Source organism: Stigmatopora argus, chromosome 7 (genome assembly GCF_051989625.1).
Source record: "Stigmatopora argus isolate UIUO_Sarg chromosome 7, RoL_Sarg_1.0, whole genome shotgun sequence".
Lineage (NCBI taxonomy): Eukaryota > Metazoa > Chordata > Actinopteri > Syngnathiformes > Syngnathidae > Stigmatopora > Stigmatopora argus.
Window position 1 is genome coordinate 14,544,138 of NC_135393.1, and position 993,385 is coordinate 15,537,522.

Genomic DNA, 993,385 nt, shown 5'->3' on the forward strand with positions numbered 1-993,385 from the left:
ATACACAAAGTGACGTGACAATGTAATGCTATTTACTGATCGAGATTGACAAAAAGTTTCAGGGTCTTGGAGCCCAATACAAAAAAAATGGGATGATCTGTTGCTTGAAAAGGCTTTTGACATTATATAATCCTCATGAAAAACCGGTGTCATCTGAAACGCTTTCTGTTTTAATTTGTCTTTTCTTAATCATATGCATAGTGTCAAAACATTATAGTATGCCACCATCTATCAGGATATAGGTATATTAATTTTGTGTGAGCACAAGTGCATCAAATTGAAACCAAGTTTTCAAAAACAGTGCAAAAGAGCAAGTATAGTTATAGTTGGAGACTATTTCTGAAGGCCAATGGCATTTGTCATCCACCCACAAGGTCACGGTTGAGAGGGACGGTCAGACTTGACTTTAGACCTTTGAGATGAGAGAAAACTCATTTAAAGGATGAATGGCATTGTATAAACGCAGCCAACACAGAGAGTGACGCTGGCCCCGTGAAACAGGACTCAAAATGACGCGCACACTTATATACAAAAAGCTTTTTGTTCCTTTTAAAGACATTTTCTTGCCATAATTACTCCATTACTTTGTCTAAAAGAGTAGGACTGTAATTTAATGATATCTGATTGTCCCACCTATTTGTTTAGAACCAAAAGACAATTGTTGCGCTATTAAAAAAATCTATTTTGAAAATGGGTGTTTAACAAATAAAAGATTGAGTTTACACACTTAGAAAAGGTGAAGAAATTTAATATCTTGTCTATTAGGATACGTCAGCCATTTCTGACTATCATAAAAAAATTCAACTCTCTACGTTGTACGGTTTGGACAAACGTAGCGAGAGAATCTTAACATACACACACACACACACACACACACTCACCCACCCATAAATCACGCCTTATAAGGATTATAGATTACATTCATAAAACATACATAAAATTCAGTTACACATTTCTGGGAATGTATATATTTATTGGTTTTCTCTAAAACTTAATCTGAGGCAAGTTTGGCCTTTTTTTATGCGTACTTTTTAAAAAAATGCAATGGTAAATATTTTAAAAGCCATACCGCTTCACAGACACCATTAGTTTTTATCTATTTATTGTGTTTTGAACATTTATTCAAAAAAAAATCATTTTATGCATGCCTAATATATGTGCTTAGCATCATGTGATTCCTATGATTTAAACCCCCTGACTCCTGAATTCATAACTCATAAATATGCATAAAGTATGCTATGATTAATGCATTCTTAATAAAAACAGCTAGTGCCAATTGAGGACAATCATCGAAATTGCACGTGCGTGATCATTAGGCGGCTCATTGTTTAGTGCACAGCTGCCGTGTGAGTGGATAGAAAGAGCTTGGCCATGGTTGTCTTGCAAAGAATACACTAGAATGACTTAGTTTTTCATTAAGACAATAAATGGTCAGGATGTGACCCACATTCGTATTGCACCGCACGTGCTCACCTTAATGGAAGTCATGGAAGTCACCGAGGGCAACGAAAGGTAGTCACATGACACTCAAACAACACTCGAGCAAGTGTGTGCGTGCGTATGAACACGTTGGCTTTGCCACATTCGATAGGCCGTATTTTGGCGACCCCTTCCGATAATACGGCCTTTATAAAAATCTAGTGGGGAAAAAGGTGAAATGTTCATATTCATAGTAGTGTGCATGTAGAAATTTACCGTCCGACTCCGAAATTCGTCAAAGGATGACCATAGTTGGCTGGGATAGGCTCCAGCACCCCCGCAACCCTTGTGATGATAAGATATCAGAAATACTTTATATAATCTCTAAATATAGAGGTAAAAAATCTATAAATTATGCCGATGAGTATCTCTCAGTGGGGGTTCCAATGCACCGACTTTATGTAAACTATGAGAATTAATGCATGACACGGCGGCTTTTGCGAGCACGCACTCATGAGCAAAATATGTTCTGATGTCAACTCCACACGCGGGCGTGGGAAGCCTGACAGCGGGGGATTTATAAAATTGAAATAAATAATACTTTAAATAGCAAATAAAAATAGCCCTGTGACTCAACATTTACATCAGCGATCCAAGCGGCCAAAAGTCATTCTTACCTTCAGGACAAAATGGTGGTGCAAGATGTGATCAATGCTTAATGGCGGACTCTATTCAGGATAGTATTAAAAAGAGCATTCGAACTTTCATTGCTGAGCCCGTGCGGCCTGCACGGAAGTCATGCAAAGGCAACACAAGACCATCAGTCACATGAGTAATTATTAAATTGCTACTATTTCAATCGATACGCGGCTGTGGCGCATCTCGAATCGGAATTAGTGTCATTGCTGAGGCTCAGCTGGAGACACGTGTGGCTTGAGTTAGGTAGAGAGGCGAGCATGTGGACATTGGCTCTTTAGCCGTCAGCTTGGAGTTTGTTGAATGAAGACGCAGGCCCAAGGGACTAAAATCACCGCCATTGTGAACGGGATGACGTCAGCGTGCAGATCAAAATTCTCAAGGATGAAAATCTAACGTGACAGAGCATTCTTAATTCATACATCTTGAGGGAGGTTGATGCCAATCAACCTTCCAAGGTAATGAGTCACTCTTGTCTTTACGGGCTCAAAGGAATCAACTATTTCACGTAGTGCTTCAAACTTTACAATTCAGCCCATAGCAATATCTTTTCCCTTAGTAACAAGAAATATGCTAGGATTGCTCATCATGAGTAGACAAATAAAAAAGTTTCAAGGCTTTTTCACTTGAAGGAGACTTTTGGGCTTGGCATGGGCCGACATGACTGCACGCACTAAGTCTCAAAAACCTGTGTCTGAATTCACAAGTACCATATTTTTTCTGCACTATAAAGAGCAACTAAAAGCCTTCTAAAGTTTCTCAAAAGCTTTATAATCCGCTGCGCCTTATATATGGATCAATATTTGTTAATCATTGGATCATGGATGTATAAAACAAGCCCCTACTACCACGACTAACACAGCTCCATCTAGTAGATGTATTAAACAATCCCCTACTACTACTACTACCAACATTTCCACCACCACTACTACTACTGCATTTTATAATCCAGTGCGTCTTATATATGAAACAAATTTTAAGATTCGTTCCTTATTGAGGGTGCACCCAGTACTCCGGTGCGCTTTATAGTGCGGAAAATAAGGGAGTCCTTTTTCACTTGGTATCAACCTCCAAATTCATTTCAAAAGAAAAAAATAATTAAGTTCCCCTAGACACCCTCACCTTCAACCTTAACTGATATCGTGGTATATCATGAGTTGACTCATCCCCTCCTAAACATAAAAAACAGGGCTCAATTCAAGGGTGGCCCATTGAAACTCATCATACCGCTGCCCTGTTTTTATTTGATCCGCCCCTAATCGTGCTGCTGGGTTGGAAGATGTGGAGCTTGGAATCAATGTTTTCCCTGTCTTTGTCACCACCCCCCACCCCCCAAGATAAGCATATGCATTTCTCTATGCAATCCATGGCAAACCGCCTGCTCTATCTGCGACCCATACAGCAGTCAATATCAGATCCATCACAATACCTGGAAATATATGTTGAGGGATAATTGCTAGGTTGCATGCCTTGTCTGGTGCATGACCTACATTCGGAGTAGCAAGGACTTCATTCAATATAAATCCATAACAGACAAAAAAAGGCTGGTGCTAAGCACAGATAGAATTTGTATGCATAGACGTGTATGTTCGCTACAATTGGATATCTAAATGGACACAAATACGACCATGCTTACTCATTCTACAAATTCATCAAACACATGATGCATTCCTACATATACATATATTATTAGTAAACATTCAGGGCACATATTAAAAAGATGCATGGACCACATTTGGGGAAAAAAATTGAAATTATACCAACCACAATGCATGAAAAATCACATTTCGGCCCGAAAAAAACCTGTGCAGTCGTTTGGTCGCCAGTCTTTTGGTCGCCGGTCTTTTGGTCGCCCGTTGTTTAGGTCCGGGCGACCAAAAGACCGGCGACCAAAAGACTGGCGACCAAAAGACTGGCGACCAAAAGACTGGCGACCAAAAGACTGGCGACCAAAAGACTGGCGACCAAAAGACTGGCGACCAAAAGACCGGCGACAAAACAAGGTAAAACAACACAGTCTACACATCAATAAAAGCCAACAATGGCCCTGAGCAGTTTCACTGAGCGGACGTGTGAGTGTATAAGAGTTTGGATGTACATGAGTTGTCCCCTGAGGAAGGGACGTCAGTCAGGGTCTTAACAAGTTCTCCAACAAAAAACAATAAAAGTCCGGAAAATTTGGAGCTTTTCTTTAGCCTAATAATTAATAGGGCATTAAGTATGACTAATAATAATTCGCAGTTTGTATTTAGGGAATTTGAGCAACGATTTAAATGGTAATTATCAATAACCTTCCGGGCGACCAAAAGACCGGCGACCAAACGACTGAGGATCGAAAAAACATGTAAAAACAGGTCTGTATTTGTGCGAATTTACGCAAATTTGAAACATTTTCAGCACAGTCCATTGAAAGGATACACAAAATTCTGAACAAATTACATTTTCATGATCGTATGTTATTGAAACATTGCGGCAAAGTTGAAAATTCATGTTTTCCAACTGTACGCTGAACAGATGAATGAAACTAAACTGTGAAACATTTCTTGTCTGCGGCCAGAACAAAGCTGCAAAGTTGGACATCTTAACATTGAAGGTAATGAGCAAACATTCTTTCCATTTCAACTGCTCTGCTATAACTGCAAAAAAACAAATACTGAACAACCTGCACGCATATGCTCACTCACTCCAGCTTCGTCTGCTCCGTTGTGGGTGTGTTTGTGTACGCACGCTTGCCGCCCCTCCCTCACCGATGAGACACTCAGTCACCCGGTAGAAGGCGAGCTCAGCGGATGCTCGATGAATGCTCACCACGCTGACTTCCGAGCTGCTCTAACATATTTGTCATCAGTGCCGTGCAGGTTAGTAACTTCCTTCTTCAATACATTTCATTGATGTACTGTATTCTATCATTTTTTCCTTTTTTTGGAAAGAAATGATTGTGAATGATAATTAGAATGATATCTCTGAATCATTAAAAGAAAAGATTATTTTAAAGAAATATTTTGTGTGTTTTCCCTTTACAGTGTAGTGGTGGTGGGGCTTTTGTGGGGGTCTCTCACATGAGGCTTACCTGCCTGGAAGGTAAGAAAGTCTATTAAAGGCAGATGTTGGATCATCGCATGCTGACAGGCGCCCACGGGAAGGCAATTGCAGGAGCCTCAATGAAGATGTTGGACTTTTTTGGGGGGTCTTGTTTTTCTCCTCTGCACAAAAGACTCAATATGGCCCCAGGTAAAGAGAGCTAAATATTTTTTTTAAATAAAATACATTGAACTGAAATATTCCTCAAATATGATATGGTACAACCTCCAAAAACTTTCACATTGCTTGGAAAAAATATACACAAGCAGTAATTGTTCCAATTAAAAGATAGAAGAGGTCTTAAACGCAATTCTGTACCACCTGAGTCAATCAAAATTAAGTGAAACGCAATTAACAATTCACGAATTAAATCAAGCTCACTCATAAATTCATGTCAACTGATTCAATCTGAATCAACTGGAAAAGCAAATGATTAATAAGTGCCTAAAATTAAAAACTCAAGCCAAATTTTAACTTGAGCCAGATTTCATATCTTGATATTCCAAGCTAATGATCGTCGTGACTATTATTGTCAAACATTGCAAAGGACAGAAAAATATATTATAATTATATAATATATTTTTCACTTCCTACTACTGACTCATACGGCATTGTAAAACTTAAATTATAAATCTCAAATTTACACCCTAAACAGGACGATGAGATTGTCAGTGTGCAAGAAATGAAGATTAGGCAAGAGCACATTATTACTTTATTACGCCTGAGTCTGCATGACTAAATTACATTATCTACCATTGTGTCAATTAATTAGACATTGTCTTGACTAAAGTAAAACGCTGTGAGCCTCTTCCACAGTTTAAAAAAAAATCAAACCTTGGAACTATTTTTACTCAAGAACATGAATTTTGTTGCAGATTTTATCATAGAGAAGATCCACACAGTCTCAAGAAACTACACTTGAAAATACACTGGAATTCTGCCATTTTGGGTCAAAGACACCATCTTGGCTCTGTACAACGTTGTTCCTCAAAGACTGGGTCATGTGTCAACCCACAAATAACCCACGAGAAGCTAATGGACAAGACATTTAAGTAGTGCTGGATTGTTCAACTCTGGATTTTGTCTCCTGAAGTCAGAGCTGATTACTGAGATTTTTTTTTAATTTTTATGTGAGGCATCATGGATTCTCTCCAGAACAGCCCCTTGGACTTCTCCCCCCTGCAGGACATATTCAATGGCACCCTTGCCTTTGGCCTCAGTTCAGACATCTCATCCTCAGGCGACCTGTCAGACCTGGAGAGCATGCTCTTGTGGACCCTACACGAGCCCAGCACCATCGCCTTGACCTTCATGTACAGCGTATCCTTTCTCCTAGGCTTCGTGGGCAACCTGATGTCCCTCCGGGTTCTCACCAACCGTCGCAGTCGGCGTCTGGCGGGGGTCAGCGCCACCCGTATTCTGCTGGTCAACCTAGCCGTCTGCGACCTGGCCGTGGTGTGCGTGTGCATGCCCATCACGCTGGCCAGTCACATCTACACGGCCTGGGTCTATGGCGACCTGTTGTGCCGCGCCGTTCCTTTCACGCAGGCCGTCTCGGTGTCGGCTAGCGTCCTGACGCTCACGGTGATCAGCGTCAATCGCTACTACAGCGTCCGCTCACCGCTCAGGGCACGGTCCATGTTCACCCGTCGACGGATCCTGGCCACCGTCGCCGTGGTGTGGGTCGCTTCGTCCGCCATGTGCGCCCCCATCGCCGTCATGAACCGACGTCGGGAAATCAGCTTCGGGACCTTCACCATTCTGGTGTGTCAGGAGGAGTGGCCTAAGCATCGCTTAAAACAAGGGTGCGTATGACAAATGAGACAGAAAATTGTTTGTTTTAATGGCTTGTGGCCTGACCTTTCGCTCATCGTGACCGGACGTTTGGTCGCCGGACGTTTGGTCGCCAGACGTTTGGTAGCCAGACGTTTGGTCGCCCGGACGTTTGGTCACCCAGACCCAAACGTCCGGCGACCAAACGTCCACGTACCAAACAACACGGTCTACGCATCAATCAAAGCCAACTGAGCAGTTTCACTGAGCGGACGTGTGAGTGTATAAGAGTGTGTATGTACATGAGTTGTCCCCTTAGGAAGGGAAGTGAGTCAGGGTCTTAACAAGTTCTCCAAAAAACACAATAAAAGTACGGGAAATTTGGAGCTTTTCTTTAGCCTAATAATTAATAGGGCATTACGTATGACAAAATAATAATTCACAGTATGTATTTAGGGAATTTGAGCAACAATTTTAAGTGGTAATTATCAATAACCTTCCGGGCGACCAAACGTCCGAGTACCTTTGCTCATAGAGTTCTGGGATGGGCTTCAGCACCCCTTGGAACCCATGGAATGTCACGCATTCTGAACATATAACAGAAACTATCTTGCCTTTTCATCTCATCTCCTTACATTGTTTCGTTACAGTCATCGAAGACAGGATTTTAGCTCGTCAGGTTAATGTCATGAAAAAATGTTTGTCAGAGTAATGTTTCCATTATCATATTTAACGGAAACAACTTTGGATGGATCATTTTCAATGGTTCTTGGGTCTATGGCAGGGGTGTCAAACCGGTCGTCAAAGGGCCGCAGTGGGTGCAGGTTTTCATTCCAAGTCAACAAGAGGATACCTTTTGCAAGTGTAATCAGTTAATTAAAGTCAGGTGTTACTTATTTTAGAAGACACCTGATTGGTTAAAATGTTGGCACTGGATCGGTTGGAAAAAAGACCAGGACCCACTGCGGCCCTCGGCGGAATTGGTTTGAGACATGTGGTCTATGGTATTCCATTACTGCAATGAGTGTATAAGTTCAGCCTCAGTTGCCTTCTAGACTAGAGATGCCTCGGAGTGTGATGTTGGGTAACAAGATGTGTTGTATTAAGGGTGTGATGGCAATTTTCCTGGAAATGTTTTGGAGGTGTTGTTTATGTTGTGGTCTTATGGTGTGATTGGGTTCTTATCTAGTCCAAATGAATTGAGCAAGCATGTGATGATGTGTTCAACCTTTGTGTGGGGTTTGTGCATTCACATTAGCGTTAAGTAAAAGCTGATAGTAAAAATGGTAAATGGAGTGTAGTAATATGGCACGTTTATCTACATGTTTTTGCCATGCCCAAAGCATTTTACATTAGCTCCCATTCACACACCGATGGTGCTGCTGTCATGCAAGAAATTAGGGCTTAGTGCCTTGCCCAAGGGTACATTGACAGTGGGCAGTTTTCTATACATCCCAGTTTTCTGGCATTATGCTCTAAAGAATCACATGTAAAGCTTTTTCTTCCCCTTGCGAACAATTAACTAGAGTAGACTGTAGTTTCACGTTTGACCCTTAATAGGATGAGCCGTACAAAAGAAATGTATGGATGTCTAATGAACTTTCAATCTGAATGTGTCGAAGGACTATCAGGGATTTTCATTTTGCTCACAGTGTTTTTTTTTTATTAGGAAAAAAAGTTTTCTTTAATGACTTCTTTCTTTAATCCAGGAGATATAACCTCTGACTCCCGGTTGCAGCTCGTACAAAATTAATGGGGCCCTTTTTGCCACAGAATAACAATGAACTAGCTTTAACTACACTTGAAACGACACTAAAATGCCAAAAGAATTTGGACAAACTTTTTAATCAATAGCTGTAAGCCCATCCCCTTCCATCCTAACCTTTTAGTTCTGTTGGGAGAATTGACTGTGGCTCTCCTTGCCTGCATGAAAGGTCATTATGATACTATAACGCTGCCATTTATTTTCACTTAATCAGAACCTGTTGATGATGCTTTTCTCATTTCCATTTCTCCTGCGCAGATACAACGTGTTGCTTTTTGCAATGCTTTACTGCCTCCCGGTTACCTTCAACTTGACCATCGGTTTCATGACTGGGCGGCGTCTGTGGGGGGGCACCCGGTCCACCTTTGCTGACCTGGACCCGCGCAGCCAGGCCTTGCACGCCTCTCGCCTGAAGACCCGGCAAAAGATTGCCAAGATGGTAGTATGCTTGGTTCTGCTGTTCGCTGCGTCCTGGCTACCGCTCTACGTGGCCGATCTGTGGATCGACCGTGAGCTCCAACCACCCTCCTGGCTCCTTCAGACCCGACCGTTCGCCCAGTGGCTTGGCCTGACCAACTCGAGCCTCAACCCCATCTGTTACTGCTTCATCGGGGACCTCTACCGTTCCGCCAAGGTGATTCGGATGCGGTACTACCAGAAGGTGAGCGCCCTCTTCGGGGGAGCCTCTTTCGCTAGTTCGGGGTTGGAGCCATCCCCCTCTACAAATGCCGCTTCTAAGCGCGATCACGTGGCTGCGGCAATCAGCGTCTCCACTTCGGTGGCAACCATTCCTCGCTTTTTGAACTTGGCGCAAGCGAAGGGACTTGACAAACTGATCTCAGCCAACCACCGTGTATCGGACCACAGCATCTCAGAATGGTGCCGTTCTAGCCCGAGTATGTTTGATAACAATGTTGGCCTTTTACCCTGCAAGTGGCATTCTTTCGATCCCACCCTTGATCCATCTCTCGGTCCATTTCGACTTGACTTACTGCCGTCACGGAGACATTCGGCCCATGACAACGTAAGGTCGTTATACCCGAGGATGGAATGTGAAATAGAGACTCTCGCCCCAAGGAGGCACTCGGGAGACAGCCGTGTCTGGTGATAAAAACGCAAAGCACTTAGGATATCTAAAGCTTTACCCCGAAGTTGCATGTCAAACGCCGCTAAGAGCATCATGACAGACAGCATGGTAGCAGCCTGAAGGTACTCTTGCCAACAATCATTGATAGCCGCATGTAAATCTTGACCATTTTGCTAAAGTCTCATTGATTTTTGCATGGCTGTTATGAATGAACATCCCACAAAATCCAGGAATCAGTAGAAACACCACAACACCAACACTGTGGGCAAAACCTGAGCACCCTAAATATGCAGGGAATGAAACTTGAGGAGTAAAAAAATGATTTGTTTTTTCGAAATGTCACATAGTTATATCTTCGATCCCATACAGAAACAAACCATGGATCTTTGTCACGACAGGGGGCGGTCAAGTATTTCAAGGACACTTTCTGTGCATCACTGGAGAACTCCACAGATGAAAGAATAAAACTTGTGAGAAAAATTCCCTTCAGAATGATATTCTCCCAAGAACAACTTTGGGTCATTACCCCTGAGAATGATGGACACGCTTGCTATGAGGAAGCAATCAGGGGATGGACCACCTTCTGCACGTGACCATGGTAAGACGAATCATTAGTGACGGAATGGCAGCACAAAAAGGTTCAAAATAGAATGAATGATACAAACAGCGCATGTAACTTGATTCTTTTGCCCCGATGTTACCTATTATGAAGCCTGGAATGATCCGAGACCCTATTTGTCTCAAGGGGCGGTGCTTGAAAACTCCAAAGCGGCTCTCCAGGTGGTGGTTCTGCAGAAACACCTGTTTTCTGTAAAAAGTCATTGTTCTGGTGAAATTGCCTAAGGTATTACGCTGATGTTGAAGGAACCATTTTAATATTTTTTGCCACTACGGGGGGCTCATGTGCATCCCAGAGAAGCTCATTTGGTGGTGCTCAGGAATCCCAAAGAGACAATGAACAAAACTAATCATCTGATGGTCAACATGAAATTTCGTATTAGTGTTGTGTGTTACCTGATCTATGGATGCTAGCTACTATTATTCTCTTTTTTTACTCCATCACTTAGAATTAATATAACGTTATGAGCAATGTGTAAAAGACGTTTGATCCAATATCAGAAGGTATCCAAGGGACATTCTTGGAACCCGAAGCCACCGTGTTGCTACTAAAAGACAAAGTCTGGTAACAGAGAATAGAACCAGTCAAGTAACAGGTGATCACTAATGTCAAGTTTCACAATGAGATAGTCAAATGGTTCCCCCATATAAGCCATTTTTCCAAACAGGATCAAAACGGTACTCTCTGGTCACAGAATCTAAACCAGTTTTGTAAAGATTGATTGATTTAATGTCAAAACAATTATGTTTTAAGCCTTGCAGAGAGTTGTAATTATGATAAACAGGCTTTGTTATGTACAAGGTCTCGAGCAGCCCACAGAAGTTGTCCAGGCACCATTTGAGCGATATGCTCTCAGGTTACAGGGAATGAAACTAGTCAATAGAGCTTTTTTTTGGTCAAAACTCATAAAGACTGAATCTGATATTATGTGAAAAATCTCCCATGGAGGTTGGAAATCATTAGAAAGAGTCTTTGTCAAGACGAGTTATGAACACCCCAAAGAGCCCATCCGGCCGGACACAAAGAATGAAACCGGTGATATTTGAAGATAATCTTTTGGGAAATGATATAACATTTCTCACCAATATTGTGTGTTGAATCCCTCAGTTTTACGAGAAACTGTATAATTTGGCTGTATGGGTGAAATTATGCCCTAATATTAGAAAAATAGAAAATGAAACATATGCAGAAAAGGATGATTGCTCATTTCTGTAAAATCTCTTAAAACAGTCTTTTAAATCCATCATGTAAATCTGAAATCATTACAAATATCACTAAAATGTTTTCTGTACCTCAAGAGTTTTGAACATTTGAAGAAAAAATATTATTGTGGTAAAATCTGACCATGTTACAAAATACTGTATGAAAGTCAGCTTTTTCTTATAGATAAAAGCCTTTCAGCAAATTGTTGATCAGTTCCTGTTTAATGCTGCTGAAACCCTCAAAAAGGCCATTTCTGTATGTCACTTGACCTTTAAAAGATCTGTTAGCCACTTATTAGCCTTAAAAAAGGCGGCAGGCCCGCTTAATCAGCCCCACAACAAATAAAACACAGTATGTGTTTTTCACGTTAAAGAGCAACAAGGTCCTTTTGTTTAGGGTGTTCAGTTTTTTCCAAGTATAATATCAGTTTAAAAACTGATGCACCGGCTACTTATGCTTACCGTATTTTTGGGAGTATAAGTCGCACTAACCAAAGAATGCACAACAAATGAGAAAAAATATATACGTTGCACTGGAGTATAACTTACACAGCATTATATGTAGGAAAATTGGCACCAACAGTCATAATAAGCACCTGTAACAGTTTTTTTTAAATAACTAAGCCTAAAAAAACAGTATAAGTGTTGCCAGTCAGAGTGAGGAAAACTCACAGGCTATAAGTGCGACTTATAGCCCGGAAAATACGGTGCTTTTTGTTGACAAACATTGTTTACCGTATTTACTCACATATAAGCCGCCCCAGCGTATAAGCTACACCCTTAAAATTGCATTAAAATCTTTGAATTTTACAATTTCTCGCGTATAAGCCGCCCCCTGATTCACAATTTTCACCTCCATATTCATGGTTTTAATAGGGAGTATAAATGTGTTACTTTGAAGGGAAAATCTTAAGAAAACTCGTAGCATGTGGTATTTCTGAGATACTGTATGAATCAAAAGCACATTATCAATATCAATATCATAAGGAATTAATTCATCTCGTAATGGTTGTTTTCTTACTGCAAAACAGAAAATAACCAACAAATAGAGAATGTTACTTTCTATCTACTGGTGAAAGAGTATAGCAAGTTTTGTGAGCATATAAGCCTTACCCTTGATTCAGTCATCATTTTTTTAAGTTAAAAATACGGCTTATATGCGAGAAAATATGATTAATCACAGATGAACATTAATGTCATTTGCAAGTAAGACCTGTTACTACTTTGTGTTGTAATTCCAATTGATGAAAACGAGGCATTTTGATCAATCTGGTGTCTTACAAGTGTAATCAGTTGATAGCAGTCAGGTGCTGCTTGTTTCACAAGAAATCTTATTGGTTAAACTGCCCGTGCCGAATCAGTTGGAACAGTTTGGAATATTCTGGACAAACCTGTTACAAGTGAAAGAAATAAAATGGTTTGATTCCCAGTTCCTTGAATTTGGATTCAGATGGTAGCAGAGTAGGCGATACTTCATTGACTGTGCGTTATCATCCAATCAACTCATCAGATGCCAGAATTGACCCTTCAAAGGTAAGGATTCATAAATTATTAATACTCCAGGTATCTCTTTGAAGGAAGGCAGTTTTTATACAAACGTGGAGAGAGAGCAAGCAAGAACACTTAAAAGAAAATGTTGGTAAGTATTACAAAATGTTTTTTTTGTCTCATGTTATTATAGTTTGGGATTTGTACACATTTTTTTTTTATCTAGCTTTTATTAGTCGATAGATCAAAATAGTATTTGACGTTCAAATTTAACTAAGAAAAAAGGAAATTGGAAGAATTTTGTAATGTGACAAAACATTGTTCTGGGATTGAACCCTCAAGATCAGAACTGTAAAGCGGATGTGCTAACCAATTTTTCACTGCGTGGCTGCAACTTAATATATATTACTAGTTATTCCAAAACTTTCAAAATATTTCAATGACAATAACAAATCGGCTTGATTCACTTTTATCTCGATTCAATCTTGTTCTGAGATGAGCTCTCGAAAGCGTGTTGCTCCTACCATCAAGTAAATTTAGTTGGGGGCGAGGATTCGTGCGTGTTCACGGGTTGCTCTCTCTGCAGGCCCATCAGCACTGCGATCTGATTAGTAATTGCGACGCTGTCACCAGCCTGCATCAAGACGACCACTCAAAAGGCTTCAGGCTAGTGAACGTGTTGATGAGCTTTTTTTTCCTGGATTGAAATGGTAAAAAAGCATACAAAATACGTGAAAAGCGTATAAGTTGACAGGTATGATAGTCAGATAACTGGCAGCTGTGAGATAAAAAGTCATGGTTACAAAAACAGGAGGATCGATCAAGTGGATACAGTAAGTGTATGAGCCCTAAAAACAGGACTACACTGCAACACACTGTCTGTGACAGATGAGGTTATGTACAATAGGAGTAATCAGGTGATGGAAAAAACATGGAGAAGCACAATCAGGGAGATTTTATGGGAGGAGTCTGCAGGAAGCGGCTGCTGAATCACACACAATACAAGGATCGGTGATTACAAAACAAGCAGGGAAGGACGACGCAATGTCAAATGTGCAGCAAATTGGCCGACATGACTGCGCAACCCGTCGAGGGGCATCGCCCTCAGGGGGGCCTAAGGATTTAAATCCACTCCTTCACGGAACAAATTAACTAACAAAAACGATAGCAATCAAATATAGATAGATGACCTATCCTATGTACGAAACGGTGAACAAAAATGGAAAACAGCGTGAGGGTTTCTCTAATGAAGAATTGCTCTCTTTTGAAAGCATTCTTATGACTATTCTTTGTTCCGCTATTTTCAGTCGGCTGTTCTCATTATTGTTATTATCGTTATTTATGCCGTTATCAGCTACAGACAGATTTCTCTCATCTCCTCCAAAGAGCTGCCTGTAACTTGCAACCGATGCAATGCTAAGGCAGAACAGGAACTGGATGTCCGGTGATAAGACCATTCTCAAGTTATATAAACCAGTGAAACGGATTGGATAATAATACGCTTCGCCTCCTCAGTATTAATGCGATAAAGTCAATAGAAAATTCTTATCTTCACTTCTTTATGATGATTTTTTTAAATGATGACAGGCTACATGGTTTGATTGATTATCCAAAATGACCCCTAAAAATAGGTCCCAAATTGATGCAGTTTTTATGCAAATGAGCATCTCAGTTTCCTGGCCCGTAATCCAGTGATGGGCCGTCAAGGCCTTCAAGGCCTTCTCTGCTGGCCTAAGAAATATCTGAATCATATATTATATTTTGTCCATCAATACTTATTAAATAATTCCAAATTGTCTGTTAGCTTCCTTTCATTGCTCTTCCCCCTGGTTGCACTCCTTCCGGATGTGTGTTTTCATATTGAAGCAATTAACCAATCACATTTCAGCCATTATTTGTTGCCAGGGTTAGAAATCTGCCTCAAGGCCTTCACAATCAGTTCTGCAGGCTTTGCTGCATTAAACAAGTGTCAATAAGACTGTTGCTTTAACCAATCAGATTTCGAGTTGGCAACACCACAATGCCTTGTCGCAGGCGTAGTGATACGTCAGCGCTTTCACCAACTATGATTGGCTAGTGATTAGCCAGAGCTACCAAACTGTATTTTGAGCGACCTACACAAGCAAATATATTGTTGTGTTGATTTAAAGCCATTTTCCAGACGGACTATGCCAGAAATACGACAGGACAGGCTCGACTTACAGCATTAGCTTCGATGGCGATAGAAAAGAAGGAAGAAAGAAAGGAGGATGGATATTGTGTACAGTTAAAAAGGATTTTTGGTGAGTAAAATATGGCTATATTCCTAAATAATATTTCAATTGTATAAGGTTATTATTGATGATTTTTTATGTGTCGCAGCTGTAGCTGCCGTAGAGGTTTTATAGCCATAAAATAGTTTATGAGGGTTGGATTGATTTCGATAGCTGAAGGCGTCACTAGGAAATTCACGGACCGCCACTGCCGTAATCACATACTCGCTGCCACTTAAAACTAAACAATAAATTCCTACCATGTCGTTATTGAGATAGGAGAGTACATTTGGTTTACAAAAACTTGCAAATCAATAACAAAACAGCAATGGACAACATGTATGATTATATGTAATTGAATAGAAAACTAGTTCTCCACTGTACTCCTAATATGACTAACATATAAGTCCTGCCATCCCTCCCTGTTTACCTACCTTTGGGTCCACTCCCACTTCTCTCCATACTTGCCGTTTATTTGTGGCAACTTGGGCACAATTCTTGCTCCTTTTGTTTCTAAACACGTTTGCAATGGATTTGAAATGAATGTTGTTTTTTATTATGCACTATGACAATATATGCAGGTCCAGAATTTTAAACATACACACGCACACACACGACACAAAACAATACTCGTAAATTCATCGCAACATTCTCTTCCGTTAATCAACGTTTGTCCGGAAAGTTGCAGATGAACCCATTTTCTCTCCATCATCATTCATTTAAATGAGGAAAAAGTAGACGTCAAAGATGTCCCATGCTGCCCTGCGTGCATTGTTGTCATCCTCACAGATTTCCAATACCCAATATCCCTGTCAAGCCAAGCAGAAAAATGCTTTTTTTTTGTATGTGACCTGCATGGCGCCACGAGATGAGCTCTGTTTGTCTCTTACAGAACTCTCATGAAGACTAATGAAGCTTGGAAAAAAGCTGCATCCTGTTTTCCATAAAAAAACAACAGAATCACATATGGTCGCATCTGAGGTAATGTAGTAAACTACACTCGTTTCAAATTGCTTTTTCGAGTCATTCGGTGAGCTGAAATGCAACGGTGGAGAAAACGAGATCGTTATGTTCTTGTAAGGCAGGGATAGGGAACCTATGACACGGGAGCCATACAGTAATGGCCGCGATAAATGAAAAACCGTGACGTAGGGTCACCCCAATTTAAAAATAAATAAATAAAAATATTTTTTACTGCAGTACTGAGTCATAGTATCAAGCAGGGGACAAGGGAGTGGCTTCTGCTTGCGAGTTTCAGTGTGGATTTTCACATTTTTATGAATTAGAAAAAATATATATATATTTTTTTTCAGTGCTTAGTTCTAAGTAGCAAGCGGAGGACAGGGGAGTGGCTTCCATTTGCGAGTTTCTGCATGGATTTTCACATTTTTATGGATTTACAAAAAAAAAAAAAAAAAAAAAAAGATTCCCCCAGAAAAAAACGCGATGTAGTGAATAGTAGTGATAGTTGAAGCCGCGATATTCAAGGGATGACTGTACTTGGATCTTTTTCCGTTAAACTGTGAGGTCAAATATGGCAACCGATGTGAGAAAGCTGAGTCGCAAATGCACCAATAGGAGCGTCATGTTGGGACTGTTGATTAGTAACAGCGTAACAATGTTGCCTAAGGATTCCGAGACTTTTTGTACTTTAAAAGTGGTGAAATTGGCTAAAAACTGCAGACTGAAGTGACCCAATTCCGAATTTTCCCTCCCTTATTCGCTTCGAATGAGACACTTTCTTAAGGATCTGAACGGGCCGAGTTGCATGGAAGCGGATAATTTCAAATTGGATCGTGGGTGAATTTCCTGTTCTCTCCAAAAACCCACATTAAAAAAATTAATTACCTCTGTACTCTTCTTTCCTCTCTTAATAAGATGAAAATTGTACCATCATACTACGCTTGACTTGCCTTTCTGGAGCGGCTCTATCTGTGTTTGAGCAGCGCGTTCTGTTCCAGTACTGTTTGAGGATCACCCTAGCGGAAATAATCACCCATGAAACTTATTTCAAACACCACAGAAAAGAGCAATACCGTGCCAGCTGGCGGGGGAGGATGATCAAAACACAAAAAGCCATATTGATGAAGTTTAATTGGGCAAAGTGTTTTGTTTTTTTATACTTATTTTAAAGTAAAAGTCAAGACTATGTGACACCACAAGCTGCTGGCAACACATGGATTTTTTTTCTTTCCCATAGTGAGCTTTCTGACTTTATGTGGACCCAAATGGAACAACTATAAAATCTCAATAAGCATTTCATACAAAAAACAAAACGTGTACTTAGGCAGAATCCATTCCTTACCGCCCAAATGTTGTTGGATTGATGCCCCCGAGGCAGACGAATTGTAAAGTCAGGCGACTTTGCCAGTATTACTCTCCGTCTGTCAAGTACTACATTGCTTATCTCGTTTAATTAGCTTCATGTTTCTTTTTTGTGGCTTGTTGTCACTTGGGCTTTTCTGTTAAATCAACCTGTGAACTTATTTCGCTTCTTTGTTCTCAGAGGTGCAAATATATGTGCAGTCTCGATAATCCAGCGTAACTGCGGAGACTATGAAGATAGAGAAAATGGCAAAATAAGGCCTGGATGCCAAGCACAAGGGTCCTGAAAGAGCTGGTCAAGGGGGCGAACAGGAGGCCAAATCTATGGAGTCCCCTCTGGAGGAATATGAGGACACCAAGTATCCGGGGTCTCGTCACGACTGGCTAAGAGGACAGCTGGGCACGAGGATCTGGCAAGTACAGTAGAAATCTGGGCCACTCCGGTGGTCATCCTTAATGTCTTGCTGCTTTTGCTTGATTGCTTGTTGTTGTCATGTTCCTTGCAATTTCATAAGTAAGGACTCACTATAGTATTGTTCACATCGTCTCGGAAGTAGACCTCACATGTTGTTCCTTTCTTTGAATGCCTCCTTCAAAGTCAAAATCAAAGAAAAGGAAAAGGTTCTGGTGGGATTAAATGAAATGACAAGTGACCTCAAAAATTGGAAAACATAGGCGTACTCGGCTCTGGCTTTGCCAAGGAAGGTGTAGGGGTAGATTCTTAAGTGCCCTATCCCTAATATTAAGATTCAAAAACATTGTATACTGATGTATTTTTATTTATTTTAAATAACATGGTCATAGCTCTGATGGTTCTGAAATGTGATCATAATTTTATTGAAGTACAGCAGGCATGGCTGTGCCTTGAAGGTGTGATGCTGGGTAGGAAACAAAGACACCTTCATCGCATGGTGGCAATATACCCCCTGAAATTTGATGAGTATAGCAATAGGACTTCAGGTGTTGAATGAGGATGATAATGACAGTGTTGCTCTTCACAGGGTTGCGTGACAGGGGGGATAAGGCGAAAAGGCGAAAAGGCATGACAATGGATCCTATTTAGACTTGAGCTGGGAACAAGATGTCCTACTGTGGGGTAAGAGATATGGAATTCACTTGGGGATGATGTCATGGCGACAATAAATCACAAGATATTTTTGTTTTCCGTGATGTAAGCGCTTCATGCTGATTTTCCTCAAAAACAGATCGAAAAATCAATAGAGTAGAGCTTGATTGATGGCTCATTATGCCATGTAGCCTGCACATACTGATAAAAGGTCAACAGGAGTTATAATGTACACCACTAAGAAAGCAATTCTTAACTATACCCTAGATATCGATAGGCAGACAAATAATATATCGATGAAAGACAACTTATACGTACAATATTTTGAACAGAATTTTGACTACACCATGCCACATGCTTTAACATTGCATACTAATCACTGAATCGACTACACAATACAATATTCTCATAAAGTATCTAAACTGCACTACACTGTACTTTGCTAGAGTGCAAAGTACTACATTACCACATCCATAACAGTACCCTACTAGACAATGCTATTCAGCACTATCCCATATCCACTGCACTACAGTATATAGTAGTAGTATAACATACCACACTATACTATTGTAAACCATGTGATATTGCACTATACCACAACATATGTACTTGACCACGTTATACTATAGACTTTGTTATGTTTGACAGAATTATTTCCACTAGATGAGGCATTTACGAAGGTACGTGTTCCACCACCAGACACGGGTCCACGGTCAATTGATGTGTGATCACATAATCTATTCAGAAGATGTGATATTTGTTCTTCATTTTGATTCTGTTTAACGTTAATGAAAGAACACAAAGTAAATGAAGTACCCTTGGGCGATGGTGGGAATTTATAAAAATAATGTTTTATAAGTAAGGGATGAATCATAACGCTTTTAACTGACTCAAGGCTAATTATGAATCAGTTTCAGTAACTAAAATAGTACCAAAGTCCAGTCAACATGCATCATTACCTCGATGAGAAGATACGTTGCCCACTTACAATTTTCCACTGCAGTGCACTGTCTCGTCTCTCATCTCATTTTCTGAACCGCTTTATCCTCACTATAGGGTTGAAGGGGGTGCTGGAGCCTATCCCAGCTGACTTCGGGCCAGAGGCGGGGGACACCTTGAATTGGTGGCCAGCCAATCACAGGGCACAAGGAGACAAACAACCATTCATGCTCACACTCATACCTAGGGACAATTTAGAGTGTCCAATCAACCTACCGTGCATGTCTTTAGAATATGGGAGGAAACCAGAGTACCCAGAGAAAACCCACGCAGGGCCGGGGCGAACATCCACACAAGTGGACCGACCTGGATTTAAACCCAGGTCTCCCACTGTGAGGCCAACACGCTCACCACTCAGCCACCGGGCTTCCCTAGTGCATTGTAGAGGTCAATATAAGAAAAATATATGATTTGTTAATATATTTTAATTTGCTCAAACAGTTTATTAGATCTGTTAAACATCTGTTAAAATGCCACATTCAATGTACACTGAAATATAAACAATAACTACACAAAACATGTTGAAAATGGGGATCTAAGAGAAAGTACAAAACTTTTAGCTTTATGAATCAACGTGCCTAGTTTAGAAGATCGATTTGAATTAATGCTGCCATACCCGGGCGGAAGTATATCGTGGTCCTTGACGACCACGTGTCATCTTACCACCTTACCACGTGTTATCCAACAGTTGGTGCCAACGAGGGTGCCTACGGTTCGTGCCATTCACCCACACAAACCCATTCAATCACGTTCAAAAGCAACAGTATTCCTTTGCCGCTCGTCAAGACCTTTCATATCTGCAACCTTCGCATCCTTCCACACCTCCTCTTATTTGGCAGAGCAATTCCTTTCCGTTCTCTTCTACGCTTATCACACATCACAGACACTTCCTATCTGTCGGACTCACCTGCTGCTATTCATTTTCATATGTCAGTCAAGAACGCCTACTACTATGAAACCATCTGCTGCATCAATGCTTTCCCAACATACACTGAGTAAAATAACATCTCATCCATGGGTGTCCAAACTGGTCCTCAATAGCTGCATTGGGTGCGGGTTTTCATTCCGACTGATGAAGGTGATACATTTTCACCAATCAAATGTGTAATCCCTTGAGTGGAGGCAGGTGCTGCTTCTTTCAGTCCGTGCTGGATCAGATGGAACAAAAACCTTCACCGGCTGAGGACCTTTATGGAATAGTTTAGGGACACCTAATCTAATCCAAAAAAGATAGTCATCAATGGTAAAGCACCATTACTTAACTGTTTTGTTGAATACTTGAGAAAGGACAGAAAGCATCTACTATAAATAACCAAATTGCAAATGCAAAAGACAGTTTTTCAAAGATTTTATGCAAATCCTGAAAACAAAAAAAGCAAAACCCACTAAATCCGCTCATTTTCACTTCCACCGACGTAGCAAAGTTGTGGCCATCTTGTTTAATACGAGTTGTTTCATAATTTCTGCTCCGTCCACGTCCCACCAGATCAAGTCTCACAGTTTAGAACCCACCAAACACAAATACAACGGCAACAAAACATGTTCCTTCAAAGTAAATGTTAATGAAAATGTAATCCATCGGATTAGTCACATGTTTTTGAGGACAAATCTTGATGAAATCAAAAAGTTTAACCACAATGCAGTTTGGGATTTTCTTAAATGAATGTAAACAGGGGGGCTCGGTGGCCGAGTCCTTAGAGCACATGTATCAAAGTGGCGGCCCGGGGGCCAAATCTGGCCAGCCACATCATTTTGTGTGGCCCGGGAAAGTAAATCATGAGTGCCGACTTTCTGTTTTAGGATCAAATTAAAAAGAAGAGTATAAATGTATATTAAATTTCCTGATTTTCCCCCTTTTAAATCAATAATTGTAATTTTTTAATCCATTTTTTTCTGTTTTTAGTTCAAAAATCATTTTGTAAAATCTAAAAATATATATAAAAAGCTAAAATAAACATTGTTTTAGATCTATAAAAAAACTGAATATTCAGGGATTTTAATCCAGTTCTTTTAATCCATTTATTTAAAAAAAAAATCTAAATATTATGTCTAAAATGGTCCGGCCCATGTGAAATCAAGTTGACGTTAAAGCGGCCCGCGAACCAACCCGAGTCTGACACCCTTGGCTTAGAGCGTCGGCATCGCAGTTTTGAGTCCGAGGGTTCGACCTCCCCTTGTGTGGGTTTTCTCTGGCTACTCCGCTTTTCTTTGGGTACTCCGGTTTCCTCCCACATCCCAAAAACATGCATGGTAGGCTAGTCTAAATTTCCCCTTGGTATGAGTGTAAGCATGAATGGTTGTCTATCTCCTCGTGCCCTGCGATTGGCTGGCCACCGATTCAGGATGTTCCCCGCCTGGTGCCTGGAAGTCAGCTGGGATAGACTCCAGCACCCCCCGCGACCCTTGTGAGGATAAGCGGCCCTTTCCAAGTTAATTTTTCTGGTCTGACTGACTTCCTTCCTTCCTGTATTGATAATGTAGTGAGGTTACCACGCTAAAAGTCCACGTGCAAGCAGACATGTAAACAGTAATGTTGAGCGAGAAAGAGACAGCCTATTGACGGAAGTGTCTTCCCTTCGAGCGCAATAAATGTAGACCTTTATTGATTCTTCTCCTTTTACCCTTAAACACTTTAGCGTCGTTTCCAATGTGCTTTGAAACCTCATCTTTTCCCGCAATTTCACAGTGTCCTGTACATTTTTCCTCTTTGTTGCCCAGGCGACGCCATTTCGGGTCACCCGCGGCACTGGTGTCTGCTGCTGCTTTTCAAGGAGCACTCCTTGCATTGTCCCTGGCACAAAAAAAGGACATGTCCCTAATTTCAATAATACAGAAAACCTTTGAGATGTACTTTAATGGCAAAGATTTGTATGCAGCGAGGATTTTGCATTTAGTATCTTTTTTGCCAACTGTTTAGAATTCAAGGGAAAAGAGGCTAGAGCGACGGTGAACTTGTTGATGTCGAGACACGAGGAGTCGTCACGTGTCGCGACGGATGGCGTAGAAGGGCACATCTGCAGGCACTTCTGCTCGTTTGTTAGTTACGTGGTCGCGCATATCCGAACACGAGGGGACACTGCTTAACTGAAATGGGTGGCAGGCAATCCCAACGTGGCACCGAAAGTGGAGGAGGCGAGCGAGGTGCCCGATGGAACATAGCACAGGTGTCAAAGTGGCGGCCCGGGGCTCAAGTCTTGCCTGCCGCCTCATTTTGTACGGCCCGGCACCCCGCGACCAGGATGAATAGTGAATGAATGTAAAAAGCATTTTAGCTGTTGTCAGAAGTGGGACAAGTGAATTGGATAGTACTTGATTTTTCTTTTGGGTTTAGATGAACAAGAGGAGGTGAATGAATTGTGAAGGCTGATGGAATATTATATGGAAAATGAGTCAGCAAAAGCATGGTCGCCAGGGGTCACAGGCAAGGTGAAGACAAGTCTCCAAATTTAGAGGCGCCCACTCGAGAGCAAGAAGAGGAGAATCAAAGCGACAGCCATGCAGGGAATAGCCTTGCTGATGTCACTCGGAACACTGCCGCTTCTTATCTGACCTTTTGCGAAAGAAGTTCACACCTCTCCATCACTTCCCACGCATAAAGTACATAACTGCTCATAAATGCCTGTTAGCGTCCGTTCTGCTGTTACAAAGCCTGCCCCCAAAACATTGTCGAGCGTAACATTGCTGTCCTCTAGTGGACAAAGCTTGAAAGTGAAGAACATTTTTAATAAGACGTCAGAAGTGATGCAGAATTCGCGCAAGCGCAGGAGACAAAGGCACGATCTTATACGTTAAAAAGTACAACTATTCACCCAAATTTGAAAACTTAACAATCACAATGCAGTCGGCCAACTATCACTTTCATCCATTTATTTCTTTGTTACAGTTAATGTAACGCCAACAGGACGTGAAATATCTTATATTTCGAAAGAGCTTTGGTGGTTTCGTTAACTCTCACGTGACTTGGGTTGAGCCAATCAGGAGTATTATACCAGACGCGCTAACGTGATTCTAGGCTAAATAATAAGATATTCTGTATCAGCCACCACCATCAAACAGCCGTTAAGCAGGCCACTCACTAACAAGCCAAGCCGACGGTAAGTTAAACATTTATAGCTAATAACTGTAAACTATGTAATATGCTCAGACTTTGGAAGGCGGTGAAATCTTAAACTACAACTCAAATGGATCGTAATACGGGTTCAGTATGATCCATGATTTTGTCATGGTTCTGTCCCTGTAGTCATAATTAGTGTACACTTGCACAGTCCAATAATGAAGTCCCAAGACATGAGGCACCCCAAAAGTGTATTTTAATGTGATCACTGTACACTAAAAATCCATAGATTGGTCTGATTCAATGTTAACCAAGAGGAGCACGAGTTGATTTTTTTTGTGATACTACAAAAATGATCAGCTGTAGTTAAAGTTAAGAATAACAATTCATTATGAAGTCAAAATTCATTCTGACTTGTGACTGATTTTTTTTCTTACCAAATCAGAACATGCACGCGAAGGACGAAATATACAACAAGTATTTCACTGATCCAATATCAATAAATACAAAAAAAAAACGTGAATGTATATTTACACACACAGACACACACACAGACACACACACAGACACACACACACAGACACACACACAGACACACACACACAGACACAGACACACACACAGACACAGACACAGACACAGACACAGACACAAACAGACACACACAAACAGACACACACAAACAGACACACACACAGACACACAGACACACACAGACACACACAGACACACACAGACACACACAGACACACACAGACACACACAGACACACACAGACACAGACACACACACACACACACACAGACACACACACACAGACACACACACACAGACACACACACACAGACACACACACACAGACAGACACACACACAGACACACACACACACAGACACACACAGATACCCACACAGAGACACACACATTTATATATATAATTATAATGTTAAGCAGTGTTGAAAATGAATGAATATTAAATGATTTTAGCACTTTCCAAACATATTGCCCCAATGATTGTTATGAAAAGAGAAATCCTTAATTGATGTGTTTTGCTTCCAGAAGCCCTTAAAATGGATTTTGAAGAAAACACCACTGTGTATTCCACCCTGAAGTCCTTCAATTCCTTCATTAGCAGTTCTGCATTTTTACCCCAACCGCCAGGCTCCACACTGTCATCCAGTTCCACTCTGCAGAACCAGTACAAGCGCAGCATGGAGGTATTTGCAAATGTTTTTTCTTTGCACAGATTACAGGTTATCCGTTTGAACATGAAACTGCTTATTATTCTAGTGTACTAAATTGAAGATTATTTTGTGTAAAAAACAACAACAACAAAAACAGGGCACTTTGTTTATTATTTAATGCAAAGATAGCATAATTTATATAGGATAGTCTGGTTTCAGGTATTGTAATATATGAGTGTATTGAAGAAAAAGTCTGTATAATCAAACAAAATTACTACTGGCATTGAGATGCATAGAGACACTTACACTGAGCATTTATTGATTTTCATGCCATATAGTTCTTGGAAGCTGCCGACAAGGTCCATTTGCACAGTCGTTACCTGAACTTGGATCAGGAGAAGAATCAGATGGAACTGAGTCACAAACGTGTTCGTGTGGAGCTGGAGAAAAATGCCAGTGACACAGCATGCGACTTGAAGGTACTATGCCCCTTCATACCTGCTTATTCATCGTGTGCGGTCTTTTGGTCGCCCGGACCCAAACAACGGGCGACCAAAAGACCGGCGACAAAACAAGGTAAAACAACACGGTCTACGCATCAATAAAAGCCAACAATGGCCATGAGCAGTTTCACTGAGCCGACGTGTGAGTGTATAAGAGTTTGTATGTACATGAGTTGTCCCTTTAAGAAGCTACGTCAGTCAGGGTCTTAACAAGTTCTCCAACAAAACACAATAAAAGTCCGGGAAATTTTGAGCTTTTCTTTAGCTTAATAATTAATAGGGCATTAAGTATGACTAAATAATAATTCACAGTTTGTATTTAGGGAATTTGAGCAACGATTTAAATGGTAATTATCAATAACCTTCCGGGCGACCAAAAGACCGGCGACCAAACGACCGAGTACCTTTATTCATCTATGTTGTTCTTAAATAACGAGTGCACTTAGAATGGTTGACTTACCAAACACGAGTTTGAGTGTTGATTGTGAAAATTAAAGTCAACTAGCTATTATACCCAATTGACTATTTTTCTTTTCAAAAGACAAAGAAAAGTTTTAAGAGCAATGCTGCATTTTGTGAATAGAAAATGGAGGGGAAGAACAATGAGATGGCAGCGCAAATCAAGAGGTCAGAGGAGCGTGAATCCGAGGCCATCAAGAAGCTGGGACAGCAAGTGGAGGCCAACCGAGAACTCGGAAAGAAATTGGACAGTCTGAGCAAGAAGCTGGACGATCGAGACAACCAACTCACCACTTCTCACCAGGTACATCGGAGGGTGAACAAGCTCAGGTGCATTTTTGAAACCAACTATTTGTGTTTCCCGTGTCTTGCCAGACATTTATTGGTCTGAAGGATGAGATCAGAGGACTAAAACAGAAGCTTGAAAACCAGGAATCAGATTGTTCCAGTCAGAAGTTGGAGAAACAAGCACTGAATGAGCAGCTGGATTTACAGCGGAGGTATTGTTGTTTGAGATGGCGTCCCTATTGATGAGGAAGTGACTTTTCTCAATGGATTCTCCCCCATCAGGAAGTACCACGAAATGTCTCAGCTGTGCCAGGGCCTTCAAGCTGCGCAGTCGTCCTGCTCAGACCATGTCATTAAAATTAAGGTAAAGGCACACACAAAACACAAGGTCAAGAATAACAATCACAGTATTTTATGATTTTTTGTTTGTTTGTTTGCTTGAATGTTTATTTCTAGGAGTTGGAAAGACGCCTGTCGCTACAGGAGCAAGACTTTGCCATCGCCAAAAGCGTCAAATCCCAGGCCACCAGGGTGCCCGATCTGGAAAAAGAGCTCAAGCTCCTGAGAGAGGAAAATATTTTTCTAAGGTAAAACTTACTTTCTCATTGGTTTCCTTCACTTACTATTTTCCATTTTACGTGCCCTTCAAGATGTAAATTTTGTCCTGTTGCTGCCAGATTTGTACAATATACCAAATTGACGCTTGTTACCAGAAAGACGCGTGTACTATGTACCATTTTGCCATTTAGTTTCATATTGACCATTGGCAGCAGTCGGTACAAACAATCGCTGATCTCAATCAGACTCAGTCAAAACAATGACACTATTTTAGTGCAGTACAGACAGGCAATTGTGCAACTGTTGAATAATCAGCTGCAGGGAAATAAATACAGTCAAAATGAACCATTAATGCACTAAGGATTTAAATTCTAAAAATGAAAACGAAAGACGGTTTCACTAAACTAGTTGTTGTCATTAGTTTTGCAAACATACTTTTCACATGTTATTTTTCTTTCCTTCTTTCTATTTGTTTTCATTAACATTAATAACCTTAACATGGATTTGTGATATTTGATGTCTTGATATTCTCATGTTTATTAAACATGTCATTGCTGATTGTATTTCTAATACAGGGAGAGCAGAGAGAACTGTAACCTTCTGAAAGAAGAGGTAGAGGGCCTCAAGAAAAAGTTGGAACGCATGGCCAAGACCAAAGAAGATTTGGTGAATGTGGAGCTAGAAAAGGAGGTAAAACAACAAGGTCAAAATTGCGATAGTTTTTAGAAGCAGGTGTCATGTTATTTAAAAAATAAAAATAAAAATAAACTTTTTTTTAATAATTCGCTTTCTTTTTATGTTTTGATGGTTTAGTACTTTTCAAGCGTAATGAAAAAAGAAGCCCAATAGTTTATATTCTACACGATCAGAAGCTAAAATGAATAACTTAGAAGCATATTTGCCTTCATGTTGAATTTATCTTACTTGTGAAGTGGCTCAAAAATGACACCTGGGTGTGTTTCTTTACCCCACAGAGGTTGACGGAGAAGATCAGAGGATGGGAGAACCTTGGCGAATCGACTGGACTCAACATCAGGTCAGTGTGTGTGTGTGTGTTACCATATACTTCAAGGACTGCCACTAGACTATTGTAACAAGAAACCTGCAGATGGAGCTCTAGTAATGTCCAATACCTACCATTACAAGGACTGGAACACTTGCTTATGTGTGTGTTTTTTAAATATCTGCCTTATGTTGGTCTGCTCTCCAGTCCAAACAGGTAATGAGAGAATGATTGCGTGTTTGCCTTTGAGCAGTCAAGCAGATCCGACATATGATAAAACACTACAAGCCGTCCTTGATACACACACACACTCGGTGTGTGCTCCACTGTTATTAAGTGTGACGGTGATGCAAACAGAATGCTAAATGGAATGGAACCTCTGGGTATTTAACTTGACTTGCGTTTGTGATGAGGAAGCTTAAAGGTGAATAGGATTAACTTTGAATTCACTTCAATGTTGATACATTTTATCAGTTAATCTCATGTCAAATATTGTTGGAGAGCTTTGATTTTCATCCATATGACAATTAAATTTATTTGTGGATCTATCACAACAAAAATAGTGGTTAGCAGGTCCTTCTCAAAGATCTGAAATTCAGGTTTCAATCCCTGGTGAGTTCCAAACTACTTGTGTGAATTTGGCATGTTTTCCTCGCGGGTTCTGTAATGTAATGTACTGTATTTACTCGCATATAAGCCGCACCCTTAAAATTGCCTTAAAATCGTTGAATTTTACAATTTCTCACGTATAAGACGCCCCTTGATTCACAATTTTCACCTCCATATTCATGCTTTTAATAGGGAGTACAAATGTGTTACTTTGAAGGGAAAATCTTTTTAAAAAATCATCACACGTGGTATTTCTGAGATACTGTATGAATCAAAAGCACATTATCAATATCATAAGGAATTAATTCATCTAGTAATGGTTGCTTTCTTAATGCAAAACAGAAAATAACCAACAAATAGTAAATGTTACTTTGCTGATATCTACTGGTGAGAGTATAGCAAGTCTTGTGCGCATATAAGCCATACCCTTGATTCAGTCATTTTTAGTTACAAATACGGCTTATATGCGATAAAATACAGTTCATCACAGATGAATATTAATCTCATTTGCAAGTTAGACCTGTTACTACTTTGTGTTGTAATTCCAATTGATGAAAATGAGGCATTTTGATCAATCTAGTGTCTTACAAGTGTAATCAGTTAATAGCAGTAAAATGGTTTGGGAAAATCTTAAGAAAAATCATCACATGTGTCATTTCTGAGATATTGTATAAATCAAAAGCACATTACTAGGGTCAATATCATAAGGAATCAATCCATCCAGTAATGGTTGTTTTCTTACTGCAAAACAGAAAATAACCAACAAATAGTAAATGTTACTTTGCTGGTGGTGAAAAAGCATAGCAAGTCTTGTGCGCATATACGTAAGCTATACCCTTGATTCAGTCATCTTTTTTTAGTTACAAATACGGCTTATATGCGAGAAAATACGGTAAGTGAGTCAGTGAGTTTTTGCGTGTGTCTCTTTCACTCTCGCTGCTTAACCGAATCAAAATTCCGTGCACTCCGAAGTCATAGAAGCTTCTGTAGCACAAAAGGGGGCACAACCTTGGCAGGCTGAGGCTAGTGAACTCCACTTCTGTAATGACATTTTGATGAGCTTTATCACAACCGATTTGGTTAAGTAAAAGAGATATCAAGGCAGCACATCTCAGCTCCCATCAGTCGCCTTTTGTAATTGACACGTCACAGTTATGCTCAGCCTCGTTAGTTTGTGCCGTTCATTCCCCCGCCGGCTGCTCTGATGATCTCTTCAAGTGTCAGTGGCCCGTCGTGGCCCTGTGCTGTGGATTAAATCAAAATAAACAAGTACGTTGCACACGCTGCTGGCAAAGGGCAGCCACATGACCGAGGCTCAACTTGAAAGGTTAATGCAGCAAATAAATATTTAGAAACACCCCAGGCTTCCTCCTGATTCTCCTGTGGTGGAATCTTTCTCCTCTTCGTGTTTTCTGGTCCAAAGAGTTCCCTTCATGTTTATAAGCATGTAAAACGACTAATCATGTCTAATTGTCTTCTCGTATTGAGTCCTTAATGTCAGCTACGTTTTTTTATTTTTTGTTATTTGGTAAAGCCGTACTGTAAATCGATTGTATAAAGTCAGTCAAAGTTTAAAGAGGGGTCAATCCCTACATTGGATGATATTTAAATAGTGAAAAGTTCATCCAGTTGCTCCGCAACTAAGAGTAAGAAGCTCCAGAGACTGGCTGCCCTCTTCCATCTTCGGCAGAAATTTGTTATCTCAGGAGAGCCTGCAGCATCGTTAGAGACAAATCACCCCGAACATCACCTTGTTCAACTCCTTCTTTTCACATTGACATTTGAGGGCAATCTAGAAAAAACACAGTTTCTACCCCAGTGCTTTCATTACCTTGAATGGACATTGAACTACAGTGTATTTCACAATAGGAACAGCACACACAACATGTTGATTGGATTGGATAGCTTTATTCATCCCGTATTCAGGAAATTTCATTGTGCCAGTAGCAAGAAAAGGCATAGTTATAAGCTAGACAGTACAACAAAGCAAAGCAAAAAGTACAAATCAAATCAAAGTAAATGGGATCATTAAGAATCACCAAATCAAATCATTAAGACAGGAAAGCAGTAAAAACACAAAACGAGTGGACGGAGCTACCGCCACCGGCTTCCACTTGAACGGCGCCATTTTGGTTGCAGTAGCAAAAACGGATACAGACTCAAAAGACGTAAAGTTGGACGAAAACTGGAAGCACACACAGGAAGTCTTCCACAAAATGGGGAACTTCTGCAGACTGTGACCGAGGTAGAGAATATGCAGAGTCACTCTTCCAAGCTTATCCGCACAGTTCCTCAGTAGTCTGGAGCTGAAGACAACAGTAGCAGAGTAGAGCCCCTCGACTACGTTGCTGGTAAGCGCCGATAGCTCTTCCATCTTATCCCATGATGGAATGGTTGGTCAGAAGCGTTGCCTCTTCTCCCGGCACTTTTGTCCAGCTCCGAATCTCCGGCGGCACTGAGGTGTTGCTCCTTCTGCTGCGTATTGTAACAGCTAGTCCCATGTGTGTGGCAGCGTAGGCATGGCTGAATGGTTCCAAAAAAAGAGGTAGCCGAAAGAAGCCAGGCTAACAGAACAAGGAAAGTTGTAAAAACATTAAAGTAATGTGGTTTGCTCCTATTCCCAAACAAAAATCTGCTCGAATACCTAATTATTTTTATTGTACGATATCGTAAAGCTCAATTTTTACGTATTCATATTATAATCTTATTTTATAGGGCTCTCGAGTTTAGTAAACGTTTTGCAAGTTCAAGCAATCTTTATGTTGCCAGATAGCCATATTCCTGAATTTTGTTTTTACGATTCATGGATTATTTATTAAATGTAAGGTTAGAAAAAAAATATCCCTGACCAGATTGTTATTCTTTTCTCCATCGTTTCCTCCAATATTGCCTGATTCGGAAAGAAGAGGCAACGCACATGCAATAAATTCCACACTTTCTTCCATTTTTTTAAACAGGGATGTTGTTTTGAGGCCGATCCCTGGCGCTCGGGGCTGCTCAGAATTACCCAAGTTATCCCATCGCATGATTCATGATGCCTCATATTTTAGTCATGAGATTACTTTGGTCCCCAACGCTTTGCTCCCTCAGCCAAGCAGCATAAATCAGACCACGCCCCCCTGACTTCAAATTCAACAGCCTTGTCATTTGTCATCAAATGACTTGATCTGATGCCAAGTCCAGAATGAGAGCTCTATTGATTGAGAACAACTCAAGATGGACAAGGTACAGGAGTTGGTTCATGTGTCATTTCTCTTGATGTTCCTTAATACTCCAAGGAATTATTGCTCGGCGGCGTCCTATCGATTTTGATCAAAGGACGATGCATCAAGGATTTCTGCTTTGACGAGTGTAACCGTATTGATTTTTTGAGGTTGCTTGCTCCAAGTTCAAAGGGCACATTTAATCATATTTGATTCATATCGTTCACGTGTGCTAGCGGCTACTAAACAAAAAGACCATATTATTTTTTTGTGCAGATTTCCAATCCATCATGAATGCAAATGTAGTGTTTTCTTGCAACTAATTTCAACAGTTCCTTTCACGTAAAATTCTGAGAGACAGAATAATAAAAGGCATTTACACATCCAAGCTTTTCTCAATTATATTCAACAGCACTCGGATGTTTTCAATTTTCATTATTTGCCTTATTTTCTTTGCTTTGGCTAGTGAACAAAATCACAAAACAGCAGTTGGAGACCTAGTGAAAAAAATATTTAATAGGAAAAAAAAAGTTGTCCAATTACATTTATTTAAAAATTGCTCAATCTATGTGAAGTAATTGCAATACTGCAAAAAAAGCTCTGAATGTCCCCTATAATGCGATTGGGTGCACTGGGTGGGAGATATTTAGGTTTACAGATGTCCTCTACAGAGAACAAATTTGAACTACTGCTAGTCAGGAGAATAGGCAAAATTCAAGCTATTTTTTTTCCTAATCGCATTTTACATTTACTGTCCTAACTCATACCCTCCACCAAAATAGGCAGTTTACGCAGTTCTCAGTATGTTGCGCACATTGTCCTATATTAAGCATTCTTTCAACTATCAGGATTTCAATCATTTAGACATCGTCTGCATCCTTAGCAGACATATGACCAATGTTCCCTCTAATTTTTTGTTTGTCTGGGCAGAAAGACAACCTCCCTGAGCACACTGAGTACCGGTGTGAGCAACATCATCATTGCTCGCTATGGGCACACACCAGTATCACACCGGCCATAAGCAGGTGCATGTCTACTACACATAAATGATTTAGTCATAAAAAAATGTAATGATTAATATCTATGAATGGGCGGCCCGGCTGATGAATGGTTCACATGTTGGCCTCACAGCTAAAAAAAAAAAAAGGGATTTTATTTTGTGCGCTCCATATGATTTGCTGTGCGCAAAGACGAGAGTAGTGCGCAATTGCGCACGCGCGCAGCTTAGAGGGAACATTGCATATGACCTTCCATTTTTCTGTAATTTATCATATGCCCTGCTCGTCAAGAAAATGTAGCATGCATGCATTAAACAAAAAATAATACAGCATAAATTATGACCAAGTAGTTCATATAGGTGAAAGATATCAAGCACAGAAAAGCCACAAATGTTGCATAACCGTGTATCATTCTACAATGTTTCATTCCTCACGCTACATTTTTTATGTATTGTTGTAGCTTTTGCCACACCACCTGTTAAGCAAAAGTTTAAATAGTGGGTTTAAGCCGAATGCGAACGCATTTATCAACTCTCTTTGCCAATGTGACCTTCTCAATAGTCTATGTGCTCTGTTTTTTTAGTGGTATTACAAGCAGGGTTTAACCCTGCTGGCCTCCCAGCAAGAGAATATGAAAAATGTTTGTCTCGCTGTTGAATTGCTCTCTCCCTCTTATTTTTTTGCAGGAAACCAGAGGATCTGTCCAGGGAGGTGATTCAAATCCAGCAGAGAGAAATTGTCCTCAAAGAGCAGAACTACACACTCAACAGCCGGTAACCACCACGATTCTTCACCCCCCCTCCCTCATTCATTAGAGCATATCTCGGACAACTCCTTAATTGTCACCAAGTTAATTAAACCGCTGCCCATTCTGATAGCACGGAAAACAGTTATGCATGTGTGTGCGGGACGAGAAAAGAAAGTCTGCGTAATTAACAGCGTCCTCCTAAGGCCGAGGTGAAAGTCTGCGGGGAGGGCCGTGTGCGGATGTTTCTACTGAAAGCTTTCATTAGCTAACAAGCTTCTTTGCTGCCCGGCGTATGGGCATCATCATGGAATATTAAAGACAGAAGAATGGGTGACGAAGGCAGGGAGTTGAGAGGGAGACTTGCCTTGTAATTATTCTTTCCCTCTCATATAATTCCCGGCTTATTGATCAGGCCTGAAAGCAATGCAGCACATCATCTCTGAAAGGATTTGACGCTTAACTTGTTTGCAGCAGAGTCATTGATCCACAAGGAATTTTTTTTAAATGGTGGCAGAGTGCAGGCGAAGGCAAAATAGGTTGCAATGTCTGTTGCGTTTGCCGAATCAACAGCGAGATGTGGTGTTTTTCCTTGGCGAGCTCGTCAAAGCATAGGCAGGATGTTACTTCATTTGTTTTCTTGTCAAAGGGGAGGCAAGATACTGGGCTGCCTGGTTTATAATGATGAGGCGAAAGTTAAGGCGAGATGTGTTACTTCGATCGTTATATTACCGAACCGACTGCGAGACGTCTTAATTTATTTATTATATTGACCAAGTGAAGGCAAGATGTTGGTGTTTGGTGTATTGACAAAACTTTCAAATTTAAGGTAAAACATGTCCATAGAAAATTCCAATGCAAAGGCAAGAGCGAGTAGTGAATTCACTGATTATATGCCAAAAATAAAGGTATCGTATTTACTCGCATATAAGTCGCATTTGTCGAAGAGTTTCCCTTCAAAGTAACACATTTGTACTCAAACCATGAATATGGAGGTAAAAATTGTGAATCAGAAATGGTAAAATTGAACAATTAAGGCAATTTTAAGGGTGCGGCTTATATGCGGGTACGGCTTATATGCGAGTAAATACGGTAGATATCTTGCTTTATTATACTGACAAATTGAACACAATATATTGTATGTCTTTTTATATATATATATATATATATATATACATATAAATACTCTGGTATGATAAACCACACTGAAATTAAGTTGGATGTTTTCATATGGAAAAGAATAAATTTTTTAACAATGATAGAAATCAACAAAATTCTCCAAAAATACAAACCCTTTATAACCACATTTTTTACTTTTTTTATTATCTAATGTTGATATAGATTTGATAGCTATGGCAAACATTTGTGTGGGATAAACATGAAAAAAAATAACCATGGAAGAAGGCAAATACCACACGCAAACTTAACGAATCATTATAAAACTCTATTAACTCCTCTTCATGTGGCCACCAGCAAGACCTAATGTTCGAGTAGGAAGTTTCCCACCCTGAAGAGATTGATCAATAACTCCTGCTGACATGAAGATTTAACAACACACACTTTTACTTTTTACCAAACAGCGTTCGAAGTGCGGAGCGCTCACTTGTCGAGCTACAGGCAGAGATGTCGCAAAAGCACGGCAAATCACTGGAGGAGCAGAAGAAACGGGAAGGACAGGAAGTGCTCCTGCGCCGCCTGCAAAAGAGGCTCTTGCTACTTACTAAGGTGTGATGCCCACACACACACATGTACAGCACATACTGTATATACATCCACTTTTCTACTAAATGTTCATACTTCATCTTACACTTGTCTCAAGTCCTTTGCAGTTAAATGCCTCACCGTCATAAAAAGTCTAAAAGTTACTCCATATATTTGAAGATGCTGGTGTGTTAGTAGCATTCCAAGTCGAAAAATATACACTCAGTTTGCTTAAAAGAACTCTACTATGATATGGAAAATTTATCAGATTTTGTCCAGCTTGTATGCTTACAGAAAACCAATAGAAATACTTATGATAACAGTCGCAGAAAACATATTTTATTGATTATCGACAAACATGTAAGATTACATTGCACAGCAGCATAAAAAGATACAATTTGCCAAATTATTTTTTTAGATATTATTTATTATTTGTTTTTAATGGGCACTGATGAATTTGAGTGTGTTTTAAGCGAATAAAATTAAGAAACACGAAATGAGGCAAAGAGCCACATTATATACAAAATAAAATAAGAAGCAAAGAGCCGGATTCATTTTGGCAGGGAGCCGCATGCGTCTTGAGAGCCACGTGTTCACCACTCCTGACATAGAGCGTTTAAAGAGCCTTTCTAATGTGCACTCTTGAGGTTTATATATTCTCTAAAATCCCTGGAGATGCAGGTAAAAAGAAAAAGTGTTCTCCTTGGTTGATGGAATACACACTTTACCATACATAGAGTGCAGTGAAAATGCAATCATGTTCCACCCATACAAAGCAGATATTCGGACAAAACATTTCAGGTCAGATGCCTGCCCCTCGCTGTCTTTTTTGCGGCCGTTTATGACCTGCAGGCACCGATTAAAAAGGCAATGAAAATGCTAATTACAGTTTTATCACTCCGTACTACCGTTCCCTTTTGTTTATTTTTCAAATTAAGACCTGTTTTGTCATTATCGGATAGATTTTTGATTTAGATGAAGCGCACCTTAATAGACAGCAAACAGCCAGCGGCGCTCAGCTGTTCCAACTCAACCTCTAAATCTCCCTTTTGTGCCTTTGACATTTTTCCCTGTCTTTTTTCTCGCCACTTTGTTTCCGTGACCCTTTCACACTTTTTTAACACACTCGAATTAGGTAGGCTTAATTTGCGGGTAGGGCTAATCAGTGAATGATTATGCTGATAATTTTTTGTGTTTTGGACATGATGGGTCAGTTGGCTCATCTTTAGAAAGCAATTCCAATCCCATTAAGATCATTAACCCCATTGCCATTGAAATGTGGGGTTTTGGTGGGGATTTAATTTCATGTTTTTTCCCTTTTTATAGGACAATTAGCTTTAAACCAAATCCAAGTTAAAATATTCAACACCTCGTGGTAATACCCATCTATGAATATAGTAGATAGCTATGTATATTAAGGTGTTTGTTGGGTAGGACTCTTTAAATTTAAATTCAGAGGTGTCCAGTTGCATACAATTTCTCAGACCAATGGTCCAGACCTTCAAGTGTGTCAATTTGCATATAACCATCCTATCAAACAATGTCAAAATAGCACATTTGAGTATTCACAACCTGTATTTGTCGCCAAACATCAGAGTCCACGCAGCTCACCAGAAGCTAATTAAGATAATATCAATCTGTGCGAACACACTAGCTCTAATTCGCGTTTGTCTTTGACACGCTCTTGCTTCAATGTCATTGCTTTGGAATTGAGGGGGTCAACATCTTCATTGAGCATTAAAGTATTTGCTGCTTATCAAAAACCAAACAGGATTCATCCCTGATCAGAGCACAAATTTGGCCTTCTAACACAAATCAATGTGGATCTGCTTACACCCTAGGTCAAAAGTTTTGAGACATTTCACCCTTCAGTCGCAGAAGAAAGTGTCTCAAAATTTCCATTGACATGGTAGTCCACCTAACATAGTTTTCTGACCCCACCGTAGGAACATAATGTGTTGTTTTACTGAACTTCAGCTTTGACAAGGTCAAATTCAATCCACCTCCCTCCAAATTTCGGCTTTTATTATCCTTCTAAACACTCCTATCATCTCAAGCCCACCAATCTGTCTCCCCTCAGGCTTGTTTATTTATTTATTTATTTATTTTTGTGTGTGTATGTGTACAATGTGCCCACACTGACAGTGGCGAGCTATTTGGAGAAGCGGCATCACAATGACTGACACTTGTGAAGATGCTGACTTTAAGGAGGTTTTCTTCTTCATCTTGTTTCCCTCACATTCGTCTGACATCTCTCTCCGCTTTGATTTCCCCCCCCCCACCCCCTCCGTCTTTCTTGCTCTCCCATTTGACTCGTGTGAGGAGTAATGACGGCAAGTTTACCAGCGTGACCCCGAGTTCCGTTTGTCAGCTTGATAAGAAAGTCTACAATTACAAACACATTTAATCATCTATGTTTACCTATTATATGTAAGATGCTCACGTATTTCTATTCAAAAAAATGCAAACAAGCAAAACATGTCACTTTCTGTAGACAAACAAAAACGTGTAAACTGGTTTATGCTTACATAGGATGTAAACATATGCTCAGCGCCCATTTTATTAGGAACACCTTGCTAGTATTGGGTTGTACCCTCTTTTGCCTTCAGAAATGCCTTAATCTTTGGTTGGCATAGATTCAACAAGTTACTGGAAACATTCCTAAGAGAGTTGAGGCCAAATTGACATGCATATCCATATATTGAATAGCCCTCTTCCACTAAATCCCAAAGTTGCTTTATTGCATTGAGATCTGATGACCGTGGAGGCTATTTGATTCCAGCTAAATCATTGTCATATTCAAGAAATTAAACTGAGATGATTGGAGTTTTACGACATGCCTTAATAAAGTTAAGGATGTAGTCTTAAATTGTGCTAAGAAAATATCCCTCACACCATTACCTGCCGGAAAGGTTGATACAAGGGAGGATGGATCCATGCGTTCGCATTGATTCTCAATTCTGACCCTTCTATCCAAACGTTGCAGCAGAAATCGAAACTCATCAGACCTGGCGACATTTTTCCAATCTGTTATTGTCCTATTTTGGTGAGCACGTTTCCTCAGTTTCAGTCTTCTGAGCTGACAGCAGTGTTACTCGTAGTCTACCTGCCACAAGGTTTGAAATGTTCGTTCAGAGATGCCCTTCTGCATATATTGGGTAGAATAAGTCATTATTTGGATTGGATTGGATAACTTTATTCATCCCGTATTTGGGAAATTTCATTGTCACAGTAGCAAGAGGGTGAGAATGCAGATACAAGAAAGGCATTTTAGACATAAATAGATAGGTAATAAGTAAGTTAATAAATAAATAAATACATGAATAAATATATAAATAAATAAATAAGCGTGTTGCTGAGAAAAAAAAATATACGCACACATACATATACATACATATATAAATATACATATACATACATACACAGATGTACATGTATACATACGGTAGGTCTTAACATTCAGCCATTTGTTTTGTTAAAGAGCCTGACAAGCGCTCAATTCGGCCATTTTCCTCTGACATCTTGGATCAATCACGCATTTTCAACTATAGAATTGCCGCTCAATTAATGTTTTTTTTCCTTTTTGGACCATTCTTAGAAAACCATACAGATGGTTGTAAGAGTGCCAGGAGATCAGCAGTGTCTAAAATACTCAAACCAGCCCACCTCGCACCCCTTAACCAAGCCATGTTCAATGTCACTCAAATACCCTTTTTTGTCACAATCTGACCCTCACTTTTAATGCATTAATTTTCACGCAGTTGGTCAGGCATGCCGAATAAAGTGCATACACCAGCTTAAAACCACCACCACTGAAAATATGAGACGCATGAAAGGCAAAGCAGGGTGACGTCGCGTGCCTGGATGCGCTCCTCTGTCATCACTTTTTGCTTTGATTCCTCCCGTCTTCATCCTCCTCTTTTATGGAATCCTGCGTTATGAGTAAATGCGCTGTGTGACCCCGAGCTCTTCTTGTCAGCTGCCTGGCACAGCTTTGTTCATCATTTACAAAATAAACATGTCTGCCTGTCACATGCCGACCGCTGAGAAGTGGCAGGCCAATCAGGGAAATGGCAAATAACGAGACACACTTTATTCTCCTTCGCAAATGTTCAGTGTCAGAAATACCGTCAAGTCTTGACCTTGTCTGTAAGGAGATTTTCCAGGAGGTTAACTAACGTCTAGATGTGTTTTGCAGGAACGTGACGGCATGCGCTCCATTTTGGAGTCGTATGACAGTGAGCTGGCGCCTTCCGAACATTCGCCTCAACTTGGCAAGCGTCTCAAGGAGGCAGAGGAAGTGCTGCTCAAAACGCAGAACCTCAACGCCGAAATTGAGGTGTGTGGCAGTTGCCGTTTGAGTTGATTTTGCGATTCAATCACTATTTTTTTCCTGAAGAGTCTCAAAACTGCCACCACCTATTGGTACGCTTTGGTGTCATTTTGAACTCTTTCAGTAATACGCCTGAGATGGAGCCCAAACTTTGTTTCCTTATTTTTATAATACAGTGCAGGCAGTGTTAATATCAAACCTCTGAACTTAGTATTTAAACATCATGACTTTCATTTTCACACGGACAAGCTTATACATTGACAAGGAGTTATTTTTTAAATCCTCATTAAAGTACTGTACATTGACACATACTTGGATTGCACTGAAATTTTTAGTTTGTGGTTTAGGAAATAAATAGCAATCCACAAAGAGGTGCATTTCATCTGTCTGTATGTTGTTTTCTTGTACTCAGTTGCAACTCACCAAAGCACAGGACGAGACAGGCACTCTGAAATTGCAGCTGCAGACTGTAAGTTGGAACAGACACACACACACACACACACACACACACACACACAAGTTGTTCGAATCTCCGCATTTAAAGCTGAAGGCTTTGGTAAACAAGCGTCAAGCTGTAAATCTGTATAGTAGTAACACTGTCAGTCTGACGTTCTTCTCATTTCCTTTGACCTCGCGAGTTCCTTGATGTTTGCAATGTGGAAACATGTCTCATATTTCTAACTAAAAATATCAACAGCACAGCTAAAATAGCTGAATTTTTTAATGCAACACAATCACAGATCACTTTGTCTCAACAATTTTTGAATACGGACAAATTGTACAGAGGTTGAGGTGGGGTTTTTTGCTGTTACACCCTATCAGCCTATATATTTTTTATAGATGCGTGCAAGAATCTCTATAATGAACGTCAATGTCCGTTCATTTACACAAACGCATAATCAAAATGTCTGTTTCTCCATTTTCATATATCTGACCAAAGAAGAATCATATAAACATTTCCATTCACAAATAATATGAAAATTTCATTCGGTCTTTTGACTGACACTTTCAAATGAACATCCTCTTTAAAAAATTACCATTTATAATTAGTTCTCAATGAAGTAGAGAGGAGTAAATAGACGTGCCCCTGTACCTGCCTTCGTAAACCTTGACTCTCTTTATCTGTGCGTTAACTCCGTCCTACTTTTTAATGGCCCTTGGTTGCCCGGTAAACGTCAGCACCACGGCGGCAAGTACCTATTGACGCGTGAAATCCACCTGTCTGCCAGAACAGTAATTACTTATCTGTCTTGGGGAGGCAAAGGCGAGGATTAGTGCCAGATGCTGTCATTGAAAGACGGTAAATTGATGTGTAAATGGAAATGAGGGATAATTGCGGTTAAAAGCTGCCATCTCAGAATAAAAGCACGCAAGGGAAAAGAAAGGCTGGACAAAGTCTTTGGACATACTTGTCTTCTGATTTAGTTTATGCTGGATACTTAGAGGTGGATACAAGTTCCAGGACTACATTCCTGTATTTGTAAATTTACTTCAGAATTAACAAAATATCAATGTTGCATCCATTGAAGACATCTATTCAAATGCTAATTTTAATCACTACTGATTCTTGAAGTTCTATCAGTAATACTGCCCTCCTAAAAAAGAAAAAAAACATCAAATTGGGGGGACATCCACTCATTTAGTCTATTTTGAAACATTTGAGACTGACATTTTTCTTTTCTTTTCTAAATTATGAACATTTATTTCTTTGTTGATGAGTCTTTTCCAAAAATAGTCCTTTGGTCATTCCTCTGGTCTAGATGCACTTTGAGATGGAGACGCTAAGAAAACAGCAAGCGTCATCAGAAGAAAGATGTTCCTTAGTCAGCAAAGAGGAGGTCTCCATGCTCAGGTTGGTGGCAACCCCCACTAAGACACCTTGTTTAGTTTAGTTTGTTCACAAAAACCCAAATGAATATATTTACAGGTCAAAAATTGAAGATTTGGAGGCAGAGCGACAGCGTCTGCAGGAGCTGAATGAAACACTGGAGATGAGACTAGAGCGACACAACCTACAGGCAAGTACCTTCTTGTTTTGCGACCACTTCAATAAATCACACTAGGCTAGTATGGAGATTGAAATGGAAGGAATCACTCACGCTTGGAGATTTGTTTGGGACTTTCACAGAGAAAAGATTGAGGACTGCAGCAACAAAATTGACTGCTTGGATTTCCAACATTTCTCCTATTGAATAAAAATCAAACACGGTAATAGAAGTTGTGGTTAAAAAAAATAAGACAAAAAGTAACAGAATAAATTCTGTAGTTAGCATGCGATGTCCAACCTTGTTCCCAGCGAATCAATTGGTTGACCAATCGCTGTAGACAACCAATCACAATCTGGAAGTCTTTTTAAATTCTTGTTAGCCCACATGTGTCAAAGTGGCGGCCCAGGGGCCAAATCTGGCCCGCCGCATCATTTTGTGTGGCCCGGGAAAGTAAATCATGAGTGCCGACTTTCTGTTTTAGGATCAAATTAAGATGAAGAGTATAGATGTATATTACATTTCCTGATTTTCCCCCTTTTAAATCAATAATTGTAATTTTTTAATAAATTTTTTCTGTGTTTTTAGTTCAAAAATCATTTTGTAAAATCTAAAAAAATATAAAAAAAAGCAAAAAAACATTGTTTTAGATCTATAAAAAACTGAATATTCAGGGCTCCATTTATAAAAAGTAAGTTTATCTAAAATGGTCCGACCCACATGAAATCGACTTGACGTTAACGCGGCCCGCGAACCAACCCGAGTCTGACACCCCTGTGTTAGCCGCTCAGTTACGTATTAAATATTAATCCAGCATACTTTAAATGTCTAAGTACATACTATGTAATTGAAGTCACATAAAAATGAAAGGCCAATAGATAGTTGGCCAGTCATAAAAACGAGTTGCTGGACTTCCACACTGTGCTAAAATTCTACAGTTCTGCCATGCAGCGGGTCTTTCTTGAAATAGCTCCATTTTAGCACCCTTTCTTTTCGAATTGTCATTAGGTGAGTCGTCAAGTCCTCCAAGTGCCCAACCGAGCTGGCCCCGTACGTCAGTAATGAAACCTGTGAGAGTCAGCGTTTCTGCTTCATTTTGGGAGCAGGGTGAAAAGAATTTCTGTGTTCTGGAGCATGACCAACACATTTAAGGCAATTACCGCGCAAATGTGGGTAGCTGTGAGTATACGAGTAGAGCCAATGGATTGGGTCGGTTACTACGAGCAGCGTTTATTTTATTTTTTTACCCCAGCTCAATTTGTTCATGCTCACTGGGAGGTTGACACTTTAAGAATGAATGGAAGTGAACGGATAAAAAGACATAGCTGGTGACTGATGTCCAAATATTGAGATTTAATGGTCTGTTTGTGGCAAGAGAGTTGTTTCTTCAATGTTTACCAAATGGTTCTGCAAAGACTAGTTTGTTTAATATTGGCTCTGTTTAAGGCATTTATTCTGTATGTTGCCAGATTGTGAAGAGTACTATTTTGTGGTAAAGGGTGTTTCCAACCATTTTATTTTCAGGAGAAGTTATATACCCAATCATACAAAAACTGCTGTGGAGACCTTATTATCCAGTGCACTTATAAATACAGTCCCTTTGTGTGCTTCTTTTCAAATATTTCCAACACGGACATTGTTTGACCTTGTCTGTCAGCCTCATATTTAAATTCTTTTGAATTTATCCTGCCTTGGTGGCACAGAATATTTTTGAGCATTTCATGTTTTACCATATGAACAATAATACATTGACCAAAGTTCACAAGGTTCTTCTCATCTCCATTTTTGGACCATTATTCTGGTTCAAAGAATATTAAGGCTGGTAGTTTTGTGCAAACCACTAAATTCCACTGTATTCTAACTGTTGCTGGGGATTTCTTTTTAAACCCAATTTCTGGCAATTAGTAAGCTGTCATTTATGTTGCATCAATTTATCATATCATAGTTTACCTCACAAATTCCAGTGTGCAACAAGAGCTAATTTGATTCTCTCTCACATGTTGTGCACATTCGCTCCTTCAGGAATTGGCTACAGTTAAGATTAATTAGTTTGTTTTTTGGGGTTGAGGAAAAGGGAGAAATGGGTTACGCTCAGGTTGTCTTTGATTATTGAGTTGAAGAGTTTTATGTTGTTTCATGGGAGATATAAGTCCTCAAATCCTTTTTTTAGTACTTAAATTGCACTTTTGCTAATAATTATTGTATACTCTATTACCAAAAGTATTCGGTCACCTGGGGCAGTCTTTTCCTAATCTATATGTTTTGTTGTGATGTCAGCTACTCTCTAAGAATGTTGAAAATAAATTGCTGCCTTGTCCTTGCATCTACAACACATGTGTCAAAGTGGCGGCCTGGGGGCCAGATCTGGCCCGACGCATCATTTTGTGTAGCCCGGGAAAGTAAATCGTGAGTGCCGACTTTCTGTTTTAGGATCAAATTAAAATGAAGAGTATAGATGTATATCAAATTTCCTGATTTTCCCCCTTTTAAATCAATAATTGTAACTTTTTAATCCATTTTTTTCTGTTTTTCGTTCAAAAATCATTTTGTAAAATCTAAAAATATATTTTTTTAAAGCTACAATAAACATTGTTTTAGATCTATAAAAAACTGAATATTCAGGGATTTTAATCCAGTTCTTTTAATCCATTTATAAAAAAAAATCCAAATATTATATCTAAAATGGTCCGGCCCACATGTAATCGAGTTGACGTTAACGCGGCCCGCCAACCAACCCAAGTCTGACACCCCTGATCTACAATAAGCCTGTAGTTTTTACATCCCTAGGTCTCTGACACCCAAAAATAAATAAATAAATAATTGCATCTTTCAGGGTGACTACGACACGTTCAAGACCCGTGTGCTCAACTTAAAGATGAACCCCACTGCTATAGCCAAGCAGCAGCGGCAGCAGGAGACCGAAACCCTGCGGCAAGAAGTGGAACACCTGCGGGATGTAGTGCGCAAAGTGCAGGAGGGGAGCAGCGGGGCCCAAGTGGACGCTGCCCTGCACTCGGCTAACCTCACCTTGCCCCCGTCCAAGGAGATTCAGGGTAAGAAACAAGGGAAAATGTCATGTCATGAGGTAGCAATATAGAGTGGTTTGCACATTTGCCTAAAGATGGCTGTACAATTCTTCCACGTTTGCCCCCTCCTTAGATTTGCTCAAACAGATCGAACGGTCTGAACTGAAGAACCAGCGTCTCATCGAGGTTTTCCAGCAGAAAATTCAGGAATACCGCACTGTCTACTACATCCTCACCGGTTACCAGCTGGACATCCCCATCGAAAACCAGTACCGGCTGACCTCTGTTTATGCTGAGCATATGGAGGACTACTTGGTCTTTAAAAAGGTACGTACCATCTTAACGCTACGGCCTACGGCATATCCACATTTTACAGATAGAGAGAGAGAGACGAATTTGACCTTGCAGCGTACAAAGCACTTTTATGCACCATTACACCACCTTATTGCTTTTTGCCCCACTCGGCCGTGCAACGTGAACGTCATTACGGCAACGCTTTTATTTTTTTGTGTGCGAGTCTGTGTGTGTGTGTTGCTAGGCAGAGCCTGATGACAGGGTTAGTGTCACGTGTCTGGCCTGCATAAGTGCAAGGTTTTGAGATGTGTGTTTGGAGGTGTTTATAGTATTGTTTATGTAAGGGGTGCCAACCGGTTAAAATTTCCATTGTTGATTCGCCATTATTGTTAGAAAACTATATGTAAAATAAATGCAAAAAATATTGTATCTAAGTAAAACAATTAACTGAATTATCTTATATATGCGTACTAAGTTGATGCAGAATGTAGTCACAATATTGGACATAAATGCTGCTGATAAAATAGCCAGAATCTTTCTTACAGGTGAATGATGGGGGTTGTAATCGCAGAGGTCAAATTTTATTTATAGCACAGTTGTGACCAAGCAGCTATTTTTATGAGTGGTTTAGTGCCAGGTGCCAGTTCTGTTGATTTTTGTTGTGCCACATTGTAGTTACAATAAATAACTTTCAGGCGAAACTATCGTATTGTGTAAAATGGGCCCATAACACACAAGTGTCCAGACTTTATTTTTGCTGTTATTAGAATTAAACAAAAAGCAGAAGTTTTTTCATGTAGTAAACAATTTTTACCGTCCACTTTAAATATAACTAAAACAATGGGAGAATATACAAAATGTTTGGATAGGATTAACTGTTTATTCAAAATATCTTTATTTATGATACAAAGTAGCTTCATTAATAGCAAAGCTAGCCATCTCATTCAAGTTGACATTTATATGCCTGCTTTCATGGCAAATGTATTTTGTGCGACGTGATTTTTATAATAAGTCTAGGAAAGTTGTTTTTCTTTGGAGAAGCCGCATCCTAAGAAGGTCTCTATGACTCAACTTTTCAATAGATCCAAAAGCTTACCTGTATGCTGCTGTTTTGCTTAGGAACAGAGTTTAAAGCCAGGCTTGGACGTTTAATCTCAGCATGTGAATGATAGTGTCTATGAGATAATCACTGATGCTAAGATAAGAAGGGAGGGGAGTGGGCTTGGATGCCAGTTGGTCCAATCCACCTGCGACCCTGCCAGAAGAGATAATTCACTGTCGATTTTTATTAACCTCAGAGCGCAAACACACATGCACACACACAGAATTCTAAACCTTTCACAGTGTGTGTGCCATGTCAGACTTATAAATACATGCATACTCCTCACTCCATTTGCTCTCCTTAACCCCATCCCTCTGGTCCCTGTTGGTACCCCGATCCATACAGTGCGTACACTCTCTAACACACACACACTGCTCAAAGTTTTAGTATTCAGGCTCTCCACTGCAGTCTGTGTAAATATCACACTCACACACTTGTTGGCCTGTGGCTGCAGTGGGGTGTGTTCCAATAGTACAGGACAACATTGGTGCACAGACACGCATAGTCAATATATATTATTCAGCAAACCTATTTTGATCAATCAAATGTGTCTATGTAATGTCTGTGTGTGCGGCTAATATTCAGGTACGGTGTATATATAGATTATTTTATGCAATGCTTATAGTCGGGTACGCGGTACCGTGTGCGGTCGATTGGTCGCCGGTCTTTTGGTCACCCCGACGCGACAACGGGCGACCAAAAGACCGACGACCAAAAGACCGACGACAAAACAAGGTAAAACAACACGGTCTACGCATCAATAAAAGCCAACAATGCCCATGAGCAGTTTCACTGAGCCGACGTGTGAGTGTATAAGAGTTTGTATGTACATGCGTTGTCCCTTTTAAGAAGCTACGTCAGTCAGGGTCTTAACAAGTTCTCCAACAAAAAACAATAAACGTCTGGGTAATTTGGAGCTTTTCTTTAGCCTAATAATTACTAGGGCATTAAGCATGACTAAATAGTAATTCTCAGTTTGTATTTAGGGAATTTGAGCAACGATTTAAATGGTAATTATCACTTACCTTCCGGGCGACCAAAAGACCGGCGACCAATCGACCGTGTACCCGCGGTACAGTGCAGAAATTACGTTAATTGCGTTGCTGAATACCTATGAAGCCTTATAAATAGAATTTCAATGTCATTCACCTGATCCAAAAGGCTGCTGGATAATCCTAACAATTTGGTTTTCACTCTAAAGCTACCCAAATCCCCACCGTGGTGTAAGATGTTTAAGATATTTAACCTTTCCAGCTTCACTAGTGTTTATTCCCCAATTATGAAAATTGGGAAAATACAGTAAAGTCATGGGAGTTGGTCTTAAAAAAAGTTTTGCCTACCTACCCACTGAAGTAAAGTTTTGTTACATCTGTAATGGAAATGTTGCAATTGAAAGCAAAGTAAATGTCAAAGGTGCCCAGAGGAAACTAAGGTATATTTTGCTTACAATATGTTTTGTGATCGTTTGGAGTAAGAGGTTCCAAAAAAGGCCAAAGAGGCAACAGATGATGCTGTAATTCCTTAAACCAAGTTGCCTCCCTTCTATTGTGGTTAAATATACAACAAGCTCAAGTGCTGCCTTATTTTCTCAATTAAAAGACATTAATGGCTGCTTTATCGTCCAGCAGCTGGACTCCAGCTGCTCAGACTTCTTGATTCATTTAAACGAGCAGAAACGGCGGCAGCCTCCAAATTCAGGACTCGGTCCATCACATAAGGTTTTTACGGGTCACCAACCCGCTTGTTCATTTCGGTACAAAGAGTAAGCACGATGTGTCGGGGAATAATGTGTCCATTGATTGCTCTTAATTTGTGACAAAAAAAGCTGGTGTTTCCTTTTTGTATTTTTAGAACACACCGCAGGTGAGACACCCGATTAGCATCCTTGATTAGGCGTTTATGAGCTCATGCTAATCAGAGAGATAAATGCTTTATAGCTGTGCCAGCTACTGATTTTCTTCACACAAGTTCCAAAGTGAGGGGATGATTTCCGCTAAGTACATGTTTATTCATTTAAACAACTTTAATATCCTAATTTGCCTAGTTTGATCTTTTAAATTCTGTTATGCATCTGTAAAATGGAAGTAAATGCTTTTTTTGAGCATTAAAGTAAAGTGAAGTATTATTTTTTTTCTTTCGTTTTTTGTTCATTGACGATAAATTTGCGATTGATCAATATACAGTAGCATTACACAGTTTTTACCATTTCAGCTCAATTACAGCCCAACTGAATCGTAAATTGAAGTGGGCAGTTCACAATGTGTAGCGTGATCACAATGTGCAATCCAGCAGACGATCCTTTTGATTCATACAATATCTTAGAAATAACACGTGCGATGTTTTCTCTTAAGATTTGCCCTTCAAAATAACACATTTGTACTCCCTATTAAAACCATGAATATGTAGGTGAACATTGTGAATCAGGGGGTGTCTTATACAACAAATTGTAAAATTCAATTATTTTAAGGCAATTTTAAGGGCACAGCTTATACGCAGATGTGGTTTATATGCTAGAAAATATGGTGTATATATACCGACAGTCAATGTGGCAATTTTAAGGTTACAGCTTCTACGCGGATGCGGCTAATATGCTAGAAAATACGGTGTATATATACCGACTGTCAATGTGGCAATTTTAAGGTTACGGCTTATACGCAGATGCGGCTAATATGCCAGAAAATACGGTATGTATTCCGACTGTCGATGTGGCATCTCTTAAATCGTCGCCTTCATATTTTCTTTATTTCATACCTGTCAACATCTGCCGATAACTGCCCTTATAAATGATTATGATTCCCCTTACAAACCCCCATTGGACCTATTTCAAACATGGGCCATCAAAGCGCAAACTTTGGACCATTTTGACCCATTTAAGAGCGCCTTTCTTGAATGATATTTCACTCATTTTGTTATATGCAGCTGTGTATGATGACAATAAAGGCTTTTGATTTGATATAAAGGCGTCGCATCCCATAAGACTAGGCTTTCATTGAAGACTATTCCACAAAATGTAGCTTTTCATAAAGAGCAAGCCTTTCCGCAATACTAGTGTGACACGTGCAATCAGTGGATTGGCGTCAGCTGCTTGTCGCAGCCCAACCCCCGCTGGTTCAAAGTTTGTCAGCTCGGTCGCTGCTGGATGGCTCGAACGGAAAGTTGCTCTCTCCCCACCCACAGCGGCCCAACCCCCGTCGATTCCACTTTTTCACCCATGTAGTATGTGCCTTTGTCACCTTTGCAAAGCTAAACTGTCAAGAGCCATTTTTGTGCATTGATTTATTGATTATTTTTTATGTGTCGCAGCTCTAGCTGCAGTAGAGGTTTTATAGCCATAAAATAGTTTTTGAGGGTTGGATTGATACTTTGAAGGCGCTACGAAGAAATACACCGACCGCCACTGGATGACAATAAAGGCTTTTGATTTGATATAAAGGCGTAGCATCCAATAAGACTAGGCTTTCATTTCAAGCTATATTCCACAAAATGTAGGTTTTCATAAAGAGCAAAGCTTTCCGCAATACTAATGTCCTACAAGTGCAATCAGTGGATTGGCATCAGGTGCTTCTGGTAGCCCAACCCCCGTCGCTTCAAGTTTGTCAGTCAGCTCAGAAAAGCTACTCCCTCCCCTCCCACAGGGGCCCAACCCCCGTCGATTCCACTTTTTGTTTTCACCTATGTATGTGCCTTTGTCACCTTTGCAAAGCCATACCTGTCAACCTCTGCCGATAACTGCCCTTATAAATGATTATGATTTCCCCTTACAAACCCCCCAAAAACCTTACAAACACCGTACGAGTCGTACGGTGTTTGTAAGGTTTTTTGGGGGTTTGTAAGGGGAATCATAATCATTTATAAGGGCAGTTATCGGCAGAGGTTGACAGGTATGTTATTTTCACATTCAGTTGTGGCGCTTATGTCAAATCAAAATTAAGAAAACAATGGTGTCTTCTGGGAACTGTTTGTCTGTACAGTTGTTTACAAATTTGAATTTCACAAACAAATTTGGCCACAACCTCTCCCGAGCCTACCTTTTTAGAAACAACTGATCTATGGATGATCACACAGTCTATTTCAAGGCCTCAAATCAGCGATTTTATGTGTTGTATCCAAATATCAGAGCAGCTGTGCATAAATGTCACTATCAATACGCGGTAGTGTCTCGACAACATTTTGATTTGTTTAATCATAACAATATGGCAATAATAAAATGCCAGCAAAGGTCTGATGGGAATGCACAACATAAACTAAGTGGCTTTGTGGCTTCGCATGTCTTGATGTCTCTTAAAAACCTGTTCAGGGAAATGTCGACAGTTTAAATCCAGAGCTTGTTGACTTTTATCACGCCTGACAACTCATGAAGCAATACAACCACACACCTGTCCACAGGCATATTCTGTGTGGTCTTCATAGGGTGGATTAGTGGTCAAATTGCTGCCATGCCCCAAAGTTTTAATTGCCTGTGGCCTTTATTTCCCCCCCGTTCGGTTTTATTTCCCATTTAACAAGCGGTAAACATTGACTTCTCAGCTTTGACAGCTGCTAATGAAAACCATTCTTTGGCACAAGCTAATTAGCAGGCCTTCTTTGTGGACCACACATCAAAAATATATATAAACGTCTTAATTGCTCAACTTGGGAATTGAATGTGCTCCTCCCAAATGAATAGCAGGTCAAAATAAAATGCAAATTATCTTGTAAGTTCGATAAAAGAAAATCAAAGAATATAAGACTATCAAAAATAATGGAAGAAGCTTATATGTATATTATAAATAGAATAATATGAACGTCATATTTTGGGTACACTTTTTGGGAATGTGTTTTTTTTCTAGTCATTTCTTCTAGTCAAGCTTTGATTTATAATTATGGTAGAACTTTCACTTTTGGCTCGAGCATTGATCACAAGCCAACCAATTAAAATATGACTCATTTCCTCATGCAGGTAGAAAAAATATGAGAACCCTTCATTTTGTAATTGGACTTTTATGGAGACAATTTTGCGGACAATACATCTAATTAGTGGATAAACGCGGCCAAGCAGTTCAAGGTTTCACGTTGACTCCATGCGACTTTCCACTCAAAGTTTTCAGAAATTGTCCTAATTAGGACAAATAAAAGTGCCACAAAGCGACAATGTTAAGGGTTTTTTTCTTCTTCTTGCACTAACCACTTGTCTAGAGATCAGAGGCTGAGTCTGGTGATGCGTTCAGTCGATGCCCACGTTCTGTTTCAAACTTTGTCCCTTTTAAAAGTTTAATTGTTCACTGTGAACAGACCTGATCAAATCAGCATATGCAAAAGGCTTCCTTTCTGGCTATACATTAGCGCTTTAGTGTTAAAGTGGTAAACAAGACGCTGATTAAGATATGAATATGTAAAGACTAGCTACTGATTCGGTCTTCTTCTTGTGCTCTGTCTTCTCCTGAATGGCAAAATCTGCATTTAAATTATAGTGAGCTCATCTGCATATTGCATGCGTTTAATCAATTATCCCCCTGATGTCTGTTTTTAACTTCTTCATCTCATTGCACCAAACGACAACTCTGCCCTTTGATAGATTTGATGTTGACTGATTGATTGTGAAATCTTATCGACTGCTTCTTTGACACAAAGAAAATTCAAATTCTGGACAATTTGACATAATCGGTTTTAACACCGCAGCCCGGTGGGCGAGTGGCAACCCCACAGTTCTGTGGTCGAGGGTCCGATCCCAGGTCGGTCCTCACTGTGTGGCGTTTGCATATTCTCCCCAGGCTTGCGTTGTCTCTTCTCGAGACTTACTTCGTATTGTCCCGATCCCACACTCTATTTTGGCAGTACGGGATATGGTCCTCAGATCAGATCCAATCCAGGCGCCGCATTTTTAGTACCATTGTGCTTTTCGGGTGCTGTAAATCATACTACAGTATTTTCCGCACTATAAGGCGCACCTTCAATAGCCTATTTTTAAATTGTTGTTGGAGAAACAACAGTGCGGAAAATGCTGAGTGGAACTACTTCTATTAATGATAAAAACAGACTACTACATATTGGGGTTGTCCCGTGAGGGGTCGTCACAGCCAATCAACTGTCCTTTGCGTCATCCTTCTTGCCTCTAAAATGTCTATAGTAACAGTCCTTTGTGTAATATTGGTTTACATAGACTTTCTTGGGCCGAAGGGCTGACCTTAATACAAACAAAATATTATTTTTTTATTTACTGCATAACATTATTTTTTATATTTTTTTCATTGAACTAAAAATATGGTTTCGGATCCATACTGGATGGGAAGTAAAAAAAAAAAAAAGATTATCCTTTGTTGTCATGATAGATGCATCTGCCATATTTCATGCTTTTAAATGAAACCAAATTCGGGGGTGATATATTTATTAGTTTAATTCTGCGGGAAGCTACCATCAATCCTTCCCGTTTAAATGATTAGGTGTGTAGTGTTTAACAAGAGCAAATTGAAAATTACCCAGCGTTTTGTGGTTGAATTATCATAAATGAGAAAGACTGATTTTTTTTAATCTAGCCTCAACAAGCTGTCTAGTTAGACATCGCTCATCCAATTTTTAGTGGCAATTTGATTAAATCACTACAAGGACTTTCTTCAAAGGACCTCTGGAAATGGCCACAAAGCATTTTAAATATTTGCTTCAAACTAAAAAGGCAGGCTTCTTTGAAAATGTGAAATGATTCGCTGTAAAACACCTTCTCGCCTTCTAAAGTTGTCCACCTTTTTGTATACGGGGGTTAGAGGGGGTAGTGCCATTAACATTCAGGCAGCACGCGGCTCCTCGTTTGGATGAGGTCACTACTAAGCCCCGCCCTGCACCTTAAGTCTGCAAGTATTGATTTCCTTTAATTGGATAGACAAATGAAAAGAGCGGATGAATGGCCAAATTTTCCTCCCAAGCCAGAGGCTTTGTTTTTAAATGTAGCCACTTTCCTTGTCTTTGAATGAAAGGATAAAGGATATGTTTATTTTGAACGTGTTAAAAAAATGTCAAAAGTCCAACAACCAAAGAAACAAACATTCACAAGTCTAACCAAATCGAAAAAATGTTAAATAACTCACTTAAAATGTCCTAATCCCTACACAGTCCACAGATTGAAATGTAAATACCATCAAATTACAGTTAAAAGAAATGAAACCAAGACTTATTTCATTCAAAATCTAATGTCGTTTTGTTATTAAACATTAAACTGCCAGTTCCAGTTTGCAATCTCTTCCTTCTATAGTAGTAGCACTTGTAATACTATTTGCAATTTCCGCAAGTTGACGGGTTGTCTTGGCCCAGTCACGCAAAATAGCCACTTTCAAAAATTTTAATAGGCACCATAGAAGGCGCTCTTGTCATATTGGTTATGTTCTTCAACGTGATGCCAAGACTCCCGCATTCCAACAAGCATGTTGTTGTGGTAAAGGTCAGAAATGGTTTAGCGCACTCGACCCACGCACGGCTGCAAACGGGTGTTGATAAGGTCACTATTTAAATAGAACTGATTTAAAGAAAACCAGAGTCAGCAGGCCTTTCCTTCACAACTCTGAGATTCATGTCTCAGCACGTAACACAAGTCAAAATGCGGCATGCAAAGCCTATCGTCTACGGTTTAGCTGTCAACAATAAGTCTCATCTACAATGTATACTGAAGTCTTATAGCCGGGCCCTATAGTGTGGAAAATATGGTGATTAAATTTAACTTGATTGATTATCATATGACAAAGTATTACTAGAGAAGCAAACAGATCGCAATGGCAAATTTGGCAAAGTGCTTAAAATATAGTCAAAGAATTACAGTATTTTACGGACTATAAGTCGCACTTTTTTCATAGTTTGGCTGGGCCTGTAACAAATACTTAACTGCGACCTGTGTTTTTTTTTTACCACAAAAGCCTGTTTTTTTTTTTCTTCGGCTATAGTTATCCAAAAACTCTAAATGTTACATTAATCAGTTCCTATTTAGCCCGTTGTCCCCATTAAACTATTCTTTTAATATTTTGTGCTTGTCATTGCCCTAATATTTAGGTGTTAAGATGTTTCTGAGTTTCCAGCATGCCACTGCTGACTCCCACAGCAACCTCCCTCCTTGATTTCCTTCCTTGACGAGATGTTTTAATTACTCCATCCTTCGTTTCCCTCATCACTTTCTCTTCCACTCCGTCGCCCCGAGCTGCTCCGTCTAATTAATCCACGCAGATTTTTTCTTACACACAAAGTCGCACAGCACACCATCTTGACAATTTTCCCCAGAGAAGGTAGCAACCTGAAGAAGTTATGCACCTTAAAGTTCATTGTGTGTGTCTATACAGACAGACGGGTAGCTGTATTATATGATGTGTTTATATGTGTATGTAGATTATAAACTGTATATAGCAGGGGAGGGGAACCTATGGCTCGCGAGCCGCATGTGGCTCTTTTGATGGATGCACATGGCTCTCCACTAACCTGTAAACTAAAATGTACCTCTAGCACCACTGTAATCACATTTTTTTTACATTAGACTCCCTTGTGCATTGTGAGTTTGATTTATTTAAAAAGGGCCAGCATATATTAATGAACATATTTATATTCATGTTAATGAACATTTATATGTAAATATGTAAGATTGTAGCCGAGGGCTGATTTCTATCTTTAGTCCCTTGTGTAGGTTGAAGATAAACGGTGACACAAACTAGACACACACACATGTAGCACAGATTTATACAGCGTTGTGATCACAATTTTGTTCGTCTAACAGCCAGGCTTTAAGATGATTGGCGTTCAGAAATGGGAGTTCACGTATGTTAATTGGTATTGAATTCCAGATATGAATGCACTCTTTTTGAAGGGAAATACACAGTCACCTCTAGAGCCAGCCATTGTTGATGCATGCATGCATGCATACTCTCATTGATTAGCAACAGAAATGTTGTTAAAAGAATTCAGAAACTTTTTGTACTTTGTGCTGAAATGACCCCCCAAAAAATCACACATTTTTATTTATTTTGACTTAAATTCCGAGTATGGCTCTTACGGAATAACATTTCAAAATAGAAATTGTTTCTGGCCCTCTGTCAAAAAGATTCCCAACCACTGGTATATAGCATATACATGTCTATATATTTACAGAATGAAAATTAAGTATAAAACTTTTATATACCCAATAGGTATAGGACCTATTGTTTTTTTTTTTGTCTCGATGCATAAATGTAAGGAAGGTTTCAGAAGGTGTTATACATTTTGTAAATGTATTTAGCGCAGTAGGTTAGGCTCACGCTAAAATAACGGGGAATGAATTATGAATTCATAGAAAATCTTTATTGAGTATCTATCTATTTGGGAGTTGCAGGGACTCTCCGGAAGCATGGAGTTGATGGAGACGGCGTTTTCCAAGACACTGGGTGATCTAGTGGATCTGCACCTCCATCACCAGAACAGCATTCCCGTGTTCACTTCGGCCCTCACCATTGATCTTTTTGGACGCCAGACCACCATCACCTAAAAGCTCAGGCAATTTTTTAAATATATTTTTTTAATATACATCTTTTTTTAATTTTTTTTTTTATGTTTGAAAGATTTTTTTATTAGACCAAGCCACCAATTCAGGCTGGTTCCCGTAGTCCGGTCCTCGAGAGCCCCTATCCGGTCTGTTTTCCATATCTCTCTCCTACCAACACTCCTGAATTAAATAATATGGATCGGTATCAAGCTTCTGGACAGCTTGCTGATGAGTTGAGTATTTGATTCAGGAGTGGTAGAGAGAGATATGGAAAAAAGACTGGATAGGGCCTCTCGAGGACCGCAGTTGACCACCCCTGCTGTAACGAATTGAGCACCTTTATTAAAAATTACATTACAGCCTCAAATAATATGATCATTCTTTTTTAACCTAATATTCAGTTTTTTTAGTTAATTTTTTTAAAATTGTTTTTGTGCACTATGTACTATTTACCAATTCAATTTTCATGAAATGGTTCTGAACACGGTAAAATTCTGATTCTGAAATGCTGTGGGATTTCAAAAATTAAGTTAAATCTCATTTTCTGAACCACTTTATCCTCATTAGGGTCGCCGGGGGTGCTGGAGCCTATTCCAGCCGATCGCAGGGAACAAGGAGACGGACACCCATACCTAGGGGCAATTTTGAGTGTCCAATCAGCCTACTGTGCATGTCTTTGGAATGTGGGAGGAAACCAGAGTACCCGGAGAAAACCCACACAGTCCCAGGGAGAACATGCAAACTCCACACAGGTGAACCGACCTGGATTTGAACCTAGGAACCCAGAGCTGTGAGGCCGACGCGCTAACCACTCGCTCCACCGGGCTGCCCTTAATTTAAAATTGAAAAATAATACCTTCAATAATCTTTTGTTTATTAAATGCTAAGTTGAGAAAGCCAATTAATATACATAAACATTTTTAATAAATAAGAATAAAGGAGCAAAATTGAGTTTTATATAAAGATGCAAGTAAATGACAACTGGCATGCATCATAAATGATCTGCAATGTCACAAATTCACCACAATCGGCATCAAGAAGTTTTAATTTCTGTTCAATATTTTAATATTTGCACAAAGTATAGAAAGGTGACTATAAATAGACGTTTTTATTGGAATGCTCGGCTCACCAAGAGACTGTTAAGCCGTGAAGGTCATGGCTGCCATTTGTTGCTGCTATGAAATTTAATGTACCGCATAGACATTTTTTTCTGATTGCATCATATGCAATAATCAATAAAGCACGAGCGCGTGGCGTGAAAGAAATGGAGCGATAGCGAGACCAAATATTTCACCAACGTCGTGTAACCTCAATGACAGCCTCTCGGCGTGACCCCGCTGAGGTGCTGAATTTGAGGTTAGGTCTGCCTTGTAAAGTGGATTGCTTATTGATTCATTTATTTATTGTGATACCGTGTGGCATCCACTCAACGTTCATTGAACAAACTAAGAAGTGAGACGTTAAAAACAGGAAGGAACATTTTCTAAAAATGTTGGTGTCGCTGCTTCTTTACTTTCAACTACTGACCACTGCCACAAAATGTAATTTTTTACATTTTACTGTATGAATTATAATGGTCTTCCTCTACATGAATGTCCCTTATGATCAATGTTCCCTCTAATTTTTTGTTTGTCTGGGCAGAAAGACAACCTCCCTGAGCACACTGAGTACCGGTGTGAGCAACATCATCATTGCTCGCTATGGGCACACACCAGTATCACACCTGCCATCAGCAGGTACATGTCTACTACACATAAAAATGTAATGATTAATATCTATGAATGGGGCGGCCCGGCGGATGAGTGGTTCGCGTGTCGGCCTCACAGCTAAAAAAAAATGGGATTTTATTTTGTGCGCTCCATATGATTTAGTGCGCAATTTCATACGTGCGCATCTTAGAGGGAACATTGCTTATGATGCAATTTTAATCATAAGGAAGGACATTAATGGTGTTGGAAAACCTATTCTTATATGAGCATGTTTTTCTTGACAACGCCATTTTGAAAAAAAAGCATTTCACGCACATGACGATGGAGATGTGCATCTTATCTTGATTTCAGCTCGCGCCAAAACAATTAGCGCACTTGCCGATAGCTCATGAATATCCACGAGATGCCACAAAGTTGCTGAGCTTTCCGATGTGGCTGCTTGTAGTGCACTTGCACACACACACACACACTCTTACACACAAGCCCTTGTTAAGCAGTAAACAAATTTGAAAGGTCTAATTTAAAACGGCATCATTCACAGCCAATAAATCTTTCAATGGAATTCGCTTGCATCCTTAATTCATCACAACACTGTAGGCCCCTTTTATTCTTTTTATTCTTTTCCTAAAGGAGAAATTTAAACTGGGACAATCAGTCACTTCTTCTCCCTTTTAATATAAAACATCACTGACTCATTTGGCACCTCCACTACTTCTTTACAACTGAATTAAATATTATGAGAGGCTTTCCGCCCTGTGACCCTCGTTGACAGATGGCCTCCGTAAGGCATTTTAAATTAAATTAAAAATGATAATTCGTGGGTGTCCTGGAGCCTATCCCAGCCAACTCTTCAAAAAATCTTTTTAAGTCAAGATAAAAGCAAATACAAATAAAAGCTCTATCTGTAATATACACGAGCAAAATTCAATGTGATGAATGATTTAATCGGAACTTTTGTGTTTTTCCCCCAAAATAATTTTGTAATTTATTCATGTTTGTGATACTTTTAATGCCCAAATTGAAAGGATTATTCTTAAGCCTCTTCAAAAGTTTTGCGCAGTTCTATTGCACTAAAGAGCAATTTATCCCAAGCTATGTCGCTATTATATGCTCGCTAAACAATTTATGTCACCTTTAAAATTGTAATTGCTCACAAATTGAGAATGAAGAGGGTAACGACGTGCCTTCATGTTATCATACCTGGCAACCTTGGCAAAATTGCTACTCTTATTAATGATTGCAATTCCCTTTATTAAGCAATTAAAGAAAAACGTAAAAAAATGCAACGCAGCACATATTTACTCACATAGGGCACACTTAAAGGTCTAAATTTTCTCTATAGTGGACGGAGTCCCCAATCAGTATGCATAAATTCAAGATTCTGTAGATGTCACTGTAGGATGCTGACAGCTTGACTTTCTGGGTACATTGCTTGCTGACACGCTATATTTTCGTCTGCTACCAGTGACCGATACGATCCGAAATGGCTAAAACGAGTTCGGTTTTGATACCTGTCAACTTATAGGATTTTCCCGTGTTTTATTCATTTTTTGATCTTTTCAAATTCTGTGCGCCGTATAACAACTTTTGTATGGGATAATTTTTAAGTAAGTTTTTTGTAAAACCGATCTTGTTTTACCCATTTCGGCTCGGAGAAAATTTTAGACATTTACGTGCATCCTATGTGAGTAAATATGTGCCGCATTGTATTTGTACGTTTTTTTTATCGCTTAAGAGGAATTGGAGTCATTAATATGCGGAGCAATTGGCTGAGGTTGACAGGTATGGGTTTTACAAAAAAATATACTTAAAAAAAATCCCGTACAAAAGTTATTATGCGGCCTACACAATTTGAAATGATCAAAAAATGTATAAAATATGGAAAAACGTGAAAGTTGACAGGTTTGTTATGATTGAAAAAGTGCTGCTCATTGTGGAATTAGTTGAAAACCAATATCCTAAAAGTGTGATACATAACTTTAATAAGGACAAGAGGCCTCATTTATCAAATGTTTAGTTCTAAATTCCTTAATTGAAATGTCAGAACCCAAACAAATCTGTTTTTAGACCAGTATGTAGTGTGTTGATCCATCCCCAAATCCTAATTTCCATTTTTAATTGTTTCCAAATGACCATATATGGTAGTGACAATGCTTTTAAAAACTTCAGACAATTGGAAAATATTCTCCAAAAGATTTTTTTTTCTGGAACAATGATTGTAGCTGATAAAAGAAAACGAGGTGAGAATGTAATCACTGCTGTTAATTCTGTTTCAGCAGATAGATAAAAATAAAAAATGTCTCAGAGATAAAATGAAGTGATTTGACATCAAACAGCGAAATGAAATTGCCGATATATTTTAGAGAGAAGCAAGCCTGTTACACTCTGAGCATTCCATTTCCCAAATAAATGACTATTTGGGAAATGTCATTAATTAGAGGACACAAAAGATTTATTATTCCAAAAGAAAACAAGAAATCCCACAGCTGCGGCAAACTTTAATTCTCCAGGAAAGCAGACGAGTGAAAGAAATGTATACTTTTATTGTGCTCTTTTTAATTGTGACAAGAAAAAAGAAAGAAAGAAAGAACAAAGGCGCCTTTTCGTCAAAGATGTCCGAAGCAAAACGGGATCCGCCGCATTCCGCTTTCAAGGCATTCCCGTTTTCCAAAAGTAGATACGATACGATCACGGAAAACCTCCGAGAAAACGAGTCCAAGTAGACCAACCAAAATAGTAATAAACATGGCTACATTGACAATATTGTCGCCCTGGCTATAAACGGCAGTTGGTAAACAACAATAAGAAAGCTAATTCATTTAGCAAAGCAAAACATGACAAGAAGAATGATTCTTTTTTTCTTATTTTTTTTAAGGCTGCTGTTAAGTTGAAGCCACAATCCAGCTGTCATTGCCTTCGAATGGCGCACTCTGATAGAGAAAATACGCTTTTCTTTTGCCATGAAATACCCCCTAAAATGTGTTCTCATGAGTATTTGGTAATTAAGCACAACATAAAAATGACACTAAAAAGGCTGTTTTGAAAGAGGCTATTTGTCAAGCTCTCAAAGTCACCAGTGTTGTCAATTATATTATATGTAATATATATTATTGTGGTTACTATTGTTGATCCTTATCAGGGATAAAAAAATAAGACATAAATAGAGAACAAAAGTTTGGAACGGTGTTCTTGTTACAGCTTTTCTTATTCATGTTCTTATTGTTCTTAACATTTCAACTTGTATTGTTTTATTTTTGCAATTCTTTTTTTTTTACGTGTACTTTTGGCCATCCTACCAAATTCTCTTGAGAACATGCTAGTTTTTTTAGCAGTTTTTGTGTTAGATCACCCAGTATTGTCACAACTTTCACAGTCCTACAACACAGTTGTACTCATATTAAAAAAAAAAAAAAAAAAAAAAAAAAAACCTGATCCAAAAGATGTCCATACATGCTCAATAGAGTCTGAGTTTGGGGTTCTTTGTTGGAAACTTGTTCAATTCAGCTGTCCGCAAAGAATACATTCATCTGCGTTTACAACTGATTCCGCGATTTTTTTTTTTGTGGTAAATGTTGTACGAGTGGAAAGGTTTGTCAAATCATTTAGCACAGCACTTTGGTCTTAAGAATAATTGGCGACTTGAAAAGTTGACGCCTTCTTGTGCAAATTTATCGTTGGCAAATCTTCAAATGTTGGTATCAAGACGAGAACATGGGCATGTGTGTGTAAAATTGCTGTGAACTGTCAAATTTGACACAATGGCAACACAGTGAAACCAGAAATTCAGAAACAAAATGAAGCAAAAAAGGTTTTAAAAAAACAGTTTCATACTGGACGATGCTGTAAAGATGAAACACAGTGGAGCTACGGCATTTTCCCCAAAGGGTTCTGAGCTCTATTCCTCCCCTTTAAAAAGTTTTGGAACTTTTTTTTTTAACAGTGCAGTTTTCCCACATTTTAATGGGAATTAAAGACATTCATTAGAAGTTGTTTTTTTTAAGTAATAAAAACTAACACCCAATGTAGGGGAAAAGTCTGAAACATTTCAAAAACCTCTTTTTCAAATATATAGTACATTCGACAACCCTCTTGTACCGCAGTCCCCAGATCCCTGTTGTAGTCTTGAAGAAAGGGGGCGCTCTTGTCATCAAGTCCCATGCCAAGTTCAAATAAAAGAGGAGGATCATAGGAACAGCAAGTTGAAGGTAAGAATAATCCATATTACTAATAATTATAATAATATTAACATATGGTCATTTTTTTCTTTTTTTTTCTTCCATCTTTAAATTCTGTATACGAAACCATTTTGGCAAGGAGAAGCCAAAAAAAAACCTATTTGGCACACAATACAGCACTTACGCTCACACCAAATTTTTCCCATTTCACACTGGCTATAAAGGTTGCTTGAGGTGCTTGCGTTTTCCACTGCAAATATACTGAGAAAAGTCCATACCTAAAAGGAGGTTAAGGGCAAGAAATGAATGGCTGCTGCAGCAAACTGGCCACTGTAGAGTTTAACACCCAATCAGGGCAAGAGTTTACATTACGAAAAACAAGAATTTGCCTTTTTTTGTCAAAAAATTGAGATTTATGTCGTTCTAGATAGCAAGAACATGAGCCGCTGCATTAAAATGGAGATAATGGAGTTTTATTCTGTTAGTGTTTGTGTGTTTATCATTTCTAGTGAACAGAATATGACCCCACAGTGGCCAGCTATTTTTATTTTTTAGAATTAGAGGCTACCTTTATCCAAATGGAGACTGCAGCATGGAGTTTAAGTCAAGTAAAATTAATGTTCTTGAGTGAAGAAATACTGGCTGTGGTTTACATGAGTATCCAGGTACTAGAAATAGTACCTTTTTTTTTTCTTCAAGTGGAAATATGAATATGTAATTGCGAGCGGGTACCAAAGAGACGAAAGGGGAGGCTAATGTTGCCTAGCAACCTGTCTTGTAACAAATTAAAGTGTGTCCAATAGCTTAGATTGTCTCAGGTTAAAAAAAGGATACCAGGAGAGGGTGCCTGTTAGCTTTTTTTTCTTCCTACCTCTGGAAAAAGTACAGACTGCTACCTAAATTTGAACTATGAGATTCAATAGATTAGAAAAAAGTTTCTCTAAAGTGATGGTTTTTTTTTTCCGTTGTTGTTCGGTTAAAGATAATTTTCTCCTTGCGCTTTTTGCATCTTCGGCTCCTTGTATTTTGTATTTACAGGACTTCCACAGTGTTGTTGTGCCCCCTCAAGCCTTTTGCTGCGCTGACACACCCTTCCAATAGTCCAAAATGTCATGCAGATCCTCATCCTTGGCAAACTGGACCTTGCGACGTAGCGCGTGCCCGGCCGCCACGTAGCCTTCGTCCTCCATGGATGCCTGCCGGTGCCTCTTACGATGCAGCTTGAAGCGCTCCCAAAGCCCCAAGGTGGGGGTGCACAGAAGCCCTTCCTCTTCTTCCTCCTCGTCATCCTCATCTGGGCTGGAGCAGTAGCTAAGATTGTGATACTGGGGCGAGAGGGCATAGTGGGGGGCCAGTTGAGAATAGGCCAGCTCTCTCTGCTTGGACTGCCTGCTGAGCGTCACCGGGTCAAGGACAGAAGGTTTGCGCCCACCGGTGTGGTAGTGGAAATCCTGCATGGTCTGCGGGTGGTGCTGAAGTTCCTGGGAGCCCGGATATGAGTGGCGGTGCTCGTGGTATTGCCGGATCCGCTTGGCCTCAGCTCGCAGGATGGCCGCCGCCGGGTTGACCGTACGGACCGGTTCCTCCCCACCCGGGTCACCGGGCGAGCTCCTCTCAATGTAGCGAGTCTCTGAGGGATAAAAAGCGCCTTCTGAATGGAACGAACGAGGACTTCGAACCGAACCGGGGGAGGAAGAGGTGCTGGGCCTTTTGGAAGGTACGGGGGCTTCCATGCTATGGTGCCGCTGCAGAGAGTGGTGGTAGCCTCGGCCCCCTCGTCCTCCTTTGCAGACAGGGGAGAGGAACTCGGCCCCTTCATCTCCTTCCTGTTCAGAGAGGAGCACAAGCTGCGGTTCGGCAGTAGACACGGCCCCCCCACCAGCCGAAGAAGGGGACTTGATACCCTGCTGGAAGGAGGTAGACTCAGACTTGAGAGCATCAATACAGTTGTTGATGATCTGGTTGACCTTATCTACTTCCTTGGCGATAGTGGAGATCTCTGCCACAGAACCCTGGGGATTTGCTTGTGGAGGTATTTCCCGCTCCCTCTCTATGCCGGACCCTCGAACCTCCATGTAGTTGAGCTTGGTGGACTTGTGCACTGGAGTCTCGACCACCTCCTGCAACTGGTAGGGATCTATTTCCCCACCCTGAGGAAGGTAGGGCATTCTGGAAACTTTATCCCCCCCAGACGGAAGTTTCTGTGCAACAGGACAGCCACCGCTCTCTACATCCCCTTTGTCTCCGTACTTAAGCTCTATCAGGGTCCTCTGAATTCGGCTTATCTTGCGCTCTTTCTCTTGCGCAATCCTCTTCCGTCTAAGGCAGTGGACTACCAGGCCAAGGAACAGCAGCATTCCAAACAGGCAACCCAAGATAGTCATGATGTAGTGAGTGGCAGATGACTGATTGGCGACCCGCTCTGGTCTGGCTCCGCGACCCGTAGAGAGAGTAAGACAGGTGTGGTTAAAACGCAGAGAGTTGCGTATGGAGGCTACACAGTACGTATAGTCTGTGTTAGTTTTTAGGTTGGTTAGCTCGATGTCCTGCCTCTGGTACTTTAGGTTCTGGATGTCGGTGAAGAAACTGTTGTTATACAACATCAATATGTACATCTTCCGGTACGGGTGTGGGATTTCCACCGTGATCACGGCACTCGATTGCAACACTTCCTTCAGCGTCATGACAGGATTGATCTCGGTAAAGATGGTGTGGTAGATGACCTCGTCGGGCGGTGTTCCAGATGCGCAGTCATCCAGTCCGCAAGGGGAAAAGTCTGGTGACTGCGTGGTGGAATCCAGCAAACTGTTTATGTTAAAGGCAGTGGAGTTGCTTCCGTCCTCGGTGCACACCAGGCCGAGCACGTGCAGCGCGTTGCGCTGGGTCGCCGCGCGGGGGTTCTGGTTCAGCAAGTTGTAGCCGGAGAAACCATGAGGGGAGTCACACACCATGCGTTCGCTGGTCTTGTTGGGAAAAGCGGCAAGCCAGCGCAGGAATGGCAAAAGCTCGCAGGAGCAGTTGAAGGGGTTTGTGTACAACTCGCAGGTGGTCAGCTTGGAAAGTCCTGAGAACAAACTGCCATCGAGCACCTGGATCCTAGTGAAGACACAAGAATCTTCAATTATTGATTGCTCAACACTTTCTGTATTAAAACAAATCTATTTCCTTTATTTGATTGTTTGAGTTCTCTCTTTCTATTCTGCTATCCAATAAGAGCTCAATGTCCTCATATTTCAGTAGACGATTTTTAGGTGATGGTAGTATAGTTGACCTTGATCAATCAGTGATCCTTGTCCATTTTTATTTCAGTTGTAAACTCACAGTCCAGAACGGAGACACATTTTCTCCGCCCCCGCGTCTACTTTAACCTCACTCCCACCGATGACTGGCTAATCCCCCCCATTTCAAAGGTACCTGTTCATGGATAGATCAATATTCTCAATGTTGGGGCACTCCCAGAACGTATTGGGTAAGACGGCTTCGATGAGGTTGGCTTGGAGGTAAAGGTACTGCAGCTTGCCCAAGCCTCGCAGCATTCCCTCAGTGAGGTTTCTCAGTTTGTTGAAGCCCATCTGGAGAACCTTGGGAGATTTAGCGGGGCGGGTTGGATGGAGGGAGGGAGGACAAAGACAAGTGGGATTACTGGTAATCTTCAACGAGCTATGAGCTAACGGCTCAGCACACTCTTGATGTTTTGCATGCTGATCAAAGCCTGAGTCTTTGCATACTCTATTCTTTTTAGCACCATTGACTTAAAGTAGCAGGAATACACGTGATGAGACTTCAGATTGATTAATTTGTTCTAGAGTGACACCTGTTTTTAAGGCAGGTGTAACGTCTACATGACTAGGCATGTAATAAAAGACAAAAATTACTCATGGTTCATTTAACTGAAGTAAACTTGATGGTATTGACACATGGTACGTGATAGCATTGATTATGACCTGGGGTAAATGATGTAATTTAATGTGTCATTTTTTCCCCAAGTGTCAATATCTTGTCATTGTAATTTTTCTAACGTTCCATTCTAAATTGACCTTTCCCATGTCAACCCCTCTCAATTTTTCACTTTGACCATGTGTCAACATTGTTGCTTAACTTGTCAGTCTCACTCCATGTCAAATTGTTACTTAACCATATGCCAATGCCAAGACTCATGATGTCACTTTTACCATGAATCAATACTGTCACTTGCTTACATTGTTACTACAACTTTGTGTCAATATATACTTATTCAACTTATCACTGGAGCCATGTTTTGCTACTCATCATGGGTCCCCACTTACATGGATTGTCCCTTTAACCTGTCTTTTTTTACTATAAACGCCATCACTTATAATAACCCTGTGTCAATGCCATCATGCAACCTGTGACCTTCTACCACCGTGATGTCTTACCTGCAAGTTGAACTGAGCCGAGAAGGCACCGTCCTCTACGTAGCTGATGTCGTTCTTGGTGAGGTTCAGGTAAGTGAGATTGCCAAAGCGGCTGAGGGACGAGTAGTGCACCGATCGGATCTTGTTCTCGTTCAGCCTCAGATCCACGATAGTGCTGCGAAAGATACATGCAGGTATTATGGATACAAACCTTGGCCAATGTCTCGTCTTATTCTATTAATCAAGTAAAACTGATGTTACCTGTTGATGTGGGCAGGGATGGCCTCATAGGGAGGCTGGTTCATGCTGCAGATGGCCAACCAAACAAAACCCTTCTCGCCTTCAATCAGCCAACAGTCGGCCATTGCCACGGGTAACCTCATGACGGACAGAAGGGTGAGCCAGCCCAGGAACGATCTAAAAGCGACTGAAACTCCACTGCCGCCATTTGATCTGGGCCGCTGGGGCAGGTGAAACGTCAGAATATCCATTGTAGAAATTTACTCCAGGAATACACAAAGGGAAGACAGAGAACAAGAGGGAAGAAGACAACACCGTCCAAGTTCCTAATTCGTGCTGACAGGTTCGGAATGGTCTGTTCTCATGTCTGTGGAATATGTCTGCGTCTCTGAGTGGACAAGGCCCCACTCTCCCGCTTCTTCATCCTCAAAATTCTGGTGCAGATGGGTGCCCTGCAGGTGGGTACAACACAGAGGTAAGTAAAAATCAAGTCATGACAACAACAACTCATGAAGTCATTTCTTTTACAAAAAGGATAATCAATGAGAAATCTAGTGTATTGTGATGCCATGGGTGTTCCTACACACTATCTTTTAATCTTTGAGTTCTTTAAAACAAAGTAGCTAAGTCATAATGAAAAAAAATCTAATCTTGTCTTGACACAGTTGGATTTCTCTTTTCTGCAAACAAAATCTACTGCCTGGTTTTTATCCTTGAGTCCCTTTAGGCTGCTGCTAAAAATGGACACATGAAACACTATTCATTAAAACCAAGGAAATACTATCAATGCTCGACAGTGTTGTTGAGCGGTTGCTATTCATAGGCAAAGCATTCTATAAAGAGGAAGGACAATACATTTTTGATGGATGCCAAGGTATGTCTCGAATTCATGGATTATTTAAATAATGTAAACACGATTGATTCTGGTTTCCACTGTGTTTAGGTTAGGATTATGAACATTACCATACATCAGAGTCACATTGTTCATTGAAACTAAGTAAATGTTTTTTTCTTAATTCTGTGCAAACATCTCAAGTTTGCAGTTCATGATTGGTAGACAACACTTCTGTTCATTGAAACAAAGGACAATGGACATACCCGTCAGCCAATGAAGATCCTAGATTAAATCAGGATGTACTAAAAGATGTTTTATTAGTCTTGTGGCTCAGCATGTTGACGGCGTATAAAGGAGAACAAGGCCAAATCACATTATAACGATGCCCGATTAAATTTAATGCATTAGCCCCTGCAAATGTTTGTTAGTATGACCGTTACAGGAAAAATTAATGGACGATGGTTTGATAAATATTAAAGCTAAATTCGAAAATTGGGCGCTGTAAATTGTACGAGTGTGTGTGTTCTGTTTGGGTGTCTCCTTGTGTTATGAGATTGGGTGGCAACTGATTCAGGGTCAGTGTATTGTTAGTTGACTTTTAATTGTAGTATTATTTATATATATTGTAACATACATATATACACACACCTACAGACAGATGTATGTGTGTGTATATATACATATACACATATACACACGTGTGTATATGTATATATATGTATATGTATGTATGTTTATGTATGTGTATATATGTAAATGTATATGCATATGTATATATATGTATGTGTATGTATGTATATATATATGTATGCGTATATATATGTATGTCTATATAAATTTATATTATAATATGCATAAATAATAATACAATTAATAGTCAACTAACATTACACTTTTAGAAAATTAAAACTGAAAAAACATTAAATAAATATTGAAATATTATTAATTTTGTAGTACTTCTGCATAAACTTGGCATTTATCTTGTCTTATATCTGCTCATATTAAAATGTTAAATATAAAATAATGAAAACTAAAAATATATCTATAAATACTATATATCATTGATATAGTATATGGATGATTGATAATCCATCATCATTTATGCATTTCTACCCCTCCACCATTGGCGGCAGTGCGGTTCTTTTTCATTATTGCACTTGAATGAATGAGAGAAGTAGAGTAACGAGTTTAATTCATAATTGTTCAAATTGACACGCATGTTGTCCATATCGATTAGATTATATGATCGATCATACAATCGGCGAATTCATGCATTGGTGAGTCAAATCATCGATTGTTCCATTCAAATCTGTCTTAAACTATCTGGTTGCCTTATTAAAACGCCTCGCATCTAAACATGTGAGACGATGCAATTGTTTGTAATGTTAATTTTTCATTTCTAGGGTATAATAGCGATTGATTTGAACTGTTTGTTACTATCTTTTTTGCAGACAACATAAAAATAAGTTTTCCTATAAGAAGAAAAGTTGAGAAGATTAAAATAAATACATTTTGAGGACTCCCCATGTGAAAAAAACGTGATCGGGTAAGCAAAACCAGATGTCATCATTATCTCCATGTGCGCAAATGGTATTTGTTGAAATTGCATTGATGTATAATGCACGATTTAAGGTTCTATTTTACTTCTACACTTGTTTTAGTACCAAAATGCTGACAGCTGCAGGTTATGGTATTTGGCACGCTAATTTGTACAATTTTCTCAACGCTAAGGAGTATATATATTCAATTTAAATTGCAATGTTAACTCTCTAGGCAATAGTGTCACGTTTTATGGTGTGCAATGGGTTTGAAATCCGAAATTGCAATTTATAGAGTATGTTTAATCTTAAAACTGCTTTTGATGTTTAAATGGCTTTCCAAAAGGAGTATTAAAATGGCAACATTTTCAGCTCCAATGTCCATCTAATTCTATGAGGTTGTTAAACTGTTGGAATACCTTTTTTATTGGGAGTTGACTGAGTTTATCTTTGTCTGTGAGCACAATTCTACAATATCTTTGTTTGTGCACCTGAAACCATAAATAACTGAATTTAATGATTGTTCCATGTAATGCATCCTTTTTTTTTTATTTCCTCACGTGTACACTGCATGATTACATATGAATTATTACAATCCTTACTGGTTCATATATATATATATGTATATATATACATATTAGTTTTTTTAAATTAATTTATTTATTTTATTATTATTATTTTTTAATTTATTTATTTTATTATTTTTATTTATTTAGTTTTTTTAAAGCTATTTATTCATTTATTTTTTTAATTTAAGTTAATTTTTTTAAAGGCATTTTGTCAATCCTGTGTGTGCTTGGATAGCAGAGAACAGGTAAACATACTTACTTTAGAGAGAGCTCACAGATGCAAAGAACAAAATAGAAAAGTTGGTGGTCTATTTACAATAAGGCTATGATGGGTCAATGAACACAATTAGACTATGATGGATATTAAATTAGGTGCAAAAATGAGCAGCCATGTGGCACAGAGCCCAGAGAAATATCAGAGCCCAGTTCCATGGACCTAAAGTTCTATTGCACAGTCCAGGAAATGCTCAGTGGCAGGGATCCAAGTATTCGGGGGGAAGCGTATAAGTTGATAAACACTATAATGTAGTGTAGCCATAGAGATGGAACACTGAAAGCCTTGTATGCTGCCATCTTGGTACATCTTTCCTATACACTGTCAAGCAAAGATGTTTTTTTCTGCCACGTGTAGGATTATCCATGTATTGCCTTGTTGATCTGAACAAAGATGGCAGCGGTATTTGGCCCTGAGGGTTGCACATAGAAAAATCCTAGAACTGCCACTGTGTCTGTCCAATACACTAAAATCTTCAACATTTTCAAATATGCGAAAGGGAAAGTTTGATTAGGAATGCTTGAACACACTTTTCCCCCAAAAAGTGGGAACATTTGTTCGATTGCGATAGTCAAGTAACGTACTTTCAATGATCGATAATTAGTATTGATCGATAAAGAAGTGTAATCCTGCCTGTTTAAACTCAAAAATTTCTCAATGCGGCTTCTCCCGAAGAAGCGGCGGGGGAGTTTTCAGTACTTCAGTCCTCTCTTTTGTGTCCTCCACTCTATTTGAGCATTCGCCGTCGTATCCTTGCCGACTTCGCCCCCTCGCTTCTGATGTAATCTGATTACCCACACCAAGGAGATTAGAGGGCTGTTGCTACAGAAATGGCCCCATACAATCTAGTTGAGTTCATTATGGCATACGTTGGAGCAAGAAACAGTGCGGGCAACTGAAATGGAAAAAATGGTCTCACAACATTTGGAGTCAAAGACATCACCAGCACCGCTAAACACTAAAGACCACGATTAACATTTCAGTTTGTTTAAAATAATAATAATACAGTGATGCCTCTACATACGAAATTTTCAAGTATATGAAAACAAGATCCAAGTTACAAAATCCCCCAATACGTCAAGACGTTTATCCGTTATTTTATTTTGAAATGTTCGTGATGGAGTTGTGCCCTGCCTGACAATTTCCCTACACTCCGCTGAGCTCCTATTGGCTGACTCCCAACAACTACTCCATGTTTTTGGAGGGTAGTTGAAGCAACTTTGTTCTTCATTTAAAATTACTGGTGCGAATGGAATGATGAAGCAGGCCCTGTTATCCATCCACGACTGATATTGCAAGGCAATCGTAACCCACCTACCGTCGCTATGATATTCAAGCAGAAGAGGAAGCATTAAAAATGGTGACTCCTTGGCATGGTGTCTCAGTAGTGAAGGACAAGATGAAGACAAATGAAGGAGGAAGAAATTGCAGGACATACAGTCGATTACTTCTGACAAAGCAGCTTTTTAATGGCAAACCGTTTTGAATTCATAATTTGAAGTTGTATAGATGTGCTCGTGTAGAAAGTTTTTGCATGCTTGTTATTTTAATTCATTAATAAATCATTTTCTCTCGCTTGTGTGTTTCTCACATCTTTCATACAAAAGTGTGTACTTTTGTTCATTTTTAAAGAGTTTAGTAGTTGTTTTTTAGAGCACCTTGGAGCGAATTAGAGAATTTACATACGTATAAAACACTGCTATTTACAACAAATCCAAGTTACGAAGAGTTCCGGAACCAATTATTTTCGTAAATTACCACGGTATAGAACAATAATAATATACCAAATGTTTCCGCAACATTTGGTGTCAGAATTGAGACCCCCAGATAAAACAAGTCTTAGTGTTGCCCAGTTTCAGAGAGATGTGCCCGATTTCAAAGCCATCTTTGTACATGTGACTTTTTTTGATTTTCATCTTGTCCTTCACTCTTATCGGGGCGATTAAGATGGGCGTTAAAAAAAAAAAAGAGAAAAAGAAGGCTACTCTAGATCTTCGGCATGGATCCCTCCCGCCTCTGGGATTAGGGACAAGGGGGTGTAACGGGGAAGGAGACTCTGGAATGATGGACACTTTCTTAAGAGATGGGAGCGTGACAGACATTTCTATTTAGAAATCTCAAAATGAGAAAAACGGCTCAGACAGGCACAGAGTTGATTAGTTTATCACTAATGCTGTAAGTAACTGAATACAAATACTTTACTACTGTACTGCTGTACTGTCTTTACGTACTTGATTTATTTTTCTGACTGATTTCACTTCCTACAATTGAAGAACGATCCAATAGAACTTAATATTTCTTGTGACCCAGTTTTCATATGTACTATTGCTTTTACATTATGTCCAGGTTTCCAATTTCTCTACAATGAGAAAATCGTGTAATGTCGTCCATTACGAGGGCCTATAAAGGGTCCGAGATGACATTTTCAATAGTGCAAGCAGCATGAGTGTAACACATGATGGTAAAAGTCAAGCCATTAAAATAAAATGTAGTATTACTGGAAAATTAAATTCCTGGAGAAATTGTAGCATGTAAGACACCCACTCCGGTGACTTGCAGGAAAGGGGTTTTGTTCATCAAAATTGGAGATAACTGACTGTAAAAGTCAGTTTTCTACTTGGGTAAACCCAATTTAGTCTTTTTTTTTATTACAATAAATTAAGTTAGAGGCAAATCAGTAGTTCTATTGTATCTGGATTCTTTTAAGTGTGCACTTCCAATTAATTGTTGAGTTGGCTACCTTAGCACTCTACAAATGTTTGTGTCCGTGCATGCGTTATGTCCGTTTAGTGCCAACATGCGTACATCTGTGCTACTGGGGACACATGATGAGCCTCTGTGGTTACGTAAGGCGCTTTAGTATTCCAAAGAGAGCGGGAACAACGAAGGCTGGGAAGCAGAGGAGAGGGAAGGATGGCACGCACTGTGAATGTGAATGGGATTTCTTTTTTCCTGATCGAGTTGACATTGACGATCCGGCTGCAGAAGAAAATGTGCAGCTTTAGCATCTGGTCATGTGACCTTGGTTTGTGTATCAGTCTTTCAATCACAAGAATGGTGCTACTTAGGTCCCTGTTTGATTTATTGGATGTGTGAATTTTGAGAAATAACTAGTCCTGGACTGAAAGGGTATTTTTTTTTGGTACACGGTCGATTGGTCGCCCGGAAGGTTATTGATAATTACCATTTAAATCGTTGCTCAAATTCCCTAAATACAAACTGCGAATTATTATTTAGTCATACTTCATGCCCTCTTAATTATTAGGCTAAAGAAAAGCTCCAAATTTCCCAGACTTTTATTGTTTTTTGTTGGAGAACTTGTTAAGACCCTGACGGATGCACCTTCCTAAGGGGACAAGTCGCCCATTGTCGCGGTCCGGGCGACCAAAAGACTGGCGACCAATCGACCGCACACCATTTTTTTTAGACATAAGGAAATTTTGTCTACCACAAAATTGGCATCCAATTTTCGTTAAAATCAACGATGGTTTAGTCTTCACTGGAACCCAGGTCGCATTAGATTGCATTAAAAATAGTGTATTTACATTCTGGTTTGGATTTTTGAGACTCGTAACTTGAATTTCTCTCCTATCTAGAGACAAAATTTTGTAATTTGAGGCGTTTCGCAACCTGAATCTTTCGAATGTAGAGATGTTCGCAAATAGATACCGAAGCTGACCTTAGTTCACCTGTATCTCCCCCTGATTTCTCTCACATTTTACATCCTAAGTAGGGTCTTTAATAACTTGTAAAATGTATGCATGCAAATATGATGTATAAATATGATGCATCCAATGATGTTAAGGCCGTGCGGGTCTATCATCAGCATGAATGACACACGCTGCTTTGCATCAACTGCTCCCAGGGTACTGTCAAATTGCTCCAAGAAAGACGTTTATGGAAATTTCAAACACTTTATGACTTTCATGTGCTAATGATATCTTCGATATGCCGCTGGCTGCATGGGGAAAAAATACGCTTGATTCCTCCTGACCAGGAGGCCTGTTTTGTGACTCACTTCGTCCAGTAGAAGGCAGGCCTTTAAGTCAAATAGGAAAAGAAAATTAAACATTTCGTTTTGAGTTTTGTTCTAATATACAGTCCTTTTGTATAGGTTTTTTTATATCGTTTTTTTACTTGGGTATGCACCTGTTTGGAATACGTAGACACACATGCACATTTACAGGCTCAGCCTCACTAATGTTGCAGATAAACTGATTGAAAGCGATGCGGTGGCCTTGTATGCAGAAGAGCAAACGTGAAAATAGGCTTGCTGGTGGTGACCTAAAACGATTTGTCAGCCTCTTATTTTGTACCCATGCACCCCGGCGTCCCCTCACGAAAATAAGAACCCACACGCAGAGGTTACCACCGCATGGTTATTGTATGGCAAGGTGTGTGTTCACACACGAAGAAGACAAGTTAGACGTTGGAGCCAACGCATTCGAGATGAAATCGGTATTTAGAGAGCGGTCAGCGTAGATCAATGGCTTCAAATGGATTTTCTTTGATCAGTTCAGCTTGGTTAAACCTCTGCTGGTTGCATTTAAAGGGCTAGGTCATATGTCGGTCATCTTTTTCTCATTTCTCTCTGGTGGAAGGTGAATTATGGAACCCAAGAGGCGTGACACACCCTTGGTCAAATGTTTTAGGCTCTTTCTTATTCCCCTGAATTTTGAAAAGTCTCAAAAACTGCAAGTATAACAGATGGAATAGAGACCGATACATGAGGAGTAAGCCACAAAAGCAAGTGACCATTGTGCTACATATAAGTAATGCCCAACGCCTGCTTGGAAATTTTGAGTTGAATTTATTGTAGGACATATTTTTCCTGATTTAGGACAGTTTTGACATGTACGTATTAGATTAACTTTTGAAACCATGACCATCCTTTTTTCCCATCTGCAAATATAGCAACAATAGGCACAATAACAAAACTTCGTAATCTCATAGTACATATAAAGTTTGACCAATGAAGACGAAGACCACAACCAACCAATCTCTAGTTGTTAGTCTAATAATTGCCACATTAACTGAGTGATCAGTATGCAGATTGATCCAATGACATTAAGCGATAAAACTTAGAAATCGATGCACCATTGAAAACCCAAGGACAAAAACAGCCAATCACTTGTCATGTAGACTTGGCAAAGTTCCGTAAATCACTGGCCAATCATCTGTGCACATACAGTGGTAGACAAAACTCACTGATAAGTTTATAATTATGACGTAGACAGCAAGCAAGTAGAAAACTAGTAATTGTCTGTGTTGTTGTTTAACGATTGGAGTCCTGCAATCACTAAGTTTATTTTTTGCATGTTATCTTTCAAAATTAGAGCACAATTCTTACCCGATATCTTCGGTCTACATATAACACAATGTGAAGAAGAATGTTGAGGACCACTCCACTTTTATTATAGTTTTATCATATTAATTTCGAGCAAATGCCTAATGTTTTTCCCAATTAATTTAAGCCTTAAGGGGTTACAGGTTCTTTCCATAATGACTGAAACCTTTGCATGTGGTAGCTGTTAGCTGGAAGGGCTTTGAGGGAAATAAGTCAGAGCAAGAGAGACACCAGACCACAGTCTGGACTTCTTAACAGGAAGTAGATAGAGCTTATGAGCTGAGCCAGGTGGAGCGTGAGATGACTTGTCTGCCAAGTCCTCAAATTCAAAATGAAGAGGACACACAAACACCCCTCCTTACACACACATAGTGAACACCCAAGCATTCAAGCTTATAGTGTATTTCTCTGACCTTTTAACTCTATTACAAGTTTGTCTCAGTTGTCTTTTTTTATATTTGTCTGGCAAGAATGTGATTTCAAAGTGGGGGGTGTTGGACCGCAAACAGACTCAAACTCAATACAGTTCTTCCACAAACAGACAAGAGAGTTACTTTTTAAAGAAAAACAAGTTTTGAATGTGTTCTGACGTTGAGTTTTCGTCTGAAATTGAGGATTTTCTTCCAATATTCCAAAAACCCGCAATCGAAGTACATTCAAGACAAATTGAACATACAGTATTGCAAGGGTGCTCATTACGTTGATTGCCAAGGTGCTAATGGTAGATCGCTTAGAACACTTTACATGTAATGATGCAGCCAGATAATCACCAGCAGTGTATTTGACGATCGACCGAGTGATGAAGATTGACACAAACAACCAATCAGTGGTGGTGCAGCTCATTCAGTCACTTTGTGTCAAATGTGGTAGAACATAAACTTCAACCCGAAAGGTCATTGTATCAGCTGTGTGTTGCTGTATCAGACTCCGAGAAGCCATGATGGATGGAAAGGTTCATCATTTCTGACAGATGCTACGTGCTTTACTAAATCAGTCTTCAAGCAATCGTGTTTGTGTTTTGCCACTTGATTGGCCTATTACGAGGAAGCAATGTGGGTCAAGTGCAATGAAAGTGAAACGTGAGTGTGATTCATTCAAGCATCAATAACAAAATCCTATAATTTGTTGTTGTAATTGGAGAATAAGAGCAGTGATTAGAGTGATTAGAATAGCGCAGACATGGATGCAGTACTTGAGAAATAGCCAGCCTGTTTTCAGTCTAACTTCATGCTTTACTACAATTTATTAAAATGGGGAGCACACACTTTATTTTGGGAAAACAGACATTTACCATGAACTAACGAATTACGATGAGATGGTGTGTTAGATTATCGGTCACGACTTTACATCGTCACTTTGTTTATTTGGTCATCAGTCAGTCTATCTGTCAAATTGTTGACCATTTGGTTTTGGCCTTTGAGACCTAGTCCCCCTTGGTCTGATATGTTTGTAATTATACGTGTGTCTAAACATCAACATTTTTTCTACTCGTATGTCAACAAGGCATTGCAGATGTGTGGAGAAAAAGACATGATGCTAATTTCTGACCGTTGATCTGCTTGGAAAAGGCTAATCTCTGCTTTTAGAATCATCAAACCAATTGAAATCCAAAACTAAACCATTAGTGTGTTTGTTTTCCGTATTGTCACCCTATTATTTGAAGGACTCTCAGTGTAAACATGGACACAAACACACACAGGCGCTCTGGCAACAAGCGCCATCTGTTGAGCTGGCTGTGTTGGGCAGTTAGACTGCAGATGGAACTTTGTGATTCATTTGTTTGTCCTCTGTGATATTTTGTGTGTAACCTCTGTGAACAGCAAGCTGGCCAGCTTGTTACCGCAGCCAAGCGAAAATTGCACAATGCTTTTGTTTCTAGCGACGTTTTTTTGGGTTGGTTTTTGGTTAATTGGTCAGTTTGTAGGTCAGTCAGTGGCCTAAATGGAAGGTCCGTTATTCAGTTATAGTGTTAAACAGTTTGTTGTTGTACGGCATTTTAGTTGGTGATTAAGCTGGTTGTTTGTTCAGTTAGTAACTGTTCATCGCTCACGGTTCATTGGTATGGTGGTCATATCCGAACCCAACGGTTGGGGGTTTAGACCCCTGGCCTCGTCGCTTTGATACTGTTATTTAATTAGTAGTTGCTTATCCTACGAATGGAAGAATATTTTATATAATTAATATAATTTTAATATATAATTCCTCAGGACTTTTTAATTAGCACCATGGGGCTGCTTTTTTTGATGTTGTCACGCAAACATTCCAAATATAAATCTCTGGTGTTTGGCGCATTTATTTAGTAAAATGCTATTTTTTTTTTAATGAGTGGTCTTTTTGAATACAAAGGGTCAGGGCAAAGCGTTCCACTTGTTTGGAGTTGACATGGCGGCACGCACATGTAATGAGGAACGTCATGTGGATTAAAAAGTGCTCAGAGCATTGACTTAATCTTCATCATCATCATGGAGCAGAAAATAGGTCCTGCACTGTCAGCATCCTCCATGTTATCACTATGTTCTACCATTATTACATGGAGACAAAAGATTCTCCCTCATCACTCTTTGTCCACTTGCTCCTCTGTTGCTGGTGTTTATTTGGAATTAAACCAGGAATTGTGACGCTAATACGCTAATTATGGACATGTTGTTGGTTTTAACTCATCAGAAAGACAGGTTTTAGCTTACATTGTTGTAAATGGATATTTATTATTTATTATTGTTCACTCCTTCACTTTTTTCATTATGATCCTCGTCATTCCCTTTGAGTTTCCATGGTTTTTGATACATGATTGGTTGATTTTTATAGTTCAGAAAGTGGTTTTTAAATGAAGTTTATTACATTCCGTTGTTTGCTGTTGTATTCCTAAATTTTAGAATCCCTGTGACTTTCACAGATTTCTTTTTTTTCTTTTTTGTAGTGTTAGAGGCTAAATGTGGTAGACAAGTGCAGGCAAGGCGCTCTATTCTCTAAAATAAACTATCTGTCAAAAAACAGAAAGGCAAGCAACAAACAAAGGAAATATAATAATTAGAAAACAGACAGGCAATTAGCAAAATCCCGGTCCAATGCAACAAAAGTAATCTGATAAAATCAATTTAAATACAAAAATATTAAAGCTATTATTAAGGTAAATCTCCAATTCAAAATTGACCGATATCTATTTAATGTAAAAATAGACGACATTTAAAAGAAGTGCAAAATAAGATAAATATACAATAACAGTGGCTAAAAAAGGCGAATTTTTTTTCCATTCATGCAATAAAACATACAAAAAAAGAACAAAATTCAAATAAAACCTGTTATTGTTTGATTGTCTAGTCTAAACCTTAATGACATTAATGTTAGAGGTCAGTGTAAGATTGTGAATTAAACACGTATCAAATTCTTGAGTGAAATGCACGCACACTCCTCTGTCAAAAATAGCCTTGATCGCCGCATCTATCTCTGATTCACGTCTAAAAGATGAAAATCAGCAAGCACAAACACACATTTCACAAACGGGCGCATGCACACCTCACTATCTGCCTTTTCTATCGCGACATACAAATTGAATCAGCGGCCCTGACAGAGCGAGAGGACGAGGAGGACGAATAAAAATCACCTCATTATTCACACCCGTGCGCGGGCACGCACGCACGGGGCGACGGAGGAGTCATTTGATGCTTAAATGCTTGCAGACATGGTCGGTCGGGAGTCCCACGTTTGGTGGCAGTGTGATGGGAAGGATGATGATGATGATGAAGATGATGACGATAACAATGATCAAAGTCAAGAGTAATGGAGGTCAGTGTGACAACTGGGAATGGAAATGTGAATGGTCATTAGTAGCTGTCCATGGAGTCCCACATCGGGGTCCTGTAAATATTTTCTCAATTGTCCCATTTGTTGAAACAATAGATTAGGGGTTGCCAAAGGTAGGGGCTGTGGGCCAACTGCAACTTCTGCCCAGTATTTATTGGCCTAGAGCACAGGTGTCAAAGTGGCGGCCCGGGGGCCAAATCTGGCCGGCCACGTCATTTTGTGTGGCCCGAGAAAGTAAATTATGAGTGCCGACTTTCTGTTTTAGGATCAAATTAAAATGAAGATTAGAGATGAATTTTATATTTCCTGATTTTCCCCTTTTAAATCAATAATTGTAATTTTTTAAACATTTTTTCTGTGTTTTTAGATCAAAAATCATTTTGTAAAATCTAAAAATATATCAAAATATTTTCTATTTTCCACTTTAATATGGAACATAATTTTAAAAAAATGGTTTCCTTTTGAAATGAAAACCAATTATTAAATAAATGATTTTCTCTTGCTAAGAAAAAAAAACTCAAATAAAAAAATAATATTTAGGGATTTTAATCCAGTTCCTTTAATCCATTTAGAACAAAAGATCTAATATATCTAAAATGGTCCGGCCCACATCAAATCGAGTTGACGTTAATGCGCCTCGCGAACCAACCCGAGTCTGACACTCTTGGCCTAGAGCAAATGATGACATCATTAAATATGGCCCACACAAGAAGCTTAAACTGTGTAATGCATAGAAAAAAACTTTTGAAAAAAGTTTTTTTTCTGTAGTTAACAATTAGAAGTGGAATGATTTTGAAGGTGGCCCTTGCATCCTTTTGATTTTTCTCTAAGTACCCCTCGAGATCAAATCAAAAGCCTTTATTGCCATCATACACAGCTGCGTATAACGAAAAGGGTGTTGCTACTCCACAAAGTGGGTTTCCCAGTAAAAAAAACATAAATAAGTAATATAAAAATATAAAAAGTCACATCCTGGCAAGGTAAATTCTAAAATATTGCACAATCTTAAGATATTGCACATTGTTATTGCACACCCCGAAGTTATTGCACAGAAGGGATTTTGTGTCGTGCTAACGCAAGTTCAGAGTGCTGATGGCTGTGGGGAAAAAAAACTGTCCCTAAGTCTATTTGTCCGTGCTTTGCGAAGAAAATGGTTTGAACGCCCTTATGTAAATTAATTAATGAGCATCTTATGAAGCCAAGCAGTCGTTTTGTTTTTGATCGCATGCTATGTGTGCAGAGGGGTTCAAAGATGGAGGAATGTACTATATAGGAGCGAATTTTCTCCCCGAAATGTTAAATATAAAAAATTATTTGAAAGAAAAACTCGGTCGGATTTGAAACTTTGAAAGAAGTGTTTTCAGCTTTTGGAAGGCAAATATAAAGAAATGAAATGTAAAGAAATTGGCGTAGCATTTCTTGTTATCGCCATTCTGTCGTCCATCTGAATTATGTTGCAAAAGTAACTTGACTAACTTTTTGGAAGCCAAAGCATCTGGTGGCATTTGGCAACGTAGAAATTGGTTTTCGACAGGCCATCTGTGTGTGTTCTTTCCAAATTAAACATCTCACTTCACAGCCATACACAAAATGTGAAATTTATTTGAAATGCAGAGAGAACAGACATCCTTTAATTGCTTTGTCACTTCTGCCAAGGACGTGACATTGGCCGTTTGATTTTAAGGGGAAAAACACTGGCAAAAATGGAACATCATCAAAGTAGCATTTAAATCAATGATACGAGATTTTTCAGTAAGGGTTCACTTCGATGACAATTTGATGCCATAAAAGTAATTCCAACGCACTCGGAATCAGATTTCATGCAATTTTCTTTGATCGGTAATGTGGACAGATTTACTCAAATTACGATGATAATAACAGCCAGGAGAGAAAAAAACAATTCCTCTGTTTTCAACAAGATATTAACTCCTATTACAATGACGTGCAATGCTATTAAATAAAATCATGATGCAAAAGCTACAGACAAACCTATTACTTCTCTTCCAATATAATACAATGAAATAAAATGTAATAGTAAAGCATATAGGATACACTCAGTAATTCATGGATCACCAATTTCAATTCGTCACATCCCATAATCCAGATCTGACTTCAAACTGTAATTTTCGGAGGCAAAAAAAAGCATTACAAATTGGAAATATGGCATCATGACATAAATGCAGCGCTATACAGGAGGATGTAATGTGATTTGCTTAATGTGCGTATGCACGTACACAGTTGCCTTTTCACATGCAATCTCTTTAATTTCTTTTATTTTAATTCAGATTTTATCTTCGTTGTTCCGCTCCATCCTGATCTATTATTCATGGCTCTGTTTTAAAAAATGTAAAAGTGCGGAGGTCACTGACTCACGTTCACCCCTGCTGGCCGTAAGCACTACACTAAAACGCTCATACACACGCACGAGTCTAGTATTATATTCAATGTCTCTATTGAAATTCCATAAAAACTCCTTCAGCGCGGTTTAAAAACTTAACTTGAAGTCAAGCATTTGCTATGTGAAGTTTGAACTTCTAAAAATATAATCTAAATATTCCCCTCATTATTAGTGTGCCAACTACTTTAAGATAACCACGTGATTTTAAAGTCTCATTTAGTAATTTTCCAAGTTTTGATTGGAGTTTTTCTGGTACCTTTTCTAGCTCGTAAATAACGAATGAAGGAAGTGCTCAAAGCGCCTGCAACGAAATGCTAAAAATACGAAGACATGCATATATCGTGGACAACTAAAAGTGACCCTGTGGATACGATGCATGGAAAAGCGCCACCAAGTATTCAATTGCAAAAGACTTGACCTCTTTGTTGACTCCAGAAAACTGAAGAGCCATTCAGAACAACTCAACCCAGTTATTCAAAACATCTTCCCATTCAAACATTATTATCGATAGTTTTGCTACCATGCAAGGACCTTGTAGTACTCAAGAATAACTAGCAGATAGTCGAAGATTCAAACCCTCGGTCACTGGCCAACCTCCCCTAACACACTGATTCACCGCTCCCAATTGAATCCCTTCTTGAGTTCATTCAGCTGAGTTGATCATTTAGTTCTGCAGTGCTTTTAGCTATGTAGAGTAGAGTGAATAATTTTGCCGTTGTTTCTGCTGAGATGGCTAACTTTTTAGCTGGAGCTTAAGTTACCTGGGTCCTTGGAGTCCAATAAGGGTGTATTCACATTTACGCACATTTACACATTTAAAATATACAGCAGCTGACCTTTTTCTACAAGAATCCACCATTGCCTGCCATGTTGTGACCACTTAACACCCTCACACACGCGTGGGTGTAAGTGTTACCTAACTGACATTCAGCCATGGTCGTGCTGCCACGACCACTCACCGCACTTCCACCCTAGGCGGTCCCTCCGTCCACTCAGGCGCCATCAACCCCCTGCTGAACCCCCACACTCTCCATTGCTGTAGTATATACCATATCTATTTATAAGTTACTCAAATTAAAAACTTTTTTTTACCTTTCCTTGTCCTTTTAAAAAAAATATATGAAAACCGTATTTTTCAGACAAGTGACACCTGAGTATAAGTCGCACCAGCCAATGAATACACAATGAAGATGATTCAGTATTTGACAGACCTATCATGCAATTTTGTGAACACCATAAAGAATATAAAATCTACTAGAAAGTTTCCTAAATAGTCTTGAACCCACATTCATAAATTTCTGTGAATGCTACTTATTTTTAAAATATGACTTTCTGGTTTTAGACACTGTCAGTCAATAGCCTGCTAGTTTTTTTTTTTGAATTTTTCTTTAATATTCAAGAATATTTAGTGTTCAATGATCAAACTTACATTTTTGCAAACAGACAATTTTGGCTCTCAAATGAATGAACATTTCACAAATATTTACGTCTTGTGTTTGCATACTTTCTGTAGAGAAAAATACGATTTTCATCCAATGATTCACCAGCGTTTCTGACACTACTGCCAGCGGCCTGCGCTGTCTACTAGCTTTAGAAGATCACATGACTCACAGAGCAGGTGGAGAAAGGCCAAACGTACCCGTTAGCCTTTTATGCGGCCTTGATCAAATCACCCCACTTAATTTAAAATATCCTTCAGTGTAAAATCCAGGATGAATGAAGATTAGAATAAAATGATCATCAAAACCTTGTTAACACTGGAAAAATCCTTCTCCTTTAAAACGCGACCTTTCACGATGTTTTCAGTTTTTTTTTTTTTTTTTAATTTAATTTTTTTAAATCAGGTTCTCTATACAATTTGTGCTGAAAGTGGTCAGAATGTCCTTCCTCGGGCAATTGAGTTTCCATTTTGCCATCTCATCAATTGTGACTGACTGGATCCAATTTGAATAACTCATGTTTTACATTTAAACTCTTTAAATTTTGTATTGGCGTGCAGTTGTGACGGTGGATAATTTTTTTGTCAAGAACAGACGTGATTATTGGCGAGTGGGTTGTCGGGAAGACAGCATTTGTTTGTTTTTTCCATATATAACGGTATCCTCAACAATACATCTAAAGACACATCATCAAACATGAGTAAACAATTCACCCAGCACGAAATATAATGTTGTCGGTTCAATCCAAGCTGTTCTGTCTACAGAGCCTCTTGGCCTTGGAGAAAAATCTATTCTATTTTTTTCAGACCAAACAAAACATGTGTACATCGTCTTCAAGTATTTGTATAATACGTACAAAGTTGCCTGACATCACACCATTACTAGTTTCACATCTGCTCGATTGCAGAGTGGTTTGACTTAAAAAGGCAATTGCAATCAAATCATAGATGACAAATTTCAACCAGAACAAACTTGTTTTGATCTACCTTTGCCCTTTACCTTCAGTAAAGTTCATGTTTTGAAGTCACAAAGGAAGCAAGTCGAAAGTAAACGCTTTCATAACGAACCTATTTAGCGTCTTCAAACATCTCCATACCGTCACATGAGGACACATGACTCATCTCATTGGCGATGCCCTCTGGCTAGTGGTCCCACACCTCCCATTTCACATCTCGCCACCTGAGCCGACAGACAGCGATGCGTCGGCTTTCCAACTTAACGCTAAGAGAGACCGGCTCGCGGTGACGTCAGCTAGGCCAGTTACACCATAGGCGACTCACGGAGGGTTGGATCTACGCGAGAGTGAGTAAAAGGATCGACGGATGCAGAGAAATCTGGGTCGGCAAAGTGCAGCTGCACTGGGCGCTGAGACGCCAGGCCGGAAATCAGTTGAGCAGGCAGAATGGAAAGTGTTGAGAGAATAAATGAAGGGGGTGAGGATAAGGGCGTGTGTATGCGTGTTATCATTTGTATTCCATCTCAGTTCTTCCCTACCAAGACAAATGAGAATCAACATCAGTGAGGAAGTGTATCAGTTGAAACACACCGACCTCTTCCTCTGTTTCCTTGTCCTCTACGTTTTTCTCTTTCCTTTGCTTTCCCAATATCCGCCATTTTTACAAATCACCTTAACCCTCACCTCCTGTACTCTTGGCTTCCTGACCCATACCAACTGAACAACCAACTTTTGGTTGGTTGTCTTCGTGTGTTCCCTACGAATGACTGGTGACCAGTTTAGGGTTTCGTCTTTCTTTCAACCAGAGCTAATTTTGTTTGCCTTGCATTGTAGATTTTTGGCAGTCCTTTTTTGCCTGTTTAGTAGCACCTTTTTTGTCACTCCTATTTTCTTTTTTTGTATTCTACAGTTTTTGCCCAATGCTGGGAGGATTTATGCTTTCGAAAAATTGCATTTTACTTATATATGAAGGTTCTAATTCCTTCTTTTGCACAATTTTTCTGATGTCGTAGGGACCATTTCCCATCAAACTAATATTAGCTTTGACATAATTCAACTTTTCATTATGAATATCTTTTTCGAGTTTAAAAAGCCGAAGAAAGTCCAGTAAAAAACGTTCATCCGCAGTCGTCTTTTGTTTACTTTCGAACAGCTAATCAGGCCTGTCATGCGACTTTTTAAATTTTCACAAAAATGTGTTTTAGACAGTCATAGGGTTAAATCTCCTCCAAGGTTTGTTACTGCTTTGGGGTCCAATGCATCTCCCATCCTATCACAGCCACCTTTTACCGCTAAATTAACTTCCAGCTCACAATCAAGACACCATCATCTGCTCATCATATCTGCATAATCATGCCATCGCTAGCATTAATGTAGTCGCCCCACCCGATAGGTCGCCGCTCACGCTGCGATAAGATCTTGATGTATGCTAATCCAATCACTCTGACTTGGGTCTGAGTGGCAGACCGGCTACCTGTAGATAGGATGATGGCTGCTGCTGATGATGATAATCATTAACATGCGTACACTTCGATACTCGGATAAAGTGACTGAAGCGGGTTTTAAGTGAATCAGGAACGCGGCATGCTAAACATAAGAGCCAGAGCTGGCACGGTTGCCTCAAATAAACACTGTGCCACTTCAGATCTAATTTGCATCGGTTCCCTCACCTTGGTTTCCTCCGAAATCTGCTTGTTTGCTGATTTGTGACATAGCATCTGCAGTCAAATAATAATATATCTACATAGTTGTGAAAGGTTTGATGAATGATGTGGTATGTGTGATTCTACTACTCATAATTAACATTTTGGTCTCCAACTATGCAGAAGCATACGTTACATTTTTTTGTACATTTTACATAGTTGTGCATCTGTGCAAGTCTTGATAATTTATTTTTGAATACTCTGACAGCATTACAACATTTAATTAGTGTGTGGAACTCTAAAAAATGATAGTGGTAACTCAATCTACGCCTTCTCCTAAAAGTTACTTTGGTGGTTGATTTTTGTTTTTATTAAGTCAATTTATCGCAATTTAAACACGGTAATACACGTTTAGCCTTACTCTTCATACACTATAGCTTAGTGACAAACAGCCCCGCCGGTCTCTTTACATGAGAATGTAGTCCATGTGCAATGTATCTGATCAAATAAGTGGAGTGACAACCATTGACACGTTTGTCGCATGGCGCCGTCTGTCGGATGCTGTCAACTCACATTTTCCCGATGTGGCATTTGATGTCAATACATTGCCGGCGCACCCAAAATAACTCTGGGAATATTCCCTGACTGACTGCTAGACGACATTGTGATGTCAAGCAACATTTAGACTCATTCAAAAGGGCCTTTTTATTAAGGCATACAGAAACAACATGAATTGTGATGGAGCTCCATCCTCTATATCTAATGGCAGGAGGCGGGGTACACCCTGAACTGGTTGCCAGCCAATTTCACGGTTTCTGTCCCTTTTTTTGCATACCGTAGTGTCCAGAATATGGTCTGCTACCATTTGTAAAATTCATTTTTGTTTTTTATTGTACATTTTTAGATTCCAAGAAAGGCAGCTTTTGCCAACAAACGGAGCTGAGCATTACTTACAGTAGAAGAAGCTGAAGGTAAGCTTTATTGGTCTTCTTTTCATAATTTCAGAGCTTTATTTTATCAACTTAAAGATTTTTTTATGTGCTATATAAAATTTTGGCAGGTTCGATAATACTTTTTTTCTGTGCTGTATTTAATTATGAATTCACAAGACACATTTTTAGTCGCATTTTTTAAGCAATCCACCATGTGAACAACTGCTACAACATATTTGAGACAACACACTTGTTAGTCCTTCATGTCAATGTCATCTGCATAATTGTAAACTCTAAAAATATACATTTGCAATTAGGTTGCGTGATTGCAACAAATTACACGGCATTTCCCCAAATCAGCTCATATTCCAAGCCCTATGTTTACATGTTAATTGAACAAATGTGGCACTGTTATTATTTCTCGCCCTTGTGTTATCATCCACACACTCTCCCACTCTTCTCATTTGAAAACAAATTGAGCACACACGAAAAAAAACAAGCCCAGTGTCCAATTGTCTCCACAGTATCTTATTTGTTCCGGGGGCCGATAAGCAATCTAAAGTAAATGAAATGAGTGAGGGGGGGAGAGGGAATGGGATAATGGCGCTGCAGCAAAAACTGTGGGAAGGGGGGATGGATATTGAAGGCAACAAAACAAGCAAAAAGTGTTGTTAAAGTTGAATTTAAAGTGCTGTGAAGAGATTGCGCAAGTAGGTCAGCGAGGAGGAGGAGAAAAAATCTTCAGATGGGGATTTGATAAATAGATCATTGTGTGCATGAAGCATCTTTCAGTCTCTCCCACAATCACCTCCCATGTACCCCAGTGCACCCCCACCGGTGCCATATAAACAGAATCCCTAACTCATCTGTTTACTGTAAATGAGTCTCGTCAAGAAGGCCACGAGATACAGCGAGCAGCTGTGTAGTGCTCAACGCTGTCCTGTGTTTCCCCGCATCTTAATTTTCCACTTTTTGTTGACGTCTTTTTGTAGCCAAATTAGTCTCGGAGTGCATTTACCGGAGGATTGTAATGCCTCCTGGCTGAACTCCTAATGACGCAGCAGCAAGCAGCAGAGAACTACAATAACAAAGCTATTGCATAAAGCAAGGCCCATTGTAAAATGTACTGTACTAATATTTGTTAAAAAGATAATCCTAAGTACTGCGATGAACTGGTCATTTTGGTTTAGTCAGTTGGCTGGATTTGCAAACCCTGTTTGGATAAGAGCCACAAAAAAATGGATGGATGGTTGATTGGACAGACAGCCACTGGAAGGAGACTAAGAAATTAGTTCAGTGTTCCCTCTTAAGTTTTTCCGTTAAAAGGCGGGTAATGGCACTATGGACTAAGTGGAGATCTTGCACTTCTTTAGCACTTTGCACTGCTTTACTCCAAAGTAAAGAACATTACATTGATCTAGGCTGGTTGTTACAAAGGCATAGATTATGAGTGAGGAAACTGTCTTTTCCTAACATGCAGCCCCTTATGACCATCAAATTGGGGTGCGTGGTTTTTCCCTAATGACTTTTTACTTGCGGGCCTCTACAAACACCCAGCTCAGCGTGAGGGGGATCATCTGATGTTTGTTTTGTAATCTCCTCCATGCTCCCTTTACGTCCTAAAACCGGGGCCCAGGTGCGGCAGAACCCCTAGAAACTCCCCTAATTACTGCCCCTGGTAATGGGAGCATATGGCAGTTTTAGACCATAAAAACAGCTTCTAACTCTATATAACACAGCCACAATAAAGTGCCTACCAATATACTATTATATATCACCAAATAAATTACCGCCTACGTACTCGGACAATTTATTGTGATAAATAGAAATGAGTATTCGAATTTAACGCCTTTATATTTCCATTAAAAATAAATAATACCATAGTCTTCCCTTGGCCAATATACACAAACAAAATTAATATTTTTAATCATGTGGTAATTGTAAAACCAAAAAAAGTATAATTTTTTAACTCTTGTAGACAAAAATGAAGACAGACAAATAAAATTGACTGCAATATTGAAACATAGATGAATAAACTTGGTCAATATTAACATACGTACATAAATAGTATATCCATAAGTAAGTTTGAAATGATGAATTTAGTTACATGTTGATGTAAAACCCAACATGTTATAGTATTTGTGTGACAAATATTGCAAATATAGTATTTATGTACGTCACATATACACAGACACGCAAAATACAAAAACATGCATTTTATTCGAGAAGACTGAGACCAAAATGTTAGGCGGAAAAAGTCTAGATTAAAACATAAAAACAAACAAAAAGGACCAAGTGCCAAACTGTGACCAAAAAATTGAATCCTTTAAATCTGGATAGATATAGATTCTAATGAATTTTAGCATTGATTTATCAACTAAGGCTTTGGTCCATCTTCACTGTAATTTAAATGTGAAAAGCTTATGGCATCATCAACTACGACCACGCCGTGTTGAAACGCTGTCAGCAGCGCAGCAGGAATTAAGCCTAAATGACTTATTTCAAAGGCAACAAGTCAATTGTATTTGTCACAACATCAAGCGAGAGTTGAAATCATCTGGGAGGAAGGCAGACGCGTATTAATCCGCTCTAGCTTCATTGTTATTCTGCCACTTTATTAAAAAGGCCAATTTCAATTAAAGCCTGCACCTGTTACTCTTTGATCACAACTCTGTCACTCGCCAGAAATGCCATTTTATATAGTTTGCTTTTGCTGATCTCTGCTCCCGCACCTGTCCATTCACATTACCTGGCTAGTGTTTCACAGTCGCAGGTGACACTTCCTCACATCTCGTCTTTATTCCATCAGCGAAGCCTCTGAAATCACACAAAGCACAAAAAAACAATAGCAATCAAGGAATGCGCTCTGATATTTACACTTTTAAATGGTGTCGAGGGAGCACGAAGCCAGAGTTTCTGAGTACTTCTAAACGACTTTGCGTACTGATAGGAAAAGTATATCGGCAACTATTACCTGCAGTATGAATTTTGACAGAATGGAGTGCAAATTAACTGCTGATTCCAAACCCAAATATGCTTATATATAAATTTATGAAGCAGCTTCCCATTCCCAATGGCTAAATGACACACACCAACCTTTTTGATTAAAAGAAATATAGCCTAGTTTACAAAGTGGCAATAAACCTCCAGACTGGCTCCAGTTTCTTACCTAGTTCTACAATGTCTTGTGTGTCTTGTGTCTCTGTTGCTACTGCAACCAAGACATTTCCCGACTACGGGATGAAATAAAGTTCTAACCTCACCTAACATAAAGACCACTACTTGATAACATATTCTAACTACAGTATATCCCATGTAAAATGTTCATTGTCCTTTTTTCACCAAGATACTGCAATTTAATACAGAAACATATTGTACAACACATTTAATACACTATGACAACACATCGTTACCAACTAATTAATAACAAACAAATGATCCCCGTGTGAAAATATAGGACAGCGCATACGTTTGTGTATAACGTGTGCCTTGTTAGGCTTGGATACTTTTTATTATTATTCAGGGGAGTTCACTGTTGATGTCATTAGCTAAATAAAATGTGTGGATGCATTTTGTCTTCTAAGCTGGTGTTCAAACAGCCTGTTGGTGTCTTATGACTGCAAGGTTATTAAAAAAAACGTAACTTTTATGACTGCAGCATCCTACTGGGTTTTTATGAAGATCAACCTTCTCATAAATCAGACCCCGTGGCCTGTCTTGAGTTAAAGTGATCCTCCGGAGGGAATGGTGGAGAAAAACACTTTATTTCATTTTGATTTTAGTAATAAGTGTGAAAAGAAGGACATTGCACAAGTCACTTTGACAGTCAAGGCAGTAAGAATTTATAGCTCCCGATAAGTCACTAGATGGATGTTTGGTAGATAACGGTACAAATAATCACAGTCCAATGTGACTAACCAGATGAATCCACATTTTCAGTTTGCAGTAAACCCTCGTTTATCGCGTAAGTTACGTTCCAAGACTTGCCGCCATGTAGTGACAGTGCTTTTATGGTGTCTAGTATTATTTGGATTTGTAAAACCCTCTCTGCACAATTATTTAACTCCCCTATTACGATCCTGTTGACTATACCTTCACTAACAAGAACAATTGTGAAGTAATAACACTTAATATTAACTACGTCGGGATGATATTCATGTTCAAGGCTATCTTCTTTCAGTAGTTGACTATCCATATAGCCCAAGCAGCTTCCATACGGACGATAGATAGCCTTATGACAAGATGTAACGACCTGTCTTACTAAAAGTGCTGGAAGATGTTTTCCTAATGTTAGCATCGTCCTAGCCAATGGTGGATTCATTCGCTCCCAAATGGTATGTTTTCCCATCCTTTGCTATATCGAGAACTTGCACTCTTTCGACGACTGTCATCATTATCCGTTGCCTTTTAGGCTTAGTAACATCCTTAGAAGACGCAACGCATCTGTGAGGCATTGCAGAGGTTGATACAATCACAAAAAGGGAGAATTTACAAAGAAGACAGAGTAAAACAAGCAGCTTGTAGCAAGATAGGGAGATCAGATGGTTAGCCAGTAGGCTTGCCTAATGGTAGCTGCAAGGGAAATTACGATGTAGGCAGTAGTAACTAGGTAAACGTGTCAGTTGGTCAGTCTTTAATTTGCACTGCAAGATAAATTACATTTCTCGAGAGACCCTGTTTTCATTGGGTTTTTCAAAGCAAGCGATGGAAATTGATTTTTGGATTATAATTTATTTTGTTATGTAACACCCTCTCTAAAATACAGAGAAACGCTGATCTCCTAAATGCTTTTGTATATAAATAAAAACAGCAGAACATAATTAGCGCTGGGATTTGGGCCGCATTTTTAAAATGTTCTATTTTCTCACTGTGAATTTAACCCACCGTGAATTAAACCACAAGTCGAAGTGGTGGAACGTCCCCCCGGAGGCCCTACGCAGTAACTCACCCCCGTGTTGTTACAGTATGTTATGTTAAGACTCTTGTATTCAGCAGCTCACCATTAAAACAAAGCCGGCTGATTGAAAGAATTTGCATCAAAGCACATTCTAATACATCCGTGCACCTCACACTCGCCGTTCAGTGAGGGTTTTATGGGTGCAGATGCACCAGGAATGTGGGTAATGTATGTAATTTACACGGTTTAAAGAGTGCCCCCCGCAATGTTCCCATAAAAGAGTTCTCACATCAAAGGAGGGATTTACATACATCTACACACAGTTGTGTATTATAGGGATTTCCCTGATCATATGAAAAAAATCGGGTTTTTAGAATATGTTTATTTGTTGCCACTGCCACTGCCACTGATAGACATCCAATCCAAATTTTTCTAGGAAGGTTGGCACTGATTGTGCAATGGGTGCCAAAGTCTGCACCATGTGTGAAAGCATACACGACATAAATGTATACAGACGCTCCCCTACTTACGAACATTCAACTTACGAACAACGGTACATACGAACATGTCTGCAAATTGCGTTTAAGTCCAAAAATGTTCGCAAGTACAATTTTGTATTTCGCGTCTTTTTCGGAGTAGTACTTCTTTCCGCCGCTAATACCAACGCCTGGCGCTGTGAGAGCTCAGCTCACCCAGCATCTACCTTCTTCGTTGCAATGCGGAAGTGCGTGAATGTATCTCCAGTGTGCAAAGAACCTTTTTCATTTGTATCATTAAATATCTCATGCATCCAATATTGAATATGGTTGGTAAAAAGCTAAAGGCTTCTATTGAGGGAGTTGCAAGGAAGAGGCAAGCCATTTCATTTGAAACGAGTGGCAATAATAACGAAGCTTGATGCGCGGGAGAGTGGTGAGCGTTGCACATTGAGTACCATTTATAAACAGAAAGATCGAGCAGCAGGACCCAAATATTGAACGTTGCACAAAGTTTGCAAATCAATTGAATGATGCCATACAGTGCTACTGCATCATTTATGATGAAAAAAAGAAGAAAACTGTGCAATCGTCATTAGGTCGCTTCTTTTGGCCAGTTTCTAATACATAAATCTATCTCTCTCTCTACAGTACTGTACATATTCTCTCCATTTTATTAAATGTTTTTTTTTCAGTACAAACCAATGCGTGTTACTTATACAAGCCTTAAACATACAAATGCACTTATATAAACCTTCAATATACTTATGTAGGCCTTAAACATAAATTATAATACAAAATATAGCACTAAATCAACTTACAAACAAATTCAACTTATGAACAATCGCTCGGAACCAATTGCGTTCGTAAGTTGAGGAGTGTCTGTATTGTGAATTGCACAATAGCGTGCTCATACTATATGCAAACGGACACATACTACTTCTTTTATTAAATAGTTATGAAAGTTCGCCGTGTACACATCATTGAGCTGTAGCCTTGGGCCTTTGTGCATGTGAATTACAGGTGGTTTTATGGGGATGTTTCACTAAATAACTTAGATGAGTGTGTATGAGGGTGTGCGCACGTGTGCTTGCATGACTTTGATTCAAATGCTTTTTAGCCAGCCAATTCAACGGCAGCCACAGCAAGTTAGCCATCTGATGCTAGCCAATCAATGAGCTTAATCCTATCTAATGAACCAATTAAGATTTAATTATCGGCTCTCCATCTCTCAGACTCGGTCTTCAACTTTTGAAAGCATTGTGCTGTTGTGTTCATTTTCTTTCTGTCATAATTTTTACTCTTAATTAATGCTGCATTATTTTCTTGATTTTTATCGCCATCTTTTACTAAGCTGCTCAAATGCTACTCGTCAAAGGAAGTTCAATAGGCAAAAAAAATCCATCTCAAGTTGGTTTCATATTAACTCATTTACTTCATTGAGAAAATAGGAACATTGACATATTATCACTTAGAACACTTAAACTAAACGCAACAACAACTTTCCCATAGCCATAACACCAAAAGAGACACCATCTTGCTGCACATCCGTTAGCTTTTAAACAGGTTTGCTTCCAATATATTCCAATTTTTTCAAATAACTTTTTTCTTGATGCGCCCATATTGAAACAAATCTGTTTATTTTCGGTATAGCACAGCATTTATTCAACAGTACAAAGTTTTAATTGCTTTCACGAGGGAGGAACATAGTTTTAGTTTAAAATATTCTGATGAAAATTGTATTTCTTCTAATGCACACATTCCTGTGCATTATGTTGTAAGTAGTAAGTTCTATGTTTAAGACACTTGGGTTGACTTTTGAGTTGATCAATGCAACTGATTTTGTCATCTACACAGTTCAAGTGCTACATTTTGTTTTTTGTTTTGTAATAGAACCCTATTTAAGAAAATAAGTGAGGCGCATGGACACCAGTAATCTGCCATTCCAATTTTTTTATCCCCCAATTAATTTTTTGGTGAAGAATGCCACAAAAATGAGAAATTGTTCGCAGCCAGCAAAAAGAAAAAAGCAAGACGTGGGAGTCAGCAGTGAAAGAAAGACAGAGGTAGCAAAGGAACGAGGAACGAGGAAGAAGAGGGAAGCTTAAAACCTGAGCCATAAATAAAAAGCCCTTATGAATATGCTGCAATGAAAAGGATGAAAGAAAAGATATATCATTTATGCTTACACAAAGGCGGGGAAGGACGAGGGTGAGGAGACTTGAGGAAGACAAGGCTGATATGAAACACCTGCTCCAAGATAAACTGAGGGATGGGTTGTCACGGCAACGATAACAAAAGAAATGCTTTGTTGTTACGCCTAAGTTTTCTGTCAGAAACTTCAAGAGAATAATGAAAATCAAATTGACGCCTTCATAAAAATGTTGTCGAGTATACGTGACACATTGGAAACTTTGTCTAGTTCCACGTAGAAGTCCCCGACACCTTTACTTGACTCTTATTACCATACACAAATCTACCAAGTCTTGTCTTGATCGGCACTGAGGCTGTGAAGCTGCGCTGTCAAAACTCTGAAAAGATGAAGACCCTTTTCTCTGGGCGACTGTCGCCTTTGGCGTCTTAGATGTGGGTCTGAATTAACTTGTTCGAGGGACTTTCTTTCCACTCTCGTCTCGTCAAGTTTTCCAGTAAAACTGATATGTCTTTTGGGAGTTTGGCGCAGAAGAAACGATGTCCGCCACAGCCAATTTTTGACTTCCATACCCAAAAGCCAGGCCAACAGACTGAAGAGTGGACTCACGGATGTACGGCTTCACAAAACCACCAAAATCACCAATCTATCTTGACTGGGAGGGGCAAATGAACCAATTTTTCAGTCAGTCCCACTACAGCCGGAGCTGGGACGATGATGCCAGGAGAGCACAGCATCTTGGGACTTAAGTTTCTCATGCGGAAAATCTGCTTCAATCAGCCGTAATGGACACCGGGAGCACATATTCACTGCAAAAGCAAATATGACAAACAACAACATATACGGACAAACGGCATGGCAATTTGAAAAAAAAAACGGCAAGTTTATTACGCAAGTCCTCAATGAGTGTGTGTGTGTGTGTGTGTGTAGATGCACTGCATTGCGTTGAGGCTGTAGAACACTTCGTTACATCTGCCTTAATTGAACTGCACTCAAGCATAAATTAGTCCACCACATGCCAGCGCTGCATTTTCTTCTTTTGTGCGTGTGTTTTTGTGTGTGTGTGTGTATATTTGTGGAGGTTTGTGTGTTGTAGGGCTGCCTACACACACAAAAGGTGAACAAATCACCAAAAGCTATTTTTACGACTTTTTGAACACACTTCTCAGAATTAGTTTGCGCAAGCCGGCTTTTTCTTCCTTTTCTTATTCATTGTCATCTTCCTTAGCATAATTATGACTTAACACTCAGAATTTTCTTTGTTCAATTATTTCATTTTCAATATGTTTATATGGATTTTTTTACTTTGACTATATTGGTGCCTTTAAGTATGAAAGCAAACAAATCATTTCATGCTGTTTCGTGTTTTGAAGGAAAATAGCGGTTGCAATACATAAAAGTAAAGAAAGATTTGTTGAAACACAATTTGACATTATTAGTTTCTTGGGTACTTTGACAATTAAGCTTACTTTTAGCTGATATCAAAACCTGTCAAACTTTTTGTGAATTTCACCCATAGTGAGGATCTCACTTTTTTGCTCATGTCAACGCAAAAAAAGCTCTTTACTTGAACAGCTCCATCGTCCAATCACAAGTGTCCAAAGGCCACGCTATCATTTTTTGCATGTGAGCATTTGTCAAACATGTAATTATTTTGTTCAAGCAGTTATTTATAATCTCATTTTTACATTTATCTATCTTTTTAAAACATGCTAGTAAAGCTCTCGGTGGTGTATTTTCAGTTAGTTCTATTCCTCTTGTAGAATTTTTTTCTGTAAATTTTCAATGATTTATATAATCCCATACTTTATTTTTTAATTTTGGGGAGTGAACACCATCCTCTCTCTTCTTAGAGGCATAATTAAAGCTTTAACCTCTAGCGAGGACCTTTTCCCTGGTTGGTTAGTTTGTCTCATCTTGGTTCTCTGAGAGACTAGTTAAGTTCAGGAGAGGTCACAGGCTGGTTGAGAAGAAAATTCTTCTACATGGCGGACTACTCATTAGCAAACTGCCTAATGTAACGTGCAGGCGGGTCAGATGTCACACTGTCATGGCTTGCCGCTCTGGTCAGTAATATGAATTGTAAAGGTGGTCACGATTTCAAATCTCTGCAAACCTACTTTGCCATTTCACACTTTTCTAGATATTTGCCAGAAAAAATCATTGTAATTGTAGCTAAAACATTCTGTTCCTAGGTTGCTTGTCAAGAACTGAACTACAGTGACAAACATATTTTCTACAAAATACAGTGGATAGGATTTTGTTTCATATTACGAAGTTTTTTCCGTTCCCTTTTTACGGCATTTTTCCCGCCTTGCAACATCAAGAATTTCTCCTGTGTGGCCAAAACTTTTCAAAATTCAAACCTGGCAGTTGTTGTGCACCATTGCGTTGCTAAAATGCTGGTCTGCTATTGGTTGGCGTCACTAAGATGGACGAAGATAGGCCGAAATCCCTCCCACAATGCGTTCTCTTTTTGTTTAGCACTTTCTTGCTTCCGAATCTCACATGTTTTATTCATACCTAAATTCTATAACAATTTCTATTGCTCCCGCTACGACGATTTTGTCTTACGATCGCAACTCCGGAATAGAGTAATGTCGTAACTCAAGGGGGGTCTACAAAATCTAATTCTGGGGTTCCGGTCAGCATCTGGGTGGTTAAATCCGCCATCGACCTTATCAAAACCGGTGTCTGAAAGCACAGTCTTGACAGTAAGTTTTTATCGAGGAAAAAAATACTCTTTAAATTTTCTTCATTGGGCGAGAAAGCTCCTATATGCTAAAACGAATTCCAAATTCAAACCAGAGTACTTAAAGTTGTGAATCCCAAGGTATGGAAATGAGGATCCCCGCAGCAGTGGCACCATTTAGCGACGTTCTTGGTAGGCGTCCGAGGAGGCGCGAGCCTACCTTTCAGCCTGTGGCGATGCATTAAATATGTAAAGTCATTTGGCCCGACATTCCAGAGTGGCAGCTTGGCGAGCGAGCGGCTGATTTCAACTCGCTCACAGAAGAGGCAAGATCTGGCTCCTCACTGGACATTTCCAGTCAATCTTGATAAACTTCAGGTAGTCACAACAGGCCCACTCTGCCACGACAAAATAAATGGACTCCCTTTCATGAATTATTCATCGCCCGCCTAGTTAGCTTTCCGCTTTGAATTGACGCAAAAGATGGGAAAAACATCCGCTACTTAACACATTCCTGGTGAAAAAGGGTGCTCAACACGGCAGAAAATTACAGTACAAAAAAATAAGCTGCAGGAATTTGTCTTAATGCATTTTATTGGTTTCATAAATTGAAAGGAGCGTGGTCTATTTCAAGGGTTCTCATCAGCATTGGAGCAGCAGTACTCTTTAAACATTTCATTAAACCATGACCAATTGTTTTTCCAAGTTGAATGGATTTTTTTTCTCATATGTATACTAGAAGTCTATTTAAATGATAGCTCTCCAGTCTCTGCCAATGGTTCTCGTAAAGCCTTGAGCAGTCACATTTCTTTACATAACGTTCACCGACGTTTCCCCAATTCCGTTTTTTAAACCAAAGTTATCATAACCTTTTTGGATTATTTTCAAATCAGGAAAAAAAAATAGAATAGACTTTGTAAAGTTTTCATGAATCCCTCAACAGTAACAATTTTGAGTACAGTGGTACCTCGAGATATGAGCTTAATTCGTTCCGGGACTGAGCTCGTATGTCGATTTTCTCGTAACTCGAACGAACGTTTCCCATTGAAATGAACTAAAAACTAATTAATTCGTTCCAACCCTCTGAAAAAACACCAAAAACAGGATATTGAATTGGAATTTTTTTTTTATTTGTTCTAATTCGCCATCTATTAACAAAGTAACACATAACTAGTGGTTTAATATTACTAAAATGTGTTTAATAGTACTAAAATAATACGGATTTCGAAGGGGGAGAGAGAGATGGCCAGAGAGAGGTGGGGAGAGGGGCGGGGCTTTTTGCACGGCAACGCACTCGTAACATAACATAAACAAATTTAAATGAACTTGGATTACGATGCAGACACACTCAAAAATAAGTTTAATCGAACCTAACACTAAACTTAATTCTAATTTTGTTTGACATTTTGATACCTTTCTTCCGGATTGGCTCTTTTTTCCCCGCCTCCACACTGACTTTCAGTCAATATCGAGGGTTGTTTGAGTTTGTATTCCCTTCAAAATATTCCCAAAATGATGCACACAAATGTCCTCACAATAGGATAACGCACTTGCCAACGAGAAGTAGTATATACGCCTTTCGCACTGACTAACGGGGGAAAAAACACTGAAAAAAATGCAACGCTCCGCCCAGTGCTCGCAGAGACGTTACAAAGAGGGAGTTGCGACCAGAGACATTACACGAGGGAGTTGCGGGGACAGAGACAGTGGCCATGCTGTTCTTATGAGCAGCATCTCGTGTCCGCTGCCTGCTCGTGTATCAAAATTTGTCTATTATCTCAAGATAAATATTTGCCCGAAATTTTACTCGTATCTCGAATTGCTCGTATGTCGGGCCACTCGTATGTCGAGGTACCACTGTAGATGTCTTATTTTCTCTCAAAACAATTTTTTTTAACCAATCTTGAAAATTATTAACGGATTTCAAAACACGTTTTCAGAACAAACCTGTACAAAGTGCCATGCATGCTAATTAAGGACAATATCTAAGCAATAACTTTCTCAAAATGATGGCTCTGCAATCTGTTTCAATAAATCTCCACCCAGCTCATGCAGCATACAGAGAATAAAAGATAATGACATTTGTTCTCATGCTGCAACTGCTGGAGTCAAAATCCAAAAAGAGGAAATCCTTGGCAGAGTATAGCTCAGGGACTCCGATAAGAATGTTTAGAAGCCAGAGAAGAACTTTTTTTATTTTCAAAGGAATTCCTTTTTCGCAACAAGCAAACCATCTGAAATCTTTGTTTCTGCTCAGCAAAACCACAGGGGGAGGAAAGACGCCACCCGCGTTTAATCAGGTAGATGTCACGCTCCGAGCGTCATCCGGGGAACACTCCGCCATCTATTTTTCATGCCATTCCGACTTGACGGGCACGAGAATGAAGGTGGAGATTGGGGAGGGGGGAAAAGAAACAAGGAATTTTAAAAAGCAGCAACAACAAAGCAATTGGGGGAGATTGCAAGTGCTGCCCTGAGGCTTGAGATGTGTTCAGCCAACATTGTATGTGCAGTTATCCAACCACACTGTAAGTTGTTCTGTCCCAACTTTCACCCTGACTACGCCCGAATCACCGTCTTGATAAAAATAACTCAAGTCCAGGAGCGCTTCACTGACGTTTCCATTGATACAGGTAGCAGGGTAGACAGAAATGAGAATTTATCTTTACGGCCGAGCTTTTGCTTCGAAGGAAATGCCGCTTTGCTAGAAAAACCAGGAAATTAAACACACTTGTTTGGCAGAATTCAAATTTTCGGTACGCTCTGGTGATCGTAATCAGGGCTGAGTTCACCAACTCGGGTACTCGAAGGCACCGATCCGGTCTGGTTTCCCTATTTACCCTCCTCAAACTCACCTGAATCAAATGATGAACTCCTCAGCGATTAGGAGAAGCCTGATAATGATCCTAGTTACAGTGGTACCTCAACCTACGATCAGCTCTACCTACGACATGCTCGAGGTTCGATGAAAATTTCGATCGAATAATTCGCCCGAGATACCATCAAAATTTCGAGATGCGACCAAGCCAAGTGGCCATGACATGAGAGGCTGTTTATCATTGTATCATTGGTGTTTTTTCAGAGGGATGGAACGAATCAATTTGTTTTTAGTTCATTTCAATGGGAAACGTCCGCTCGAGTTACGAAAAGCTCGACATACGATCTCAGTCCCGGAACGGATTAAGATCGTATGTCGGGGTACCACTGTATTTGATTCAGGTATGTTGGAGAAGGGAGATATGCAAAACAGACTGGATGGGTGCCCTCCAGGACAGGAGTGGGTGACCCTCTGCCTTCCACCCAAAGTCAGCTGGGATGGGCTCCAACATCGCACGTAAATTATCAGCTTATTTTCACATAAACCTACGTAGTATGGCTCTCCGAATTGAAACGAAAATCTTCGAGTTGAGAAAGATGGACACACCGCAAAAGGGAGTGACAGCGTGCTATTTCCAAGGCTCGTTGACTGACGGCTATATCGCGGCACGCAGACCGATGGCGGCTGCCAAGATGCTGTAGGCAGGCAGCACGATAGGGCGTGGACGCGAACATTAGCATTTTTTCGTCTTCCCGGAGGCCTCATTCATCACAGGTGACATCACTCCAACTGTCGTCGTCCCTGTCGTTATCACACGTGCAAGGACAGCTGTCGTAGTGACGTGGGTAAAAATTTGGCAGAGTGTCACCCCCAAGGGGAAGAGATGAGAGAGCTCTGGGCATCTGGTAATTAAGAACTCCCCCATCACTTGTGGCTGTGAAAATTAGCTCTTCATTTTAACTGGTCTACCTGTCGTTGCCAGGCAGAATTTGAAGGGCTTAATTCTAACTTCTCTGTAACTTTAGCATTAGCAAGCAAGACCATCCTGTCTTATTCATTCATTATAGAGTACCGGCTAGCCAACCTCAAATTTCTGACCACTGCGGCCATCTGATGACCGAGCCAATCAGAGACAGAGGCGTGGAGTAGTAGTAGTAGTAGTGGGTTGTGTTTTAGATCCATTACATGGAGCTGTTACGATCGTGCCGAGACGTCGTGGCGTGATGGGGGATGTGGACCCAGTAGCGGGGAAGCAGGAGGAGACGAGACGAGCTGTTCTCATGACAGTAACTTTAATGAATCAAGAGCTTTACAAAATAACAAGGGCTTGTACATCCCAAACCGAAACAAAACCGGGGCATGTGGAATAGTACCTGGTAGCGATGTATGCTGTAACACGTAGGGTGTCACGCAGGACGATCCGACAATGACTAACTAACGTGGTGCTTAAATTCCCACATCAGGAAGTAATCAAGGATCGTTTGCAGCTGCTCTAACCTGACGGCAAACCAGGAGGGACAAATGAGTCGCTCCTGACAGGAGCTTTAGCAATCGGGTGTTGTGTTATACATCCACTAGATAGAGCTGTACTAGTATTAATCGTAGTTGTTGTTAGGGGTTGTGTTTTGCATCTGCTATATGGAGCTGTAGTAGTAGTGGCTAGTAGTTGTTATTCGTCCACTAGTAGAACTGTGCTAGAGAATTTTATACAATGATTAACCAATATTGTTCCATTTATAAAGCGGTGAGCCGTTTTTTGAGAAAATTGAAGTCTTTCTGTTGTGCCTTAGAGTGCAGAAAATACGGTATTTGCTTGAATATTATGGCGGAATGCAAACACTACTCAAACTCCCAGGGCATTCGTCACCCTGCCACCTTGGCATGGGCGCAAACCGCTGTTCCTATAGCAATACCCGTCATTGCCACAGAAGCACATCAATTATACAGGCGACGCTATCTCAGTTGACATTTACGAGAGGGGTGCGCCTCGTTGCACATCTCAGGTCATCAAGCAAATATGTCAAAGCGGGCATTTTGAAACAAGATTGTTTGCGCGAGGAGGATGACTCTCTGGATCCAATTCATCCATCGTAAAGTGTTATGACACCAAAGGGATATGGAAAAGCCAAGTGGTTACCCAACTTTCCAAACCTCTAAACTGGGCCTAACAATGATTAGTGGGGAAGATTTAAAAAAAAAAAAAAAAAAAAATTGAATGAATCGATGCAATGATATTATAAACAATTTTAGATGGTGTCAAGGATGTTGCTCATACTTCTATTATTGACATTATTTAGTTTTAATGCTGGAGATGACGGTAATAATGTTGTTTGTCAATGTGATTTACATTTGTTGATTTTGTTAATTATATTCATTTGTATTTTGATCTCTATGTTGTTGCTAATGATGTTGGCATTGTCGATTTTGCTGTTGCGTATATTTCATTTGTGTCGGAATTAATTTTGATTATGTGGTTATCCTTTGCATTAATGATCATGAAGGTGATGTGACATTTAGTGATATTGTTGAGAGTTCTGCGATTTTTAATGTAATTGATGAAGTTGACTTGTTCTACCATTGAGGGATTTTTTTTTTCTAGCAACAGACTGCTACACAATCACCACATGATAACAAGGCGTAATTAATTATTATTACAGGCCTGGCTAATGTCTATTAGCTTGCCATCACTGTGCTCCCAGTTATTGAATGTTAAGAAACAGCCACATACCGCTTTATGACTCCTATTCACTTTTTTTTCTCCCCACTTGAAAAAAATGGATGCTATGTGTATCATCACACAGAATGCATAGTGTGCGTACTTCACATCACGGTATAGAGTGGCGCATACACACACTGAAGACTCATTATGAGTTAGTGTATGAGGATAGCACAGTACATCTTGAGAAAGAAAGCATGCTCGTGCATATATTCGCACACACACATACCAGGGAGTCTCATTAGTGTTATTGGCTTCAGGACCTTTTGCTGAGCAGGACATTCTTTTATGTTGCATTTACATCATCTTGACTACATAAAGAACTTTAAATAAACCCTTAACACAAGTGTAAAGTTTGTGACTTTATTAAGAAGTCATGTCAATGATGGTGTGGATGTAAATGTGTCATTGTTCCTGTTCTTTACCTTTTTTGCTATTATATTTTTCTGCCTACCGTTTCCAGGGTTACCGCTGAGGGGCGGAGCCTATTGTGGCGCACATCTTAGATATAACTAGATATGTCATCGAAATGATTCAACTCTCATTGCTGTCTAGTGGTGTAGCAATGCACGCATTTATTTTAACTAATTAATAATCAGATCAAATAAGGACTTGGTGTCCCACTATCAAATGTTTCAGACTAATTAGATGATAGAATCTTCTCAAAGAGCAGTTAAAAAAATTAATGGTCAAGACTCTATCCGTACATATTAAAATTGTGCAATTAAAAAAAAATGGTGTGTCGGTTTGTTTCTGCATAGTTGAAACCGATGATGTAAGGGGAGCTAAGAACCAAGGTCCAAATTATTAAGGGGACCCTCTTAAGTGATAGACCAATATGTACCTTTTTTTGCAATTGGAGTTGTATATTGGCGTTGACATAGTATATTTTTGATGTAGACGATATTCCATATGGGTTATGTTAATGTTTTTGTTGTTGTTTTTGATAATCTTATTTACATGGTTAATGTTTTCTGGCCCAGTGCCAGTCATATGTTGCTAATCCGACCCTGGTGTCCACCCCGTTGTTGATGAGTGACAAACGGACCTCTTAATTCACGTTGACTCAGATCTCCACCATGCTAGCGTAGTACAACCAAGACTAATCTCAGAAAGTCTCCTGCAAAGGTCTAAAAGCCTCTTTCCACTTGCTTTCCTGCACATCTGCGTGTGTGTGTCTGTGTGTGTGTGTTTGTGTATTGAGTCAGCTCATTTGGATGCCAGCTGATGCTAAGCAGCAAGTCTCTCTGGAAATCAAGCGCGGATTGTGACGCATATGCAGGGAGAACATGTGTGTGAAATGGGTAAGAGCTCTTTTTTCAAGTGCAAGTTTTATGTTGTCTTCAGAGAGCTGGGATTTCAAAGAAGATATTTGTGTTCCTTTTTATAATACATATTGTATATACACGAGGGCGGCATAATCCGATGTCATCCCACATCCCAAAAACATGGGTGGTAAAAATGATTGAAAATTCAAAATTGCCCGTTGGTGTGAGTGTGTATGTGCATATTTGTGTATGCGTTCCTTCTTTTGGTCTTAAAAGTACTACCTCAAATGAAAAACAATCGAAATTCAAGCTGTTATTTGTTTTACAGTCAGTCTAACAAGAAGTGGCATTGTGTGACAAACTAAGCATTCCCGTCATGTTTACATTGGAATTGAGCGGTAAGAAGAGACAAATGTTGCCAATCTAAAACACAAAATGAGCGATTATCAGTTATTACGTCGGCTGTATGCATTTCTGTGTTTTTTTTTTCATATACAATGAGGTATTTAACTGAAAACGTGGACTGTCACCACACACAATTCAAGCGCCATCACTTTTAATTCAAATTTAGTGGCTGTTAGACGCTAAAAGAAAGTCAATCTGCACTTTTGCCTTTTAAAAATGTTGTTTTTACAAATTATGGACTGATAAATGTGTAAATGGGTGGCTGTCTTTTGCAATGCTAATGTTAATTTCTCAACAAACATGAATAATCATGGTTTCCTGAAAAGTGATAGTCCTCCAGACGGCAGATTTTCACCTGTCACCAGCATTTAAAGACAGAAAAGACTATAAATAAGCGACAACAAAAATCTAGCATGTACAAAATTATGATCCCACGTGAGATAAATTTCTGTATTAAGATCAACTATTTTACATACCCAAGGCACTTTCACATTAGGACAATATAGCTTAATAGCCGAAATAGTGGCAATATTTCTATCTTTATCCAAGCTTTTCTTATATTTTTAAATCATTTATACATCAACTCTGACTGCAGTAGTTTTGACTGCAAGGTTTGCATCATGAAAGTTGTGTTTGAACTTTTTTTGCAAGGAGATCCATCATAAATATTGAGGAAACAGCTATAGATACACCCCGAATGTATCTTTTTTGTTAGCTCTTACGTCAACTTCTGCAGCTGTTGCCCAGCAGCATTTTATCATAAATCATCCAAATGGGGTTAAAGAATCTGTTCATAAATCATGAGGACTTTCGAAACGTCTTGGGGAAATTGGAGATAATGAATTTATCATTATCTTCATTTTCCTCAAATATGAAATGGCAGAATTGTGATTACTTGGACCATTCCTATTGTATTTCAATTATCTCGGTAATTGTTCGTCAAAGCACTGCACAGAATGCTGGAAAATCCTATTTTTCATCTATTTTTTGCCAGAATGGCTTACTTCCATTTGTACACTTGACACATTCAAAGACTGCCGACAAAAAAGAATATCTCAGCTTCCGTCAGATGCTGCCATCGTGGGATTATTTTCCACGAATGGATATCGTTACCTTCTTACTCCATGCCAAAATGTGAATATTTGGATGTGTACCGTGGTTCAAATTTGGGAAATAGCTCAAATCAAGCCAAATTGATGACTTAAAATGACTCCATCTTCCCGTGTGCTTAAAGATTGCGATAGGCAAAACATGTTTATCCCCTTAAACCCATCTGTTTTTTATCTTTGTGTCCGCTGTCACATTTCTCTTGGCTTTATGTGAAAAGGCAATCGTATCAAACCAAAACAGTGATGGAAATGGCAGCGGAGATGATCAGTCTTTTTTTATCGGTTGTTTATTCTGTCGTTTTGAAGATAGCTTTGCTATCGTGGTTTTGGTGGCTCCTCCTATCTGCAAGAACAGCAACATTTAAAGTGGAAAATGCTAAACAAATGTGACCATCATTGTGATATATATCAGGGAATTCTTGCACTATGCGATGAAATACAGGACAAGTAGTGTAGGAAAATACATTTTGTAGTTTTGAACTGCACGTTTATCATACTGCGATAATGGTGGGGTTTATGTCGCAATGATATTGTTGGGAAATGGAGATTCTCCAGCACCTTGCGACCCTAAAAAAAGGTATTAAAAATGGATGAAAGATTTTTATTATGAATCTAATCAATTGTGTATTGCCAAAAAATGATGTTGACATCGCTGTCTTTTATTTTGTTGATGTTAATTTGCATCCCACTTTGGTTAATAGTAGAAGTAGATGCTGTCATTTTCTGAATTTCAACACTATTCTTTATCGTGTGCGGTCGATTGGTCGCCAGTCTTTTGGTCGCCCGGACCGCAACAACGAGCGACCAAAAGACCGGCGACCAAAAGACCGGCGACAAAACAAGGTAAAAGCTACATCAGTCTTAACAAGTTCTCCAACAAAAAACAATAAAAGTCTGGGAAATTTGGAGATTTTCTTTAGCCTAATAATTACTAGGCCATTAAGTATGACTAAATAGTAATTCGCAGTTTGTATTTAGGGAATTTGAGCAACGATTTAAATGGTAATTATCAATAACCTTCCGGGCGACCAAAAGACCGTGTACCATTCTTCATTGCAGGTCTAAGATTTAAATTCTTTGAGCAACCCTCTTTAACATCATTTCAGATTCGTCATCTCGCGCTTTAACGTAAATGAGGGTTTTCCTTATTTGTCCTCTATTTTAAGAGATTTACCCTCATTCTTTGAAAAAGATATCAATCATGCAAAATTGTCCAAATATTAAGGATTCTCTGCACGTCAACCTAGAAAAGTGGAACCGCCACTTATTAGTGGGTGCGGTTGTACAACTATTTTGACTAGAGACGGAATACAAGGCGGTGTTGAGCGAACAACAGAGCCTGTCGACGTGACAGAATAACAATCATCACAAAGTGTCAAAAGCGGGATGACACGGATGCAGTGCGTTTTTTTTTCACTGCATTTCACCCTTTAAACACATTGTGTGACAACACCTACCAGAGAGTTCTCTCGCTTTCCCCACACATAAACACGTACGCACACGTAGGATATCGCAAGGCGATTGTACCTAACGCAAAGTACGCCTACTCCGAGAAATCAGGATTGCATGAGAAGATATATATTCATTTTTCTTTCATGCATTCAAGCACTCTCACCCACAACCCTGTATCTCACATTATGATTCACAAAAGCATACTAACAGTAACTATCAGAATAATGAAGTGGGAGGTATTTAATTTGTTTTCACACAGCCACACTCGCTCAAATGCACAAAACATCATTATGTGATCCTTTTTTGCACGAATAAAGGCCTCCTTTGTAATTAACATCTTAACGGACACCTGGTCCTCCCAGCAGTTGAACAAATAAACCACCCTTGGGCGTCTACTTCAAAGTCAAAGTGATTCACTTTGATCCGAAATACCGCAGAAAAGTCCTTTTTTTTTCTTGCACACAAACACCAAATAAAAGAGACTCCATCGCATGAATCTCAGAATCTGCTTGTGTAGCGCGGTTGTCTCCCTCTTAGCAGATCCTTATTCCTCCAACCCCCCCTTTATATTTCCCACAGACGTGCATTACCATGACAACTCCGGGAATCCTGGCTAACGACAAAACAGGGAGCCAATCGGGCGTGTTCGAGCGTCACATCACGCTGGCGGACGTCGCCTTGAATTACTCCATTCGTAAGTATGTTCGTTTTTGAATGAATCCTAAAATAAACGGGGAAAAGTAAGCTAACATTGGAATCTTTAAAGCGCAATATGTGATTTTATGTCTGTTTTGTTTCAATGCATGTTTCTTGGGGGAATTGGGTCTAGAGTTTGAATTCTTTGAGACCTTGTGGAGTTATTAGAGCAGTGCCTTATGGTTAGTCATCAAAATTTCAATCCATGCTCTTTATGCCTCCAACCAAAAACAAAAAACCCAGTTTTTCACGTTTATGATCACCTATCAGTCTAATACAGTGGTACCTCGAAGTACGAGTGCCCCGACATACGAGCAATTTGAGATACGAGTGAAATTTTGAGAAGATATTTATTCGTGTAATGTCTCTGCGAGCACTGGGCGGAGCATTGCATTTTTTCATTGTTTTTTTTTCTTCCCGTTAGTCATTGCAAATGGCGAGGTGATCACTAATACGAGTTATATTTCTTGTTGGCAAGGGGTCGTGCGTTATCCTATTGTGAGGACATTTGTGTGCATCTTTTTGGGAATATTTTGAAGGGAATACAAAAGCAAACAACCCTTGATATTCACTGAAAGTCAGTGTGGAGGCGGGGCAAATAGAGCCAAGAAAGGTATCAAAATGTCAAACAAAATTAGAATTAAGTTTAGTGTTAGGTTAGATTAATCTTATTTTTGAGTGTCTGCATTGTAATCCAAGTTCATTTAAATTTGTTTGTTATGTTACGAGCGCGTTGCCGTGCAAAAAGTCCCCACCCTCTCTCCCCCTGCGAAATGCGTATAATTTTAGTACTATTAAACACATTTTAGTAATATTAAACCACTAGTTATTTGTTACTTTGTTAGTAGATGGCGAATTAGAACAAATAATAATGTTTTTCCAATCCAATATCCTGTTTTAGGTGTTTTTTCAGAGGGTTGGAACGAATTAATTTGTTTTTAGTTCATTTCTATGCGAAACGTTCGTTTGAGTTACGAGAAAATCGACATGCGAGCTCAGTCCCGGAACGCATTAAGCTCATATCTCAAGGTACCACTGTATATGTACTTCAATTTTACCATAACCAAATTTTGTAACAGGTTTTAAATTGAAGGAGTCATTGAAAATTAATCTCTAACATATTCTTTGGACAGAGATGTCAGCCTTTTGTGGTTATGGCTTCTTGAAACTTTTTTTTTTTTGGAGGTCTAAGGAAGATGGACAGGCCTACCAGATTTTATATTCCTCAGTAAAGCTTTCACCCGGGGCTGATCTTTTTATGACCCGGTGGAGTAATCAGTTTTGTGCTCTCAGATGGCCTATAAACCCCAAAATGGCGGAATTTCTGTCTTTTTCTCCATGACTTCTTAACACTTTTTTGTGGGTTTAGTCATGATAGAAAGGCCCACCAAACTTTATGTGATTCTTTTTTACCTTTTTGCCCCTAAATTTTCCAGTGACTAGTCCACCGTTTTCTTTTTTTTTTGTACTAACATTTTGAGGGTCACACTTTCAACTGCTCGGTCAGACATCATTTCCCGCCCGGATACCATTTGGTCAGCTGTTGAGTATGGAAAAGCAAATTTGCAAAATGCTAAAAGTCACGATAATAAAATGCCGTTTAGAAATAAAGCTCTGTAAAAGGAAATTTTGGACCTGGCGGAAGACAATTATAGTGAAAATACTTGCAGATAAAAATCACAATGACACACACACACACACACACTGAGGAAAAAGAGATGATGTGATGTCAGGAGCAAAGTCACATCATCTTGGAGAGAAAACAGGCCAGAATCTCATCACAGCAAGCCCAAATGAGATTAGCCCTGCAGCCTTGCTCTTATATAGAAGTCAATACATCAGTCATCCCTCTCTGGCTCCTTCCCCTGACAAATTGCATTAAAGCACAGAGATGTCCCTCACAATCAGACCTAGATTGCTTGGGCCGGGCCCCGTCAAAAAAAGTGGGAGGGGCCACGCAAAGCTTTGTGCGTCACAGCCGGCACTCAAGGACGGATTTCCAGCTTTATGCTGGCGTATGAAACTACTGCTGCTGTCACAGTGACAAAGCAACTTGCTCTATAGGAGGCAATGTCATTAAAAAAAGTTGTGTTAAACGGTGGGGGGGGATTTTCAATGGCCTCCTGAATGCTTTCAAGCAAGATTTTTTTCTGAAATCTTTTTATTACATTCATATAGGACAGAGGAATCATGGTTGTTATATTCGTGTTGCGCATATTCTGCAACGCCATTTTTAAAATGCAAAAAAGGCCCCGATAACTAAACTAAATGAATTAAACAAAAGCTTAAAATCGATTTCCCATTGAAATGAGTTGGACAGTTATTGCCGTTTTGAATAGACACGGTTAAAAATGTGTGTGATTTTCTTTTCTTCAACTGTTGTCTCTTACAAACAAATATTTCAGACCTCCTGCATTTGTTTTTTGTTTTTTTTCAGGCTTGGCTTTTTGAGACTTGTCTCTTTTTATCAAATCATGATCGGCATGCATACCAAATTCGATGTTGTTCAGGCTTTGGGGGCTGATTTTATTTTGGGTGTGCGCGCATGCATGTTTGCCAGATAGTTGCAACTTGTAACAATGGCTTCCTAATTATGGTCTCCCTGGTGGAGATGGTGCAATCTTCCTGAAATGCTAACTAGCCTCCTGCAGGGAACATGTTGCATTATTAATCCATGATCTTACTTCATCCCGCGCGCTTGTGTGTGTGTGTGTGTTTTGGCGGGGTGCAGGTGTGTCTGTTCAGCTGTTACATTGCCATTAAATGGCGTGTTTGAATTTTGCTAAGACAACAAAATGTGAAGAAATGCAAAGCTAGATATTTTCTGAAATAATTGCCCTCATTCTTAAAGATATATACCGTAATTACTCGAATATAACACGCAGGTTTTTGCAAAATAATTAATTCCAATAGTTGGGGGTGCGTGTTATAATCAAAAACTATTTTTTTTTTTTTTTATTTATTTATTTATTTTTTGTGTCTTGTTACATGGCCCTTAGCCTGGTGCTTTTTCTTGCCAAATAAATTGAATTGAAATTGAATTGAATAAAATAAATTACAAATTTTCGATCGAAAAAAGCATTGTCAAACTCACTTTGACGCACGGATTTTATGTCATCTCGTTGAGCCGACGCACGGATTTTACGTCATCTCGTGAAGCCGACGCACGGATTTTACGTCATCTCGTAAAGCCGAGACCACCACTGCCCCCCTCTAGCCTCGTACCCGTCTCAGTTCACCCTCTCTCAGTTCAGTGTTATAATCAATAACTAAAATAAATTACAAATTTTCGATCGAAAAAAGCATTGTCAAACTCACTTTGACGCACGGATTTTACGTCATCTCGTAAAGCCAATCGGATGATGTGTTGTGGGAGGAAGAGGAAGTGGATGAAGGAAGCGTGGACGTTGATAGGATTCTCAACGAAGAGATGTATGAGAGGACAGACAAAGAGAGAGAGGAACTTTTCATTTGAAGGATTCTAATGAATAAATTTGTTTGAACAAAACAATCGTGAAACGAAGAAAAAAAGGTAAGATTTCTGATTTTCGTCAGCGGGAAATTTTAGGTGCGCACTATATTCGAGTACTGCGTTTTTCCAGATTTTTTTGGCCCAAAGTTATACCTGCGTGTTATTTTCGAGTGCGCGTTATATTCGAGTAATTACGGTAGTATATTTTTTCAATGGAATTATGTATGTAGTCAGCATCAACGGGGTGCTTACTACCACACCATACGAAGTTAGCATTTGTGTAGTATGTCCCATAAGTTTGGAAATATAGCTTCATTATTTGCATAAAAGTCATTTTGTTTTAGGGTGTTGTCAGAGCTTCATAGTAAAGAGCGATAAGTGTTAAGGTTTTAGGGTCTTGTGACAGGATGGCACGGAATTTTCAATGTTTTGAAAGCAGAAGCAATGGCTGGTTGTCTAGTGATTTTCTGTTCTTTTGTCATCTAAGTCAGTCTTTACAAATGTGGTTTAACGTGGTGAAATAGTGATTCTGAAATTCCTCTTATGGCATCTTAAAGCCATTTATCAGATTCACACGTTATACTTCTGACTACATTTCCCCTTTGGGGGATCAATACCGAATTATTTTATGAATGCAGTGCTAAGCCAACTGAGTGGGCGCGTATCAAGCAGCATGCAGTGAGTGGGCAGATACTTCCTTCTTTAAGTGACAATGTGATTTCCATTTCAAATCTACTCATTTGCACAGAGAGTGAAATGAAAATGTGATTGCAATCAATAGACAAACAGCATGGATGCCAGGTCACACCCCCATTGGGAACTGTCTCATGCATCAAATAAAGGGCAGAAAAATAACACAACAATAGGTTTATTATTATGACTGTATTTTCCGCACTATAAGCTGCTACTAAAAGACTTCAATTTTCTCAAAAAACAGCATAATCCGATGCACCTTCCTATTTTAATCAATATTATTTCATCAGTGTATGAAATTTCCCTTCTAGTTGATGGATAAAACAACTCCAAACCAATACTACTATTACTACAATTTACCACCACTAATACTACTCCTACTGTGTTTTATAATCCGGTGTGCCTTACATATGAAACCAATTTCATAGCTGTTCATTGATGGTGCGTCTTATAGTGCGGAAATACAGTAATACTACTCCAATAGAACTTTGGCGGGAAGGATTAATTTTTTTAAATGGTTGTCATACTTTATGCTAGGCAACAGGGTTTGTCCACGCAAGGTGTCATAAATGTGCTTCCAGTTTTCTGACTCTGAAAAGTTTTCTGAAGTGTAACTGACCCCGACGGCAAATCTCGAGAGGAATTAAGGGCGAGAAAAGATTCTCCACATTTGGCTTGGAATCTCACACCGCGCACAGGATTGGATCACACACAAACACAGGCATGCAAATGCATACACACGTGTAAAAGGATTGGGAAGCCAGGCGCTGCTATCTCTTGTTTGCACAGGCTGTTTTTCCCTCAACATTCCAACAGCAGCGATAGTGCCTTGCTGGACTCACAGGGACCGCTTCAGGGCAAACCGTTCAACTTTCCAACAGAGAGAGAGCGTCGAGTGGAAAGATGAGGAGAGGGCTCAAAAAAAAGCAGCAGGGCATGACAGCCATCACTTTTTGTCTTTTTACTTGCATGCAGCGTTTGTTCCCTCACTGCTTAATTGTCAAAGGGTTTGCTACTTTTACAGAAAGTTCTGATCTTTAGCACCAGATGAAACACTATTGAGTCAAGATCAATAGTACAATAGTGGGCTTTCATGCTCATTTTTTTTTAAAATATGCCATAATTTACTAGTCAATAATACATTTACATGAGCAATCCATTCTAGCGCCGTCAATAGGACTGAAACCTGAACATTTTCGGCCAGTAGAAGTACCTAATATAGTCTCTAGTGAGTACAACAGGGCTCCAACGCAAGCACGGCAAGCGACCAACGTGCCTCCTTGTCGTCATATGAGGACTCTCTCCGAGTGGCCTCGCTGCAACCCAAAGCTGTCATCCCCATTACATCCTCAAACAAACACACAGATGTCGGAGACAAGCTTTATACAAGCCGTCTATTCTACGACTTCTCTGAGCTATAAAATAGAGACACTAAAGTCTCATCTTAAGTACAACACCCAGGCACACATATTTTCCTAAAGCTAGTCTACATAATTAGGTTTATTTGGATTCACATAATATACAGGAGATACTGTTTGCTCGATAAAATATATAGACAAGGGTAGTGGAACAACTTGGCTAGATAACTCTCCACCCCTCCAAAAGGCCCAATCTTAATCCAATTAAGAAGCTGATATAATTCAATGAAACTAATTCATGCCACATTTAGTAGCCAGGTTCTAAATTATTCACCACAAGAAAACAAATAAATGAAATCAATATGAAACCTGCAAATGAAGTCAATCACAATCAGTTGTCCAGGTCGTGAAGCAGGAGAGCAGCCCCAGTTATCACACCACCACAATTTTCTGAAACTGTGTTACATTTACACCAGATTTAATGAGAAACACCCATTGCAAAAAAGATCAAAGTTTTATCTTGTCATTCTATAAGATGCATTCAGATGATTTATTCATCTTTTATTTAGCTTAAGTCACTTAAGCCTCTATTTTCTTATTCATTACCAGTGCTTTTTACCTGTCAATTTTGGTCCAGACTTTTCTTGACAGTCCTAGAGACTAAGCTTAACAACTGATGCAAGGAAGATCGAGGTTGAGAGGTTGTCCTGGGTTCTTTTGATCTGCTGGATGACTCAACATTGTACTTTTTTTCGTAGGAAAGGTTCACCACTGTTGCATGTTTCCTCTATTTGTAGACAGTTGTTCTCATTAAGGTTCAGAAATGTCTTAGTAACCCCTTCCAAATGTCTAGGTCACTTACTTTATTTCTCATCTGTACTTGAATTTTCTGGAATTGAGTCATTTTGACATCTTCTAGCCAATTCAATTTATCACATGCCTTATATAAAGGATTTCCTGATTGAACAAGCCTGGAGGTAATGAGGTTTGTGTGTGGTTAGTGAAAATGCCGCTTTGACAGAAATGTGATTACACACGTTAAGATCATGTTTTTAAAAGGGGTCAATCACTTTTTCCATACAGGGCTAACTAGTTTTCACCTTGATTTATGTATAAACCTATACCATGTATGTGTATGTATGTGTATATATGTATGTGTATGTATATATGTGTATATGTATATATATATATATATATATATATATATATATATATGTATGTATGTATATATACAAATATACATACATATATACATACATATACACACACACCTATAAACAGATATATACATATATATATATATATATATATATATATATATATATATATATATATATATATATATATATATACGTGTATTAATGTGTATATGTATATATGTGTGTGTGTGTACATTTATATATAAATAGATTAAGAAACTGGCCCACCTACCAATCTGAGTTTGACACCCCTGATATAGATACATCTAAATATACACATACGTACATACGCACTATGTTCTGCACTGTTCACGGTTCATTTTCCAACTAGCAGCATCAAAACTCAAGAGACATTTAAGTGCCACAACGCCTTATTTAACATTCATTTGAACTTCAAAAGATCTCATTGATTGCAACACTATAACACTCCTGACCGCTAAACTTTGACGTTTTAGTCCTCTATAAAAAAAAAATCATCACAATATCATCCCATAGTACATGTGCTGAAGTTTGTACCAAACATATCAGCAAGAATTCCATTTAAAGGAAGAGGGGGAGAAAAAAAAGAAGTGAATGAAATGTAAGTTGAAGCATTTCTTTTTGCTAATTTTGCTCAGGAAATTTCAGAAAATGTGATGAATCCCGACCTACAAAGACCGATAGGGGAAAAAAAAGAATGTCGCTGTCCAAGGTCCTGAACGCCGTGCCAATATATCGCCAGTCACTTTATTAAGTACACCAGCACCCCCTGATAAGCTCACTTACTGCATCTAAATGAAGAAGTGCACTGAATATTTAGTCCATTCGGCTACATCGGAGGGTCCGATTATTGGGAAGAGCTCGCGTCGACGCGTCGGATGCGAGTGTACCTAATAAAGTGACATCCCCCCCATGCATGCCAAATGCACGCGAGGTTATGTTTGCGCAGGAATGTCAAAGTTTCCTGCGCAACCATCCCCCTTCCAGGCTCCTACCTGCTCGCCTCCAACGTGCCTACTCGGGTTAAAAACGTCCCGTTGTCCCCTCCGCCCGCGTTCGCTCGGTGTCCTGTCCTCCTTCCTCTCCTTTCGCTGTGCGCCGTCCTCAGGCACGGTGAGGAGCACGCCAGGGGTAAAGCTGGACGTCGAGAGGGATGCAGGGGGGGGGGCGCCTACTGTTAAGCACTGGGTCCACTAGTCCACTTGCTCACTTTCCTTCCTCTCTCGTCGACCTCTTCTCAGTTTGTGGCGATCATACTGCGTCAGGCTCCCCCCCTCTTGTCTCCCTCTCTCTCACTCTCCGTTTCACGTTGCGCCTCTCGCTCGCTGGTTCGCTGGAACAGACGGTGATTAATTCGTCAGAATTCGCCTTCTTCTCTTCCTCACCCAGCTGTTCTGTTCCGGGGCTGCAGAGGACAAATGGGTTACATTGGTTTTTAGAGAACATCTCCCAAACCCAAAAGAAAGAAAGAATGAAAAACCTGACTCTGGCATGTAGTTTTACTCCCCCTCGCGTTGATTGATGTTTCCTTGGAACTGTGTTTTTATGGGTTTAAGTCATATTTCGTGGCTAAATTACGTAAAATCAATCATATTTTTAGATCTACCAGAGAACAAAATATATGAAAAGTGTTAAAGGTCATAAATATATACGAACTCATACATGTAGTACAATGAACGTTGATTTTTTTTTTTAAATGACCTCAAGAAAGATGCATGGAGATCAGCCTTTATTACATAGGCCCCAATATTCATATTTAATATACACTGGAAACAGTAAAGATTCTTTAGATCTACTTTATTTGTGTATATCGGTTCCATGATAACAAGTTTTTTTGACATTGACACTTAATTTTATTTATTTGCATTTGTTCAAATTATGTTATCAAATCACGTTCTGTCAGTTTTTTCTTTTTTGGTGTGAACAATGTGATCAAATTATACTAATGTGACATGTTTTAATCACTTGTATTGCGCTTTTCCACCTCAAGGGATCTCAGTGCTTTCACACTAGGTCCTTATTTTACTACTGAGAAATGTGCGGGTTCAATATCTTGCTTGAATGAACTTGCAATACCTGAAACACATTTTAATTGCATTTGTTTTTCTCAATCAAGGCATCAAAATGTAATATTTTAAGTTCACTTTGAATCCACATCGTGTTTCCAAGTAAAACATATTATGTTGCATTTTCTATTTAAGACAAGTAAATCCAAATGTCCTTTTTTTTTCAGTGTACAAGAGTGGCCTAAAAAGAGAAAAGCCGTAAACACAAAAATGAACAGTTTCTTTGCATTTTAATGGCTTCAGTACAGATGCTCAATTTACTCTAAGAGACTATTGGGAGATAGAAACAAAGTACTCCACCTCAAAGTTGCTGATCACGAGATCGATTGAGAAATTGCTGACGCTGCTGCACTTTTAAGACAACGCTAGTGGCTGCAAAAGCGAATATACGCGGAATCCAAGTCCGGGCCTCAAAAAAAAAAAGCTAAGAAAATAATGCCTCAAGATCATCACTTGAGAAAATCACAGTTGGTTCGAAAATGCTACTCAACAGCAACATTTCACAAATGAGGCTTCAAAATGAGATGAGTTTCCTGTTTTTTTTTTTAGATGTTCGTCAAGAGGCAACAGATGCACATAAAAAAGAGCTGATATCGGCGTGAGTGGAGATGCAATTTGAACAAACGAGACCAATGTTCTAGTGTTTTTATGCTTTTTTGCAGTACTAAAACTAAAAGGTTATTTGGTAGCAGGGTGAAAACCTAGAGAGGCTGATGTTCTCGTATTGCCTGAATGCACCTAATTCTTGATTGTGGAGTTGTGCCAGTATACGACGAGAGCGTCCAGTGATGTAGCGTCACCTTGGCGATGAGCCATGGCGCTCAGCGGGACGTCCTTATGTCCCGCCTGCCAACTCGCTCACATTAAACGCCTCTTTAGCGCTTGTACGCTAGCCGACATTGAGATGGAGATTGTCCAGTTGGTCGCACTGCACGAATGCACCACAAGAGCTCACCATTTTTGACGGCCTGACGTTCATACATTCGTGGCCAAACTGGATTGGACGGATTGGTCTATTGCTGTCAATGGCTCCTAGTGAGGTCAAAAAATAAAATTAGTTTTTCTGGCCAAGATAAAATAGCCAGAATTTAAGTTTGCCACAACGTACGTAGAAAGAACGTTTTTTTTTTTTTTTCATTCGGTGCCAGCCCTCCCACTTTAAGTGGATTGGACATCTAGTGCCGTCAGTGAGCGTCCGACCAAGCTATGATAACAATTGCTTTAATTATAGTGAGTATGCCATGGTTTAGTATTAAAAGAAAATGTAGAATTGGTACACTATCAGCATTGCCCAGGTAATAAAATCGATAGTAATTTAGCCTTTAAAATATATTTTCTTAAATATTAAGGATAATAAATAAAACATCAAAAGACGTTTGGTACCCGGACGTTTGGTCGACCGGACGTTTGGTCGACCGGACGTTTGGTCGACCGGACGTTTGGTCGACCGGACGTTTGGTCGACCGGACGTTTGGTCGACCGGACGTTTGGTCGACCGGACGTTTGGTCGACCGGACGTTTGGTCGACCGGACGTTTGGTCGACCGGACGTTTGGTCGACCGGACGTTTGGTCGACCGGACGTTTGGTCGACCGGACGTTTGGTCGACCGGACGTTTGGTCGCCAGGTTGTCACTGTTGAAACCAGCTCTCAAAATTATAATCATGAGAGAGAGAGTTTAATATCTAAATATCTAATATCAAAATATCAACAGTAAACTCTCTGTCATAATTTGACAGCGAGCGAACCCGTCGACCAAACGTCTGTTCTACCAAACGTCCGTTCTACCAAACGTCCGGTCGACCAAACGTCTTTCGACGAAACGTCCGGTCACGAATAAAACGTGGTATAAAACGCCAATACTGCACAGCCAGGTGTTAGGAACGGTATCAGAAACAAGAAAATGATTTGTAAGTTTAAACTTCTTCAAAAACTTAACTTGAAACTCTACTTTTGAAAAACTTAAAATCGTTATTTTAAACCCAACCCTGCCTTGCAACCCAAATTTGAAACAAAACTCCTTTGCCTTGCTTGAAAACACTTCTGGCCAGCCCAACCCAGGCATCAAACCCAGATTTGCAACCCTTGCTATGTTCTACGGTTCAACACTCAGGTTCACAAAATGAAACTTTAGTTTTTCTCTGTCGCTGTCATTTTCACAGTCTTGCACTCTTTGTTCTTCGCCCTTGCCAATTTACCAGCTCGTCTCATCTGCACTGACACCAGACTGTCACATTTCCCGCCAAAAAAATCTGTTTGCGCAGCACCTGCTCAGCGTGTCGCCTCGCACCTGCATTTTAAAGGCTACCAGTCCAGTTTGGAAAATAACGCGCTGCTCCCGACTGGCTCGGAATTGTACAGCAACCTCACGTGTCAATTTAATGGCTACAATTTAAAAAAAGTCGGATTCCCCTTAGTAATTAGCCGAGAATTTGGTAGGCATGTTCATTTAGAGTAGACCCACAAAAAAGTGAAAAAATATGGAAGATGGTTTGAAGATGAAGCTTTTGAGAAAATTTCGGTCATTTAGCTCCGCCTTATAGTGCAGCTAATACAGTAATTCCTTCCCTTCTTTTAACATGAGCTATATCTGAACCTTGTAGGGTTGCTGTACGCAAAGCGGCTGTGTAAAGAAAGCCCGCATGTGTCTTTTGATGGCCAACCAAAAAGGCCAGCGACGAAGAACTCATGAAAGCAGCGGATGAAATTATTCCCAACCCTCGCCGCCCTCCCCAAAGGCAAGATTAGGTAATGTAACACCCTTCAGTTTTCTTCAAAAGCACATCCATTAAGCAGCATTCGCACATACATTCACTGCCGAAACGGGTCCACATGCTAACAACACTAATGACGTCCCTACGGCGCCTCGCCAAAATGCAGCTAAGATGGGAAGTCTTTGTAATTATATCCTGTTCTCATCTCCGCTGACGGAAATTTGCCAGTCCATGTGATGTGACGTGCACGCGGACGCGGCGAGCGTGCACGTTGACGAGAAGACCGGCGAGAAGAGGCTGGTGGGTAAAAAGGGAGAAGAAAAGAGGATTTAAGCCATGTTGGCTGGCTGGCAGTCTTTCATGCTGTTTTTAGGTCAATGACAAGGAAGACCATTTAACAAACACACACACATAAACACACATGCTTAAAAGTGATGTGCACAAAAGCTCAAAGACAAACATTGCACCTGATGATACTGTCAACAAACACTCCCAAAAAGAACTGGGGGATTTTATAGACATCTTTTTTATTTTTGTTTAGTTTTATGGCTTCAAAATAAACCATACAGTGGTACCTCTACATACGAGCTTAATTCTTTCCAGGACTGAGCTCGTATGTCGATCTTCTCGTAACTCGAACGACCGTTTCCCATTGAAATGAACTAAAAACAAATTAATTTGTTCCAACCCTCTGAAAATAAACACCAAAAACAGGATATTGGATTGGAAAAAATATTTTATTTGTTCTAATTCGCTATCTATTATCAAAGTAACACATAACTAGTGGTTTAATATTACTAGAATGTGTTTAATAGTACTAAAATTATACAGATTTCAAAGGGGGGAGAGGGAGAGAGACGGACAGAGGGGGAGGGGGGGGGGGGGGGGGCTTTTGCACGGCAACACACGTAACAAAACATAAACAAGTTTAAATGAACTTGGATTATGATGCAGACACACTCAAAAATAAGTTTGATCGAACCTAACACTAAACTTAATTCTAATTTTGTTTGACATTTTGATACCTTTCATCTCCCTGGGCTCTTTTTGCCCCGCATCCACACTGACTTTCAGTCAATATCGAGGGTGGTTTGAGTTTGTATTCCCTTCAAAATATTCCCAAAATGATGCACACAAATATCCTCACAATAGAATAACGCACGACCACTTGCCAACGAGAAGTAGTCTATACGCCATTCGCACTGACTAACGGGAAAAAAAACACTGCCTAGTGCTCGCAGAGACATTACAAAGAGGGAGTTGCGACCAGAGACATTACACAAGGGAGTTGCGGGGAAAGAGACAGTGCCCATGATGTTCTTATGAGCAGCATCTCGCGTCCGCTGTCTGCTCATATATCAAAATGTGTCTTGTATCTCAAGATGAATATTTGCCCGAAATTTTACTCGTATCTCGAATTGCTCGTATATCGGGCCACTCGTATATCGAGGTACCACTGTATATAAAAAGGATACTTACTGCATTAATTCATGTATTTTTTGAACGGCTTATCCTCACAAGGGTCGGGGGTGGGGGTCAGTAGCCTATCCCAGTTTACTACGAGCAACAGGCGGGGGGCACCCTGAATCGGTGGGCCAGCCAATCACTGGGCACAAGGACACCAAGGACAACCATTCACGCTCGCACTATTAGCAATTTAGCATAGAATTAGCCTAGCAGTCATGTTTTGGGGGATGTGGGAGGAGCACCCACATAAGCCCAGCGAGAACATGCAAATTTCACACAGGGAGGACCCACCTGATATTGAACCCTCGATCCTAGAGCTGTGAGGCCAACACGCTAACCACTCGTCCACCGCCCCCCCCCTGCTTTTAAACATGATGTTTTAATCTAAAAATGTTCACATGATTTTTTTTAAATCTACCAGGATTTTTACATGAAATAATGAATGAATTAGTGATTCTTAGGAGGGCAATTTTTTCCAATGTGTGTGTGCTAAGTGTAGAAGTCAAGGACAGCTGCTCCTTGAGTGGGAGAGCTCCCGAGGCCCATCCCCATCACCCATCCCCATCCACATTTCCTTCAGGGATCTGTCACTCCCCACCACGAGACCTCCACCGGCCCTCACCAGTGCCCTTAATACATCTTTCCCTAAAGCCAGAATGAAAGCTCAGCTGCTCCCGCTCATATTATTCCATTCGTGCCTCTTAGATTTGGTGGCCGTGCAGCACGTGTGGCCTCAAAGTGTTTTGGGGGGCCAAAGTGTGCCAGCGCAGATGCCGTCTGGGTCTGCTCTGCTTTCAAGTGTCACCTTCACAACCCCGAAGCCGCTTTGTCACATGCGGCAAACACGCGACTGCCAAAAAGCAGCACACCATCGACAGGTAATTACTTTTTTTTTTCTTCGAGAACACAACTAAATATCTCGCTTTTGTCATATTACATGGGATTCTGGGACAAAAGCCGATTGGGATGCTCTGCTGTTTTTTAGTATAGTGTTCTTGATGTCAAATTGTAATAAATAGATAAAATATAAATGCAGTACATTGGTGTTTTTAAGGTGACAGTTTTTAGCTGTTTTTTAAATCAAACCATATTTTTATTATTACTTAAACATAGCTGTCAACCTCTGCCGATAACTGCCCTTATAAATGATTATGATTCCCCTTACAAACCCCCCAAAAAACTTACAAACACCGTACGACTCATAGAACAATGAAGCTGATACTGTTTTTCAAAATATCTCACAAAGCTAATAAAGGCTGATCAATTATTCATGTGTTCATCTACTATACTGCCAATCCTCCTGGGGGTGCTAGAGCCTATCCCAGCACTATGGGCAGGAGGCTTATACAACATGAACTGATTTCCAAATCATCATAATACCATCAAATATAGGCAAACTATCTTTCACACTCACTGTCACGCTTATGTGGAGCATTTGGGTAGTGGGAGGATATTTCTGAGGAGAAAAGCCAAAAAAAATGTCAACAAACACAAATATGTCATTTTTCTGTTGACACTCAAAGCCCCCTTTGCAGATCAGCTGCCTTTCTATCAAAGAGAGACACAAACGCCTTTCAAGCATCCTCCAAAGTTGGCATATCTCTTTTTCCACCAAAGCCACAAAGAGCAACAACAGCTCGTCGTCACTCTCATCGAGCGTCTCCGAGAGAAGAACGTTAGATTGATGCTTCCATCCTCTCCGAAGCGACACCCCGTAGATAAACAGCCTCGTATGTGCTTTGCGTGTGGCTGGAAACACGGGGCGTAATAAACGTCCATGTGAAGATAAATGGAGCAGTTTATTAGTGAAGTGGGCTGGAAGGAGTTCGGGGTGGGGGGGGTGGTCCGTACGGGATGGACGGTCATCTGGGACGCAGAGTGTCTCCCCGTGGGAATTGTGGGGATTGTGCAGTGTACTGTAAAATGGAGGTTTACTCTGTTGTCCTTATCGTATGTATTGGGTGGATTGATTGACATGTAGACTGGCCAATGATGTGGATTTTAGCCCCTATCAGACCAACCTTCCAGGCCAGGTTGCCCTAAGGAGATATTCTAGCTGCTTTGGAAAGTCTTTAAAAGGCAATTATAGCCTCTCTGTATGGTAATTAGGAAAAAGGAAAAAGCTAGCAATCACTCTTCAGGTCAGGATCGATGCCACTTTTAGATTTTGCTTGGTCCCTTTTAAAAATGTTTATTTATTTTTGATATCTTAGGGGTGTCTTGCTTCATTTTTTGGGGAGGGGAAATAATGAATGAAAATGGATTGAAATGTTTTGTTATATAAATGTCTTTTAGTATATATTTTAATTTAAGGTCGTTTTTGTGTAAAAACAAACACTAAATTTGATTATGAGCAGTATTTTTTTTTACATTTATAATTTGTATTGGAGATTTAAATCATTTTTTTAATGCTGTTATTTTTCACGATTTATTTAAAAGAAAAAAAATCACAAAAATAATACTGACAGATTTTTTTTAAATAGAAATATTTTTGTTTTAGTTAGATAACAGTTCTGTCTTTTTTTAGGAGGAAAAAAAACTGAAGATGTTTTTCTCTTAATTTTTATTTTACATCGCAATCTGTTTAAGCTCATTGTTTCCCAGCCAGTTCGGTGTCCATTCAGCTCATTTTAATATTTTATGTTTCCTGCTAACCTCTAAACATCCATTTGTTACAGAAACCTGAAACAAGAGCAACTGTGAAAATAACCTTGATTGATGAGCTACATGCTGCCTTGAAAGTAAGTGACAGGTAAACTCCTAACCAAATATTTGTCAGGAATTGCATTAGCAAGTGAGATAAAGACCATTTTAGCTCCCTTGATATCATGATCAAATGCATCAGAGTTGCGTGGAGTTGTTGCAGTCTGATCAAGCCGCTCCACGTGGCTTCCTCGATCAATGTCCAATACACTCATGCGACATCTAGTCTTGTTTTGTTTATTTATTTTACCTGACAGCAATTACCAGGCATTTTGCTTGATGCATTTGTTGATAGCTTCAGAAAGAAATCTGTGTAAAGTGGCCTGGGGTAAAAGGCCAAAATGGAAGTGGACCAATTAGGGAGCCCTGATGTACGCCCAGGGCGCAAAAACACAAGAATACATTCTCCAACAAACTGTCATCAAGTAGATTCAGTTAATTATTGAGGCTCTTGGACAAAAACAAGAAATTCCATCAACATATTTGGATGAAAAAATGAAAAAGAAGTACATATATTTATAATATTCCCTAATACCGATGACGTTATTTTCGTACGCTACCAGTACAGACACCGAAACCATGGAACACTATGTGATACTAGATACTGTATCGATACTATAGATATAAATTCATTGTCCCCGGGCAGGGTCGCGGGGTGCTAGAGTCTGTCCCAGCTGACTACGGCCACCATCAGACCCCCACTGAGCAGGAATTGATCCCACGCTGCCCGCACTGAAGTCAGGTGAGTGAACCACTACATCATCAGGTAGCTTATATATATATATATATATATATATATATATATATATATATATATATATATATATATATATATATATATATATATATATATATATATATATATATATATATATATATATATATATATATATATATATATATATATATATATATATATATATACACATACACACATACATACACTATAGATCTATATTTAGAATATTTTTAATATAGTCGATACTATATAACATTATACATCGTATGAAGGCACGTCAAAATGCATGAGTATAGATTTTTGTCAGACACACACACACTTGACTTGAGTGGCAACAGGAGAGCAATCCTCAGACATTTTAGGGAGCACAGCCCGCTCAAATGAAACTGCAAAAATGATTGCGCACATTGGGGAGGGTGCTTAAAACGAGACTAGATGCTCTAAATATTGCAAACTCACACGCTGACAAAGACACACAATTCAATTGTCACTTTTACACGGCTTACGACGTGGCTTTAGTGTTGTAACACATTACACCAAACAGTGATTTTAATGACAAAATGACTTCTTCCTGTCTTGCACACGTGAATGCTTGCATGTGTGTAAAGACATTAAACAATAGGGTAGTAAAACACAAGCTCATTTCCTGCTTGTCCCCGCGCAGCCCGTTAAAAGCTCCGAATGTCTTCCACTGTTTATTTCATAAACATTGCTGTCGCAAAATGAGGCGTCACCCTAAAGTGCTTTTACTTGCTAATTGTAAGATAACATGCTGAAACATGCTAAAACAGATGCTGCATCAGCTCATCGTTGGCATGAATCCTCGTCAAATACGACTTTTGCTGAACAGTAAAGAACAAAGGTTCTTCTAATGTCGTTTTTTCCGCCGTTTTTGCTCTTTTGCAACAACAAGACTTCGCTAAAATGACCATGTATAGTAAGGCTTTTTTTATTGAAAAAAATGACCATGTATAGTAAGGTTTTTTATTTGAAAAAATGACCATGTATAGTAAGGCTTTTTTGTTTAAAAACGACATAATATAGTAAGGCTTTGTTTCTTAAGAAACGACATAGTTTAGTAAGGCTTTTTTCTTTAAAAAACAACATAGTATAGTAACGCTTTTTTTCTTAAAAAACGACATAGCATAGTAAGGCTTTTTTTCTTAAAAAACGACATCGTATAGTAAGGCTTTTTTCTTAAAAAACGACATAGCATAGTAAGGCTTTTTTTCTTAAAAAACGACATCGTATAGTAAGGCTTTTTTTCTTTAAAAAAATGACCATGTATAGTAAGGATTTTTTTCTTAAAAAACGACATAGTATATAGTAAGGCTTTTATTTCTCAAAAAAACAACATAGTATAGTAAGGCTTTTTTTCTTAAAAAACGACATAGTATAGTAAGGCTTTTTTTTCTTAAAAAACAACATAGTATAGTAAGGCTTTTATTTCTCAAAAAACGACATAGTATAGTAAGGCTTTTTTTCTTTAAAAAATTCCACAGTAAAACCCTGTTTTTGCGCGTATTTGCACATTTTTTCGCGTGACGCAGATTTTGCGGGTCACTGCGGTTTTGGCATTTTCGTCATTTGCAATGACAAATACGGATGCGTAGCTGCGTGCCGTTAATGTTAATCTTAGAAGCTGTCGATTGAAGGGAACTTTCATTCTCTATTGGGAACACACACTTCAATTTCTATAATACAAAACACACCTCCGAACAAGACTGAGTGAGTAATCATTAAATTGGGAGGTCGGAACAACAAGACTTCACTAAAATGTTATTTCTTGAGGCACCAAGGCTGATTTCCAATTGCTTTGGAATTTTAAAGGCGTGTAAGACCCGAATGGCATGGCATGTGTGTCCTCATTTCCCCAGACAGATGAGTGAGTCCCTTTTCAATGCACTCTGTACAGACAGATAAAGAAGGCTTTTATCTTTCATTGTCCTGGAAATGATTTAAAAGGTATTATCGTGGCCTGGATGATTTTTTTTTCTCTCTCTCTTGCTTTGTTTTTTTTTTTTAATTTACCACGCATATCCTCTCCACTGCTGCTGCATTGCTGCTGTTGTTCAAGGTTTGTCCTACATCATAAAACCACACCGCGTCGTGAGTTATGGGCACTGTGAGGCGGCAAGACTTTTGAGGACAGTTACTTGTGATATACGTTGAAAGTGCCGCAGAGTCAAAAGACACTCCGTGCATTTTAATCATAGTACCGTGTAAGATGACTGACAGGTGACTGATGTAGGGGTTCCAGCCGTTTGAACGTTAGCAAGTCGCCGAGCGTCGTTATATTCGTGCATAATGTAAGTAACCACTTCTTATGTGAAACTGGTAAGAGAAAAAAAATGGAAAAAAAAAGGCTTCGGTTCACTCAGTGCCATATATATTTTATTGCAGCTAGTTCACCTTGATTCTCCTGTTGTCTATCTTTTCCTAGTCCATAAAGCAAAAGGGACTTACTTGTAAATCAGTTCATCAAAATCCTCTTGTTTGTAAGCGAAATGATATGATAGCGTATATAAAAATGGACTGGAGCACAACTAAGGTGATTTTCTTCAGAGATTAGATGTTTGTTTTCAGCATACGACCAGCTCCAAAATAATATTGGTTTTGGTTCTGGTCTTGGATTGGATTGGATAAGTTTATTCATCCCGTATTCGGGAAATTTCGTTGTCACAGTAGCAAGCGGGTGAGGATGCAGGAATAGGAAAGGCATTTTAGACATAAATAGATGGGTAATAAGTAAGTTAATAAATAAATACATGAATAAATATATAAATAAATAAGCGTGTCTCTGAAGTATATATACATGTATGTATATATATATGTGTGTGTGTGTGTGTGTGTGTATATGTATATATATATATATATATATATATGTATATATATATATATATATATATATATATATATACATATATATACAGATGCTCCCCTACTTACAAACGAGTTACGTTCCGAGCGATTGTTCGTAAGGTTAATTTGTTCGTAAGTTGCTTCAGTGCTATATTTTGTATTATAATTTATGTTTAAGGCCTATATAAGTATAATGAAGGTTTATATAAGTATGTTTAAGGCTTGTATAAGTAACACTCAGTATGTACATGTACGTAATAAGATAAATAAAATGAAGTTTAACTTACTTTTGGAAGATGTACTCGATGCTTAAGGAGATGATGGAGGAAGAGGAGGATTTTATATCATGAGAGGGTCTTTGTCGTCTCTGGAATGGGCTTCAAAAGTTACTTCCTCCTGCGTAACTTCAATGTAGGAAGAAGTTGAGGGTCAAGGAGAAGAAGATGAGGGTTGATGAGTATCTTCCTTGGAGGATTTACTAGAAACTGGCCGAAAGAAGCGATCTAACGACGATTGCACAGTTTTCTTCTTTTTTTCATCATAAATGATGAGGTAGCACTGTATGGCATCATTCAATTGATTTGCAACCTTTGTGCAACGTTCAATATTTGGGTCTTGCTGCTCAGAGAGTGGCTTTATCTATGAGCGAAAACCCCTCTGTACAGCTAAAGCTAAATACAAAAACAGTATATAGTGGACCTTGACAAGTTTTTCGTGTCCCCAATGTCTTGCTTCCCATTTCACCCTGCTTGTCTTCATTACACCAGGTAGACTGAAACTTATACACACCAGTGCACTCGTCCCATTGGCTGCCCGCCATAGACCAGCAGATGGTCACTGCATATAACCCTTGCGGACGCCCACCGATCTCTGGGGGGGATGTTGACCGAGACGTGTTAGCGTTCCGAAACCAAGCGCCAGGTCAGGTATGTCAAATACCCAGAGTCACATTTGCTTGGGATTGAACCCTCGAGCTCCGCACTGCGAACCGTACGTACTCACCACTAGTCCAACGCGTTTGCTTCGTCATCATGTGAAATCAAAACTCAGCGTTGTTTGTAGGCATCAAATAAAATGAAGGCCGACATCATCAATCACTTAATTTAACTCTTCATTAACCACGGCGCTTTGAACACATTTTCCATCACCCTGCAGCAACAACCAAGCATTTAACAACACAAGGAGAAGGACGGGGAATTAAACCCAAAGATAAAAGCGAAACCTACTGTTTCAAACGTGGACGACGTTGCTTTAATGAAGCACCCTGTAAAAATGTGAAAAAAAATCTGTGGCTGAGTTTAGGGGGTGTAACGATACATTTCATTGAAATTCAGTTTTTAGTTTTAAAAAAAAAGGCAAGGAAAACATACTTAAAATGCTTTTATTTAAAAAAAAAAAAAAAAGTCAGCAATATAATTTTTGTCAATAAATAAGGAGCCTTTTGGGTTATATTTCAAATAATTGACATTTTGTGTTCATAAAATGTAAACCTAAATTGTTACAATTTCAAAATTTTGGTGAAAATGGTGAAGAAACCAGGAAAACTGAGCAAAAACCTAAAGAAATTACTAAAGGATATTACATTCTTCCTAAAACTATGTTATGCGTGTGTGTGTGTTACTACGCACACACACACACATACAAATGTAATTAATTCCGTACTACGGAAGGGTTAAACACATTTGGAAAAGACAGCCCGCTTAGTCAATAAATATTTTCTCCCAAATTTCCCAAATGCACCGAGAGACAAAACCCTTTCAGACAGAAACGTTATTGTTTTGTAATCATCCGTGAGATTAGGTGACAACATGATGTTTTTTCATCCAATAACAAACACACACACTCCTTTCAACTTCAATTTGCTATCAGGCGTTTGTACCGGGCCACCATCCACACGGGTCCTGCAGGACACATTTTCGCAACATTACTTTCAACTAAATCCAGAAAAACATGTCTTCAGACATTTCCCTTCTAGAAACATTGCAATTAACTGTATTGTAATGGAAGAAAAGAAAATGCACAGTATTAACATTTGGGAGCACTTGGACCAAAACCAGAGGTTTGGATCGTTAACAATTTTTTTTTTTAGGAGGTTTTATGTTGAAAATGTTCAGCTCTTCATGTCATGTCACATTTTATGTAAACACAAGGCACAAATAGCTGAAACACTCTTGGACTTATAGTTTTGCCTAAAGTTTCTGTTTGTGTTGACCTTTTTTTTTGTTTTTTCGTAGTTTGTCATCACCTTGACCCGACCTCGACGATTACGTCTTTTGTACCATGGAAGGCCTCCGCCGAGCTTTTATTTGAGTGTTGATTCATGGCAGCCGACGGAATGAACGAGACGGTGGATTCTCTTAGTTTATCAGTGAACAAACACTCACAGGCCTGACATGCTAATGCTTTCTCTTTCTCCCCGCAGACGTGCACCCGGCACAAATTGATGCTCGCCCCTTTGACTCTCAGCAATATGATGGACTTGGGTGAAGAGGGGGTGTTGGAACAACTCACACTTTGGATCATGGTGCCCTCAAGTGGTAACAACAACGATACAGTAAGTACTGGACAGAACTTTCATTTCATTTTTTTTTTCTTTTCATTCATAGGGATTTAATCTTGAGTTAAGAGTTCCGAAAAAGGGTTTAAGCATAAGTCGAGTAAAGCTTTTTTTCAGGCTTTTTTTATTGAAAAAATGACCATGTATAGTAAAGGCTTTTTTATTCAAAAATGACCATGTGTAGCAGGGGTCCCCAAACTTTTTCCTGTGAGGGCCACATAACCTTTCCCTTCTCTGATGGGGGGCCGGTGTCAGTTTGTAACAGAAAAAGTGTGACGATCGTAGGGGAGCTTAAAAAATTTAATGTTTTCCAGAAAGCCACACAACCAAGTAACCCTTTCCCGGTTCTTTACAGGAAAAAAAGTCAGGAAACAAATAATAACACTATTAATGAAATAAATAATAACTAAATAACCCTCTGAGTTCTTCACAGAAAAAACTGGAAATAAATAACACTATTTATGAAAAAAATAATAACTAAATGACTCTCTCTGGGTTCTTCATAGAAAAAAAAAGCCATGGAACATTAACTTTCTGTTGTGCCATGCACAATCTTAACAGATAAAAGTTCAGCTCAGTTGTCGGAGCAGAATCTCTCTCACGTCAACACTTTGGAGCACAGTGCTTGCTGGTGAATTAGGCAATGGACTCGTAGCGGGGCGGTGAGACCCCTTTTTTCCAACTCCCGGTTCATGCGGTTCATGTGATGACAAGTAGGCTTTTGTGTTGTGGTAATGACGACATGGCCTATGTCCGATTATTATGCGTCCCATTAGACCGCGAGTTTCGCCCACCATGCTAGGAGCCTCGTCAGTCGTGATGCTAGCTAGCTTTGACCAGTCCAGGTCCAACTTCTCCATGGTTTGGCACACTTTGTCAAAAATATCCTCTCCCGTTGTAGTCCCTTTGAGACTTTGGAGGGCTGCCAGATCCTCGCATATCTCAAAGTTTGCGCTAACTCCACGAATAAAAATGAGCAGTTGCGCTGTGTCTTGCAAGTCCATGCTTTCATCCAGTGCTAATGAAAAAAAGTCAAATTCTTTCGTCTTCTGCTGCAGCTGGGCATATACATTACTCCCGATTTCTTCAACGCGTCTGGTGATTGTACTCGCCGACAGACTTACGGCATTAAATGCATCTTTCTTCTCGGGACACACCTCCTCCGCGACAGCATCCATAAATTTCTTAACAAACTCTCCGTCAGTGAAAGGCTTACCGCTGCTTGCTATCAGTTTAGCAACTCGAAAGCTGGCCCGAACAGATGCCTGGTTTAGCTGAGCTTGGCGTACAAATGTATTCTGCTGAGATAGTAGTTCACTTTTTCGTTTTGAGTGTCTGCTTGTATTTGGCCTTGCAAGCTATCGTACTTGTCTTTGTGACGGGATTCATAGTGTCGGCGAAGATTGTATTCTTTGAATACCGCCACCGTCTCTTGACAGATGAGACAAACAGCCTTTTCTTTGCATTGAACAAAAAAATAATCGTTTGTCCACTCCAGGTTAAATCCCCTCATTCTGAATATATTTTTCTCTTACCTAACTTTTTCGCCATTATTCCATTCTCTCTTTGACAGGGAGGGGCCTAGGTTTTTTTTTTCGGGGGGTAAAAAAAATTCTGGATTTTTTATTTTTTTTCCCCAAATAGGAAATAAATCCGATAGCATCTCTGGTATTGTTCAGAGGGCCGGGCCAAATGTGCTGACGGGCCGTAGTTTGGTGACCCCTGATGTATAGTATGGCATTTTTCTTTTAAAATGACAATATAATAAGGCGTTTTTATTGAAAAAATGACCATGTATAGTAAGGCTTTTTTGTTAAAAAACGGCATAGTATAGTAAAGCTTTTTTTCTTAAAAAATGACATAGTATAGTAAGGCTTTTTTTAAATGACATAGTATAGTAAGGCTTTTTTTCTTAAAAAACGACCATGTATAGTGAGGCTTTTTTTCTTAAAAAACGACAGTGTAGTAAGGCTTTTTTTCTTAAGAAACAAAATACTATAGAAAGGCTTTTTTTCATAAGCAACGACATAGTATAGTAAGGCTTTTTTTCTTAAAAAACGACATATTATAGTAAGGCTTTTTCTTTTAAAAAATGACCATGTATAGTAAGGCTTTTTTCCTAAAAAACGACCATGTATAGTAAGGCCTTTAACCTAAAAAAGGACTATGTATATTAAGGTTTTTTTTCTTAAAAAACGACCGTATATAGTATGGCACTTTTCTTAAAAAATGACCATGTATAGTCAGGCATTTTTTCATGAAAAAATGACCATGTATAGTGTGGCACTTTTCTTTAAAAATGACCGTATAGTAAGGTTTTTTTATTGAAAAAATTGACCATGTATAGTAAGGCTCTTTTTGTTAAAAAACGACATAGTATAGTGAAGCTTTTTTTCTTAAAAAACGACATAGTATAGTAAGGCTTTTTTTTTAAATGACATGGTATATATAGTAAGGCTTTTTAAAAAAAAACGACCATGTATCGTAAGGCTTTTTTTCTTTAAAAAACGACATGGTATAGTAAGGCTTTTTTTCTTAAAAAACGACATAGTATAGTAAGGCTTTTTTTCTTAAAAACGACATAGTATAGTAAGGCTTTTTTCTTGAAAAAAACGACATAGTATAGTAAGGCTTTTTTCATAAAAAACGGCATAGTATAGTAAGGCCTTTTTTCTTAAAAAACGACATAGTATAGTAAGGCTTTTTTTCTTAAAAAACGACATAGTATAGTAAGGCTTTTTTTCTGAAAAAAACGACATAGTATAGTAAGGCTTATTTTTCTCGTAAAAAACGACATAGTATAGTAAGGCTTTTTTTCATAAAAAACGACATGGTATATATAGTAAGGCTTTTTTCTTTAAAAATGACCATGTATGGTAAGGCTCATCCCATTTGATCTCATTTTCTGAACCGCTTTATCCTCATTAGGGTCGTTGGGGGTGTTGGAGCCTATCTCAGCTGACTTCGGGCCAGAGGTGGGGGACACCCTATTGCAGGTATAGTAAGGCCTTTTTCTTTAAAAAAACGACATAGTATAGTAAGGCTTTTTTCTTTAAAAAAATGACATAGTATAGTAAGGCTTTTTTTCTTAAACGACATGGTATGGTAAGGCCTTTTTCTTTAAAAAACGGCATAGTATAGTAAGGCTTTTTCCTAAAAAACAACATAGTATAGTAAGTTTTTTTCCTCAAAAACGACATAGTATAGTAAGGCTTTTTTTCTTAAAAAACGACATAGTATTGTAAGGCTTTTTTTCTTAAAAAACAACATAGTATAGTAAGGATTTTTTTCTTAAAAAACAACATAGTATAGTAAGGCTTTTTTTCTTAAAAAACGACATATTATAGTAAGGCTTTTTCCCTAAAAACGACATGGTTAAGTAATGCTTTTTTCCCTAAAAAACGACATAGTATAGTAAGGCTTTTTTCCTAACAAAACGACATAGTATAGTAAGGCTTTTTCCCTAAAAACGACATAGTATAGTTATGCTTTTTTCCCTAAAAAACGACATAATATAGTAAGGTTTTTTTTTTCCTAAAAAAACGACATAGTATAGTAAGGCTTTTTTTCTTAAAAAACGACATAGTATATATAGTAAGCTTTTTTTCTCCTAAAAAACGACATGGTATAGTAAGGCTTTTTTTTTCCTAAAAAACGACATAGTATAGTAAGGCTATTTTTCCCCCCCAAAAAAAACGACATAGTATAGTAAGGCTTTTTTTTCCTTAAAAAAACGACATAGTATAGTAAGGCTTTTTTTCCTAAAAAACAACATAGTATAGTAAGGCTTTTTCTTTTTAAAAAATGACCTTGTATAGTAAGGCTTTTTTAAATTAAAAAACAACATAGTATAGTAAGGCTTTTTTTCCCTAAAAAACGACATAGTATAGTAAGGCTTTTTTTCTTAAAAAACGACATAGTATAGTAAGGGTTTTTCTTTAAAAAAAAATGACCATGTATAGTAAGGCTTTTTTTTTAAAATAACCATGTATAGTAATCTCATTTTCTGAACTGCTTTATCCTCATTAGGGTAGCGGGGGATGCTGGAGCCAATCCCAGCGGTCTGCAGGCCAGAGGCGGCGGACATCCTGAATGGGTGGCCAGCCGATCTTAGAGTACAAGGAGACGGACAACCACGCACACTGTATAGTAAGTCTTTTTTCCTTAAAAAACGACATGGTATACTAAGGCTTTTTTCTTTTAAAAAACGACTTAATATAGTAAGGCTTTTTTTTTCTTAAAAAACGACAGTATAGTAAAGCTTTTTTTTCGTAAAAACAGGACACATTGTATAACAAGGCTTTATTCATAAAAAGCGACATAGTACAATAAGCCTTTTTTCTTAAAAAAACGACAATGTATAGTAAGGCTTTATTTCTTTAAAAAACAACATAGTATAGTAAGGCTTTTTTTCCTAAAAAAAAGACATAGAATAGTAAGGCTTTTTTTCTTAAAAAACGACATAGTATAGTAAGGCTTTTTTCCCTAAAAAAAAAAAACGACATAGTATAGTAAGGCTTTTAAAAAAAATGACCATGTATAGTAAGCCTCATCTCATTTTCTGAACTGCTTTATCCTCATTAGGGTAGCGGGGGATGCTGGAGCCAATCCCATTTGTCTCCAGGCCAGAGGCGGGGGACATCCTGAATCGGTGGCCAGACGATCTTAGGGTACAAGGAGACGGCCAACCACGCACTGTATAGTAAGTCTTTTTTTCCTTAAAAACGACATTGTATAGTAAGGCTTTTTTCCCTAAAAAACGACATAGTATAGTAAGGCTTTTTTTCCTAAAAACCGACATAGTATAGTAAGGGTTTTTTTTCTCAAAAAACGACATAGTATACAAAAGTTTTTTTCCCTAAAAAACGACATAGTATAGTAAGGCTTTTTTTTCTTAAAAAATGACATAGTATACAAAGGGTTTTTTCCCTAAAAAACGACATAGTATAGTAAGGCTTTTTTTTTTCTTAAAAAACGACATAGTATACAAAGGGTTTTTTCCCCAAAAAACGACATAGTATAGTAAGGCTTTTTTTCCTAAAAAACGACATGGTATACTAAGCCTTTTTTTCCTAAAAAAAAACAAAAACAGCATAGTATAGTAAGGTTTTTTTCCCTAAAAAAACGACATAGTATAGTAAGGCTTTTTCCCCCAAAAAATGACAGTATAGTAAGGCTATTTTCCCCAAAAAACGACATAGTATAGTAAGGCTTTTTTCCCTAAAAAATACGACATAATATAGTAAGGCTTTTTTTCCTAAAAAAAACGACATAGTATAGTAAGGTTTTTTCCCTAAAAATGACATAATATATTAAGGGTTTTTTTTTTCTTAAAAAATGACATAGTATAGTAATGCTTTTTTTCCCTAAAAAACAACATAGTATAGTAAGGCTTTTTTTCCTAAAAAAATGACATAGTATAGTAAGGCTTTTTTTCTTAAAAAACGACATAGTATAGTAAGGCTTTTTTCCCTAAAAAAAAACGAAAGTATAGTAAGGCTTTTAAAAAAAATGACCATGTATAGTAAGCCTCATCTCATTTTCTGAACTGCTTTATCCTCATTAGGGTAGCGGGGGATGCTGGAGCCAATCCCATTTGTCTCCAGGCCAGAGGCGGGGGACATCCTGAATCGGTGGCCAGACGATCTTAGGGTACAAGGAGACGGACAACCACGCACTGTATAGTAAGTCTTTTTTCCTTAAAAACAACATGGTATAGTAAGGCTTTTTTTCCCTAAAAAACGACATAGTATAGTAAGGCTTTTTTTCCCTAAAAAACGACATAGTATAGTAAGGCTTTTTTTCCTAAAAAACGACATAGTATAGTAAGGTTTTTTTTTCTCAAAAAACGACATAGTATACGAAGGGTTTTTTCCCTAAAAAACGACATAGTATAGTAAGGCTTTTTTTCCTAAAAAACGACATGGTATAGTAAGCCTTTTTTTCCTAAAAAAAAAAAACGCATAGTATAGTAAGTTTTTTTCCCTAAAAAACGACATAGTATAGTAAGGCTTTTCTTCCTAAAAAACAACATAGTATAGTAAGGTTTTTTTTCCTAAAAAATGACATAGTATAGTAAGGCTTTTTTTTCTTAAAAAACGACATAGTATAGTAAGGCTTTTTTCCCCAAAAAATGACATAGTATAGTAAGGCTATTTTCCCCAAAAAACGACATAGTATAGTAAGGCTTTTTTCCCTAAAAAACAACATAGTATAGTAAGGCTTTTTTTCCTAAAAAAATGACATAGTATAGTAATGCTTTTTTTCCCTAAAAAACAACATAGTATAGTAAGGCTTTTTTTCCTAAAAAAATGACATAGTATAGTAAGGCTTTTTTTCTTAAAAAACGACATAATATAGTAAGGTTTTTTTCTTCTTAAAAAACGACATAGTATAGTAAGGCTTTTCTTCCTAAAAAACAACATAGTATAGTAAGGTTTTTTTTCCTAAAAAATGACATAGTATAGTAAGGCTTTTTTTTCTTAAAAAACGACATAGTATAGTAAGGCTTTTTTCCCCAAAAAATGACATAGTATAGTAAGGCTATTTTCCCCAAAAAACGACATAGTATAGTAAGGCTTTTTTCCCTAAAAAACAACATAGTATAGTAAGGCTTTTTTTCCTAAAAAAATGACATAGTATAGTAATGCTTTTTTTCCCTAAAAAACAACATAGTATAGTAAGGCTTTTTTTCCTAAAAAAATGACATAGTATAGTAAGGCTTTTTTTCTTAAAAAACGACATAATATAGTAAGGTTTTTTTCTTCTTAAAAAACGACATAGTATAGTAAGGCTTTTTTCCCTAAAAAAAAAAAACGACATAGTATAGTAAGGCTTTTAAAAAAATGACCATGTATAGTAAGCCTCATCTCATTTTCTGAACTGCTTTATCCTCATTAGGGTAGCGGGGGATGCTGGAGCCAATTCCATTTGTCTCCAGGCCAGAGGCGGGGGACATCCTGAATCGGTGGCCAGACGATCTTAGGGTACAAGGAGACGGACAACCACGCACTGTATAGTAAGTCTTTTTTCCTTAAAAACGACATGGTATAGTAAGGCTTTTTTTCCCTAAAAAACGACATAGTATAGTAAGGCTTTTTTTCCTAAAAAACGACATAGTATAGTAAGGCTTTTTTCCCTAAAAAACGACATAGTATAGTAAGGCTTTTTTCCCTAAAAACGACATAGTATAGTAAGGTTTTTTTTTTCTTAAAAAACGACATAGTATAGAAAGGGTATTTTCCCTGAAAAACGACATAGTATAGTAAGGCTTTTTTGCCTCAAAAACGACATAGTATAGTAAGGCTTTTTTCCCTAAAAAAAAAAAACGACATAGTATAGTAAGGCTTTTAAAAAAAAAGACCATGTATAGTAAGCCTCATTTCATTTTCTGAACTGCTTTATCCTCATTAGGGTAGCGGGGGATGCTGGAGCCAATCCCATTTGTCTCCAGGCCAGAGGCGGGGGACATCCTGAATCGATGGCCAGACGATCTTAGGGTACAAGGAGACGGACAACCACGCACTGTATAGTAAGTCTTTATTCCTTAAAAACAACATGGTATAGTAAGGCTTTTTTTTTTCCATAAAACGACATAGTATAGTAAGGGTTTTTTTTCTCAAAAAACAACATGGTATACAAAGGGTTTTTTCCCTGTTGAGAAATAATTGTCTTTGTGTCATGACAGATGCATTGGACAACGTGGAAGAGGAGCGGGAGGAGAAGAACGGGTGCAGCCGACCGATCGACAAGTCAAGTCCTGCTTGCCTCACCCCGTGACAGCCGTGGGTTTGAGGTGTGTCCCCGTCATTCGGCATACGTGGATGTGGACGAGGGTGACTGGCAGAACAACGCCACCATGCGGTTCTTCGACAGCCGGCGGTTGTGGTGGGAATGGCAACCAATAAAAGTTTGGGTGGCTTATTTGAAATCATAGCTAATAGTCAGTGTCTTTTGTTTTTTTAGGCCAATTCTTTTAACTAATTTTGATGTAATGTTTAAATGTAAAATTTAATTTTGAAAGTTTTTTTTAGTAAAAGGTAATGAGTCTTTTGTCGCAGGTGGGGAGCGAACCAGCTTCCATTCGACGGTAGGCATATGCTCTACTGTGTGTGCTAAAGGGCCCTCCCACCTTCCCACTAAACTTCAACCGGCTGAGTATTTTCGGTAAGAGGGCGCTGGAGTGATTTTGGCTAAGTGTGTAAACCGCCTAAGTGTTTTGATTTTTTAGGCTAAGTATTTTAACAAATCTGGATGTAATGATTAAATGTAAAATTTATTTTTTAGGTTTTTTAGTAAAAGGTAATTTATCTTATGTCGCAGGTGTCTCTCCCGCCGAAGGCGGGAGAGGCACCAAGAGTACGTCTGCGGGACGCGAACCAGCTTCCACTCGGTGGTAGGCGCATACTCTACTGTGTGCGCCAAGGGGCCCACCCACACACCGACTAAACTTCGACCGGCCAAGTCTTTTCAGTAAGAGGGTGCTGGAGTGATTTTGGCTAAGTGTGTAAGATGCCTCCGTACTCAGCATGGTCCTGTCCAATAAAAGTTTTCTTGTCTATTGTTTTTTTAAGCCAATTCTTTTAACTAATTTTGATGTAATGTTTAAATGTAAAATTTAATTTTTAAAGTTTATTTTAGTAAAAGGTAATTTGGCTTATGTCGCAGGTGTCTCTCCCCGCCGAAGGCGGGGAGAGGCACCAAGAGTACGTCTGCGGGACGCGAACCAGCTTCCACTCGGTGGTAGGCGCATACTCTACTGTGTGCGCCAAGGGGCCCACCCACACACCCACTAAAGTTCGACCGGCTAAGTGTTTTCGCTGAGGCGGCGCTCGACTAATTTAACTAAGTGTATAAGCCATCTCATTAAAACGTCCAGTCCTGCCCACTCGGTTTTTATTTGACCTGAAAAGTGACAAGTTGGAGGAGGCGGGGAATCCAACCCATTACCTGTTGTATGGTATGTTGGTGCTCTGCTATTGATGCCAAGTATCCGTTTGAGCTGAAGAGTGAAAACTTGAATGATGTGGAATTCAATCCATGCAACTTTTTTTGTATGCCAAGTAGGCACTATACCTCATTTTTGGGTCAAAATGAAGAAATCTTGCGGTTTTGTTTGGGCTGCTTTAAGGTCCAGTTAAGTCCTGCAAGACAAAAGTCACAAAATGGTTAAGAATGTGTGACTACTCAGGTCTCGTTTAGTGGGCCAAAAGGTCTTACACTCTTGACAATTCTAGCATTTTAAAAGAAAGCTAGAATTCCTCCCACGTCAGACCCTTGGTGAAATCAACATCCGCAGGTGTGTCTAAGAAAAACAAAAGAAAAGAAATATTTTCTGCACAGCAACATGAATGTCTCTTTTAAACTTACTTTTTTCGTCTTTAGGTGTCTTTGCTCTTCACGCTTTGGGAAACCTTTTCGTTGGAAGACTGTCCATCCCACAAGTCATCCATTTTTGCCATTGTCACTCATCTGAAAAAATAAAAGTTGACAGCAAAGGCTTACTATACTATGTCGTTTTTTTAAAGAAAAAAAGCCTAACTATACTATGTCGTTTTTTAAGAAGAAAAAAGCCTTAATATACTAAATCGTTTTTAAGAAAAAAGCCTTACTATACTATGTCGTTTTTTGGGGAAAAAATCTACTATACTATGTCGTTTTTTAGGGGAAAAAAGGCTTACTATACTATGTCGGTTTTTTAAAGAAAAAAAGCCTGACTATACTATGTCGTTTTTTAAGAAGAAAAAAGCCTTAATATACTAAATCGTTTTTAAGAAAAAAGCCTTACTATACTATGTCGTTTTTAGGGAAAAAATCTACTATACTATGTCGTTTTTTAGGGGAAAAAAGGCTTACTATACTATGTCGTTTTTTTAAAGAAAAAAAGCCTAACTATACGAAGTCGTTTTTTAAAGAAAAAAAGCCTTACTATACCATGTCGTTTTTAAGGAAAAAAGACTTACTATACAGTGCGTGGTTGTCCGTCTCCTTGTACCCAAAAATCGTCTGGCCACTGATTCAGGATGTCCGCCGCCTCTGGCCTGGAGACCACTTGGATTGGCTCCAGCATCCCCCGCTAGCCTAATGAGGATAAAACGGTTCAGAAAATGAGATGAGATGAGGCTTACTATACATGGTCTTTTAAAAAAAAAAAAAAAAAGGCTTACTATACATGGTCATTTTTTTAAAAGAAAAAGCCTTACTATACTATGTCGTTTCTTAAGAAAAGAAGCCTTACAATATACTATGTCGTTTTTTAATTTTAAAAAAGCCTTACTACACTATGTCTTTTTTAGGAAAAACCTTACTATACTATGTCGTTTTTTTAAAGAAAAAAAGCCTTGCTATGCTGTCGTTTTTTTAGGGGAAAAAAGGCTTACTATATTATGTCGTTTTTTTAAAGAAAAAAAAGCCTAACTATAGTATGTCGTTTTTTAGGGGGAAAAGCCTTAGTATACCATGTCGTTTTTAAGGAAAAAAGACTTACTAAACAGTGCGTGGTTGTCCGTCTCCTTGTACCCTAAGATCGTCTGGCCACCGATTCAGGCCTGGAGACAAATGGGATTGGCTCCAGCATCCCCCGCTAACCTAATGAGGATAAAGACGTTCAGAAAATGAGATGAGGCTTACTATACATGGTCATTTTTTTCAAATTTTTCCTTACTATACTATGTCGTTTTTTTAAGAAAAAAAGCCTTACTATACTATGTCGTTTTTTAGGAAAAATAGCCTTACTATACTATGTCGTTTTTAGGGAAAAAAAGCCTTACTATACTATGTCGTTTTTTAGGGAAAAAAAACCTTACTATACTATGTCATTTTTTAGGAAAAAAAAAAAGCCTTACTATACTATGTCGTTTTTTAGGGGGGGAAAGCCTTACTGTACTATGTTGTTTTCTAGGGAAAAAAGCCTTACTATACTGTCGTTTTTTAGAAAAAAAGCCTTACTATACTATGTCGTTTTTTAGGAAAATTAGCCTTACTATACTATGTCATTTTTTAGGAAAAAAAGCCTTACTATACTATGTCGTTTTTTAAGAAAAAAAGCCTTACTATACTATGTTGTTTTTTAAGAAAAAAAGCCTTACTATATATACTGTCGTTTTTAAAGAAAAAAAGCCTTACTATACTATGTCGTTTTTTACGAAGAAAAAAGCCTTACCATACTATGTCGTTTTTTAAGAAAAAAAGCCTTACTATACTGTCATTTTTTAAGAAAAATAGCCTTACTATACTATGTCATTTTTTAAGAAAAATAGCCTTACTATACCATGTCATTTTTTAAGAAAAGAAGGCCTTACTATACTGTCATTTTTTAAGAAAAAAAGCCTTACTATACCATGTCGTTTAAAAAAAACCCTTACTATACTATGTCGTTTTTTAAGAAAAAAACCCTTACTATACTATGTCATTTTTTAGGAAAAAAAGCCTCACTATACTATGTCGTTTTTTAGGGGAAAAAAAGCCTTACTATACTATGTTGTTTTTTAGGGGAAAAAAGCCTTACTATACTATGTTGTTTTTTGAGAAAAAAAAGCCTTACTATATATACTGTCGTTTTAAAAAAAAAAAAAGCCTTACTATACTATGTTGTTTTTTAAGAAAAAAAGCCTTACTATATATACTGTCGTTTTTAAAGAAAAAAAGCCTTACTATACTATGTCGTTTTTTACGAAGAAAAAAGCCTTACCATACTATGTCGTTTAAGAAAAAAAGCCTTACTATACTATGTCGTTTTTTAAGAAAAAAAGCCTTACTATATGATGTTGTTTTTGAAGAAAAAAAGCCTTACTATACTATGTCATTTTTAAAGAAAAGAAGGCCTTACTATACTGTCATTTTTTAAGAAAAAAAGCCTTACTATACCATGTCGTTTAAAAAAAAGCCTTACTATACTATGTCGTTTTTTAAGAAAAAAAGCCTTACTATATGATGTTGTTTTTGAAGAAAAAAAGCCTTACTATACTGTGTCGTTTTTTAGGGGGGGGAAAAGCCTGACTATGCTATGTCATTTTTTAGGAAAAAAAGCCTTACTATACTATGTCGTTTTTTAGGGAAAAAAAGCCTTACTATACTATGTCGTTTTTTAGGGGGAAAAAGCCTTACTATACTATGTTGTTTTTTAAGAAAAAAAGCCTTACTATATATACTGTCGTTTTTTTTTTTTAAAGCCTTACTATACTATGCCGTTTTTAAAGAAAAAAAGCCTTACTATACTATGTCGTTTTTTACGAAGAAAAAAGCCTTACTATACTATGTCGTTTTTTTAACAAAAAAAGCCTTACTATACTATGTCATTTTTTAAGAAAAAAAGCCTTACTATACTATGTCATTTTTTTAAGAAAAAAAGCCTTACTATACTATGTCGTTTTTAAAGAAAAAAAGCCTTACTATACCATGTCGTTTTTTAACAAAAAAGCCTTACTATATTATGTCATTTTTTTAAACAAAAAAGGCCTTACTATACTATGTCGTTTTTTAAGAAAAAAAACCCTTACTATACTATGTGGGTTTTTTAAGAAAAATAGCCTTACTATACTATGTCGTTTTTTTAACAAAAAAAAAGCCTTACTATACTATGTCATTTTTTTAAACAAAAAAGGCCTTACTATACTGTCGTTTTTTAAGAAAAAAAAGCCTTACTATACTGTCGTTTAAGAAAAAAGGCCTTACTATACTATGTCGTTTTTTAACAAAAAAAGCCTTACTATACTATGTCGTTTTTTAACAAAAAAAGCCTTACTATACTATGTCGTTTTTTAAGAAAAAAAAACCCTTACTATACTATGTCGTTTTTTAACAAATATACAGTCGTTTTTTAAGAAAAAAAGCCTTACTATACTATGTCATTTTTTAAGAAAAAAAGCCTTACTATACTATGTCATTTTTTAAGAAAAAAAGGCCTTACTATACTGTCATTTAAGAAAAAAAGCCTTACTATACCATGTCGTTTAAAAAAAAACCTTACTATACTATGTCTTTTTTTTTAAGAAAAAAAAGCCTTACTATATTATGTTGTTTTTGAAGAAAAAAAGCCTTACTTTACTATGTCGTTTTTTAGGGGGAAAAAGCCTTCCTATACTATGTCGTTTTTAGGGGGGAAAAGCCTTACTATACAACGTCGTTTTTTTAGAAAAAAAGCCTTACTATACTATGTCGTTTTTAGGGGAAAAAAAGCCTTACTATACTATGTCGTTTTTTAGGGAAAAAAAGCCTTACTATACTATGTCATTTTTTTTAGGAGAAAAAAAAAGCCTTACTATACTATGTCGTTTTTTAGGGGGGAAAAGCCTTACTATACTATGTCGTTTTTAGGGGAAAAAAGCCTTACTATACTATGTCGTTTTTAGGGAAAAAAGCCTTACTATACTGTCTTTTTTTTTTAAAAAAAAGCCTTACTATACTATGTCGTTTTTTAGGAAAAATAGCCTTACTATACTATGTCATTTTTTAGGAAAAATAGCCTTACTATACTATGTCGTTTTTTAGGAAAAATAGCCTTACTATACTATGTCATTTTTTAAGAAAAAAAGGCCTTACTATACTGTCGTTTTTTTAAGAAAAAAAGCCTTACTATACCATGTCGTTTAAAAAAAAGCCTTACTATCCTATGTCGTTTTTTAAGAAAAAAAGCCTTACTATATTATGTTGTTTTTGAAGTAAAAAAGCCTTACTATACTATGTCGTTTTTTAGGGGGGGAAAAGCCTTACTATACTATGTCATTTTTTAGGGGAAAAAAGCCTTACTATACAATGTCGTTTTTTTTAGAAAAAAAGCCTTACTATACAATGTCGTTTTTTTAGAAAAAAAGCCTTACTATACTATGTTGTTTTTTAAGAAAAAAGCCTTACTATATATACTGTCGCTTTTTAAAGAAAAAAAAGCCTTACTATATATACTGTCGTTTTTTAAAGAAAAAAAGCCTTACTATACTATGCCGTTTTTAAAGAAAAAAAGCCTTACTATACAATGTCGTTTTTTTTTTAGGGAAAAAAACCTTACCATACTATGTGGTTTTTTAAGAAAAAAAAGCCTTACTATACTATGTCATTTTTTAAGAAAAAAAGCCTTACTATACTATGTCGTTTTTAGGAAAAAAAAAGCCTTACTATTCTATGTCATTTTTTAGGGGGGGGGAAAGCCTTACTATACTATGTCGGGGTTTTTTTTCGGAAAAAAAGCCTTACTATACTGTCGTTTTTTAAGAAAAAAAAGTTTTACTATACCATGTTGTTGTTTTTTAAGAAAAAAGCCTTACTATACTATGTCATTTTTTAGGGGAAAAAAAGCCTTACTATACTATGTTGTTTTTAGGGGGAAAAAAGCCTTACTATACTATGTCGTTTTTAGGGGGGGGGGAAGCCTTACTAGACTATGTTGTTTTTTAGGGAAAAAAGCCTTACTATACTGTCTTTTTTTTTGAAAAAAAGCCATACTATACTATGTCGTTTTTTAGGAAAAATAGCCTTACTATACTATGTCATTTTTTAGGAAAAAAGCCTTACTATACCATGTCGTTTTTTACGAAGAAAAAGCCTTACTATACTATGTCATTTTTTAAGAAAAATAGCCTTACTATACTATGTCATTTTTTTAAGAAAAAAAGCCTTACTATACCATGTCGTTTAAAAAAAAAGCCTTACTATACTGTCGTTTTTTAAGAAAAAAAGCCTTACTATATTATGTTGTTTAAAGTAAAAAAGCCTTTCTATACTATGTCGTTTTTTAGGGGGGGAAAGCCTTACTATACTATGTCGTTTTTAGGGGAAAAAAGCCTTACTATACTATGTTGTTTTTTAGGGAAAAAAGCCTTACTATACTATGTCATTTTTTAGGGGAAAAAAGCCTTACTATACTATGTCGTTTTTAGGGGGGAAAAAGCCTTACTATACTATGTCGGGGGGGGTTTCAGAAAAAAAGCCTTACTATACTGTCGTTTTTTAAGAAAAAAAGCCTTACTATACCATGTTGTTGTTTTTTAAGAAAAAAGCCTTACTATACTATGTCATTTTTTTAAGAAAAAAGCCTTATTATACTATGTCGTTTTTTAATTTGAAAAATACCTTACTATCTGTCGTTTTTTAATTTAAAAAAAGCCTTACTATCTGTCATTTTTTCTAAAAGCCTTACTAAAGTATGTTGTTTTTTAATTTTAAAAAAGCCTTACTATACTATGTCGTTTTTTCTTAAGAAAAAAAGCCTTACTATATACTATGTCATTTTTTTTAAAAGAAAAAAGCCTTACTATACTATGTCGTTTTTTTAAGAAAAAAGCCTTACTATACTATGTCGTTTTTTTAAGCCTTACTATACTATGTCATTTTTTAGGAAAAGAAGCCTTACTATATATACTATATATTTTTTAAAGAATAAAGCTTTACTATACATGGTCATTTTTTAAGGATTTTTTGTAAGGCTTTTTTTTTTCTTTAAAAAAAACGACCATCTATTGTAAGCCTTTTTTTCCCCAAAAAATGACTATGTATACATTGTCATTTTTTAGAAAAAAAAAGCCTAACGATTCATGGACAGAGAAAAGCCTTTTTTCCCCCGACCAAAAGCCAAATCTCTTGTGGCTACCCACCGTAACAGATGACGCAGTTCTTCACCTTCCTCAATTCAGCGGCCACGTCCCCCCACAGAACGGTGAAGACCGACTTCCCGCTCTCGTCCAGCTGAAAGCAAAGACCCGATTAAGCGGACGGACGGCCAAATTCCATCCCTGGGGGGGGGGGGGGGCGGGGCTTGCCTGCATGGCGCGACCGATGCGCACGGAACTCCATGACAGCCGCCAGCACGTCTTCCCCGTCTTGTGAATTTGAATTATTTTCTATAATATTTTTTCCAACAACCCTATCTTTTTTTTAATGTGAGTGATGCGATCAATTCCCTCAAAATCAAGAGGAAGTGGCGCAAAAATATCCCCAAAGCAACAGAAAATGAGGGATTGCTAACTGTTCAGACATGGGCTTGATCATCATCATCGAATCATCAAAAGCCTAATTGTCATCATACACAGCAGCGTATGACGAAATTGGTCGTCTCGAGATGTCCTCGGGGACATGCGGCAGGTTCGTTGGCAATCTGCTCTGATGGATTTATGGCATCTCCTCCCGAGAGCAACCAAATCCTGGCGACTGTAGAAAAGGTTTGCCTGGCAGATGTTAGCAAACAACGACAAGACTGAGGAAACAAAACACCAAACTGGAGAGCAAGAGCCAGCTGCATCCACCCGCGCCGCCATCTTGGATCACTTACCTCCTTCCAACCAAAACGTTTGAAGAATTGAGCCAATTCAGAGTGTCTGTCGTAAGATGGCCGCCAGTCACTAACACCAACGACAGGGCCTCAAGACTCCTAGTTTACACGTACCCGTGAAGCACGCTGAAAGAGAGCAAACACGGGTGGAATGGGCTCGGCTTGCGATTGGACGACGGCACGGGCCGGCGGGCGTGGCCGACTCACCGCAGTTGTCTCTGTCCCAGTCGTCCATCAGTCCGTGCCGCCCGTCCACGCCCAAAAGTCCGCGGGGAGGGGGGGGTTTGGTGTTTATACCTTTTGGAAATTTCCAATAATTTAAGGATTTTTTTTTGCAAAGTGTGCTGAATTTTGCACTCACCTTGATCCCTCTGTCTGTCCCTGCCGTCCGTCCCTGCCGTCCGTCCCTGCCGTCCGTCCATACCCAAAAGTCCGCAGAGGAGAAAAAAAGTTCAAGTCTTTGAACATTTTCCAATATTTTTTTTTTGGCAAAGTGTGTTGAATTTTGCACTCACCTTGATCCCTCCGTCTGTCCCTGCCGTCCGTCCCTGCCGTCCGTCCCTGCCCTCCGTCCCTGCCCTCCGTCCCTGCCCTCCGTCCCTGCCCTCCGTCCCTGCCCTCCGTCCCTGCCGTCCGTCCCTGCCGTCCGTCCCTGCCGTCCGTCCCTGCCGTCCGTCCCTGCCGTCCGTCCCTGCCGTCCGTCCCTGCCGTCCGTCCCTGCCGTCCGTCCCTGCCGTCCGTCCCTGCCGTCCGTCCCTGCCGTCCGTCCCTGCCGTCCGTCCCTGCCGTCCGTCCCTGCCGTCCGTCCCTGCCGTCCGTCCCTGCCGTCCGTCCCTGCCGTCCGTCCCTGCCATCCGTCCCTGCCGTCCGTCCCTGCCGTCCGTCCCTGCCGTCCGTCCCTGCCGTCCGTCCCTGCCGTCCGTCCCTGCCGTCCGTCCCTGCCGTCCGTCCCTGCCGTCCGTCCCTGCCGTCCGTCCCTGCCGTCCGTCCCTGCCATCCGTCCCTGCCGTCAGTCCCTGCCGTCCGTCCCTGCCGTCCGTCCCTGCCGTCCGTCCCTGCCGTCCGTCCTTGCCGTCCATCTTTGCCGTCCGTTCATGCCCAAAAGTCCACGGGGGAAAAAAAGGTTCAAGTCTTTGAAATTTTTCCAATAAATTAATTACATTTTTTTAGCAAGGTGTGCTGAATTTTGCACTCACCTTGATCCCTCTGTCCGTCCGTGCCGTCCGTCCCTGCCGTCCGTCCCTGCAGTCCGTCCCTGCCGTCCGTCCCCAAAACTCAGCAGGGGAGAAAAGTGTCCAAAACTCCACTAGGGAGAAAAGTGTCCAAAGGCCTGAGGGAAGAAAAGTGTCCAAAACTCCACTAGGGAGAAAAGCGTCCAAACCTCCACTAGGGAGAAAAGTGTCCAAAACTCCGCTGGGGAGAAAAGTGTCCATAAATCCACGGGTAAAAAAAGTGTCCATAAATCCACGGGTAAAAAAAGTGTCCAAAACTCCACTGGGGAGAAAAGTGTCCAAAAAGTGTCCAAAACTCCACTGGGGAGAAAAGTGTCCAAAAAGTGTCCAAAACTCCGCTGGGGAGAAAAGTGTCCAAAAAGTGTCCAAAACTCCACTAGGGAGAAAAGTGTCCAAAAAGTGTCCAAAACTCCACTGGGGAGAAAAGTGTCCAAAAAGTGTCCAAAACTCCACTGGGGAGAAAAGTGTCAAAAAAGTGTCCAAAACTCCACTGGGGAGAAAAGTGTCCAAAAAGTGTCCAAAACTCCACTGGGGAGAAAAGTGTCCAAAAAGTGTCCAAAACTCCACTGGGGAGAAAAGTGTCCACAAATCAAAACTCAAAAGACCAAAATACTTACCTGCACCGGTAAAAAAGTGTCCAAAAGTCCACCGGTAAAAAAGTGTCCATAAATCCACGGGTAAAAAAGTGTCCAAAAGTTCCACGGGTAAAAAAGTGTCCAAACGTCCACGGGTAAAAAAAGTGTCCAAAACTCCACTGGGGAGAAAAGTGTCCAAAAAGTGTCCAAAACTCCACTGGGGAGAAAAGTGTCCAAAAAGTGTCCAAAACTCCACTGGGGAGAAAAGTGTCCAAAAAGTGTCCAAAACTCCACTGGGGAGAAAAGTGTCCAAAAAGTGTCCAAAACTCCACTGGGGAGAAAAGTGTCCAAAAAGTGTCCAAAACTCCACTGGGGAGAAAAGTGTCCAAAACTCCACTGGGGAGAAAAGTGTCCAAAAAGTGTCCAAAACTCCACTGGGGAGAAAAGTGTCCAAAAAGTGTCCAAAACTCCACTGGGGAGAAAAGTGTCCAAAACTCCACTAGGGAGAAAAGTGTCCACAAATCAAACTCAAAGACCAAAATACTTACCTGCACCGGTAAAAAAGTGTCCATAAATCCACGGGTAAAAAAGTGTCCATAAATCCACGGGTAAAAAAGTGTCCATAAATCCACGGGTAAAAAAGTGTCCATAAATCCACGGGTAAAAAAGTGTCCAAAACTCCACGGGTAAAAAAGTGTCCAAAACTCCACGGGTAAAAAAGTGTCCAAAACTCCACGGGTAAAAAAGTGTCCAAAACTCCACTGGGGAGAAAAAGTATCCAAAACTCCACTGGGGAGAAAAAGTGTCCAAAACTCCACTGGGGAGAAAAAGTGTCCAAAACTCCACTGGGGAGAAAAAGTGTCCAAAACTCCACTGGGGAGAAAAAGTGTCCAAAACTCCACTGGGGAGAAAAAAAGTGTCCAAAACTCCACTGGGGAGAAAAAAAGTGTCCAAAACTCCACTGGGGAGAAAAAAAGTGTCCAAAACTCCACTGGGGAGAAAAAAAGTGTCCAAAACTCCACTGGGGAGAAAAAGTGTCCAAAACTCCACTGGGGAGAAAAAGTGTCCAAAAAGTGTCCAAAACTCCACTGGGGAGAAAAGTGTCCAAAAAGTGTCCAAAACTCCACTGGGGAGAAAAGTGTCCAAAAAGTGTCCAAAACTCCACTGGGGAGAAAAGTGTCCACAAATCAAAACTCAAAGACCAAAATACTTACCTGCACCGGTAAAAAAAGTGTCCAAAAGTCCACCGGTAAAAAAGTGTCCATAAATCCACGGGTAAAAAAGTGTCCATAAATCCACGGGTAAAAAAGTGTCCAAAACTCCACTGGGGAGAAAAAGTGTCCAAAACTCCACTGGGGAGAAAAAGTGTCCAAAACTCCACTGGGGAGAAAAAGTGTCCAAAGCTCCACTGGGGAGAAAAGTGTCCAAAAAGTGTCCAAAACTCCACTGGGGAGAAAAGTGTCCAAAAAGTGTCCAAAACTCCACTGGGGAGAAAAGTGTCCAAAAAGTGTCCAAAACTCCATTAGGGAGAAAAGTGTCCACAAATCAAAACTCAAAAGACCAAAATACTTACCTGCACCGGTAAAAAAGTGTCCAAAAGTCCACCGGTAAAAAAGTGTCCATAAATCCACGGGTAAAAAAGTGTCCAAAAGTTCCACGGGTAAAAAAAGTGTCCAAAAGTTCCACGGGTAAAAAAGTGTCCAAAAGTTCCACGGGTAAAAAAGTGTCCAAAACTCCACTGGGGAGAAAAGTGTCCAAAAAGTGTCCAAAACTCCACTGGGGAGAAAAAGTGTCCAAAACTCCACTGGGGAGAAAAAGTGTCCAAAACTCCACTGGGGAGAAAAAGTGTCCAAAACTCCACTGGGGAGAAAAAGTGTCCAAAACTCCACTGGGGAGAAAAAGTGTCCAAAACTCCACTGGGGAGAAAAAGTGTCCAAAACTCCACTGGGGAGAAAAAGTGTCCAAAACTCCACTGGGGAGAAAAAGTGTCCAAAACTCCACTGGGGAGAAAAAGTGTCCAAAACTCCACTGGGGAGAAAAAGTGTCCAAAACTCCACTGGGGAGAAAAAGTGTCCAAAACTCCACTGGGGAGAAAAAGTGTCCAAAACTCCACTGGGGAGAAAAAGTGTCCAAAACTCCACTGGGGAGAAAAAGTGTCCAAAACTCCACTGGGGAGAAAAAGTGTCCAAAACTCCACTGGGGAGAAAAAGTGTCCAAAACTCCACTGGGGAGAAAAAGTGTCCAAAACTCCACTGGGGAGAAAAAGTGTCCAAAACTCCACTGGGGAGAAAAAGTGTCCAAAACTCCACTGGGGAGAAAAAGTGTCCAAAACTCCACTGGGGAGAAAAGTGTCCAAAAAGTGTCCAAAACTCCACTGGGGAGAAAAGTGTCCAAAAAGTGTCCAAAACTCCATTAGGGAGAAAAGTGTCCACAAATCAAAACTCAAAAGACCAAAATACTTACCTGCACCGGTAAAAAAGTGTCCAAAAGTCCACCGGTAAAAAAAGTGTCCATAAATCCACGGGTAAAAAAGTGTTCAAAAGTTCCACGGGTAAAAAAGTGTCCAAACGTCCACGGGTAAAAAAGTGTCCAAAAAGTGTCCAAAACTCCGCTGGGGAGAAAAGTGTCCAAAAAGTGTCCAAAACTCCACTGGGGAGAAAAGTGTCCAAAAAGTGTCCAAAACTCCACTGGGGAGAAAAAGTGTCCAAAAAGTGTCCAAAACTCCACTGGGGAGAAAAAGTGTCCAAAAAGTGTCCAAAACTCCACTGGGGAGAAAAAGTGTCCAAAAAGTGTCCAAAACTCCACTGGGGAGAAAAAGTGTCCAAAAAGTGTCCAAAACTCCACTGGGGAGAAAAAGTGTCCAAAAAGTGTCCAAAACTCCACTGGGGAGAAAAAGTGTCCAAAAAGTGTCCAAAACTCCACTGGGGAGAAAAAGTGTCCAAAAAGTGTCCAAAACTCCACTGGGGAGAAAAAGTGTCCAAAAAGTGTCCAAAACTCCACTGGGGAGAAAAAGTGTCCAAAACTCCACTGGGGAGAAAAAGTGTCCAAAAAGTGTCCAAAACTCCACTGGGGAGAAAAAGTGTCCAAAACTCCACTGGGGAGAAAAAGTGTCCAAAACTCCACTGGGGAGAAAAAGTGTCCAAAACTCCACTGTGGAGAAAAAGTGTCCAAAACTCCACTGGGGAGAAAAAGTGTCCAAAACTCCACTGGAGTCCCTGCCGTCCGTCCGTCCCTGCCGTCCGTCCGTCCCTGCCGTCCGTCCGTCCCTGCCGTCCGTCCGTCCATGCCGTCCGTCCGTCCATGCCGTCCGTCCGTCCATGCCGTCCGTCCGTCCATGCCGTCCGTCCGTCCATGCCGTCCGTCCGTCCATGCCGTCCGTCCCGCCATGCCGTCCGTCCGTCCATGCCGTCCGTCCGTCCATGCCGTCCGTCCGTCCATGCCGTCCGTCCGTCCATGCCGTCCGTCCGTCCATGCCGTCCGTCCGTCCATGCCGTCCGTCCGTCCATGCCGTCCGTCCGTCCATGCCGGCCGTCCGTCCATGCCGTCCAGGTTGAACTTCACTTTAGTGTCCCGGACGTACTGAGCCAGGCCGGCGTGGTGCAGTCAGACCAGGTGGCCCCAGGCCTTTTAGAACTCAAGCCGCTGTCCAGGAAGATGTCCGTCAACTTAAAAAAGCCACACAGGGACAGAGTTTAGTCTGCTTTCTAAACAAACATTTATAGCCTTAATTCCATCGTGTACATACACTACAACAAGTGCATGCCATACAATGTGTGTCAATCAATCACATTTGCATTTAACATCATTAACCAAAACTTTGAGCCCATTCGCACCGACAAATAAGTGTATTTTTACAAACAAAATCATAGGAGTATGAACATTAGCTTAACTAACGCTCATTTAGCATCCACAATAAAGTACAGTTAGAAGCACTACGTGGACTCCCTGCTAGCGTAGCGATTAGCCACTCGCGGCTAGCGCTAGCCTCGTGCTAATCGCTCATTAGCATGATATTTCCACACAAAAAAAGACAGTTGGAATCCCGTAACAATAACCACCGCGTTCGGAACACCGATTGGTTCGTATGAATACTTGAACAATACATAATTTAGCAAAATAACATTAGAATTTAACATGGAAGTTTAGCCTTAACCCACGCTTGCTTACTGGAGCTCAACATGGCGATCAAACTCTTACCTCGAAATAAACACCCACTTGTTCATTATAGCAAGTAAGCCACTCGCAAGACATTAAAATAAATTCATAATTCAAAATAATACTATACGTACTTATTTTTCTTGACTGACCGGCAATTGCTCTGAGGTAGAGTGCGCCTAGCCCGAGCACCTGAATTCAGTTAAACTTAATGAGTGTCCCCGGTGTTGCTGTCTCCGTGCCCTGTGATTGGCTGGCAACCCATAGCTGGCTGTGATAGGTCCAGCGCCCCCGCAACCCAACGAGGAAGTGAGGTACAGTGCGCCTAGCCCAGACCTTGGGCAAATGACGGCCCGCGGGCCATATACGGCCCGTTAGGCCTCTTAATCCGGCCCGCCGACATTGTCCAAATTATTATATATATATATATATATATATATATATATATATATATATATATATATATATATATATATATATATATATATATATATATATATATATATATATGCGGTCAAAATACACCATAAATCCCAGATGAGTGATGAGTATGTTCATACTTTAGTCCTTTTTTTCTGTTTATGTTTCATATGTACTGTTAACGGATGCAGTTTTTATATGTATCGTATCTTGTGCTGACCCGGCCCGCCTGTCAGCCAGTGCTACAAATAATAAATAAATAAGTTGCTCTGAAAATGAATAGTTATTTCATAAGAAAAACATTTTTTTTGTTAAATTGGTCAAGCAAATTCATAAAATCATGCACAAGTCTGACAATGGAATATTAAACAGTACAAAGCTATTTTATTGTACAATTAATTTATTGGCAAAAAAACAGTCAGACCACCAAAATAACTTAAAAAATGAAAATGGAGCAACAGTTATTTTTGCTTTCTCTCAGCAAGCACCAAAACCTTTTTAACAAGAGAAAAAAAAGTGGTCAAAGTTTTCATTTGAATACTTAATAACAAATAAGAAAAAAATGCGCCGAGGCTCGTTTTACGAGCCTGTGACAGAAAAATGTTGGGGTGATGTTGCCCCATGTGGGCCGGGTGGGGCGAACCCGTTTGCATCTGCGGGGAGATGCGGTGCGGGGAGGGCTGAGGCTGCGACGCCGACGAGGGGGGCTGCGTGCGGGGGGACGGGCTGGAGCGGGGGGGTTGCAACTGCGGCGACCTCACCTGCTTGCCCAGCGAAGTGGGCAGGCCGCCCTGGCCTTGCAGGTGGTGGTGCGGGGACTGGGCCATGGGCTGTTGGGGGCTCATGGGACTGCTGTGGTGGGCCGGGGAACTCCCGCTCAAGTGCTGCTGCTGTTGTTGTTGCTGCTGCTGTTGGAGAATCCGCTGATGGATGTTCTGGTGTAGCATCGCCTGGGTCCTCTGGGGCAACGGAGGTCCGCCTTGCTGTTGTTGCTGCTGCAGGTCCGGCTGGAGCGTGGGGGCCCCAGGTGCTTCTGGTAGCCCAACCCCCGTCGCTTCAAGTTTGTCAGTCAGCTCGGTCGCTGCCGGAAAGCTTGAGCCAAATGCTCCCTCCCTCCCTCCTTCCCCGTCCACGTTGGCCCAACCCCCCGTTGATTCAAGTTTGTCAGCTATGTCTTTGCTGATGTTTTAGAAAAGACAAAGCAGCCAGTTCAAGACCCTTTTTTTGGACCTATTTCAAACATGGGCCATCAAAGCGCAAACTTTGGACCATTTTGACCCATTTAAGAGCGCCTTTCGTGAATGATATTTCACCCATTTTGTTATATGCAGCTGTGTATGATGACAATAAAGGCTTTTGATTTGATATAAAGGCATCACATCCCATAAGACTAGGCTTTCATTGAAGACTATTCCACAAAATGTAGCTTTTCATAAAGAGCAAGCCTTTCTGCAATACTAGTGTGACACATGTGCAATCAGTGGATTGGCGTCAGCTGCTCGTCGCAGCCCAACCCCCGCTGGTTCAAAGTTTGTCAGCTCGGTCGCTGCTGGATGGCTCGAACGGAAAGCTGCTCTCTCCCCACCCACAGCGGCCCAACCCCCGTCAATTCCACTTTTTCACCCATGTAGTATGTGCCTTTGTCACCTTTGCAAAGCTAAACTGTCAAGAGCCATTTTTGTGCATTGATTTATTGATTATTTTTTATGTGTCGCAGCTCTAGCTGCAGTAGAGGTTTTATAGCCATAAAATAGTTTTTGAGGGTTGGATTGATACTTTGAAGGCGCTACGAAAAAATGCACCGACCGCCACTGGATGACAATAAAGGCTTTTGATTTGATATAAAGGCGTAACATCCAATAAGACTAGGCTTTCATTTCAAGCTATATTCCACAAAATGTAGGTTTTCATAAAGAGCAAAGCTTTCCGCAATACTAATGTCCTACAAGTGCAATCAGTGGATTGGCATCAGGTGCTTCTGGTAGCCCAACCCCCGTCGCTTCAAGTTTGTCAGTCAGCTCAGAAAAGCTACTCCCTCCCCTCCCACAGCGACCCAACCCCCGTCGATTCCACTTTTTGTTTTCACCTATGTATGTGCCTTTGTCACCTTTGCAAAGCTAAACTGTCAAGAGCCAATTCAAGACCCTTTTTTGACCTATTTCAAACGTGGGCCATCAAAGTGCAAACTTTTGACCTTTTTGACCCATTTAAGAGCGCCTTTCTTGAATGATATTTCACCCATTTCATTATACGCAGCTGTGTATGATGACAATAAAGGCTTTGATATGAAGGCATAACATCCCATAAGACTAGGCTTTCATTTCTAACTATATTCCACAAAATGTAGGTTTTCATAAAGAGCAAAGCTTTCCACAATACTAATGTCCTTCAAGTGCAATCAGTGGATTGGCATCAGGTGCTTCTGGTAACCCTAAAAAAACGACATAGTATAGTAAGGCTTTTTTTCTTAAAAAAACGACATAGTATAGTAAGGCTTTTTTTCATAAAAAGCGACATAGTATAGTAAGCCTTTTTTCTTCAAAAACAACATAGTTTATAGTAAGGCTTTTTTTCTTAAAAAATGACAAAGTATAGTAAGGCTTTTTTCTTCAAAAACAACATAGTATATAGTAAGGCTTTTTTTTCTTAAGAAACGACTTAGTATAGTAAGGCTTTTTTTCTTAAGAAACGACATAGTATAGTAAGGCTTTTTTTTTTCTTAAAAAACGACATAGTATAGTAAGGCTTTTTTTCTTAAAACGACATAGTAAGGCTTTTTTTCCTTAAAAAACGACATAGTATAGTAAGGCTTTTTATCTTAAAAAACGACATAGTATAGTAAGGCGTTTATTTCTTAAAATACGACATAGTATAGTAAGGCTTTTTTCCTTAAAAAACGACATAGTATAGTTAGGCTTTTTTTTCTTAAAAACGGCATAGTATAGTAAGGCTTTTTTTCTTAAAAAACGACATAGTATAGTAAGGCTTTTTTTTCTTATAAAACGACATAGTATATATATAGAAAGGCATTTTTTCTTAAAAAACTACATAGTATAGTAAGGCTTTTTTTTACAAACTGAAACAAAAAAAAGAACTCAAAATGACGCGTGTGTTTGTATGTATGACTTAATGTTTTTAAAGCAAACTTGGAACCTTCAGCTTTACCCAATATTTTTAATTCAATACTTTTTGCCCATAATTTAGTAGCTCCATACAGGTCTGGTGTAACCAAACTAAAGTTTTAGACACTAGAGTGAGTGAGTTTCATCTCCATGTGGCTTGTGTTTAGTGTTTTAAAGTTCTTAATGTTGCGCAAAGTCTCAAAGCTGCCAAACTGTTCCCACCATCATTCCTTAACAAGATCCTCTGGCTACAAAGTGGGCCACACGTCACATCTGCTGATATTCTGCCATGCTCGCTTGTGTTCCCACAGTAGCGAGTGGAAGATCAAGCTAGGAGAGAAGAGCGATCAAGTGCCATATGGCGGTGTAATCCCGCACAGGTGGTCCCGTCTGCTTCAATTAGACTCTGACGATCATAAGCTCATCCCCCTGATGATTAGCCGGTGGCCTACTGATGATCTGAACCTCTTCCACAAGTCAACCAACTGTAGGTGAATAAGTGTTTATTGTATGACCCTCGCAGGCATGGTAGAAAAACCATTGGTATGTCAACAAGAAGCCAATTAGGAGAACTAAGAAAGTCACCAGTGGAGAAGACACAAGAAATTAATCTTAATGGCATGTTTTTGTTTGTATTCTTTAGGGGCTGTGGACCAGTGGTCCCCAAACTATTCCCATACCTGTCAACCGCTGCCGATAACTGCCCTTATAAATGATTATGATTCCCCTTACAACCCCCCAAAAAACCTTACAAACACCGTACGAGTCGTACGGTGTTTGTAAGGTTTTTTGGGGGGTTTGTAAGGGGAATCATAATCATTTATAAGGGCAGTTATCGGCAGAGGTTGACAGGTATGTATTCCAGAAAGGGCCGCAGTGGGTGCAGGTTTTCGTTCCAACCGGTAAGAGGAAACCTTTCCACCAATCTGGTATCCTAGAACTTGGTTTAACTACTAGTCTGGGGTCCTGGGTTCAAATCCAGGTCAGTCCACCTGTGTGGAGTTTGCATGTTGAATGAATGAATGTTAAAATGTATTTATAAAAAAAAAAAAGACACTTACTACATTCATTTATTTTTCGATCATCTTATCCTCACAAGGGTACATGCAAACTCCACACAGGTGAACTGACCAGGATTGGAACCCTGGACCCCAGTGCAGCGAGGCCGACGCTCTAACCGGTCAAGCCGCTGGTCCATGGCCTCTAAAGAATACAAACAAACACATGCCATTAAGATTCATTTCTTTTTATGAAATGGGGTCAAACATTTTGGAACACCCTGTATGTGGCAAAGAACCTAATCCAGGGTTGGGCAAACTTTTCGGCCCGGGGGCCACATTGACTTTAAAAATTTGACAGGCGGGCCGGGTCAGCACAAGATACGATACATATAAAAAACTGCATCCGTTAACAGTACATATGAAACATAAACAGGAAAAAAAGGACTAAAGTATGATACTCATCACTCATGCGGGATTTATGGGGTGCTTTCTTGGTTTTGATCAGACTAAAGGTCTGTTCACACACATATGTAGAGCCAAATAACACCAGAATCCTCTGTGCCATCTTCTGGATGTTTGGAAATTTGGCTGCACTTAATGAAGCCTAAAACTCAAGAGACTTTCAGGGAGTTGAACTTTTCACATTGGAGATCAATCAGTTCCAACTGCAACTCCTGTGGAACCGTTTCCGGGTCTTGTGAGAAAGGACATGACACCAGCTGTCAATTTTTCCAAAATCACAAAACTGACGGCAGAATTGCTCATGCAGGTCATCCAATGATTTCCTGTATTTTGACCGCATAAAAATAAAATCAAATTAAAAATTAAAAAAAAAAATGTAAAAAAATATTATCAGAATTTGGACAACGTCGGCGGGCCGGATTAAAAGGTCTAACGGGCCGCATATGGCCCGCGGGCCGTAGTTTGCCCATGTCTGACCTAATCAATTGAACGCATCATCTAGTTAGTTTACCTTCCTGAGGGTTTTCTCGGGTGCTGTTAATTAGAGACACCAACAGGACTTTTGCGAAACAGTCAATATCCTGAAGTCGTGTATGACTTGGTCACGATGTCAGCTGATCACAGTTCTGTTCCCCTACCAGACATCGGATCTTGCTCCACCAGGCCTCCGACAGCTTTTTGATCTTCTCAGGCGCTTTCCTCCTGTGGGTTAGTCTCTGTGGCAGCACACTTTCATTGTCACCGCCGTCTTCCATCTGTTGGATGCTCGCCAAGATGGCCGAATCGAAGGCCTCCTTCAGGTTCTTCTGCGTCAGCGCCGAGCACTCGGCAAAGCCGGCCGCCCCGAGTTGCTGTGCCAGCTGTCGGCCCTCCTCCGAGCCCACTGGACGCTCCTGGTTCTGAGCCAGCCGGATCAACACCTGGACGTCCTCACGTAGGTCGAGCTGTGTTCCCACCAAGACGAGAGGTGCCCCGGGACAATGCCGGCGGATTTCAGGTACCCAACGACGGGCCAGGTTGTGGAAGGAAGCCGGTTGGACCACGCTGTAGCACAGGAGGAAGACGTCGGCGTTTCGGTAGCAGAGTGGTCGGAGACGCTCCAGTTCATCCTGAGACATACCAAAGTGAATCAGGATTTGTTGTGAAAGGAATTTAGTCACAATCTATCAACAATTCAAGTTCTAAGTAAATAAATATGACACTAATGGCAGCTACAAAATGACAGCATTCTTGTATCTCTTCAAAAATGTATTTTTGAGAGTTTTTTTGTTGGTATACAATTTTAGAAGGATTTTTAAACAAGTCTACTTGATGTATGTGATGCCTACAAAATTACAGCATTCTTGTATCTCTTCAAAAATGTAATTTTGAGGGTTTTTTTGTTGGTATACCTTTTTTAGAAGGATTTTTAAACGAGTATACTCCATGTATGTGATGCCTACAAATTTACAGCATTCTTGTATCTATTCAAAAATGTAATTGAGCGTTTTTTGTTGGTATAAATTTCTTAGAAGGATTTTTAAACGAGTCTACTCAATGTATTACATTGAGTAGACTCGTTAAAAAATCCTTCTAAAGATGTATACCAACAAAAAACGCTCAAAATTAAATTTTGGAATAGATACAAGAATGCTGTAATTTTGTAGGCATTACGTACATTGTATGTTATGCCTACAAAATGACATTGTCAAAGAAATGTTTTTTTTTTTCAATAAAACTGAAGTTTGGGAGCTAAAAACGACTCACTAGTTACTCACGGCTACGATCATCATCTGATCACTGATGACTTACATTGACGGATCCATCACCAATGCCCCATTTCTATTATGAAAACAAACATGGATATAAGAGAATTTGCGTTACAAACGCAGTAGTAAGTGGACATACATAGTATATACTGTGGATAGATCTGTTTACCTGTCCGGCCGTGTCACAAAGCTGCAGTCTGACGGGTGTCCCATCCACCACTATCATGACTAAGGGAAAATCACAAATGCAATGGTTTTATGACAGATAGCAACATTTAGCACATTAGGTTCCATGTATAACAATAAACGGGGTTCCTAAATGAATCACTGAGTCTTGTAAATTGTCAACTCTAATTCAGGAAGGCAATCGGTGCCCAGTTTTTACCTGTGAAGTTGTCGAAGGCAGTGGGAACGTATCTGACGGGATAACCATTGGTGGTGTAGCTCATGACTAGGCTGCTCTTTCCCACCGCGCCGTCTCCCACCAGGACGCAGTTGACGCGGCGCTCTGGCGCGGGGCCCGAACGCCGCCGCTTCATGCCCAAGTGCAGCGGGAAGTGCCGACGGCTGGGCGGAGACGGCGGGTACATCGGCAGGGATACTCGGCGAGCCTCGTTCTCGGGAACCATCGCTGCAGATCGAGAAGACCGTCAAGTGTTAGTGGGCGACCATCCTCCAATGGTGCTGTCAACAGGTGTAATGGGGCCAAAGTGCATGCCCGTGTGTGTTCAGCTCTCTCCTGATTGGCATTCTTCTATGCACGCACACACACACTTTAAGGAGCTTATGCAGAGTGAGCATAGTGTCGTACAGTACTGTTGAATTCTTTTGAATAGTTGATCCAGGGGCGGAGCTTAAAGGGGTGGCGGAGACCACCTACCACTCACTTGGCTACTCTTCAAGGGTCCCGTTGATACTCATCCTATTCAGATTGGCTTGACGCTCCCCTAGAGATCTGGAAGCAGTCACACCCACAGGACTAAAGATGGAGAGAGAAAAAACATTTCCATTTAAATGTATAGTATTAAACATAAAAGTCAAGAAAATAATACCCAAAAATACAGTATATTTTTTTATCAAATTGATGGTCTGACTAAGGAGATAAACTATTTAATTATCATCTCCATAGATACAAGTTATATAACTCGACTATACTGATAGACATTTTATCATCTATGCTACTCAACTAGTCAATGAGCAAGATTGTAGCACCCTCCTGCGGGTGAAATGTGTCAATTACACATCATAATGTACTGGAAATAAATTTAGGATTGCAAATGTACACACAAATGAACGAGCCTGTTTTTTGTTTTACCATGAAAATTCAACACAACAAAAAATAAAAGCTTTTTTTATGTTTATCTACTGTGTTCTTTTTTTTAAAGGAAAAAGACAAACACTTTCTTCTGTAGTCCTAAATCTTTGATTAAGGACAACAACAAAATGGATGCCTATGTTATTTAGCCAGAAACATTAAATCGATGCAAATAATTTACATACAAAATGATATGACAGGCTGGAACTGAACCACGGGCTTCATTTTACATATCACATGCATCTCACACACTCTCTTTACGACAAATACTCACACATTCATTCAGTCAATCACACAGTTCTCCTTCTTGCCTTCTCAGACACACACACACACACACAGCTGCCATTCTAGTCATGTATAGCCTTTCCTCCACGCCGCCAGTGATCAAATCTTATCAGAATCTGAGCAGAGCACGCCAGCGAAGTGCATTAACTCAATTTAAAGATTACACACGCAGAGACGCACGCAAAGACGCACGCACGAACGCACGCACTCCTTTCCTCTTGCCCCCGTGTGTCTTTTTGATGGGATCAGCTGAGAGACGCTTCCCTCTCTCTCCCTGGGGGGACGTGGCGGCGGGCCTCCATAGTTATGGCCCCGCAGCCATCTGTCAGCGCGTGCATTGACGCAGCCTCCAGAAGGCCGCAACATGTGCGCATTTAAATGGAGATCCCAACTTTCCCAGGACACGCAGGCCTGACCCCGCCAGCCGCCATACCCCCGCAGAAGCCATGCCCCCCGTGCCCCCCGCGCCCTCCTCCTCCCGTCCCACGACCGGGAACGCCACCCTCCGATCGACCCCGCCCACCTGCTCCTCCCTTAGCGATGATGGATTTCCACCTTGAGTTGCCCGCCCTTATGCTGGTTTGGGGGTCTCGACACATAAACACATCAAATCAATGCGGAAAGCTCTACAATGGCGCCCAAAGAAAACAATTATAACATTAGGGGGGTTTTTAATGGGGGGAAAAATAATATTGTTCCGAGATTGTTACCCATCATTTGTCCCCATTTTTTCCTTTTGGGTATTGCCACTTTATATAAATTTTTAGATAAATGTATTCATTTTTTTATCAGACTTTTTCTTATGACCTCCTTATTTTCATTCTATTTTTAAAAATATCCACCTTTAATACATATACTATATGGCTGTTTTTAATGTATATAGCTTCATGTCTTATTTTCTTTGACTTTTTATTTTAAATTATATCACTATATCTGACTAAATAAGCTCTATTATTTTTAATTGATTATCTCTTTTTTGCTCATCTTTAATCATTATTCATTAATAATTATTTGAACTTTTTTGCCGTTTTAACATTACAATAGTTGATTTTACCTTGATTGCTTTGTTTTGTCACTTGACTTTTTTTGTTAAATTTTTTACTACATTATTTTAACCCAGTTTATTTTATTCCATCCTTCTGTCCCTTAATTTGAGTTAATATTTTTACTTCATTTCCATCATTAATTCATTTAGCTTTCTCCATTTGTGTGACTTGATTTTGAAAAACGACTTGTTTTTGGACATTACTTCTTTTTTTTTAAACATTTTTTTAATTTTATTTTTCACCAATGTGAAATTTATAATAAAATGATTGCTTATGAATGCTATAGAATGAACCTGTCCGAGCGGAGGCGGGTGGGAGAGTCACGCGAGATCAGCTGATAGGTAAAACTGATTGTGGTGTGTGTGCGTGTGCGTGTGCGTTGGGTGGGAGTGAGGGGTTCCGAGAGGGTCTAAAGAGGATTGGTCTTGTGTCTTGGGAGGACAATAGCAGCAGCAGGGTATGTGTATAAGCGTGTGTGTGGGGAGGGTCTTTTGGGGGTGTCACACACTTTTGCTTTGTGGCTCGGTCAACAGGCGTGTGCCACGGGTGTCGTCTCGTTTGCCGCCCTTACCGCAAAGCCCCGCCCCCCGCCCCACCCGCGCCTGCTGTCCGAGTCACCGCCAACATGAGAACGTGAGCCCCTGACCCGGGACCCTTTAATGAGGGGCGTGCTGCTTCTTCTCAAAGATTGACAAGCCATCATTACAAGCCAGGGAAAAAATTGTGGATGTTATGGGGGGTTATGATAGAATACTTTTTTTTAAATGCTAATGTTGTCTGGTAAAACAGGTCTGATTAATTATAGGCTGGCTTGGAAATGACATGAATATAGTTTCAAGCATTCCGTTCAAAAACAACAGTCTTTTACCACGCAGTATTAAGATTTTAGAGCCTACCTGCGTTTTGGAGTCATATGATGCCGTATTTGATTGTTGGAAGATCCCGAGTGGCTTTGCCATTCACCTCCAGTGGACAGCTGTCGGTCAGACCGCACAGAGGACACCTGGGAAATGGCTAGTAAAATCAAAGAATCATATTACTACGGGTTACTACATCAATAAAGCAAGTTTCAGAAATGTTGACCTCCTTTAAAATACTGACCGTGTGTCATCTTGCTTGCATGTTTCAAGACAGCAAATCATCGCGAGCAATGTTCTTTCTAAGCTGCGCGCGTGCGCAATTGCGCACTACTCTCGTCTTCTCTGCGCACAGCAAAACATATGGAGCGCACAAAATAAAATCCTAATTTTAAATTTTTTAATTTATCTTATTTATTTATTTTTTTAGCTGTGAGGCCGACGCGCAAACCACTCATCCGCCGGGCCGCCCATTCATAGATATTAATCATTACATTTTATTATTACTAAATCATTTGTGTAGTAGACATACACTGCTTATGGCAGGTGTGATACTGGTGTGAGCCCATAGCGAGCAATGATGATGTTGGGAGGTTGTCTTTCTGCCCAGACAAACAAAAAAATAGAGGGAACATTGATCGTGAGCGTCATCACGTCACCTGAGCCAACATGTCTGCCACAGCCATCTTATTCCTTTGAAACAGATTTGGAAAGAAAGAGTGATTATTTTAGTAAGTTAACCTAGTTTGCTTCCTACTTTGATTTTTGGCATTGTTTTCACATAGACCGTTTTGTAGTGTAAATTAAGCCTAATGTGTCCTTTTTTTTAAACCCGGAACTAAATGTTTTAAACATGATTTCATAAGGAGGTTGGGCATTTTGGGGGGTGTCCCAGTAACCTTCGTTAGTTTGTCATCATTAAAATTCTTCCCAAAAACATGTTGCTCCTTTTTTCAATGCTGTGGAGCATTGGGATGAGGCTCAAGGTGGTGGAGGGGGGGGAGGTATTCTTAGGGGTTTGGGGGTTGTGGTGGGGGCGCATGACGCTGCAGCAGTGGCAGCTGGCGGCCCAGCTTGCAGGGGCCATCGCGTCACAATGGAAAGCCTTCCCCCGGGGGCCAGTGATTTAGGACAGGGCTCTCTGGATGTGGATGGACCAGCCCCCGGAGAGGGGCGACCGGCACCCCTCGCGCCCCGCTGCAGGCTCCTTCCTCCCGCTCAGCGCCCCACCCTCTTTGCTTTCCACTATGGATAAGCTCTCTCCAGGGACAAGGAGCATTCCTGAGGTGTAGCACTCTAAGGCCGTTCTTACACAATGGGGCGGGGCGGCGGTGGCTGGGTGGGGTGGGGGGGGACAACAGGTGCGTGTGGATCCTCTGTCCCGCAGTGGCAGCTGAGAGATAGGGACGGGGGGCTATAATGGCGCCATTAAGCACCGCTGCCCCACCGTTGGGCTGTCGCACCTCTTTTTGTGGAACAAAAAGACTCTTTTCATGTGTAACCTGGTCTTCCGACAAGACCACCCCCTTCACCCTTCTTTTTATCCACACGGTCCGGGAAGCACCTGCCACCCTTGGCGGGCCCCCGGGGCTCCAAACAGGCAAGGGCGAGTCGTATGAGGATGCAAAGATGCTATAATTTCACATTCACAGAGCGGATGGCATCATTGGCTACAAAGGAAGTTAGAAAGTAAACAAACAAATGCTATTGTCCACACAATGCAGTACTGCATAAAAGAAGAAACCACTATGTTTTTATAAAAAATGGCTTGCTTTGACTAAACAGTCAGAGGTTGGAACAATGCTAACGTTATCTGGGCTAGCTAAAGAAGATGGGTTTCCGTCAGGAACTGGAAATCGGATTGGTTATACAGTTTAAAAATAATAATAATTGGAAATGGTCAGTTCTCATGTCCAAGTTTACATTCCACTAACCCAGCAACTGAGTGGTCAGTGCGTCGGCCACACAGTTCTAGGGTCGAGGGTTTGATCACAAGTCAATCCTCGCTTGTGGAGTTTGCATGTTCTTTCTGGGCTTACGTGGGTTTTCTTTGGGTAGTCCGGCTTCCCCCCTCATGCCAAAAACACTAAATTGCCCATAGATATGACCGTGAGCGTGAATGGTCGTCCATGTGTTTGGCTGGCCACCGATTCAGGGTGTCCCCCCCACTTGCTGCCTCTAGTTAGCTGGGATAGGCTCCAGCACCCCCCACCACCCTTGTGAGGATAAGCAATTGAGAAAACGAATGAATGCCTCATTGAAAGAGAATAGCACTTGTTTAAATCAGGTTGCGCTTCAATACAGGGGACACCTCTGGACCCCCCCACGCCACCTCACCATCAAGCCCCCCCCCCCACCTTGCGCTTCCCATCCCCACAACATCAAGGGTCTAAAATGAGCAGTGGTACAGCAGATTGTTTGGGGCAGCCACCCCACAATACACCCTGCCCCCCGTCCCCAACTGCACCGCCACTACGCAACGCCTGTCCTGTCCTGGGGGGATAGGCCGTATTTGGTTACTGCCCCCCAACCCCATTGTGAGCCCACCGGGCTCCCAGGGAGGCTTGAAAGGCTGTTTGGGAAGGGGGGAGGCAAAAGCAGGAGGAGTGGTAGGGGCAGGTGTGTGCATCTGTTCAAGTCAAGGCAGATGCTCAGGATAGAGACCAAGAGTCAACATAGTAGATGATGGGGAAGACCCTTCCTCAATTCGTGCCATCATCCTTAGACTTAACCAAACATCTTTCAAATATGTATGCTTCTCACCCAGTTTGCTTTATTTTGGCATCCATTTTAAAGCCATTTGCAGCAACCACAGCAGAAAAAAAGTTAGGTGCGATACAGAAAATGTTTTAAGGTCATCTGTTTTATGTCCTAAAGTTTTATATTTAATGGGGCGACAGTACACGTTTCAAATTGTCATGACTTTCATATTTTAGCTAAAGCATTTAGTCAATCCTGTAATATCGGTTTAAGGTCGTTTACAAAATACCATGTGTCATCTGACTCCAAAATAGAATGTTCTGATTTGCTTGTTTGAAATGAACACAGACCATCCCACAGCAAAGGCCAAAAAACAGAACGAAAGTCAAAAAGAACTTGTCTGGAGCTTTTATCGCTTGAAAGCATACACCAAAACTTGCAAATAATAGGAAAACCACTCGCACTCATAGCAATAGACAATTTAGAGAAAGGGTGTCAGACTCGGGTTGTTTCGCAGGCCGCTTTAACGTCAACTCCATTTCATGTGGGCCGGACCATTTTAGATATAATATTTAGATTTTTTTAATAAATGGATTAAATGAACTGGATTAAAGGCCCTGAATATTCCGTTTTTTATAGATCTAAAACAATGTTTATTTTAGCTTTTTTAAATATATTTTTAGATTTTACAAAATGATTTTTGAACTAAAAAACAGAAAAAAATGATAAAAAGATTACAATTATTGATTTAAAAGGGGGAAATCAGGAAATTTAATATACATCTATACTCTTCATTTTAATTTGATCCTAAAACAGAAAGTCGGCACTCATGATTTACTTTCTCGGGCCGCACAAAATGATGCAGCGGGCCAGATTTGGCCCCCGGGCTGCCACTTTGACACCTGTGATTTAGAGTGTGCAACCAGCCTACCATGCATGTTTTAGGGAAGTGGCAGTAAACCAGAGTACCCAGAAAAAACCCGCATGTTCTAGGGAAGTGGGAGGAAACCAGTGTACTCGGAGAAAACCCAACTTTTCCAACTCCATACAAGGAAGGTTGGGAATTGAACCCTCAATCTCAGAAAAACATATCCACATACACACTTGAAAGATCTACTAAATCTCAATCAAATTGTGATGTCACTATTAGCGGGCGATGCGCTCTTCCAAACATTGGCACGCGACCGACCACGTATAGACCACGCCCCCTACAATCCCAACACACACACACACACACACTCCGGCGTCCCTTCCTCGGGGCCCCTACGTAATTAAACACACCAAATCTCTCCATCATGAATAAGCAAATGAGGAGCGGGACTTCTTTCGAGGCTGATGTGGTGATTAAAAACTAAAAAAGCGCGTAAACAGAGGCTCGGCCCGTACGCACGCGCTTCGTTAAAAATTTGTCGTTTGACAAACACGAGCAGCGTGGCATCACACGCGTGAATTGCGATTCCCCGCGGACACGCACGCCCCCCTCCCTCCCGCGACTCTCCGTCCCCCGTCCCATCATATGATCGATATCGTGTGATGGGCGCCGTGTTTACGTTCCCACGAGTGACCATGTGGTGTCTCCTTTTCGCCCCCTCCTACTCCCTCGCCATATGGCCCCTGAGGGCCCATACCGTTACAGCTCCTTTAACATGCTTGCAGTCGCGAGAGCCCGCCGGACATCGGCGCATAGAGACGAGATTCAGGGCTTGGAGGGGGTGGGGGGGCATAAATGTAGTTGGAGGAAGGGATGGGGGGCAGTGGCAGATGGCGTGTAAGGGTCTGTCCGCGTCTGAAGGCGTGTCGTGGTCCTTCACTGAAGACCCCCTAGAGCCCCCCTACACACAGACACACACACGCGCTGCATTCTCAATCAGTGGCGGTGAAAGCACACAGAAAGCATGAATGGTTCCTGCACACACAGGCCCCCAGACCGCCCCCCATTTACTCCGATACAAACAAATCCACTGAAATATACACACACCTTCACCCATACACTAACTCTCTCACTCAGTCATCTACTCACACTTTCACACCAATACACTCCTTTTCCACAACCTGAGATGTCCAAAATATGGTCTCGGGGCCAACTGAAGGCCATTGCCCAGTTTTTATGATGAAAAATGATGAAAAAAATCTGATTGGGAACAAGGAGCAGAAACTCATCCTAGATCACACGTGTCAAAGTGGCGGCCTGGGGGCCAAATCTGGCCCGCCGCATCATTTTGTGTGGCCCGGGAAAGTAAATCATGAGTGCCGACTTTCTGTTTTAGGATCAAATTAAAATGAAGAATATAGATGTATATTAAATTTCCTGATTTTCCCCTTTTTAAATCAATAATTGTAATTTTTAAATCCATTTTTCTATGTTTTTAGTTCAAAAATCATTTTGTAAAATCTAAAAATATATTTAAAAAAAGCTAAAATAAACATTGTTTTAGATCTCTAAAAAACTGAATATTCAGGGCTTTTAATCCAGTTCTTTTAATCCATTTATTAAAAAAAATCTAAATATTATATCTAAAATGGTCCGGCCCACATGAAATCAAGTTGACGTTAAAGTGGCCCGCGAACCAACCCGAGTCTGACACCCTTGTCCTAGATTCTGTTGCGGTTGTCATCTTTAACCCTAGATGGAGCTAGTTGCTTAAACAGTTCCTCTAGCTCAGCAGTAAAACCTGACATTATGTTGAAATCAATATAGGAAACTGTATAAATTCATAATTTAGAAAACCCATGCAAACACAGGGAGAACATGCAAACTCCACACAGTGAGGACCGCCCAACCTGGGATCGAACCCTCGACCCCAGAACAGTGAGGCCACGGTGCTAACCACTCCATCAACAGCCCAAGTTCATAATTAGTTTTACATAACTATGAAAAATAATCAAATGTGTCATATTTTACTGCCATTAGTGACGTATACTCCATTTTAACTGAGGATGGCAGTGATTGAACATCAGATTATAACAGACGTCTATCAATGTCAAATTTAGAAATGTCATTTAATCCACAAACAATCCCATAATGTGACGTAAAGAAGACGCTTTACGGTCAATACTGAAAACGCATCAGAAAATACACGCATGAATAACCACCACCTCCACCCCCGCCCACCGAGGTGCACGCGCCAGATGTGTGTATTGCAAATGGTGTGGGGAGAGTTTTGGGGGGCACGTGTATTTTACGGGGGTGCGCGGGTGTGTGTTTGGGGGGGGGGCCGCACGACCAGCACAAGCAGGCAGGCGCGCGCATGCTGTTGTTGAGAGAAGAGCAGGTGCGAGATGAATTAGCATACAGCTGAGGGGGAGGGAGGGTCTAAGTAGGGGATGGGGATGGAGATGGGAGGGTGGGGGGCTCCTTGGTTTACTCACACACAATGGGGCAAGTTTCCCCTCATGTAGGCCACGCGAGCCACACACACTTGGAAAGTACACGCAATGTACACACAGGCATGTTTGTTACAGCCGATAGTTGGTTTAGTTCCCAACTTTGCCAAGGAATGTTTTGGACCATAAAAGTGGAAGATGGAGGAGTAGAAGAGCAAGATGAGAAGGAAGAGGAGGAGGAGGAGGAGGAAGAAGAAGATGAGGGTTGAAAACAATTAGGGAAGCTCATTTAGTGTGCCAAGATGGTGTGCATGTGTGTGTGTGTGTTTGTGGGGGCGGAGGCGTTTGAGGCAATAAACTACTTTCAGGAAGTTTGAAAACGACAGTAACGTCTGTTTGCAAAGTTAGTGGGAAAAGTTTTTGGAGGGGAATATTTCAACCAAATATGGTTATGTTGTTCTGGTAGGAGAAAGAAAAGCAACAAAAGCAACAACAAAAAATAGCTTTTGTAAAGCTTGTGTCATTAACAGCAAGCTAAAAAGTTTTGTTTTGCCAAGTGACTTGTTTACTTGACATTTTTCATCAGGCAGTGCCGGAAAATGAAGACATTTTTGAAGGACACTAAAGGTCATTAAAGAATCAGAAGTTTTGAAGTCCAGAAATGGGAAAAATGTTAGATATTTGACATCTTATATTATGCAGATATGATGTTGCTGCATAATTGTATCTTGAAACAAGAGTTTTGAAGCCACAAAAGGGGAAAAAATGAGTCTTGTCAGAAGTGTAATAGGTTTTGAAGTTCTCATCTCCACCAAAAGCGCCTGTAAAATACAAAACGTTTTCTCCTTGATCATTTTCATCTTTCATCATGTCGCCATGTTGCTGCTCCCGTAGGGGAATTTAACGGTGACAACAGCTTTTAATCGTTCCGTTGTACAAAGAAATGAGTAGAATATTTATTTATAGCAAAATGTGGAGATGTTTTAGTGTTTTTTTTTCCTGATGAAAAGTTAAAGTAGATCTAAACTGCTAGGAAAGTTTGGAAGTTCTCATCAAAACTTCAAAGCCCCAAAATGGGGAGAAAAACGATTTAACTATCTTTGTAGCTGTTGAAGAAGGAAACTAAAAAGTTTGAAGCCATGAAAAGGCAAACAAAAGAGTCACGTGTTGACTATTTAAAAGTCACTGCCGCCTCCTAAAACGTCCAAAAAGTTTCATATTTCATGCGATCCGAGCAATACGCAGCCAAGTTGCCGCTGGAAGAGGTCGAGGAGGCTCTCGCCGAGTGGGGAGCGCTCAAGAAGGGGGGTGGAAGAGGAGGAGAAAGAGGAGGAGGAGGCCATATTTGCATGTTATTAGCATAGCATGTATATAACCGGCTGTGGGCGGCCTGCGCCCGAGAGACGCCAAGAAGGAAAACCAGAAGAAGGACGAGAGGACAGAAAAGAAAGAAAAATGGTGGACTTATCCTCGAGGAAAGAAGTCCACATTTGTTTGGGATTATAACATCACTGGACCATTTTTTTTTAAATTTAAATTCTTCAATTATTATTATTATTATTTATTTTTGGGGTTTAAAAACTCCCATCACGCACGCATCACAATCCTCCGACTCGGGAGAAAGTTTTTGGGATTTACTATCTGGCTTTCAGGATGCGCATGCGCAGGGGGGCTTTGTAAGCTGCTCCATGCATCTTACTGCGCCCGTTTAAAGTATTTATTTATTTTTTTAATTTATTTATCATGTATTTATTGAGAATGCTGCTGGGCGTCGTCGCGGTGGTGGCAACGTTGCTGGGTCAGGTAAGTCGCACTTGATTTTGATGAGATGAGGAGGAGGAGGGGGAGAAAAAAACAAAAACCAAAAAGTGGTTTCGCGCGCAGGGTCTGTGCTCGGGGGTGTTCGAGCTGCGCCTGCAGGAGTTCCTCAACAAGAAGGGCGTGCAAGGCAACAGGAACTGCTGCGGCCGGGGGGCCCCCGGCGGAGGGGGGTCTTCTTCGTCTTCGTCCGTGCAGCAGTGTGCCTGCCAGACCTTCTTCCGCGTGTGCCTCAAGCACTACCAGCCCAACGCCTCGCCCGAGCCGCCGTGCACGTACGGCGGAGCCGTGACGCCCGTTCTGGGCGCCAACTCCTTCCAGGTGCCCGACGCCATCCCGGAGAGCTCTTTCAGCAACCCCATCAGGATCAACTTCGGATTCACTTGGCCGGTAAGCGGGCGGGGAGGGAGGGAGGGTTGGGCGGGGGGGACGCTGGAGGGTGGAGGGGGCAGCTGTGGCGTGCCCCTCTGGGCTTGATGTTCATGCATAGGGAGGGAGGAAGAGGGAGCACCTGCCTCACCAAGCCACTTGTGAAGTAAATCTATCTGAAATCACCCCCCGCCCCCAAAATGATCTCTATTCATTTTTTTCACGGAGTAGTCCAACAATGAAAAGAAGCTATTTTTTCCCCCCAAGTGTCCTTAAATGGGCCATCCGCCCCGAGCCAACTCCATTTGTGCGTACAGCATTTTCTCAACAGTAAAAATATAATACAGCCATCAATGAGGTTAAGTCATTTGGCACATATGTCCTCCAAGATTTTATCAATCTATCCAGATCAGCATTGTTTCGGATTGGCCGACCAGTGAATGGGTGAAGCCAGAGAGGGAGGGTGGATGGCGGCCCCTCTGGGGTTAGATGCTATGACGCGTTTGGTGTCCACCTGTCTCACCAAGCTATTTGTCTCCTCAGGGGACCTTCTCGCTCATCATCGAGGCCCTGCACACTGACTCCAAAGACGATCTGTCCACAGGTAAGAATACCAAAATCTGCCTGGCCCTAATTATAATGGTATTCATTGATCTTTTCTTAAATTATCTGAATTAAATGAGTGGCCACAACAGTGAAGCTTTGTGTCCCTTTGTGGAGCAATTGACTATTTCTGCAATTTTTTTTTAAATGTTGACACAAAATCTTATTATTTTGGGTCATTTTGAGAAAAAAATGGGAAAACTCGCTGTGAAAGCTCATGTTTCAGAGTCATTCATGCGGTTAGACGTCCAATCCGTTTGGACTACCTCAGTCAATTCAGACTAGACGTCAATGCCAGCCAATGAGTTAAATAAGTGTCATGTAAGGCAAAAAAAAAATCAGAATTCGTGTAGGAAAGGGTTAAAGTCAGATGCATTTGCCTAACTCCTGCACCCCCTGCGACCCTAGTGAGGATAACGTGGTTATGAGTTAAATAAGTGCCATGTAAGCCAAAAAAAAAATCATAATTCGTTTAAGAAAGGGTTAAAGTCAATTGCATTTGCCTAACTCCTGCACCCCTAGCAACCCTAGTGAGGATAACGCGGTTCAGAAAATGAGATAAAAAAGTTAAAGACAACTAACCTGAATTCAAGCAGTGATTCTTCAACATACCACTAGAGGGAGTCTTCACCCCACAAGCAGTATTTGTGAAGGACAAACAATCATTAATGCCAATACGGGTTTTTCACCCTCCCCCAGAGAACCCGGAGCGTGTGATCAGCACCATGAGCACGCAACGCCACTTGACTGTGGGCGAGGATTGGTCGCAGGACCTGCACACGGCCGGCCGCACCGAGCTCAAGTACGCTTATCGCTTCGTGTGCGATGAGCACTACTATGGCGACGGCTGCTCCGTTTTCTGTCGGGCCCGGGACGACGCCTTCGGACACTTTACGTGCGGAGAGCGTGGGGAGATTGTCTGCGATGCAGGATGGAAAGGACACTACTGTACTGAGCGTGAGTACCCAGACATCCCAACCCCCCAAAAAGCCACTAAAATAACTACAGATCATGTGTTCAAGAAAGTCCCTGTTTTTCAATAATTATGCATGAGGTTTTTGCAAATATGATGGCTGGATGAATGGTGTGTTAGGAATATGAGTATCAAAAATAAGTTTTCAAAAAATAGCTTTAATTTAGCAAAAATAGAATACCAAAATTCAAATGGTCAATAGTCATTGAATGAAAAATTATGTTATTAATACTAATACTAAAAAACTGAGCAAAATGGGGGGATTGGGAAAAATAAGTGTCATTCATGAAATAAAAATTAAAAAAAACTTTAAATTATTAATTACAATAGAACGAAAAAATAACTGCAGCGAAAAAGAGAAACAATTTAAGGGAAAAAAGTTGAAAATAGATAAATTTACCTTTTGAGTAAAGATAAATGGGGGAAAGTTAGAATTATTTAAAATATGATTTAGTAAAACATTTAAAAAAAGATTTCATAAAAATTTGGAAAAAATACACAAAAAAATATTAACTTCACTCAAAATTGTAAATTTAAAAAGTTAGTTTTACATCATTTTTATTGCCTAAAATGATATATCATCTATTATTATATGGTGTGTGGTAGTAATGTATTAAATATTGCCCAAATAGGTATGCTGCATAATTGCTATTTTGTGATGTACAAGACTAGTAAATCTCCCCATTAAAAGTGCATAAAAGTTATTGTTAGTAGGATGTGCCGTTAGAGGGAAACTTTTTGAGGGTGTAAACACCCTCCGGTCTATCCCATCCCAGTTATGATCCCGCCCCCCTCCGTGACACGCGCGCGCACTTGATTTATTTCAAGGAAAGTTTTGAGGTGAATAATGTCACGCGTGCCATGAATTGACATCTATGCCTCCTGATTGGCTGCCGCCAGTGGTAGTGGTGGTTTGGGGCTGGGACGAGGGGGTGGCCGGGATTGGCGGGGTGCAAGTGTGGGGGGGGGTTATCATTGTTTGAAGTGGGCAGCTGCCGGCAGCTTTCAGACAATGGGGCAGCTGTCGCACGCTGGCAACACACTCGCCAGCTGTCCACTCTTATCTGCGACCACCAGTGTGCGTTTATGTGTGTGTATGTGTGTTGGGGAATAAAAGAGTTTTGAACCGCAGCTAAGAAGAAAAAAGACAGTGTGGGCGGGTCAAGAATGAGGAGTAATTGGGGACCCCGATAGTGTGTGCTCCCTCTCACACATAAAATCATACAAACTTAGAAATTCACATGTACACTCACTAACACACAAAAAACTCTCCATTGCTAACAGGTCACACTTGAGTTGATTAGACCCTTAAACACTGTAAACCACAGCCAATTTGACGACTTTGTTTTTCAAAAAGTTAAATGTATTCCAATAAAGCCTCTCCTTTTTTTGTTTAGCAATCTGCCTGCCAGGCTGTGACGACGAGCACGGCTTCTGTGAGAAACCCGGCGAGTGCAAGTACGTTTTACGACTAAAGCAGGGCATGTACGCACGTAACACGGTCTTACCTTCGTCCTCCAATTGCTCCGCAGGTGCCGCGTGGGCTTCAAGGGGCGCTACTGCGACGAGTGCATCCGATACCCAGGCTGCCTCCACGGGACGTGCCAGCAGCCGTGGCAGTGCAACTGTCAGGAAGGCTGGGGAGGGCTCTTCTGCAACCAAGGTGCACATCTCGCCTGGGGAGGGGGAAATTCCATTAATTGACAACTCACTGTCAGGCACGATTTTAGCTTTGTCAAGGTATTACTTTAAAATAAGGACACTAAGCATTTTTCATGAACCTAAACTGACTAATGTAAATAGATCATCTCAGGTACATTTAGGCTCCTACTACCTAAGTACATAATATATAGTGAGTAACCATTTTTGCATTTTTTTTGAAATTCAAAACTTTTTAATGCTGCTCCAGCATACTAGTTTATATTCGCAAGTCATAAAAACCTGTGTAAAGTTAAGAAATGTAATTAAAAATCTTATTTAAGATTGACAAACAGGAAAAAAAATTGTAAATGTGATTAGCTTTAAGTCTCAATAACACTTTTTTCAAGTTTTATTATATAAATTTAAGAAACTAAGAACAAATATGCATTCCAAGACTCATTTTGGCTCAAGCTCCCTACCCAAAATAGCATGAAACAAACAGCAAGTACATATGTTTGTCAATCCTACCAGTTGGATGTTCTATTGGCCTTCACATGTATTCTGTGAAACCAATTTGAAAGCAGGGGCAAAAAAACGTGTAAAACTAAAATCTTGTGCCACTGAAACGTAAATTTGATGCCTTGTCTACACTTTTACAGCTGTGGCGCTTGTCTGGGAGGGGTTAAGTCGAGGGGCGGCAGTTGTCAGTAGCATGAAAAATGGAAAAACCGCAGTCCAGTGTGAGCGAAAACATTAGGGGGGCCTAATCCACATGTGTGCATGTCATGTGTCCAGATCTGAACTACTGCACGCACCACAAGCCGTGCATGAATGGAGCCACTTGTAGCAACACGGGCCAGGGCAGCTACACCTGTTCCTGCAGGCCCGGCTTCACGGGCGCCAGCTGTGAGCTGCAAGTCAACGAATGTGCCGGAAACCCCTGCCGAAATGGTGGCAGCTGCACCGTAAGTCTCCACGGGAAAATTGTATCCATAGCACACTCCTGTTTCAACACACAAATGAATACTCACAAATATGACGCATTCTTTACCGGAGTGCCGGCCACTGATCTTGCCTTTTACCCTTCAGGACCTGGAGAACACGTACAGGTGCGAATGTCCTCACGGTTTCTACGGCAACAACTGCGAGTTGAGCGCCATGACGTGCGCCGACGCGCCATGCTCCAATGGCGGCCGCTGCACCGACAATCCCGACGGCGGCTACTTCTGCCAGTGCCCCACCGGGTACGCCGGCTTCACCTGCGAGAAGAAGATAGACCACTGTACCTCAGCACCCTGCTCCAACGGTGAGGACCGTGTTGTCTCAACCTAATCTGAATTGACTGCCAGCCAATAACAGGGCACAAGGAGACGGACAACCATTTACGCTCACACTCGTACCTAAGGACAATTTAGAGCAAGGGTGTCAGACTCGGGTTGCTTCGCGGGCCGCTTTAACGTCAACTTGATTTCACGTGGGCCGGAACATTTTAGATATAATATTTAGATTTTTTTTATATAAATGGATTAAATGAACTGGATTAAAATCCCTGAATATTCAGTTTTTTATAGATCTAAAACAATGTTTATTTTATTTTATATATATTTTTAGTTTTTACAAAATGATTTTTGAACTAAAAAAACAGAAAAAAACATCTTAAAAAATTATTATTATTGATTTAAAAGGGGGAAAATCAGGAAATTTAATATACATCTCTACTCTTCATTTTAATTTGATCCTAAAACAGAAAGTCGGCACTCATGATTTACTTTCTCGGGCCACACAAAATGATGCGGCGGGCCAGATTTGGCCCCCGGGCCGCAACTTTGACACACGTGATTTAGAGCGTTCAACCAACCCACTACCCATGTTTTTGGGATGTGGGATGAAATTGGAGTACCCAGAAAAAAGCCATGCAGCCCTGGGGAAAACATCCTAACCCATTCGTTTGTGTTCTCAGGTGCTCGTTGCGTGGATCTGGTCAACTCGTACCTGTGCCAGTGCCCAGACGGCTTCACGGGTATGAACTGCGACCACACTGGCGACGAATGCTCCTCGTACCCCTGCCAGAACGGCGGCACTTGCCAGGATGGCGTCCAAGGCTATACTTGCACCTGCCCGCCCGGTTACACGGGGCGCAACTGCAGCTCGCCCATCAGCCGCTGCGAGCACAACCCATGTCACAACGGCGCCAGCTGCCACGAGAGGAACAACCGCTACGTCTGCGCCTGCGTTCCGGGTTACGGCGGCCGCAACTGTCAGTTCCTGTTACCCGAGCACGCCGCCATCCGAGGTTCCGAAGTGCCCTGGATGGCCGTGGGGTCCGGGGTCGCCATGGTGCTCCTACTCCTGGCGGGCTGCGCCGTGCTGGTGGGATTTTTCCGCTCCAAAGTCCAACGCGACAGGCCCGGGGAAGTGGGCTGCGAGAACGAAACCATTAACAATCTGACCAATAACTGTCAACGTGGTGAACGGGATAGCATGATGTTGTCGACTCCGGGAGTGAAAAACATCAACAAAAAGATGGACTTGTGTAGCGGAGGGGACCCCGACGAAGGGACGTCACCGGGGCGACGGAGCTACAAGAGCAGGTCGCCGCCTGCTGACTACAACCTGGTGCGGGAGGTCATTTATGAACAGGTGGCCAAAGACGCCGTGTTGTTGGAGGCGGCCTGCGAGGACAAGTGCCAATCTTCGGACTCCTTTGAGTATGAAGAGAAACACAGCAAATCCTTAAAATGGTAAGAAAGCAGATAGACCGGAATTTTACATGAATTATTCTCTGATAAATTATTAATCAACAGTCTTCAAGTTTTTAAAACAATGCAGTGGTTAATATTGGAAAGGCTCTGTTCACTTCAAAGTTGGACAAACGAAACAACAAAACTATTTTTCACACAATCCCATTTGCATGCATATCTTTTGGTAACACATTGAGATTTTTATAGGTCAAATTTCATACTTTTTTATTATCGTTAAAAATTCATCGGATCCACCGAACCATGTAATTGTGGTTAGGGTAAATTAAAAAAAAAAAATCTTATCTGTCATATTCCAGACCATATTTACCAGAATCTTATTTCGAAAGAACAGAGTACATTTGACACTGTGTTTACATGTACTATAGTCTTAGATATAATAGTATTGTACTATTATATTTTCTGAAAACTTTAGATAGGTAACATTGCATATGTAGCCTCAGTACATTTGTTTCCAGCACTACTATCCATAAAAGAGGAGTCTAATATATTGCAACACACTATAAATGGTATCGTTGACATAGTAGTTCCTGGTTTTAGTTTATGGGACACTTTGTATTATATTATTGTGTTTCATGTGGTCTCTTTAGGATTTTTACACTGAAGTTCAAATCTGCTCTTTGCTGCGTTTACGCATGTTTGGTGTATAATAGCAAATTTGTCCTACACACAATCTTTCAATAAGTGCGCCACTGTTATTTTCTTTAGTGGTTGGGGAATTCCACTCCAGCCAAAAAACAAACAGACCAAGGGAAAACATGGTAGCCATGTCCCGCTACTTAAAAAGGACTAACTATGCATTGAAAAGTTTAGATCTACAATAGTTAGAAATTCATCAAATCCCTAGTTTTACCGAAATACAGACTAAAGTTATTTCATTTTTCTCTTTCTCAACAGCGATACTTTGGAGAGGAATAGCCCAGAAACGTCTGCATGTGCGGACAACAAGTACAAATCTGTGTTTGTCATGTCGGAAGAGAAGGACGAATGTATAATTGCAACTGAGGTGAGTCGTCGTTGTTGTACCCGGGTAACAAAAAATGTTTTTTCATCATTAAACATTAGTTTAGCCAATGACAGAAACGTTTTCTTTCCGCTTAAGCAGTTTTTCTTCACATCGGTGTTCCACGGAATTGTTAATTCCTCCGATGTGAAGTACTGCAGAGCAATTTTCCATAAATGTTTTCTTATTAGGCTATTTATGTCTTGTAGGTGTAAAGGGGCCGGCGACGGGCTCACTCATTTTGCTGTATGGGAGAGTTTTTATGCTCCTGGATGAGATGCTGCTCTAAGCTCGCTGCTGCTGAGACCTTTGACTGATATTCAGACTGAGCTGGTTCTCGACTGGAAACTTCGGTGGCCTGCGGGGGTCGTTGTGTAAGGGGGGAAAAAATATGTCAAGTTCACGGTTAAACGTGAACGGCCACTTAGCTTTCTGTTCTGCCTCTTTGTTCGGTGCCGGGGGGTTCAAATGAAGAAAATATTACATGGACGGTATGAGGATTTTTTTTTAAAAGGCACCAATATAGGATTTTTTTTGTTTGTTTTTTTTGCAACATTTGCACCCAAGCCTTTTCTCGAACCCAGGAACCGCAACAAATGGCGGATGTTTGGCCATACTGGCCTCTTCGTTAAAAGAAGAAAAAAAAAAAGAATGAAAAGGGAAAGAAAAAAGTGGTCCCTGTATGAACTGTAAAGTTTCTTACCCTCCAAACCGCCCATGACATAAGTATTGTTGTCCTCTCGTCCTCTGAACGGTTTCTCATGCAGATGATCCTTTTTGTAACATAAAGAGAAAAAAACAAGAAAAAGTTATGATTTAATTTAAGTTAATTTAAGCATTTTGTGTTATTCTTATTTTATAATGTGTATTTGTGCTTGTTTGTCAAGATTATTTAAATTGCTTTCTTTTGACAGATGATATTTGCAAAGGCACTTCAGGTCAATGGGAAAGAAAAAAAAATATTTAAGAGGGATTGTGCTGTACAACGTATTCTTCTGGTCTTTGTCAACGAAGGAATTAGCCAAGACTATTTTTCCAAATAATAAAAAGATGCTAAACGTCCTCGCTGGAGTGGCCTCCATCTGTTGTCGGCCCTCCCGGCCAACCCCGCGGCGACCATTTGAATGGACGCACTGTTGGCCGCCACCCTGACATGAAAGTATCTCCCTGGAGACAGAAAAGAAGGGGGTGGCGAGAAGTGTGAGGGGTGGGGGGGTGTCTATTCAAGCAAAACAATGTCCATCCTGCCGCTACATTTAACACCGACAATGGTCCCGCCTCTCAAGTTGGAAGGAACTTGACAAAAACAACTTAAAAGAAAGTAAAAGTTTAGAAAAAAGTTCATTTTTTTTAGTGCTCGGCAGAACCACATAATCACACAATACATAAGCAAGTATAGAAAAGCATGTTAAACTATTTATTCGAAGTATGTTCAAAACACTTTAGTATTGGAACAAGCTAAAAGTAAAGTTTGGACATTCAGTAATAAAAAAGTACGACATAGAAGTCAAGAACAAAAAAATGCAATTGTTCAATAGTAGTCTTGTTCAAGGGGGGAAACTATTCAAAAAGTATGTAATCTACGTCTGGGGTAATTGCTTGTCACTTGTTATAATCATCACAGGCTCATAAGGCTCACTGAGCAGACTAGGCAAATGCTGGGGGTCCCTGCCAATTAGAGGGCGGCAGCTGGTGAACACCACCAGGTTTTCTCTGGTACCCTCCTGGCTGATTCTCTGATCACCTTGGGTGTATGGTCTAGTCCTCTGGAAGATTCTCCTATCCCAGCTCGCCTCAACTCTCCCTTTCTCAAATTCCATCACATGGTTACGTTATCTTCATCCCCACCGCCATTTCCATCTTAAAGACCACCATCCTATGCTGTCTAGCTACACTATCGGCTACCACTACCTTACAGTCTTGGAACTTCATCTACACACAATGAAACCATGAATTCCCCGGGTACACGGTCGATTGGTCGCCCGGAAGGTTATTGATAATTACCATTTAAATCGTTGCTCAAATTCCCTAAATACAAACTGCAAATTATTATTTAGTCATACTTAATGCCCTATTAATTATTAGGCTAAAGAAAAGCTCCAAATTTCCAGGACTTGTATTGTTTTTTGTTGGAGAATTTAAGACCCGGACTGACGTAGCTTCTTAAAGGGACAACGCATGTACATACAAACTCTTATACACTCAAACTTCGCCTCAGTGAAACTGTTCATGGCCATTGTTGGCTTTTATTGATGCGTAGACCGTGTTGTTTTACCTTGTTTTGTCGCCGGTCTTTTGGTCGTCGGTCTTTTGGTCGCCGGTCTTTTGGTCGCCCATTGTCGCGGTACGGGCGACCAAAAGACCGCGACCAAAAGACCGGCGACCAAAAGCCGGCGACCAAACGACCGCACACGAATTCCCCTCTTCAGAATCAGAACCATCCCCATTTAATTAGCTTAGAATAATTGTGGTATTGCGTAAAAGGGTCCTGACCATGAATCAGTTCAGTAATTTTCCCAAAACTTTTGTCAGGTTTTACTTTGTAGATTTATAATGGTGTTGTAGGAAGTTTAAAAAAAGAAAAGAAATTTCTGTAGATTACACTCACGTATACACACAATGGAGAAGCATACAATGGCAGCCCTTCACAAAAGGCCCCCAAGCTCAACCCTTAGCATGCTGGGAAAGGGGAGGAGGCGACAGATGTTGTCTCCCGGCAGATGGACTGCAAGAAAAAAAGAAAAAAAAAGTTCAATCATAGTGTGCAACCCCAGCGAAATGAATGCGACTTCTTGTTTTTCATGACAAATGGAGTTTAAATGGTGGACTCCATCCAACATAGATGTGAAGCACTTTAAGAGCAATCACCTTCTTTTGATCTTATCCCACACAAACACACACACAAAAAAAGATCGGGGTATACAAGTGAGCCTTTAGTCATAGAAGACGTTTAATTGAAGAAAGAAATTCTTGAAATCAATCAAACAATCAGTTTTCAAATTCAATTAAAGTCATCGACTACAACATCTATAAGTTGTCAGAAAAGGTTAAAATCATGCCTCTTAGCCTTTGTTGTACAGAAAAGATCAGTTTTCTTGTTTGTTGTATTTTTTTTTTGTTTTTTTTTAAAGGATGACAAGTTTATAAAATTGCCACTGCTCATCCGAGAGGATTTCCTATAGAAAACTTCCCAGAAAAAAGAAAAAAAAAAGAACAGAAAAGGCATCACACAGTACGTCACAAAGCGGCGACATGTTACAGTACTGTACACGGGTCCTTGAATGCACCACAACCACTTCTGCTGCTGAGGAAAAGTCAAATCCAGACCCCCGCACCCCCCAAAAAATCTCAACACTGTTAAGTCAACTGAGCAGAGCCCTGCCTGTGTGTTTTTGGCAGCTGGCAAAATGAGGTAAATATGTCCAGAAAAAGAACACAAACAACAACAACAATAATAATAACAACAACAACAATTGAGGGGGAGAAGGGGGAAAAACAAGCACCAGATGTTTGGCGTTCTAAGTGGACATTTAGCTTATTATTTGACAGCACGTGCACTCGTCTTTGCCGCAATTCACCACGGGGACATTTGATGTCAAATCTTTTAGAGTGAGGTTTTTGCGTATTAAAATAACTTTTATTCAAGTGTGGCGAGGAGGTACACTAAAGGGGGAGGGGGTGAAAAAAAAAAGGCCGAATGGTTGAGGGAGGACAAAAACGTCGAGCTCTAATAAACTGGATGTGCAAACTTAAGTGTGCATAGAGATCAAATTGCAATAAATATTAATGTGATAATTTCATGTTATCACTGTTTCCTTTTTTTTTCTTGACTTGGTCAAACTCTTTGAGGGGTGATTGTACAATTTCATCATTCATTTTTAGTTTGACTACAAAAAAAAACAAATTTTGTGCCACAAGAAGAGCAACAAACATCAAAAAGCCCCAAAAAACACAACCAAACATTCATTTACTTTTGTAATAATATATATGTATATATAAAATCCTGATAGAAATCACTGATTTGTCAAACTTTCCCCACCGACTTTCTCTCTTTCAATGGCTCTTTCACAATAAAAGCATTTTTTTTTTCAAACTTCTGCATCACATGAGCAACAAAGAACAAAGTGAGCGCTTTTAGAGCGTTTTTTTTGTTTGTTTTTTTGATTTTTTTGTTTTTTTTTTTACAATGAAGTATGAAACATTTCAAATGTAAACGGATCCATCTTTAAGCTTTATCTATTGTGGCTTCAAATATGACACACAAAGCCCGTCTTTGGACCGCCGAGGTAATTGTAGCTGTGTTTTATGTGTGTGCGTGCATGCATGCGAATAATATTAGCTGGAAATGTTTCCCAAACATTTCCTATTTGGAGTCCGTCCTGTTTCGAGGTATTTGATCTAGGGGGGCAGCTGGCAGACGCCCGTGAGAACTTAGACCACCAACGTGTCTGATGGATAAAAAGTTGAATTTCATTTCAGGCCCGTCTGTCCAATACCGCCCTTCTACTTCCCGTCTCCGCCCTGGTTTTCGTTCACAGTCAGGTCATTTGTGTCTCATAGATTTTTGGGGGTGTCCAAAAACAATTGTTTTGGCATGACCTTAAAAAAAGGCCATTCATGCTCAAAAACCCTGTTTAAGTAAAACAAATCTGCAAAGGAAAAGTTGACAAAAATATCTTTGCTATATAAGACTATTAGGAAAAATGCCTGATATATATATATATCTATTTTTTTTTACATTCAGTCAAATCTACTGATGTTCAAATGACTTTTTAGGCAGCAATAATGATAACACAAAGGGCCAGTGAGATTTGAACTCCAATAGTTAAAAGTAAATAAAAGCACCATTCAAACTGTATTTAGGTTTCCTTAGCTTATATCATTGATATTTTTGTTTAATGATCTTAAACATTCAAGTGGTAAAACTCTCTTTAAAAGGAATTTGAGCAAACACTTACCAGGATAAACATGCTAAACTTTGCAGCCATGCTCCTCCAACAAAACAAAGTCTATCCATTTCTCTGGAATTATGAAAATTGCTTCAAATTGGTTAGCAAGACGATAAAACCTCTGGGACAGAAAAAACGTCATAATACTTTAAGTCTTCTTGTGATAGGCGTGTCTAACAAATTCCCCATCACCAAGTGAAAATGAGTGTGGGGGCTGTATTTTTCTTTATAATGCAACAAAAACTGCAAAGTAGTCCATAAAAATGATCCAATTCCAATGAAATATCACATAGCAGTCTTATTAATAAGTGCTTCAAATTTAGTAACAAAAGAAATATCTGGTGGAGTCCATCTTACAAGGACCATCAGAAAATACCATAAAATGGCCAGTTCAAACCAAGAGAGAAAACTTGCCTTTGTACAGGCATGGCTTTTGTAGATTTGGTTGTTTCGTGCAAAATTTGAAAACTCATAAGAGCCGCCTTCTTTACACTTCATATGGCTATCGATTATTCCACATGCCAGATTACTGTTACTACATACTAGGACGTATTGCCTGTTAAATTGTGTATTAGCTTGACATTCCTGTTGAAGTAAGTCACATTAGAAACGAACATTTATCTACCCAATTTGAGGATGTGAGAGTAAACCTAAATAACTAATTTGGGGTAACTGCATTTTCCTCCAAATCACCAACTAATTCCAACGATTGAGGTGGCCTTTGATTGACCGTTTTGAGACCAAATGAATTGATTGTGAATGAAACCTTCAATAATCTCATAGATTTTTTTTAAGACAATACGACCCCCCCACCCCACCTGTAACACCCACCCCTCTTTAAACCCCTTCAAGCCCCATGTGGACCCGTTTTTTGGACTTTGTCCTAACGCAGAGGCTCTTTGTGGAAATGTTCAAGTCTAAGTTAATACTGTGAGGTTGTTGGCCACGTGGGCTCAGTCGAGCGAGTATGAGGAAATCTGGTTCTAATGAATTATGCGTTAGGTTCCAAAAGAGCCTCTGCGGTAGCACCGTTGTGAGGTTCGAGACTGTTATGCAGAGCTGGGAGTATGTCTCAAGTCCTAAATTAATGTAGAAAATCAAACAAGATTCTACTAAATTTGAATTTCTATGTATTATATATCTGGACTAACAACGTCAGAATCACCAACCCACCCCCAACTATGATGCCAAAGCAAATTATAGTGAGTTAAATATTGTAAGTAAGTTTGGGAGTAACTTAGTCTACGTCAAAATTAAGTACAGTGGTACCTCGACCTACGATCAGCTCTACCTACGACATGCTCGAGGTACGATGAAAATTTCGAACGAATAATTTGCCCGAGATACGATCAAAATTTATCTTTGTAGCGCACTGTCTTTTTTTGCCACATCTCTTTTTCGTGTATAACAGATATCTACGAGCATTGAACGATTTATTCAGACGAGTTTCTCCTAGCATCGACCAGGAAACGCACAAGGCGCATGCGCGGGCAAAAAGAGGGCTTTCTGGGTAATGAAGTATACTCGTGCACACAACACCCATAGGCAATGGCACCCTTTCTCAGAATAAAACTTCATTACCCACAATCAATACGTGTGTAGGCTGTTATTCCTTCCTTAGCCTGCTAGCTCCCGCGATCGCTCATTCAAGACTACTTCTCGTTGGCAAGTGGTCGTGGGTTATCCTATTGTGACGACATTTGTGTGCATCATTTTCGGAATATTTTGAAGGGAATACAACAGCAAATAGCGAACGTGAGGGTGGAGGCGTGGCAAACAACTAACCCGCCCAGAACGAAGGTAAAAAAAATTAAAACTAAATTAGAATTCAGTTTTGTGTAAAGTTACATTAAACGTATGTTTGAGTGTCTGTATATATTAATCCAAGTTAATTTAAATTTGTTTGTTCGTTTATGAGTGTGTTGTTGCCGTGGATAAAGTCCCCCCGAACACCCCCCCCTGCCCCGTGTAGGTCGCTGTCTCTACCCTCCGCAAAATGCGTCTAATTTTACTTCTATTAAACACATTTTATTACTATTAAACCACTAGTTATGTGTTACTTCGTTAATAGATGGCGAATTAGAAGAAATAAAACAAACTTTCCAATCCAATATCCTGTTTTTGGTGTTTTTTCAGAGGGTTGGAACGAATTAATTTGTTTTCAATTCATTTCAATGGGAAACGTCCGCTCGAGTTACGAAAAGCTCGTCATACGATCTCAGTCACGGAACGGATTTAGATCGTATGTCGAGGTACCACTGTATCATGAATAAAGAGACAAAGAAAAATCTAATCGTAGTCATGCAAGTCAAAAGTTTGAGAGGGGTCAAGTCTTGTGACTCACACCCCCAGCTCTGCTGTTAGAACCCCACAACGGTCAACTCGAGAAAGGGCCTAACTGGCCTGGGACCGACCGGCACCCCCGCCGGCGACTCTAATTGGACGCAGCGCTGTGGCCTGGCATGTTGGCCATGCCACCCACCATGCTGGCCACCCCAGCCATACCTGAGGGCCCCCCCATGGCGGGAGGGCTGTGCTTGGTGGGTGAGGTCATTTCGGCACCGCGGCCTGGCGGGGGTTGGGGCGCGTGCTGCAGGGCGTGGCGCTCCAGCAAGGTGCGGTGGGTGAAGGCCCGGTGGCACACGTTGCACTGGAAGGTGCGCTCGGCGCGGTGCGTGCGCATGTGCACGTTGAGCGAGCTCTTCTGGGTGAAGCGCTTGCCACACATGGAACACTGGAAGGCCCGCACACCTGTGTGCACCACCATGTGCTTGAGGAGGTAGTCGCGCAGGGAAAAGGAGCGCCAGCAGATGGAGCACTGATGAGGTTTCTGGCCTGTGGACAGGTACGTACGTGCGTGGAACATCGTTAGTTTTACCGCTTAGGTATGACTGGCCTATCTTTGTTCCGTCTGAAGATGAAACGGAACATCGTGTCATGTCATGTACGCGATCACGATGGGAACATAACGTGCATAGAGATGTGCCCGTTACATCACGTTCGACGGTTCCATTACAAAGACAGCGTAACACCAACAAGGCAAACTAGTAAAAGTTCATTGCAGGGTTTCTACAGGTCTCAACAAGTGAAATTTACGGTGTTTTTAAGATCTTGTCAAAAAAAATGCTGTATTACAGTGAAGCACTATAACCTTTTTTCATACCTGTCAACCTCTGCCGATAACTGCCCTTATAAATGATTATGATTCCCCTTACAAACCCCCAAAAAACCTTACAAACACGGTTTGTAAGGTTTTTTGGGGGGTTTGTAAGGGGAATCATAATCATTTATAAGGGCAGTTGTCGGCAGAGGTTGACAGGTATGTTTTTTTTTTAGCTTTGTAAAGAAATGAAAACCCTGGAAACATATACTGTCTATGATAGTAGGAAAATTGATTGTATGGGTGAAATAAATGGCTCAACTGACTCTGGATCAGTTACGAGTGCCGACAAAAGGTTTCAGCAATGTTAGGATTGCGCTGTCTGAAATCAGGATTTCTATCTGAAAATTGTTCAGCTCTGCCTGCCTTTGGGAAAAACAAACACAGCAATAGTTTTTTTTTTTTTGAGGGGAGGGTCTTAGCTTACCAGAGTGGATGAACATGTGCTTGCTGTAGTTCTTCCTGGAACGTAAAGATTTGCCACAGTGTGTGCAGTCAAAGGAGGTCTCGGAACCTTGGGAGGAAGGCGATGGGCCCGAAGAGCAGGCGGCGGGCGTGTTGGTGGCAGGAGGTGGCACCGGAGTCATGGGGTTAGGAGGGGGGGCCTGTTGGCTGGGTTCCGCCCCGGCCATGGTATCCATGCCTCCCATGTAAAATGGGTTTGGCTGAGATTGGCTTACTGGGTACTGGAAAAGAAGCTGTGTGCAGAGCATCTGATGAGTGTTAGTAAAGTGCAAAGATTTTTTTTTTTTAGTATTAAAGGTTAGATCTATATTTCTATATCTTTTCAAACCGGTCCTGAAAGGGTTCGAGAGGGTGGAGGTTTTCATTCAAACTGAACAAAGGGATATCGTTTGCAAGTGTAATCAGTTGATTGCAGTCAGGTGCTACTTATTTTAGAAAACACCTCATTGGATAAAATAGATCGGTTGCAACAAAACCAGGACACACTGCATCCCTTTGTGGAATCGATTTGATACCACTGGTTTTAAAGGTCCTGCTAAAATGGTCCATTTTTACTAACAAACTCAGAAAAAAAGGCCTTATATTAAACATATGATCAACCCTTTTTAGAGCCATTGAAATCCTACAGTGGTGGGACTTTATTAAGTGCAATTTTGGAGGCTTTTGAGGGAGGAATAGATCACTGACATTTTTGTGTATTTCAAGGGGAAAGAGGAATTGAGAAAAAAATATTGTCAGTTACAAACACAGTCACGAAACAAGTTGAACCTGTATCTCAAATACCATTGTATTTCATATAGGAAAATGCTCAAGTGCTTTCCGCTGCATCTATTCCGAATAAGACACATTTAGGTGCTTTAAAGCCCAAATGTTGAAGGAGAAAAAAAAACACCAACCTGATTGTTGATGGACTGTGAGGTTGGCGGTGGAGTCAGGGCTTTGCTGACCCGTCCTCGGGGATTAAACGCCATGGCCTGAGGAGGTTCACTCTGCGGCCAGAAACTCTCAGTGAAGACGCCTTGCTCATCATAAAAGTCCTGAAAGACAAAACGAAACTGGAATGAAACCCTGATCCTGCATGGGAATCGAGAGTGAAAGCCTTGAACGCTCACCATCATGAATGCAGCTCTTGTTTAAGCCGTTATGCTACACATGTCATTCTATAGCTAGGCTTTCCCCCGCGCAACGCCCCGCAATTTTTCTGCGTCAAACACCAAAATATTATTGCAGTAAAAAAAAAGCCGCTAGCGAACGTAGGAAAGAAAATTGCCGTCAGACTTGTCAGGCCACATCGCAGGGTGTCTTTCTTCACTTTATAGATTTGGAGGCCACATTAATGCCTGACACTAATTAAGTTGTCTGCCTAAGGCAGTCACGCATAGCACCGTAAAAATGAACTATACAGTTCAAGCGGCCCTGCTCTCTTCTTTTGAAGATCACGGGATATACAGAAATACCTTTACTTTGTTTGCTGACAAAGCGTATGAAATCAATATTGTTAAGGGAGGAAAATAAGCCAAACTTACAGTATATGTCCCTCTGCGAAAAAAAGTGATTGCAATGCAAATGAATGCAACATAAAGGCGATGTTGACATTCTATCTTTCCTTCAAATAAAGCGAAGGACACCTTAGTTGGTGCCTCTGAGCAGGTGTGCATGCTAATGTAAGTTTCTCCAAAAAAAAAACATATCCGCTTGTTAGCCTTGTATCTGGACATTATGAATAACAATGCTGCATAGTAATAAACAAAAATACACATGGGAGGAAGCTCCAAGGATGAAAACGTCATCACCCAAATGGTGCTTAACAATATCTTTTTCTTTAACAATTAAAGCATAGGAAAATAGTTAAAATATTTTTCTATCATAGCTTCTGTTACTGTTAGTTTTCATTAAAAAATATGCACAAGTAGTCCAATGACGGAAATATGGCAGCACATTTATTTACTCTAGAATTGAGGGGGAGGAAATTCATGGAAGATTTAGACGGGTGAGAGTTATTGTCTATATAAGCGCATCCATACTGCACTGTATTTTTCGCACAATCTGTGCTGTCCACACACAATGTTTCATGAATCCACTCTCACATATATGGGATTTAACAGCACTGCTGCTTTGCATTTGACGCTTTGGCTGCACTTTAAACATGCCAATTTCTATCTATTTCCAATGTTGTTGAGCTCACCTGTCCAAATCCCGCCATTGCTCCCTGGGTTCCACCCTGCGCTACATCCCGCCTGCCGTCCTCCAGAGCAAAGGCCGTCCCATCGGCATCCTGCACGCCCTCATCTTTGACGACCACACCCTCACGTCCGTCTCCCATTACCTGGAACAGAAAGATAAATGAACACTGGAAGAAAAAAAAAGAGAGCAGCAACTGCAGCCGCTTTTAATAACCTACAGCCAGAATGCAGATGTCCATCGCTTTCCGTGAGAATCAACATGTCAGTCATGTGTGCCAATGCAGTGTGAGGAGGCTAAAGCAAAGAAAAGCAAAGCGATGCAGCCCTGCATGCCTGAAAACTGTAACCATGGAAACCCTTCCCCGTAAACCCCCTTTCCATCCCTACACCCACGGAGGTAGAAGCAGTGTACTCACAGTCCATACCTAAGTAGACAGTTTGTGTTACATGAATAAACAAACTAAATTCTTTGGTAAAGGTACCAGAAATTCTACTAATGAGGTACACCTCTGAAATGGACTGAAGTTCCAAAATATATATTAGGGAACTATTTTGGCATGATGATAGGCTCCAGAACCATCGTGAGGATGATGCATGATGATGAATGCATTTAAAAAAATAAGAGTGCAAGGGTCGCAATGATTATAGAGCAATAAAATTGATTTAAAAAAAAAGATAATCCTCATAATAATAATTAAAGATGACATCCCCTGATCTAAATTGACTTCTGGTAGATCATCAAGGTCTCAAATTGACAAATTTATCTACTGTTGCCTGAAGCCAGGAATTGATTTAACATCCCAAAAACCCACCCGGCGATGTTAGAATTCTAAAGTGAAGTTGTTGCTTAATGAATTTGATTTTTTTAAAATTAATAACAAACAAAAAAACATTCGCCCACCGACTAAATGTCTTACTTTGTGCATATTCATAATTTCTTTTCTAGCAAGCAAAAATATTTGATTCCTATATTTTATTTGAACACTCAATTCTTCAATTTTCTCTCGGCTAGGTCTATAGTCTACGTATTATGCACAGTATGTGTATTGTGCTGCCCTCTATAGGCCCAAATGGGCATTAAATAAAGTACGAAGTAATGACGCACTAACTGTACAGTCAACAGCAAAAAAAGATGACACAAAGTTACAGAGAAAAGAAAAAACAAGCAAATCAAAACCAGCAGCCAAAGTAGCAGTTTATTCTGACTATTTTGAAACATTCGCTACACGTACCTGGAGCCTGAGTGGCTGCCTTTGCTTGCGGCTGTGGTTGGCTCCCCTGTCTCGGTCTCCGTCTCTGCCACGCTCCCTGCCTTCCAATTCCTCTTCTTCGCTGAAGTGCTCCATGCCCACCAAATCGTCAGAGAGGTCGGTGGCATTCCCGCGGAGACTGTCCCTACCGACGCTGTCTACGCTGCCCACACCCGAACTGCAGCTCGCCGACAGACTGCCGGCTTGGGCGGCAACCCCGTTGTCCGCCGTCTGCGCCAGCAGATCACGCAGCTTATAACGGACATCCTGCGTGCAGCTGGGGTTCGGCTTCATGAGGCCACCGCCCAAACCCTCAGCGCCGCACAAGGGGGCCTGGCTCATGTCCCCCAGCGCCATAAGACTGTTGGCCTGCTCCATGGGCCCACAGGGTTCCTACAAATGTTCAAATAAGGAAAGTAAATCTGTAATTCACAAAACTGTACTAACCAGCTATACTTAATACTGCAGCAGTACGTGAAAGACTGACTGAATTAAATGTTTAAACTGTACATATTGTGACAATGGTTTAAACGCAGTATAGTACATTCAGTTCAATTGCCTATAACAGGGGTGTCAGACTCGGGTTGGTTGGCGGGCCGCTTTAACGTCAACATGATTTCACGTGGGCCTGACCATTTTAGATATAATATTTAGATATTTTTTTTATAAGTGGATTAAAAGAACTGGATTAAAACCCTGAATAATCAGTTTTTTAATAGATCTAAAACAATGTTTATTTTAGCTTTTTTATTTATTTTTAGATTTTACAAAATGATTTTTTAACTAAAAACACAGAAAAAAAATGATCAAAAAATTACAATTATTGATTTAAAAAGGGGAAAATTAGGAAATTTAATATACATCTATACTCCATTTTAATTTGATCCTAAAACAGAAAGTCGGCACTCATGATTTACTTTCCCGGGCCACACAAAATGATGCGGCGGGCCAGATTTGGCCCCCGGGCCGCCACTTTGACACATGTGGCCTATAATACAACATCTGGATTCATGCAGAATTTGGTGTGAGAAAAAAAAGGACTGTTTACCTTATAACATTATGTTTTGGCTTTTTATTTTGGGGTAAGAATTTCAAACGAAACCCGAAAAAACATTGCACTTTGTCCGTCCGTATATTTTCAATGCATCAGGACTTGCTATTTTCAAGCACAATAAAACTAAGCATAATATAAACCTATTTTTAGCATTCATTTAACTAATTGGCTGCCAATGATGGCGGTATGCATCCAATCAATTTAAATTGATTCACACCATTAGGGTGAAAAAAGCCACATGATTAGATGTCTATCAAGAGCTTTTTATTGACGGCAGGTGACATCCAATCACAAATTAAAAGTATTAATTTCATGTTAATATTAATAAAAACCCTTGAAAATATATTTTTTCATTTTTTCACATTTGCCTGCGTAGAAAAAAAAAAAAAAATGACATTCCATACCTTCCACACTTGCGCAGGAACCCTGGGCCCGCTCTCGCCACCCATGTTACTGGCACCGCACTCCACCATGAAGTTAGGAAAGTTCGGGTACCCTCCGTTGCCGCCACCCGAACAGCTTCCGCCACTCTCTCTTCCTTTCCCCCCACCGCCACGCTCCTCCTGCTTGGGAAGGACGCCGCCCAGCATCCCCCCTCCGGCCGCCGCGGCAGCAGCGGCGGCGGCCGCGGCCGCGCTCGCCGCCTTCCTCTGCGAGATGATCTGCGTACATTCGTCGATGACCGTCTTGATCTGCAGAATGCTGGCGGCGGTGAGGATGCAGAGCGCCTGCGACTGGAGCACCACCAGCGAGCCGCTGTACATGAAGTCCACCAGCTGCTTGACGGTTTCGGCGGGCACCAGGGGTGGCACGGAAATCTCAGAGTGACCCAAAAGCAGCTTGTCCTGGAAGAAGGGGCTCCCGGCCGCCAGGACGCACGCGTGGGCCCGCAACGAGGCGTCGTGAATGCGTACCGTCACATCGCAGAAGAGACCCTCGCGCCTTTGGGTACGCAGGGCCTCCAGCACCGACTGGCTGGAGTTGTGCAAGTGGATGTAGTGGACGGTCTCCGTGCCGGGAGCCATGGCGGGTGGCGGTGAGTCGCTGGGGACCGGGTGCGGGTGGGGAAGGGGGAGGGGAGGGAGGTGCCTGGGGTTCTGCGTCAGCTTGAGGGACGAGGAGAACAAGGAGGGAATTGGGTACAGCGCATGGGCCACGGTGGGGCCGGGTCCCGATTCAAAGAGTCATGAGAGTGCAAGCTGTTGCTTTGGAGGGTGACAACCTCTACTTTAACGGATTCTGTAAGGGAAAGGAGACAAAAGGTAAGTTTTATTCATTTTTTTGAAAGTGCAAAATTCCACTGCATCTGGGCTGACTCAGAGAATTTGACACCAAACAGCAAGGTATTTTATAGACTTTTATATAGACAATATGAATAGAACAGTGAGATTTTTAGACATTTATAAGTATAATTAATACATGCAAAAATGCCTATTCTAAAACGGAATAGGAAACCCTATTAAACAAATGTTTAATATTTACTTCATTGGGGGTCCTGTTGTTTGTTCCAATGGATGATGTTTCTGCTAAAATAAGCAGCACCTGGCTGCAATCAAGTGATTACACTTCTGAAACAACAGATTGGTGAAAACATGTTGTTTTGTTTGGTTGGAATGAAATCCTGTACAAACTGCGGCCCTTTGGAGAATAGTTTGAAGACCACTGGCTTACATTTTACTTTATACAGGTAATAATAAACTCTTAATTGACCTAGAACGTTATAACAACAGAACAAATCTGTTGTTTGCCACAAGGTTTCCACGAATCAAAACGCTCAATATTGAGGGGCATTGCAGAGAGCAAGTCAAATTAGACACATTGTGCAATACGCCTTAGATTTTGTTACGTGCCAATACGGGCCCTTTAAAGATCCTGCTCGTAAACCTAGTGTGTTATTACATTTTTGACATGCATATGCCATTAATATTCACGGCACAATCAGGGATATAATGCGTATCCTGTTTAGGCTATTATGCAAAATTTGGCTGCTGGTTGACCCGAACAAATGACGTCATCGAACAGGTTGGGTTTTTACCCGAGTGACGTAGCAAGGCTAGTTTGGTGAATTGGTGTTAGCTGTTGACGTTAGCCTGGCGAGAGAAATGTTAATATCCAGTCAAAATCACGAATATGTATCTCTTAATACATGCAAGTTTATTTAAAACAATGCATAATTAACGCGACTACCCGATCGTAATTGCCATCGCCCCATTTCCCACGTTTCTTAGCATAGCTACACGCGCTAAGCGCTTAGCATGTGGAGCTAACAGGCTACTGTACGAGCCCAGTTTTCTGTTCTGCAAGGTTTAGCAACATCTACGCCATGTATTCACGCGATAAGGATGCACACACGGTATTAAATGCCGATCGCGTACCTGAGACGAGCGCTGACACTTCTGAACTAGGTGTCTTTTTTTCCTTTTGCTTCAGCAGGGTGGATGCAGCAAGAAAGCCCGCAGTATGAAAGCTCCAATAGCTACTGCTGCCTGCCTGACGGTGGTGGTAAGGGCTGGAAACAAACACATGCACGTCAACATGCACGCCCACACACACAGCACAACGGGAACGCGATGTTTAAACCACAGTTAAAAAGAAAGGGGAAAAAGCACACAGCTTTAAAAGAAACATGCATGATCACAGGACGTCTGGAGGTAGGACTGTGGCTGTCTACCTTCCTTCGAGTGCGTTAAAAACTTGCCGTAAAAACACCTGCAAACGCCCACGCTGTCTGTCAGAGTCACGTGAAACAAAGACTATCGTTTCCATACAGTATTTTCAAGTTGAAATGAGTCGATACATTTAGGTTAAGAACCGTATTTCATTATATTATAATAATAATTATGTATCTGCAATGAGCTGGCAACCAGCGTTCACCGCCTCCTCCCGTACTTGGCAGGGATGGGCTCCAGCACCCCCAAATCTTGTGTTGATAAGCGGTTCAGACTATAAGATAATAATTATACATACATGCATTTTTTGTAATGTATATATATATATATATATATATATATATATATATATATATATATATATATATATATGTGTGTGTGTGTATATATATGTGTATATGTGTGTATATATGTATATGTGTATATATATATATATATATATATATATATATATATATATATATATATATATATATATATAAAATTTATTTAAATGTCAAATTGTTAGTGTACAGTGGACTAACTATTCACAGGGTTGTTAGTAGGTCCAAAAACAAAAAGCTATATATATATATACTTTATATGATTTGCTGTTTTTGAATCTTTTTTATGTTTAATAAGTAGCTAAAGAATCATTGTGGGTTTTACAAATTGGTCCCCAGATTTCTTTTGTTTGTTTTTGAAAACCAAACTTAAAAAATAGTGGGAGCCCATTATACTGTTTTCACTCTCTGGACTGGCTATGGTCCAAGCTTGTCCTTGCCATTATAGTGACAAAAATCAAACATGTCTTACAGTTCATGGGGCAAGGTATATAATAACTAACTTGCATGAGACAAGGCCCTGACCCAACGCTAAGCCCGGAGTATTTTGGCGTGACTTTAACTTTAAGAACGAAACAGCAGACTTTGTTCAACAACAAAATAGAATTTAATCATGAACTGACTTCTGTGTGGAACAAAACGCATCACAAATCTTTTCTCCCTTTTGACTGTGTGTAAGGCATGCAGTCTCCACACAGCTTTTAGACATTGAAAGCGTACAGGTCCGACACACGCGCGCACGCACACACAAACTTTTCGCACAAAATAGACAAAGCGCTTGCAGCAGTAGTACTCCAACTTTCCCGGTCTGAGCTGATGCGGGATACATTACGACAACAAAGCATAGTAGTTCACAAATGAGTTCTAAGCAAAGACTAACATTTGTCGCCTGCTACCTGGACGCGTGACAACAACAAAAAATAGATGCACACCAGCAGTCAGGAATAGCAGAGATCAGATCAAGTCAAATGTGCAAGTCGCGAGTTATAATCTTTAGTCATCAAGTCTTGATCAAGCAAGTTCCAAGTCATTAATCATCATATCTCAAGGAAAATGACCTTATAAAACAACTCTTGCTTAAAAGGGTTTTTTGGTGTGATTTCACATTGATTGTAAATAAACTGTGGGTGAATTTCCTTAACTTTTGGTGTAGTTCTAAATATTTTGGAAGCACATATCAAACTGTTGAGTGTTTTAGGTCTTTTTATACAATTTACTGTTCTTTAACAAAGTCTTTAGAGAAGTCAAATAATCAGTTGAGTCCATGTCACAATGACAGGAGTCCCAAATACCTGGCTACTGGTTTTAGTATGACGTCATGGGAAGGAATGGCGCAGCCGTGACTTGGCATTAAGCCCTCAACATTTTGGGAAACGTACGTTGGAAATGCCTTGGCCCATCATAATCTTGTGTGTGTACATTTATTTATATATATTTTTTCCATGTCTCTATGGTCTAAATCCTTCTGTCTTACAAAGTGGCCTCGGCAATATAAATAGTCATATTTCCTTCCATTATAAAAATAAAATTAGCAATGCATGAATAAACGCACCGACAGACTTGAGACGACAACAGGCGACAGAGGAAAATGTATAAACACAAGACACCTGCTGGTGCAGAAAAAATAAATATGCAGAGCTTTGGGTGTTTGTTGCGCACCGCCCTGTCTGCGAGGTGGTGATTGGGTAAGGAGAGTCACGGCTGTTGGGGATGAGAGGGGTGAATGAACGGTGGCGATGGAGTATGGACTGGTGTCTTCTGTACTTTCCAGGAGGGATTCAGTGCTGCAGAGCTTCTTGTTCCCTCTGACGGCAGCCAACTGCTGTGATTAGGGCGGCTCCCTTGCCACTGCCGTCCTCTGACAGCAGGAAATTTACGTTGCATTTCGGGGAGAGATCCTTCACTGTTTGCTGGAAGATCCGTGAAAAGCTGAAAACGAGAAAGATTGTGGAAAAGTGTTGGCGAGGTGGCTTGACTTTTAAAACTATCAATGAAACGGTGCATCAATTTGGATCGATACGTCGATCTGTTAAGCGACGATTCGAAGAAAATGATGAAAATGAGGCCAATCCCAAGTGGGATTGTTGCAGTGGCGGGCCGTCAGGGCCTTCAGGGCCTTCAGGCCCTTCTCTGCTGGCCTAAGAAATATCTGAATCATATTATATTTTGGCCATCAATACTTATTAAATAATTCCAAATTGTCTGTTAGCTTCTTTTCATTGCTTTCCCCCATGGTTGCACGGCTTTCAGATGTGTGTTTTCATATTGAAGCATTTAACCAATCACATTTCAGCCATTATTAGTTGCCAGGGTCAGAAATCTGCCTCAAGGCCTTCACAATCAGTTCTGCGGGCTCTGCTGCATTAAACAAGCGTCGATAAGACTGTTGCTTTAACCAATCAGATTTCGAGTTGGCAACACCACAATGCATTGTCGCAGGCGTAGGGATACGTCATTGCCTTGTTGCAGGCGTAGGGATACGTCATCGCTTTCACCAACTATGATTGGCTAGTGATTAGCCATAGCTACCAAACTGTATTTGGAGCGAACTGCACACGCAAATATATTGTTGTGTTGATTTAAAGCCATTTTCAAGACAGACTATGCCAGAAATACGACAGGACAGGCACGACTTTCAGCATTAGCTTCGATGGCGATAGAAAAGAAGGAAGAAAGAAAGGAGGATGGATAGTGTACAGTTAAAAATGATTTTTCGTGAGTAAAATATGGCTATATTCCTAAATAATATTTCAATTGTGGGCCAAGTTCTGATATCTGAAAAGCTCCAGTGTTTGTATTTAATCACTAAATGCTGCTAGGAAGTGGATTTTACCCGTTGAAGGCGCTACGAAAAAATGCACGGACCGCCACTGGATTGTTGTATCGTTAAACAGAGAGTCTTACTGTGGGTGAAGCTTGTAAAGCGTTCCGTCAACGCCCACCGTAACGTCCAGGTGGTCGAGTTTCCGATTCTCTCGGATCTTGTCCACCACCGCCGCCATGCCGGCCCCGCAGATCTGAGCAGCGCGGCGCGACACGTTGCCACACACCTCCTTGACGATGATACTGTCGTCACAGGTGCTGTCCAAGCCCAGCTGCTGCAGAATGGCCCTGACCTGCAGCAGTGCCAGACGATCGCTGTACGTAGAGAAGGGGGGGTGTAGAGTTTAGGGTTAAGAGGAGGGTGACAAGTCGAAGGCAACAGCGGGAGAGTCACCCGATCCCTTACAGCTGTGGCCAGAGGTGACGGGTTAAACCTCAAACAGTTTGACCGTGCATTACAGATCAACTCCTTTTTTTTTTCAGTAACTGAACGTCTGTGTTTTGGAGTCTTTGCTTACCATTAGGTGGATATTTCTTCAAATATATTCAATATATGAATGCAGGTAATTTCTTATGATTTAAGGAACAGAGACCTAGATTTTTAAAGGTTGAGAGACAGTGATGTCGAGTGGGTTAGACCAAGTCAATACCAGATCTTAGGGAGCTAAAACTAAGTCCAAACCAAAATTTTAACATGCTTAACATCAAAACTAATTTGGTGCTGCTATGATTTTGTGCCGAACTGCTGTCCCTACAGCTTACATCTTGTCTTGTCTTAAGAATGAATCCCGAATTCATGATGTCGACATTCAAATAATTTATGTTAAAGACTAAAAGTACACTGCAAACTAGTAAATACACATGACTCACCTTTCGATCTGAGACAAGAATTTTGTCTCAAAAATGCCTCTAGTCTTGAGCGTTTCAGAGATTTGTCCCCGGAAAAGGAATCCACGTTTGGTGAGATCAATCAGAATCTGTCTGACAATCTCTCCCAGGTACATGCCACTGCACATCTTTTCATATCTGAAGAAAAAAAAGAGAAAATATTGTTGTTGCGAAAGTACTCGCAGATCCTAAAAAGCACCCTCACCTTTGTTTGCCTTCGTTGAGCGAGTTTTCATCTACCGCCTGGTCATACTGGGTCCTGATGTCATCCAGGCAGCCATTGTCTCCAAATGCTCCCCATTCCATGTTGACGCACATCCGGCCTTCGTTACCCTCAACAATCTCAATGTTCCGCGTCTCCTCCATGTAACAAGCATTGCTTCCCGTCCCTGAGGGGGACCCAAACCAATTGTTACATAGTCTCATCTCACCTCCTATATATTCCGTCCTGAATTGGTGGCCAGCCAATCACAGGCCTCAAGGAGACAAACAACCATTCACCCTCACACTCATACCTAGGGGCAATTCAGTGTCCAATCACCCTATTATGGATGTCTTTTGAATGTGGGAGGAAACCGGAGCACCCGGAGAAAACCCACGCAGTCCCAGAGAGAACATGCAAACTCCACACAGGTGGACCGACCTGGATTTGAACCCAGGTCTCCCACTGTGAGGCCGACACGCTAACCACTCATCCACCAGGCCACCGTTTAGTTAGATAGTAGTGAAAATAATTAATCACTTGTTAACTACTTTTCGTCCAATATTTGATCATAGAGTAACTTTCAAGATGGACTGTTGGAACGTCCGCAAAAATTTACCTGCAATCAGACCCACCTCACAGGTGGGTTCCTCATACGCGCAGGTCATCATGGTTCCCACTGTGTCATTGACGATTGCAACCACGTCCAGCTCAAACTCCTAAAGAGGAAAAATAGAAGCGTAAAAGATGCTGGATAAACTGCAGCGTAATGCGATCATCCTTGTTTTTCCTCCAACTTCAACCTGGAAAGCATGCGTTAGCTTTTATGTTGGTAAATATTTGTTACTGGACAACATAATATAGACACAAATTCCTTCTCAAACTTTTAGCTGATGATTCAATAAGTCACCCATTCAGCCTTAAAAGACCATCAAAACTACACAATGCTTGCACATCACACTGGACAAAATGCACCCAATCTCCCCAGTGGACCACTTTGTTGCCAGTTAGAAAGACGCAACACTGCAGACTCGAACATCGATTGGCGTGTGTGTGTTAGGTCAGGCTAGCAAAACAGTAGCCACTAGCACGGTTGGTTGCTCTGGGACTGCGTTACCTGGCCCTTAAGCACTAACAGTCACTGAATACTTACTGGGTCCTCCATCTAAAAGGGTAAAAGTCTTATTAGCCCATGAATGGTGATGTCATAGGTTAACGTACAGTGAGAAGAATAGTCCACGTTCAGTCCAAGGAATGCTGGGAATTATTAAGATATGATTGACTGTAGGGTTTGTGTTTTACGTGGCTGTTGTAGGGAACATTCTATACTTAAAAAAGAAGGAAAACTTTCAGATCATTTCAAAATTCCAAGAGTTAATTTATTAGATGTTAAAGAGAAGCAATGTGAAATGAATGGTGCTGTTTGGTTTCATGTTGGGCATCTGAAAAAGCATGTTGAAAGGCTTCTTTTATCAATTCTTAAAATCAAAAATAAATAAGGAATGGCATGGGGACTCTTGTTGTTGTGATTGAGTCATTTTCCTATGATCAGAATGTAACCTGCATTTGTAGATGTTGGAAACTGCCATTGTCTATCACTGAAAAACTTTTAATCAGATAAATTATTAGTGAGTATAGCATCAAAAGAGTCCTACGAGAAAATGTAGCAAACTCATTTATTTGTAGCCTCCAAACCTTAAAGCCAAAAGACCCGCTTTATAAAAAAAATAATCTAAAACTACTATAGTTTTTGAACAGGCTGAATTGTTGGAAAAAATTGACATGATATGAAATGATTTATGCCTGTTAAATTACCTCTTTCCGCTTGATGGCTTCCCTCAAAAGCTCAACTACATCTTCCCCCTCGCAGTCGGTGGCTTTGAAGCCTTTGGTCCAAGTCACAAGTATTCCCTGCCAAATACAAAACATTGTTATTCATATGAAAAAATAAAAGTTGGATATCAAGCAATAAACTTGCTGATTTAGCACAGTAATTGTAAAACATTTCTGGAGAACTTACTGCATCCAGGCTGGTTTGATGGCAAGGGAAGGAGAAGGTGAAACCCAGAGGCAAACGAGCACTCTTCATGCCCATGTAGTCCAGGAAATCCGAGATGCAGTGGACAATGTGGTCAAAGAGCTGCAGAAGCAATCATAAAGAAGAGCAGTAAAATGAAAATCAGTTCATAAAACAATATAGCAATTGTAGCAGTGCAAAGACAGTGGTTAATGTCTTACCTCTTCTCCTGTGCCCTGCATAACTTCAATAGGAATGGCGTAGATTTTATTGTGCATCTCCACTGAACGCCGTTTTCCACTGCGAATCTTTACCAGAAGTACCCGGAAGTTCGTCCCACCCAGGTCCAGTGCGAGGAAATCTCCATTTTCTAGACAGCAACAATCAAGAAAAAAACATTTTCTAACCATCATTGATGTCACTTGAAATTTCAAGAGGATACATTTTGGATAACTCAATTTTTAAAATCTCTTGCATCTTGATTTTGGAGTCCCTGTTAACCCTTCAAATGTGAAATACGACTAAGTGAATATTTTTCTCCTTACCGTCTGAATTTAAACAATTGACAGAAGAACATGTCTTTAAGACGCATAATAACTGTTTAAAATATCCGAACAATTAATAGTTCATTACTCACCTGATCCATCTGGTGTACTTCGGACGTATGTGGGTAACATTTTGACCGTGGCCTCCTGGTGGGTTTCCTTCTTGAGTCCCCTTTCAATTTCCACCCGCATGCGTTGCTTGACCTCCAGCAGCTGGGCTTTGCTCAGCCGAAACTCAGCCAGTGTCTGCTGGATATGTCGCGCCTGCTCCGTCAGGCGGTATGCAACGGCCGTTACCATGGCGGCGCCCTTGGAACTCCCGCTCTCAGACAGCAGGAAGCGGACATCCGAGTCTGGCACCAAACGACGAACCATCTTGTGCAAGCGACGGGCATACCTGGTCACAAAAACAGATTCTTAGTTCCATCTTTCATCTTTGGCTGAGGCAATCCTACAACACAGCTGTTGAGCTTTTGTCATAGTACAAGTGATGCTCAGATTCTGACATTCGGTTAGGGTTCTTTTGCTTACTGAGGATGCATCTTGTATAGAGAACCGTCAATGCCCACGGTGGTGCGCAGGCGAGCTACCCCCTTGTTCTCTTTAAGGCGAGAGAGGATGCCCCCCAGGGTAGCAGCGATGAGATTTGCTGAACGGAATGACACAATGGTGCATACGTGTTGCACAGCCAGGCAGTCTTCATCAGAGGGCTCCACCCCAAGCCTTGTTAGAATTTCCATGCACTTTTTTAGCCCTTCTTTGCTCCTGGGGGAAGAAGCATTAGGGTCAATGTTTGGGCCAGAGAATTGTTGATTTATTGTGAATTTATTTTTCAAACCACTACTTGTAGGTTAAGATTGATCAATTCACTTTATATTGAATGACTTTAAGGCATGTTGTCTTTGCGTCTGTTCTAAATTCAAATATGTTACTCACTTTTCAATGGCGGAGACATGCTTGGTCTCAATCTTTCCCCTTGTCAGGAGCTCAGGGGTTATGCGTCCTTCAAACAGCAGACCCTCTTTGGCCATCTTGACCAGAATGAGTCTCACCAGCTCTCCAATGTACATGCCACTGGCCATCTTCTCAAAACTGAGTGGAGACATAGCACAGTTAGGGCTTCAATGCAGGCGTTCACAATGATCATTCCTACATACTATATCGTGCGGATTCAATCATTAAAGTCATGTTCATGGCCAAAGTTGAATAAAGGCAACAGGACTTAAACCACATTTCACTTTTGCCAAAAAACCTCATCAGTGTAGATTTCCTCTAACATCCACGAGAATCATACATAGGAAAACTCCACACCTAAAATTTGGAGGTTAAAGTCTCTTGGATTGAAGATGAGAATGTCTTCAACAACCAAGAGTCCAGTTGCCTTCATTCAAATTTTGCATCTTATTTTTCAATTTCCTTCAAAAAATGTGGGAGTGGCACTCTTTCTAGAGTGAACGACACTAACAGTTGCTTTCCTGGGTTGAGAGACCCCCTGTCGATTTCACGATCAAACTCCGTGCGGAGGTCCTCCAAGGAGCCATCGTCCCCAAATGCACCCCATTCGGTGTTGATGCACATTCGACCCTCGTCGCCCTCCACTTGGTCGATGTGACGCATTTCCTCCATGTAGCAGGCATTGGTTCCTGTTCCTGGAAGCAGATCAAGTAGACAGCGTCATCCTCATGATGTCAGAAAACTTTTTAGAGTATTGATACGCCAATGCAGTCCACTGCACACCAAAAGAGTTTGACTTTTTAAATGTAGTGCTTGGCTCATATTTTACTCCAAGCAATATACAGTAGTCACTTGCTATCTATTTTGTGCTTGTGTGCTTTGAAGCCCCCCACCGGCCTCTCCGCTGCTGCTGATTAGGTGATAGGACAGCTTAGGAGGTCATCTAGGCAAGGAAGATGATCTTTAAAACCTCCAGACTACTACATTAACTCAGTCTCAGTCTGCAGAAAGTCCCCACCTTGTGGACTTCCGGTGTGGCTCCAGTTTTTTTAACTAGGTCTACAATGTCTTGTCTGTCTTGCTACTGCAACCAAGAAATTTCCCAAATACGGGATGAAACAAAGTTCTAACCTAACCTAACTATCTAACTCACTTAGGAATTAGTTAGCCAATGAACAATCGTTCTACTTAGCGTGCTAGCTAAATAGTAGCAATAAATTAACTACCTAACTGGTTTACTTTGAGTGCAGTTCTGTCGCATTGTTTTTGACAAAATTTTGCCATATCGTGTCATTTGTTGCTTCAGTTCTTTACTACATTTACCAATGATGATGCCCACTTCGCAGCGCTGATCGTCAAAGCCGCACGTCATCATGGTCCCCACCGTGTCGTTTACTACTGCCATAATGTCAGCCTCATAGTCCTGACAAACCAACAAATAGGTTTAGCTGAAAAGTACTTAACTGCCTTCTATCAATTTTGGATCGGTGGAACCTACCCCCCGTTTCTTTATGGCCTTGTTGAGGAGTTTAACAACATCCATGCCTTCTACGCCACTGGCCTTGAACTTCTTCGTCCATGTCACCAAGACAGCCTGTGAATGGATTGTATGAATCAGTCAGACAGGTTCACATTGTTGGCTTTGTAGCTTGACATAAAAATAATAATAAATTTCCCTCTTCTGTGTCCAGAACATTTAACTCAAAACATGCAAATTATTCCCCCAATTCATATTTATTCTTACTCTTACTCTTCCTTAACTAAATCCAGCTTTTGTAGCCTGCGATCAAAAACATGCACAATCAGATTTTACCTCATCCAATTTGCTTTGGGCACATGGAAAAGAGAAGGTGAATCCGACAGGAAGCTTTTTGTCCTTAATCTTTTGTTTCTCCATGAAGTCGCCAAGGCATTCAGCGACATGGTCAAAGAGCTGTGGACACAAACCAAGACACATTTTTCTTATTTTCTAACTATTTTTAGTCGGTCCTGGCATTTTGTCAGTCTTCAGACCTCTGACATAGCACCTTCCCGATCCCATTTAGCCTAAAATTGAACCGCAGACAGGTGCTGAAATTGTTACCGAAAGTTACGATATGTGACCAATACACTCTGCTGTGAAATGAATCATTTGTTTATGAAATGGCTTGTGTATCATGTTACATGTTAAACACAGCTGCAGTTTCATGAAAGAGCATCTGTGTTTGTTGACCGCTGCCAATCCATTCCATGAGCCAGCAGCCAATGCCACGATCGCGTTACAACGTGACTCTCAGCTGTTGTCTATTAGTTCAAAAAGGTCATCGGGGGAGCTGACATAACTTTAAGTGGAACTCTATTCTTCTTTTGATGAGAGTTTAACTCCAAGTTCCTGCGGAGTACCACAGTACTTTCTGCTTCACATCGGATTTATTAGTACACAAGGCTACCTTTGTGCTTACTCACTGTATGTGCCTTGTAATTGGATGGTGATGACTACAGGATGTCTGTCTATATCACCCAAAGTACATTTCACAGTATTTTCCTAGCTCTTGGAAATTTATATCTGTATTTAGAACGCACTGTACAACTTTGCCCCTTTCATACTAAAGTAGAGGATGGTGAAAATTGTCCGTTGTAGCTCAAAAAACGACAGATGAAAAATGAAAAATAATCGTAGTAATCAGCTGTAACCCTAAGTTTAAAAACCCTTAACTAATTAGACTTGAGGATATAAGTGCAAAGTGTTATTTGATAAAAACACGGGTTTACCTGAGTCCCACTCCCGTGAATAATGTCATCGGGGGTCTCGTAGACCTGGCTCTCCATTTGGACCGGTTGCTTTTTATCCTGAGTCACCTTGACTCTTAGAATCCGAAAGTTTGATCCCCCGAGGTCCAGAGCTATGAAATCCCCCTTTTCTATCAAAACAGCAGACAAAATATTTTTCATCAGCAATCACAGGTAAACAAATAACTTTTTTAATGTGGGCTAAAGAATCACAATTCTTCAACATCTCTTTCAATAGAGCATACGTTAGAAGACCATGTCAACATGGAATTAACTATTTGCCGTGATGTGTTTGTGATGTTTGTTAAATGTTTGTCAATGGTTTGTCAACTTTGCCCTTTGCGTGTCTTCTGAAGCTAATGCAATCTGAAGCTATTTTTATGCTAACGTCAGGCGGTCTCTGCTGGCAAAGACAAGGAAACAAGTATGAGTGATATTTGTTTGTCACTTGTCTAATAAACATTGTCTGAAATGAACATTAAGGGAATAAACAATACTAAATGTTAATTTTTATGATGGGATAAATGCAGTATCATGTCGATTTTTACCTACCTACTTTTACCAAACTACAGTATGTAATAGCTGGTGTTGTAGCTTCACGTTAATTCCTAACAAGTTTAAAATGAAAAGGAATACTTAGTTTAAATCTGAATTTTGTTGTTTGATCCATACATTTAGGCACACACATTTTCGGGTAAGGTCCTAACTTGGATAATTTTGTTTGCCTTGTTTTATTTCAACGAAAAATAATACAGTTGGTAGAGATAGGAATTTGATTGTCAATACAAAGGATGCTGTTTTTTTGTTAAACGTGTTACTGGTGGTACACAAGCTCCCGCTAGTGCTTTGCTAGTTGAGATCTTGATGACAATACTACAACTTAACTTTGAATTGGGTGCACAGTAGGCTAAATCCAGGAGATCTTCGTGTTTTACCTGGTTTTATCCTACATTCTGATGTATTTCTGACTTAGCCAGAGTACGTGCTGTAACTATAGACTGTACAATCTTGGTTTTTTGAAACGACAACCACAATTTCCTAAAGTCCTGTTCATTTGCCAATAACTATCTTGCAATCCATTGCATCAGGCAAGCCACGAACCACTATATTGTAACCCTGGATTTGATATCACTTGGTTGCCCTGTGACCAAAACTCACCTCCTCCCACTTAACTTGCTCAACATTAAGATGAGATTCAGCTGCCTTATGATGAATAATCTGCATGTATTCTTTCCGCTTTTGAGCTTATTCCCTTAATTACATTCACGAGCACCGCAATAAACGTTGCACGTCTCTTCGCGTTTACCACAACCCTTCCTTCCCCTATTTTGCAAATCTGATGTCTCACAAGTTTTTTTTTTTTGTTGGTTTAACCTGACGTAAAGACAAAAATCAATTATCCTCTACAAATGTAAAAATGACCAGAAAAATTCCCTCTCCATTCCATTCTCTGTTATTTTTCCCAGCCTAGAATTGCCCGTCTCCGCCATATTTATTTCCTCTTAAAATTCAATATGACAATATAATCAAACATTTTTTCCCCTGCTACCTGATCCATCAGGGATGGACCTGACAAAGGTGGGCAACATCTTGACGGTGGCGGTGGGATTGGTGCCGTGACCAAGGCCGTCCTCCATCTCTCGGCGGAAGCGGTTCATGATGTCCTTCAACGTCTCGTCCGACAATCGCATGGAGAAGAGGTATTTGTCGATCTGGAGACACAAAAGCAACATTGGTTATACTAATATTATAAATATATTATATTATATTCTCTGTGAATGATTCCCCTAAGGACAACCCCACAAATTGCATGAATTGTTCAAATCAATCAATATATTGATTGAAAAAAAGCAGACCTAATTTTCACATTATCACACTAAATAAATCGAGCACAAGATGGATTTTTAGGACTAAAAATAAGCACAACAAAACAATGTAAAGCATCAATGTGTTGTCCAGTCAATGTACACTTGAGGCATTTTCTTGTTGGTGTTGTCGAACGTGGACCACAAGCTGACTTTCGCATTTGTTGGTCAGGGCGGTGACCTTTGGTGTGTCACTATTATTAGACGCTCATTAACATTGCATTCCAGATGATAATGTGACACTAGCAAGTAACAATTCCCACAAATGCTTGACTTTGAAATGTAGGTTTTCTTTGAAAATTCATCATGTGATGTTTTAGAATAACTGTTCCTTTATATAAAATACAGGGAAAGAAAAAAATGTAATTGCAACCTTTCCAATTATCAACCGTGACATGACCTCAGTTATATCATTTCGTCATAGATAATGTTCATCTACTTCATTGTGCATTAGCAAAAGAAATAATGAATGTCAGTTCCTCTTTTGTAAAAATCTATATTTAGTATTTACACATCTTGATTGGAATATTTGTAAAATTAACATTTAATTTCTAACTTTGTCTATTCATCAAATAAAGATAATAAATATAATATTAAAAACAATGTAAAAAAAAAAAATTAATATTTAGAATTGATATAATTGAGACGTGGAATCCACATATATATACATTACATTTTGGGTTATGTAGGCCAGATTTGTGTACTAAACGTTAATATTGTGTCATATGACCCAAATTGTTATGTATACTATATGTGTATTTCAGGTCTCAATAACAATTATGAATTATATATTTTTACAATATATTTTAATACTATTTTCTCAGTGTGTGGTAGTTTTGAATGTATTATAAAAAAATTTCCTTACATACTATGTGTATTTCAGGTCTCAATAATAATTATGAATTATATTTTTTACAATATATTTTAATACTATTTTCTCAATGTGCGTGGTAGTTTTGAATTTATTATGAATGTTTTCCCTTATTTATAAAACAGTCACCAATAAGTGAAAATGTTGCATAAGTGTAGAATATATAGTTCTACTCATGAACGTCAAAAATGGTGTAAGTCTACAGTACACCACATAGAATGTACTATTATAGGTGAAAAAATGCAGTTTGGCCCAGTGGGCTTCTTCACTCACGACTTCCTTTCCGTGCACGTGCCTCTACAGCACAGTGACGTCACATCATCCCCCTCCCCTCCTCGCTTTAACTCGTAAAAAGCCCCCCGCCCCTCGACGCAACCCTACATCCGTGAAGCCGGTCTGTCATCACACGTCCAACAAGCACGTTAGCACCACAACTAGCCACCACCCCGCTGGCTAATTTGTGCAAGGTCACATTTCGGGGGATAAACGTTTTCGTATACTGGGCTGATCGAATTCGGAAATAGGGGTGACACCTGTGGGAGCTGTCATGGAGCCGTCCATGTCAAGGACACCCCGCTAACCTCTCCTCTTGCCGTCCATCCTCCTCCTCCACCACCTCCTCGTCGTCGTCGTCTTCCTCCCCCGCTTCTCCTTCCAACCCCCCTTGCATCCTCTCCACCACCCACCCAACGAGTAACATGGCTGCCTCGCAAGACGCGAGTAGCGTTTCGCCACCTCCCTTTAAGCCGCTCTTACCTTTTTGAGTTGATCATCTTTCAACTCGGTGAAGTAGTAGGCTAGCAGCTGAGCCGCGATCATCCTGCCTGCCTGCCTTCCTTCCTTCCTGTCGAGAAGAAACTGCAAAAAAACCGCTTGCTTTATTCCCCCCAAGTGCGGATGTGCCGTCCGGTGGGCGAGGCTGGTTGGGTGGCTAGCTGGTTGGGAGAAGAGAAAAGTCGGCAGCGGCGGTCGTGCCTGCTTAGTCTGCGACTATCAGACGCACAGGCGCGAGGGAGCGGGTGAGGGAAGGGTGGGAGAGAGGAGGGGAGACAGCTTTTGAGCGCGTCCCCTCCCGACGTGTAGCGACTCGGACACGGAATGGCGCTCCCACCGTAGCCTGCCCCCGTACGCCCTCCTGATTGGCTGAGCCCATTGGACGTGCTGGGAAGCAGGAAGAGAATAGAGCCTGGAAAAGTACTGATTGATGTCTTTATTTTAACCCTTTCAGGGGCAAAGGTTGACCCTTAAGAGCTTGGCCTTCCTTGTCTAGAGGAAGTGCGTACAGTATTTTTTATTCTTTTTTTTAACATGTAAGAAGTTCAACCCTTTAACCTTGTAGTCTGCTTATTGACCTTTGTTGGCTGGGATAGCATACCTGTCAAACTTGGGCATTTTTTCCCCTTATTAATGACTGCAATTCCCCTTATTAAGCGATAAAAAACGCAACGTATTCACATAGGGCGCACTTAAAAGTCTAACATTTTCTCCAAAGTGGACGGGGTGCCCAATCAGTATGCACTAAATTCAAGATTCTGTAGATGTCACTGTAGGGCACTGACAGATTGACTGTCCGGATACATTGCTTGCTGACACGCTATATTTGCATAGTGGAAAGGTGGACATGTGAAAGGGGAATGTGCATATGCATATCATCATAGTTGGCACTTTAAAATCAGAATTGAGTGTCATTCTCGTTTTGAAGTCAGGATTCTGACACTGTTTTTTGATTTTTATTCACTGACTTCCGTCCATTTAGAAATTGACTCTTTAAATCATTTTATCTACTTTTGCACTTTCTTGGTTTCGAATACAACGCACCCTCCCAACACAGTCCAGCTCAGCTGTGTATAAAGCATCATTTCGATTGGCTGAGCAGAAACGACACCAAGAACCGCAGGAAGGGGAGGAACCAATGGTTGTAGTTGACGGCAGGGGGTGTTGAGAGGGGGGCCTCTGTCAGGGAAGTGGGAACTGCATCTGAAAGATAAAGCACCACCCTCTCACCTCCCTTATTGCTTTTGCGGCTGGCACGTCGCTCACGTTGCCACGGCAGCCAGGGGCGAACGTGCAGGCGGGCAGGGAAGCCACCACATCACGTCATCATCGCGCTAACTGCCGCATCATGCAAAGCGTAGCCTATGATGGCTTGATGGAGAGTGGGGAAGTTCAACTGCAAATAACTCATCCTAAAAGACAATATTAGGTTGGACAGTGGCACATGTCTTAAAACAGTTAAAGATGGATTATCTGTATGTCAGGGATATCAGAATTGAAATTTAACACCCTCAAAAAACTCAGTTGTTGGATTTCAACTCATTCCGGGATGCTATTTCTCTTTATTAGTGTAATTTAAGAGACCAATGCATGTTTTTGTATATTCTTTTTTTTTCACTCAATTTGTGACTTTTGTCTACACATGAATTTTGGCTAGATGTAACAAACACCCCGAAAGAAGAAATCAGTCTTAAAGGATAAAAATGTGACAAAACAGGTTTCTAACTACTTGGAAATTGACTCGACTAGCACCTTTTTTTATCTTCAGAGTAAAATTAAAAGGAAAAAAATATTTTAGAGAGAAATTGCATTCAGCTAGAACTGTCCTCTCCTTAAAGGCTGTGTATCTTATTGATCTATTTTGTTTTTAAACAAAATATTTGAAGCAAAACACCTTTTCTAAAGCAGGATTTAATTTTCAGAAAGCGCATATGCCAACCAATAGCAGCATATTCCCACTTCCCTCCCAAAAAGTTAAAAAAAAAAGTCGCTTTGCTATTCTAAGTACAAGACAACAAACCACCAAACAATAAACAAGTGTCACTCAGATAAAGTGAGCAAACAGTCCACTCCTTGAAATAAAAGAAATAAAATTACACATCCTGAATAACCTTTACCATCGGCACTCCCAATCATTTCCAGCATTGATTTACTTTAGTTTATTGCAAGCTAATCTCTGTATTTTAGCATTACAGTCACGAACAACCCCCCCCCCCCCCCCCCATACCCCGGCTTACATCATGACGAGGTGTGTATTAACATGACGCTGACTCAGTGGCATGCAAACCCTCTGACGTAAGCCCACGCTAAGGCTTAGCATCCCTCTTATTCGCCACGATCTGTAACCTGCAACCACACATGCAAATATACTCACCATCCCCCCTCCCCCACCAATTTAAAAGGGAAAGACGAAGGGGCCTGAGGGATAGCACCACACTCCTGTCCACTGTCATGGCTGCTTAAGAGTGACCTTCCCCCAAAAGACCTTTTTGTACTCATGTGAATAGAAGAGAAAAGAATAGGCCTTTGTTGGGCCTACGATGGAGAAATTCCAAATTTGCAGAAGCAAAATACACAGTATCAGCTCTTATAAGAACAACCTATTTGTTTAAATATACAGATACCATTTTTGTCCTTGCTATTTATCACGAAGAGCTTTTCATAACTCTGTAAACATCCTAACAGACATGAAATGATAAGAGCAGTACTATAAAGCTAAAGTACAATAAATTATACCATAATAAAAGGAAAAAAATAACACAAAGAAGCTACATTTAAATAGTGGGTTCTTGAGCCATCCCTAAAAAAATGATAATAAAAGCTAAAATAAAACCACACCATTATGTGCATTTTCTTAAAAAAATGAAGGCCATAAAGCTGAGACCTTTCCTCAACAAGTTATAATAAAGTCTGCAAAATTTTTAACTTCATTAATGGATGAGTAAAAACATCAGCAATGCTTTAGCATTTCAGGAAATAAATTGCAAAGCTAAATAACTTGTAATTCAACAAAATTGTGAGCCCAAATTCTACTTGCATCACTTTGAAAGAAAGAAAATGTATGCTATGTTTTCATGGCATAATACATCCTTTGGCAGATGACATCTCCTTACTGCTTACTTTTTAGTACAATGTAAAATTAATCTTGTCTTCAAGAATAGCTGAAATCTATATATTCAAATAAATATACTTCACTTCATATTTAAAATACAATTTTTTTCCACATGACAAAAAACAGCTCCATCAATTAAAAGGCGAACATCTTCATACATTATTCCAGTTTGACTGAATGGGATATTAGTAAAATGTCTTTCATGCCATCCAAGAGTGCATATTTGAGCTTTTGCAACTCGCTGCTTGGCACATTATCACGCTCCAGTAATCTCTTTTATTCTCTAACCCCGAACAAATAGGACGTCACTCCATTCTGATTTTGATATGTGCAATGCTCACCACTAGATAGCAGCAAGTTTCTGCACAAAACAATTTGGAGTTTGACTTTGGACCAACACAAGGGCAAAGTTCATGAAATCCACTATACGATGCTAAACCAGTGAGCCTTGGTGCATTCTTCTCAATGTTAATATTATTCAAATAATTATACTAGGAAGCAGTTTGAAAAAAAATCTCGAATTTGATTTTCCTGATTTAAATGAATTTGATGTCTATTGCCATCAATTAAATGCTATGGAGGGTGGTAAATATTTAATGTTTTTACTTTAACCAGTGTGTATTTCTGATTTTATTCATTTTATTTTCTTCAATTTAATTTGGTGTATATAAGTATTTAATTATTTCTTTTAAATACAGTTGTGATTATGTTATAAAATAGTATTTAAAAAATTCCGTTGCTAAATTTGTGATATTTTTTGATGACCAAAATAGGCACTTGTCTTATGTAATTTGGAAAAATTATCAAAAGAAACCCTAAATTGCAATTCATAGATCAAATTGTAAACATGTTTTTTCAGCATAGCTTCTACTTATACTTATAATAAACATTCATGAATTTTTACATAGTAACTTAAACTGTCTTGAAGTTATAAGTGAATAGCAAATTATATTTCTTTTTAAGACATCCAAGACATTTTAAGACTTTTTAAGACATTCCTATTAACATTCTTGGCATGAACTTCCTTAAATGTCTATTACTGAAGTTAAATTCAGCAAATTAGCCCAAAAATGCCGCTAAAACAACAGAATTCCTTTCTCATTTTGGGTATAGCTTCTTTAGCATGTCTTTTCTGTCCAATCACAATGAGATCTGCCCACAAAAGTTGTGATAGATTGACATTAGGGACTGAATTTTAAAAAGGACAAATAATTCCGATGGGTCCGACGAAGCCAGTTTTTGTTCCGCTTTACTGTGTGTACTTGAAAGTTGAGTTTCTCTCTTGTGCTTGTACAGTTAGACTTGAGGAGTGTTCATGTGTCTCAAGGGTTTAAAAATAACTGACTGCTGTCCACAAGTGTGCAGCCAAGGAAGACAAGCCCCCCACTTCACCTCCAGGACCCTAAAAAGGTTTCATCAGTCATTTACCATTCACTTCCATATAAATTATTTCAAAACCTTCCTGTAAAAACACCTTACCTGTACACATTTAGTTTTACAACTCCATATGGCAATGATTAATTATCACATTATAAAGATTTTTCTTTTAGAATGACTACCCAGTAAAAAATATAGCAGGGAGAAATGGTTGTTTTTTTCTGGTGGGATAAATCATGGTTTAAAGAATGAATTAAATAGTTAAAGATGGTTTCAGTTGAGATGTTGCAAGTGGAAAAGGTGTAGAATTTGTAGGAAAATGCTATATATAGTTGCAGGCACGTCCATACATGGGGTGGAAGGGGATCGCCATGCCCCCGACCGGTGTAGGGCTAATGTCGCTAATGTTTTCTTCCCATCAGCAAAGCGTTTCCCAAGCCGCATCCGTCCGTCCGCTCCAACGCTGCCGTTGCTTTGCACTCTTTTAGTCTCTCGGGGGTAAGTGCTCACTTTTGTGTCGGCCTGCAATTATCACAGATGTACCACTAACCCTCCTGTTGACATTGCAATTTAAATAGCTAAAAAAAATAGACTATAAATAGAAGTCTATTTCTCAATTGCTGACACCTGTCTTGCAATAAATGTTTGAATTGTATGTTTTCAGCTAAGAAAAAAATAACATTCTTGGGTCTTCTAGTTTATTATGAAATTTATTCATAATTTCTGTTCTTTTTTTAAAAATAGGTTCCTAAAAAACATTGGCAAATAGATGTATTGTTTCAGAAATACTAGTGTCTTCTTTAAAAAGTCAGTGTTAGTTTTTTCTTTTTTTTTGGCTGATTAAATATTCTTAATATATTTCTTAAATTTTAAACAGTTAAAACAACCTCATGCAAAATGGATCACACAATTTTGAGACTTTAATCCTTTGTAAAGTGGTGCGTCAAACTGACCCCTTGTAAAACACCTATAAATACAAATTAATTTGCTGTATTTTTAAGAATCTTAAAAATCCTATTTAAAAAAATAGATTGTTACGTCTGCTTTTTCATAATTAAAACAAGTTAGCAATTTTAAAGATTTTATTGAGAATCCAAAACTCAGTAAGTCACTTTGAACATACTCTTTTTCATACAATTGTATTCTATGCCAAGAATTAAGAATGAAACACTTTTCACAAAAATCAATATACACAAGCACATTTGTTTATCACAAGGGGGTGAAAAAAAAATAGATCTCGATTATAATATGTAGATTAGCGTGTTGACATTGCATTGAAGGAGTTTGCAGTGTTAATGACTCATTTCTATTCCTCCTTCCACTTATCCAATCACGACTGATGGTTGCAAGCTATTCATAGTCTAGCACTAGCACTGTAAGGTCCTTCAGCCAAACATTTCGAGAGCCTGTGCTCCAGAATGCTGCCAGATTTTTTGGCTTGGGTCTACCCATAATAATGCTCGCAGTTGGATCAAATCTGTAACAGAAAAAAAACGTTTTCACTCTTTTGTTATGGACAAAAGAATGGAAAATTGCATTTTCCGGCCAATGTTATCTGTATTTTATGCCTTTGTATGGCTTCAAGGGAATCCAGCCTTGGAAACTGAGTAGAAAATGATACATTTATAAATTCAGTTTTCAGACTTTGGTCCACTTTAATAGAAAATTGCTGTCTTTATGTTGTTTCTACATACTCTGGCTTCTTGGGATTTTTGTGCGTTTGCTAAAGATATACATTTTTGATGCTGAATCTTCCAAAAATGTTGCTAAATTTCATAAAACTTGTAATCAAATAGGCAAGGAAGTTTCAAGGCAAAAATCATTGTTGTTCTAAGTTAAATTGGCAATGGTGTTTTTACCCATCAAATTTTAAAAGCTGAGTCATTTGTCAAATTGAGTCTAAAATGACAAATCAAATCAAATTTAGTGGACTTTTGTATCTTTTTAACCAAGCAATGTTGCATTGTGAAAATGGCTTAACAGACATAATTCTCATAAACCTTGCAAGATCAGTTATTTGACTTTTAAAAAATGTATGTATCTAGACAAGACAGGTAATGGTGATATGATGGCTAACACGTTTGGTTCCTTCCTTTCCATCTACCTTGGTCACAGCCGAGGTCTACTTCCCTTCCAGTGAGCCCATCATGGCTTCCAAAGTAATTCCTTGGTATAAGCGGAAACGCAGCAGCCAAGTGAAAAGCGATTTTGCTTGTCAGTACAGCACCAAACGCGTCGTCTCTCAGCAGACGACGCAAAGGTACGGAAGAACGCTGCCTTTAGCTGCTTGGTTGCGTTCAACTTGCGCTTACCTCTTCTGAATTTTATGACCCTTTGTCATTTAACGCCATGCTAAAGTGCTTTTCAAGTGGCGGGGTCCTAAAACACACAGTGGAATCTCCCTGGTAGAACCAAGAAACATGAAAACTTGATTATTAATGTTAGATAACAAAGCAAATGGACATTTTTAAGGAACCAGAATATGGACAATCGTGTTTTTAGAAGTATATTTAAACATTACTAAGATGTGTTTTTGTAGAACTCAAATAAAGGTGTTATCGCAACCTATACAAATACTCTTGTAAAATGACAGTTTATGTAATACTAACATTTGGACACTAATGGACACCATGAAGAAGAAGCTAGAATAGAGAACAAGAAGTTTTTTTTCTTGATTATTCATTTCCATTATTTAATAATACAATATTGTTTTGAAGGGTGTTGCAAAATAGCTCCATAATTCCAAATAGAAAAGATAGACGAGCAGTTTAGTAATCTTTCCTGGACATATTTTTTGGAGGTTCCACTGCGTGTCTGGTTGTAGTTGGTATGAAACTTGGTACTGCGCTCTCTGCCTTGAAATCATGCAAAGCTTGGGCAGGATAATTTTCAGTGGACGTATTGGCAATATGGCTCCAGGCTGCAATTGCTAGTGAACTCATTGACGGCGATTGAAATCCACTCCATTCAAATCGGGCCAATGATCCCCGCCATCCTTCCTAGTTCTCACAAATTAGGTGTCCATCGCTGTCAATGACCCTGAACCACGACCATTCTTTGTCAGCCAGTTTTGGGAAAAAGTGTCAACTACCAAATTCAAGCTCAAATTTCATGGACAACAAAAAAACAAATCTGAATTCCCTCAATCCTGGGTTCCACCCTTCTTATGTGGAATTTGCATGTCTTTTTCTGGATTTTCCATGGGTATTTTCTGGATCCCCTGCATCCCCAAAGCATGCATTGTATTGATACTGTCAATCGAACACTCCAAATTGTCCATCGGTGCGAATCTGTTTGTCTCTTGGCTGGCAATCCAGTTCAGTTTGAACCCCGCCTCCTGCTTATAGTCAGATGGAATAATCTCCAGCACCCTCGCGACCTTTGTGGAGATATGCAAATGAATGATTGGTTCACAACATTCCATAGTTTTTTGAGTGACTTTACAGCGGTCCACAGTATTTTTGTGCTATAATCTGGTCAGGTGTGAGGACCATGATGTTTGAATAACAATTTGTAGAGGCAAAAATTTACTTTTTTGCTTCCCTGTCAGCAGGAAGTCAAGTTCCAAGTCAAAGAGTCAAGTGCAGGCCACGGCCACAGAGGCGATGGCGGAACCAGAGTACACCATCCCGGTGTTCCGGCAGAGGTGAGGATGACACATGTCATGTCGGGCTATTCTGAGGTGTAAGCAAATACCCAGCTGACCCGGCCGGATTCAAGAGCCTGTCATTCTGATTTTTTTTCATTCTGGAAGGAAGTCAGAAAAGAGTACAACTTTCAAACCAATGATTATCTCATCAGTCCATTTGTACTCTGTCAACCAGTTCAATATTTCCATGATTTAATTAAACCAGAACGCCTCCCCCCTGACTGTCCACTCAGTATTTCTCCATCGGCCGAAGCATTATGACCACATACAAATAATCTTCCCAGCCCAGACCTCTGTGAGTTAGATACCATCAGGCAGGAGATTTTGATGCAATTTGTTCAAAACATTAGTTACTATGTTCCTCACTTTTGGAACAAGTTCACAATATGAAGTGTATGCAAAACGTTAGCTCTTTAAAATCAAGGCTAAAACACTTTATTCATGATTGCCCATACAGATTAAAACTATCGAATTATATGACTTTGCTTTCTTATCTGTTTTTTCTCTTATTTCAATTTCCTATTTTCTGTTTTTAGTCATCTTGATGACTTCGTGAGACTTCTTCATATCTTTTATCTGTTTTTTTTTAATCTAGGTTGATGTAAAGCACATTAAATTACCTTGAGTTGAATTGTGCTGAACAAATTTGCTTGGACTTTTCCTGCAAAACTTGTATTGTTTTATTCTTGTCTCATAATGATGTGATTATTTGCTGTAGGACCAGGGAAGAGACAGAAGGGATTGAAGAGTATCAGCGTGTGAGCAAAAAGGTGGAAAAGGGCTTGGCTGCTATCCAGGAAGAAATCCAAAGGATCAGGTTTTCCACCAAGGCTCAAGTTGAAAACCTGGCCATTGAGAAAGAGGCAAGGATCGACAACCGGGTCGGTTCTGAGACCGGAAACAGCAATATTCTTTCTTAAAGCCTCCGTCTTGTACGTCAGGTGAAGGAGAAAATGTACAGGAAAGTGGATTTGTTGGAGGAGATTCCCCGCATGCCCGACTTCATTGTGGCTCTGAGACCTCACACCGTGTGGGAGAAGATGGCTGTCAAGCTCTTCTGCACTGTGCTGGGGACCCCCATGCCCATTGTCAAATGGTCACTAAAAATAAGAAAATTCCTATCTCACTTGATTATTGCCGAACAGATCATTTTACATTGTTCTAAGATGTTTAGGGTTCCCTAATAATATTGCTCTACAAGATTATTCAACACTGTTTTATGATTCCTACCTATTCCACAACCTTATACAGTTATTACAGTGTCATTTTTCCCCAATTATTCAGTATTTTAGCAAGACATTGTTTAATTATGACACGATATTGCATGATTTCTGTACAATTCTTTTCGTCTTAAGGTTCCACATAGACTTACAATTATTAGAATCATTCCACATCATTCAACTATTTTCTACAATTATTGCATAACATAATTTTAGTATTCTTAGGTGACTAGCTGATTTCTTAAAGTTACATTTGTTTGCAGGTATAAAGCAGGCGTCCCAGTGGACCCTTTGAGTGCTCCGGGAAAGTACAAGATTGAGAGCAAGTATGGAGTTCACAGTTTGATTATTAGCAGGTAAGGCAGCACAAACACAGACAAGAACAATAAGCAGTTGTGTATGTATTCACTTTAAGTAAGTGATAGTACAGCCCTCATTATGCTTAGAAATCAATCATGGTAAATCTCAGTGTCTTTACCGGCTGAAAAAGTTTTAATGCGCCACATGGGAGTTTGTCCTCTTGCCCTCGTCGTTGTTTATATTGTGTTGTCCATCCAGAAAATGCAATTGGACAAAAGATAATTTACGTAGAGGGAAATAAAGAGGTTACCTAATCATGCTTGTACGTTCTGTAACGTGTGTTAGTCATGCGCAGAATGGCCCCCCCTCTAAACTCTAGGGGCCCCTAAATAAATTGAGTTTGAGCTGCAGGTTAAGTTGAGCTCATCCCTAACGACATGTGTTTCCAGTGTTGTTTGAAGAGGAAAAAATCAGCACGGCATCATGAGATAAAGCCCAGTGCTTGAGCTTCTATGCTAACAATGTGCTAGGGGACTTTTTGGCCAGTGGGGTGAAATGTTTGAACGGTTTCGTAGCGAAGGGAAGGAATGGAGGAGGGGGCCCGGGCCAGCCCGTTGGTCTCCTTCAAGACTCTTCAGCTGTTTCAAACTCTGCTGACCTTTGCGTCATAGGGAGCCTCAAACTCGTCGCTGGCTTTCTCTCCGGGGGAGGCCAAGCCCACTTCTCCTCAATACAACGGGGGGTGGTCGAGGCGATGCCAGGGCAATTGTTCCACCACAATTATATGATTATTTAAGCACATTATATGAGAATTATACAAGGCCCCCCTTCTTTTCTCAGCTCGGGGTGCTCAAGGAGACCCTAGTGTGTTAGAAAGCGGAGCCTTTAAAATAGTTTGTGAGCACAGGAAAGGTCACATTTCCTTTTCTATTCCTCACCAGTGTCACCCAAACGTCCATATATAACTACAGCCCTCAGTCTTTTAAGATTCCATAATGATTCCACAGCATTCTAAAGTTAGTCTAAAATGTTCCATCGCAAAGTCTTTCACAGAGCTAACATTGCTCCAAATCATCGTACAGTATAATATTCTAAGATTACGTTATAACGCCCAAAAAACAATTCTGCAAAAATCTGCTAAATTCCATCATGTTCTTGAAAATTTACAATGATGTCTCTTTAAATCTCACTATTCCACAACAACTAAAAGTTATATACTGTATTATCATGCGTTCTTTTCCCCCACATTGTCCACAAATATTGTACTTGAAAGTGAGCTTTCTGTGTCCTACATGTATTAAGTCATTTGTAATTATTCCAATGTGTCATGCAATTACGTATTTCACAATGTGCTTACTCAAGTCCCAGTCCTCCAGTCATTTGTTATGGCAGCCTTGAGCAACAATTACATAATATTTCAACATTTATTTCACAATGTTGCTTTTCTTCAGGTGCGCAGTGAACGACACTGCAGACTACAGCGCCGTGGCCACCAACGCCCACGGAACAGCCACTAGCGCAGCAACAGTCACTGTCAGGAGTAAGTCCACGTGCTTTCTATTGTTCCAGGTCTGGTTTTATTAGTTGTAGAACGATGGCACTACAGCGACTGCGTCTGTCTTGTCCATTTAGGTGCAGGTAGTGGTGGATGGTCAAGTCAAATCGGCCTAGGTAAGAGGAAACACCCCTCCTCCCCAAAAGAACAAAAGATTATTGTTCCTCCAATTTTTATCACTCCACAAAATCGTATGACTACTGCGCAACAATATACGATTATTGTATTCTAAAACGATCCTCAAAAGTTATACATTAACTCCAAGCTATGGTTATTTCACAGCAATCTAAAATTGTTACATTGTTAGATTATTCCACTCATTTTCCACTACATTCAGGCATACTTTTTGTGCTTTTTCACATTGTTTTAGGATTATTCCACAATTTCCTGCCATGTTTTAGTATTATTTCATAATAATCCCCAATTGTCATGCATCACAAAACCCATCATTATTTCACGATAATCATCAATTAGTATTCCAAGCACAAGTACGATTATCACACATTCAACATTAGCATTTTTACAAAACATTCAACGACTACACCTACAATAAATAATCAATATTCTACTACCATTGTACAAACATTATCCCATAATTACAGTCCCCCGTCTGAGTGGAAGCCACTTCAGCAAACTGGAGGTGAGCCTGGTGCATTGCTTTCCGGTCACCTTCGGCGTGGAGGGCGAGTCGGCCAGCCTGCTGTGTTCCCTGGTGGTGGTCCCCGATCTTCCCAACCTGCCCCCCATGGTTGAGTGGTACCGAGATGGTGAGGCCCTCCTCCGCTTTAACATTTCTGAACGTTATGTCAGCATATTCAATTCCCCCATAAATCGTTGTTTGGTGTTAAGCACATCTACTGGTTTTGATCCAGATAAACTTTTGACGCCCGGCCCCCTGGTAGACATGTCAGTGGGTGCCGGCGTCGCCCGCCTGGTGTTGCCCCACTTGGCTAAGGACGATGAGGGTCTCTACACAATCCGCGTCTATACTAAGGATGGCACCTCTGAGCACTGCGCCTATCTCTTTGTTTCAGGTAGCATTTGCTAGTGATTTAGCATTTGAGTATTTCATGTGATGATCCTGCATTGGAAAAATTCTCTTTTTTTAGTGAGGTGGAACACTTTTAATTTGTAATTGCATTTACTCTTTGTCCTGTAGATGCCACGCCCCCAGTGGCTGGGGCTCCCGGAGCGCCCATGAGCGTCAAGGCTTACGATATCAATTCCGACTACGTCCTGGTCGCCTGGAAACCTCCCAATACTGTCAACGAGGCGGCCATCACTGGCTACTTTGTTGACAGGTAGGTAGAATGAGGCACAGGGGCTCCGTTTACATCATCAATAGTTATAGTAATTGTTTTAATCTAGCAGATTGTCCTAAAATGTGTTCACTGATATTCATTCATTAATTTTCACTGACATTTTTTAGGCCACGGAGCTCAAGTTTTTGCCCCCCTTGAGTTGCTCCTTTATATTTTTCTGCAGATGTGAGACACACAGCGACTCGTGGGTCCAGTGTAACGACGCCCCAGTAAAGGTGTGCAAGTACCCGGTTCACAGTCTGAAGGAGGGCCATTCTTACCGCTTCCGGGTCCGCGCCGTGAACAGCGCAGGCATCAGCAGGGCCTCCAGACCGTCCGATAGAATCATGGCCCTGGACGCAGCTGAGAGCGCCAAGCTGGAAGGTAGCCATGAAGGTAAACACAGGAAAAAGAGGGCCCATCTTACAATGACAATGTTTGTTTTTTCATTTTGCCGCAGTAATTAAGAGACAGAGAAAATACCACGTTGTACCAAGGAATTATGAGGTGCAAGGTACAACGGGATTATGGTAGAATTCCCTTTAATCTTCCTTCAACCCACTCTAAAACCACCATCAGACAATCTCAAACCACATTATACCTGACCTTAAATCTATCTTAAACTAACCTTAACCTTGAGCTCACGTTAGAAAAACCTTTAATGCACCAGAAAATAACAAAAGACACATTAAACTCCCCAGAACCAAACTAAAACCCACATTGTATCCCCTTGAAACAACACTTACCCTAAACCCACATCAAACCTCCCTACGTTTAATCAACCTTCCAAAACACCTTGCAACAACCACCTTTATTAAACCCACTTCCAACAATCAGAAGAAATCCGCTTTACATTCTCAGGCCAGGCGACCATTCCTGGCCGGCCCGGCGACGTGCATGCGTCCGAGATTTACAAAACACACGTGGTACTCAGTTGGACGCCACCCATCCAACGTGGACCAGCACCACTGTCCTACATCGTAGAAAAGGTCTGTGAGTCAATCATTAAATTCGATTACTTCCAGTGCTACATCCCATTTATAAGACAAATTCCATCAAAGTCAGTCAATCACAAGAAGACAGTTTTCCTAATCAACGTCTGTGATTGGTAAATAGTCCACCCAAGCACAGATCGGTCATTTGTTCATGCAAATCCTCGCACCCCAATTGAAGTCTAATGTACACCTCACGTGGAGCTCCCACTCAATCACCCCCACGGCTCCTCTGCGCTGTCTCTCAGTGTTTAGCTGCTGTCGCCGATGGCGCCCACGACTCGTGGCATCGCGTCAACGTGGGCGTGGAGATCCGCTCGCCACGTGTGGCCGTCTTTGATTTGCCGGATGAGCGTGCTTATGTGTTCCGCGTGTTTGCGCTCAACGAGTACGCCGTCGGCCTGCCTTCGGCGCCCTCGGAGCCAGTGAGGAAGGTGAAAAGGGACGGTAAGGGAATGCAAAAGCGTCCCCCTACTGTGCTTCGTCGGGAGTGTCAAACTCATTTGATGATGGGTTCCTTCAAAGGGCCATTATGGCCCATAACTTGAAATTTTAGGGACCAACTAATGCAAATGCTTGCAACATTTCAACTTTTTAAAAATTGACGACAATCTGCAATTTTGGTATTTTGGGGAGGAACGTAAGAGGAAACACAAAATATGGCAGGCCAGATCTGGCCCTGGAGTCTTGAGTTTGACATCTGCGCGATATGTTATCTACTACACGATAATGTCGACTACATTGTGGCGCGTTTACGTGACGAGTGAAACCGTGTACTATATTTTGCAGGTTGTGAGCTTCCTGTTGGTATGTACTAGGTTGCTTTCATTCACTTTCACTTCCTACACGTTTAAAGTGTGTCTTTTTTTGAGCACCCAATGTTGGCTTTTAAGTCACCTCACAATTTGGGAGTGGAGCACTCTTTTCTGGAAAGGAGCGTCGTCAGAAAGCAACATTTTTTAGATGGCCTATTACTGAAAACTTCTTTCTGTCTGCCGCAACAAACAGGTGTGCCATCTGCTCCTGGACAACCCGTCGCCACCCGGAACACCAAGTCGTCAGTGTTTGTGCAGTGGGAAGCGCCCAAGCACGGACAGCAAGGACTGATGGGATATTACCTGGATGGCCGCGTGGTTGGCAGCAAGGATTGGTTTCCCTGCAACCACAAACCCTTCAAACTCAACAGGTTTCATATACTGTGTTACGTATTCTAGTTATGGATGCTTTCTCAGTTTGTTTATGTCAGACCCTCTAATAAACAACCTCTTTTCAGGTTTGTGGTGCACGGCCTGACACTTGGTGAGACGTATGTGTTCCGGGTGCAAGCTGTCAATGTGTTTGGCCTGAGCGAAGAGTCCCAAGAGTCGGGACCTATCGAGGTGGAGCCAGCCCTCGGTGAGTGCCGTAAAGAAACTTTAAACTACAAATGTCTATGTTGCCGTCCAGTCCGTTCATGTCCTCTGTTACTGTTCTGCCAGGTGGGGGGTTTGAATATGGTATGTATGGAGTAGTCTTACCTTCCAACCCCCACCCAGATCCGTACACCAAATCCTCCTTAACGTGATTTGATATAATAGTCACCTGTCACTTTTGAAGATATTTGAAGACCCCCAACACTGGTGCACCCCTCACTAACTACCTACTAGTACTTGAAATAGAAGTGGCTCAGAAAAAGTACCAAGGGATAAGAGATGCGTATTAGAGATGTGGCAATGGTAGAGCCAACAATTTTTATATGTTTTGAAAATATGTGGCTATAAAATTTATTTAAAAATCGCTAGCGAGAACAGATTGATTCTATTCATGTTCATTTCAATTGGAAAGGAAATTGAAGTTGTTTTGAGATACACAAGAAAGAAATACACTCCAATGGACCACTCTATTGATTCCACTTAGTCATGTAAATAAATAAGGCACTTTGTCTTTATGACGCCATGTCATCATCTGAAAGGTTATTTTAAAGGAATTTTTTTTATTAAAATCTTCTCAAGACAATGGACTTGGAACAGGTGCATGCTGTGCTGCTTCATTTTTCCATCGTATTAGTGGTTCCTATTCTTGTGACTTGGAATTGGTGCGATTTGGCAATGAATTATTTCAACCTAAAGGCCCAGGTACCAGATAAACTACCCTGCTCTACTGCTTCCCACCACTGATTCTAATTTATCTGGCAGCCACCCCCAGCGCCCCCTATGGTATCAGCCTGCTGAATTGCGACGGTTCCTCCATGACGGTGTCTTGGAGCAGCCCCAAGCAATGTGGTGGCTCCAAGATCAGCGCCTATTACGTGGACAGACGTGATGTGGACTCCCTAGTCTGGAAGGAGGTCAACACCAGCGCTATGGTGGATCGAATGTGCACAGTAAGTGCCTGGAAACGCTGAACTGACCTCCTGTTGTGCGACTGTTAAGGTGTTAAAAATAGTATTAAACATGACTTTTTTACCCTAGGTGGATAATCTGACAGAGGGAACCTTCTACGAGTTCAAAGTTCAGGCGGCCAACATGGCGGGCGTGGGCTTGCCCTCAGCCCCCAGCCTCCCGATGAAATGTGAAGCTTGGACGTTCGAGCAGCCAGGTCCGCTCATTTGACATTTTCTGTGGCTGTTCACATAGCTCCTAATTCCAATTTGTCAGTGTTTAAGTCAATTTCATTAGATTAGCAGTTGTTGCTGCTACCAACTCTAAGTTGTGTCCACTAATGCTAATGGCAATTGGTAATGTTGCTCATGCAGCATCATCAGGATCTCATTTATCCTTCTGCAGGTCCAGCTTATGACCTGACCTTCAGCGAGGTCCGCAGTCATTCCCTGGTCTTGGTTTGGAAAGCTCCCGTTTACACCGGCGCCAGCGCTGTCTCCGGATATTTTGTAGACATGGCCAAGAAAGGATCTTGCGAGTTTGTTGCTCTGAATGAGGAGGCCATCAGTCAGCGCTATATGCAGGTGACACGCTAGCCAGAACCATGAGAACCCGTTAATGTCTAGTCACCAAAGTCCTGATCGTGTTAAGCTGTGGACTTAAAGTCGAAACAAACCAACTGGTCACTGTCCTGTAGGTGAAAGATCTGGTGGAGGGTGAATGGTACATGTTCCGGGTTCGTACCGTCAATGCTCACGGTATCGGTAGACCCTCCTTAGTGACTGAGGCCGTCTGCGCCAGACCCCCTCCAGGTAAAACCTCTTCTTTTACAATCTTTGTTGGGTCTGTTCCAGTTTTTTTTAAGATTGCATTTGCTAATGTATCCAGGCACCAAAGAGATCGTTGCAGGTGTTGATGAGGAAACAGGTGATATATTCCTGTCCTTGGAAGCCTGCGACATCAGTCAAACCTCCGCTTTCATTTGGTCAAAGAACTACAAGCCCATTGGTGAATGCCCTCGCGTTACTGTCGCCACCAAAGGACGCAAGTAAGCTTGCCTATTTCCAAACGTATTAAACTTGTGCTGATTTTAAAGTTAGACAATCAATTCATGGTGTACCCTCCCTAATGCTCAAAGTTCCAACAAATAGCCTATCTTCATGGTATATAAACCTCAAGAATGGAAGTAATGCCTTGACATCTTTAAGTTCCAGACTAAGTTTCATGAATCCAGACAAAGATGATCTGGGACGATACTCCGTGCTCGTCACCGACACTGACGGCGTGTCCGCCAGCCATACGCTCACCGAGGACGGTATGCTAGGCCACGCTCATGGTCTGCTAACCATTCAATTTTTTTTCTTTACATTATTTTTTTTTCCTTGACAGCCCTCAACTCCATGCTGGAGCTCAGCCATGCCATCAGGAACCCGAGTGAGTATGAACTTTCACTCTAATAATGTCAAGTAGAGGTGCCATGTTCTCTCATTTGACTTTAGATGACTCAGTCAAATGAGTTTCAGGTAAATCAAGTAAATGACAATAGTTAGGGTTATGAATACAGAGAAAGATTTGTATGACCTGACTTATGACTTAATCGATACAAGTAATGACTTGACTCCACGTGTTCAATGTCTAGGCCTGTTTAATATTTGCCTTGCTAGGTTAGTCGTTGTTTAAAACATGAAGGTTAAGACTTGAGGCTTGTCCATACAGTATATGACTTACTTTCAGCCATAATGCTGATAAACGTCAACAAAACTTTGTCATCTTCACACAGTTGTCCCACTGAAGCATGGCCTTAACTATGAAGTCTTGGAGAAAGGCCATGTGCGTTTCTGGGCGCAGGCTATCAAGCTGACACCTGCCGTGACGTACAGGTTTGTCGTCAATGACAAGGAGGTGACCAGTGGTGAGGTAAACATCTTGAAAATAATGAGGAGTTTGCATATTTTTGTGTCTATGATTCTTCTTTTGTCTATGATAGACAACTAATATTCCACTCCTGATGATTGAATCGAAAGATATATATAATGACTAACAGCTTTTCCTGTGTGTTTGATATCGTTGGCGTTTTTTGCAGGGCCACAAGATTAGTCACGAAGCGTCCACTGGCGTCATCCAGATGATCGTGGATAACTTCACCCGGGATAGTGAGGGCACATACACGCTGCAAATCCATGACGGCAAGGCTAAAGCTCAGAGCTCTCTGGTCCTGGTGGGAGATGGTAAACCGCTCACAACGCTAAACCACCGACATTTTATTATTATCAGCAATGTTAATATTTTTACCAAACTTTTTCTTTGGCTTGGTCTGTTCAGTCTTCCTGGCTGCTCTGAAGGAAGCCGAGTTCCAGAGGAGAGAGTACGTGAGGAAGCAAGGTAAGACTTTCTATTTGGTCAATCAATTTCATACTTAAAGAGACATCGTTTTGTAGTTATTTGTGGTCTTGGATATTTTTTCCGGAGTTGTCATTGTGCTTGACACTTCTTTTTGGAGTTGTTCATGGTGTTCTTCACTTTCAGGTGCACATTTCTCCGAGTATCTGTCTTTCACCGTGACTGAGGACTGCACAGTGATGCTGACCTGCAAGGTCTCCATCGATATCTAATCTAATCTAATCTCATTTCTCTGGCCCTCTTTGTCTTTCGTCACGGTCAACACGTGCGTTTTTCTTTTGCTTTCCAGGTGGCCAATGTGAAAAAGGAGACTACCTTCCACTGGTACAAAGAAGACGAGGAGATTGTTCCGGAAACTCCCCCTAACGTGATGTCGGGAGCCTGCGCCCTTCCCGTCCCGCTGGTGAGCGATTGGGCGCCGTGTTACTCACCTTTACCTGATTGCTCGTCATGTACGTATTCATTGGTTGTTTGCTGCAGTTCTCCAGGAAGGATCAAGGTGTCTACAAGGCTGTGATTGGTGACGAGCGTGGCAAGGACACGTCCACCTATGACATTTCTGGACAAGGTGCGTACATTTAGAATCAGTTTTTTCCATTACTGTTTTTCCTTGGCGTTGTATATATTTTTGTCTTCCTTTACAGTGTTTGATGACATCATCAATGCCATTGCTAAGATTGCTGGTGGGTCAGCTATACTACATTTAAAAAGTGCGTCAAGTATGTATATAGAATATCTAAAGATGATTTTCATATTAGGTGAGTCGGCCTCTGAGCTGGTTCTCCAGTGTACTCCAGAAGGAATCCGTCTACAGTGCTACATGAACTACTACACGGAGGAGATGAAAACCGTGTGGAAACACAAGTACTTTTTTTTGTTGCTCAAATATTGACTTGCTTTGAAAAGTCTTCCAATGCAAAGCACGCTCAGTTTGTCAATAGAACACTCTTCCTGATTATCTTGTAATACTTTTTTAAAAAGTATCACTCAAGTTCTTCACTGTTGGCAGTTTTTAGTTATTTTTGGTGTACGTCAGAGATGTTTTTCACTTGTTTTTGCTAGGTCTTGAAGCTAACGCTAGATTTGTAGTTTTTCATTTTGATTGACTGTATCTGTATACAAAGGGAGAGCAAGATTGCCTCCTCTGAGAAGATGAGAATCGGTGGAACAACCGAGATGGCCTGGATGCAGATCTGCGACCCCTCGGACAAGGAGAAGGGTCTGTACACCATTGAGATCTCTGATGGCGTCAAGACACATGCCAGGACATTCGATCTCTCGGGACAAGGTAAGGTATTTGGCGAAGAGGTGTTTTTTTATCAGCTGATGTCATAGAAAAACAAACTGCCTGGGGAGCTACTTTAGATATTTGACAGATTACTTATTCACAGCCCTTGAAGCTTGAGAGGGAAAAAAGTGAGCACGAGACACCAGTTTTACCAATCAAGAAAACATTATGCATGGATCTTAGCATAATACAAAGTCTCAAGCAGCCACACCCAAAATTGAAGTGGAAAATGGCCTTTTCAGTTAGAAGCAGCGTATTTGATCAACTTTTAATTTTCTGACAATCACATAAAATGAGGGTTCTTTTTGTCCCCTTGATGAAACCCTTTTAAAAAAAGAGATTGAACTGACATTTGTCTTTCCGCAGCTTACACCGAAGCCTACGAGGAGTACCTGAGATTAAAGTGAGTTGTTTTAAAGTCAATAATGATGATCTCGCCCCTTCTTCTTTTCAAACTTGACTCGTTCCGGTTTTTTTTTCAGGGCTGCTGCCTTTGCAGAAAAAAGTGAGTACTATATTGCCTTGATTTCTGCTTGCATTCATTGAAAGTGTGCACGACTCACCCATTTGTGCCTTTACAGACCGTGGCAGAGTGTTAGGTGGCCTGCCTGACGTGGTCACTATTATGGAGGATAAGGTACATTGAATACTGGGATTTGTACAAAAAGAATAGTGGTTCACTATGTTTACATACATTATTATTTCAAATTCTCACATTGCTGATTCAGCCCATAATTGATTTTGCAACCAGTACTTCATAACATGTTATTTTTTTTGTGATACTCTAGTCCCTGAGCCTGACCTGCACCGTGTGGGGCGATCCCACTCCCGAGGTCACTTGGTTCAAGAACGAACAGGAAGTGGCCTCCAATGACCACACCAGAATCACCTTTGACGGAGGAAAGTTCTCCAGCCTGGTTATCAACCAGGTCACACCTGAAGACTCCGGCAAGTACAGCATCAATGTTCGGAACAAATACGGGGGTGAGTTTGTGGAAATCACTGTCAGCGTGTACCGGCATGGAGAACAAATTCCAGATTCCAAGCTGGGCCAGCCCAAGATGGCCACACCAGCCGTCATACCGCCCTCCAAAACACCCACCCCTGCCTCTTCTAAGGCCCAAACCCCATCTGTGTCAATGAAGAGCCCCACACCTGCCTCCACAACCAAGTCCTCAACCCCGGCCCCAAAATCTCCCACCCCGGCCACAAAATCTCCCACTCCGGCCGCAAAGTCTCCCACCCCGGCCCCAAAGTCTGCCACCCCGGCCCCAAAGTCTCCCACCCCGGCCCCAAAGTCTCCGACCCCGGCCCCAAAGTCTCCCACCCCAGCCCCAAAGTCTCCCACTCCAGCCCCAAAGTCTCCCACCCCAGCCCGTAAATCTCCCACCCCAGCCCCGAAGTCTCCCACACCGGCTCCAAAGTCTCCTACCCCATCACCTAAATCTCCAGGCATCAAGTCCCCAACACCTTTGGGAAAATCCCCGACTCCATCTCCAATGACCCCCGCCGCTACCCCGAGGCCCAAGTCCCCAACCCCTACTATCAAGTCACCTACTCCATCCAGATTCATGAAATCTCCAACCCCACCCAGGAAGTAAGTGGTGGCCCAATTGCACCCCATAGGAAATCTGCCACCAAACGCCCAAATCTCAAGGCTTTAACGGTCCGACTCCCTTTGGGAATGTCCCCAACTCTGGCCCTCAAGTCCCTGATGTCGCCCAACACCAAAATCAACACCCAGCGTTAATCCCTCCAATCCGAACAGATTCATGAAAACTCAATTTCCATTCAGGAGGTAGATAGTGTCACAGAATATGTAGAAAATGTCCCACACCATCTCCTAAATCTGTAGAGTCTCCAGCTCCCTTGGAAATAGCCTTGTCAGGTGGCAAAATCACCCATTTTATCATTGAAATCTAGCATTGAAACCCCAAAACGCTTCAAATTCCTGAACCCATTGGAAATATCCCAATTAAGTCCCTAACCTGGTTTGGTTGCATATGTTTTATCTTTCTGTATGTTTAAACCTACAAGCAAAAAAACAAACTGTTACCTGATAGGTGTCAGGTTTTGCATTTACAAGCTACACCTTCCGTTATGATACACTAGCGGAATGCTAGGTAGGAGGTAGTGTTCATGGTCAGGATAGTCACTCTTTATCGTTTGGAACGTAATGTTTTTATTTGGAAAACCAGTTCAAGTTGCCAATATTAAAGGCCAGATACTGCATTTAGTACACAATTTGTGTACACTATATATTGACAGTATGTTGTGGCCACAATGTTAAAATACAGTTCCTTTCTTCATTTCTGGGCGCTCTGTAGTTTCATTCTGTTTTGGGAAACGTGAAGAGAAATATTCCTTCAATAAACCATGGCGCTTAGTATTGGACCTTGTATTGATTTTTTTGGGTGGTTTTTTTAAGCCCCTTGACCAACCTGTAGTGACAACGCATGCCAATTCTGTGCATGTTTGTACCTCGTTTGGTTATCAACATTTGATTTCACGTCACTATAATAATTTATGGCGTGTTTTGTGCTCACATCACCTGCTGTTGCCTAACAACCAGTTCAGCTTGGAAAACGAATGAATGCACATACTATACTTTTTTTTTATCCCAGGTTGGTTCTCACTGTGTAGAGTTTGCATGTTATCCCTGGGCTTGCGTGGGTTTTCTCCGGACACTCCGGTTTCCTCCCACATCCCAAAAACATGCATGCCCCTAGCTATGATTGGTTGTTCGTCTCCTTGTGCTCCTCGTAGTTAGCTGGGATAGGCTGCAGCACCCCCCGCGACCCTTGTGAGGATAAGCAGTTCAGTTTTTTTTTTTTTTACGGGACCTGAAGAAAAGAAGAACTATTTCCCTCCTGATTTTCTACCTCAGTGACATGGACCTGGTCTTGCGTTTTCATGCCCGGGTAAACAAACCTTTCCAAAGAAAATCCGCGGACAAGACTTGTTACGGTCTGTGCATACATGTAGTGTGTGTACATGTGTGTCTTTGTGGAGCAGGTACAACAGGTTATGATCCACAATATCAGTTGCAGGACACCACGCAGGACTTCACATTAGCACTCTGCCAGTTCCAGCTGTCAAGCCGAGCCCAGTTAGAGCCAAACAAGAATTAAGCTCTGGCAAATTGTAGAGCGTGTCACCTGGGGAAAGGCTCACCTACCGTTGTTTACTCACACTGGACCGACCGGTTCTGGTGTCTTTGCTCAACGCATTAGTTTCTGGTTTAGCTCGCTGTTAAAGGAAGAAAAATGGCAAAAGAAAAGGTGGCATATGAAAGAGGAACCAGCAAGGATCCTGTCGTCGTGGACGGAACATGTGGAGTCTTTCATCTGGACACGTGTTTAATCCAGATGGGTATTTAATTATCAGTGGGGAGAGGAGACACTATTTTTGTTGAACATCGGCGTGGAACAAGTGGAAGCATGGCTGTCTAGATTTGGAGGAGTACACTGGACTTTGAGCTTTGGGTGATTGAAACTTGTGGATTATATTTGCAGTATTCGAAATGTGGACTTGAATGAGAAGAGTTTGCCTAGTAGAAGTTTTTTTCTTGCTAAATAAGTCTTAACAAAAACTAAAAAAAATCACTTTCAGCAGAGTAACTTATTTTCTTTACAAGTATGAAGAGAGTTTTGGCCTGGCAATTCAGTATGATGGACTAGAGTTGTATATTTGGAAGATTGTAGACCTGTAAGAATAGACTTGTACACTTGACATGCACATGCAGATCTGGATTTTATAGATTTGGAAGCCTGGACTTGCACATTTGGAAGTATGGATATGTATGACTTGACAGAATCGATATCGTGGTCAACCAGACAGGATTTTTAGACTTTGAAATTGGACTTGGAGTGTTCTCCTTGACCAGGATGAAATAGTAGAGTGGAATTCCAGAGTAGGTTGCTGGTGCGACTTTGCCGAAGCGATGGCGTCCAAGGAGTCTACGTTATCGGGCTTATCTGCCCTGAAGAACGACGATCCCCCGCCTTACATCCATCCTCACTACAAGGAAACCTATCGTCTGGCCATCTATGCGTTGCTGTGTGGTGGCAAAGACGCTTATAATGACTTCCTCCAAGCCGAGCAGGTCAACCACTTCCTGTCCGACCGAGAGATCCGTTTCATTTTGGAGAACGCCGAAGCCCCCATGCCGGAGAACGATGACGAGGGGGTAGAGCAGCACCCCTGGAATGGTGGCGAACCAGGCCCGTCCACGTACTTTCCTCTGGAATCGGACGAAGAAGTTCCCGACCTGGACCTGGGCTGGCCCGAGGTGGCCCTGGAGGACCAGGACACTAGCATCAGTTTACTTTTCCACCCTCCCAGGCCCAGCACGCCCACCATCAAGGAGGTCATCCGCAAACAGATCCAGGATGCTAAACAGGTGAGCGTTTGTCATTCCGTGTCAACGTGAAAAACAATATTCACATGTTCATACAAAATGGTAAATGGTTATAAAACAGGACATTTTACTTTAAATTGGTAATACATGTCAAACATGATTAGAGTAGATTAGATTAGACTAGATTAGATTAGAATTTTATTTCATGCCATATTCGGGAAATTTCTTGGTCGCAGTAGCAAAACAGATGCAAGACACACAAGACATTGTAGACCTAGTTAAAAATAATAATTTAATTGATAATAAAAATATTATTGAAAATGTCATATATGTCATATATGTTATTGTTTTTATTCCCATTCAACTGCTTTATTCTATGCTTCCTCTGCATGTCCAGGTGGTTGCCATAGCAATGGACGTTTTCACAGATGTAGACATTTTCAAGGAGGTCCTCAGTGCCACGCTGCGGGGGGTGGTGGTCTACATCCTCCTGGACCAGGGCCACTTTGGCAGTTTTCACGCCATGTCCAGCAGAGCTGGCGTCAACCTCCAAGAACTCAAGGTGACAAACACAGCAGCCTTTATCAATTAAATCAAATATGATTGACAGACTATGAGCCACACATGCCACACACGAGTTATGCTTTAATAGGCACTAAAAATAATTAGTAGGTTTTTTCACGTGGTTTCTTGACATTTTTGAAGGGTCTGCTGATGTCAGATTGATCTATTTAAAACATTTCTGAACCGCTTTATCCTCACTAGAGTCACGGGGGGAGCTGGAGCCTGTTGTCCAAATTTGCTGCAATGAATTTATAGATTTTTTGTCTTTGATCAACCCCTTGAAATTGAAAAAATACACCTAAAATTTCAATTGTAATCTTCCTAAATGAACTAACTTAATATTATTTTTTTAAATAGATACACCAAATTATTTGTACTTCGATTGGCTGGCAACCAATTCAGGGTGTTCCATGCCTACTCCCTATAATTGACTTGGATAGACTTCAGCGCCCTCTCGACATTGGAAGCATAAGTGGAAAAGAAAATTAGTCAATGAATGAAATTCTTTATAGTCTGGCTAATATACAAGCATTCATTTTTGGTTCAAGTATCCAAAATGTCATTGAAGCTTGTAATTTGGAGAGCCAATGTCAACACTGGATATGGACGGAAGACTGAAACCCCCCAAAAAGTGCAACTCGGGTAATGCAAAATTTGTGGAATGTGACAGCGTTGTGGTCACATGATCACATCTCTTCCACATACCACAACGTTGGAGACAATGATAATGAAAGCTATGTTAGTTGCGGTACATCCGGATTTTCCTGTCAAGCACCATCAATGCCAACAAAACAAATAGCTCAACACTTGAATTTATTAAAACATCAGGCAGCATGTTAAGCCCGCCTTGAGGCCCTCCACCAAAACCCAACAATCTGCACATTCATACAAAACACACCTTTTCTAAATGTTATCTCTTAAAACTCATGTTTTTTTAAGAGAGACATATAAAAGAAGTTGCTAATCAAATATTTCTCGCCGTGAGCTCACAACAGTTCCCCTGCCTAGCATGTCCAATAGAAACAAAATAATTCATGTTGATGCTCAGCTGTTTCACCATCAGAATATTCGTGTTCGGACGGTACGAGGTCAGCTGTATCATTGTCAATCTGGCGTCAAGTTTCACGGTGGTTTGGAGCAGCGATTCATCCTGGTGGACTGTCGTAGCGTTTTGTACGGAACGTACAGGTGCGTAGTGTTTTTATTTATCAAGTGCTAATATCCTAACTTTTGCTTTGCTAATATATGGGAAGCTGAGTTGAGCAAAATGCTGCAGAAGATGAGGATTTTCGCACTTCTTAGCTACCCTTTCGGAATATATTAGCTCAATTGCTAGCATGCTAATAGTTACTATACTGACCGTTAGAATGACAGCAGCCAGCAAATTAGAGATTCCGCAGATGGAAAAGGCAAAGAGATCGTTTGGTGATTCGGCAGGGCTCTTTCTATGAAGCTAACCAAAATACTAATTCCCTCTCCCAGCTACACGTGGTCGTTTGAGAAGATCAACGTGAGCATGGTGCTTGTGATCACTGGTCAGCTCGTGAGCTCCTACGATGAAGAGTTCCGCCGCCTCTATGCTCGCTCAACCGTCCCCGAAGAGCTATGCAAGGAGCGCTCACGTGTGGAGTACCGGAGAGAACCGGCGCTCCTGCGAACTCCAAACTCCAGCCAACTTTCCCTGCAACATCTTCACATGAGACCCCGAGGTATTCGCGGTTTGAGGGTTTTATCTCAGGAAGACGTCTTGGACCCCGGCGCCATCATGACCAGGGGCTTCAGCATGCAGGACCGCCTGCACATCTCCCACTTTCCTGACCACATCACGAAGGGCCACAGTTTTGGGGGAGACCTTCAAAAGTTAAATCCAAATACTCGCTTGTGGATGGGGACCAAAGATATTCCCGACAGAAATGGCAAGCTGTTTCCCAACAGGATGTCTCACCAGCATACTCGGCACCAAAATCGCTACGGTCCAGACCAGAATCTGATCCCGTTCAACTCTGAGACGTCCCTCCACAGGTGGAAAATGGACACCTACCTGAACAACCAGGTTAACCTTGACGGCTCGTGCGACGCCTTGTCCCCGCTGACCTCGCCGTACAGCAGCCGCACCGGCCTGAACGACCATCAGCCTCAGGGGATCCACGACAGGTCAAGGGACGTTAAGTCCCGCTTGGACGAGATGCGACAGAAGAGGCTCAGTTTACAGGAGTACAACAATCTCAGGGAAAGCCAAGAGTCCCTCCGAACTATTTACCAAAGTTTGGATAGGACCAAGTTCAAGTCTTTAAGAGGCCTTGACGCCAGGCAGAATGCGGCAGAGGTAGTCGGCTACCTGGAAGCCACAAACCACAAAGACCTGAATTCCAAACAGAAGGATTGCAGATACCACTCGGCCGCATACTTTGACATCCAAACGGGTCAAGAGCAAAAAGTCACACCGGGTTACGAATGGTACGAGCCTCTAGCCAGGACCGCTTCGGCTGCCCACTTGGAGGACAAGCATAAAGACCTGCCCCACAAGTACTCTGGTGGACTCCAGCGCCCTAGAACCATGGAGTCGTTGACTGAAATCCCAGAGGAGAAAGAGTGTTGCGTTAATCCTGTTAACGGTATTAATAGCGTCAAAGACAGAAACAACATCAATGACGGTAAGACTTCCAAAATGCAGTTGAGTGAGAAACAGTCAGGATTTCAAGAAGCAAAGTCACCCCTTCATCGGGAGGACGTGCATCCGAAGACCTTAACCGCCTCCGAGTTAAAAAGTCACCACCATGACGATTCGACGCTTCAGCGGAAGAACTCCAGCAGGACAAAAAGCTTAGACGACAAGAGGGCTTCCAAGAAGGAGGAGAAGACCCTCCAAAGGAAGGCCTCGCTGAGATCACTCAACTCCTCCGCTTCAAATTCACGGGCGTCCCTCGTGGGAAAAACTCAAGGCGACGAGCAACGGGGAAGCCAGAACTCTATTGGCAGGTCCTCAGGAGAGACCGAAAAGCCAAAGTCTACGTTCACGTTCCCCCGATTATCATCTCACCGTTCCAGCAAACGGAAGTCAAACCCGGTTGCCCCGGCGCCAGAGCGAGGCTCGCAGGAATATCTGGCGGAGCGGGAAAAGGCAGCATACCAGAACCGTCAAGAGAAGGCCTACAGTCGCTACGAGCACCTGCTACGGTCGAGCGCCTCTATGGACAAAGCCAAGCGAGGAGAAGCAGGACATCCATCGGAGAACCAAACGTATCCAACGCACGGTGCCGGTGAAAACAAACTGGAACGATTCATGCAGCGGGTTGGACATCTCATTGGGAAGAACAAGTAAAAACCTGCATTTGGGAATGCCTATTGGTGAACCTGTCAAAACCCCAAAAAAATATTCTCAGGGTGTTCGCAAAATACGTGAATGGCACATACGATATAAAGGCGACTTTTTAAGTGTTCCCGCAAATATGGTCTTCAGGCCTTGTTGACCCATTTATTTTGAAATGAACTAACCAACTAACAAATCGTCAACCCAAGATTATTGGGTGGGAGGAGCATTTGATTGATGGGTCACTGAATGGATTGTTCCATGTCAGGATGGATGGCCGTTTAATGGGGACGAGACTTAACTTGATTGGTTTTTGCCATAATTTGGAACAGCAGTTGAGACTTGACTTATACATAAACTGGAAAAAATAATAATAGATATGAAAGAAAACACTGTACAGCAGGGGTGCTCACACTGCTCCAAAATCTACTTTTCAAGGGGCCAACCACACAGGGAGGTGGGTTTCAAGGGGTCACTAGAGGTTGCAGGGAAGGCAGGTTAGATGTGGCAAATCTGTTATCTGTTCAACCTCAAAGGAGAGATTTAACAAGCGGCTATGGCAGGTTACTTATGTTAGCCCAGTCTGTTGGCACCATGCTTCAGATCCTGATGATAATCTAATAATTGTTAAATAAGACAGATATGCATGTTCAAAACAAAAATGTGAGTTTTGCGATGGGCACCAGGCGATGACGCAAACGAGACATTGTCCTGGAAACTTAACAGACCTGATCAACTCTTACTCTCAGGCAATCTACCCATAGTACCTTGGCAATCGACCCAATGAGCAACCCTGCTGCACAGGTACAGTACAATCTATAACATGCTCCCACCATGATTTGTAAAAGTCACATTTCAATTTGCAATGGAAGGACAGATTTTCCACATCAGTATCGCTTCATATTTATTTGGTACCTGGGGCACAGTAGCAATACTATATCTGTTTAAAAACAGTCCTATGCTGGAATTGCTGATAAATTCTAGATAAAATATTCCAGGCACTTGTTCCTCTCGTCGTCCAGTTCCTGGGTCTCAATCTCAAACTTTTTCATGGCGATGAAGTACTGGACAAAGGGCTCCCCCAGCGCACTGCGAATGACGTGGTCCTCGCTCAGGGCTTCCAGGGCGTCGTCCAGTTTGACGGGAATGGCAAAATCTTTTTGCTGACTGGGCGCTTTGTGTATGCTGGCCTCGATGCTCAAGTTGCGGCGGATGCCGTCCAACCCGGCGGCGGCCGTGGCGGCGAGGACGACGTACGGGTTGGCCATGGCGGAACCCAGCTTGTTGTCGATGTGGGTCTCACGTCCACCGTGGGACTTGACGTTAAAGGAAGTGCTGTTATCGTTGCAGCCGTAGGTGGCGTACAGCGTCCTCTTGGGGTCCTTGACGCTCTTGGCCATGTGGCTCCGGCACCCGAGGCCCGGCGACATGAGACAGCTGAGGGCGGCCGAGTGCGTCAGGAGCCCGGCCAGCCACTTGCGACCGATGTCGGAGAGATCCGACGTCGCCTTCTCGCCGCTTTGGAAAAGGTTACGGCGCCCGTTGACGTCCCACAGGCTGTGGGAGAGAACGCCGGCGTTGTAGAGGCCGTCGTCTGTGAAGAAGCTTGCGATGTAGCTGTGTTTGCGGGCCAGCTCCTTTTGTTCGAGTTCCCATATGCAGTACAGGTAAACAATGAAGTAAACATTAAACATTATTTTTTAAACAGTATTTTCTCCATAACAGCGTGTTACAGAAAAAAAAAAACAATGTTCCTGACTTGCAATCATTTGTGTTGCTTGGTCCAAATTACCGTATTGGCCCGGATATAAGCATTGAAATAAGACCGAAAAGTGTCAATTTTTAGTTTAAATTTTGTTGTTTTATCTCAGTAGATTGGTTAATTTAAATTTAAAAAACAGAATCCATTCATTTACAAATGTGATGGCACTTTAGTTTTGCATATTTAAATGTTCAGATATTAGGATTGGATTGGTACTTTATTTCATCCCGTATTAGAAAAATTTGATGATGATACATTTTTTGTGATATATTGTTATAATCATTTGTATTAGATGTACTATAATTATTGTCTGTATAAAAATTGAATTTGGTCTTTTTGAAACGTGGGGCTTGAAAAAGAGGGGGGTCGTCTTATAATCAGGATCGTCTTATATTCAGGCCAATACGGTAAGTGAAAAAGTACCACTAAACAACAGTTTCTGCGTGTGATGACAAGTAGGCTTTTTTGTGTTGTGGTAATGACGACATGGCCTATGTCCGATTATTATTATTATTATTATTATTATTATATTCGGTATTGTGACCAAATCCGATATTGTCCAACCTTGATGCCGGTGCGGAAGGTGAAGGCGCTGTCAGCTGCCGCAATCCCAAACTCGGGCCTCAGGTTGATCTCCATCTGACCGGGCCCGCTGGCTGAGGCCATGCTGTCCACGTCGGCGCCCATGCAGTACATGCCGTCCACCAGCTGCTGAAAAAATGGCAGGTCGTGATTACCCAGCAGAGTGGTGGCAGGAAACAGCAACGTTTTGGGCCCGATGCGATCTGGCGCCCCCAGGACGCAACACTCATAGGTGAAGGAGGAGTGCAGGGAGAAGCCCAGGCTCTGGAGCTGGCCCAGGAGCTGCTTCGCCAACAGGCGAGGGGACGTCCGGAGGGGGCCCCCCGTCACGGTGCACGGGTCACAGATGACCCTCGCCGTCTGCTCGGCCCACGGCAGGATCCGAAAGGTAGAGAGGTCCGGGATCAAGAGGATGTCGCTGCTGAAGTTGGCGGCGTTGGCGTGGTCAACTTCGTTGCTCTTAGGACTCAAGGTCAACTCCAGGTAGCTCCTTGGCATCGGGATGCCGTACACCGACTTTTCCTGGAAAGACCAAAAGGAAATGTTTGGGTGCCGATGGATAGTCACGGATGGATGAATGAACGGGTGACAGACAGAAAGAGATTGACGACAAATGGCTGATTACGTGGAAGAAGCGGACAGGAACAGTTTTGGATCTGGACACCCCGTGCAGGTCGGTGGCTTCAAATCGTACAAAGTTGATATTCTCCCTGGCCATCTGCTGCTTGATGTTCTCCATGCTGGAGATGAAGCCTTGATTCTCTGATGTGTCCAGGCTCTCGTTTCCGTTATCTGATGGACAAGAGTAGCAAACGTTTTCGTAGCAGGACATCTAACCAGAAGCTAGATTTCTCCAACTCCATCTCTCTTTATTCAAGGTCATTTATTGAAAACATCTGCAAATTCCCAATGGTAAATCTCTCAATACCGACCTGTATGAGGAGCTTTTCTCTCTCCACGGGAAGCGCCGCTGTTGCATGTGTGAACCGGGAATTCCGGCTGTCTATTTGTGTTGGCGTCAGGCCGGAGAGAGCTGGATGAATCCATAGTTGGAGGAAGCTGAATAGAAGAGCTCTCTCTGGATCCGGGCCCCTTTCTGGAAGCATCAGACTGAGGTTTGAAGGTACTGAACGCCCTTTGTGGGCTGACGTCACCCTGCCACCTGCCGGCTCCATCGCCATTCACGCTGCCCCCTTGTGGGAAGGAGTAAGAATTTCCTCCCAGTTGGAAAGCCGGTCCATCCTTCAGGATGCTCTTCAGTTCCTCCACAGTCTGCCTGTGAGGAGCCCTGCTTTGAGGTCCCCAAATCAAGTCTCCCCCGGCAACTGGCCTCTCCAACCTGGATTGGTCAAAAGCCTCGGGTGGAGAACCCAAAATTGGGGAATGTGGGGGTTTGTTTGGGCCTCCAAACCATTCGACGGGGTGGTTGTATTTTCCTGTCACCCTCACCCCCTTCCTGCTCGTCACGCTCATCCCTGTGCCGTCCATCTGGTCTTGGCTTCTACTCGTGCCTTTATAGCGGAGGATTGAGTCAAAGTATGGAGCAGTTGAGTCTTGGTTTTCATTCATTTGTCCCTTTACATCAACTCTTCCTTTTGGAATTTGATCGTGAAGTGCGATCCTCACCGGCACATAAATTTTTATACACAATTGCTACAATGGTGACGTGTTGGAAGCTTCCCTTTTTTTGTTTCGCCCTCCCCATACAATCCTTTGCAGTCCAGCTGGGAACTACTGGCACCCACCTGCTGTCCAGCGGCTCCCGGGTACAGGAGAGGCTTAACTTCAAGCCGATTGGTTGCTGCCGGCGACCATTTGGGGTCGGGGCTTTTGTGTTCCATATGCCAAGCTCAGCTGCTTTTTGCCTTTCCAGAAAGACAGCAGGAAAGCGCCAGGGGCATACAAAGCAACTTTGATTGATGGTCTTTGCATTAAAAAAGCATCTTTTTCTTTTCGACAACTCCTCTCCACATGGTATTTGATTTTTTAATCGTTCCTAAATTTTCAGATTATCCGTTTTACAATTGAAGACGGGGATTCATATAGACAATTGCTACTAGTATTTTACAAATAAAAAATGTAAAAAAAGAAAGGCAGAAGAGATTTGATCCTAAAAGGTGCGTACCTACTACTATTATTTTTTTATTATTATTTATTTTTTTATTTTAATTTGGCCCGCAATTTTAAAAAATGAGTACTATTAGTATTATTAGTCACTCTTAAACTATATGCAATTTTATTAATCTAGATTTTATGGATCATTTTAACCCACCCTACATGGTAGTGTTATAGCAATTAAAAAAAAAAATAGTACTATTAATATTAATAGTAACTCTTAAACTATGCAATTTTATTAATCTAGATTTTATGGATCATTTTAACCCACCCTATGTGGTAGTTATAAAAAATATCAAATGGGCAGTTGGACCCACAATAACTATTTTAGGAAAAAGGAAGATTTTATAACACTGAAAAAACTAAACAATTACAGATATTTTCAGGTCAGTCTGACTCCAAAAATAAAGGCTTATCAATTAAAAAAGGGGAACATAATGATATTATGAAGCCATTTTTAAGGGTAACATTGATCTATAGAATAATGATAACGTGGAAAATCACTTTTGTACATTCCTCACATATCTCAGTAGGGATAAATGTGCCTTAGTGTGGTTGACTTTGACCCTCAATTCAACAGGAAAGTATCAAATCGTTATGATTTCAGAAGCGCGTGACATATATTCGGTCAGGGTGGGGTTTTAATAGCTGCATCAACTTTGCATCACAGGAAATGACGGTTGCCTCTGGTGTTATATTTCGAAGTAAAATGTGTTTTGCGCGCTGAACGGAGACAAAAATACAAAGAGTACAAATATTAGTTTAGACTTTTATTAACATCCGTTGAAGACTGCAAAACCTCTCACAGCGTTCTTAATTCTGCCAAAGCTTTATTTTGCATAATAGATTGTCTTGTTTCGAAGCTCACAACAGGAAGTGGTCAACTGGCTTTCTTAGTAAGGAGACTTGGGCTCCGCTCTCAGACACGTAACGACGGGCTCGAATGGTGAAGAACCATTTAATTGCTTGACGTTTTTCTCCTGAGGACCGGCTGTATGGTTAAGTTACAATCTTCAATGAGTAAGCGTATCCCAGTAAGTATCTTTTTGAATCATCATTGTATTTTTGCGTGTGTTTCAAGTTTCAACCGATCGTGTGTCGACCTGCTTTAAAAAATAGGTATTGATCCTACTGTAATTGTGTGATTGTAATATAAACGTGCCCCATTCGAAGGGGAAGAACCTAGTTTAGGTACGATCGAGTGTAAAAAAATGCGTGTGGTTTGTCTCGTTATGGGGGTTAATAGGTGGATGCTGTACCAAATATAGTAACTCTTTGATTTTTCTGCTTTAAAACAAATATAGATGATTTATTTTGAATCAAAGTGGGGACACGGGTAGTGTTCATAGTGTTTTTTCACCAGGGTAATTATGCGCGAGGTTTCGTTTACAGAGCGCGTGACGGCCCAACATGGCGGCACAAACGACAACCTCCGCTTTAGTGGTGACATTACGACGACGACATGAAATAGTCAGCCAGCCCCAAACCTTCTTTATCAGCATTTAAGACGTTGGTGCGTGTGTTTGCATATGGCGTGTCGTTCTTCGTTCTTTGTCACCCGAGCCGCCATGTTGGCTAGATGCAGTTGAAACCGGACAATGGCGGATTTAGCCGACCGTTCTCGTGACGCGTTTTATCCGTCGAGACGAGATTTTTTTTTACCCCCTCACTCAATTTTTCTAGACCTCTCTAATTTAAATACCCAGAAAGCGCATTCTTTTTTTGTTGAAAGCTTAGTGACACCTGCCGGGTGCCGTGACGTCAGGGCTGAGGTTCTTTGTAACGGTGACGACATCCGGCCGCCATGTTGAGACTTTGTTTGCCACAAGTGAATAAAACTTCATTTTCACACTTGAGCACACTGAGCATGTGCAGTCCCTCGTTAATGGTCAGTGAGACACTTCATTAGGTACACTCATAACTCATTGACAATGATAGACGTCCAAATAATTTAAACTGGGAGAACTGTCCGTCAATCCTTGTCAGTCAGTGCCATTCACGGTGCTAGTAGTCCAATCCATTTTGACAGACAGATTTTCCCTCCTCGTTGTACGCTAGCACAAATGGCTAACCCACAAGTAATTGACTAAAATCTTAAAATACTACTAAATCACTACTTGTGTTTAAATTACACTTCCCAGCCCACTTCAACAATTCCTAGGTGTTAAATGACACAAGATAAAGGCAAAGAAGAATGATTTAAGCCTCATTAAAAGGATTTCTGAGTACTAACCCCACACCTCAAATTGGTATTTAAAAAAAATCACATTCAAACTAAATATTTCCATATTGAAGACTATCAGTCATCTATCTTAAGATTAGATTTCCACCACAGCTAGCATAATGTTTTACTACTGGCAGTGTTTTCCTCTTATATAAAGTATTATGACCTTTGCACAATTCCTATCCATTTACCTGATCACATGATTGGAGTAAGTACTTAATAACTGCCATTATAAACTAATTACTTTTTTAATATTGCCACTAAAATGAAAAAACAAAAACAGATATAAGTTCCAGGCCCAGCACCACTCAAATTTGCCATTCCCCCAATCAGAATGGATTGGACATATAGCACTGTCAATGACACCTAGTTTTAATGGCATTCCTATTAAAGATGGTTCAAAGTATTGTAGTTTGCCAACTGCAAATTTGTTAGACCTATGAAAATATATTATGCTAAGGGCAGCCATTTTGTGGCATCCATTACGTGCACATACGCACTAACAGACTCAAACATGTATGTACATGTGATGAGTATTAATAACATCAAGGGATAGGATGGGGTATTCACATTTGATTGGCTAATTAATACGGGTCCCGTTTCGGACAGGCACTTTCTGACTTTGGCGTAAGACTTGAAATGACACTTTCCATGATGGGCATTGAATTAATTTGTGGTCTTTGTCGTATTGTAGCAGTTCTGTGGTGTTCTGGGTCGCACATTTATGGAGTTTCTGAAGGGCAGTGGAGACTACTGCCAGGCTCAGCACGCCGCCTATGCAGACGAGTGAACTGCGGAACTTGACATCTGCCTGGACGCACCCCAGCCTCAGTAGGAGGGAGCCCCCCATCGCCATCGACGCGACCGGGACACCTCCCGCAACCAGCGACAACTTGGCCTGGATGGGGTAACTTGACTCGCTGCGCACCGCCCCTCCCCGTCGGCTCCCGCCCGGCCACGAGAAAGGCGGAACCCGCCTCGTTTAGGTTGCCGCACCCACCCGTCGTTCCCTTTCTTTCCCTTACCTGAGGCGCCTCCCCTTAAGAGACGTCCCCTCCCGTTGCCGCCCGGAGGATTCTCGTCACTCCACGCCAAAACTTTTTACGTTAAGCGTCTCTAGCGCCCCCCTCCCAGTGCAGAAGCCATTTTGCTTATTTTGGGGGGGTTCATCATGGCGCGCATGAACAGACCCGCGCCGGTGGAAATCACCTACAAGAATATGAGGTTCCTCATCACCCACAACCCCACCAATGCCACCCTCAACAAGTTCATCGAGGTGAGTGATACCTTGACTCGTCTTAATGCTTTTTAACATGAGGATGGTGTGAATATGACTAGCTTGAATAGAAGAAACTTGGATTTTCACATGTGCTCTTGCTTTCAGGAGCTGAAGAAGTATGGAGTGACCACAGCAGTGAGGGTATGCGAGGCCACATACGATACTGCACTGGTGGTCAAAGAGGGAATTCAAGTGCTGGTAAGTCCTGGCGGTCCACAACTTCACCCAAAACACAATAGCACAAAGAGACATAGCCATTATTTACTATGACGAATATGATGTTATGCAGCAGCAGTGTATTATATATATAATATAGATATTCTTATTTTTTCCATAGTTTTTAAATATTACTGAGTATTCTCATTGTATGTGTATTTATGTTGGCCTTTATTTTACAAATAATCATTTTATGGACCTTTGTAATCCTGTAATGCTTTATTTTATATTTAACTCGGTGCCATCGACAATGAAAGACGTCCAATTATGTGGCTCTGGTCGTCCCTCAAGAATCAAAGAGAAAACATTAATTTAAAAAATCCTAATAGATACATCAAAGAGAAAACATTAATTTAAAAAATCCTAATAGATACATCAAAGAGAAAACATTAATTTTACAAATCTAAATCGAGGCATCAAATAGAAAACATTAATTTAAAAAATCTAAATAAATCAAGGCATCAAAGAGAAAACATTAATTTAAAAAAAATCCTAATGGATACATCAAAGAGAAAACATAATTTAAAAAATCCAAATAGATACATCAAAGAGAAAGCATTAATTCTAAAAATCCAAATAGGTACATCAAAGAGAAAACATTCATTTAAAAAATCCAAATAGGTACATCAAAGAGAAAACATTTATTTAAAAAATCCGAATAGGTACATCAAAGAGAAAACATTAATTTAAAAAATCCAAATAGCTACATCAAAGAGAAAACATTAATTTAAAAAAATCCAAATAGCTACATCAAAGAGAAAACATTAATTTAAAAAATCCAAATAGATACATCAAAGAGAAAAAAAATATTTTAAAAAATCCAGTCACAATTCAATGTGTACTTGCAAATTTTGAGCCGAATTTGATCTCGCAGGACTGGCCATTCGACGACGGCGCCCCTCCCTCCAACCAGATTGTCGACGACTGGCTCAATCTGCTGAAGGTCAAGTTCCGCGAAGAGCCCGGCTGCTGCATTGCCGTCCACTGCGTGGCGGGCCTTGGCAGGTGAGCGGGTCCCGGCCTACTCCGTCCCGGCCCCTGCACGCTACCTAAAATGAATATTTCCTCTCCTTTTTGCCCCGCAGAGCTCCCGTCCTGGTGGCCCTTGCCCTCATTGAATGTGGCATGAAATACGAAGACGCCGTGCAGTTCATTCGACAGTGAGTCAAGTCATACTTTGCCTATTTCATCGTAAAACTCTTGAAATTGTTTCCGGTGAAAATTGTCACACATTTAGCATGTGTCGATAACTTACGCCACTTTCTTTTTCAGGAAGCGTCGCGGAGCGTTTAACAGCAAGCAGCTCTTCTACCTGGAGAAATATCGTCCAAAGATGCGTCTGCGCTTCAAAGATTCCAACAGCCATCGCAACAACTGCTGCATCCAGTAGAACAACAAAAACGACACGTTGCCTTGGTCTCAACCCAGAAATTACGTTCTCATCTGGGGAAAGCCGCATTTTCTTCAACCGCCTTCAGTGCCGCGCGCCAGTGCGCCCTCTGTCCCGCTCTCGTAGTACAACATTCAGTTAATTGAACGCTCTAATTGGACATATCGTGGACGAATCCAAACGGTTGCAGAAAGACGGTCACGTCTACTAGCGGTGACAAAGTGCACTCACGCACGGACCTGAAGCTTCATTTCTATATTTACCAGCTTCTCGTATGACCGTATTTTATTTTTTTTCGTTGTTAAAATCTAGAACCTTTATGCATTTGTTTACTAATTGCCACAATGTGATTGTTTTTTTTTGTCATGATTTCAAACTGGACTATTTTGTACGCCTTTTTATTTGATGTTCCTAACTTGACACTTGGATACTTGATTAGTTGATGTATTTGATTAGTTGGCTATTTATATCTTATCGATGGACGTGAGTGATTTAGTACCTGAGCGGCAAAAAGTTCTACCTGTTCACTGACTTGTGACGATTCTATTAAAGTGTTACCACCTAAAAGACAAAAGTTGACTGGTTATTTCATGCTGGGGCACAATTCTGAGGTCAAAACAAGGCGTGTCCAAACTATCACTACAAATTATTTGTTAAACAGGATTGAAATCTGGTTAAAATTGGTTTTTACAAATGTAATTATAAAATATTGTTGTGTGCAGCAGCACATTTGTCCCTGTTTTTTTCTTGTGGAGGAAGAAAACATGTCAGATATTATCAAAAATGTCTTTTATTTTCTCTGGAATGTTGCTGGAATAAATAAAAGGAGTGAAACATTTTTGCACCAAAGACAACTATTGTGTGTATTGACAAATTAAATTTACAGCATACATAAAAGGCCTCTTTTTTTTCTTTCAACAGCCTGAAGGGGGCGCTGCGATTCTCGCTCACATGTCACTGGGACCCTTCATGGCAGAGTCTTTGCCCCCTACAACCGGCCCCATCGCCGCTGCGAGGACGCACTGCGACGGCTCACAATATCCGGCCAGTCCCGAGGATCCTGGTGGACCAGGGACGCCGGGAATTCCGGGGGCCCCACGAGGCCCTCGGGCGCCATCGCGCCCGTCGTTGCCAAACGCCGACCGGCCCGGCTGACCTGAAAGGTAAAAGCATGCCATTTGCTTTTTGGCCCTTTCCAGGTGACTCATTGGCTCCTTGAATTCGTCCAAATTCCACTTTTTATCCATCTCATTTAATGTTATTGCCTTCAGTAATTTACCTGTCAGACCAGGAGCACCTGGGTGTCCTTTGAGGCCCCTGGCTGTGGGGCCCCTGTCCCCTCTGTCACCATGGTCCCCTATGGATAAAAAAAATCATGTTGGGGCATATTATTCTAATTGAACATAGTTTTTGTTTGCCTCATTTATTCCATTTATTTCTTGCTAGCATTTTTCGTGTTTGCAGGAGAGTGTGTGTTTGGGGGTCCCACCTTTAGGACCTTTGTGCCCAAGCAGCCCAGGCGGTCCCTTGAGACCAGGCAACCCTCGGGATCCGGTGTGGCCAGGGAAACCGTTCTCACCGCTGGGGCCCGCGGGTCCGGGTGGCCCAGGGGGTCCAGGCAGCCCCGTGACTCCTGATTCGGGTCTGCTCAGGCTGGCTGCCAGCTGGGCCAGCTGCTCTGTACCCCCCCAAAATGACAGTGATGATGAATGAGGATGAGAATGGATGAAGACGAAGACGAGGAGAACCCACCTTGCATGACTCTCATGCAGACTTGTTTGATGTGTGTTTCTGTTGGCGACTTGCCCTGCGCAAACAAGTATACATTCAATGATTAGTATGAATTCTGCTGGTATATGCCAATTTTAATCTATTTTTAAAGTATAAATTGATTATACTGCTCCAGTAAAGTGCTCAAAACAGATTCAGTATTCACCAAATGATATAAAACAGCAAAACAATTAATTAGATATAGTATATATGTAACTTTTTTTCTGTATCACTTTATTGTGAAATTCATTGAGTGGCAGGTGTCCAGCCAATCATTGGATTCGATGCAATCACGGTGCGCAGCCAATCACGGATGGCATTGACAGTAGTTGCACATGAGGCTAAAGCTAACTCTGCAAAAGTGAGTGTGATACGTCGACTCCCCAAACCAGAGGAAAATTATGGACTAAATGGAAGCTAGACGACCTCAAGCGACACATTCAGGAGAAAAGTCGTGAAAAATAAGGTAATATTTAAGTCAGATTTGTGAAAGTGACATTGATGAATACCTTTTATGTATGGATATAAATAATGGCATTTTGTTTTGACTAGATAATTTCTGGGTAGTAGAAATGCACCTGCTGATGGCAAGTGTGATACTAAATGTGATTTTTTTAAAATCCCCCCAAAACCTCAAAAATCATTTCTGCTAAAAATGTTTCTCAAACATTTCTGTAGGTTTCACCCAAAATACATTTTTTTTTTTGAGTTGCGAGGGGTGCTGTAGCCGATCCCAGCAGAAGGCAAGGGCACACCCTGAATTGAATTTTCTTTTTTGTCCATTCCTAGATTGGCACAAATTGAACTGAAATGATAAAAAGTGTGGGTAACAAAGATCTCACCCGAGCTCCCTGTGAGCCGGGGCCACCCGGCATGCCCATGTTACCCTGCATGCCTCGTGGTCCCGCTTGGCCCGGCTCGCCCTCCTTCCCCTGCTGGCCACGCCCACCTTCGGGTCCTTTGTTTCCCGTCTCTCCCGGCGGGCCCGTCTGAAAACACCACATTGTGAAATATTCACATACGATTTTATTAACACAAAAACGATAATGTTTTTTCGCAACAACCTTTCTGAACAAAAACTCAGATTGTTCTCTTTACGCAAACCTACCGCTCCTTTCTCGCCAGGTTCGCCCTGATCGCCCTGTGAGAAAATATAAGTAATATAAATATATATAAAAGCAAGTCCAACGTTTGAGATTGAGATCGTAGAGGCTTACCAGATCTCCTCGATACCCCAGCGACCCCTCAGCACCTGGAGGTCCCTAAATTAGAAACCGTCTTTATTAGGATGCCAAAAACTAAAATATCTAACAAAAAAGCGGGGATGTGGACACGCACCTGCTCCCCTTTTGGACCATCCAGACCCACAGCACCCTGGGAGAAAAAAAACAAATGAAAAGTTGAGCATTCTCAACCATTTTTCCCAGTTTATAAATGAATTTATTGCAAATAATAGCAATAAATGGCTACGTTTTGGGATTGGCTGGCCACCTATTAATGGAGTCGGCCGTTTAGTGCTCATAGTAGTGGGCAGGGCTAGGCTCCAGCACCCCCTGAGACCCTCGTGAGGATAAGATGGTCAGAAAATGAATGCATGTATGAATGGCTAAGTTTTGCATTACTTTTGCGAACTGACAGAGGGACTTAAATATTTAAAATTTGAAAAGTGGTTGTCAAAATGTAAATTTTCTTACCCTGTCGCCCTTCTGGCCTCGATAACCAGCCGGTCCCGGGAGTCCAGGAAGACCCGCGTCACCTTTGCCTCCCTGTCACAAATTTCAAAAATTCAACTGAGCGGATTTTGTTCTCATAGTAGAAAAATACACGTTATGATGGTCTTTCTTGAGCAGCCTCACCCGTCCTCCAGGCGCCCCCATGGGTCCACCTGGTCCTCGTTCTCCTCGTTCACCCTGCAACCATCCAGGAGGACCGACGATTCGGGATTATCTAGATAATCTGTCGCTGATTCGGTTTTGCGTGGACGGAATGACTCACGGGTCCTCCTCGAGCTCCGATGGGTCCCACCTCACCCTGGTCACCGCGCTCGCCCTGGAATCAAATCCGTCGGGTCAGAGTTGACCTTCATCGTTTCCTTCATCGGGAATATTTTCCAGACTGCCATACTTGTTTTCCCGGAGACCCCATCATTCCAGCGACCCCGGGATCCCCCGACACGCCCTGGAAAATTAGAAGAAAAAAATTGCAGGGTCTGACCAATCGCTGTACATCGTATTGTGGTGACCAATCGTGCTTTGATACCTTGGGACCGCTCACTCCTTTTTGGCCGAAAGAACCTGGGACCCCCTAAAGTGGGGGGAGATGGGGGGGGTGCACATTAATCAAACCAAGCAACCAGTAATAAACTGCAATTATATTTATTAAAAGTACTACTAGTATGGTAGTAATAATAGGGGTTATCCTACTTCACGTTTTTTCAATTATCGTGGCCATGTTTGGTCAACATTATCCGTGCTATTCGAGGGATTACAGTAGTTCAACTCCTTTATTTAACTCTTAACTCACTGCCATAATGGAAAATGACCTCCAATCCATATGAACTTGAACCCTTTTCACTGATACGCAATTTATTTTTTAACCCTTTAACCCTCCAAATGGATTAAGTTTTAGAATTTTCCAATCCTGTGGAAATGTATGCAGATTTATCCATTCATTATCTTTTGGGCATATCTGCTTAATTGTTCAAAATTTGTTTTGGGGAAAAAAACAGCATAATGTGCTCAGTAGTAATTGATTAATTCTGTTGCAGTTTTTCCCTTCACTGACGTAGCCTGGTTGATGTGTCAAATCATAATAATAATAATAATAATAATAGAGAACAACAATAAGTCTTTGCCCCCAAAAATGACCACGTAATGCTTCCCCCTTACTGGCAACACGTCTACCCTACTTACGGGAAGGCCTTGCAGTCCAGCGTCGCCCGGAGCTCCGTTCTTGCCTGGAAGTCCCTGACAAAACCCACACGAAAGCATCATAAAGATGTCCAGTCGTATGAAAGTCCGATTAAAACGTCTAAAACTGCAGTCACCTTGGAGGCAGGAAGTCCTGGGATTCCCTCTCGACCATCCGGACCAGCAAGGCCCTGTGACAGCGACAAGTATACACCCCGTGAAAAATTTCCGGTCATTAGCCCCAGGCTCAGCTTATGCTAAGTTAGCTTCTAATGCTCACAGCTTCTCCCTTTGGTCCTGGTGGTCCTCTGATTCCGGAAGGACCTCGACCCCCCTACCAAGATGCCAAAACAACATAAGAAGACTACAACAATGGCCGATAAATGTTCAACAACTGATCGCAAAGGCCTGACCTGCACCCCACTTGGTCCAATCTCCCCGATGGCTCCTCTTTGGCCAAGGTCCCCCTGAAAAATGTTGGTGGATTTGTCAGGATGCTCATGAACATGACATTCTGGCAAAAATACAACATACATGGAGAACAACTCAAAAGAAGTATATTGATAATATATAGGTATTGGAATCCAGTATTCCCGTGTTTTTCACGGTGTACTGCAAAAAAAACGTGAAAAACGGGGGAATACTGTGAAAAATATTTCCACAGCATTCCCCCGTTTTTTGCGGTGTATTGCAATAACTGCAAAAAAATGCAATATACTCATTTGTAACCACTGTATAGTATAGTCTATACAGAAAATACTCACATTTATACTCTCAATTCACATTTTAGAGTAGTTTTGTTTAGTCATCCAACTATACAGCATGGAATATATTATCATCCTGTGTTAAGTTGCAGTTTATATTACACTTTTTTGTCTTCACATCATGTAAAGGGCTTCGTGAGTCGTGAATATGGAGAAAAATGATTGAGAAACTCACCGGAGGTCCCTGGCGGCCCCGTGGTCCCAAGTCACCAAGCTTTCCTCGGGGTCCCTGTTTGGAGACCGCTTGTTTACAAAAGGGAACAATTCTTCAGGAATACTAGAAATAGATTTTCCTACCCTTTCGCCTTTGGAGCCCGTTATTCCTGCTAGGCCTTTTCCTCCGGCTGGGCCCTGGGGGGTAACAAAATAGCATTCGTTAGCTAACACGTAGCCCGTAGTTTAAGAGGTACGTATTGCTAGTATGTTATTTCATCTCTTATTTTCTGAACTGATTTATCCTCATTAGTGTCGTGGGGGGTGCTGGAACCTATCCTAGCTGACTCCGGTGGGGGACACCCTGAATCGGTGGCCAGCCAATCGCAGGGCACGAGGAGACAAACAACCATTCACGCTAACACCCATACCTAGGGGCAATTTAGAGTGTCCAATCAGCCTTCCATGCCTGTTTTTGGAATGTAGGAGGAACTCAGAGTACCCAGAGGAAACCCACGCAGAGAACATGAAAACTCCACACAGTTGGACCGACCTGGATTTGAACCCAGGACCCCAGAGCTGTGAGGCCAACGTGCTAACCACTAAAATATTTGTCCAAAATATTTTGCAAATACTGAAATAACTTCAGCGGTCTAAACTGATGATTTGTAGCCCAGTTGATAAGCAGATAATTATCATATTTTTAACCGTATAATTTCCGTGGAATAAAAGGGCTCAGGTAATAATGAATTAGCATTTTAGCAACTATTAGCATCAGTTAACCACATGTTTTTGTTTTGTTTTGCTTTGCTTTGTGCTTAGTTTTCTAGCTAGGTCAGCACTAAATTGGGCGCAGTTAATGCTAAGTTAAAAGACGGTTATCAGTTTGTTCCAAAATTAGTCATTATGATGATAAAAATCATAATGTACATTTTTTCAGAGATACAGTAGAATCACTTACTGGAAGTCCTTGCGATCCAACTTCTCCCTGTCGTCCTTGTTCTCCCTCCTCGCCCTGAAAATATCTTAGAGAATTCAGAAAAGCACTGTACAAATTTGGTGAATCATGAATATTTATTTATTAACATGTTATTTTCAAGCAAACGTGCCAGGATATTACCTTGTGCCCTTGTCGACCGGGCTCTCCGGACTCACCCCTCACTCCCTTGTGACCCTGCACACAGAAACCAAGCACTAAGACCAAAGAAAAAACTTGTCAACATGTTTTTAGGGGGACAAAATGAACATACTTTCATGCCGGCAAGTCCGGCGTGTCCTGACAGTCCTGCTGGACAAGCGCTAGGGCACTAAAACACAACAACTTCAAGTTAGGTCAAATATGAATTAGCCACAGGCTAGCCTCTAACGGGCTTTTTAAAACAAAATAATTCATCATACCAATCCCAAATAAACTTTCCACTGAGCCCCAAAAATTAAACCGTGTTAAAGTGAATGGAAAGAAGCCCGCTTATTGGTGCCAAATAGTTCATTTCTTGAATTTTTGCCTACAGTACTTCATAACTTAGCCAAATCTTTATATTTTTTATATTATATATTCAATTGAGAACATGACAAAGAGTGTGAGTACTTATTTATGTGTTTAGAAAAGGGTTAGCATGAGATTTAGGGTTCATTTTTCTCCTGAAATGCTCGAATTGAAGGTTTTCTAGTGATCTAGTGTGGAACTCACCAGTTCTTGGCCTTGATAAACTCCCGGTGGACCCTGGAAAAAAAGATTTGGGGGTACGTCAAGCATGACCTAAAACTAAGACATGACTGGGGCAGCGTCTGAGTGGAATATACCCGAGGTCCCACGGCTCCACTCCCACCCACTTGGCCCCTCTTGCCTCGGGCTCCCTGCAAAGGACAGGCAGTTTTAATTTTAATTTTCATATTTTTCATTACGCAGGACAATGGTGTCTATTGTGGTACTCACAGGGGGGCCCACTTTGCCCATTTCTCCTGGAAGTCCGTCAGTCCCTGGGATTCCCTGATTGTGTTGTTAAAAAAAAATTACATGAAAGACAGACAAAAGAAATTTGATCTTGAAATTATATGGAAAAATTACAACATACTAATATCATCTATCTTTTTAAGCGGAGAAGAAAAAGTATTCCACCTCAGATAACAATAAAATAAGAACTTTCAATATGCAATTCATTTTTCCAATTTGTTGTCATATTTTAAATGAATAAATTAGTGCTGAAATTTAGCACACACACAAAATATTACCAATGTTTAGGTATACGTATTTTTGTTTTTATAATTTAGGAAGAAATAGTTATTTTTTAATTTGTACTTTCATGTTTTGGGGGGGGATTGTTTGTCGTTATTATTTTTGAGAAAGTAGAAATCTAAAGGGAACAAAGTTGCATTTTTCTCATTTTCAGAAAATGAATTCTCAGTACTCACATCCAACCCGTCTGGTCCCGCCCCCTAAAAGAGACCATGCATCCTTGAGTTAATCGAAAATCACACGACAACAAAAACAAATAACCGTGAACACCTCAATGGGTGTACTTACAGGCTCACCTGCCGGCCCCAGTGGTCCAGGATCCCCCTAAGGACGAGATCACGCACACATACTGAGAAATTTTCAGCTGATGAAACACACAAATCTTTTCTCGGGATGAATTTGATCACATTCTATGTAAAATAAACTCACCTTGGGTCCTTTTACACCCGCTAAACCTCGATCTCCGGGTGGTCCCACGGGTCCCTGAAGAAGAGAACTTTGCTGACAGTGGTTACAAGTACAAATTGCTAGACTAGGTCAAGATCTAGTGACCTATGAGCTAGTGGCTAGCCACCAAAAAGTTCATGTTCTTCACTGGCAAATTCCTAACCGAGATAAGGCTGCCTTCTCCTAGCTAACTCCTAACTAAAAAAACACGATTAATTAATCAGCCCTGATAGAAAAATTTAAAAATCTTGCTCCTAGGATTGATAGATATTAGCCCATGCTACATAGCTACTAGTTTTTAAAACAATCGGCTCACGAATGATAAAGGGGTATGACTCCAAAGGTAGTGTCCACAAGAACAACAATAACCTGAGTGATGACTTTACTTGACAGCTTTTCAGCCTGAAAAAAAGCCCTGATTGTCTTTATTAGACTATAATATAATGAATATAATGAAATATAGCAACCCCGACAGCATTGTTTTTGTGGTCTAGCTATATATATTTTTTAAATTGTCTAAAAAATGGCAATCCAAGTGTCTTTATAGGATAAAAAAGTTTAAATAAGGGGCTTGAGACAAAGGAAGAACAGACCGACGAATAATGATCTAGAATTTTTTTTTTATGCTACCTACTACAAGTAGCGCTGCTGTCTCTGTCTGTTGCGTCATTACATTAGGTACAGTCTGTTTATTTTTGTGTAATTCCGCTCTGTACCACGAGATGGTGGCACAGAGTTTTTGACATAGTGAAAACTGTTACCATAGTGACTGAATTGTACTTTTCACGTTTAAAAGAGAGGTTTATCACATTATAGTTTTATATTGTACAGTATTTTTTTTTTTGCGTGGCCGCAATACGCTTCCATATTTGGTAGTTAACATGGTAGCTTTGTCCAATTGGCTTTAAAGATTATGAGGGGCTTCTTGTTAAAGGCCTGGTATAAAGAAACCCTTAGACCCCCTCCTCCTCTTCCTCATTTTACATTGCAATAAGGGTCCAAGTGAGTCCAGACGGTTAACAGAACCACTGCAGCCGAAGCCGCATCTTTATAGAACACAGTGGTGCCATTCTGCTCCATCCCCCCGCATCGCTCCCCATCTCCCCCTTTCCGACCCGCACAAAAAGAGCCCTGTTTCCATCAGGAAACCACTGGGGTGCAACTTAGATGGAGACATTTGGACGTTTTCAATCGCTTATTCTGTTCAGTTAACGAAGGCCAGGGATTTCTTTAAAGGTGAATTATGTACGGTGTGCAATAGTGTAGGATAGTTTAATTGTTAATAATATAGTGATAAGATTTTTGTCCTTTTTACAGTCTTTAAAATACTTCATTAGGAAAGGGGATATACATTGTTTTTAATGGGGGGAGATATGCCTAAAAATAAGGCAAGAAAAGAAATATTTAATTTTTCATGAATTACAATTCAGGTTTATTTTTCAAGTGTATTGCTTTTAATTAAATTTATGATATTTTATGAAGAAATTATGTTATAAAAGTTTAATATCTTGAGCAGCGTCCCGGTGCGCTACTTATTTATTTATTAGCACTTTTTAATTTATTATTCATTTTTATTATTTATCGATTGTTTATTTGTTTGTTTGTTGTTGTTAGTTGTGCACTTCCTGGTGAAGCTTTAAATCTCATTATACTTGTATAATGACAATAAAAGCATTCAATTCATGTACGCACTTCTAACTGCATCATATCTCAGTTTATTTTTATCATAATTTAGCTTAGCTGAGTTAGGTTTCTACTTACGTCTGCTCCCGGAAGCCCGGAAACGCCAGGAATTCCATCAATGCCGTTTTCCCCAGGCGAACCCTACAAAAAAAAGATAAAAACATTAATATTTGTGTGTGTGTGTGTGCATGTACAGTGTGCGCATGTGTGTGTAGAGACTCACTGGTCCACCGTTCACTTTTGAGTCCACTCCTCTCTCACCCTAAAAAACAAGAAAGGTCTTGTTGGAATATATTTGACCACTGCTTGATTCAGGAAAAAAACATTAAATTCATCAATAATTAGCTATATAACCTGTCTTGAGGTTTTTTTTGACTGATTGGTTTGTTATTGTATATTGGACTTAACATCATTGGTATATAGTTCATTGTTTTAGTGTTTTTTTCACCATGACTTTGAGGGTCTTGCAATTTCTCTGTACTTTTAACAATGACAAATAAAGTTTTCATACACAGGCAACCAATAGGAATAAGCATTTCATCCCTCCCAGACAAAATGGATTGGACATCCAGCCAGTCCTTTGAGTTTCAATGAATTGAATGTCTTTTGTTGTCAATTCCGTGTTTATTTTTAGGGTCACTTCTTTTGAGTCGCCCCTCCCGTGAAACAAAACATAACAACAAAGGCAAAGAAAATCTTCCCCGGCGACTCTTCTGATAGGCTGGGTAATAATATGCAAATTTGTAAGACTCGGGCATATTATACTGAATTATTATGTAAAAAGTTAAGCAGGGCTACACACGTTTTAGGATGCACTAATTTTATTTTGAGTTACTCGTGTCACTAAATTGTTTGATTCTGACATTTGTTATATATATATACCTATATATATATATGACACAATAAATCTCATTATATTGTATAATGACAATAAAAGCATTCGATTCAATATTGAAACCCTTTGAGATTGTGTCTGTGTGCGGGGGTCCATAATGTCTCCTTAAAATTCCGATGAAAACAAAATGTATAAAGTTATGAAAGAGAATAAAATAGGGTTGTAGGGTGGATAAGAGGCTTTGATGCTATTTCAAGCAGCTTTTCACTGGCATGCATTGCACTCGTGTTTCCTCAGCAGAACCTTCCAGAAGAATCAACTTCATATAAGACGTCCCACTCACATCAATGCCGTCCACACCGGGCACGCCAGCTATTCCGGGTGGTCCCGGGGGGCCTCTGGGACCCACCGGGCCCCTCTGCAGAAAAAACAGGGGAAAAAGGTACATATTTTTACATTCATCATTTAGAAAATCACTCACACAGACGCCCTTTGTCTGGCTGATCTGAGGCCAGTCGGACGCCGCGTGCTGGGATTAGTGACCGCTGACGCCGTAAGTGGACCTTTGCGGCAACATTCATACATTTATACCAAGAATATACATATATGTGAACGGAAATATTTGACCACAAGTGTATTGTATATGAGCTGTTTTCTATGGAAACATATACATAGAACGTTTGCCTTACTTAATCAAAGTTATTAGTAGTTTTTATTACTTAATATTTATAGCCACCTCAAAGACAAAATCAAAGACACAATTGTTTTGTTACATTGCACAAAAATACTTGAAAATAAGCCACATTTAAAAAAATGGAAAATTTGCAACCACACATCGAGGATCCACTTGACAATTTTTGGGGGGAAAAGGCTTTTAAATGAGTCATATCTTGATTTTGCTCTCAGTAAAAATAAAAGCTATTCTGTGAAACTATCGTAAATGGTTAGCCAAGCTACATTTAGTTTGTTTAATTCGAACCCCCATTTTTTTTTACATTCCATCCTCAGACAAAAGCAGAAGCTGAGATGCCCCCTGATCATCAAAATAAAATTGTCTACCCAAAAATAACAATCAATTTGACCAGTTGCTTCACCACTAACAGAGATAATATCAGAAGTTCTTGCTTGAATACAAAAATGCAATTATTTAGTTCATTCGATCAAAATAACCAAGAGCCTTACGCTTTTTCCTCCATGTCTCAGAAAATTAAACAGCATAATCAGGTCATTTTTACTATCCTGCTCTGGTACATTTCTATAGTGAGAATGATATCTTCAAGGAAAAAATTGACGATAAATCCAAGGTAAAATATGCTTCACCTGAGCAGAGGCGATGAGAAGCGCTTGCACGAGAAGGAGCAATCGGCAGCTCCTGGACAGATCCATGGTCTGACCACCTCACCGCGAGTCCCCCTTTTCCCCGGATTTTCCCAGATTACTCGCTATCGGGCCACCTGTTGGACTGTCCCCCCCACCCGGGCCCCTTATTTCTGCCTCCCGCCCCAAACGGACGCTGGGAGGAGGTCCTGTTTAGTCACCTTGCCAGAAAAGGAGGAGGACAACGAGTTTGAATTGAGTGGAATTGAATTACACTGACTTCTCTATGGGTAGTTATGTTTATTTTCTTTTTTACTAGATTTTTCAATATATGTTTAGTATTCTCAAAATAGGTTAAAAAGTAGCTATGGGTATTAAATTATACACATGTATTTGTTTTGTATTTATTTACTTAGATATTATATTTATTTCTTTATATATATTTGTTCAACTAATTAAGTTTGATGTGTTCACCTTTGGTGACCTTTGCTTTTGACTCTGACTAAGCGCTAGAGGGCGCTGTGACAGCGTGTTCACCCACCATTACAACGCTCCGTCGAAGAAATATAATAAAGCGTAGAAGAAGAAACGGCGTTCTTTTTTAAATACTCGTCAACGGTCGTGGCGTTTCCTTGGTGCACATTTGTTTGCTTCCTACTAAAGAATACAACAATAAACTAAGAAGCCATGGTTTAGCAACTATAATAGAATAGAATTGTATTTAACGACTCCATTATTAAAGAACACCGACGTGCTGCTGCTGGGGTAAGAAAAATAATCAGCACCTGTTGCTAGCATCACGGCTAAAGCAGTCCACTTTAAACGTGACGTTCAGTGTCATAATTACGATTTTTAACTTAATATTTACTTGTAATACTAATTAGTTTTTATCACACGATTTATGACATAATGCCCTGCACATAATGTTGACGTTATGCTAAAACAACATTTGTGAAATATAAACGATAAGTGGTGCTGTTTTACGTCACATGTTTCGTGTATGATTCGATTTTCGATGGCGTTTCGGTGGTATTTGGAAAGGCACGTTTAATAACATTTATTGTACAGTAAGGTGTGCCTGTTGACTATAAACAAATCAGAATGCGTTTTTTTTCCTCATAATTGTGTCAGGACAATGCAATATTGTAATGACCGCTCACAATTTCTGTTCATGCGTTACTCAAAAAAGAAAAATGTCTGGTCTCAAGTCTCAGTTTAAGTGTGAAAAACAATAACGAAAGAAACAATGAACAGTACAGGTGAACATATTAGACAAAATGATGGTAATAAATACCGTCTAAAAACCCACTATCACACAAGCTCAGTGAGTACTGTTTCTCAACGTAGTGTCTTCAATTTGTGTTTGCTCCAGACTGCTAAAAAGTTGTTTTTCCTCAGAATCTCCAATACTTTGAAAATTCTATGGACAACTTGGACTTATCTGAAGAAGAGATTAGACAGCAACTGGTGGAAGTGGGATACACAGACTTCCCAAAACAAAGACTGCAAGAATTCAAGCAAGGTGACGGCACATCTTATCCTTTGACATTTGACAGGAAAGCTGTAGGCACGAAGATATATTTTGCAATGATTAAGAGTGACTGAGTGAGATGATTTTCCTTTCCTTTCTATAGATCTCCTCTTTTAACATGATTGCAATAGAATCAAAAGCTGCCCAATCCTGATTACAGCAATTTGGCATCTCTGCACGTTCATATAAGTTAGGTGAATTCCTCTCAAAGCAACACCATCAAGCCACAAAGGATTTTAGGAATTATGGTGGAGTGCTAAAGAATGGGCGGATGCCTTAAAAATACCCCCCAAATTTTGGAAAACTGAAAATTTGCCAGCTAGTTGAGAACCCCTCCCAAAAAAATCACGTTCGTGCATTAGTCCAACACATGTCAATTGTGTTCACAGATTTGGAAGAATTAATTCAAAATGGCGGCTTGCCCAGTCCACCGACGAGTTCGGTTGATGCCAACGTGAAACCCGGACCGCCCGCCTTCACCAAGGAAATAGGTGTGTGTGCTCGTCTGCTTGTGTAAGTGATCAGATGTGTGTGAGACCCCAACGTTGTGTGTAATCTGTGTGTATGTGGACATTTCTCTGTGGCTTTGCCTTCTAGTTAGCCCACGTGACTTTGACACATCTCCCGCGAGCTTTTCTCCCCTTGACGAGATCCATAACACACAAGTAAGACGCCGATGCCAAAAAATAGATGTGAATTGAGAGTGAGATGTGAATTGGCAAGCCGTGTTGGTGAAATGTTAAAAATAAAACAGTTTGCTCATACATTAATTTATGATGTTCTAATACTGATAAACGTACCCATTTTTCACTTTTTTTTTCCATCTCTGATCAATGTTTAACAATTACTCCTCATTTATATCGATAACCTTTTCTTATGGCATTTGTTTGTATGTTAATCTTTGGCAGGTTCTGATTCCAAGTGCCCAAAAAGATGGCCGCCCGCAGCAGCACAGGAGCAGCGAGACACCCCACACGTTGGTGCCCGACACTCGCGGCAGACATTACATTACCAGAAAAGTCTCTAGGTTTGTAATACAGTATTCCCCCCATTTTTCACGGCTTTTCATTTTTCGCGAACACCGTGAAAAATTAAAAAGTGAAAACCTGGAATTTTTTTATGTATATTTGTTCTTTCTCTTGTCGACGAGCAGGAAGATCGATGGACAGTCGGTAATCTGCGATGAATCCTACTACAAGCAAGACTCTGGTAACTTTTCCAATCATTTTCATTTTTCTCTCCACAATACATACATTCTCGGGGTTTCACCAATGCCGGTGGCAACTAAAAATATAATTGTCAGCAAGGTATTACAATGTACATCATTCTTAATCAGGCAAGCTAATCTTTAGGGCACTGGTGTCAAAGTGGCGGTCCGTGGGCCAAATATGGCCCGCTGCATCATTTTTTTCGGCCCCGAGAAAGCAAATCTAAAAATAAATATATAAAAATATTTTCTATTTTCCACTTTAATATGGAACATAATTAAAGAAAAAATTGGTTTCCTTTTGAAATGAAAAACATGATTAAAAGAGGTTTCCCTTACTAAGAAAAAAAGCTCAAATAAAAAAACAACTGAATATTTAGGGCTTTTGATCCAATTCTATTAATCCAGTTTAAAAAAATATAATCTAGATATTATATCTGAAATGGTCCGGCCCTCATGAAATCGAGTGGACGTTAACCCCAAATGAACTCTGCTAGTACCAGTCCAACCCATGTCAATTATTTTGTCAGATCGAGAACTCTTGATTCAAAATAGCGGCTTGCCTAGCACAACCTCTCCCGCTGACCCCACGTTGAAACCCAGACCACCCGCCTTCACCAAGGAGATAGGTATGAGCGCACGTCTGCATTCGAGTGTAGTTGTGTAATCTTTGCTCAGACTAGCTTGATGTGCATATTCAGCTATGTCTATGTGTGGCTGTGTCTTCTAGTTAGCCCACGTGACTTTGACACATCTCCCGCGAGCTTTTCTCCCCTTGATGAGATCCATAACACACAAGTAAGACACCTGCCAAAAGCCAACTTTTCACTTTTTTTCATCTCTGATCAATGTTTAATAATTACTCTTTCTCATTTATAGTGATAACCTTTTCTTATGGCATTTGTTTGTATATGAATCTTTGGCAGGTTCTGATTCCAAGTGCCCAAAAAGATGGCCGCCCCCAGCAGCACAGGAGCAGTGAGACACCCTACACGTTGGTGCCCGACACTCGCGACAGACATTACATTACCAGAAAAGTCTCTAGGTTTGTAATACAGTATTCACCCCGTTTTTCACAGTTTTTCGTTTTTGTGTTTTTTTTAAACCGCGAACACCGTGAAAAATTAAAAAGTGAAACCTGGATTTTTTAAATGTATATTTGTTCTTTCTCTTGTCGACGAGCAGAAAAATCGATGGACAGTCGGTAATCTGCGATGAATCCTACTACAAGCAAGACTCTGGTAACTTTTCCAATCATTTTCATTTTTCTGTCCACAATACATACATTCTCGGGGGTTCACCAATGGCGGTGGCAACTAAAAATATAATTGTCAGCAAGGTATTGCAATATATATCATTCTTAATCAGGCAAGCTAATCTTTAGGGGACTGGTGTCAAAGTGGCGGCCCAGGGGCCAAATCTGGCCCGCCACATCATTTTTTTCGGGCCCAAGAAAGCAAATCTAAAAATAAATATATAAAAATATTTTCTATTTTCCACTTTAATGTGGAACATAATTAAAGAAAAATTTGGTTTCCTTTTGAAATGAAAAACATGATTGAAAGAGGTTTCCCTTACTAAGAAAAAAGCTCAAATAAAAAAACAACTAAATATTTAGGGCTTTTGATCCAATTCTATTAATCCAGTTTTAAAAATTATAATCTAGATATTATATCTAAAATGGTCCGGCCCACATGTAATGGAGTGGACGTTAACACCCTTGCTCCACAATCAAATGAACTCTGCTAGTACCAGTCCAACCCATGTCAATTATTTTGTCAGATCGAGAACTCCTGATTCAAAATAGCGGCTTGCCTAGCACAACCTCTCCTTCTGCTGACCCCAAGTTGAAACCCAGACCACCCGCCTTCACCAAGGAGATAGGTATGAGCGCATGTCTGCATTCGAGTGTAGTTGTGTAATCTTTGCGCAGACTAGTTTGATGTGCATATTCAGCTATGTCTATGTGTGGCTTTATCTTCCAGTTAGCCCACGTGACCTCGACACATTTCCTAGGAGCTTTTCTCCACACGACAAGGGACGGAACACACAAGTAAGACAAAGATCCACCACTTCATTTTTAATCAAGTTTATTGTGTACTTTTGCTTATTTCTATTAATAGCATGTTTCATTTGTGTATTCATTCAATTCCGGCAGGTTCTGAGTCCAAATGTCCAAAAAGATGGACGCATGCAGCAGCGCCTCCACGAAGGCGGCGAAACACCTCCCATATTGTTGCCCGACACCCAGGGCGGACGCCTCGTCACGAGAAAAGTCTTAAGGTTTGGGATGGCCATGCAAGAAAACTGATTTTTTTTTCATGTATCTATGTGCATCTGAATGTATCTTTCTTGTTGATGATCAGGAAGGTAGACGGACAGTCGGTAGTGTTCGACGAATCCTACTACAGGCCCGATTCTGGTAAACTTCCTATTTTGCATTTACCATTTGACGTCACTGCACACACCACATTGTGACGTAAACCACAAAAACGACTTGCGTCAAAATTAAGTTTTTACTATTACAATAAACTCAAAATTATTTTTAAAGCTTGTATATTAAAGATGAGTTACTAACATTAAAATAAGCACATTGGGGCTTTGATAGGGAAATATTAAGTATTAGATGGAATAATCAAGTGGCTACCAAGTGAACAGAAGTATAAATTTGACATTCACACGAGTATATTTTGGTATTATTTGTATTATTTTAAAATTTAACTTAAGCACTGCGTTAAATTGATTGGTAATATGCATGCAGCACCAATAGCCTCCAGCAGGCGGCGACATAATCGTCCGTACCATCAACCTGCTCAGCTAATCAGCTTAGGTCCGCTTAAGAGCTCGAACAAGGTTCACCAGTCTCTTACTCAAGGCAAGAGACCAACATGTACCGAATGTGCCAAGACCAGGACGAAAGCTCCTTCAGTTCCTCCTTATGGTCCAGCGAGGAGGAGGCCGGGATTGACGGATATGACAGTACAAAGGTCCAAACCGGAGAAGACGCTAGCGACGAAGACACCGGGACCGAAGATGACGGTTCCGTCTTCCACTCTGAAAAAAATGGCAACGAGGAAGACGCCCGCAGCGACGGCACCTCCGTGGTGACGTCCGGTTACGGCACCTTCAGACCCGAAGACCAGCACGTGGGAGAAGAGCAGGACAGTTGCGCCGAAGGTTCCCAGAGGAGGTACGATAAAGAGGACGCCGGCTCACGGGACAGCTTTTACGATGATTCCACACATGGGTCGGAAGACGACGAAAGGGACAACGTTTCTCACGGAGACCAGAAGGAACCGGAGAACCAGCAGATTCACGTGAATCTCATTTCTAATAGCATGAGTGAAGATGTATATAAGAAACTATGGCCAAAACCAGAAGACTGTGACCATAACATCAGAAGTGAAGATGAGAAAAAAACAGAGGATCTTCACAATGACAACAAGAATGATGGTGAGATGCCAGAGACCCTTTCTCATGATCATCATCATAAAAATGTTTGTGAAGGTACAAAAATTATAGTGGACCATCCCAATGAGATCCATCCTGACACCCAGAGTGAAAATGTCCCCGATGAAGACGGACAGAACGAAGTAATTCCTGATCTTAATTCAGAAACCTCACGAGACGAGGGACTTGGACATGTCGGGGATGAAAAGTTCCTCCTGGACAAGGTTGATTTTATGAGCCGTCTTCTGGCGGATGGAGAGGAACACACCAAGAACGGTGACAAAATCTTTAGAAGGCACAACTCAAAGGAAGAGTCCAGCAAAAATATCACCTCGGAGGAAAAGTTTGTCAGCGTTGAGTCATTGGGGAACCTCACACACCAGGGTACATTGATGTCATCGTAGGTTCTTTGAGATGTCTTTGATGAGCAACCAATTAGGGCTGAGCAATTAGACTAAATATGAAGTTTCACCCAAAAAATGTGATGTTAGATTTTTTTTTTCCAAAAAATTGTGTTTAAGAAAATAAATTTCTCCTTCCCTATTTGTGCTGTAGGCCCCTAAATCAAAAGAACTAAATACAAATAACTGAACAAAGAAATTTTAATTATAATGTTGAATAATCTATTAAATATTCAATAAGTCAACAACCAAAACTTGTACAAACTTTAATGCATTCATAAAATTATCGCCATTTATTTGACATTATTTTTTGGGGTCTAGGCTGCTGGAGCCTCCCCGTAAAAACATTGATATGCATTTTTTCCCCGTTCTACAGATTGCTCCAGTTTGCTGCAATATAGCCTGTCTGGGCTTCACATACACGACTCGGAAAATGACAAATCCAGCCTGAGCAACGATATGGTGGGGATCTCCCTCAGCAGCTTTGGATCTGGCAGCACACGCTCTGTACGTTAGAGAAAATAAATAAATACATAACAAGTGTGCTTTCACAGCAAATTAAAAGATGTTTCTGTTTGGTTCCAGACACGATCGGGAAGCGAGAGCGACTTACGGACGAAACACAAATCCTGTAAGTCCACCATTAGTCCAAGTTGGAAAAATAAGCAAATGGTGAATCTTAAGAGATATTCAGCTTCCACCAAAGTTACTAAGCCCGTTGTTTCAATACTATCTTAACACGACTGCTTTGTATATTATCGCATGTGGGCCTTGCGTCACTCATTTGACTATCCTTAAAAACTACATGAAATATGGGATTTGTGTGTACACCGTGGTGGGGGTTCTGCAGGGTTGTTGTTTTTTAATGAGAGCGAGCATCTTGTCCATTCATTCATAGTTGTCACCTGTTGTTATTTCAGTCATTCGTCCCATCATGACGCAGCGGACCATCAAGAAAATGGACCCGGTAACCAGGTCAGCCTCTGAATTCCTTGTAGATTACCATATTTCCCGGAGTATAAGTAGCATTTTGTGTGGCCTTCCACACTTGCTCTTCTAATACTCTTCCGATGACTACGCAGCAAGACTTCACAAACCTGCTCCACTGTCTCAAAAATATTGGCCTACAAAATGGGCTCAAACATTTTGAAACACTCTGTATTTGCGGTCCAAACACAATGAAAAATGTGGACTAAATTGCTCAAAGTTTGGTTTTGCTCAAATTATATGTGCTACTCAAAATATCAGATCTCACCTAGAATCTTGTCATGTCATGTTTTTTGTTTTTTTTTAAAGGTCAGACTATAGTGGGCCTGGTGGCCGAGTGGTTAGAGTGGTGGCTTCTGAGATCTGAGGTCCTGTGTTCAAATCCCAGGTTGGTATAACTTTTGTTTTTTTTCTTCGCGCCCTAAAGTCAATGTCATTTTTTTTTTTTTTAGTTAAACTATTAAAGGCTCCATTGGCTGAGTGGTTAGTGCATCAGCCTCTGACATTTGGGGTCCTGGGTTCAAATCCCAGTTACTACCTGGAAACAAAAATCTTGGGACCAATTGTTTTGGACACCAAGACACTTGGTGTCCAAAACATATTGGTCCCCTCCCGCCTTCGGCGGGAGGGGACACTAAGACAGTTGGTCCCCTCCCGCCTTCGGCGGGAGGGGACCAGGACTCTTGGTCCCCTCCCGCCTTCGGCGGGAGGGGACCAACACACTTGGTGTCCACCCCCGCCTTCGGCGGGGGTGGACACCAACACACTTGGTTCCCTCCCGCCTTCGGCGGGAGGGAACCAAGATTTTTGTTTCCGGGTAGTGACTGGGATTCGAACCCAGGAACCCAGATGTCAGAGGCTGATGCTCTAACCACTCAGCCGGCGGAGCCCCCAATAGTTTTAGTTAAAAAAAAAAATTTGACATTGGTTTTAGGGGCGCGAAGAGAAAAACAAAAGGTATACCGACCTGGGATTTGAACACTGGACCTCAGATCTCAGGAGCCGATGCTCTAACCACTCGTCCACCAGGCCCACTATAGTCTGACCTTTAAAAAAAAAAACTTGACATGACTTTTGGGCACGAGGAGCCAGAAAAAAGGTAGACAGAGGGCGATTGGAAGCCAGGTCCCCAGATCCCAAAGGACAATGTTCTTACCACTGAGCCACCGGGCCCACAATAGTTTGCCATTTGAACCCTAAGCCTATCCCAGAGTGCATGTGACGCACGCCCTGGCCACATTGCAGTCCCAATTAGAATTCAAAAACTTTGGTGAGAACTCATATTTGCACGATGAGTATAGATTTCCAAATATGTCAGGCGGATAGACTAATTTAGACTCAATTGGTAACATCAGAGCTTCCAGCCAGTGCCAGGTATTTCCAGGAAGGCTCTCACCCAAGTCATAACCAGGCCTGACCCTGCTTAACTTTGGCCATTTTCAGTGTAATATGGCGTAAGCCCATCTAGAACATGAGATCTGATATTTTGAGTAGCACCTATAATTTTAGCAAAATCAACATTTTTACCTGTTTAGTGGACATTTTTCATGGAGTTTGGCCTGCAAATACAGGATGTTCCAAAATGTTTGATTTTGTAGTTGTACTCTTTGGCTGGTGTGACTTATAATCCAAACAATACTGCAGTACTACCAGCATTTTCCAAAGAAAAGACCATCAATTTTGTCACTTGACAGGTATTTCCAGTACAAGCAGCTGTGGGACGAGTTTAAGCTCCCCGGAGAGCGAGACCACCGGGAACTCCGCTGGGAAATCAGGGTTCGATATATTGTTTTAATTTTTTTAAATCTCTTTTTAAAGTAAGTTTGTCCCTTTTTTTTTTGTGTGGTTGCAGGAGCGACTTGCGTATCAGCCGATAGCTGTGAGTATAAGCAAATTATACCTTTCATATTGTAAAGATGCCTTTAAGCAGTGGTTCTCACATTGGAAATTATTAGTAGAGTTGGAATAAATGACTAGTGCACCAATAAAACTTACCAATTAAGCTAATTGAACACACTGATGAAATTGTGGACCGTAAAGTTTGATAACCCAAGGAAAAGGAGCCTGATGGTGTTTTGTGTTACAGCCCAAGGCTCGTAGGACTTACGTGGCCAACAGTTACGTGGTTCCAACGGAAAAGAAGCGGTCGGCTCTTCGCTGGCAAGTCCGCAACCAGATGGCGCACCCAGATCCGCCGCACGTGTTCTCGTACCGCTTTTGAGGAACTTTTTTTAAGCAAACGACGCTTTTTGTGGCAACAAGGAGCTCCAAAAGAAAAGGCAAGTACATAGAAGGACACAAGAACACGGACCCAGCCTCACAAGTTCCAAAATTGATAATCGGAGCTTTTTGTCGCACATTGATTTTTTTTTTAGGGCCTTGGAGCATGTGGGTTAGGAAATAGTCCTAATTGTGAACCCAAGTATCAATGTGAGGCCTTTTAATATTTTTGTTTGTTTTTGTTCTTAACAAGGAAATGGTTATTTTTCAAGTGCCAAACAGGGACAGCAACAACAGAAATTTGGACTTTTTTTCCCTGCATCATCTTTTGGGCACCTTCATTTACCTTTTTTCCCCCCCATAATGAAAACAACGGCAAGAGCAACAGGAGCATTAAGCTCACAAATCTGTTTTAAGGCTTGATGTGCTTGAGCTTGTCACAAATAAAATTTTATTATTTAATAAACATGATAAATGCATACAGTTAAAAGTGGAGGATTATGGTAAGTCTGAGTAGGGCAATTTAAAGGGGTAAAGCGCTGTGTATCGTTGGTCCTGCCAAAGCAGTTTCTCCTCCAGGAAGCGCAACGTCTCCAGCGTGAGGACCAAGCCTTCGTGTTTCAACATGCTGTGCACATTGAGACCTGCGAAGGCAACAGTTAAATCCACTACTCACCTTTGACGCCCCGGAGACGGCGAGAGAACGCACCGAGAGCCGGGATGAGGTTGACGGTCTTGAGGGTGGCCGTGGCCTGCAGGATGTTGTCGGCAAAGTTGTCCCCTCTGCGCAACAAGGACCCAAGAACGTGTCCAATTGAGAGAAGAAAAAATAAAGCTAGCAGAAAAAGAAAAATCTAATAAATGACTCACACATCGACGACGAGCAGCGAGTCTTCCCAGTGTTTGAGCCGGATGGCATCCAGCAGATCCTGCGAGTCCGGACTCTGAATGTCCAGTGAGTCAACGATGTGTAGTAAGCCCTAAACAGACAGACCGCCACAACCATTCAAATCTGATCATTACTATACTATGTCGTTTTTTAAGAAAAAAAGCCTTACTATACTATGTCGTTTTTTAAGAAAATAAAGCCTTACTATACTATGTCGTTTTTTTTAAACAAAAAAAGGCCTTACTATTCTGTCGTTTTTAAGAAAAAAGGCCTTACTATACTGTCGTTTTTTAAGAAAAAAGGCCTTACTATACTATGTCGTTTTTTAAACAAAAAAAAGCCTTACTATACTATGTTGTTTTTTAACAAAAAAAGCCTTACTATACTATGTCGTTTTTAAGAAAAAAAGCCTTACTATACTATGTCATTTTTAAAGAAAAAAAGCCTTGCTATACTATGTCGTTTTTTAAGAAAAAAAGCCTTACTATACTATGTCGTTTTTTAAGAAAAAAAGCCTTACTATATATTATGTCGTTTTTTAAGAAAAAAAGCCTTACTATACCATGTCGTTTTTTAAAGAAAAAAAGCCTTACTATACTATGTCGTTTTTTAACCAAAAAAAAGCCTTACTATACTATGTCGTTTTTTAACAAAAAAAAAAGCCTTACTATACTATGTCGTTTTTTAACAAAAAAAAGGCCTTACTATACTATGTCGTGTTTTATGATTATTTTGATGTTGACTTTTTTTCTTAGTTGAAATCCTACCTGGGCCACCTTGGAGCTCAGCGCCACTTTAAGCCCGAGGACGCGCACCTTCATGGGCAGCATGTAGTAGTAACTGGTGGGGCCCCTGGGGCCGTGGGACACGCCCCCTGATTGGATCACACACCACGTCAAAGGCACAACCAAAAACGTGGGAGACGGAAGCAAAAACGTGGCCATACCTCCTCTCCACAGGGGTGAGCGGATGCTGCTGTGGCGAGCGCGGCCCCCTCCCTTCTGTTTCCACGGTTTGCGCCCGCCGCCACTTACCTCGGACCTCACCTTGGTGTTGGCGTGACTCTGACAACAGGAACAAATGCGTTCCATATAAAAGGCAAGAAGGAGCATAGTGAGGTGAAAATAAAACGCTACTAAAGGGGTGTCAACGTTCTGGAAAAATAAGCCTCCACTTTTAAGGGAAATGGTCATAAAGTAACAAAGTCTCACTTAGGGAGCAATGGTTAAAAAAATGATGACAAGTTAGCATCTGTAATCATTACACAAGAAAAAAGGTTTGCAAATCTATACTAATGTTAGCTTTTGCTCAGGATTAGAAACAGTGAAAACAACAGTTACTGTATTGGCTTGAATATAAGAAGGTTTTTTTGCATTGAAATAAGACTGAAAAAATAGGGGCCATCTTAAATTCAGGGTCTTGACATTATAACCACTCACAATGCTATTTGTTTCAGATGTACTGTCATTATTTTCTGTATAAAAATTGAATTTGGTCTTTATCATTACCATATATTGATTATCTGTTTGTTTTTGATTCCAGAGACTCAGCGAGTGGTGCGCTCTCTGAAAATCTTCAAAACCATGGAACTCATCCTGGACTTCAGACGGAACACGACCGCACTGCTCTGCTGATCTCACTTGGACTACTTATTGATTATTTATATGTCTGATTGTCTATTGTTGTTATTTGTGCACTGTGATGAAAGCTTTAAATCCAATTATACTTGAATAATGACAATAAAGGCATTCAATTCAATTCCAAAGGTCTTTTCCCCCCCCAAACTTGAGTCTTGAAAAAGTCTTCTATTCGGGCCAATACGGTATATCGGCCAATGGCCAATCTAGTAAACGTCCATATATCGGCGGACCTGTACTTACGATGCGTTTGTAGTTTCTTTGCCACACTTCAACACTGTGCAGGATGTCCAGCCTTGACCAGAACACAAATGTGCACATCAAATCTCCAGTTCCCATTTTAGCATTGGCCGCTAGCCGATGCTAACCTGGGCGGCACGGCGAAGACGTCGGGATGCAGCTCGGCCACGCCCAACGGGTCGTCGCTTCGTCCCTGCAGGGCGTCCACCCACAGCCGCACGGCGCTCCTGTGGGCCGGGATGTCGGCGTCGCAAGACCTCAGGAGCGGCAGGGGGGAGTCCGGCGTGGGCGGCGGGCGCTCTAAGTGGGGTCGGCAAATTTGGAAAGGTTACACGTCCATTCGCTTGAGGAGTATTTTGTTCGGTTCAGGAGTTTACTCACTTGTTTTGGGTCCAGCTTGTAGGTTGGCGGGAAGCAACAGGTTAGGTGGAAGAGCATTTTCGCCAGCCAGTGACGATGCAAACTAGACACACAGACAAGATTTCCAAAATAAAGCAGTGGTTTAGAAACTAATGTTTTACAATTTGTACTACAAGATGGTTCCAGATTTTTTTTTCAAGACCGTAGATAACTTTGGAGGACCAGAAATAATGGCAATAACCTAGATATTGTGCAAACTAGGGGTTTTGAAACGGATGTTTTACAATTCATACTACAAGTTTTTTTTACAGTTTTTTAAAAGACTATACATAACTTTTGAGGACCAGAAATAAAGTAAACAATAAATTCTCATTCCTCTCTTATCTCTGAGCCAATTGAAAGCTCTGATTGTATTTAAAAAGATTTAAGGGAAGAAAAAAACTAAATATTGTGCATTGAAAGGGTTAATGAAGCACCACACTGCATTGCTTTATACTTTTAAATATTAATATTAAAAAATACAACGATTCAAATAAATACAATATCTAAGTTTTCTTAAATGACCCAGAAGTCTCTTTCCCTGTAAAGCAAGGGTGTCAAACTCACGTCCTCATTAACGTCAACTCAATTTCATGTGGGGCGGACCATTTTAGATATAATATTTAGATTTTTTTTTATCGGATTAAAAGAAGTGGATCAAAATCCCTAAATATTCAGGTTTATTTTTGTAGATCCAAAACAATGTTTATTTGAGCTTTTTTCTTAGTAAGGGAAAACGTCTTTTAATCATTTGTTTCTCATTTCAAAAGGACACTAAATATTTTTAAATTATGTTCAATAAAGTGAAAAACAGAAAATATTAATAATATATATATTTATTTTTAGATTTTCCAAAATTCTTTTTGAACTAAAAACACAAAAAGAAAATTGCAATTATTGATTTAAAAAGTGAAAAATCAGAAAATATAATATACTACATCTATAATCTTCATTTGAATTTGATCCTAAAACAGAAAGTCGGCACTCATGATTTACTTTCTCGGGCCGCACAAAATGATGCGGCGGGCCAGAATTGGCCCCCGGGCCGCCACTTTGACACCTGTGCTGTAAAGGGTTCTTTAAAAAAAATGCTAATCTAGTCACTGTGTATAAACGGTAAAACGTGACCACCACGCCTGATACAACCACTATTAGTTAATGTTTTTACAAACTGATGACGAATAACAAATCAAAGTATTAAAATAAAATGTTGGACTTTAAGAAAAATAGGACCGAATTCGACTGTAGGTGACGAATCACCCCTAAAATGAAACTTTATAAGTATATTCAGGGCACATTGGCCACAGCCGCGACACGATGGTTGCTATCAATGATGAGATGCTTACTTACTCGTTTCGCAGAGCTTCTTCCGCACAGCTGCAGAGAAAAACGTAAATACATATTTTGTCGGTGTTTTAATTCATAATATACAGCGATCCGAACGAAATTCGGTGACTAGCCGCCTCGCTTGTAAAAGCTACGGCGAGGTCGTGCCTGGTCGTCCCGTGCGTTGTTGTCGCAGGTGTATGACGTCAAACGAAGTCTCGCGAGAGATAGTGAAAAGAAAAAAAAAGTACTTGTTTCGTTAAATTGCACCTCTAGGGGGCGAACCTCCTGAAAGTCCTAAGTCTTTGCATTCATTCAAGATTTTTATTTGTCAAAAAAATGATCATGTAGTAAGGCTATTTCTCCATTTAAAAAACTGACCATGTATAAAAAGGCTATTTTTCATTACAAAATAAGTATAAATGAAATAAGGCTTTTATTTTTTTTGTTTTAAATGACTGTGTGTAGTAAGGCTATTTTTCGTATATAAAAAAAACACCATGTATAGTAATGCTATTTTTCATTTTTTTTAACTGACCATGTATAGTAGGGCCATTTTCATTAAAAAAAGTACAAATGAAATAAGGTTTTTTTTTTTTAACTGACCATGTATATTAAGGCTATTTTTCATTAAAAAACTGACCATGTATAGTAAGGCAATTTTTCATTAAAAAATAAGTATAAATTAAATAAGGCTTTTATTTCTTTTTTTTTTAAATGACTTTATAGTAAGGCTATTTTTGTATGTAAAAAAATCACCATGTAACGTAAGGCTATTTTTCATTTTTTTAAAAAGAAGGTAAACCATGTATTGTAACGCTTTTTTAAGTAAGGCTATTTTTCGTTAGAAAATAAAAAATAAAAAACGGTAAATTAGCTTTATTAAAGAGACACAAGAGTCACAAAGTGCATCACATGGTTAAAATAATTACATTTCATACCGTTGATCTATTTATGGAAGTCATTGGCTGCAATTAACCGGGATAGACATCCATTGGACATCTATCACTGCCAATGGTACAAAAAAAAAAAAAAAAACGGCCATTCACTGGCAACACAAGGAAAAATATTTTGTTGTCTTTATAGATTAGCAAAAAAATAGCTATTTGTTTTTACTGGTACAATCTATCATCCTTCTTTATATTGAAATTGCATTGATGAAGCACAATATATCGTACAGGCTAACATATAGAGACATACAAATATACTTAACTAATACAGTATTATAAATACTTCACCATTCAATGAAATTTAAATACTTAAACTCATCTGATCTATTCACAAGTCATTATTGAGGTACATGACAAACTGGGAGCGAAATTTGATTTCAAAACAAGATTGCTTTGCTGAGCAGAATTACAAATAACACAATTTCCTATTTTATAAAGCCTTCATATTTCAACACTTAAGCCATTGCGTCACTCACGGAGGTCCTGATTTTGATTTATTCCTTCAAATGGTGTATTATAAATTTACAAATAATCAGTTGTGTGTGATTTTCTGGAGTGTACCTTATCTTCGGCGTCCCCCAAGAAGAAAGCCATTAGTAGGTGGTCTCTAGATGTTTTTTTCCACTCAACCGGCCCTCATCGGCCATCTGTGATGTCATTTATGTAAACTGGCAATAAAGAAAAAAACCATGGCTAAATAAGTCAGTATACACAACTCTTAAAAATGTCTACCTACATTTAAAATTGTGTTTATCAGAAGAACTTCCCAATAAAGTGAGCAAAATGAACGAAGAGTGACAAGAAAAACAAAACAAAAATCTCAAAACAACATCAGAACAATTAGACAATAAAGAGTACAGAATGCTAGCGAGACAAACATTAACGGCAAATATTTGAGGAACATCACAAGAAAAAAGTAACAGCACTGCGACCTTAACAAAACAACAAAAATCACCCCAAAGAATGTCAGAAGAAACCCAGAATAAAATCACGGGAATGACAAAAGAAGTCCGTATAGTATGCAGTACATTCGTATATAATATTGCACAGTCCATAAGAGTAGTTTTAGTTGTACGTTAAACGCCGCAGATTTTGCGGAGATCTGACTAAACGAGATTGGCGTAGCCGTATTGGTACGAGGCCCTTCTCAGCTCATCCTGATCAGGAACGTCCAGGCTGACGTCACCGGGGTCAAAGCCAAGCCCTCCGAGGGTGCTGTACTTGTGCGTTAGCGCCTTCTCGCTTTCTTCCTGCTTGGGGAAGACGGTCACCAGGTATTCCTCCGAGTTTTCGGGAGCTCTCGTTTGAGAATACGACCAGCGGCCGTCCATGTGAGTGCGGGCGGCCTTGGCCGTGTGACTCGGATACAAGACGGCGTCGGCGTTCAGGGGGGCGCTTCTCATTCGGGGGGCCCTCAAGTCAGCCGTAACCTCGCCAGAAGGGGTGGGGGGCTGGAACTCTAGATCCGAACCTCTACCTCTGGGGACGTGATTCTTCCCGGTGAAGTCGTCGATGTTGAGGTCCGAACGGGTGACATCCAAGAAACGGCCCGAGTCCATCTCCGTGGAGTTCCTGGACCTCCCATCGAAGAAGGAATGTTTCAAGTCGTGGTCCAAGTCAAGCCCCGGCAGCGCCACCCCCGAGCCCCCGTGCAGAGACTTCCTGAAGTTGACAGCGGACCTGTCCACGTCCAGATCCGGAGTTCGAAACTTGGCATTGGTTCCTGGCAGACTGGCGTCCGGTCCGTTCAGGCTGATGTCATCCATATCCAAATATGGCAGTGTTGGTTTAATATTTGGGCCTTTCACGTCGGGAAAACTGAGGTCCGGGTCTGGTAAACCTCCGTTCAGGTCCATCTCGTACCCTTTGGGCACTTTCACATGAGGTTTCCTGTATTTTACTTCCGGGGCTTGCAGGTCTATCCTTGGGGCTCTGAGGTCCACGTCTGGCAAGTCCGCTTTCGGGGGGTCCCACGAGCCTTTGACTTTTGGTGCTTTGAGATCCATGTCGACGTTGGGTCCTTTGAGCTTCCCGTGATACTTTGGCGACTTCAGATTTGGTCCCGACAATTCCACATCCGGCACTTTCAAGTGCGGCTTGCTGTATTTGCCGGATGGCCTTCCGATATTCACGTCTGGTGCGTTAATGTCAAAGTCTGGACCGTCAAAGTCGGGTCCATGCAGGGTTGGCAAATTGACTTTTGGAACTTTTACTTTGGGCATTTTCATTTTAGCTTTGGGGGAGCCGATGTTTACTTTGGGAGTGTCAATATCGAGGCCACCTTTCAGTTTTGGTGCCTTCACATTTAACTTTGGGGCCTTGACATCCAAATCTGGACCATTGAGGTCCAACTTTGGTGCATTCAGGTCGAGTTTGGGGCTCTTCAGGTCTAGCTTTGGCATAGTAAGGTTAGGTTTTTTGAGTTTCCCACCAAGATCCCAGTTTGGTTTAGCGCCTTTCAAGTTGAAATTAGGAGCATTGATGTCCAGATCTGGTGCATCAAGATCAACATTTAGGTCTGGATTTTTAAGGCTCCTAAATTTGGGCATCTTCAGCTTTGGAAACTTAAATTTAGCCTTTGGCGATGGAATGCTGAAGTCTGGAGTTTTCATATCTAACTTGGGAGCCTTAAGATCCACATTGGGTAAATTCAGGTCTGGAGTTTTCATATCTAACTTGGGAGCTTTAAGATCCACATTGGGTAAATTCAGGTCTGGAGCTTCGAAGTCACCTTTAACATCGGGCATTTCCAGATTTGGCCCTTTGAAGCCTAGTTTAGGACTTTTAAAATTCAGTTTGGGCATTTTCAGATCTGGTCCATTGAGGTCTAGTTTAGGACTGTTCAAATCAAGTTTGGGCATGTTTAGATCTGGTCCATTGAGTCCCAATTGAGGACCACTGAGATCCAGGTTGGGAGATTGGAGGCCCAGTTTAGGACCACTGAGATCCAGGTTGGGAGATTGGAGGCCCAATTTAGGACCATTGAGATCAAAATCAGGCATTTTCAAGTTTGGCTTTTTTAACTTGGGTGCAGTAATGTCCAAATCTGCATCAATGTTGGGGCCCTTCAGGCTTGGAAGACCAAATTTGGGCTTTTTGAATTTGGGCATCTTCATTTTGGGCATGTTGATGTCTGGAGTCTTCAGATCTAACTTGGGTCCGTTAAGATCCACAGTGGGTAAATCCAAGCTGGGGCCATCAATGTTACCTTTTATCTTAGGCGCTTTGAGACCCAGGTCTGGACCGTCAATATCTAAGTTGGGGCTCTTGATGCCAAGTGTGGGCATATTCAGTTTGGGCATTTTCAGGCTCGGTGCATTTATTCCACCACTGAGATTAGGACCATTGAGGTTCAGATTAGGAGATTTGAGATCTAAACTGGGACCATTTGCATTTAAATCAGGCATCTTCAATTTTGGCTTCTTCAATTTTCCATCAAGATCAACGTTTGGCATCCCTAAATCACCTTTGGGACCTTTAAGTTTTAAAGTGGGTGCGTTGATGCCCATGTCTGGACCATCAAAGTCTGCATCAAAGTTGGGGCCTTTAAGGCTTGGACGACCAAATTTGGGCATCTTCAGTTTAGGAAACTTAAATTTGGTTTTTGGTGAGCCAATGTCTGGTGTTTTTATATCTATGTTGGGAGCTTTAAAGTCTGCGTTCGGTAAGTCCATGTCAAGGCCAGGGATTCCGCCTTTCAATTTGGGACCGTTTAGGCTCAGATCGGGGGCATGGAAATCTGGGAGATCCAAATCTGGGCTTTTCAGGTCAAGCGTGGGCTTCTTAAGATTGACTTTGGGCATCTTTAGGTCCGCTCCATTTAAGCCACCGCTGAGATTGGGAGCATCCAGGTCCAGTTGAGGTGAATTGAGTCCTAGGTTAGCCTTGGGAGATTTGATTTTGGGTGCATTGACATTCATGTACAGACCATCAAAGTCTGCATCAATGTCAGGACCTTTAAGGCTTGGAAGACCTAATTTGGGACCCTTTAGTTTAGCATTTGGTAGGTCAACATGCGGTGACTTCAAACCCAAGTTGGGGGTCTCAAGGTTTGCGTCCCAGTCGGGGCCATCAACGCTACCTTTGATCTTTGGAGATTTGAAGTTGAGGCCTGGGGTGTCAAGATTGGGCATTTTCAGTTTACCTGACGGCAGGTCCAAGTCCGGGCCTCTGACGTCCAGTTTGGGCGTCTTGAGACTGTGTTTGGGTATCATAAGATCAGGTGTATTGACTACACCTTGGAGATTAGGACCACTGAGGTCCAGGTCAGGAGCCCCTAGGTTCAAGTTAGGCCCATTCAGATGATAATCAGGCATATTCAAGTTTGGCTTTTTAAATCTTCCATCAATATCAAGATCTGGCATCTGCCCTCCAAAGTCACCTCTTATCTTTGGATTCTCTGGAACCCCAATAGCGGGCAAATCAAACTTGGGCATGGAGAACTTTGGAGCCTTGTACTTTTCAGAGGAGACCTTGGCGCGAGCTGCTTGGGTAGAAACAGGGACCCCTTGGAGTTGTGCATTCGGCATGTTGAAATCCCCTTTGATCCCGCCTGCTTGGGCATCATAATCATAATCATCCTCATTGAATCCAGAACCCTGAAGACTCAATCGCCCCCTCTGACCATTCAGATTCATCTCGGGCGCTTTTAATTTAGATGAGCGTCCAGCCAGGTGCACAGCGGGCGATGTGTCGTAACCGTCTACGTCAAACTCGTCAAACTCGTCAAAATCGGCGTCCACTTGGTCTCCATTGAGATAAACTCCAGGCCCGAGTTCGCCGTAAGCTCTGTCCAGACTGGCGCTCACGCGACTGTTGGACTGCTGTGGCACCAGGAGCCGTTGGCCCGCTTTCACCTGACCCGTGCTCATGGGCGGGAGATTGAGGTTGGCCTCCTGCCCAAACGCTCCCTGTGCGTAGGCAGCGTAGCTGGAATCCGAGCCGGCGCTGTAACGCCTGACCAAATGGTTAGGATCCAGGCGTCCAAAGTCCACACCCAGACGGGGTAAATCCGAGTCGGGATTGTTCTTCATTTTGGCGTTGCGCGGGAGCGACTGCACAAAGTCTCCCAGACTCTCGCCGTGGGCCGGGTTCTTATGCATGAAGCGCTTAATTTTGGAATTGTAGAGCTTGCTGTAAGAATCACGCAGCATCTGAAAACAGAAAACAGAGAATTTCTTGAGATACCAGCAGAAATCACCTTAGTCTTGGTAAGAACATTTGGATACGTCATTTGCTGGCGAACCAGACTTTTTGCATTAATCTCAAAATCCGGCTATCGGAAAACAAATCTTGAAAGGAATAAGATGGGAAGTCCCAAAAAAAATCGGCATCGGGATATCGTCAATGGGTTGAATGCAATTAAAATGACTATTTTACCATTTCTGGGTTGGCGGATACGTGGTTGAGATTGCCCACACTCTTGCTCATGTTGCTCTTGGTGAGGACTTGGATTTTGTCATCATACGGTTCCATCAGTTTCAGGACTCCCATCACCTCCTCCTTGGAAAGCTGGTCAAAGTTGATGGTAGCCCCAACGATTTCATCTCCTGATCAACGCAAATCCACAATGGCATCATTGCAAAAAAAATGTAATCAGAAGAAAAGTTCATCTTTGCAGAAAGCCTTCAAAAGTGACAAAGCGAAGACAAAACCGACAAAACAAGGACGGGCTTCTTTTGTTCTTTTGCGACCTTCATGGGGCTCACAAGGTGATCAAAGGATCGACTCTCACCTTGTCTCAGCTCGTGATTGGCTACATCGACGTCGTCAATGTTGGAAATGACCAACGCTCCTCGCTCGGATCGCTCGAGCGTCAGGGCCTCCGAGAGCCGCCGCCTACTCACGTAAGAGGCCTGCGGAATATACGAATATACGTAGAGGGCGTAAATATTCAAATATCGTCATTCACGGGAAGCGTAGGAATGGGGAACGGTTGCTACCATTGATCGTGGTGTCCCCCCGGTCGCCGTCAAGAGTTAATCTGTTGGAAAGCACACAGAATTGTTGTAGAAAGATAAAAAAATAAACAGTCTTTAAATATGCAAACTAGCCACTTTTGTTGCAGGCAAATACAAGCAATACGGAAGCTCGTGTTAAATGATCATCATATAATTTCATATATATCAACATAAAACATTCATTATTGTTTTTTGAATGAAAAACAGTAAGCTAGCAAACTTGTTTCGCCACCTAGCATCACTGATTAGCGCTCTCGTTGAGCTAATGGATACCAAATTGAACAAATAATTTAAGCCTGTGAGAGAATTTCAATCTGTTGGGGTTATTCTGGGATGTTATTATATGTGCATCAAGCTGGAATAGGTCAACGATGTCTCTGTTTTTATTAAAGTATACCTATTAATAAATCTATCACAATCTAAAATTTCAAATGAAATTTAAATGTCCAACCAAACCTATTAGCAATTACTTGATCATTTATATTTAAGTGATTACCTCGTATAAGAGTGTGAGTATTAATTTAGTATTAGAAGAACGTTTAGCATATTTTTTTCCAAAGATGTACATTTTACATGTAATTGAGTGTGCGGTAATTTAACACTACCAGAAAAATAATGTACATTTTTAATAAAAGCTAGCCGCTAGCGGTGGTTCTGTACGTGCTACGAATGGCTAGCGACCAGTTTCCCGATGTCAGCTGGGATAGACTCCAGCACCCCGCGACCCTGACAAAGATAAGCCGTTTTAAAAAGGAGTGAATTAAATTAATGTTTTTTTAAAAAAGAAACGTCGGACATAAAGATATTGGCTGATTCCAAATAGCCGGATAGCGAAATTGGCAAAAAAAACCTGTAAGAAATACGTGTTAAGAACTTCCATTCTTTAGCTGGAGGAAAAAATGGAAAGATTAGTGTGTGACTTTGATAAGGCGAACGAGTGAAATTAAAAAAGGGCGAGAAGAGGAATTCGGGTGAATCAATTACGTGGGAACCTCGCTCTCGGCAGGAATGCGCGGCGGAATGTCAGTCGGGAAAACGAGTTTATCAGGAGCGCCGCCGTGTGTTTCGGGCGTTTCCCGACGTGTTCGACCTCGGCGGCTCAATCGAGAGTTGTTGTTGTTTTAATTGACTTGGTCGTCAATGAGCAGAGTATGTGAACTATGCGCCTAAAAAAAGGGGAATATTTAAGAACACTCCTTGCGGTTGGAAGAAGTTCTGAAACATTCCTCAGTTAAGCAAGTATGAAGACTTTGTCAATCAAAGGTTGACAATGTTTTCATGCACGACGTTTTGTGGATTGAACAATTTAAATCTTCAAATTAGATTAGAAATTTAGAAATCCTGCATGGTATTGAAGGAGTAGGACACAAATATTTTAGATGATAAATATTCATACACAATGATTTTCTACCTAGTGCAATGAAAATGTGTAATACATTTGTAAGTAGTTTCCAATATTTTGGTTTCACAGCAAAATTGTGCCCATTTTTTAAATTGGAAAGTAAAAACTCTCACTTTAAGTTATTTTAATTCTTTTTTTAACCCAAATGTTTCATTTTGACATTCTTTTCTTCTTTGCGTTAGTGACAGATTATTCATATTGCAGTTGCGTTTATTTTTTTTTTCATTTTATAATCCAAATCCCATGAATGCTTGCAAACTGTAATAATTGAAAAGTCAGATTTCTGCATTTTTGCAAAGCACTGCATCAATTTATGCAGATACTATACATTTTATTGAATGGACATGCTCTTAAATGCTGTTTTTTTAACTCTTTGTGTTTGAATAAAACCTATTGATCAAATCCTAACTCACAAAGCATAATCAATGTGTTTTTCTTTGAGCCTAATCAAATATTATGTGAAATTATCAATTCAAAACACTTAAATACTCAATCACAGAGGAAAGCCAATCATCAATTTGACAAAACTGAACCATCTCAGACACTGAAATGGATCTCAAACTTAAACCCAAAGGAGTACCAATCCGAAAATGGCGACCAGGACGTTGAAGTCAATTTTGTCTTTCACCAATAAACACTCCGTCCGTCCGTTTTCAGTCATTACGACGACAGGCGAGCAAAGTTCGACATGAAATCTTTTACGACCGAGTGTAAAGTACAGTGCAAATTGTAAATATGAATATATAAATGAGGAAGCAAGCAAGAAAATGACAACAGACCTGACGCAGCATCCGCGTGTGTGTGGCGAGCGGGAATGCGGGCCTTGGGCGAAGAACAACTAGACCATTTTAGAACCTGAAAGCAGACAAACAGGTTACACACACGACACGCGTGCCACACCCACGTTGGATACAGTGTACATGAGACACACACACAGACATTTAACCTCAGGTGTCAGGAGGCCACGCCCCGCAGGCGACTTAATTGCGGGCGTTGACGATGAGTCACTTAATTGTGATCAGGACACAAAGCGCAAAACCACAACAATGCTAACATCGCAAGGGCATTCGTCAAAGTCTGGCGGGAGCTAACTTTGCAACGTGTCCATCTAAATCAAACTCCTGCATCCTGATTGGATCAACTTTTTTTCAAAACTTGAATTGAAGAAACTAAAGTCTATTTTCATCTCTTCAAAATTCCCCTCGAATTAAAAGTGTTAAATACACATTACAGCCAAAATCATATGAAATGCAAAACTATGCTAAGGCCTATTTTATACTAGCTTGACCTTGTTTATGTCTTTTATCCCTTGTTATCAAAGATAAAATTGCCTTTGGCTATTTTATGATCAGAAGTAATCTTATTTTTCTGGTTTTGGTAGGATTTATCAAAACGTCATTTTTTTCCAAAATATGGACAAATAATAATAATAATAATAATAATCGGACATAGGTGAATTCCTGACATTGCTAGCAAAGGTTCATCAAAATATGAATAAAAAAAGACCTCAAATTAGCCTATCCACATGAAAAAAGACACCTCCCTGTCTTGTTGAGAATATAATTATAGCTAATAAACTCAATGACTTATGCTCATGTTGCTAACAACATGCTAATTTAATATGGCTACAATTCAGGACAAAAATCATCTCAAGAAATTTCCCAAATATGGGATGAAATAAAATTCTAATCTAATCTCATCTCAAGAAGCTTCATGTGTGTAAGAGAACAAGTTTTTCTTTTTACAATAGTCATACGAACTCCTTTCCTGACATCGACAACAAAAGTCGTCATTTAAACTGGGAGGACTAATTTTATGTGCTCAACTCTCTGTGCGATTGACGGCACTGGATGTCCAGTCTATTTTTGACTGGGGGGTTCCTTCATTCGTGCCTCCCAGTGAAAATGGATTGGACGTCCGATGCAGTCACTGGCGGCCGATGAGTTATCTTGCATGAATTTATTTATGTACGCATTTCATTTGGCACAAAAAAAGTGTCTGGCCACTCCTTAGTACCTTGTGCGAACTCTTACTCACAAGACAGGAAGTCATTGGCATCACCATGACAATATAAACTAAAGCAATAACATCTAGCATGTGAAAGTGGAGCAATACCTTGACTTACTGGTTTCCTTTTTTTTCCTTTTTTGGGGGTGATCGTTGCCAATTTTAAAAACCATCTAAGCAACCTTTGACTTTAAAAAGGTGCTATGAACTGGTGGCCATGTTAAAAAAATGGAAATGACCCCTACACTAATGTCATTTTACATATAGGAAACTAATTTGGCACTGAAATTTTGCTCCCTTTTAGCATGTCAAAGTTGTTCCGCCCAAAACAATGCATTAGGGAGCCCACGTTTTTTTTTACCAATTCTGGTTGTGACATCACAACAAGAAGGCAGTGGACAAAAGAAGACATTAGGATGTAATTTCATTATTTAGCCTTTTTGAGGGTTGGGTATGTGTCCGAAATATGGTTGACTCTCTTTATTTCATAGCACCTTTTGAGTTTGGACCGTTCAGATCTGCCAATTCAAAATTTGGCTCCTTAAAATCCAGTTTAGAACGTTTTAAATCAAGTTTGGGCATTTTTCAGATCTGGTGTCTTTATTCTAAGACCAGGTTAGGACCTTTCACAAACATAACAAAAATATACTTTGTCTATTTCTTTGCTTACATCAATAACAAAAAAAACAACAACAACAAAAATAACGAGCCGCCATTTCCAAGATAATTGCCCCTCTGGTTTAAAAAGTCTTCAGCATGATTGTTACTATTTTCTTTCCCCAAAACGGCTTTGTTTATTTTTTTTTGCTTGCTACCGAATTTAGGAATCCGATTTCCTCATTCAATTTGAATTCAAATTCCATCCATCGGAGACTGCTCCAAAATGAGCAGTCCTGTACAACTACACATAATGAAACAGAAAAATAAAGACATGCCATTTATAAAGTCTAATTACGACCTTTCCCCAAGATAATGCAAAAAAAATAAATACAAAAAAAAATAGGTCCACTGGGAAGTCAAGGCACCAGTATCATACTTTGCTTTCAAACTTGATGTGTCAAAAATCCCTGAAAAAAAGAAAATCAATCGGCGGTCAAACGTTCCTTGCCCATTTTTGGTCCCGCCTTTTTTCCCTCTGCGCCGAGGAGCCGCTGGAAGACGGAGTCGTCCTTCTGGCGGAGTGATGCCGGCGTATCAAAGTCCACCGCCTTCCCAGCATGCATCACCAGCACGCGCTCGCAGTCCATGATGGTGTTGATCCTGGTGACCATGCCCACGAATTAAAATGAAGGACAAAATTATTGGAAACATTGTGATCTACAGATCATCATCTTTACACAAAATGAGGTGAATAAAGCCACCTACTGTTCAAGAGTGTACTACCCCTTCTTCCACCTTGCTTTCCTCCCATATGCTCGCCAAATACTCGCCGACAAAAATCGCTAATAAAATTCGCTAGCAAAAAACGGCTGCTTTTCCCATTTACCGATGATAGTCGTGGATACAAAAACACCAACAGGCGCTCGTACCGACTGACCTGTGCGCAATGGTGAGTACAGTCTTATCCCGAAAGGTGTCCGCTATGGTCTTCTGCAGCAGTTTGTCCGTCTGGTGGTCCACGCTGGCCGTAGCCTCGTCCACGCACAGAACCTGAACCAGAACTTCCGTTATCTCCAACCACTAGGACTGGAATCGGAACTGACCTTGGCCCGAGTGAGCAGCGCTCTGGACAGACACATCAGCTGTCGCTGGCCCAGAGAGAAAGAGCGACCTCGGTCCTGAAGCTCAGCATCCAGGCCACCTGACCACCACCCCAAATGCCAATGTCATTATTATTGGCATCGAATGAACATTCAAATAAAGTTCCAAACACTATCTTAAATATAGGAATAGCATCTCTCACCCAAGGCATTGACCACCGAAGTGAGATGACACTGGTCCAGAACCTGGAGAAGCTGCTGGTCCTGGTGCCGCCCGCAAGGGTCCAGATTCTCCCGGACGGTTCCGCTGAACAGGAAAGGGTCCTGAGGTATGATGGCCAGTCTTGACCTGCGCAGGAGGCCACCAAATAAGATTTTCATCGGGTTATGACACAATGTAAGAAAGTGGAAAGCTCTCATCATTCTTTCTAACCAGGAAATACGTATATGGGTCCATCTTTATGAAATCCTGGTTCTAAACAACTTACAAAATTGAAAGCAGAAACTGGAAGTTGATGCTGATTTGCATGCGAGAGAAACTCAAAAGCAAGTCAAGTCACCTGAGCTGAGCGAGGCCCACGCCGCTGACGTCCAGTCCGTCCACCAGGATTTCTCCGCCGCTCACCTCCGCCATTCGGAATAAGGCGACGAACAAAGACGACTTGCCGGAACCCGTGCGTCCCACGATGCCCACTTTCTCACCGGCCCCCACCGTGAAGTTCACGCCATCCAAGGCGTTGGGAAGGCCCTCCCCGTACGCCAACACGACACCACGGAACTCCACGCTTCCGTGCTGGGGCCAAGCCGGCGCCAACTGAAACGGGCCACGGTGGGTTAGGCGGTGCCTGCTTCTAGCGCTAACGCTCCTAGCTTGGCGGCTTTTGTACTTGCGGATTCTGTTCTTGTGGTTCCTCCGGGAGGTGACTGGAATATTCTTGGGCTCGCTCCACGCTCACCAATTGCATCTCCGTCTGGGTGAAACTGGAGATGAGGCCCGAGAGCAGCGCGGTGACGGAAAGGGCGTACGATAGCGTCAGACCCACGAGGCCTGAAACACACAGATGAAGTTTCCGTATAGCAGAGGTGTCAAACTCAGTTTGATTGGAAAACCACATCCATGCCAACTCGATTTCAAGTGGGCCAGACTACTTTATTTTTGGCACAAAAAATTAAGGTAACTTGCCATCACTGACGGGGTTAGACGTCCAATCCATTTGGACTGGGAGGGGCTTAGTGGGTGTGGCCGTAGCGAGCATTACGCCGTTAAGTAAGCCCTTACCTGGGTCAACCACGTTGAGGCTGTGCTGTACGACGGCGATAACGGCGAGGCTGGTCACCACGGTGACGCCAATGAGCTGAAGGCGGATGTCCAACCACTGCGTGGCGGCGTTGCTCAGGAACAAGCAGCGTTGGTTCTCCTCCAATCGACGCACGTTTTCCTCCTCAAACCTGAAACAAATGCCTTTGGTAAATTTTGTGGTTTCCATGCATTATTTGTACTTTTGGAGACTTGTTCTTGGGTCACACTAATCCATTTTGCAGTAAAAGCCATACAATAACTTTTTTTAAAAATTCATTTTCCACTCTGCTTATCTTCACGGGGGTCGCGGGGGTGCTGGAGTATATCCCAGCTGACTTTGGGCAACAGGCGGGTGGACACCATGAATTTGTGGCTAGCCAATCGCAAGACACCAGGAGACACACGCTCATGCTTAGGGGCCATTTAGCATACAATTAGCTTAGCATGCATGTTTTTTGGGGTGTGGGAGGAAACCGGAGTGCCCAGAGAAAACCCACGCAAGGCCAGGGAGAACAATCAAACTGGACCTTTGGTTCTCAGAACCGTAATGTGACTCGCACTAACCACTCGTCCACCGGGCCGCTCCTCAAACGGACTTACCTGGCGCAACTTTGGCTGGCCCGAATAGTGGCGAGGCCGCCGAGCGTCTCCGAGAAGTGCGAGTAGACGGGCGATAGCGTGACGCTGCATAGCCGCTTGAGCTCGCGCGAGGTGTGTCGGTAGAAGCGCTGCGTGCTGAAGTAGAGCAACCCTAAAGGGGGCAGCGCCAGCAGCGACCACGGCAACGCCGCGCTCGTCACCGCCAGCGTCCCCAGGAGAGCGAAGACGTTGGCCAGCAGGATGTTGAGGATGAAGGGCAGGCTGTCGTCCACGCTGTACACGTCGGACGAGAAGCGGTTGAGAATACGACCCAGCGGCGTCGTGTCAAAGAAGCTCACTGTGGCCTGAAAGAGGAGAAGTAAAGCCTTTATGGGTATAAAAGTGTTGAAGAATACAGTCATACTTTCGACATTTTCAGGTTTCAGGTAACGAAACCTTTTGAGATGCAAATGACTCCCTCAAGATATGAAAAAAGATCCGAAAACGTCAAAACATTTCCTATATCCGTAATTTTATTTTGAAATTTTCGCGGATGGACTGCTTCTTGCTTGACAATTTCCCTACACTCTACTGGGCTGTCATTGGCTGTCTCACAACAACCCTCCATGTTTGACCACCGTTTTTCAAAACTAGATGAATTTTTAACGGTTTAATTGATCGTTTTTTGGGGACCGCGCGAGTATTTACAAAGTACTGCTCTACTTACAAAATGATCAACTTACGAAAAAAGTTATGGAACCAATGAATTTTGTAAATAAAGGTATGACTGTACATCAGTTTGTGGAAGTCGTAGAGTTAAGAGCTCATGGGTCACCTTGATGACGCGATCCAGAAGTCTGTCATGGATGACTGTTGCAGCACAAATTGCGCCGTATGCAAACAGGAAGGCTCGCAGGGCGGTAAAGACGGTGTTGGCCCCTGCCAGGGCGCCGTAGACCGCCAAGTAGAAGCGAACCTCGCTGGCCGGTTGGGAGAAAGTTGAAATGGGAGACCTGTTGTAGCCACATTTTCTCATGTCAGGGGCTCCTTTATCACCATTCCACACAAACGCACAAATATTTGAACGGCTGCTGCACTCACGTGAAGCTTCCGCCAGCGAACAAGAGCAGGCGAGGAGAGGCCAAGAATTCGGAGTGGGAAGAGTTGCTCTCGGCAGAAGCGTTGCTTTTCAGCGCTGATATCCAGTGAGACAACCACCAGTCGGAAACGTTCTTGGAGGCTGCAGAGCACCGCCAAAGATTTTAGGGAAGAATTGTTAACTACTGCGTTTTGATGTGATGTTTTCGACAGCTCCTAACTTCCAATCATGTTAAAAACTAATGAAATTTTGAACAGAGTTCCTAACTTCTAGCCTCTCTTTGCACATAAGTGTAGCCACATTTAACCCTTTACCTGCCTGATGCTGGGAGGATTTATGCTACCAAAAATTTAATTTTTCTTCTAATATAATTCTTAAGGTTTTATTTCCTTTGTTTGCATGGTTTCCTGATGTTGTGGAGACCATTTCCCATCCAAATATACCAATATTATCTTTCTGAGATAATGTATAGATTTATTATGAATATTCCTATCTTGAAAAAAATGAACAATTTAGTTTAAAAGCAAAAAAAAAAGTCCAGTCTAAATGTTTGTCTAAGCTGTTTACATTTGAACAGCTGTTTTGCAAAAGGAGGCTTATTTCTTCAAGTTAGCACCACCTAAACATTATTTTTCGTTCTACAGGGTGCCGGTGCATTTTTGCCATTTAGGCCTACCACAAGACTGCTTAAATTTTTGCAAAAATTAGGCAGTGGAAGAGTTAACGTATGCAAACCTTGCATGGCAAAGAGCGCCATCATAACGGACGTGGCCAGGACCCCACCCACTGCCGTCCAATAGGTGCGGTACACTTTCCACGACAAGCCTCCTGCCTGCTTCTTCTCCAACCCCGAAGGGTCGTCATCGTCGTCCAGACGGCGCTCGCTCAAAGTAGTATTCGGCTGGTCCTCCTCCTGATTTCCTGCTCACACAAAAATGCACCATCATAATTTTTTTTTTTAAATGGAAGAGCATTCAAATCCGAGCACGTAACCATTTTGCGTACCAATTTAGCTTTTTTGTGAGGCGTATGACAACTTTTAAATATATGTCCACTTTATCGACCCCTTTCCCAAAAAAACGCGTAACACACCTTTATTTTCGCAGTCACTCTCCTTGTTGTGATGTTCTGGTGTGGCTTCAAGTAAAGGAAGGATCTCTGCTGGTGAACCTGTGACAACAAAGACCACATGGTCACCGTTAGAAAGCCGCTATTAAACAGGGAAAAACCTTAATTTTACCCATTTTGACGATGGTGCCGTTCTCCATGAGGGCGACCGCGTCGGCAGCGTCCACCAGCTCGACTCGGTGAGTGCAAAGGATTCTGGTTTTTCCCGCCAGCAGCTCCAGAATGCAGTTGCACATGAGGTGACGGGCCACTTGAGCATCCACCGCAGCCAGCGGGTCGTCCAGAAGGTACACATCTTTATCCTGGAAAAAAAACACAATACGTACATGTATAAAAGTGGTTCATTCTTTGCCATTTTGTAAAAAGGTAGAACTTTCAAGTGCGTCTGACCATGTAAACCGCCCTGGCCAGGGCCAGTCGGGCTTTCTGGCCGCCACTCAGAGTGACTCCGTTCTCCCCCACTTCAGTGTGGTCACCATCCGGCAAAATCTAAAATTAAAGACAATAAGCATAAAAAGTAATATTATAAAAAAGTAATAATTCATCCTAAGTAGTGTCCAGGGTTAGTTAATACTTTAAAATAAATACTACATATATACACGCTATAAAATCCAATCTTTTTACCCAATCCCCTGATCAAGCCGTATTTACAATATACGTATACGTATATTGTACAAGTATATTGACTGACATAGTAATGTACGATGTGACGATATACTGTCGAGCATGGGTGTCAAAGTGGCGGCCCGGGGGCCAAATCTGGCCCGCCGCATCATTTTGTGCGGCCCGGGAAAGTAAATCATGAGTGCCGACTTTCTGTTTTAGGATGAAGATTATAGATGTATATTACATTTCCTGATTTTCCCCCTTTTTAAATTAATAATTGCAATTTTTAAAATCTACTTTTTTGTGTGTGATTTTAGTTGAAAGGGCATTTTGTAAAATCTAAAAATATTTTGTGTTTTCCACTTTAATATTGAACATAATAAAATATATATATATTTTGTTTCCTTTTGAAATGATTAAAAGACATTTCCCGTTCTAAAAAAAGCTCAAATAATGATTGTTTTAGATCTATAAAAAACGGAATATTTAGGGATTTTGATCCAGTTCTTTTATTCTAATATTAAAAAATATCATCTAAATATTATATCTAAAATGATGGATTAAGAGCCCTGAATATTCAGTTTTTTATAGATCTAAAACAATGTTTATTTTAGCTTTTTGTATATATTTTTAGATTTTCCAAAATGATTTTTGAACTAAAACACAGAAAAAATGGATTAAAAAATTACAATTATTGATTTAAAAGGAGGAAAATCAGGAAATGTAATATACATCTATACTCTTAATTTTAATTTGATCCTAAAACAGAAAGTCGGCACTCATGATTTACTTTGCCGGGCCACACAAAATGATGTGGCGGGCCAGATTTGGCCCCCGGGCCGCCACTTTGACACGTGCCGTAGAGTGTTGCGTTTAACAAGTTCAAATGGAAGGATTTCAAACTTATGGAGAAAAAGATTGGTAAACAAGCCCACATAGATTAGTGATTTTTGTCATGGAAATGTGAAAATACTGCAACTGTGGTACTGGCAACTCACTAAAAAGTACATCAAAATCAGGTTGTCAACGTACAGAGAGGTCGTCGGTGAGAGCGCAGGCCTCCACCACAGCCCGGTAGAAGGAAGCATCGTAGTGTTTGCCAAACAGAATGTTGTCCCTCACAGAGGCGTGCTGGATCCACGGCTCCTGCGTCGCGAGGGCAAGGCCGTGCTCGCGATCGGCCACGTACACCACACCGCTGTGCCTGTCCGGTGTGAACGTCACCATGGAAACAACATCAAGCGGCATCAATTAATTTTAAAAATCGAATTTGTTCTTCCTCTGGCCAAGCGGCACCCTCCCACCAAGCGATGACATTCCATTCAAGAGAATAGGCAGTCATTTAGTATTAAAAAGAAAATAGTTACATTTTCAAAAAACATGGTATTGTTAAAATAACCATTTTATCAGTGCAACAGTTGTAATAAACCAAGTGTAAAGTAGTGATCTTTTGGCTAAATTAGCATATGGCAGATTAAACCCATCAGCAACAGTGTGATGCTTCCTATGTTCCTTTCAAGCGGTTTGTGTTACCTGCTGAGTTCTCCTGAAATGGCGGCCAGGAAAGAACTCTTCCCGCATCCTACCTTCCCAATGACCACGGTTAGTGATCCCTGATGAAAATAAAAAAAATAGGTGCCATGTTAATGCCATCGGCGTTACTATTCCATTATAGGCCAAATGTTTTTTGTGTAATGAACCTTTCTTATGTTTAGATTGAGGTTGTGAAGTAGCAGCAGACGTCCAGAGTGGGCGTCGCGTGGGGTGTCCTCTTGGGGCCCCTGCCAGCTGAACGTCCCCCGACTCAACAGCACCGCCGTGTCATCGTCATCGGGCCACACTGCAGTTGACACAAACACTGACATTTTCTCTTTTCAATGAATTTGAAGCCGTCTAATGACGCTACCAAGCTATGCTAAGAAATAACATTGATGACATTTTTTTACTAATCGCATAGAAATGCAGTTTATAGGTAAATATTCTTGTCATGAAACCTTTTTTTAACTAAATCTGGAGTATTGTTAAAATGCCATTTCCGCAATGAGCAAATTAAAACAATTTAAATGAAATTGACATGTATATTTTGCTTCACTGCCTAGTCCTGTAGCAGTAGCATGTTTTGCCTTGTCTATTTTTCATATTTTTTATTAATTAATGAGCCTTGATTGAATGGCTGACTCAACTTCATCCAAACCTGCCAGATATATATATATATATTTTTTACCTCACAAAATTACAATAGTAAATGTGTCCTTTTCAATAGCTAGATGAGCCAATCAAGTCTGTGATCATCTATTATCTATTATATGAGAATATGTCGAAGCAAACAATATTTCCCAGGCCAAAATATCCTTATCTAGCGGCGACGCGGTGTCACACCACAAAACAAATTATGAAAACGATATGACAACACTCAACGATGTCGGAGCGCTCGGTAGACAAGAGGTGGGGCCTACCCAGGGCGTAGTAGGCCTGAGGATCCTGGTTGGTGAGTTTGAAGAAGCGCTGAATGCGTTCCAGCGACACTTTGGCCTCCAGGATGCCGTTCAGAACCCAAGGGAAGGCGTTGAGAGGAACGATCAACATTCCTACTAAAGCCAAGGTGGTGAACACCTGCACATATAATGAATGCCCTTTACCACAAAAAAATGCTCTTACTTGCGGAGAACACGAGAGAAGTGCGCAGACATTTGTATTTTTTCTGCTGTTGTTCTCACCTTAGCGGCAGTGAGCTGGTTTCCCAGGAGCACAAATGTGAGGAAGGTGAGGATGGAGATGACAACGGGCAGCGCGGCCCACGTGTACACGCACATGGCATCCAGATACTTGACCGCCTTGAGGTGGGCCAGCTCCCCGCGGCGGCATTCCGACACCTTTTGGGCAAAGTGGGCCTCCCAGTTGTAGAACTTGATGACCCGGATCCCGAACAGGATCTCCGTCATCAACTGGGACGACATCAACTGGGAGTGAACTGGAATTCGTTTCGTGTGGTGTTGAACGGGGTCCACCCACCCACCTTGACGCGAGCGTCCTTGTAGCGCAGCATGTCTCGATTGTTGCTGAGGATGCGAGACGCCAGAAACTTGTTGAAAGGGACCAGCAGTAAGGCCACGCCCAGCCCACCCAGGAAGGCCACGCCCACCTGCAGGACAGCAGGAGGCCACGTTACACAAATGGAAAATATCAATGACTATGGCCCTGGGTTCAACACTAAATCGAGCCTACTTGAATACAAAATCAATTTGACAGTTTTGTAAATAAATATGTAGTATTAAAATGTACTCTCACACCCGCACGCCAATGCACACACCTGCAGGTAGAGGAGATAGAGGGCGATGGCGAGCTGGAAAGGAAGGCTCCACAGCTCGTGGAAGCTGTTGAAAAAGTTGACCACGCGGTCCGTGTCGGTGCTCATCAGGTTGACGACTTCCCCCAAGGCCAGGCGGGCCAGATCAGGACCGCCCACCCGCAGCGTCTTGCTGTAAATGGCCGACACCAGGGCGGCGCGGGCGGACAGCGCCACCTTAAGAGATCACAACCCGGAGGATTTGCAAAAAATTGTAGAAAGGTTACAACAAGTATGTAAAAGGCCATTATTTGTGGACTTTAAAATGTATTTAGCAAAAATATGATGCCACCACACCAAAAAAATCCCACCTTGGAAACATGAAAAGCGAAAATATTCTGGAGGATGGCGCAGAAGAGGGTGCTGGCGAAGAGGGCGGCACAGTACCAGGCACCCCGGCTGACCGGGGCCCCCTCGTCCTCCATGAAGCCCACCAGGAGGCTGAGCAACAGAGGGCCACAGAACCTCAGCATGTTCACAGCTAATTTCATTACACCTAGGGTACAAATGTCAAACTCAGTTTGAGCATCCACAGCCATACTGAGTCAATTGGACATATCATTTGGGCGCATATCAGCCCTACCCTTGATTCAGTCATCAAATTTTTTAACGACAAATACGGCGTATATGCGAGAAAATACGGTGCTTACAGGTCACTTCCTATATTTTTTTTATTATATCCTATTGATTTAAAACCCGTGTCAAAGTGGCGGCCCGGGGGCCAAATCTGGCCCGCCGCATCATTTTGTGTGGCCCAGGAAAGTAAATCATGAGTGCCGACTTTCTGTTTAAGGATCAAATTAAAATGAAGAGTATATTTGTATATTAAGTTTCCTGATATTCCCCATTTTAAATCAATAATTGTAATTTTTAAATCCATTTTTCTGTTTTTAGTGCAAACATTATTTTGTAAAATCTAAAAATATATTTAAAAAAAGCTCTAATAAACATTGTTTTAGATCTATAAAAAAATGAATATTCAGGGATTTTAATCCAGTACTTTGAATCAATTTATAAAAAAAATCTGAATATTATATTTAAAATGGTCCGGCCCACATGAAATCGAGTTGACGTTAACGCGGCCCGCGAACCAACCCGAGTCTGACACCCCTGATTTAGAATGACTTTCGGGGCTACTTCCTGTATGTTGGTCACTGTCTGCTGATTTTTGACCACTTCCAGGTGACTTTCTGTTGGTTTTTGGGCTTTAATGTTAGCTTGTTAACTCATTGACCGCCATAGATGATGCCATTTTGACTAAAATAAATTTAAAAATGGAGCAGGCGGTATGTTGACACTACTGACCTAGGGCGTAATAACGTCCCCCGAAGGCGGCGTGCAGGACCCGCAGCAGGCTGACGTCACCCTCGAGCTCGGGCAGCTCCTCCTGAAAGTTGCGAATGGGCCGGGGCCACGGATCGTGGGGCGCCGCCGTCTCGCGGTGTGCCGTCCCCCTACGACACGCCGCCCAGCTTTGGTGGAAATGCCGGCGGATGACGGAAGTGCGTAGCCGGCGGGGTAGGTGGTAGACCCGGGTCGGCCGATCCAGCTCGCCCCGCCGCCCCCGCCGCAGGAGGGGTGTCAGCCAGAGGTAGAAGAGGCGGGAAAAGCAGCCGCTGCCGTCCTCCGCCACCATCTCGCCGGTGTCCTCCTCGGTGATCAGCGGCAAACCGGCCTCGTCTTGGATAAGTAGTGCGGGTTCTTGCACGGGTGGCGGGGGACACAGCGCCCCCAGAAGGTAAAGTGGCACGAAGAGCATCTGGGTGGCCACCAGCACCAAACGGGTTAACTGGAGGGCATCAGGGTTCGCCGAAGGCAGGATACCTATCCATTACAAAGAGCAAAACTTGTGTCAGTAAAAAAATAAAATAAAATAAAAAACATTTATCATTAAATACATCATTACAAATTGTTACCTCTTGCGGTTATGCAATTTTATTCTCTATTTAAAATAATTAGGTCAATCAAGTTTTTATTATCTAAAAATTGGACACATCCCATGCTTATTTCAAATTCTAATATTTTTCATGTAGTACTCGAAATCCATACTTGTCTGTACTCATATCAACATCACAAATTATTTTCATTTATTTTAGAAGGGGTGACATTTGTGTTCCAAATCATGGAGGTTTCTTTGTGATTTTATAGATTCAAATAAACAGCAATTGAAATAATTTGTCAAATTGCATACTTTAAAATATACTTCCTATAATTGCATACTTATTCAAATTTCAGAGTTAAAATATTTTTATATATTTTTAAGTATGCAATTTGACAAATTATTTCAATTGCTGTTTATTTAAATCAATAAAATCATTATATATATATAAGACTTTTTTAAATCCACTTGTAAACAGTCATAATTTATCCAATCAAATTTGTTTGTCAAATTTTTGTTTGTTTGTTTTAATTCCTGGGAAATAAAAACAATAATTCCTATATATAATAATAATATATATTATATAATAATAATAATAATAATAATGATAATATTCCCATACTTTTGAGGTAGGGGATGAAGCTTAGGACCAGGTAAGGCACAGCCAGAATCACCGAAAGGGTCAGTAGAACAGGCCCCCTCTTCCCTCGCGGGAGGGCCGCCACCGCAGCCACGTGGACCAGCCAAGCCACGGCACCGAACCCGCCAGCGAGGGCATCCGGGTACACGTCCGGCTGCCGGGCCGCGACCGCCACAGCCGCGTTGGCGGCGAACAGCAGCCACGTAAGTGTGGACGAGAGTAGCCGTAGAGTCCAGCCACAATAAAACGGCGCCACCACAGGTCGGCATCTAACGTGAAAATTCAAATGTTAAAAGGCGAACCGATATCATTTTGCATTTTTTTTTTATGTGCAAAATTGTGAAATTTGCTTACCTGGCCGTCCCCAGGTAGAAGGCAGCGACGGCAGCCATGACAGTGTGGGGCAGGACGCCAAGCACCAGCTGGTTGAAACAGATCCCCACGTGTCCATCTTGCCACAACGGGAATGGTCGCCGTTTGTCCGTTTGGCAAAACTCAGCCAGCAGTGCCGCGGGCTCGAAGCCCTCCATGCCGACCTTTACTTAATCTACATTCTTAACTATAAAGGAAGAGGAATATATGCATTACTAAGTTATTTGAGGATTGAAAAGTCAGTTCATAAACCATAGCTGTGTTCATTGTTATTTGTGTTAGTGCAAAAATATGTTCAGCAAATCAAAGGAGATTTTATTTTGATAACTAAATGGTATGATTCCACCATATTTTCGACAAAAACGTCCCAATTCATTACAATATTGAAGATGATTTAAAAGATAGACGAGGAAAGATTGTGATGAAAGACGAATAAATAAACCTTATTGTAAAACATCTTTTTTTTTTAGCCCATGCTTTTTTAAGATTGTCCCTCATTTAAAACTCAGTAGGAATTAAGATGAAATAATGCAAATTTCTGTGGTATTTTAATTTCGATTGTTTGTGTTTTTATTTAACTTCCTACACATTTAATCCACGTGTATGTTGAATTATTTGTGTTATTTGGCCATCAAGAGCATGCATTAAGATTGTTTCCAATGTTTTTGAGAGGGTAATAGATAGTTGAAATCAAATTAAATTGAAATTTGAACCAACGTTTAAAGGAAAGGTAACCACATTACTTTTAGGTATTTTATCTTACAAATATTACCGAAGTACCTTAAAAGACAAACATTTGAGGAGCATGTGGGACGAATCGGATGGACTACAAAACGTACACCGACCTTAAACACGAAATGTTTGTTAACAATACGAAACGGTTAGTCGATTAAATATTAAATATGCATTACTTACGTTAAAGGTTTACAAAACACGTCATGCTGAACAATTTATGATAGCAAAAATCATTGTCTAATAAACGGCGTTGTTGACAGGTTACTCTGTCGCTTAATGATGACGATGATCGGGATTTTTTTTTATACATTCTAAATATATTTGTATTTCATATTATTGTGTATAATTGATGTTAAAATTTAATACACCAGGTTTAAAAAAAATTGAAAATAGAAATTAAAGAGTAAAGTCAAGTGAATCAATGTTACATTGGCGAAAATCTGTCGCTTACTGATGACGCCATAACATTTACATACAGCACAAATAGGAACGTTATAAAAGCAAATTAATTACTATATACATACACTGTATGAACCTTCATTCAATATTACTCGTTTGAAGACCATGAATTCGGTGTAAAATTTGAAAACATTTTAAAGTAATATCTTGCTCCTGCAAATTAGTTTTCCAATAGCTTTATAAATGATACACACCTTTACATACAAACATTTTGACCACGTACATAGACAACGTTATTCATACAGTTATATTTATTTATACACGGTATAAAATTAAGTGCTGGTTTCTTAGTTTCTCCTGAAACACATTAAAGGAACATAAATGTGTTAAAAATGAGATTAATATGAAATGTACACGTTGTGGGACTGATAAAATCACGTTAGCTTAGCAAGGAACATAAATTAAAAAGACAAAAAGGAGTTTCATTTAAATAGCTGTCTAAGGCATCTTTAATTATTAATACTATGATATAAAAGAGTTTCTAGAGGTATTTTAAAAAGAAGCAATTCAGTAAATATACACTGTCACACATGACATTTCAACACACACACTGTACAATGTCACCCTCCTTCACTACAACATTGAGGGAGTGGACAAACATAAATAATAGCATCAGGTTCTTCCTCCCTCCTTACACACAACTCATGTCAAGCTGGTGATCTTTTAGGACTCTGACCCAAAAACCAGCTCTGCATGAAAGAGAAACCAGTATTCTGGTGCTCCTTAATGTGAATTTACGCTGTCACACAGCAACGTTTGCATTCCGTTGTATGATTGTCGCGTCACTGTAATAAAAATGGTTTGTAGCTCATGTGGTTAAAAAGCATGTATAAAATCAACAATTTACAGAATAATACTGGCACAGGCGATGTGAAATAAAAACCCTTTACCCAGATTCATTCATTTTCTGAATTGCTTATCCTCGCAAGGGTCGCAGGGGGTGCTGGAGCCTATCCCAGGCAGGGGACACCCTAAATTGATGGCCAGCCAATTGCAGGGCACAAGGAGACAAAGGACATCCATTTACACTCATACTTAGGGGCAATTTAGAGTGTTCAACCAGCCTACCCTGCATGTTTTGGGGAGAATTCAAGAGAATCGGGTTACAGTGAACACGTTTTTATAAAAACCTGAACCATTAAGAGAAAATCTGTCTAATCTGGAAAAAAAAACACAAAGTATTTCTTTTCAACTTATGAGCTACTCGGCGTTTGTTGTTTTTCAATTTGCAACGCCAGCAGAGGCGCAACATAATTTCATAATTTCTGTGAACACACCAGCTCCACTGCAGGAATAAAATGTGAAAGGAGCTTCCGATTACCGCTCCGTAGCAGGAAAAAAAAACTGCAGGTTAACTTTCTAAAAGTAAACTTCATGTTCAAATATAAAATCAACCGTTAAAAACACGACACTGATCTTCAACTTCGCAGAGAAGGAGGTGACAGACAAAATGGAGCATGATGGAGGATAGGCCACAAAATGGAGGCCATTAGGACTTGAAGTCCTTCAGTTGCACGCATGTACAATCTTTGTCCAAAAGGGGTCATAAATAAGTTCAATGCATCGGCACCACCCTGTTTTTTTTCTTTGTACATGAAGCGACGCAATTCGCGGGGGTGAAGGGCTTCTTTTTGGGGGTCGGTCGAAGGGGGTCCCATTATGGGACAAGTGACAAACTCCAGTTTTCTGGTGTGGAGTTTAGCTGTTCTCTCACAGGTTCTTGGTATTTATGTGCGTCTTGTAATGCTTGGTCAGATGGTCGCTCCTCATGAAGCGCTTCTGACACTGGTTGCACTCAAAGCGTTTGTCTCCTAAACACACATAAAACAGTTTTTAGTCAAGAAGAAACACGACATGGCGCGAGGTGAGCGTCCTTACCCGTGTGCGTCCTGGCGTGCCGCTGCAGCTCGTCGCTCCGCGTGAAGCGTTTGCCGCAGAAAACCCAGGTGCAGACGAACGGTCGCTCGCCCGTGTGGAGGCGGACGTGCGCTCGCAGCAGCGAAGTCTTGCGGAAGGTCTTCTCGCAGCCGGGAAAGTGACAAATGTGCTTCCGCTTGCCCATGTCGCCCGGCCTGCGGGTGGGGAAAATACTCAGCTATTATTTACCGTTTTAAAGATTATATCTATTCAATGCACAAAAAAGACAACATTTAGATGACAAAAAAAGGGCTAACTGGCTAATCCTACCTTTTCTCCGCGTCTTTACAATTGGGACACGTGCAGGCCATGCGTCTCTTTTTCTCGCTAGTGTGTCCAGGAAGTTCAAGCGTCAGCGTCTGGTCCATGTGGATGGTGGGCTGGCCCTGAGCCGCCAAGCCGGCCAACTGGAGGCCGCTGCCCTGCATGGTCTGCACCGTCAAGTGTTGCTGGCCTGGCACACATACAAAAACAAAAGTGGTTAATTTACAGGTATGGCCATAACCCTTTCCCTTTAACCTGCTTTTTGAATCTAACAGTTCATTCATTTAAATAAGTGGCCTCCATTTTTACAGTTAATACAGCTTTGGGGATGACTATAGCCTAAAAAACATAACAAAAAGAGTAAAAAAAAACATTAACCTCCAAATGGATTAGATGTCAACAATGGCACTGAGGCATTCACAGACAGTCTGTTTAAATGAATTGGATGTCTATTGTCATTAATGGCATCCAATGAGTAAAATACTCTGAAAACTATTTCGCTTTAGAGCAAGGGTGTCAAACTCGGGTTGGTTCGCGGGCCGCATTAACGTTAACTAGATTTCATGTGGTCCGGACCATTTTAGATATATTTTTCATCGGATTAAAAGAACTGGATCAAAAGCCCTAAATATTCTGTTTTTTAATAGATCTAAAACAATGTTTATTTGAGCTTCTTTTTTTTCTTATTAAGGGAAAACACCTTTTAATCATTTGTTTTTATTTCAAAAGGAAACACATTTTTTTTAAATTATTTTCAATATTTAAGTGGAAAACAGAACATATTTTTATTTATTTATATTTATATTTTACAAAATGCTTTTCGAACTAAAAACTCCAAAAGAAAAAAAATGGGATTAAAAAATTACCATAATTGATTTAAAAAGGGGAAAATCAGGAAATATAATATTCATCTATGTTCTTCATTTGAATTTGATACTAAAACAGATTTATTTTCTCGGGCCGCACAAAATGATGCAGCGAGCCAGATTTGCTTTAGAGTGTAAACTGGGGCCCTAACTCGTGTGTGTATTTCAGTTTTTAATAATCCTGATTTAATATCTTTTTAAAAATCATATTGACTTAATAAAAAATAACATCCATTTGAATCTTGGAAACTATTGTTCACACACCTCCTGCGTTGGTGATGGTCACCGGAACTCCCTGCACTTGGACGCCGTTGATGCTGATGGTCTGCACCGCCTGCGTCGCCGACAGCTGCGACGAGTTGAGCGGAATCATCCCTCCCGCCGGCGCGATCTTTGCCAAGGTGCGCTCCTTCCTGGCGCCCGTAAGCGTCTTCTTGACGGCCACCGTGGTTGGGAGAGGCGAGGCGGGGGTGGCAAGTGGAGTGGTGGGTGTCGTCGGCGTGGACACGGAGTCCTGGAGTTGTACGGACCGCCACTCGCCGGCACCCGTCTTGAAAAAGATCTGACAAAAAAAGACGTGTTTTTGTAGAGTTCCACCGATACCATTACTAATATAGCTATCGATAGTAAAATGACCAGCATGGACGGGAAATATGAAATATGCATAGCACCAAAAAATAAACCATGATAGTCCAATCAATGACATTTTTGCACACCTGCGTTGGCGCCGTGTCCGGTGATGCCACCTGCAGGCTGGAGGGCGCGGGCGACTGTCTCTGCGGGACAGGCGGCAACGAGGCAGATGCGGCCTGCACCACCTTCAGGGCCTGCTGGGGGATCTGAACCACTGGAGGGTCCTGCTTGGGCGGCACCAGCTGGACCTGCTGAACCATCGCCGGCTGGCCGGGACTCTGCACGATTAATAAGTTGTTCCCCGCCTGTGGACATTATTTAGTTAGTGGTTACATTAGATTTTGCATGATTATTACGGGTCTAAAAATTTGGCCATCAGTTCGGCGCCAGATCGGTAGCGGCACAAGTCAAAAAGTACAGTAATCCCTCGAATATCGCGGTTAATGTAGACTAGAAATGGCCGCGATAATCGTAAAAATGGAAAGTAGGGTCATCCCTATTATAACTACTTTTTTTTCTTCAGTGCTGAGTCCATATAGCAAGCAGAAGAGAGGGGAGTGGCTTCCGCTTGCGAGTTTCAGTGTGAATTTTCCCATTTTTATGATTGATTTTTTATAAAAATAATTAATAGCAGAAAAAAATCATGAAGAAGTGAATTCGCGATGAGTAAAGTCGGGATAATCGAGGGAAGACTGTAACAACTAATCAATCGGTGGTGAAAAACCTATCCAAAGGCCTTCCTGCTAGCCTAGCTAACTAGCCTAGCAGCAGGTAGCAACAAGCTAACTGCTAATTGGCCTACAAGTAATGCTACACCACTATGTGGATGAATTGGAATCATTTCTAGACCTGAATGATGTTGTCAGCAGCTTCTATCAAGATGGTCTCCAATTGATCCGGGGGTGGCGAAATCGCTTGCGGGGGCGGCGGCGGAGGAGGCGGCGCTTGAGCGGCCAGCGTCACTTTCTTCTTCCTGCCGCGTCGTGGCTTTCCCACCACGAGGGGCGCCGCCGCCGCCTCGGTGACAATCTGAGCCCCGCCGACCTCGCCCGTGGCCACGTTGAGCGGCAGCGTGAGTCCGCCGGGCAGCTGCACCACGTTGGTGGTGCTGGCCTTCTTCGTTCTGGGCGAGGGTTTGATGGCGACCGTCTTTTGCGGAGAGAGCGGGGTGGCGATGGGGGCGGCGGCCGCCTGGGCCGGAACCGACATTGGGGTGGTGATGAAGGCCTGGTTGGTGCCCGGTATGAGCTGGATCTGACCCCCCTGCGGCATCACCTGGATGGTCTGGGCGCCCGGGATCTGTGGCATCACCTGGTACTGGATGTTGGCGGGCCCCTGGGAGGCGGGCCGGCCCGGGCTTTGCTGGATGGTGAGCACTATAGGGCTCCCGGGGGCGCTAGAGCCCAGGCCGGCGGGGAGCTGGATCACATTGCCCTGGGCTTGGAGGAAACTGAGGTTCTTGGGCGGCGCGGGCGCGATGGGAGCCGGCTTGATGGGGAGGAGACGGCGAGGCTGTGGCTGCGGCGCCGGCGTGGCGACGGGGGCTTGGGCGGCGGGGGGTCCGATCTTACTGCAGGTAGCAGCCAGCAGGGCCAAAGGGGAAGGTTGACTGTCCTGGAAAAACACAAAGGATTTACGAGATGTGATTGGACAAAAACAAAAATGAATGCTTTCATGTATGGATTTGGACGTGGAATGCCGTTTATTAGACGCAGGTGGGATTTGTGGCAATAAAATAGGCAGATCCCTTAAAATGTTGACTCACCTGTGTGGTGGTGGAGGGTTGGAGGTATTCACTGGGACTGACAGCAACCACGCTGGCCATAGTGTCCTTTAGCTCTGCAACATAGAATGAAATAAACAGCCATTAACATTAAACCAACCTGGTGATATATCGCGGTTGTTTCTATTCCGATAGGATATGAATAAAACATTTTTAAAAGACGTCAGTATTTCATAAAGCGGCCTAAAGGTTGCACTGACATTATTTGTAAGATAAAATACCTAAATTATGCCGAAATAAATGAATTGAACGTCCATAACAGTCCATGACATTGAGTTAAATACTATGAAAAATACATTTTTAAGTATTAGTTGGGCCATAACCAGTGTATCCATTTAAATTTCATTAATTTAGTTTTGTTAACATTTAATTGATTCATCCACAATCATAATAGTAATAAAAAACAAGCAGTAATGGGAAAAATAGCAACTGCTAATATTGAAGTTTTTAATGACCAAAAATAGACACTCCATGAAATACATTATAGAGTTAAAATAACATAAAATAGAGTTCCAAGGTTATTCCTAGAGAAAAAAACAACAACTTTTGAATAGCTGCCCTGAAAGGGTTAAAATCTCCATCTGATGATGCAGATTGCAATTGAATCAATGGATTGTTTCACATCGTACACACGTACCTATTGGATGTGACTTTTTGCGGATACATGTGTTTGTTTGTCACATATTTCCGAACAATCGAGGCGAACGAACAGCGTCAGCGTCTGTCCGTCCTGCCTCTTGCTTGCTTGAGCTTGGCTGGTTTGTTTGTGCTAGCAAAAGTGCTACAAAAAAGACGCTCAGGTGGCTAGCTGCTAGCAGCTAATCTAAGCAGATTTATTTCCTGTGCGGTTTAGCACCAACGGGCAAAACAAGGAAAAATATCCACAATGGACCGAGAGGGTAACTTTGTGATTTATTGAAAGAGGGAGAGGCAGAAATACTTGGAGTGGAGCCGCATTTGGGCGCAGGGGAGTCCGCGCAGTTAGCGAGTTAAAACTCTTCGGTAGCAATACAGAAAAGGGAAAGCCAATTCAGGAAGTGCGACGCGTTTTGCTTTCACGCCAGCTGGGCCGAGCGACCCGTTTTCCCGTCCACTGGCCTCCGAATAGCGCCGCGTATTCACGCCCGGCGCAAATAACGTCTTTTACGAAGTAGAAGGTAATATAAACACCGATGTTTTAATTCCTACCCACCGCTCATGACGACATTCGCTGTCCGTCGAGCCTCGAAACACACAGAGGTCCGGGAGGAATCCGCCCTCGCGGCCCTGCGCCAATCCACGCGCAAAGCACGTTTGACGGACGGTAAAAGTGGCCAATGGCATTGCGAGATTTCGCTGATTGAGTTTCAACCTAGCGAATCGGAGCGGGACGTTTCCGGATGTCAAGGGATGGATGACGGCTACGCCAATGGCGTCTCGTAAAATTGCTTTCAGGGGGCGTTTCTCTAAAGGTTGACCACGATAGTTTTCAACCTATTATAGAATAGGAGTCAAGTTTGAGTGACATGACTAGCGTCCAATGTGAGATTTAAGGGGTGGGGTGGTTTGAACCAGAATGACGATTATTTCTAACAATAATATATCTGGTTACTAAGCTTTAAAAAACTGTGTTTACATAAAAAGAAGTAAACTATCCTCAAATTATTGTCACTTTTTCCTCTGATCAAGTTTTTCCTCTTCCAGTCTGGTCTCATTTAATCAATTAATTAAGTATATATTAAAATGCAAATAAAAATCAGATGAAACAAGTCCACATTTTCAGCTTTTATGTTGACTTAGAAAAGAACAACCATCTTGTGAGAAACACAATGAACAAACACATTTCAACACATTTAGACAACTCCGGCAGACACGCACACACACGTTGTTGCAGCAAGGCATGATGGGAAAGCTTCACTTGGCCAAGACTGAAACCTCCAAAGTCAAACACTGCAGCCTCTGCAAAAACCTTCCCATTTTCTAACTTTCCAATGGCGTAAGGAGTGAATTTTGAACTTGCCCTTATACAGTGGAGACGACAAATAAAAGCACAAAATGAAAATGAAACAATAACCCGTGTGGTTTATGTGTGGGTGTCTGCACTGAGAGCATCTTGAAGAGACCATCATCTCACTGGACAGAAAGAGAAAAAGAGAACGAGAAGGCAGGAGAGAAAAAAGGTTAAGCAGTGCAAACCAAAAAAAAACAAAAATGTCTTTCAAGTTCCAGTCTGTTTGCTGCCGTTTGGTCTCCAAGCAGAACTTTGTAGAATGAAACCAGCAAAATTCTTCTTCATGCTGAGTAACAGTCCACATGTGGAGATGAACATCAGGAGCTGGCGCGGGAGCGGGTTTTTCCTTTTCGGCGACCGTTCACTCCATTCGGGCTTCCATGCAGCAGCCTGAATAAAAAATTTAAAAAAATCACCTACAGTTCTTACTAATTAAACATTAACATTGACCCCAGGACACAAAAGTATGTCTAACATCTAAAAATATCAATATAAAATTGAAAAGAAATTAATCATTTGTTATGAGTCATACTACAAAAAATACAAGTTATTTTTTTTGCTTATTAATGTACAGAGCACACCATATTAATATAAACAAATGTGCACATCTGCCCTCTACTGGCTATTTTTTGCCCTACAGGGAAAAATAAGTGCAATTAATGGATCAGCCTTGATCACAAAAAGTCAAAAATCATCCCGAATTATAATGGCATGTTCTTGGCATCCATATAAGCATACATACGTGTCATGTAGTTGTTGTTTGTGCTACGTCTGAGCTTCCAGCGCCGCTCGGATACTTTTGATTGAAAGGTACATCTCTTCCTCGGGGTCGTAGTAATAAAACTTACTGAGGTACGACACCAGTGAGCTGTGCACACAAACGCAAAAGCACACAAAAACCACAAAAACAATGAATGCTAATTTGCAACCTGGCTTCCAATGCAAATTTCATACCTGAACTCTACACTTAAATCTTGAATTTAGCACTTCCACCCGACCTTCAAAGTCATAAATTTGAAATTTTAAACTGAGTTTGCAAACCTGGGCAGTGGAAGTTGTTGGATGTGATCGATGCGCACGATTTGTCGTATGCAGAATCTGCAGAGATGCTGCAGAGACTTGACGTTGCTGAAGCGAGACACGGGATACAGAAGTTGTACCGGCGTCGGAGGAAGTCCTGCAAAACACGCCAACAAAATAAAACAGATTAGAAAACAAACATTGTAGTAATACACACACACACACACACAAAAAACATTACATAAAACAACATTTTCCTTGAGAGCTTTTTATCGGCTTTTGATTGTTCTGGTCTTTAAAAAAGGGCATTCCATTTTATTTTGTTTTGACGGGACACCGGCATTACTTCCTGTAAGAGTCTCGTGGAGAACAACTATAAAAACATACAACTATGTATGGCAAGGGTTGGTTCGCGGGCCGCTTTAACGTCAACTTGATTTCACGCGGGCCGGACCATTTTAGATATAATATTTAGAAGAAAAAATAAATAAATGGATTAAAAGAACTGGATTAAAAGCCCCGAATATTCAGTTTTTATAGATCTAAAACAATGTTTATTTTAGCTTTTTTAAATATTTTTTTTAGATTTTACAAAATGATTTTTGAACTAAAAACACAGAAAAAAATGATTAAAAAATTACAATTATTGATTTAAAAGGGGGGAAATCAGGAAATTGAATATACATCTATACTCTTCATTTAAATTTGATCCTAAAACAGAAAGTCGGCCCTCATGATTTACTTTCCCGGGCCACACAAAATGATGCGGCGGGCCAGATTTGGCCCCCGGGCCGCCACTTTGACACATGTGAACTATGGTTTGGTTCATGTTGCCAGAAGGAAGTAAACAACAATAATTGCTCAAATTTACATTTTTTTTTTAAATGACCAAAAATAGTTAATTCACAATGAGTTAACACTTGAAAAATCAGAACGATATCTTTTTTTTTAATAACTCGTGTACTTAACCAATAAAAGTTGGTCCTTACATCCTTTGATTTATTATAAAGCAGCCCTCAGGGAAAAAAAATGGACACCCTTGGTTTAACCTTTAAATAATTGGAACGCATCAATATTAATGCTCTTGTTGCTTTCAAAAGCAATTTTTTAAAAAAATCAACCAGGACTACTTTGAAAATACATACCTGGTACTCTGGAGCGAAGGAAGTAGAGGAACTTTCCATTCTTTGAGTGCATGATGGCACGCTCGATGAACTCCACCACCGAGTGACATCGGTCTTCAAATTTGGGGTGACACCATAAACTGAAGGTCCCTGAAAAGCAACAGCATTTCGTTTTTTTTCCTTGAAAAATCCTTGACGGATGCAAAAAGTGGACTTTGCCACGAGTTGCGACTGACCGCGGTAGTGCTCCATGCGCGTGTGGTGCGTGATGCCCTGCGAACGGAAACTCAGGCTGAGGATGTATCTGGGGTCGGAGCTGTCCCGAACCAGGAAAGAGCCGTCGGCTTTTCCCTTCAGCTTCATCTCCGCGTCCTCCCAGTTCATTGGACCCCAGTACCAGCCACACTGCGGACCCACATACAACAATTCCTTCAAAAACGGAACATTTTCTAATGTAAAGTCTCATTTTACATGTCCTAATCTCATATCTGTCAACCTCTGCCGATAACTGCCCTTATAAATGATTATGATTCCCCTTACAAACCCCCCAAAAACCTTACAAACACCGTACGAGTCGTACGACTCGTACGGTGTTTGTAAGGTTTTTGGGGGGTTTGTAAGGGGAATCATAATCATTTATAAGGGCAGTTATCGGCAGAGGTTGACAGGTATGGCTTTGCAAAGGTGACAAAGGCACATACATAGGTGAAAACAAAAAGTGGAATCGACGGGGGTTGGGTCGCTGTGGGAGGGGAGGGAGTAGCTTTTCTGAGCTGACTGACAAACTTGAAGCGACGGGGGTTGGGCTACCAGGAGCACCTGATGCCAATCCACTGATTGCACTTGTAGGACATTAGTATTGCGGAAAGCTTTGCTCTTTATGAAAACCTACATTTTGTGGAGTATAGCTTGAAATGAAAGCCTAGTCTTATTGGATGCTACGCCTTTATATCAAATCAAAAGCCTTTATTGTCATCCAGTGGCGGTCGGTGCATTTCTTCGTAGCGCCTTCAAAGTATCAATCCAACCCTCAAAAACTATTTTATGGCTATAAAACCTCTACTGCAGCTAGAGCTGCGACACATAAAAAATAATCAATAAATCAATGCACAAAAATGGCTCTTGACAGTTTAGCTTTGCAAAGGTAACAAAGGCACATACATAGGTGAAAACAAAAAGTGGAATCGGCGGGGGTTGGGCCGCTGTGGGTGGGGAGAGAGCAGCTTTCCGTTCGAGCCATCCAGCAGCGACCGAGCTGACAAACTTTGAACCAGCGGGGGTTGGGCTGCGACAAGCAGCTGACGCCAATCCACTGATTGCACGTGTGTCACACTAGTATTGCGGAAAGGCTTGCTCTTTATGAAAAGCTACATTTTGTGGAATAGTCTTCAATGAAAGCCTAGTCTTATGGGATGTGACACCTTTATATCAAATCAAAAGCCTTTATTGTCATCATACACAGCTGCATATAACAAAATGGGTGAAATATCATTCAAGAAAGGCGCTCTGAAATGGGTCAAAATGGTCCAAAGTTTGCGCTTTGGTGGCCCATGTTTGAAATAGGTCCAATGGGGGTTTGTAAGGGGAATCATAATCATTTATAAGGGCAGTTATCGGCAGAGGTTGACAGGTATGTAATCTACTCCAAAGTTCCCAAGACTGGTGTCAAAGGACCAGTACTCTACTGGTTTTCATTCCAACCAGTAAAGCGCAGACAGTTAAACCAATTAATTTTCAGCTGAAACAAACAGCACCTGACTGCAATCAACTTAAGATACCTGCAGGACCATTACGCAATTAGGTCAGCAATAAAAAAAGAATACAATTAGTAGATGCACCATAAAAGCAATTTTTTAATTAAGTGAGTTTAATGGTAAAAGTAACATCTTTTTTTAAAGTGGTATCGATGCAGTAGCCCAAAAAAAATGTTATCGGCGCAACACAATTTATTAATACACGAGTGGTTTTAAAAAAGCAGGGGGGGGGGGGGGGGAACAAAAATCCTTCTGCAGTAAAAAATAAGGTTTCCTCGCAAATCCCCAAAACATGCATGTTAGCAAGCTAAGCTAATAGTTGTCCGTCTCAATGCGCCCTGCGATTGGTTGGCCACCAATTCAAGGTGTCCCCCGCCAGGTTCCCGCAGTGAGCTGGGATAGCCTCCAGCACCCCCGGCGACTCTTGTAAGGACAAGCGGTACAGAAAATGAATGCACTACCAGTAGCTTAGCATTAGTCAATGCCTCAAAGAGTCAGTCAAACGACCCGATTGGACGCACCTTCTCCAACTCTCGGAGGCTGGCAGTGAAGTTGCTGGCTTCGGACCTCCGGAGGGCACAGAGCACGGGAGGCGGGGCCTGCCTGGAGGCGGACGCCGCATCAGCCGGGGACGGGTTGGAAAGAGGGAGCGCCCGCAGAAAAGCATCTGAAAAAATAGACATGGCACAACAGCACAAAAAGCTTGAGCACCCTCCTGCGGATTTTGGAACGTTCGGCGTTGGCCGCGAGTACGACGTGGTCTCGGGGATCCGTCCGATTTGGTGTCAGTTTCCGGACCCCTCCCACGGTGCGTAGCCCCGCCCTCCATCTTACCGTTGAGGCTGAGGCTGTGCTGCATGGTGGCGTGCGAGGGAGGAACAGGTGGGGGGAGTGGCAGGGGGAGGGACTGCAGGGACGCGCCCATCACGCTCAACAGGAAGCCGCCCGACTGGGGACCCGTGAAGCCGTCTGAACCCGGGACCAAAGGCGGAAAGGAGGGTGCGAGGAAATGGGAAAAGACGGAAGAATGGAAGGTCGGGAGGGCGTCAAGGCGGAAGGAAGGAAGGTGAGCGGGATTCATGAAGGAGAAGGAAAAGAGGGAGGAGTTGATTCCAAATACAAACGGCTCATTTGAGAAGATCCATAAAGTTTGAAAAATTGCACGAGAGAAGCATTTTAAAGTTTCAATGTAGCGTCGCCAATCTACACATTTTTGGTTGTTGATGGATTTTTGGGGAGAAAATAAAGCCACCTTGAGGTCAAAAACCTTCGTTTTAGGAGTTGTAGATTTAGTTTGGGTTTATAAGTGGAAAGCAGACGAGAAAATATTGACAGCAAGACAGGAATCAAACAAAGACAAATCGGAGACCGACCGAGAAGAACAGACGGGAACAGAAAGAGGAAGTAAAGACAAAGCGGAAGTAGAACCAAAGAGGAAACTAAGGTGCGAAAGAGGAAGTAGAGACGGACAGGAATTACCTAAAAGGCTGAGACTTCGTCGCGGAGGGGGCGGCGGCGTGGGCGGATGAGGCGTACTGGCATTCCCTCGCCGCGAGATGTCCACGTCCACCAGAGACACCGTCTCACCTGTTGACAGCGGGACGGCGATCAAACGCGGTTCGACCGTGTGATTCGCCAGCGTCCGGGCGTCCGCTTACCAGTGAAGGCGGCGAGGGCGGCGGGGGAGAAGGCACTGTGCGCCCGGCTCAGCCTGCTGGCCTCACACTCCAGGCTGTTCGCAGACAAAACAAAACCCACCACGACAATCGGCATCGTCAGAAAGCGTCTCGCGTCGGCCATTTTGTGCCGATTTCGTTTTCGGAAGGGTTTTGAAAAACAACCAACTTTTCAGCCAATGATCGAGAGCGTCCAATCCAATGTCCCACGCCTACATTTGAGGGGTAACGGGATTTCCGCTCACCTGTCCGAGTCCGACGCAGGTCCAGGTGCGCTCGTGTCCGCCGGTCCGCCGACGGGGGTCCTGCGGTCCTGGTCCAGAAGGTGCGATGAGCCGCTACAGCTCTTGGTGCGGAACAACCTGCTCAGGCGAACCCTCAGCGAACCCTTCCTGGACTTGGCGGCACCCTTTGGCGTCCCGGGCTCCCCGTCGGGCGTCCGCGGGGCGCTGGCGCACCTCTCGGGCCTCCGGCGAGGGGTGGACGCTTGCCCGCAAGGCCGGGATGAGGTCCGCGAAAGCGGGTCGGTTTCTGGGGACCCTCGGTCGCCGACTTGGGGGCTCTGTTTGTCTCGGAGTACCGGTTTGACTAAAAAGTGGCGGTGCCGCTCTCGGTCGTCTCGCAGGCCCAGCCCGGCCACGTCGTCGCTGGCCAGCCCTTCCAGAACCAGCAGGGCGTCGCTGGTGACGGCCGGGTCGTCGGCGTGCTCCTCGCCCGGGGCGTGGGCCCCCTGGCACGCGCACTGCGGGAGCTCGCCCGCTTTGAGGAGCATCTTGGGAACCGCGCCCAGCCGGCCCAGCTCGCCCAGTTCGCCGAACCTCCGGGCCAGCTCCAGCACGGCCCCCTCTCGGTCCCGGCCGGTGCACGTCCACCCGGGATCGATGACGGCCAGGGGGGTGGACCCCCCGGACGGCGAGGGCCACTCGGGTGAGCCGGCCTGGGGTGAGCGTTTGTGGCACGCGGGCGCAGAACCTTGCCGCGGCGGCGATCCCGGGACCGGACGATGCCCTCCCCAGGTCCCGTCCGACGGATCCCGCATTCGCTGGACTTCCTCGGGGGTCCGAGCGCGGTGGCCCGGTGCGGGCTCGGAGCAACTGGCCCCCGGGCTGTGCGTGTCCATTCCCAAACGAGTCCTAGGCTGGTTCAGTTCCAAGATCCCGTCCCCGTTCCGTACCAGGTCCGAGAAGACGAGCAGCTGAGGCCGCAGGGCGGCGCTGAACTCGCATCCGGGGACCGGCGCCGGACTCTGCGGCCTGGAAGTCTCACGCGACGGGCCTCGGTCAGGTGCAATCGGGCCGGGGGCTTTGTTCCGCTCGAGGCCCGCGTCTCGGCTGCGTTCCAAGGCCGCTTTGTGGGCCAGCGCTTCCCGGCCCAGCCCGGCCACCACGACCCCCCCAGCCTCCGCATCCGGGCGGTCCTCCTCGGCGGCCGAGACGAGGCGCATGAGGACGAAGTCGGGCGACATTTCCTGCGCGTCGCTCGTCATTGTGGCTCTGGCTCCGGATGGCGGGCTGCCTGCCGCGCGCGCGCACGTTCAGCTGGCGACGCGCACGTCACATCGCCGCCGCCGAAAAGGAAGAAGCTGGAGGAGGAGGAGAAGGAAGAGGAGCAGGAGCAAGAGCAGGAGGCCGGAGCTCCCGGTGGCGAGGCGCAGCGAGACAAAAGGCCGAGAAGGGAGCCGCGTCGGCCGCTGCGTGCAGGCGGAAGCCGGCCTCGGGCATCGAGTCCCCGCTTAGTGAGCGCAGAGCAGGCAGGCAGGCAGGCAGGCGTGCGGGCGGGCAGCCTCAGCTCAGCTCGGATCAGCTCACCCTCGGCTCAGTTCAGCCTCCCCCCACCGCAGCGACCACCAGCACCTTGTTCTCCATCCGGGCCCCACCCGCTCAGCATCACTCTCCGCGATGACGACGACGATGATGACATGATCCCTTCTTTGCTTGGATTTCCTACGGTGGCACAGTCATTCCTTTGTCAAGTCATGGTTAAAATGGCTCCCCCAGACATGTAAATAGTCTGCAAATATATATAAAGCATGTTGTGATTATTCGTGCGTGGATCCGATGTATTTCAAAAGCATCAAAAATATTTTCTTCAAGCTAGGACGCGTAGGTGCAGTTCTGGTTTTGGACACTAGGTTGCAGCAAAACTAAAGAAAGTCTGTTTGATTTCAAAACCAACTCAGAATATTTGTGACAAGCATCCGTATTGACAACCAATAATCTCTTCTATTACTGTCAAATGCAAAAGAAAGAATAGAATCACAAACAGACAGACAGGAATAAAAAAAATCTAACTATAAACAAAGGAGGCCCACTTTACTACACATGGCATGAATACTTTGATATATATACTAGGGCACTTTAATTTTACAATAAAAAAAATACATCACTTAAACTCAACAAAACATTCAAAGACAACAAATGTTGTCACTAACATTCAATTATTTTTAAACGGCTTGCGATTGGCTATTGAAGTGTTCAGCCTTAGACAAAGTCAAGATGATAAACGACAAACCGGCAATACTATGAATGAACTGGGTTGTGTTGGTGCATGTGTGTGTTTAACTAACCGTTCTGATTATCCTCACAAGGGTCGCGGGTTTACACTGGAGCCAGGGGACACCCACAACTGGTGGCAGACCAAATTTTAATCATCATTAGGCACTAAATGTGACAAGATGTTGCCGTCATTTTCAACATGTGCTCCTTTACAAACAGCATCTCATAAGTGCGTGTTTTTCTCTGAAGCATAACCACACGCATGTGCCAATATGTGAAAGAGTCGTTGCCACGGTTACCAAACAACAGTAGTTTTGCCTACATCACACCTCCACTAACACACTCACACTTCTTAACAAAGTGTGTGTGTGTGTGTGTGTGTGTGTTAGGGGAGGGCGTCCATGTGTGAGCAGTAAAAGAGCATCCAGCAAGACTTTATGTCAGATGAATTAATCCAAAATGATGCACGGCTTAACCCGGGTTTCACACACACTCCTGCTCCCACACACATGCACACACAGCAGATGTCATCTCACTCTCATCACCTTTGAGCAACCACCCCGTGTGAGGGGAGGGACAAAAAAGAGTGAGAGAGAGAGAGAGAGACTGTAAGCATTAGGATAGATGAGCATCACCATCAGATTTTCTGGTAACTCAACATGCGGGCGAGCGAGAAGACACCATAGATCAAGAACAACGACTTGAAGGGTCTCCACTGCAGTTTCTGGTCATCCATCTGGGAGAAAGAACACACAGTAGAAGAATTATGAGTACTTCTTCTGGCCTGGTGACACTTTGGAGAACTGAAAAGCAGGAGAAGAAAAAGTAGACAAAGTTGGTGTTTCCGTTTCAGTTCATTTGTAGACAGAATTCCAACAAAAGCAAAAAAGGAGAAAGACCTGAAGAAGAGGATATCTCGACGTTTCGACCCTGATGTAGCGGAAAATGCCGTTGTGCCGTGAGGATTTTTTCCCATTCCTGGTGGTAAAGATCAGCTTCCAAGGTTCTATCACCATGTGAGCTTTGGTGGTGGCCACGTCGTCTCCAGAGAAGCCTTCAGAATGTTTCCCCTTCTTTTTTTATTACTTCACCTCGCGTGGCTTCTCAGAAGTCAGGTGACTCCGGAGATGCCGTCGGGAGCCACGGGAAACGTCACAGACTGGTTCAACGCCAGCTCACCAGAACCCTCGGGAGCCTCCTTGTACCCGACAGAGCAAGCGGGCACCACTGCGGGCCCCTCAGAAGCTCCGCCGGAGGACGATTGGTCGCCGGCGGAGAACTTCTTATACACGGGGGACTCGTCCAGCGTGGGGGCCGCGTGCTGCTCTCGGGCCTACAGCCCCGCCGGGCGTCCGGGGCCGCTTCCTGGGGGCATGCGCGCCGCCCTGAGGCCGGTTCTGGACGTGTTGGACAACATGGCAAACTTCCTGAACATGATCTTTCAGGCGAGCGACCTACGCGAGAGCTCAGTTCCGGAAGATATGGAGTGGTACCACGCCCTGGTCCGAGCCCTGTTGGAATCTGCCGGGCAAGTCCGCCAGGCGCTGCTCACCTTTGACTGCGATCCCGCGAGCGCGGCTCCCCAGTTGGTGCTCCGGGCCAGCCGCGGCGGGCCCCCCATTGGTGTACCGACCATCCTCCTCCAGGACTTATCTAAGACTTGGGAACGCCTACACCCAGCCGCCCCGGCCCCGGACGATGAGTGGTTCCGCCGTTTCAAGTTCCCGGACGGCGACCGGGCGCCCGCGCTGGTCAAGCGGATCTTGCTTAACGACCTCACCACCCTGAAGACACCTAAATGGGGGCGAGGCGACAGCTACGTGAGCAACGGAAGCGGGGTGTGGTGGGCCGGCGCCCCCTACCTGGACTGCAAAGATGGCCGCTTTGTCCCCAGGTGGATGCTGACCTTATCCACCGCCTTCTACGGGCTGAAGCCAGACCTCACTCCTGAATTCAGGTCAACACAAACACACCCTTACCCTACAATGTGAACAAACATGTCATTTACGCAAACATACTGAACCTGCAAACACAAATATGCAGACATACATTGGCATGATTAAGTATTTGTCCCCTCTTAAATTTGTATTTTGTTTCAATTCCGATTTTTCAGTTTTGCCACTTTATTAAGATCATCAAACAGATGCAAATGTTAGTCAAAGTTGAACTTAGAATCTATGGAACATTCATTCATTCATTCATTCATTTTCTCAACCGCTTTATCCTCACTAGGGTGGCGGGGGTGCTGGAGCCTATCCCAGCTGACTGAATCTGTGGCCAGCCAACCATTCATGCTCATACTCATAGCTAGGGGCAATTTAGAGTGTCCAATCAGCCTACCATGCATGTTTTTTGGAACGTGGGTGGAAACCGGAGTACCCAGAGAAAACCCACACAGGCCTAGAGAGAACATGCACAGAGGTGGATTTGAACCCAGGACCCCAGAGCTGTAAGGCCGACCCGCTAACCACTGAATCCGCTGGCCGCCTTCTATGGAACACATCAACAAAAAATAAGTTAATGAAAAAATAATAATTGCATCCCTCATTATATCATAAATTTACTATAGCCAATCAAAATTTTGGAATGGTGAGTTTACCCTCACTGACCACACCCAAGATAGACAATCTCAGACCTTTTTCAATCAAGAACTATTCAATTCAACAGAACATTCCCAACAAATGAATTGACCAGCTAGCCTAGCATGCATGTTTTGGGGATGTGGGAGAAAATGGGAGTCCCTAGAGAAAACCCACGCAAGCCCAGGGAGAACAGGATCTTTGACAATCTACTTTTACATGCGTGTGCAGGGGGGTTATCCGTGTGGACGTAGACATCCAGGATATTGACGTGGACCAGTGTGGCGCCCAGAGCGGATGGTTTGCCGGCACACACCAGTGCAACCGCACCAGCATGGAGGTAAACAACTGAAAAAGGGCCCAGAACACCCAATTTCAGCAGTCCGACCACATCCTACTGGTGTGGCAAACGTTCCTCATATTGGTGGTTCTTTCCTCACCTGTTAGATCATTCCAAGATCTAATTGAACTGCTTGATGGCCTTACTGTACTGGACAATTCACCCCGTGGTAGGATATCAGTGTAATGCTCAGAGGGTTTTCCTCATGCACGCTTTAGATTTTTTTTCTTCTATGAATCGTATTCAGTTGAGCTGGGCTATTCATAACTCCGGTTTTGAGTCATTTCTCTTGTTCCCTTGGTTATTGGTCTATTTAAAGATGGCGGCTGCCGATGCTCGACCGGATTACGCCGTTAATCCAGCCCGCTGACACACTTTTCCTCCCTTGTGAAGGAGCAGGGACTATTTCTTTTTGCCACTCTTTCTTGGGTTCGAACCAAAAATTCTCACTTTGAATTTTAAAAAAAGCCTTTATCTGAGTGTAGTACACAAAGTCGACACAAACTATCTTTGTTTAAAGGTGCTATGAAACTATTTCCAAAAACTAAAATGACTGCACTAACGTAATTTTAAATGAAATCTGGCAGTTCAAAAAAATACTTTCATAGTTGTTCCTCCCAAGAGAAATCATCAAGGAACGCCCACTTTTTTTCAGCAATTCTGGTTGTGACCTCACAACAAAAATTACAATAGGGCCTTCGCATGGGGCCTAATTAATCACATTAATCTGCGCTTGTAAATACATTTTGACAGAAAAGACAGAACTGTCACACAATAAAAAGCTTATGGATAGCATGCTAGCGGACTGTCAAAATTAGCATTCTGGGTGTGCCATCATCTTTGAAAGAATCACTGAAGATTACCATAGCATTTTAGCATGTTAGCTTCACGTTCCAACCACCAAAAACCAGGACAACCACTTTATCCTCCATCTTCAGAGACAAAACACAGCCTACAAATTTATCAATTTGTTTGATTTTTATCTTTATAAACTGAGGCTAGGCTAAATATATTTGCTTCAGAACTACTTTCTTGGTTTAGTAACTTTAATTTCTTGTTTCAACAATCAAAGGCTTGTTAGCCACAATAGCTTCGACCTTTGGACGCAAGGAAAGGTGTTTTGTCTTCTGACTGGGTTAAGTATAGAATTATTATAATTTAATCCATATCACATTAATGTCCAGCCTGCGCCATTTGAGAGGGGGTTGTGGGATATCCTCTGTTTGTGCGCAATATGCATGCGCATGGATGATGGATACTCTTTCTCCAGAAAAGGATAAAATACTCACTCACTAGTGCTTTAATGCATCCATTTAGCTTTTAACTTAGATTAACACACAAGCCGTGCAAGTTCCAAAGTGTGTGTCCCAGCTGCAACCGAGGGACGTAACCTATTCTATTATTTGTTCATATTCAGGTCAAATAATCTAGTGTCCGCAAAAGTAGACATTTGTACTATAAGAAGAAGGTAAAATAACACAGGTAAAATAATAAATAGCATTTATGTTGTGTTTTAAAGGGGGAAAAATATTTTTTGTAGGATAAATCATCTAAACCAACATTTTAAGAGGGAGAAAAAAGTCAATTATATTTTGGGAATATGTAAACATATACATATAAGAAATGGGTGTTGCAAACTAAATTTTTATCTTAAGCCGAATTTCAGCTCATGTTAAAAAATATAATTTGAATAGATAAATACATATAATTAATGGGAAACATTTTTATTTAACAGATGTCAAAATTTATTTTTAAAATTGTGTTTCATTATTCATTTTGCCACAGTGCAAAGGGCTAAAAGTCCTCTTTATCTAATTAAAAGTATTTATGTGAAAAAGATAAAGTTGTTACCTGTTCACTGCAGTGCGTGCCGATTCCTGGGCGAGGCTTCCGGCTGGGTCAGTACTGTTGCCGTTGCAAAGAAGGATACTACAACCCGGACACAGCCAATCAGGATGCAGGTATGGGGCCCTGGAGAGCATCAATCATATTACTACTCAACTTAATCAACGTTAGTGTATAGCACTTTAAGAGCATGTATCATTTCCATGACCTTTCCATTTGCTTCTCATTATAACACTAATCCTACAAATTTGAGTAAAATAGAGCAATCTGTTATTAATTTATCGAAAAATCCCTCCATCTGTGACCTTTGCACTCATGATTCCAAGCTACGTTTAGGTGAACAATCCGGCTCAAGTTTGTATTTAAAACATTCCAAAAATTGCTCGACTTGCAGATGTGTATAATATTAGCATTAGTCTCCTAGCTAGTGTCAAGATTTCGTCACCTCTGCCTTGCGTAGGTTCCACCTAATGGCAGAAGAAAAGGTCTTTCGCACTTGTATAACCACGTTTTAACTCATGCAATGCTAGTTGATAGTGAAAGACATCAATCTCCTCAAGAAAATTTATATTTTCAGACAACGGCACGTGCTACCCATCAATGCCCGTGTGCGTGCCATGTTGGCCGGGCTGTGGGAGTTGCCGTGATGGCGCCCCCTGCCGAGTGCAGGAGGACGGGCCCTTGAGGGCCACCGTCATGGCTGCTCAGGGGACCTTCATGGCTCTCGTCTTCATCAGCATGCTGGCCATATACCGCCATAAGAGAAGCAAGGTAAAACTTCAAATTTTAAAAACGGGTATATAGAAGGGTAGTTACTTACACACCGATGTTTATCTCGTCAGAGGATTCGGGCGTCGGGCCTCCTGCTCCTGGAGGCCATCTTGTTCGGCTCACTTCTCCTCTACTTCCCGGTAAGACCAACTCCTATGCGTTAAAAATATGTGTTTTTCGTCATTCTTCATGTAGGTGAAGGATCTTTCAAATTTTGGGTTTTACTCTGTGTTGGAGGTTCAATCAAGGGTTCAGGTTCTATGGTTTAAAATTCATTCATTTTTTTAAACAATGGTTGGATTTGGCAACATCTAGCACAATGTATTCAAATAGGCGAATTAGCTATTTCCATCATCTCTGAGAATAGAGAAAATTATGTTTCTTCCCAAAAAATGAGACCACTGAAAATTGTCAAGATAGCAACCTGCAGCAATGTCATCTTGTGGGTAGCCCAGTTTAGTATTTTTATGTCGCGGTTGTGTAATTGTCTACCAGTCAGAGAGCTTTTCTCACCCCTCCCAGACGTCATTCTCATTGAGAACATTTGCGCTGATTAAAAGGACATTTGGAGTGCACAATGTCTGCTCATGTGTGTGTGTGTGTGTGTGTATGTGTGTGTGTGTGGTAGGAACACAATGAAACGCCTTTGCACTCGCGCCGTTTTTGAGCCAATGCTCTTATCCCGAGTGGCTGCCGGCCCAATGAGCTCGAGCATAATTCCTGGATTACCGTCCTCCACTAGGACATTGACGCTGTTAGTTGGTTGACGTTCAGCACCATTTTGAACACAGCAACACCAACTTTTAACGTCTTTTCTCGCAATTTGAAACTGCTGAACACACATTTGGTTCGTGGTCGCCAATGTTCTCCAAAGATGGACACTACCTTTTTTGTGTGATTTGTTTTCCGTGTGGTTTAAAACAACTCGAGACGAAATGGTTGACAGAAATATGTAAACATTGTTATGAAGGCATGAAGTAACTCCTGGATCGCTTACGTACGTGTACAGGTGTTCATCCTATACTTCAAGCCAAGCACGTTCAGGTGCATCCTGCTGCGTTGGGTCCGCATGTTGGGCTTTTCCATCGTCTATGGGACACTCACCCTCAAAATGTACAGGTCAGACCTTTTTTTAAATTCACCTAAACACTTTGGAATGAGCAGAAAGCTGCAAAATGTCTTGGAGTGACGTTATGAAGGTGCTTCTGTTACCTTGTTCGTATTTTATTTCCAGGGTTCTCAAGGCGTTCCTGTCACGCACGGCTCAGAGGGTTCCCTACATGTCCAGCCTACATCTGCTGAGGATCCTGGGCGTTATGCTGATGACAGCCAGCTGGTTCCTGTGCGCCTGGACGGTGGGGGTCCTCCAGAACCGTGACAGGAACATTCCCGTGATTGTGACAACCACCACAGCGGCAGGCCAGGGTTTCAACCTTTGCTACCTTGACCGCTGGGACTACATGATGGCCATTGGTGAGACTCACATTACCAACAGATTAACCTTGTGTATTTTTAAGTTTGATGTCACTTTGGTTGGTTTTACATCATTCTTTACTTAAAAACATGTCTGTTTATGTAGTATATGCTCTCAGCATTATTTTTTGAAAGCCAAAGTCTTACTAACCGCAAGCGGTCGTCCACAGCCGAACTTCTGTTCCTGTGCTGGGGCAGTTCCCTGTGGACCGCCGTCCGCCCAGTGCCCTCGGCCTTCCACGAGCCTCGCTACATGGGCATCGCCATCCATAACGAACTGGTTCTTTCCACCATGTTCCACCTATGCCGGTAGACAATCGGCTCTCTCCACGTCGTGATTAGCACAGACCTCACCTGGAATTGTTGTGGTCTCTCCACAGGTTTACATTTCCATCTCTGCACCCCGATTGGATGCTATTGCTCTCTTTCGCACACACCCACGTGACTATCACGGTGACACTCGGCCTGATCTTCATCCCAAAGGTCGAGATCCGTTGGAATAAAATTCTTCTTGCCAGACGTTTAAATGAAATCACATTGTCATTTTGACAAACTTGCGCCACTGTACTTGTGTGCCACAGTTCCTATACATGAACAAACCTGGCAGGGAGGAAATCGCCGCCGAGGTTTACGAGGAAGAGGTGGACCTGCGCCGTTCGTACCTCAATAGCAGCTTTCGCTCTGCCTGGAGTGAACGCAGTGTGGATCCTGAAGACTTTCGGGTAAACTCAAGAGTTGTCGCTTATGTACTGAAACAGAACAAATCTGAAAATGCTAAATGTGGCAGCCGAACCATGTGCAAATGTCAAAGTTTTTAATGATCATATACGCAACGATAAATGAACAGGACTCTCATTTTCTCACCCCTAACGTCTTTCCGTTTGTAACCTCCCCCACGTTTACCAGGACGAACTCAAGAGACTATACACCCAGTTAGAAGTCAACAAAGCTAAGAAGATGACAGCAAACAACCCTCACCTTTCAAAGAAGCGAAGCTCTCGATGTGCCTTTGGTCGATCAATTATCAAACGCATCGCCGAGATCCCCCTGAGCCGACAATGCAGTCGCGAGGACCGAGACGGTTCCTTCCGGAGCGGCTCTTTTAGGAGGACCCCAGACAACGTGAGCATCAGGAGCTCCATGAAATCTCGATCACCGTCTCTACGAAAGTCCCAGTGTGATTATTACAACCGGGAGAGGGACTCTTCCTTGCGGGATTGCTCCAGGCTGATGGCCGACTTCGGGAAAAGAGCTTCGCAAAGATCAGAGACGGATTCCGTCGACCTGCATCATCCGGCAGTCTGCAAATCAGTCAGCGCGCAAAATCTAACCATTGACAACAATCTCCTGCACCTCCCCGATCACAGCAAGCTCCACAAGACATGGAGTCTCATATCTACTCATTCTATGGAGACCATGTCCAAACGAAACGGATCCAGCCTCTCCATTAGCGAGCAGACGAGGAGCGCTCTACAGTCAGAGTCTTTTGACAAAGCCGAGGTTTGTCCTTGGGAGCTCGAGCCGGAACAACAAGGCGATAAAACCCAAAAGCGGGTCACCTACGCAAACTCTCGGGAGGAAGAGCCGCAGAGTCCCTCGTCGCCAGTAGCCATCATATGTCCCTGGGACCATTTACCGCCCGTGGAGAACAACCAGTCTCAGGACAAAGGCGATGCAGAGTCACCTCGACTACCCGTCTCTGCCAGTGCACCGGGTTCTCCGATACACAAAGTCAACAACGATCAGCGAGTCTTTTCCTTCCGGAACACCACCACCAAGTGGCTCTCCTTCAAAACCTTCCTGACGTCTGTGGAAGCAACTAGCAAGTCTAACAAGGAGGGAAACTTGGATAGGGAAGGTTCCCAAAAAAGCAGGGAAAGTGGCTCGACGGTCTCCAGGTCGGGATCATCCATTCGACGTCCAAGCGTGGAGAAGAGGACGCTGCAGAGGAGAAGCATGACAACAACAGATGGGAAACCATGTCTCGTAAAGCAGAATGCAATCAGACTGTCCTCCGGGGATTCGTCCGACAGGAGTCCCGGAAGGTTGGTGTTTGTCAAGCCTCCAATGTGTCCATCAGGCGGAGATAATATGCTGAAAGACGGAATGTACGAAAACGTGCACCTGTCTCGGCAGAGTAGTAAACGAAGCAGCATAAGCTCCTGCAGCTCCAGGACGCCATCAACTCACAGAAGAGGAAGTAAACGAGTGACGGTTGCAGTATCGAAAAACCACGCTGATGTTTGTCCAAGGGAAATCGGAACATCTGAACGAACCGGTGTCTGTCCACAAAAACCTCAACGGCAGGAGACCGTGATGAGGCAAGAGATTGGTCGCCCCAATGCCTGTCCCTGGGCGTCCCATGATGCTCCTGAAAGCACATATGACATCCCGGGAAAGACGCAACTGTCTCTAAAGCACTCCGCAGATATTTGTCCCTGGGAGGCAGCAGAAACTCTGGTGCCAGTCATAAAACAAGATACTGAGTATGCCAACATTTGCCCTTGGGAGGCAGAGGTAGTGTATGAAAACATAAATCCAATGCAGACAACGGGATCCCTCAAGGTTCCCTTACGAAAAGAAACAACAAAAGCCACCCTTTTCCCCAGTACATCGAAAGAACAAACGAAATCTGGTCAAACCCCGCATCTGGAAAGGAAAATGACCAAGGCGGGGGAAAGTTGTTTGTGGGATTTCCCAGACCCGCCAAAATTGCATGAGGTTCATGTTGCCCCATCGCAGATCACCATCAAAGCAGATATCTGTCCCTGGGATGCCGGACAAGGTCCCCAAGTAGAGCTTCACAACAGTAAAGGAAAAATTTGTCCTTTGGAGAGTGAAACAGTAGAATCCGCAAAATCGGAGCGCCAAGAAAACTCCAGAATCATCAAACAAGATTCTGTTCATGCTAACATCTGTCCATGGGAAAGCGGAGATGCCGCAACAGTCAAAATGGAGGATTCACAAAAAGAAAAAGAGAAGATTTTGAAAAAGGAGGACAGCGTTCGAGGAGACGTTTGTCCTTGGGAGACGGAAGACAAAAATGTTCTGAAAAAGCAAGACAGTTCTAGAGAAAATGTTTGTCCGTGGGAGACAGAAGAACCACCACGGACAGAAGAACCAAATATCCTGGAAAATCAGGACATTTCTACAGGGAATGTTTGTCCATGGGAGACAAGGGAATTCGATGTCCTGAAAAAGAAGGACAGTTCTAGAGAAACTGCTTGTCCATGGGAGACGGAAGAACCAAAGGTTTTTAAAAAGCGGGAGAGTTCCCGAGTAAGTTCTTGCCCAACTGTGATTGAGCAGTCTAAGGTTCTGAAAAAGCAGGATAGCTCTAGGCAAAGTGTTTGTCCATGGGAGCAGGAAGACATTGAATGCCCAAAGAGGCAAGATAGCATAAGAGAGGATGTTTGTCCATGGGAAGCGGAGGACTCTGCAGCGTTGGGAAAACCAGAAAACCCAGATGTTTGTCCATTGGAAACAGGAGAAACAGAAAGTGTCAAAAACAATGATGGCCTTGATACTCAGGGTTCTGCCAACGAACTGGAACACCCGAAAACGACCAACATTCCAAGCAACGACAAAGATGACCTACTTGAGGACGAGGGAACAATGGCCGAGCCTTTGGACGTGTCAAAAGCCAGCATGGCGCTGGGTCGCCGAGACGCTTTGTGTCCCTGGGAGGTGACGAGAAGTCCCTCGGGATCCTTTGCAGACAACAACTCAGACGTTTTCACGTGGGAACCTGAGAACATTCCAGAAGAAGACGAGGAGGATGACGCGGAATGTGCGGCAGAAGCGCTCATATTCCCTCCCGATTTGTGATCTCTAGACCCTAACAAGTACTGTCATGGTTGCAAAAATGTATAATACAACGCAACTACATTCTAAGTTACTGATTCTAAAAGAAAAACTGATTAAAAATGTCCCACTGTATATATTTAGTTTATTTTTACATTTCTCATTCCGGATTAGTAAACAGCCTACCAAATTCAATTCCCGTAATTGTATAAATGAGGATAACGCATAAGTGCACCAAACCAGTATATTGGTGGCTTAATAAGCTATAAATTAACAACAATCCAATATGTTCCTGCTTACTCGGTGCTTATATTTACAAACCCATTTGAAAAACTATTTATTGGTGAAAGAAGTAATTACTTCTGCGGGAACTGTTTGATGATATATAGCTATAAATAAATGACTTGACATGTTACTAAACAAAAACTAAAAAAAAAAATCACATTTACAGTGCACATGACTGAAAACTAAAGCGATTACGTATGTATATATGTCTTTCCTCATAAGTAGGAATTGACAGGCAACAAGGAGCAAAAAAACCACAGTCTGTTATGGAAAAAAAGAAACATTAGGCAACCAAAAAGTGCTCCTTTAAGAAGTTTGAATTTAAACACGTCCGACTGCGAATGGAAGTCATGTCAGTGCCCCCTAGAGGCTCATTTGGACCACTGCACTGCCTCCATTTTTGGAACTTGGTGGTTAAGAGCATCAAATTCCTCATCTGGTTTCAGCTCTGGACCAGGAATCATGACAGTCTAAAAACAATAATAGAAATTAGTTTTCACATTGAACCGAAATAAATGTGATCTAATTTTGCCTTACTTTAATGATGGGGTCCTTGGCGGGGGCCCAAGCTGGCACAATCTTTCCGTGAAGTCGCCAGCTTCCGTAGTTGTTAACCAGGTGCCGCTCCATGACTAAGTACTCCAGTACGTCCTTGGGTTGATCCTCGCTGCCGAGCATCAACCGTCCGAAACGGTCGTAAATAGCCAGAATCTGCAAGAGGAAAAAAAAAAATTACGATCACTCTTCATATTATACCGGTCGGTGTATCTTCAGACACATTTCATGTAAGTATTAAAAAATGAAAAGCCTACAATCCTATATTTATATTTAACTTGTTTTTCTTGATGACAACGCTGCAGAATCTTTAAGACCTTTTAAGAGCCTTTAGAGGGATAACAATAGAAACTGCCAAATTAAATTTAACATTGTCTTCTTTTAATAGTAAGGAGTCAAATTTAAGTTTGAACAGTCTAACTATAAAAAAGGTAACATTTAATTCTATTATTCTTTCACCTACCATTAGAGCAAGGGAGCTTTCAAAAAATTCAAGGAAGCAAGGACCATCCTAATTTTGCAAACAATCTTCACAATCATGAAGCCATCAATTCACTGCCTTTCACATACCTAAAATTCTCTGAGTGTGCCTTTCGGGTCTCACCTGTCTGGAGTGCATGCGAACCGTCACCTGGCCGTACAAGTTGCCCTTAGAGACCATGTCGGTGCTTCGGGCGTGGACCACGCGAGGAGCTTCTAGCGACTCCACAAAGCGCCAGCGCAAGGTCTTATAGCGATTGCCTCGCGTCATCTCCTGACAGAAGACAGATAAACCGTGTGAATTCTAGTTGTAGTGGTCATGGGAGCACCCAGGAAGAAGGACAACTTACCGGGTAACATCGCTCTGTCACCAGCGAGTGAAGCTTCTCTTTATTGAATCTGGAGAAGAAGAAAAACATTACAGGTTACATTTAAAAGTTTGTCTTTATCGCTGGGTAAGGGATGAGGCTGCGTTGAGAATGACTAAATATGGATTCAAACACTGGCAGTAGAATTAGTCAAGGGTTTATGACAGCAAATCATATCAGGGCGAGGAAAAAAATTAATATGTTCAAATTGTGTTTACGTACATGCACAGAGCATTGTGAGCATCAATGAAAATGTCCTGCGCTCGTGTAGCAAAATCTTTGGTGGAGAACTCCGGGTCGAACTCCTTCATTTTGCGAAATCTGCAAGGATGACAATAAAAATGCTTACTGACTCGACTTGGAGTCATATTAGAAAAAAAAAATGTAAATGCATAAATGTGGCTTCTATTACCAGGTGAAAATGACAAAGTATATTTTCCCTAACTGTTAATGTTTTCTACCAAGAACCAACCTTCCATAAATTTCTTAAATTCCTAGTTGACTTTAATTTTTTTCAGGTATTTTCAAGTATCGAATGTTGACATTTCCCAGTATTTTCCAACCCCACCTGTGACAAAGAAGAGAGATAGAAAGACAATCTTACGCCAGCTGCGATGCTGCAGTCTGCCGAAGTTGCTCTGTGCGCTGCTTTAACCCTTCTTTGGACAGAGACGTAAGTCGGGCATCGCCCTCGGGAGGGACGTAAGGGTCAAAGATTCCCGCTAGAAGAGAGGAAATATAGAGTAATAATAGAGCAATTATTAAGCAATAAAAAAACGTCCAAATGCAACGCGGCACATATTTCATATTTACTCACGTAGGGTGCAAGTCTAAAATTTGCATGCGCATATCATGCTTAATTGTCTCTTCACAATTACAAATGGCGGCATACTACCTGTGCACGAAATGTTTATAGGCCTCTCAATATACTGCTGCCGGAAGACGATACCAGCTGCACGGGCCTTGGCTTCAGGGTTGACATCCTTTTTGCCCTTTTGGCTTACAGCAGGGGGGATGAAGTGGCGCTTTTTGGTCCGCACAAGTACCAAAAGTGGAACGGGGTGTCGCAGCGCACTCACTTCTTGAGGCTATTTAAAAGGACAGAAGCCAAAGTTTAAAATAAATGATTGCACCCCCTATATTTTCCATTTCATTCAACCAATTAAGTGTGCAAAATTATTATGCTTAGTTTTCCCTAAACGTTTATTCAATTAGCTCCATCCTGTCAATAGTGGATGGAAAAAACACCTATTTGCACTTTTTTTCATAACAAAATTTTAGCAAAGACAAACAGAATTTGAAAAGGTATGAAAATGTGTTTGACTATATAATATAACACAAAAGTAAGGGGCATACACTCGGATATTTCTACCTTCTTCATTTGAATAGTTTTAGCTGTCGTAACCACTACCCCTGAATACCTAACTAGTAATTAAATCCAAAACCCACTCCATGACGTACTTAATATTAGTGAATTCAATTTACTCTATATTTAAAATAAATGAAGATGTTCGAGACAAATATCATAGACGCGTAGCAGTATCCTGGACATGTGTTTATTCATACGTATTAATACACGTGGAAAAACGTGTCCTCTACTGTAAGGAGCTTTAGTCGCTTGTCAACTAGCATGCTAGGTTAGCTTCGCGCGAATTTGTGACATTAACGCGTTCAAGAGGAGTAACACACTAAGACCGCTTATTGAAAATTCCAGCAAGAACTTTCAAAACGTACCCAAAACCTTAATTATTTGAGATAAATATATAATACCTTTAAAATGCTCCATTTTGCTCGCTGAAACGACGCGAGCGTTCTCGTTATGGGCACCGCCATGTTGCAAGGATTACCGGAAACTGAAGAAAAACAACTTCCGTTCGTAATTCGTGAACATACCAGATCTTTACACGCTGGAAATTCATTTTGAATATTTTGATGTCAAAGGAAGCCCATAACGGAGCAATGAATGAACTTTTAACCATCCAAATGGAACCTTTCAACAAAGTTCCATAAGTATTTTTAAACATTATTTTGATTTCCATCGATAAATTGTTAACTTCAAAATTACTGAAGAGTAATTATAGTATTTTTAATTTATCACCACACACTGAAATATGCTGAAATATGGTGCTAATGTAACTTAATCAGCGACCCACTACATCATAGGACGCGCGTTCCATGACGTCACAATGAACGTTCCGCGTGCACGAGTCCAGACAAAGAGCAATGACGCAAAACTAATGTGACGTCACGTATTTTTGCACACTCCACGCTTTGCAACATTTTCAATTGAGGGGGTTCACCCCTAATTGTTTTTCTTTGTAGATTTGAAATTTGAATTATATATTTTGTATTTTTTAACGCAATACATAAATTAGTATTAGGCTCATAGTGTTGATAGCATTGTAATATACGAAGCTACGTAACAGGTGAACAAAACACAACTGTGAATGAGGTGAGTATGAATAATTCAATGGCATTGCAGAACTGTTAAAGCAATTTATTATTATGACATACAAGTAAAATTCAAAATTGTACAATTTAAATATAAAAATTTAAATGCATTTTCTCTGGAGAAAATACAGCATTTAATTAATTGCCTGGTGTTTAATATTAACTGAAGCGTGTACTGCAACAAAACAAGCAGCATATACGGAGATAACACCAGTACATACAATTGATTGATTGAGTGATCGCTTTACTCATAGATAGCTTGATTGATTGATTGATTTAGCCCCCAACTAGTAGCACACACTTTACAATCACAAACGAGCTCAATAAGTATTTATTAGCTGCTGCTTTTTTATCATTTTCCTATGAATTTAAATAAGTTTTTCAATAGTAGACCACCAGGATACGCTAAGGAGAGTATTCTCCTGGCTGGCCCGGGAACGGGATCCCCTCAGGATCCCCTTAGCTGGAACAAGCTGCTTGGAAGAGAGAATTCTGATCTTCCTGGTTGACGATGGATTGATGAAAAATACTTTAACCATCAGAGAGTCCAAATCCCACTATAGGTACAACAAGCACAGTTTGAGTTTCTATGAGTCAAGCGTTAGTTTACACCAGGGGCGGCCAAGTCCGGTCCTCGAGAGCCCCTATCCAGTCTGTTTTCCATATTTCCCTCCTCTACCACACCTGAATCCAATGATCAACTCATCAGCAAGTTGCCCAGAAGCCTAATACCGATCCAGGTTATTTGACTCAGGTGTGTTGGTGGAGGGGGATATGTAAAACAGACTGGAAAGGTGCTCTCGAGGCCTTTAGTTTGCAAAATCTTCCACCACATCCTCCCCCATTGCAAGATTTTGTACAAAAAAATCCAACACAACAAAAAGGGCTGGCTCTAGAGGTGACTGTGTATTTCCCTTCAAAAAGAGTAACTACAATCAGCCAATGCACCTTCTCTATCCGTGCCTCACATACCTGGAACTCAATACCAATTACCATACGTGAACTCCCGTCTAAAACTGTGCTACTTGTGTATGTCTGTGTGTCATTATTTACCTTCAAACTGCACAGGGGACTAAAGATGGAAATTGCCCTTGGCTACAATTTACATATGTACGTTTGTGTTCATTAACGAGTGGCCTGGCAGTTGAATGATTAGCGCGTCAGCCTCACAGTTCTGGGGTCCTGGTTTCGAATCCAGGTCGGTTCACCTGTGTGGAGTTTGCATGTTCTCCCTGGGCCTGTGTGGGTTTTCTCTGGGTACTCCGGTTTCCTCACACATTCCAAAAACATGCATGGTAGGCTGATTGGACACTCTAAATTGCCACTAGGTATGAGTGTGAGTGTGAATGGTTGTCCATCTCCTCTTGCCCTGCGATTGGCTGGCCACCGATTCACAATGTTTGCCTCCTCTGGCCCGAAGTCAGATGGGATAGGCTCCAGCACCCCCATAAAGCAGCCCAGAATATGAATGAATGATAAATGAATGTTCATTAAGATAAATAGGTTCTGTCCGTTATTTAAATACATTAAACTCCAACTCCAACAGTAACATTTTAATTTTTGTGCAATTGTTGACATGGCATTTCACTGTGTAAATTGTTTATTTTAACTTGTTTGATGTTTGGGTGGGCTGTGTGGGTGGGTTGTTGTGTTGATGGCGGCGTGATGGGGCGTGGGGAGTTATATAGTAGTATATTCCAGTCGTTGCTTCCGACTGGGACGTCGGAAAATCCGCCCGTGACGGGAGGAGATTCGCTCTTATCCGAGTGAGAGAGCGAGAGAGAGAAAGAGAGGGAGCCTTCCGGTTGATGTCGCTCCTTCTGAGCCGAACGCTCACGCAGTCCTCCCTGCTGGTGCAAAGAATCAGTGGCCGACTAGCGCCCCGTGTCCTCCCGTGTGCATTAATAAAAGCCCAACAACTCGTTGCAGATATTAAGACGGTGAGAGCGGCGGCTCAGTGTTCAGCAACCATGGCCAAAAGGAGGGCCTTCGAGCGGTTACCCACGGACGTGTACCCCGTCAACTACGGGCTCTGTCTTCAGCCCGATCTGGTCAACTTCACGTTCAGTGGAAAGCTCCAAGCGATGGCGGAGGTACGTGGAAGGCAAACGTGACAGACCACGTTGTTGTTTAGATTTTTATTTATTTATTTTTACCCTTATGTAATATGTCTGTCATTTGGCCATTCGTTAGCCTATGCGCGAACTTGTCTGTAGTGGCCTAATAAACGTGCACCGAATGTGGGGAAATGTCTATGTTTTTAATTAATGGTGATAATTAAGAATTTATATTCTTGGTATAGCAATTGGCGTAGGATTAAACGCCAAATCGGTCAAGACTTGCACTCTCACGTTAGCTTAGCATTTAGCTCTTGGCTCGCTAGCTAACAACTGCTGTCAGTGGGTGTAATCATTATTGTTACATATTTTGCAAGGGCGAGTAAGTTTTGTCGCCATAGCTGATGCAGACGCCAAAACCTGTTGTTAGTGTTTGGAATGAGTAATTGCAATTGACAGTCATTGAATTGACAGTTTCGGTTTGACTATCTGGCTAGTGTTTGCTAAATCACGATGGCAGCGTCACGTCGCCTCCCCCGACCTCGAGGACATTTCACTCTGCTGCGGTCGATTTGTTTCCCCTAACTCGCTTACGGATGGAAGACCGTCCGACTTTGGAAGTTATAAAAGTACTACGTCTAGTAACGTCAACATGGCTGCTTGTCAAAACAGCTGTCACTTAGTCACAGTATTATGAAACAAAATGAAAATGAAATAAAGAAGCAGAATAAGAACTGTTGAATGGTTCATTTCATCTTCCACCTGATGAAATATAATCTCATGACACTCATAAACATTCTTTTTTGACCATACTCTCATACCTTATTTATAAATATTTCTGTTCTTCTGACAACGCAGGATAATAATTTTAAAAAAGTTTTATTCAAGTCCATTTGCACACAGAAAAATTAAACTTACGCTATTTAGTTCTGTATTATGTATGCAAAATGCTATGCTTAGAATATCTCTGAACTGTTAAATTATATGTTTATCTCCATGATGCAGGTGACACAAGCCACCAATCAGATTGTGATGAACTGTGCCGATATCGACATCATTACAGCCTCCTTTGTGCCTAAGGGAGGAGATGGTAAGTTGGATTTCTACTTTTTCACCTGTTATCATTCTTGTCGATCAAATAAGCATGACATGCTTTCTATTTTTAACTGTTATAGAGATTGACGCTACAGGATTCAACTATCAAAACGAGGATGAGAAAGTGACTTTGTCCTTTCCAAGCGCACTAAAAACAGGTGAAAAGATAAGAATCGGGAAAACTTAGCTCCACATAATCTTCATTTCAGGGACAATGAAACTGGGCTCCTCTGTTAAACTTAGAAAACAGTTATCAATGTTATTTTTCATTGGTCTCAGCCTAATGTATGTATTTTTCAAAACAAACCTCTTTCAGGTTCTGGTGTGTTGAAGATCAAGTTTGCTGGAGAGCTGAATGACAAAATGAAAGGTTTCTACAGAAGTAAATACACCAACACTGCGGGAGAGACGTGCTACGCCGCGGTCACACAATTTGAAGTAAGGTGGCGATTCAGGACTGTAACACAGAATTTGTCTACCAGCACTCATGGAGTCTTTCTTCTGCCCAGGCCACAGATGCCCGTAGAGCATTTCCCTGTTGGGACGAGCCAGCAATTAAAGCCACCTTTGATATCACGCTGATAGTCCCCAAGGACTGCGTCGCCTTGTCGAACATGGTATGTGTCTATTAGCATATTTAAATATCTATAATCACCCATTGTTAGCCATTGATTTGTTCCTCTTTAATGCCACCAAGGGTTTTCTTTTGTCAGTAACTTGCTTTCTGGTAAACGTAGCCTTGGGAATGTTATCCTAGAAACGGAAGCGAGGGTACGTTTGATTTATGTGCTGCTTCTTTTGGAAACTAATTGTTGTTTGATAATGGAACACTTAAGCTAGTAGTTAAAAATTCTGACCCCACCCAAGTAGTGAGGCAATTGTAGCAGTGCAGGCCGTGCTAAGCAAAATTATTGTTACATCTGCCAACTGCGACAAGGAGGCTTGAAACTCGTTAGCCTGGAAAATCCATAAATAAGCCGATTTGTTATTAAAGCCGCACGGTGTAAAAAGAGAAACATAGTAGTGGCTTTTAGTCTGAAAAATATGGCAAGCAATTTGCAGTATTAGAAACAGCAAAATATCAGGCATGACATTTTATTAGTTGACTACATCCAGTGCCTCTCTTTCTTACTCTGATTTAAAATTACAATTGAGCTCTGTGCAGTTTACTTTCCTGACCTAATTGGTCTGTAATGCTTGGTGGAATGATACACTTTGCTGGCCACGTATTTGAGCTGGACAATATTGGAAAAAATGATTTTTTAGGGGGTTGCGATATATTATAATATTAAAAATGAAGGATTTTTTTTACTAGATGACTTGAATAGCTGTGTTTGGCAAGGCTGTGATTGACTCACCATGACCAAAGTGTATTTTTATAATACTATTTAACCCAGGCTAGGGGGTTTATCTGTGAATTATGAAGATTGCTATATATAAAAGGTATCCAGGAGAAGACAAAAAAATGTTCTATTGGTCACGCCACAATGGCGACATTTAAACAATGTATCTGGCAGGTCTTTCATTTGTGACGGTTGATTTTTCTATTGGCCCCCAGAACGTCATCGATCGCCAACCCTACCCGAACGAGGACGACCTCGTGGAGATCAAATTTGGCACCACGCCCATCATGTCTACGTACCTGGTGGCTTTCGTCATAGGCGAATTCGACTTTGTGGAGAGTCAGTCATCCGACGGCGTGCTGGTGCGAGTCTACACGCCGGTGGGGAAGGCGGAGCAAGGCCGCTTTGCGCTGGAGGTGAGCCAATCATCTAAATGGTTGATTGCTGGAAATCCCCAAAGTCTTTTGGATAATTATATTGGCGTCAAATCAATCACTTCAAAGTCAGCTTTTTTTGCATTTGGGATAGGAGGTGTTTTCCTCAATATGCATCCATTTAAAAAGACAATAAAAGCTCTTGTCTGCCTCTTTGCAACAACTTAACGCACATTTTTTTCCTTTAAATTTGGCTTTGGAAAAGTGGCTTAATATAGCAGCGACATTGCTTATTTGGCAACACAAACAGTGCTTTTGAAAACCAGCTCCCGTATTTGCAGCGGTGTTGTCAGTCCAAGCAAAATACATGTAAGGAGATGGGCTTTATTCCCATTGACACAAAAACTTTATGGAATCTAACAGTCTCATGGAATTTAGTAGTTTTACCAAGATGTCCTTTGAATATTTATATTTGTGTTCAGGTAGCAACAAAGACGTTACCATTCTACAAAGACTACTTCAATGTTCCTTATCCTTTGCCTAAGATTGATCTCATTGCAATTGCTGACTTTGCAGCTGGTGAGTAAAACATTCTAACAAAATCTGCTAGTGCAATGCCCATTTAAAAATCACATTATTATTTTTTCTCTTCTGCCTTCAGGTGCCATGGAAAACTGGGGCCTTGTGACCTACAGGTAACTTTTCTGGCTGTTAAACTCCATTTTGTGAAAGAAATGAAAGATGTATCAGGCTCAGATTAAAAAATAACTAAATAAAAGACCGTATCAAACACGGGTTTGACCAAATTGTTGTTGTTTTTGCAGGGAGACAGCCCTGCTTATTGACCCAAAGAACTCGTGCGCATCTTCCAGGCAGTGGGTGGCGCTGGTGGTGGGTCATGAACTCGCCCACCAGTGGTTCGGTAACTTGGTCACTATGGTAACAGAGCAATATTTCCTCCCAGATAGAAATTGTTTGAAACGCTTGCTAACTTCGCCAACGTGTGTGTTTATAGGAATGGTGGACACACTTGTGGCTCAACGAGGGCTTTGCCTCATGGATCGAATATTTGTGCGTTGACTACTGCTTCCCGGAGTACGACATCTGGACGCAGTTTGTGTCCGCCGACTACACGCGTGCCCTGGACTTGGATGCTTTGGACAGTAGCCATCCCATTGAGGTAAGGACCCATTTGGTTGATTGACAGTGTGTGGTTACTTCCCTATGCTTAAAGATGGTTTCCTTTTTTTTTTTTTTTGCTCTTTTACAGGTGAAAGTTGGCCATCCGTCGGAAGTGGACGAAATCTTTGATGCCATATCCTACAGCAAAGGGGCGTCGGTGATCCGAATGTTGCACAACTACATTGGAGATGAGGTGGTTTTGCCGTTTTGAAATAGTCCACCTGGATCATTTTGACGTCTCTTTTTTGTTAAAAAGAAATCCCTGCTTCTCTGTAGGACTTCAGGAAAGGAATGAACGCCTATTTGTTGAAGTTCCAGCACAAAAATGCCTCAACAGGTGGGATGGGCCACATTCTTTAACCTCTATAAAACAGTATGTGGCTCTTCAAGATTTCATTTCAACCTGCATGACCTCGGTTACCAAGTACAGCGAACTGGGGTGTTGCCTAGTTTTTGATGCGTGTGTGGATCTGGACCCTTGTTTGCACTTTTTTTTTTAATTAGATGGAAAGTTTGCATATTTTACTTTTTATATTTGTTACTCTCTGTTAATGTTTACTGTAACAGTTTGAATAAAACAACTACGATCGACCAGCTCACTCCCTAAACACACCCAAAGAGTTTCCGTAACCTCTACTGGCCCAACTGGATCCTAAGACCACATTTAAGTGATCAAGTTAAACAACTCTGATACAAAAATTAAAAATTGGGCCCTGAAGATTGATCCATATATACATGCCTAGAATATAGATGCTAATTTCCGTTTGGGTCTGTTGATTATTAACAAATTATTGGCAATTTTATTTGGTGTTGTGACTAAGAAGAAAAGCAAAGCGAGTGAGACTTCCAGGCGGTCTAAAAAAATAATACAGTCAATGGAACTAATCATTTTTAAACAGCAAAATGGAGGCTCTAATGTTTGTTTGTTCTACAGAGGACTTATGGGATTGTCTGGAGCAGGCCAGTGGGAAACCTATCGCCACGGTGATGAGTTCGTGGACTAAACAGATGGGATTCCCTATCATTGTCGTGGAGCAGGAACAGGTAAGTCATTATCCGACAAAAAAACAACAACAACAAAAAACTAATGGACTCACTTGCGGTCCCATGTTCGTGTTGGTCAAAGCATGGCGATGATCGCATCCTCAAAATCTGTCAGAAGAAGTTCTGCGCTAGCGGACCTCATAATGGCAAGTACTTTTTATTTTTTTATTTTTAAGGGTTGCAAAAAAAAAAGGGAGAAGTGCCGTTTCCAACCATTTGTATGAATGATGTGCTACTTTGGGTTCCCCAGGCGAGGATTGTCCCTACTGGATGGTACCAATCGGCATCTGTACCAGCAAGGACCCCACCTGCAGCAAACTCCAGGTTCTACTGGACAAACCCGTGACCACTATCACTGTGGCAGATGTCACGCCCGACCAGTGGGTTAAAGTGAGCAAGCATGAATGGCTTCCACTCTTTCAAATTGCTCCGATCAGCCGGATCTGAGCAGCCGCTTGGTCCTCAGATCAATCCTGGCACAGTGGGCTTCTACCGCATCCAGTATAGCTCCCCCATGCTGCAGAGCTTGCTGCCCGGCATCCGAGACCTCAGTTTGCAGCCCGTGGACCGCCTCAGCCTTCAGAATGACCTCTTTTCCCTGGTGAGAATGAAGCAAAAAATCGCATTAAATACGGAATCAAGTCACCCGCAAATTGATAAGTTCCGAAAACAAAACAATGGTTTGGAAGGTGGTGACTTCCTTTTTTTGTTTTTGAAATTTTAGCCCATTCATTGTGCTGGAGAACATTGTTTATAGAACATTTGAAGTGCTTGTAAGTAGGCATGGCCCGATATCAGTTCCCCAAACAATAGCGGTATCACAATATCAAATTTAAAGCTCTAAAATGCTCTAAAAACCTTTATATCTCAAGTGGTCAACGAGTGTATTGTGATGAAGTCCCGTGCAGGCATGATCAGCACAGTGGAGGTTTTGCGCCTGATGGAGGCTTTTGTCAACGAGCCCAACTACACCGTGTGGAGCGACCTCAGCAGCAACTTGGGCGTGCTCTCCTCGTTGCTATCCCACACCGACTTTCACGAGGAAATCCAGGAGTTCATCAGAGACCTCTTCACCCCCATTGGCCTGCGCCTAGGCTGGGACTGCAGGCCTGGGGAAGGTAAGAAGACTGGCTGATTTATGTTCAGGTGAATAGAGTGCAGGAACATGTTTTAGTGCAGCATCGGGGATTTGTGGAGTTATATTCAAAACAATAACTAGTTAGCACCATTAATATCCTTCAATTTTCGCTTCCAATTAGCTTAATGTAAAAATGTTCCTAACTAATGTCATAAATCGTGTGTCAAAGTGGCGGCCCCGGGGCCAAATCTGGCCCGCTGCATCATTTTATGTGGCCCGGGAAAGTAAATCATGAGTGTTGACTTTCTGTTTTAGGATCAAATTAAAATGAAGAGTATAAATGTTTATTACATTTCCTGATTTTCCCCCTTTTAAATCAATAATTAATTTTTTAATCCATTTTTTTCTGTTTTTAGTTCAAAAATCCTTTTGTAAAATCTAAAAAATGTTTTAGATCTATTAAAAATGAATATTCAGGGTTTTTAATCCAGTTCTTTTAATCCATTTATAAAAATATATATAAATATTATATCTAAAATGGTCCGGCTCACATGAAATAGAGTTGTCGTTAACGCGGCCCGCGAACCAACCCAAGTCTGACACCCCTGTCATAAATGCTAATATTTTTCAAACATATCTAATTGTACCTACTTTGTTGTCATGGTGCCAACAATTGACATCAATAGTCTACCTGCATAAAGTGGCTAACTACTGATACTAAACCAAAAACAATAAGGTACAAAATTTAGATTTTTAAAGCCTTATATAGATATATTTTTAAAAGCAACCTTGTCCCTTCAGGCCACTTAGATGCCCTGTTAAGAGGTCTGGTTCTCGGCAAGTTGGGTAAGGCGGGACACAAGCCCACCCTGGAAGAGGCCAGACGGCGATTTAAGGACCACGTGGATGGCAAAACCACTCTACCTGCAGACCTCAGGAGCCCGGTAAAAATCCACACTGTTGCACTGATACACTTGTCCTGGATTTGACCAACAATGACAGAGTATGATAGTCCAAGTATAGTTACAGATTGCAGGGCACCATCAGACGAACAATCATGAACACCATTTTGTTTTCTCGTACTTTCAGGTTTATTTAACAGTGCTGAAGCACGGTGACAGCAACACATTAGACACCATGCTCAGGGTAAGTTGGGCATTAGCGAGAGCATTCCAGGGCTTTTTTGTTGTTGTTGTTTTATTTTGGCCAATCTTTCCTTCTCAGCTTCACAAGCAAGCGGACATGCAGGAGGAGAAGAATCGCATTGAGCGAGTTCTCGGCGCCATCTCTGCACCAGACCTCATACAGAGAGTGCTCACCTTTGCCCTCTCGGTAAACATTTTCAAATTGTGTGCCTGTATTAGTTTGGATTTTTTTTTTGTGTGTGTCTGTCTCTTTTCCTCAGCTTTAATGTTTGTGTAGGGTAGCATTAGCGTGTTTTTCCACTCAGGCGTGCTAACGTTTGGCCTCTGTGTAATTGCCTCGGTCAGGAAGAGGTTCGTCCTCAGGACACGGTGTCCGTAATCGGGGGCGTGGCCGGCAGCAGCAAACACGGCCGCAAAGCTGCCTGGAAGTTTGTCAAAGAAAACTGGGAGGAGCTTCACAACCACTACCAAGGCGGATTCCTCCTGTCACGGCTCATCAAGGTCATAACCCGCCAATGAAATTCAATATAGTGGGCGCATAGCAGTATTGCAGTATCATTTCACATATCAGATGATTGAGCACAGTCTCACACTCAAGCAAGAACTATTAATGGAAATAGTTCTATGACTGTCTAAAAATATCATGGCAAAGATTTTTTAAGACATTGTATTTACTAGTTTAATCTCAGTAAAATGACAGAAAACAGCCCTTTCAATTTGTCAATCACATTTTTTTTTGTTTTTCTTCCAGTTGACGGTGGACGGTTTCGCCATCGACAAAATGGCTTCAGAAGTCAAGGTTTGAGCTCCCAGCTTTTCCTCTCTGGAATTGTACGATGTTACACCCTTTATTTTCTCTCTGGCAGAGTTTCTTCGAGAGCCACCCAACGCCAGCGGTGGAGCGTACGGTGATGCAGTGCTGCGAGAACATCCTGCTCAACGCCGCCTGGCTCAAGCGAGACGCCGACGACATCCACCAATATCTAATGCAGCGCAAAGCGCCCCCCTTTTGAGAACCTCCGCCCCCCCTCCCCCATCCGAATCGACCCTGTCCGCCCCGTCCTCTCGGCTTACCCTCGATCGCCCCCCCATCTTTCTTAAGGCCGGAGGAAACGGGAGCGGACGTACTCGCAGGCTTCATTTTTTTCCTCCAGAACGCTAAACTCCATAAAGCAAAGCCACGAATCTCTCAGAAAATACATCAACTGCTACATTGACTACATCATTTGCACCTTGACCCTGGATTCTTGTTTTTAAACTCCCTTCAAAACTCCTCTCCATTCAGCCCAGGCCAACCAAGACTTGTCGACGACGCTCGCCAGCCTCCAGACAACTGTGAAGTCCTTTTTTTTTTTCTTTTTTTTTGTGCATGACTCACTCACGGGGCAGTTGTGTCGAAAAGGAACCCAGAGGTGGGCTCACGGTTTCCAGAAAACCCGCACTGACGGTTTTACATCATCAGATAAGCGCAGTCAAATAGAAATATTAATAATATGAATTCATAACAAATCATTCTTGTGTGAGAATCTTGATTTTTGTGTCTTGTTGTTGTTTTTTTTTCACCGACATTTCTGAAGTGGGATACACGCACGTGTATTATGAACCCCCCCCCAAATTAATCTGGTGAAATCACTTTTATACAAAACAAGACATTCTTGTTTGTATTTAAAGACGATGACACGGGGTTTGTTCCAAAATATTTCGGGATGAATTATAATTTAAGAGGCTGTCATGATTTGCGGTGAGGAGTGAAAATTATATGAATTTGTAATACTAGATGTTACATATCATATTGGAGTGGAGAGCTTTTTTTCACAAACTCAAGGTACCGGTCATGTTGGTACAATGTGATATATATTTTTTTCAATTTTGCCTGTACTCATATTTAATAAGCACCCTTAATTTGAGTTGGCAAAAAGAAGTGTGTCATTCTCTTCAGTAGGTTTTTTTTTGTTATTATTGAATTTCACAGTACACAAAAAGCTGAATTACTTGGTATATTAAGACAAAGACTACTATACTAAATACTCAATAAATGTATGCAATTAGTGAATGTAGAATCTGTACACAAATATAAACTAATAACTGAAAGATGAAAAAATTCCTGAAAATACTCAAATGTGAAAAGCTTCACTAAAATATTTGCAAAAGAAATAGAATGGAAAAAAAAATAGATTGGGCAAACATTTCGCAAAGATTATTTCTGATGAAAACATAAAAATGTGGCAATATAGTCTTGGTCAAGTATTTTACAAAGAAAAGCCTTTTACCAATTCATATAAAAACAATCTTGTGTGAAAATATTGATTTTTTTTTATTTCATAACACTTCCTTTGACAAGTTCGGCATGTTGGTTTTTTGAGTGGGAACACCAGCACCTCAATTTTACTGCCTTTTTTGTGTGATTGCTGTGATTGGCTGAAAACTGATTAGCTGATTTAGGACAGCCCTGCTAAGTATGTAACGGAGGCATCAAATCTGTAAAAAAAAAGACTTTGAAAGTACGTATTACCTTCAGAAGAAGATTTGGAGCGTTACGGGAATGTATCTTTCGTGGACCTTTGCGGAAGCCTTAAATTGGTCGACTGCTTATTAGAAAGCAAAATAGGAAGAAAAAAATAATAAACGCTTGAGTTGTGATGATTCAGACTTGTAAAAGGAGTATAGCAGTAACAAATTGAGTTTGCAGTGTCATGGGTTTTTGGAGACTGAATTCAGTCTCATCCAGAACCTCTGACAGAACTCAAGAACATGTTTTGATTATTATTATTTTTTGGGGAAGTATGCTCGGTGTTCATTAAAATGGAAGGATTATTTGTGTTGAGAGCCTCTATTGTCGTCTATCTCAATGACCATGGATTTGACCTCTACGAAATTGGCTATAATTTCAAAAAACATCATAAAACTGCAATGAGAGTTTTACGGGATGGTAAGGAACCCACCGGGGGTGCGACAACGTGCAAACCACTCCCAATTATACAGCTAATTACAGTCAATTTAAAGTGCAAATTAAAAGCAAGGCGATCTGATGCAATTTAGTCGCGGTTCACAATTTCTCCTCTAGAGGCGCTATTAGGTTTCGTGTAGGTCGTCGTGTTGACGAACTGGCAACCGGCAACGAAGAAGAGGAACTTGAGAAGCAGGTTGTTGAGCCCCCAAAATAAATAAACGATGAGGATATATCAGCCCTGTAAGTAAAACAGAAGCACGTTAAAATGATCTTTTACTGTTTCATTTTACAGCGCAAGAAACCTCTTTATACGCCTGTTCATAATGGGTTTTTGTTTCGTTGTAGTTCTCTTAAGTCTGGAACTCGTAGCTACTTAGCGGCCAGTTGCTATTTAGCTAGCAAGGCTATGAAGTCCATTTCTTTCTTCAAAAACACCTCTTAACCGTTAACCCTGCTCTTAAAAGTATTAAGTTTCGCATGTGGCAGTATGACAAATTCTTTACATGCGTGTTTTGGTGATAAAATATGTAAGTTTAGCTTCGATGTGTCACTTGTTGACGCTCTTCTTTATATAATGCCGATGTTTGAGATCAACCATCAATATAGTCTTTTTTATATAGTCTATTTTCTAATGCTATTGGATTACAGAGTGAGTGAACTTTTACATGTGTAAATTATATCAAATGAGCATGCTATAAGAAGTTCTTAAACACAAAGTGACAAAGTTGTCAATGTATCCCATTGGCAAAATTGAAATAATGTTGTAGGACCAAGTATTCACTATCAACAACAAAAAAGCAGGAAAAATTTATGAGATCAGAACTGGAAAAAAATGTTCCAAAATGTGTGACATTATCCCTGTTAAAACTCATTTCATGTTTTCCTGCAGGTGTGCCTAATAGGGCGCCCCCAGCGTGACCTCATCGCACGCCGAACAGATGCGCCGGTCGCGACGATGTCGCCCCGTCGCCACATCGTGGCCGCCTTCTTCGCGCTGCTGTGCCGCCTGAGCTGCTTCTTGAGCCTGTCGGAGGACGTCCCCGCCGAGTGGGTGCTGCTCCACGTGGTCCAGGGTCAGGTGGGCGCGGGCAACTACAGCTACCTGCGCCTCAACCATGACGGCGCCGTCATCCTGCACATGCTCAGCGTGACGGGCGACGCCGACCTCTACGTGTCGGACGCCACGCTGAGGCCCAGCTTCGACGCCTACAAGCTGCAGTCGGCCACCTGCGGGCGCGACGCCGTGGCCGTGCCCGCCGAGTTCGCCCGGCCGGTGGGTATCGCCGTGTATGGGCACCCGTCCCACCGTCGCAGCGACTTTGAGATGAGGGTCTACTACGACCGCGCCGCCCCCCACGACCCATTTGGCGTGGGCTCTGGGGCGGAGGATGCCCGCAAAACGTACACGGGCGCCGCTGAGGACAGCGACTTTGATGAGGAGGACTCCATGTTCTGGACAAACCTCATCAGGCTTTTGGAGATCATCCTGGAAATTCTCTTTTGAAATGAAGTGCAAATCTTTTTGGCATTTGTGACTTGACACTTGGCTGTCAGTCACCGCTACCACAACAATGGACACCTCTTTGATTGCAGTCATAGAAGACACACGGAAAAACTTAAGATGGCTAAAGCTAGATCATTTTGAATTGGTATGGAAATCAAAATAAAAACGATTTCTTGATTTTAAAACGTACTGTTTATTGACGTCACCTACCGCATTAGCCAGCATCCATTCGTTTGCCACCTTCATTTTTTGACGATCCATACAAGCAGACCGTACAAAACGACTTGTGAAGTCAATAACTTCTCTCAATCAATTAAACAAGGTCACATAACACACAACCCTTAATTTCTAGAGCCTTTTTCATTTTTACATGATCATGTCAACAGTCCAAGGAAATCAAAAGTCCCATCGTGGCAACCTATTTTTTTAGAAGAAGCCCTTCCTTGGTCTGGTTTTAGCACCCTCACGTGAGCGCAGGCGCTAGCTGGATGCGGTTGATCCTGAGCACGGTCTGCGGCTGCACGATGATCTTTTTGCGCTGGAAGCGGTGCCGTTTCCAAAAGAGCATGTGCACTTTGGGACTCGAATCGGTCCTTTCCAGAACAGTGGCATCCACACGCACCAGTTCCTTAGCCAGAAGCGGCCTGCCCACTAGCGTGAAGTCGCGTGCCCCTACCAGCAGCACCTTCTCCAGGCGCAGGCGCTCACCGCACTCCACCTCAATGTCATTCTCGATCAGGATCAGGTCCTCGTCCGTCACCTTTCAGGGGAAAAAAGGAAAATCATAAGTTTGTAGTGCGGTTGACGCTCAAAATTAAGCTAATACCTTGGATATTATTATCCGTTCACGACCTAAAGAAACTTAAGATGTGAAAAAGACTATAGTTTAATAGCTGTCCTCTCCAGCAAATGTATTTATCAATGTCCTTAGAATGTCCGATTGTCTTTTGGAATGCAAAATATTAATTTTAGGTAAAAGAAAGTTGATTCATGTGTAAAGAAAAGTTACATTTTTCAATCATTTGGATAATGACTAATTATGCAGTTAAAATCATGTGGTCAGGTAATGTTACAATAAATCTTAATTGAAGAGAATGTCAAAGGTGCAAGCATTTGTTTATATAGAAAATTTGGATTGGCAAAAATCGAGATCCAGAGGTCAGGCTGTTCAGAAAAATCGGTCAGTTGCGATCTGAGCACCACTCCTCGAAATGCATTTTGCTTGGTATTAAATGAGTATGGCATCGTGTTATTTCCCCAAGCACACCTTCCATTGTCGGCCGGCGAAGTGCACCACAGCAAAGAGGCGACCGAAGTCTCCTTGTTCGATCAGCCGGTTGACGGCGCTTGTCAGGGCGGCGTGTTGGCGCCGCTGCTCATCCTCCGGCACCAGCTTCGTCTCCGGCCAAGGAGGCCTGGACAGCGAAGTCACAGGCACTAAGTCCCCGCAAACAGAGCTCTGCGATCGGCCTATGGTTGAGTGAAGGACGGAGGGTCTGCAAGCCAACAAGCGCCATGATCTCCACAGTGTCGCCATCAGCGCCATCTTTGTCGTAAAGTGTGCCATGCAGAGATGTTCTTGAAAAGCAGATTAAACACGACATGCAATTTTCTTCAAAATTGTTAATTTTTAAGCCATTTATTCTTGCAATATTATATTTCCGTAAAAGCTGATATTCGGTGTGGTTAAAATGTACTCATACACAATGTTTGGTAACTCTAGGAGTGTCGTGAAAGTGCCGTAAATGAGTCGCAATCGTCGAAAAAGCAACTGGTCAGAGAAGGTCCCATGAAAACATTTTTCCAGTTACTTCTATATAATTATCTATTTCTTCAACAAAAAGAATATGCTTTGCGTTATCATTTAATACCCCCTTTATGTCAGAGACATTTCTTAAACATAAAATTAAAGTCAAATGAATGTGTACTTTGAAATACAGATAAATTGATCGTCCTATGCCTGTGAGTGGGTAACTCCTAAACATTTCGGCGGTCCGTGAACGCACCAGCGAGTGAGCTGCCTCCCTCCATTTTGTGTCGCTCGCTTCGTTTCCGGGCTTTTGACACTCAAGTCTGCTTGCTTGGGAAATCACATTAGCACCAGCAGCAAAACGGGATGGCTCGACGAACGCGGACACGTTGTACTTAAAACTTCCTTTCCAAGAAAAACAACAACCGGAACGTCAAAATTCGTCGACGCCTCCAAAAGGCAAGGAAAACACGTCTCTTCGCCAAAACTTGTCGCTGCCCGCAGCACGGCCACTGACAGCTGCAAGTAAACAGCTACGTGCTAAGCACTTAGCGCCCATTAGCATTTAGCTATTTTGCTCCAGGGCTAAGCATAGGCGACTGCGGACCATTAGCTCCCGGCTAACCGCGACTGGTCGTGCAGCACGAAGCTTAGTGGGGCACCGTGAGCCGCCTAACCTGGCTGCGTGCGGGTAGTAGGAGTTTTCTTTTCCCTGTTTGCCAGCGGCCTACTGTCTCTTTTTTTGTTCTCCGCCGAGAAAGGAAGGATTTGACAAGACACTTTCTCCTTCATGTTGTTTTGGGCGACGCCGTCTTTTTCGAGTTTGGGTAAGTTAACTAGAGCTACGTTTACTAAATTTGTCTTAGCCTGCAACTATCATAGTCGTCATGCCTCGGTGGAGTATTAACCTTAAAGTTGTCTAATCAATAATACATACGTATTGATTTCAAATTGTTTCCTTCACTTGTGATTTGGTGTTTAATAATTAAACTGTGGTGCCTGTTTGCATGTTGGCACATATTGGCACGACTCAGGCCTTCTAAGTTGCCCGGAGAAGAACACAGAAAATATCATACAAGCGACTCAAAGATCTCTTTTTGTCCTTCTTTTGGGTCATTCGAGATCATAAGTCACCCTGTTTGGTTGGAAGGACGGACACTGGGTTTGTTGAACGTGTCCAAAGAACAACTTCCGTGTCTTCGTACCCTGTCTTTCATAGACTGACCGACAGGGGGCGACTACTCTTGATTGTTGAGTAGTTGAAACAATGTTTAAGAGAATAGATGAAGAAATACAACGCTATCTTGACTCTTCAATGTTGGTCATTTAAAAAATATATCACAATTAAAACATTGAATTCAAAAAAAAAAATACACACCGCACTAGCTGTCTTTAATTTTTGCACAGAAAACTTTTTTTTTTTTTCAATTAAAATAGGCACTGTGCATTTCGTGCCAAAAACATTTCGAATTTGAAAATGCATCTTGTGCAAAAAAAATTGGCATCCAAATCACAAAATGTGCTCATCAATTCAGGAAATCAAGGCACACACAATTTGTGTAGTTTTTAGCCCGAAACATGAGGTTCCACCAGAATTTGGAAGAACATATTTTTCCCAGTGACACTCATTTCCAGTAGTAAAAAAAAGACCCAATATCAACAGCAAATGACCCAAAATAGCACCTAAATGTTCAGAAAGTTACCAATGAACAGTAAGTGAACCAAATATCCCCTAAAACGTTAAGAGTTAAACCGGAATACCCCAAATGTGCAGTAAGTGACTTTAATGTCCTCGAATTAACAAGGAAATAAATGAATGTTCACCTTGTCTTTTGTCTTCTAATTACTAATCATCTCGTTACTCCTGAGCAAATTTAGCGGCATTTTCTTTGTGTCTGCTGACGTTCTTGCCAAGTCGTCTCATTCTGGCTTAGTTTCCTAATCCACTAAATGCGATACCAAATTCCACATTGAGCAAAGGAGGTGAAATCACCATAACCGTGTTCATATTTGCATTTGTAAGAATAAATGACAACGTGTATTTTTAGCTTTTGACGCAAGATCCAAAATTTTAGCAAGTTCTTCAAACTACAATTTCACGAGCATTTGGTTCTGCTCATTAACGTAACATATGCAGAAAGTCTCCTAACCTTATTTTTCCCGTATTTGGTTTTGTGACATTCCATAAATAGGGGATTCAAACCCAAGATGGAGATTCCCCTCAATATTCTGCCGCCGATTTCAGGTCCATCCAGTGTTTATAAATGAAAACAAGAGAAAAACTTTGAACTGCGTGTTTGTGGTGCTTAGTTGTTATCTAAAGAAACCTCGAAATGCCTCGCAGGCTCTCTTCGTCTTTCGACTCGTTAACAGCGTTTCTGCTTGAGCGAATGCGTCACCGCTTACTCGGCAGCTCGTCCGGCCGGATTCCGCAGCGAGAAAGAAAAGAGAAAAAAAAAAGAGGAAAAAGAAAAGGCCATGTGAGCGAGCGGCAAACCTGTCCGGCCGGGAAGAAGGGAAGACTTGCGTTTGTCTTGCACGCAGACGTGTCACATGCTGTGGCGTTGGCTATTCCAGCAGGAAAAAGTCATTTGGGATTCATGGTTAAATCGTTGGCGTTAAATAATCGTGTTTCAAGCCTGGGTGGCGATAAGCTTTGCTGCCAACCCTCCTGATTGATGGAAAAGAAAATCATATTAAAGTCCTTACTACAGTAGGGAGCTTGTTGCTGGGTTTCCCGGTTAGTGTTGGGGGATACGACGCTACGAGGTCGTTAATGACTTCAACATGTTGACAAACTCATAAAGCTGACAGATTGTTAATTGGGAGTTTGGGGAGGTGTTGCTCACGAGCCACATCTGGCTCTTTTGATGATCACATCTGGCTGTCAGCCAATTCCAAATTTAATCTGGTGCGTTTAGTAGTTTTGGTTAGTTTTGGTGGGCTGCGGCCTTGTGGGCGAGTGCGTCGAGGACTAAAAGTTGCTTTCTTTTGTGATAATTCATTCATTTGACAAACTGCCAAATCTGTTTTTCAACGATTAAATAGACAAACAGTTTGTCCATCTGTCAGTCTTGTACCCCGCGTCCCATCCTAGTACAGAACGTATCAAGTGACCTTTTTGTCGTCTTTCTTTTAGGAGTGGGAGCGTATTGAGGCAGCAGTGGCACTGAGCTACCGCGTCATTAAAGGAAAAAAAGTGCCAAGAGAGGGACAGGATGCCCATTCCTCCCCCTCCTCCGCCTCCCCCGGGACCCCCACCGCCCCCCACGTTCCGTGAAGTGAGTGGGCTCTCAGTCCAGCACGGTTCCGACCCTGTCCAAGTCTTTTTACCCACCACGTCTCCTTTTCGTCCAGGCCAACACCACCCCTCCCAAGCTGAACTCCTCGGAGGCCAAAGGCAGGGGGGCTCTGCTGTCCGACATCCACAAGGGAGCCAGGCTGAAGAAAGTTGGCGTGATCAACGACCGCAGCGCCCCCGCCCTTGAGAGTGAGTCACGGCATGTTGGCAGAGGTCCAACACAAATCTTTATTTTGTTACATTTGTGCCTGGCATAGTTCTGAAATGCCAATTTCTAGGTTCTAGGCTCCCATTTACGGCAAGGGCCGGCGGCGAATGATGAGCAAAATTGATCATGTGTTTTTTGGCAGAATCTGGAGGAGGCGGTGGAGGTCACGGGGGTGGAGGAGGAGGTCCAATGGGAATGGGGGGACTCTTTCAAGGAGGTGTGCCAAAGCTGCGACCGATTGGAGGTAACTGTCATGTTACTTTCTGTAAAATAGCTCTGTAAACATCTAGAACGGGGGTCGGGAACCTTTTTGGCGAAGAGAGCCATAAACAATTCATATTTTCTAATGTTATTCCTTGAGAGCCATACTCCGAATTTAAAAGTCAAAATACGTGTAAATGGGTGTCTTTTATTTTAGTAATGTCACCACTTTTAAAGTAGAAAAAAAAGAATACTTTTGACAACATTCTTATGCAGTTGCTAATCAATGAGAGTATGCATTCTAGCAGAGTCTAATGCAAAAAAAGAAGACTAAAGCAGCACTGGACGTAGTATTTCAGTTCTGTCACCAGCGGGTTCCATATTTTAGCTCACAGGTTAGCAAAGAGCCAGATGCACCCATCGAAAGAGCCACATGTGGCTCCCGAGCCATAGGTTCCCTACCCCTGATCTAGAATATATCCTGACAATTTTGAAATATTCAATAGTAGCCAACAAGTTGCCATTTGGTATTTCCCCATTGCTGTGTTTAACTGACTTATGGCTTTGGTTTTCAGATGGTTCTTCGGGCGGCTCGGTGGGCAGGTCCGCACTGAAGCCGCCAGGATCGAGGCCATCGGCCCCCCGCCCGCCGTCTGGCCGCTCGTCGTCACCGTCTCCCCCGGAGCATCAGCGCTCCCACCGGCCCTCCTTGCCCGATATCACGCGACCCCCCAACGCCGGTAGCGGCAGCTCCTCCTCCTCCGGCGGCGGCGGCATGAAGCACAGCACGTCAGCCCCGCCCCCGCCGCCCCCCTTTAACCGAGGCGGGCGCAGCAACGCCCCGCCCACTCCCAACCTGAAGGTGTCTGCGCCCTCGTCCTCGGCGCAGAAGCCCCTGCCGCCCACGCCCAATCGAGGCACGGCCGCTTCCAACGCCCTGAAGAACGCCCTTTCCTCCGGCCGGACCCCCAGCGGCGGGTCCTCGGCGCCGCCCCCTCCGCCGCCGTACAGGATGCACACGTCGCTCGCCAACGGGCCGTCCCATGTGGACGGGGGCGGCGCCCCGGAGCTGCCGCAGAGGCACAATTCGCTGACCAAGAAGCATACGGCGCAGGGGCGCAACCAGGCCCCGCCCCCGCCGCCATCCTTGTCACCGTCCCTGCAGGCTAGCCGGCCGCCGCCCCCTGCCCGGGAGCCACCGGGACGCAGAGCAGGTAACCAAAACAGTACATTTATTCATTTTGGACAATTGTGTAACCACATTAGTCATAAAAAGCCAATTTATTTTAACTGTACAAAATTTCAATATATGTTTGAATCAAATTATATGCACAGACATTACAGATTTTATGAATGATAAATAGAGATGCAATTGTAGTAGAAATAGTCATAGCGGTAGATAAATTAGTTATGCAAGAAATGGAAGTGGATATTAAAGGATAAGAAGTATTAATTGTAGAAGTGATGCAATTTATTAGCGTCTCAGCTAATTATTTATTCCCCATTTTTTTTCGACGCGGCAAACAACTTTGTCAGAAGTATTTTCAAATATTGAACACTCAAATTTTTGCAAGCAGCTACAATGAAGACAAAGCTGTTTTCTTCACATTTATTGGAATGTTGTGTACATGTTTGAGCAAGTCGCCATATCGTTTTTCTCGTGTGAGGCTAGCAGATTAAACCCGACCAGGATGTTTTTTTTTTCTTGAAAGAGAAATGGTTGGTTGAATTGGAAAAAAATCCTTGATCAGATTTATTTCTTTGGAATGACTGCTGACAAACATCGCAACTGGTCGCCACGACACCCGCTCGTTCCTCCGCATTCCTCACTGACATTCCCCTTTCGCATTTGTATTCGCTGACGTTATGACGTTTGGCTTTTCCATCCCGATATTGCCCACCACTTCCATTCATTTAAGTTTTCGTATTTTTACTAGCATGAACTAATGGCACTACTACTACTTTTGTGTCCTCGCAGCTCCCCAGGCGCCCCTTTCCAACGCCCGCAACGGCAACCGCGACGCCCCGCCGCCACCCCCGCCCTACCGCGGCCACAGCTCCGTCCCGTCGGATCCCCCGGGCCGGGGAGCCAAGCCCCCGCCTTCCTTTTCCACGTCGACGTCGTCCTCCCGTAACCCCGCCGGACCCCCGCCGCCGCCCCCGCCCATCCGGAACGGACACTCCTCTGTCTCCGCCTCCTCCAAGTCCATCTTGGGTGAGTCCCCGACCATCGGCGGCACGCGCGCGGCTTCGCGTCGCCAGCACGCTAAACGCTGCCCTTTTCGTCCCGCTTTAGATGATTTTGAATCCAAGTTCAACTTCCACCCGATGGAGGACCTCCCACCTCCAGAGGAGTATCGCCATTTCAACAAGGTCTACCCCAGCAAAAGCGGCAAAGGTAAGAGACATTTAATGCGTTGGAGAATAGTTTTGGGAGAAAGAATTGACTTGCTAATCCATTGGCAGACATTTTGGGGCAAGTCGGCTACATTTGTCGACCCAATGTTAATATCATATGCAAAATGTAATGTCCACTTGGACACCAAGTCTTTATGGGGTCAAATTCCTTTTCTTTTTTTGTTACTTGGTCTATAAAATATTAAACTTTATTTTTCATGACTTTTAAGGGATTTTTTTTTTTTACACGTCTTGTCTGTCCCTTTGAGTACGCACTTATTTATTCCAGTAATTTTTGTGAGTGTATGTTGAGCTTGTCTATTTGTGTGACTTGGAGGTTTTCTTTGACCTCCCACAGGCATTTTGCGAGGAGCCCCCCCTGCGCCTCCAGTGGGAAGGTGAACGCACCTCAAAGCTCAAACTTGAACTCGTCAGCTGAGCGTCCCATCTGGTCTGCCACGGTGGGGGAATGAGGAGGTCCACGCATGTACACACACACACACACACACACACACACAAAGACACACACACAGCAGCAGCCGTTTGGACTTGACGAGAAAAGAAGACACTCCATGAGACTCTTTGACTTTTCTTTGACTTTAATATTTGAGGAACAAAACAAACAAAAAACTCCACAAGGGTCCATAACTGCACATTCCCTCTTTTGATACACATTTACCATTTTTTTTCCTCTCCTTTCTTTCGTCAGGTGCCAGTTTCGATCGTGTGGCGCATACGCACACACACGATATCGCATGAATGTGGTCTCTTTTTTTTTTTAAATCTCTCGCTCCATTCCTGATTTTGTCGACATTGCTCCGGGGTGCGCTCGGAACTACGATGTCCGTGTGCCAAAGGCGGGTGGAGCTTAACCGCACCCGGTCCAAATGCCGACCGACGTGCGCGTCGTTTGCCAGTTGGGCATCACATTCCGAAAGATGTCGTAGTTTTGTTAGGTGTCGGTTCATCTTTTAGCGCCCTTCGTTTTTCGCTACCCTTAACGCGGGGGTGCGCGGGGGAGGTTGTATTCCTGTTTTCATGTTGCACAGCGGCCAGCAGAGACGCACGATGCCCGTTTGTTTTTGGGTTTCTTTTGCACTGGCGGGATCAGGACACGGGTCGTGTCATATCTGTTCCAAGCACGTCACGTCAGAGCCTCACGTTCGAATGACTGCGTTTGTTTACCGGGCCGCCGTCAGCCAGCTTTTCGTAAAGGGATCATGGGGGTGTGGGCGGGGAGGGGGCAGAAAGTCACCATCAGCTGCTTTTCTATGCAAGAATTTGTACAGGTTGTAGTTGCTAGCGGCTAACCCCAGATTTGAAAAAAAAACACTAAAGTGCCAGATGAGTATGCAGCGGACGGAACGTCTTTTTGTTTGTGTGCGTATCACTTTTAATGATCATTAAGCTTAAACGAAACAAACACTAAAACGATTCAACTGTGAATCCACAAGATGAATAAAAACACTTTGAGAAGCAGCGCTACCTGCTGCTCGTCGGTTGCCTTACACGCGTTTCGTCCCTTAACGGTACCTGTGCTACTTTGTATTTTTCCAAAAAAACAAAAACAAACAAAAAATATCAAAGTCTATTTGCAAATGTATATTTACACTATAGAATATGATAATCTTAGTTAGCGTTGATCTATTTTTGTGCTGTATAAAGCGTGTAATATAGGAAAGTTCTAATGAGGAGCAGCGCACGTAGATGACATCATCATTATCGTCATCAGGGTCACGCCGGTGTCACATTTGCCGCCTCACGTTGCTTCCTGTTAATCAGCCATCTTTTATCACTTGAAAATGTTTTCAATAAATATATTCCTGTTGGGGAAAAAGGGGACTTGGAGTGTTAGGCTTGCTTATTTCATTTTTTTTATACAGCTCACTCGTGTAGTGACCCCTTAAGAAACGCCATTAACTCTCAGTCCTGTTGTCAATAATAGTTTTTTTTCACTAGTTGACGTCCAATCCATTTCAAGTGGGAGGATGGCAGCAAATTAACATTTGTTCATTCATGGATTGGATGTCAATTGTTGTCAAAGAAACCACGAGGTCATTGTCTTCAAGATGGTGCTCACTTTGTGTTGATGGTTAAAAAAGTATAAAGTAAGCCAAATGTATTTAATTATTTTCCCCAGTACATACAACTGTGAAGCTACTGTAGCAGTAGCTAATTGTAAAATGCTAATTTAGCACTGAAAAACATAATTTGTTGTTGTGCCAGACACAGAAGATGTGGTGATACTATACAATATGCATCGTTTCCATCACCTGGTTGCCCCATCCAAGATGGCCGACAGCTACGCACCCCGCCATGAATAAAAAGTTATGCTTGTCCTACTAAAGATGCTATGTAGACGGTCAATTGTCCCTCAGCTGTGAATTTAAAGGGCTGTCAGTGATGAAGATAATGAATGCCTTACAAAGAGTTAAATACCCAACAAAGTAATCCTGCCACGTTATTACAAATAAAAGTCATTTAATCCCAAAAGGCTTCGAAAACTAGCTTAAAGTTCCCGTCGAAATGCTTCGTTTTGCGCCAAAACGAAGAGCTGTCGAATCTCCCGCCGTTGACACCCTACGTCATTATTTATGTCACATCTGGTGTGTACGAGCTCGACCAATGAGCATCAAGTGCGGCTGTTGCTTGACCGGGACGGCCAATCAGCTAGCGATCTGCCGGAAACAGCTGCAGCCGGGCTGAATATTTGGCGCTAAAGTCGGCTTGGTTAGGGACAGTCCACACGCATTTTTAGAGGGGAAAAGACGAGAATTAGGACGCCAATAAATATATATACATATTTAAAAGTTTTGCAAGACTGCGCGCACAGACTCACCAAGTGCTACTCCACAAAAGGTAAGTTTACAACAAAATTATCTCATATTTTGCTGGACTTTTTCGCGTGTTTGTCGAAAGTGGACGAGAATAGTACTTGCCATTGTACTAGTTTTCGCCTCACGTTTCAACCACATATTACTATGGTTACCATATCTTATAAAATTTCTTAAACTAATCGTGTTCTAATAAACAATAACTTTCCCACCTTTATATTTGCTGTTTTATTTTCTTAACTCTGACAATTATAGGGGTCCAGTCGAGTCGTTCTTTCACTGCCACGCTCCCATTTCTATATTAATATTTTTTTAAATCCGTATTATTCGCAAGCCTTTCTGATACAATCAAATTTCTACTTTAAAACCCGTATTCAGCAGCATTAAATTTATTTATTTTTTTACATTACTTGGTTTACAATGGAATTTTATGTGCAATTTCAAAAACGTCCACATGGGAAAACTTCTTTTCAACAAACAAATCCAACTCTTATGCAGAATTTTTAAAATGACTAAAAAGGAAATGTGTTTTCATGTCACCACGCACATAAAAGTTGTCTCATATACCCCCATTGACGCCATCTTTTCACTCATTTTTAGGGTTTAGAAATGCCGAGCACTCGCTCCAAAGGTACCTTGCAGCCCACCCTGCCCTTTCCCATACGCAAATCTGCCAGGGTGGCGAACAAACCTAAAAGAAACCCACCTGCTAATCCCGAGCTCGTCGAGAAGAATCCCAGCCCAAGGCGGGAGAAGACCACCCCGCCTTCGCCGCTTCCCGCCACACCGAGGCTTCCCCTCAGCCCTCGAAAACGCACGGGTGAGATAGCGAGCCTCCCGCCGACCACCCCCGAAAACACATTGAGATTAACACCACCGCTCCTTTTAAAGGCGCCGACAACGCCCTCAACGTGGACGCCGCCTTGTCGCCGTCGCCGCCCAAGCAGAGCAAAACACCCCCGCGGACCCCGTCGTCGACGCCGCGCCGTTTAGCTTTTGATGAAAACTCCCCCGTCTGCATCCGCCGGGCTCCGGCGGCGCCATCTTCCCCCTTCGCCGCCTCGTCGCCGACGCGGCAGGGACGCGTCCAAGGAAGCCCGGCGCGGCCGAGCCCTGAGAAGAAGTCGGCGGAGTGTGAACAATTGGACCAAAGTGAGTTATTTTGGAGAGCATCCTTGAGCACCATTGGCTAATTAAGCAGTTTTTTTTTAATTTAATTTATTTTTTATCATTATTTTTTAGAAGGCAGTTTTGCCAGCGTGAAGCGGGCGCTGCATACGGCGGTGCCCGAGCGCCTCTTGTCCAGAGAAGCGGAAGACGCTGCCATTCGGACATTCCTGCGGGAGAAGGCCGTGCAGCGCCAGCCCGGCAGCCTTTATATCTCCGGGCCGCCCGGAACCGGAAAGACGGCGTGTCTCAACTGCGTCCTGCGCGACATGAAGGTAAAGCCCGCAGCCATGTAATAGAATGAAAGGCAAATGACATTTTTGACCTATCAGCCGTTACTTTGGTTCTCTGCGGTTTATATTTGGGTGCCAGATGCTGGGAGGATTTATGCTTCTGAAAATTACTTTTTACTTAGAATATATGAAGATTTTATTTCCTTTTGCATCATTTTCTGATGTTGTGGACTCCATTTCTCATTTCAAATATACAAATATCAGCTTTTTCTGGGGCCATTTCTCATCCAAATCTACCAATATTATCATTTTTGGGAGCATTCATGTATATATTTTCTTAAAAAATAACTTTTTGGATTAAAAAAAAAAAGTCCAGTAAAATGTTCATCCACGCATTCGAACAGCGGTTGGTGTGTTTTAAAAAAGAGGGGGCGTGGCTTATAGTCCTTGGGTTGCTATATTTCATTGTATGACATTCCACACTGTATTCTTGATTGCTTTTTCTTTTCTTAGGAAGAATTGTCGCACGTGCAAACGCTAGTGGTCAACTGCATGACCCTACGCAGCTCGCACGGCATTTTCCCACTTTTGGCCGAGAAGCTGAGAGCACCCACTGGCCACAAAGGTCTACAAAAACACCTGACCGGCCCAGGACCAGCTGTGTGAGTACACACCAGCGCTGTAAATCCCTCTTTTGGGATCCAAACTGCCAGTAATTTTGTCGTTTAACTCTCAAAACTATGAAATTGTTGTTAGCTTGCTGGTTTTGGACGAGTTGGACCAGCTGGACAGCAAAGCTCAGGATGTCCTGTACACTATCTTTGAGTGGCCTCACCTCTCCAAGTCTAGACTTTGCCTCGTCGGTATGTACTAGTACTACTACTACTACTACTGTTGTGTACTTTGTTTGCCTTTCTTGGAATGACATTTTGGTTTTGGATTGCACAGGAATTGCCAACGCTTTGGACCTGACTGACCGCATTCTGCCTCGCCTTCAGGCCAGGCCTAATTGTCGCCCCCTGCTGCTTAACTTCCCGCCCTACAGCAGAGAACAGCTCAGCGACATCGTACGGGACAGACTGGCTCAGGTGCAGTTCATTAGTTTGATTAATGGGATCAATCTCTGATGCACGTAAATAAGTATGTTGACATAGCCTTAAAGAACCTATATTTTCTGAAAACGATGACAATTTATTAATAGAACAGACATTTATTGACTTGCTACTTTTAACATTTCGACAGTTGTATACTAAATTAATTTGATATTAAATGTCCATTTAGTCAAATTGATATGTAGCTTTAGATAAAACTAACTTAGCTTGGATAGCAAACGTCCGCTAGCTTAAATGCTAACGTTTTTTATGCCTAGCTTGCATAGCAAATGAACACTAGCTTAAATGTTTCTTTTTTTTAATTACTGTTATTTTTTATACAATGTTCTGAACAAATCGATTAAAGGCTTATTTCCACGTAAAAATTCTAAATACACCTTTAAAATAAATAAGGAAGGCATGAAAAAAACATTCCAGCTTAAACAAAAATTTTATAGATTTATGTTGGTCTTGTCAGGTTGCATATTGGGTGACTTGTCATATTCACTGTTGCCACCAGAGGGCAGTATATTCCCCCAAACAATAAAACTATACTTATTGAAAACAAATCTTTTTTGTTATTGGTTTCAGGCCTCCGCTGGCAGCGTGTTGGATGCCGCCGCCGTGCAGTTTTGCGCCCGTAAAGTTTCCGCCATGTCGGGAGACGCCAGGAAGGCTTTGGACGTTTGCAGGTGCGTTTGGGCATTTGCACCTGATACCAATTAGTTGATTGAGATGGTGGTTCCCTTGATTTAATTGGCGCTGATGCATTTTGCAGGCGAGCCGTGGAAATCGTGGAATCGGAACACCGGAAGAAGGCGGGCAAGATCAATGTGACAGGTGAGCAAGACTGATAATTATTCATTTCTATCTAATCTAAGATTTTGACAACCGCCCTACGCTTGAGCAAATACGTTAATTATAAATATATTTTTTATACTTGTGGAATGTTTTTTTTTCTTAATGCCTAGCACTACTTTTAATTCACATCCAGATTCACTGTTGTTTTCAGAAAATGTCGCCATGGTCGCCGGCGTCCCTCAAGTGGCCCGCGTCTTGTCCGAGGTCTACGGCGACCGCATGGCGTCGTGCAGCGGCAACGAAAGCTTCCCGCTTCAGCAGAAACTTCTGGTGTGCTGTTTGCTCATGTCGGTGCGGGCCGGCAAGAGCAAGGAGATTCCCCTCGGGAAGGTAAGCATACACGCATTATTTATGCCACATATACGTACAATCTGTGTAAAATACATATTAAAGTGGTTTTGTTTTACAATTCCTCATTTTATTTTTTTATTGAATTTTACCATATTAAAGTGGTTTTGTTTTACAATTCCTCTTTTTTTGTTTTTATATTGAATTTTACCATATTAAAGGAGAATTGGGAAAGATTTGCACTATACATTTTAATAGACAACCATGTTTTTTTAAAGAAAATTGTTCTAATACAGAACATTAATTAATGTATTTCATATATCTACAAAATTGAATCTCTATTTGTGACTAAAAGAAATCGTTTGGACAACAAAAAAAGTAAACTAAGTACAAATGTGGAGTGTTGAGTTTTACATGCTGTCCCTGAACGCACCGCATAACACAAAGAACATTAAAAGCCCTTTTATTATGATTTTTTTAGTGTTTAAAAATAATACAGGCAAACATAGAGCATGTTTGAAATGTTTTGCTTCAATTTTTTTCTCGTTGCAATGCCATTTCAGCTGCACGAGGTTCACAGTCGCCTATGTACCAAGCGCCAGGTGGGCGGAGTCAGTCAGTCGGAGTGCCTGTCGCTTTGCGAGCTGCTGGAGAGCCGAGGGGTCTTCGCGCTCAAGAAAGCCAAAGAAGCTCGACTCACCAAAGTATGGAGTCCGCTCGCTCGCTATCGCCCCCTGCTTCCCGTGGCTTTTCTTACCGTGCGCGTGTTCGTCTCGGCAGGTGTTCCTGAAGATCGAGGAGGCGGCGGTGGAAAACGCTTTAAAGGATCGCGCCCTGGTCGGCAGCATCCTGGCGGCGGGACTCCCGTGAAACAACGACTTTTTGCCGATTCTCGTTTTTGCTGAGAATCATTACGTGTTTTTATGATTGTTTTTTTTAAGTCGAAACACTTTTTCAGAGGTTTAACTTTTATGAATGTGAATGAGTTGCAAGTGAGAGTGGCTTGCTTTCAAATGGGTTTTTTATTTAACATTTTAAGAAGTTGAATTCGTTTTTGTTTTTTTAATTGATGTTTAAAATGGAATGTTGTGAATGAGTTGGCTTAGTAAAGCAGGTGATGGAGAATTTGTGGATTTTTTTAAATTATTGAATCAATATAATTTTAGGTCAAAAAATCATTCAGAATATTTAATTTACTTATTTTTTAATCTGAAATTCAAAAGGGATGCTGCATTGAAAATTCAAATCAAATACTTGTAGACGTTTATTCATTTGAACCATTTATCTTCCTAGGAGCCGTATGTGGCTCATGAGCCTCTAAATGAAATGATTGACGTTTCCAAATGTTTGGTTTTATTCACATCAAGAATCGAGCGAGTGAAAGTAGAAATGTTGTAAACATGACCCGTTGTCGGTGACAGTCACAGACGGCAACATTAGCAAAAACTCATTAAATCAAATACATCTTTCTTCTAGAAACATTCTTTAGAGTTACAGACAGTGCCACTTAGCGTTAGCTTCAATTACAAGCAATAACATTCAAAATTCATTAAAAATGATGTCAAATCACACAAGCAAGACTTCATGGTTTCAGCATATTCAAGATGGTGTTTGCATAGTTTGGGTAGCAGTTTTATGTTATTCATAATTTGCTTTAAAGGATTGAATTTTTTATTTTTTTTGGACTATAATGCGCATTAGTGCATCAATATTTAATCATTATTATTGTTTCATCAATCCAAAAGATGTCATCAAACAGCCAGAATTGATACATTTTGCAAAAAGAAGGATTTTAAGTGCACTTTATAGTCCAAGAAATATGATATAATAAACCTTTTATCTTATTTTCCCTCCTGAAGAGTACAAAAAGGGCAATGCTGTATATTAAATAAATTTTTAATATAAGCTAATGTGTCATATTCATGGTTATTTTCAATCTTTTAAAAATGTGAGCAGTGAATAAAAAAAAATACAATTAGTATTTCAATTTAAATGACCATTAGCAGATTTCACACTCTAATTTCCCTAAAAACATTAAATTTACCCCTTCAAAATGTCTAATGATAACAAAATTACACCCATACAATAAATACGACATTTATATATTAATTCTTGAATTAAGTGCAGTTTAAACCTGGTACGATTCGATTGGTTTAAAAAGAGTCGACGCTTAACAACAAAATACACAATCAGCGATATAGAAATAACAATCCATTGTTCCGAAAATCATAATTAGGTTCATTTATAAATGGCGAATTATCCATTAATATTTGGTCCTATTTTGTCACAATGTGCAGAAACATGAGTTGATTTTTGTGGATGTTCTACCTGAGGCGCGCGGAAAAACAGCGCATGTACTCGGTGACCCAGCGCTCGTCCCCCGTCGCCGTGGGAACGACGACGGCGGCGCCCACGGCGGCACCCGTGGCGGCGGTCCAACGTCGCTGCCGTCTCGCCTCGCCCGGGTCGGCCGAGCGAGCGCGTCGCCGAAGATTCGTGCTCGTTGTCTGCACGCAGGCGTCGCAACGCTCGTTCTGGAACGATCCGTCGGGGTTAATCGTGGTCTTGCTTTCCGATTGGCCGCGTCGGGGACTCACGTTGTCGGGCGTGGCGGTTTTCCCATTGCGCCGGCGCCAAGCCTCGGCGCTCCCTGGCGGCGGCTGGCTTTTGGCTCGCTGGGATTTGAGGTCGGCGGGTGAAGCGTTCTGCCCTTCCCGACGACTCTGCGTGGGTTGGGCGGGATTCCCGTTCGAGTCCGGCGGCCCGTCGGCGGCGTCCGGCTCCGCAACGTTGTTCGCGGTTGCCGAAATGGCGTTTTCTATCACCGCAACTTCTGAGAAACAAAATAACAACGACTAACTTTCGATGCGTAGACCGTGTTGTTTTACCTTGTTTTGTCGCCGGTCTTTTGGTCGCCCGTTGTCGCGGTCGGGGCAAAAGACCGGCGACCAATCGACCGCACACGCCCCCAAAGGGAGAGGGTCGCTCACCTGCAGGCGGCGCGGCATCGACATCCGGCGCCGTCACCTCCTCCGGGGCGTCGGAGCCGGACCCGGATCGCTCCGTCTCGTCCGCGGCGGGCACCGGGGCCACCCGGTTGGCGCGCCCGTGCCAGGACGCGGATTTGGGCGTAGAACGCCCGCTTGAAAGCAGGGAAGCGCCATCCCAGCCCTCCCAGAACCAGGGCTTGTGCGAGTGCTCCATGACCCGCCGCGTCAGGCGGTACCTCAGCGAGTCCTCGTAGCATTTGGAGAAGGTCTCCCACTTGGGGTCCCGGAATTTCTTCATGTACTCCGTCCGGACTTTCTTGGTCACCATGGCGACGGCTGCGGCATCGCTGCCGGAGCAAAGATCAGATAAAAATGAGATGAAATGATTTTGGGGGGTACGTGCAGTCGCAAATATTTGTGGTCCTTAGGAGACGTCACCGGGGCAGGTATAGATTTCAAGACCACGCCCCCTGATTGGCTGAGCTGAGCTTAGTGGCTCGACTACACACGCGTCGTCACGTGACCAACTCAACCTGTCAAGCCGAATGGAAACAACATCCATTATTGATTAATCACCTGAGCTGGTCGCGTTAGTAGGGGGGGAATGGTGGTCGAAATGCTCAGGTTTTGTCGAAAAAAATAACATTATGAGGCTTTGGAAACGCTAAAACGGCGGCCGCGTTCTTGTTTCTCGGCTCGTTTGGAAACACGACGATGCGTGTCAATAGAAATAAATTGTTTTACTTACACAGATGCTCCTTTCGGGAAGGGGTTTGGACCCTTTTCCGAAGCGCTAGAGTCGCGTAGGTGGCGTTCAAACGAGCAGCATCTCTTCGGCAGACCCCCGAAAGGTAGGGGCGGCTAAAGCGAGCATGAGTGGAGTCGTTGGCTTCCGGTTTGGACCTTCAGAGTAATACGAAATAGGAAGTCGGCATCGCTATATGTCAAACTCAAGGCTTGAGAGCAAGAAGTGGCTCGCTATCGATGTTTCTTGATAAAAATAACTAAAAGGTTCACATTGTTGTCACTTTCAAAACTGGTATCATTATTATTTATATTTCCTTCTTTGAACAATATGAAATAGTACTTTTTTTCGGATTTAACCTTCAGACGTCATTCAATTAGTTGGGTATAGAACTCGCTAAATACGAATAAATAACAGTTGCAAATCCACAATAGTAAAATACATAACGCTAATGTATCAATATTAAAGCTTAGTTTGAAGGTGTGGCCATAATTCTTTATTTGCTAGATTTGACAATGCAATTTGCCTCAAACGGGTTTTACATGGCATGGGATTTTTCAAGTATTCTCCACTAGAGGGCGTCTTTTCTCAACTCTAGAACAGAGCAAAATAGTATCGTGTCATAGCTTGAGGTTCTATTTGAAGGCTTTTGAGTGACACAAAGTTTTCACGTTCATATTTTGAATCCAGCGTCGACAAACAACAAGCAAGCATGTAACGCATCATCAATTTTATTTAGAAAAAAAAAAAAACAGAAATGATTAGACAGAGCATTCACATCTGCGCCTGCAAATAATGTTCATAATTTGCCCGCAACACAAACTCAAAATAGGCTTTGGACGTGAGGGGGCCGAGTTCGTCCAGTTCCAGCAGCTCCTTGACCTCCGGCAGGTACGTCTGCAGTCCCACACCTGCAACGCCGCAAAATAAATTGCCAGCGAGAAAAGACGACGGCGGATTTGGGACCGACCTTCCTCGGTCAGCTTGACGAGGATTTTGACGAAGACGCTGTCCTTGGCCGCCTCCAACGGGTCGTCGTTGCCGTCAGCGTGAGACCAACTGAAAAAAAAAAGATAAATTTCAGTCACAATTTATGGATAATATTTTCCCATTGAAAATGCTACTTTTTGTATTGTTTTTTTCATCTTCTATATATGAATAATTGTCAGAAAATATCAATTTCAACATGTTAAAGGAGACGAAAAAATAGTATCTTTATAAATACCTAAAAAAATGGGCGGACCTCATTTATAGAAACAATTTATGAAAAAATATTTTAAGATTTAATGCATTCTCATGCATGAGAAACAGTTAAACACAAATGAAAACAGCTTTTAACATAATTTAAAAATACACGGCAGTGTTTAATTTCTATGGCCTTTAACAAACAAGTGTCTTTTTCAATGAACAAATATTTTGAGTACTATACATGCTATATATATCATACTTTGTTTATGTGCACATATATGAGTATAATTCTAATTCTAAATATGGACTTTGTTGATTTTCAATCAACAATTCAACTAAACTAACTACTAACGACTAATTTTCAACCTCAGTCTGCAGAATCTTTATCTAGGTCTACATTGTCTTTTCCTGTGTCTGTGCTCGCTACTGCTACAAACCGAATTTCCAGAATACGGGATGAATAACGGTTAATCTAATCGAACTAACTACTTACTCGTCCCTCCTGAGAGCTTTTCCAAAGATTTGGCACTTGAGCGAATGGATGTTGACCTCATCATCCTGCTGAAAGGACCAAAACATGAATGGGTCAATTGCAAAATACTATCAAAGTCATTTGGAAGTAGAAGTAACCTCTTGAATGTACTCCAGGAGATCCAAAGCCTTCTTGAAGTCGTACTCGTTGGCTCTCCGGTTGTCGTCGCAGATGTACAGCTGCGCACAAGTTGTTTTTTTTCACTTGACGGCAACAAAAGTGATGTTTTTTTAACTTGGGGTGTCTTACTTGGACTAGCTGGTAAGCGCTGAGTAGCGGCATGGTGTCGGGTTTCTGCTGCTTGTCCTCCAAAAGCTGTCTTGGCAACGTCTCCTGGTGGAGAAGGAAGCGCTCCTGCTCCACAATTTCTGAGGAAAAACCCATTATGTGCTTCAAATTTATGAAATATTTTGTATTGGAAGCGTATGTGTGTTTTTTCACAAATCATGTGTAATAATGAAAGTTTAAAAAAATGTTTTGGGGGATGCAAATCATTTTTTCAGGGAAAGAAAAAGGATTTTTCAATGAAAATTGTGTGTTTTTTGGGGGAAAAGGAATGTTTTAAGGATAAAAACTAAATCTATAAATAAATGTACATGACAAAAAAAACCTAGAAAATGGCGTTTAAAAAAAAAACCTACAAGGCGCTTGGGGTTTTTACCGTCAACTTTTTTACTCCGTTCATCTTCCGGGAGATCGGACACCAGCGCCGCTAGCTTGCTGAGCGCTAACAGCGTCTTCTTCTTGGTGAAATAGCGGGTCTCTGCGTTGGCTTGCTTGTACAGCGTCATGTGAGCCTGCACGCAAGATGGGCACCCATTTGAAGAAGGCGCCTACAATTGTATGGAAGAAGTCAATCCCCCATTAAAAAAATGAAAAAATGACGTACAGTCTGGTATTGTTGCACGTGTATATCGTGCAGCCAACTGAGGTGTTGATGCGCTTGAAGAAATCCGGCCAGTTGCTGGTGCTGAGCGGCCGGTTGCGACAATAGCTTGCCTCTCTTCCCTTTCTCCATGTACCAGCGGAACAGGAAGTCTGCAAAGTTCTGCAAGCAAACGGAGGCACGCATTATTTTCCTACCGATCCTTATCACCATTCCTAAATTCCTAAATCCGTCTACTTCCAAGGAAATTCACTGAGGAGTGAATTTGATGCATTTTTTGGAAACAACTACCTTGCACTGAATTGTTTATCCCTATTCATAAAGCGAGCAGGCCATTTTTATCACTCTTAATTTCAAGGTCACTTATAAAAGCTACTAATAGCGACATCACGGTGCATATATTTTTTTTCAAAATGGCGGCGGCGAGCGCAGTCTACCTGCTCTTGAAACTTGCTCATGTAGTGCTGCAGGCGGCTCTGGTTGTCGGTCCGCTCGCACATTTGGACCAGGACGTCAAAGTCGCAGTACTTCTCGGCCAACGCCGCCACCCACTGGTACTGACCCAAGTCCACTGAAGACAATAAACGACATTTGTCAGCTCTAAAGTTCATCGTGGCGACCCATCGGATGAAAGCGTAACGACGATCTGGCCAGCCAGGGTGTAAATATTGCATTTGCCAAATGGTTTCACTCACGTAGCGGCGTCAGTAGCTCGGATCGCCGTTGACAGTACTCCATCTCCAGCGTGTTGTAGCGCTCTCCTTCCTGCGGCTTCAAGGAGTTGAGCTGAGACACGTACCCGCCCAGGTAGAAGTCCAACAGCGCCACCAGCTGCTCGCAGAGCACGCTACGCAGCTCCGAGTCGGCGTGGGGGTACATGGACCGCAGGATGAGCTCGTGCTGGCGGCAGATGACCGAGCGGATGCCGCCTGCGCCGCCCAGAGCTACAAAAAAAAAAAACCACGGGCTCGTCAATCCAAACGCCATTTTAGGAAAATCCTAAAAATAAATAATACGCTTTTTCCTATATTCAAAAGGAGGAAATGAACCTGTCCAGGGAATGTACTCCACGTCCGGCGCGGCGTGTTCAGACGCCCTGTAAATGGACGCTTTGCTTTCTCTGTACTGACTAGCGGCGTGAAGAATGTCCTTTAAAGGAAATGAATGGCAAATTGTGCCTCAAGTTTGCATTTTTTTTTATTTTTTAGAGTGAATAAAAATGATAACCCTGTCGATGCTCACCTTAATGATGGTGTTGACGGTCAAAACCGCCTCGGCCCACTGCACCGAGTCCACGGGGTTCTCCTTCAAGCTCCTCTCTTCCTCCTCCAGGAGGCAATCAAAGATGGCGGAGATCTGTGAAACCTGTAACATGGTAAAACCCATTTAGTCAACAATCAGCTCAGGTGTCACTTTATGCCGTCTCACCTCCCGGAAGAAGACGTCGGCGCCGGTGAGACCCGGCGGCACGACGGCGTTGTTCTTGTGCAGGGCCGTGCCGATGGCGTGGTTGACCAGCTCGCCGTGCTTGCTGTGGTGATTCTTCAGGACCATGGCGGCTTGCAGTTTTTCGGCGTGCTCGCACAGCAATAGCCGGGTGGCCATGGGAGACGAGCGGACCCAAACGTGGCCCAGACGCTCCAAGAGGCCCACCTGGAGGAGAAATTGGACGGAATTGGCAGGTTTTAAATTGTAGGGAGGACATGGGAGTGGGGGAAAGGGGTCCCAGAGGACCAAGGAGGACCTGAATACCTGCAGAAGGAAGTCCATGAAGCAGCTGTGGGCCTTCATCTTGTCCTCCAGCTGATGGAGAATGATGAGGGACGTCAGGGGGAAGCCAGCACTCTCTGCGAGATGGGGTAAAACAAAAAAAAAAAGCAGTAATCCCTCGAATATCGCGGTTAATGTAGACCAGACATGGCCGCGATAATCGAAAAATTGCCAAGTAGAGTGTAGAAGTCAGCTATTTTGTCATCCCTATTATACATTTTTGTTTTGTTTTTCAGTGTGAATTTTTACATTTTTATGAAAAAAAAAAAAAAAAAATCTAAAATAATTAATAGCGGAAAAAAATCGCAAAGTAGTGAATTCGCGATAATCGAGGGATCACTGTAAATAAATATCAATTTTCACATCCTGATTGGCGATGTTTATTTCTATTGTCTGCTCTTGATATTTTAGTTTTTTATTTGACTAGGTTTAAAAAAAAATCGAAATGTTTGTGTGGGACTATAGTCAAATTAAATAAGGTGAACAGATGCTAAATTCTGTTACCGTGTAAATGCCGTCTTCCGTTGAATATTAGCATTAAGCTAGGGGCTGCTTAAAAATGTATTCTAACCGTCAGGTACAGACTCCGCCCAACGGGGGTCCGAAGCCGGGTAGTCATCCAGCAGGTCCAGGTCGATCTGGGTCACCATGGCGTCCAGTTCGCTGCCCTCCGCTTCGTCGTCACCCGTCGGGAAGAGCTCGTCGATAAGCGCCTGAGCGCCCATGAGGTCGTTGCTGAGGTCGGAGAAAAAAAAAAAAGACGATACTGGAAATGACGATGCCCACAAACACAACACGAAAAAAAACCAGCTTCCCACACGAACTCGTCTGAACACCATGAAATGTGGTGGTACTACAAATGAGGGGTCACAATCAGGCATTTTTGGTCAGTTTTTCCCAATAAAGATGCTATGGAAAAATGAAAAAATAAAAAAAAAACAACCCCAACACCTGAAACAACCAATCAACTTGTAATTATGTCCCCATGTCGTCTTTTTTAATAGAACACATTAAAAAAAACAGCAACAACAACAACATGGAACAAGTCAGACATTTAAGTTTGAATTAGGGCTGCTAACTAATCAATAAACTAAATAATCGGTTATTTGTGGTCCAAATCCTCATTTTAAGTGTGTTAATATGACATATTGTTCAATGTTGTATTTTTTACTTGAAATATTTGTGATATTTTTGTTGTTGTTGTATTTATTTATCTTTTATTTATCTTATTTAAGTCTACAATGTGTCCTGTGTCTGTTTTTTACACAGGCAGAAGTCTCAACAACCATTTTTTTTAAAGAGGAACCAATCCATTTGGTTTAAAAGCACAATTCAGGAAGCGAAGTAAAGGTATTAAAGTAAATTGTTATTGTTGCGTACCGGGAGAACTGCAAGAACGCCGCCTTCAGGAGCCGCGGTTTGTCTTCTTGAGCCACCGGCTCGGTAGCTCGGGTGGGCTGCTCCATCATAGGAACCTTAAATAGCAACATTATGAGTCTCCAGTCCAAAATTACGAACGCACCATCTGACAATGTTTATGCTTTGACATACTAAACCGGTCAGAGATGTCAGTCGTACCTCCGGTCCTGCCGCCAAAGATGAACACAGCGACTCCTCCACGGTCTCGGGCAGGATGGAAGCACGTTCCCGGGCCAGCACGGCCACCAGGCCGCTTTTCAGAGAGAAGAAGACGGGCAGGTTGGCGCAGCATCCGGCGCCCCGCACGCCGTCACCTTTTGGGGAAGATAAAGCATGCTTTAATCACCATCGGGCGGAGTTGGCGGTCTGGTCCGGGAGCTCACCGGCCGAGCCGAAAAGGATTTTCTCGTCGGGAAGGTTGACCCTGCCGCTTCCCGTGGAACAGGCGAAGACCAGATCTTCGTTGTAGAGGAAGGCGGCCGTGCCGGGGGAAGGCGGGACCAAGAAACGGGTGGTGTACAGCTCGGATTTGCTCTAAGAAGAAAAAATTGAATGGTCTCGTGGGGTCAAATATCAAATGACTGGAAACACGTTCAAAATGAGAAGAAAGTTATTGAGATTTTAGTCTTTTTTTAAAAAATAAAAATCCAACAATCTTAGTAATTGATGATATTGATGTTGGTACTAAAATAGAAAAACTAATAATGCAATGAAACATGGATTCTTGTCGTTTTTTGAGGGGAAACGTGCGTTTAAGCGGTTTTTTTTGTTCCTCGAGAATTTCCATTTTTGCCCGCACACTAAAATTTCTTTTAAAAATGGAACATTTAATTATGACACCCAAAGTGCTTTGGTGTCTGACCTGAAAATTAGGGGTGAAGTTGGTGACTTCCACGACAAACTGGTTGGCGATGAAAGCGCCGAGGTCTTGTAGGGTAACCAGGCAGTAGTAGACCAGGCAGGGGGTGTCGGATGGATGCCAGGCGGCTGCCAGGACCACCAACCCGCTCCTGATACGACAAGGTGCAATTATGATGACAAGAGAAGAAGAAGCGCCAAAAAAAGAGCCACATTTCAAACTCACTGGCTAAACTTCATGTCCAGAAAAGACACGTTGATGCCGTCACGCATCTCCTCGTAGTTGCCCTCGGAACCCTGGTGGAGGTAACAAATAAATGCTCATAACTCAAAAACACTGTGAGCGGATTTGATAGGCCCTCCATGATTTTCTTGAATGGGTTTCAATTGGGACGCAATTGGCCTGGAGACGTTTTTTTCCCCGATCTGGCAACCCTGTCCCGCTTTTACTGACCCAAATGGCGTCGGCGATGTTCTCGTTCAGAGCTCGCTGGACGTCCCAGCTGATGGTCTGTTGTTCCGAGCTGGCGTCCACTTCCCATTTGCTGAGGCGAGAGTTAGTCAGCGCGTAGAGGGATCTGGTCTCATCCACCCACAGCAAACTTTGAAGCTGAGACACCCACAAAAAAGCCAGACCATCAAATTTCAGTCTCAAAGACTCTAAAATAAAATATCACAAATTTACTGCATCTCACTCTACATCACAGATGTCAAAGTGGCGGCCCGGGGGCCAAATCTGGCCCGCCGCCTCATTTTGTGCGGCCCGAGAAAGTAAATCATGAGAAAAACACCCACATTCTCATCGGAAGGGGGAGACAGGATGCCGAAAAGGCTGGACACCCGGCGCCCGATGCCGGACAACATGCCCTGGCCCTGAAGAAGCGCTCGGTTCTGAAGCCTTCCGGAATCATCTGCCGTCACGCGCAACATGCGACTTTTAGCCGAGGACACCACGAAGCTGCCGTCCTGGCACAAAAGACACAACATCAAGGGATCAACATCATCCAAGAGACGTCACAAAAAGGACATAAATGGCTACTCACAGTGACTGATACCACAAAGGCGCACAGGTCTCCCAAGTCTAGTTCGGCCTCGGAATAGTTCCCCTCTTGAGACAAGCTGGGCCACAAGCGAGCGGTACCCTCGGCAGCCACGGCCAGCACGGACACGCCCTGCACCGGCGCCACTTGCAACGAGCCGGTCGCCGTCAGGGCCACGTGCTCGGCCGTGTAGTCGTACTGGCTGTTGGGCAGCTGAAGTTCTTTGCACACGCACAACTGCAAAAATAAAACAAATTGTATTACTGTGCCCGCTTGAGGTCGTATGCTTCTGCTGAAAATGTTGGCGCACCTTGGTCACTGCTGTCTGGGATATCTTCCAGATGATGAGTCTGTCCCCGCAGACCATCCATGCCCAGCCACTCTCACTTACTTTCACCGATATCTGCTCCTCAGCTGAAGGTCAAAGCAATGAACGGTAAATCCAGATTTTGGTGACTCCGCCCCCGCTCCCAATTTTAACACAAACACACTTTACCATTAAGCACGGTCAGCACTTCCATCACTTGGACAGGGAGCGAAGAACCGAACGTTTCCAAGTCATAGTTGAGACCGTCTGAGGGGGCGTGGCCTTGCTCACGAGTGGGCGTCGGTCTGTTCTCAACACAAACACAAAGACATATTTATTAGTTGAATGATTTATGGAAGTCCATTGAACTAAAGTACTATTTTGACCAGTTTTAGATGGAATCTTGTAATATTTTAACCAGTTTTTAATGGAATCGTTTACTCTTTTGACCAGTTTCTGATGGAATACTGGGACATCTTTGAGTTAGCGTAGTTCAAGGGTATCTGACTCGGGTTGGTTCGCGGGCCGCATTAACGTCAACTCGATTGGATGTGGGCCGGACTCATGATTTACTTTCTCGGGCCACACAAAATGATGTGGCGGGCCAGATTTGGCCCCCGGGCCACCACTTTGACACAGGTGGTGTAGTTATAGTCAGACTTCTTTCAACATCCAGGGGTGCTCTTTTGTCTTTGCATGTGATTGCCTTTTTATCAATCACTCATATCTGCTTACCTTCCCGATAAAGGAGTCCTCCTTGGGGTGAACAGTAGGCTACTGGACGTTCTTCTGGCGGGTGTTCTGTTCTGTTGCCGGCGGGCCGAACTCGGACCGCCACGCGGAGAAAACATCAGTGTCTTGTTGATTTTGAATAATCCAGAGAATAGTTGTCCTCCGATCGACTCAAAAGTTTATTTTTCTTTACCCGGGCGTGAGATCCTGACACCAAATAGCGCGCGGAGAAGTCGCGTGGAGATGACGTCACAAATAGTAATCGGAAAATCCACTTGCCTCTGAGATTAATTTCATTCGTATATTAGAAAACGGCATTTCTTTATATTTTAAAAGAAAAGTTAAAGTAAAAATGCGTTAACATAATTTCACATACTTTCCTAATATATTTGCGCGTCATATTCCAAGTCGCCACCAGGTAGCGGTAGCGAGTGTCAATGTAGTTTAGTGGTAACTGCCAGTTGCGATTTGCGAATGCGAAGAAGAAGCAACTCTTCCTCGGCGTGATGGAGGCTGAGCTAGAGGCGGAAAGACGAGATGGAGCCGCAGCGAAACTCTCTTTCCTCGTTTTGCTGAACCCGTCCGGAGTGAATCGAGCGGACCACTGAGAGGACCGGACGAATATGCAGTGAGTTCTGTCACGGGTGCACGAGTACCCCGCTAAACGTTGGAGCCGCCGGCTATGGCTAGCCCATTGGCGGCAGAACTATGTTAGCCGTTAGCTAGGCGGGAACATCAAACATCAAAACAGAAACATGGCAGCTATCTAACATTCGCTCGCTAAACCTTCTCTAATTCTATTTACAAATGCATTGTAGCCGTTCATGTGAGTGTTGGTTCACTTTCTCAATTAAAAGAAACTAAACTTTGGTCATTTTGACACGCAACGCAACACCTGTGTATTTTAGAGAGGCTTTTCCCATTAGATATATTATTGGTAGTTTAAGTATTCAGTATAGGGAGCTAAACTGTTTCCCTGACATTGACGGAAATACACGTCAAGTATATGGAACCGGTGAGGGAAGTTGGCAGCATTTAAAAGGGATCAAAGTGGTACTGATATCTGATCATGGACTGCCAACTCTCCCGGTACAACTGGATTGGACATCTATCATCGTTAATCCCGCAGAGAGACAAAAAGTGAGGAGAAGGGTAGTAAAAGTGTCAAGATGATTCAAATTACGGGCCAGATTAGGGCTGCAACTCATCGTTACAATGATTAAATCAAAGATTAATTGAAGATGATAAATTCTGTTGTCCCTTTTTCAAAAATAGCATTTCATATCCACAGGGTAAAGCAAGTGCAAATAAATGAAAATTAACTAATGAGCCGCTTTGGGCTTTGACATGTGGAAGAAAAAAATGTTTACTGTTTTGTCACGCAAGAGCAGATGTTTGCAAGTTATGATTTAATTACACTAGCAAATTTAAGCAGATTTTTCATGAAAATGGCATTTTCAACAAGTGCACCAAGAATTTTCAAGGTTAGATGATTTGGTCCCAGGGAAAAGAGATTTTTGTTTTGGGAGAATATTAATTTGTGAAAATTGTGGAAAACAAACCAGTACAAAATAAATGCAATGTTTTAAATTTGATTTTGAATTGTCTTTTCGCCAGATCATGAAGCGGGTCCGCACGGAGCAGATCCAGTACGCTGTGTCTCAGTATCTCAAGCGCAGGCAGTATGTGGATTCCACTGACGGCTCAATGAAATCCGCCAAACTCTTTCAGACGGCGGAAGAAATGGCCGCCAGCCTCACCGGTGAGCTGAGCAACAAACGTAACAGTACACAAAGATAAATGAACATGAATCCAATTGAGCATTTACCTTTTATTTGTAGATTTATAGAAATGTTCCCCTTTAGTTCATTCTGTACTATTTTGGTCCCCCTGCTTCCCATATAAGCAAAAATACATAGAATGCATCAATACAGTCATGGATGAGTCAGCACTTCCTTAAATACTCTTATAATTTCATATTGTTGTATTCCCCCTACTTTTCATTTCCGCTTATTTTTGACACGTTTGATTGCAAGAGCTTTGCATCAAAGAGGCCCAAATTGTTATTTTTAAGCTGTTTTTAAATGCGTCTTATTTTGAAGTTAATGTTTGCTATCTAAAAACAGCATTAAATCAATTAATATTGCCTTTTTAGTGTTCCTTCATAAATCTCCAAAAATGTTTGAATTTGATCTCAAAATTAGTTATAATTTTAAAATAACTAGCGCTCATCTTAGTGTTTTCATTAAGAATGCTTTGTCAATAAATAAGATGAAAAGATAATATTGCCTTACTTTTTTCTTTTTTGTCACTAATTAAATGATGTTGTGAAAAAATCAAATCAATACAGATTTTAAATAAATACAAAATAGTAACAATCCTTAGAGAAATAGATATTCCCAGATCATGTAAATACTTGCTAAGCTGTGTATGGTGTGAGGATAAACTATTTAAAAAAATGAATTAATTGTAACCTGGTGGACTACATTTACATTTATGTTGCCTTTGGGGCAAGATTTTCCCAAAATCTGTCAGAATGCTCTTTTCTTGACACTCAAGAGTCACAATTTCAAAATATGCTTCTTTTAACCTTTGAGTATTTGAAGGCATCACATTAAAAATAAATTATCTTCATGTGTGCACACAGTCCAGAGCGAGTCGGGGTGCGCCAACGTTGTGTCGGCGGCACCGTGCCAGTCGGACCCCCAGCAGTACGAGTCGCAATATGCTAGGCTACGCTGTTTCTTATCAGGTAGGACGTCTCACATTCTACCCGCACTCCATTCCACACCTTAAAATAAAGGCAGTTGTGCAGTTTGGATGAATAATTCCTTGTTTTCAGATGACCTATTTATTTACCAAGTAGCCCTTAATAAAGGAATATGATATGAACTTTTGCCTTGCAGAAGTTGACATCTCATGGGCCAAGGAAGTGAGCGTGATCCTTTACCCGCTCTTCGTCTACCTCCACCTGGACATGGTGCGCTGCGGCCTCAAGTCGGCGGTGGACAGCTTCTACGCGCGATTCCACGCCGCCTTCTTGCAGGATGCCGAACAGCGTGCCACCGTGGAGCAGCTGCGCCACGTGCTCGCCGCTCAGGACGTGGCGACCAGTCCGCGGCTCACCGCCTTCTTGGAGCACAAGTACGTGGTGCGCCTCACAGAGGGCGCCCACGGATACCTGCTGCGTTACCTTCAAAGCGACGACAACGCCGCCATCTGCAGGGTACTCGGTGCGCACTTGCAGTTGGAGGTGAGCTGTGGAAATTTGTTACAGTAATCCCTCGAGTATCGCGGTTAATGTAGACCAGACATGACCGCGATAATCGAAAAAACGCGAAATAGGGTCACTCCTATTATAACTGCCTTTTTTTCAGTTCTGATTCTAGTAGCAAAAGTGGTTTCTGCTTGAGTTTCAATCTGGATTTTCACATTTTTAAGAACTTAAAAAAATAATAATGGCAGCAAAAAAATCGCGAAGTGACCTATGACATTTCCACAGGTGAGCGCCTCTAGGCGAACGGACTACCAGCTCTACGGGGCGGCGGGTGGAACCGCCCCTTCCACCGGGGCCCTCAACGCCACCCGGGTGGGAGCGGACGTCTGCGAGGGCGGCGAAACGGCGGATGCGCATCCGGCCGGACCCCCGCAGAGCGAGGCGGCCCTGGAGGCGCTGCGCGACTGCATCAAGAAGGTCCGCGAGGGGCCACCGTCCCTCACCACCGTCTGCTTCTACGCCTTCCAGCACACAGAGCAGCAGCTCAACACGGCGGAGGTGTCGCCCGACAGCCGCCTGCTCGCCGCCGGCTTCGACAACTCCGCCGTTAAGTTGTGGAGCCTCCGCGCGCGGAAACTCAAAGCCAAGCCGCACGTCACCGACGTGTCCAAGGTGCGCCTGGCTTGCGACGTCTTGGAGGAACAAGTGAGTGCTTTCCAAATCACATTTTACCGCACCGCTGTATTTTCTCGCATATTAGCCGCCCCCACGTATAAGCCGCACCCCTAAAATAACCTTAAATTGTTGAATTTTACAATTTCTCTCGTCTAACACGCCCCCGATTCACAATAGCATCTTATCTGTTCTATCTTTCCTCTATTTTGAAATAAATGACCGTATCGGCCGCATTCTTTTGCGTTATGGCGTTTGGTGCATATTGTTAGACGTAAAGTTTTAGCATCTGACTCCAATTCCTAAATCTGTCTTATCCCGTCTAACAATTGTTGCGTATTCAGCATCGGAGGAAAGAGACCAGGGTTGAGCGGGTTAATCCACAGCTGATTTATTCTTGCCAAATTGATCTATACAGAGCTCCGGGTCCCCCTCCCAAACATAAACCAGCTGAGCGTCGTAATGCACATTGGAGGATGAGAAAGACAAATCTCCAAACCCGAGTTTGCCCAGTTATAATAAAAATGAATATTCATTCGCTGACACAACTGTCTTGAAGGGTGCCTCCTTTGGGATTTTTTCACTGTCCATTGTTCTTCGTAACTCTGCTGGCCTTGGAGCTGTCTGTAATTCAACCTCACCAGGATCTTGGACAGAGAGCCTTTGTTCAATGTACAAGCATTATTATAGGGGAACCTTCCGTTCGCATGGTAATCGAGTTAAAAACAAGTGTTTAATCATACAATAATGATATATAAAAATGAAGTAGCTGTAATAAAATATATGAGTAAAATATGTCATAGTCTTCATTAGATTTTATGGTTAAAATATGTCAGTCTTCAATGTCAAGTCTAATTTGTGCGCATATAAGCCTCACCCTCGATTCAGTCATTTTTTTGGCGACAAATACGACGTATATGTGAAAAAATACGGTACATTTTGCGTTGGTGTATGGTGGTCCGCTGACTTTTTTGACACCCCGTGCACCCTCAGATGGACGAGGAGGAGGCGTCGGGCAGCGAGATCAAGATGCTCCGCGGACACAGCGGCCCGGTTTTCCGGACGGCCTTCCTGACGGACAGTTCCGGCCTGCTCTCTTGCTCGGAGGACACCAGCGTCCGCTACTGGGATCTGGGCAGTTTTACCAACACGGCGCTTTACCAGGGCCACGCCTACCCGGTTTGGGACGTGGACGTCAGCCCGTGCAGCCTCTACTTTGCCAGCGGCTCCCACGACCGCAGCGCCCGCCTCTGGACCTTCTCGCGCACCTACCCGTTGCGCCTGTACGCCGGGCACCTGGCCGACGTGGACTGCGTCAAGTTCCACCCCAACTCCAACTACCTGGCCACGGGCTCCAGCGACAAGACCGTGCGGCTGTGGAGCACGCAGCAGGGGGCGTCGGTGCGGCTCTTCACCGGACACCGAGGGCCCGTGCTGGCGTTGGCCTTCTCGCCCAACGGCAAGTACCTGGCGTCGGGCGGCGAGGACCAGCGGGTCAAACTGTGGGACCTGGCCTCGGGGACGCTCTTCAAGGACCTGCGGGGCCACACGGACAGCGTGACCGGCCTCTCTTTCAGCCCGGACAGCAGCCTGGTGGCGTCCTCGTCCACCGACAACTCGGTGCGGGTGTGGGACGTCCGGAACGCCCACGGCGCCGCGCCGGCCGACGGCTCGTCCGCCGAGCTGGTGGGATCGTACACGGGAAACACCGGCAACGTTCTCAACGTGCAGTTCACCGCGTGTAATCTGCTGCTGGTGACGGGCACCGCGCAGGATAAAATGGAAGCGTAGCAAGGGGGGAAAAAACGCAAAAAAAACTTGAGCGGTGTGTAACATTCTTGCTGGTTCATTTAATCCTGAATTAAGGGGAAAATGGAGAATTTGAGGTAAAGGCTGGTGGTGTTTGACATCCTTGCAAAGCAGCTCAGTATTCATTCTCTTGGGTGGTTATGTTCATACGAGCAAGGGGGATAAAAATTGTGAAAATTATTTTTGCCATCGTTGCTCAGTCCTCTTTTCAATGTCACATCGGGATGTTGACGTGAGTCGAGGGAAAACGGACATTTGTTAAAAAAAGTACAAGCCTCGGTAGTCCTTTTCATTGTTATATGCGACTACTACTAGCAACAAGTGGAGCGATCCAAAGGATAACCTTTGTTAGTGACTATTGATAACAAAGAACCCCCCAAACATTTGGATTCGTGGAGGCCATAATATTAACATCTAGTTTACAATGTAGCCCCCTTGACCTAAAATGTGATGGTCCAGACATGTGGATGACAGACAGATCTCAGATAAAATTAGTATTTATTATTATGATTGTAAATTTAAAAAAACTAATATCTTAAAGACAATTATTCCAATTAATACAGTAAAAATGATTAAAAACAAAAATACAATCTGGCTATGTCGCTAACTAGTTTTCTTTTCATGGTATTAAAACCTAACGAGCTGTCCAATTCATTTAAACTGGGAGGACAGGCTTTAAATGATGGAGTTAGATGAGCAACAGGTTTTGACTACGAATTCGACGTTTGGCAACATTATTGGCAGGCAATGAGCAAATGATCCCTGCCATCCCTCCTATTCCAAATTGATTGAATGTGTAATGCTAACAAGGACAATGGCAGCTAATTGAAATGAATGCCTAGAAAGGCTTAATTGTTTGTGCCTTCTGCCATCGAGTTATTTTACTACTGGATTATTGACAGACGAAGAAAGCTACATTATTTAGTCAATTATCTGAGCAATTAAGTGAAATTGGCTCATTTATTGCGGCACACTTATTGACGTGTCACGTCGCAGTGGTTGGGAATCACAATGGCGAATGTTTATTTCTGTAAAGTTTCTCGAGAAGACAAGTTTGTCACGTTTGTATATTTCCGCACTGAGTTCCACAGAAGATTGATGTAAATATCATAGTTTATTTTTGTAATATTTTGCTTCTCCAGGGCTGCAAAGAAGCAATTTTTTTTTTTACTCCTTAGTTTTTGGGATGTTTTGTCAGTCAACCTTTGTTTTTGTTTTTGCCTCTCGTGACCATAAATTAAAATAAATCACGTGATAGCATCACTTACAATACAAATAATTACAGCTCAGGTTCCTGACTTTATGGTTTGTCACTGTTTAGACAAAGTGGTGGTTATAGTCATTTTGAAAAGGCCCCAACCTAAAAAAAAAAATCTGTTTATGTTTTTTCTTCAAGAATTTTGACCCAATCATTTGGGAGTCACCTGGAATTGACCCAAAATCAACAGGAAATGACCCCAAATCACTCCAAAATCAACAAGAGGTGACCCGGAATTACCCTCAAATTAACTGGGAGTGACCCAGAATACACAACAGTTTATTAGCTCATCATTATCAAAGATATTTTTTTTCGACCACCTTTTTTGACAAAAAAGCAAAGCCTATTTAGAAAAATTTATGAATGATGATGTTTGGCATTGATTGCTTCTCATTGCTCTTTGCCTTCATTCCAGAGTACAGAATGCGGTGGGGCGAGGCCGGAGAGACCAAACCTGTTTGCGGGCAAGGCGTGGAAGAGGGCCCCCCCGCCGTCGAATCGTCTAGGTAACACACGGCCACGCCGAGGCTCCTCACTTCTCCCCTTGGTCGCCTATCTATCAGGACAATGCCCGTCCGGTCCACCATGTCGGGGGGCCGCGCCGCCATCGACACGCAGATGGACGGCCGCTCCTTCGAGGAGCTGCGTCAAGAATGCCTGCAGAGGCAGGTCTTGTTCGAGGACCCCGACTTTCCCGCTGAAGACGGCTCGCTCTTCTTCAGCCAAGCCGTTCCCGTCCGGATGGAGTGGAAGAGGCCTCCGGTATGTACTGCTTTTTCTCTTATTGAGTTAGGGCTTGCGTGCTGATTGGATGGTGTGTGGAAGTGATATTGGCTTATAATAATAATAATAATCGGACATAGGCCCTGTCGCATCATGCATCAAAGACACACTTCTATTAAATGCTGTACATGTATCAAAGACACACTTCTCTCAAATGCCATGCATGCATCAAAGACACACTTCCCTCAAATGACGTGCATGTATCAAAGACACTTCTCTCAAATGCTGTACATGTATCAAAGACACACTTATCTCAAATGTCGAATGTGTCAAAGACACATACTCCCCTCAAATGGCGTAACGTATCAAAGATACATTTCTCTCAATGCCGTGCATGTATCAAAGACACACCTGTCGTATGTGTCCATTGTCAGCCAGTTCAAACATCAAAGACAAATTTAGGAAATGTACTTGCACTTTGTCAAATTCTAGGAAAGGTATTTGCTGCCTCATAGGCAACTTTATGTGTGAGGGGTGTGTTTGTCATATCAAAGACACAACTCTTGCATACCTCTGTGCATGTGCTTTGCATGAATTAAGTCAGTATGTTGCACCAAGTTCAAGAAAAAAAACAAAGTGAGTGAGCTCCCCCCGAGCACTTTCAAAAGGTGTCCTTTCTTTTACCTGTTTTGATTAACGGGAATTTACTACACACAAATGCACACCCTGCAAAGAAATGTGTAGTGTGTATGTTTTGATTAAAATGTTTGGAATGTGAACACACCTGCCAGCTGACACGTCACTCGACCAGTTCACCTTCTTCTCCTCGTTATCTTCCTTCCCCGCATTCTTTATCTCCTTTTTTTTTCTTCACCCTAACATACTCTGTCCCCTCCATTTTGCCACATCAGGAGCTGTGCCCCAACCCCAAATTCATCGTAGGCGATGCCAACCGGACGGATATCTGCCAGGGACAGCTAGGTACGCACTGACTTATATTGTACAGACTTTGTTTTATAAATTTTCTTTTTTTATAAATCCTTCAATTAACTCATCCGTCTTATTTAAGATGATTTATTTATATCTATTTTTTTATTGAAATACATACAATCAACACTAATAAGTGGATGTCACATGGGCATTGCAAAAATATTTTTTTTAAATTTGAGACCCTGTAAAAAATGGAGGATAAACTGGGAATGATCATTGAAACGAATCTTGTTTGACTTTGGATGTATCTAAATGTAGGCTATATTAATTAAATAGGGATTCATTTGCAAATATTTTTTGAGTTATTCATGAAATTATTATTCTCGATTTGATAATAATAATATAAAGTTGGGAAATCAAGTTCCATAAACATCTCCCTAAAATGGGTTTTGGGATGTTTGAATTTACCCACAATGCTTTTCCTCAGGCGACTGCTGGCTCTTGGCCGCCATCGCTTCGTTAACTCTGAAAAAAGACACCTTGGCCCGAGTGGTCCCTCACGATCAGTACTTTGATCGCCATTATGCCGGCATCTTCCACTTCCAGGTACGTAACGTCTAATTGGTTATGGGAAAAACGAGAACAATGACATAAGCAATGTTAAATACCATCATTTTTTTTACTGTTTCAATTATTGACATCAATGTACATTTTTTCACAAGTCTCACGTTTCTTTCTCAGTTTTGGAAACACAACAAGTGGCTGGACGTGGTGGTGGATGACCGTTTGCCGACGGTGCGCGGTCAGCTCATCTTGCTTCACTCCGCCTCCAACAACGAGTTCTGGAGCGCCCTGCTGGAGAAAGCTTACGCCAAGTAACTGCCATGCTAGCTTGCTAACACAAAACTGTCTCGCTCAGATTTACAAAACTGCATTTGAAGCACAAAGGGTTCTTATTTAATTGGAAAATTGATTTATTTTTATTCGCTTTCTGGGTCAGCCATGCTATATATCTGAATACCAAGACATACTGAAACCGTTTTAATGTGCCACATGGGTGTTTGCTATACTGTACTTACTCCCTCTATGGTTGTTAATTTTATGTTTATTAAAATATTAAACAGGGTAGAAGATGATTTAAGGGGAATGAAAGAAAATAGAAAAATGATTGTATGCTACCTAGCTATAAGTAGCACTACTAGCTCATTTACTCATTGGAGACTCAAGGCATGAAATGAAAAGAAATGCATGCACCTTTCCAGATTTTCCTAAAAAAAGATGCAATGTTTATGTTTGTACTCATTCGCTTAAATAATGCCGGATTTATTTACTCTGGCTTTTTAGTTAACCATATGGAAATTCCTGTACAGTTATTAGAAATTAAGAACTTGATTGGACGTTTTCCAACCCCGGTTTACATTTATTGTATTTTCATCCCCAGGCTCCATGGCAGCTACGAGTCACTGAAGGGTGGCAGCACCATGGAGGCAATGGAGGACTTTACTGGCGGCGTGGGTGAAGTTTACGAGACCAAGAAATCCAATGATCAACTCTTCCATGTCATGAAGAAGGCCCTGGACCGAGGATCAATGATGGGATGCTCCATCGACGTAAGCGCTTTTTAAAAAACTGTCAATGAAAATTGATTCATAAACAAAACTCTTTTCTGTTCTTTATTTTTTGGTGCAGATCAGCAGCTCGGCAGAGTCAGAGGCCAAGACCAGCAGCGGCCTGGTCAAAGGTCACGCCTACTCCATTACGGGCCTGCAGGAGGTAAGAGCACTCAACCTGACCTCTGACCATCAGGCTTGAGATGTGCTTTGACTTCCCTTTTTTTAAGGTCAACTTTCGAGGACAAAAGGTCAAACTGGTTCGCGTGAGGAACCCGTGGGGTCAGGTGGAGTGGAATGGACCGTGGAGTGACGGGTACGGTGAAAAATCACAAAAATGCAATGCGACCTTCCTCTTTATAAAAAAAAAAAAATGCAACTACCCTGACATGGCTCCTAAATTTTAGAAACCGTTTTTTAATTTTATTTTTCATTTGTTTATATACACATTACATCTTTACTTTCAAGTAATATTTTTGGTTACTTAAAAAAGACCCGCACTGTTAATATATTATTGTATTAGATATTTTGCATTACTTTTTTATAAATATACATTCATATACCATATAAATTGATGTAATGTTTATAAAAGAGTAAATTAATTCAATTAAAATAAACACTGTCTACCACCCAATTAACTATTCTTTTTGCTTTAAAAAAAACTTTAATGTTGTCACTGGTTGCTAATGATTAAAATGAGTGCCCTGTAAAAAAAAAAAAAAAAAAAAAATGCTATTTTGGGCTTGAGAAGGTTCATTTTAAAACCTTAGAAAATTCATTCAAACTCAGCACTGCTTAGTATTGTTCTGAAAAAAGTAAAAAGTTGTGTTTGAATTTCCTTTTCAAGTTCCAAAGAGTGGGACTACGTCGACCGAGCGGAGAAAAACCAAATTCTGCAACATGCCCGTGAAGACGGTGAATTTTGGTGAGTCCTCTACACTTCTGCTTGTAGTCATTTTGCACAATACATAGTTAATACAAAAAATATCAATTATCTGTAAAAGTTTGACACATTCCTTGAAATTCACTCAATCTAGGCGTTGGCTTGTCCAAAAATATTGTGATCCACCTTCTTCTTTTTAACACGCATTATTTATTCATTTGCATTGTGTATTTTTTTTATGTGTGTGTTATGTCAGGATGGAGTATAATGACTTCAGGGCCAACTTCGACAAGGTGGAGATCTGCAACATGACGCCTGACGCACTCACTGACAACACCAAACGCCACTGGGAGGTGCAATTGTTCGAGGGCCAGTGGATCCGTGGTTCCACCGCTGGGGGTTGCAGGAATTATATCGGTGAGCTCCATACAATAATAGAAGAAAAAAATACAAATAAAGTACTTACTTGTATTTTTTTTTCTTCGATTTCTTTCCTGACCTTCAAGGCTCAACTTCAGTTTGACTTGAACTAATGTGCAAATTCGTTCATTTTTGCAAGATAGCTATAACATTTAATAGATTAGCTAACTAACTTAAGTGCATATTGCCTTCAATGTACAGTATTTTTGGAATATGAGCAATAAAATGCACAATGAAAGGGGAAAAGTAGTGTGAATTGCACCTGATTGCAAGTTGCACTAGCCAAACAATACACAATGAAAGGGAAATAAACATACAAATATAAATGCACTAGATCACATGTGTCAAAGTGGCGGCCCGGGGGCCGAATCTGGCCCGCCGCATCATTTTGTGTGGCCCGGGAAAGTAAATCATGAGTGCTGACTTTCTGTTTTAGGATCAAATTAAAATGAAGAGTATAGATGTATATTAAATTCCCTGATTTTTCCCCCTTTTAAATCAATAATTGTAATTTTTTATCATTTTTTTCTGTTTTTAGTTCAAAAAACATTTTGTAAAACCGAAAAATATATTTAAAAAAAGCTAAAATAAACATTGTTTTAGATCTATAAAAACAGAATATTCAGGACTTTTAATCCAGTTATTTTAATCCATTTATAATAAAAAAAATCTAAATATTATATCCAAAATGGTCGGGCCCACGTTGAATCAAGTTGATGTTAAAGCGGCCCGCGAACCAACCCGAGTCTGACACCCCTGCACTAGAGCATAAGTTACACAACATTATACTTTAAAGTAATAGGAAAACCACAGTAAAAATATAAACATCTGTCATTGTAACATATTAAGAGTTTTTGGGATAATTATAGCCTAAAAATAACAAGCTGTTAGTGTTTTTTGCGTGATTTTTCCAAACTTGGTCAGCGTTGCAGCACGTTTGCTTTGGTCCGCAGACACCTTCTGGACCAACCCGCAGTTTAAGATGGAGCTGGCGGACGCCGACGATGACGACGACATGTGCAGCGTGGTCATAGCGCTCATGCAGAAAAACCGCCGGCAACTGAGGAAGGAGGGCATGGATCTGGAAACCATCGGATTTGCCATTTACGAGGTCTGGGCCTGTTGTCTTCATTTTTTTGTACCGTGTTTTTGGGAATAGAAGTCATTTTTGGTTTTGGGAGAGCAGTGTTTTTATTTTAGACAAAAAAAACAAGAACAAACATACATTAAAGTAACAATAGTATAATAGGGAACAACAGAATGGTGGTCAAAAAAAAAGTTGCACTTGAGTATTTGTCGCAGGCCCAGCCAAACAATGAAAAAAGTGTGCGACTTATAGTCTAGAAAATATGGTAATTAACAATTGGATTCCATGGTTTTAGTTGTATTTTGGTTTTCAGGCTCCCAACGACGCCGAGCAGCAGGAAAAAGCTTTCTTCCGCACGCACGCGTCCAAAGCTCGGAGCAAAACGTACATTAACTCGCGCGAGGTGACCGAGCGCTTTACCATGCCGCCCGGGAAATACCTGGTAGTGCCCACCACCTTCCAGCCCCACCGCGAGGCTGACTTCTTGGTGCGCATCTTCTCCGAGAAGAAAGTCGGTGCTCTGTGAGTACTACGAATACTTTTTCACCAGAAAAATTTGGGGCTACTGCAGATTTTTGGAAACCAGGTTGCTTATTGATGAAATCATTTATAAACTCATTTTTGTTTGTCAAAATTTAAATTGAAATATTTTAACAATTCTGTCATCAAAATAAAAGGCTCAACCGATTTCATGACTGCAATAAGTCTATGTACTAAATTTGTTTTTAAATATTCTCTCTTTTCATATTTGTATACTTTTTTATAAGGCATACAAAAATAAATGACATAGTAAAACTTATTTTTATAAATGACAAAGAAAAATCAATTGAAAAATGCAACAATTGATCATGTAAATTCTTTTATTGGACTATTAATGTTTTTTTTGTCCAATTTCAATAAAATTCTGTAATTTCTTTTTTTTTTTTGCTCCTCAGTGAGATGGGCAGCCACATCGATGTCGACCTACCCGAGGTGAGCCCGCCATCAACGTTTCCTTCATCCGCCGCCCTTTTACACGAACGCCATTTGTGACGATCCCTTAATAAACCCCGCCCCTCCTCAGCCTGCGCCGCCCAGCGTTCCGGAGGACGAGACGGACGAGGAGAAATTCCTCAGAAGGCTTTTCGTGCAGGTTGCTGGATCGGTGAGCATCCCGTGCAACTGTTCTAAATTGGAATTTTTTTACATTTCATAAACACAATTATTCCAACACATGTCCAAGTTAGCGCAGCACTAGAAAGTTGGGCATGATCATCCATTATGGTTGGTATATCGCACGCAGAAATTCTGAAAAAAAAATGTTATCTTGGAACTCCTAATATTTGAGTCCCAACTTTGTTTTCTACATTTAAAATGACATAAGTCGTTTGTTGACACGGTCGCCATTTGTTTGGCATTTTCATTGGTTAAGACACTGTTCCAAACTTGTTCTTTCAGGACCAGGCCATCTCGGTCAGGGAACTTCAGCAGGTGCTCAACGGTGTCCTCAGCAGCCGTACGTAAATTGTTCACATTGTTTCTCTTGAGATGTGACTTAAGATATTCCTCACTGGAATATATGATATATATTTAAATTCTTTACTCCTGCGAATGGGAGTGCACATGTTTTTTTTAAACTACTTTAGAGACACTCAAAGTTGACCCATAAAACCCTTTATAGAACTGCTGACTGTTTTGTGTAATTCAAAATATTATACATAATACATTTTTGTGACACTTAAAAATGTTATGTAATACTACAGTCAGTAACTTTAAAATCATGAACATATATCACATGTGTCAAAGTGGCGGCCCGGGGGCCAAATCTGGCCCGCTGCATCATTTTGTGTGGCCCGGGAAAGTAAATCATGAGTGCCGACTTTCAGTTTTAGGATCAAATTAAAATGAAGAGTATAGATGTATATTTAATTTCCTGATTTTCTCCCTTTTAAATCAATAATTGTAATTTTTTTAATCGATTTTTTTCTGTGTTTTTAGTTCAAAAATCATTTTGTAAAATCTAAAAATATATTTTAAAAAAGCTCAAAAAAACATTGTTTTAGATCTATAAAAAACTGAATATGCTGGGCTTCCTTTCTCAGCTGGCCCCGCCCCCAAAAATATCTCCCAAACAGAAGATGACATCATAACCAGAATGCTATCGCTTCTTACCGCGTGACCATTCCGCCAACACGTCCTAGCTTGCGCGGCCCCCGAAACCGAGAAACGACGATCCATTCTGGTTGTGATGTCACAACTAGAATTGCTGAAAAAAGCGGACGTTCCCTGATGCATTATTTTTGGTAGATTACGGTCAAATAAATAGGGAAAAAAACTGCCAAATTTCCAAATGTATTTACTACACGTGCCATCATTTTCATTTGGAGCTCCTCCCACATCGTCAGGTGTCCAGTCCAAGATGTAGACTGGGATATACTTGAACTTAGTGTCTTTCTGCTTTCAGGAAAGGAGATCCAGTTTGAGGGGCTGAGCCTCCACACGTGCCACAGCATCATGAATCTCATGGACGTATCCTTAGCCTCCTTGAATGACTGACACATAGAAATCAGGTGCTTGTAGTTGCCCCCTTTGACTCAGCCCACCAGTTGGACAACACCGGGAAAATGGAGTTCCAGGAGTTCAAGGTCTTCTGGGACAAGTTGAAGAAGTGGATCGTACGTCAGCTGCCACACAACTGGGCCATGTCAATCTTCAGTGATGTCAACCACTTCTTTTTTTTTTTGTTTAATCGTGTCGTTTGCAGATGCTCTTCCTGTCCTTCGACACAGACCGCTCAGGCAAGATGTCCTCCTATGAGCTCCGCAGCGCCCTCAAAGCCGCAGGTGAGAGCGTCTTACAGCTCAACCTGTAATTACAAATAAAAATGTGACCGATAGTCCCAGTGTGTGATTTCTTAGCTGTCGTGAAGCATTTTTTTAAATTGTGCGACATGTAGCAGGTCTACAAAACAAACCACTAAAAGGACTATTTCTCCATGTCCTCGTGTGTTTCGGGCAGGCATGAAGATGAACAATCAGCTGCTGCAGCTCCTCGGCCTGAGGTTTTCTGACGAGAAGTACGACATTGACTTTGACGACTATCTCACCTGTATCGTCCGTCTGGAGAACATGTGCAGTGCGTACCGTAGAAACAAACTCTCCTCAATTGCATACCTGTCAACCTCTGCCGATAACTGCCCTTATAAATGATTATGATTCCCCTTACCAACCCCCCAAAAACCTTACAAACACCGTACGACTCGTACGGTGTTTGTAAGGTTTTTGGGGGGTTTGTAAGGGGAATCATAATCATTTATAAGGGCAGTTATCGGCAGAGGTTGACAGGTATGCAATTGCTCTCATCCTCATGATGATGAGGATGATGATGAACCATTGATCTTCTTTTTTTTTTCGTCTTCAGGAGTTTTCCAGGCTATGGATGAGCATGGCAAGGGTAGAATTAGAATGACAATGTTGCAGGTAAGCTGCTGTTGTAGTAAAAAAAAGACTTCCGATATAGCATTACAGTGAAACTCCATTTATAAAAGGGATTAGGATACTTGCTAAAGTAGGCCCATTTTTATGCAGTAAGAGTGAGAAAAGGTTCTAAGGAATTCCGTTTTTAAGTATTTGAATATGTTTAAATTATTTCTGTGTGTGGATTAGGCAAAATTGTTTTTTAAATATGAAACCATTACCTGCAAAAATGGTTTTGATTTTGCTTTCCTTTCAGTTTCTAATGCTCTCTATGAACGTGTGAGAAGACGGGGTGTGCAAAACAGAAGCCATTAGAAGAACAAAAGTTCCTGTTGTTATGAAATGCAGACATAATAATGCATATTCTATCATTTATTTGATACTTCTCATTTTGAACTTTTAATCTATCCACTGTATGGCAGAAATGGAGAAAATAATGTGAAATGACGGGTTAGGGAATTTTCCTTGTTACTGATTGGTATATTTTGATTGTTTTCTCGTCACTACAGCAAACCAATATATTGTGAATAAAGCTGTGAAAGTTTGAGGAGATCCATCTTTGTTCAATTTTCAACAGGGCCTCATATATATTCGAATGGCTATTAAAGAATATTTAATTAAACTATATGTAATCATAATTTATTTCTAGTGCTCAAGTGTAACTGTCTGCAATTGAAACTATGACCACAAGATGGCAATAAAGCACTTATTATCAGTGCAAATTTTCGACATGGAAATTGAAAGAAAATCTGATAGTTCTTCAGTGATGCTATATGGCTAAAATAAACAAGTCGCTCAGGTATGAGTACCAAGTATACTACCAATTTATGTAGTATAAATAGTTTTTTTTATTTTCATAAAGGAGCAAAAAAAGGTTCCAACTTTAATTTCCTGTAAAATGGCTTGACAAAATCCTAAAAAAATGAAGGGGAGAATTATTTGGGTGCAAATTGTTTGAAGACAGTTATAAGTATATTTTAAAAGATTTAGAAAATAAATTATTAGTTTGATTTCTAATTTTAATGTATTATTCAACTATGCACAAAGTTTAACGATATACGTACGTAAATACTGGTAGCATTCGCAGAGTGGTTTAGTCCACGACACCCCTCGACTGTATACGAAATAGTTCCGTCCAGTAGTGACGACAGAGACAAAATGGAAGCGCTTGAAAGCAGCGTGATTAACCACGAGAGCTACCAAATTCGTGAATAACACTTCTTAATAAAACTATATTAAAGCAAACTAATTGCAGTAGCTTCCAATTTAACAATCCCCATCCATCCTTGCTGAAGAAAACTCGACAAAATGGTAAGGTGGCTGTATTTTTTGTATTCCCTTTCGACCCAACAAGCTAACTTTGGTGTAATGGTTCCCTCTAATATATCCTTAAATGTGTCGTTCTTCTAACTGTATTTCGCCTTTGAATTACATTTTTAGAGGCACGGTTCTCATTTCTTTATGATAATTATTAAATTATTATCTTTCTGCTGGCATTATATGAAAAGTACAGTAATGAGAAATGCTAACAGTCACGCATCCACTCTGATTTCAGCCTGATTAGAAATGTTACAAACAATAAAAGTGTCCTACAAACCCCGCTTTAGTGAACTTACTGTGTTTTAATTGATACAAGTACATATTTATAGCGGAAATAATTTTAGGGTTTCATTTTTCTTGAGTTCATACCCCCCAAATTTTCAGGCAAATGAAATCAACGATGTTTTTTGTTCGTTTTTTTCCACAGCCTCACCGGAAAAAGAAGTCGTTTATTGACAAGAAAAAAGCACTGACCTTTCACCTGGTCCACCGGAGTCAGAAGGACCCCCTCGTTGCAGATGAAAAAGCCCCTCAACATGTCCTGGTGCCCACCGCCAAGGTGCCATTTCACCTCCATTTCAACGTAGATGAATTTTGAATGATGTGCAAAAATCTTGACTCCGTTTTGTGCGTTCCGATAGGCAGACGTCGAGAAGCGACGACAAGAGCAGAGGAATTTCGGCGTCTTCTTTGACGACGACTACAATTATCTGCAACACCTGAAGGAAACATCCGGGGGGACGGAGCTGCTGGCCGCCGGACCCTCGCGCCAATCTAATCTCCGACATGATGATGATGATGATGATAGTGAAGGTGACAGTGACGAGAAGGATCAGGTTGTTCCTGTAAGTGCAATCTATAAGTTAATGCAAATTGATATGACATAGGAAATAGTACTTTACTTTTGGGACCAAAAAGTGCACCATTAATAAACAATGAACGTAGGAAGGTATATTGTTATTGGAAATGAAAATACAACAAAATGCAGCAGTGAGTCACATCAAAGTAGAGAAAACCGACAAGAAATTTATAAAAGCAAAAAACAGCAGTGTATACATCATTAATTTTAATACAACGCACCTAAATATAAAGTGTAGGAATTGAATGTCGTATTGCAATATACATATTTGCTTTTTCATATACCACATTGGAAGAATATACCAGTAATATTGCTCAGCTCTATTTCTACTATATTTTGCATTAATTGGGGTTTTCAAAGAAAATGTAGTAGTTTGCAGACTCATTTTAAATTCATATTTTTTCATCATCCAAATCACATTTGTCGCATAATGTCGGGATCATAAAAGTGTGTTTTGTTGCAGGGATCTTGCATCAATCTGCCATCGTCGGTATTCGCCTCGGATTTCGAGGAAGCCGTTGGCCTCCTTAACAAGGCTGCGCCCATCTCAGGTGACTTGATTTCGATATGCACCATTCTGACGCTTCCACCTGTGTCCACAGGGAGGCGCCATCACTGCAATTTCATTTTATTTCGCTAATCTTTATTTAGAAACACAACACAAACAACACAAAAGCCCATGTATGGAAAAACTACTGAAATACGTATTTAACCCACATGGTTCTACAAACTGTTATGATTGAGGAATACCCAAAACTCTTAATTAATAAATAATAATAATTAAAAAATATATATGAACTAAGGTGTATGCATACAGCAGATGAGAAGCAAAAAGTGTGGTGAAAATTCAACGTTTGTACTTTTTGTCAGGGCCACGTCTGGACATGGACCCTGACATCGTGGCCGCCCTGGACGAGGACTTTGACTTTGACGACCCTGACAACGCGCTAGAAGATGACTTTATCGCTAAAGCTAACAGTGCCAGTTGTGGCCAGCCCAGGTGAGACAAGTTTTTGGAATCCATCTGCTGTATTGGCAAGACTTTTATGCTTGTTTTTTTAAAAAGTGACATTTTTACATAAGGGTCAAAATCAATGATAATTTAAAATAAATATATGTATGTATTTTGTTGTTGTCATACCACCCAGTGAGGGTGTAGGACAAGGGTGTCAGACTCTGTTTGGTTCGCAGGCCGCTTTAATGTCAACTTGATTTCACGTGGGCCGGACCATTTTAGATATTTTTATAAATGGATTAAAAGAACTGGATTAAAAGCTCCGAATATTCAGTTTTTATAGATCTAAAACAATGTTTATTTTAGCTTTTTTTAAATATATTTTTAGATTTTACAAAAGGATTTTTGAACTAAAAACACAGAAAAAAGTGATTAAAAAATTGCAATTATTGATTTCAAAGGGGGAAAATCAGGAAATGTTATATATATATATATACATATATATATATATATATATATATATATATATATATATATACATACATATATATATATATATATATATGTATGTATATATATATATATATATATATATATATATATATATATATGTATATATATATATATAACATTTCCTGATTTTCCCCCTTTGAAATCAATAATTGCAATTTTTTAATCACTTTTATATATATATATATATATATATATATATATATATATATATATATATATATATATACTTAAAATTACTGTAATTTGATCCTCAAACTGAAAGTTGGCACTCATGATTTACCGTAATTACTCGAATATAACACGCAGGTTTTTGCAAAATAATTAATTCCAATAGTTGGGGGTGCGTGTTATAATCAAAAACTATTATTTATTTATTTTTATTTTTTTTTTGTGTGTCTTGTTACATGGCCCTTAGCCTGGTGCTTTTTCTTGCCAAATAAATTGAATTGAAATTGAATTGAATAAAATAAATTACAAATTTTCGATCGAAAAAAGCATTGTCAAACTCACTTTGACGCACGGATTTTACGTCATCTCGTAGAGCCGACGCACGGATTTTACGTCATCTCGTGAAGCCGAGACCACCACTGCCCCCCTCTAGCCTCGTACCGGTCTCAGTTCACCCTCTCTCAGTTCAGTGTTATAATCAATAACTAAAATAAATTACAAATTTTCGATCGAAAAAAGCATTGTCAAACTCACTTTGACGCACGGATTTTACGTCATCTCATAAAGCCAATCGGATGATGTGTTGTGGGAGGAAGAGGAAGTGGATGAAGGAAGCGTGGACGTTGATAGGATTCTCAACGAAGAGATGTATGAGAGGACAGACAAAGAGAGAGAGGAACTTTTCATTTGAAGGATTCTAATGAATAAATTTGTTTGAACAAAACAATCGTGAAACGAAGAAAAAAAGGTAAGATTTCTGATTTTCGTCAGCGGGAAATTTTAGGTGCGCACTATATTCGAGTACTGCGTTTTTCCAGATTTTTTTGGCCCAAAGTTATACCTGCGTGTTATTTTCGAGTGCGCGTTATATTCGAGTAATTACGGTACTTACTCGGGCCGCACAAAATGATGCGGCGGGCCAGATTTGGCCTCCGGGCCGCCACTTTGACACCTGTGGTGTAGGATGTCCCCCATCCGATTATGTGACCCGAAATCAGACCGGATCAAATCATTTTGGGAATATATATATAATATATAGATACAAAGCAACAACAAAAGATGTGCAAGGACATCGTGAAAACTCATTTTTTAAAAAGTATGTTTTGCACTACATTTTTAGACAATCGCAATTGGGTGAAAAATAATTGTCTTTAGTATATTTGTTGAATAATACAGATAGACAAGAAAAACAAATGTATGTTTTGTAATAATTTGTATTACCGTGGTATTGGATCGGTACTCTATGGACCGATCCTCAGAATGACGAGACCCGAACTGGGGTGCGAAAATACGTTAGCGGGCCAACTCTAGCACCCGGCGTTGTCTCAGCGCACTTCCTGTTTAACAGAGACGGAGACGACGACGACGACTCGTGGGAAGATACGGACGACGACAGCAGCGAGTTTGATTCCGAGGGCGACTTTTCGGGCGAGGTTCAAGAGTTCCCGTTCGACGATGAGGAGACCAAGTCTCGCTTCACCGAGTACTCCATGACGTCGTCGGTGATGCGGAGGAACGAGCAACTCAGCCTTCTGGACGACCGCTTCGAGAAGGTCCGTACACTAATCACACGCGTATTATTTTATGGCCGTTAACGCTCCTGTCAGAATACGTGCGTTTCGGAAAAACCACCGCTCACGCGCACCGACGTACGTTGTAGTTTTACGAGCAATTTGACGAGGACGAGATCGGCGCCTTGGATAACGCCGAGCTTGAAGGCCACATCGTGGCCGGCAGCGCCCGTTTGGAGGAGGTCATCAAAGACTACTTTGTCCAGAAGGAGAAAGAGTGAGTTGGCGTTGTCAAAATCTGCATGGTCATCAAATGCCAACACCGATTTTTTTTTTTTGTTTTGTTTTAGGTCCTTGAGGCCCGAAGACTTGGGGCCAAAAGAACTTCCCGTCCTCCAAGAGGAAGAAGACGAAGATGAAGAGGAGATGGAAACGTTGGTCATCAAAGCTCCAGAGGAGAAATGGGACTGTGAGACCATCATCAGTAAGTCTGGAGAAGATCCTTTTTCTTACGGCTCTTTTTTTGATCACGTTTTGGGGGGAGGAATCCCAAAGTGGTCTCACTTTCCACTTTTGGAGCTCCACAAGTCCATATTTATTTTTGTCACCTTCTCGTGTTATGTATTTCTCCTGCAGGTACCTACTCCAACATTTACAACAGACCCAAAGTCATTGAGGAGCCACCAAAGGTATCTTCTTAGAAAGCTCACCATCAAGTTTATCAGGCCTTTGCAGGTTTTATTTGAGTCAAAGTGCAACTTGTTCCAGGGAGTGCCTTTTATCTTACTGACTGCCACGCCTAACTGGCGTGGGAATAAGAAAAAGTTGTTTACTTGTGGTCAAAAGGTGGAATTTTTTGGACAGCAGAGTTATATTTTCCCCAATTAAAAAGCTGTCATCTAGTTTTTTGTTCTTCAAAAATCAGCAGCAAAAGTTGGAATTTTATTATTGAATGAAGGGGGAAATGCATTTATAATCTTCTGTTAAAATCAAAGTTTAACAATGACAATTTCATTTCATTTGATAAAAATGGCCAACTTTATTCTAATCATTTTTACGCATTTTATTCTGGATTTCTTGGCCAGAAAAAAAAGATTTTATTTTTTAAACTCACTCAGCCATTGATGGCGTTTCATTTGAAGCCGGAGCGTTAGCAGCAAATGGCCTTGCCTTCCAAATTTGAACGAATTGCAACCCCACTCGTGACTCACTAAGTTCATATCAGAAGGATTAAAAAGTAAATGATTGGACGTCTATCCTTTGTTTGTTGTCCTAGGTGAAAGCGATCCGCGTTTCCCACAAGACGGGCGTCCCCCTGGACGTGCTGACTGCCCGGGGTCCCACCAGCAAGCAGGCGGAGCGAATGAGCAGGATCAATGACGCCGACCTGCCTCGCGCCGCCACTGTGCCGCGGGACCGAGATGAGAACAAAGACCAGAAAAAAGCCCGCAAGAACGCCATCAAGGAGGAGCGCAAGGTGCCTAGCAGTGCAGTAAAAAATAGCCAAAAAAAACATTTGTCAAACTTTATATATTTATTTATTTTTTGATGCCATTGACAATCCAATTGCGTTTTTTTTTATCACCAGTAGACGTCCAATCCGTTTGAACGTTGAATTTTATGATTTATACAGTCTTCCTTCGATCTATCTATCTATCTATCTATCTATCTATCTATCTATCTATCTATCTATCTATCTATCTATCTATCTATCTATCTATCTATCTATCTATCTATCTATCTATCTATCTATCTATCTATATCTATCTATCTATATCTATCTATATCTATCTATCTATCTATATCTATCTATATCTATCTATATATCTATCTATATATCTATCTATATATCTATCTATATATCTATATATATATATATATATATATATATATATATATATATAAGTTCTTAAAATGTGGTATACATTAACCACAATATTTGAGGGATTACTGTATACATCAATTCTGTATATTTCGTAGCTGGGCAAATCAGTTAACAAATATATTTTCAAAAATCAACAAATATATCAGTACATAAAAATAGTATCTTGAGTAAATAACTGCAGTAATTAGAGAAAGGTTAATTGAAAATTAAGATTAAAAAAGGAATGAAAAGTCAAAAATGCTAACATTTTTAAAAATTAAGTATAAGTATAAAACTGTAGAACATTAATTATGGATTTTTGGGGGACGTTAGGTACACAGTATAGTTTTTAAAATATTTTTAAAAATATATATATATAAGTATAAAACTAGAACATTAATTATGGATTTTTGGGGGACGTTAGGTACACAGTATTTTTTTTTTATATTTAGGAATGTTTTATTTGAAAAAGTTTTTTGGGTCCAAATACTTTGAATACAATCTTTTCCTCCAATTGCAGAAGGCGCCATTAATCCGGGTGACCATTTTGGAAAAAGCCGGATCAATCAATATATGACGTCTTCAAAACATTCTACAAAGTGGATTTTTAGTCTCGTCCACATGCTGACGCTGTCGTTTCCGTCTGCAGGAAAGGCGCATGGAGAAGAAAGCCAACAAGATGTCATTTAAGGAGGAGAAGTTACGCCAGGAGAAACAACTGATCAACCTGAGGAACAACGTTCAAGGCCTCAAACTCTCCTAGACGGTGGGAACTTCTTTTCAGCGTCGTACTTTTTTTCTTCTTCTTTTTTTTCTCATTATGATTATTTTCTCAAGACTGCTTTTCAAAATAGTTATTGTCTTGCTCGCTTACTTTTTAATTGACTTGTTTAAATATTATGTTGCTTTTATTTGGTATCTACAACAAAAGCTAGCAGAAAGAAGACTCTTATCTTATTAAAACAGTTGCTTCATGCCCGGAAATTAGTTCACAAAGAACATCAAAACAAAACATGAATATACAGTTTAGGCACACCTGAAAATGTATATTAGTATTTTTATTCATCGTTCATTCGGCTCTGCCAATGCCAATCAAAATTGGCGTTGTCCGACAATGGCAGATAATGAGTTACATGAGTGTACTGTGAGGGTTATTAGTATTTTTTAATTTCATTTTTGATTCTGAGTCACCTATTGATTTTTTTTTGTTGATATTGAAGTCATTCTTGGTGATTTTGGGTCACTTCACTTGATTTTAGGTCACTAGTTATTCATTATGGAGCAATTCCAGGTTGATTTTAGTGCAAAGTTTTTTTTAATTTATTTTTTTGAGGGGGTCAGCTTAAAAAAAATGACACAAAATTGAGTTTTTTTCTCCCAAGTTTGTGTTAAATGTGAATAGGAGCAAATAGAAACATTTTTGTGGATGTTAAATGTGCCTCAGAAATGAAAGCATTGGAAATAAATGGGGATGTTTTGTCAAATTTTGCCACTCCTATACATTTTCCACAAAAACTGGCTGATGGCTTGTACAATTCCATTCAATTTTCCATGTACGCATTATGTCACTCAGCATTTTGCTACTTAAAAAACAGCTTTTGCTGCAACCGTTATCGTTAGTGGCGTAATCGAATTTTGGGGAAATTTCGGTCGGTGAGATGCGAATCCCGAAAAATGAGTCAACAAAAAAAGTATGAAAAAATTCTGATCTCAACTGGTTCTTCCTGCTTGTCCTGTCACCACGACAACAGGGTGTTATGCTGTTTGCTAATGTGGGTGTATCTTTGGAATCCAGAATGGGTGAGGCAGATGTAATTCAATGTCATAATGCTGTCAGCTATGCTAGCATGTGCTGGAAAATATTTTTGGCTAAAGGCCAAGCTATGAAACCAAACCAGTTGGTAAAATGTCAAAAAAAGTCCCCGTCGTCGATGAATTGGTCGCCAGCCAATCGCATGGCTCAATGAGACAAACAACTATTTGGCCTAACAGTCATACTTCAGGACAATTTAGTGTTCAACTGGTTAGCCTAGTGTTGCTAGCTAGCCATGTTTTTGGGACGTGGGAGGAAGGCGGGAGTACCCGGAAAAAAACCCACGCAGCCAGCCAGTGAGGATTGAACTCTCCATCTCAGAACTGTAAGGCGAAGGTGCTAGCCACTCTTTTACCACGCCGCTTCGCAGGCCACTTCATTACCCATATTTACACTCAGGTGCGTATACTAAGTCATATTTGGACACCTGTTATTATTCCCCCGTCCTTGTGGTGACTGAAACACTCAGTTAGGTCTTGGCTACATAAATGTGTAAACCCCAGGCCACTTCATCACCCGTACTTACTGTCATGGTCCTATACTAAGAGTCATATTTGGACACCCGATATTATTCCCCCATCCTTTTGATGACTGAAACACTCAGTTAGGTCTTGGTTACATAAAAGTGTAACCCCAGACCACTTCATCATCCATATAGACTGTTTTGTGCTCAATGTAAGACTCATAATTATACACAGTCCGGTCCTAGTGATGACTGAAATACTCAGTTAGGTCTCGGGCACATAAATGCGTAAACCCCAGGCCACTTCATCACCCGTACTTACTGTCATGTTCCTATACTAAGAGTCATATTTGGACACCCGATATTATTCCCCCATCCTTTGATGACTGAAACACTCAGTTAGGTGTAATTATACACAGTCCGGTCCTAGTGATGACTGAAATACTCAGTTAGGTTTTGGTTACATACTAGCGTAACCCCGGGCCACTTCATTACCCACATATATTGTTTTGTGCACATTTTAAGACTCATAATTAGCCCCTCATGTCCTTGCAAAAACTCAAATCTTTGTTAGCTTTCAGCATAACCCCAAGCCGATTCATCCCCCATATTTACAATCATGTGCACATGCTGAGCATCATAATTGGACTCAGGATTGTACTCATCTAACCAAATGTCTATTACCGGATTGGACTCCTCTTCAACTCCCTCTGCCGCCCCTAGAATTTCTTTTTCCTCTTCTTGCACTTCTTCCTGAAGGCTTTCGATCTCCGTGGAAAAACCAGAGGAGTGTTCATCCAAGGAGACAACCATGACTCTTTTGTCCACCTCCGCCAGACTGCTGCCGTTGCAGTAACGCTCGTTGTTGGCGCTCTTGACGTTATGCAGGCACTTGGGATACTCTTTGGCGCCGGCATCCTCTGACCGCGGCCTGACTCGGTAGATGGCCACGGCCACGATAACCAGCAAGGCGACCACCACGGCTATCACCACGCCGGGCACCAGTTCCGCCAGACGGTCAGCGGTTTGGGCGCAAGTCCGCGGCGAAGGCCCGAAGGACACAGATCGCCCCGCCAGCGACTTGGCGCTTCCCTCTACCGTGACGCACTTGTCGTCACCCGTGGGCAAGCTCACGTCCCCCTTGCAAGTTCTCTCCTCGTTGCGGCAAGGAATGGCCACGTCCCCCTGAAACAGAAACAAAATGGGTATAGCAAGAAGCGTGGGGGAAGGGGGACGCTTGTTTGACAAAGCCTTCTTACGGCGTGAGACTTTGCGAAGAAGTGCAGGGAGATGGCGTCAGGCCTAGTGGCGTTACGCCTAGTGGCGCGCCGCACTTGCGGGTAGTAGTAAAGCGGATTGGGGAAACTGATTGCGACTCCTCCTTCGATGGCCTTCACGTCTACGGGAGGAAATTCCAATTTGCCTGGAAGACGGCACAAGCGAAGAAATAATGAGGATGACAGTAATCCCTCGAATATTGCGAATTCGCGACTTTGTGATTTTTTTTTCTGCTGTTAATTATTTTAATTTTTTGTTTTTTTTTTAAGTTCATAAAAATTAAAATGGATGTCTAGCGCCATTAATGGCAGTCAATGAGTTAGCAAATATACATAAAGTATAAAGGAGTATTTAAGTACAAAAACTACCATTAAAATGAGAGAAAATGACATTGAAATATTAAGAAAAGACAGAAAATTCATTCAAAGTCAATTGATTTGATAAATTGTATTTTGTTTTCAAATAAAAATAAACATTAAAACAAAATTCTTTGAATTTTTGATTTTATAGCCTTCAATGACAGCCAAGAGCAAGTAGCAAAAAACACTACAGTAATTATACGGATTGATGCAATTCAGACAGAAAAAAATTAAAAATTCTGAAAAATTCATCGAGATAAAAAACATGCAATTAAAGAAAGAATTTAAATCGTTCAATTGTTTTTTAGAATAAAATTAAAAATAACTTATCGGAATCCGAAAACCATGCGACTCACACTTAATATTAGCCATCCTGTCGTCGTTGTACGTGAAGCTGACGGCGAGGGTGTCGGACAGCCTCCCGTCGGGCGCCCTGGCCGTCACGTTGATGGAGTGCACGGCCAGGGCGCTCTCCAGCGACTCCCACACAAACCCGCTGACGTTGGCGTAGCGTTGGTGCGCCGGTATCTCCATCTGCTGGTTCACGTCTAAATGACTCACGTTGACCAGGAAGCCAACCTGGTTGTTGTCGGGGTAATCCCAGTGCGCGGCGGCCATTTGGCACGTTATGGTCAAATTGCTGGGCGGAGGAATAGCTAAAAAAAAAAACAACAAAACAAATTCAAAGTCAATATAACAGTGGTACCTTTACATACAAAATGTTCAGCTTACAAAACTATTTGACATGAACAAATGTTCCAATATATGGAAAACAAGATCTAAGTTGAGAAATCCTCCAAAGTGTTATTTTATTTTGAAATAGTCGCAGTGGCGCTGTATTCTGTTTCACAATCTCCCAACGCTCTGCTGGCCTATCATTGGCTGTCAAACAATAATTCTCTTTTGACCGCCATTCCCGTCACGGACTTCTAATTGGGTTTTTTTTTGTTTTGTTTGCTTTTTTGGGGTGTGGTGAAAGCAACTTTGTTGTTGTTGTTGTTATCCATCCATGACTGATATTCCAAGTTCTATTTCATGCAAAGTTGTTTTGAATTCATCATTTAAAGTTGTTTAGATGTGTGCTAACGTTAGCTTCCTTCTTAACACTTATGCACCTGCACGTATAGGAATTGTTTTTGCAAGCTATTATTCTTTTTAATACATGAATACATCATTTTTGTGTGTTTCTAACATCCTTTATACCAAATTGGGACACGTTGATCATTTTAAAGGGTTGAGTTGGTTGTTTTTTTAGGGAATATATTAGAAAATTTACATAGGAGTACTGCTCGACTTTTGAAAAATCAGAGTTACAAAACAACTTTTGGAGCCTATTTATTTCATAAGTAGAGGTACCACTGTACTAGATTTTTGTCTTGTCAAGTCACTTTGAGGAAAAAAAGGAGTAGAGAAAAAACTTGATTTGATCATGGAAAATTGAGATCCATTATGATTTCTACACACATTTGTGAAAAAACATCTGTCCGAATTAAAATAACAAATGATGGAAATTATGCCCCAGGCAGCACGCTTGGTTTTTGTCAAGCAACGTGGCAGCTAAACGACATTCCTGCTGCTCAACACACCTTGTTTTCATTTGCCAACGCTTTTTAACAGTGCAGAACTATAAAAACATCATTGGACTTCTCGAGTGATGTTTTATAAAAGGTGAATTAGAGGGCTAATTTACATTTTTGCGTGTAAGCGCTTGTCCGCTAATGATTTCACGTTGACATTGATAAACATCTGAAATCGAGGGATTACTGTATAAAGATGTTAGCTTTGTTAGACGCAAAAACATGGAAAGGTAGGCTCGCAAATTTGTGTCGTTTACTAGCTAGCTAACGTCAATTACCACGTGAGCTAGCCTCGCGTACAAATGTAATATACTGTAATGGTATTGAGTGTTTTAGTTATTTTTCCTGTTTCACATAGGTTTTTAAGCAGTGTCTGACCAAGGTAAGATTGCAATTATTTTACATTTGAGGATGCAGTAATTTAGTGCTAGGAAAAAAACATATATATATATATATATATATATATATATATATATATATATATATATATATATATATATATATATATATATATATATATATATATATATATATATATATATATATATATATATATATATATATATATATATATATATATATATATATATATATATATGTTTTATATATATATATATGTATATATATATATATATATATATGTATATGTATATGTGTATGTGTATGTGTATGTGTATGTGTATGTGTATGTGTATGTGTATGTGTATGTGTATGTGTATGTGTATGTGTATGTGTATGTGTATGTGTATGTGTATGTGTATATGTATATGTATATGTATATGTATATGTATATGTATATGTATATGTATATGTATATGTATATGTATATGTATATGTATATATATGTATATATATAGTGTTATATATACCATGTTTTTAAAATATATATTATATGTTCTTATTGAGCAACACTACTAACAATCAGAGTTCATACACGTGAACTTTTATCACTTTGACTTTATGGCTGCTTTATGGATGGGCCCTTGTAGAGTAAACACGTAAAATTGCTAACTTAGGTCAGATTTGTAGTATCATTAGCAAACAATTTATCATTGACTTTGAAAGAAATAGATATATTTTTTAAATCATGTAAAAAGTTTGATTTTTTTTAGTCATTTGATATAGTACAATGCATTCAGGCAGTAAATGTATTCACTTTACATGTCATACCTGTCAACCTCTGTCGATAACTGCCCTTATAAATGATTATTGATTCCCCTTACAAACCCCCCAAAAACCTTACAAACACCGTACGACTCGTAATCAATGATTATTGATTCCCCTTACAAACCCCCCAAAAACCTTACAAACACCGTACGAGTCGTACGGTGTTTGTAAGGTTTTTGGGGGGTTTGTAAGGGGAATCAATAATCATTTATAAGGGCAGTTATCGGCAGAGGTTGACAGGTATGACATGTAAACGATATACGTTCATATTAAACCCAAAGCCAATCATTCAATTTACGGATGTATTTTTTTGGATTCAGAACAAATCAACCAAGATATTTGATTCTATATCCAGTTGTAAAATATGAATAGAAAACATCCATTTGTCAGGAAAAACCGACAGGCAAAAAAAAGTAAGGTAACGTACCAACATTTTGAGCTGATTGCTCAATTTCCAGCAGAATAAGGAGGACCGTGAAGGCGGCATAAATCAACATTACTGTCGCACGTTGGCGCGTCAATTAAAAAAAATGGAAACTAAGTAGGCTTTGAATTTAAAATCTTAGTCGCCCTTGTCGTTTCTTCTTTTAGCGACCATGCCGCTTCCTTACTGTGGCTTCCACTGCCAGCCAATCCACTTTGCCGGTGTGCAAACGGGAAATTACCTGCTTGAAAAGGGGAGGTTACTTACTCACCTGTGACACACAGTTAAACAATTTAACCCTTAATGGTTTTTTTTTTTAAACTACAGCAGTATTATGGCCATAACTACTGTATTTACTGTTTGATTTTGTTTCAATGGCATTATTTTTGTGTGTAATAATACTTTTAAATTCATAATGTCATTTCAAAATTCATTAAAAATATGCATATGCATTAAAAATGAACCATTCCACACAGGAAGATTCAACCCTCGATCTTAGAACTATGAGGCAAACGTGCCAACCACTTTCACCGCTTTAAAACAAATAAAATAATGATTAATCGTTGAAAAATATTATAATTGACACCTGACTCTGAAATGTATTTTACAATTTTTTAATGCTACTATGGGCCGTAAAAAGGAATGTAGTTGTTTTTGTTCCGTTTTATTTTAGTCAGACCATTTTATTTATTTGTGATAATGTATATCATTAACAGTAGATATATATTTAATAGTTTTGTCATTAGTTTTATTTATTATTTGATATCACTAGATAAAGAGACAAATGAGATTGTTATAAATTATTGTTATCGATAAATAGACAGACACACTATGACTTTTAATAGATTTCTTTGTGTTTTGTAGTTTAATGTATATATTTATATATTTTTTAAATAGTTGGTATGGTTTCAGGCGCCCCCTGCTGGCGGCAGACGACCCGTCCATCACCCCATCCTGCATGGACGGAGGATTAAGCGTACGCCAGCCGAGCTGCGAGTGGTCGCCACGTGACGGGAGAGCCGGCCCCCGCCCCACCGCGCCATGCCCCGCCCCCCCAACAGTAATTACACGGGCACGCGAGCGATCTAATCCCGTGGGCACATTCCCGAGGTAAATTGGACGCCCGCCGCCGTTCGCTCACCGTCGAAATCCACAATTGGAGGATTTTGAAAAATAACGACTTGGTTGCCATTGACGGCTCTTGACGTCCAATCCGTTCGAAGTAGGAGGGTGATGATGAGCCCTCCCGCGCATTCTTTTCTCTCGATAAACATTCAAAAAAAATGACGCTACGGCAGTGTTTTTATTTCTTACTTTTGTGTCGCTCCCTTTCCTTAAATGAAACGGACACGAGTCACAAACGCTAATTGCGTCCCCCTGATGCAAAATATCACAAGTTTGCCTCCAAGGATGGCTAAATACTGACCCATGCTACAGCGCCCCCGAGTTTCAAGACGATTGGTTCACAAATGACAGAGGGGTAGGACTCAAAGCTTGTGTCCACAAGAACAACAACAACCTTCAGCCCGTCAAAAGGTGGCCTCATAGTGGGTGAGTGTACATTTTTGGGGTATATTTTTACGTACTAATAAGTACAATGTGAGCACAGGTGTGTGTGTTTGCTGTGTGTGTGTTTGCTGTGTGTGTGTTTGCTGTGTGTGTGTTTGTTGTGTGTGTGTGTGTGTGTTTGTTGTGTGCGTGTGTGTGTGTTTGTTGTGTGTCTGTGTGTGTGTGTGTGAGGATTTAGGACAGAAAGACTGAAGGGATCTACTTGTCTGGCAAACTTCTGCCAGCACGTCATTTGCAAATGTACTATATTAGCATAAACATGCTATCATGTAGCTTATGATATTGTGCTATATTTCCATGAATATATTCCCCCCCCAAAAAAATCATTTTCTGAACCGCGTACCCTCTCGAGAGTGACAGGGGGTGCTGGCGCCTATCCCGGCTAACTACGGGCACCTTGACTGGGAGGTTAGCCAATCGCAGTCCTCGATACGCATATTGCAAATTTAATTCCTAATGAATGCGAGAGTGCCAGATGCAAATCTGGTGTCAAATCCCACAGATGCTCATATGCCGCAAACGGCATTGGCGTGCGTGCGTGCGTACGTGCGTGCGCGTGCGCGCGCCTTGGCGTGCCGTGAAATATTTCAATCAGGATTAATGGAGGTCGCCGGCACGTCAACGGGCCATCGCAGCTGTTTGGCCGCCAACCGGCGACACGAAGGCGAGCTGGCCAGAAAGAATGAGGAGGCCTAACATAGAATGTGCAAAGGAAATACTATAAGGAGGAAGTACAGAAAGTAAAATAGTCAACAATTCTTACTAGTATGGCTATGTTTTATACTATACTATGACTAGCATGACAAATTTTGCAGGAAAAAGTGAAGGTGAAAAGAGGTGGTGTGATAATTAATTTGCTATAATTTCACCGAGTATCATACGCAGTAAAAGGATGCCACATTTTACCTGAAAATACCGTATTTTATTTTGGGGAAAAAAGACTTGAAATTGTTGTCACATCTCAGAACTAATCTTATAAGTCCTAACACAACTTGACCTCTTTAGAAATGGGCTAAATGTAGGGAAAAAATAAGCCTTTTTGTTAGCTACTATGCTAAAATAACACACCTGTAGATACTTGTATGATCAAAAATCAAAAGCCTTTATTGTCATCATACACAGCTGCGTATAACGAAATTGGTGGTGCTACTCCACAAAGTGCGTTTCCCCAGTAAAAAAAACCATAAATAAGTAATATAAAAATATAAAAAGTCACATCCTGGCAAGGTAAATTCTACAATATTGCACAATCTAAGATATTGCACAGAAGGGATTGTGTGTCGTGCTAACGCAAGTTCAGAGTCCTGATTGCTGTGGGGGGGAAACGGATTTCCCACCTCATAAAAATATGACTTTTTTATAGTATACATTTATTTCTATTTTTTTAAAATAGCACTCATTGTTTTGTTATGAGAGCTCTGCTTTAGATCATGTTTAGGAGTCGATAACAAGTCAATATTTTCAGTCAATGTTTCATGATGAGCATGAAAGAGTGTGAGAGAGTGAGACAGATGCTGTAAAAGTGTGAGCGAGTGCTTGAACGCCGTCGACGTGAGTCAGACAGCGTATAAGAGATTTCAAGCCTCACCGTCAAGTGCACAAATTGGCAGTAGTGCGCGATGGAGTGAGTGAAACAAGTGATAGTGTCTAAATGTGAGAGTGATATAGTAGGGGTGTCATATAGTATGGAAGAGGGTGATTGGAGTGACCCAAATGACCTTTTTTTTGGGATTGGGATTGTGTTTAGGATTGGATTCCAGAAAGCGCATTCCACGTGACGCAAGATGACCCAGCAGCGTTCCTTGACTCCAAAACACACACACACACACGCGTGTGTGTGTGTGTGTTCACGCACAATCGGAGAGTGATGTGGGCCAGCGGTAAATCTCCCGGCTGGCCTGAATCCCGATGTTGCCCTTCCCTGCCCTGCCCTGCCCTGCCCTAGCGTGCGTGCGTGCGCACGTGATAACACTCGCCGCCCCCTTTCCCTCCTGTTTAGCGCTCAAAGCGGCGTCCGCCCGCCAGGGTGCTTTCATCACACCATCCATCATCTGGGCAGCATGCGCGAGCTCCTGGAGAGCAGCTGGCGGCGCTTCGGCCCCGCGGGCCGCGGTTCCTACGACTGGGCCACCCCGGCGCCCCCCGCGCACGAGCAGCAGGTGAGATAAATGCGCTTTTCTCTCGGATGCGGGCAAACACCAATGCGGGTGGGAAATAGTCGGTTTGTCTTTCATGGTCAACGTATTCAATGGTACTTTTCTTTAAATTTGAATGAGGACAATATTGAATCAGATGATTTTCTCAAAATATTGCTTCAAATCCAGTTAAAGCAGTCAAATTTGAATTTTGAGTGGGTGGAAAGATAACCCCTCCACCTTAAAATTGGGTGTTGAAACTTGCAAGAATTTACCATTTTTAAGAGGAATCTTTTTTAATGTTAATGTTGAAACGGTGACAGTTTTTTTTTAATTATAATATATTAATAATGGTCAGATATATTTCAAATCCCACGTTTCAAGATACAAATTCTAAATGTTCCAGAATTTTGAATGTTGCAAAATATACATTTTCAAGTAGAAAGCTGTTAGTTTTACACCAGTCAAATGTTAAACTATTCCACTATTTTAAATCACAACTTTAAAATTAAACCTTAAATCACACAAATGTAAAAAAAATGCAATTAAATGCATATTTTTTAAATAAAACCGTTAGTTTTACACCAGTCAAATGTTAAACTATTCCACTATTTTAAATCACAACTTTAAAATTAAACGTTAAATCACACAAATTAAAAAAAATGCTATTAAATGCATATTTTTAAAATAAAACCGTAAATTTTACACCAGTCAAATGTTAAACTATGACACTATTTTAAATCACAACTTTAAAATTAAATGTTAAATCACACAAATTTGCAATTAAATGCATATTTTTAAAATGGATAAATTTAAACTTGTGCCGTGCGATTGGCTGGCAACCACCTACCTACCGCCCATAGTCGCCTGGGATAGGCTCCGGCACCCCCCGCGGATCGCACGTTTGATACCCCCGTCTTAACTTGTCTGTTGTTGACGGATCAGACTTGCGTGTCGAGATGAGAAGATTTGCAGGCGCGCCGCTTCATCAACGAGGATCAGCGGCGGTCCGATGAATAAACTGACACACTTTGGCTGCCCAAATGAAAATTGAAACTTTTAGTCATTCGAGGTCAATATCACATTGGCAGATCACAAAAAAAAAATGTCACCTTACCAACATGTACGTACCGCCTGCTGTCACAGATCCATTCAATAAAAAGAAACACTTTGCCGTCTCACACAGGGCTTCAACTGGAACGACCTGGGCGAAGGCAAAAAGTACGAAGTGCTGGTCTACGTGGTCCTCCCCGCCGCCTCCCTCCTGGTCCTGGTCCTGGCGGCGGTGCAGGCCTTCCGCCGCTGCTCGTCCGGCGCCCCCAAGCTGGGCCTGGCCAACGTGATCGCGCTGGACCTGCAGGACGGCGAGGGCGGCGCCGACTTGCTGTCGTCGCTGACCCGCGACGGCCAGCGCCACGCCAGCACCAGCTCCACGGGCTCGGACGGGGTCTTCGTCATGGTCTACCTGCCGCCGCCCTACCAGGAGACCCTGACCAAGATCACCAGGGCCGCCAGCCTGGCCAGCTCCAAGGACGCCGAGTCCCTCAAGATGGAGGACCTGGAGGCCAAGCTTTGCCCGGAGATCCGCTCCAGCGGACGCTACGTGTGACCTCCCTTCCTTTGTGACGGCCATTTTTCTCCTATTTGGCTTTTGGCGCCCACGTTTGTCCCTCCCTAATCCACACCACACTTTTCAATAGTACAGATGGATCTCTTCTTTTTTTTTTTGTGGACAGTTTTGTGGAGGTTCATGATAACTTGTGTCTGTGTTGTCATAGGTTGTTTGTCATGTTCTAGCGCCCCCCTGCTGCCCAACAAACAATAAAGAAATCCACTTGAAAGAAAAAGTGGCAAGAAAGGTAAGGTGGTTATTGATCGGAGGAAATTTAACAAGAAATACCAGGGAAATTAATTGTGTTCCGAAATGTTTGACCCCATTTTGTTGGCCAATTATTTTGACAATTTTAGTTGGAATGACCCCCAATTTTCATAGCTTGTGTAGAAATGTTACAAGTTTTTGTGTGTAAGAAAAGGCCTTTTGCGTGTTCGAGTATGCTTGGACTCACTCACTCACTCACACAAGACAGTGCGGCACCGTGCCTTCTTCACACATTTTGCAAAGTCCAAATTAGGACTTGGCACCAAAAATTTCAACAATGTGGATTTCTACACTTGCTCTTCTAACACTCTTCCAAGGACGATGCAGGAAGACTTCACAAACCTGCTCCACTGTCTCAAAAATATTAGCCTACGAAATGGGCTCAAACATTTTGAAACACACTGTATGTGTGCACTAAATAGCTCAAAGTTTGGTTTTGCTCAAACTATATGTGCTACTCAAAATATCAGATCTCATGACCTAGAATCTTGTCATGTCATGTTTTTTTTTTTTTTGGAAGGTCAGACTATAGTGGGCCTGGTGGCCGAGTGGTTAGAGTGTTGGCTTCTGAGATCTGAGGTCCTGTGTTCAAATCCCAGGTTGGTATATAACTTTTCTTTTTTTTCTTCGCGCCCTAAAGTCAATGTCATTTTTTTTTTTTTTTGTTAAACTATTAAAGGCTCCATTGGCTGAGTGGTTAGTGCATCAGCCTCTGACATTTGGGGTCCTGGGTTCAAATCCCAGTTACTACCTGGAAACAAAAATCTTGGGACCAATTGTTTTGGACACCAAGACACTTGGTGTCCAAAACATATTGGTCCCCTCCCGCCTTCGGCGGGAGGGGACACTAAGACAGTTGGTCCCCTCCCGCCTTCGGCGGGAGGGGACCAGGACTCTTGGTCCCCTCCCGCCTTCGGCGGGAGGGGACCAACACACTTGGTGTCCACCCCCGCCTTCGGCGGGGGTGGACACCAACACACTGAGGCGGGAGGGAACCAAGATTTTTGTTTCCGGGTAGTGACTGGGATTCGAACCCAGGAACCCAGATGTCAGAGGCTGATGCTCTAACCACTCAGCCGGCGGAGCCCCCAATAGTTTTAGTTAAAAAAAAAAAATTGACATTGGTTTTAGGGGCGCGAAGAGAAAAACAAAAGGTATACCGACCTGGGATTTGAACACTGGACCTCAGATCTCAGAAGCCGATGCTCTAACCACTCGTCCACCAGGCCCACTATAGTCTGCCCTTTTAAAAAAAAAAACTTGACATGACTTTTGGGCACGAGGAGGGCAGTTATCGGCAGAGGTTGACAGGTATGCAAGCTGTTAAAATTGGAGGTCATTCCCAAAAAAATGGTCCAAAATATTAGCCTACGAAATGGGGTCCAACATTTTGGAACACCCTGTAACTTGTACAAACCTTAACCAGGGCCATCACTAGATTCTGAAAAAAGAGGCATTACTATGCTTTTTTTTTTTATACAACAGATGATGTTTTGTAAAAAAAAAAAATCTGCCAAAAATAATTAACAAGATAAAAAAATATATATTATTATTTAGGGGAGCTGAAGAATATTTTAGGGGGTCTGAAGACCCCCCCAAAACAGGCCTAGTGACACCACTAACCCTAACCCTCCTAAAAATAAAGACCTGCCTGTACTTGCTGTGCAGTTTTAACAAAGACTGGGAAAAGCAAAAAAAATCCTGTTTTTAATATATGTGCCTTTTGGTATTTATTTATCATTTACATTCTTCAAAGAAATTGGTGACTTCTAAACACTCCCTGCTGGCGCCCCGGATTAATCGTCTGTTGGTTGGGTGAGGGGAAAAAAAAACCATTAAATGTCAGTCATTTTTAAGACACAGCACAGTTTTTAAAAATTGCTAAATATCTTGATGGTCACTTACATCCAATGATGACTGTTGACAAAGCATTCGACGTCGTCCGTGATGTCATCATCGACGAAGGCTTCAATGGGAAAAACAGTTCATGTTACGTAAATCCACAAAAAAAATGACACAAATTTCAATTTTTGACCCAACAATGTCTTTCATGAATTTGCGTACCCGCAAAATTTTCTGTGAAAACAAACAAACAAGTTCACTGAAAAATAGGGATTCCTACAAGGCAGCCATAACTGGAAATCAATTAACAAATTTACGTAACAAATTAAAAGTCAAAATAAAAGATCGTTGCCAAGTGAAATGGTGATAAGAGGGGTGTCCAAACTACGGCTTGTGGGCTATCTGTGGCCTAATACACCGTTTTAATTGGCCCGTGGCAAATTATGAAAATTTGGAATATGGCCCAAAAAATAAGCTTATGTTCAGTCTACATTCTGTCGCATTGCAGAGCTTTACCACTAGATGGAGTTAGTCACTTAAACAGTGTCTATGTATTTTGGGTGTCAATCATTGCAGGAAACTGTAAAATTTCAGTATTTAGTTTACATAAATAAACTTGTATGAAAATAATTCAAGGTCATTGTGTAAAAAATTTTTTTGCCAGTTTTCTCTTTGAATGTTCAAATATGGTGAAATGCAGACCAGAAGAAAGAATGGCAAGTAAGATATCTAGAAAGGCACTCAAAATGGACGTACTATACTTGAGGGTGAAAAATGTCAGGCGTTTATCAAGGTATGGTTAGAAAGTGGATTGGAGCACTCACCCCTGCAGGATGTGATGCAGAAGTTGTACGTCCAAGGATTGGTGTAGAAGCAGAAATCGGCATCCGACAACTGGAAGACTCCATAGTAGGAGCTGGAAGACGCCGTCAGGTCTCGCCTTGGCCGCCGCGGATCGCCGCCTCTGGCGCGCTCTTCCGTCCCCCATAATCTATTCACGTGGCTCATCAACGCTTCCATCTCAACCTGCTGCGCTATCTGGGGGGAGTCGGCGTTGACAAAATCGATAGGCATCATCCGTGGTGGGCGTCCCGTATTGTTGGGGATTGTAGTTTCTGTGGCGTTGGTGATCGTAGTTTCTGTAGGTTCTGTGGGTCCTGTGAGTCCTGTGGGTCCTGTGGGTCCTGTGGGTCCTGTGGGTCCTGTGGGTCCTGTGGGTCCTGTGGGTCCTGTGGGTCCTGTGGGTCCTGTGGGTCCTGTGGGTCCTGTGGGTCCTGTGGGTCCTGTAGGACTTGTGGTGTTGAGGATCATAGGTTCTGTGACATTGGTGATCGTAGTTTCTGTAGATCCTGTGGGTCCTGTGAGTCCTGTGGGTCCTGTGGGTCCTGTGGGTCCTGTGGGTCCTGTGGGTCCTGTGGGTCCTGTGGGTCCTGTGGGTCCTGTGGGTCCTGTAGGACTTGTGGTGTTGAGGATCGTAAGTTCTGTGGCGTTGGTTATTGTAGGTTCTGGGATGTCGCCGGGTGTAGGTTCAGTAGGACTTGTGGCGTTGGTTATCATAGGTTCTGTGGCGTTGGTGATTGTAGGTTCTGTGGCATTGGTGATCGTAGATTCTGTAGGTTCTGTAGCGTTGGTTATCGTAGGTTCCGTAGGATCTGGGATGTCGCCGGGTGTAGGTTCAGTAGGACTTGTGGCGTTGGTTATCGTGGGTTCTGAAGGTTCTGTGGCGTTGGTGATTGTAGGTTCAGTAGGACTTGGAGTGTTTGTTGGTTCAGGGGGTATTGTGATGTTGCTTGTTGTCAGGTTAAAGGGTCTGGTGGCGTTTGTGATCAAAGATTCAGTAGGTCCCGTGGCGTTGCCGATCGTAGGTTCAGTAGGGCTTGTGATGTTTATCGGGATCGAGGGAGTAGTGGTTTTCGGCTCAGGGGGTCTCGTGACCTCGGTGGTTGCCAATTCGGGATTGAGCAGCGGATTAGACGTAGTCCTGATCAAGGTGGTGTTCCGCTTTGACATCTTCTCTACTTCGCATATTGCTGCATAGCAAAAAAAAATGGGATTATTCCTTCCATTCCTGGACAAGCCTCGACATTTCAGTGTCGTCAGTCGAAGTTGCCAAGAGCCAAAAAGACGGAAGAATTTGCTCACCGACGGTGGTGATGATCTTTCGGAACCTTTCAAAGCCTTCGGGAAGCACCATGGCCTTCTCCAGACTCCTCTTGAGTTCGCATCTGGAGACGATGCGGCCCTGCGACACGCTGGCCACCGCAACGGCCAGGAACAGAGGCCATATCACCGAGTCCAGCCTCATCTCAGCACCTTTTGCGGGACGGGAACACAAAAAAAAATTCTTTACAGTTCTGAAATGAATTTGACTTGACATATGGGGAATTCTCCCCGTTAAGGATGTCGATCCAGATCTACGAGATGGGCACAGCCAAAAGTAGGCTTGCCAAAAATGCTGAAATGCCATGCACTTAAATCCGTCTTTTGGGAGGAGTAAGGAACAAAAAAAAAACATTCAGCCAGTTAAAATGGCATCCAATAAGTTATTATATAAAGTAACTCAAAAATTAAAATAACATACAACTTAACATTAGGATTGCATGACGGGGAAATATATAAAATGTCATAATTAATAGAAACGTATGTGTATGCATGCAATATTGACAAATCATGTCATTTCTGTTTCAGTTTTTCTTAAAATCAAGAACAATCAATTATCAATATAGACACATTAAACGCTATTTTTTTTCTCACAAAAAAACTCTAGATAAATGTCAAAAAGATCCATTTCTTAATAGCAGGTAGATAAAAAAAAAAATCTACAAATCTTAAAATCTACAACATGGTTCTAACAATTAGGCAACTTGACACGTATACACAGATGACAACCAAAGTACACGCATGTAAATAAATATAACAAGATTGTACTCATTTAACTAGCTAGATGCTAATGGAAATGTCAAAAAGGTTTTCTTACCAGGTCTCCGTCGTTCTTGGTGTCTGAGTACGATTAGAAAGAGTCTTAAAATTGTGCAAGTTATACCTGTGAAAAGGATCATTGTGGACTAACCAGTTTGTATTTTTGAACTTTCCACATCCTTGTTCGTCATTTAAACCATCAACTTGGATCGGAATCAAAAGTACATGCCTGCGATGTGCTCAGAGTTACCGACAAAAAAGAACAAATCTATGGTATGCGGGCTAAAATTGGTCCACTAATGAGTTTTATTGCGGCCATCCGAGAAATTTGGAATTTAGCAAAAAATGTGTTAGAGATTTAAAAAATGGAGCAAAATGAACCTTTTGAAGTTGTTTTAATGCTCTATAAATTAATAGTTTGGTCCAGAATCTACTCATGAAATGCTCTTGTTTTATAATAATAATAAATGTCTAATAGAATATTCTGGAAAATGCACTTTGTAATGAATTCATCTTGAGGAGTCACATTTTATTCACGCAGCACTAAGTCCGATTTTTACATTTTTTAAAGGATTTCAGGTGATTAATTAATTCAATAATTTCCTGGAAAATTGGTAGTATTTGCATTGAAGTAGTTAACAGTAGAAAGCCATCGCTCTGTTAAATAAAATGTAAAATTCTGAAGTTTAAGTAATATTTAGGACTTTTTGGGAAGACTTTTTTGGTCAAAAGACAAAAATTAATAGTTAAGCAAATTTAGCAAGAATTATATAAGTGGATCATTATTATATATATATATATATATTGGCACGAATCCCTTTTTTTAAATCTGTGTTATCTTTTTACATGAAATGCGCTTATTTAATCGGATTTCTCCATTTAATTTAAATTGAGTCTATGTACCAGAAAATAAAACTATATATTTTTCTAATGGACAAATGGTATTTCCTCAGTTAAAGTTATGTTGCCAAAGAAAACTTCCACTTGATTTAACAGCATCTAATTATAGATGTGAATGCTGGCATGTCATCAAACAAACCGGAAACTCTTAACAAACATTGCTAAATAATTATTATTTGTATTAATTGTAAGAATCAAGAAAAAAAACGTGTAGCGTGATTGTTCTTAATATTTTTTTTAAGTAGTAATGACTCTCAAAGGTTTTTTTGTGTGAAGCTTTTAAGCTACATGTGACCTGCTAGCTTGCGCAATGTTATTATTAGCATCCAATGGCGTGTTGAGATTTTTTTTCCCAATTGGATTTGCATAACAAAAACATTCTCCAGCCAGGCGTGTTTTTCATTTTTAGACTTCCTCGAAAATGCCGAAAGCATTTTGATTTTAAATTTTATCCCAAAACAAAAGCTCATTTTTGCAAAAAAAAGTGTTGATAAGAATGACTTTAATGATTCATTGTTTTCATTCGAACACGTTTTCAAAGTTGCGGCCCAATCAAAGTGACACGCTTGGCTAACTTTGAGCACAAATCAAGCAAACAATATACAAGCTAGCAAAAATTGGACCAAGATAAAATTAGATATTAATTATCATCTTGGGAAAAGAAGCATTTTGTATATTGTTTTAGAGGCAAGTGAGGAACACTTAGCCACATTTGCTGAAAAATTCGGTGGGCTTTTGGTAGCATTGAACTCCCACCGTCCTCAGCACGTACCTGACGGGAGGACAATAAAAAGTGCCGATGTTAGCGACAACAAAAAACATGTCAAATTTGATCAATTTTTGTGATTTTGGAGTCAAATTCAGAAGTTATGTGTCATATTGTATAGAATTTATAGATGGCTGTGTCTCATGTTAGCTAGTTATACTTTATATAATGCATTTATTGTTTGTTATTTGTTTGTTAGCATCTTCTAACAAAAAATATTTTTAATATATAAATATATTTTTGGGTCATTTTTTTTTAAATGTTAGGATATTGAAAGTCTTTTATTTAATAGCCATTGCTATCAGAAACTATTTGATTATCAAATTAAATACGTATGATAATGTGCTGATTTATTTGAGTCTCTTAATAGGAAATATTTTCTCATTTGTATTATTTTACATGTTAAAATAAATTTGATTACGCTCTTTTTCTTGGTGAATTTATATTTATACTTTTTGGAGGGTGAGCTTTTACTGTATATTTTTTTAAGTTAAAAAAATAGTATATAAATAGTCTCTCTTTATCAATGATAAATGTGCTCTATTTAGTTATGTTGTTTATTTTTAAAGCACTTATCTCTCAATCCCAAATTGTGTGTATGGTTTTATTTTATTTTTTGCTCTTAGATTGACTGATCCAATAGCTCCGTTTCACTCAGTGACTGCATTTGAAACATTTATTTTTATGAAGATGGAATTTCCCTCGCTGGGGAATTCCATTATACTCCATCTAATGCATTTTTTTTTAGATTGAAATCAGCTTTAACATTTGCCTTTATGATCTATTATTGGGAACATGCCCTTCTGCCATAAGGCACTTTTGTGTCATGACCATGTCTTTTTTTGTGGTATCGGCTGCACGAGTCTGGAATGAAGTTGGTTTTGTGGTGTCAAAAGAATATCGCGTTCAAACAAGTTGCGCTGCTTTCCGTTCGCACGACGTCCGATTTTAGAAATATTCTGTCACCAAGAGTCCAAAATAGTCATCGCATGTGCTTACATCTTTATGTAAGTACTTTGTTTTGTGTTTCTTGGGTGGCAGCATGATTTAATTGTAGTGGGAATTATGACAATTATGTTAGATTAATTTTGGTGACATTACAAAAGCCAAAAATCAACATCGCCGTCTATAAATGACATCTAATGTGATCAGTTTTACGATTTAATGAATAAATCAGTGTTAAGCCCCAAATTTGAAATTGATGTTCAGATAAAATAAAAATAAAGAAATACATTTCTCCTGCTCTAAATAATGTGCAAACCTTCCCGATCATTATTTTAATGTGATATCCCCTTAAAATTTGAAATGTATCACCCTAAGACAGAAAGCCTATATGCAATGTTAAAAACATGACAAATCCTCATGTTGAAATGAGAAACCAATGTTGAAAAAGTATATTTTAAAACAACACAATATTAAACGAGCCATATTGGAGGACTCACAATTTTAACTTCATCATTTTAACCTTTTATAGGCTCAGCAACTAATGTTTTCATTATAAATTGACGTACTATTAGTATTTTATATACATTAATACTAGTTTATATTGATGAAATGTTTGGAAAAAGACTCATAAAATCAAAATTAAAGCAAACAGAAATACACATTTTAAAATGAAAGTGGTTGAAACGTGTGTGTGTGTGTGTGTGTGTGTGTGTGTGTGTGTGTGATGTGACTTACAGCCAATAGAGCGAATCGATGAAGCAATCCATGTCATCTTTGATGTCATCATCGCGGAATGCTTTGTAGGGAAAAGAGAAACAAGATTTAACATGACTTGCAACAATGAACAAAAATTAAAAAAATGCATGGGTAAATACATAGATACTCATTTCGTATTTCTTTAGGTTATAATGATCTAAAAAACTGTTATGCTAACAGATACCTATTTAGTCTGTTGTTCCCCATTTTACTATTATTACTTTAACATTTGTTTGTTCTTGGTTTCTGATCCAATAAATAAATGCAACTTATCAAGCATATTTTCCACATTGTAAGGTGCAACTAAAGCCTTATAATTCAATGCGCTTTATTGATATGAATCAATATGGGTTCATCACTGTGTGAAACAGCTCCATCTAGTGGACGTATAACATCCCTCCCTTTCACTATTACTACTACAGCTCCATCTAGTGGATGTATAACACAATCCCCTACTACTACCACTACTGCGTCTTATATTCGGGTGCAATTTTTTACACGGATGCCTATGTTACAGAAATTACGGTATAAATGTTCCTCTTAATGTTGTATGTTTCGAATGTGAAAAATACGCCACTCACCGCTGCATTTTGTCCCGCAGACGTTCTCACTGTAGCGAGCGGAGGACTGGCAGAAGAAGCTGTCGGGGAGCCCGAGGAGACCGTGATAGCCCAGCGACCATTCCACCTCCGAATCGGAGCCATCGGCGCTCATCTTGGCGTCGGCGATGACCAGCAGCTCTTCGTCGAAAGCGTTCTCTTCCTGGTTGAGCATCTCCATCACCCTCTTCCAGTTTTCCACTTGCTCGTTATTCTGGTCCCAGTAGAGGTATTCGCCTTCCTCGTCGTAAATGTTGCCGCAGGCCTCTTCCACCTTGGATAAAATTTCTTCTTCCTCTTCCTCGTCTTCCTCTTCTGTTTCTTCTGGCTCGCTGGTGACCTCCGGGTCGGTCGGGGCAACTGTCACGTCGGTCAATAGGTCTTTCGGATCGGCTTCTTGGGTTTCGTTGCTCAGAGCGAGTGGCAGAGCGACGGGGGCGGCACGCTGGCCGCAGATGCGGACGGCGTTGGTGTCCAAGTTGGAGATCTTTTCCATGTGACAAACGACTGCAAAAACGACAAGGAAGGAAGGATTGGAGATGATATTCGCTCGAGTAGTTTATCATTATTTAACAAATGAGCTCCGTCGGATTTTATATTCTTACTTTCGGTCAATGGTCGTTTCAATATTTAGCATTTTCGGATTTAGCATTTGGATATAGCATTTGGATTTAGCATTTAGATTGAGCATTTTTGGATATAGCATTTTTGGATATAGCATTTTTGGATATAGCATTTTTGGATATAGCATTTTTGGATATAGCATTTTTGGATATAGCATTTTTGGATATAGCATTTTTGGATATAGCATTTTTGGATATAGCATTTTTGGATATAGCATTTTTGGATATAGCATTTTTGGATATAGCATTTTTGGATATAGCATTTTTGGATATAGCATTTTTGGATATAGCATTTTTGGATATAGCATTTTTGGATATAGCATTTGGATTTAGCCTTTAGGTCCGAACCTGGGATTGAACCCTTGATCTCAGAACCCTGAGGCCTACGCGCTAACCACTCCGTACTCCTTCCAATATGCTTAATAATACAAAAGGGACTTTTCAACAAGCCAAACATTCCTTTGATATTGCATCAAGTATTTCAAGTTGGTACTCACGCATGGTCAGGACATCTTCAGTCAGGTTTTTGGTGTTTTCCGAGAGGGTGATCCTCTCCCGCAGCCTTTCGCGCAGCTCGCAGCGGGTCAGCGTGCGTCCGTCGCACCCAAAGTGCATCAGCACCCACAAAAGCGGCAGCAACATTGTCAGCTTCATGTTTGGAGGTTGGTTCTGCGGGCGAAACATCGTCGGTCAACTTTCATTTCGTCACACGTAATATCTCTCGTTTCAAACATACTATTGACTATTTTGGAACTAAAGACGCATGGGGATCATTCACTGCAGCAGTCTGTTTTCCACACGCACATCTGAATCAAACAATCAAGCCCAGCTGTCCACAACGATCCTGATGATTTGATTCAGGTGTGCTGGGGGAGGGAGACATGGAAAACAGACTGGATAAAGGCCAGAAAAAAAGGAGAAATGTGAAAATCCTTTAAAAAAAAACATGAAAAGAATAAAAGTAAACAGAGCATTAACAACAACAAAAAAATACTTTAAATTTTTTTTGGGTGCCATTTCATTTTAGTTTTGCAGGATTTTTCAGTTGAGGTTTTGTTGTCGTTTTCTACGTAATATACTAATAATAGCTATTACATGTATATATATACCAATCTTATGCATTTATGTAGTACTCCAATGCATTTTGGTGTATATGTTAAATGTAAATTCAGAAATTAAGGGTCTAAAACTCTTTTCCCACCCTTGATTTTGTTTTTTTATGAATAAAAAGCAAAGAAAAACGAAAAATATTCATGTTAACATCCTTCTTATACATGTTTCTTATGACCTAAATCTTATTTTCTCACATTTTGGTCCGGTGATTAGGTCAAATCTAGTCCATGTTCCATTGCTAATGACTCAATTACAGAACAAAAGTATTAAAAAAATACCTCCCTTTTTTGTGAATCCTTACATTATTCCTTAACAAAATATATTCTATTCATCTCGACAAACTAAAACCTCCGAACGAATGAACCAATGACCCAAAGCGACCAATTCCCTGCAGACTACCCTGGTTTCGGTTTTTGTTCTCAATGTGCAAAATATACAAAAAAAATGACTAGATCTCTTTTAAAAAAAAATCCTCTTTTATAAATTTAAAGGCAAGAATAATTCAAAGTGCGCCTCAACCCATTTTCTCATTCAAAAAGTAGCTAACAAAGTAAAAACTTTGCTCGAATTCTCCCCGTCTGGTGGTAGTTTGAGAGGAAAGTCATCTTACCTGTCAGTCGGTAGTTCCTTCTGTGCTGGTGGATGCTGGAAAGCCAGCTTTTATAAGAACGAGGGGACGGCAAGAAGACCAACCTGTTCTGCACCTGCAACATTCTTTGCTATTTACTACAACGCTTCAAGGAAATAAAGATAAGATCGGTTATTTGTGCAAGACAGATCGGACCATGAAGGGATGAAAATGGGGTCCAGTTTTTCAAGTTTATGTGGTCATCATTCAAAAATACATGGAATGCTTTCCAAACAATGGCCGCTGACACATACCGTGCAGTCCAATACGTACGTGTATTTATTTAATTATAGCAGTTGATTCAAGATTTCATTTTGCTAAATTACACAGCAAAAACACCTTATTGAGAATGTCTATTTTATAGTAAAACTTCAAATAGAATATAATTCCTTAAGAAGTATCATTTCAGTGAAGTATGAAGGAACATTTGGGACATTTTCTCTTTACTTTTTAATTTATTCGTTTTCTGCACTGCTTCTCTCACAAGGGTCGCGGAGGGTGCTGGAGCCTATCCCAGTCAATTATGGGGACCAGGTGGGGGAAACTTTGAATTGGTGGTCAGCCAATTGCAGGCAAGGCAAAAATTTGATTTGAAAAAAACAACAACTTTTTTTAAAAGGTATTTTCGGTGAAATTTTAGACAAAAATAGTAACCTACTGCAACTTGAAATTTGAATTTGCCATTTTACTAGTAAAGTATTACTTTTTTAATCATACTCTTTGAGTACGGAGCATTTTTTTGGGCTGGCAGTGTACAAGTTTGAATTTTATTGTCTTATTATTTGCGCTAAATTAAGACTTTTATGGGCGCGAGTGAAATTGCATAACTGATCAACTCAAATGGCGCCCTATTAAGGTTGATACACAGGTTTTTTCTCAAACTTGTTTGTCGCCCCAAAGTGGTCCTGGTAAGTGGTTTGAGGCGGGTCAAATGAGGCCAATGCTTGCCGCGGGCGCACGTCAAAACTTTCCGACGGGTCTTGGGTCAAACGCTTTGGAAATGCGGGGGAAGCACACCTGAAATACAAAGTAAAGTAGAAAAAAATGTCACATATTCATTCATTTTCTGTGTCGCTTATCCTCAGGAGGGTCGCGGGGGCAATTTAGCATAGAATTAGCCTAGCATTCATGTTTTTGGGATGTGGGAGGAAACCGAAATACTCGGAGGAAACCGAAATACTCGGAGAAAACCCACGCAGGCCCTGATTGGCAAATCATGAATCCACACCCTGGAATTAATTTGAATTTCCAACTGAATTTAAAAAAAAAGTATACACCCAACTCAAAGTTGCAATTCACATTTTTTTTTCACAGACTCATCCCATAAATTTAAGCCCCTTCACAGACTTACCCGCAATTCCCCAAATGGACGACGTGAACCCTGGCCAGCTGGCCCGGATATAAACCACGTACATCTCTTCCCTGACGCCAGGGTCTGAAAAGATGCGGGAACATGATCAGGTGCGGTAGAGGAGGGAGATATGGAAAAACAGACCGGAGGACCAGAGTGGGTGACTCCTGACCTACCATACGTTCACACAATTTACAAAAGATTGTTCAAAACCAGGCCTCTGATTGGCTGCCACCATAAATTGGCTCACCTGGATTGGGGACCGTGGTCAGCACAAGGTCTGAACTCGTGGAGCCTCACAGCAACGCCCGGGCCTGCCATCGCGCTACGGCACCACCAACATTTCCAACATAGAAATACAATATATTGGTTTACGATTCATTAGATTAGATTAGATAATTGTATTCATCCCGTATTCGGGAAATTTCATTGTCACAGTAGCAAGAGGGTGAGAATACAGACACAGAAAAAGACATTTTAGACATAAATAAATAGGTAATACATAAATTAATTAATTAATATATAAATAAATATACATATACATACATACACATTGTTAAAAAGAAAAAAAATCTAATTGTGATTTTCTGCGAGGTTAATTTAAAATGACAATGACGAAAACGCGCCAACGTAAACGGATACCATTCCAGGGCCAGCTCGGCTGATTTGTCGCGGGAAAATTGGCAAAAAATATTGATCGGTGCTTTCAAGTTTTCAGGTTTGAACAAAGTATGCTCACGTGGAAAAGACGGGTGATGTGCCACGTCTCGTCTTGTGCCGTCCGTCGGGTCCGCTCGAGGGTCTCCGAATGGAGGCGATGGAAACCTTAACCCTGTGACGCGAGCGGCAATCGGACACGTCCGTCTCGGTTTGCTAGCCTTGACGGGCCTGTGTGTTGGATTACACGCAAAGCAAAGCGCTAAGAAATCCAACATATTCTGATTTGTGTACCAGCCAGACCAGCACCAAAACAACAAATCCAACAAAGTTCTGCTGGATTTGTCCTGGTTTAATACCATACCGTTTTTCCTGTGCAAAAACCATAGTATCCTGTATTTCTTAGCATTTTTTGGGGGGGGTGTTTTGATAGTGGTCTAATTAAAAAAACTGCATATGCTGGATTCTTTTAGGTGGAATTTTTTGGGGGGTTTTGGTGCTGGTCTTGCTGGTTCAAAAAGCAGCATATGTTGGATTCCTTTGCAGGGTTGGAATCAAGGGTGGACCAAGGTCGTTAACCCCTTGACTGGCCCTGAGGACAATTTATGTCAACGCCATTTCAACTGGAAGGGTTGACAGCGGATGGACATACTGATACCGAGTGCCGAGCCAATACCCAGGAAATGTACTAAATAGGGGAGAGAAAAAATACTAAATTCAAAAGTCTCGTGTCCACCAAATTCGAATAGCAATGTAGCAATATTCTAATATTATCAATGGGTGATTTCAACAAAGCAGAAAGAAAAATAAAAAAAAAACAGTGCCAAAATTAGGCTGCAAACAAATTGTTCAAACAATGTATCATGCATAAATAAATGTATACAGTGAGTAATATAATCCCCCCTTTTAAAAAAAAAAACTACCATAAAATATTTTTTGGGGCATGCAGAAATTGATTTAAAACAACTTTCTGCCTTTGAAACGGAATTTACTATGCTGCTATTACATTTATTCTTTCTTTTGTTGATTATTATTATCTTATAAGTCAGTTGCAGTTCTGCTTACCTTTTGGATTTGATGAGATGCTGTTGTCCTCGATTGATTTTCCCTGTTGAAATAAAGGCCACATTAAATTTTGGCTAAATCCCCGGATTAGAATGCAGACAGTTGTCACAAAGGCAGTTTTTATTCACGAACCCACCAGAGGGCGCTGTTGGCCCTTTAGATTTAAACCTGGTCGATTGCTGCAGACTTTTTCCCACAAAAAAGTCTAGCACCAATCAACCAGAAAAAAAATACAGTCACTTTTAATGTGGAAAATTGGATACATTTAATATGAAATCATTTGCAATTTAAATCAGCGATTAATTCCTATTACTGTGTTTTCTGTAACCACAATAGTGTGTCTGTCTAATGACCTAGTAATTTATGCGGCCCTTTGGATTCAGACATAATATTTATGGCTGTTTTTTTGTATTTAATCCAGTCAAACTGACACTTTTTTTGTTTTAGCCATTGTTTGACAACCGAGTTTGTCAGACAAAGAGTTTAATGCTTTTTTTGTTGGGGCCAAATGGATGATATACAATTTTGCCAACAATAAAATGACTAGGAAGACTAGAATAGTCAAGTAGTGTATTGGTGTATGGGATGGTATCTTTATTTATATTTATATATGTTTTTTACATTTACAATTATTTTCTCATATTGAAAGTTCCTTCTAGGCAGCTGGACGAAAACAATCAGCTGCACACAAAGTGAACACACACAAACACACACTGGGGGAGACAACAAAAGCCAGGGACCAACAAAAGCCATGGATGCCATGAGGGGAGAGATGCTGCCTTCACGTGCACTCCGTCGAGCGCCATCCTGCTTAGCATCTCTACATTCGGCCTAATAATAAATAGTGACCTTTCCCCGATTACCCCTTCTATGTGTACATTTATAACATTTTATGGGAACTCTGTGGGATTGATAATGAAATAAACATGGGCTAAACGCCGTTTATGAGGCTTCGTGGGGGGGCGAAAACGCTCTCGTCCTACAGACTGTGAAGGCATCGGCAGCAGCAACCTTCCCGGTCGGTCGGTCGGTCGGATCTGGCTGGCTGGTCGTGACGTGCCAACTGAGCCGAGCCAAGCCGATCCGAGCCGAACGTGAGCGACTTTTCCAGGCGGAGACGCGGAGGGACACGAGCGGCGTTTTTTTTCCTGACGGTCTGCCCGCCCCTCCCTCCGTCCGTCTCTTCGTCCGCCGCCGCACTCTCTCCGTGTGTCGGCTTCGGGCCTCGCGACCGGCGGCTATGGATCCGATCGCCTCCTGCTCTCGCCGCTGAGGGAGCGTCGGATGCTCCAGCGACCGTCGAGGCGGAGGGGAGGACTGGGAGGGGGGCATCCCGGTCATTCTTCCGACACCAGGTGAGGAGCTTACACCGCTCGACAAAGATGCCCTTCATCCGCTTGGATACGGGGGGAAAGGCGGCTCTTCTTTTTCGTGCCGGGGCCGTACGAGGAGGAGCAGACGTCGGGTTTTTTTAGGGGTGGGTGTGTTGGGGGGTAATTGTGGCGGGTGGGAACGAACGGAGGTTAGCACGCTAGGCTAGCCGCTTACTCGCTTAGCAGAGCTCGCTCGTCGGCTCTTAAGAGGGCGAATCGCGGCCTCCGCGAGGGATGCCACCCCCATCCTCCATTTTTTCCCCCAAGATTAATAAACCCCTGATTGGGATGTAAGGTGTAAGCAAAGATCGCCGTCTCTTAGCTTAGCATCAAGCCCGGCTAATAGCCGTCGCCCCCCCTCCCCACTTCCATTCCACTCCACCCCGCTCCTCCTCCTCCTCCCCCCGGCAGCATCCTCCGGTGGAGGCGCCGCACGAAAGGCACCCAACGTTGGGCAAAAAAAAAAAACGCCGCACGGTCTCCCGGTTGGCACGCGACATGCCGGTGGACGTGTCGAACCGAGAACCGAGCGGTTCTCCGGCGGCGGCCGACATTTGCTCGCCGTGAAATAAAATGGAAGCACGCCTAGCGGATGTTGTTATGTAACAAATAAACGACACCACACACGCCCTTGAAACAAAAGCTGCGGTTCCGTTTGTTTGTTTGTTTGTTGGCTACACGTCGAGGCCTTTGGGTGAGAAGCAAGCATAGTGTTCGAGTCTTGGTGGTTCTAGACTCAAGAACCTTCAAATTGGCTGATTGGATATTGTTTTTCGGTTTGTTGTCAACCCCCAGTGGCTCCACGAAGATCATAGGCCCAAGCTTGAATGAGCACCTAAGCCTATATTTGTTTAAACAACCGTATTGTACTCGCATATAAGCCGCCCCACGTATAATAATATAATCATCTGTAAAGGCCGGATCAAAACAACTGGACTTTTTTTGTATTTTGTCCCTTATTTTCGGCAATCATTTATAAATAACGAATCTGATGGGCCATAATGTTTAAAATTGTCAAGCGCCGTTCAAAATACTGCTCGTTGTTCGTTGAAGATAAGCATAAATAATCCTACTTTAAATGCATATGAACCTAAAAATATTGAGCATATGTTCAGTAAGTGCCACTAACTAGAAAATGTTAGGAAATGCGTCATAGAAAAGTTTTGAAGGTTGGCAAAATAGCTTTGGGGCATTTAAAGGGCAATATTGTAGGATACAAAGTTTCTAAACAATCACTATAGTCAATTATATAAACATTTGTAGAGGTGACATTATCTTAATAATAAGGATATAAGGAAATAAGGATTATGGGGAAAAAAGAATACATACTTGGGCTCCTTTAAGATGCTTGTAAGAACCCTTCTGATATGAATGTTATGTTTCTGCATCGTCTTTGTCTGCCCACATCTTCAGTCAGAAGCGATTGAGCTTTAAGACAAAAGAAATTCACATCATCTTTTATGCTATTCTTGATTCACTTGAATAACAATTCTCCAAAAGGCATCGCAAAAATACTCATTGATGCCCCACAATAGCATGGTGCCTTCTCAAATTTGTCTTTTTTTGGGGCACATTCTCCCTACTTTAATGTTTAAAGTCATTAAACTATGAATGAAATGATGTCATTTGTTAGGCAGAGGTAAAAATAAAGCATAGTGATAACTTCTCCGAAAAAGGCACAAAAGCCAATATTCAAAGAACAGCGGGCCTCCATTGCCTCATTTAAGGTCACTTTTCATGACTCAACCATGAAAAAGACGAGTCAAAAAAGGGCATCTATGGCAGAGCTCCAACTTCTAAGGCAAAAAATATATATAAATATATACGTATATATATTTATCACTGCTGACCCCAAAGAACAAAAAGTCCTGTATTGCAACACAAAATTTGGCAATGTGCATAGCGTGATGACCTGGGGGTGTTTTGCTGCTCCAGAACCTGAACAACTTGACGCGCTTGTCGGGCGGTGGTCAAACATCCGGACTTGGGCAGGACAGTCCGGAATTTAAAACCTCGCTTAGCCTCGAGCCGGACGCTTATCTGGGTTCGAAGGGTCAAAAATGTAAAAAAGCCACATTCTCTTTGCAGGTGCTTGCTAGACGTGTCCTTGTCACTCATCTCATGATGAATTAAGCATTATATTAATATGCCCAAACGAAGGATTTTATTTAATCTGGAGTCCTCTTTTGGCTAAAGCAAAAAAAAAATGATGGTTTGACACTGCTATTCATGTTATAAAAAGACCTACATCATAATATGGCATATCATAGATTAATGTTCTTGAACAAAATCGAAGAAATATTAATGTTGAAAATGATGTTATTTTGGGGTGTACACTAGAGTTATGTATGTCTCTTTCCTCCTTTATATAAATTGTTAATGGAAACATTAATTTTGCTCTTAATTAAAACATCTTAGGCTTTATTGCCAATTCTGTGATATTTCAAACTTCACATTGGAAGTATTTATAATACAGAATAGGTCATAATATAGTCACTGTTACTAAAAAGTTGTATTTCTACTGTTGGGATATAACCAAATTCAATTTTGACCTGTATTATTGTTAATGTATCTATAAAATAAATTTTGCCCCTTTGTTTGTAGCATGGTAGCATATTGCTAATAGCATTTTAGCTCCATGTTATTAGCACGTTGGCAGAATTTTAGTACAATGTGAGCAATCCGATTACCAAATGTTCAAAAGTTAGCAGCATTTTAGCCTGTTAGTTGCTTCTAGGCAATATATTAGCTAAATTTTAGCAACAGGTTAGCATATGGTCACAATGTCGTACACATTTTATCAGAACTTTGCTAACAATTTGAGGCTAATTGTATTTTAGCTCCATGTTACAAGAATGTTGGCTCATTTGAGCATTTTAGTCAAAATTCAAATAAACTACGCAAAACTTAGCAGTATTTTCATCTCTTAATTATTTATTGGAAGAACAAAGTTGGATTTTGGCAGCACGTCGGCAGAATTTTAACTCGACGTTATCAGTGTGACGTCAAAAAGTTGTGCACATTTCACTGACAATTTGATACTTTGTGTTTTCAATATCCACCAGCATGTTAGCTCTTTTAGCGCAGCATTTTAGTCCAATGGAAGCAATATGTTTTCCCAATGCCGGTCGAAAGTTAGCAGCATTTTTGCACGCTAGCTGCAAGACGTTAGTCGGATTTTAGCAGCGTGTCGGCACGATTTGAACTCCATGTTATCGGCGTGTCGTCGGAATGTTGTGCGCATTTTAGCAAGACGTTACTGACACTTTGGGGCCTTCTGTTAGAACATAGTGAAGTTGACCTAGTTTTTTTTTCCTCTTTAGAAATCTCTTTTTAACATGTGCAAGGTGACAGGTGGGAGAGATGGAGGAAGCGGGGAGGAAAGTGACGGGGAGCTAGGCCTAGAAGGAAAATAGCAAAGCGAAAAGCCAGGAGGACGAATCAGCGATGGGGGGGAGGAAGAATGTGACGGATGCAGAAAAGAGAGAGGGAAGCAGTCGAGGGAAGGAAAGAAGGAATCCGGGAGACAGGAAGTGTGAGACGCCCCGTCAAAGGAAACAATCCACTGACCTCGGCTTTTGTTTTTGTTTTTTTCCTCCCTTTCCAGGCTGACTCACCGGGCCAGCATCTAAACCACGGGAGACGAAAGGGAGAAGAAATAAGAGGAGAAGGCGAGAAGAGAGAGGAAGGAAACCAGGGAGAGGGCGAGCGGAAAAAGGGCCAGAACAGGTCTTCATCCTGGGAGAATCTGTGACGAGGAGGAGGAGGAGACGCCATCATGAGCGACCAGAACGTGGTCAAGGAAGGATGGGTCCAAAAAAGAGGTGATGATGTGCTTTCGCGTAAATCTCTCTCAATGTGAGGCAAGCTAACCATTTTTGGGGGGGGTGATTCGAATGTTCAAATAAAATATGCTCATTCCTAGCCTCAATTACAAAATGTTCCTTCAATCTTTATCTAAAAGTTGGAGGTAATTTAGTCATCACTTACTCGTTTTACATTGAAGTCACACTCTGTGCTTGTGCCGCTTCCTTGTGGGCAGGCGAGTACATCAAGAACTGGCGTCCTCGCTACTTCTTGCTGAAGACGGACGGCTCCTTCATCGGCTACAAGGACAAACCGCAAGATTCAGACCTGGCTTATCCCCTCAACAACTTCTCGGTTGCAAGTAAGCGACAAAAACACGAGACGTGGTCGGTGATGTAGCTTCCAGAACTGATAGCTTCAAATCGGGTTTATACTATGAAACTAATAAACCAATAACGGAGTCATCATTTGAATCCATTTCAAATACTTTCATTTTTTTTAACCTTATCTAACATCTGCTTTTATTTTGCAAAACAAAAGTCAATATACCTGTTGATTTTTTTGACATACTTAACAATTCTAACCAATAACAGAGTAATAATTTAAATCGATTTCACATACTTTCATTTTTTTTAACCTTATCTGATATCTGCTTTTATTTTGGAAAACAAAAGTCAATAAATATATCTGTTGATTTACCCGAAAAATCTTTTTCAATCTGTACCCAAAATGTAGTCATCTGTGGATACATATTGGGATACAAATGAATTGTATGCTTATCAAAACAGAAATTGAAACCTTTGAAAATCTGCTCCACAACAAATACAGACATAAAGTATCATGTGCAATCACTGCACTTCCTGTGTGTGACTTTCAGAATGTCAGCTGATGAAGACGGAGCGCCCCAAACCCAACACATTCATCATCCGCTGCCTGCAGTGGACCACAGTCATCGAGAGGACTTTTCACGTGGACACTCCGGATGAGAGGTCGGCGTCAATTTAAAAAACAAAAAAAATCTGAACGCTTACTTACACTTACAGAAAACAATGTGACTAAATTCTTTGATGCTAACGCGACCGTACCGGTCTCTTACCTGTCAGGGACGAGTGGGCGGAGGCCATCCAGATGGTGGCGGAGTCGCTGGCCAAGCAGGAGGAGGAGGGCATCCTTTGCAGCCCCACCTCGCAAATTGAGAACGTCAACGAGGAGGAGATGGACACCTCCATCAGCCACTACAAACGGAAGGTAACTGGTTTTAAAAAAAAATGGAGATTCCTCATTCGCCGCTGTCATCTTTGACCATATTTCCTGGACTATAGATCACACTTATTTCCATATAGTTGTTTTTCCACATTGACATCTGTTAGAAGGCCACGCTAGGCCAGACCGCTAGACGGTTTACGTTAGGGGTGGCGAACATGTGGCTCTTGAGCCACATGCGGCTCCCGGCAAAAATGAATGCTTCTTATCTTATTTTGTATATACTGTGGCTCTTTGTCTTGTTTCATCTTTCTCTTATTTTTATCCTCTCTTAAAACACACTCAAATTCATCATTAAAAACAAATAAATTATTATTATTTTTTTAATAATTTGGCAGATTGGATCTTTTTATGATGCTTCTGACAAAAAGTGTGGCTTTTTGACACTCCTAATTTTTTTGGCCCATGTTCGCCACTTCTAGTTAACGCGCAGACATTCTCACTCGGCGGCCATTTTAGATCAGGACCGGTCGATCCTCAAGAAAAAATAAATCAATCAAAGGAGCGATATATTTTTAGCAGATTTTTTTTTTAACATTTTCTTTCTCATCCAATATTGCTCTTTTTATGATGATAAGCTTCTAAAAAAAACAAAGATACTCCAGACAAGCACTGTGCACTAGCTAAGCAGAAACACTAGCAAGTTTAAAAACCCTCATTTGGCCACTCCTCTTCGTTTAATTCCAAAGTTTACGCCAGAATGAACTTTCTATCCTCACCTGACATCAGTACATAAATGCCAACCGCTGTTTTTAGATGGTTAACGTGCGTGACGCCTTTTTTTTAACCTGCTCTGCAGACAATGAATGACTTTGACTATCTGAAGCTCTTGGGCAAAGGCACCTTTGGCAAAGTCATTCTCGTGCGGGAGAAGGCCAGCGGAACTTACTACGCCATGAAGATCCTCAAGAAGGAAGTCATCATCGCCAAGGTAGGCTCGATCAGAATCTAGTCCAAATGGGAATTGCCACGCGCTGCGAACACAACCCAACGGCTGTTACGCCAACAAACCATTAAGGCGTTAACGCCACGGTATGTTTTCTACTTTGCGACAGGACGAAGTGGCTCACACGCTCACAGAAAGTCGGGTATTAAAAAACACTCGGCATCCGTTCTTGACGGTAAGTCTCGTCGCGAGTGCCACGACGATACGTTTAAAGTGTACTCACGGTCGTCTTTGTCATCCGTGTGGCAGTCTCTCAAATACTCCTTCCAGACTAAGGACCGCCTCTGCTTCGTTATGGAGTACGTCAACGGAGGAGAGGTCAGTCTTTTTTTTCACTATAAAAACACAACAAAAACATTTTTTTTAATAAGACTTGTCTTTGGTCTTTTCTCCACAGCTTTTTTTCCACCTGTCACGGGAACGAGTGTTTTCTGAGGACCGCACGCGTTTCTACGGCGGCGAGATCGTCTCCGCCCTGGACTACTTGCATTCCGCAAAAATCGTTTACCGGGACCTCAAGGTGACATGCAAAATATGTTAAATGACAATTTCCACACGTTCGTTCCAATCCCAAAAGCTACATCAGCCGTCAGAATTTTTGCGACCAGTAAAAACAATGTTTGTAAAGGTTAGCTCAATATTACTTGAATCAAAGTTAGCCCTTTTGCTAGCCCTGTTTACAAATATTAGCATTGCTTATTAGAGGACATGTTTGTAAGGATATTTGAAGGATGAAACTAACGTTTTGTGTTTATGCGAGCAGCTGGAAAACCTGATGTTGGACAAAGACGGACACATTAAGATCACCGACTTCGGCCTCTGCAAGGAGGGCATCACGGACACGGCCACCATGAAGACGTTCTGCGGCACGCCCGAGTACCTGGCGCCTGAGGTCGGCATATCCCGAAACGTACGCCTTTTATTTTTGGGGGGGTACTTTCCAGTGACGGCCTGCCGTTTTTTTCTACCAGGTGTTGGAGGACAACGACTACGGCCGCGCGGTGGACTGGTGGGGATTGGGCGTGGTCACGTACGAGATGATGTGCGGCCGCCTGCCTTTTTACAACCAGGACCACGAGAAGCTCTTTGAGCTCATCCTCATGGAGGAGATCAAGTTTCCGCGGACGTTGTCGGCCGACGCCAAGTCGCTGCTCTCGGGTCTGCTCATCAAGGATCCCAACAAACGGTGAGATCACGCAACGTCTCGTCGTCAACGCGTCATGTGCGACCAAAAGGAAGAGAATGAACTCACTCACCCTGGAAAATGATTGGCAGCTCGGGAGGCGGGACTTCTTCTTCTCATGTTTTTTTTCTCTCACGTTCTAGGCTGGGCGGGGGGCCCGACGACGCCAAGGAGATCATGCGACACAGTTTCTTCGTAAGCGTGGACTGGCAGGACGTCTACGACAAGAAGGTGAGGCTGGGTCCTATGGGGCCACAAGGTGGGGCAAAAAAAACACAATTAAAGACCACCCAAAAAGTAATTCTAACATTTAGCCTTAGAACAAGAACCCTTTTCTAACAGAGAGAGATAGAAACAATTCCTATTTTTAAATGTTCATCCTTGAGAGCTACACTCAGAATTTAAAAGGCAAACACCGCCCTCTGGTGGACAAGCTAAGCGTGACAACCAGTCATTTCTGCCCTTTGTTAACAAAAATACTGGAAAATGAAGACAACCATGTCCATCTCAGTGCTTTAGACATCAGCTATATTTGTCAAAAAAAATGTCACTTCAGTCTTTTTTAAGATAGCCGTGCGTCCTTTTCAGATGGTCCCACCCTTCCAGCCTCAGGTGAGCTCTGAGACGGACACGCGCTACTTTGACGAAGAGTTCACGGCGCAGACCATTACCATCACGCCGCCGGAGAAATGTGAGTACAAAGCACTTGGAGGTGGGGCTAGCGGTCAGGAAAGCCAGGCGGTCACATTTGAAAGAATCCATACCAATCCGTGACCATTTTTTTTAGACGACGAGGACGGCATGGACGCCGCCGACAACGAGCGGCGGCCTCACTTTCCGCAGTTCTCCTACTCGGCCAGCGGGCGGGAGTGAGCGCCCCCGACCCCGCCCGCCACCCGACTCCGCCGGCGGCCATTTTGAGGAAAACACGTAGCCATTTTAGGAAAAAAAGCAGTCCCAGTCTCTCCTCTCCGTCGCGCCAGCGGGCGGAAGTCGGGAAGTCTCTCGCTGGACTTTAAAGTTTTTTTGCACAGTGGGCGTGCGCCCACGCTAAACAGGAGTCGGCCACGTTTTTTTTTCTCCCCCTCCCACCCCGCGGAAGGCCAATTTGTTCGTATTTATTTTCCTCTCCGTCTCAGTATTACCTTCTTCACGTCGTCCTCGTGGTGGCGACGATCGCCCTATTTTTGTTTCGTTTTTTTTGCACTGACGCCGGAAGGAGACGACGAGGCGCTTTTTTTCCCGGGAGCAAAGCACCAAAAACGTTGCCTTACGCCGTCGTCGCTTTTTTTTCTTCTTTCGTTTTTCTTTTTTTCGAGGCAAGCGTGCACGACTCCTGGTTCACCTCGACCAAACCGCACGCGCGCACAAAAACGTTCCTATTTGTCGTCAGTCGGTCGCCACGAAAACACATTTTCGCCAATGGGGGGAAAAAAACGTCTACGAGGGGCGTTAGGTCCGTTCGCCGCGTGATTACGTTTAGCCGAGGAGCTTGCGCACACACACGCCGACGAGTACACGCCAGGCACACGTACATACGACCGCGGTCGAAAGTTTGGAGACGCTTCACTATTCAGACGAATGAGTGTCTCAAAACTTTTGACCGAAGGTAAACACATACGGGGGTCCGCTATTTAAGTCTGGTGGGGGAAGGGTGTTACAAACCGTTGCTGTCTTTAGACGTGGAAAAAAAAGCGCAGAAATTAGACCTGAAATGCTTCCGGTTTTCATTCTTCTTCATTAGCCAAAGTGGTCTGTAATGGAATTACATGCAAAACAAAATTTCTCAAATTAATACAAGTGTAAACTGCATAAGAGGGGGGATTACTGCGACTTTAAATTTCCACTAGAACCATGATGAAGTGCGCCGGAAATAAAGTGAATATTGTTGCGAGTCCCATGTGAATTGTCAGTAAAGGTATGTGTGACGTATATGTTCGTGAGGGGTCGACACCTGGAGAGTTTTGCGCGCTAGCTAAAGCGGAAACTCAAAACGAAGCCTGCCAGACCAACTCGGCTTTTTATTGTCGTGTGCAAGTTGATAAATAAACGAAAAAGATTGGTCGAAGCGGCTGACGGGACAATGTGAGACGTTGCGAAGGGTATCGAGGAGAGAAAGTGCTGTAAAAGTGCGTTCCATTTGCTAATGAAACGTTTTGATGGAACAAATTTGTCGGAAAGTGACGTATAGGAATCGGCGGATCGGGATTTTGCGCGCGAGGCGAGCGCTAGCGTGAGCCAACACACACACACATATGAACATGTTAGCATACATGAATGAATTATACATTTACACACAAAGTGTTTTATGTCTTTTGCGGATACGCACCAGGACTGTTGTTGGCATTTTGAGGGTGACCAATCACTTTGAGTTTAAAACGACGCTTCCAGACGCAGAATTCCGTCTCGTTCCAGAAACATTCCCGTGAAATGACACCATTCCGTGTCATGTACATAGTTATGCAATACGCTCTCTTCTGTATTTTTGTTTGTTTGTTTGTTTGCTCTTTTTTTTTTAAACCGGTATGTCGCCACGGAGACAGAAACCTAGCCCCGCCCCCCCATGTTCACCTCCGCTGTGACGGTTTGCGTCAGCGGCGTTTGTTGACAAGTGACGACAAAAAGTTGAAATGTTTAAGACAAAGTGGCATCTCGTTTTTTTTGTTTTTTTTATCCGTTGGGGTTTTTGTGGGTTTTCGTCATCCTCTCTTGACTATTTTCCCTGTTTTTCTCTAACTTGCGAAACCCGGGAAAAAAATGAAAAGCACTTGGGAGGAAAAAAAAATAATTGCTGGATGATGATGGTTAAGATTGGTTCATTAACTGATTTTTTTTATTTTTAATCATTTCCTTTAGTTTTGTTTTTGGATGGTTTGTTTGTTTTCTGTTTTCTTACCAAAATGTTAGAGCAAGAACCCAGTAGTGGACTTGCTTTGCTGTGCTAGTATTTATTTTCAATTAAATTAAATGAAACACATTTCACACTCTTCTTTTTTTTCAATTATTAAGTTGCGTGAAGAAACTCATTGGTAGGAAATGATTACATATTCCTCTTTTTTAATACATCCAAAAATGAATAGATCAAAAAATGTATTTTTTACAAGAACCACTTAAGCCCACAAATAGCGTTTAAAGCTACATTTCACGTCTACAATTGTATAAAAATATCAAAATAAGAAAAACAGATTTATCTTCATTTATGATTTATTTTCAGAATTAGTATTTTAGATACGTTTTTATTTTTTATATTTACATTTATTCAAGATGTATTTTTAATAATCGTTTTTTGTCACCTTTATTTATATTTAATTATGGCATCATTGGTTCTCTATAGAGATTGAATAGGCACGCAATCAAACAATAATTAGTGTAATTTTTTTTAATTTATTTTATAAACAATAAATTTTTCCACACTGCGCATTCAAACTATTTGCACATTTCAACACTGCCCTTAATTTCAACAGTCATACACCATTTGTAAACAAATAAGATTTTATAGTCTGAGTTTCGATGACTCAAAAGATGATTTGAAACACCAAATGTTTGTTTTAGCGCTTTACTAACAAAAAGAATAAGTCCACATGTCCCCCAGACTCTTCCTAGCATGCTATTTAGAAGATTGGACTCTTTCCCATTTGGTGTTAAACAATAATAAAGAAAAAAAAATCTACGTGATGTTTAATCATATTAGCTTGAATTCCTGTAATAGGTACCTGCTTGGACCAAACTGTGAACGGAGATCATTCCGGCAGGACAGGAGGCCAGTCCACATCAACAGACTGCAGGATGGAAAAACAGGAAGAAATGCATTCTTAATAACTAAGAAAAACGAAGATTTTTTTTCCAATCACATTTGTTCACTCTGCTTTAAGTGGCAGCCAATGAGTAAATAAAAAACCCGTAAAATGCCCCCAAACCAACAGTAAGTCACCAGAAAATACCCCAAAATCATCTGGAACAAGAAGAAGCATCCCGGAAAGTCCCTGAAAATCAACAGGAAATGATCCAAAATGTACAGGATGTGAAAAAAGTAGTGATGCAAAATGAACTCATTGTTAATTAATTTGGCAGTGCATTTTGACCGTCCCAGTCAAAATGGATTGGACATCTAGTGCCAGTAAGTTAAATTTTGGGGCCCAAAATAAATTGGTACGCCCCACGAGATCTGGTGGCCCGCAAAACCAAACTGAGTTTGACACCCCTAAATTATACCGAGAGTTTTTCCCACAAGTAAGCAGAACAAGAGCATAAAAGTATTACCTGTACATCTAGCTCTAGTATGTCTGTGTCCGTGTCTAGCAGCAGACACAAGTTTGGCTTGGTACGCCCAAAATCTCCGTGGACAAATTCTTTTATGTATCTGGATGCGTATTTTCAGGAGAACACATTTCAAAATAAATGCACAATATACAACTACATAGCACTTGGAAACAAAGTATGGCAAAGCGGTAGAAAAAACCATCGCTTGGGACTAGGATACGTTCCGGCCTGCGTCTTGAGACTGAGCTGGAAGTGGTGCTCGTCCACGAAGCTGGTACTCATGCTGTGGATGAGACGCTGGCGGACCGCCAGAGTGCGGCGGTGCAGGACTCTCAGGGGGGTCTTCTGGTCCACCGTCAGGTCCTCCAACGACAATGGAATGTCAACGCCGGCGCATTTTGGCAACGTGCAGCTAATGTGCCAGCGCGCGCCCACCTGGATGCGGTCGATGAAGGCGATGTCGTCTTTCCGGATGGACTTGAGCGTCCACACCAAGGCTCGGTAAGATTTGGTCTTCTCCTCCTCACCCTCTTTCATACGGCTCATGGCGTCTCTGCACGTATTTTGGATAAAGTATTGGGAAACCTCGCGGGGAAAGGAAATGGGAAAGAAAAAAAATCTACCTACCTGCTGACCATCTGCAGGTCTCGAACTCGAATCTTGTCGGAAGATGTGTTGATCACCTGTGACCATTTGGGTTTGGTGATTAATTACAATTAAATACGTACTATTTAAAAATCATTTCTAAATGTATACATTCAACATGATAAACTTAACAGCTAAGTTAAATGAACTTTTAAAATTAATAACATTATAATTGAATTTGACCATATTGTGGTTTAAGATTGATTCACAATTTTCACCTCCATATTTGTGGTTTCAATAGGGAGTACAAATGTGTTACTTTAAAGGGGGAAAAAATCTTAAGTAAATCATCGCATGTGGTATTTCTGAGATTCTGTTTTCATCGATTGATTGCACATTCCTATAGGGGTGTTGCCTGCACGTAGACAAATTCTAAAAGGAGTTCACGTGAGGAGTACAACCAGGAAGTGTGTCCGTAGCGCTCTAGTTTGTCATCCCTAGGTAAGATGGTGGCACCCTGAGCGAGTAATGGCAGGCACAAGTGAATTTTTTCACGTGTTATGCAAGATACCGTTTATACGAGAAAATACGGTCATTGATATCTTGCCATCATACACGACCACAAAGTGTCACATCACCTGCTGCACGTTTTTCATGTCCTCCTTGCCGAGTTTTCCCTTGTGAGGGTTTAGCAGCTCCAACGCAAACGGTCGACCTGGAAAGGGAAGAACGAGAGCAGTTGTCGTAAGTAACGGAGATGATTCCGGTCGCCATTTTCCGTTTGCGCCTCTTACCATTTCCCAATGTGCGCACGTCCACGTCTTCGCGGCCGGATGAGGAGAAATTAAACCCTGGGGGAACGCCACAAAGACAAAAGTCGGACCGACGTCGGCGTGGCGGCGTACAGATTTTCTGGGCGATCTCCACCTCCCGCTCCGAACGCGGCCAGGACGGGCGTGGCGATGAGCTCCTCCACCGACGACTCCATCCGACGCTCGCCGTCGATGAGCCAGGGCGTCTGCGGCAGGCTGCGGCAGAACTTGTTGTAACGCCCTGAAGAACACGTGCCCATGGCGTAACCAGGCAAAAAAAAAGAAGAAAAAAAGCGCCCCGTCCCTACACTTACCCGCCACGAAGAATGAAGCGTGGACGCACCTCACGTCTGGCGGCGTGCAACTGGTGGCGGGTCGGGACGGCGGCCACGGTGAGTGTCTGACATGTAAAAAAAAAAAAAAGACAAAAAACACCAATGGTTATAGGAACGTTTTACAAACAAGTTTTAGAGGAGGTTTTTGAGAGCGGACTGACTTGGTAAATTTGCTGTCAGGGATCTTCTCCAGGGCTTTCACCACCGCCATGCGGGTAAACACTGACTGGACGCACACAATTTCTCGTTAGGTGCCGAAGTTGGTGTCGTGAGTCCGTCGCGTTTGAAAACAAATTCGACATCTAGAAATGTTTGTAAACTAAAATGTTTTAGATTCCATCAAGTCCGATTCAGGTGGGTTCGGTTCTTTTTTTTTTAAATGTATTATCATTGCAAAAATATGTGAGTGAGATAGCCCAAGAAAATAGACATCCAATCAAATATGGAGATTACCTACGTTACATCATTGAACATTTCTGGTTAACAGGCAGATTATTAACTCACCAGTTTGTTCTTAGTGGGTTTGAAGCAGTCGGGACAAGTGGACCCACTGAAAGAAAAAAAGTAAAAAAATCATCCCAAAAAGAATCTCTCGGTTTTAAAGTGGGGAAGGATGAAGCTGTCGACGGGTTCCAAACTCACAGAAAGTGGCAGTCGGCGTCTGTTTCTGGGTGGGTGAAACCCACGCTGACCTCGAGCGCACTCTGGAAACAAGGTCAAAGAAAATGTCTTTTTGTCAGCTGCACATATCACCCCAATTGGGTATAGTCAAGGTCCAGATCCATCGCTCCCTTCACCTTGGCTACCACCGCGACGCCGTCCAACTCCTGTGCCAGAAGACCCTGCATGATCCACTTGAAGGCTTCCTTCACCGCGATGACGTCATCGCGGCCCAGCACGCAGCACTTGGCTCTGGTGGGAATCGTGCCATGCTTTGTGAAAATCGCCCGATATCAAGCCGTATTTGGGCGAAAAAAGGGCCGTTACCTCACATGCTCCTTCACGTGAAGCCAGCACGAGTGCTGCGGATTCCAGCAGGCGACCAGAAAGGAAAGAGAATGTTACAATTTAAAGAAAATAATGCAATATTTTTAGCTAGTCAGTCTTTAAAGGTCAATTCTGGGTAAACTATACATGTGACATAATGGTCATCTCAAGTCTACATTCTGTTGCACTTCTCATCTTAACCACTAGATGACAGTCCCTTAAACAGCCCGTCTCCATGAGAACAGGGGTTAAAACCTGTGGAAATCAATTTAGGAAACTACAATTTCGGGATTTTGCTTTATATCAATAATGTTATAGAAAAAATAATCCATTATGATAAATATCATCATCCTGATTGTGATTTACTTTTGTCCACACGGATATACAGACCTCGCGCACGCACATCTGAGCAGGAAGCGAGATGGACAGCACCAAAGTGTCAACCTCGTACTTTTCTTCCTTGACCGCGTCGGCAATCTGCAAAGACATGAGCCACGTTCCTTTATTGCACATTCTAGCACTTTTCTTAAGGCCAAATATCACTTCTTTAAATTCCATGCTTTATCGAAGCTTCGTTTAAACTTTAAAGCAAATAATTGATTGATTTGTTTGAAACAAGAGGTCAAATCAACCGTTTTGTGGGTGTGTCCCACCTGCATAGCCTGGGTGACGTCACTGAGGTGTTGCAGGACGCCCAAGCACAACACGCATACATTGGACTCCTCTACCGGATCATCCGCTGTCAGCTTGCTTTTTTTACTGGCCGGTTCCGACACTGCGGCATCCTGGGAATTGTTCTCCTCTTTCGTTGTAGACTCGGACGTTTTACTAGAGTCCTTGGGTCCACTGATAAAAGCTTGGAGCTGGCTCAGTGTTTCCTGTTGAAGGGTAAAAATCCAGGATAGATGAATTAGTACTGGCTTTTATTCCAATGCGTCTGCCATATTGGATGGTAGATGCCTCTTATTTATTACGTGTTGTCTACCTGGCGATTCTGCCTGTAAGCATCTGGTACACCAATGCAGCAGAACCTGAGCACGCAACGAGCGCAGCAGCCAGACGTCAACAACTTTTTGATGATGACCTTGTCTTTTTCTTTCAAGGGCAGCATCGTTTCTGTCAACAGCAAAAAGAAAATGAGTTTATTTCATGGGGTTAAAACAACATAACAAGGCTACTAGCAGCCACAATAAACATTTGGATTATTATATTGTTACTAAAAATAGCTGAATTAGAGAAGTGGGTACATTTTAATTTATTATTTTAAGCTCATTTGTCATTCAACTAGGAATTCTATTTAAAATTGATAAGCGTGTCATGACTATTGAATGAAAAAGTGAACTTCATTTCCTTTTTACGTGCCGACCAAAGAACAATGACTTGAATTAGTGAGTTTAAGAATTTTCTGTATTTTATAATGACACGAAATTACCATACTTAATGTTTTGTTTTGAAGTATGTACTACGCAGTTAACAGAGCATGTGTTCGTCACACCGGCTTCTGATTACGCTAATTTAGCCTACTCATCGTACATACTGACCGTCTAAATAGGCCGCAAAATGGGACGCTTAACAACCACCTGGAGGGAAAAATATTGAAAATGTATCCCAGATAATGTATCTAGGGATATAGAATCAATAATTGCAAAATACAATAAAATAATTGGACAGTTTTTAGATGTTTTGCTAACACTGACATGCTACCATGACTGTAAAGAGTTTCCTGTTTCAGAAGAGCAGGCAAAACGAATCAAACGAGAGCAATTTTTCTTCATTTAGAATAAACTATTATATATTATTAAGATTTGAATAAAACTAAAATTACTTACACTTGAAGAAATGGAACTACGCGCAGTACTTTGTATTTTATCTGACAGGTGATACATATAAATCTGATTGAATGTTTTGCATTGGCGCGCACCAAGTAATGTCTGCTGACGTCATTTTTCTGCGCCCTCTTCTCTCGGTCCCTCTGGAAGCTTCTGAACAGGGCCGGGTGGACGTTTCAAAATCCGCATTCATCCTAGTTCAAGGCTTGGATTTTTAATCCTCGGGACAGATTAGTCCTGTTGTAAAGATTCCCACCGACGTTTTCCAGCGATTAATCAGTCGCGATGCCTGAAGGTATGGCCTTAACGAGGGCTTCAAACGCAGGCAGAAACAAAGGAGGGGCGGCGTACGTAGACCGCGACAAGCCTGCTCAAATCCGCTTCAGCAACATCTCTGCAGCCAAAGGTATGAAATTCCGAAAAAAGTCCTAAAATTGTTCTATTACATGTAGGAAGTTGGCCTAGAAGGAAGTTGTCTTTTAAGACGACACATCGCTATGTTCTGGCTGACCGTTACATTACCCAAAATGTCTTATTTTAAGTACAAATAATAAATTATAGTCAGGCACTAAGTGTCGTCTATCATTCGTTCTCTACAGTGTTTGATTCTCATTTCAGCGTGTTATTGATTAAGTCATATTCACCAGTTACACCCAATTGATCAATACTGGGTGAATTAGTCAACGCCACTGCAGTTTCTTCTAAAATAATGGGAAAAAAAATCTATTTTTGAAGTAGTCAGTACAGAGCTCATTGCCAAATTTACTCGTGTACCTAAATAAATTATCTTTTTGATTGACAGCCGTGGCAGATGCCGTCAGAACCAGTCTCGGGCCCAAAGGAATGGACAAGATGGTAAGTGAAGGCATCACACCATCGTTTTGATGGCTCCTCGAAGCATTAACCTCCACCGTTGTGGTCTTGTAACAGATCCAGGATGAGAAAGGTGATGTGACCATCACCAATGATGGAGCCACCATCTTGAAGCAAATGCAGGTGCTGCACCCTGCTGCTAAAATGGTAGGTTGTTTTTTATTTTTTTTATTTTGCGCACATAAGCGGCATTCACTCCCTCAAGTATGCCATCACGACTCTTGTGTGTGTGTGTTGCAGCTGGTGGAACTGTCCAAAGCGCAGGACATCGAGGCCGGTGACGGGACCACCTCGGTGGTGGTGATTGCTGGCGCCCTCCTTGACGCTTGCTCCAAATTGCTCCAGAGAGGTAAATATATATTTTGTCATATAATGTGTAAAATGAAATATTAGAGTTAGATGAAAAGCAATAAACCTAGATATACCAAAGCAGGAACTTAAGCCGTGGGGTAAATTGGTATCCCGGCAACCGCAGGCATCCACCCTACCATCATATCGGAGTCCTTCCAGAAGGCAGTGGACAAAGGCGTGGAGGTCCTGACGGACATGAGCCGTCCGGTGGAGCTTAGCGACCGCGAGACGCTGCTCAACAGCGCCACCACGTCGCTGTGCTCCAAGGTGGTGTCGCAGTATTCCAGCCTCCTGGCCCCCATGAGCGTGGACGCCGTCATGCGCGTCATCGACCCCACCACCGCCACCGGCGTCGACTTGCAGGACATTAAAATCATCAAGAAGCTCGGGTGAGATGCGCACCATCCTCAGTAATGATAACATTAGCCCAATAGCTAAATTGCCTGTATGTTGCGGACAACACTTTGCTAAACTGCCGTATTATCCGCACTATAAGGCGCAACTAAAAGTGCGACTTATAATATGATATACTGTGTTTTGAGCGTCCCGCGTGACCGCCTTTGTTGTTTTTTTGCTTTTCAGGGGCACCATCGACGACTGCGAGCTGGTGGACGGGCTAGTGCTCACCCAGAGATTGGCGAGCTCCGGTGTCAGTCGAGTGGAGAAGGCCAAGATCGGCCTTATCCAGTTCTGCCTGTCTCCGCCCAAAACCGACGTGAGTGGTCTCACAAGACCGCAACTGTACAAATTTGGGACGTTGAAACGGTTTTGGTGAGTTTTTTTTATGGGGGGTGGTGTACATAGATGGACAACCAGATCGTGGTTTCGGACTACGCCCAGATGGACCGCGTGCTGCGTGAGGAGCGTGCTTACATCCTCAACATGATCAAACAGATCAAGAAGGCCGGCTGCAACGTGCTGCTTATCCAGAAGTCCATCCTCAGGTTGGATGAAACGGTTTTGCGCCCGTGCGGTCGTTGATGTCGGGGATGCTAACGCTAATATGGCCGCAGGGATGCCCTGAGCGACCTGGCTCTGCACTTCCTCAACAAAATGAAGATCATGGTGGTGAAGGACATCGAGAGGGAAGACATTGAGTTCATCTGTAAGGTACGCACCTCCAAAAAGATTCAGTGGTCATAAGACATTGCTAGTGGGCTTCAGCTGCAGTCGGATTTGAATTCATCCAAACTGAAGAAACAATCTAGCTATATTCATCCATTCAAACAAAAACTCTGTTTACAGAGTAAGAACGGCCATTTTATTTCAAGGCCCAAAGTATGTAAAAACTTTTTTTTTTTTTATTCTCTTCAGACCATTGGCACCAAACCCATCGCCCACATCGACCATTTCATCGCCGAGATGCTCGGCGCCGCCGAGATGGCGGAGGAGGTCAGCTTGGATGGCTCCGGCAAGCTCATCAAGGTGCGATCTCGATCACACCGGCAGGAAAAATGGGGAATGACGCTATTTATTTTTTGGGGGATGAATTTAATTAAATGGCCGTTCCCTTCTGTCCTTAGATTACCGGCTGCTCCAATCCTGGCAAGACGGTGAGCATTGTGGTGAGGGGCTCTAACAAGCTGGTGATCGAAGAGGCCGAGAGATCCATCCACGATGCCTTGTGTGTCATCCGTTGTCTGGTCAAGAAGAGGTTGGTTGCCTTGACCTTATTGATGAACTAAAATACACCTCTTCCAAAGGCGCTCCAGCACATTTCCATCGTGTTGGGGCGTAACAAGTGGAGGAATAATAACGCGGAAATGCTCCTATTTTCTCACGCCCGGCCGGTTGTCACGTCGACCCGGCGAGAAAGGAGCTTTCGTACATGTGTAGATAGCCGGTGTTTTTGTGGCATGACAAAGGAAAATTGGGGTTGTAATTTTGCACATCTCCACTAGGGCCCTGATTGCCGGTGGCGGTGCCCCCGAGATTGAGCTGGCCTTGCGTCTCGCCGAGTATTCGCGCACGCTGGCCGGCATGGAGGCCTACTGCGTGCGGGCGTACGCCGACGCCTTGGAGGTGATCCCGTCGACGCTGGCCGAGAACGCCGGACTCAACCCCATTTGCACTGTGACTGAACTCCGCAACAAGCACGCCCAGGGAGACAAGATGGCCGGCATCAACGTGCGCAAGGTACCGGGTTGGCCGTATTCATTTCTTCCAACTGAATCTCAAAATGCGGGTGTTATAACGGTTAAAATTCAAGAGATCAAGTTAGTAATATGATGCTAATGGTCTGACCATACAATAAATCAATATAGCTAACTAGCTACATAGATGAAAACGTGCACGCCGAATCAATTATTGGCCTTTCTCTATTGTGACGTCCTGTTTTTACTTAATTTTCGGTAGCTGAGTTTTTTTTTTTTTTTTTGTCAGGGCGGTATCTCCAACATCCTGGAGGAGCTGGTGGTGCAACCGCTACTGGTGTCCATCAGCGCGCTCACTTTGGCCACGGAGACGGTCCGCTGCATCCTGAAAATCGACGATGTGGTATGACCGCGACCCACGTTGACGTATTGGCTTTCGTCGCATTCCTACTTTAGTCATTGTTGTGCTTTTGTTTGCAGGTCAACACCCGATAAATTGCTTGCTCAGTGCGGGTCGCGTGACTTGGGCCTTGTTACTGATTTGATGCTCTTGAGAGGTTGAATAACTTAATAAAAGACTTTTTCTTTGGGAAACTCAACAAGTGGCTCTTGCTTTCTTTTGTCGCACATCATGCTTTAATTTGACATAATTAGATAAATGAATGAAAGTAGAGAAGTTTTTTTGCGTTTAATCTACGTTTTGAGGCGATTTATGGTGTTATGTAGATGTTGACGATCACTCATCAAATTTTTGAGGCATGAATGCTAGCTGCCTTAAAAATGAGCTTTCCAAGCGTCCAATTGGAAATACTCCCACTTAAATTGGTCAATTGGAATCAGGTAAAAAATATATATAAATAATCAATATTGATGAGCTGGCAGTAAAACATTTCTAATATTAGGATATTGCAAAATAATGATATTTATCGGGTACACTACTGAAACAAACTGCAGAATATAGACAATGTCTAACAAGAGCAAAAAAATGAAGGAAATGCAATTAATTACATCAATTATTTTATTTATGTAAAACAAAATAATGAAATTCTACACAATTCCCTCTTAGGTGTTGACCCCTGGTCTAAGGGAAATGCACTGTTTAAGTTTTTTAACTTTTCAAATTTAAATTTGAAAAGTGCAACAATGTAGACTGAACTCAAGCTTCTTGTGCTGGCTTTTTGGACAATAATGAGTTAAATATTTGTTAGGAATAGTAATATTTAAAAAAATGAGACCACATTGTGAAACATCTCGTTTTTGTATCCTAATCTGATATTTTATGACTTTCAACTTTCATGTAGGACGCCTTTAATGCAAAACGTACAGCGCGGATACGTTGCTAGGCAACAAATGCCTGGTTTTAAGCGACACGTGCGGGCTAGCCAGCCTCAAAGCCTTCCACCAACTTTGCTTCAATTTTACACCCTATATTTAGTTCCTATATGTTGATGTATTGATTTCTTTTAAGACTAAAAAGTCATCGTTTCGCTCTTCACAATGGCTAACGCGCACCGCAATAACGTCCTAATGACGTCGTGTCTGAAGCAGCCGGTGGATCCACACACCGGGGCCCCGCTCGCTTCTTACGAGCGGGACAAAGAGATGCCTTACTCGGCCGCGCTTTACATGGACAACCGGGACGACTACCAAGAGAAGCAGGACGAGGTAAAGCACGAAAAAACATGGCTCATCCACATGACTTTTATGTCACGTGTTTACATAGAATTGATGCTGAATTTTCAACGTTTATACGGATGTCAATAGGCATGATTATGATACGATAACATTTTGCCGATATGATGAAATCTGACCATGTGTTTATTTATGTATTTGTTTTAAAGTCAAACTGTAGTGTAGTACCTTGGGAGAATTAGTGATATATTTGCCATTAGCAAATAGAAAGCATCATGTTGTATTCTTATGCTTTTATGAAGTGCCTTATAGTTTCATTAAATCCATTTTTTTTTATTTCTGACAAATTGTAATATACTTGTGTACTAAATAAAGGGAGGCCTTCATTCATATCATTTAATATTGGATTGGTAAATTTACTGTACAACTTTTTTTCTACAAAAAAAATCCCTTAAGAAAATACATATATGTAGTATTATCAAACAACACTAATAATTTGTCCAAAAATGTTACACATTTGTTCATTCAACACTTTACATAAGTTTACAAACCATATGGCATTTGCAGAAAATTGGATAGAATGAAATGAGGAAACGTTTACGTGGCGAGGCGATGGTAACACTTTGTCTTCCCGTCTATTCGTGGATTAGATTAGACGGACTTCGCGTGGTGATGGTGCTAATCCCTCCTCCTCCTCCTCCTCGTTCACCTCCCATGCTCCTCCTGGCACGCTTGGCGTCTGGAAGCCACATTAAGATACCCGCGGTAGACCTACCTCCATCTGGAGACCTAATAGGCTTAAACGTAAAAGCATCTAATCATCAACAATTGTCCAGAATGTTTAAATATTTGTATTCAAGCCTCTAAAGTCCAACCTAATTATCCCCAATTTACAATGATGATGATTTTCTCCACCCCGATTTACAATTATGATTCACAGCAACTGTCAATGTATTAAAAGAGACAAACAATCATGCTATTGGCGTATTTAAATCTTCTTCTATTCAAGAAAATACGGTACAGTTGATAAAGACACGATATTTCTTCACTTTAATTTTGTTTTCATTCATTTTCTGAACGCTTCTATCATCATCAGCCTACTATGCATGTTTTTGGAATGTGGCAGGAAACCGGAGTACCCGGAGAAAAACCACACAGGCCCAGGGACAACATGCAAACAGGTGGACCGACCTGGATTTGAACCCAGGACCACTCATCCAATGAGCCACTCTTTACTTTCATTTCTTTACATTTATTCACAGACTTAAGACTATTTCTGGTCGTTGTTTTTCTTCTTATGAACACTCATTTTGAAATCCTACTCCTCTGTTGTACACGAAGCGGCCATCTTGAAACTCGGCACCTATCTAGCATAGTTACCAATCTGTTAGCTATGCTACATCGGTGCATTATTTTTTCTTTTTCTTTTTTTAATAGGGCTGATGAATTAATTGCGCACTTCCATATACTTGCATGGCGGTTATCAGTTAACCAGTAATTTTAATTTTTGGCCGTGTGTAAAAATGAATTTCCCCTTCCAGGAGGCGCACTGGTGCATGAACGACAAGGGGGATGCGTCTTGTCTAGTTCCCCCGGCCAAGGCGTGCAGAGAGCACGTGGACCTGCGCCACATTTTCTTCTCCAACGAGGAGTACTACAGAAAACTGGAGGAGCTGAAGAAGGCTCACCTCCGCACCATGGCCGAGCTGGAGAGCATGTACCACCGCAAACTGCAGCTGCAAACCCTGGCCCACTCACCCTACTTACTACACCAACAGCAAGGGTCAGTGGCACAGCACTATAGCATACCAGTCAACCTCTGCCGATAACTGCCCTTATAAATGATTATGATTCCCCTTACAAACCCCCCAAAAACCTTACAAACACCGTACGAGTCGTACGACTCGTACGGTGTTTGTAAGGTTTTTGGGGGGTTTGTAAGGGGAATCATAATCATTTATAAGGGCAGTTATCGGCAGAGGTTGACAGGTATGGCTTTGCAAAGGTGACAAAGGCACATACATAGGTGAAAACAAAAAGTGGAATCGACGGGGGTTGGGCCGCTGTGGGTGGGGAGAGAGCAGCTTTCCCTTCGAGCCATCCAGCAGCAGCGACCGAGCTGACAAACTTTGAACCAGCGGGGGTTGGGCTGCGACAAGCAGCTGACGCCAATCCACTGATTGCACATGTGTCACACTAGTATTGCGGAAAGGCTTGCTCTTTATGAAAAGCTACATTTTGTGGAATAGTCTTCAATGAAAGCCTAGTCTTATGGGATGTGACACCTTTATATCAAATCAAAAGCCTTTATTGTCATCATACACAGCTGCATATAACAAAATGGGTGAAATATCATTCAAGAAAGGCGCTCTTAAATGGGTCAAAATGGTCCAAAGTTTGCGCTTTGATGGCCCATGTTTGAAATAGGTCCAATGGGGGTTTGTAAGGGGAATCATAATCATTTATAAGGGCAGTTATCGGCAGAGGTTGACAGGTATGCTATAGCATTATGGGTAATGCTGAAGTGGGGAGTAGCGTCGCTAGGAAAAGGTGGAATCAATTCTGATCCCCACTAGTTGGCGCTGAATGTCGGCAGGATGGCTAATTGGCTGATTGGCTAATTGGCTAATTGGCTAATCACTTTTTGCACCACAAAAAAAATCATCCAATATTGTCTTACATAGATTTAGTAAAGTTGTTTAGACCTGACTATCATTAAATTTAAACCATTGGTAATTGTAGTAGTATTTTATTTTATTTTTTAAGATTTGAGAAAAACTCATTTTGAACTTACTGGTATAATATCAAAATTAAAATCAGGCAAAAAAATGATCTTTTGCAACAAAAATAACCACTTTTCTTGTTAAAAATTCCATATTTTATATTATAGTTGTATATTATATTTCCTGATTTTCCCCTTTTTAAAATCAAAAATTGCCATTTTTTAATCAATATTGGCAATTTTTAAAAATTTTCTTTTTGTGTTTTTAGTTCAAAAATACATTTTGTAAAATCTAAAAATAAATATATAAAAAGAGTTTCTCTTTTCCACTTTAATAACGACCATAATAAAAAAATGTATTTCCTTTTGAAATGAAAAACAAATGATTAAAAGACGTTTTTCCTTCCTGAGAAATAAAAAAAGCTCAAATAAACATTGTTTTAGATCCATAAAAAACCTAAATATTTAGGGCTTTTGATCCAGTTCTTTTAATCCGATGAAAAAAATACATCAAAATATTATATTTAAAATTATTCTCTATGAACTTGAACAATTTAAATTTCCAACTTCCAAACTGACATCATTAACTAAAGTGCATCCCTTTATTGGACACACATTAGGACACACGTGATTGAAGCTATACTGTAGTATTGACTCATCCAGCTCTTTTATTTTCTCTTTGTATTCTTGGACGACAACAGCGACGGCTCACAACACCTAAGAAAGTCTCGCTCCGCCGCGGAACTCCACAGAGGTCAGGGGGAGTCTTCCTCGTCTTCATCCGACGAGGCGGACCAGGTGGAGAAAGGCCTTCTGTTCTCCCCCAAAGAATACATCAAGAACATGTGGAGCGACTTCAAGCTGTCCCCCCGGACACGCCACCTATCCACCTCCCTGCCGGGGGACCGCAGCGACGCCCGGGCTCGGCGAAGGACCGATTCCCGCGAGTCCAGGCCCGCCGCTCCCAGGGTGACGGTCCCCAAGCCCTTTCGGATGACGCTGCGCGAGGCGGAGCGGCGGCGCTGCGGCGTCAAGACGCGCTCGGAGGTGGAGCTGGAGAACGCAGAGCTGAGGCGGCAGCTGGAGGAGTTGATTGAATGCCAGAGGAAGTTCCGAGCCAGCCCCGTGCCGGCGCACGTTCACCTGCCGCTCTACGGGGAGCTTCTGGAGCGACGGCAGGAACAACGGCGAATCGTGCGGGAAGACCACCATCTCAAAACCAAGGTTGCCATTGTTTAAGACGGGGGAGTCAAACTCTGTTTGCTTGGCGGCCCACGTTCATGCCAACTGGATCTCACTCTCATCTCATTTTTGGAACCGCTTTATCCTCACTAGGGTCGCGGGGGTGCCGGAGCCTATCCCAGCTGACTTTGGGTCAGAGGCGGGGGGGATAAACAACCATTTACGCTCACACTCATACCTAGGGGCAATTTAGAGTGTCCAATCAGCCTAGCGTGCATGTTTTTGGAATGTGGGAGGAAACCGGAGTACCCGGAGGAAACCCACGCAGGCCCGGGGAGAACATGCAAACTCCACACAGGTGGACCGACCTGGATTCGAACCCAGGACCCCCACTCTGGTTACGAGTTAAAAAATAATAATGATATAATAAAAAAACGAGTGGTTGGTGTGCCGGCCTCACAGCTCTGGGGTGCTGGGTTCAAATCCAGGTCACGTCCACCTTGTGTAGAGTTAGCATGTTCTCCCCGGGCCTGCATGGGTTTCCTCCGGTTACTCCGGTTTCCTCCCACATTCCAAAAACATGCATGCTAGGCTAATTGGACACTCTAAATTGCCCCTAGGTATGAGTATGAGCGTGCATGGTCATCCTTTGTCTCCTCGTGCCCTGCGATTGGCTAGCCACCGATTCAGGGTGTCCTCCGCCTCTGGCCCGAAGTCAGCTGGGATAGGCTCCGGCACCCCCGCCACCCTAATGAGGATAAAACGGTTCATAAAATGAGATGAGAGATGAGATAGTGATAATATATAGTTGCAATCAGGCCTTTGAACCGAGCACAGTTCCAGTTGCTTTATTTATGTTATGTCGATAATAATACTAATAATTAATCACCTTGCTGGCAACTCTCTTCAAGCCCTTCACCTTCCTGGAGAGGGAGCGTCTGAAGAAGGAGGAGCAACAGAAGCAGCAGCAAGAGCAGCAGCAACAGCAGCCCCCCGAGCCAGAACGGGTCAAGCCCTTCAAGGCCAAACCGGTGCCCAAGTGGATTTACGAGGCGGGCCATCTGAAGAAGGAAGAGGAGCTCCACCGATCCATCAAGAAGCAGATGCGAGCCCAGGAGATGCTGGAGAGCGCCGCCGCGCCCCCCAGCACACTGAGCAAAAGACTGGCGCTGAGCAAGAAGGGCAAAGGTCACCCGCAGACCTTCAGCCACCAGCCGCGAATCAACAAGGACGTGCCCGACCTGGACGACACCTTCAGACGCTTCCAGAAACGCATGGAGAGGAACAAAGAAGTCAAGCCCACCACCGTTTGCGAGCCCTTTCAACTGAGGACGGCCAAGATCTCGCATCGTGAGCGCCCTCTGGCCGAGAAGGAGCCGCAGGGCGCCGATGGCGAGCGCCCCGTGGCCGGGAAGGAGCCGATTGGCAGCCCACCGTTGCTTCGCTGGTCGCACGCCAAGAGCTCCGACACGGCAAACTCCAGCCTCTGCTCGTCCCTCTCGGGGAGCATGGAGCTCCTCCCGGCCAAGGACACGGACGCCACCAAGAAACGACACCAGGCCGTGAGGTACTCCGGCGGCACCTCCCACTCCTCCTTCTCTTGCCCGGACCGCAGCCCCCGTAGCGACAGCGACTCAGTCCCCTCCCGAGGACCCCCTTAACCCCATCCTTGTCCCTCCAGAAGCTTGTGTAGATCCCTCAAACCAGTTTATTCAGTAAGTGCATTCATGACACTGACATAGCGGTCTGAAAGAAACTAAAAACAAATGATTTCAAATTCAAAACTGTAAAATAGAGCATTACTTATTGCATTTTCTTGCTTATACGCCCAATTTGTTGCTAAAAAAAAGGATACATGCGCACAAATACACAACAAAGACAAAGACCAAATGCCATAACGCAAGACAATGCAACTAATACGGTCATTTATTTCAAAATAGAGAAAAGATAAACAGATGTAACGCTTAACAAAATTTATTTTGACGTCTATGAATGAAATTCAAGAAAAAAATTAACCGTATCTTGCATATAATGTGAAAAAAAGTCACTTACAAACTATGCGATAACAAACTAGATCGGTACGAACACACTTCCTGGTTGTACTGCTCACGTGACTTCCTTTTTGAATTTTCTACGCGCAGGCAACAGACGATCCTTTCGCTTCATAAAGTATCTCAGAAATACCACATGCGAAGATTTTTCTTAAGATTTCCCCTTTAAAATAACACATTTGTACTCCCTATTAAAACCATGAATATGGAGCTGAAATTTGTGAATCAGGGGGCGGCTTATACGAGAAAAATAGTCAAATTCAACAATTTTAAGGCCATTTATGTGAGAAAATACGGTAATTCCATTTGGAAATATAATAAAAAGGAGGAATTTTCTGAATGGATAGATAATTGGCGTATTTTCCGCACTATAAGGCCCACGTAAAATGAAAAAATGATTTAAAATTTATATTCATAATTTGGAGGTGCAAAAAAAAAATTGTATTTGGACTTTGTGTGTCGGCAGGCAGGCTCTGGAACGCAGGAGGCGGGCCGAACAGGAAGAGGCGCGCTGGACGGAGAGGCAGAAGGAGCGCGAGATGAAGCTCCAGAAACTGGTCCAAAAGCGGGCCAGTGCCAACGACCCACACCTGGCACTTTCGCAGACGCACAACCACAAACTCCAAGAATTCAGGTAAGACAAAGACACATCAGTCAAAGACTTGGATTTATGTGTCCGAGGTGGTGGTCTTGGTTTTTTTGTTCAGGAAACAAGACCGCCAGCGCAGGAAGGAATACCAACAGGAGATTAGGGAGATTGAGCAACGCGTCAAAGGCAGGCCACTTCTTCTTGAACAGGTTGCCCAGGTACATGGGAGACTTTTTTTTTCTTGCTGTATTTTCTGGACTATAAGTCGCAGTTATTTTTTTAAATATATATAGTTTTAGTTTTATAGTTTTAGTTTTATATGAACATTTTATATCTCATCTATTCTTAATTTTGAATTTTGTTAAATAAAAATCCTGCAAAATGCGACTTCTTATGTTTTTTCCCATTTATTTAGCATTTTTTTTGGCTAGTGCGACTTATAATCCTACAAGTATGGTCGTTTATTTTCAAATTGTGTGGGTTTTTCTATTAAAAAAATGGGAATATGTGCTCTGTCGACACAACAGAAGAACGCCCATCAGGCAGCGCACAAGCGTTTCGCCGACACGCTGCACAAAGTGGACCTGAGTGAGGACTTTGTTAAGAGGAAGGCCGCGGCGGCACGTGGCCGTGTTGGTGGGACGCGGTAAATATTCACCAGCATTTTAGGAAAGTCAAGATTTTTCAGCCTAGATCCGAATTTCATTCGCATTCAGTGCAAATGGATAGAGCATCTATCCCCATCAATGGGTGCTAATAAGATGTTATTACCTATAGTCCTTATAAAGCATGATTTATGGATGGATGTGTGGGTGTGTGGTTATGTTAAGATTCTCTCGCTACGTTTGTCCAAACCGTGCATCGTAGAGAGTTGAAATATTTCATCGTGGCCAGAAACGGCTGTGATATATTAAACAACTTTTGATGACACATTTGTCCGGTCCCTTCTCGTTACTGTCCAGCGAGTCTTCGGAGTCGGAGGACCCCGCCTTGGAGCCAGTTTACTACCAGAAGGTATTATTGGACGATGAAGAGCAGGAGGTGGGGAAGGAGGATGAACAGGAGGAGAGAGGCATAACTTCACCTGCTGGCAGCGAGGAGTGCAAGCAGCATCATTCCCACGGAAGCTGTACCTACTCGGACGATGATGACCATTATTCTGACGAGGGGGCGCAGGATGAGGAGGAGGCTGTAGACGCAAAGCGGGATGAGGACCAGGAACATGCTTGAATTCACTCGGGAACATGACAATGGATAGAAACAGTTGATCTTCATTTTTCATCTGTCGGGGATTAGGAACCCACACCTGATGCAAATTCATGAACAGTAGAAGTCGTATGTCAACTAGTAGTACGCATAATAGAAAATAATTTCATTGTGTATTGTGTACATGCATAGGAATTATGTCTATAATAGAGGTTTCTTTATTTCCCAAGAATTATTTTTCTATAAAAGCTTCCTCGCCATCAGTATACAATCATGTATTGTTTATTTATTGATTTGTTTTCATTTCTATTTTATATATTTTTTAGTGTTAACTTCAGGACAACAGTAAGAACATGCAATTCAATTTATAGCAAATGTAAATCGATAACAATGGGAGCATTGTATAACATATCTTAGTCTTGACTCATGTTGTGCATTTTGAGTGCTATTGGATTAAAATGTGTTTTCATCCAAAGAGTAAAAAATAAAAGAATTAATAAAGATTAAAAAAACAACTTCATAAATGCCTATCTTGAAGTCTGAAATTTATTTTAACCATGCAGAAAACAAAAACTCAATCTTTTCCCTTTTGACCCATCTTGTGAAAGGGTCAACTGTCCTTTCTCATCAAACAGCCCCGACGCAAGATGGCCGACAATTAACGAGCCTCCGTCCAGTTGACTCCCAGCGCGCATCTTCTATCTCGTACACGATATCTCCGGTGATGCAGCTGTTCCACTTCCTTCCGTAAACTGACGTCAAATCTCGCAAATTTTCGAAGCCGAAGTGGCTCGCACGAGATTTGGCCGGAAAAAGCCGAAAAGGCCGAAGAGGAGCGCACGCTGCGTCAACCATCATCCCCTGGCCCTCCCTCCTCTATTTTTTTTAAACATGGCGGCCGTGTCTATGCTACCAACTAACGTCCAGCCGCCTGCAAAGTGACTCGGCCTCCGTCGGCCTCCCTCGGCCGCTCGCCGGTTGTCCTTGTCCGCCGCTCGGATGCAAACGTTGACCGTTACCTCCTCGCCGCCGCCGACTACAAGCCCGGAGCCCCGGCCGGCCTACCGACATCTGTAGCCTTCGCGAGCGAGCGAGAAAGGGCCCCTTCTTCGCATTCGGCTTCATAATTGGAGCCTACGAGGCGGCGACAGCAGTCTGGAAATCAAGCCCACCACTACCACCGCCTTGGCCGGTCTGGAGCGATGGTTTGACGCGGAGCACCAGGGCCGTCCTCTGCGCGAACGATGTGTGAAAACTGCGCCGAGCTGGTGGAGGTTCTGAACGAAAGTAAGGAGAGCAACCTGCTATGCATAGTAACACATACAAACACAAACTAGCCATGTTAGCTTCGTTCAACTTTTGTCTTTTTTTTCCTCCCTATTTCCGTGCATTTTATTCAACGGATAGTCGGCGTCCAGTCCATTGGCGTATCATTTATCACATTTGGTCAGACAGCTCGGGGCCTTGTTGTGACTTGTCTGTAGTCTGTCTTTCAAAACACAAATACGAGACAGAAAGTAAAATTAGCAACATTTCTTTTCTGTTTTTGTGTGTCGTTGTATTCCCTATAAGCACGCACGAATGTCGTTAAAATTGTCTTTAAAATGTTGAGATTGCAGGGACAGTGAAAGTAGCTCCCTCCGCACAAGCTAGCGGAGTTAGCTACTTTGTTTGATGTGTTTGTCAGCCTAAGCATCTTTCTTTTGTTTGGGGGTCACTTCCCTCGATTTAGTTTTTGAACCTTTCATTCATTTTGGTAAGGGAATTGAGAATGAATAGCCATTTCCAGTCTGACATGACTGTCGAAATCACAGTAAGCAAAGAAATACCTTAATACTACAGATGAACACAGCGCGATATAGTTCCATGTTGACATAATAATGACATCATTGGATATGAGGATTAAAGGTTCAAATTAACAGGGTAAAAGATATGCCGCTTTTATTTGAAGTATTCCTCGACAGTCTCTGAAGTGATGATAGATAGCAGAATAGATGATGTGACATCTCTGCTATTTTATTAACTAATGTTTACACATCTTAAATGTTTCTTAGTGTGACATTTCCTGTCTTATTGGGTTAAGAGTGGAACTATTTGATTGTTGTTAGTTTCAATTATTCTCCCCAGTAGTGGCTTGTTTTTCAACGCTGGATACTCGACGCTAGCTTGCGTGCTAAAGTCTTGTTTTGTCGACCTTAATTGTTAGACAGATCGATTGTGGTCTGAGTTCATTGTTAAGCAGTCAAAGCAAACGTAGTCTTCTAAAGTGGGAAAAACATGTCCCCAGTCAGATGGTTGGTTATTTAATGTTGTCACAATGTTGAAAGTCGAGCTAGGCAAAGTTAGCTCGACAGGCTACTGGGGTTTGCTTATTTTGTTGTTTGTCAGTTCCTTTGTTTTGGCTGCGAGAGGCGACCAATCATTGCCCTAAAGGACAACCACACCGCTTTCATGTGTGGACTGAACACCTTTTTTGGAACGCGGATCTCTGTTGTTGTGGAAATGTGGTCCAATCCCCACGGTGAATGCTAATAGCAGCTAACATAGCTCCTGGTCGTATTTGTTGGCCAAATTATTTGGTTTCGTCGTTGACATATAACATGGAGGTATGTCAATACTGAGTTTAATTTGAGAATTTCTGTAGAATATAGTTTTTTAACGCTTCTCAGCTTGAGCGAACATTAAGTGAGGGCAAGTGGGCAAAAGCTAAGGTTAGCATTCAGATGCTAAACAGGCCGTTCTGGTTGCGTTGAACCCTTTATAGGCTCGAGTCATTTAGTGATTTTAAACCACGAAACCATACAAAGACACCCGGTGGACATCACATTTTTCCCAAAACATTAAATTGCTCCTTGGTATGAGTGTGAGGGTGTATGGTTGTCCATCTCCTTCTGCCCTGTGATTGGCTGGCCACCAATTAAGTGTGTGCCTGGCCTATAATTGACTGGGATATGCTCTATCACCCTCCGCAAGCCCCATGTGGATAACTGGCTGTGTATTGTCATGTTTCAATGTGGCTCATTGTCCACAGTGTCCATTGTCCTCATTGTCCACTTGTGGACATATCAAAAAACACCCGCTAGCATGGGAAAGGCACACATTCTTAAAAATAAATCGCGATTTGGTGGGAAAACAGACCACTAATGAATGAAACGACACATTTTTAGCCCTCTGTTTCATTTTGAGTAATAACAGCACTATTGCAGTTGTTTTGGGTTGTGCTAAGTCATTACATTACATATTGTTAATTATTATTTTGTGCTGCTCTGTTGTCATTGTCAGCTGTGTGTTTGTGTTTTACGGGGTCCATATGTTGTGTAGCGACCTTTGAACCCAAGCCCGCTGCTGCAGCGGCCGACAGAGACAAAACCCTGACTTGAAACCTTTAACCCCAACTATCCCCCCCACAAATTTGATATTTGTCCTAGTTAACAAAATGACACCCGTATGTGAATAAAGTACATCATCTATTTGAGTGATGTGAATATGACCTTGTATTGGACCTTAGTGGAGATGTTAATATTGAAGATGTGCTCCTGTCATACGCAACAGTGTAATTACAACAATGACATGTCACGGCCAGCGTGAGTTCTACTTTGCTGTTGTTGTGGTGTAATAGCGGCGTTGTGCCCGGTCCTCAGTTTCCGACGCAGACGGCAGCGAGGGCGGCTTCCAGCTGAAGAAGGAACACGCGCTGCGAGTGTTGGCTCACATCAGCTCATGGACGCAGAGGTGAGATTACATGCATTGAAGATGCGCCTTATAGTGCGGAAATACGCAACTTTATTTGTGTTTTTGACCATGGTTTTTCTCATTTTTGATTTTTGATAAGAATTTATCTTCTTGATCCATCCCTCGAATATTTACTGTTTACACGTTGAAATTCAGAAGATTTTACAGAAATGTGTTTGTGGCTAATGCTTGTTACCATGTGACCTGACATGTCACTGTTTTCGTCGTAGACAATGTTTGTGCTGCTTCAAGGACTACAAGCACCTGGAGATCTTCAACCAGTTGGTGTATGCGCTCATCAATCTGGTGGTCGGACAGATCAGTGGCCTCCGGGACCGTCTGTGCCGACTCCACCGCCGCGGTCATTCCGAGGGGGTTGCCCCGGCGGCGGCCGCCGCCGCCACAGCCGCCGACTCCCAACACCATGACGAAGAACAGGCCGCTCGCGAAGCCCCTTTCCGTCCGAGTTCACCGGGAGAGGACGAGCCCGTCAACGTGGAGCGGGACTCGGCAGAAGAGGACGGCCTGTCTCCGGATCACGACCGGAATCGGAATCAGGCTGAAACCCAGACCCAAGCAGGGCCCAGTGAACAGGAGGGTGAGGGGGAGGGCGACGGCGACGGCAGCAGCGATGGGTCCGAAGGCTCCTACGACGCATTCAGCTCGTGGAGTACCGAGGAGCGAGAGAAGCTGCTACTATGCGCCGCAAAGATCTTCCAGATCCAGTTCCCGCTCTACACTGCTTACAAACACAACACGCACCCCACCATTGAGGTAAACACACATATGTGGAAATTATGTTTTGAGTATTGCAGGCCACAATTGGGCATGGGCCTAATTATTATTATTATTATTATTTTCACATTTATATACTGTGTACTCATAAACTATGTGACTAACAAAGTGACTTGATTTTTCAGGACATATCTGGCCATGAAAGCAGCATTCTCGGCTCCTACTGTGACATGAATGTAAGACAAAACTTTAACAGAAAACTGCAATATTGATGTCTTTTAGTTGATTTTATTTTATTTTGACTCAATTCCAATTTCTACACCACAATTACGTTGTTATGCCTTTTCTGTCCAATTAGTGACAGCAAATGAAACACATTCTTGCAAATGGAATTTGGGCATTATGATGGATGCTGATTAACCTTTACGTATTGTGGTCTCTAAGCAGTCAGCCTTTGCCTTTCCACACCTATGCGTACACTTCATTAAAATGTTGACTTTATGTTTTCAGGACGTGGAGGTTCCTTTGCACCTTTTGCGCTACGTTTGTCTCTTCTGCAGCAAGCACGGCCTGTCTTTGATGAAGGAATGTTTCCAGGCCGCTACGCCAGACAGCCTCCCTTTCCCCATCGCGCACGCCTTCATCACCATCGTGTCCAACGTGAGGACAAGCGCCTCCCCCCGATCCAGGAACAGAACGCCGTGCATCCGAGTTCTGATTTGATTTGTTTTGGTGTGGCCTTCAGATCCGAATATGGCTTCACATTCCTGCCGTCATGCAACACATCATCCCTTTTCGCTCTTACGTCATACGGTGAGTTGATGCCGTCTTCCGAATCGACCTATCTTACAAAAACCCTTTCACATCATACTTTTTTTTTTTAATCCAATCCAATCCGTGTGCCCGATTGCTCTACATTCCAGCACAATGTACCGTTGTTGCTAGGTAGCACTACTATCACCATAGCGACCGGTTCTTAGCCACCAGCAACTCTATCCTGGTTTGACCCGGGTAGAGATATTCAGCAGGCAAAGATTGATAAACATGAATCATAAATATGTATTGCGAGAAGCAGACATTCTACGTTCCAAATTTTCAAGCAGATGTTTATCGACTATCAAAACAAAACAAAAATAGACTCCCTTATTGGCTAAGTTAACTAGTCAACGCACACAAAGCCGCGGCAAGTTACTATTTTGCCAGCGTGCTCTCACTTGTGCTGCCCCAAAAAAACAAAAGAACAAAACACTCCTTCACACAGTGGCAAAATCCAGGATATTTTATCTGATTACGGGGCATCACGGAGTCACTATCAATATCGGGGAGTCTTCTGAAACTTCTGGGGAACTCGGGATGTCTGGCATAGATGTACACTGGTACCTCTACTAACCGTATTTTCATACCTATAGAACGCACCGCCTGAAAGTTTCGGGTGTATTTTAAGTTTTTTGTCAATACAAAAAGCACTTCGTTTCAAAGGAGGCGCTGCAATGGTTGTGCTAGCATGACACACACATTAGCATGCATGCTAGCATCGGATTGGGCATTTTGGAGAAAGTTTTTGACTTAAGTGCACCCTATAGGTGGGAAAATACGGTACTTGTCTGTCCAGCGTGCATACGTTTGAAGAATTTTGTGGTCTCCAGGTACCTCTGCAGGCTTTCCGACCAGGAGCTGCGTCAAAGTACGGCGCGGAACATGGCCGACCTGATGTGGAGCACGGTGAAGGAGCCTCTGGACAGCGCACTTTGTTTCGACAAGGAGAGCCTGGACCTCGCTTTTAAGTACTTTATGTCGCCCACGCTAACCATGCGGCTGGCCGGACTCAGCCAGATAACGGTGAGTCAGCTCGCATAACGTACAGTGACATTTCACGCATTCTGTGCAAAGATTGTGTGGTTTTGGGGAAGAAAAAAAACCATTTGTCACTTTCAGAACCAGCTGCACACTTTTAACGACGTGTGTAACAACGAGTCTCTGGTGTCTGACACAGAAACGTAAGTTAGTGTTGGCAGACTGACTTGTGTGTCAGTTTTGACCAAGTTGTCTTTCCGCATTTTAGATCCATAGCCAAGGATCTGGCCGACTGGTTGATCCAAAACAATGTTGTAGAACACCTTTTTGGACCCAATTTGCACATTGAGGTAAGAAGCTTTTCTTGTAAAGCGTAATCTCGGATTGACTCTCTGTGTTGTTTATATATCACCAGCATTTAGCTAATGTTTAGCTAGTGGCCAAACATGGCGTTAATGAGAATTAAAAAGGCAAATAATCCTGGTTGAAGGTTCCTCACCGTCCACATTGTGTCTTTTCCTGTTTTTCTTCAGATCATTAAACAGTGCCAAGTGATCCTTAACTTCCTGGCCGCCGAGGGCCGACTCAGCACGCAGCACGTGGATTGCATCTGGGCTGCAGCTCAGGTAAAAACCCTGCAGTCGCTCACCTTGCGCCTCATTTCATAGTCCAGTCAGGGTGCATTCCAAAAGCATCACTGCCAAAGGCAATTTCCGTTTTGAACGTGGTGCGATTGACAGTTGGCAGGCACAAATGTCAAAAGTGTGAAAACTCTTCCATCTTTGACGAATATCCTTTTTACTTCCCGTCCCAGCTGAAGCACTGCAGCCGTTACATCCATGACCTTTTCCCTTCCCTCATCAAGAACTTGGATCCAGTGCCCCTCCGGCACGTTCTCAATTTGGTCTCGGGTCTACACCCTAGCGCGCACACCGAGCAGGTATTGGTCCATTTCTTGAAATACAAAGGCTCTGCAATGAGTTCTCCTCCAGAAGGTTGCTTGTACTTAACAGTTCTTGAGACCTCTGTTGTCCCTAATCACGCGACGAGTAAGCTTACTGGGGTTGTCGTGACTTTGCAGACGCTCTATTTGGCCTCCATGCTCATCAAGGCCCTGTGGAATAACGCCCTGGCCGCCAAAGCCCAGCTGTCCAAGCAGAGCTCCTTCGCCTCGCTTCTCAACACCAACATGGCCATGGGCAACAAGAAGGGTCAGTCTTATGATGATTGGGAATGCTCGTGAAGGTCACTGAAAAACACTGTGGCGTTAACGTTGCCATCGTGTTGGGTTCAGGCTCCCCGGCTGCCAGCCCGGACAGCAGTGACACGCAGCACAGCGCCAGCAGCGACATCGACGAGCAGATAATGACGGGAAGCAAGCGTGGACAGCAGAGGCTTTCGGACACTGAGGTTATAATATAGTCATTATAGAGATGATTACCTCAAAATAGAAATGAATGCCTCCCCTTTTTGTAAATACTATTTATCAGACAATGCGAGAAAATACGGTATATGTGAGTTGCATGACTCAAAACGTGATATCCGCATAGGTAGATGGCAGGTTTGACAAAATTACATTCTTAATTAATAATGAAGCTTTTTTAACTGCTGTGTACGCACAATGTCAAATAGAGTCACGTGATCGCATCCTAAAGCTTATGACGTGATGTTTGATGTCAGGAATCGATGCAGGGCAGCTCTGACGAGACGGCCAACAGCGCCGAGGAAGGCAGCAGCGGGCCGGGCAGCACCAGCGGCCACAGCGACGCCTCCAGCAACGAAGCCGCCTCCAGCCGGGCCAGCCGATCGGCCGGCAGCCCCGCCAGCGACGTCCACTCGGACGACATGGCCGACAGCGAAGCCCTGAAGGAAGAGGAGGAAGAGGACGAGGAGGAGGAAGACGACGACGACGAGGAAGACGAGGAGGAGGAAGATGACGACGATGATGACGGAGAGGAAGAGGAAGAAGAGGCGCCCGCTGATAGCAGGTCGCCGAAAGCAGAGGTACAAACTGAATAGTAACAAGTCAACTACGCTCGTCTAAATTCCTGAAATTAGCATTACAGTCTGACTGTATTCAAGTCATGTGACTGACTGAAACCTCTCCCCTCCAACAGAGGGCGCCTCGGGAGCAAGCCGAGTCGCGGAAGAGGAAGGCGGGTGAAGCTCTGAGCGAGGGTACCAAACCCAAGGTTCTCCCCTACAGCCCGGAGACGTCCGCCATCATGGCTGCCGCCGCCGCCGCGTCGTCCTCCCTGGAAAGTCGCATGAGGATGATGGACACGTGTGTGGCGTCCTCGTCCGCGCACCCCCCTCAGGCCCCCGACATCAGCCCGTGTCAGGCGAGGCCCCAGGAACCTCCCTGCGTGGCGCGGCCTGCTGACTTCCTGGGCGAGGCCATGAGCGGCGAGATCTTCAATTGCCGCCGCTTCATTGGACCCCAGCATCACCGCCACCACCACCACCATCACCATCATCATCATCACCACCATCATCACCACCACGAAGGGTAAGTCCTCGTCACGGCCAATTCTCGGACTCGCTTTTTTCCCTTTTCTGTGAAAAAACGGGAGAATGCTGTCAAAATTACATGACCTCTTTAGTCTGAAATTTCCAAAATTGTTTCAAATCGCGGGTAAATAGAGTTTTTGGCTTGTGCGTTAATGAAACAGACAAGAATTTGCCCGCCAGGCTTATAAACCTTGATGTGCATGGAAAAATGGGTATCCATGACGCTGCACATGGAGCTGAATGTTTTTAGGAAAGAAAATTGAATGTGATTTTACTGGGCAATACTGTTTTTTTCCTTCAAATTGTGCCTTATGCCAAAATTTAAAATGTAATACTTATTAAAGATGAAAAAAACATAATGCCATCATGATGATGGTGAAATATTACTCTTACTATTACTCTTGGCGTGCACACAGGCCCACGGTGGAGGACATGCTGAGTGCCGACGACGTGAGCTGCAGCAGCTCGCAGGTCAGCGCTAAGTCGGAGAAAAACATGGCCGACTTTGACGGCGAGGAGTCGGGTTGTGAGGAGGAACTGGCCCAGATCAATTCGCACGCTGAACTCAGCTCGCACTTGCAGCAGCATCTCCCCAACCTGGCGTCCATCTACCATGAGCACATGGTGCAAGGTGGGTGGATGAAAGTCAATGGAAAACCTGGACACCGAGAAAGAAATCATACCCAACATGGAGGAAATACTGTAAAGTCATGAAGATCCTAAATCAAATCTTCAGACTAATTGAAATGGGATCATTTTCTGCTGCAAAGCTAGTCATTGTTGGGCATCAACTGTTTTTGTGAGATCGTCCTTTTGCATTGTTGTTCAGGTCCAGCCGTGCACAAGCATCAGTATTCGGCCGGCCACGCGGTGACTGACGTCAACCTGGACAACGTTTGCAAGAATGGAAACACGTTGCTGTGGGACCTGGTGCAGGACAATGACGCTGTATGCCACCATTTTTAACTCCTTTTACCTCAGTTTGCACCGCAACATATACGTTTGGAGACAAATTAATTTGAGTATTGTTTCAGTTGGCGTATTTATTTTCTCTTGTGTTTCAGGTCCACCTGTCCGAGGGCCTGATCACCGAAGCAGAAAAGCTGCTGTGCTCTCTGGTGTGCTGGTTCACTGACCGACAGATCCGCATGCGATTTATTGAGGGCTGCCTGGACAACCTGGCGCACCACCGGTGCGAACCCGTCCGGAAAACACAAGCAAACGGAAATGTTTCGTTTTTTTTTTACCAATACTTTCGGTGCCCCCCAGGTCTGTTGTGGTCTCCTTGAGACTCCTTCCCAAGCTCTTTGGCACTTTCCAGCAGTTTGGCTCCAGCTATGACACCCACTGGGTCACTATGTGGGTAACCATTTGAATTGTCAGACCGTCCCCAAGGGAAATTCATCCTTTTTTTTTTTTTTAAGCCTCATGTAATGTTATCGGAAATACGGTAAATTTTAACTCAATCGGTATTTAACTAAAGCTCTTCTTCATATTCCTGTATTTAAGCACGCTGGTAATGTGAGATGTTGCGCTTGTTTAAACAGCAAAGGTTTACATTACTGAACATACTTTGAAAAAACAACCTCAATTTTTATTAATGTTTTATTGAAATGTCAGGTGGGCTGAGAAGGAACTGCACATGATGAAGCTCTTCTTCGACAACCTTCAGCACTACATCCAGGAGGTCCGACAGCACCGCCACAAGTTTGCCCTGTGAGTGTTATTTTCAAGACAGCCGAGTCGGTTTTTCCAAAAGTTATTCCGACCAAGTAAACGGAATGCTCGTCGTTTTTAGGTACAGTCACAGTGCGGAAGTTCAGGTGCGGCTGCAGTTCCTTACTTGTATCTTCTCCACGTTGGGATCACCAGACCACTTCAGTAAGACCTTCCACTTGCATACATAGCCATCCACTTGGTTGTAAAAGTGTCATGACCTTGGCTCATCTATAGCCGAGTTGCATAAGATCTGACTCAAAATTCAACATTAAAGCCGTAATCCAAGTCAATTCCAGGCCAAACCACACTGCAATTTTGTGGTATTTATGTCTGAAAGCGGTTTTCCTTCTCCCCACATTTCACGGTCTCTCTAGACGCCCTCAAAACACGGCGTGACACTCAAGGTCGTCTGACACGGCATTATGACTCGGGCATGTATTTCCAATGAAACGAATGGTTGTTGTTTTTATCGTGGCGTTCAGGACTGAGCCTGGAACAGGTGGACATTCTGTGGCACTGCCTGGTGGAGGACGTCGAGTGCTATGACGATGCCCTGCACTGGTTTCTCAATCAGGTGCGGAGCAAGGACCAGCACGCCATGGGCATTGAGACATACAAGCACCTCTTCCTGGAGAAGGTAATTGCAGATGTTCCACACAATGCCAGTAGAGTAGAAAAGGCAACATTTGGTGTGCGAGTGAGTCACACGCTGCTTTGAAAATATTTAGAATGCACACGATGGTCTTGTAGCGTTTTTCTGACTCGTGCCACGTTTGTGCTCGTATTTGTCTAGATGCCTCAGTTGAAACCTGAAACCATCAGCATGACGGGCCTCAACCTATTCCAGCACCTTTGCAACCTGGCCCGGCTGGCTACTAGTACACTGGACAATGCTGCTAGCAGCGAGGTGTGTGCTGTTTTTTTTTGCCTTCCAAGCCAACAAATGACCGCTTATGTCTTTTTTTTTTGCTTGTTTGCATTTAGCTGTGCGGGATGGACCAGCTATGGGGCATCGCCCTCCGTGCTCAGTCTGCCGACATCAGCCGTGCCGCCATCCAGTACATCAACTCTTATTACATCAACGGTCAGTGGCCAGCCACTTTGTACTCTAGTTAGTAATCAAATTGCCAACAGGGTGTCCGCTTCCCAACTTTGCATTATGGGCCAGAGGGCTGTCAGTTTTTCTTAAGGAAAACCAAAGGGGTGTCAAACGTCCGGCCCATCAAAACAGCCCCTACAATGGCAGCCAATGTGTTCACAAAGAACCTTAAAATGCCCCAAAAACAACAGAAAAATGCCCCCAAATCAGCAGGAACTGACAAAGAAATGAGAAGCATCCCGGAAATTCCTTCAAAATCAATTTCGGGCCCAAAATAAACTGATCCTGCCCAAATCTTGGTTCATAGTGTTTATTGTGTATGTGTTCAGTGGGTAAGACTGGTTTGGAGAAAGAACAGGAGTTCATTTGCAAGTGTATGGAGAGTCTGCTGATGGCATCGGCCAATCTGGAGAAGGAAGCCCAGTTGGGCTTGACCAGCATCGAAAGAGGCCTCCTCATGCTCAAGACGCACCTGGAGGCCTTTCGCTGCAGGTAATCCCGGTGAACTCTGGAGAACAAGGCCGCATCTCGCATCCCGCCTGCTTTATCCCTCACTCAGGTTTGCCTACCACCTGCGCCAGTGGCAGATCGAGGGCACGGGAATCAGCAGCCACCTCAAGGCGCTCAGTGACAAACAGTCGTTGCCCCTCCGGATCGTCTGTCAGCCCGCCGGTCTGCCAGACAAGGTCCAATCAGTTCGTTTTACCACCTATAGATGAAATTGATCATTTCAGCCTTGAAATGATGCTGAAACAGTGTTCTATTGAAAAGCAGATGACCATCGAGATGTATCCCAGCGACCAAGTGGCCGACCTACGCGCCGAGGTGACCCACTGGTACGAAAACCTGCAGAAGGAGCAAATGAACCAGCAGGCGCAGCTGCAGGAGTTTGGCCAGAGCAGCCGACAGTCGGCAGAATTTGCAGGTTCGGGGGAAAAAAGTGCATGTACTCATATAACCTAGTTTAAATTTCTTTTTCCCCTTTCTCAAAATGTATACATGTGACCCCAGAGAAATTACAATCTTTATATTTGATTATTAGGCAACACCGTTTGCCTTCACAATAACGTATAATGAATCCACATCGGTGTCATCTTACAAAAACAATATTTCCCTTTTTAGAAATCTACATAATGAATTGGCATCCATGCAAATAGCAACATCTAATCTGTCACCTTTTAATTTGTGTGTGTCAACTCTTTCTCCTGCCCCACTACTACTACAAAATGAAGCAAAATTTCCGAGTGCAATTGCTTCCAGTTAATTTTTGGGGGGGTAACGTCTGGTTATCTGATTTTCAGGGGGTCTCATGGGACCCGTTCGGATGATCTCATCAGGCCATGAATTGACCACCGACTACGATGAGAAAACACTTCACGACTTGGGCTTCAAGGACATGCAGGTAACGTGTAGCCTATATCAAATATGTATACACTACTACCCAAAAATCATAATATTAAATATTGAGCCATTATAATTACATTTTTTAGCCCATTAAACCACAAGCTCCCAAAAATTGGAATACTGTGAAAAGCTTCAGTTTTGTACACGGTTGGCAAATATAATTCAAACTAGCTGCGAACTAAGGGCTCCTCTATTTCACCTGAATCTTCAGATGGTGTTTGTGTCTCTGGGGGCTCCTCGTCGCGAGCGGAAGGGCGAAGGCGTGCAGCTGCCTGCATCGTGCTTGCCTCCCCCGCAGAAGGAGCACATCCCCATGCTGCTGCTGCTACAGGAGCCTCACCTCACCACGCTCTTCGACCTACTGGAGATGCTGGCCTGCTTCAAGGCGCCCAGTCCCTCCGCGGAAAACCTCAGCGACAGTCCCGAGGTTGGTCGCGTTGAGCTCCATAAAGGCTGACACCGTCCGTTTGTAAAAATGAGCTGATCCTCCACATAAAGACAGCAGGGATAATTATCGTACCTTTTTTTCTGCGTGAATGTAGATGGCCCGCTGCGAGGAACTGCACCTCCACGCCGAGAACCTCTCTCGCCGCGTTTGGGAGCTTCTCATGCTGCTGCCCACGTGTCCCAAGATGCTGCAGGCCTTTCAGAACATCTCGGACGACAATACGGTCAGGGGCTAGCAATTCCGGCTATACCACGCCTCCCCACCTTTCTGTTTACCACGGCCGATCTGTGAGACGCACCTGCGTTTTCGTTTTCAGAATGAAGGTCTTTGCTGGAAGGAGTTGTTGAGGATCAAAAGTGCCCACAAGCTGCTCTATGCTCTTGAGATCATCGAATCGCTGGGGAAACCAAACCGACGCATTCATAGAGAGTCTACGGTGAGAGATGCACGCATTTGAGTGAAGAGTTCAAAAAGCAGATATCTTTGTTCATTCTATTTCCTAGCCGATTCCAATATAAGGGCTTTCGAAAGATTCACGATACCTATTGCTTAGTGTGTGACTGACTTTATCTGTGATTCTCTGTGCGTAGGGAAGCTATAGCGACCTGTACCCAGACTCTGATGACTCCAGCGAGGACCAGATTGAGAACAGCAAAAACTCATGGAGTGGCAAGGTAGATGGCGCACAAACGGGAAATGACTGAAAATGTGGGATTCTTAACTTTTCAATTTGTTGTTCTGTCTTTGCATTCTTCTTGCTGAACCCTCATTTCTTTCTCCCCCCTTTTTCTTCTGTATTCTTTTTGTTCAACTCATTCCACTTATCTTTTCTTTTGACTCGTCCAGTTTGTCTCATCCGGAGGTCTACAGCTGCTGCTGGAGATCTTCAATTCGGGCATCCTGGAGCCCAAAGACCAGGAATCCTGGACTGTGGTGAGCTACTACTACCAACAAGTCTTTATTTTTTTTCCTTCTTCTTCTTCTTATGTGACACGTCACGTCTCCATACTTTGGGAGTGTACAAATGAGTTTTCTGTATGGTGTGTTCAGTGGCTTTTGGACTGCCTAGCCTGCCTGCTGAAGCTCATTTGCCAGTTTGCCGTGGACCCCGCCGACCTGGACCTGGCTTACAACGACGTCTTCTCCTGGTCCGGCCTGGCCGACGCCCAGCGCAAGCGGGCCTGGCCGGGGAAGTCTCGCAAGTCCGCCGTGGACCACGGGAAAAGTCTCCACATCCCCAGGCTCACCGAGGTAGCTAAAATACGTGGAGAAATAACGTGCGTGCACGTTTCTTATCTCTCCTTTTTCCTCCTGTCAGGTGTTCCTCAGCTTGGTCCAGGGAACCAACCTGATTGAACGTCTCATTAACGTGGCATACACCTACGACAACCTGGCTCATAGGTTTGTTCCAATCAGCCCAATAGCTAGGGGCAATGGATATACCAAGTAATAGCTAAGAACACCAAATCAAAGATTTAGCATTTAAGATATATTCAAATATTTAAAGAAGAAATAGAAGTTCTGTCAATTTTAGTATGTGTCAATGTGTTCAAATCAGTGCTGAGTGAAAAAAACAAAAGTTGGAGACTACCTAAAAATACAAAATATTAATACTTTAATTTAAAACTCTTAAAATGACCATTTTGAGATAAATCATGTGCCATTCATTCTAGTTTTGGGGGCATTTTTGATTATTTAAATATCTTAAATTGGAACTTTAACTTCTTGATTATATACTGTAATGCATTGGTCTCTTTTTATAACTGTATTTTTTTCCCCACAGAATTCTGAAAGCCCAGTCAGATCACAGGTCTCGACATGAAGGTGAGCAAGGCTAAATTTTGCTATATGATGATAGCTTTCTTTCGCTACAATATGCTGGTATAAAGGGAACCAATAATGTTGGGTCATTTGGGATTCATAGGACTGTAGTTAGTTACATTGGTAAATGTTTTGGGTCAATGACGAACAGTGTGTCTTTGTCCGCCCAGTGACCCACTACTCCATGTGGCTGCTGGTGAGCTGGGCCCACTGCGCCTCGTCTGTCAAGTCCAGCCTGGCCGACAGCGAACGTCTGCACGACTGGCTCAGGAAACTCACCTTGCTGGTGCCAGAGGTGAGTGAGAGTCGGCCATGTCATTTCTCAATAGACTAAAACGCAAATATTGACATTTTAGATTTGACTTTCTAGCAGACTTGGAATAGAAATTTTGGATTTGCTGATTCCAGCGTAACCCACTCGATTCAAATTTGGAGGGTAGTTGATATGAGGAAAACAGGGTCAAAGGTCACAGTTATTTTTTTAACCATTGTTATATTTAATTAATTTGAAGCCGGCTGTGCGACACGAGGCATGCAATGGCCTCTACAAGCTCTCGCTGTCGGGCCTGGAGGGCGGAGAGTCCATCAACAGATCGTTCCTGCTGCTAGCTGCCTCAACGCTGCTTAAGTTCCTGCCCGACGCACAAGCTGTCAAACCGCTCAGGGTATGTGCACACAGGTTTTTCTACAACCAGCCTTTATGTGTTTCATTACAGAATTGGAGGACATTTTCTTCTAAAAAGTCTAAAAATGAATACTTAAAATGTTACAAGTGATTGTGAATTTTTTTAGATGGAAGACTATGAGGAGGAGCCTCTCCTAAAAAGTGGTTGCAAAGAATACTTTTGGCTACTGTGTAAGCTCATCGACAACATCCATGTCAAAGATGCCACTCAGGTGAGAACTGATTTTAATTTTTACTCGCATAAAGATGGATGCTCAATGTATATAACAATTATTTTTCTCCCAGAATCCTTTTAATAATTTTTTTCTGCCTTTTGACTGTTTTGCTGTGTGTAACATAAACCATGTGAGAGGTTTCCAATGTATATGTGGAGGGTTTTTTCTGGGGTGTTATTTCTTGATTTTTTAAATTTGATTTTATCTTCACATTGAACTGAAAAACACCCACAGCCACTTTAACACCTGGTGACAGTTTTTGCTGGCTAGCTTTTTCGGTGTGTTTGAACTCATGTCAGGTCTCTCCCTCTTTGTCGCTGGCGGGCTCGGTGCAGACCACCTTACTGGACCTGGACGCCCTGGCGCGACACCTGGCGGACTGCATACGAAGGTGGGTGGGCGCACGCTCAAAATGTTTTTTTCCCCTACATTTTTTTTCTACAAAAAGATCAGATATCGACCTATATGGTTGTTTCAAGACCAATACACATCTAAAAAGTCAAAAACTAATTGAAATTTGCACATTATTTATATCCAGCCGCGAGATGTTGGACCAGCAGGACGGCAGCATCGAGGACGATGGCCTGACTGGTTTGCTACGTTTGGCCACCAGCGTCCTCAAGCACAAGCCGCCGTTCAAGTTTTCACGCGAGGGCCAGGATTTCCTGCGCGACGTCCACAACCTGCTGTTCCTGCTGCCCAGCCTGGCCGACCGGGCGCAGCCCAAGTGCAAGTCGCACGCCGCCCGCGCCGCCGCATACGACCTCCTTGTGGAGACGGTCAAGGGCTCGGCCGACAACTACCGCCTGCTGCATAATTGGGTCATGTCGCAGCACATGCAGGGTGAGAGTGCATTGTCTCGAGGATTTTTTTTCCCACTCATTTGCTGTCTACACCCTCACTTGGACGCCTATGAGTTACAATCATTTTCAGATTTTTTTTTAATATATATTTTTTTACACCTGATTTTTTAATTTGATTTAAAAAAAAAATCACACCAAAAAAATTCTTACATTCTTCCCCCCCCCAAAAAAATCACAATTTTCACCCCAAAAAACTCTTTTTAGTGTCTTTGACAGATCCTTACTTTTCCCCACTTTTGATTTTGATGGATTTCCCCTGCCCTCAAAATTTCAATTTCCTTTTTTTAAAATTTCCCACTAAAATTAGATTTGTCTTGTTTTAACCACAACAATTTGTACTCAGTCAATTCTATGATACACAACTATCTGACCCTTCAAAAAACGTGATCTTATTACGTTTCGGTCTAACAAGCTTCCCTTCACTTGCAGCCTCGCACGCTCCATACAAGTGGGACTACTGGCCTCATGACGACGTTCGCGCCGAGTGTCGCTTTGTGGGCCTGACCAACCTGGGTGCCACCTGCTACCTGGCCTCTACCATCCAACAACTCTACATGATCCCTGAGGCCCGCCAAGCCATCTTCACTGCCAATGTCAGCCTCCTCCTCCTCGTTCTTATTGTTTCCAATGAAATTTTCTTCACGTGTCTGCGTATTTGTGCGCAGTACGCCGAGGATATCAAACACAAGACGACGCTACTGGAGCTGCAGAAGATGTTTACATACCTAATGGTAAGGTTCAACACAGTTCCCGTTTTGAAAGCTCTAAAAAATAGCATCCGGAAGGAAGGTGATATCAGAAATCTTTACTGCAGGAGAGCGAGAGGAAAGCATACAACCCTCGGCCCTTCTGTAAAACGTACACCATGGACAAGCAACCGCTCAACACGGGCGAGCAAAAGGACATGACCGAGTTCTTTACGGACCTCATCACCAAGATCGAGGAGATGTCGCACGAGCTGGTAATTCGCTCTTTCCACTTTGTCGCCTCGTCTATCTATTTCAACACTTCAGGTTTTTTCCTCCAAATGTTCTCACAGAAGAACACGGTGAAGACTCTTTTTGGCGGCGTCATCACCAACAATGTGGTTTCGCTGGTCAGTTCAACCACAGTTTACAAATATTTCGCTGTTAACAATAAATGATTGACGCTCCTTTTGCGCTACGGCAGGATTGCGACCACGTGAGTCAGACTGTCGAGGAATTCTACACCGTTCGGTGTCAAGTGGCTGACATGAAAAACATCTACGTGAGTGCGCCGGCGCCATTTGTTAAAGTTCATCCCGGTGGAAAGAATCTAGATTTGTTGGTGCCTGTAACTTAAAAAAAATGACTTTCCTCTTGTAATGCTTGCTCAGGAGTCCCTGGACGAGGTGACCATCAAAGACACGCTGGAAGGCGACAACATGTACACGTGCTCGCACTGTGGCAAGAAGGTGCGCGCAGAGAAAAGGTCAGTTCGCTCACCTCAGATGCCAGATAAGGGTTGGTTTTGGCCACCTAATTGCGTGGAAACTGTTTTTACATGGAAATGGGTGTGTTTTGTGAATTTCCGTGTGACACAGGGCTTGTTTTAAGAAGCTGCCCGGCATCTTGAGCTTCAACACCATGCGCTACACCTTCAACATGGTCACCATGATGAAGGAGAAAGTCAACACACACTTTTCATTCCCGCTGCGTCTCGACATGACTCCCTACACCGAACACTTCCTCATGGCTAAAGGAGAGCGCAGAGAGGGTGCGTCATTATTAATCAAATATATTCCACACATTTTATATCACAATATATTTGGGCCACAAGATAATGGTGATGGTAGTAATAGTTATGGGACTTATTTAAAAAAATGTCTTGGATCGTGTTCTGATATTTGCTAAAAATGACCTACACAATCTGTCAAAGATCTTCAGTAAATGTCATGTTATATTATTCACACATTTAATACAATCCGCTACGTTTCACAACACGTTATAGAAAAAAGACACCGTTGTGTAAAATGTTTTTGACAATGTCCTATCATAAAGTGATTTTTCTACTTTTGCTTTCCAAGGTGAGTCCAAGGAATCGGAAAGTTCGGAATATGACCTCATCGGTGTGACGGTGCACACGGGCACTGCGGACGGAGGACATTATTACAGCTTCATACGAGATATTGTCAACCCTCATGCGTACAAGAACAACAAGTGGTGAGGACACACACGTGCGCACACACTCCCACGAGTACACGTCTGTTTCAAAATGGCCTCCGCGCAGGTACTTGTTTAACGACGCCGAGGTGAAGCCCTTCGATTCAGCCCAGCTGGCATCCGAGTGCTTCGGCGGCGAGATGACGGTAAGAGCGAAACGCCAGTCTTTCCGCCATGTTGGATGTGCAGTGATGGCCCCCAATTGAGCATTTTTTTAATTCTTTTCCTGTCTTCTAGACCAAAACGTATGACTCAGTTACTGACAAGTTCATGGACTTCTCCTTCGAGAAGGTGAAGACCCATTCGTTTAAAATCCATTCCACGGTTTTTGCGCTGCATTCCATGTTGAAGATGACGCGTTCCATTTTTTCTTCTTCTTTTCTTCAGACGCACAGCGCTTACATGTTGTTCTACAAACGCGTCGAGCTTCAGGAGGACAACGCCAAGGATTTCACCTTTGATGTTTCTCCAGATCTGCTGGAGGTAGCGTTCACAACCTCTCGTGTTTCGCAGTCTTGCTAAGCGGATCTCTAAACATGTTTGTGTGTGTTTTGAAGTGGATCTGGCACGACAACATGCAGTTCCTCCAGGACAAGAACATATTTGAGCACACCTACTTTGGGTCGGTTTCACCAGCGGCCTAAGGACAACGTTTGTTTTGCCGTGTGTCCAAATTCTAATGGGTTGTTTTTGCACTGCAGCTTCATGTGGCATCTGTGCAGCAGCATCCCCAGCACGCTCCCCGACCCCAAAGCCATCTCCCTCATGACAGCCAAGGTAACCCGCTCGGGTCACTCTTTTCCTCCAAGACGTGAACGTCGTGTCTTTGACGTTGATTTTCCGTGTCCCATTGTAGCTCAGTACGTCGTTCGTCCTGGAGACCTTCATCCATTCCAAGGAAAAGGTCAGCTCATGTTTCTCCCTTGCTTATTCTTTGTGAATTTGGACTTAGGACTCTAGTATTCAAATGAATTTTTGGTGGGTCAACAGCCCACCATGCTGCAGTGGATTGAACTCCTCACCAAACAGTTCAACAATAGCCAGGCGGCCTGCGAGGTGAGTCTGAATGCATTCGAAATTTGTGGCGAACACCAACGTGATGAAGCGGACTTCTCCCGTCAGTGGTTTTTGGACAGGATGGCAGATGACAACTGGTGGCCCATGCAGATCCTCATCAAGTGTCCCAATCAGATTGTCAGACAGGTATCTTTTTCGGGGGGTGGGTAGTATTGGCGTCGTTGTCGCCAACGCATCTGCTAAGTGCTGTCTTGTGGTCAGATGTTCCAGAGGTTGTGCATCCACGTCATTCAGAGGCTGCGACCAGTCCATGCTCACCTGTACCTGCAGCCAGGCATGGAAGATGGGTGTGTTCCTTTTCTTTATTTTTTTCACTACTGTTATTGGGTGTCACTTACTGAGGTTACCGTGTTTTAAAAAGAAAGCCCAGAAATTGTAGCAAAATTCTCGTCTGCAAATTATGAGGAAGAGCATGCCTACAAAGTCATGGGGATGGGAGGGCCAATAAAGTGGATCATATCATTAGGTAAACTATTCCAAGTAGATTTTTTATTTTTATTTTTTAAAGAAAAGACAATTGAAGTCTTCTGTGGACTAAATTCGTTTTGACTTTTAGACTGTATATAATCAGTTTTACCTTAAAGATTAGATCAGTTTTCACAAATAACTGATCCAAGATGGCGGCGCGCGTGGGTGCAGTGGCTCTTTGCTCTCCAGTTAGGGGTTTTGTTTTCTCAGTCTTTTTTATTTGAATTTTGACTAGAGGACCTCTAGACTGGATGAGCTATTATGTTTCTATTTGTAAACCTGCTCAGTTTCGACTTGAATCCTTAATTAGCTTGACTCCAGGCTAAGATGGCTGATCGTTTTTTTTTGGCCCGCTTTCAACGTCGTGAACTCAATGATGTTCTCCTCCCGCAGTTCTGACGACATGGACGGCTCGGTGGAGGACATCGGCAGCCGCTCCTGCGTGACCCGCTTCGTGAAGACGCTGCTGTCCATTATGGAGCACGGCGTCAAGCCTCACAGCAAACATCTCACGGAGTACTTTGCCTTCCTCTACGAGTTCGCCAAGATGGGAGAAGAGGAGGTCAGTCGGGGGGAAAAGCCAGCCTGGAGACTCTCAGCTGCTAAAAGTTGGCTGCATTGTCTATTTTTCCCCCCTTTCCAGAGTCAATTTCTGCTGTCGCTGCAAGCCATCTCCATTATGGTGCACTTCTACATGGGAACCAAAGGACCGGAGAATGTGAGTTGAAGAGAAGACACTTATTCCGACAGAAAGCGGACAAACGAGGTGACGTGAATTTCAATTTTTTGCGGGCAGCCCCAAGTGGAGGTTCTTTCAGAGGAAGAGGGCGAAGAGGAAGACGAGGAGGAGGACATCCTGTCCCTGGCCGAGGAGAAATATCGTCCGGCCGCTCTGGAGAAGATGATCGCCCTCATCGCCCTCCTGGTGGAGCAATCACGCTCGGAGAGGTGCGCATAGTTAGGATTTCTTGGTGTATTTTTTTACTCCATTATTAAAGGGTTAAGAAATTGGTAATTAGTATTTTTGCGACCGTTTTTCAAATGAGGGTCGTTGCCATTACGTCTTGTCTGTCCCAGACACCTGACGTTGTCCCAGAGTGACATGGCGGCACTGACAGGCGGGAAAGGTTTCCCCTTCCTCTTCCAGCACATCCGAGACGGCATCAATATCCGGCAGACGTGCAACCTCATCTTTAGCCTCTGTCGCTACAACAACCGCCTGGCCGAACACGTACGTCGCTCGATGTTGCCGCCTTATTTTTTGGGGACTTCCTTCCACCTGCTGACTCTTGCCTTTTTGTGTGTAGATTGTGTCCATGCTGTTCACCTCCATCGCCAAGCTGACACCTGATGTGAGTCTTTTTGCACCACATGTTGCCGTCATGCTAACGTCCTTAGCGTGAAGGCTGAAACCAACCTAGAATATTCTTTTAAATATTTTTATTTTATTTTTTGTTAGGCTTCTAATCCTTTCTTCAAGCTGCTCACCATGCTGATGGAGTTTGCAGGCGGCCCCCCAGGGATGCCTTCTTTTGCTTCTTACATCTTGCAGAGGATCTGGGAGGTAAATGCAACTTACCAACTCAAGATTCCAACTTTAGACATGAAAACGCATTTCTCATCGTAAAAATATTTGCACATAAAGGTTTCCTTTACCAAATTCCCCAGTGGCACATTGAAACTTTTCCACCATTTGAAACAAGGTTGTCAAATTCGGGTTGGTTTGTGGGCCGCCTTTATGTCAACTCGATTTTAATGTGGGTCGGACCATTTTAGATATAATATTTAGATATTTAAAAAAAAGTGGATTAAAAGAAATGGTTTAAAAGCCCTAAATATTCCGTTTTTTAGAGATCTAAAACAACGTTTATCTGAGCTTTTTAAAAAAAAAATATCTCAGGAAGGAAAAACATCTTTTAATCATTTTGTTTTTCATTTCAAAGGACACAAAATATTTTTTTATTATGTTCAATATTAAAGTGGAAAACAGAGAACCTTTTACATATTTATTTTTGATTTTACAAAATGCTTTTTGAACTAAAACACACGCCAAAAAATGATAAAAATTGCTATTATTGATTTAAAAGAGAGGAAAATCAGGAAATATAATATACATCTAAAATCTTAATTTGAATTATGATTTTACAGGTTATCGAGTACAGCCCGTCTCAGTGTCTGGACTGGCTGGCGGTGCAGACTCCTCGGAACAAGCTGGCCCACAGCTGGGTTCTGCAGAACATGGAGAACTGGGTGGAGCGCTTCCTTCTGGGCCACAACTACCCTCGCGTGCGCACCTGTACGTCAGGATGACCTTTTTCAAATGCTAGCTCCAGAAAAATTTGACTTTTGATCCATAATTTTTTTTCTCTCCCTCACGGGGCTCAGCGGCGGCCTACCTCCTGGTGTCGTTGATCCCCAGCAACTCCTTCCGTCAGATGTTCCGTTCCACGCGCTCCCTCCACCTGCCCACCCGCGAGCTGCCGCTATCGCCCGACACCACGGCGGTCTTGCACCAGGTCTACAACCTCTTGCTGGGCCTGCTGGGCCGGGCCAAGCTCTACGTGGATGCCAGCGTGCACGGCACCACCAAGCTGGTGCAATACTTCAGCTTCATGACCTACTGCCTGATCTCCAAGACCGAGAAGCTCATGTTCTCACTCTACTTCATGGACCTGTGGAACCTCTTCCAGGTACAACTAGGAAAAGATGAGCTTCTTTCTCTTAATTTTTGAACGAATGCCGCTATTAGTTTGTTGACGCACGCGACTGACTGTCTTCACGGCAGCCCAAACTGTCGGAGCCGGCCATCGCCACCAACCACAACAAGCAGGCGCTGCTGTCCTTCTGGTACAGCGTGTGCGTGGACTGCAGCGAGAACGTGCGGCTGGTGGTGCAGAATCCGGCCGTGACCAAGAACATCGCCTTCAATTACATCCTGGCCGACCACGACGACCAGGAGGTGGTTCTGTTCAACCGCAGCATGCTACCCGCGTACTACGGAATCCTGCGCATGTGCTGCGACCAGTCGCCGGCCTTCACGCGCCAGCTGGCCTCGCACCAGAACATCCAGTGGGCTTTTAAGAACCTGACGCCGCACGCCAGCCAGTATCCCAGGGTACGTGGGCTCTGAACGGTCCGACGTGGGACCCGAAGCGGCGTCAACGGCGCCGTCTTTGCCCCTTGCAGGCGGTGGAGGAACTCTTCAACCTGATGCAGCTGTTCGTGGCGCAGCGAGCCGACATGCGAGAAGAGGAAGTGGAGGACGTCAAGCAGTTCAAGAAGACCACCATCAGCTGCTACCTGAGATGTCTGGACGGGCGCTCGTGCTGGACCACCCTCATCAGGTCACTTAGTACTCGATTTTTTTGATTGGGGTATCGGACCAAAATATTGCTGAACACAAATGAATTTGGATTCAGTTATTCGAACAAACAACATTAGGGCTGTGGAACGGAAAAAAAAGTTGCTTAAGGTCCTGACCTCTCAGAATTCTTCTTTTAAAATCAGAATTAATATAAAGAAGTCAGGATTCTGAATCACGCCATATTTTTCACTTTTGTTTGGGTAGATTTGAGAAGGAAAAACCTTTAATCAGTGAACAATGAAACTTTTTTCAAAATTCTGTGAAAACTCAGAATACAAAGTCAAAATCTTGGCCATCTTTTTTTCTTTTCTTTTATCTTCTGTAGATTTGAGCAAATATCCTACTATTCAAAGGACTGAACATAGATAGCAGTGGCCCATTTCTATCTATTTATCTCGGGCTACCCATTAAAAAAAAACTTATGTGGAATCCAAGACTGGAACAACGTAGTGACTCAGTAACATGTGAAGAAAACTCTAGTTACTATATAGAAAAATTGCAATCAATTTTTGGATTCCTCAACCACATCAGTAATTAGTAACAAACAGCATTCAATGTGTCCCATCGAATCGTAGCTTGCGTTTTGACGTCGAGTATGTTTTGTCATTTCAGTGCCTTCAGGGTCCTGTTGGAGAACGACGAGGACCGACTACTGGTGGTGTTCAACCGAGGGCTGGTTCTAATGACAGAGGTAGACAGACGCACGCCATCTCGAGTCGCGTCGTGGCCTCGGCGACACCACTCACTTGACGAGCTGTGCCCGTCCGCCCGCAGTCGTTCAACACGCTGCACATGATGTACCACGAGGCCACCGCCTGCCACGTCACCGGGGACCTGGTGGAGCTGCTTTCCATCTTCCTGTCCGTCCTCAAAGCCACCCGGCCGTACCTGCAGCGCAAAGGTGGGCGAGCCTCAACCACCACGGGGACGTCGTCACTCACGGCTTCGCGTTTTTTTTTGTTCCCTCGCAGACGTGAAGCAGGCTCTGATCCAGTGGCAGGAGAGGATCGACTTTGCCCACAAGCTGCTCACGCTGCTCAACTCGTACAGCCCACCCGAACTCCGCAACGGCTGCCTGGGTACGCCCACCACCAGGGCGCGCGGGACAAAACCAACCGCTAATCGTCTTTTTTGTTTCCTTGCTTCCCGCAGACGTGCTGAAGGAACTCCTTCTGCTGAGCCCGCACGACTTCCTGCACACGCTGGTGCCCTTCCTGCAACACAACCACTTCACGTACCACCACAGCAACATACCCAGTGAGTCACGATCATCGTGAAAGGCTGAATTATTTCACAGTCAGGTTTTCAAACACTTTGAAAAATGTGAAGTCGTGACCGCAAACGGCATATGAAACGAAAATGACCGTATTTTCTCGCATATATGCCGTATTTGTGGCTAAAAAAAATGATGACTGAATCCAGGGGACGGCTTATATGCGCACAAATTAGACTTGACATGCACGAAACGACGTAACGCCAGACAATGCGGTCATTTATTTTGACGTCTTTGAATGAAATTCAAGGAGAAAAAAACGTATCTTGCATAAAACGTGAAAAAACTCACTTGTGCCTGCCATTGCTCGCTTAGGGCACCGCCATCTTACCTAGGGATGACAAACCAGACCGCTACATACACACTTCCTGGTTGTAGTGCTCACTAGACTTCCTTTTTGAATTTTACTACCTGCAGGCAACACCCTTTCGGAATCCAGCAATCGATTTATAGAGTTTCTCAGAAAGAGCGATGATTTTTCTTAAGATTTTCCCTTCAATGTAACACATTTGTACCCCCTATTAAAACCATGAATATGGAGGTGAAATTTGTGAATCAGGGGGCGGCTTATACGAGAGAATTTGTCAAATTCTCATACGCGGAGGCAGCTAATATGCGAGAAAATACGGTAACCATTCTGTGCCCTTAGTGTCACTGGGACCGTACCTGCCCTGCCGGGAGAACACGAAACTGATGGGAGCCAAGAGCAACGTTCGTCCCCCCAGACCGGAACTCAACATGTGTCTGCTGCCGTCCATGGTGGAAAGCACGAAGGTTAGGAAGGTCCACGACCCCTGACCCTACCTGTCACGTCAACTCCGTTGTGTATTTTTCTGTCACATGACTACAAACGCAGCATGAATTTAGTCTCCTATTCATCTGTGGACGTGTTCCCACTTGTTGTTTTTCTGTGGGTGCCGCTATTTTGTTGTAACGTTTTGTCCTTGACAGGGCGAAGACGAGGCGTACGACCGCATGCTTCTGGACTACTTCTTGTCCTACCAGCAGTTCATTCACCTCCTGTGCCGCGTGGCCATCAACTGCGAGAAGTTCACAGACACGCTGGTCAAGCTGAGTACGTGCCAGCCACCCGACCGCCGCCTTCGCGATGATCCACGGCGTGCGGCTCACCTCGCCGTGTCTCCTTAGGTGTGCTGATGGCGTACGAAGGGCTTCCTCTGCACCTCGCCCTTTTCCCCAAACTGTGGACCGAACTGTGCCAGTCGCAGGTGCGTCGCTCGGTCGAACGCCCCCGGCGCCTCCCCCGGCTGAAACCCCCCCCATTATTCGTGTTTTAGTCGCTTCTGTCCAAGACGTGCGTGAAGCTGCTGTGCGACGACGCGGCCTTCGGCGAGTACATCAAGTGCGTCCTGATGGACGAGAGGAGCTTCCTCAATAACAACGCCGCCTACGCATTCCTTACTTGCTTCCTGCACAAGGTACGGACGCTGGCGAGCTCGTCTCCCGTCGGGTTTTTGCCCGAATCTTCGCGGAAGGTCGCTCGCCGTCAGGCGTCTCCGGTCACGCCGCCCGCGTGTGTTCAGGTGCAGGTGTTGTCAGGCGTGAGCTGCTGCAGCCTGGTCAGCGTGTTGGTGGCGAGCGTCTTGAGCGAGCACGGCGGCCTGAGGCCCGAGCTGGCGTCCGATTGGCCGCAACTCAACAAGACCGCCGCCCTGCTCAACGCCGTACGTGCCCCAAACCGCGCGAGGGTCACGCGGCGGGCCGGAAACGCCTTGACACGCCCGGTGTGGTTCTTCCAGGACCTCCGGGCTTTGACCTTGGTGCTGTCGGTGCAGCCGCCCCCCGCCCTGGACCCCGCCTTGGGCCCCGCCCTCCACGAGCTGACGGCCCGATGTCGCCTTTGCCTGCAGCAACGCGACGCGCTGATGGACACGCACCGGCGCCACGATGACGGTACGAAGTAGGGTCGCGACGACGCGACTCCATGCTAACCGGATGCCGTCGGCAGGCTCGGAGGAGGAGGGCGCCACTCCCCTGAAGCGGCGCCGCGTCAGCAGCGACGACGACAACGACGACGAAGACGACGGGGCGGCGGCGGCTCTCTGCCCGCCGACCGCCGGCGCCGACTCGTCCAAGCCGGAACGGCCAGGGGCGCTGACGCCCACCAGCACGTCCGACACCGAGACGCGCGACTCCTCCTCCCTGATCGACCCGGGCACCGAGCAAGACCCGCCCACTCCCCCGGAGCCCGCCGAGCCCTCCCCCGCGGACTCCGCCTCGCCCCAGAAAGAGGACAAGACGACGGAAGAGGCGGGCCGGAGGTCGGCCGACGCCGAGGCTCCGCCCCTCCCGGAGGAGGCCCCCCGTTCGTCGAGCTCCCCGGGCGTGGCGGGGGAGGGGCCGGAGGACGCTCTGGACGCCTTGTGCAGGACGCTGGAAGCCGCCGTCGCCATGGTGACCAAACTGAGCTCCAAGGCCCCGCCCTCCTTGTGACATCATCGGTCGCCGTGAATTCTTTTTATTTTTATTTTATTTTAACTTTCCTGCTTGGTTGCCTAGGAGTCAACCCCTCCCCCTTCTTTTCCTCAAAAGGCAAAAACGTGTTTTTGTTGTTTTATACAAAAGGTGAGGATTTTATTTTTCCTTTTTTTTTGCCGTAATTTAATTTTATTGCGTTTTTACCGCTCGTCCTCTCTGTGCCACTTTTTGTACTTTTTTCAACGACGAGGCGACCGTGGCGAGTTGAGCGGAAAGTCAAAAGGATAAAAGGAAAAACAAAACAAACAAACAAACAAAACAAAACAAAAAAACAATGTTGCCTTGTGTTGGGACGAGAACACAAAAGTCAGTTTACCTGTAAATGAGAAGAACCCCAAGAAACGTTGATTCTGTCAAGAATCCTTGAATAAATGTTGCCTGAAGGTGTATATGAAAACTCTATAAATATATATATAGATCTTTATATATACTTATATATAAATATGAATCTATATATATATATAAAGTGGTGCTTTATTGGACTGTGGCGCAAATAAAGCCACGTGTTGGACCAGTCGGAGTTTTATGACTGGCAAAAAGTTGGTCCGTTTTTGCTGTTGAGTTTTAGCTGCTTGTTGTCAATTTCTCTTTCATTTCTCATCAATAAAAATCTTTATTGACAATCTTGCGTAGTGCAAGTCTTTTTCAGGATTTTCTCTTTTCTCTAAATTCTTAATACACCTTAATTTTGCTCCAAATTGTCTTTTCAAAAAGTACAAATTATAATAACAATTTGCATGTTTGTGTTTAAAAGTTTTTTGTTGTTGTTCCTCTGACAGCTTCTTTGTCAATTAATTATCTTGACGTTTCATCTGCAAATCATCGTGACTTGGCTCTCATTCGCACGCGTTCTTTGGACCGCACGGAAGAATCATTTTTTTCATTTCTGCTTTGATACAAGATATGCTAATGCATGCTAATGAGTTAGCCCATGTTATTTATTTGGCTCCATTTCCTGTTTCATATACAAGACGTCTTCGCTCTGTTAGGTAAAATCCTTCTCTTCAAAATGAATGATTACATGCTAATTCTTTATTCACGTTTTATTAGATTGGATTTTTTTCCCATTCATTTGCTTAGTTGAAGCTAAATTTTCATGATTCATCTTTCATGCATTTTCGTGTGTAGTAAATTGTCTTCAGGTGTGCTTAATTATTCATTTTGTTATGGCGGTCCATTTTCTTTTTTGGTGTTTATTGAGATTTGTGTGTGTTAATTCTCTTTGTTAAAGCAGCTGAAGGTTAGAAATGAAAAATGTTTAAAAATTTGAACAATTCAATTCAAACTAATTATACAATTTCAATTATTTACATTTTGCTGTAGGACTTTTATTTTTTGTTTCGCTTGGTCATAGCACATAGTTTGTCTCTTCGGCTGCTATTGACGAAAATAGACGTCCAACTTATTTTAACTCTGAGTTGAAATAAATAGGTGTTTTCAATGTCAATTTCCATTTTTTAATTATTATTTTTTAAACTAAATACCACAATACATTGAGCTAGCTTTTGATAAGGTGACCACAATCCCCAAAAGGGTTCAAACTCGAATAGTGGGCTGCCTATAAAACGTCCACCCATACTTTTGTACGTGTCCAGATGGCAAAGATGCCTTGGCGTCTGCTGCTGCTGCTCTTGGCGGCGACGGCGACGGGAAGGTGCAACCCGACCATCGCTCCGAATGACTTAGCGACGCTGGTGGCGCTCATTCGCAACAAGTACGTGGGTTTTGCTTCCAGGAACAACTGGTAGACTTTGTCGCTGCTTTGACCTCCACATTTTTTTGTCTCTGCAGGTTGGACAGTCAAATAAAGATAAAGTAAGTAGAAGAAGATCACCAATTTGCGGGTGTTAGGACACTGACGCCAACATTGTTTGAAAATATCAAAAGTTAAATTGCGTGTTTCCTCTAGCGGAAGGCTTCCCATGTTCAGTCTGGCTGTCAACATCCCGCGCGGCCCAGGATTCGACACGTACGATCCCAACCGAGTGAACTTGGACGCCGTGGAGAAAGCCGTGCTGGATTGCGAAGTCCACGTTAATGACAACGTGGTGGCCGCCACCCTTCTCAAGTGGCCCTATTTGATGGACTACTGTCCCGACAGCCAGGTGCTGTGGGAAGATGTTGTGAGTAACTGTAGGCAAGTTTGCGCGAAAAAGTGGCCAAATTCTGGGCACACCGAAGCTAAAATAACGTGGCGATACGTGCAAGAAAACTGCTCAAATGCTGTGAAAGACCACGCGGCAGATCACGCCGAGTACCGGGTTCTGAAGAAGTTCCAGAGCTGGGCCGAGGATAAGGACAAGTCGGGCCTGTTGCTATTCTACGTCTACGCGTCACCCTGCATCGACCAATGCACCGTCAAAAATCACGCGCGGAGCATCCTGAAATTGGCACAGGCCATCACGGTATGGAAGAAGTACGCCGTGGTCTTCTCGAAAGTTTTCAAGCCCAAGAAAGAATTGGAAGATTACCCATCAGAGAGGAAGCTCGCCCTCCAGCGTCTGGGGGAGTCTGTGGGTGGTCTCCGAAACGTATTCCGATGCAACTGGATCAAACACATGATGGTCTGCCAGAGCTGTTCTTCTGGCGGCAAGGTCACGCGTTGGTGTTATGATGACAGCGTCCAACCGAGCGACTCCCAAACTTTGCCTGGACGTAACGAGCGAAACCGGGGAAAAAGGAGCCTTGGGAAGCGCCGGGGGGAAAACCACACGTCCGCTGTCGCCCCCCGGGTGCCATCGCGGGTCAAAGCCACATCGACGAGTCAAAACGGCCATTTCGGCCAAGGTGAAGAAGCCACGAGCGACTGGGAAGACATGGTCCCAGGTTCACCGGCATGGGGGAGCGTCCAGGAAAGAGGGGAGGGGCAAAAGCAAGAAGGCCAGCGAGCAAATGAGGAGGGCAAGAAAAAACGTAGCCAGAGCCCAGTACCCCTTCAGAGGGGGGCTGGATGAATGCAGCTCAGTCCCGTCGCAGGGAGTCAACCCAGAAGGCGGGGCAGGTGGGGGGGGTTGACGACAGGCAACGTCATTAGTGAGGCATTTTGCGTCAAGATTCCTTAGCTTTTTTTTGTGTTAAATGCTAAGCTAGCTTTGCTGATGTATCAAATAGCAATAAAGCTTTCAAATATTCTGCTTCATTCCTGTTCTATTTTTTTTTGTATTCACTCCAACTATTTCCACTAAAGGTTTCATAAGAAATGACGATATAATATTATATTAATATAGAGGAAGATTTTTGATAGTTATTTCAAGAATAAAACAAAACATGTTTTAACACAATATGAAAGGGAGGTATGCTTAGCCACTAATTATAATATAATATGCGATAATTACTATTATGATTTCAAAAAATACAAAAAAAATAGGAATTACTCAGTAAAACCTTAAATATCAACTTTATTTCATCCAGTTGTGTAGAAAAACACATGAAAGAAATATATTTTGGAACAAGTATACATTCATGTGTTAGCTTTCCAAGTCATTTCAAGGCGTTTGACCAAGAGAAACAAAAACAGCAACTCCCACAATGCCGTGCGCCATGAGCAAGCTTGTGCTTCATTTCACTCCTTTTGGGCATACTGAGTTTCTAATCATTATTTTGACTATTTTTGTTGTTTCGCTGTCTATCATTGGTATTGTCCGATTTGCTGGTGGTGCAGAATCCGGCCGTGACCAAGAACATCGCCTTCAATGACATCCTGGCCGACCACGACGACCAGGAGGTGGTGCTGTTTAACCGCAGCATGCTGCCCGCCACGCTCCAGCTGGCCTTTACGCACCAGAACATCCAGTGGGCCTTCAAGAACCTGACGCCGCACGCCAGCCACTATCCCAGGGTACGCGGGTTCGGAACAGGCTGACGTGGGACCCGAAGTGCCGTCAACGGCGCCGTCTTTGCCCTCCGCAGACATGCGAGAAGAGGAAGTGGAAGTGGAGGACGTCAAGCGGTTCAAGAAAACCACCAGCAGCTGCTACCTGAGATGTCTGGACGGTCATTAGTACTAGATTTTTTTGATTGGGGTAAAATATTGCTGAACACAAATGAATTGTGATTCAGCTATTCTAACGGACAACATTAGGGCTGCTGAAGGGAAAAAATATTAATTATTATTAATTAATTATTAAGATAATGAAGTCAGGATTCTGACTTTAGAGTCGTAGTTTTGCCCAAATCTCAGAATCCAAACAATGAAGTCAGAGTTCTGATTTTTTTCAAAATTCTGTGAAAAGTCAGAATACAGACTTTGAAGTCAAAATCGTGGACAGATTTTTTTTCTTTTCTTTTATCTTCTGTAGATTTGAGCAAATATCCTACTATTCAAAGGACTGAACATAGAAGTGGCCCATTTTTATCTATTTATCTTGGGCTACCCATTAAAAAAAACTTATGTGGAATACAAGACTGGAACAACATAGTGACTCGGTAACATGTGAAGAAAACTATAGTTACTATATAGAAAAATTGTGATCTGTTTTTGGATTCCTCACCCAGAATTAGTATCTTAGCAACAATCAGTAATTAGTAACAAACAGCATTCAATGTGTCCCATCAAAGCGTAGCTTGCGTTTTGACGTCGAGTATGTTACGTGCAAATCATCGTGACTTGGCTCTCTTTTGCACGCATTCTTTCGACCGCACGGAAGATTGAAACATTTTTCTATTTCTGCTTTGATACAAGATATGCTAATGCATGCTAATGAGTTAGCCCATGTTATTTATTTGGCTCCATTTCCTGTTTCATATACAAGACGTCTTCGCTCTCTTAGGTAAATAAGTCAAATCCTTCATTCCAAAATGAACGATTACATGCTAATTCTTTATTCTCGTTTTATTAAATCCTATTTTTTCCATTCATTTTCTTATTTGAAGCTAAATTTTCATGATTTCCATAGATGTGTTATTGTGTCATGCATTTTCATGTGTCCATGTGTTGTAAATTGTCTACAGGTGTGCTTAATTATTCATTTTGTTATAGCTGTACATTTTCTTTTTTGGTGTTTATTGAGATTTGTGTGTGTTAAATCTCTTTGTTAAAGCAGCTGAAGGTTAGAAATGAAAAATATGTTTAAAAATTTGAACAATTCAAACTAAATGTAATACATTTAAAAAAAATTCAATTATTTACATTTTGCTGTAGGAATTTGATTTTTTGTTTCGCTTGGTCATAGCACGGTTTGTCTCTTTGGCTGCAATTGACGAAAATTGACGTCCAACTTATTTTAACTCTGAGTTGAAAGAAATGGGTGTTTTCAATGTCAATTTTCAATTATTATTATTTTACTAAATACCACAATACATTGAGCTAGCTTTTCATTAGGTGACCACAGTCCCTAAAAGGGTTCAAACTTGAATTGTGGGCTACCTATAAAACGTCCACCCATACTTTTGGACGTGTCCAGATAGCAAAGATGCCTTGGCGTCTGCTGCTGCTGCTGCTGTTCTTTGCGGCAAAGGCGACGGGACAGTCAGTGACGGCAAGGTGCAACGCGACCATCGCTCCGAACGACTTGGCGACGCTGGTGACAAGCATTCTTGACAAGTACGTGGGTTTCGCTTCCAGGAACAACTAGTAGACTTTGTCGCTGCTTTGACCGCCACATTTTTTTGTCTCTGCAGGTTGGGCAGTCAAAGGTAAGTAAAAGAAGATCACCAATTTGCAGGCGTTAGGACACTGACGCCGACATTGTTTGAAAATATCCAAAGTTAAATTGCGTGTTTCCTCTAGCGGAAGGCTTCCCATGTTCAGTCTGGCTGTCAACATCCCGTGCGACCCAATATCCAACACGTACGATCCCAACCGAGTGAACTTGGACGGCGTGAAGAAAGCCTTGCTAGATTGCGAAGTCGACTCTAACCGCGACGTGGTGGCCGCCACCCTTCTCAAGTGGGACAACGTTCTGAAATACTGTCCCGACGCCCTGGTGCCGTGGGAAGATGTTCTGATAAACTGTAAGAAAGATCACATAACGTGGCGATACGTGGAAAAACACTGCCCAGAGGCCGTGAAAGACCACGCGGCAGATCACGCCGAGTACCGGGTTCTGGAGAGGTTCCAGAGCTGGGCCGAGGGTAAGGACAAGTCGGGCCTGTTGCTATTCTACGTCTATGCGTCACCTTGCACCGACCAATGCACCCACAAAAATCACGCGCGGAGCATCCTGAGCTTGGTGAAGGCCATCACGGGATGGGAGAAGCACGCCATGGTCTTCTCGAAAATTTTCAAGCCCAAGAATTCCCGATCAAATGCTTTCACCGCTGAAAAGAGGAAGTCCCCATTAAAGAGGAGGAAGTCCCCATTGGAGAGGAGGAAGTCCGCATTAACGAGGAGGAAGTCCCCATTAGAGAGGAGGAAGTCCCCATTAGAGAGGAGGAAGTCCGCCCTCAAGCGTCTGGGGATGTCTCTGGGTGGTCTCCAAAACTTATTCCGGTGCGACGAGATCACAAACAACGGGAAGAGGGTCTGCCATAGCTGTTCTTCTGGCGGCGATGTCACGCCTTTGTGTTATGACTACAACGTCCAAATTTCGCTTGGGGGTAACAAGCGAAATTGGGTAAAAGGAGCCTCGGGAAGCGCCGGGGAAAAAAACACGCGTGCACTGTCGCCCCTTAGGTACCACCGTGCGTCAAAGCGATTCAAAGCGGACATTTCGGATCGGGAAAGAGGGCCGAGTGAGCGCCGGAAAGGAAGGGAGCGGGAGAAGCATGAAAGGCAGCGAGCACCAGTGGGGGGCCGGATGAATGCAGCTCAGTCCCGTCGCAGGGAGTCATCCCAGAAGGCGGGGCGGGAGGGCAGGTGGGCGCGGGAGGGCAGGTGGCCGCGGGAGTCGTAGGCGGGGACTTGGACGGGGTTGACGACAGGCAACGTCATGAGTGAGGCATTTTGCGTCAAGCTTCCTTAGCTTCTTTTGTGTGCTAAATGCTAAGCTAGCTTTGCTGATGTATCAAATAGCAATAAAGCTTTCAAATATTCTGCTTCATTCCTGTTCTAGTTTTTTGTATTCACTCCAACTATTTCCACTAAAGGTTTCATAAGAAATGACGATATAATTTTATATTAGTATAGAGTAAGATTTGCGATAGTTATTTCAAGAATAAAACAAAACATGTTTTAACACAATATGAAAGCGAGGTGTGGTTAGCATTAATTATAATATAATATGCGATAATTACTGTTATGATTTTAAAAAAATACAAAAAAATGAGGAATTAATCAATAAAACCTTAAATATCAATTTTATTTCATCCATTTGTGTAAAAAAAAACACGTGAAAGAAATATATTTTGGAACAAGTACGTTCATGTGTTAGCTTTTCAAGTCATTTCAAGGCGTTCGACCAAGAGAAACAAAAACAGCAACTGAAGACTATGACATATTTTAATAAAATATGTCATAGTCTTCAGAAACAAACAGCATTCAATGTCCCATCGAGGCGTAGCTTGCGTTTTGATGTCGAGTATTTTACGTGCAAATCATCGTGACTTGGCTCTCTTTCGCACGCATTCTTTTGACCGCACGGAAGATGAAAACATTTTTCTACTTCTGCTTTGATAAAAGATATGCTAATGCATGCTAATGAGTTAGCCCATGTTCCTTATTTGACTCCATTTCCTGTTTCATACACGACGTCTTCGCATTGTTAGGTAAAGTCCTTCTCTTCAAAATGAATGATTACATGCTAATTCTTTATTCACGTTTTATTAAATCCTATTTTTTTCCATTCATTTTCTTATTTGAAGCTAAATTTTCATGATTTCCATAGATTTGTTATTGTGTCATGCATTTTCATGTGTCCATGTGTTGTAAATTGTCTACAGGTGTGTTTAATTATTTATTTTGTTATGGCTGTGCATTTTCTTTTTTGGTGTTTATTGAGATTTTTGTGTTAATTCTCATTGTTAATGGTTAGAAATAAGAAATATGTTGAAAAAAATTGAAAAATTCTATTCAAACTAATTGTAATAAATTGAAAAAAATGTCAATTACTTACATTTTGCTTTAGGAATTTTATTTTTTGTTTCGCTTGGTCATAGCACAGTTTGTCTCTTCGGCTGCCATTGACGGAAATTGACGTCCAACTTATTTGAACTCTGAATTTGAAGTAAATTGGACGTCTTTTGCCGTTAGTAGGTGTTTTCAATGTCAATTTCCATTTTTTTAAATTTATTTTTTAAATTAAATACCACAATACATTGAGCTAGCTTTTGATGAGGTGACCACAATCCCTAAAAGGGTTCAAACTCGAATAGTGGGCTGCCTATAAAACGTCCACCCATACTTTTGTACGTGTCCAGATGGCAAAGATGCCTTGGCGTCTGCTGCTGCTGCTCTTGGCGGCGACGGCGACGGGAAGGACGGCAACCATCGCTACGAACGACATAGCGACGCTGGTGACGCCCATTCTCAAAAAGTATGTGGGTTTCGCTTCCGGGAACAACTGGTAGACTTTGTCGCTGCTTTGACCACCACATTTTTTGTCTCTGCAGGTTGAACCGTCAAATAGGGTAAGTAGAAGATCACCAATTTGCGGGCATTAGGACACTGATGCCGACATTGTTTGAAAATATCAAAAGTTAAATTGCGTGTTTCCTCTAGCCGAACGCTTCCCATGTTCAGTCTGGCTGTCAACATCCCGCGCGACGCAATATCCGACACGTACGATCCCAGCCAAGTGGACTTGGACGGCGCGAAGAAAGCAATGTTGAATTGCGAAGTCTTCTCTAACCGTGACGTGGTGGCCGCCATCGTTCTCAATTTGGAAAAAGCGCTGAATTACTGTCCCAACGCCCGGGTGCCGTGGGAAGATGTTGTTAGTAAGTGTAGGGAAGTTTGCGCGAAAAAGTACCCAAATTCTAGGCACACCGAAGCTAAAATAACGTGGCGATACGTGCAAGAAAACTGCCCAAATGCCGTGAAAGGCCACGCGGCAGATCACGCCGAGTACCGGGTTCTGAAGGAGTTCAACGAATGGGCCAAGAATAAGGACAAGTCGGGCTTTTTGCTATTCTACGTCTACGCGTCACCCTGCACTGACCAATGCACCGCCGAAAAGCACGCGCGGAGCATCCTGAGCTTGACGAAGGCCATCACGGAATGGGATAATTACGCCGTGGTCTTCTCGCAAGTTTTCGCGCCCAAGAATTCCCGATCAAATGCTTTCACCGCTGAAGAGAAGAAGTCCGCCCTCGAGCGTCTGGGGAACTCTCTGGGCCAAGGTGGTCTCCAAAACGTATTCCGATGTGACAGGATCACAAACAACGGGAACATGGTCTGCCATAGCTGTTCTTCTGACAACGAGGTCACGCCTTGGTGTTATGAGAAAAACGACAAACCGAGCGACTGCCAAACTTTGCCTGGACGTAACCAGCGAAACCGGGGAAAAAGGAGCCTCGGGAAGCGCCGGGGGGAAAACCTCGCGTGCGCTTTCGCCCCCCGGGTGCCACCGTGGGTCAAAGCCACGCCGACGAGTCAAAACGGCCATTTCGGCCAAGGTGAAGAAGCCACGAGCGACTGGGAAGACATGGTCCCGGGTCCACCGGCATGGGGGAGCGTTCGGGAAAGAGGGCCGAGCGAGCGCCGCAAAGGAAGGGAGGGGCAAAAGCAGGAAGGCCAGCGAGCAAGTGTGGAGGGCAAGAAAAAACGTAGCCAAGGCGCCAAAGCTCCAGGACGGCGGCCTCGTGGGAAGGCCGGCACGCCTCGCCGTCAGCCCGGCGCATCTCGGGCTCGGGGCAGTGCCCCTCCAAAGGGGGGCCGGATGAATGCAGCTCAGTCCCGTCGCGGGCGTGGCGGCGCCCCCCGCGGACGATGGAGTCAACCCAGAAGGTGGGGCGGGAGGGTAGGTGGGCGCGGGAGGGCAGGTGGGCGCGGGAGGGCAGGTGGGCGCGGGAGTCGTAGGCGGGGACGTGGACGGGGTTGACGACAGGCAACGTCATGAGTGAGGCATTTTGCGTCAAGCTTCCTTAGCTTTTTTTTGTTGCTAATTGCTAAGTTAGCTTTGCCGATGTATCAAATAGCAATAAAGCTTTCAAATATTCTGCTTCATTCCTGTTCTATTGTTTTGTATTCACTCCAACTATTTCCACTTAAGGTTTCATAAGAAATGACGATATGATATTATATTAATATAGAGTAAGATTTGTGATAGTTATTTCAAGAATAAAACAAAACATGTTTTCACACAATATGAAAGCGAGGTGTGGTTAGCACGTCCACCTAAGCCACACTCACCAAAATCTAATTATAACATAATATGGGATAATTATTATTATGATTTTAAAAAATACAAAAAAATGGTTAATTACTCTGTAAAACCTTAAATGTCAACTTTGGGACAAATGACAAAAAAATATTTCATTCACGTGAAAGAAATATATTTTGGAACAAGTACGTTCATGTGTTAGCTTTTTACGCACGTCATTTCAAGGCGTTCGACCAAGAGAAACAAAAACAGCAACTCCCATAATGCCGTGCGCCATGAGCAACAACTTGGAGTCACGTGAGCCAAGATGGCGGAAGCGGAGGCAGGCAAGAGTTCGTTGGTTTCTCTGCTCAATGGCATCGCTCAGCAAATATTCTACCAAAACGGCGACGTGACAGAGGATCTCCTGAAAAGTCAACTTTATCCACAATCCACACAGCAACAATTCAATGTTTTGTACGAGAAAATGAAGGCGCTTCTTAAGGTTAGACAACCCCAATTCTTCTCTAATTCAAGCAAAACAAAACAAAATAGTTTTACAAACTGAAGGCCGTTTGACAAGCTTGTGCTACATTTCACTCCTTTTGGGCATACTGAGTTTATAATCGTTATTTTGACTATTTTTGTTGTTTAACTGTCTATCATTGGTATTGTCCGATTTGAATTTTTGGTGTGTTTGTTAATTATCTTTTTGCTATTCCACAATAAAGCTCACAAAACAATGCCCACAATGAGTAATACGAATCCGAAAAATATATTAATAATTCTAAATAATGAAAAAAAACGTCTATTTGTTAATTTCTTTTGCCATTTATCCAAAACAAAGCACTCCAGTCAAAACAAGTCCACACAATGAGTCATAAAAAAAATCTACAAATATAAATAATTAGAATATAATGAAAAAAAATATGAATACAAATGCATTGTAAAAGAGAAGAACAATTTTGTTGACCTCACATAGCTTAAGCACAACAGGCACTCCAATCCCGTGGGCCGTATCGAGCCCCCTAGCGGCCACTTTTGACACCGACATGTCGTAAGCGTTAAAAACAAAAATGTTATCAATGTGAGAAACGCTGTCAGTAAAATGACTTGGAATTTTGCTTTGGTCCCCGCAGTCCGTTGCCACGGCCGACATGGACCACGCCCAACTGGAGGCCTTCCTCACGGCGCAGACCCTCAAGCAGGGGGCAGGCGCCATCACTCCGGAGCAGGCCGCCGCCCTGGCCCGTTTCTGGAAAAGTCAGCGCCGGCGCGTGCGGGACAGCCTCTTGGCGGAAAGCCGCTGGGAGCCCGCCCTCAAGGGCGTGTCTTGGAGAGTGGACCTGCAGACGGCGGTCGCCCGCGGAGGGCCGCCGCCCTCCACGCCCGCCGCGCCCGTCGCCCTGCTGGAGTTGGAGCTGGGCAGCGGCCAGGTGAGTTTGACTTGGCCTTTGATTTTTAAAACCGTATCATCAGCATTGACTTTCATTTTATGTATTTATATGATGTATATGTACTATTTATATAACCCTTTGACTGCAAAATTTAAAAAGTCTCAAATCAGCTGTTCAAATGTAAACAAAAGACGAATGTGAAACAGCTAATGTTGGTATATTTGGATGCAAAATGTTCTCCACAACATAAAAAAAATCAAATATCAGTAAAATGCTATTTTTGGGTAGCATAAACAAAACAGGAATGCGGATGAACATTTTGCTGGCATTTTTTTGGCTTTTAAACTCCAAAAAGTTTGCAATTTCCCCAAAAAAATATTCATAATAAATATATGAATGATCTCAGGAAGCTAATGTTGGTATATTTGGATGCAAAATGTTCCCCACAACATAAAAAAAATCATATGATATCAGTAAAATGCAATTTTTGGGTAGCATTAACAAAAGATGAATGCGGATGAAAATATTGCTGGTATTTTGGGGGCTTTTAAACTCCAAAAAGTTTGCAATTTTCCCCCAAAAATATTCATAATAAATATATGAATGATCTCAGGAAGCTAATGTTGGTATATCTGGATGGCAAATGCTCTCCGCAACCTAAAAAAAAATCATATAATATAATTAAAATGCAATTTTTGGGTAGCATAAATTCTCCCAGCATTGGGCACCCAAAGGGTTAAAAGCTTCATCAATATTGATGTTGATTGGATTGGTGTTTTTATTTCTACATTTTCAAATGGATGTATTGACATACTTAAAATAAAAATAAAAATACATTAAAAAATTACATGTTTGATGGATGGATTTAAAATACTGTTGGATGTTTGGTAAAAAAATCAAAAATATTGTTAGCACATGCTGTGTAAATTTTTCATTTGCTTGGGAAATAAATAGGATTTTTAGCAAAAAAATTTCTAAATATGCTTTAAACAAATTACGTTGAAATATTAAACGCATCAACTTGGATGGAACTTAATAGCACCTCTATGTTTCCCCCATCTTTTGTCTTCCAGGAGTCGGACTTTGTTTGCGTAGAGATGGACGACCACAACGTACAATACGTCCTAAACAAGATGGCCGACATCCAGGCTGCCATCGAGGCCATCGTCCAGCGCACGTGACGCCCGCGGAGAGGCAGGAAGTTGGATAAGTGAAGGTGAAGGTGGGACCAGTGCTTGGAGACGCCAACATGGCTGCCAAACCGGAACGTTCCGTAGATTTGCTGGCAAGATGAGACTTTTTTTGGAGAGACAAATTTCTGGACCAAACTTGCTGATTGGTCTCTGTGTCAGCTTCAAGGGTTATCATGCGTCATAATAAACACGTTGTTATTTCAGCATGAATGACTTTTTCCCGCTTAACCCTTTCGTGCACAAATTATGATTTTCTTTTTTATTTTTTTTATTTATTTTTAACCCCTATAGAGCACTCATTTTATTGTTTTCCATTGACGGCAGTAGGCGTCCAATCAATTTTGACTGGCACTAAAATGGTTAAAATGGTTTAATTTAATTAGACGTCTATCACTATTAATGGCATGCAAAGAGTTAAATACTATATAAAAAAATTGGAGCTCCAACTCTATTTTTAAAATACATTTTTGCTAAGATTGTACTAATTCACATGTATTATTAAAAATAACAAGATAGGAATTGGAAAAAAAGGCTAATTCAGTCTTTTTAATGATCAAAAATAGTCACTTCCTCTTTAAACGTAATCTTACGTTGTAAAAAAAAAAAGCTTTTTTAAAATGACCAGTCATTTGATCTATATACTGCTAAAATGCTTCATTGTCGAACGCAAAATCCTTTGTTAAATGTTTGGATGCAGCCGCCTTGAAGATCTTAAATTTCCTTGGTTTGAAAGTGTTTCACATAGATGGCAGATTACCTGGCAAGCACGTCCTCTCTTCTCCAGTTATATAGTTATGGTTCTTTTTCTTTCAGACTCGGGTTGGTTCGCGGGCCGCGTTAACGTCAACTCGCTTTCATGTGGGCCGGACCATTTTAGATAAACTTAGATAGACTCTTTATAAATGGATTAAAAGAACTGGAATTAAAATCCCGGAATATTCAGTTTTTTATAGACCTAAAACAATGTTTACTTCAGCTTTTTTTTAATACATTTTTAGATTTTACAAAATGATTTTTGAACTAAAAACACAGAAAAAATTGATTAAAAATTTACAATCATTGATTTAAAAGGGGGAAAATCAGGAAATTTAACATACATCTATGCTCTTCATTTGAATTTGATCCTAAAACAGAAAGTCGGCACTCATGATTTACTTTCCCGGGCCACACAAAATGATGCGGCGGGCCAGATTTGGCCCCCGGGCCTTCATTTTGACACGTGTTCTATAGCGTCCACTTTTGAATAGCGGTTCACTGTCTATGAAAGGGTTAACACATTTTTTTCTATACTTGTTAGCATTGAACACCCGAAATTGTCAAATCATGTCAATCATGGCAGCGTGTTTTTCCAAACAGAAACCCATTCAGTCGCGTTAGCTACTTTCCCATCACGCCGTTTGCGCTAATCATCAGCATGGTGCCTTTAGCGTCAGGCGGGCTTCCTGATTGGAAGCGTGTGATTCCTTGTTGAGCCATTGCCAGGCCAACCCCTAAAATGCCATTCTTCAAGTCTTTCTGCCCAAATGTGGAGCACACGCGAGAGGACTTCACCATGTTCCCGAATGTTCCCGTGTTGCCCGAGCTGGGGAAAAAAGCCGAAAGCCCTTCCGGAACTCCCGCGGCGTTCCCGCAGTTTATTCAGGTGCAGCTGGGCGTCAACTTGGCGGTCTTAGCGAGAAGGACTGGCTGTTTGCCGTGCGCGCTGCTTCTGCTCAACGTGTTGGTTTGCTGCATCGTGGTGGTTCTGAGCTGGAAGGTCCGCCAGGACCGGAGTAGACTCCTCCCATTGGTTCCGGTGCCACCCGTGAGACAGTCGGGGCCGTCCTTCTGGAACTATGAGCAGCGCCGCTTGGACTTGAGCGGGCCTCGGGACTCGTGTGAAGCCGACCGCGGAGTTGTCACGCAGGTGATTTGAACTCTACGTGGTTGGGCTGGTTGAGTGGTGCCTCTACTTACAAATTTTGTTTCTACTTACAAATTTTGTTTCTACTTACACATTTTGTTTCTACTTACACATTTGCCTCTACTTACACATTTGCCTCTACTTACACATTTGCCTCTACTTACAAATTTTGCCTCTACTTACAAATTTTGTTTCTACTTACAAATTTTGTTTCTACTTACAAATTTTTCAGGTTACAAAACCATTTGATATGCAAATGACTGTTTCTATGTCAATTTAGTTAGCATGAACGTGTCCCGTGAACCAAACTGAGTTGGACGCCCCCCCCGATTAAATCTCTCGGCAGGTCTGGGACTACAACACGCTGCCCCGCCCCCTCCAGGACTTCCTGCTCTACATGCACTGCAGGGAATCCAACGTGCTTCACGCTCCAGGTCCGGGGTGCCGACGAGCAGATCTTTTCCTGCTGATGGCCGTCAAGTCTCTGGTGCCGCATTTCGTCCGGCGGCAGGCCATCCGGCAGACGTGGGGTCGCGCCGGCCGCCTCGCCAACCGCACGGTAGCCACCGTCTTCCTTCTGGGACAGACGCCGGCCGAGGACCACCACCCGGATTTACGAGGGATGCTAGCCCGAGAGGCCCAGCTTCACGGGGATCTTCTCCAATGGGAGTTCAGGGACACGCCCCTCAACTTGAGTCTGAAGGAGGCGCTCTTCCTACGCTGGTTCCACCGCAACTGCTCGCGGACTCGCTTCGTTTTCGAGGCCCGCGACGACACCTTCGTCCACACACTCAAAATTTTGGACTTCCTGGAGACGTGGGCCCGCGCCGGCAGCGACTCACTGTTTAGCGGTAACGTCATCGGCAACGGACGGCCACCCGTAGACCCGACACGCCCCGATTTCGTCCCGCCGAGCGTGTTCACGGGAGCGTATCCACCGTACGCCGTGTCCGGGGAATTCCTACTTTCCGGGGAGGTGGCATTACGTCTTCACCAAGTCTCGCGGTACGTCCTCCTTTTCCCGGTCCACGACGTCTACACGGGTCTGTGTCTCCACAAGCTAGGTCTGGTCCCACAGAAAAATGCAGGTTTTGCCAAGCGCCCCGTAAACGACGACTACGAAGACGAGCAGGAAGTGAACAGTAAACTGATGGTGGTTAGCGGTTGCACGCCGCAAGAGATGCTAAGGATGTGGACCACAGTGGAGATGCGGGACTGACAGGCAACCATACAATCCAGAATACTTGTCATTTTAATAAAGCTACTGTGGTATTAATTAAAAAAAAATGATTCAACAATAGGAAACTCCTATCTCGTATGATGTACCATCAAATAATTAGCATTGTATTTTTGATACTTTCATATTAATACATGACCAAAAACCATAATTTCATGTTTTGACTAAATTTTGTTGTTCATTTGGAAATTCACTTCAATAAAATTAAAGCAAAATGAAAAACACAACATTTCCCGGGTGACCTCCAAACCATATTACTGATTTATTGTTCATTTACTATTCGTATTAATGAGGGTATCGTATTATTAACGGCATTTTAGTATTTCCAAAAAGCTAAGAAAGGTCGATACAGTTCATAAAGGCTACAGTGTTGATAACATCTTATCATTGATAGCTTTCTAATTAAATATGAAATAAAAACCCATGTAAATAACGTTACTTTGTATGCATTAACTGTACTTAATACAACTTGACTTTTTCCTAATTGCGCTCTGGTTCCTCCTGGTGGCAACCTTTTGACATAACAGCCAATCAGCTCGCTGATGAGCCTCAGCTGTACGCAGGTGCACCCGTGGAATGAGCTCCCTCCAAACGACAAGAAGAGGCGACGTCACTTCCGTCTCGACCCTTTCGGTAAATTAAAAAACACAATAAGACAAAACATAATTCATGCAAATGTTTGCTGGCAAAATAGCGACGTTTAAAAGTCACGCGCTGGTGCTGAGCTTCGTGCTCGGACCTTTGTGGACCTCCTGCAAGGCACAAGTAAGGAAACACGAACGCCGTTTTTGACTCAAGTTTGCGTGCAATTGTTCACTGCTCTTTTGTTGTTGTTGTTTTCAGTTGTATGAAGACGAAGCCAAACACAGCCCAGGTCAGTCAAAAATAATTATTTCAAACTTATTTCATGTCATTGACAGTGGTAGAATTCAAGTTTATTTCAACTAGAATCAGCCTTTGACGGCTACAGACGTCCAATTCGTTTTGACTATGTGGGATTCCCGTCTATCGTCATTGTCAGGGAATGAGTTCAAGATGACGAGGAAAAATCGATAAAATGAATTGGTATATTGGGTTATGTAATAAAAAATAAATAAAAATAAAATAAATAAACCTCCCCTAACCCTTAAGAGATGTTAAAAAGTCAACATTTGGGAATTATTCATGCAGGCACATTTCGAAAACTCGATTTCTTTCATATGGTGAAACTAGCATGAATGCTATCACCCTCAAATTTTAGTGACACTGCATTGATTACATTTTGTCATCTAATTATTACCATCATTCAATAGCCTGTGATTTAAAATAATAATAATAATAGAGTACAATTACAATCTGTACAAATGTGATTCCAACAATACTAAGCTCCTTATTCTATGACAAGTATGTTTGTAAGTACCTTACCAATTTTCTTCTTGTCATTTTATGACCTTTTCCTCTTTTTTTTGTAATATGACGCAAAAAGCAGTTTTGGGGTCACACAGACTTCAAACTAAACAACTTATGGTTCACGTTATGTTAAACTGTAGCAACCAAAAGACATGTTTGAATGTTGTAATCTAACAATATGCACTTATGTTTTGGCATATTTTGAGTTTTACTCGTGATTTATCCATTTTTTTTACAATGTTGCGTACAGAAGGCGACGGGGGGACGGCGTTCTTCGCCCTGAGAAGCTGCCACCAAAGTCTGGGTGGTCAAAGCGGCGACTTCTTCTCCCCCGACTATGTTTGCGCCAACCCCCCCTTGTGGTGCAACTGGACCATCCGGGCCCAGACCGGCAAGCGGATCCACCTCAACCTACAGGACCTGACTCCCGACCAGGAATGCCACCTGAAGCGGGACCAGGTGGAGGTGAACGAGGCCGCCGCCGCCCGCCGGGTCCTGCGGGGGTGCTGGCGCGAGGCCTCGTACACGTCCCGGTCCGACACGCTGCACGTGATTCTGCTGATCGGCGGCCGCCCCGCTCAGCAGTACCGAGGATTCTACGCGCGCTACCGTACCTTCGGACCCCTCGTGGCCGACGGGATGGCGGACGTTCGAGACTCGGGGTTCGGACCGATGGTACTGGAGCGAGAGCGCCATCCCACCGCTACGGTGTTTACATCGTTGGATTACTCCGATAAAGCTAGCGATTCGTCTTTGAAGAAAAGTGTTGGCGTTCAGGTGAGTTCTGGGAAAAAAATGACCGTATTTGCCGGGAAAAAAATGACTGAATTGAGGGTACGGCTTATATGCTATTTGATTGGTACTACTGTTACAATCGACATGGGTCTGGATTTCTTGTTTTGAATGGTTTCTGACGTATCTCTTGAATTTGCTCTTAACTTTACCTGTTTTATTTATTTTTTTTAAACACTTTCAGATGCAGATTTAGCCTTTGCTCTTTGATATGGTTCCAGATGTTTTTTTTTTTTTTTTGTCCTGGTTCCGAACTCTGTGGCCTAAAAGTACTTGCTTGAATTTTATTGTAAAAATGAGACCTTTTCCTGTCAGCCTCCCAATTCGCAGGACCCCACGTGGTCTGAGACCACGCTGTCGGACTCCCCATACAAATCCAGCTGGACGGAAAGAGGCACACCCCGAATGCTCTGGGATCTACCCGAGCCCCTTCACCACTTAACTGGCAAGCGCAGGGATGTCCACCAAGCGGATGCCCGACATCTCCCAACTGAAGCAGGAGGAACCAAAATGGAGCCCACCAAAACACCCGTGTCCTCTGAAGAACAGTTGCCTGGGTGGACTCTTTCACATCCTAACAAAATGGAGTCGCTTTCGGACCACCATGGGAAGCGTGAGTACCCTTTTTGCTGAAGGTATACAAATACATTCCAAAAGCTATTTTAATAGTCAAATTGAAAAAAAATATATAACATTTTGGGTGTCTGTACAAACAATCGGATGTCTATCACTGTCTAAAGAAAGCCCTAAAAATCACCATTAACAAATTTCAATTCATTCCATTAGATTATTGGATTTAAAATAAAATACTATGTAATATATAAAACCAAATACTAGAATTTTACAGTTTTCTACATTGATTTCAACATTTAAAAAATCTAACGGAAAAATGACTCAGATTGTAGGCTGGATTTTAGCTTCTTGTGCGGGCCATATTAAATCATAGTTTTCTAATTCGCAGCAGATGTCATTTCAGCATTTTGCTTTCTGCGTTTAGTAGACGTCAAAGAATGCGTAAATGTTGACAGCAGAAAGTTTTTAGTTTAACGTACATGTTTTATTAACACAATTTTGTGTTGGCTGCAGACAACGTCTGGAATGCTTCTCAAGATCTCCATCAGCCTGGTGGTGAGTCCTTTTTTAATTTGGATCAAAACCACTGCAAGTTCTACAAATTTCACGCTCAACCATGTCTTCCTGGGGCAGATCGGCTTTTCGAAGTGTCCTTGGAGGTTCAGATGAGTCAGGACCACAACAGGAGCCAAGACCATTTGGATGAATCGCTCATGAAGTCAATCAAAGCTCTGGTTTGGCCTACGTCTTCTCTTTTTGATTTGGTTTAAATAGTGTCTAATAAATGGCGCCCCGTTCTTCAGGTCCTCCAACATCTTGATGGGCTTCGCATCCCGCTAAACTTGAGCTTCAAAAGAATTAAAAGGTGGGTTCCTCTTGCACTTTGTGGTTGTACGCTAGCACCTTGAGCTCAGGAGTTTCTGGGACCATTTTATATTTGAACGCCATCCCCCTTTGCGACTGGACTGAACTGAAATGGGGAATTTCTTTTCCAGGCTTCGTTTGGGAGAACTTTACATCATGTGGCTGAACGCGGGTCGCGGGGGCACCGAGGTGTACGACGCCGTGCACCGGGGCCTGCGCCAGCTGCTAGGTCGAACGGTGGCACGCGGCGCCAACCCGCGCCACGCCACGGTCGCATCCGTCTCCGTCGGAGGTAATGACAACCCACGGACTGATAAACAGCCTCATGTCATGGCCACCTGGCTTGGACGCATCTCAAAATTTTGATCGCATCGCGGGCGAATTATTCGATCGAAATTTTCATCGTACCTCAAGCATGTCGTAGGTAGAGCTGATCGTAGGTTGAGGTACTACTGTATAGTGATTGTTTTAAATAGTTAATAGCGGAAAAAATCTAAGTAGTGAAGATGGGATAAATGAGGGATTACTGTAGTTCTGTCCAAGGACAACAGTATTCAACTTCCAAACCATAAAACCCACAAAATATTTTTCTTCCCCCTCCCAAAACCTCAGACGTCAACGAATGCGGGACGCAACTGGCTCTGTGCGACGCCAACGCCGACTGCTTGGACCAGTTTGGCTCGTACCGCTGCCGCTGCAAAGACGGCTTCCGGGACGAGTCGCACTTGGGACCGAGGGGGACCGTGTGCGTGGACCCAAAGGCCAAAGGTCACCACGCCAGCTGTGGCCAGCACCACGTCCCCCCGTCCCGGTTTGACTCGTTCTAAATTCACAAATGCGTGCGTTTCTACGGCAGATTGTGACGGGGGCCCGTCGGGGGAGACCAAGGGAGTCTACGTGCTCTTCTTCCTGCTCAGCGCGCTGCTGTTGATTTCAATGACCACGGCGTGCGCGCTTTACCGCCGCCACCGCCGCGGGGCCTTCTTGATCAAAGGCTCGCCTCGGGGCTACGTCGACGACACCTACGCCGGAGCCGGCGACCCGGCCCTCCCGCCGCCCCCGCCGCCGTGCAGGAGCCCGCTGGACCAGTGGCCTCTGCACAAGGTTGTGGTTTTTGGTCCTAAATTGGTGTTGTGCGACTTGAGTTTTCAAATTTGCTGACTGTAATGGCTTAACTGGGTTAAAATGGATTTTAAAATGAAAATCTTTTCTCTGCATCTCTCGTACGGAAGGAGCGATGCGGAAATGTGGATCTTCAGCTTCTCCGCTTCGGCCCGTTGACCCCCTCCGACATCTACACGGACCCGCAAGATGGTGGCAAGAAGTGATGGAGAATCTTTGGGGAGATTACATTTTCTTTTCTTTTGAACCTGCATGTCCTCTTTTTTTTTTTTTTTTCAGAAATTATAATTTATTTTTTCTTTAAGTTTCCCTGTTTCTGCTTTTTAAATTTTTTTTTATAAAGTAACATCCTATCCTCCTTTACATATTTTTTTAAAAACTTTTTTTTTTCTATTTTGTGATTATTTATCTATTTTAGTTTGGCATCTTATTTTTGGAATCTTGTTTTAGAGGAGGTAATTATTTTATTTACATTTTTCTTCACATTTCCTTTTAAATATTTCAATTTAGTTTCCAGATTTGTTTTATTTGATTAGGGATACGTATATAACTGTAAAAATCGCAGTGTTGACCAAACACTTGATAGTTCAAATTAAAAGTTTATGATTTAAAAAAGGGTTATTTGTTAGCAAATCGGTGACATTCTATAAATGCTCAATAAAAATAAAAAAGAACTAAAATGCATGTTTTATTCTGAAGTATCCAGCGCAACATCAACTCTGATTGTGTTTTATCTTGCAATTGTATAGTTGTCCGGCAGTGGGCAGAAAAGAGCCGAGTGGATCACCTTTCAGAAGAAGGAGACACTGGCGGTCTAGCCGTGCGCGATGGTCAGAGTACAGCCTGCGCTGTTAACCGCTGGTGTCTTAAATGACTCCTCGTTTCTTTCGGTAATGGTGAAAGACAAAGGAAAAGACGACGGTTTTTGTCCCGCTGCAGACGACGGGTAAGCAATAAACTTCTAATCCGCGGTTTGTTTCCCTGTGTTTTTTGCTGACTGGTTGTTTGGATAGCTTAGCGACTAACCTGCTAGCATCAGTGTACGTGTACTGTCGTCTTACAAATTCCACGGGAGTTCTAGGCAAGGCCATCCTTCCGCAGCAATATGGTTGGATACTACGTCTTGGCAGAATAGGCAGACTGCACAGATGAAAACGGGTGGCTATTGTAAAAATAAAAAACCTCAATAACCCAGTAATGATGAAGCCACACTGAAATACAATGTTGCGTTTTCCTGAATTATCCGGACGGAGAAAGCGTATCATATCGCATGGGGGGCGTGTCTTGCCTAAAACTCCAGTGGTTAACATTAGCCTGGCTTTTGCCTTTAGCATTAGCCTAGGCACCGGTGACTATAGCGTTGTCATCTTAAATTAAACGACAATACCCCACGTTTTTGTGTTTACACAATTTTGCAGTCTGTTGTTAGCTCGGAACGCTTCGTGCCAACAAGTTGCGGCTTTGGGAAAGCGAGTGAGTGTTTCGTAGTAATGTAAATGCTAATGCTAACGCTAAAGCTAAAGCGTCTGCCTCAGTTGCTCGTCCTAATTGACAAGTCTGTTTGAAACACACAAGCGCTCCAAAGTTGACATTTGCGGTGTTAGTTTTCTTCACAGAATGCTTTCGTAAGTGATATTTCTATTTGCTTTTTACCACAAAGACGCACAATATCATAATATTCTCTTAATTTATAACACCTGCTTTGTGCAACTTCCTAGTTTGCTTAATAATGACCGGCACTAAAACGAAATTAATGCTAGCCTCACATTTGTAAAAGGCTAACAATGACTACCAGTTCATATCTTAATTGTAGAGGTTTTATTTTATATAATTAATATAATAGTTTAGTCTTGACTCTACTCCATTCACCTGTGGAAAGTCATTTAAAACAGTAACAAAGCATCCTACAAAATTGGGAGTGTGAAGCAACCATGTTTCGCGTGGTCACTTAGTTTTATTTCAAAATTGTAAACACTAGCCTTTTTAGGGTAGGTGTCCAGAGTAGATTAACAGCATTTGTATTCATTTCCAAAGTGAAAGAGAAAACTTAACTAACCACCACGCTTTGGTTGAACCTGCAACTTGAAAGTAACCTTTCAAATATTAATGAAACAACCTCTCCGTGTAGCTAGCTTGTCCTGATGTCATGGCGGCCCGACCCATCACCACCCCAGTGCCTCGGCGCGCCGCTCGAGACGGGCCCTTCCGTAAGGATCGGGACCCCCCGTCCCCGAGGCCATCGCCCAACCGGCGCTGGCCAACCTGCTCGCTACCTGATGTGTGCCCCAAAGAGCCCACTGGTAAGGATTTTTTCTTTACTAATTGTATCGATTGTATTGTATCAATTGTATTGATTTCCTGACCGATCTATCGATAACTATTGTCTCATCATATTGTGACATAATGGATATTTTAGGTGATTGGCCGTTCATAAAAACAGTTGCCCGCGACCGTATTTTTTATGCACACTAAGTAGCACTTGAACGCATCTCGACAATGATGTCATTTCCCCCCAAGAAGGCGAAGGGCGGGGTCTTCGCGATGGTCCTTCGGTGGTCTCGGAGCACGACCGCTGGACGGTGTACAGTTCCAAGGTCAACCTGCCGGCGGCGCTCAACGACCCCAGGCTGGCCAAACGCGAGTCGGACTTTTTCACCAAGACCTGGGGTCCGGATTTCGTCGAGACGGACGCCCTGCCGTCCTTTTGCCTCGCCGCCGTTACGGCAGAAGACTTCGGCCCGTACCTGCAGGAGAGCGCCCAGGTGAGCTCGGCTATACTCGTTAAGATCAATGTCGTGGGAAGTCAAGCTAGAGAAGAATGTAAATGTAGGAATGTCCTTTTCAAATTAAAATTACCTGGTCTTTTGCCCCCAGAGAGAAAGAATCCACGAACGATGTAAAGCCCTTTGCCCGATAAAAGATGACCTCGTAGACTCCATCTCAAACGTCCGCACCACGCAAGGTACCGGCTGGCCATCTGAAGCCCCGCCTCCTGCGTGTTGGTTTTGATCATGTGTCTAAGCAGTTTTTCTTGGTCCTTATAGAAAAGTCAAGAGCAGAGTTGGAGCAAGTGCCCAAGGTAACAAGTCTTTAACTCGCTTTCTCCTGTCTCGGTGAAGTTTGAGTCGTGACAACATGTTCCTATTACGGTTGACTTTTCAGATATTCCTGAAGCCTGACTTTGCCCTGGAAGAGCCGGCGACCTTTAATGCCGTCTTACCGTGGTCGCACTTCAACAGTGGCGGCGGGCGCAACAGCCGTGACATGGCGTCCTCCAAATTACTGCAGGAGAAGGTACCATATTTTCACGACTATACGGCACATCATATTTTTAGCATTTCTGTATTTTACACACACAAAGGACGCACCGTTTTTATAGACGCAGCCAGGCATGGCAAAACGTACACCAGCTTAAACATACATGCTAAAAACAAGTTTGTAAAAAGGCAACGGAAGCAAAACTGAGTTCGGTTGTACTTTATTTAGCCATTTTACAATGTACTCACGTCATCATCACTCACAAATCCATCAAAGTCCTCATTTTCTGTGTCCGACTTGAACAATTGTCCAAATGAGTCATCGAAAACGCTGAGTTTTATACGTTGGTCCAGGCGGCCACAATCCATTCGCAAATAGTAGCTAGCTAGTAGCTAGTGTAACTATTCCAACGCTGTCTAAAAATGCTTCGTAAAGCTGTGTTGATGTCGATGGCCAGGCCACAATCCATTGGGTGTATTGACAAAAGAACTATATATCCCAGCAGTCACTGCGCAGTACTTTTTCTACGGGGAAAATAGTAGAGTCGTAGTTGTGAGAGCTGAAGAGGATGGTGTACCCTATCGACTGATTTATTTTATTTTATCGTGATAACAATTTTAGTTTTGGTCCATATATAAAGCGCACTGGATTATAAGGCACCTTGTCTATTTTGGAGAAAATGTAAGACTTTTATGTGCGCCTTATAGTCGTAAAAATACGGTACAATTACTTTAAAAATGCATCTATGCTTTCTGGAGGTGCTCTTGCAAGATGTTTTTATTTAGCGGGAAGAACAAAACGTACGCAATTAAGCGTAACCCACAGGGAGCACAAGCACCACTAAATAAGTTGGCATTTAATCAGCCTAGGTACATAAAATTCCAAAATTGGCCTCCAAGGATTGATAGATACTTGCCCAACCTTAATAGCTAGCAAGTTTCAAGACGGTGGGTTCCCTAATGACAGTGGAATCCGACTTCAAAGTAAGTGTCCACAAGAACAACAACAAGCTGAGTGGCTTTCGGCCTGTAAAATGAAAAATCTGACTTAAATTCCAGGAAATACAGCACTTTGGTGAGTTATCTCTGTTTTAAGAATGTATCATCTTTGAAGAAATGGAGTTTCTTGAGGTTATATGTCCACGTTATAGCTGAGTCACTACCTGGACATCGTGGAGGTGAGCATCGCGCGGCAGATCTCCCTGCGCTCGGAGGCCTTTTTCCACGCCATGTCGTCGCAGCACGAGCTGCAGGACCGCCTGAAGGAGACCCAGGAGGCGGTGACGGTGCTGCGGCGCCGCACCGCCGCCATCGACCGCGTCATGTGCCAGGGCCCCTTGGCGGCCCTGCGAGCCGCCCTGACGCGCAACAACTGCGTCAAGTTGCACAACAAGCTCAAGCTGATGGCGGCCGTGCACCAAACGCAGCCCACCGTGCAGCTGCTGCTCTCCACCTCTGAATTTGTGGGGGCGCTGGAGCTTATCGCTACCACAAAGGAAGTCTTGCAGCAGGAGCTTCAAGGCATCCACAGCTTTAGGTATTCATCGTCTTTTCACATTTTGCTGAGTGGGGCTACATCTCTTTTTAAAAAAAATCTATGGATGACTGTAATGCGTGCGTTTGCATTTTACGTGTGTGCACGTAGACATTTGGGCTCTCAGCTGTGCGAGCTGGAGAAGCTGATTGACAAGATGATGGTGGAGGACTTCAGCATGTACGCGCGCAGCGAGCTAAGCCGCAATCTGAGAGACGATACGCAGCTCCTGGAGAAGGTTTGTTTTGACATCCTAGTTTAAAAAAATTAAATTATAGATCATACGATGACATCCGCCTTTTTCTGTTTTCAGGAACGTCTTCAGTCGTTGGTGTTTGGCCTACTGCGCCAAAGGAGGTTGGACTTTTTGGACATCTACAGCAGCGAGATGATGACGGCGGCCAAGGCCATCGTCTCCCAGGTGGGCCGCCCTCCGAATCGTTTTATGTTCGTTGTCACGGTGACACGGAGTGACCGCATTGGTGCCGACAGTGCGTCGCCGGGCGCCTCTCGACCATCGACGACATCGACACGGAGGTCGTCACCAAGTGAGTTGCGGCGGGGGCCCCGAAACGGGCCACGTGGTGACCGTGTGGGCGTGGCCTCCCCACAGGTTGGCCGAGCAGATGCGCCTGATGACCTTCCCTCAATGGTTTGCGCTTCTCAAGGACGTCTTTGAGTGCTTCCTGCTTTTCCTCCAGAGGATGAAGGTGAGTCAACGCCTCTATTTTGCAAGGTCATTACCGTATTTTCTCGCGTATTGACCGCCTCCACGTATAAGCCGCACCCTTAAAACCATTGAATTTTACTATTTCTCGCATATAAGCCGCCCCCTGATTCGCAATTTTCACCTCCATATTCATGGTTTTAATAGGGAATTCAAATGTGTTACTTTAAAGGGAAAATCTTAAGAAAAATCATCGCACGTTGTATTTCTGAGATACTATATCAATCAGTCATTATCAGAGGAGGGACATGGAAAAGCAATGTATTCATTTACATGCAGATTTTCAGAAAAACAATACAGGCACCAAAAAGCAAAACAGGAAATAAACAACAAAAAGTAAATGTTAATTTGCCGACATGTACTGTTGAAAAAGAGCATAGCAACACTAAGTCTAATTTGTGCACATATAAGCCATACCCTTGATTCAGTCACCATTTTTTTGTTACAAATACGGCTTATATGCGAGAAAATAGGGTATTTTTTTAATAATTGCGAAAATAGAGCATGCTAGATTTCAAACGGACAAGTCACAGCTGGTGGCGAACCTGACCCGAGAGAACGTTCTTTCCTCCCTCCAGGCCACACTCGGCGTAATGCGGCTGGTGGTCCTGGAGGTCCTAGAGTCCAACCAAAAGAATTTGCAGACGGGGGACCCCCATTCGGAAGAGCGTCAGCTCGGCGCAGCGCCCGGCTCGTGCGGCGACGTGGCCGAGTTGGCCTACCTGACGCACGAAGGCCCGTTCATCAGCGACGCCCTCCGCGCCGCCCAGCAAGCCAGAGCCGCGGATGTGGAGTCGGGGTCCCGGGAGCAGAACTTCACGTAAATTGCACTCGATCATTTTTTATAGCCCTGGTTCTGCGACAGGGGGTGCCGTTGACGAACGTATCTGACACGGCTTTGGTCAGCGTCAGCTAGGCAACTTGTTTTGTGTGTTCAGGCCCGGTGACATGATGCCGTCTGACTTACAGCTGGACCGCGTGCTTAACAACGTCCGGGAGCTTCTCCACGCCGCTTCTGACATTAGCCACGACCGCTGCGTCAAACTCCTCACTGCCAGAGCCAAGGTTGTTTTTTAAAGAAACTCTTTTTTTTACCAAAGGTTATTCCTTAAGAGCCATGCTCACAATTTAAAAGTCAAAATACATGAAAATGTTTTTTTTAAAGTCATTTTACCACTTTTAAAGTACAAAAAGTATCTGAATTCTTTTGACAACATTGTTACGCTTTTGCTAATCAATGAATATCAATGAGTTCAATGAGTATCAATGAGAGTGGTTGCAGACGACTCGAATGGAAAAAAACGCTGTCACAAACTATGAAAAAAGGGCAACTTCTAGTCCGTAAAATACGGTAAATAAAAATAGATAAAAAGCAACATGGTTTAATTGAGTATTTGAACAGAAAAGGCAGTTATGACTATACACTGTAGTAAACTATAGTGTTGAACAAATTGATTGTCCCCCTCCCGACGTCCAATCGGTTCATCTCGTGCCGCGGCCCCTCCATTTTGACACGTTCCCACCCGACAGGACGGCTCCCTGGAGCGCATCAGCTCGGCGGAGTTCGTGGGCCTCTCGGTGGCGGTGGAGGACTTCGCCAAGGAGACGGAGGTCCTGTGCGGCAGGCGCAGCGTCTCCCTGCGGGGGGCGCTGCAGAGTCAGGCTGACCGTTTCGTCCACCGCTTCCACGATGAGCGCAAGACCAAACTCAGGTGAGCGCCGGCTGCCCGAGAACGAGCGGCCGTCACCCTGACCTGACATACGCCCCCACCCCCCAGTCTCTTGCTAGATAACGAGCGCTGGAAGCAAGCGGAGGTCCCCGTCGAGTTTCAGGAGCTGGTGGACTCCATGGCCGACGGCACCATCGCGCTCGCCGTGCGCAAGGTGGCAGGTAGCGACCGTTCCGAAAAATTTCCGCCATAGCATCTAATATCTTCAGGGCTAACGGCTAGCAGCACTAGCCACAGCATAACCATGTGTATGACAAAAACAAACATTTAAAAGAAAACTGTCATATTAATAATAAAGCTTAATTTAATCACGCTTGAACACCACTTAAAAAACAAGCCGTTGTTGATTGCTGATTATCGTTATTGTCAATGACAAAAAAAACGTGTTGCATTCCAGGTCCAGACGAGAGGAAGCCGGGCGATTTCCTGTTGGTGAAGGGCCACAAATTCGCCGTGGTGGGGTAGGCCGAGCTCCCGTCAGTTGTGCGACTCGCCAGGAGGCGGAGCCTGCTTCAAAATTTGATTTTCCTTCCTTCAGGACGGTGCTTTTGCTCATCCGGATCTTTCTGGAATACTGCCAGTGCGTCAACGACATCCCGGCCGTGGCCACCGACATGCTGACGCGACTGGCTGACCTCCTCAAGGTCAGAAAACCCAAAGTTAGCTTTCACGCAGGTGTCGAACTCGGGGTTCGAGGGTCAAATCTCGACCACTGTCTTTGTATTGTGTGGCCCGTCAATCTTAGCCATATGTATGTGTCGCTTAAAATACAATTTGAATAACATTTCTGGAGTCTTAATATTTACTATTGTCTTAGCTTTTTTACTTTTAAATGAATAAATAGGCAAATAGTTTTTTTAAAGTAGATATTTACCATTTATTTCATTTTTGTATTTCCTAATTAAGCAAATAAAAATGGTCTTTTTTCCCTGTTTTTCTTGTTTTTATGATATGAAATCAATGCAAACAAATACAAAGTTGACAGAAAAAAATAGAGAATCTTTTATTCATTCCCCTTTTTGATAAAAAATAATAAAAATAATATTACTGCTTTCCATTGAAAGTTATTTACAAATAAACATGTTTAAAAAAATTCAATCGCTAAAAATCAATATTTTAAGCTATTTTCAAATATTGTTTCCCTCTTTTAAAAATGAAATAATCCTAATGAAAAAATGTCATTTTTAAATTTAAAAAAAAAGATAATTTAACGCTTTAAAAAACAGAAATCAAAGTAAATACATTTGTTTTATTGGGGGGGGGGGAAGTAACGCGTAAAATATGTATGTAAATAAGACTCAGAATTTTTTGTCTTTCTGCAAACTATTTGCTTTTGTATTTATTTGGTTTTGGTTTGCTTTTGGTTTGTGTGGCAGCACTTCAATTCTCGCAGCTGCCAGCTGGTTCTTGGCGCTGGCGCCTTGCAGGTGGTGGGCCTCAAGACCATTACCACAAAAAACCTGGGTACATTTGCACACACACACCAATGCAAACACAATGGCCCTCATATACTAATAGCGCCCGTGCGTTTTATGTTAGCGCTAGCGTCGCGGTGCCTGCAGCTGGTCACGGTCTACATCCCTGTCATCAGGCGACATTTTGAGAGCAAACTCCAACCCAAGCACTTTAGCGTGCTCAGACACTTTGACCACATCACCAAGGCAAGTACCGCCACCGCTCGCCCGCAGAGGATCGCAATGGTTTACACGTTTGCTTTTTTTTTTTTTACAGGACTACAACGACCACGTGTCGGAGATCTGGGCCAAGTTGGTGGCCATCATGGATGGCGTGTTTGAGAAGGCTTTGACCAAGGTACGGACATAAAAGACACTTCCTGCTTCGTTCCAGGATTGGAGAACATTTGGCAAAATAGTCAAATGTGCCTTTCAGAGTATAAATTAGCTTGTTCTGAGACCAAATCCAAAAAATCAAAAATCAAAATTAATGTGAGCCAAATGTGAGTGTTAACTAAAATGGTCTTGTAGTAAATTCACTCCCAGAGAGAGTAGTGAAATCTAAGAAAACACAAAGGACTTTAAGGCCAATTTTAATGTCCAAAAAAGCAGAAAGTGACCCATTTTTTCCGTTACGCAGTACGAGGTGAAGGCCCCGATGCCGTCGGCGTGTTTCCGGAACGTGTGCAAGCAGATGGTGAAGATGCACGAGGCCATCAACGACCTCCTGCCCTCCGACCAGACGCAGGTACGCCGCACCCCGACGCTTCCTTCTTGGATGTCGCGCTAATCGGCTCCTGCCACATTGTGTGTGCGTGTAGATGCTGTTTTCCAGAATCAACAGCAGCATGAAGATGAACCTCAAGAGGCAGCTGGCTCGACTGGGCGTCGTCAACGATGGAGGGCCGCAGCACGGGTTAGTCATTTATTTTTTTATTTTCTAGTTTAACTCTATGATGACACGATGCGTCCAATCCAGTCGTCCCCAACCACCGGTCCACGAGCGACCTAGTGCCAGTCCGCCAGAGTAAAAAATATTAATGTTTTCAATCTTGCGTTCCTACTTGAAATGAGAAAAGTTGTTATAATAATAATAATTTTAGAGCTTTACCGGTCCGCAGTGAGAAAAAGGTTGGAGACCGTTAGTCCAAACATTTGGACAAGATGCATTGGCTGGCAAAACAAAAAAAAACAAGTTTTAAGACTATCTACTTCCTTTGAAAATAGGCTGGTGGTGGTGGACGTGGCCTTTTACACAGAGAACGTGCAGGCCCTCAAAAACCTGGAGACTTTGGACCTCAACATGGTGGAGATCTGGGAGCAGAAGAGGTGACCGCCAGCGAGGACGGCCACGGTAACCCAAAAAGAGAATCCGGCGTCGGGAACGCTCCCGTATTCTCGCCACTCACGACACCAGTAGAATCTTTTTAGCCACTACTAGCGTCCGCTATCTGTAGTCCCGAAAAGAAACGGCCTTTTTTTAGCGTCGGGTGTTGAGGTTCAGGTATTAATACACAGAGGCAAAAGTGCACAAGTTGACTACTAGTACAACAGATTACTAACTAGTAGAATTTGACAATAATACCACACGGCTAGTGCAACTTTTGTCTTGCTGCCATCAAGTGGAACCAGGCAAGTACAACCAAAATGGGTGCTTCTATTCACTTTGGAGGCTTTCCCCAAATCTTTTACCTACTTGTTGTCATGGCAACAAAGGACACAAATTATTATTTTTCTGGGAGATTAAGAAGCTATGGACCAAACTGTGACTTTGTGACCGATAAGTGCGTCACGGCGTCTCAGGAAAACTGTGACATCCCTTTCACAATTTGGGGATTACATTATTATTATTGTTGCTTTTTGGGGGGGTGATATAACCTTAAAAAAACACTTGACAGTCATCACTGTGCCTCAAACGAGCGTTTGTTTAGCCTCGTTGGATCGGATCGAGGGCGAGCGCGTGCATGCCAGTTCGACGCGCGACTTGAAAGCTTCCGAGTCGACGTGAATAAACGGAAATGAAGGGTTTTGTGTTTCCAGCTCTTTCTTGGCTGTGGTCGTTGAGTAATGTCTGATTTAGTTGGGGGAAAAAATAGCTTAAGTGCCACCCGTCTTCATGGTAGCAAAAGATTAAAATGGTCATAAATGGGAACAACATCTTTATCATATGGACCAGGATAAAAAAAACAGGATACTGTTGCTATCAGTTCTGTACTTGCAAATAATTAAAACTATATATATAGAACATGAATTAAAAAATCTAAATAAGATCTCAAATACTAAAATAAATTAATAGCTACTTTTATATCTATATTTTACCATTTGAATCGCTGCATTATATTTTTTTATGAGCAAATAATCCCTTTATTTAGTGAGACCTCAGGCAGACCATAAGAGCTTTTTATTTTGTTACGCTCCAACAAGAAGTCATAGACCGCAACTTCCTGGTTGGTGACCTTTGACCTGATGCAGCTCCAAAGCTTTCGGTAAGTGAGCCGCATTAAAAAAAAGTGCACTTTTGGTTTCCCGGCGTAGATTTCGGCGGCGGCTCCTTCTTTTCTTAATGATCGAAGATGCGCAGGTTTCCTGACACGATCTTGTTCTCCAGCATTGCTCCGGCAGGGATGTCGATACGATCGCCGTGGTTGGCGATGATGATCACTGTTCCCTGCGGGGGGGAAAAATGGCAAGGATGAGCAGCTTCACCAAAACTGACTCTGAGGTTACTTACCAAGTTAACCCTGGCACCCCGCCAGGCTTATAATGAGGTCAATTTCCCCGTACCTTGAGCGAGACGTTTTTCCCGAACGTGACGTCTCCTGACACGGTGAGGTGGTCCAACTCCAGCATGTCTGGGATGCTGTCGAAGCGGGCCAGGAAGTCTTGGACCTGGGGCGAGAAGACGTCGAGGTCTGGTCCGCTTACAAGCGCAGACTGAGCCCGCCACCGCGCCACGTCACCGACCTTGGTGAAGGAGCTGCCCAGCTTGACGTGCGGCGTGGTGAGGAACTCCCTCTTTCGGCTGATGGTCAGCGAACCCGCCTCCAGGCTGTAGAGGTTGGACATGACCAGCAGGAGGTCGGAGGACGTCTTGACGGGCAGGAAGCGAGAACGCGGCACGTTGATGCCCATGGCGTTGCGGAAACTCTTGATGGCCGCGCCCACCGCCGTCTCCAGCTGGATCACGTTGAGCCCGCCCTCCAACGTCTGTCCAAAAAAACAAAACAAAAAATGAATCCTTTGGTGGAGGCAAAAGTTCAGGCAGGATGAGAACGAGGAGTGCGACACCTTGTGGTTGACGATGACCTCCATGTCCAAGGCGCTGTCGTCGATTAACCTCTTGATGGCGCTCAAAGAGATCCACAGGTTGTTGGTGTTGAAGATCTTGAACTTGCTGACCGACTTGAACTCGTCCACGTGATCTTTGGGAACCTGCGCGATCTCCAGCAGCCGCAGTCGGTCCTCGTAGCGGATCAGCGTGCCACCCTGGAGGCGGACGAGGAGGTGGGTCAAAGCTGGCCCGCGTTCCGGCTCGTCGGCTTACCGGCTCACCTTGACGTCGGCGCGGGTCTTATCCGTCACCTCCATGACGAACTCGCAGCGTTTGTCGGCGGACTGACCCACGAGGCGGCGGAGGATGCGCAGGTCGACGGTGGCGCCCAGGTTGTCGATGTTGGACACGAAGATGTACTCCTTACCCTCGGCCAGGAGCCGCTCCAGTAGGCCCGAGTTGTACAAGCTGGCGTAGATGTCGCCGTGACCCGGCGGGTACCACGCCTCGCCCCAGTCCGCGTTGCCGTTGGCGTTCAAGCCCAAGCTCTTGGCGATGGGCAGCAGCGACTCCTTGTTGATGCGCGGGTACCTCCCCGCCGACACCCGCAGAAACCGCTCAATATGGATCCCCGGCGAGGACGCGTGTATTTGCGCCTACCTGCTCTGGTTAAAGGTGTGTATCTTGAGCCGATGATGTTTATACTTGAGAAGGATCTTCTGGGTCTCCTGGTCCGTGTTGAAGGAGTTCATCAACACCAGGGGAACGTCGGCGTCGTACGTTTTGTTCAAATGCTGAAGATGCAGGGACGCGAGGAAGGGGTAAAAGCAGGAAAAGGCAAGGAGACGAAAGACACGGCGGCGCTGGCTCACCTCGATTTGTTTGACGGTGAGATCCAGGAAGGTGTTTTCGTTGCGCACGCTGATCAGACTCTTGGGACCTTTGCACCCCATACTGGTGCCCAGGCCGCCGTTCAGCTTGACCACCGCCAGCTTGTTGAGACAGGATGCCACGTCCTTCGCCGGTGGCTCCTCCGCCCCCATGCTCTCGTACGACACGATCTAAACCCACAGAGAACCAATTTCACCGCCAGGATGGGGCCACTTCCAGCCCCCGGGCCACACCATGGACACCACCGCTCTATGCAAATCTCCCGCCACTCAACAAACAGCGCAGTGACTCTCAAGGTCGGGCGTGCGGCGTCAAAAGGTCACGTGGACAAGCGCCAGGTTGTATCCTGACCCCGAAACTACGTCAACGCGGCTCCCGCGTAAACGCCGGCAGGTGTCCAAAGGTCCCGTGACGGCAATTCCGACAACGCTCCAGTGCCGACTATTTCTGGCGCTGACCTTCGGTGGTCCGGCCGCTATTCCAAGAACGGGGACGGCGCGTTCTGTCCCCCCATAGACAAAACCCAGGCTCTACCAAGAAGACCGAGTAGGAAAATTCCACTCAAAATTCACCGGAAGCGACCTGTACATACCCCTACTCTAGCGCCATCATTGGTGGCAATAAAGTTAACTTTTTGGGCCAAAAATAAACGAGTCCAACATGAAAGTGGCCCACTGATCAAACCAACTTTGAGACCCCCCGGAATTAGAGAAATACTGCTCTATTGACAAAAGAATCCAGGTTACAAAGTTCAGGAAGCATCGAATTTTGTAAGTAAAGGCACTGCTGTAAATATATATTTTTCCCTTTCATTTTTTTTGGCTGTGGAAAAATCCAGAAGTAAAGTACTCACGGCATCCTCGGGCGGGCGGCTGATTTTGGCCCAGTCCACTGCGGGACCTTTGACCTGCAGGAACCGCTGGAAGAGCCTCTTGAAGCCTTCAAAGTCCTTCTTGCTATTCTGAAAGCACAAGAAAGCCAAAACATCAACAGGAGAAATCTGCTTTTAACCAAACTTTTGATCAGTATCTCTCATCTTAGTCATTCCAGAAAAAGCTAGCCTTGGTGCTAGTTTTCACCTAGCAACGTTAAAGTTGCTTAGTTTTGGTAGGACCCTCAAAAAGGGTTTTGAAGCAGATGTTTTGAGGTCATATTGGCCATTTCTAGGGTTTACATTTTTTTATATTTAAAAAAGGCCATTTTGCAACATTATACTTCATTATTTGCAGTAAAAACAACAACTATTTGTTCAGGAGGACGTTACGGTGAACTTTGGAGCTATCCTTGGATGGTACCTGGCCGTGGGCGTCGCCAGAGCTGGCCAGAAGCTCGTCCAGTTCTTTGCACATGGACTCCTCGTGCTGCTTCCGAAGCTTCTCCTGAAACTCTGTCATGGCTCCCGTGGTGAGGTCTACGCACATTCATTCATTTACTTATTGAAGAATCATACAAAAAACTTAAAATTTGTTACTGGATAAAAAAAGGGCTAAAATCACAGAATATTCACCAATGTCCATTCAAAACGAGGGAATTTGTTCATTTGCTCCCACTTCAAATGGATTAGACCACAGGTGTCAAAGTGGCGGCCCGGGGGCCAAATCTGGCCCACCGCATCATTTTGTGTGGCCCGGGAAAGTAAATTGTGAGTGCCGACTTTCTGTTTTAGGATCAAATTCAAATGAAGAGTATAGATGTATATTAAATTTCCTGATTTTCCCCCTTTTTAATCAATAATTGAAAATTTTCAATCCATTTTTTCTTTGTTTTTAGTTCAAAAATCATTTTGTAAAATCTAAAAATATATAAAAATATTTGCTGTTTTCCACTTTAATATGGAACATAATGATTAAAAGAGATTTTCCCTTACTAAGAAAAAAAGATCAAATAAACACTTTTTTAGATTTATAAAAAACGGAATATTCAGGGCTTTTGATCCAGTTGTTTCAATCCATTTATAAGAAAAATATCTAAATATTATATCTAAAATAGTCCGGCCCACATGAAACCGAGTTGACGTTAATGCAGCCCGCGAACCAACCCGAGTCTGACACCCTTGGATTAGACTTTTTCCACCGCCAATGTCAGCCAATGAGTTAATAACCTCAAATCTATTTAGTTGATCACAATGATTGATAAAGCTTCAATAAAATACACACATTGCGAACCTACGGATAAAAACAATCCAAATAAATGAAAAAATAAAACAACTATAACAATGTTAAAAGCAAAAGAACAACTACATTAATGCACTTGTGTGCTTTACATAGGAAAATAAACTTTTATTAATGGCAAGCTTTAATCCTGCATGCATTATAGGCCGGAAAATACGACAATCTGCTGTCAGATTTAAACCAATTGACGAGAATTTGTTCGCAATTATTTGGCCAAAATGAATCCATAAATAGCCAAAGTAGACTGTGGCATTTTTCAACGTAATTTTTATCGAGATTAAAGCGATAAAAGACTCACCCTCCACCGTGAGAGTGGACATGGCGGCACGTGGCGCTTTGAGCCTCGCGTCCACAACGGGCCGGACCAAAGTGAGTCAGCCACGGGCAGAATAGTACACGATTGACTGATTGACAGCCCTGCCCACAATAGTGCCGGCCAATCGTGTACAAGACACATTCAGTCGCAAGAAAAAAAACAATGTTTATCTCATTGAACTTGTATAAAGACAATACAGTATTCAATTCAATTCCATAAAGTCAATAGGATCCAAACTTTCACGTCAATTTTTTTATGAACCGCTTTGTAGCATTTTACTGGCGCTTATTCAAAAAGAAAATGACGATTTTTAATGATTAGAGTAGGGGTGCCAAACATACGGCTCGGGGGCCAAAAGCGGCCCACTAGGGAATCCAATCTGGCCCGCAGGGATGTTCTGCCTTTTTTTGCACTGAAAACTGAATTTTGTGTGTTGTGTGATGGAGTGCGTGCACTACTGCACTTTGCTCAATTTCCTATCCGCAACTAAGTGTCATCCTTTTTGACAGTGAGGGGCAAACCAATTTGAGAATTTTGGGGGTGGGAACATGGACGTGTTGTAACATGAGCTGACTAGAACAGTTTCAAAATGTCAGAGTTCACCACCAAACAATTAATAGCTGCATAGTATTATCATTTTAATATTAATACAACAGCTGCAAACCAGTTACTCTAAAAATGACTTTTTATAGCGACCGCACAGTAACATAAGCGTATTAGTAACCACTTGGAACACTCAAACTAAAAAAACAAACAAACAACCTTGCAACTGCTCTCATGGTTATCAATTCTAATATTATAAATTATTTCATGAATTAACTCACTGGCTGCCACTGAGACAAAAGATGTCCAATCTATTACAACCATCGTAAATGCCAATCATTTCACTTAATATGGATTTGCAGTGGAAGAGAATGAGTTCATAAAAATATTCTTAAAAATACATTTTAAATCAGAATGTCTCCCCTTATTTTCTGTATTTTAGCCTATTTTTCCTCCTGTGATCTTGGCAACAATGACGAATGTTTACATATGCTTAAGTCACATTTTTACATTTTATTTTTATGATTGGTAATCGGAAATGCGCACGGGCACGCGCTTCAAACACTTGACACACAGTTGCTCACCTGGAAACTTGGTACTCGCGTGTTCGCTACAGAAAGACGAAGTCGTCGAACAGTCAACTCTTTAACTCGTTTAAACGCACACAAGCAATATTAAAGTTGACTTAATCAACCAAACGGGGCCTTTTAATCATCATTAAGGCGCTAGCTCACATGTCAGCTAGCCGAGTCGTCTGTCAGGAAACTTGCCCCGCCCATTTCAACGTCGCCGTAACATTAGAAAGAAACTGAAGATTTGACCGACATGGCGAGAGCTACCGGCGGCCATCTTGAAGCAGTGTACTTCGCTAGCAGACACACTTGCATTGAATGTAGTAGTGGATTTTTTTTCTCCACTAAAGTATTCTTAAAACGGTAAAATCTTACCTCTCAATCACGAGTCATTTGCTAATTGTAGTGAAGTAAACTTAATTACTATTCATTGCAAATACTGAATCACAAAACATAGATTCACAGTGTATATTATGTCCCTTTTTGCCCGTTTTAAATGTCTTGAACTTCAAAATGTCTATTTTTGCGTCTCCTGTGTCAAGATGAAAACAAAATTTGACAAGTAAAATCGTTTGGTTACGTTAGATGGTTTATTGTTTTGTTGCTTTTGAGTGTTTCTAACAATAGCAGGTTGTGATGATTGACAGGATTGAAAGGTCTGAAGACAAGACAAAACAACCTACTACATGCACGCACACACACATATGGTGCAAGTGGGAGCGTAAACTTGGACTCGGTCTTTACAGCCAAGACCTGCGGAGGTGACCAGGGAGGACTACAGGGATGATCACTAAGAAAGGAAGTCCAGGGCGGTGTCCCGCTCCTCCACCAACTCGGCTGCGGTGGCGTCCATCTTGGCTCGAGAGAAGTCGTTGACTTTGAGGCCATCCACCACCTTCCAGGTCTGATTCTGAAAAACATCATCACAAATATACCAAGTTTACAGTGTGTCGTGCGAGACGGTGTCTCCAAACTTTTGATTGACGTGTATACTGAATCAAATGGTGTATTTTTTTTGGTACTGACTTTGATCTGGACCGGGAAGGAGTAGATGAGGTCTTCCGGGATTCCATACGAGTTTGCTCCGGCGAACACGCCCATGGACACAAACTCACCCTGTAAACAAAAGAAAAAGGTATGTACCATCAGTGAAAAACAGCATAAACCAGGGGTGTCAAAATGATATATAAAAGAAATTTTGGATCATTTCCTATTGATTTGGAAAGGACTTTATGGAATGCCTCTTGTTCATTTGTCGGTTCCTACTGATTTTTAGGCATTTCCAGGTGACTTCATGTTAGTTTTGAGGCATTTTTAGGTTCCTGGGGAACTCATTGGTCGCCATTTACGGCGCTGTTTTGATGGCAGAATGAACCAATGTGATTGCAGATAGGATGAAGAAAAGCAATATGGCTAGTGTGAGTTAGCCCAGCACGTTCAGACCTCTTTAGTGCCGAACCAGATGTCCCTCATGTGGTCGCAGATGGCTTTGGCGGCGGACATGGCGCTGGAGAGTTTCCTGGCCTTGATCACGGCGGCGCCGCGCTGCTGCACCGTCTACACAAGAAGAACGACAACAATCCAAGTTGTAACAAAGTGATGTGAATTGCATTCCACTTCACATTACGTTACTATAGTTTGACGGCAACACGTTAGTTTTGCTTATTCATCTCAGTCTCGTATTGGAATATGTCTACTCGGAAAAAATATCGCAACACTTCTGGAAAAACGTCACTCACCGAGATGAAGCCCCCCCTGAGCCAGGCGTCGTCCTTGACGCAATCGTACACCGCCGCCTCGGAGCCGTGAACGGTGACCTTGGCGTGGTGAACGTCCGGGTATTGCGTGGAGGAGTGGTTGCCCCAGATGATGACGTTCTTCACTTTATCAGAGGACACACCGCAGCGCAGCGCCACCTGCGGGTGGAATGGACACGGCCTTATTCCCCCGCTTCTCTTTAGTTAGATTGCACGTTAGCGTTAGCACACCTGCGAGGACGCGCGGTTGTGGTCCAGCCGGGTCAGGCAGGAGAAATTCTCCTTGGGGATGGACGGCGCCGACTTGGAGGCGACGAGGCAGTTGGTGTTGGCCGGGTTGCCCACCACCAGAACCTCAAAACAGAACCGACACGATAAAAGTTTAAATGAGCCGTTCTCTTGCCAAATACGACATAATCCCTCCTCTCACCTTGACCGTCTTCTTGGCAAACTTGTCCAAAGCGGCACCCTGCGTCTTGAAGATGGCCACGTTGGCCTTGAGAAGGTCCTTCCTCTCCATGCCCTCCTTCCTGGGCATGGAGCCCACTAGGATGGCAGCGTCAATGTCCTTGAAGCCCACCTCCACTTTGTCGGTGGGGACCACCTCTGGAAACATGGATCATATTTGGGTTAGAGTCAATTCATGTTTTTTGATAAAAACGTATGGGTATTTTCCTTTAACTTTAGAAGTTTGAGTGTTGCCTTTTTTCGGTATTTTTTTTAAGTGTGACATTATTTCTTCACTGAAGGTCAAAAACCCTTCGAGGAGCTTCTCAAAGGTGGACATGGAATGATAACAAACATGTTATCATTATCAAAGTGGACTTTAATCACGGCGCCCTCCGAACCCCCACCGGCAGCCAATCCGAGTAGTTCCTGCGCAACCCTCCCCTGGTCAACGTACTTAAACATTCAACGACAAACGTGACCTTTGCACTTATTTTCAGGATGTCCGTCAAATCGCCGTGGCCTGGGCTGAACCAGGTGGCGACAACAAAATGGCGGCTCACCCCTGAGCAGCGGGAGGGCGCAATCCTGAAGCTCCATGACCACGCCATCCAGAACCGGCAGCATGGGTGGGATGTCCAACAACACCAGGATGATGGGCTGAAACATTAACACCAACGTAGTTCAGTTTTTATCAATATCTGAGTTGAGTATTATTGGAAATTGTGCAATATTCATCTTGTAATATGCATGTAACACACTTAGTTGTTAATACCAACAAGCAAAATCCTAATCTGGGTTTTTCCTTACTTAGAGTTACGCAAGCAAAAGAGACTTATTTAAATAATGGAAACATCTGTTGATTGCCTTTTGGATTTAGCTTACCTGCTCCTTCCCGAAGACGTCGCCCTTGGCGATGCTGTAGAGCAGCGAATAGGCGATTTGGCCAGCTGCACCAGTCACCACAACTCTGATGGGATCAGCCTGAGGGAAAGAAAACATCATTCGTCATTTAGCAAGTCAAAATACATTGGGAAGGTAAGATGACGCTGCATGTTTACGATACATCTTTAATCAAAATTGGACTCAAAATAAAGTTTGGTTCCATTTTTTTCATTCGGATTCAGTTTACATTCCAATCGGTGTCATTTAACAGCAGATTTTGATCACTAAATTAAGACGATCTGCCCAAATTGAAGAACAAAGTGAGATGACTTGGCACATTTATAATGAAACATTGGTTCGAAATCAATTTAATTCGCATTTGCATTAACAATTGCCTTCACATTGCAAACGTCAGTCTTTGCACGTCCAATGAATAGCAATGGGATTACGTGAGAGAAAATATATAAATAATCTATGAAAACCATTTTATATGTAACATCATTGTCGGATTATTATGTTTTCGTTGCATATTAAATCCGATTTTTCTTTTCAATCGTCCCAGTTTTAAAAACGAAGGTTATTTCTCGCTCTGGTCGCGTGACAAGCATCGGATGACGTCAGCGTCATTAAAAAATAATAATAATAATAATAAGGAAAATCTTGTAGAAGAGTATTTTGGTACATCGAACCCATCAACGATTGCGTCAGATGAATGGACCAAAATGGACGATAAACGAATGTATTAAATGTCATTCAGGCGGCCATTGTTTGGAGCATTTGACCGGGAAAAAAAAAGTCCTAGACGGGCAAAGTCGTAATTATTGTGCATGTTGGAGGATGGCGAATTTTTTTTCTTACCATTTTGAGTCGACGAGCGAGGATTAACGGCGAAAGAGGAGAGGATGCAAAAGGACTTGGCCGCTAGGAGACTTGGGTCACCTCTGCCTGCTGACAGGCGAGGGAGGAGGACACCTCCTTCCTCGTGAGCAGCATGCGGGAGTTGAAGTTTTTTAAGGGGGGTCGACTCCCTACCCCAATGACGTTACAGACTCTATGTCCCACCATGCATTGCGTTGACCACCCCCTCGCCCACTTTTCAGCTCGTGACACGACACATGTCTTTTTACGCTAAGTATAATCAGTTGCATTAAAGTAGTTTGCTGCGTTTTTGAGTAGTCGTTTTAAAAAAGAAGTATTGATCTTACTTAAGAACATTTTTACTAAACTCTCTATGGCCTGGTAATAAAAAAATAATAATGCGCCATTTACTGACACTTATGGAACTGAGCCAGAAATTTAAATCTCAAGTTTTAGAAGAGTTTATTCAATCAATTATAGGCAAAAGAAAATCGAAGCGAGCATCAGTTATTTAGTATTATAGGGAAAAAAAAGCTCTTTTGTATAGTATTTTTTTTTCTTCAAACGACAGAAGTTCAGAAGCCTTTATCAAGTTTATCTGTACTTCCGGTAAAATATACCTTACTCCCAATCTTAATTTGGAAGCGACAACCGGATCCGTTAGTCTTGACCAAAACAAACAAACCCCAAAAACAAATCTCTGCTGCAGGTGTACGCGACGACCACGTGACCCAAGAGCAGGAAGTCTTTCTGAGGACAAGTTCACCTTGTGACGTCAGCAGACAATGCGTTCACTGACCTTTTAACCGTAATTCGGAAAACCTCGAAAAGGTACGTGAACGCAGCACGGGCGTGTTTTCGAACTCACCTGCGAGTAAAAGGACCGTGTTACCAGATACATGGAGGTAAGTAGCGTCAACATGGTGCTTCGATCCCGACCGCTCAGCTCAGGTGACGACGGCGACGTTAATTAAGATGATGTTGATGCTAAACTAGTCCTCTTTCCCACCTACAAGAGAGACAGAAAACTATTGCGCATGCGCCAAAAAAGATCCCGAGAAGTGATGCTCCACATACACGTACACAGTGAGCGTCTAGTCTCTTAATGGGATTTAATGAGCAAAAATAGATGCTACTAAAGCGTTCTTGTGTCAATCAAACACTGTATATTCTACTATTTACTTTATGAAAGTCTAGTGTAGCCTAACGAGATTTTATATGGAAAATAACTATTAACTTGCAATAATGTGTTATTAAATTTGTCGTTTTGTTTTATATATAGTATAAACTATCGAAGTTTTTGGTGCAAAAAACACAAATGTCCAGCAGAGGTCGCCAAACAAAGAAAGAACAAGACCAGACTCAGTGAAACTTTTTTTTTAAACTTTCAGTGTAAGAAAGAGTTATAGCACCGAATTATTGGACTTTAAGGATTTTTTTTAACCCTTTCAGAACTATTGTCTCTACCATGGACAGCTACTTAAAAGTTGCTTTCTCCTGTATGAATGTATTCAAAACATTAATTTGATTATTTTCCATCCTGCCTATCCTCACAAGGATAGTGAGGGTGCTGGAGCCTATCCCAGGGGCACAGCAGTTGGCGCAATAGAATATTAACAGATCTGGAAATCCCTCATCCTTCATGACTGACTTTAAGTAGTTTATGTTAAACTGTTACAATGGAGAAGGATCAGGATTTTTCATGTACTAATTTAACTTGGCCCGACTTCTGATTGGCTTTCATTTGACGAGGAGAAATTTGTGCAAAATCTTGGGGAAAGAAACCTGCATTGCCGAGGCATCATGTTTGTTTGTTGTTACGCTGTAAATAATCCCACCGTTTGTTTTTGTTAGGACACGCCAAATCCCAGTGGGATTTCACGTGGATAAACACGATACCCAAGCAGAACGTTTGTCCAGCTGCTGAGGGGATGCCACGGAGAGGAAAACAACCCCGATTAAAGTCACGATTGAAGACGGGGCTGTCCAACTCCGTTTGGGTGGCGGGCCACATTCATGCCAACTAGATCTCATGTAGGCCGGACCAGTTTATGCTCAGTCATTGGCCCCCTGACAATGACAAACGATACCGGAACGTCCCTCCAAATCAATAGGAATGATCCCAAATTTTCCAGAAGTGACCTGTAAGTACCCTAAAAAATGAATGAATTGCTTGCTACTGACAATAAGATGTCCAATTCACTTTAACTGGCTGTGGATGCTCATCTTTCAGTGCCATCGACGGGACTAGACGTCCAATCCATTTTGACCAGGCAGGGGCAAATGAAGGAACGTCAATGGCGGCAAGTAAGTGAACTTTTTGTGTCCGGCCCACGTGACATCTAGTTAGCATGAACCAAACGGAGTTTGACACCCTTGTTTAAGACCGTGAGAACACCTGGAACCGCCATGCGGCCTGCTCCTTGTAGTCCAAACACTAAGGTTAAGAATCCCGAGTAGACCTTGTAAAATGTGAAGACCCCTGGACCTTCCCTTCTCCATCCGAAACTGGAACCATAGGGAGACCTGATCAAGTCTGGAACGGCTCGTCGTCTAGAATCCCGAATCGTCTTCATTCAAGACAGTCAAAGAACTTGGAACCTCCAGGCGCCCTGGTCCTTGTAGTCCAAACACTCCGAGGCGCCGAAGTTGAGCTTCCAAGCCGAGGCGGCCGCCTGCTCCTTGTAGTCCAAACAGTCGGCCGAGTTGAAGCTGGCGTACGCCTGGTGGTGGTGGTGGTGCTGGTGGAGACGGTGACCCGATGTCTGGCCCACGTGCTGGTGCCCGAGCTGATGAGCGTGCATGGGCGCCGTCAAATACGAGCCACGGTCCACGCCGCCAAAGTAGGAACCGGACGATGGGGACGAGAAACCTTGACCGTAGCTCGCCGGCTGTCCGTAAGACGCCGGGTAGGACGGCGCGCCGCGCTGCATGCAGGAAGCGGTGCCGGAGTGGACGGCGGGGGCCACCGGATCCGGTGCTGCCGGGACCGGCGAGGCGTGCGCGGGGCTCCAGATGGACGACACGGGGAGGGTGACGGACGAGGAGCCGGTGGTGGGCGGCGTCAACTGGCCGCTGCTCTCGGAACCGCTGTTCTCTTGGGAGGGAGATGACTTTTTCTTCTGGGATTTGGATTTGGAAACGCCGCCGCCGTCGACGCCACCGCCACCACCAGCGCCGCCGGCGTGCTGCTGTTGGCGACACTTGGCCCTGCGGTTCTTGAACCACACCTGCGCAGCAGGAAAGAAAACAAACAAAAGACAGGTCAACACAGCAGGAAAACCTTCATTCATTCATTTTCAGGATGGCTTATCCTCACACAGGGGGGTGCTGGAGCCTATCCCAGCTAAGGACAACCTGAATTGGTGGCTAGCCAATCACAGGGCACAAGGAGATGGACAACCAATCATGGCTAGGAGTCATTTGGAATTTGGAAGCAGCCTAGCTTGCATGTTTTTGAAATGTGGGAGGAAACCGGAGTACCCAGAGAAAACCCGCGCAAGATGCAAACTCCACCAACTTTTTTGTCCGAACCTGAACGCGTGACTCGGGCAAGTTAATTTTGAGCGCCACTTCCTCCCGCATGAAGATGTCCGGGTAGCGTGTCTTGGCAAACAAACATTCTAGGACGTCCAGCTGCGTGCGGGTGAAGGTGGTCCGCTCGCGACGCTGCTTGCGTGGGTTGCCTGCCATAAAAAACATACTTAAACTTAAAATTAAGCAAAAAAAAAAAAAAATAATAATAATCTGCATTTTATTGGTCAACGCTTCTCAAATTGTCTTTTATTAAGAAAATATAAGTGGCTTTTCTGAGTAAAATGTGCAATAATAATACTATAAACACAAAAATATAAGACAGTTTAAAGCTCAATTAATCAAATGATGTATACACATTGAGTAGTAGAATAAAGTAGTATGATTTATTTAGATCTTTTTAGATACATTTAGTTATTTTTTTTCCATTGTTGTTCCCTATGTAAACGTTTGGCTTTAAATAACTGGCTTGTCGATTGTGTGTGTATCGTACCAGGGAAGCCCACCGGGGGATGCAGGAGGTCCACGGCACCCCCGCTCAGGGCCAGGCCGTTCATGCAGGCGTACGGGCCCTGCTTGAGGTAAGAGGACATCATGCTCCCAAACACAGCACCTCCACCTGCAGCCACGCACACGACATTAACACACACTTGTTATTTTCATACCAAAAGATGTGCATATGTATATGCATTATTCATATGTTCGTTTGTTTGTTGTTGTTATTTCTGCACTTCCTTACTGATTTATGTTGTGGACTAGTACTTATTATGTGACTATTTATTTATTGTTTATTCATGTATTTTTATTTATTGATTATTTGTTTGTGGTTATTTTTGTACTTTGTGGTAAAGCTTTAAATCTCATTATACTTGTATAATGACAATAAAAGCATTCAATTCAATGCATACACATAGATAAATAGTCACATAATAAGTACTAGTACATGTATACTATGTATATATATGCATATATAATATGTATATATGCACATTTCCACACGTACAAATAGACATATTATATATGTATATATCTATACAATAATTGGATATTCCTGTGACCCTTGTGAGGATAAGTGGTACAGAAAATTAATTAATGAACTTTTAGATAGATTAATTGTTTTTTTTCCCTTTTAGTTTTGTTTTTATTCATATTTTAAAAGGTAATTCATTCATAAAGATTATATAAACGAATGAAAATCTTGATCAAATATCAGTTATCAATTAAAACATGGTGTTCATATACATGGACAAAACATTTAGGTATTTATAGAGTTAAGTTTTTGTATTTTTTTATGACCAATATGTGCTCATTAAGTTGGAAATGAGATCTAGAAGGATAATTAGCACCTTTGTTGACTTGTGAGCAACTTTTATGGTGATAAATGGCTGCTGTTTGTATTTCTATTCTCATTTACATCCACTCGAGAGAAAAAAATGGAACTTAAATGCGACGTTGATATAAAAAAAAAAGCAAATAGAAAAACTCAGGTAGGATCTCACCTTTAAAGAATTGTCAAATAAGGGATCATATCCTCACTTGAACAACAAATATCCACATGAAGGAAATATTGAGAAGCAGTTCCACCATTCCTTCATCCAAAGAGAAATCTTTCAAACTTTTATTAACTATAACAAACTCAATATAATGAAAAGATGAGTTGAGTTTATTTGTCTGTCAGCAGATGATAGACGCTCGTCTCCCGGGCTCGTGTCCTAAAAAGTCAATGACTAGCCAGTGGTTAGCCAATCATGGCGCAGTCTCGCTCCTCTTCGCATCTTTTCGTCCAATCAGATCACGAGATTGACACAGACGCTTCCGCCTATTTGCCAAGGAGTTGTTTAGTCGTAATATTTGAAAAGTTTTGCAAGGGAAGACAGAGCAAACTTGCTTTTAAGAAAAAAAAGTGTTTTTTAAAGTATCTCAGTGTATTTAAAAAATCGAAAAGTCAATTTTGCCGTTAGTCATTTGATTCAGCACTTTCGTCATTTTCTTTAAAAAGCAAACTAAAAAAATGCTATATAGTTTTCCCCTGTATTTCTCGACTTTTGACAAAGTTATTTTGATATTTATTCAAAAAGTCATTTCCTCACACATTTGGAGACATTTCTCAAAGAATACAAATGTTATTTATGCAAAACTATGCCTTATTGTAGATTTTTAAATTATTTTCGCCTTTACTTATCTTTGATTGTATTTTTATTTTTTATTTTTCATAATATCGGGTGTGTTTCTTCAAAACTTTAAAAATTGGGGCTTTGTCGTATAATTATTATTATTATGCCTCTAATGGTACAATTATTTTTTAAATGTATAATTAGGATTTTGTTTAAGACCAATCAAGTCATTATAAATAGTCATTAATGTTGACCAAGTTTTAACTTTCACCCTTTTTCAGACCCAATTGTCATTTGAACATCAGTTTTTGCAGTTTATTCGGTGAGCTCATTTCATTCAAGTATCAAAACAAAGTCATGAACAACTAGTAAACATGACGCCAAGATAATAATAATAATAAAAAAGAGCCAACGTGGTAAAAGCTTGAAAAAAGGCGGGTGTGTTTATGTGAATGTGCTGCTATAATCCACCCATTGAGCTCGGGTATCAAGGTATCAAGTAGACTGAGGCGTCCTTGTTGTGGGCCCTAATCCGAAATAGCAAGAGTACTTTCTTAACGTTAAATCGGTAAATCCCGGGTTTAGACGACCACGATCTGTGCAAAAAGGTGTGTGGGCCCTTTTTCCACATCTTGTCTTTCACATTGCATCTTCCTTCTAAAAATGACATCACGTGAATGAGAGATGCTACCCGTAAAACCATTGTTTGTGGTTAATACACACAATTTTCCCCATTTTTAAATTAAAATTGAACACTATATAAAATGTGATTGCGACACACAGTCACTAAATGTTTAATGTAATTTTGTATGTGTCTATGAAATATAATATTTACAATTTATTGCTAAAAAATCATTTTGAAAACCAAAAATCATACTGTTGCTATTGCTAAGGCTGGAAACATTGTTGACGTGGGGAGAGTTTTGTGATTTACATGTTTTCAATAAACGCACCTCGCGACTGATTGGAGAGACACGTGTGGGAGAGTTTCCGGTTATTGGTTTGTTTTCGTTTAGTGGCCATTAACTATGCCTTATAAAGTACTTATCTTAATGCTCGAACGCAAATAAACCAGAGAAAACCATAACAAAGTTGGCATTTTCCTTGTAAATTTGTTTGAAGTTTGAAAACCCCGAACGAAATACGAGCAAAGTGTACGAGTTGACAAGCATGCAGGTAAGACTTCTCTGGTTCTTAACAGTTGTTGTCACCATGTGCAAGGTTTAAAATAACTATTTGATTATCATTTAAATTACAGATAGTCCTGTCAAAACTATTTTATATTATTGTGATTATATTTTTTAACTGAGAGCAGCTTTACAAACGCCCTATAAAATATGTAAACGGAACTAAATAGGGGCCACAACTCTGGAGGATCGTCAGTGTGTTGGAAAAGTTTAAAAAAACAAAAGTATAATACCGGAAATTTGGCACTGGACATTACATCACCTTTAAACCGAATATGCAGGAATAACCTAACATTAGTAAAAAATAAAAAATAAATTAAAAAATTAAAAAAATTAGGACTGTGTGAAGAGCACATAGAGGTAGGGGGCATGTAGCTGTCAATCAAAGTCATAGTCTCCGCCCCTCTCATTAGGAACACAAACAATGAAGTGAGGCTGAAGAACGGGGATGGGTGGGGGGGGGGGGAGGAATCAGAAACCAGAACCATGGGACCAACTGACCCCATCCATACCCATCACCCCCAGCACTGTGTGTGTGTGTGTGTGTGTTTGTGAGGGGATTTGCTGAGGTGTGTGTGTGTGTGTGTGTGTTGGGGGTAACTTGCAATCCTTTAAGGATTATACCCCCACTCTGTTCTGGTCTCTTTCAGGGTGTTGGCCCTCAGGCGATCGCGTTTAAACCGGCTCCGTTCACAAATGTCCGCTAACAAAGCGTCACCCTGGAAACGCTACGAGCGCCGGCGCGTCGCGCAGGAATGCGTACGCACGCACACGGCTGCGTTGAAAAACGGCTGTCCGGCGTCCAATCTCGCCCAGGCTGTGAATTGGCAAGGTGACGAGGACTTTGAAGTCTTGAAAAGGGGAAATGAACGTTTGGCGGAAGGGTTTGTTTTGCCATTGGACAAAGCTTGGGCTTGTACTGCTCGGGTTGCTTTGGCGCCCTCTTGTGGCATTTTGATGCCGTTCAACTAGGTTGAAGTGGGTTGAGGCATTTACGTATGATTTGCTGCCATCTTGACCGGGGATACAGTATTAAAACCATGAATATGGCGGTGAAAATTGTGAATCAGGGGGCGGCTTATTATGCGAAAAATTGTCAAATTCAACGATTTTAAGGCAATTTTAAGGGTGCGGCTAATGGGCGGCAAATATGGGAGTAAATACGGTAAATGACGTGAACGTTTAGGGTGAGTTGATTGGCTGTAAAAAGCCTCAAATCCGGCTTTGGACTCCATTTTTTTCCTGTTTGCTTTAGATAACAAATGTGTGGTTGACCCCGAGGGTGGGAAGAGCATTTCAAATGAATCCCCCTCTTAATAAATCTGCCTTCAGGCCCCCAAAAGAAAGGCAGCCGAGGAGAAATCTAAGAAAGCCTGTGATCACAGGCAGCTTTTCTTGTTTGTTATCCCTCCGTTTTACCTTTAATCCAATACTTACTAATCCAATTTGTCTTTGGGGCGACGACCCCGACGTCTCCTCGCCGTCCCCGCGACTTTAGCGACGAAAACGGTTGTTTTCGAGTTGTAAAAAGTGGGAGATTGTTCTGGAAGTTCGGCGTGAATATGCATAAAGAGCCGTAATCTCATCACGGACCCCCACCCTCAAATATTGGCCGGCACAAAGGATTGATTTAATTACTTTGAGTGGGCCTACGCCGCGGAGAAGAAGTCTTGTTAGCGACCCGTGAAAGACTTGGCCGACAGCGGCGTGGGGGTGCCATCGCAGATGGCGGGGGAGGGGGCACGGGGGGACGGGGGGGGGGACCCATGTCGTCGGCCTTCTTAAGTCACCAAAACTAATCCCCAGTAGAAAAGATGCAAAACCCTTTTTTTTACCCAGCACTAAAATTGGCAGCATTCATTCATTTTCTAAACAGGGGTCTCAGGGGGGGTGCTGGAGCCTATCCCAGCTGACTTCAGGCACCAGGCGGCGGCGAATCCCAGGGCATGAGGAGATGCACACTCATACCGAAGGGCAATTTAGCATAGATTTAGCTTAGCATTAGCCTAGCATGCATGTTTTTGGGGTGTGGGAGGGAACATTTTCATTTTTTTTGTGTAAATTGCTGGAAAATAAACAGGTGGCCTGGTGGACGAGTGGTTAGTGCGTTGGTCCCACAGTTCTGAGGTCTAGGGTTTGATTCCAGGTGTGGAGTTTAGTGTGTTGAGTTAACATGTTCGCCCTGGGCTTGTGTGGGTTTTCTCCAGGTACTCTGGTTTCCTCCCACAACCCCAAAACAGGCATGCTAGGCTAATTCTATGCTAAATTGCCCCTAGGTATGAGTGTGAGTGTGAATGGTTGTCCATATCCTCGTGCCCTGCGATTGGCTGGCCACCGATTCAGGGTGTCCCCCACCTCGTGTCTGTAGGTAGCTGGGATAGGCTCCAGCACCCTCGCGACCTTTGTGAGGATTAGCGGTACGGGAAAAAACATTGCTTGATTTATTTTATTTTTTTAATATACCTAGTTTTGATACAAAATGCGGATTTAATAGTTTGGTAGAAAAAAATGATTTTTTTTCGTATTTGCCCGCTGTAAAAAATATCTAAAAAAATAACCAATCCTAAAAGAAGGAAGGCCTGATGACCGCAATTCATCTCTAGCTTCTGGAGTACTAGTTTTAGTTGAAAAGGCCCGAGGCGCCTTTGTGCAGTTTTGCCTTGATCACGCGGTGACAAAAGGCAAAAAAAGCGTCATCCCATTAAGCCGCCGGCTAATGTGAGTGCCCGGCCAGGTTCCAGGGGGAACCCCGTGATTAAAGTGCTTGCGAAGCCCCCCAAGCGGCCTTTCAACTCCTTGTTTGTCCGCCCCGGCGCGCCTCAAGATGTTAGCGATCTCATTGACGCCGCTTGTGAGAAAAACGCCATGGAGCGTCTTGGCCGTTTTGCAATTTCCCCGCTAATGAAGCTCCCGCCCGCCTCAAAGGCTCGATGATCACTTCGGCTCGGCTGGTTTTTCCGCCGTTAAACGTTTTCTCATATTTACAGTCTTTCAAATATGTGTTACGGATTGGTTTGGTCATTTTTTTGTCCCCTTGATTGCCTGATGAGTTCAATGGATGTATCTCCCGCTTGCTTCCTCTTGTGTGAGGGACCTGGGTGTTTGTGATTGTCGTGTCAACCCATGTCAGTCTATTTAAATCAGGGGTGTCAAACTCATTTATTTTTTTTCGCGGGCCACGTCCTAGTTTCGCTGTTATGTCTTCCAATTAGGCTGCCAAAATTAAACGATTAATAAATTTTCAGCTTTTCCGGACATTTTTGGACATTAGAATAAGGACAAATCTTCTCTTTGAGTCTCTTAATAGCAAATATTCTCTTGTTGTGGCTTTTTAAAAAATGTATTTAATATTTTTTAATCAGAAAAGAGGGCAAATATTCAATCTGTCATGGATTAACCTTTTGTTTTTTATTTGAAAAGGTAAGGAGTTTTTCAAAAATTCAAAAAAAATATTTACAGTGAAAAATAAAAGGGGAAAGAGGAAACATTTTAGATAGAATATTTAGATATTTAAAATACAATCTGATTAAATTAACTGGATCAAAAGCCATAAATTTTACTTTGATATAGGTCTAAAACAGATTTTAAAAAATGTTTTTTGAACTAAAAAACAACACAAAAAAGCATTGTTGTTTCCATGCCTTTAAACCACATGTGTCAAAGTGGCGGCCCGGGGGCCAAATCTGGCCCGCCGCATCATTTTGTGTGGCCCGGGAAATTAAATCATGAGTGCCGAATTTCTGTTTCAGGATCAAATTAAAATGAAGAGTATAGATGTATATTAAATTTCCTGTTTTTCCCCCTTTTAAATCAATGATTGTCATTTTTTAATCCATTTTTTCTGTGTTTTTAGTTAAAAAATCATTTTGTAAAATCTAAAAATATATTTAAAAAAGGCTAAAATAAACATTGTTTTAGATCTATAAAAAACTGAATATTCAGGGCTTTTAATCCAGCTCTTTTAATCCATTTATTTAAAAAAATCTAAATATTATATCTAAAATGGTCCGGCCCACGTGAAATCAAGTTGACTTTAAAGCGGCCTGCGAACCAACCCGAGTCTGACACCCTTGCTTTAAACACTCAAGCCAGATTTCTCCTCACCTAACTTCTCCAGATGACCAAATTCCCCCCAAAAAAGCGCAACGTGCCCGTGAGCCGCGGCAGCAGATGTCGCCATCGCAAAGAATAAATTAACCACTCGTTCCTCTCTCTTTGATGGAATTAGGCGGCCGTTCCGTGTGAGCGTCCGTAAACACGGCGCCTTCCCGGGCGGATGGCGGAGGCCCACCCAGAGGAGTCGGGGAGTAATCCCCTCGTTTATCCTCGGCTTCCATTATTCCTGGGATTTAAGGGCCAACTTTCATTTCCATGAAGCGACAAAGCTCGTTGCCCGGCAGTGGTCATTCGGCAGCGGGAGGGGTTTGCCGGCGAGGTCGCGCACCCCATTTACGAGGATTTGGCCTTCGGGACGCTGGGGGTTAGCACCTGCGTGACGCCAGATGTACCGCTTAATAACATTCATGCTATTCAGACTTCATTAATGCTTCACCTGTCGCAAACTGGAGAAGGACGGGCGGCATACCCAAAATTTACCCTTACAATGACCGACATCATTTTGAGGATATACGGTGGTACCTGTACGCTTCTACAAAAAACATTTTCAAATGACAAAATCCTTGACTATTCCAATATACAAAATGAAGATCCAAGTTACAAAATCCCCCAAAACAACAATACATTTCCTGTATGTTATTTTATTTTGAAATTGTTGCGCTAGCAATGCGGCCTGCTCGACAGTTTCCCTACATTCTGCGAGCCTCTCATTGGTTGTCTCATCAACAACTCTTCATATTTTGTTTATTGTTTTATTAGTATTTCGAGTGCTTTGTGGGTTATTTAAAATGGCAGGTGCGAATGGCCCTCTATTTAATGCTAAGTTGTTTTGAATTCATTTGAAGATGTTTTGATGTGTGTTTATGTGCATGTGTTCGTGTGCTAACGTTAGCTTCCTCCTTACAGTTATGTACCTGCACTTATAACAATTGTTTTTGCATGTTATTCATTTTAATACATTAATAAATATTTTTTCTCATTTTTGTGTTTCTCACATTTTCTACACAATTGGAACACTTGGATCATTTTAAAGGGTTTTTGATCGTTTTTTTTTTAAATCTTCATAATTCACAGATGAGCCCCCATTATCTTTTTTCTAAATAAAGTTTTAAGCAAAAAATCATATTCTGATCTTTGCACCTATACCGCCCCTTGGTGGCCAAAAGAGTCAACACATGAATGATTTAATTTACTCAATGTTTAATTACCTCTAATCATTCTGATTTTGTTGTTTCTATATATAGGTTGAAAGAAGACATTGGATCGAACGACTACAAATAGTTAAAAATACTTTTACTATAGAAATGATATAAGTAGAAACATTTGATTTAATATCTGAGAGGTAACGTATAGTACTTCATTTATAATATACTTCTATACGTTTCTTTATTCCTATGACGAAAAAGAGCGACCTAGAAAGGCGCGAAAAAGTCAGAGTGAACGACGTTAGCATGTGGCAGCCATTTTAAAGCAGTAGACATCGCGAGCAGTGAGGTGATTTTCTGTACTAAAATACTCTTAATTTAGTGGAAACTTGACGTATTTTATTTAATCCGCTACATATGTGACTCTTATAAATTGCGAAGCGAGAAATTTGGAGAATTGATCAAATAATAGTCCAGTCAAAGTACGAAACCCTATTGACCGATGTTTATAAAATGGCACTGACACAAAATGGCCGACAATCGACAAAAAATGACCGCTTTGTATCACAGTGCGCAATAGGGATCTAGCTATCTCTATATACGCTATCTATGAAAACAACCAATTCGAGCCACTGTCGGGTGACGCGTGTACACGTCACTTCCGTAAACTTTACGCATTTCCGTTCATCGCAACACGGCGCCACCAGAGGAACTTGCAACGACGAATTCCAGATCGGTAACTTCTCTGCTCCTAGGTGCTTTTCGAAACTACCCGTAGCTTCAACATGGTAGACAAAATGAGTATGTCTCTGGACGACATTATCAAGCTGAACAACAAAGGAAGTCGCAGCGGAGCTTCGAGTGAACGTTCGGGGTTCGCCGGCGGATCCTCGAAATCGGCGCGGAGTCGACCGAATAATTTCAACCGTGAGAGGGTCAACAGACCCGCACCGTACACTCGAGTAAGAACGACTTGAAATATCTTTATTATTAAGCTTTTTACACGCATGTGGACGGAGCTTCTAAGGTGACACGGAAGTAATATACGTAAAGGTTACGGTGGGTGTATGTGCGCGCGCGCGCAGGGGGGAGGGGGGGTGTCATTCCCCGAATGTGACCAGCCGGCGGAATATAATAATTTAATACTGCGCATGCGTTGACTGACGTCACTTCCCTTCGTGTGATGACGACATGGATTCGTGATACATTCAGTAACCAAAATAAACATTTTCTAGATAGGCTAAATCGCAGTGTATGGCAGCTAATGAGTTCATTTAAAACAAACAACTATGTAATATGCTGAACTTTATTCCCCGAGGCCGATCCTCTTGAATGGACACGATCTGGAACATATTTTGCCTGTTTTACGATGTTTTAAAATACTTGCATTTCCCTTCCCAGCCCAGAGAGTTGCCAGATAAATGGCAGCATGACATGTTTGAACAGCACGTGGGCGACCAAAGAGGACCGCGATCGGACCGTAGCGCGGAAAATACTGCCAAACTGCTCATTTCCAATCTGGATTTCGGAGTGTCCGACTCTGACATCAAGGTAATTAACGCGGCACTTAAAACGCCCGACGCCGCGTTGTTAAATCCCAAGTGATAAAAGACTGACGCCCGACTCCTCCCTCTTCAGGAACTCTTTGAAGACTTCGGACCTCTGAGGAAAGCATCGGTTCACTACGACCGCTCCGGTCGCAGTAAAGGAAGCGCCGATATCTTCTTTGAAAATGCAGCCGATGCAATGAAAGCCCTGAAACACTACAACGGAGTGCCTCTCGATGGTGAGGACTGTCGACCGGTAGCCTCGTCATCGCGATTCTAGCGCTGTCGTCTTTGTCGCCCTTTCAGGTCGCCCTATGAAAATCGTCCAAGCGACGTCAGGCGCCGATTCACAAAGTAGACAATCGACACAGAGGTGAGAGAAGGGTGTCCGCCGCCATGTTTGTGAGTTGTGATAAAGTGCGTGCACTACTGCACTTTGCTTCATTTCCAACCCGCAATTACATTCCTTCCTTCTAATGAGTTCAAAAGGAACCTTAAAATGCCATAAAACCACCAGGAAGTAACCTAGAAATGCCCCCAAATCATAAGGAAAATTTATTGGAAGTGACCAGTAAATTGCCTTAAATGGAAAACAGACACAAAAATAAACTCATTGCCTGCTATTGACAATTATAGAGGTCCAATTCACTTAAGCTGGTTGTGCATCCTCATCTTTCAGTGCCATTGACAGCAAGAAAGCTAACTTTTTAGACCAAAAAATGAACGGGTATGGTCCACATTAGATTAGATAACTTTATTCATCCTGTATTCGGGAAATTTCACTGTCACAGTAGCAAGAGGATGAGAATACAGACACAGGAAAAGACATTTTAGACATAAATAGGTAATAAATACCGTATTTTCACGACTATATGGCGCATTGTATTTTTAGCCGCAGTGTCAGTAACGAGTGCTATTTGTGTATTTTAAACATACAAAGGACGCACCGTTTTTTTAGACGCATATATATTATATATGAATATCTAACCGCAATAGCGCTGGCTACCAGAAGCAGCCCCAGACTCTTTTTCCGGTTTCCGGTGCGCAGTGACTGCTGGGATATATAGTTCTTGACGCTACACCCACACGCTAAAAACACATTTTTAAAAAGGCAACGGAAGCAAAACTGAGTTCGGTTGTACTTTATTTAGCTATTTTACAATGTACTCGCGTCATCATCACCCACAAATCCATCAAAGTCCCCTTTTTCCGTGTCTGAATTGAACAATTGTCCAAATGAGTCATCGAAAACGCTGAGTTTTATACGTTCGTCCAGGCGGCCACAATCCATTCGCAAATAGTAGCTAGCGTAACTAGTCCGGGGCTGTGTTCCATGCTTCGCAAGGCTGTGTTGATGCCGATCGCCAGGCCACAATCCATTCGCAAATAGTAGCTAGCTAGTAGCTAGCGTAACTAGCCCGGCGCTGCCTGCCACCCTTCGTCAAGCTGTGCTGATGGATGTATACAGGCCACAATCCATTGGGTGTATTGACAAAAGAACTATATATCCCAGCAGTCACTGCACAGTACTTTTTCTACGGGGAAAATAGTAGAGACGGGGTTTGCTTGCCGTAGTTGTGAGAGATGGTGTACCCTATCGACTGATTTATTTTATTTTATCGTGATAACAATTTCAGTATTGGTCTATATATAAAGCGCACAGGATTATAAGGTGCCCTGTCTATTTTGGAGAAAATTTAAGACTTATGTGCGCCTTATAGTCGTGAAAATACGGTAAGTTAATAAACAAATGAATAAGCGTGTTGCTGCAATATATACATACACATTAGCTCTATTTGGCATTTATGTGGCCCGTCAACCAAACTGAGTTTGACACCACTGTCTTAAATGGTTTGTTGTTCTCTACTACAATAAAAGCAAGCAATTTAATGATGGTCTGTCCATAGTTCCAACAGGGGCTTCGATAGAAGCCGGCTGGGTCAGCCCACCTTTGAAAGGAGTAAAAGAAGCGAATGGGGCGATTGGGGGGGGCGAGGCGGCAGCGGCGGGGGCTCAAGAGGTTGGGGAAGTGGACGAGGGAGAGGCAGAGGAAACAGACCCCAGCTGTCAGCCGAAGAGTTGGATGCCCAGTTAGATGCTTATAACGCTATGGTAAGCTTTTATTTGGTTACTTTTTTTCTATATATGCCATGTCCGAAAACTCATTCTTCTTTTTTTTTTGCAGGCAAACAACAATTAGACGGAGTCGGAGAAAGACATGAAGCCCGCAGGTTTTTAGGAACGTGATTCATATTTCATTTTTTTTTTAGAGTTTTGACTCTCTCAGTACATTCAGCGATGATAGACGTCCAATTATGAGGCCACTTTCACACTTCTGCTTCTGTTTTAATTGAGGTGGTCAATAATCATCACGCAATCCGTTTGATCGCCCTCCCAGTCCAAATGGATTAGACGTCTATCACCGTCGGTGGCGGCCACCGACTTAAACTGTTTTCGGTTCCAATTAACGTCGGATTGTTTTGGCCAAGAGACCAATGCGTTTTTGATTCCTAATACCTTTTTGTTTGTGTTTGCTAATTGCAACTTGGTTTAGTTTCAGATACTTGTGTTCACTTTTCATCATTTCTGTCACTTGATGTACTGTCTACTTGATATGTGAACAACCCAGGGTTTTGTATATAAATACTCAATTAAAATTGATCTTGTTTGTTTTGTTCATTTAAAAATGTTCCCTGCCTGGAGTAAGCAATTTAACCCAATTTGGTTCACCTTCTCCAAAACAGCCGTTCAAATGTAAACAAAAGACAAAGGCGGACAAACATTTTACTGGATTTTTTTGGGCTTTTAAACTCATAAAAGTTGTCATTCTTCAAAAAAATAATATATGAATGATTGCAGAAATCTGAAATGTGTATTTTTGGATGGGAAACATCAGAAAATGATACAAAAGAAGGACATAAAACCTTCAAATACATTGTTACTTGAAAGTGCTTTACAATGATATTGTATAGTGGGAAATGACAGGAAGTTAGCTGCATTGTTAACCTATGATACAATTTTGTTGTTGTTGTGCTACCATAAATTCACCTGGTTTGACGAGTTATTCATAATTATTAATTGTTTTTAATGTTTTATTCTTTGTGTAAAACCTTCCCACTCGCCGTAGTTTTGTTCCCGGAAATGCTGCTTGGGCGGGTGGCGCACCGGGCGGCGCCGTCCCGTTATTCGCCATACTTGCACAGCAGCACACAGCGAACGCACTTCCTCTCGGGCACCTGCACGCCAGCTGCTTTTCACTAAAAGGTTTGCCTCTTCTTTGTCTCTCCGGGCCGAAAAAATGTCACGCGGAGCCATATTAAATGATATTGCAGTCCCGTTATACGCTAGCGGGCGTCTAGAACTTGTCAATTTAGTGTTAGCTTGCTAGCTGTTAGCTTGAGCACGCTAGCTATTTGCCCCTTGTCTCCCTCATCAGCCCCACCCTGTCGGAAATTGACGGCGCCTCGTAAAAAAGTTGGCTTTATTTTTTTACAAAAATGTCCTCTTATGTGATATTTCGGGCTATAATATTTGTTCTTTCCTCTGTCTTTTTCCTGTTATCATAATTTTACGTTCGCGCGAGAAGGTTTTGTTCCATTCTGCTTCGAGACATTACGGTGATGGAAGATGTTAATTTAATGAATGCTTCCTGCCTACATCATTTAAAATTCATATTGCAAGATTATCTGATTGTCCATTATTTTTATAACGAAGAACGACCATTTCAAGCTGTATTTATCGCAAAATATGTGATACAAAAGGATCTCCAGTGTTTCGAGTTTAATTTGAAACCCATCACCGTTACCCGCATCCTTCATCTATTTAACATTTTTTTTGCAAGTGACTAGTTTTAATTTTAATAAAAAAAATTAACCAGCGAAGACCAAGCGTCCACATATGGGAATGTTAAAATTTTAAGATAGACAATTGTGGCCTACAAGACTTAAAATGTAATGTCCACTTATGTGGTAGCCTTAATCATAAGTATATTTCTTATTATTCATTATTTTAAATATAGTAATACAATTACAAATGACTACAATTTAATGACAAATATATTTCATATAATTCATTACCTGCCATTGACAACAATAGCCGTCCTATTCATTTCCCCCTTTTGTTAACAGCTTTTCAAAAGTTGATAGTTAAGAACTTGATCACTTAATAGAGAAAGTCTTTATTTTTTTGGTCATTAAAAAAATCCAACTTTTAACGCTAGAACATGACTATTTTCGGTCTAAAATATTAGCATTTATTATGCTTGTTTAATTATTGTCCTATACGCAAGTACATTTCTAAGCTAAATATATTAAATGAAGAAAAACAAATTGCACTCTGGTTACAATCAATGTAGATGTATTTTTTCTTACAACTTTATTCATTGCATCCCGTTGACGCCAATAGACGTCCAGTTCGTTTGAACTGGGTGGGGCCAACGAACCACATTTGACGTCAATGGCACCCAACGAATGACAGTAATCCCTCGATTACCGCGTCCTCTCTTTTTGCAAATTCACTACTTTGCGATTTTTTTCCCGCTATTATTTTTCATAGTTCAAAAAATGTGAAAATCCACGCTGAAACTCGTAAGCAGAAAAAGTTATAATAGGGGTGACCCTACTTCGTGATTTTTTCAATTATCGCGGCCATGCCTGGTGTCATTAACCGCTATATTCGAGGGATTACTGCAAAACGGTCATTTTTTGGGGTGACACGTTCACCGAAGCTGGGCTATTGGCACTATCATCACAAATGGAGGACAATCAGGAACATCCCTGACAAATTAGAATTAAAAAAAATGGGTACATGTCATAAGACTTTAATATGGGTTGTCCTGTCCGTGCTAGGATTCTGTAGGCGTGTCCATGCCGACTGTCCATCCCACTCTTGGTGCTTGCTATCATTTATGCTAATCCATTTAGCCTCTTCTGTCAACACCAAGGGTGTCAAACTCAGTTTGGTTTGCGCGGGCCGGATTGGTTTATTTTTGCCCAAAAAGTGAATTTACCGGCCGCCATTGACGGCGCGGGGCGTCCAATCTGTTTTGACTGGGGGGGATCTAAAGTGGTGAATGCAACCAGCAGACAACTTAATCGGTATACATAAATATGTTTTTGAGGGAGCAAATGTCCAGTGTTTTCGAAGAAAATGATCAAAATGCTCTCACGGCAACATCGATGGCTGAATAGTGTTCTGACACGTTTTGGTGTGTACGTGGCTTGTTTTTTTCCCCTCTTTATTTTCCTTTTTTTCCCTCCTTGCAAGTTTCAGACATTCCTCTGATAATCGACTAGTTTGGGCAGGCCAGAAGAGGAATGGGGAAAGCGTTTTGACTCTCCTTTAAAAAGGACAAAGCCGATTTAGGTTTAGATTCTTTTGCCTTTTATACTACCAGTAGTATGAGTGCAAATCACCAATTTGGCCCAGATATTATATCGTGTGATATGATTTTTGCTGGTATTATGTAGTCTGAAATGGGCCAGTTAACTCCAGGGACTTTGATATGATCGTCATTAATAATCACGATTGACCATGATCATATAGTCTAACTATAAATAATGAATAAAGTATAAATCCAACTTAACTTTGGAGGTATTTGACATGTTCTTTTATTCTTTTATCACAGTAGATTGGTTAATTTACATTTTAGAAAAACAAAAGCCATTCATTTACAAATGTGATTGCACTTTAGTTTACATATTTAGATGATCAGGTGATATTAAGATGTTTTTGCATGAATTGAATGAGACGAAATAACCTGCTTTTCTTTCCAATATATTGTTATAATTATTTCTTTCATATGTACTGTCATTTCTTTCTGTGTAAAAATTGAATTTGGTGTCCAAAAAGTCTTTTTTTCAAAGTTGAGTCTTGAAAAAGAAAGGGTCGTCTTATGTTCGGGCCAATATGGTACATAAGATTGGTAGTATTTGGCAGCTCTGTAGTAGTAGTAGTCTTGTGATTGGTAACACTTGTCTCATGCGGGGGTGACGTTATTTCAGAGAAGTGACTTAATGTGACGTCAGCGTTAGGTCAGCAGGTGCACCTTAAAAACGGGAGACGGTGGAAATTATTTGCTCTTAAAGCTGCAGCTGCAGGCTGTGCTCTTGCTCCGTTTGTCCGTTTCTCCAGGTAGTCGCCATCTTGTTTTCGCTTCCTGAATGGCTTCACGTTTGTTTGCTGTTAGGAATCTTTTTTCCTTCATCAGCTTCCTCAACTGTATATTTATTTATTATATTTTTTTGTGGTCACCAGACATGGCTGAGGATGACATGACACCAGAGCAGCTATCGGCCATCGCTGCTGAAAACGAAGAGCCGGAGCTGGTCAACTACAAGGCGCCTGCCCGCAAGACGGTGCAGGAGATCCACGAGATGGACAAAGAGGACGAGAGTTTACGTAAATACAAAGAAGCTCTCCTCGGATCGGAGGTCTCTGCAGCCGGTGAGGCATTTGGAGTCTTTGGGGTGCTCTTTTGGGAGCCTTTTCACTGGGATTTTATTATTTATATTGCCACGGCTTGCCTACTTATGGTGAACGTGACTGCTATCATATTTTAGTGGGGAAGGATGATTTGGGGTTGAGGAGTTATCCACCATATATATCTTTTTTATTCTAGATAGAAGAGAAATCATAATCTCAGACACCAACAAATTGGTGAATATGTCAAAGTACAATCTAATTAATTACATCTGACATAATGGTAAAATATTTCTGAATGGAAAATGTATGTACAGTAATCCCTCGAATATCACGGCTTCAAGTTTTGTGGATTCACTACATGGTGGATTTTTTTCGGGGGGAAAAGGGTCATAAAAATGTGAAAATCCACGCTGAAACTCGCAAGCGGAAGCCACTCCCCTGTCTTCCGCTTGCCGCTAGGAAAATGGCGGAAGACAGAGGACTCGGCACTGAAGAAAAAAATGGCGGAGGCCATCATTTTAATCCGAAAATAGAGCTTTCTGAGCGGACTAAAACTCCCATTTACCTGTTTTTTTTTTTTAATTATATAAAGCGGAGAGGAACTATTTTCACTGTGAGTACAGTATTTAAAGTAGTTACATTTTTAAATATATACATTATATTTGGATATTAATACTTTACAGTTTTGATATGCTTACAGTTGCAATATTTAACAAATATACACTTTTTGATAATTGTACTTGTGTACTTGTATTTCTGTATAGGCGCAAAAACATTATGGTAGTTATAACGGGGGTGATCCTACTTTGCGTTTTGTTTGTTTGTCTACATTAAGCGCAATATTCGAGGGATTACTGTACCGTATTTTTTGGACTATAAGTAAGGGGGGAAAACATGGTATAAATTGGACTGGAGTTTAAGTGGCATTTTAGAGAGGGCCATTTTTTTATTTGATCAGAAACCAAAAAGTGCGACTTATAGTGCGTAAAATATGGTACATAATATTAAGTAAGAGGAATGGACATCGTTGATTTCAAATGCATGTTTGATGTGATAGATTGGCGTAAATTGATGGCATTTATCTTGTTGTCAGATCCCAACATTCCCAATGTTCAGGTGACCCAAATGGCGCTGATGTGCGACAGCGCCCCAAATCCTCTCGTGCTGGACTTGCAAGGTGAGACGCGGGACTTGAATTTTCCTGCCGTATTACAAAATACAACATGTAGAAAATAAAAAGCTTTGCCATGTTATGACATGTCTGTCGCTATGATCATGCTACCTACCTGTAGCTATTCCAATGTCTGTTGATATCTGTTTCATTTGGATTTCTCATCAGCTGACTTGGAATCCTTCAAGAATGAGGCTTTTGTTCTTAAGGAAGGAGTTGAATACAAAATAAAGATCAGCTTCAAGGTGAGAGCTGCAGAAGGAACAAATGTGGTGTTTTCAAATGACAACTTTGGCTCGACTGGACGCCCATCGCCCCCAATGACAACCAATCATTATTTTAACCCATATTTTGCCTTCTCAGGTGAACAAGGAGATCGTTTCGGGGCTGAAATACGTGCAGCAGACATACAGGAAAGGAATGAAAAGTGAGTGGATGCATTTCTCAATCATTTGGAAAGTCGCCGTCCCGTTTTCACGAGCCAACTCAAACCCCCCGCCCTCACGTGTCCCCAGTTGACAAATCGGACTACATGGTGGGCAGCTACGGGCCGCGTCCGGCCGCGTACGACTTCCTGACCACGGTGGAGGAGGCTCCCAAGGGCGTGCTGGCCCGCGGCAACTACGTCATCAAATCCAAGTTCACCGACGACGACAAGCACGACCACCTCAGCTGGGAGTGGAACCTCAACATCAAGAAAGACTGGAAAGACTAAAAAAAAAAGCGGGCCGAGAGCGAACCAAGGCCGTCCGCCGCCACCCCCCCGCCGAGCGATTTCCCCCCGCTCTCCTTCCGCCGTTTGGGCCCCTCTTTTTTTGAGTTTTCCCGTTTTTTATTTTTTTTATTCTTTTTAACCATTGCGCTGTCATGCCTTCTGTGACGCTTGTGCCTGGCTCAACGTTCCCTTTCACTCCCCCTGGCCTCGGTAGCAGCACTTTCCCCTTCGTCCCTCCGTCGGGCGGCCTCGCTAAGCTTACGCCGACGGACCCCCTCGTTTGTTTTGCCGGTCGAGGTCAAGCTTGTCGCTCCCCCCCCCCGGAATGGCGTCTTCCCGTCAGAATGAAGTACATGCTTAAAGCAAGTGTACAATCACCTTGAGTTTGCCTTTCTTATCTAGTTGTATCACTGGTTGTGCACCCGTGTGACTGTGTCTCCACATCACTGATAATCAGCCGTCTCCCCACCAGAATCCCCCCCCTCCCCCCCGGCGACCGATCTTTGCCTTTGTTGCGAGCTGCTCTACACGTCGTCGTGCCGTTTTCACCCCCAGAAAAAACTGCCTTGGCTTCGGCTTGGTGTTAGGGCCGGAGAAAGAAAAGAATGAGGCATCAGTTAGGATTTTAGGACTATACGGCATACCTGTCAACCTCTGCCGATAACTGCCCTTATAAATGATTATGATTCCCCTTACAAACCCCCCAAAAACCTTACAAACACCGTAAGACTCGTACGGTGTTTGTAAGCTTTTTGGGGGGTTTGTAAGGGGAATCATAATCATTTATAAGGGCAGTTATCGGCAGAGGTTGACGGGTATGATACGGTTGATCTGTTAGGTTGGGATCATTGGTGGATTCGCAATGAATCGTCAAGGGCTCATCGACTCATCGTTTATGGTAATCAAATAACTGGTCACGGATGATTTATTTGTGTTGGAATAGTCGATTAATCGTCTGTCAGCATCGGTTGTTGGATACGTGGTAAACTGTTTCGTCGTCTAGGGATGTTGGATGAATTGGTTATGAGAATCAGATAAGTGTTTAGAGAGTCAATGAATCGTTTAGGATGTGTGGTTAATCGATTGGGGATGATTCGGGTTGGTGGTGGATCGATGAGCCGTTTGGAGGCAGTCGATAAGTTGTGTTGGGATAGTCGATTGATTGTCTGTCGGCATCGGTTATTGGCTACGTGGTAAACTGTTTCATTGATTGTTGATGGTAGTCAGATGACTGGTCAGGGATAGTCAATGAATGGTTTATGATGATTGATTACGGATGAATCGGTAGTTCGGTTTGTGGGGAATCGATCAGCCGTATGGAGCCAATCGATTATTTGTGTTGGAATAGTCTATGAACTGTCTGTGACCGTCAAATATTGGATCTGTTTCATTGTCTAAGACTGTCGTTTAGGGATCATTGGTGACCGATTTGCCCCTTTTGCTTGGGACATTACAACCCCAACACTTAATAGTACGACTTTATTCTGGTGATCCAATTTTCTTTCTTTGGTCCTAAAAGAAGCGAGCCCTGTTGCCGCCTGGAAATGGAAAATCAAGGGCTCACTTGGCGAGCAAGTCCCTTCCAGCCCCGTTGAAGCGGAACTCGTTTTCACAGGACGCTCGTCAACTTGCCCGTTGCTCCCCCCAAATCTAGCCTTCCAATTGAAGAATGTTTAGAAGAATTGGAGACAAACAAAGATTGTGGCCTTATCGCCAAGTCACGTTTTGTGTTCTCGTCCGGCGGTCTTCCTCTTTTGCCTTAATGTCCACGTGTCCTCCCGAGCCGGCTTCGATGCCGTCGTCCTCCGCTGCCTGCCGCCGATGGGAGATTTCGACGGCGTTGGGAACAACCGCTAGCCGATTTTTGGGTCATTGTTTTTTCAAACTGTTACAAACATTTTGATAACACTCAGTATTTCATACAAAGACCTGTTTTGAAAAGAAAAACACACAAATGACTGGTCATGCAAACCCTAAATGAACTCGTACTGTACCGGAGCATATGGATGTAGAGCTTTTTTCTTCTTCTGTGGTTCTTTTTAAAGCTATGTATTCCTGCGTCATACATTCCTTATCATTGTATAGTTCCTATAAAATCACTGGCATGCTGGTGGGGTTGTACATGATATCATTTGTGATTGGTCTTGCTCAATAAAGATTTTGCTCAATTTGGACTCAGCCTGACTTAAACTCCAGAATCTGAGAAAATTGAGAAAAATGCTCTTCCTCTGGTCAAGGTGCACCCCCTTTCCCACCAATTTATTGTTCTTAAAAGTCTTTTGAACAGGGTACAAAACTACAATCACTTGCAATTATAGTTTTTTTCTTGCACTGTTTCTGCAAGAAAAGACAAATTATTAGATTCATTGGACATTAGATGCAATCAATGGCCGTCAGTTAAAGGAATGTCCCACAAAATATTAACTTGAACAAACAAAATGAGCCTAACACAAAATTGTTAGTTTTTATTTTTCGTTCTCTCAACTGTATTAATTTATAATAATAATAAAACACAACAAAGGCAGAAAGGCAAGAGTTTTATATACATACAAGGGTGCACGTAATTGGTACACAAGTGCGCATGCGCGACAGAAACCACACAGGTGCATCATTATGAGCATCACCATCCGCCTTTACGAAAATGTGCAAATGATGACGCTAAACAAACAAACAAACATAAATTAATATGCTTATTTGGTATTTCGCCACCAAAGAAGAAACAACTAACCGAGAAGGAGCTAAATAAGCGAGTTGTTTTTTCTGAAAAATGTCTCCAAGACGTCCTGTGCCCTGAAGCTAACGACGACCGCACTGAAATAAGAGTTCCTGCTTATATCCACAACCAGCCGATAAAACAGGTGCGTGTTTATAAAAAGGTAAATGACTTTAAACCACCTTTTATTCGATAAACGCGAAAAGAGCAGCGAATAAATAGCGCTCAAGCTATCGCTAACAAACATGCTAGCCGAGAAGAATTAGCTAACCGGCTTTTAACCGGATGTAGTGACAACATCAATCACTAACAACGGCGAACGAAGTGTCCTATTTTTCTCCTTTCACAAATCAAATTATTGTTATTACAAGCGTTATTGACGCATTTTTTCCTCAGGCAAATTTGGACTCATTAAACTCTTTGCTGGCCATCGACAGCCACTTCAACTTTTGGAGAAAAAAAAACACCAGACGACATTGAAGACTGCTTCCAAACACAATCTCCTGTGAGTAATACTTGTAATCAATTTATGTGCACCCCTTTTTATAATATGAATTAGTTTGGAAATCATGCTCTACCGCTCACCCCAAAAATGTCAGAGTCAATAGTCTCAATGTTGTAGTTACACTCACAAGCCTCCAGTTTAATAACAAAATGAAATAACATCAATATAAAGCGTTAATATTCTTGTCTAATGCTCATTTACACACGCTGAGATGATGATGATGATGTCACTCTTGGTCCACTTTCAGTTAAAAGAAAATTGATACGATGCAGGCTAGGCAACATTCATTCAATTTGGCACATTTTTCCTATTCCAAGTCACCAACAGGGAAGTTTGCTTTTGCCTTTCTGAGGTCCAAAATATCACTTAGCATGGCTTTTAGTCACTTTACACAACGTTTATACAAAAAGGAGAGAAGCACAAAATATTCCAGTTAAAAACGAGCATAAAATGCCAGGTGAAAAGAGGGTGTGAAGCACCAAGTCCACAGAAAGGTGCTCATTTTAAACATCATACAGCAATTCCTCAGTAGAATTTTTGTTCGGTTACCCTTGGCTGTGTTTTACACAAATGGGACTCGGCTGTCTTTTTTTTGTTTTTTTGTTTTGAAACAATTCATCTAGACAGTTTGCTGATAACTCGAATGAGGGCAGCGTTTTCATCCTTGAGCCTCTGGTTGTCTGCTTTCAGGTCGACCAGAATCTTTGGGAGAAAAAAATAAAAATAGGTGTCAGGATGTTGTCAATGGATCAATTTGAAGAGTAATTATTTAGAACGATAATTCTTAAACAGCCATTTTATCCCCCTCTTAAAATAATTATCTAACTCTTTTTTTGTCTAAATCGTCCACTCATTTCCAGTAAAAAAATGCCTACATCTTCAGTTAAACAGATTGTGCCAATCCAAACATTATTTTTCCTTTTGGTGCTAATTTGAACCTTTTTTTGGGCATTTGGTGCATTTTTGCTATTTAGGTTTGTCAGGAGACTGTTTTAAATTTCACTAAAATTACTTAATCATAGTTGACTTTAGATGGAATCTTGGCTTAATTTATTATGCACGTCCAGTTGTTTCTATATTTTTTTATAATGATTAAGAACCTTCAATTCGTCTTCCAATTCCACTGCTCTCCTCTGGAGCGCCAACTTCTCCTAAAACACGACACAAAGCAAAGAAAAGGCCATGAAATGTTTCCTTTCAGCAACACCACTGACACAAATATAGCAAAAGAGACTTACAAATCTCTCCAGTTCCAACAAGGCGGGTCTGTCCGTGCTGCCATCTTGGCTCTGCCACAGAGATCAATTGCAACCAGTGAGTCAACCTTAAGAACTTTGAAGTAAAAATTTTGCCCGTACCTGTCTGAATCTCTCCAAATCCACTTTATTTTGGCTGAGCAGCAGTTCCATCTCCTGCAGCTTGTCCTTCAGAGACAGGTTCTGCTGCAGTACCTGAAAATAGAGCTGTGGGGGGCGCATAAACATACAGGGTCAAGTTTTCTACATTGATTTAGACATCCCATCACTTCTAAAGTAATTTTTCTTAATAATACTCCAGCATTTTGTTGTTTGATTTTGAGCTAAATGTAAGCTTCTGTATGAAGAGGACTTCAGACACATACTATCCTGTAGTCGGCGTCTTCTAATCCGCTCGTACTGTAGAGAAATGGAACACAAATGACAACTCAGATTACACCTGACTTGACTGATGAATCAAACAATACTTAAAAACTTATTTTTTTTAAAATTAGGGCTGCTTTGAAAGTTGCCCGAAAATATTAAGGCCATTTTTAGTCATTTACATGATCACTGATAGAATTGAATTTGTAACTTAAATACACCTTACAATAGCAACTAGTGCTAATGATAAACGTATATATACATAAAAAAAGACTATACACAGTGGTACCTCTACTTACAAAATTAGTTTTCATTTGCATCAATAATTTTAAATAAAGAACTCAGTGACAACAAATGACAGGCAAAAAAGTTGTTGTTGTGAGGGTCCAATGGGAAGCCAGCAGTGTCAAGCAGGACGCAAGGCCATTTCAAAATAAAATAACAGATACATAAAATGTATTGAAGTTTGGGGGATTTTGTAACATGGATCTTGTTGTCATGTATTGTCATTTGCATATCCAAGTGTTTCGTAAACTGATTTATTTATTTATTTAGAGGCATTTGTAAGGAGAGGTGCCACTATGCATCCAAATATCTTTTTTATTTATTAAAAAATAAATCAAAGAAACGTACGAGGAGTCGTCGTTGCTGTTTGGATCGTCGTCATCATTCTGAAACACAATAACTTGTCAGTAACACGCCCCGAACAATTTTACATCGCTTTCTGAACCTGTAAAAGGTCCGAAATGATTCAAAGTCTACTGGGCAGGAGTGTCTTTTTTTTTTACCTCTCCACCTGGCTGAATGACACCGGTGGAGCGCCTCTCTTTTCTGGCTCGCCTTCTGTCCTTCACCCCCAGGCGTTTGTCTCCCTCATGCTCGTCCTGCTTCAGTGAGTCCGTGTCTGTAATGGCAAGGCCATTTTTATAATCAGCTGACCTTGCTCGTAATGTCAATTTACAATGATTAGAATGAAAAAAGTGTATAGTTGTAATCAGGGACACGCCAAAATGATACTCTCCTAAGTTTAGCTGAATTTGGTAGCATTAGCATTGCAAGTCACGAATTCGGTGTTACCGAGAGGGCGCGTATCATCAAACGGCTAGCTCAATGTGAAATCTTATTTATAGTTCTTGTGCCTTTAATTTGATAAGCTCAATGAAAAAATAGTGAGGAACTTTGGAACGCGGAGAGATAAAACTCACCTCTCTCGGCAGGCGTGAGAGTGATGATGGGGCTAACGGGCTGAATGTTACGAGGCTGGGGATGCGCGGCTTTAGACATGGTCTTCTCGGCTTCCTTTAGGTCGGTTAAGGTCACACCCTGTATTGAGAAAACACATTTTAGTTTGTTTTTCTGTAAAACAGTAAAAACAGTCGTGACACATTCAGTAGATGATGCTACAAAAAATGGTTTTACATCATTCTGGACAAGCTATTGACATAAGTAGTAGACCTAATTCTGTTCATTCTATTGTCACAAGCAGAATGTAATGTACCTGAGTAGAGCGGCGCGACTGTCGCAAGAGTCGAGAGCGAGCTTTCCTCTGAGACTCGGATTCCTCATCTCTGACCGGAGCCTGAAACCTGAACAAATGCAACTTAGGAACCAAAGATGGCTAAAGATTTTGGAAAGTTGTCCAGTACAAGTCTCGTGTTCAATATGCCGTTGTGCGTTTCCTACTTGCGGCGCTCCGTCGTAGGCGTGTTGGGACTCTCAGACGTGCTGTCCCTCGTGTGAGGCGTGGGCTGAACTCGAGCCGTGCGACTTGCCTTCTCCTGTTCTTTATCTTCCTCGCTGCCTCTCTCGTCCGACGTCTATGTTGCAAAAATAAGAACAGTAAAAATACAACAAAACTCCGCCACATTAGAGCCCACCAACAAAGTTTGCAACTCTGACCTTGTCAACTGGACTCGCTGCAGATGTGGTGGTTCCACTTTCATTGTCTGGACTGGACACAGAGGAGCTTTCTGGAAGAAGAAAACAATCTGATGGATGAAGATGAGCCTGAAGCGATTATAAACAGAAAGAAAATGATCAGATCAGCTGGTTTACCGGGACTGCTTTCCTTGTCCTCACTAAGCTCCAGGCCTGCCGAGACGCCACGTTCTTTGGACTGGTCCTGCAAGTTCATCTTGTCTTTGCTGCTCATCCGGCAAACTGAGCTCCTGATGGCATCAAATTGTTTCACTGAGTCTCGTTGAATGTTGGCAACGGTGGAAACATCATTAATTGCTTCTTTTTTAAAATAAATGGAGTGACTAATGTAGAGAAATTGTCCAAGCATTTCTCTTATGGAATAAGATTGACAGACACCTGAATACATCTTTAAAAAAATCAACCGCACCGTCATTTTACGACTACAATTGTGCAACAACGCTCAAAGTGAGGGAAAAAAGTAGTGTTATTGACTGAAAATAACTTTAATATTTGATACAGAGCTAAAAGCTGAACTGTATAAGACAGATACTAACCTCCGTTTTTTATTTTGTGCATTTACAGTGGTAGCGCCTGGCTGGTTTTGCCGCTCTCTTATGGATTGTTCGTTCCGCCACTGGGGAGAAGCAAAAAAATAAAATAAAAGCTCAAGTGAACCTGGCACCTGACTGGAATAATGGCAAAAAATATCTCACATTGGCTTGCTTCTGAGCCAAATCCTCCAGAAGCTCCTCCACGGTCTCGTCGGCGACATCCAAAGGCGTCTGACCCTGAGAAGGTATGTTTTTCACCCGTCGATAAAACCAGAAAGAACGACCCAAAATGGAAAGAATTTGACGATGAAGCATTACCGCGCAGCTACGGGCTTCCATGTTGCACATCTGCTCGGCTAAAATGTGACAGGCCTCCCCCTGACCCCAGTGGGCAGCGGCGTGGAGAGGAGTCCATCCGTCAAAGTCCATCGCCGAGACGTCCAGTCCGCATTGACACAATAACCTGGCAGAGGAGTTTCTCACTTTTAACAAATGCAATTTCCTAAGTCATACGCAAACATTGAACACAAAAAGCCCACTTGAGCGCCTCCACGTAGCCTTTGGCGGCGGCCACGTGTAAGGGAGTGGCCCCGGTCCTGGGATGGCGTACGTCGACGGGCGGGCCTTCGGTCAGCCAGGTCCGGGCGTCCGTGGTGATCTGCTCCTCCTCCATCCGCTTGACGGCCTCCAAGTCTACGCCTGAACGCGGGCAGAATATCAATTTTGCAACCCACGTAAAGTCACTGGTCACATATCGTATATGTTGCGACGACACACTGGCGAAATGGAGCGCTTTTACGAACCGTAACCCCAACTGCCAATGTGCTCTAAGACTTGATATCAAAATGGCAGTTTAGTGTCTCTAGATAAAACATTGAAATATTCCAAGCATTTAAAAAAACAAAGCATTATAAACCCATTTAAAAACAGGAATTTGATTCCACAGCCAGGTACAATTTAATAATAATGCTAAGGATTATGATTTAGAGCAGGGTGACAAACATGCAGCCCACGGGCCAGGAGTGGCCCGCTGGGAGGTCCGATCTGGCCCGCACTTTGCCCAATTTCCTATCAACAAACACATTTCTTTATTCTGCCATCAAAACAGCGCCTTCGATGACTGCCAATGAGTTCATAAGGAACCTTACAATGCCCGAAAACCAACAAGAAGTCACCTTGACAATGACAAATGTCCAATGGACTTAAAGTGCTTATTTCAGGAGTAAACTCATTGGTCAAACTGTCCGTCGTTTCGCTCGGCAGGAAAACCTGCCTCACTTGGCCCTTTGTGGAAGGGGTTGGAGTTAACGTGTTGTTTGTTTACCTTGTCTCAGACTGTATTCCTGGAGAAGCGTCTCGGTGGTCTCATCCAGAGCGATGTCCACCGGAACGTCGCCATCGCAGTTGACGGCCGAGAGAGAAGCACCGTGCCGCAAAAGGAAACTGACAAATCAACCGCAGAGTAAGAAGCCCATTTTAAAAAAATCGATACACGAAAGACTACTCGTTAACAGGAAATTCAAACTATTAGCCCGCCACTCTCAAACACAACCCGGTGTATTTAATGGCCCCTCAGCGAGGTTTCAAATGATGCACAAATTGTAGCCAACGCGCCGTGTTCAATCTTTAACGGAGCTGTTGTTCTGCCAAACACGACAACAATGCTAGCATTGTTAAATGCGGGAATAGCCTTGGCACCCACAGAACACCCTGGCATCGATAAACACAGTCCAACAGTGTTTCCACCAAGTATTCACAATATTTCTTTCTTTTTTTTTTCTATAAAATCCAACCTTCTACCATTTGATCAATTAGTTACCGCAAAAATCATCATTTTACGGTGGCGATTCAAATATTATCAATATTGTAAACAATCTAGCATATTTGACGATTCAATTACTAAAGAGAAAAACATGCTTTATCATATTTCAAGTGCAACTTTGGGTCATTTTATTTGACAGGGGGTTCATAAGACTGCCAATATTATGGCATGAATGCTTAAGACAGATGTCTCATACAGTAAAGTGTCACTTTTGGTGTCGTTATCATGACGACCAGACATGAATTATGCCACTTTGACATTGGTTCATCATGACAACTTGACATAATGATTCTGTCACTTTTAATGGAAACGTGACACATAAATAACATGTCAGGTTGCCATGACAATGACACAAAGTGACATCATTTACTAGAGGACACTCAGTGACATCTGTCATAAGCATTCATTATTTTATTTTTTAGGACAGTGTCATGTCATATTTATGAGGTTCTTATGATAAGTTGCGATGAAAAAGTGAAAATGTAGCGGATGACACTTAGACATGGCGGCCAATGAAAATAAGCGACAAAGCAAAGACGTTAGAACGGCGGAGACGAGCGCCACGTACTCTGCAATTTCCCGGTAACCACAGGAAGCGGCGACGTGCAGGGGCGTCCAGCCCTCGCTGTCGACCTGGTTGACGTTGGCGCCGCGCTCCAAAAGAAAAGACACCATCTCCATGCTCCCGTCAATGCAGGCCTTTTACAATCAAGTTGAGTTGTCGTCAGACGTTAAGGGGAACAAAAGCGAGGGCGGTAAAAGAAAGCCACCGCACCTGATGTAAGGCGGTTATTCCGTCGGCATTGGAACAATTAATAATTTCCGTGGCGTCCTCCTTGTCGCCGCTCAACATCCCTTTGGCTTCCTGCAGCATCACTTGGGCCTCTTCTGTGTCGTCGCTGGCGCAGGCGGCCAAGAACTCTGCGGCTCTGTCGAACCTCACCCTTTTTCTAACCGGTGCGACAAGCAAGCGTTGGTTAGACAGATTCCCGTTTTAAACACGCTCAAAGGAAACGAGTATGCACATTTACCGTGTTAATCCTAGCAGAAACAATTAACACATCAATTAAAACCAGTATTTTCAGGACGTGGTTAATTCCGCCTGAGTGGTATCAGCCAATTCCAATGCTAGATCAATACCACGTAAGATATTGACATATTACATACAATTTTCGTATTTTTTTTTGTTTTAAAACCATATGAGTGCCAAGTTACTTTACACCATGGGTGTGTCAAACTCAGTTTGGTCTATTTTTGTTCACTTGCCACCAATGTAATGGCACTGACAGATGTGTCATCATTGACAGCGATGTGGTGTACATTACAATAAATTTTAAAAAAACAACAACAAAAAGAGACGTGGATCCAAGTCGTGTGTATTCAAGCTGCAAATATTTTGCCATGTAGCAGCTTGAGAAATCTTGGCTGGTTTAACTGTTAGATTGTTTAACCCTTTCGAAGGCACTCATTGGTTGTCAATGGCTGCGCCAGATGTTCAATCCGTTTTGAATGGGAGAGGCTGGGATGGATTTATCCCAGTTTTAAATAATTGGTCTTTAATGCTATTAAGTCAATTTTAAAATAAGAAAGTAGCCAGGTATGTCTTATAAGATGAAAATTACAGCAGAAATAATGATAATAATTTTAAAGTGATATAGCAATAATTAAGACTGTCGTTTAGAACACTTCATAATGCTACATTGACTGCCAATGACAACAAAAGACGTCCAATCCAGTAATTGCATCGGACGTCTATCGTTGTCAATGGGACTCAAACATAATCACTCGATTCCACTCATCCCAGTTGAAATTGATTTTTTTTTTTTAAGTCTAAGGCCGTCAATGGCAGCGGCTGATTTGTCCAAGAGAAGACAACAAACCTCCCATTTGTAGCCCACCCACACAAGTCCCGGCACATTCTTCATTTGGAAGCTTCTTAGCTATGCTTAAAAGGCTGCCAAATGAGCGAAAAAGCTCCGTCTTCCCTTTTTGCTCACCTCCGTTTGAGTAGCGGGCTGCTTTCGTCGCCCCCGGACACGGGTTCCTCACACGGCGGTTGGCGGAGCTCGGCCTCCGGATCTCGGCTTCCTCTTTCCGCGGCATCCCCTCGCCACCTCCGCCGGGGCACGGCCGACGCTTTGTCGGTGCAGGAACCGGCCCAGCGCTTTAGCTGCTCCCGCCGCTTGGTCCTCGCCGAATCGCCCATGAATTTATGAGAAGAGGACGTTGTTATGAACAATTAAACCATAGCCAGGAAGACAACGACACACCCTCCATGCGTGGACTGTCACTTCCTGGTCGCCGCTGGCTGCGAGCGAGAAGCTGGAGGACGCCTCTGCTTGGCGCTTGTGCGCATGCGCGCGGGCCCCGCTTCACCAAGTTGCACGCGGTGTCGTCTGCCGCACTCGAAGGAAATGCAACAATAAGAGTCGTCATCGGACTTCCTGCCATTGTTTCATGACGCTCAAATATATGTTCCAGAGTCAATTTGGCACTGTGGAAAAACACCCGAGGATTTTTGTATTTATCTAGTTAACTAGAATTCTAAATAAATATACATCATCTTTTACGCTGGACTGTCCTTCATTTCAATGCTTCGCCGTCCATCATGTGCCTGGAGCGGGACACTTGTTTGTCCGTCTTTTGGGAGTGTCACCTGAAGGCAACATTCCAGTGTGCTCACAAATACTGTAATGTTGAATTTGGATAGTGCTCTTTTGCTGTCAACATAATCCAAATATTTCTTTTTGTGGATATATGCACTCATCTCTCGATGATAATGTGTATAAGAAAGCATATCACATAAATGTAGTATGTTATGATGTTCTTACAAAGCAGTAACAGTAAATGAGCAATGTGTATTTTTCTTTTTGTCACATTGTTGAGAATAGTTCACTCGTTCCTGAGAAAGATTGGAATCAATATGTCCGCAGTGCTAACACTTCCTCTGTTGTTCCTAAACATTCCAACGCAGAGGGTCAAATTCCACGTCACGTTTTTCAGTGGTTGATGCCGTCAGTCCACCGCAAGGAAGAATCCCAAAAGTAAGTCAAAATCTTAATAGCATTTTATTTGCATTGCACGGAGTTCATTTAAATATGATTTCTGATATGACAGCCTTTTGTTTTATACCTTGATTTCTTTTACTGTACCAAACAACTGGAGGGCCTAAATAACTTCAATCCCTCCATAACTATAACGTTCTCTAAATGTAATGTGCATGATTATGCGTACTGGATACAACAGCATATCAATTTTATTAAAAGAATTTAGCAACACACTTAGCGGACGCCATAGATCGTTATTTGTTAACTAGCAAAGGCAAGCTGTACATTTCTTGTGATAATAGTGACGATAAAAGAAATAGCTGTGCTTTCTTTAAAACATATTTTTGTGTGATTACAGAATGGTCCCTTCCAGACAAATAGCCGCTCACTCACTCCCACCACACGCCGTGGCGCAGCTAGCAAAGGCATGGCTAGCCGAGGACACGCCGAACTTTGACCCGGCCGGAGTGTGTGTGGGGTCTCGAGAGGTGGAGGCCAGGCTCCTGTGTAAAAGCCCCCGGAGTATTTTGGCAGGAAGTCCCTTCTTTACAGCCGTGTTTCAAGAGGTCGGCTGCACCGTGGATTGGATTTTCCAAGATGGAGATGAGATTGGTATGTCTTGAATCCAAGGTGGCGCTTTAAGGGTTATATTTTGGACGTTGATCAGTTTTGGGATTGACGTCTCAAATTGATGGACTAAAACTGAGCGGGCCTCTTTTTAAAATTGCTTTGCGTCCGGCCCACGAGGTCGAGTCGACATGCAGGTGGCCCGCCAACCAAACCGAGTTTGACACCCCTAAATTAAATCCTAGGTCCCGACGCCATCACGCTGACTGCCGTGGTGCGAGGCCCAGCCAGGTGCGTCCTCCTGGGCGAAAGGCCAGCTCTGAACTGTCTCGCCCGAGCCTCGGGGATCGCCACCAGATGTTCCCGGCTCCGAAAAATGGCGGCGACGGGAGGGTGGCGCGGAGAAGTGGCGGGCACGCGGAAAACAACGCCCGGATTCCGCTTGGTGGAGAAATACGCCATGCTGGTGGGAGCCGTGTCCACGCACAGGCATGACTTGAGCGGAATGGCGATGCTGAAGGACAACCACGTGTGGGCTTCGGGAAGCATCACGGAGGTGGGCATCGGCGCGACGCCATCCAGAATGGCGACTTTACGGATTTTCTGTTCTACAGGCCGTGAAAGCCGCCAGATCCGTGTGCGGTTTTAGCAGTAAAATTGAAGTGGAGTGCCGCTCCACAGACGAGGCCATGGAGGCGGCCGCGGCGGGAGCAGACATCGTCATGCTAGACAACTTCCAGGCACAGGTGGGTAGAAAAGCAAAATGGGATGGAAAGCCACTGCTTTGTTTGCAGTACGGTGGCACTTCTACTTAGGAAATGAACTTGTTTCGTAATTTGGATTTTTCATGAGTAGAGCAGTTGGTAAATTCTCTAATTCGTTGCAGTCCTCAAAAGAACGAGCAACTAAAAATGTTCAGTGCCCCAGTTTTGTATGAAAGATGTGAGAAACATAAAAGTATGAGGAAAATGATTGATTCATGTATTAAAATGAATAAACATTTTCTATTCGTGCAGGTGCAAAAGCGTGAGGTAGCTAAGTTTGGCAACAGACAAAACACACCTTAACTTCAAGTGATGAATTCAAACAGAACGCAATGCAATCATGACAAAAATAACAGATTCAGTTCATGTATTGACGCTTTGGGTGATTTCGTAACTTGAATCTTGTTTTCGTATATTGGAACGGTCATTTGTACCCCAAAAGATTTCGGAACCTAAACATTTCACATGTAGAAGTGTGTATTTTGCAAAAATCATGTTCTGCTCATTTTCTCCTACAGGCACTCCATGTTGCAGCCAGCGCAGTCAAGCAAGAATTCCCTCATCTTCTGATAGAAGCCAGTGGAGGCGTGACACCCGAAAACATAACGGATTACTTCTCTCCGTGCGTGGACATCATCTCCCTCGGCTGCATTACACAAGGGTGCCCAGTTGTGGACTTCTCACTCAAGGTTCAGAGGCCAGATTTAGCCGGTAAGACCCACCCGCTTCCCTAGGAAAAAAAACAGCCTTCTCGCGCGCTAGTCAATATTTTCATAGCAGCTAATGAGCCCATTTAACCGAAAGATCACCACCAAAAGCTTTTTCAAAGAACTTTTATTGTGAAATAAACACGTGGTCAAACAGACAACAGTTTTTTTTGCCAGGCATCGCCACGGTAACAAAAAAATTCCAAATCCAAAAAAACAGGCTATATTTACACAAAGAGCAGCCGCTAAAAGAAGAGCGAGAGGGGGAGGTCAGATGAGATCGGCCACTGCGGAGGAGAAAAAAACAAGACGTCAGCGGCCCCCCCGCGTAAAAGCACCGGGTGCCTGGTCCACGCATTTACCGTTCATGGGCATCTCGTCAATCTGCGTGGAGTAGTACTGCTCGATGTCCCGCAGGATCCTGATGTCGTCGTTCTTGACAAAGTTGATGGCCACACCTTTACGGCCGTAGCGACCCGAGCGGCCAATCCTAAAAGGAGCAAAGAGACGGCGGGGTCAAAGCTCGGCGGCGTGAAGAGGGCGAAGCCAGTCGGGGCCTACCTGTGGATGTACAACTCTCTGTTGTTGGGCAGGTCGTAATTGATGATCAGGGACACCTGGGGAACGTCCAGACCACGCGCCCAAACATCTGTGGAGATCAAGACGCGACTGCGCACGTACGAGCAGGTCGCTCAGTCACACGCTCGTCGGGACCGGACCCCCGCCCGTCGTTTTTTGCGAATACCTGGCTCCCGAGCGGAACTCCTTCATGATGGACTCGCGCTCCTTCTGCGGCATGTCGCCGTGCATGGACGAGACGGTGAAGTTGGCCTCTCGCATCTTTTCCGTCAGCCAGTCCACCTGAAAGCAAGGGGCCGCGTCAGCCCGAGTCGTCGGGCCGGTGGCGCCTTCCCGCCCACCTTGCGCTTGGTGTTGCAGAAGATGACGGCCTGCGTGATGGTGAGCGTGTCGTAAAGGTCGCACAAGGTGTCGAACTTCCACTCCTCGCGCTCCACCGCCACAAAGAACTGCTTGATTCCCTCCAGCGTCAACTCATCACTGGGGAAGACAAACGCTCGCTCGTCCTGCACTTTCGCACGAGAGGGGCAACGCGGAGATCCGCCTACCGCTTGACCAGGATCCGGATGGGGTCGGTCATGAACTTGTTGGTCATCTCCAGGATCTCGTGGGGCAGCGTGGCGCTGATGAGGACCACCTGCGTGGCGGGCGGCAGGTAGCGGTACACGTCGTAGATCTGCTCCTTGAAACCTGCGGGCGGGCGGAAAGGTCACCGGGGTCAGCCTGGGTGGGCGCAAACGGCGGCCAACGCGATTCCCACCTTTGTTCAGCATCTCGTCAGCCTCGTCCAAAACCAGCATCTTGATGGCGCGTGTACGGAGACTCCTGCGCCGGATCATGTCTGCACAAAACAAGATTTCAACAAAAAGGGGAAAAACAAGAACAGTATGCAGTCGTACCACTAAATAGCAGTTGCTCATATATTTGACTTCCACTCACCAAAGACTCGGCCGGGGGTGCCCGACACCACGTGCTGGCCATAGTCCAACTTCCTGATGTCCTCACCCACGTTGGTCCCGCCGATGCACGCATGACACTGAACGCTCATGTAGTCGCCCAGCGCCAGCAGCACCTGTACGCAACGGAGCGGTCACCAAGGTGAGCCGGGGAAGGGGCGGGGTTGAAGCTTACCTTCTGGATCTGACCCGCCAGCTCCCTGGTGGGCGCCAAGATCAGGGCCTGTGTCTCCCTCACCTGTGCAGCAAAAATACGGAGTCAGATTGAGCGGAAAAGATGGGCTTCGGGGTCGGTCTGACCTGGATGTCCAGACACTGTAGCACCGACACGCAGAAGGTGGCCGTCTTTCCCGTTCCAGACTGGGACCTGAAAGCAAAAGGAGGTCGCTGAGCGCCGGGCCCACTTCGCGGGAGCGGGGAGGGACGGCGGAGAATCTTTACTGGGCGATGACGTCTCTTCCTTTGATGATCTGCTTGATGGCTCGCTGCTGGATGGCCGACGGCTTCTCGAAGCCTGAGAAAGCAACCGTGCAAGTAATTATTATTAACTCAAAATTCAACTTAAGTGTTTGCAGAGTGGACGATCAGAAATAGTCACGTTAACTATAAAATGTCTGCTAGCTAGAACCATTCAAAAACAGCTAACATTTGAAATGAGCATTTCATATTGATATGAACTGATGCCCGGACATGTCCGGGGCGACAACACAATCAACTTTTCAAATGAACGAGAGCTTGCGTTATTTTCTTATGATCCCGTATAAAATTCTACCTTTTATATACACACAGGTAGTTTAATATTTAGTTTTTCCCGCTTGCTAAGAGCAGTGTCCGTCCGTGGGGTGTTAGCATAAGTTGCTAATGCTAACCCGAAACACGCGAGTTCCATTTACCATTTCAAAACACGACAAAGTGCTTTTCCACCGACTAAAGTGGAGTCTGTGTTTACGTCGCGTCGAACGGGGAGCGAAAATAGTGGCTAGGGATCGGCCTAATTCACTTTTGGCCTTCCGTCCAGAAGCCTCGCGGATCACCGGCCTACCGTAAGCGTAGATGCCGCGAAGCAGGTCCTCCCGCAGGCCCATGGTGTCGAACGTGGGGGTAACGTCCACCTCCTCGCTGGTCTCGAACTCCACCTTGGTCATGTCCTCGTTCAGGAGCCTCTTTCGGCTCTGTATCCCAGCGGCGGCCATTTGGAGACTCGAGCGCTAAAGTATCAAAATAAAACAAGCTAAGAGGGGACGGAAAATTAGGCGCTTGCTAGCTGCTAACACCGGGAAAGGAAAGACACAAGAGATGGTAGCAGAGCGCATGCGCGTCGCCCCACGTGATGACGACAGCGGAAAGCAAAGCCACTGTCGCCGTCATATCCGCTTTGCTTGTCGCTGTACAGTAGTAGTCCCAAATAAAAAATTCTACTACACGACACAACCATCTTTAATTTCATTTGCACGCCTGCATTTAAATATTTGTGTGTCAATTGTATACGCATGCATGCACAGCGTGTAAAAAGTGGGATTTGGGGGATTCTAAAAACATGTCATTAGCGGCCGGACACTGACAGGTTTATGTCGCGTCGACTGCTGGCGGAGGGATCTACTTTAACGCACCCTTCGGCCTCACTGCAAGCTCCGCCTGCTGGTCTGTCCGTCCGCCGCGAGGATTAGGTCCTCTCGTAACGAGCAAGGACCGCTTGTGAATAACAGACCTTGGCTTCCCCCCTCCTCCGACAGCCAAACAAGACTCGCTCTCGCGGACGACGCACACCCAGGCGGAAGCGCACCCGCGCGTCCGTCGAGCGAAGCTCTTTTCGGCGACCCTCGGTGCTTTCCGCGGTGTCCGGCGGTGGCCGTCGAGCAGAAGGGCGACACTATGCCGGGCATGATGGATAAAGGTTCCGAGTATTTGGGCAAGGCTCGTTCCAACGGCACCAAGAGTCCGTCCAACGCCTCCAACGGACACTTGACGGACGAAAGCGGCAGTGACGACGAGCACGGTGGGGCGTCCGTCCGTCCGCCGCTGGGCAGGCAGTGAAGCGGGCAGCCTGCTAGCTAGCCTGTTAGCCGGCTAGCCGAAGCGAAGTCCGATGTGTTACCAAGTGTTTTTTTTGCTTTTTTGTCCGCAGATGTGGGGATGCGAGTGGGAGCCGACTACCAGGCCGCCATTCCTGACTTGGAGGCCGGTGAGAGACCGAGGGACGGGGGGCGAGCGAGTTCGCTCGGTGGAAAGACGCGGTAGCCTCGGAACGCGACGCCGAACCCAGGCTCCTGCCAAAGTGCAACAAATGCCCGCAATTTTTGGAGAGCCTCGAGGGAGATATCCTCGTAATGTTAGGCGTTTGCACGTAGTGCAATATTTTGACGGGTATTTGCGCGAATGTGACAAGACAGCGAGTCGCTTAGCCAGGGGACAGTGCGCCGAGGCTACCACCTGACGCGTAAAAATCAATCTACTTGGCCGCCGATGATGGTGATGCAACCACACCTAGTCTGATATGCTTACGGGAGCATTCTCATAATTTCTATTATGTGGCAAAGCTGACGACATTGACGCAGGAGAGGCAAAAGAGCCAAAGTGAGCTTCCCGTGCCCTTTTTCGTCAGCTTTTATTAGGGTGTCGGGCTGCCTTTTTGTCGGTAGGAGCGCTCCATAGGGGACATCAGCGTGCACCTTGACATTGTTTTTTTATTTGTTTTTTTTAGTGCTGCGACAAAACAAAATGGTGTCTTTGCAAACATCACATTTGCAGAAATTTTTTTCATGAGATTGTGTTGCCCTTAAATGTTGTTAAAAGTGCAGTAGTGTGGAGGAAAGAAATATTTTCGATATGTACTGGGCAAGTGGATCTCTGTTTTCTGGTAAGAGGCTACCAAAAAAACAAAAACAATGATAGTTTGTCTCGTCTGTGGCGTGTTATTGAATTAACGATGATGCGATTTAGGCTCGGGGAAGTATTTGGAGAAGGACACGGGCGGCATGTTGGTGTGGTCGCCTTCTCACGACATCGAAGACGCCAAACGTGAGTGACGGCCCGACACGCGGCGTTCGGCGCGATGGTCCGTCTGTGTAACAACGTTTTCCCTCCGCAGTGGACGAGTACATCGCGCTGGCTAAAGAGAAGCACGGCTACAACGTGGAGCAGGTAGGGCGTCCCCTCCGCCAAAGAACCTTTCCGCCAGTTTTTGCCGTCAAAGCTGGCGTGCCACGCAGGCGCTGGGGATGCTCTTCTGGCACAAACACAACATCGAGAAGTCTTTGGCCGACCTCCCCAACTTCACGCCTTTCCCCGACGAGTGGACGGTGGAGGACAAAGTGCTGTTTGAGCAAGCCTTCAGTTTTCACGGCAAGAGTTTTCACCGCATCCAGCAGATGGTAGGACCACTCCCATTCCGGGTGAGCCGCATTCTTCGCCATTCTTCCCGCTCGCTGATGGGTCGGCGGCTCGTCAGCTTCCAGATAAGTCCATCTCCAGCCTGGTTAAATACTACTACTCGTGGAAGAAGACCCGGTCCAGAACCAGCCTGATGGACCGTCAGGCTCGCAAGCTGGCCAGCAGGAGCAACCAGGGCGACAGGTAGCGTTAGCTTTACGTTTTTTTTAGCTTTCCAACTAAATAGAGATAATCCAAGTTAAGATTTTTCAGGGAGTTTTAAGGAGTGCCACATTTTTTGGACTATTAAGTCGCACCAGTCAAAAAAAAGCATAATTAAGCAATTTTTTTATTTGAACAAACATCCTTTAATGTAAAAATAGTTAAATGGACAACATCGGGCTAAAAAGACTCTGTTAATGTAATATTTAGTTTTTTGAATAACTATAGCCCAAAAAACAGGCTTTTGATACTCGGAGGGGGGAAAAAAAGACAAATAAAATATAAGTCATTTATAAAAAAAAAAAAATAAGTCCCAGAAAATACGCTACGTACTATTTAAAGCTACCGTTGTCATGACTCCCTTGACGCAAGAACGGATAGGCCCAAAACTGAAATCAAAAAGGTTTCTGGTAGATAACAATTCTAAATCAAGGTGCATTGATATGGCCAATGCCGATTTAAAACATACAATTCTGTTCTTTCCCGATTTTGTAAGCTGTTTAAAGTAGAAATGCTTATTCTTCTACAGTTTTTGGTTTATTTGCTCCTTCCGCTCGTGAACGGCGCATAAACTTGTCCCCGTTGTTGACACCGCAGCGACGAGGAGATGGAAGAGGCCAACCCGGCTGAACCCAACGACAGCGACTACGACCCCAATAGAGAAGCCAAGAAAGAGGTAACCTAAGCTAAGATAAGGGTACCACGGTCGATTGGTCGCCCGGAAGGTTATTGATAATTACCATTTAAATCGTTGCACAAATTCCCTAAATACAAACTGCGAATTACTATTTAGTCATACTTTATGCCCTAGTAATTATTAGGCTAAAGAAAAGCTCCAAATTTCCCGGACTTTTATTGTTTTTTGTTGGAGAACTTGTTAAGACCCTGACTGACGTAGCTTCTTAAAGGGACAACACATGTACATACAAACTCTTATACACTCACACGTCGGCTCAGTGAAACTGCTCATGGCCATTTGGCTTTTATTGATGCGTAGACCATGTTGTTTTACCTTGTTTTGCCGCCGGTCTTTTGGTCGCCCGTTGTCGCGGTCGGGGCGACCAAAAGACCGCGACCAAAAGACCGGGGACCAAAACACCGGTGACCAATCGACCGCACACAAAGATAAGTGTTCACTTGGGTTTTTTCTTCTCTAAATGACGACAAGCTTTACTGCGAGAAGGAACGGTGAAGCCTGGGCCGGTCATCCCAGATCTTACTTAGAGCTTTTTTTGTTGTTGTTGGGATGGCAGAACCCGGCAGCGGAGCCCGCCGCGCCGGCCTCCAAGTCGACGCCGGGCCGACGGGAGCACCAGACGCTGCAGCACCGTCATCACCAGCGCTCGCGCTGCCGGCCCCCCAAAGGCATGTACTTGACCCAGGACGACGTGGTGGCCGTGTCCTGCAGCCCCTCTGCCGCCAATGCCCTCCTGCGCCAGCTGGACATGGAACTGGTGTCCCTCAAGAGGCAGGTAAGCTCGGATTTGGACATCCCCGGGCTACCTGATTCTTGCAGGCATCCACGTCTTTTGCTTTTGTCTCGTTCAGGTTCAAAACGCCAAGCAGATGAACAGCGGACTCAAGCACTTCTTGGATCCGGGAATTAACGACTTCCGCCTGCCCGAGGTGGGTCGCCAAAGTCCACTGGCCAACATCGCCCAATTTGTCATATAATGATTAAAACAAACACAAAAAATGCTCTATTTCCGCCGGTCTATGCGTCGTAGTAAGTTTTCATTCGTGCATTTGATACGACTGTTTTTATTTTTGCTAAAATACTTTAGGCAGTCAAAGCATTAAAGTAAAAATAATTAAATGGACAACAGCAGGCTAATTAGGCCACACTTATTGCAACATGTTTTTTTGGTATAACCATAGCCTAAAAAATCCAAAATAACAGGCTTTTGGTTGTCAGAGAGAAAAAAATGTCACAGGCCTAGCCAAACTATGAAAAAAAATAGCAACTTATAGTCCGGACAATACGTCAACACATCTCACCCATTTTTTTTGTTTTAACGCTTGCAGAGTGCTCAGAAGGTGAACGCTCGCTGGACCACTGACGAGCAGCTGCTCGCCGTTCAAGGTGACGCCCCCCCCTCCCTTTTCTTTGTATTTGATTGGACGGCTGACCCGAATTGTCTCGTTCAGGAGTCAGGAAGTACGGCAAAGACTTCCAGGCCATCGCCGATGTCATCGGCAACAAAACGCTGGGACAGGTCAAGAACTTCTTTGTCAACTACCGGCGCCGCTTCAACCTGGAGGAGGTCCTTCAAGAGTGGGAGGCGGAGCAAGGCGACGGGGGCGGGGAGGAGTCCAAGAACGCTTCGGTCACGCCCTCCGGGAGGAGCACGGACGACGAGGACGACGAGGTGAGCGGCCGAACACAAACCCCCGCCGAGTGATGGCTCGACTTAGGCCACGCCCCTTCTTTCCCCTTGCCTTAAAAGGCTCAGGTGGCGTCGGGGGGGTCTCCCGCGGCGGTGGCGGCGGGCTCGTCTCGGTCCCAGGGCGGCGCCACGTCGGGCCCCGCCTCCTCGCTCCAGCAGCAGCCGCCCCCCCTGCTGCGGCCCTCGCTGCCGGCCACGCCCTCCCTGCACCGGCAGCCGCCGCCCCTCCAGCAGCAGCAGCCCCGCCCCAGCCCTCAGCAGCCGCCGCCCCTCATCCGGCCCTCCGACCCGCCCCCCCCTCGTCTCAACCCCCGGCCGCCGGCCGGCCAACGCTCGCCGGCCGCGGCGATCCCGCCGTCGGACGCCGCCTCGTCGTCCTCCCTCCACTGAGGGATGCCAACGCGCGGAGTGGGCGGGGCTTAGGGAGCAGGCCACCGCCGGTAATTGACGTCCGGTGTTGCATTTTTAAAAAACTATTTTTGAAGTTAATTTGAACTCTCAAAAACTTAGTCGATGAGTTGCCGGTAAGTGTTTCACTGGTTAAACAGAAATAAAAGTTGATCCAAAAAAAGCAATTTTTGGAAAATTGCACATAGATGGTTGACTGTCTCTCCCGTGGCTCGTTTCTAGTCACTTCCTATTTATTTTGGAGCATTGTCAGCTCATTGGCTGCCATTGAATTCGCAAGATTTCCATTTCTTGTTGAACGGGAGGAAGTTGGACGTTTCTGACTGAAATTAACTTAAATATTTTTGAGTGTTTTTGTAGATATTTTTATTGGCCAATTTTCACCCAGTGTCTGTTTTTTTCTTCTTTCCTCATTTTCCCCCTTACTGGTAATAAATAGGGATGTTTTTTCACATTTGGACTTTACAACTTTTGTGCACCTTAATTTTCTTCATTTTTTTGTTTGTAAATGTTTATCAGACACAAAATAATAAGAAAGATACCGTTTGAAATAATTTTGCCATTGGGTATGATTTAGGATCGTATTTGGACGTTTTTGCCGTAACGGAGGGGCACAATTCAAAATATAGATTTTTAGTACGTATGGTAATACGGGGCCCAAACAACTTCCGGTACACGTGGTGTAAAAAATAACGAATCTGCTGTTTTTATCGTAATTTTATTATTTTTATTTCCCATATTACATATATTACTTAATAAAATAATTACATGAAAAGCATTTTTGTGGTCACAAAGACGTCGCCAAAAGTGGATGCTCAGAAAATTCAAACAGGTTCCGGCTCACATTCCATTAAAAATAAGCAACAAATCGACTTTACTCTTTCAATATTACCATTTGAATCTTGAAATATTACAAAATAAACTTATTTTTCGTAATATTATTTTTTTTCTTTTGGAATAGTACAACGTACGATTTGTTGACAGATGATTTCCCATGGGAAACACTGCCTAGTTACACTCCAAGACGGTAGATGGCGCTAATGCGCCTAAACGTGAGCAAGCATCCGCCAATAAACCATAATATTAAGAAGAAGAAGAAGCAATCAATGATTCTTCCACCGTAGTCGTGTGTTCCGGCTCAATTCGTCTCCAGCTCGCCCTTCCATGTGGACGCTCGCTCGCCGGAGCTTGGGCTCCGTCCGCCGGGCGGCCCTCGCAGCCGGCGACCCGCCGCCGCTCCGTCGAGAGAGCTCGGCGTGTCCCCCGGAGGTGAGCGCCGCGCGAGTCCGCCAGACATTTGTGGACTTCTTCGAGGGCGAACACGGACACCTGCGGGTCCCGTCGTCACCCGTCCGGCCCAGAGGGGACCCCACTTTGCTCTTCGTCAACGCCGGAATGAACCAGGTCAGTCGAGCAAAGCAGCCGTCGGTGATTAGGACGGCACCATTTTCTCATAGTCTTTTAAATGTATTTATTTATTTTTTAAATATGGTGGCAAAAGTCACCTTTTTGTGTGAGTGCACATTTTCAACAATATTTAGCAACTTCAGTATTAGCTAAATAATAAGTTCTAAATCTAAACCGTAAATGTCAAGTCAAGTCAAACAAAGTCAAAAGCCTTATCATTATACAACAGCTGCGTACAACGACATTAGTGGTGCTACTCCACCAAGTGCGTGTTTCCCAATAGAAACATAAATAAGTCCATTTAAAAAGTCATGTCTGGGCAAGGTCATTCTAAAATATTGGCATGATTCTGGCAGTGAAAGCGTCATCTTCCAATTGAAATGTATGGACGGTTTACTCTGCAATTCTGAAAAGCTCAGTTTTTTTTCCATGTCTTGACGATCGTTTTGTTTTGGTCAGTTCAAGCCCCTCCTGTTGGGCACGGCGGACCCTCGCAGTGCCATGGCATCGTACCGCCGCGTGGTCAACAGTCAGAAGTGCGTGCGGGCCGGCGGAAAGCACAACGACCTGGACGACGTGGGCAAGGACGTCTACCACCACACCTTCTTTGAGATGATGGGAAACTGGTCCTTCGGCGACTACTTCAAAGTAAGCGGTCTGGCTCCGGCACCCCCCCCTATATGACGATAACCGCTTCGGGTTCTGTTTCCACTACAACGCACTCGTAAACGGAACAAACAAATTTAAATTAACTTGGATTAATATATACAGACAGACTCAAACATGCGTTTAATGTAACCTGGTCGGAACTCGTCTGAATAAATCATTCGGTGCTCGTAGATATTGTTATACACGAAAGAGATGCAAAAAAGACAGTGCCATGGCCACCTGGCTTGGTCGCATCACGGAATTTTGATCGTATCTCGGGCGAATTAGTCGATCGAAATTTCCGTCGTAAGACGAGCATATTGTATGACGAGCGGTCGTATGACGAGGTCTGACTGTATTTAGATTGGGGCTAATCGATACGCCGCTAACGGAAATGACGCGGCGCTCCACAGGAAGAGGCGTGCGCTACGGCTTGGACGCTGTTGACGGAGCGATACGGGATCGCGCCCGACCGCCTCTACGTTTCTTACTTTGGCGGCGACGCCGCTTCGGGGCTGCCGGCCGACGAGGAGACTCGCCGCGTCTGGCTGGACCTCGGGTAGGTGGCTCTCGCTTCGGCGGTCCGACCCGCTGACCCGAATGGTCGCCCGCTCCCCGTCAGGGTGCCTCCGGAGCGTCTCCTCCCGTTCGGGATGAAGGAGAACTTCTGGGAGATGGGCGACACGGGCCCGTGCGGCCCCTGCACCGAGATCCACTACGACCGCGTGGGGGGGCGCCGAGCCGCCGCTTTGGTCAACGGCGGCCACCCGGACGTGCTGGAGATCTGGAACCTGGTCTTCATGGAATACAGCCGGTACGTCCGTAGTAGAATTTCTTTCCCAATTCCTCTGACTGTCATTGGTGGAAAATCCACACCACATCTCGATTTGGAAGCCATTTTCATCCAAATGATAGAAGTCCAAATTTAGAAAGTAATTTTTGGGGGGGGCGACAGGGAGATGGACGGCGAGCTGCGGGTTCTGCCCGCCCGCAGCGTGGACACGGGCCTGGGTCTGGAGCGCCTGCTGAGCGTCCTCCAGGGCAAAAACTCCAACTACGACACGGACCTGTTCGCCCCGCTGATGGAGGCCATCCGGCAGAAGAGCGGCGCCCCGCCGTACGGCGGGCGCACGGGCCCCGAGGCGCGACTGGACGCGGCGTACCGGGTGGTGGCCGACCACGCGCGCACGCTGGCCGTCTGCATCGCCGACGGGGTCCATCCCGGCATGTCGGGCGCCGAGTGAGTATTTTTTTGAGGTGCTACGAGTTCCCAAAATGGCGTCATTTAAACAAAAATCCTGGAGTCAAAGTGGTCATCCGTCACGCCGTTTTCATCTCGCTCTCGTGAAGTGACGCCTCTTTGTGACCCCGCCCTCAGATTGGTGCTGAGGAGGATCCTGAGGCGGGCGGTACGCTACTGTGTCGAAATCCTGCAGGCACCCCCGGGCACGCTGGCCAGCCTGGTACCCCACGTGGCGTGCAGCCTGGTAACGTATTAGTACCATTTATTTTCCTTTTTATGGGATGACCCCCAAAAACAAGCCTCAAATGAGGATGTCAATTGAATGTGTTGTATGGATTTGGGTGTGCGCACAGGGGGACGTTTACCCGGAGCTGCGACGTGAAACCCAATGGGTGAGTCGGCCGCCGCCATAGGACGACGACGACGAGGACGACAGAAGGGCTGACGTCTACCCCCGCAGACCATGGACCTCATCAACGAGAACGAGGAGCAATTCCTGTCTAGTCTGCGACGGGGACGCGGCCTCATCCGACGCACTCTCCGCACTTTGGACCCCCAAAGCCAGGGGATCTTTCCCGGTCAGTTTTCCTACATGGAACCGTCCAAAGTGTTTGACACCACTGATTTGAGATCTGTTTACATTTGAATCCTTTGTTTATATGCGTTTTGACTTATTGACTTCCTTATTTTGCATGGTTTCAAAAAAATATCAGCCCAGGTGGCATGCTCGTTGCACCGGGACCTGGGCTTCCCCCTAGACCTGATTCAGCTGGTGCTGGACGAGGAGGGCGCGGCCGTGGACCAGGCCCAGGTGGAGCGCCTACTCGCCGCCGAGCGAAACCGGAACGGGGCGGAGAGACTCGCCGACGACAACGACGACCGCAAGCCAGGCGCGCTCGCGCTAGACCGTCTGCGCCAAATGGACGTGCCGCACACGGACGACGCCCCCAAGTACGAATACCGCTTACGAGGACGACGATACGGTAGGTGGTCTTTTATTAGCCCCTCCCACTCCAAATGAATTCCACAACTAAAGCTGTCAATGGCATCTGATATAGCAACTATGTATTGAACAATCACTCTAGAAATCAATTTGACTGAGGAATTCTCTGTCTCAAGATGGCCGCCAGTTCCTTTGTCAGTGTCGAGTGCTTATCGCCGATTTTCCTCCAGAGTTCCCGGAATGCCGAGCCCGCGTACTGGCCGTGCTGGACGGCGAGGCCTCGGTGCCTCGGGCGGAGCCGGGGCGGCGCTACGCCGTCGTTCTTGACCGCACGTGCTTCTACGCCGAGCAGGGCGGACAGGACGCCGACCGCGGATACTTTGTGCGGGACGACCTGCAGGTGGGCTCACGGCGAGCCGGCTAGCTCGCCCCGGGTGCAACCTCGCGCGACAATGACGTCCTGTTCCGCCAGGAAGTGCCCTTCTCGGTGGAAGCCGTGTCCAAAGCGGGGGGTTACGTCTTCCACTGGGTCAGCGCCGCCGACGTCCTCCGGACCGGGGATGTCGTGCACCTCTATCTGGACCAGGTGAGAGTGAACCGAGCCAAACGACGCGCCGTCAAACGTCTCATACGGGGCCGTTTATTTTTATGATAACGGTCCGAAAGAGGCAGACGCAATAGCGCACTTTTTTGCGTTGGCGGTCCACAGGCTCACCGCGTAGCGTGCATGAAGAACCACACGGCCACGCACCTGCTCAACTTCGCCCTGCGGGACGTCCTGGGCCCGTCCGTCCACCAACGAGGGTCGCACGTGTCGGCCCGCCGCCTTCGCTTCGACTTCAGCGTCAAGGTGAGGAAGGAGAGCCCAACACAGGATGTGTCACATTCGTTCTTCTGCGGTCAAAACGGCGCCGTCGTTGGCGGCCAACGAGTTAACGAGGAACCTTAAAATGCCCCCAAACTAACGAGCTCATTCCCGTCCAGGGCTCGCCCGACGCCGATCAGCTCCAGCGAGTGGAGGCCGTCGTCCGGGAGGCGGCGTCCGCCGACGGGGCCGTGCTGGTGCGGGAAGTCCCCCTGGAGGACGCCCTGGCCCTGGCGGGCATCCGCACCATCGACGAGGTACGCCGACCGAACGTCCTCGCCGACTCCGGCCCGACGGGTCACGCGACCGGTTCGCCGTCTTCAGGCCTATCCGGATCCCGTCCGAGTGGTCACGGCGGAGCTTTCGGACGGCGCCCCGCGGACTTCGGTGGAACTCTGCTGCGGAACGTGAGAGCGCCATCGACGCCCATACTCTGTACTCGAATAAAGACGTTCAACGTGACGTCGTCGAAATCATTGACGGCGACCACCGAAATTTCAGACACCTAGCGCGGACGGGCGCCATCGGCGACCTGGTCATCGTGTCGGAGCGGCAGCCGATCAAAGGGATCAGTCGCGTGGTGGCCGTAACTGGGACGGACGCCGAGCAGGTCTGCGGGACGCGCGCGCCGCCAATTGACGCCGGTTGACGTCGCCGTCCGCTTTAGGCCCGCGAGGCGGGGCGAGCGCTCATCGGTCAAGTGGACTCGCTGGAGGCCCGCCTGACCGCCGCCGCCTCTTCCTGCCTGGACTCGGCCCAACGTCTCTCCAAAGATGTGGGCGCCTTGTCTGATGTGAGCACCGCCCCTTTATCCTACAACAAACAAAATGAGTTTTTTTTTTTAATTGAACGATTTAATCTCGTGGGCAGTTGGCCGACAACACGCCCGTCCCCCAGTGGCAGCGAACGGAAGCGCGGTCTCGTCTGAAGGCGCTGCAGAGGCGGAGCAACACGGCGCTCCGCAAGCTGGAGACCAAGCGGGTGAGTGAATAAAAGCGCTCAGGGGTGGGGGGGTCTTTGGGGGTACACGGTCGATTGGTCGCCCGGAAGGTAAGCGATAATTACCATTTAAATTGTTGCTCAAATTCCCTAAATACAAACTGCGAATTACTATTTAGTCATACTTAATGCCCTATTAATTATCAGGCTAAAGAAAAGCTCCAAATTTCCCGGACTTTTATTGTTTTTTGTTGGAGAACTTGTTAAGACCCTGACGGACGTAGCTTCTTAAAGGGACAACGCATGTACATACAAACTCTCACACGTCGGCTCAGTGAAACTGCTCATGGCCATTGTTGGCTTTTATTGATGCGTAGACCGTGTTGTTTTACCTTGTTTTGTCGCCGGTCTTTTGGTCGTCGGTCTTTTGGTCGTCGGTCTTTTGGTCGCCCGTTGTCGCGGTCGGGCGACCAAAAGAGCGGCGACCAATCGACCGCACACGGTCTTTGGGCGGCGCTCAACGATAGGCCGCTCTCCGCAGGCGGCGGGGCACGCTCGCCTGGTGTTGGAGACCAACAGGCAGGAAGCAGTGCTGGTGGATATGGTGGACGCCGCGTCCTTGGGGGTACGTCTTATTCCTTTTTGGAAAAACCTTCCTAATTGGAGAAACGCAGTGGTTGAAATTGAGTCGGAACGAAGCCACTTGCCGTAATCACAATAACGGTTCTCCGCTTAATGTTAAGCGTTGTGGCTTCAGGTCTTGATGAAGACGGTGAACGCGGTGAGCTCGGCACGTCCTTCCGCCCACGTCATGCTGCTGACGCTCCAAAAATCTTCCGGCAAAGTCCTGTGCGCCTGCCAGGTTCCCAAGGTGAGGGCGGAGCGGATGGGCGCTCGTGGGCGGAGTCTTAACATCTCTCTCTCTCTCTCAGGACTCGCCGGCATTCCCGGCCTCCCGTTGGGCGGAGGCCGTCTGTCGGCGACTGGGCGGCGACGCCGGCGGCTCGCCGGTGGTGGCGCGCGGAACGGCGAACGCCGACGACGACCTCGACCTGGCCGGAGCGCTCGGGTGGGCGGAGGACTACGCGCGGGGCTTTTTGGCGGCCTTTCCCGAAGGTACGAAGAGCGCGGTGGCGGGGGGACCCGAACGCTGAGGGTTAAAATTAACGCTCGTTTGCCGCATTTGAAACGTCTCGTGGCGTCGATGGGGGCCAAGACACGCCTTCCCACCAACGAAGCTCATATTTATTCACGCCCTAATTTCGGACGATAAAGCGCAATAGTAACGTCCTGATTTTTGGAGTATCGGATTTTATCGCGAGTTTAAATCCGATCCAGTAGTCGCGTATTTTTTTAAATATTAAGGTGCCTTTTGACTGCTCAGAAACTATTTATAGTAACAGATCATGCAATATCTTAAACAATTTTAATTCAAACAAAGTTATTTATCACTCATCATTGTTATGACATGTTATATTATTTTTACTGCTCTAAAAGGATAGGCATTGCAGATTTGCCAAATATTACGAATCTCCTACTAAATACACATTTTGTATCAAAAAAATTAAGCAATGTTTTTTTTTAAAACAATTTACATGGGGAAAAAAATTAAAATGTTGAAAATATTTGTTGTTGGCTCACCATTTTAACTTACCGCGAAGACTCATTTTGAAACACAATGTAAATTTTGCGTTTTGCACGTTGTCAAAACGTTCAATTATTTTGAAAGTCAAGTAGCGCGCTCACTTCCTTTTCATGTGTATTCTCATCAGTTTTTTCAAGCAGTGTGTTAGCCACAAAACCAAACCGTCAGTAATAGTTGATTTTTTTATTTATTGGCTAGAATTAACTATTTAAAAAAACTATTGAAAAACATTACAAAAATTTCATATAATTGCGCTTTATTTTTGTATGCGTCGCTGGTAAATGCCACTAGGAAAAAGTCACAAAATTTGAAAACAATTTGTTACGTTCTCGTTCCTTCGCCACTAACTCTATAAAGTAGCCTACCATTGACAATGAAGAACGTAAAGCACTAGGCGTCCAATCCGTTTGGACGTCTCATTCCGTTGACTTGCTGTCAAACTGTTACATGGCTTCCACTTTTCAAAACTCGTTAGCGGCGCTAACATCGTCGCTAAGCGGAGGGCCCGCGTCGGCGTCTCGTCGGGCTCGCCGTTCGACGTCGCTGAAGCTGAGTATCAGGTTGACCTCGCCGGCGTCCTTGCGTAGTATCGCCGAGATCATCTAAAGCGCAAAAATCCACGTGTTTGTAAAGAGAGAGAAAAAAAGTCACCATAAAACCAACATCCAGACTCAAAATAATAATAAAAATAAATTCAAGTCATAGCAAAAGCTAACTAGTTAGCCCATGAGGAATTTAGCAAACATTGGCAAATCAGAGAGACGCGTAGGTCCGCTACCCGGCCGAGACGCGGCTCTCCCAGCAAAGTCCTGAAGGGGGCGTCGTTTTGCGCGAAACTCCTCAGGTGGGCGCACACGTGATCCACTTGCTGCCTCCAGTAACCTGTCAAGGAAATTATCACTATTGAGTAGTAGCTAACAGTCGTAGCTAATATAATAAGGTGCTCACCCCCCTAAAATGTGACCCCAAATGAATGTATCTCTTTTCTTATTTAAAAAAACGTTTTAAATTCATATTTCACCTTTTTTTGTGCAGGATTTTTTTACGTATTTATTTATTCTATATATTTTTATGTGTGTCTGACCTCTGCCCGGGCTGACGGCGGCGAGCGGCGGTCGATCCCGCCGATTGGTCGCCGGCTGCCCGGCGGCCTCGGGCTCCGCCCGCCGTAGCGCGACGGGTGACGTCTGCGTCTGGCGGGAAGGGGATCCAAAAAATGTCATTCACACTTCTTCTTTGTTTTGATTCCCCCAAATCAACAGGAAATGCTCCAAAACATACAGGAAGTGACTCCAGATACCCCGAAAAAAAGTGATTCCCTAGCACGTTAGGCAAGTCCATTAAAATCATTTAAATATGATTTGGATTTGTATCAAAATACGGTAATCACCTGGCAATTCGACGTGGCCGCGCGTTGACTAGAAGGGGGCGGAGCGTCCAGAAAGAGGCCGCAGACGGCGCAGTTGGCGGCTTGCGGGGGCACGGCGGCCCCGCAGCCCACGCATGTCTTGTACGTGGCGACGGCGGTGGGCTCGCTGCGGACGCGGGCTTTGGCGCCGCACCAGTCGCAGTAGCGGGCGTCCGCTCGATTTCCGCGTCGACATTCCGAGCACGGTAACTCCACGTCGGGAGGTACCTGCGCACGAGAGCTTTATGTCCCGGCGTCCGTAACTCTGGGCGGGGGCGGAGCATCACCTGTGCCAGGGCGTGGCTTATCCCCACGCCAGCCTCGGTGGGGACTTGAGTGTCGCACAACACGCATCGCACCTGACGCACGCAAACGCACGAGCGTCAGGCCGTCGCCGCGATCGCCGCTGCGCGCGAGGTACCTTCTGGCCGTCGACAGGGGGCGTCACGTGTCGCGGCAAGGGGGCGCCGCACGTCGCACACCACCATTGCGAGCGCCTACAAGACCAGATAAAATCGACGTCGATTACGGCACATGTTCGATGTCCAACAGTGTAATATAAAATGTTATTTGACGTCAAATTCATTTAAATTATAAAAATAAACAGGAAGTGACCCAGAAATGCCCGAAAGGTAACTCAAAATAAATGCAAAGTGAAACATAAATGCCTAAAAATCAAGCAAAAGTATCATGTTTTCCTGCATATAAGCCGTACTCGTAACTCAAAAAATGACTGAATCAAGGGAGCGGCTTATATGCGCACAAGACCTGCTATACTCTTTTTCACCAGTAGGTGTGGACAACGTAGATGTCGGCGTCTTACCTTAAGAAGCAAGCCTTCACTGATGCCGCCATACTTGTGGCGTTTGGTGCTTCCTCACACGCGGGCAGCCCTTCAAAACAAAAGCAAAAGGTCAAAGGTCTTACATTCAACTTTGCCGCTTTTAACTCGTTTACTATTATCGATAACAATAGATGTCAAATCAAATGGAACGCCGCCATTGAATGATTCATCTAAAAATGTCCAGAAATCAACAGGAAGTGACCAAAAAGGATAGCTTAATTGATTAGCGTCAAGCGTAAGAATTTGTTGTAAAAATGCCCACCTGGTGACGCCTCTCGCACGACGAAGACTTTGGTGACCATGGCGCTCTCGCGGCCGTCGCTGCGGACGCCAAAGGCGAGAAAGTGGCCAAGTCTGGAGAAGTTTGGGAGGCGGCGCTCACGCTACCTGGTGACAGCCATTGCCCTCACACACACCCGTCCGGCGGGCAACGGGAAAGGGGCGACGTAGCGCCGCCCGGCGCTTCCCGGCGACGCCCACTGAGGCCTGGAGCCATCCAGCGTGTAGAAAACTTGCGCACCGCTCGTGTCTGCGTCCAATTGATGCAAGGGTGATTAATCGACTGAGATCGAAACCTCAAAAGGGGGGTGCTGTAGCCTATCCCAGCTAGCTACGACCACCTGGCGGGGGACACCGCGAATTGTTGGCCGTTCAGCCAATCGAAACGCACATGTAGGAGTTCATTTGAATAAATGCACTCCCTCTCTTTGTGTCTGGACACCAGTTAGACGCATAGCGCCCCCAACTGGCCTGGAGGTGAATAATTGATAAATGTGTTTCGTACCCGACTGAATGCACACTGGCGTTCTGCTGTCAACGTGGTTCTTTGATGCTGGCTTCTCCCAGTGCATGATGGGAATGATGCGCGGCGCCAAAACCGCCATGATGATGCCCGATCTGTCAATAAATTCAAGTGATGGTTAGCAACGCTGAGTGGTCCCCCCCACGCCCCCCTACATTGCATGGGGAAAAAAATGTGTAATCTTGGGCGAAAACAAGACAAAACTTTAACAAAAAAAGTCAAACTTACTTGGAGTCAAGCCTCCAAAACGTTTATAGGACGTGCTCGTCAACTTTGTTTGCGTCGCCATAGCAACAACCCTAGATATCACACATGTAGAACTACATGCAGAAAGTCAGTGCTGTTACTAACGGGTGGCCATCTTAAGGCAGTAGACTCCGTTGTAACAAACTTAATGTACGGTGCAGGAAATGTTAATTCTGGATATATATACTAAAAAGACCGAAACGCAGGAAACACATCGACCACAAATAACTCCACCCCCTACAAGACAAGTTTTGATCAGGCAATATTTAGGACGGCTCAGCGTTTGTGTTATGGCTCGAGGACCCTCATCGTCAAGCACGTTGCTAACCGGCTAGCAGGCTAACGAGATAACGCAACTTCTGACCAACTAGTCACCAAGTGCAGTCTCCTCATTTAAATAACCCTTGTTTAGAGTGAAAGACGAAGAAATCGTTCGAGATGTCTGAAGTCAAAGTCAAGGAAGAAAAGAACGCCATTGAACCCGCCGAAGTTGAAAACAGGTCAGTCACGGTGATTCAATTCACTCGGCGTCTCCTCGTTTTGTTCAACATGCCTCATTTATATCAACTAAGAAGCCTTCTTGCTGGATTCTCCCACAGTGAAATATTGGGCTGCCAGTCTAAAGTCGTAATATCCCATAAAAATCTGAAGTCATATTTTTCTCATTTTTTGTGTACAGAACTATGCATCCATTGGACGTGTATTGCTTCAATAGGGTTTTCAATATCAATTTCTCTACTGTACTAGCTATCACAACACAATGAGTTAAGCTAATGCTAACTATTTGAATAAATGGCGACTGCCCCTGAAATGGTCGTCATTTATATTTATTGCAGCCCCTAAACCATGGTGTCAAAGTAGCGGCCCGGGGGCGAAATCTGGCCCGCCGCATCATTTTGTGCGGCCCGAGAAAGTAAATCATGAGTGCCGACTTTCTGTTTTAAGATCAAATTAAAATGAAGAGTATAGATGTATATTACATTTCCTGATTTTCCCCCTTTTAAATAAATAATAGTCATTTTTTAACCATAATTTTGTTCAAAAATCATTTTGTAAAATCTAAAAATATATTTTAAAAAAAGCTAGAATAAACATTGTTTTAGATCTATTAAAAAACTGAATATTCAGGGCCTTTAATCCAGTTCATTTAATCAGTTTATTTAAAACTATCTAAATGTATCTAAAATGGTCCGGCCCACATGAAATCGAGTTGACATTAAGCGGCCCGCGAACCAACCCGAGTCTGACACCCTTGCTCTAAACCTTCATCTCGTAACGTTACAACCTTTTTGCCCGGTAATATCTCAAAGAGAATGTAATTGCCGAAAAAAGGGAACCCAAGGAAATGAAGATCGATCTTTCCAAAGTAAGTATCTGATGTGAAATGGTGTTTTCAGGATCAAGGCCCTGTGTCAGCAGTTCCCTCACGGCATCACGGACGAGGTGATCCAGAACGACATGCCCCAGCTGGAAGCTCAGCAGAGGGCCGCCGCCATCAACAAGCTTCTCTCGCTGGTGGGTTTGACGCCGTCCCTCCCTCCACGTCGCCTCTCCCCAACATCTACTCTCCGACAGGGGTTGCTGGATCTGCTGAGGAACAGCACCGGTCTCCTCTATAGGCTGAAGGACACGCAGACCGCCAGGTAATGCAACCCTATTTTTCATAGTCACCTTAATTGAAAGAACAAATGCTCGTGGTAAATGTTGTGGCATCCCAACTGTATGATTGTGGCAAAGGCTTCGCCTCCTTAGTTATGGTCGTTAAACCGACACATTCTGTGAGTTTTTTGGGAGTAACACGATATTTTTGCGTGTGATATTAGCAAGATGAAGGGCTCGGACAACCAGGAGAAGCTGGTCTACCAGATCATCGAAGACGCCGCCAACAAGGGTGAGCCCGCAAGCTAGCGAGCGAACGGGCACCGTGCTAACCGAACGTCCGTCGGCAGGCATCTGGAGCCGAGACATCCGCTTCAAGAGCAACCTCCCGCTGACGGAAATCAACAAGATCCTCAAGAACCTGGAGAGCAAAAAACTCATCAAAGCCGTCAAGTCCGTGGCGGTCAGTCTCCGGAGATTTCCTATAAAAATGTTTCATGTATTTAACAACAAAAACAAAAGGAAATCCTACCGTATTTTGCCCTTTTTAATATACGGGTATATTTAATGATTTTTGCTTTTTTGAGCCTCCCGTTTGTGCGCTATTTAATATACCCCCTGCCATTTAATATACCCGGGTATATTAAACGGCAACTCAGCTTTTTTGGCAAGAATTGTATGGTGTTCATGGGGCATAATTATAGATACTTGAGTTCATTAAAATTCCAAGTCAGACTTTATTCAGCAGTAAGTAGTTTTAATCTGAGCAGTAAGTACTTTTAGTCTGCAAAACGTTGATGCACCCCGTCACGGCATAAAGAGTGCGTAGTGGATCGTACCTTCCCGTTTGTGCGCCTTTTAATATACCCCTGCCGTTTAATATACCCGGGTATATTATTAATTAAACAGCAAAATACGGTAAGCCTAAAAAATTTCTTCAATATGTGAGAACCTGGAAAATGATGAAACAACAAAACTGAAAAATGGAATAATCACATGATGGCCAAAAAAATGCTAGCATGAAAAATGAAAAAACACAAAACTCTGAGAAACGAAAAACAGCTATGTAAAACACAAAGCAGTGATAATTGGAACCCCAGCTGACTTTTGACCTTTTGTCCCCCAGGCGTCCAAGAAGAAAGTGTACATGTTGTACAACGTGCAACCCGATCGCTCGGTGACGGGCGGCGCCTGGTACAGCGACCAGGACTTTGAGTCTGAGTTCGTGGAGGTTCTCAACCAGCAGTGTTTCAAGTTCCTGCAAGGAAAGGTAAGCCAGCGTCGCCCCGACCCCAACCCTATCGAGGAACTTTTCATCAATCAATTTGAAGCAGACTTTTTTTTGGACCTTTTATGTGGGTATCTGCCATTTTGATTCCTACATTTACGCGTTTTCCGCTAATCTACGTGTCAAAGTGGCGGCCCGGGGGCCAAATCTGGCCCGCCGCATCACTTTGTGTGGCCCGGGAAAGTAAATCATGATTGCTGACTTTCTGTTTTAGGATCAAATTTAAATGGAGTATAGATGTATATTAAATTTCCTGATTTTCCCCCTTTTAAATCAATAATAGTAATTTTTTAATCCATTTTTTCTGTGTTTTTAGTTCAAAAATCATTTTGTAAAATCTAAAATTATATTTAAAAAAAAAAGCTAAAATAAACATTGTTTTAGATCTATTAAGAACTGAATATTTAGGGCTTTTAATCCACTTCTTTTAATCCATTTATATAAAAAAATCTAAATATTATATCTAAAATGGTCCGGCCCACGTGAAATCAAGTTGACGTTAAAGCGGCCCGCGAACCAACCCGAGTCTGACACCATTGCGCTAATCGCACCGACGCTTCTAACATCGCGTAGGCGGAGTCGGCGCGGGATGGCGAGCAAAGTCCGATGTTGCGGCGGAACGCTTCCTTCGCCACTTCGCACGAAGTCTGGAAGTACATCTGCGAGCTGGGCATCAGCAAGGTAAACACGGGTGTGGGGAGGCGGGGCGTTCTCCCGTCGGCTCTGACCGTGGGCTCCGCCCCCTCGCCGGCAGGTGGAGCTGTCCATGGAGGACATAGAGACCATCCTGGACACGCTGGTGTACGACGGCAAGGCGGAGCCCGACGTGATGGCGGCCAAGGAGGGAACGGTGGGCAGCGTGGACGGACGCCTCAAGCTGTACCGCGCCGTCGAACCCGTCCTGGCTCCCGCCGCCCTCGTCAGGACGCCCTGTGGACTCTGCCCGGTAACTAGTCGCCCGCCATATCAAATTTGCCCCGAGTTGAGCTTGTCGTCCGTTCGCTCCCAGGTTTTTGATGACTGTCACGAAGGCGGCGAGATCTCGCCGTCCACCTGCGTCTACTTGGACCAGTGGCTCGATTTCTGACTCACGCCGGCGTCTTTTCGGTTTTTCAGCTTTCACCTCAATGGATTAGTATTCTACTAGTGACAACTCACAGTCGGTGGACGAGTGGACGTCTATTGCCGTCGACGACGCCGGAACGGTAAAATGATTGGCCTCGGTTTGCGGCAAGGGACGTCCTATCCGTTTGTACTGGCGCCAATCGTTGGCCTCTTTGGGTCCAGCCTGATGGGACGTCCCCGGCCGTCAATGACGTTGCATCATGGGTAACGGCAGTCCACACAGTTCCTTATCAATACAGGCAGTCGGACGATGTCTGGTTTTACGTTTTTGCGAAGAACAGAGTCCATATTTATCAGAGGAGATTTATTGTTTAAAAAAAAGTAGAAATATAAATAAAAACACTACAAGTCAAATTTTTCGTCCAGAGCTGTCCAAACCTTTTATTTATATATATATATATATATATATATATATATATATATATATATATATATATATATATATATATATATATATGTATATGTATATGTATATGTATATATATATATATATATATATATATATATATATATATATATATATATATGTATATATATATATATATATATGTATATATATATGTATATATATATATATATATATATATATGTATATATATATATATATATATATATATGTATATATATATATATATATATATATATATATATATGTATATATGTATATATGTATATGTGTATGTGTATGTGTATATATGTATATGTGTATGTGTATATGTATATGTATATATGTATATATGTATGTATATATGTATGTGTATATATATATGTATATATATATATTTATTTATTTAATCAGATACCCACACTGATTAAGTTCTACTACTTTGGTGTCTGATGCAAGATGGACGCCAATCACTCACGGCGCCGACTTGGCTTTCGGACATCTAGCTTCCCATTTTCGATATCTGTTCTCGTCCCCTCGGTGATCCGCGTCCAATCCGAACCCTTCCTCCGGTTCTGTGCCGTGATTCCGAGCAGCGGTTCCGCTGCGGGCGTCAGTTGGGAAACGCCGGACGGGAGGCAACCGAATGGACGCCGTCTCTCTCCGTTGACGGCGGCTCAACTCGCCGCCGTAATCTGGTTTGGGGCTCGCGACGTCCGAACGCCATTTGAACATGAGGATGCTGATGCTGACATCAGAGGCCACGGGACAGCAGGTGCGCGAGATTTCGCCTGCAATTGATTGACAAATTTCAGCACTAAAGATAACATTTATTTTGTTTATTTTGTTTTCTGCAAAATGAATGGTGATGTAGCGTCTTTTGCTAATGGTAACTCATGCGACCAAACGGATTTACGAGTCACCACGAAGGATTATTTCATGGTATCCGAACTACGGCCCGCGGGCCAATTGCGGCACGGTTTTACTTAACCCACAGCAAATGAAAATTTCAACAAAAATGGCGCACACACAATACGCTTAAAGGTCCTAAGAAATGGTCATCTGCGTGTAAAAAAAATAACTTCACTATGTAAGATGCAGAAACCAAATTTGGCTGTTTTTTTAAACTATGACGTCGCTATTCCATTCAAAACAATGCATCAGGGCACGCCCACTTTTTCCCAGCAATTGAGCTTGTGACGTCACAACCACCACTGGCTTGATCATGTGTTCCCAGAAATCTGCAGCTCATTCTGGGTTTGATGCTCATTCTATGTTTCCCCATAAGTCTTGACAGGGAGCGAGGGCGGAGTCATGGGGGCGGCCGTCGGGAGCGCCCGCCGCCCCTGAGGCCAAATGGCGGACAAGACGGCGCCGCGCTGCCAGCTGAGGCTGGAGTGGGTCCACGGCTATCGCGGGCACCAGTGCCGCAACAACCTCTACTACACGGCCGGGAAGGAAGTGGTCTACTTTGTGGCCGGCGTGGGCGTGGTCTACAATGCCCGCGAACACACCCAGAAGTTTTACCTGGGACACAACGATGACATCATCAGGTCAGATTCCCTGCGGGCCGCGTTTTTCCCCGCCGAGTAAGACGGCGAACTGGGATGCGCTCTTTTCCAGTCTGGCGCTGCATCCCGACAAAGTGCAGGTGGCGACCGGTCAGGTGGGCAAGGACCCCTACGTGTGCGTGTGGGACACGTACGCCATGCAGACTGTCTCCATCCTGCGCGACGCGCACACGCACGGCGTGGCCTGCTTGGCTTTCGACGCCGACGGACAGGTGAGCCGGTTGGCACGCGATTGGACGCCGCCGCCGCTGACGCGCCGTCTCGTCCGGTCCTCTAGCGGTTGGCCTCGGTGGGACTGGACGCCAAGAACACGGTGTGCGTGTGGGACTGGAGGAGAGGACGCGTCCTGGCCTCGGCCACCGGACATTCGGACAGGGTGGGAGTGGCTAGGTCGCCGGCCGCCTGACCTTTTGGCCGGGGGTTTGAGCCCACGTCTGCCGGATTTCCGCAGATATTCGACGTGGCGTGGGATCCGCAGCTTTCCACGCGACTGGTCAGTTGCGGAGTCAAGCACATCAAGGTGACGTCAAGTTTTAAAAAAAAGTTTTTGGGCATCTGCTGCATATTAAGGCTGATACGGCAAAGGGGCGTGGCCACGAGGAAGTGGAAAAATACAGTTGCAACCCGATTTTAATGGCACTCTGGTGGCTTTTTCAGTTCTGGACTTTATGCGGGAACGCCCTGACCCCCAAGCGCGGGATCTTCGGGAAAACGGGCGACCTGCAGACTATTTTGTGCGTGGCCGCCGCCAAAGAGCAGACCACCTACTCGGGAGCGCTCAACGGCGACGTCTACGTGTGGAGGGGGGCGGCGCTGGTCCGGACCGTGCAGGCTGCGCACGGGGTACGTATACGCGCACGAGTGGGTGGGCGGGCGGCATCCAGACCGATCCAAAACCCGTCGCCGCTTTCAGGCTGGAATCTTCAGCATGCACGCCAGCGAGGAAGGCTTCGCCACGGGCGGACGCGACGGCTGCGTGCGTCTCTGGGACGCCGACTTCAAGCCCATCACCAAGATTGACCTGAGGGAAGCCGAACAAGGGTACAAAGGTGGGCTCCGTCCGTCCGGGGTCAAAAAAAAAAATGAAACGCCAAGTGTCCCCTCGCCGGAATGGCGAAAACGGAGGGACTACCGTATCGCTCATCCAATGGTTTCCTCTCCTCGCTCAGGTCTGTCCATCCGCAGCGTCTGCTGGAAGGCGGATCGCGTTCTGGCCGGCACGCAGGACAGCGAGATCTTCGAGGTGATGGTCCGCGACAGGGACAAGCCGTTGCTGTTGGTGCAGGGCCACAGCGAAGGCGAGCTCTGGGCGCTCGACCTCCATCCCAAGCAACCGGTCGCCGTCACCGGGAGCGACGACCGATCCGTGAGGTGAGCGGCCGGCCGGCGGGAATTTTCCATAGCCGTGACGTGATTTTAGCGCCGAGCTAACCAGAGCTAACTTTTAGGCCACCGGTGTCAAAGTGGCGGCTGGGGGGCCAAATCTGGCCCGCCACATCATTTTGTGTGGCCCGGGAAAGTAAATCATGAGTGCCGACTTTCTGTTTTAGGATCAAATTAAAATGAGAGATTTAGATGTATATTAAATTTCCGGATTTTCCCCCTTTTAAATCAATAGTTGTAATTTTTTAATCCATTTTTTCTGTGTTTTTTGTTCAAAAATCCTTTTGTAAAATCTAAAAATATATAAAAATATTTTCTGTTTTCCACTTTAATATGGAACATAATTAAAGAAAAATTTGGTTTCCTTTTGCAATGAAAAACAAGTGATTAAATAAATGATTTTCCCTTACTAAGAAAAAAAAAGCACATGTCAAAGTGGCGGCCGGGGGGCCAAATCTGGCCTGCCACATCATTTTGTGTGGCCCAGGAAAGTAAATCATGAGTGCCGACTTTCTGTTTTAGGATCAAATTCAAATGAAGAGTATAGATGTATATAAAATTTCCTGATTTTCCCCCTTTTAAATCAATAATTGTAAATTTTTAATCCATTTTTTCTGTTTTTAGTTCAAAAATCATTTTGTAAAATCTAAAAAAAAAATATTTAAAAAAGCTAAAATAAACATTGTTTTAGATCTATAAAAAACTGAATATTCGGGGCTTTTAATCCAGTTCTTTTAATCCATTTATATAAAAAAATATCTAGATATTCTATCTAAAATGGTCCGGCCCACGTGAAATCGAGTTGACGTTAATGCGGCCCGCAACCCAACCCAAGTCTGACACCCTTGTTTCAGGCTGTGGAGCCTTCCCGACCACACCCTCCTGGCCCGCTGCAACATGGAGGAATCGGTACGCAGCGTCTCCTTCAGCAACGACGGCTCTCAGCTAGCCCTCGGCATGAAAGACGGCTCCTTCACCGTCCTGCGCGTCAGGTAAGCGAGTCCCCCGCCGTCCTCCACGTCCGAGCCACCCGCTGACTCGCCCCGCCGATGCCTTCAGGGACATGACGGAGGTGGTCCACATCAAGGATCGCAAGGAGGTGATCCACGAGCTCAAGTTCTCCCCGGACGGGTCCTTCCTGGCGGTGGGCTCCAACGACGGCGTGGTGGACGTCTACGCCGTGGCGCAGCGTTTTAAAAAAGTGGGCGAGTGCGCCCGCTCCGCCTCCTTCATCACCCACCTGGACTGGTCCGTCGACTCCCGCTTCCTGCAAACCAACGACGGCGCCGGAGAGCGCCTCTTCTACCGGATGCCGGGTAAAGTCCGCCGCCCAGGCGTGCCTTACACAAGCTGACCTTTGACCTGGTGCGCAGGAGGTAAACTGGTGTCCAAGGAGGAGGCCAAAGGCCTCCACTGGATGACTTGGACCGGCGTGCTGGGTCCGGAAGTCAACAGCATCTGGCCCAAATACTCCAACGTGACCGACGTCAACTCGGTGGACGCCAACTACGCCAACGGCGTGCTGGCCGCCGGCGACGACCCGGGCCTGGTCAAACTCTTCCGCTTCCCGTGCGTCAAGAAAGGTGGGTCTGCTCTTCTGCCGCCCCGTCATCCCTCCCCCCGCCGGCGAACCCGCTTTTCTGGCGCAGGCGCCAAGTTCAAAAAGTACACGGGACACTCGGCCCACGTGACCAACGTGCGCTGGTCGGGCGACCTGCAGTGGCTGGTCAGCACCGGCGGGGCCGACCACGCCGTCTTCCAGTGGCGCTTCCTGCCCGAAGGCGTCATGAACGGAGTCCTGGAGCCACTCCTCCAAGGTGAGGAGAAGAAATGGAGACCACTCATTGGCTGGTGCTTCACAATGCTGTTGACTCAATGCAAAAATCGACCCAAAATGAATGTGACATTTTTGCATCTTTTTAGAAGGCTACGCCGACTCCAACAGCGGCGAATCGGACTCGGACGTGTCCGACGTCCCCGAGATCGACTCGGATATCGAGCAGGAGTCTCAGCGCAACTACGAGCGGCAGGTGAGCCCAAGGCGGGTCTCGGGCGCCGCGGACCAAGCCGACGCCTCCCTGTCGTCCCCGTCGGCAGGTTTACAAGGACGACTTGCCGCAACTACGCAGGAAGCTGACGGGTTCCCTGAAGAGGCAGAAAGCCCCCGAGGAGGGACTCCGCCTCCAGTTCGTTCACGGGTATGTCCATTTACTCGTATCTCAAATCAACTTTTCCCATAGAAATGAATTACAATCATGTCATTCGTTCCCACCCTCTGTGAAAACACCAAAAACCTTTTCTTGGCACTTACCCTTCATTGCACCGGCTTGCTTTGGACCCATTATTTTTCCTCTTCATTCTGCACTGACTAATGCAAAAAACCTCCCGCTTCTCGGCCACCTGGTTGTCTGGTATCTCAAGGCAAATATTTGCTCAGAATTGTACTCGTATCTCAAATTTCTGGTATGTTGGGACACTTGTATGCCAAGGTATTACTGCAAGAGTGTCAGACTCGGGTTGGTTCGCGGGCCGCGTTAACGTCATCTCGATTTCATGTGGGCCGAACCATTTTAGATATATTATTTAGAGTTTGTTTTTTATAAATGGATTAAAAGAACTGGATTAAAGCCCTGAATATTCAGTTTTTATAGATCTAAAACAATGTTTATTTTAGCTTTTTTATATATATTTTTAGATTTTACAAAATGATTTTTGAACTAAAAACACAGAAAAAATGGATTAAAAAATTACAATTATTGATTTAAAAGGGGGAAAATCTGTCAATTTAATATACATCTATACTCTTCATTTTAATTTGATCCTAAAACAGAAAGTTGGCACTCATCATTTATTTTCCCGGGCCACACAAAATGATGCGACGGGCCAGATTTGGCCCCCGGGCCGCCACTTTGACACATGTGTATTACTGTATCGGGATGGAATGGTATCACCACATGAGGTCATACCCACCCCTAGCGGGAAATATTTTAGCAACGAGCCCCGAAACGGCGTAACGGCGAGCTCCTCCCCCAGGTACCGGGGCTTCGACTGCCGCAACAACCTGTTCTACAGTCAGACGGGCGAGGTGGTCTACCACGTGGCGGCCGTGGCGGTGGTCTACAACAGGCCGCAGCACAGCCAGCGGTTCTACCGGGGGCACGACGACGACATCCTCTGCCTGGCGGTGCACCCCCTGAAGGATTACGCCGCCAGCGCGCAGGTAAGACGGCCGACCGCTCGCCGTCCGACCGCTCGCCGTCCGTCCCCTCGCTCGCTCACGGCCGCTCCCCCGGTCAGGTGGGCCGAGACCCGGCCGTCCACGTGTGGGACATCGCCACTCTGAAATGCCTGTCGCTGCTCCGGGGTCACCACGGCACCGGCGTCTGCGCGCTGGACTTTACGGGTAGGCCTGCCGTCCGACACCCCCGGTTTAGCCGTCCGTCCTCGCCAATCCCGCCTCTTTTTGGCGGGCAGGCGACGGGAAGAGCTTGGTGTCGGTCGGGATGGACAACTTCCACTCGGTGGTCGTCTGGGACTGGAAGAAGGGCGAGCGACTGGCCAAAAGCAGGTAGGCCCGGCCGAGGACCCGCCGCGCTCCGCTCTTGACCGGCGACCGCTCGTTTGCAACAGGGGTCACAAGGACAAAGTCTTTGTGGTGAAGAGCAACCCCTTTCGGATGGACAAGCTGGTCACGCTGGGGATGAAACACATCAAGTTTTGGCAACACTCAGGTAAACCTACCCGAAAATCCTGCTTCAAATTTCAGCCAGAAAAACACCAGGTCGCGGGGGGTGCTGGAGCCCATCCCAGCAAATTACGGGCACCGGGGGGGACAAAGGACAACCATTCGCGATCGTATATAGGGGCAATTTAGCGTGTGCGGTCGATTGGTCGCCGGTCGATTGGTTGCCGGTCTTTTGGTCGCCGGTCTTTTGGTGGCCCCGACCGCAACAACGGGTGACCAAAAGACCGACGACCAAAAGACCGGCGACAAAACAAGGTAAAACAACAGTCTACGTATCAATAAAAGCCAACAGTGGCCATGAGCAGTTTTACTGAGCCGACGTGCGAGTGTAAAAGAGTTTGAATGTACATGCGTTGTCCCTTTAAGAAGCTACGTCAGTCAGGATCTTAACAAGTTCTCCAACAAAAAACAATAAAAGTACGGGAAATTTGGAGATTTTCTTTAGCCTAATAATTTCTAGGGCATTAAGTATGACTAAATAGTAATTTGCAGTTTGTATTTAGGGAATTTAAGCAATGATTTAAATGGTAATTATCACTTACCTTCCGGGCGACCAAAAGTCGGCGACCAATCGACCGTGTACCCAATTCAGCATAGAATTAGCCTAGCATGCATGTTTTTGGGATGTGGGAGGAAATCGGAGTACCCGGATAAAACCCATGCTTGGATATTTAAACGCTCGCTTGCAGGGGGCGGCCTGACGTTCAAACGCGGGATCTTCGGCAACCTGGGCAAGCAGGAGACCATGATGTCGGCGTGCTACGGGCGCTCGGAGGACTCGCTCTTCTCGGGGGCCGCCAACGGGGACGTTTACGTTTGGCGAGACACCGCGCTGCTCAAGACCGTCAAGGCCCACGACGGACCCGTCTTCGCCATGTGCTCCTTGGACAAGGTCCCGCCCACTTTTTCCCTCTCTTTCAAGTCTTTGCATGACTATAGCTAGGAAATGATGGAGATAGACGTCCAATCCATTCGAGGCGGCGGATAAACAAATGCGTTTCCTTCACGTGGCGACTGTTTGCAAAAGTGAATAGCCACGCAAAACAATCGGAAGTAGCAACAACAAAACGACTTTGCCGCCCGCCGTCCAGGGTTTCGTGACGGGCGGGAAGGACGGCGTGGTGGAACTGTGGGACGACGCCTTCGAAAGATGTCTGAAGACCTATCCCATCAAGAGGACGCTTCTGTCCCCCGCGTCCAAAGGTGAGACGTTCGTCGACCGCCGTTTTGTGGGAACGGACGTCGAAACGGATTGGACGTCTTTTCCTTTTTAGGACTGCTGCTCGAAGACAACCCGTCGGTCCGAGCCATCGCGCTGGGACACGGCCACATCCTGGCGGGGACCAAGAACGGAGAAATCCTGGAGATCGACAAGAGCGGACCCATGACCCTGCTGGTCCAGGTGAGCCGGGTCCTCCGGGTCCTCCGGTTCTCCGGTCCAGTCCTCTCTCCGTCCCGAAACGACCACGAACGTCTCGCCATCAGGGTCACATGGAGGGCGAGGTCTGGGGTCTGGCCGCCCACCCTCTGCTTCCCGTCTGCGCCACCGTCGGCGACGACAAAACCCTGAGAATGTGGGAGCTGTCGGCCAACCACCGAATGGTCGCCGTGCGCAAGCTCAAGAAAGGTGGGCTCTCCGTCCGTCCTCCCACTCGCCGGCCGGCCGGCGCCTTGAAATTGTGGGCGGTCGTGTCGCAGGCGGACGTTGTTGCGCCTTCTCCCCCGACGGAAAAGCTCTGGCGGTGGGTCTGAACGACGGCAGCTTCTTGGTGGTCAACGCCGATACCCTGGAGGACATGGTGACCTTCCACCATCGCAAGGAGCTCATCTCAGACATTCGCTTCTCTCAGGGTACTGTGTTTTCTCACATATTAGCCGCCTACGCGTTTAAGCCACACCCTTAAAATTGCCTTCAAATCGTTGAATTGGACAATTTCCCTCGCGTAAGACGCGGGCAAGTACCTGGCCGTGGCTTCCCACGATTCCTTCGTGGACATTTACAACGTGCTGACCAGCAAGAGAGTGGGCATCTGTAAAGGAGCCGGAAGCTTCATCACCCACCTGGACTGGGACTCCAGAGGTGAGGTGCCCCGGCACCCTCCCCGACCTTTTTAAGGTTGGGCCTTCTTTTCCAAATGTCCTCCCGCAGGAAAACTTCTTCAGGTCAACACCGGAAGTAAAGAGCAGCTTTTCTTCGAAGCCCCCCGAGGACGCAAGCAGAACATCGGGGCGACCGAGGTGGGTGACCAATCGTGTGACCAATCACAAGTATCGGCTTTTTGAAAAAAATGATGTCTTTAAAAGTAACTCTTTATTTTTGGAGATATACTTTTATGATTCAGCAGCCCGGTGGCTTGAGTGGTTAGCACGTCAGTCCTGGGTTCAAATCCAGGACGCGCAGCTAGCTGGCCGTGGAGGCGGAGTTAAAAGGCAAGACGCTTGTGTGTCGTAGTTGAGCAAGCTGGAGTGGGCCAGCTGGACTTCGGTGGTGGGTCCCAGCTGCGAGGGGATCTGGCCCACCTTCGGCCTGGTCAACACCGCGTCGCTCAGCAAAGATGGCAAACTGCTGGCCAGCGGCGACGACTTTGGCTTCCTCAAACTCTTTAACTTCCCGTGCAAGGTGAGAAGGCCCCGCCCTCTCCGGTCCTCCTTGACCTTTGACCTCCCCCCCCACACCACTAGGGTCAGTTCTCCAAGTTCAAGAAGTACGTGGCTCACAGCGTCAACGTGACCAACGTCCGCTGGTCCAACGACGACGCGCTGTTGCTGTCGGTGGGCGGGGCCGACACGGCGCTCATGATCTGGACGCGGGAGCCGCCGGGTCACAAGGAGAACAAGGCGGCGGACAGCGAGGAGTCCGACGACGACCCCGAGGAAGACGGAGGTACGCCCCCTCTCGCCAACCGGTACGCCGCCGTATTGGACGAGATTATTGACGGAAGGCGCCGTCGCCGCCGCCGCCGCTGCGTAGGCTACGACAGCGACGTGGCTCGGGAGAAGGGCGCCGACTACGTGACCAAGGTCTACTCGAGCAGCATCAGGAAGATGACGGGGACCAAACCTCACCTGCGCTACAAGGAAGTCCCCGGCGAAGAGAGGTACGAAGCCGGGATTCCTTCTTTCTCGTGCTCGGTTCAAGCTCCGCCCTCGCTTCTTTTTTCAGACCTCCGGTGAGTCGAGCCACTCCACTTCCCGACAAGCTGCTGAGAAACAACGTTTCCAAGAAGAAGAAGGCTGTGGAGGTCAGTCAGCTACTGAATGTCACTTAAAGCGAGTCTAATTTGTGTGCATATAAGCCGTTGTGAGGGCTAAGTGATGACAGGTCTTGACCAGTAGGTGTCACTAAAATTCTATTCTAGTTGCTAGAAGAATTAAAGAATACAAGAGAAATACATTCCATATTCCACAGCCGTACCCTCGATTCAGTCATCATTTTTTTGAGCGACAAATACGGCCTACGTGTGAGAGAATACGCTACTTTCTGTCCCTTTTGGATCATTTCTGATCTTGAGGGAAATTCTGGCCCGCTTCCTTTTCATTGGTTGCTTTCTGCTTATTTTGGGGAGTTTCTCGGTGACTCCGTTAGTTTTCGGGGTATTTGAAGTGGTCAATCAGCCTTTTCTCGGCCTTCCCAGGACCTTCAGCTGGACCACGTCTTCGGGTACCGAGGTCTGGACTGCCGGAACAACCTTCACTACCTCAACGACGGCGCCGACATCATCTTCCACACGGCGGCCGCCGCCGTGGTCCAGAACCTGTCCTCGGGTGCGTGCTCGCCTCATCGGGAGCTCCCGTCGGAAATCGAGCGGTCGCCAGATCGGACGTTTTCCCCGTCTGGACAGGAACTCAGAGTTTCTACCTGGAGCACACGGACGACATTCTCTGCCTGACCGTCAACCAGCACCCAAAATACCAGAACGTCATCGCCACGGGGCAGATCGGTGAGCGCTCGCCGGCCGACGTGTCGGCGCCGCATGAACTGGCCCGCTTTTTTTTTGCTCCATCTGCCGCTTTTCTTTTTGCTTTGTTTGCTTTCTCCAACGTCACCGCTTCTTCATCAGGTGACGTCGGCGATCTCCCGGGTAAGCCCTGTCCGCCAAATTCTAAAAATGTACATTTTTATTTTTTTTAATCCAATTTAAACAATTTAAACTACAAGTCAAATTCAGGAAATCAAGGCACACAAAGTTGTCTCCCATTTTCTGGCCTAAAATGTATGGTTCTACTCAAATTTGGGGAAAAATGACCCAATACTGACAGTAAGTGACCCCAAATGTACAAGAAGTTACTGGTACAAGGCCTAAAATCATCAGAAAATGATCCAAAATATAGAATTCCCTGAATTGTTCACAAAGTGACACCAAGTGCTTTGCTTTCCTGAATGTTTGGATGTAGAATTATTTTGATTGGATAGCTTCCCTTCCAAGGGGGGTTCTCGGGGGGCATTACAACGGTTCGGATGCACCATTTTCAGCCCGCCACGCTTGCCGCTCCCGTCCTAACCTTAAATTCCTAACGGTGGCGCCGCACGGCCTCAGGTTTCGCGCCGTCCATCCACGTGTGGGACGCCATGACCAAGCAGACCTTGTCCATCCTGCGTTGTTCTCACGCCAAAGGCGTGGGCTACGTCAACTTCAGCGCCACGGGGAAGCTCCTCCTCTCCGTGGGGGTGGAGCCTGAACACGTCATCACCGTGTGGAGGTGGCAGGAAGGTACATTTGCGCGAGTGGGCGGGCGCCGACCTTTTACTCGCTCCGCCGGCCGACTCCCGTTCTTGAGCTCAGGCGCCCAGATCACCAGCAAAGGGGGCCACCCGGAGCGGATCTTCGTGGTGGAGTTCAGACCCGACTCGGACAGCCAGTTTGTGTCGGTGGGCATCAAACACATCAAGTTCTGGACCGTGGTGGGCGGCTCGCTCTTGTACAAAAAAGGCGTCATCGGCGCCGTGGAGGACGCACGGGTGCAGACCATGTTGGCGGTGGCCTTCGGCGCCGTAAGTACAGTGATACCTTAAAATGTGAGCTTCACGCGTTCCGGGACCGAGATCGTATCTCAAAACAACTTTTCCTGTAGAAAGGAACTACCGTATTTTCACGACTATATGGCGCATCGCGTTTAAAGGCGCAGTGTCAGTAACGAGTGCTATTTCTGTATTTGACACACACAGGACGCACCATTTTTAAAGACGCAGTCATGTATGGCAGAACATACACCAGCTTAAACATACGGACACACGCTAAAAACACGTTTTTAAAAAGGCAACGGAAGCAAAACTGAGTTCGGTTGTACTTTATTTAGCCATTTTACAATGCACTCACGTCATCATCACCCACAAAACCATCAAAGTCCTCATTTTCTGTGTCCGAATTGAACAATTGTCCAAATGAGTCATTGAAAACGCTGAGTTTTATACGTTCGTCCAGGCGGCCACAATCCATTCGCAAATAGTAGCTAGCTAGTAGCTAGCGTAACTAGCCTGGCGCTGCCTGCCACCCTTCGTAAAGCTGTGTTGATGTCGATGTCCACGCCAACATCTAGTGGCAGGAGTTCTTTTGTAAATCCAGCCGGAATGACGGCGAGCACCAAATTAGTGTACTCGCCGTCATACTTGGTGTATTGACAAAAGAACTATATATCCCAGCAGTCACTGCGCAGTACTTTTTTTACGGGGAAAATAGTAGAGTCGGGGGCTGCTTGCCGTAGTTGTGAGAGCTTTAGAGGATGGTGTACCCTATCGACTGATTTATTTTATTTTATCGTGATAACAATTTTAGTATTGGTCCATATATAAGGCGCACTGGATTATAAGGCGCCCTGTCTATTTTGGAGAAAATTTAAGACTTTTAAGTGCGCCTTATAGTCGGGAAAATACGGTAAATGCAAATGATTTGGGTTCTTTGATACACGGGTGCTCCTAACATACGGGATGGATGGATGGAAGACTCTTTGATTTTGACAGACATCTTTCGCAGAACAACCTGACCTTCACCGGCGCCATCAACGGAGACGTGTACGTGTGGAGAGAGCACTTCCTGGTGCGAGTGGTCGCCAGAGCACACAGCGGACCCGTCTTCACCATGTATACCACCCTCAGGGACGGACTCATCGTCACGGGCGGGAAAGAGCGGCCGTGAGTAGTGCATTTTTTTTTTGTCAAGGTGTCAGCTTTTGAGCATTGAAGCTAAGAAGCGCGTAAATGTATGAGCGAGAGTAGAAAATGTGTCCGTCCGACCGAGGTCCTTCTCCCGCCGGCAGGACCAAGGAAGGCGGCGCCGTCAAACTTTGGGACCAAGAGATGAAGCGATGCCGAGCCTTTCAGCTGGAGACCGGTCAAGCGGTGGAGAATGTCCGATCCGTGTGCAGGGGAAAGGTCGGTCCTTCCGTAAATCGCAATGAGCTTCTCGAACGAATTAACGCTCATTGGCTAATGTAATAGAAGAAATTTCACATTTTAATTTGACGAATTAAATGTAAAGTGATCAATTTTATGTTTTAATAGACTTAATGGTGATAAGTTTGATATTAACACAAACGTCACGCATTAAAATATGAGGAATTTAACATTACGACATGTGAAAGTTGGATGTTATAAAGTGAAATATTTCACATTTTGTGTTCTGATTTTTACATCATAACAAAATTAAGATGATGGTTTCATTTGATCAATTTTACATAATAATTTTCATGTTTTAATGTGCTTTTTTATGGGGCAGGATAAAAACGCTTCCATAGACACGCCCTAAAATGAGTTTATTGAAATGTAGTTTATTTTTTCATCTCATTAAATTATTTAGGAATTGATTCATTTTTAAGAAATAACATAAAATCAGGGAACATTATTTACATTTCAATTCATAAATTGTTTTTTGCACTAATTACATTAATTATATGCAGTTTATATACGCATACCTGTCAACCTCTACCGATAACTGCCCTTATAAATGATTATGATTCCCCTTACAAACCCCCAAAAAACCTTACAAACACCGTACGACTCGTACGGTGTTTGTAAGGTTTTTGGGGGGTTTGTAAGGGGAATCATAATCATTTATAAGGGCAGTTATCGGCAGAGGTTGACAGGTATGTATACGTGACGTTCCAGGGCAAGATCCTGGTGGGAACCAAAGACGGCGAGATCCTGGAAGTGGGCGAGAAGAACGCCGCCTCCAACACCATGATCAACGGACACACTCGCGGCGGGATCTGGGGACTGGACGCCCACCCTTTCAAAGACGTCTTCATCTCGGCCAGCGATGACGGGACCGTCCGCATTTGGGACCTGGCCGATAAGGTCGGCGTCGGCTTCGGGCCACGGGGTTGTTCTACCTGGACCCCGCAAAACCAGAACTTTCTAAGCGGAGTTTGACACCCCTCTTGTAGAAACTCTTGAACAAAGTCAACCTGGGCCACCCCGCCAAGTGCGCCTCCTACAGTCCCAACGGCGAGATGGTCTCCATCGGCACGGAGAACGGCGAGTTCATCGTCCTTCTGGTCAACTCGCTCAGCGTGTGGGGCAAGAAGCGCGACCGCAGTGCGCCCATCCAGGACGTACGGTAGGAGCCGCCACGGTGTCCAATTTTCAAGTTGGAATAACGGAGGCCAAAGGCCCGCCTCCATCCGTCCGGCGCGGCAGCTTCAGTCCGGACAACCGCTTCCTGGCGGTGGGCTCGGCCGAGAGCGCCGTGGACTTCTACGACCTGACGCTGGGCTCCTCCCTCAACCGGATCGGCTACTGCAAGGACGTCCCGGGCCGCGTCATCCAGATGGACTTCTCCGCCGACAGCGGGCACATTCAGGTCGCCTCGCCGGAAGGGGGAGGAGCCTCTGTCGGAGGCGGGTTGGAAATTTCTCGTCTCTCCGCCAGGTGTCCACCAGCGCCTACGCTCGGCAGGTCCACGAGGTTCCTTCGGGGAAGCTGTTGACCGACGCGTCCCTGGTGGAGAGGATCACGTGGGCCACCTGGACCAGGTAAAACTCAGTGATAGGTTCACCATATAGGTATTCCCAAATATTTACCTTTCAACAAAAAGAGGCATCTGAACTCATATCCGTATTTCTTGCAAGAAGAGAATCGATCAACACTCGTCTCCGGTCAAGATCATTCTGATGACTCGATGTCTCTCTTGCTAATTTATTCATAAGATTTTAACGCCATGCCCCACAGAAGTCTAAACATTTTTAGAGTCTCATAACAATTTATCTCAGTTCTCAAAACAATTGTAGGTCTGTGGAAGAGTTTTGATGTGAACCATCTTGTGAAGCCGATGCTTCCCAAAACAATCCACAGTTTCCAAGAGCGCTTGTTGTGAACCATCTTGTGAAGCCGATGCTTCCCAAAACAATCCATAGTTCGATGTGAACCATCTTGATGCTTCCCAAAACAATTTACCGTTCTCTTGATGTGAACCATAGTCTCGAGAAGTCCAGTTGCAAAAGGGGAGTGACCTCCAAAGTTGTTTTGGTTCACTTTGGAGCGAGCATTTCTCTTGCAAGAGATGCATTAAAATGCCTTTTATTAATGTCAATAAGCTTCATTGCAAGCACATATATAATGATTATATTTCAAGGGAAATTTATAATAATGATAAACCTATTGCGACGGGCACGTTGCGATTGACTGCCCTTTTCGGCTTGGTCCTTAGCATCGTGGGCGACGAGGTGTTGGGAATTTGGCCTCGCAACACCGACAAGGCCGACGTCAACTGCGCCTGCGTGTCCCGCGCCGGACTCAACTTGGCCACCGGAGACGACTTTGGCCTCATCAAGCTCTTCGACTTCCCATGCTCGGACAAATTTGTACGTCCGCCCGCTAGCTCGAGCTAATCGCCGCCGCTAGCTTGGACTAACCGCCGCTCTCCGCTCTCGCAGGCCAAGCACAAGCGCTACTTTGGCCACTCGGCGCACGTCACCAACGTCCGCTTCTCCTGCGACGACAAGTTTGTTATCAGCGCCGGCGGCAGCGACTCCAGGTGACCTCCGTCGGCGGCAACACTTCCATTTTTCGCACTTTTCGCATTTGATTTTTACAATTTTAACAGTTTAAAAAGTAACGACACTTTCCGCATAGGTACACGGTCGATTGGTCGCCGGTCTTTTGGTCGCCCGGAAGGTTATTGATAATTACCATTTAAATTGTTGCTCAAATTCCCTAAATACAAACTCCAAATTACTATTTAGTCATACTTAATGCCCTATTAACTATTAGGCTAAAGAAAAGCTCCAAATTTCCCGGACTTTTATTGTTTTTTGTTGGAGAACTTGTTAAGACCCTGACTGACGTAGCTTCTTAAAGGGACAACGCATGTACATACAAACTCTTATACACTCACATGTGCGCTCAGTGAAACTGCTCATGGGCATTGTTGGCTTTTATTGATGCGTAGACCATGTTGTTTTACCTTGTTTTGTTGCCGGTCCTTTTGGTCGTCGGTCTTTTGGTCGCCGGTCTTTTGGTCGCCCGTTGTTGCGGTCGGGGTGACCAAAAGACCGCGACCAAAAGACCGGCGACCAATCGACCGCACACGGTCCGCATACGACATGACTGTATTTTGATGCATGTTTTTTTTCTTTCCAGTTTGTTTGTGTGGAAATGTCAGTGAGCGGCAGAAAGAACGGAAGCGCCAAGGAAAACCAAGGACGATGCCGCTAGCGCCTTTTACAAACGGACGGAAAAATTGGCCAGGCCATGGCTCGGATTTGGGGGTTTTTGGAGGTATGCTCGTAAGCCACGGGTGTCCAACCGATTCCACAAAGGGCCAAGTGGGCGCCGGTGTCCCACCAACCAGTGAAGACGACAGCTTTTAACCAATCTCTTCTCTTACGACTGTAATCGAGCGATTGCAGTCAGGTGCTTCTTGGTCAAAATGTCCGTCCTGTTTCAGTTGGGGTGAAATCCCGCACCCACGTTGCCCATTTGCGGATTTGGATTGACACTTGTGTTTTTGTCGGTAGGCTAACTCGATGCTAAAATGACTATCTTGGCCACAGAAGAAGTAGGGAAGCTGACCCCGCCTCTTTTCACACACGAGCCAATCGCCTTCATTCACCCCTCGATGCCTGAATTGACAATTTACAAATAAAACCGAAGTACATTTAAATAGAATCCAAAGTAGCCAATTCATACAGCTAAAAACAAAAACCTCCTAAAGTCAATATTGAAAATGAGTCATGTAAATGTAGAAAATTATTGTATTTATTTTTTAATAATTGAAAGAGAGAGAAGATTTTCCTGACAAATCAAAAACAGGAGATTATTAATAATTGCCTCTATCCTTTACTATTTTTTTTCATGTTTATTCATTTTAAATGTTGGAAAAGAAGGGAAAAAAACTGTCACTTCTCTCATTTATGCAGTCGCGTTATTGGAATCTGATTTTGCTGAGAAATAACAAGTCAATGCACGTGATTTATTTCCGCCAGGCGCTAAAAATATTAAATAGCGTGCTGGCTAACCCTAAGCCTAACCCTGGTACACCGGAGATGTTGTTGTTGTTGTTGTTGTCATGTTGCACTAACCAAAGCGTTGTGTGTGTGTATGTTGGCGGTGAGATTTTTTTATTTACTTTATTTATTTATTTTAAAAAGGACAACAGCTAGGTTGGAGCCTACTTGGCTAGCTGACGTGTTTTAATTTGGTGTGGTAGTTGTATGATTCCTTGAGATTGTGCAGACTTGACATCATTAGCGTGGTGAGCCGGCTTAGCTTAGCGCAAATTTGCGATTAGCACGTTTCATAGTGTTGCCCCAAGACTAGCAGTTATTAAATATTAAAGTGATAAAGGTATTAAAAAAACATGTGCCGTACTGGCTGTAAATACCACACAGCTGTCTTTTAGAAGTGATAAAAATGGTATTGGTGCAACACTAACGTGTTTGTTTGCTAACGGCCACAGGTTCCTCCTACGTGTGAATGGACCCAACACATGAAAACCAGACCTTTCTTTCCCTGTTTATGTGATTTGATGTTGATGCCGGTTTGCACCAACCCGTGTGACCAGGACTTATTTTACAATAAAAGTACCTTTCATGGTAAACTGCATCAATTGTCCTTTTTTGATACTCTCAATATTGCACAGGCCTGAAGGTTTTTAGGCTTTTTTTTTTGAATCCAGAAATCAATCTGCAGTTCCACTCCGCGCCGACGGCGGCGCTAGAGTTCAGATACCGTTGCTGTTGCTTCCGGTCCAGCCGAGTGGTGAGCAACTGTCATGGCGGCACCCGTGGAGATGCGGGGCTTAAAGTCGTTTTTTCAGGTGAGCAAAGTCACACTCCAACACGGTGACCATTAATGTCGTCGCACTGCACAATTATTTAAAGTATTTTTCACTCGATGGAGTCATGCGTTTCCATAAACGACCATTTAAAGACGTTTTATTCGATTCATGAAACCTCCGACAAACATTTTCCCGATGTGCTACATGGTCGCACCTGGCGTGGACTTCATCATGATTATTCGCCTTCTACCTCAAATACATTGGTCGCCAATGACAGACATGCAATTAACAAGATTAAAAATGAAACAATATCGTCCATTACCATCAAGAAGAGTGCCAAATTCAAAGACAATTTTTTTTATGGTACCTGCAGTCGTGCTAAAAATAACTCCAATCCATTTTGCAATCAATTATCGCATCCCTTTGCACGATTTAATATCGTAACTTGGGTACTCTAAACAACCCCAATATGACCCAAACATCATCAGAAGTTGATCTAAACACAACAGGAAGGGAATGGCTCCAAATCCATACCTGTCGTACGGTGTTTGTAAGGTTTTTGGGGGGTTTGTAAGGGGAATCATAATCATTTATAAGGGCAGTTATTGGCAGAGGTTGACAGGTATGCAAATCACAAGGAAATGGTCCAAAATTTAGCAGTGCTGATCCAAAATGGACTCGTTGCATTGACAATAATATTTGTGCAAATCATTTAAACTGCACTGCATCTTTCAGTGCCGTTAACGGCCCTAGACCTCCAATCTATTTGAATTCTCGTTCCCGAGAGATTGGACGCCTGGTGTTTTCGATGGCAATAAAAGCCTTAAAATGAATTGGGGGCACTTATATTTTTCTCCTGCGTTCTCAGTGACGATGCTGCGGTGGTCCATGCTGGCGTCGCGCCTCGCCGCCGACTGGCCGTGGCGTCGGTCCGTGTGCGGCGCCGCCCCTCTGCTGGCCTCCAACAAGTTCAAAGGTGAAAAGAAGAAGTCGCAGAGGCCCCCAGGCAAAGCCAAAGCCGACAAAAAGGAAGTGGAGATCCGGCGGACCATGACGGTGGAGGCCTTGGCGCGGGCTATGGACAAAGACGCAGGTAAAGAAAATCGTCATTTCAACTGATGTGATTTCAAAACGCAAGCTAAATATGTTTTGCATTTTGCTAAATGTTCAATTAGAGCTGGGCGATAGGACGAAAATTGTTAGCACGCTAAAAAAAATAGACGTCTCTCGATAATGATCACAATAACTACCACATATTTTTGGCTTCAAATTTGAAAGTAAATAAATGGATTTCCTCCTTATTCAAATATGAAAGTAACCGTTTATAAGAACCTTTATAAGAAGAGAATATGAAATACGATTTTAAAAATTATTTTTGTTGTACCGATTGTGCAATAAAGATAATGCAACTCCCTCCCTACACTATAAAAAGTCAAGCATAAAACCTGTAGGAATTTTGACAGGCGTCTTTATTTTTATACATTTGCCTTCAAACCAAAAGTTGCTGTGCAATATGAAATAAATAATAAAATAATCAACTGAAGACATAATTGACTATTTTCAGCCTCACCGTAAATTTACCTCACATATGGCCATTTACAAAAAAATAAAATTAAAAAGTTGGATGAACTTAACCCAGGATAACAAGTTTAAATTTTTTGCAACATTTTCGTAAAATGGAGACACGCCTTCATATCAATCAAGTAAGAAAAATATTACAGGCAGGCTGTTCTCAAATTAGGACATTTTCAATAAGGCTGCTCTTTGTATTTACGAGGCATTAAAAAAAACTAAGAAAACGCCAGGGAGAATTCACTTGGATCTTTTAGTGCACAAGTTAGCCAATCCAATGTGTCAAAGTGGCGGCCTGGGGGCCAAATCTGACCCGCCGCATCATTTTGTGTGGCCCAGGAAAGTAAATCATGAGTGCCGACTTTCTGTTTTAGGATCAAATTAAAATGAAGAGTATAGATCTATATTAAAATTCCTGATTTTCCCCCTTTTAAATAAATAATTGTAATTTTTTAATCATTTTTTTCTGTTTTTAGTTCAAAAATCATTTTGTAAAATCTAAGAATATTAAAAAAAGCTAAAATAAACATTGTTTTAGATCTATAAAAACTGAATATTCAGGGCTTTTAATCCAGTTCTTTTAATCCATTTATAAAAAAATAATAAAATTATATCTGTAATGGTCCGGCCCATGTGAAATCAAGTTGATGTTAAAGCGGCCCGCGAACCAACCCGAGTCTTACACCCTTGTTTTAGTGGGTCAGCTCGGCAGTGTCCTGCATCTCATAATCGCACATTGTAATTGTCCTTTTGCGTTCATGTTCCGTGTTTGCCTCTATTGCTAACATGCTAAAAACACGTTTCCCCCCATCAACCTCTTCTTCTCCTGAGCGTTGGTCTGGAACTAGTGTTCATCTCACAACAGCGCCCTCATTCTCTGTGGTGGTCCCTTGTTGTAATTGCAGTTAAAATGATATATATTTTTTGAATATTATCGTCGACAAAATTATTTCACGATAATTATCATTAGCGTTTTATCGCGCAGCTCTACATTGAACTATTTTGAAATTGAAGTAGTGGCCCCACTTCCTTTTCATGTGATTAGACGTGTGTTAGCTAACAAACCAAAATGTCGCTGGACTTGACTATATTGAAAATGCCACTCCTTTTTTTTCCGTGCATAGATGATGTTTTGGAGGCTTTGGTGAACACTGGGCTGGACATGTCGACTTTGCACGAGCGCTCCGTGCTGGAGGAGCGTTGGATCAAGGAGGCCGTGACGCGTTCGGGGATGAAGTTCCGCTGGGAGAAACTGAGCGAGCCGCCCTTGCCCCGCCCAAACAGGGATGCCGTGCCCGGGTGAGCCGTCGTCGTCGCCGCCGCTTCCGCGCCGGCCGGACGGAAGCCTGACGCCGGCTCGGCCCCGCGCAGGCCGCCCGCTCCGGCGGACCGGCTGGCCCCGCGGCCCCCGGTGGTGACCGTCATGGGTCACGTGGACCACGGCAAGACCACGCTGTTGGACGCCCTGCGCAAAAGCCAGGTGGCCGCCTCCGAAGCCGGCGGCATCACGCAGCACATCGGCGCCTTCCGAGGTGAGCCGTCTCCCGCGTCCCGTCCCGTCTCGAACCCGTGACGACTCTTTTGCCCCTCCTTCCGTCTCAGTTGACTTGCCGACGGGCGAGCGGATGACCTTCCTGGACACGCCGGGGCACGCCGCGTTCTCGGCCATGAGGGCGCGCGGTGCCGTCGCCACCGACATCGTCGTCCTGGTGGTGGCCGCGGACGACGGCGTCATGGCGCAGACGGTGGAGTCGGTCCAACACGCCAAGCAGGCCGGGGGTACGTAGGCGCGGCCGCGTCGCCGCCCGGATCCGGACTCTGACCCCACCTTTTTCCAGTCCCCATCATCGTGGCCCTCAACAAGTGCGACAAAGCCGGCGCCGACCCCGAGCGGGTCAAGCGGGAGCTGCTGGCCCACGACGTGGTGTGCGAGGACCTGGGCGGCGACGTCCAGGCCGTGGACGTCTCCGCCCTGACCGGCCTCAACCTGCCGGCGCTGGCCGAGGCCGTGGCCGCGCTGGCCGAGATGTTGGAGCTCGGGGCCCCGCTCGACGGACCCGCCGAGGGCCTGGTCATCGAGAGTCGCACGGACAGGGGCAAAGGGTGAGTTCCCCGTCGAGCCGTTCCGAGCGCGAACCCGGCCGCCCTCGGCTGACCTCCCGCGTACGTTGGCGCCAGCCCCGTGACGACGGCGCTGATCCAGCGGGGGTCGCTGCGGCGCGGCCGCCTGCTGGTGGCGGGCCAGACGTGGGCCAAGGTGCGCTCCCTGACGGACGAACGCGGCCGCTCGCTGGACGAGGTGCGGCCCGGCGAGGCGGCCGAGGTGTGCGGCTGGAGGGAGGCGCCCTCCGCCGGGGACGTGGTCCTGGAGGTGGAGTCGGAGGTGAGTAAGAGGAGCCCTACTTTTGACTTGATTTTTACTTACTACAGATTGTCCCGTTATTGACAACGATATTTAGCTTTAAAAAAAAAAAACGATTATAGCAGTTCATATGGTTCAAATTGTTTTAATAATCAAGTCACGTTTGACGGTTTGTTGCTCCTCAGCAACGAGCACGCGAAGTGTCGGAGTGGCGCTGCCACCAGGAGGCGGAGGAGCGCCTGGCGGCGGAAGAGAGCGCCGTGTCGGCCGAGCGCCAACGTCACCGCGACGCCTACGGGGAGGAGCGGGCGAGCCTGGCGCACCTGAGCTGGCGCCAGAGGAGGTCGTTGCTGTACCGCCGCGACAAGAAGGCCTTCGCCCGCCGGCCCTCCGAGAAGAACACGGCCTCCGAGGACCCCCGACTGGCGCTCGTCGTCAAAGGTGACCCCGCCCGCCGCTCTTCTCCGTCTCGCTTAAGTCACGTAGACATTGTAAATGCAGTGCCTCACAAGGAATGCTCAGTTTTTGATGTTTCACTTTTTAATTTAACCCAACAACCTGCAAAATGCTAAACTTTTAACGTTGCCGTTTGTCGGGCGTAGCCGACGTGGACGGCTCGCTGGAGGCCATCATGAACATCCTGGAGACGTACGACGCCCACGATCAGTGTCAGCTGGACGTGGTCCACGTCGGCGTGGGCGACATCTCGGAAAACGACGTCAGCATGGCGCAGGCTTTCGGAGGTAAGTACCGCCTCCATCGCCGGCGCGGGTGCCATCCGTTTGACGTTGCGGCTTTTGGCAGGCGCCGTGTACGGCTTCAACGTGTCGGCGAGCAAGGCGGTCCTGCGGGCGGCGGAGCGCCACGACGTCCCCGTCAAGACGCACGCCGTCATCTACAAGATGATAGACGGGCTGAAGGCCGACATCGGCGGTCGGCTGCCGCCGCGGGTGACGCGCGAGGTCCTGGGCGAGGCGGCCGTGCTGGCCGTCTTCGACGTGACCACGGCGGGCAAGAAGAAGACGGCGGTGGCCGGCTGCCGTGTGCTCAAGGGCCAGCTGGAGCGCAAGATGAAGTTCCGCCTTCTGCGAGGAGACGACGTGCGGTGGGAAGGTGAGGAAAGCCGCCGGAATCAAATTGAAATGGAGATGAAGTTGGGTTAAAAAAAAATAACTTTATTGATTTAGGTGGACTGCTGGCGCTCAAGCATCACAAGGACGACGTGGCCACCATCGGATCGGGCTCCGAGTGCGGACTCTCGGCCGACGGGGACGTGGACTTTCAGCCTGGCGACGTCGTCCAGTGTTACCGTGAGGTGGACGTCGCCCAGGTCACCCACTGGGACCCCGGATTTTGAGCGCAGGTATTAAAAAATGGGAGGGCTGGTGGGGGTGGCAACATCTTTGTCACCCGGCTTCAGAGCTGTTCCACGTCTTTCAGGTTCGCCGTCCTGCCAGAAGCTGCTCCTCCGGACTCTTTCCCGCTGGAGACCACTTCCCTGGACTCTTTGCTGCCGGAGGCCATCACCCCGGACACTTCTCCGCTGGAGGCCGCTCCGCTGCTTTTGGCTGCCGGCTCTTCCTCAGACTCCGAGTCACTTTCGGCGCTCAGGTCGTCCAAGCCGGTCCTGTCGCCACATGGACAAAAGTCAGCGTCTCTCCAGCTGGACACGGTCGACATTCCAACTCACCAGAGACACGTCGGCTCCATCTTGCGCTTCTTGACGGGGGGCTGCCGGCGGGAAACGCCGGGTTTCGCGGCGGAGGACGCTGCCGCTGCCGCCTGCAAACCTGAGAACAAAAATGAAGCCCGTTTTGAACATAATGTAAAGCTTTTAAGAGGAATAAAATGTGTAATGTATGACTTGATTTGTTTGTGCATGCTTTAGGGATCCGAACCTTTGAGCACCGAGTCCTCCAGCCTCTCGGCCAGGCTGTGGCACTGGCGCTGATAGTCCGGGTCGCTGGCGTCGTGCTGCGGCCGCTCGGCTTTCTTGCGCAGACGCTCGGCACGCCGCTCCTCCCGCTCCGCCTCGCGTTCCGCCTGCCGCTTCAACCACTCGGCCATCCTGAACGCACGCCATTGTTAGCGAAGACCCGCGCCGCCGAAGCCGCCGCCGCCGGGGGACCTACTCTTTCTCGTGGTTGACGTCTCGCAGCCGCCGTCCGCTGAGATCCCGGCAAGCCTCGCGATTGGTCGTCTTCTCGATCTGAGCACCGAGCGCTCGCAGCATAGAGCCGAAGCCTGGAGAAAGAGAAAACGGTCAGTGCACGGGTTTAAGTGGTTAGTGGTTCGCCGACGGGAGACTCGCCTCCTTTGCCTCCCGGGAGGCGGGGGGCCAGGCGGTAGACCGCGCCAGGTTGGAGGGGCTCGTCCGGGCGGGAAGCGCAGACGTAGAAATCCTCGGGGGACGTACCCTGGGTGTCAGAAAAATAGCCGCAAATTTAAGTTCATCCTAGACATTTTTTTCTGCAAAAACAATATGAGTGGACATTGTTCAGCATATACATGCAAGGCATTTTTTCCATGTATAGTAAGGCCTTTTTTTCGTGAAAAAATGATCATGAATACATGGTCATTTTTTTCACACAAAAAGCCTTACTATACATGGTCATTTTTTATGGAAAAAGCTTTACTATAAAATGTATAGTAAGAATTTTTTCTTCTTAAAAACGACATAGTATAGTAAGGCTTTTTTCTTTAAAAAACGACATAGTATAGTAAGGCTTTTTTTCCTTAAAAACGACCATGTATAGTAAGGCTTTTCTTTCTTAAAAAACGACATAGTATAGTAAGGCTTTTTTCTTTAAAAAACGACATAGTATAGTAAGGCTTTTTTTTCTTTAAAAAACGACATAGTATAGTAAGGCTTTTCTTTCTTAAAAAACGACATAGTATAGTAAGGCTTTTTTTCTGAAAAAACTAAATAGTATAGTAAGGCCTTTTTTTCCCTTAAAAACGACCATAGTATAGTAAGGCTTTTTTCTTTAAAAAAACGACATAGTATAGTAAGGCTTTTTTCTTAAAAAAACGACATAGTATAGTAAGGCTTTTTTTCTTTAAAAACGACACAGTATAGTAAGGCGTTTATTTCTGAAAAAAACGACATAGTATAGTAAGGCTTTTTTTCTGAAAAAACGACATAGTATAGTAAGGCTTTTCTTTCTTTAAAAAACGACATAGTATAGTAAGGCGTTTATTTCTGAAAAAAAACGACATAGTATAGTAAGGCTTTTTTTTCTTAAAAACGACATAGTATAGTAAGACTTTTCTTTCTTAAAAAACGACATAGTATAGTAAGGCTTTTTTCTTAAAAAAACGACATAGTATAGTAAGGCGTTTATTTCTGAAAAAAAACGACATAGTATAGTAAGGCTTTTTTTCTTAAAAAACGACATAGTATAGTAAGGCTTTTTTTCTTAAAAAACGACATAGTATAGTAAGGCTTTTCTTTCTTTAAAAAACGACATAGTATAGTAAGGTGTTTATTTCTGAAAAAAACGACATAGTATAGTAAGGCTTTTTTTTCTTAAAAAACGACATAGTATAGTAAGGCTTTTCTTTCTTAAAAAACGACATAGTATAGTAAGGCTTTTTTCTTAAAAAAACGACATAGTATATAGTAAGGCGTTTATTTCTGAAAAAAACGACATAGTATAGTAAAGCTTTTTTTCCTGAAAAAACGACCATGTATAGTAAGGCTTTTTTTTCTTAAAAAACGACATAGTATAGTAAGGCTTTTTTTCTTAAAAAACGACATAGTATAGTAAGGCTTTTTTTCTTTAAAAAACGACATAGTATAGTAAGGCGTTTATTTCTGAAAAAAACGACATAGTATAGTAAGGCTTTTTTTCTTAAAAAACGACATAGTATAGTAAGGCTTTTCTTTCTTTAAAAAACGACATAGTATAGTAAGGCGTTTATTTCTGAAAAAAACGACATAGTATAGTAAGGCTTTTTTTTCTTAAAAAACGACATAGTATAGTAAGGCTTTTCTTTCTTAAAAAACGACATAGTATAGTAAGGCTTTTTTCTTAAAAAAACGACATAGTATATAGTAAGGCGTTTATTTCTGAAAAAAACGACATAGTATAGTAAAGCTTTTTTTCCTGAAAAAACGACCATGTATAGTAAGGCTTTTTTTTCTTAAAAAACGACATAGTATAGTAAGGCTTTTTTTCTTAAAAAACGACATAGTATAGTAAGGCTTTTTTTCTTTAAAAAACGACATAGTATAGTAAGGCGTTTATTTCTGAAAAAAACGACATAGTATAGTAAGGCTTTTTTTCTTAAAAAACGACATAGTATAGTAAGGCTTTTCTTTCTTTAAAAACGACATAGTATAGTAAGGCGTTTATTTCTGAAAAAAACGACATAGTATAGTAAGGCTTTTTTTTTCTTAAAAAACGACATAGTATAGTAAGGCTTTTCTTTCTTAAAAAACGACATAGTATAGTAAGGCTTTTTTCTTTAAAAAACGACATAGTATAGTAAGGCTTTTATTTCTTTAAAAAACGACATAGTATAGTAAGGCGTTTCTTTCTGAAAAAACGACATAGTATAGTAAGGCTTTTTTTCCTGAAAAAACGACCATGTATAGTAAGGCTTTTTTCTTTAAAAAACGACATAGAATAGTAAGGCTTTTTTCTTAAAAAAACGACATAGTATAGTAAGGCTTTTTTTTCTTTAAAAAACGACATAGTATAGTAAGGCGTTTATTTCTGAAAAAAACGACATAGTATAGTAAGGCTTTTTTTCTGAAAAAACGACATAGTATAGTAAGGCTTTTTTTCTTAAAAAACGACATAGTATAGTAAGGCTTTTCTTTCTTTAAAAAACGACATAGTATAGTAAGGCGTTTATTTCTGAAAAAAACGACATAGTATAGTAAGGCTTTTTTTTTCTTAAAAAACGACATAGTATAGTAAGGCTTTTCTTTCTTAAAAAACGACATAGTATAGTAAGGCTTTTTTCTTTAAAAAACGACATAGTATAGTAAGGCTTTTATTTCTTTAAAAAACGACATAGTATAGTAAGGCGTTTCTTTCTGAAAAAACGACATAGTATAGTAAGGCTTTTTTTCCTGAAAAAACGACCATGTATAGTAAGGCTTTTTTCTTTAAAAAACGACATAGAATAGTAAGGCTTTTTTCTTAAAAAAACGACATAGTATAGTAAGGCTTTTTTTTCTTTAAAAAACGACATAGTATAGTAAGGCGTTTATTTCTGAAAAAAACGACATAGTATAGTAAGGCTTTTTTTCTGAAAAAACGACATAGTATAGTAAGGCTTTTTTTCTTAAAAAACGACATAGTATAGTAAGGCTTTTCTTTCTTTAAAAAACGACATAGTATAGTAAGGCGTTTATTTCTGAAAAAAACGACATGGTATAGTAAGGCTTTTTTTTCTTAAAAAACGACATAGTATAGTAAGGCTTTTTTCTTAAAAAAACGACATAGTATAGTAAGGCTTATTTTCTTTAAAAAACGACATAGTATAGTAAGGCGTTTATTTCTGAAAAAAACGACATAGTATAGTAAGGCCTTTTTTTCCTTAAAAACGACCATGTATAGTAAGGCTTTTTTCTTAAAAAAACGACATAGTATAGTAAGGCTTTTTTTCTCAAAAAACGACATAGTATAGTAAGGCTTTTCTTTCTTAAAAAACGACATAGTATAGTAAGGCTTTTTTTTCTGAAAAAACGACATAGTATAGTAAGGCTTTTTTTCTGAAAAAACGACCATGTATAGTAAGGCTTTTTTTTCTTAAAAAACGACATAGTATAGTAAGGCTTTTTTTTCTTAAAAAACGACATAGTATAGTAAGGCCTTTTTTTTCCTTAAAAACGACCATGTATAGTAAGGCTTTTTTCTTAAAAAAACGACATAGTATAGTAAGGCTTTTTTTTCTTTAAAAAACGACATAGTATAGTAAGGCGTTTCTTTCTGAAAAAACGACATAGTATAGTAAGGCTTTTTTTCCTGAAAAAACGACCATGTATAGTAAGGCTTTTTTCTTTAAAAAACGACATAGAATAGTAAGGCTTTTTTCTTAAAAAAACGACATAGTATAGTAAGGCTTTTTTTTCTTTAAAAAACGACATAGTATAGTAAGGCGTTTATTTCTGAAAAAAACGACATAGTATAGTAAGGCTTTTTTTCTGAAAAAACGACATAGTATAGTAAGGCTTTTTTTCTTAAAAAACGACATAGTATAGTAAGGCTTTTCTTTCTTTAAAAAACGACATAGTATAGTAAGGCGTTTATTTCTGAAAAAAACGACATAGTATAGTAAGGCTTTTTTTTCTTAAAAAACGACATAGTATAGTAAGGCTTTTTTCTTAAAAAAACGACATAGTATAGTAAGGCTTTTTTTCTTTAAAAAACGACATAGTATAGTAAGGCGTTTATTTCTGAAAAAAACGACATAGTATAGTAAGGCCTTTTTTTCCTTAAAAACGACCATGTATAGTAAGGCTTTTTTCTTAAAAAAACGACATAGTATAGTAAGGCTTTTTTTCTCAAAAAACGACATAGTATAGTAAGGCTTTTCTTTCTTAAAAAACGACATAGTATAGTAAGGCTTTTTTTTCTGAAAAAACGACATAGTATAGTAAGGCTTTTTTTCTGAAAAAACGACCATGTATAGTAAGGCTTTTTTTTCTTAAAAAACGACATGTATAGTAAGGCTTTTTTTTCTTAAAAAACGACATAGTATAGTAAGGCCTTTTTTTTCCTTAAAAACGACCATGTATAGTAAGGCTTTTTTCTTAAAAAAACGACATAGTATAGTAAGGCTTTTTTCTTAAAAAAACGACATAGTATAGTAAGGCTTTTTTCTTTAAAAAACGACATAGTATAATAAGGCTTTTTTTTTCTTTAAAAAACGACATAGTATAGTAAGGCATTTAGTTCTGAAAAAAACGACATAGTATAGTAAGGCTTTTTTTCTGAAAAAACAACATAGTATAGTAAGGCTTTTTTTTCTTAAAAAACGACATAGTATAGTAAGGCTTTTCTTTCTTAAAAAACGACATAGTATAGTAAGGCTTTTTTCTTTAAAAAACGACATAGTATAGTAAGGTTTTTTTTTTCTGAAAAAACGACATAGTATAGTAAGGCTTTTTTTTCTTAAAAAACGACATAGTATAGTAAGGCTTTTCTTTCTTAAAAAACGGCATAGTATAGTAAGGCTTTTTTCTTTAAAAAACAACATAGTATAGTAAGGCTTTTTTTTCTTTAAAAAACAACATAGTATAGTAAGGCGTTTATTTCTGAAAAAACGACATAGTATAGTAAGGCTTTTTTTCTGAAAAAACGACCATGTATAGTAAGGCTTTTTTTTCTTAAAAAACGACATAGTATAGTAAGGCTTTTTTTCTTAAAAAACGACATAGTATAGTAAGGCCTTTTTTTCCTTAAAAACGACCATGTATAGTAAGGCTTTTTTCTTAAAAAAAACGACATAGTATAGTAAGGCTTTCTTTCTTTAAAAAACGACATAGTATAGTAAGGCGTTTATTTCTGAAAAAAACGACATAGTATAGTAAGGCTTTTTTTCTGAAAAAAACGACATAGTATAGTAAGGCTTTTTTTCTTAAAAAACGACATAGTATAGTAAGGCTTTTCTTTCTTTAAAAAACGACATAGTATAGTAAGGCGTTTATTTCTGAAAAAAACGACATAGTATAGTAAGGCTTTTTTTCTTAAAAAACGACATAGTATAGTAAGGCTTTTTTCTTTAAAAACGACATAGTATAGTAAGGCTTTTTTTTCTTTAAAAAACGACATAGTATAGTAAGGCGTTTCTTTCTGAAAAAACGACATAGTATAGTAAGGCTTTTTTTCCTGAAAAAACGACCATGTATAGTAAGGCTTTTTTTCTTAAAAAACGACATAGTATAGTAAGGCTTTTTTTCTTAAAAAACGACATAGTATAGTAAGGCCTTTTTTTCCTTAAAAACGACCATGAATAGTAAGGCTTTTTTCTTAAAAAAAACGACAGTATAGTAAGGCTTTTTTCTTAAAAAAAACGACATAGTATAGTAAGGCTTTTTTCTTAAAAAAAACGACATAGTATAGTAAGGCTTTTTTTCTTTAAAAAACGACATAGTATAGTAAGGCGTTTCTTTCTGAAAAAAAACGACATAGTATAGTAAGGCTTTTTTTTCTTAAAAAACGACATAGTATAGTAAGGCTTTTCTTTCTTAAAAAACGACATAGTATAGTAAGGCTTTTTTTTCTTTAAAAAACGACATAGTATAGTAAGGCGTTTCTTTCTGAAAAAACGACATAGTATAGTAAGGCTTTTTTTCCTGAAAAAACGACCATGTATAGTAAGGCTTTTTTCTTTAAAAAACGACATAGTATAGTAAGGCTTTTTTTCTTAAAAAATGACATAGTATAGTAAGGCTTTTATTTCTGAAAAAAACGACATAGTATAGTAAGGCTTTTTTTTCTTAAAAAACGACATAGTATAGTAAGGCTTTTCTTTCTTAAAAAACGACATAGTATAGTAAGGCTTTTTTCTTTAAAAAACGATATAGTATAGTAAGGCTTTTTTTTCTTTAAAAAACGACATAGTATAGTAAGGCGTTTCTTTCTGAAAAAACGACATAGTATAGTAAGGCTTTTTTTCCTGAAAAAACGACCATGTATAGTAAGGCTTTTTTTTTCTTAAAAAACGACATAGTATAGTAAGGCTTTTTTTCTTAAAAAACGACCATGTATAGTAAGGCTTTTTTCTTAAAAAAACAACATAGTATAGTAAGGCTTTTTTCTTAAAAAAACGACATAGTATAGTAAGGCTTTTTTTCTTTAAAAAACGACATAGTATAGTAAGGCGTTTATTTCTGAAAAAACGACATAGTATAGTAAGGCTTTTTTTTCTTAAAAAACGACATAGTATAGTAAGGCTTTTCTTTCTTAAAAAACGACATAGTATAGTAAGGCTTTTTTCTTTAAAAAACGACATAGTATAGTAAGGCTTTTTTTTCTTTAAAAAACGACATAGTATAGTAAGGCGTTTCTTTCTGAAAAAACGACATAGTATAGTAAGGCTTTTTTTCCTGAAAAAACGACCATGTATAGTAAGGCTTTTTTTTCTTAAAAAACGACATAGTATAGTAAGGCTTTTTTTCTTAAAAAACGACATAGTATAGTAAGGCCTTTTTTTCCTTAAAAACGACCATGTATAGTAAGGCTTTTTTCTTAAAAAAACGACATAGTATAGTAAGGCTTTTTTCTTTAAAAAATGACATAGTATAGTAAGGCTTTTTTCTTAAAAAAAACGACATAGTATAGTAAGGCTTTTTTTCCTGAAAAAACGACCATGTATAGTAAGGCTTTTTTTTCTTAAAAAACGACATAGTATAGTAAGGCTTTTTTCTTTAAAAAACGATATAGTATAGTAAGGCTTTTTTTTCTTTAAAAAACGACATAGTATAGTAAGGCGTTACTTTCTGAAAAAACGACATAGTATTGTAAGGCTTTTTTTCCTGAAAAAACGACCATGTATAGTAAGGCTTTTTTTTCTTAAAAAACGACATAGTATAGTAAGGCTTTTTTTCTTAAAAAACGACCATGTATAGTAAGGCTTTTTTCTTAAAAAAACAACATAGTATAGTAAGGCTTTTTTTTCTTAAAAAACGACATAGTATAGTAAGGCTTTTCTTTCTTAAAAAACGACATAGTATAGTAAGGCTTTTTTTTCTTTAAAAAACGACATAGTATAGTAAGGCGTTTCTTTCTGAAAAAACGACATAGTATAGTAAGGCTTTTTTTCCTGAAAAAACGACCATGTATAGTAAGGCTTTTTTCTTTAAAAAACGACATAGTATAGTAAGGCTTTTTTTCTTAAAAAATGACATAGTATAGTAAGGCTTTTATTTCTGAAAAAAACGACATAGTATATTAAGGCTTTTTTTTCTTAAAAAACGACATAGTATAGTAAGGCTTTTCTTTCTTAAAAAACGACATAGTATAGTAAGGCTTTTTTCTTAAAAAAACGACATAGTATATAGTAAGGCGTTTATTTCTGAAAAAAACGACATAGTATAGTAAAGCTTTTTTTCCTGAAAAAACGACCATGTATAGTAAGGCTTTTTTTTCTTAAAAAACGACATAGTATAGTAAGGCTTTTTTTCTTAAAAAACGACATAGTATAGTAAGGCTTTTTTTCTTTAAAAAACGACATAGTATAGTAAGGCGTTTATTTCTGAAAAAAACGACATAGTATAGTAAGGCTTTTTTTCTTAAAAAACGACATAGTATAGTAAGGCTTTTCTTTCTTTAAAAAACGACATAGTATAGTAAGGCGTTTATTTCTGAAAAAAACGACATAGTATAGTAAGGCTTTTTTTTCTTAAAAAACGACATAGTATAGTAAGGCTTTTCTTTCTTAAAAAACGACATAGTATAGTAAGGCTTTTTTCTTAAAAAAACGACATAGTATATAGTAAGGCGTTTATTTCTGAAAAAAACGACATAGTATAGTAAAGCTTTTTTTCCTGAAAAAACGACCATGTATAGTAAGGCTTTTTTTTCTTAAAAAACGACATAGTATAGTAAGGCTTTTTTTCTTAAAAAACGACATAGTATAGTAAGGCTTTTTTTCTTTAAAAAACGACATAGTATAGTAAGGCGTTTATTTCTGAAAAAAACGACATAGTATAGTAAGGCTTTTTTTCTTAAAAAACGACATAGTATAGTAAGGCTTTTCTTTCTTTAAAAACGACATAGTATAGTAAGGCGTTTATTTCTGAAAAAAACGACATAGTATAGTAAGGCTTTTTTTTTCTTAAAAAACGACATAGTATAGTAAGGCTTTTCTTTCTTAAAAAACGACATAGTATAGTAAGGCTTTTTTCTTTAAAAAACGACATAGTATAGTAAGGCTTTTATTTCTTTAAAAAACGACATAGTATAGTAAGGCGTTTCTTTCTGAAAAAACGACATAGTATAGTAAGGCTTTTTTTCCTGAAAAAACGACCATGTATAGTAAGGCTTTTTTCTTTAAAAAACGACATAGAATAGTAAGGCTTTTTTCTTAAAAAAACGACATAGTATAGTAAGGCTTTTTTTTCTTTAAAAAACGACATAGTATAGTAAGGCGTTTATTTCTGAAAAAAACGACATAGTATAGTAAGGCTTTTTTTCTGAAAAAACGACATAGTATAGTAAGGCTTTTTTTCTTAAAAAACGACATAGTATAGTAAGGCTTTTCTTTCTTTAAAAAACGACATAGTATAGTAAGGCGTTTATTTCTGAAAAAAACGACATAGTATAGTAAGGCTTTTTTTTTCTTAAAAAACGACATAGTATAGTAAGGCTTTTCTTTCTTAAAAAACGACATAGTATAGTAAGGCTTTTTTCTTTAAAAAACGACATAGTATAGTAAGGCTTTTATTTCTTTAAAAAACGACATAGTATAGTAAGGCGTTTCTTTCTGAAAAAACGACATAGTATAGTAAGGCTTTTTTTCCTGAAAAAACGACCATGTATAGTAAGGCTTTTTTCTTTAAAAAACGACATAGAATAGTAAGGCTTTTTTCTTAAAAAAACGACATAGTATAGTAAGGCTTTTTTTTCTTTAAAAAACGACATAGTATAGTAAGGCGTTTATTTCTGAAAAAAACGACATAGTATAGTAAGGCTTTTTTTCTGAAAAAACGACATAGTATAGTAAGGCTTTTTTTCTTAAAAAACGACATAGTATAGTAAGGCTTTTCTTTCTTTAAAAAACGACATAGTATAGTAAGGCGTTTATTTCTGAAAAAAACGACATGGTATAGTAAGGCTTTTTTTTCTTAAAAAACGACATAGTATAGTAAGGCTTTTTTCTTAAAAAAACGACATAGTATAGTAAGGCTTATTTTCTTTAAAAAACGACATAGTATAGTAAGGCGTTTATTTCTGAAAAAAACGACATAGTATAGTAAGGCCTTTTTTTCCTTAAAAACGACCATGTATAGTAAGGCTTTTTTCTTAAAAAAACGACATAGTATAGTAAGGCTTTTTTTCTCAAAAAACGACATAGTATAGTAAGGCTTTTCTTTCTTAAAAAACGACATAGTATAGTAAGGCTTTTTTTTCTGAAAAAACGACATAGTATAGTAAGGCTTTTTTTCTGAAAAAACGACCATGTATAGTAAGGCTTTTTTTTCTTAAAAAACGACATAGTATAGTAAGGCTTTTTTTTCTTAAAAAACGACATAGTATAGTAAGGCCTTTTTTTTCCTTAAAAACGACCATGTATAGTAAGGCTTTTTTCTTAAAAAAACGACATAGTATAGTAAGGCTTTTTTTTCTTTAAAAAACGACATAGTATAGTAAGGCGTTTCTTTCTGAAAAAACGACATAGTATAGTAAGGCTTTTTTTCCTGAAAAAACGACCATGTATAGTAAGGCTTTTTTCTTTAAAAAACGACATAGAATAGTAAGGCTTTTTTCTTAAAAAAACGACATAGTATAGTAAGGCTTTTTTTTCTTTAAAAAACGACATAGTATAGTAAGGCGTTTATTTCTGAAAAAAACGACATAGTATAGTAAGGCTTTTTTTCTGAAAAAACGACATAGTATAGTAAGGCTTTTTTTCTTAAAAAACGACATAGTATAGTAAGGCTTTTCTTTCTTTAAAAAACGACATAGTATAGTAAGGCGTTTATTTCTGAAAAAAACGACATAGTATAGTAAGGCTTTTTTTTCTTAAAAAACGACATAGTATAGTAAGGCTTTTTTCTTAAAAAAACGACATAGTATAGTAAGGCTTTTTTTCTTTAAAAAACGACATAGTATAGTAAGGCGTTTATTTCTGAAAAAAACGACATAGTATAGTAAGGCCTTTTTTTCCTTAAAAACGACCATGTATAGTAAGGCTTTTTTCTTAAAAAAACGACATAGTATAGTAAGGCTTTTTTTCTCAAAAAACGACATAGTATAGTAAGGCTTTTCTTTCTTAAAAAACGACATAGTATAGTAAGGCTTTTTTTTCTGAAAAAACGACATAGTATAGTAAGGCTTTTTTTCTGAAAAAACGACCATGTATAGTAAGGCTTTTTTTTCTTAAAAAACGACATGTATAGTAAGGCTTTTTTTTCTTAAAAAACGACATAGTATAGTAAGGCCTTTTTTTTCCTTAAAAACGACCATGTATAGTAAGGCTTTTTTCTTAAAAAAACGACATAGTATAGTAAGGCTTTTTTCTTAAAAAAACGACATAGTATAGTAAGGCTTTTTTCTTTAAAAAACGACATAGTATAATAAGGCTTTTTTTTTCTTTAAAAAACGACATAGTATAGTAAGGCATTTAGTTCTGAAAAAAACGACATAGTATAGTAAGGCTTTTTTTCTGAAAAAACAACATAGTATAGTAAGGCTTTTTTTTCTTAAAAAACGACATAGTATAGTAAGGCTTTTCTTTCTTAAAAAACGACATAGTATAGTAAGGCTTTTTTCTTTAAAAAACGACATAGTATAGTAAGGTTTTTTTTTTCTGAAAAAACGACATAGTATAGTAAGGCTTTTTTTTCTTAAAAAACGACATAGTATAGTAAGGCTTTTCTTTCTTAAAAAACGGCATAGTATAGTAAGGCTTTTTTCTTTAAAAAACAACATAGTATAGTAAGGCTTTTTTTTCTTTAAAAAACAACATAGTATAGTAAGGCGTTTATTTCTGAAAAAACGACATAGTATAGTAAGGCTTTTTTTCTGAAAAAACGACCATGTATAGTAAGGCTTTTTTTTCTTAAAAAACGACATAGTATAGTAAGGCTTTTTTTCTTAAAAAACGACATAGTATAGTAAGGCCTTTTTTTCCTTAAAAACGACCATGTATAGTAAGGCTTTTTTCTTAAAAAAAACGACATAGTATAGTAAGGCTTTCTTTCTTTAAAAAACGACATAGTATAGTAAGGCGTTTATTTCTGAAAAAAACGACATAGTATAGTAAGGCTTTTTTTCTGAAAAAAACGACATAGTATAGTAAGGCTTTTTTTCTTAAAAAACGACATAGTATAGTAAGGCTTTTCTTTCTTTAAAAAACGACATAGTATAGTAAGGCGTTTATTTCTGAAAAAAACGACATAGTATAGTAAGGCTTTTTTTCTTAAAAAACGACATAGTATAGTAAGGCTTTTTTCTTTAAAAACGACATAGTATAGTAAGGCTTTTTTTTCTTTAAAAAACGACATAGTATAGTAAGGCGTTTCTTTCTGAAAAAACGACATAGTATAGTAAGGCTTTTTTTCCTGAAAAAACGACCATGTATAGTAAGGCTTTTTTTCTTAAAAAACGACATAGTATAGTAAGGCTTTTTTTCTTAAAAAACGACATAGTATAGTAAGGCCTTTTTTTCCTTAAAAACGACCATGAATAGTAAGGCTTTTTTCTTAAAAAAAACGACAGTATAGTAAGGCTTTTTTCTTAAAAAAAACGACATAGTATAGTAAGGCTTTTTTCTTAAAAAAAACGACATAGTATAGTAAGGCTTTTTTTCTTTAAAAAACGACATAGTATAGTAAGGCGTTTCTTTCTGAAAAAAAACGACATAGTATAGTAAGGCTTTTTTTTCTTAAAAAACGACATAGTATAGTAAGGCTTTTCTTTCTTAAAAAACGACATAGTATAGTAAGGCTTTTTTTTCTTTAAAAAACGACATAGTATAGTAAGGCGTTTCTTTCTGAAAAAACGACATAGTATAGTAAGGCTTTTTTTCCTGAAAAAACGACCATGTATAGTAAGGCTTTTTTCTTTAAAAAACGACATAGTATAGTAAGGCTTTTTTTCTTAAAAAATGACATAGTATAGTAAGGCTTTTATTTCTGAAAAAAACGACATAGTATAGTAAGGCTTTTTTTTCTTAAAAAACGACATAGTATAGTAAGGCTTTTCTTTCTTAAAAAACGACATAGTATAGTAAGGCTTTTTTCTTTAAAAAACGATATAGTATAGTAAGGCTTTTTTTTCTTTAAAAAACGACATAGTATAGTAAGGCGTTTCTTTCTGAAAAAACGACATAGTATAGTAAGGCTTTTTTTCCTGAAAAAACGACCATGTATAGTAAGGCTTTTTTTTTCTTAAAAAACGACATAGTATAGTAAGGCTTTTTTTCTTAAAAAACGACCATGTATAGTAAGGCTTTTTTCTTAAAAAAACAACATAGTATAGTAAGGCTTTTTTCTTAAAAAAACGACATAGTATAGTAAGGCTTTTTTTCTTTAAAAAACGACATAGTATAGTAAGGCGTTTATTTCTGAAAAAACGACATAGTATAGTAAGGCTTTTTTTTCTTAAAAAACGACATAGTATAGTAAGGCTTTTCTTTCTTAAAAAACGACATAGTATAGTAAGGCTTTTTTCTTTAAAAAACGACATAGTATAGTAAGGCTTTTTTTTCTTTAAAAAACGACATAGTATAGTAAGGCGTTTCTTTCTGAAAAAACGACATAGTATAGTAAGGCTTTTTTTCCTGAAAAAACGACCATGTATAGTAAGGCTTTTTTTTCTTAAAAAACGACATAGTATAGTAAGGCTTTTTTTCTTAAAAAACGACATAGTATAGTAAGGCCTTTTTTTCCTTAAAAACGACCATGTATAGTAAGGCTTTTTTCTTAAAAAAACGACATAGTATAGTAAGGCTTTTTTCTTTAAAAAATGACATAGTATAGTAAGGCTTTTTTCTTAAAAAAAACGACATAGTATAGTAAGGCTTTTTTTCCTGAAAAAACGACCATGTATAGTAAGGCTTTTTTTTCTTAAAAAACGACATAGTATAGTAAGGCTTTTTTCTTTAAAAAACGATATAGTATAGTAAGGCTTTTTTTTCTTTAAAAAACGACATAGTATAGTAAGGCGTTACTTTCTGAAAAAACGACATAGTATTGTAAGGCTTTTTTTCCTGAAAAAACGACCATGTATAGTAAGGCTTTTTTTTCTTAAAAAACGACATAGTATAGTAAGGCTTTTTTTCTTAAAAAACGACCATGTATAGTAAGGCTTTTTTCTTAAAAAAACAACATAGTATAGTAAGGCTTTTTTTTCTTAAAAAACGACATAGTATAGTAAGGCTTTTCTTTCTTAAAAAACGACATAGTATAGTAAGGCTTTTTTTTCTTTAAAAAACGACATAGTATAGTAAGGCGTTTCTTTCTGAAAAAACGACATAGTATAGTAAGGCTTTTTTTCCTGAAAAAACGACCATGTATAGTAAGGCTTTTTTCTTTAAAAAACGACATAGTATAGTAAGGCTTTTTTTCTTAAAAAATGACATAGTATAGTAAGGCTTTTATTTCTGAAAAAAACGACATAGTATATTAAGGCTTTTTTTTCTTAAAAAACGACATAGTATAGTAAGGCTTTTCTTTCTTAAAAAACGACATAGTATAGTAAGGCTTTTTTCTTTAAAAAACGATATAGTATAGTAAGGCTTTTTTTTCTTTAAAAAACGACATAGTATAGTAAGGCGTTTCTTTCTGAAAAAACGACATAGTATAGTAAGGCTTTTTTTCCTGAAAAAACGACCATGTATAGTAAGGCTTTTTTTTTTCTTAAAAAACGACATAGTATAGTAAGGCTTTTTTTCGTAAAAAACGACCATGTATAGTAAGGCTTTTTTCTTAAAAAAACAACATAGTATAGTAAGGCTTTTTTCTTAAAAAAACGACATAGTATAGTAAGGCTTTTTTTCTTTAAAAAACGACATAGTATAGTAAGGCGTTTATTTCTGAAAAAACGACATAGTATAGTAAGGCTTTTTTTTCTTAAAAAACGACATAGTATAGTAAGGCTTTTCTTTCTTAAAAAACGACATAGTATAGTAAGGCTTTTTTCTTTAAAAAACGACATAGTATAGTAAGGCGTTTCTTTCTGAAAAAACGACATAGTATAGTAAGGCTTTTTTTCCTGAAAAAACGACCATGTATAGTAAGGCTTTTTTTTCTTAAAAAACGACATAGTATAGTAAGGCTTTTTTTCTTAAAAAACGACATAGTATAGTACGGCCTTTTTTTCCTTAAAAACGACCATGTATAGTAAGGCTTTTTTCTTAAAAAAACGACATAGTATAGTAAGGCTTTTTTCTTTAAAAAACGACATAGTATAGTAAGGCTTTTTTCTTAAAAAAAACGACATAGTATAGTAAGGCTTTTTTTCCTGAAAAAACGACCATGTATAGTAAGGCTTTTTTTTCTTAAAAAACGACATAGTATAGTAAGGCTTTTTTCTTAAAAAAACGACATAGTATAGTAAGGCGTTTATTTCTGAAAAAAACGACATAGTATAGTAAGGCTTTTTTTTCTTAAAAAACGACATAGTATAGTAAGGCTTTTCTTTCTTAAAAAACGACATAGTATAGTAAGGCTTTTTTCTTTAAAAAACGATATAGTATAGTAAGGCTTTTTTTTCTTTAAAAAACGACATAGTATAGTAAGGCGTTTCTTTCTGAAAAAACGACATAGTATAGTAAGGCTTTTTTTCCTGAAAAAACGACCATGTATAGTAAGGCTTTTTTTTCTTAAAAAACGACATAGTATAGTAAGGCTTTTTTTCTTAAAAAACGACCATGTATAGTAAGGCTTTTTTCTTAAAAAAACAACATAGTATAGTAAGGCTTTTTTCTTTAAAAAACAACATAGTATAGTAAGGCTTTTTTCTTAAAAAAATGACATAGTATAGTAAGGCTTTTTTTCTTTAAAAAACGACATAGTATAGTAAGGCGTTTATTTCTGAAAAAACGACAGTATAGTAAGGCTTTTTTTTTCTTAAAAAACGACATAGTATAGTAAGGCTTTTCTTTCTTAAAAAACGACATAGTATAGTAAGGCTTTTTTCTTTAAAAAACGACATAGTATAGTAAGGCTTTTTTTTCTTTAAAAAACGACATAGTATAGTAAGGCGTTTCTTTCTGAAAAAACGACATAGTATAGTAAGGCTTTTTTTCCTGAAAAAACGACCATGTATAGTAAGGCTTTTTTTTCTTAAAAAAACGACATAGTATAGTAAGGCTTTTTTTCTTAAAAAACGACATAGTATAATAAGGCCTTTTTTTCCTTAAAAACGACCATGTATAGTAAGGCTTTTTTCTTAAAAAAACGACATAGTATAGTAAGGCTTTTTTCTTTAAAAAACGACATAGTATAGTAAGGCTTTTTTCTTAAAAAAACGACATAGTATAGTAAGGCTTTTTTTCCTGAAAAAACGACCATGTATAGTAAGGCTTTTTTCTTAAAAAAACGACATAGTATAGTAAGGCTTTTTTTCTTTAAAAAACGACATAGTATAGTAAGGCGTTTATTTCTGAAAAAAACGACATAGTATAGTAAGGCTTTTTTTTCTTAAAAAACGACATAGTATAGTAAGGCTTTTCTTTCTTTAAAAACGACATAGTATAGTAAGGCGTTTATTTCTGAAAAAAACGACATAGTATAGTAAGGCTTTTTTTTTCTTAAAAAACGACATAGTATAGTAAGGCTTTTCTTTCTTAAAAAACGACATAGTATAGTAAGGCTTTTTTCTTTAAAAAACGACATAGTATAGTAAGGCTTTTATTTCTTTAAAAAACGACATAGTATAGTAAGGCGTTTCTTTCTGAAAAAACGACATAGTATAGTAAGGCTTTTTTTCCTGAAAAAACGACCATGTATAGTAAGGCTTTTTTCTTTAAAAAACGACATAGTATAGTAAGGCTTGTTTCTTAAAAAAACGACATAGTATAGTAAGGCTTTTTTTCTTTAAAAAACGACATAGTATAGTAAGGCATTTATTTCTGAAAAAAACGACATAGTATAGTAAGGCTTTTTTTCTGAAAAAACGACATAGTATAGTAAGGCTTTTTTTCTTAAAAAACGACATAGTATAGTAAGGCTTTTCTTTCTTTAAAAAACGACATAGTATAGTAAGGCGTTTATTTCTGAAAAAAACGACATAGTATAGTAAGGCTTTTTTTTCTTAAAAAACGACATAGTATAGTAAGGCTTTTTTCTTAAAAAAACGACATAGTATAGTAAGGCTTTTTTTCTTTAAAAAACGACATAGTATAGTAAGGCGTTTATTTCTGAAAAAAACGACATAGTATAGTAAGGCTTTTTTTCCTGAAAAAACGACCATGTATAGTAAGGCTTTTTTTTCTTAAAAAACGACATAGTATAGTAAGGCTTTTTCTCTTAAAAAACGACATAGTATAGTAAGGCCTTTTTTTCCTTAAAAACGACCATGTATAGTAAGGCTTTTTTCTTAAAAAAACGACATAGTATAGTAAGGCTTTCTTTCTTTAAAAAACGACATAGTATAGTAAGGCGTTTATTTCTGAAAAAAACGACATAGTATAGTAAGGCTTTTTTCTGAAAAAAACGACATAGTATAGTAAGGCTTTTTTTCTTAAAAAACGACATAGTATAGTAAGGCTTTTCTTTCTTTAAAAAACGACATAGTATAGTAAGGCGTTTATTTCTGAAAAAAACGACATAGTATAGTAAGGCTTTTTTTCTTAAAAAACGACATAGTATAGTAAGGCTTTTTTCTTTAAAAACGACATAGTATAGTAAGGCTTTTTTTTCTTTAAAAAACGACATAGTATAGTAAGGCGTTTCTTTCTGAAAAAACGACATAGTATAGTAAGGCTTTTTTTCCTGAAAAAACGACCATGTATAGTAAGGCTTTTTTTCTTAAAAAACGACATAGTATAGTAAGGCTTTTTTTCTTAAAAAACGACATAGTATAGTAAGGCCTTTTTTTCCTTAAAAACGACCATGTATAGTAAGGCTTTTTTCTTAAAAAAACGACATAGTATAGTAAGGCTTTTTTCTTAAAAAAACGACATAGTATAGTAAGGCTTTTTTTCTTTAAAAAACGACATAGTATAGTAAGGCGTTTCTTTCTGAAAAAAACGACATAGTATAGTAAGGCTTTTTTTTCTTAAAAAACGACATAGTATAGTAAGGCTTTTCTTTCTTAAAAAACGACATAGTATAGTAAGGCTTTTTTTTTCTTAAAAAACGACATAGTATAGTAAGGCTTTTCTTTCTTAAAAAACGACATAGTATAGTAAGGCTTTTTTCTTTAAAAAACGACATAGTATAGTAAGGCTTTTATTTCTTTAAAAAACGACATAGTATAGTAAGGCGTTTCTTTCTGAAAAAACGACATAGTATAGTAAGGCTTTTTTTCCTGAAAAAACGACCATGTATAGTAAGGCTTTTTTCTTTAAAAAACGACATAGTATAGTAAGGCTTTTTTCTTAAAAAAACGACATAGTATAGTAAGGCTTTTTTTCTTTAAAAAACGACATAGTATAGTAAGGCGTTTATTTCTGAAAAAAACGACATAGTATAGTAAGGCTTTTTTTCTGAAAAAACGACATAGTATAGTAAGGCTTTTTTTCTTAAAAAACGACATAGTATAGTAAGGCTTTTCTTTCTTTAAAAAACGACATAGTATAGTAAGGCGTTTATTTCTGAAAAAAACGACATAGTATAGTAAGGCTTTTTTTTTCTTAAAAAACGACATAGTATAGTAAGGCTTTTTTCTTAAAAAAACGACAGAGTATAGTAAGGCTTTTTTTCTTTAAAAAACGACATAGTATAGTAAGGCGTTTATTTCTGAAAAAAACGACATAGTATAGTAAGGCTTTTTTTCCTGAAAAAACGACCATGTATAGTAAGGCTTTTTTTTCTTAAAAAACGACATAGTATAGTAAGGCTTTTTTTCTTAAAAAACGACATAGTATAGTAAGGCCTTTTTTTCCTTAAAAACGACCATGTATAGTAAGGCTTTTTTCTTAAAAAAACGACATAGTATAGTAAGGCTTTCTTTCTTTAAAAAACGACATAGTATAGTAAGGCGTTTATTTCTGAAAAAAAACGACATAGTATAGTAAGGCTTTTTTTCTTAAAAAACGACATAGTATAGTAAGGCTTTTCTTTCTTTAAAAAACGACATAGTATAGTAAGGCGTTTATTTCTGAAAAAAACGACATAGTATAGTAAGGCTTTTTTTCTTAAAAAACGACATAGTATAGTAAGGCTTTTTTCTTTAAAAACGACATAGTATAGTAAGGCTTTTTTTTCTTTAAAAAACGACATAGTATAGTAAGGCGTTTCTTTCTGAAAAAACGACATAGTATAGTAAGGCTTTTTTTCCTGAAAAAACGACCATGTATAGTAAGGCTTTTTTTCTTAAAAAACGACATAGTATAGTAAGGCTTTTTTTCTTAAAAAACGACATAGTATAGTAAGGCCTTTTTTTCCTTAAAAACGACCATGTATAGTAAGGCTTTTTTCTTAAAAAAACGACAGTATAGTAAGGCTTTTTTCTTAAAAAAACGACATAGTATAGTAAGGCTTTTTTCTTAAAAAAACGACATAGTATAGTAAGGCTTTTTTTCTTTAAAAAACGACATAGTATAGTAAGGCGTTTCTTTCTGAAAAAAAACGACATAGTATAGTAAGGCTTTTTTTTCTTAAAAAACGACATAGTATAGTAAGGCTTTTCTTTCTTAAAAAACGACATAGTATAGTAAGGCTTTTTTTTCTTTAAAAAACGACATAGTATAGTAAGGCGTTTCTTTCTGAAAAAACGACATAGTATAGTAAGGCTTTTTTTCCTGAAAAAACGACCATGTATAGTAAGGCTTTTTTTTCTTAAAAAACGACATAGTATAGTAAGGCTTTTTTTCTTAAAAAACGACATAGTATAGTAAGGCCTTTTTTTCCTTAAAAACGACCATGTATAGTAAGGCTTTTTTCTTAAAAAAACGACATAGTATAGTAAGGCTTTTTTCTTTAAAAAACGACATAGTATAGTAAGGCTTTTTTCTTAAAAAAACGACATAGTATAGTAAGGCTTTTTTTCCTGAAAAAAACGACCATGTATAGTAAGGCTTTTTTTTCTTAAAAAACGACATAGTATAGTAAGGCTTTTTTCTTAAAAAAACGACATAGTATAGTAAGGCGTTTATTTCTGAAAAAAACTACATAGTATAGTAAGGCTTTTTTTTCTTAAAAAACGACATAGTATAGTAAGGCTTTTCTTTCTTAAAAAACGACATAGTATAGTAAGGCTTTTTTCTTTAAAAAACGATATAGTATAGTAAGGCTTTTTTTTCTTTAAAAAACGACATAGTATAGTAAGGCGTTTCTTTCTGAAAAAACGACATAGTATAGTAAGACTTTTTTTCCTGAAAAAACGACCATGTATAGTAAGGCTTTTTTTTCTTAAAAAACGACATAGTATAGTAAGGCTTTTTTTCTTAAAAAACGACCATGTATAGTAAGGCTTTTTTCTTTAAAAAACAACATAGTATAGTAAGGCTTTTTTCTTAAAAAAACGACATAGTATAGTAAGGCTTTTTTTCTTTAAAAAACGACATAGTATAGTAAGGCGTTTATTTCTGAAAAAACGACATAGTATAGTAAGGCTTTTTTTCTTAAAAAACGACATAGTATAGTAAGGCTTTTCTTTCTTAAAAAACGACATAGTATAGTAAGGCTTTTTTCTTTAAAAAACGACATAGTATAATAAGGCTTTTTTTTCTTTAAAAAACGACATAGTATAGTAAGGCGTTTCTTTCTGAAAAAACGACATAGTATAGTAAGGCTTTTTTTCTTAAAAAACGACATAGTATAGTAAGGCTTTTTTTTCTGAAAAAACGACATAGTATAGTAAGGCTTTTTTTCTGAAAAAACGACATAGTATAGTAAGGCTTTTTTTTCTTAAAAAACGACATAGTATAGTAAGGCTTTTCTTTCTTAAAAAACGACATAGTATAGTAAGGCTTTTTTCTTTAAAAAACGACATAGTATAGTAAGGCTTTTTTTTCTTTAAAAAACGACATAGTATAGTAAGGCGTTTATTTCTGAAAAAAACGACATAGTATAGTAAGGCTTTTTTTCTGAAAAAACGACATAGTATAGTAAGGCTTTTTTTCTTAAAAAACGACATAGTATAGTAAGGCTTTTCTTTCTTAAAAAACGACATAGTATAAGAAGGCTTTTTTTCTGAAAAAACGACATAGGATAGTAAGGCTTTTTTTTCCTGAAAAAACGACATAGTATAGTAAGGCTTTTTTTCTGAAAAAACGACATAGTATAGTAAGGCTTTTTTTTCTTAAAAAACGACATAGTATAGTAAGGCTTTTTTTCTGAAAAAAACGACATAGTATAGTAAGGCCTTTTTTTCCTTAAAAACGACCATGTATAGTAAGGCATTTTTCTTAAAAAAACGACATAGTATAGAAAGGCTTTTTTCTTAAAAAAACGACATAGTATAGTAAGGCTTTTTTTCTTTAAAAAACGACATAGTATAGTAAGGCGTTTATTTCTGAAAAAAAAAGACATAGTATAGTAAGGCTTTTTTTCTTTAAAAAAACGACATAGTATAGTAAGGCGTTTATTTCTGAAAAAACGACATAGTATAGTAAGGCTTTTTTTCTGAAAAAACGACCATGTATATTAAGGCTTTTTTTTCTTAAAAAACGACATAGTATAGTAAGGCTTTTTTTCTTAAAAAACGACATAGTATAGTAAGGCCTTTTTTCCCTTAAAAACGACCATGTATAGTAAGGCTTTTTTCTTAAAAAAAACGACAGTATAGTAAGGCTTTTTTTCTTTAAAAAACGACATAGTATAGTAAGGCGTTTATTTCTGAAAAAAACGACATAGTATAGTAAGGCGTTTATTTCTGAAAAAAACGACATAGTATAGTAAGGCTTTTTTTCTGAAAAAACGACATAGTATAGTAAGGCTTTTTTTTCTTAAAAAACGACATAGTATAGTAAGGCTTTTCTTTCTTTAAAAAACGACATAGTATAGTAAGGCGTTTATTTCTGAAAAAAACGACATAGTATAGTAAGGCTTTTTTTCTGAAAAAACGACATAGTATAGTAAGGCTTTTTTTTCTTAAAAAACGACATAGTATAGTAAGGCTTTTCTTTCTTAAAAAACGACATAGTATAGTAAGGCTTTTTTCTTTAAAAAACGACATAGTATAGTAAGGCTTTTTTTTCTTTAAAAAACGACATAGTATAGTAAGGCGTTTATTTCTGAAAAAACGACATAGTATAGTAAGGTTTTTTTTCTGAAAAAACGACCATGTATAGTAAGGCTTTTTTTTCTTAAAAAACGACATAGTATAGTAAGGCTTTTTTTCTTAAAAAACGACATAGTATAGTAAGGCCTTTTTTTCCTTAAAAACGACCATGTATAGTAAGGCATTTTTCTTAAAAAAACGACATAGTATAGTAAGGCTTTTTTCTTAAAAAAACGACATAGTATAGTAAGGCTTTTTTTCTTTAAAAAACGACATAGTATAGTAAGGCGTTTATTTCTGAAAAAAACGACATAGTATAGTAAGGCTTTTTTTTCTTAAAAAACGACATAGTATAGTAAGGCTTTTCTTTCTTAAAAAACGACATAGTATAGTAAGGCTTTTCTTAAAAAACGACATAGTATAGTAAGGCTTTTTTTCTGAAAAAACGACATAGTATAGTAAGGCTTTTTTTCTTAAAAAACGACATAGTATAGTAAGGCTTTTTTTCTGAAAAAACGACATAGTATAGTAAGGCTTTTTTTTCTGAAAAAACGACATAGTATAGTAAGGCTTTTTTTCTGAAAAAACGACATAGTATAGTAAGGCTTTTTTTTCTTAAAAAACGACATAGTATAGTAAGGCTTTTCTTTCTTAAAAAACGACATAGTATAGTAAGGCTTTTTTCTTTAAAAAACGACATAGTATAGTAAGGCTTTTTTTTCTTTAAAAAACGACATAGTATAGTAAGGCGTTTATTTCTGAAAAAAACGACATAGTATAGTAAGGCTTTTTTTCTGAAAAAACGACATAGTATAGTAAGGCTTTTTTTCTTAAAAAACGACATAGTATAGTAAGGCTTTTCTTTCTTAAAAAACGACATAGTATAAGAAGGCTTTTTTTCTGAAAAAACGACATAGGATAGTAAGGCTTTTTTTTCCTGAAAAAACGACATAGTATAGTAAGGCTTTTTTTCTGAAAAAACGACATAGTATAGTAAGGCTTTTTTTTCTTAAAAAACGACATAGTATAGTAAGGCTTTTTTTCTGAAAAAAACGACATAGTATAGTAAGGCCTTTTTTTCCTTAAAAACGACCATGTATAGTAAGGCATTTTTCTTAAAAAAACGACATAGTATAGAAAGGCTTTTTTCTTAAAAAAACGACATAGTATAGTAAGGCTTTTTTTCTTTAAAAAACGACATAGTATAGTAAGGCGTTTATTTCTGAAAAAAAACGACATAGTATAGTAAGGCTTTTTTTCTTTAAAAAAACGACATAGTATAGTAAGGCGTTTATTTCTGAAAAAACGACATAGTATAGTAAGGCTTTTTTTCTGAAAAAACGACCATGTATATTAAGGCTTTTTTTTCTTAAAAAACGACATAGTATAGTAAGGCTTTTTTTCTTAAAAAACGACATAGTATAGTAAGGCCTTTTTTCCCTTAAAAACGACCATGTATAGTAAGGCTTTTTTCTTAAAAAAAACGACAGTATAGTAAGGCTTTTTTTCTTTAAAAAACGACATAGTATAGTAAGGCGTTTATTTCTGAAAAAAACGACATAGTATAGTAAGGCGTTTATTTCTGAAAAAAACGACATAGTATAGTAAGGCTTTTTTTCTGAAAAAACGACATAGTATAGTAAGGCTTTTTTTTCTTAAAAAACGACATAGTATAGTAAGGCTTTTCTTTCTTTAAAAAACGACATAGTATAGTAAGGCGTTTATTTCTGAAAAAAACGACATAGTATAGTAAGGCTTTTTTTCTGAAAAAACGACATAGTATAGTAAGGCTTTTTTTTCTTAAAAAACGACATAGTATAGTAAGGCTTTTCTTTCTTAAAAAACGACATAGTATAGTAAGGCTTTTTTCTTTAAAAAACGACATAGTATAGTAAGGCTTTTTTTTCTTTAAAAAACGACATAGTATAGTAAGGCGTTTATTTCTGAAAAAACGACATAGTATAGTAAGGTTTTTTTTCTGAAAAAACGACCATGTATAGTAAGGCTTTTTTTTCTTAAAAAACGACATAGTATAGTAAGGCTTTTTTTCTTAAAAAACGACATAGTATAGTAAGGCCTTTTTTTCCTTAAAAACGACCATGTATAGTAAGGCATTTTTCTTAAAAAAACGACATAGTATAGTAAGGCTTTTTTCTTAAAAAAACGACATAGTATAGTAAGGCTTTTTTTCTTTAAAAAACGACATAGTATAGTAAGGCGTTTATTTCTGAAAAAAACGACATAGTATAGTAAGGCTTTTTTTTCTTAAAAAACGACATAGTATAGTAAGGCTTTTCTTTCTTAAAAAACGACATAGTATAGTAAGGCTTTTTTTCTTTAAAAAACGACATAGTATAGTAAGGCTTTTTTTCTGAAAAAACGACATAGTATAGTAAGGCTTTTTTCTTTAAAAAACGACATAGTATAGTAAGGCTTTTTTCTGAAAAAACGACATAGTATAGTAAGGCTTTTTTTTCTTAAAAAACGACATAGTATAGTAAGGCTTTTCTTTCTTAAAAAACGACATAGTATAGTAAGGCTTTTTTCTTAAAAAAATGACATAGTATAGTAAGGCTTTTTTCTTAAAAAAACGACATAGTATAGTAAGGCTTTTTTTCTTTAAAAAACGACATAGTATAGTAAGGCGTTTATTTCTGAAAAAAAACGACATAGTATAGTAAGGCTTTTTTTCTGAAAAAAACGACATAGTATAGTAAGGCTTTTTTCTTTAAAAAACGACATAGTATAGTAAGGCTTTTTTTTCTTTAAAAAATGACATAGTATAGTAAGGCGTTTCTTTCTGAAAAAAACGACATAGTATAGTAAGGCTTTTTTCTGAAAAAACGACAGAGTATAGTAAGGCTTTTTTTTCTTAAAAAACGACATAGTATAGTAAGGCTTTTTTCTTTAAAAAACGACATAGTATAGTAAGGCTTTTTTTCTGAAAAAACGACATAGTATAGTAAGGCTTTTTTTTCTAAAAAAACGACATAGTATAGTAAGGCTTTTCTTTCTTAAAAAACGACATAGTATAGTAAGGCTTTTTTTTCTTTAAAAAACGACATAGAATAGTAAGGCTTTTTTTCTGAAAAAACGACCATGTATAGTAAGGCTTTTTTTTTCTTAAAAAACTACATAGTATAGTAAGGCTTTTTTTCTTAAAAAACGACATAGTATAGTAAGGCCTTTTTTTCCTTAAAAACTATCATGTATAGTAAGGCTTTTTTCTTAAAAAAACGACATAGAATAGTAAGGCTTTTTTTCTTTAAAAAACGACAGAGTATAGTAAGGCGTTTATTTCTGAAAAAAACTACATAGTATAGTAAGGCTTTTTTTTCTGAAAAAACTACATAGTATAGTAAGGCTTTTCTTTCTTAAAAAACGACATAGTATAGTAAGGCTTTTTTTTCTTTAAAAAACGACATAGAATAGTAAGGCTTTTTTTCTGAAAAAACGACCATGTATAGTAAGGCTTTTTTTTTCTTAAAAAACTACATAGTATAGTAAGGCTTTTTTTCTTAAAAAACGACATAGTATAATAAGGCTTTTTTTTCTTTAAAAAACGACATAGTATAGTAAGGCATTTAGTTCTGAAAAAAATGACATAGTATAGTAAGGCTTTTTTTCTGAAAAAACAACATAGTATAGTAAGGCTTTTTTTTCTTAAAAAACGACATAGTATAGTAAGGCTTTTCTTTCTTAAAAAACGACATAGTATAGTAAGGCTTTTTTCTTTAAAAAACGACATAGTATAGTAAGGCTTTTTTTCTGAAAAAACGACATAGTATAGTAAGGCTTTTTTCTTTAAAAAACGACATAGTATAGTAAGGCTTTTTTTTCTTTAAAAAACGACATAGTATAGTAAGGCGTTTATTTCTGAAAAAACGACATAGTATAGTAAGGCTTTTTTTCTGAAAAAACGACCATGTATAGTAAGGCTTTTTTTTCTTAAAAAAACGACATAGAATAGTAAGGCTTTTTTTCTTTAAAAAACGACAGAGTATAGTAAGGCGTTTATTTCTGAAAAAAACTACATAGTATAGTAAGGCTTTTTTTTCTGAAAAAACGACATAGTATAGTAAGGCTTTTCTTTCTTAAAAAACGACATAGTATAGAAAGGCTTTTTTCTTAAAAAAACGACATAGTATAGTAAGGCTTTTTTTCTTTAAAAAACGACATAGTATAGTAAGGCGTTTATTTCTGAAAAAAAACGACATAGTATAGTAAGGCTTTTTTTCTTTAAAAAAACGACATAGTATAGTAAGGCGTTTATTTCTGAAAAAACGACATAGTATAGTAAGGCTTTTTTTCTGAAAAAACGACCATGTATATTAAGGCTTTTTTTCTTAAAAAACGACATAGTATAGTAAGGCTTTTTTTCTTAAAAAACGACATAGTATAGTAAGGCCTTTTTTCCCTTAAAAACGACCATGTATAGTAAGGCTTTTTTCTTAAAAAAAACGACATAGTATAGTAAGGCTTTTTTTCTTTAAAAAACGACATAGTATAGTAAGGCGTTTATTTCTGAAAAAAACGACATAGTATAGTAAGGCGTTTATTTCTGAAAAAAACGACATAGTATAGTAAGGCTTTTTTTCTGAAAAAACGACATAGTATAGTAAGGCTTTTTTTTCTTAAAAAACGACATAGTATAGTAAGGCTTTTCTTTCTTTAAAAAACGACATAGTATAGTAAGGCGTTTATTTCTGAAAAAAACGACATAGTATAGTAAGGCTTTTTTTCTGAAAAAACGACATAGTATAGTAAGGCTTTTTTTTCTTAAAAAACGACATAGTATAGTAAGGCTTTTCTTTCTTAAAAAACGACATAGTATAGTAAGGCTTTTTTCTTTAAAAAACGACATAGTATAGTAAGGCTTTTTTTTCTTTAAAAAACGACATAGTATAGTAAGGCGTTTATTTCTGAAAAAACGACATAGTATAGTAAGGTTTTTTTTCTGAAAAAACGACCATGTATAGTAAGGCTTTTTTTTCTTAAAAAACGACATAGTATAGTAAGGCTTTTTTTCTTAAAAAACGACATAGTATAGTAAGGCCTTTTTTTCCTTAAAAACGACCATGTATAGTAAGGCATTTTTCTTAAAAAAACGACATAGTATAGTAAGGCTTTTTTCTTAAAAAAACGACATAGTATAGTAAGGCTTTTTTTCTTTAAAAAACGACATAGTATAGTAAGGCGTTTATTTCTGAAAAAAACGACATAGTATAGTAAGGCTTTTTTTTCTTAAAAAACGACATAGTATAGTAAGGCTTTTCTTTCTTAAAAAACGACATAGTATAGTAAGGCTTTTTTTCTTTAAAAAACGACATAGTATAGTAAGGCTTTTTTTCTGAAAAAACGACATAGTATAGTAAGGCTTTTTTCTTTAAAAAACGACATAGTATAGTAAGGCTTTTTTCTGAAAAAACGACATAGTATAGTAAGGCTTTTTTTTCTTAAAAAACGACATAGTATAGTAAGGCTTTTCTTTCTTAAAAAACGACATAGTATAGTAAGGCTTTTTTCTTAAAAAAATGACATAGTATAGTAAGGCTTTTTTCTTAAAAAAACGACATAGTATAGTAAGGCTTTTTTTCTTTAAAAAACGACATAGTATAGTAAGGCGTTTATTTCTGAAAAAAAACGACATAGTATAGTAAGGCTTTTTTTCTGAAAAAAACGACATAGTATAGTAAGGCTTTTTTCTTTAAAAAACGACATAGTATAGTAAGGCTTTTTTTTCTTTAAAAAACGACATAGTATAGTAAGGCGTTTCTTTCTGAAAAAAACGACATAGTATAGTAAGGCTTTTTTCTGAAAAAACGACAGAGTATAGTAAGGCTTTTTTTTTCTTAAAAAACGACATAGTATAGTAAGGCTTTTTTCTTTAAAAAACGACATAGTATAGTAAGGCTTTTTTTCTGAAAAAACGACATAGTATAGTAAGGCTTTTTTTTCTAAAAAAACGACATAGTATAGTAAGGCTTTTCTTTCTTAAAAAACGACATAGTATAGTAAGGCTTTTTTTTCTTTAAAAAACGACATAGAATAGTAAGGCTTTTTTTCTGAAAAAACGACCATGTATAGTAAGGCTTTTTTTTTCTTAAAAAACTACATAGTATAGTAAGGCTTTTTTTCTTAAAAAACGACATAGTATAGTAAGGCCTTTTTTTCCTTAAAAACTATCATGTATAGTAAGGCTTTTTTCTTAAAAAAACGACATAGAATAGTAAGGCTTTTTTTCTTTAAAAAACGACAGAGTATAGTAAGGCGTTTATTTCTGAAAAAAACTACATAGTATAGTAAGGCTTTTTTTTCTGAAAAAACGACATAGTATAGTAAGGCTTTTCTTTCTTAAAAAACGACATAGTATAGTAAGGCTTTTTTTTCTTTAAAAAACGACATAGAATAGTAAGGCTTTTTTTCTGAAAAAACGACCATGTATAGTAAGGCTTTTTTTTTCTTAAAAAACTACATAGTATAGTAAGGCTTTTTTTCTTAAAAAACGACATAGTATAATAAGGCTTTTTTTTCTTTAAAAAACGACATAGTATAGTAAGGCATTTAGTTCTGAAAAAAATGACATAGTATAGTAAGGCTTTTTTTCTGAAAAAACAACATAGTATAGTAAGGCTTTTTTTTCTTAAAAAACGACATAGTATAGTAAGGCTTTTCTTTCTTAAAAAACGACATAGTATAGTAAGGCTTTTTTCTTTAAAAAACGACATAGTATAGTAAGGCTTTTTTTCTGAAAAAACGACATAGTATAGTAAGGCTTTTTTCTTTAAAAAACGACATAGTATAGTAAGGCTTTTTTTTCTTTAAAAAACGACATAGTATAGTAAGGCGTTTATTTCTGAAAAAACGACATAGTATAGTAAGGCTTTTTTTCTGAAAAAACGACCATGTATAGTAAGGCTTTTTTTTCTTAAAAAAACGACATAGAATAGTAAGGCTTTTTTTCTTTAAAAAACGACAGAGTATAGTAAGGCGTTTATTTCTGAAAAAAACTACATAGTATAGTAAGGCTTTTTTTTCTGAAAAAACGACATAGTATAGTAAGGCTTTTCTTTCTTAAAAAACGACATAGTATAGTAAGGCTTTTTTCTTTAAAAAACGACATAGTATAATAAGGCTTTTTTTTCTTTAAAAAACGACATAGTATAGTAAGGCATTTAGTTCTGAAAAAAATGACATAGTATAGTAAGGCTTTTTTTCTGAAAAAACAACATAGTATAGTAAGGCTTTTTTTTCTTAAAAAACGACATAGTATAGTAAGGCTTTTCTTTCTTAAAAAACGACATAGTATAGTAAGGCTTTTTTCTTTAAAAAACGACATAGTATAGTAAGGCTTTTTTTCTGAAAAAACGACATAGTATAGTAAGGCTTTTTTTTCTTAAAAAACGACATAGTATAGTAAGGCTTTTCTTTCTTAAAAAACGACATAGTATAGTAAGGCTTTTTTCTTTAAAAAACGACATAGTATAGTAAGGCTTTTTTTTCTTTAAAAAACGACATAGTATAGTAAGGCGTTTATTTCTGAAAAAACGACCATGTATAGTAAGGCTTTTTTTCTTAAAAAACGACATAGTATAGTAAGGCTTTTTTTTCTGAAAAAACGACATAGTATAGTAAGGCTTTTCTTTCTTAAAAAACGACATAGTATAGTAAGGCTTTTTTCTTTAAAAAACGACATAGTATAATAAGGCTTTTTTTTCTTTAAAAAAACGACATAGTATAGTAAGGCATTTAGTTCTGAAAAAAATGACATAGTATAGTAAGGCTTTTTTTCTGAAAAAACAACATAGTATAGTAAGGCTTTTTTTTCTTAAAAAACGACATAGTATAGTAAGGCTTTTCTTTCTTAAAAAACGACATAGTATAGTAAGGCTTTTTTCTTTAAAAAACGACATAGTATAGTAAGGCTTTTTTTCTGAAAAAACGACATAGTATAGTAAGGCTTTTTTTTCTTAAAAAACGACATAGTATAGTAAGGCTTTTCTTTCTTAAAAAACGACATAGTATAGTAAGGCTTTTTTCTTTAAAAAACGACATAGTATAGTAAGGCTTTTTTTTCTTTAAAAAACGACATAGTATAGTAAGGCGTTTATTTCTGAAAAAACGACCATGTATAGTAAGGCTTTTTTTCTTAAAAAACGACATAGTATAGTAAGGCTTTTTTTCTTAAAAAACGACATAGTATAGTAAGGCCTTTTTTTCCTTAAAAACGACCATGTATAGTAAGGCTTTTTTTTCTTAAAAAACGACATAGTATAGTAAGGCTTTTTTTCTTTAAAAAACCACATAGTATAGTAAGGCGTTTATTTCTGAAAAAAACGACATAGTATAGTAAGGCTTTTTTTCTGAAAAATTGACATAGTATAGTAAGGCTTTTTTTTCTTAAAAAACGACAGAGTATAGTAAGGCGTTTATTTCTGAAAAAAACTACATAGTATAGTAAGGCTTTTTTTTCTGAAAAAACGACATAGTATAGTAAGGCTTTTCTTTCTTAAAAAACGACATAGTATAGTAAGGCTTTTTTCTTTAAAAAACGACATAGTATAATAAGGCTTTTTTTGCTTTAAAAAACGACATAGTATAGTAAGGCATTTAGTTCTGAAAAAAATGACATAGTATAGTAAGGCTTTTTTTCTGAAAAAACAACATAGTATAGTAAGGCTTTTTTTTCTTAAAAAACGACATAGTATAGTAAGGCTTTTCTTTCTTAAAAAACGACATAGTATAGTAAGGCTTTTTTCTTTAAAAAACGACATAGTATAGTAAGGCTTTTTTTCTGAAAAAACGACATAGTATAGTAAGGCTTTTTTTTCTTAAAAAACGACATAGTATAGTAAGGCTTTTCTTTCTTAAAAAACGACATAGTATAGTAAGGCTTTTTTCTTTAAAAAACGACATAGTATAGTAAGGCTTTTTTTTCTTTAAAAAACGACATAGTATAGTAAGGCGTTTATTTCTGAAAAAACGACCATGTATAGTAAGGCTTTTTTTCTTAAAAAACGACATAGTATAGTAAGGCTTTTTTTCTTAAAAAACGACATAGTATAGTAAGGCCTTTTTTTCCTTAAAAACGACCATGTATAGTAAGGCTTTTTTTTCTTAAAAAATGACATAGTATAGTAAGGCTTTTTTTCTTTAAAAAACCACATAGTATAGTAAGGCGTTTATTTCTGAAAAAAACGACATAGTATAGTAAGGCTTTTTTTCTGAAAAATTGACATAGTATAGTAAGGCTTTTTTTTCTTAAAAAACGACAGAGTATAGTAAGGCGTTTATTTCTGAAAAAAACTACATAGTATAGTAAGGCTTTTTTTTCTGAAAAAACGACATAGTATAGTAAGGCTTTTCTTTCTTAAAAAACGACATAGTATAGTAAGGCTTTTTTCTTTAAAAAACGACATAGTATAATAAGGCTTTTTTTGCTTTAAAAAACGACATAGTATAGTAAGGCATTTAGTTCTGAAAAAAATGACATAGTATAGTAAGGCTTTTTTTCTGAAAAAACAACATAGTATAGTAAGGCTTTTTTTTCTTAAAAAACGACATAGTATAGTAAGGCTTTTCTTTCTTAAAAAACGACATAGTATAGTAAGGCTTTTTTCTTTAAAAAACGACATAGTACAGTAAGGCTTTTTTTCTGAAAAAACGACATAGTATAGTAAGGCTTTTTTTTCTTAAAAAACGACATAGTATAGTAAGGCTTTTCTTTCTTAAAAAACGACATAGTATAGTAAGGCTTTTTTCTTTAAAAAACGACATAGTATAGTAAGGCTTTTTTTTCTTTAAAAAACGACATAGTATAGTAAGGCGTTTATTTCTGAAAAAACGACATAGTATAGTAAGGCTTTTTTTCTGAAAAAACGACCATGTATAGTAAGGCTTTTTTTCTTAAAAAACGACATAGTATAGTAAGGCTTTTTTTCTTAAAAAACGACATAGTATAGTAAGGCCTTTTTTTCCTTAAAAACGACCATGTATAGAAAGGCTTTTTTTTCTTAAAAAACGACATAGTATAGTAAGGCTTTTTTTCTTTAAAAAACCACATAGTATAGTAAGGCGTTTATTTCTGAAAAAAACGACATAGTATAGTAAGGCTTTTTTTCTGAAAAATTGACATAGTATAGTAAGGCTTTTTTTTCTTAAAAAACGACATAGTATAGTAAGGCGTTTATTTCTGAAAAAAACGACATAGTATAGTAAGGCTTTTTTTCTGAAAAAACGACAGAGTATAGTAAGGCTTTTTTTTCTTAAAAAACGACATAGTATAGTAAGGCTTTTTTCTTTAAAAAACGACATAGTATAGTAAGGCTTTTTTTCTGAAAAAACGACATAGTATAGTAAGGCTTTTTTTTCTTAAAAAACGACATAGTATAGTAAGGCTTTTCTTTCTTAAAAAACGACATAGTATAGTAAGGCTTTTTTTTCTTTAAAAAACGACAGAATAGTAAGGCTTTTTTTCTGAAAAAACGACCATGTATAGTAAGGCTTTTTTTTCTTAAAAAACTACATAGTATAGTAAGGCTTTTTTTCTTAAAAAACAACATAGTATAGTAAGGCCTTTTTTTCCTTAAAAACGACCATGTATAGTAAGGCCTTTTTTTCCTTAAAAACGACCATGTATAGTAAGGCTTTTTTCTTAAAAAAACGACATAGTATAGTAAGGCTTTTTTTCTTTAAAAAACGACATAGTATAGTAAGGCTTTTTTTCTTTAAAAAACGACATAGTATAGTAAGGCGTTTATTTCTGAAAAAAACGACATAGTATAGTAAGGCTTTTTTTCTGAAAAAACGACATAGTATAGTAAGGCTTTTTTTTCTTAAAAAACGACATAGTATAGTAAGGCTTTTCTTTCTTAAAAAACGACATAGTATAGTAAGGCTTTTTTCTTTAAAAAACGACATAGTATAGTAAGGCTTTTTTTCTGAAAAAACGACATAGTATAGTAAGGCTTTTTTCTTAAAAAAACGACATAGTATAGTAAGGCGTTTATTTCTGAAAAAACGACATAGTATAGTAAGGCTTTTTTTCTGAAAAAACGACCATGTATAGTAAGGCTTTTTTTTCTTAAAAAACGACATAGTATAGTAAGGCGTTTATTTCTGAAAAAACGACATAGTATAGTAAGGCTTTTTTTCTTTAAAAAACGACATAGTATAGTAAGGCGTTTATTTCTGAAAAAACGACATAGTATAGTAAGGCTTTTTTTCTGAAAAAACGACCATGTATAGTAAGGCTTTTTTTCTTAAAAAACGACATAGTATAGTAAGGCTTTTTTTCTTAAAAAACGACATAGTATAGTAAGGCCTTTTTTTCCTTAAAAACGACCATGTATAGTAAGGCTTTTTTCTTAAAAAAACGACATAGTATAGTAAGGCTTTTTTTCTTTAAAAAACGACATAGTATAGTAAGGCGTTTATTTCTGAAAAAAACGACATAGTATAGTAAGGCTTTTTTTCTGAAAAAACGACATAGTATAGTAAGGCTTTTTTTTCTTAAAAAACGACATAGTATAGTAAGGCGTTTATTTCTGAAAAAAACGACATAGTATAGTAAGGCTTTTTTTTCTTAAAAAACGACATAGTATAGTAAGGCTTTTCTTTCTTAAAAAACGACATAGTATAGTAAGGCTTTTTTTTCTTTAAAAAACGACAGAATAGTAAGGCTTTTTTTCTGAAAAAACGACCATGTATAGTAAGGCTTTTTTTTCTTAAAAAACTACATAGTATAGTAAGGCTTTTTTTCTTAAAAAACAACATAGTATAGTAAGGCCTTTTTTTCCTTAAAAACGACCATGTATAGTAAGGCTTTTTTCTTAAAAAAACGACATAGTATAGTAAGGCTTTTTTTCTTTAAAAAACGACATAGTATAGTAAGGCTTTTTTTCTTTAAAAAACGACATAGTATAGTAAGGCGTTTATTTCTGAAAAAAACGACATAGTATAGTAAGGCTTTTTTTCTGAAAAAACGACATAGTATAGTAAGGCTTTTTTTTCTTAAAAAACGACATAGTATAGTAAGGCTTTTCTTTCTTAAAAAACGACATAGTATAGTAAGGCTTTTTTCTTTAAAAAACGACATAGTATAGTAAGGCTTTTTTTCTGAAAAAACGACATAGTATAGTAAGGCTTTTTTCTTAAAAAAACGACATAGTATAGTAAGGCGTTTATTTCTGAAAAAACGACATAGTATATTAAGGCTTTTTTTCTGAAAAAACGACCATGTATAGTAAGGCTTTTTTTTCTTAAAAAACGACATAGTATAGTAAGGCGTTTATTTCTGAAAAAACGACATAGTATAGTAAGGCTTTTTTTCTTTAAAAAACGACATAGTATAGTAAGGCGTTTATTTCTGAAAAAACGACATAGTATAGTAAGGCTTTTTTTCTGAAAAAACGACCATGTATAGTAAGGCTTTTTTTCTTAAAAAACGACATAGTATAGTAAGGCTTTTTTTCTTAAAAAACGACATAGTATAGTAAGGCCTTTTTTTCCTTAAAAACGACCATGTATAGTAAGGCTTTTTTCTTAAAAAAACGACATAGTATAGTAAGGCTTTTTTTCTTTAAAAAACGACATAGTATAGTAAGGCGTTTATTTCTGAAAAAAACGACATAGTATAGTAAGGCTTTTTTTCTGAAAAAACGACATAGTATAGTAAGGCTTTTTTTTCTTAAAAAACGACATAGTATAGTAAGGCGTTTATTTCTGAAAAAAACGACATAGTATAGTAAGGCTTTTTTTCTGAAAAAACGACAGAGTATAGTAAGGCTTTTTTTTCTTAAAAAACGACATAGTATAGTAAGGCTTTTTTCTTTAAAAAACGACATAGTATAGTAAGGCTTTTTTTCTGAAAAAACGACATAGTATAGTAAGGCTTTTTTTTCTTAAAAAACGACATAGTATAGTAAGGCTTTTCTTTCTTAAAAAACGACATAGTATAGTAAGGCTTTTTTTTCTTTAAAAAACGACAGAATAGTAAGGCTTTTTTTCTGAAAAAACGACCATGTATAGTAAGGCTTTTTTTTCTTAAAAAACTACATAGTATAGTAAGGCTTTTTTTCTTAAAAAACAACATAGTATAGTAAGGCCTTTTTTTCCTTAAAAACGACCATGTATAGTAAGGCTTTTTTCTTAAAAAAACGACATAGTATAGTAAGGCTTTTTTCTTTAAAAAACGACATAGTATAGTAAGGCTTTTTTTCTTTAAAAAATGACATAGTATAGTAAGGCGTTTATTTCTGAAAAAAACGAAATAGTATAGTAAGGCTTTTTTTCTGAAAAAACGACATAGTATAGTAAGGCTTTTTTTTCTTAAAAAACGACATAGTATAGTAAGGCTTTTCTTTCTTAAAAAACGACATAGTATAGTAAGGCTTTTTTCTTTAAAAAACGACATAGTATAGTAAGGCGTTTATTTCTGAAAAAAAAACGACATAGTATAGTAAGGCTTTTTTTCTGAAAAAATGACATAGTATATTAAGGCTTGTTTTTCTTAAAAAACGACATAGTATAGTAAGGCTTTTCTTTCTTAAAAAACGACATAGTATAGTAAGGCCTTTTTTTCCTTAAAAACGACCATGTATAGTAAGGCTTTTTTCTTAAAAAACGACAGTATAGTGTTTGAATTATTATGGAATATTCTATATGTGTTGTAAGCATTTTTCAATAAGTAGTAAGGCTATAAATCAAGTCATGGGAACATGGACTTTTTCCTCCACATTCGACTCCTCAAGGCCAAAGAAAAGAGGACACAGTGTTACGGACACTTCTCCCGGCAGGACCCAATGAGACTGTTATGACGAGACTCCAGCAGCAGATTTGAAAATACGGCTTTGCTTACATTATTATACTACTTTGTTTACCTTATAATGCATTCCTCACACTGTTGTTTTTCTAAACATCTAGGGTGTTATTGTACTGATTACATAAACATGTTTTTCGAATGTCGTGATTAAATACAATGATTCAGTTACTGCAATTCAGAATGCACTGTGGACTGAGACGACGTCACAAGGCATCTCCTTGCAAGTTGTAAGCAGAATTTGTTGAATGATGTTTTTCCTTTTTTAATTAAATATTACTAATAATGATTTAAAAGGTTTGAATCATTATTCCAACATATAGTAAGGCTTTTTTTCTTAAAAAAACGACATAGTATAGTAAGAACTTTTTTTCCTTAAAAACGACCATGTATAGTAAGGCTTTTTTCTTTAAAAAACGACATAGTATAGTAAGGCTTTTTTTCTGAAAAAACGACATAGTATAGTAAGGCTTTTTTTTCTTAAAAAACGACATAGTATAGTAAGGTTTTTTTTTCTTAAAAAACGACATAGTATAGTAAGGCGTTTATTTCTTAAAAAACGACATAGTATAGTAAGGCTTTTTTCTTTAAAAAACGACATAGTATAGTAAGGATTTTTTTTTCTTTAAAAAACGACATAGTATAGTAAGGCATTTATTTCTGAAAAAACGACATAGTATAGTAAGGCTTTTTTTCTGAAAAAACGACCATGTATTGTAAGGCTTTTTTTTCTTAAAAAACGACATAGTATAGTAAGGCTTTTTTTCTTAAAAAACGACATAGTATAGTAAGGCCTTTTTTTCCTTAAAAACGACCATGTATAGTAAGGCTTTTTTCTTAAAAAAACGACATAGTATAGTAAGGCTTTTTTTCTGAAAAAACGACCTAGTATAGTAAGGCTTTTTTTTCTTAAAAAATGACATAGTATAGTAAGGCTTTTTTTCTTTAAAAAAACGACATAGTATAGTAAGGCGTTTATTTCTGAAAAAATGACATAGTATAGTAAGGCTTTTTTTTTCTTTAAAAAACGACATAGTATAGTAAGGCTTTTCTTTCTTAAAAAACGACAGTGTTGTAAGGCTTTTCTTTCTTAAAAAACGACATAGTATAGTAAGGCTTTTTTCTTTAAAAAACGACATAGTATAGTAAGGCTTTTTTTCTGAAAAAACGACATAGTATAGTAAGGCTTTTTTTTCTTAAAAAACGACATAGTATAGTAAGGCTTTTCTTTCTTAAAAAACGACATAGTATAGTAAGGCTTTTTTTCTGAAAAAACGACACAGTATAGTAAGGCTTTTTTTTCTGAAAAAACGACATAGTATAGTAAGGCTTTTTTTCTGAAAAAACGACCATGTATAGTAAGGCTTTTTTTCTTAAAAAACGACATAGTATAGTAAGGCTTTTCTTTCTTAAAAAACGACATAGTATAGTAAGGCTTTTTTCTTTAAAAAACGACATAGTATAGTAAGGCTTTTTTTTCCTTTAAAAAACGACATAGTATAGTAAGGCGTTTATTTCTGAAAAAAACGACATAGTATAGTAAGGCTTTTTTTCTGAAAAAACAACCATGTATAGTAAGGCTTTTTTTTTTCTTAAAAAACGACATAGTATAGTAAGGCTTTTTTTCTTAAAAAACGACATAGTATAGTAAGGCCTTTTTTTCCTTAAAAACGACCATGTATAGTATGGCTTTTTTTTTTAAAAACGACATAATATAGTAAGGCTTTTTTCTTTAAAAAACGACATAGTATAGTAAGGCTTTTTTTCTTTAAAAAACGACATAGTATAGTAAGGCGTTTATTTCTGAAAAAAACGACATAGTATAGTAAGGCTTTTTTTCTCAAAAAACGACATAGTATAGTAAGGCTTTTCTTTCTTAAAAAACGACATAGTATAGTAAGGCTTTTTTTCTGAAAAAACGACACAGTATAGTAAGGCTTTTTTTTCTGAAAAAACGACATAGTATAGTAAGGCTTTTTTTCTGAAAAAACGACCATGTATAGTAAGGCTTTTTTCTTAAAAAAAACGACATAGTATAGTAAGGCTTTTTTCTTAAAAAAAACCGACATAGTATAGTAAGGCTTTTCTTTCTTTAAAAAACGACATAGTATAGTAAGGCGTTTATTTCTGAAAAAAACGACATAGTATTGTAAGGCCTTTTTTCCTTAAAAACGACCATGTATAGTAAGGCTTTTTTCTTAAAAAAAACGACATAGTATAGTAAGGCTTTTTTCTTAAAAAAAAACGACATAGTATAGTAAGGCTTTTCTTTCTTTAAAAAACGACATAGTATAGTAAGGCGTTTATTTCTGAAAAAAACGACATAGTATAGTAAGGCTTTTTTTCTGAAAAAACAACATAGTATAGTAAGGCTTTTTTTTTCTTAAAAAATGACATAGTATAGTAAGGCTTTTCTTTCTTAAAAAACGACAGTGTTGTAAGGCTTTTTTCTTTAAAAAACGACATAGTATAGTAAGGCTTTTTTTCATAAAAAACGACAGTATATTTGTTAAAAAACGACATAGTATAGTAAGGTTTTTTTTCTTAAAAAACGACATAGTATAGTTAGGCGTTTATTTCTGAAAAAACGACATAGTATAGTAAGGCTTTTTTTCTGAAAAAACGACCATGTATAGTAAGGCTTTTTTTTCTTAAAAAACGACATAGTAGAGTAAGGCTTTTTTTCTTAAAAAAACGACCATGTATAGTAAGGCTTTTTTCTTAAAAAACGACATAGTATAGTAGGGCTTTTTTTCTTTAAAAACGACATAGTATAGTAAGGTATTTTTTCTTAAAAACGACATAGTATAGTAAGGCTTTTCTTTCTTAAAAAACGAACATAGTATAGTAAGGCTTTTCTTTCTTTAAAAAAACGACATAGTATAGTAAGGCGTTTATTTCTGAAAAAACGACATAGTATAGTAAGGCTTTTTTTCTGAAAAAACGACCATGTGTAGTAAGGCTTTTTTCTTAAAAAAACGAAAGTATAGTAAGGCTTTTTTTTCTTTAAAAAACGGCATAGTATAGTAAGGCGTTTATTTCTGAAAAAAACGACATAGTATAGTAAGGCTTTTCTTTCTTAAAAAACGACATAGTATAGTAAGGCTTTTTTTCTTTAAAAAACGACATAGTATAGTAAGGCCTTTTTTCTTAAAAAACGACATAGTATCGTAAGGCCTTTTTTTCTTAAAAAAACGACATAGTATAGTAAGGTCTTTTTCCTTAAAAAACGACATAGTATAGTAAGGCTTTTCTTTCTTAAAAAACGAACATAGTATAGTAAGGTCTTTTTTCTTAAAAAACGACATAGTATAGTAAGGCCTTTTTCTTAAAAAACGACAAAGTATAGTAAGACTTTTTTTTCTTAAAAAACGACATAGTATAGTAAGGCTTTTCTTTCTTAAAAAACGACATAGTATAGTAAGGCTTTTTTCTTTAAAAAACGACATAGTATAGTAAGGCGTTTATTTCTGAAAAAAACGACATAGTATATAAGGGTTTTTTTCTTAAAAAACGACATATAGTAAGGCCTTTTTTTCCTTAAAAACGACCATATATAGTAAGGCTTTTTTCTTCAAAAAACGACATAGTATAGTAAGGCTTTTTTCAGAAAAAAAACGACATAGTATAGTAAGGCCTTTTTCTTAAAAAACGACAAAGTATAGTAAGACTTTTTTTTCTTAAAAAACGACATAGTATAGTAAGGCTTTTCTTTCTTAAAAAACAACATAGTATAGTAAGGCTTTTTTCTTTAAAAAACGACATAGTATAGTAAGGCGTTTATTTCTGAAAAAACGACATAGTATATAAGGGTTTTTTTCTTAAAAAACGACATATAGTAAGGCCTTTTTTTCCTTAAAAACGACCATATATAGTAAGGCTTTTTTCTTCAAAAAACGACATAGTATAGTAAGGCTTTTTTCAGAAAAAAAACGACATAGTATAGTAAGGCTTTTCTTTCTTTAAAAAACGATGTAAGGCGTTTATTTCTGAAAAATGACATAGTATAGTAAGGCTTTTTTTCTTAAAAAACGACATAGTATAGTAAGGCTTTTTTTTCTTAAAAAACGACATAGTATAGTAAGGCTTTTTTTCTTAAAAAACGAAATAGTATAGTAAGGCTTTTTTTCTTAAAAAAACGACATAGTATAGTAGGGCTTTTTTTCTTAAAAAAACGACCATGTATAGTAAGGCTTTTTTTCTTAAAAAAACAACATAGTATAGTAAGGCTTTTTTTCTTAAAAAACGACATAGTATAGTAAGGCTTTTTTTTCTTAAAAAACGACATAGTATAGTAAGGCTTTTTTTTCTTTAAAAAACGACCATGTATAGTAAAGCTTTTTTTCTTAAAAAACTACATTGTATAGTAAGGCTTTTTTCTTTAAAAACGACATAGTATAGTAAGGTTTTTTTTCTTTAAAAAAAACGACATAGAATAGTAAGGCTATTTTCTTAAAAAACAACATAGTATAGTAAGGCTTTTTTCCTTAAAAAACGACCATGTATAGTCAGGCTTTTTACGTTAAAAAACGACCATGTATAGTAAGGCTTTTTCATTAAAAATGACTATGTTTAGTAAGGCTTTTTTATTGAAAAATGACCATGTATAGTAAGGCTTTTTTTCATAAAAAAATGACCATGAATAGTAAGGCTTTTTTCATTAAAAAATGACCATGTATAGTAAGGCTTTTTTCATTAAAAAATGACTATGTATCGTAAGGCTTTTTTTTCCATGAAAAAAAGACCATGTATAATAATGATATATAAAAATGACCAAAAAAAGAACAAACGAATACTTCGAGATGGACTAGTCATTGGCCGGAGTAAAGAATTCAGATAAAACGACCACATTCGTGTTGGAGCTAGCTTGTTGCTTGTACTTTAGCACCAGTTGAAAAAATGATATAGCCAACGGTAGAGTTGTTACTCTAAACTCACCCATTGCTGGACGAAGCGTTCCAGAACATCTCGAACTGCCGCCCCCGGTGGAAAAACACACTTGGAGAAGCGAAAGAAGCCCGGGGCACAAACGAAGATCTCGGTGTTATTCTCCATCTTCTGCTTACTTACGGCTAGGTTATGCTAGTCGTCTTCCGTCGTGGTCGTCGTAGTATCTTCTTCTGCGACATGAAAGGACACTTGTCATGGGTTAGCGCCCTCTTTCGACGTCCAAAAACATTGTTTGTTCTTAAACAGCATTCGTGCGCCATAAAACCGGGAAACTGCTAAACTTATCTTTGGACATTATTAACTGGGTTAAATGCATGCTGTTTGAAAATAAAAGGTTGAAACGACTATTTAATAGCATGCTAATTCCATCTCGCGTAAGCAGGTGTTGCCAGAGTGATCACGTGTGTAGACCTAGATGTCGAAAATGCCCTGAGAGCTAATCGGGACTTCTCGGCCATTTTGGGTCAGGGACATTCGCCGGTTATAACATTTGCAAGATTTGCAAGTGAACTACTGACCAAGTTTTTAATTTTCTTTATTCATTTTCACATTTTCTCTTCAGTTTTTCACCTGTTGATTTTTGGCTATTTTTTTAAACTAGATTTTTAATTATATTTTCCTCCTGTTTTCTCCTGGGGTTTTTAAATGTGTTGTGGTTTACACATAATAAATAAAGAATTTCACAATGTATTCCTTTAATCGAAAATGTATATTTCAAAATAATGTATTAAACATTTTTTTAAATTAAAATATGAAAATAGTAGTGATTGCTTATTATAGCTGCTAGAGCTAGGCAAGGTGACAAAGGAGACAAAAGGGGGCGCTAATGCTCCAGTATGTTGCCGACTGCCGCTCGCCGTGAATCCTCAAAGAAAAGAAGAAGAGACCGTGTTGTTTTCCCCTCTGGGCGTCCTGACTCAAGATGTCGACCGCCTGGAAGGTCTTCCGCCGCACGCTCGGCACGTTCCCACTCCGGAACGCGTTCTGCTCCGAAGCTGGCAAGGCAAAGTCGGGCTTCGCGGCCGCCTTCGGCTCTCAGTCGGAGCTCGGTCGTCGCCGACGCCCCCCTGAAGAGGACTCCGCCGACGACTTCCCGACGCTCCTCCGCCGCAGCCCGCTGGTTCAGATGGGACCCTGCAAGGACAAGATGGTAGTGGGGAAGATCTTCCACGTGGTGGGGGACGACCTCTACATCGACTTCGGGGCCAAGTTTCACGCCGTGTGTCGACGGCCGACGTCGGCCGAAGGGGACGAGCTGAAGCGCGGCGACAGGGTCCGCCTGCGACTGCACGACTTGGAGTTGACCGGACGTTTCTTGGGGGCCCAAACCGACGTCACGCTGCTGGAGGCCCACGCCACCTTAGTTGAAAAGACGGTCCGTTTCGCCAGTGAATGAATAAATAAAAGCCCCGTCGAACCTCACGAACTTGTGCGGATGCTAACAAGGCTAAAGGCACAGCACCTAGCTCGCCTCGGAGCATTGTCCCATCCGTCCGCAAGAGGGCGCTGTAAGAGCAGGCGGAACATAATTAAACGAAGGCGAATAAGGTGTGGCCCTCGGTGCCTGATTTATGTTGAATACATCAATAAATTCCTACTTTTTTAAAAATATTTTTTGTATTCTTTTTTTTTTTATTTTCTAGCTGCCATTGACCACACGAGATGTCCAATCCCTTCAAGTGGGAGGACGGGCACGATGAAATGATCATAATACAGTTTAAAGTTTTTACACTGGTGGGAATGTCTTATACTTACCAACATGGCAATCAAGGAAGGCCTTTTCATTCTGTGAATTAAAAGGAATTCATCACAAGTAGACGTCCAATTCGCTCCAATAGATCGGATGTTTGTGACAAACTCATTAAAATAGGGGATGACTGGACGTCTACCGCAGTTAATGGCACTGAAACAGTCAAAAAGTACATTACCTGAAGTATAATTCGAGACAAAGAACGCCAATTGTTCAACTTTTATTGTAAATTTTTCTCGCAGTTATAAAGTTATATCATACGACGCAGTGTTAAGGCCAAACAAAGTCGAAAAAATCGGAGTTTGAAGATGAAGTCGTCATATTACAATATGGCAGTTGTAATATTAAGAGATTAAAATGAGTATGAATCTTTCTATTGATTCTAATTTGATGTTAATGACCCTAAAGCTCTCGGATTTCCTTATTTGTGAAACCATTTCTAAAGTCAAGATTGTTAATTTTGTTTGACTTTCCTCTTAATATAATTTTGATGTCATAATAGCGCACGTTAATATTACAATTTCATTCACACAGTCCAATTTTTCTTTCCTTTCATTCGCCCTAACACTCCATCTTAATATCGCATTACATTGGAGTAGATACAAAATTGCTTATCCCGAAGGGGGCGGGACCGGAGGCGGATCCTTCAGATCATGGAGAAGGTCAACCACTATAAGAAAGAAAGGAGGACACCACGGTCAAGACGGCGGCACGTGCTTTTGAGTGACAAAGATGAACTTTGACCTGTTTGAAGTCGAGCTGGATGGAGCCGTTGCCGTCGGGGTCCATCTTCTGGAAGATTCCTGAGGACGCAAAAGGCACTCCGTTTTGCCAACCACTTTGGGGAAAACACCAGCGGGGGGGTATCTTACGGAACATGATCTCCAGCCTCATCAAGCAGCACACAAAGTTGTCAAAGTCCAACGTCAGGTCGGGTTCGGCGTAGCGGGCCACTAGCAGCTGGTAGATGGCGTTGTTCAGGCTGAAACCTGCCAGCAAAAATCACAAAATACTTCAAAATTATTCCTGTTTGTTTACTCAACATTTAGGTCACTTTTAGAAATGCATTCAAACGGATTTCAAATGTCTTTTATACATTAAAAAACACCAACAAAGTGTGAAATAATACTATTATTGAATTCACTATTATACCGAATGCAATTGCCGTATTTTTGGGACTATAAGTCGCACCAGCCAAATAATGCACAATAATGAAAAATACAAGTTGCCCTTTTGGGATGGCAGTTTTTTTTAAATTTGATAAGAAACAAAGAAAAAACATTAAAGTGACAATAGTAGCCAAACTATGAAAGAAAGTGTGACTTGTGGATTTGACATCTATCGCTGTCAATGGCATCCAATGTGATAATAAAAACTATTTCTTTCATTTCAGTCTGCTAATTATTACTTTGGAATCCATTGCATTGCAAAGTGCACTTAAGTAATTTGTGCATTATTTATTGTATTTTTTAAACCGCACTCTAACAGCCATTAGGGCAACCACTTTATAGGGTCAAGTCTCATATTTTGAATAGCTGTCCAACAAAATTTTAATCTCGGCCATAAGTGAGATGGGTACATTTTAACTGTCTAGCCCCCCAAAAAGCTACCAGTTTTCCCTGCCGTGTTCTAGAAAGTGGAAGCTGTTAGCATTTAGCGAGACAGGACCAAACTCACCGGCGTCTTTAAAGGCTACTCTCATCTCGGGGGTGCTCATGGTGCCCGAGTTGTCCGCGTCGTTCTTCTTGTAGATGGACTGTCAAATACAGAGAACAAGAGAAGGTAGGACAGGTCAGTTGAGGGCAACGGACCCACGGGCTAAAGCTAACACTTTACCAGGTAGCGCTGCACTTTCTTCCACAATGTGGCAAACTCGGCCAGCCCCAACTTGCCGTTGCTGCTCTCCTGCCGCACCGTGTCAAGAATCAAATCTTCATCTGAGTAGCGGAGAGGCGCTCACGGGGGTGGGGGGTGCTGGAGCCTCTCCTAGCTAACTATGGGACAGGCTGAATTGGTGGCCAGCCAATCGCAGGGCGCAAGGAGACGGACTAGCATCCCGCTCATTCTCATACCAAGGAGCAAATTTAGCATACAATTAGCCTAGCATGCATGGATTCTTTTGGGATGTAGGAGGACTACCAGGGGGAACCCACCTGGGTTTGAACCTTTGACCCCAGAACTGCGAGGCCGACGCGACGCGCTAAGCACTCCCCGACCGGATGCAGTCATATTTTGTAATTATTATTATTATTATTTTTTTGAAAAACGTGGAAGCCTGAGCAAAGTAAGGATACGTCCATGAGGTTGACCATGACTCTGCAGGTCTCCATGCTAAAGCCGTTGGTCTTAATGTCGGTTCCTGTTAGCGAGAAAAAAGCCGAACGTCAGAAAACGATCGATCGGTCGGTCAAGTCGAGCGGAAACTCACGTTTGGAGACGATCTTGTTCATGATGGTCCTCAGTTCCGCCGCCGATATCTCCATATCCTACGGCAGCGCGTGTTAGCAATTATCTTACGGTTAGCGGCGAGGCGTGCGCACGTACGGGTCCCGCTAGCTTGGCGAACAGGCCTCGGAACGCCGCGTCCACTTCCTCCTCTGGAACAAATTCCTGAAATGGATCAGGCAGAAAGTGTCTTTGATGCTCGGCTGGGTATCACAATCATCATATTTAAATATAATATAACAAAAAGTTTTTGATATTATTATGATATTTTTTTTATTTCCCGAAAGATAGAAACACACAACTTACATCATCGAGATCTGCGGTGACCGGGTCGTCAAAAGGCCTGAAAAAGCAAAGATGGATGGGTGACGAGGAGGCGGTACCCGGCCCCGCCCCGCCCCATCTAGGCTCCCCCCATCTCGGCTTACACCGTCTGACTGCTCTTCTCGGAGAAGACGCGTATGCAGAAGTCGCCGTTGAGGTTCGGTTCGAAGGTGGAGGGCACCACCAGGTACTCGCCGGGCGGCAACTTGAAGCGAGTGCTGACTTCGCGGAGGTTGACGAAGGTTTCCGAGCGGGCCGTCTGGGCGTGCGTCATGAAATAGTTCTTGTCCAGGTGCACCTCCTGCCGCCCTTGGAACTGAGGCGCAAAGAAAGCCGCCGGCGTTACCGTGGGGGACCCTGCGGCTCGCCGCCTTGTCCGCCGCTCACCTGCTCGGGAAGCTGAAAGACAAAAAATAATAAAAATGAATAAATAAAAACATTGCGTCAAATGACAAATTTTAAAAATCTTGCTGCCACCCTCCCACGTCAAACGGATTGGACCTCAACTTCTTTCAATTGATATCTGAAACGTGAAATGAACTTTCACGGCCCCTGCCAAAATGGCTGCCCTTTGGCAACATTCCCATTTAAAGTCAATGAAGCGAGCTAGCTTATTTCTCAACCTATTTTTCTCAGAGCACCTTCTAGCGCACATGTGTCAAAGTGGCGGCCCGGGGGCCAAATCTGGCCCACCGCATCATTTTGTGTGGCCCGGGAAAGTAAATCATGAGTGCTGACTTTCTGTTTTAGGATCAAATTAAAATGGAGTATAGATGTATATTAAATTTCCTGAATTTCCCTCTTTTAAATCAATAATTGTAATTTTTTAATCCATTTTTTCTGTGTTTATAGTTCAAAAATCATTTTGTAAAATCTAAAAATATATTTAAAAAAAGCTAAAATAAACATTGTTTTAGATCTATAAAAAACTGAATATTCAGGTCTTTTAATCCATTTATAAAAATAAAATAATCTAAATATTCTATCTAAAATGGTCCGGCCCACGTGAAATCAAGTTGACGTTAAAGCGGCCCGCGAACCAACCCGAGTCTGACACCCTTGTTCTAGTGAGTCTGCCATTGACGGCGAATGAAAGAGGAAGCCACGAAGGTCGCGGCGGGTACCTCGTAGATGGCGAATCCGATGGTGTGCATGTCCTCTCCCTGCTTGCGGAGCTTCCTGCGGTTCTTCTGGATCAAACCCAAGACCAAGCTGCAGCCCACCTCGTTGTCGTCCGGGTCGTCGTCCTCGGCGTTCAGCTTGATGACGAACTGCGGGTTCATCCAGAAGGTGTCTGCCGGGGAGCACCATCGTCGTCAGCGCCCGCTGGGCCGTCCCTCCAGGACCGATCCGAACCCACTCACAGGGGTGGTTCCGGCAGCCGCCGGCCGTGGAGCCGCGTCGCCACGAGCCGTCGAACTTGTTGACGCTCCAGTGCTTGACCGTGTCGTCCAAGATGGTGTCCGGCGTCAGAGTGCACAGCTCCACCCGCGAGTAGTGACGCAAGAAGTCGCGGTAGGACATCCTGTGGGGGGAGTGCGTTGAATGGAAGGCCAATAGGTAGTGATAGGGTAACATCTTACCAGAATTCGCCGTCCTCGGCGTTGGCGTTCGGACAGTCTCCCTGCACGTAGTTCCACTCGGAGGACCTGCGGGAGCGGAAAAGGGGGGTGAAGCGAGGGTCGGGAAACGGCTTCCCGGGCGGGCGCCGTACCCGTCGCTCCAGCTGCCGGTCCATTCCACTTGACCCCAGGGGTTCCGGACCCGAATCAGCTTCTCCGGACGACCTCGGAAGTTGACCTGCGAGACAGGAAGCGGCGAGGGTGTGGACGCGGTACGACATGGCTCCCGCGCCACCCCGTCACTATGCGACCTCTGACCTCCACGGCGCCCGTCAGGGAGTAGGCGTGGCCTTTGACCAGCTTCTGACGGGTTACCGCCTCCGAGTCGGCGGCGCTGGTGATCTGTGGGCATGAGGCAAACAATTCATTAATATGACTTGACTTCAGGTGCTGTGAAATGCTAATAAAAAAAATGACTGCCTTTATTTTGAAATTTTACACCACCATGTCAAACCTGCAGCCTGTGGGCCAGAAGTGGCCCGTTAGTGGCTTCAAGCTCGGCCCGACAGGCACTTTGTAGCTCATTCATACTCTACAGAATAGAATATTTTCATTTTTTTCAACATCATTTTCTAGTTTTTAGTGGGCGGGTCTACGAAAAACTAATTAGCATATCTTCTCTGCAGCTTTTTGGAAGGATTTGCATCCAAAATATAGTTTTGTACGCATTTACATTCGCTTTCATAGCACCTTTGGCTAACCCTAGCGCACAAAGACGCCACTTACGTCGATGGAGCATCCCAGTAGCGCTCCCGCTTCCAAGGCTTTTCGCAGGATTTCAAAGAGGTCGTTGGGAGGGTGTTGGAGGTCAAAGTTCTCGGCGATTCCGCCCGTGAAATCCTCGAAGCCCTCCGTGGTGGAGCCCCCCGACAGGGCCTCGTAGCTGCCGTTCACCCTGGAAGGCACGGCTAGCGCTCGCTAACGGAGTCCAAGGCTGGGGGAGGGCGGGGCATACTCACTTGGCATAGGCTTTCTCCAGAAGCGCGCTCCAAAACTCGCGACCCTCCGCCGAGTGCACGAAGAGGAGCTCGCCGTCTTTGACCGGCAGGCGGTCGTCGATCACCACATCCACCCACTCGCCGTACTGCCACAACTGAAAAGCGTGGCGCCAACAAAACACTCAATTCATGTTCCCCACATTTTTGGGGGAAATTAACAGGAAGTGCCGTATTTTCACGACTATAAGGCGCACATAAGTCTTAAATTTTCTCCAAAATAGACAGGGCGCCTTATAATCCAGTGCGCTTTATATATGGACCAATACTAAAATTGTTATCACGATAAAATGAAACAAATCAGTCGATAGGGTACACCATCCTCTACAGCTCTCACAACTACGGTAAGCAGCCCCCGACTCTATTTTCCCCGTAGAAAAAGTACTGTGCAGTGACTGCTGGGATATGTAGTTCTTTTGTCAATACACCCAATGGATTGTGGCCTGTATACATCGACATCAACACAGCTTTACGAAGCATGGAAAGCAGCGTTGGAATAGTCACGCTAGCTACTAGCTAGCTACTATTTGCGAATGGATTGTGGCCGCCTGAAGGAACGTATAAAACTCAGCGTTTTTGATGACTCATTTGGACAATTGTTCAATTCGGACACAGAAAATGAGGACTTTGATGGATTTGTGGGTGATGATGACGCGAGTACATTGTAAAATTGCTAAATAAAGTACAACCGAACTCAGTGTTTTTAGCGTGTGGGTGTAGCGTGTATGTTTAAGCTGGTGTATGTTTTGCCATGCCTGGCTGCGTCTGTAAAAACGGTGCGTCCTTTGTGTGTGTAAAATACAGAAATAGCACTCGTTATTGACACTGCGGCTAAAAATACGATGCGCCGTATAGTCGTGAAAATACGGTAAATTTAAAGGAATGAGCGTAACCTGAAAGTGAAAGATTCCGGCATAGGAGTCCTGAAAGTTTTGGTCTTCGGGGACGACGCGGGCCATCACGTACTCGTTGAGGGTCAGCGAGGCGATGGCCGCCAACAGCCAGCAGTCACCTGCGTGCATGCGATCGTTCTGTTAATTCCCACCCTGTTCACGCCGTATCGACCGTTTCTGAAAATATTATATTTATTTAAAACAGAAATGTTGGTAGCGAACGGATGAGCATTCATTTGTGGCCAGAACCCCGCTTGTAAGGGATTGGGCATTTAATAGTGATTCATTGAGGACAGAATTATGAAAACAGGCTTTCATAGCCCCTACCAACATGGCCTCAGCTCAGGGCAGCCATGTTGGATGGGGCTAGCATTGCCACCAAAGTCAATTGAAAGAAAGTTGGAATTAGCTTAAACTGATTCATTCATCCTACTGATTAAAATCAACAGGAAGTCACCCAAAATGGCCCAATACCAACAGGAAGTCACCCAAAATGGCCCAATACCAACTGGAAGTGACACAAAATGGCCCAATATCAACAGGAAGTGACCCAAAAACTACAGAAAAATGCCTCAAATGGGATGAAATTGACAGTAGAAAGACGAAAAGAGCTATTTTATTTTTATTTAAGACTTTTTTCCACGTAGAATGATTCCCTGACTCCAAGAATTGTTGGGAGATTCCACGAGGTTCCCGCCCGTAGTAAAAAACTTATAAAAAAATAAAAATAGAAAAAAACACCCACGAGCTGTCAAGATGTCTGCTCATTTCATGCTGGTACACGCGCCCAAGCAGGCAAGTCAGTTAGACACACCCTGCCGACCGCGTGAGTAGTGAGTCACCAGCTTTGTGACTCACTTTTTTGTTTTTCGTTAGTTTTTTTCAGCCTGCGGCGGCTGGCTTTTTTCCCCCCGCGTCTGTTGTGGTCCGCGCACGCAGGAATGTCAGTCCAATCCAGAGCTCTCTCGAAGGTCTTTCACAAAGGCCGCGTTCAAGTCACAAGCGTTCTGAGTAAGTCCTCGCTAGCTTGCGCACACAACATGCACAGGAATTTTAGGCCCTCTTTGCTTCACACCCACTAAAAAAACGCAATTTCTGGGGAAATTGCCAGGGGTGGCATGGCGGCTAAACATCCAAGACACCTCCTCTTGCTTTGGGTTACTCCCTGTTGATATCGGGTTACTTTGTGTTGTTATTGGCACATTTGCGGGTTATTTCATATTGATGACAGATCACTTGGTGTTAATTTGGGGCATTTTGGGTAACTTCCTGTTGATAAAAAGGTCACTTCCTGTTGATTTGGGGCATTGCGGGATCACTTGTTAATATCGGGTCACTTCCTGTTGTTTTTCTGGGTTACTTCCTGTTGAAAGCGGGTCACTTCCTCTTGATTTGGGGCATTTCAGAGTCACCTCCTAATGTTTCGATACCAACATTTTCAATTCCATAATGATACTCCATACTACTGGTCTAATTACATGCAATTACAATAATTACATAACAATTGTAAAACTAATTACTTTGTCTACAAACTTCCTATTCAACATTAAGACTAAGTGTCTCAAAATGTACAGGAAGGGACCTGTTGTCACAATCAATCACTCATAACTAGGACAATTTAAAGTACAATTGGCATAGCATGCTTATTTTTAGGATGTACGAGCAAATCAGAGTACCTGAAGAAAACCCACACAAGCCTGGAAGAAAGGTTCAAAACTGGGATTGAACCCTGCATCTCAGAACTTTGAGGCGGACGCGCTAACCACTCATGAAAAAATAAGTATTTGACTAATGTTATTTATTTAAAAAACTGTATTTTGTATTTTTGCATATTTTAACCACTCAAAGTTTCTATATTTTTTCTTTTAAGATAAATACTAGGCAGCATGTCAACTGAGCGGTTAGCACGTCAGACTCACAGTTCTGGGGTCGTGGGTTCAATCCCAGATGGGTCCTCCCAGTGTGGAATTTGCATGTTCTGCCTGAGCTTTCGTGGGTTTCCGGTTGCCTCCCACATGCCAAATACATGCATGCTAGGCTAATTCTATGCTAAATGGCACTAGGGCTGAGGGTGTGTCTCCTCGTGCGCTGCGATTGGCTGGCCACCAATTCAAGGTGACCCACACCTGGTGCCCCTAGTTAGCTGGGATAGGCTCCAGCACCCATTTGTGAGGAGAAGTGGTTCGGAAAATGAATGAATAACTACATTAATAGTACTTAGGTGTGTATTTGTTCCTTGTAAATTCAAGCACCAAGTGGTTACTTAGCCTTCCAGCTAATTCGAAAGCTATTAGGTAGGTTTTTTTTAGATTAAAGGCGGAATATTAAAACTTTTCTAACTGCGTCTGGGTGCAAAAAGAAGTTTTGAAAAATGTGTTGTTTGAACTGACCCAGAGCTCCCTGGCAGATGTCCGTTCTGGTAGCTCCGCCCAGGATAAACTCAGGTGAGGACACGAGTTCCTGGAGGGACAAAAAAATGGTCAAACGCCATGGAAAAAGTGGGTGGACGGACGGAGGGACGGTCTGGCGGACGTACCCCGGGTCGCTTCCATGTCACTCCGCGGGTCTTGTATGAGTTGGCTCCCAGTTCTTTGAAGCCCAGCGACTCCGGGGCGGCCGGGAAGGTGGGGTCGCAGAAGAGCTTGCCGCCGCTCAGGCACTGGGACCGCAGGGCGCCGAAGTTCTGGCCCAGGAAGGGATTGGCCTTCTGGTTGCTGCCGAAGCCCGCCGCCAAGGCGCGCTGCTTGGCCAGGGTGGACGCTACGCCGGACATGGTAGCGATGCCAGCCGATGCCCGATCGACAACGACGACGACAACAACAACGACGGCGACGAGAAGGAGGACGTGGAAAACTTTTGATCCGACTCCGGAATCCTCTCCCTCGGCTGCTGAGAGTGACGTCAGACGCAAGCAAATAAAGTCAACCCCACGCCCTTGTTAAGGGGGCGGGGTCGGTTCGCCTGCATCGCCAGATGTTCGCCTACTTCCGCAATCAGAAAAAAAGAATTAGTAAATCAAATGAAGTCATTGAGGTGATTTTATGGGTTTGAAGTTTCTTTCAACTCACTTTGATAGCTTGCTAAACTCCGACGAAGGTTCATGTGGGTCTTAATATTTCCATCCCCCAAAAGTTGAAAAGTTGGCGCAAAATCACATTCAATCCAGTTTTGGAATCCATCAAAATATTCCTATTTGAAGTCACGTGAGAAGAAACGTCTCAGCGGGCTTCACAGTTGGTAAACGTGGTGGGTTCGGATCGGAAGACCCCCAAAGAGCAAAGAAAACCCCCACCAAGTGGAAAACTTGGCTAAGCCACAAACAGTGTATTCACTCCTGGACTTCAACAAACATAAACATTCAGAGACTGGATTTAGTTTGGTCATAATTCCTAGCTTTGCGTCCAACTAAAATGACTCACAAATCAACGAAAATTCTGGAATTCCGACTGGATGGAAAACACAAGAAATTAAACATTGGCTTCCGTCCCCTCTAGTGGCTAAATATAGTATTTGCCTGAAAATGAAAAGAATCATAGGCGTATCTCCGGGTTTAGAGTCCTTTTTGTGCACATTTACAACTAAAATATTCACACCCTAATACGGAATTGGGCTAATGCCAAGTATTGGTGCACAAAAGCATGTTGTCAAAAACAAAATTTTATTCCCTTTCAAACCAGGCCACCAAATTGCTTGACGCCCTGCTGCCCGCCACCCGCCGTGAGGCGAGTGATGGGGATGATCTTCATGGTGGTCTCTTTCAGGGAGTACCAGCGGTTGTGCCACGTCACCCAGATGACGCCGTTGTCGAAGCCGAATTCGCCGGCGTCTTTCTCCGTGTAGCGCCCGCCTGTGGCGAAATCCACGGCAAGTGGCGGAAAATCAAACGGAAATGCATACCTGTCAACCTCTGCCGATAACTGCCCTTATAAATGATTATGATTCCCCTTACAAACCCCCCAAAAACCTTACAAACACCGTACGACTCGTACGAGTCAACGGTGTTTGTAAGGTTTTTGGGGGGTTTGTAAGGGGAATCATAATCATTTATAAGGGCAGTTATCGGCAGAGGTTGACAGGTATGGAAATGGCATCAAAGGCCCATTTACGTGTCACATCCTGTTCGTTTTAGGCGATTTACAGGTCACTTCCCGTTGATTTTGAGTCACTTCAACAGCAAGTGACCCAGAAATTCCCCCAAATCAACAGGAAACAACTTTTCGAGTAGGCAAAATACGTTAGCTCACCCGTGTAGTATTTCCCGTTCAGATGGGCGGCGTGGCAGCGGTTCATCCACCAGCCCGAGCCGTCCTGCATGGCGCAGTTGCCGTCGTACTTGTCGTTGTCCTTGTCGAAGGTGCTGAACTGCATCCCGTTGTGCGACGTGAAGTACTTGTCGCTGGGGTCGTCGCCGAAGTCGAAGCCGTCGAAGGCGTCGCCGGCGTCGCCGCCGGCGTAGTAGCCGTAGGTCAGCCGGTACATGTCGGCCTCGGGCCCCACGCGGAACATGGCGTAGTCGGCGTGGCTGAAGTGGCGGCGGCCAAGTTAGCGTTAGCTCTGTAGCCCGAAAGCTTAAATGGAATGCGCCTGTCCTTTTGGGAAGAAACCCAAGACGTACCGTTTGTTGCCGTCCCAATCCGTCAGCTCGACCCTCAGCACCATGGGTATGTTGCTGCTAATCGAGAGCTGGTGGATCTTCTCGTTTCCCAGCCAGAACTCGGTGCTGTCGTCGGGGGAGAGGTAGCCGAAGCCTTCCTTGTATTGGATCCAGTCTTTGTGGAAATCCAAGCTACCGTCCTGTCTCTAAAAAAAAAATGGTTCCAGAACTTTTTTGTAACTTGGATTTCTCGTAAGCAGAGCAGTACTTCATATGTAAAATCTGTAATTCGTTCCATGACCCTAAAAAAAACAAAAAACGACCAACTAATCCCTTTAAAAATGGTCAAAGTGTCCCACTTTTGTATGAAAGATGTGAGAAACAGACACAAATGAAAGAAAATGATAAGAAAATGACTAATTTATGTATTAAAATGAATTGAGGCTCCAATCGGAAGTAAAGCAGGCCACAATATTACCGGGACAAAAAAACAACAACAAAAAATGACCAACTAATCCCTTTAAAAAATTGTCAGTGTCCCACTTTTGTATGAAAGGTGTGAAACAAATGAAAGAAAATGATAAGAAAATGACTAATTTATGTATTAAAATGAATTGTGGCACCAATCGGAAGTAAAGCAGGCCGCAATATTACCTTGACAATTTCAAAATAAAATAACCCATACAAGAAAGGCATTGACTTTTTGGGGGATTTCGTAAATTGGATCTTTTTTTGTATGTTGGAACGGTCATTTGTAAACTGAAAATTTTGTACATAGAGAGATTCATAAGTAAAAGTGCGAGTGTCCATGTATTACGTATGCCATGGTGAAAGTACAGGTAAACAAAACGCATTTACTAGCAACCTCTGTCATCAGCGGTTGCGATACATAAATGTGATTTTTTTTTTCGTACCCTCTGGAGGACAGTGAAGCCTCGCCCAAAGCTGTCAATCTCGCAGTAGACCAAGAACTGTTGGCTGGCTTGGGCCGGTTTGACGTAGTAAAGGCCGTTGACGGTGGCGCCTTTGTTGGCGATATCCTGGCAATCTGGCGCAAACAGAGGAAAAAAAGTCACTTTTCTCGCCGAACGCCAAGTTCCACATGTTGACCTTTGACTGAGTTAACATATTGATTTTGGCGGCCTTTGACTAAAGGGGGGCCGCACGTTGGGCAACAATCTAAAGGTCGTTTTTTTTTTCCGTACCCGTTCCCGTGGTGGGCTCAATCACCACCGAGTCCTTGCAAGGCTCATCGCACGTCTTCTGCAGTTGAATGGAGAGCATCTTCAAGTCCGCCATCCGCCGTTCGTTGGACGCCACCGCGTCGTCCAGTTCGCTAGAGCCGTCGAAAAAAACAAAATTCAAACATGATCATTCATTCGTGATTTAAAACACTTTCTTTGTCCAGAACGTACAGGCAGAGAATGATAGAATGTGAGCTAGAATGCCCTAAAAAAGAAATTAGACCAAAATGTCCTAAATCAAGAAGAAATGATCCAAAATGTAACTGGAGATTGCCCCAAAATGTGTATTAGGATAAACAGCTTTTAAATGTCCCCAAATCAGCAGGAAATGAGTGAAATTAAACAGGAAGCAACATTACCGGGAGAATTTGAAAATAAAATAACGGATACGGGAAAGGCATTCACGTTTTGGGGGATTTCGTAAGTTGGATCTTGTTTTTGTATGTTGGGACGGTGATTTGTAAAGGGTTTCGTAACCTGAATTTTTTGTATCCAGAAGCATTCGTAAGTAGAGGTTCGACTGTAAAAGTATTACGTATGTATTACGTTGCCCTAATTCAACAGAAAGTGACTCAAAATGAACAGGAAATGAGCCACGGTTTTAAAAACAGTGATATAACATGCTGTACTTGTCGATGGCGCCTGCCATTCTCCATTTAGCTGTCATAGTGAAATTATTTTAGTGATTACATGTATGAATATTGAATATGAAAATGGTCAACTTACAATATTTGCTTCTCCTGTTCAATGATGGTCCTCTCAAAACGGATGATTTCATCCAGCATACTGGAAGACCTTGTGAAGGAGATGTCTACAAAAGTCCATAAATATATATTCTAGGTTTGACATAAGTCACAATACCACAAAACGGGGTCTTCCACCTTAAAAAAATTTTTCACGTTACGAAGTGAACGAGTTACCGGACTGGACGTTCTTGTTGACGGTCTGAAGGCTGTCTTTCATGTAGATGACGCTTTCCTCCGCTCTCCGCGTCAGGTTGGTGATGGTGTCCAGCTCCCTCTGCAGAGCGTCCAGTCCGTCGTCGGCCGCCGACGCGTAGCGTTGCATGTAGTCGGACACGCCGCACATGGTGGGACAGTACTTGCCCTGCCGGACGCCAAAAAAAATTGAAAAGACGGGTCACCCGCAGCTAATTGTTAGCATTTTCTGTCTCTTCCTGTTCATTTTGGGTAGCTTCCTGTTTATTTATGGTTACTTCCTATTTAGGTTGAGTTACTAAAGAAGAAGTGTTTTGGAAGTAACTCCAAATGAACAGGAAGTGACCTTTAAATGATCCTAAATTCAGGCAGAATGTCAATGGCAGCCAATAGACAGAATGTTAATGTTTTGGTAGGCCTTCCATTTTTTTGTTTTCCAAATGGTAACACCTTTTAAATGGGATCGGTTATGGACGTATACTCACAAAGCCGTCGTTCTTGTGGCACGTCATGCTGCTGTCGCTGTGGACGGCGATGTTGTCGCCTCGGATTTGCTACCCACCCAAAAAATAAAAAAATAATTGGTATTATTTTTTTGCATGAAAATGAATACAGAAGAACTTTCAGAAATTACATTTTAGGGTTGTTTTGTGAATTGAAAACATAAGTAAAATTGTTTTTGAGGGTTGTATATTTGCGCTTTTTTGGTGGTTGTTTGGGTTTTTGGTGCATTTTTTTTGCAGTTGTTTTTTTTCTCCCTTAGCTTTAACAGTTTTTATTTTCTTGATGATTCTTTTGTCAGTGCAGATTTTGGATATAGAAAAAACAAAACAAAACAAACAACCAAAAAGTCAAGTTTTGTTGAAAAAACATTTTGGATGAAAAAGTAGCAATATTTTTAGTCATGCTCATCTTTTCATCTTTTTTCAAAACCGAATGCCGATTTTTTTTTCTAGATATTTTTTTTGCAGTTTTCCTGTTTTTTTTCCATGATTTTTTAACCCACAAACATAAAGTTTGATCAAAGAACAGTTCAATTTTTGTCAGGACTTACGGCGGAAGCATAGGAGAAGAGAAGCAAGAGTCCAGCGTAGGTCGCCGGCGGTGTAGCCATTTTGTCCTTTTTGTCCAGTGTGCCGATTGTGAAAAAGTTCCTATTTATCTGAGCCGGTCCTCCCTTTTGACCTCCCTGCGTCAGCGCGGCATGGGGCGGGCGTTCGAAGGCAAACAGCCGTGACCGTGACTCAACCGGCCACTGGCATCATTTCCAAGATGTTCTTTTCGTGATTGAAAAATAGACTTTGTCATCACCTTTCCACGCCGCCATACTAAAAAAAAACAACTTTGTATCAACACTCCGCAATATAACAAGTTCCATTAACATTTTATATAAAACATATATAAAAATGTATATATAAGTAGTTATTCAATCATGAATCCAAATTTATCTGATGAACTATAATAATGAAAGAGGAATAAAAGAATTAAATAAATGACCCCAAAATGAAAAGGAAGTGACATGCAAACTTTTTCTACCCTGCTATTTTTTTTAAGCTTTACTAAATAAAATCCAACTTTTTCTGGACTGCCTGGAAGGCCAAAGGTCGCGTTTGGGACGCCCAGTACTAAAGCGGCAAGCTTTGTTGACCTTCGCGTGTAGTGGGCGGGGCCAAAAATGAGTCTTTTTGAGTACAAAATGATAAGAATGAAATAAAAAAAAAACCATTTATGGAGAAATGACGTAATGTTGTTGACATAAAAGGTGGCTAGCTCACCGTACGATATCATTTAGGAAACACGGCTAACCGATTGGCCGTCAATAGAGGCCAATGAGTTAATTTAAGGTCATTTTCTTTTGATTTGGGGGTCACTTTACGGGTCATTTCCTTTTCATTTTGGGTGAATGTTTTTCTTTCTAATCCCGCATTGCCTAACAATTTAAAAAAAAATCAAAACAATATTTTCTGTCCATTTTTTTGAATAACATGAACAAATACTAAAGAGGAAAATAGCAAAGAATATCTAAAGTTTAGATTTTCTACAAAAAGTTGAAATTGCACATTTTTTTTCCATTTCATGATAGAAAATATTTGTCCACTAGAGGGCACTGATGCTATGGGGAGGCCAAAGTGTGAGGTTTCATATCTTTTCTGATGTTTTTATTTTGGAGAGGGGCTAATATGGTCACGTGATATGATCAAAAAAGCTAGATAAATCAAATATACCGTATTTCCTTGCATATCACTTGCGCACCCTTAAAATTGCCATAAAATCATTGAATTTGACAATTTCTCGCGTATAAGCCGCCCCCTGATTCACAATTTTCACCTCCATATTCATGGATTTAATAGGGAGCACAAATGTGTTACTTTGAAGGGAAAATCTTAAGAAAAATCATCTTCTCAGGTACTGTATGAATCAAAAGCACATTATTAGGCTCAATATCAAAAGGAAGTTAGTAATTCATCAAGTAATGGTTGTATTCTCACTGCAAAACAGAAAACAACCAATAAATAGTAAATGTTATTTTGCCGACATCTACTGCAAAATGTGTAGAGCAATGCCATTTTTTTTTGTTACAAATACGGCTTATTTGCGAGAATATACAGTAAGCGTGTGAGTAGACTTTACACTAAGTACTTTTTTACTTGCTTTAAGGGATTTTTGGTACGACTACTTTGACGTGAATAGTAATATTTTGAAGGAACTCTACTCTTGAACGAGTCAAATATTTGCCTACTCTACTCACCACTGTATTTAAGCTATTTTAAAGAGCAACATACAAAGGGTTAAAGGTCAAATAACTGTCCAAAGAAATGTCGATGGTGATGTCATTAAATAAAGAGGGGCAAGGATAGCGGGTACATATTGTCAACCCAAAGAAGAACGGACGGCGAGCGACCCGAGCGTGAACCGGACTGTTTGTCAGCACGCAGATGGTGAGCGTCTGGGCGGAGAGGCGTTCGTTCGTTCACTTCTGGCTGAACCCTCGACTCAAACATCCATGACGCCGAGCGGACTAAACAAATTTGGAATCTGACAAACGGACGGCGAAGCTTGCGCCGTTCAGCTGCTTTCCCAATCGTGACATGCCGTGTAAGCAAAAAAAAAAAAAAAAAACAGGCTTTCTCGCGATCTCTTGCTATTCTTTTTGCGGTATTTTCGCCTCCTTGACATTTTGGGTCACTTCTTGTTGATTTAAGGTTCATTTTCGGATGATTTTGAGGCCTTTTCGTGTGACATCTCCTCAATTTTGTATAATTTCCTCTTGATTTTTGGGCCTTTCTGGGTCACCCCCTTTTTATTGGTCACTTCCTTTCGGTAACAAGGTACTTAGGGGTCACTTTCAATTGATTTGGTTTGACTTTCTGATGGTTTTAAGGGTGACTTTCATTACAATTTGCATCGCTTCCTCGCAACGTCACCGAAAAACAACGTTGGAATCCGCGAACACGAGCGAGACAAAGGTCGCCGTGCGTCTCCGGGTTCAAGCGTCGGTCGCGGACGCTAAGCTAAGCTAAATCTCCTCAGCTGAATTTGGCGTGACGGCGGGGCCAGAGAAAAAGCCTGTTGTTCCCACTTTGCCCCCTCCCCTCTTTGCCTGTCCAAAAAAACAACAACAAAAGTTTTCCACTTTTAAAACGGTCCCGCTCGCTAACTTGAAAATAAACCGATGAGATCAAAGTAAAGTTATGAACGTCCCGTCATGTGATGAACAATCAAAGACAAGAAAGTCAACATCACTTTATGGTCGAGAAACACGTTTTTAAAATGTCCCATTTTTGGATAAGCATCATGTTTTGATTTTATTTTTCGGAATAAAAAACCAGTGTCTCTCTATCTACTGCATTTTATATGTATAAAAAATAAAGTAGTTTGTCCAACTTTAGTCTCTTAGGACGTGGTCACCCTTAATTTATGACTCCCTTTCCAGTATGTAGGTCAAGAAACGTGAGCAAACAGAATTGGACAGGAAAATAAAAAGGAATGCTTGTATACGATTAAAAAAAAAATTGAATCTTGAAACAATCCCCCCTCTTCCTCATTCCAGTTTGTTCCTGTTTGGCTACAACAGATGGGATGAAAAGTGGGTGCACCCCATGCCTATTTTTTTTCTCACCATCTGGGCTGGGTGAATGTTTTTTTTAACCCCGTGTTGCCAACATTTTTTTTTTAATTAAACCTCAATATTTCCTGTCCATTGATGACTTTTATAGTACTACATTTTGGTATTTTTGAGAAAACCCAAAAAGAAAAAAAGTTTTTTTGTTGCAAGAACACATCTGACCTGACTCCAAGGCTTCATCTGGTGAGCGCATGCAGGGACGGGAACGGAGGGGGCGGGGCCTCCACACTCTGGGTGGGCGTTGCCTTCCTATAATAAAACGGGCAGATTTGATTCAAACTACACGGCAGACTCGGGAGCGACTCGCTTACCGCCAGCATGATCCGCCTGTTCGCCTTCCTGGTGGAGAAAATCTCCCTCCTGTGCCAAGTCAGGGTCCTGTTTTCACAAGGGGTGCATGAGCACACGCCGGCGCCGGCGCAGGGACAGGCGCGCGAGCGTCCGGTCGCCCCTCCGCCGCTCCTCCGCCGGGGCGACCTGCTGGAGGTGCCACGCACATTCTTCACTCACTTCGGCGTGTACCTGGGCGACGGGCGGGTGGCGCACCTGATCCCGGACATCCTCCCGGTGCTGACCGACGACCGGCGCCGCCTGGCCGCGGCGGTGGGCAACGCGCGGCTCATTGCCGGGTGCCTGTGCCGGCGCGCCGCGGTGCGCGTGGACAGCCTGGAGGACTTTGCTTACGGCTCGCGGGTCCTGCCGATGGAGCGCGCCGACGGGGGCGAGGACGCCGCTGAGGAGGCGGCCCGCCGGGCCGAGGCGTCGCTGGGCGGCTTCCCCTACAGTTTGCTGTGGAACAATTGCGAGCACTTTGTCACCCGCTGCAGAGACGGGCGCGGGGTCAGTCGGCAGGCCGACCGGGTAACTCGCGGGCGATGGGCGACTATATGACGGGGCGAGACGTCCGATGCGTTTCAAGTGGGAGGGCTGGACGGGCGAATAAAGTATTCGTGTGCTGCCGACCTCCCGCTGCCAACGGATTGGACATCTGTTACTTATTTTAATTGACGGCACATGTGTAAAAAGTCCTGGCGGCCACGTTTCCGTGAAAGTCGATGTTTTGTTGTTTTTTTGCCATTGATGGCAATAAACGCCTAATCCATTTAAAGTAGGAAGACCAGCAGCGAATGCCACTCTTCCACTTTAAAGGGGTTGGACATCTATTCAAAATTCAATTCAATTTAATATACTAATAAGTTAGAGATGGAGTGCAGTTTAGCTAAATATTTTTTTTAGTTCAAAACATTTCAACAAAAATGGCAAATTTGAAAAATAAAATAATGTATAAATCTCTGGTCAAATAGTACATTCTGGTGAATTAAAAAAACTTTTTTGCTCCAAATTGTTAATAGTGAAATACTTCAAATGGATCGGACGTCCATGTTCTCGTCAAAGTTGGACTGCTTTGTTTTTTGTTGTTGTTGCCATTGACACTAATAAATGTCTGTGTTTGTTTGTGTGTGTGACTTTCAGTTTTGCGAGAGCATCAAATGTCTCATCCGAGATCAACGCAGCGTCCTTGCGACCGCCACGCTAGGAATGGTCTCCATGCTCTATTGCGGCGCGGCTGCCTCGACGACACTACCCACAATTCTTATCCCTTTCACGTTGTGGATGGCCGGTTAGTTCAATGGAATTAAAAAAGCATGTAAAAATGTGTACATAATAAAATTGTTATTTTACCATGATCTATTGGAGTGTGATTTTCTTTGTTGCCAATCCATTGGTCGAAAAGTTGATCTGCAAGTCTGCTCGACGTCCAATCGGGTGGTTTCTCATCATCCTTCTGTAAATGAGTCTCTCGTCCAATCTGTTTGAAGTAGGATGGCGGCAGAATACAAATGTTAATTTTCATTCAGGTCATTTTCTGTTGATTTTGAGTCATTTATTATACATTTTAGGGCATTCCAGAAACATTTCCTGTTGATTGTGGGTTGCTATAATGTATGTTCATATCTATAGATATGTTTGTTCCAATAAGAGACTCTAATATGGCATAAAAAGGCAGGCATCCATATCCAAGAGTTAAGAAATAAGGCTCTAACGTTTCAGAATAAATACGGATTGAAATTTAGTTTCCAATCTCTCCTCAAGATGGCCACCAGGTCGAAACGCCACTTGTCGACCTTCCCAAGATGGCCACCGATAGTAGAAGAAATGAGCTTAGACAACGTGCTAACATGAGTAGTAAAATGGCACTGACTCTGAAAAAAACAATGGCAGAGCATATTTAGGCAAAAAAACAATCCATAAAAATGACAAAAACGCTTTATAATGAAAGTAGATTGTGATGAATCTTGCTGCCTTGGCCCCACCCACTAAAAAGCAGAAAACATCATAACAACAATGAGCTATCAAGCTATATGTAGGCGCGCTATTCTCTTGTTGCCGTCGGCACGCATTAGCAAGCTAGCGCAACATCAGAAAGCTAGCCATGATCATCAATTCTGGTTGTGATGTCAACAACCAAAAAGTTGGCATTCCCTGATGGTTAAAAGTTGCGTGCCAAATTCATTTTCTCCCTATAAAATGACATTTGTGCAGTCATTTTCCCTTTTTACGGTCGCTGCGAATTCCGTATCGTGTTTTGTCCTGAATAACGCCAAGAAGAAAAAGCGGGTTGTGGGAGGATTTGCTCCCGCCTCGACCTTAATTCCTGACAAAAGAGCCCCCCGATTTCACATTCCGCAGCGGCCACGGCACTCTTAGCGAAAAAGCTCCTTTCCTGGGCTAATCCTCGCCCATAAAAGCGGCGGCGCCCCCACCTAGGTACGTAGCGTCGGTCCCGGTCAGCATGTTCCTCTTCCAGCTCCTCGGCTTCTTCTTCGCCAGCGGCTCCAAGAAGAAGGAAGAGCCGGCGGCCTCGGCGTATGAGGCGACCCGCTTCAAGAGGGGCGACCTTCTGGAAGTCCCCCGGACCATGTTCACGCACTTCGGCATTTACCTGGGCGAGGGGCGGGTGGCGCACCTGATACCGGACATCCTCCCGGTGCTCACCCGCGACCGGGCGGCGGTGTCCCGGGCGGTGAGCAACCAGCGCTTGATCCTGGGCGTGGTGGCCAAGGTGGCTAGCGTGCGGGTGGACTCGCTGGGGGACTTCGCCTACGGCTCGCCGGTGCTGGTCAACCACACGGACATCGTGTGCAAACAGCCGCCGCTGGACGCCGAGCGGGTGGCCGAGCGGGCCGAGAAGCTGCTGGGTGCCGTGGCCTACAGTCTGCTCTGGTACAACTGCGAGCACTACGTCATGTACTGCAGATACGGGATGGCCATCAGCTACCAGACCTACCAGGTACGGCCAGCCGCTGCCATTTTGGGTTTGTGTTTGTTTTTTTTTTGCCAAAAATTCCTTATCTAATGTCCAATGGCCCCATGTATTGTTAACTTGAAACACTAAATGGATTTTTCCGGGAAAAAAAGCCGACCAATAGATTAATCTGGGCGAGATCCAATTGGTGGTAGTAGTAGGGGATTGTGTTATATCCACTAGATGGAGCTGTGAAAGTGATGGTAGGGGCTTGTGTTATACTACATCTACAAGATGGAACTGTAGTTGTAGTTGTAGTAGTAGTAAAGGTTCAATTATACATCCACAAGATGGAGCTTCAGTAGTAGTAGTGGGTTGTGCTTTAGATCCACTAAATGTTGTAGTAATGTGCTGTGTTATAGTTCTACTAGATGGAGCTGTTGTAGTAGTAGGGGGTTGTGTTATACATCAACTAGCTGGAGCTGTAGTAGTAGTAATAGTGGTTAGGAGTAGTGTTATACACCGACAAGATGGAGCTGTGCTAAAGGGAATTCTATACAATGATTAACCAATATTGATCAGAATATGGTTGCGCCTTATAGTGCGGAAAATACGGGATAGTTTTACTCAAAATTGTTGGTATTGTATTTGTATGCATTTCTTATTAGGGGTGAAATGGTGGCTTTAAGTCTTGAATTTGAGTGTTTGTTTTTTTCCCTTCCCTGCATATCAGTTCTGCACGACGCTGCGCAAGATCGTGTGCAGCCGCACCAGCTCGTGCCTGACGGCCTTGTGCGGCGCCGCCTTCCTGCTTTTCCTGGGTTGCGCCACTCCCGCCCCGCTTTTTGCCACCCTCTTGCTCTCTTTCACCATCTGGATGGCCGCCTAAGGAGGAGCGAACAACTTTCGCCAGGGGGGTTGCAACACATCCCAACTTTGCAGCACTCCAGCCAAGATGACCTTGTAAAAAGGGGTCACTGCTTCAAAAAGAGCAACCGACAGGTGGCTCCCAAGATCTCGCGCTAGCATAGTGGCACTGTTAGCTGATTGGCTATCATCGACGAGGCTAAATCATTCTGACTGGGAGGAACAAGCTAATCAACGTTTACCAGTCAAAATGGAATGGACGTCTCGCCCCGTCAATCGCACTGAAATGAGAACTTAACCCTTTATTTGTCATGTATTGAAATACATCTAAAGTGTATATTATTGGCTTATCCATATTTCAAAAGACTCATTCTGATTTGATATACCATGTTGATATCATACATATACTGCAGACATTAAAATAAGTCTATTTTTATTTTCTAACCACAAAACAATGTTTTTTTAATAAATACTAGCATATATATTTTTATACATATTGAAATATTGTGATAAAAAGTTAACATTTGAATATTTTAATCACCTGCATTTATTAATGAAATGTGAATGTATATTGTGTATTTGCATCAATTTGTTTTTTTCATTAAAAGTGGTTCATTTGTACAGAGTAAACTGTACCTAAGAATTTGTTTACATTTTTTTGGGATTAACCCTTTCATGTAAATGTTTTTAAAAACCTCAATGAATACATTGTATGCCATTGGGGACATTTGTTATTTGTTGATTATTAAACCAATATAGACTCCAATAATGATTGATAACTTAAATTCTATGCAGCGGCCTGCAGAGAGCCACACACCAAAAAGCCCTCTCAGTCGGAAACATCACAAAAAAATTACTTTATAGTACCTATATACAATTAAGAAAAAAAATATAAATAAAATCCACTTTACCTTGATCTGGGCGCTTGCAGCAGACGAAATCCTCTTTACCAAGCCCATGCTGTTTTAATTACTTGACGGTTTATTTACTTGCATTGGTTCAGGGCTAACGGCTAGTAGCATTAGCAACTCTGGTGTAGTACATTGTAGGTATACGTCCTCTGTAAAAATAGAAAAACACCCACAGTTAGCTTTAAATGTTTCCTCTGTAATTCCATAAAGCGTCGGAAAGTGCCGTCGTCGGAATTAAAGAGCTAGGAGTGCTACTTGAAAACGGCAAACAAACATTAGCATATCGTCATCTCGTCGCTAGCCGCTAATAGTAGTGTAAAAATGACATTTCCACTTATAATATTCCATTTTTCCTGACCACTGTTTAGGCGAGTGCGAGTTACAGCCCACATACTTTAACAGATTCTCACCGTTCCAAAAATGTACACAATATAAATTCTCTTTCTAGTTGCACATCTCACGGCGACGCTTAAAGCAAGCACCTGTTACTCATTAAGGAAAACAAAAACAAAAAATAATTGCAATGACAAAAATATTTCAAATTTCAAAATGTACCTCGTCTTACATCATACATGAAATTATTAAAAAAGAGAAAATCTAGATAGTCTCCATTTCTATTAATTTGAAAAAGTGGGTTTTAAAATTTAAAAACAATTATTCCCTTTACATTTATTTTTTGCATTATACGTATTTTTTCTATTTATAAAAATATGGTCTGTGTATGTTTATGTATATAGTATATCTATTTAGTGTGTATGTGTGTGTATGTATGCATGTAGTGTGTGTATGTATGTATGTATGTATGTATGTGTATGTATGTGTATGCATGTATGTATGTATGTATGTATATGTGTGTGTGTGTATGTATGTATGTATGTGTGTGTGTGTGTGTATGTATGAATATACGGTATGTATGTATCTATGTCATGTGTATGTATGTATGTATCTATGTCATGTGTATGTATGTATGCATCTATGTAAATGTGTATGTATTATGCATGTGGTTACCTTCCAACATTTGTAAAAGGAAGCTCAGTTATAAATCCGGTAAATCAGGTTTGAGATTGAGTTTGTGGGTCGGGCCAACTCTGCATTGTGAGAAGCAAGACTGCTTATTTGCGAAGGAAAAGGTCAAAAAGACGATCGACTTATCTACTGAAGGCAGAAGCAACATGTGATGACAATCATACAAGACTCATATGGACATTAAAAGGTAAATAAAAAGATCATGTTGAATGTTTTTTTATGTAAATGCTGTTTTTCATAGATAAGGGTGTGTGTGAGTGTGTGCAATTTGCATATCAGCAATTTAAAAATAAAGAAATCAGTTTTTGGTCGCAGTGGTCAGATGTTTTTAATTTTTTTGCTATCGTATCAATTTTCTATACCGTATGGAGTCATTTCATAACATACTAATGAATATTTGCGTCTATTTACGTCACCGAGCGGATGCAGGGCTCTGTTAGTCAATCGACAAACGTGCTCTTCTGTGTCAAGCAGCTATTGTGGATAAGATCACCGTTTGAACTGCATACCTGTGCTTCATGAACGACAAACTGGCACAACCTGAAAAGCAGTCGCTTACACTACAAACACTATATTGTTACATCTATAATATTTTGCGAAAATGGTTGTTGTCCAGGACACCGTCCAATTGTCGTTTTGCATACTAGGTGCAAAGTCTGGATTTGACTCTTTGTCATAATTTCTGAAACTATTCTGACCTATATTTCCACAGGATGGCGGTGGCAACGCACGGAGACTTCCTCTTTGAAGACCAGATCAGCTGTTCCGTTTGTCTGGAAATCTTCAGCCAACCGGTGACAACACCATGTGGTCACAGTTTCTGTAAAGCTTGTATTTCCACCTATTGGGACAAAGGAAACAAAGCCAAGGTCTACCATTGTCCCCTCTGCAAGGAAGCGTTCCGCAAGCGGCCGGAGCTTCACGTCAATCGCGCCCTCCAGGAAATCACGGAACAGTTCAAAAGAAAAGCCCTCGTCGGTAACGAAGAAGGAAAAAGTGAAAATGAAGATACTAGTACTGCCTTGGCTCCATCGGGGAACTCCAGCGGTCTGGTCACTGAGCTCATGAGTCGTTTTCAGGGAACTCACGAAGTGCCTCAGTCCAGTTTTCCACTTGGTAGCAAGGTAGTTCTACAAAGCACCAGTTTTGCCCACGCCGAGCCTCCTCCACCGTATTCGTACCTGAGCAGGTAAAATGTTAACCTATAGCCACTAAAAGACATGAATGTGTTTTCAAGCACATCCCTTTCTTCTCATGAGCTAAAATGTAAGTTTTATCATGCTCAAAAATACCGATTACAGCACAATGTAGAAAACATGCAATGCAAGGCGGAGCTTAGGAGGGGTGCGGACTGTGGACCAGTTTTCAGGTGTAAAGGGGGTGTGGTTAGCTATTTCTGGCCGCACACCTAGACCCCCACCATCTGTCATCTGAAGGGGCCTATGAGTGATGATAAATTAGCATACCTGTCAACTCATAAGTTTTTCCCGTATATTATACGTTTTTTGATTATTTCAAATTGTGTACGCCACATGTCAAAGTGGCGGCCCGGGGGCCAAATCTGGCCCGCTGCATCATTTTGTGTGGCCTGGGAAAGTAAATCATGAGTGCCACCTTTCTGTTTTAGGATCAAATTAAAATGAAGAGTATAGATGTATATTAAATTCCCTGATTTTCCCGCTTTTAAATCAATAATTGTATTTTTTTAATCATTTTTTTTCTGTGTTTTTAGTTCAAAAAATACTTTGTAAAATCTAAAAATATATATAAAAGCTAAAATAAACATTGTTTTAGATCTATAAAAAAATGAATATTTAGGGATTTTAATCTATTTATAAAAAGTCTATCTAAGTTTATCTAAAATGGCCCGGCCCACATGAAATCGAGTTGACGTTAACGCGGGCCGCGAACCAACCCGAGTCTGACACCCCTGGTGTACGCCGTATAACAACTTCTGAACGGGATTATTTTAAAATATTTTTTTGTAAAACCAAATCGGATCGTCTCGGTCATTGGTAGCAGACGAAAACATCATCATCGATTACTAATATTGTCATGCTTTAAGCAGGGGAGCAATTGGCCGAGGTTGACAGGTATGCATTAGGTCAAGGTCTTGGTTTTGGTTCCAATTTTTGTTCAGTATACAGTAATCTCTCAAATATCGCGGCTTCACTACATCGCAGATTTTTTCTGGGGGAATTTTTTTTTAAATTAGTTTTTTTGTAAGTTCATAAAAATGTGAAAATCCACACTAAAAATGAAAATCCACTCCCTGTCTTCCACTTGGTACTAGGACTCGGCACTGAAGTAAAAAAAAAATTTTTTATTTATTAATAGGGGTGACCCTACTTTGCAGTTTTTAGTTTATTGCGGCCATGTCTGGTCTACATGAACCGCGATAATCGAGGGATTACTGTAGTATTTTGTTGTCCTTCTGAGCCAACGCCAAAAAAAGGAATTATAACAATTTTGATAAAGCCCAGCTAGTAAAGAATGTGAGATAATAAAATCATAACATACCAACGTGAGTTTCTTGTCATGTTGCAACAGGAACCCTTTGAGCTCCTCCCCTTTTTCAGCCATGTGTCCGCTTCACCAAAGACGTGTGGAACTGTTCTGTCAAACCGACGGCAGGTGTGTGTGCAGCATCTGTGCAGAGTCAGGAGAGCACAGAGGACACGCCGTCCTTCCGCTCCAAAAAGGATGGGACACAATGAAGGTCAGACAGAATATTTGTAATGGCTCGCGAGCCGTAGGTGGTTCTTTTGTGAGCTAAACGATGGAAAGTCCTGGTGAGATATTTATTTACCTTTTCTGTTCCATGTTCTCCAAGTCCCAATTAGGCAATGTGGAAGAGCAGCTGTCCGATCTCATCTGCAAAAGAGAGTTGAAATCGGAAGAAATACAAAATGCCTTGCTGGGCATTGACGTAAGGGTTTTTTTTGTCCAAGACTCAATTGCCGTGTGATTGGCTGCTCCATTTCCCATTCTTGATCATTTATCAGGCCGCTGCTCAGAGAGATGTAGAGCGGACAGTTTTGGTCTTCTCCAAATTCCTCTCAGCTGTGGAACAAGGTCAAGCTCAAGTTCTCGAGGTACTACAACACTCCATTTTGGGATGGCATTACATTCCCCAAGTCATAAAATACCACGACATACTTGACACAGGAACGTGAGCTGGCACATTTGTTTTGGGGGGATAAAAACAACAAAAACACTTTTGCAATGCCAATGTTAATGACATTTACACACCGGACATGGGAATATTTCAAATACTAAATATATTTTTTGTTCCTAAAGTTGATAGAGATGAACCGTAGAAGTGCTCACCATAGAAGCCAGGGCTTGCTGGCTCTTCTTGAAGAGGAGATGACAGAGCTAAAGCAGAGGAGAACGTCACTGAGCCAACTTGCCCTGTCGGGAGACTGTGCCATTTCTCTACAGGTATGAAGAATTGTATATACGGACATTGGCAAGGAGTGCGGGTGAAAAAAACGGTATGGGAACAGTGGTGGACTCAAAGGGTTTTAGTAATAAAAAGGCCAAAAACAAAAGCAGGGAATCAAAAAAATACCAGCCTGTGAGTTGCCCTCACAGTTCTGGTCTCGTGGGTTCACTGTGTGGAGTTTGCAAGTTCTCTCTTTCCAGAGCTTGCCTTCCTTGTGTGCACCGCCACAATTAAGTGAGAGAGTAAATGCCCCGGTGTCATCTGAACTGACCACAGGGACCATTCTTAATTCCATTAGCCAAATGACCGAGCATTTTCAAGAAGGCATCCAAAAACTTCTGAAAGACTGTAAGTGGAACAACGAAATCGAAAACGAAATCAATTTGATGCATTCCGGGCAAGATATTGTCTGTTCCCGTGCAGGTACCTGAGATATCAAACCCCCAAAATAAGTTATTTTCTGTCTTTTACAGGGACGAAAATGGTTCAAGAATATGCAGGTACGTACTTGCATTTTTAAACGTTTCCTGCTCAATCAATTGAAGAATATTTTTTGATTGTCCTGAGATTGGCTGGCCACTAACGGATTTTCTCGCATATTAGCCGCCCCCGCATATAAGCCGCGCCCTTGAAATTGCCTTAAAATCGTTGAATGGTATGATTTTTCTCGTATAAGACCCTATTCACAATTTTTACCTCCACATTCATGGTTTTAATAGGGAGTACAAATGGGTTACTTTGAAGGGAAAATCTGAAGAGAAATCATAGACGTCAAAATAAATTTAGTTTAGCGTTTTATCTGTTTATCTTTTATCTAATTTGAAATAAATGACCGTATCGGCCGCATTGTCTTGCGTTATGGCGTTTGGTCTTTGTTGCCTTGCATTTTCGAGCATGTCAAGTCTAATTTATGCGCATATAAGCCGTACCGTTAATTCAGTCATCACTTTATTTTCGCTACAAATACGGCGTATATGCGAGAAAATACGATAATTCAGGGTATCCCCTGCCTGGTCCCCAAAGTTAGTTGGGATTGGCTCTGGCACCCCCCGTGAACCTTGTGAGGATAAGCGGTTGGAAAAATGAATGTTTAGTTTCTTTTTCTGAATGTGGCAGAAAAAATAACACTGGACCCAGAAACAGCCCACCCTCGTCTGACCATCTCAGGAGACGGGAAGCAGGTGTTTTGCTCTGAAAATCATCGGTCGTTACCCAATAACCCAAAACGCTTTGATCGGGTGGTGTGTGTGATGGCTCACCAGGGATTCCGCTCAGGACGCCATTACTGGGAGGTAAAACAATAGAAATGCTTCCTACGCTGCTTTAAATCTTAATACGTTTAAACTATTTTGATTTGGCAGGTGCAAGTGGGTCAGAAGACAGACTGGGATTTGGGCGTAGCCGGTCAATCCATTCGCCGAAAAGGCAAAATCACCGTAAGCCCCGCCCACGGTTTTTGGTTCCTGAGTCTACGAGACGGAGCGAACTACACTTTCCGAACCGAGCCGTCGACCGTCGTCCAGGTTGCGCCCAAACCGTCGTGCGTTGGGATATTTTTGGACTGCGACAACGGATTTGTGTCCTTCTATAACGTGGAGGCTCGAGTCCTGATTTACACCTTTAGAGGCCAGTTCTCTGACACAATCCATCCGTTTTTTAGTCCCTGTACAAATAAATACGGGAACAATGATGGTCCACTCATCATTTGCCCTTTTCCAATGAAATTCTAGATTGAAAGCGCCGTCCGAATTTCCAGCAGCGGGCAAATTTAGATCCAATCGTTGCTTTTCACTGAATTAAAACTTTAAACGTTCAGAGAATTGTTGAACAATTTAGCTATGTAACAAACCATACCTCATTTCTAGCCTTGGCTAACGTGAACGGGAGGCACCAATTTATATGCTAACGCTACAGCGACGTCACCAGCTAACACAGAAAAATTATTGAATATATTTAGATTTATATATAAACATTTTAGTTCAAAAAAGCCAAAGTTGAGCGTTAGCATATGTTGGCAATAATTGTTAATATTTCATGATTTTTGTTTTGGGTGGATTTGGGAAAGTTCTTTTTTTCTGTTTTGATTGATGTCTAACGTGTGCCTTGTAAAATGAGTAAGGATTGGTATGAAAAGTGCTGATCAAATTAAATTAAATATATTTTTAATAACCTGAATGGGTATCTCAACGTTTGTTTGTGACGCACCCACATTTTACGTTTCATTTTTCATGTCTAAACATTTTCTCCATCATCAGAGGTTTACGAAAGATTAGATTTGCAGGATTAAATACTTAATGCAACTGAGTTTTTTATTCTAGCTGTGTTCTTACCCTTTAAAATTTTGATTTGGGTTGTTCATGTGTAGCGTCTCTTAATCAAACACCTAAATTACAATCAATCGTGTTGATATTTTCAGAAGTGGAAACGAGTAAAAATATCCACCTGAATTTTTGAAAGGATTTAGTTTTGTACTATTCTTGTAAATTTGTATAAAGTATAATCTGGTCACCCCCGGAAATGACGCTAACTCTGGATTAATAAAGCTGAACATAATTCATAAACGATTCGTCATCACTTTTACATTTATTGGAACATATTAGCACATGCATGTCGCCCATCCGACCATGTTTCTGACTCCCAGTGTCCTGTTTTAAAAACATTTATACTGCCGGGAATTTCATCCCAACGACCGAGTCACTCAACGAATGCTTAAAATTCATCTTAAAAAAAAAAATGTCAAATTAAAGGTCATTACAGATAGCGTAAACAGAGCAATAAAATGGCTGATATGTCTATAATGTAAGGTACCATGTTCATAAACCCGACAAAAAACTAAAGTTGCATATTTGCATGAAATACTGTGTGAGCACTTGATTCCAGAAAAGAGGCAAATTTTCAAACCGATAAAATGAACAGTAACCGGAACAAAATTTAGGCTAAATCGTGCCGTGTATGAAAATGAAATTTCAACTGTATTTACAAAAGCGATAAAGTGTCCAAATGCATTTAAAAAAGATTTGAAAAGCAATGACCACGTATTTATGTACAAATAGGTGCCACGGTTAACCTTTTTTTCAATGTCAAATTAAAAATTGGCATTTTACCGCATCAAGTCATTTTTTTCACTAGAAATAAAATGCATAAATTATTATTATTTTTAGAAAACAACCGTCCGATTTTAAGATTGGACCCCCTTAAAACATGAAAAATATTCCATTGAACTTACCGCCATGTTTCCTGAATCCGACGCACAAAACAAAAAGGTCCTCAAGTCCTCACTTCCGATTGGCTCGTCGTCATGAATGTGCATGCTTGCCATATAATATGAACAATAATATCAATGTAGAATGACATCATTCACATTTCAAATCACAGAATCCTTTAGCAACTTGGAATATTCACATCTAAAAATAGACAACAAAAAGAGGGCGTCAACATTTGTTCCTTCTACCCTCCTCAATCACCATTAAATTGCCATATGAGACACACACACACACACACACACATTTATACAGTATATATATAATATTTATACAGGGTGAATCAAAAAAAGCTCAAGCCAAAATCATCACACGATATGTATAAAATAAAAAAATAAAAAAACATGACAAAACTCTAGCTAGGACAAATGTTGACCTTAACTTTTTTTTTTCCTCAAACATGGCCACCACCCGGTGTTTAATCTTTTATATTATTGATATTTTACTGGAAGTGGTGACAAGTTACGGACAAAGTATGGCACATTGTTTTTGAGTCACCCTGTATATATACAGAATATAAAAGTAACAAGGGGAATGATCCCCTGTCTACTGGTGAATTACAACAAAATGACATGAAGACAAGATTCCTGACCAATCGTGAGGATTCTGACCTGGAATTTGTAGTTCGTAAGAATTTGGGGTTGAACGCCCCTCGGAGCCTGACGTGAGCCTTTCCTAAAACCCGAGTCTGGCGCCTTTTTGTTTCTGTTGGTTGTCAAATGGTTTGATTTTAGAAGCTAAGGTCACCTGGTGAGAGCGTTCTTCTCAGAAGCCTTGAAATGGACTGGATCCGAGCCTCCCCACGCGTCAACCACTCCGGCGAGAATCAGTCATTTTGGAGATGGCTTGACCCAATGGGAGGCAGAGGAAGCTGAGCGGGAGAAGCAAAGTTAAAAAAGGCTTGCTGCCATTGGTCTGACGCACGAGTTCCTTCTGGTGAAGCTCAACCCTGATGACGGAAACACACAAAGCGTAGAAGTAAAGAAATGAGTCCAGAAAGGAAGCATTTTTTAACAGATTAGTTAAGATGAAAAACAAAAGGTGATTTGGTTGTTAGAAAATGATCAAATGATCCAAATTTGTTTTCATTAACTAGAAAGCAATGGACAATCGGGTCAAGTTACAACGTGTGCGGTCGATTGGTCGCCGGTCTTTTGGTCTCTGTCTTTTGGTCGCCAGTCTTTTGGTCGCCCCGACCGCGACAACGGGCGACCAAAAGACCGACGACCAAAAGACCGGCGACCAAAAGACTGACGACCAAAAGGCCGGCGACCAAAAGACCGGCAACCAAAAGACCGACGACCAAAAGACCGGCGACAAAAAAGGTAAAACAACACGGTCTACGGAACAATAAATGCCAACAATGGCCATGGGCAGTTTCACTGAGCCGACGTGTGAGTGTAGAAGAGTTTGTATGTACATGCGTTGTCCCTTTAAGAAGCTACGTCAGTCAGGGTCTTAAAAAGTTCTCCAACAAAAAAAAATAAAAGTCTGGGAAATTTTGAGCTTTTCTTTAGCCTAATAATTAATAGGGCATGAAGTATGACTAAATAGTAATTTGCAGTTTGTATTTAGGGAATTTGAGCAACGATTTAAATGGTAATTATCAAGAACCTTCCGGGTGACCAAAAGACCGGCGACCAATCGACCGTGTACCAAGTTGCAAAGGGGAAAGGTCAATGCTAAATCAATACCAAACACCAAAACAATTACGACCTTGACTGATGCGCATGCAAGAACATTGGATAAAACGAGGAACTCACGGGATACCTGTCAAGAAGGGAGCGATGTCGGTTGATTAGGCGATTAGGGGAAAGGCCGGCCGCCATGATGCAGTACTTGCACCGACTTTGGCGCTTGCATTCCAGCCGCCGCGTTGGCCCCAGCGGCCGAGGACGCCTTTCGAATGAGCTGGTACTGCATTTCGGCGGCGGCGGCGCTAGAGTAGGACAGCGACTTGCCCAGGGGCGGGTGGTGCGGGGACGGCTTTGTCGACGGGGCGTCGGCGGAGCACGTGCGCTGCGGGTAGGCGTGGCGTTGGGGCACCATGAAGTGAGAAGCTTGGGCGGTCGAGGAGGAATGGTGGTGGTGGTGGTGCTGGTGATGGTGATGATGATGCTGACGCTGACGTTGATGATGGTGGTGGTGTTGTTGTTGCTGGAGGTGCGGCTGGGGAACTGAAGTCTGACAGAAAGGCAAGGGGTGATTGCTCCGCTGGGCTTCCACCAACAGGTGCTCCCTCTCGGCGGGGGAGGAGGAGGAGGTGGTGGAAGACGCCGAGCGATGCAGCCCGGGGTGACGCCGCTGCGGGGACTGGAATCCAATGTCAACGTCTCCGGCTTTGGGGTTAGGCGGGTACGGGGTGACGAAGCCACCCTCGGCCGGGGAGCGCGGCCTCCCGGGTAAGGCCTCCGGGATTTGGGAACCCGCCGACCCCCCTTTGTCCGTCCCGGCCGTCAGGCTGTCGTACGACAGGCTTCCGTTGGGCGCCAGGTGGTGAGGCGGAGGGGAGCGGCGGGCCGAGCTCTCCGAGACGGGCGTGGCCGAGAAACGGGCAGCCACGTCCGGGGGCGCCGCGGATCCCGAAGGCCCTAACGGCGGGTAGGAGTGGCCGGCGGAAGAATAGGCTCCCGTTGCTCCGCCCTCTTTTCTCTCCCTTCCGGCCGCTCGATCCGAAGTGTCCCTCAAGTCGAGGCAAGGTTGCGAGCGGAAACCGGCTTGATGGCTGGATTGCACGAGAGAGGAGGTCGAGGAGGACGAATCCCTGTTGGTGAATTCCCTCTCTGCTCGATTTAGCTAAAAGGGGGGCAGGGGGTGTAAAGAACAGACAGATTTTATTACCAACGTTTGATCAAATCGCTGCCCACACAAATGGTGGCCTACCAGGTTTTTCCTCACTATTACGCAACAGGAAAACAAACTTTGGTGTATTACTACTATCAGATTGAGCCATTACTTTATTATGAAAATCATTGCATTGGATAAAACCGGCATGCGTGTGTACTACCTGATTTGCATAAGCATTGGTGAGTGGGGTGTGGTTCTTTCCAGGACTACAGGTCGGTCTGTATTTATACATCGTTGGGGTAGGAGGGGTTTTGTTTACTAGATTGTAATCTGTAGAGAAATGGAGAAATGACACCATTAACCAGCTTCTTTCTTCATAAAATGCCGCTTCAGTATGTTTTTTTTTCCGGGTGACAACACGTTGGTTCAATGGTAAACCCAAATGCTCCTATGGGATAATGGTTGTTTATTTTTACCTTGTGTGCTTCCTCTGAGGATGCCAGGGTAGCGAAGTTCTGGTTTCGGAGGGGGCGCTTCAGAATCACACGATTGGCTCTCTTGCATATCCAGACTTGATTTGGACTGGAATGATTGGACACAAAAAGGATGCAGCTTGGTTTACATGGGGCCAAATATTCCAATTATAATTGGAACATAAGACCAAACTGAGTAAAAATGTGTCATATAATCACCCAAAGCAGGTAAAATTGAAAAGGAAAAGAAAAGATATGACACTATAAATAGAAGCTCTTTGACTCGAAGCCATTTTGTTTGACCTCTCGAGATTTCATCTCACCCGATGTAGATCTCCTCGTAGACCATTGTCCAGGATTTTTGTGGTTAGATGAGTGTCGGTCACTTTTGGCTGTAGAAATGGAGGCTGCACACAGACTTGAAGTGCATACTTCTTCCTATCCAAATATCTGCAGATGACACCAAAGACACACAGTAAGTTTCATAAAAAACATTTAAGTAAAATATGAGCAGTAAAACTTGAGCCATATCTTAGTGGCAAGCTACAAAATAAATCATAAACTGAGGTCATATTCTGTTCATCCATTCATTCATTTCCTGAACTGCTTATCCTCACAAGGGTTGCGGGGGGTGCTGGAGCCTATCCCAGCTGACTTTGGCCACAAGTGGAAGACACCCTGAATTTGTGGCCAAACGATCGCAGGTGGTATTTTTAATTTAACATAAAGTATATTGATGAAATTTGTAATATTCTATGGAAAAATCTAATTAAAAAAAAATTCAAAATATGGCAAAAATGTTGAAATGTGAAAAAGAAGTGTAATTGCTCCCGTCAAAGACAAAATCTGCTATTTCATGCCATTTTCCTTTTTTCCCCCAATTCAACTTTACTGTGTCCTTATTTTTGTTTATTGACACAATGAAAATAAAAAAACGTGAAAATACAAAAAATGAAAATGGTGAATCTGAACCTGGGTGCCTGTGAACTGCAGAGGACTCGAGTGACATTCTTCCAAAATCCATTGGTAAAAGGGTTAACACCTCCTCGGAACTTTCCTGTCACCTTAAATAAAGAAGCCAAGAACAAAAGACATTGATCCAATTCCCAACATTTTCAATAGAGGGTCCCTAAATGTCTGAGAGCATTTTTGGGAGCCCAAAAAAAAAAACATTTTCTACCTGCTCATTAGTAGTTCTACCCCTTGCCACGAGAACAATGTGGAAACCAGTAAGACCAGCAACTGGAATGAAAAACATGCCTGCAACACACATTACACCCAACCTGAAAAAAAAGAAGTGTTAAGGACTCTACTGCCACAAACTTTGGAGACGAATGTACAGTTCTCTTCAAAACAACAACAAAAAAACTTTCATCCATTCATTTTACTTTCCGTTTATCCTTACAAGAGCGGAATATTTTCCTTTTAAAATTCATCGGGCCAGCACGACCATGAGGAAAGGTCTTTCGTTCAAGGATACGTGACGATCACGTGCAGGCGATCGATACACTGGCGATGATAGAGGATGAAGAGCAACCCGAAGCCAAACACGGCCATGATGTGAGCGGTCAGCGAAAGGAGGAAGAGGAAGAAGTATCGGTAATTCCTTCTGCCGATGCAGTTGTTGACCCACGGACAGTGGTGGTCAAAATCCTGCACAAGCAGAGAAAATTCTCAATTGACCGACAATTATTATTATTTTTTTTACAGGAGAATGTATTCCATTTTCAGTTTCCGTTTAGTATGTCTTTAATAGCGCCTGTCTGAATACTCAATCTATGGCTTTTGTGTGCACACACCTCGACACAATTGTCACAGACCGAGCAGTGGGAGCAACGTGGAGGCCTGTAGAACCGACAGGTGGAACACCACTTCATCCTGACCTGGATGCCGCGGATCTCCACCGTTTTATAAAGAGGAGCGCGGAAGTCATCGTCCTTGTCCTCGTCCTCCTCCGCTAAAAGAGAGCAAAAAGCAAACCGACATGACAGGTGCTATTTAAAACGTTCGGCATTTATGAACAATTTTCCAAAAATGAGACGGAAAGTCAACCAAGAATGGCTGCTTCAAAGTTGATCTCAAAGGAACACATGACACTCTCATCAAGTGCATCCCATTAGAAATAATCTGGTTTAATAACATTTTGGGGTGGATGGCCCCAAAAATCTGGAAAAAAAGTGGTCACAGACTCCTAAATTCAACAATTGAAAACCGCTCCCAAATGTTATTTTTATTTATTTATAGTATTTTTATTTATTTATAATATTTTTATCTATTTATATTATTTATTTATAGTATTTTTATTTATTTATAATATTTTTATCTATTTATATTATTTATTTATAGTATTTTTATTTATTTATAATATTTTTATTTTATTTATTTGTAATATTTTTATTTATAATATTTTTATTTATCTATATTTATATTTTTTATTTATAATATTTATATTTATTTATATTTGTATTTATTTATAACATTTTTATTTAATTATTTATATTATTTATTATTTTCATTTATTTGTATTTTTATTTATTTTATCCGGAAATATGAGCATGCATTTGTCAACCTACCTCGTGGAAAGATGCCCGGATCCATGAAGGTGGCCATACAGAAGTTGGCCAAAACAAACAGGAACATGATTCCGTTATAAATGGGAACAGCTATGGAGAAACACTGCGAAAGCCATGGGCAACTGTACACAAGAGAAAAACAAAAGGATGGCACACGTAAAAAATTTTTTTTTAAACGTTATACTCTGATAAAAAAAAGGCCTCCGCTTAACTTGAACTAAGCTACCACACTTTTCAACACATTGCATTATTTTTTTTAATCATTCATCTTTTGTACCCTGCATATTCATAAGCGTTGCCAAAACAGAGACAAACACTAAAAACTGTTAAACACTTACGTGAAGCAGAAGAAGAGCGTGGTTGAGCCGACCAGGAAGAACGTGGCCGCTGACACGGGGACATAACGTGATGGTCTCAGTGGTCTGTTGGGAAGGATGACAGAATGGGGCAGGGGGGAGGAGCCTGGACCCTGCCCTTCACTCTTGTTGCTGCCACTGGGCATCCCTTCCTACGTATACTGGGATGTTTTGCTTCGCCGCTGGAATGTTGTCATGCAGGGGAATGTCCCTAATGGTGGACCCACTGCGTTTGTGGTTCGGATATAGAAATGATGGTTCATCGAAAAAAAGTGTTCAATGAAATTGAAAAAGATATTTGACGTCTTAAAAAAATCTAATATCAATAGATAAAGGACGTGGTAGTTCCCCTTTGAAGGGCAAAAAACCATTCGAATAAACCTTTAAAAATTAATATACAAATGCATAGTTTTTATTCCCGATTGAGGGAAAAAAGTAGCATTATTCCAACAGGTCCAAACAGGATCTGTTATGTTGGGAATAGTGCAAATAAAGGTTTATCCCAAAATGTATTGACATATATGAAATATTGATTATTTTAAGGATTAAAAAAAAGTTCAGTTTTGATTCTGGAGTAATAAATAGTAGATTAAAAGACGAGAATTGAGGATCAGTAAATGTAGGAAAACCTGTTTTAAATCAGAAACATTTGAAATGTTCTTGGTTAGCCTTTAAGTCCAATTTAAAAAAAAAAGTGCCATTATTTTTTTACCCCATCTAGTTTTATATACAATGACGAAACAGCGGCGAGCGTTTTCGAAAAATGACGATTTGCAAACAATAAAAGCGACTTTCTTTCAGTCCGCCATTCACGTTAGGCGCAAGGGTCTGCAAGTTTGCCAATGCCGAACCTTGTTTTTTCTTCGTGTGGACATTTCTGATACACCGAGACTGCGGATTAAGAACACCTGACAGGTGAGCGTTGAACTCCTGACGAAAAAGAACTGACGGTGCTGACTTTCAGTCCATTGGTATCCATGTCAATTACATTTTCAGGAGCACAATTAGCCTGAACCAGGTCAAATCCGAGCTTGGTGATGAATACTTCATCTGCCAAATTGTCTCCACTGATGAATCCTCTGAAACATGCTAACAACAACCCAAGCTCGCTCGTGCTCGCATGGTTTTAGTCCTCTCCGGCCAGCAACGACTCTCAGGAAAAAACGTAAAAATCTTTGATGTTCGGTCGGACCAAAGGCATCTTCAAGTTTGGAGATTTTTCCCGATTATTGTTTCCCCAGGCAAAAAGTCCTCAACCAAATGACCATTTCCTCACAAGATCTGACGTCTCCTGGCTGGAAAATTGGGTTCCTTTGGTATATGGAGTAGAAACATTGTCCAAAATCAAATAGTTGTCCGTCAAAAGTCTTTCAGTCTGAGGATTGATCAGGAAGCTGCACCTAAATAAATACAAAAGTAGACATGTTCAGAAAAAACAATTCAGATCAGCATGTAGGTTATAGGGAAGTTGGCAATGAGTCTAGACTAACTTCTTTCTTTTTTCTCTCTTTTAACCCTGAGCACACTGACTTCTGTTTTAAAATATTCACGTAGCGTTAACGCCGTGTCCAGGCAACAGTCAGGATGTCAAAGCAGTTGAAAATCTCTAGTGGAATTTGAATTAAATAGTCCATGACCAAGTATTCTGGTGTCCTACCACATTCCTAAAACATGCATGCTGGTTTAGCTGATTAAACACTCTATATTGCCCCTAGCTATGTCCCCTTGTACCCTGCGTTTGGCTGGCCATTAATTCAGGGTGCCCGTAGTTAGCTGAATAGGCTCCAGAAAATGAATGAATAACATTAAGACATGCTGTATATTAATTTTGAGGTAGCCTACATCTTTACCATGCATAACCGTGGCAAACATTGTCACCTAGCGGCAACATAGCAAAACTGCAATACTTTAAGGTGGAAAGAGGAAACAATAAACCGGAACGCTACCGTAGAGCCAGTTTTAGCAATTTATGAAGTTAGAAAACGTACGTCCAGTTGATTAATTAGTTTTCAGATGCAAAAAAATCGAATGTCTTATCATAATGACGCTACCCACGCCTCAATGAAGCCATGTCTATTAACAAATCGATTCATGCACAAAAGGGGTGGCAACGCTAGAGCTACAATAATTATGATATTGAATTGGATCACAACAATAACCAAATGTCCCCTATTTTTTTACAATTGAGCCCAAAAACCGCGGATACGTGCAAAGCTAGTGATTTGTATTTGGCAGGTTAGCTCAACTAGAGCAGTTGGCTAGCAATTGAACTCACCTGTGAAGGTTCTAACAAGGGTTCTGTCCCCAAAATGGTTCGGCGTTCGTCCAAACGCTGACACCGCCATCAGTCGGAGAAAGTATTAGAACATCCAAATACGAAAGAAATTCTGTATGAGTTGATAATAACTGAATTTGACACATGAGGCTAGCGTTTCCATTATTGCAATGCTATAGAAATGGCTGGTTGATAGCCAAGCTAAATGTTACCGCACGTCATGATGCGTTTACTGCGCTGGGAAAGATGATGTCAGGTGACCTGCTTGGGTTTGGATTCATTCTGGTTCTCCGAATTTGTGTTCACATCATATTGGAGCAGAGAGATTCAGATGTTCCGGGGGCTTCTTCGGGGGCAGACATATTCGTTTGTTCTGCATCCCAAAAAGTGACGTCAAAGATCAGGAAAAGAATCGCCCTGATTGGGTGACAAAGCGTTAGCTAGCATCCCCCATCCTCATCATACGCCTCGAACGCCCCACACACACATAAAAAATACTAATACTAATTCACGTCACTATTTTTTTTAACACAGGCAAGATGAAGTCTTTTTTTCCTCTCACTAATTACCAAAACCTTGCTAAGCACGCTCTTTTTCAGGTCATAAATATGCACTGGTCTAGAATTTGACACCATACAGACCCCGGAAAAGAAGAAAAAAATGACCTAGGCAAGCAGGAGTCTGTATAAATCAGTGTATTTTTTGAACAAAAAGCTCAGAAAAATTCAAAAGGCGCATTGCAATAACAAAGACTTAGAGCACATGAACAAAGATTGTGCTATGGACAACGTAGTTAAATAATCAATACGCATACAACGCAATAAAGAGGTGACAATGCTAACATGAACTGCGAATTACAAGACACTAAAAACCAGGCAAAAAGAGACCAAACCCAAACAATAACATTCCCCAAAGGTAAAAAAATGACATTTAACAAATAACCTGTGTACAATACAGCGCTCATGGTTTTCCACCTACTCAAAAATAAGCACATACATAATCACTCATCACATATAAAGGTCTGTTCTAACAAATTTCTATTCCAATGGTAAGTAGCCATGTCATAGAAACTGTAGTTTTTCTTGTGTCCACTAGCGACTGTAGCTAATATTCTTTTTAAAATGCTCAGATTTTCTTCTCGATTCATCACAGAGGATATTCACCCCATAAACTGAAAGACAAAATACAATCGTTGCAATTGAGAGGTATTATTTGGACACCATGGGGACAATTTAAAGTGTTTTCCAATTTGAACGGAGGCGCTTTTATAGGCAAGGCAAGCTAAGCATTGCTTGGACAAAGCATGTTCTCATTCCTCTCAAAAGCTTATGGCAGAGGTGTCTTAAATCTGCTTCCGTCCTCCGGGTTCGTGTTATGGCTGTTGGCGTTCGTGTTTAGTTTTTTTAAATCTAAGTTTTCGCTAAATGCAAATTGTCTGACACGACGCTTGAAGAAAATCGATTCATGTTCAAAGTGATTTTCTGAGCTTGCAACTGTACAAATGTGTGGCTCACCTTGGATTGTAGTCTTGGTCATCCTGTTTTAGCAGCAGCAAGTCTTGGATGTCCTCAGGTGGATTCAAACCGTGAAGCTTTGCCCTGTCCCATCTCTGAAGCCGGCTGATTCCTAAACGCAGGAGAGTTAAGTCACATCTTAGCAAAACATTCATATGCCGGAATCCCTCCCACCAGAGTACTACTATACAGTAAGCCAAGTTAATTACAGCATTAACAAATACGTTGGCATTACCTGTACAAGGGCCAAATTTCCAGTCCAGGTCAAACTGTCTCAGTTTTTCTTGGTCTTCACTTATCGGTGAAATTTCAGTATCTGTTTTCATTCAAAGAGGATTCAGTTATTTTTTTGAATCAGTCAGCTCTGAATAATGGTTACTTGTGATGTTTTAAATCAATCTAGAAACTATCAATAGCAGATTTGTTAACAGAAGCTAATAGAATTACCCTTAGAAAATCTAGGACGATAATGACAGCATCTTGTCTAAGTGTGATCAATTCATTATTGTCTTCATCATCTTAATTGTATTGATATTTATTCTTTAACATTTGTAGATACCACTCTGATCATATTCTTTCCGCCGGTGCTCCATAAAGAAGCTCCAAACGTTCATCAATGAATTCAAACTTATGATCGAAATCATTATTTGAATCCAGCTTCACGCTCAGGAAGGAATATCAAAACTCTTCATCGTGGTTAGCGAGACCAATCACTTTAGAAACACATTTCTCAAGTCAAAAACTATAGAAATGATCCCTGAAAGTATAGTCTTGCCTGACCTTTGGTTGAAAACGCCAAGTGAGCGGCATGAATACTATCTTCACCTAGAAGGCGTGGTTACGTTGACATTTAATCAAAATTCATGACATGATTCAGTTCATGAAAAATGATGCCAACTAAGTAAAAATAGTCAATTGGACATTTCAACATCGCATTCATGAAATTAATATTTAAGTTCACATGACCCACAATGCTTTTGGAGATGCTTTGGACTTATTCAATTAACTAAACAACCCTCCATTTTCAACACCGCTCATTATTTGTCACCATCGCAGGGTGCTGGAGTATATCCCAGCTGACTTCGGGCGAATTTAGTTTAAACAAAAATCTGGTCGGATTACATTTCCATTGGACTGCTATTAAAACTACATGTTTTAAGTAAAAAAAATGGGATTATGAAGTGCAGCGGGTTAGCATAACCCCCACCAATATTGACAAAATATTTTTTTTTCTATATACTGGACGTGGAAAAAATAGTACACAAACTTTGTGGTGGAGAAGAAGGCTTCTCATCTCGCTTTGCTACATGTCTGGTTTTCTTCACCACCTTGAACGAAGAAGTTATAAGTCCGTTCTTAGTAGACATGTTGATAAAAAGTCTGAAACATAATTATTGAGGTGGTTAAGCAATTTCCTTATTCAACTGCAGTCATAATCATATACTACTATCATTCCTGTCTATTAACATTTACCTGGAACAGTACAAAACTGAATGTAAATGCAGTAAACTAAAAAATATACTAAATACAATTCAACAGTCTTTTAATTTTAATATACACGTTCATCAATTCAAATGAATTTTGATCCAAGAATTTCATAGCTACATTAATGCATGAAAATATAAAATTGTAAACAGAGCTGAACAACCAATCGGCATGCTAACACGTGACCAAGATTCGTCAGAAGAGGCTTATTAAATATGTAATAATTCACTGAGGTATTGACAAAATAGCACTAGAACGTCATTTATCACATCTAATGTTATTGTATGATATAGTTTGTGATGTTATGGCATTCTATTATGTGTAATTCGGTGGTGAAATGCTGGTGCATTGACGTATTTTCCAAAGCAAAAGATATTCCTCATAAAGTTTATATTCCTAATATTAATATGAAACTTCACCATATAAAAGATGTATGTTTAAATGGCCTTGTTGGGAAAATTGTACTTCCCGAAAGAACCGATCAGAAATGTACGGTAATTTTCGCCAATTTACAACAACATGGTTATGAAAACTCACGCGATATCCGCTATATATTTACCCAGAATGCCTTTTCCAAGTTGTTTTGTCCACCCAGGTGTTTGGTCATGAATTTTAAAACAAATAAAGAAAACAAACAAAAGCAAACTGTGTCGTGGCGGATAATTTGGCCAACAGGAAGACAACACTGGACCAAGAGTCGATGCTGAGAGAGGTGATGTGTCAGATCCGGTAGGTCCTTTCAAAATAGAACTAACTTCGGAATCTCGCTTTTTGCCAGGCACCTTTATTTTGCTATTTGAGCGAGGCATTAAAATAGAATAGATACACTGTAATTTTATTAGCACGGTCCTATTAGGGCACACATGTAGTTTTAAATGTGTTATATACATAAAGATTTACCCTTAAACGAGTGAAACAAGTTCCTGTTTAAAAATAGAGATTTTCAGGATAAATGCCATCGAGAGCATCGACGCGATTGTGTCTATAGAAGAGAATTCAATAAAAACGATGCGAAATATATAGGGTAGTTTGGTATTTTATTTTGACAACGTTCGGAAACCACTCTGAACATATTCCTTCCGTCGTTGCTCCGTAAAGAAGCTCCGAACGTTCATCAATGAGTACGAACCTATGACCGGAATCATTATTCGTACTCAGCTTCACGCTCAGGAAGGAATATCACAACTCATCATCGTGATTAGCGAGACCAAACAATTTAGAAACACATTTCTCAAGTCAAGAACTATAGAAATGATCCCTGAAAGTATAGTCTTAACTCTAATTTGGTTGACAACGCGAAGTCATCTGCATGAATGCTGTTTTCACCTAGGGGGCGCATATAAATTGACATTTATTCAAACATCATTACACGGTTTATATGAATGTAAAAGACAAAACAACTAAGTAAAACGTAATGATTTGCTTGTTTTACCATCGCAATCGTTGAATAATATTACAAAATCATAAGACCCACAATCCTTTGCGGGTTGTTTTGGGATAATTTGATTATTTAAAGATATTACTTATTTAAAGACTGAAGCAGTGTATATATGTAAGAAAGTATATAAAAACATTACCATGAGTCTGGCAACACTTTAGCTTTACCTTTTGCCTATTTTGGGGAAAAAAAGAGCAAAACCAGTGCGTCCGTTTTAGCATCCGACTGGAAACTACCAAAGTAAAACGTTCCTGAACGGTCATGTATGAATTTACTAACGCATTTCAGTCAAAAAATCTTTACGATAAATAATTAACACAGTAGATTATTACGAGAATAAAAAAGGCGGAGTGAATATAAATATAAATGATATCAAACCGTTTAATATTTGGTGCCTGTCTTGCAGTTAGCATTTATGACACTTGAGGACACTATTTTACAATAAATAGTATTACATAGATATGTTCTATTATTTATGCTTAGAGGTGGCATGAGTGGTTAGCACGTTGGCCTCACAGCTGTGGGGTTCTGGGTTCAAATCCAGATCGGTCCACCCGAGTGGAGTTTGCATGTTATCTCTGGGCCTGTGTGGGTTTTCTCCAGGTACTCTGTTTTCCTCCCACTTTCCAAAACATGCATGCTAGGCTAATTGGACTAATTGGACACTCTAAATTGCCCCTAGGTATGAGTGTGAGAGTGAATGGTTGCCTGTCTCCTCGTGCCCTGTGATTGGCTGGCCCCTGCCTCTGGCCCTTAGTCAGCTGGGATAGGCTCCAGCCCCCCCTGCGAACCTAGTGAGAATAAAACGGTTGAGAAAATGAATGAATATTTAGGCTTACATATCGCGAAAGGGCTAAAATGATGCAACAAAATTCAGTATAGTACGTGAAGATGCTGACCCTTTATTATATGAATAAATATTGGACGAGCATATTACAACAGCATACATCAACTAATAGTACATGTAAAATAAATACAGTCCCCCATATCCAATATCAATAATATTCATTGCATTTATGGCTAATGTGCTCTTTTGTGTATACATTGTAGTGGATGTGATTATCTTTTCATGTATTGAAATTATTTAGTAGAACATTTTTGTATCTGGTAGTGCATTTCATTCATAGACTTGAATTTAAAAATGCATGTTATGTCCAGTAACCATCCTTCAAGTCTTATTGAAAAGACAGCAGGAAAAGGTGTGGCATCTGCACACATACACACACAAAAAAAAGTAGGATATTTGAACAGTGTTCGGATTCTAAAATGGAAAATTTGAAGATGGAAATAGTAGAGGTGTTGCTTACACTTATCTGCTGCTTGCCAGCTCTCTTTTCAGACAGGTTCTAAAAGAGACGGCTCTCTCCATTGCTTTGTAACCCTGAGAAGATCATAACATAGGAAAGAAAAAATGGTGGCAGATGAATGAGTAGGAAAGCATGTTAAGAGCCAGGGAAATGAATTTGCAATTATCATTGTAGTGTCACGCCATTTTGACATCAAATATTGTGAGAGCACAGAAAAGAAGACAAAAGAGGAAGTGGTTAGTAACAAAAAACCTGCTGGTCCCAAATTCCAATCACACAAATGCTAAACTTGACTATTTTCTCGAGTTTCGCCGTCAAACTGTGAATACAAATCACCACTGGAGGGCAGTGTTTCTTCCCTTGAAGCCATCACATAAGGTGATTTCCATTTCTTTGGACTTTTTCACCACTTGCAGTAATGAAACAGATTTGACAGCATTCTTTTTTTCCTCCAAGCTGCCAAGATCAAACAGCCTGAAAAATTCCCCACCCCTTTCACCATGGTTTAGTAATAAGAACTGCAATTCTTTTAACTGAGCTGCACCTTCACTCTGATTGCAGGTGTGCTGGAGTTTTTCCCAGTTGACTTTGGACCCTGAACTGGTCGCCAGCCAAAAACAGGGCACATAAAGACACTTTTCATGCTCATATTGACAGCTAAAATATGGCGGCCAGTTCGGGATGACGTATCACCTTGGATAAGCGACAGTTTTGGATCGTTGGTATCTTGCTGAACATCATAGAATGATAAATAAATATGAAAAAAAAGACGAGCTACTTCCTCACCCTGGCGCCTCGGTGCAGCCTGTCCTTCATGATGCCAATGAACTCCTTGTAAGAGAGTTGATCGTCGTGATCCACGTCAAAGATCTTGAAGATGGTATTGACCAAGTGGTGCGTCAGTTTGAGATCCGTGGCCACGTATACGGCCCTCGCAAACTCATCTGGCAGGGCCCCAAAAAAATAAATATGATGAGTTTTTCCACACACACACATAGCAGAAAAAATCCCTCTTATATCTAACCACCTCCCCAACCTTGTCCGATGGAGCGAGAAGCAAAATTGTACATCTGCATGGCAATGGCGAAATCCTCCAGGTTGTTGAGAAATTGGAAAAAGGAGCGGAATTCGTCAAAGGTAATTCCCTGAAATACGCAAACAAACCAGATTGCATGTAAAATGATCGGTCACCCTTTAAATCATACTAGTAAACACTATTATAGACAAAACAAGTGTTTGGAATGAGCTTTGCCCATAAAAAGATGGCATGTTTACTGTTCAGTTCACACATGATAAATAGGATTATTCAGAAAATAATCATATTAATTGGGTGGAAGGAATACAAATATGAATCCGTTGTCTGCCAGCTTTAAACATATGCAAGCAGACTTGCATAGAGTTGATCGAGTGTGAAAAGATTGACACGTGCACATGCCTGTGTGTGTGTGTGTGTGTGTGTGTGTGTGTGTGTGTGTGTGTGTGTGTGTGTATGTGCGTGTGTGTGTGTGTGGTCGAGTGAGGAAGCGGTGCGTTGAACTGTGGAGAGCGACGACAGCCGGAGGCAGAAATGGTGGTGGGAAATGTCAGGTGCTCTTCATGACTGCGAGGCAGAAGCACCCACAGTAGAAGAATACATCAAACACATGTGTTTTAAAATAAAATGTGGACCCAAACATCAATTGAAATGGAAAAAAAATATTACTACTGCACTGTCATTGATTTTTTTGGTAACACCAAATACACAAGGTAGGCTTGTGTTTTTTTTCTTCTGCTATATTGCAACAAAAACACAATATTTATAGAGTATATATATAAATATGTATATATATGTATATATATATGTATATATGTATATATATGTATATATGTATATATGTATATATGTATACATATATGTATATATGTATATATATATATTTTGTTTTTGTTTTTATTTTGTTAAACTTAATATAGTAATTTGGATTTTTATGAAGTATTTTCACATTCATAATTTGGAGTATATATATAAATATGTATATATATATGTATATATATACATGTCTACATGTATATATGTATATATGTCTACGTATATGTATATATATATTTTTGTTTTTGTTTTTATTTTTTTAATTTTTTTTTTACTTAATATAGTAATTTGGATTTTTATGAAGTATTTTCACATTCATAATTTGGATTTTTATAAAGTATTGGTGTGATGCTAGTGTCCATTGAAATAAATACAACGTGCACATTTTTTTTTAAATGAAATATATATATTTGTTTATAAAAAAATTAAATATTTTATTTTATTGTATTTTTATTTATATATATATATATATATATATATATATATATATATATATATATATATATATATATATATATATATATATATATATATATATATATAAATAATTATTATAGTATTTATTTGAATGGTCACTAGCATCACACCATTACTTTATAAAAATCCAAATTATGAATGTGAAATGACTTCATAAAAATCCAAATGACTATATTAAGTAAAAAAAAGTGAATAAATATAACCTTCCCAGCATACAATTAAAACGATTAAACATTTGGACTCAAGTAATACTAAGAGACATATTCATAGCACAAAACAGCAATTAGAAGAACTAGAACACATCACCGCAAAAAGATTGAAATTCTAGTTCTACATTTCAATTGCAAATATAGCAAATGGCTTTTTGGGGCTACGGGAGCCACGCTGTACCTTTTCATCGGGTATGCTGTGTCGGACATTTTCCAAATAAGCGCCAATGTTTTCCACGTTGGTGAAGCGCAAGAGGATCTTGGCAAAGTCCTCTTCGCTGATTGTGGCCATTCCTTTGGAATAAGTCAGAAATTCAATCTCCAGCACCTCCGTCTGGAGGTTGTCCATGAACCTAAAAAGAAAGGAAAAAAAAAACTCCCTTGTATTTTGTATTTTAATACTGTGCTCATAAAACTTGAAAAGATTGAGAATAATACCTGTAAAAGTCATCAAAAGTGAGCTCAGCCTTCCCTTTTTTTCCAAAGAAATGGACCAGAAGGGTGGTGTCGATGGTTAAAGTCTCATCAGTACGCTGAAGTTTAAAGAAAAGGAAAATAAAGGGAAAAGTCAGATGCTCACTCCCTCAAAAAATCACATTTTGGTTCAGAAAACACTGACCGTTTCTCAATATCAAACAAATGAGAGGCCCAACTTTAAACTAAAACTAAACTAAAGCTATCTTAAAGTGTTCAGTGCACCCAAACATGGCCACCAAACTAAAGATAAAACAATTTTAACAGTTCTTGACAAGAAAAAAGTGGAAATCCGAGAACCAAAACCACAGCAATGCATATTGAGAAACAGCAGATACAAAAAACGGGCTCAAAACCACATTATGCAAATTAACGCCAAGCTCCTTCGACCAATCTGCATTTTAAAACAAAACAAAGCGGTGCAGCGATCATGACATTATTGCACCTGCCATTCTAAACAAAAATAACAGATTTGGTCTAATTAGTCATGCTGATTTTCACCCAAACATGCATCAGATAGGAAGAAAACAGACAAGATAGGAGAAACACAGGTGAAGTGGTTGGGGTAAAAGATGCAATCAAGCTAGACATCAACCCATGCATTTTCTGCCCATAAAATTACATAAAATGTCCATAAAATTAAAAGTCAAGATGTTAACGGGACACCTGATTTGGACTGGAATGTCAACCCCGCCTTAATTGCTTTAGTAGCCTCACATTAGACAGACTTGCTAAAAAAAGCTAAATGAACCAAGTAGTGCTGCAACATAAAACTGTCCAGTATTAACAGAAACATACATATTATTGCTCAAATGTAAAGATATGTAATTGTCAACTAATAGTACTTGTTATTGTGCTATTGGAGCTACTTTATAGACTTTATTACCCAATTTTTTTATCATACTTGTAAAACGCTAAAGGAAGATATTAGATTTGTGATGACTTTTTTTGAATGAACTCATCAATGGAATGTTTAAAAACTGATGGATGCTAAAAGTTCCTCCCCAGATCAGTTCCAACCCCAAAAAATAGTCGTCCAAGGCAGAAAAGGGAGACGTCAACAATAATTTTCAGTGACGGCCATGCTCATCGCTGCCAAACCGTGTTTTTTTGATGAGCATGCTGCGGTATGCAGAAGATAAGCGTTCAGGTTTTCCCAAAAAATGGAGGAGCATTTATGCCAATCCAATCATCATTTGCACCAAAATGTTGAATGCGTTTCTACCTCAAGATTAAAATCCTAAAACCCAGCACAAAGCACAAAGACAAGAAGTAAAAACGGGAACAATATTCGGGCCTACAAGAGCCCAAATAAAATAAATAAATAACATGTTCCTACTTGCTTCCAATATTAAAATATGATAATCTTTTGACTGAGGCCATTGAAATGATTGTAAATTAACATTGGTACTCTTAAGTAATTTGATTGAATATGATGTGAACAATAAAACACATTTTGCCTTCATTTCAAATACCCGGAGAAAACCCACTCACACGGGGAGAACATGCAAACCTGACGCAAGAACGCAACTTCACTCGCACTAGAAAAAATATATAATTACTCCCACAGTGTGTGTTTATAATATCATAAAGTCAAATGCAAAATCAATCATTTACTGATATAAACACAAAATCCTACACAGTTCCTCCCCCAAAAATGAGCAGTCCATGTTAGTACTCCCTTTCAAGGGCACCCTACCTTTTCCTTCCCATGACCCGGTCTTTTTTCGCGTTCTCAGTTTACCCCTATTTCCTCTGTCTCTCCTCCTTCTAGTTGTCAGTAAGAGTCTCTCTCTATCGCTACACAAAAGCAAAGAGCTGGACTAATCTGTTGTGTAAACACTTGCTTCTTTAAATACCAACGGCTTCTTTATTTTGCCCTAAAAGCGCTTCCCGATCCTGTTTTTTGAACCGAGCCACTTTGTACCCTAACATTGGTTGTCGACTGACCTCTGGCCTGACCTTTGTCGCACTTTTACGTCTTATCTCAAGTGTAATCTATGACTTGAAGGATTTTCTAGAGATGTCACAGATCCGAGCCCGTTTCCAGAGGTTGGGAATCGGATCAAAAACATTGGGTTTTTAAAATCGAATTACATACCTAGTCAACTTTCCTGTATTTTATTTTATATTTCAAATTGTGTACGTACAAAGATTTTTTTCAAGTACGTTTTTTTTTGCAAAATCGATTTCGTTTCACCCATTTCGGCTCCAATCCGGATCGTCTCGGTTACTGGTAGCAGACGAAAACAACATCGTCGACTGCTAATATTGTCATGCTTTAAGCATGATATGCACACACGGATTCCCCTTTCACACTTCCGCCATTTTCACTATATAAATATAGCGCGTCAACAAGCAATGAGCCTAGACAGTCAAACAGCGACATTTACAGAATCTTGAATTTAGTGCATATACAAGGCGCACCGACTAATTGGGCGCACTGTCCACTTTGGAGAAAATTTGAGACTTTTAAGTGCGCCCTATGACAGTAAATATGTACCGCCTAGCATTTGTACAGTTTTTTTATTGCTTAATAAGGGGAATTGCAATTGGTTGAGGTTGGCAGGTATGTCATTATTTATTTTGAACGGGAATGTGTACTCGGTATCGGAAAATTTGCAAAACCGGGTTCGGTATCGGAAAATTTGCAAAACCGGGTGACCTGGACTTGATGATTAAATCGGGACATCCCTACGGTTTTCTCATTCATCTACTACTGTGTATGTTGCCTCATATTTGAGTTTTCCATTTCCAAAACTGTAAGTTGGCAGCCATTTTCTGGTAGTGTGTGCTCTGTCCATCTGACACCCAAGCAGATGAAAGACCCCCGGGAGTAAATACAAGGCGAGACCCCATCCACTGTCATTACCGTCACCCCAGCTTCCGCGGCGACCCAAAGCTTGTCATTAGACAGCTAGCCGACTTGCTACGTTTAGCTGTTATTAATCATTGGCCATGCCTCCGAGGTGGTTTTATGGCAATGTTGGGCCACATTTCTTTTGGACTCATATGGGAAACTTTGACAATATTTAAAAATGTCTTAAAAGCAAAGTATTCTAATGTGAATTGCCAGGTATTACGTGGAGTTCTTTAGATAAAGTTAAACATGCAGTGAAAGGTTTGACACGATAGTAAAAGAAAGGGAGAAAGAAGAGAGTGATTATTAAAAAAAACACCAGATTATACTACCGTCAAATATAATATTGAAAAATTATAGCAGCACAGAACAGAAATAATAAGAATGAAGAGGAAGAGTGAGAATAAAAGTGTTGACACACATGAATTGTTCATTTAGGTGAGGGCTTAAACCTTAAAGGAATACATATGGTAAGGGAAAATAAAAATGTTAATAAGACGGATGAATAAAAACGTTTGAGACGCATCAATTTTGAGTCAAACTTAAATTGTAAACTCCAAAAAAGAACGTACTTTGAGTGATATTTTGACTTAATGCATTCTATTTTGGAATGAGTCTCAGCGTCCTTATGCATTTTAAGTGTGAGATGAAAACACAGACAAGTACGCACGATTGAAAGATGTAAAAACTGAGGAAAATTCAAGAATGGAGGAATGACATGATAGAAAACAATGGGCTCTGTGTACCTCGGCCAGGTCAGAAAAGAGGATTTGGCTGGCGCCTCGCCTGAGAACGTCCCAGTAACTTCGTGCCGCAAACTCCTGACTGTCTTTTTTTAGCACCTGTAGGGGTGGTGAAGATCTGTGACTACTTCAGAAATCCCCAAATGATCTATAAGTTGCATTTTGTTCATGGTTCAGTTTTAGGTGTCGCTTAAATATCTCCAAATTGGTATTATTCAGCATAAAACATTATGAAATGACCCGTTTTTGGTGTTATTTCAGACATGGATATTTTGTTAGGGTGCTAACAACTAGCCCACATGTGTCAAAGTGGCGGCCCGGGGGCCAAATCTGGCCCACCGCATCATTTTGTGTGGCCCGGGAAAGTAAATCATGAGTGCCGACTTTCAGTTTTAGGATCAAATTAAAATGAAGAGTATAGATGTTTATTAAATTTCCTGATTTTCCCCCTTTTAAATCAATAATTGTAATTTTTTAAATCATTTTTTCCGTGTTTTTAGTTCAAAAAACATTTTGTAAAATCTAAAAAAATATATAAAAAAAAGCTAAAATAAACATTGTTTTAGATCTATAAAAAAATGGATATTCAGGGCTTTTAATCCAGTTCTTTTAATCACTTTATAAAAAGAAAAAATCTAAATATTATATCTAAAATGGTCCGGCCCACGTGAAATCAAGTTGACGTTAAAGCGGCCCGCGAACTAGCCGGTTTAATCCAAGTCATTATTTGGGGGATTTGACCCTTTTACGGTATACTTGAAACGTCTAAAGTGAGAAAAAAAAGAAGGCTGGTGAATTTTTTAGGGGATACATACGCTGTTCATGGGGGCAACCTGATATCCATACAGCTGCATACTCTACCATGTAGAGAAGAGACATGAGGGAGAGAGAGAGAGGGGGGAGAGAGATAGAGAGAGAAGGGGGGACGGCAGAGCATGCAGTCAGGGAGGAAGGAGGAGAGAAGATAAGAAATGTTGTTAGTACATGCGAGGAGAGGTTGTGGATACACTCTGCATAATGGGACATGTCGTTTCCAGTGCATCGATGATCATGTCGTGTCGCTCAAAACCAGTTAAATTGCACATAAGGATGCTCTATCTTCATACAAAATGCCAAGTATCTATATTTTTAATAGATTTTTACTTTGTATGTTATGAGTTAATCATCTTTTTTTTGCTGTCAGACATTTATTCATTCATTTTCGGAACGGCTTCAGGCTCGCGGGGGGTGCCGGAGCCTATCCCAGCTAACTGCGGGCATTCTGAAACGTGGTTAGCCAATCGCAGGGCACCAGAAGACATACACTCATACCTAAGAGGAATTTAGGGTAGAATTTGGGGGATGTGGGAAGAAACCGGAGAACCCGGAAATAACCCACGAAAGTCCAATGGATGCATGATTAAAAACACAAAATCTTAATCAGAGAAGCACGGGAAGCGACAAATTATACGAGGGTATATCCATTTGCTCTAGTACACAGTAGGGATGTCACTGTCAAAACGAGAAGAACAAGTGGTAAGGCTGCATGCACTCTCGCCCTGACATTCCCAAAAATCGTGATTTAATAATTCATATCTGAAATGAATCCACATGTACGGCTATGGCACTTAAATAACCATCCAACAGCGACTGTTGTACCAAAACTAAATCGCTTTTTTGGACATATTCAAATAATCAGAGCCTCAACTTTAACGCATCATTTTCACTCCATTTCTGTTCTTTTTCAATATATCTTTTCCCACAAATACTATTATTAAATACAGTATGATTGGTCGCCCATTCCCGCCAACCTACCAACTGGGCTGATTTCTCCGCATCACCTCTCCTCCCTTTCTTCTCATTTTTCTTCCGGAAGATCTCCTGAAGCTGGAAAGAGTTGCCACGTAAAGATCTGTATGACACGACATGACATTAGGCGGAAAAGGAGGTTTGGCTTTTCCTTTTAGCGACTTACCACCATGAACTCCCTCTTGTCCACCATCTGGTTGCCGTCTGCATCAAACATATTGAACGCAATCTTAAAGCCAGCATGGGGCTCTGTAGCAGAGGAGGACACACATGGTGATTTTTATTAACAGTGTGTTGAAGGGCGTTTTTAATCCGCAAATACCCATCATAAGGGAACAATAAAAATGTACGGAAATGATACCCAACCACAATTTAGAAAGATTCTTACATCTATTCACACATTTCAATGATGTCAAGTAAAGTACTGTATTTTCTGACAAAAAAGCGCACTTCAAATCTTTAACCCCTCCTGCATAAATTCTCCTTGAAACATTTTTTTTGCTATTAATCTTGCTAATTTTTCAAAATTAAATCAAACGACTAATGAATAAATAAATGAATTTAAATGAATTAAAGAATAATTAGAATCAAGAAAGATAAATGCACTCATGCACCTCTTGTATGCAAAGAAACGTGTTCCTTCATTCATTTTCTGAATCGCTCATCCTCACAAGAGTCGCGAGGGGGGGTGCTGGAGCCTATCCCAGCGAACAACGGGGGCATCCTGAATCGATGGCCAGCCAATCCCAGGGCACATTGAGATGAACAACCTATCACTCATAGCTAATTTAGCATAGAATTAGCCTAGCATGCATGATTTTGGGATCTGACAGTGAACCAGAATACCCAGAGAAAACCCACACAAGCCAGAGGGGAGAACATGCAAACTCAACACAGTGAGGTCCCACCTGGCATCGAACCCACGACCCCAGAACTGCGAGGCCGACACGCTAAACTCTCATTCTTGTCGACTATAAAAAAAAATGGATTGTCCCACATTACTCTTCTAGCGTACATATTTATCATGCAATGTAATTTTCTTATTTGATGCTCCCATTCTCCCGACCACATAAGATTTAATTGCACTGACATGACAAAAAGTGATGCAGTCTTTTTGTTTTAGGAAAACAGTGCCCTTTTGTTTACTATGTAATTAAGAGACTCACTTGTCAGGATGCAGAGCAGGAAAAGGTATTCCGTATACGAGATGATACCTAGCAACAAACCCATGAGGGAATTAGTTAGTACAAGCTTTATGAACAGACAAAAAAAGGCACACAATCTTTCCTTGCAAAAAAAATCAAATATATTACCCTAGCATTGATTTAGCCACGCATCATTATTTTCAATACATGTTTTGTGTCATGTCAAGATGTGTGTGTGTGTGTGTGTTTGTAAAAATGTTGCACAAGGGAATCCTCTCATCCCTCGGGCCCATTAACACTCTTTTTGCTTTCTTTTTGATTTTGCAGATAGTTCAGGTTGACTCGCTTGAGTGTTACGGGACACTGCTTTCAAGACATGGTGTGTGTGTGTGTGTGTGTGTGTGTGTGTGTGTGTGTGTGTGTGTGTGTGTGTGTGTGAGTGTGTGTGTGTGAGTGTGTGTGGATATGCATTGGTGAACATGACAACATGTACAACTAGATTTAGGCTAGCTAATTTAGAAATGATTAAAAAATATCATTTAACAGGAGAGAATATGAGAAATGGCAAAACTGAAGACCGTTCTGGTTATTTGAAATATTCCCTCATTTTTAAATTGATGCTAACAACAACACATTGGAAAAAAAGAGTGATTGGTGTCATGATTGTGTAGGTAAAGTGAAAAGTAAAGTACATTTTAATATGAACATTAAATGTCTTATTTTTGTCGTGTATTAAATGAAATATAGGTTAAAACGGGTATTTGCAAGTGATTGTGTTTTAGAGAAGGAGCAACGAGCATAAGAGAAAGGAGGGGAGCTGCGTGGTTTATTTTTAGTTTGGTCAGCAGGTTGTTTGGCTGTTAGGAGGCTTCCAACCTCGGATTAGAGGCACCTACTGTGACTCACACAACCGCACACTGGCAGGTATAGCGAGCCCTGAAACTCACTCAAATATGGTATTTTTAGAACGGACATAAGTCACATTTTGACCGAGTGAAGTCAACAATATGGTGAATTAAACAAGCACAATTGTGATGTTTGGATGATTTGAATCCTTTTTGATTTACCCAGAAAAACGATTTTTCAAAAATAGCTTAGCGGTTTCTTCACAGCTTGTAGCATATGTGTATGCCATGTGGGAAAATACTGTACCTCTTTCTTTCAGATTACGGAATAATTTCGACGAGCCTCTCCATACAGGCGGTGTATCGGATAGGATTTTCTCCAGCTCCTTCAAAATAGAAAAGTCACTTGTGAAAATGTTTATATGCATACGTTGGATAGATTTACTTAAAGAGGCAAACAATCGGTTTCTATTTCACACTCACATGCCATTTGTAGCAAATTATTGAGTTAATTTAACCCGATTTAATTTATCAGAAGTACAAATTTAAAAACAGGTTTATTTTTATGGTTGTACTTTGGACTCTTGATGGAGAATCTTACTAAATTAAGGTATAACTATGATGGATACAATATAAATAAGTGTATGTGCTCTAATCAATATATGATGGACAAATGCAATATCACATATAGACAAATAATTAATAAGATGGTGTTCTTAGTTCTTTAAATTCAAGTTTTTTTTGCTGCAGCAACATTAGCACTGTTGAGTCATTCTAACTTAACATTAACTATTGCAAGTTAAGCAACAACCACATACAATAAGACCCCTTCAGCCACAATTATTCGGTCTAATACTAAACCTGTTCCAAAAAATATACATATCATAAAGATCAATTTAATCCAGAAGCTAATCAAAACAGCTAACGGATCTGTTAATTTTCAATTTTCCTCATAGTTGCATGCACCAAAGTAGCAAAAACTGACCACGTGACGAATAAGAACAAATCTCAGATTCAAACGGCGCACCACACGTGAAACACGACGGATACTGACAACATAGAGGAAAGAAGAAAGACGCTTTTAGAGTGTATCACCCACCTGTTTGGTCAGGGACCTCCAGGGCCTCTTTTCTGCCAGGAAGCCAGACAAAAGAGAGAGAAAAAAAAGAAGAGAAAGAGGAGAACGGGGCTTGGGTGGGCTCTGTTAGATAGCATCTGTATTGCTAAAAATGCCTCTTAATGTGACCGCTACAATCACAACACACATAGATGCGCAGACTGTCACTGTATATACAACGGCGATCATCTAAAGTGCCCCGTACTCTTCTTTGTAGTAGGCGGAATGTTCCAGTAAAACACATGGTACTTTTTGTTCTGTTTTATACAACAAAGTTCATCTTAATTCAACTTCAAAGGGGGGCATTAGGGGATGTCGGCCACGGAGAGGCTAGCTGTATCATGTGTCGGGAGCAGAGCAGATGTAAACACTCCTACAGGTGCGTAGCTGGCAACAACAGCGGGCCACTTCAGAACCAAATAATACCGTGTTATGAGGGTAAGACTGATGATAAAGGGATGACCGTGACACATTTGCTGTTTCATTAGATACTACAAAGTGTAAATGCGAGTAAATGGAATTGTGGGAGTAAGGGGGCCCTGTGTGTGTCAAAGTCAGGGTGGGTAAGTGTCTGACTAACTACTTACGAAAACTAAGACATTACAAAACTAGACTAGACTAAACAAAAGCAACTGATTTGAAGTTGTGAGTAGTTTTTTTCGAATGGCAGCAGGTCGAAAGGCCGAGTCGAATGTTGGAGAATGTTAAAGCAGTCCTAAACCTCTATTTTATAACCATAATTCAGTTTCTGTAAAAAGTGCTATACGTACTTCTTGGTTCACTCATGGTGACTGACTCGATGAAGTTCTGGGGAGTCATGTAGAGTTGTCCATCATACTCCACCGAGCTAAACATACGGAAACGATGCTCGTGAGATGACATGTGGACCTCTCCTTCCTCAAATTCCATTGGATGTGCCTGTAGATCAACAAAAGTAAAAATAGTATGCTTTTAACGTATTTTGTATTATATATTATAGTACAGTATGGTACAGCATAGTACAGTACAATATAGTATAGTACTGTACGATATACTACAGTACAGTATAGCACACTACAGCATAGTAAAGTATAGTACAGTATAGTATAGTAGAGTATAGTAGAGTACAGTATATTACACTACTGTACAGTACAGTACTCTACAGTACTGTACAGCACAGTATCATACTGTAAAGTACTGTTAAGTAAAGTACAATTTGAGGGTGTTGGAAGAAGGTGAAGAGACAGTCTTTTTAAATAAAAAAATAAAAAAATAAAAAATATATTTTTCATACACAAGCCTCTTACGTTCAAAACCCAACTGCAATATAACAAGCACGAGTGCAATCAAGGGCACACACTACCTGGTCCAGTATACTTTGAACAGATTATAATCTCTGAGTAGGCAGCCCATCAACTTGATTAGCTGCAGTGTTACACGGCCCGTTTGCGCCGCATGCCGCTTTGACATTAAAAGATAGCTTTCCAATTTAAACCTGCTTGGCCACAATGCTCAGTACAACGGCGTATGGGCACAACTCTGGAAAGACATTTCAGGTTTTAGGTAAGCAGAACCCACATTGTGTTTTAAAAAAACAATAATCCACTTTATCATTTCATAAATACTTCATTTTGGATGGTATAGAATTTTCTGGTAACATGCAAAATGAATCCAAACAATGTACATGAAAGCACATCTGGTTAATTCATTCATTTTCCAAACCACTTATCCACACAAGTGTTGCGGGGGGTGCTGGAGCCTATCCCAGCTAGCACCAGGCGGCGGACACCTGGCCGATCGCATGGCACAAGGAGACAAATGACAACCAATCATCGCTAGGGGCAAGTGGTCCCCAACCTCAGGCCCGTGGACCGGCACCGGTCCACCAACCACCTGGTGCCGGTCCATCAGAGTAATAAATATTAACATTTTCAATCTCTCCCTCCTATTTAAAATCGAAAAAGCTTCCGCGATGTCCGCAATGAGAAAAAGGTTGGGAAAGACTGATCTAGAATGTTCAAGCAGCTAGCTTAGCATGCATCTTTTTGGGATGCGGGAGGAGACCAGAGCACCTGGATAAAACCCACACAAACATGCAAACTGCACACATGGGATCAAACCCACGACCCCAGAACTGTGAGATCGACTTGTTAACCACTCCCCCAGCCAGCCCCTCTTCCGCTTCTCCAATTTCAATTCAATGCAGTCCTAATGTTGACACTTCAGCACCAGCTGGACTGGAGAGCGCCATCGCACCGAGCAAAACCAATCCGCACATCATTCGATATGTGAACGGATTTTCCGCGGAAAACTGCTACTTTTGGGAAAAACCAGAGCTTGGATGTCCACGCATATTTGCCAACTGTCTCGGTCACCCACCCACCATCTCTTTAGCTTCGACAGCTGGGATGGACGGCAGCAAAGCGTGGAAACTGCGAGCCCCCATCGGCGTCCTCCTCCAGCCTTTGCGGTTAGCTTCGTCCGCGTAGAAATAAAGTGCCACGGCGCCACCGGTCGCCAGACAAAGGCCAAAAGTGAGGCACTTCCGTGCTCGTGATGAGGCCAATACATTTCTTGACTGGTTCAGTTTAGCGGCCAACCAGGCCACTCGACGGAAAGCGGCCATTGCTGCTGTTAGGGAAGATGTGCGGGCACAATTTGGAAAGATAGCTTCAAGCTATCGCGAGACTCGGGTGCTCTATCGCGAGATTCCATTGAATTGAATTGAATCGAATGCTTGAAGTATTGTCATCATAAAAGTATGAGATGTAAAGATTCACTACAAAGTGCACCAATAACAACACACAAATAAATAAACAATAAATAATTAATGAATAAGTAGTCAACATAAAATATAGTCAACAACGTAACATAGTAGGGAAGTGCACAAATAACAACAACAAACAAATAAATAATCAATAAATAATAACAATGAACAATAAATAAATAATCAATAAATAAGTAGTAGACATAAAAGTAGTCAACAACATAAATAACTAAGGAAGTGCACAAATAACAACAATTAACAAACAAATGAACAGACAAAGAAACAATAAATAATAATAATACATCAATAATAAATAATTAATGAATAAAGAAGTAGTCAACATAATAAATAAGTAGTAATGAACACAGATAAGTAGTCAAATTTAAGAAGGTGGTCACATACATAAATAAGTATTGAAGTAATCAATTTACTTTGAGTGGTGAAAATCTTTCACAAATTAATCTTTTTTGGGCCTGTTCAAGAACAGAATGACGTATTTTAATCAATGGTCCAAATTTAACGTAAGGGAATTGAGAGCTTGCGTGAATTGGAAAATAATATTATATTATTTTGCATCTTTCAGATATTTTGATGAACTTTTCTATTGAAAAGAAGTCCGGCAAGCAACCGGGAAACCAATCTCGCAGCAATCTACAATAGAATGCTTCAGGCTATTGAGTTATTCGATCAGTAATTTCTTTGTGTAGGTGGGTGCAAGGGTGGCTGCTTCCCCGGGGGCTTCCAACCTACAGAAATAGTCCCTCCATGCTTGGTTTCACTCTGCCCTATGTCATTAAGGAAGCAGTAAACGGAGCAATCTCGCCTAGAATCACATGACCATGGGAACACTTCCATTTTCTCCTCCTGTGGAAATATGCCATTGTAGTTGACGTCTTCATTGTGACTGGATCAATATCTAATATATCAGGATCCGATCAGCCTGGGGGTGATGCCGATCGATCCTTTGCAGGGTGTCGGGGTGAGGGCTATTATTCTGCTCACAAATACTAAGGAGTCAAGAAGTATGGATGCGCAATACGTGTTTGGCGACTTCAATTTCAACAAAAACACACTGACTGCCATTTTGGAGAAGTAAAATGAGTACAAAGTGTTTATGGGAGCTCACACATATGGACACACTAAGCACAAAGTATCTCACCTTAAAGTCATTTATCAATGCAACTCCCCAGGGAGGGGGGCGGGGGGATTGCTGATTTTGTGTGTATGGCCAACACAAATCAATGCAACACTTGGGGTTGAGGTTTAAAAAATATATATATTTCTACAACAAAGAAAAGGTGGAGAAAAGGTGACGATTTAGTGTTAAAGAGGGTTTTAGGTTAATGGATCGTCATTACGTACAAAGTAGGGATGTAATGTTACTTCAGTCTGAATCGATACATTGATTGGTTGAGCAGCGATTTAGTCAATCGAAATGCAAAAGTCAAATTGCCGTTTTGTTAAAAATAGCATTCAGTCAAAGGCTTGAATTGTTTCAGCAACACATTAAAATTGCTTCATGATTTTAATTTATTTTTAATTATATATAACTGACTGTGCAGTATGGCAGAAACCTTTGAATTGAATTGAAAATATGGAAAACTAATATGAGCAAGGATCATTTTTATTAGTCATGAAATTAGACTTTTATATTTTTTCAATCCAATCTAACACTATTTTGTGTTTTCTATCGTTTTGTGGATGTTAAACTATATCCATCATGTGGATTGTTTTGTATGGTATGATTATAGTCTTATTTTCTTTGCATAGGCTTTTTACACCATATATTTTTGTCCAATCCATTTAAACTAGGAGACTTGGCACTGATCCCTGCCAGCCTTCCCAGTCCCTCCCACTTCTAACTATAAGTATATTTTGGAGGTCTACAGTTCAAAACAGGTATTTCCCCGCTCAAGATTGTTTTTTCCAGATCGTCTTACAAGAGCTTCGATTCTTTGAAGCATTCGTGTCTTTGATTCACCCACAATTAACGATGTAGGCTGTTCAAAGACCCTTGGTAAGATCAATGAACGGATTGACAGTCAAGTGATGTCGTTTGCACAGGTGTGTGTGTGTGTGTGTGTTGCCGTGCGAGTCTTCTGCAGTCTTACATAAAACGCGAAGGCCATAAATCAACAGCCGTCAGGCAAAATTACGCAAAGAGGGGCTTTCCTTCTTCGTGTCGCTGCACCTGAGCCAGTTCTACAAGGGGGCACGCATGGGGCTGTAAAGCGATCTTAGGTCAGTCCTCACTGTCTGGAGTTTGCATGTTCTCCTTGGGCTTGCGTGGGTTTTCTCCGGGTACTCCGCTTTAATCCCACCACCCCAAAACATGCATGCTAGGCTGGCTGGTTGAAGACTGTAAATTGCCCCTAGCTTGATTGGTCGTCCGTCTCCTTGTGCCCTGCGATTGGCTGGCCACCGATTTAGGGCTTGCGTGGGTTTTCTCCAGGTACTACGGTTTCCTCTTACATGCCAAAAACATGCATGCTAGCTGGTTGATCACTCTAAATTGCTCCTACCTATGATTGGTTGTCCGTCTCCTTGTGCCCTGTGATTGGCTGGCCACCAATTCATGGTGTCACCCACCTTAGTTAGCTGGGGTGAGCTCCAGCACCCCCTGCAAACCTTCTGCGGATAAGTGGTTCAGAAAATGAATGAATGAAGAAGGCATACTATCAATGGCGTTTCTTAGCATACACGGGGTGCATCTATGTACTGCATTTATCTTTAATTACTGTTTAATTAATGTATTTATTCATTATTTGTTACATTTAATTTTGAAAAATTGAGGCTGTGTCTTCAGCGCTTTACATGAGCAAGAATAATAACAAAAAAACAGTTTCGATCCCAGGTCAGGAGCTTCGCGTGTTGAGTTGGCGTGGGTTTTCTTCGGGTACTCCAGTTTCCTCCCACGTCCTAAAAACATGCATGCTAGGCTAGCTGGTTGAAAACTCTAAATTGCTACTACCTATGATTGGTTCTCCATCTCCTTGTGTCCTGCGATTCAGGGTGTCACCTGCCTTGGTGAGCTGGGATAGGCTCCAGCACCCCCCGTGAGCCTTGCAAGGATAGGCGGTTCTGCAAATAGATTCATACGAGTTTTCTATGGCTCTCTCTGTCAAATAGGTGTCCGACCCCTGCTTTAGGCCATGAAAGTGTTAATGCATAGAGTCGGAGATGGGGTGTTTTTGGGGGGGTGGGGTTGGGTGGGGGCATTCTGGGCAGTGCAGAAAAACGCCATTAAGGAGGAGATCAAGGCTCATTTGCATGAAAAGACAACTCGGGAGAGTATCCTCTGGCCCTGAGTGCATTTTAGAGAGACGTCAGCTGCCGCTTTTCCGTGGAGGAAGTCCTCCAATGTGCGCAGAGGAGTTTCCCGGGGAGATGTAGCGCACTGCCGAGATGATGAAGATGATGATGATGATGGTGGCGATGGTGGTGATGATGATGCGCTGATAAACGGCATCGCCAAGCAGGAGACGGACGGGACGGGACGCGCGTGTTCGGAGCGAGATGTGTGCGCGCACTTACGTGGGATCGACGGGCTGCTGCTGATCCAGTGCGCTTGCAACTTTTACTTTTTTTTTTTCTTTTTTCGTTTGTTTGTTTTTTGCTCTCCACTCGATCGCTTCTCGCTGGGATGGGGGCGGCAGCCGAGCTTGGGATCTTCAACGGATTTGTGGACAGCTTCGGCTCGGCGGGAGGCGCTCATTTGCTCCTCACCCCGGCGGGGGCGCTGGAATACAACAACCCGGCGGGCGGACTCGTGCAGCACGAGCGCGAGCGCCTGATGTCGTCGGAACGCCTGTCCCGGAGCTTGGCGGATCTCAGCCACCTGAAGGGGATCCTCCGGCGGCGGCAGCTCTACTGCAGGACCGGCTTCCACTTGGAAATCCACCCCGGTGGTTCCGTGCGGGGCACGAGGGAGGACCACAGCAGATTTGGTGAGGAGTGCATTCTTCTCGGGAGTAGCTTTTTACTATCAAATGAATTTTCACTACATGACATCCTCGATTTGAGCATCAATTCAACAATATTCCTTTAAAATGCATGTGGAACTTGCACTCTATCTGAGCAAGTTTTTCCTTCATGAGTTTGTATCTCATGCATAATCATTTGTCATTGATTGTAAAATGTCCAACTTTTTAAAATATGTTATCATAACTTGGATCAATTGATTGACAGTCATCAAAATAACAACTACCGTTTTGGCAGAACTGCATTGCATCATGGTTAGACACTCAGACCAGGTTGAGAATCCAAATTTCCGAATCAGCTCCTAGTGGAGTTCTTCAGTAGTACACCGATAAAACAACCTAGCCATTTTGTTACGCTTCCAAACCGTTCTTCAACAATCATTCACACTCATATCTCCATTTAACAAGAATTGAGAGTCAAACTGGATCAACTGGGGTACCAACCGCACAGTGAAAACAGCAAAAAGTTTTACATTGACCCTAATACTGATCCACCCCCTGCCCCTTGTATCTCGAGGTACTAATAATACGCCTAGATGAAGCAGTGTACCACTGTGACGACAGCTGCTGCAATATATTGAGCCGCTCTGCCAGTAATGGCGTCCATAAGGGTCCATTTGTATCACATAAGGCTGACTAATAGCCTCCACTAACTGTTTGACTAAGGCAAAAGGCAAGTATGTTTCCAAGCTATAAAAAAAAGACAAGCTTTATATGTTAAGAATGTATACGGGGGGTTTTCTTTGCGCATAGATTGAAAGATTTTTAGGAGGAGGTGATAAAGATGAATAAGAGCTTTATCATTTCCATCAAAGGGAGCCGCTTGAAGATTTATTTCGCAGCTCTGAGGTAGTAACTCTTCTGGCATTTCATTCGAGCTCCAAATGTAACTTTGTGCCAGAGGCCATTCCAGATGTATAAACTCCCTTTTTCTTTTTCAATTCCAATTGGTTTAACTTACCTCGGAGTGCTTGGAGGTGTTCCGGTTGAAAGATATCAATGTGTTGTCGTCCTGTGTGGCCAGGTATTTTGGAGTTTATCAGTCTGGCCGTCGGATTGGTCAGCATCCGGGGTGTGGACACTGGCCTTTATCTCTCCATGAACAGCAAAGGAGAACTGTATGGATCGGTGAGTTTTCAGTTTGAGTTATTTCATATGGGAAAGCACATATTAATGAACAGAATCATGTTAATGAACATAGATATGTAAATATGTAAGATTGTAGCTGAGGGCCAATTTCCATCTTTAGTCCCTTGTGCAGGTTGAAGGTAAACGATGAAACATACACACACACACACACACACACACACACACACACAAGTAGGACAGTTTTAGACAACATTGTGTTTTGTTCGTCTAACAGCCAGGCTTAAAGATGATTGGCTAAGAGGTCCAGAAAAGGGAGTTCCTGTAAGATCATTGGAAATGAGTTCCAGGTTGACAGAATGCACTTTTTGAAGGGAACTACACAGTCACCTCTAGAGCCAGCCCTTGTTGATGTATTCGAATCGGGATTCCTTTAACGCACATGTGTCAAAGTGGCGGCCCGGGGACCAAATCTGGCCCGCCGCATCATTTTGTGTGGCCCGGGAAAGTAAATCATGAGTGCCGACTTTCTGTTTTTAGGATCAAATTAAAATGAAGAGTATAGATGTATATTACATTTCCTCATTTTTACCCCTTTTAAATCAATAATTGTAATTTTTTAATCATTTTTTTCTGTTTTTAGTTCAAAAATCATTTTGTAAAATCAAATAAAAAAATAAAAATAAAAAAAAAGCTAAAATAAACATTGTTTTACATCTATAAAAAACGGAATATTCAGGGCTTTTAATCCAGTTCTTTTAATCCTTTTATATAAAAAATATCTAAATATTATATCTAAAATGGTCCGGCCCACGTGAAATCAAGTTGACGTTAAAGCGTCCCGCGAACCAACCCGAGCCTGACACCCTTCCTTTAACGCTAACCGACTCTCCACAGTTAATTTACATAGCACATTCTAACCTGCTAACCTGATTTTGTCCCTTAATTGGAAATGATTTCCAGTTTGACAGAATGCACTTTTTGAAGGGAACTACACAGTCACCTCTCGAGCCAGCCCTTGTTGATGTATTCGAATCGGGATTCCTTTAACGCTAACCGACTCTCCAGGGCTAATTTACGTAGCACATTCTAGCCTGCTAACCTGATTTTGTCCCCTTTTTTTGCTTACAGCAAAAGCTTTCGGCAGAAAGCGTTTTCCGGGAGCAATTTGAGGAGAACTGGTACAACACGTACTCGTCCAACATCTACAGGCACGGAGAAAAAGGAGCATTTTACTTTGTGGCTCTGAACAAAGACGGTTCGCCGCGAGACGGGACCAGATCGAGGCGGCATCAGAGGTTCACGCACTTCCTACCGAGGCCTGTAGATCCAGACCGGGTGCCAGAACTGTACCGGGATATACTTGGACAGAGCTGAGGGCAAACCGATGTCCCGGTTTTTGACTGGGAATGGAAAGAAGGACCTTCTTTTGGACCACGTTGCAAGGAAGTTTAAGAGAAAAGAACCGGGGAACATCTGGGATTATGCTACCTATGATCTCATTAATGGCATACGCAGTGGCTTCGGGAGCCAAGATGGCCGACATCCCTTAAATTCCATGCTACCTGCTTTTCCGAATCTGCATGTGTAAATGAACGGAGGCGAGTTGAGACGAACGAGCGGATCGTAGATGTTCTTTTCCGTTTCCATGCGGCGTCCTATCTTTCCGGAAGCTGCCAAGTGAACCGCTTCCTTAAATGTTTCATTCACGATACAGAACGGGCGGTTTACAGACAATAATGGGGTAGTTTTATGCACTGGAAAGCAGCCGTAAGAGGGAGTTTGGAGATGGAAGCCATCTGAGGAAAAGAGGGAGAAGATTAGACGATTTGTTTAGACTTTTTTGGACCCCCGGTGAAGGAATTGTGATGTTTTCTCGCCGATTGCAGTCAAAAGACGAGCACAGATTGGATTTTTAGGCTTTAACAGATTTTTATTATTTATGACTCTCTCAATTCTGGGACAAACAAGTATATTTATTTCCTATATTTATTTATTTTGAAAGTATATTTTTGCAGGTGTGACAAAAAATAAAAAGACTTCATCTTTGTCTGATGGTTTGTGTGGAATTCTGCTTACAACAAATGGAAAATGTGTACTACGAAGTTTTGTTTCTTTTTAATAATGTTCAAAAATCTTCAAGAAAAATTTCTACCAAAACAAGAAAAATGATTAAAAGAATATCTGACATGTTTTTTTTACTGCAAGAAATTTGAAGACATTAAAAAAGAAGCTATTTGTGTATGTAGAAGCTAAATGACTATTTTATGTTTCTGTTAAAGTTTGATATTGGGGGACGAGGGCAAGAAATCATTAAAGCTTTGTTTGAAAACAATGAAATGAAATACATCCTAAAAATAAGATTGGCATAAATATTCATGGGAAATTCAAATGTCAAAAACAAACAGTAAAAAAAAGGCATTTTTCAAAGGTCTGGCAATGGACAAATTCAAATTTTATAGCAACATTGCCACTTGAATAAAACAACAATAGGTTTCATTTAGTGTTTCTTTTCTTATTCCGATATCTATAAATGTCCCGCAAATACGCACAAACGCAAAACATATTTTCATTGGAAATGAAAGCGAATTTTCCCCTGAAATAATATGACACATGGATTTTAGGAAGGACATTAAAAAAGATACAAAAGAGAAAGCAAGTTATGAATAGGTTTGCTTCATCAAAATAAGCTCACAAAAGAAAAGGAGAGAGCAAATAAAGTCCCCATTGTAAAAGAATCACAATGAACTGGTGACTGATAGGCCGGAAACGACTTCATCCTCGACATAATTCCTTGATCTGTCCTCACCTGCCTACTTACAGGTGAGTCTGAGTCATCGTCCTCTCTTGGAGCAACTCTGAACAAGTCAACCACAAAAGTCAAATCAAAATTGTTCCTGAACACGTGTGCAAATATTAATTTATTTCTTTTTAACACCAGCTTTCATTGGACATCAAGTAGTTTTCCTTCTGATTTTCGAGATTTATGGGTTATTTCATCTTTTAATTGCTTTAGGAATGTTCACTTTTTTGCTATATCTAATACAATAGCGTTTTTTGGGTACGTCATTTTTTAAATTTCCCTAATATTAACGTTGCGCCTTATGTATGTATTGTGGTTGTGGCTAGTGACTTTTTTTTGTTTTGTATTGTAATATTCTGCTTAGCTAAATTGCTCAAGACATCTATTCATTTTTCATCAAATCCATTAATAAAAGATCTAATAAATAAACCAATAAAACATTGATTACAATATTAAAAGATACAAAGAACAAACAACAATGGGATTGCTGCTCTAATGCTCTCATGTAAGATATCATTTTTTTAAATTTCCATTCATTCATTCATTTCCCGAACTGCTTATCCTCACAAGGGTCACGGGGGGTGCTGGAGCCTACCAGGTGGGCGACACCCTGAATTTTTTGGGCAGTCAATTGTATTTATTTAAAAAAAATCATTTTATTTTATTATATTAGTAGACATGTTTCAATTGGAATTTGCATTAACTTTATCATGGATTAAAAAAAAGAGGTTCAGCTCTTTAACTTTTATATTTAATACACTTTAAAGCTAACCCTACTCATAATTTATACAATTGATATTTTAGAAGAATTATTTTTAGGAATAAAACAACGTTCCCATTTGACCTTTGACCCTAACGATACAATTAATATTTTTCCAAGAATTATTTTTATGAAGAAACCGACTTTGACCTTTGACCCCTACTCGACAATTGATATTTTTACAAGATTTTTTTTAAAGAATAAAACAACGTTCCCATTTGACCTTTGACCCCAACTATACGATTGATAATTTTACAAGAATTAGTATTTGGAGGAATAAAACGACGTTGCCATTTGACCTTTGACCTCCACTGCAGACTGAATCCGATTTCTTTCAAACGAAACTAAGATTTCCTTTGAAGTAAAGGCTTTATAAGCAGGAAGAACATTACGTCCAGGTAGGAAATGAATCCGAGTAATCCTCTAATAGGGGAGCGCGGTGTGCGGTGAGAGAAAGATGGCTGAGTACCAGCATGCGTCTATGTCTGTGTGTGTGTGTGTGTGTGTGTGTGTGTGTGTGTGTGTGTGTGTGTGTTCAAACCAGGACAACGCCAGCAAGAAATGGCTCAAAGGTTTGCAAGAAACAGGTGGCTTTGTGAGAGCAGGAATTACAAACAGTAACGTTGCATGTGGGTTCCAAGTGTTGCAGCCTGTCATGCTGCAATCTTCCTTTGAAGTGCATGAGTGTGTGTGTGTGTGTGTGTGTGTGTGTGTGTGTGTGTGTGTGTGCGTGTGTGTGTGCGTGTGTGTGTGTGTGTGCTAGGAAGGGGGAGGCGTGTTTATGGGAGTCAAAATGACTGCATAGATATTCATGTCTGCACAACTTCTGTGTGTGGAAGAGCAAAAAAGGGAAACAGTGACTTTGTCCGTGTGTGTGTGTGTGTGTGGGTGTGAGTGTGTGATCTATGAATCTGTGTGAAGGTGAGCCAGGGGTTCTCCTGACCAGAGGCATGTCTGACTGATGTGTGAGGGCTTGTGCACCGGTGTGTGTGTGTGTGTGTGTGTGTGTGTGTGTGTGTGTGTGTGTGTGTGTGTGTGTGTATGTTAGCGCACAGTGCAATGCCTCCTCCCCCAGATTTTCTGCGGCGCAGTCCTCCGTGGGGTTTTCCATCAAATGGTTAGATCACCCGCACTGGATCCAACAGGCAAGGAGCCATGAAGGGACAGCCCGGGGAGGGACAAATTATTTCAAAAAGGAACATTCTGATGAATCACGAGGGTTGCTTCTTAGAGCCCTGTAATACTTTTGAACTTGGATTTGTACCTTAACTGTAATATTGTTGGGTCTAAAACAATCGATACACGCTAGTCTTCCCACGCAGTTTGCCCACCGCAGCACTCTTACATTGCTGTTATTTCTTTATTTTCCATGACATATTTTATCGATTGATTTTTACCATACTATTTTATGTGGGAAAGCGAAATATTCGGCCTTTTATTGAACAGCAAAAATAAATATGACTTGCCATACTGTAGCTTCACTTCTTTGTAGGCTTCCAAGTTACGTTGCAACCGTAAGAAAGGTTTCTATTGGTTCAAAAAGTAAGTTTAATGTTTAGGAAAGCGTAAAAGTATTGACTCATTCGCTACCGTATTTGTACTGTATTTGTCTATAGGGATTGCAATGTGTTGTAAAATGTTGGTAAAAAAAATATTTGCATTGAATTATTTGCTTTTCTTGTCATTATACGAGTATAATGAGATTTAAAGCTTCACCCAAAAGTGCACAGAAACAACAACAAACAGACAAATAAATAATCAATAAATAAACAATAAATCAATAAGTAGTCAACATAATGAAACATAATAACTAGTCAACATAATGAAACATAATAAGTAGTCAACATAATGAAACATAAGTAGTCAACAACATAAATAAGTAGGGAAGTGCACAAACAACAACAACAAACAGATAAATAATAATAAAAAATAAATCAATAAGTAGGGAAGTGCACAAACAAACAAACAGATAAATAATAATCAAAGAGAAATCAATAAGTAGTCAACATAATAAGTAGTCAACAACATAAATAAGTAGGGAAGTGCACAAACAACAACAACAAACAAACAAACTGATAACTAAATCAATAAATAATAATAAAAAATAAATCATCACTAAATAAGTCATAAAAAAATAAGTAGTCAATACAATAGATAAGTAGCATTTCAAATGCGAGGTATTCAAAACATGTATTTCATAAGGGGCATCACTGTCATGGCGCCCTTAATTACTCCTATACAGTCATCCACCAATCAGGTGAGACCAGGATATGCCTAAAAAATTCATCTTTGCAACAACCGGCAAATCAAGAAATGCGAGCAGCCGTCGTGGGACATTAGGCGTGAAGAAAGAACATCGTACTGAGTCATGCCGGGACACGGGCGGAGGAGAATTATCAGGCAAAATTCCAAATTGTCAGGCACAGACACATATTTCAACAAAATCGGCTGCTTAAAAAACATTTAATTGCGTCTATAATGAGACATTTAGTGGATGGGCAGGCTCTCCGTGGACTCAATTTATTGCCCACGAGCAACGGAAAAAAACATTTTTCCATAACACGTCCACTCAAACAAACAAGGTCGCACGCCTCTTCTCTTTTTCCACAAAAGTTTTGGATTGTTCAAAGGTTCCAACGCCATCCCAGCGCGAGGCCAGACGTGTGTCTGAACGAGCATGTGCGGGTGTGCGGGAGATGGCGTTTTGTTTTTGTCAAAAGGCGAGACAGGTGTGGAAGCCATCCCTGCTGGTACCTCAAAGCATCCAAGCAACACCCACACGCCATTCATCGCCTCTCCGTGCGTGAGATTAAGGGTGCGAGGTGCTTAGTTGTGGTTGATTCAGACAAAACAAGCCTTAGGCCCAATGCTCACAACAGAAATGCCTGTTTTGACTAACAAATGATTGAATCCGTCATGACGTCTTTGACCCTTGAGTGAGAAAAAAAACCCACATTTTTAGGGCTAATTTGTCAAATGGTCAGCAGCCATTTGAAGCAAATGGACTAGCGACCATTCGCTATTTTGTTTTTTGGAAACCTCCGAATAATCCAAAGATTTTTCTTAGCTTCTCCATTTTTGAAGTTGTGTTCGTCACCCTTGAAATGATGTCTCATTCCAAAATGTAACAGAAAACTATTGAAACAATACACAAACTTTTTTGGAGCGCTTAAGAGACCCGCGGGGGTGCCGGGGTCTATCTGACTGGGTTGCCAGACAATCACAGGGCACAGAGAACAACCATTTGCGCTCAATTTAGCAAAAGTTAGCCTAGCGTGCTTGTTTTTGGGGATGCGGGAGGAACCCGGACAACCCGGAGAAGACCCACGCAGGCCACGGTGAGAACACGCAAACCCCACACAGCAAGGTCGGCACCCACTGGGGATTGAACTTTCGATCTCAGAACGACAAGACGAACCTGCTCACCTCCTAAAACCTAAGATCCCAATATTTTTCTTAATTCAGTTTACATCATCGGGGACCCATACCACCCTATGTCCGATTATTATTATTATTATTATTATGTACGCCGAGTCTATTAAAACGGCATGACACTGGGCAAAAGGGGCGGGACTAAATCATGAAAAATTGAATATGTCTATCTCTGAAACTGAATAGGCGCTCTCTCCATGAAAATTGCATCTATTCAACCTCCAGCCCTTGCTTAGGTGTCCTTGAGCAAGACACTGTCAATCATCGGTGAATGAGAAGACTGGAAAAGCACTCTTACCTATTCCTTTCCTGTATATCTCTAATTCAATAATGGCACCATTTTTTCCCACGTTCACTTTTCTAACACAAATGGCCCTCACACATGTCAACAAACAAACAATACACACACACACACACTTACACACAAACTCCTCCTCTCTATCTGAAGCCTGGATGGAAGTAATTAAAGCAAGTGGAGCTAAATTGAAGTGTATTGAACCCATCTCTCCCTCCCACTCCGTCAATAGATCACCGGGCAAGAAATATCGACCTCAGTCAGCAAAGACTGCAAAACACTTTTCCCCGCAGTGGAGAGAAATGGGGAAAGCCAGTGCTAAAGATGCGAGCAGGACAATTTTCAGCAGCATCATTTCTGCACCAACCGTGAACTGCAAGAACCAACACGTGCAGTGGAATCAGCAGGGAAGGAAAGAATAGATTGTTATTGAATATTCATCAGGAATTCCCCCCAAAGGTCCTGACATGACAAATGGGCATCCCACGCACCGTCAATGGCAAAAGCCAAGAACGCATCTGCTCTGGTTGAAATGCCGTTTCTCCCTTGACTTGATGTCAATTCAATTGGAGTTGAATTGATTATGTCCATTTTGGAATCAATACTAAATGGGTTTGCTGACTCAGGTGCTCCACTGCCATTTTCCCTTTCTAACTTTTTTTATTTTTTACTCTCAAGGCTATGCTAAATAAAATGGCAACAAGGTTTATCAGGGACACTTGATTTTTTTTCCCTACAATAATATTTTTTTTAAATAAGGACTGTTGCAAAGTTCCAATTAAAAAGCATGCATAACTTTCACAAACAATGGAATCTCACTAAAATTTGTGTACAAGCATCCAAGATCTTAATTTTGCCAATTTTGTCTTTCCTGTCGTCAATCGCATGCGTGACCGGACGATTCGCCGAAAGACGTTTGGCCGACGGACAGTTCGCCGAACGGACGTTTCGCTGGAACGTCCGTTCGGCGAACTGTCCGTCGGCCAAACGTTTTTCGGCGAATCGTCCGAGTACCAATCGCATGAATTGAAAATGTCTCATTTTCTAAAAAATCTATAATCAGCCAATTTTAGTGTGCCAGAGATCATGTACAGACATGTATATATTTTTTCTTAAAAAAAAATACTATACTCCTTTGTCTTAGTCGTTAGCACAAGGGCCTCACAGCTCTGGGGATCTGGGTTCAAATCCACCTGTGTGGAGTTTTTATGCTCTCCAAGGGCCTGCGTGGGTTTTCTCTGGGTACTCTGGTTTCCTTCCACATTCCAAAAAACAGGCTAATTGGACACTCTGGTCATTTTTCTAAGCATTTTAGAAGAAAAAAAACCTCTCGTAAAAAATATTATCCAAAAGGATTGCTTGGATGTCAAAATATGTAACGTATTTCTTTCCGCATTTAAAGATAACGCGAAGAAAATGTTTGCCAACGAGGACACGCTGCTGCATGTGCGAGCTTCTTGTTGAAAATGGACGTCCTATCATGGTACGTGCCTCGTTTTGACAGCTTGAGTTTCACACCTGAAAGACTGACAGTCAAGTTTTATGGCCCAAAAATTTGAAGGTGTTTTTTTGTCTTTGCTCTATATTCTTCAAACTAGCCCTGACCTTGCGACTATGTCCCTCCTTTTACATGATCCTGAGAGTGATAAATGTGGCCTTTTTGTGGAATTTGGAATCAACCAGAAGATATGGAGTCAATAATAAATAGCATTATTTTCCATATATATTACCATTTCTTAAAAAATTTATTCATGTTATTTTGTATTATTAAACTGGTGTCATTTTGAAAAGAGCGATCAGAATTTGTCAGTGATTTATTCATTCATTCATTTTCTGAACCACTTATCCTCGCAAGGGTCGCGGGGGGTGCTGGAGCCTATCCCAGCTAACTACAGGCGCCAGGCAGTGGACACCCTGAATCGGTGGCCAGCCAATCACAGGGCACAAGAAGACAGTTAACCATTCACACTCATAATTATTAGCAATTTAGCATCGAATTAGCCTAGCATTTTGGGGATGTGGTAGGAAACCAGAGTACCTGGAGAAAACCCACACAAGAACATGCAAAAGGACAAAAAGCGAGGACCGACCTGGGATCGAACCCTCGACCCCAGAACTGTGAGGCCGATACGCTAACTACTCTTTAGGTCATTTGTTATTTTTCTGTATGGAAATCATCCATGGCTTTGAAATCATTTGCATAACATTTGTTTGTCATTTTATGGAAAAAGGTCAAACGTGTTTCAGTCCAACTTATGCATAAAAAAAACACTACCCGTGCCATCAAGATTTTTGATAACATGTTTACTATGGAATGTTGTCGCAGTTTTAAAAAAAAAAGCTTAGTTACGAATTCATGCAAAATAAAGCTTGAAAACATGGTTGCCTTTTGCCTCTTATTTCGACGTTCCGAAAGCTAAAGCTGTCCAGACGAAGCCTGCGCATGTCAGAACAAGAACCTCCGCACAACCTGCGATTTATCACCCCCACGTACACTCGCGCACACAGTTACACACACACACACACACACACACACTCCCAACCTCAGAAACACGGTGACAGGTGTGTTTTGCATACGGCTTGGAAAGACCGAGACAAGATCAGGTGCCCTATCTGGTCTTCCCATCCTGATGCTTGAAGTCAGGTGGGCTTCAACATTAGGGTCTTCTTTGAAGGTGTGTTGATGCATAACACACGCACCTCATACCACACACACACACACACACACACTGACCAGCTGTTTCTCTCTTCCACGACTCTTTGATGTCTGTACTTTATCTTCTTTGCACTTAAACACACACATGCAAACATAGCCAACAGCAGCGGAATGCTACAAGTGCGTCTTATGCCGGCCGTCCCATCTATTCTGGTTTAACATCTCGTCATACTGCTACAAGTTTGCTAACATTGCTAAGAGACGGTGGCGATTCTGTCATGATGAACGTAACATCAAGTACTAAAGGCGTTCCTGCATGTGTTTCATCAAAGCGTCTTACTAAGCTGTCAAGACCTTCTTGTATTACCCGCCGTGTTGAGTGGGCAGCAGGCAAATAGGGCCGCCATGCTGGGGGGGCCCCTTGGCGCAGATGCACCTGATATTCGCCGGCACCTCGACAACAATGACTCCACCCTACACGTCACCCTAAAAGCCACCTGCTTGCCTTATTCATGGATCCACAACAAGAATGAAGGATGTTTTTGTTGTCAAACTCAAACACACACACATCAACTCTACCATCGTATCTACGTTCACCTTTGACCACAGGTGTCAAAGTGGCGGCCTAGGGGCCAACTCTGGCCCGCCATGTCATTTTGTGCGGCCCAAGAAAGTAAATCACAAGTGTCGACTTTCTGTTTTATGATCAAATTAAAATGAAAAGTATAGATGTACATGGAATATTTCCTCTTTTTCCCCTTTTTAAATCAATAAATAAATAAAAATGTAAATCCAAAATTGTATTTGTTTTCTTTTTCTATTGTTTTTAGTTCAAAACGCATTTTTTAAAAATATTTTTTTATAACAAACTGAATATTTAGACCTTTTGATCCAGTTCTTACATAAATATATTATAAATATTATATCTAAAATGTTTCCTCTTTCCCCTTTTATTTTTCACTGTAAATTAAAAAAAAACATTTTTCCTTTTTAAATAAAAAAACTAAAGGTTAAAACGTATGATAGATTTAATATTTGCCCTCTTTTCTGATTTTTTATTTTTTTTTTAAATGTAGAAACAATTCACTACAAGAGAATATTTGCTATTAAGAGACGCAAAGAGAAGATTTGTAATAATTTCAACAAAAACCAAAAAATCAGCACGATGAGCCTAGTTGGAAAACATAACAACCCTTCGCCATCTTGTTTGTGAATCCCCTTATTTGCCGAAAAATAAACACCAGAAGTAAAGACGGCTACGCTGTTGCCTCTCGCTTTTTTTAGTGCACGGCACCAACGTGCCGAAATCGCCGTCTTGCTTTGAAAGTCCACGTGTGGAATCAAGCGGCCTTCCACTGGCGTGCTGACGATTGTTTGACTGGACAATTGGAAGTCCGATGCGGTCAAGCCCGTTGGTGACTTTTTACTACGTTGGCAAACAGCAGTAAGTGTCACGCCTGCGTACGACACATCTGCAGGGCGTAAAGATGAGACGAGACTCAATGACTGCTTCCTGTGGGTTTTGCTAATCGATATTCATAAGCACGGTGTTGTCATTTAGTCAATATGGAACGCAATCAAGATCATACGGATGGAAAACTAACAAAATGTACAATGAAAATGTGGTTGTTGACGTTTCAATTTCATCATGTCTTCCAACTAGGCTGCCAAAATGATTAATCGATTAATAAATTGACAGTTTCGTGCTGATCGATAGATCATTTTTGGATAATAAAATGAGTACAAATTTCCTCTTGTAGTTGATTTTTTTTTACATTTATACACAATTTTTAATCAGAAAAGAGAGCTGATATTAAATCAAAATTATGTTTTGACCTTTTGTTTTTTTATGTAAAAGGGAAAAGAGAAAATATGTATGGCGTATTTGAAAATCTGTTTATTAACAGTTAAAATAAAAAGGAAAGAGGAAGCATTTTAAATATAATATAATATTTGGATTTTTTTTCTTAAATCTGGATCAAAAGCCCTAAATATTCAGTTTGTTATAGATCTAAACCAGATGCATTTTGAACAAAAAAAAATGGAGAAAAAAATTCTAATTTTTGGATTAAAAAATTTGCAATTATTGATTTAAAAGGGGGAAAACGAGGAAATATTCTCTATACATCTATAATCTTCATTTGAATTAGATCAGAAAACACAAAGTCAGCACTCATGATTTACTTTCTCGGGCCGTACAATAGGATGTGGCGGTCCAGATTTGGCCCTCGGGCCGCAACTTTGACACCTGTGATCTAGGATGAGATGATTTGTTAAATGACGTTTTGCCCTTTTATTAAAAAAAAGTTACTTCTGTCCTTAGATATCTGAATTGAATGCCTTTATTGTCATTATACAAGTACAATGACTTAAAGCTTCACCATAGAGTGCACACATAAATAAGTAGTCATAAAAATATTTAAGTACAATCAAAATGAAGTGAGGTAAAAAAGGGTATAAAGTGTCTACTTCACGTGTTGCTAATATCATACCAAATGTTACATAAAATAAAGTGCTGTCCCAATTTTTGACAGGCAGGATAGAATATCCATAAGAGGTATTATAATATATAATAGGTTAGAAGCAATCATTTTAAGTAAAAACCTGCAAATACTTAACCAGAGGAGTTGAGAATGAATGAATCGTTGCATTTATATGAAATAAAAAAAAATGCCATTCCTTGTCTAGTTTGTGTTGTGCTGCCCTCTAGAGTCCAAATCAATGCATTGTCTCAAATTCTAACTCGTAAGTTTTTGTCCGAAACATGTCAGCAGAGAGCAAAAAGTAATTTAACCATACATTTAACCATTTGGAATGTGAAAAAAAAATGAATTTTACGAAATTCATAAACGGGAGATGGACGCACTCCTATTAAAAATACATTTGATTGCCTTTTTTGCATGAATTTACAACGTATTAATTGACAACGGCCAATCAGCCACCATTATATTAAGGTTGATTGGTGAACCATCCGCAGCCGTCTGACTTCAAATACGAGCAGAGTTAAGGAGCGATCGATCATCAAAAACTTTTGAGGACGTCCAAAGAGCCCACCCGAGCCCACCTGAGCCCACCATGCCTACAAAGAACACCCTCGAGCAGCACATCAATCGATTCAAGAACAAGGGGAAGACCTCCACGGTAACTTTCAACTCATTTTCAAGGCACTTCTGTGCAACCAAAACAAGGGGAAACCTTACCAATGCATTTTTTAAACAAATAAATTATATTACCAACCAAAAAAGTGGCATATTTACCCCAAAAAATGAAGCAGAAAACAACCATCCAAATCCAAAATGATGCCAGAGTCCTAAATATAAAAAGGCAACTGGACCAAATTAAATTGATTATGAAATCTAAGTTCAGTTATTGCCTTAAATCAGCAATAAAGATGCCATTGTTAACTATTGTGTTAACAATTGCCCATATTGATGATTTTTTTTTTTTAAATAGCCGAGTTGTGTATCATTTTGATTTTAATTCTATTTGTGTATTTCTGCTTTTCAAGTGACAGAAAGCACTGATATACAAAATATTTATTTTTGCAATTGCTTTTCATTCAGACATTTCGGGAAAAGCGAATTTCCGACTGCGTGGAGTTGCGCAAAGTGAAAAAAAATGAGAACCTGATGAAGAGGAGACATATAACGCCATCTCTTTCCGACGACTGTCTATCGCCGTCGTTGCTTTCGGACGACAAGGTCAGTTTCTGGATGCTTGACTTTTTTTTTGTTGGGGAAACAAAGCCTTACAATTGCATCCGGTTATCTTATAGGCTTGCCTTTTAACCATTGAAGAAATAGTTGCAGAAATCAACTCTGACGTCAAGGATGCTCAAATTCGTGGATGCCAGGCTGCCAGGTGAAGTCACTTTCAAGTCACTTGGCTCAAGACGGTTTCAAGTCACTTTCCTCTAGACTCGTTTCAAATCATTTTCCTTTTGATCCTTCTCGTGGTCAGAAAACTCCTTTCTCAAGAGCGCAACCCGCCTCTGAAGGAGATCATCGACGCTGGCCTCCTGGCTCGCATGGTGTTCTTCTTGGGCATGGATGAAGAGCCTCCCTTGCAATTTGAAGCCGCTTGGGCTCTGACCAACATCGCCTCTGGAACATCTTGGCATACGCAGCAGGCCAGTGCATTGCTAGGACATAATTAACTTCATTTCTCTTTTTTTTCAATCTTTCAAAAATCCAAATTCATCTTTCTGTACTCAGGTGGTGGAAAACGGCGCTATTCCCAGCTTTATTTCGTTGCTGGCTTCACCGCACTTGCACATCAGCGAGCAGGCCGTGTGGGCCCTCGGAAACATTGCGGGTAATTTGTTTGTTGATAATAGTTTTCCATGCATCTGTAATTTTTTTTTTTTTTTTTTAAACCTCACAGGTGATGGTCCGGTCTATCGAGATGTCCTCATTGAATATAAAGTGATCCCTGCTTTACTGACACGGGTCTCTCCAGATACTCCGGTAATTTAAACTTGAAAATTCACATTGTATTCAAGGGAATAAAATGGCATCCCATTTTTTTCCCAGGTTGGATATCTTCGCAACCTTACGTGGACTTTGTCAAACCTGTGCCGGAATAAAAACCCATTTCCACCCTTGTCTGCGGTCTACCAGGTAAGGAAATCTAACCAAATCTCATTTTTGCTATTCTGGGTCTTTAGCATTTTGCACTTGATGCTAATTCTTCCTCAACTTTTTCCAGGTGCTTCCAACACTGGTCCGGTTTCTCCACCAAAGCGACAAGGACATCCTATCCGATGCATGCTGGGCCATCTCCTACCTGACGGACGGCGACAACGATCGCATCGAGATAGTCGTACGTTCGGGTATTGTCAACCGCCTGGTGGAGCTGATGGGCCACGAGGAGCTCAACGTCATGGTAATGGAGTTCTCCATCCCTTTGCCTGCTGGTCTATTTATCAGAGTTGGCAAAACTTTTTTGTGGTTTTTGGACCTGGAAACTTTTAGACTCCGGCACTTCGCGCCATCGGGAACATCGTGAGCGGCTCCGACCTGCAGACGCAGGCGGCCATCGACGCGGGGGTTCTCGGCATGCTTCCTCAACTCCTGCGGCACCCCAAGGGGAACGTGCAGAAGGAAGCCACGTGGGCTTTGTCCAACATCGCGGCCGGGCCTTGCAAGCAGATCCAACAGATCATCACGTGTGGTCTACTTCCTCCTCTTGTCCAATTACTCCAAAATGTAAGTGGTCACATTTTGCAAAGTGGGCTTTCCAAACATCAAATGCTTGTAAAATTGTCTGATTCATCCTTGTTTCCCAAAGGGAGACTTTAAGACTCAAAGGGAGGCTGTCTGGGCGGTGACCAATTTCACCAGTGGTGGCACTGTGGAGCAGGTGGTCGAGTTGGTCCACAGTGGGGCACTTGAAGGAATAATCAACCTTTTGAAAGTAAAGGATGCTAAAGTCATACTGGTCATCCTGGACGCCATAAACAACATTTTCACAGTAAGGCAGGCGGAAGATGATGTGATGGAAGTTATGGTTCCTGGCTTGAATGATTTCAATTCCTGTTTAGGCAGCAGAAAAGGTGGGTGAAATTGAAAAACTAAAGCTGCTAGTGGAAGAGCTTGGAGGCCTGGACGACATTGAATTTCTCCAAAACCACGAGAACGAGACGGTGTACCAGTCGGCACATAATCTCATCGAGAAGTACTTTTGTGATGTAAGTCAACGTGTACATTTTTGTCTACGCTTAAGGCTGGAAAAATGGCCTAAGGTGAATTTGACAAGTCCATCTATTTATAAATGGGATTCAAAAGCATGAATCTGTTCTCAACAGAGCGAGTTGGAAAGTGTAAAGGAGGATTCAAGAACAGAAGATGGTCTTCAATTCAAGGCTCCGGATGTTCACAAAACATTTGAATTTTAAACTCCTGCTCCATTACGAAAAAAAATAAAATATTTTCCTAGCAAACTGCCTTGTGTATGGTTAATTCATTCTCCATGTGTAAAAGGGAAAAAAAACTATGTACAATATTAGATGCACTTTTTCATGTACCTGATCAAAATTGGAAGATGAAAAAATGACCAAGACTTGTAGAAAATTATAACTTGTCCATTTTATTTTTATAACAAAATATTTACGAACATTAAAATTTTCAAACAAACCAGACATGCTATGACCATGTATGATAAAAAACTGGTTCACCACATGAGAAACTGTTCCAGTTTAACCAACAAATCCATTAATATCTTAATTTAAATGTTTAAAAAAATCTGGTAGGGAAATAGAATTTCGAGGGGGAAAAAATACATGTCAGGAAAGATCACAGAAAATTCCTTTACCAAATGTGGCACATGCATGTTAGTTAAATCACGTAACCGTGAACACCTAACATTGATTTTTTTTTTTAAATCAAAGCCGTTGCATTTCACAATGATGCCACCAGGTGATAGCAAACCACCAGGTAAAACGAAAAGGCCGGGCTTTGCACACTAAAGTGCATCTGTGACCTGTTCACTAGGCTACCACTGGTAAACTAACATCTCACAAAGCAGGTTCCCTCATGACAATGGCCAACTTAATTGCATTGCAGTAAGTGCTTTAATAGAAAAATCTAATTCCTAAAGTGATTTGACAACGGCTGGTGTCCGTTTACATCTTTTCATAGGTGAGTTCATGGCCACAGGTCTCACAGGTTTTCTTGTAGAGATCTTCATCCAGATCCACCACCTCTTCTGCTCCGTACTGATGTTGGTGCGCAACGGTGTCTTTGGCCCACGTGCTGCTCCTCACTGCCCGACGCAGTTCTTGGAAACACAAAAGATCACGGTCTAATACCTCCAAGCTAATGGCGCGGCTGGCCTAAGCGCTGGACTGTAACGAACCTTTGACTTTTTTGTTGAAGCGCTTTTGTTTCTGCACTTCTTTGTTTTCTTCCCTGGTCTCCTTGGCTTCCTCCAACGCCGCCTCCGAACCCCAAACCTCCATACATCGCCTCTCCACGTGAATTTTAAGGTAGAGCTTCATGTCCCCCCATCGTGGATTGTGAGGGTTTTTCCTCAATATGAATTTGAGAGGAGGCTCTCTTTTGTCCAAGTCACAGTCCTTCAATAGATAGTTCTGCTTGGCTTCGGTTCTGGAGATCAACTTGTGTTTCTGGTCGTTGTCTCTGAAGACGATCGATGGTCAATTGAACTCATTTGAATACATCCATGCATATTTAAAACTGCATAAGAAGTGAATCCTGATCACCTGAGCATGCATGGTTCTGTAGCTTGTCTTCATGAATGATGATTTATAAATAATATCAATTCTAACTAAAGACGTCTCGTCTTGGATCACTCGATCGGAAATCGGATTCCATCGCGTTGTTTGAGGAACAAGATTGGGTAAAATAAAAAAAATCTGATAGTTTTTTTGTACTGTTAAATGTAATTACTACCTCATTGGCTTAGCCAGCCCTCCCAGTCAAAATGGATTGGATTTCTGTCGATGTCCGTGACATTGAATGAGGTAACAAGCAACATTGCATTGAGGTAATAATACATTTTCAATGTACAGGATCAGGACTCGGTACTTTTCAACTATGCCGAAACGCTGTACTATAGACCAACATTTTTACATCTATTGTACTGAATTTGAAATTTCACCCCCTAAAAGAAGCCTGTGAAAGGTATTTATTTGTAGGTACGTACCTGCACATGTCACACACAGAAAGGTCAAAGCTGGTATTGAGGTACGAGTCCATAAAAGGCTTTTGGCAGTCATCGCAAAACAAGTAGTCTGGCTCGATGACCGGAGCTGTCAATCAAAGCAGAACGTAAAAATAAGAACGCAAAACACATTCAACGAAAAAAAACAACAACAACGTGCGTACCTACCTGGCTGATGCACCACTTTAATGCTCTTTTGTTCCTCCCCTCCACCACCCTCTTCATCGATGAAAAACCCCGCACCGGTATCGATGGTTTTGCAAACTTTTGCAGCGGTCGCCCCTTCCACAGCAGCCGAAGGACGGCTCGCTATTCGGGCTTGTCGCAGCATCAACGCCCGCTGTCGATTCCTTTCGATTTTTGCACGCATCGCAGCAGAAAGTTCGGGTTTTGGGGCTTGTTCCGCTGCGGGTTCATTAGGAACAGCCGCCGTCGGTGACCTCGATGGGTCCATATTGTTTGACGAAAACCACAAAACAGAATGAATGGCACGCTCAATTATTACGAAAGGCGAAAACAGATGTGTTCCACTTCCGGATACGTCTTCTTCTTCCCCCCTCAGTCCGTCAGTGGTCACTACCGCCATCGTGTGGTAGGGGTGTGGAATGCCAACGGTGTAGCACAAATGGATTTAAATATAATTCTTTTTTTTAATAGAACATTCAGTATATAAAGATTAAATAAAGAAACTTATATTTAGCTTTAGATTTGACACGGATATTTTATTAATAAAAAAACAAAAGAAAGCTCAATATTTCTACAATATAGATTCAAAGAGCAGATTCCCCAATTTTATAGCTCTAGCACAAAACCAATATTGTTTTTAGACCACCTGAAGGGAGGAGTCAAAATCTCACCTGCTTTGTTGTTGTTCTTGGCGAGGACACTAACTATAATGTCTACCATTAGTTATTCCTGGATGGATCCGAAGTCATAATTCACAAACGTATTTTTTAGCTCAGTATTTAATTACTCCATAATGCGATTTTATACAGTGAGTTTAGCAATACAGTACATTTGTTACATTGTTAAACATAATGTAAGTGATAAATGAGAACAATTGCTTCCTTACATAGCACAAGATGGAAATACAAAATAGCATTGGTCATGATACCCAATGATGATCTGCTGATCTTTTTGTTCGTTGGGTAAACAAAAACCCACAACCATGAATAACTCACAGATAATCATCAAAGCAACAATTTCAAATTTCATGAGCGGCCTAAAGCAGACTTCTGAAAGCAGAAGTTGAATTGACTATTATTACATACAGGAGATGATATACAGACTTGTAAGATATATATCTTTATATATATTACAATTATATACACAAATGCAAAATAAAATACACCGATCATATAAGATGAGTTTAAATGAACATACTTTTGAGGGGGTTTCTCTGTGGGTGATATTTAACTGTTTGGAAAAAAACACATTGATAACCTGAGAAAAATGGACACACAAGGGAATATTTTGATGAATATGACAAAGCAGATTCCAGCACCTTACCACATTAGATTTTGACTATACTATAAAGTGAAATTGCACAAAAAAGTGTTCATTTTTGAGCACAGAATAGCATAAATACCCCAAAAAATGCAGTAGAAGGTATTAATCATTTTGACATTCTGATTAATGCCTGTTCTAAAATGGTTTCTAATCCACTGACGTAAAACGAGGAAGTAAAATGAATGAATGACTACCTTTTTTGCTTTTTACTGTATGCAAAGAAAACCCCTTTTGCATACTCTTTTGTACAGTAGACAGATCATTTGAATTTCAAATGCATTTCTTGTCAGATGGATTTTGTGGCGGGGGGACACATTTTCATATTTTTTTTCCATTTTCACTTCCTGTAAGAATCACAGTACTTTTGTCTTTCAAAAATAATGAAACATACAAATCATGCCAATACAAACATTTTTGTTAGCAGTAATGTCATGTCTAAAAAATATCCTCTTGCTAGTTGAGGGGAAAAAAAGTGTCCATAATTCTGTATACAGCAATGCCAATTTTTTGCAACTTGGTCGTTAAATAATAGAACATCTTTGTGCAAATAATTCAGAAAAACCCACGCGAATGACAATGTAATATTTGAAATCTAAACATCTAGCCTTCTCACATGTATTCAGGCCATGTGCAATTCTTTTTTCTCTTCGATCAAGAAAAAACAGAGCTTCACGACGGAATGTCCCCTCAAATGAACATCAGATTTTTTCCACACACACACACCAGTCTTTCTTGTGGACTCGTTCAGTTCAGAAAATGTTGAAGGAATCGTCCCGTCGGTCCATCCCGAATGGAAAGTAGCCTCCGGGCTGAAAAAAATCAAGTTAAAAATGGCGTCCGGTCCAGTTCAGTCCAGCCAAGAGGCTCCTCCCCCTTCAGATGCTTACTGGACATACTATAATTTTGTCCTCCAGCATGACACTGGTGATAAGGAAAACAAAGTAGAGCAGGAACATGAAGAATCCCAGCAGTTTGCTCATCCTCCACTTGCAGGCTGCGATGGAGATGATGACAAAGAGGAGCATGAGGAAGAGCAGGACGATGGCGCAGAAGAGCCCGTTGCTGCTCACTTCCACCGGTTTAAAGTCATTGATGATGTTGTAGATGAGCCACGGGAATGGGAGCCTGGAAGAAAACACGGTGACCGTCATGAACTCGCTGCTGGTGGTGTTGGAGTGAAGTTCTCGCTAACGTCATCTCAAGTAAAATTTCCCACTTACCCCACCGTGATGTCAAAGATGTTAGAACCCACTGAGCTGGACACGGCCATGTCGCCGAGGCCTTTTCGGGCCACGATGACGCTGGTGATGAGGTCGGGGATGGAAGTGCCGGCTGCTAGGATCGTCAGACCCATGATCTCCTCCGTGATCCAGAAGGTCTCTCCAACCTAGAAAGCAACAGAAAAATGTTAGAAGCATGTGTCAGTATTATTTTTTTTATACATAAATTCAAAAATTCTTGAATCTTCGGTACACGGTCGATTGGTCGCCGGTCTTTTGGTCGCCCGGAAGGTTATTGATAATTACCATTTAAATCGTTGCTCAAATTCCCTAAATACAAACTGCAAATTACTATTTAGTCATACTTAATGCACTATTAATTATTAGGCTAAAGAAAAGCTCAAAATTTCCCGGACTTTTATTGTTTTTTGTTGGAGAACTTGTTAAGACCCTGACTGACGTAGCTTCTTAAAGGAACAACGCATGTACATTCAAACTCTTCTACACTCACACGTCGGCTCAGTAAAACTGCTCATGGCCATTGTTGGCTTTTATTGATGCGTAGACCGTGTTGTTTTACCTTGTTTTGTCGCCGGACTTTTGGTCGCCGGACTTTTGGTCGCCGGACTTTTGGTCGCCGGACTTTTGGTCGCCGGACTTTTGGTCGCCGGACTTTTGGTCGCCGGACTTTTGGTCGCCGGACTTTTGGTCGCCGGACTTTTGGTCGCCGGACTTTTGGTCGCCGGACTTTTGGTCGCCGGACTTTTGGTCGCCGGACTTTTGGTCGCCGGACTTTTGGTCGCCGGACTTTTGGTCGCCGGACTTTTGGTCGCCGGACTTTTGGTCGCCGGACTTTTGGTCGCCGGACTTTTGGTCGCCGGACTTTTGGTCGCCGGACTTTTGGTCGCCGGACTTTTGGTCGCCGGACTTTTGGTCGCCGGACTTTTGGTCGCCGGACTTTTGGTCGCCGGACTTTTGGTCGCCGGACTTTTGGTCGCCGGACTTTTGGTCGCCGGACTTTTGGTCGTCGGACTTTTGGTCGCCGGACTTTTGGTCGCCGGACTTTTGGTCGCCGGACTTTTGGTCGCCGGACTTTTGGTCGCCGGACTTTTGGTCGCCGGTTGTTTGGGTCCGGGCGACTAAAAGACCGGCGACCAATCGACCGCACACGTAATCTTCAAAGCACCAAACTGTCCAAAAGTGCTCCATACTTTTATTGCGTCAGTTAAAATGTAATTTATTGTATTAAATGTGTATATCCAGTGCTAGATCACTTGATTAGAAACAAAATCCAATAATGGCTGATTTTGTAATAAGTTATTACAAAACAATTTGACATGCTAGGCGTGCAAATCACTCATTTCATGGCAATATGATACAAAATTGATTCCTTCTTTTCTGTTACTATAACAAAAGAAGGAATCAATTTTGTATCATATTGTCATGAAATGAGTGATTTACATGCCTAGCATGTAAAATTGCTAAAAACAACCCCCCCCCCAAAAACAATGGGTAGTTTAAACTTTTAGCTTTTGCTCATTGGATACGAGTGAAAATAATAGATGCCCAATTTATTTGGGTGAGGCTGCCATTTTTTTGAAAGCATTTTTACTCAACGCTCGCTAAAAATCGACTTGCTCTCGACGACAAACTTCTCATGAGAAGCTCTTCTCTATTCAGACGAAATGGCGAAAAAGCTCCTCCCACCACCCATTTTTCGAGAACGATCGTGAAGAGCGTGCATGGTTTTTTCCTTTCATGTCTACGCTCTCAACTTTAAAAGAGAGCGCCGTCTTGATCTGGCAGCGGCTCGAAACAGATTAGCCGGGGATTAGCAGCGGATGTCTTACATTTAACACCTCGATGGCAGCGGAGTGTGCAGACCTCCCGCAGAGAGAGACATTTCGCTTACCTGATGAGCCCACCACACCATCAGGTATGAGAAGAAAGCAATCCAACTGATGGAGCCGATGAAGGTGACTGGGAAGAACCTTTCTGAGGCCTGGAAAAAAAGACATCGAGAAAAATAGGCAAATTACAGACTTGGAATTAGTCAACTTTATCATATAATTGCAGTATGATGTCCAACATTAGAATACAGAATTTTTATTCTAAACATTATTCCCATTTTGTGCTTAAATATCGGAGTAAAAACAACAACATTCAATTTAAATTATAAATCAAAAATATAACACAACATATACAAGTCAACTGAATGTTTATTTGAAAAAAAAAAACATTAGCATTTCACTGTACAAATAATACAGTTGCAATTATTTTTTCTTTTTAATTATATTTCACCAAACATTGAAAATGACATTTTCTTGTTAGGTCTAAATATGAAAATAATATTACTTCATCAATGCTGTCCATTGATTGTTGTTTTGTAAATTTTATTACATTAATGACAGTTATCTATGAATTTATACAGTATGTGTATGTGTATGTGTATGTGTATGTGTATGTGTGTGTGTGTGTGTGTGTGTATTGTCACCTCTCTTCTGACATCGGGCAAGGTGAGCCAGAGAGGAAAGACAATAGGGAGGATGACGAGGTAGGTGATACGTTTCCTGTTGGTATCCGGCCAAGCCAGGCTCAGAGGCTGATCTTCATCCTCCTCCTCCTCACCCATCTGACAGAGAGCTCATTGACTTTAGTTTCTTGACAAATTCAGAACTTTGAAAAGTTGCAATTCCAACAAGGAGCCTCAAACCTCCTCTCCCGCAATGCCATTCATCGGAGGGGTGACTTCTACTGCCACCTTTGTACTTGTCGAAATGGTTTTGATGGCTTGAGGGAAGAACAGAGAGAGTGAGAGAGAGATCCATTGATGGCCAGTATTGGGAAGGAATGGATGGAAATGGACGATCTTATAACTCACCGACACCGTTGGCACTGGCGGCGGCGGCGGCCTGTTCTTCTTTGCACTGCTGTTTTGCCATTTTATGAAGAATTGATGCCTTCTCTTTGAATCGTCCTGCAAACGGGGAAAAGGCCATTTTGTTTGTTTCATTTAAATTGAAAAAAAGTACAACATAAGACATTGTTTCAATAGAGCGGCAATTTCACTTTTGCTCTATTAGCTTATCTAATTTAGTCATTTACAGTACAGTATAGAGCACGTGTCAAAGTGGCGGCCCGGGGGCCAAATCTGGCCCGCCGCATCATTTTGTGTGGCCCGGGAAAGTAAATCATGAGTGGCAACTTTCTGTTTTAGGATCAAATTAAAATGAAGAGTATAGATGTATATTAAATTTCCTGATTTTCCCCCTTTTAAATTAATAATTGTAATTTTTTAATCATTTTTTTCCTGTGTTTTTAGTTCAAAAATCATTTTGTAAAATCAAAAAATATATTTAAAAAAAGCTAAAAAAAACACTGTTTTAGATCTATAAAAAACGGAATAATCAGGGCTTTTAATCCAGTTCTTTTAATCCATTTATTAAAAAAAATCGAAATATATCTAAAATGGTCTGGCCCAAGTGAAATCAAGTTGACGTTAAAGCGGCCCGCGAACCAACCCGAGTCTGACACCCCTGGTATAGAGTGTACCGTCTATTTATATACACGAAACGACCAGAATTGCAATTTTTTTTAAATACAAACACCCGTCTAAACAACTTTATGTTAGCGTGTACATCATTTCTTAACTTTGTGTGTACGCGGTTAACAAGTAAATTCCCTGCTTTGTTTCTCATTTGATCAGGAGGCATTTTAGATTCATTTTGAGCCCAAATAAATCCATTTAAAGGTCACTATTTGCTCTCCTGTGACCTCCAGCATACCTTAGCAAAGCTCATATGCCGGCAATCAACACTATTCCTCCCCTTCCCTTTAAATGATGTGTAACTATTTTGCAATCTTTCCACAGGCTTGCTTTATGAAGATCTTTTGGATGGGAATGCTCCTTTTTTACACACCTTCATTGCTTAGTGGGTCCAACGTGTGTATCATGAGCTGAAAGATGCTGTTTCTCATCAAAGAGTTGTGCAGAGAAGCGCAGCTGCCTTCCCTCTGTAACCTCGGTTTGGCCTGTAAAAAAGGAGACATGTCGTAATATTCTTTTGAAAACAAAATACACACACAAAACTGCGCTCTCCAAAGTAGACTTACCATCAGTTTATTCTCGTCATCTGCAGGCGGGGTGCTAACCTGTCCAGAGAAACACAAAAATCCATTCATACCCTTTAAATGTGGTCATGCGTTTGATAAATTCATATAAATAACCAGGACAGCATGAGTAATAACACATAAATAATAGGATATTTTTATGTGAAACACTTGCCATGGTGGACCAAAGTGTTTTTCGTTTTTCATTTAACGTCAATGTTGACTAAATTTAATGGCCAATCAGAAGCAGGCGAGTGAAGGGCGAAAGTTAGATTATTTATTTGATTTATTCTTCTGTATACTCAGTTTGATGATATTCATTCAGACTGGGAAGGATACAGATGACACGGGGCTTTTAAAAATCTTAATTAGGTTATGATTTTGATAGTATGCGCAGTACATTGCCATGTGGAAATTATAAAACTGCCATTTTACCAGTACATTCAGTCCTATCCACTTAATAAGTAATGTGAATCCTATCATATTTTTGGGAGATTTTGGGGGAAAAAACATGATCAAATTTACAGCCAGTGAAGAAAAAAAACTTTTTGAAAGTGACAAGAAAAGCCCTGTTTACATTTTTTAAACCTATTATTGATCACACAAGTATCCTATAATAATGACTTAATTATTGATATTCGGTACATTATGACTAACGGGATTATTTCTTTCATTTTAAACGTGAATGATGTTCTGAAATTCAAAAATATGATTTTAAATGACAAATAGATCAGCATTGAAAAATGAAGTCAATTTAGAAATGTACTAGCATGATGAAGCAACTATTTAATATAAAAATCTATGAATAAATGTAATGTCAATGTTGAGCTATCCAATTCATAATGACAGTTTTAAATAGACCCAATTCTGTTTATTGGAATAAACAGAAAAAGTCAATAGGCGTCCAATCATGAGGCTTTTTTCATCTTTCCGCTGGTTTCCATCACTGGTCGACGTCAATCGATTTGAACGGATAAAAAATTACCAATTTGTGCCTTGTTTGAGACCAAATATTTTTTCAGTATTCCCACCACCAGAGCTTTCTTTCATAAAATCAGTCTGAAACCCAAATAATATCTCACGTGGAACAACAATATTGGGATGTTTTCACCGTGTTGAACATTTTGCGGGACTGCTTTTGAACGTGGATGCATTTGCTGTCGTCACTGCCGGTAAGAAGACGTTAAGGGGATCAGAAAGGATTGCATTCTTCCGTGCCAGTCAGAACGGAAAGAGCATCCTCTTCTCCACGTTTTGAAACGCAAACTTGGGTAAACAATTGGACTCGTTTTGCGGACGATGCCCTCAAAGGTGACGACATCGGGATACCCTGAGCTAGCATTGTGTAGATGCCTTCTTATTATCTAACCCTTCGGTGTTGGACTGTGATTCCCTCGACCGAGCGCCAAACTATTATTAGCGTCCCTAATGGGATTGGAGAGGATTAACCTTTGGGATTATTTAGCAGCAACCATTACATGAGGACAGCTGGGCATCAAGTGCCTTGCAACAAAAATGGATAAGCTCTTCTTCAGTGATGTTATGTAGCCAAAAGGCCAGCTGATTCCCAGAAGGCAGACGGAGAGAAAAAAAATAAAAGGTAGCATTTGTTTGCTTTAACATGCTAACCTTTGAATAAACCATGCCAGTGCAGGAAAAAAAGCAAGTCATGCTTCTCACAGTCGTTTGTTAATGACAAAGAGTTGGGTGAGCGCCAAAGGGGAGGGGCTTCTCGTCGACAAACCAGGACCGGGTTAATATCATCTTGCTTCGACCTTGCATGGCGTCACACGGCACAACGACAAATTGTCATTTGGATTTTGGCCGTTCAAGTGATTGCACAAGTGGTTGTCAAGAGTGGGTTATCCTCAAGGTCAATCGCCAGTGTTGCATGGAACACTGTACCCACGGATGAGCAAGATAAAAGAGGGAAAATGCTTCAAATGTTTGTTTCTGGCAATGATTTTAGACGGGTGGGGGTGTCAAATTGAGGAAATGCAACATCTTTTCAAATTGCCTGCTGTTACATCAGCCTCCATTTTGAGTCTGGACCTGCTTTCTAAAAGTAGATGCTAAAGATGAAGCCTGACCCCGAACCCTAACCCTCTCACTGGCTTGTCCCAAGCAACGGGTCCGAAGCAGTAGACAAACATTGATATACTCGCGTTGAGCAATTTGCACGGGTTTGATCTTTTGCTAAGAAGCGCATTAACATCCTGTGGGTTCCTAGTTTGCTCTTTAAGTTACAAAGTCGTGAGGTGGATATGAAGAAAAAGGACCATTGCTAATGATGAATTTGAGATTTTTCTGGAAGTTTTGTTTGGAAAAAATAGGATTTTTTTTATTACCCAAACCAATTCGTGTTCAACTCGTTGTGGAATGGCAATGGCGCACGGATGACGCCACAAAATGGAGGGCTAAAACAGAAGGACAAATAAATAGTCGGATAAAAGTATTGTCCGTGGGCTTTATGGTCTTGACCTTGGGGGAAAGGTCTGACAGTTGGATTGATGCGAGAATGACAATTTGACGGTTGAGGTTGTTGATAAAACGGGATGGAAAGCTGGAACTGATGAAAACGATAGGATTGGACTTTTGAATGGACGGATTGTTAACAAACGATAGGATTGGACTTTTGAATGGACGGACTGTTAACAAACGATAGGATTGGACGTTTGAATGGACGGATTGTTAACTGGGTGCCGTAGCCGGTCGACCCGTTGGATTGGAGGAGTTCTAGACCTACCTTGGGTGCGGCCTCGATGACGTCGACCCGGTTACTACTCAGTTGCCTCTTGATGACCACTTCCACTTTGGCGTTGAACTTCATGAAAGTCACGTAGGTGACGTAGCACATGAGCAGGCTAATACTCTCATTCAGCGTGATTTGGTTATCCAGGAAAAAGTAGATGAGCATGAGCAGGCCGATGATGTAGAAGGAGACGTCTCGGAAAAGAGGCCACCAGGTGAGGTTGAGCACCTCTTTGGAGAAGAGCGCGCACATCCCGATCACAAACAAGATGTTGAAGACGGCCGAGCCCACGATGGTGCCGATGCCCACGTTGCTGTGGGAGACGAAGACCCCGATGACGGAGGTGAAGAGCTCCGGAGCCGAGCCGCCCGCCGCCATGAAGGTGGCCCCCGCCACGTCGTCGGAGATCTCCAGCTTCTCCGTGATGACGGTCAGCGCCGGGACGAAGAACTCGTCGCACACGATGGCTAAGGCTATGAACATGTACAACATTCCCATCATGTGAAACGCCACGAAGCCCCGGCGCCGGTCCTCCACGCTGAAGTAGTCCGTCGGGTAGTCCCCGTGATTCATGTCGACCTCGGACGTGGGTTGGGCCCCGCCGTCGGAGACGTTCTGGTGCTCCAGGAGAGTCCTTTGGGGCAAGTCGGCGTCTTCCGAACCCTCCGATTGCGGCACCGCCCCGTTGGTGGCGAGAGACAAGGCACTCCACGAACACACCGCGCAAACCACCGCCAGGCAGAAGACGAAGCCCAGGACCCGGCCGGGTCGTAGTTTTCTTCTGGCGCCTTGGAAGTGAAGCCTCACGCAACTCAGAGGTGGTCCGGGAAAGTCGGCCGAGCCGGACGGCCGCGTCCTGTCTCGGCATCTTCTGGGCAGGAAGGACTTCATGGCGTTTGCTTCTCGTGCAAGAGCGGGAGAGTGTGGACGATCCCCCCCCACCCAGGCAAAGACGGGCTGGTGTTGCTGTCGGCTACAAGGGCGGGGGTCTGGCAGACCACGCCGGTGGCTTCACCGATTGGTTTGCATGTCGCTTTCCCCTCTAAATCCCGCGGAGTCGGATTCCAGGGTCCAGCCCGTTTAAAGGCTTCCTCATTTCAAGTCCTGAAATAAACAGAATTTTCATGAAAAGATCTGAATATCGTTGTTCCACATGAAAATGCCATTATGCCATTGCAAAAAAATCCAATGTGGAGTTTGCATGTTCTCCCCGGGCCTGTGTGGGTTTTCTCCGGGTACTCCGGTTTCCTCCCACTTTCCAAAAATATGCACGATAGGCTGATTGAACTCAAAATTGTTTGTCTCCTTGTGCCCTGCGATTGGCTGGCTACCAATTCAGGGTGTTGTCCCCCGCCTTTGGCCCGAAATCAGCTGGGATAGGCTCCAGCACCCCCCGCGACCCTAGTGATGATAAAGTGGTTCAGAAAATGAATGAAGGAAAATCTCAGCATTCCTATACAATCTCATTCCTTAATAAAATAAATTGCTAAATAATATTTAGGACGTGTTATGGTTAATTCTGACAACAATTACAGCCAATTACAGCCGTTACACAAGGCTTTTAATCCATGTCGCTGTCAAAGGGAACACCAGAAACTCCTTTCACATTATACCAATGAATATTTTAAACGTAGTATAATAACTCAATTTAAATTCAACAATAAAACTTCTCGATTCACAGCCAATATTATAAATAAACTAATTTAGCCTATGTTGAAAAAAACAGCATTCTTCTATTAAACATGATAAAAATCAAGAAATGAAGTGCTTTTTTTTTTAAATCTGTAAGTCTGGATATTTTTGTCCTGTTTAAAATGTGTGGGTTATATTGGCCATTTTTTTACAGTGTGCTGAGAAGCTGTGAGCATCTTCTAACATTAGTGAAAGCTTATTAGGAGGCTCCCTAATCCCTGATAAGATATACTTAGATAAGCCAGAGAGCCTGCACACTGCTGCTAAAAGTTATCAAATCAAATCGACAAAAACCCTAATAACAAACAAATGCAACGTCTCCCTTGAAAATATCCTCCCTGCTTCCCTCAGCCGTCATTTCACCGAACAAAACATTTATAACCAGACAAATGAAAAACCATAAAAACAACCCTGGACATGGAATCCGGGCAAGAACATGCTACCTACCATACATTAATACATACACATAAGGAGCATAAAATGAGTGATAATCCTCACCTGAGTTGGAGATGTCCAGCTGGACTGAAGATCAGATGTTATTCCAATCAATTCAATTCCATCTGGAATAAAAAAACACCCCTAAAAAAATTCCCTATGCGCTATTCAGTTTGAAGGTTCTACCGGTAATTCTCAGTAAGATGTTCCTCCCTGACAAGAAGTTCCAACGACAGCAGACCAAATGGCATCGGCCAATGTGCTCCTCCTCCCTCCCTCCCTCCCTCTCAGATGCTGCCTCCCTCCTTCTTTCCTTCCTCCCCCCCTCCCATTCTACAAAGCAAAGTGGACGCTGGTCCTGTGTCTTCCCACCTCAGCCCCGCCTTTACCTTCTCCTCATCCTCACACCCAAGTCGATGGGTGTTGTCAGCCTCAACGAGCTTATGGCGCCATAAAGCTGCGGCCTATCGTGCCATCGGGTCAAAGGCCTTGTGCCTAAAGCCCAGGAAACCAATCCCGGGCACCGTACTCTGATGTAAGAGCAAAGGTCAAGTCCACAGATGTCTTATCTCACGTTAGGGGTCACCAACATTTTCAAAACGGAATGCTACTTCATGCCATTGCAGACGGCTAAGAGAAATAAAAATGTGCATCAATTGCCGTTCATTTGGCGTCCCGACTACTCTCACAGGGGGGTGCTGGAGCCTATCCCAGCCAAAAAGGACACCCGGAATGGGTTGCTAGCCAATCGCAGGGCACCAGGAGACAAAAAAATGTCACTCTTAGCTTAGAACACGTGTCCAAGTGGCGGCCCGGGGGCCAAATCTGGCCCACGGCATCATTTCGTGCGGCCCGAGAAAGTAAATTATGAGTGCCGACTTTCTGTTTTAGGATCAAATTCAAATGAAGATTATAGATGTATATGAAATTTCCTGATTTCCCCCTTTTAAATCAATAATTGTAATTTTTAATCATTTTTTCTGTGTTTTTAGTTTAAAAATAATTTTGTAAAATCTAAAAATATATAAAAAACTAAACTAAACATTGAGATCTATAAAAAAAATGTAAATTGTATTTTCTGATTTTCCCCTTTTTAAATCAATAATTGCATTTTTTTTCGTGTTTTTAGTTCAAAAAGCATTTTGTAAAATATTTTTAAAATATTTTCTGTTTTCCACTTTAATATTGAACGTAAACAAATATTTTGTTTCCTTTTGAAATGAAAAACAAATGATTAAAAGACGTTTTCCCTTACGAAGAAAATAAGCTCAAATAAACATTGTTATAGATCTATAAAAAAACAGAATATTTAGGGCTTCTGATCCATTTCTTTTAATCCAATTAAAAAAACAAAAATCTAAATATTATATCTAAAAAGGTCCGTCCCACATGACATCGAGTTGACGTTAATGCGGCCCGCGAACCAACATGAGTTTGACACCCTTGGCTTAGAATGTTCAAACAGCCTAGCCTGCCTGTTTTTGGGGCGTGGAAGGAAAACTGGGAACCCGAAGAAAAACCACGGGAGGATATACAAACATATCATTAACTCATTGGCCACAATGGACGAATCAAGTTGATAGAAGACCGTTACTTTGGCATATTACCACTTTCAATAATAAAATAATTAATTTACAATGTTTGTCAGTGTCGATCCATGCCAAATCTATTTTAACTCGCAATGACCATTCACTGCCAGTCTCTCCCACTACTACGAGATTGGTCGTCAAACACCTTCAAAGCTACTGAACCATGATCATTCAAAATCTGTCTAGACATGTTTATTTTTTTCATGTCTTTAACTCACTGGATGTCACGTTAATTTGTCGTCTATCACTACCAATGAGTAAAACTCTATTTATTTGATGAAATTGATGATGCTAACGGTATGCAAATGCTAGATGAATGCTTTTGATGAAATTGATGATGCTAACGGTATGCAAATGATAGAAGTATGCTTTTGTGCCCAAAGCTTTCAATCCGGTTGGACTGACATCGTCTGCCGTTTTTGTTTCTCCTACTGCTCCTATCCAATTAAGAAGGAACATACTTAATGGAGTGGCACTCTTACTCTCATTCACCCGCAAACGCTGCTGTTGAGGGCTTAAAAAACAAAACAAAACAAAACAAAACAAAACAAAACAAAACAAAAACAAGACCCACCAAGACCTGTCATGCAAAACTCCTCCACCATCAAGAAACACATTTAGGCCAAATATGGAGTGAGGAAATGAGTTTCTTCTCCTGTTAGAGCAAATTTTGTCCCAGCCTGCCGTGACTAGTTTTATTTAGAAAGTTTAAACACAGTAAAGAAGCTCTCCCAGGCCACCGTTACTAAATAAAGACCTCGGCAATGTTCTTTCCGGGCTAAACTTGTTGCATAACCGAGGCGGCGAAAGCTCGCCTTCCTCAAGGCAGCCTGACGATTGCCTCCTTTACCCTGAAATAAAAATAAGTCTCTTCACATGCAAAAGAAAGCACACTTGACCTTGCGTAGCACAAAATGCGAGCTAGTTTCAAACTCCTGCTCAATAGAAAAGATCCCGCAGTGCAAAATTCACAATTATTCATAGATAGTTTTAAAAAAAACAATGACTTGTGGTAAGTGCAATGTACTATTTCATTTTTATTAGTCACAAAATGCCAAATGTGACGTTCAAGTGCATCGTGTGGAGGACTACGAGACGCGTCCTCCACAGTGTGTGACATTGGCTTTTCATTACAGTACATTCTAGTCGTTAATTAGTTTTTCTTCAGTCGCGTTGTCTCCGGGAAGGACCCGATTTGGTCTCTTGCCGTCTCAGATATTAAGCTCATCAATATTCCGATGAATCAAGCTGTCTGTAAGTCAATCCTTCACCCAGTTATGCCCACGTGATTAAATTCCTCACCACTTAAGTGCTTCTCTCCCCATGGCAAACATCTCATCTACCCACAGCACTTAGCTTTCTTTCCATAGCTGTCCACCACCTCCGGTGAGATGCTCTCATCCTCGTTGACGTCCTCCGTGACAGTCTTTCCGACCAAATGGAAGATGTCCTCAGCCGCTGCTCCCATTGGCTCGGCTACTTTCACAGCCAACATGTCCAGAGAGAGGACAGTTCCTTTGGCTATCTTCACTTTGGCCACAACTGACTTTCCCAGCTGGAGAAGAAGAATTATGTTAATGAAGGGTCTTAAAAAATGAGATTCTGCAGTAAAACAGGATATTATACCACACAATTCTCTTATCGATTCAAAATCCGTCCGAAATGTTCTTGATACGTGTCTAGAAGTGCATGCACATCCACCCCCGTCCGCTAGTTGGCAGCAAAATTTAATGTAAAAATATTTTTTTATATTTAGAATCCTTCATTTAAGCAGGTTTGCAATAAAGGCTGAGAAGAAGCCATATATTATTCAAACATAAAACAAAACAAAAAATTTTAGTGCTGAGTGATCTTTCAAAAATAGACATAAATGCACTTCTATGAGCATTTTGATAATTTTGTCCCTAAAGCGATATTTAAAAAAAATATTATAATAATCGCAATAATCACCCTAAAGCCCAGTGTCGGGATTAATTGGGAAATCGAAATATGAGAAAACACACATCCCTAATGTTAACACTAGTCAACTTATGAATGAAATTCCTTTAAATATTCTATGCACTGCTAACGCTGCTATAATTACGTTTTCTAATATTTAACGACAAGGTAAGGAATAGTCAGAGGAGAAATCTTACCTTATCATGACACGGCTTTTCGCAAGGTAACATCTTTTTGAGGCCACTTCCCATTGACCTCTCCACCAGCCGAACGGCGCGAACCAGCTCGGCCAGTTCAGGAGGCTCCAGAGATGCTTCGTGGTCACTTCCCTTCCAGGTCTTATCCAGTGTGATGTGACGCTCTATAACCTTTGCCCCCATAGCCACCGCCGCCACCGAAATGTGGATTCCGGACTCGTGGCCGGAATACCCGATTGGGATATCGGGGAATTCCTTCTGGTATTCCTGGCAATGAGCAGTCTTCATAAATTTGGGTACACTTTTAAAATACAATGTATTTTCTACCCTTTAAGTCACACTTTTCTCATGGTTGGACCTGCAATTTATAAGTGTATGTATGTATATATACGTACGTGTGTGTGTATGTGTATGTGTGTGTATGTTTGTGTATGTGTGTATGTGTATATATGTGTGTATGTGTGTATATATGTGTGTATGTGTGTGTATATATGTGTGTATATACATATGTGTATACTATGTGTGTATATATATGCGTGTGCATATATGTGTATATGTGTGTATATATGTGTGTGTATATGTGTGTGTATATATATATATGTGTATATATATATATATATATATATATATGTGTGTATATATATGTATATATATATATATATATATATATATATATATATATATATATATATATATATATATATATATATATATATATATATATATATATATATATATATATATGTGTATATATGTGTGTGTGTATATACATGTATATAAAAAATATTCCCACCCGCCCATAAAAAAATCTGTTTTAATTACAGTGATCACTCTGAGGTTGACATCTTCGGCCTCAAGCGGGTAGGCGCTGGTACACTGCAGGATGGCGAAATTTGGGTTGTGCTCCTTCACCGTTTTGTACACTTGACGCATAGTCTCCATGGATTGCATCCCACTGGACACGATCATGGGACGTCCTGAGACGTGCAAAGTCGAAAAACACCATTTTAGTTATTTGACATGAGTACACACGCTGGGAATAGTGTGCCAAATTTTAAAAAATAAACATCACGAGACAAAACGTATCCTCTTTTAAGTCAATGATCATCTTCATAGCCATGTTGATTTGGGAAAGAAAAAAATGTGTACAAAAATTCTAACTCTGCTTTAATTTGGAAGTCATGACTGAATTGGGCGTTCCCACCTTTCTTGGCAGTTTTCTCCAAATAAGGAAAGTTGTTGGTGTCTCCTGATCCCACTTTGAAAAAAGGCACATTCAACTCATGGAGGAATTCTACTGCCATCTAGATCAGAGTTAAAGTATTCACAGTTATAATGCATTTTTTCCAAGTGCAAAGCCTGAAAATGAAGCGTGGCCTACCTCATCCATTCCCGAGGCAGTGAAGAAGATCCCAATTTCCTTGGCATACTTCTGCAGCTCCCTGTACTGCTCGTGGCTGAACTCTAGGTGACGCTTGTGATCACCATAAGTTTCCCCCCATGAGTTTTTGGTCTTGTAAGGACGCTCTAAAGCACGTTTGTTAAACTTGTACTGCAACTCACTCTTCTGGAACTTAGCACAATCGGCACCGCAGTCCTGGCAAAGGAAGAATATTTGAAAGATCAGACGAAATCGTGACACAATTTGTTTTAAAAATAAAAAATAAAAAATAAAAAATTCAGAAAGAGGCAGTTCTGCAATTTTGTTGTTGTTAAATAAATACTATAAAACTGACGTGCAGCTATAATAATCATAATATACTGTATGTAATTAATTGATTCCACCAATTAAGGGTGTCCCCCCGCATTTGGCACATTTGTATACACACATGTATACACACATATATACACATGTATATACACACACATATATACACACACACACACATATATACACACACATATATACACACACACACACATATATACACACACATACACACACATATATACACATGTACACACACATACACACGTATTCACACACACACACGTATTCACACACACATACACACATATTCACACACACACATACAAACATATTCACACACACACATACACACACATACACAAATACACACATACACACAAATACACACATATTCACACACACACATATACACACGCACACACATATACACGCACAAATATATATACCACACACACATACACACATATACACACACAAATATACACACTTATACACACACATATGTATATGTATATATACACACATCTATATACACACAAAGTTAAATAAATACTATAAAACTGACGTGCAGCTATAATAATCATAATATACTGTATGTCATTAATTAATGCCACCAATTCAGGGTGTCCCCCGTCTCTGGCCCAAAGTCAGCGAGCTTAGGCTCCAGCACCCCCCGCGATCCGAGTGAGGATAAAGCGGTTCAGAAAATAATATGAGATGAGATATTTCATGTAGTGTGCGGAATAATTCCCTTTTCAGCGCCATTGACAGAAATTTATGTCTAATTTGCGTGGCTCTTTTCATCCGGCATCTGTAAATTAAAGTGAGTTTGTCACTAGAGACGTCCAATCTTTTGGAATTAGGAAGGCAGGCAGCGAATTTATTCGCTTCAATTGGATTGATTAACGGATTGATTAATTATAGCTTTCAAGCACGTGTTTCAATATGAACAAAATCTTATAAAAGTTTGAAACTCGATTTAAGATAAACGGATCACACCTAAAATCTAGGCTTTTTCCAAATTGTCCAAGCACATTGGTTGAAATTGAACACATAAGTCGGTTTGGGTTTCATATCCGTGTCACCGTTATTAATTATTACCTTTGCCATTTTGATCATTTTCTTAGCGACGTCGATGTCTCCCTGGTGGTTTTGTCCAATTTCGGCAATAATGAAGCACGGTTGGTTGGCTCCAATCATCCGACCGGGGCAAAGCTCAAATTTTAAAGGCATTTTGTTAGAAAAAAATGAAATACTTTTAGATATATATCAAAACGGGAGCTGGGAGTTGCTCTTCTCAACTGGGGAAGACCGAGCCGAACACTTACAATGAGGCACAACCCCGGAAGTGTCATTACTTCCGCGTTTGTAGGGCAACGTGTTCGCTTGAAATGTGCCCACACGGCGGCCATCTTGGAGAGGGCAACGGTCAACGCCAATGGAAATGCATTACGAATGTTTTAACAATACAATTTGCTGATAATATCGCGTTTTCCCTCTTAGGCGATCAAGGCAGTCTGCGTGGTTACAGAATGTTGGTTTAGAAAAGAACACAGAGTCCAGTTTAACCGGTCTTATTGGCTTTTGTTAGAACAAGTGGAAAAACAAACACAAAAAGAAAAGCCAATTTTTTTGACTAGCTTTACATGAGCAGATGTAATTTGGAAAATCTCTTGAACAAATTTACACTAGCTGGTAGCTATGCTGAAATAGTTTTGTGGCCGTCCCTTGAGTATTAATAAGGCGATATATCTTGAATTGTGATTGGTCAAAAGTCATCACATAATCAACAAACATTCACCCATTTATGTACAGTACAAACAGTAATGTAAACATACTATACTCTGTACATTACAGGTGTTTATATTTGTCTGTCAGTGTACTGTAAATACATGCGTGATACTTATTTCTTTTGATATAATTACGTCAGGCGAAGTACATTATGTAATCATCTTACTTAATAATAAAAAAAAACACTGCGGCAACCTGTATTTTTTAAAATCATAATTTAATTTATAGATTAATTCAAGATAAGCCAAGTAACACGTGATTTTGTACAGACTTAGACTGTCTCTCAATGGAAAGAAAATGTACATTCCATTCATAATCCTTCCATTCAAAACTGCTAACTAAAGTGTTGACTTGTGGAAACTGATTCTAATAACTGATTCAGTGGAACTCTGTAAAAGAAGTGTACAGATTAAAGAAAATGATCACACACACACACACAAATGAAGCTACAGGCCGTCCACCACTCGCGGTATGATGCTCTCATCTTCATCAATATCCTCATTCACAACCTTTCCTAACAACTGAAAGATGTCTTCGGCGCCTACACCCATTGGTTCGGCCACCTTCACCGCCAACATTTGCGCATTGAGGACAGATCCCTTTGGGATCTTCACCTTGGCTACTACAGACTTTCCCAGCTGGAAAACAAGAGCAGGTCTTAATAATAGTCGAACATTTTTACTTGGTCTATAAATCCTGTTATCATAACAACCTAGTAAATATCAAGCCAAAAAAAAATATTTTTTGGGCTACAAATTAATTGCTGTGTTTATCAACTCTCCCCCACACTATATTGTTTAGTTAAAAAAAAAAGTTAGCTCTTTTAATAAACACGGTATACAGGTGATTGTTTTCTCAGGCCAGTTGCAATCATACTTTCCCTCGTTCTAAGGCAGGGGTGGCGAACACGTGGCTCTCGAGCCGCATGCAGCTCCCAGCCAAAATGAACGCGGCTATTTGCTTTGTTTCCATTAAAAACAAATAATAAATTACATTGAAAAAATAATTTGGCAGATTCGATTTTTTATCCTGCTTCTGACGTTAGGGACCATCAATCAAAAACAAATAATAAATAGAATTTAAAAAATAATTTAAAAAATAATTTGGCAGATTGGATTTTTTAAATTCTGCTTCTGACATAAGGGACCACCAATAAAAAAAAAAAATTAATTAGATTTCAGAATCAATTTGGCAGATTGGATTTTTTATGCTGCTTCTGACGTGAGGGACCACCAATCAAAAACAAATAACTTAAATTTCAAAAATAATTTGGCAGATTGGATTTTTTTAATGCTGCTTCTGCGTAAGGGACCACCGATGAAAAACAAACAATAAATGAAATTATAAAAATAATTTGGCAGATTTTTTTTTTTAATGCCGTTTCTGTCGTAAGGGACCACCAAAGATCTCCATGGAGAGATCAAAGGCGTTCCTCACAGTTGAATATTTTTGCTCTGTTTCTAATTTATACGTCCGTTGTTAATTGACACGGCATCAGAAAGGCTTTTTCGTCGAATTGTACTTTGGCAGGTTGCTGGACGATTTCCTACCTTTCTGTGAAACGGCTCCTCGCAGGGCAACCTCTTCTTGAGTCCGCATCCCAGTGCCTTCTCCACCATCCGGATGGAATTTATCATCTCAGCCAGTTCAGCGGGCTCCAGAGATCCAGCGTGATCGCTCCCCCTCCAAGTCTTGTCCAGGGTGACGTGGCGCTCCACCACCTTGGCGCCCAGGGCGACAGCCGACACCGAAATACAGATTCCGGGCTCGTGGCCGGAGTAGCCGATGGGGATGTCGGGGAACTCCTTCTGGAATTCCTGTTGAGAGAGTTGCTTAGAAGACCTGCCCACTTAGCTGAATAGCGCTCAAGTCGTTTGAATTCTGTTTACCGGGATCACTTTAAGGTGGACGTCCACGGGGTCGAGAGGGTAGGTGCTGGTGCACTGCAGGAAGACAAAGTTTTGGTTGTGCGCCTTCACCGTCTTGTACGCTTGACGCATGACTTGGATGGATTGCATGCCGCTGGACACCACCATGGGACGTCCTGAAAAAGAGACGTATGACGTAGAAAATGGACAAAAAGTTTCAACGCCACCCCCAGTTATGGAGAAATATGGTACTCGGTCAATTGGTCGCCAGTCTTTTGGTCGCCGGTCTTTTGGTCGCCGGTCTTTTGGTCGCCCGGAAGTTTATTGATAATGACCATTTAAATCGTTGCTCAAATTCCCTAAAAAAACTGTGAATTACTATTTAGTCATACTTAATGCCCTAGTAATTATTAGGCTAAAGAAAAGCTCCAATTTTCCTGGACTTTTATTGTTTTTTGTTGGAGAACTTGTTAAGACCCTGACTGACGTAGCTTCTTAAAGGGACAACGCATGTACATTCAAACTCTTGTACACTCACACGTCGGCTCAGTGAAACTGCTCATGGCCATTGTTGGCTTTTATTGATGGGTAGACCGTGTTGTTTTTACCTTGTTTTGTCGCCGGTCTTTTGGTCGCCGGTCTTTTGGTCGCCGGTCTTTTGGTCGCCCGTTGTCACAGTCGGGGCGACCAAAAGACCGGCAACCAAAAGACCCGCGACCAAAAGACCGGCGACCAAAAGACCGGCGACCAATCGACCGCACACGGAGAAATATCAACTAAAAAAATCTCCCCTTCTCTACAAATGGTCCAGCTACAACAATAACAAAGAGGATCTCTCAAAACTGACCTTTTTATTATTACACTACAGGACTAGGGCTAAAGCAAAAATGTTTTTCAATTAATATTTTTTGATTATTTTTTGGGTTCCTCTGATCATCACTCATGATTTATCAATGATGGTGACAGATGTAAAATCAATTTTCCATGGAATGTATGCTCTTCACTGTCAATTCCAGCCTATGAGTTCATGTCCATTTGAAATGATGATGAACGAATACATTAATTTTGGAGTTATCTAATGACTAAAATGACAGAATAAAAAAAATAGTGACCTTTCTTGGCAGCATTTTCCAGATAAGGAAAGTTATTGGTGTCTCCTGAGCCCACTTTGAAGAAAGGCACATTTATCTCATGAAGGAACTCTAGCGCCATCTAAAGAAACAGTGTCATATTGTCATTATTCTTTGCTTTAAAGTTTCAAAGCGATAAAACTGAAAATAAATGTATATAGTGACCTACTTCATCCATTCCCGAGGCGGTGAAGAAGATTCCCACTTCCTTGGCATACTTCTGCAGCTCTCTGAACTGCTCATGGCTGAACTCTAGGTGGCGCTTGTGATCACCATAAGTTTCTCCCCATGAGTTTTTGGTCTTGTAAGGACGCTCTAAAGCACGTTTGTTAAACTTGTACTGCAACTCACTCTTCTGGAACTTGGCACAATCGGCACCGCAGTCCTGTCAAAGGAAGAATATTGGCGATATGAGACAAAGCAATAATAATATTGACAGACCAGGTAACACCCGGCACCCCCAACTAATGACAGCAACATTCTTTAACATTGACATAAAACAGCAAAAAGTTTTTGCTGTCATTTGTTGAGGATGCCGGCCAGGTATTAATGTTGCGTTTTCTATAAATGAAATGAATCTTTTTTTTTTTACAGGCTGGAGAATGACCAAGTTGCCGGCATGTGAACTGACTTTGTGAGCAATTACTACAATTATATATAAATCAATCAATCTCTTTGAAACTGTTCCACATAATATGCAATAACCATAAAGGAAATCTTGGAAGCTCAACAAGTTCACATTCATTTTGAACACCTCTTACTTATCCTTACCAGGGTCGCGGGGTGCTGGAGCCCATCCCACCTGACTTAGCGTACAAATAAAAACAGACAACCACTCGCACTCGCAATCCCGAGTGGGAATCGATCCCAACCAAGTCGAGTGAAAGAACCGCTACACCGTCAAATGATCCCATAATTAAAATGAATCAATGATCCCAATGTACAAAAAAACCCCAAAACTCTCAAATCCAAAATTCAAGCAAGGTGAATTATTCCCCTTAAAAAGTGAACCATGCATATTAAAACTACTCATTCATTCCCCAAATTACCTTTGCCATTTTGATCATTTTCTTGGCTATCTCAATGTCTCCCTGGTGGTTTTGTCCTATTTCCGCAATAACAAAACACGGGTGATCTCCTCCAATCATCCTACCAGGGCACAGCTCAAATTTTAAAGGCATGTCGCTAACTGAGGAATAAATGCTACGTCTAGCTGGGGATGAAGCTTAACCAAAAAAGAGACAATGCAGTCAGAAAGGAAGAATCCGTCTTACATTTGCCTATTTAAACGAGTAATGGGCGTCACTCAAAAAGGTGGGTGTGGTAGCTTGGCAGCATTCCGCCCCTCCTCTAGTTATTTTGAACATTGAACATCAAAGCAACAAAGTTAAGCCATTATTACACGGTCTGACGACACCCTCTCCCGACTGCAAGACTGCTTTGGACACAGAATTTTCCACCATGAGGACCTGGAAACCTTCACAGGCACAGTAGTATACGGTCTTAAATCAAGTACCGCATGGCTACAGTCACTGCCAAGACCATCCAGGTGTACCCAAAGCAAAAACCGTGGAGGACCAGCCAGGTCCGATGACTCCACCTGGCCCGAGATGCAGCCTTCCAACTACAGTGGTACCTCGACATACGATCGTAATCCGTTCCGAGACTGAGATCGTATGTCGAGCTTTTCGTAACTCAAGCGAACGTTTTCCATTGAAATGAATTGAAAACAAATTAATTTGTTCCAACCCTCTGAAAAAAACACCAAAAACAGGATATTGGATTGGAAAAAATGTTTGATTTCTTCTAATTCGCCATATATTGACAAAGTAATAAATAACGAGTGGTTTAATAGTAATAAAATGTGTTTAATAGATGTAAAGTTAGACGCATTTCGCGGAGGGGAGAGACAACGACACACACGGAGGTGGAGGGGGGGGGCTGTTCGGGGGACTTTATCCACGGCACTCGTAAACGGACAAACACATTTAAATTAACTTGGATAAATATTGTTGGAGTAATCATTATTATAAATGTGGTTGCAATGCTTATTTAGGAATAGAAAGCCTTATTATAAACATGCTTACTATATTAATCAATATATTTGCTTATTAGGAATAGTAATGCTCATCCTGAATGTGTAACAATATTAAACAATATATATATATATATGTGTTGAACGCTGTGCTTTTATGTTAGAGTTATTGGCATTAATAAAAGCCATTTTAATGCATGCCTTGCTAAAGTAAGAACTGTGGTTCACATCGAGAGGACAGGGAATGGCCATGGGCAGGGAGAGGTCTCAAAACAATTGCTCTTGGGAACTGCGAACTGTTTTCGGCTTCGGAAGATGGACTCACAACAAGCGCTCTTGGGAACCTTGGACTGTTTTGGGAAGCCCCTCTTCGCTGAAGGGTTCGCATCGAAATGCTTGGGAAGATTCGACAGGTCCTACGATTGTTTTGATAACTGTACAACATTGTTGTGAGACGATTCGACAGGTCCTACAATTGTTTTGATAACTGTACAACATTGTTGTGAGACGATTCGACAGGTCCTACAATTGTTTTGATAACTGTACAAAATTGTTGTGAGACTCTACGAATGTTTAGACTTCTGTGGGGCATAACGTGAAAATCTTATGATTAAATTAGCGAAACGGACTTCGAGTTGTTAGAATTATCCTGACGGGAGTCGCGGATGGATGTATTCTCTTCTTGCAAGAATTAAACAAAGATATGACTTCCGATGCCTTTTTATTGAAAGCTGAATACGGAAAAACCTAAGGATAAACCTACAATTGGATGAACCTAACAAATATATACAGACACACTCAAACATGTTTAATGAAACTTTACACAAAACTGAATTTTAGTTTTGTCTTAATCTTTTGTTATTCCAGGTTAGCGGTTTGCCACGCCTCCACCCTCACGTTCGCTATCGATGGACTGTTTGCTGTTGTATTGCCTTCAAAATATATTCCGAAAATGATGCACACAAATGTCCTCACAATAGGATAACGCACGACCACTTGCCAACGAGAAATAGTCTTTAAAGAACGATCGCGGCAGCTTCTTTTCCTTAGAAAGAATAAGAGGAATGTCTTGTTAGTGCTGAACATAGACCTCCCATATGGAGAATGTTATTCATGGCCATTGGCTCTTTAAGCACCCAAAAAAAGTCAATATTATAGAGGCACATCTGCGCACTTTAATTGACACTGATGGCCTAATTTGTTTTTCAAGCATATGGGAAAAAACCGCCATCACTATACAAATAAAACCTGACTCCTAAAATTTGATCCCTCAATGTGTGGAGTTTGCATGTTCTCCCCGGGCCTGCGTGGGTTTCCTCCGGGTACTCCAGATTCCTCCCACATTCCAAAAACATGCATGGTAGGCTGATTGGACACTATAAATTGCCCCTAGGTATGGGTATGAGTGGGCATGGTTGTCCGTCTCCTTGTGCCCTGCAATTGGCTGGGCACCGATTCAGGGTGTCCCCCACCTCTGGCCCAGAGTCAGCTGGGATAAGGCTCCAGGACCCCTTCGCAACCCTAATAAATGGTTTAAATGGAAGTTTTCTATCCAGCTGCACTTGGGTCACAATAAACTATCAGTAACAATGGCCTTGCTTCAGGAAAGAAACTATGAGCACCCGTTTTCATGTCATTCATTACTTTGATAAGTAGTCACTAGGCAGTTTTCTAAAGACCAACTGAAAAAAAATGAAGCCACGGAATCAAGAATTACTCACCACATTGCTCACAAAGAAAAAAAAATACAAAATATACACTAGCCCTTTTTCCCCATACAACAGAACAGGTTGCACCGGATACACAAAACCTGATGAAACTGACCATAACAAAACCAAAACAGTAACGCCTGAGTTTACTTTCCATCCCCTAGATGTGTACTTTTGCGTAATACCATATATATATATATATATGGAAGTTTTCTATCCAGCTGCACTTGGGTCACAATAAACTATCAGTAACAATGGCCTTGCTTCAGGAAAGAAACTATGAGCACCCATTCATAACTATTCTCCTTAGGTTCTTCTAAATAGTTGATAGTCCGAGAAACTGACTCGTGACATGAAATGTTAAAAATTTAAGTATTTAGCAGAGGGTCACCTTGTCAGGAAAAGGTTACACAAGCTAACCGATAGGACAGGGTGGTGAGAGAAGATAGGAAAGATAGTGTAAGACAGGGTAGGGTCCAGAGATCATGTATTTAATAACTTCTGCTTTAGATTTTTGTTATTTTGAGCACTTTTTATGCATTTTCTATTCATAAAACTAAAGGTTCAATGGATTTATTGATCGGGACACGATGAAAGTCTGCAGAAGGTCCCCACCTTGTGGAGTTCCTGTGTGTGGCTCCAGTTTTTTTTTACCTAGGTCTACAATGTCTTCGGTGTCTGTCTTGCTACTGCAACCAAGGAAATTTCCCGAATACGGGGTGAAATAAATTTCTAATCTAATCTAATCTTTGATCAAATCAGCTGTCAGGCTCTTTAACAAAAAAATGGCTTTGTGTTAAGACCTACCGTATGCATGCATGTACATTTATGTGTATGTATGTATGTATATATGTCCTAAGCAACACGCTTATTTGATTATATATTTATTCATGTATTTATTTCTTGACCTACTTATTACCTATCTATTACCTATCTATTTATGTCTAAAATGCCTTTCCTATTCCTGCATCCTCACCCTCTTGCCACTGGAACAACGAAATTTCCCGAATACGGGATGAATAAAGTTATCCAATCCAATCCAAATAAAATGTCTCTGTATGCCAGACAATAGAAATTTACTATTACTGGCTTGATAAGAACTTTTTATAGTTAAAAAAAAATCAATGCAGCCAATTCTCCTGCCAGTAAATGCTTTTGATAGACGGAAGTGTTGGTTACACTTTATTATTTTACCTGACTCATACTTTATTCATTTACCTGACATTACGGATGATGACCAATGACCTCAGGTTGGACTCATTTAGATGCCCCATGATCCATCTAAAAATATATTAGTCAGAAAGAATATGAAAGAAATTAAAAAAATAAATAAAGTAATCTTGCAAATTGTTGGAACTTTAATTCCCTAAAACCACAACTGGCATGAGATTTGTCATCTGACATCGATATTTATTTCAGAATCCTGTTACACGAGGATGCTTTTTGTTGACTTCCCTGCTTTCGACAGCATGACCCCTTTAGTTAATAAAGTTATTTGCTCAGTCCTTCTCGTATATTGCTATACGACTTCTTAACAAACAGAGTCCAGCCGGTGATGAACGGACACATATTGGCGCAAGACTCGCCCCACGCTAGCGTCCAATCGCCTTTGCTTGTAATGATTTACGCAGACAGTTACGGGAGATCATGATGAGGCAATTAAATTGAAAAAAATGTCAGATGGCACAAATCATGACCAAACTTTACCAACAATTGGGAAATGCTGTCAAGATAGTAGTATATATATATATTAATGGAATTTTTCTATGCAGCTGCAGTAGGATGACAATAAATTATCAGTAACTATGGCCTTGCTACAGGAAAGAAACTTCCTCTCGTATCCAGATAAGAGTCAAAGCTTAGACGCAATTGTTGAATAAGACAAAGAATCCGGGAATGAATTGATACAAAGTAAAAAGAACAAATATGTGGAGGTCCGCCAAATGAAAAATAAATATTGGTCGGTGTAATGTTGATGAAAAACAGGACGCAAGTTTCGATTCACCTTTTACTTATATTGAAACAAGTGGGCAATGAACATGCATGTCGAAACAACAGTTGACTAACATTTATTTTTGAAACCACAACTGATTCTATCACATAGATGTTTTATATTTTGTATATATATTGCCTTCTGTAAATTTACATAGGAATACACATGCACACGGAGCATGTTTCAACTGTAACGTCATGTTATAAACCGGAATATTCCTGACAGGCGATGAGGAGATGCATAGATTGACCGTAATAGGCCACAAGCAGGGCACTACACAGACACTTAACAAAAAACAATAAAAAAAAAACCACTGGATTGTATACATTTCTTAAATTTTGGTCCTGAAACAGAAACATTGAGAAAACGCCAAGTCTGGATGATCACAATAAAATGTAAGCAGAAACACCAATAAGGATTTGAGGAGACGACATCATGGTACGGAGACGAGAATTTTGAGAATTCGCTGGCTACGTGGATCCAAACACGGGCTTGCTTTTGATTGTTCTCGAGGGCTCATTAATAACAGATTCTGTGACGCTGATTAGGTGTTTCCAAAGGCTAAATGACGCCTGTCAGGAGAAGACTGTCAAAAACAAGCTCTGCGTGGTCAACTAGTAGGGTGAGAAAGGGGGTGACGCCATCTTTACGCCCCCCCGTTCAGAGGTTGGCGGCCTAGCGGACGAGCGGCGACTGCTTGAGAGAAATGAGGACGGAACGCATGCGGGATACGTCTTTGGCCTGCTTGCCGGTTTTGGGGTTGAAGTCGCACAGGCGAGCCACTCGCTCCCATTCCGTGCCGGGATTGTTTTCGTCCAGGTCGGAAATCATGGTCTCCTCGGCCGCCCTGCGCCAAGCGAGGGGAGGAGGAAATAAAAGCCGGTCAAATTCCAAAATCGGCGCTTCGCAGTCGGCAAGAAAAATCAAGACACCGTCGTCACTCGGGATAGTGGTCCTCTGCTGACACCAAAACCGCTAAAATATTTTCACGAAAAAGCGGCTATTCAGGCCGCAAGACGTTCGACGAAGTTCTGTTTTTATTTTGGAAAGAATCAGTGCTGGTAGTATTCGGTTCGGGTGAAATTACAGCTGAAATGAGAGCTTTCATTGCTTGAGTGTGATTTTCTTTCCAAGTTGAAATCAGAAATGGTTAGGTCACATTATTCATTGTTCCGATAGCTTAGCTGCTAATTCCATTAACGTTCCTTATAGGTATGACTAGCTTTTTCCTTACAAATCCAAATTTTAGTTGGCCCAAGCCAATGACTTGATTTTATAATGTAACTGCAGCGAGTGTTTTTTTTTGGTTCAGCAGAGGCTTTCTTCACGAGGAAACACATTAAAAATAACTTGAATTACCCCAATACAACTAATTAACATTCCATCTAAGTCAACTGTAACGAGGCGCAACAGAAAGATTCGTATTTTGAAACTATGATGAAACATCCAACACAAAAAAGTGTCACTATTTTTTTTTCTCATTTCAAGCTATTCTGTCGCTACACAATTCCAATTTCTTACGATTGCATTTAATACTTGATTCAAATACCGATTTGAAAGCTCATCCTTTAGTTCCTTTCCATTTCTATTGTAAGGAAAATTAACACATTTTTTCCCAAACTGTATATTCTAAAAGGAACATCAACACAAGTTTTTTCAAACTAAAAAATATACGAGTATGTACCAGTGTCGTGAAAATTCAAGAGGAGGAAAAACTATGGTGTAATATAAGCCTGAGCCCAGCTAGAAATGCTGTATTTACACAAATCCTATTTCCATAAATCAACATCTACTGACAATACATCACACAAATGAAAATGGGAATGAGAAGCTATTCAAAATTCACCATCACAACACAAATAAACATCACAAAAGGGACTAAACAGTTGTTCAAATAAACTAGGCACATAAGATGGCGCTAATGCACAAAGCTACATCAACTCCCACCCCAACAAAAGCAAGATTAGCATCAAACATTTTGGCGTTTTGTTACTTAACTGGTCTAGGCGGTAGCAAGGATGGTTAATGTGTGTGCTTTAAAAGGTGCATAGGAAAAGAAAGGAGGAAGAAATAGTTTCACAGGTCAGAATTTAGAAGAGAAAAAAGGGAGGGGGCAAAATGAAAGACAACCAAATAAATAAATAAAAAAGAGAGCTCAATGCAGATGTTTTACACCAACATGCAAAAAGTGAGATTAATTTTTCCCCCCTTTAAGCTGTTCTAAAGTTAGCATGAGTCAGCAACCTTCTTTTTTTCCTAGCTAAAAAGCCCATGTTTGCAATTTGTCGAGTCGATGGTGGTCTCTAGGATGGAGGGGAGTTCACTAAAAGGGACGGTCAAAACTAAACAAAAACGAGCGGTCTACAAATGATGGATGCTGGACCCCAAATTGGGATTTGTTCCAATTACAGATAGGAAATTTTGTGTACTTATGTCTAAAGTAGTTGTATATATAACAGCAAGAGTTCTTATTTTACCTTAAATTCTTGTCTTTTTAGTCGAACTATCTTCGACTAAAATTAATTTAGCTAAAACTTCCTCAAAGCCAATGTATCCCACTAGATCCTCTTTTTCTGGATTGTAAAAGGCTTCTTTAAGTTGGTCGTCGTCATTGATTCCCATCTTTCGCTTCGTCAAACTTAATTACGCCAGTTCTGATTGGACAGACGATTCAATCTAATTTTTTTATCCACCGACGCAAATGTCAAACTATTCCGTCCTCGTGCTATTTTGTGGAAATGCAATTCATGTCGTTATCATGGGGTTTTCGTCAGATCATTTTACCAACTACCACAAACATTTTTTTATTAGAAGTAACACCGCAAATAAAGCAACTTCTTCAAAACGACCGACACTTTAGTCAATTTATTTGGGGCCAAATTTTGCTCCATGAAAACCGATACAAATGTATCCCCCCCGAAAAAAAAATGAGTGAAGCAAACAATTATGAACGAGGTAAAAACACAAGCTAATTCACATACGTGACGAGCAGAATGAACGCGTTCTGTGACATGCAGTAGCATTCCTCTCACTGACTCAATCGCCAAGTACAATCTGGATGATCAAGCAATGACACTAAGTGACGATGGATGGCGTAAAGACGGACAGGAACCTACGGGGGGACTATTCAGATGGAAATGATGCCTGCCACGCGGCTGGCTAGTTGAGTGACAAATGGGGGGAGGGGAGAGAGGCGTACGAAGAAAGCATAAATGAGAAGAGAAGGATGTTAGTTGGAGCAACATACACATAACCAATGAGTTCAGAGAAGGGCTGCTTGTAGAAGTCTTCGTCCAGCACCCTGGACAAACATCCGCCCACGCCACAGAGCAGCAAAAGGGCAAAAGAGAGAGAGACAAAGAGAGCAGTAAAACGGAGAAGAGAAATGCAAACAAGTGTTAAAGAACAGAGGGGGGAAAAACAAGACTTTGTATTGCCGCTTAATAATTACTAGACTGAGGACACATTGAATGATTGAGTAGAATTATATTCTCGTTGATAAGATGACATTGTTTGTTAGTTAGTTAGTGACTGGAAAAGACTTTTTCTGTGAGTATTTTCCAGTCTAAAATAAACAAAGGAAAAACAACAGTGATAACGTAACCCTTCAAGTAAAAAAGTTGTGACAAGATATTTTGCGGACTTTAAAGACCCATGGCTTCAAATATGTATCTAATATTTAAATATGTATATAATATTTGAAGCCCTGGCTGCTTAAAGTTAGTCACAAATTTGCACTTTAAAGACTTAATAAAAAAAAAATAATAATAAATATATATATACAAGTTATTTTTTTGTAATTTAAAAAAAAAATTGCACTTAGTACTGGTATTGTAAAGAAAATAAAGAAAAACTATATGCTCTCCCAAAAACATGAATGTGAGAATAAAGAAACGTTCTTTAGTTGGCAAACCGTTAGAAATTTGTATTTTTTCACAGGCAAACTGAACTGACGGTGATAGAATGAGGCCCTCTAGTGGTAAAGGTCAAAAGTGCAAGTGCACACATAGCAGGTTTTGATCCTCTTTGAAGAACAAAAAACATGTCAAACGAATTATTGCGTATAAAAAATCATGGAAGAAATTTTGAGAAAGTTACAATATAATAAAACATTTGATACACTCAAAAATATTTGTATTCCCCAACAATGTACTACACAAAGGTAGATTGTGCCCCTCAATAAAAAATATAATATTCAATTTCTTTCATTAGATTAAATTTCTCAAGTAAAACTAGTATTTTATCAATTTGATGAACAAGAGTGAAATAGTTTATTCTCATCTAGACAATTCAAATTGTTAATACTTATAGCATACTCATGAAAATTACATGACAAAAAGAATTAGAATTTGGTCATTTATTTGATATTTGGAATTGCCCTGCTGAAATATTTATTCCTATATGTCCAACGAAAAAAAATATTTTATTCACTTTTTCAAACGACTGAAACGTACATTTCCAAAATAATTCAAGTTAATTAAAATGAGAAAAAAGAAAATTCTCACAAAAAAGTGAGCAATGAATGAACGAACTATTTATCGTAGTCTTGAACATTTCTGTTTAGTACCTGAATTAACTTCATCCTCTGCATTAGCAAGAAGATTCCAATAGGTGGGAGCAATGTTGGAAAACGGTACCTGTTATTGGCTTTGGTTTTCTCCAGTTGATCGTTTTGCCTGGCGTGCCACTCCTCCAGTTCTACCTTGGCCTTCGTCTTCCACTCAGACTCCTGCTTGCGAGAGTTATCATCTGGCCAAGGAGGTAAGAGATCAAATTTATAATCAGAGTATTTTACCAAATAAAAATCCGTACCAAGCAAGGAAGGTCTTTTATAAAATGCTAATGATTCAAAAAGACAAAGCTACCTGTTTTGGGGTTTTTTATAGGGAAAGTGCTTGTTAGCTTGTTGCTAAAATACTGATAATGAAGTACCAATGCATGGGAATTTTGACAAAGAGTCAGATTTTTGGGATTCCAGATGATGTTGACACACCTTTTAAAACTCTTACGACCATGTTCTCTGAAAAATGCAATGAGTGGCGCCGAATAAAACTATAATGACAAGAAATTCAGCTATTTTTTTGCACACATCGGTCTTTCAACAAAATACATCTTGCTTAAGCACATTTGACAAAGTGTTGTGTTTGAGGGTCCAAATGGAAAAATGGAATTCACACGGCTTGTCTAAGTGCCCAAAGCTCTTCTTCTGGCTTACCGAGCACCTCCAGTCTGTCTGTTTGCTCCTCCCTCCATTTGCGCAGGCTCTCGGGTTCAGCTTGCAGGCGGTCCACGTTGGAAATAGCCGCATAGGCGTCAGATGGCCCGTTGCTTTCCTGAGGAAACACGATATCACTCAGTCGTGACAACAAATACTTCTTCAAATTCCACACCAGAGCTGCGATCGAATTTTTTTGCCCCCAGCTTGTCTTGGCAAAATTGTGGACTCTCTAAAAAAACAAAATCATTGCCATTCTTCTTCTTCCTTTTTTTCCCAGAGCAAAAGGAAGTCCTGACTGTGCAAAATGCAAGAAATGTTGCAATGACAGCACAGGGAAGGGAAATGTTCCTGAAAGTACATGCTGAAGTGTACATTTGACATTTACATGAACAAAGGACTTTATGTACAACGTTATTCTATGAATAAATTAATTAGAGTACAGTAGAAATCCTTATCTACTACTGTCAAGCAAGAAAACTGCTCATATCACAAAACCACATTTGTTCTACGTTGCTCATTATTCCTGTCTCGCACAGTGTGCAAGATTTTATTCAAAATTTGAAAAATAGGCAAAAAATGTCTCGATATTAAAACGTCAAATCTTAGCTGATCTGGAATGGAATATCTCTGCATAAAATAAATAAACATGTCCAAGCTATAGTCAATACAATAAAGTGAGGACTAATTACCCCATGAAACTCTCCATTGACAGCACCATCTGCAAAGACAAGAAGAAATCCTCCATAAGAAACCAAGAAAATCTAGATAAACGTAATTTTCTAATAAATTAGAAGGTTAATGCCACTGCAGAAATATGACGAGTAAAGTCCAAATATCATCCATAGGAGAACATTTATAGGGCCATTTCAATACAGTCAAAGAATTGGTATAAACATGACCACTAGGGGGCAGGAAATATAGGAAATGTTCAATAAAAGACGTTTGAAGATGAAACAATATTACTGCTACTACTATAATATTATTGCGATTTTTCTAACGTTAAATAATAATAAATCCATCAAAAATAAAGACAAAGGAGAATACTGTTTCTTATACTTTTTTTCCAAATGGGCCATATTGCCCTCTTTAAAAGGGCAGATTTAAGAATAACCTTCAATTTTAATTCAAAATTAACGCAAAACTTAACTTAAACCGCAATCTAACCACATTCGAATATTACAATCGTTGAGTTTTTTTGAACACATACCGTTAAGTCATAAAGCCCAATTTATTTTACTGAGTACACGAAATTGTTTTAAAAAAAATGTTTTTTCAGCCTCTAATTGTTTATTGTAGTGTTTTAAGGAAAAGGGTCCGGTTAGCCTAGCATAGCTAACTGGAATCAGTAGAGGAAAATGCTATCTAATGTGACGTTTGAGAGTGAGACAACACACTTAATCAATTTGTATGCTAGCAAAATGTCGTCTTTTGTGAGTATAATTCGTCGATAGTCACCCACCATTGGAATCTGTTAGCGACGAAGGGACCTCTCCGCTGTCCAAGATGCTGAAGCCTTCGTCATTTTCAATCCCCGCAATTTCGCTCTCCTGTTGGGCCAAAAACGCCGCCGCGGGGTCCTCGTCTGCGGTAACGCCATTTCCCGCAGCCGGTGAGTTGAGCATGTCAAAATCATCCATTTTGTCTTTAAATTTGACAAAAACACACGAATTGCACGACTGCAGGTGTAAATAATGACCAGACCGCGATTAGTCGAAAGGAAAGGACACGCATGAAAATGCCCTGGATTAATGACAAACGGAAATGGAGCATTCGCGAATGAAAAGCCCTGAAAAGGTGATTGACGGGTCTAAAAACCAATCAGTGAACGTGTGCCTCAACCAGCGACCAATCATTTACAAAGGTCTACCCAGACGCAGTCCTCGTGACCAGTACGTGATGTCACAACCAATCAGAGAACCTCTGCTTTGTTCATTGTCCAATCAAATGGGAAAGCCCGCCCAAGTGCAGTGCTCGTGACAGAAACTGTCAGAAATCTTCTAATCTCACATCATTAAAAAGAACGACACTATATTATTAATCGTCTACACCTGAGTGGGAAATAAAATATGTTTTCTGTGCAGAAAAACGTAAATTAAAGCCAATATTCCCAGGAAGTGGAATTTTATCACTTCCTGTAACACTTCAACCAATCAAATGTATCCGAAATTCCTCAGACTTTCGCGTCATTTCAACTGATTAACTGCCATTGACGGCGATACACGTCCAATACATTTGAACTGGGAGGGTGGACAGCTTTGGCATTCATAGTCATACTTATAATAATGAAACTGAGAAAACAATACAGCATTCTTACTAAAATGACAGGTTTTTATGGTATTTCATAAATTAACATTGGTCAGTCAAACCCAGTCATCCGTCTTAAACCTGGCTCAATGTCAGTCTCTGTCAATGGCATGGTGAATACATTCTTGCATTATTTACCTTTGCAATTATGGTAAATGACACATTTTGGAGTTTTTTTTTTATGTTATCATCTTGTACATTCAAAAGGGGAAAGAGGTCAGCTTGCCACATAGGGCATGTTTAATACGCATTTTCAATCTTATACATTTACCTTATTCTTGGTATTCAGAGTTATATGGTCCACCGCCTAGAACAGCGTCACCATGGTTAATAATTTAACGACCTTGACAGTATCATATTTTCACGTGGAACGCACCTGACTCAAAGTACAGAGGTTCCTTTTCAAACTTTCTGCAATTTTCAGAGTAACCAGTTTCAAATTGCTCTTCTAGATTGTTTATGCAAGAATGCATGTGTGTTATTATGGCAAATAATACATGTCAGATGGGATGAAAAACATTTATAGCTCTAATAAAATCCCACTAAAGTATTGTGACAAAATTGCTAACTTGAATGCTGTAATGCATTGACTTTGTATCCATAAAAACATAAATGTATTATAAAAATAAAAATATAACATACAATGTCTACTATTGCAGCAGTCCTGTATATAATAAGAAAAACAGGACATTTCAGTCAGAACAACAGATAACGTATCGATCCAAAATTTGGTCATTTGCAAAAACAACTTTTTTTATAGACTGATTATTTTAAATCCTATTGTAAACTGAGCATGTATTTAAACTAGATTTTTGTATTTAAAAAAAAGGACAATGTAATAAGATTTGAATGTATAATATTGCACAATGAAATCCCTCGAGCCGAGTTATCATTACAAAAATAGGGTCCGATTTTCGGATTGCGGTGAATTCATTGTGCAAGAGTGAAGAATTGGTTCCATTTCTAGGAATATAACGTATCACCATTAAAAAAAAAGGTTTTTCTAATGAATAATTTTAAGGCAATTACAACTAAACCTATCGTCATGATGTCAGAAATCTATGGATCACTTAATAAGTCCTTCTGGTTGCATAGTCCAACACCATACTTGCGGCTCCTAATAAAGCAGGTTCTTCCAAGTCTGATGTCACCACCTTGGTGGTCTGAGCCGGTATGAGCGCTCGATTGGCAATAAAGTGCTGCACCGGTTCCTGATAAATTGAGGCTAAGACACCAGACAGGACCACCAGTGAGGGATTAATTGTGTGAAGGATGTTGATAATGCCCACTCCTAACGCTGTGGAGGCTGCGGTGAGAAAACAGGAGAATATTTCTGTTAAATTCTATACAGGTGAGCTTGTTTCAATACTACTAACCCTTATTGAGAATGGCTGCAGCCTTGGCGTTCCCTTGTCTTGCAGCACTAATAAGGTGAGCAGCAGTGATGGGCTCGGTTAGCTTCTTATCCGGCCCGTCCCCTTTCAGCAGTTGATCTGAAAACCACGAGAATTTCTCGAGTTTGTACGCAGAAGGCTAAAATTCCACCCAGATCGGATTGAAATGTTTTGTCGGATTAAATCCGATTTCCACTGACCGTCGTTCATTTTTTTGGCTTCTCTCTGCAAGGCCAGGCCGGAAGCGTACGCCTCGATGCATCCTCTGCTTCCACACGAACACTCTGGGCCATCTAACGAGACCATGATGTGACCCAGTTCGGCGCCGCAGAAAGTGCTGCCGTGGATCAACTCATTGTGCTGGATAATCCCTCCTCCGATACCTTTCAGATAAACGTACACATTTTCTAGCCTGTCGCATATCGTGACAGGCAAGGACAGTTTTTTTCCCCACATCCATCAGGACTCTAAACTTGCGGTAACACAACACACAATCCCTTCTGTGTAATAACTTTGGGGTGAGGTAATATGAAAAGACGTTGGGCGGTGATCTGCCTCCTACTGGCTGACTGAAGGTAAGTGAAAGACAGTGAGAGGTAAGTGATCCGCTCGGGGGGTGATGCCATGTATCCATAACGGCAGAACGCCAAATTACGAGTCCGAAATCATCACTTATTTGGGTCTTTTGCCGTGAAAACGCACTTTGTGGAGAGGCACTACCAATTTCGTCATACGCAGTTTCTGGGTATGATGACAATTAGGCTTTGTCCGATTATTATTATTATTATGACACTTTCATTAGATACAGAACTTAACAATACCTGTTCCCGTGATGACAGTGACAAAATTCTCCACTCCATTCCCATGACCAAACTTCCTCTCGGCTAACGCCGCACAGTTTCCGTCGTTATCCACCCAGACGGGCAGATGGAAGGCATCCGAAATGGGCGTTCTCAGATCTACCGAGGTCCATTCCTGGATGAGTTTCGTGGAGTCCATGACCACACCCTCTTGTGGATTCACCCGCCCGCCAGTAGACACTCCTGTAAAGTAAATATGTGAAAGAATAAGGTCCCATCTGTTATCTTACCACAGCAATTCCTATTCTTATTTATTACCATATTTTCACGACTATAAGGCGCACTTAAAAGTCTTAAATTTTCTCCAAAATACACAGGGCGCCTTATAATCCAGTGCGCTTTATATATGGACCAATACTAAAATTGTTATCACGATAAAATAAAATAAATCAGTCGATAGGGTACACCATCCCCTACAGCTCTCACAACTACGGCAAGCAGCCCCTGACTCTACTATTTTCCCCGTAAAAAAATGCAATTCATTTGGACAATTGTTCAATTCGGACACAGAAAATGAGGACTTTGATGGATTTGTGGGTGATGATGACGCGAGCACATTGTAAAATGGCTAAATAAAGTACAACCGAACTCAGTTTTGCTTCCGTTGCCTTTTTAAAAACGTGTTTTTAGCGTGTGTCCGTATGTTTAAGCTGTTGTATGTTTTGCCATGCCTGGCTGCGTCTATAAAAACGGTGTGTCCTTTGTGTGTGTAAAATACAGAAATAGCATTTGTTACTGACACTGCGGCTAAAAATACGATGCGCTGTATAGTCGTGAAAATACGGTATTTTTTATGTCATGCTGTATGTTACAGTTCCATACCAACACCCAGTATTCGACAGTTGAGAGAGACTGCGTCCTGCATAGCATTTTCACACATTTTCAATAGGAGCTGCATCCTGGGCTCAAAGGTCTTTGGGTTGGGTTGAGTATATTTCTTCACTATAACACCCTAGATTGGAAAAAGGGCAAAAGAGTGGCGAAAGGGGAAAAACAGATTATTTATTTTTAAAATTCATACCTGTCAACTTAGCCAATTTTCCGCTTATTTATGATTGCAATTCCCCTTAAGTGATAAAAAAAAACTACAAATCTAACGCGGGACATATTTACTCACATAAGGCACACTTAAGTCTAAAATTATCTCCAAAGTGGACGGATTAGAGCCGAAATGGGTGAAACGAGATCGGTTTTATAAAAAACGTAGTACTTGAAAAAATTCCCATACAAAAGATGTTACACAATTTGAAACGATCAAAAAGCGTGTAAAATACGGAAAAAACACATATGCTGACAGGTATGAAAATTGAACACCATGGATGGGAAGCAATATAATTTATTACGCAGTTTATTTTTTTGTACGCTTCAACCAGGTTCAAAGGACTAATTCTGTAAAATTTGAAGAAAAAAAGTTTGCACAAGATACCTGAGAGCAGACAATTGCCACTCTGAGGTTGGTACCACCAAGGTCCACAGCCAGAGCACTTTGTTTCTCCAGAATGTGATCGATATCTTGCGAGATGGAGTCTTTCACCGTGGGGAAGCAGAACGTCTTCTGAAGCGGTTTATTCAGGTCGATGGATTGTAAGAACTTGAGAATACGTGGCACGGCATTTCCGTCTCCGTAGATCTTAGAGCTAGAAAATGAAGAACAAGAACATGGAATAAAAATCCCTCACCTTCATAGCGATGATAGCTATATTCATTTCAATCAAGTTTAAGTCAACAAATTTGCTTTATTGTAATATGTGGAATTAGAACCTTTTCATTTTAAGGAAAAATAATGAGCGTACACATTTTTCCAATCCACAGATACCAGTTAATACCTATAACAATTATTCTTAATTTAGCTTTAATTGTATCCGCCCCTATTAAAAATAACATTTTTTTTACAGAACTTCCACTTAATACAAAAACATACTATTGTGTGGTGAAATGTCAAAATACTCCAAAACTGCATTGTCTCTCAGTTATTCTCCCAAAAATGCTGAAATGAAAATGCTTTTCTGTAGAAAATGAAAGTGTTACCAGGGGTATCGCTTTCCAAACTGCAGCTGCAAAGCATGGTAGATCTTATCATGCGTATCGGCATCTCTCACGTGCAGAACGTTTTCACCTGACGGAGAGGAAGTAGACATTTGTCAATTTACTGAATGAACATGGTTACAGGCAGGAGGCGCTAGAGGGCCAAGCGTGACCTGATTCTTACCAGTCTCTCTGCCCGTTTGTCTCGTTCCCAGGTTGATGACCGGTGTACCAAAGGCGCCGGCCTCTCGCACGCCGCAGCTGCTGTTTCCGATCATGCAGCCGGCGTGGCACACCAGTTGGATAAACTGCTCAAACGGAATGTGCTTGACTGCCTGAAAGTTGGGATGCTGCTCGATGCCCTTTCTTCTCATCACCCGCACCATTTCCTTACTTCCTGTATACGTACAAAGTATTCCATGGTGACTCATTTAAAGCAGCAGCCAAGTGGGAAAGAATCTAAATGTATTTGACATCAAAGTGGGCGAGTGACTCTTAATTCACAAGCGAATTTTTGACAATTGTGCATCGAAATCAGGGGTGTCAAACCTACGGCCCGTGGGCTGGAAATGGTCCGCCACGGGGCCTGATCTGGCCCAGATGGTTGTTATGCCTGACGAGCACTTTGTAGCTCATTCATACTGTATGTACCGTATTTTGCTGTTTAATATACCCCCCCCCCATTTAATATACCCGGGTATATTAAACGGCAGGGGTATATTAAATGGCGCACAAATGGGAAGGTACGATCCACTACGCACTCTTTATGCCGTGACGGGGTGCATCAACGTTTTGCAGACTAAAACTACTTACTGCTCAGGTTAAAACTACTTACTGCTCAGGTTAAAACTTCTTACTGCTGAATAAAGTCTGACTTGGAATTTTAATGAACTTAAGTATCTATAATTATGCCCCCATGAACACTATACAAATCTTGCCAAAAAAGCGGAGTTGCCGTTTAATATACCCGGGTGTATTAAACGGCTGGGGTATATTAAATGGCGCACAAACGGGAGGCTCAAAAAAGCAAAAATCATTTAATATACCCGGGTATATTAAACGGCAAAATACGGTTCATAATTACGTCCAATCATGTTTGTTTATTCGCTCCCTGCTGTCAAAACGACAGCTTCAACGGCAGCCAATGAGTTCACAAAAAACCTTAAAATATTCCAAAACCAACAGGAAGTCACCTGCACATGCCCAAAAATAACCAGGAACACCACCCCGGAAAGACCCTCATAAATCAATAGGAAATGGTCCAAAATTTATCAGGAAAAAAACCTTCCATTGACAATAACAGATGTCCAATTCACATAAACTTAAACTGGCAGTTGAATTGACGTCCAGGACCGTCAATGGCGGCAAATAAGTTAACTTTTTTGGCCCAAAAATAAAATGGTCCAGCCCACAATAGGGTTTCGCACCCTTGATCTAAATACTATTTCTAAATATATTTAATATAAAAAAAATCCTACTCACCAGCATCAATGTTGGGGAAGAGGATGAGAGTTCTTTTATTGAAGGAGATAAGAGCATCCAACATGAGTCCATAGATCTTAATGGAGTGCTGAATATCAGTAGTGACCGGGTGCTGCAAAGCCACAATGTAGTCGCAATCCTGGACGTTGTCACCTATATAAAAAAAATCATAAGTGTCAGTAACGAGTGCTATTTCTGTATTTTACACACACAAAGAACGCACCGTTTTTATAGACGCAGCCAGGCATGGCAAAACATACACCAGCTTAAACATACTCGCTACACCCACACGCTAAAAACACGCTTTTAAAAAGGCAACAGAAGCAAAACTGAGTTCGGTTGTACTTTATTTAGCCATTTTACAATGTACTCACGTCATCATCACCCACAAATCCATCAAAGTCCTCATTTTATGTGTTCGAATTGAACAATTGTCCAAATGAGTCATCGAAAACGCTGAGTTTTATACGTTCGTCCAGGCGGCCACAATCCATTCACAAATAGTAGCTAGTGTAACTATTCCAACGTTGTCTTCCATTGTTCGTAAATCTGTGTTGATGTCGATGTCCAGGCCACAATCCATTGGGTGTATTGACAAAAGAACTATATATCCCAGCAGTCACTGCGCAGTACTTTTTCTACAGGCAAAATAGTAGATTCGGGGGCTGCTTGCCGTAGTTGTGAGAGCTGTAGAGGATGGTGTACCCTATCGACTGATTTATTTTATTTTATCATGATAACAATTTTAGTATTGGTCCATATATAAAGCGCACTGGATTATAAGGCGCCCTGTCTATTTTGGAGAAAATTTAAGACTTTTATGTGCGCCTTATAGTCGTGAAAATACGGTATTTCAAAAGGCATGAGATGCTTGCGACGTACCCAGCCAGCTCTTGATGATATCCAGATAGTTTTCCTGGTTCTGAGATGACAGCAGTTTATCGTAGGAGGGACAGCCGGCCAGCAAGATGCGGGAGTGGTCTTCACACATGGAGATAAGGTGTTGCTCTGCTCTTCGTGTGCAGCAGGCGTGGTAATGGGCCAGTTTACTGATGGCGTGGCGGATTGAGTCGTCAATTGTGCCGCTCACCTGGGAGCAGAGGAGTCACCATTTCATGTTTGATGTTGTCACAAGGCGGTCTACTACACAAACTTGAACATAAAATTAATATTGATGATACCTGTATTGTCCAAAATCATTCTTCACTCCCATTGACAATCGAACAATTTCAACCCTTTTTAAATTATTATTAATATATTTATTTTTTTACCCAATTCTGATCTTCTCTAACAGCATTCTTTTTTTCAGAGAAATGGACACCCTGATTTACTGTCACTCAAAGTGAAAATAAATTGAATTTGATTTATTTAATAAGGGACAGCACAATGAGTGAACATATTTATATTCATGTTAATGAACATATATACTATGTAACAAGGGTGTCAGATTCGGGTTGGTTCGCGGGCCGTGTTAACGTCAACTCGATTTCATGTGGGCCGGACCATTTTAGATATAATATTTAGATATATTTTTTTAATAAATGGATTAAAAGAACTGGATTAAAAGCCCTGAATATTCAGTTTTTTATAGATCTAAAACAATGTTTATTTTAGCTTTTTTAAATATATTTTTAGATTTTACAAAATGATTTTTGAACTAAAAACTGAAAAAATTGATTAAAAATTACAATTATTGATTTAAAAGGGGGAAAATCAGGAAATTTAATATAAATCTATACTCTTCATTTTAATTTGATCCTAAAACAGAAAGTCGGCACTCATGATTTACTTTCCCGGGCCACACAAAATGATGCGGCGGGCCAGATTTGGCCCTCGGGCCGCCACTTTGACACACGTGCTAGTATGTAAATATGTAAGATTGTAGCCGAGGGCTAATTTCTATCTTTAGTCTCTTGTGTAGGTTGAAGATGACACATAATAGACACACATACACGCACGTAGCACAGTTTTAGACAGTGTCGTGATTGTCATTTTGTTTGTCTAATAGCCAGGCTTTTAAGATGATTGGTGAAGAGGTTCAAAGTCACGGTGCACTCTTTTTGAAGGGAACTACACAGTCACCTCTAGAGCCAGCCCTTGTTGATGTGTTGGAATTTTTTCGTACAAAATCTTGCAGTGGAGGAGGAACTTTGTGTTGAAAGAATTTGTAAACTAAGGTGGCATCTGTATATTCAACGAAATGGATCCCTTTTACTTGATTCATTTTTTTCCCTTACCTCTCCTCCCTCGATGTGAAGTATTCTAATATTCATGAGCGCTGCAGAAGTCGCCAGAGCCAACGCATCGAAACGATCTCCGTGGATAATCACAATGTCTGGCTGCAATCTTTGCAGGACGTCTGGCAGTTTTACCAAAGCAAGTCCGACGCTTTCCACCATGGCGGCCTCATCCTCGCCTCTCACAATGGTGTGCAGTTTGGAGCTGATGTCAAAGTCATCTTGCTCAATCATGCGAAAAGTGTTCCTATGAAACAGGAGATGACGGTTTAGCAGCTAAATCGCGTCGGGAAACTTTTGTTTTGATAAACTTGTTGCCTATATTATATGTCATGTTGTCTATTGGCCTGCTGTGATTCGTTGCGGGGTCAACACTTGTTTGGAATGTTTCGAGGCAGCGGAACAAATACCACCGCTAATTTGTGCATCGCTTATCGGTGGGGGGTCGGCCCCCCACCCTCAAGTCAAAACACCCTCGTTCCCAGATCCCTGAGAAATCTGGAATTTGGACAGAGCAGATTTTATTTGCACCAATGTGACTGTTAATGTTATGGCGTTAAACCACTATCTCTCATTTGGAGTATTTGCTTTTAATTTCATTCCGACAAAATGCTTTAGAATACTTGTGTTGATACTCCATAAATATTAAAATAAATCATAACTAATAAACTAAATTATTTAAATAGTTTTATTTATTTTTTAACTCGCTGGTTGCATCCAGCAAAATCCGTTTTGGATTTTGGAAAAACTCGATCAAAGTAACACCAGTAATTAAAAATTCATTGTTTTTTTTTTTTTTTCACCAGACTGCCATGTTATGTAACACACACACACACACATCCACCCACACACACAGTTAAATGTGTATTTGCACGCCAAGTTATAAATGGTTGACTGGATTTACAGGTTAACAATAACGTTGGCAGATGTTAGCAAGCATTCAAAATACTATCCTAGTTTTTTTGAAATCCTATTTATAGTTTTATCCTAATTTTAGGGGCAACGTTGAGTGGGTAACTTACCCGTAATCATCAATTAAATGTGAACCAAGGACCACAATATCCAGGTCATAGTCATCGGGGTGGGATTTGATCCCAAACATGATGGGAGCCAATTTGGAGTAGTCTGCCCTGTTGCAAGTCGCCACACACACCCTTAGTCTCTTCTTACACTACAACACCGATGAAAATGCATTAGCCACACACATCTTAATATTAGGCGATATTACAGTATCAAAAATAATAATAAAAAGAAAAAAAACATTTGTCAGCCACACTAAGGAGCCTTTGTGGAATTCAAACGTACCCAATAACAAAGATATTGTTCTCCTAATCATATCATCATAGATTTTGATTACTAATATTCATCTCATTACCATAACTCATATACTCCCCTTTATGTATTTAAGATTTTAATGGCAACTATTCTGGTGGAAATTTAGGGCTGTATCAATACTTGAGTTGACGTCATTTCAAATGTATTACTATTTAACTACCAAAATACAATCGTTCTTAACATGCGTCATATATATACATAGTGTGTGTGTGATTATTTTTAACTGTGTGCTTGCAAAAAAAAATAAAAAAAATAAAACAGCCCTTTTATAAATTAATCCTTTTCCGAAAAATATAACACACTTTTTTCATAGTTTGTTTGGTGTATTTTTTATTTTTATCAATACCACCAGCAGCTTGTTATGTTGATTTTTAGGTTATAGTTACCCAAAAAATGTTAATATGTTACATAAACAGGTGCCTATTTTGTCTGTTGTACCCTATTTTACCATTACTCTAATGTATAATGCTTGTTCTTTGTTTATGATTTTTTTTTTAACTGCCCCTCAAAAATGAATTGGGAATTTTTCTGCAATTGCGACTTATGGTGCCAAAAATACGGTAATTAGCAATGCCTACTAGAAGATATACTGTATTCCTAATATGACACACCTGATTGAGACCATCCATCTTTTCTCTTTTCAACTTTTGCCTGCTTTGCATCCTCTTGTAGTAAATCTCCTAGAAAAAAAGCAAAGGTTTTTGTACATTAGAGCTACACAATAGATAAACATTCCTCAGTGGGGGAATTTAATGGGCACGGGGCACGGGACACACACACAGAAAACAAGTCTTTTGTGTACGTCACCAAAGCAACCCGCACGGTCTACTTGTGACATATCAGAAGGGCAAACATACAGTAAGTGTAAAAGGGACACTTAATACATCCCAATCACAAAAGAAGTAAACGATATACAAGTATAGTACAATTTTTTGAAAAACAAGTGGATCATTTGTAATGACTTCGAATCATTTTACTTGATTTGAATGAAAAAAATACGCATCAAGTAGATTTTGGTGAAATATTTCCCTCAATATCACCTTCTACCTAAAACCTATTGCTTGACAATATTAATATTGGTTCATTTATATCCACAGTGTTTTGGTATTTTGCTAATTTCATCAGTATGTCATTCATTACTTTGATAAGTAGTCACTAGGGAGTTTTCTAAAGACCAACTGAGAAAAAATGAAGCCACGGAATCAAGAATTAGTCACCACATTGCTCACAAAGAAAAAAAAATACAAAATATACACTAGCCCTTTTTCCCCATACAACAGAACAGGTTGCACCGGATACACAAAACCTGATGAAACTGACCATAACAAAACAGTAACGCCTGAGTTTACTTTCCATCCCCTAGATGTGTACTTTTGCATAATACCAAGACAATGGCATTTATAGGTGCGGAACATGTGTGTTTGTTCACATAGGCACATGCCATTATCCGGGTAATGAAAGATTGGTGACAAGTTTTCTTATCTCTGAAGCCATGCATTTATATTGTAACGTCATAATGAAAACCAAAATTTCCATAAATAACAGTGGTGATTCAAAACAAGTCTTAGGCTTAAGTTGATCTAAATTGTGTGAACACATTTTATGAGTGAGATGAATCTGCTATTTCCCCCAGAAACAACGTCCACATTGTTTTTTTCCACTTAGTTCAATGATTAGAACTATAATAATCTTATCTACAAAGCTATTGAGGTCTTTAAAATCCACGCCCTTGAAAGCAAAATGCGTACACGCGTTTTTAAAGATCATATGGCAGTAGTCATCCATTTTTCTGACGGAACATCATTGGGTTACTGATTGAAATTGGTTAAAAGAAAAACCTCACCTTTTCCTTGGAATGAACACCTCATAAATAAAGTGTGTCACAATGACTCTAGTGGAATGACAGCCTATTGGAATTCACCGTTTAATCAATATTTCCTCAATATCGCTGACTGATGTCAATCACTTGAACACACCGACCTATTTAAAAAAAATGTTTTATAGAGGCTATATAGAAAAACATTAAGGGAAACCATAACACTGCTCATTTTAAATCACTGGTTAATAGTTATAAGGTGAATTACTTTAATAAAGTAGTTTCATTGGAGTTAGTCAACAGTTTTGAAACTTACACTCCACTCAATGGTAAAAAGTCTACACTATAAAGATCTGGAATGTAAAATTCACTATAATAAGTGTTTAAGAAAATTAATGGATATTTACAGATTAGCGCATAGCTGTTATGGGATAGTGAAGACTGTTGTAGTGACCGTTGGCATCATTCCACATTCATACCGTATTGATGACCTAGTCTCCGAATTATTGTAAAGAAAGAAATAATCAGTTTCAGTAAAATAGAAAATAATTCATTTGATCACGTTACATAAATTGATCGTCGGTGAGTAAATTCTGAGATTTGGGAAACGCCTCTCACACCAGTAGCTCTTTGCATTACTCCATACCAAAGAAATGGCTCATTGTTCTACAAAGTTGGTGAACCCTGGCACATATTCCCTATTCAACATGAGACTCATCTCATCTTTGTGTCCTTACAGGGAAGCCTAGGGTGGCAATGATACCCCTATCGGTAAAGATATTCTACATTCTGACCAAATTAAAACCGTTGCGTGATTGCAGTAATGCAGTGAATGCAGCAAATACAATTTTTTTTACTTAATGTATTGTATAGTATATTTGTTTTTACTATTTTTTTTAATGGTGAAATCTGATTTAAGAGGAAATCCGGGTCACATCGCCAACTTAAGGAACTCCTTTGGTAACTTGAGCGCGCCTTATATTGTGAGTGGTTTATGATGTAGATACTGAACACAATTCATCCAGTGTTCACACTGACTACACTTGGATTAAAAAGGCATACTAGGAACAAGAAATGAATCATCCAATTCCGTGATTTATTTATTTTTTCCCCACATTTCACCCCAAAAATTGCCACATGTACCTTTGCAACCACCTTTAAATCAGATGAACTTTTACTTCAGCAAACAAGCCGGTGTCCTTGACCATGCTTCTATCAACAAAACAAGTTTGTTTTCTCATTTCAGCACGACTGATAGATTAACTATCAACTGAGACAACCTTTCTGGAAGAATGTCTAAAGAGAGAAACTATACGATACTTTGACAAGAATCAATTGCAGGTATTTGGCTTGACAGTGTGGGGAGGGGGAAATAATGCAAATTGAAAGAAGAAAAAACGGGAACACAAAGCACCGGACAGGAACGAAGGTGATGATGCAGTCAGAAATATAAAGACCATGACATTTTTTTTAGAACTGTCAGTACAGATGAGGACGGAACATAAACACACACACACACAAAAAAAGAACGTTTGAGAGCAAGCTGGAAAAAAATGTCACATGACTCACATGAGGGTTTTTGCACACAAACCCACGATGCTTTTCCATCCCTCCACAAAAGGCTCTTCCACCAATAATCTCCTTTGAAGCACTACAACCCGTTCGTCTATATCTTTCGGTATTTAAACGGGTTTTATGGGTAAGATGAATGTGTAGGGAGGTGAGGAGAATGGAGGGGCAAAGAGAGAGAGACAGAGAGGGGAGAGAGAGAGAGAGAGCGAGAGAGAGAGAGTGAAGGGTTGACATGGGTTAGCAGACGGGGGAGGGGAAGAATTGGGTTGGGCTTATTTGAATTTGAGCCTGTGATTGGTTGAGAAGGTGGAAGACGGAAGGAGTCATTTTCTCAAGATAAAGCAAAACGGAGGATGAGAATTAAAAAGAGCATTTGTAGTTGTAAAAAGGCATGTTTTCACAACAATCAATGGCTTACAAGCCACACCGGTACCAAAAAAGGCAACCCGCTACATCACCACATTAAGGGACGCGTGCAAATAAATCCATTTGAGGCTTTCGCGCAAAATGATACACCGCAAGCATCATTGGGATGGTTTGATGTTAAAATGTGTAAACACAACAAACAGGGATACACAATTAGGGCATACAATATGAAATATGAACATAGTGAAATATAACTTACGTTTTTATCACCTCCCCGAATAACTTGACAGGATGCTCGAGCACCGCCCTTCTGTTTAGCTGCTAAACCTCAGAAAAGACAAAAAAAAACAATTAAAATAATACATTTTCCCAAGATATAGCATTTTATGAATGTGAATAAATCATAAAATTTAGATGAAATGTTTAAACATTTCGTTCTGGATTAAATTTAAGTGTCACTCCTCACTAGGTGGAGTTTGCATGTGCTCCCAGGGCTTGTGTGGGTTTTCTCCGGGTACCCCCTTTTTGAACACTCAAAATTGCCCCAAGGTTTGAGTGTGAGCATGAATGGTTGTCCATCCCCTTGTGCCCTGCGATTGGCTGGGCACCAATTCACCCACCTGGTTCACGTACTTAGCTGGGATAGGCTCCAGCACCCCCCGCGAGCCTTGTGCGGATAAGCAGTTCAGAAAAATGAATGATTTAAGTTATTGTTGTAAAGGTGCAAAATAAAGTTCCTTAACCACATTTTAAACATGGGTGCTAAATGTGACAAAATATTGTCAAAAATTTCAGCACGTGCTTTACAAAGACTGCCCCATAAATATTTGTCGTTAGAAATATTTGGTTCTTATGTTCACGGATGTTATCAATTGTACTTTTGATGACAGTTTTCATTGCGATCGAAATGAGTGCAAATGAAAGTAAATTAAAATAGTGCAATAGAAAACCTTACCTCTTGAACTAGAATGTGTTTGGAACCATGCCAATTTGAAGCGACGAATATTAAAAACAACATTAAATAATTGGAAAACAACGATGATTTTTTTATGCTAGTACGAAATAAACCTGTTAACAATTTAGTGGCGTGAAATGAGTATTCCGCTTTAAACATGAGTCTTCCTCACCAACGGGGAGGAAGGTGTCGCACTGAAAGAAGCTCATTCGCAACGCCTGTTATCTATAGATTCATTGTCGAAAGTTACGCTAAGGGTTAGCTTAAGGTTCATTATCCAGCATTGGTCGTAGCCAGCGAATACGTTCGATGGTGGCTAAAGTTGGCTTTACTTGTCCAAAGAGAGAACTAAATAGTTACCGCCCGTGCTACTCACCTTTTCTGATTTTTTTCCAATAGTTTTGGGGATGTTTAGCTGAAAAAATGAGCAGTCAATTGCACAGTCCAACAGCTTCAGGAAGCAGGAAATTCCGAGTTTCCATGCATGATGTGAACGCCTCGTCGCTGTTCTGATACTGATAGCCAAAGTTCCGCTTCTAACGAACGTGCGTGCGTGGCGGCCATGTTGGTAGGGGCAAGAGCAGGGGCGTTCCTACGATAAACAACACAGTCAATAACCTGTGAATTGAGGTGTGCATGTATCTCTCTCCTTGATTTTACAGTAAAAAGACAGGATCTTAGTGCAGGTAGATGAGAAGTTTAGCTATTAAAAAGTGTATAAAAGACAACTTTGTAAACCAATCTCAATATTTAGGCTATTTCTACATTACTGTTGTCTTTAATATACATTAAAATTATTGCTACTGAAATTAAATAAGCACATCCAAATTATTAACTCAAATATATCCTGTCTATTTGATTTTTTTTTAAACTGCATTAAGTGAGGGAAAATATGACTATCTGGAACACCACACCTGCTGATGGTAGTAGTACCTTGTTTACTGCAATGCAGGACATAAGAAAAAATAGTTTCCTGGTAGTCTAGGATCCCTTAAAATATTGTATTCGTTTTGGGTGTAAAAATAATGAACAACTTTTGAATGGACGCAGACTGCAAAATTAATGTATATTTATGTCCATGGGGTACTTGGACAGGTCATGACCCGTGACTGTAATCAGTATTATGGTAACTCTGACATCATATATTTCTCTTTTTAATATTTTGGTGGGGCTATCGAGGAAAAAAGTATAATAATTAACCTGTTGATTGAGCTTTTTAAAGATTTCCCCCAAAACTATGAGCTATGCTCATGCCATTAGCATTTGGAGGAATTCCCTCAAAACTATGATGCCACTGCTTCCCACTCTAGTTGCAGCATTTCCAATAGGTTTATGCAATTTTAGTATTGTCCAGAGGGAGGCAGTGGTGCAGCCACAGTCTTGTTCTTGCTCCAGTCATAATGACTGCATTGCACAGCAAGGTCTCCCTCAAGGGCACACATCATATCTGCAAAGTCAAATGAAAAACAGGGAGGGGTTGTGTTAGCCTTTTCTACACATACATTTTTAAAAAAAACATCTACGTTCATGAGAAGAATGTACAACTAGACATTTATGAGTAATAAAATGTCACAAATCTGAGGGGACCTCGCAAAGAAGTGTCCTGGATGATGCATAACTACCACATTTTGCTAAATCATACTAAAATAAAGATTTTTGCAGGCATAACAGCAGTGGCACATCCTAACCTAGCACTCTTAGCTTACCTTTTGAAAATCATCAAATATGCATGGCTCCTCTCGGAGTGTCCATATACCGTAATGTATTCACAGATCTCTGCTGAATTGAAAAAGCTCCCCATCAGCACTTTGCATGCAAAAGGACCTGGAAGTACACATAAATCAATAACTACTTATTCGTAGTCCTCCAGAAGAAAGTAGATTTTGCTGTGGGCTAGATTGCTGGTGCATATGTTAAAAGTAGAGTTCAGATTGGGTCCAAATGGAAAATGGTTGTTATGAACCCACTCGGCTCTTCATGAAAGATGTATGGATAGTTTCTCGGGTTTGGTGTTCAAATTATAATGCAGCGAGAATTTATTTTAAGCAAAACTTGATTGTAGGCATACATTTTTCCACTTTTCAGGAAGCATTTATTTTTAAACGCTACATTCTACGAGCAATACACGAACTCATTGGATGCTGTTGACAATAACAGACATCCAATTCATTTAATCTGTGAGGACTGGCTATGAATTCCCAAAAATTCATAAGTAAACCCAATTTTCACTCCAAGCTTCAGGCCTCGTGTCAGTGATTTATTTTTCCTCAAAAATCAACATCTCTATCCTCCTTGTGCCTCCTCAGTTTATTGATTTGTTAACAAGTGCATAATAAGATTACGTTTTATCATGCTGCAGTATTTCTTTGGTATAGGATGCCTTGATATAGGAAGATGGCTCTCAAATATGAGTGGGAAACTAATGCTTCACATTACTCCCTCACTTTTTCCCTCCCCCTTACTCTCTGGAGGCAGGCTTACAATCTATCACACACACACACAACACACACACACACACAATCTCCCTCCCTCTCTCAATGGACATGAGTCATTGGTGGTTACTGTAAGAAACCTTGTCAGCGCAATCTTTTATTACTGTAGAGATAGACGGACTACATATGCGCATATAAGAAAACAGCAGTAATGTGTGTGTGTGGATGTGTGAAATTGGCTCAACCACACACTATGACACCGACCTATTGAACATCATTGACTTATTGATCTAGGGCACCGCGAGAAAACACTATGAAGTAGATGAAATGAATAGGGAGATAGAAGACGGCTAAATTGTGTTTATTTCATCGTGGTTATTTGCAACAAAAAGCTGGTTGCAGTGCAGCGCATGTGACTAAAAGACACCCCCGCCCTTTGGAGCTCAAAGGGGGCATCTGTTTGGACACGTGTGGTCTGTCAAGGGTGGCACTCTGTGGGGAAACTGCTCTCAGTACAAGCTGTCTTCTCGGGGTGAAGCGGCGCTTTGGTCTTCGGCCAATCAGGGCTGCTCGTAGTGTTTGTTTTGTCATGGATTGCTGCGTCATCTGGAGTAATGTCGGGCAGTGTGAGAAGTATCCTTCATGCCTTTTTGACTCTTAAAGCCAAGGAGGAATCTAAAGAGGCATATTTTTTTTTGGGGGGGGGGTGCAATATTGACTAATCTTCACTATAGATTAGGGGTGCCACCATTGATTAATTGAATCATGGACAATTAATAAATTAGCAAATATGTTGACAGCTATTTTAATATTTACATGTTGAGTCAATATCTTTTTTTCTGAACCACTTTATAGTGAATATTCGATTTTTTTTTTAATAATGTAGTTTCATTTTTATTTAGAATTTACAAGAAAAAACTAAATATTTCTTTTTTCATTAGTAAATAAGTATTTAAAACATGAGGAAAAAAATAAGGTAAAAATGTACCTACGAAAACCACATAGGTGGTCTATTTTCCACAAAAAAAAACTAATTTCTAGTTTTTTTTGCTCTTCATATTGGTGCAATTTATATAAAACAACGCTTTATAGTGAATATTCAATTTTTTCAAGAATTTAGCTTCAAGAAAATCTAAATATTTCTTTTTTCATTATCAAATAAGTATTTAAAACATGAGGGAAAAAAAAAGGAAAAAAGTAAACATTATCTAAGAAAACCACATAGGTGGTCTATTTTTCACCCAAAAAAAGTAATTTCTAGTATTTTTTTGCTCTTCATATTGGTGCAATTTATATTAAAAAACGCTTTATTGTGAATATTAGATTTTTTCAAGAATTTAGTGTAAGAAAAAAACTAAATATTTCTTTTTTCATTATCAAATACATAAGTATTTAAAACAAGAGGGGAAAAAACAAAGGAAAAAAGTAAAAATTTATCTAAGAAAACCACATAGGTGGTCTATTTTTCACCCCCAAAAACTAATTTCTAGTATTTTTTTTTCTCTAAATATTGGTGCAATTTCAAAAAAAAAAATTGCACTGAAAGGTCCCTTTCACATGGCCAAAATGATATAGTATCTAACATACCTGACCTGGTGATATAGAAAATCTTGCAAAACCTGCAAGAATTGCACATGTCTACACCCCCCGAATACTTTGTTCCTGCTCCTGTGAAACTGCGCAGTGGGTGTGAATGGAACGCCTGCACCGTCCTGTCACGCTCTTCTCTCTCCCCCTGCATTACTCCGTGACAGTACTACCGCACAGACTTTCTTTCCGTGGCACCACGCTTCCTACTCTGGCTGCCGTCCAAGTGTACTTGAAGTGAGATGGGGTCTGCGGCGCTTTATTATTCCCATTTCTTTTTGGGGAATCAAACACGAACATGCCAGCGAAATTGGCAGAAAAGTAGCAGCAAAAAGCTTTGCTGTCATAACTGAGGGTGGAGCAAAGACATTATTTTGAAAGGTGTCACTTAGGTCACAGCATACGTGCAAATACAATGAATATTTATCCAAGTAAATGCTACGGCACCCTGCAGTACCACCCTTGTTTACTTCATGTTTGACGTCTAGGCCATGGAGTGTTTCCAGTTTTCATACTGAGCCGTTTCCTTTTGCCACTCCTTCAACATGCTGCGGATCATTCAGGCAGGAAGTGATCTTTTGACATCACAATCTGGTTATCTTTGGTGCCACGCCCTGGTGAGAACCTCCTGTCTCTGACCGTGGGCACGGGTTAATTGCTGGATCAAAGCGAGAAGCTTTTTATGTAAATTAGATGACCCCAGTGTTTTGTCAGATAAATTGGAGGAACGCCTAAAAGCATAATTCCAAATTTTCTCTCAATGGCAGTTTTATAAATTGCGTGGAACATATGAAACCACTAAAAAAACAGGTATGAAAATTAAATGTACTATTTCCCCTAGAATCAAGGGTGTCAGACTCTGGTTGGTTCGCGGGCCGCTTTAACGTCAACTTGATTTCACGTGGGCCGGACCATTTTAGATATAATATTTAGATATTTTTTTTATAAATGGATTAAAAGAACTGGATTAAAAGCCCTGAATATTCATTTTTTATAGATCTAAAACATTGTTTATTTTAGCTTTTTTTAAATATATTTTTAAATTTTACAAAATGTTTTTTGAACTAAAAACACAGAAAAAAATGATTAAAAAATTACAATTATTGATTTGAAAGGGGGAAAATCAGGAAGTTTAATATACATCTATACTCTTCATTTTAATTTGATCCTAAAACAGAAAGTCGGCACTCATGATTTACTTTCCCGGGCCACACAAAATGATGCGGCGGGCCAGATTTGGCCCCCGGGCCGCCACTTTGACACATGTGCCCTTGATGCATTTGAACGACTCATTTTAAGTTCGTAGGACTTATGCATAGTTATCATATAATAGTAGTTATCTTATATTCGTACGCACGATAGTAGTTCTGCCGGCAACACATTAATTCATAACTTCAAAAGAATTATTCATTGGCAGATTCAATTTTCTGTACAGCATGAGTCTATTGGTCACAGACAGCTATTTTTGGCCAATTTTAAATGAAATGGATCAATTATAATAAAATATTAATTATTATTACAACTGAAAACAAACCCCCAAGTAGTGACCTAAACTATTTTTTTTCATTAACGAGCATTTAACTCACTTCATAGCCTGGACGGAGGCAGACATCAACAATTTTCCTGCAGAAACTGGGAGGACTGGCCACGAATGTTCAACTTCCAGTATACCACCATCATTCGTCCCTCCCAGTCAAACTGGATTGGACTCCAATCCCCGTCAATGGCAGCCCAAGAGTTAAATAATGGCCCTGCAAGGATAGAAGAAGAAAAAAAACAAGCAAAGTAAAGAGTCATAATTGCTGCACGAAAGGGCTAAAATAGAGACCCAGTTAGCACGGTAGAATTTTGCCCCGCGGAGTCAACTGTCAAAAAATGCTGAGTCTATAAATGAGGACATAAACAGAATTGTATTGCATGAATCTCAGACAAGTCAGCCGGTCGCTTCTCCGCATGAAGGGCTGCCTTTACGCATTGCAGCACAGCAGCAGCAGCGCTCACTGCACGGGACCTCTGAGGGCCTCCCTTGCAGGCTGATGGACACCAACACACACACATACCATTACCTTCAATTCCCCAGCCCCCTCCCCCTCCGTCTTTCTTCTCCGCCTCTCCAGAGACCCAAAAGTGCTGCACGGTTGACGGACAGCAGACTAATGCAAACGCTAAATCACTCCTCCCCTCTGACTTCCTAAAACAACCTCACAGAGGTCACCGTGCAGAATTAATATGCTAACACGAGCACCCCCCCAATTTGTTTTTGGAATTACCGTATTTTCACGACTATACGGCGCATCGTATTTTTAGCCGCAGTGTCAGTAACGAGTGCTATTTCTGTATTTTACACACACAAAGGACGCACCGTTTTTATAGACGCAGCCAGGCATGGCAAAACATACACCAGCTTAAACATACGGACACATGCTAAAAACACGTTTTTAAAAAGGCAACGGAAGCAAAGCTGAGTTCGGTTGGACTTTATTTAGCCATTTTACAATGTACTCACGTCATCATCACCCACAAATCCATCAAAGTCCTCATTTTCTGTGTCCGAATTGAACAATTGTCCAAATGAGTCATCAAAAACGCTGACTTTTATACGTTCGTCCAGGCGGCCACAATCCATTCGCAAATAGTATCTAGCTAGTAGCTAGCGTAACTATTCCAACGCAGTCTTCCATGCTTCGTAAAGCTGTGTTGATGTCGATGGCCAGGCCACAATCCATTCGCAAATAGTAGCTAGCCAGTAGCTAGCGTAACTTTTCCAACGCTGCTTTCCATGCTTCGTAAAGCTGTGTTGATGTCGATGTATACAGGCCACAATCCATTGGGTGTATTGTCAAAAGAACTACATATCCCAGCAGTCACTGCGCAGTACTTTTTCTACGGGGAAAATGGTACAGTCGGGGGCTGCTTGCCGTAGTTGTGAGAGCTGTAGAGGATGGTGTACCCTATCGACTGATTTATTTTATTTTATCGTGATAACAATTTTAGTATTGGTCCATATATAAGGCGCACTGGATTATAAGGCGACCTGTCTACTTTGGAGAAAATTTAAGACTTTCATGTGTGCCTTATAGTCGTGAAAATACGGTACCAACTAATTCCAAATTGAATTCACTCCAGTTTATCTCGCAAAGAACATTGTCATTTTTATGCACCTTATTTATGTGAACTGGCTGACATATTTGGATTAACGTCCCGTTACGCCATAAACAGCAAATTGGCGCATAGCAAACATGCATTTCCGTTGACAGTAACTTGGAAAACGATGGTTTGGGATCTGGTGCAATGTATTTTATTAGCGCAAATGAGGTTTTCAGGTCAGGGATGAATTAACTTCACATTGGGCTCCAATGCAGTCACTCAGGTGCAGACTGAGTTCATATGAAGGACACAATAGTCAGCTGTCAACACCCAGAGAAACAATGGCTGTCCCTAAGCAATTTTTATTGACCACTTTCCCATTACAGTGGCCAGTACAGCTATCAATGACATAGCAACTGCTCGAGAATGGTTTGAAATCCATAATCCTCATCACGTTTTCTTTTTTTTCCTTTTTTTAGGTCGGATATTTTGGTATCTGGGCATGAAAAAAGGATGCTGCCAGGATTTGAAAAGGCTTTCTCTGAGCATCTACTGGTGCAGAAACACTAACGGATGCCTTTTTACATAATGCTGCAGGGGGGAATGGCTCTAAATCACAAAATTAGAATGCCGTCCCATGATACGATGCTGCTGCCATGGTACTGAACTGCATCTTTACACTAAGATATCAGAACAGCATGTGAGCATGAGAAGGTAGGATGCACAAAAGGACATCTTCAATCCAAATGAACCAAATGCAAGATATATGTTCTTTGGTGTTTCAAATGAACATCATGAGTTGGAACAAAATCCATTCCTCACAAACGATCGCAAGGGTGCTGGAACCTATCCCAGCTAACTATGTGGTGATTGCCAGCCCATTGCAGTACACAAGGAGAGAAAAGACAACCATTCACATTCATAGCAATTTACTATGTTCAAATAGCTAGCCTAGCATGCATGTTTTTGACATCAGACATTAAATCAGAGTTCCTATAAAATCAGTAATATTAATAGATTACATCACATGTGGCAAAGTGGCGGCCCGGGGGCCAAATCTGGCCCGCCGCCTCATTTTGTGTGGCCTGGGAAAATAAATCATGAGTGCCGACTTTCTGTTTTAGGATCAAATTAAAATGAAGAGTATAGATGTATATTAAATTTCCTGATTTTCCCCCTTTTAAATCAATAATTGTAATTTTTTAATCCATTTTTTCTGTGCTTTTAGTTCAAAAATCATTTTGTAAAATCTAAAAATATATTTAAAAAAAGCTAAAATAAACATTGTTTTAGATCTATATAAAAACTGAATATTCAGGGCTTTTAATCCAGTTCTTTTAATCCATTTATATAAAAAAAAATCTAAATATTATATCTAAAATGGTCCGGCCCACATGAAATCAAGTTGACGTTAAATCGGTCCGTGAACCAACCCGAGTCTGACACCCTTGGACTACACCAAAAAGTGAAGCACTATACAATAGTCAAGCCCATAATCAGACCCAAACCCTATTGAGTATGTATTTCACTTCCATCCCACATTTTAATGTAAGTAAATTTGTAAAAACAATCAAAAACGTGGCCAAGATGGACTTCCACTTCACTCTACACTTTAATGTCAGGACATAAAAATCAGCAGTATGCACCATTGGGTTGTGATTTTCTTTCCCGGCTCTAAAAGTCTACGATGGTTGATTTACATGCTTGCAGCACTGCTACAGTATAGGATTATTTTTAGAAGCGTTAAAACCAGCACCACTGTTGTTTGTGTGACAGCCGCGCTATGTTAATTCTGACCTTTTTTGAATGGCAGCCCGTCCCTGTGGAACTCTGCTGTTTATATTTCCCTCGGAAAATGGCTGAAGTTGATTTAAATGGCCTTTTACTCTCATTCCTCGCCCTCTCCACTTTCACACATTCACTATTCTGCCTTGAAAATACAATATTCCGACTTGGTTGAATTCATTTTCAATGTGTAATCCAAGTGCGTGGCCTACTTTGAATATGCCTGTCAAAGAATAAGTGTGGCGTACGGAGGTCCAACATAGAAAATGTCTAATGCTCCATCTGAAAACATTACAGTGAATTGATATCTTTGACCTCAAACCGAAAGCTTGTAAATTGTGGGTTTGTGACACACGTGCGTGGTGAGTTTCTGCGGGAGTGTGTCCCTTTTACGTACTGCCTGCTGCAGTTGTCTCCCAGAATTTCCAGGCTATAAACAAGGTGATGGATGTGTTGGTGCCACATTGGCTTGACTGGACACAGTCTCCTGCGTCTTGATTAATTGATGCGAGATGTGGCAGTTTGAACTCCCCCATGGTCCTCTCCGCGTCCATTCCTATCGAGTTTGCCAATGTAACCGCGGGGCGAAAGGCAAGGACGCTTGGAGCATTTGCTGGGGCGGGCTATTTTGAGGGGGGCCTGGTAAATGGCAAACACAATGAGCCAAAAAAAACGAGGGGAAACACTTGTACTTTTTATTTATAATTTAGGTAGGACAGCTTCTTTTGGGTCTTTAAAGTGGAATTCCTTAAAATGGTGCCGTATGGCCGCAAGGCACATGGCTGAGCAGCGCAATGGAGGGAAATGGTATCGGGTTGGATTATTTTGGGGTATAAAAAAAGGATATGTATTCATTTTAAGTCAAAGTCTAAAGTAAAAAGTTAAATTATATTGTTTATTATTGCAGTTGGATGTAAAGGCCTCGGAGTTCATTAAATATACAACAATGGTTTTATTTCATTTTTAGTTATATTACAGATCACGGTTCCAAAGTTGAATATGAATGTAGAAAAACAATGTCAATGACAAGTTGAATCTGATTTTTTAGGGGGTGCTGGAGCATGTCCTAACCAATTGTTTATATATCTAGGGACAATTTAGAGCACATGTGTCAAAGTGGAGGCCCGGGGGCCAAATCTGGCCCGCCGCATCATTTTGTGCCGACTTTCTGTTTTAGGATCAAATTAAAATGCAGAGTATAGATGTATATTGAATTTCTTGATTTCCCCCCTTTTAAATCAATAATTGTATTTTTTTAATCCATTTTTTCTGTGTTTTTAGTTCAAAAATCATTTTGTAAAATCTAAAAATCTATTTAAAAAAAAGCTAAAATAAACATTGTTTTAGATCTATAAAAAACTGAATATTCAGGGCTTTTAATCCAGTTCTTTTATTCCATTTATAAAGAAAAAATCTAAATATTATAGTATCTAAAATGGTCCGGCCCACATGAAATCGAGTTGACGTTAACGCGGCCCGCGAACCAACCCTAGTCTGACACCCTTGATTTAGAGGGTTTAACCAGTTTATAGCATGCGTGTTTTGGGGGAAATCACTGTACCCTGAGAAAACCCGCGAACGCCGCACGCAAACTCCACACAAGAAGGTCAGAACCCACAAAGGATTGAGTGATTGGTTGACATGCTAACCACTCTTCCAACGGGCCACCCTTTGAATTTTATTCATTGCCCAAATGTATAAAAGTTTCTTAAAACCACATATAGAATATTCCATAATAATTCTAACAACCTCTATAAACAAAGTTAAATACAACTAAATTGCACTTGTTTAGCCAATCGTGAACGAGAAGAACTTGGCGCTTTTATCATTCTTAAGGCAATATTGCTCTATGAACTTGATGGATTAATAGAAGAGGGGGTCAAATATAAACATTACATTTGGCCCCCATTGCATTTGACAGATTGTGTTTGAAACAACAAACACACACAAATGACACTTCACATGACTCTTCAATATTTGTAGGCGATTGTTTGGTCTCATTAGGAACATCATTTTAAAAGAGTCATTTATTTCCATTGAATGCTAAGCTCGCTGATAGGCATTTAAGTTGACGATATGCTCCACACAGCCAAAAGTCAGGTCGAGTCATTAAAGCTCCCAATAGACGATTTCCTTCTAGAGTTTGCTGAGCCCAAATTAGCAGCTAAAGTTGAATAAGTTGTCTCCAGGTAGCCAATGAAGCTGTTGTAATATAATCTTTGCAACTCCCTTTCTGCTGCCTGGGCAAATATTTAGCTAATGCCAGTAGTTCCTCCATTGGTCCGTGATGAGGCTAACATCCAGAAAAGAGATATAAAATAAATATATTTTGAGAAGATTACACCAAAATCTGCTGTTAAATGCATGTGTTGATGATAATTTTCCCTGTAGTGGAAGAATCTTGCTCAGAAGTAATTTTTTTCTGAATAAAAAAGGTATTTGTGGCTTTATTGATAATATTCTCATATTTTTATCATTTTGAATTGGACTTCAATAGTTCAAATTGGATTACCTACATCCTTACAGTCTTGGAAATCTCAACAAAAGCACAATAAGGGCAATTAAAAATTTAAAGGGAATGTGAAGGTGCTGCTGATTAACTGTAAATAGAACAGTTAGTTCTTTTGCAAGGCAAACATGCTTCATGGCTTTATTGATATTTTATCATTTTGAATTTGACTTCAATAGTTCTAATTGGATTACCTACATCCTTACAGTCTTAGAAATCTCATTAAAAGCACCATAAGGGCAATTAAAAATTTAAAGGGAATGTGAAGGTGCTGCTGATTAACTGTGAATAGAACAGTTAGTTCTTTTGCAAGGCAAACATGCTTCATGGCTTTATTGATAACATTCTCATATTTTATCATTTTGAATTTCGATAGTTCTAAATGGATTACCTACATCCTTACAGTCTTGGGAATCTCATCAAAACACCATAAGGGCAATTAAAAATTTAAAGGGAATGTGAAGGTGCTGCTGATTAACTGTGAATAGAACAGTTAGTTCTTTTGCAAGGCAAACATGCTTCATGGCTTTATTGACAATATTGTATCATTTGGAATTTAACTTCAATAGTTCTAATTGGATTACCTACATCCTTAGTCTTGGAAATCTCATCAAAAGCACCATAAGGGCAATTAAAAACTTAAAGGGAATGTGAAGGTGCTGCTGATTAACTGTGAATAGAACAGTTAGTTCTTGTCTTCTACTATATGTTTACTAATTGATGTTAAAAATCATGTTTGGTGCTAAAGAAAAAAAATCTTATTACCCCTGGGAGACATTTTTTCCAAGATTGTACATACAGTCTACAGAAGAAATTGTATGGGTCTAATCTTTGGCCACTACTACTATACGGCAATGAAAGCGTCTCTTCAAACGAAGCTATTACGCTCATGCGTTGTCCCCCTCCCCCTTGACTCACTCCCAACCCATCCCCTCTCTGTATGCTCTCATCTGGTCCTGCAGGATCCCTCTCCTCTCCTCACCCTCCTCCTCCCTCCTCTTTCCTCCTCCTCCGCTGCAGCCCGACTCTGACACAACCGGCATGTCTGCAAACTGAGAAGCTCGATCTACCGTTTTTTTTATTAAAAAAAGACAACAACAACTTGTGTATTTCGTGCCTCCGCTCGAGAGGAAGAAACAAGACTGATTGTAGACCAGCGGCGCCCCCCTCCCCCCTTCCTAATTTGGGCTGAGAAAGACTCGGACGAGGATCCAAATCAAGGTAAAGGATGACCGCGCGGGACAGGATGGGGGCGACGTGTTGGCGCACTTGCCAGATTTTGCCGATCGCTGGCCGAGTAGCCAAATCGTAGGATTTGCTTCGAGTGAAACGTGGGTTCCGGGGGGTTCACGTGAGGAGAAATTGACGCTGCAGCAGACGATGTTATTGAGGAGGCAAGTGATTTTAAGAGGCTGCTGCAGATTCAAGCACTCCAAGTGTAAGAAGTGCAAGTTTTACAATGCCGCAAAGCTGAAAGGTGTCGTCAAAGTGCCTTTTTGAACTATGACATGGATTTAAAAAATTCCATTTTACGCTACATTGACCATTTTGTTGTAAAACCACCGGAACTTTCAAACAAGGTGATTTTTTTTAAATGAAACCTCAACAGAAGAAATACAACGAATCTGTGTGGCACTTTTAAGATCGAGAACACGATTAGGAGACGAGAAAGGTCATCTTTCTGACACATAACACGGTTTTTCTGGCTCACCTTGACCCTCTTTTTTTGCGCTTTCATTTCCGCCGCCGGTGCTTTTTATCTCCACGTAGATACATCACGGGTTGTAGTGTCAGCAAAAATCGACGCAAGATGGATTGGGGTTGTAAATCAAGGGCAGGCAAATCTAGAAAAAAAGGCAAAATAAATGGAGGGTCAAACTATTTTGATTTTCCATTCAGAAAACATAGCAATTATGAAGAAAAATAAACTCTGGCACTTTGTCATTTTCACTTTGTCCTAACCGGAGGTCATTTCCCCTCTTTTTTTTTACGGCTCAGGCTAGTCCCGTCTAACTCTTGCGTGACACCCGGTGGATTGAATGACATAAAGTCTTGGCTGAAAGTGCTTTTGTCCCCCGGCTGCAGGTCCATCCGTCCCCGATAACGTGACCGGGTAAAGGAAGGGAACACAAGAACTGCTTCATCATGAATTTTGTAATGAAAGCTGCAATGGGAGGTGAGTTGGCTGCCACGCGATGGCTTGATTTAACAGCACTGCAGTGTTGAGGATGTAAACGGGATGCTGAGCACAAGCAGAACGCGACTAGCTCACGCACTTCTATGGGAATGGGGGGGACGCTTCATCCATCCTGCACCAAACGACACTACCGGGCAAACGCTGCACTCAAACAAGATTGCCACTCACGAACAATCGATCAGAAGACGAGATATTAAATCTGATTTTTAGTCGTAAAATGGACATGTTTTCGGATGAGTTCAGACTCCTTCCTCCAAACATACGAACTTTGTATATCTCTGCTATTACATACCTGTCAACGTATACATTTTTCCTGTATTTTATATGTTTTTTTGATCATTTCAAATTCTGTACGCCGTATAACAACTTTTGGAAGGGATTTTTGGTCCTTTTTTTTGTAAAAGCGATCTTGTTTCACCCATTTTGGCTCTAATCCTGATTGTCTCGGTCACTGGTAGCAGACGAAAACATCATCGTCGGCTGCTAATATTGCGTATGCGCATTTGCCTTTCACACATCCGCCTGTTCACTATTTAAAAATAGCACGTCAGCAAGCAATGTACCATGACTGTCAAGCTGTCAGCGTCATCTACAGAATCTTGAATTTAGTGCATACAAAAGGCGCACCGACTGATTGGGCGCCCCGTTCACTTTGGAGAAAATTTGAGACTTTTAAGTGCGCCCTATGTGGGTAAATGTGTCACATTTTTTTTGATCACTTAAGGTTCAGAATTCCAATCATTAATAAGGAGAAGAATTGGCCGAGGTTGACACGTATGCTATTATTTTAGACATCTAAATTTAATCAGTCGATATTATTTCAAAGGGAAAGGCAACAGTTAGTACAACCTACCTTCAGGTACTCATTGTATAATATATGTATTTAAATGGAGAACTTATTTCAGTGATAATGGAGAAAATTACATTTTAAACAGAAAAAAGTGACACCAAGGGATGTAATTCAGCTGCTGCACATGTTGCGCAGGTTAGCGAGGTGTCTTTGGGTTACAGTGAGGATGGGGAGATTGAAAAAAAAAAATGCTCCCACTGCTCATTGGAATTCCGAGGGTGCCGGTGCCGCCTCATCTCGCTATACAGCAGCCACGCTATATGCTATCAGTGGTCAAAATAACCTTGCATGTATTGACTGGTTTGTCAATGCAAGGATGAACACCATCCAATTTGAAATGCTGATCCAATTTGTTTAGGTTTCCAAAGAATTTGTCCCAGAGTAATTCATTGAAATAGAAACAACCTGCTCAAGTTCAAAATGCAGCACTCTAAAGTGGTACAGTCGATATTAGAGGTAGCAATTTAACTGTATCAAGTGTGGATTTAATGTAAGGCTTCATGCTAATGTGATGTGTTAAACATGGAACTTTTTGTTATTGCTACAAAGTTATTTTGATCCAGGGTTCTCTTTTTAAATTTATTCTACTGTAATCACTCATTTCAATTGCCATTGAAATGGTTTAATACAATAGTGTGAAATGCAAAAATCTCTTGACTTAAGGCTTTGCCCTTGTTGTAAAAAAAAAAAAAAAAACGTGTTGGAGAACAAAAGGCTTCATTGCAAAGCTTCCCACATATAATATTCAGTTTTTTCTTCAAATCCCCTTCCCTCTTGGAAACTTACGTTTTCGGCTCTTCTAATTCTACCCTTTACGTTACGTTCATTTTATTACTTTTTGGATGAAAAAATGCCAATGGAGAAACATTTAAAATGTTTAAAATGTATCACATATGATACTTTTATCCAATTCACACAAAAAAAGAAGGCGTACACAATACAACTTTGGCCAAAAAACGGAAGACAAAAACACCCCTATTCATTTCCAATGGGTAAACAAAGACCCAATAAACTAGAAATGACCATAAATCTTATTTAGAGAAAAAACAAAGGCAGACGATTTGAAAAAGGGTGACAAAGGGTTCAAATAGAAAGAGAGGGCTTGACAAGACAAGAAATGATCCAAAATCTTTAAAACATGAACCCAAGACTTCCCTAAAGAGCAAAATGTCACTTACTGGCAGGCGATCCATAAAAGGGTTTAAATAGAAAGAAAGAAGTAGACAAAAACAATAAGGAACAGGTGGGTGACACAAGGCAACAACAGGTGAAATCAATTGGTAATCACAAATTACACAGAGGAAAATAGCTTTAACTTGTAACCACTAAAGGTAGCAGTAATATATACACGGTTGAAATGGAGCATTTCATTTCCACTGAAGGAAAACACTGTTATTTTGTCTGTCTGTACTTGAAATTGACATTGACACAAATTAGGTTGACCATGTTTGCTGGAACCTTTGCCTTGCGCTTGGATTTCCACCAATGGCGAGTTCTCGGTTGTTGAGTCAGCATTTCCAAACTCGTCTTGACTTAGTGTGACAGACTAAGAGGCTGTTAAATGAGGCAGACATTGGTTGGAGGGAATTAGTCTCTTCAAAGCAGAAAAGTTGAGTGCAAAGACGAACAACCTCAGCTTAGCAACATTGCTATGTCCTCTATGTGCATTCTTCATTGCTCCTGAATATAATTAACATCCATTTTTGGATCTTAATGAATCGCTTTCATTCAAAACAATGTTCCCTTGACAAAATAGTAAAATCTAACGACCTCTTTTAAAGGGATATTCCCACATTTCTAATGCTACTGATTCACATGTCAAAGACACCTCACTGTATGATGTTTGCATGTTCTTCCCGAGACTGCGTGGCTTTTCTCCAGGGGCAAAGCATGCATTCTATGCCAGCTATTTAATTGCCCCTAGCTATAATTGCTTGTTCGTCTCCTTGTGCCTTGTGATTGGCTGGCCACTGATTTCGGGTGTCCCCTGCCTAGTTAGCTGGGATATGCTCCAGCACCACCCATGACCAGGTCAGATCAAATGAGCATCAATGAACATCAAAGACACATGTTCAGTTCAGGAAATGGACATCAAAGACATATGTTCAGTTCAGGAAATGGACATCAAAGACATATGTTCAGTCCAGGAAAGGAACATCAAAGATGCATGCTCAGTTCAGAAAATGAACATCAAAGATGCATGCTCAGTTCAGAAAATGAACCTCAAAGATGCATGCTCAGTTCAGAAAATGAACATCAAAGACACATGTCCGGTCCAGAAAATGAACATCAAAGACACATGTTCAGTCCAGAAAATGAACATCAAAGACATGTTCAGTTCAGAAAATGAACATCAAATACGTATGTTCAGTTCAGAAAATGAACATCAAAGACACATGTTCCTTCAACTGTCTTTTACATTAAAAAAGTATTTTGAACAAAGACGAACTCAAACAGCTGTAGAATTTGTATTTATAACACGTTGACTGTATTTGAAGTTAGACCGAAAACAAATCGAGACACCTTGACATGTTTGTCCGCCGCTTCAGAGTGCATCGGGTGCCACTCAGCTATGATTGGATAATCACACCTTCATAGCTTGATCGACCTACCCTGCACTTTTTCTGATTATCACCTTGAAACTTTTTAAATTCATCACATTGACCTTGAGCCCCTTCCAGTCTTTTGTATCGAGTGATTTGACGCAATGGCGAGCCAAAAAGGTTAAAACTACTTACCCACTTTTGTGTCACTGCAGTCATTATTTTTCTCTTTAACGGATTTGAAATCAGAATTTTTTTTAGCTTTTATCTTCCCTCTCGGAAAGAACTTAAGCGCCAGATTTGCGCCAATGAAATTTATTGGCTTTAAGCCTCTCACACTAGAATGGTACAAAAAAGTCAGTCCAACTAACTTTCTCATTGATGACTTTGGAACTTTCACAAAACAAAAACCTGCATTAAATCCACTAATTTCACTATTACAGACTTCCAGAAACCAAATCCTCTAAACATGTTGTTTCGATCCATTGCCTTTACATAAACGTATAAATATTATTCAAATTAGCTGCCATCGCGATTCTAATAGAATAACCTGACAACTTTATTTCTTCAACATTATAGACATTTACAACCACAAATAAACGGGCAAATGCTCCAGCCAAATAAAAAAAAAGGCCTTGTGACGCATGATTGCCTTTACAGAAGTGCTTTGACAAAATTTTGCAGTATCTCTTGCAAAATGGCACACGAGAGCTTAGCTCATGGCTCATTTTAACTCGGTCTTTTGTCTCTCCGGATCCTCTTCTATTTTTTTTCCCCTTCGTTTTTTTTTACAGCTAAGCACAGACAATTTGAACGTGCTAATGAGCTTTCCGGGATGCGAAGTGATCAAATGGTTGAAGTCATGGTGAGAATCATTTGACAACGAAGCTAAGCCGACTGTGAGTCACCGCTTCGACGACGGTGTTGATACATTATTGATGTTATCAGCAGAGATATCAAGGTTTATTTAGCTAGGTGCTCAAAAGTGCCATCACTTTCCATTGTAATCCCAAAACACAAGCTTGTAATCCTAAATGTTTGCCGTCACGACATTTACAAACGTGTGCAAATAGCTGTAGCGGCATAAAAAATATGAGCGAATATGACGTCAATTTCCATGGGAGTTTTGTCTCTAATGCATATCACAACAGACTTATTATTCATAACACATTGTAATGTGCACATGAATCAAGACCATAAGTTTTTTGGCTTTATAATACTAGTGAGTGCACAACCTAAAATAAAGGAGTCATTATTTATATCCATATAGTGACACTGGAAATGCACTATAGATTATTTCTAATCCTCCCCATACATACATTATACTATATAAACTATATAATATTGCTATTTCCAGATTTTAGATGTCTTTTTTTGAGTCATCGTCTGTCTTTTTATAGCTCTTATCCAATCTGTTAAGTCATTTGAATGCTCATTTGTATTTTTTACAAGCCAAATTACAAACTTGAATTCTGTCCTGACAAAAAAAACTTAGCCTAAAGACATTAAAAAATTAAACAAAGCAATGAGGAGAAATTATGCATTCATTTTAGAGCCCAATTATTACTATTCTTCCAGAATGTTGTCTTTGTAATGAGTACGGTATGCTATGATGTTGAATAGTTAAATAAAAAAAATGGAATACAGTAACTTTAATTAAATGAAGGCTAATAAGCTCAGATGAGTGTTTGGCCACGCCCCCTCAGCCGCACACAAATAACACTAGGCTACAAAATTTGGATTGTTTTGTTTTTTTAATGAGGTTTTTTTTCTTAACCATGTCAATTTTTTGAAGTAGAGAAACCCTGTTGAGTTGAAAAAATCTTAACAAAAAATAAACGCAATATGTAGCATACTAAAACTTTTTGTCCATTACCTTAAATATCCCAATGTTCTGCCCAAAATGCAATTCAAACTTTCAAAATATAGACAGACAGACTCTGGTGCATTATAGCATAATAAAAAAAATGACACCTTAACTTTCCAGCACGTAGTTTTAATCCCCTTATACTTCTTAACTGCCGAATAGACTATGCTGTTGTAAAAGTTCTTTTCTAGGAGTGAAGTAAATGACGGCAAAGTGCTAGAGCGTGGATTTTCAACTAACAATACAAAATAGCTTACCCCCCAAATGATCCGCAAATATGTCAATTTTCTCACGCAAATGCACGATTTTGCAAGGATAGACGGCGCCGTCTCCGACACGGCATTCAGATAACGAGGCTCAAATCCGCCCCAGGCCGAAGCTCTCCAAACGCGACATCCACTTTGCACATTTACACGTCGAGTTGAAAAATACACATATCTGTCTCCAGTCTCCCAGAGAAAAATGCTAATCCCCCCTTTCTTTCCCTTCCTTTCCATCTTTATCTTAATGTCTTCCATCTCTTCCGCGTGACGCACCTCCTTTTCATTATGCTGATGAGTAAAAATACCAACAATCTCAGCAGCCGCCAGCGCTCGTCTCAAGGATTATTCTGCCTTTCTTCCTCGCTCTGGCCCTCTCCTCGGATGCCCCCCTTCTGCCGGCCCCTCAAGACTTCCTGACATAAAGCCCCCAACGTCCTACTCCGCTCTTTTCTGCGCTTGATTGCCCTCTTTCTTCCTCCATATTTCCGCTACTTCATCTTCCTCCATTTTTTTTCTTAGTGGGAACCAGCAATTTGCCGGATAATCCCACTAACGGGATGAGCTCAGAAAATATTTGGGACACATTCTCCCATCTTCAAGATGGCGTCCCTTTTTTCTTACTAAATATCCAGACGAGTTTCATCGACCTTGTTTTTCCAAGGTCTTCTTTATTACAAAAAGCATCCATCAAAGATTCTATTTTTATCGTATGGTTGCCGATTCTATTCCAGGATGAGATTTGCTCATGGCTGCCACAAATAGTTATTTTAGATTGCGAGGTCATCATATTTGCGCCTTTTCAACAAATCGGTTTATGTGTAAAGCACGTTAATGGTCGTGACCGGACGATTCGCCGAAAGACGTTTGGTCGGCAGACGTTTGGGCGACGGACAGTTCGCTGAACGGACGTTTGGGCGACCGGACAGTTCGGCGAACGGACGTTTGGGCGACCGGACAGTTCGCTGAACGGACGTTTGGGCGACGGACAGTTCGCCGAACGGACGTTTGGGCGACGGACAGTTCGCCGAACGGACGTTTGGTCGACGGACAGTTCGCGAAAGACGTTTGGTCGACGGACAGTTCGCCGGACGGTCGTTTCGCCGCCGCGGGATTCGCGCGCTCGCCCCGCCCCCCCCCTGGCGAAACGTCCATTCGGCGAACTGTCCATTTTTGTGTGATGAACGTCTTTCGGCGAATCGTGCGAGTACCGTTAACGGTTCCTTTGCCGGCTTAATTTGACTTTTTTCGTTCTTGTCTTTCATTTTCAGTACTTTTTTTTAGAAAAAAAAGTATTCTTTTTTTTTTGCCATTACAAATGAAAAGAAATGTCAAATAATGTTAAAAATGGAAATAAATAGTCTGAAGAGGAATATTTTTTAAACAAGAAGTATCTATCAATGAATAAATAGCTTTAAATTCAATGAATAATGGCGTAGTTAATTCATTCCTAACACATGCTGGATAGACCACCATTCCCGCTCTCACTCATACCTCGGAGCAATTTAGCATACGATTAGCCTAGCATGCATATTTTTAGGGATGTGGGAAGAAACCGGAGCACCCGGATCAAACCCACACAAGCCCGGGGAGAACATGCACACTCCACACAGCGAGGACCGACCTGGGATCGAACCCTCGACCTTGAGTTTGCGTGTTTTTTTAAATGTTTTTGTTTAAATTTAGCTTTAAGCGTAGACATTTTAATCCCAGTTTGACATTTGAGAAGCATCTATGACTCCGGGCTGTTTTTTTTTTTAATTGAGGTTTTATCTTCCCCCCTCTAGGAGGTCCTCCTGATGTGGGCAAGATGCTGGGTGGAGAAGAGAAGGAGGAGGACCCCGATGCGGCAAAGAAAGAGGAGGAAAGGCAGGAGGCGCTGAGGCAGCAGGAGGAGGAGAGGAAGGCCAAATATTCCAAGATGGAGGCCGAGAGAGAAAACATGAGACAAGGCATCAGAGATAAGGTACCTTGCCAAGCAATGTCTTATCCTGCTAAGAAATCAAATCACGTCAAAGCAAAACAACAAAAGTCCTCGGCGCATCGGTGACAGCATTTTGACGCGCCTCACCCTAAAATGACGTTTGTCCTCGATTCAATGTTTTCACCATTTTGAAAGTGTCCTCACTTTAATGCGAGCTTCTAACAGCTCGATCTGTCACCTGCCAGATTTTTTTTGCTTCTTGCCATGGGATTTTTGCAGCAGCCCTGGCACGGAAACAAACAACTCGGGAGCTATTTTTAATGGCTTTGATGCAAACTGTGACTTTTCAAGACTGTAATGATCAAATAGATCGGAGAAGACACAGTGAATTGCTACGTGGAAATGAAAGGACAAAAGTATGCAATCATTATTGCACATGTAAATTGATTTAGATATGATTACATGTGGTGTAATACTTGGATTGTAGCCGTGCTCACTAAACCTAACAATAAAAAAAACTATTATCGATATCAGTTGCAATACTACATAACATCCTCGATAGGCTCCGCCTTTTAAAGGCAGAGGCAAACTTTGATTTTATACGGAACAAATTTGATTCTGCGGTATATTGCAATATTTCTTAATTCTCGTACTGATTCAAAATCCGTCTGAAACGATTTTAACGTGTGATTCTGGTGGCTGCAGTTCCACTCTCGTCCACTAGTATGCAGCAGTGTGCTGAAATCAAGAGTAAACACACTTGACTTCAATAGTTCTAATTGGATTATCTACATCACATGTGTCAAAGTGGTGGCCCGGGGGCCAAATCTGGCCCACCACATCATTTTGTGTGGCCCGGGAAAGTAAATCATGAGTGTCGACTTTCTGTTTTAGGCTCAAATTAAAATGAAGAGTATAGATGTATATTAAATTTCCTGATTTGACCCCCTTTTAAATCAATAATTGTAATTTTTTAATCATTTTTTTCTGTGTTTTTAGTTAAAAAATCATTTTGTAAAATCTAAAAATATATACATAATAAAGCTAAAATAAACATTGTTTTAGATTTATAAAAAACTGAATATTCAGGTCTTTTAATCCAGTTCTTTTAATCCATTTATTTAAAAAAATCTAAATATTATATCTAAAATGGTCCGGCCCACATAAAATCGAGGTGACGTTAATGCGGCCTGCGAACCAACCCGAGTCTGACACCCGTGCACTAAAGCCATATGTTGTTCAAACTTAAAACAAAAACACGTTTACTTTAATGCCGAATGAAGTTCCCGAAATAAAATAGATGTAAAATGTACTTTTTGTCCATTTTGCTTCGTTTTTTCTAAAGTACCGTATTTTCACGACTATAAGGCGCACTTAAGTCTACAATTTTCCCCAAAATAGACAGGGCGCCTTATAATCCAGTGCGTTTTATATATGGACCAATACTAAAATTGTTATCACGATAAAATAAAATAAATCAGTCGATAGGGTTCACCATCCTCTACAGCTCTCACAACTACGGCAAGCAGCCCCCAACTCTACTATTTTTCCCGTAGAAAAAGTACTGCGCAGTGACTGCTGGGATATAGAGTTCTACGATGCACTGTATACTCGTGAAAATACGGTAACACAGAAAATTGCATCTTTTAGGCCAGTATCGGGATGAGTGAGTTACGAATCGTAAACCGTAAAATGGTGCTAATAATTGTACTGACATGCAACTGTTATACGGCCCTGAGTGACCATTGACATCTTTTTCGCACACTAGTACGGCTTGAAAAAACGCGAGGAGGCCGAAGCGGAGGCAGCGGCCGCGGCCGAGGAAACGGCGGCGGGCAGCTTGACCCGACCGAAGAAGGCGGTGCCCACCGGCTGCGGGGATGAAGAGGAAGAGGAGAGCATCATGGACACAGTGATGAAATACCTGCCAGGTCCACTTCAGGATATGTTGAAGAAGTAAGGCCCGCATTTGGTTGCTAGGGAGTGCTCTTACCCGGCTAGCTTCCATCCCAAAAACTCGCGCTCAGATTCGCAATGTAAATGATTCAAATTTGGCTTCATCAAAGCGGCGTGGTGACTATTTTAAAATTGGAAAAGTGAGTATGGAGCGCCAAGTTAACAGATCGGAAAAGCCGTAGACATAATTCGAACCCGACTTTCATTTTTCTCTCGCTACTTTTAAGCCTGGTGGAAGAGCTCGAAGCAACAACTTGACTTTAAATTGTACATAAGCAATCTCTATAAAATGCCTCCAGCTGGGCCACACAATCAAATCGATGATTATTGACCTACTGCGTTTCTTTCAACTAGAAAATGTGATGACTTGATAAGCCATATTTGAAAAAAAAATGTCAAAACAAATCTGTGCGTGCTCTTAAAGCTACCGTTTTGTGTTCGTGTCCAATTCCCGTCGAGCCGTTTTTGCACAGTGTTCCACATTCTCCGTGAAAAGTGTTGTCTCCGTTGGACGTCCAAGTGTGCTCACCCGTGTATATCGTAGGAAATGTTCGGTGTGTCTCGCATGCCATTTGTCTTGAAAAGTCTGTGTGACCATGTATAAGCCACTCCCCTTTTTAACCCCCCCTTCTTGGTTATGCAAAAAATATAAAAAGGCAATAACTCCTATGTTTTCCCTCATGTCAGTGTAACCGTGAATAATCACATGAATAAGAAATGAAGCATTTAGGATTTTTCAAGGACAGGTTTGCAGGGACGGGGGGGTTCTGATCTCAACCTTTCAGCCATAAAACCTCCAATTTTGGTAACAGGAAGAAGTGACGTTACGTACAACGAGCGAGTAGGGAACGGCTTTTGACGTCAGTATATTAAAAAATATAAAAGCGATGTGTTTTTGTGTTAGTTCTTCATTTAAAGGTGATAGCGATAGACTTGATCGGCACGGAAGTGATCACGTGGGTAATAAAATAGAAGTGTAAAAAGGACGTTTGAGCTTGAAGCCACAGACTGTCATGAGCAATAAAGGATTATTATATGTTTTTGCCTGAGAATTAATAAACATCTAAATCTTATTCACATCAGATATGTTTTATGGTCTTTTTACATGGTGACGCTGTAGAGCAAAGGGTGTCGGACTCGGGTTCGTTCGCGGGCCGGTTTAACGTCAACTTGATTTCATGTGGGCCGGACTATTTTAGATATAATATTTAGATTTTTTTTTTTTATAAATGGATTAAAAGAACTGGATTAAAAGCCCTGAATATTCAATTTTGTATAGATCTAAAACAATGTTTTTTAGCTATTTTTATATATTTTTTTATTTTACAAAATGATTTTTGAACTAAAAACACGGAAAAAATGGATTAAAAAAATTACAATTATTTATTTAAAAGGGGGAAAATCAGGAAATTTAATATACATTTACACTCTTCATTTTAATTTGATCCTAAAACAGAAAGTCGGCACTCATGATTTACTTTCCCGGGCCGCACAAAATGATGCGGCGGGCCAGAATTGGCCCCCAGGCTGCCACTTTGACACATGTGCTCTAGGGCAAGGGTATCAGACTCGGGTTGGTTCGCGGGCCGCTTTAACATCAACTTGATTTCACGTGGGCTGGACCATTTTAGATATTTTTTTATATAAATGGATTAAAAGAACTGGATTAAAAGCCCTGAATATTCAGTTTTTTTATAGATCTAAAACAATGTTTATTTTAGCTTTTTTAAAATATATTTTTAGATTTCACAAAATGTTTTTTGAACCAAAAACACAGAAAAAAATTGATTAAAAAATTACAATTATTGATTTAAAAGGGGAAAAAAATCAGGAAATTTAATATACATCTATACTCTTCATTTTAATTTCATCCTAAAACAGAAAGTCGGCACTCATGATTTACTTTCCCGGGCCGCACAAAATGATGTGGCGGGCCAGATTTGGCCCCCGGGCCGCCACTTTGACACGTGTGCTGTAGAGAAAATGACGTGGGAGTGCGCTAGGAGGGTGGGCAATAACAAAAGAGAAGATGTTACGTAATTGAGTATATAAATAAAGCCAGTGAAGGCCACGTCTTCCATTAGGTTGTTTCCAGGTCATGTTTTTTTTTTTAAATAGACAAATACACTTCTCAATCACAACATTCGGGGGCAAAAAAATAAATAAGAAAATTGCACTCACCAAAATGGTTGACTTATTCACTCATTTTCTGTGCCGCTTATCCTCATGTGAGATGTGGGAGAAAACTGGAGTACCTGGGGAAAAACCATGTAGGCAGATGTGCTAACTAACCACTTATGCGGGGTCGCGAACTATTAAAATTAATATGTATTTTGGGGTCTCTAAATGCAGAGAAGGCTCTTAAAGTTTCCCCACTAACATAATACAAACCCAGAGGCGATTAAAGCTGGAATTTTCAGTAAATTATGAATAAAACCAATTTTTAATGAATCCTTCTCAATTTTTATACCTGGTAATCTTAAAATGGAATCAATAAATCAAACAAAAATGCCTATAGATGACCAGAATAATTGGAAACATAAGTTGATCACATTTAAGGATGGAGTAAAACAATTAACAATTTCTGAACAACTGTTTGACCACACAAAAAGACTCAAATTGTTTTCTTATGCATTCAATTGAGTATAAATTTAAAAGTATTCCCAATCATTGTCTTGTTTTCACTTATACACACAAACAATGTTTCCATGTCTTTGCAATAGAACTATCCAAAAAAAACTACAGTATTTTCAAGGCCCATTTATTTTAAAATTCACCATTCACACCAAAATGTGAACTAGCTATAAAAAAAAAATCATAATCAAACCAATTTAGAACATCAGATGCAGACACGTGAACACACAAAAGCCAGCAGTGTCACTCAGGTACAAATGTTTACATACATTATGAACATTTGTTTTGAAATGACATCAGCTTCCCGGACCTTTCAAGGCGCAATAAATATTTTATTTTCATTTTTTAGCAAGCAAGCTATCTTTACGAGCCTCACTAAAGTTGTGTACAGCTGCGTTTCCCTTCATCTAGTTAGTATTCAAAGACAATATTTGGTGAAAAGCACATCTCAGCACACCTAAAATATCCAAAAAGCTTCAATTAGAAGCACCTTTTCATCAGTTTTTGTTATCTATTTCAACTTTACGTCAATTAATTGCATCGGCTAGATGCCAAATTTATCCTTGAGTGAATGAAACACTTCAAACTTGGTTTAAAATGTTTAAACAATAACAAACAGGACCTGTATAAACACAAAAACACTACTTTCTCATGTTTCTTAAAAAGTCACCATGGAATTGAAGTGTAAACATTTTGTACGTCATTCAAAAGCAATGTATTTTATTATTTTTTTTAAATATTTATTTTTGATTATAATTTTATAATTTATAATTCTCCAAATTGTAACAATCTGTTCTGATTATTAGATGTCTTTGAGCGGAAACTGTCTTTTTAGGTGTTTTTTTTCGACTTTTAAAAGGCCATTTTTTCATTTATATTTGTTTTTGTTGTTTTTGGAGGAGGGTTGGGCTCCCAAAGAAGGCAGCCAATCAGAGGACAGTGTCACTTTTTGGTACATTTAACTTTGAGAATTCCAGAGATTTTCAAGTTGGGGAATTTTTAAAAAATAAAAATAAAAATATATATACTACTTATTCCTAATAAATTTCCACAAGCAGGTAAACATGAAGCATCGATGCCATCTGTTTTCATTTTGACGGTTACAATTACCAGTGTGTCATTCTGACCGAAAAATGAACGTGTATGTAAGTAACGTCCAAACGAGTCATTTACAACATATGGATAATATTATTCATAATCATTCAAATGAACTCAGCACAACAGTAGAAATTGTGATGGCCAAAAAAAGGCTGTTTTAGATGCAAAGTCATCAATTAGAAACAGTCCAGGAAGTCAAGGCACTCATTTGCATAATTAAAAGATAGAAGCATTCAAGAATTAATTCCCTCTCGGCACACGTTCTAAAAAACAACTTTTTCAAAAGTCCGGAGTGCGTTTTTTTCTTCTTCTCTAAAACCTGCGTGTTGGAGATGATGCGCAAGGTCATCGGGAGTCGAACCCTTCGAAGGGGGAGGCAACAAAAAAAAGGAGGCTGGGAAATGCGAGGAGGGGGGAAAAAGAGGGTCCTTACACGTTTTTCCGACACTTGGGGAAGATGGGGCCTCCTTCAAGCCTTCTCTTTCGCACTGTGGACGGACGGAAAGACGGCATGTGAGGAAAGGAATAACATGGAAAGAAAGGCGGACATGAGACGGACAGTAAGGTGGGTGGGCAAATGGGCGAGTGGGCCTTCTAGAGTGTTCACGCCATTCCTTCAAAGTCAGGTTGAAGCACTTTCAAGATTAGTTTTGAGTTTGGAAGTACTTTATAGTTGGACTTGGATTTGGGTTGAACCAACTCCTTCTATTCTGGAAACATGGCATCATTAAAAGCGAATTTTTGACTTGGTCGTTTCAATTTTTTTTTTCAAGGTAGGCGTAAATAAATTTAAAGACTTTAAATCTAGAATTTTTCTTCAATCTGAGAATTGTTAAGGATATAAATCAAGCATTTCTGTCCAATTTTTAAGATTAGAAATCTGGCATTTTTCTTCAATCTGAGAATTTTTAAGAATGGAAATCTGGCATTTCTCTTCAATCTGAGAATTTTTATTATAAATCAAGCTTTTCTCTTCAATCTGAGAGTTTTTAAGACTTTAAATCTTGCATCTATCTTCAATCTGAGAATTTTTAAGAATAGAAATCAAGCATTTCTCTTCAATCTGAGAGTTTTTAAGACTTTAAAACTTGCATTTCTCTACAATCTGAGAACTTTTAAGAATATAAATCTGGCATTTCTCTTCAATCTGAGAATGTTTAGGAATATCAATCAAGCATTTCTCTTCAATCTGAGAATTTTTAAGAATATCAATCTGGCATTTTCTTCAATCTGAGAATTTTTAAGACTTTAAACCTTGCATCTAACTTCAATCTGAGAATTTTTAAGAATAGAAATCTGGCATTTTTCTTCAATCTGAGAATTTTTAAGAATATAAATCAAGCATTTCTCTTCAACCTGACAATTTTTAAGAATATAAATCTACCATTTTTCTTCAATCTGAGAATTTTTAAGACTTTAAATCTTGCATTTCTCTTCAATCTGAGAACATTTAAGCCTTGAAAGCAACAGCGAGAACCCTGTAGTTGAATCTCCAGTCTGGCAGGAAAGTTGAAATAGAGTCAAGTGACTTCAACGTCTCAGAAATGAAGCAAAGAAGAAACCAAACGCAAAGAATGTTTCTAGCGCAAAAGGAACAGTGAGAAAAAGACAAAAAAATCAGTTTACCATGAAATGACTGTTTGGTAAAACGACATCGGCATAGTTTCTATCATCCACCTTGAAAAAGTTGCAGTGTTGAGCAAAGACCAGGTGTTTTTTTTTATCATAAAAGTTGGGTCTGAACACAGCAGCAGGCTTTTTTGGAGAAAGCTCAGAATGTACTGAAAGCAAATCAGGGGAAGAGAAAGTGTGGCTCTGAAAGGAAGTTGTGGCTGCGGTTCCAGCAGTGTGAAAGCTCGCATCAGAAAAGGAAGATTGGACGTTTGTTTACTTAGTCTTTGACTTGAACTTTTTCCCGAAGGCACGTTCCAGCTCAGGGACGGATAAAGTGAGGGTAAAGGAGCCGTCGGATTCGGACCTGACAACCCGGGCTTCAAAACCAGAGGAGGAAATTGTCACGTTGACAGTTAGGAACCTTTTTTTGCCCTTTTATGCAAGTAATAAATATTCTTCACGAAGGACGACATCGCAGACTATTAAAAAAATAATAATAATCGCGGTTTGTCTCCCATATTTTTGGATGATCTCAGTACTAGAAATCCAAATTGTAAGGTGACTCCCTCTAGAGGTGAAATCAGTGATTACCTTTACTTAACCCCTTGATGCCCAAATTTACATGAGTTGGCTGCCATTGACGGCACTTGACGTTCAATACATTTTGTCTGTGAAGGGGCGAATCAAGTCAGTTTTACAATAAAATTAAACATTATAATAAAAATACATTTAAAAATAATCAATTCTGATTTAAAAAAGCTTTTGAAAAAACTACTAAATATAAAAGGAAAATTAAAAAAATTAAAATGACAAACTTCAACAAACACGTAAAAAATGAATGATTAAATTAACATTTTATATTTAAATATGAAAAAGATGTATTTTTTTAAATGTATTATTTATTTTTATAACATGTATGGCTTACAACAAAGGTGTCAGACTCGGGTTGATTCACGGGCCGCGTTAACGTCAACTCGATTTTATGTGGGCCGGACCATTTTAGATATAATATTTAGATTTTTTTTTTAAATAAATGGTTGATTAAAAGCCTTGAATATTCCGTTTTTTATGGATCTAAAACAATGTTTATTTTAGCTTTTTTTTTTAAATATATTTTTAGATTTGACAAAATGATTTTTGAACTAAAAACACATAAAAAATGGATTAAAAATTACAATTATTGATTTAAAAGGGGGGAAAAAAAATCAGGAAATTTAATATACATCTATACTCTTCATTTTAATTTGATCCTAAAACAGAAAGTCGGCACTCATGATTTACTTTCCCGGGCCACACAAAATGATGCGGTGGGCCAGATTTGGCCCCCGGGCCGCCACTTTGACACGTGGCTTACAAGTTATATTTTTATAATTCTCTTTCAATTTGTAGATATTAAAACATCTAGATGTGTTTATAAATTCGATGCATTAATACTATTTTTAATGAACTTGTATATTTCTCCAATTCTTTCTGTAGGTCGAGATTTTTTCTAAATATAGATGAAAACAACCCTTTAAAAACTGTTGTCAACGGTAAAGAACAAGTTATATGGCGTCCGCTCTAACCTAACAATAACATAACAATTGACTATAAATTCAGAATTTACGCCAAGTGCACATGGGCAGTGAGGTCACACATTCCGCAGTTTTTGCTTTGTTTATTAGTGCCGAGGTCATCATTTAAAAAGCTGTCGTTTTGTTTGGCCTCGGCCTCCGGACCACGACATCAATCGGCTTCATCCGTTATTATCTGATCCTAGCTAAGATTAAGTGCTGATAAAGTGGTCACTTTGGCAAAATGTTAGCACTAACACTGCCAAATGCGCACATTTACAGACCAGTGAGGTCACTCAAACGGGATAACAAATGAGGGCTTTTTCTTAAATGCGCCTTTTTGTGAATAAGCGTGTAGAAGTGCGTACGAAATGGCGAATGACCTACCAAGGTCGTTGTTGTTCATCATGGCGTTGGAGCTTCGGAGGCGGGGGCCCTGCTGGGTGAAATGGTAGCCAAACTTCAGCAATGTTGTATTTTTCTCCAACATTCTGGCTATCTCCATCTCCGCCTTATTGCCTAATGGCTGACTCTGCATATGGAAAATCCGTTGTTAAATCACGAGTAGTTTGACACAAACTGGGCCTAACAGTATTTGAAAGTGGCCTCGGAAGGCCAACTGGTCATCTGTCCCGTACCTGATTGTCAATCTTGAGCTCAATTAGTGTCGTGTTGTACTGCAGTGACTCGACGAGGGCAATGATTCCAGACCCCGTGATGAAGTTTGACTCAATGTTCAGGCTCTTCAGCGTGGTATTAACCTTGAGCATCTCCGCCAGAGCCTGTTAACCCAAACAGCACATATTCATGTTCTTCTTTTCTTCGGCGAAATGAACACGACGTAGATTCTGCCTCCGGTTTCAATAAATCAACACTGCGCAAGGACTAAAGCAGGAACAGTACACTGTCGATTGGTCGCCGGTCTTTTGGTCGCCGTTTTTTGGTCCCCCGGAAGGTTATTGATAATTACCATTTAAATCGTTGCTCAAATTCCCTAAATACAAACTGTGAATGACTATTTAGTCATACTTAATGCCCTAGTAATTATTAAGCTAAAGAAAAGCTCAAAATTTCCCGGACTTTTATTGTTTTTTGTTGGAGAACTTGTTAAGACCCTGACTGACGTAGCTTCTTAAAAAGGGACAACACATGTACATACAAAGTCTTATACACTCACGTCGGCTCAGTGAAACTGCTCAAGGCCATTGTTGGCTTGTATTGATGCGTAGACCGTGTTGTTTTACCTTGTTTTGTCGTGGGTCTTTTGGTCGTGGTCCGGGCGACCAAAAGACAGCCGACCAATCGACCGCACACGAGCAGGAACTCGTCCGTCTCCGCGAGGGGTTTAAAAAGGGCCAATATAGGCGTAGCTCTACTCACGAAATTGGTTCCAAAACTTTTTTCGGAACTCAGATTTTTAGTAAGTAGAGCAGTACTTTATATGTAAAATTCTGTAATTCGTTCACACACTCAGTATTGACATATTAGACCTGCTGTATATGTAGCATTGGTTTAAGTTGATATGAAAGTAGATTTTAAAAGAGAAAGGTACTTACAAATACCACCGGGTCGTTGCTTCTCGTCCCAACGATACTGAGCCTCTCAACCGCTGTGTTTTCTATTAAGGCCTGTGCATACGCTTTCAAAGTCGGGATAGGGATATTCTATCCAAAAGATTTAAAAAAAAACGGCATTGGGACATGGCAAATTCTTTTTTTTTTCTTTCAATGGAAGCGAGCCTCCACACTTAACCTTTTTGATACCTTGATGTTGTTTAGGTTGACTTCCGTAAGGTCGGGATCATTCCTTTTCATTCTTATGAGCGTGTCCTCCACATCAGTTGAGTTGGGCTCCTCATCAGGAACTGGTTTGTACTGGGTAGCCTGAATCACACCTGCCACAAATCAACATATATTTTATAAACACCAAAAGACCACTTTTTCTCTTAGTAGGGTCGACAACTACAATGTACAGTGGTACCTCTACATACGAGTTTAATTCGTTCCGGGACTGAGCTCGTATGTCGATCTTCTCGTAACTCGAGTGAACATTTCCCATTGAAATGAACTAAAAACAAATTAATTTGTTCCAACCCTCTGAAAAAACACCAAAAACAGGATATTGGATTGGAAAAAATGTTTTACTTCTAATTCACCATCTATTAACAAAGTAACACATAACTAGTGGTTTAATTGTAATAAATGTATTTAATATAACTAAAATTAGACGCATTTCGCGGAGGATACACAGACGGACATAGAAGCGGGGGTGAATGAGCGATCGCGGGAGCTAACAGGCTAAGGAAGGAATAACAGCCTACCCATGTATTGATTGTGGGTAATGAAGTTTTATTCTGATAAAGATTGCCATTGGCTATCGGTGTTGTGTGCACGAGTATACTTCATTACCCAGAAAACCCTCTTTTTGCATGCACGTTGTGCGTTTTCTGGTCCATGTGTAGGGGAAACTCGTGTGAAGAAATCATTCAGTGCTCGTAGATATCTGTTATACACGAAAGAGATGAGGCAAAAAAAGACAGTGCGATACAATGATAAACAGCCTCTCATGTCATGGCCACCTGGCTTGGTTGCATCTCGAAATTTTCATTGTATCTAGGGCGAATTATTTGCCCGACATTTTCCTCGTATCTCGAGCATCTCATAGGTAGAGCTGCTCGTATGTAGAGGTACCACTGTATATGGGAAAAACAGCTAGCAATAGCTAACAGGAAATATATTCTAATCCTACTCTTACAATGCAACAGAATAGGAATGACGTGATTCAAGTACCTCGAGAGTACAGTCTACCGTCCATACTGTGACATAACGGCACATATTTGGACGGGAAAACGCATAATTGGTCTTTTTTTTAAGATTGTTCATGTGCCAAACAAAGTAAAGCCTTCTGTAGTATGCACAGTCTTACTACAGTTTCCCACAGTTTGTCGTGAGGTTGATGAATGAGCTAGATGAAGGTGAAAAGTGCAATGATAACCGCATTACTAATAAAAGTGGTATTTTAAGGGTATTGAAACAATTACTATTGGTTCACTTGTTGGAGATTGAGATGATCTTGCTTCTAGGACCAGTACATGTGGTCAAGTTACGAATTAAAAAGGGCTGAGTTCATTTTATTTTTTACAGACATAGCTAAATCCTTTTTTCTGGAATAATAAATGAAATTGTGCATGTGTGTGACATACTGTTAAGGCCTTGCTTGTTGACAATGGTGCTGCTTGCCAGAGCTTCATAGTACTGCTGGTTGCTCATCAGGGTGTGCATGCCTAGGATGGCTAAGAAAGGAAAAGAAAAGTTAATAAAAATCTAATTTGACATCTTCAGGAAATAATAGTGAGGAGGAATAAATCAAAACAGGAAAAGAAAAACATGAACATCGGGACAAAGACATACAAATGTGCTTCCGTTAGCTAAGCGGACCGCCGTGCAAAAAGATGATCCTATATATAATAAGCATATGCATTAAAACACATGCATGGTTATACAAAAATCACGTACAGGCTGGTTTCATACTTGATAACAGGATCGGAAAACCTGTTGATCGGATTTTCTAATGCTTTTCAAGAAGGTTCCTATGTATTGTATTGAAAAAGTAACATGTGTATTATATATCTAAAATACATGTGTATTAAGAGGCATTTTCGTTTGAGTTTCAGTTGCACGCAATTATTTTCTACGGAAGAAAATAACCAGCAAACGTCTCAACTTCTCTAGTCAAGTAAATATAGTAAGAATGGCAAAACTTAAGCGGTATTTCTCCTGTTTTCATGCCAATACATGCATAGAAACTGCAGATACCCTGGTACGCTGCCCGGGTAACAGTGATCCAGCAAAGATGCGGGAAGTAAGCGAGCGATGAAGACGAAAGGTGATGCTGTGATCGCTAGAGGGGAAAGGAGAGGAGTTAGCCTGGAGAGAAAATGGAAATAAGGTGGGCTAGTAGGGGAAACGAGGTGTCTTATTGATCCGTGCACCAAATAGCGTTGATTCTATCAATTATTGGATGGAAATGAGAGGCGTGAGACAAACAATTACCCAGCTTGCAATTCCAAGAACTTCATGGAATGGTTACCTGCTATATCACAAAGTTCAGCATCAGTGGCACTAGCAAGGGCTTCTTCAAGTTCAGGCTCCAGAGTCACATTCTCCATAATGGGGTCCACCATCTTTTTAGGGACCCAAGCCTTTCCTGCAATAGAAAAGCCTGTTTAAACAAACGTCCGCCATAGCATACAACTCGGATACAAACAAACAATAAATGAGGTTTGAAATGCGTTTAAGAGCTCTTTTTGAATTGTCTATAGTATTTTAACATGGCTAAAAGAAGGTAACCGTCAATTTAGAATCCCAATATGAACGTGCCATGAGGATGTGAATAGTTATGTTTTTAAATTTTTGCAGTGGTTGGGCATGATTTGATAGAAAATCACAACAAACCTAACAGTGTCTTAGGTTTTTATCTTTTTGTCTGTTCCGGGAAAAAATAAAAAATCTCCCTTTGGCGCTCATGGAAAGTAGCGTTGTCAGTAAAAGTCTGTAATGCCAATTTAAATATGTAATATATGATGCACTGTATGAGCAGCTGTTACTGTGTATCAAAGCGGAGCCTTGTTAGCTTCCTTCTGACATCATCTGAATCCAGGTTGACAACACAAAGTGTGCGTTTGTGCGTGCGCTGCCCAACATCAAGCGCCACTCCGTTGTGTTTTCAGCCCCTGCCACCTTGTGTTTACACTTACTACATTTAAACAATGGTGGCTTGGCAGCAGAGAGGGAACAATTCTGATGTTTCATAGGCTTGCGTGCTGAGTTTGGGGTCGTTCTGCCTTGTAGCTTATTCATACTGTATGTACAGAATTGAAGGCTTTTGTTTTTGTGGACAAGGGCGCCACAAAAAATAGAAGTACCGTATTTTCACGACTATAAGGCGCACAAAGTCTTAAATTTTCTCCAAAATGGACAGGGCGCCTTATAATCCAGTGTGCTTTATATATGGACCAATACTAAAATTGTTATCACGATAAAATAAAACAAATCAGTCGATAGGGTACACCATCCTCTACAGATCCCACAACTACGGCAAGCAGCCCCCGACTCTACCATTTTCCCCGTAGAAAAAGTACTGCGCAGTGACTGCTGGGATATGTAGGTCTTTTGTCAATACAGCCAATGGATTGTGGCCTGTATACATCGACATCAACACAGCTTTACGAAGCATGGAAAGCAGCATTGGAAAAGTTACGCTCGCTACTAGCTAGCTGCTATTTGCGAATGGATTGTGGCCGCCTGGAAGAACGTATAAAACTCAGCGTTTTCGATGACTTATTTAGACAATTGTTCAATTCGGACACAGAAAATGAGGACTTTGATGGATTTATGGGTGATGATGACGTGAGTGCATTGTAAAATGGCAAAATAAAGTACAACCGAACTCAGCTTTGCTTCCGTTGCCTTTTTAAAAATGTGTTTTTAGCGTGTGGGTGTAGCGTGTATGTTTAAGCTGGTGTATGTTTTGCCATGCCTGGCTGCGTCTATAAAAACGGTGCGTCCTTTGTGTGTGTAAAATACAGAAAGAGCACTTGTTAGACACAAAATACGATGCGCCGTATAGTCGTGAAAATACGGTATGCGAGTTGCATGATCAATTGCGTGCCTTTACTGCACTTTGCTCAATTTCCTATCCGCAATTTCATTCGTTCATTGGCCCCCTTTGCCTCAAAACAGTGCCTCCAATGGCAGCTGATGAGTTAATAAAGAACCTTAAAATTCCTCCAAACTAACGGGAAGAAGGAATACAAGAACCCTTTGCTGATGACTACACCATTTGAAGATTCGACCTAAGATTTGGATCCAAGACAGCCATAACATGACAAAACTGGAGTTGCGGAGTCTGGATAACAAGCTGCTGTGCAATGGTGGACAAAAATTGGTCCAACAATTCATAGGTCTGCACTTTCTTACTGGTGCAGGACCTCAGGATAAGCGTGACCTTCTAGAGTTTCATGTGTAGCACCCCCAGCGATGCATCACCTTTCTAATCACGGCCACTTGGCGAAGGCCGGCTTTTGATTTTGAGAGAAAGCCAGAGAGCTTCCAGTTAACTCAGACGGGAGGATAGTTTTTATACCTCTCTTTTCCCCAGTGAAGGGCACCAGGTCTTCTCTGTCTGGATGTTCTTTGGCTTGTTTCTCCAGGTGGGCCAGCAGGTCGTCTCTCTGGAACGTTCCGGTGGGCGCTTTCTTGGTCTGGTCTTTCTGCCGCATCCCCGCAGGCAATAGTGCATTCTAGTCAAGAACAGCAATGTACAGTAGAACATCAACAACACGGACACACTACATTGGGACGGACACAAGGCTATGGACGTCCAATCCATTTCAACGGTCAGGAATCCGTGCCATTGACTGCTAGCGACGTTCAACGTCTGGTGATTTTAGTCTGCTTGCTCACGCACAACTGCAGCTTGAGAAATTTCCCACAGCTTTGTTGCTCACCGGGCTATTTTTAACCAATAGGCCTCTTTGAAATCGAGCTCTTTCAAACCCCGCTTATATCTTATCTTTGTTCTCGGCACTCGATAGACTCACTCTCCTTTCATGACACCTTCATTTTTGTTAATCTGCTTTCAGCCTCGCTCTGTACTTATTCAAAAACCCTTAGTTGGCAACCTTAAAATTCCCCCAAACCAACAGAAAGTCACCCAAAAATTGCCCAAAAAAGCAGAAAGTGACCAACAGACAAGAAGAACCCAGGAAATCCCCCCCAAAATGGACAGAAAGTGACCTGTACGTACCCCAAAATGATAAAAAAATGGACACAAAATCGACGCAGTCTAATTCACTTAAACTGGCTGAGGATGCTCATTTGAATGAATTCAATGAACAAACATTTTGGGCCAAAAATAAACTGGTCCGGCCCACATGAGATCTAGTTGCCATGACTTTGGTCCCCCGTAACCAACTGAGTTTGACACCCCTGATGTACAAAACAGCTATTTTGGGTCTTTGCACATAGTCCCACAGCACACAGCAGGATTTTTAGAAGAAAAAAATAGCTGAAGCGTGTAGCATACTGACTCTGGGACTTCTCACATCACAGTTACATCACAGACAAATGGCCTCTTCCATTCAGCCCCACTGTTATTTTTAACAGTGTGAGACTCGGGTGTCCTCTCTTTTCTTTCGGACCGCCACTTCCTTCTCTGCTTTCACTTAATTATGGCAACTCGCACAGCAGCCGGCGCGTTGGGAGAGACGGCGAGGTTTGTGGCATCCACTTGCGCTTCTCAACTGACACCAAAACATGACAACAAATCATGTGCAAAGCTTGGGAGTTGGCATCAAAAATTCCCACTGACATATTCTGATATCTTGTTAAGTCACCGCGAATTGCATCTGTACTTGCATTCATACGAGGCACGTATATTTCAATATATAATTTTCATATACGTGAATATCGTGACCGGACGTTTGGTCGCCCGGACGTTTGGTCGCCCGGACGTTTGGTCGCCCGGACGTTTGGTCGCCCGGACGTTTGGTCGCCCGGACGTTTGGTCGCCCGGACGTTTGGTCGCCCGGACGTTTGGTCGCCCGGACGTTTGGTCGCCCGGACGTTTGGTCGCCCGGACGTTTGGTCGCCCGGACGTTTGGTCGCCCGGACGTTTGGTCGCCCGGACGTTTGGTCGCCCGGACGTTTGGTCGCCCGGACGTTTGGTCGCCCGGACGTTTGGTCGCCCGGACGTTTGGTCGCCCGGACGTTTGGTCGCCCGGACGTTTGGTCGCCCGGACGTTTGGTCGCCCGGACGTTTGGTCGCCCGGACGTTTGGTCGCCCAGACGTTTGGTCGCCCAGACGTTTGGTCGCCCAGACGTTTGGTCGCCCAGACGTTTGGTCGCCCAGACGTTGTGAGTGTATAAGAGTTTGTATGTACATGCGTTGTCCCTTTAAGAAGCTACGTCAGTCAGGGTCTTAACAAGCTCTCCAACAAAAAACAATAAAAGTCCGGGAAATTTGCAGCTTTTCTTTAGCCTATTAATTAATAGGGCATTAAGTATGACTAAATAATAATTCACAGTTTGTATTTATGGAATTTGAGCAACAATTTTAAATGGTAATTATCAATAACCTTCCGGGCGACCAAACGTCCGGCAACCAAAAGTCCGGCGACCAAACGTCCTAGTACCCGTGAATATGGAGGTCCGAAGAGTTTTAAAATTTGATAGATAAAGGTTGTCAGCAAATCTCATAAGAGGTCACCTGAGGTTCAGGATTTAAGATTAGTCACTTTTCCTTAAGAGATAATCAATGACGAAAACACATTGGCTGAACTCTAAAAAAAAAACATTTGTCACTGTATTCCCGGAATAGAGGTAAGCAAGCCTTACGGGAAGGCTACAATGTTTTTTTAAGGTTAAATGGGCACTTTACTGTTCTGTAATTGGTGACGTTTATAAACGGGCGCAAACTAGGCACACACACACACACTCTGACTCGCCATACTTGCGTCATAAGGTCCCTCCGGATAAATCTTTATGACACACACACACACACAAAAGCGAGAGGCTTTAAGATGCCAAACGATAGCCTTACAGTCATCCGCCTCGATTTCCCTTTTGGCATTGGGAAGACAATCACAGCTGCTGTCATCACTTAAACTGGTGATACATTAGCAAGGCTAAGGAGATGATGCATCAGGAGGACTACATTAAAGCCATTAAAGATGGTAACTCGGACAGATGTAGCTTTTCCGGTAAAATCTCTGCGCAAAAACAACCAAAAGAGTTCCCATGTGCAGCACAAATCAAAAGGGAAAATAGTATGTATTAAGCCACAGGTGTCAAAGTGCTGGCCCGGGGGCCAAATCTGGCCCGCCGCCTCATTTTGTGTGGCCCGAGTAAGTAAATCATGAGTGCCAACTTTCTGTTTTAGGATCAAATTCAAATGAAGATCATAGATGTATAATATATTTCCTGATTTTCCCCTTTTTAAATCAATAATTTCAATTTTTTATCCATTTTTTTCTTTTGGTGTTTTTAGGTCAAAAAGCATTTTGTAAAATCTAAATATAAATATATAAAAATATTTTCGGTTTTCCACATATTTAATATAATTTAAAAAAAAATGTTTCCATTTGAAATGAAAAACAAATGATTATTAGATGTTTTCCCTTACTAAGAAAAAAAGTTCAAATAAACAGTTCTATATCTATAAAAAACTGAATATTTAGGGCTTTTGATCCAGTTCTTATAATCCAATTAAAAAAAAAATCTAAATATTACATCTAAAATGGTCTGGCCCAAATGAAATTGAGTTGAACCAACCCGAGTTTGACACCCTTGTATTAAGCCATTAAAAATAATAAGGCATGCAAAGACATTTTTCATTTGCTTGGATGGGCGTGTGGGTATGTTTGGCAGCACGCATGTAAACACACAACTTAACCTACAATTCAATCACATTTAGTCCACAACTCACTAACAAGATAACTTATGGTCCAAAGACAGCAAGCGACATCATAATAAACGCCAAGAGCCATCACAATAACAGAATTAGAGCCTGTTTGACTCCATAATTCTCGAGTGACACGAGTAACGCGCAGGGAAAATGTAAACTTACGTCTGGGTCCAGCTCCTCCAGTTCATCTTCTAACCGCTGCAGCTCTTCCTCAGAGAGCTTCATGAGCAGCTCGTCCTCGTCGATGTCCTTGTACTTGTCCATCTCCTTCCTCAACACCGACATGATGCCAAAGGCCTGCAATAACAAATACTCAACGTTGTTTCAAATTGGATTTTATGGATGGAAAAAAAAATGCAAAGTAGGAAAGGCGCGAAAAGTCCATCTTACCTTAGCAAAAGTCTTCGAATGAGAAATGCAATATGTCAGATGAGCAATTCCACATGCGTTATGAAGGATAATATCTATGAATGGAAACATAAAATTGGACGTTTATTGCCAAGCAGTAGACAAATTGTAGGTGAAATAAAAAAATGGAATTAATACTATTTTCAATAAATCTACCAATTATCGGTCTGGTCGTCGAATATTTGGACAATTGACGTGTAAATTGGTATCAGCCTTTTTTTTGTTTAATCCAACCAGCCGATATTGGTGGTTATGTAACATACATCAGCATAAATAGTAATAATCCTCAATATATTTCCTAACAAGCCCTGCGATTGGTTGGCCACTGATTTAGGGTGTCCTCCGCCTGAGGCCCTTACTTGGCTAGGCTACAGCACCCCCCTTGTGAGGAAAGCGCTTCAGAAAATGAATGAATTTCATAACAAATATATGGATAGAATAGATTGTAATTTCTTTAGTATACCAACATATAGATTTGTTGGATTTATAGAATTTTTGACACCGATTTTTACACTTTTAGTGCAAATGAATATCGTTATCGGCGTCCTTTAACTACTAATAATTGTTATCGGTCCTCAAAAACCCCTATTGGTCAACCTCCACTATATTTTAATGACCCAGAAGGAAGATCATGCTATAAAAGAGGGGAAGGTTGGTTTGTTCTGCATTGTCTCAAAGCCATCTGGGACCAGACAGGTTTTCAAAAGCACTTGAAGTGGGCTGTGATCCAAATAATGCTTTAGAAGAAGCTGACCTGCTCTGTGGATAGCAAACAGAACTGGGCCTGTATTTACGTTGCTTTCCAAAAGCACTGAGCAAACATCTGAAATGGCCAAAAAGTTGTAAAAGGACTTCTGCGTTGATGAGAACAACAAACGCTCACAAGCATAACAGTGTAAACGTGTATTCAACCTTGTTGCACAATGGAGAATGTTCTATTTTCAAAATAAACCCAAATGTTTATCAACTATGCCTGTAAATATCTCATAAGGCTAGCACAAAATCTTTTCGCAGCTAATAAATCACTGGATAAAAACAGAGCGGGTAGCAGGACTTATTGTTTAACTGTTGCGCTGACTAATCCTGCTCAGTGTCTTCAGACAGATAAAGTGCATGATGTCATTTCAAAACATGAGCCTTGCGTATGTGTGCTTACTGGACATGCAAGGCCATAGACATGTTGGGCTTTTTAGTTTTGTATTATTCACTGCCATAATATAAGCCTACTTAAAAAAAATGAGGATGTTGCAATTCAGGTCCAGTTGTATCACGGCATTTTTCGGACAATATGTTGCACCAGTCGAACAATAACAATAAAATGGAAAAAAATATGTATAAGTCGCACTGGAGTTTAACACATTTTGAAAAAGGCCATTTTTTATATGATCAGAAACCAAGTAACAATATCAAAACAGAGAACAACAGGGTAAATAGGCACCTGTTTTTCCAGATAATTATTGCCTGGCTGTTATATTTCCTTAATTCCACCAAATGACAGTCACTATCATCTCCAAATTAATCCATATTGTTCCAGCTTTTGAACAATTAATTGTATTTTTAGGCCATTTTAGAATTAGTGAAATTAAATCAGCAAACAGTGGACAAACTCAGAATATCCCAGCTCTTTATTCAGGAATAAATTCAAGCTATATACTCTAATGACAAGTTGATTATAATGGTCACCACATCAGGCAAATCTAAAACATGGGCCATGTCAAAAAATGTAAACCTCCCATGATTAATTCCAATTTTGGTGTTCAACTTACACAGCATCAGGCATTTTCCGCTGGTGGTACAATGCATATAGTAGCAGTATCATCATAGAACAAGGGTAGGCAAACTATTCCGGAAAGGGCCGCAGTGGGTGTGGGTTTTCATTCCAACCTATAAGGGGAAACCTTTCCACTAATCTGTTATCTCAGAAGTGCAATCACTAGATTGCCGTCAGGTGCTTCTTGTTTCAGCAGAAACCTCATTGCTTAAACTTTTTGTGTTAGATCGGTTGGAACAAAAACCTGGACCCACAGCGACCCTCTCGGACCGGTTTGCCCACCTCTGTCATAGAATAATAAGAGAAATTTGCATGTATTTCCCATTGGAAATCATGGTAAAAGCTAGATGAACCAGAACAGGGCAGAACAGTATGACCTTGCATGTTGCAAAGGTCATTCATCTCCAGTATGTAGGTCACAGAACAATTGATGGCCAACATTGCTGCAGACATCTGTTGCATTTCAAAGCATAGTTTGACAGATCCCCAAAATGTATCATTAATGGTCTACCTCACATATGCAAAATTTAATATTTAACACTACTGACACAATTAGATGAGGACAACACCAGAATGGCTTTTTGTTTTGTTTGGCTACAAGACAATAAATATATTGCTAGAGTCGAGAAAACTTTTACTCTCCTTAAAATATATATACATCCATTGAGTATATACTAACATTTAACAGATCCCCCCCAAAAAAGGAAACGCTCCTCTCAAATAAAACCAATGACCGTATTGTGCAAATTTAGTATAATCACTCGCTCATACAAATCTCGGTCATTTTTATCAATCTTCACAACAGGCAAGATTATTACATTTGCATGTATTTACGTACCTCCAGCAGCGCTATTTATAGCCGGACTGTCCGGCTGGGTGACAGCAGCCCCGAATACTTTGCCCAGATATGGTTCCCTGAGAGCGGCGTGGACAGGCGTTGCGAGGTTGCCCTTCAGCGGCTACGCGAAACGGGGAAGGAATACAAGCCCCTTCGACACAAAAAGTGATCCATGACCCCCCACCGGCGCTTCAACTTGGGGAATTGGTGCAGAAAGCAGCAGGCACAGCAAGTTGCCTCCTGCAATTGCAGCTTTCCGTTAGCGCTTTGAGGCTCAGTCATCTCCCGCAAAGGGCAAAGCATGGAGGACCTCCCCCCAAATGAAGCCACCCCCTCCGGGCAGGCTTCACTGTCACTCCGGCACCCTTGAGGGCTCCCACTTATATCATTTAGGGGCACTTTGATTGAAAATAAATCACTTTAATCTGTTATTTTCTATCTCCCACTTTGAACCCTGCGACTAATAGTTTGCCTCGTAGTATTTTTTTAAATAAACTAACATGTTGCATGTGCTTACCTATGGTTTATATAGTTCAGTGTGACCTATATATGAAATCATCATTAATATCTGATGCCCCTTATGAATTCAATCTAAATCAAACTCAAAATGTTGCGTCCAAAAATGATAGTAACTGCAGATAGAACACTGCAGAGTGGTATAAATGAAAAGCAAACAGTACAAATTTTGAATTTTCTAACCCTGTGAAGACTATGACATTTTAACCAGTGGCGGTCCGTGCATTTTCTCGTAGCGCCTTCAACAAATCAATCCAACCCTCAAAAACTATTTTATGGCTATAAAACCTCAACTGCAGCTACAGCTGCGACACATAAAAAAATAATCAATAAATCAATGCACAAAAATGGGGTAACATCCACTTCCTAGCAGCATTTATTGATTAAATACAAATACTGGAGTTTTCAGACATTACAACCGGGCCAGGGAGGTGATTTCCCGGAGCTCTGTATAGATAAATTTCTGGTCCGTCTCCTCCGATGCTGAATACGCTCCATTGTTAGCCAAGATAGGACATAGTTTTAGCCGTTGGAGTCAGATGCTAAAACTTAACGTCTAACACCTGGGACAATCAAATATTCCAATAAGGCGTGCGGCTTTTTGCCGGGTTCAGTTTCTGCCACACTTCTGGGTTGCTTAGCTTTTGGTTGATGCTCTGGTGTAAATGCCCAGCTTCAAACAGGTACATGTGCACCAATCTCCCCATTTTCTGTTCCTCTAACTTTACAATCTAAATAGGAAAAGCAGTTCAAAGAACATAGTTATTTACCCCTTGGCCAAAAACAACAGTTTGGAACTTCAACCACACTTTGAGACATTAAAGAAGCTACCGAGTACGTTACCTTCATTTTACAATAATCAACTCCCAGGACAGCATTTTTCACCCTGAAGAAAATATCTGGGCTCCACTCTCCCCCTGGGACGTCCACATCCGTCAGACAACATCTGATTGCCTATACAGCACATATACCATATATTTTAATTCATTTTTTTTCTCCCCACAAGAGCATCAATAAAAAATACAATGCCAAGCAGCTTTCGTTTCTTCATCAGTTTCTCATAGATACAGCATTATTGTTTTCATTCAATTTGAATAATTTGTGAGCATCAGCTGCTTTGAACAAAATCTCACCGGAGAGGATTTCTTTTTTTTTTTTTTTACTGAAGGGAGCCAAACCTGTGACGGTATAATGGTCAAGTCTTGGATGAAAAGAAGTGGCATCTCTCGAAGTTCAGTGACCTCAACTGTTGCTTGTACACCCAAGTCAATTAAAAGGACCTCAATGACTTGATTGCCATGATGGTGGGTTATCTGAAAAAAAAAAAAAAAAACCCATAAAATCTAAATGACTACATTCCCCAAAAACACTGTGAAAACAACAAGCACACATTAAATTGACAACAAGCATTTTGGGCAATCAAATAAACAATAAAACTGATCAACCACCAGGCCTTTATTTACAATAGGAAGACCCTAATGCCAAGCATACCTCAGCTCTGCACCATTTGTCTTTGTAGCAGGTCAGACACATCTTGCCGTGGAAAGGTTTAGAAACCAAGAAATCAGAGGTCACCTGATAATAAAAAAAATTATATCACTCTATAACAAGGCACAAGAGCAGGTATAACAAAATAGGAAAGGCTTCAAATGAGTTTTGAAGCTACGATAGCTGTTGCTGAATAACCGCACTGCGTGCAACACGGTTTCTGGCTTACGTGGGTGATGAAAAAGGATTTGGTTTCTTCCAACACTTTGGCCAGTCTTGCATTTCCCCTGGAAGGCAGCTGGCAAAAGATAATGCCATCTGCACAAACATTTGTGACACGGACACCCTGGTAGGTAGAATTGACCTAAAGCCAGAGGCAAATAAGAAATCACACAACTCAGTGACCATTACCGGCGAGCTTTGAGTACGAAGGAAACTTGCCCACTACATTCTTGACTGTATTAAACTGACACCCTAAAAGAAGCTACAACAGTCAACCTAGCTGATTTAGTAGTTGGCTTTTTGGACATACACTCGTTTAGAAATATAACACAAGATTACATTCTCACAGTGAACGTCTATCAATGTACCACTAAATGTTATGAGACTCACAGTTAGGGGGTTGTTCATAGTTTGGTCCTGGAGTTCCTTTAGGCAGACAGAGTTTATGTTGATGTCATCATCTTGTGAGGTATCATAGAGCAATGCCTCGGGCAAGTCATGGGGGGGAGAAGGACCCAACAATTCCATCAGCCGAATCCTTCCCACTGCCAACTTCGTCAAGGTGGACAGCACAGACGGATGGGAACTGAATGCCTCTAAACCTAAAGACCAGAATAAAAATGGCAGTGAAGTAGTATATTAAGGACAAATACAGGACTTTTTTTTGTTACATTCTGACCAAATCAATTATCATGCGATCATGGTGAGCACTATAATAAAAAAGTTGCTTAGTTAGCCCAGATACCTGCCAGCTTAAGATTGGTAGCTTGAAAGGGCAGCGAGAGGAAGTTAGGGTGCAACTCCAGTAGACTTTCTCTAGAGGTCTCCACAGTAAAGCCGTGGTCCACGTAATAAACCTGATTGGGAACAAAGTTTCTTCTTTGAAATGACTTTAAAGTAATTATTCAATCGCCCAAACACGTTACCTTGATGTTGTTGCTGGTCACCTTGGTGACTTGACCTCTAGTGAATTCTTTACCATTGTCCTCCATGACTGCTACCAACATCCCCACCACAAGAGTAGGAAGAGGCTTGAGGTTGGAGTTTTCTTTATAAAAGGATAGCATTGCATCTTCCATTTCCTCCTGGGCATTGGAATAATCTTTGCCAACATACCTGTACAAGATACACACTATATTTTAGAGTATTAAAAAAAATACAGGATTACCAAAATACCACACAACCAATTCAACAATTTTTGTCTTTTTTTAATAAAACAACATCAATATTTGTATTTGTTTAGATACATACCTTACGGTAACGGCATTACTGCTCTTGGCGTTGATAATCAGCACGGTGGAATACTGAGCGGACGGATGAACGAGACAGGCAGGAACTACGCGTCCAATCACCTCCAGACCAGATGGAAGACGGTACCCTCTGCTTTTCTGCTGATTAGTTTCTTTCCTCTTTGCAATGGATGCATACAAAATGGCCTGAAGGTAACAACAAGTGCACAGATCAGAGAGCTCTCCAAACATCATCCCAGTTTAAAAGAAAGCCTTAGCGCACATGTCAAAGTGGCGGCCCGGGGGCCAAATCTGGCCCGCCGCATCATTTTGTGTGGCCCGAGAAAGTAAATCATGAGTGCCGACTTTCTGTTTTAGGATCAAATTAAAATGAAGAGTATAGATGTATATTACATTTCCTGATTTTCCCCCTTTTAAATCAATAATTGTCATTTTTTTAACCATTTTTTCTGTGTTTTTAGTTCAAAAATCATTTTGTAAAATCTAAAAATATATTTAAAAAAAGCTAAAATAAACATTGTTTTAGATCTATTAAAAACTGAATATTCAGGGCTTGTAATCCAGTTCTTTTAATCCATTTATAAAAAGTCTATCTAAGTTTATCTAAAATGGTCCGGCCCACATGAAATCGAGTTGACGTTAGCACGGCCCGCGAACCAACCCGAGTCTGACACCCCTGCCTTAGCGAGACTATGTTCCTGGTGTTCAAAGTCACCTTCTTGCTGTCGGTTGGAACCGGGTACTCCACCGTACACAGGTCAGGAAGAAGAGACAGTTTATCCATCAAATGCTCTGGGAACGGGACCTTGTAGGTGTCCATGAAAAGTTTGGGCAAGGCATGAGCCCACAGTCCACTGCTGTACTTTGAGAGAAGATCCTTTATTTTATGACACAGGTCTTCTGGCACTACAGCAGAGTGGGACTTAAAGGGGAGGACAATTGGGAAATAAAAAAGTAGTTCGGAATAGGTTCATCCAGAAGGAATGGATTTCGCCGGTGAGGAATTTACCTTCGAAGTAGGGCTTGAGTTTACGGGGGATTTTGTGGGGCTGCAACTCGATGTAGTCAACGAAGGCAGCGGAGGATAAACCAAGCGGTCGTTTGTGCTACTAGATGATTTCTCCACCTGTAAATAGCAAAGGAGCAAACCACAGAGTACAAAATAGGCTCTATATAATATAAATAAATAATGACGTTCTAAAATCAGGTCACAAAGACAACAAGATCTCGAAATCTACCTTTAGAACTAAAAGACATTCTTGCCACTCACCAAACAAATGTGTGTCCACTTTTCCATTTCTTTGAGCACCTGAGGATGGAGCTGCTCTTTGAACATGTCACTGAAGACGATTGGCAGTTTAGACATCCACAGCCCAGAGCAGTACTTTTGCAGGAGCAGGGTTAGTTTTTCTTGAACCACAATCTTGTCATACTGTGTGAAGGAAATTCCAGTTACTGGCAACCAACAAGTGAGACGTCAAAGAAATTCCTACCGTCAAAAATGATGTTGGATCTCAAGATATGCATACCTTTAGTGTTCAAATTCTTATTACAGGTCATGTATAATGTACTGCTATTGAGTCCTGTATGTATGATTAAAAATTCTCTAATCAGTTGTGATTTTATAAGTTACCTTTTTTTTCTTGAAGTCCAGGTGGTGATGTAAATAAAAAAGTAAGAGAAATATATAATGGAAGCTCAGAGTATTTACTGTACCTCTAAAAAGTTGGAATTCGGGGCTTTCTCAGGTGGGTTTTCTGTGAAAGGTGAATACATTTTTTAATGACAGTTAACAGAACATTAGTTTTTGACCGCTTTTCTGACCCCCCCAAAAACATTTAGTATGAAGAATAGACTCCTCTCTGAACTGAGAAACATTCCAGTACATTTTTTTTGTGCGGAATTATTATGTTCAATAAACATTTGACATGTTTTCAATATTTGAACAATTTTTACCACCATTTTTGAACAGAATGGGTGAGTATGTGTGTGGTGCTCATACTAACCCTTTGATTTCTCTGGCATTTCTACACTCTTAGTCCTGCAAAAATAAACATATTTAATATGCTTATAAGAGAACAGGCCAATAAGGTAGTGTGGAACTTTTTTTAAAATCACCTTTCAAAAGATAATTTCACAGCTGCTTGAAGGACAGGCTGTCTATGTTCGATGGGTGGGATACAGCCCTGCCCCGCTTGCCTAAGAATTAGAGAAAATATTTGTTTATGCGGCAGAAAATAACTTTCGTCCAACCATTTAATTCTGGGGGTTGAGTTACCCAAATCAACCATTAGAAAAGAATTCTGATTGGATGTACCTGAAATCTCCAGAGGCACTATAAGCCTTGTAGCCACCGTGGGATTGAAAGTCTTTTCCAGGCCTGGAAAAGCCACCACGTGAAGGCCTTCCTAAATGCCGACAAAGAGATATTTTGATCAAAAAATAAACAACAATTTATACCAGGTCTGCAATTATTTTGTAGAAAATCTCTCATTCTGGATTTTTAACAAATATCCATGGGTGTCCTACCATATGTATGCATGTGAGAAGGGTTGGAAGCTTTGGGTCTCATCTTGCAGCTAACGGTTTGTGAGCATCCTGATTTCTTGGAGCTCTTCTGTCGCGCCACCAGCTGGGCGATGTGTGCCGTCTCACTGCATACGGCAGCGAAGCATCTCAACTAGAAACGGAATTCAGTTTTATCTTTTGTGGAACATACCTTTCCAAAGCAGACATCTACTGGTTTTTGAGTCTTAAGAGTGTGAATGTGTTACTCTTTGCTTGATTTTTATTGATATACTTCAAATTAACAGTTTAGAAATGATATTTTTCACATCAACCATCTGATAAGCAAGGCTTTTCACTCTATGCTGCAAATGAGTTAATTCAGTTGTTTTGCAATATGTTATTCGCGTGCGGTCTTTTGGTCGGCGGTCTTTTGGTCGGCGGTCTTTTGGTCGCCCCGACCGCGACAACGGGCGACCAAAAGACCGGCGACCAAACAAGGTAAAACAACATGGTCTACGCATCAATAAAAGCCAACGATGGCCATGAGCAGTTTCACTGAGCCGACGTGTGAGTGTATAAGAGTTTGTATGTATATGAATTGTCCCCTTAGGAAGGTGCGTCCGTCAGGGTCTTAGCAAGTTCTCCAACCCAAAACAATAAAAGTCCGGGAAATTTTGAGCTTTTCTTTAGCCTTATAATTAATAGGGCATTAAGTATGACTAAATAATAATTCGCAGTTTGTATTTAGGGAATTTGAGCAACGATTTAAATGGTAATTATCACTTACCTTCCGGGCGACCAAAAGACCGGCGACCAATCGACCGTGTACCATATTATTTCATATGGTTCAATGGCATAATGCATTACATTATCGTCACAAATGTCAATCCCTGTCTGCAGGATATGAGTGACTGATGTATTTTAAAGAAATAAGAGACCTTTGGTCACAAATATTTGACAATTAAAAAAACAAAAAAATCCATAATGATTGATTTGAGCTGTCAATAAACATCTGTATTCTTTGGGATATGATGTCACCATTTTAATCCCAACACAAATCAACCAGAATATACTTTCATGAAACAAATAAAATAAAATCTTACATCTCCATTCTTGTAGTCCAGCCGCACCACAGAGGGTATGCTTCGGAGAAAGTCTTCCATATTTTTGAAACCCAGTTTATGGAGAGGAATATCCTCTCCACAAAGTGAGCTGTACTCAAACTGCAATTTAGTGAGTGCTACACCTTCCTTGCTGGATTGAAGTACAGATCTCAAATTTTTCTTGATTAACTCGTCAGACATTCTGCTGTGGATGCAACAAAGTAGAAAATTAGATCAGCAACTCACAAACGATGCTTTGATGGGGTTAAAATAGAAATAAAATGAACAAACGGCCAAATAAATAACCTCAAATGACCGTGAATATAGATAGACATGGCTTAATCCCTTTGTCACAAACTTCGATTATATTTATACCTATCTTGGAGAAGACATTTCACCATTTTTTTTAAATATGCAGGTAAAAGGCCTTTAAGATCACAAAAAATACTGTTTAAATAGAATCGACAACGCGTCTTTCAATAATACTTGAACCAAAATGTCGGACAGAAAGGGTCAGTTGACAATTCAGTTTCCCGTGTAGGTAATCAAATAATGGGGAAAAAAGTTATTTTGTCATAACGTCACGAAGTTTACTGTAACTTCTTTGCATCCGGCGTCAATCTAAACCATTAAAAATACATTTATTTTTGCCAAATATACCTGTCGCTGTATAGTATTCTTGCCTCCACGCCGAAATCACAAGCTGACGGAAAAAAAAAGGTAAATAAATATTTAAATGACAACAACCTGCCCGGAAGTTCTAGAAGATTCGCAAACTATTATCAAGATATAGTAAAAAGAATATAAATGTTGATAAGGGTAACTCAACCCACAAGCCCTTCAACATTAATAATAAATAGTTCAATAAACGTTTGGCAAAAATATTCAGGTAAATAAAAATAAATTTAAGTGTTAACCCATTCCTAGTCATAATGGCTTACTAATTAACTAAAGAACACAAAATAATGACATCTATAAGGACCACTATTAAATAAACTATAGATAAAATAACATTTTGATAGTTTTTCTCACTATAATGATAAAGGAAATTATTTATTATTCACCAAAACGTCACAGAATAAGCCAATTTTAATTTTGTAAACACACAGTTTTCATACTTTGCATAGTTCTTCATTTTGGTCACAAGAAAAATTGGAAAAAAGGGGGAAAAAGTCACAAGGTTTTGTGTAAACTTGCTCTAAAAATTGAATGCATGACAATTTCAGTTCTAGAAAACATGCAGAGAAACAATACCTTCAAACTTAACAAGATTATTGATCAGAGGTGGGCAAACTATTCCACAAAGGACCACAGTAGGTATCGGTTTTCATTCCAAACCATAAAGAGGACATCTTTTAACCAGTCTGGTGTAAGTCCAATCAGTGGATTGCAACCAGGTGCTCCTTGTTTTCTGCAGAAATCTCATTGGTTAAAGTGTCTTTGCTGGATTGGTTGCAATAAAAACTTGGACTCACAGTGGCTCTCGAGGACCGGTTTGCCCACCCCTGTTCTAGGTTCTAAGTTTTTCTAGTCGTTTGGTATTGGTGTCTCTGCATTGCGCCTATGCAATTGAGAAGCCATAATGGCAGCCTGCAAGACTGTGTTGGATTGGACGGATGGAGACGTATGCAATGTCCCTAATATGGAAAGGTGGTGCTTCCTGTGCAGGATGAGATTAGGGTTCCTCAGGAGCGTGTAAAGCAATGTCCAACGTCTTCTGGCCTGGCTATTCACAGACTTTTCTGGAAAGGAGCGAGAAACATGAGACTTGACAAGGACCATACTGTATTTGCATATACAGGAAAATGGAATAATTAACCTTTGCATTTCTGAAATTTGGTCTGGTCATTAGTCACAATATACAAAACAGATTTTTGAAACCAATTCTGGAGAATATATCATTTGTTTTAAATTCTAATGGGGGAAAAGGTGAATTCAATATTTGAACATTTTTTGCAGGAATTATTTGCTTAATATTTAACGGTGAAAAAAATTGTCATTATATGCGAGACCTCGACTATCCAATACAAGGTTAAAAAAACACCTAAAAATAATTGTCTGTGATTTAAAAAAAAAACAGTCAAAGAATGTTGTCTACATTTTTTTTGTTTAAGCAAATTAGGTTTTCTTGAGGTAATGATGAAGACCACCATTTTATGACGAATCAGAAATTGCAAATTCAATATACACCCTTACTCTCCCACTTTATAGGTGTTAAAGTGGCGGCCCGGGGGCCAAATGTGGCCCGCCGGATCATTTTGTGTGGCCTGGGAAAGAAAATCATGAGTGCCGACTTTCTGTTTTAGGATCAAATTAAAATGAAGAGTATAGATGTATATTACATTTCCTGATTTTCCCCCTTTTAAATCAATAATTGTAATTTTTAATCATTTTTTCTGTGTTTTTAGTTCAAAAATCATTTTGTAAAATCTAAAAATATATTTAAAAAGCTAAAATAAACATTGTTTTAGATCTATAAAAAACTGAATATTCAGGGCTTTTAATCCAATGATTTTAATCAATTTATAAAAAAAAATGTAAATATTATATCTAAAATGGTCCGGCCCATGTAAAATCAATTTGACGTTAAAGCGGCCCGCAAATCAACCCGAGTCTGACACCCTTGCAATACAAGGTTAAAAAAACCACCTAAAAAATAATTGTCTGGGATTTAAAAAAAAATCACAGTCAAAGAATGTTGTCTGCATTTTTTTTGTTTAAGCAAATTAGGTTTTCTTGAGGTAATGATGAAGACCACCATTTTATGACAAGTCAGAAATTGCAAAAGGTTCAATACACCCTAACTCTCCCACTGTATAGGCAAAACTTAAATATGTACACACCAGATGGTGTGTTGCGGAATGTGGAGTATGCACACACTGTTTGTTTTTCCATGGTGGTAAAGACAAGCAGCTGGCAGAAACACACCATGACAGGATTGCTATGATAGTGGTCAGCAAATATCATCCCGATCCATGTCATATATCCTGGTAAATAAAGGAAATACATTAGATTGTACACTTTTGTTTATAGAGAAATGCACTGTGCATTAAAAAACACTATTACTCTAAATAGGATTAATAATAGTAGTTTTACCTTTCTTCTATACACTCAATTAGTAAAAAGCACTTTATAAATCCGAATTCTGTGATTTTACCACTACGTAATTCATCCACGAGAGGTCCAAAGTAGCTGATTTGAGAGAGTTGAAATCACCGGCATCCATGGTTTCATATCCTCTCTGCATTATTGTACGGTCGATGCGGGACACGAGCCAAGTTCCCAGCACGATGCTGGTCATCAACCTCATGATGCAGTTGCTTATCCCCATGATCACGTTGTAGAAAAAGAAAAAGTAGTTGAAGCAGTGGAATGCTTTTCTAAAGGCAAAAGAGAAGGCACAATATTGTAAGTGATTCAGTTTCTTATAGTTTTGATAGTTTAGTTTTGTGGCTCATGTCATTAAATCACTGAATTTCTAAAAAAAATGTTAGCCTTTGGTCATGTTTTGCTAATCCTTTTTAAACTGACTGTTGGGGTTAGTCTGGGATATTATTATATATGTGCGCATTAATCATTACATGTATGTGTGGAATATTAATCATATGTATATGTGAAACATTAATCGCTCAGTATAACGTTACCAAGGACACTTCCCCCTGCAGCTGGCCCCAAGGACATTTAATTGTTTTGAGGACTATTGACCTGACAGATCACCCAGACCCGGGCCGAGGACTGTTGATCTGAGTTCGCAATGAAGATCTGTGAAGGACTCTTAAATTGCTTTGACTTGGATTCCGGCAGATGGCGATAATCGAATCAACTTCCGAAAATACTCGCATATTGTTTTAAAATACTGTCGCTCGTTTTACCTTTTATGGAAATTATTATGCTTACTTGTGCATCTTCTTACGCAGTTGTTTTTGGTTTCTGACCTGATATGCAATTGTTGTTGCAGGTTTTTTTTTTTTACCTTAATTGTGTTATTCGGTTAGCTCATGCAATTGTTTGAAAAAGATAACCTGAAGTGTTTTGATTATGTGCAACTAAATGGACAGAAGAGGATGCCTTTCTTCAGAATGCTCCGGTGGCGAGGACGAGCCAGGATCGATTCTCACTTGCAAGTTTAATGCTAGATTATGTCTCCGATGTCTCTCCCTTTATTAAAGTATACCTATTAATAAACTTATCATCACTTTTTAATGACCGACTGTTCTTTTGACACTTCAACCCTGGTTCATACACAATAGCGACATGAAACTACAGTGGCGGGCCGTCAGGGCCTTCAAGGCCTTCTCTGGTGGCCTAAGAAATATCTGAATCATATATTATATTTTGTCCATCAATACTTATTATTCCAAATGGTGTGTTAGCTTCCTTTCATTGCTTTCCCCCCTAGTTGCACTGCTTCCAGATGTGTGTTTTCATATTGAAGCATTTAACCAATCACATTTCAGCCATTATTTGTTGCCAGGATCAGAAATCTGCCTCAAGGCCTTCACAATCAGTTCTGCGGGCTCTGCTGCATTAAACAAGACTGTTGCTTTTAACCAATCAGATTTCGAGTTAGCAACACCACAATGCTTTTTCGCAGGCGTCACTAGAAAATTCACGGATCGCCACTGTGAAACTAACTCCACCCACCTGTTATTGAGAGCCAGAGGTTTGTGTTTATCCGTAGGAGACAATTTATCCTGGAGGAAAAAAATCTGGACCAAAACTATCTGGAATATCACCAAGGCTATCACCAGGCCGATGGTCACACTAAGAAAAATGAAAGAAAGTAGAACACGTAGATGTTACCCATATCGATGACATCACCACAACTCCATTCAATACCTGATTTTCATAAAAATAAACCTTTGAAATCAAGAATGTATAGAAACAGAGCATTCATGTCAACTTTTGAGTTCATCTGTGTCGTCATTCTTACATGATGATGCCAAAGTGGGACAACATGACCAGAGCTTTGCCATGTTGTATTGGAATGACAAAAACATACACCAACAGGAGCGCGATCAGGAAGTGAACAAAGTGGACTATCACGTAACCTAAAATACAAAAATGACATTGCAAATAAAAAAAAAAAAAACCTACAAAGGGTATTATATTAAATGTTACCCCAAAGAGTAAAAGCAATTTGCCATCCCGAATAGCGTGCGATGGCGGCCTGCAGAAAAAATCGATATAAAGTTAAACATTTCTAAGTAAATATTTTAAGAGCGTGGCGTCACACTGACCACACTGATAGCAGACTTGGGCTGGATCAATTTCTCTGGGATAAAACCTCTCTCTCCCTTCCAAAGTCTCTTTATATGTTTCCTGTGGGAACATAAACTTAAATATATTTCTCAACATATCTGCATTTGAAACGAGATTAGGCTAACTCTATATTCACTTACCTGTAACATATCAGTACATGAAATGTGTAGGCCACTGAATTTAGACTAGCAAAGATGGTGGTTGCAAGCCAAGTCTCTAAAATGAAAGAGATGAATAAACAGAATTAACTTTCCTCGGTCAAAATGGATTGGACGTCAAGCGCCGTCAATGGCACTGAAAGATGAACCCCCGCAGCAAGTTTAAGTGATGTGGACATCTATTATTATCGATAGTAGGCAATTAAGTTCATTTTGCGTCCCCTGATTTTTTTTTTAGGTCACTTCTGGTAAATTTTGGATCATTTGCTATTGATTTTAACGGACCTCCCGGGATGCTTCTTGTTATTTTTCTCAGTTCTTGTTGATTTTAGCGCCTTTCCAGGTGATCTTAAGGTGATTTTAAGTTTCCTTTATGAACTCATTGCCATAAAACGCTATTTTGTAAGACTCTGTTTCATACCTGTCAACCTCTGCCGATAACTGCCCTTATAAATGATTATGATTCCCCTTACAACCCCCCCAAAAAACCTTACAAACACTGTACGACTCGTACGGTGTTTGTAAGGTTTTTTGGGGGTTTGTAAGGGGAATCATAATCATTTATAAGGGCAGTTATCGGCAGAGGTTGACAGGTATGCTGTTTTGACGGCAGAATGAACCAATGTGATCGCGGATAGGAAATTGTGCAAAGTGCATTAGTGGAACCACTTGATCACACAACTCACAAAATTCTGGTTGTAAGGCGCCCTTGTTGAAATAAATAAAAGCATTTCTTTTTGTATAAACAGTATGAATGAGCTATAAATTGGCCGTCAGGCAAACCAGTCCCTCGGGGTGGACCGGACGCCCTAGATTGGACACCCCTGCTCTGTGCTTGATATTGTTATTATGAACATAAGAGAATCATTCTGGCTTGACTTGCTCAACGCAAAACATCTTGCCAACTCACTTCTGGAAACGTCAATGAACTCTTCCAATTGTGGAATCATTGCCGCCAAAGCTTGGGTTCGATTACAGGATGTCACGAATTCTTCCAGCGTGTTCTTCCACCTCTCCACTTGCCCAAAAGCAAGATTACTGAGACTGTAGTCAGCCAAAGTCATCTAAAAAGCAATGAAAGATACATACTATATACTATACACCATCCCAAACTTTTGACTGAGATAAAATGCCCTTGTTTTTTTGCTTTTTTACCGTATATAGTCCTATAAGAGATATGATGGCCGTTCCTATGATTCTGTTAGGGAACTTGAAGTGAGGATCCGACTCGTATAGTCTGCTCTGGAACCAATTTTTCGGGGCCTTGCTACAACAAGGAGTTTGTTGTTTGCAAATGTTTAGTCAGTCTGTCATTCTGTTTTTAAATGCAGTGCAATTCAAAGGTATGTTACGGATTCTGCTTCAGGGTTTGACGTGTTCCACAACTTCGGCAGTGTATTTTACCTGTTTGTTTTCCTCAGTAGTCTTTTAACATGCTGTAGTAGATGCTGCTCAGTCAGTTGATCGAAATCCTGGTGGCACATTGAGTTTATTAAGGATCAATTTTGAAACTAATAGCATTGTAAAAACAAAAAGCTGGTCTTGAAACCACAGTTTGAAGATCTTGGTCTCATCCATAAACTGCCTAGCAGGTCAAATTCCAATTTTCTGTCGAGTTATGTTGTTTTTTTTCACCCAACTTTATTAAGGTTGTGTAAAGGAGAAGTATGAGGTAAGACAAGAACTATCTGAACTGATTTTGTCACCATGGTTGCACATTTAAACATGCTAAAATGGATTTTATGGCCATTTTATGGTCGTGTTTTTTTTTTTTAAGTTCAGGTATTTTGATCACCAAACTTTTTAATGTTCTAATGCCCTCTTACCTCCTCTTCCAGCTGCAGATGAATTCGAATATCTTTGATAAGCATGTGGACAAATCTTCCCAAAAGAAAAATGAGAGAGAGGATACAAGGCCATTGGATAATTATTTTCTGATATTTTCCAAAAATCTGTAAAAAAAAAACTGTTAGTTTTCTGATGTTAAGGGCAAAAAAAAAAGATATGACAAATGGCGTTAATAGTAGTCGTAATATTTGTCTACCTTGCCATGTGGACATGTAAATGTGTCCCAAACTGTGATGATAAGCCTGCAAACAAAAACTAAGCACTTATTGCATTTTCTATAATTTGCTGACTATTATGATATGATCTGTGACTAACAATTACCAACACAATGAGTAGAGAATCCCAAACACAGCACCAGTTGCTCTGAAGGGTGTTGAAAGACAGGCAAAGAAAGGAAAGTTGACAAGTCCCACCTCCAAAGCACCGGCCAGGTAAACTATGGCTGAGTACGATTAAAACAAGCCATGAATTCATTGAGATAGCAAAAGAATAGAAGTATTTGGCGGAAGGTTTCCGTACCTCTGGCCCACGGGGGAACACTAAAAGGAATGTAATGTTCAGAGAAGAGCAGAAGGACGCTGTAGGACACTGCACCGAAGGCAAAGCCGTATGACCAGCGATTGCTTAGGCTTCCTATCGTATCCAGCGGTCTGAAAAGGACATTAATAATAGTTAGCTTTCTCTTAACATAACTATCAACTTCATGATAAGTGGGAAATTTGAACTCTGAATAATGTGTAGGTGTAAAATTCACTTGTGTAGTGTATCCATATTTAGATTTTTTTTTTTGTCTCATTATGAAATATGTGCCTTGGCTTAATTAAGGAGGAAAATACTCAAGTCAAGTTCCTGAATTTTTGAAACTATGCTTTCCACATTGAAAAAGCTTTGCTTATATTTAACATTTTTTTTGGATTGGATCACTTTATTCATCCCGTATTTGGGAAATTTCATTGTGACAGTAGCAAGAGGGTGAGAGGAAATGTTACTGTAATCAAAAAGTGTTATATGAGATAAAGTCAATCAGAAAATGTATAATATAGTTAGTATGGATACAAACTGGCTTCACCAAAAGGCCCACCAAACTGTTTCAAATTATGTTAGGCTAGAACTTTATTTCATCCCGTTTTCGGGAAATTTCTTGGTTGCAGTAGCAAGACAGACACAAGACACACAAGACATTGTAGACCTAGCTAAGAAACTGGAGCCACACACAGGAAGTCCACAAGTTAGCATTAAGTTGAAAAGTTGTTATTCAAAATTGCACAATTTGGTTGAAAATGTGGTGTTTATGCAAGTTAAATGATCTTGTTTTGTGTCAGTTTCAAAGTAAACTTCCACATTTTTGACTATTTTTTACCCTGGTAAGCATTCTTAACTCATATTTGGAGAAGTCTGCGAGCAAAAAGTAAGACCCACTTTAAAAGATATTTTTAAAAGTTGTGTGTGAATCCTTCTTCCATGCTATGACTTACACTACAATGCCAAAACGCCTTCGCAAAAAAGGCAGTTTTTGGTCAATTGCTGATGCGGTTGCCCTTTTCTGAAGAAACGACAGCACTACGGTAATCATTACCTAAAAGACAGAAAAAAATCTCGCTGTCAATGAATGACAGAAATAACACAAACCCAATAAGAGTTGAATTTTTATTCAATTCTATTGTTGCTAAGTGGATGACGTTCGATCATAATTATTCTACAATGAAAAAACTGCACAGTTAATTTTATGGCTGGGGTATTGTTTACAATCTTGTAAAATATGCTGAATTCTGTAATAAATGAAAAACAGCCTCATCCTCAGTACTTAGTAGTAGTGGTAGGAGTAGTTGTAGTAGTAAGTCATTTGTTCTGTTTGTATTTCTCAAGTCGTGGGACATTTTTAAAAAAAATAGTGTCCAATTTGCCATCCTTCTATGTGCATGTTGTTCACTCAATGTAGTTGAGAGGCTGTGCTTTTATTAAGCTTATTAAACAAACAGTGCAAGTTTATGACATTGTAAAAATGCACTTACTGAATGACGCATTGCTGTATGGTTGCAGACACCCGGCTGGATTTAAACATAACTACACACAGTTCAGTTTTCATATCCCGGTTAAAATGGAAGTCGTACTTACAGCTGGAATAAGTGTGAGGTGCAGAAAGAGATCAATTGAGATTCCATTGTGACATTCCTGAATTATGTCTTCCCTGGGGCAATGGAAAACATAGAAAAAGCAACAACAACAAAAAATAACTTTTTTAAAACAAATATTTAGTCTTCATTGGCCATCTTCTGGAAAAACAAATGTATTTTGTGTGTGTGTGTGTGTGCGTGTGGATAAAGTCAGTTGCAATAGTTTAAACCCTTCTCCATGTCAATATTGCTTAAAAACAAAACAAATATTAACAGCCATGTCACAATACACAACAACACTAACACGAATAAAGTACATAAAACTTAAAGTATGGTACTTACACATGCTCAAATTGGTCCGAAATTCTCTTTAGTTGATCCATTGGGTAACCAAAAAGGAAACAAAGTCACTAGTGGAAAGATGTCACTTCTGTATTTCCTTGTTTCACTCATGTGATTTAGATTTGAACTTTGAGCTCAGGATATTTCGTAGGGTTTTTTTTGGCATATAGGCCTCTGCCTTTAGTCTTAAAATAAAGGAAAATAAATGTTCACTTGTTAACCATGACTTTTATTCTAAATAGTTAAAACATCTGCTTTGACCACTGTTATTATTATTCAAAGGAATTTTACTGCTCCTTTTTTGACACATTTTTTTATATTTATTGTCAGATAATTAACACAATGAGCTGCAGATAGGCATTTCACTTTAAAAAAAGATTTAAATTACAGGGCAATTTTTTGAACTATGTTTATGTATCCATGTTTAGTACAATTAGTAAAAGAAATGGAGAATGTATTCATCTGACTAGATTATATTCCCAAAATTCCCAACTTTGTGTAATATATATCTAGAAAATACAAATGAGCAAGATCTACATTGTTATTTAATGAAAAACAAACTAAATATTGTGTTTTTTAAACTCATTTGGCAGGTGTTTGCAAGCAGAGTTGTCCTGCAGTTTCTATTTTGACCACCAGATGCCAACAAATACCTCGTTTAATTTAATTGATTTCTTGGTTATTTTTGTGTCATAAACGGATGCTTTCTCACATACAACACAAAAAATCATAATAAAATAAAAGACTTTTGTTCACACTTTAGACCAGAGTTGACCATGATTTTTTATTATACATGGTTATTTTCTGATTGAAGCATTTTAATAATGAGAAACATTTCTTGACATGTCCCTCTCTAAAATAGATTCACATTCTCCCAGGCCAATAATCCTCACATCTGTCCCAGATTCACTGTTGAGAGAAAATGGATCATCATGAATTTGTCTTGACATCAGCAGACATTATTTTTATCATGAAAATCAGATATATTAATGCAATGACGTAGTGTCAGACTCGGGTTGGTTCGCGGGCCGCTTTAACGTTAACTTGGTTTCACGTGGGCCGGACCATTTTAGATATAATATTTAGATTTTTCTTTTATAAATGGATTAAAAGAACTGGATTAAAAGCCCTGAATATTCAGTTTTTATAGATGTAAAACAATGTTCATTTTAGCTTTTTTTATATATATTTTTAGATTTTACAAAATGATTTTTGAACTAAAAACACAGAAAAAAATGGATTAAAAAATTACAATTATTGATTTAAAAGAAGGAAAATCAGTAAATTTAATATACATCTATACTCTTCCTTTTAATTTGATCCTAAAACAGAAAGTCGGCACTCATGATTTACTTTCCCGGGCCACACAAAATGATGCGATGGGCCAGATTTGGCCCCCGGGCCGCCACTTTGACACAGCTAATGTAGGGTGTTCAATGACTTGAACTATGAATGTGTCAGTAAAAGAAATAGTTATACATATTAGTTAGTTTCTGTGAAAAAGAGCAAAGTGCAAAAGTTACTCCAAAATTCATTACTCTTTTTAGAATAATGATCTAATAAATACAAACGACCCTGAGCCTTATCACTTGCAAAATAAACAATAACAAAAAAAGTCCACGTCAACATTTGCACTTGTGTGGGAGTTCTCAACAGCTGTTTAAACTTGAAAACTGATCCTTTTGTGGTTTATATTTTGACCCCCATCAACACCTAACGCATTATGTAACAACAATACTATCTACACCTGAACGTGTGTACTTACTGGATGTAGAAACAGAGTGTACATAAGTTGCTGTGGGTTTTGAAATCAGTTCCACACAAGGGGTAATAAATCCTGGAGCAAATATCTGTAGGCTGAGCAGGACAGGCTGGCTATAAAAAAATAAAAAATAAACAAGAAAAGACAATGAATACATTTTCAATATCCAGTGAGAGTACTAAAATCACCCTCAATATGCACTCAATTACTTTTTGATCAATGCATCTTAGTCTTGTAGAATTACTTAGAGTAGTGGACTAATATTCACCTTTATTGGGTATCGGAATATCGCCGCACTGCAGCCTGGGAAAGCAGAATATTTTTTTAAAAAGTGAGTCCAACTTTCATGCAAGTGGTTTTATGAACCAAAAAAAATGGCCCACTAGAGCATTGCAAAATATGAAAGTTACTAAAATATAATGCATTTAAATTCCATAAACAGTGTTCAACTAGTAATGTTGCCATTTTGTTCAGTAAACAGGATTTAGTCAGTAAAAAATTGACATGCGATATGAAGTTTTTTAATTATTTGCATACCTTGAACTACACAGAGGAGCAGAAATCCCAACAGAAAAGTTTTCAAAGTCATGGTAACTGCTGGTGGATAGATAGCTCACAATGACATTGTCACACTGTCTGTGCTGTATTTTTATTGATGTCTGGTCACTAAAAATCAATATCAACACGCCCAAACACACATTGGAAAAAGGAAGATTAACCAATCAATCACCACGCTTCCAATTCTAATGAACTATTTTCAATGTATATGTCATTCCCTACAAATAGAATGAAAAAATGGTCTTGAATAGAAAACTGTTTTCTTTACTTACAAGTTGTGGACACAGAGAACACACGTATTGTTTTGTAATCAGTTCAGCACTGGTGCATTAAAAACCTGGTGCAAAAATTTGGCTTTTGAGGAGACAGGATGGCTGAAAGTAAAAAAAATAACACAAAAAAAAGTCAATGTTTGTTTCACAGAGAAACAACTAGGTAACTGTAAATATGATAAATGACAATTAAATATGTATTTTCAATCTGTCATGATGTATGACCCCTCAGAGGCTTCTTGTAATCCTTCTAACGCAAATATAAAATGAATACGGAGTACACAAACGTTCACTTTTATTGGATTTGGCAACATTCCTGCCTTCGTGTCTGTAAACACAGAAAATGTTTGGAAAAGGGAGTCCAATTAATAGCATTTAATGTCTCAAAACAAGTCCATTTTTGGATACCTGCTGAGTAGAAATCCCAAAAAGAAGATTTTTCCCTTTCATGATGAATGTTGTTAGTTGAATAACTCACAATAGTCAGGGAGTAGATTTTAAAAAGGTCGGTTCACTGAAGATTAAGGTCAAAACACACCTAGAAAAGTCAACATGCATCAACAAGTAATTTACCGTAATCTCTTTTAGGCTGTGTATTATTTTCTTGAGACAATTAGTCAAAATGTTTGAAAATCTTTAGATGCATTTTCTATAATTTTTTCCAAATACATGCAAATGCATCATAAGCCTTTTTTTATGTTCATTTGTCAGAAACAACAACAACAACAACGTTCCTGGTCACTTTGACCTTGTGCCCGTTCAATTTGACCTGGTGCATTTTTATTTATTTACCCCCAAATAGTCAAATCAATAGGATAGTTGCAATACAAAATTTAAAAAGATTTGAGCTATTCTTCTCAATTATTTTCTTTTATAGCACCATGTTTTCAATGTCCCATCACATCCAGCAATGTTTTATTTTTACTCTAAATTCCGAAGAATATGACGTCCTACGTTCCATATTTTCATTGTGAACAAATATTTTGGCAAATTCTTTCACTTTTTAAAGTAAAAAGAGTATTACGGGAAATGACCGTTTTCGCAATGTTGCTTTGACAAATAAGCCCTGGTCAAAATACATAGTTTTTTCGTCTAAATGTTTGCTGTCATAGTTCTTGTTTTTGTGTGCTGACATTGATCGGCACTGAGCGGACTCCAATAAATGCACAACACCGACTGAGTTGCGACAGTATTTTCACGTACAAACATTCATCATGACTGGGAGAATTCTTCTTTTGGGCTTTCTGCTCGTCTGTGTCGTTGCAGGTAAGCAAATTAAATTAATAAAATAAAATCAAGGACATCATATACAACTTTCTTACACTCCAAATGCTGATTTATCAAAACACTAACTTTTAAATGGGAAGCATCCTTTCAACATTCATAACCAGCAACATACTACAAAATCCTTAAAATCCAAATGAAATGTAATTTTCACTGTTTACATATTGGTGATATTGTCAAAAGTATTTGCATGAAAGGCTGGACTCACGAAACTATTTACTTCTTTTTTTACAGGCATAAAGGCATCAGAGGTGACTATTATTTACATATTTTATCATTTTATAATCAAATATGGTCATTCTTGATAAGCATCTAATGCTCTGGTGATATTTGGTAATATATTCATTTGGTTTAATTTAATTATGTGTTTGGGAAAAACAAATAAAATACCAAATTCAATCAGTTATGGCTGTTAATGATAATAGAAGTCAAAACCATTTCGTATAGGATGGATGGCAGTGATATTTATGTCAGTTTCATTTGAGCTTTGCACTTCAATGGTCACTGCCGGACCTCCTAGTCAAAGTAGATTTGACATTTATTGGCATCAAGGGCAGCCTAAGAGTTAATCATTTATTTTTCTCGTAACATAGGGTGTCTTAGCATGTTCCCCTGAGGAGTCTGATTCCAATTGTCCTAAAATCTTTGAGCCCGTGTGCGGTTCTGATAGAATAACATACCCCAATCGGTGTGTTCTTTGTTCCAAGTGAGTACAAACACACACTCACTACACATATAAACAATAAGATGGCAAATTAGACTTTCAATTGTGAACTCTGATTGATTACAAACTATTTATTTTTTCCGTTGTGCAGCTAATAGAAATGTATGCCATGACCGTATTTTCTGGACTATAAATCACAGTTTTTAGTCATAGTTTAGAGTGAGGGTTGTGACTCATGCTCTGTGTTGACTTATATAATTTCACATTATTTTTACACTAAACCGCAAAAAGGCACCATTCTGGTAAATGTTTCCTCTAACTTTTTTCTAATTATTTTTATTTTAAATTTTCAAGACAACTGTCATTTGTTTTGGATTTTAGAGTTTTAAAAAAAAATCCCCCAAAAATGACACTTTCAGTGTGTAATTTTTGGGGGGCTAGTGTGACTTATACTCATTTACGATGTATCGTCCAGAAAAAATTCCCAAAAAATCAAACGTTTGTACGGCTTAAGCAATTCCGAGTAAAATGTCGTCTATTTTCTCTTGACATAGGATTCCACCGGTTCAGATTGCCTACGACGGACCATGCATCGAATAGGCGTAGGACTCCCAAATGGTCTGACATGTCGACTTCGTTTTTATTTTTAGCAGCCAATGAAATACAAATGTTCCGACAATAAAATGATTTGCAAATCTTTTAGCCTGCCTCTGTATGACATCACACCATTGTTTTCGTTAATACGTAAGAGCCCATGTTCACATGGGTTCATTATTGTGTAAACATTTTCTCAATCAAGTCTTTTTACTCTTATTTGCTTACCTGCAACCACACAGAAGAAATCTTCCAATCATGATGAATGTTGGTAGATGGAAAATCTCACATTGGTGTTGCCACACAGTCGAATCCATATGAACGTTCATTTCCGCCCCAAAATGAACACTAGCTGAAAGGATTAGCATTTTCTGACAAATGTGTCAGCTCAATTATTCCAATGAATACATTTTTTTTAAAAATAACAATGTAGCACTTTCACACACCTGCTTGTCTTTTTAAAAGATCCAAACTGCCTATTGATACTTATTTTATACTCTTATGGTGAACACAATTACATACCTGTCAACCTCTGCCGATAACTACCCTTATAAATGATTATGATTCCCCTTACAAACCCCCAAAAAACCTTACAAACACCGTACGACTCGTACGGTGTTTGTAAGGTTTTTTGGGGGTTTGTAAGGGGAATCATAATCATTTATAAGGGCAGTTATCGGCAGAGGTTGACAGGTATGCAATTAGTATTTTCAGAAGTTAAAGTGAATGCATGCAAGTAGACCAGGGCTGGCCAAACTGGTCCTTGATGGACGCTGTAGGTTCAGGTTTTTGTTCCAACCAATCCAGCACAGACACTTTAACCAATGAGATTTCTGCAGAAAACAAGAAGCACCTGACTGCAATCCACTGATTGCAGTAATAAAAAATATAAAAAAATGCCTGCAGTTATCCCTTTCAAGTCTTTCTTGGAAAACCCAACTGATATTATTCAATCATAACAAACCTTCTACCATGTTTCAGCCATAAAATCACAATTGTTTACATAATCATTGTTGACTTTTATCATCCAAACATATTTCCTCATAGCTGTGAATCGGGCTCACAGGTTCCATCGTGATGAATTAAAACATCCACCTGAGTTTTCCTGTAAACACAAAATAGAACTGTTGAACTTTGGCATGGCTTGATTATGTATTTTTGTGTATCTTTTGCATACTCTCTCAAAGAGGATGACTCAGAGGAGAGGAATGCTACCAGGGGTCAAACCTATTTCTTAACAAACAAAACAAAAAGAGAACATAGTCTCCTGGGTAAAGTTGAATGCCAATGTTCCTGAGATCATTTTAAAGCACAAGATAACGCCTGATGATCCAAATGTTTTTGTATTTTGCGTTGGTGTGCAGGGGTGTACTTACTGTCTGTGTACACAAAGGATACACTCGTTGGCATATGTGTTGCCATCACTACCACACACGGGGGCTAGGTTGAAGGGGCATGCCATAAGCATCCCAGGATCAGTATTTTGACAATATGGCTGCAGGAAAAACATAAAGGGAGCAAAATAAGAATATTGGCTTGTATAAATATGCTTTTTTTCTGTACAATATTTTACTAACATGAATATTTTTTGGATATGGATTCATACGTTGTGGTTTTCATACATATACACAAAAAAAATGACTTACCGTTCTCGGGGTTGCTTTAGCTGGGAAAGTAAGAAGAAATGGGTCTTTGAAATAGAACATCAGCATGCAATATGTATACTGAAAACAAATAAACAGACCAAATGAATGAAGAAACAAAAAGACATGGTAATCCATTCTGTTGTTTTTAGTTTGATGGCTGGTAATGTCAAGAAATGGTTGTATATTAATAACCTAATTAAAGTTATGCAAATATTATACACACGCACGCACGCGCGCACTTACGCACGCACGCACTTACACTCGCGCGCACGCACTTACGCACGCACGCACTTACGCACGCACGCACTTACACTCGCGCGCACGCACTTACGCACGCACGCACTTACGCACGCACGCACTTACGCACACGCGCACGCACGCAGTTACGCACGCACTTACGCATGCACTTACGCACGCACTTACGCACGCACGCACTTACGCACGCACGCACTTACGCACGCACACACTTACACTCGCGCGCACGCACTTAAACTCGCGCGCAAGCACTTACGCACGCACGAACGCACGCACGCACCTACACTCGCGCGCACGCACTTACGCACTTACGCACGCACTTACGCACTTACGCACGCACTTACGCACGCACGCACTTACGCACGCACGCACTTACGCACGCACGCACTTACGCACGCACGCACTTACGCACGCACGCACTTACACTCGCGCGCACGCACGCACGCACTTACGCACGCACTTACCACGCACGCACTTACACTCGCACGCACGCACGCACCTACACTCGCGCGCGCACGCACTTACGCACGCACGTACGCACGCACGCACTTACGCACGCACTTGCACTCGCGCGCACGCACTTGCGCACGCACTTATGCACGCACTTACGCACGCACTTACGCACGCACTTACACACGCACTTACACACGCACTTACACACGCACTTACACTCGCGCGCACGCACGCACGCACGCACTTACGCACGCACACGCACTTACACCCGCGCGCACGCTCGCACGCACGCACGCACGCACGCGCGCACACCCGTTTTCAATGCCCCATCACATTCAGCAATGATTTATTTTTGCTCTAAATTCCAAATAATATGACGCCCTACGTTCCATATATTATTTGAGAACAAATATTTTGGCAAATTATTTCACTTTTTCAAGTAAAAAGAGTAATACGGAAAATGACCGTTTTCGCAATGTTGCTTTGACAAATAAGCTCTGGTCAAAATACAGTTTTTCCTCTAAATGTTTGCTGTCATAGTTCTTGTTTTTGTGTGCGGACATTGATCGGCACTGAGCGGACTCCAATAAATGCACAACACCGACTGAGTTGCGACAGTATTTTCACGTACAAACATTCATCATGACTGGGAGAATTCTTCTTTTGGGCTTTCTGCTCGTCTGTGTCGTTGCAGGTAAGGAAATTAAATCAATAAAATAAAATCAAGGACTTCATATACAACTTTCTTACACTCCAAATGCTGATTTATCAAAACACTAACTTTTAAATGGGAAGCATCCTCTCAACATTCATAACCAGCAACATACTACAAAATCCTTAAAATCCAAATGAAATGTATTTTTCACTGTTTACATATTGGTGATATTGTCGACTCACGAAACTATTTACTTCTTTTTTTACAGGCATAAAGGCATCAGAGGTGACTATTATTTACGCATTTTATAATCAAATACAGTCATTCTTAAGAAGCTAATGCTCTGGTAATATTTGGTACATATATTCATTTGGTTTCATTATTATGTGTTTGGGAAAAACAAATAAAATACCAAATTCAATCAGTTACGGCCGCTAAATGATAATAAAAGTCAAAACCATTTCGTATAGGAAAGATGGCAGTGATATTTATGTCAGTTTCATTTGAGCTTTGCACTTCAATGGTCACTGCCGGGCCTTCCAGTCAAAGTGGCTTTGACATTTATTGGCATCAAGGGCAGCCAAAGAGTTAATCATTTATTTTTCTCGTAACATAGGGTGTTTTTGCTTTATCTCTCAGTCATGTTCCCCTGATGAATCGTCTAACATTTGCCCCATGAACTATGACCCCATATGCGGTTCTGATGGAATAACACACCCCAATAGGTGTGCTCTCTGTTCCAAGTGAGTACAAACACACACTATACAAATAAACAATAAGATGGAAAATTAGACTTTCAATTGTGAACTCTGATTGATTACAAACTATTTATTTTTTCTGGTGTGCAGCTAATAGAAATTTATGCCATGACCATATTTTCTGGACTATAAATCACAGTTTTTATTATAGTTTAGGGTGAGGGTTGTGACTTAAGCTCTGTGTTGACTTATATAATTTCACGTTATTTTAACACTAAACCGCAAGAAGGCACCGTTCTGGTAATTCTTTCCTCCAACTTTTTTCTAAATATTTTTATTTTAAACTTTCAAGACAACTGTCCCTTGTTTTGGATTTTATTGTTTAAAAAAATCCTCCAAAAATGACACTTTCAGTGTGTATTTTTGGGGGGAGCTAGTGTGACTTATACTCATGTACGATGTATAGTCCAGAAAATTTTCAAAAAAGTCAAACACTTGTGTGGCTCAAGCAATTTTGAGTAAAATGTCATCTATTTTCTCTTGACGTAGGAATCCACCGGTTCAGATTGCCCACAACGGACCATGCAACGCATAACGCGCAATGTGTAAGACTCCCAAATGGTCTGACATGTCGACTTTGTTTGTTTTTTAGCAGCCAATGACATACAAATGTTCTGACAATAAAATGATTTGCAAATCCTTTAGCCTGCCTCTGTATGACATCACAGTTTTTTTCCTTAATACATAACAGAGCCTGCCCCGCATTCACATGGGTTCAATATTGAGTGTAAACATTTTCTCAATCAAATCTTTTTACTCTTATTTGCTTACCTGCAACCACACAGAAGAAATCTTCCAGTCATGATGAATGTTGGTAGATGCAAAATCTCACATTGGTGTTGCCACACAGTCAAATCCATAAGAACGTTCATTTCAGTCCAAAAAATGAACACTTTAGCTGGAAAGATTAGGATTTTCTGCCAAATTTGTGTCAGCTCAATCATTCCAATAAATACATTAAAAAAACAAAAAAAAACAATGTAGTACTTTCCCACACCTGCTTCTGTCTTTTTTTAAAGATTCAGACTGCCTATAGATACTTCTTTTATACTCTTATGGTGAACACAATGAGTGGTAAAAGTATTTTCAGAAGTTAAAGTGAATGCATGCAAGTAGACCAGGGGTGGTCAAACCGGTCTTTGAGGGACACTGTGGGTTTTTGTTCCAACCAATCCAGCACAGACACTTTAACCAATGAGATTTCTGCAGAAAACAAGAAGCACCTGATTACAATCCACTGATTGCACTTGCACTTTGTTGATTAGTTTGTCCACCCCAGAAGTAGACATATTGATGTTTCATATTTTTATGGACACAACAGAAATTATGGCCTTTAAGTGCCTTAAGTGATGTGAAAACACTACAACAAAAGTTCTCCAAAGGTGGCTTTGGGTTTTGGTTTTTGGTCCAACTGGCCTCCTGCTGGCAGACTGAAGGTAAGTAAGCAGACATTGAGAGGTAAGTGATCCATTTTATTCTTTGTTGGCATCGGTGAGGCAAACCTTTTCGCAGTCGCCGGGAGTTGGATGCGCTCGGGAGGTGATGCGATGTATCCATCACGGCAGAGTGCCAGCAAGTCTGAAACTATCACTTGGTTGGGCTCTTGCCTGGGAAAAGCGCACTTTGTGGAGAAACACTTTCAATTTCGTCATATGCAGCTGGGTATGATGACAATTAGGCTTTTGTCTAGTCAATGATGATGACAAGCCTAAGTCTGATTTTATTTATTTATTTTTTATTTATCGTTCAAATAGAACATCAGCATGCAATATGTGTACTGAAAACAAATAAACAAACCAAATGAATGAAGAAACAAAAAAACAACAAAATGGTAATCAATTCTGTTGTTTTTAGTTTGATGGCAGGAAATGTCAGGGAAATGGTTGTATATTAATAACCTAATTAAAGTTATACAAATATTGGTAAATATTTTTCAGCATGGGCGGCCCAGCGAATGAGTGGTTAGCGCGTCGGCCTCACAGTGGGAGTCCTGGGTTCAAATCCAGGTCGGTCAACCTATGTGGAGTTTGCATGTTCTCCCCGGGCCTGCGTGGGTATTCTCCGGGTACTCCGGTTTCCTTACACATTTCAAAAACATGCATGGTAGGCTGATTGGACACTAAATTACCCCTAGGTACGAGTGCGAGTGTGCATGGTTGTTTGTCTCTTCATGCCCTGCGATTGGCTGGCCACCAATTCAGTGTGCCCCCCGCGACCCTAATGAGGATAAAGCGGTTCAGAAAATGAGATGAGATAAATAATGACTAGTCCATTAGAATGGCCACTAGATATTTCAGCGTAAACAACCCTTAGCATAGTTCATATATGTAATTGACATTTATGACATTATTTACCCCCAAAAAGTCAAATCAATAGGATAGAAGCAATACAAAATTTAAAAAGAGATTTAAGCTGTTCTTCTCAATTATTTTCTTTTATAGCACCATGTTTTCAATGCCCCATCACATCCAGCAATGTTTTATTTTTGCTCTAAATTCCGAAGAATATGACGTCCTACGTTCCATATTTTAATTGTGAACAAATATTTTGGCAAATTATTTCACTTTTTAAAGTTAAAAGAGTATTACGGGAAATGACCGTTTTCGCAATGTTGCTTTGACAAATAAGCCCTGGTCAAAATACAGTTTTTTTCGTCTAAATGTTTGCGGTCATAGTTCTTGTTTTTGTGTGCTGACATTGATCGGTACTGAGCGGACTCCAATAAATGCACAACACCGACTGAGTTGCAACAGTATTTTCACGTACAAACATTCATCATGACTGGGAGAATTCTTCTTTTGGGCTTTCTGCTCGTCTGTGTCGTTGCAGGTAAGCAAATAAAATCAATAAAATAAAATCAAGGACTTGATATACAACTTTAAATGGGAAGCATCCTCTCAACATTCATAACCAGCAACATACTACAAAATCCTTAAAATCCAAATGAAATGTATTTTTCACTGTTTACATATTGGTGATATTGTCGAAAGTATTTGCATGAAAGGCTGGACTCACGAAAGTATTTACTTCTTTTTTTACAGGCATAAAGGCATTAGAGGTGACTATTATTTACGCATTTTATAATCAAATACAGTCATTCTTAATAAGAAGCTAATGCTCTGGTAATATTTGGTACATATATTCATTTGGTTTCATTTAATTATGTGTTTGGGAAAAAAAATACCAAATTCAATCAGTTATGGTCGCTAATGCTAATAGAAGTCAAAACCATTTCGTATAGGAAAGATGGCAGTGATCATTATGTCAGTTTCATTTGAGCTTTGCACTTCAATGGTCACTGCCGGGCCTTCCAGTCAAAGTGGCTTTGACGTTTATTGGCATCAAGGGCAGCCAAAGAGTTAATCATTTATTTTTCTCGTAACATAGGGTGTTTTTGCTTTATCTCTCAGTCATCTTCCCCTGATGAATCGTCTAACAATTGCATGTGCAGTTCTGATGGAACAACACAACCCAATGGGTGTGCTCCCTGTCCCAAGTGAGTACAAACACATACTACACAAATAAACAATAAGGTGGAAAATTAGACTTTCAATTGTGAACTCTGATTGATTACAAACTATTTATTTTTTCCGTTGTGCAGCTAATAGAAATTTATGCCATGACCGTATTGTCTGGACTCTCAATCACAGTTTTTATCATAGTTTAGGGTGAGGGTTGTGACTTATGCTCTGTGTTGACTTATATAATTTCACATTATTTTTACACTAAACTACAAGAAGGCTCCAATCTGGTAATTGTTTCCTCCCACTTTTTTCTAATTTTTATTTTAAACTTTCAAGACAACGGTCACTCGTTTTGGATTTTATAGTTAAAAAGAAATCCCCCCAAAATGATACTTTGTGTGGTTTATTTTGGCTATTGTGACTTATACTCATGTATAATGTATAGTCCAGAAAAAGTTCCCAAAAAATCAAACGCTTGAGCGGCTCAAGCAATTTCGAGTAAAATGTCGTCTATTTTCTCTTGACGTAGGAAGCCACCAGTTCGGATTGACATCCCGAAACAATGGGTACGCGTAGTGCGCAACGTGTAGGACTCCCAAATGGTCTGACGTGTCGACTTTGTTTGTTATTTTAGCAGCCAATGACATACAACTGTTCTGACAATAAAATGATTTGCAAATCCTTTAGCCTGCCTCTGTATGACATCACAGTTTTTTTCCTTAATACATAACAGAGCCTGCCCCGCGTTCACATGGGTTCAATATTGAGTGTAAACATTTTCTCAATCAAATCTTTTTACTCTTATTTGCTTACCTGCAACAACACAGAAGAAATCTTCCAGTCATGATGAATGTTGGTAGATGCAAAATCTCACATTGGTGTTGCCACACAGTCAAATCCATAAGAACGTTCATTTCAGTCCAAAAAATGAACACTTTAGCTGGAAAGATTAGGATTTTCTGCCAAATTTGTGTCAGCTCAATCATTCCAATAAATACATTAAAAAAACAAAAAAAACAATTAGTACTTTCCCACACCTGCTTCTGTCTTTTTTTAAAGATTCAGACTGCCTATAGATACTTCTTTTACACTCTTATGGTGAACACAATGAGTGGTAAAAGTATTTTCAGAAGTTAAAGTGAATGCATGCAAGTAGACCAGAGGTGGCCAAACCGGTCTTTGAGGGACACTGTGGGTTTTTGTTCCAACCAATCCAGCACAGACACTTTAACCAATGAGATTTCTGCAGAAAACAAGAAGCACCTGACAACAATCCACTGATTGCACTTGCACTTTGTTGATTAGTTTGTCCACCCCAGAAGTAGACATATTGATGTTTCATATTTTTATGGACACAACAGAAATGATGGCCTATAAGTGCCTTAAGTGATGTGAAAACACTACAACAAAAGTTCTCCAAAGGTGGCTTTGGGTTTTGGTTTTTCTTCCAACTGGTCCAGCACAGACACCGTTTAACCAATGAGGTTTCAGCTAAAATAAGCAGCACCTGAACATGAACAGATTAAATTAGTGAAAGAACTGATTGGTGAAAAGGTGGAATTAAATGCTGCACCAACTGCAGCCATTAGCGGAGAGATGAACCTAGTGGCCATTTTAATGGACTAGTCATTAGTATTTATCTCATCTCATTGTATGAACCGCTTTATCCACACTAGGGTGGCGGGGGTGCTGGAGCCTATCCCAGCTGACTTCAGGCCAAAGGCGGGGCACACCCTGAATTGGTGGCCAGCCAATCGCAGGGCACGAGGAGACGGACAACCATTCGTGCTCACATTCATACCTAGGGGCAATTTAGAGTGTCCAATCAGCCTGCCATGCATGTCTTTGGAATGTGGGAGGAAACCGGAGTACCTGAAGAAAACCCACACAGGCCCGGGGAGAACATGCAAACTCCACACAGATGGACCGACCTGGATTTGAACCCAGGTCCACCACTGTGAGGCCGACGCGCTAACCACTCAGCCGCCCTAGTCATTATTTAGTCGACTCAAAATTGATAGTTAAAAATAATACAGGTGAGTTTGTTAGTAATAAAGATTTTACATTTTAGTTCTTTCTTGGTAAACCCAACTGATATTATTCAATCATAACAAACCTTCTACCATGTTTCAGCCATAAAATCACAATTGTTCACATCATCATCGTAGACTTTTATTATCCAAAACATATTTCCTCATAGCTGTGAATCAGCCACACAGGTTCCATCGTGATTAATTAAAACAGCCGCCTGAGTTTTCCTGTAAACACAAAATAGAGCTGTTGAACTTTGGCCTGGCATGATTGTGTATTTTTTAAAATATTTTTTGCATAATCTGTCAAAGAGGATGACTCAGAGGAGAGGAATGCTACCAGGAGTCAAACCTCTTTCTTAACAAACAAAACAACAACAAAAGAACATAGTCTCCTGGGTAAAGTTGATTGCCAACGTTCATTTTAAAGCACAAGATAATGCCTGATGATCCACATGTTTTTGTATTTTGCGTTGGTGTGCAGTGGCGTACTTACTGTCTGTGTACACAAAGGATACACTCGTTGGCATATGTATTACCATCACTACCACACACAGGGGCTAGGTTTAAGGGGCATGCCATAAGCATCCCAGGATCAGTATTTTGACAATATGGCTGCAGGGAAAACGTAAAGGGAGCAAAATAAGAATATTGGCTTGTACAAATATGCTTTTTTCTGTACAATAAATGCTGCATATTTTACTAACATGAATATTTTTTGGGATATGGAGTCATACATTGTGGTTTTCACACATATATACACAAAAATTACTTACTGTTCTCGGGGTTGCTTTAGCTGGGAAAGTAAGAAGAAATGGTGACTAAAATTATTCATCTTTCAAATAGAACATCAGTATGCAATACGTATACTGAAAACAAATTTAAAAAAATACCCAACATGGTAATCAATTCTGTTGTTTTTAGTCTGGTGGCAGGTAATGTCAAGAAATGGTTGTATAATAACCTAATTAAAGTTATACAAATATTGGTAAATATTTTTCAGCATGGGCGGCCCAGCGAATGAGTGGTTAGCGCGTTGGCCTCACAGTGGGGGACCTGGGTTCAAATCCAGGTCGGTCCACCTGTGTGGAGTTTGCATGTTCTCCTCGGGCCTGCGTGGGTTTTCTCCGGGTACTCCGGTTTCCTCCCACATTTCAAAAACATGCATGGTAGCCTGATTAGACACTCTAAATTACCCCTAGGTACGAGTGTGAGTGTGCATGGTTGTTTGTCTCCTCCTGCCCTGCGATTGGCTGGCCACCAATTAAGGGTGCCCCCCACCTCTGGTCCGAAGTCAGCTGGGATAGGCTCCAGCACCCCCCCCCCACGACCCTAGTGAGGATAAAGCGGTTCAGAAAATGAGATGAGATAAATAATGACTAGTCCATTAGAATGGCCACTAGATTTTTCAGCGTAAACAACCCTTAGAATAGTTCATATATGTAAATGACATTTTTAATAATTACAGTGTGGGATGTATAAAATCATTTTCCAAATGATGAATAAAAAAAATTCAAAATGTGAATACCTGCTGCCACACAGATGAGAAGAAGTCCCAGTAAAAAAAGTTTTCCTGTCATGGTGGCTGTTGTTGTCTGAATATCGCACTCAAACTGACACTTGCAAGGAAGGTGTGCTTATACAGGTAGACTAAATGGGTGTGGCCGTGTGGGAACACTGCAGGTGAATGTGATCTGTCAACATATAAAACTCGCTTTGCACAGTAAACACACACATGCGTGCGCACACACACGCGTGCGCACACACACACGCGTGCGCACACACACTAACTTTATAATTAGAGTCTTTTCCTGATTGTAAAGTCTACAGAAACACTTATTTTTAGGATTTGGCTTTTGTATAGTTTGTGTCCGTCCAATCAGCTTCCCCATGTCTTGCACAGGTGTTTGTTCATTTGGCAAATCAATTTGTTGCTCTTAGTATATCCTCAATTTACTGTATAAAAAGCCATTTTGTGACAGAGAACGTATGGCAAGGGTTTCAAACTCAGGTTGGTTCGCGGGCCACATTAACGTCAACTTGATTTCATGCAGTCCGGACCATTTTGGATATAATATGTAGATTTTTTTTAATAAATGGATTAAAAGAACTGGATTAAAAGCCCTGAATATTCAGTTTTTTATAGATCTAAAACAATGTTTATTTTAGCTTTTTTAATACATTTTTAGATTTTACAAAATGATTTTTGAACTAAAAACAGAAAAAAATGATTAAAAAAAATTACAATTATTGATTTAAAAGGGGGAAAATCAGGAAATTTTATATACATCTATACGTACTTTTCATTTTAATTTGATCCTAAAACAGAATGAATCATGATTTACTTTCCCGGGCCACACAAAATGACGCGGCGGGCCAGATTTGGCCCCCGGGCCGCCACTTTGACACATGTGACGTATGGTGATTCATCCCACTAAAAAAGACTATTTGGGTGAATTCCCACGAATTATTCAGTTTATAATATACTTTCTCAGATTTTTCAGTCTGCAATAAAGTTACAGCTGATGTTTATGAAAGCTATTTGAAAAAAATGTTGAGCAATCTTTAGTTATTTCAAGTGACCTAAAGCAAAGCAAATATGACATATGCAAATAGACAAATTCATCCTACACATATGATTTAAACTAACAAGTTAACAGAGACCATTTTCTTTTCAAAATGTATGAACTTTATTTTAATAGTTACTGTACACAAGGGGTAACAAACTCAACACCTGTTGTTTAATACTTGTGAAAATGTAAACGAATGATAATATCAAGCAAAAGAGGAATAAATCACCACATTGGTTTGATCGGTTTCAGTGATTACAATTTGACATTCTTTCAAAGTCAACTTTTCATACCTATAGCGCATCACATTTCTTTTTGGGTGTACTCGTAACTGTCTTTAAGTCATTCTGGGGTCGACACCAGCTTTCAAAGCTATGAAAACTTTCAATATTTTTAATTTTTTTTAATTTTTTCTGAACATTGAGCACCGCTTTTCAACTCTTGACACAATTCTACATATTTGGTCATAACACTAATTCAATAGACATGGTCCCTAATGGTGTCCAGTCATGGCAGCACAGTCAGAATTAGTTTGGCAACTTTTCTACATACAGTAACATATGGAAATTTGTTTCATTTGACCTAATGGGAATATGACATGAAAGCACATTTGAAATTGTACAAAACAATTGCCTCTTCAGTATTCTGCTGGTTGAGCTCAATTTGGCACAGAACTGGATGTTACGTCATTTTCAGTAAACATCACCATCATTTTTACTGTACATAACATTAACCATCTTTAGTTCCATCGCAAAGAAAGCAGAATTACATCCAAAATGTACAGTACACGAGTGCTACCTTTTCTTTATCCGCCTTATCACGTTCTTTTAGATTGAGCCCCCGTTTCTGTGACGTTTGAATAACAACAAAGCAGCCCGCAAGTTTTGCCATACTCACAATATAATGCTGAAACGCCACTATGATGTGTGTACAGGCAAAAAGGAGAACGATACAATATCACGATTTTCATCGTGAACAAGTCCATCACAGATCGCACATCGTGTATAGACATAAAAAAAACAAGTTTTTTTTGTTTTTGTTCTTTTAAACAAGGAAGGACTTGTTTTTCTGTACAGGAAAAACAGTTTTTGTGCTTTGTCACTTGGTCTTATTACTGTAATGTACATTCCTTTCCAGCCTAAATGTACGTCGTCGTTGTTGTTTTAATGGAGTGCTCACATTTCTTCCGTAGCCACCATATACGTTAGGCACTATAAAAAACTAAGTCATGACAGTAGGAACCACAAATATAAAAGAGAATGCTATCGATCTTTTTTTTTCTCAGTGAAAAGCAAATTAAAACAAGGACTCGTTGTGAATCAAATTACAAAAGCGGTCACAAAATTTGCGGTTCCTCCCTTGAAATGTGTTTAATTGTTTGCGTCACATCTTGAATTATTATAAAACTGCTTCTGGTAATGAAAATCTGACCCTGAAAAAGGTATTAAAGTCTTTTAAATCCTTCAGAAATTCGCAGTGAATGATACATTGAACATTCTTTTTTTTCCCCCTATAATGTAGCTTTCTACTTTTGGGGAAATGGGCTTTCAATTAGACTTCCATTGAGAGAGTAGCACGGCTACTTTTCCAGTCAAACAAAGCGTGCCGATTCCACTTCAAGTGTCCACGGTGAAGGAGAAGCACCAGTCTCCAACCCTCCTCACGCAAGTGTCCTCTCGTATTAAATATATAGATTTCTTGCATTGATTTGCATGGAGTTCAGTGTGTTTCACAATACCTGCAGTCTCTGCCTTGTCAAATCTTGAGAGGCTGTGCGTTGAACAGCAGGTCCACTGACGATTCAAATAAAAACAAATTTAAAAACAAAACAAAAGCGGACATGTCAACGTAGTCTTTCTCCCGCTTTGAGGGTTTTATCAGACGCAGCTCTCCCTGGTTTTGTCATCCGTGAGGAAAGAGTTGAGCTGGGAAATGTCCACCACCACCGCGTCTCGTTTGCCCAGGTGGAGGTCTTTCAAGTGGTCTTCGTCGCTTTGGTCCTTGGCAAAATTTACAAACACCTGTGGTGGAGAGAAGACTGATTGGATCACCTGCGACTACAAATTAAAAACAAGTGTGCATGTTCGAAAGAGATATTATGAATGTAGTCAGTGTTTTTTAAATTCACATACATATGTATATATATATATAGATACATCCATACATATATATATATGTGTATATATATATAGATACATCCATACATATATATATGTGTATATATATATAGATACATCCATACATATATATATGTGTATATATATACGTGTATATATATATATTGGATTGGATTGGATTGGATTGGATAACTTTATTCATCCCGTATTCGGGAAATTTCGTTGTTCCAGTGGCAAGAGGGTGAGGATGCAGGAATAGGAAAGGCATTTTAGACATTAATAGATAGGTAATAGATAGGTAATAAGTAGGTCAAGAAATAAATAAATACATGAATAAATATATAATCAAATAAGCGTGTTGCTTAGGACATATATACATACATACATACACATAAATGTACATGCATGCATACGGTAGGTCTTAACACAAAGCCATTTTTTTGTTAAAGAGCCTGACAGCTGATGGGAGGAAGGATCTGCGGAAGCGCTCCTTCCTGCAATGAGGGTGCCGCAGTCTATTGCTAAAGCAGCTTCGGAGGGACTCCACAGACTCATGCAGGGGGTGGGAGGTGCTGTCCATGATGGACATCATCCTGGTCAGCATCCTCCGCTCTCCCACTTCCTCCACAGAGTCCAAAGGACAGCCCAGAACAGAGCTGGCCCTCCTGACCAGCTTATTCAGCCTGTTCCTGTCCCTCTCCGTGCTCCCGCATCCCCAACAAAGCACTGCATAAAACACTGCAGAGGCCACCACAGTGTCGTAGAAAGTCCTCAGCAGTGTCCTGCACACTCCAAAGGACCGTAGACTCCTCAGTAGGTAGAGGCGGCTCTGGCCCCTGTGTATATATATATATATGTGTATATATATATATATAGATACATCCATACATATATATGTGTATATATATACGTGTATATATATATACACGTGTATATATATATATATACACACACACATACACATATACACGTATACATACATACACATATAGACATACATATATATACATACATACATACATACATACATACATACATACACACCCACACCCACATACACATATATACACAAATATATGAATTTAAAAAAACACAGACTATAATAAAAAAGAATAACAAAAAATATATATATATAAAAAATGATTCGCACTTTTGGTAGGGCCTGTTTTTATTTTAGGAGAAACCAAGAGTAAACTAATGTTAAAGTAACAATAGTAAAATAGAGAACAAAAGACCAAATAGGCATCTATTAATAATATTTCAGATAATGAGACCCTAAAAAATGTGACTATATATATATATATATACACATATACACATATACACATATACATACATATACATATATATATATATATATATATATATATATATATATATATATATATATATATATATATATATATATGTACACATATATGAATTTAAAAAACACTGACTATAATAAAAAAAATAAAAAAAAAATATATATATATATATAAAAAACTGATTCGCACTTTTGGTAGGGCCTATTTTTATTTTAGGAGAAACCAAGAGTAAACTAATGTTAAAGTAACAATAGTAAAATAGAGAACAAAAGACCAAATAGGCATCTATTAATAATATATCAGATAACTAGACCCTACAAAAAGTGACAGGTTGTCGTGTTCCACAACTTCGGCAGTGTATCATACTATGAAATAGTGTGACAATACGGTATTTCCCCCCCTAGCATTTATTACCATAACTAAATTTTATTAAAAAAAATGTCATTCCTTTTTGGAGTCCTTGCTATGAAAGTGTGAAGAAATCAAATAAATAAGTAAATCAAATGCGAGTACTTTTTGTAATGATAAGAACTCATCTAATGATACAACCAACCCAAACCCCCAGAAATGGCCTTACTTGGTCTAGTGTGGTCTGAGAGACAGAGTAGTCCTCTATCCTGAGCGCCTCCTTGTTGGTGGCCAGCAGGGAGAAAATTCGCGCCAAGGAGGTGAGGGAGGATGGCAGTTGGTACTGAAGCATGTTACGATGTTTCTCCTTCAGCGTACTGCCCGGCAGTTCTTGCTCGATGAAGTCAATCACTGGCTTGAGGTCCGGATCTGGTCCAGCCACCCTAAGGATGATGGTGTAACCGTCTCCAAACCTGAAGAAAAATATGATGGCATATTTTAGTCATCATCACCTCGCCGTGGTGCATATATGTGGTTTTCTGCATTTTTTTTGTACCTGTTTTTTAGGTGCTGGACACTCCCCAGACAGCGGAACCTGCCATTGACCATGATGGCCATTCTGGTGCAGAGTGCTTCACACTCCTCCATGCTATTGAAAAAAAACAAAAAAAATACATTTACTTGGGGAAAATAATGACTTGAGATTGAAATGTTTGTTAAATCGAACCTGTGGGAGGTCAGGACGACAGACCGGCCCTCTTTGATAATACTCAGTATGGCGTTCCACAGGGCACGCCGCGCTTTCGGGTCCATGCCTGTTGTAGGCTCATCCTGTTCGATATAAAAAAAATGAGATATTGAGGTCATGAGAATGTATTTCATTTAGAAGCCGTTAAATTGAGTCTGTCTTATTCCTACCAGGAATACGACTGGCGGTCCTCCTATGAGCGCGATGGCTGTGGACAATTTCCTCATGTTGCCTCCACTGTAGCTCCCTGCTGATTTGTCAACATACTTGACCAACCCCAACTTTCGAATGCCCCACTCTGCCACCTAGCGGAGAGAACCATACATCAACCCGTAGGTACGATAAACTCATTTTCGTTAGATTTCGGATATATTTTGAATAGAAAAACAAAGGGATTTGGTTCTTAACGAGTGTTTGCGTATGTTACTGACCTCGCACACTTCCTTCTCCGGAACACCTCTGAGAATGGCGTAGAACTCAAGGTGCTCGCGTCCCGTCAGCAAATCGTTGATTGCATCGAACTGCGGACAGTAGCCCATGTTCTGATGCACTTCATTGATTTCTGTATTCACACTGGAGTAAAGCACATACACACAAGGAAGATTGTCATTTCCTGCAAAGAAATGCTAATGACATCAAAACAGCATTTAGATTTAGAACCTTTTCCCGGACTCTATGTTGCACGTCCTACCTCTTGCCAGCCAGGAAAGCCTCTCCACTGGTAACCACCGAATCGCCCGTCAACATTTTAAACGTGCTAGTTTTCCCAGCTCCGTTAACTCCCAGCAAGCCAAAACACTGGAAAAAGAAAAATAACATTTAGCCATTTTACTATTTCCACTGGAAAGCAGATTACTGGTTTAACATTTTAAACTATCCAGAGATGAGCTCTAGGGCCTCATTTCAATGTATCTACACGATAATGGAAAAACCTGAAATTGCGATTTATTTAAATTTAAATATGTTGCGATGTTAAATTTACAAAAAAAAGGTTTTACAGAGTAATATTTCATTTTTTTGAACAAAGTAAGTTTTAGAAGTCATTATATTGTTTATATTATTATTTGTACCAGAACATGTCAGGGGACTACAATTTTAAGGAATTTTAGGCTGGTGTGAAAAATTGAAATACTTAAGAAAACGTACTTAATTCCATTTGACAAAACTTTCATGATAATGACTTTTTATCGGTAATATCGGCTACAGTTTCAAAATTATAAAATTTTGCCCGTTTGGTGCCGAGTAGAAGCATAACATTTTAGCACAGAAGTGTCCAAGATTAATGGATCACTTAACGAGTAGCTGTCATTGCTCATTTATGTCAGCCTAGTCAAGAGCAGAAACATGTAAAACATATTTCCTACCTCGCCTGGAGGAATGCCAACACAGAGCCGGTCCACGGCGGGTTTCTGCTTCCGCTTATAAATTTTAGTGAGCTGACGGAGCTCCAAAATGTCGGCTTGCCCCGCCCCGCTGAGAATTCTCTGCCGTTCCCTCGCCACGTCTTCATCCTCTTCTCCGATTGGCTTCAGGTGACTGGATGATGACCTGTAAAAAGATGAGGCCATGCTGATTAAGAATATCTTTTTGGTCAAAGTACGTAGGTTTAATTATTTTTTACAGAAAATAGATGTTTATAATAGAATTCTTCAACACGCACCTGGCCTTGATGCAGAATCGGTACTGAATGAGGACAGTGATGGAGAAAAAGATGACTCCCTCAATAGCCATTGCAAACAGGTTCTTTCCAACCATGTCCCAGGCCAAAGGAGAACGGAAACGGTTTTCCCCTGCAGGTTAACCAGCGTCTTGTTAAAAACCTCAAGAAGCTTGTCGCCATTCATCCGAGATGAAGAAGGTTGTGCTTACCAAATCTTTCCAAAGCATCCGCCATGGCTTGATTCTTTACCATGTCAATCAAGCCTCGGCCCAGACAGAAATGGGGGAAGATGAGGAAAACGTTCTTCAGGATGTCATTGATACCGCCGATCTCCTGAAAGGATTTTAATTGAAGCCTTGATATGACAGAATTTAACACAGAAAAAAACATTATATGGTTTAAGAAAAGTTTTATTTACATTGCCTCCAAACAGCTCCAGGACAAATGTGGACACGCTGCCGTTTATTCCGATCAGTATGTTGACACTGGTCAGAACCACGTAGGCCGTGCTGGGTATCTTAAAGAAAAATGAGGCTGGGTACATCAGAGGTGTGATGGACCATCTGGAAAGGAAGCAGAAAGGACAATTTCCATCATTTGCTTAAATGCAGGATTCTAAAAATATGAAAACAAACAAGAAAAAAATGTTAAAACATGCATAACAAACTACAATTATATTTATCTATTTCTAAATGTATATATATAAAATATATACAAATAAATAAATTTAATAAAAAATATATACATTGATAAATTTCTTTATAAATATAAAATATTTATTTATTAACTTACTTAGTACCTATCTATTCATGTCTAAAATGCCTTTCCTGTATCTGCATTCTCACCCTCTTTCTACTGTGACAATGGAATTTCCCGAATACGGGATGAATAAAGTTATCCAATCCAATCCAATAATTTGAAAAAAAATAAAAAAAATATGGAAGAACGGTAGTGGGGGCCCTCATTGTTTATTTTCCAATAAAAAGTCACGTGTAATGATCGTTTTGGACAGATTTGGAATCAATAGAAGAATTTTGTCACGTAACATTGCAATGAATCACCAGATCGATTTTTATTTTTATTTTTTTAAACATCTTGAGTATTTGCAGTGTGCATTCAACTGCGTATCACATTAATAAAAAATGCTCCAACTTACCCGTACAACAGAAGCAGCAAAGCTAGCACTGGCAGATTAGTGGAAGAGACGTAAGCATCTTGTTGGAAGCAGATGAAGATAATGATGACTAGAGTGGCGGGGACAATGTAGTTACACTGAGGAAAAAGGACCAACATAAAAACACTTGAATAAGTGAAGTAGTGTAGAAATCCATAAAAAAAATTGGTGTGCTTGGAGAGGAACGTCATACCATATCCCAAAGAAAATTGGCCAGCCAGTAGAGAAAAGGTTGCACTCCGCTAATGAACTGCAAGTGTTTTGCCTTGTTCACCCTCTCCTGAATGAGAAAGACAACGAAGCTGGCAGGTACAAAGGACATGGCGAAGATCACGCAGATGGACACCAGCACGTCCACTGAAGTCGTCATCCTGAGAAAAAAGGAAGTCACAAATGTCATTTTCTCGTCAGATAGTTGAAATTTATAGTCCGTTTTAGCCGACTTACAGAGCAACTTGGGACAGCTGCTCCTTGGTAAGGTTGAGGGGATGATTATAGGCATTGATCGCATATTTGGCCGGGTCTTGGCCAGCTGGTAAACTTGCTCTGAGGATGCCATTGTTCATCACGTTTAGAAAGGAGCCAATGCTGTGCCAGCCCTTGTTGTTGAACCAAATCTGTGGATGGATGGATGGAGTATGTTTTTTAGTCACGCTGCTTAATCCTTTGTATGCTGTACGTGAGAGCGTGCACTTACCTTGACGTTATTTTTGGTGTCTAATCCTTGAATGAAGTTGGAAAGACTGTGGAAGAAACGATCTGGTGCAGCTCCCTAAAAGGGTTGTGATCAAGACAGACGTCAGTCGAGATAATTGAACCCATTATGGGCCTCTTAATTTAAATGAATCTTACATTTCATTTAGTTACATTTTTGTAGGCAGTTTCGTTCTTTATCGGGTTGAATGTAATACAATCATGTGATTAAATGAGCCAAACTATATTGTTTTATATACTGTAGCTTCCACTTATGAACATTTGTGGACGAATCGGCGCTTGAAAGCAGTGTTTTAACGGTAATGTGCTTTATAACAGTGTGTCTGAAAGCTCTGACCCTTTCCAGACGGAAGCGCCGGCGCAGTTGAGCGATTGCCTCATCGATCTCGTCTCTCTGGGCTGGAAGCTGAGAGCCCCTGGCGCCGAGTGAGAAGCCGCCGTATCTGTGCAGCGATAAAGTGTTTTATTACGGGAGACAAACCACATTCATGCTCTCAAGAGGGACTCAATATCAATAAAAATGTACCTAAACTCGTTGACCCAAATCTTGTTCTTCAGACTAAGACATAGAAAAAAAAGTTTATTAATAACCACACTTTGAACCATCAAGCGAACATCAACTAAGATCAAATATTCCCAATGGAACAGAACAAAGTTTTACCTTTTGCCAATGATCTGAGCGTACGTTTTAACCAGATAATCGGACACATTTCTTCCGGTCAAATTTTGAAGGGTCTCTTTGTCGCTGCGTTTCTTCTAAAAAAAAAAGAAGACAAACCTGTCTCTTTCCACGTCCAATCAAGCAGCTCACATCTCCGTCTTTTGTCCTCACTCACCTGTGGAGGAGGAAGCCCCCCCGCTCCAGCTGGACATTCAGGGAGCATCCTTTTCCGCCCTTCGCAGCTGCAGGCGCACAGGGGTGACGGATTCTCCATGGACCAGTTGCCGTTGTCGAACATGGCTTTGACGCTTTCAGGTACTTCCGGAATCGACCACTCATCATCCTCTGTACACAAATTATCCCTGCAGCATTCGGAGACAGATTTACAATGAATAATCTTCTGTTGCTAGTTTATGAACGGCCATTTTTGATTCGGTTTAAAATCCTGACTCACAAAATGGACTCTCCTTCCATGCAGCGTGATCTAAATCCGGGTCTGTCTGTCAACGCTCTGAGGAGTTTGTTGGCATGAAGGTCGTCGGGTATGTCATTACTGTATAGATAGGACATTATCATCAGTTGAATGCACATGACCAAACCCACCCAGCAAGTGTTTTAACACATGGTTCGGTCGGTATCAGACCTGGCAACCTCGGCCAATTTATCCCGTTATTAATGATTGCAATTCCCCTTATTAAGCGATAAAAAAACAATACAAATGCAACGTGGCCCATATTTACTCACATAGGGCACACTTAAGTCTAAAATTTTATCCAAAGTGGATGGGGTGCCCAATCAGTATGCACTAAATTCAAGATTCTGTAGATGTCACAGCTTGACTGTCTAGGTACATTGCTTGCTGACACGCTATATTTACATAGTGAAAAGGAGAATGCGCGTGCACGTATCATGCTTAAAACGTACGTAAAATCCCCCACAAAAGATGTTATACGGCGTACACCAAGGGTGTCAGACTCGGGTTGGTTCGCGGGCCGCTTTGACGTCAATACTTGATCACACGTGGGCCGGACCATTTTAGATATAATATTTAGATATTTTTTTTTATAAATGGATTAAAAGAACTGGATTAAAAGCCCTGAATATTCCGTTTTTTATAAATCTAAAACAATGTTTATTTTAGATTTTTTTGAAATCTATTTTTAGATTTTACAAGATGATTTTTGAACTAAAAACACAGAAAAAAATGGATTAAAAAATGATAATTATTGATTTAAAAGGGGGAAAATCAGGAAATTTAATATAAATCTATACTCTTCATTTTAATTTGATCCTAAAACAGAAAGTTGGCACTCATGATTTCAGCAAAAGCGTGTACGTTGACAGGTATGCGGTACAATAAATATTTTGGATGAACATACCTTACAAAGGAAAACTGCTCTCCATACATGCTTGGATTGAGAGCCAGGCTTGGGTACTTTCCAAATGGAGGTACAATTAGGCTGAACACCAATGCAATGCACACAAACACAGCAGGGAGGACGATCTAGCAAGGAAACAAAATAAAACACGGTTATTTAGAGCTATACAAAATGTTTCATTGCAAGGGAAAGGGAGCATGGTGGCCAATCAAAAGTATTGAGACATCCATTCAATGAATCAATATTGGCTGAAGCACTTTTAACTTCAGTACCTGTGCAAAAAAGCCTTTCCTAGAACGTCGAGCATAGAGGAATCTTTTCCAGAGTAACGCCACAAACTGCTGTCGTTTCAGACTCCAGCCTTTGACTTGGTACGATCCTTTCCCGTCACTTCCGCTTAGCCAGTCAGTCTCTCGCGACTCTGTTCACACGCAACAGACGTGCAATTTTTCCCCATTAGCATGTGTCGCTACATTTTCCGTCATTGTACTTTTGCCTTACCTTCGGAGTCATTCAAATCAAAGTCATCTTCGGTGAAGGGCTTCAAGCAGCTCTGATGGTCTCCAAATGCGTGTCGGCGACGGGTTCTCGTCGGTACGACTCCGTCTGCGAGCGCAAACCGTTACGTCGATTCATGTTCCTTAACTTGATGTGTGCGATTTGAGAGTATCATTTAAAAAAAAATCATTTTTACCTGAAAGTTCTACAGCATCAACTCCGCTGTCCTCAGCCACTTTCAAGAAAATCTAAAAGACAAGACAGTGGAATCACCTCTACGTCATTTGATGGTTCACATCAATATTAAAAAAAGCTCTTTACTTCTTCCAGAGTGGTATCGGATATTCCATAGCTTGATATTCCCAGATCGCCGAGACGGTCGTCGAGTTCATGGAAGAGCTCCACAAAGGCGCCGTCTTTGGCCGACTGGTAGGGCAAGATGTAAGTCAGCTCATGTCCCAGGTCCTCTACCAGGCGAGCCTCTGACACGTGCTTGAATATCACGTTGGAAATGAGGGAAACATCTAAAAGCCAGACAAGTGACAAAATGAGGTGCTGCTTTACGTCCTAGAAAATCAATCCAAATGCAGTGATTTAATTTTTTCCTACCGATGGTGGTAGTTTCACTCTCTGGTTCACTGCCAAGGCCGGCATCTGAACTGCTCTCCGACACATTATCCCCCTAATTGAACAAAGTCATTGAGTAAATGAACGCAAGAACGACAAGTGAGACAAATGGCGGGCCGCTTACCTTTTCAGGTTTTTTGTTGTAAGAGACGGTACTGGCGGAATTCCTGCAGGACTGCAGCGCCAGGTCGTAGTCTCTCTTGACCAGGGTCAGATAGTAGCCGGTTCCCAGTTGAGTCTTGAGGAAAAGCGAGGAGCCCACGCAGCATAGCTTGCCGTGGGAGATGATGGCGATGCGGTCGCCGAGAATGTCGGCCTCGTCCATGTGGTGGGTGGACAGGATGATGGTGCGGCCTGACATGAGGATACAAATCTTGTTACACCGATGTTCTTATCTAAGCATACGTGTATAGTTGTCAAACGGACATTTAAACAGTGGTGTGCCGTCAGGGCCTTCAAGGCCTTCTCTGGTGGCCTAAGAAATATCTGAATTACAGACTGATGTTAATTATATTTTGTCCTTGAATACTTATTAAATAATTCCAAATTGTCTGTTAGCTTCCTTTTATTGCTTTTCCCCCTGGTTGCACTTCTTCCAGATGTGTGTTTTCATATTGAAGCATTTAACCAATCACATTTCAGCCATTATTTGTTGCCAGGGTCAGAAATCTGCCTCAAGGCCTTCACAATCAGTTCTGCAGGCTCTGCTGCATTAAACAAGCGTTGATAAGACTGTTGCTTTAACCAATCTGATTTCGAGTTGGCAACACCACAATGCCTTCTCGCAGGCGTAGGGATACGTCATCGCTTGTGTACAGTTAAAAAGGATTTTTGGTGAGTAAAATATGGCTATATTCCTAAATAATATTTAAATTGTATGAGGTTATTATTGATTATCTTTTGTGTTGCAGCTGTAGCTGCAGTAGAGGTTTTATAGCCATAAAATAGTTTTTGCTGAAGGCGTCACTAGGAAATGCACGGACCGCCACTGCATTTAAATATGAAGCTCTTTAGATAGCACCAGCAAAAGTCTTTATTGACCTGATCCAGATGTTTGTTTGGTGGAAATGAATGGATTCGTTTTTTTTTTACCTTGTCGATATTTAAGAAGCAGGTCCCAAATGCCCCGGCGTGCATAAGGGTCAACACCAGCTGTGGGTTCATCCAAGATAACGACTTTTGAGCCCCCGACAAAAGCCAAGGCCACCGACAATTTCCGCTGCATTCCACCTGAATCGAAAAGAGTACCATTGAGCTACCGACACTTCTCGTTTATCCACCAAACGGTTAAAACAAGGTTGAAAGAGAAATCCATTGTACGGACCAGAAAGCGTGCTGGTGCGTGACTTTCGCTTATGAGGCAACCCGACATCATTGACAATTTGTTCCATCTCGGCTTTCACGATGTCCTCAGGAAGTCCCTTCAGGCGAGCGTAGAACCAAATGTGCTCTTCCACCGTCAACCTGCGTTCACGTAAAACAGGGACAGATTGTTAGACGGCTTCCGTAAATAACTGAATCATTGAGGACAATACGTACATGCTAAAAAGCACATTGTGTTGGGGGCAAACGCCCAGATTCTGCCTGATGGCACTGAGCTCCGAGCGAATGTCTTTGCCTAAAATGTAGGCCGTTCCCGAGGTGGGTGGGAATAACCCTGTTAGGATTGACCTGGCAAAAATAAACAGGGATACATTGGTAAATTGGAAGCTTCTCATGACTGTATGTGTGCTTTGCCTTACATTGTAGTGGTCTTGCCGGCACCATTGTGTCCCAGGAAGGACGTAATCTGTCCTTCGTAGAATCTCAAAGAGAGACCATCTACCGCCAGTTTGTTGCCATGACTGTAAACCTTGACCAGATTCTCTATGTAAACGCCTGGATCGATGTGGCTTGGCTCCTCCTCGATGCAAATACCTAGAGAGAAACAAGATGTAACATTCAGTTCAAAACTTCATTTGATTTTTCACGTCCGAGGACAACTGCGAAAGGAGAAAAAAACTAAACACACCATCCGCATTTCCTTTCTTGGACAAAAGAGTCGATATGTTCTTGTTCTGTTTCTCCCCGCACCAGTATGTCCTGGTGAACGGGAAATACCAAGGCCTGGGAATTCCATACTGGCCTGCGAATGAAATATTGACATTGCCTCTTGTAAGTTCCTGAATTTTCTCTTCACAGCGGTTGAGTTTTCATAAAAACTACTGCGTGTGGACACTCACCGGGAAACACGGCTTCGATGTACCACGTCATGATACCGTAGAGCGCGGCGTCAAAGAGCATGAGACAGATGGACGTGGTCAGATTGTAGCTGTCCTCCTCCAGGGGACTTGCCAGCAAGTTAGACCACTGGATTCCCACACCTTGCTCTTCAAATAGGGACAAGTACTCACAGCCAAATCCAAAAGCGACCGGAGACAGTAGGCTCTGAAACGCCGGGTGGAAAAAAAAGACTTAACATGAGAAATCCACTCCTGTATTACCGAACTCAATCAACGCACCACAACAAGTTTGGCTGCGTATCCCAAGTAGTCTTGCCAGGCGACACACAGCACGTAAGGCAAGTAGAGGGTGAAGTAGATGATTCCACCGCAGGCTGCTGCTAAATTAGCGCGGGAGAACAGCGTGCTGATAAGGAAGCACTGCATGATGGTGACCACGCCAAAGGCGCTCAGGAAAAGGAAAACCACGCCGGAATCGCTGTAAGGCAGCAAGTTGCCGGTCTAACGGGACAGACAGAAAAAAAATCAAAGACGGTAAAAACACTGTAGAATCGCCATTGATCACAGTCTTTATCACGCTAACCTTCAACAAGAGCACCAACAGGGCAGCGCTAATCAGCAGCGGAATCAAACTGCTGATGAACCAGCTGAGCCACAAGATGCCGTTGTTTAACCCCATGATCCTCATGGTCTCTTTGAGCCGGGCCTCTTTTTCATACACCACGCCTTTGATGATGATGGCCACCGAGTACATCCAGGCCAGTGTCATGAAAAGAGGCATGGATCGACTCATCACCCGCAGAAAACTACAAAAAAGGGAAGCAAAAACTGTAATTTCGGAGTTCGGCATCCCACCGAATCCTTTCCGCGTTCTCTTACATGTCGTCTACGTAGCAGGGGTAGGGCATCTGCTGGATGTAAATACCGGTCTTTTCCTTACTCCCGGTCACAGCTCGGATAATTCCCTGTTCAATCACATCTTGCAGGTAGGAGAATCCGCCCCAGATGTATCGCAAGTCCTCAAAAGGGTCCGCCCGGGGACCAGGATCCCAGTAGCTAACAAAACGACAAGTGAGCTCAAAAGGTACAACAGTCAAAAGTACTCCAAACAGGTCCAGAGACCCTTTTTTTTTCTTACCCGTCCTTGATTTTGTTGGTCCTCTCGACATTATCGATGTCCATGCGGATTTTGTAGTTGACGTTGGGGGGAAGGTCCGAGCTGCTGTCGCTCTGGGCGATGTCGGGGAACACGATGCCTGCCCAAAACTTCTGGTTGTCAAGGAGACTCATGGATTTGTTCACCAAGCGCTCCTCGTTGGCCACTGGTTCCAGTTTGTCCAGGTTCACGCACTGGAAACAAGGTACAGGGGGAGTTATGCAAAATAATCCACATTATCGGAACAAGGTTTGCTGTCAGCCCAGTTGGATTTAATAGTATTTGCGGAGTAGGTGTTGTAGTTATTAGCAAAAAAAAGCCAAATTTTTATGAAAAACACAGATAGCCGTCCAATTCCCAGTCAAAAATTGGGAGTCTATCTCCCAGAATGGCAGCTAATGTGTTAAGAATCAGTTCTGCTAGACCAAGGGTGTCAGACTCGGGTTGGTTCGCGGGCCGCGTTAACGTCAACTCGATTTCATGTGGGCTAGACCATTTTAGATATAATATTTAGATTTTTTTCATATAAATGGATTAAAATCCCTGAATATTCAGTTTTTTATAGATCTAAAACAATATATATTTTAGCTTTTTTAAAATATATTTTTAGATTTTACAAAATGATTTTTGAACTAAAAACAGAAAAAAATGATTAAAAAGTTACAATTATTGATTTAAAAGGGGGAAAATCAGGAAATTTCATATACATCTATACTCTTCATTTTAATTTGATCCTAAAACAGAAAGTCGGCACTCATGATTTACTTTCCAGGGCCACACAAAATGATGCGGTGGGCCAGATTTGGCCCACGGGCCGCCACTTTAACACGTGTGCTAGACAATAAGCTAAGTGATCCAACAGCTTCAAATAGACAGCACACTAGCAAACCACCAGCTGAGCTTCTTAACCGATTTAAGACGACTTGCAACATGTGATTGAAAGGTCAGTGAGTTCAAACCCCCAAAAAAGGCGAGACAGAATTTTCTTTTATAACTGTTTGGCCAAGAAAAGTAACCATGCATTATGTGAAGGCTTTAGAAAATACAAAGAAACAACTTCCTACATAGCTTAATGTTTGCACACAGTGACTCATAATGCACTATAAACAATCCATTCTCATATTATGGTTCTAAGAGCTTTGAAATTATGTTATCAAGATGACCTAAATGGCCAATTACATGTCGGCTTATTGCATACAAGAGCCTGCTTGGAATGCCGGGAAAATAGTCATAGTCATCACTGTGTGCGTTTGGGAAATGGAGCTAGTAAAATGGCAAATTTTAGAAGTAAGATTTTAATAAGGTGGAGTACTTACTTCCATGAAGCGGGTGATGGTTTGAATGGCCTGGTCAGTTTCGTTGAAGACGTCCCTCCATGTGTAAGCTGAGCTCCCGGATTTTTGTTCCTCTGAAGATTTGGAAAGGAAGCGTGACACGTCGGACGCCCGCCACTCCGTCCCGCTGAGTTGGATGTTTAAGAACGTGGCGCTGGCGTTATTTTGGAGAAGTGTCTGCAGAAAAAAATGGATGATCTATTATATTGGTAGAAAGCTGTACAGACTTTAACATGATAGACGACCATCAAACTATACAGCATTGACCATCATTGAAAATGGATATTATTATTTTTTTAATAAGGGTTATTCATTTTATACCTGAGGTTAGATGAACTTAAGGCAGATGATAACCTACTGTATATTATTTGTAAAAAGGGAAAGAATCCATGAAATTTCTATTTTTTTTTACCCGTGCAGGATTGACAGAAAACGAACAGATATTTATGACTACATTCTATTCAGAGGTCGAACGCTGGGTGGCAGTGCTGAAGGTGAAACAAAACTTTCACCATCCATTTGAGGATGAGACATAAAGGGAAAAAAGGAAATCATGGTTGTGTGTGATTGGCTGCATTTTGTTCCTTCGTAATTAAGGCTCATTGTAAATCATGCAGGATAGATAAATGTGTACGAGAATGATAATGGCTAAGCGTTTAGAATCATTTGTCAGAAAGCAATAGTCCAAAATGAGTTGAGAATTGCAACAAATCTCTCATGTTGCTTTCTCCGGTTCACCCAAAGCTAAATTAGAGACCTTAAAACAACCATTTCTGTCACAACAGCAGAATTAATTCTTCCATCAATTACAGCAAGTCATCCAGGTCCTGAGGTAGCAAAGCATCCCCAGACCATCATACTGCCACCTCCATGCTTCACTGTTTTTATAGTGTTCTTTTGATGGAATGCTGTGCCATTTTTTTTGCCAAATGTAATGGCACGCACACCTTCCAATAAGCTCAACTTTTGACTCATCAGTCCACAGAATGTTCTTCCAAAATTGTGGAGGATCATCAAGATGTTTTTTTGCCAAACGTAAGACGAGCCTTTATATTATTTATGGACAGCAAGGGTTTTCGCCTTGGAACTCTGGATCCAAGATGGCGGCGTGCACGGGTGCAGCGGCTCTATGCTCTCCAGTTTGGTGTTTTGTTTTCTCAATCTTATCGTTATTTATTAACATCTGCGAGGCAAACCACCAATTTCGTTATACGCAGCTGTGTATGATGATGATAAAGGCTTTTGATTTTGATTTGAGTAGATTAATCATATATTTGCGCATCCGTTAGAAAAGTACACTCACCCGGACTAAATCCATTTCTTCGCTGTTCTCCATGAAGTCCCAGACTTTGGGCTTCATCTCATCCCACATTCCACCAAGGTCCCTCAACAATCCCAGTTCCTGGAAGGTCTTATTAACCTGTAATGCGCATTTCCTCACATGAATGGCCATTCGGTAGGAAGGCTATTTGACCTATTTTACCTCATGGATGATTTTCTGGGTGGCTGGAGTATCCGGCGTGTACAGAATTTTTCCCACCAGCAGTGGCTTCAGGGCTCTCCATATCATCCTGGAAATGGGGCTGGACTCCAGTCTTCGCATCATGGTGTTGCAATAAGGAGCTTAAGTGAAAATGGAAAGTCCATTAGAGTATTTTTTCCAGCCTTTTATGTAGAAAGAACACCTGGACACTTACTGGAAGAGTTGTCATAGCTGGAAAGGGGATCATTGTCGCTGTCGTTGCCATGGTTCCCAAACAGGGCTTTGTAGTTGTTATCTTCATACCAATTGAGAGACTTAATTTTCAGACCGCCTCCCTCTGGGTGGCCGCAGACGATACGTGACACAGCTTGGTACATCTGATTCGGCGAGTCCGTGGCGTTGGCGGTGAGATAAAGGATCTCCTTGCGCATTTCCTTCCAACTCTTCATGCCAGCAAGCTAGAGGGAAGAGGAAAATATAAAAATATAAACATCGGGGCGCCTATAATTAGATGGAAATAAGGATATTGAAAAAATCTTAATGTTACCTCCTCATAACACATAGCTCAATGACGTATTTAGCCATCAAATATCTTAAGAATGCTTCAATAACCTTTGAGGACCATAACAAAGACTGCCAAGGTCAATTTTTTAAAGCCATTTTATGCCTTGTTTTGTTCTAATCTTATGATCCTAGTAACCCCAAGTGCACGCTATCAAGTGTCACAAAACTGGGTGATGTGACTGACTCCGGTTTGAAGTTACTGCTGGTCATAATTGACACTATGAGTGGTATTCCAGACATGGCACTGAGCGTGTGCAATTATGATGTGCAGTCTGCGGGGTGGAGATTCTACTTAGACAGACTGTGATCATTCTTGGCTCTTATCTGACGTTCTTTAGAGTGTGTGCTCTGATAGCCTTCGTAGGTCAGCGTGACACGGACATGCTATTGATAACATTTCTAAAGGCCTGTGTGGCCCCAAAATGGTATTGATTTGTAGTTACTATGTTGTAGTTTCGCTTTTCATCCATTTTGGGTTCCCAAATTAATCGATTAATGAATTGACAGCTTTTTCGATGGTGGAGAGATCATTTTTGGACATTAAAATTAGTAAAAATCTTCACTTTGAGCCTCTTGATAGCAAATATTCAGTGGATTTTTAAAATGTATTTACGTTTTTTTTAACAGAAAAGAGGGCAAATATTAAATATATCATGTTTTAATGATTTATTTTTTTATTTAAAAAGGGAAAAAACATTAACAGTGAAAAATAAAAGGGGAAAGAGGAAACATTTTAGATATTTTTAGATTTTTGTTTATCGGATTAAAAGAACTCGATCAAAAGCCCTGAATATTCAGTTTGTTATAGATTTAAAACATTTTAAAAACTGCTTTTTGAACTAAAAACAACACAAAAAATATTATTTTGGATTTTTAAAACAATGCAATTATTGATTTAAAAAGTGCAATAACAAAAAAAATCCCAATACATCTATAATGTTCATTTTAATTTGATCATAAAACAGAAAGTCGGCACTCTTGATTTACTTTCTCGGGCCGAACAAAATGATGCGGCGGGCCAGATTTGGACCCCGGGCCGCCACTTTGACATCAGTGGTCTACAGTGATGGACATCCTATTAATGGGTTTTATTCTTTCTAAATATGCATTCTATTAATTGCAATTTTTGCATTTGGGTATCATGTTAAAATAGTATATTAAAAAAGTGTCACATTTGTCTGGTCTCTTTAACATTTTCTCATTTTTTTAAGATGGCGAGCAGCCTCCACACAGGCGACAGGACGAGAGACAAGCCAGCACAAGTTCTGCTTTAATTGCCTTGCATCACCACCTCGTGACAAGGAAGGAATGAAGTCGCGGGGGTGGAAGAATTTGCTCGAACAAAACAAGAAGCAGAAAGACGGTGAAGCTTTTTTTTTTTGGGTGAGTGTGGTGGAGAGGTTACTTGAGTTCATCATATCAAACTCATGCTCGGAGGAAATGACACAAGATGGAGGTAATGGCTCGAGAAAAATATACAGGAGATGGAAGAGAAGCAAATTATGGGATAGAGGTGTGAAAACAAAGAGAGGTTACTCTCGGTCATTCTCCTAAAAGGCAAACCTCTGCAGGCGTACTCTGCTATTATACTGACAAATACGACTTAGCACGCAGGTACACCCTCATGTACACAAATACTTGTTCTGACATTTTATGGTTGTTTCAGAACACAATATTATATGGGCAGTAAATGATGTTTTTATTTTCTTCGGGTTTTCGTGAGTATATCACGGATTCAAACACTTTTTGTAATGTTTTTTTTATTTTATCTTTTAATGGGGTGCATAACTGAGTGTCTATTTAGGCTTCTTTGTTGAATGCATAGTGAATGAAAGGCATTTATGGACAACTGGACCGAATTCAAGAATGGTCATAATGGGCTGCAAATTAAAAAAAACTTTTTTTGTCAGCCTGAATAAATGTCAATTTCCCAAGCAAAACAATAGTCATATTAGTGTGGGTGACTGGACCAGTCACATGCAGACAGATACACACACAAACACACAAACCACACACACACATTACATTTACAAAACTGAATTTTGAAGACATTTTATCACTTTAATATGAAACTAAATGACATAAATCATCGATGATATTGTTTAATCGTTTACAAAAATGTAATATTCTTCTAATATCTTATTTTTTATATTTCTGGTGCAATTACCTTTTTGTTTTATGCATGGAAATGTTTCAGATGATCTGTGACTGTATTAATTATTCATTTTTCTGACAACTTTCTCTGCATTTTAAAGCTCACATGTACTTTTTTCCTCCACAATTTTGAGGCTCTGGGTTCAAATCTCCAGTTGGGTTGGTTTCTTTCCATATTCCAACATAAAGTAAAGTAAATTGGACTATCTGAAATGTCTACAAGTGTGAATAGTTATTTGCCTGTGGAGGAATTTGCTCCTTTTCATTTAAAACTGCCCAAGGTATTTCCTCTTGATAAAACAGCCATTTTGGGAAGGAATGCTGCATTGTGGAAGCCAAATTTTGTTTAGCACAGTATCAGAAATATCTTTGATTCAACATGGTTGAGCGATAACAGGCGTCATTCCAACACGTTTTACTTTTACAAAATGTTGGTGTATTCATCCTTTATTTTTGGGAAGGTAAAAATAGAAAGCAAAGGTTACATAAGGGCATGACTCGATACTGCCGGTCTTATTCTGTACCTTGTGCCAAACAAAGTAGCTAATCCTCAACCACATAATCAGCTTCAAACCAAAGAGTTCCCAGCTCAACATCTTTGCGAAAACAAAGATGCTCTTTCATTTCAAGTTTGGTTCAACACAAGCCTGAACATTGCCAAACGGGACAAAAGTCAAGAAAGCAAGCACATGTTTATTTTATAAACCTTTCCCTCCCATAAACAATTGGCAGTGAATTTCCTCCCAACTCCATGTCAAGTAAAGAGGAGTGGGAGTTATGAAGATTAAAAAATGCTGAAGTTTGTAAAGGTCATTATGAGAAGAAAACAGTGTGTTGTTGTTACTGCTGACTAGACGGGAAACACACGCAGCTGTACCGTAATGCTTTGTCAGCAAAGTAAAAGCCTAAAAGCTTTTTTGCCCCCACTTTGTTTTTTATTCAATTATTTTCTATACCGCTTTATCCTCACATTGCGTCCCATGGGGTGCCGGAGCCTATCCCAACTCGCTTCGGGTACAAGGCGGGCTACACCCTCAATTGGTGGCCAACCAATCGCAAGGCACGAGGAGACACGCACTCATACCTAAGGGCAATTTAGCATAGAATTAGCCTAGCATGCATGTTTTGGGGATGTGGGAGGAAACCGGAGTACCCGGAGAAAACCCACGCAGGCCCGGGTAGAACATACAAACTCCACACAGGTGGAGCGGCCTGGATTTGAACCCAGTTCCACCCCTGTGAGGCCGAAGCGCTAACCACTCAGCCACCCGTGTCATTATTTAGTCGAGTCAAAATTGATAGTTAAAAATAATATAGAAGGTGAAACACTCATACAGGGGCAATTTAGCATAGAATTAGCCTAGCATACATGTTTTGGTGATGTGGGAGGAAACCGGAGTACCCGGAGAAAACCCACGCAGGCCCATACAAACTCCATAAGGTTTGGACCTGGGATTGTGTATGTGTGCGTAAAAAGCACGAGATGCTTTAAGATGACGGTCAAAAGTGCAGATTCTTGAAAGTCACTTATTTTGGAAGCTACTACAAAAGAGTGACCTTTGGAAACAAATACGTTGTATGGGTATGCATTTAGTGCGAGTGGAGTTCAAGTACCTCCACGCCAAGTTCTCCCAGGCTCTCCAGAAGATAATCGGTGGCAGCTGAGACTTCCTGGACAACTTTTGGATCCGACTTTACATCCCTCTGTTAAAAGAACAGAAAGTCATGTATTAAGTTGGAGTTATTCAGATATTTAAAAAAAAAAATACTTAGTTTGCATTTTAAGTCACTCAAACAGATTTTTTTAATCCATTCATTGGGCAGTCAGTATTTTTCTTTTTTTCATTTAACATTTCTAACAACCCCACCATATTGTAATCCATAATCTGAGCAATGGAATTTCATTGCTGTATTTTTTGTGCAATCACAATAAAAAAGTCAAAGGCTAAAAGTAGAAAAATTGTAAATAAATGTATATTTTTCTAAATTCTTTCATTTAAAAATAACTGAAGTAAACTGCAATTGTTCTCTATTATTTCATGACCAACTAAAACAAGAATGATTTAATTTGTTATTAAAAATTAAAGCTACCATATTTTCACGACTATAAGGCGCACTTAAGTCTTAAATTTTCTCCAAAATAGACAGGGCGCCTTATAATCCAGTGTGCTTTATATATGGATTTTTTTTTAAAAATGTGTCATTCATTGAGGGTGCGCCTTATAATGCAGTGCGCCTTATAGTCGTGAAAATATGGTATTTTAAGCCTTATTTGTCAACATAAGAGTGTTATTTGGGTCAATTTAGTTCAATTTCTTGAATCAACACAGTCACATGAAAACCCAGTATTTCTATTGGATTCTACTCCATAAAACTTATCACCAGTAGTTTTGTAGGCTATCAGTTCTACACATCTATCAGTGCTGTTGAAAAACAATGAGCAGCAGTTTTTCTTTCCAAGATTTTGTCATTCCAGAACATTTTGTTCACCTCTGACCATCTGCCAACTGGGTGACTCACTTGGCTATCACGGGCAAGCAGGGGAAGTGAGCATGTTTTATTGGGAAAACAAATGTAGGGGAGAGGTGACAGCGGTCAAAAAAAGCCCAGGAGATGTGTTGAAATGATCAAAAAGTGGGCAAATTACGCAAATGACAGCAAAAGGCAAGACTGCTTGCAAACCTTGCGTGCCTAGAAACGATGACATAGCAGCTATCTTACCCGAACTGGCTTGAGAAAGTCCAAATTAGACAGGAAATGGCTCTGGGCCTTGTCCAGCCATTCCCTGGAGGATTTGCAGATGATTTCTTGCGTCAGACGGGAAACGTTGCGGTCAGCGATATGCACGAACTCTTCCAGGGGTGTAACGTTGCAAAGGTCTCTTAGATGAAAGCCAAAACCTTTTGTCAGAACCTGGACGGAAGAAGGAAACAGAATTTAATATTTGATCGGAACTGGAATTTATTGGTACTTTTATTCCACAATCAATTACACACTCAGGTTTTTAGAGGACATTCAAAAGACAATAATTCAATTAATAATATATTTCTGACTCCATGCTAATCTTCTTCTGTTATCATTCATGGTGCATTATGCATTTTTGTATATATCGTAAACAAATATATGTCCTCTAGATGTTATTGAACTACTTGTCTTACTTCAGCTACCGTATTTTCCGGACTATAAATGGCACTTAACTTTACATTTTGTCAACTTGTATTCAATGTATTTTATATTTTTCAATTTTGACTGCCGACAGTCGTGTTTTTCAGGCTAGAATGATCTTAAAACCTGTTAAAATCTTACATGAACAGGTGCTTATTTTTCCCAGTGTTTCTTATCTGACTCCTACTTTAACGTATAATGTTTAATCTCGGTTTCTGATCAATTGAAAAACTTCCCCCTGAAAATGCAACTTATATTAATTCTTAATGATCCCATTTACTTTGATTTGCTTTGTACTTTGTGCTTTTGCTTTGTTGTTCTGTCTAATCACCCTCTTGCTACTGTCACAATGAAATTTCCCGAATACGGGATGAATAATGTTGTCCAATCCAAGTCCAGTGTGACTTATTTTTTTCCCTATGTATGTAACGTACATATTTTTGGCTGGTGCGACTTATACTCAGGTCAGAAAATTCTAGTACTATATCAATGGTGGTTGGGGTCCTTTTGGGGAATTATTAGGAAGTCAACTTCCCCTTAAATATTGAGTAATAACCTGGCAGAGTTACTGGAAGCTCATCTTTCCTAATCAATAGACGTCCCGGTAGCGGTGCTGAGTGAAACGGAATCCCATAACAGCAATGCGTCTGCACGTGAGAAGTGATGGGGGATGGGCTACTAAAAAGGAGAAGTCGCGTGACTTCTGCGATCCTTTCTGATGGGATACTTTGAAGCTATGCTGCAGTTGTTGGTGTGCTTCTGCATATGAATTTATATCCGCTGCCGATTGTTGGAAAAATAATTGGCTGTGAATGGAAATGAGTTTATCGCTAGTAACTGTCCTTTTTTTAGCCGGAAGATCTGGCAGTCTAAAGGAATTGGACGTCTATCACGGTTAATGATTTTGAAAATTTTTGAATAAGGTCATGTTAGAGCTGATTTTGGATGATTTTCGTATGATTTTTGGTTCTACGTGGTTTGGACCTGACTAAACCCACCCAGAGTGTTTTTTTTCGATGGTATTATGGGCTTAACGGTCTCCACGAAGTCAAGGTCATTTGTGCATGAGGACTGAGGCTGGGGATTTACGATGATCTCCCATGTGAAAAGGACGCTACATGTTGTACATCTCATTTGGATTCCAAACATAAAAACAACAAGCCGCCATTCTCAACATTTAGAAACGGACCGATACCGAGTGGAGGCAAGAACTTTCTACCTTTTCAAGATTGACATCCGCCTCCACGATCTGCTTTAAGGCGTGGCGAGGAAGTGAGGCGTTGTGATGCAAGAAGTGGGAGAGGGTTTCATTGTCCCTTAAAAAGTCTTTCAGTTTAAAACCTGGAAATAAAAGGAGAAGAAAAAAAACACAAAAATTACGTTACGTTTCCCAACACAATCAAATGACAACAAATTCAATCGGCGATCGACTTTGACAGGCATTTTACACCGTTTCCATCGGATAAAACCATCTTTTGCCACTAAACGCCAAATCTGGATTGGCTTAGATTCCGAGGAGAAAAAAAAATCACAAAATATTTTTTTATTAAACATCTGGTAGACTTTTACTTCTCTAAATGGTCTGACTCAATTCCTTCATTACATACACACATTCTAGGTGACTTGAGGTCATTCAACTTTACTCTAATTCCTGCCAAATGGTTTCTTCCTTTTCACTGCAAACGCCCATAAAATACTCATTGACACATCCCCAAAATAAAATAAGCAGATCTGTCCAATTCATTGACTTTGTGAGCACGCTGTGGGTTCAATTGCGCACTTGCGTTTCTGAGTTGGCTTAAATCTCTGAGGTCAACCTCCATGGATTGCTAATAGGCTCTAATCAGTGTCCCAGTAGGGAAGAAAGTCCCTCATTACAGGGGATACAAGGTCGCAGAGCACTGCCGGTCCTGGCTAATTTTGCACCCTGGGCACACCAAAATATATTATTTATATTAATTACGCTTAAATATAAACATAGGTCTTCATTGACATAATATAATTTTAGCAAAACAGTACAAATGTGGCTATCTATAAACACCTATGTAAAATGCGCAAACCCTAGAGGGCCAGACTAGATATAATATTTAGATTTTTATTATTATAAATGGATTAAAAGAACTGGATTAAAAGCCCTGAATATTTAGTTTTATATACATCTAAAACAATGTTTATTTTAGCTTTTTTAAGATTTTACAAAATGATTTTTGAACTAAAAACAGAAAATATTGATTAAAAAATTACAATTATTGATTTAAAAGGGGGAAAATCAGGAAATTTAATATACATATATACTCTTCATTTTAATTTGATCCTAAAACAGAAAGTTGGAACTCATGATTTACTTTCCCGGGCCACACAAAATGATGCGATGGGCCAGATTTGGCCCCCGGGCCGCCACTTTGACACGTGCCCTAGACCACAAAAATAGGCAAAAATAAATAAAAAATCATAAAATATCATTCGAATTCAGCTTGTACAGTAACAGATGTTTTAGATGTATTTTTTACGTATTAAATTGTGTTCTGGATGGTCAGATTGAACCTAAAATTTGACTTTTCTCACGAGCTGCTGCTGGTCTAAGATGTTGAAAACCGTCAGGCAGTTTTGTTTCCTTTTTCAAGCCTACCGCAAACTTCTTCCTTCATTTTTGTTGTGAAGGTGGATAATTATAAGCCCAAGATGATGGTGACATGACCGAACAAGATTCTGGCAGCGCCTGTTTTTGTTTATAATCCAAACAGTAGTTAAACATCACCCCTTGGCAACCAGTGTCATTACTAAAACTGGTCCGGGAACCCAACAGAACTTTGTGGACTGTGAAATTAATGATGTTCTTTCATAATTGTGAATTTCGCAGTAGAACGTGTCAGAAAATGAGGAAATTGTCTGTTGTAATCCAGCCTGGTCAATATGCTGTGTACACATTTACAAAAGTGGAAGGACTTTTATATAAGGTTAAGTTGATGGTTTTCATTACACATTTCTTAGGAGAAAAAAACAGTACAATGTTTAAAAACAGAATTTTGTCTATATTCTCAAAGAGCAATTCTATGCAAAATATGTATGTATAATTTAAATTATGTTTGTTACTATAAAAAAGCAGTTTGCCACTCAAAAGGTCACAAATTAAAACCACTAAATGTGTATAGAACAAGTGACTATTTTTGGTCATTTAAAAAGATTAATCATCATTTGTAAAGTAATACACTGTTAATATAAATTACCCAAATTTAAATGAATAAAAACAGAACTACACACTGGTTAACAACCAAGATAATATTCTAAAGTAGTTGTTTTTCTATAGAATTTAATTCAGTGAACACATTCATGGCGATAGACGTCCAATTCACTTGAACCAGGAAGGCTGGCTGTGAATGCTCATGTTTCAGCCAATGAATTTCTTTAAAAATAATAATAATCTATGCATGAAAGGGATAACCACCACTCTAAGACAATGCCAAACATTAATCCTCCCGATTCTGTGTAAATATTTTCCTTCTACTAATGAGTAATTACTGTCTTTTTAATATTTTATTTATTTATTTTTGCTGGGCAGTTACATAATAATCTTCTCTAGCTCTAGATACAAAGAACAGATAGATTATAAACAAGGACAATTATTGTTGCTTAGTTGCATAATATGTGAAAACCAACCTAAGATATACTTAATTATAGAAACTAACTGAGCTGATCATATGATTATTAGGCTCATATTTCAGCAATAAAGTAAAGTCATGAAAATGGAACAAACGTGACCTTGTTCATTCATCTTGCCTGTCTTTATGGTGGCTGAAGCTGAAGCAGTTACGTATATGATGCATACCTGTCAACCTCTGCCGATAACTGCCCTTATAAATGATTATGATTCCCCTTACAAACCCTCCAAAAACCTTACAAACACCGTACGAGTCGTACGACTCGTACGGTGTTTGTAAGGTTTTTGGGGGGTTTGTAAGGGGAATCATAATCATTTATAAGGGCAGTTATCGGCAGAGGTTGACAGGTATGTATGATGTGAGTGACAGTTTGTGAGGGTGTTTGGCGCTATTGAAAAAAGAAAAATGGTTTGGTCAAATCTGTTTTATGGCTTATTTTCCTGCAGGGCATTTTTTTTAATTTCAAAATGTCTACGCCAAGTCTGCCCAGTGAAGGCGACAACAAGACGTTATCTTAGAAACGCAACCTTTCCGAGAAGCCAAGGTCGTGGCTGCGGATCTTTTCTTATCTCAGCTGTTCCGAATGTTGTAACATTTTAAATAGTCATAAAACTATGCCTAGAGTTTGAACGTCTGCTGCTTTCACTAAGTGCTACTGTCGTGACAAAGTGAAGATTGGAATCTGGGTTACAAAATAATTGTCAGGGTGGGATGTGTATGCAAGACTTTGCTCTATTGGCATGCAGTATCAAAAGCAACAAATGTTCCCTCTCCCCCTTTTCCGGCCCTCCCGTGCTGTCGGGAGCTGATAAGAAAACAAGCTGTGAATATTTGTAGTACAAGTTGTGAACTGGGACAATTTGCATCATTTTGCTCTTCAGTCTGTTTCTTTACTTAAAAAAAAATGACCCTTGAAAGTAGGCCACAAAAAAATCAATGTGTTGAAATTTTAGACATATCAAAATAGATGCTTGATGCAAACTAGTTGATGTGTGAATATATATTGATTAGATATACATCCAAATGCCTTAGGAATACATTTTAAAATATTGGATAAATAATCATTATTTCTTAATGCTCAATTTTTTCCATTGGAAGAATTTTGTTATTAATTGATGGTCATTTAAAAAAAATGGAATTATTGAATCCATTTTGAAGTTGATTTTTTTTTCATTAAAAAGTAGTCAGTTGTATTAGGTGTTTTATATATATATATATATATATATATATATATATATATTTAATTTCAGTGTTTGTTGTATTTTCAATTTAATTTTCCATGCTTTTTTCAAAATTACAGTACATTTGTATTTTGGGTGTCCAATCCATTTGAAAAGGGAGAGTTGACAGCTTTCAAATATATTGAACACATAGAAATAATAAATTTGTCTCAATCCATCACAGAAGGGCATTGAAATCTATGTTTTAATGATTTGAACCTTTTAGAAAAGTAGAAAAAAATGAAATCCCCTTTGTTGGAAGACTTGTGTCAAAATGTTCTTGTTTTCTATTCCATTTTCTAGTGGAACAGTGCGCTCATGCACGACAAAAGTACAGTACACAACAAGCTGATTATGAAAGTGTTCTTACGGGCAGTGTTCTTCTGCAGCTTGTGGAGGGCCCTCAGCAGTTCTCGGTAGCCTTCGTAACTTTTATCGTTTTGAGTGTACAGAAGGATCTTTTTGGCGTCGGTGAGCAGTCGTGAGATTCTACAAAAGAACAAAGTACACGGGCAAAATAAGACTTTGTAATCCAATAACAATCCATTGCAATGATAGAAAAATGTCTGCCGGCATGCTGGAATGCTCAAACTAACCCGACCTGCCATGTTTTCATAAGACCTAGGTAAAAAAATGGAGTTATGATTATATTTCAGCGGCGGTCCGTGCATTTTCTAGCGACGCCTTCAGCGAATCACTCTAACCCTCAAAAACTATTTTATGGCTCTAAAACCTCTACTGGAGCTGCAGCTGCAACACATAAAAAATAATCAATAATAACCTTATACAATTGAAATATTATTTAGGAATATTGCCATATTTTACACAGCAAAAAATCATTTTTAACTATACACAATATCCATTCTCCTTTCTTCCTTCTTTTCTATCACCATCGAAGCTAATGCTGCAAGTGGAGCCTGTCCTGTTGTATTTCTGGCATACGTTTTTATTCGATTTAGTGCTGAAAATGTTCATTCCCGGTTGTGACAGATTTGCTTGCTTTGGAGTTGTCCGACATTTCTTAATGATGTCCAGCTTTTTTTCTTGAAAAGTCCATCTTTAATGGCTTTAAATCAACACAACAATATATTTGCTTGTGCAGCTCGCTCCAGATACAGTTTGGTAGCTCTGGCTAATCCACTCTATCACTAGCCAATCATAGTTGGTGAAAGCGATGACGTATCCCTACGCCTGCGAGAAGGCAATAACGTATCCCTACGCCTGCGACAAGGCATTGTGGTGTTGCCAACTCGAAATCTGATTGGTTAAAGCAACAGTCTTATCAACGCTTGTTTAATGCAGCAGAGCCTGCAGAACTGATTGTGAAGGCCTTGAGGCAGATTTCTGACCCTGGCAACAAATAATGGCTGAAATGTGATTGGTTAAATGCTTCAATATGAAAACACACATCTGGAAGCAGTGCAACCAGGGGGAAAAGCAATGAAAAGAAGCTAACAGACAATTTGACTTATTTAATAAGTATTGATGGACAAAATATAATATATGATTCAGATATTTCTTAGGCCATAGATATATATTTAGAGTTATGACTCACATGGAATCATTGAAGTTGCCCACCACCCCAGGACTCTCTCCAGGGGTTGGATTGCGGAAGCAGGGGTTGTTGGCGTTGCAGACGATTCCTTGTACCCAGGGAAGAGTCCCCGCTGAAGGCATGGCTTTGTTTGGGAAATGACCTGGAGCCCCAAAAAATTTGAGAAAAAACATTCACAAATATAAAAAATATACAAATAGCCATGGCAATCATGAAATATTGCCATATGAATATTTTGCAAAGTCATACCAGCTCAAATTCAAAGAAAAAAAAATACATTCGTAAATCTGACTAAAGCCCAAGACATGGTTTTAATGAATCTCCACTTTTTTGTTCCTAGACGTCTAATCCATTTTAAAAGGGAGAAGCCAGCAGCGAACGATTGCCAGCAAAATGCTTTTAGTCAATTACTGGGACGTGTCCTTCACTTTGACACCCCCTCAGTCAATGTGTACTGATGCAATTTAATGATTGCATTTCGCGGAAGACCCCCAACACATGTCCCAATAGGACTAACAAATATTGACATACCCTAAACATGCATCCTACAACTCCAATATTGATTATACTCAGAAACTATAGGCTCGTGTGTAAACAAATTTCGTTCAACAAACTCCACCAACCTTCTTTTTTTTAAAATATACCTTAAAAACCTCTATTTCAACGGCATGCCGTTCTATTTTTCAAACTTTCCCCCATAGTGCCGTTCTATTTTTCAAACTTTCCCCCGTAGTGCCGTTCAATTAGAGCAGGGGTAGGGAACCTATGGCTCGGGAGCCATATGTGGCTCTTTCTATGGGTGCATATGGCTCTTCACTAACCTGGGAAGTAAAATATGGAAATCACTGGTGAGAGAGCTGAGTCCCGTGCATAATATAATTGATACTGATTTATTAGCAACAGCATAACAATGTTGTCAAAAGAATTCAGAGACTTTTTGTACTTTAAAAGTGGTGAAATGACCCCCCCAAAAAAATCACACATTTTCATGTATTTTTACTTTTCAATTCTGAGAATGGCTCTCAAGAAATAACTTTAGAAAATATGAATTGTTTAGGGCTCTCTCTGTCAAAAAGGTTACCAACCCCTGAATTAGAGGGTGCCGTTCAATTAGAGGGTGCCGTTCTATTTTTCAATTCTTCCACCAAGGTGCCGTTTTATTAGAGGTGCCGCTCAAATAGAGGTTTTAAGGTAAATATAACTTCAAATATTAACATCTTTTCATAATCACAGGGAAATATCATTTATTCAAATAGTGGAAGTCATTCTTACACTCATGCTGCTCGTATGGTGGATAGTGCATTCGAACCGAGATGAGAATGAAGAAGATAAACAGGGGCCAGATAATCTCAATCAGCAGCTGAATCTGAGAAAAAAAAGACATAAAAGACATAAAAGTCAATTAGCACAAGTTTACAGGAGTCATGAAATTCACATTACTAAACCTGTCTTTATACACCACTTCCTAAAATCATTTTAATCAGGCATAACAACCCATCTACGCAAACAATAATCCCGCCATGAGACAGAGAAGTAAAGTACAGTATATATAGGTTAATGAGAGGACACAGAGAAACAAGTCTGTGGGGGGTTTTAGAAGCCTGCCTTTTCTGTCCATCTGTTCCATACGGCTGCTAAGTCTGAACAGGCATGGCAGACAGTTCCCAGAAGCGTTAGGAGGGATAAAGAATAAAGACATTCTTCCCGGGAGTTCACTATTTCTTTGTTGAAAATCACTGGGCTGGAAATGAAGCATCCACTGCCATCACTTGAGGGAAAAGTTACTTCATGATGGGGGGGATAAAGGACTATTGTATGCAAATGAAACACTTTGTTTGGATACAAGTCAGCACTGTATCAAGGCTCCATGTGATTGATATAACTATGAGTGGACAACAGCCTGCTCAAGATGGTCACTGGATAATGGAGTCAAGTGAACTTGCATAATCTCCATTTTGGATCCTGTACTATCAGCTCTTTGCAGTTTCTTCCATTTTGACCAAAAAGGGATTCCACAAGTAGGCCAGAATGACACAAAAAAACATGATAATCATAAAATGAGGGAATTTAGAATATTTTGAGCCCAGAATGACCCCAAAAAAAACTTGATAATCATAAAATAAGGAAATTTAGAATCTTTTATGAGGCCAAAATGACACAAAAAAGATGATAATCATAAAATGAGGGAATTTAGAATATTTTATGAGGCCACAATGACACAAAAACATGATAATCACAAGATGAGGGAATATTTTAAGAGGCTATATCGTCAAAATAAACCACATACAGCATCACCAATGCTAGATTGACTCTCTACTCACGGTTTGGGTTAGGTTTAGAAACTTGATAATCATAAAATAAGGGAATTTAGAATATTTTATGAGGCCAGAATGACACAAAAAACTTGATAATCATAAAATGAGGGAATTTAGAATATTTTATAAGGCCAGAATGACACAAAAACATGATAATCACAAGATGATGGAATATTTTAAGAGGATATATCGCCAAAATAAACCACATACAGCATCACTAATGCTAGATTGACTCTCTACTCACGGTTTGTCTTCTTCGGTAGGTGAAGTTCTTCCAAAGCAGTAATCCCAATTGAGCGGAAACCGCCATCACACTTTTTTCTGGAGCTCAGCGAGAGCACGCCGCCCCAGCTCCTCACTGTCAATCCACGCACAAATAAACAAGAAGAGGAACTCTTACTTACAAGAACACACTTGAAAAATGTCTCTTTGAAGAGAAGACCAACGCACACGACTTATTTTTATAGGCAAACACCTATTTTTTTTCCTGGATAGCCTGCAAGTTAATGTTCACATCAATAGAACTGCTTATTTGGTCACCCCACATGTTGAGATAAATCTGATTGGATGGGAGCGAGGAGGACAACACAAATGTCTATAGAGGGCAAAAGGATGCACAAACAAGGTGGGGAAAAAGTACTTGGTTGAACATTCGTTTGGGGGGAATAAAAATAAAAATTAAGTTAATATTGGTGATATTATAGCTTTGGACCTAAATATAAAAACAATGCTTCCATTTTAGTAGTCAATAATTCATTGAATCTAATCAAAAGCTGAAAAACATTCAAAAAACATGATTTTGTTGAGTTTTGCTTTTTCCCGGAATGCTTTAAATGTTGCAATAAAGACCAACAGAAACATCGGTATACACAAACAGCAAAAAATGACCTGTGGACATTGTCTAGTTAAAATCAGTTTAATACTGTGAGTCATTCAATTTAATAGAAAAGCTCAGGAGATATTTAACTATCTTTTTACCACTGATTCTTCTCATGTTTTAGACACTCTTTGAAATCAAGTGACTTTAGGCAGAAAAAAAACCCACAATTAGTCTTTCATTTAAAAAAAACTGTATCTCAGAAGTCTTTCATTAGAACGAGTCACCCAAGTCGCAATTTGATGTGTTATAAAAGCTTTTAACCAAAACCACTTTGACGTTGAAGAAAAGTCTTCCTCAATTCCCAGAGCAACAGTTCTGTATTTAAAACTTCCTGTTAAAAATTTGAATAATTCCTACAGCATAAACAGTAGAAATAAAATACAGTGCGACCATCTTGAAAACAACAACCCCAATAAAAATGTGCTAATCTTCTGATCATTTCAATTTTGGAGAAAAAAAACTAACTATAAAGCTTTTGTGTACTTAATACTATGTCATGTATATGTCTATCCATCTATTAATTTGTTCTGTATGTTTGACCCTAAGATATTTATCATGTATCATCATTATGCTGTGAACCATACAGCATTTATTTTGACCTTGATTCTAATTATTCTACGGTTTGTTTAAAGAATAATACTATATTAATTTTTAGACAAATCTAAACATCAACTCACTTGGCAAATATTTAGTTTTAGGTGCTGCCAGGTAGATATTTATTTACATTTATTTATTTATTTTGGTGAAGGAGGATTGGTGCAGCACAACAGCGCCCTTAGTGGTAAACAAAAAAAAAGCTCAATTTTATACTTGTTTACCATCAATTCTTAAGTGTTGTACCACATTTCCCGATGGCAATGAATTCCTTCTTTGAACGAAACATTTAACACGTCAACACTTCTTGTTATAAAAACAACAACAACAGTATGCATATTTCAAATGTAATAAAACAGAAACAAACGACCCAGCAATTGAAATAATAATTTGAAAGGCATTAAAAAAACAAAAGGGGATCGGCAAATTCATGTAAAAACATTTTATGCCTGACAAAACACATTTACAAAGGTGTAACATATTCCATTTAATTTTGGTCAAGTGAAAGAATGTTAATTGCTAATTTGTGTTGATGAGGTTACTGTCGGTCATTTAACGTCTTTTGTGTTTACACGCTAGTGTGTCAATTCGTATGGATGTGCACGTCAAAGGAACCAGTTTTCTAAAATAAAAAGCACACAACCTTACAAAAGGTGATGAACTGCAGCCACAATATCGTTTTTGGGGGGGAAACCCATCAAATAATGCCTCCAAAATGAATATTCAGCATATTTATCCCATCGAGTCATTTTCTCGAAAGTTACATCCGTTAACCTTGGTCAACAATACCTGTAATTATTTATTTCGACAGTAACTGACCGGAAGCCTTTATGCCTGACTATCCGTTAACTTAACGTTCAGCCAACTCAGCGCAGAAAAGACACTGACATCACAATATGACAATAAAGAAAAATAAAACACAAGCCCTTTTTAACCCTTGTTTTTTTTAACACACACACAAATATTTCACTCAAAATGTCCCTTCAGCAAAATGACATCCTTCTAAAACCCTGCTCTTTCAAAACCCCATTTATTTCAATGACCACTCACTAACTAAAAAAACAAAAACAACCAAACAAATTGACTTAAAAACTAAATAACCTCTCAACAAACACTCACAAAAATTCTGACTACAATGCAAAAACAACCCCCATTCCAATTTTGTCACAATAAATGCAGATACATAAAAAACGACAAATTCCAAAAAGCCCAAACTCACCCAGCGTTTTCCTGAATCTGTTCTCCCGTTATCCCTTCGCATCAAAACGACTTGTCCAAAGCACTTAAAAGAAGCAAAAAAGACAGGAATAAAGAAAGGTACTCCTACTGGTCCGTTGTAGAGCTTCGCATCTGTGAGTCTAAATCAAAGCAAACAGTAGTTCAACCCCCAACCGGGTTTTATACCGCTGCTCAATGCGGAGCAGAAAGCAGCAGAGGTAACTAGCGGTCATCGCAAACTGCCTCTATCCCATATAAGGAGCGCACGTGCCCAGTCAAAACATCACTTAAAGGGCCAGCATCATCCTACTTTCGACGGGTTCCTTCGTCCAATGAGCCGTTTTGTAATTAAGAAAATGTAGTAATACACATCTAACATATCATTCCTCACGTTTGCTCCTGCAAAGCAATATTTTTTCCCATAATGCACTTTGGGTAGTTACTGATGATCTATGATGATTATAGGGAATAATCAGATCTACCCTCAAAATTGATCTATTTTCAACTTGATCCATGCAGTAATTCAGGCATATGAACAGGTGCAAACTAAGGAAATGGATCAAAAACTTCACTGCTGTTAGAGGTTATTTAATAATTTTATGAATTAAGTCATGGCAGTGATTGGAGACTCTAAATTGGCCTTAGATATGGGTGTGAGTGCGAATGGTTGTCCGTCTGCTTGTGCCCTGCGATTGGCTGGGCACCGATACAGAGTGTCCCCCGCCTCGGGCCTGAAGTCAGCTGGGATAGGCTCCAGCACCCCCCGTTTTTTTTTGAAGTGCACAAAGAAGATAGCATCTGCCAGTGATTATCTACCCTGCATAGCCTTGTTTGACTCATTTACTGGCCACAGTCAAATGCCGGGAAGGTACATACTTGTGCTTTTCGTCATTTTCGGTGAGTGGATATAGATATAATTGAAAAAAAAAAACATCTCTGTGGACTTGACACGTGTGGTTTAACATTTTTTGAAAATGGGAACACACCAATATTTCATTTTGGTTTATCTGACATAAATGTGCTTTTCTTTGTATACATTTTGGTAAGGCCTGCACACTATAGAACGAGTGGGCCAAAAGACAATTTCAGGATAATTGTTGTGAAATCTACTTGTTGTTTATGGAACATCATTAAAAGTGGGTCATTGATTAGAGAGATTTAGCATTTAATCCATCAAAGAAGCCCTAAAACTGCATAATTGCAGATAACAAGCACTTTAGTTAACTGAATTAACATGTTTAACATGCCATGCTCAAGCATTACTGGCTGGGAAACATTGTTTTTTTTTGCTCTTGCTTCTGTATTAATGCTTTCCATGAATAAATGTGTGATCAAATTCATTTGGATTTACTCATCATTACTTTCTTCCATATTAAAAATGACTTTTGACAATGTAGGTTCCTTTATTTCATCCCATTTTATATTTTCCAGGCCTCTCTTTTAAACAAAAACAGGAACAAACCATCGGTGTGATGATTTAGAATGCGTTTTTGGGGGGTCTGGTTTTTGTAGCAGTCATTAATGTCTCAGCTATGACATGCTGAACTACCCAATTCCCCTGATTGGAGAACAGTCCTTCAATAGGACAGCGACAGATGAGGCATGCACTAAAGGCCAATGAGATTATGAGTCAAAAGCCGGTTAGGAGTGTCAGGGTGATGGCTATTTCCTAACAAAAAACCCTCAACTAAAAAGACTTAGAAAACACTCGGCCGAAAAAACGGGTAAAAACAAAATGGACATACTTTGCTTCATAACCTTAAAAAAAATCCTCATGTGAAGTCAGTAAGATGAAGCAAAATACTGCAAGAAGCATTTTGAATCTACAGACGTTTACTTAACCTTTTCCTTCATTAAAATGTTTACTATGCAGTGTTGGAACACATGTCTTGCCCTGTGGCACATATCTGACAGTTCTGCTCTATTTGCGGGAAGAAATAACACACTAGCAAACATCTGAGAGGACCTATAACCTAAAAACCAACTAAGAGTCTGCCAAGTGTCCTGTTTACAAAATTTCAGATATTTCCCCACTTGTTTTACTGTTACAATGTCACAAACTTGAAGTGATTGCAAATGGCAACTTTCTGAGTTGAGAAACAATCAATAACGTTTCATTTTTCTGACCAAAATTACAGAATCCTTCAATTCATAGGGGAAAAAATGTGGATTTAGTTTCCCATAGATTTATTCTAGTGATTCCAAAAGCCAGGAAGTTGCTATTTGGAATACAATGTTAGGTCATGTCAGTGTTCTGCTGTTTTTTTAATATACGTACACAATTAAACAACTGTGTATACAGAATGTGAGACTGTTAAGTCCATAATAATTTGCCATTGGCAATATATTTATACCCAAACTAGCTGTGATACCTACTTAGGGACATTAAGCTTTTAATTTCAGTGTCATCCTTGCAAATGATGATGACACTAAAATCTAGGCTGCATTATCCACATTTACGACAATAAGTGGAGCACTGGTGGAAACAAAAAAAAACATATATATAAAACAATGGTGTCATATAATAAGGCGACGCCAAGACAAAACCTCAAAGACACAAAAGAGGATGGAAAGGTTTGACCGATAGTAACCCCAGAGCTGTGAATGAAAAGGAGGGGAGCTTTGACCGATAGTAACCTCACCACGCATTAGAAAATGGAACAGAGCAGGTAGATGAGACATCTCTGCTTTAAAAATGTATTATAATTAAATTTTTTTTACATAGGCGTTACGTTTTGTCTATGACTTCATTGCTTTTTGCATATTTGAACTGTGGCGTCTTTAAAAGAAGGCGTAAGGAAATATAATTTAAGAGCAAATTTTAAGAAAGGGAATGTTTATTATAACCCAAAAAATCAATCAAACAAACAATTAAAACGACTTGTGAAGGAACGCTAGGTAAAATAAATAAAGTATCCTTGAGTCTATATCCGCTTCAGGGGTGGTGTGTTTGATGTAATCCAATTGCTGTCGGAAAAATGGAAACTAATTATATATTACAGTATTTCCACTAAATCGGGGGTTATGAAGACGTCTTTCTTTGAGAATATGATTCGAAAATTGAAATGCTTAACGCTTCTTAAAAAACACTATTTATCTTACAAAGTTGTGCACTCACCTAAATTTAGCTATGCTCTAAATCAAAGGAGGTAAAAGATCAAATTTAGCTTTGCTCTAAATCAAAGGAGGTAAAAGATCGACCCTCTGTGACAATCTATGGAGGTTATGTGCTAAATCTTAAAACGTTTTCAACGATTCAGCTGTCTTCGCTTTCGTTTCAAGGCAAAAGTCGAGTGAGTCACAATTCGAAAGGAGGATTTCGGAGACGGTGGAGAGCATTTGAACGCGTCTTAATTTGACCGAAAGTTACCTCGCACTGCAGCCTGGAGAGAAGTGGGTGAAAGGGGAATGATGTCATCGGCTGCCCGAGGACGGCTGGGAGAACAACCAATCTCTGAAAATAGTTACAAGGCAAAATTAGGAATGAAGGAGTTATGTATTTTTTGGTGATTTAGCATGCTCCAAGGTCCGTGAGCAGAAAAAAGTATGCATCATGGATAACGAAACATGGCTCTAAAAATCTAGGATGCTTACACCTGGGACCATGGGATGCTTTGTGGCCCCGTGGTTCTAAAATTTTGTGTGGGATGAAATAAAAGCAATTAAAATTGAAGTACATGCACATTTTAGGCACTGAATAAAGCTCAAATGTCGGCTACAATTTTACAGAGTCGAAAGGTGAGTGTATTGTTTTCCATAATGGGTCCAAGACACAGTTGTGTGGTAAAGTTAACACATGACATTTAAAAAAAAAGGAAACGAAAGATGCAAATCTGAACCTTTTCCACCAAACTTTGCTAGGGAGGCGGTGCGCAAATTTAGAATCTGGAGAGGAGAATGCATTATGTGTTGCATAAAAGCCAGTATATTTGTAGTAGGTGTTCAGTTTTTGTTGTTGTATAATGTGTCCAGGTAGTGGGCAATGGTTTGGAACTTAGTGCTGACCTCACCATTGTGATTTGTGAGGGTGACAAAATGCCATTGCCACTATGTTGTGAGTACACACAGGCAGCATAGGGTAAAGGAATGACATATATTTATGAGCCATCAGTTGAGTAAATACCAACCAAATAAATAAAGTACATACTAGGTTATTGAGAACAACAATGCCGTACAAAAAGCAAAACTAAAGACAAATATACCATACTTATGCATGAAACACATCACCCCTTATGATACACTAGATTTAATGATGAGGTAGTTCATTTGAACTTAAAGTACCACTCTATTTATGAATAACCATCAATTTTCTACTGGCAACGGTTCGATGCAGTCAATATCAGCTGACACATTCAAATCACAAAAGCACAGGGTTGCACATTACACGCAAAAATATCTAATGATATATATGGGCCCCATTTTTATTCCTACTTTGTTTCAGTCAAATGTCTAAATTTCATTTTGATGTGCTTATAAACAGGAGTTGGAGAGTGAGAGAGTATAGGATGCAGTATACTGTCAAAGCTAGCATACAATACAGGAACATCTATATAAAATGCTTAACCTGACAATTCATTATTCAATTTATATTAATGTATGATGTTTTTATTTTTTTAAATTAGTGGACCAATTGTCTTGGAGTAGTTGCTCTAACGTTGTCCACAGATAACCTTGTGCTTGAAGGTTTTAAATTACACGCACTCATGCACTCACACGCTATTACAGCACCGCTATGTTGTCATTCCCAAAGGAGATCTAGCACCTATTTTAAGAAGTAGGATGTGATAAAGAAGGCCAGGGAGTGTATTGTAATATACTGTAGGGAGTCAATTTGCACAGTCCTCTCCAGTCATTTACACTACCTATACGTATCCCCTGGAAAGGCATCCAATCAATGTTAGAACATTGCAACTATAGCAATGCAACATTAAAGTGCTAATTAAAGATGGGATCAATATTATTTTATAGAATACACCACAATAATTCAAGACTTTTTCATCAGGATGAAATTATTACATACCTTATAATACTTCAAGTGGGCTTTTACAAGCTCTAGTCTTACTTTTGTCAGTATTATCCAGTTGTTAGCCAATGAGGGACGTGCATTTTTCAAGGTGGATATTCTATTCTAAAAAATAAAAAATGTCAGTAAAGCCCCTGTAGCTGAAGCTCAAAGAGCAGCTGCTGCCTGAGTGTGTGTGTGTGTGTGTGTTGGGCAGTAACCTTTGGTAATTTTTATATATTTTGTGGAAAAATTTAGGCTATTTGAACAAGAATGGAGGCATTATTAACCTGCGAAATGGTGTCAACAAGCATGTATATCAGGTATTGACTCAGGTGAACCAATAAGAGAGGGTGGATTTCAAAGTAAACATATCATATGAACTCTGAATTACAGTCAGCCCAAATGATGATGTTCAAAAAACCATAGCAATGCACCCTTCTATCCTTGTCAAATTTTAGAACTATTTCAATACTGTTTACATGTTTCAATCCATTATTTTCTGGGATCATATATAGAGCATGCTATAAAAAAAAAAACCTTAATTATTCTGTAAGACAATGAAGAAACAAAGATCGACTATATTTTGGTCTGCTGAGCTTTCTTTTGCGGCTCTTGAATGAATGTTAATGTGAAGGAAGGATGGAAAAAAATTAGACGAAACAAGAAAGATATGATAAATTGTATCAAATAAGCAAAGAAAAAAATGACAGTTCTGCCACAAAAGCATTGTGCAGACACCCCTCTATTTTTGCTCCCCCTCATGCTGCTGTTGTTGCATCCACGTGAGGGAGCACATGCAAGTGCGGAGGGGGGATTCTTAGAGGGATCTGAGATGTAGGGATGAGGAAAATGAAAAGGATCAGCATGACCGCAAACTGCAAGGCCGTATAATCTACATCCAAGCGTTAACACTTACTTCTACGGGTTCTTTTAAAATGACAATTTCTTTGTACGTAACATTTTGTCTGTGGAATCTGTGAATCGTGAGAAACCACAAGCCTTAACTTACTAAAACTTAAAAGTAAGAACACAGTGTGTCAAAAAAGTATTTCCAAACCATCTTACATTATTTTTGATTTGGATGGTTTCTCAGTTTCATGTTTAAGATCATCTAGCACACCTGTCAAAGTGGCGGCCCGGGGGCCAAATCTGGCCCACCGCATCATTTTGTGTGGCCCGGGAAAGTAAATCATGAGTGCCGACTTTCCGTTTTAGGATCAAATTAAAATGGAGTATAGATGTATATTAAATTTCCTGATTTTCTCCCTTTTAAATCAATAATTGTAATTTTTTAATCATTTTTTTCCACGTTTTTAGTTCAAAAATCATTTTGTAAAAAGCTAAAATAAACATTGGTTTGGATCTATAAAAAACTGAATATTCAGGGCTTTTAATCCAGTTCTTTTAATCCATTTATAAAAAAAAATCTAAATATATCTAAAATGGTCCGGCCCACATGAAATCGAGTTGACGTTAACGCGGCCCGCGAACCAACCCGAGTCTGACACCCCTGATCTAGCAGATGTAAATATCAGGCAGGAAAATATAGCTTCCAAATGCTAATTGTGTTGTAAAGGGGAAAAAAGCTACACGATCCTGTGTTAAAAAGTAATTGTAATTTCACATCATTCTTGGTAGTGCAATAGGGAACTATAATTTTCATTTGGAAAGTGTGTATGTGATTGTATGAATACATTCTAACATTAAAATCTACAATACAAAGATGACTCATTTCTGCACTACAATAGCTACACTCTGGCGCCATCTCCTGCCCTATACAAGGATTACAAGTCATCTTGAACGTTGGATGATGGCTTTAACGACACACATTTTTAATTTCATCATCTTCATTCCTTTCCTTATATAATACCTAACATCATGGATATCTGAAATGACTATAAATCACAAATCAGACGACCCATTAACATTATTGCATTATCCAAATGTGCTCAGCAGTGACCTCTAGTGAGCAAATTTAGAAGTCTGCTTCAACCCCAAAAGAATTGGACGCCTCTCATAGTCAATGGCAGTGCAAGGGATGCATTTTGATTCCCATCACGTGTTATAACAATTCTCCCAGCCTGTGTAGAAACCAGATCTGTTGAAAAATGTCTATTTATGCTTACAACTGTAGTCCATTCATTTCCTTTAAACAATTATCCAACCTGCCATGCAATAGTTTTGACAGCTTGTCCTCAAACAAATAGAAAAAACAAGCAGACAACTAAAAATCGTGCCTCTTTCGACCTTCTCCTCCCGTTCTTTTGTCCTTAATTGGTTGTTCTTCCCACACATCTCAGCAGTTTCCCCTCTTTCCTTTTTCTTCTCACTACGTGTTATGCTTTCATCTGCATTCGAATTGACAACAACAACAAAAAAATGATGCCGATGAGAAAAATTGGAGGAAAAAACCCCATCATTTTCCCCTTTCTAATTTTCACTATGACAACTTAATAAGATTCTCGTTGCCTTGGAAACACCTCACAACACCTTCTTCCTAGCTCAGTCTCTTCTCCTCTCATTTGTCCGTTATCTTTTAATCCACAGAACATTAAAATCCAATGTGCTTTCTGACAAGGTGCTTTTTTTATATCTCTGCAGCACTTGTGGAAATCGCCAAAGACGCCGTTGAGCAATTGGTTTTTCTTTTTATCAGTCCCCAAGGTGAGAGGTGATTAAAAATATCTGGGCGAGAAAATGACTAAAAATCATGTCCGTTAATGTCACGATAAAGACATTCTTAATCAAGCTGATTTTCAATTTATTTCGGTCCTGACCTTGTGAAATGACTCATAATATCAGTTTGGCTGATCTTCTCTTCACCCATGTTCAAAGGAGAAAAAGTTTAGAGCAAAAGGGTAAATAAACTGCTATCATATTCTATATTATACATACATATATTATATATTTTTTAAAGACAAGTTGGATAGGGAGTTTTAAACCCAAATAAAGGAGACCATAAAAAATAAACAATAGGAACTGCACTTCACATTGATTTCTAATAAATATTTTATACCCTGCGGTTATTCAAAATGGAAATTCATGTTTTAACAATAAATTGCTGTGGATGTTGTCAAATAGTTTCAAATTGATCAATTCAATTGATTCCAAATACTCTTACTTCATACATTTATTACTTTACTTTTTAAATAAAAGCACAAACTTAAATATTTACTTTTTTGAGAATTTAATTGTTGATTTTATTTGTTTAAATATATTACCGGATCCAACTTTAACCTGCTCAACTGATTCATTTCCACTTTTACTGCAAAATTAAAAAAATACAAAGCTCTCAACACTTTCTTGCATTTAACATATTTACAAATTTTCAAGGCAAAAAAACACAAAAAAAAAAAAAGCTAAACAGATTTTAAAAAACTAACTAATTGGTTAACCTAAACCCTATTGAACATGCATTTTGCACATTTAAAATGAGTCTATCCTTTTCTAGATTTTTCACCCATTTACACCTATATTTAGTTTTAAACATCACTGAACTAGAAATAAAATATTTCCATGAGGGGATAGGTCAAACAATTTTCATGCATAAAATTGCTTCAGTGATTTTTTTTATTCGATAATACAACCCCTTATTACATGCCAAAGTTGAAGTGGTTATGACTCCGTAATTTAAGGGTTTAAAGCAGGGGTGTCAGACTCGGGTTGGTTCTCGGGCCGCTTTAACGTCAACTTGATTTCACGTGGGCCGGACCATTTTAGATATAATATTTAGATTGTTTTTTTTTATAAATGGATTAAAAGAACTAGATTAAAATACCTGAATATTCATTTTTTTTATAGATCTAAAACAATGTTTATTTGAGCTTTTTTAAAAATATATTTTTAGATTTTACAAAATGATTTTTGAACTAAAAACAGAAAAAATGATTAAAAATTTACAATTATGATTTAAAAGGGGGAAAATCAGGAAATTTAATATACATCTATACTCTTCATTTTAATTTGATCCTAAAACAGAAAGTCGGCACTCATGATTTACTTTCCTGAGCCACTCAAAATGATGCGGCGGGCTAGATTTGGCCCCCGGGCCGCCACTTTGACACATGTGGTTTAAAGTGAGTCATTGCAGCATATAGGAGGAAAAGTCTGACAATAATTTGGGAAATGGTCAATAAAAACGTATGTAATTAATATTATCTTGTATTTAGCAATACTTTTGAGCGAAGAAAAGAGAAAAAAATGGAATTAATGATGGGAAGACTATATGTTACACATGCATGCCATCCTTAATACTTTCATTATCCTTTCTTGGAATGATCTTTCCTAACCAAGGCTCATTTTCAGAGCCGGTTTGGAGCCATCTAAAATATTCATAGCATCCCACCCGGTAATCCCAGTCAAGTTAATACCCGCATTGACATGTAAGGTGGCACACAACGCACATGCAGGTTAACATCTGCTGCGTATTGAGCTGTTCAATATTTCACAAGTACGCCAGCACGCCTCTGCTGTCGGCATTCAGGTTACGTTTTTCAGGGCCAAAAAAGCACATTCTTGACTTATTCATGTAACAGAGAAACAAGTTGCATGATGGATGATAGAAGAAAATAATGAAAGTTTGTTTTTTTGTCATGAAGGTGAGAATGGATGAAGGTGTATTATTCATGTGTTTGCTCCATTGAGCTAATTTCGATTGTTTAGTTTTCAACTTTTGGGAGGTATGAACTTCTCAAAATCTCTTTTTCACTTTTTTCCAGACACTCTTGATGTAGTTTTTAATGTGTCGCTGTCCCAGAATGCTCTACTTATAAATGATTTGGTGGATCTTTTCATTATTCTAGCCAAATTGTGATATGCAGGCTGCAGAAACTGTAATATTCAATGTATTCTTTTAATGATTTTACAACCTGAGGCTCTATTTTCTTGTCCAATATTCTTCATTATGTCCATGTTTTGTTAAGAAATATACTTTAACAGTAGTACCTCAACTTACAAATGCCCCGACTTACGAAAAGCCTGAATTTAGTTCCAACATACAAAAGAAATTCAAGTAATAAAAAGCAAAATCTAGAACAAATCATAATTTAATTTAAGAGTTCTCCATCAATAAAACCTTAAAATTATAAATGAACAATGACTTTGTCTTTTGCATGGTTGATGGGAGAACACATTTTTTTCCAATTTTCTTGAACTATCCAGATGCCTTTCTCAATCTTGCCACAATAAATCAACAACATCATCAAAGAAGACAAAAGTCTCGTCTATGCAACCTCAAAAAGAGTTTGGATGAGCGGTAAAACAATATCCACTTGAAAACGATGAATCAGTCAAGCACTAAAAGGAATTTCTCACCAGGTAGAGAAAAAAACATGGAATATGTGGCTTCACTTCAAGAGGCCGTGTCGCATTTTAGTGCGAGAAACAATTTCAACTCAATTTACTTTCTCATTAAACATGTAATTGCACCACCAGATGAGATAGTCATTCAATAAAAAATGTTCAAACATAACTCAAAAGGACAGGAAAGGATAAATTGCGTATCATATCATAGTGTAATGTTGAGAGTGGCAAGGTGTTTATTCCTATAACTATTTTTTTATGCTCATACAGGTATCGATTTTAGTCTGAATGAAGAAAAATGGATTCATTCTGAGATAGAAATAGAAATAGAAAAGAAAACAATAATATAAAAGAACTTCTGAATCAATTCTTGACGTTTGAGTTTCTTTTAAAAGGAGGACAAATTATTGTCATTTAAGTTTTCTTACTCGGTAATCAATGGTCATTTTAAAAAGGGACAGACAAGAGAAGAAAAATATCAATAAAATGCAACATTTCCAGGAATTGACCATCCCCAACTAATCAATCAACCAATCAAACCACAAAGCACTCTTTTTTTTACTGGATCCATCGCAGTCAACCTTTTTATTTACCAGAAACGAGCTTAATAATAGTACAGATGCGCTTGTCATTTCCTAACAACTTGCAAGTAGCATTAATAATGAACAAAAAGCAAGCTCCCAAGTTTAGCATCGTCCTTCAGAAGATATCATAAAAAGCAGATGGGTGAAAATTATTAAACGTGTGGTACGTAACGTTAGCAAGAACTTGTGTATAATTGGCATTTTGTCTTTTGAAGAATCTCGCTCTCCTTCAACTGTCATCCTTTTTAGTTAAGGTCGCTGAATTCATCATTTGAAGTTGTTAAGTTGTGTGTTCACGTGTGTGTTAGTCTGTTTTTTTCAGTCTGCCCTTCCACAACATGTGTTTGATATTCATTTTAATGGCTTAGTAAATCATTTTCTTATCTCTTCTTGTCTGTTTCTCACATCTTTAACCAAAATGGGTACACTTTGATCATTTTGAAAGGGTTTACTTGGTAGTATTTTGTTGACCTATTACGGCACAGGTGTCAAAGTGGCGGCCCGGGTGCCAAATCTGGCCCGCCGCATCATTTTGAGTGGCCCGGGAAAGTAAATCATGAGTGCTGACTTTCTTTTTTAGGATCAAATTAAAATGAAGATTATAGATGTATATTATGTTTCCTGATTTTCCTCCTTTTAAATCAATAATTGCAATTTTTTAATCATTTTTTTCTGTTTGTAGTCCACAAATCCTTTTATAAAATCTAAAAATATATACAAATATTTTCTGTTTTCCACTTTAATATGGAAAATAGTTAAAGAAAAATTTGGTTTCCTTTTGCAATGAAAAACAAATGATTAAATAAATGATTTTACCTTACTAAGAGAAAAAAAGCTCAAATAAACATTGTTTTAGATCTATAAAAAATGGAATATTTAGGGCTTTTAATCCAGTTCTTTTAATCCACTTATAAAAAAAATATCTAAATATTATATCTAAAATGGTCCAGCCCACATGAAATCGAGTTGACGTTAAGGCGGCCCGCGAACCAACCCGAGTCTGACACCCTTGTATTACGGCATTCCCATATAAAAAATATGTCTCTAGTTTGGAAAAATCCAAGTTATAAAACCAGCTATGGAATGAATGAATTTTCCAAGTAGAGCTACCACTGCACATTATTTTTTTGCAGTGTCATATTCAATGCTTGACAGTAGCTTACTTGTGTATGCAAAGCTGCAAGCTGCACCACTTTTCAAGGCAGTAAATAAAACAAAGGGGACAGCAGCATCATTATTAGCACTATAGCTCATATCTTAACAAGTTCATAATGCATCACTCCTTTGTTTTTTGTCAAACGTTCCTCTCATCTCCTGGGTCCAAATTGCTTATAAGTATTTTATATCCTCTTCTTTTATATTATCTTTACGTGATGTTGCTTCTTTGTACAGACTTCATGATGAAATGAAGAAAGGGCAAGTATGGTAAACGTTACTTTTTTGGCTCCCGAAACAGATTCCAACTAATTTTTTTTAACTGTTTTTACTTCCACCCCGAAAACTAGTATTTCAGAACTTTTTAATTTGAATTATATTGTTAGGAAATGTAGAAAAATTCAGTAAAATGAATGACATGATTTTCATCCCAGATATTTCTACCCCTTAAAATAATCTACTTCATGAAGATGAAGAGCCCAACCAAATGATAAATGCGTAGATTTAATTAAAAAAAACAATCAATACAATAAAATTGAATTAAAACACACGCAGGCAATACTAATCTCTTCTAATTTATCTTCGCGCCTTTATTGTTATTCTCATCCAGCACCACGTCTGCTTTTCACAATTAGAGAAACGCAGCAAAAAGGGAAACAAATCAACCGTGCGCACATGAAACTACACACTCACACACATACACTCCGCGAACATCAGTTCAGTCAAGTGGGTAGGACAATCAGAGAACAAGACCATTAGCTTTCTACCTAAAAAGGCCCACGAGGCACTCGAAACAATATTACTATTTCACGATAATTACTGCAAGCATTCGCATTTGTTGTCTTCTGCAAATCCTCTGCTTTTCCCTTTGTTTTAAACTTTCCATTCAAGAATAAAACCTTTGTGTCATTTTTCTCGTACTCAGCTGTCATGTTGTTACCTCATTTTCCTACCAGTGCCCAAACAGATGATTTTTTCCCTATGTGGTACATTAGGCTCCTTTTAGCTTGACTCATTCACTGTAAACTCAAGTTACAGTACTGATGAAATGATATTTTAATTTCAAGTCATGAAATACGTGCGGGCAACACGAATACCTTATTTTCTCGCATATTAGCCGCCTCTGCGTATAAGCCGCATCCTTAAAATTTCCTTAAAATGGTTGAATTTTACAATTTCTCGCGTATAAGCCGCCCGCTGATTCACAATTTTCACCTCCATATTCATGGTTTTAATAGGGAGTACAAATGTGTTACTTTGAAGGGAAATCATGGACGAATTCAAAAAGGATGTCACGTAAGCAGTACAACCAGGAAGTGAGTCCGTAGCAGTTTAGTTTTCACCAAGTCTCTGGATGCAATAATAGCATGAGATACACATCACGCAGGTATCAAGGCTGTTATTTTAATGATTGATCACAAGACCTTCAGTCAGCCTAAACAACAAATGCAATGTGCTGACATGGCAAACACTACGAACACACGTATCAAGGCTACTCGCGTCTGGCCAATCAGAGCACGTTTAACTACCGATAAAAGGTAACATGGCGGCGCCCTGAGCGAGCAATGGCAGGCGTAAGTAAGTGGGTTTTTTCCTGTTTTATGTAAGATATGGTTTATTTTTTTCCTTGAATTTCATTCATAGATGTCAAAATAAATTCTGTTTAGCATTTTATCTGTTTCTATTTTGAAATAAATGACCGTATCAGCCGTATTGTCTTGCGTTATGGCGTTTCGTCTTTGTCACCTTGCAGTTTCGTGCATGCCAAGTCTAATTTGTGCATAAATAAGCCATACCCTTGATTCTGTCATGTTTTTTAGTTACAAATACGTCTAATACGCGAGAAAATACGTTACTCCAATTGAAAATATTGTCCTCCTGGCTAACATTGGCAACAAGTTTGACACTCGTGTCCTTTATGAATGGAAGAAAGACATCAGATAGGCGTGTCGATAGACGTCAGCAATTAAGAGTATATTGGGTACAGTGTCAAGTTTCCTATTCCACGATTGAGGTGCCCAAAAGCATGGAATGTCCTGAAACCCCGTCACCGTGTCATTAAGTTGATTGAACATCACCGTTCTCATCAAGGTGACATTTTCAAGACGAGTTGAACGTGGCTCAGGGCCAATGTTGGAATTAATGCGACGGCCTGTGTGAAGACTTCCACCGGAGCATTTATCTCAATAAAGACACTCCCCCCCCCAAAGACAGGACGCCTGAGAGGAGAGGCAGGCATATTTGGGAGAGGGAAATTACAATAAATGATAGATTGGGTAAGTAATTAGCTCTTTTTAATGACTCCAGAGATATAAAAGGTGGGGCATCTGGAAGTGGGAAGGACTAGTTTGACACAGGCCAAAGAGGCATTTGATGGATGTTTTTTTGTGCTCTGTTAGACCTGGAATAGGGATTACAGAATGAAATATGCTATTAGCCTAAATGCCAACAACTTTGAAGGATCGGCTTAAACTTTTTACCTGTGGTCGAGTGAATCAAAAAAGTATTTCATGCCTTGTTGTAGAGTCATTTAGACTTCAGTATCTATTTTTTTTAGGGGTTAGGCCCTTTAACAGGCAAGGCAAATCAGAAATTTAAAAAAAAAGTCATTTATGTAATGCTAAGATTTATTTGATTGGATTGACCTCCTGTGGATGAATTTTTTTAAAAGAATAGAGTGTTTTTATTAATAATGACGTTCAACTGTAGGGCGTCAAAAGTGGATAAAGCACTACATCACAGGTGTCAAAGTGGCGGTCCGGGGACCAAATCTGGCCCGCCGCATCATTTTGTGCGGCCCGAGAAAGTAAATCATGTGCCGACTTTCTGTTTTACGATCAAATTAAAATGAAGAGTATAGATGTATATTAAAATTCCTGATTTCCCCCCTTTTAAATCAATAATTGTAATTTTTTAATCCATTTTTTCTGTGTTTTTAGTTCAAAAATCATTTTGTAAAACCTAAAAATATATTTAAAAAAAGCTAAAATAAACATTGTTTTAGATCTATAAAATATGAATATTCAGGGCTTTTAATCCAGTTCTTTTAATCAATTTATTAAAAAAATCTAAATATTATATCTAAAATGGTGCGGCCCACATAAAATCGAGTTGACGTTAATGCGCCCCGCGACACCCTTGCACTACATGGTAGGGGAGTGGGTTTGATAAATGAGGCTGATGAGAAAAGGGATATTGTTTTTTTAATTTTTTTAAAATAAGATCCATTTTTTTGAAGGATCCCATTGAGGAATATTATTTTCAGCTTTTGAAGAAACCGGCTTTTTCTCGCAGTCGTTGATTTTATCTCAGCTATGCCGTATTTGCGATAATTGCACCGTCAAGGTATAGCTAACATTTCACAATAAGGAGCAAATGCATTTTGTGTAGGGAACACTATACCACGTTGCTGAGCATTGTGTGAGCGCTTGGTTTTAAGGAGGAGAATGTCAATTTTTTATTATTTTGAGGATCTTTTCGTGTTTCCTCCAGACGAACATTTTCACGCAGATATAAAATAAACATTTGGGAGCAGTGTTAAATACTCCTCCCATGCTTGCAGCTTTAAAGACATCAAAAAGCTCCTTACAATTTCATCATGCTCTACTTTACTATACTCGTTTTACTGGAATATAAATCGGGGACCTTTTTGTGAAAATCTCACAATTGATATATAAACTAACTATCCAAAGGAATCCTTTCAGATTTTATTTGATCTCTTTGTTAGACTGTTGCCTGCCGAGGAAGAGAGAAAAGGGTGAAGAGGTCAGAGTGGTCTTTGGATCGCAATTGGAGCTTTAAAAGACGCATTTTAAGGATCAATATTCGATTTTATGGTCTATTCTGGTGGTGTCAAACTCGGTTTGTTTTGCAGGCCACATTAATGGCAAATAGATCACATGTAGGCTGGACCAGTTTATTTTTGGCATAAAAAGTTAACTTTCCATCAATGGCACTGAAAAAGGAGCATCTACAGCTAGTTTAAGCGAATTGGACATGTATTGTTGTCAATGGCAGGCAATGAGTTCAATTTTTTTGCCTCCTTCTTTTTACACTTCCATTCTAGATCACTTCCAATAAAGTTTGGATCATTTCCTATTGATTTTGAGAGACTTATGCTTCTTTCAGGACAACCCAGCGGGCCGGATCGGACCCCATAGCGCAAGGGTGTCAGACTCTGGTTGGTTCGCGGGCCGCATTAACGATAACTCGATTTCATGTGGGCCAGACCATTTTATATATAATATTTAGATATTGTTCTTATAAATGGATTGAAAGAACTGGATCAAAAGCCCTGAATATTCCGTTTTTTATAGATCTAAAACAATGTTTATTTTAGCTTTTTTTAAACATATTTTTAGAAAATGATTTCTGAACTAAAACACAGAAAAAAATGATTAAAAACTTACAATTATTGATTTAAAAGGGGGAAAATCAGGAAATTTAATATCCATCTATACTCTTCATTTGAGCTTTTTTTTAGTAAGGGAAAATCTCTTTCAATCATTATGTTCCATATTAAAGTGGAAAACAGAAAATATTTTTATATATTTTTAGATTTTACAAAATGATTTTTTAACTAAAAACAAAGAAAAAATGGATTAAAATTCAAATTATTGATTTAAAAGTTGGAAAATCAGGAAATATAATATACATCTATAATCTTCATTTTAATTTGATGCTAAAACAGAAAGTCGGTACCCATGATTTACTTTCTCGGGCCGCACAAAATGATGCGGCGGGCCAGATTTGGCCCCCGGGGCGCCACTTTGACATGTGGACTTTTGGTCCACGAGCTGCAGGTTTGACACCACCAGGCTAGTCTTTGAGTGAGTTGTCTAAGTTTGCTTATGTGCAAATCCAGTGGGAGGGAATCTGAAAAGTAATCATGATTAAGGTTAGATTTTAACTTGTTCAATTTGCTAATCTGATTCCAATTTTGGAGGTGAGTCTCTATGGAACATTTTTTTGGGGAAAAAAAATTGCATTAGCGTTGAGGTTCAGGATCCGCCTTTTGAAGCAACTTCTCCGCTGTGAGAATGAATAATACGACTTATTTCCCACTCTATCCCCACGATTTAGGCAAAGTAAGTTTTGAAAGGTTGCGGTGGGATTGAAGCGACACAAGCAACGGCTGATTTATCCTCATGCTGATTTCAGACATCTGAACGCCAGCCTTCCTATTCAACCTTCCTTTCTCATCACAATCAAACAGAAGAGGAAAATCATTCTCTCTTGGTTTTTCTGTTATCTCAGATGGAAGTCTTTGGTGCACAGAGAGAACATCTATAACAGGCAGCAGTGGTTATGGAGAGACAAAATTGAGAAAAGCGTGAGGGGGAGGGGGAGCAAAACTTAAAAAAATGGAAGACTACTTTATGATACTGCTTCATGCCGCAATGAATTTGTCTCATTGCTATTTGTCTTATCAGTTTAAAGGCCCATAAGCAATGTTCCCTCTAATTTTTTGTTTGTCTGGGCAGAAAGACAACCTCCCTGAGCACACTGAGTACCGGTGTGAGCAACATCATTACTCGCTATGGGCACACACCAGTATCACACCTGCCATAAGCAGGTGCATGTCTACTACACATAAATGATTTAGTAATAATAAAATGTAATGATTAATAGCTATGAAATGGCGGCCCGGTGGATGAGTGGTTCACGCGTCGTCCTCACAGCTAAAAAAAATAATAAAAATAAATAAATAAAAAATTAGGATTTTATTTTGTGCGCTCCATATGATTTGCTGTGCGCAGAGAAGACGAGAGTAGTGCGCAATTGCGCATGCGTGCAGCTTAGAGGGAACATTGCCCATAAGATTTGGGAATGTCAATATGCTCCTTAGGAAAATTGCAATATGACCTTATTATGATTTCTTACAATTAGCCTAGCATGCATTTTTTCAGGATGTGGGAGGAAACCGGACTACCCGGAGATTATTATTATTCATGCATTTTATTAATCATTTATCTGCCTTGTCCTGAGGATCTGCAATTTGTAACTTAGTTTTAGTGTTGTCGCAGGAATGCTAAACTCTTTAGAGATGTAACATTTGAAAATAATGTAATTTTTTAGTGTTATTTCTGAGAGTACAGTGTTTTTGGAGGCATTTATGTGTGCATTTATGTCATGTACTTCACAAATATAGCCTGAAAGTAGTGTTTTTTGAATGCCAAGCTCTTTAGAGATGCAATATTTGAACATTATGTAATTTTTTAGTGTTATTTCTGAGAGAACAGTGTTTTTTTTAGGCATTTGTGTGCATATATGCCATGTACGTCACAAATATTAGCCTGAATGCAGGTTTTCTTTCAAAATCAACTCTCCAAATCATGGAGCTCAGTGAAGAGCATCGAAAAGGTGAAATATGTTTCCATCTCTGTTAACACAGAAGTACTGATGTGATTTTAGCTGTCTGTGTCGTCTCCCATCTTCCGCTAGACTGTCTCCCCAAGGGATTCAAGCGATTAAAGTTCTGAGCCCATTCTTTCCTGTCCTCATTTCCAAAAGGAATGGAAAACACAAGCATCCGGATAACGTTGCTTCCCAGCGTAGCCATGAGGTGGCAACACACATCCAATTATCAGAGCCCATCTGGCCACGCCACACCATCCTATTTCCTCAAATAAGACCTTCTCTCTCTATTTGGTTCAGTCACTGAATTCCAGTTCATTTATTTTCTCCATCAAAACTCCACCTTAGATAAGATCAACAATAAACAAACAAACACAATGCTTCTGTCAATTATTCAGATAAAACTCTTTCAAAATGAATTATTTCTGTTTTTTTTAATATGTTACTGTTTGGGGTTATTCTGGGATATTATTATATATGTGAATATTAATCATTATGTGTATATGTTGACTTAACACCTCACCGGGTCCTCGGCTCCGAGGACTGTTTACTGGGAGATACACCTCGACCCTTTACCCAGATGCAAGTTCGCAATGAAGATCTGCGAAGGACTCTTAAATTGCTTTGACTTGGATACCGGAGCAGATGGCGATAATCGAATTAACTTCCGAAAATACTCGCATATTGTTTTAAAATAGTGTCGCTCGGTACGCCTGATATGCAATTGTTGTTGCAGTTGTTTTTTTTACCTTAATTGTGTTATTTGCTTATGCAATTGGATTGAATAGATGAATTCGGTCCTTTAGAATATTCCTGTGGCGAGGACGAGCCAGGACTGATTCTCACTTGCAATTTAACGCCGGAGATGTGCCCGATGCCTTCCTTGTATTGTTTTATATTATATTAAAGTATACATATTAATAAACCTATCAGTTACTATCTTTAATGCATATTTGTGAATCATGCCTCTGAATTTAGTGCTTTCAAATGAGTAAGATTTGAATAAGCATTCAATTTTTTTTTAGTAGCATTTGTCATTGATCTTATTTTTTTTTCATTTTGTATGTTGTGAATACAGAAGAACTACACTATATACTAAAGTAGTGCAATAGTAATATGCAATAAAGGATTGCGATGCCTATCTTTATGTGTCCTGAACACGGCACATCAAAAGGACCATTACTTACCGCAGATTACTGTAATTTATGATTACAGTTTAATGAGATTAATGGAATCTGCTGTAATTAATACAGCAGATCATAATATGGTATACGAGTTCTTTTAAGGTAATGAAATGCATTAAACCAGCGGTCCCCAACTTTTTTGTCATTCCAAAAAAAGCGTGGAAAAAGCCTTTACGCCCTCGGCTCCTGATCTCCATACTTGTGTGTGAGGCCTTAAAAAAATGGAACCCAATACATTTTTAGCTTGCAGATCGTACCAATATAATTGGGGACCACTCCATCAAGCAATCAAGAAAATACAATAAAATAATTCATGCTTTTATTGTTCACAAAAGTAATTCTTTCGTTTTTTCTTCTGCTTATCCTCACAATTGTGGGAGGAGCTGTGTATATAGTTAAAGCAACAGTCTTATTGACGCTTGTTTAATGCAGCATAGCCTGCAGAACTGATTGTGAAGGCCTTGAGGCAGATTTCTGACCCTGGCAACAAATAATGGCTGAAATGCGATTGGTTAAATGCTTCAATATGAAAACACACATCTGGAAGCAGTGCAACCAGGGGGAAAAGCAATGAAAGGAAGCGAACAGACAATTTGAAATTATTTAACAAGTATTGATGGACAAAATATAATATGATTCAGATATTTCTTAGGCCAGCAGAAAAGGCCTTGAAGGCCCTGACGGCCCGCCACTGGTGGAATCCCAGGGCACCATGAGACAAACAACCAATCACTAAAAGCTAAGGGCAATTTAGAATATTGGACCAGCATGAGTTTTGGGATGTAGGAGGAAACCGGAATATCCGGAGAAAACCCACACACTCCCAGGTAAAACATGCTCAAAATCATGCTAACTGCAGAAATTCTAACCAGCAACACCAGTCAGATGTTTTGCTTTATAGTTGTTAAATTGCATTTACATCCAATTTCAGATTTAAAAGTGAACATTTAGTGTAAGTTTTTTAAATTACCCGTGTCCTCCAATGAGATAAAAGAAAATTTCACAGTGTGGGCTTGTCATTGATTGTCCTATTTTTCTTTTTGTGCCATAAATCCACACGCACTTGTGTAAAAGCTCGTCTCCAGTGAGATTTCATTGAGAGTTAGTCTTCTTCCCGAAGCGGGGATTGGGTTGAATACTAACCGCAACTTCTGAGCTTGTCAGCTGCAATAACAATCTGTGCTGTCAAAAGTAGAAACACGGCATTTTATTGAGCATAAAAAGACACGGGTGATTGCCCAGTGGAATTATTTGGCCACCATTCTGCAGTTGTCATGCTTTCACTAGCGAAAACAATAAAAATAAAAAAAATCCGCCCATGAAATGATTCCCTGTGCTACAAAAAAAAGAGGTTGTTCAGGTTTAAATAGCTTTCCACCTCATGGCACTTGGAATACTAGTCATATCGGGCCTAATATCAGTTCAGAAAATACAATCATTGGAAGAGGACAAAGTCCTTAAGAAAAAAATGGGGGTAAAATGTTCAGGAAACCCAAAATCCAGAAGAGACAGAATTAAACGGGTATCGGGATTAAACCTTCGATCTCAGAACTGCGATTGGCTGGGAACCAATTCAGGGTGTCCCCCCACCTACTGCCAACAGTTAGCTGGAATAGGATCCAGCACCCCCACACAAGCGGAACAGAAAATGAAGGAATTGACAAAAGGGCTTTAAAAAAAAATGCTAAATACATTTTAATAAATAATAATTGGTTTGAGGGTGGGGCGATTCTCATTCTGTGTGGCCATTATTTTTTTTATTTTTTTTTAGTAAATCCCTACTTTTTACTAGTGGATACATTTAAAATCAAAGCAGGGTCAATCTACCAAAATTGTGAATGAAATAATCATTCAATTGTAATTGTTTAATTAAAAGAACTAATTTCTCCATGTGCGGTCTTTTGGTCGCCAGTCTTTAGGTCGCCGGTCTTTTGGTCGCCGGTCTTTTGGTCGCCCCGACTGCAACAACGGGCGACCAAAAGACCGGTGACAAAACAAGGTAAAACAACACGGTCTACGCATCAATAAAAGCCAACAATGGCCCTGAGCAGTTTCACTGAGCCGACGTGTGAGTGTATAAGAGTTTGTATGTACATGCGTTGACATCAGTCAGGGTCTTAACAAGTTCTCCAACAAAACACAATAAAAGTACGGGAAATTTGGAGCTTTTCTTTAGCCTAATAATTAATAGGGCATTAAGTATGACTAAATAATAATTCGCAGTTTGTATTTAGGGAATTTGAGCAACGATTTAAATGGTAATTATCAATAACCTTCCGGGCGACCAATAGACCGGCAACCAAATGACCGAGTACCAATTTCTCAACCATATTTGTAAAGAAAAACAGGATTATTTTAATTGTATATGGGTCCAGCGTGAAATAAACGAGAATACTTTCGTCACTTAATTAAGTAGGTTACAGATATGTTTTGCATCTGGATTGTTTCATCACTCATCCATTGGGAAGCAGTGTTTGGTGTACTTCTGACTTTGGCAGAATCACATTTTTGTATGAAGTCACGCTTAAAAATATTGAATATAATATATTAAATGTTTTATGTGATATTTTTCATGCACATTTTAATGAGGGCATGGTACAAATTATCAATAAGATGATGTACTGCATTGATGTTGCCAGTGATAGTTTGTGTGTTTGGAGGCAAAGTGGGCGCAAATGCGGAGTAATATGGGGTGAAACAATGACATTCATAGTCTCAAGAAGCCGTGATTGAGGTAAGAAAGAAACTAAATTGATGACAACAAACAGAACACGGCCATGTTCACAGAACTAATGATGACAAAACGGCAATGAACTGACGATGACTGAAAGAAACAAGGGAACTAAGTACGCTGCGTAAAAACTAATGAGGCAGCTCCAAAAATATGGACAAGACACGAGCGGCTCACAAAAGTAATACAGGTGCAGAAAAAACAGGTATTATGTAAAGAGTTATTTTTTCATGTACGTTTTTAGTTTTTTTTTCAAACACAAAAGGTATGGCACTTTTATTTTCTATAAATTCAGCCCCTAAACATGCATCTAAGTAATAAGGCAATTAATGAATGCTTCTTTCTGCCTTTAAAAACAAAAACAGCACATTGAGTGCAACCGTAAATGCTGAAAACATTTTAATGAGGAGGAGCACTAACACCGGCAGGAAGTCTTTGACAACTTCATAAAGAGTTTAGCAAGGGGTAGATGTTTGGATAATATCGACTCGGATTATAAAAATGCCTGTTTATGTAAAATATTCTCACGACTGGGTCACTACGCAAGATGCTCTAAGTTGAATTCATAGGGCAGATGTGTCAAAGTGGCGGCCCGGGGGCAAAATCTGGCCTGCCGCATCATTTTGTGTGGCCCGGGAAAGTAAATCATGTGTCGATTTTCTGTTTCAGGATCAAATTAAAATGAAGAGTTTTAGATGTATATTAAATTTCCTGATTTTCCCCCTTTTAAATCAATAATTGTACATTTTTAATCCATTTTTTCCTGTGTTTTTAGTTCAAAAATCATTTTGTAAAATCAAAAAATATGTAAAAAAAGCTAAAATAAACATTGTTTTAGATCTAAAAATAAACTGAATATTCAGGGCTTTTAATCCAGTTCTTTTAATCCATTTATAAAAAAATATCTAAATAATATATCTAAAATGGTCCGGCCCACATGAAATCGAGTTGACGATAACGCGGCCCGCGAACCAACCCGAGTCTGACACACCTGTCATCAGGAATAAAATAATAAAAGTACAGTGGTACTTCGATTTACGAAATTAATTGTCCCAGATGTGGATTTTGTAACGTGGATTTTCTTTGTAAGTAGAGACAAATTTCGTAACACATTCTCAATAAATATCCTCCCCATTTTTTTGTGTGTATCTTGGAAGAAAATTTCCCCAGAGAGGCTTTTGGTAACCCAATATTAACGTTAAATAAAGACATTTGTAAGTAGAAGTACGACTGGATAGCGTATGTCGCGCGCTGACAACGAAAATAAAAAGTGATGGACACTGTAAGTGAAGCCTATTAAATCAAAGCTCATCTTGCAGGTTTGAGGCCAGATTGCAAGTGAGGTGGCCAGGTGTCACTCAAACTGACAGCTTGCCCACCCAATCAAATATTCTAGCAGCATGTCAGCGCTACACGGTTGTCACTCGGGATCGTCAAAGGGTTTATCGGGACACCTGCAGTACAGTGGTACCTCGACATACGAGCAATTTGAGATACGAGTAAAATTTTGGGCAAATATTTATCTTGAGATACGAGACAAATTTTGATATACGAGCAGACGGCGGACGCGAGAGGCTGCTCATAAGAACATCATGGCCACTGTCTCTCTCCCCGCAACTCCCTGGTGTAATGTCTCTGGTCGCAACTCCCTCTTTGTAATGTCTCTGTGAGCACTTAGCTTGAGATGTGACTTAATATTCATATTTTCTTGTGTTGAGACACACGGTTGTGCAGTTTTTTTTTTACATTGGGAAATTATCTTTTAATACTTTTGGTCAAAATTCAAAATGTTTGAAAAGTCCAAGTGCAAGTACATTTCATCTTCATTCAAATGAGGACAAATCGTTAACATGTTTAATGATTAGCGGCTAATTTAACCTGCCGGCACTTTAAATAGTTTTACAATTGCTGCTGTTTGAACCTGGAAAAGATCATTTCCAATGCTTTATATGCGAAAGGTCTTTTGAAAATTAATAGTGCTCGAATATATTTTATTGCACTGCATGCTTCATCTTACTATTTTTATTCCAAGTTGAAGTAGAACAAAGTTCCTTTGGTGGAATAAAGTTATTCCGGTACTCAATACAAAACACATTCAGTATGAAATCACAAACACTATTCAATTAAATTTACTATTATTTTTTTCTAACTGTGCCTTAAGTCTGTTTAATCAACTTTTAATTAACTTTTAGGGGATTGCCCCGGTGTGAAGAAAATGCAAATTGAAAAGTACTGGAGTTCACCGAGTTTGCTAATTTTATTCGTACAAATTGCATTTGCAGAAACCTTCTTGCATTTAATGTTTTGATAATGAATCTGCTTTAATATGAAAGGAAAAACTGGAAACATTATTATGTAGCCATCACATAAAGGCCATTCCATGTCAGTGCTTTGTTTGATTTGAATTTTGTTTACTTGCCTATTCACTATCAAACCAATGCATACAAATGAATACTGAGCGGCTCACGTCTCCAATGTCTCTGCACTCAAACCTTTTCCATTCCAACCCATTTAATTTGGGATTATTCTATTCAAGTCTACACATTTATGGGGCTTGTCAAACTTGTTTGGTCCATAGCCCCACATAAATGCCAATACACCTCATGTCAATAGGACTTGTTTATTTTTGGCCCAAAAAAGTTAACTTACTTGACGCTAGTCGTCATCCATCAACGTACTTAATTAGACAGCTGGCGAATGGGAGCGCTGCATTCAAAGACCGTCACATACTTTCAGGATGTACTCTAAACAAAGTTTCTATTTACTATCAAACATTTGTGAATGTGTGTTCCCTCACAGCCGTCAAAAGAAGACAACAAGTGGGCAAACACAGTCATCTCATCTAAGCCAAGACAAAGAATCGGAATAGTAATATGTACATATTTATATATGGCCTTCTGTTGTTCTTTCACAAACTGTAATACGGGCTTTAGTGACTGATTACTTTTGTTTTTCCCTCAAGATAGAGAAGCTGAGTTTTTTAAAAAGCCCTTTAAGCACAAGTTTTTATTTTTTTTCTTAGAGGTTCTAATTACATAGCATGTGTCAAAGTGGCGGCCCGGGGGCCAAATGTGGCCCGCCGCATCATTTTGTGTGGCCCGGGAAAGTAAATCATGAGTGCCGACTTTCTGTTAAAATGAAGAGTATAGATGTATTTTAAATTTCCTGATTTCCCCCCTTTTAAATCAATAATTGTAATTTTTTAATATTTTTTTTCTGTATTTTTAGTTCAAAAATCATTTTGTAAAATCTAAAAATATATTTAAAAAAAGCTAAAATAAACATTGTTTTATATAATAAAACTGAATATTCAGGGCTTTTAATCCAGTTCTTTTAATCCATTTATTAAAAAAATCTAAATATTATATCTAAAATGGTCCGGCCCACGTGAAATCAAGTTGACGTTAAAGCGGCCCGCGAACCAACCCGAGTCTGACACCCTTGAATTACATTCTTATTTGACAGCGGGTATCAAATTTTTGCATAATTTGGCCACACCCTTTTAACACCCATGGTAGTATGGTAATTACTCATAGCATTGAAAAATACACACTAAAAAAACATGAGTAATAAAACATATCAATGAAGCGCATACATTTGAATAAAAATGGAATGTAAGCTAAAACAAATGGTAATAAATTGGACAAAAAAAAGAAATATCAATTCAAATACTAAGTCTGCCCCTTCATATTTTGCCCTTAGGAATCTTATTCCTTCATTCATTTATGTTATGTTTTATGAATCTATCACACATAGCTTAACTCTTTGGCTGCCATCGCCGACAGCAGACGTTCAATCTATTTTAATTGTGCAGATCTCGCCACACATTTGACTCATTCTCTTCCTTATTATTTAGTAATGAACACTAACCGTAACTCCATTGGAGACCTGAGGTTCTTCAGATGTTTGCCCCGAGTCGTCATGGCGGTATTCTTTGCCGTCCAGACACTCCTGGGAAGGTTCATGTCTACAGGAGATTGGAAAGGTGGTAAGAAACTAGTCTGAGGCGCTACCTCCGTGACCCGACCTCAAATAAACGGAAGACGATGGGATCGACGGCTGAATCATTTTATTGCTTTGCTCACTCTCTACTTCCATTTTCCAAAAACATAACGTTTCAGCAATTTTCTATTTAGGACACACAAATAAAAACGGCGCACCTGAGACAGACTACTGAATCAAAGCCTCCTTTCTCCATCATTAGGCACAACGCTGGCCTGCGCCATTATCAAAGCTATTTATGCAGACATGGCATATTAAATTTTGCTGAGCCTTTCCTACGTTAAGTTTAATTGGAAGAGAAGATGCCAGTTGTCAGCTTGAGTACTAATGTGATAATTAGTCTTCTTGTCCACCTCTTGTGTCTCTTCACATGGGCGCTAAAAATGTGCCTTTTGTTCATTTTCAACCCATCTGAATAAATATATATTTAGAATCAGAACTGAATGGAACACGCATGTTTTGAAGATAGTGTTCAAATTAGTTAGCGCAAGCTAACCATCCAACACCGCTATATTTGTATATATAGATAATATATGTTCATTTTTTTCACTTTTTGGGTGTTTTTTTATATAGAAATATATAATAATTATATATATACATATATATACATACATACACATATATATACACATCTATATACATCTATATACATAAATACATCTATATACATATACATCTGTATACATATACATCTATATACATACATATATATATATACATACATATATAGTATAATTTTTTTTAAAGGAACAATAGAGACTGACAGGTTAGCGCGTCGGCCTCACAGTGGGAGACCTGGGTTCAAATCCAGGTCAGTCCAACTGTGTGGAGTTAGCATGCGTACCCGGACATTTCGTCGACGGACACAAAATGTCTGGTGACGATATGTCTGTTCAACGAAGTGTCCGGCGACGAAGCGTCCGCCGACGAACCGTCCGTCGACGAACCGTCCGGGGACGAAATGTCCGGTCACGGTTTGCATGTTCTCCCCGGGCCTGTGTGGGTCTTTTCCGGGTACTCCGGTGTCCACCCACATTCCAAAAACATGCACGATAGGCTGATTGGACACTCTAAATTGCTCTCTAAAATTAGTATGCGCATGAATGGTTGTTTGTCTCCTCGTGCCCTGCGATTGGCTGTCCACCAATTCAGGGTGTCCCCCACCTCTAGTCAGCTGGGATAGGCTGCAGCACCCCCCCTCCCCGCAACCCCAGTGAGGATAAAGCGGTTCAGAAAATAAGATAAGAACAATAGATTGTGGCTCAGCAAAGTCTCCCATCCCCACACAACAGGGGGCCATTAAATGACTTCGGTGTGTCAGGATGTCAGGGGTGGATGTGTAGGCGTGCGTGCTCAGCTGGATGTATTTCCTCTTTCTTTGGAGGAAGACCCCCTACCTGTCGAGGGAATTTGTCGAGACGTGGATACCATATGGTATATAGACCATGATTAATGTTTATCTGGCTGCGCCATTACAAACATACACACACACACACACACACACTATCCCTTTTCACAATGGAGGGCAACCCTCCCCATTTATGTTCACCTCTCAAGGTTACTTTTCCCCCCCAAATATGGCCTTTTTAGTTTTCCCTTTGGTGTTTTAGATCAGGTGCACGTGCAGTTTTTCATGCAGTCTCTGGCGCTGGTCTTGCTTGCGGTGTTACTCTGACCCGCATAATGATAATATTTTTTTTCTGTCACTTGCGATAATCATTTTCCTGACTTTTAGCAGCTTCGGTCTATTTTGGACAGAGCTGGCGTTGGCGCTCTTTCCGGGCCGGTGACTGGATTAGCACCGGTTCTTTCTGTTTCCATCAAACAAGCGGTGGCCCGAGGGCCTGAAAACAGGGGCTTAACGAGCGCCAACTCGCCGTAAGGGCCAGATAAGGGCCAAATATGTCAGGAGGCGGGGTTATCGCGACGAAGAGGCGCTGTGAGCGAACAGCCGTCAATTGGTGAAGGTCGACAAGAAAATTAGCAGGCAAATTGTCTCAGACATTCGGATTTCCTTCAAAAATATTGGCGCATGTGTTCTTGAGATTCACAAATCCATTCAATATTTACACGTGGATTTTGGAGATCCGCAAATATATCGGAGATTTATGCTAGCAAATGGTGGAATAACCTGATAATCTTTCCGCTCAAGATGCAAGCTGAAAGCTTGTAATGTTTGCGGGTCAAAAGCGACGAGTTACTGCAGGCAAACATGTGTGCGTACACTCGCGGTCAAAAGTTTTGAGATAATTTCTGACCCTTCTGAGTGATCAACGATCTCAAAATATTCTCCACGCTTGTAGAAAAGAAAACACGTAAGAATCATGGCTGTATTTGGGTGAACATTGATTATTATTATTCTGTTTTGTCAATTTAAAAAGTATTCGATTTTTGTGTCCTTTTCATCGATTATTTGCTATTCCTAATTGAGACAAAGTTTTCTAGTACCTAATTTTCATAAATGATCATTTTTCTTATCAGGACGATATTTCTAAGTATTTCAAATACATTAGAGCACAGGTGTCAAAGTGGCGGCCCGGGGGCCTAATCTGGCCCGCCGCATCATTTTGTGTGGCCCGGGAAAGTAAATCATGAGTGCCGACTTTCTGTTTTAGGATCAAATTAAAATGAATATTATAGATGTATATTATATCTCCTGATTTTCCCCCTTTTAAATCAATAATTGCAATTTTTAATCCATTTTTTTCTGTGTTTTTAGTCCACAAATCATTTTATAAAATCCAAAAATATATAAAAATATTTTCTGTTTTCCACTTTAATATGGAAAATAATTAAAAAAAAAATTGGTTTCCTTTTGCAATGAAAAACAAATGATGAAATAAATGATTTTCCCTTACTAAGAAAAAAAAGCTCAAATAAACATTGTTTTAGATCTATAAAAAACTGAATATTTAGGGCTTTTAATCCATTTATTAAAAAAATCAAAATTTTATATCTAAAATGGTCTGGCCCACATGAAATCGAGATGACGTTAACGCGGCCCGCGAACCAACCTGAGTCTGACACCCTTGCATTAGAGGAAATTATAGTTAACATTTACTTATTTTGGTTCAATTCCAAAGTATTTAAATGATATTTCTCTGCAAGGTGATTAACACAGCCCGTTCCATTTAAAAATAAATACATTGCTACTTTTAGAAATGTGACGTATTATTTTAAAGAGCTTTATGTTACTATAAATGAATGATGAGACAACATACATGAAACTTAAACCCCTCAAATGACTAAAAAAAGATTAAACTATGATGAACATGAGATAAGAGGAAGCAAAAGTATATGTACAGTAAATTACTGGAGCAAAATTGCGTTTATGTTTGACAAAAAACATTACTCATCTTGAAAGTTGTCATTAGAATAGATACATACGATAGCGCCATGTGTGTATATTACAAAAGCATAGCGAGATAAGCTTCAGATTGCTTTCCTCTCTCCTGATTTGACTAAACACTGTTGTCTACTCTGACATCAAACCAAGTAATGAACAGCTCTTAAGATGAGTTAAACACTGTTTTCTCTTTTTGTAAGTAAAGACAACTTTTCCCCAGTAAAGAGCTGGTCTCTTACAAAAGCAGATTTCAATTATTCATTAAAAAAAAGGCTTTGCAAGAAGATAAAGTTCTTTTAGCTGACAGAATTTCTTCCATTTCGTACATCTACTTAATAAATGTGGGTGTATGTGTATATCCATGCAGGAGACCTTGGCATCCGCCCGGGTCCGATTCAAACACAAAACATAACAAGCGCAATAACACTTACTTGGGAAGCAGCAGGGGATTTTGTTTTGTTTTATTATTTTTTTATTTTTTCCCCCCACAAAGCAGCAGGTTGATTGAGTATCTGCCTGGTGAATTCAGTATTTAATTTCCTTGCGGTCCCAAGAGCTGTGTCTTTCTTTTCAATTTGTTCTCCTCATGAGATCAGAATCAGGGACTAAATGAAGGGTTTAGGCGGCATTGGCTTGCCCTTTTAAATCGTACCTTTTATTTCTGTATAAATTGGTCGGCACTTTAAAGGCAAATTAGACCAAGGTTAGCCGTAGGTTAATTCAAATACAGTAATTCTTGTTGCCTCAATAATGGTAATGTTCAAATGATGTTGTTTATGAGGTGTGATAGTGAAATTAGTACAAATTGACATATTACATTTGAGTGCAAATTATTGAAGCAACTTTTTGCACGGCAACGCTATCGTAACATAACATAAACAAATTTAAATGAACTTGGATTACGATGCAGACACACTCAAAAATAAGTTTAATCAAACCTATCACTAAACTTAATTCTAATTTTGTTTGACATTTTTTTGGCTCTTTTTGCCCCGCCTCCACACTGACTTTCAGTCAATATCGAGGGTTGTTTGAGTTTGTATTCACTTCAAAATATTCCCAAAATGATGCACACAAATGTCCTCACAATAGGATAACGCACGACCACTTGCCAACGAGAAGTAGTATATACGCCATTCGCACTGACTAACGGGAAAAAAAACCACTGAAAAAAATGCAACGCTCCGCCCAGTGCTCGCAGAGACATTACAAAGAGGGAGTTGCGACCAGAGACATTACACGAAGGAGTTGCGGGGAGAGAGACAGTGGCCATGATGTTCTTATGAGCAGCATCTCACGTCCGCTGTCTGCTCGTATATCAAAATTTGTCTCGTATCTCAAGATAAAAATTTGCCCGAAATTTTACTCGTATCTCGAATTGCTCGTATGTCGGGCCACTCGTATGTCAAGGTACCACTGTATAGTGAAGGGATTATTTTTGGTCATCTGAAAGCATATGTCTTGAGAAAAATACCTGACATGTTCGAAAATAGTATTAAAAAGATGCCAATTCTACATAGACCTAAAAATCATGACACATGCACCTACCTGCACAGGTGATCAGTTCTAAAATCCTAAAATATGTTACAAGTGCAAGTGCACATTATACTTGCACTAAAAAACACATGAAGAGAGCCATAAATCTTGCAGAAAGTGGGTAATTAAATAAGAACCGGCTGTTTTATGCTCACCTTTATGTCGCCACTACTTTGAAACCCCTGACAGAGGGATTAACTCCCACTGTAACAGGCCTCCTGAGGGTCTTTTGCGTAAAGAAAATCCTGACTTTATCTTTTATACCACCTCCTGTGGAGAAAAATGATAAAAGGAGAAGACGTGGGTGTTGGTATCACGTTCGCTTCGGCAACCCCGTCGAGCGATGTGGAGCAAAACACAGCCTCTACCCCAAAAAATGGTTACAATGAATGGATGATAATGTGCACACACAATTCATTATCCCAACGATATTACTACATGGCCATCGCTTTTACTGGGATTCATTATAATAATGTCAAAAAGGATTATAGATGATGCACAGCTTGAGAATTTTGTCTTTGGATGATGGAAAAAAATGTATTGTGATAATTTAACAAGAAGGCAATCTATGCTGGTGTCATAATGTTTGATTTCCGTGAAATGGTCATGACTCTAAACATGTCTAAATGAGCTGACATTGTAAAGTTATATCTACATTTATGGCCACAATTTAACTTTATTGAAATTGGGGTTTGGATACTCCATTACGAAGTAATAGGATCATTTTTGAAATAAGTATTTATTGTAATGTCATTTTATGATGATCCCATTGCATGTATGGCCATAACAAAAGCATTTAACACTTCGTAGATGAAATAATGGATGCACAGGTGTTGATTTTATGTGAATACACGTAAGGTTAAAGTCATGTGATTGGAAAATGTACTTACCGTCATTGCAGTGCAATATAGAAGGTCAGCAATAAAACTTGAACCAAAAAAAACCCAAGTGAAGGTTAAAATAAAAGATAAATATTAAGAAATAGGAGATAATAAAAGTAGAAAGATGCTTCAAGGTCAGAAAGGGTGTAGAATTACATTTAAAAACAATAATATAGCATATAAATCACAAATACTGTGGAAAAACTGAAAATTCCCGAGACCCCCTTTAGAAACAATATTGTCTTTTATTTTGTATTTTATTGGTAATGATATATACATGGCATCATTTGTGCTTTTGATTATAAAGAGTAAAATCATTAAGAGAACAGAGTCAGGAGAAAAACAAAAACACAACAAAAGCAGGATTGTATAGTTTGTTTTTTCGTTGGATATGCTGACAATACAAACCCAAGAGGGAAGAGCTGGGGCGGGGGTCTAGGTAGGTCAATAAATAGGTTGACACTCGAGCAGATGTTCACAAAAGACAGTGTGAACGCCCAGACTTGGATGTGCTTTTACCAACTGCAACAAAGGCACCTGTGTATCACTTTTGAAGAAAAAGTAAAAACAAACAAACAAAAAAACAGACTCGGCTTCAAAACCTTCACCTTACGGAGCACATACAGCACTTATTCCGCTCATTGCCCTTCATGGTTGGGGGATTACCGCTAATCTGATTAGTCATCATATTCACATCACGTTTCCTACCAATAGAAAAACCAACGATGGCAAAATATGATGGTAGAATCTCTTAAGTCTCCTTTTAGATTGCAGAGCGGCTGAATGGTCGACGTGGATGGATACGACATGATCGCTATGTCATTCACCAGCAAAGGTTTGCGCATAAAAAGTGCTGCTTAAACAACTTTTCGATATTTTGGGAAGACTTGCGGGGCGTGATCACATTTGATCCCACAGCAAACGCATCGGATCATAGGTTGCCACTTCAGAATTTCCAGTTTTCTTCAAATTGATCGCAGAAATGTTTGGTCTTACCCCAATAAATGCTAAATTCTTCCTTCCATTATGAGACCTGAACTGGTTAGACTCTCGCCTAGGTTGTGGTTGTCAAAGCACCACTGTAGCACTGCATGTCTGCTGGTAACCTGAGCCTGACCATATTGGGAAACCCAAACAAAAACAGTACCCTACAATTTGCCCGATGTATTAGCAGATGAGAAAAGATGGTCCAAAAAAAAAATCAAATTATATACAGGGAGGAGAACGTGAAGGCTGAATGGAGTCCAACGGATTATCTTTTGAGTCGAAAAGACGGCATTATGAGAAGGGTGCTGGGGGTCAGTCATACTTTAACATTTGGGTGGAAATACTAGCGGGGTTAGGAGGGGGAAGGCCTTTCTGGTATAGCTTGGTCCAGTAGCTAGCCTCAGCTTCCAACTACGTATATGAAAGCAAAAAGTGGTAGCTGTCCACACAGCATGTACACGGTCCGCAACTGAGGTTAACCCGTGGTCCTTTTCCGTGTTCCTGCTGGTGAGATTGCAGTCATTTGATTGACACTGCTCCTGCTTTCAGGATATGCTTCCGTGACCATTTCATTTGCACTTGAGATGACCCAATTGCCACAAAGGCAAAGACATACAGTAGTACCAATGTTCACATTGTCGACTCTTCTAACTTCCTGCGTTTCTGACCAGTTCCTCCATTTTCTTGACAAATAATCCATTTTAGTGGGTAACTCTCTCCAAACTCTATGTTGAGTGACTTCTCGACACAAATCCAGGTTTTTTTTTTTAATTCCCATTTTCCTGACTTTCCCTACAACAATCCATCAGTGTGATGTTGGCGTGCAATAGCTTTAGTGCCAGCTTGATCCATTTCGATTCAGTCTGTTGGCTAGCTTCAGCTTCTGTCCGATTGGTCCATTGCGTCTTACCTCTCGGATGACTTTCAGCTCCAAAGGCAAAAGTTACTTGTTGTTTGGCAGGTTGAGCCTTTCTCGGCAGGCGATAGGTAGAGCTTGCCGTTAGCGCAGGCACAAAGTTCGTACACACCCGTCTGTTTGGTGTAGGTGGTCCCGGCTGCAGCCCCTTCCAGTGGGTCCACTGCACTGCCAATGGGAATGTTTCCCAGTCTGATGGTGTTTGCATCCAGAAAGATCTGGCAACACAAGAAATGTATTTTTCATACACTTTCGCAATGATTGCGAGAAGAACAGATCTGGCAACACAAGAAATGTATTTTTCATACACTTTTGCGATGATTGCGAGAAGAATGACATTCATATGGATGTTGTTGTCATTTCCTGAAGGGAAGATCATTTGATTTCAGGCAACATAAGAAAGCGGAGTGAAAAAACAACAGTGATTGCTTACAATATCGGATTAAAACCGAAAAATGTAGAAATGAAAGATAGAGAAATGTTTATAAGAATTGCCGAATGCCGCCGAGTTCCAAAATGGAGGGGAATTAACTTCATATTAAGTCAGGTGAATTATGAGTAACGTTGGAATCAATATGGGCTAATTAAATGTGTAGTGCTTAGGGGTATTTCACCAAATCAGACTTAATATTGGGCAAGGACTTGACCTTTTTCCAACTTGAGGATAGAGATGGCAACAATGAAGATTGTGATCCTTGTGAACTCTATGCAGAGGCAATTTTTAATAAATGGGATAATGAGGTGTCATCATTTATCAGGTGTGTCTTCTAATGTTTTATACATATGTGAAAATGTAAGACTAAAGTGACTTTTGTACCGCCTCCCCGTTTGTCACTAAGTGTGCTTGTTTTTTTTTGGTCTTAGTAGCACAATTTATTTCACATTCGGATAACTAATAAAGTAATGTGACACTTGAAATGAATGAGGGCAATTGCAAATGTTTGATTGTTTTGACACAATGATCATTAGATCAACACATGAATCCAAGTTGAGGCAAATTTTGAAAACATACACACACACCCACCCACACAAAAATCACGTAATGAGTAAGGAATAAACACTGTCATTTTTCAAACTTTGATTGTTATCTATTGTGAACCAACTTGTCAAAAAAAACCCTCTTCAAGAATGTGTAACGTAGTGACTGGATTAAAAGATGCCACTTCAAAAAGGTGTGCAGTAGGAGGTGGAGAATATAAAGAGAGGCTGACATTTTGATGGAAAGCGGAAGGACAAGTGAAGAATTACATGTGAGAGGCAATTAGTTTAACTAATGATTTCACTCTGGCTGACGGGGCACATCTTGATCTCTTTAAAAAACATGAACAAGCACACACAGACACACACATTTCAACACTGTCTCTCAAGGAGATGAAGCAAAGTAGGGTGGCAATTGCCTTTTAAATATCATTGTCGCTAAGCAGCACATCCATCACCCATCAACTATGATCAAGATATGTGGATAACCAGAACATTTCAAATACTCTCATAGACTTTCAATTACAACAGCCTCCTCTTAATATTACATGACATTTCTGAAATTACCAGTTCCTTAGATACACTCATGAACATGTACAGGCTTGGGTCATAATTAGTCAATCTGGAATTTCATCAAAGATATCATTACGCTTATTTTCCATGTGCTCAAACGTGAAATTCATCTGATAAGGGAAATAAAATCTAGAGAGCTCATAAAAAAAGTATTGAAAAAAAAAAGGGATAACTAATCAATGAATGTTTACATTGCTTTGGATTTTTGGTCCATTTACTTTTAATGGAACATTGGGACCTTTTCAAATGGGGGCCATGCATGGTCATACTAAACATTGATTGTTTTTTACAATGTTGAAACTCTTTGCCAAGGATTGGGTGAACTTGTGACAAATTGTTCCAGCCATAAACATCAAGTCTGCAACAATGTAAACAGGTGGGAGGTGGTGGCGCTATCTGAGTGCATTACACAGACCATTAGGCTAACTGAATGGACACAGTGTGCTTTGGGACTGACAACACACTAAATGATTGAAGCACAAAAGGACAAAGAATGGCCATGCTGCTTGACCGACCGCATATGCACACACAAAGCTATAGAAAATTGTGAAACACGGTGACAACAACTTTCAATGAAATGCATTGAATGAGAAATTGAAAGAACTAAAATGCCGAGTCCACAAGTGGCTAAAAAACCCTCGCCATTTAAACTACATGCCAGACAACAGGAAAAAAAGATTTCGTTACAGTTTTCGAAATATTTGACCAATTTTCACATGAGACTTAGTCGTTAAAATAGTTAAAATGCATCCTGAAAAATTCTGGATAATTTCCTATTGATTTAGAAGGACGTTCCAGGATGCTTTTTCTTCGTTTGTCAGTTCCTGCTGATTTTTGGGGGTATTTCCAGGTGACCTCATGTTGCTTTTGGGGCATTTTAAGGTATTGGTTGAACATGTAATTCAAAACAAACTCTCCTGGGTGTTAAAGAGATATGCTAACCAGTATGTGTGCTACTGTAGAGTGAACCATCTATCGATTTTTGTGAGCTAGTTTAATTTGAACTTGCCATTCGAAGCCCCAACGACTGCGTGCAATCCCTTGCAGCGTTTTAATTCACTCACCAATCGGAGGCTTCTACCCTACAGGTTAATGGACAAACACAGGCAGGGACGCCAAAACACAAAACCTCTGTCGACCGATGCCTCCAGGCTACAGCCTTAATCAGCCTTGAATTTGTTCCAGTGAATTCTATAGTGGCACATTGAGGAAAACATGCCATACTTGTCATGTAGGCCTAATTGCAGATTAGGATAAAAAGCTCAGGTTGTGCCATGAAAGACGTTTGGTCCCTGGACGTTTGGTCCCCGGACGTTTGGTCGACCTGACGTTCGGTAGAACGGACGTTTGGTGGAACGGACGTTTGGTCGCCGGGTTGTTACTGTTGAAACCAGCTCTCAAAATTATAATCATGAGAGAGAGAGAGAGAGTTTAATATCTAAATATCTAATATCAAAATATCAACAGTAAACTCTCTGTCATAATTTGACAGCGAGCGAACCCGGCGACCAAACGTCCGGTCGACCAAACGTCCGGTCGACCAAACGTCCGGTCGACCAAACGTCCGGTCGACCAAACGTCCGGTCGACCAAACGTCCGGTCGACCAAACGTCCGGGGACCAAACGTCTTTCGACGAAATGTCCGGTCACGTGAATGGTACATGGTGTAAAACTACCAAAAAAATAATGATTCTTAATGTCGACAAGCCGTAAGAAAAAAAATGGCATTGACAACAATAACGAGAGCATTGCTAATGTTTACTCAGGCAATTCTATCCAAAAAGTGAATTGTTAACATGTGAAAATCAAAAATATTTTTGATAAACATTTTTTGGTGGTCCATCACTATATTGTAGTGTGGGATTAAAAGGAATGTTTACCAGATAGATGAAAAGACAAAAATAGCAAGAGAAAAGGGAAGGAAAATGATGAATGATGAGAAGTTTCTCCAGCTCTAGTTTTAATGGCCGCCTTCCTACCTTTCAACGATTTGGCCCAAATTCCAAGAATGTCTCCCAACTTTCTAAACTTTAATAGACCCTTCGCATTGATTTGGCTTTAAGCCTTGATGTCTCGCACGCTTTTTCTACCGCAAAATCGATTGAATGTCTATTTTCTGCTATCTTGTGCAACCTCCCACTAATTCTGAGCGCCACTTACATTCTCTCATCAAAAGCTTCATTGACTGTCAGCGTCCAGGTAAAACTTAAATACGTGAATTGCCCTTTAAGGAATCGACCTAAGAAAGCTTATTGGAAGAAAGAAACTTCAATTGGCACACATTCAGTCTAGGGTGAGATGATTTGAGGATGAGGCAACACATGCAATGCAACGTTGTGCTGGTTTTACCTCCCATATGAATTATACAATGCAGAAAACAACATCTCAGCACAATTAATGTGTAAACACTGTCTCGGTAAACCCCTCAATCCACAAAAGCACAAAATTGACGGCAACTTGATGTCTTGTTTGGGGTTAAAAATATTCTAAAAGGCTTCCTATTCAAGCTCCGAACATAGATTAGATCCACATTTCCTCTGAAGGCTTTTCACACTCCAAAAAGCTTTGCCACAAATTCTCTTCAGCCACGAATAGTGTCCATTTGCCTTAGTTTCAACCTTCTTGAATTACTGTTTACAAGCCATTCTCATCACATCATCAGGCACTGATTCATCCCACCGTGGTAATTGTAGGTTTTACCCACCTAAATAAAGCAAGGAGTCAAAACAGAGACTCAAAAGAATGTTCTTTGGTTATTCACATGATTTTCTTGTTTTAGCTTGTTCAGAATGGAACCTTGCTCCTTTCAATAGTTTACAATTTGCAATGCTTTCTCATTACAAGGCATTAAAAACACTATTTTACTTAGATAATCATCAATGTTTACTGCACTTGCTGTCAATCCAGTGAGTCACAAATAGTATCGCAGATACCATTTTTTGGCTCTTGATAAAGATTCCGATACCCAGCTGTGTAGTATTGACCGATACCATGTCATACCTGTCAACCTCGGCCAATGATTGCAATTCCCCTTATTAAGTGATAATAAAAATTCACAAATGCAACGCGGCACATGTTTACTCACACAGGGCGCATTTAAAAGTCTAAAATTTTCTCCAAAGTAGACAGGGCGCCCAATCAGTCAGTGCGCCTTATGTATGCACTAAATTGAAGATTCTGTAGATGTCGCTGTTTGACGGTGATAGCTTGACTGTCTGGGTTCATTGCTTGTTGACGCGCTATACTTATATAGTGAAAATATGTGAAAGGGGAATCCATGTGCGCATATCATGCTTAAAGCATGACAATATTAGCAGTCAACGATGACGTTTTCGTCTGCTACCAGTGACCAATCCAATCGGGATTAGAGCCGAAATGAGTAAAACGAGATCGGTTTAAAAAAAAACCTACTTACTTAAAAAAATCCCATACAAAAGTTGTTATACAGCGTAAACAATTTGAAATGATTTAAAAACGTATAAAACGGATACATTGACATGTAGGCTATGTTACCATCAGTGGTGGTATCTCCCAATAACTATACATTTAAAAATCTTTTTTAATTAGCATATTCCAATGACTACTGATATATTTGCCATCTTAGCCCAAGCATTATTATAGTGTCAAAATTTCACAAGTAATCTTTGCTCATTTAAAATACAGCAAAAGATAAATCGCACAGGAGAATGAATGGACTTTTGGGCCTTCTTGATGGATTCATACAGTTATTTTCATACATTTGACAAGTATAAAGGTTGACAGGATTAAGAGGCGCAGAACAACGTATCCTTCATGCTTGAATTCAATCATTCTTTCGTTTTTTAGAGCCTTTTGTGGTGTCAGTCCTTTCCACAATCCTTACGCGACGCAAGCTCCAACGTTCATGTTATTGTTCCCATCCTGGGAGACATCCATTAATGCATGGACGACGAGGAAGGAGAGAAAAGAGAGGGAGAGAGAGAGAGCCAAGGAGGATGAGAGACGGAGATAATAGATGAGAAGGCAACCCAGCACAAAAGAATGCATGAAATGCAGAGACGGAGAGAACGGACACAAAGGAGGAGAAAAAGTCCCTCCTCCTTTATCCAGTGAAGTGACTGTCATCTTGACGGAGGAAAGTTAATTACTCCGATATGAAAAACTGAGAGGACGCAGTCAGAGAAGGTGGAAGGAGATTTTTTCGGACTGCGAACGTGGTTTTCGGCTCCTGCGAAAAATAGACCGTCAGCTCAAGTCAGCTGGGATAGGCTCCTCTCCTCCAGTGATCCTTCCGAGGGTCAATGATATGAAAAATGATTAATGGTGGCCTCTCTGCATGCTAAATTTAAATCCAACACTTAAGTGCGTCGTATAGGGATGAAGTTGTGTACTTTTCCTGATTAAGAGCCAGCAGGGAGAGACAAGATAAGGAAAGAGGTGGGAGGAGAGAATATGAGAGGATTCCAAGAGGTTTGTGGAAAGGAGGAAATATGAAATGGTTTTTGGAGAGGATTATTAGAGTTCCGACATGGTGTGTGATGTGTGTGGGTCGGGGTTATAAAAGTTTGCAATTTTCACCAAAGTTCTTTTACCCTTTCATTTAGTTTGAATTATTTTTTTTCCAAACCTTAGTCCACGTGTGTCAAAGTGGCGGCCCGGGGGCCAAATCTGGCCCGCCGCGTCATTTTGTGTGGCCCGGGAAAGTAAATCATGAGTGCCGACTTTCTGTTTTAGGATCAAATTAAAATGAAGAGTATAGATGTATATTACATTTCCTGATTTTCCCCCTTTTAAATCAATAATTGTAATTTTTTAATCAATTATTTTCTGTGTTTTTAGTCCACAAATCATTTTGCAAAATCTAAAAATATATATAAAAAGGCTAAAATAAACATTGTTTTAGATCTATAAAAAAACTGAATATTCAGGGCTTTTAATCCAGTTCTTTTCATCCATTTATAAAAAAAAAAAATCTAAATATTATATCTAAAATGATCCGGCCCACATGAAATCGAGTTGACGTTAACGCGGCCCGCAAACCAACCAGAATCGGACACCCTTGCATTAGTCTATAAGTGCTTAACAAAAGAATAAATGTTGCTTTTAATCTGAGATGACATATTGAGAAAAAACCCAGGAAAATAAATACTAAAGCTAAAAAAAACGTTTTTAAACATATTGGATTTGATACTTTCGTTTTTGTGGTCATATTGGAAACCTTTCAAGTGGACTTTCAAGTGGACTTGTACCCTTGGGGAGCATTACTCTCCACCTAAAAGGACTAGCTTTTATTTTATTAGCAACAGGCATGGATGGATAGACTGAAAGATATTCGACGACTCACTTCAAATGATAATAGTAAACAAATGAGTGCCATTCCTAAACCAAGGCAATAAACCGTCCTGAAATGCTGTTGGGAGAAACAAGCTCCTGAATTTTTTAGTCCCTGAACATATTAAGATGAGAACCCTGTTGAAACTGCTCCTCTGCCCCGTAAAGAGAGCGCTTGGTATTTATGGCCCACCATAAGCGTCCCCTCCATGTCAAAGCCTCTTAACTGATGGCAATCTCCTTTTAGCGGTGGTGTTCAAAAGTAGTAGTCATTTTAAACCTCACAATTTAATAATAAAAAGTAAACAAGTGACGTTGTTTTTGGCATTTTTGGAGTAAAAATAAAGACAAATTGAATGACTACTTCTTTCAAACGTAATATTTTACTTTAACTGTAGTGTTTGAAGTGCATAAAACATGTTCAAGTGTTTAGATCAAGGGTGTCAGACTCGGGTTCGCGGGCCGCTTTAACGTCAACTGGATTTCACATTTTAGATATAATATTTAAATTGTTTTTTTTAATAAATGGATTAAAAGAAGTGGATTAAAAACCCTGAATATTCAGTTTTTTATAGATCTAAAACAATGTTTATTTTAGCTTTATTATATATATTTTTAAATTTTACAAAATGATTTTTGAACTAAAAACACAGAAAAAATGGATTAAAAAATTACAATTATTGATTTAAAAGGGGGGAAATCAGGAAGTTTAATATACATCTATACTCTTCATTTTATTTAGATCCTAAAACAGAAAGTCGGCACTCATGATTTACCTTCCCGGGCCACACAAAATGATGCGGCGGGCCAGATTTGGCCCCCGGGCCGCCACTTTAACACTTGTGGCATAGTGGATCGTACCTTCCCATTTGTGCGCCATTTAATATACCCCTGCCGTTTAATATACCCAGGTATATTAAATGGGGGGTATATTAAACAGCAAAATACGGTAGTTGATGTCATCAGAGGACATTAGTCTACACTACATGACGTCAAAATTAAAACATTTTAGTTCATTGTAACACCGTCATAGTACCCAAACTATGCAAAGCTCATTGGATGCGAGGGGTGTCAGGTGGGGGACGAATAGCTATACTCGAGAGTCTTAATGCTGATGCACGAATGCCCAGTTTATCTTGTGTAGAAAACTGAGAGATGCAACCTGACAGCGTGGCCAATGAATAGGGCGTACTTCACTTAATTACAGAATTAATGACACACTCTGCACCAGTGGTCACACACACATAGACAAACAGACAATGGCCGAGCACCAGCGTGCGTCCCCTTTCGTGGCAGGCTGTCGTGCAAAGAGACAGACAGTACGATAGCAGGCGAATGGACGCCACATATGACAACGGCGGGTGACAGGGAACCTCATCAAAGACATTTTAATGAAGTCCCATTCCAAAACACAAGGGGGGCGGAGAAAAGAGAGACAAGGTCACTAGATTGATGACACACATTAGCCTAATAAGGTACTTTATAGAAGTGGGGGGCTTATTCAGTCCTCTATGAAAACACACCAATCAGATTGAATGCAGCAATTAGATGTAATTTTTATGGTATACTAGAAACAACTCAATTGTAGACTGTGTTATGCAAGTTCGAATTCCACTGAAGAGGATCAATAAAGGATGAGCTGGTTTTAAATAGTACGCTCTTATATACGTACCTCTCCCTCTGAGGACTGCAGGAGGAGGTCTTTCCGACACGATGCCGTGAAGTCTCCCACCCCGGCGCTGACCTCCACACCTCGAGGGGCCTCCAGAGTTAGGGTCCGGGTTGGGGATTCAAGCCTGTCGCATAATAGTTTGCAGTCCATGAAATGGCTCTTCAAATCACTAAACATAATCTCGGTTCTCGTAGAAGTCGGAGCTATGTAACTATAATAATGTGTGAATCATTAAAATTAATAACAATATATTGATTTTTTGTAAAACCATACAATATTTGATGAAATGACAAAATTTGCCACAACTGGATTCGATCGATTTCAATTCAAAGGCCTTCAAATGACATTTAATATATTACATATGTGCACATTTATGACCATTTGTTCAGATTCAACTAAAGCAATGAAAAAATGTTGGCAAAAATATTTCAGATATTTGAATATCTTTTTTTTTTTAAACAATATATCTTAAAGATGTTGCTTGATGTTTTGCATTTGGATTAACCAATTAATATATCAATCCAGATCCAAGTTTTAGTATACTTCAAGTAACTCTCATTGACCATACTTGTAAATATTGGTGAGGTTTTGCCCGTGCTAAATTTGGAATTTTCCAAAATAAATACATTTAAAAAAAATCATCTAAAGAGCCAAAACCCGCAAGCAAATGAACATATGAGAGAACGTAAAAACCTTTCTCTTAAAACCATGCTTATGGTTTTATCCATCTTTTATGTACAAAGTAAATCTAGCGATGGGTAAACAATGTGAGGTTCTAAAAAACATTTGAAGTCTGCCTAAAATAGACAACTTTGACAAGCAGCGCAAATAGTTGCAATACTACACAAAAAAGCCATCCAGATATTACAAGCAATACAAAAAAAAAAATCAAAAATCAAAACCATCATCCGTATTTTTCCACTAAAAATCAAAACCATCATCCGTATTTTCCCCCCAAAAATGGAAGGTATTTAAAAGATGCGACGGTCTCCATAACCTACTGTGACCCATTAATAGGACATAATACAAATTAACATTCTAAAGTCCTTAAAATAATAAAAAAAGAATAGACTGGGGTTGGTGTGACTCTCCTTGAATCGTGCAAAGTCAGTAACTCTCCTCCCAAAGTTGAAAACAATATGAGATCATTAAACAACATGGCGGCATTAGATAAGTGCTAGTGTTTCGCTCAAGGGTAAGCTGGCAAATCAAATTGAATAAAAGTGCCTTTTGGCAAAGCAAAGTGAATTACAACTGATGATGGGGACGCAAATAAATTAAACGGCACATTCACAATAAAATGAAATTGAAAAAAAAATGCCTGGCTATTGGGACCCTTGTCGTGATACGTTTTTATACTTGCTTGCGCTGGAAGGATGCTGGGGAAATACAATAAGGCAACAAATAGATTAACTTGATACATGGCCATGAGAAGGCTTGCTGGCAGTATCAAGCTAATGTTCATCAATAGTTAAAAGTCCCGTGATTCGATAAAATCTTGATCCCCAGGCTTGCCCTGCAAGGTAAGCATTGTGCTTTATCTGTAAAATGTACACTATAAGCAATAAAGGTAGAAGTTTCACTTTATGTTCCAATACAAGCATAAAATGGTGGAAAAAAAGCCTTATTCCACAAAGTTCTTTGGTCTCACAGCAAGCGTTGCAGCTCAAGAACCAGACCAGGACTTGCCCGAACCCCCCAAAAAACAGAAACCAATCACTATCAAGATTTGTGTGAACTGAAACCAGTAGCAAAACCAAGACAGAATCATTTGGGATCGAGTTTAAAAACTGCCCAAAGAACACGCACAATATAAAAGGATAAATCAGGCAAGCATACACACTGTGACAACTGCAGTTACATGCACTCAACTTAATAAGGGTGGTGAGAAAACACAAGGGAAGACGCAAAAGCAATTGGTTGGCTCTGGAAAAGAGCAAGACGCAAGAGGAGGAGGAGGTGGCCCACGAGACTTGGAGAAGTCTCCAAAGTCAAACAACGAGGAGTATGATACATTGAATGGTCCAATAAAACAAGCTAAAAATAACTTTTAAAGAGACACATATTGCAATTACTCCACACAAAACAGCATTTGGTCTGAAAAGGCAGTCATGTCTCATGCAAATGAGGGGATTCTAACCACGCCCCCTTCACGAGGTGAGTGTAACATGCCTGATTTTGTGCTAGCATATATGTTCAGCGTAAATCCTGGGGATGAACATAACAATAATGTTTGAACCGGGTTGAATTTAGAGCATAAATAATGCTTTTGAACTTGTTCGAGGCACAAACATATGACAGAATGCGACAGTATGAAGTCAAAATCATGTGATATTCATATTTTTCTGGCTTGTTACAATTCTGGACATTAGAACCTGAAGCTTGGAACATTGTGTAACAATGCCATCCTTTTGTTTACTTTTATTCGGGATTCAGGCCATACTTTGCCAACTGCGATGTCATATTCGGAGGATTGAAGCTATGTGTTTTCGTGTATTTAAATGTATCATTATGATCTAGGAATGGTCATTGCTCTTTTTTGTACTACTGCACGGAGCCTCCTATGTAAAGACGGACATGAAATATGTATTTTGGTGAGAGGAGTTGGAGGCGTAGATGACTCATGAAAAGGGAAGATGCTAAAACACGGTTCAACTGTGGTGCAGTGAGGCGCTTTAGTGTGGTATAACAAGTTTTGAAAGTAAGCACTACACATTTGGTTTGACTTATTGATCAGCAAAAAAGGGAAAAAAAGTGCATGCGTTATAGTCGCATTACTAAAATAGAGGCTGGAATGGAATCTTATGTTAAAAGGGTACTACTTGTATTATTTAAAACAAGGGTGTCAGACTCAGGTTGGTTCGCGGGCCGCGTTAACGTCAACTCGATTTCATGTGGGCCGGACCATTTTAGATATAATATTTAGATTTTTTAATAAATGGATTAAAAGAACTGGATTAAAAGCCCTAAATATTCCATTTTTATAGATCTAAAACAATGTTTATTTGAGGGTTTTTTTCTTAGTAAGGGAAAATCATTTTTTTAATCATTTGTTTTTCATTGCAAAAGGAAACCAAATTTTTCTTTAATTATTTTCCCTATTAAAGTGGAAAACAAAAAATATTTTTATATATTTTTAGATTTTATAAAATGGTTTGTGGACTAAAAACACAGAAAAAAATGATTAAAAAATTGCAATTATTACATCTATACTCTTCATTTTAATTTGATCCTAAAACAGAAAGTCGGCACTCATGTTTTACTTTCCCGGGCCACACAAAATGATGCGCCGGGCCAGATTTGGCCCCCAGGCCGCCACTTTGACACCTGTGATTTAAAACATTGTATTTGCAGTCTAAAAAAGCCTGTAAGTGAAAAAATCTTGGACTGATTTTTATGTGTTTACCAAACAAAAAAGTTAAATAAAAATGAACATGTTGATGGATTATTCTGGTTGATCATCCTCACTTTGAGGAAAAACTTCTGTATTTGAGATTAAAGCTCTCGCAATGGATTTCATTTGCTAATGCAGTTCTACATTAGGTTGTGGCCGGTGAGTGTTTAATAGAGGTTTCTCTTAATGCCATTTTTATTGCTCTTAAATGCCCTTCAGTGATCAAGTTCTCAGTTCATTAATGTGCATTAGAAGGAACAACTGAGGTGTACACTTTACAAGACATATAAGAGGTATCCAGTAAAAAAGATTAGTCCAACTTTTTTTTATCTGTCTTTTAAAAGAAACACGATGAATTGCGATGAAAACTTTTCCAAGTCAGAACAGTGGACGCTGTTCCAATCAGTCACAACTTTGTGCAGTGCTATGGTAATAAATGTTATGCTTCTATGGAAGGTTTAAAAGGTTGGAAACAGTGCAGTCATCAGCCCGTGGCAGCCCAATAGAAAACACTGCTTCTGAGGACCAGTCATTCATCAAAATCACAATAATACAAGAACATGGCCTGTTTAAATCAATAGCAAACAAAGATGACAAATGCATCATATAATATTTATTCAACTCAAACCACTTGGTTACCAACAGTTCTTCCAATTATAATAAACTAAGAAGAGCTATCACATCAAAGCCAACAAATATAGCAGTCCAGAATTTTAACAAATAATGATGTCTATTTTAGATGACTGTATTCTTGTATGTGTTGTACTTAAGGCTTAAAAATCACAAACGAGACTACAGTGGTACCTCGACATACGATCGTAATCCGTTCCGAGACTGAGATCCATTGTTGTTTACCTTGTATGTAAATGTAGACCAACGTAGGGAAAAAAACTGGGTGGGGAAATGCAAAGTCCGCCCAGTGCTCGTAGATATATTTTATACACGAAAGAGATGCAAAAAAAGACAGTGCTATGGCCACCTGGCTTGGTCGGATCTCGAAATTTTGATAGTTTCTCGGGCAAATTATTCGATCTAAATTTTCGTCGTACCACAAGCATGTCGTACCACGAGGTACCACTGTATCTTATATTTTTCTTTTTTGCCCAAGCAAATTTTGTGTTAATGATTCTAATCTCATTTTTTTTGCCTTTTATTCTTGGCCACCTACATTTAAAGAGGAATTGTATTCCATTCGCCTATTTTAAAACTTGCCCAATGCGTAAACATTTTGTCCAAGTATCTACTTTTCCAGGAATGTAATGTAAAATGCTAAAATGATTCATCGTAGCGTGAAGTTGTGACTCAATGCATATTTTGGATTATTCATCTATCCAGTCATGCTTACCTCATTTGAATTTACTTGCCTACATCCAACATAGAAACGAGTCCTATTCATGAACTCATCCACATCGTAACTCTAATTTTCCGAGGTTGTCATGCATATAACCACACGGCCTTTTATATTTTTGCCTTTTCACTCACGGGAAAGGACTCCATTCTTTAAAATGGCATGCTGTTGATGTAGAATCTGGCCTGTTGTTCACAAAGACACTTTTAAATGTGATTTATATTTCCCATTAGACTACACTGACATTCTTCTTGCCCTTTCCTCTTCAGTCACTGAAGGTTTCACCACCTTGCCATTTAGGACACAAACCTATAACCTTTTCATGTTAAATGCGCTGTCATTCGCTTCAGTGCTCCTGTCACTGCTATCCAATCATGTCTACAAAGGTTGTAAAACGTATTAAAAAGTTGCAAAAAAGTCCAGAACGAACGGATCTAAACTTCCGATAGATGAAGATCAAATGTAGAAAAAAAAAATGGGATTCCAAAAAGCCTCGTGATTTCCTGTTGGCACCCGCGTGGCACAAAGGCTGATTCACTGCCCCATGAATCTTTCAGGTATACAAAAAAAAAAAGAGAGAAGAGAAAGAGTCGGGCCATTTTCAAAGGTTATGCACCCCCCGATGAGTTATTGAAGTGGCTCAAGAGTACGTTGTTCCTTTGTGTGAAAGAAATGTGTAAGTATTCATGTTTAAGTGCCACCAGAGGTTGTGTTGGATATGAAAGCCATTCACTTAAATGCGTTTAGCAAAGAGTTGACAATATTTCTATGTATTTAGGAAACAGTTGTATTTTAAAAAAACTATGAGCCTGAAGCTGTGTGTGCTATTTTTTATGGCATTCAAACTACAACTTGGAAAAGGTTTGCTTTGGATTAAATGACAATAATGTCTGCAAGAAGGAAAAAAAAAAGTCAATTTCATGCTTTGGCGTCTGATGGGGCGCCAAGCTGAGAACTCAATCAGTAATAAAAGACTAGCCACACTTCTCTGTAGGTTCGACCAATTGTACCATGGTTCATTTATCGATAAAACAGTTTAAAGCCCAAGTCTGGTTAATCCAATAAAAAAATGTAAGGAAACAGAGAGAAGTCTAAAAAAGTAGGTGCCTTTGAGAAACTGTTAAAGAAGTTGAATCATAGCAATAATGCAAGGAGAGCCATTTTCAATAAATAATCAACTATCTTGATTGTACGTGGAAGAATTATGATGTGAGGAAAAAGAGTGCTTGATCCTAATCATAAATAAAAATCAGAAAGAGTGAATAATTGGGTAGATAGGAGATCAGGCCAACACAATATTTTGAAAGGATGATGCAGCATTATTTGCTCATTCTTTATTATGCATGAAAACATTAGATTAACGGCAGAAAAGGAGTCATCATAAAAAGATATGGAAAGTACGGTACACGGTCGATTGGTCGCCGGTCTTTTGGTCGCCCGGAAGGTAAGTGATAATCACCATTTAAATCGTTGCTCAAATTCCCTAAATACAAACTGCGAATTACTATTTAGTCATACTAAATGCCCTATTAATTATTAGGCTAAAGAAAAGCTCAAAATTTCCGGGACTTTTATTGTTTTTTGTTGGAGAACTTGTTAAGACCCTGACTGACGTAGCTTCTTAAAGGGACAACGCATGTAAATACAAACTCTTCTACACTCACACGTCGGCTCAGTGAAACTGCTCATGGCCATTGTTGGCTTTTATTGATGCGTAGACCGTGTTGTTTTATCTTGTTTTGTCGCCGGTCTTTTAGTCGCCGGTCTTTTGGTCGCCGGTCTTTTGGTCGCCCGTTGTCGCGGTCGGGGCGACCAAAAGACCGCGACCAAAAGACCGGCGACCAATCGACCGCACATGACAGCACCATGTTAAACTTTCATCAAGTGCCTCTATTAGCATCTATTATGCTAACAAATGGAAAAAAAAAAACTATATTTATATGCTTGACTATTTTCACCTGTACCTAATTTAACCACAATGCAATGGAAATACACTTTTGACTTGAGGTTCATAAATGTGCATGAGAGAATAGAATATCTATTTTTGATCCCAATAGAATACCTTTGGGGTACCATTGTACATTGTTATTATGATAAACTCTATCAGCCCTCTGTTAGGGCTCCATTAAGGGGGATCGGCAACCAAGAAAAAATATCAACACGACTGACATAGAAGCATAAAAAAAACAGCAATTCTTCAGAAACATAAAAGTATTTTCCCAAAGGTGCAGCTCAAAGAGAAAGTGGGTTATTCTAAAATTTAATGATATCCAATCACTTTGACATGAACCCTACTTTTTAATAAAAAAAAAAGAGAAGGAAAACAGCTAGCGGCCTTATTCATTCAGTTTTAAAAGCTAATTAGGTGGGCCTCTTTGCCATCCCTCACTACATTCCTTCATCAAGTTCTTCATTGAAAAGCCTGCTTAAATGAACGCTTGAACAATTGCATGGAAAATACTTGGCCTCAGATCCTGCTGTTTAAATAAAAGAAAGGCAAAGGCGCCGACATATTATAGACACGTAATTTGTTAGACCTATGGTTTGGCCCATTTAAATGTTCCACGTCACTTGCTGAGAATCTCATTATACGCTACTCATCTCGCCAGTTCCCACTGTTTGAAGCTGTAAAATGTTTATTAATTGAATATATCTTTCAACCTTGAAATAAGCTTTTGTTGTTTTGGAATCCATAGGTTGGGAGAGAAATGAACTTTTAGTGATGAGTCATCTCTCTCTTTTAAAACTCTACCTTTTTTAATTGAGTTGATTTGGTTGTATGCTACCAAGAAATTAAGTCAAATTGTGCCAGTCTTTTAAAGACTAACTTTAGTGAAAAAATAAATAAATAGATGATCGGAACATCACAGAAGAGCATTCATTTTTGGATTTGTGTCCTCATTTTGGTTTAACAGTATATGACTATGATTTAAAAGGCTGGAGGATGAAACAAAATCAGTAGTTAGCTTCACCTATTCGGGAGATTTAGCAGAATGGGACCAATTCATCATAGTAATTAAGGCTTTTATCTACCTGTCCAATTATTTTTGAGAATGAACAATATGTTTATTTCAGATAAATTATATTTTGTAAAGAAACAGTGCAAAAAACCCTAACCCTCCATGTTTCTGAGAATCTGACCATGTATGTATTGATGCGCTCTCCATGGTGCTGAAAGACTGACCATGTACGTATACTACTCTCCTTTCTCCTGCAGCTACGAGCGTGATGCGCTCTCCATGGTTCTGAAAGACGCACTTGATCATTGGAGGAAAATAACAGATCAGCCTTCACATTTTTTTATTTTTCTTAATCTCATACTGGATGGGTATGATAGTAATTCATGGTCGCCTCTTTTGGAATTTAATAAATATCACCAAGCCCCAACCCGCTCTATTTTTCTAGGTTTTATTAACATCTTTCTTAGAAGGAAGATTTTCCTTTAAAAATAGCTGTGAATATTGGAAAGGAAATTAGATTTAAAAAAAGAGCCAGAGCCTGCACCCCCTTTTGTTTTATCCCTTGGATAAACCATTAGATTTAACTTAACTAACTTAACTTTAAAAAATGGTTGCACATATGAACAGAATGCATGAAGGGATTGAGAACATGTTTTCTATTGAGCAAATTGCATCCATTTTGTACTTTATAGACCAAACTTCTTTTGGTCCGAACCGATTAATTAAAATGAAGAAGCTCGTTTGGCCCATGGGCATCGTTTAAGATGGAAAAATATTGTCAATCAGGTGATGGTCTCAGTTTTTAAACACCTTGCCAAAAATGGGGGTTGGGGTAAAAAAATCCTATTTTCAAAATACCCCGCTATATGTGGACATGACCTCAGTTGCTCTGCACTCGGAACTCTAAATGGAAGGTCATATGGCCTTGGGATTAAGGGCAAAAGGGTAAACAGCTCAAATCAGCAGCTTTGTCTATGTAAAAGTTAAGACCCCCTTGGGGGCCACCATTAAGAACTCACTGTACATGAGAGAAAGAGCAGTAGAGTGAAAATGGAAGTGTATCTTGCACTAAGAAGCCTCGGCACTGACTCAGCAACAGCTTGTTTCCCTCTGATGTGGATCCAAGCATTAGATAACGTTGCAGTCCCGAATGGAATGTCTCAAAGTGCGGTGAAGTTGCAGCGTGAGACATTTCAGCTATTGATTTTATTCCACATGCTCTGTCAAAGTATTGCTTTGCCATGCAATTGTTCATTTAGCAGAGTTGTCCTCCGGATCTGGAAATACTAAGCCACTCCTCTACAATAGACAAACTCTATTGACACGCAAATATGTCAATGTGATCACTCATCATTGCTTTGCAAAGTTAAACCGTGAAAAAAAATGGCATTCAACTGAAAAATGTAAGGTCTTATATGATATATTTTAGCATTCATACTTTTTCTGTACGGCCTATCTACACATGGGTGGCGGGGGTGTTGGAGCCTACTGAATTGGTTGGAACAATAGTCATTTTAGCTGCTGTAATGGGAATTTAACACAGCAAAAAGCATACAGAAGACCACATTTTAGGGAGGTTGCATAAATTAAAATCTATGTAGGAGGGTGGTCAATTCATCCCATAGAATATATTTCTTTTGGCTCATGCACAACAAATTACTTACTTTAAATCTTGGAAGGGCTCCGCCCTCACATGTGAGGTCTGCACCGAATGGCTAAACACAACTCCTTCTGCTCCTGTGAAATAGGACAAATAGATAAAAAATTGTCATTTTTTCCAGCCGAACTAAAATAAAAAAGTCAAATTTAAGGTTGGGTCTTCTAATATATATAAAAAATGAATTGTATTAATACTAGCAGTAATTAAAGCAACAATTCATGACACAAACAAGAGTCACAAAGAAAGATTTGGTTACAAGTTTGATAGGTTATTAATAGGTATACTTTGATAAAAAAAAATCAAGATTCAAGATGCGAAAATCAAATGAAAGTGTAAATACTCTTTTTGTATCCAGAATTTTAGTTTGATATTGTCATGATATAGTTAATCTCCCATTAGCTATGTCCAGATTTTCCAGCATGCTTAAAGCAACTTTATTTTTTATTTTGGGGAGAAAGTGAAGTTCGTTTTAAACTGATAATTTGAAGTTGCAAAGTTGTGTTTACATGCGTGTTGGTATGTTTTGTCAAAAATTTACCTTCACCTCCGCACTTCAATGATAGAAATATTTTGGCATGTGTTAATTTCTAATTCGTCTTAAAAATTTCTATTTTCTCTCATCTTTCATACGAAATTTCCAGATTTTGATCATTTTTATGGGGTTTAGCGGGTAATATATTGAAGACAGTGGAATAAATCCCAGAATTTACACGAAAAATCGCTCTCTTGGGAAAAATCCAAGTCATGTAACCACTTCTGCAACAAATTAATTTCAAAAGTAGAGGTACCATTGTATATTGTATGTACTGCTGGTAAATAAGAACGGTGGCATTTCTAATTTCAAGGATGAAAAGACCTGTCACTCGAAGTTTCTCAGTGCCGATGCTGATCTCCTCTTCATCCGCCGAGAAAAGAACCCTCTCCCCATCAGCGCTCTTCACCTCAAACCTCTGACACTGGACTTCCACCATTTCCGAGCCTAAGAAAGCGGAAAGAAAAATGGGCTTTGAGTCAAATATTTAGAGCATAGGAATATTTCAAGCGGACATAATGTACCATGAAGATGATTCTATGTAAAGCTTCCAACAGAAGCACATATGCGTGAAGATTTGACTTGAATGACCTTTGAAGAATTCCCAAAGGGCTGCCAAATAACACGCACTCTAAGAACTGTTCACTATGCCGAAAAAGTTATACTTTGCATATTTCTTGTGACTATTACGCATGAGCGACCTATATATATATCCGTAAATACATACATAGATAAAAATGCAAGCAGTCCTTACAGCAAGGGTGTCAGACTCGGGTTGGTTCGCGGGCCGCATTAACGTCAACTCGATTTTATGTGGGCCGGACCATTTTAGATATAATATTTAGATTTTTTTTTAATATAAATGGATTAAAAGAACTGGATTAAAAGCCCTAAATATTCAATTTTTTATAGATCTAAAACAATGTTAATTTGACCTTTTTTTTCTTAGTAAGGGAAAATCATTCAATTAATCATTTGTTTTTCATTGCAAAAGGAAACCAACATTTTCTTTAATTATTTTCCATATCAAAGAGGAAAACAGAACATATTTTTATATATTTTTAGATTTTATAAAATGGTTTGAGGACTAAAAACACAGAAAAAAACGGATTAAAAATTGCAATTATTGATTTAAAAGGGGGGAAATCAGGAAATGTAATATACATCTATACTCTTCATTTTAATTTGATCCTAAAACAGAAAGTCGGCACTCATGATTTACTTTCTCGGGCCGCACAAAATGATGCGGCGGGCCAGATTTGGCCCCCAGGCCGCCACTTTGACACCTGTGCCTTACAGCATGATTCAAATGAATGCAAAGAATGTTCAGAACAAGTGCCAAAACACAAATACCGTATTTTCTCGCATATTAGCCGCATTCGCGTATAGGCCGCACCCTTAAAATTGCCTTAAAATTTTAGAATTTTACAATTTCTTTCGTATAAGCCGCCCCCTGATTCACAAATTTCACCTCCACATTCATGGTTTAATAGGGAGTACAAATGTGTTACTTTGAAGGGAAAATCTTTATAAGAAAAATAATCGCACCTGATATTTCTGAGATACTGTATAAATAAAAAAGGATCGTTTGCTGGATTGCGAGCAATGGCAGGCACACGTAAGCGAGTTTTTTCACATTCTATGCAAGATAGGGTTTTTATTTTCTTGAATTTCATTCATAGACGCCAATATATATTACGTTTATCTTTTTGCTACTATTATAAATGACCATATTGGCCACATTGTCTTGCGTTATGGCATTTTTCAGTTTCGTGCAAGTCGTCTTTTTATGCGCATATAAGCCGTACCCTCGATTCAGTCATTTTTTTAGCGACAAATACGGCTTATATGCGAGAAAATACGGTATGCTATTTCACCAAGATATTTAAGATAATTTATTGGGACATTGTGAAGTCATAAATGTGCAAGGAAGAAAAACAAAGTTAGATTTGGAGGTTAGATCTCACCTCCACCGACCGCCATCTATTGCTTGGCATCCAGGCTATTAAGAGTGCCAATTAATTAGACGCCAAGAGTGTCCTGTCAGTTACAATCAACTTTATTAGCAAGCATCAATCTGGGAGTAGACCAACCCTTTGCTGTCCTTATTAAAGTATCTGACAACTTTGAGAAAGCAAGCAGGCAAGCTTATAAAAAAAAACTTACTCCTTCCAAAGTAAAGTGACTTTCTAATGTATGCAAAGATTGAAAGGTTGGAAGATGTTGAAAGATATTATGGCAAGGGGGATGAAAGTAAAAGGGGGAAAAAAAACAAGACTTTTAAGTTTAACGGAGAAAAAGAGCCTGCTTTAAATTGGAGATGTGCTGTCTCAGACATCTAGCCAATCAGTGGACGCTCCAAGAGCGGTTTGACTTGCATGGGAACAGGTCAGCACATTTTCCAAAGATGTGTCTTATTTATACATTTTTTTTAGGTTTGATCCTTTTTTGAAGGAATTTAAAAACATCCAGTAAATAAAGAAAAACATTTTTTTGCTCATTTTAAATCACATCCAACTTTAATCTAAAAAGAAGCACTGACATATTGAATAAATGACGCACAGTGTTTGAATTCTGTTGACCAAATTCTATTTTGTATAATTAAACAAAGGAGGGCATTATAAAACGGCGGCCGAATAACTTTTCTTTTAACGACTGTGCATTAAGGCCCATCATAAAATTATATGGCTCGGCTATGCTTGATTTTTAATTCTTAGCTTTAAATTGGTGTCCTGAGCTATAAAGGCAAATTATGCGTTGTGAACTTCAGAGAACGTGAGGATTCAAAATACAAATAAATAAAAGTGTTAAGTCTGAGTCCTGCAAATAAAAACATATGTTATCCAACCAAACAGGCAATAAGGAGCACTAATTAAAGTGGTCTTTAATGTGCATTGGAATTACCAATCCTCCCACATTTTTATTTAATTTTTTTTTAAGAGCGTGTCTGTCGTCCCATGCCCTGTAAACGTGCCTGCAAATAGCTTTTCAATATAGTTTCTAAGTGATTATTAAACTTCAGCTGCCTTTAACTTCTCGAGGGTCTACTTTTCTTTTGGTTTTAGGATGCTTTACATGCTTTATTAGGTCTGGCTATTTGCTAAATGACCCTTCGCTGTTCACCTTTTAGCAATTGGAGACTAGCCTAGACTCCTCAGGCGAAGCCCATTCAAAACAGTTTAGACTAAAAGGTTAGTTAATGGATTACATTTTACTTCCAGAGCAATTCAACAACCTGAAATCCTTCAAGTAACTTTTTTAGCAACATGACATTTAACAATTTGAGGCAGATTGCCTCCTTATTAGTTTTCAACCTGATCTTAATGCCTTGGATTACTTGTTCTTATTTATTTGATTTTTTGGGGGCACTCAAAGATTGTTGTGTTCCATTTTGCTCTTGTATAAGGTTAAAAATATACCCCAATAAACCTCCTCAATGTAATCATGCTTCATTAACCATAAGCCCAAATACAAATGTCATCTTGCCTTGAGAAACAAAACTATGGATTAAAGCTTTTATTTGTTGAGGAACATTTATGTATGCTTAACAAACTTGTGAAAAATATATTTTAAAAAATATGTCATCAAAAATTATGGCAGTATGAATACCTGAACTATTTCAAGTCACAGTCTGAGTAAATCCGAGTAAAAACACCTTAAAGAGACAAGTAAATGACGTTCATTAGCTTGTCATATGCTTAAAGCTTAGAGCGTATTTACAAAGTAACAGCCCTGATGACTTATTCAAATGAGTCACATCTTATCAGTGGATTCAGTTAAGCAAGTTCCTTCTTTATACCCTGACGGCTATTTTGCAGAATTAAATGTTAAAGAATTAAATGCGCATTGAGTTGCGTGATGAGCGTGACCGATTGATATGTGTGACACTGATTTGTGTTTGGTGTTGACTGCAGAAGATTGTCATTTTTATTCCTGTCCACACTTGCCATACCATATAAAATTTTGACCCTATTTCATTGGTCTTACTATTTGGAATTTGTTTTGATTCACGTTAAAAATGTTATGTTAGAATTGTTTGGAATAATTAAGGATTAAGAGGAATAATTCATTGGTTATGTGGGATATCTATGCACTGTTTATATATATTTTTAATAAACAATATTTTTTTCACCTGGCTTGTTTAGTTGATAAAACATGGAGAATGATACATCTAAATAATCTATATTTTTCATAGATATTGCATTTGTTGAAATTCAGACCAGATTTGAACAGTTTGATGTGAATGTATGTATTCTCAATTGGATACAATGCTTTTGTTTTCACAGAACCTAAAGTTGTTTATGTCCAGAATATTTAAAAAAACAATATTGCTTCAATCTCAATTAAGCCATTTTTTTTACATTTTCCCTTTTTAACTCTGCAAGTAAAAAATAAAACACTCCAACAACAATTAATGTCAATGTACTTCACTGCAGGCAAAAATAAGAAAAAAGTATAATTCATAGAAACTCAATTTGTTTTGCTGCCTCTTTCCATTAGATTAAATATATTGACGTTATATACAATTAAAAACTAATCAATTCATTAATTTCTGAGCACTTAAAGGAAGTCTAACCCAAGCCAACTGCAGGCAAAGGGGAGACTCACAAGAACCCCATTAGGTAGAAGGTCCCGGTAAATGAAGACGACTTAATGTACCATTTTTATCTACAGTATTACAGTGCCAAAAAGCTCTTTATGGGCTATTATTCAGCCATTCTTACAGACATTTATACACAAGTAGGCGGTTTTGCTGCCATGCACAGTGAAGGCAATTTAGGAGTCTGTGTCTTGCCCCGAGACATTTTGACACTGGCCAGTCAGTCCTGAGATTGAACTGCTGATCCTGATCAGATGCCCCGCGGTATAACTAAAATATAAACTGGCTGAATTAAAAAACTAAAGACAAAAAGCCATCCACACATTACCATAACTTCTACATTTTCGGATAAACAACACCACACTATTCAGTGAATATGTGGATGGGTGGATGGGTATGTTAAATGAAAGAATAAAAGATAAAAACAATTGAATTAATTTGACTTGTATTATACAAATGTATTTACCAACTCCAGATGAAGGAGAAAAATGACCATGTCTGGACATTTAATCTTTTCAAGCATTTCCTTAGCCACAGTGTGGCGACAAAATATTCCTACTTTGACTTGAATATGTCCTAGCAAGGAAAACTACGGTACTCCTTAGAACAAATTAAAAAGAGATATTTTTAAAATGTCACAAGAGGAGTCAAGCAAATGGTCAGCCAAATTAGTTTAGGAGTTAATAATATTCATTAACATGGAGGAAAGGACCTTTTAATATCATCTTTTATTGTTGATAATGTGGTTAAACCAAGGAGTGTCAAATGATAATGTCAATTCATTTATGATTAATTTTACTATTCATGAGTTGCCTTTGATTAGAATAGTATGTTTGGACCAAAGCATATCGCAAAGATGAATGGAGTTAACTTTTTACATCTAAAAACGTTAAGAAAACTAGTTTTTGAAGCATTTTTTTGTATCACTCACACAATGTTTGTTTACTTCCCTAGATACAGATTGCCACGTATAAATACTCTGTCGCTGTTTGTTTAAATGTTTAAAACTAGAGTGCATTGTTACTTTCTCAATCAATAAAATATTCTTTTCAGACACATTCCAATCTCATAAAAGTCTCCTTTTCCCAATGTGCCTTGCTTGATTGCTATCGAACAGAGGTGTGTTATGTCTTAATATCAAGCTAAAAATTGCATCATTAAAATGATGAAGGTGGCTGGAGACTTACCATAAAACTGTAAAATGCGCTATATTTCCACACGAATGACAGGTAGAATAATTCATCAATACTGTATATGGGAAAATAGCTGTTACGGTCAATGTTGTTTAAAATAGTGACATTTCACAAAAGCTCTAAATCAGTAGCTAGCCTGATTATAATCCTGATTATTTGATTAAAGTGCATTGGCGGAGGGAGAAATGGAAAACAGGACCAGAATGGTGACCCCTGCTCTAAAGAATAAATAAATTTTCCCATAACTTTACCCACAATCTCAATTTATGTTGTTGGCTCCAGCGGCGGGCCATCAGGGCCTTCAAGGCCTTCTCTGCTGGCCTAAGAAATATCTGAATCATATATTATATTTTGTCCATCAATACTTATTACATAATTCCAAATTGTCTGTTAGCTTCCTTTCATTGCTTTCCCCCCTGGTTGCACTGCTTCCAGATGTGCGTTTTCATATTGAAGCATTTAACCAATCACATTTCAGCCATTATTTGTTACCAAGGTCAGAAATCTTTCTCAAAGCCTTCACAATCAGTTCTGCGGGCTCTGCTGCATTAAACAAGCGTCGAAAAGACTGTTGCTTTAACCAATCAGATTTTGAGTTGGCAACACCACAATGCATTGTCGCAGGCGTAGGGATACGTCATTGCCTTGTCACAGGCGTAGGGATACGTCATCGCTTTTACCAACTATGATTGGCTAGTGATTAGCCTGAGCTACCAAACTGTATTTGGAGCGAGCTAGAAATGCTATGCCAGAAATACGACAGAGCAGGCTCGACTTTCAGCATTAGCTTTGATGGCAATAGAAAAGAAGGAAGAAAGAAAGGAGGATGGATATTGTGTACAGTTTAAAATGATTTTTGGTGAGTACAATATGGCTATATTCCTAAATAATATTTCAATTGTGGCCCTGGTTCTGATATCTGAAAAGCTCCAGTGTTTGTATTTAAGCTCCAGTGTTTGTATTTAATCACTAAATGCTGCTAGGAAGTGGATTTTACCCCATTTTAGTGCAATTTTTGCCGTTTCGCCATTGACATACATTGCTGTCTTTTCCCGGGAAAATCACCCCCCCCCTCCCGGCCCGGTTGTAATGTCTGAAAAGCTCCAGTATTTGTATTTAATCATTAAATGCTGCTAGGAAGTGGATTTTACCCGTTGAAGGCGCTACGAGAAAATGCACGGACCGCCACTGGTTGGCTCCATACAAAAATGAAATGTCAGTGCAAACAAAAACATGTTAAAACATTCTCTGTGGCTCTGTGTATAAAAATTGAAGTGAGGATGAGCAAGGTCACGTTTCCAGTTTTGTCCAAACAATGTTAAAATGTCAAACCGGCAACTCACAATCAGGGTAAAGGATTTTTATTCTTATAAACATGCGTGCACACTTATAGTGTGTCATGAGTCAAAACAGTGACAACTCTCTTTGAAGTAGTATTAAAGCTATAAGATTAAAAATTGGCAGTAAATGGATACCTTTATTGAGCTCTTGGCAGCCTCTTTAAATGAATTTTAGTTCATAAATGCTCGAAGCTACGAATGTATTAAATGGCTCATTAAAGCTATTGACTTTATAATGGACTGGCTTTCTAAAATGGGCAAGATGGGCTGTCTGATCTATTGATTGGATGATGCACTGACACAGAATCATACTAATTACAGCATTATCTTTTTTTTCTTTTTTTTGCTACTGCAACCAATTAAAGGCAGCAAGACCTCACTCTAGTTGAAAATAGGATCACTGTGAAACATGATTGTTATGTACATCATTTGTTTCTCAGAGGGGGATTTGCAAAGATGTAGATTTCTAATTAGAATGTGTGTAATGGAACAATTGAATTTTATGCAGGGCTTTGCAAGTGCTCACTCTGCACACTAATCAGGAACCAATTTTCGACGACATTCCGCTTCTAACTGCGACGTTAGCATCACTCATCCAATTCCTTATTTGTGTTTATTAAAACATTTCATAGAACATACACCAAAAGAGCTTTTGCTTTGTGAATATTAGCATGTCGCTACTGAATATAGTATCATTAAGCAACTATTATTAACCTTTTGGCTTTCATTGCCTTAATTTTAGCCATTTTATATTCCCGTTTTCCTAGCAACTGCATTGGAGAAATGAGCTGAATGATTCTACCCTGATAAAAAGGAATGTAATTAGTGTAAGAAGTTAAAGATGATGACAGCGATAAAATGAAGTTTAGAAGGCAGTAATGGAGTAGATGAGGAATTAATGTGTGGGATGAAGGGATGAGATTCATGCATGAATGACATTTGTGTGTGAATGGAAGAAATGACAATCAAGGGAAGACAGATGAACTAATGTGCAGACTTTAAAGAAAATGGAATAACTCCATTTGAAATATTTTTTTCTACATTTATGTTTAAGATCAGCAAATGTAAATGTTAGGTGACGGAAACCCAAGTAAACCTAAAATGCAGTTTTTAAATGATGTTTTTATTCCTAAAGGGTAAATACAACAATCAGCAAAGTACAACCTGCGTAAAAAGCCGTTACTTCCCTCGTTAAATTGCAAATTTATAATGACTGGTCACAATTTTTCCACGTATTTAGTTGATTCTGAATAACCTGAATCAATAGGCAATGCTTGATGTTATAATTTTTTTAAATATGTTTTTATTTTCATTTTCATATACGATACGTATATATTTGTTCTATTTGTTCTGTTACTGTGTTCAAGCTTATTCATGCGCATCGGCCCTTTTCGGTAAACTAAATTCTCCTCCTCGAAAACGAGGAGATAAAATTAGAATGTGTTGTTTATTCTGCCTCGCCAGCTTGAATTTTTCCACCGCCTACAACGTTGGCCCATCTCATGGGTCGGCCCGAGGTGGTTTGGAATTCACTTGCACATTTGAATAAGAACAAAATATGCTCTGACCCCGCCATTGGATGCAGTAGGGGGGCCTCATTTGGCGGGGCTTCGGGTTGGAGAAGCCTTTTCTCTTTTTTTCCAACTCTGGAGGGCTGGAGTTGAAATTTTCACTTTTAAATGGATTCTTATGCTTCCATGTTTTATTTATTATTCTAATCGTCAATTGTTATGTTTCGCCGTGCCGTCAAAATGTCCACTTTCCTCTGTCCAATAGAATAAAATCTATTGCCGATGACTGTTGTTGCAATGAATGATTTCATTTTCTTTTCAAGCAACATGTGGATCCATAATTTTGCCTTTACAAACCCACAAGACCTGTCAGACTAGCCCACAGGTGTCAAAGTGGCAGCTCGGGGGCCAAATCTGGCCCACCACATCATTTTGTGTGGCCCAGGAAAGTAAATCAGGAGTGCCGACTTTCTTTTTTAGGATCAAAATAAAATAAAGATTATAGATGTATATTATATTTCCTGATTTTCCCCCTTTTAAATCAATAATTGCAATTTTTAATCCATTTTTTCTGTGTTTTTAGTCCACAAATCATTTTGTAAAATCTAAAAATAAAAATATTTTCTGTTTTCCACTTTAATATGGAAAATAATTAAAGAAAAATTTGGTTTTCCTTTTGCAATGAAAAACAAATGATTAAATAAATGATTTTCCCTTACTAAAAAAAAAAGCTAAAATAAACATTGTTTTAAATCTATAAAAAAATTGAATATTAAGGGATTTTAATCAAGTTCTTTTAATCCATTTATAAAAAAAATATATCTAAATATAATATACGAAATGGTCCGGCCCACATGAAATTGAGCTGACGTTAACGCGGCCCGCGAACCAACCCGAGTCTGACACCCTTGGACTAGCCTAAAACAAAGCCGCACCATTGCATAAATTAAACTGCTGCCAATACTGTTTGAGGAGCATGAGCATTCATGGCGGTACATGCACTTTAGGAGATGAAAAGTCAATAGGGCATAAACACCCTCACAAATATAATGCTGTAATGATCAGCGGTCTTGTCAACTTACTGGCGCACAAAGAAAAGAAATAAACCTGTGGAATAACTGCTCTGGTAAAAAAAAAACTATTACTGCCTTTCCACTTTTCAAGTCCATACACTTACACACATTTAGAATATTAATAAGGAAAGAAAAAAAATCAAACAGTACAACATTCAACTCAACTATTTTGCCCCAAGAATGTTATTACCGTATTTTGCCATTTAATTTACCCGGATATATTAAAGGATTTTTGCTTTTTTGAGCCTCTCGTTTGTGCACCATTTAATATACCCCGGGTATATTAAGCGGCAACTCCGCTTTTTTGGCAAGATTTGTATGGTGTACATGGGGGCATAATTATAGATAAAGTTCATTAAAATTCCAAGTCAGACTTTATTCAGCAGTAAGTAGTTTTAACCTGAGCAGTAAGTAGTTTTAGTCTGCAAAACATTGATGCACCCCGTCACGGCATAAAGAGTGCGAAGTGGATAATACCTTCCCGTTTGTGCGCCATTTAATATACCCCTGCCGTTTAATATACCCCTGCCGTTTAATATACCCGGGTATATTAAATAAGGGGGTATATTAAACAGAAAAATACGGTAATTACTTAATCACGAGTTCTTGGGACAGGTAAGATATAAGGCCAGTTTCGAAAAGGTCGCACTATTAATTGGCAACAAATTGCTTGGAACATAAGACTTTTCTAGCATGCGAGCTACTAAAAAAAATGACCAATGCGACTGGTTTTCTGTCTCTGCGTACGCCCAACAATGGACTGGCGACCAGTTTAGAGTGTAGCCTGCCTTTTGCCTAAAGCTGGGATAGGGTCCAGGACCCTACAACCCTGACCAGGATAACCAATGTTGACAATTAATGAATGAATGAATAAATCAATAGACAAACAAAAGTCATCACATTATAAATCGAACTTAGATTCAGTTCAGAGATTGTTTTGGTCCAAGCCAATACATGTCATTAGTTTTATAGCACGTAACAGCACTAAACTGATGGGAACTGACCAGGAATACATTTGTCTAGTCTTTTTGATGGCCAGGATTCAACTACTAATGCTGTAACATTACTACCTAGGTGGGTGAAAGGGTAGAACTTGAAAACTAAGTCCACAGATCATCTTTATGGTTGGCCATTAAGAAGACAAAGATGAAAGGTTCTCACTCACATAAATGGGCTGACAGCGACAGAGGATGGAGAGAAAGAAGAGAAGTAGGGATGAAAGCAAGTGAGTGAGTGCAATAAAAATGAGATGAAGTGCCCAAGGCCAACAAGCATACTCGGAATCTCTTCTGCAGCAGATGGATCCTCAAGGGAGCTCACATGTTAAGTGTGTTTTTCAAACTTTAGTTAAGACGGTTACAATGTGAGCAGCTTCTTTCATCACAAGGGAGACACAAAAAACATCAGGCTTGGACAAGCTGACTTCAAGTACGCACCTATTAAGAAGGTTACTGACATTGTTTGGTCTGCGCTGAAATGCTATGCCGCATGGGAGTTTCTTCAAAAATAGAAATTGGGGAATACCTAACATGATGGACTATGCTACCAAACTCTGAGTATTATTAAAACTATTTTATTTAGGGTTTACTCTGGAATACACCAGCAACCGGAAGGAAGGAACGATGGAGGACAGGAAAGACTAGGGTATGACAGGGTGATGATATTGATGTCCAGATAAGGAAGGCATAGTAAGACACATCAACTCTGAGAATTAATAATGCTCTAATATTTGTTGTGTTTTTTAGGAAACGCTATAGTTAAACCTGTAGCACAGGGGCCTCTTTTGGCCCGCCCCTTCACCAGGTGCATTGAAGACATTGAAACATTGGATTGGATTGGATAAATTTATTCATCCCGTATTCGGGAAATGTCATTGTGACAGTAGCAAGAAAAGGAATAGTTATAAGTTAGACAGTACAGTCGCAAAGGCCGCAGAACAACAAAGCAAAAGCACAAAGTACAAAGCAAATCCAAGTAAATGGGATCATTAAGAATCACCAAAGCAAAAACACAAAACGTGCAAGAGTGGACGGATCTACCGCCACCGGCTGCTTTCGGAGAGGATTAATAAGTCACCAAAATATAGACCTTAATACAGGTTGATGAATATTGATGCAGAAATGCTCCTACCGTTATATTTCTTTTACACTTAATGCTTTTTCATGAAGGCCATTTATTTTATGTTTCCTGTAGTTTTCCCTCCTGCTTTAAATGCCAGTTCTTGAAAACAATACATACATTAAGCTGGTCCATGGCTTGTCTAAAATTGGTAACCACTGATGTACAGTACTTCCCGTGGGAGCTCCTGAGGCCCTCCCCTGGACTCGAACACCTTGCAAGAACTAGGACAAGGGCAAGCCAAATTCTCTTGGAGATCCTGGTCATCAAGCCTGGCTAGCCTTATGCTAGCCCCCTTTATGCTTCAAAGATGAACGTGCCTTAGCAAAGAGGAAATCATGTCTTTGGATAAGCGAAGAGTGCTTCAGAGGTTTATTTTTAGGTTTTTGTTTATGCCCGTGTGAGAGACAGAGAGATAAATACGTTGCCGACCCAGCACGAAGGCGGCGGCTGCCCAACTCAGGGGTTTCCAGGGAATCCTCTGAAGAATTCATTCTGTCTTATCAAGAAGCCACTTAGACCTTTAAACCAATCACTCGCTTGTGTGTGTGTGCGGCGGTGTATGTGTGCGTGTAACTCGGAATATCCGGGTGAAGACAGTTGTCACAAGAGCTACGTGAATGGCATTTTAATGTGTACGTAAAGGCATTTGTATTCAGGAGAAATTCCTAGCTCAAACGTGGCTTTGTCCAGAGAACGTGCATTTTTGTGTGCGGGTGCACGTGTTTGTTACGAACGTGCAACACAGTTTATGTTATCCTCTCGCAGCCGGACTAAATTGAGTGCAGACTGTCTCGCCAACCAATTTTACAGAATGATTCTGCCTATCCTAAGATAGGCATGTAGACACACTCACGTATATCAGCATTAAAGTGGGTTTCTCAGTGAGGAAAGCTGCTTTGGGGAGCTTAACCGGTAGGAAGGGAGCTGTCAGGGATTTTCTACCTTCAAAGTTAGACAAGTCAAGACTGCACTGTACATGTGTGGAGAATGGCGTGCCTGGTCAGCCTACGGAAAGCACTGACATGTAAATACAATACGGTAAATAGTGAGAAAGCAGAGAGCAAAAAATAAAAACAGGGTTAGGGCATATGATTTGATCACAAAAATTACTAAAATACAACTATCGTATTTTTTTGCATATTGACCGAACCCTTAAAATTGCCTTAAAATCGTTGACTTTTACGATTTCTTTCGTATAAGACACCCCCTGATTCACAATTTTCACCTTCATATTCATGGTTATATGAATTTCATTCATAGACGTCAAATTAAATTTTGTTTAGCGTTTTATCTGTCTATCTTTTCTCTAGTTTGAAATAAATGACCGTAACGGCCGCATTTTATTGCGTTATGGCGTTATATCTTTGTCACCTTGCAGTTTCATGTATGTCAAGTCTAATTAATGCACATATAAGCCGTACCCTTGATTCAGTCATCAGTTATTTTAGTTAAAAATATGGCTTACATGCGAGAAAAGGTGGTAAATGATGTGAAATTCATATTGTATTTTGAAATATTTTAAATTCAGTGCATGTTTTGTAATGTTCTGCCATCATCTTGTTATCATACCATATAGAGTGATTTGTGTCTTTTAAAGATGATAGGTTAATCTGTCATTTCCCCTGTTAAGGAAATGTTTGAAAGGCCTTTAGGCTGCTGCTGAACTTTTTGAATGTCACGGGGAAACTTAAACAAAAGGCACACTACTCTAAAACCGCCAATCTCCATTTCTTTCATGACTTCCTAAATACCAAAAGCACATGCGATTTCGAGTTCAGTCATCACCGTCTTGTGTCTTTAGGCTCAATATTTTAAAGAAGATAGGCATTGTTTCCACCATCTACTTTTTTCTTCACTACATTTTACCCTAGTCCTCATCCCAGATGTTGATCCATGTACTAGCTAGTCATTTTCATCACATATTCGCTTGTTTTTCCTCTCTATTAAACACACACACACTGCTTGATGGTCGTAAATAACACATAAATGACGGGACATTAATCATAACGCTACCGTTGTTGTAGTCCAATAATTAGCTCATCTCTATTTACCTTGTTCACACGACATTAGGAGGCTAACCTTTCCAAGTCATTAAACTCAAATACTGCTGGATATTTTAATTTAAGACTCACCAATCCGTCAACCCGAAAAATGAGGTAAATTTCTATCGACAACTAGGACATTTGAACACGTCCCACGGATTCCTCACTGCTTTTGGATGAATGGAAATGAGTCATGTATTGGGTAGACACATTTATCATCTACAGTATTAAAGAATGCAACTTTCATAAAAGATTTGTGAAAAGTCTTGGCAGCCTATCTCGAGTTATTGAATTCTATAGGAAGGCGTCATACACGCCACACACGCACAGAATTGTGTCTTCTGAAGAACAATAGGCTTTAACTAATCCAATTAGAGCAGATAAAAATGATTCGGGCAAAGGAAAAAAAAGATCCTTTCAAGGCTCAGTGAGGAAGTCTAATGGAAACAGATAGTATTTAGTTTAGCAAACAGACGGGGGGTAAATGCATTTAGGAAGTCAAGCAAAAACAAAGCAATATAACTTAATGTCCTTTGAGAAATGATCTATATTTGCTTTTATGTCGCTTTTTCAGACTCTTTGTAGGATGAGTGTGCCGATGCCTTACCCACAGTGAGCTGGCCAGTCAACTGTCCGTCATCCGTCCGAGCATTGATAGTCACATTTCTGTCGGACTGCACGATCAATGGACTGTCCTGCAAAGACATTTGAATAGTGGTTTACAAAAAAAGATTCCCCTAATCTATATAATGAAATGGCATCTTGAAAGAAAGAAAAAAAATCGCATTTGTCAGAGTTCCGACATTCTTTTTAACCCCACCAAAGCACAAGTGGAAGGAAATGTTAGCCAATGTGACCTTGTTCTTGGCAAGGCCTGATTGAGACACTCCCGCTTGCATTCTTACGTCTTTTCTATTTTATCTCTGCTCTCAAATGATTTCCTTTCCCATCAGTTTGACGTTTTTCTCTTGCCTGGAAATTGCTGTTTTTGTTTTGCCCCATTAATTGAATAGCTCACAGGTGACTGAATTTCTCTCTCTGTTTCCCCAAATTAATACTTTGTTGTTGTTCCATTCTGAATTCCAAATGAGAGTTATTTCCATATGGAAGTTTCTGGCCAACGAAATAGAAAAATCAATCACCCCTAAGTCATTCCTTCAATTTAACACGCAACATGAGCTTAATAAATACTTGTATAGGCAGTATTAGACTGTAGGAAGACGCTATCATTTTTGTAAAACTGGAAAAATATATTTTAATATTCAATAAGATATTCTTGCGATATATTCAGTATTAAACTAAATCTGGTAGAGTGGTTTGCATACCCGCCTCACAGTTCTGAGATCAAGGGTTTGTTTCCTGGTGTGTTCTGACCTTCAAATGTGGAGTTTGCATGTTCGCCCCGGGCCTGCGTGGGTTTTCTCTGGGTGCTTCAGTTTCCTCACAGTTGTCATAAAACATGCACGCTAGGCTGAATGTCCCCTAAACTGTCGCTAGCTATGAGTGATGGGTTGTTTGTCTCATTATGACCAATTCAGGGTGCTGTAGCCTAACCCGGATAACAATGGGGAACCCTTTATAATTGACGTATCGTATTCTGGCACCTAGTAGTCTACGCCTAAGGAAAACAGAGCGCACTTTCCACACGTAAGATCAATTAGCGAGGTTTTAATGAAGGTCATATACATGGTAACGTAGATCACTGCCAATCACAAATGAATGCGTTCACATTGACCACTCAGGTAGAAAATATAAATGGTTTAATGCACATGGTACTTCTCTCGCACCCCATAGGATGCACCCAGGATTAATTATTTTCTGCAGGGCGCGGGATAGGCTTCACTATATTATCTTTCCACTCTGTTTAAAGCGTATGGCTGCTTTGTGCGGCTTGACAGATGTACCGTTCTCCAATCATTACAGCTCAACGGGCAGTGCTTATGAGTGGACCTCATGCCATTCACTTTGTGCATTGCTCAGTCATCTAGAACTGCGACTTCATATGAAAAATAGGATTTCATTAAGCAACCATATGTAAATGAATGGAAATTAGAGCGGTAAATAAAGAATATCAATCAGAGGCTATTTTGTATTTGTACAACATCTCGTTGATATCAAACAATGCGCCTGGCAGGAGGATAAAGTCACCGTAATTGACTTAATTAAATTGGAAAATGAGGTACCTGCATTTCTTGCTTATTACAGTGTTAAGCATCAGATACCAACCACCATGATAATGAAACATTTGTAACTTCTACTTACAAATGTCTCTACATACGAAATATTGATCTTACATAATGCCTCAAAGGGGAAATTTTGTCCGTAGATATGAAAGAAAGCTACATTTTTTTTCACAGTTTGACAATTGTTATGCATTTCATAGTTTTGCCAAAGAAACAGGATTCTGTGTTGTTGTTTTTTTTGTTTTGTTTGGGGCACCTAACAAGTTTAATATTGGATCAACGGCTTGTCCCTACACAATGCAAATCTTGACCCATGTTGTCTATTGATGTTGTCTGTTTGTTTAGTTGTGTTTATCTTGTAGTCTTGTTGAAGCATGCATTTCAAGGGCATTTGAACTTTGAAATAAGATAACATGGTCTCTTGCAGTGTTCTGATCCCTCAAATATAATTAACGACCCCAACATGAGGGCAATAAATTGTTATTAAGAACCACATAATTGAATTAGAGCTGAATTATTTAGGAAGTGATTCAATTAAATTTTCATTTTCATGTGAACCTGTGGTATGTTGCCACATATTTTTGAGCAAATAAACAGTATAAAATCATTTGTACAATAACAAGAGATGATGTGTGTATGGACCCAGAATAATGCATGTTAGCCTCTTGGAAATTGTGATTTAAAAAAGACAAATCCTGGTATTTGTAGAACATTCTAATTTAAGAAAAAATGTTTTTTTGGCATTGACGGTAGAAGCAATACAAGGGCAGACAAACACTTCATATCTGACTGTCTACAAATCCGAGGCACATTTAGTTCAGCGTCACAATGAATACAGATGAGTCTAGCTCAGATAAGCCCAGGCACAAACCAAAGCAACATTCATAAACATTTTTTTCGAGTAAAACAGCACCGATTAAAAAAAAAAGGACGATATAGTACCAAACCAGCCTGCAGCATTCTTCATAAAACATATCACATATATTGTGATAAGAGGATGCCTAAGTTTTATAATAAAATGACTCATGACAGAAATAGCTGCCAGCGGCCACAAACGCTCACACACAAAAACTACTTACATTTGTAACCATTTTTGAAAATGCATAGAAAATCATAAATGCTACAAACAATCTTGTTATTCCATCACTTGAATGCAAGCACTATTTCTACTCCAGTTTTATCATTTGTAATAAAAAATGTAAAAAATAAAATAATCTAGTGTCCTTTTCTTTTTTTTTGTCAAATCTATTCAAATGCATTTGAGGGTTCATGCTAAATGGCTTTGGACTTCTGTTAAACATTTCACTTAGAGACACAATGATATATTATATCTATTAGGATCCGACAGCCGTTTCTGGCCACCATAAAAAAATTCAACTCTCTACGTTGCACGGTTTGGACAAACGTAGCGAGAGAATCTTAACATACACACACACCCATCCATAAATCACGCTTTATAAGGATTATAGATTACTGCCTCACAAGATTATTCATACACTGGCTTGTTGTAGTACTAAATTGTAGACCTTGCCTGAGGGTATGACATCCAAAACAGTGTCGTACCACTACTTACAAATTTCTCTACTTAGTATTGGGGACCTCCGAAAGAATTAGGTTGAAATGCGTTTCTACTTACAAAAACTTCTAATTACGAAACCACTTGTGGAACCAATTGACTTTGTAAGGAGAGTTATCATTGTTATGTTAAGGTCATTCAGTAAACAACGGAATTGGCTCTGCCTCCAGCTGACATAAAGTAGTCTTTTGGCAAGTCTTTCTGCAATATGTTGGCTTGTGTGTCTGGTGGAACTCCATAGTGCATTTGTAAGGTCAAAATGTCACCAATGTCATTGGACCTGAGAGAGGGCATAAATCACAATCTCAATTCCAGTTCATCCCAAAGGTGTTTGATGGTGTTGTTTGGTCAAGTTGTTCCAAATGAAAAGCATCCAAGCATGCTTTTATGCTTGGATCTTGTTTTGTGCACTGGGGCGCCTGCTGTCATGCCGGAATATAATAGGGCATTCTCTAAACTGGAAGCATTCCATTATAAAATGGTCCAGCCTGAGAAGTGGGCCGTGTGATGACCGGTCCCTCGCCTGTTCGCCGCTGCCCAAGGCAAGTTTTCCCACAAATAATATTTATTTTTAGATTTCTATTATTTAGTGGTTATAACTAGGCGCCAAAAAATATTACAGTAATTGCACTCACAAGCATCTCTGACTTTTGGAATTTCTAAGTCATTGTACGGTATTGTATGTATTAATCCATTTGTTCATTTTAAAAGACTTACTGCTTTATATTCTTGAAATTCTACAGGTAAGAAGTCTTTATTGCTATAGAAGCAGTTCATTCAACTATTTTGATGAGTTCATTGAACGGTTTTGTGTTCACAGCTTACAGTTTCACTACTCAGTGAATCACAAGTCCTCGGTTATTTGTGCACGGTAAGCAGGTTTTACTAGTCTAATAATGAAACAGGCAGCTCAGAGGCATTCTCAGGTATACACAACAATTCAAGAATGCGACACCGCTATAAATGGGACATACTGAATCACAATTTGCAGAATTTTCCCATTTATTGTTGCATTTCTTCCCTGTTAAGGAAAAAAAATCAACATACGGGAAAAATTACAGACACTGGTGAGTTACCACAACATTAGTTCAGTTAATAATTTGATTTGACTGTGATTATAGATGCAGACACAGCAGTGGGGGCCTCGGGCACTTAGTGTAATTAGCGTACTAACAGTAAGATGTGGACTGTTGGTCTGTCATCACAGCCTCGGGGCATGAGTACAGATGGGCCTAATAACAGCTTTCAGCTTGTCTGTCTCAGTCTCTGCATGTGTGCTGCTTAGTAGTTCCTAGTGTATGCATGGAAATATGGTCTTGCTTATATTTCAACATGAGCTGTACTTTGTTCATACATACATTGATCTGAAAACCATAACGTATGAAGGAACGTTCATCCAAGTTCAAATGGATTGGACAACGTGATGTTATGTGATGTCACTCAAAAAGCTGACTTTGTTCTAAATAATTTAGCAACAAGTAATAAATGAGTTGGATGAGTAGAGCCGAGGCAGGGAGGCTGGTCTAAATTGATCTGTTTAGACTTGAACATAGTTCTCGCTTGAGTCGGAGTTAAAAACAGAATACCAATCAAACGGTGAGTGATTAAACAGCCCGCGGTGTCTCTCTATTCCTCTTTCTACATTAATCCTGCTAAATTTGCGAGCACTATTAAATAAGTAATGGGCTTGTTTTCGGCCTGCACTAATGTCTTGTTTTGGTAGCCAATGGCCATGTAACTGCAGGAACAAAGAAAAAAAAGTAGTCACAGAATTGCATTCTCAATATTGTAATTGCATTTTAATAATATGTTTGACTAGCTTTTTAGATGCTTTGTTAATCCTATTCATCAATCTCTGACCGTTCTACATTCATCTTATTTATTATTATTTTTTACAGGTTTTATTTTATTGCTCTTACCATCATACATGAGATTACAGATTTATATCACAATTATGTAGCGTACCGTATTTTCACTACTATACAGCGCATCGTATTTTTAGCCGCAGTGTCAGTAACGAGTGCTATTTCTGTATTTTACACACACAAAGGACGCACCGTTTTTATAGACGCAGCCAGGCATGGCAAAACATACACCAGCTTAAACATACACGCTACACCCACACGCTAAAAACACGTTTTCAAAAAGGCAACGGAAGCAAAACTGAGTTCGGTTGTACTTTATTTAGCCATTTTACAAAGTACTCACGTCATCATCACCCACAAATCCTGATTTTCTGTGTCCGAATTGAACAATTGTCCAAATGAGTCATCGAAAATGCAGAGTTTAATACGTTCATCCAGGGGGCCACGATCCATTGCGCAAATAGTAGCTAGCTAGTAGCTAGGGTAACTATTCCAACGCTGTCTTCCATGCTTCGTAAAGCTCTGTTGAGGCCGATCCCCAGGCCACAATCCATTCGCAAATAGTAGCTAGCTAGTAGCTAGCGTAACTATTCTAACGCTGTCTTCCATGCTTCGTAAAGCTGTGTTGATGTCGATCGCCAGGCCACAATCCATTGGGTGTATTGACAAAAGAACTATATATCCCAGCAGTCACTGCGCAGTACTTTTTCTACGGGGAAAATAGTAGAGTCGGGGGCTGCTTGCCGTAGCTGTGAGAGTTGTAGAGGATGCTGTACCCTATTGATTGATTTATTTTATTTTATCGTGATAACAATTTTAGTATTGGTCCATATATAAAGCGCACTGGATTATAAGGGGCCCTGTCTATTTTGGAGAAAATTTAAGACTTTTATGTGCGCCTTATAGTCGTGAAAATACGGTACTTTTTTCTTCTTCCTAAATGTTCTTTCTATTTGTCTCCATGGAGACGGATAGTGGGCTGTATCACACCTGCTGGCAATCGTCATCAGCAGGGTATTTAGACTCAGAAGAGTCGGAAGGATTTCATGGGAAATTAAATAGATGAGCGCATGTAGAGGATGCTAAATTGTCATTTCCCTCCCTCCTTCTTCTTCTTGATTGCGAGATAAATGGTTGGCCAAAAGTGTGGTTTAATTATCAGCAAAAAGGAAGATGATACGGAAAACAGGGGAAAAAAATGTAATGAACAGAAAGTTCAGTGTTCCAAATCGCGAGAGTGGGGGATTAAAAAGTGCAGGTGTTAAAAAATGACTAGAAAAGAGGGTGATTCATGCTGATTGGTTAGATATGACTGTAAAACTTTAAGGATGAGCCTAAGCACCCCTTGCAACCCTTGTGAGGATAAGCGACACAGAAAACCAATGAATAATTACAGCATTAAATCAGGTGAACGCACATTTTGACACATAAAAACAGCATTAATGCATATTTCAGACTCAGCATGTCATAGTTAAGAATAAATAAGTACACATCATAATTCAATAGCTATGATTGCCAAATTATTGAAAATAAATCTATATAGTATATACATATATACACTGCATTGGGTGTCTTTTTGCTTCTCATCTAACTTGCATATATACTTTCATTGAGTGTTTTAGAAATGCAATTATCTAATTTGCATTAATGTCACAGCATGTTCCTTAAATTAATCACCTGGAGCATTTTGCCCTGGGGTCCTTATATTTAATGTACCTCAGGTGTTCATTTTTTCATGCTGCTTCTAAATGCATTAAATCGTTCATCCTAAGGCGGTCGGAGTTAAAGCACAGCTGCGGACGGCGAGATTTGAGGCAAAAGGTTGACAAACGTCCTTTCACAGCCGTCGCATGGTAAATTAGCATTTAAGTGAACATCGATATGACCTCCTTATTTTTCTTTATTAGGCTGCGCACAACTTTTGTATGTAAAAAGTGTGTCAAAGACATTTGAGAACTCGTTTCAGAAAAATATACAATTTTAAATCCTTTGTATTATTTTGGTTGTTTGTGTGTTTTTTTGTCTTGTGGCCTTATTTGGTCAATGGGCGTGGCTTAGCTATTTGAGTAATGTGGATCATTTATCTGTTTATTTGTTGAGGTGTTGACTACTTATTTCTTTACGATTTATTTATTGATTTATTATTTGTCTGTTGGTCTGTCCTTGTTATTTGTGCACTTTGCAGTGAAGCTTTATATCTCGTTATAATGACAATATAAGCAATCAATTTGACAATATTTTGTTTTTTCCACTATCCAAATCCCTAAAATACAATACATTTTCATAAAATCTCGATTCAGGAAAGCCATTTATTTCAGTGACAACCTCACATAAATCACAATTCGGGGAATTAACATGGTCAGAGTGTTTCTTCCAGACAAGATTTAAGATTATGTTGTTGTGGGATTTCTAGGATGTGAGTGACCTCTGAGACAGTAGCTGGCAGGAGCTGACGATTAATAATATTCTTCACTTTATCGCTTTTCCCCTCAACTGTGAAAGGCTAATACGACTTCCATTCTTGTGACATTCTAAAAAAGGCTGTTAAATGTTAATGGGGGCTATTTTTACATGAGTCGTGACCATGTCTGACAGAAGCATACTGTACATTCTGGACACATCAGGTACTCCATCAACTTACCAGAAAAAAAAAAAAACAAGCCGCAAGCTGTACATCACATACTTCTCTGTTTGATATTGACGGAAAGAGTGATGAGCAGCAGTTCCTGCAGTTCATGCAGAGGAATGGAATATGAATTTATTTATATATATATATATATATATATATATATATATATATATATATATATATATATATATATATATATATATGTATAGATATATGTATATATGTCCATATACATGTATATATAAACATGTGTATACGTATGTGTATATATATATATATATATATATATATATATATGTGTATGTGTGTGTGTGTATGTGTGTATGTGCATATGTATACATGTGTGTATACGTGTATATGTGAAATGTGTAAATGAGTGTGTGTATGTGTAAGTGTGTGTGTATACGTGTACGTGTATATGTGCATGTGTATACCTCTATGTGTATATGCGTATATGTGTATACGTGTATACGTGTATATGTTTAATTTTTAATTATGGAATTCATATATATGGAATTGACACCAGAAACTACCAACATAATTAACAATTAAAAAACACTCCCACTCATAGAAACCCACACAACTCACACATGTACAAGCATCCCAATCCTATCTTTGAGAAGTTAATACTGAAAATGTATGATTAATACCGAGCACTCACAACAGCAGTCATGTCACAGTACAACAACCTTCACAGCAGTAAAAATGACCTCATATTCCGAGGTCTGCTTCTGCCTCCCTCCATTTACTCACAATTGCTTACAATGCTTCAAAGTCAAAATCAATAAGGACTGCCAAGATGGGAAACACCAAATGTTTCATTAGTAGCCTCCACCATTCAATTGCAAATCCTGAAAATTCAGCAAATTCATGTCCTATGGGCCCGACCATAAAAATTCACAGTGGAAAAAGAAAAAAGACCAAATCCATAATTGACATGGAGGAAAAAATAAAGTTATCGTGCCATCTGCTCCACCTTGGAGCTCCAACTGAAAACACTGGAACAGATTCTTTAAAAAAATATCTTTACAAAAGCATTTCTCAATCTTGTATGTGTTGTCATATTTCTTTAAGCCCCCTGAGACACTTCCCTTCTATAAATTACCTCCTTCCCACAGCATGCGTACATCTATCCTATTAGATCTGTTTGTGACAGTGATTTTCCCTCAGGAAGCTGAGCCCTTATGAAGACAGTCGACGCCACATAAATAGACCAGTCTCTTGGGGACCTGTATCACTACACGGCAGAAAGAGAACTCAAAAGAAAGGAAACCAAACAGGTAGTGTTTGAGTAAAGAATAGGCTATGAACATAGATAGAAAGAGGGGAGGGTCTAACAAAAGGCAACACCTCTAGAAGAAAGGTAATAGAGACACGTGCTTTCCAGTGGTAACGGTTCTGGTCCTTTTGGGGGCAATTACAGACCTGGTGGCGATGGGAAATATATGCGATCAGCACTACCGAGTGTTCTTAATATCGAGGAATGATCAGGTTTTGCAGGAATGCATCTGTCATATTACCAAACCAGTATTATTGTACACAAACTTTGGTTATGTTTCAATGAGGAATTTAGAAAAACTTGATTTCCATCTTGTCTCATCCGTCAGAAAGAGTCTTAGTCATCCGTTAATGGCTCTCAACACACAATATTTTTTTTCCTGACAACATTGCAAAAGCATGACAAGCAATACATGTACGCTGACGTATTATTAGCACAGTTTTACGAGAACTACGCTTGTAAGAATCATCGTTCAACCTATAAAGGGTAGAAAGAAGGAAATGCTTCCTGTGTGTTGGAAGAAAATGGAGCCAGACTGTTTATGATTATAAGGGCTTTTCTCCAGAGCAAATGGCTGTTGGTATGGCATTCCCATTAGGAAAAACACTAATAAAAAGCAAGACTGAGTTGTATGAACTTATGAAGATATCACAACTGCCAAACAATGCTGAAGTATGGGATACTTTTACGGAATAGTCCATAAAATTCTGCAATGTCATCAAGTTGAACTTTTCCTCGAAGAAGCAGCCGCACCATCTGCACATCATCAGTTTTCTAGGATCAGCAATGTTGTAAGTTGTTTGTAAGACTTTGAAATGGCCTTGTTTTGGTCTTATATAATTTATAGTGTATTTACAATTTTAACTCTCAAGGCTATTTGAAACATTTTGAGGGGGTGTTTTCTCAATATTATATAATCAAACTCCATCTCAACTTTGAAAGAAAGAGTACAGTGTAATAGCTTAAACAAGATTTCAATCAATATGTATCGATGACATCTTCTGAGTCTAGTGGTTAATTTAGCAATTTTCTTCTCATCAAGACTGGCAGCATTTTAGCAACTGTTGACGCTGCCAGCTGCCTTCATCTTCCAAGGTTCTTATTTTCACAGAGCATCTTTGGTGATAGTCTCCAAGCACCGGTTTGAGATGCTGTTCTCAGAGCTGGCAAACATTTTGGCCAATGAACAGCTTCATCCTCTCTTCACATTAACCTTGCTTCAGGTCTTTGGGTTTCTCAAAGCATTGCGGGTGGTGCCTTTCAATGTCTGCCCAGCACTCCACTAATTTTACTTCTTGCCAAATCATCAGTGTTCTCAAGTTCTAGGAAACATCGTTTCAAACAACAGACAAAAATGAGACAATTCTACTCATCCTTCTCAGAGTTTGCCTTCATGATTTGCTTGGCATAGTTTCTACACCGGATATTTTATACACAGTAGAATAGGCCTGTCAAAATGAACACACTGATAACACGTTAATGCAAATTCCTGTGAAAAAGCACTCATTTTTAACTAGTAGTGATCCTTCATTGTCATCCCTCACCGTTAAAATGGACTGAACGTCTTCCCAATCTATCGTCGCCAACGTAGACAGATGAGAGAATGAATGGGCGAACGGGTGATCATACATCGCCATTAATGCAGAGTTTGGATTAATTAATTCGCCCGCATACTTTATTTATTGTGACTTGCAGCAACAATTTGAGAAAATTAAAAATGACAGTGTGTTTATGGGGAGTGTAAATTCACCATGCAGGATTAGCAGTTCCCGGTTTGATCGAAAATTTGCCACAATCATTAAAAAATGACCAGAATGACAATCATACGTGGAAGAGATACATAGCTACCGTTTTAGTAGAACACAATTATTTGTGCAGTGCTGATAGATTTGTGCGATAACCCTGCTACGCTCCCATTGATTTGTGGCTTCTTCCCATTTATCTACATCCATCCCTTCCCAGCTTGTTGTCTTCATCTTCACCCCTTTGTGCTGATTTATAAGTCTCGGTATATCCTCTCATAAAGTAAATTATGAGGTCCTCTCAGTGGTTCATATAGTAATGATTCAGCAGGTTTTCCTTCAGCCACGACTTCATTCTTTGCAGTTAATAGTGGTTGCTATTATTGTCAAAATTGGAGCCAATACACCTGCTCTTTGAAAAATGAGTGTTATATTCTACATTTATATACATTGGATATTCTCTATAAAGAAACTAAAACAAAAATCAGCTCAAAATAAGCTAATATAATACGTTCACACAACAGAACTGGAATTCCAATGATAGTTTTACAGTTTCAACTTGTTGACACGAATGTAATATTCATGATAAAAAAGAAATGTTATTTTAATTAAATCTGACTGACAGTAACATTTAATTATTGATTATGTTTTTACATCATTTTATATAGTACTAGTTTCTCTTATTTGGGAAACCAAATGATTCTGTCTTCTGATAAATCTGAAGGATTTTAAAAGGATAGAAATGTTACATAATATAAAGCAACTTAAACCAAAGCCGAATTTACACTGTTCATTGCAAGTGATGGCCGAGTTGAGCTCTGGCTTCTACTCCAAACGTCTGGGTTCTTTGAAAGGACATCCAATTCAATTACATCCTCCAAACCCTTCAGCTGATGTTTCACAACTCAATCCTTTGCTAAAGCCATTTCACTGATAAAACGGTGCAATGGATGGTTGCTATAATGATATCCTTGAGCTGCACAGATCAAATGGCTCGGGCAATGTGAAGAAATTTTGATTAATGGTGATTTTTTTGGGAGGGGGCGAGGTTGAGGATTGCATTTTCTTTTTTTCTAAATTCACTAATAATAAATCTTTGGCTCAGATGTTCTTAGAAAAAGTGCTCCCAGTGTTTTCACATGATTGACAACCTTTTGTAATGATTATTTTTGCTGAAAAAGGAGAGGAAAATTAAAAGCACATTATGTATAACTGCTGAGATATTTAAATATTATTTCTTCTTTATGTATAACTTATTATCCCACATCACAAAATCCTTCGCAGATGATAAATTGCCAGAATTCAATAAATTTCACTTTTAGTTTCTTATGTAACTGACCAGGGGATCCATGTATCACAATGAGTGTGCATTTCATGAAAATTAAGTATTGCATCAATACGAATCAACTTAAAATAAGACAGTTTCAGCAAAAACAACAACATCAAGAGAAGATTGTTCAGGGGTGGGAGATGTTCCCAAAATGCATATTTCATTGCCAGATCTCCCTGGCAATATCCATGTACGTAATTTTGAATGTCTTTATGTTTGTGTGCTGTGTTGATTGTATTGGTAAAAGTAGATGTGTACAAACAATTCCAAAAACTTTACTTTTTACACTTACCCTTCGAGACTGTATCTCTTTGACATATAATGGCAATAGGAATTCGGACACCCCCTCCAACCTCACGCCTTCTTTGGTCACTCGCAGATTGCCCATTCCTTCCTAGAGACAGAAGAGGAGGAGTTTGGTCAGTATTTTGCAGGGAAGAACAGTCCAAGATATATAACAATAATGACCATAACTATAAAAGAACAAAAGTAGTATCATCATCCTGTGTTTGGAGCAATCACAACCTGATTAACATGTGCACAGATGCAAAATTACTCATCAAATTTAAATGTGTAATGCAGAGTCAAGTTTATATTTCACTTAGCGCTTATTTTGTATAGAAAAATGTATGTGCATTGTGTAATAGAAAACAAAACACCAAAGTGGTTAGTCATCACAAAAGGCGACACGTGTCCATATGAGTTTTAGTATTCGGGTAATTTAAGGCAAAGCTTCATATCGACCCGATTCCAGCATATCAGGGTTAGCAGTCTGTTAAAAGATTTAAAAATCAATAATGAAAACCAGCCAGATGTTTTCTGTGATCTGTAGCCATTAAATTAAATGAACAGTGGTGCGTAGAGCGTACTCAATAAAACATAACACAACAAGTCTGGAAAGTCCAAAAGACACATCCAAACACACACCAAAGCAAAAAAACTGAACATACAGCTATTCACACTTTTACAATGACATCGCCATTGAGTGGGAATCGAACCCAAGCTGCCCGAATCGAATTCAGGTGGAAGAATCACTACCCGAATGACCCTTATCGTCAGTTATGAAACAAATTTGAATATTGTTTTTCTTTTGTGTATAGACATCCGCACTTGCATACCAAATCAATTGACAAATGTCAACAGAATCTCATGCCTCAAGCGTTTCACACCGTCGGTTAACCTTTATGTAAACAGTAGCTTCCCACTTCACCTTTTGAGTTTGAGTGACAAATAAGATTAAATATGACAGCTCTTCAGTTTTTTTTTTGTCTGGAGGCGTCACTGTGGGGGATGATATGTTTAAAATTCATTTGCAATATGGTCAAAGAAGAAACTGCAGTCTCTATACTAAATAAACAATACATCATGTCAAAGTGTAAAGGGACCATTTTGGATCTTCTTTCAAGCACTAAACCAATAAAATATTTTATCCTACCCTCAGGATTTGAGAAGTGTCATGTTTTATTTTTGTTTGTTCATTACGTATTGCTTTCATCTTGCGCTACTCTTTGGTGAATGAATATGTATAAAAATATATTGTCTTAAAATAGCATATCAGAGTAAAGCTACAGACCATTGAAAAGTACTTAAAAAATAAAAATCAATCCCAGTCGTGAAACTTTTAATAAAAAAATACAAGCAATACGATTTCAACATCAACTATTTTAACGCTGGATTGGCTACAGTATTGATTTGGAACTTTTACAAGTTGCTTTTAAAGATCTTCCTGACCTTGCCCTTGGTTTTGAAATGAGTTGCTTCAGTGGTCAAAAGCCCTGCACATTTTCCATCAGGTCTCGTTCATTTGAAACAAAGTGATTCGGTAAATCACGGTAGTACGCATTTCTTTTTACCTTCTGTCTGCCTGCATTGATGCAGCAGTGATTTAATTAAATAACTACCTGTTTATAAAATGGCTAGTGTGATATTTTTTTCTTCCTGAAAGACTTTTGTCATAAAGTGGTACGAAAAAAATCATCAGTTGGATGATGCTCTCAGTTTTTTCGGTTAGGTTAGATCTTTATTTCATCCCCTATTCGGGAAATGTCTTGGTTGCAGTAGCATGACAGTCACAAGACACAGAAGACATTGTAGACCTAGCTAAAAAAAAAACTCTCTTTTAGCACCTTGGTTACCTGAATTGTCGACCTGTTGTGCATTCGTAGGAAGTTAAGGACTGCAGCTCTTGTTGTGGTTATTTTAGTACTTTGCATCTTTAGTTTACTCGCCGACTCTGTCGTGCTGTTTTTGGTTTTATGTTATTTACCCACATAAATCTCACGATACCTTAGTTTTGACGTTTCGGGCCGTTTGTGCCTTTCCGTTAGTTTACTCGCCAACTCGGTCATGGTACTTGTGTTTCACTTTTTCATTGGAATTTTTTGGCATGCTCAGTGTTTAATAAAATCTTTAGTTCATATGTATTCCTACTTCTGAATATTATAGTATAGATTCATTCTGAACGGCTTGCCATTGTGAAACAGTATGACTATATCAAACGTTGGCATCAATGTCTGAAAAGGTTAAATTCATGTCTCATATGACAAGCAATATGTAATGAACTGTACATCCAAGCCCTTCCATGTCTGTGGTACCAGCTAAGAATAGAATTTTCAAGTTAGACACCATTATAACAAAAAGATAATGTGACAGGATGACGGCATATACCTTACAAGGTTTAAAACCCATTGCAGCTACAGTACATAGCCCTCCTTGGACTGATATGACCTGAATACCAAACAGACTATAAAATATATGACTGTTGTTGATGGATGCGTTGGAGCTGATGTTGTTGTGTGCTGGCCCGTGTTAATATCAAACTGCACATTGTGTACGTGCACGGTGCACTCAGTGTTCTTGATAACGGTGTACAAGACTAACTACAATGACTTTGACCAAGGGAATTCATCATCACTCTGGCGGACATTATATGAGATCGTTGACCTGTTGTAGCTTTTGCATGGTGTCACCGTGTGCCATCACATGCAAATAAACTTTGAAGGACTTCAGTGTAATAGTCATAAACGTGAATGCGGTTTCATTTTAGCCGAAGTGCAGGTCAAATATAATCAAATGTTAAATTATTGGCAAACATTTGGACATTTGACCTATATTTTAGTATAGCCAAGTGTGGCATTTCACGAGACATCAGCAAATCTTGCCTAATTTAAGCATGACTACATAGCAAAGAATGTCGGGAATTGCTGGTTTAATAATACATGTAACTGAGAAATGTTCAGTTACTTGTTTTGGTCTTTATGTGAAACTAAAAAGGAAAAAAAAACATGCGTCATGTGACATGTAATTATATTTCCATTTTTAATTTTCAAACGATACTGTTATTCTAAAGAAATGAGGGCATTATATTGACCTAATTGTATTTAGGATTAACAATGCAGAAAGCTGCTTTCCAGCTGTATATTCCAGTAAAAACGGCGATTCTCAAGGTTTCTCTTGCTAGTTGACAGCAAAGCTCTACTCTTGAGCGAGGTGAGTTGAAAGAAGGAGTATGTAGGGAAGCGCTACGTCAATCACGGGCCTCCGCTAATACAGTTACGGCAACAATGTCGATATATGTGAGTGAGGGAGTAAACATAGTCACGGTCAAAAATGGTTTGAAGAGACCTTTCGACACACCCTGTGCTAGCTCTATGTGCAAATTGGAAAGGGGGGAGTAGTGTTTCAGCTTGTCTGCACACAAAACTGTGTGTGATTTATGCATGGAACCCTTTCAGTTTGGGGGTGTATTTGTTTATGTGACTGTGTGTACGTATGCCTAGAGCCAATCCATCAGCACAGTGTACACACGGCAGCATGTAGACAGATGGTGTAGCTTGTGTGGTGAGAGAGTTTTGTTGGTGTAAAGAGCTGAAAGAAAAACTCTTGTATTGAAATACACACGTTTGATTTCCTGCATCTGCCCAACTTTCCAAAGTCGTTTTCTCGTTAAGAGATTGTCGCAACTGCATGTTGTGTTCAGGGTTACAGGCAGGGGTCTTTTTCTTGCCTTGCCCATCTGCATATTGTCACTGAAGACAGACTTTGGCAAAAAATAATGGCTGCAGAGGAATAGAGGGTGAAGTGAGAGGAAGTGAGATGAAAGAGAATGATGAGATGAACAATGAAAGAGCTACTGAAGAAAAAAAAACTCCGACACAATAACAGAGATGGGAAAATGGCGGATGAGTCTTAAAAAGATAATCATAGCAATTGGGGTCATTTTGTACATTTCCTGAGTGCCAAGCTCTGAGTTGGGACAAATAGGCCTATCATTTCCATTTCAAGGTTAGCAAAGAATACCCTTGTTGTTGTTTTTTTGTTCAAAAGATCAATAAATTACTGAACCACGAGACAAATACTGTTAGACAGACGTTTGTTGTTCATGTTTTTTAAATGCATTTTTTTCCCAGCTAAAAAGTTTGACCAGGTTGATGTGGATTGCACAGTAAAACAGGTGTCAGTTGTTTGAATTCCACGGATTGGGGAGTTAAAACAGCTACACTACCGACAAAAAGCGAAAATTGTGAACACAAATACCTCATTTGTCTTTCCATTACAGGACCGGAGTAGCATACGCTGGCCTCAAGTAACAGATGAAACATAATGATGTCTCATTGGCCATCTGGCCTCATTATATTGATTGGTACTGAGCAACTAATTGTCTTTTTTTTGTTTTCATCTAAAATTGTTTACAACAACTATGGCCTTGGATATGTTTTGGAAATTTAGCTGCCCGCTCCAATACGTCAATGAAGCATAAAGACAAATTACAGCAGAAAGTGAACACAAAGTCAATTTGTTCTACTAAAATGAACCAATTTTGCATTCACGGACTAATTTGGAAAGATGAGGAGAGCTAAATGAGGTACAGAGAAAGAAGACCACTTGACATTGAGTGACCATTTGTCAATGGTAACCTTTGCAATAATATACGGACAGAAAAACAATCATGGATATCAAAAAAATTTGAATAGATACAAGTGGTCTTAATTCTGAGATATGGCGATGCCGTCATGTGACATGAAAATAAGCATAAAAATAATCTTGGCACTTTTAACGGCATCCGTGTGCACGCATTAATACAAAATTAAAAAGGAATAATGCATTGAGTTTACGAATGCATCTTTTCAGCAATTTCATTTCTAGTTTTAATCACAAGTGGGAAAAAAGTAGGTTTTTTTTCTTGGAAATCTTGTAAGAAAACAACCTACAATTCCTGGATTCGGCTAAAATGAGAATTCATTATTGGATATCCTTTGATGTGGAACTTTAAAGAATGCAGAAATATTAACGGCCCAATTCCCTAGATTGTAATCAAGATCCGGATCTGTGGTGTGTGAGAGATAAACAAACTTGATCCTCGCCATTCCCAGCGCACACTATACCCCGGAACGAAATGATCTGCCATATGAGGGCTTCTGGAGTGCGTACTTTGATGGGTTAACAACAGGTGGCCTTACACCACATGGGGCAGGCAGTTAAGTGTTATGATGTTTTGACACTGCGGCTAATCCCTGAGGTTGCTGTCCAAAGTGATGGATCCCTCGTTGAATTTTCAGAGCTCTCATCAGTGGATGATAGAGCAGATGTGTGTGGCACATGTCGACTGATATGCTGGCACACCTGGTAACAAAAAAAACTCTGGGGCCTTGGAGATTTTTATCCTGCAACTGATAACGTAAGGAGATCGCGGAGGGTCATAGTGGCTCTCTAGTTTTGGATCAATGTAAAAATCGTGCTTGGCTTGCACACTTGGTTCACTTAGCCTTTCCTTACATGCATGTGCACAGGTCCTTTGTGTCTCACAATATACGACACAGGATGAGTTGAATTGTTCCTATATAATCAATAACAGCTTCAAACAATGCTGCAGTAGGGAATGAAACGCTACACATCCTGCACCCTAATTACTTACTTGTAAGAGGAATGGTTACCCCTGTCGTCGAAGTTTGGTTAAGATGATAGATTGAAAAAAACAACTATGACTGTTTCTGGTCAAAAAAAGAGAGTCAGACAAGATCGTTAAAAAATAGTGTCATAATGAGGGTTTGGTGATGGTCAAGATCGTTAAAAAATATTGTCATAATGAGTGTTTGGTGATGGTCAAGATCATTAAAAAATATTGTCATAATGGGTGTTTAGTGATGGTCAAGGCCAATTGTGTAAATTGGCTTCTTCACTTTTGTGCCTCGGGGGTGCTGTAGGTACAATAGTTGTGCATTGCCATCTAGTGTGGAGTGAATAATGAAATTTGTGTTTGAGTGTCATGAAAAGTACTAGATGAATCCAATGCATTAAATATCTGTAAATAGTTACATTTGCAAAAGGTAAAATAAATAAATAAAAATAAATACGGTCATTTTACTGTCTTAATTTATAGCAATAGATAGAAAGATGAAGAGACACATTTGACAAAGGTCACATTCTCATCAAATCATCGTATTGACATTTACCTTTGAAATCTGCATAATTCAATGTTTTGGCCAATGGAAGATGACCTTCATGGCAAATTTGTATCTGCATCAAAGGGTTCATTATGGAAAATTGGCACAAAACAAAGTGGCTAGCTGAAAGATGAGCGCCTCACCAGGGACTCTTTTAAACAGGTGAATAAACATTGTTCATTGGCATGGGGTAAAGTTAGCATTCATGTCGTTGCTAGGCCGACTTGTTCACTGCTTGGATGCAGTTAGTACATGGTCAAGATATAGAGTATGCTCACAAAGACAACCAAAAAACAGGTGCTTTGTGATCACTCTCAACCCAGAGCAGTAGTGTGTGAAGCAACACAACTTCAGATGGTCAGGCCTGAGATTGAACTGGACTCGCACACTGACAGGCCATCACTCAAGAGACCTCAATGCGCTACGTGTGTAAGCATGGTTTCCTCGGGTAGTAAATTAGATTCTCTATTAGTCAACGGGCAGTTTTTTTTACCAGACTGTGTGTTGTTTTCCTTCCCTCTAGTAAAGCAGGTTTTAGAAATATACGCACTTACAGGGGTGTCAAACTCATTTTTTTGTCGCGGACCAAATGGTAGTTTCGATTACATCCGGAGGGCCGTTATGTCTTCCAACTAGGCTGCCAAAATTAATCGATTAATAAATTGACAGCTTTCTCGATCGTGCTAATCGATAGATCATTTTTGGACATTCAAATTATTACAAATTTTTGCAATTATTGATTTAAATTGAGGAAACAGGGAATAATCTACAATCTTCATTTGAATTTCATCATAAAACAGAAAGTTGGCACTCACCATTTACTTTCTCGGGCCACACAAAATGATGTGGTGGGCCATATTTGGCCCACGGGCCGCCACATTGACACCGGTGATCTAACTTATCGTGACTTTAATTTCTTATCATTCGGGTCTTTTAACAAAACTATAACAGTAAAATGGAAACAGAAGGAAAAACCTGCTTATTTTTACCTTGACGATATCTGTATATGGAAATTGTAAGATTTTATGCATAATAGAGGAAAAACATAAATTACCTATATTCTGTTTAGATATGTATTTTGGATTAGGATATTTGCTTGAAGGAGTTCAGCAAACAGTAGCAAAATTTCAGATTTGACATCACCAATTATATACATGAGTTATAATCATAATTAAAAGAAATAAAGTCCTCTTGGAAAATAGACCAAGCATCAGCATTTCTGTTGTAAAAACCTTAAGTACTGCATGCATGGTTAAATAAGCAAGTATGTCGTACCATTACATTTAAAAAATGATTTACATTTACATGAGCTGTACAATCAGGCCTAGGCTATAATAAGCATAGCATTGCATTCTTTTTTGTCCTTTATCTTTCATTTTTCTTCTGCTAGACCCACAATTCTGCAAAAATAGATAAGCACTTCTGCTTGAATCCACATATATTTCTTCAGCCCCATTTTTTCCCAACATGAGATGTTCTTTCGTATTTTTATTTATTTATTGGATCAGTCCACTCGAATGTTCCATCTCTGTTGTTTACTCCTTATTTCTTGTGGATGCCAATATCCCAGGATAAGAATTTGGACAGAGTGGCTATAGGGGAGTAGACAAGTGGTCTTTCTACAGGCGAGACACTGAGCGCATCAGGCAGACGGCAGCCGTCCTCTTGTGAAACACGAGAACATGTCTTAAGTTGGCTTGTATCCATCTAAAATTGCTCCAGCCACCGCAGCACCGCACAGCAGAGCTTGGCCGTGACAGAAGCAAGCCGATCTGCAGCTGATCCCCTCTGCACTTAGTGTACATGGGATTCTCCTCCCTTGACTACATTGCTAACTGAGCTTCAATAGCACACTGTGCGCAAAAGCCATCCATCCAGGCGGAGAGAAAAAGTCATGACGCTGAAACACTTTACCGACTCACTTTAGGCCTCGTATTGACTATTTTCGGTGAAACGCTTTTTGAAATATTGCATTTTTGGAATACCCTGACTGCAGGGATGAGTTAAGTCAGGGGTGTGCGTGCTCAAGCGCTCAACTTTCAATTATATTCGTGTCATACGCACACGAAACTGATGGAAAATGTACTTAATTGAGATATTAAGATATGTTTTTTTAGGTAGCAATCATGTGTAGTGGTATGTGCTTCTGTTTAATTTACTGCACTAATTATCCTTTCAAAAAGTGATAAGTTGAAAACTAAAGAGGGGAATGGAAAATAAATATCTTAGTCAACTTACCGAATATAAAAAAAAGTCTGCATTGGAGTTTGAACACTGCGCCTTTAGATGCGGTGCGCCATATAGTCGTGAAAATACAGAATTTATTCATTTATTAACTTACTTATTACCTATCTATTTATGTCTAAAATGCCTTTCCTATATCTGCATTCTCACCCTCTTGCTACTGTGACAATGACATTTCCCGAATACGGGATGAATAAAGTTATCCAATCCAATCCAATACTCTGATATAAATAAGTAGTCAAATTGCAGTTATCGGCATGGCTTATTCTGTCACAACTCGATGCGTCCTGCACAAAGTTTTATCACTAATCATTTCCAATCTGTGCGCTTGGGTCAGTACCTCTCAGAGAGTACTGCCACTTCGGCACCCCGTCGGGTGAAATACACAGGAAATAACAGCCAAACAAGGCCGTCAGCATAAAAGTAAGCACAATCAACCTGATCCCTGAAGACACGTGGAGGAGAAAAAAGATGTAAAGTAGCACACTTGCACCTGTTAATATACTCATTCACTCTGGGGCCCTGAAGGATGAATGGCTGTTCATTATTTATCATTGTTAATATCTATGATCGAGTGCCAGCAGAGATAACAAGTATAAAACTGCTGACTGAATCCTTATTTCACATCCCTACACGTACATTCAAGACACACTCAATGTGTAGATCGTATAGCGCGGTATACACACACGGTAGTGACGCGTTAGGCTTATTGTTGTGTGTTTTGTGCGTCATATTCTGACATATTGCTATTGAAGATGATAAGACCAAAGCGCTGACTAAATCAAATTTAGCTGTCACAGGCGGTTGGTTTTATGCATAAAAACGCAAATCTTTTTTTATGTCCCCTTTTCCAACATCAAACTGAAAATGTTGCTGACACTATAAAAATATATTTGCTTTGAGAAAGGTGTGGTTTTTTTTTCCGTTGAACTCAAACATATTGATAACCTCTTTGTTATGTGACTCACTCTAAGAATGTAAATACAAAGAGACAGAAAAGGTCTTTTTCCATTAATAGTGACATAGAGTAATAGTATGAGACAGAACTTGGGACTGAACTTTTCTAGGATGACTATTATTATATACATGATTCAAAGATGTTTAATACGATACAACAGCTTTTTTAAAGATTTTTTTATGAAAGAAATTCACAATGTTTAGCTCTGGTTAAAGTTTTAGATTGTGTTATTTCAGCATTAACAGGACTATGAGGGGATTATATGTTTTCAATATCATTTCTACATGTGCGTGTACTTGTATACTTGACACGGGCCTGTGTGTATGTGAACAAAGGTTGTATTTGTCTGTGTGTGTTGCATGTCAAAAGACAGTGCACTTAACGGCGGACTCTCCCATTACCTGACGTTAGCACTGCTGCAGACAAAATGGGAAAATTGTGTGCGTATGCAATAAAGTCAAGTGTGCAAGTGTGAACAGCCATAACGACGGTGAGAGAGAGAGAGAGAGAGAAAAAGAGAGAGTGAGAGAGTGAGAGAGAGCGAGAGAGAGAGAGCAGCTGAGGAAAGCAGCTTTCAGTCTTCAATAACAACGAACACTGAACCACACTCTTGCAAGCATAACCTGCAAAAGTTGAATTACGCAAGAGGATTAGGGCACCAGAAGAAGAAAAAAATGTGGCCAAGATTCGGACTTTTAAGTTAGAATTCAGACTTTATTGCAGGATGTCTGACTTTACTCTAACCCAGGGGTCGGGAACCTTTTTGACAGAGAGAGCCATAAACAATTGATATTTTCTAATGTTATTTCTTGAGAGCCATTCTCGGAATTGAAAAGTAAAAATATATGAAAGTGTAATTTTTATTTTTTTTGTCATTTCATCACTTTTAACGTACAAAAAGTCTCTGATTTCTTTTGACAACATTGTTATGTGGTGGCTTACAAAATCAGAATTATTTATAAAAAACAAAATTAAGATTAAAATAGGGGTACAGGTAGTGTCGATGCCGCAGTGACGCTCTTGTTAGTGCGTTCGGGACTCAGCTCTCTCACCAACCATATTTTACCTCACAGGTTAGTGGAGAGCCATATGTACCCATGGAAAGAGCCACATATGGCTCCCGAGCCATAGGTTCCCTACCCCTGCTCTAACCTCATTTTCTTCTGTACCAATTGGCTGGGAAAATATTTAAAAAAAAAAAAACTGGGCAATGGCATCATATGATTTGTAAGATGACTTTCTAACTCAAAATGAATTAATGATGCAGAATGAACATAAAACCTATGCATCACTGACACCACTGTCACTCACAAAGACCATTTCAGATGTCAAACTCTGCCTTCCCGTGCTTGTAGATCAGCCAATCATTTCCAGTCCGTCAGGGAGAAAAACAGATTAGTTCAACGCATCCTCGAAAAAGCCTAGAGGCAGAGGACGGATGGGAGAAGCTGACACTAAAAAAAAGACAAGCAAACACACACACACACCCAGACATGATACACTGCACAGTGAACCCTTCTCGTCTTTCCACACAGAGAGCTGAGCTTATATTTGCCAAAGGACTTAAGCTACTCTTCCCAAGTGTTCTGTGAAAATGTCCACAAATTTGGTGAGCATGACTGACTAAGGCAGGTAGGACAGGACAGCGCAGGCCGGTCGCTAATTGAGATCGTGTAACGATTGCCCTTTTCAGTTGAAGAAAATGAGTTTCAAATAGTACACCTCTAAAATTAGCAGGGCAAAAGCTTAAGAAAACTTTGGCCTTTATACCCATCTGGATGAATCTATTTACAGTTTAGTAAAAAAAAAAATTAATCAATTCCTCCTGACATAAGCGTGGGAAATCAGTTGGATTTGTCAGAAATGTGCAGAAACGTTTCAGGTTCATTACATTAACGTCAATTATAGCGAAGTGCAATTCACGGATATTGGATACTAATTATCGATCTGCTCGAGATGTGTGTTTGAATTACAGTCTCAGGAGGTATCGGTCCAACTATTTTGAACAAAATCGCTCCAGTTATCAAAGGTTTGAAGTCTGTGTTTTCCAGATGACATGTTTCAAATTGATTCAATATAATTCATTCGCAGTTAGTTTTGCACTCAACATGATTCACAGTAGAAAAATTGCACGTTCGTCAGCCTAGTCTGGGTTTTCTTCCATTACCAAAATCTTTAAGCACAAATGCACATGTCGAAAAATTAATCTGAATTGATTAGTATTGGATGTATAGAAACGGTTACTATTGTAATTTTGTTAAAATTGCTACATTTATGGTTGAGTTAAAACTCCGCCATAAGGTTTGGCGAAGACAAATTAAAACTGTAAAGTCGAAAACCTGGAAATGGAATGCAGAATAAATTGCACTATCATCTGAAAATGTACAAGTTGACCAAAACAATGAGGACACCTTGCATATTGGCGGACATGAGTAAGACAGCACTGCAAGAAATTGGCCTTAAGGAAGGAAAAACTCTGCCATTTTAGTAAATCTTGGTAAATTCCAGATGAAATTGACAGTATAAGTGGATTTTAATGTCATTTAAGAAAATGATAATTCCATTCATGCTTCCTGAATAGCATGATTTCATTTACAATGAACAAAATACATATATTTTTGGGGGGGCTTGCTAAAAATGTCCCATTATTTTTGTGTTACCCTGTATACATTCGCACTAAATGCTCACACACCTGAAAGAGAAAGGCACAGATGAATAGACACCCTTACAGCGGCAGACGTCAGCATAAGCAATCGCGGAAGGAATTCTGGCACAGCGTGTGTACATGAATATCCTTGCTGACTAAGTCTGCCATTCACACACAGGTGAGGTCTCACTCCAATGCCCTCCGCCATAATTTACTGCCAAAACTGTCTCTTCAAAAGCAAATATGTTTGCCCTGCCTTTCCACTCAGAACTCTATATTTCAAAGACCGCCATAAGAAAGAAATGAATTGTGCAGGTCAGTAATCAGCTGTTTTTTCAAAAGAAGTCATTCATTGACTGTATTTTTTACAGTTATTGTACTGTTTCAACGTCTTTGGTGTCATAGTCAGGGCAGCAGATTCAAAAGGGTCTGAATCCAAGTATTTGTGATCGGTTTAATTCGGCTGTGTGTCCTTCTCAAAACTGTTCTGATGTTCCAACACACATCTGCCAACTCATCATCCATTTACTTTAACTCTAGCAAGCAGTAGAATCGATCAACGAGTCTCTCTGGACCAAAAGGCAGATGCTCTGAGATGCTGAGCGTGCCTTACTGTACACCCTTTAGTTCATTGTAATACAGTTTATATACCTTGTTCTAAAAAAAATCCGAAAACGATGTAATCTGTCTATTGTTCTCTATATTTGCTTTTCTGTGTGAGGAAGCAATAAGCAGTAAAGTGCATTGCCCAAACAAGAAAGGTCAGTGCAAACAGGTAATGTTGTCTGCCTTTAAATAAGAAAACTACAAAGGATAATAGCTTAAAAAATCAATGAGCTGCTTGTCATTGTTCAAAGGGTTCATATACTACTTGCAATATTTTCTTTAGATTTTTTTTAATAGATGCTGCAGTGGCCCAGACACTATAGTATGTTAACATTTTCCACGCGTAACTGTTGATGCTTTGTATTTTTAAACACTCAATTCAATAAATCATTCTGGTGAAGATATGAATAAATACTCATGATTGTGATGCTTTGACAAAAGAAATGGATGCTTATCCATAATCATTTTTGTGCTTTCAAGTGCATGCTTTGGCCATTCTTGTACATATTTTAGATGATGAGTTTTTTCTTACATAGCTTGACATAAATGTATTCATTCACATCATACTTTATTTATTCCATGTTGAATTGTTTTTATTGGCATTTCTCTTTTCTCACTTCTTTTTATGGTTCATTCTTGTGCTTTTCCATTTTGTTTTTCATACCGTTATTGGTCTGAAATATCTTTTTGTTTGTTTTTTAAACCTTGTGATGGCTTCCTTCCTGCAGCCATACACATTTTTACCCTTCCATCCTTTTATTTTACTGCTCCTCTTATATATGTTGAAATATAAGTCAGATTAAATGCTGCTCTATTTGCATAGCAACCATCAAAGTTTACTCTTCCACGGCTTGCGGAGATACGGCTTGCTTGGGTGCCGTAACCCCTGAATGGCACGCTTTCAGACCCTCACTTGGAAAAAAAAGATAAACCCATACTAATTGGCAGTCAGCCTTTTTTATGGGTTGCAGAAAATTTGCCTCCAATAGCATCCAAATCAATTTGATGGTGCAATAGATTGCAATAATTCCCATGGCAAGCCACTGCAAATCACATACATGTAAGATCCAAAGCACTGCTAAAATATGCATACAATGACACATTCTGCGCAGTGAAAGACAAAGTGTGTGAAGTGGTAAAGAATCGACTCTCAGGTTTTGTAGATCCTATTTTCCCCCAACATTTTGGTTGGTTTACAAAGAGTCTGACCTTTCTTTTACCTGACAGCAAAGCTTTTAAAGCAGCCCTTGAGTGCTCCTCACATAAAGTCCCTCACGAGCAATGAAGCGTATAACATTTTGTCATTTTAATGACACGCAGACAACTCGCCTCTTACCGGAGTGAAATTCATGACTTTGAGGATCCAGATGGTCAACGCCAGGTTCACAATCATGGTGACGACAAGGAGGAGAATGAAGAAGTACAAGCATCTCTTCCTCCAGCCATAGATTCCCACCGCGGGGTACACCTGAGCTGCGCATACCGACGCCCCCCGCTGGTGCAGAGAGTTGGGTTGCGCTGCCAAGATGTACTGCTCTTGAGTCATCTGAAATAAACAAATATTTTCATTTAAAAAAATGCCTTGTCAAATATAATACCATAACTTGTACTGTATTAACTACTTTCACAAACATATGTTAAACATGAGTTACTCCTCACCCCAAACTTTTACAATTTTCAATAGGTAGCATAACATAAGTACCCGAAACAATTAAAATAAAGACACTTTTTTTCAGATCACACGTAGAAACCTCGTTAGCTAATTTGTCAGTTCGCATGAGTTTATTTCACAGAAAATCACCACTGTAATTAAATTTGTCAGTTTGTGGAAATGATATTGATAAGCAATTTGGCAACACATTTAGATAATGAAGATTGATTTTTAGAAGGATCATCGGGGAATTATTTTCACAATTGGACAAGACATCTTGTTTAGAGGTGGAACTATAAGAAAAGACAAATGGAAATGTGTTACCAGTAAATAAAGGAGAGAGAAACAATAAAAATAATGGATAGAAAAAAAAAGATTTTATATGAGAAAGATGCAAATTAAGGATACAAAATGAATACAAGTATGTTTCTCTTAACAGCATCATTGCCTGTATATGTACAGAAAATGCAAAGGATAGAAATTCTAGACAAGGGAGATGTATCTCAAACTGTTTTTTTAATAAACGAAAATGTCTACCCTGGAGAAATGTAAAGAAACTAATTAAGCACATAGTTTGCCTGAACTGAACATGCACAGAACATTGCAGAGCGACCATCTGCGCCTTTATTGAAACAAGAAACGCTGGAAAGTAAGTGTTGAAAGGAGCTCTCAAAATGCAGTAAGACAACACTTTAATTCATCCGATAGCTTGATTACGTTGCCTCGTTTAGCAACGTGGTCCTAATGGGATCAGCTGTTAGCCCTTTAATGCCCATGTGTGAGTAATACCATGTATTGGCCTAAGTAATTAAAGTTGTAAGCCATTATCTTTCCTGGAGGGAAAAAAAGGGGGCCAATTTTGGAGGAAGGTGTTCATTTGTCTACAGGGAATTTTCATTTAAAATTCATCTTGTCCAGACTCTTATGCTGCCACAGCTTCTCTCCAGCAAAAACTGCAGTTACCTTGACTTTCCTAGCAATTAAATAAAAAATAATATACATATAACAAACTACGATAAGTGTTATTGAAAGTGAAAGTATTGTGATCAAACATATGATTGTTTTTCGTTGAGCCATTTAACCAAAATCTAATTGAAAAGACAAATTCCAAGTTTATGAACATTGGGTGGCAGATTGCTCCCTAAAAAATGGAATACTACTGATAATGATCTGATAATTGAAGTTATTTAATTTGAGTTGCAGGGCTGGTCAAACAAAACTATTATTGAATTGGATTGGACAAATGTATTCATCCCGCATTCGGGAAATTTCATTGTGACAGTAGCAAGAGGGTGATTAGACAGAACAACAAAGCAAAAGCACAAAGTACAAAGCCGCCGGCTGCCATTTGAACGGCGCCATTTTGGTTGCGGTAGCTAAAACGGATACAGACTCAAAAAGACGTTGTAAAGTTGGACAAATGCTAACGTGCTTTCTTCTGTACTTGAATCTGTACACTGAAACACAAAAAAGTAATCTACAATTTCACTAGCATCATATTTCTCCAGGTAATAGATATCACCCACCCATATGACTGAAATGCATGTTAAACTAATTAAATATATTGCCCATTGGTGTAAATGTCAATGTAATGGGTTATCTGTTTCTTCATGTCAGCCCCGTGATTGACGGATGTTCAGTCCTCTCACCCTATGCCAGCTGGGATAGCCAGCAAAGTATCCCGCTCAAGATAAGCTTCAGTTTTGATGGACAGACGCAGCTCAAGATGAAGTGCATACTGTTACTTAGAACGTCTGCCCCGCGACCTTTAACAGGATAAATAGAATAAAATGCTTAGACTGCTGTTTAGATATGACTTTTTGTAGTTTTTCTAGCTCCATGTGTTTATATCCTTTGTCTGGAGTTCAGAGCAATCATTGTTGTATTGGTATTTCACCAAATATAGCATCAGTTTAAGTTGTTAAATTGTATGTTTACTAAACTGCCAAACGTACATACCATCCACTCATTCATTTAAATGGCTTAATAAAAAAACGTTATCTTTTTATGTGTTTTGCACACATTTCCTACAAAATTGGTATACTTTTATCATTTTTAAATAGTTTTGGGGTAGTATTGGGGATCTTAGAGTGGGTTGGAACAAATTAAAGCTACTATATGTAAATTGTGTCACTACATACGTAAAAATCCAAGTTCCGAAACCACTGGAATGAATGAATTTTGTAAAAAGCATTAAAAATGCTGTCCTTGAATGTGCAAAGATAACGCTCAATGATTTGATGTACATTTAAAAAAAGAAATATAGGAACTCATTGTACAAATCCTGGTGCCCCATGAGACATACTTTTCCAAGGTCCTTGTTTATTTCTTGGCCTGTTTATGTTACCTTGCTTACATGCCCTCTTGCTGCCTTTCTGCATTTGTTGGGTTAACTTTTTTGGGGGTGTGGGGGGATGAAGTAAACACTTCTCTTGTCTGGAGTCCTTGCTTCACTGAGAATGTTCTGATAGCAATGGAGCAGGAGGGCAGAGTGTGGAGCCGAGAGCTGGATAAGAATGAGAAAGCCGAGGTGGGGGATGAAGCCAAGACGGCGGCGAGAACTGAAAGGCGGGTAGAAGTGGATGGCGAGGGTAGAAGAGAGAGTGGGAAGATAAGACGCATAGGACGGTTGAGTCCATTAGTTGTCGTTCAGCATGATTCATTGGTGGCAGGAGATATGGACACTGGCTACGAGGCAACGCTATCAGCCTATCTCTGTCTCTGTCGCTACCACTCTCTTGAGACATCTTCTCTATCTTTCGATTCACCTTCTAATTTATTCTGCACCTCTTCATCGGCTGTTTCTCACGCGTACATTACAGTGTATCTCTATTTGCTGAGCCTGCATGACCGTTACAAATCACAATAGGCTGTTTCTCCATTCTCCTTTGTGACGATACCAACAAGCATTGATGGGAATCCAGAAATGCTGACGCCTGGCGAGTCTCCAGGGGGAACGAGAAAAAAAAAACTAAAGGAAAACTCAAGAGTTTCTGTTTTGTTTTATTGGTCTCAAGCAACATGCTCAACTGGTCTCAACCTATTATCTTCCTCTCTACGGGGTTCCTGTTTGTCTTTTAGGGAGGCAAACACAAGGTCGAATTGCACAACAGTGTAAAAATTGAACTACTACTATTAAATGGTTGAAAATGAACCGGAATGTCGAGATTAGTGATTGCAGCCATTATCTCCCCAGATTCCACAAAGGGAGCAAAACAGGAAAGTTAAGTGGTTAACTGATCCCTTATATTGGCAAACTCTCATTTCTTGGAGTGAAAATGACTATGTGAGAGTATGTGTGGTTTTATTTTATTTCTATCTTTCCCTCTACACTTCAATCAACCTCTGTACTGATACAATATGCTTTAAAAAAAAAAAATCTATTACTTGTACAAAGACAACTCTAATGGAGCAGACTTACATTTCCACTGTGAAATGAAACCATCTTTATAATTATCCACTTCTATTAAAGGAGAAAGGTGACAATGTATTCAAATTATATTTTGATAGGGTGCAATTAGTGGTAGTTCATCCAAACGTAAAATATGAGATTGGAATAATCTTACTGCCTCACCACCAGTCTGAAAAGTGCTGGTCTATGATGAATCGTTTTCTCTACGTATCAGTCTGTTTTTACCCTCCTAGGCCTTTATTCCACTTCAGTTGACATATACACACGGTGACTGAACCCTCATAAGATATTATGGAAAGTGCCCATGATCCAATGTGGCAATAAACCAGAGCATGTCCACTAGAGCATAAACATACGTTTCATAGCATCATGTGTAAATGTGTGTAGTAAAATTGTGATGGAACTCTTTTGAGAAAAGGGATATATTTAAAAGCATATCGTAGCAAAAAACCACAAATGTTGTCAATGTTACATTTGTTCACAAATTAATCCTGTTGATATGAAGCTTTTTTAAACTTTTTGTAACACATTTAGAGATTTGAAAAAAGAAGGGGCATTTTTTGCCTCAATTTGAAAGTCTATTTATTTATATTATTATTATTTATTTAAATCGGGTGGTTTGTTATATTCATAATGCGTTGATGCAAAACGACACAATCAGACAAAACATAAATTGCGTACAGATTAATGTCCACCTTTTAAATGGTTTGGGGAAAAATTGTATGTGAAGAGGATCTTACCACAGTAATTTGCTTTTGTAAAGTAAATTCTATACGTAAAATTAGAGGAATACATTTCTTTCAACTGAGATTAAAATGGTAGAACACAAACAAATACTAAATATATAAATTATCTTTAATTATCTTTAACAGCATTTTTTTTGCTGCATTTATTTTTCTTTCTTCATTTACCAAAGACATAGAAGATAGAAGATGAGAATAGAAGAAAGATGAGACCTTCTGAAGTCAGCTTTCATCTTTCTTACAGTAGCAGTTATAGAAAGCTTTCAAAATCCATTAGGAAAAATATCCAATCATACCAACAGCATTCGACAATTGGTTTTTTTCAAAGCGGTTGTCAGATGGCACCGTGTCATCCCTGCTAGCAATGTGGCATAGGATATAATAACTAAGAACTATGGAAAGCTCCATTTTAACAAAAAAAGCTACAGTCTAGTATAAAACTGGACATTGCTATGTAGTCACGCTGCCTGATTATGTAACCAAAGGAATATTAATGCATGCTGGCTGTGAAATAAATGTCAAGTCACACAGAATTTTTCATATCCTAGGTATAAAGTAAAAAAGTACTTTAAAAAGGATAGAATAAAACGCTCCCTAGATCAGTTGTGTACGATGTGTGATTGGTATGCATGAGGTCTGTCTGCTCTTATATTTGAAGTGCTTGGGCCAGTCCAATGGGTCTGACGATCAATCTATCATAGCCCTAGCCTCCTCTCATCTTTTAATATCTGATCAATAGTTTGCCTTCAAATGCCTGACATTTGGCTCATCTTCTGTCAGCCGCTTCAGTGCTAGATTTTAATGAAAGCATGCACTTATTGCGGTTAAGATTGAAATTGTAAAATGTAGAGATTTCCTCCCCAAAAAACAGACATTATATGGTTCATCAACGGCTTTCTTACTGAATGAGTTAATTCCCAAAAATAGTCAATTGCCCTTTAATGGATTAAACTGCAAATAATGGTAATTCAATAAAATCTAAATGCACTAATGAAACTGTTGGACAGGAAAGAAAATTACTCATAGCCACCACTGGACGGAAGACATTTTAAAACATGATAAAAATAACAATAGGCTTTGAAAATGTAGATGTTTCTTTCTTGTGCTAAATATTTTTGATAAGTGTAAATTATACTACTCCGATGTAGGCACTATTGTGTGAACTTTTCCGGTCTGGTGAACTTGACTCTCTTCACTTTCTATCAGTGTGGAGGACAAATGGTTAGTAGAGCAAAGTGTTTTCTGTGCTTCCATTTTGGAGTATCTGACCTACGGGAGAAACGGTGGTCCTCGAGGGCACCTAACCAGTCTGTGTTCCATAATTCCCCTTTTCAACCCACCTGAATCAAATATCCAAGGTCGTTATCTGGCTTCTGGGCAACTTCCTGATGAGTTGGTCATTAGATTCATGCGAGTTTGAGAGAGTCCACTCTGTTTTTCATGTCTCCTTCCCTCACTCAATCTCCCCTGATTCATCTTACCAACAACTCGAATGACGTTAACGCTAATGAAGTCCAATTCAAATAGTAAAAAAAGGAGATGCATTGGTATACTTTGATTTCCTTCTACCATTGAGGCTTATACGTGATAAAACCGTGACCGGACGTTTGGTCGCCGGACTTTTGGTCGCCAGACTTATGGTCGCCGGACGTTTGGTCGCCGGACGTTTGGTCCCGGACGTTTGGTCGCCCGGACCCAAACAACCGGCGACCAAAAGTCCGGCGACAAAACAAGGTAAAACAACACGGTCTACGCACCAATAAAAGCCAACAATGGCCCTGAGCAGTTTCACTGAGCGGACATGTGTGTATAAGAGTTTGTATGTACATGAGTTGTCCCCTTAGGAAGGGACGTCAGTCAGGGTCTTAACAAGTTCTCCAACAAAACAATAAAAGTACGGGAAATTTGGAGCTTTTCTTTAGCCTAATAATTAATAGGGCATTAAGTATGACTAAATAATAATTCACAGTTTGTATTTAGGGAATTTGAGCAACAATTTAAAATGGTAATTACCAATAACCTTCCGGGCGACCAAACGTCCGGCGACCAAAAGTCTGGCGAACAAACGGCCGAGTATCGATAAAACAGTCTTCACTTAGCAATGTTTTGAAAACCAGCGGGTAGTCAGTTGCTTAGCCAGTGGATAAAGCTGTCATCCTCAAGCACAATCACACACGCACTTAGGCTACACAAACACACACGAGAAAAGAGCTCAAGTGTCCAAAAATATGAACAATTATAGTCTGTGACTGTATATCTTATAACCCAGAGGGAGACGCAAACAGCGTGTGGAAATCAGAACACTTGTAAACAAGGTTCCGGTGCGCTGAAGCGTTAACTACTCCAGCAGATTTAAGAGATGGCATGTTGTGTAGGGAAAAGTTCAATATTTTGCCGTGAATTGCTTCCCACAAAATGTGGTTTATATATCAAACGAAATAAATACCACACCTGCCATTCAAATAAACAACACAGCATATTTGATAGGAAAAAAGCAGCGACATGAAGACAAACTGTACCATGCAAATAATGTTACACACAGTGACTCAATGATGAATCCATCATCTTTAGTCTTGGCCTCGTTATGGTCGCGGGGGTGTTGCGGCATATTCCAGCTAACATTGGGAGGAGAAGGGGTAGATTGTGGACTGGCCAGAAGCAAATTGCAAGACACATAAACAAAAGTTATTTAAAATCGTAAATATGGACAGTCAGTCCAAAGGCCCAAAAGCGAGATTTGAACAGAACTATAGGAAATGCCACTATTACGATGTTACCAAGATGATATATATACACAAGAAATACCCTTTAGTCGTGTTCACTAACTACTCTACTGATCTATTACGCCTTTAGCTTTGATAGTAGAATAAATGGGTTTCAGAGTATTTTCTTTTATACATTTTAAACAGTGCTGAGTAGGTCTTGGCCAAATTGTTCCCAGCTGTTTGTTTGTCTCAGTGTGCCCTGCGATTGGGTGGCAACCAATTCAGGATGCACTCTGCCTACTGTCCATTGTTGTCTAGGATAGGCTCCTGCACCCCTGCGACCTTTCAGAGAATAAGCAGCTTGGGAAATGAATGTATTTTTAAAGAACCAGAATGAATAGACAAGCAAAAATGACTTTCTAAAAAGCTAAAAAGCTAAGCTTGTAACAGTTACATACCTTGATTTGACCAAAATTGTCGTTTAAACTTTCAATTTTAAACGAATTCTTATATATTATACCTCCATCTACAATTGGGAAAATTATCAGCTCATATTTTCTAGCCGGGAAGCAATGAATCCAAGAAAAGGCTTGGCCATTTTATCCGATGAGAAGCGTAAATGAAGCCATTCATTTTATAAAGTTGATTCTGGCCAGGGCTTTCAAAGGAATGTTTCTACTGGTTGTTTTCCTATATATTTTTAATTACACACGTTTTCTATTCCTCATTTAATTTTCTTTGGTAATTTTTTTTTTTTTTGTCCAAAAGCTGTTCTTTGCAAAATGCTTGCGTTGGGGTTATATGTCCGCTTTTTACCATCCTATTTATAGAAGCTCCGGAGTGAAAAGTTGTTCTCATTTGTCCGTGTCTAGATTTATCTCTGTCCAATGATGTCTTCCCCTTTTTTTTTTTTCCAAAGACCCGCGAGACTAATTAGCAGATGGCAAGAATGCAGAGGAAATTAGGGAAGCATGACAAGAGAAATGAAAGAAGAATTCTTTTTAAACTGCTAAGATGCATACAACATTGGCTGTAAATTGCCAAAAAAAAAGTTATTTTTGGCCACATTGCTAACTAATTCTTGCTAGATGAAATTCCCAGTAGGGTATTGTTTGCCATAATTCATGAAATAACGTAATCAAAATTAGGTTACAAAGTAATACACAACCGGGATTTGCTTGAGCATGAAAAACATACCCAATTTGATAATACTGAACTATATTTTTGAGTTTTAGAAAGTATCATGTCCTCATTCATCCAAAAGCAGAGATCTGAAAGGCTTGAAGTAATTAAACTCAACATGCGATGGAGAACGGATTGCCAAAGGCAAGCTGGCTTTATGGATTTCTCCTTAACTGTCTTACAAGCCAAAGATTTTAACTGCCTTTCATCACTCAAATGTAGGTTTTTTTCACCCTTACCTAATCTCTCGCTGTGAATGTGCAGTTTATTTGTAGGTGGATTATGATATATGCCTGTGAGTCTTCTAACATTACCCCTAATTCAGTTGACTTGTGGGATCTAATCCATTCATCTTTTATATTACTTCCGATGACAGTGCTTCTTCCAAATTGGTTCTTTTGCTCAGAAACTTCAGCCTTGCTAATTATCATTGGCTGAATAGCTATTATGTTAATTGACTTACTGTTTCTTAACAGATGAGGTGCAAGGACATACAAAGATAGATTTTGAGAAAAAAATGCAGCTGATACCCGAAAAAAATCGATTTTGCGAAACATCGAGATATTACGTTACGCATTTCTTGTATTGACTCAAAATACGTCTGAAACAATCTTAGCATGTGTGATTTTGCTGGAAATAAACAATCATGACTGCACTTGGCAACACGCAAAAGTTTGTTGAAAGCGAGGCAAAAGAATCTAAAGCCAAAAACAAAGAGTTAAAGTTTAAATTGGAGACATAGGACAAGTGGATGGGCAAATGTGACAGGCCATTACTGGCGAGTCAGATTTTGAAACTGTCAAAACATTTGCAGATCACAAAGCGGATAAGATACCCAGTCAGCTCAAGGATGTGATGACATTACATTATTTAGCAGAGACAAATTTGAAGATGGTCCATTGGGAGAGAGAATATCATATGCCTCGTCCCAGAATTTTACAGTCCTATTTTAGCTGAATTTCATGTACGTTATGTCACATTTTGTTACGGTTGTCAGGAAAAGATAGGCACGAAAGGAGGTTCAGTAGAAGTTTTGTCAGTTCATCATGGCACACCCCACTGTTAAGAGGGTTTTCGTGAGTTGAAGTGTTGCATTCTGACAAGACGTCGTTGGCCTAAGATTGGGTGCAAATCCAGACCCATGGGTGGAATTTCTCATAAATGCTGGGACTAGAATTTCTCTATAGTTGTCTGGTATGCACGGTTCATCAGTTAATAGCCTTACCGTATTTTGCTGTTTAATATGGTACTCGTTTGGTCGACCGGACGTTTGGTCGACCGGATGTTTGGTAGAACGGACGTTTGGTAGAACGGACGTTTGGTCGCCGGGTTGTTACTGTTGAAACCGGCTCTCAAAATTATAATCATGAGAGAGAGTGAGTTTAATATCTAAGTATCTAATATCAAAATATCAACAGTAAACTCTCTGTTATAATTTGACAGCGAGCAAACCCGGCGACCAAATGTCCATTCTACCAAACGTCTGTTCTACCAAACGTCCGGTCGACCAAACGTCCGGGGACCAAACGTCCGGGGACCAAACGTCCGGTCACGCTTTAATATACACCCCCCATTTAATATACCCGGGTATATTAAACGGCAGGGGTATATTAAACGGCAGGGGTATATTAAACGGCAGGGGTATATTAAATGGCGCACAAACGGGAAGGTACGATCCACTACGCACTCTTTATGCTGTGACAGGGTGCATCAACAATTTGCAGACTAAAACTACTTACTGCTCAGGTTAAAACTACATACTGCTGAATAAAGTCTGACTTGGAATTTTAATGAACTTAAGTATCTATAATTATGCCCCCATGAACACCATACAAATCTTGCCAAAAAAGCTGAGTTGCCGTTTAATATACCCGGGTATATTAAACGGCAGGGGTATATTAAATGGCGCACAAACGGGAGGCTCAAAATACGGTAAGTCTGTGAAAAATGTCTCGGGGCTTGATTAGAATGTGGAAAACTTGAAGGACCGCCCCCCCTATGTGAAAAAAAAAAAACAATACAATGGGTAGTTGACCGTGGGCCAAATGAGTATTTGAGCCTCCAGGCACCATAATGGCCTGTGAGAAAACTTAACAACAGTAGAATACTAAGAGAGAGAGAAAATGTAAAAAAATAAAAATAAAAAATCCACTCACTGCACACTACGTTTTCGATAAGTGGGTCTACCGTGGACTATAAATGTAGAGATGAGATAAAATGCAATATAAAGTGGAATATTAAAGATTACATGAGAATAGGGATTTAACAGCAGGCACTTTTCTGTCTAATGTGCTGTTTTAAATGTTCTAGTCGTCATTCAAATATTCGATGAGGGTGTCTTGATTTTGGGGTTAGGAAAATGTAGGAAATCAGCATGACAGAAAAGATTGTTTCACTTTAGAGAAGTATAATATTTAAGTATTTCATTTCTCTTGCGAGTACATTATCAGTATGTTATGAGGTGACATTGTTCCACAACGCTACCGATTTTGCTTTCATAACGGACATACTCATAAACACTGAATGAAAAGGGAAATGAATAAAAAGTCAAAGAATGATAACAACAGCATGTTTGTCTACACGCCATTATGCGATTGTGTGAGCATCATAAATAATAGAAACACTCTGCTTATTGTGGTCTGTTTTTTTTCTTTTTCTCCATCATTATTACTGGTTGTATCAGACCCTTTACATTTCCTTTGCCGACTCCCATTATTATTCCGTTCCTTCTCCATCTTTGACCCCCTTTTCTGTGGTTTGTTGCATCCTGTGGAGTTTATCTGTCAATCAAAAGCTTCCTATTGTTGAACATGGTCTGCAACAGCGGGTTGTTGCTAGGCTTAGATGGGATAGACAACAGAGGAAGATTTTGACATAATGAACATCTAGTTAGATATACCGAGCATATTAAACACGGTCTGCACTTCTTATCCCACTGGGTTTGCAGGTGTGCTGGATTAAACTCATGTAATCATGACAACAGTGATTTGCAATAACACTTTAGTGCACTTTATAAAAGATAACGGAGCCTGTCTTTTGGGCGCAATTAAAGAAAAGGTGCCTGTAGATGCTAAAATGTCTCAAATGATCATAAATTAATACTTGATAGAACAGTAAGAGTCATTATCACTGTCAGATCTCGTTCAGAGCTGATTTTGAAAGTAAAACACGACAATAATAAGCCACTTGAAAATAGATTGCTATTCCTAAACCACTTCAAGATAGGAAACACGTGGGAGGTTCCTCAAGAAGTCCTCTAAATACAAACACTTTTTTCGCCACAAAAGGGATCAATAAAGCTCCAGCTGATGTCCAAAATCTGCCAGAGTCATGACAAGATATTGAAAAAAATGGCCAATGGAATCCTTCTCTGCTTAATTGCTTGGATTAAGAATTGTGAATGAAATAAGAAGCTGTGACTTTGGCAAAAGGACAGAAAATATGTAAATTCGCATCTCCTGTTATCTAAAACGGGGTATACAATGTCAATAAATGTGGCTTTGGTAGTAGTGTGTGAGCACAAGATACTAACACAATGGGGGAAGACACTTAGAGATTGCATGAAGATGGCAAGAAAAATTCTCCAAGGGCACGCTGTGAGAGGCATGATGGACGCCTGCTGAAAGTGTGTAGGTGTGTGTGTGTGTGTGTGTGTGTGTGTGTGTGTGTGAGCATGTTTGTGTGTCTGCGTGTGTTTGTAAATCTTGAATTGACAGAATCAGCACAGCAGCTTTATGACCCTGCTTTGAGCTGGGCTCCTCCATCATTAACCCGTCTTCTAACTTCTTTTTATACAGCAATATTTTCCCCTTGCCTACAAATTCGCAGTAATAACAATGTTAATATATACTGTAGATATATAGCATTTTATAGGCAGCATTTACCACATACTGAAGGAATGGCAGAGAGAGGGCTTGACTTTTCAGAGGCTTTTAAACACAATAAAATAATGTATATAATATATACATGGTATTTTAAGTCTAAATGAAGTTGCTTTTTTAATTTTCATATTTTTTTTCACATTTTAAAACAAAATTCCATTCAATGAATTAACCATAGCCCGCATGCAATTACAAATTTTAATCACTTGACATCACGTTTTTTTTACTGGGTAACTTTTTTTAAATTTTTTAACATTCTAGCAAGGAAGACTCTGTTTACCGGTGTTAAACATCAGTCAGACCGCCTGATTGTACTTCATCATTGCCCCTGCGCCGTTCACATTTCTACCTCCGTGACCATCATTCACTCCACTTGCATTTCTTTCTGACATCCTAATTGAGTCTTATGTTGTCAGCCCCGCAGCTCTCCTCAAAGCTCCTTTTCATGGCTTGGACCAAACAGTGCGAGCGGTTGTGTATGTGTGTATGTGTGAGTGTGTGTGTGCGCACATGAATGATGTGTGTGATGTACGTCCAGCAGTCACTCATGTCCAAATTTCTCAGTGGACTGCTCGTATATCAACCTATGAGCACTACACAATAAATGGAATGAGGGGAATAAACAGGCAGACTCAGTTGGCATGCAATATTAGAGTAGCTTGAGACAATAAAAATGAATATGTTAATCGAAAAAGTCAGTCCTCCCTCGCGCTATCCCATTCTCTTTAGATTTTGTTTTAAATGGTATTCTTTTATCACTCCAATTATTTGGATCCCTTTGAGAATCCAACTCGTTGGGAAAGTTTTGATGTCTGACCACTTCCCGTTAACATTGGTCCGAATATGTATTCATATAAGTCAAATAGGTGTTCAATTTGATTTGAGTCAAAAATTTGGGAAAACCATGATGTCCTCTTCTCAATTCTGAAAGTAGTCTTGGATTAACCCAATCTGTGAAAGCCACTAAAAGACGTTGTTGTTCTATCTGTGCAACAACCAAACAAGTTCCAGTACATGGGTTTCAGACACACTCCTGGCAGCACTACAAGGGAGGAAAGTGGCTGTCTAGTCTGTGATTGTGTGGTGCAAAAACCCGGAGGCTACATTATACCGCAAATCTATAAAAAAATTAAAATAAAAACAAAACAGTCGAGGGTACCTGGAAGGGTGCGGAAACAGTCTACATTTCTTGAAACCATTTAAAGTAGCACTATCATAAGAACCCCATTAAAATCAGTGAAATGCAGAAATTCACTGGAGAATAGGCAACAAATAGCACCAATTGGGTTCCTGACTGTTGTACCAAAAATGCAAAAGACTTAATGATCAATGCAAAATGAGCCGCTTCTTCTTCTTGACCCATCAGCTGGCACCACACTGTGTCAGATGCATGCTCATATTTAATAGTTTACATAAAAGAGCAATGAAATAATCTAGCAAACAATTGTTCTTACCCCCTACAGGCACAAACAATCTCCCTGCAGTTTACACAAACAGTTCGGCAAAACAGTGAATTTAAACTATGAAATATTACTTATGTTACACCTTCTGGGCATCAATGTAGAAATTGCTTTCATGTCTCTTTGGACGCACCGATGGCATTTAAAATGTGTTATTTCAGCAGCCATTTTGGTACTCGGCTCCTTGCAAAGCACTTCATTGTGTTTCCCAAGGACACTGTAGACTATGTGATATTGACTTCTTGACAGTTTGACTTAAGGCGGTCCTCTAGATTTCACAGGGTGACAATAAATAGGAGGAAAAGTCCAAGGTGTCCAAGCACAAACACATTGTTTAGGCACACATGATGATAAATGGCACTGCTGAAGTGTGTTTTTATCAGTTGGGTATGCGCGTGCAGTGGACAAAAGCTTCCAAATATCAAAACATATCTTCAATCCACATTACTTTAAAACAGCATTGGTTATTGTGCTCCTAAATTAGACACACTATTAGTCTATGCTACAACCACAGATGGTGTTGAAAATAAAATATCTTTAATTGACTGTTTATATGAACAAAGTATCACTCGATTATCGCTACAATTTTGCAGAAAAATGGATTCTATTTAGCATTTTAAATGTCTTTTGTTCCCTGTGTATGCAATAGTGTAGGCGTACACACATTTTCAGCTTCTTAGGAACAACAAACAGATGCCTGGATTCCCAGCATGCACCACTGACCTGTGCCCGCTGTTACTGTGCAGTTATGGCGCATACATTAGTCTGCTGTTTCGATGGCTTGTTAGGGTACAAATTAGATGAGGTAGTCGTAACAGGTGAGGCTGATTTATTGCTCCTATTACATATTAGGGGTGTCCTGCTCACAGACATGCGCACAAAATCCTACAGTTCAACGGGGCCACTCTTGTTTAATGTTCTGGTGCTGCACAGTTCACACTGAACATATTCAGCCTGATTTTTTTTTTTTCAGTTACAAGGACCCCGGTGTTGATCTACAGAATAATCAGCGTTTGATTGGCTGATAGATTTGTAAAGTTGAAGCAGTCAGGGCTTGGCAATGATTAGGCTGAATTGCATAGTTGATTTTCAATGAAAAAGTGATATGAAATTTTAATTGCCCTACAAATATGCAAGAAAGTTTTTTTCCTTTCTCTAATAGACAGTTATATTTCATTAGAAAAATAATAATCTAGTAGACAGACTGCTGTCATTTTTATGTAATTTACTCTTAAATGAAGGAATATTTTCTTCTGTTGTTTTGTTGCAAACCAGTTGAGACTAGTTAAACTTGAATGCTCCCTATTAATTTTCTTTGGGTGGATGAGTACAAAAGTTCATAATTAGTGATCTCTATTGTCAACAAATAAGTAGTTTTTTTATATTGAATTTATTAGGTGAATCCTTAGAAAAAATGCATGATTTAATATTACCTATGCCTTGGAGCACATGTGTCAAAGTGGCGGCCCGGGGGCCAAATCTGGCCCGCCGCATCATTTTGTGTGGCCCGGGAAAGCAAATCATGAGTGCCGACTTTCTGTTTTAGGATCAAATTAAAATGTAGAGTATAGATGAATATTGGAGATGTATATGACGGCTAATCACTGCATAGTTTATTGAAAGGTCAAAAAGTTCAAGGAGGGGAATTGGAGTAAAGAGATGCAGTAAATAAGAAAACCATAAATTGCCAAATGTGGAACTAAAAGGACAAAGAGGACAGAACAAAGCCAAAGAAATAGGCGAAGGAACAATGGGGGAAAAACAAAAGGAAGATATGAAGGTGGCAAAAATAGATAGCGACTAAGTCCAGCATCACTACAGGACTGTCATAGCAGAGAAGGTGAGTTTGTGTACTGCTTGTGACAGCCAAGTGATCTAAGGTCTTGGGTGTCACTACACTGCCGCTGCCGCCATAGCAAGCCATTCATCACCTCAACATCTGGTGGCCCCTCGACAACTCTTTCTCACACACATACACACTTGCATCTTTGTGCCATGTCCTCTATCATGCTCATCGTCCCCTCTCATGCTCATTTTTGTCCTCTCACCCTCTCACTGTTCATCTTGAATTCATTTGAAGCTTATTTATCTTCGCATCGAAATCAGTACAAATTGCAATAGTAATTTGCCAGTCATTTTAGTCTGATAGCTGTATGAGAGAAAATGGTTGATGCATTATTAAGGATATTTTAAGCTTTTGTATTCATTTGTGTTGTATTGTAATTTGTACTATTTATATCTAATGTCCATGTTTGGTCAGTTTCCCATTTTAACATGAATTGCTAATAATAATTGCCTGTACTCATGTGGGACTGATACTTTAACACATTTTTACCAAACAAAGGCTGTTGAAAACATTTGCTCTCCAACAAGGCAATATGAATGCATAAACAAACATCTTTTATTTTTTCTATATATATTTTTGTTTTTTTATTTTTGAAAACCTTGTATATACAACCAAGCTGTTTATACTGTCAAAGCCACCTATTTGAATAGCTTGGTAGATAGCCTTCACATTTAATTACTGCTGTAAAGGACTGGTTTTTACAGTACTCGGACGCATCGTCGAAAGACGTTTGGTCGACCGGACGTTTGGTAGGACGGACGTTTGGTAGAGTTTAATATCTAAATATCTAATATCAAAATATCAACAGTAAACTCTCTGTCATAATTTGACAGCGACCAAACGTCCGTTCGACCAAACGTCCGTTCGACCAAACGTCCGTTCGACCAAACGTCCGTTCGACCAAACGTCCGTTCGACCAAACGTCCGTTCGACCAAACGATCCAGGGACCAAACATCCGGGGACCAAACATCCGGGGACCAAAGAAGTGTAAAGAGTTACGAGTCAAATGTAAAGAGGTTGACCTTTGTATGGCAGAAGCTAAGCCCACACCGCCTTAATACAAATTTCAAGGGTTTTCCTTGCAACACATACTGTGAGAACCAGAGAGGAAAAAAGCAACAACACAAGTATACAGGAAAGATGCTAAGGCTGAACCCTCACATTAAGCACACAGCTTGATCCCCCAGGTAGACTGCGGTGAAGAACGGTAATCTTTAGCGAGTGTGTTCTGGGAAGAAATGCTGAAATGTTGGCGTCAATAGTAATTGAGCTAATTATGGAGTGCATGCTGTTGAAAGTGATTTAACTCTAATAGATTGACCAATGCTGAGGATCTGGGAAATCAAAGTGTAGATAAGAAATGCTACTGAATGCATTATATAAAAATGACACTGCTTACATTTGCTTTGGGCTTCAATACAATGTATAGAAAAATCACATGCCCATATAGCATTCCAAATATAAACTGGGTGCACTGGAAATACGATGGTGGTCATATTATAATAATAATATATAAGACACACCCTAATACGAGTGATTATATTTTCTAATGAACAACTTGGAATTGTGTTGTCTTTTATTTCTCCTGTCTCACATTAAATTTGCCTTGAGGGGATGACTTTATCAGCATCCTCTATATGGTTTTATCAACCTCAAGCTTACCAATTTTAAGCAAAAAACTAATTTCCATTCATGAGATTTCATAAATCCACCTACCCCACAAGGTTATCTTTGGCCGTAGGGATGGAAAAAAACAACAACTACTTCCTATTTACACACACAAGGTTTATACTTATTCATACTTCATTATAGATAAACTCGATTACATACCTATTAAGGTTGAAGCAAATTCATATCATAAATACAATTCTATCAGCTATCCCAAAGTATCTATTTTTATCGGCTTGAATCGTTGACAATTTTTCTTGTTGTTGGTCATGAAGCTTACATGCATATAATTATGAGGCCTACATATTCGTCAAGGCTGTTTGCAGCCTAACACATTCGTTAACATACAAAGTGTTTAATTTTTAATTTAACTCATTTGATCATTGTGTAGTATTTATCGTCATACGCAAGGTAGTAATTATTTCATTCAAAGTGAATCACTTCATCATATTTATTCCATGTACAAGTAAATATTTAATTCAATTAGTTTTAATCATGTTTCTCAGTGCAAATTCACCAATAGTAAATTGGATGATTTTGTAAAGGTCAAAATGACTAAGAATGGAACTATTGCACAGCCACCCATGCAGTACATATAAAACACCCACAAATACAGAGTGATTGAATGCTATTGGTGGAATTCTAGCAACAAGGAAATAAACCAACCAGAGAGGAGTGAGCTGCTATCCTCGGAGTGGACATGTACCATAAAACCAGTGGCAGTCCGTGCATTTTCTCGTAGCGCCTTCAACGAATCAATCCAACCCTCCAAAACTATTTTATGGCTATAAAACCTCTACTGCAGCTACAGCTGCGACACATAAAAAATCAAATGAGGCAGATTTCTAACCCTGGCAACAAATAATGGCTGAAATGTGATTGGTTAAATGCTTCAATATGAAAACACACATCTGGAAGCAGTGCAACCAGGGGGAAAAGCAATGAAAGGAAGCTAACAGACAATTTGGAATTATTTAATAAGTATTGATGGACAAAATATAATATATGATTCAGATATTTCTTAGGCCAGCAGAGAAGGCCTTGAAGGCCCTGACGGCCCACCACTGAATAAAACATACGCATGTGAACATGGAATCAAACAAACCAGCACATGCACTTGGCCATCATAACATTATTAGCGGTTATACGAAGACAATGTCATATTGTATACATTTTTTAAAGTGATTTATGTTGTTGGCAAAAAATATTTACAATACTCAGCAAATACAAGATGGCACGCTCCACATGATCCCAACGCTAAGCACTCATACCTGCTTGCACGCAGCAAAAAAAAATAGCCTCATTTGTCACAAGTATTAACTAACAAGCAAGATTGTTGTAGTGAACACAATGTTTCCGTAAGTTCTAAAAAAAGTACAACTTATTCTGATGAGCAGGCAGGCTGATGTGAATAATGGTGAACAACATCAACAGGCAGTGCTTGGAGAGGGAGGACAGAGGCCATTCATATTAATGAATGTATTTTTGCACAGTAGGCAAAAAAGGTAATAGTTACGGTGTGCAAGATGATCATTAAAATGATCAGTTTGCACAACATTGGACGTAATGGCTTGGGCTGCCGTAAAAGGAGTTTCGTGCATTCTACTGATTTGTGTGACATTCAACTCAAGTAACCCAATAACCCCACAACACACCCATTTAAAAAAGTTTTAGGGACTTCTTGTGAGATTCATTTTTCTTCTCAATGTCAAATTGTTAGCCTGGTAAAATTGCTATGAACAGTACACGCAATACTTAGTTTGATTTTCAAAATAAAAGTCAGGGCGAGTCCATCAAAGATTGAACAGCATCGCTTTGAATTTGATTCACTTTGAAACATCTTCTGAGAGATACTTGACTTTTAAATGATGTTTTAAAAGAATACACATAGCATACATGAAAAACAGCTTCTACTCTGATGCAACACATTCAACAACAACGACTCCTAAACTCAAATAAGTCAAAACCCTGAGGAATTCAAACATCCATTTAAAAGCAGAAAAGTTAGAATTTCCATTGGCAGCAGATCTAAAATGTTGCTATCAATTTTGGTGTTTGGATTTGTGTTTGTAATAAAGTAGAAGACGATTCATGTACTTCAATTATTCCAGTCAAAGGAAAAGTACTTTAAAGCCATATCGGACATTTTGCAATTACCTCAAATTTAAAATTCATTGTTTTCTGCCAGATGGAAATAAACAAAATATATACAAACGAAGGAAAAGGCTTTTGAAAAAGAAGAAAATGTGCTTGGACACACAGCCCTACATTCACATTGCAAACTCATTTCAGCACGACATTATCTGATGCTTCACACGTGTCTCATCTCGCACAGGTTGAACCGTTACGGGAAACAACATCAAAAAGACAATTTCCTTGCAGCACAGGCCACCAAAACACAAACTTTTGTTTTTCACAAGGGAGCCAAAAAGCCTGCCG

General features: G+C 40.8%; 86 protein-coding genes, 7 long non-coding RNA genes and 2 other non-coding genes across 188 annotated transcripts in view; 47 read left to right on the forward strand and 48 right to left on the reverse strand.

The window, feature by feature from the left end:
• Positions 1–4,643: 4,643 nt before the first annotated feature.
• LOC144077327 (QRFP-like peptide receptor) lies at positions 4,644–18,804 on the forward strand. 6 transcript variants are annotated; one of them, XR_013300992.1, is made up of 11 exons: positions 4,644–4,708; positions 4,805–4,973; positions 5,139–5,346; positions 6,072–7,001; positions 8,993–9,943; positions 10,220–10,419; positions 13,073–13,281; positions 15,292–15,412; positions 16,275–16,363; positions 17,889–18,120; positions 18,709–18,804. XR_013300992.1 is itself a non-coding variant. In XM_077604978.1 (5 exons), the coding sequence occupies exons 4-5, from the start codon at positions 6,337–6,339 to the stop codon at positions 9,840–9,842; spliced, it is 1,515 nt and encodes a 504-aa protein (XP_077461104.1). In that variant the 5' UTR covers positions 4,644–4,708; positions 4,805–4,973; positions 5,139–5,346; positions 6,072–6,336; the 3' UTR covers positions 9,843–11,584. The 6 variants fall into 6 exon arrangements, 1 of the variants encoding a protein (XP_077461104.1); XR_013300995.1 differs by having other exon boundaries at positions 8,993–9,173; positions 9,276–10,419; XR_013300991.1 differs by having other exon boundaries at positions 8,993–10,419.
• Positions 18,805–23,756: 4,952 nt separating this feature from the next.
• mad1l1 (mitotic arrest deficient 1 like 1) lies at positions 23,757–55,480 on the forward strand. The gene is made up of 18 exons (XM_077604973.1): positions 23,757–23,866; positions 24,886–25,043; positions 25,349–25,489; positions 26,097–26,276; positions 26,348–26,472; positions 26,543–26,624; positions 26,717–26,847; positions 27,394–27,508; positions 27,793–27,854; positions 33,318–33,404; positions 34,957–35,101; positions 39,276–39,416; positions 39,823–39,879; positions 41,171–41,262; positions 41,338–41,428; positions 44,229–44,448; positions 44,555–44,748; positions 55,131–55,480. Exons 2-18 carry the CDS (start codon positions 24,897–24,899, stop codon positions 55,281–55,283), a joined length of 2,163 nt encoding a protein of 720 aa, XP_077461099.1. The 5' UTR covers positions 23,757–23,866; positions 24,886–24,896; the 3' UTR covers positions 55,284–55,480.
• A 6,492-nt stretch (positions 55,481–61,972) lies between these two features.
• LOC144077324 (protein ELFN1-like) lies at positions 61,973–114,211 on the reverse strand. Of its 2 annotated transcripts, none has more exons than XM_077604972.1 (6): positions 113,889–114,211; positions 88,261–88,328; positions 65,802–66,214; positions 65,562–65,715; positions 64,579–64,745; positions 61,973–64,260 (listed from the first exon to the last, which is right to left on the reverse strand). In XM_077604972.1, the coding sequence occupies exons 3-6, from the start codon at positions 66,029–66,031 to the stop codon at positions 62,229–62,231; spliced, it is 2,583 nt and encodes an 860-aa protein (XP_077461098.1). In that variant the 5' UTR covers positions 66,032–66,214; positions 88,261–88,328; positions 113,889–114,211; the 3' UTR covers positions 61,973–62,228. The 2 variants fall into 2 exon arrangements, with proteins under 2 accessions (XP_077461098.1, XP_077461097.1); XM_077604971.1 differs by having other exon boundaries at positions 65,802–66,232.
• Positions 114,212–152,708: 38,497 nt separating this feature from the next.
• Positions 152,709–172,903, reverse strand: LOC144077328 (cell division control protein 42 homolog). Of its 7 annotated transcripts, none has more exons than XR_013300997.1 (10): positions 172,720–172,903; positions 171,772–171,939; positions 160,516–160,633; positions 157,861–157,952; positions 157,359–157,604; positions 157,143–157,201; positions 157,017–157,046; positions 155,737–156,334; positions 154,824–154,965; positions 152,709–153,071 (listed from the first exon to the last, which is right to left on the reverse strand). XR_013300997.1 is itself a non-coding variant. In XM_077604979.1 (8 exons), the coding sequence occupies exons 5-8, from the start codon at positions 157,600–157,602 to the stop codon at positions 155,828–155,830; spliced, it is 840 nt and encodes a 279-aa protein (XP_077461105.1). In that variant the 5' UTR covers positions 157,603–157,604; positions 157,861–157,952; positions 160,516–160,633; positions 171,772–171,939; positions 172,720–172,903; the 3' UTR covers positions 155,621–155,827. The 7 variants fall into 7 exon arrangements, 1 of the variants encoding a protein (XP_077461105.1); XR_013300999.1 differs by lacking the exon at positions 152,709–153,071 and adding an exon at positions 153,762–154,247; XR_013300998.1 differs by lacking the exon at positions 152,709–153,071 and adding an exon at positions 154,595–154,754.
• LOC144077331 (uncharacterized) lies at positions 153,145–156,585 on the forward strand. 2 transcript variants are annotated; one of them, XR_013301002.1, is made up of 3 exons: positions 153,145–153,270; positions 154,074–154,253; positions 155,867–156,585. It is a non-coding gene; the product is annotated as an uncharacterized LOC144077331 (long non-coding RNA). The 2 variants fall into 2 exon arrangements; XR_013301003.1 differs by having other exon boundaries at positions 154,074–154,249.
• dla (deltaA) lies at positions 167,911–176,722 on the forward strand. The gene is made up of 11 exons (XM_077604980.1): positions 167,911–168,303; positions 168,385–168,708; positions 169,231–169,291; positions 169,990–170,247; positions 171,661–171,721; positions 171,796–171,926; positions 172,700–172,869; positions 172,994–173,210; positions 173,865–174,645; positions 175,561–175,669; positions 175,876–176,722. The coding sequence occupies exons 1-11, from the start codon at positions 168,244–168,246 to the stop codon at positions 175,879–175,881; spliced, it is 2,178 nt and encodes a 725-aa protein (XP_077461106.1). The 5' UTR covers positions 167,911–168,243; the 3' UTR covers positions 175,882–176,722.
• Positions 173,859–191,404, reverse strand: zbtb45 (zinc finger and BTB domain containing 45). 3 transcript variants are annotated; one of them, XM_077604974.1, is made up of 12 exons: positions 191,103–191,404; positions 189,132–189,966; positions 187,656–188,066; positions 186,426–186,566; positions 185,137–185,277; positions 184,203–184,473; positions 183,121–183,450; positions 178,275–178,391; positions 176,370–176,439; positions 175,903–176,024; positions 174,177–174,636; positions 173,859–174,099 (listed from the first exon to the last, which is right to left on the reverse strand). In XM_077604974.1, the coding sequence occupies exons 2-8, from the start codon at positions 189,750–189,752 to the stop codon at positions 178,312–178,314; spliced, it is 1,995 nt and encodes a 664-aa protein (XP_077461100.1). In that variant the 5' UTR covers positions 189,753–189,966; positions 191,103–191,404; the 3' UTR covers positions 173,859–174,099; positions 174,177–174,636; positions 175,903–176,024; positions 176,370–176,439; positions 178,275–178,311. The 3 variants fall into 3 exon arrangements, with proteins under 3 accessions (XP_077461100.1, XP_077461101.1, XP_077461103.1); XM_077604975.1 differs by lacking the exon at positions 175,903–176,024 and having other exon boundaries at positions 173,859–174,066; XM_077604977.1 differs by lacking the exons at positions 173,859–174,099; positions 174,177–174,636; positions 175,903–176,024; positions 176,370–176,439; positions 178,275–178,391 and having other exon boundaries at positions 178,593–183,450.
• An 899-nt stretch (positions 191,405–192,303) lies between these two features.
• LOC144077288 (hexokinase-1-like) lies at positions 192,304–205,769 on the reverse strand. The gene is made up of 18 exons (XM_077604906.1): positions 205,410–205,769; positions 203,467–203,629; positions 201,900–202,048; positions 200,962–201,081; positions 200,647–200,742; positions 200,472–200,571; positions 199,660–199,843; positions 199,131–199,286; positions 198,726–198,959; positions 198,287–198,591; positions 197,871–198,019; positions 197,653–197,772; positions 197,448–197,543; positions 196,252–196,351; positions 195,636–195,819; positions 195,413–195,568; positions 194,624–194,857; positions 192,304–193,648 (listed from the first exon to the last, which is right to left on the reverse strand). The coding sequence occupies exons 1-18, from the start codon at positions 205,470–205,472 to the stop codon at positions 193,498–193,500; spliced, it is 2,760 nt and encodes a 919-aa protein (XP_077461032.1). The 5' UTR covers positions 205,473–205,769; the 3' UTR covers positions 192,304–193,497.
• Positions 205,770–209,877: 4,108 nt separating this feature from the next.
• On the forward strand, positions 209,878–226,831 carry myom2a (myomesin 2a). Its single transcript, XM_077605093.1, has 39 exons — positions 209,878–209,949; positions 210,339–210,414; positions 212,032–212,170; positions 213,467–213,562; positions 214,284–214,428; positions 214,507–214,661; positions 215,049–215,141; positions 216,537–216,635; positions 216,728–216,756; positions 217,243–217,407; positions 217,513–217,674; positions 217,800–217,941; positions 218,126–218,325; positions 218,402–218,455; positions 218,803–218,930; positions 219,182–219,380; positions 219,723–219,740; positions 219,942–220,119; positions 220,207–220,328; positions 221,108–221,295; positions 221,384–221,510; positions 221,699–221,877; positions 221,991–222,105; positions 222,182–222,341; positions 222,502–222,608; positions 222,683–222,727; positions 223,074–223,210; positions 223,377–223,521; positions 223,616–223,675; positions 223,820–223,887; positions 223,983–224,096; positions 224,174–224,261; positions 224,338–224,376; positions 224,452–224,557; positions 224,818–224,981; positions 225,348–225,384; positions 225,464–225,486; positions 225,563–225,618; positions 225,770–226,831. The coding sequence occupies exons 3-39, from the start codon at positions 212,064–212,066 to the stop codon at positions 226,580–226,582; spliced, it is 4,863 nt and encodes a 1,620-aa protein (XP_077461219.1). The 5' UTR covers positions 209,878–209,949; positions 210,339–210,414; positions 212,032–212,063; the 3' UTR covers positions 226,583–226,831.
• Positions 226,832–228,511: 1,680 nt separating this feature from the next.
• On the forward strand, positions 228,512–234,227 carry LOC144077393 (uncharacterized). The gene is made up of 4 exons (XM_077605110.1): positions 228,512–229,383; positions 229,739–229,903; positions 230,969–231,093; positions 231,388–234,227. Exons 1-4 carry the CDS (start codon positions 228,925–228,927, stop codon positions 233,225–233,227), a joined length of 2,589 nt encoding a protein of 862 aa, XP_077461236.1. The 5' UTR covers positions 228,512–228,924; the 3' UTR covers positions 233,228–234,227.
• lgsn (lengsin, lens protein with glutamine synthetase domain) lies at positions 234,107–237,549 on the reverse strand. The gene is made up of 4 exons (XM_077605111.1): positions 236,492–237,549; positions 236,185–236,351; positions 235,542–236,081; positions 234,107–234,852 (listed from the first exon to the last, which is right to left on the reverse strand). Exons 1-4 carry the CDS (start codon positions 237,126–237,128, stop codon positions 234,196–234,198), a joined length of 2,001 nt encoding a protein of 666 aa, XP_077461237.1. The 5' UTR covers positions 237,129–237,549; the 3' UTR covers positions 234,107–234,195.
• Positions 237,550–238,339: 790 nt separating this feature from the next.
• LOC144077396 (uncharacterized) lies at positions 238,340–240,688 on the forward strand. Its single transcript, XR_013301013.1, has 2 exons — positions 238,340–238,708; positions 240,593–240,688. It is a non-coding gene; the product is annotated as an uncharacterized LOC144077396 (long non-coding RNA).
• Positions 240,689–241,025: 337 nt separating this feature from the next.
• ptp4a1 (protein tyrosine phosphatase 4A1) lies at positions 241,026–243,357 on the forward strand. 2 transcript variants are annotated; one of them, XM_077605113.1, is made up of 5 exons: positions 241,026–241,174; positions 241,283–241,375; positions 242,268–242,398; positions 242,479–242,553; positions 242,670–243,357. In XM_077605113.1, exons 1-5 carry the CDS (start codon positions 241,070–241,072, stop codon positions 242,923–242,925), a joined length of 660 nt encoding a protein of 219 aa, XP_077461239.1. In that variant the 5' UTR covers positions 241,026–241,069; the 3' UTR covers positions 242,926–243,357. The 2 variants fall into 2 exon arrangements, with proteins under 2 accessions (XP_077461239.1, XP_077461238.1); XM_077605112.1 differs by having other exon boundaries at positions 242,666–242,934.
• Positions 243,358–243,555: 198 nt separating this feature from the next.
• col9a1a (collagen, type IX, alpha 1a) lies at positions 243,556–255,039 on the reverse strand. The gene is made up of 32 exons (XM_077605087.1): positions 254,901–255,039; positions 253,924–253,998; positions 252,969–253,007; positions 252,824–252,886; positions 251,045–251,098; positions 250,904–250,939; positions 250,792–250,815; positions 250,316–250,369; positions 250,183–250,236; positions 250,070–250,102; positions 249,630–249,686; positions 249,500–249,553; positions 249,341–249,394; positions 248,524–248,577; positions 248,402–248,455; positions 247,876–247,929; positions 247,743–247,796; positions 247,600–247,653; positions 247,466–247,519; positions 246,813–246,857; positions 246,678–246,731; positions 246,549–246,602; positions 246,410–246,463; positions 246,248–246,319; positions 245,892–245,927; positions 245,771–245,815; positions 245,662–245,694; positions 245,396–245,542; positions 244,536–244,590; positions 244,273–244,461; positions 244,063–244,140; positions 243,556–243,939 (listed from the first exon to the last, which is right to left on the reverse strand). The coding sequence occupies exons 1-32, from the start codon at positions 254,964–254,966 to the stop codon at positions 243,731–243,733; spliced, it is 2,058 nt and encodes a 685-aa protein (XP_077461213.1). The 5' UTR covers positions 254,967–255,039; the 3' UTR covers positions 243,556–243,730.
• On the forward strand, positions 244,888–265,172 carry hyls1 (HYLS1 centriolar and ciliogenesis associated). 7 transcript variants are annotated; one of them, XM_077605081.1, is made up of 22 exons: positions 244,888–245,019; positions 253,878–254,022; positions 255,015–255,187; positions 256,296–256,419; positions 256,818–256,919; positions 257,026–257,093; positions 257,337–257,455; positions 257,582–257,637; positions 258,166–258,264; positions 258,366–258,433; positions 258,562–258,680; positions 258,821–258,876; positions 259,418–259,519; positions 259,621–259,688; positions 259,794–259,918; positions 260,002–260,057; positions 261,863–261,993; positions 262,072–262,117; positions 262,407–262,461; positions 264,168–264,249; positions 264,326–264,352; positions 264,560–265,172. In XM_077605081.1, exons 4-22 carry the CDS (start codon positions 256,320–256,322, stop codon positions 264,692–264,694), a joined length of 1,614 nt encoding a protein of 537 aa, XP_077461207.1. In that variant the 5' UTR covers positions 244,888–245,019; positions 253,878–254,022; positions 255,015–255,187; positions 256,296–256,319; the 3' UTR covers positions 264,695–265,172. The 7 variants fall into 7 exon arrangements, with proteins under 7 accessions (XP_077461207.1, XP_077461208.1, XP_077461205.1 ...); XM_077605082.1 differs by lacking the exon at positions 255,015–255,187 and having other exon boundaries at positions 253,878–254,133; XM_077605079.1 differs by lacking the exon at positions 255,015–255,187.
• Positions 265,087–269,390, reverse strand: mrpl4 (mitochondrial ribosomal protein L4). The gene is made up of 9 exons (XM_077605086.1): positions 269,209–269,390; positions 267,841–267,922; positions 267,588–267,759; positions 267,463–267,514; positions 266,529–266,646; positions 266,350–266,456; positions 265,564–265,673; positions 265,403–265,476; positions 265,087–265,337 (listed from the first exon to the last, which is right to left on the reverse strand). Exons 1-9 carry the CDS (start codon positions 269,257–269,259, stop codon positions 265,192–265,194), a joined length of 912 nt encoding a protein of 303 aa, XP_077461212.1. The 5' UTR covers positions 269,260–269,390; the 3' UTR covers positions 265,087–265,191.
• Positions 269,391–270,611: 1,221 nt separating this feature from the next.
• On the reverse strand, positions 270,612–280,183 carry LOC144076895 (uncharacterized). Its single transcript, XM_077604249.1, has 5 exons — positions 278,276–280,183; positions 276,077–276,117; positions 275,869–275,989; positions 275,514–275,683; positions 270,612–275,287 (listed from the first exon to the last, which is right to left on the reverse strand). Exons 2-5 carry the CDS (start codon positions 276,077–276,079, stop codon positions 271,241–271,243), a joined length of 4,341 nt encoding a protein of 1,446 aa, XP_077460375.1. The 5' UTR covers positions 276,080–276,117; positions 278,276–280,183; the 3' UTR covers positions 270,612–271,240.
• A 109-nt stretch (positions 280,184–280,292) lies between these two features.
• Positions 280,293–293,160, reverse strand: abcc10 (ATP-binding cassette, sub-family C (CFTR/MRP), member 10). Of its 2 annotated transcripts, XM_077604247.1 has the most exons (26): positions 293,068–293,160; positions 292,135–292,339; positions 291,763–292,049; positions 290,567–291,085; positions 289,573–289,757; positions 289,226–289,438; positions 288,932–289,057; positions 288,633–288,860; positions 288,372–288,528; positions 287,616–287,755; positions 287,449–287,528; positions 286,948–287,119; positions 285,700–285,798; positions 285,422–285,611; positions 285,274–285,351; positions 284,917–285,102; positions 284,184–284,322; positions 283,918–284,095; positions 283,104–283,447; positions 282,483–282,652; positions 282,091–282,251; positions 281,764–282,017; positions 281,407–281,552; positions 281,207–281,304; positions 281,041–281,153; positions 280,293–280,763 (listed from the first exon to the last, which is right to left on the reverse strand). In XM_077604247.1, the coding sequence occupies exons 2-26, from the start codon at positions 292,308–292,310 to the stop codon at positions 280,586–280,588; spliced, it is 4,617 nt and encodes a 1,538-aa protein (XP_077460373.1). In that variant the 5' UTR covers positions 292,311–292,339; positions 293,068–293,160; the 3' UTR covers positions 280,293–280,585. The 2 variants fall into 2 exon arrangements, with proteins under 2 accessions (XP_077460373.1, XP_077460374.1); XM_077604248.1 differs by lacking the exons at positions 289,226–289,438; positions 289,573–289,757; positions 290,567–291,085; ... (1 more) ...; positions 292,135–292,339; positions 293,068–293,160 and having other exon boundaries at positions 288,633–288,647; positions 288,727–288,860; positions 288,932–289,051.
• A 419-nt stretch (positions 293,161–293,579) lies between these two features.
• On the reverse strand, positions 293,580–300,103 carry sp2 (sp2 transcription factor). 2 transcript variants are annotated; one of them, XM_077604250.1, is made up of 8 exons: positions 300,002–300,103; positions 298,792–298,865; positions 297,876–298,640; positions 297,110–297,331; positions 296,658–296,955; positions 295,534–295,717; positions 295,225–295,418; positions 293,580–295,157 (listed from the first exon to the last, which is right to left on the reverse strand). In XM_077604250.1, exons 1-8 carry the CDS (start codon positions 300,006–300,008, stop codon positions 295,057–295,059), a joined length of 1,845 nt encoding a protein of 614 aa, XP_077460376.1. In that variant the 5' UTR covers positions 300,009–300,103; the 3' UTR covers positions 293,580–295,056. The 2 variants fall into 2 exon arrangements, with proteins under 2 accessions (XP_077460376.1, XP_077460377.1); XM_077604251.1 differs by lacking the exon at positions 300,002–300,103 and adding an exon at positions 299,447–299,990.
• A 457-nt stretch (positions 300,104–300,560) lies between these two features.
• Positions 300,561–310,250, reverse strand: socs7 (suppressor of cytokine signaling 7). Of its 4 annotated transcripts, XM_077605134.1 has the most exons (13): positions 309,768–310,250; positions 309,504–309,604; positions 308,940–308,998; positions 306,619–308,316; positions 306,356–306,429; positions 306,177–306,284; positions 305,532–305,666; positions 305,219–305,364; positions 303,180–303,348; positions 302,965–303,093; positions 301,841–301,976; positions 301,542–301,667; positions 300,561–301,189 (listed from the first exon to the last, which is right to left on the reverse strand). In XM_077605134.1, the coding sequence occupies exons 4-12, from the start codon at positions 307,857–307,859 to the stop codon at positions 301,565–301,567; spliced, it is 2,241 nt and encodes a 746-aa protein (XP_077461260.1). In that variant the 5' UTR covers positions 307,860–308,316; positions 308,940–308,998; positions 309,504–309,604; positions 309,768–310,250; the 3' UTR covers positions 300,561–301,189; positions 301,542–301,564. The 4 variants fall into 4 exon arrangements, with proteins under 4 accessions (XP_077461260.1, XP_077461263.1, XP_077461261.1 ...); XM_077605137.1 differs by lacking the exon at positions 305,532–305,666 and having other exon boundaries at positions 309,768–310,241; XM_077605135.1 differs by lacking the exon at positions 309,768–310,250 and having other exon boundaries at positions 309,504–309,619.
• On the forward strand, positions 309,375–320,040 carry gpr179 (G protein-coupled receptor 179). Its single transcript, XM_077605138.1, has 11 exons — positions 309,375–310,825; positions 311,679–311,787; positions 313,652–313,748; positions 314,210–314,403; positions 314,475–314,543; positions 315,413–315,522; positions 315,638–315,876; positions 316,047–316,185; positions 316,257–316,359; positions 316,458–316,598; positions 316,783–320,040. Exons 1-11 carry the CDS (start codon positions 309,930–309,932, stop codon positions 319,702–319,704), a joined length of 5,019 nt encoding a protein of 1,672 aa, XP_077461264.1. The 5' UTR covers positions 309,375–309,929; the 3' UTR covers positions 319,705–320,040.
• On the reverse strand, positions 319,806–323,303 carry mrpl45 (mitochondrial ribosomal protein L45). The gene is made up of 8 exons (XM_077605140.1): positions 323,139–323,303; positions 322,264–322,456; positions 321,973–322,090; positions 321,591–321,689; positions 321,351–321,399; positions 321,125–321,274; positions 320,503–320,676; positions 319,806–320,435 (listed from the first exon to the last, which is right to left on the reverse strand). Exons 1-8 carry the CDS (start codon positions 323,199–323,201, stop codon positions 320,337–320,339), a joined length of 945 nt encoding a protein of 314 aa, XP_077461266.1. The 5' UTR covers positions 323,202–323,303; the 3' UTR covers positions 319,806–320,336.
• Positions 323,304–325,748: 2,445 nt separating this feature from the next.
• npepps (aminopeptidase puromycin sensitive) lies at positions 325,749–335,961 on the forward strand. Its single transcript, XM_077604501.1, has 23 exons — positions 325,749–325,912; positions 326,882–326,966; positions 327,052–327,129; positions 327,288–327,409; positions 327,481–327,588; positions 328,530–328,730; positions 329,171–329,267; positions 329,350–329,383; positions 329,513–329,627; positions 329,704–329,868; positions 329,959–330,063; positions 330,147–330,207; positions 330,805–330,914; positions 330,997–331,060; positions 331,165–331,304; positions 331,381–331,515; positions 331,813–332,032; positions 332,794–332,936; positions 333,082–333,138; positions 333,217–333,324; positions 333,483–333,638; positions 333,889–333,936; positions 334,004–335,961. Exons 1-23 carry the CDS (start codon positions 325,790–325,792, stop codon positions 334,148–334,150), a joined length of 2,622 nt encoding a protein of 873 aa, XP_077460627.1. The 5' UTR covers positions 325,749–325,789; the 3' UTR covers positions 334,151–335,961.
• Positions 335,962–336,155: 194 nt separating this feature from the next.
• c7h6orf120 (chromosome 7 C6orf120 homolog) lies at positions 336,156–337,776 on the forward strand. The gene is made up of 2 exons (XM_077604506.1): positions 336,156–336,327; positions 336,977–337,776. The coding sequence occupies exon 2, from the start codon at positions 337,043–337,045 to the stop codon at positions 337,589–337,591; it is 549 nt and encodes a 182-aa protein (XP_077460632.1). The 5' UTR covers positions 336,156–336,327; positions 336,977–337,042; the 3' UTR covers positions 337,592–337,776.
• Positions 337,761–340,006, reverse strand: mrpl21 (mitochondrial ribosomal protein L21). The gene is made up of 3 exons (XM_077604505.1): positions 339,598–340,006; positions 338,859–339,169; positions 337,761–338,351 (listed from the first exon to the last, which is right to left on the reverse strand). Exons 1-3 carry the CDS (start codon positions 339,620–339,622, stop codon positions 338,055–338,057), a joined length of 633 nt encoding a protein of 210 aa, XP_077460631.1. The 5' UTR covers positions 339,623–340,006; the 3' UTR covers positions 337,761–338,054.
• wipf2a (WAS/WASL interacting protein family, member 2a) lies at positions 339,555–347,290 on the forward strand. Of its 2 annotated transcripts, none has more exons than XM_077604503.1 (8): positions 339,555–340,168; positions 342,481–342,622; positions 342,699–342,831; positions 342,993–343,094; positions 343,627–344,265; positions 345,030–345,266; positions 345,348–345,449; positions 345,786–347,290. In XM_077604503.1, exons 2-8 carry the CDS (start codon positions 342,560–342,562, stop codon positions 345,794–345,796), a joined length of 1,287 nt encoding a protein of 428 aa, XP_077460629.1. In that variant the 5' UTR covers positions 339,555–340,168; positions 342,481–342,559; the 3' UTR covers positions 345,797–347,290. The 2 variants fall into 2 exon arrangements, with proteins under 2 accessions (XP_077460629.1, XP_077460628.1); XM_077604502.1 differs by having other exon boundaries at positions 339,556–340,168; positions 345,807–347,290.
• An 852-nt stretch (positions 347,291–348,142) lies between these two features.
• cdc6 (cell division cycle 6 homolog (S. cerevisiae)) lies at positions 348,143–353,047 on the forward strand. 3 transcript variants are annotated; one of them, XM_077606206.1, is made up of 12 exons: positions 348,143–348,307; positions 348,883–349,102; positions 349,174–349,434; positions 349,525–349,724; positions 350,196–350,344; positions 350,439–350,545; positions 350,631–350,770; positions 351,365–351,465; positions 351,552–351,613; positions 351,768–351,964; positions 352,486–352,626; positions 352,703–353,047. In XM_077606206.1, the coding sequence occupies exons 2-12, from the start codon at positions 348,892–348,894 to the stop codon at positions 352,790–352,792; spliced, it is 1,659 nt and encodes a 552-aa protein (XP_077462332.1). In that variant the 5' UTR covers positions 348,143–348,307; positions 348,883–348,891; the 3' UTR covers positions 352,793–353,047. The 3 variants fall into 3 exon arrangements, with proteins under 3 accessions (XP_077462332.1, XP_077462334.1, XP_077462333.1); XM_077606208.1 differs by having other exon boundaries at positions 351,786–351,964; XM_077606207.1 differs by having other exon boundaries at positions 349,528–349,724.
• Positions 353,048–353,783: 736 nt separating this feature from the next.
• On the reverse strand, positions 353,784–355,817 carry ccsapa (centriole, cilia and spindle-associated protein a). The gene is made up of 3 exons (XM_077606209.1): positions 355,661–355,817; positions 354,913–355,259; positions 353,784–354,755 (listed from the first exon to the last, which is right to left on the reverse strand). The coding sequence occupies exons 2-3, from the start codon at positions 355,238–355,240 to the stop codon at positions 354,247–354,249; spliced, it is 837 nt and encodes a 278-aa protein (XP_077462335.1). The 5' UTR covers positions 355,241–355,259; positions 355,661–355,817; the 3' UTR covers positions 353,784–354,246.
• Positions 355,818–356,372: 555 nt separating this feature from the next.
• Positions 356,373–364,610, reverse strand: nup133 (nucleoporin 133). 4 transcript variants are annotated; one of them, XM_077605209.1, is made up of 25 exons: positions 364,393–364,610; positions 363,847–363,962; positions 363,661–363,764; positions 363,354–363,587; positions 363,106–363,276; positions 362,765–362,920; positions 362,537–362,607; positions 362,315–362,462; positions 361,836–361,986; positions 361,612–361,766; positions 361,414–361,508; positions 360,605–360,768; positions 360,016–360,110; positions 359,692–359,916; positions 359,506–359,628; positions 359,313–359,412; positions 358,959–359,207; positions 358,701–358,834; positions 358,267–358,425; positions 358,039–358,174; positions 357,627–357,745; positions 357,476–357,556; positions 357,339–357,403; positions 356,628–356,716; positions 356,373–356,568 (listed from the first exon to the last, which is right to left on the reverse strand). In XM_077605209.1, the coding sequence occupies exons 1-25, from the start codon at positions 364,506–364,508 to the stop codon at positions 356,432–356,434; spliced, it is 3,393 nt and encodes a 1,130-aa protein (XP_077461335.1). In that variant the 5' UTR covers positions 364,509–364,610; the 3' UTR covers positions 356,373–356,431. The 4 variants fall into 4 exon arrangements, with proteins under 4 accessions (XP_077461335.1, XP_077461333.1, XP_077461334.1 ...); XM_077605207.1 differs by having other exon boundaries at positions 357,339–357,406; XM_077605208.1 differs by having other exon boundaries at positions 361,612–361,761; positions 361,831–361,986.
• A 212-nt stretch (positions 364,611–364,822) lies between these two features.
• On the forward strand, positions 364,823–370,450 carry taf5l (TAF5-like RNA polymerase II, p300/CBP-associated factor (PCAF)-associated factor). Its single transcript, XM_077604945.1, has 6 exons — positions 364,823–365,017; positions 366,007–366,151; positions 367,037–367,141; positions 367,296–367,642; positions 367,892–368,311; positions 369,272–370,450. Exons 2-6 carry the CDS (start codon positions 366,010–366,012, stop codon positions 370,067–370,069), a joined length of 1,812 nt encoding a protein of 603 aa, XP_077461071.1. The 5' UTR covers positions 364,823–365,017; positions 366,007–366,009; the 3' UTR covers positions 370,070–370,450.
• A 1,321-nt stretch (positions 370,451–371,771) lies between these two features.
• Positions 371,772–380,998, forward strand: capn9 (calpain 9). The gene is made up of 20 exons (XM_077604944.1): positions 371,772–372,107; positions 372,980–373,049; positions 373,486–373,604; positions 373,740–373,873; positions 374,440–374,608; positions 374,688–374,771; positions 374,839–374,924; positions 375,456–375,533; positions 375,748–375,908; positions 376,865–377,022; positions 377,312–377,520; positions 377,934–377,970; positions 378,062–378,142; positions 378,436–378,493; positions 379,442–379,506; positions 379,584–379,652; positions 379,742–379,820; positions 379,996–380,112; positions 380,398–380,456; positions 380,710–380,998. Exons 1-20 carry the CDS (start codon positions 371,913–371,915, stop codon positions 380,734–380,736), a joined length of 2,055 nt encoding a protein of 684 aa, XP_077461070.1. The 5' UTR covers positions 371,772–371,912; the 3' UTR covers positions 380,737–380,998.
• Positions 380,999–381,583: 585 nt separating this feature from the next.
• ltv1 (LTV1 ribosome biogenesis factor) lies at positions 381,584–398,173 on the forward strand. 5 transcript variants are annotated; one of them, XR_013300981.1, is made up of 14 exons: positions 381,584–381,764; positions 382,201–382,332; positions 382,415–382,618; positions 383,096–383,183; positions 383,503–383,632; positions 385,617–385,821; positions 385,929–386,056; positions 386,130–386,263; positions 386,416–386,468; positions 387,056–387,256; positions 388,293–388,409; positions 393,492–393,515; positions 395,637–396,275; positions 398,041–398,173. XR_013300981.1 is itself a non-coding variant. In XM_077604883.1 (13 exons), exons 1-11 carry the CDS (start codon positions 381,762–381,764, stop codon positions 388,404–388,406), a joined length of 1,392 nt encoding a protein of 463 aa, XP_077461009.1. In that variant the 5' UTR covers positions 381,584–381,761; the 3' UTR covers positions 388,407–388,409; positions 393,492–393,515; positions 394,892–395,373. The 5 variants fall into 5 exon arrangements, 3 of the variants coding, with proteins under 3 accessions (XP_077461009.1, XP_077461010.1, XP_077461008.1); XR_013300982.1 differs by lacking the exon at positions 393,492–393,515; XM_077604883.1 differs by lacking the exons at positions 395,637–396,275; positions 398,041–398,173 and adding an exon at positions 394,892–395,373.
• On the reverse strand, positions 388,462–394,948 carry ifngr1 (interferon gamma receptor 1). Its single transcript, XM_077604885.1, has 4 exons — positions 394,728–394,948; positions 391,913–392,212; positions 391,179–391,342; positions 388,462–391,104 (listed from the first exon to the last, which is right to left on the reverse strand). Exons 1-4 carry the CDS (start codon positions 394,795–394,797, stop codon positions 390,490–390,492), a joined length of 1,149 nt encoding a protein of 382 aa, XP_077461011.1. The 5' UTR covers positions 394,798–394,948; the 3' UTR covers positions 388,462–390,489.
• On the reverse strand, positions 398,025–400,720 carry LOC144077276 (uncharacterized). Of its 2 annotated transcripts, none has more exons than XR_013300984.1 (2): positions 399,546–400,720; positions 398,025–399,457 (listed from the first exon to the last, which is right to left on the reverse strand). It is a non-coding gene; the product is annotated as an uncharacterized LOC144077276 (long non-coding RNA). The 2 variants fall into 2 exon arrangements; XR_013300983.1 differs by having other exon boundaries at positions 398,025–399,463.
• smim28 (small integral membrane protein 28) lies at positions 398,311–400,286 on the forward strand. The gene is made up of 2 exons (XM_077604886.1): positions 398,311–398,452; positions 399,615–400,286. Exons 1-2 carry the CDS (start codon positions 398,354–398,356, stop codon positions 400,035–400,037), a joined length of 522 nt encoding a protein of 173 aa, XP_077461012.1. The 5' UTR covers positions 398,311–398,353; the 3' UTR covers positions 400,038–400,286.
• A 1,281-nt stretch (positions 400,721–402,001) lies between the features above and the next one.
• LOC144077124 (uncharacterized) lies at positions 402,002–406,301 on the reverse strand. 3 transcript variants are annotated; one of them, XM_077604621.1, is made up of 5 exons: positions 405,127–406,301; positions 404,292–404,462; positions 402,974–404,179; positions 402,213–402,273; positions 402,002–402,111 (listed from the first exon to the last, which is right to left on the reverse strand). In XM_077604621.1, the coding sequence occupies exons 1-5, from the start codon at positions 405,206–405,208 to the stop codon at positions 402,045–402,047; spliced, it is 1,587 nt and encodes a 528-aa protein (XP_077460747.1). In that variant the 5' UTR covers positions 405,209–406,301; the 3' UTR covers positions 402,002–402,044. The 3 variants fall into 3 exon arrangements, with proteins under 3 accessions (XP_077460747.1, XP_077460746.1, XP_077460745.1); XM_077604620.1 differs by having other exon boundaries at positions 402,974–403,567; positions 403,604–404,179; positions 404,292–406,301; XM_077604619.1 differs by having other exon boundaries at positions 404,292–406,301.
• A 152-nt stretch (positions 406,302–406,453) lies between these two features.
• Positions 406,454–411,518, reverse strand: LOC144077130 (uncharacterized). Of its 2 annotated transcripts, XM_077604632.1 has the most exons (5): positions 411,381–411,518; positions 410,155–410,326; positions 409,017–409,541; positions 408,415–408,475; positions 406,454–406,740 (listed from the first exon to the last, which is right to left on the reverse strand). In XM_077604632.1, the coding sequence occupies exons 2-5, from the start codon at positions 410,309–410,311 to the stop codon at positions 406,671–406,673; spliced, it is 813 nt and encodes a 270-aa protein (XP_077460758.1). In that variant the 5' UTR covers positions 410,312–410,326; positions 411,381–411,518; the 3' UTR covers positions 406,454–406,670. The 2 variants fall into 2 exon arrangements, with proteins under 2 accessions (XP_077460758.1, XP_077460757.1); XM_077604631.1 differs by lacking the exon at positions 411,381–411,518 and having other exon boundaries at positions 410,155–410,387.
• Positions 411,519–411,575: 57 nt separating this feature from the next.
• On the reverse strand, positions 411,576–431,962 carry pus10 (pseudouridine synthase 10). 5 transcript variants are annotated; one of them, XR_013300896.1, is made up of 29 exons: positions 431,852–431,962; positions 431,008–431,138; positions 430,676–430,900; positions 430,413–430,499; positions 430,023–430,057; positions 429,833–429,947; positions 429,678–429,739; positions 429,540–429,585; positions 429,197–429,261; positions 429,015–429,100; positions 428,816–428,941; positions 428,683–428,739; positions 428,527–428,603; positions 427,931–427,986; positions 427,739–427,856; positions 427,524–427,666; positions 427,304–427,403; positions 426,757–426,822; positions 423,117–423,287; positions 422,084–422,195; positions 421,804–421,888; positions 420,748–420,886; positions 419,835–419,950; positions 417,174–417,272; positions 414,472–414,514; positions 413,489–413,637; positions 413,000–413,074; positions 412,750–412,833; positions 411,576–412,415 (listed from the first exon to the last, which is right to left on the reverse strand). XR_013300896.1 is itself a non-coding variant. In XM_077604624.1 (18 exons), the coding sequence occupies exons 2-18, from the start codon at positions 431,131–431,133 to the stop codon at positions 426,784–426,786; spliced, it is 1,563 nt and encodes a 520-aa protein (XP_077460750.1). In that variant the 5' UTR covers positions 431,134–431,138; positions 431,564–431,763; the 3' UTR covers positions 426,408–426,783. The 5 variants fall into 5 exon arrangements, 1 of the variants encoding a protein (XP_077460750.1); XR_013300895.1 differs by lacking the exon at positions 431,852–431,962 and adding an exon at positions 431,564–431,763; XR_013300897.1 differs by lacking the exon at positions 431,852–431,962 and adding an exon at positions 431,564–431,763 and having other exon boundaries at positions 413,489–414,094.
• Positions 415,461–426,020, forward strand: akt3b (v-akt murine thymoma viral oncogene homolog 3b). Its single transcript, XM_077604625.1, has 14 exons — positions 415,461–415,826; positions 419,452–419,668; positions 419,887–420,012; positions 420,529–420,640; positions 420,755–420,899; positions 421,714–421,845; positions 421,970–422,035; positions 422,110–422,178; positions 422,258–422,380; positions 422,624–422,752; positions 422,832–423,046; positions 423,187–423,274; positions 423,632–423,734; positions 423,831–426,020. The coding sequence occupies exons 2-14, from the start codon at positions 419,623–419,625 to the stop codon at positions 423,914–423,916; spliced, it is 1,440 nt and encodes a 479-aa protein (XP_077460751.1). The 5' UTR covers positions 415,461–415,826; positions 419,452–419,622; the 3' UTR covers positions 423,917–426,020.
• cct4 (chaperonin containing TCP1, subunit 4 (delta)) lies at positions 431,743–435,770 on the forward strand. The gene is made up of 14 exons (XM_077604622.1): positions 431,743–431,899; positions 432,002–432,257; positions 432,654–432,706; positions 432,782–432,871; positions 432,965–433,073; positions 433,200–433,464; positions 433,658–433,790; positions 433,880–434,019; positions 434,089–434,185; positions 434,390–434,500; positions 434,599–434,729; positions 434,977–435,211; positions 435,458–435,571; positions 435,649–435,770. Exons 2-14 carry the CDS (start codon positions 432,137–432,139, stop codon positions 435,661–435,663), a joined length of 1,614 nt encoding a protein of 537 aa, XP_077460748.1. The 5' UTR covers positions 431,743–431,899; positions 432,002–432,136; the 3' UTR covers positions 435,664–435,770.
• A 761-nt stretch (positions 435,771–436,531) lies between these two features.
• On the forward strand, positions 436,532–445,019 carry fam161a (FAM161 centrosomal protein A). 2 transcript variants are annotated; one of them, XM_077604618.1, is made up of 9 exons: positions 436,532–436,833; positions 438,342–438,583; positions 440,224–440,276; positions 440,352–440,746; positions 441,616–442,271; positions 443,222–443,389; positions 443,463–443,562; positions 443,872–443,990; positions 444,307–445,019. In XM_077604618.1, the coding sequence occupies exons 1-9, from the start codon at positions 436,666–436,668 to the stop codon at positions 444,572–444,574; spliced, it is 2,169 nt and encodes a 722-aa protein (XP_077460744.1). In that variant the 5' UTR covers positions 436,532–436,665; the 3' UTR covers positions 444,575–445,019. The 2 variants fall into 2 exon arrangements, with proteins under 2 accessions (XP_077460744.1, XP_077460743.1); XM_077604617.1 differs by having other exon boundaries at positions 440,224–440,746; positions 444,307–445,018.
• A 257-nt stretch (positions 445,020–445,276) lies between these two features.
• Positions 445,277–473,063, forward strand: usp34 (ubiquitin specific peptidase 34). 2 transcript variants are annotated; one of them, XM_077604615.1, is made up of 79 exons: positions 445,277–445,837; positions 448,192–448,282; positions 448,513–449,056; positions 449,203–449,253; positions 449,528–449,677; positions 449,763–449,830; positions 450,664–450,856; positions 450,953–451,014; positions 451,080–451,161; positions 451,345–451,437; positions 451,626–451,751; positions 451,893–452,022; positions 452,106–452,221; positions 452,492–452,815; positions 452,929–453,320; positions 453,739–453,953; positions 454,152–454,270; positions 454,387–454,514; positions 454,592–454,681; positions 454,943–455,038; positions 455,121–455,203; positions 455,524–455,678; positions 455,835–455,948; positions 456,026–456,125; positions 456,470–456,632; positions 456,700–456,826; positions 456,915–457,065; positions 457,442–457,542; positions 457,756–457,971; positions 458,087–458,215; positions 458,309–458,428; positions 458,583–458,666; positions 458,839–458,925; positions 459,043–459,243; positions 459,311–459,393; positions 459,776–459,816; positions 459,984–460,108; positions 460,326–460,478; positions 460,606–460,710; positions 461,013–461,104; positions 461,252–461,556; positions 462,006–462,169; positions 462,242–462,307; positions 462,391–462,537; positions 462,616–462,672; positions 462,747–462,824; positions 462,934–463,028; positions 463,141–463,313; positions 463,624–463,759; positions 463,827–463,905; positions 463,997–464,050; positions 464,147–464,242; positions 464,317–464,381; positions 464,461–464,536; positions 464,616–464,663; positions 464,750–464,815; positions 464,882–464,962; positions 465,038–465,123; positions 465,698–465,866; positions 465,948–466,022; positions 466,101–466,252; positions 466,382–466,535; positions 466,612–466,656; positions 466,764–466,868; positions 467,453–467,600; positions 467,690–467,994; positions 468,090–468,419; positions 468,491–468,648; positions 469,281–469,359; positions 469,443–469,569; positions 469,640–469,747; positions 469,821–469,925; positions 470,591–470,715; positions 470,893–471,016; positions 471,091–471,170; positions 471,240–471,380; positions 471,486–471,626; positions 471,702–471,855; positions 471,911–473,063. In XM_077604615.1, exons 1-79 carry the CDS (start codon positions 445,795–445,797, stop codon positions 472,393–472,395), a joined length of 10,725 nt encoding a protein of 3,574 aa, XP_077460741.1. In that variant the 5' UTR covers positions 445,277–445,794; the 3' UTR covers positions 472,396–473,063. The 2 variants fall into 2 exon arrangements, with proteins under 2 accessions (XP_077460741.1, XP_077460742.1); XM_077604616.1 differs by having other exon boundaries at positions 461,049–461,104.
• Positions 473,064–473,209: 146 nt separating this feature from the next.
• Positions 473,210–475,567, forward strand: LOC144077129 (uncharacterized). Its single transcript, XM_077604629.1, has 4 exons — positions 473,210–473,429; positions 474,036–474,154; positions 474,232–474,255; positions 474,350–475,567. Exons 2-4 carry the CDS (start codon positions 474,036–474,038, stop codon positions 475,392–475,394), a joined length of 1,188 nt encoding a protein of 395 aa, XP_077460755.1. The 5' UTR covers positions 473,210–473,429; the 3' UTR covers positions 475,395–475,567.
• Positions 475,568–477,180: 1,613 nt separating this feature from the next.
• Positions 477,181–481,284, forward strand: LOC144077128 (uncharacterized). 3 transcript variants are annotated; one of them, XM_077604628.1, is made up of 6 exons: positions 477,464–477,982; positions 478,060–478,074; positions 478,169–478,512; positions 480,736–480,851; positions 480,928–480,945; positions 481,037–481,284. In XM_077604628.1, the coding sequence occupies exons 1-6, from the start codon at positions 477,852–477,854 to the stop codon at positions 481,163–481,165; spliced, it is 753 nt and encodes a 250-aa protein (XP_077460754.1). In that variant the 5' UTR covers positions 477,464–477,851; the 3' UTR covers positions 481,166–481,284. The 3 variants fall into 3 exon arrangements, with proteins under 3 accessions (XP_077460753.1, XP_077460754.1, XP_077460752.1); XM_077604627.1 differs by lacking the exons at positions 480,736–480,851; positions 480,928–480,945; positions 481,037–481,284 and adding an exon at positions 477,181–477,209 and having other exon boundaries at positions 477,843–477,982; positions 478,169–479,414; XM_077604626.1 differs by lacking the exons at positions 480,736–480,851; positions 480,928–480,945; positions 481,037–481,284 and having other exon boundaries at positions 477,652–477,982; positions 478,169–479,414.
• Positions 481,285–482,910: 1,626 nt separating this feature from the next.
• On the forward strand, positions 482,911–485,414 carry commd1 (copper metabolism (Murr1) domain containing 1). The gene is made up of 3 exons (XM_077605490.1): positions 482,911–483,123; positions 483,758–484,054; positions 485,089–485,414. The coding sequence occupies exons 1-3, from the start codon at positions 482,947–482,949 to the stop codon at positions 485,194–485,196; spliced, it is 582 nt and encodes a 193-aa protein (XP_077461616.1). The 5' UTR covers positions 482,911–482,946; the 3' UTR covers positions 485,197–485,414.
• Positions 485,415–486,756: 1,342 nt separating this feature from the next.
• On the forward strand, positions 486,757–488,467 carry b3gnt2a (UDP-GlcNAc:betaGal beta-1,3-N-acetylglucosaminyltransferase 2a). The gene is made up of 2 exons (XM_077605661.1): positions 486,757–487,114; positions 487,458–488,467. Exons 1-2 carry the CDS (start codon positions 486,761–486,763, stop codon positions 488,328–488,330), a joined length of 1,227 nt encoding a protein of 408 aa, XP_077461787.1. The 5' UTR covers positions 486,757–486,760; the 3' UTR covers positions 488,331–488,467.
• A 464-nt stretch (positions 488,468–488,931) lies between these two features.
• LOC144077340 (uncharacterized) lies at positions 488,932–493,705 on the forward strand. Of its 3 annotated transcripts, none has more exons than XM_077605003.1 (11): positions 488,932–489,113; positions 489,192–489,222; positions 489,988–490,514; positions 490,845–491,142; positions 491,616–491,657; positions 491,736–491,836; positions 491,906–491,967; positions 492,098–492,258; positions 492,579–492,734; positions 492,823–493,073; positions 493,199–493,705. In XM_077605003.1, exons 1-11 carry the CDS (start codon positions 489,018–489,020, stop codon positions 493,292–493,294), a joined length of 1,821 nt encoding a protein of 606 aa, XP_077461129.1. In that variant the 5' UTR covers positions 488,932–489,017; the 3' UTR covers positions 493,295–493,705. The 3 variants fall into 3 exon arrangements, with proteins under 3 accessions (XP_077461129.1, XP_077461131.1, XP_077461130.1); XM_077605004.1 differs by having other exon boundaries at positions 488,933–489,113; positions 492,823–493,070; XM_077605005.1 differs by lacking the exon at positions 492,579–492,734.
• Positions 493,706–493,837: 132 nt separating this feature from the next.
• vps54 (VPS54 subunit of GARP complex) lies at positions 493,838–503,266 on the forward strand. 2 transcript variants are annotated; one of them, XM_077605000.1, is made up of 23 exons: positions 493,838–494,034; positions 495,217–495,388; positions 495,606–495,850; positions 495,963–496,050; positions 496,133–496,167; positions 496,251–496,382; positions 497,497–497,882; positions 497,991–498,117; positions 498,193–498,300; positions 498,372–498,427; positions 498,493–498,589; positions 499,185–499,426; positions 499,545–499,671; positions 500,137–500,318; positions 500,385–500,497; positions 500,734–500,797; positions 500,875–500,980; positions 501,713–501,800; positions 501,876–501,997; positions 502,068–502,148; positions 502,431–502,538; positions 502,612–502,706; positions 503,018–503,266. In XM_077605000.1, exons 2-23 carry the CDS (start codon positions 495,235–495,237, stop codon positions 503,121–503,123), a joined length of 2,862 nt encoding a protein of 953 aa, XP_077461126.1. In that variant the 5' UTR covers positions 493,838–494,034; positions 495,217–495,234; the 3' UTR covers positions 503,124–503,266. The 2 variants fall into 2 exon arrangements, with proteins under 2 accessions (XP_077461126.1, XP_077461128.1); XM_077605002.1 differs by having other exon boundaries at positions 495,609–495,850.
• Positions 503,267–504,176: 910 nt separating this feature from the next.
• On the reverse strand, positions 504,177–509,741 carry LOC144077342 (UTP--glucose-1-phosphate uridylyltransferase-like). Of its 2 annotated transcripts, none has more exons than XM_077605007.1 (10): positions 509,567–509,741; positions 507,248–507,363; positions 506,806–506,913; positions 505,934–506,122; positions 505,722–505,855; positions 505,343–505,652; positions 505,079–505,276; positions 504,755–504,997; positions 504,575–504,679; positions 504,177–504,458 (listed from the first exon to the last, which is right to left on the reverse strand). In XM_077605007.1, the coding sequence occupies exons 2-10, from the start codon at positions 507,344–507,346 to the stop codon at positions 504,351–504,353; spliced, it is 1,494 nt and encodes a 497-aa protein (XP_077461133.1). In that variant the 5' UTR covers positions 507,347–507,363; positions 509,567–509,741; the 3' UTR covers positions 504,177–504,350. The 2 variants fall into 2 exon arrangements, with proteins under 2 accessions (XP_077461133.1, XP_077461132.1); XM_077605006.1 differs by lacking the exon at positions 509,567–509,741 and adding an exon at positions 508,422–508,540.
• A 381-nt stretch (positions 509,742–510,122) lies between these two features.
• LOC144078118 (malate dehydrogenase, cytoplasmic-like) lies at positions 510,123–514,535 on the reverse strand. Of its 2 annotated transcripts, none has more exons than XM_077606323.1 (9): positions 514,370–514,535; positions 512,644–512,742; positions 512,322–512,418; positions 511,742–511,917; positions 511,543–511,665; positions 511,294–511,470; positions 510,998–511,111; positions 510,581–510,670; positions 510,123–510,464 (listed from the first exon to the last, which is right to left on the reverse strand). In XM_077606323.1, the coding sequence occupies exons 1-9, from the start codon at positions 514,421–514,423 to the stop codon at positions 510,345–510,347; spliced, it is 1,050 nt and encodes a 349-aa protein (XP_077462449.1). In that variant the 5' UTR covers positions 514,424–514,535; the 3' UTR covers positions 510,123–510,344. The 2 variants fall into 2 exon arrangements, with proteins under 2 accessions (XP_077462449.1, XP_077462450.1); XM_077606324.1 differs by lacking the exon at positions 514,370–514,535 and adding an exon at positions 513,502–513,668.
• LOC144078122 (uncharacterized) lies at positions 512,110–518,984 on the forward strand. The gene is made up of 5 exons (XR_013301180.1): positions 512,110–512,796; positions 514,211–514,406; positions 515,356–515,645; positions 515,735–515,808; positions 517,532–518,984. It is a non-coding gene; the product is annotated as an uncharacterized LOC144078122 (long non-coding RNA).
• LOC144078119 (homeobox protein OTX1-like) lies at positions 514,833–518,754 on the reverse strand. The gene is made up of 4 exons (XM_077606325.1): positions 518,535–518,754; positions 517,529–517,654; positions 517,036–517,187; positions 514,833–516,731 (listed from the first exon to the last, which is right to left on the reverse strand). The coding sequence occupies exons 2-4, from the start codon at positions 517,629–517,631 to the stop codon at positions 516,087–516,089; spliced, it is 900 nt and encodes a 299-aa protein (XP_077462451.1). The 5' UTR covers positions 517,632–517,654; positions 518,535–518,754; the 3' UTR covers positions 514,833–516,086.
• Positions 518,985–525,741: 6,757 nt separating the features above from the next.
• Positions 525,742–529,805, forward strand: LOC144078120 (aly/REF export factor 2-like). The gene is made up of 6 exons (XM_077606327.1): positions 525,742–526,559; positions 526,999–527,148; positions 527,236–527,383; positions 527,451–527,517; positions 529,052–529,256; positions 529,330–529,805. Exons 1-6 carry the CDS (start codon positions 526,383–526,385, stop codon positions 529,342–529,344), a joined length of 762 nt encoding a protein of 253 aa, XP_077462453.1. The 5' UTR covers positions 525,742–526,382; the 3' UTR covers positions 529,345–529,805.
• A 137-nt stretch (positions 529,806–529,942) lies between these two features.
• On the forward strand, positions 529,943–536,142 carry LOC144078121 (rho GDP-dissociation inhibitor 1-like). The gene is made up of 6 exons (XM_077606328.1): positions 529,943–530,408; positions 533,400–533,588; positions 534,661–534,744; positions 534,907–534,983; positions 535,102–535,165; positions 535,254–536,142. The coding sequence occupies exons 2-6, from the start codon at positions 533,402–533,404 to the stop codon at positions 535,451–535,453; spliced, it is 612 nt and encodes a 203-aa protein (XP_077462454.1). The 5' UTR covers positions 529,943–530,408; positions 533,400–533,401; the 3' UTR covers positions 535,454–536,142.
• Positions 536,143–538,018: 1,876 nt separating this feature from the next.
• On the forward strand, positions 538,019–546,075 carry LOC144076917 (uncharacterized). Its single transcript, XR_013300820.1, has 4 exons — positions 538,019–538,311; positions 538,563–538,671; positions 542,793–543,006; positions 544,096–546,075. It is a non-coding gene; the product is annotated as an uncharacterized LOC144076917 (long non-coding RNA).
• On the reverse strand, positions 538,783–546,971 carry ppp1r12c (protein phosphatase 1, regulatory subunit 12C). The gene is made up of 20 exons (XM_077604271.1): positions 546,581–546,971; positions 545,359–545,533; positions 545,152–545,282; positions 544,086–544,204; positions 543,301–543,460; positions 543,080–543,224; positions 542,924–542,998; positions 542,765–542,844; positions 542,346–542,458; positions 542,190–542,260; positions 541,974–542,107; positions 541,789–541,876; positions 541,496–541,613; positions 541,079–541,194; positions 540,924–540,961; positions 540,293–540,326; positions 540,030–540,134; positions 539,910–539,960; positions 539,772–539,822; positions 538,783–539,373 (listed from the first exon to the last, which is right to left on the reverse strand). Exons 1-20 carry the CDS (start codon positions 546,787–546,789, stop codon positions 539,287–539,289), a joined length of 2,100 nt encoding a protein of 699 aa, XP_077460397.1. The 5' UTR covers positions 546,790–546,971; the 3' UTR covers positions 538,783–539,286.
• A 1,018-nt stretch (positions 546,972–547,989) lies between these two features.
• On the forward strand, positions 547,990–549,695 carry LOC144077232 (nicotinate-nucleotide pyrophosphorylase [carboxylating]-like). The gene is made up of 4 exons (XM_077604798.1): positions 547,990–548,242; positions 548,443–548,753; positions 548,812–548,943; positions 549,480–549,695. The coding sequence occupies exons 1-4, from the start codon at positions 547,990–547,992 to the stop codon at positions 549,693–549,695; spliced, it is 912 nt and encodes a 303-aa protein (XP_077460924.1).
• An 83-nt stretch (positions 549,696–549,778) lies between these two features.
• Positions 549,779–552,555, reverse strand: eif4a3 (eukaryotic translation initiation factor 4A3). Its single transcript, XM_077604275.1, has 12 exons — positions 552,246–552,555; positions 551,645–551,717; positions 551,504–551,570; positions 551,379–551,441; positions 551,187–551,319; positions 551,008–551,088; positions 550,796–550,937; positions 550,589–550,727; positions 550,414–550,529; positions 550,230–550,337; positions 550,031–550,158; positions 549,779–549,955 (listed from the first exon to the last, which is right to left on the reverse strand). Exons 1-12 carry the CDS (start codon positions 552,394–552,396, stop codon positions 549,939–549,941), a joined length of 1,218 nt encoding a protein of 405 aa, XP_077460401.1. The 5' UTR covers positions 552,397–552,555; the 3' UTR covers positions 549,779–549,938.
• A 36-nt stretch (positions 552,556–552,591) lies between these two features.
• Positions 552,592–558,367, forward strand: rcor3 (REST corepressor 3). 3 transcript variants are annotated; one of them, XM_077604273.1, is made up of 13 exons: positions 552,592–552,844; positions 552,937–553,199; positions 553,329–553,385; positions 554,144–554,221; positions 554,292–554,344; positions 554,413–554,574; positions 554,652–554,776; positions 555,392–555,470; positions 556,048–556,266; positions 556,343–556,420; positions 556,820–556,877; positions 556,943–557,163; positions 557,242–558,367. In XM_077604273.1, exons 2-13 carry the CDS (start codon positions 553,076–553,078, stop codon positions 557,569–557,571), a joined length of 1,584 nt encoding a protein of 527 aa, XP_077460399.1. In that variant the 5' UTR covers positions 552,592–552,844; positions 552,937–553,075; the 3' UTR covers positions 557,572–558,367. The 3 variants fall into 3 exon arrangements, with proteins under 3 accessions (XP_077460399.1, XP_077460398.1, XP_077460400.1); XM_077604272.1 differs by lacking the exon at positions 552,592–552,844 and having other exon boundaries at positions 552,851–553,199; XM_077604274.1 differs by lacking the exons at positions 552,592–552,844; positions 552,937–553,199; positions 553,329–553,385 and adding an exon at positions 553,393–554,060.
• A 317-nt stretch (positions 558,368–558,684) lies between these two features.
• Positions 558,685–565,259, forward strand: aars2 (alanyl-tRNA synthetase 2, mitochondrial (putative)). Its single transcript, XM_077606192.1, has 20 exons — positions 558,685–558,993; positions 559,456–559,644; positions 560,058–560,203; positions 560,267–560,458; positions 560,600–560,884; positions 561,023–561,131; positions 561,241–561,279; positions 561,348–561,465; positions 561,601–561,870; positions 562,061–562,230; positions 562,303–562,416; positions 562,540–562,680; positions 562,815–562,952; positions 563,020–563,102; positions 563,197–563,305; positions 563,363–563,488; positions 563,566–563,676; positions 564,176–564,259; positions 564,392–564,505; positions 564,567–565,259. The coding sequence occupies exons 1-20, from the start codon at positions 558,754–558,756 to the stop codon at positions 564,786–564,788; spliced, it is 3,000 nt and encodes a 999-aa protein (XP_077462318.1). The 5' UTR covers positions 558,685–558,753; the 3' UTR covers positions 564,789–565,259.
• A 259-nt stretch (positions 565,260–565,518) lies between these two features.
• On the reverse strand, positions 565,519–569,358 carry dzank1 (double zinc ribbon and ankyrin repeat domains 1). Of its 2 annotated transcripts, none has more exons than XM_077606240.1 (11): positions 568,562–569,358; positions 568,316–568,428; positions 567,919–568,060; positions 567,794–567,852; positions 567,511–567,580; positions 567,109–567,184; positions 566,975–567,046; positions 566,670–566,915; positions 566,364–566,472; positions 566,058–566,161; positions 565,519–565,881 (listed from the first exon to the last, which is right to left on the reverse strand). In XM_077606240.1, exons 2-11 carry the CDS (start codon positions 568,413–568,415, stop codon positions 565,741–565,743), a joined length of 1,119 nt encoding a protein of 372 aa, XP_077462366.1. In that variant the 5' UTR covers positions 568,416–568,428; positions 568,562–569,358; the 3' UTR covers positions 565,519–565,740. The 2 variants fall into 2 exon arrangements, with proteins under 2 accessions (XP_077462366.1, XP_077462367.1); XM_077606241.1 differs by having other exon boundaries at positions 567,919–568,151; positions 568,562–568,573.
• Positions 568,678–572,945, forward strand: polr3f (polymerase (RNA) III (DNA directed) polypeptide F). Its single transcript, XM_077606243.1, has 9 exons — positions 568,678–569,079; positions 569,977–570,094; positions 570,155–570,222; positions 570,403–570,470; positions 570,529–570,641; positions 571,305–571,448; positions 572,040–572,147; positions 572,221–572,412; positions 572,476–572,945. The coding sequence occupies exons 1-9, from the start codon at positions 569,018–569,020 to the stop codon at positions 572,551–572,553; spliced, it is 951 nt and encodes a 316-aa protein (XP_077462369.1). The 5' UTR covers positions 568,678–569,017; the 3' UTR covers positions 572,554–572,945.
• Positions 572,946–573,484: 539 nt separating this feature from the next.
• On the forward strand, positions 573,485–589,903 carry eml6 (EMAP like 6). Of its 2 annotated transcripts, XM_077604784.1 has the most exons (43): positions 573,485–573,751; positions 574,265–574,529; positions 574,600–574,759; positions 574,825–574,923; positions 574,999–575,067; positions 575,205–575,390; positions 575,461–575,596; positions 575,717–575,918; positions 576,785–576,922; positions 576,990–577,246; positions 577,304–577,513; positions 577,580–577,747; positions 577,854–577,960; positions 578,028–578,128; positions 578,964–579,150; positions 579,228–579,333; positions 579,405–579,498; positions 579,561–579,661; positions 580,365–580,567; positions 580,767–580,878; positions 580,950–581,077; positions 581,161–581,302; positions 581,374–581,526; positions 581,624–581,755; positions 581,825–581,913; positions 582,128–582,295; positions 582,358–582,559; positions 582,647–582,773; positions 582,839–582,917; positions 583,311–583,440; positions 583,518–583,616; positions 583,737–583,757; positions 584,214–584,387; positions 584,460–584,668; positions 585,648–585,805; positions 585,931–586,045; positions 586,778–586,966; positions 587,056–587,228; positions 587,309–587,471; positions 587,540–587,643; positions 588,318–588,471; positions 588,544–588,644; positions 589,250–589,903. In XM_077604784.1, exons 2-43 carry the CDS (start codon positions 574,333–574,335, stop codon positions 589,272–589,274), a joined length of 5,868 nt encoding a protein of 1,955 aa, XP_077460910.1. In that variant the 5' UTR covers positions 573,485–573,751; positions 574,265–574,332; the 3' UTR covers positions 589,275–589,903. The 2 variants fall into 2 exon arrangements, with proteins under 2 accessions (XP_077460910.1, XP_077460911.1); XM_077604785.1 differs by lacking the exon at positions 583,737–583,757.
• Positions 589,904–590,765: 862 nt separating this feature from the next.
• On the forward strand, positions 590,766–596,682 carry mtif2 (mitochondrial translational initiation factor 2). 2 transcript variants are annotated; one of them, XM_077604787.1, is made up of 12 exons: positions 590,766–590,927; positions 591,757–591,981; positions 593,585–593,759; positions 593,832–593,992; positions 594,063–594,239; positions 594,299–594,563; positions 594,639–594,843; positions 595,008–595,263; positions 595,425–595,565; positions 595,627–595,935; positions 596,010–596,185; positions 596,263–596,682. In XM_077604787.1, the coding sequence occupies exons 2-11, from the start codon at positions 591,762–591,764 to the stop codon at positions 596,177–596,179; spliced, it is 2,079 nt and encodes a 692-aa protein (XP_077460913.1). In that variant the 5' UTR covers positions 590,766–590,927; positions 591,757–591,761; the 3' UTR covers positions 596,180–596,185; positions 596,263–596,682. The 2 variants fall into 2 exon arrangements, with proteins under 2 accessions (XP_077460913.1, XP_077460912.1); XM_077604786.1 differs by having other exon boundaries at positions 595,425–595,935.
• On the reverse strand, positions 595,977–637,962 carry sde2 (SDE2 telomere maintenance homolog (S. pombe)). Its single transcript, XM_077604788.1, has 6 exons — positions 637,597–637,962; positions 597,134–597,239; positions 596,955–597,066; positions 596,721–596,890; positions 596,513–596,612; positions 595,977–596,449 (listed from the first exon to the last, which is right to left on the reverse strand). Exons 1-6 carry the CDS (start codon positions 637,711–637,713, stop codon positions 596,239–596,241), a joined length of 816 nt encoding a protein of 271 aa, XP_077460914.1. The 5' UTR covers positions 637,714–637,962; the 3' UTR covers positions 595,977–596,238.
• A 501-nt stretch (positions 637,963–638,463) lies between these two features.
• mrps28 (mitochondrial ribosomal protein S28) lies at positions 638,464–639,219 on the forward strand. Its single transcript, XM_077606200.1, has one exon. It carries the CDS (start codon positions 638,531–638,533, stop codon positions 639,002–639,004), a length of 474 nt encoding a protein of 157 aa, XP_077462326.1. The 5' UTR covers positions 638,464–638,530; the 3' UTR covers positions 639,005–639,219.
• A 343-nt stretch (positions 639,220–639,562) lies between these two features.
• On the reverse strand, positions 639,563–649,282 carry LOC144078018 (calpain-2 catalytic subunit-like). Of its 2 annotated transcripts, none has more exons than XM_077606194.1 (22): positions 648,706–649,282; positions 648,174–648,618; positions 648,028–648,097; positions 645,638–645,756; positions 644,709–644,842; positions 644,476–644,644; positions 644,008–644,091; positions 643,842–643,927; positions 643,711–643,776; positions 643,492–643,652; positions 643,252–643,421; positions 642,515–642,526; positions 642,232–642,443; positions 642,110–642,146; positions 641,903–641,968; positions 641,787–641,844; positions 641,653–641,717; positions 641,195–641,263; positions 641,036–641,114; positions 640,231–640,347; positions 640,103–640,161; positions 639,563–640,028 (listed from the first exon to the last, which is right to left on the reverse strand). In XM_077606194.1, the coding sequence occupies exons 2-22, from the start codon at positions 648,408–648,410 to the stop codon at positions 640,005–640,007; spliced, it is 2,094 nt and encodes a 697-aa protein (XP_077462320.1). In that variant the 5' UTR covers positions 648,411–648,618; positions 648,706–649,282; the 3' UTR covers positions 639,563–640,004. The 2 variants fall into 2 exon arrangements, with proteins under 2 accessions (XP_077462320.1, XP_077462319.1); XM_077606193.1 differs by having other exon boundaries at positions 648,174–648,621.
• On the reverse strand, positions 649,277–658,240 carry fgg (fibrinogen gamma chain). 3 transcript variants are annotated; one of them, XM_077606197.1, is made up of 14 exons: positions 658,223–658,240; positions 657,086–657,328; positions 656,851–656,917; positions 656,702–656,788; positions 653,725–653,741; positions 653,468–653,602; positions 652,899–652,967; positions 652,396–652,582; positions 652,202–652,286; positions 651,437–651,567; positions 651,146–651,279; positions 650,253–650,437; positions 649,882–650,159; positions 649,277–649,484 (listed from the first exon to the last, which is right to left on the reverse strand). In XM_077606197.1, the coding sequence occupies exons 1-14, from the start codon at positions 658,223–658,225 to the stop codon at positions 649,306–649,308; spliced, it is 1,800 nt and encodes a 599-aa protein (XP_077462323.1). In that variant the 5' UTR covers positions 658,226–658,240; the 3' UTR covers positions 649,277–649,305. The 3 variants fall into 3 exon arrangements, with proteins under 3 accessions (XP_077462323.1, XP_077462322.1, XP_077462321.1); XM_077606196.1 differs by having other exon boundaries at positions 657,062–657,328; XM_077606195.1 differs by having other exon boundaries at positions 657,050–657,328.
• Positions 658,240–661,229, forward strand: LOC144078021 (lecithin retinol acyltransferase-like). The gene is made up of 3 exons (XM_077606198.1): positions 658,240–658,349; positions 659,305–659,831; positions 660,520–661,229. Exons 2-3 carry the CDS (start codon positions 659,334–659,336, stop codon positions 660,673–660,675), a joined length of 654 nt encoding a protein of 217 aa, XP_077462324.1. The 5' UTR covers positions 658,240–658,349; positions 659,305–659,333; the 3' UTR covers positions 660,676–661,229.
• A 1,443-nt stretch (positions 661,230–662,672) lies between these two features.
• LOC144077271 (E3 ubiquitin-protein ligase TRIM39-like) lies at positions 662,673–668,213 on the forward strand. Its single transcript, XM_077604878.1, has 10 exons — positions 662,673–662,777; positions 663,303–663,779; positions 665,141–665,309; positions 665,424–665,519; positions 665,596–665,685; positions 665,891–666,034; positions 666,239–666,386; positions 666,512–666,538; positions 667,155–667,330; positions 667,400–668,213. The coding sequence occupies exons 1-10, from the start codon at positions 662,764–662,766 to the stop codon at positions 667,766–667,768; spliced, it is 1,710 nt and encodes a 569-aa protein (XP_077461004.1). The 5' UTR covers positions 662,673–662,763; the 3' UTR covers positions 667,769–668,213.
• LOC144077269 (palmitoyltransferase ZDHHC5-A-like) lies at positions 662,945–678,289 on the reverse strand. 13 transcript variants are annotated; one of them, XR_013300980.1, is made up of 17 exons: positions 677,763–678,289; positions 675,470–676,887; positions 675,132–675,253; positions 674,358–674,515; positions 674,039–674,211; positions 673,739–673,841; positions 673,531–673,622; positions 672,882–673,008; positions 672,562–672,667; positions 672,306–672,415; positions 671,069–672,094; positions 670,046–670,169; positions 669,265–669,442; positions 665,921–665,968; positions 665,400–665,653; positions 665,115–665,282; positions 662,945–663,771 (listed from the first exon to the last, which is right to left on the reverse strand). XR_013300980.1 is itself a non-coding variant. In XM_077604877.1 (12 exons), exons 2-11 carry the CDS (start codon positions 675,631–675,633, stop codon positions 671,105–671,107), a joined length of 2,145 nt encoding a protein of 714 aa, XP_077461003.1. In that variant the 5' UTR covers positions 675,634–676,887; positions 677,763–678,289; the 3' UTR covers positions 668,603–670,247; positions 671,069–671,104. The 13 variants fall into 13 exon arrangements, 1 of the variants encoding a protein (XP_077461003.1); XR_013300978.1 differs by having other exon boundaries at positions 662,949–663,771; positions 670,046–670,247; XR_013300976.1 differs by having other exon boundaries at positions 662,950–663,771; positions 669,910–670,247.
• A 152-nt stretch (positions 678,290–678,441) lies between these two features.
• On the reverse strand, positions 678,442–682,020 carry pold4 (DNA polymerase delta 4, accessory subunit). Of its 2 annotated transcripts, none has more exons than XM_077604879.1 (5): positions 681,321–682,020; positions 680,544–680,656; positions 679,512–679,595; positions 679,277–679,388; positions 678,442–678,933 (listed from the first exon to the last, which is right to left on the reverse strand). In XM_077604879.1, the coding sequence occupies exons 2-5, from the start codon at positions 680,641–680,643 to the stop codon at positions 678,909–678,911; spliced, it is 321 nt and encodes a 106-aa protein (XP_077461005.1). In that variant the 5' UTR covers positions 680,644–680,656; positions 681,321–682,020; the 3' UTR covers positions 678,442–678,908. The 2 variants fall into 2 exon arrangements, with proteins under 2 accessions (XP_077461005.1, XP_077461007.1); XM_077604881.1 differs by having other exon boundaries at positions 679,512–679,592; positions 681,321–681,480.
• On the reverse strand, positions 679,834–680,049 carry LOC144078143 (small nucleolar RNA U3). Its single transcript, XR_013301185.1, has one exon. It is a non-coding gene; the product is annotated as a small nucleolar RNA U3 (small nucleolar RNA).
• On the reverse strand, positions 681,820–682,035 carry LOC144078144 (small nucleolar RNA U3). The gene has a single exon (XR_013301186.1). It is a non-coding gene; the product is annotated as a small nucleolar RNA U3 (small nucleolar RNA).
• Positions 682,036–683,078: 1,043 nt separating this feature from the next.
• On the reverse strand, positions 683,079–697,663 carry micu3a (mitochondrial calcium uptake family, member 3a). Of its 4 annotated transcripts, none has more exons than XM_077605944.1 (15): positions 697,376–697,663; positions 695,784–695,931; positions 694,996–695,027; positions 694,204–694,282; positions 693,073–693,120; positions 692,073–692,155; positions 691,913–691,984; positions 690,934–690,975; positions 690,122–690,217; positions 686,480–686,574; positions 686,223–686,394; positions 684,543–684,651; positions 684,293–684,450; positions 683,507–683,580; positions 683,079–683,407 (listed from the first exon to the last, which is right to left on the reverse strand). In XM_077605944.1, the coding sequence occupies exons 1-14, from the start codon at positions 697,616–697,618 to the stop codon at positions 683,509–683,511; spliced, it is 1,449 nt and encodes a 482-aa protein (XP_077462070.1). In that variant the 5' UTR covers positions 697,619–697,663; the 3' UTR covers positions 683,079–683,407; positions 683,507–683,508. The 4 variants fall into 4 exon arrangements, with proteins under 4 accessions (XP_077462070.1, XP_077462073.1, XP_077462071.1 ...); XM_077605947.1 differs by having other exon boundaries at positions 697,372–697,663; XM_077605945.1 differs by lacking the exon at positions 690,934–690,975.
• Positions 697,664–701,024: 3,361 nt separating this feature from the next.
• Positions 701,025–704,875, forward strand: LOC144078046 (fibroblast growth factor 20-like). Its single transcript, XM_077606238.1, has 3 exons — positions 701,025–701,706; positions 702,764–702,867; positions 703,957–704,875. Exons 1-3 carry the CDS (start codon positions 701,403–701,405, stop codon positions 704,200–704,202), a joined length of 654 nt encoding a protein of 217 aa, XP_077462364.1. The 5' UTR covers positions 701,025–701,402; the 3' UTR covers positions 704,203–704,875.
• Positions 704,876–715,722: 10,847 nt separating this feature from the next.
• On the forward strand, positions 715,723–718,712 carry kpna7 (karyopherin alpha 7 (importin alpha 8)). The gene is made up of 12 exons (XM_077606210.1): positions 715,723–715,912; positions 716,335–716,472; positions 716,547–716,632; positions 716,732–716,900; positions 716,986–717,085; positions 717,155–717,237; positions 717,304–717,390; positions 717,479–717,655; positions 717,745–717,978; positions 718,061–718,243; positions 718,314–718,460; positions 718,578–718,712. Exons 1-12 carry the CDS (start codon positions 715,847–715,849, stop codon positions 718,665–718,667), a joined length of 1,560 nt encoding a protein of 519 aa, XP_077462336.1. The 5' UTR covers positions 715,723–715,846; the 3' UTR covers positions 718,668–718,712.
• Positions 718,713–718,838: 126 nt separating this feature from the next.
• Positions 718,839–721,009, reverse strand: xpa (xeroderma pigmentosum, complementation group A). The gene is made up of 4 exons (XM_077606237.1): positions 720,623–721,009; positions 720,437–720,542; positions 719,627–719,910; positions 718,839–719,548 (listed from the first exon to the last, which is right to left on the reverse strand). Exons 1-4 carry the CDS (start codon positions 720,906–720,908, stop codon positions 719,394–719,396), a joined length of 831 nt encoding a protein of 276 aa, XP_077462363.1. The 5' UTR covers positions 720,909–721,009; the 3' UTR covers positions 718,839–719,393.
• A 146-nt stretch (positions 721,010–721,155) lies between these two features.
• slc24a2b (solute carrier family 24 member 2b) lies at positions 721,156–732,444 on the reverse strand. Its single transcript, XM_077604695.1, has 10 exons — positions 732,236–732,444; positions 730,040–731,149; positions 727,297–727,335; positions 727,104–727,215; positions 726,065–726,160; positions 725,897–725,973; positions 725,678–725,815; positions 725,096–725,185; positions 723,184–723,350; positions 721,156–723,088 (listed from the first exon to the last, which is right to left on the reverse strand). Exons 2-10 carry the CDS (start codon positions 730,934–730,936, stop codon positions 722,839–722,841), a joined length of 1,866 nt encoding a protein of 621 aa, XP_077460821.1. The 5' UTR covers positions 730,937–731,149; positions 732,236–732,444; the 3' UTR covers positions 721,156–722,838.
• A 2,334-nt stretch (positions 732,445–734,778) lies between these two features.
• On the reverse strand, positions 734,779–738,969 carry LOC144077163 (N-acetylneuraminate-9-phosphate synthase-like). Its single transcript, XM_077604696.1, has 6 exons — positions 738,709–738,969; positions 737,278–737,493; positions 737,101–737,200; positions 736,719–736,873; positions 735,897–736,163; positions 734,779–735,316 (listed from the first exon to the last, which is right to left on the reverse strand). The coding sequence occupies exons 1-6, from the start codon at positions 738,838–738,840 to the stop codon at positions 735,101–735,103; spliced, it is 1,086 nt and encodes a 361-aa protein (XP_077460822.1). The 5' UTR covers positions 738,841–738,969; the 3' UTR covers positions 734,779–735,100.
• Positions 738,970–739,596: 627 nt separating this feature from the next.
• LOC144077943 (N-acetylneuraminate-9-phosphate synthase-like) lies at positions 739,597–743,669 on the reverse strand. The gene is made up of 6 exons (XM_077606057.1): positions 743,446–743,669; positions 742,566–742,781; positions 742,379–742,478; positions 741,288–741,442; positions 740,949–741,215; positions 739,597–740,036 (listed from the first exon to the last, which is right to left on the reverse strand). Exons 1-6 carry the CDS (start codon positions 743,575–743,577, stop codon positions 739,845–739,847), a joined length of 1,062 nt encoding a protein of 353 aa, XP_077462183.1. The 5' UTR covers positions 743,578–743,669; the 3' UTR covers positions 739,597–739,844.
• A 4,465-nt stretch (positions 743,670–748,134) lies between these two features.
• Positions 748,135–755,109, reverse strand: clta (clathrin, light chain A). Of its 3 annotated transcripts, XM_077605310.1 has the most exons (7): positions 754,811–755,109; positions 754,041–754,069; positions 753,349–753,466; positions 752,771–752,882; positions 751,381–751,434; positions 750,132–750,167; positions 748,135–748,980 (listed from the first exon to the last, which is right to left on the reverse strand). In XM_077605310.1, the coding sequence occupies exons 1-7, from the start codon at positions 754,986–754,988 to the stop codon at positions 748,809–748,811; spliced, it is 699 nt and encodes a 232-aa protein (XP_077461436.1). In that variant the 5' UTR covers positions 754,989–755,109; the 3' UTR covers positions 748,135–748,808. The 3 variants fall into 3 exon arrangements, with proteins under 3 accessions (XP_077461436.1, XP_077461437.1, XP_077461438.1); XM_077605311.1 differs by lacking the exon at positions 750,132–750,167; XM_077605312.1 differs by lacking the exons at positions 750,132–750,167; positions 751,381–751,434 and having other exon boundaries at positions 754,811–755,108.
• Positions 755,110–755,658: 549 nt separating this feature from the next.
• On the reverse strand, positions 755,659–770,220 carry gne (glucosamine (UDP-N-acetyl)-2-epimerase/N-acetylmannosamine kinase). Of its 4 annotated transcripts, none has more exons than XM_077604578.1 (15): positions 770,074–770,220; positions 769,002–769,063; positions 765,600–765,668; positions 764,676–764,824; positions 763,654–763,900; positions 762,299–762,506; positions 761,417–761,569; positions 760,119–760,331; positions 759,938–760,025; positions 759,336–759,546; positions 758,732–758,861; positions 757,871–758,092; positions 757,250–757,432; positions 757,032–757,148; positions 755,659–756,961 (listed from the first exon to the last, which is right to left on the reverse strand). In XM_077604578.1, exons 3-15 carry the CDS (start codon positions 765,648–765,650, stop codon positions 756,726–756,728), a joined length of 2,208 nt encoding a protein of 735 aa, XP_077460704.1. In that variant the 5' UTR covers positions 765,651–765,668; positions 769,002–769,063; positions 770,074–770,220; the 3' UTR covers positions 755,659–756,725. The 4 variants fall into 4 exon arrangements, with proteins under 4 accessions (XP_077460704.1, XP_077460703.1, XP_077460705.1 ...); XM_077604577.1 differs by having other exon boundaries at positions 769,002–769,069; positions 770,074–770,154; XM_077604579.1 differs by lacking the exon at positions 770,074–770,220 and adding an exon at positions 769,698–769,993 and having other exon boundaries at positions 769,002–769,069.
• A 777-nt stretch (positions 770,221–770,997) lies between these two features.
• Positions 770,998–812,486, reverse strand: tmod1 (tropomodulin 1). 4 transcript variants are annotated; one of them, XR_013300884.1, is made up of 15 exons: positions 811,233–811,459; positions 809,449–809,522; positions 809,221–809,355; positions 805,738–805,894; positions 803,683–803,799; positions 802,796–802,885; positions 801,357–801,487; positions 801,150–801,257; positions 800,232–800,375; positions 799,981–800,125; positions 794,876–794,949; positions 782,809–782,941; positions 775,303–775,467; positions 771,404–771,521; positions 770,998–771,144 (listed from the first exon to the last, which is right to left on the reverse strand). XR_013300884.1 is itself a non-coding variant. In XM_077604583.1 (12 exons), exons 3-12 carry the CDS (start codon positions 809,341–809,343, stop codon positions 796,896–796,898), a joined length of 1,134 nt encoding a protein of 377 aa, XP_077460709.1. In that variant the 5' UTR covers positions 809,344–809,355; positions 809,449–809,522; positions 812,076–812,486; the 3' UTR covers positions 796,561–796,895. The 4 variants fall into 4 exon arrangements, 3 of the variants coding, with proteins under 3 accessions (XP_077460709.1, XP_077460707.1, XP_077460708.1); XM_077604583.1 differs by lacking the exons at positions 770,998–771,144; positions 771,404–771,521; positions 775,303–775,467; ... (1 more) ...; positions 794,876–794,949; positions 811,233–811,459 and adding exons at positions 796,561–796,914; positions 798,318–798,417; positions 812,076–812,486; XM_077604581.1 differs by lacking the exons at positions 770,998–771,144; positions 771,404–771,521; positions 775,303–775,467; positions 782,809–782,941; positions 794,876–794,949 and adding exons at positions 796,561–796,914; positions 798,318–798,417 and having other exon boundaries at positions 811,233–811,460.
• Positions 782,051–793,776, forward strand: cplx2a (complexin 2a). The gene is made up of 4 exons (XM_077604584.1): positions 782,051–782,318; positions 783,183–783,273; positions 790,602–790,780; positions 792,507–793,776. Exons 2-4 carry the CDS (start codon positions 783,243–783,245, stop codon positions 792,696–792,698), a joined length of 402 nt encoding a protein of 133 aa, XP_077460710.1. The 5' UTR covers positions 782,051–782,318; positions 783,183–783,242; the 3' UTR covers positions 792,699–793,776.
• Positions 812,487–812,949: 463 nt separating the features above from the next.
• Positions 812,950–820,038, reverse strand: tdrd7a (tudor domain containing 7 a). The gene is made up of 19 exons (XM_077604449.1): positions 819,823–820,038; positions 819,163–819,367; positions 818,081–818,231; positions 817,869–817,959; positions 817,670–817,750; positions 817,558–817,592; positions 817,268–817,308; positions 816,822–816,983; positions 816,561–816,677; positions 816,267–816,473; positions 815,553–815,737; positions 815,228–815,417; positions 815,047–815,158; positions 814,692–814,903; positions 814,309–814,443; positions 814,083–814,166; positions 813,770–813,904; positions 813,435–813,545; positions 812,950–813,322 (listed from the first exon to the last, which is right to left on the reverse strand). Exons 2-19 carry the CDS (start codon positions 819,361–819,363, stop codon positions 813,164–813,166), a joined length of 2,409 nt encoding a protein of 802 aa, XP_077460575.1. The 5' UTR covers positions 819,364–819,367; positions 819,823–820,038; the 3' UTR covers positions 812,950–813,163.
• A 195-nt stretch (positions 820,039–820,233) lies between these two features.
• stra6l (STRA6-like) lies at positions 820,234–829,066 on the reverse strand. Of its 2 annotated transcripts, XM_077604450.1 has the most exons (18): positions 828,887–829,062; positions 828,546–828,618; positions 827,906–828,006; positions 826,950–827,080; positions 826,752–826,872; positions 826,627–826,672; positions 826,409–826,534; positions 825,987–826,054; positions 825,738–825,849; positions 825,493–825,646; positions 824,565–824,640; positions 824,403–824,484; positions 824,284–824,332; positions 824,096–824,213; positions 823,807–823,926; positions 822,379–822,542; positions 822,006–822,149; positions 820,234–820,904 (listed from the first exon to the last, which is right to left on the reverse strand). In XM_077604450.1, the coding sequence occupies exons 1-18, from the start codon at positions 828,925–828,927 to the stop codon at positions 820,690–820,692; spliced, it is 1,941 nt and encodes a 646-aa protein (XP_077460576.1). In that variant the 5' UTR covers positions 828,928–829,062; the 3' UTR covers positions 820,234–820,689. The 2 variants fall into 2 exon arrangements, with proteins under 2 accessions (XP_077460576.1, XP_077460577.1); XM_077604451.1 differs by lacking the exon at positions 820,234–820,904 and having other exon boundaries at positions 822,320–822,542; positions 828,887–829,066.
• Positions 829,067–829,651: 585 nt separating this feature from the next.
• Positions 829,652–834,537, reverse strand: LOC144077026 (ovomucoid-like). Of its 3 annotated transcripts, XM_077604454.1 has the most exons (7): positions 834,467–834,537; positions 834,249–834,391; positions 831,479–831,580; positions 831,186–831,314; positions 830,917–830,951; positions 830,652–830,761; positions 829,652–829,795 (listed from the first exon to the last, which is right to left on the reverse strand). In XM_077604454.1, exons 4-7 carry the CDS (start codon positions 831,235–831,237, stop codon positions 829,705–829,707), a joined length of 288 nt encoding a protein of 95 aa, XP_077460580.1. In that variant the 5' UTR covers positions 831,238–831,314; positions 831,479–831,580; positions 834,249–834,391; positions 834,467–834,537; the 3' UTR covers positions 829,652–829,704. The 3 variants fall into 3 exon arrangements, with proteins under 3 accessions (XP_077460580.1, XP_077460579.1, XP_077460581.1); XM_077604453.1 differs by having other exon boundaries at positions 834,249–834,531; XM_077604455.1 differs by lacking the exons at positions 834,249–834,391; positions 834,467–834,537 and adding an exon at positions 831,887–834,241.
• On the forward strand, positions 832,594–834,128 carry LOC144077028 (serine protease inhibitor Kazal-type 1-like). Its single transcript, XM_077604457.1, has 4 exons — positions 832,594–832,744; positions 832,997–833,013; positions 833,356–833,468; positions 833,981–834,128. The coding sequence occupies exons 1-4, from the start codon at positions 832,693–832,695 to the stop codon at positions 834,024–834,026; spliced, it is 228 nt and encodes a 75-aa protein (XP_077460583.1). The 5' UTR covers positions 832,594–832,692; the 3' UTR covers positions 834,027–834,128.
• Positions 834,538–834,724: 187 nt separating the features above from the next.
• On the reverse strand, positions 834,725–839,306 carry LOC144077027 (putative pancreatic secretory proteinase inhibitor). Of its 2 annotated transcripts, XR_013300861.1 has the most exons (5): positions 838,559–839,306; positions 835,667–835,744; positions 835,397–835,515; positions 834,985–835,125; positions 834,725–834,853 (listed from the first exon to the last, which is right to left on the reverse strand). XR_013300861.1 is itself a non-coding variant. In XM_077604456.1 (4 exons), exons 2-4 carry the CDS (start codon positions 835,730–835,732, stop codon positions 835,062–835,064), a joined length of 249 nt encoding a protein of 82 aa, XP_077460582.1. In that variant the 5' UTR covers positions 835,733–835,744; positions 838,559–839,306; the 3' UTR covers positions 834,918–835,061. The 2 variants fall into 2 exon arrangements, 1 of the variants encoding a protein (XP_077460582.1); XM_077604456.1 differs by lacking the exon at positions 834,725–834,853 and having other exon boundaries at positions 834,918–835,125.
• LOC144077029 (uncharacterized) lies at positions 836,921–838,431 on the forward strand. The gene is made up of 4 exons (XR_013300862.1): positions 836,921–837,068; positions 837,298–837,314; positions 837,669–837,772; positions 838,277–838,431. It is a non-coding gene; the product is annotated as an uncharacterized LOC144077029 (long non-coding RNA).
• Positions 839,307–840,563: 1,257 nt separating the features above from the next.
• Positions 840,564–841,937, forward strand: LOC144077930 (uncharacterized). Its single transcript, XR_013301133.1, has 4 exons — positions 840,564–840,616; positions 840,829–840,845; positions 841,198–841,283; positions 841,781–841,937. It is a non-coding gene; the product is annotated as an uncharacterized LOC144077930 (long non-coding RNA).
• A 1,461-nt stretch (positions 841,938–843,398) lies between these two features.
• spink4 (serine peptidase inhibitor, Kazal type 4) lies at positions 843,399–844,952 on the reverse strand. Its single transcript, XM_077606040.1, has 4 exons — positions 844,810–844,952; positions 844,058–844,077; positions 843,778–843,896; positions 843,399–843,509 (listed from the first exon to the last, which is right to left on the reverse strand). The coding sequence occupies exons 1-4, from the start codon at positions 844,859–844,861 to the stop codon at positions 843,446–843,448; spliced, it is 255 nt and encodes an 84-aa protein (XP_077462166.1). The 5' UTR covers positions 844,862–844,952; the 3' UTR covers positions 843,399–843,445.
• Positions 844,953–845,947: 995 nt separating this feature from the next.
• LOC144076993 (phospholipid-transporting ATPase ABCA1-like) lies at positions 845,948–880,803 on the reverse strand. The gene is made up of 49 exons (XM_077604415.1): positions 880,605–880,803; positions 878,156–878,269; positions 876,869–876,962; positions 875,597–875,738; positions 874,412–874,530; positions 870,382–870,503; positions 868,719–868,910; positions 867,612–867,701; positions 863,494–863,737; positions 863,280–863,419; positions 863,100–863,216; positions 861,779–861,973; positions 860,445–860,656; positions 860,186–860,362; positions 859,890–860,112; positions 859,586–859,807; positions 859,307–859,511; positions 859,096–859,209; positions 858,827–859,001; positions 858,624–858,755; positions 858,409–858,548; positions 858,177–858,314; positions 857,209–857,438; positions 857,067–857,139; positions 856,779–856,981; positions 856,654–856,705; positions 856,461–856,565; positions 856,232–856,380; positions 855,960–856,084; positions 855,035–855,133; positions 854,756–854,942; positions 854,581–854,675; positions 854,446–854,478; positions 854,257–854,362; positions 853,903–853,977; positions 853,653–853,822; positions 853,399–853,576; positions 853,188–853,303; positions 852,450–852,594; positions 852,241–852,364; positions 852,032–852,161; positions 851,736–851,919; positions 851,063–851,169; positions 850,803–850,944; positions 850,542–850,676; positions 850,351–850,454; positions 850,180–850,272; positions 849,853–850,096; positions 845,948–847,872 (listed from the first exon to the last, which is right to left on the reverse strand). Exons 2-49 carry the CDS (start codon positions 878,219–878,221, stop codon positions 847,729–847,731), a joined length of 6,807 nt encoding a protein of 2,268 aa, XP_077460541.1. The 5' UTR covers positions 878,222–878,269; positions 880,605–880,803; the 3' UTR covers positions 845,948–847,728.
• A 33,579-nt stretch (positions 880,804–914,382) lies between these two features.
• The window catches only part of sgcz (sarcoglycan zeta), a 163,769-nt gene continuing 84,766 nt past the window's right edge, over positions 914,383–993,385 (reverse strand). For all 4 annotated transcript variants that reach the window (XM_077606134.1, XM_077606133.1, XM_077606136.1 and 1 more), the window contains 7 exons: positions 973,734–973,943; positions 959,792–959,893; positions 947,503–947,590; positions 933,340–933,462; positions 932,488–932,560; positions 923,122–923,245; positions 914,383–914,806 (listed from right to left, as the gene is read on the reverse strand). In XM_077606134.1, coding sequence (XP_077462260.1) covers positions 914,597–914,806; positions 923,122–923,245; positions 932,488–932,560; positions 933,340–933,462; positions 947,503–947,590; positions 959,792–959,893; positions 973,734–973,943 — 930 coding nt within the window. In that variant the 3' untranslated portion in view covers positions 914,383–914,596. The remainder of the gene's footprint in view (positions 914,807–923,121; positions 923,246–932,487; positions 932,561–933,339; positions 933,463–947,502; positions 947,591–959,791; positions 959,894–973,733; positions 973,944–993,385) is intronic.

Coding starts and splice junctions, on each gene's coding strand:
- LOC144077327 (XM_077604978.1), top strand. CDS start 6,337: ATGGATTCTCTCCAGAACAGCCCCTTGGACTTCTCCCCCCTGCAGGAC. Junction 7,002..8,992: donor AAGCATCGCTTAAAACAAGG/GTGCGTATGACA, acceptor TCTCCTGCGCAG/ATACAACGTGTTGCTTTTTG.
- mad1l1 (XM_077604973.1), top strand. CDS start 24,897: ATGGATTTTGAAGAAAACACCACTGTGTATTCCACCCTGAAGTCCTTC. Junction 26,473..26,542: donor CAGCTGGATTTACAGCGGAG/GTATTGTTGTTT, acceptor CTCCCCCATCAG/GAAGTACCACGAAATGTCTC. Junction 35,102..39,275: donor GGCTCTTGCTACTTACTAAG/GTGTGATGCCCA, acceptor TGTGTTTTGCAG/GAACGTGACGGCATGCGCTC.
- LOC144077324 (XM_077604972.1), bottom strand. CDS start 66,031: ATGGATATTCTGACGTTTCACCTGCCCCAGCGGCCCAGATCAAATGGC. Junction 65,716..65,801: donor ATCCCTGCCCACATCAACAG/GTAACATCAGTT, acceptor TATCTTTCGCAG/CACTATCGTGGATCTGAGGC. Junction 64,261..64,578: donor ATTGATCTATCCATGAACAG/GTACCTTTGAAA, acceptor TGTCTTCACTAG/GATCCAGGTGCTCGATGGCA.
- LOC144077328 (XM_077604979.1), bottom strand. CDS start 157,602: ATGGTTCCCGAGAACGAGGCTCGCCGAGTATCCCTGCCGATGTACCCG. Junction 157,202..157,358: donor TGCCTTCGACAACTTCACAG/GTAAAAACTGGG, acceptor ATTTTCCCTTAG/TCATGATAGTGGTGGATGGG. Junction 156,335..157,016: donor TTGGTGATGGATCCGTCAAT/GTAAGTCATCAG, acceptor GGTATGTCTCAG/GATGAACTGGAGCGTCTCCG.
- dla (XM_077604980.1), top strand. CDS start 168,244: ATGTATTTATTGAGAATGCTGCTGGGCGTCGTCGCGGTGGTGGCAACG. Junction 173,211..173,864: donor CTCAGCACCCTGCTCCAACG/GTGAGGACCGTG, acceptor TTGTGTTCTCAG/GTGCTCGTTGCGTGGATCTG. Junction 174,646..175,560: donor CACAGCAAATCCTTAAAATG/GTAAGAAAGCAG, acceptor CTTTCTCAACAG/CGATACTTTGGAGAGGAATA.
- zbtb45 (XM_077604975.1), bottom strand. CDS start 189,752: ATGGCTCCCGGCACGGAGACCGTCCACTACATCCACTTGCACAACTCC. Junction 185,278..186,425: donor CAATGGCGGGATTTGGACAG/GTGAGCTCAACA, acceptor TTTGTCTTTCAG/GACTTTTATGATGAGCAAGG. Junction 178,392..183,120: donor CGCCATGGGGGGGCCCTCAG/GTATGGCTGGGG, acceptor TTTTTCTTGCAG/TCCATCTGCCGGGAGACAAC.
- LOC144077288 (XM_077604906.1), bottom strand. CDS start 205,472: ATGATCGCGGCTCAGCTGCTAGCCTACTACTTCACCGAGTTGAAAGAT. Junction 202,049..203,466: donor GTCCATCCCTGATGGATCAG/GTAGCAGGGGAA, acceptor CTGTTTTGATAG/AAAAGGGGGATTTCATAGCT. Junction 195,820..196,251: donor TGAGGTGGGTCTGATTGCAG/GTAAATTTTTGC, acceptor GGTCCCCCTCAG/GGACGGGAAGCAATGCTTGT.
- myom2a (XM_077605093.1), top strand. CDS start 212,064: ATGGCTTCCAAAGTAATTCCTTGGTATAAGCGGAAACGCAGCAGCCAA. Junction 216,636..216,727: donor ACTGTCAGGAGTAAGTCCAC/GTGCTTTCTATT, acceptor AGGTGCAGGTAG/TGGTGGATGGTCAAGTCAAA. Junction 225,385..225,463: donor GAGGAGTACCTGAGATTAAA/GTGAGTTGTTTT, acceptor TTTTTTTTTCAG/GGCTGCTGCCTTTGCAGAAA.
- LOC144077393 (XM_077605110.1), top strand. CDS start 228,925: ATGGCGTCCAAGGAGTCTACGTTATCGGGCTTATCTGCCCTGAAGAAC. Junction 229,904..230,968: donor TCAACCTCCAAGAACTCAAG/GTGACAAACACA, acceptor TTTCACCATCAG/AATATTCGTGTTCGGACGGT. Junction 231,094..231,387: donor GTTTTGTACGGAACGTACAG/GTGCGTAGTGTT, acceptor TCCCTCTCCCAG/CTACACGTGGTCGTTTGAGA.
- lgsn (XM_077605111.1), bottom strand. CDS start 237,128: ATGAATGAAAACCAAGACTCAACTGCTCCATACTTTGACTCAATCCTC. Junction 236,082..236,184: donor TTCCTGTCCGCTTCTTCCAC/GTAATCAGCCAT, acceptor TGGTCTTTCCAG/GAAAAGTCGGTGTACGGCAT. Junction 234,853..235,541: donor CCTTCCGCACCGGCATCAAG/GTTGGACAATAT, acceptor CTCGAACAAAAG/GAGCTGGCCCGCAAACACAG.
- ptp4a1 (XM_077605113.1), top strand. CDS start 241,070: ATGGCGCGCATGAACAGACCCGCGCCGGTGGAAATCACCTACAAGAAT. Junction 241,376..242,267: donor AAGAGGGAATTCAAGTGCTG/GTAAGTCCTGGC, acceptor TTGATCTCGCAG/GACTGGCCATTCGACGACGG. Junction 242,399..242,478: donor TGCGTGGCGGGCCTTGGCAG/GTGAGCGGGTCC, acceptor TTTGCCCCGCAG/AGCTCCCGTCCTGGTGGCCC.
- col9a1a (XM_077605087.1), bottom strand. CDS start 254,966: ATGGATCTGTCCAGGAGCTGCCGATTGCTCCTTCTCGTGCAAGCGCTT. Junction 244,141..244,272: donor TGGGCACAAAGGTCCTAAAG/GTGGGACCCCCA, acceptor TTTTATCCATAG/GGGACCATGGTGACAGAGGG. Junction 243,940..244,062: donor AGGTGCTCCTGGTCTGACAG/GTAAATTACTGA, acceptor TTTACCTTTCAG/GTCAGCCGGGCCGGTCGGCG.
- hyls1 (XM_077605082.1), top strand. CDS start 256,320: ATGGACAACTTGGACTTATCTGAAGAAGAGATTAGACAGCAACTGGTG. Junction 257,638..258,165: donor CTACTACAAGCAAGACTCTG/GTAACTTTTCCA, acceptor TTATTTTGTCAG/ATCGAGAACTCTTGATTCAA. Junction 259,520..259,620: donor CGCCTTCACCAAGGAGATAG/GTATGAGCGCAT, acceptor TTTATCTTCCAG/TTAGCCCACGTGACCTCGAC.
- mrpl4 (XM_077605086.1), bottom strand. CDS start 269,259: ATGTATTTACGTTTTTCTCTGCAGCTGTGCGGAAGAAGCTCTGCGAAA. Junction 267,923..269,208: donor GAAGAAGCTCTGCGAAACGA/GTAAGTAAGCAT, acceptor CTGTGTGTCTAG/TTTGCATCGTCACTGGCTGG. Junction 265,674..266,349: donor TGAGCTCCAAGGTGGCCCAG/GTAGGATTTCAA, acceptor CTGTCTGTTTAG/GGCTTACTACACATCGTTGA.
- LOC144076895 (XM_077604249.1), bottom strand. Junction 275,684..275,868: donor CAATCACGAGCTGAGACAAG/GTGAGAGTCGAT, acceptor TGCGTTGATCAG/GAGATGAAATCGTTGGGGCT. Junction 275,288..275,513: donor TATCCGCCAACCCAGAAATG/GTAAAATAGTCA, acceptor TTCTGTTTTCAG/ATGCTGCGTGATTCTTACAG.
- abcc10 (XM_077604247.1), bottom strand. CDS start 292,310: ATGGAGGGCTTCGAGCCCGCGGCACTGCTGGCTGAGTTTTGCCAAACG. Junction 291,086..291,762: donor CTTCATCCCCTACCTCAAAA/GTATGGGAATAT, acceptor TGTAATGGATAG/GTATCCTGCCTTCGGCGAAC. Junction 289,058..289,225: donor TCTATCTCCTCTACCTGCAG/GTGTGTGCATTG, acceptor GCTGTCCTGCAG/GTGGGCGTGGCCTTCCTGGG.
- sp2 (XM_077604250.1), bottom strand. Junction 296,956..297,109: donor CGGACACGGCGCCAACGCAG/GTGTGCAAAAAT, acceptor TTTTTTTGTCAG/ATCTTTTTCAAGACGGGTGC. Junction 295,158..295,224: donor GCACGCCAGGACGCACACGG/GTAAGGACGCTC, acceptor ATGTGTGTTTAG/GAGACAAACGCTTTGAGTGC.
- socs7 (XM_077605134.1), bottom strand. CDS start 307,859: ATGACGAGCGACGCGCAGGAAATGTCGCCCGACTTCGTCCTCATGCGC. Junction 306,430..306,618: donor CCTGCGTCGGACTCGGACAG/GTGAGCGGAAAT, acceptor GTCTGCGAACAG/CCTGGAGTGTGAGGCCAGCA. Junction 301,977..302,964: donor CCTTCGCTCCAGAGTACCAG/GTATGTATTTTC, acceptor CGTGTTTTGCAG/GACTTCCTCCGACGCCGGTA.
- gpr179 (XM_077605138.1), top strand. CDS start 309,930: ATGTTTCCCCTTCTTTTTTTATTACTTCACCTCGCGTGGCTTCTCAGA. Junction 314,404..314,474: donor ACCGCCATAAGAGAAGCAAG/GTAAAACTTCAA, acceptor TTATCTCGTCAG/AGGATTCGGGCGTCGGGCCT. Junction 315,523..315,637: donor CTCACCCTCAAAATGTACAG/GTCAGACCTTTT, acceptor TTTTATTTCCAG/GGTTCTCAAGGCGTTCCTGT.
- mrpl45 (XM_077605140.1), bottom strand. CDS start 323,201: ATGGCGGTGCCCATAACGAGAACGCTCGCGTCGTTTCAGCGAGCAAAA. Junction 321,400..321,590: donor GCTCACAATGCTCTGTGCAT/GTACGTAAACAC, acceptor CTTCTTCTCCAG/ATTCAATAAAGAGAAGCTTC. Junction 320,677..321,124: donor TTCGCATGCACTCCAGACAG/GTGAGACCCGAA, acceptor TTCCTCTTGCAG/ATTCTGGCTATTTACGACCG.
- npepps (XM_077604501.1), top strand. CDS start 325,790: ATGGCCAAAAGGAGGGCCTTCGAGCGGTTACCCACGGACGTGTACCCC. Junction 327,410..327,480: donor CCGCGGTCACACAATTTGAA/GTAAGGTGGCGA, acceptor TCTTCTGCCCAG/GCCACAGATGCCCGTAGAGC. Junction 329,628..329,703: donor TCGGTAACTTGGTCACTATG/GTAACAGAGCAA, acceptor GTGTGTTTATAG/GAATGGTGGACACACTTGTG.
- c7h6orf120 (XM_077604506.1), top strand. CDS start 337,043: ATGTCGCCCCGTCGCCACATCGTGGCCGCCTTCTTCGCGCTGCTGTGC.
- mrpl21 (XM_077604505.1), bottom strand. CDS start 339,622: ATGGAGGGAGGCAGCTCACTCGCTG. Junction 339,170..339,597: donor GGGAGGCAGCTCACTCGCTG/GTGCGTTCACGG, acceptor CTGCTTTTCAAG/AACATCTCTGCATGGCACAC. Junction 338,352..338,858: donor TCGCCGGCCGACAATGGAAG/GTGTGCTTGGGG, acceptor TTCCCCTGAAAG/GTGACGGACGAGGACCTGAT.
- wipf2a (XM_077604502.1), top strand. CDS start 342,560: ATGCCCATTCCTCCCCCTCCTCCGCCTCCCCCGGGACCCCCACCGCCC. Junction 342,832..342,992: donor CAGCGCCCCCGCCCTTGAGA/GTGAGTCACGGC, acceptor GTTTTTTGGCAG/AATCTGGAGGAGGCGGTGGA. Junction 345,267..345,347: donor CTCCTCCAAGTCCATCTTGG/GTGAGTCCCCGA, acceptor GTCCCGCTTTAG/ATGATTTTGAATCCAAGTTC.
- cdc6 (XM_077606206.1), top strand. CDS start 348,892: ATGCCGAGCACTCGCTCCAAAGGTACCTTGCAGCCCACCCTGCCCTTT. Junction 350,771..351,364: donor TACGGGACAGACTGGCTCAG/GTGCAGTTCATT, acceptor TATTGGTTTCAG/GCCTCCGCTGGCAGCGTGTT. Junction 351,466..351,551: donor AAGGCTTTGGACGTTTGCAG/GTGCGTTTGGGC, acceptor TGCATTTTGCAG/GCGAGCCGTGGAAATCGTGG.
- ccsapa (XM_077606209.1), bottom strand. CDS start 355,240: ATGGTGACCAAGAAAGTCCGGACGGAGTACATGAAGAAATTCCGGGAC. Junction 354,756..354,912: donor CGATGCCGCGCCGCCTGCAG/GTGAGCGACCCT, acceptor TTTGTTTCTCAG/AAGTTGCGGTGATAGAAAAC.
- nup133 (XM_077605207.1), bottom strand. CDS start 364,508: ATGTTTTCTCCGCGTGGCGGTCCGAGTTCGGCCCGCCGGCAACAGAAC. Junction 362,921..363,105: donor CTCCCCCTTCCGATGAGAAT/GTGGGTGTTTTT, acceptor TGGGTGTCTCAG/CTTCAAAGTTTGCTGTGGGT. Junction 359,917..360,015: donor TCATGGACTTCCTTCTGCAG/GTATTCAGGTCC, acceptor TTTCTCCTCCAG/GTGGGCCTCTTGGAGCGTCT.
- taf5l (XM_077604945.1), top strand. CDS start 366,010: ATGAAGCGGGTCCGCACGGAGCAGATCCAGTACGCTGTGTCTCAGTAT. Junction 366,152..367,036: donor AATGGCCGCCAGCCTCACCG/GTGAGCTGAGCA, acceptor GTGTGCACACAG/TCCAGAGCGAGTCGGGGTGC. Junction 367,643..367,891: donor GTGCGCACTTGCAGTTGGAG/GTGAGCTGTGGA, acceptor ACATTTCCACAG/GTGAGCGCCTCTAGGCGAAC.
- capn9 (XM_077604944.1), top strand. CDS start 371,913: ATGCCCGTCCGGTCCACCATGTCGGGGGGCCGCGCCGCCATCGACACG. Junction 380,113..380,397: donor CCGTCTGGAGAACATGTGCA/GTGCGTACCGTA, acceptor TTTCGTCTTCAG/GAGTTTTCCAGGCTATGGAT. Junction 380,457..380,709: donor TTAGAATGACAATGTTGCAG/GTAAGCTGCTGT, acceptor CTTTCCTTTCAG/TTTCTAATGCTCTCTATGAA.
- ltv1 (XM_077604883.1), top strand. Junction 383,184..383,502: donor CAAGGCTGCGCCCATCTCAG/GTGACTTGATTT, acceptor ACTTTTTGTCAG/GGCCACGTCTGGACATGGAC. Junction 386,057..386,129: donor TTTGTCCAGAAGGAGAAAGA/GTGAGTTGGCGT, acceptor GTTTTGTTTTAG/GTCCTTGAGGCCCGAAGACT.
- ifngr1 (XM_077604885.1), bottom strand. CDS start 394,797: ATGTTGATTTATGCCGCCTTCACGGTCCTCCTTATTCTGCTGGAAATT. Junction 392,213..394,727: donor GCAATCAGCTCAAAATGTTG/GTACGTTACCTT, acceptor TTTTTTTTTTAG/CTATTCCTCCGCCCAGCAAT. Junction 391,105..391,178: donor TCTTCGCAAAGTCTCACGCC/GTAAGAAGGCTT, acceptor TTTCTGTTTCAG/GGGGACGTGGCCATTCCTTG.
- smim28 (XM_077604886.1), top strand. CDS start 398,354: ATGCGCGAGCTCCTGGAGAGCAGCTGGCGGCGCTTCGGCCCCGCGGGC. Junction 398,453..399,614: donor CCCCCGCGCACGAGCAGCAG/GTGAGATAAATG, acceptor CGTCTCACACAG/GGCTTCAACTGGAACGACCT.
- LOC144077124 (XM_077604619.1), bottom strand. CDS start 404,664: ATGTTTTTTTTTTGTTCCTTACTCCTCCCAAAAGACGGATTTAAGTGC. Junction 402,274..402,973: donor CTGCATCACATCCTGCAGGG/GTGAGTGCTCCA, acceptor TTCCCATTGAAG/CCTTCGTCGATGATGACATC. Junction 402,112..402,212: donor GTCAACAGTCATCATTGGAT/GTAAGTGACCAT, acceptor CCCAACCAACAG/ACGATTAATCCGGGGCGCCA.
- LOC144077130 (XM_077604631.1), bottom strand. CDS start 410,341: ATGTTTCGCCCGCAGAACCAACCTCCAAACATGAAGCTGACAATGTTG. Junction 408,476..409,016: donor CTGCGGGACAAAATGCAGCG/GTGAGTGGCGTA, acceptor TTCCCTACAAAG/CATTCCGCGATGATGACATC. Junction 406,741..408,414: donor ATCGATTCGCTCTATTGGCT/GTAAGTCACATC, acceptor TCCTCCCGTCAG/GTACGTGCTGAGGACGGTGG.
- akt3b (XM_077604625.1), top strand. CDS start 419,623: ATGAGCGACCAGAACGTGGTCAAGGAAGGATGGGTCCAAAAAAGAG. Junction 419,669..419,886: donor AGGATGGGTCCAAAAAAGAG/GTGATGATGTGC, acceptor CCTTGTGGGCAG/GCGAGTACATCAAGAACTGG. Junction 420,013..420,528: donor CAACAACTTCTCGGTTGCAA/GTAAGCGACAAA, acceptor TGTGACTTTCAG/AATGTCAGCTGATGAAGACG.
- pus10 (XM_077604624.1), bottom strand. CDS start 431,133: ATGCTGCCCTTGAAAGAAAAAGACAAGGTCATCATCAAAAAGTTGTTG. Junction 427,987..428,526: donor ACATGAAAAACGTGCAGCAG/GTGATGTGACAC, acceptor AAATGGTCACAG/GTGATCAACACATCTTCCGA. Junction 427,667..427,738: donor CCTTCATCGACCGCATCCAG/GTGGGCGCGCGC, acceptor TTGTCGTTGGAG/GACCTGACGGTGGACCAGAA.
- cct4 (XM_077604622.1), top strand. CDS start 432,137: ATGCCTGAAGGTATGGCCTTAACGAGGGCTTCAAACGCAGGCAGAAAC. Junction 433,791..433,879: donor TGTCTCCGCCCAAAACCGAC/GTGAGTGGTCTC, acceptor TGGTGTACATAG/ATGGACAACCAGATCGTGGT. Junction 434,501..434,598: donor GCTCCGGCAAGCTCATCAAG/GTGCGATCTCGA, acceptor TTCTGTCCTTAG/ATTACCGGCTGCTCCAATCC.
- fam161a (XM_077604617.1), top strand. CDS start 436,666: ATGGCTAACGCGCACCGCAATAACGTCCTAATGACGTCGTGTCTGAAG. Junction 442,272..443,221: donor AAACGACACCAGGCCGTGAG/GTACTCCGGCGG, acceptor GTGTGTCGGCAG/GCAGGCTCTGGAACGCAGGA. Junction 443,390..443,462: donor CACAAACTCCAAGAATTCAG/GTAAGACAAAGA, acceptor TTTTTTGTTCAG/GAAACAAGACCGCCAGCGCA.
- usp34 (XM_077604615.1), top strand. CDS start 445,795: ATGTGTGAAAACTGCGCCGAGCTGGTGGAGGTTCTGAACGAAA. Junction 451,438..451,625: donor GCATCTGGGCTGCAGCTCAG/GTAAAAACCCTG, acceptor TTCCCGTCCCAG/CTGAAGCACTGCAGCCGTTA. Junction 460,109..460,325: donor TCACCTTGCTGGTGCCAGAG/GTGAGTGAGAGT, acceptor ATTAATTTGAAG/CCGGCTGTGCGACACGAGGC.
- LOC144077129 (XM_077604629.1), top strand. CDS start 474,036: ATGGCAAAGATGCCTTGGCGTCTGCTGCTGCTGCTCTTGGCGGCGACG. Junction 474,155..474,231: donor GTGGCGCTCATTCGCAACAA/GTACGTGGGTTT, acceptor TTGTCTCTGCAG/GTTGGACAGTCAAATAAAGA. Junction 474,256..474,349: donor GACAGTCAAATAAAGATAAA/GTAAGTAGAAGA, acceptor TGTTTCCTCTAG/CGGAAGGCTTCCCATGTTCA.
- LOC144077128 (XM_077604627.1), top strand. CDS start 477,852: ATGCCTTGGCGTCTGCTGCTGCTGCTGCTGTTCTTTGCGGCAAAGGCG.
- commd1 (XM_077605490.1), top strand. CDS start 482,947: ATGGCGGAAGCGGAGGCAGGCAAGAGTTCGTTGGTTTCTCTGCTCAAT. Junction 483,124..483,757: donor AAATGAAGGCGCTTCTTAAG/GTTAGACAACCC, acceptor TGGTCCCCGCAG/TCCGTTGCCACGGCCGACAT. Junction 484,055..485,088: donor TGGAGCTGGGCAGCGGCCAG/GTGAGTTTGACT, acceptor TTTGTCTTCCAG/GAGTCGGACTTTGTTTGCGT.
- b3gnt2a (XM_077605661.1), top strand. CDS start 486,761: ATGTTCCCGAATGTTCCCGTGTTGCCCGAGCTGGGGAAAAAAGCCGAA. Junction 487,115..487,457: donor ACCGCGGAGTTGTCACGCAG/GTGATTTGAACT, acceptor ATCTCTCGGCAG/GTCTGGGACTACAACACGCT.
- LOC144077340 (XM_077605003.1), top strand. CDS start 489,018: ATGCAAATGTTTGCTGGCAAAATAGCGACGTTTAAAAGTCACGCGCTG. Junction 491,143..491,615: donor TTCGGACCACCATGGGAAGC/GTGAGTACCCTT, acceptor TGTTGGCTGCAG/ACAACGTCTGGAATGCTTCT. Junction 492,735..492,822: donor CGTGGACCCAAAGGCCAAAG/GTCACCACGCCA, acceptor TTTCTACGGCAG/ATTGTGACGGGGGCCCGTCG.
- vps54 (XM_077605000.1), top strand. CDS start 495,235: ATGGCGGCCCGACCCATCACCACCCCAGTGCCTCGGCGCGCCGCTCGA. Junction 500,319..500,384: donor GAGCGCAAGACCAAACTCAG/GTGAGCGCCGGC, acceptor CCCACCCCCCAG/TCTCTTGCTAGATAACGAGC. Junction 500,798..500,874: donor CACAAATTCGCCGTGGTGGG/GTAGGCCGAGCT, acceptor TCCTTCCTTCAG/GACGGTGCTTTTGCTCATCC.
- LOC144077342 (XM_077605006.1), bottom strand. CDS start 508,443: ATGTCCACTCTCACGGTGGAGG. Junction 506,914..507,247: donor CTGGCGACGCCCACGGCCAG/GTACCATCCAAG, acceptor TTGTGCTTTCAG/AATAGCAAGAAGGACTTTGA. Junction 504,459..504,574: donor GGAAAAACGTCTCGCTCAAG/GTACGGGGAAAT, acceptor TCCCCCCCGCAG/GGAACAGTGATCATCATCGC.
- LOC144078118 (XM_077606323.1), bottom strand. CDS start 514,423: ATGTTGACGCTACTTACCTCCATGTATCTGGTAACACGGTCCTTTTAC. Junction 511,471..511,542: donor ACAACCGCGCGTCCTCGCAG/GTGTGCTAACGC, acceptor TTCCACCCGCAG/GTGGCGCTGCGCTGCGGTGT. Junction 511,112..511,293: donor TCAGGGGGGGCTTCATCTCG/GTGAGTGACGTT, acceptor CTTCTTGTGTAG/ACGGTGCAGCAGCGCGGCGC.
- LOC144078119 (XM_077606325.1), bottom strand. CDS start 517,631: ATGATGTCCTCTTACCTCAAGCAGGGCCCGTACGCCTGCATGAACGGC. Junction 517,188..517,528: donor TCCCCCGGTGGGCTTCCCTG/GTACGATACACA, acceptor TTTTTATGGCAG/GCAACCCACGCAAGCAGCGT. Junction 516,732..517,035: donor TGCCCGAGTCACGCGTTCAG/GTTCGGACAAAA, acceptor CCTGCTGCGCAG/GTGTGGTTCAAGAACCGCAG.
- LOC144078120 (XM_077606327.1), top strand. CDS start 526,383: ATGGTAGACAAAATGAGTATGTCTCTGGACGACATTATCAAGCTGAAC. Junction 527,384..527,450: donor CAACGGAGTGCCTCTCGATG/GTGAGGACTGTC, acceptor TCGCCCTTTCAG/GTCGCCCTATGAAAATCGTC. Junction 527,518..529,051: donor AGTAGACAATCGACACAGAG/GTGAGAGAAGGG, acceptor GTCTGTCCATAG/TTCCAACAGGGGCTTCGATA.
- LOC144078121 (XM_077606328.1), top strand. CDS start 533,402: ATGGCTGAGGATGACATGACACCAGAGCAGCTATCGGCCATCGCTGCT. Junction 534,745..534,906: donor TCTCGTGCTGGACTTGCAAG/GTGAGACGCGGG, acceptor ATTTCTCATCAG/CTGACTTGGAATCCTTCAAG. Junction 534,984..535,101: donor AAATAAAGATCAGCTTCAAG/GTGAGAGCTGCA, acceptor TTGCCTTCTCAG/GTGAACAAGGAGATCGTTTC.
- ppp1r12c (XM_077604271.1), bottom strand. CDS start 546,789: ATGGGCGATTCGGCGAGGACCAAGCGGCGGGAGCAGCTAAAGCGCTGG. Junction 545,534..546,580: donor AGCCCGCTACTCAAACGGAG/GTGAGCAAAAAG, acceptor CGCACCGGTTAG/AAAAAGGGTGAGGTTCGACA. Junction 543,461..544,085: donor GGAATACAGTCTGAGACAAG/GTAAACAAACAA, acceptor GCCCGCGTTCAG/GCGTAGACTTGGAGGCCGTC.
- LOC144077232 (XM_077604798.1), top strand. CDS start 547,990: ATGGTCCCTTCCAGACAAATAGCCGCTCACTCACTCCCACCACACGCC. Junction 548,243..548,442: donor CCAAGATGGAGATGAGATTG/GTATGTCTTGAA, acceptor ATTAAATCCTAG/GTCCCGACGCCATCACGCTG. Junction 548,944..549,479: donor TAGACAACTTCCAGGCACAG/GTGGGTAGAAAA, acceptor TTTCTCCTACAG/GCACTCCATGTTGCAGCCAG.
- eif4a3 (XM_077604275.1), bottom strand. CDS start 552,396: ATGGCCGCCGCTGGGATACAGAGCCGAAAGAGGCTCCTGAACGAGGAC. Junction 551,442..551,503: donor TACAGTGTCTGGACATCCAG/GTCAGACCGACC, acceptor TTTGCTGCACAG/GTGAGGGAGACACAGGCCCT. Junction 550,338..550,413: donor GAGTTCCGCTCGGGAGCCAG/GTATTCGCAAAA, acceptor GTACGTGCGCAG/TCGCGTCTTGATCTCCACAG.
- rcor3 (XM_077604273.1), top strand. CDS start 553,076: ATGCCGGGCATGATGGATAAAGGTTCCGAGTATTTGGGCAAGGCTCGT. Junction 554,222..554,291: donor CGACATCGAAGACGCCAAAC/GTGAGTGACGGC, acceptor TTCCCTCCGCAG/TGGACGAGTACATCGCGCTG. Junction 554,777..555,391: donor AGGAGCAACCAGGGCGACAG/GTAGCGTTAGCT, acceptor TTGACACCGCAG/CGACGAGGAGATGGAAGAGG.
- aars2 (XM_077606192.1), top strand. CDS start 558,754: ATGTGGACGCTCGCTCGCCGGAGCTTGGGCTCCGTCCGCCGGGCGGCC. Junction 562,681..562,814: donor GCTTCGACTTCAGCGTCAAG/GTGAGGAAGGAG, acceptor ATTCCCGTCCAG/GGCTCGCCCGACGCCGATCA. Junction 563,677..564,175: donor GCAAGCTGGAGACCAAGCGG/GTGAGTGAATAA, acceptor CGCTCTCCGCAG/GCGGCGGGGCACGCTCGCCT.
- dzank1 (XM_077606240.1), bottom strand. CDS start 568,415: ATGGCGGTTTTGGCGCCGCGCATCATTCCCATCATGCACTGGGAGAAG. Junction 567,185..567,510: donor GTGAAGGCTTGCTTCTTAAG/GTAAGACGCCGA, acceptor CTGGTCTTGTAG/GCGCTCGCAATGGTGGTGTG. Junction 565,882..566,057: donor GAGAGCCGCGTCTCGGCCGG/GTAGCGGACCTA, acceptor TTTGCGCTTTAG/ATGATCTCGGCGATACTACG.
- polr3f (XM_077606243.1), top strand. CDS start 569,018: ATGTCTGAAGTCAAAGTCAAGGAAGAAAAGAACGCCATTGAACCCGCC. Junction 570,223..570,402: donor AAGGACACGCAGACCGCCAG/GTAATGCAACCC, acceptor GTGTGATATTAG/CAAGATGAAGGGCTCGGACA. Junction 570,471..570,528: donor CGAAGACGCCGCCAACAAGG/GTGAGCCCGCAA, acceptor GTCCGTCGGCAG/GCATCTGGAGCCGAGACATC.
- eml6 (XM_077604784.1), top strand. CDS start 574,333: ATGGCGGACAAGACGGCGCCGCGCTGCCAGCTGAGGCTGGAGTGGGTC. Junction 577,514..577,579: donor CTTCCCGTGCGTCAAGAAAG/GTGGGTCTGCTC, acceptor TTTCTGGCGCAG/GCGCCAAGTTCAAAAAGTAC. Junction 580,568..580,766: donor CCATGTGCTCCTTGGACAAG/GTCCCGCCCACT, acceptor CCCGCCGTCCAG/GGTTTCGTGACGGGCGGGAA.
- mtif2 (XM_077604786.1), top strand. CDS start 591,762: ATGCTGCGGTGGTCCATGCTGGCGTCGCGCCTCGCCGCCGACTGGCCG. Junction 593,993..594,062: donor GCACATCGGCGCCTTCCGAG/GTGAGCCGTCTC, acceptor CTTCCGTCTCAG/TTGACTTGCCGACGGGCGAG. Junction 594,844..595,007: donor TCCTGGAGGTGGAGTCGGAG/GTGAGTAAGAGG, acceptor GTTGCTCCTCAG/CAACGAGCACGCGAAGTGTC.
- sde2 (XM_077604788.1), bottom strand. CDS start 637,713: ATGGAGAATAACACCGAGATCTTCGTTTGTGCCCCGGGCTTCTTTCGC. Junction 597,067..597,133: donor CCTCCCGGGAGGCAAAGGAG/GCGAGTCTCCCG, acceptor CTCTTTCTCCAG/GCTTCGGCTCTATGCTGCGA. Junction 596,450..596,512: donor ATGGAGCCGACGTGTCTCTG/GTGAGTTGGAAT, acceptor ATGTGGCGACAG/GACCGGCTTGGACGACCTGA.
- mrps28 (XM_077606200.1), top strand. CDS start 638,531: ATGTCGACCGCCTGGAAGGTCTTCCGCCGCACGCTCGGCACGTTCCCA.
- LOC144078018 (XM_077606194.1), bottom strand. CDS start 648,410: ATGTCCGGCGTAGCGTCCACCCTGGCCAAGCAGCGCGCCTTGGCGGCG. Junction 643,653..643,710: donor GCCGAGGACGGCGAATTCTG/GTAAGATGTTAC, acceptor CTCCCCCCACAG/GATGTCCTACCGCGACTTCT. Junction 640,348..641,035: donor AGTAGCCTTTAAAGACGCCG/GTGAGTTTGGTC, acceptor TTTTGCTGGCAG/GTTTCAGCCTGAACAACGCC.
- fgg (XM_077606195.1), bottom strand. Junction 656,789..656,850: donor ACAGGCGGATCATGCTGGCG/GTAAGCGAGTCG, acceptor GTTTTATTATAG/GAAGGCAACGCCCACCCAGA. Junction 651,280..651,436: donor TGAGCCCACCACGGGAACGG/GTACGGAAAAAA, acceptor TGTTTGCGCCAG/ATTGCCAGGATATCGCCAAC.
- LOC144078021 (XM_077606198.1), top strand. CDS start 659,334: ATGTTCCTCTTCCAGCTCCTCGGCTTCTTCTTCGCCAGCGGCTCCAAG. Junction 659,832..660,519: donor TCAGCTACCAGACCTACCAG/GTACGGCCAGCC, acceptor CCTGCATATCAG/TTCTGCACGACGCTGCGCAA.
- LOC144077271 (XM_077604878.1), top strand. Junction 665,686..665,890: donor GTCAAGCTCAAGTTCTCGAG/GTACTACAACAC, acceptor TTGTTCCTAAAG/TTGATAGAGATGAACCGTAG. Junction 666,539..667,154: donor AATGGTTCAAGAATATGCAG/GTACGTACTTGC, acceptor TGAATGTGGCAG/AAAAAATAACACTGGACCCA.
- LOC144077269 (XM_077604877.1), bottom strand. CDS start 675,633: ATGCCCAGTGGCAGCAACAAGAGTGAAGGGCAGGGTCCAGGCTCCTCC. Junction 674,516..675,131: donor TCCGGGCATCTTTCCACGAG/GTAGGTTGACAA, acceptor GCTCTCTTTTAG/CGGAGGAGGACGAGGACAAG. Junction 673,842..674,038: donor CGCCTGCACGTGATCGTCAC/GTATCCTTGAAC, acceptor CTTTTTTTTCAG/GTTGGGTGTAATGTGTGTTG.
- pold4 (XM_077604879.1), bottom strand. CDS start 680,643: ATGTCTACTAAGAACGGACTTATAACTTCTTCGTTCAAGGTGGTGAAG. Junction 679,389..679,511: donor GAAATTTGGCCCTTGTACAG/GTAATGCCAACG, acceptor TCCTGCGTTTAG/GAATCAGCCGGCTTCAGAGA. Junction 678,934..679,276: donor GACCAAGACTACAATCCAAG/GTGAGCCACACA, acceptor TTTGTCTTTCAG/TTTATGGGGTGAATATCCTC.
- micu3a (XM_077605944.1), bottom strand. CDS start 697,618: ATGGCCGCTTTCCGTCGAGTGGCCTGGTTGGCCGCTAAACTGAACCAG. Junction 694,283..694,995: donor GGAGGTCCCTGACCAAACAG/GTGGGTGATACA, acceptor TCTATTTTGAAG/GAGCTGGAGAAAATCCTATC. Junction 684,652..686,222: donor ACAGCATACCCGATGAAAAG/GTACAGCGTGGC, acceptor TGCGTATTTCAG/GGAATTACCTTTGACGAATT.
- LOC144078046 (XM_077606238.1), top strand. CDS start 701,403: ATGGGGGCGGCAGCCGAGCTTGGGATCTTCAACGGATTTGTGGACAGC. Junction 701,707..702,763: donor GGAGGACCACAGCAGATTTG/GTGAGGAGTGCA, acceptor CTGTGTGGCCAG/GTATTTTGGAGTTTATCAGT. Junction 702,868..703,956: donor AAGGAGAACTGTATGGATCG/GTGAGTTTTCAG, acceptor TTTTGCTTACAG/CAAAAGCTTTCGGCAGAAAG.
- kpna7 (XM_077606210.1), top strand. CDS start 715,847: ATGCCTACAAAGAACACCCTCGAGCAGCACATCAATCGATTCAAGAAC. Junction 716,901..716,985: donor CATCTTGGCATACGCAGCAG/GCCAGTGCATTG, acceptor TTCTGTACTCAG/GTGGTGGAAAACGGCGCTAT. Junction 717,979..718,060: donor TTGTCCAATTACTCCAAAAT/GTAAGTGGTCAC, acceptor TGTTTCCCAAAG/GGAGACTTTAAGACTCAAAG.
- xpa (XM_077606237.1), bottom strand. CDS start 720,908: ATGGACCCATCGAGGTCACCGACGGCGGCTGTTCCTAATGAACCCGCA. Junction 720,543..720,622: donor TAAAGTGGTGCATCAGCCAG/GTAGGTACGCAC, acceptor TTTGATTGACAG/CTCCGGTCATCGAGCCAGAC. Junction 719,911..720,436: donor TCTGTGTGTGACATGTGCAG/GTACGTACCTAC, acceptor GATCGTCTTCAG/AGACAACGACCAGAAACACA.
- slc24a2b (XM_077604695.1), bottom strand. CDS start 730,936: ATGAAGTCCTTCCTGCCCAGAAGATGCCGAGACAGGACGCGGCCGTCC. Junction 725,974..726,064: donor CGCCAGTGCCAACGGTGTCG/GTGAGTTATAAG, acceptor TCTTCCCTCAAG/CCATCAAAACCATTTCGACA. Junction 725,186..725,677: donor TGCCCGATGTCAGAAGAGAG/GTGACAATACAC, acceptor CTTTTTTTCCAG/GCCTCAGAAAGGTTCTTCCC.
- LOC144077163 (XM_077604696.1), bottom strand. CDS start 738,840: ATGCCTTTAAAATTTGAGCTTTGCCCCGGTCGGATGATTGGAGCCAAC. Junction 737,494..738,708: donor AAATGATCAAAATGGCAAAG/GTAATAATTAAT, acceptor TTCCTTTGCCAG/GACTGCGGTGCCGATTGTGC. Junction 735,317..735,896: donor AAAAGCCGTGTCATGATAAG/GTAAGATTTCTC, acceptor CTTCTTCTCCAG/CTGGGAAAGTCAGTTGTGGC.
- LOC144077943 (XM_077606057.1), bottom strand. CDS start 743,577: ATGCCTTTAAAATTTGAGCTGTGCCCTGGTAGGATGATTGGAGGAGAT. Junction 742,782..743,445: donor AAATGATCAAAATGGCAAAG/GTAATTTGGGGA, acceptor TTCCTTTGACAG/GACTGCGGTGCCGATTGTGC. Junction 740,037..740,948: donor AGGAGCCGTTTCACAGAAAG/GTAGGAAATCGT, acceptor CTTGTTTTCCAG/CTGGGAAAGTCTGTAGTAGC.
- clta (XM_077605310.1), bottom strand. CDS start 754,988: ATGGATGATTTTGACATGCTCAACTCACCGGCTGCGGGAAATGGCGTT. Junction 753,467..754,040: donor TCAATGGAGAGTTTCATGGG/GTAATTAGTCCT, acceptor GTGTTTCCTCAG/GAAAGCAACGGGCCATCTGA. Junction 752,883..753,348: donor AGACAGACTGGAGGTGCTCG/GTAAGCCAGAAG, acceptor CTCCTTGGCCAG/ATGATAACTCTCGCAAGCAG.
- gne (XM_077604576.1), bottom strand. CDS start 768,412: ATGGAAAAGCATCGTGGGTTTGTGTGCAAAAACCCTCAT. Junction 762,507..763,653: donor TTCACATCGAGGGAGGAGAG/GTAAGGGAAAAA, acceptor CTCTGCTCCCAG/GTGAGCGGCACAATTGACGA. Junction 757,149..757,249: donor AGCCAAAAAAATGAACGACG/GTCAGTGGAAAT, acceptor CGTGGTTTTCAG/ATCAACTGCTGAAAGGGGAC.
- cplx2a (XM_077604584.1), top strand. CDS start 783,243: ATGAATTTTGTAATGAAAGCTGCAATGGGAG. Junction 783,274..790,601: donor AATGAAAGCTGCAATGGGAG/GTGAGTTGGCTG, acceptor TCCCCCCTCTAG/GAGGTCCTCCTGATGTGGGC. Junction 790,781..792,506: donor GACAAGGCATCAGAGATAAG/GTACCTTGCCAA, acceptor TTCGCACACTAG/TACGGCTTGAAAAAACGCGA.
- tmod1 (XM_077604581.1), bottom strand. CDS start 811,269: ATGCATTGTACCACCAGCGGAAAATGCCTGATGCTGT. Junction 801,488..802,795: donor CAACAAGCAAGGCCTTAACA/GTATGTCACACA, acceptor GATTTGTGGCAG/GTGTGATTCAGGCTACCCAG. Junction 798,418..799,980: donor GATGAACAACAACGACCTTG/GTAGGTCATTCG, acceptor CTGGTTTTGAAG/CCCGGGTTGTCAGGTCCGAA.
- tdrd7a (XM_077604449.1), bottom strand. CDS start 819,363: ATGTCTGACGAGTTAATCAAGAAAAATTTGAGATCTGTACTTCAATCC. Junction 817,593..817,669: donor GTGAAATTATCTTTTGAAAG/GTGATTTTAAAA, acceptor TTATTTTTGCAG/GACTAAGAGTGTAGAAATGC. Junction 815,738..816,266: donor TTCCAACCGACAGCAAGAAG/GTGACTTTGAAC, acceptor TGTTACCTTCAG/GCCATTTTGTATGCATCCAT.
- stra6l (XM_077604450.1), bottom strand. CDS start 828,927: ATGGATCAACTAAAGAGAATTTCGGACCAATTTGAGCATGT. Junction 824,333..824,402: donor CCAAGTCTGCTATCAGTGTG/GTCAGTGTGACG, acceptor TTTTTTCTGCAG/GCCGCCATCGCACGCTATTC. Junction 822,150..822,378: donor ATATGAAACCATGGATGCCG/GTGATTTCAACT, acceptor TTTATTTACCAG/GATATATGACATGGATCGGG.
- LOC144077026 (XM_077604454.1), bottom strand. CDS start 831,237: ATGACTTTGAAAACTTTTCTGTTGGGATTTCTGCTCCTCTGTGTAGTT. Junction 830,762..830,916: donor TATTCCGATACCCAATAAAG/GTGAATATTAGT, acceptor ATTTTTTTATAG/CCAGCCTGTCCTGCTCAGCC. Junction 829,796..830,651: donor ACACTCTGTTTCTACATCCA/GTAAGTACACAC, acceptor TTCTCTCAACAG/TGAATCTGGGACAGATGTGA.
- LOC144077028 (XM_077604457.1), top strand. CDS start 832,693: ATGACTGGGAGAATTCTTCTTTTGGGCTTTCTGCTCGTCTGTGTCGTT. Junction 833,469..833,980: donor CGGTGTGTTCTTTGTTCCAA/GTGAGTACAAAC, acceptor CTCTTGACATAG/GATTCCACCGGTTCAGATTG.
- LOC144077027 (XM_077604456.1), bottom strand. CDS start 835,732: ATGCTGATGTTCTATTTCAAAGACCCATTTCTTCTTACTTTCCCAGCT. Junction 835,516..835,666: donor CTAAAGCAACCCCGAGAACG/GTAAGTCATTTT, acceptor TTTTTCCTGCAG/CCATATTGTCAAAATACTGA. Junction 835,126..835,396: donor ATCCTTTGTGTACACAGACA/GTAAGTACACCC, acceptor TTGTGTTTACAG/GAAAACTCAGGTGGATGTTT.
- spink4 (XM_077606040.1), bottom strand. CDS start 844,861: ATGACAGGAAAACTTTTTTTACTGGGACTTCTTCTCATCTGTGTGGCA. Junction 844,078..844,809: donor TCTCATCTGTGTGGCAGCAG/GTATTCACATTT, acceptor TTACTTTCCCAG/CTAAAGCAACCCCGAGAACA. Junction 843,897..844,057: donor CTAAAGCAACCCCGAGAACA/GTAAGTAATTTT, acceptor TTTTCCCTGCAG/CCATATTGTCAAAATACTGA.
- LOC144076993 (XM_077604415.1), bottom strand. CDS start 878,221: ATGGCGGTTTCCGCTCAATTGGGATTACTGCTTTGGAAGAACTTCACC. Junction 853,304..853,398: donor CCAATTTTCTTTGGGATATG/GTATGACGTTCC, acceptor CTTTTTCCTCAG/TGTAACTACATTGTCCCCGC. Junction 850,097..850,179: donor GTCCAGCACCTAAAAAACAG/GTACAAAAAAAA, acceptor ATTTTTCTTCAG/GTTTGGAGACGGTTACACCA.